The 1,153,433-nt window shown below is 45.9% G+C and overlaps 1 protein-coding gene and 1 long non-coding RNA gene across 11 annotated transcripts; one reads left to right on the top strand and one right to left on the bottom strand.

The window, feature by feature from the left end:
• Positions 1-374,860: 374,860 nt before the first annotated feature.
• On the bottom strand, positions 374,861-1,118,722 carry PRUNE2 (prune homolog 2 with BCH domain). Of its 10 annotated transcripts, XM_069625908.1 has the most exons (14): positions 1,118,569-1,118,722; positions 1,042,001-1,048,103; positions 1,040,948-1,041,713; positions 778,826-778,926; positions 738,831-739,052; positions 633,215-633,391; positions 542,834-542,936; positions 542,060-542,191; positions 520,161-520,247; positions 487,139-487,237; positions 478,340-478,375; positions 477,721-477,759; positions 435,867-435,914; positions 374,861-375,223 (listed from the first exon to the last, which is right to left on the bottom strand). In XM_069625908.1, exons 1-14 carry the CDS (start codon positions 1,118,719-1,118,721, stop codon positions 375,193-375,195), a joined length of 8,097 nt encoding a protein of 2,698 aa, XP_069482009.1. In that variant the 5' UTR covers position 1,118,722; the 3' UTR covers positions 374,861-375,192. The 10 variants fall into 10 exon arrangements, with proteins under 10 accessions (XP_069482009.1, XP_069482011.1, XP_069482010.1 ...); XM_069625910.1 differs by lacking the exon at positions 435,867-435,914; XM_069625909.1 differs by lacking the exon at positions 478,340-478,375.
• LOC138510345 (uncharacterized) lies at positions 519,394-553,961 on the top strand. The gene is made up of 2 exons (XR_011280369.1): positions 519,394-519,671; positions 553,536-553,961. It is a non-coding gene; the product is annotated as an uncharacterized lncRNA (long non-coding RNA).
• Positions 1,118,723-1,153,433: the final 34,711 nt, after the last annotated feature.

The following is a 1,153,433-nucleotide window of genomic DNA, read 5'->3' as shown; positions in this document are numbered from 1 at the left end:
CAAAATAAAAAGACAGTTAGAGCGCATCGTGAAGCTGGCAACAAGCGCTTACTTACGTGCTTCCAGGCGCTTCTATTCATCACACGGGCCCCATCTTCAACTCACTTCAGCCCGTCATCCGCCATCGCCGGAACCCTGCAAAACAAGAGACATCATTATTCAAGACTTTAAAGACATTTGAGTTACTCGAAACTTACCGTTCGTGCAGTAAACGATGGACAGCAGTCCTCTGAAGTCAAGAGGCCTGCGCTACCTATCCAGTGAAGGAACTGGTTACAGCACCCTGCCCCGAGGCAGATGGAGAGCTCGGCATTCACTTACCTAAGGTGAGAGCTTTAACCTGTGGGGGTCTACAGGAGAGGAGAAGAGGAAAGAGATAGGGACACCCCAATAACCCCAGTTCATTGACCCCGTATTTTCTATCTGCAGACATCTTACTCTGCACGTCAGGCATACAGGGCTCAGAGGTCCAGCCCAAAAAGCCAACCGGGTGCTGCACATCACCTTTGAAGATACGGTAGGCGCCCAGTCAAGACCGGCGCCTCTGCGAGAATCAGGTGAGCGTTACAGTCCCTTTGCGGGTCCTTCCCTTCACATCTGGTTTTACCAGGCGTTAAGGACGGGACCCGCAAAGGGATACTGGGGTCAATAACGGTACCGCAATTTACGGTACCGTTATTGCCGCCTTCCCCTTTCCCATTGAGCCCTATGGGGGCTCAAATGGGAATGGGGAATGGCATTTCAAATGGGGACTTACCGGTCCCGCAAAGGGCGGAATGGACGGGTAAGTCCCCATACCGCCTCGTCGGTGTTGGTACCAGTATTGGTGCTAGTCATGGCGCTAATAGCGCCATGACTAGCACCAACCTCGGAATGAGGGCCATTTAGTCAAAGGCTCTATGAAGGTCCTCTTTGTCTCCAGGTTGCTAAAGAAATTTCGCTTGCCATCCACATCAATCCTCAAGTGGGCTGGTGGAAGTTGGTTATGCTGTACTTTACACTGAGGTCGTTCTTTTTCCGCTCCTTGAAAAGTGTGCTGCAGTTTCTGAGCACCGACGCTCTAGTTGGGATGGAAAGTCAGCTTAAAAGCATCGTGAAGAACCTCCGCTCTTTATCGGACTGCAGTGAAAAGGCAATCCTTTACTTGGTAATAATAATGGGAGGGGTTGGTGCACCCAGAACATGCCACAATGCCAGAAGCTCTAGGTGCTCTGTCTGCCACCACATCTCTAATTGACACAACCTCAAGAAAAGCAATAAAAGCCCCCAAGACTTTTTCCATCCCACCTTTTTCTTTGTTTTCCGACATTCCCAGTAGGAACACATTGTTGAGACTTGAGCTGTCCTCCAAATCCACGAGTCTCTGTTTCATCTTGGTAGTGAGGGTTTTAAACTTGGCAATTTCCATAGTGTTTGTCGATAATGAATACTCAGCGCTCAAAATGTTTGTGCCCATTCCCATCTGTCCACGTGTTTTCCCCCCATCTTGCCTTCGGAGCATAATGTTTGGTGCCAGTGGTTCTATCTGGGCTGATAAATACTTGTTCTTCTTTCAATATCAAATATTGCAAAGCACTAGTTTAAGGGTGTCCCCAACAGCTGCACTGCCAATGTCCTTATCACCCCTTGCAGCAGCAGCCATGTCCACAAGAGGCAAAGATGTCTTAGGGGAAAATCTGTGCCTAGTGGTGTGCTTTGGCTTAGTTGCTGATTTCAATGACTGTGCTGATCCCTCATTTCACTGGGCCTTGCAACTTACTGCAGTCCTCCAGCTTTCTTCAGGACACAGTTTACCCGACAACCATTGTACTGATAGCACAAGTATAGGATGGCCTGCATTGGGAGTCATGTGAGCCAGTGGAATCCAATATAGCTGCCACCAGTGCCATCACAACTAGCATGGGGGCAAGGCAGTGATGTGCTGCAGCCAAGCACACTGACAACATGTTAGTGAATCAGACACAGAGTGCTCCCGAGCCCTAGCAGAGATCCATACCATGCGGTAAAGGGGCAAAAGCAGTGCTGCCAAGGTGGGTGCACTTATCAGTTGCGGGAATGATGGGTAAAGGGAGGGGGCATCCCTAGAGGGGGAACATCATTGATAGCCGCAACATGCAACTCATGTACCGTGTGCACAGGTGCAGCTTGAGGGGTTTCCATGATAAGGTAGGGGTAGAGGCACGAAAGGGGGAGCTGGGATGATAGAGGCCCTGTGGCTGGGGCAACAGGCAGCAAGGCTGGTACAGTATAATATGACCCATACAACAGCCACCCTGACAGAAAAGGCTGCACGTTCTGTTCTGTACATGAAGCACTTGCTTTTTGCCCTACTGGAGAATTCCAAATCAACGTTGACAACTCAAAGTGCCTTGGGATATGAAATAATACTGATCAATCCAGCTGTTGAGGTCATCAGATGTGTGGTGAACCCAGCAGAATTCATAGCACAGCCTGCCGAGCAAAGGGAATACATACACAACTGTGTATCTTACATGGAAAGATTAGAAGGGAACCCTCAGGTGAAGGAGGAACCAATAGAGGGGGATATATAATCTTTGTTGACGGGTCATCAATGATAGATTCAAACACGGGATGCAGGCATATGGGTGCCGCAGTGGTGGGCCACATAGGGGTAGAATTTCACATTTGTCTGCAGGTACGATTGCCGGCTCACCACTCTGCACAGGGGGCCGAATTAGCAGCCCTAATACGAGCATTAGACATGTCGAAGGGGCACGTGGTCAACATATTCTCTGACTCTGCTTACGCCACCTCGACAGTGCACTCAGGATTCGCGTGATGGGGAGATTGGACAGGAGAGGGTTCAGAAGAAGCGATGGGTCCCCTGTCCAGCATGGAGAGCTGCTGTAGCAGCTAATTAGGGTATTGACGGTCCCCGAAGAGGTAGCAATAATAAAGTGTGCCACCCACACAGGCAGCCAGTACTTTATTTCCCAGGGGAAAAATATGGCCAACAGAGCAGCAAAGGAAGTGGCCCACCTGCCTGAAGGGACTACCAAGTAATATCCAGGTTCAACAGAAAAAGTACCTATGATGGCGCAAGGGTAAAAAAAGCCAGAGACAGCGGACACTACAGAACAGTTCAATGACCTACCCATAGTTCAGATATTTGAATTGCACGGTGAATCACCCCAGGAAGAAAAGGAGTTATGGATAGAACAGGGGTATTATCTTTCCCCCACCAACCTGGTGAGGAGACAGAAGAGCACAGGGAAACCATTGATGCCCAGAAAATTACTTAACGTAGCGTTAGTGCAGTTACATTTCCTGGTCCACTTGTCAAAGGAACACCTGGACGTGGAAATAAACGAAAGGTGGTTTGTGCTGAAAATGGTTGAAATTGTGGCTGAATTTATAGGAAATTGCATGATGTGGAAACGGTATTTGGCAGCGCACATATTAAAAACTGTTAAAGCAACAATGCCACACCAGAAGGGTCCTTCCGGCACTTGAATTTCGACTATGTTGACATGCAAGACATATTTATTTATTTATTTATTTATTTATTTATTTATTTATTTATTTATTTGTAAAGCGCTGAAAGCCCACGGGCATCAGAGCGCTGACAAGAAGACAGGACAACGAATAGTGATAAACAGGACACAAGTAGATTGACCGATTTCCTCAAAAAGATTTAGCCTGTTCCGCGGAGTTAATTGAAAAGTAATGTTTTCAATTTTTTACGGAATGAAATGTAGTTGGACTCGAGCTTCAGTGAGTTGGGAAGTGCGTTCCATTTTTTTATACTTAGAGTCGGAAAAGCTTTTCCAAGTCCATGCTGCTTTTTTGTTGTGTATGTTTGTAGCTGACCTGTATTAGAGGATCTGAGCCGCCTAGTTGGGGCATACCAGTTGAAATGTTTCTTAAGGTAGGCTGGCGCATTGCCGTATAGGCAGCGGTGAACCATCGTGAGAGATATAAACGTGATTCTTTCTTTCATGGCCAACCAGTGGAGGGCCTTCCTTTCACCAGTGATGTGTTCCCTCCAAGTTCTTCCTGTGATGGTCCTGATGGCGTTATTTTGAATCACTTGACATTTCTTCACGCAGTTGCTGTTTGCTCCTAGAAGTAGGGCATTACCATAATCCAATCTGGATAGTAGTGTGGCCCTAGCGATGGTCGTGCTATTCTTTTGGTCAAATAACGGTCTGATTTTTTTTTTAGTAATATCTGGTGATATTGACAGTTTTTCTTTAGGTAGGCTGTGTGGGCTTCTGCACCTAATAAAGCTTGAAGGTATACTCCTAAGGTCTTCACTTTTTCAGAGATCGGTATTTGGGTGTTTTTAATGGAAAATGAGGAGTAGAGTGGACTCAATTTTCTTCTGGCCTGTGTGGAACCGAATATCATGAGCTCGGTTTTAGAGCCGTTTAGACACATCCAATTTGCTTTCATCCAGCATTCTATGATGTTACATAAAGATGAGAGCATGTCACTGTCCTTGTTGTAATCCCCACTAAGTTCTAAGGCCAGCTGGGTATCATCAGCAAAGTTCTTAAAGAATATACCCATTTGGGAGAGCATGGTACAGAGGCAGTGCATGTAAAGGTTAAAAAGAAGTGGGGAGAAACTGGCTCCTTGTGGGACGCCACAGTCTACCGGTTTAGTATTAGATGTTTTATTTCCCCAGACAATCCTCGATTGCCTGTTTTGAAGGAATGAAGCTATCCATTCGGTTGCCCCTGATGAGCAATTACCTGATTTTTCCAGGGCTTCTCGGGGGTTTTGTATGGTCCAGCAAATCAAAAGCTGCCGAGAGGTCCAACAATATCAGTAGGCCTGATTTGCCTTTATCTAATATTGACAGCATTTCTGTCTGAAGATCTAACAGAGCCGATTCTGTACTATGGCTGGATCTAAATCCGGACTGCTGTGGGTGTACTAAATTATTTTCATCCACATATTTTTGTAGTTGTTCTGTAGCAACCTTATCCAAAATTTTCAACAGAAAAAAACTGTTTTCCATATGTAACTGTTACAGGTATATGCTTGTTGTCTGTCCTTTTTCATGTTGGCTTGAGGCATGACCCTGTGCCCACAAAGATGCCAAATCGGCAGCTACATTTCTGTTGCAGAAGGTATTTCCAAGATGGGGCATATGTGATGAGTTAAGGTCAGACAATGGGCAACACTTTGGCAATGACATGTTCAAGGCACGGATCACCATTTGACTCTGCATGAAATTGTTAGTGGCAGGAGAATGCATAGCTTGTCACAGGTACTTGGGGAGGAATTCAAAAAGTACTTGACTGAACTCACCAAAGCAATTGCCTATGTATCCCATCTGGTACATCCACGCTCAAGCTGATCAGCAGCTAAAGCTCATCCGCAAGCAAGCAAGAAGAGGACGCTTTCCCACCAGCTGCACCCCTCTATCCAGGAGATAAGATCTTTATAAAGAACTTTGCCAGAAAATGGAAAGAGCCTAGGTTTACAGGGCCGCACGTTGTGGTGTACTCAACTCCCACAGCCGTCAAAGTGACTGATAGCGACAATGGATCCATTTGTCAGACGTTCGTCGAGACAACAGCCACAACAGCGTCAGCAGCACTGGCTCTATTGGAGGAGGAGAGGGGCACAGCAAATTGATGGGAAGTATAAACCAATTGTCATTTACTTTTTTCTCTGCTATTAGATTCTACAGGAGAGGCGTGGAGGAGGAAGTAGATTTGCGTCTAAATAGAGGTAACAATACAAGAAAGCAGAAAATGAATGTGTTGTGAATTGCTTTGGCTTTTTCCAGTGTGTCGCTCTCTTTCTGTCTCTGTCTCTGTCTGTCTCTGTCTGTCTCTCTCTCTCTCTCTCTCTCTCTCACTCTTCGCTGGTTTTTGATAAAATCAAAGGGATGCACAACACTCTGAAAATTAATGACAAAAATATGGGAGCAAAAAGGAGCGTATTCCATTTAGATGTTTTCCACAATGCAATTGGGGGTAGGCATTACACGCCATCTGGCAATGTCTGGCATGATGATATGTGGCGTGTGGGTAGAGAGAGGGTTAATGGCACTTGTTATATGTGCACTCTCATCCCACACCTCACAGGGGGCCCAAATTATTTTTGCCGCAAGAGGTACCAGTGGGGGAGGAGGGATGCTTAATGCACCTGTCGTGTTGAACGCAGGGACTCTTTCAGGGGCACTCTGTGACAGTTCACTGGGTAGATGAAGAGTAAAAGGTATATGCTGACAACTATATACAGCTAGAAAGGATGGCCACAGAAGAGGCTACTAAGCACATAATAGTAGAATATATAACAGAAGGTGCAGGAAAAGGATAGCAGCGGTTCACTAATCACAAGAAACTGCATTCTAAACATTAATCAGGGCATGACATTCTGTGGTTCCATGAAAGGCCTTTGATGAGGATAAGGGGATCAGTGTTTATTGATGGCAAATGGACAGTGGGGGCCTGGATGGAGCAGTGTCGAGTGAAAGGAATAATGGAATTTGAGGAGGATGTAGTAGCAAAAATGAACAACACTTGCAGGGCAGTCTGGAATACCTATGTGCATGCTTTGATCTGGTTAGATGAGAGACATCAACCAGTCCGCATAAAGCCTCTTACATGATTTTCCTCATGTTTCAGGTCAACAGAGACAACATATTTCGGGGTCAGCGCTGGCTGCACATGGGTGATGAGTACCACAAAGTTGCAGAGTGGGACAGTGGCAGTGATGGACCACTGGTGAGCATTTGGGGCCAAGGCATATGCCCAGCTGTTTCCTGAGTGGGGGGACAATGTTCTCTCATCACGCTCCACAACCCGACCCTGGTAGTGCCTCAAGTGGACCTGATAACGTTCAATAATCATCCGGCACTGTTGAAAAGACGGATGATGGAAGAACCACAGGCACAAGAACGGCAAGGGCACACTGTCAACAGAACGAAGCGCAGCAACAATTATTGGTCGGAGGCCTCGTCATGGAGTTTGTAAAGTATACCCAATCACTTTCAGCTTTTCTCAAGGGCATCTGTTTTCTTCACCCCACTCTTACTTTTTGGGGCCTAAGAAGCCACAAACGCAAAGTGGTTACAGGTCACCAGTTACAAGCTATTGCAGCTGGTAAATGTGATGGGGAAGGGGCTCAATGCAGTGAGGGAAGAACATTGTGCAGTAAGATTGGTGGCACTGCAAATAGATATGTTTTAGATATGTTGATATCAATGGAGGGTGGCGTATGCCACAAAATTGGCAAGAACTGCTGCACGTTCAACCCGGCCACCAATGCCACCAATGGAACACTGACTGAGGCCATCAAGCAAATTCATACTCTACATGAAAAAATGACAAAGGAAACACAGACTGTCGCATCGGACACATGGCTTGCTTCCCTATCCTCCTGGGTCCCCAGTTGGTTGGCAAATTTGTTTAAGGTGACTGTAGCCCTGTCATCCTAGTGCCTGTGCAGGCCTGCTGATATTAAAATATTGCAAATGTATAAAGGAAAGAAGGAGATATATAATGTCAATGAAGGTCGGTGGGGAGGAGATAAAAAAATGGGGGATAAAGTAAATGCCACACAGTCTGAAGCAACTGAGGGATATACACACGTGGTGCTTACAGTGCCACCTGCAAATGTGGATGAATATGATGCTTTTTGGGTGGCATGTTCTGCAAGTGGACAAGAGTGTATGGTACTGGAATCATCACTGGGGGAATATGAGGAAGAAGGGGGGACATGAGCAGGGTAACGAGGTTGTGGGTCCCAAAATGGTAAGTAAGAACCTAGTGGGCCAAAGTGTGTCAATAGATAAATCGATCCAAGGGTGAATTCAGTAAAGGTGCAAATACAGCACTGCCAAGAGGGTCAAACCTATCAGTTGCTGGAATGATGGATAAGAGAAGGGGGTACCCCCAGATGGGAGGACATCATTGATAGCTGCACCATGCAACTCATTTATCGTGTGTGTAGGCACAGCTTGAGGAGTTTGTGGGATAAAGTAGGGGTAGGGGCATCCAGAGGGGAGCTGGGGGGATAGAGACCATGGGGCAGGGGCAACAGGAAGCAGGGGTAGTACAGTATAATGTGAACAGTCACCCTGGCAAATCAGGGCACAGGTAAGTAAGAAACCTGGATTTTCACACTGGCGGACCCTGTATTTTGGGTCAGAAATGAATTTCTTGAGCACTCAACCATAGCAGCGTGCCCAAGAGATGTTGCAAACCAACCCTTTCCAGGAGACTGAAGTCGCTAGAAAAAGGGGTCCAGCCAATACATTCGAGGTCAGAAAGCCAGGCTCCAGGGCACTCGCTGGAAAGGAATGGTCTTTAATGAATAAATACTGCTAACTAGAAGGAACTTCACGGTGGGGTACTTAGTTTCAAATCGTCCCCTGGCATTGTGGCCTGGGAAGAGGGTTGTGGGGCGAGGGGGTGAGCTGAGGGAGGATCAATCAGGTGGAGGGGTTTAGTGTCCCAAGGGTGCAACTGTTTTTTGTGTCCTTGCCAGCAGGGCACCTCATTGGCCAGATGCCGTTTGAATGATTTTTCATTGTCAAACCCATGTTAGATTTTGTGTCTCATGAGAACTGGCCACTGGCAGTTGAATAAAGTTCTGGTGCTCAGCACAAATATGTCATGCAATGTTTGTCTTTATGGGGTTGTGTGGAAAGGTTCATGATGTCATGTAGGAGGTGATGGGCAGAAGGGGTCAAGATTGCTTGCACCTATCACTAACTAGCAATTTATAGGGATCCATAAGGGATTGACGTAGTCCTGCCAATAAACTTCATAAAATGATTTAACAGTGTTGCTAACTCTGCTTATTCTAATAATGTTCAACCTATAAAAAGTTTAGCAGCAGTGGGTGGCACCGACAGGTCTCTTCTTTCAGTTCTGTCCCACTGTGCTGATTGAATTGTGCTCTCCCAGCTGCGTCTGGACCTGCAATAAACCGTGTTACTTCTTGCTTGGTGTATGTTCCTTTTTGGACTACTTCGGTATTTTTGGTGTCAACTGCCGTGGGGAGACCCCTGATACAACCACATGCAAGCATCAGGAAACAGGAGCCAAAGCATCCCAAGCACATCCTGCCAAGTGAACAGAGAATGCTTCTACAGTTCTGCATGAATCGCCCACTCCAATCACCTATCATCCTATGCTCAATCCACAGCGAAACACCAGCGGTTGATCCCTAATGCACAGAAAGGCCCAGGGGCACACAGGAGCTCACTGGATTCATCCAGGCATTAAAGGGCACCCCACACCCGGCTGCCACCAAAAGTAGATGTTTAGGAGGGCACATTCAGCGAAGTAAGTGCACAAGTTCCCAGTTGTAGGATACATGTCGAATGGATGGGCTCAAGGGCTAAGGATTCGTCCTGCTACTCCACTGCCATCTTGGCCACCCGCTGAGCCACGTATCCTTTGATCCCATAGCATGGAGGTACTGCACTTTTCCTTTTTCTACGGGTAAAAGTTATACCAATGAATCATGACACGACCAATATGCATTTGCCCCTTAGTGTCCTGAGGTAATGGAGAGGTGCCAGTGTTGCACGGCCCATTCTGAAACAAATGCATTAACCCGATAATCCCTAAACAATGTTATTTTATGATTTTATTTAACAGAGAGACAGGTTCAATAAATATTAAACACACTGTTTGATGTTCTGACAAGCACTGTATGTGTTTATGTTATTTATTTTTTGCATTTATAGCAGCGCACCAAGCCCTTGGGCATCTGGGCACTAGTTACATGGGAAGTTACAGTAAGTGCAATAGCATAGTTCACGTTACTGACACGTACAGTGCTTTAACCCTCACTGGCTCTGCACATTTCATGACCTGGTGTTCTGAAGCAGACCATGAACGGTGAGTGCAGCACAAGACGAAAAGTATATATTCATTCAAGTAGCCAGCCTGCCCTGGTGGTCTGAGTTGCGGTCCTGGTGTTTTGACTGGCTGGTCGCTGTGCCGTGAGTCCCACAGAGGCACGAGATCCGAGGGACAACTGTGAGTGACTGATCTGCTGCTGACCCCAGGCCAAACCTGAGGGAAGGTGAGCTGCCTCTCACTTTCCGAAAACGCCCAAGTCAGCATTTCAGGTGGCTTCATGCTTTCATTCCACAATCTGTTTATGTTTCAAAAAACTGTTTCCACCTTTCTAACAACAAAATAACACTATGAACAGCCAACATTTAGTAACGTGCAAACACCTTATCTTCAATTTGATGGGGCATAAGTAGCACAACGTCACCCCATTTCAAGTTCAAATAAAAACTCTCTGTCCCCAAACTTTTGTTCATTAAAATGTGCTTTATTAAAGGCAGGTCTGCTTTACAGACCACAACAAGGAAGCTACTGCCTCTGGAAATACAACACAACAGGGCACAAGCAAGGGACCCACAAGGAAAGATAGCCACGCAGGTTAGCACAAGAAACACACACCAACCGAGGTCAACAAAGGCACAAAGACAAAACAAGAGCCCACAAAGGGAGAAAACCACACAGGAACCCACAAGGGAACTCAACACCACACGTCACCACAGGAAGGATAACACCTCTGTGAACCAGAACCAGATACATCAAGACCCAACCAAGGAACCTCAAAAGAAAAGACAGGCGCACAGAGCCCAACCAGAAATGAACTAACCAAAGGAGCCGCCCACAACTGCTAAATCCAATTCAAACACAATAGCCAACAAACAGAGATAGCTCACAGGATGCACAAGAGATCATTCAAGCCACTTATCACCACAGGGAGGCTTAGGCACTGTGAACACAGTACAGCTATAACATCACTAATCCATTTAAGGAAAGAGCAAACCCAGCGAACCACAGTGAGTCTTTCACAACTGTGAATACCACACAATCTACAAACCCACAGGTTCCCCCAAGGTAAGATCAAACCAGAGTATCACAGGAAGGCCTTTGAAAATGTGAACCCAACGCCAACACAACTACAGAGTGATGAAAAACCCACAGGAAGACACAATGGGCCTCATTACACGGAAGGCGGTAAGGGTTTACCGGTACCGATAAGGGCACCGGTACCGGTAAACCCTTACCGCCTTACTACGAGGTCCCTTTGCGGGTCCTCCCTTAACGCCTGGTTTTTACAGGCGTTAAGTACGGGACCCGCAAAGGGACCTTGGTGCTAATTACGGTACCACAATTTGCAGTACCGTAATTAGCACCTTCACCATTAACATGGAGCCCTATGGGGCTGACTGGCAATGGTGAAGGGGCAATGGTGGATGGCGGAATTAGCGCCCCCACACACCTTGGAATATGGCGCTAATTCCGCCATCCACCAAGGCGGACCCGGTAAGGTACTGGCGGCAGCCATGGCGCTAATAGCGCCATGGCTTACCGCCTTCCGTGTAATGAGGCCCAATGACACAGAATACGCCATGCATCAGGAAAGACAGACGTGCAAGAAACTAGCAAAACAGTACAAACTAAATGGAACAATCTCAGGCTACCACACAGAGAAACAGACGCACCTCAGGGAACAACACATCTACCTGCCCAACAGAAATAAACACATCCACAAGAACTAGACCAAAATCACTCAACTTAGCACCCAACTTGTCAACCCACCACCCACCCAGACAGCAACCAACAATCAAGTACACAAAGCACATCAGCAGGATAACAGGACACTCAGGGGAAAGTTGTGAAATACACAGAAACAAAACAAAAGAAAATGACACCACCATGCCATACATCACCAAAAACTGGCACGACCAAAGGCACCATCAGCTGCGACAAGGAGAGGATCAAGAAAACACCAATCCAATATGGATCCTAACCAAACTACTTAATGGAGAAACAGGCTCCACAGAACAAAACATGCAATCCAATGGTAATAATGAATGTCATCAACCAGACCACCAAAAGACACAGCCAAAGGCCAAACAAACCACAACAAACAAAAAGATACACTGCAGCTTAATCAATGGCAGATCGATATCCAAGCACACAACATAAATGTATGATCTACTATGCGATGGAGGGATAGACATCTTATTCCTCACTTAAACCTGGCTAACACAAACCTATTAAGTCATAGTGCACTGTTGACCGCCCTACAACTTCAAACTCACGCAGTTCAACAGAGAAGAAAAAAGAGGTGAAGGACTGGCTGTGGCATGCAAGGACCATCTACAAACATCACTCATCATACATCTAGCCGCAGTCCCCCAAACAAATCTAACGTTTCTACTCCTCTATAGGCCACCAAGTTACATTGCCACTTTAGTAGCCACTTTCGTAGCCACTTTCGTAGAAGCTGCCACCAACATGGCCATTAAACTCAACCACCTGATCATTCTTTGTGCTTTCAACATCTGGTTAGAAGAAGAGAACATGAACTCATACAAAACACTAATGAACCAATTGGCAACTATGCAACTATGACAAATGGTGAAAGGAGACAATGCACACAGCAAGCCACAAGGGTGTCTTGTGTCCCATTCTCAATGGTGCTGGCCAATGGCAGTGTATTAAAGTTCTGGCGGTCAGCACAAATGTTGCTTCATTAGTAACAAGATGTTCCAGGGTTGGTTGTGAATAAAACATGGGGAGGTGAGGCGATGGAAAACTATCAAACTCTTTGCGCCAATGACGTTTTCACTGATTAATGTAACTATCGAGGAGGAGGAGATTGCAAACCAATCAAATCCCTGGGAAGCACAGAAAAGGAAACAAATTCTCCAACTTGCAAGTGCTTCTCCTGACTTCTGACTATTGTATTTCTGTCTATAAAACGACTGTTCATAGTCCATTCAGAAGTCAGCCTCCCGATCAGAGCTAATCCACTGTTCTGTTTGATTTGTGCCCACCCAGTAATATACATTGTTGCTTCTTGTCCGGTTTGTGCTCCATTTTTGAGTACATGGTTTTTATTATGCACTAATTAGTGGACCCCTGACTACAGTAGCATAAATCAGAACTTGCTGTTTTTTTACCATTTTGGATGGGAGATCGTTGGAGACTCATTCCTGTGGCCAATAGAGTTGCTCAATAGTGGACAAGCTGTTACCACATGTACATATGTCTATATGTCCGGGTGTTGCAGCAGTAGCAAATGTTCATCCGTACCAGTAAGGGCGCGAAGCCCATTGCTAAACAGGACATCACTTCTCACCCAACCGCATAAGTTGTTTGTAAGGCATGTTTACGGTGTGCTGCATTTTGATTGCATGTGTTCTGTGTTTACGCAGAAATAGGCATCTTAGGAAAAGTGGATTTAACACACTTTGCATCACATCCCTCTCCTTTGTCCCATTTGTCCCTTTGCCCTCACTCAGCTCATTACTCATAATATGAGGGTGTTGTGTCTCCACATATTTTATGGGCAAAATGACTCCTCTGCTTAAGGGAACACTTTGCAAACCATGGGTGCATTTATTTTTCAGGCTTGAGTCACATGGTATGGTATGGTAAGGTATGGTAAGGGATGGTATGGTAAGGTAAGGTGGTCTTACATAGTGCCCTTCTGCCATACGTCTAAGTCCTGCTGCTCATGGTGCTGCATGAAAAGTGGGCATCCAGTGAAAATCTTGTCAAACAAAATGTTGCTGGGGGCAACATTTCCTCGCATTGTTTCCCTGACTAAAATAGAACACGTTCGCCAAGTATTCTAGGATTTCAGTTTAGAATAGTAAATTCCATCTCTCCTAGAATATTTGGGGAAAGTATTTTTGGGGTCAGAAAAAAAAATCACCACCCCTGAGGACATTTTGCAGGAGAGATATTCACAAGGAACTGAAAAGTGGGAGGCGGGGTAATTGTCAGTGGGAAACTAGTAGAGACACATGTGAAACCTGTTGTGTTGATGGGTGGACGTCGGAAATAGTCCTGAGGTCCATTCCGCTTCAATGGGTTCGGCAGAGACTTTGGGGGAAATGTTATGCAAAAGGGGTAGTCCAAGATCTGATCGGTTTAAGCGGTTTGGGTATTGTTAACATCTTATATTGGGGACGGAAGTAGGACTAAAAATGAGAGATTAGTTGTAACTCGACTAATGTTGGCTAGGCCGTTCGTGGGCACTGTGTGTATAGTACAAGGTGGTAGGAGGTTTTGGTGTGGAGCTGGTTAGTTAGGCGGAAGAGAGGAGCAGACCAACGAGGGGTACAGGTAGTGTGGGGAAGAATGTTGGAGGCCCTCCGGGAGTGAGGTGGTATGGACCACACAATGAGGTGATTCAAAAGTTCGATAGATGTTTGTAGTAAAAATCGTTTGATTCCATGTTGGTTGTGTGAGGTCTGACCCAAGTGTGTCCTTTTTACAATGCTGTTTTTTGGTGGGTTGCTGATATTTTTCTGTAATTTAAGGAGAGCCTTCCATTTCAAGGAGATTCTAATGCGTAGGTTTATAGTTGAATGAGGATTTGAAGTTGTTTTTTTTCCTGCATTTAATTGACTAGCCAGTTGTTTATCTCTTCCCAAATGTTTGGTGGTCTTTTGTGTGGAGGTGTTTGGGAATAGAGTTCTAAAGTTTATTTGCTAGGAGTTAGAAAGATTATCCACCATGCCATCTCTGGCGAAGGTTTGGCACCATAATTAGAGCGTCCTTGCTGGACAGGGGTGATCTTGATAGTGTGAAGCATTAGAATTTCCTTGAGATGTATTTCGGGGGAAAAGGCGGTAGTCATGGTAAGCGATGCACATGGTTTTGATAAGGCTCTTGATTGGAGGTCAGTGGATTGCTGAGCGATGTGTTCAAATCTTTTCAACCTTAGACGTCGGTTTGCCAGGTTTCTCTTGCTTTGTAGTGTGTTGATTATATATTCGATTAGTCCAAGGTAAAGGCTTTTGGTGTTGTCACATCTTGATAATACCAGTGAAATAACTGCTATGCTCCTGTCCATGAAGGATGCGTGGTTCCATGTGATAATTCCGCCGCAAAAATATTGCGATACAAAAATATCGCCATATTTCTGCAGCGAAATTCACAATGGACCCTGCGGGGGACACCCCCGCAAACCCTGCTCCCACATAATATCCCCAATAAAAATATCACCTATGGCGAACCAAACGGCCATATTTACGGCGATATTTTGTTGGGGATATTATTACCTGATACCGGATAGGTCTTCAAGGCATATGTTGAAGTTCGGTGTGTCCATTTTTGGTCATTTGTGAGTTTGTAATCAATTTCCATGCCTTCTATGTAGTTGAAGCAGGTTCAGCAATGTGTTGCTGAGGAAGTCCAAAAGGCAAGTCATGTATATGTTGATAAGAAGAGGCAAGAGGCTAGAACCTTAGGGTACTCCAGGGGTCATATTGAGAGGCCCTGATCGACACAGGCCATGAGTTTTGTTTGCGATCGCTGGTTCGGGAAAGGGCTGATCGCTTTTACTCCACTGTCCTCTAGTCTTTTTAATAGGCTCTTGTGACTGATGGCGTCAAAGACAGCGGAAATGTCCTGTGGGATTAGTGCATTGTCTAAGATGTTCTTTAGTTTGCCTCATATCGAGCGGAGTGTGGACTCTGTTCCTATCATCGGCCTGAATGCGAGTTATGACTGCTGGAGGAGGTTGTTCATTTTCACATGGTGCTGTTCCTTGCACACAGTTTTAACATTTTGCGATCCTACCATCGACTAGCAGGTGCTCCTCTGCATTTCAGAATGCATTGTGAAATGCGATCCATGGTCAACATACACTTTCCTTCGTTTCAGCATTGATTTGCATAGAGACATTCAGATGTTTACCCGGTGAAGCGAGCAGGGTTTAAATCGACGGCCTTAACAAACAAAGCACTGGGCATTTGCAGAAAAGGTAGACCAATACAGGATTGAAGTGAAGCCAAGGAAAGGCTGCCTGTGCTGGAGTTTAACATTACTTCCGTAAAACCAGGTTACGCTGTGAATGGGCCATGATCCACGCGGGATTACATGTCTGTGTAACTAAAGACCACAATCCTTTCTTGGATTCCGCACATGAAAGTGAGAGCCAACCCACCAGCGGCCTCTGGGAGTTCTCAGGCGGGAACAATGGCGGCTGCTCCAGGGGAGGGAAAATATTGAGCCCATAGTCTGAACCGCCGCACAGGCACCCATTGTGGCAGCCCATTGATTTGGTGGCCATTGTTCTGCGCTAATGGTTATGGGCTACCTCCAAGTTCCACAGACTGTTTGGAAAAAAAAATCTGCCACCGAGCTGGCGTTTCTGTTAAAAAAAAAAGGCTCCCAGGAAACCCGAAATGCTGTGGTATTCATTTCGTCAATGCTGGGCAGTGGAGGGCATCTTACTCCTGCTCTCTTTTCTCGTCACTTGCTGCCGGTAGCTGAGCCAAAAGAATGCTTTGCTTAATTACCTGTAACCTTCATTACTTCTAGTCTTCCTCGACATAGTCCTTACTGTATGAGCATTATCTTTAAAAACAGGCATTTCACTTGTCTCCTAAAAGCAGAATGTCTCTTCCCCACTAACCAAGATCCTGTTTTTGATTTCCAGCCCTATTACTCTGACTATAGAACCCCAAAGAGGCGTTGGGAAGGAGGAAGGGAACTCAAGAACTGTAACGAAGAAGTCATGGACTTGGGAATAATAAAGGCGGCTGTTAAGTGCTCAGATCAATACCCCTCTCTTCTGTCTTTCTGCTCCTAGGCCTTGCATTATGAGAAGGGTCTAATTAGTGATACAGCTGAAAAGGGCCAAAGAGCTAATCCCTGATGCAGACCCAGGGACTCAACCCATGTAGTCAGGTAGGTCACATGTGACACTGACATGACTTTAGCTCCAAAGGGAGCTCAGGTGTGGATCTACCTACAAATCAATACATAACGTGTCTGCCCTGGCCTGTAACCCTCTGAATGCCCTCTCTGCATTGCCTTCCAGGTGTGTCCTTTATAGTCCATCATTCTAACTGTATCTCTATTATTGTGTCCTGTCACTGTGACCCCTCCTTGTACAGCACTCCGTTGCTTCACAACTTGTTTCACGCCCTCTGAAAACCAGTGCATGCATAGCACATAGTGAATACTGCATCCTCAGTATCTTCGGATGTGACCAAAACAGAGACCTCCATAAGCCTGGGAGAATGCACTCAGCCAAACCCCAAATCATCTGAAATGTTCACTGTGTTCTGGATATACAGCGTTCATTAACATTTGAAGAGATCTGGGGGACAGACAAGGGCAAAGCTCATGACAGCTGCATGCTGATAAAATGTTGCTGTCAGTATTGGGTGCCTTTCTTGCCAGAACATTTTCAAAGAAAACACATTATTAACTTAATTGAAAAGGTCACAATGTTTCCTGCCAGGGTTGTGCAATGAAAACAAGGTGTCAATTTCACTAATACCTTGTAGCATGGCTCTTTCTTTAATATATAAACGAACATTATCTTTTTGTTTTCATATGTCAAAAATAATCGTTTAAAACTACACTTATTGATATGTGCTTTTCCTCAGGTACATGACAATACTACCTGACTTGATGGTATTCATTTAAGAAATGTCAGAGCGCTGAAAGACTGCATTATGAAAAATTGGCACGTGACTGACTCTCCCTGAGCCCTATAGACATTTCCAAGGGCATTGATTTGTAGCCATGGATCCACTCTTTTAATAAATAAATAACCTCAGTGGCGCGGGGTTCCCAGGAGTAACAATGAGTTGTGACCGCCACGATGGATCACCCTTCAACAATGTTCGAGCACAATTATGGGCGCATTGCGGCGCACATTTCCAGATATTCCAGATTTACATTTGGTAATGCAATGTACAATGGAGGAGAACGAGGATCCTACGCAATTCATACTGCGGGTGCAAGACTTGTGCAGAAGCGAAACTGGTACGGCGTGGAACCAATCCACCGCCTTGTTCTATTTTATAATCAAGAAAGGGCTCCCGAAGGAGGTACAGAAGGCCTTGGACAAGATAGCTGGGATAGAAGCCACGGGTTGGCCTGAAATTCAGAGCATAATTGCGCACCACTGTAGGAGGATCAAAGAGAGAGAAAAGGAGATAGCACAAAAAAGGCTGGCAGACGAAGCGAAACTGGTACAGAATAAATTAGTGAAGGTTGCCACCATAAACGCCAGCGTAACAACAGATAGAGAGAACGAGGGGGATGAAAGTGCGGGAATCAGGCCAGTCGGAATAGCAGCGCTGTGGGCAGCAGGAGAACAAGGGCCGTGGAACGGAGAAGAGCAACACAGAGGACCACAGTGGCAAGAAAGGCCGGCAAGAGGACAAGGTGGGTACCGTGGCCAGAGAGGGGGGTTCGGAGGCATGGGGAATAGAGGATTCGGTGGCCAAGGGATGAGAGGAGGACAGCAAGGGTCATGTTGGAACTGTGGGAGATGGGGACACTATTCAAGAGATTGCAGAATGCGGCCCTCAGGGTATTTCCAAGGGCAACCATCCATGGACAATGAACAGGTATGGGGATGCCCACATCCAGGTAGCCCCTATGGATTACCAATGGGAGGGGGAAGACCACAGGACCAGTGTTATAACGAACCCCAAAAGCAGCAAAGCCAACCACCCTCACAACCACATCACAGTGCATCACAGCCCATAACAAGACAAAACACTGTAGGAAACGCCAGCAGCAACAGTTTCGCGACAGCTGCACATGATGCACCTGCGCCGTTCCGTGGCGCAACAGTAGTTGGAAATAATGTTTTCTCAGTGCCCGGACAAGAAAGGTACGCAGATTAGGACAGCCCACAGGGAGCACTTGCATGTCCAGTCCTATCCACCACCCTACGTGCAGAAGAGGAACCACTAGTGGGGGCAGAGATAGGAAATAAGCAGTTTATCTTTATGGTAGACTCAGGAGCGGAAAAATCATGTCTTATGGAAGGGCGGTTTCCGCTCTCAGGCAGGAATTTGGAAACGCAGGGGTTCTCTGGGGCTATTTTAAAAGTTCCTTACACCAAAGATCTTGATATAACGGTGGGGGGAAAAACAGTGCACGCACCCTTACCGTACCACGAAGACGCGCCAATCAACTTGCTAGGTAGAGATTTGCTAAGTAAATTCAACATAACCATTTCGTTTACTGAGCGGGGAATAGTGTGTTCCACCCCAGGAGTATGCCCAGTGCGAGCAATGTTGATGATTAGCACGATGATGAATGAAGTTGTGGTGCGAGGGATACCCATTGACATAGACATGTTTATCTATGGCATCAAAGTGTTAGCCCGAGTAGTACCTGAGATAATGAGAAAAGAATGGAGGACACCATCAGACTTTATATTCCGCCCAATTGCGAATACGGACGTCGTGCCAGGCACTATAATGTCCATAGACATCGAGGCAGTTCAGGTATCGAGTAAACGTATTGTGGTCGTAGGCTTGGACACGCATGGATGCGAGTGGAGAACTGTGTTATGCATAGATCCAAACATAATGCTAAGAGATATAACTGACGAAGAACTATTCACTGACAACAAAGATGATGAAGAGATAATAATGGAAATAAGCATACCGTGTGATATTATGATCCAGTACAGAGAGGTACACAACCCACTTATGGCTAGTGTTAATGCCCCACCAACAATATTTGACGAAGACATGGCAAAAGTGGCACCAGAAATTTGGACTACAGGCCCCCATGATGTAGGGTTATTACATGAAGTAACACCAATAAAGATAAAACTCAAACTAGGTGCCATACCGCCAAGAGTGAAACAATACCCAATATCAAGAGAAGCAGAGGAAGGGATTAGGGAAACAATAAATGCACTCCTGAACCAAGGTATATTAGTGCCATCAAAGTCCCCGTGTAAGTCAGCCATCTTTCCTATTAAAAAAGCAAAAGGAGGAGCGTGGAGGATGATCCAAGATCTCCGCCCACTTAATGACATCATTCAAAAAGAGTTCCCACTAGTGCCTAACCCGGCATCAATATTGTGCAGTATACCCAAAGAATCTACACGTTTTACTGTAGTTGACTTGAAGAATGCCTTCTTCTCCATACCACTTGACCCAGGATCGCAGTACCTCACAGCATTCACACTGGGAAATAACAGATATGAGCATCGCAGACTCCCACAGGGACATTGCAAAAGCCCAAGTATCTTTAACAGAGTATTACGAAAGGACATTGGAAATATAGATGTAGAGAGTACCATTATATAGTATGTAGACGATTTACTCGTCTGTAGCAAAACAGAAGAAAAGTGTAGAGAAGACTCTATAACACTGTTAAACATGTTAGCCACCAAAGGATACAAGGTTGATAAAGGGAAACTACAATATTGCCTTGCCGAAGTTGTATACCTCGGACAGTTAATATCGAAAGATGGAAAACGAATACTCCCTGACAGGGCAGCTGCTATACATAACATAATAATACCAAAGACAGTGAAGGACATGCAAATATTTCTTGGCATATGTAACTATTGCCGAGCATGGATCCTTGATTATGCAGCATACACACGCCCATTATTCCAAGCATTAAAAGAAGCGCAAAAAAGTAGAGCCCCAATAAAATGGACACATGACATGATGGCTCAGTACTTCAGACTGAAAGACCTTATCGCTGAGGCTCCAGTCCTCGCGAACCCAGATTATGAGAGGAATTTCTTCTTGTTCTCACACTGCAATGGAACACTGATGACAGCAGTGTTGACACAGAAAAGATCATTAGGCCACAAGCCACTGGCTTACTACAGCGGAACACTGGATGCAGTGATGCAGGGCCACTTCGCGTGCGAACAGGCCCTCGCAGCCGCGGCCTTCACCATTGAAAAAAGTGCCACAATTGTAATGGGTTGGTCAGTAACATTGTATGCAGAGCATTCATTATTTGCGATTCTTGAGCGGTCAAAATCAACACTGACAACACAGAGGGCAACCGCATATGAGATAATAATTTCAAGCCCCAACGTGCATGTGGTCAGGTGTAAAACAGTAAACCCAGCAACATTCATTACAGAGCCATGTACTATGGAGGATATGCAGGAACACGACTGTGCAACTTATGAGGGGGAGGGTGATGATATTCCCAAGGTGAGTGAAAACGCCCTGGCAGAATGAGAAATATACTTCATAGATGGTTCAGCGTCAATAAACCCAGAAACAGGAGAGAAGCATGTAGGGATGGCAGTAGTACGAATGGAGGAAGATAGCTATGAAACAATCGTCCAAAAGCGTCTGCCGTCCCATTACTCTGCACAAGCGGCTGAACTAACTGCATTAATTGAAGCATTACGTACAGCCAAAGGATGCACAGTGACTATATACTCAGATTCAGCATATGCAACTACCACTGTCCATTCAGGACTATCACGCTGGCGCAGAAGAGGGTTCAGACGAGCAGATGGCTCACCAGTGCAGCACGCCACACTATTGAATGAATTAATAGAGGCGTTAGCAGAGCCATCGGTAGTGGCAGTGGTGAAATGCCAAGCCCATACCAACAACACAGATGCAATCTCATTGGGAAACGCGGCAGCCGACGCAGCAGCGAAGGAGGCCTTGTATTTCAATATAACACCAGCGGCTGAGTGCATTGTTAAAGCCACAACCATAGAACCACTAGAAGAAGCCTATAGTAACACGCCCATAACACAGCTAATAGAGTTACAGAGGAGAGCACCATTGGAGGAACAAGAATTATGGAGCAAGCGGGGATGTAAACAATCGGCCACAGACCTCATTTGTAGGTAGGAGACAATGGGGAAGGTAGTGATGCCAATAGAATTACTAGAGCTATCATTCCAACAGCTGCACTTTCCAGCCCATGTAGCGAAACAACAAATCGCCGCAGACATTCAGGAACATTGGTTTGTCCCCAACTTACAGGAACATTTGTCAAAGTTTATAATAGACTGTACAACATGTCAAACATACAATTCAGGGATGACATTGAGGACATTGCGAGGTACTTTGCCATGACCGGCAGGGCCCTTCAGAGAGCTCCACATAGATTATGCAGATATGGGAGAGAGATGTAACGGGGCAAGATATCTAATTGTGGTATTATGTCCTTTCTCAAGGTGGGTGGAGGCGGGCCCATGCCCCCACCAGGACGCCAAGTGCGCGGCAAAGTTTCTGGTGAGAGAAGTGTTTTCCCGGTGGGAATATGTGATGTGATACGGTCGGACAATGGCACGCACTTTTTGAATGACCTCTTCAAAGAAGTAACGTCACTCTTAGGGGTGAAGCACAAACTGTGTTCCATTTATCATCCGATGGCTAATGGAGTGGTGGAAAAGATCAACGGCCTGCTCATCCAAATTGTGTAATACACTGAAGAAAAACTGGGTGTATTGCTTGCCCCTAGCACTGTTCCAACTCAGAACTCAACCATGCAAGGACCACCATTTGAGCCCCCATGAAATTGTGACTGGGAGGCGAATAAACACACCACTCTCCCCAATTAGGCGAGCATCAGATGCACACAGGGCTGCCGCAGTGCTGGGGGAAGAATTTAAGGAATACTTGACTCAGCTGACGCGCGCAGTACGCAGCATCGCACGACAAATAGCACCACCTTTTACTGAAAATGTGACAACTGATACTACCACGCCAGCTACAGATAGCCCAACTGGGCCGCTGATGCCAGAAGCACAGGTATATGTGAGGAGTTTTGTCAGGAGATGGAATTCACCAAGGTTTCATGGCCCATATGAAGTGATTTACAGTACGCCCAGTGCAGTGAAGGTAAAGGGACTGAAATATTGGGTGCACCTCTCAGGTGTGAGGAGGGCACGCGATAGTACACTCCCTCAGAGCGAACAGGAATGTGCAAGTGGTACTACAAGTGAGGTTGGGAAGCAATGACAACCTGATCAAATGAAACAAGGAACTTGTAAGGAGCAAAAACAATGATGTGCCTTCTGATTTGCATTGCCCTACTTCTCTATCTTTCTCACTTTCACTCTCTTTTCATCACTATATCTTCCACCTGCTATAAAATGCACAGTAAAAAAGAGGATATAAGTGAAGCGAATAACAGAAAAATGTATAATAATAGGTACAGCAACCATAAACGAAACAATGAGTAAACATGATGTGTAAATATATATTTAATGTACATATTCTGGTGACTTAACAAATTTGTATCGTCCCTCCAGGTGACAAAATGGCCCAACGAAGTGCACTCGCAGAGAACACGTTAATGTTATATAGCAATAGGGATGCCATTAGGGCTAATAGGTTTAGCAATGTTGAATGTGTTTTGAAATGTGCTGCTGTTTTGCTTTCCGTGATGTTGTTCTTCATGGCCTGGTATTACACTCTCTTATCTCTGGTTAATGACATGCATAAAGAGGGGAGCGGGGCTAAGCTGATACGAGAAGGGTCAAGCCTAATATGGACTGGAGTAAAGACAATATGGGGAGAAACATATATCATTGGTATTAACGATACAAATGTAACACAAACTTCAGAGCACGCTCCTGCTGATCCAACAATTGTCTCCTTGTCACATCCAGGCATATATATGAGTAATGATTATGAATCAAATGAATATGATGGCAACTATTATTGGCCGAGTAACTTAGCCAACACAAGTATGCATGCACAGACAACCATAGAACCTACCTCATATTGCACTGCTGCTACTAACGAGTATACACATGCCATATTCAACTGCAATGATACTGCCTGGGCTGGAATGTTCCCAATACATTATCAAAAAGTGAGAAGCTATAAGAAGGAAGGGAAAAGCAGAAAAAAGGGGGGCAGGAAGGAAAAGATACAACATTTATCATGACCTGGGATTAGACGAAATAGAAGACCCCCGCCACCCTGATCAATCTAACAAATGGTATTCAGACATGAGTGCTACGGCAAAGCAAGCAACAAATGAAAGATGCTATGTCTGTTCACTCATACCGCATGCATCAGGGACACCCAAAATGTTGGTACCACAGGAAGTGCCCTTGTCGGAGGCTCAATGTTTGATTCACTTAGTTCTATGTAGGATAAAAAGCACCTTCCAGGCACACACCGTCAGCCTAGAAAGTCTGGAAAATGAGAGAACATGCACGAGCCGGCATCAAGGAGTAATTTGCATCAGAGAGCCATTTCTTGTCATAAAACGAACGAGCTATGCAGAGAACAAATGGCACGATGAAACCATCAAGTGCAAAGCAGAAGCACTCCGGGGACTATCTGAGGACACCTTCCAATGGACAAAGGAAGTGTGTGCCCCTATTTGGTCGCAACACGTCACTAAGCTAACATGGATCACAGCACTGGAAAAGCCTATAAAAATACAGAAAGAAGTACCGCACAAACTATGCTTCCATGGAGAAGGGAAAGTGAACATGGGGGAGGCAAGGAAATGCAACAAGACAATAATAGTACCTGATATGAAGAAAGGCACCGCGGCACTCATGGACATGTATTGGATTTGCTGCAAACAAACCTACCTGCACCTACCTGCATCCTGGAAAGGTACTTGCGCCTTAGCCACCCTCCATACGGCCCTGATGGTAATACCTGAAGCCATATCCAAGGAGCAGCAGGGGAATCGGCTGGCAGATCGGCAGCAGGAGAATCGGATGGCAAATCGGCAGCAGGGCAATCGGCTGACCCATCGACAGCGCCCCAACAAGTAAAAACAGAACCTCCAGATTTTGAACTGTTGTTGAAAACAAAGTTATCACGAAGTAAAAGATCATCCAACTATATTTCGTCTGAATCATCAAAACTCTTTGCTGAGATCCCACAAAAGTACAAGCTCTTCTCATCTGCAGAGCCATTTTTTGCATCGCTCCTAGCACCAGGGCTCCAAGCATGAGCAAATGCCAAATGGTTACAAATAGTGTGCTGGGAGCTAATCCAACTGGCCAACGACACTGAAGAAGGATTCAACGTTTTAAAAAATATAGCTCTATGCCTTGTGCCTAATGACAATGCAAAACCGATATGTTCTAGATCTCCTCACAGCGATGGACGGTGGTGTTTGCCAAAAAATAGGGGGGGCATGTTGCACATTCATGCCATCTGAAGATGGAGATAACGGGACACTCTCACATGTGATAACAGCAGTTCACAACTTAGGAGAGAGGATGAGAACAGAGGGTGGAGCAGAAGAAAGCACATGGTTTGACAACATGTTCAGCTGGATACCATCATGGGTAAATGTGATGATGAAAATACTCGTTCCTGTCATCGTCTTTGTGTTGCTATTCTTCTGCGTGTGCCAATTAGGACTCCGGTGTTGTGCAAAAAGTATGCCTACCTCAACTATGATGATGGTAACAATGGGCCGACCGACAAAGATAGCAACTATGATAGATGCACAAATACAAACAGGGGAACATAACACTCCAAAATACAGGATGACTGCCATCTATAGGCAATATGGGGACAGGATTGATCATTTATACCACACCACCATCAAGGAACCAGGAGAATTGCAATGGTATAAAGAGGTATGGGTAGACCTGGATGAGGAACGTGGGATATACCAAACATGCACTCCAGACGAATATGCAAGAAGAGGTAATAGCTTGAGAAGTGTATGCAGAGCATGGATGCCAATAAAAGGTACCCCAGCCTGGGAAGAAGCAATTGCTGAAGCTGAGTACTACCGAAGGAAGAATGAAAGAAAACAAGTGTCATAATTTGTTACTTTAGATACAACGAAAGGGGGGAATGTGTGGGAGCAAGGGGCCAGCAGGCCCCTCTCATCCTTTACTTCTCAGTATAAAACTCGGACCAAGTGCCTCCACTAGTGGGTTCGCCCCTTTCCCTTCTGCGATGTCAACTTTGGGTAACATTTGCGTAGATGGGACCACTGAGCAGGACACAGGGCATCCATTTTTGTACCCCCTTTGAACTCCATCTTGGTGACAAGGCCTCACTGCGATAGTACAAAACGCTTCTCTTCCCTTTCTCGCAACGGCCAGACGCGCAGGGCACATGGCCACCACCATCTTTCCCACTCTCACTGGAAAACTCTGCGGCTCCATTCTCACGCTGAAGCCGGAGGTACTTGCATCAAATAATAAATGTAACACATCACTCTTCCTCTGAGGTCACTGTCCTGCATGTGAACCAGCATGAGCTAAGCACATAGCTCGTCCATCTCCACAAACGTGTCCTTGCCCACGTACCCTTGTCAGTGGAAACTTACTGCCATTGTGACCCTGTGCCCCGTAAGTTATTCCTTTCATAAGCCAGACCACTGACCACCCCAGGACACCACCAAACAGATCCCCAACTAACATTAGACCCCTGCTGCAGTATATCGTTGTCTACCACTAACAAAATGTCACATACCAGAGATTCTTATGAACACAGACCCTCACTTCAACCGGTGTATTATGGTGGTCAAGACCCTTAACCTAGGGCCTTTATAATCCGGTGTTATTGATAGTATAGATACATGTGTGAAGTTATAGAGACATGATGAGTTGTTCAAAGACTTTGAACGGTTATTATTTAGTGCATGCATTTTTGAGAATATATTATGTTAGCTTAGCAAGTGACAACCCTGCTTCACAGCCACCTGACCTTCACCCATTCGGAGCACAGATGCCTGACATCCATCCTCCCGCCAACCAAGCAGCCAACCCGGAGGAAGAGATGCCAGCCACACCATGGGCACCAGATGGAGTGCTCTCAGAGGCAACAGAGATCTTTGAAAGCCATTTACTTATATACACCTTGCCTTGAACTCCCACAGCCTGCTCTCTTTGCCTCATTCCCCGTCTTGGGTGTGTCAGTTTTATTCTTTTGCATGAGAAAGACGGGGAGGGCACAAACAGAAGCAAACTCAATCAAATTAAATGTTATGCGCTCTATATTGATGACTGACTCTTCCCCAAACCTACAGGCTTTTCAGAGGCGATTGAGCCTCATTATGAGTTGAGTAGTGGAGGGGGAAAATGGCAGTAAATTGGACCACCAATTCACAATCAGTTACCCACACCACCGGATTACAACCTCGGAGGTGAAGCGCATGATTTACCTCTGACACATAGCTGGAGGTCAGTCCTCTACTTTACCACCAAAATGTATGGATTTGCCAATGGCCGAAGACTGCTAGACTCATAATGAAGCCCCCGGTCGCTTGTGAATTTTCTGTATTGTAATGTCCAATCAGGTGCTGGAAACGCGGGTGAGAACTGCCAGTCCCTCCCCAACATCCCCCCTCTCTCACTCTGCCCCAAGCCACCCAAAGAAAAAACTACTGCCCCCTCCATCTTACCTGCAAGGCTCCATCCGGTGTCCCCTCATTTCCATTTGTGAAGGGCTGACATAAAAATGGAAAAGGAACATGGTCCCTTTTCCATTTACTATTGCAGTGGCCATCTTTTTTTTTTTACAGGCGATTGGGCATGCTCTAGATGTGCACAGCCAGTTTCCAATAAATAAAAACAAGAAACATTTGCACTATTTGCACCCCAGACAAAACCATTGTGTGTGAATTGCTACCATCCCATTGTCAGGGGGCATACAGCCCGGTAATGGCGCTCACCCTTTGCTAAGGCATTTTCTTTACTCAGGCCTACTTAGGCTTGGGTTGGTGGGCCCTGCTTCCCACCCCACACCCCGATGCTGGGGTAGTTGCTATATTAGGAACCTCAAAAATACTCTATATTATATACCTGACTTGTGACTGACCCTGCTTAAAATCGCCCACTTAAACTTTAATAATGTTTTCAACTTCAGAAGAATGAAAGAATGAGTTTGTCTTAATCAGACCTGCAGGTTACCCATGGATATCTGCAGATGGTGTGTTGTCAGTAGTAGACTGGGATACCTTTCATCAAGCGTTTCAAGTGACACGTGACCCACCCCTTTAGCATGCCTCAGAACCCTAAAAAATGGATTGAACTCCTATAAATGTAGTGTACATTTTATATAACCATGATAATAACCCCACTGTAGTGTATATCCCTCACTAAAACCCTGCCTAAAGTCTCCTCCCAGGTGGCCAGGGAAAGGCAGATGCTTTCTTTTTATTTTATTTATTTTATTTTATTTGTAACAATTAGTTTGCATTTCAAACTTCAATTACAATCAAGAAAACCAAGATAGTTCACATGAATCATAAATTCACAGTATTGTCGTTTCCAGTATAATTATTTCCAACGTAACACAGCATCCAATGTATTGATTTCAAGAAGTTGGTTATCATACAACACTGGTATTTGCTGAAATGAGGAAATCATTGTTCAGGTTGTGCTCTAGAAAGTCACATACTGCACATGTAAGTGGTACATTATTACTCAATAGTATCCTGTACCACCAGCCTTCAGTGTCACCATCAACAGGCGCGTAGCTCCCGAGATAACTAGTTCGCGAATGCATGAGATGTGGGCATTTCGTGATCAGATGTTTCAATGATTCTGTCGAAAGTTCACCAAACCTACACAAATTATTGGAGACGTGTGTGTCGCGTCTAAACCATAAGATCTCCTTGGTTCTACGTGCATTTAATCGAACTCTCAAGAATTGATTTCAATGTTTCCTTGATGGAAATTTTCGCAGATATTTTGGTAATCCATCTAAGCTGTTGACTGCTAGTCCTAGATCAATTGAGGTTTTCAGAACATTTCTTCGTTCCAAATTTTGGATCCAGTTCCATTCTCTCCGTTTTTTTTTGGCAATTTGCAGTGTTGCTAGTAATGTTTCCCATTTTATGTCTGCGTATTCAAGTATCCGTTTTAATCTGGTTATCCATTCTAACACAATGCCATGGTATGAATTTAGAGGGGTCTAAGGATAAGATTTGATACGCGGGAACCGGATCTTCTAGTGACATCTTCCGTAGCATGGCCATAGATTTCCATTCAACAATATTGTGCATGGAATCAATTCCCAGCTCGTGTCTTATGGAGATCATCGATACACTCGTTGGCAGTTTGAAAATACGTCTCCAAGACGTTCCCTCCAGGGAAGACCACATTTTGTAACTTAAATTCCAGGCAGCTTCAGCTCCAAATGTGATCCATGGAATCACTTTTTGGGAGTAAAATGTTAATACAGGGTTCAATGTAAATTTTCTGTATTCGGCGTGTAACTTTGCCCCTTGCAGTGAAAAAGTTATCATGCGTTGTTTTAGGTCTTCCATCCATTCGACTTCTCTAATTGAGGTGTTAAATTGGATGCCTAGATAGCGGACCACTGGGACGTGTTTTATCTGCACGTCTGCGAGTTTCCATCTAAATTTTCTGATTAGTCTTTTGGATGAGTCACCGATCGCTACAATCTTAGACTTCTCTACATTAATTTCTAGGTCGTTGTCTATTAGGTAGCTATTAGGAGCTACTAACAGTCTTTGAAGGCCAATGAACAATGTAATCAGCGTAGATGGTCCAACTGATATTCTGATCGTTTATTTTTGGTGGAAAACATTGCACCGATGGAAAAGCTTCAGAGACATCAGATATAAATTGTTTAAAGAGGAGGGCCGCCAAGGGGCATCCCTGCTTGACTCCCTTGTTAGTTATTATCTCCTCAGACAGGTCCCCTACCTCATTTATTCGTACTTTGATAGAAGTGTCTTTGTGAAGAGCCATTATTGGTTGCAATAATTCTGGTGGACAGGACCATTTCTTTAATTTTGTCCATAATTTATGTCGATTTAATGAGTCGAATGCTTGTTTCATATCTATAAATGCAATAAACAGGTTTTTACCATTTTTCAGGGCTTCTAGTTTGAGCACGTTTAGTATCGTCAGATTTAATTCTGTGCCAACACCCTTGGTGAAGCCAGTTTGACGTATATCAAAGTGACCAGTGGATGAGGCCCATTTCGAAAGCTTCTGCTGTAGAAAGGTTGCAAAAATCGTGCCCACAATGTCCAAGAGGGCAATGGGACGATAGTTTGCCGGGTCGTCCCGATTTCCCTTTTTGAATATGGGAACTATGATGGCAGAGTTCCACGAGTGAGGCAAGGTCTTTGTCGTGGCTATTACTCGAAACAAGTGTACGATAAATGTTGCCCAAAGCTCGTTGTTTGCTTTTAGCATCACATTTGTGAGGCCATCTGGCCCAGCAGCTCTTGAATTTTTTAGGTGTTTAATAGCTGTTATGATGTCTTCTTTGGATTCGTTTGTGTCCCAAAATTGAGCAGCTGTTGGAATATCATTGACCTTGGTATTTTCCTTGATTGTAAAAACCTTTTCAAAGTGTTGTTGCCAGATTACTTTTGATATACTATGATGCATTTTATTTCTGAAATACATCTTTGTTGTTTATAATGCTCCATAATTCCTTAGTTTTGTGACAGATAATCATCCTTAGAATTTTCTCACCTCGCTCTTGGTCTCTCATAATTGCGAAGCATTTCAACCAATTACGGTATTTCATTTTGCGTTGTTTCATTAGCGCAAGCTTGTTGAAATCTGGTCCTTTTTTCAATTTTCGAAGATCTTGATGTAATTGTCTCTTTTTTTGAGCTACTAAGGCACTAAATTCATATTTCTTTATATAGTTACAATTGGTTCCATGATTGTACTTGGTTTGGAACTGTGCCAGCAGTGCCGTATAATTTAATTTGTCCTTCGCAGCAACAGTTGTTGAATACATGTTTTTAGTTAGACTCTCAATTTGTCGACTATTTATTTTGAGTCTGTTGCCTCTTTGATTTACTTCCATCGACTGAGTAAATTTACTCATCGCTGTTTTTGGTAGCGCTTTCCAAGTTAATTGTAGCGGATTATGGTCGCTGAGTGACGAATCCAAAATCTTCAGATGATTGATATCATGACACATCGTTTTAGAGGCCCAGATGTAATCAATTATTTTTTTGCACCCGTCCCGGTGCCACGTGTGATTTGGAGGGATGTCTCCTCTTGTTTGACCATTCAACATCATACAGTTTCTGGTGATCAGTGCTTGTTGGAATTGGTAGCCTCTACCAGTTACATTGGTTTGGTGTTTATGCTTTTTGAGGATTTTACCATCTTCGAACCAGGAGAAATTTAAGTCTCCACATAGGATCACATTCAAGTTGATGTAGCTTTCCATGCTGTCATCAATGATTTTTGTTATTGACTGTATGAATTGACGAGAAGAGATCATCGTTGTATTCCAATATGTATTAAGTAGGAGCAGGTGATTTGATTTTACACCCACACCCAGTTTGTTTTGCAGTATTGTTCCTTGAACAAATAGATTTGGGGAGAAAGACTGCAAAATCTCCCAACCATTTGCATTGTTTATCATGGTCAGCAGACCTGAGAAAGGGCGACCGAGTTGATTTTTCCCTGCGGGATTGAGCAACATAGAGTATCCATCTCTTAATGGTACCTCCCGCAGCCACGTCTCCTGTAAACAGACAGCAAAATTGTTTTCCAGGGAGATCTGAAAGTTCTGAAACAAGTGTCGGAAGCCTCTTGTTTTCCATGATATTAATACATTTGTGTCATCACTGATGGTTTCCAATAGCTAGGTTCTTTGGGTTTTGTTTTGTGAAATGTAATTTGAGGAAGCTTTTTGTGTACAGGGTTGTGAGTGTCTTTTATTTTCTGATCTTTCTTTTACGTTGAATCGTTTTCTGAGAGCTTCCCGTCTTTGTTCATGTGTAGACTCACGATCTTCAGTAGGTCTTTTTTCAGGACATTTTTTTAGTTTTTTGCAGGTGATTTGATTTTACACCCACACCCAGTTTGTTTTGCAGTATTGTTCCTTCAACAAATAGATTTGGGGAGAAAGACTGCAAAATCTCCCAACCATTTGCATTGTTTATCATGGTCAGCAGACCTGAGAAAGGGCGACCGAGTTGATTTTTCCCTGCGGGATTGAGCAACATAGAGTATCCATCTCTTAATGGTACCTCCCGCAGCCACGTCTCCTGTAAACAGACAGCAAAATTGTTTTCCAGGGAGATCTGAAAGTTCTGAAACAAGTATCGGAAGCCTCTTGTTTTCCATGATATTAATACATTTGTGTCATCACTGATGGTTTCCAATAGCTAGGTTCTTTGGGTTTTGTTTTGTGAAATGTAATTTGAGGAAGCTTTTTGTGTACAGGGTTGTGAGTGTCTTTTATTTTCTGATCTTTCTTTTACGTTGAATCGTTTTCTGAGAGCTTCCCGTCTTTGTTCATGTGTAGACTCACGATCTTCAGTAGGTCTTTTTTCAGGACATTTTTTTAGTTTTTTGGTCTCTAAAGTTAGATCAAAGCCATACAACATCAATTCATCTTTGGCGGAGATTAGTGTATTTTCTACAGCTTGAGAGTTGACGTGTAAATAGACTTTGTCTAATGAGTCTTCATTGATGTATTCGACGATTGCAATGTCATTTGAATTTATCGTTCTTAGTGTGGGAAAATTATGTAGAAGACACATCACATTTTTGCGATTTAAATTTACCTCGTTGTCATCAGAAAAGATGTTCTCAAGCCTGACCTTCCAAAGATTATGATGTTTGGTCTGCAGTGCATTCAATGGTTCTTTTAATTTAGTTAGATTTTGTTTTCGCCACTGTGCAGCCGTCATCTTTGGATTTAGCGTTGTCGTGCTTGCCTTTGTGTATCGGTCAGATACCCTTTTATTCTTCTCGTTTTGACTTGAGTCGGGACCAGAAGAGCGACTTTGAGTAGAGCGCGTCGCTTTTACATTTGGAAATTGATCTTTTTTTGTTTTTTCTTGCTTTGATTTCTTCACAGCTGGACAAGGACTCATCACGCTAGGGTGTGAGTTGTCTAGATCTTGTGTGGACGACGTTGTTTCATCGGATTCAACTGAATATGTTGAGAGGTCACATAGGTCGGTAACACTTAAGTCATTTCTATCTGCCTCTGATCTGGATTCCAAATGTCTTCTTTTGTTTGGGTTCGGTTTTTCCATCACCGTTGGATTAGCGATTGCGCTTGACATTGATTTAGCTGATGTCACTGACGCAATGCTGTCCAATTTAGTGTTGTGTGGACAGCGAGAAAAAAGACTAAGCTTTTGAGGGGTGGAAAGATTTCTTACGAATTGTTTAGTTTTAGATCGGTTTTTGCTCACATTAAGTTTTCTCTTTCTTAGATTCTGTTTGGAAAGCGATACTTTTGTTACCTTTTCACCAGGTTTTGATTGTTGTGAAAATTCAAGCGTCTTTGCAGGCCCCATGAAAATTCCGAAGGTGTTGAGCTTCCCTGTTATGGGAACTACACCATCTGTGTTTTGCTGTTCGACTAGTGGGACTGCACTGGGTAAATTATTAGTTGGTGCTGAGTTGCAATTAGGTACTTGATTTGCGGATGCAGTTGCGCCTTCGTCATGGTCTTGAACAGAGACAGCGGCCATTGGGTCGAGTATTGTGGAGGGCACTCTATCTATCTCACTAGTTTGGGAGGGGCCAGCGTTGTTATTTTGGACGATACTTTTCCTAGTTTTAGTCTTTCCACGGGGTGCCAAAATGTTTTGTGTTACATTTGTTATTGGGTTTTCACTTCCACATCTTGCTTTCTGTGAGTGTCTTCTGTCTTGATCATTTCCGACAGCCACAGATCTCACTACATCGGCATGTCGGACCCATTTCAGTGTTTCTAAGATCGCTTCCATTAGATCAGTTTTGTCAGTATGGTCTCTCATGGCAAGGTCGCCTAGCCGGTTTTGCCATTGGAAGGAAATCTCGGCTTTGTGATCAACTCTTGCCATAAGGTAAGCATTGTTTTCTTGGAGAGTCACGATTTTAGTTACCAGATTTTGCAGCAATACGTTTTGATCTTTTGATGTTTCACTTAGGGTTTCATATAGCTTAGTAAATGGTATCAAAGCTAATGATGTAGCTGCTAGTGCGTTGTTGTCGATCTGTATACCGGCTGCCACTGATAAATTCTCTTTATTAACTGTGTCTGAATTTATGTCTTGACTGGACGGCTCTTCTAGTTTGCTTGCTCTACTTTCGTTTGTAGCATGTTGGTAAGTTGCTGTTTTATTTCGTTGATGATGAAGAGAACTGGAATAATCCCTTACTGATTTTGAGTTGATATTTGCTAACATGTTTGACTGCAGATGGACTTCTTTTTGGGAGGGTGTACTGGTGCGAGCTTTAAAGGTGTCGTTCCTTGACTGCTGCAGTCTATTTGCAAGGTTAGAAGGTATTTTTTCTTTTGCAGTCGTATTAGATGAGGCATTTGTAAAGCTATTGATCAGTTTCTCTTTCACCATTTGATAGTCTGCTGTGAGACGTTCTGTGAGCCGTGCTTCTCGCCCTGCCAGGTCAACTCGAAGGCTATTCTTCTGAGCTTGAGTCGACAAAAAGTGATGGGATACTGGGTTATGTGAGAGGCGACTCGACTCTGCCGTGGTGGCGTTGGAAACAGCCTTAGAAACAGCCACCGCACTTCTAGTTGCGGTTACCGCTGTAATTGCTTCATCATTTGCAGGTAAAGCCATTTCATTGCAATTGGCATTTCGGGCGGCTTCATTTTGTGGCATGCGAGAGATTTCCGGTCGCCCTCTGCCCATTTCTATTACTGGCATCTGTATTTCCATAGATGGATTTAAGTTTGGGCACTCAATGGACAGCCTGGAAATTATATTGTCAGTAGTTAGTGGCGGAACAAATGTAAAATTTGTGTGGTCGCCTATTCCATTTGGTAGTTTTAATGCCAGAAGTTCGATGTCAGTGACATCAAAGGGGGATTGGAAAGAGGCAGTGTCAATTTCCACCATTTCACTTACTTCCAGCGTCTGAGCTGATTTATTTTCATTGACCGTATGCACGTCAATTTGTACAGGCAACAGATTTTGTTCTGCCTCTTTTCGAAGATCTTTCACAGCATTTATAGAGTCCTCTTCTCTCCCATTTAGTGCTAACAAGCGTTCATTATCCAGCGCAGTTGCAGCTTTGGAGTCGAGTACATCATGTTTGATTAGAGCCGTACATATTGATTCTTTGCACGCTGCCTTTATCAAGGCTGGATTTGCTGTGTTAGGCAAGCACTTTTCGGTCAGATGGTTAGCTGTCTCAACAGCTGGTAAGGCATTGGGAGTTGTGTTGTCTTCGCATTCTGTATCGGCTGTCCTCGTTTTTGACGAGCTGTCGGCTTTTCGAGCCGGAGCAGGGGCGAGGGCAGGAAAAGGAGAAGGAGAGGGCGGGAGGGAAAGGGAACAGTGGGTAAGAGTTATGGAAGAAGGGGGGGAAGGGGTGGAAGAGGAAGCCGAGAGGGCGGACGGCGGAGAGGAGGGAAGGGAAGGCAGCAGCTCGATTTGTGCCTTTATAACAGGCGCCGCCGTGGGCTCAATGTTTACCGACATTTCCCCACGGCTACGAGCGCTCAACGTTCTTAAACGAGTTTGTGGTCTCGTGTCAATTATCATTACCATGTTGGTTCTTACCAGAGGACGGCAACTAGACACGTTTTTCTACCGCTTCTTCGACTTCTTCGACTTCTGCAGCGGTGCGCGGCAGTGTACGGCGGGCTCCGCGCTCTGGAAAGGTTTTTGAAGTGCAAGTCAGTCAAAATAGAAACAGGACTGACCACGAAGTGCAGCTCCTCACACCACAGGTAACAACAGAGGACTGGAGGCAGACTGGACTCTCCACCGGACTCCGCGCAGATGCTTTCTGATCCTGAACTGACCTGACCTTGGGGGTGGTGTACAGTGGGAAGATCCCCTGGGAGGAGACAAGGCTCAGTGTGGTGAGGAGATCCCGTGGGATGAGACACAGTATTTGTCCTCTGAAAGGAAAAACCTTTTTGGGTTACCAAAACAGGTAATGGCTTATTGTCATTATAATGTCCCTGACCCACATATAAGATCTGTGACTCTGGGTACAAGTACTGTAAAAGCTGAGCAAGCCTTACCGACAGGAAGACCCTTCAAGGTATTTCAAGATAAACAACCTCCTTACTCCCAAAGATATAATGTAAAAGGATCTAGCAAAATTGCTTTAAGTCAAATGTCTTCCTCGCTAATAACACATTCTAAAGGCCCATCTTTAATGATTATAGGGGAAATAAATCTGCCCTTAAAATCAAGCCAATGCTTAAAAGAACTGACATTGTTGATGGCGACTACAAGTCCCATAATCCCATGAGTACTGGGACAAGGAAGAGGACTAAAGAGGTATGCTGTACCAGTAGTCCGGCAATCAAGCCTAAGAGGCCACACCTGAAAGAACCTGGGAGGCATAAAAACCTGCAGGTGCAGGAAATGAGAAGGATCTGGAACTGTGAATAGAGTGTGTGCAATAGTAGCAGAGGCAGAAAGAAGAAGGCACAGTGCTGGCAAACCAAGCAGAAGTGGGAGAACCAGAAGGATGCTGGAATGTGGATGCAGCAGATTTCACCTGCTTGTTTTGAGAGGGTCCTGTTCACCAAACTCTGAAGAGCAAAGGCTGTGCTGCGGAAGACGTGCAGAGAGGCTGTCTTTCCCCATGTGAGCCTGATTGCTGTTGTTGCTGTGCAGGAAACGTGCTGGAGTCCAAGGTGAGGAGCTGTGGCTGAGTCGCAGGTCTCAGTAGTGAAAGAGGCTCTATAATCGAGTGGGCGTACCAAAGACATCTTCAGAGAGGAAGGATGTGGGTCCCAAGTGAACCAGAAGCAGTAGAAGTTGTGCAACATGCGGAAAAAGGGCCACAGAAGCCAGTGAGTCAAACTGGACGTTCTGATTCTGTGCACTGTCAGCAACAGTATCCAGCAAATGTTAACTCGCATAGAAGTAGCAGCAAGTGGAAGTTGTTTGTTTATATTTCTAACAATGGCACAATGGAACGTAGTACTCGAGTTTGAACAGAAGTATTTCTTTTACTTGCGTAGAAGCAAACGCTGCTGAAGGCCATTGTTAAACCCTTAAGCTATGAAGAAGTGATCACTTGCCTCTCATTAAACATAACAAACATTGCGGGAAGCATTATTGAACACTTTAAACTTGTAAAACCTATGAAGAATTAGTTGGGTGTGCCAAATTTTGTTTTCCAAGTGAAGAGTGAACTTTACTTCTTTATTCTTACGAACAGCCATTGTTCTTAAAGAAGTTTACAGTTGGAGAGAGCGCTAGCACTGCCCAAGCCAAGAGTATTTCCTCATTGAGATTGAAAGCAGCCTTTCTCAAAGCCAGAAAACAGTCTAACAATTACTGTGAGCCAATAGAAGTTTAACCTTGCCTAGGTTACAAGTATGCAAGCATTATCCAATGACAAGAAAATTGCACCAAGACTTCTGGGTAATTAATTGGCTAACAGTTGGGAAAGAGGTTAAGGCCAAGTTGGGGAAGGGAAACCCTGCTGCTTATTTACGAATATTGAACATTGACACAATCTATATTGGCCAAGACTGTTGAAGAAGGTAAGAAGTGGGTCCAAAAGGCAATTTTGTGTTGTTGCAGCGGTGGCAGACAGACAGGAGAGGCAAAGAGGCTGCCCTTTGTGAAGAGAGATATTCAGAGGAAGAGTGCCTTGCCTGTTTGAAGGTGTTGCCGTACCTTAAAGTGAATCTTGTCAAAATCTGCCTTGAAATACAAAGTACTGAAACTATGGTGATATATCTAGTTGTCAGTAAATGCAAGACTTCAGTAGTACAAATGAAGTGGAATGCTATGAGGTAAAGGAGAATGGCCTCATGGTAAACTCTAGTAGAAATGAAGTTGTTGAAGTAGAAGTAGTAGGACTGTGAAGTCATCCTGACAAATATACCTATTGTGAATCCTAATCTGAATAGATGAATAATGTGTCAATGAGACCCGAGGCGATGGGCCAGTACCGCCCCAGGTAATGCCCGGGGCCGTAGTTACTCAACGAAGCATTACCTGCAGCGGTATTGGCCCGCCGCTGAGAGTCTTATTGCCATTAGCACCCCAGCCCATTGGATCGGGGTGCTAATGGCATTTTTTTTTCTGTTTCACCACGTTTCAAAACAAAACAAAAAAATTATTTTTAAAAATGGACGCTGAGAAAGGGAAAACAGAGTCTGTTTTCCCTTTCCATGGCAGCCATCGGGAGCAGACGCGCTGGGAACACAAGTTACACAAAAAAGAAGCAGAAGGTATGTGGGGTTGGGAGGGTGGAAGGGAGGGAGGGGAAGAAAAAAAAAACATACCTTCGTTCCCGCTGGGGGACGATGGAAGCCTCCAGCCGTGTGGAGGCACGGAGCGGGGATGGCCCGCTCCGAGTCTCCACACTGCTGGAGCCTGCTATCGTTGCCCAGCGGGGACGCAGGAGCAAAAAGGTAAGTGGGGTAGGGAGGAGGGAGGGAGGGAAGGAAAAAGAAAAAGCTTACCCGAGTCGCCGGCGGGGGGCGAAGGCAGCTTCTCAGTCGTGGGGAGGCTCGCTCCCTTCACTCCCGTTCCCGCCACTTGGGGGCATGTTTTGGGGTTTATTCCCTACTGGACATTTCCTCCGAACCTTATGCTACAGTGTTGTGATGAATTGGGAGCGCTAAAACCTTATTTTCCAAGTTACTTCCCTTCCGGATCCATTCCAGGTTTTTGGCAGCCAGCATGCTACTTTAATCAAATGACTATGCTTCCCAGAATGCCTGGCTCACTGCTTCACCTCCTCCCTTGCAGGACAAGGTTGGGTGGAGGATAGGCAACACCTGTGGCTGCAGGTGCAGCAGGCGGCACAACTGAGGGGTGTGCTCGTTAAGCAGCTTTAAAAGCCTCAGTTTGCTTCAGTCCAGCGCTGGTCATTGTTGCAGTGTTCGAGTTGTGACTGGTCCCTTGTTCCTTGTTCCTAGCTTTTGTGCCTAGTTCCTAGTTCCTGTTTCTTGTTCCTCTGCCCTGGATTTCGGATTCATGTGCTTAATTGATTTCTGCTTTCTGGATTTCCCTTTCTGTCTTCCTCTGTCTGCAGGCAGCCTTTCTCTGTGCTTTACCCTTTGATGCAGTCCAGTTTGCCTGTGTTCTGTTTCTTTGATGCTGTCCTTTGCTACTGAAAAACTTGATGCATTAGTCTTTACCTTTTTAGATTCAGCTTCCTGCCTTTTCTCCTTGGATGGGTGGGAAAGGTTTCCTTTTGTGATATCATTTTTCCTGTTCCTGATCCTTACTTTCTATTGGGATCCATTCCATGTTTTCCATTGCACTTCTGCATTTATTTTCCATTTGATTATTAGGTGTGGGGTGCTGTTGTAACTAGTCCCTGTGTGAATGCCTATTGTTTTCCTCACTATTCTATAATCACAATTCCTACTTGCTCCTTGACTTGGGTCTTATGTATTTAGTTATCCTCCACCCATTGCTGTTATAGCCTTCTGGGTCCCTGTTCGATCAACGGGGTTTGTGGGTTTACTGACATTCAAGTGGTCTTTCTGGTTCTCGTGAGTACTGTTTCTAAGTTCCTTATTCAGTATCTTCCAGAGTGTCAGCACACAGATCCTGTCCTTGCTTGCCCTCTACGTGGGCTTAGCGCTGTCAGTATCTGTAATAGCATAGTGGGTAAGGAGTTTGCCGACTTTCCTTTCAGTCATAAGGAGGTTCTAAATGCTTACCCCACATCCCATTTCATATATTGGTATTATTGTTTCACTCTATTTGCACTCCTGGGTTTTAGTATATACGAGTCTTGGGTATTGTATGCACGTAGTTAGATTCAAAGTTGTTCACTGTGCGATTCCGTGCACATTTCCCTTGCCATATTCATTGCGTTCTTCCTTTCTTAACACTCATTGGCTGAGGGGCTGCCACGCCCCCGCCGAGGACAAGGTAGCTGGAATCCCGGCCGAGAATCAAATGATTCTCGGCCGGGTAATGACCCGGCGAGAGCCAATCAGAATGCTTGTTGCATTCTGATTGTCTCTCGCCGGGTACTAATTACTGTTAACCAAGGCTTGTGTTTCAATAACATTGTAGAAGTTGCATTTCTTTTTTAACTGTGTCAAGTCTTCTGGAATAACTGAATGTGGTAAAAGAGCATCGTGCCTGGGAATAACATTGATGCTATTCTGAGGAAGTGGAAAGTCTTTATTTCACCAAGAAGAAGAACTTTTTTTGTTGTCGGAACTGTGGTTGACAGATCTCTACCTTAATATTGAGAATTCAAGAACTGAAGTAAGACTTTGCTATCTATTTGGATTTCCTTATATTCTTTTGATGAACATTCTCCAGGAACCCAAAAGTGAAGAAGCAACTATGGGCAATAAGGAATGTTGATGTTTGTACTGGAATCTTACCCCTTGAGTTTGAATTAAGAACTCTACTGATTTTTGTCATTTCAACCTGGAACTTGGTTTTGTGTCTTGGAAAGGGATTGGGACCTGGGGAAGAGAGTCATTCCTTCAGGTAAACATCACACCTAACAATTGGAACTGTGATCTGCTGTCAAGAAGAAGGGAGCTATTCTTCTCGACCAAAATGATCCACTACCTCTTTAGTTTAGTTATAAGTGTGAGGGACGTAAGTAGGTTTTAGACACGCAGTTAGTTGAGGCTCACCAATAACCACCATACATTACAAGAACACCACTCAGTTATGGTTTGGCTAATATGCCACTCAACTGACTGGTGTAGTCTTCCTTCAAATGCAGCAATTTCTGCTCTTTTTTAAATGTGCCTTTTGAACAAAAAGTTTAATCCAGTCCAAAGGAAACCCTGTGATACTGATATTAAAGTTATATGTTGCCATTAGTATATTAATAGGGGTGGGGAGTAGTGATCCACTTTTTATTGGAAAAAATACTGTGAGAGAAGAGGAAGAGAATGAGTAAACAGGAGTGAAGAAGCCTATAGTCTGAAATAAACAAAGAATATCACTTTGTTTCCTGTATTCTATCCACTCATATACAGGCGGCCCAGAAGCATTTTCTAGGACTAGGCATCTGGATAGGAAGGGCAAGTTAGAAATCCTTCTCTGTCCCCTTCTTTTTCTGTCGTCTTCTACATAAAATAATTTAGATGGGAGAACCATAGAACCAGTTTGTCCAACTACAATGCAATAGAGGCTTATGCTTCGGCAATTGTGCGTTGTACTTCCCTCCCTCTCACTGCATATAGTTAGTCTGTCTCTTCCAGTATCTGTATTGAGTGTACACACTTTTGCAGGCTGTGTAAATTACAGCCAGCCAAACATTAGGTGTGTCTGCCCTGCCTGGGTTCAGAGAAAACATTTGACCAGGTGGAATGGCAGTTTTTGTGGAAGGTTCTTCAGAGAGCAAGCTTGGGCCCAAATTCCTGCTGGTGGGTAGCTGCTCTGTATGGCTCACCAACAGCTAGTGTCCTAGTAAATGGAGCTTTGACTGACCCATTCTGGTTGTCACAGGATGCGAGACACGGGTGCTTGTTGTCCCCTTTGCTCTATGTGCTGGCCATTGAGCCCCTTGCGTTGCCCATTTGATGCAACCCATACATCAAAAAGGAGTTGAATTTCAAGTATTTGTATTTGCAGATGATATATTGTTGTATGTATGATTCGGGAGAATCGCTCTGGGAATTGATGGAAACTATTCATATGTACGGGGGAACTCCTGGGACTAAAGATTAAGGTAACTAAATCAAGCATCCTTCCAATTCAAACAGAGGAGTCTAGTATAGCAAATAAAACGGTGATTCAAGGGATGAAGGTGAAGAAAGAAGCAATCACATATCTGGGGGGGCTCCACATCCCCAATGATTTAGTGAGTCTCTGCAGTTTGAATTATGATTCTCTCATTGATACCCTGAGGTCGGACCTTAAGAAGTAGTCAGTGCTCATATTTTCGGGGTCAGGAAGGATGACCTCAGTAAAAATGAATGTTCTTCCCTGTTTGCTCTTTCTCTTTACTATGATCCCATCACCATTACCGGACAGCTTTTTTTAAAAAAAGAACTTGACTTCATGATTTATAGATTTTTTTGCCAGGGAAAAAAGCCAAGAATTAAAAGGGCTCCACTGACACTCTGGAAAGACCACGGGGGATTTGGAGTTCCCAACCTGTATAGTTACTACAGAGCACCCCAATTCAGAATCCTTCCAGAACACATGAGGGATGATCTAGGTACTTATTGGACATACATAGAAGACTGGGTAGCACGTCCCAAAAAGGTGCGAGATTGGTTGTGGGCCCCTTCAGCAAAGGTTCTCATTAGGGTACGATCCCATCCAACATTGGCGGCCCTGTGATCAGTTTGGAGGAAAATGGGCTGCACAGAGAAATTGTACTGGTGACCCTCCACTTTGAGTTCCCTACGGGGAGTGCCCATAGACTTAGGTAAGCAAAGCTTTCGAAAATCCCAAGAATGATCAGATAGGGTTTTGGAAAGAGTGGCTCAATTGTTTCAGAATGGTACATTTCAGGGATACGAGGAAGTAAGTAATATGTTGGGAAGTGACGTTAAAGGGGTCTTTGAATATTTATGCTTGAAAGGTTTCTTTACAGATCCAGAATGGGTATCGTATTTTGATGGGGAGCTCACTGCAATGCAAAAGACTTTGGATGAAGTGAGTTCAAGGAAAGGGATAGTCTCGAAGTTATATAGGGTTGTCATCACCAGTGACCTTGAGGGTAGGCAACAATATAAAGGTATTCAGATACCCTGGCCAAGGAAGACCTCCAGAACCCCCTGGGAAAAGATATACAAGGTCACGTTCCACGGCAACCTGTCCACCCATACAAAGGAACATAACTTCAAGGTACTACACGGATGGCATAGAGACCCGTTAAAATTATCAAAAATGTTTATGGGAGGGTTCATTCACAAAGACATGGGGAACTCAGGGCTGTCAAAGGGGTGGGAGTCCTTCTCCTCTTTAGAGACAGTGAATCAAAGGGTAAAGAGACTAAGTGAGGAAACGAGTAGAGGTTAGGGTGGGTAGGAGGGTTTAGGTGGAGCAGGAAGGAGGAAGAGACAGTAGAGGGAGGGTCGGCATCGGGTACTGGAGTGTTTTACTGGCCCACAGTGGCCTTTGCCTGCTATCCTATGTCAAAAATGTTGTAATCGTGGGCTTCACAGCTAGGACACCTTCCAAAGGTGTAATGGGTCCAATTACAGGATAATGGCATCCAATGCAAAATGTTCTCCCTGCAGTTTTGATTTATTTGGAAATGTTTTACGTCTGTATTTGTTGAGGGGTGCTGTGGACTGTGTTGGTTGATTTATTTGTAAAACCAATAAAAACATGTTAAAACAATAACTACAGACTAATCACATCACACATGGCCCTCTGTTGACCGTGCAACCCTGTGGATGGAATCTATTGTCACTTTAAAGAGAGTAGAAGAGAATTTGGATTGAAAACACACACTCAACGTGTCTATAAAACTGTTGTCTTTAGAAGTTTAAAAAAACAACAGACTAACAACATAAGGCATGGACTCTGGCTATTTTAAGGCACATTTTCTTACCTGTGCTTATAATAGGGTTGTCCAGTAGAGATGAAGTGCTCGTATCTTGCAAGTATGTCCAGTAACATGGCCAGCTCGCAAGCATTGTCTGTACACGTGTGCCAACGCTGCGTCGTGCACAGTGGTCAAAGCTCCGAAGGCTTGTTATCTTCACAGATCTAACCCGGCTGCTATCTCCATGTGGCAATAGCAATGCGTAAAGAGAAAGAAAATAAGGTTTGGATTTGAAAAATACGATCTCAACATGCCTATAGATCAACTCGCTTCTGCAGTTTCAAATAACTATAGATTAATAACACAGGGAGAAGTCTCTGGCAGATCGTGTTTTAGCTCTACATGTATTCCAACACAGGGATGCGTCCTGAACACTGATAAGCCATTGCTGTTCAAAGGGGCCAGCTCATCCTTATCACCATGGAGCAGCTCAACTGCCGAGTGAGTGTGCCACCCCATGAACCCAATTTGTCTTTTAAAGGCTATGCTGATGCCCTATTAATGATTATCAGATTGTGCCCACATGCCATACAAGGGTTAACAATTGTGCTGTCTCAAGCAACTCTGTGATGACCCCCCACCATAGCTTGAGCTGTTTTTTTAAGTGGAGCCCTCTCTGTAAAACATGAAGACTGCATGTTCTGTTGTTTGCAGTAAGACTTATTAAACAAGCCCACAACCAATGAAGTTATAGTCTAAATACAGTTGGACACGCCTTTTTAACAGCTATCTTACATATTTATATAAAATCTATATAATAACAGTTATAAAATGTATGTATCGCTATAAAGGGTATTGATCTGTTGTGAAATACATCATTATAGCTGTGCGCTGTTCTATCAAGTCTGCGTAAATATGTATAACATTCAAAACGTGGTGGGCGGTGACCAAATAGCTAAATATTACTGTGAAATGTGTCAGATGATAAAAATAGTATCTATTAAATGTGTGTTTTTTAAAAAATTTTAGTTCAATATCAAACTGATAGGGTCACTCTCAAAGTTGTATTTTTATATCAAATTCACTGGGGTACTTATCAAATTTATATTGAATTTATATTAAATGTATTGGGGTCCTCACATATATTGGGGTCCTTATAAAATTTATATCAAACATTTTTAAGGGTCATCACAATTTTCGGGGTCCTTATCAAATTTATATCGAATTTATATAAAATGTTTTGGGGTCATCAAATGTATTAGGGTTCTTCAAATGTATATTGAATGTATATAAAATGTACTGGGGGTCATCAAATTTAGTGGGGTTATTATTCAGTTTATATTCAATTTATATAAACTTTTTGAGGCTCATCAAATTTATTGGTTTTCTTATCAAATTTATATTGAAGTCATATACAATTTATGGGGTGATCAAATTGAATGGGTTCCTATCAAATTTATATCGAACATATGTACTTTTTTGGGGTCATCAATGTTATTGGGGTTCATGTCAAATTGATATCAAATTCATATAACATTTATTGGGGGTCATCATATTTATTGGGGTTTGATTAACTTTATTGGGGTTTGGGTTAATACATATCAAATTTTAGATCACATTCATTGAAATGCATATAAAATTCATATATCAAATGTATATACATTTTTTGGGGACATCATATGTATTGGGGTACAATTAAATGTATGGGAGTTCAGGTACATCTATATCAAATGTTATATAAACTTCAGGAGGGCTTGTATCGATTTTAGATAAAATGTATATAATATCTTTTGGGGGCATTACATTTATTGGGGTTCAATCAAATGTATAGGTGTTCAGGGATATGCTAAAGGCGCATGGCCACCTGTCACATGTTATTCTTCTGCGATATTGTACTGCAAAGTTGAATATACTGCGCTATCTGGATAACATTCACAGATGCTCAGGATTCCAGTTCCTCTTCCTAGCCATTGTCACCCATCCTCTTCCCTTCCCCTAACTTTCTATCCCTTCCTGCAGCCTTTGGAGTTACTTTGGATATGTTTAACCCAAGACCCAACCCATACACACCGGAATTTCTGTCTGCAGAAACATTCCCGAAGATGTATAGTTCTTAAATACAATTTGGGGATTTGTGGGAGCTTGTGGATCCCTTTTGAGTATGTTTGCTCAGGCCTTCAATTGCATATACTACTTCTTCTATATTAGTGCTTTGAGTTACCATTTAACATTTTTTAAGATAGCACCAATCCAGAGACACTATGTAATGAATAGCAACACTTCCAAGGGATAAGTGATGGCGAGAAACTTCAGATGTGAATACACTAATTAGGGGTATTGTTCTGGAATAACCAGAGGAAGTCAACAACTGTGTGAAACTGTATCTAACCTGCCACTGCCAGCAATCAAAGAGCAATTATGTGCCCTTTCTCACAGCCCTCAAAAAGCCTTAGCTCTATAGGAAATAATGAAAGAGGGAGGAGCTTCCTGCAGGTACACCCCAGAAAACCATTTTGGTGGAAAAATGCTTTAAAAGGTTAGACATTTGCCAGGCACAGGCATAATGATACTCAGGATGGCATCAGCTGCTAAATGGTGGGAGTACTTGTGCATATGATGGAAGTGCCTGCCAAAGGCTGGTCTGTTATCTATACAATCCCAAACTATTAGCATCCCTATTTCTTGTTTTTAACAGTGCAAGGAACATGTGCGAGAAAACACATATTGCTAATACATCTAGTGGCTGAAGGCACATTTGTTTAAGATAGTTTTATTGCACGAATAGCTTGTTTGCAGTGGTAATCAAGCCACTAAATCACAGAAGACTGCTTGGAAATAACACTGGCAGGACTTATATAGCACATCATTTGTTATTTCTGCCCGTTAGAGCTAGCTCCAAGAGATCCCAGGAGGGTGTGTTTTGGGTGGGGGTCGGCAGCTAATGTGCGGGAATGTCCATAGGGATTAGCAGGACCGTGACTGGTCAATGGGTGGGTTAATGCCCAAGCAACATCCTAGGCTGTGTGTCCCTTCTCACATCCCACAACCCCCCGCTAGCTGTACTCCAAGGCAAAAGTTAAGGCTAATAGTGTGTGCTAAAGCGCCACCTAAAGATGAAGACGAGGCGGTAGAAAGAAGAAATGGGTGAGGAAAAAAGAGGACTTAGAGAGACAATGGAAAAGACAAACTTAGCCAGACAATAAACTAATGGAGAACAGAAACTGCTTTGTTCTTAGTATTGTCCCTTTCATAGTGCTCTTATCCTTTGTATATATCTAGACATTTACCAATGATGGGATGGACGTTTGTTATGTTATGTTATGTTTTGTTATTGGGTTCTTGTATAGTGCGCTATCACCCGGGGGTATCTGGTGTTAAAAAGCGAAGCCAAATGAGTGGTCTGATGGAAAGAAGCAATGAATAAAAGTTATTTTGGATAGAGAAAGGTCTTCAACGTTTTACAGAAATTTAGTGTGGTTTTCTATCAGCTTCAGAGCTAGTGGGAGAGTATCCCAAAGAGAGGGGGCTGCAACTGAAAAAGCTCCAACACCCACCAACTTTTCTTAATTTTTTTTTATTACGAGATTTAATCACTTTAGCGATTTTTACAAGATGCTGATACAGAAAATGTGAAGTTAAAAGAAGAAATTGTTGTTATTGTGATCACAGTCATCTGCCAGGTAGGGTATGTGATCCTACCAAGGAGATGGTGGGCTACAGTGTTAAGTTAGTCGTTTGTAAGGAGAGAAAAATCTGATCTAAGATGTTAACCATTGCTATTGCCCATGCAGTCTTCTCACCACCAATCAGACGAGCCCACCAAAAGTCCTCTTCATATATTTGTGTTGCTGCCAAATGATGTGTCAGATAAGAAGTTCTAAAACGACTTGTGCCATGGCACGTCAATAGGAGGTGTCGTATTGTTTCAATATCAGAAGGATTGTCGCAGAATCTACAATGGTTTGTTTTTGAAAGACCTCTGATCTTCAAAATTTAATTTGAGGGGAGTAGGTTTAGTCAAGCCCTCAGTAGAATAGTTCACAGTCTTCTGTTTGGATGCTTCTTCAGAAATGGTTGGAGGTTGTTTAATTTTCTTGCCACCGGTGGAATTGAAGCAGTTTGTCGGATGAGCTTCCAATTGCCGCAAGTCTTTCTTTGCAATCCTTATCCCATTGATTAAGCATTTTGCAGCATCCATTTCTGATCTCCATGTTTATAAGCGCAAATATCAGTGGGCTTGTTGGGTCGACAATGTTCCTGTAAAACATGATGGTATTTCGTTCGATAATTGCCTCTAAAGAAGACAGGTTCAATTCCCGTCTAATCAGGGCAATGGGAGTCGATTTCGGAAGGTTCAATACAGATCTCCAGAAGAAGCTTTCCAGGGTGGGCCAGATGGACTTTGGTATATTAGGCGGCATTGCTTCCACACCATATGTGATGGTTGCCACCACTTTGGCCCTGTAGAAGTTGATTTTTGTTTGGAGTTGAAATCGTCCGTACCTTCTGTCCACCACTTTAGCTTGTGAAGTCAAGTTACTTATTTTTTTGTGAAGAGCGTGCTGCATTGATCTCTCCATTTTGGAACTGTCCAACATTACTCGTAGGTATTTAAACTCTGATACCTTTTCGATACCACTCCCATCCAAGTGCCATTTTAGGTTTTCCCCTTTCTTGGTGCTTTTCTCTAGGATCATGATCTTTGTTTTTGATTTGTTCATCTCCAGATCGTTGGTTAGTATGTACTTAGAGAGATTGTCCAGCTGTCGTTGTAATCTGAAAGCTGTTTGGTCGAGCTGGATAAGGTTGCCAGAGTGCAGCAGTCTGGGCACCTTTTCTAGGCTGACTGTTGGTGGGAAAGATCTTATACCGAAATCGATGTACTTGTAGTCCCCCAGATAAGCCAAAAAGAGGGCTGGAGATAGGGGGCATCCTTGTTTTACTCCCCTTGTAGTTGGAATTTCAGCTGAAAGTAGTCCCTGTTTGTCTAGCCGTAACTTCTAAACTGTTGCTGGTGTAGAGGGCCTTCAGCGGCCCTAAGATTCCAAGTGGGCAATTCCAGTCTGCTAACTTCTGCCACAGTTTGGCTCTGTTTACTTTGTCAAACGCTTAGGTAAGGTCTATAAAGGCCAAAAAAAACTCGGGTGCCTCCTTCGGAGTTCTTAGATTTAAGGATACTCACAAGCATGATGTTTGCGCTTGTACCCATAATTTTCTTGTAGCCTGACTGTAGTGGGTAGTCACAAGGTGCGTGACTGGCCCAAGATTGAAATTTGTTTAGGAGCATGGTGCCGTAACCCTTCCCAATGATGTCCAATAAGGCAATCGGTCGATAATTGCGTGGGGTCATCCTTACATCTCTTTTTAAAAATCGGGACTATTACCGAAGAGGTTCAAGAGGCTGTAATTTTCTTTAGTTCAGCGCATCTTTTAAATATAAGGCTTGTGAAGCTTCCTCATGTGTCTGGAAATGCTTTTAAGTCGATGTTGCTGACCCTGTCCGGGCCGGGTGCTATCAAGTTTTTTAGTTTGCATATTGTTGACCTAATGGACTCTTTGTCATGAAGCTCAACCCAAGGTGTGTTGAGCTCTGCATGTTGACCCTCGGTTGAAGGTGAAGGAGATTCAAAAAGGTTAGAGTAAAAGTTCACCTAGGTGTTCCCAGAGATGCCATTTGTTAAATCGTCGTTTATCGATCCTCCCGTTGATCTAATTAATGTCCAAAAATCGCAGGAGTCGCGATTATTAACGTATTTCAGCATTTCTTCAGAGTCACGTTGATATAATGCCAAGCAGTTGGACTTAAGCCAGGACTTGGAATTCTATAGTATGACCAAAGCTGCTTCTCTGTTTGTTGTAGTGTTGTGATGAGCAACTAGTCTTCTGGCTTTTCGTATTTTGCTTCGTTTGGCTGCCAAGAGGGGGTCAAATATGTGGGTGTGCTGCCTCCTGTCTTGCCCTTTTTGTTGTTTTTTTGTGTGACCCCTGTAGGTTTCTAGGAGCGGTCTGTAATCAACTTGTTCAAGATTCCAGGTTACGCTGCCTGTTGCTTTGGTCCGTTTGTAAGGTTTTGTTAACTCTGCGATGTTCTTTGCGGTTAGTCTCAAATGGTATACTTTACTGTTTGGCTCCAAGTTTACCATGAAATGAGGCTTTGTTGAATGTATTGAGGACCATTTAATTGTCAACAAGTTATGGTCACTTTCAGTTGTTTTTACAACCTTGGCAGATGTCAAGTTTGGAGCTAGTGACTGTGAGGCAAAGATATAATCAATTGTTGCATTCAGCATTTCTCTCTCCCACGTAGGGATGTCGTTAAGTCTGCTTGTTATAGTTGCTGTATCTTGGAGTTTCCTTGAACTCATCAATTTAAGCCAAGATTTGCCTTGTTCTTTGGCTTGTGGAGTGTTGGTCGTCACTTTGTTTCATGAGGCTGAAGGGTGACAGATTGCGTTTAGATTGCCGCAGATAATCAACTGGACCTCTTTATGTTCCAGGTGTGCAGTGTCAATTTCGTTTGCTACCATCTTCAGTAGGGCTTTGGTTTGTACCCTCTGAGGGTTCCAATAGATGTTGATCATTAGAATTGGCATTGAGAAAGGCAAATTTGTAGCCTTTTCAGCGTGTAGCCGAGAATGTAAGACTGTCAGAAGTGAAGAGTTGGCCCGCACTAGTCTTTCAATCTTTAAGCCGCTGCCCAAACGTACATCCGTCACTAGGCCAGAAGAAGGACGACCTTTTTCCTTCTTTAATAGTCGGAGAAAAGGCAGCAACAAAACCATCCAGGGAAGGTTTGTCAAGGAGCCATGTTTCCTGTAGACACAGGATATCAAAGGAACCTGAATCAATCTCACTGGGGGCCGTCAAATGCAGAAAGCCCTAAGTGTTCCAGGAGCCTAGGGACAGTGTCATGGGTGTTGGGCTAGAATGGTGGTTAGTTGGATTAACGGATTGCTAATTTTGAAGCCGCTCCGATAGGGTTTTAGGAAACCATGACCAGGAATACGATTTTAAAGATGGTTTAGTCGTGTCGTCAGCAGGTATTGATCTTGCGCCCACGGCCTGAGTAATGGTTCTTTTTACTACTGGCGGCGGTCCACTTGTGCGTCTATCAGGAGCAAGCTGGTTCAAAGATGGTAAAGGGCTATAAGATCCAGCCAGAGCGAGTAGAGTGTCTTATTTGGGAGCACAAAGAATGGTTTTACAATTCAGATTTCAATGGACCATCCAATGTTGTGTCCACCTTTTTGTTCAAAAGGACATTAGAGTCCGAAAGGCAACCTAACTCCCGCTGGTCAAGAGGTTCCTTCCTTCCCCAACATCTTCTGTACTCTATTGTCCTTTGCGATATCCTCTGCTCTGTCCCACTCCTTAATCTCATTTTACTGCAACCCTTGTACTTTCCTTTGCTCCTGGATGCTTAAATCCTCCGATCCCTACTGCAACCTGAAGTGCAGTTGCACTTCTATCCTTCTCGGGCTTGCTCAGCCCAATCCACACCTCCTCTAACACCTTCTCTACCACACCTCCAGCTCCTCCTCCTCGCTCGGCTCTCTCCCTACCCCCACTCCTTCAGCTCTTTCTGCACGTCCTTTGGCACACCTTCAGCTCTCTGCACCTCTTGCACCTCCTACACCTTCAGCTCTCTCTGCACCTGTGCCTCTTGCCCACTGTGTCACACCACTACTGCAAATGCCCACATTCACTATCACTTTCCCTATCACTCTCACTATCACCTCTCTGTCCTACTGCACCTTCTCACGGTGCTCCTCAACCAAGCCATAACTCAGGGTCAGGCAACATTTCTATTCACGCCCCCCCCCTTTCCTCTCTCCCATTCCTCCCACTTTCATTTCCGCTCATCCCTAAAGCTTTTGGAAACGACAAGGAGGACCGTAGAGCGGTAAGAGGCACAGGACATGTGGAGACACCTGATTAAAGCATACAGGTTTGTGTTGAAAAGTGAAACGTTGTGCGTAAATGATATGATCTGATATGGCATTTATAATGCGCTTGTACACAAGTGTAATATTTTGTACTCAATGTCTAGTGTCAAGTATTATTGAACTGCGCTGGAACCTTCCCCGGCTGGAAGGAAGGTCATTTGATATGTGTTGCTGGCAGGGGTGTTGCTAGGCCTGGAAAAGATCCAGGGCTATGCTAGTGTCAGGACTGTCAGGACTCAGGGCTAGCTAGCCTTTTGGTTGTGGCCCCAGGGTTTCTCTCCGGGGCTAGAACCAAAAGACCTGGGCCTATAGACCCCTCAGCTCCTCCCCAGCAACGCCTCTGGTTGATGGGTAGTGAAAGAGGCCCTTCTTGGTATCTTGTAAGATGGTGCTGGGCTTCTTCAGGCGCCAAACTCCCCCCCCCACCCACACCAGAGAGAACATAACTCAGACTGGGGATGAAAGGCGAGGAATGTGAACTTGAATTCACTGCTGCAGGCGAATTCCATCTCATCAGAACAGGTTTCTCGGAGCAACTGACGATGGTACACGATAGCGTTCCTCTCTGTTTCCGGCCCAACGGCACATAGAATGAAGTGCTACATTTGTACATACTCAGTTAATAACCATTATTTTTCACAAATCGGGACTCCAGTCCTCTTACCTGTAATGGACAGGTATAACAATAGACATGAGCATGGGGGGGTTGTATTATTCTGCAATCACCGTATAATTAATAAACATATTAAGAAACACATGACACGAGTTAAATATACACCCTGCAGATCATTTATGAAATGGTGTTCAAGAAGTAAAGTGCTTGATGTGCCAAAAGTGCTACAGTTTGTAAACCTATGACACTTCTTAAAATACAAAAGTGCAGCTGCACATAATACTGCAGGCATGATGGCTACAGAGAGGGCACCATCAAGAGAAATGGCGCAGCCTCCTCCAGCCCTCATGTTAGTTGTGAACAATAATGGTTATTTTACTGACTAGGTACACATGCGTTCTCTAAGAAGACCAGGGTCAGCCGGGCCGAAATCGTCCCTGGGCAGTGGGGGCCGATTTCTGGCAATGCCTGGGCCGGTTTGGAAGAAGAAAATAAAATTGGAATAAAAACATTTTTTCTTTTCAAAAAGCCTTTCATCCTTCTTAGGTCGATAAATGAGTACCAAGTGCTATGCAATAACAGATTATCATTTGGCCTTGGACGTCTGCTTGGATTCACAGTAATTTAGTGTACTTAGAAACAATGCTATTTCATGCCACTTCCTGTTTTGTCAAGGGGTGAAAAGTCATGTTTCATCACTTCCTGCGATGTCACTTTGGGGTGGGGTCAAATGACATAATTTCCGGTAATGTCATCAGAGGTCAAGGGTCGTGAGGCGAGGGTTGGGCACCTTTTTTGAGGCGAGGGGTGGGACACTTTTTTTGGGTGACCGGGACTATTTCTTGTCCCAGTCCGACCCTGAAGAAGACGTGTGTGTTTTACATTGTAGTTAATCCTGGTCTTCATGGCGTTACAGCATCCCTGGTGTTACTCTATAGAAATAGAATTAAGTATTGGCACCACAATAAACATATAGAAACGATATATCAGTTTCATAATTGAACTATACGATATAATAATTATTTTGGTAACGTTACAGTTTTTCATGGAAATTCATGGCTAATTCCTTTTTAATCCGTTTTTAGTGGCAGCCGCCAAAAAGTATGAATTCCAACCCGAAATAAGTGTCAGCAAGCCCCCCTCCTCTTCCCTCCTCAGCCCAGGGCACATTATTCCTAAAGGTGGCCTGTGCATTTCAGGAGGGGCTGGACAGGAGCACAAAGATGCGCTGTCCCACCCCCTTGCCTACAAGAGTGTGGGGAGCGCTGCCGAGGATACCAACTCATTCTCCAGAATAGGGGGTGCCAGGAGGATATTAACCCTTTGTCGTCTGAACCAAATCAAGGCATTTTGTGTTATTTATAAGTGTGCGTTGCTAACAGAATAGAAGCCGGCAGCGCATTATCTGCAACAGGGGTAATTTTCCAACACCCAATATAGTTAAAATGGCTGTGTGTGATTTCTTTGAATTTATTTCATCAAGGAAGAATTGGTCGCTTTTTATTTCTTTAAGGACACTTTACCGCAAATGTTTGTTTGTTTGTTTATTTATTTGTATGGCGCACTCGACCGAAGGGTATCTGGGCACCTTTGCAGAGTGAGTTACAGGGATACTTTCAGCTTAGTTACAACAATTGAGAGGAATAATGACAATATAACAATGGATACATTTGGAAATGCAAACAAACAGTGTACATACAGGAATACATTTATACAGTGAGAGGCAAGAGACTTCATAAACAACCTAAGGATCTAGGTTAGAATCATGGCTGACGGATGGGATAGTCTAGGTTCTAGTATGTGCATAATTAAGGCTGACCATGGGTGTCGTTCGTGATGAGTCAATTTATAATGGTGATTCTCTCAGAGAGCTACGTAGGAGCTACATATTTGATACATTTATAAGTGAGGGATAGTGTTTTGAACAAGATTTTGTCTTTAGTGTTGAGCTATTTGAACTGTCTCCTCAAGTGTGAGATGTGTTCTCTCCTGGGTATACCAAGAGCAGCTCTTAAAGCGTTGTTTTGCAATGTTTGGATTTTCTTGATGAGCTATTTATTGCCCCCAAGATAAAGAACATTGCAGTAATCCAATTTGGAAAGTATAAGTGCTCTCGCTAAGGTAATCCAACTTTCCTTCGACGGGAATGGTCTGCATGCTCTAATCATTTTACAAGTGTAGGCAGTGGCAGGCGCCAGGGTGGTAACTTTTTTGTTAAGAGTGAAGGCAGAGACGAGGTAAAAACAAAGAGTTTTTACTATTTTTGCCACATTAATGGCATTGCTATCAATGTTGAAGGTAGTATATTTCTGGCCTAGTTTTTTGAGATTGGATGTGGAACCAAGTATAAGCAACTCGGTCTTGTCATCATTCAGGCATAGGCATTGTGGGGCCATCCATGCCTGGAGGATGAGGTATATTTTATTCACCAAAGGCAGGTCCTTATCATACTTGCCCGATAGGGGTATGAGGATCTGGGTGTCATCTGCATAGTTAGTGTAGGTGACACCCAGATGGTCTAGGTGAATGAACAGTGGCTTTGTGAATATGTTATACAATGTGGGGGAATCACAAGAACCTTGTGGTACCCGACAGGTTATGGGAATTGGGTCGGCTGCTGCAAGTGGTGAGAAGACACGCATGGTCCTATTATTGAGAAATGATTTAATCCAGGTGATGGCACCTGGTAAAAAATTAGTTGCTGAGGCCAGATGATTGCATAGGACTTGGTGGTCCACCAGGTCGAAGGCAGCCGAGAGGTCGAGGAGTAACAGCAAAGCAGTTTTTCCCTTGTCCTTCAGCTCATCAATCTGTGTTTTTAAGTCTTATAGAGCTGTCTCTATACCATGGCGGGGTCTGAATCCCGATTGTCGGACACCAAGGAGATGATTTGTCTCTATAGATTCTGGATTTGAATATAACCCATGTTATCAAGGATCTTAAGCAAAAAAGGTACAATGGTGATAGGCCTGTAGTTGGTCGGGATAGTGGGGTCCAAGGTCTGTTTTTTCAAAAGTGGTAGGACCCAGGATTCTTTTAAATTGCAGGGGACGGTACCTGAGGTAAATGAAGAGTTGATCAATTTTGTTATGAAGGGGTCGAGGTCTCTGGCAGCATCTTTGATAATCTGTGTGGACAATTATCTCCTTGGCAGTTAGATGATTTGAGTGATAGAATGATTGTTTCCACCTCATAAAATGAGACTTGGGAAAATGTGAACTTGTTGATAGGTTTGTTGGTGTCTGGGGTTGTGTTGTTGTTTTTATCTAGACTGGGTAGTGTGGCTTTTTTGTTAGCAATTTTACTTTGGAGTAAGGTGATTTTGGGGCTGATTCATGGAATTATTTGCACTGAAAATCAGGGATTTTGTGCGCCATTCTGCACACAAATCCCTGGTTAACAAATAGGGATTTATGGGCAGAATGGCGCACAAATCCCCGTTTTTCGGCGCAAATAATTCCATGAATCAGCCCCTTTATTCTGTAAGGCATTCTGTATACTTTTGCGCCAAGGTTTATCCTTAAGGCAGTCGTCAGTTTGTGGGATAGGAGCTTCCAATTCCCTTAGGATAGTGAACAGTTCCCTAGAACTTGAGCTGGCTTTCATGATCCTTTCATTGTATGATTCATGTTTAACACGTATAATTTATTTTTTGTAGTGGGCTGCTAGATTAAACAAGTTTGTTTTATTTTCATCAGTGGGGTTGATTTTCCATAGGGATTCAAGCTTTCTTTTTTCCTTTCTTATGGCTTTAGATGGGGCGTAAACCATGAGTTCAGTTGGGCTTTAGGTTTACTTCTCCGTATCTTAAGTGGTGCGATTTTGTCAAGGGCTTTCGTCATGGCATCATTGTAGGCAGGTATAAGGATATCTGGACTAGTTGAGTTGGGAAGTAGGTCAAGAGTCGGCAAGATGAGCCTAATGATCTTTTCTGCAGTGATGTTTTTTTGTTCCTCGTGGGGAGGGATGGTGCAATGGGATAGACTTTAGGTTTTGAATGAATGGCTGGCAAAGTAAATGATATTAAATGGTGGTCCTTCCAGGCTAAGGGGGAAATCGTTGTGATGGATGTAACGCAGTTGTAGTCTGCTATCCAATCAAGGGTTCTCCCTTTGTCGTGAGTAGCTTGAGTCACTCTTTGGGTGAGTCCCTGTACTGTTAGTACATTAGCAATGGCCACGGCTTGGTGGTTGTTGGGATCATTGAATCCTAGATTGAAGTCTCCAAGCACAAGTATTTGAGAGGTCAGTTTGGTGTTCTCAGAGAGTTTGGCAGAAAGGTCATCTTCAAATGAACCAAGTGATCCTGGAGGTCTATATATAAAATGGATTGTTAGGGTGTTCACATGAGCTAGTAATGGGTGAGGCAACTGTTCTCAGGGCAAGGTCAGATTTGGCGATGAGGGCTATGCCGCCCCCTTTGGATTTGGTTCTGTCTGCTCTTATTATTTCATAGTTGTCTGTTATAGCTAGAGTAGGGCAGGGCCAGCGGCAGCGTGTAGCCAGGATTCGGTTATAGCAAGGAAGTCATAGTTCTTGGCAGTGATCAAATCTGCTATTTCTGTCGGATGTGCTACTAGGGATCTGGCGTTGATTAAAGCGCCTTTGATGTCTGGGCACTTGGTAGCTGTCTGTGGGTTCATCAATGCTATTTTCTTACTGGGGTTGATAGCAGTCTTAAAGGTGGCGGGTAAAGTACCGTGGCATGTATTGGGTAAAGTGACTGGGATGGACGGGCCGTAGGTTCTTTTGTTGTTGATGGGCTTTTTCATTGTGATGTAGTTATGGGTGTGGTTAGTTTGGATGATAGACTTAGATGGTGGTTCGTGGAGCTTGGATAATCTGGACCGGAGTCTAGAGTTTCTAACTGGGGGTGCGCACGGGAGATTGGTTAGGGTGGTGTGGTGATGGTTTATTAGGATGGTAGGAGGGATATGGCTGAGGGCCATACTGATGATGTTTCTTGTCTGTATGGTAGTGGTTGGCAAAGATGGAACATAGGGGTGTTGGAGGGTGGTGGATGAGCCACAGCCTGTAATCTAAGGGTGCAGATTAATGGGTGTTGTTACTGAAAGGACAATGCTGTATTTGTGTGTACTACTAGTCCTTAGTATGTAAATGTATGCAGCGGTCTCCGCCTGCAAATGTATGCAGGGGGAGGCCCCACACCCCCAGAGCCCCTCCCCAATCACCCCCTATCTTTATTACTCCCGTAACCCACCCCCCCACATACATTTGTAGTAAAATGCGAAAATAAAATTCAACCAATTTCTCCCTTGATAAAATCTAAACCTCCCGTTACCATTAAAATATCTGGTCAAAATAAATGTGCTATGCCTCGCTTACTACCTCTTTTTTTTGCACTTTAGGGGATTTTCAATGGTTTTGGTTGGCAGCGTGAGGGCACATAATGGTTTGCCATTTCTCCCTCGTCTTCCCGCTCCACCTACCTAAACCAAAGGGTTTTCTACCAGCCTGCAATTTTCATGTTGGCAGAACTCCATTGGATTCACATGGGATCCACCAGCTTTCATCACCTGCTAGAAGCTGGCAGATTCCATAGGGTCCTATGTTAACCTCTCCCACAGCCAGTCCTATATGGGAGGAACTTAAACCTCTTTGCACAATGAAGTGCAGAAAAGTGTGGTACCCTGTGGTTGTCAGTATTAAAATGAATAGTACAAACCATGATAATAGCAGTGAGTGGACTGCGGCACAAATAAATGTACGTAATGACTGGTAACATAGCTCAGTGGGTTACATGCTCACTGCTGTGATCTGTGTGTGATCTGTAGGTGTCTGGTTCCAATCCCGGCAAGGTCAACTTTCATCCTTCCGAGGTTGATAAAACAAGTACCAATTTCGACTGGGTAATAATAATTGTATATAAAAATGTTCTATGTAAAGTGCTTTGGATAAAAGCACGATATAAATGACACATTATTACTATGACGATCCTCTCCGAGCAATTTAGATTCTATGAAAAAACTATAAGCATGGTACCATTGACTGGGGACATTACAAATAACCAATTTTGTATACATTTTTGACAGATTTTGATACTTATTGGAAATAATATTGTTACATGCATTTTGAGTACAATGGGGACATTACAAATAACCAATTTTGTATACATTTTTTACAGATTTTGATACTTATTGGAAATAATATTGTTACATGCATTTTGAGTACAATGCAGGAATTGCATGCAGGGGAGACGTGGGAATCAAGTGGAGCAATGGCTCCGCTGCAGCGTCCAGCGCTGATTCTCTGGCCAGAAGGAGATTTTTAGGGCAGTTTTGAAGGAGGAAGAGACTCCCCTTGGAAGGGGGTGGACCATGGTGGAGAGCAAGGGGGTGCAAAATTGCGAGACAGTGCCAAAGAGGTGGTGATCTATCAGATTGTGTTGAGCTTCTGAATGCAGGGTGTGAGGAGCAGAGAAGAGGAAGGCATAGTGTGCCAGGTGAAATGCTCGATGGCAGAGTCTAACGAGGGGCCTGTGCTGCATAAGGAGCCCTCCTGCCCGGATGAGGTGGGTAGATGAAGGAGCGGGCAGTGGTAGATTGTATAGAAAGTGAGTCGCAAAATTGACAATTGTATTGAGGGGGAGAAAGAGGTTGAAACCAAGACCTAGTAGAAGGCTAGAGCAGTAGTCAAGAGGCCCAAGGACTAGAGTGGAGACTATGGTTTTAATGAGTTGAGGAGAAATCTTGCAAGCATGCAGAAGGTGTTGCCTGATTGTGGAGGCATCACAGGTGGCAAATCTTGGGAGCGGGATTGAGGACAGTTGGCTGTCCACTGGATTGGTGCTGACCTGGTAGGGGTGGTTAGAGAGAATGACAGAAGAGAGGAGGGAGCAGAGGCAAGTAGAGGTAGTTAGACAGAGTGGCTTGGGATTTGGGTATGGTCAAGGAGAAGAAGGATGCAAATTCGTGAGCTTAGAGGGGACGAGGGCATGGGACGGGGCAAGGACAGGATGCCTCGCAGTGGAGAGTTTACAGAGTTGAGGTATCAAAGGGAGGAGATCATGTTAGTATATTAGTGAGATTTAGCTGAGTTAAGCAAACAAAAACTTGTAGTTTATATAATGACCTGGGGGTAGGGGGCATTGCTGACTCCGATTTTACATCTTTATAGGGTGCAGGTTCTCCCAGCTTCTTTGTATGGAGCAGAGATGTGGGGGTTCACAAAAACAACTGCACTCTGTGTAGCTGTAAACACATTTTTTAAATCATTGCTTGTGCAGCCAACCAGTGCCCCCAATGCCATATTACATCTAAAGTGCGATCTCTGTCCCATTGAGCAATTGATCTCTCAAAAAACACTTTTGTTCTGGGTTCATCTCTGGATGGCACTGAGCCTATTCAGGCTTAATGAACTACTGATAAACCTCTTGGCACTGGAAGGTAGCCGACAACCTCCATGGAGGAAACATGGGAAATTTTGGTACAATAGACTGAGTCTTAGTGACCTGTGGGACCAACCATCTGCCCGGGAGGTTGGCTCCAAGGAACTTGTTAAGTTGGCTGGTATCCTAGAATGTAGAAAGTCAAGGGAGGCTGCTTGTTCTCAGCAAACCCTGCAGCCAACAAACAGTACTTGAGGACTAAGCAAGACTTCGGTTACAAACTATATTCGGATGTTATATCACCAAACTATGCTCGGTCCATTTTTTATGACTTGAGAGCAAGTACCTTGCGAGTATTGGCTTTCAAAAAGAATTGGAGCAAGCCAAATGGTGTTGAATGGCAGGTATGTAGGGCCCCCTTGGAATCTGTCCTTCATTTCATGTTGTTTTCTCATGGCTCCAACAATCTTAAGAGCCAAGTATTTAAAACCTATCTTCAGACTGAAGGGCATTCAAAGGGCCGTAGATGCAGTGGCCTCTGTGGAAATAATGGAGAGTTAATGGGGGGATGAATCTGTTTAATTGCATTTTAATGTTCTTGTTGTGTATTATTTTAATCACTATTTTAGATTGTACATGAACTTAAGTGTTTATTGGATGAGTGTTGCCCCATTGTTAAACTTGCAAATGTACATTTTATAAATGCTTTCATATGGTAGAATTGTGTATGTTTTATGGAAGTTGCTTTGATGGCACAAAGGCCAAAGAAAGCTTAAATCAATCATAATAACCTACTTGTGCTCACTGGTACTTACAAATCCCTTATTATTTATGTGTAGGATTTGTAGAAACTTTTTGAGAGGTAGAGCCGTATGTCATGTATGAATATTTTTCCCTGAAAAAGGTTAGGGTAAAGAATTGAGGCCCTCATTTCCCAAAGCTATAGTCAACTATAGTCAACTGGATGTTAATGTCAATGTTACCCATTCCCAACATACCTTACAGGCCAATAATTTCTTTTTGTGTAATGTATTGTTTTTTGTGTTTTGTTATTTTGACACATTTTAAAATGCAGATTATTTTTAAAATGTGTATGGTTGTAATTATTATACATTTATGTGGATTTTGTCTAATTGGTGACATATTATTACATGGATGCATTTGCACATTTATGCATTTGCATCAGTACATTTGCATTTGTGCATTTACAGTGATTTTTCTGATTTTTCAGGCAAGAATCAAACCAAATGTAAAAAGGTGTATGGGATATGAAAAATAAAATAAAAAATAGGCAGATCTGAGTCTTGCCCCCATTTAAAAAATGCAGACGCACAGAAACAAATTAGGATTGTAATTTAAGGGCGTATTCACAGAGAGTTTTCAATGGGATTCCGCCATTATAAAGCGCTTCTGCTTAGTGTTCTACATGATTACATGGCTACATGAATGTATGCGTTTTTTAACATAAAATGTTTTTGTATTGAAAATAATGTGAATTTGCACAAGCTGATATCATTATGGTCACTTTTGAAGGTTGATGATTTAATCTGAGCATATTAAGCCAATCAGGTTACTCAAAACTCATGCTGAATCTAAAGATCTTCTGATCAGCTCAAGCAGTGGAGCCACACGCCGGCCATCTTCCTGCCCGCTCCTTGCTCTCCCCAGGCCCTGCCAGCCACTATCCAATATCCCACTAGCCCCCACTCACTTGCTGTGGTGCCGCCGCTCTGCACCTCACCCGTCTCCACTCATGGTTGCCGTGGACATTGAAGAGGGGATCCGCACAGAGTCCTGCCCTCAATTTCCTTTGTGGCCATGTTAGGCGAGGATGCCCTTGTGTTAAGCAATGGGCTGCACAATTATCGCGACCCAGCGATTCATATAAATGTATGGCTGGGCACACAGTGAGGATTAGCCTGTGGGTGTCAATAGCAATACGCTCCCGTTCTGGGGGCTTCACCAGGGGGTAACAGCGCTGGGGCCGAGTGTTATAACTTGGGACCCCGGGCCGTTACCATCCGGTGAAGGCTCCAGAATGAGTGCTTATTGCAATATAATTGTTTGTCTTAATCTTGGAAACATTCTGGCTATTTGTGTTGAGGGTAGCTGAAAGAGTGGGATGGGATTCCTTGCCGCTAGTGATGAGGGCATAAGCGAGCAACTTACGCAAGCATCTCAACTGCATAGTCATCTTCAAATGGCAGGTGTTAGGGGTGATGCAGGGCAAGGGGCCAGGCCGAGAAAGGGTGAAAGAGCAAGCAGGATAGTGCTTAATGAAGGGAGGTGTTAAGTGCTGAGATGATGCCAACAAAGGCTTGCTCAATAGAACTAGCACCGCTGCAGATATGGGTGAAATAGGTCCGGGTAGAATAGGAGTCATGGACTCTGTCTGGTTTGAATTTGCCTTTAGTGATCAGGTATGGTAGAAGGGGGACTGAAGGGAGAACAGAAACATGAAAGTGGAGGAGAGAATGGTTGGAAGAAGAAAGTATATTGAAGGGGGGTGTAGAGCAGAGCTTATGGGGGAGGATGACAAGGTCAGGACAGTGGCAGAGTTAGAAATGTGTGTTTGGGAGGCCTGGGCAGCGCTATGCCTAGCCATAACCTTGGTGTTCTAGACTATAGACAATACAGGTTTGCAAGGCCTATGCAAGGGTGGGATTAAGGCTTTTACACAAAGATGTGTTCATCAAAGAGGACCGAATGGTGCTTCCGTTTTAAAGCACATCACTGATGGCACCTTTCCTGTCAAAGTAGTGTAAACAAAACACTTTAAGGGGGTTCGCCTCAAAATATATAGTTGCACAATCAGCAATGAAACACCAGCAGTGATCCTTTTGAAGCTCCTGAGTCACACTTTCCAGAAAGTGCGCATTGGTTTTGCTCACACACAAAATTCAGAAAAGTACTGGGCAGCCCGTAGCTTACTCCCTCCTTATACACATTATGCACTGGGCATATAGGGTGACTGAGGCTAAAACTGATAAGGAGTTGCTGCCATGAAAATGGAAAGAGGACTGGGACCCGTTGACCATGGGGAGGAGCGCACAGGCCGTGCCGCCACGCATGGCAGTGGGGCCTCCTTCCAGCCGAGTCAGTAGGAATGTGTTGTGATCCTCTTGCACCTCTGCAATACGAATCGTGCAACAAATGTTCATATCAGCCCCCAACAGTGCACTGAGTAAGTAAAGGCAACCCGTGAGCCAGACCTCTGGCAACGGCCTTGATGGGGTTGTCTTTCAAGAAAATAGTAGTAAAAAAGGGGGTCAAGCAGTCCATTTTACAACATAACATCAGTGGTCGGAATCATCGCAAGCGCTTGGTAGCTCTGCTCTGCTACTTTTTTAATTACCTTTTCCTGTTCCTATACTTTTATTTGAATAAGAAGGCGCATTTGTTTGGCGGTTTGTATTGCGTGTTGAAGGAGGCATGGCGATGGAGTTTGCGCGGGGTGGATGCAGGCCAGGGGGGAACATAGTTCCACTACTTCTTTTTCGTACACTCAGCCAGGGGCGTTGCTAGGGGGGGGGGCTAAGGGGGCTATAGCCCCTGATCTTTTGGTTGTAGCCCCGGATAGAATCTCAGGAGCTACAGCAAAAAGACTAGCTAGCCCCCAGTCCCAAGAGTTCCAACATCAGCGTAGCCCCGGGTCTTTTCCAGACCTAGCAACTCCCCTGCACTCAGTCACTGCCTAATGTTCCAAATATGATGGCTAAAAAAGCAAAACAACCTCTAGGACGTTGGGAAGGAGGGGCACCAATTCCTAATGCTCCAGGGTTTAGATCACTAGCAAGGAACAACATTTCCTAGAGGAAGAGGCATGTTTATGCCTATAAGACATTTCTGTAGCTATTCCCGAACACTGGAAACCGAGGTATCAAGCAGGTGTGGCTACTTGATAAAGCGACACTGCATGCCCTATAGAGGGGGCCTTTTAAATAAAGCACACATTACATTCAGATGACCGCCAATGTTAACATGTATGTGCTGTTGGGTCCTGGGTATGCTATTCTCAACAGTTACAAAGTGGATTGTAATTGTGCAGAATAAAACAAGGCAACATCGCCTTTGCTCTTCACTTTTAAGTACCGTTTTGTAATCCAAATAAATGTGCTGCAAATGACGTTTTGTAATGGGCTCCTGTGGCATCCACCTGCTCATCAGGAGATGCAAAGCAGATTTCATAGGACTCCATTGATTTCACTCCTGCATAAAGATATCATGCAGGCGGAAAACTGGCTGTTATTCCAAGACAGAGGAGGAAAGCAAAGCAGAGATGCAAACTCTAATTTTCCCCCCACCCTACACTTTGGAAGGGCAATATAAAATCCACTGGGGTGTAAAGGTAAGGTGTAAATTTCGAACGCCTTGCATTTACACCTTGCATTTGCACCCTAGAGAATTTAAATGACCCCCAGTGTGGGCCCCATTGCAAACAATGCCCACTATAAGTTCTATTTTAGCAGAAATAACACATGACTAAAATACAGTACCAAAATATAGAATAGCCATCACTGCTTCTCTGACCGATAATATCCATATCAAATGGATATGGCTTTCATCAATGCCTCATTCAAGACAGGCATAGTCCCAGACAGCCTCAAAGAGGCTTGGCTACGCCCCCTCCTAAAAAAGCCTACGCTAGACCCCGCTAAACCCAACAACTACCGACCCATAACCACAGTTCCATTCCTCCTAAAATTACTTGACAAAGCCGCCCACATTCAGATCCAACTCTACCTTGAATCAAACTCAATCTTAGGTCAAAGACAATCGGGGTTTCGTAAGGGACACGGAACTGAAACCGCCCTTCTAGACTTAAAAAACGAAATCACAAACATTCTGGACAAAGGTAAGCCCACACTCCTCCTTCTCCTCGACCTATCAGCAGCATTTGACTTGGTAGATCACACCACTCTCACCAGTCACCTGACGCATGCAGCACACTTCTCTAAGGACGCTGCTTCTTGGGTAACCTCCTTCCTACAAGGCAGAGTTATGAAAGTGTTCTCCAACACAGCTCGCGCAACACCCGCCATCATACACTGTGGGGTCCCACAAGGTTCTTGTACAACCCCCACTCTATATAACCTTTTCACTAAGCCCCTATTTGACAAACTAGACGCTATGGAGATCACCTACACCAACTACGCCGACGACACGCAGATTCTCCTTCCTCTGACAGGGAACTATCACCAAGACTCCACCACCCTACAACCAATATACTCCACCATACAAGCTTGGATGGCTACCAACGGCCTTTGCTTGAATGGGGACAAGACCGAAATCCTCATCCTAGGTCAGAAACCCACCGTGTCCAGCCTAAACCCACTATACATCAACTTCAACATAGACAACTGCATCATCCCAGTCTTATCCTCAGTCAAAACGCTAGGAGTGCACTTAGATGCCACCCTATCCATGGACAAACAAGTTAGCTCCATAGTATCGGCGTCTGCACTGAGTACCAAACTCATTAACGCAATAAAACCCTTCCTAACTAAAGATAACTGCCTATCCATCGCCAGAGCCACTATAGGAGCCAAACTGGACTACTGTAATGCTCTCCTAGCCGGCACCTCTAAGAACAACCTATCCAGGCTCCAAACCACTCAAAACAACGCACTCAGAGCAGCCCTCAGCATACCTAAAAGAGATCACATCACCAAGGCGAGAAAGGCAGTCCACTGGCTCCCAGTCAAGGAACGGATCGCCTTCAAAATTCTCACAACCACACATAAATGCATCAACCATACAGCACCTTCCTACCTATCCGACACACTGCACAGATCTCAATCCACCAGGCCTATCAGATCTACCTACACCAACCTACTTACCATTCCACGCATCAATAGAACCAAGGCTGGAGGTATAGGCTTCCCATGCCTCGCACCTAAGCTCTGGAACGCGCTGCCCACCCACCTCAGAGCCGAAACATCTCTCCTCTCCTTCCGCAAACAACTCAAAACTGCCCTCTTCAACTAATTTACCATTCTGATCTAGAGGATCAAAACATGTATGTCATTAAAGTACAATGTATGGCCAATGTAACCACGGGCACAAATCTGTATGTAACTAAGTCTAAGAATCACTGTAACAAGCGCCACAATGCCTCCGGTCTGCTGCGCGCTCAACAAATGCGAATAAATAAATAAATAAATGTATGTGCCAGAAAGTATAGCATCATAATGAATGTTATTATCAAACATGTGGTAAGACTTATGGATATAACATGCATACTGGCTAAAAGGACTATCGCAATGTCTTGGAAAAAGCCTTCAGGGCCACAATACAAAGCACGGTACAATGAGCTGGAGCGGTGGGTGAGCGCCGAAATAAAGGCATGGGAGGACAGTGCTGCCAGATCCACTGACGACTCAAGTATGGCACTAGAGGCATGGAAGGAAATCACAAGAAACATGTTCCACCCCTCAGATGATAAGCCCCCATGAACAAAACGACCCATGCAGCGTTGATCTACAACCAGTGCAGAGACAACCAAGGAGAGATCCGTGCGAAGGGTCCCTGGAGGTCCAGCCCCCCGCTCTCTAGCTACCCCCCTGCTGGAAAATATGGAACTGATATATATGGACAAAACATGGAGACAGTTAATGTTGTTTTGTTTAGAATGTTACTGTTTTATTACAAAGACACTGATAATTTTACAATTAATGGCACACCTGAATGTTATGCAAAAGCTGTACAATAATAAATGCCAATGAAGAAATTTAAAAATAAATAATGAATGTTATTATATGCCAGGATGCATCTAGCATATTCCAGGGTGCTGCTATTATCATGATGCTCAATGTGCCAACCAGCCAGTGGTGCTGCCCAAGTAGGCAAGAGTTGTGCTCATTATGCCAGCCTGCCATGAGTGAGCACTAATATTCAAATCCGAAGATCTTCTCTCTGTGGGGGGAGGGGCTGCTCAGGATGCTGGGCAAGCTCGCGGTTACATTTACAGGCTCAGAATAAAGGGAGTAGTTGTCCCTAATGTTACAAGTACTGCAATTGCTACCGTTGTCACAAGCAAACACCACAGCTTTCCAAGCACTATCGGCATTCCAGTAGCCTCAATTGCTCATTGAGTGTACAGCATCATAGCCACACCCACTATTGCAACTGACACATGAAGCAGTATAGCCTTTAAACATCCACTATTGCTCCCAGCATGTACAGCACCATAGCCACACCCACTATAGCACCGTAGCCACACCCACTATTGCAACCACACATGAAGCACCATAGACTTTCAATATCCACAATTTCTCCCAGCATGTACAGCACCATAGCCACACCCTCTATTGCAACCGACACATGAAGCACCATAGCCTTTCCATATCCACAAATGCTCCCAGCATGTACAGCACCATAGCCACACCCTCTATTGCAACCGACACATGAAGCACCATAGCCTTTCCATATCCACAATTGCTCCCAGCATGTACAGCACCATAGCCACCCCCTCTATTGCAACCGACACATGAAGCACCATAGCCTTTCCATATCCACAATTGCTCCCAGCATGTACAGCACCATAGCCACACCCTCTATTGCAACGTACATATGAATCAGTCCATTTTACAACATAACATCAGTGGTTGGAATCATCGCAAGCGGTAGGTAGCTCTGTTCTGCTACTTTTTTAATTACGTTTGACTGTTCCTATACTTTTATTTGAATAAGAAGGCGCATTTGTTTGGGGGTTTGTATTGCGTGTTGAAGGAGGCATGGCGATGGAGTTTGCGCGGGGTGGATGCAGGCCAGGGGGGAACATAGTTCCACTACTTCTTTTTCGTACACTCAGCCAGGGGCGTTGCTAGGGGAGGGGCTAAGGGGGCTATAGCCCCTGATCTTTTGGTTGTAGCCCCGGATAGAATCTCAGGAGCTACAGCAAAAAGACTAGCTAGCCCCCAGTCCCAAGAGTTCCAACATCAGCATAGCCCCGGGTCTTTTCCAGACCTAGCAACTCCCCTGCACTCAGTCACTGCCTAATGTTCCAAATATGATGGCTAAAAAAGCAAAACAACCTCTAGGACGTTGGGAAGGAGGGGCACCAATTCCTAATGCTCCAGGGTTTAGATCACTAGCAAGGAACAACATTTCCTAGAGGAAGAGGCATGTTTATGCCTATAAGACATTTCTGTAGCTATTCCCGAACACTGGAAACCGAGGTATCAAGAAGGTGTGGCTACTTGATAAAGCGACACTACATGCCCTATAGAGGGGGCCTTTCAACATCCACAATTGCTTCCAGCATGTGCAGTACCATAGTGACACCCACTATTGCAACCGACACATAAAGCATCTTAGGCTTTCAATATGCACAATTGCTCCGGGCATGTACAGCAGCATAGCTACACCCAATATTGCAACCGACACATGAAGCATCATGAAGCACCATAGCCTTTCAATATCCACAATTGCTCCCAAGCCACACCCACTATTGCAACCGACAAATGAAGCACCATAGCCTTTCAATATCCACAATTGCTCCCAGCATGTATAACACAATAGCCACACCCACTATTGCAACCGACACATGAAGCACCATATCCTTTCAATATCCACAATTGCTCCCAGCATGTAAAACACTGTAGCAATTAACCAAACTACAATTGCTCCTAGCGTCGGTGGCGTAACACAAAATGTGGGGCCCCCCTACGAGCCATGCTGAGGGCCCTCCCCCAACTCGGCAACAAATCATGGGTCATGCTACACTCTGGGCAGTGCTAGATTATCACGCTTGCACAATACGCATGAACGTGCTGCTGAAGGGGTATGCCACACACTGTACTAGGAGAAAGATATAAATATGTGTTTTAATGCAATATACAGCACACTTTCTGAGAATAATTGGCTAAAAAGCCAGAGTATTTGCAATTGTTTTGTAGGGTAACACCAATCCAATACATGCAAGTCATCAACAGTGCACAGGAACATTAATGCTTTGCTATTAAAAATGCCATGCCACAATGAAAACATGTCCAACTGGCTGCACAATGTATACCAGTGTAAACACATAATAACATTACAGTAAAGCATGCCAGGCCACATTTAGACATACCTATACTGGTTGCACAAAAATGCCAGTCAAAGCAATAACACACATCAAGAAGAGAGCACACATTGAAGCACAGATCTCTGCTGCCTCTAACAACACAGCCAAACTCTTTAAAATCTGCACAGAACTGGTCAATCATGTTGCGATTTCCACCTCTCCTGTTCCCTCCCAGGCCCTCTGCATGGCTCTGGCCTCTCACTTCTGTGCTAAAACTCAGGACATCATGTCCACTATCTCCTCTTCCTCTCCCTCTCCCTCTCTCGGCCCCCCTTTGGCCATCTCTACCTCTCCTCCTCCTTCTTTCTCCTCTTTCTCTCTGACAACACCTGACAAGGTTTCTAGACAAGTCTGATCCATGAAAGTGTCATCCAAACAGGTGTTCCCCTGCTCCTCCCGAACCATCAAGGACCATATTGACACCCTTGCTGCGAATTGGCCGATTTCTGTAATCACTCTTTCCCCTTTGTCTTTAAGCACTCCCTTGTGCATCCACTCCTCAAAAAGTGGTCTGCCAATCCTACCTGTCCGGCAAATTATCGCCGAATCTCCATCACCCCTTTCCTGGGCAAACTCTTGGAAAACAGCTGGCCATCTCCCAGCTTACTCTCTACATTGGATCTGTTGGTTGTCTCCCTGACCATCAGTCTGGCTTCAGAGCTGCCAGAGGCACGGAAACCTCTCTCCAGAACACCCTTGAAGATTTGCTCTCTGACCTTGATTCCAGCATTCCTTCTATCCTAATCCTCTTTGATCTTTCCTCTACTTTCGACACAGTCAACCATACCATCCTGATCAATCGACTACGTAAGAACCTGGGCATCACGGATCAGGCCTTTGGGTGGCTGACCTCCTTCCTCTTGGACTGCCCCTCCCAGGTCCAAATTGGTGCCTTTCTCTCTGCTACCTCTCTCTCTACCTGTGGCATTCCTCAGGGCTCTACCCTCTCACCCTGGTTTTTCAACCTCTACTTGGCCCCTTTGGCCCACCTGATCTCTATCTTCTCCTCTAACTTTCAGTGTTATGCGGATGGCACCCAGCTTTCCTTTAGGCTCCTCTCATCTCTTGCTCATTCCTGACTGTCTATCCATGATTCAGGATTGGTGCACCTCCAACAATATCTACCTTAGTGCCATTAAGATGGAGATCCTTCTCATCGGGACCCCTGCTTTCCCTCTCTCACTCTGGCTGCCCACCTTGGGCCCTCTCCCGTGCCTTCCTGCGAGGCAAAAAACCTTTTGTGTTATCTTCGACTCCACTCTCTCTTTCTCTCCTTGCATCTTGGATGTCGCCAAGAAGTCCCACTAACTACCAGCTGCTCCTCCTCAAAGGGACTCTTCCCTTTCTCACTTTCCCCCCGAAGCTCACTGTCTCCAGAGCCCTGTTTCTCTCTAGGCTGGACTACTGCAACAGCCTCTTTCTCAAGCTGCCTTCCTCTACTCTCCGGCCTCTGCAACTAATCCAAAACAGGACAGCGAGATTTATCCTTGGCCACAAGCCTAGGGATCATATCCCTACAGCCCTGAAATCTCTCCACTGGCTCCCGGTGGTTGCAAGCATTAAGTTCAAGACCCTTTGTATTGTCCACAAGACTTTCTGGGGTCGGGCCCACACTACATCCAGCGCTCTCTTTCAAAATAACTTTTTTCTCAAGCCCTTCCCCCGGCCACCTCCACTCTCTAAGCGCCAGACGCTTCTTCAGGCAGAGAGTTGGGGCTAGATCTCTCTCCTCTGCAGATGCCTCCCTCTGGAATGGCCTCCCTGCCCCTCTCAAACTTTAGCAGACCACCTGATGTTCCGGAAGCAGCTCAAAACTTTCCTCTTCTCCTCTGCTTTCGCTCTCTTCCTCCCCTGCAGACCTACCTGTCTGCTGTACCGACTGGTTGCTTGGCTACCCTCAGAATATCACTGAGTCCAGGCTCTTTCTTGATCAGTCAACCTTGCACTGCCACTGGCCTACCACACACTTAGGGACTGTAACAGTAACCCTACAGTCCCTTGTTCTCCTTGCACTACCCAGAGCCGCACGGTCCTGGCTGCACTTACTCAGAACATTACAGCCGTGTTTTCCCCTCCCTTCTTCTTTGCACTTCCCCCCTCCCTTTCCCCTTGCATTTCTCATTCTCCCACTTTCACGATTTGAATGACACAAGGCCTAGTAAGATCATTTGTCTTGTCCACCCTCTAGCTTAACTCCATTGCTTGTCGTGCCAGGAAACACTTGTGTACAGGCGTGTTATAATAGACTTATATCATATCATTTTATCACAGATGCTCAAATAAATATACAATGCTGCAATAAGAAATGGCTAGACTGTCAGCACCCAAATGCCAATCTAGCCGGGTAATTACACTTAGCAGGACTGCTTTATCAGAAATGCGCAGTTAAAAAAAAGTTATACCAAACTGAGGAATAACTAGACTGGCTGCACCAAAATGCCTCTGTAGCCACTAATACCACATATCATGCCTGCTTAGCCTGGACATGGAAAACCATTATGATTTATCGCACAATCCCACCGCCCACACATTTCCTCTCCCTCCCAAGCCCTACCCCAACCTCCAAAATCAGCAACTTGGCCCAGAATTACCTTCAAGTCCCTCTTCCTTGTCCCAGAGCTTACGTTTGAGGCTCCTTGCCTCATAGGTAAGTACTGGGATGAGGAAGAGTGGGATTAGGAGTAATGAAGATACAGGTAGCTAAGTCAGGCATTACCTCCATGTACCTCTACCTCATCCCAGTGCTTGTGTATGAGGCTTAGTGCCTCATACACATGTACTGTCTCATACACAAGTACAGGGACAAGGAAGAATAGGGCTAGGAGTAATGATGATTACCAATAAGTAATTAAGGCATTAAACACAAGTAGTGACTTAACAATATTCAGTTGACTGGGCTGCAGCACTCACCCCCAGAAATTTTGGGCTATGTTGACTCAAACTGGCTGACCTTCAGAGTAGTTGCCTGGACAGAACAGGACACAGATTTGAAACGGCACCTGGGTTTTGCTGTTAACAAGGGCCCAGCAGCTACTAACGTAAAGCATTTCACTGTGACTGCCCTCCTTCTCCTGCTTTTTGCAGGGAGATCTAAACCCACTTGTGGCCTTGCAGGGTGCATTCCTCCTGGGATACAAAATACTGACAACATGAGACAGTGAAATGCTGGATCTGCATGATTTTTCCATCGCGGAAAAGTCAGCGACGGAAAGCTTTGAATGAGAAATGTACGAACCACAAAAGGTTCATACATCCCCCACCCACACCCACAACACACCCACAACACCCCCCCACTGACACCCCCAACATACCCCCACCTTACTTACCTTTGAAGTTGCGCTGTGTCCCTGCAGCGCCAGTTCCCTTTCACTTCCGTGATCGGGAACCGGCACGGCAGGGTCCTTTTCTTTTTTCTTTTTGTTTTTTCAAGCAGCTGCAGGGGTTTCCCCCGCAACCCCCGCTCACTATACTATAAAGTATAGTGAGTGGGGTTTTGGGGGGACGCCCCTGTTTTATTTGTTTTTCTTGGGTGTGCTGCGTGGGTGTCCCCCGCAACACCCCGCTCACTATACTGTATAGCAAAGTGAGCGGGGTATTGCGGGGGACACCCCCGCAGCCCCGGGCTTTTGTTTTTTTTTCATTTGGCATGGGCTGGGGGGTGTCCCCGGCAACCCCCGTTCACCAAAGTGAGCGTGAGCAGGGGTTGCGGGGGACACCCTCCAGCCCCATTTCCGACCCCACCGAAACACCCAAACACATACCACGAAAAGTTCGAACTTTTGGTAGTTAGAACTTTTCATGGTGGGTGTTTTAGGTCTTTTGGTGGGGTCACACTTTTATATTCTGTAATTTCGTACTATACCGAAATACCTATGAATCTCTACAGCTCCAGCCTTTTTCATCAGTGTCCATGATACAACCTATTTTCGCATGCATGCACTTATTTCTATGTTTGTGGCCTAGGCCTGTAGTCATGGCTGCAGCGCCGAGTTAGACCTCGATTTCAATATTGCTGCTATTTTCTAATATGGCGTTTGATTCCCAATGTGTTGTGAAGCCAAAGCATGCATTTTCCTCCCATCACTAAGGCCCCTGTCGACATCACCCTCTCCCTGTGCCCTCCCAGAGCTCCTACCGTTTACTGTCAGGCCGCAGCCTCATCCAAAAGTGCTTGGGGATCTGGGACAATCGTCTCCCCTTCCCAACATTCCCCCTTTTCTTTAATACCACATTAACAATCTCGCAGGTGAGGTTCTCTTCCTCCTTGTTCATTCTCTGGGCCTCATCACGAGTTGGACAGTATCTGAATGTGATACCGCCCAACTTAATTTCTGTTACTGCCCACCCGTCCATTGGTATTACCACTGGATCACGGGTTGGGCGGCAAACATTATTCCCCATTGGGTCAATTTTCAGTGCAATTACCACCGGTGGTATTACAGCACAGTAATTGCACCACAAATCAGCATTTTTCCAGCGTGTTTAACCCGAGCTCTGAGCTGGGGGTGCACACGGCATACTCATGATTGGGCGGACCCTTAAATGTAGCAGTAACCCCATTACCGCTGCATTTAAGGGCTACCACCCAACTCGTAATGAGGCATTTTCCCTTTCCAATCTTTCATCTTCCAAATATGGCAGTGACCCTTCCTTTGGTACCCATGCCATGCTCTGCACATGTACCGGAAACTTTCCCCTGCTTGTGCATATTGCTCGGGGGTACAGGCCTATATATATGTATATATATATATATATATATATATATATATATATATATATATATATATATATATATATATGGTAGACCCTGTACAGGAGTGCAGGGAAAGCGGAAGGCACTCCAGTAAGCGGTCTTGCATACAGGAATCACGGCAAAACACTGAGGCAGCAAACCATTCTAGTCAGCCAAAAAATGTTCTTTAATTCATTAAATGTCCAGGACAGAAAGGGAAAACAGCACGAAAACGACGCGTTTCGATGTAACAAACCGCTTGCTCACGTTAAGCAAGATATATATCCTTTTTACTGTTAGTTCAACCGTCATTGGAGGAGCACTCCTCGATCCAAACAGAAATTCAGGAAACCAGGTTCACAAAATCTTCCACTTTATTACAATTCCATAAATTCCTCGCACATTTTCATGGCAAAGTAGTATCAAAAACCACACACATTGTGGTTCTCCCAAAGTAACTGGCGCATCCTAGATGGGGTTAACGCGTTTCGTGAGCTTCCGTCCGCTTGTTCACAACATAAATACACAAATTCAGTGAAAAACGTTGTTAAAGGGATGCTCTGTTTAAGTTGTGCTGCTAAAAAACCTATCAAATTCAGTGAAAAAAAGTTGTTAAAGTGACGTTATTTTGTTAAAATGCATTTTATTATTTTTATAGCTCATTACAAACTTTTAAAATATAACACAACTCATCATTATATTATAATAGCAGTCTAATTTAACATCCTCAAATTAATCCATCTTTCTTCCATGTAACAATTCAAGAGAAATAAGGCTTACACCATCGCCGTGGAGACAAAGTTCACATAATCATATATCACTCAGCAGTATTTGGCTTTTCTATCAAAGACATTTCTAATTATTCTAAGTAAATATTTGTGCAAAAGTTAGCTTTTTATCAGTCCCTTCGGCCATCATCTTCCACCAATCTTCACCACTTAGATGAGGCCTTTTACTAATTTCTCTTCCCATGTAAGCTGTTCTAAGATCACTCAGCTTCTTGCAATATAATACAAGGTTCTTGAGTGATTCAGCACTTGACTCACAAAACCTGCAACAAACTGTCTGCATTGCTTTCGTTGCTTCTTAAGTTTTAACAATTTTTGTTTGAAATAAATTTAATCGAAACTTCAAAAAGATCTTCCTCTTTTTCGCACATGGAAATGTTTCTAGGTATCCAGGAAGAGTATTCGTAGCTTTTGCTTCCAAAGCAAATTCTGCCATGCATTTATGCTGTGCTCTCTGATCAGAATTTTTGCACCAATCTTGGTACCACAGTTTTTTTAACTGCATTCGGGTTTTGCTTGAGAATCGATTTATTAGTCTGCAATTGATCAAGTATAGATTCACAGGTCTGTTTCCATATGCTTAAAATTGAGTCATTGTTGTTTTTTTGTGACGTTGAATACAGGATTTGGTATTGCTGAGGATTATCCGTTCCACATGCCTTCCTATATGTTGAAAGCATGTTCCACATAACCCTGCCATTTATCGAGTTTAGTCCAAGCTCAAATCTAATGCACGCAGTTGGAGTACTTTTTGGAATCTGTAAGATTCTTGTCCAATATGTTTATTTTCACCACGCCCATGAAGAATAAGGGCATCGTAACATTGCTTCTCTGCCAAGAATCAGTGAAGGCACCACCTTTGTTTTATAGAACTTCAACGCCGGTTTTATGGAAAAATTCCAATACTTTTTGTTTATCGCTGTACCCTGGGCAGTCAAAGATTTACATTTGCATTGGATTTTCCGTACCATGGGATCATCATTTATCTGTGAGTTTATTAACACTCCCAGGTACTGAGCCTCTGTTGTAAGTTTTATTATATCTTTACCAATTGACCAGCTGAATCTTTTTGCCATGGTTTTCTTTACTCCCATTAGATTGTGAAGCACTAATACCTCGGTTTTTCCTGGGTTGATCGTCAGGCCATTTTTTTCTGTATATTGCTTTAGGGCTTGCAGCTTCCTCTGTAGGCCTATTGGCGTGGTATCCAACAAAATGATATCATCTGCATAAAGCATATAATCTAATCTGTTCCCATTAATCTTTGGCGCAAAGCTCCATACGTCATCCATTGCCATTCCAACATCCGCAATAAACAGATTGAAGAGGGTAGCTTCCAAGGGGCAATCCTGTTTGACACCTCTTGAAGTTCTTATTGCCATCGACAGGGTCCTCTTCTGCTCTAATCTCACTTTAATTTCTGTGTTCGAATACAATTCTTTGATAGCAGATAAAAGGCTCCGAGGGCAATTCATCTGCTCCATTTTGGACCATAATAACTCACGATCAATGCTATCAAAGGCGTGAGCCAAATCCACAAAGGCAAAATATATTTTAGTTTTTTTACTAATGGTCTCCATTTTTAACATGTTGATTAAAAATAGATTTAGCCCACAGCCAATACCTTAAACAAATCCTGTTTGGCGCGTGTCAAAGGCATCGGTTTCTTTTATCCACTTTGTTAACTTTTTTAACAACTGTGTTGCAAATAAATTTCCAACAACATCCAAGAGGGCTATTGGCCTGTAATTCTTCGGATCTGATCGAACACCTTTTTTAACTACCGGCACAATTATAGCTCTCCTCCGAGAGGTCGGGATCCTTCTTTCCTCTACAATATTGTTGAACAGGTTAGTACAGCACTCCGCCCACTCTTCTGGATGGAGCTTGAGAATGACGTTAGTCAACCCATCAGGGCCTGGGACTCTAGAAGAGCTGAGCTTCAGATGTTTTTTAAGATTTCAGCTTTATCGAAGCACAATTCCCAGGGGCCATGTGGTTGAAGGTTTTTATATTCAGTCACCATTCTCTTTTTGAAGAGCATTGTAAAATGTTCTATCCATTGTAATTCGGTCACCATATTGGTTTGAATCGCTTGTTGTGTAGATTCTGTATTGTTAATCATTTTCCAGAATTTCTTAGGGTTCTTCCATTTCAAGCTCTTAAGCATTTCTTCAGAATCTCTGTGTAGCATAATGATTTCATAAGAACGTAACCAATTTTCATATGACCTTTTAGCGTGCAGCTGTTCACTTCGGCTATCACACACAGGGCCATTCTTCAATCTTCTAGTGTTTTTCATAGTTCATGTTTTTTGGCCACAATAGCTGAATCGTAGACATGTTTATTCTTAGAGTAGGTTGACCTACTACCAGTATTTGCTTGATGATATAACTGGAGTAGGACTGTGTATTCAATTTGATCTCTTGGTATCTTTTGTGTGGATCCAGATAACAGCTTAGCTAGTGCTGTAATTTGGTCTCCATCCATTCTCAATTGGTTTCTCCCTGGCATTACTACGTTATGGTTCAGTGGCCCTAAGAAAAACCAATCAAATTCAGTACAACAACTTTTTTGAAGGGACATTATAGTTACTTTGCACTAATAACAACTTATCCATATTATGGGTACAAGCAAAACATAAAAAACCCAGAAATTTGCCAGCTATGGTAAGCTAAGCACCACCACCATGCACTGCTAAGACTAACACCCATGACACCAAAGATGACATCACAAATGTCATTGATGACATCACTGATGACATCATATGTGCATTTATTTTGTATGAAAAATCTGTGCAAGGGATTCTTATTGTAACATTGGCAAAGAAGTGTCAGGGGTCATTGGGATAAATATCATGAGCTACATAGTTCAATAAGGAATGCATTGCTATCAATAGCATTGTATTATGAAGGTCTTTCCAGTATAGGAACCTACTCATGTAGAAACATTGCAATTGTGTGCAGCATACACGATAGAGGTGCAATGTTCATAATCTTGCCATGTTGGATAGTGACATGACAAATGCTTTTGTATTACAATGTTGTGTATTGTGAAACATATAATAAGTAGGTAATAAAGCCCTACTTACTACATAATTGTATTACTACAGACAAAATATAAAGAAACCACAATGCATACAAATATGAACAGATACAGTGGAAGTAACGTAAGCAAAAAAGCAGAAGTACTACCAGAAAGTGTTAATAACCTAACTGATTATCTTCATGCACAGAAATGATTGCTGTGTTTTCAAGGCTCTTACTTCCCCTATGTATATGTATCATATGCTGTGACTGGATTGTAAGAAAAGTAGTGTGAGAACAATGCATACAAATATGAGTATATACAGGGACAGTAAAGTAACAAAAAAACAGCAGTACTAACAGAAAGTGTTCATAACCTTACTAATCATCTTCATGAACAGAAATGATGGCTGTGTTTCAAGCCTGTTTATTCCCCTATGTATATGTATCATATGCTGTGACTGAACCCTAAGGAAAGTAGTGTAAGAAAATATTTGAAGGGTAAGTCTACAAATATACTACCTTTTGAATTTTTATTTCCTGAGTGTTACTGAAAAAAACCATGTGGCGTAGATATGTCAGTAAAGAAAAAAAGGGGGCGCAGACATGTAATGCCATCAGTGAGGTGATCAATGACATTTGTGATGTCATCTTTGATGTCATGGGTGTTAGTCTTAGCAGTGCCCGGTGGTGGCGCAAGTTATGGTTGCTTAGCTTACCATAACTGGTGAATTTCTGGGGGGGTTTCGGTTTTACTTGTAACCATAATATGGATAGGTTGTTATTAGTGCAAAGTAACTATAATGTTCCTTTTAAAAAGTTGTTGTACTGAATTTAATTGGTTTTTCTTATGGCAAATGAACCATAACGTCCCTTTAACAACATGTATTCACTGAATTTGATAGGATTTAGTAGCGCAACATAACCATAACCTTCCTTTAACAAAGTTTTTTCACTGAATTTGAAAGGTTTTTAGTAGCGCAACTTAACCATAATGTCCCTTTAACAAACTTTTTTCACTGAATTTCATAGCTTTCTACCAAGATACCCTTAATTTGTATAGATGCACCATACAACATATGGAACCCCCTGGTCCCAGGCTGATAACCACAAAGTCTGCAACTATGCGACTGTCCGCGGACCTTGGGTCGCATCCACACTGCCCGAAATTTCACAGGTTCTCTTACATTGTTGTAGCATGCAACAAAGACACTCAACATGTTCAAAGAGCTGCATATAAGTGAATTACTGTGTTGTGTGATCAAGGATACACAACCACGTGGACCCAGGGAAGTAACAAAGCAAGTAAACAGGGAGAAAGGGGTCACACGGCACAAATCGATGAAGAAATCAAGCGAAATAAGTAACCATCAAAATTGAGAGTCCATAGGCCAGGTCAAGGATAATATAAAATCAGATAATCTTTATTGTACACATATTGAATTACATAACACATAGTGCTGAATCCATAATAAAACAGCATAAAAACAGACAATAAATATTGAGTATGTACAGGTAAAGTGCATGATAACACCCCCCCACACCTTTGTCTCTCTCTTCTTTCCATTTGTTCGGGTCCCCCCCTACAATTGTTTTTTTTCTTTTGGGGGACGACAGCATTTGATGCTCACCCCGCACCTCAGGGTGCACAATTGGTTATCATGCACTTTATCTGTACATACTCAATATTTATTGTCTGTTTTTATGCTGTTTTATTATGGATTGAGCACTTTGTGTTATGTAATTCAGTATGTGTACAATAAAGATTATCTGATTTTATATTATCCTTGACCTGGCCTATCCCCTCATTGGTCTCTCAATCATAAGTGAATTACTGTCAAAAAGTTTGCATGCATGGCTGTATTATGCTGCAGTGGTTGTTGCCAGGGCCTCTGGCCTCCAGCCATGCACCCAAGACTCTAGGCCCTGGCCACAATCACCGCAGCATAATACAGCCATGCATGCAAACATCTGCCCACTTACCACAACCCACAAACATATCACAGCCACCTGAGGCCCTGTCCACTTATATACACATAGTATTCCAGTACATGCAACCAGTCAGCACACTCTTGAATCCAATAAGCTAGCCCACTAAGGCCTTGTCCACGTTTATACACATACCATTGCAGTACTTTAACCAGTGGGCACACTCTTGCACTCTTGAGTGCATACCCTCCCGCCAATCACCCAAAACAATAGTAGCTGCTCACAATTACCCCCACTATATGCTGTATCATACAACCAAAAATCTCGACACAGTCCAACAAACCACCTGTCACACACCCTGTCCACTTTTCTACACATACTATTACACTACTTACAGCCTGTGGACAAACTTTTGTTTGGGTACATGGCCTCCAGCCATACACTCAAGGCTCTAGTATCTGCCAGAAACACCACAGCATAATACACTCTATACAAACCTCCTCATATCATCTACATTCCACTCCCCCACCCTAATAATTCCTGTCTGTAGTCACCACAGAAGCTGCTCGCCCGAGGATCTACCCGCAAACTGCTGCTGTGTCCGTGGACACCGCGAACACAGCATGGTCTTCTTCCACATAAACAAATACATCATATAACCCATCTTTCACTCCCCCACCCTTTCCAGCCCCTCTTCCCACCAGCAGATGCCCCAAAATCTGTTTTCAGCCCTGTTCGGTGCCACGCTATCCGCAGATATCCGCGGATCCAACATGGCGGGAGCTTCAGAAAAATATAATGCACATCACGCTTCCCTCCAAACAATCAGCATGCACGTTGTGTGTCTGCGGACAACACGGTACCCCGGGGCCAATCAGAGTCCTGTTCGCGGAGTGACCAGGGTAGCGGGTCTGCGGAGCAGACCTAGATATCACTAATTTTCCTACATTTTGCCTGTTTTAAAAAGAACTACTGAATGGATTTTCACCAGATTTACAAAAGCACACTTTTGTAACCAATCCGCCGCTCTGGCTGTAAATTTGGTGACAATCCGTCCAGCCATTTGGGCTGTAGACATGAACAAAGTTTTTTCCCATTCAATCTACGGAAAACAAGCAATTTTGGGACCCCTTCTATAACTTTGCCCTCCCTTGACGAAACATCACCAGACTTACCAACAACATTCAGAGTGGGCCATATACTTTGTCTTCAAAGTTTGGTCAACATTCTTCCGGGGTGAGCGAAGTTATAAGCCCCCCAAAAAGTGCTCTTCCTATGAGATGAGCAACTTAACCATAACTACAGGGCCGCTACCTTAATCTACCCAGTGTTCTATGTCATTCTCTGGGTCTGGTGGGTGAATTGCATTGATGCCTGGAGCGTGAAGGCGTTGTTCTATTACAACCATGTGTGGCATGTCAGGGTCGACTGTTTGGATCGCACTATGCTTTATACGGTAAGGTGCACCCTGTATCCCAATTGATACCATCATTATTGGGCTGATAGGCATTGCTTTAGCACAGCACCAAAGCCCCAGCTGGCAGGTACAGACAGAAGATCACCAATGCAAACACGATCACAGGAACCTGTAGTTTCACGATCAACCCATTCCAAGATGGTGTCCAGCAAAAAAAGGTTGTCGGACCGTCACTGTTCTGTATGCCAGCTTCTGTTTGTGTGTGAGTGCCAAGGGTGTGCATGGCCTCTATTATGTTGGCGAGGGACCTGTTCTCTGTATCATTAGGAGGTGCGCAGGTGCAAGTGGAATTGCCAACTTTCTTGCAGACCCCTCCTTCCATGGCCATGAGGAGGTCAAGCACATATTGGTTCTGCAATGTCATCAGCCGAATCGGGTGCATCTCAAACTTCATTGCAATGAGGTCTTGTTCAATCTCATTGGCCAGCTGGATGACTTCCCAGTGCATGATCTGAAGCCATTTGGCTTTTGCAGCAGTTTGTACTCCAGGTAACAGTAACAATTGAAAAAACATGTCTTTCTTGCTGTATACTCGATATTGCTCTGGTATTTCTTTCAGTAACTGTGAGGAATCTTGGGATAGATAGTTGGATCTTTCTCCACAATGTTTTGGTGTTTCTTCTTTTCAGGCAGGATACAGAATATAGGCCGCTGCAGCAGCACTGTGGTGTGGACATCGGTGCTGTTGTTGGGGCTGACATGCCACCGGGTCCCACTATCAAGTGTTCTTCAGCGACCACCAGGAGTGCCGAGTGGAACGAGGCCAGCAAGCAGGTGCCCCTCCATAATGGCAGGAGGTGCAGTTATGCCTGCTGGCTGCACACCCAGTAGGTATCCATCGTTGCCGCTGTCCCTTTCTTGAGGTCTGAGATGTATAATGTCTTATTGCACCTGCTGTTAGTCCCCACAAAGATGCTCCCTTTGTTGAAAAAACATAGTTCATACTCTTCCTGCTTTTGCACCTTCACAGGTTCCTACATTGCCTCGATCCACGTGAGTTTTACCACATGCTCATTCCAGTACCCACTGCATACAGCATTCATGTTTTGTACCATTTCTCCGAACACTTCAAGTTCTCCTGCCATGCAGCTCATTGTAGTTTCCTGCCATCTGCTTGCCACAAACTTCACCTCTTCCAGCTTTATGTACATTCTTTGTAAGCACTGCACACTTTTGCGGTTTTGGGCCCATTGCAGTTGATCAGGGTCCATTATTTCGAGTCGCATGCTTCGTGCCTGGAAAGTGCTTTACAATCTGCACAAAGTCAGAGGAACTAAACATTGAGCCTCCAAAATTCGGAGTTACCTGCAGCATTAATACCTTGGGGGCTCCCAATGCGTGTGAAATCAAGGAACAGACATAACAGCTCCCATTAACCTTCCTTTTACCAACAGAGCTCATGTATGCGTACTATTATTTACCTCCGGATGGTGCACATCTTCTTTTGTATCTAACCGCAGGGTTCGGGACTAATCGTACTTGGACTTTCTAACTTGTCTTTTAAAACATTTTGAAACAGGTACCATGCGGGACACTAAAAAAGAAACAAACATTTGCAATTATGTCTGAAAACACATTAGGAAATAATGACAACATAAGTCATTTTGCAAGCTTCCCCATGTGTTGCTGGGTGATAGATGCAGCATTAGCAGTTGTATTAGGCTTCGTATCAAGGACCACGGCCGCTGTATTATTAATTTCAGTTACTTCGTTTGACAGTGATACATTTGCAGCATTATCAAATGTTAAGGAACCATTAGTTAAAGAACCATTATTTAAAGACCACTAGTAATGTTTGCAAGTGTAATCCCCCCTTTTATATGACCACCCGTTATAAACGTACATCCTAACAGGGTAATTCATAGAATTTCGCAGAAAAGTGTCGCAAGCGGCTGGTGCAGAGTGTCCGCGTGCGATTGTCTGCGCCAGGCACGTGCGCTAAAACCGATTTCCGCGCACAGCGTATTCATGGATTTTAGGCTCCCAAACCAGCCGTGGCGCAGAGTATCGCAGCGACCCTGCAGCAGCGCCAGTAACGCCCCCAAGAACGCCCTCGCGCAAGGAAAAGCCATCAAAATCGCTAAATCATTGCAAAGGGCTGCGCTAACCCTGGACCAGTTTACAGGGCTGCCAAACTAGGAACGCAAAGCGGGTAACGTGCATATCAGGGGTACGCGTGAAGTTATACACGCGATTAGCCAGGCTGCCAGGGTACGTGTATTTCAGCGGTGCGCGGGAAGTTCAACACGCGATAGTCCAGGGAACGTGTATTACAGGGGTACGCGGGAAGTTCAACACGCGATTGTCCAGGGAACGTGTACTACAGGGGTACGCGGGAAGTCTTACATGCGATTAGCCAGGGCACGTGTAATACAGGGGTACGTGGGAATTATCACACGCGATTTGGCTGGGTACGTGTATTACAGGGGTACACGGGAAGTTCTACACGCGAATCGGCTGGGTACGTGTATTACAGGGGTGCGCGGGAATGATCACACGCGATTTGGCTTGGTACGTGTATTACAGGGGTGCGTGGTAATGATCAGACGCGATTTGGCTTGGTACGTGTATTACAGGGGTGCGTGGGAAGTTCTACACGCGATTGGCCAGGGTACGTGTATTACAGGGGTACGTGGGAATTATCACACGCGATTTGGCTGGGTACTTGTATTACAGGGGTACACGGGAAGTTCTACACGCGATTCGGCTGGGTACGTGTATTACAGGGGTGCGCGGGAATTCTCACATGCGATTTGGCCAGGTACGTGTATTACAGGGGTGTGCGGGAATTATCACACGCAATTATGCTGGGTGGGTCCTCACAGGTGTTCCCTGTGCACCCTCCACGGCCCCAGCAGGCAGCCCACAAAACAGGGGACTACCCTGCACACCTGCTCATGTCCCCCTGCATCCCCAGCAGTGCAGGGTCACCCTCCACCAGGCCCCCACTCATGTCTCCCACCACCCCCACCCCCCAGCAGTGCAGGGTCACCCTCCACCAGGCCCCCACTCATGTCCCCCTGCACCCCCACCCCCCAGCAGTGCAGGGTCACCCTCCACCAGGCCCCCACTCATGTCTCCCACCACCCCCACCCCCCAGCAGTGTAGGGTCACCCTCCACCAGGCCCCCACTCATGTCTCCCACCACCCCCACCCCCCAGCAGTGCAGGGTCACCCTCCACCAGGCCCCCACTCATGTCTCCCACCACCCCCACCCCCCAGCAGTGCAGGGTCACCCTCCACCAGGCCCCCACTCATGTCTCCCACCACCCCCACCCCCCAGCAGTGCAGGGTCACCCTCCACCAGGCCCCCACTCATGTCCCCCTGCACCCCCACCCCCCAGCAGTGCAGGGTCACCCTCCACCAGGCCCCCACTCATGTCTCCCAACCCCCCACCCCCCAGCAGTGCAGGGTCACCATCCACCAGGCCCCCACTCATGTCTCCCACCACCCCCACCCCCCAGCAGTGCAGGGTCACCCTCCACCAGGCCCCCACTCATGTCTCCCACCACCCCCACCCCCCTGCCACCATGGGCAGCCCCCACCAGGCCCCCACTCATGTCTCCCACCACCCCCACCCCCCAGCAGTGCAGGGTCACCCTCCACCAGGCCCCCACTCATGTCTCCCACCACCCCCACCCCCCAGCAGTGCAGGGGCACCCTCCACCAGGCCCCCACTCATGTCTCCCACCACCCCCACCCCCCAGCAGTGCAGGGTCACCCTCCACCAGGCCCCCATTCATGTCCCCCTGCACCCCCACCCCCCAGCAGTGCAGGGTCACCCTCCACCAGGCCCCCACTCATGTCTCCCACCACCCCCACCCCCCAGCAGTGCAGGGTCACCCTCCACCAGGCCCCCACTCATGTCTCCCACCACCCCCACCCCCCAGCAGTGCAGGGTCACCCTCCACCAGGCCCCCACTCATGTCTCCCACCACCCCCACCCCCCTGCCACCATGGGCAGCCCCCACCAGGCCCCCACTCATGTCTCCCACCACCCCCACCCCCCAGCAGTGCAGGGTCACCCTCCACCAGGCCCCCACTCATGTCTCCCACCACCCCCACCCCCCAGCAGTGCAGGGGCACCCTCCACCAGGCCCCCACTCATGTCTCCCACCACCCCCACCCCCCAGCAGTGCAGGGTCACCCTCCACCAGGCCCCCACTCATGTCCCCCTGCACCCCCACCCCCCAGCAGTGCAGGGTCACCCTCCACCAGGCCCCCACTCATGTCTCCCACCACCCCCACCCCCCCAGCAGTGCTGGGTCACCCTCCACCAGGCCCCCACTCATGTCTCCCACCACCCCCACCCCCCAGCAGTGCAGGGTCACCCTCCACCAGGCCCCCACTCATGTCTCCCACCACCCCCACCCCCCAGCAGTGCAGGGTCACCCTCCACCAGGCCCCCACTCATGTCTCCCACCACCCCCACCCCCCAGCAGTGCAGGGTCACCCTCCACCAGGCCCCCACTCATGTCCCCCTGCACCCCCACCCCCCAGCAGTGCAGGGTCACCCTCCACCAGGCCCCCACTCATGTCTCCCACCACCCCCACCCCCCTGCCACCATGGGCAGCCCCCACCAGGCCCCCACTCATGTCTCCCACCACCCCCACCCCCCAGCAGTGCAGGGGCACCCTCCACCAGGCCCCCACTCATGTCTCCCACCACCCCCACCCCCCAGCAGTGCAGGGTCACTCTCCACCAGGCCCCCACTCATGTCCCCCTGCACCCCCACCCCCCAGCAGTGCAGGGTCACCCTCCACCAGGCCCCCACTCATGTCTCCCACCACCCCCACCCCCCAGCAGTGCAGGGTCACCCTCCACCAGGCCCCCACTCATGTCTCCCACCACCCCCACCCCCCAGCAGTGCAGGGTCAACCTCCACCAGGCCCCCACTCATGTCCCCCTGCACCCCCACCCCCCAGCAGTGCAGGGTCACCCTCCACCAGGCCCCCACTCATGTCTCCCACCACCCCCACCCCCCTGCCACCATGGGCAGCCCCCACCAGGCCCCCATCACCCCCACCCCCCAGCAGTGCAGGGTCAACCTCCACCAGGCCCCCACTCATGTCCCCCTGCACCCCCACCCCCCAGCAGTGCAGGGTCACCCTCCACCAGGCCCCCACTCATGTCTCCCACCACCCCCACCCCCCTGCCACCATGTGAAGCCCCCACCAGGTCCTCACAATCCCCAATCATGTGCGTAATGGTCAGCCTCCACAGCCAAAAAGCCCTACCAAGTAACCCATTCACCCACATGGAAATGAAAACACATGTTACACCCCCAATGTTCATGAAGCAAATGAACCCATGTCCGTCACACACAGATTTTGAAATTGAATGGGAAAACACACAACATGACATGCATGAAACCAATGAGATGAAACCACACAGTGAACAATGGAAAAAAAAATGTATTGGACAAAAATACGAATGGTAAAGAAAGAAAAATAACTACAATGTAAATGTGAAAAAATAAGCTGCATGTCCGCATAAAAACACAAAAGTAGAAAATCAAATCCATAAAATTTTGTCCAAAGTGAAATGTAAAAACTCTCCATGCAACAACGAACTATGTACAAAAATAACAAGGGTCCATCATCACAACTGAACTAAGGAAACCTCCTAAAAAACCTACCTAAATATCAACTATATACAAAAAGTGGAGCAGTGTCCGTCGACTCCAAATCATAAGAAAAAACAAAGGAAACCTAAAACTAAAGAACTATATACAAAGGCGGCGGGCAAGTCCAGCGGCTCACTCCGTGGTGTTCCGGGCCAGGGCATCATCGAACTCCTGTTCGATGTCCCGGAGGCGGTCCAGTTCCATGGCCCCGAGGGTCCGCAGGGACGACGCCGTGTCCTCCTCCAACCCCCTGCGGATTGCCTCGAGGCACTCGGCCCGCCTCAGGGCCCTCCGCATGGAGTTCTCCGCCCTGACCATTGTGAGCCGCGCCTCTTCCGCCCGCCGCCGCTCCGCACCTATGGCGTGGCCCAACCGCTGCCACACGGAAGACACTCTCTGTCCTGGGTCCTCCTGCCCTCCGGCCGATGCCTGCCCCTCCGATGTCGAAGGCCCCGAGCCTTCATGGCTCCCACCATGTTGCTGCTGCTGCTCTGCCTCTGCCCGTGCACTGCCTCCTGCTGCCTGCACATCCTCCGCCGGCTGGGGTGCAGTTGTTGATGTGGCCACCCCTGCTGGACGTCCGACTCCCGACTGTGGCAGGGATGCCTCCTCCACCAGCCTGGCTGCACTGTCAGAGGCAGCTCCACAGGGCACCCAGGTGACTGATGGGTGGGAAGATGGCACAGAGGACGACTGGCGCGTAGGGGGTCCAGTTGAGGAGGGGGTCGGAACAAGCCCCATCAGACGGAGGAATCCGGTCTGGGTGACCTGTCCCAGCAGGCTGACGTGGTCAACGAGCCATTCGAGATGACGTGCAGTCTCTCCATGAAAAGACTGCAGGTCACCTCGCATGGCCCGTTGACGCAACGCCACACCAGCCAGGACAGGCTCAACCCGGACCTGGATAGCCACGTCCGCAGGCAGAGGAAGGCCAGTTGACGTCAGCTCATCCCCTGCCTGGAAACGGGTCTGGACGTAGGCATCCCTGCTGGTGCAAGATGATGCAGGGACAGGATCGGGGACAGGATTGCACACAGGCACCTCCGCGGCGGCCTGTGCTGCCTCCTGTCCCTGGTCCTGGACTGCACCACTAGCACCAGTGGGATCCCCACCTCCAGACCCCGTCTCTGGTGCTTGCACGGCCTCCTCCTCCACCAGACCCCCCACCAACCTGGATGACTCCGTGCCATCTTCCCCTGTTGGGCCCTGTGGGGTCCCAGCTGCCCCTTCTGCTGCCGAGGAGTCCAACTCCAACCTCCGCCTCTTGGACCTCCCCCCGGCAGCTGCGGCCTGGGACGCGGCACCGGACTCCTCACTCCCCGACGAGATGACAACACGGGAGGGGAGCCGGGCCTTGCGTCTCCGGCTGGCGGTCGGATCCCCGCCGCTGTGCTCCACAGCACCTTCTCCGCCCTCTTCATCAGTTGACGCTGCAGACAGGGAGAAACAAAACACAGGCATCAGGGAACTGTACAATGGACACATACACACATGACAGTTGCACATGAGTGGCATTGGCAAACCTCAGACATGTCATCACAATCCCCAACACACATGTCATTGCAACTCGCACACATGAGCCATACCACAGCCATATCGCAACTGCCACCACCATCCATACACATACAACAGCATGAGCAGCCAAAGGTGACCCAGACATCACATGCAACACAGGAAGTGCACCACACATGTACACACACCACCACACTTGCATGCATGTGTACACCTCTGCCAAGTGTCGCACTGTTCAGACGGGCATCCATGTCACATCTGCCAATCAGGCTTACACATACCGCAGTCACATGCATCCATGTTGCATCACTGTTGCACCCTTGTCAAATACACACACATGCACATGTACACAGTGCTCATACATGCAGCCCAATACAACATACATGCGTGACATCACGGACATGTCTACTTACATACACATACATACAAACATGTGTGCACGCACAACTGCATTTGCCATGCAAGCCTACACACACAAGCACCATCCATGTCTCACACATTACAGCCCTCGCATGTGTCAGCCCCACGGCCATGTACACCCCCACCCATACTCGACCCCATACAAACAGATGTGCAACCTGCACAATACCGAATAATCACCACACGCACTGCTCACAATCAGGATGCATGTACACTCACCGCTCGACTCCAGACGGGTCTGCTTCTCCAGGACCTGGACGTGGAGCGCTGGGGATATGCGTTCCAGGACCCCCATCTGTTCTTCCGACAAGTGGCCCCGGCGCCCCTTGGCATCCGCTGCCTTCAAGAGGCGCCGGGCCTTGTTCAGGGTCCTGGACCTGAAGTCCTCCCAGCGCTTCCTGACATGTTGTAAGTCCCGGACTGCCACCCCCTCCGCGTTGATGGCAGTCACGATGTCAGTCCAGATCCGAGTCCGTCCTTCCTTGTCGGCGCGGGAACTTCCGAAGAGGGCATCATACTGCCCCAGGACTTGCTCCACCAGGACACCAACTTCGGTGGCACTGAAGCTGGTGCCCCTCTGCCTCTCTGGCCGGGGGTTGTCAGTGGTCACAGATGGTGTTTGCCCCGACATGACAACCCCAGAGGCAGGAGTGGGTGGGCAACTGGGTCCTGGGGCTGGGCTGTGGAGCGATGGAATTCCAGTCGGGAGTCTTCGGTACCAGCAGGGGTGGTCACAGCAACAGCACCCCTGGCTGATGTGCAGGCAGCAAATGGCAGTGCACGTGGGCAGCAGGCAGTCAGGCAGCAGCAGATGGTAGGTGGGAGCGTGCTCGGGGCTCTGGGGGGCAGTAGTTCGGCCTTCTGGGCAGGAGCGTGGTCTTCCGTGTGCTTACGCGTGGCCAGCTTGGTACGGAGTGATTTTGCACGTGAAAATCCTGCACGTCAGCGTGAAAATCGAGGAAAGGCCCTTAGCGCGTAAGCGCGTCAGCACGCATACGCGATTCTATTGGACCAAAGGCCCTCAGCGCGTAAGCGCGTCTGTGACGTGACCCGCACGGGTGTTTCCCACACAGCACGTGATGACAGAGCACACGTGGAAAGACTGCACGTCAGAGTCTCATCGCGTGTGATTGGTGGAAATGGCCCTACACGCAGAAGTGACAAAGCGTGTAATTGGTGGAAATGGCCCTACACGCAGAAGTGACAAAGCGTGTAATTGGTGGAAATGGCCCTAGCGCGTACACGCCGCGTAAGTGACGCTGGACGTGTGGGCCTGTATAAAAGGTACGCGTAGAACACCACTTCCTTGTACGTGCTTTTCGTGGAGAGCGAGTGGGTGAATTCTGTACTTCTTGTCGTTTCACACACGATTTACTTCACGGCGTTTCAAGTTCGTATTCCCTGTTACCTCTGACAGCTTTTTCTCTTCTTTCGCTTTTACTGGTTTACCTGGGCCTGTTCCCTCAAACAGTGTTCCCTTCTACTGTTGTCCTGTCTCCTCAGACAGCGTACAAATCTTCTTTTGGCGGGGGTGTTGCCAACCAAACGTGCTCCTTTTACACGCTCGTTTACCAGGCAGACGGTGAGTCACGCACGTATCTAACATCTGTGCTTGCCCCGTGTGTAGCCTACCCCTTCAGAGGTCATTCTAGGCTGCGTGTGACACGCATACGTTCATTCTTGTGTTTCTGGGTGCCACAGCGTAGTGCAGGTTTTTCTTTCTGCACACGTGGTCTAGGAGGGGTTGCGTGCACGTCATCTCCCTTTTTTGGGCCTCCTGTGCGTTGCGTGACCCGTCATCTTTCCCCAGGGGTTACATTCAGCCTTGCTAGAGCACTAGGGTACAATTACCATCTGGTACCCAACCCCTTTGACCCCCAATTGCCCAGGACAATAGTCTACATCCACTCCCATACGCACATTAACATCAGTGCCATGGCTGGGAGGCGAGGATTCCGTAAGGGTGGCAAAGGTGGAAGAGCCACAAGTGGTGGCCGTGGTGGATCCGGTAGGGGACGTGGTCGTAACTTGCAGGGTGAGCCTGTCCCCCCATGTGTGGAGGACCAGTCACGGGCACCCATAATCCCCCCCCCCTACCCCCCTCCCATTGAGGCTGATGTGGCTGACACCATCCATGCTCAGCCCTTGTTGGACCAGCCCATTGTGGCACCAGACCTGGCTGACTCCATGGCTGACTTCCAGGTCAGCAGGGCTACGACACGTGCGCTGGTGCACGTTGATGCCATCATGCCACGTGGATCTGGGGCAGCAAGGTCATCTGCTGCACCAAGGAGGCAGGGCGGAGAGGCTGCAGGGGCAGCTGCGGCTCCATCCACCCCAGCCCTCACACACCCAGCCAGGACAGTGTCGGTCCTAGTCCATGCTGCTGACATTCCCCCTGACACCATCACACTAGAGCCAATGCCTGCACCAACTCCCATGCTGAGTGTGCAATCCCACACTCCTGATACAGAGTCCACCAGGGCTCCTGCCCCTAGTGTCCAGAGCGGCGCAGGACACTCAGGATCACCACCACCTTCCAAGCGGAAGAGGAAGAGTGCTCGTCCGGCACAGGCTGATGCCCCAGACACGGCTACACAGTCCGGCCCGTCCAGGAAGCCCAGCTTCACGGATGACGAACTGAATGCACTTGTCGAGTATGTGTCCGGACATGACAACGAGATGGTCATTGTTGCAGGATCCAAGACCACACCTGCACAACGCCAGGCACACTGACAGACCGTTGCGGACATCGTAAGTGCCCTTGGAATCGTGAGGCGCACAGCCAATGATTGCTATAAGCGCTGGAATGACCTAAAGCGCAGGGCAAAGAGTAAGCTGGCCTCAAGTCATGCCGCAACTCTAGTGACTGGAGGTGGGTCTCCAGTAGTAGACATGGAACTCACTCCACATGAGTCAGTCGCTGGGACCTACGTCACGGAGGAACAGATCCAAGGCGTGGGAGATCTGGCTGATTATGAGGCATTGTCCGGTGAGTGCACATGCATGTGTGTGTCATACATGTGCATGGTGTGTGTGTGAGGGCTTCTGTTTGTGTGCCAGGTGAGAGTGTGTGCGCCTGAGTCATATGGGTCAGCCATGTGCTTCATGCAATACTTCCTGCGCAGCTGCATTTTGCCATAGCAGTATCCCTTCTGCCAACAGTAGACATCTAGCCCAACTGCACGCCAGTTGCCCTTGAAGTGTCACCTTGCCACAACATATTTGCTTATTTTTCACTGTTCATTCAGTCAGTTTGTTTGCATTCCACCACTTTCACTAGGCATGTCGCTGTCCACTAGTCACATGTCTGACATGGGTATGGTAAAGTGGAGTGACTTTGTTACCTGGATATCATTTGTACACACATGTCCCTGTGCAATTGGACCATTTCAGACTGGCAGCTCCAGGTGAAAAATCTGACCTGTTAGAATTAGAAAAGCAATTACATGCGGGAACTGGACTGAATGAATAGGTGCTGCCCTCCTCTCCATCTTCACTCATTAGCAATGGTACATGCCATCTGTGTGATGGCATGTGTGTTTCACCTGGCAATCACAGGCCAATGTGTGATGCCACTGCCAGGCAGCATGCAGAAAATGTGTTCATCTTCCATCTTGGTGTCATCAGTGTGTGCCATTTGCCTGCACTTCATACGCAGTGAGGGTGCATGCATGGGAGGGTTTTAGTCATGTGGGACATGTGACAATCAAGTACTGGTTCTCTTGCTTCTCAGCCCTCATTGTGTGCCATGGTGCTAATGCCTGTTTCCATTTCTTTGTTTTCATGTCTTTGCAGGGGAAGACGCTCCTGATACTGCTGGGGTTGTGGAGATGGTGCAGACCCAGGAGGGGTCCGAGGGCCGACCAACCACCAGTGAGGGACGTGGTGTGGTGGTGGGGGAGAACCCACAAGTGCTGCAGGTCGTGCTCTCAAGGGGTGTCTCTGGCTGCACCTCCCCCGAGCTGTACTCAGGTGTTGATTCGGATGAGACCTACGTGCCGTCGCAGGTGAGTGTTCCAGGGAGGGATTCTGTTCTGTCTCACCCACCTGCACCAGGGTCAGAACCCTCCATGGGGATGTCAGTGTTGGCAGCTACGCCTTCGGTGGTTACGGATGCAGGGTCACACTCCGCGACATCTGATCCTGTTCCTGGGCCAGCAGATCAGAGGGGGAATGCAGTCCTGCAGCCTCAGGCAGTGCTGGCACAGCAAGGCGCAGTTCGCCTTGCCCCAGACAGGTGTGGTGCCCGCCGACGTGGTGGCCGTACGCCACCCGGCAATACCGCATGGGAGCAATCCATTTTACGGTATGGCAACCCAACAGGCTGCATCATCCGAGATGATGGCTCAGGCCATCGATAGGGTGGCCACTTCCATTGTCCCCCCAGAAAGGCTGATGGAGCGACTAGAGCAGGCAACCGACTCCATCTGCCAGTCACACAGGGAGGACATGTTGGGGTCCAACAGGGACAGGCGGGCGGCACTGGCGACTCTGCAGGAGGCCATCTCCATTGAGTCCCAGATCCACAGGGAAGCCCTGAGGCAGGAGCTCCTTCACCTCAGGACGACTCTTGTTGAGCTTGAGGCTTCAACACACCAAAGGACAGAACAGCAGCTGGAGCGTCTCACCCGTACGCTCTCAGCTGAGATGCAGGCAACGAGGGCGGAGGTCCGGGCATCCCGTGAGTTGTTGCATGGGGACCTCCGCACACTCATCCTCCAGAACCAGACCTACCACACCCGCATGCTTGCAGCCATGGAGGAGCAGACTAGGGCCTTGCGTGGGCTGCCTCCCATAGTGCAACCACCTCCGGATGCAGCTGCACAGGGTGATAATAGCGACAGCAGTGATACTCCCACAATAGGGTAGCCGTGTGGGCCATGAGCCCATGGAGGTGTTTTATCTTCCCAGGATCCACGCAGGTGGGTTCTGGTGTGCATCCTGTCCTCGGACCTCCTGGGTGGCCTCCCCAACCCCCCCGGGCCCATCAATGGCCATTTTTGATTGTTTCTTATTTTTATTTTTATTTTGATTTCTTTTATGCCTTGTGAAGGCCCGGCGCCTCGTGGAGGGGGGCCGGGGCCGCATGAGTTCCATCCAGATGAGGGTCCTGGAACGTGTACGCCCAGCGCTCCACGCCCAGATCCTTGAGAGGGAGGCCGTCTGGAGTTGAGCGGTAAGTGTCCAAGCATTACTGTGTGAGACAGGGCATGTTGCGGTGTGCTGGTTCTATGATACTTGCCTGTATGTGTGCCATAGGCCATGTATGCATGTATGTGTGCAGGGACATCATGGTAATGCATGTGCGACCAGTGATGTGTGATCCACATGGTTGTTGCATGTGTTGAAATGCCGCATGGGGAGCCCTATGCAGATTTTGAACATGAGAGCATGCCAGTCTCTGTACCTGGACATGGGTGGGGGTGAGGGATGGGTGCTGATGCCAGGTACATATATGGTAGCCATGTCTGTGTGCCTGTCCTGCGTGTCTGTGACTTGTGCATGCCATGGATGCATGACACATGTGTGTGACAATGCACAGATTCAGTGAAGCAGCCAAATTACCCTTGTATCCGCTGTGTTTGGTGTGTTTGGGGCCAGATGGATGTGACTGAGGTGAAGTGTGTGCATGTGTTAGGCATGAGCCATGATGCATGTGAGTTACATATCATTGAATGTTTCAAGAGTCCATTGGACATGCATGGAAATGTCCATGGCATGCACCATGCCTGTTACTGTGTGTGTTTTGCCTGGACTGACCCATGTGTTGTGGAGGGACAAGATGGAAGTGTACTTTGACAGTGGTGCTCATCTGCTATTGCTTCCTGTCTAGGGGACCATTGTACAGTGCCCTGATGCTTGTGTTCTTTGTCTCCCTCTACGCAGCGGCTAGTGAAGAAGAGGGCGGAGACGGCGCTGTGGAGCAAGGCGGCGGGGATGCCCCCACGGCTGCAGCGGAAGGGGTGGGTGAGCCCCCACAGGGGCCTGCTATGGTGGGAGACGGTGAGGAGCCATCCAGGTTGGTGGTTTGCACAGAGGAGGAGGAGGCCGCCACTGGGGCACACATGGGGCCTGGTGGGGGCATCCCTGCTGGTGCAAGTGGTGCAGTCCAGGGCCAGGGGCAGGAGGCAGCACAGGTCACCATGGAGGGGCCTGTGCATGTTGCTGTCCCTGACCCTGTGAGTGCACCACCATGCACCAGCAGGGATGCCCCGTCCCAGGCCTGTCCGCAGGTAGAGGGGATGTTAATGTCACCTGACTCCCCTCCACCTGCGGACGTGGGAACCCCTGGCCGTGCAGAGAAGGTCCTGATTGGGGTCGCGATGCGCACGGCTGTGATTCGTGATGCCGTGCGTGCTTCCCGGGAGGAGCACGCACGTCATCACGAAGTGCACCGTGCCGACGTGGCCCAATTGGGATCGGCCATGTTCGGGGGTTTCCTGCATGTGTTGGCCAATGTGGCGGCCCTCTCCTCCTCTGTGCACGCTATCCACCAGTCGTTCCCCTTGCCGTCTTCCAGCCCAGATGCCACCAGGGCCCCCTGTGGACCTGCCCCGACCAATGCAGCCAGCTTGGTGGGGATCCCATCCCTGCCACAGTTGGGAGTCGGAGGTCCAGCAGGGGTGGACAACACAGCAACTGGACCCCAGCAGATGGAAGATGTGACAGCATCATCAGGCAGGGCACGTGCACGACGGCGTCGGTGGTTTCCATCAGCCTGGATGCCGTCGTGCTGGCAGAGGCAGTGGCGTCGGAGGCAGCAGCGGGCTCGACGTGGGAGGCATCATGGCTCGGGGCCATCAAGATCAGAGGGGCAGGCATCGGCCGGAGGGCAGGGCAACCCTGGGATGGTGGTGTCTTCCGTGTGGGAGCAGTTGGTCCAGCGGATAGGTGCGGAGCGGCAGCGGGCGGAAGAGGAGCGGCTCGCCATGGTCAGGGCGGAGTTCTCCATGCGTCGGGCGTTGAGGCGGGCTGAGTGCCTCGAGGAAGCTCGCAGGGAGTTTGAGCTGAATATAGGGTTATCCCTGCGAGACCTCGGGGCCAGGACAGAGTCCCGCCTCCAGGACATCGACATGGAGTTCGATGATGCCCTGGCCAGCAACATCAACAAGTGAGCCGCAGGACTTGCCCGCTGCCTTTGTATATAGTTATATAGTTAGTTAGTGTTAGGTTTCCTTTATTTGTTTTTATTATTTTGGACCGCTCGGACAATGGCCACTTTTTTGTATATATTTTTTTCATTAGGTAGTAGTAGGTTTCCTTTATGGTGTTGGGCTCATGGACCCTGGTACATTCCTGTATTTAGTTTGTTTTTTGATGGAACATTTTCTTTTTTTCATTATTGTGTTCACCATGTGGAAATGGTTTTTCATTCTTTTGCTTCTACTTGATATTGCTTTGGTCAACATTTGTTTTTGTATTCCTTTTTCGTTTTTTGATTTTTACTTTTGTTCTCCAACATGGACCATTTATTTTATTATCCACATAGTTGTATGTTTGATTTGTTTACTTATTTTTAATCTTTAATACATTTTTTATTTTTACTTCCACTTGTCTTATTTTGTCTTTGGTTTCATACATGTCATGATATGGGTTTTGACATTCACTTGCAGCCATTGTGTATGTGTGTGTGACGGACATGTGTTCATTTACATACTTCCAACCCTGGGTGAGCTCACTCTCACTCCCCTCAACGGGTTTCAATTCATTCTCATTAGTAATTTGTATTTCTTCATTAAGTAATCCACCATTTCTGTTGTAATATTTCCAATATTTCAATTGTTTATTTATTCCTAACCAATCAGTGTTTCAAAATTATTGCCAATGCATTTCGGACATCCGTCCATCATCAGGGCTATCAACACTATTTGTTATCAATCAATAATATTTACAACACCATGACCCATTCCCAATGATTCACCCAAACGTGAAATCGTAAAGTAAATGCATGCACATACCCGGTTAAAGTTGTGTTCCATCATGGCGTTCACATCAATACAACAAGTCGAAAAAATATACAAAAAACATCCATTATAGATCATTGTTAAACCTCATTTCACAGTATAATATCATGATATACTTAACGCTTTTCTACCTGTTTGGCTTTTCGTCCCCAGAGTATATATTCACCTCTGTTGCCGGTATCCTTATCTAGCGCGTATCCTCTGAAACAGATATTTATATATATGTATAACTACTTCCTTATCTGTGGTCCCCCTCCTTCAGTATTCCCACTTAACCTCCTCTTCCGTTGTGCTTACCTTTACTCTCCTGCTCTTCGTACGCGACAGCTATTCCAAAAGCAGCTCTCGCCACTCGTACTAACATTTATCAACACTACTCATTCCCGCGCATGCGCGCCGCTGCGTGCAATGCCGTAATGTGTTTCACTAATCTCCTCCGCGCATGCGCGAATGTGTCTTTTCAACTCTTCAGAAATATTATACATATATCAGCTCGTATATTTATCTGTTATTTCACTGAGTTCACTGTTAGGCAGCGATTAGCTGCCTTACGTCCCACAGGGAAATTAACCCCTGCGGGATATACTGTGAACTCCAACATTAGACACATTATTACAATTGGCTCCATTATTAAGTAGTGTTAAACTGCCTTAAATTCCACAGGACATAAATTTCAGCATTTTTATCAGTCATGATTTTTCTTTGCATTTAACAAATCTTTCTTATGTAACACACATATTTTTCATCATAGAAAACACATAAAATTCAACTCCTCATTAATGCCCCCTGGTCTCAGGGAGTCAAGCCGGTCGATCCAAAACGATTCTCGTTGATTCAATTTTCTTCCCAAATCCTCATGTGCGTTGTTCTGTCTAATGTCCTCCAAGACTTGAATCCTCATCTGGCTGATGTTGTGCTTCATTGTGTTCCAATGTCTGGCTACTGCCGAATTCGGATTGTTATTCCGAATACACGATCTATGTTCGTTCCATCGCAACTTGCCAGGTCTCTTAGATTGTCCAACATAGTAGATGCCACACGGGCATTTAATACTGTATATTATGTTCGAGGTATCACATGTCGCATATCCCTTAAGTTTTATTTTTTCACCTGTACGAGGGTGATCAACTGTATCCCCTTTTGTTATAAAATTACAATTACTGCAATGCAAGCAGGGATAAGTTCCTTTTCTCAATGTGTCCAATGCTCTCTTTTCAGGTCTCGTTTTAACCAATCTGTCTCTCAAGTTTGCACTCCTCTTGTACGCAAAAGTTGGTAATTCCCTGAACAAATGTTCAACTCGCATGTCATTGGTCAGTGTACTCCAGTTCTTCTTGATTACACTCTTTACCTTGTTGCTTTGTACTGAGTAACATGACACATATACAATATTTGGTTCCTTCTTCTCTCTCCTTGTGCCACTTACTGTAGGTTCCATCACTCGTTTTTTAGCAAATTCTATCTCCGCTGGTTTATACCCTCTTGCTTCAAACCTCCTCCCCATGTTCTCAATTTCTACCGCGCATGTTCTTGGATCATTGACAATCCTTTTTACTCTCATCATTTGACTGAAGGGCAAATTTCTAATTAGACTCGGTTGGTGAAAACTTAGTCGATGAAGTAAGTTATTTCGATCTGTTTCTTTTCTGTAGATGCTGGTCAAAAAATTATTGTTGTGAATACGTATTTCTACATCTAGGAAGTGAATTTGCGTTCTTGAGGTTTCTTTTGTGAATTGTATACGTTGATCAATGTTGTTGAGATAGGTGAAAAAATCATTAAAAGATTCCTCTGGGCCATTCCATATTCCAAAGATATCATCTATAAATCTGACCCACATTTTTATATAATTTCTCCATACTGCATGATCAAGTACATATTCCTTTTCGAATTTGTGCATGAAAGTATTTGCATATGTGGGAGCCATTGAGGCCCCCATTGCTGTCCCAGATTTCTGAATGAAAAATTTATTTCTATATTGAAAATATGAATTTTCAGATATGAACTGTAATAATACCAAAATAAATTCCTTCATTGCTTTCAAATCACCTTCTTGGAGAAGTAACCATTCTATTGCTTCTAGACCCAGGTTATGTGGAATAGAAGTGTAAAGGCTCTTCACGTCAATTGTAAACATAATTGAGGTTTCTGTAAATACATTTTTCTCCAATATTTCCAAAAAATGATTAGTGTCTTTAATGTAGGTATCTGTCTTTTGTATCAATGGTTGCAAAAACTGGTCAATGTATTGGCCCAATGGCTGTAGTACACTGTCTACTCCAGAAACTATCGGTCTGCCTGGTGGTTTTGTGAAACTTTTATGTATTTTAGGTAGCGTGTAGAAGTTCGGTATTCTTGGATATTTATTTGTGAGAAAAGATCGTGTTTTGGCACTTATCCATTCTAATTCCTCTGCTTTCCCCAGAAGTTCTTCTAAGTTCTTCATTATCTCAGTGGCACACTAATTGGGTGGAGGCACGCGAGAATATGTCCTTTGAAGATATTGAACAACTTACGAATGTAAGAGCTGAAACCTTAGGTTTCACATCGGCAGAAGCCGAGGCAATCCTGACACAAATCAGTGATTCAACATGGAAGACAAAAACAAATGATCTTGATCCTACGAGAAGAATAAAACAACTGGAATATTTGATCCGTAAGGAAATTAACAGAAAGCTTCATGCAATTACTTTAGGACGTTACTATAAAAACCAGAGAATCCCTAGGGGACTAAGAATTAATTTGAGACCTACGTTAGACCTACGTTATGTAAGGAAGACAAAGAATTTGTGCGCAAATGGGAGGCAATTCTGAATAAGTGCTCGCTAGATTTAATTCTTTTAACGATTCAAGAGCTCACCAAAAATGTTAAAACCTTAAACGAAGAAATAGAAGAAATAGAAAAAGAATTGTGTACAGTGATTGGCAAAGAAGAATTAGGAGCAATATTGGTTGACATTAACCATAAACTTGAATCATACAAAAGTGAAATTGAATCCAAAAAAGTGAGGAAATTTCGACGGGATACTTATGATTATTTGAATGGAGAAGTTTACACCTGGATGGATAAATATCAAACCCCATTCCAAAAGAAACAACACCAGGGGAGTACAGACAATACCTCCAGTACGGATTCTGAAGATTCTAGAGTGAGACAAAGTACAGTGGAAGGAAGGAGGACAATAGAACAACAAGCAGAACCTACCACATCTGCAAGAGAGTCTAGAGCAGCCCGGCCTTTTTTAGGACGAGAGACAGAAGGAAGAGAACGAGACGAGGGAAAAGAAAAAGGAAGCCAAAGAATAGAGACCCGGGGAGCGAGACAGAAGAAAAGTTAGTTGTGAACATATCATCCAGAATACTAACCAAAAGTGAAGAAATGTTACTTCAGAAAGGGCTCAGTTATGTACCTACGCATAGCACAACTTTATTTGAGACTAAGATTGATTTATTCAAATTGGTGAGAAAATTAAAATTAAAAGTGTTTTTTGATGAACTCGATACATCACAACTTAAAGAACAAGACCCAGAGGAACTACAAGAGTTTAGAAAGAAAAGTAATTTTATGCCACCCATAAATGTACCATCCATCGATATTTTTCATCGACAAGTACTCAAAGATCTTAAGAAAGTGTCATTCAAACGGAAGGGATATGGAAATTTGAAACCAAATGAGTTTAAGTTATTGAAAGATTTATATGGAGATAACAAGATAACTATACGCCCAGCGGATAAAGGAGGAGCACTTGTAATAATGAACAGTCAAGATTATCATGACGAATGCATGAATCAGCTCAGAAACACGGATGTATATTCTGAGCTAGATAATGACCCAACTATTGAGATAATGAAGAACTTAGAAGAACTTCTGGGGAAAGCAGAGGAATTAGAATGGATAAGTGCCAAAACACGATCTTTTCTCACAAATAAATATCCAAGAATACCGAACTTCTACACGCTACCTAAAATACATAAAAGTTTCACAAAACCACCAGGCAGACCGATAGTTTCTGGAGTAGACAGTGTACTACAGCCATTGGGCCAATACATTGACCAGTTTTTGCAACCATTGATACAAAAGACAGATACCTACATTAAAGACACTAATCATTTTTTGGAAATATTGGAGAAAAATGTATTTACAGAAACCTCAATTATGTTTACAATTGACGTGAAGAGCCTTTACACTTCTATTCCACATAACCTGGGTCTAGAAGCAATAGAATGGTTACTTCTCCAAGAAGGTGATTTGAAAGCAATGAAGGAATTTATTTTGGTATTATTACAGTTCATATCTGAAAATTCATATTTTCAATATAGAAATAAATTTTTCATTCAGAAATCTGGGACAGCAATGGGGGCCTCAATGGCTCCCACATATGCAAATACTTTCATGCACAAATTCGAAAAGGAATATGTACTTGATCATGCAGTATGGAGAAATTATATAAAAATGTGGGTCAGATTTATAGATGATATCTTTGGAATATGGAATGGCCCAGAGGAATCTTTTAATGATTTTTTCACCTATCTCAACAACATTGATCAACGTATACAATTCACAAAAGAAACCTCAAGAACGCAAATTCACTTCCTAGATGTAGAAATACGTATTCACAACAATAATTTTTTGACCAGCATCTACAGAAAAGAAACAGATCGAAATAACTTACTTCATCGACTAAGTTTTCACCAACCGAGTCTAATTAGAAATTTGCCCTTCAGTCAAATGATGAGAGTAAAAAGGATTGTCAATGATCCAAGAACATGCGCGGTAGAAATTGAGAACATGGGGAGGAGGTTTGAAGCAAGAGGGTATAAACCAGCGGAGATAGAATTTGCTAAAAAACGAGTGATGGAACCTACAGTAAGTGGCACAAGGAGAGAGAAGAAGGAACCAAATATTGTATATGTGTCATGTTACTCAGTACAAAGCAACAAGGTAAAGAGTGTAATCAAGAAGAACTGGAGTACACTGACCAATGACATGCGAGTTGAACATTTGTTCAGGGAATTACCAACTTTTGCGTACAAGAGGAGTGCAAACTTGAGAGACAGATTGGTTAAAACGAGACCTGAAAAGAGAGCATTGGACACATTGAGAAAAGGAACTTATCCCTGCTTGCATTGCAGTAATTGTAATTTTATAACAAAAGGGGATACAGTTGATCACCCTCGTACAGGTGAAAAAATAAAACTTAAGGGATATGCGACATGTGATACCTCGAACATAATATACAGTATTAAATGCCCGTGTGGCATCTACTATGTTGGACAATCTAAGAGACCTGGCAAGTTGCGATGGAACGAACATAGATCGTGTATTCGGAATAACAATCCGAATTCGGCAGTAGCCAGACATTGGAACACAATGAAGCACAACATCAGCCAGATGAGGATTCAAGTCTTGGAGGACATTAGACAGAACAACGCACATGAGGATTTGGGAAGAAAATTGAATCAACGAGAATCGTTTTGGATCGACCGGCTTGACTCCCTGAGACCAGGGGGCATTAATGAGGAGTTGAATTTTATGTGTTTTCTATGATGAAAAATATGTGTGTTACATAAGAAAGATTTGTTAAATGCAAAGAAAAATCATGACTGATAAAAATGCTGAAATTTATGTCCTGTGGAATTTAAGGCAGTTTAACACTACTTAATAATGGAGCCAATTGTAATAATGTGTCTAATGTTGGAGTTCACAGTATATCCCGCAGGGGTTAATTTCCCTGTGGGACGTAAGGCAGCTAATCGCTGCCTAACAGTGAACTCAGTGAAATAACAGATAAATATACGAGCTGATATATGTATAATATTTCTGAAGAGTTGAAAAGACACATTCGCGCATGCGCGGAGGAGATTAGTGAAACACATTACGGCATTGCACGCAGCGGCGCGCATGCGCGGGAATGAGTAGTGTTGATAAATGTTAGTACGAGTGGCGAGAGCTGCTTTTGGAATAGCTGTCGCGTACGAAGAGCAGGAGAGTAAAGGTAAGCACAACGGAAGAGGAGGTTAAGTGGGAATACTGAAGGAGGGGGACCACAGATAAGGAAGTAGTTATACATATATATAAATATCTGTTTCAGAGGATACGCGCTAGATAAGGATACCGGCAACAGAGGTGAATATATACTCTGGGGACGAAAAGCCAAACAGGTAGAAAAGCGTTAAGTATATCATGATATTATACTGTGAAATGAGGTTTAACAATGATCTATAATGGATGTTTTTTGTATATTTTTTCGACTTGTTGTATTGATGTGAACGCCATGATGGAACACAACTTTAACCGGGTATGTGCATGCATTTACTTTACGATTTCACGTTTGGGTGAATCATTGGGAATGGGTCATGGTGTTGTAAATATTATTGATTGATAACAAATAGTGTTGATAGCCCTGATGATGGACGGATGTCCGAAATGCATTGGCAATAATTTTGAAACACTGATTGGTTAGGAATAAATAAACAATTGAAATATTGGAAATATTACAACAGAAATGGTGGATTACTTAATGAAGAAATACAAATTACTAATGAGAATGAATTGAAACCCGTTGAGGGGAGTGAGAGTGAGCTCACCCAGGGTTGGAAGTTGTTCAGCCCTATTGTATGGATATTGTTTCAGAGCCTAGTGCCTAGGCTCAAGGGTGAGCCCCCGCAATTGACTTCAGAAAAGTGAATAAGTAGAAACAAAGCAGTGCCCACCCCATTTCTTAATTGTATATTCATTTACATACTTGCCATTGGGGTTGTGTCATGTAATTGCATTCACTATGTGGGTGGATGCAATCCTTGCCTGGGTGTTTGTGCTGGGTATGCTGCCCATTACTGCCATGATTGTGTATCGTCAGGACCTGGGGGCAGGGGGACATGAGTGGGGGCCTGGTGGAGGCTGCCCCTGCACTGCTGGGGTGTGGGGGTGGTGGGAGACATGAGTTGGACATGGGTGGGGGCCTGCTGGCAGGTGCCCCACAGTGCTGGGGGGTGGGGGTGGTGGGTGACATGAGTGGGGGCCTGGTGGAGGCTGCCCCTGCACTGCTGGGGTGTGGGGGTGGTGGGAGACATGAGTGGGGGCCTGGTGGAGGCTGCCCCTGCACTGCTGGGGTGTGGGGGTGGTGGGAGACATGAGTGGGGGCCTGGTGGAGGGTGACCCTGCACTGCTGGGGTGTGGGGGTGGTGGGAGACATGGTTGGGGGATTGGTGGAGGGTGCCCCTGGTGGCTGGGGGGTGGGGGTGGTGGGTGACATGAGTGGGGGCCTGGTGGAGGCTGCCCCTGCACTGCTGGCGTGTGGGGGTGGTGGGAGACATGAGTGGGGGCCTGGTGGAGGGTGACCCTGCACTGCTGGGGTGTGGGGGTGGTGGGAGACATGAGTGGGGGCCTGGTGGAGGGTGACCCTGCACTGCTGGGGTGTGTGGGTGGTGGGAGACATGAGTGGGGGCCTGGTGGAGGGTGCCCCTGGTGGCTGGGGGGTGGGGGTGGTGGGTGACATGAGTGGGGGCCTGGTGGGCGGTGCCCCTGCACTGCTGGGGTGTGGGGGTGGTGGGAGACATGAGTGGGGGCCTGGTGGAGGGTGACCCTGCACTGCTGGGGTGTGGGGGTGGTGGGAGTCATGAGTGGGGGCCTGGTGGAGGGTGCCACTGGTGGCTGGGGGGTGGGGGTGGTGGGTGACATGAGTGGGGGCCTGGTGGACGGTGCCCCTGTACTGCTGGGGTGTGGGGGTGGTGGGAGACATGAGTGGGGGCCTGGTGGAGGCTGCCCCTGCACTGCTGGGGTGTGGGGGTGGTGGGAGACATGAGTGGGGGCCTGGTGGAGGGTGACCCTGCACTGCTGGGGTGTGGGGGTGGTGGGAGACATGAGTGGGGGCCTGGTGGAGGGTGACCCTGCACTGCTGGGGTGTGGGGGTGGTGGGAGACATGAGTGGGGGCCTGGTGGAGGCTGCCCCTGCACTGCTGGGGTGTGGGGGTGGTGGGAGACATGAGTGGGGGCCTGGTGGAGGGTGACCCTGCACTGCTGGGGTGTGGGGGTGGTGGGAGACATGAGTGGGGGCCTGGTGGAGGGTGCCCCTGGTGGCTGGGGGGTGGGGGTGGTGGGTGACATGAGTGGGGGCCTGGTGGAGGGTGACCCTGCACTGCTGGGGTGTGGGGGTGGTGGGAGACATGAGTGGGGGCCTGGTGGAGGGTGCCCCTGGTGGCTGGGGTGTGGGGGTGGTGGGAGACATGAGTGGGGGCCTGGTGGAGGGTGACCCTGCACTGCTGGGGTGTGGGGGTGGTGGGAGACATGAGTGGGGGCCTGGTGGAGGGTGCCCCTGGTGGCTGGGGTGTGGGGGTGGTGGGAGACATGAGTTGGACATGGGTGGGGGCCTGCTGGCAGGTGCCCCACAGTGTTGGGGGGTGGGGGTGGTGGGTGACATGAGTGGGGGCCTGGTGGAGGCTGCCCCTGCACTGCTGGGGTGTGGGGGTGGTGGGAGACATGAGTGGGGGCCTGGTGGAGGGTGACCCTGCACTGCTGGGGTGTGGGGGTGGTGGGAGACATGAGTGGGGGCCTGGTGGAGGGTGCCCCTGGTGGCTGGGGGGTGGGGGTGGTGGGTGACATGAGTGGGGGCCTGGTGGAGGCTGCCCCTGCACTGCTGGGGTGTGGGGGTGGTGGGAGACATGAGTGGGGGCCTGGTGGAGGGTGACCCTGCACTGCTGGGGTGTGGGGGGGTGGGAGACATGAGTGGGGGCCTGGTGGAGGGTGCCCCTGGTGGCTGGGGGGTGGGGGTGGTGGGTGACATGAGTGGGGGCCTGGTGGACGGTGCCCCTGCACTGCTGGGGTGTGGGGGTGGTGGGAGACATGAGTGGGGGCCTGGTGGAGGGTGCCCCTGGTGGCTGGGGTGTGGGGGTGGTGGGAGACATGAGTGGGGGCCTGGTGGAGGGTGCCCCTGGTGGCTGGGGGGTGGGGGTGGTGGGTGACATGAGTGGGGGCCTGGTGGAGGCTGCCCCTGCACTGCTGGGGTGTGGGGGTGGTGGGAGACATGAGTGGGGGCCTGGTGGAGGGTGACCCTGCACTGCTGGGGTGTGGGGGTGGTGGGAGACATGAGTGGGGGCCTGTTGGAGGGTGCCCCTGGTGGCTGGGGGGTAGGGGTGGTGGGTGACATGAGTGGGGGCCTGGTGGAGGGTGCCCCTGCACTGCTGGGGTGTGGGGGTGGTGGGAGACATGAGTGGGGGCCTGGTGGAGGGTGCCCCTGGTGGCTGGGGTGTGGGGGTGGTGGGAGACATGAGTGGGGGCCTGGTGGAGGGTGCCCCTGGTGGCTGGGGGGTGGGGGTGGTGGGTGACATGAGTGGGGGCCTGGTGGAGGGTGCCCCTGCACTGCTGGGGTGTGGGGGTGGTGGGAGACATGAGTGGGGGCCTGGTGGAGGGTGCCCCTGGTGGCTGGGGTGTGGGGGTGGTGGGAGACATGAGTTGGACATGGGTGGGGGCCTGCTGGCAGGTGCCCCACAGTGCTGGGGGGTGGGGGTGCAAGGGGACATGAGTTGGTGTTCATTAGTTCAAGGAGACATGTGCCTTTGCTGGGGGGCATGCCCATGTTGGGTGGGCTGCCTGCAGGACATGACCAGGGATGCAGGGTAGTCCCCTGTGGTGTGGGCTGCCTGCAGGGGCCGTGGAGGGTGTACAGGGTACACCTGGGAGGACCCACACTGTCAAATCACATGTGGAACTTCCCGCGCACCCCTGAAATACACGCGCCCAGGCTATTCGCGTGTGGAACTTCCCGCGCACCCCTGAAATACACGCACCCAGGCTATTCGCGTGTGGAACTCCCCGCGCACCCCTGAAATACACGCGCACCCAGGCTATTCGCGTGTGGAACTCCCCGCGCACCCCTGAAATACACGCGCCCCCAGGCTATTCGCGTGTGGAACTTCCCGCGCACCCCTGAAATACACGCGCCCAGGCTATTCGCGTGTGGAACTTCCCGCGCACCCCTGAAATACACGCGCCCAGGCTATTCGCGTGTGGAACTTCCTGCGCACCCCTCAAATACACGCGCCCAGGCTATTCGCGTGTGGAACTTCCCGCGCACCCCTGGAATACACGTAGCCCGCTCCCCCAGGCCCGATCGTGTGAGGAACTTCACACGAACCCCTGTAATACACGTAGCCCGCTACCCCAGGCCCGATCGCGTGAGGAACTTCACGCGAACCCCTGTAATACACGTAGCCCGCTCCCCCAGGCCCGATCGCGTGTGAAACTTCACGCGAACCCCTGAAATACACGTAGCACGCTCCCCCAGGCCCGATCGCGTGAGGGACTTCACACGAACCCCTGTAATACACGTAGCCTGCTCCCCCAGACCCGATCGCGTGTGAAACTTCACGCGAACCCCTGAAATACACGTAGCACGCTCCCCCAGGCCCGATCGCGTGAGAAACTTCGCGCGAACCCCTGAAATACACGTAGCCCGCTCCCCCAGGCCCGATCGCGTGAATAACTTCACGCGAACCCCTGTGATGCACTTACCCTGCTGAAATCGCGTGTTAGACTTCCCGCGCACCCCGGTATACACGCACACGTATTTTTTGTCAGCGGGTGTCCGTGTTTGTGGGTACCCCTTTGCACGTCATTTTTCCTGGAGGGCCACAGTATGGGACATTCATCATGGCAGTATATAGGTGCTATTTGTTGGCGCACCTTTTGGCGCACATTTCTTACAGCCGCAGAGACGCTACCGCCTGCTTTCTTGTGGCGGTCGTGTTTGTGCCTGTGCGCTGGTTTGAGCGTGCGCTTTTTTCCCCTATTCTATTCCATGAATACGTGTTGTAGGCGAGCGTGTGGGCGTTCCGCGCACTTGTGCCCTGTACTTCCCCCGTGACGCCCACGTTTTGGCAAGTTGTTCCCCATTCCGAGTGTTACGCCCGTGTTACGCCTACTTTTGTTGCGTGCTCCGCGCTATGTGCGAATTTCGCTGTGGCCTGTGCGATTTTCGCTGTGACCTGGCGCACGCTGTTAGATGGCCTGTGCGCCAACGTGCGCCGCGCACTTTTTTATCGCATATCCGCTGGTTTTCTCGCGCACGGCCTTCCATGAATCGACGTGCGCTGCTTTTCGTGCGATTTTCGCAATTGCACTGCGATTTTCGCTATTCCACTGCGATTCGCACGTTTTTGCCCACTTGCGCCGCGCTAATTATTCCATGAATCGGCCTGTAAATATATACCTAGTCCAAACATAGAAATAGCAAATAGACCAGCTATACAGCGCAGAACATAGGTGTATGTGAAGGAAAACACTGTTGTAAGAGAGTATCCCGGAACCAATACTTTTTTATAAATGGAGTAGTTGGAACTATGCACATCCATTTGCAAACCCAGAGAGAGAGTAAGATAATACTTTTGTGCAAATAATGCATAGTAGAGTTTTTATTTATCATCAAGGTAGATCAGTTGCAGAACACCTGAAGGATAAGAGGGGACTGGTACTCAAGTTTGTTTGTTTGTTTGTTTGTTTGTTTGTTTGTTTGTTTTATTCACTTATAATGCGCACCTGACCCGAAGGTAGCCGGGCGCAACAGTACTGAAAATGCGAAGCTTAAGTTACAGGGTAGGGTCATGGGTTACATACAGTATACAAATACAACATGCAATAAATCACAGGTAGGCGGCAATTTCAAATTACACACAAAATACATGAAAAATTAGTACAGAATACAGTAAAGGCAGTATATATACAGGCGCTAGGCTCATCGGCCAGGTGGGCAGAGTGAGGAGGTCCATAAGATCAAAGGAGAACAGGATAGTGATGCGTATAAGCTAGTGTTGTGTAAGGATAAGTAGGCGCCAATGGGCCAATCATTGGCAGACCTCAGCAGATTAATGTAGTTGCTTCTAATTTCAGAAAAGGCTGCTCCTCACGTAGAGGGTTAGGCAGTGAGTTCCATAATTGGGCCGCTTGAACTTGGAAGCTGCTGCCCCCTGCCTTAGATAACCTGAATTTAGGAATAATGAGGCTATTGGCATTTGAAGTTCTGGCAGGGCGCTTGTGGTTTCTTTTAGTGAGTTTATTACAGAGATAGCTTGGTGCGGCATTGTTCAGGGCTTTATGAACCAGGGACGCTACTTTTAGATGGATTTTGTTTTGGGTGGACAGCCAGTTGTTTTGACGCCTGATCTTTAAAATATACGATCTTTTAGATACACCGAGGGCGGCTCGTAGGGCGTTATTTTGAAGAATTTGGATTCGGTGGGTAATAGATTTGTTTGCTCCAATGTAGAGGGCATTACAATAGTCAAGCCTCGAGAGGATGAGTGCTCTCGCTAGGATAAGGCAATTGTTGTCAGAGAGAAAGTGCTTACCTGCTCTGATGAGCTTGCATGTATAGGCGGTGGCCGAAGCCAATGACTTCACCTGCTTGTCGAAGGAAAGTGTGGCATCCAGATAGAAGCCAAGTGTCTTCACGTCTTTAGATACCTTGATGATATTTCCATCAATTTCAGATGAGGTATAGTCCTGGCTAAGTTTTTTGATGTTAGAATGTGTCCCTAGGATGATCAACTCTGTTTTATCATCGTTCAGGCATAGACCGTGGGTTGCCATCCATGCCTGGACGATGATATACACCCTATTCACCAAGGCCAAATCCTTGTTGTAATACCCAGAAAGTGGGAGGAGAATCTCGGTATCATCTGCATAGTTAGTGTAGGTGATACCGAGATGGTCCAGATCATCAAAAAGGGGCTTCGTGAATATGTTGTAAAGAGTCGGGGAGACACAGGAAACTTGGGTCCACCGCTGCCGATGGGGAGAGCACCCTCATGGTCCTGTCACTAAGAAAGGATTCAATCCAAGTTATGGCCTCTCTGGAGAAATGTGCGGCAGAGTCTAAGTGGCTGCAAAGTACCCCATGGTCCACGAGGTCGAAAGCCGCTGAGAGGTCCAGCAGCAAGAGTAGAGACATTTTTCCTTTGTCTCTTAGTTCATCTATTTGAGCCTTTAGGTCAATGAGGGCAGTCTCTGTGCCGTGTTGGGGACGGAATCCTGATTGGCGCTCTCCTAAAAGTTTATGTTGTTCCAGAAAACTTTGCATTTGATTATAGGCAATCTTGTCCAGGATTTTAAGCAGGAAGGGGACTGTCGTAATGGGACGGTAGTTCGTGGGTATTAGAGGGTCTAGCGTTTGCTTTTTGAGCAGTGGTAGTACCCAGGATTGTTTTAAATTGGTGGGCACTGTGCCGGACGTAAATGAGGAGTTGACAAGTTTGGCAAGAAACAGGGAGAGATCCCTAGCAGCATCTTTTATAAGCTGTGCAGGGCAGGAATCGCCCTGGCAGTTTGACGGCTTAAGAGAGAGGATTACTTTCTCCACCTCAAGGATAGAGGTTTTAGTGAACATGAACCGTATAGCTGGGTCCTGAGCCTTTGGGGCATGGTCTATGGTGGAATTGTTGGTCTTAGATGGTTGTGTAAGGAAGGCTTTCTTTTTGACTATTTTCGTTTGGAGTAAGGACATTTTATTTGATAAGGCTTGCTGAATGTCGGAGCACCACGTTTTGTCTTTGGTGCATATATCCGGAATGGGGATGGGTGACTCTAGTTCCTTGAGGATGGTGAATAGTTCCCTCATACTTCAATTGGCGTTGGAAATACGCTTATTGAAAGAGTTCTGTTTGGCCAAATGGATTTCTTTTTTATATTGGGAGGGGATTTCTGTTAGTTTCGTTTTATGACCTACAGAAGGGGTAAGCCTCCATGCTGTTTCGCAACTCCTCTTAAGTAGTCGCAAATCCTTTAGTTCAGGGGTAAACCATTTGTTTAGGTGAGATTTGGGTTTACTTTGTCTGAGTTTCAGAGGTGCGATGTTGTCAAGGGTGGTTAACATAATTTTGTTATACTCATTGACTAATGTTTCTGGGTCTAAATGATCCTCTAATCCGTTGAGGGTAGGTAGAATAGCCGGGATCACTTTATCTCTGGTGATGCTCTTTTTATTTCTTGTTAGGCAAGGCGGGGCCATGATAGAAGCTGATGGAGGTGGTCTGGAGGTAGATAATTCAAATAACAAAAAGAAATGGTCTGTCCAAGGTTGAGGGATAATGGCTTTGATATTGGCAGTGCAGTTGTAATCTACTAGCCAATCGAGGATTCTTCCTGTATTGTGAGTGGGTTCTAGAATTTTTTGCGTCATGCCCAGATTGGAGAGGGAATTGGCAATGATGGTGGCATTTTTGTCTGAAGGGTCATTGAAGCCCATATTGAAGTCACCAAGGACAAGTAGTTGGGAGGAGGTTTTAAGTTTGTTGGAGAGTAAGTTGTGGAGATCCTCTTCAAATGTCCGTAGGGGACCAGGTGGTCTGTAGATGAGGTGGATAGTCAATGTTTGGGAGCCAGCTAGTGGAAGTTTAATGGTAAGCGATTCACAATCGGATGCCTTTGTGGGTGAGGTTCTCATACCTAAACTAGTTTTTGCGATTATAGCAATACCGCCAGCGCGCATATTAGTTCTATCTTGCCTGAATATAGTAAAGTCTTCTGGGATGGCTAAGGAGAGTAGGGGTCCTGTTGCGTCGTGCAGCCAAGACTCTGTGATAGCGATGAAGTCCAAGTTATCGAGCACTATCAAATCGTGGATGTCTGTGGCATGTGCTGTCAGGGATCTGGCATTTATTAATCCTCCTTTAAGGGGGGGGCTATCGGAGGAGACGGTTCAATTTTAGTATGGGTGGTAGGAGGAAGTCTCCTGTTATTGAGATGGGCGATATTGGCCTTCTGGGTGTTAGATCTTTTGTTAGTAGGAGGTAGGGTTCTAGTCAGAGGCTCATGGAGTTTCGAGAGTCTAGCTCTAAGCCTGGAATTTCTGCAGAGTAGATTGCATGGGTTGCTAGGAAACTCAGTTGAGGGACTCAGATCCAGGTGTTCCATACTGGTATCGGTAGAGTGGATGGTCATGGTAGAGTTATTTAGGGGTCTCATGAACACTATGGGGAAGGTACTGTCCTGTCTATGGTGGAGGATAATTAGAAGTGAGTACAATAGCAGGCTGCAAGGTGTGCTAACCATGATGTGGAACTACAATTCCTGTAAACACAGTGGGCTGGGTAGGCAGCTTCAGATGGGCAGAGGTAGCATAGGCTCAGTGAGCTGCAATGACTAAGTTCAAATAGCCTGAGCACAGTAAGCTATGTGAACTAAGTTACACAGAGGCACAGTGGGCATAGGTCAGCATAGGCAATGACTAAGTTGCACAAGGCACAGTGGGCATAGATCAGCATAGGCAATGACTAAGTTGCACAAGGCACAGTGGGCATAGATCAGAATAAGCAATGACTAAGTTGCACAAGGCACAGTGGGCATAGATCAGCATACGCAATGACTAAGTTGCACAGAGGCACAGTGGGCATAGATCAGCATACGCAATGACTAAGTTGCACAGAGGCACAGTGGGCTGCAGTAACTAAGTTGCCCAGAGGCACAGTGGGCATAGATCAGCATAGGCAATGACTAAGTTGCACAGGTGCAGTGGCCATAGATCAGCATAGGCAATGACTAAGTTGCACAGAGGCACAGTGGGCATGGATCAGCATATGCAATGACTAAGTTGCACAGAGGCACAGTGGGCTGCAGTAACTAAGTTGCCCAGAGGCACAGTGGGCATAGATCAGCATAGGCAATGACTAAGTTGCACAGAGGCACAGTGGATATGTCCATATAAGCAATGCAAACGTAGTGCGGTATGAAAGCCCACAGGAGGTCAGATAACTGTGAGGCTGGGCAACAGTGCGCAAATGTCAATGGCCCTCATTACGACCCTGGCGGAAAGTGACTGACCGGACCGCCACAGCGTAAATAGCGTTTCCGCCATTGCACGATGGAGCAAAGTGCGGCCCATTCCGACCCATCGGGCACGAGCACCACGGCATGGCGGAAGTGCAAAGTCCGCGATGGCGGAAATGACCCCAAAACGGCCCACACCGCCGCCGTACGGCGCCCTAGGTGCAATACCGCCACCCATCTTAGCGGACACCGCAGTGAGCGCCAACCGGAAAGTACGGTGACCGTAAATATACGGAAACGGAAGTAAAAACATGGGGCCGGAACGGGAAACAACACGCCGTACACCTATAAAACCACAAAATCCACACAACCACTAAAAACACTACCCTGAGACACATCCCAACCCGTCATCCACCCTAGTGAAACCAAGAAAAATGGGAAAAGTAGCGAAGAAAGCGTGCGACCGCAAGCGGCAGGTCCACTTCTCCCGTGAGGAACTCACCGTGCTTACAGAGACCCTCCAGGAGAATGCCGCCGCCGTCTTCTCCACGCAAATGACCAGGACGGCACTTGCGAACAAGAAGGCCATATGGGCCCTGGTGGCACAGCGGGTAAGTGCGGTGGGGACCGCACCCCGCAACCCACAGCAATGCAGAAAGCGATGGGACGACCTGCGGATACGCGTCCGTAGCATACTTTCTGCCAACCGCAACATTGCCACAGCCACCGGGGGAGGATCGGAATCACCCATCAAGTTGACCCCCTGGGAAGAAATCTGTGCCTCCACCATAGGAATGGAGAGCATAGAGGGAGTCGGAGGGATGGAGAAAGGAGTGCAGACATCCGGAGAATCCGGTAGGTGGGCCAAATAAAACCATGCCAAATCCACAATGTCCAATCATGTGAATCACATGTGTCCACATAGCGCAACAGTAACACATGGCCAGGAGAACGTCCACACACATTGGCCTGATAGCGCACTTTAAAACTCACAATAAATACATAAATAATTAAAAAACCCAAAAACACCCACTACACGTGCAGCAGGCACACCCTAACTGCAGGCTGCCAAACAACTGCACCCTCACTCCACACACAAATGAAAGCACCTCCAAGGCCCCGACCCAAATCACCCTCAGGTACCACCCCAATGCATGTGATACATTGCCATTCCAATTCCCACAGACCCATTAATAACGCTCGCCCTCCTTTACTCCACCACAGGGTCCGATCCAAACGACGAGCTTCAGGACACCCCTACCAGCACACCTGCAAAGAGGGCCAAGACTAACGGCCAAAGACCCTCCACCTCAGCTGCACGCATCAAGATACGGCAGCAGCACAAATCAAGTGGCAGCACAGAGGAGGGAACATCAACAGGCACCCCAGCAGCCAGCATGCCCACAACAGCAGCACCACAGGTCCCCCCAATGGATGCCACAGAAGGCACTGCCTCTGGTGGCAGCAGCACCATAGGTGACACCCCATTAATGGCAGCATGCTCCGACACAGAAGACGGGGATGTCGAAGTCAGATCCATCCATGACCTGTCCCAATCCCCCTGTCTGTTCCATCCCGTACACCATGAGGATACCACGCAGGGGCACCCACAAGACGACGACTGGCCATCCCCCACAAGCCCTGTGGCAGGGCAACATGAGGCGAACAGCCACTCTGTGACACCACCGCAAATGGCCATGGCCCAGCAGAGGCAACAGTCCCTCGACCAGTTAATCGTGCAACAGCAGCAACTGGCCACGCTCCTCAAGGACCATGCCGATGAATGTGGGGGCACTAAGGCAGACATAGAAACATCAACTGAGACACTTAGGGCAGAAATGGAGAGAAGTACAGAGACACTAAGGGCACAAATGGAGAGTAGCACCGAGTGCCTGAGAGTCCAAATGGAGAGTAGCACCGAGAGCCTGAGAGTCCAAATGGAGAGAAGCACCGAGAGCCTGAGGGGGGAACTGCATGCGACGTCCAAAGACGTATGTGCCGAACTTGCCGCAGTGCGCCGTGTGCTCACTGAGCTCTCACAAACCCTTAGGGACATGCATGGACGTGAGCAGGCAGAGACATCATCCGTTGCAAGTTCCGTCCAGGGCAGCCCCCAACGTATATCTGGGAGGAACCTGCGCTCCACAGGCAGGGGTGCCCCTGATACCCGCAGAGGGGGCTTGCAATAGCGACTGCCCACTGACAATGAGCATCTTTGGACACTGGTGTTCGGGGGGGAGGTAGGAGGGTGGAGGGGGTGTGTTGGGCTCACTTGGGTGGCGGGTCGATAGGGTGTTCAACATGATATCACATATGCCATAAACAATGCACGATCAACCAATGAGATGTGTGGACAATGATCTTTGTGTACTAGGCCATCATAGGCGTACAGTCCATATTGTGCATGTACCAGACACACACAGTGCCACGAGTCCCGTGTCCATGTATCAGCCACCAGGCGTGAGTGCTAGAAGCATGCATCAATGAGATGCTGACGAATGTCACGGCCCTCCTGTGCCTCGCAGACTCCTTGAGGTGCTGCCACATCCCCGCCCTCATCATGACCATCTTCAGGTGCTTGCAGTTCTGCGTCAGGGGGCATGGGCACATTTCTACGTACGCACATGTTGTGGAGCATGACACATGCCATCACCATCTTTGCAACCTTCTCATGGCGGTACAGGAGTGCCCCGCCAGACCTGCTGAGGCACCGGAAACGAGTCTTCAGTAGGCCGAATGCCTGTTCAATGACTACACGGGTACGTGAGTGGGCATGGTTGTAGTCCTCCTCATGCTGGTCCCGTGGGTTCCGGACTGGTGTGAGGAGCCATCTCTTCAGTGGATATCCGGCATCACCTGTATGTGGACGATAAACGAATTATGTGGAATGCCATTGCTACGTACGCACCCCCCCCCCTTCCTGCCAGGTCATTGCCGCATCACATACCCCACATCATCATGCATGAAATGAGACTCACCGAGTAGCCAGGATCTGTACCCTGCGTGTCGCTCCATGTAGCGTGGTATTGTTGAGTTCCTCAAGACCATAGAATCATGGGTTGATCCAGGGAATCGGGCACAACAATGTGTAATGATCCTGTTGGAGTCACACACCATTTGTACATTCAGAGAATGAAATTGTTTTCGGTTGCGGTACTGGGCCTCCATGGCATGTGGGACGACCAATTCCACATGGGTGCAGTCGATGGCACCAAGGCAACCCGGTATGCCGCCAAGTGCATGCAATCCCACTTTTGTGTTGGTAATTTCCTGCTCCGAGCGTGGTAGAGAGATGTAGTCGTCTGCGTGCTGCAGGAGGGCATCGAGCACTTGCAATAGTGTCCGTGAGAACAGTGGCTGAGAAATGCCATGCAACTGTCCGACTGTGTGCTGGTAGGTGCCTGTGGCCAGGAAGTGGAGTACAGACACCACCTTCAGTAGGGGTGGGATGGCGGTTGGGCTATCTATCATGCTGACAAGGTCAGCCTGTGTCATGTCCACAATGGCGGCTATGGTGTCCCGGTCCAAACGGTAGAGGGTGTGGATCTGCTCATCAGTGAGGTTGAACGGATGTGCTCGGAGGCGTGGGATTGCGGGCTGCCTGCGTGGTGGTAGTGGCTGTGCTGGCGGCCCTTGCTGGCCCTGCCTTGCCCTCCTCCTCCTCCTGCGTCTCCTCCGTGCGGCCGGTTGTAGTTGGTGTTCGTCTTCTTCTTGAAGTTGGAGTACTTGCAGTGCTATCAGGTCCCCCAGGGCCAACATAGCTAGTCCTGCCGGTAGCATTTCGGAGTGGGTGTGGTTGTGGGAGGAGACTGGGTGTGCTATTTATGTGTTTTCAGGCTGTATGGCCTCCACCTGTGGTGATTCATTCCACCTGTGCAAGCTGCTCTCCCCTTTGGCCGAGCACGTCCCGCACACAACGCTGCAATTCGAGGAATGGCATCTTGCTATTACAATCATGTATTTGTACCCGATGGCCGTGTAACATTGGTTGATATGTTAATTCGGCTATGGTCCCATTGTTTCACATACTATCTTAGCAGTCGCGAACAGACTTGTGAAGGGTCAGTGGAACGTAGTACTCGAGTAACGGTGGACCCTCATGCATCACTGTACCGAGTTGCAACGACGGGCGGGGCGTCCCATTTGTGAGTGAAGGCAGTTGCCATTTTCACACACAGCCGCACTAGATGGATTAATTTGTGATTTCAAGCGGCCACAGATGCCTTTTCGACGTGATGTTGCAAATGAGGAATTCGAAGGGCGGCGCTTTCGGTTATCAGCTAGCGGCGAGGAGATGCCCACAGGTCTGACTGCAAATATAACGTTCTATTGTTCAATGTCCTTGGGACAGGGGCCATGGCGAGGATGCAATTATTGATATGAATAGTTTGGGATGCGCAATAGCGAAGTGGACGATGAGGCCGGACGTTCCCAAATACATGTTACTTCACAACACTGGAATTACGGGCTGGGGCACAGTGGATTTTGCAGGCTGTATAACGCACAGACTCAATGGAATTCTCACATGTTATGTGAGTATGGAAACAGGCGTTATCATTACGGGATGAGGGAATGATGAATGGATGCATGGACAGATGATTTGATACAGTGTTTGCCATGTACAGGGCTTCTTGGAATCTGTCCGCCTCCCCTGCGCTATGTGATGCAGGGCTGCCATAGTGGGACCATCATCTATCTGGCCTTGTTGAGCCCTCCCTGTCTCGACGCGCCTTCAGACACTTGTGTCCATGCACGTTACCAATACCATCTGATGGATTCTGTTTTCACAGACGCATGCACAGGTACACTCGTTTGTGATGGTGTTTTCACCTCGATATAGATAGTTATGAGTCGCAAGTGGTTTTTGGGTGGTGATGATCCTTTGGAGTGGGCTAGCATGCATATGGCTGTGGATTTAGTGTGATCATTGAAGTGAGTTGTTCGAATGTAGTTCTGATGGCCATTCTATTCTTTTTCTTTTCTTTTGGTTGACAGGTATCTCCTCCCCTTTTGCCACTGCCATCTGTATGCCACTCCTGCAGATGGCTTTTACTCCCGACACCTGCTGCTTCGTGTTAATCAGTGGAGCAGCATTACGATTTTATGGGACGATCGCCAATGGGCCACATGCCCTTACGCAGTACTAATGGCTCGGAGCAACATTTCGGCCTTTCAGCTGGACTAGTGCCTCCCCATTGGGACGGCCCTGCGGTTCTGTGCGCTTCCATGTTGCCTTTTCGTACGAGAATGTGGCCCTGTGTACCATGAAGGAACAGGGCGTCACACAAGAAGTAGCTGGTCATTTCTTGCGGATGCAGCCCACAATGGTGAAATGTGTTTTGGAGTTCATGGCCTAATGGCTGTATGGGCTTGGTGAATTTGTTGTGCATTAAATTTCTATTCTGATATGGGCCGTGTAGCGTTCTTCTCTGCAAGTGATGTGGCATATTCCTATTTGGGGAGCGATGTATTGTGAGGAGATCTGCATTGGGTTCCAGCTTCGGAGTATAGTTGCGTGGTACTGTGCTGGGCGCGTTTGCCTACGAAGCCCAGTGAGGTCAGGGATGAGGGCTGCCAATATGACTGTTTGAATGATGTCATGCTCAGGGGCGGGGGATTAGGTTTTGTGTAACAGATGCCGGTCAGCCAGGTGGACTGGTGGAATGATGTGATTTTCGGAATATTGCTGGTCACAGGTGCCTGTGTTTGCGTGCGTTTCTTGGTGGGAGACTGAGGTCATGTCCATTGGAATGGCTTCTGTATTCGTGCCATCTGTGCCCTGCAGATCCCATTGGCCCCTCTTGAGATTCTTTTGTTCGTTGGCATGCATGGGTGACTTGTACATTTCACTGGTTGCATTGTGACTTCATTGCACCTACGGGGAGTTGTACAATGTGGCCAGGGAGCGGTGTACAGGCACTCAGTGGGGCCGTTTACGGTTGATTGGCGATGCCGTACTTCTCACCATGGCGGAATGGTACTTTCCGCCATGCTTGATGGCGTTAGGTACATGTCCGCTAGGGTCGGAATTCGCGTACCGTTGCGCCATGGTGGTATTTACGGTTTGGCATGGCGCGCGCGCGTGTACTTGGTGCAGTTAGCGTTGGCGTTCACTACGGTGTCGCTAATGGCATCGTACTTTGCGGTGACGGGTCATAGTCGCACCGAGCGCTATTCGATGGCGGTATTGCATTTCCGCCATCGTTTTTCGATTTCCGCCAGGGTCGTAATGAGGGCCAATGTCCAGGGCACAGGCAGCAGGAAGGAGTGGCTTTAAACAAATCTTTACAATAGTGTAAACCACAGACTAGTGGCGTAGGCAGTGCAATAAGGTTGCAATAGCAGTTTGGGCATAAGCACTTGCAAGCTGCTTACCCTGATACAGGTGCATGCATAGTCAGGATGTTGTAGATGGGTCCCAGGAGGAGCAGGGGTTCTGGCACTCGGCACTTTCCGGCTCCTGACAGGCTCACGACAGGGGGAATCCTTTGGCTGTGTACCTTCGGTGGTGGGCCGGCTTAGAAGCCTGCTGGCATGCTATTGGCTAGAAATGGTGGCTACAGGCCAATCAGGATTCGGCACTGGGCATGCAGAGTTTCCTCATGTGGTGACTACAAGCAAGAATGCTCGGCGGCCATTTTCGAGTGGCTGGAGTCCTCGTGGTCGTCTATGGCGGCAATTAAGCTCTGAGATGCTGGTGCCAGACACAATGGGCAACGAGCGTCATAGAACACACGGACGTTATGATGGCGAATTGTGGAGGGGCTCAGATGATTTTAAAAAAAACATTTTTTTTTTTTCTTCAAAGAGTGAAGCGGGCTTGGAGGGGCCTCGACGTGAGGCAGATTGCCTACCTTCAGGCTGCAGTTGCAGTTGCAGTTGCATGTGTTTGTTCAAGAATGTGAATATGGTAAGGGGGTCAGTGTGCAGGACTGGTTTTGCACCTTGGTTGATTACTGGACTTGGACATGGAGTGTGGCCTGGGATGCTTTGTGAACATCAGACCAATGCACCCAATATCACATTTCTCAAATTTTCAGCGCAAGGGGAGTGGCACATACGGCCTCAAAGGGGCCGTTATATTCAGGCTCACTGCACCAGAGGACAAAGTTCCTGATGTACACAAGGTCACCTGAGAATAGCTGGAGAGGGGATGAAGTTGCTGGTATGTCAAATGCAGCGCTGGTCGAATCTTCAGTCCTTGGTGGTACTATCTGTTGAGATATGCATGTTATAGATTTTGTTAGAGCAAACAGATAACTTTTGAATTAATCACCCAACACAGATACAGCCCTGTGAGCATCAGATGCTCTCCTGATGTGAGACAGGGGCACACGCATCTGCCATCCCCTTACCACCTTGTGGAGTGATAAATGGTGATCCCTTGCAGGGCTGCATGCACATGGTAAATAGCACAAAGGACAAGCAGTGCACCCAATTTTTCTTTAACGTGGTGCAGAGCTTGGACAATTTACTTTTCAATAGCCTGTTTATCCTCTCCACAACCCCTTTGGACTGGGGTTGGTAAATTGCGTACATGTGATGCTTAATACCCAGCAATGCTGTTATCTCTTTAAAAAAAAGTGCATGCCGTTATCAGATCTTAATACATCGCACATGCCCCAATGAGGGAACACCTCCTGGACCAAAAACCTGGCTGCACATTTAGCATCTGGGTGTGCACAAGGACCAGCCTCCACCCACCATGAAAAGGGACACACAACCACTATTAATATGATATGATAGTTTATTTATAAAGCGCCTATACACAATGTGTTTCAAAGCGCTTCAAGGAAAAGGGGGGGGGACAAGGGAAATTACAATGACATTCTTACAGGTCATGAACAGTAAGGATGTGAAATTAACTATCATACTCGGCCTGACGACATTTCAGATAGTGCAAGAGCTAAGACATAAATAAGGAAGGGAGGGGGAGAGTGCGGAGGAAATGGAAACAGACAGGCGGCTACCGTACTAGGCCTGACGACATTTCAGATAGTGCTGGAGGGGATGGGAGGGAGAGAAAAAAACAAGTAAGGGAGGGGTGAGGCGACAGACGAGGTTGCTATGATACTAGGTCCAGGGACAATTCTGACAGAGTAAGTGCATAGAAGAAAGTAAGGGGGGAGGGGAGGAGATAGGAAAAGGGAGAAAGGGAGAGGAGGAGAGAACAGAGAGTAAGCAGTCAAAAGAGTAGAGAAGCAAGAGGGGAGAGCGAATACAATAGCAGAAGTCAGTAGTAACACAATGTTGCAATCCAGGATACAAGATGAAGATGGGAACAGCATGATTCAGGGCCACCATGAGTACAAATGCAGAGGAAGACCAGCGAGAGATTGAGAAAGGGTGACGCACCATGAATCAATGAAGTCCATAAAAGTCAAGTCCAGCATTGGCCAAAAGACAGTGATGGTGAAACCAGAATGTATCAGGACAGACAGACTCCTGCAGAAGTAGGCTGGAGGGGGTAGGGAGAGCAGGGCAGAAGAATCAAGCAAAACAGGCAACACCTGTGTGTGAGAAAGGTGGGGGGCACAAGGGAACATCACAGGCGGGACCTGAGGTGGTGGGGACGGTCTGTGAGGATAGAGGGAGTAAACACATGTAGGCGCATGCTTACCTGATGTATTAGCTAATGGGGTCCATTACACCTTTCCCCCATATCCTTGTAGTCGATGTGTAATTTGCAGAATGGCCCAGTAGGGCAGGATAGGGTACCTCTTATTGTCCTTAGGGTAAGACAAGTGCTGAAAGTCTGACATGTAGTACAATTGATAACCATGTTAGTTACTGGCTCCTGCAGAGTGGGAATAAACCAGTCCTCCGGTATATCTGCAGCGATATGCTGTTTTGACACGTGAGATGGATGATACAGCTGATCGAAGGTGACCAGCAGCAATTCGTGCGGCATGACCACTTTGCCCGATGATGTCTCCTGTCACCACAATAAATCTGTAGATGACTGCTTGCATCCCCTTTTCATCCATAGATCCTCTTCTTCCTGTGGGGTCCGCCCCAGCAACTCAATCAGTTGTGCAATTCGTAAGTCTGGCAGTTGTTCTCTACTCTGCGCTACACTGGATACTTGGACACATTTGGAGATACGCTGCTTGCTTGGCCGCCACGTCCACGGTAGTGCTACCAAGTGAAACCTTGTCTGTGTTGTTGGTATGGGCAGCACATTTCACCAACGCCGTCAAGGATGGCTGGGACAGTGCATCAATCAATCTATCTAACAATGCTGCAAGCTATACCGGGGACCTGTCAGCCCTTCTAAATCCCCTTGTCTTTCATCGTGCAAGTCCTGCATGCACCGTGGTGGTGATGTAGGACGGGTCTGAATAGATGGTCATGCTGCATCCTTGAGACACTAGAAGCGCCACGACAAGCGCCTCGATAACCGATATAAGTTCCGCTGCTTGGGCCAAATAGTGCATGGGTAATGTTTTTTGCACAAATACCTCATAGACCCCATCTGCTAGGTGGACCACTGCCACCCCAGTATACCTCAAACCAGTTCCTTGGTCGATAGTTGCTGACCCATCAACAAAAAGCAATCCCCACCCAGGAGTGGGATATGGCTTGCTTTTGGGATGTCATCTCCCTCCCCCTTAAATGTCACACAGTCATGCCTTTGTTCGTGCGCAGCACTGTCAAAAAGGTGGTGGGATTCACTTTTTTAGACCTCACTATGTGAATGTTTGGACTGAACAGTATTATCTCATACGAAGATGCATGCTGTGTAGTCAAGGTTGGTTTGGATCACTCCAGGACGGAAAACACTGCATGCTCCACATACAGCATTCAGAAACACCCCATGACAATTGTGGAGCTTTTCTCTATTACAAATGCAGCAGCATCAATCGCCTGTTCGCTTGGAAACTGGCCTTGCATCACCAAATCTAACACTCTGCTGTAGTAGGCCAATGGCTTGTGGCCCATAGTGCACTTCTGCAAAATTACTGCAGTTATCAGTTGGCCATTTGAATGGGAAAACAGATAAACACTCTTGGGAGTAATCAGGGGTAGCTAGCACTGGGTCAGTGGAAATTACTTCTTTCATGTTATTGAAGCTGAGGAGCAAGTCCTCCGTCCATACTATTTTGTGGTCATTCTTCTGGGCCTCTTTGAGGCTCTGCAACAGGGGCCTAGTATAAGCTGTGTTGTCTAGAATCCATGCTCTGCAGTAGTTACACAACCCTAGAACCATAAAAATGTTTGCATTTCTTTGACACTAAAGCAGATCAATCAGGTATCATTTTATTTCCATGGACAGAGATCAATTGGCCTAGATAGATCGCTTATTGGAAACAATATTGCAGCTTCGTCTTGTCTACCTTGTACCCCTTGTATGCTAGCAACTGCAAAAGGTGACAGAATCCTTTCTGCACTGTCGCTCACTGTCACTACACACCAGTAGGTTGTCAACATACTGAATGATGGTACTGGGAAACTGAATGCTCCCTAAATCCGCATGTAGTATTCTGTTGAAAATACTGGTGGATTCACAGTACCCCTGAAGCAATCTCGTGTGCTCGAAGCACATCCCTCCATGCGTAAACGCAATGAGGTACTGCCAGTCGGGGTGCAGAGGTATGGAAATAAAGTGTTCTTGAGATCTAACGACAGTGAAGTGAGTCATTACTTTAGGGATGCTGCACAGAATTATCGTGGGGTTCGGAATGACAGGAAAATCTGCCTGTACAATGGAGCTCATTCCAAGTCTGGCGGTCCGGACTACGAGATTGCCTGAAGGGGCCGGATCTCCCAGCAGGTTTGACCTGCCCTTACAGGCATGGTTTTCACAGAAGCACCGGGCCATTAGCAATGGTGGCGGTGCTTCTGTGTCCCCATTCCCATAGAGTCCTATGGGACTCCACCGGAATGGGGACCTACAGTTTCCAACGCGCTGCGTGCCGGCCTGTTGCCACCTGTAATATCCCAGTGGCACTGGGATATCAGATGATGGAAATGGTATTGCAAGGTTGGTGGTAACCCGCCGGTAGCACTGGCGAGTTACTGCCAACCTTGTAGTGAGACAAAATGTCATTTAGGGGCAGAGATCCTGTATCATTCTCCAACTCCCCCCTTTTGCCTTTTTGATCAGATAGATAGCCGTATTGCATGGGGAGGTGCAAGGTACAATTATTCCCTGATTTAGCAGTGCAGCAAGGGTGTTTCATATTCCTTCCTCTGCTGCTTTGGACAACAGATATTGTTTTGCTCGAGGCAATACTGTGGCTTGCTTCAGTGTGACCCGAACTGGGGCGACTCCCTGTAAAAGAGCTACATCATGGGCATTGGTTTTCCACAGCCTTTCTGGGACCTTTTCTAAATCTGTTTCAGTGAAGGGAGCACGGGGCGACAAGGGCAATCAAGGAATATTGTACTTTGCGATATTGCACCATAATGTCGCTGGAGATACAAATTGCTAACACAATGGGCCTCATTACGACCCAGGCGGTAAGTTACCGCCTGGGCCGTGACTTTACCACCATGGCGTAAACTACGTTTACGCCATGGTGGTTGGCGGACTTACCGCCCCATTCTGACCTTGGCGGGGCGGTAAGTCCCCAATCCCCATTTACCCTTCCCCATTCCCATTTTTGCCCCATAGGGCATAATGGGAGTGGGGAAGGCGTTAATTACGCCACCGTAAATTACGGTGGCGTAATTAACTCCATGGTCCCTTAGCGCCATGGATTTTAACACCTGCTAAAAGCAGGTGTTAAATCCGCCATGGCGCTAAGGGACCTCGTACTCAGGCGGTAAGGGTCGGCGCTGTTTACGGCGCCGTAAACCCCTTACCGCCTGGGTCGTAATGAGGCCCAATATCTCCATCGTCAAACCGATCCTCAAACAATTCTGCATCTGTCCCTTTTTTGAGGGGCACCATTGGGCTACTGCACAGCACAGTACGCCACTCACACCCATCCGAGTCCTTCCCCACCAGAACAATCCTTTTGGCTGATACCACTAGGCCCTGAAAATCTACAGAAAATATCGTCTCTGCCACGAGCACTGGGGTCACAAAGGGTCGAAAAATGAAATTAAATGGTACCCTCCAACCCATTTTACTAATCTGGGGTACCGCATCAAGCAAAACTGTGATCCCGTACACAAACATGTCTGGGTCCATGGGGATGCCGCAAACCACCAGCTCTCCACCCCTGGCCTGTATTATGACCATTGTCCCTCAAGGCACACATGCCTGGGGTGCCACAAACCAACCCATGATCCATGGAGGAGATGGTCATGTTCAATTTAATCAGCAAATCCCACCCTAACAAATTTATTGGGGAAGACTCTGAGTACAATAAGGGTGCACACACTACTTTTCCTCCTATTTTGTTTACTCCTTCTTCTGTGTAGGGAACCATGGTGACAGCCCCGGAGAAGCCTTGCGTGTCTAGAATTTTACCTGATAGTGGGAGGTTTCCCTCACTGACGCATGATTTAGTGGCACCCATGTCGACCATAAAAATAAATGGCCTATTACCTATCTCAGCGCCCACCAAGGGTTCCTCACCAGGGTGGCTAGTCATGGACAGGTCTGGGCATGCAAGCGCTTTCTGTGGGCTGTCCTAATCAGGGTATTTATTAGTGCCTGGGAATGTGAAAGGGTTGCCCCCCATGACACTGACCCCCCGATAAGGTGCTACTGTTCCATTTGCCACTGTATTAGTTGTGGGCATTTGACATCCGTACAAGGGGTTCTGCTGGGCTGCTTGCGGTTGGACATTAGGCGGGGTCTGTGCCTGCACGTGTGCGGGTCTCGGTGGCCATTGTGTGCATGCCTGGTGTATCTCATAGGGTATGGAGGTTACCATCAGGGGGTGGGAAGGAATATGGCTGTGGCAGTGCAGGGGCAGGGTTATTATATGGCTTGTATCCTTCCCCCTGCCTACTTCGACATTCTCTTGCAAAATGCCCCCACTTCCCACAGCTCCAGCACTGAGAAGGTCCCATACCACCTCTGGGGCCCAATCCCTATCTGCCCCCTCTGCCCCCTTGATATGCCCCTCTTCCCAGCTGCTGACCTCCTTCTTGCCATTCAGAATACTGAGACTGGGGTCCTCCACCCCACTACCCCTGTCCTCTGTCTGGCCAAAACGCAGCTATTCTCACATCTGTGCGTGCTGCAGCCTGCTCCACCGAATATGTCTGTGTGTGTGTCATTACTGCTCCTTCAGCTGCTATTTTAGCAAATGTTTTCTGCACCAATTTCGCTTCCTCAGCTTGCAATCTCTGAGCCGTTTCCTTTTCTTGCTCTTTAATCCTCTTACAATGGTGCAAAATTATAGTCTGAATCTCATCCCTCCCCTTCGCCTATATGTCCACTATCATCTCAAGCGCTTTCTGAACTTCTTTGTGCAATCCCCTCTTAAAAACAAAATAGAAAAGAGGAACTGATTGGTCCCACTGGTCACCTGTCTCCCCTCGCCACATCTCTTGCACTTTTAAAATCATCTCATTGTCTCCCATGGTATACTGCATTCTGGACTGCAAGTCCGGTGTGTCAGGATACGCCCATCGCAGCACGTCCCACACTTGCGCTCTGTTATTGTTGAAGGGTGCCCCATTGTGCGCGTCATTATCTAACTTCACGCCTGGATACCCTGCCTTAACCCACACATCCCAGCTGGTCTCCCACAATTGCAACCAACAAACTTTTCATATCTTCCAATGCCAAAGGAATCCCCACTGTCTGCTTTTCAAATGCATATATTCACTTCCCAGCCCCCGCAGTGAGGGGCAAGAGTTTTTTGATCAAATTATTCTTATTATTCTTATCCATCTGAGCCCAAGGCACACAATGCACCCTCCCAGGGCCTTTATGAAATAATGGCAGCTGCGTGCCCACTCCCTGCCTCGCTTTCCATCCATCACTTCCCTTTTTCATTGCCACTGATACCCACCCGAACCTGCTAGTCAATCATCCCCACAAGCTCTCTCTTCTTGGTGAAACTTCTGCTGCCTCCAGTGCGTTCCCCTCCTCATCCTGCAATTCGTCCACAGTGTCCAATTCTCCTTCCTGCAGGTCTCTATTTGCGTCCCTGTCCAAACTTTCTGTCCCATAACCTATACTTTCTGCCCCTCGGTCAACACCATTCCCCTTTTTAATATGCACATCCTTTATTGTGTGCTATCCGGTCTAAACAAAATATCTCCAGCCCTCCATTCATCCAAACCACACCCCGGTTTGCTCTCCCCCTCCTTTACTGCCCTCAAACGGGCCAACTCTGCTTGCATTGCCTCCAATGCTTCCTCTAACTTCTTCTGTGACTTGTTACCCAGCGGTATAGTCGTGTTAGATGCTAGGTGATATGGGGGTGGTGCTGTGGCGGGGCAAGCCACATATGTTGGATTGGTGTATCCTGTAGTGGGTCTGGCTTTGGGCGGGTATAGCCTTACTTGGGTCGGGGGTGACTGTGTTTCCTCTGGGGGAGTTGGCTGCACCACTCTTGAAGCTGGGATGCAACCATCTTAGGGTCTGTGCTCCTTGCTGTTCTCAACATTCTCTACCATTTTCCACAGCTCTAAAATCTCCTTTTGCTTCTGAGGTTTTTTACCCTTATATCGGGCTGTTAGGAACGTGCTCATGTGTTCCAGTATGTCTCTGTTGTTAGTCCTCTACTCTTATCCTTGTACAATGGCAATGTCCTATACATATACTCCAACTGAGTCATTACCCCGATGTTGACAATCGTTATACTCAAAAGAAATGTTCAATTATGTGTTTCACACACTACGTTATTATAACACTCCCTACTAGTCCTTCGTTCCCACCTCCAAGTCGCACCCTGTCTGCACACCTACCCACGCACACACTATCTCACTTCTCATGAACAACACCCACACTACCTCCGCAGGTCCCCTCTTGGCCTCCACCTACTATACAATAATATGTCAACACAGTAAAACAATAAACTAAAACAAAAAGCTAACAAAACAACCACTATGTTATCTCCTTCCCCCACCCGAAATATATTGGGCTCAAGAATCCAAGCTCTCTAATTATATGAAGCTCCTACTTTTGATATCGCCTTATCACAATAAAAATATGGTGTCACATTCGACCCTTACTCAGAAAGGATCCCACACTCCTGTTTCTCCTTGTTATCCTCGCAATAATAATAATAATAATAAAAATTACAAAAACCGCCACGTGTCCTTTCACGCTCTCCTTTCACACACACATACTACGCCTCCACAGTCACTCTTGCCCCCGTTGTTGTCGCTCCCAAGAGGTGTACTTAAATGGGCATGTTCACCTGAGCTCCTCCATAACGGGGTCCCAATAATGGCCTGCTCCCTCCTAGGAGCCGTGTCCCGCTCCAAAGAGCAGACAGGAATTCTGTTAAAATGGTTTCTGTACACCATTGTGGGTTGTGGGCTTGGCACTGGTCACTGCAGACGGGCACGGCCCCTCCAGTGGGACCCTCCAGAGAAGCCTGCATCTTCATGGGGGTAGCTAGGATCCTTTAAGGGCTACCAAAAATGTAGAGAAGCCCCTCAATGCTCACACTAGGAAAAAAGCCCAGCACACTTCTTGCAAGGAGAACAAGGTTTGTTTCCACAAAAATAAAGGTGTGCCAACAAAGAGCTATGCTACCGTGGAACGTTCTGGCAAAATCAACATGAACAACACATTAAAAAGGCAGACAGCATCACCAGTGACTTAAATTAAATACGTTACAAACCAGAATGGCTGGTTTTGGCGCGAGCCTATACATAGACTACCTGCTCCATTGGGGATGCCAAATCCAGATACATGTCGGTCAAGCCTGATTCAAAATAATCTATGGGGGCTAATGGTGATAGCGCAGCCAGAGGCGAGACCTCGATAAACAAACTGTTATCGATGCTGGTCTGTGTGGGGGGCAATGTAAAAAGATCAAGTCCTGATTTTACACATTCCCACGAGGGTCTGTGTAAAAAGGCCATTGTTCTTTAAAAAATATTGTTGCCCTTGTGTCTTTTAGAAATAACACATTTCTTCTTCCTATTCGCCAGTGTGCTTCAGGCTTTTGATCTGCTTTTTCTGGTGGGTTTCGGGGGGCCATGCAGGAGAGACAACTACCTCTTCTTCTTAATGCTCCTATGTGATTTATAAATGAGGCCGGATCCGTTCTGCCCCTGCTTTTTCTTTTGGGCAAGCCTTTCAGAAACCGCAGATGTCACGCTTCCCACAACGTCTTTTGCAATATTCCCGGTGGCCGTTTTCACATGCGGTTTAACTAATTCAAAACCACAATGTACAAAGGTCATTGTGCGTCTAATAAGACTTTTAAAGATTCTGCCGAGCCCCACCCTATACATGACGGGAGCTCCGCTAAAATATGGCTGATCGCCGTAACTGGCTTTGTTCATGTAATATTCAATATAGGGATCAGGGTCTCCATAGTTCTTTACCACAGCCATTATAACACTGTTTTATTAATCTTTCAGCCGGAGTGATCTGAAGTGCAACTACAGCCAGATATTTCCGTATTTAAATGAAACAAACTGCCCTTGGTTGTCTCTTCTTTGTATGTTGATGGTGTCAAAATGGTTTTTACACACAGAAACATAGTCAGGTTTGTTGTATTGAATGTTCACAATATAGTTGCTGTTCCCTTTGATCTCCATGGTTTTAATTAGCGTGGCATAGCTATCCCCCACCCGTTGATACTCCACAACATCGCTATAGCGCACTAAGCTATAAAAACCCCTGTCAATGTCAGCGCAGGTATTATCCCACGGTTCTTTACTTCCAATGTGTTGCACAGTCCCAAGTGTGTCGCGCAGTCTCCCCGCTGTTAAAAATCTAACAGACGGGTCTGGACACAGTAGAAAACCTTTACACTTCTGGGGTCTAGTTGTAGCATTATGTCCTCATATTCGGGTATGTTTGATATGGCCTTGTTGATGACTCTCACAAGTTCCGGTATATTTGAATAATGCCCCTCGGGAAATCCACCTGGACAGAGCCTCGGAGGGTTTTTACATTTTATAATAAAGGTTGCTTCCCCAGGGGCTAAAGTGTCCCACAATCGGATGTACTGAACTTCGGTGAGTGCCACCATCCACTGCCCCTCCAGATGTATGGGTTTGACCAGCTTCACAGTGAAGTTGGATATTTTGTTCCCTGGAAATGGCTTGGCTGAAGTGTTGCTGGGAAGAATTATATAAAAAGATGGAGACTCTATTTTGACCACCGTTACACACCCTCTAGGGACATCCAACTGTTGAATTTGTCAGGCCACCCCAGAGCCATTTAACTAACAAGATATTGTTTTCTGGCTCAACGGCCTTTATTTTTTATGACTATTTTGATTCTATAATGTCGCTTTTGGTCTTTACTGACTTTCTGGATCTCCTCTCTATAAAAGACGCATTGAACACCCTCGTCCGAATACTCAATTGGCATGTACATGTAGACACTCTCCCTCTGAGTCACTCCTTCTACGATAAAGATCTCATCGTTGTAGTTCTGCTCAGATCCTTTTGTAAAGACGGCCTTGTGTTTTGAAATCCACACATGATCCCCCTTTTTAAGGAGTATACTTTTTGTCTTTTTAAAAAGTCTTTCACCGTAGTTTTTTCCAGACCTCCAGGGCATTCTGTGACGCTACATCAGCAGGGTTGGTTTTAATAAATCTATGATGAGTATTGTTATATAGATTTATAAATGCGGGTAGCACCTCCATATATCTATGGGTGTTTTTAGCTGTCATAAAATTGCCAGAGTTGTGTTTTAAAAAAAATGTTCGTAAAAAAACTTTATACAATGGAGACTTTAACTTCAGAGTGTGTTACAAAGTGGTGCACATCATGTTGCTTTAGAAGATTCTGCAACAGCTTATTTAAAAACTCTGTCTGTAGTTTAGCAGGAACCCTGCCCTTGTGCTTAACTAAATGCCATTGACACGCTGTGGCCTGCCATGTTCTTCAAAGTCTCAACAAAAGTATATTTTGATAGAACGTCGATGACAGCTACAATATATTGAAAACCTTCACAAAAGTGACTCAAATCCATAATATCTGCCTGCCACTGCTGATTGACAATGCATACCACTGTCATTCGCCATTTAAAATGTTTTCGGGCTGGTTTTTGTAGCGTGAAGGCATCCTCCCCTGAAAGCCACATCTTAACCGCTCCCCGTGACACCTTCTCACCATCAGTTTGCAGTTTATGACACAGGCAGTCAACCCCTCCATAACTACCGACACCTCCTTCATCATAATATATTTTTTACAGATTCAGGGTGAAAATGTTACCCCGTAATAGCTCACATAAAGACAAAGTCCATTTTTATAAACAACATATTTTCATTTGCATTTAAAACAGAAATTTGTATCAAAAATATATTCATATTAAAATACTAAAATAATCGTCTTGGTTGTAGATTCCATAATACATTAGAATACTGCACAAACACACTGCATGCAGCCACTTCGTTAAGCGTTCATGTTTCACTCCAATAGTGGCTCATTTATATATACTTTATCCCCGGCCAAGTAGGAACTGTTTTCTCGATGATGTTTCTAACCCCCATCGAACACATGCATCTAAACTGCTTCCTTTTCAAGAGACGGTTATTTGCAAATTCTATACCCCATAATATTTTAGATACGCATTGTTCAGTCCCAGCACCAATCCTTATATATGTAAATGGATGGGTCAAGCACAGCAAGTCTACAATGCGTTTAGGGCTCAACACAAAACATATTTTACATAGCGAATTATCCGTGTAAGATAGTTCCAGACATTCGTGAGAATCCTGCTGGGGATCATTCATTTTATGTCCGTAGCACCATCTGTAGAAGTGTTGTTTTAAACACGCCTCATCCACTATGGCCGTGACCCCCTGAACGGCTCGAATATCGACACAAAGCAGGGCCGGTGTGTCCATGTCAGTCTCCATTAGAGAAAAACAGTCCTTACACAGACTGCTACCCCCAGGCTTTCAATTTGTTTTGAGCAGCAACCGCACTGAATAATAGCACTGTCTTTAAGGCTATAGGTCTCCATCAGCAGCAGACAGATCTTATACAGGCTATTTTCACAATAACCTGTGTTTTCATGTTGGTTTGAACAACCGACACACCAAGTGTTAATAGTCCTGGCCACCGCCTGGATCATTCAATCCCAGCACACACGCCCTTATTTTTCATCATGGTTCCAGGGGGCAGCATCAAACTCCAGCGTCATTGCTGTATCCGCCTGCAGCGCAATAGGTTCACAGTCCTTGTCTTCAGAGTTTGCATTGGCCGTAAATGGTTGCTCCATAACTACATCATCATTGTCCTAAAACTCTTCGGGTTCATAACCGGCCATTAAATCCTGAGGATCTTCCATCCTCTCATACACCATAAAATCCACAGGGGCTCTTGGGGTTGTTCTCCCCACATCATAGGTATAGCATGGTTGCCATTTTCTGAATAGCCCTTTGTTAGCTCAGGAAGTGTTGTGTTTTCCACCGTGTTGCAAAAAGCCATATATCCAGGGTTTTAAAGTCCAACCCCATGTCACCTTAGACTTAGCCAGACCTTTCAATCAAATTTTATATTAAAATCATATAAAGTTTATATAAAATGTATTCAGGCCTTATCAAATGTATTGCAGCTTTATATAAAAATAATATAAAGGTAATATAATTTTGATATCTTTTTAAAATTTTGATATAAAAAAATCTGATATAATTTGTATATCAAAATTATGCTTATATAGTGTCATACCGCCGAGTTCCTGGCGTCTATGGAGCCGCTGGCGACGCGGAACCTAGCTTCGTTCGCTTCGGCCACGCCCCCTGTTTCCTGGTTCCCTTTTTCTGATTCTGATTGGCTAGACGCTCCGCGGCCCGGTGTTTTAACCAGCCACTTCCGGGTCACGGACGCGTTGCAACGCTTCCGGTTTCGTCCGTATGCTGAGTTGCTTGCTACCTGTGGCTTTCGTGCTGCTCTCTCGCTTGCTGCTGGTCGGGTCCTCGTACCCTGTCTGAACCTTTCTGTTATTCTTTCCGCTGGACCTGTCTGCCTTTCCCTTTCTCTTTTGGTTCGCAGTAATTCTCCATTGCCCTCCTTCCATCTTGCTTCCCCTCCCACCTTCCCATCTTCACTTACCGCTTTTTCCTTTTCCTGTCTGTTACTCTCTCCGCTCTTCCTTCGCCTACCTTCAGTATTGCTTCTGTGACCTCCCGTGTACCAGACTCCGGCCTGTTCCCCTGGACTGCCTTTGCTTGCTGCATTAGTACTTCCTCACTTAGCCTGTGTACCAGTTCCTCGGACCTCTTAATGGACTGCCTGTGTTTCTGAGTCTTCACTCCACGTGTTGTCTCCAGCCACTTCTACCAGATCTTACCTTATAAGTACTCCTGGTTCCACGTCTACAAGACACCCAATGATACTACAGGGGTTTTTTGTGCCTAAGGCTTTTTCCCCTCTTGGTCGATCCCGGGGGTGGGCCCCCTGGCCTCCCTTCTTGGGGAGCACGGTGGCTTCCTTCCGGGGTCGTCCCTATCTTCATAAAAAAAAGGTGTCTACTCGAAGAAAAGAAAAGAAGGGTTCTTGGAAGGAAGAAGAAGGTGAGGAGTCGGGGGAGGGGGAGATTTCAGAAGCTACACTTTCGGACGAAGATATCACCGACCCCGGTGACAGTTTGCAACGCCAAAAAAGAGATGGCCACCCCACAGCAGGTACAAGAACTCGTAGCCGCTGTACAAAGTCTAAGTCTAGAGATGCAGAACCTTAAGACTGCTAACGCCACCCTTCAACAGCGTATGACGGACAGAGAAAGACCTTTAGCCGATTTACCTCCACTTCCCCTAGTATCAGGGAAGTTCGATGGATCCCCAAAGAAGGTTAAAGAATTTCTGGACGCATGCAATCTTCATTTTACCTTTCGCCCTCAGACCTTCGCCTCAGATCACGCCAAGGTGGGGTTTATGATCACCCACATGATCGGAAATGCCCTGGCTTGGGCTACCCCTCTAGTAAACCAGTCAGACCCGGTTTTACAGGACTACGATGCCTTTAAGGCCCTGATTCAACAAACCTTTTTGCGAACAGAGAGTACATACTTGGCCTCGGAGGACCTCCTTGACATCCGTCAAGGGAATTCTGATATACTGACATACATCACCACTTTCAAACAGGTGGCTGCAGAGGCAGGTTGGCAGGAACAGGCTCAGTATGCCATATTTCGGCGAGGTTTAAGGGAGGAATTGAAGGACGAACTTGCCCGAATAGAAAGACCGGTGTCTTTCGCCGAACTTCTGACAGCTACCCTCCGAATTGACTTCAGGATGACGGAAAGACGTCAAGAAAAGAGGAAGATCAGGCTAAGCGTACCCCCTCCCGTGGAGACTCCTTCACCAGCATCTATACCCTTCCAACGGACAACTAAAGAAGAACCCATGCAGATTGGAACCACCAGAGCCCCACTGACACCGGAAGAAAGGAAACGGCGCAGGGAGGGTTCCTTGTGCATGTACTGTGGATCTTCATTACATTTATTAAGAGATTGTCCGGAAGTACCACCCAGAAGATCGGGAAACGCTCGCCCTCGGTAAACATTGGGACGCATTACCGAGGGGCTGCTTTTAGTCCCTACGCACCACTTTCTGTATCCTCTACAGAAACATCTGAGGACTCCCGGTTGATGGTGCTCACAGTTTCTCTCAGAGTAGGCCCCAAAGAAGTAACCGCTTTAGCACTACTCGACTGTGGAGCAGCAGGAAACTTTATGGATACCCATTGGGCAGAACGACATGGAGTCAAGAGGATAGCCAAAAACGAAGATCAAAAGGTGGAAGGAGTTGATGGCGAACCTTTGAGCTCGGGTTTGATCACTCATACCACTAAAGCACTTACTTTATCCATCCAACAACACACCGAAAGTATCGCATTCGATATCATCAGAGCTGCTCACTTCCCTCTTATCCTGGGTATCTGTTGGTTACGCAGACACAACCCCTGTATTGACTGGTCTAGAAACCTACTTAGCTTTCAGTCCTCACTATGCAAATCGGAATGTTTGCCAGAACCAAGATTCGAGACCGTCAAGACCACTAATAGCTGCGAAGTCAAAACGGTGCACTGTCTTCCCCACTACCTGAAGGAGTTCAATGAAGTGGCAACTGAAAAGATACCCGTAGAGCTCCCTCCTCACCGGCCTGAAGACTGTTGCATCGATCTCACCCCAGGTGCATTGGTACCCTTCGGTAGGATGTTTCCACTATCATTAGAAGAAAAACAATACCTCCGAAAGTACCTGGACAGCAACATGGAGAACGGGCTAATTAGGCCTTCCAAGTCCCCTGCAGGGGCATCACTGTTCTTCATCTCAAAAAAGGATTCTAAGGAGTTGAGGCCGTGTATAGACTATCGCGGCCTAAACAAGGTTACCATAAAGGACCGGTATCCTATGCCATTGATAACCGATATCCTACAAGCTGTACAGGGTGCTACCATCTTTACCAAACTCGACCTGAGGAATGCGTATCACTTACTCCGGGTGCAGAAAGGAGATGAATGGAAGACAGCATTCCGGACTCCTTTCGGACTTTTTGAATACCAGGTAATGCCGTTCGGATTGGTAAATGCCCCGTCGGTATTCCAACGATTTATGGACAGACTATTCTCAGATCTCCTGTGCCAAACCACATTGGTTTATTTAGATGACATACTGATATACTCTCGTACACCTGAAGACCATGTGGAACATGTTAGGGAAGTATTCAGAAGACTACAGAGAAACCAGTTGTCGGTTAAACTCACCAAATGTGTGTTTTCAGCCTCCTCCATTCCTTATTTAGGATACATTCTGTCAGACCACGGAATCTCCATGGATCCAAATAAGGTGTCTTCCATCCTTGAATGGCCCTCACCCACCTCAGTCAAAGAGATGCACAAATTCCTGGGGTTAGCAAACTTCTACCGGAGATTCATCCCAAATTTCTCTCAAAAGATATTACCCATCACCTCGCTCTTAAAGAAATCTGCAACTCCATTTAAATGGACAACGGAGGCAGAAGACAGCTTTGGTACTCTTAAAGAAGCCTTCTGTTCAGCACCCATTTTACAACAACCAAACCAACATCTACCCTTCATTCTAGAGACGGACGCTTCTTCAGCCGCAATAGGGGCTGTGCTTCTTCAAGAAATCCAGGGTACAGAACATCCGGTGGCTTATTTCTCGAAGACCCTAAACTCCAGCCAAAGGAACTACTCGGTTATTGAGCGAGAACTTCTAGCCATGAAAGCGGCCTGTGTAGAATGGCGTCATCTACTTCAAGGAGGAAGGTTCCCGTTCACCATAAGGACTGATCATAAGAACTTACAGGTTCTCAAACAGTTCGAGTGTTACAATACTCGACAGGCCCGATGGGCTCACTTCTTCGCCCAATTCGAATTCAGCATAACTTACATCCCGGGAAAAAATAATGTTGTAGCCGACTCTCTTTCCCGCCGGTGTGATTACCTGTCAGAGTCAGAGACGAATCTTGAACGGATGTTTCCCCAGTCCAGGACTATCGGAATAATTTCTAAATTCCTTCAACAGGTACAGGAGGATTCTGGAGGTCGTTTTGAAATTGAAAAACACTCTAAAGATCTGGCCTATGAAATCAGGAACGGTCTTTACCTAGTAGGAGGAAAACTTTATCTACCCACTCCGGCTTTTCGTAAAACCGCACTTGTCTGGTGTCATGACTCTAAACTAGGAGGAAACAGGGGTGTGGCTGATACTCATGACTATCTTCAAAGACATTTCTATTGGCCTACAATGAGAAAGGATGTAGAGCAGTACGTTCAGTCATGCATCATCTGTCTGAGGAGTAAATCATCCCGAAAAAGACCAATTGGTCTACTGGAACCTAATGCTGTACCCAAGGGTCCCTGGAGCACAATTTCAACTGATTTCATAGTGGATTTACCTCCGTCTGAAGGATGCACCTGTGTCATGGTAGTAGTGGATTCATTTACCAAATTGGCTCACTTCTCCCCATTACCTGGCGTCCCTACGGCAGCCAAGATGGCGGAAGTGTTTCTCCAAGACATATTCCGGTTACACGGTCTACCTAACAAGATTATTTCAGACCGGGGTAGTCAGTACACCTCCCAGTTCTGGAAGGCCCTGTGTAGCAGACTAGGTATTGAAAGAGCTCTCACCTCTGGATTCCATCCACAATCCAATGGGCAAACTGAACGCTTGAACGGAACCCTGGAGCAGTACTTAAGATGCTTTATCAACAACCAACAAGACAACTGGTGCACACTACTCCCTCTAGCTGAATTCTCTTATAATAACTCCACACATGCAGCTCTGGGGTTCAGCCCTTTTTTTGGTACTTATGGTTTTCACCCTCGCTCCATTCTTCCTGTCTCGGGCCTTTCTACTAACGTACCTTCAGTAGATTCTTCACTCTCCCTCCTTAGAGAGACACACAAGAAGGTAGAAGAAGGCCTTAAGTCAGCCCAAGCCCGATATCGCATTCAAGCCAATAAACATCGTAGACCTGTACCAGGATGGGATGTGGGTACCCAAGTTATGCTCTCCACTAGATATTTACCTCGTTGGGTACATCCCTCCAAGTTATCTCCAAAATATCTAGGGCCATATGAGATCATACAGAAAATCAATCCTGTGGCTTTTCGCCTAAGACTACCCAATAACCTAAAAAGGGTACACCCTGTTTTCCATGCTTCCCAACTTAAGTCATTTCATGCTGATACATGGGCACGACAGGTTAGACAGACTCCTATTCCCCAGGGTTCCACTCGAGCTGAATATGAGGTCGCCCAACTCTGTGACTCCAGGTATCATAAGGGCAGGCTGGAATATTTGGTTAAATGGAAGGGCTACCCTTCTTCGGAAAACTCTTGGGAACCCATCACACACATTAATGCTCCTGTCCTACTTCGCAAATACCACTTTTTCCATCCAGGGAAACCCGGAGGAGGAGCGTATAGGAGGGGGCATACTGTCATACCGCCGAGTTCCTGGCGTCTATGGAGCCGCTGGCGACGCGGAACCTAGCTTCGTTCGCTTCGGCCACGCCCCCTGTTTCCTGGTTCCCTTTTTCTGATTCTGATTGGCTAGACGCTCCGCGGCCCGGTGTTTTAACCAGCCACTTCCGGGTCACGGACGCGTTGCAACGCTTCCGGTTTCGTCCGTAGGCTGAGTTGCTTGCTACCTGTGGCTTTCGTGCTGCTCTCTCGCTTGCTGCTGGTCGGGTCCTCGTACCCTGTCTGAACCTTTCTGTTATTCTTTCCGCTGGACCTGTCTGCCTTTCCCTTTCTCTTTTGGTTCGCAGTAATTCTCCCTTGCCCTCCTTCCATCTTGCTTCCCCTCCCACCTTCCCATCTTCACTTACCGCTTTTTCCTTTTCCTGTCTGTTACTCTCTCCGCTCTTCCTTCGCCTACCTTCAGTATTGCTTCTGTGACCTCCCGTGTACCAGACTCCGGCCTGTTCCCCTGGACTGCCTTTGCTTGCTGCATTAGTACTTCCTCACTTAGCCTGTGTACCAGTTCCTCGGACCTCTTAATGGACTGCCTGTGTTTCTGAGTCTTCACTCCACGTGTTGTCTCCAGCCACTTCTACCAGATCTTACCTTATAAGTACTCCTGGTTCCACGTCTACAAGACACCCAACGATACTACAGGGGTTTTTTGTGCCTAAGGCTTTTTCCCCTCTTGGTCGATCCCGGGGGGTGGGCCCCCTGGTCTCCCTTCTTGGGGAGCACGGTGGCTTCCTTCCGGGGTCGTCCCTATCTTCATAAAAAAAAGGTGTCTACTCGAGAAAAGAAAAGAAGGGTTCTTGGAAGGAAGAAGAAGGTGAGGAGTCGGGGGAGGGGGAGATTTCAGAAGCTACACTTTCGGACGAAGATATCACCGACCCCGGTGACATATAGTTTTTTTAAAAATTTTGATATACAACATATTCTGATATAATTTTGATATCACATTTTTGTAATTTTGATATAAAAAAAATCCGATATAATTTTCATATAAAAAAATCATTAAAAAACATTTGATATAAAAAATGTTGATATCAAAACATTTTGATATCACATTTTGTAACAAAAAAAATGTATTTATCCTTTTTGATATGAAACACATTTTTGATAGCACTTTTTTTGTTTAGTTTTTTTGTTTTTATAAATAGGAAAAAATAAAGTTTATAGTAAATTATTCAAAGGCTTATCAAAGGCCAGCTATATGTAACATCATGATATCATACCATCATGGCCACAACCCACTCCCGCGTCATCAAAGCGTTACCAACACCTCACACTCGCCGGCAAACTCCTCACAACTCACTATGCCCTCAACCAAGCAACAGCGCATAGGCGCTCTCCCATATTAAAATTATTTTAATATAAACTTTACATCACACTGATATAAAAGATATCCCTTTGATATCAAACCATATCACAACACACTTCCTATAAAAATATACACTTGATATCAATTTGATATCTTTTTTGATATCAAACATTTTTTATATTAAAATTCATATCAAAAGCCTATGAAAAGGGTCAGGACTAAAGACACAAAGGCAGCGTTCCCACCTGTCAAAATGTACTTGAAGAGGAAAGGGGGCCCATCTACTACTGATATCATCAGTGATGTCATCAATGACATTTGTGATGTCATCTTTTATGTGCTGAGTGTTTGTCTTAGCAGTGCATGGTGGTGGTGCGAGTTATGGTTGCTTAGCTTACCATAACTGATGAATTTCTGGGGGTTTTCGATTTTACTTGTAACCATAATGTCTCTGTAACAAAGTTTTTCATTTAATTTCATAGGTTTTTATTAGTGCAATTTAACCGTAATGTCCCTTTAACAACATTTGTTCAGTGAATATTTATATATATATATATGTTACACTTCCTGTTGTATCAACCTATAGGAAGGGCACTTTTTGGGCGGCTTATAACGTTGCCCCCCCCCACCGGACAAATCCTCAACAAACTCTGCAAACAAAGTATATGCCCCTCCACGGATTGATTGATTCTGCACCATTTGGTGAGGGTTCGTCCAGTTGGGTCAAAGTTGGAGAGGGGTCCCAAAATGTGTGGTTTTCATAGATGCAATGGAAAAAAGAATGTGCTCACACCTACAGCCCAAACCGCTGCATGGAATTTCACCAAATTTTCACCAGGGGTGGTGGTTTGGTCCCGAAAACGTGCTTTTGTAAATTTGGTGTAAATCTGTGGAGTAGATTTGTAAAAAAAAAATGGCTGAGAAGTCAGTCAAATAAATTACTGATATCTGGATCTGGTCCGCTGACTCCCTTCCCTATTTGGTCCGTGGACACCCCCATGGACCAATTAGAGAGCAGTGTGATGTCCGCGGACACTGTACACACCCACTGATTGGTCAATTACAAATGTGAGCTGCGTCAGATATTTTGAAATGGTCGCCATATTGGATCCGCGGACAGACACCGTTGTCCGCGGACATCGCATTAAAAAAATATTAAAAAACACAAAATTGCACTTGTCAAACTAATGAAACAATCTCTGGGGAGGTGAGTGGTGATGACGATGGGATGGGAATGGTTGTAAAAAGCCAAAAAACCTGTGTTTTTTCATCTCCGAAGTCCGCAAACAGTCTGGATGTTCGGAGGCAGCCCTGTGATGTTCGCAAACATCTCAGATGTTCAGGGACATCCATACATACGTCTGTATTACATGGTTGGTGAAAAGCAGTTTTTAGATGGCTTATAGTTTTGCACCACTCAATGGAACTGCATGAAACTTTGTAATATTATGTTGGACCTGTCCCTGAATGGTTCTGTAAAGTCTGGTGCTGTTTCGGCAAGAGATAGCAAAATAAGAGGGGGGTCCCAAGTATTTGAAAGGCTTATTCATTTGGTGCCATTTGACAAATCTTCAGAAAAATCTATGGACATAGCCTGTGGTAGAAAAATCACACAATAGTTGGTAGGATATGTCCACTGCCACCAGCCATAACTAGGAGTTTGTCTGTGTGACATAAGTCACAGGAGCAGAGGGAAGGGGGCATACAGAGTATCCCTTTGGTACGCCACTTAATGTGGTTTGTGCCAATATCTCAGACTTTAAAGTTTTGGGAGAGATTCAAAGTATCTCTCTATCCTTAAGAACTGTAGTTACCCCGGGATATAAAAAGAAATCTCAAAGAAGGACCCTAAGGGTCTACAGCAACACTGCCCATAAGGAGCTGGCTGCTGCAATAGTAGAAGAGTTGAGTTATGGAGGAAAAATTGACTCCATATGACGTAAAATACAAAGTAAAGAGTTCCAAAAGACAGAGCCCATGAGAATGAATGAGTGGAAAAAGGCTCCACTCATTCAGGATTAAGGAAAAAGGTCCAAGTCCAGCAAAATGTGCTGGGGGTCTCGCTAGGAGACGGTATGAAGCATAAAAATGATAAATCTCCCTAACACCTACAAGTTAGGTTTTATGATTCCTTGGTTCTCCCCACACCTGGTATTTTATGGTGGATGCTCATGTCTGGTAGAAGGCCCACGTGTAGAGATTGGAGGCTGGGAGAGTCCTTGTTTAGACACTACTGTTTTTATAATGTGCCTCGCCCCTCCTGTCTCGACCCACCACCTCAACCTTTCAATCTCCACTGTCACCACCCTCCCCCCTTGCTCACCCTGCTTCGAACCCCTCTCCCTTGAATTTTCACCAACAAATCCTAGAATCCCTTACCCCTTAAGCTTCACCTCGAATCCCCAGTCCCAAATCAGTATTCCCAACCAACCACCCTCACACACCTGTCCAACCCCATCCTCCCTCACCCACCCCCTCCTCCGCCCGCCTACTCTTCCCAACCACCATTGAGCAACCCGCCTCTCTCACCTCCCAGATTCCCCTCATCCCACAACACCTCCCACCCCCGACCCTTCCCAGCCACTCACCCACTCCTCCCAACCACCATCCCTACAACCTCCACAACACCCCTCTGTGCCGAAGTAAGATGCATTATTTTTAATGCCTGTTCTGTAGCACAAAGCAGACACAGCATCTTTGACCTCCACTCCTCAGACAAACCAGACCTAGTCTTTATCACGGAAACCTGGCTCTCTGATGACTCTGCCCCTATCGCACATGAAGCCTTCCCCCTGGACTACTCCCTCATCCCACTCAACCAACCCTCTAGAGGAGGAGGAGTAGCAATCGTTTTCAAGTCACACGTCTCCGCCTCAATCATCCACTGCCAGACAATCATCCCTTACTGCAAATCGCTTCTCGTCAAACTATCCCCCCCCCCCAATGTTTTCCTACAGCTTCCTAATCATCTACAGAACCCCTGGCAAAGACAGACAATTCTCAAGCAACCTCTGTGATTTGATAGCCACCATCCAAATAAACCATCCCACCCTCACTCTTCTAGGGGACTTCAATATCTGGCTGGACATTCCCACCAACCCCATGACCCACTCACTGGTCGACTGCCTAGATGCGCTTAACCTCCGCCTTCACATGAACAGCCCAACGCACTCTAAAGGACACACCCTTGATGCCATCTTTAGCTCCCACAACCAGACACATCTAAGCCCCCCTACACCTATCATCTGGTCTGATCACTTAATTGTGCCTTTCACCATTCGTACGCCCGCCCCTTTCCCCATACGTGAACCAGAACCCCCAAATCAACGCAAATGCTGGAAGAAACTAAAAATGCTCCCTGACCTACCCAATGCGCTATTTCAAACTCCTCCCCTAACCACCCCACATAATGAACCCTTAACCACCGACTCCTTTGACTCATGGCTCAATATCTTAGTAATCCCGCTCACCTCCACTTGCCAATCCTCTGCTCACCGTGGCCCTTACCCCAGATGGTTTACACCAGAACTCAAGACTGCAAAACAACTGTATAAATCCCTCAAACGCAAATGGCGGAAAGATAAAACCATTCTAAGTAGATGCACCCTGGCCCGGCACCATCGCCACTACAAAGCCAAGATCTGAAAAGCAAAAAAAGTCCACTACAACTCTCGAATTCTCATCTGTGAAAACCTCAGCAAAAAACTCCACAAAATCATCTCTGAATTCACCAAACCAACATGTACCACCACCCAATCGACCCCATATCAGTCACTCTGCGACACTCTCTCTCTCAACTTCTACACCACTGCTCTCGACAGAACAAACTCACTCAACAACAAACTGGCCCTCATGTCCCTGCCATGTAATCCACCCGCCCACCAGTCACCGCCCCATCTGCCACGGCAGCTACTACCCAACCCAACTTCGACTCGTTCACACCAATATCAAGAGACCAATTTCTCAAACTTCTCTCTGCCCGTAAACCATCTGGCTCCCCCCTAGACTCCTGCCCCGCCTCAATCCTCAAAGAAATATTCTCATCCACCTGCGCAGGAGAGCACGCAAGAACAATCATAAATGACTCCCTCTGCTCGGGAATCTTCCCAGACATCTTCAAAACTGCTCATGTCAAACCTCTTTTAAAAAAAACTTCCCTTGACCCCAAAAACTACTGCCCCATCTCAAACACCAGGTTCCTTGCTAAACTCATTGATCGAACCGCATACTCCCAACTAAAATCCTTTGTCGAATCCAACAATCTCCTAGACCCTGCACAATCAGGCTTCAGACCTCGACACAGAACTGAAATCACTCTGACCTCTATCTGGGACGACCTTAAGAACACTGCAAACTCTGCGGGATGCACTGCACTTATCCTTCTAGACCCATCCGCCGCCTTTGACACAATCAACCACTCAATCCTCCTCGACCGCCTCCACTTTCTAGGAATCTGGGGAAACGCTCTCAAGTGGATAGCATCCTTCCTCAACAATAGGAAACAAATAACCCTCCTCTCCACCTTCGCTTCCGCTGCCCGACCAGTCAATACCAGAGTTCCACAAGGAGCATGCCTCTCAGCCCTCCGGTTCAATCACTACATGTCCACCCTCCCACGAATAATCCGCCCGCACATTATTCTGTGCTATGACTACGCCGATGACACCCAATTAATCCTAAAACTCCTCAACTCAAAACCCAACTGTCAGCCTGACCTCGCAGCCTGCCTCCTTGACATTGATCGCTGGATGACCTCAAACCATCTTCTCCTAAACCCCACTAAAACCAAAATCATGGTGTGCGGCAACACCAAGCTTCACCTCAACCATCTACTATGGCCATCATCCATGGGCAATCCACCCGCCACCTCGACCACTGTAAAAAACCTTGGATGCACTCTCGACTCTGACCTAATCCTCTTTCGCCAAATCAACAACGTCTCTAAGTCCTGCCATTACCACCTCAAAATTCTTAGACGGATTTTTCCATACCTCTCTTTCCCCAACAGACTCACTGCTGTCCAATCTATTGTAATGTCAAGACTGGACTATGCCAACTCCCTATACCTCGGAGTCCAAGCATATCACATCATTAAACTACAAAGAGCACAAAACGCTGCAGCCAAATTGCTTCTAGCACTTGGCCCAAGAGACCACACCTCTCCAGCTCTCCGAACTCTCCAATGGCTCCTGGTCGGGCGAAGGGTGACCTTCAAAACCTTATGCATCTCCCACCGAGCAATGCATAAAACTGGCTCTCAATACCTACAGAACAAGCTAAAACCCTACCACCCATCGTGCACTCTAAGATCTAGCTCTGCCCTCCTTCTAGTGATACCAAACACCAACTCAGTCAGGTTAGGAGGACCATCATTCTCAGCATTGGCCCACACTCTATGCATCTCACTTCCACCACACATTCGACACACCAAAGACTACCTGTCTTTCCGCAAATTACTGAAAACGTGGCTCTTCCCCTAAAGAATCGATGCCTAGAGCAAATTGAATGAATAACCACAATAAACAGAAATCCAAAGTTGTTTGAAAAAAGCAAAATAAAAAAGCAAAGGGAGTCGATAGAACAGATAGAAAGACTAATACGGATAGTGCAACTAAAACGGATAGACTGAGTGAAACGGATAGAGTAAATGAAATAGATGGAATAGATGGAACAAACAGAGTAGATGAAACCGACCGAGTAGATGAAACGGATAGAGTGGATGGAACGAATAGAGTGGATGGAATGAATAGAGTGGATGGAACGGATAGACTGGATGGAACGGATAGAGTAGATGGAACGGATAAAGTGGATGGAACGGATAGAGTGGATGAAACGAATAGAATGGATGGAACGGATGGAGCAGATGGAAGGGATAGAGCGGATGCAACAGATTGAGTTAATAGAACAGATAGAATGGATGGAACAGATAGAATGGATGGAACAGATAGAGTGGATGGAACGGATAAGGGATTGAATGGATGAGGAGATAGAACCATTGAAGTGAATAAAACGGATGGAGTAAATGGAATAGATGAAGAGAATGGAATGGATGAAGTGGATGGAATGGATGAAGTGGATGGAAAGGATGGAATGGATGAAGTGGAAGGAATGTATGAAGTGGATGGAACGGACGAAATGGATGGAATGGACGAAATGGATGGAACAGATGTAGTGGATCAACAGATGGAGTAGATGGAATGGATAAGGAATGGAACAAATAAAGGGATAGAACGAATGAAATGAATGGAATAGATTGAGTCGATGAAATAGATGAAGAGAATTGAACAGATGAAGTGGGCGGAATGGATGAAGTGAACTGAACGGATGGAGTAGTTAGAAAGGATGGAGTAGATGGAACAAATAGAATGGACGGACGGGATGAAGTGGATGGAACGGATGAAGTGGATGGAACAGACGAAATTGATACAGTGAATGGAACGAACAGAGTGGATGTAACAGAGAGCGCAGATTTGAACAGATAGAGTGGATGGAACAGTTAGAGTGAATGGAATGGATGGAGTGGATAGAACGGATGAATAAATTGGAACAGATGTAGAGAATGGAACGGATGAAGAGAATAGAACAGATGAAGAGCATGGAACGGATGAAGTGGATGGAACGGATGAAGTGGACGGAACAGATGAAGTGGATGGAACGAATGAAGTGGATGTAACGGAGGAAGTGGATGGAATGTATGAGAGGATAGAACATATGGAAAGGATGTAGTGGATGGATGGAGTGGATGGAATGGATGGAATGGATGGAGTGGATGGAGTGGACCGAACGGACGAAGTAGATGGAACCAATGATGTGGATGGAACCAATGAAGTGGATGGAATGGACAGAGTGGATAGAATGGACGGAATAGATAGAATGGACGGAGTGGACAGAACGGATGGAATAGATAGAACGGACAGAGTGGATTAGAGTGGACGAAGTGGATGGAACGAATGAAGTGGATGGAATGGATGCAGTGGATGGAACTGATGAAGTGGATGAATGGAACGGATTGGCATGGATGGAGTGGATGGAAAAGATAGAGTCGATGAAGGATAGAGTGGATGGAATGGATGCAGTGGATGGAGTAGATGGAAAAGATCGAAAAAGAAAGGAAAGGATGGAATTGGTGTAACGGATGGACCGGATGGAATGAATACAGAACGGATGGCATGTATGGAAAAGATAGAGTGGATAGAAAGGAGGGGATGGAAAGGACGGAGTGGATGGAAAGGATGGAGCGGTTAAAGCGGATGGAGCAGTTAGAGCGAATGGAACGGATGGACCGGACGGATCGGATTTAGTGGAGGGAACAGATGGAGTGAATGGAAAGGATGGAGTGGATGGAGCTTTTATAGCGGATGCAACGGATGAAGTAGATGGAAAGGATGGAATGGATGAAAGGATGGAAAAGAGGGAACAGATGGAAAAGTGGATGGAGCAGATGGAAAGGATAGAGTGAATGGAGTGGATGGAAAGAACAGAGAAGATGGATTGGATGGAGTGGATATATCTCTGTATAACTCTGTATCTCCTATTTATTCTATATATATATGCTATGTACCTGTACCCCCATGTTATCTGTATCACATGTTTACCCTATCCATCCTGTCGCTTTATATACGTGTGCCGCTATGTATGGCCCTGCCCTGCTCTCGTACTTAGTTGCAGGCGCTTTGCTCATAAACACTATATCACACTACTACGCTTACTCTCTCCTATACACCATCAGTCAACTAGAACACAGCTATGCTATAACACATTCGGCCTAGCTTTTCTCATACTCACATGACCCCACAAACACCTCATCATCCTAATAAAACACAGCTAGCTGAGCACATTCTGGCTAGCTTAGGCGTTTCCTCAGGCCTAACGCAGCCAGAACTCAGTCTGGGTGTTCACCCTCCAGACTGAACACATCCACACCTACCGCTAAGAAGCAGCTATCATGCAATAACCACACCAGCTGCACAAATATCCGGTGCGTCCACGCACCATACGACTCCCTCTCTCTCTATATCGACTTGAACTGCGGTTCCCGAGGGCGTTCAACCTACCAGCGCTTTGAGGTCATACCAATGATACATAAGGCACTATGTCACTATATAAATGCCATGTAACATAACATAACAGAATGATTTTAGACCCAGATCTGAAGGTTTTTTCAAAGTTTGGTGGGATTTTGTCAAGAGGGGGCAAAATTAGAGGATTGTCTCAACATTTTTAGATAGCTTATAACTTTGTTGCAATTTGACGAATGTGCACAAAAGATTTCAGAAAGATTATAGACCCAACCTTGAATGCTTGTGCAAAGTCTGAATGGATTTTGTCAAATTATGTGACTATTTTATGTACGTACATTTTAACACTTTTCAAAAAATAAAACATGGACGGATTTGCAGCAAACTTGTGCAAAGCATTGGCAAGGACCTGAAAGCATGGTTTTGCAAATGTGTCCATTTTTATTTATTTTTTTTAAGTGTCATAATGTAGGTACAAAAAATAGTGATACACCTTTGGTGTCTGAGGTATCGCCTGTGGCCATGGGCAGTGGCCAGATTGTCCGGTCATGTACAAAGGAGACGCATGCTCGTGCTGAGGGGTGTGAAAGAATTTCAAAGATATGGGGACCCCAAAGGTACCACACCGAGTACTCCACTGATAATAGGGGTGTATTGATTCTGATTCACAGGAGTATTAAGTTTCAACACATTGTGACTTACATAGATCCCTTGGGGCGATATGTCCTACTCTATGGCACGCTGCACAATAAAGAGGTTGTGCTACTCAACATCTATGGGCCCAACACAGATGACCCTGAGTTCTATACCCATCTGGCCTCCCTGCTTGCTGGATTCCCCCTTGTACCAATCCTCTGGGGTGGGGATTTCAATACAATCCTTGATGTGAACTGGGATAGGTTGGGCTCCAAACCCTGTCAACTTTCCAGAGCAGGGGGGCGTGGCTTGGCAGCCATGGAATAGGCTGGGAACCCTGTCAGCTCTGTGATCCGACTACTTGATCCGACCAAGAAACGCATTTTTTTTGATCAGCAGCAGCCCAAAAAGTATCTAGAGGCGTGGGAAGGCACAGAGCATAGCATGAGCAGGCTGGCTGCACGTTTATAGCGGAGGAACAGTCGGATTGATACTTTGTACTGAGAGGCCGGCCGCGAAAGGGACGTCAAAATGGCCGCGGCCGAGAACAAAGAGATTCCGAGGGGCGCACCCTTGTGATGGAGGAGCTGTCTCCGTTCGACAACAGCAGAGGCGGATCCGGGCGGCTGCAGTGAAAGAGGGTCCCCGACCTGCACAGCCGAGGACCTTGACGAACGGAGGAGGCATACTGATCGAGAGGGCCCGCGTGCACTATTAAGGCGATGAGCAGCTCCCCAACGGCTGGGTACAGCAGTGACAATACTCACAGTGAGGCAAAAGGGAGAGACGCTGGTGGAGTGCCCTGGGAGCGGAGCGCGGATGATCAAGGGATCCAGCAGAAACCATCGGCCCTTTGGGGATAGCAAGAACCCACCCTTGCTGGGACTGAAGACCACGGGTGAAGGGGCTGACCCACGACTCACAGACACAGCGCTATGTCTAATAAACCCCCAAGACTGAAGGGTAAGCAACCCACATTAGACGAATACACTAAGACGCCGCCCGGCCCAGAGGGAGCCAGGAGCAAAGACAGAGCCCAAGTTGGGAGCAGTGCCACCATGGTCACAAACCAGGAGGTCCTTGATGCGATCGCCGATCTGAAGGTGGCTTGGGAGACCAAGCTTGAACTGGCGGTGACAGAACTAAAAACAGCGATGGAGCTCCAGGTTGGGGCAGTGCAAGAGGACGTGAATCTACTACGGCAAGACGTTAGGTCTCTGGCGGAGCGCACGGAGAACCTCGAGAAGGAGATGGGTCCGAATATGGCGGACTGTGCTTCCCACCGGTCGGAGCTTCACGCCCTGGTACAGCGAGTGGGTCATTTGGAGAGTAGAGCGGAGGAGGCGGAAGGACGAGCCCGGAGGAATAATATCCGTATTGTAGGACAGCCGGAAGGAACAGAAGGCCATAACCCCACGGAGTTCATTGAAACAATGTTGTTACAGGGAATCACTGGAGGAGTGCTGTCTCAGGGGTTTGCGGTGGAAAGGGCGCATAGGGCCCTAACGAGAAAACCACCGCCAGGGAGGCCACCTAGGCCGGTGATCGCCAAGATACTTAACTACAGGGATCGAGAAAGGATCCTGGAACACTTTCGCAAAGGTGGGACAATACAAAGAGGGTCGGCAAACATAATGGCTTACCCGGATTATACCCTGATGGCGCAGCAGAGCAGAATGAACTTTGGGGCAGTCAAGAGAAGATTGCGAGAAGCGGGACATAAGTACATGTTGCTGTACCCGGCAAAGCTAAAAGTTTTTCACAAGCACAGAACTTTGTTTTTTGAAACTCCGGTAGAAATTATGGGATGGCTCGACACGCAGGGTTGCCCCCAGGAGTCAGACGTTCGGACGGGAGAAGGAGGAGATGCGGATAAGTAATGAGCAGGAGGGGCACCGGGGGTGTCAGAACTTAAGACTATGGGACTTGATTATAGTCACCGAAGCAGCTTGCTAAATGGTGTGATCAGGCTGGGGGAAACACATGATCTGCGAATATTGCGATCATGACTGTGTCAAGGAGCTTTGCAGTACCAACCTTAACATCCCCCATTTAGAGTTTAGTTAGGTCGCCGATAGTGCGGTGACACCCTGCTGGGGTCTTGCCCGGGGTACCAGGGTAGGCCCAAACGCGGGGGAGCCTGAGATCCAGGGATGGAGCTGGGCAACTGTTGGGGTTGGGGTAGGGTGAGGAGGGGGGAGGGAAGGGGTTGTGTGCTGTGGCTTGTTATAGTTGGGGAAGAGTTATGGGGTGAGCCTACACCTCAGGGAACACGAGACGAACCATGGGAGACCTTAAGATAGTCACTTGGAACATCAGGGGGCTCAATAGTTATCTGAAGCGGAACAAGGTAATGATGTACCTGCGCAGACAGAAAGTGGATATAGCCCTGTTACAAGAAACTAATTTAATGCAAGATAAACTGGAAGTGATATGGAAAAAGTGGAGAGGGACAATGGTGGGGGCAAAATACTCTGCCTATGCAAGAGGAGTAATCACATGGGTGGCCCCACATGTTCCGTTCCAGTTGCTGAGTTCGCTGGTAGAGGCGGATGGTAGGATGGTGATCATGAAAGGGATGGTGGGAAATAGAGAGATCTGCATCGTAAATACTTATGCCCCAAACCAAGATACAGCTGCGTATTTTAGGACCCTGTATAGTAAACTCAGTGGCAGCGTGGGGGAGCTATATTGTGGGGGGGAGATCTCAATTGTGTGTTGAACCCCAACATAGATAGATCAGACACTAAAATGGTTAGACCCACCCCGGCTGCAAAGGCACTGCATGCACTACTAGCGGATTTTGGGCTGACAGATGTGTGGAGAACACGTCATCCGCAGGATAGACAATATTCACACTATGCAGCCCCACAGGGCCTATATACAAGACTGGACTATGTATTTGTCACGCAGGAGTTACTGACCGAAGTACCGCAAGCGGTATATAAAGCTAGAGTCCTCTCAGACCACTCGCCACTGCTGCTAGTGTGGCAATACCGATCCCCAAGGGGAAGGATACCCACATGGCGATTGCGTGCAGAAGCGCTTAAAGATAGCGTATTCAGGGAGGATATGCGAGAAGAAATAATAAGTTATTTCGAGATAAATACTGGCAGTGTTAAGACAACAGGCACACTCTGGGAAGCCTTTAAAGTAGTAGTGAGGGGAATTGCCATAGCAAAGTCTAAAGGACTGCAGAATGGGATTCTGACCGAATTGCAGGACTCTGAAATGGAACTGGAGAGGGTATTGGAACGGGGCAGCAACACTAAGGCAGATACAAAAATGGCACTGGGACTGCAGCAGAAATGTGCAGGATATTGGGAGCGATTATGTAATCTTAACTATAAAAAATACATAGAAAGACAACATGCTGGAGGCGACAAACCAGCAAGACTCCTTGCGTGGCTCTACAAAAACGAGACTCCTAGGCCCCCAATCAGAACAATAGTGAAAGACAATGGCGACATAGTGGATAGGCAAGAGGGGGTTAATCAAGAATTTGCAGAATATTATAGACGCTTGTACGGGGATGAGACGGGGAGCAACAGGGGGGAAATAGGAGACATACTGGAAGATATTGGACTACCCCAAATTAGTGTAGAGGAGAGGGAGGAGCTAGATGCCCCAATCACCCTAGAGGAGCTAGAAGAAGTGGTGAGGCAGCTGCCCACGTGTAAAACCCCGGGAACCGACGGACTCCCAAGCAAATTTTATAAGACATATAAAGCAGAGATTCTCCCCCCACTGCTGGAAATGCTTAATGAAGCATATGAAGTTGGGAGACTACCGGAATCACTGCACGAAGCGGTTATCATACCACTCCTCAAGCCAAATAGGCCTGGTAGTGACTGCGGATCCTTTAGGCCCCTATCGATGTTGAACCAAGATAGTAAGATTTTAACAGCGGTACTAGCAAACAGACTAAAGAAGGTCATCAATAAATTAATAACCCTGATCAAACAGGATATGTCCCAAATAGGAATATCTCGAATAATTTGAGGCGACTCCATCGAGTGGTCGAACATACCGGAGGAGATACTAGCGAAATGGCGATAGTTTCACTGGATGCGATCAAGGCATTTGACTCGGTCAAGTGGCCCTGGCTGAAGGCGGCCCTAGCTAATTACGGTATGGGGCCAGGATATCTTCTCTGGGTAGAGCTTCTATATAGTGCGCCATTAGCGAGAGTGAAGACAGGAACTGTGATCTCTGAAAGGTGGCAACTTGGTAGAGGAACCAGACAGGGATGCCCTTGGTCCCCCATGTTGTATATTCTGGCTTTGGAGCCACTGGCGATTTATTTAAGGCAGAAATATGACGCAATAGGCATTGTCGTCGGGAAACATCACATTTATTTCACTATACGCAGACGATATGTGATTGTATTTGCGCTACCCAGAGGAGAATCTGCAGTATGTGTTAGAAGTGGTGGAGAGGTTTGCAGAACTTTCAGGTATAGCTGTGAACCCCAGTAAATCCTGTGTGTTCCTGCTGGGCAGCTCTTGGTGGAGAATTTGCTGGTACTACAGATACCGTGGGAGGCCACAACCTTTAGTTATCTTGGGATAGACATATACCATACAGTAGAAGCCGAACATAGGCATAATACAGAAAGAACGGTTCAGAAACTGGAAAACAGCATGAAGTTCTGGGCGAAACTCCCCTAGGCAATGAAGGGGCGAGGGGCGATGCTCAAGATGGTGGCATTGCCCAGACTGTTGCATTGCTTTGCGAACATCCCATACTCCATACCCTGGCAATTCTTTATTAGGTTGGACAGCATATGCAGGGAATTCCTATGGCACGGGATGAGGAACAGGGTAGCCCTGTGGAAACTCCAAAATCTGCATGAGAAAGGGGGCATTAAATTACCAAACTGGGAAGTATATTATGTAGCGCGGCAGTTGCAACATGTAGCCAAATGGCTCTCTGTGGAGCCTACCTTAGAGCATAGGCTGCATCAAGGAGATTGCACCCCATATTTTCTGAGAGAAATGATATGGTTACCCAAGCGGGAGCTGAGAGGTTGTCCGGGGATGTTGGGCCTTGGGTGGGGGATGTGGCAGAGGGCGTGCCGGTTGATGGACAAGCCCTGTGCTCTTCGCAAATCCCATTGGTTACAATGATGGGAACAGAGAAGCAACTAAGGTTAATGATTAGGAAGTATTGGGATCCGGTAGGAATAGCAATGTTGGGGGATGTGTGGCAAGAAGGGAAAATATTGGAATTTGAGGAGCTGATGGAACAAACAGGGTTGAGTGCTGGGCAATATATTACGTACCATGGGATGGTGCAACGAATCAAAGATACCGGGTCCGAGGTGGAACTAGCAGAGGAACCGGACACCACACTAGATACGATATATGATATAGCGGAAGGGGGCATGAAACGTCTAGAGTATATGAGATGATGATGACTCAAGTGGTCAAGGAAGTGGTGCAACTTAGACTGGGAGGAAGAAGTAGGGGACCTGATGAGTGACGGGATGTGGGAAAGGGCTCAGGGGTATCATAAAAAAGTATCAAGAAATGCTAGGCTGCAACAGATACAGTTGTATATAACTCACAGAGCATACCTGACGCCACTAAAGATAGCCAAATTGAAGAACGCCGGAAGCCAAGTGTGTCCGAAATGTAAGGAGGAAAACGCAGGAATGGTACATATGTTCTGGGCATTCCCACAGATAGCGAAATATTGGAGAGACATAGCACAGAAAATGGAAGACAAGGGAATCTGCATGAAGGTGGATACTGTGTGGGCTTGTTTGTTAGGAGGGTTCCCCAGATCGCGTAAGCTTAAACATGTGAGTAAATTGAAAGATCTGGCGTATGTTCTGGCGAAGAGAAGGATTGCGATGGGATGGAAAGCGTGTCACAAGCCCAAAGTGGAGACGTGGTGGAGGGACTTGCAGAAGTGGGCGGAGGCAGAAACAGTGGCATGGCAGGAAGCGTGTAGAGGGGACATAGAGGGCGAAGCTGGAGCCCTAGCAGGTTGGAGACAACTAATAGCAGAACTATTTGGGCCTTCGTATGATGGACCAAGCAATGATGACTCAATGAGCGTGGCGGAAGAGGACTCCCCACCACAAGAGGTGGAGACTAACAATGGGAGAAAGTAGTCTCGGGAGGGGGGAGGGACGGGAAATACAGTGGGTGAAAATGTAACAATGTATGTGTATTGATGAGCAAGTTATGGACCCACTGTAAGTTGAGTTTGGTTTGTTATTTGTTGTTTGAATAAAATTAATAAATGTTTTTTTTTTGTTTTTTTTAAACTTTCCAGAGCAGCTAAGGTTATCATTGATGTTCAGTCTCAATTGACAGTCTCGGATGCATGGAGACTAGTGCAACCCGATTCCCGAACTTATTATTTTTATTCTTCGGTAAACGATTCGCATTCTAGAATTGATAGGTGGCTCACTTCAGACATACTTCTTAGGAATATCGCACATATGTCGATCCTTACCCGAACGCGCTCAGACCACTCCCCGGTGACCATCTCCCTTAGTTGGGGTACGGTTCACAATGGAACTCAATCATGGAGAATGAAGCCCCAGTCCCTTTTGGACACGGCCTTTAGCGCGGACCTAGAATCCAACATAGATGATTATTTTACACTAAATACCGGTTCAGTCTGCACACAAGCCACCCTTTGGGAATCGTTCAAAGCCTACATTAGGGGCATAGCCATTTCCAAAGAATCTGGGATTCTCAAAGTGATTCGAAGGGAAATCTCGAAGAGCGAAGCTGCGCTCTACTCCCTTGAGGCCCAATACGCCCTGCTGCAGTGCCCCAATACCCTTTCCAATATTGGCATGGAACTGGATCTATTTCGCACACATGCGTAATGGGACAGGAAATTTATGGATAACCCATGTCTTGCTCAGAGATACAGAGAGGGGGAATGGCCTGGCCGTGTTCTGGCTAGGCTCCTCCACCAGGAAACGGGATCTCCTCATATCCTGGCTGTAGAGAAATCAGATGGCACCTTCGCCCGTCTTCTGCAAGATATTAATGCAGAGTTCCTCTCTTTTTTGGAATCCTTATTTTCGAATACAGGTACCGTCCCTACGACTGAGGTAGACGCGTACTTAGATAGCCTACCTATCTCCATTCTCTCTGACAAGACTAGCAAATGTCTCGATACACCAATCACGGCCGAAGAAATATCAAAAGCCATTGACTCCCTAGCTTCAGGCAAAGCCCCTGGTTCCGACGGCCTACCGGTCAAATTTCCTCAACAATATAAATCCCGACTGGTTCCCCGACTGCAGACACTGTGGAACGAATCCTGCGAGGTGAGTACACTTGCCCCTCCCTCCGTGAGGCCATAATATCTGTTCTACTTAAACCGGGCAAACCTCCCACTCAGTGCGGGTCATACCGGCCTCTCTCCCTCATTAACTGCGATGTTAAGATTTATGCTAAAATTTTAGCCCTATGATTGTCCCCATACATGTCCTACGTCGGCCATCCAGACCAGTCGGGATTTGTCCTTGGGAGGTGCACCTCATTTAAAGTACGTTGTCTATTAAATATCATCAGCCGAATTGACCTAAATGCTCAGGCAGTGGCGGCCACCCTCGATATGCAGAAGGCCTTTGACTCTGTCTCATGGAACTACCACTGGCGAGTTCTTGGGAAATGCAATTTTGGGCCCTATTTTCGTTCCTGGGTCAAATTGTTATACTCTGATCCAATAGCCAGGGTCCGTTCTGAGGACAGGTGTTCACCTCCCTTTCAAATAGCCAGAGGTACGAGACAGGATTGTCTCTTTTCTCTTTTGATTTTTGCCACAGCCATAGAACCTCTAGCAGACAGAATGGGACAGATCCATTCACACCGGTGTCTGAGATTGTCAGGGACACCAGACATTATTTCCCTCTATGCGGATGATGCCCTACTTTTCATTCTTTCACCAGCGCATAACCTTGCCCTGGTCCTGGAAGACGTCATCCACTTTGATTGAATATCGGGACTCAAGGTAAACTGCTCTAAATCAACTTTATTTCCACTTACTGACCCAACTCTTCCCCTCCCAGACCGTATGGGGTCCACCTGGTCAAAAACCGAAATCACCTATCTCGGCGTAGTTGTCGCCCGCCAATCTAACTTAGTGTTTGAGGCTAACTATCAGAAATATTTAACTACACTCACCAGGAAATGCCTGGGTTGGGCAAAACTCCCGATCTCCCTGGCTGTCAAGATCAGTATCTTAAAAATTATTGTGCTCCCTCAACTTCTTTATCGTTTCCTTAACCTACCACTGTGGCCCGGTAAAGAATTCTTTCAATTGCTAAACCAAACAAGCAACACATTTCTGTGGCACTCCGGTGCAGTCTCAATAACACGAAAAGAGGTAGAAGGGAAGGAAAGCCTGTAATAGACCACCCTCAAAATAAGGTCAATAACCTTTAGTACTTTACATTAGGGTCAAACAGGCATCTTGTTTGTTTTCCACAACGGTAACCTTTGGATCAACAATGTAATTGAAAAAAGATCTGCCCTTATTTCATTAAATTAGCAGACAGTTTCTAGAAAAATAAATACATTTTTATTGATAAGCGAAAGTCAATCATAAAAATATGCAAAGACAATACATGATACGAAGAGCAAAGCAGTACATGTGTAGAAATTGTACTGACATTGAGTGATTCAAAAGAGAGGAAAATTGGGATTTCCTTTTATTCAAATAGACCTCCCTTGCTCTTCAGTTTCAACAACAATAAAAGTAAAACAAGACATCAGTGCAACAACATAGAGAAAGCAGTCAGTCAGTCTAGGGTGTGTGTAGGGCAGAACAAGATGATTGTCCTCCTACGTTTGAGGTATTACATGCACATAAAGTGTCTATGTGCAAGTGAAATTACGCAATAGGTTTAACCCAGTTGAGTTTTCTCAAACAATATCTCACTCAACATATTTCATACACACCCTTCTCAACATACAATCTTCCAACATGTTTCTTTCCATCACCCATACAACCAAAGAGGGGTATAAAACACAAATGAAGGCAAATTCGTCAGGGAACTGTCACATCTATGTCTACAGTAAGTGCACTGTGGAGCGCTGTGGTAGCTAAAAAAACCAAGAACCAATACGTCAATTCCAGTGCAGTTTGCCTTAAACTCGACACATTGACTGCTCCCATGGATGGCGGTGGCTTTGGAGCTCCCAACTTTGGGAGATATTGGTTGGTCGCACGGGCGCAATTCACGTCACACTGGTTCACAACTACGAACCCTCCCCCACATATTAAGCTTGAGCGTCTTGCGGTTGAGGGGCGGGATATTCGTTCCTTGATTTTCTCTCCCCCGCATCTTAAATATGACCCACTGGATCCTGTAGGTACCACGTTCCTAGCTCTGTCTAAAATATGGAAGTTGCCCAGCGTATCTCGTCCCTTCCACAACAGTTTACCTCTCTGGAACGTCCTCCGGGGAGCCCCTCGCATTCCCTTAACTATAGTGCACCGCTGGACAGCTGCCGGTTTTGAAACCATTCCAGATATCTTCGACCAAAGTAACTTCCTAGAATGTCCGGACCTACCAGAAAACCTGTGGCGGAAACCTTCCGTCTTGCTTCAATACTCGGGCCTCTGCCGATTTCTTAAGGCGAGATTTCTGAATTTTCCCACCATACCCCCTGATGACCCTATACTTGCTGAAATCCTGAATGCTAATGCGTCCAGACGAAAGGTATCCAGATTGTACGCTTTACTACAACCAAGAGCCACTCCTCTGTTTGATGAACTCAAACGCTCCTGGGTGGATGAACTGGAGATCGACATGATGGTTCAATGCTCGAATCATATGTGCGCTCGCACCCACAATGTATCATTTAATTCCCGCTTTAAACTAATTCAATTTAAAATGTCACATAGATTCCACTACACCCCAATTAGATTGCACCACATGTCACAGGACCACTCCCCCAAATGCCCCAGATGTGGATCCGAAGATGCAACATACATACATATGATTTTTTCCTGCCCTAGCCTGGCTCAATTCTGGGAGGAGATCTGCTCCACCATGTCTGATATCCTTGACCACAATATTACTCCATCCCCGCTAAAGTGTCTCTTTCATGAATTCCCTGGTCTGGGACGTGATTCCAAAATATTGGCGGGGCTCTGCATGCTCCTTGCGACACGCGCTATCCTTCTAAACTAGCTCTGGCTTCGGGCGCCTACGCATTCACAGTGGCTAAATGCTGTGACCTCGGCCTCGGACACTGAGGAGGTCTGGGCGGTCCAGCAACCTCTGATGTCCAAAGCCAGGAATGTATAGTCCCTGCTCCGCTCTTACATTTCCTCTATCTCTGTCAATGATGATTATGGATCTACCGCACCTCCTTCTCCTATCAATGTTTCCACATGAACTAGAGACACTAATTGTTCTATTACTTGTGGGCTTTGGATGTTATCTGATGAGACGGTCCCTTCACCTGTCTGTTGATACCACATACCAATTGTTTGTGACAGAATTATAATCGTTAATTATTATCTGTTGCTTGCTCTTCTATTTTCATGTCAAGCTCCAAAAATAAAGTTTACATTTTTTAAAAAAATTCTGTGAAAAATACATTTTTAAAGTGATGTTATGTTTAAGGTGCACTAATACGAACCTATGAAAGTAAGTGAAAAAACGTTCTTAAAGGGACGTTATGGTAACATGTAAAACCAAAAAAAAACAGAAATGTGCCAGTTATGGGACGCTAAGAAACCCTATTTCGTGCCACTACCGTGCACTGCCAAGACTAACACACAGAACATCAAAGATGACATCACAAATGTCATTGATGACATCACTGAAAACATCACACATGAAAGGCTTGTGGTAATAACATTGGTAATAAGATGTCAGGGGTGATCAGGAGATTAATCATGAACTACTTAATGCATTAAAGAATGTACTCATCGAAAAAAAACCATAATATTGGAGTGTTGTTGTTAATACAGGAACTTAATCATCATACATGGCTGTAGCACGCACCATAGAAGTACAATATTTTCTAATCTGGTAATTTTAGATAGTAAAATAATGAATGCTACTTTATCAGAGTTTTGAGTAACGTTAAACATGGCACCAATAGCTAATCATTCAAGACTTACTACACACTTGTGTTAGTACAAACAATACATATGAAGACCCACAATGCATACACATCAGAGGCACATACACGGAAACTAACGTAAGGAAGAAACAAACAGCATCACCAGAAAATGTCAATAACATTAAAGTTCATCATCTTGTATACAAATGAATTGTGTGTTTGAGGCCTGCTTGTTGCCTCATGTATGTGCACAATGAGCTGAGACCAAACCCTAAAGAAAGTACTTTAAGAACATACAAGATGGTTAATGTCTACATGTATAACACATTTTAAATGTTCATATTCTGACTGTCAGTGAACAAAACCGCCTGGCCTAGATATCAGTGAACAAAAACAAATGGCCCAGATATGTGATGTCATCAGCGATGTCATCAATGAAATTTGTGATGTCATCTTTGATGTCCCAGGTGTTAGTCTTAGCAGTGCACGGTGGTGGCACAAGTTATGATTGTTTAACTTACCATAACTGCCGAATTTCTGGGGGGTTTCGGATTTACTCGTAACCATAACATCCTTTTAACAACATTTTTCACTGAATTTCATAGGTTTTTATTAGTGCTTTCCCAAAGTGTTTTCATGGAATATATATACACACACATTAGGGTGACTAGACGTCCCGGTTTTGCCAGGACTGTACTGGTATTTGGTGTTCCGTTCCTCTTTCTCAAGATTACGTTCCCATTGGAAACTGTAGTAGGTCTTCATAGCTGGCATGCAGGAATACACAATCTCGCACAGAAGAAATGCTGCATTTTACACCTTAAAATAGTGTTAGTTTGCGCAGACTAATGTTCAAAGTTCTAAGTGTGGCACATGCTAACATTCACAGTACCATTTAAGTGTGGCACTTGTGAGCCTTCACAATCCTGTCTAGATGCGACTGAGGCTAATGTTCACAATTCTATCTAAGTGTGACACATGTTAACATTCCCAATTCAAGGGTTGCACTTGGTAATCTTTATAATTCCATATAAGTGTGACACATGTTAACATTCCCAATTCAAGTGTTGCACTTGGTAATCTTTATAATTCCATATAAGTGTGACACATGTTAACATTCCCAATTCAAGGGTTGCACTTGGTAATCTTTATAATTCCATATAAGTGTGACACATGTTAACATTCCCAATTCAAGGGTTGCACTTGGTAATCTTTATAATTCCATATAAGTGTGACACATGTTAACATTCCCAATTCAAGTGTTGCACTTGGTAATCTTTATAATTCCATATAAGTGTGACACATGTTAACATTCCCAATTCAAGGGTTGCACTTGGTAATCTTTATAATTCCATATAAGTGTGACACATGTTAACATTCCCAATTCAAGGGTTGCACTTGGTAATCTTTATAATTCCATATAAGTGTGACACATGTTAACATTCCCAATTCAAGGGTTGCACTTGGTAATCTTTATAATTCCATATAAGTGTGACACATCTTAACATTCCCAATTCAAGGGTTGCACTTGGTAATCTTTATAATTCCATATAAGTGTGACACATCTTAACATTCCCAATTCAAGGGTTGCACTTGGTAATCTTTATAATTCCATATAAGTGTGACACATGTTAACATTCCCAATTCAAGGGTTGCACTTGGTAATCTTTATAATTCCATATAAGTGTGACACATGTAAACATTCCCAATTCAAGGATTGCACTTGGTAATCTTTATAATTCCATATAAGTGTGACACATGTTAACATTCCCAATTCAAGGGTTGTACTTGGTAATCTTTATAATTCCATATAAGTGTGACACATGTTAACATTCCCAATTCAAGTGTTGCACTTGGTAATCTTTATAATTCCATATAAGTGTGACACATGTTAACATTCCCAATTCAAGTGTTGCACTTGGTAATCTTTATAATTCCATATAAGTGTGACATATGTTAACATTCCCAATTCAAGGGTTGCACTTGGTAATCTTTATAATTCCATATAAGTGTGACACATGTTAACATTCATAGTTACATCTAAGTGTGGCATTTGGTAGTCTTTATAATTCCATATAAGTGTGACACATGTTAACATTCATAGTTACATCTAAGTGTGGCATTTCGTAGTCTTTATAATTCCATCTATGTGTTGCACATGCTACATTCACAATGTCCATTCTGGTGCACCTATATGTGCCATTTCATTGAATATATAAACACCCACATTAGGGTGACCAGGCGTCCCGGTTTTGTCGGGACTGTCCCAGTATTTGGTGCTCTGTCCCCCTTTCTCAAGATTATGTTCACATTGGAAACTGCAGTGGTCCAGTGTTTTTTTGTAGTAGGTCTTCATAGCTGGCAGGCAGGAATGCACAATCTCGCACAGAAGAAATGCTGCATTTTACACCTTAAGATAGTGTTAGTTTGTGATGGATTCATTATAATATGTGTTTCTTTGAACAGTAGCACTTAATCCCCCTTCTCCTCCAAACGCTACTGGAGGGTAGTGCCTTGACAGCCACTTTCAAGATCTAGTCCCACTTTTATGTTATTTGCCCTGTCCCCTTTTTTTTTCTTTTTACACCCAGCATCAATGCCCACCCACCCCTCCCCGTCCCCCCCCCCCCGCACCCCTTCCTAAATCCAACCCCAGACACTCTTTGCAGTCCCTGGGCCAGTTGGTAATTTACTTCCTGTTTGCTTTCCTCTAAAAGCATCATTGTTGGGTGAACGAGGCATTTAGTAGGGGGGTGGGAGCCAACGGACACATCTCTATGCATCCTCTCGCAACTTGCCTTCCTGCCCGCGACCCTTTCAGCCAATCATGTGTGACTGGGCGTGTGACTGTGACTTTAAAGACGCGGTGACTGGCTCAACTTTGTTGGTATTTGGCACGAAGCACTGAAAAATTCCCATGCGCTCATTTTGTGTAAGCTCTGTGCAGCATTTCTGTTTAAAAAAACAAATGAAACGAAACCAACTATATATTTGCAAAATTCTAAATGCAGTATTTTTTTTACATCGACCTTTTCCCCTGTAAAACATTCAATTAGATACGGGCTGCTGGTCTCCCTCACTCCTTGTACCAGTTCGTGCGAGTCTTTTCCAGACACAGACCAGATGCCCGTGACAAGCTGCATTCCTAGGCGTGTCATGCCTGCCCACAAAGTCTCCATACAAACTCTGCCAACTGCGGCCTTTGTGGGTGACCGCGTTGACACCAGCAAAACCTCAAATTGAATGGCGCAACGGCATTGAGCTAATCGGAGCCCCCCTCACGAAATGTGATTTGAGGAGGGGGGCTACCACACTTTCTTGTTGTTATGCAGAGAGGCGAGGTAAGCTTTTCCTGCCTGCCTGCCTGCCATGTTGTAGCGGGGGATGGTTCTACTCGCACTTTGCGGGAGACACCTGTTGGAAGGCACGGCAAAACTCTTTTCTGGCTTCTCAGCGCTTCACTATGCCCCTTACTTATCTCCCGCGTAGCAACTTAACTGCATTCTGGAATCCCCATGTGTGTGCCGCACTGGAATAAGGATTAATAGCTGCAGGAATACCCCAAGCGCCTATGAAGAAAGACTGTGTTCATTTAAATACAACACAACACAAGAAAAGGCGGACAAATGTATATTGGTACACAGTCTGTTAGTGATGAGATGTAATAGAGATGTCTTAAATCAGTCCCAATACACCGGCAGTTTCATATTTTGGAGAAAAAGGGGCAAACCCACACGACACACTATGGGCCGATTCATAGATTTTTTTACACGTTTCAAATTGACTTTGCACTGCTGAAAAGTGACTTTGCACTGCTGATATAAACCCTGATACATGGAACTGTGCAAAGTGGATTTTTGTGGTGCAAAGTTGGAACAAGTGGTCATTTCTGCAGTACAAAAGGACTTTGCACTGACTTTTGGGGGGGGGGCTGGATGGCAGTTATGAAGGCTGTTAGTGAGACAGGACATTAAACCTACTGTGCTGCTGGTTCCCCCCTTCACCCAGCCCTCTGTCCTACCGCCCCCTCCCCCAGCCCAGGAGGCTGAGTAGATATTACGCTTTCCTTTGACCCATTAGATCCGTCTTTCACTCCAGCTCACCAGACGCATAGCCATGATTCTGTAACAAGTGGGCCACACTAAGAAGAGCCCACATAAGGAAGGGCGCTTGCTCTGCCCCCAGCCAGATGCACAGGAGTGACAGAGAGCAGTGAAGGAGGGTGAACCAATAGGGAGGGGTCCCTTGAGAAAGGTTTTTAAATAATGGGTTAAAATAGTGCCTTTTTCAGTACACGTTCTGTGATAATTTAGGTAAAAAGCCACACAGTTTACAATCGGTTTTGCAGGGTAAGACATAAAAAGTCCATTAGGTGCCAAGCCACCAACAATGCACAGGAGCATTGTCAAACACATTTCCCTAATGCCATTGCCCACAATATGCCAGTACTCTGCAAGTGTAAAAAAGCACGTGCATATCGATTGTGCTCACACATGCCCATTCTGGTGCACCTGTATAGGCCATTATTCCCACATAGGAAAATACTCATGTTTGCTTTGTCCATAATGCCAGTAAGGATACTATAACAAAGCATGTTTATGCTGGCTCTGCCAATACTTGCCAGTATCCCCATGTAAGAACATACTCCTGTTGGCTTTGCTTCTATGCCAGTGAAAAAAAAGCCATGCCACAATAAGAAACCATATCCTTGCTGGCTACACAAATCCCCCCCTCCCCATATGAGAACTCTCCTCAGGTTGTATTTTCTCCCTAACAGCAGTACAACATGTCATGCCACAGTAAAGAAACATTGCCTTGCAGGCTGCACGAATGCCCCCACCCCAATGTAAGAATACTCATTTTGCCTTTGGCCTTAACACCAGTATTAAACTGCAATGCCACAGTAAGAAAACATGCTCTTGCTGGATAGCCGGTAAGATAGCTCAGCGGGCTGAGCACCTGCTGTAGTAATCTGAGTGTGATTCGCAAATTCAAATCCTGGCAAGGTCAACTTAGCTTTTCATACTTCAAAGTGACCTCCCTGATCTGTACCCTCCTCTACGGACCTTTTATTATTATGTTGCTTTTGCACCTTCTTACCTCCCTTTTACTCTGTACTGTACTGTTTTCCCTGCTCACTAAGTTGTACCAGTGCCATGATACGTAGGGGTTTTGGCGCTGTCAATAAATGCACTAAATAAATAAATAAGTACAGGTCATTCAGTGAGTGCAAACTTCGGCTATGTAAATATGTTTTCTGTAGAGCGCTTTGGCGAATGTGCTATATAAATAGCATATTTTCATTACACAAACCCCCCATATAAGAACACTTATGTTGCACTCAACATGTTATATTCCCCCATTTAAGAACATTTATGTTGCCTTTGACCTGAACACCAATAAAATAAAAAGCCAAGTCAAAATAAGAAAAAATGCCCTCCCCATGTAAGAACACTCATGTTGGCTTGCCCTTAATGTGAGTACAACATTCCATGCCACAGTAAGACTCAGCCAGGCCAGCCCCACTGTAGTATTTCCCCCAAACCCACTCCAACCCCTCATCACGTAAAAACACTCAAGTTGGCTTTCCTTTGCCCATAAATGGCAGCAAAACATGCCATGCTCTTGTCAAAAATGTCCAATGACCCTTCCCAGATCCCAGCCTGCATACACACAGATACACACCTAATCACGAGTTGGTCGGTCAGCGTTAAATGCACCAGTAACAGTGTTACCGCGGCATTTAAGGGTCTGCCCAATCTCGAGTCTGGCGTGTTTGCCCCCAGCTCTTCGGCGCAATTACCGCTGGGGGTATTACCGCATGATAATTGCGCCAGTGGACCCAATGGGGAATGGGGACTAATAGTAAGTGCCCAACCCGTGATCCAGCGGTAAAACCGCCGGATGGGTGAGCACTAACGCTCATAAAGTTGGGCGGTACCCCAGCCGGGATACCACCCAACTTGTGATCAGGGACTGTGCCCTCATGAATACATGCAGTGTACACCATTCACGCAACATGTATTCATAGGTGTGCCCTTGCAGACACCACCAACCATACAAACATACTCCCACTTACTTTTTGAAAAACATTTTTTATTGTATTTGGTTTAAATGAAACCTTTACAAAACCATCAATCACAGATAAATATTTTAAAAAAAACAAGCATGACAGCATCTACAACAGAAGAGATGAAAATGCTTCCCAACGTTTCATCTTCATATACTGAAGTTACAGATAAAAGAAAGGCAAAGTACCAGGCACGGGGAAATTTAAGCATAATGCCAAGGTAGACCAAAACTAATGTCCATCAAATACAGTAGCACAAGAGTTACATCAAACTAAGGCTATTGCTGAATCCTGAAACAGCTAAGCCCTCATGTACATTCTGGACATTTAAACATCTTTTCCAAAGGTTTTCATCAGTACATCCTAATCGATACTTCAAGCGAGGCCCCATATGTGTGCTCCTCCTGTGTGCTATTAGTGCCTCACAGTCAATTACCAAGTGCTTTATTGATTCAAATACAGTGGTGCAAAATCTACACCCACTGTTAGCCTCAGTCATTAGGCTTCTCCTAAGGAGAATCTCCTTCATAGGAAGCAAGTGCCCACGTAGCGGGAGACGCATAGCCCTGTGTTGTCGATTAGGGAATTGGGGGAGCAATATAGGCGGGTTCCCTCTGCATTTATGCTCGTGGGATACACGGCTCATAGAAGAGTAAGAGTGAAATAGGTCAGACGTAGTGGTCCAATCAAGATCAAGAAGGGCCCTTCTCACCTGGGTCGGATTTGTAGGTAACATATCCAGATCCAAGCAGATTCTTGAGAGAATAGCTTCACATGTCTTACCAAACTGAGCTAGATAGTAAGAATTCACGTGGCAGTCTTGATGGCAAATAAGGGCACCAGCCAGGGTTTCGTACAAAGGATCTGCAAGTGGTGAGGTCCATTTTAAATATTGCAACAGCAGGCGCCACTCAACACAGCCACTTGCACACTCCCTTGCATGCATGCACGCATACATTCATACATACAATCCCTGCATGCACACAAATACACTTTTATTTAGCTATTGGTAATTATTGAAATCATGGGCCATGCAAAAGCTGAGCCGGCAGTTAAGCCATTAGCGGCAACGTGAGGGGGGCGAGGGGGTCTACTGATATCCCCATGGCAGGCTTTTGTCCTCTGCCTCTACCTTCACTTCAATACCTGTTTTCTCACCTCGGAGAGCAGTGTATTTGCTTTAGTAAATACACTGCTCTCCGAGGTGAGAAATCTGACAGGTTCTAGGGTGTGAGTCCGGGGCTGGGTGTAACAGCGGAGTGATGCCTGCTGCATCTAAGTTGGGGGGAGGGGCTTTAGCCCTCCCAAGCCCATGCCTGGCGCTGCCCCTGCCAGAGGCCAGTCCTGGCTGGGTCCTGTATGAGACGAACGGCCTGTCACTAATTGCAGAAGTATGGTGGGCCCTCAAAGTCATTGAAACCCAGGCCACTTATGCCAGCTATAGCCCGGGCATTCCGTGCGGGCCCGCGTGGCAGGAGTGGGGCACAGCAGCAGCCATGCAGCGCTCCCCTTCCTCTCTGGGGAGTGCTGCATATCAGAGGAGGAACCTAGGTGGTAGCGGTCAAGATGCAGCACTTCCTCTGATGCGTGGAGCACACATGAAAGAAGCAGCGGTGGTGCGGAGGCCGCGTTCCCTTTCCTCACTGAGAGCACCATTCAATAGAGCCTGGACCGCGGCACTGATCAGAAGTCTGGAGCCTCTCCTGGCAACGGAGTGCTGTGCAGCTAACCAGGCCGCGGTGGTCACTTGAGGTGTGCAGTGTCCCTCCAGACCATGGGGCACCGCGGGGCAGGATGAAGCAGGTATTTTCAGTATTGCTCGAGCAGAGTGCCAGCTCAGCCTCCTAAGTGGGGATCGGGCTCCCTCAACCTATAATGGTGCTCCGCTCACTCCTTTCATAACAATGTAGATATCATTTTTGAAGGGCCACCTGCATGGCACAAGCGCACGGCGTACAGGACCATTCAAGTGAAGGTGCAGTGGGGGTGGAGGGGGGAGGTGGGTTTGGGGCAGGGGAGGGAACCCCAGACTGTAAATTATTCATTTGAAAAAAAGTGTGAGATCAGAGGCTTGAACTACTGTTGTCAAACTTGTCTTTCTGTCCCTGAAACAGGGATAGACATGTATATTTGTTGGTTTACATTTCACTTTGACAGGCCCTTTAAGGGCTGAAACTGTGAAATGTGCTCCCACCAACGCCTTGTGTGCTCGGAGCATGTCAGACAATGAACGCATACGGGCGGGTCAGCCAGCACCACAGAAATGCCCAAGTCCCCACATTTCTCAAACACAAATAAAAAGACCACTCTACGGCGCTTTTTTGTATTCGTCCTTATTTTTCAGAATCTCACTCGCATCTGTGTGTAAGGCCTTGTAGGAAGATGTCTTGTTTGACCATAATCTATGCAGTGCATGGTTCCATATAGTGCCATTAACTACAACCCCATCTACTTTTTTGGCATCTCCTGTTGGTGATTTAATGTATTTTATTTTCTTCTAATGGGGGGGTGCGGGTCATCCCATAGCACATTCTTCCTCCCTCACCCCCTCACACTCTGTACCCCCATAAACATACACATACATATATATCTATGTTGGCCGTGTGACCAACAGGAAACAAACTAAAAGTCGATGAGGCAAGTGTGGTTGAGGAAAGCACAGATGACTGCAATGGACCCATCAATGCGGCTCCGTGGTTACAGTCCACGGATTTGATTATTTGCGCCATACTCATATCGTTTCTTTTCCTCTCGTGGTTCTGAACGGGGCTTGGTGGTCACGGAGGAGGGAGTAGATTTCACTGTACCTTTGGAGTTGCTGATTGAGTGGAGTTGTTTAATTCGTTGATTGCAGCCTTTTCCCTTTTCAGGACTTTAGGTGCTATGCTACCAAGTGTTTTCGATGTCTTACTGAAACGGTCCATGTAAGGACTCTTGGTCCGTCTGGGCGTGCTTCGAGATGTTTGGTGGAACCAAAAGGTTGTCGAAGTCTGGTGCGGATACCTAAATAGTGGGTCTATATGGAAACTTCATACGTATGAACCCTTGACATGTGGGTATAATTGTAAAATCATTGCAGGTGGCTGGCTCTTTGAGTAGCGTCACCTGCATTGTAATGTAAGCCCTCGGGCGCACGCAAGCCCTCGGGTCATTGGTGCGCGGTATAAATGCACATACAATACAATACAATTGTGAACCCTGCATCCCAGTGATTGGAAGCCTGTGCTCAGCCCTCCATCTATATGCAGGCAGGGGACATATTGGGATTTCAGGGATCTATACACGATGGGAGGCAGTGGTACTAGGAATTGACAAAGCCATCGGTTTGGCTGCTATACAGTGCCTCTGTAAATCGCCCTGAGGATGTCCCACCCACACTATATGGCAGCATTCCCACCAACAGTCTCTTTCATGACGTGACACTCAAAATATATGGCAGCACAGTCACTGAAAATCACTTTCATGATGCAGCGCTCACAATCCAAATTGAACAAATTGGAAGCTCTCTGTAAACATGTAGAATAATTCAGAGCTGGTACAATAACGAAAATAATGAATACATTATACAAAGATTTAGCCAGTTTCAAGGTGGAACAGTGGATACAACTATATGAACCAGAGTTTTCGAAACCTTTGTTTGCATTTAAGAAAGGGAAAATCATAAGACACTCACTGGTACTTGCAGTAAGACAAGGAGAGACCAACACCATGGACCTGAGTAGTTACCTGAAATTGCCACCACTCACAGGACACTATCCATGTGGGCACTGCATGACCTGTCAATACACCATGAAAATGCAAGAATTCAAGTATAAGGATAAAACATGGATCCTGAAAAACCATACAAATTGCAACAGCAGTAATGTCATATATGTAATTCAATGTCCATGCAAATTAATTTACGTAGGGAAGACTGAACGCCCAGTTCACTTCAGGATCAATGAACATAGGTCCAGGATCCATAACAAAAACAAACAAGCACCACTAGTCTCCCACTTTTTAGAAAAACAACATGAAGTGGAAGACTTATGCTGGTTTATCATCGAACAAATCCAATCCAACAAACCAATGCACATCCTAATGTTCAATTCTGGATATCAACTTTGAGATCCTACATGAATGGGCTCAATGAAAGTGAGGATTGGACAGCAACATTCTAACGGAGGACATTTAAGGACCTAAGATGCTCACATGAAACTCAAGTCCACAAATCCAACAAACCAATGCACATCCTAATGTTAAATTCTGGATATCAACTTTGAGATGGGCTCAATGAAAGTGAGGATTGGACAGCAACATTCTAACGGAGGACATTTAAGGACTTTAGGTGCTCACATGAAACTCGAGTCCTGAGACATTCGCATTGTGCAATGATTTTAGTATTATTCCAGCACTTAACTTCATTTAAAGCAGCATGAGATTACCATGAATTACCATATGACTTTAAAGTAATTATGAAAAGTGCCTGCTGACACAAGATCAACCGATAGGGGGCAAGCGTCTCCTGATCAGCACGTATCAGCTTAAAGACGGAGTACATCAGCATGAGCATTGCCTCACTCATTTAGTCAGATATGGGCATAGAGGGATGGGCCTTAATGGCGATCCACAACAAATGAACATGCCAGCATCAACAGGCACCGGATAGCACACACAATGTATATACATTTGAAGTCAGAATTTTCTGTTTTAAACAAATAAGTACTTTGTACAACTTAATTGTACAACCCGAAGTATAATGCTAGCAACTCAGGACGAGCAACACTCGGCATTCCATGTCAAGATGGCCACCATGGTTACAAGCAGCAGTTTACTTACCATAGAGACATTCTAGGTACATACACAAGTCTTTCAGACCGAGGAAACTTTGATTCTAGCGCACTCCGATTCGAACGACAACATAAGGCTGGGTGCCATGTGAACATTGACCGTATTATGAGGTAAGACCTATATACTTTAACCAACAAGCAACACACTGGTAGTTCTCATGTGTTAAAGACAGTACACAGTATTTCAGATATGAACGACAACCCTGCTGGGTGCTACCCATGTCGTTTTGATTGCAGCACCCAGCATACGCATCGGGTCAAGCCCCATTAAAAAGAGCATAATAGGATGCAGTGAATATGATTCGCCTGTAATTCCAGGTGTTACATGGCAGGTAACTGAACCACTAGTGCCATACCGGCGGCACAACCATATGCAATTGTGCTTAACTCATTGTTAGAGCTCCGTGAATAATACTTCGTCGTCCCATCCAAGGGAAGAGGGCAGGAGCCCTTCCCCATCGCTGGAACCCTGAAACAGCTGGTAAGCTGCAACGAAGGCCTGCCTGGCCTTGTCCTACTTCCTGCCTGTCCCCCGCATGCCGGGCACATCGCGGCGCCACAACGAGGCTAAGCCTCGCATATCCAGCATCTTACATCCGCCAGCAGGCGGATGTGCCGGCGGCTCCTACAAAGGCCATACAAAGGCCTGTTGAGTGCCTGTTTGGCCCCCACTTCGTCGTCCCATCCAAGGGAAGAGGGCAGGAGCCCTTCCCCAATGCTGGAACCCTGAAACAGCTGGTAAGCTGCAACGAAGGCCTGCCTGGCCTTGTCCTACTTCCTGCCTGTCCCCCGCATGCCGGGCGCATCGTGGCGCCACGACGAGGCTAAGCCTCGCATATCCAGCATCTTACATCCGCCGGCAGGCGGATGTGCCGGCGGCTCCTACGAAGGCCATACAAAGGCCTGTTGAGCGCCTGTTTGGCCCCCACTTCGTTGTCCCATCCAAGGGAAGAGGGCAGGAGCCCTTCCCCATCGCTGGAACCCTGAAACAGCTGGTAAGCTGCAACGAAGGACTGCCTGGCCTTGTCCTACTTCCTGCCTGTCCCCGGCATGCCGGGCGCATCGTGGCGCCACAACGAGGCTAAGCCTCGCATATCCAGCATCTTACATCCGCCAGCAGGCGGATGTGCCGGCGGCTCCTACGAAGGCCATACAAAGGCCTGTTGAGCGCCTGTTTGGCCCCCACTTCGTCGTCCCATCCAAGGGAAGAGGGCAGGAGCCCTTCCCCATCGCTGGAACCCTGAAACAGCTGGTAAGCTGCAACGAAGGACTGCCTGGCCTTGTCCTACTTCCTGCCTGTCCCCCGCATGCCGGGCGCATCGCGGCGCCACAACGAGGCTAAGCCTCGCATATCCAGCATCTTACATCCGCCGGCAGGCGGATGTGCCGGCGGCTCCTACGAAGGCCATACAAAGGCCTGTTGAGCGCCTGTTTGGCCCCCACTTCGTCGTCCCATCCAAGGGAAGAGGGCAGGAGCCCTTCCCCATCGCTGGAACCCTGAAACAGCTGGTAAGCTGCAACGAAGGCCTGCCTGGCCTTGTCCTACTTCCTGCCTGTCCCCCGCATGCCGGGCGCATCGCGGCGCCCCAACGAGGCTAAGCCTCGCATATCCAGCATCTTACATCCGCCGGCAGGCGGATGTGCCGGCGGCTCCTACGAAGGCCATACAAAGGCCTGTTGAGCGCCTGTTTGGCCCCCACTTCGTCGTCCCATCCAAGGGAAGAGGGCAGGAGCCCTTCCCCATCGCTGGAACCCTGAAACAGCTGGTAAGCTGCAACGAAGGCCTGCCTGGCCTTGTCCTACTTCCTGCCTGTCCCCCGCATGCCGGGCGCATCGCGGCGCCACAACGAGGCTAAGCCTCGCATATCCAGCATCTTACATCCGCCGGCAGGCGGATGTGCTGGCGGCTCCTACGAAGGCCATACAAAGGCCTGTTGAGCGCCTGTTTGGCGCACGTGAGGCGCTATATGGCCCTTTCAATTATCCATCTGCTTCAAGGTGGCAGTATCGTTAGTGCGGCACCATTGACCTCCTATTAACACGGTAAGACCGGGGCTTCTGCGTGCACACTTATCTGGCCATCTAGTTGGCTGCACTGCCGAGATTTATCAACTAAATCCGTATCATCGCGCGACACTGCTAATGCTATCCTCTGCACCTACGCTTCCTAAACCATTGTCAGGGCTGCACACTCTGCCTCTTTGAACATTGCCCGTGGTACTAGGGCATAATTTATTCTCTGTAGCTTTCGTGCCATTGCAAACTTTGCACGTTGTGCCTTTGTACTTCAACTTTTGCATGGTCTCTTTATGTAGAGGCACACTAATGATTATACTGTGCCTTATGGTCGCCTACCAACCACACAGACTATTGTGTTGTGCCTTATGGTCGCCTATTGACCACACTGACTATTGTGTTGTGCCTTATGGTCGCCTATTGACCACACTGACTATTGTGTTGTGCCTTATGGTCGCCTACCAATCACACTGACTATTGTGTTGTGCCTTATGGTCGCCTATTGACCACATTGACTACTGTGTTGTGCCTTATGGTCGCCTATTGACCACATTGACTACTGTGTTGTGCCTTATGGTGGCCACCAACCACAGTATGTGGACAGTAGGCAAAGTGTACGAAGCATGTGAACTAATAATGTATGCATCTGATAGATAATGCTGCCACAGTTTATGACCTTGTTAAACGTAACGTATATGAAGACTCAGTCACCAGTCTCTATAGCTCGGCAATCAACTCTATCTAATTACTGTGTCTTACTAGACTGAAGCTATTATGTATGTGCTCTACAGCTTGTTGCCACTGATTACTGCCCTTATCACCTCTGCCTTGTAATCGCCTAGCTTCCAGCCCTACTGCACCTCACTAAGCCACCCGATAGACTGAAGCTTTGCTCCTCTCACCTAGCTTACTTTGTGCTCGCCACCCCAGTCCTGAATACTGAAACTGTGCTTCCAGGTCCATTGCACATACTCGTAATCGTACAACATGTACCTACCACCACTCTACACAACACTCCTAAGAGCCCTCCTTTACATAATCACCCTACAAGACCTCACCATGCCTCAACATACCCTACCATTGGCTCCTGTACATTACTCGGCCAAGCAGCTCACCAGACCATGCACTCTAATACAAAGGAATCTTAAACTCTGTGCAAGACTCCCAAGATTGCATGACTACGTACCTAAAACAGTATCTAACACCACTACTGGCCCTAGTAAATCCAATCGACATCACCTGCAACTCAACAGCAGACTCTTCAGAGAGACTGTTACACCACCCAAGGCCATTCCCAAGGCACTGACCCCACCAGCTCAACCAACGATAAAAGGGGCGTACATAAATGCACGCTCTATGGTCGCCCACGCAACGGAGATTGCAGACATACTACATAATGGAAACTTGGATTTTCTAGCCATCACAGAATCCTGGCTCCACCCCGCAGCCGGCCCAGCAATTATGTTAGCCATCCCAGATGACTACACCCTCCTCAGACTAGACCGTACCACATCGCGAGGTGGAGGTCTTGCCATCATACATAAAACGAATCTCACACTGAAACTCGATCCACCTCTTAGTACAAACTCTTGTGAAGTCCTCTCAGCCAAGCTATCCATAACTAACTCACATTTTGTAACTATCCACCTTATCTACCGCCCACCAGGCCCTATAGGACTCTTCGAAGAAGATCTCAATAATATCCTATCTAATAATCTGAAAAGTACCTCCCAGAAACTCGTACTAGGTGATTTCAACCTAGGACTCCATGACCCCCGAGACTCGAATGCCACACTAATCAATAACTCCCTAGAGGAACTAGGTTTCACCCAAAAGATCACATGCCCTACTCATACTAAAGGCAGAACCCTTGATTGGATTGCTGTGCACAATTGCCCTATCTCGGTACTATCCACACTACCTCAGCTTTGGTCAGACCACTATCTGATCACATTCGCCTTAGAGGCCCCACCTGCGCTACTCATTGATAATGTAGCCCCAGCAGTCCCCACTAGAAATAAAAGAAACATCACGCCAGAAAACCTCATCCCGCTGATCATACCCACCCTCAATTCTATACCAGACAACACTGACCCATTTACCATGGTAGACGTGTACAATAAAGTGATGCTATCATCCCTTGATGCCATAGCTCCCTTAAAGATTAGAAAAAGCAAACAACGTAAACATGTGAACTCCTGGTTCTCCCCACAACCAAAAAAACTCAGACGTGAGAAACGTCGTTGTGAGAAAATATGGAGACTTGATCCTTCAGAGACCAATAAGCGCAACCTAAGTAAGCAATCAGCCCTCTACAAAAAAGAAATAATTTCCGCCAAACAAACTTCCTACAACCTCCGAATCACCCAAGCTAAGTCCAATACTAAAGAGCTCTTTACAATTCTGAAGGAGTTAGAATCTCCTACCCAAACCCCAGACTCCTGCACTAAGGATAAAAACTGGTGTACAAACATTCAAAATGCCCTGTCTAATAAAATCACCACCTTGCAAATGAAAATCCACCATAAAAAGGCTACCCTTCTCGCCATTACGAAATCCAATATTAACGATGTGACACCTTCCATCCTGACCCCCTCACTTGATACCACCCCCCACTTCAACTTCCGCAAAGTATCCATCAAAGAGGTTGAGAATGTCATCCTCACTCTTAAACCATCGAACTGCCACGGGGATTTATGCCCAGCACAACTTATAAAAGATGCAGCTCGTGAATTATCACCTTTCATCACTAAACTAATAAATGCATCCTTCAACTCAGGAATAATACCCAATAACCTGAAACAATCATGGGTCCTCCCACTCCTCAAAAAACAAAACTTAGACCCCGCCATACCCACGAACTATCGTCCTATCACCACAGTACCATTCTTGCTTAAAATCATCGAGAAATTGGCATATTTACAAATCCAACAATACCTAGAATATAACCACCTTCTAGGAATCCGACAATCTGGTTTCAGACCCCAACACGGAACCGAAACCGCTTTGGTTGACATTAAGATACAAATTGACGAGCTGAGAGACCAGGGCAAAACCGCACTGCTGCTGCTCCTTGACCTCTCAGCAGCTTTCGATTTAGCCGACCACAAGATTCTGTGCAAACATCTCGAGTCGGCCGCACACTTCTCCCATGAGGCTATAGGCTGGATTCAGTCCTTCCTCAGTGATAGAACAATGCGCGTCTTCTCACCATTAGCGGCTGCTGACCCCACGCCCATCGCCTGTGGCGTGCCTCAGGGCTCCTGCGTCTCACCTACATTGTACAACATCTTTACAAAGCCCCTTTTCGATGATCTCGACGGTCTGGGTATCACCTACACAAACTATGCAGATGATACTCAGATCCTCATCCCGTTGTCGGGGGATTATGACAAGGATTTGGCCTTTGTAAACAGAGTGTACCTCATCATTCAGGCATGGATGGCCTCACACGGACTATGCCTGAATGATGACAAAACAGAACTCCTCATTCTTGGTACCTCAGCCAATATCAACAAACTCGGCCAAATTTACTCATCATTCGTAATTGATAACAACGCCATCACTGTGGCCAAGGAGGTAAAAACTTTGGGTTTTTACCTAGACTCCTCACTATCATTTAACAAACAGGTAAACGCAATGGCCTCCGCCACTGCTTATACTTGTAAACTCATCCGAGCTGCCAAACCACTCCTAACACCTAATAACTGCACTACCTTGGCCAGAGCATTGATCCTATCTAAGCTGGATTACTGTAATGCCCTTTACGTAGGCAGTAACAAACATATCATAAACAAGATCCAAATCCTTCAAAATAATGCTCTAAGAGCAGCTCTAAGTATCCCCAAGAAAGCCCACATCTCAGATACCAGAAGATCTGTTAACTGGCTTTCCACGAAAGACAACATTTTCCTTAAGTCTGTCTCACTGACACACAAATGCCTTCATGACATGGCCCCGAAATATCTGATAACAAGATTCTCTAGACAGGTTTCATACCGCCCCTCCAGAAGTGCCAACGCCAATCTACTACTAGTCCCAAGATTCAAACGGTCCCTGACTGGAGGGAACAGCTTCCCTGTTAAAGCAGCTACTCACTGGAACTCACTACCGCCACCTCAAAGGAAAGACATCCCTTACTTTCAGTTCAGGACATACATTATACAATGGATGAAGGACCATGACAAATAATACTCCCTGGTGGCTCCTCATGCCATTATCAGTGCCATCACCAATTGTATTATTGTTCAGTGTACCCCCGCTACCTCCTGCTACTATATAAACTGCACTAGATAAAATGTCTTTGATATCTGTTTACCCATGTTACCATTGTATCCCTATTGTAACTCCACGGGACGTTATTTAATTTGCTGTATGTAACTAAGCTATACAACCCTCTTACTATGTTCGCGCCTTGTTATCCTTGTGGTTATGTGCGCATTATAAATAATAAAACAAACAAACAAACAAACAAACAATACTAAAGATATGGCCCCAATAGCATGTAAATGCAGTACAGTTATATTTTGTATTCAGTAGGGCGAACAACAACAATTGGGAGGTAGCAATATACAAAACGGACCCCCCCTAGCACATATACAGCTGAAGTTGACATATGCAAGCAACCACGACCACAGGTTAGGTACATCCAGCATGTCACTTGTGATTGATTTGGTTCTTTAGCCTTATGAATCGCAGCAGGAATCTAAAGCATGCCTTGCATGCCTTGCATGCCTTGCAAATACAGCAGGATAACCCAGAGAGGGCGCCAGGAGAAGACTTGTGGGCCCGCGCTGATTCATAACATTAGTACAGGCAAGGTACATTTTGTGCATGCGTGTGCCAATAGAGGGGACACACATCATGAGCACAGTAGCAGACATCCTACATTGGAAATAACAAAATGATGACAAATCATGAGCGTTATCGCACGGTATTAGGCGAGGATTAACAGTGATGTTGATATTTCGGAACACAGTGCAGTCACATTAATACATCACAGTGTATTAGGCAAGCATTAGAGGATTAACAGAGATGTTAATATTATTGAGCACAGTGTAGCCACATTTGTTGTGCAACACCATGTAAATATGTGAGCAACACCTCACAAGATGTATGTTCTCAACAGATCACCCTAAAGCAAGGCTGTCTCAGCAGAGCATTGAAGCCATTGGTTCCACTACCACCCCAGAAGAGTACCAAAGTAAGCAGGTACTCTAACTTGGGACCTTATTGTAACTGATGAGTCCACCATTATGGAGCCAATAAGCAACTACACGTTACATACATTAATTGGAGTTTGTTTGCTTTTATTGCAGTATAAAGAAAGTTATGTCCAGATGAAGACGAAGTCCTTGTCGAAACTGGCGCAGGACCCGATCTAGAGACTAGTTCCAACTGAACCTAGCCAACATTGTAGTAGATTCAGCTAGCAGGCACCTTATACTTTATAGAGGCACACAGCACTTTCCCATCATTAGAATGGTTGGCAATATGTCCATTCAACAGCTGCAACACTACCAGACTATATTGCAGTACTCATGACAAGCAGTCATTGTTTACACAAGAACTAGGATCGAGTGCACCTATAAGTGAGGGGATTATTTATTTGTAACATGCAATTAAAAAAATAATGAATGATTATTACTGTAAGAAACCAATGTCAAACAATCCCATACAATTCTACCGCATTTGAGCACTTTTAACTTTTGCACTACATTTTCTATCAGTTTTACATACGGTACATGTTGTGAAATGAGTTATGTGTAATATGAATGATATGGTAAAAGCTCTATGTATGTATATGTATTGTTTTTAGGTATCTGAACTTTGAAATAAACCAACAATTGAAGTATGACGAATACTGCATCTTATTAAGAGCAAGTATATCTCACATAGTAGTGGACTGGCCACGAGGGTCTCCAATGTAGGCATGTATAACCTTGGCTGACATATCAAGAATAGTGAAATCATGTTTTATTAATACAGAATGGTATCCATACACTGCACTGAAATAGTGTGGTGTTATGATAGATACCCCTGCCAGTGTATGGTAACACAGGGATTCCCCAAGTAGGACGCGACACGCACAACACATGGCAGCATTCCAACTGAATATAACTTCATGATGCTACTTCCACAATGCAGCCAGGCATTTGGACTGAAAAGTACTTTAATGATTTTGTGCCATCAATTATGCCAAGGTTGACTCTCTAAATCACTTTCAAGATGCTGCCTGACAATATATGATGGCATTCGTTCTATAATAATTGCCAGTGTAAATCACTTTCATGATTCTCTGCCTAAAATATGTTAGCATTCATACTGTAAATCACTTTCATGATGCTGTGAGCACAATATATGCAGGCATCGTCATTGTAAATCACTTTATCAATGTTGTACCCAAAATAAAGGCTAGCATGCGAAGTGTAAATTGCTTTCATGATGTTGCATCAACAATGTATGAGAGCATTGTCCCTCTAAGACACTTGTATGATGAGGCACACAAACATGCCCTGCATCATATTCGAAACATGATTGCCACACACATAAATACATTCTCTCTGGTCTTATGGGGTACAAAGCATCACAATATCAGGATCCATATAGGGGTTGAGGGGCTGCACAGGAATAACATGATGGAAGAAGATGTAGGATGCATGAGGCCCACCTATGCACTGACCTACCATCGCCGACCTGATCAACTACAGTCCACTTCAGTACAATCATTCAGTATTGGGGACATTTTCTAAGGAACATCACCAGAAAATGTCAATAACATTAAAGTTCATCATCTTGTATACAAATGAATTGTGTGTTTGAGGCCTGCTTGTTGCCTCATGTATGTGCACAATGAGCTGAGACCAAACCCTAAAGAAAGTACTTTAAGAACATACGAGATGGTTAATGTCTACATGTATAACACATTTTAAATGTTCATATTCTGACTGTCAGTGAACAAAACCGCCTGGCCTAGATATCAGTGAACAAAAACAAGTGGCCCAGATATGTGATGTCATCAGCGATGTCATCAATGAAATTTGTGATGTCATCTTTGATGTCCCAGGTGTTAGTCTTAGCAGTGCACGGTGGTGGCACAAGTTATGATTGTTTAACTTACCATAACTGCCGAATTTCTGGGGGGGTTCGGATTTACTCGTAACCATAACATCCTTTTAACAACATTTTTCACTGAATTTCATAGGTTTTTATTAGTGCTTTCCCAAAGTGTTTTCATGGAATATATATACACACACATTAGGGTGACTAGACGTCCCGGTTTTGCCAGGACTGTACTGGTATTTGGTGTTCCGTTCCTCTTTCTCAAGATTACGTTCCCATTGGAAACTGTAGTAGGTCTTCATAGCTGGCATGCAGGAATACACAATCTCGCACAGAAGAAATGCTGCATTTTACACCTTAAAATAGTGTTAGTTTGCGCAGACTAATGTTCACAGTTCTAAGTGTGGCACATGCTAACATTCACAGTACCATTTAAGTGTGGCACTTGTGAGCCTTCACAATCCTGTCTAGATGCGACTCAGGCTAATGTTCACAATTCTATCTAAGTGTGACACATGTTAACATTCCCAATTCAAGGGTTGCACTTGGTAATCTTTATAATTCCATATAAGTGTGACACATGTTAACATTCCCAATTCAAGGGTTGCACTTGGTAATCTTTATAATTCCATATAAGTGTGACACATGTTAACATTCCCAATTCAAGTGTTGCACTTGGTAATCTTTATAATTCCATATAAGTGTGACACATGTTAACATTCCCAATTCAAGGGTTGCACTTGGTAATCTTTATAATTCCATATAAGTGTGACACATGTTAACATTCCCAATTCAAGGGTTGCACTTGGTAATCTTTATAATTCCATATAAGTGTGACACATGTTAACATTCCCAATTCAAGTGTTGCACTTGGTAATCTTTATAATTCCATATAAGTGTGACACATGTTAACATTCCCAATTCAAGGGTTGCACTTGGTAATCTTTATAATTCCATATAAGTGTGACACATGTTAACATTCCCAATTCAAGGGTTGCACTTGGTAATCTTTATAATTCCATATAAGTGTGACACATGTTAACATTCCCAATTCAAGGGTTGCACTTGGTAATCTTTATAATTCCATATAAGTGTGACACATGTTAACATTCCCAATTCAAGGGTTGCACTTGGTAATCTTTATAATTCCATATAAGTGTGACACATGTTAACATTCCCAATTCAAGGGTTGCACTTGGTAATCTTTATAATTCCATATAAGTGTGACACATGTTAACATTCCCAATTCAAGGGTTGCACTTGGTAATCTTTATAATTCCATATAAGTGTGACACATGTTAACATTCCCAATTCAAGGGTTGCACTTGGTAATCTTTATAATTCCATATAAGTGTGACACATGTTAACATTCCCAATTCAAGGGTTGCACTTGGTAATCTTTATAATTCCATATAAGTGTGACACATGTTAACATTCCCAATTCAAGGGTTGCACTTGGTAATCTTTATAATTCCATATAAGTGTGACACATGTTAACATTCCCAATTCAAGGGTTGCACTTGGTAATCTTTATAATTCCATATAAGTGTGACACATGTTAACATTCCCAATTCAAGGGTTGCACTTGGTAGTCTTTATAATTCCATATAAGTGTGACACATGTTAACATTCCCAATTCAAGGGTTGCACTTGGTAATCTTTATAATTCCATATAAGTGTGACACATGTTAACATTCCCAATTCAAGGGTTGCACTTGGTAGTCTTTATAATTCCATATAAGTGTGACACATGTTAACATTCCCAATTCAAGGGTTGCACTTGGTAATCTTTATAATTCCATATAAGTGTGACACATGTTAACATTCCCAATTCAAGGGTTGCACTTGGTAATCTTTATAATTCCATATAAGTGTGACACATGTTAACATTCCCAATTCAAGGGTTGCACTTGGTAATCTTTATAATTCCATATAAGTGTGACACATGTTAACATTCCCAATTCAAGTGTTGCATTTGGTAGTCTTTATAATTCCATATAAGTGTGACACATGTTAACATTCATAGTTACATCTAAGTGTGGCATTTCGTAGTCTTTATAATTCCATCTATGTGTTGCACATGCTACATTCACAATGTCCATTCTGGTGCACCTATATGTGCCATTTCATTGAATATATAAACACCCACATTAGGTTGACCAGGCGTCCCGGTTTTGTCGGGACTGTCCCAGTATTTGGTGCTCTGTCCCCCTTTCTCAAGATTATGTTCACATTGGAAACTGCAGTGGTCCAGTTTTTTTTGTAGTAGGTCTTCATAGCTGGCAGGCAGGAATGCACAATCTCGCACAGAAGAAATGCTGCATTTTACACCTTAAGATAGTGTTAGTTTGTGATGGATTCATTATAATATGTGTTTCTTTGAACAGTAGCACTTAATCCCCCTTCTCCTCCAAACGCTAATGGAGGGTAGTGCCTTGACAGCCACTTTCAAGATCTAGTCCTACTTTTATGTTATTTGCCCTGTCCCCTTTTTTTTCTTTTTACACCCAGCATCAACCCCCGTCCAACCCCTCCACACCGCCCCCCCCCCCCCGCGCCCCTTCCTAAATCCAACCCCAGACACTCTTTGCAGTCCCTGGGCCAGTTGGTAATTTACTTCCTGTTTGCTTTCCTCTAAAAGCATCATTGTTGGGTGAACGAGGCATTTAGTAGGGGGGTGGGAGCCAACGGACACATCTCTATGCATCCTCTCGCAACTTGCCTTCCTGCCCGCGACCCTTTCAGCCAATCATGTGTGACTGGGCGTGTGACTGTGACTTTAAAGACGCGGTGACTGGCTCAACTGTGTTGGTATTTGGCACGAAGCACTGAAAAATTCCCATGCGCTCATTTTGTGTAAGCTCTGTGCAGCATTTCTGTTTAAAAAAAAACAAATAAAACGAAAACAACTATATATTTGCAAAATTCTAAATGCAGTATTTTTTTTACATCGACCTTTTCCCCTATAAAACATTCAATTAGATACAGGCTGCTGGTCTCCCTCACTCCTTGTACCAGTTCGTGCGAGTCTTTTCCAGACACAGACCAGATGCCCGTGACAAGCTGCATTCCTAGGTGTGTCATGCCTGCCCACAAAGTCTCCATACAAACTCTGCCAACTGCGGCCTTTGTGGGTGACCGCGTTGACACCAGCAAAACCTCAAATTGAATGGCGCAACGGCATTGAGCTAATCGGAGCCCCCCTCACGAAATGTGATTTGAGGAGGGGGGCTACCACACTTTCTTGTTGTTATGCAGAGAGGCGAGGTAAGCTTTTCCTGCCTGCCTGCCTGCCTGCCATGTTGTAGCGGGGGATGGTTCTACTCGCACTTTGCGGGAGACACCTGTTGGAAGGCACGGCAAAACTCTTTTCTGGCTTCTCAGCGCTTCACTATGCCCCTTACTTATCTCCCGCGTAGCAACTTAACTGCATTCTGGAATCCCCATGTGTGTGCCGCACTGGAATAAGGATTAATAGCTGCAGGAATACCCCAAGCGCCTATGAAGAAAGACTGTGTTCATTTAAATACAACACAACACAAGAAAAGGCGGACAAATGTATATTGGTACACAGTCTGTTAGTGATGAGATGTAATAGAGATGTCTTAAATCAGTCCCAATACACCGGCAGTTTCATATTTTGGAGAAAAAGGGGCAAACCCACACGACACACTATGGGCCGATTCATAGATTTTTTTACACGTTTCAAATTGACTTTGCACTGCTGAAAAGTGACTTTGCACTGCTGATATAAACCCTGATACATGGAACTGTGCAAAGTGGATTTTTGTGGTGCAAAGTTGGAACAAGTGGTCATTTCTGCAGTACAAAAGGACTTTGCACTGACTTTTGGGGGGGGGGGGCTGGATGGCAGTTATGAAGGCTGTTAGTGAGACAGGACATTAAACCTACTGTGCTGCTGGTTCCCCCCTTCACCCAGCCCTCTGTCCTACCGCCCCCTCCCCCAGCCCAGGAGGCTGAGTAGATATTACGCTTTCCTTTGACCCATTAGATCCGTCTTTCACTCCAGCTCACCAGACGCATAGCCATGATTCTGTAACAAGTGGGCCACACTAAGAAGAGCCCACATAAGGAAGGGCGCTTGCTCTGCCCCCAGCCAGATGCACAGGAGTGACAGAGAGCAGTGAAGGAGGGTGAACCAATAGGGAGGGGTCCCTTGAGAAAGGTTTTTAAATAATGGGTTAAAATAGTGCCTTTTTCAGTACACGTTCTGTGATAATTTAGGTAAAAAGCCACACAGTTTACAATCGGTTTTGCAGGGTAAGACATAAAAAGTCCATTAGGTGCCAAGCCACCAACAATGCACAGGAGCATTGTCAAACACATTTCCCTAATGCCATTGCCCACAATATGCCAGTACTCTGCAAGTGTAAAAAAGCACGTGCATATCGATTGTGCTCACACATGCCCATTCTGGTGCACCTGTATAGGCCATTATTCCCACATAGGAAAATACTCATGTTTGCTTTGTCCATAATGCCAGTAAGGATACTATAACAAAGCATGTTTATGCTGGCTCTGCCAATACTTGCCAGTATCCCCATGTAAGAACATACTCCTGTTGGCTTTGCTTCTATGCCAGTGAAAAAAAAGCCATGCCACAATAAGAAACCATATCCTTGCTGGCTACACAAATCCCCCCCTCCCCATATGAGAACTCTCCTCAGGTTGTATTTTCTCCCTAACAGCAGTACAACATGTCATGCCACAGTAAAGAAACATTGCCTTGCAGGCTGCACGAATGCCCCCACCCCAATGTAAGAATACTCATTTTGCCTTTGGCCTTAACACCAGTATTAAACTGCAATGCCACAGTAAGAAAACATGCTCTTGCTGGATAGCCGGTAAGATAGCTCAGCGGGCTGAGCACCTGCTGTAGTAATCTGAGTGTGATTCGCAAATTCAAATCCTGGCAAGGTCAACTTAGCTTTTCATACTTCAAAGTGACCTCCCTGATCTGTACCCTCCTCTACGGACCTTTTATTATTATGTTGCTTTTGCACCTTCTTACCTCCCTTTTACTCTGTACTGTACTGTTTTCCCTGCTCACTAAGTTGTACCAGTGCCATGATACGTAGGGGTTTTGGCGCTGTCAATAAATGCACTAAATAAATAAATAAGTACAGGTCATTCAGTGAGTGCAAACTTCGGCTATGTAAATATGTTTTCTGTAGAGCGCTTTGGCGAATGTGCTATATAAATAGCATATTTTCATTACACAAACCCCCCATATAAGAACACTTATGTTGCACTCAACATGTTATATTCCCCCATTTAAGAACATTTATGTTGCCTTTGACCTGAACACCAATAAAATAAAAAGCCAAGTCAAAATAAGAAAAAATGCCCTCCCCATGTAAGAACACTCATGTTGGCTTGCCCTTAATGTGAGTACAACATTCCATGCCACAGTAAGACTCAGCCAGGCCAGCCCCACTGTAGTATTTCCCCCAAACCCACTCCAACCCCTCATCACGTAAAAACACTTAAGTTGGCTTTCCTTTGCCCATAAATGGCAGCAAAACATGCCATGCTCTTGTCAAAAATGTCCAATGACCCTTCCCAGATCCCAGCCTGCATACACACAGATACACACCTAATCACGAGTTGGTCGGTCAGCGTTAAATGCACCAGTAACAGTGTTACCGCGGCATTTAAGGGTCTGCCCAATCTCGAGTCTGGCGTGTTTGCCCCCAGCTCTTCGGCGCAATTACCGCTGGGGGTATTACCGCATGATAATTGCGCCAGTGGACCCAATGGGGAATGGGGACTAATAGTAAGTGCCCAACCCGTGATCCAGCGGTAAAACCGCCGGATGGGTGAGCACTAACGCTCATAAAGTTGGGCGGTACCCCAGCCGGGATACCACCCAACTTGTGATCAGGGACTGTGCCCTCATGAATACATGCAGTGTACACCATTCACGCAACATGTATTCATAGGTGTGCCCTTGCAGACACCACCAACCATACAAACATACTCCCACTTACTTTTTGAAAAACATTTTTTATTGTATTTGGTTTAAATGAAACCTTTACAAAACCATCAATCACAGATAAATATTTTAAAAAAAACAAGCATGACAGCATCTACAACAGAAGAGATGAAAATGCTTCCCAACGTTTCATCTTCATATACTGAAGTTACAGATAAAAGAAAGGCAAAGTACCAGGCACGGGGAAATTTAAGCATAATGCCAAGGTAGACCAAAACTAATGTCCATCAAATACAGTAGCACAAGAGTTACATCAAACTAAGGCTATTGCTGAATCCTGAAACAGCTAAGCCCTCATGTACATTCTGGACATTTAAACATCTTTTCCAAAGGTTTTCATCAGTACATCCTAATCGATACTTCAAGCGAGGCCCCATATGTGTGCTCCTCCTGTGTGCTATTAGTGCCTCACAGTCAATTACCAAGTGCTTTATTGATTCAAATACAGTGGTGCAAAATCTACACCCACTGTTAGCCTCAGTCATTAGGCTTCTCCTAAGGAGAATCTCCTTCATAGGAAGCAAGTGCCCACGTAGCGGGAGACGCATAGCCCTGTGTTGTCGATTAGGGAATTGGGGGAGCAATATAGGCGGGTTCCCTCTGCATTTATGCTCGTGGGATACACGGCTCATAGAAGAGTAAGAGTGAAATAGGTCAGACGTAGTGGTCCAATCAAGATCAAGAAGGGCCCTTCTCACCTGGGTCGGATTTGTAGGTAACATATCCAGATCCAAGCAGATTCTTGAGAGAATAGCTTCACATGTCTTACCAAACTGAGCTAGATAGTAAGAATTCACGTGGCAGTCTTGATGGCAAATAAGGGCACCAGCCAGGGTTTCGTACAAAGGATCTGCAAGTGGTGAGGTCCATTTTAAATATTGCAACAGCAGGCGCCACTCAACACAGCCACTTGCACACTCCCTTGCATGCATGCACGCATACATTCATACATACAATCCCTGCATGCACACAAATACACTTTTATTTAGCTATTGGTAATTATTGAAATCATGGGCCATGCAAAAGCTGAGCCGGCAGTTAAGCCATTAGCGGCAACGTGAGGGGGGCGAGGGGGTCTACTGATATCCCCATGGCAGGCTTTTGTCCTCTGCCTCTACCTTCACTTCAATACCTGTTTTCTCACCTCGGAGAGCAGTGTATTTGCTTTAGTAAATACACTGCTCTCCGAGGTGAGAAATCTGACAGGTTCTAGGGTGTGAGTCCGGGGCTGGGTGTAACAGCGGAGTGATGCCTGCTGCATCTAAGTTGGGGGGAGGGGCTTTAGCCCTCCCAAGCCCATGCCTGGCGCTGCCCCTGCCAGAGGCCAGTCCTGGCTGGGTCCTGTATGAGACGAACGGCCTGTCACTAATTGCAGAAGTATGGTGGGCCCTCAAAGTCATTGAAACCCAGGCCACTTATGCCAGCTATAGCCCGGGCATTCCGTGCGGGCCCGCGTGGCAGGAGTGGGGCACAGCAGCAGCCATGCAGCGCTCCCCTTCCTCTCTGGGGAGTGCTGCATATCAGAGGAGGAACCTAGGTGGTAGCGGTCAAGATGCAGCACTTCCTCTGATGCGTGGAGCACACATGAAAGAAGCAGCGGTGGTGCGGAGGCCGCGTTCCCTTTCCTCACTGAGAGCACCATTCAATAGAGCCTGGACCGCGGCACTGATCAGAAGTCTGGAGCCTCTCCTGGCAACGGAGTGCTGTGCAGCTAACCAGGCCGCGGTGGTCACTTGAGGTGTGCAGTGTCCCTCCAGACCATGGGGCACCGCGGGGCAGGATGAAGCAGGTATTTTCAGTATTGCTCGAGCAGAGTGCCAGCTCAGCCTCCTAAGTGGGGATCGGGCTCCCTCAACCTATAATGGTGCTCCGCTCACTCCTTTCATAACAATGTAGATATCATTTTTGAAGGGCCACCTGCATGGCACAAGCGCACGGCGTACAGGACCATTCAAGTGAAGGTGCAGTGGGGGTGGAGGGGGGAGGTGGGTTTGGGGCAGGGGAGGGAACCCCAGACTGTAAATTATTCATTTGAAAAAAAGTGTGAGATCAGAGGCTTGAACTACTGTTGTCAAACTTGTCTTTCTGTCCCTGAAACAGGGATAGACATGTATATTTGTTGGTTTACATTTCACTTTGACAGGCCCTTTAAGGGCTGAAACTGTGAAATGTGCTCCCACCAACGCCTTGTGTGCTCGGAGCATGTCAGACAATGAACGCATACGGGCGGGTCAGCCAGCACCACAGAAATGCCCAAGTCCCCACATTTCTCAAACACAAATAAAAAGACCACTCTACGGCGCTTTTTTGTATTCGTCCTTATTTTTCAGAATCTCACTCGCATCTGTGTGTAAGGCCTTGTAGGAAGATGTCTTGTTTGACCATAATCTATGCAGTGCATGGTTCCATATAGTGCCATTAACTACAACCCCATCTACTTTTTTGGCATCTCCTGTTGGTGATTTAATGTATTTTATTTTCTTCTAATGGGGGGGTGCGGGTCATCCCATAGCACATTCTTCCTCCCTCACCCCCTCACACTCTGTACCCCCATAAACATACACATACATATATATCTATGTTGGCCGTGTGACCAACAGGAAACAAACTAAAAGTCGATGAGGCAAGTGTGGTTGAGGAAAGCACAGATGACTGCAATGGACCCATCAATGCGGCTCCGTGGTTACAGTCCACGGATTTGATTATTTGCGCCATACTCATATCGTTTCTTTTCCTCTCGTGGTTCTGAACGGGGCTTGGTGGTCACGGAGGAGGGAGTAGATTTCACTGTACCTTTGGAGTTGCTGATTGAGTGGAGTTGTTTAATTCGTTGATTGCAGCCTTTTCCCTTTTCAGGACTTTAGGTGCTATGCTACCAAGTGTTTTCGATGTCTTACTGAAACGGTCCATGTAAGGACTCTTGGTCCGTCTGGGCGTGCTTCGAGATGTTTGGTGGAACCAAAAGGTTGTCGAAGTCTGGTGCGGATACCTAAATAGTGGGTCTATATGGAAACTTCATACGTATGAACCCTTGACATGTGGGTATAATTGTAAAATCATTGCAGGTGGCTGGCTCTTTGAGTAGCGTCACCTGCATTGTAATGTAAGCCCTCGGGCGCACGCAAGCCCTCGGGTCATTGGTGCGCGGTATAAATGCACATACAATACAATACAATTGTGAACCCTGCATCCCAGTGATTGGAAGCCTGTGCTCAGCCCTCCATCTATATGCAGGCAGGGGACATATTGGGATTTCAGGGATCTATACACGATGGGAGGCAGTGGTACTAGGAATTGACAAAGCCATCGGTTTGGCTGCTATACAGTGCCTCTGTAAATCGCCCTGAGGATGTCCCACCCACACTATATGGCAGCATTCCCACCAACAGTCTCTTTCATGACGTGACACTCAAAATATATGGCAGCACAGTCACTGAAAATCACTTTCATGATGCAGCGCTCACAATCCAAATTGAACAAATTGGAAGCTCTCTGTAAACATGTAGAATAATTCAGAGCTGGTACAATAACGAAAATAATGAATACATTATACAAAGATTTAGCCAGTTTCAAGGTGGAACAGTGGATACAACTATATGAACCAGAGTTTTCGAAACCTTTGTTTGCATTTAAGAAAGGGAAAATCATAAGACACTCACTGGTACTTGCAGTAAGACAAGGAGAGACCAACACCATGGACCTGAGTAGTTACCTGAAATTGCCACCACTCACAGGACACTATCCATGTGGGCACTGCATGACCTGTCAATACACCATGAAAATGCAAGAATTCAAGTATAAGGATAAAACATGGATCCTGAAAAACCATACAAATTGCAACAGCAGTAATGTCATATATGTAATTCAATGTCCATGCAAATTAATTTACGTAGGGAAGACTGAACGCCCAGTTCACTTCAGGATCAATGAACATAGGTCCAGGATCCATAACAAAAACAAACAAGCACCACTAGTCTCCCACTTTTTAGAAAAACAACATGAAGTGGAAGACTTATGCTGGTTTATCATCGAACAAATCCAATCCAACAAACCAATGCACATCCTAATGTTCAATTCTGGATATCAACTTTGAGATCCTACATGAATGGGCTCAATGAAAGTGAGGATTGGACAGCAACATTCTAACGGAGGACATTTAAGGACCTAAGATGCTCACATGAAACTCAAGTCCACAAATCCAACAAACCAATGCACATCCTAATGTTAAATTCTGGATATCAACTTTGAGATGGGCTCAATGAAAGTGAGGATTGGACAGCAACATTCTAACGGAGGACATTTAAGGACTTTAGGTGCTCACATGAAACTCGAGTCCTGAGACATTCGCATTGTGCAATGATTTTAGTATTATTCCAGCACTTAACTTCATTTAAAGCAGCATGAGATTACCATGAATTACCATATGACTTTAAAGTAATTATGAAAAGTGCCTGCTGACACAAGATCAACCGATAGGGGGCAAGCGTCTCCTGATCAGCACGTATCAGCTTAAAGACGGAGTACATCAGCATGAGCATTGCCTCACTCATTTAGTCAGATATGGGCATAGAGGGATGGGCCTTAATGGCGATCCACAACAAATGAACATGCCAGCATCAACAGGCACCGGATAGCACACACAATGTATATACATTTGAAGTCAGAATTTTCTGTTTTAAACAAATAAGTACTTTGTACAACTTAATTGTACAACCCGAAGTATAATGCTAGCAACTCAGGACGAGCAACACTCGGCATTCCATGTCAAGATGGCCACCATGGTTACAAGCAGCAGTTTACTTACCATAGAGACATTCTAGGTACATACACAAGTCTTTCAGACCGAGGAAACTTTGATTCTAGCGCACTCCGATTCGAACGACAACATAAGGCTGGGTGCCATGTGAACATTGACCGTATTATGAGGTAAGACCTATATACTTTAACCAACAAGCAACACACTGGTAGTTCTCATGTGTTAAAGACAGTACACAGTATTTCAGATATGAACGACAACCCTGCTGGGTGCTACCCATGTCGTTTTGATTGCAGCACCCAGCATACGCATCGGGTCAAGCCCCATTAAAAAGAGCATAATAGGATGCAGTGAATATGATTCGCCTGTAATTCCAGGTGTTACACGGCAGGTAACTGAACCACTAGTGCCATACCGGCGGCACAACCATATGCAATTGTGCTTAACTCATTGTTAGAGCTCCGTGAATAATACTTCGTCGTCCCATCCAAGGGAAGAGGGCAGGAGCCCTTCCCCATCGCTGGAACCCTGAAACAGCTGGTAAGCTGCAACAAAGGCCTGCCTGGCCTTGTCCTACTTCCTGCCTGTCCCCCGCATGCCGGGCACATCGCGGCGCCACAACGAGGCTAAGCCTCGCATATCCAGCATCTTACATCCGCCAGCAGGCGGATGTGCCGGCGGCTCCTACAAAGGCCATACAAAGGCCTGTTGAGTGCCTGTTTGGCCCCCACTTCGTCGTCCCATCCAAGGGAAGAGGGCAGGAGCCCTTCCCCAATGCTGGAACCCTGAAACAGCTGGTAAGCTGCAACGAAGGCCTGCCTGGCCTTGTCCTACTTCCTGCCTGTCCCCCGCATGCCGGGCGCATCGTGGCGCCACAACGAGGCTAAGCCTCGCATATCCAGCATCTTACATCCGCCGGCAGGCGGATGTGCCGGCGGCTCCTACGAAGGCCATACAAAGGCCTGTTGAGCGCCTGTTTGGCCCCCACTTCGTTGTCCCATCCAAGGGAAGAGGGCAGGAGCCCTTCCCCATCGCTGGAACCCTGAAACAGCTGGTAAGCTGCAACGAAGGACTGCCTGGCCTTGTCCTACTTCCTGCCTGTCCCCCGCATGCCGGGCGCATCGTGGCGCCACAACGAGGCTAAGCCTCGCATATCCAGCATCTTACATCCGCCAGCAGGCGGATGTGCCGGCGGCTCCTACGAAGGCCATACAAAGGCCTGTTGAGCGCCTGTTTGGCCCCCACTTCGTCGTCCCATCCAAGGGAAGAGGGCAGGAGCCCTTCCCCATCGCTGGAACCCTGAAACAGCTGGTAAGCTGCAACGAAGGACTGCCTGGCCTTGTCCTACTTCCTGCCTGTCCCCCGCATGCCGGGCGCATCGCGGCGCCACAACGAGGCTAAGCCTCGCATATCCAGCATCTTACATCCGCCGGCAGGCGGATGTGCCGGCGGCTCCTACGAAGGCCATACAAAGGCCTGTTGAGCGCCTGTTTGGCCCCCACTTTGTCGTCCCATCCAAGGGAAGAGGGCAGGAGCCCTTCCCCATCGCTGGAACCCTGAAACAGCTGGTAAGCTGCAACGAAGGCCTGCCTGGCCTTGTCCTACTTCCTGCCTGTCCCCCGCATGCCGGGCGCATCGCGGCGCCCCAACGAGGCTAAGCCTCGCATATCCAGCATCTTACATCCGCCGGCAGGCGGATGTGCCGGCGGCTCCTACGAAGGCCATACAAAGGCCTGTTGAGCGCCTGTTTGGCCCCCACTTCATCGTCCCATCCAAGGGAAGAGGGCAGGAGCCCTTCCCCATCGCTGGAACCCTGAAACAGCTGGTAAGCTGCAACGAAGGCCTGCCTGGCCTTGTCCTACTTCCTGCCTGTCCCCCGCATGCCGGGCGCATCGCGGCGCCACAACGAGGCTAAGCCTCGCATATCCAGCATCTTACATCCGCCGGCAGGCGGATGTGCTGGCGGCTCCTACGAAGGCCATACAAAGGCCTGTTGAGCGCCTGTTTGGCGCACGTGAGGCGCTATATGGCCCTTTCAATTATCCATCTGCTTCAAGGTGGCAGTATCGTTAGTGCGGCACCATTGACCTCCTATTAACACGGTAAGACCGGGGCTTCTGCGTGCACACTTATCTGGCCATCTAGTTGGCTGCACTGCCGAGATTTATCAACTAAATCCGTATCATCGCGCGACACTGCTAATGCTATCCTCTGCACCTACGCTTCCTAAACCATTGTCAGGGCTGCACACTCTGCCTCTTTGAACATTGCCCGTGGTACTAGGGCATAATTTATTCTCTGTAGCTTTCGTGCCATTGCAAACTTTGCACGTTGTGCCTTTGTACTTCAACTTTTGCATGGTCTCTTTATGTAGAGGCACACTAATGATTATACTGTGCCTTATGGTCGCCTACCAACCACACAGACTATTGTGTTGTGCCTTATGGTCGCCTATTGACCACACTGACTATTGTGTTGTGCCTTATGGTCGCCTATTGACCACACTGACTATTGTGTTGTGCCTTATGGTCGCCTACCAATCACACTGACTATTGTGTTGTGCCTTATGGTCGCCTATTGACCACATTGACTACTGTGTTGTGCCTTATGGTCGCCTATTGACCACATTGACTACTGTGTTGTGCCTTATGGTGGCCACCAACCACAGTATGTGGACAGTAGGCAAAGTGTACGAAGCATGTGAACTAATAATGTATGCATCTGATAGATAATGCTGCCACAGTTTATGACCTTGTTAAACGTAACGTATATGAAGACTCAGTCACCAGTCTCTATAGCTCGGCAATCAACTCTATCTAATTACTGTGTCTTACTAGACTGAAGCTATTATGTATGTGCTCTACAGCTTGTTGCCACTGATTACTGCCCTTATCACCTCTGCCTTGTAATCGCCTAGCTTCCAGCCCTACTGCACCTCACTAAGCCACCCGATAGACTGAAGCTTTGCTCCTCTCACCTAGCTTACTTTGTGCTCGCCACCCCAGTCCTGAATACTGAAACTGTGCTTCCAGGTCCATTGCACATACTCGTAATCGTACAACATGTACCTACCACCACTCTACACAACACTCCTAAGAGCCCTCCTTTACATAATCACCCTACAAGACCTCACCATGCCTCAACATACCCTACCATTGGCTCCTGTACATTACTCGGCCAAGCAGCTCACCAGACCATGCACTCTAATACAAAGGAATCTTAAACTCTGTGCAAGACTCCCAAGATTGCATGACTACGTACCTAAAACAGTATCTAACACCACTACTGGCCCTAGTAAATCCAATCGACATCACCTGCAACTCAACAGCAGACTCTTCAGAGAGACTGTTACACCACCCAAGGCCATTCCCAAGGCACTGACCCCACCAGCTCAACCAACGATAAAAGGGGCGTACATAAATGCACGCTCTATGGTCGCCCACGCAACGGAGATTGCAGACATACTACATAATGGAAACTTGGATTTTCTAGCCATCACAGAATCCTGGCTCCACCCCGCAGCCGGCCCAGCAATTATGTTAGCCATCCCAGATGACTACACCCTCCTCAGACTAGACCGTACCACATCGCGAGGTGGAGGTCTTGCCATCATACATAAAACGAATCTCACACTGAAACTCGATCCACCTCTTAGTACAAACTCTTGTGAAGTCCTCTCAGCCAAGCTATCCATAACTAACTCACATTTTGTAACTATCCACCTTATCTACCGCCCACCAGGCCCTATAGGACTCTTCGAAGAAGATCTCAATAATATCCTATCTAATAATCTGAAAAGTACCTCCCAGAAACTCGTACTAGGTGATTTCAACCTAGGACTCCATGACCCCCGAGACTCGAATGCCACACTAATCAATAACTCCCTAGAGGAACTAGGTTTCACCCAAAAGATCACATGCCCTACTCATACTAAAGGCAGAACCCTTGATTGGATTGCTGTGCACAATTGCCCTATCTCGGTACTATCCACACTACCTCAGCTTTGGTCAGACCACTATCTGATCACATTCGCCTTAGAGGCCCCACCTGCGCTACTCATTGATAATGTAGCCCCAGCAGTCCCCACTAGAAATAAAAGAAACATCACGCCAGAAAACCTCATCCCGCTGATCATACCCACCCTCAATTCTATACCAGACAACACTGACCCATTTACCATGGTAGACGTGTACAATAAAGTGATGCTATCATCCCTTGATGCCATAGCTCCCTTAAAGATTAGAAAAAGCAAACAACGTAAACATGTGAACTCCTGGTTCTCCCCACAACCAAAAAAACTCAGACGTGAGAAACGTCGTTGTGAGAAAATATGGAGACTTGATCCTTCAGAGACCAATAAGCGCAACCTAAGTAAGCAATCAGCCCTCTACAAAAAAGAAATAATTTCCGCCAAACAAACTTCCTACAACCTCCGAATCACCCAAGCTAAGTCCAATACTAAAGAGCTCTTTACAATTCTGAAGGAGTTAGAATCTCCTACCCAAACCCCAGACTCCTGCACTAAGGATAAAAACTGGTGTACAAACATTCAAAATGCCCTGTCTAATAAAATCACCACCTTGCAAATGAAAATCCACCATAAAAAGGCTACCCTTCTCGCCATTACGAAATCCAATATTAACGATGTGACACCTTCCATCCTGACCCCCTCACTTGATACCACCCCCCACTTCAACTTCCGCAAAGTATCCATCAAAGAGGTTGAGAATGTCATCCTCACTCTTAAACCATCGAACTGCCACGGGGATTTATGCCCAGCACAACTTATAAAAGATGCAGCTCGTGAATTATCACCTTTCATCACTAAACTAATAAATGCATCCTTCAACTCAGGAATAATACCCAATAACCTGAAACAATCATGGGTCCTCCCACTCCTCAAAAAACAAAACTTAGACCCCGCCATACCCACGAACTATCGTCCTATCACCACAGTACCATTCTTGCTTAAAATCATCGAGAAATTGGCATATTTACAAATCCAACAATACCTAGAATATAACCACCTTCTAGGAATCCGACAATCTGGTTTCAGACCCCAACACGGAACCGAAACCGCTTTGGTTGACATTAAGATACAAATTGACGAGCTGAGAGACCAGGGCAAAACCCCACTGCTGCTGCTCCTTGACCTCTCAGCAGCTTTCGATTTAGCCGACCACAAGATTCTGTGCAAACATCTCGAGTCGGCCGCACACTTCTCCCATGAGGCTATAGGCTGGATTCAGTCCTTCCTCAGTGATAGAACAATGCGCGTCTTCTCACCATTAGCGGCTGCTGACCCCACGCCCATCGCCTGTGGCGTGCCTCAGGGCTCCTGCGTCTCACCTACATTGTACAACATCTTTACAAAGCCCCTTTTCGATGATCTCGACGGTCTGGGTATCACCTACACAAACTATGCAGATGATACTCAGATCCTCATCCCGTTGTCGGGGGATTATGACAAGGATTTGGCCTTTGTAAACAGAGTGTACCTCATCATTCAGGCATGGATGGCCTCACACGGACTATGCCTGAATGATGACAAAACAGAACTCCTCATTCTTGGTACCTCAGCCAATATCAACAAACTCGGCCAAATTTACTCATCATTCGTAATTGATAACAACGCCATCACTGTGGCCAAGGAGGTAAAAACTTTGGGTTTTTACCTAGACTCCTCACTATCATTTAACAAACAGGTAAACGCAATGGCCTCCGCCACTGCTTATACTTGTAAACTCATCCGAGCTGCCAAACCACTCCTAACACCTAATAACTGCACTACCTTGGCCAGAGCATTGATCCTATCTAAGCTGGATTACTGTAATGCCCTTTACGTAGGCAGTAACAAACATATCATAAACAAGATCCAAATCCTTCAAAATAATGCTCTAAGAGCAGCTCTAAGTATCCCCAAGAAAGCCCACATCTCAGATACCAGAAGATCTGTTAACTGGCTTTCCACGAAAGACAACATTTTCCTTAAGTCTGTCTCACTGACACACAAATGCCTTCATGACATGGCCCCGAAATATCTGATAACAAGATTCTCTAGACAGGTTTCATACCGCCCCTCCAGAAGTGCCAACGCCAATCTACTACTAGTCCCAAGATTCAAACGGTCCCTGACTGGAGGGAACAGCTTCCCTGTTAAAGCAGCTACTCACTGGAACTCACTACCGCCACCTCAAAGGAAAGACATCCCTTACTTTCAGTTCAGGACATACATTATACAATGGATGAAGGACCATGACAAATAATACTCCCTGGTGGCTCCTCATGCCATTATCAGTGCCATCACCAATTGTATTATTGTTCAGTGTACCCCCGCTACCTCCTGCTACTATATAAACTGCACTAGATAAAATGTCTTTGATATCTGTTTACCCATGTTACCATTGTATCCCTATTGTAACTCCACGGGACGTTATTTAATTTGCTGTATGTAACTAAGCTATACAACCCTCTTACTATGTTCGCGCCTTGTTATCCTTGTGGTTATGTGCGCATTATAAATAATAAAACAAACAAACAAACAAACAAACAATACTAAAGATATGGCCCCAATAGCATGTAAATGCAGTACAGTTATATTTTGTATTCAGTAGGGCGAACAACAACAATTGGGAGGTAGCAATATACAAAACGGACCCCCCCTAGCACATATACAGCTGAAGTTGACATATGCAAGCAACCACGACCACAGGTTAGGTACATCCAGCATGTCACTTGTGATTGATTTGGTTCTTTAGCCTTATGAATCGCAGCAGGAATCTAAAGCATGCCTTGCATGCCTTGCATGCCTTGCAAATACAGCAGCATAACCCAGAGAGGGCGCCAGGAGAAGACTTGTGGGCCCGCGCTGATTCATAACATTAGTACAGGCAAGGTACATTTTGTGCATGCGTGTGCCAATAGAGGGGACACACATCATGAGCACAGTAGCAGACATCCTACATTGGAAATAACAAAATGATGACAAATCATGAGCGTTATCGCACGGTATTAGGCGAGGATTAACAGTGATGTTGATATTTCGGAACACAGTGCAGTCACATTAATACATCACAGTGTATTAGGCAAGCATTAGAGGATTAACAGAGATGTTAATATTATTGAGCACAGTGTAGCCACATTTGTTGTGCAACACCATGTAAATATGTGAGCAACACCTCACAAGATGTATGTTCTCAACAGATCACCCTAAAGCAAGGCTGTCTCAGCAGAGCATTGAAGCCATTGGTTCCACTACCACCCCAGAAGAGTACCAAAGTAAGCAGGTACTCTAACTTGGGACCTTATTGTAACTGATGAGTCCACCATTATGGAGCCAATAAGCAACTACACGTTACATACATTAATTGGAGTTTGTTTGCTTTTATTGCAGTATAAAGAAAGTTATGTCCAGATGAAGACGAAGTCCTTGTCGAAACTGGCGCAGGACCCGATCTAGAGACTAGTTCCAACTGAACCTAGCCAACATTGTAGTAGATTCAGCTAGCAGGCACCTTATACTTTATAGAGGCACACAGCACTTTCCCATCATTAGAATGGTTGGCAATATGTCCATTCAACAGCTGCAACACTACCAGACTATATTGCAGTACTCATGACAAGCAGTCATTGTTTACACAAGAACTAGGATCGAGTGCACCTATAAGTGAGGGGATTATTTATTTGTAACATGCAATTAAAAAAATAATGAATGATTATTACTGTAAGAAACCAATGTCAAACAATCCCATACAATTCTACCGCATTTGAGCACTTTTAACTTTTGCACTACATTTTCTATCAGTTTTACATACGGTACATGTTGTGAAATGAGTTATGTGTAATATGAATGATATGGTAAAAGCTCTATGTATGTATATGTATTGTTTTTAGGTATCTGAACTTTGAAATAAACCAACAATTGAAGTATGACGAATACTGCATCTTATTAAGAGCAAGTATATCTCACATAGTAGTGGACTGGCCACGAGGGTCTCCAATGTAGGCATGTATAACCTTGGCTGACATATCAAGAATAGTGAAATCATGTTTTATTAATACAGAATGGTATCCATACACTGCACTGAAATAGTGTGGTGTTATGATAGATACCCCTGCCAGTGTATGGTAACACAGGGATTCCCCAAGTAGGACGCGACACGCACAACACATGGCAGCATTCCAACTGAATATAACTTCATGATGCTACTTCCACAATGCAGCCAGGCATTTGGACTGAAAAGTACTTTAATGATTTTGTGCCATCAATTATGCCAAGGTTGACTCTCTAAATCACTTTCAAGATGCTGCCTGACAATATATGATGGCATTCGTTCTATAATAATTGCCAGTGTAAATCACTTTCATGATTCTCTGCCTAAAATATGTTAGCATTCATACTGTAAATCACTTTCATGATGCTGTGAGCACAATATATGCAGGCATCGTCATTGTAAATCACTTTATCAATGTTGTACCCAAAATAAAGGCTAGCATGCGAAGTGTAAATTGCTTTCATGATGTTGCATCAACAATGTATGAGAGCATTGTCCCTCTAAGACACTTGTATGATGAGGCACACAAACATGCCCTGCATCATATTCGAAACATGATTGCCACACACATAAATACATTCTCTCTGGTCTTATGGGGTACAAAGCATCACAATATCAGGATCCATATAGGGGTTGAGGGGCTGCACAGGAATAACATGATGGAAGAAGATGTAGGATGCATGAGGCCCACCTATGCACTGACCTACCATCGCCGACCTGATCAACTACAGTCCACTTCAGTACAATCATTCAGTATTGGGGACATTTTCTAAGGAACATCACCAGAAAATGTCAATAACATTAAAGTTCATCATCTTGTATACAAATGAATTGTGTGTTTGAGGCCTGCTTGTTGCCTCATGTATGTGCACAATGAGCTGAGACCAAACCCTAAAGAAAGTACTTTAAGAACATACGAGATGGTTAATGTCTACATGTATAACACATTTTAAATGTTCATATTCTGACTGTCAGTGAACAAAACCGCCTGGCCTAGATATCAGTGAACAAAAACAAGTGGCCCAGATATGTGATGTCATCAGCGATGTCATCAATGAAATTTGTGATGTCATCTTTGATGTCCCAGGTGTTAGTCTTAGCAGTGCACGGTGGTGGCACAAGTTATGATTGTTTAACTTACCATAACTGCCGAATTTCTGGGGGGGTTCGGATTTACTCGTAACCATAACATCCTTTTAACAACATTTTTCACTGAATTTCATAGGTTTTTATTAGTGCTTTCCCAAAGTGTTTTCATGGAATATATATACACACACATTAGGGTGACTAGACGTCCCGGTTTTGCCAGGACTGTACTGGTATTTGGTGTTCCGTTCCTCTTTCTCAAGATTACGTTCCCATTGGAAACTGTAGTAGGTCTTCATAGCTGGCATGCAGGAATACACAATCTCGCACAGAAGAAATGCTGCATTTTACACCTTAAAATAGTGTTAGTTTGCGCAGACTAATGTTCACAGTTCTAAGTGTGGCACATGCTAACATTCACAGTACCATTTAAGTGTGGCACTTGTGAGCCTTCACAATCCTGTCTAGATGCGACTCAGGCTAATGTTCACAATTCTATCTAAGTGTGACACATGTTAACATTCCCAATTCAAGGGTTGCACTTGGTAATCTTTATAATTCCATATAAGTGTGACACATGTTAACATTCCCAATTCAAGGGTTGCACTTGGTAATCTTTATAATTCCATATAAGTGTGACACATGTTAACATTCCCAATTCAAGTGTTGCACTTGGTAATCTTTATAATTCCATATAAGTGTGACACATGTTAACATTCCCAATTCAAGGGTTGCACTTGGTAATCTTTATAATTCCATATAAGTGTGACACATGTTAACATTCCCAATTCAAGGGTTGCACTTGGTAATCTTTATAATTCCATATAAGTGTGACACATGTTAACATTCCCAATTCAAGTGTTGCACTTGGTAATCTTTATAATTCCATATAAGTGTGACACATGTTAACATTCCCAATTCAAGGGTTGCACTTGGTAATCTTTATAATTCCATATAAGTGTGACACATGTTAACATTCCCAATTCAAGGGTTGCACTTGGTAATCTTTATAATTCCATATAAGTGTGACACATGTTAACATTCCCAATTCAAGGGTTGCACTTGGTAATCTTTATAATTCCATATAAGTGTGACACATGTTAACATTCCCAATTCAAGGGTTGCACTTGGTAATCTTTATAATTCCATATAAGTGTGACACATGTTAACATTCCCAATTCAAGGGTTGCACTTGGTAATCTTTATAATTCCATATAAGTGTGACACATGTTAACATTCCCAATTCAAGGGTTGCACTTGGTAATCTTTATACTTCCATATAAGTGTGACACATGTTAACATTCCCAATTCAAGTGTTGCACTTGGTAATCTTTATAATTCCATATAAGTGTGACACATGTTAACATTCCCAATTCAAGGGTTGCACTTGGTAATCTTTATAATTCCATATAAGTGTGACACATGTTAACATTCCCAATTCAAGGGTTGCACTTGGTAATCTTTATAATTCCATATAAGTGTGACACATGTTAACATTCCCAATTCAAGGGTTGCACTTGGTAATCTTTATAATTCCATATAAGTGTGACACATGTTAACATTCCCAATTCAAGGGTTGCACTTGGTAGTCTTTATAATTCCATATAAGTGTGACACATGTTAACATTCCCAATTCAAGGGTTGCACTTGGTAATCTTTATAATTCCATATAAGTGTGACACATGTTAACATTCCCAATTCAAGGGTTGCACTTGGTAGTCTTTATAATTCCATATAAGTGTGACACATGTTAACATTCCCAATTCAAGGGTTGCACTTGGTAATCTTTATAATTCCATATAAGTGTGACACATGTTAACATTCCCAATTCAAGGGTTGCACTTGGTAATCTTTATAATTCCATATAAGTGTGACACATGTTAACATTCCCAATTCAAGGGTTGCACTTGGTAATCTTTATAATTCCATATAAGTGTGACACATGTTAACATTCCCAATTCAAGGGTTGCACTTGGTAATCTTTATAATTCCATATAAGTGTGACACATGTTAACATTCCCAATTCAAGTGTTGCATTTGGTAGTCTTTATAATTCCATATAAGTGTGACACATGTTAACATTCATAGTTACATCTAAGTGTGGCATTTCGTAGTCTTTATAATTCCATCTATGTGTTGCACATGCTACATTCACAATGTCCATTCTGGTGCACCTATATGTGCCATTTCATTGAATATATAAACACCCACATTAGGGTGACCAGGCGTCCCGGTTTTGTCGGGACTGTCCCAGTATTTGGTGCTCTGTCCCCCTTTCTCAAGATTATGTTCACATTGGAAACTGCAGTGGTCCAGTTTTTTTTGTAGTAGGTCTTCATAGCTGGCAGGCAGGAATGCACAATCTCGCACAGAAGAAATGCTGCATTTTACACCTTAAGATAGTGTTAGTTTGTGATGGATTCATTATAATATGTGTTTCTTTGAACAGTAGCACTTAATCCCCCTTCTCCTCCAAACGCTAATGGAGGGTAGTGCCTTGACAGCCACTTTCAAGATCTAGTCCTACTTTTATGTTATTTGCCCTGTCCCCTTTTTTTTCTTTTTACACCCAGCATCAACCCCCGTCCAACCCCTCCACACCGCCCCCCCCCCCGCGCCCCTTCCTAAATCCAACCCCAGACACTCTTTGCAGTCCCTGGGCCAGTTGGTAATTTACTTCCTGTTTGCTTTCCTCTAAAAGCATCATTGTTGGGTGAACGAGGCATTTAGTAGGGGGGTGGGAGCCAACGGACACATCTCTATGCATCCTCTCGCAACTTGCCTTCCTGCCCGCGACCCTTTCAGCCAATCATGTGTGACTGGGCGTGTGACTGTGACTTTAAAGACGCGGTGACTGGCTCAACTGTGTTGGTATTTGGCACGAAGCACTGAAAAATTCCCATGCGCTCATTTTGTGTAAGCTCTGTGCAGCATTTCTGTTTAAAAAAAAACAAATAAAACGAAAACAACTATATATTTGCAAAATTCTAAATGCAGTATTTTTTTTACATCGACCTTTTCCCCTATAAAACATTCAATTAGATACAGGCTGCTGGTCTCCCTCACTCCTTGTACCAGTTCGTGCGAGTCTTTTCCAGACACAGACCAGATGCCCGTGACAAGCTGCATTCCTAGGTGTGTCATGCCTGCCCACAAAGTCTCCATACAAACTCTGCCAACTGCGGCCTTTGTGGGTGACCGCGTTGACACCAGCAAAACCTCAAATTGAATGGCGCAACGGCATTGAGCTAATCGGAGCCCCCCTCACGAAATGTGATTTGAGGAGGGGGGCTACCACACTTTCTTGTTGTTATGCAGAGAGGCGAGGTAAGCTTTTCCTGCCTGCCTGCCTGCCTGCCATGTTGTAGCGGGGGATGGTTCTACTCGCACTTTGCGGGAGACACCTGTTGGAAGGCACGGCAAAACTCTTTTCTGGCTTCTCAGCGCTTCACTATGCCCCTTACTTATCTCCCGCGTAGCAACTTAACTGCATTCTGGAATCCCCATGTGTGTGCCGCACTGGAATAAGGATTAATAGCTGCAGGAATACCCCAAGCGCCTATGAAGAAAGACTGTGTTCATTTAAATACAACACAACACAAGAAAAGGCGGACAAATGTATATTGGTACACAGTCTGTTAGTGATGAGATGTAATAGAGATGTCTTAAATCAGTCCCAATACACCGGCAGTTTCATATTTTGGAGAAAAAGGGGCAAACCCACACGACACACTATGGGCCGATTCATAGATTTTTTTACACGTTTCAAATTGACTTTGCACTGCTGAAAAGTGACTTTGCACTGCTGATATAAACCCTGATACATGGAACTGTGCAAAGTGGATTTTTGTGGTGCAAAGTTGGAACAAGTGGTCATTTCTGCAGTACAAAAGGACTTTGCACTGACTTTTGGGGGGGGGGGGCTGGATGGCAGTTATGAAGGCTGTTAGTGAGACAGGACATTAAACCTACTGTGCTGCTGGTTCCCCCCTTCACCCAGCCCTCTGTCCTACCGCCCCCTCCCCCAGCCCAGGAGGCTGAGTAGATATTACGCTTTCCTTTGACCCATTAGATCCGTCTTTCACTCCAGCTCACCAGACGCATAGCCATGATTCTGTAACAAGTGGGCCACACTAAGAAGAGCCCACATAAGGAAGGGCGCTTGCTCTGCCCCCAGCCAGATGCACAGGAGTGACAGAGAGCAGTGAAGGAGGGTGAACCAATAGGGAGGGGTCCCTTGAGAAAGGTTTTTAAATAATGGGTTAAAATAGTGCCTTTTTCAGTACACGTTCTGTGATAATTTAGGTAAAAAGCCACACAGTTTACAATCGGTTTTGCAGGGTAAGACATAAAAAGTCCATTAGGTGCCAAGCCACCAACAATGCACAGGAGCATTGTCAAACACATTTCCCTAATGCCATTGCCCACAATATGCCAGTACTCTGCAAGTGTAAAAAAGCACGTGCATATCGATTGTGCTCACACATGCCCATTCTGGTGCACCTGTATAGGCCATTATTCCCACATAGGAAAATACTCATGTTTGCTTTGTCCATAATGCCAGTAAGGATACTATAACAAAGCATGTTTATGCTGGCTCTGCCAATACTTGCCAGTATCCCCATGTAAGAACATACTCCTGTTGGCTTTGCTTCTATGCCAGTGAAAAAAAAGCCATGCCACAATAAGAAACCATATCCTTGCTGGCTACACAAATCCCCCCCTCCCCATATGAGAACTCTCCTCAGGTTGTATTTTCTCCCTAACAGCAGTACAACATGTCATGCCACAGTAAAGAAACATTGCCTTGCAGGCTGCACGAATGCCCCCACCCCAATGTAAGAATACTCATTTTGCCTTTGGCCTTAACACCAGTATTAAACTGCAATGCCACAGTAAGAAAACATGCTCTTGCTGGATAGCCGGTAAGATAGCTCAGCGGGCTGAGCACCTGCTGTAGTAATCTGAGTGTGATTCGCAAATTCAAATCCTGGCAAGGTCAACTTAGCTTTTCATACTTCAAAGTGACCTCCCTGATCTGTACCCTCCTCTACGGACCTTTTATTATTATGTTGCTTTTGCACCTTCTTACCTCCCTTTTACTCTGTACTGTACTGTTTTCCCTGCTCACTAAGTTGTACCAGTGCCATGATACGTAGGGGTTTTGGCGCTGTCAATAAATGCACTAAATAAATAAATAAGTACAGGTCATTCAGTGAGTGCAAACTTCGGCTATGTAAATATGTTTTCTGTAGAGCGCTTTGGCGAATGTGCTATATAAATAGCATATTTTCATTACACAAACCCCCCATATAAGAACACTTATGTTGCACTCAACATGTTATATTCCCCCATTTAAGAACATTTATGTTGCCTTTGACCTGAACACCAATAAAATAAAAAGCCAAGTCAAAATAAGAAAACATGCCCTCCCCATGTAAGAACACTCATGTTGGCTTGCCCTTAATGTGAGTACAACATTCCATGCCACAGTAAGACTCAGCCAGGCCAGCCCCACTGTAGTATTTCCCCCAAACCCACTCCAACCCCTCATCACGTAAAAACACTCAAGTTGGCTTTCCTTTGCCCATAAATGGCAGCAAAACATGCCATGCTCTTGTCAAAAATGTCCAATGACCCTTCCCAGATCCCAGCCTGCATACACACAGATACACACCTAATCACGAGTTGGTCGGTCAGCGTTAAATGCACCAGTAACAGTGTTACCGCGGATTTAAGGGTCTGCCCAATCTCGAGTCTGGCGTGTTTGCCCCCAGCTCTTCGGCGCAATTACCACTGGGGGTATTACCGCATGATAATTGCGCCAGTGGACCCAATGGGGAATGGGGACTAATAGTAAGTGCCCAACCCGTGATCCAGCGGTAAAACCGCCGGATGGGTGAGCACTAACGCTCATAAAGTTGGGCGGTACCCCAGCCGGGATACCACCCAACTTGTGATCAGGGACTGTGCCCTCATGAATACATGCAGTGTACACCATTCACGCAACATGTATTCATAGGTGTGCCCTTGCAGACACCACCAACCATACAAACATACTCCCACTTACTTTTTGAAAAACATTTTTTATTGTATTTGGTTTAAATGAAACCTTTACAAAACCATCAATCACAGATACATATTTAAAAAAAACAAGCATGACAGCATCTACAACAGAAGAGATGAAAATGCTTCCCAACGTTTCATCTTCATATACTGAGGTTACAGATAAAAGAAAGGCAAAGTGCCAGGCACGGGGAAATTTAAGTATAATGTCAAGGTAGACCAAAACTAATGTCCATCAAATACAGTAGCACAAGAGTTACATCAAACTAAGGCTATTGCTGAATCCTGAAACAGCTAAGCCCTCATGTACATTCTGGACATTTAAACATCTTTTCCAAAGGTTTTCATCAGTACATCCTGATCGATACTTCAAGCGAGGCCCCATATGTGTGCTCCTCCTGTGTGCTATTAGTGCCTCACAGTCAATTACCAAGTGCTTTATTGATTCAAATCCAGTGGTGCAAAATCTACACCCACTGTTAGCCTCAGTCATTAGCAGGGGTGTACTAGCCCATAGGGAACTCTGGAGATTTCCCGGTGGGCCTCTGTACCCTGGGCCACTTTTGTGTGGTATTTCCAAATGTTCTCATAGGAAAAGCATTGAAAATGTGTCATATGGGGCCACTTTGAACATTATTTCCAGGGCCTCTTTTGGTCCCCAGTAATTATTTCCAGGGCCACTTTTAGTTCCCAGTCCACCCCTGGTCATTAGGCTTCTCCTAAGGAGAATCTCCTTCATAGGAAGCAAGTGCCCACGTAGCGGGAGACGCATAGCCCTGTGTTGTCGATTAGGGAATTGGGGGAGCAATATAGACGGGTTCCCTCTGCATTTATGCTCGTGGGATACACGGCTCATAGAAGAGTAAGAGTGAAATAGGTCAGACGTAGTGGTCCAATCAAGATCAAGAAGGGCCCTTCTCACCTGGGTCGGATTTGTAGGTAACATATCCAGATCCAAGCAGATTCTTGAGAGAATAGCTTCACATGTCTTACCAAACTGAGCCAGATAGTAAGAATTCACGTGGCAGTCTTGATGGCAAATAAGGGCACCAGCCAGGGTTTCGTACAAAGGATCTGCAAGTGCTGAGGTCCATTTTAAATATTGCAACAGCAGGCGCCACTCAACACAGCCACTTGCACACTCCCTTGCATGCATGCACGCATACATTCATACATACAATCCCTGCATGCACACAAATACACTTTTATTTAGCTATTGGTAATTATTGAAATCATGGGCCATGCAAAAGCTGAGCCGGCAGTTAAGCCATTAGCTGCAACGTGAGGGGGGAGGTCTACTGATATGTTATGTTATGTTATGTTATTTTGCACTTATATAGCGCCTTATATACCATTGGTATGGTCTGAAGGCGCTGGTAGGTTGAACGCCCTTGGGAACCGAAGTTCTTGTCAGTAGAGGGAGGAGAGAGGGTCCAATAGGTGCGAGTGCGCATCTGGTATGTGTGCAGCTGGTGCGAGAATTCCTGTGGAAGCTGCTTCATAGCGGTAGGTGTGGTGGCTGAGAGGTCTGGAGTATGTGTTCGAATCTGGCAGGAAATTATCCAGACCGAGAGTGGCAGCGTAAGGCCTGAGGAGAACGCCTGGCTGGGGGTGCGAGACCAGCAGTGCTTACATAGAGTGATGTGGAGTGAGCAGCGTCAGATGTTGATATGAGAACAGTTATACCGAATGGTGTCATAGTATCTCTGTGTTCTAGTTGGGTGGTGGTGTAAGGAGAGAGTAAGCGTGGGGTGTGATATGAGGTATGATCTTTTTAAAGGATCCATGCACATTCGTCGGCCCTCCACCCGTCCTCTCGCCATACACGTCCTCTCGCTACACATGTCGTTTCGCCACACACGTCCTCACGCCACACACGTCCTCTCGCCACATACGTCCTCTCACCACATACGTCCTCTCGCCACAACACGTCCTCTCGCCACAACACGTCCTTTTGCCACCACATGTCTTCTCGCCACCCACGTCCTCTCGCCACCCACGTCCTCTCGCCACCCACGTCCTCTCGCCACCCATGTCCTCTCGCCACACATGTCCTCTCGCCACACATGTCCTCTCGCCACACACGTCCTCTTGCCACACACGTCCTGTCGCCACACACGTCCTCTCGCCACACATGTCCTCTCGCCACACACGTCCTCTCGCCACACACGTCTTCTCGCCACACACGTCCTCTCGTCACAACGCGTCCTCTCGCCACAACACGTCCTCTCGCCATACACGTCTTCATTCCACACACGTCTTCATTCCACACACGTCTTCTCTCCACACACGTCTCCTCTCTCCACTCATGTCTTCACTCACTACACCCGGCCGCCCTCCACACCAGGCCGCTCTCTACACCCGGCCGCCCTGCACATCCGGCCGCCCTCCACACCCGGCCGCCCTCTACACCCGGCCGCCCTCCACACCCGGCTGCCCTCCACACCCGGCCGCCCTCCACACCCGGCCGCCCTCCACACCCGGCCGTCCTCCACATTCATCCGTCCTCAATACTCATGCGCCCTCAATACTCATGCGCCCTCAACACTCATGCGCCCTCAACAGGCATTCGCCCTCAACACTCGTCCGCCCTCAACACTCGTCCGCCCTCCACACTCGTCCGCCCTCCACACTCGTCCGCCCTCAGCACTCATCCGCTCTCAACACTCGTCCGCTCCCAACACTCATCCGCTCTCAACACTCATCCGCTCTCAACGCTCATTCGTTCTCAACATTCATCCACCCTCAACACTCATCCGCCCTCGACATTCATCCGTCCTCAACACTCATCCGTCCTCAACACTCATCCGTCCTCAACACTCATCCGTCCTCAACACTCATCCTCCCTCAACACACATCCGCCCTCAACACACATCCGCCCTCAAACACACATCCGCCCTCAACACACATCCGCCCTCAACACTCTTCCCCTCGATAGGTCGGTGTGATGGTGCTAGTTTGGAAGCCGGTTGGTTTTAGGGGAAGAGCCAGGTTTTCAGTAGTTTGCGGAAGGACGTTAAGTCCTCAGTTAGGCGGATGTGGGGTGGGAGCGAGTTCCACAGGGTTGGAGCTTGGGCTGAGAATGATGTTCCGCCTATCCTGATTGAGTTTGTCTTAGGAATAGTTAGGAGGCCGGCTGAGCTTGATCTTAGGGTGCGAGAGGGATGATATGGTATTAGTTTTTCTTGAAGATATTGAGGTCCAGTTTTATGCAGTGCTCGATGGGTGAGGCATAAGGTTTTGAAAGCCACCCTACGGGCTACTGGAAGCCAGTGCAGTGTCTTGAGGGCTGGGGATACGTGGTCTCTTGGACCTAGCGCAAGTAGCATTTTGGCTGCCGCGTTTTGTGCTCTTTGGAGTTTATTCAGCTGGTAGGCATGGATTCCGAGGTATAGGGGGTTTCCGTAGTCCAGTCTGGATATAACGATTGATTGGACGGCAGAGACTCTGTTCGGAAATGAGAGGTATGGAAAGATGCGCCTGAGGGTTTTAAGGTGGTAGTGGCAGGATTTTGAGACATTATTGACTTGGCGCGAGAGTGTTAGGCCGGAGTCTAGGGTGCATCCAAGATTTTTCACTGTGTTGGAGGGTGTCGGTGAGTTGCCCATGGCGGGTGGCCAGGGAAGAGGGTGCGGAAGAAGATCGGAGTTGCCCCACACCATGATTTCTGTTTTGGCGGGGTTTAGGAGGAGGTGGCTTTGGGTCATCCAGCGGTCAATGTTAAGGAGGCAGGCTGCCAGGTCGGGTCGGGAGTTGGGTTTCGAGTTCAGGAATTTTATGATTAGTTGGGTGTCGTCGGCGTAGTTGTAACATATGATGTTGTGTGAGCGAATTATTGGCGGGAGGGTGGTCAGGTAGAGATTGAACAGCAGGGCAGATAGACATGCTCCTTGAGGGACTCCCGTGTCGACTGGTCGAGCTTGGGAGGTAAAGCCGGAGAGTGTAGTTATTTGGTGCCTGTCTTTGAGGAAAGAGGCTATCCATTTAAGAGCGGTTCCACGGATTCCTAGGGAGTGGAGGCGGTCTAGGAGGATTGAGTGATTGATCGTGTCAAAGGCAGCGGATAGGTCAAGGAGGATTAGTGCTGCGCATCCTGCGGCGTCTGCTGTCATTTTGAGGTCATCCCAGATCGACGTTAGGGTGGTTTCGGTTCCGTGACGTGATCTGAAACCTGATTGAGCAGGGTCTAGGAGGTTATTGGCTTCGACAAAGGCATTTAGTTGGGAGTAGACGGTTCGGTCAATGAGTTTGGCAAGGAACCTGGTGTTTGAGATTGGGCGGTAGTTTTTGACCTCGAGAGGGTCGAGCGAAGATTTTTTTATTAGAGGTTTGACGTATACCATTTTGAATGCCTCGGGAAATATACCGGAGGAAAGGGAGTCGTTTATGATAGATCTTGCGTGCTCCCCTGCGCAGGTGGAGGCAAAAATTCCTTTAAGAGTTTTGGCTGGGCAAGGGTCTAGTGGTGATCCAGATGGTTTGCGGGCAGATAGAAGTTTGAGAAATTGCTCTGGTGATAATGGACTAAAGGATTCGAACGTTGGTTGCGTTGAGGTCGCAGGTGAGGGGCTGGCCGGTGCGGGCGGTGGAGTGTCAGTTGGTTGTAGGAGAGCCAATTTGGTGTTTAGAGTTTTAGTCCTTTCAATAGCCGTGGTGTAAAAGTGGAGGGAGAGCCCATGGCAGGCTTTTGTCCCCTGCCTCTACCTTCACTTCAATACCTGTTTTCTCACCTCAGAGAGTAGTGTATTTGCTTTAGTAAATACACTGCTCTCCGAGGTGAGAAATGTGACAGGTTCTAGGGTGTGAGTCTGGGGCTGGGTGTAACAGCGGAGTGATGCCTGCTGCATCTAAGTGGGGGGGAGGGGCTTTAGCCCTCCCAAGCCCAGGCCTGGCGCTGCCCCTGCCAGAGGCCAGTCCTCGCTGGGTCCTGTATGAGACGAGCGGCCTGTCACTAATTGCAGAAGTATGGTGGGCCCTCAAAGTCATTGAAACCCAGGCCACTTATGCCAGCTATAGCCCGGGCATTCCGTGCGGGCCCGCGTGGCAGGAGTCGGGCACAGCAGCAGCCATGCAGCGCTCCCCTTCCTCTCTGGGGAGTGCTGCATATCAGAGGAGGAACCTAGGTGGTAGCGGTCAAGATGCAGCACTTCCTCTGATGCGTGGAGCACACATGAAAGAAGCAGCGGTGGTGAGGAGGCCGCGTTCCCTTTCCTCACTGAGAGCACCATTCAATAGAGCCTGGACCGCGGCACTGATCAGAAGTCTGGAGCCTCTCCTGGCAACGGAGTGCTGTGCAGCTAACCAGGCCGCGGTGGTCACTTGAGGTGTGCAGTGTCCCTCCAGACCATGGGGCACCGCGGGGCAGGATGAAGCAGGTATTTTCAGTATTGCTCGAGCAGAGTGCCAGCTCAGCCTCCTAAGTGGGGATCGGGCTCCCTCAACCTATAATGGTGCTCCGCTCACTCCTTTCATAAAAATGTAGATATCATTTTTGAAGGGCCACCTGCATGGCACAAGCGCACGGCGTACAGGACCATTCAAGTGAAGGTGCAGTGGGGGTGGAGAGGGGAGGTGGGTTTGGGGCAGGGGAGGGAACCCCAGACTGTAAATTATTCATTTGAAAAAAAAGTGTGAGATCAGAGGCTTGAATTACTGTTGTCAAACCTGTCTTTCTGTCCCTCAAACAGGGATAGACATGTATATTTGTTTGTTTACATTTCACTTTGACAGGCCCTTTAAGGGCTGAAACTGTGAAATGTGCTCCCACCAACGCCTTGTGTGCTCGGAGCATGTCAGACACTGAACGCATACGGGCGGGTCAGCCAGCACCACAGAAATGCCCAAGTCCCCACATTTCTCAAACACAAATAAAAAGACCACTCTACGGCGCTTTTTTGTATTCGTCCTTATTTTTCAGAATCTCACTCGCATCTGTGTGTAAGGCATTGTAGGAAGATGTCTTGTTTGACCATAATCTATGCAGTGCATGGTTCCATATAGTGCCATTAACTACAACCCCATCTACTTTTTTGGCATCTCCTGTTGGTGATTTAATTTATTTTATTTTCTTCTAATGGGGGGGCGCGGGTCATCCCATAGCACATTCTTCCTCCCTCACCCCCTCACACTCTGTACCCCCATAAACATACACATACATATATATCTATGTTGGCCGTGTGACCAACAGGAAACAAACTAAAAGTCGATGAGGCAAGTGTGGTTGAGAAAAGCACAGATGACTGCAATGGACCTATCAATGCGGCTCCGTGGTTACAGTCCACGGATTTGATTATTTACGCCATACTCATATCGTTTCTTTTCCTCTCGTGGTTCTGAACGGGGCTTGGTGGTTGTTAGCGGGCGATCCCGCCGCCCCCGTGAGCCCCCACACCCCCGTGCACACAGAGACACACGGAGACCGATGTTGTTCGTGTGGGCTCCCCGGTGGCTCTGCTGCCGCCGGGCGACGCCCCTTTATTTATATGGCACGCGACGGAGTGAACGTCACTCCGTCGCGTGCTTGCCCTTAAAGGGGCCACGCCACACTCCTCCTTTTCCATAACAACAAACACAAAGGAGGATACAATTGTTCTACGTTCTACAGCACACAAAACTGACTAATCACTACTTTACAGCACACACATTAGGAATCCCCCATTTATTGGCAACCACCCTGGATCCCCAGCGGTGCCTTCATACAGTCCGGCGACCCATCGCCAACATGACCCCAGATCAGTCCGTCACATAGTCACTCAGGTGGGCAGGTTTCCCACGCCCTGTTCTCAGGGGGTATCTCCTGCCACTGTCCCTTACCGGAGTACTTGAGACGGTTCTTCCACGAACAGGCGAGTCCATGGTGGGGACATCTCCTCCACTATCGTCGGGTAGTTCTTCGCCAGCCTCTACTCGATTCGCTCCCGGGTCACCCAGTCTCCTAAAGAAACTGGCATTTCTGGTCACCGACGATGTCCCATCTGATGCAGTCACCATAGACCCCTTCACCGCTACAACATCCAGGGGGGCGAGCTCGTATGTGAGGGAGAGCTTGCCCTGCGGATGACGGTTCCTCACTAATACCTCATCCCCTGGGGCAATGTTGGGTGGCTTCAGACCTCTTCTCATGTTCTCCGCCCGAGTTCTTGCCAGCCGATCTTCCTCCACCTGCTCATTGTCAATGATGGCGGGCTCTCGGGCCCCTACCTCAGGTACGACATCCCGAGGGCACCTCTGGAAGAGGGCCTCCGCCGGTGCTACTCCTGTCGATGAATGGGGAGTGGTTCTGTATCCCCGTAGGAATACATACAGGGCCCTCTGCAGACATTCACCCTTGCCTTGGGCGATCCGGAACACCTTGTTAAGGGTGCGCATCATGCGCTCGGCCTTCCCGTTTGCCCTGGGCCAGAGGGGTGTGACCTTCCTGTGCTGAATGCCATAGTTCTTTAAGAGTTCAGCAAAGCTCTCACCCTGATACGGTGCGCCATTGTCAGTGCACAAAACCGATGGAAGGCCATGGGTGGCGAAGATCTTTTCCACGGCGATCACCACGTCACCAAACGCCAGCGACTCCACAAATTCCACCTCCGGGTATCGCGACCACTCGTCGACCATCACTAGGAAGTGCGTCCCTCTAGATGTAGAGCCGAAGTCAGCATGCACTACTTCCCATGGCTTGGTTCCCCTAGGCATTGTCTCAATGGATGGGTCCCGCTGGGCTGGGGATGCGGCCTGACACCACCGACACGAGGCCACAAACTCTTCTACCCTCCGCTCTAGCTCCGGGAACCACACCTTCTGGCGAAGCCGAGCCTTTGTTTTGGGCGCCCCTTGATGGCCCTGGTGGGCGAGAGCGATTATCTGTGGGATCTTCGTCTGTGGCACCACTATTCTGTCGCCTCTCAGCAGGAGTCCCGATTCCGAGAATGCAAGTTCTTCCCGCACCTTCCAGAGCTGTTCCAGTGCCACCCTGGCTTCGCATGTTCGACGGTCAAGCGCTTCAAGCACCGTCTTCCACGCACCTTGTTGCATGGCCAGTCTTAGAATGGCGAAGCACTCGTCATCATTCGACGCCAGCTCCAGCTCCTCCACCTGCATGGAGTTGGGGGTGGCAGACTCAACGACGAGACGAACGTGTTCATCAGCCTCCTCCGCGGACACAGACGCCCAGGCATCCCCACATGGGTGACGTGACAGATAGTCTGCAGCGTTGCTTACACCAGGCCGATACACCAGCGACACGCCGTATTCAAGCAGGGCAAGCATCCAGCGCTCTATCCTTACTGGTGGTCTGGAGGAGGAGCCTGCCATGATGGGTAGCAGTGGTTTGTGGTCAGTGATGACAGTCACAGGACGCCCTAGAATGTATAGGCGAAAATGCCTGCAACCCCACAACACCGCCAGGGCCTCCCTCTCGATTTGCGAGTAGCGTTGTTCAGTGTCCGAGAGTGCCTTGCTCGCATAAGCTATTGGCCGAACTTCCTGCTCGCGCCCCACTTGAGTGAGGACCGCCCCCAGACCATAGGGACTGGCGTCCACGACTATTTCCGTCTGCAGGCTAGGGTCAAAGAACGCCATGGTGTCTTCTGCCGCTAGGGCACCCCGGATGTCATCAAATGCCGCCTGCTCAAGGGGCCCCCACTGCCACACGGAGTCTTTCTTGGTTAAAGATCTTAGAGGCTCAGAGCGGGACGCTAGATTCCTGATGAAGCGGCCACAATAAGTGACCATGCCCAGAAAACTCCTCACCTCAGCGACGTTTTCAGGTGGGCGGGCCTCTCTAATGTCCTTCACCTTACGGGGGTCGGGTGACACCCCATCCGCTTTAAACACGAACCCAAAGAACTCGATTGTTGTCCTGAGGAATTCGCATTTCTCTTTGTGTAAGGTGAGTCCCAAGAGACGGAGGCGCTCAAATGTCTTCGCAAGCCGGGCCATGTGTTCTGCCTCTGACTTGGAGTGTACTAAGATATCGTCACTGATGTTGATGACCCCATCCAGATCTGCTAACGCCCCTCTTATGATATTTTGAAAAACTTCCGCTGCAGAGGACACTGCAAAACTCAGCCTCTTATACCGATACAGGCCCCGATCGGTGGTGAAGGTGGTGATGTATCGGGACTCAGGGTGCAGAACCACCTGATGATATCCTGCCCTCAAGTCCAGCTTGGAGAAGAATCTCGCCCCCTGTAATTCTGCAATGATGTCGTCCATGGTGGGGGTTAGGTGTCTCTCTCTTTTGATCGCCTTGTTGGGCAGGCGCATGTCGACACAAATCCTTACTGCATCTGGTTGTTTGGGCTTCCGTGCGACGACAATGGGTGAGACCCAAGGAGTGGGGCCTTCCACCTTCTCAATTATGTCCAGCTGAACAAGGTTGTCTAATTCCTGGTCTACCAGATCCCTGAGGTGAAACGGTATGCGCCGGTGCTTCAGAGCCACCGGTTGTATGGACTCATCAATGTGCAAGCGGACTGGTTCCCCCACCAACTGTCCAATGCCTTCAAAGAGGGATGTGTGCTTCTCCAGGAGCTCCTGGATGTCGTCAAGATATACGTTGTATGCGAATGTCACAATCCCCAAAGCTTCAGCAGCTGCGCAGCAGAGGAGCGTGTTGGTGCTCACCGGCGTGACGTAAAACCTTGCCCGAATGCCTGAGTTGCCATATTGAGTGTCAGCCACAAACACACCATCCAGTGGGATTGGATGGTTGCCTCCAAATGTGAAAATGCGCGCTCTCGGTGCCGCCAGCGGTGGCGGTGCCTGCATTGCATCATAGTGTTGCCTGGCCATCACGTGTCCACCAACATGGGTACTGAATCCCCATTGACCAGTACATCGCATCTCGGCTGTCTCTTGGAGTGCGATTTCAGCATTCTTACGCATGACACGAAGAAAACATTCTCTTCATCATCTTCTTCCTCCTCACCTTCTTGAGGGGGGCCATCGTCGGCCTGGTCCACCTGGGCAACATTGGATGTTCTCTGGGGGCGGAAAGAGCCAGCCCGGACAGGTCCCCTGGGGACCATTTTCGGGACCGTCGATCTGCACACTCTTGCAAAATGGTCTGTGCCCCCACATCGTCCACACTTCACTCCCGCTGCTGGACAGTCTGCTGGGTGAGGGAGGTCATATCCACATTTTAGGCACGAGGACTGCGCCCCTTGGGGCCGTGGACTTTGAGTATTCATGGGGCGTCTTGATCCGCGACCTCTTCCGACTGCGCATACCTCTTCCACCCTACCAGGGCGCACGCCCGCTTCCATCCTTGATGCCCGCAGCTCCGACACCTCGTGGCACCTCCCCAGTTCTAGGATGCGGGGTAGTGTTATACCAGGCTCGCGCAGGATTTGACGTCTCAGCTTACCAGAGGAACAGCCCTGAATGAGGTGGTTGCGAATCATCTCATCAGGGTCATTCCAAGCACAAGGTGCCGCCAGCCTGCGCAGCCGCCCATAAAACACATCCAAAGTCTCGTCATCTTTCTGTCTGGTGTTGCCCATTAGGAACCGTTCGTAATCCACATTGGCCATGGGCAGGAAGTGATTGTGGAGCGCAGTTTTGGCGGCATCAAAAGACCCATCCGCTGGTTGCAAGGACAAGAAGATCTCGTGCACAGCAGGGCCTGCAGAATACAGGAGAGTGGCCAACTTACTGTCGTCACTCGTCTCCATCGTGGCCCTGAAGTACATTTCCAGCCTGTCCATCCACATCTTCCACCTCTGTCCCAGGCTTGATGGCGTGCCCGAGACATCAAACTCTGGCATTGGCTGTAGGGTACCGGGAGGTCTCTGCAATGGTCTTGGTGGAAGGGCAGGCGGGGGTTGGGCTGGAGCAGCAGCCTGCTGTTGGGCCACGGCGGCCGCTGCACCTTGATCCATGGTGTAAAGCGCACAGGCACCCCGTGATGGGGCCGCAACTTGGACACCAAACACAACCAGTACCTTGATGAGGATCCCAGCCCCTCAGATGATTCAGATGATGTCCAGGTTCGAGGATTTTCCAGGCAAATGTAGGACCACCAGGTTCCAGACTTCAGCCGGTGTAGGATTGAAGAGTCCAAAAATTGAGCAGGGTAGGCCCCAGTGTGCATCCAGTAGGCCTCCAGGTAGCTCCACCCTTAAACTCGATGAAAAACAGTGAAAATGCAAATGACTTGCATTTCCACCAGCACGTGTTGCAAGCAGTGACTGTCCGCCACTGGATTCTCCAAAAATTGGGTCCGGATCTCTCACAGATGCTTCGTTATGAAGCCGTGAGTTTCCGAGGCCTTGTCGTCAAAATGGCCGCCGGCCACGCGTGTCTCTCCCCTCTCCGCGGCCAACATTCACGGATGCGCTCACACGCGATCATCTGCGCATCTCGGAAACGTTGCCACCTGTCCCAGGGATCGATCCGACTTCGTCGCCATTGTTAGCGGGCGATCCCGCCGCCCCCGTGAGCCCCCACAACCCCGTGCACACAGAGACACACGGAGACCGATGTTGTTCGTGTGGGCTCCCCGGTGGCTCTGCTGCCGCCGGGCGACGCCCCTTTATTTATATGGCACGCGACGGAGTGAACGTCACTCCGTCGCGTGCTTGCCCTTAAAGGGGCCACGCCACAGTGGTCACGGAGGAGGGAGTAGATTTCACTGTACCTTTGGAGTTGCTGATTGAGTGGAGTTGTTTAATTCGTTGATTGCAGCCTTTTCCCTTTTCAGGACTTTAGGTGCTATGCTACTAAGTGTTTTCGATGTCTTAATGAAACGGTCCATGTAAGGACTCTTGGTCCGTCTGGGCGTGCTTCGAGATGTTTGGTGGAACCAAAAGGTTGTCGAAGTCTGGCGTGGATACTTAAATAGTGGGTCTATATGGAAACTTCATACGTATGAACCCTTGACATGTGGGTATAATTGTTAAATCATTGCAGGTGGCTGGCTCTTTGAGTAGCGTCACCTGCATTGTAATGTAAGCCCTCGGGCGCACGCAAGCCCTCGGGTCATTGGTGCGCGGTATAAATGCACATACAATACAATACAATTGTGAACCCTGCATCCCAGTGATTGGAAGCCTGTGCTCAGCCCTCCAACTATATGCAGGCAGGGGACATATTGGGATTTCAGGGATCTATACACGATGGGAGGCATAGGTACTAGGAATGGACAAAGCCATCAGTTTTGCTGCTATACAGTGCCTCTGTAAATCGCCCTGAGGATGTCCCACCCACACTATATGGCAGCATTCCCACCAACAGTCTCTTTCATGACATGACACTCAAAATATATGGCAGCACAGTCACTGAAAATCACTTTCATGATGCAGCGCTCACAATCCAAATTGAACAAATTGGAAGCTCTCTGTAAACATGTAGAATAATTCAGAGCTGGTACAATAACGAAAATAATGAATACATTATACAAAGATTTAGCCAGTTTCAAGGTGGAACAGTGGATACAACTGTATGAACCAGAGTTTTCGAAACCTTTGTTTGCATTTAAGAAAGGGAAAATCATAAGACACTCACTGGTACCTGCAGTAAGACAAGGAGAGACCAACACCATGGACCTGAGTAGTTACCTGAAATTGCCACCACTCACAGGACACTATCCATGTGGGCACTGCATGACCTGTCAATACACCATGAAAATGCAAGAATTCAAGTATAAGGATAAAACATGGATCCTGAAAAACCATACAAATTGCAACAGAGTAATGTCATATATGTAATTCAATGTCCATGCAAATTACTTTACGTAGGGAAGACTGAACGCCCAGATCACTTCAGGATCAATGAACATAGGTCCAGGATCCATAACAAAAACAAACAAGCACCACTAGTCTCCCACTTTTTAGAAAAACAACATGAAGTGGAAGACTTATGCTGGTTTATCATCGAACAAATCCAATCCAACAAACCAATGCACATCCTAATGTTCAATTCTGGATATCAACTTTGAGATCCTACATGGATGGGCTCAATGAAAGTGAGGATTGGACAGCAACATTCTAAAGGAGGACATTTAAGGACCTAAGATGCTCACATGAAACTCAAGTCCACAAATCCAACAAACCAATGCACATCCTAATGTTAAATTCTGGATATCAACTTTGAGATGGGCTCAATGAAAGTAAGGATTGGACAGCAACATTCTAACGGAGGACATTTAAGGACTTTAGGTGCTCACATGAAACTCGAGTCCTCAGACATTCGCATTGTGCAATGATTTTAGTATTATTCCAGCACTTAACTTCATTTAAAGCAGCATGAGATTACCATGAATTACCATATGACTTTAAAGTAATTATGAAAAGTGCCTGCTGACACAAGATCAACCGATAGGGGGCAAGCGTCTCCTGATCAGCACGTATCAGCTTAAAGACGGAGTTCATCAGCATGAGCATTGCCTCACTCATTTAGTCAGATACGGGCATAGAGGGATGGGCCTTAATGGCGATCCACAACAAATGAACATGCCAGCATCAACAGGCACCGGATAGCACACACAATGTATATACATTTGAAGACAGAATTTTCTGTTTTAAACAAATAAGTACTTTGTACAATTTAATTGTACAACCCGAAGTATAATGCTAGCAACTCAGGATGAGCAACGCTCGGCATTCCATGTCAAGATGGCCGCCACGGTTACACGCAGCAGTTTACTTACCATAGAGACATTCTAGGTACATACACAAGTCTTTCAGACTGAGGAAACTTTGATTCTAGCGCACTCCGATTCGAACGACAACATAAGGCTGGGTGCCATGTGAACACTGACCGTATTATGAGGTAAGACCTATATACTTTAACCAACAAGCAACACACTGGTAGTTCTGTTAAAGACAGTACACAGTATTTCAGATATGAACGACAACCCTGCTGGGTGCTACCCATGTCGTTTTTGATTGCAGCACCCAGCAAACGCATCGGGTCAAGCCCCGTTAAAAAGAACATAATAGGATGCAGTGAATATGAGTCGCCTGTAATTCCAGGTGTTACACGGCAGGTAACTGAACCACTAGTGCCATGCCGGCGGCACAACCATATGCAATTGTGCTTAACTCATTGTTAGAGCTCCGGGAATAATACTAAAGGTATGGCCCCAATAGCATGTAAATGCAGTACAGTTATATTTTGTATTCAGTAGGGCGAACAACAACAATTGGGAGGTAGCAATATACAAAACGGACCCCCCCTAGCACATATACAGCTGAAGTTGACATATGCAAGCAACCACGACCACAGGTTAGGTACATCCAGCATGTCACTTGTGATTGATTTGGTTCTTTAGCCTTATGAATCGCAGCAGGAATCTAAAGCATGCCTTGCATGCCTTGCATGCCTTGCAAATACAGCAGCATAGCCCAGAGAGGGCGCCAGCAGAAGACTTGTGGGCCCGCGCTGATTCATAACATTACTACAGGCCAGGTACATGTTGTGCATGCGTGCGCCATTAGAGGGGACACACATCATGAGCACAGTAGCAGACATCCTACATTGGAAATAACAAAATGATGACAAATCATGAGCGTTATCGCACGGTATTAGGCGAGGATTAACAGTGATGTTGATATTTCGGAACACAGTGCAGTCACATTAATACATCACAGTGTATTAGGCAAGCATTAGAGGATTAACAGAGATGTTAATATTATTGAGCACAGTGTAGCCACATTTGTTGTGCAACACCATGTAAATATGTGAGCAACACCTCACAAGATGTATGTTCTCAACAGATCACCCTAAAGTAAGGATGTCTCAGCAGAGCATTGAAGCCATTGGTTCCACTACCACCCCAGAAGAGTACCAAAGTAAGCAGGTACTCTAACTTGGGACCTTATTGTAACTGATGAGTCCACCATTATGGAGCCAATAAGCAACTACACGTTACATATATTAATTGGAGTTTGTTTGCTTTTATTGCAGTATAAAGAAAGTTATGTCCAGATGAAGACGAAGTCCTTGTCGAAACTGGCGCAGGACCCGATCTAGAGACTAGTTCCAACTGAACCTAGCCAACATTGTAGTAGATTCAGCTAGCAGGCACCTTATACTTTATAGAGGCACACAGCACTTTCCCATCATTAGAATGGTTGGCAATATGTCCATTCAACAGCTGCAACACTACCAGACTATATTGCAATACTCATGACAAGCAGTCATTGTTTACACAAGAACTAGGATCGAGTGCACCTATAAGTGAGGGGATTATTTATTTGTAACATGCAATTAAAAAAATAATGAATGATTATTACTGTAAGAAACCAATGTCAAACAATCCCATACAATTCTACCGCATTTGAGCACTTTTAACTTTTGCACTACATTTTCTATCAGTTTTACATACGGTACATGTTGTGAAATGAGTTATGTGTAATATGAATGATATGGTAAAAGCTATATGTATGTATATGTATTGTTTTTAGTTATCTGAACTTTGAAATAAACCAACAATTGAAGTATGACGAATACTGCATCTTATTAAGAGCAAGTATATCTCACATAGTAGTGGACTGGCCACGAGGGTCTCCAATGTAGGCATATATAACCTTGGCTGACATATCAAGAATAGTGAAATCATGTTTTATTAATACAGAATGGTATCCATACACTGCACTGAAATAGTGTGGTGTTATGATAGATACCCCTGCCAGTGTATGGTAACACAGGGATTCCCCAAGTAGGATGCGACACTCGCAACACATGGCAGCATTCCAACTGAATATAACTTCATGATGCTACTTCCACAATGCAGCCAGGCATTTTGACTGAAAAGTACTTTAATGATTTTGTGCCATCAATTATGCAAAGGTTGACTCTCTAAATCACTTTCAAGATGCTGCCTGACAATATATGATGGCATTCGTTCTATAATAATTGCCAGTGTAAATCACTTTCATGATTCTGTGCCTAAAATATGTTAGCATTCATACTGTAAATCACTTTCATGATGCTGTGAGCACAATATATGCAGGCATCGTCATTGTAAATCACTTTATCAATGTTGTACCCAAAATAAAGGCTAGCATGCGAAGTGTAAATTGCTTTCATGATGTTGCATCAACAATGTATGAGAGCATTGTCCCTCTAAGACACTTGTATGATGAGGCACACAAACATGCCCTGCATCATATTCGAAACATGATTGCCACACACATAAATACATTCTCTCTGGTCTTATGGGGTACAAAGCATCACAATATCAGGATCCATATAGGGGTTGAGGGGCTGCACAGGAATAACATGATGGAAGAAGATGTAGGATGCATGAGGCCCACCTATGCACTGACCTACCATCGCCGACCTGATCAACTACAGTCCACTTCAGCACAATCATTCAGTATTGGGGACATTTTCTAAGGAAGTTTGCACACTTCCGTGTACCTCTCGGGTCATCAGACGAAGCCCGGGAGTCTGGCGTTTGTACCCCTGTTGGTGCCTACCACAATGCTCAGGGTCGCCTCAATTACCTACGGACCTGCTTTCCTGCTGCCTCTGACCTCACAGCAGTGGTCCTCTCTGGCACCTTGTCATTGCAACAGGATGCCCAAATCAAGTGGAGTGCTGTTGCTGGGCACCACCATGTTCTTACCTGGGCACCACCATGTTCTTACCTGGACACCGACATTGGCACATCCTTGCTGGTACTGGCGCACAAGTGCATACACTCACGCAGTGTAGCCTGCCAATGGACAAACAACCTTGTTTCCACAGGCATAATAGCAGGAAGGGACAGCAACCTGGTGCATCTCAACTCCTTGTTGTCTCGCTTTGTTCTTGTGCCTCTCTTTTCTCTGTGCATCCTGTCTGGGTGTTTCTGTTCCTGGCTCCCTGCTTCCTTTTCCTTGCTGCCTTGCTTTCTGGCCCTTATCTTCTGCTCCTTGATTATGCTTGCTTTGCCTGAGGTTCCATATCGTATTGTTAGTGACTCTAATCTAGCAATCCAACTAAGTCAATGCCTGGTCGGGGATGCCCAATAGAAGCCCTTATTTATATATTTTATGACAAGTTCATAAATTCTGGATGATGAACCCTTATATAACGCCCCTCTCTTTGAATCCCCCTGACCTCACTGAGCCAAGAAGTAGGTTTGTTTTGCAAATTAAAAGGTTTATTGAAAAATTAAACAATATAGATATATCACACTTTTATGAATAAATTAATATTTGATAGCGCACTTATGAATATAATGTTGATCAACAATGGATAATATTACACTAGCACACTTCTTTAATTACTTAGGAGTTGGTATAGAAAGGATAAGGTAGCTGAGAACACTTTTATGGTTTCAAGGAAATGCAATGATGGAAAAGAATGCAGCACAGAAATAAACTGATATGGTTTCACCAAGAGATAATATGATCACTTTTTCTTTTGACAATTCGCTCCCCCCCCTATGCAAGATAAGGAGATGGAAGGAGAGCACACAGTTTTCAGGAATACAATCAAATGGAATACAAATTCCAGTTCCCCCCTAGCAAGCTTAGAGCAACCAGTATGCTTTTAAACAGTAAAAAATACTTTTAAATGTGATTTGCAATGAAGTGAAAAATATGTAAAAATTATTTTAATTCCCTATAGGAGATTCAGTTGACAGCTACCTTGAATTAGTTCAGGTCAACACTAGCAATTATTCAGGAATGATTATCAGATTGAAAACGAATTTCAGCAGTAGCAAACAAAAGACAGCTATTTTTGACAGGTGGAGAAATTGAGTCAAATTGCAATTCACGTTCTGGGTTTGTTGGAAAGCTTAGGATCTTAGCTTTAAAATGAAAGTTAAATCTCGCTTCTAGGACGTGCGATTCAAAAGATACGGACGATTTAGTGGAGGTGAATTCTCAGAAATAAAGTAAGATTCAAATGACAAATGACACTTTCACAGGTTTGAAATCACAGAATGGACACATGATTTCTATGCAGTTCTAAATAGGTTGAAATGGATGGGATGAGATTATTATAGACTAAGAGATTGGATCTGCACAGTTCTGGCTGGATACTCACACTATAAATTTGAAATATGCCATCAAGATCTGGTCAACAGGTTTAGACTGGACTTCTGGCGGGTGGTTCTGAAGTCACAGCTATCTGGATCAGCTCTGCTGGTCTGGATCTCTGGTTCTGGCAAAAGTTCTTGGCACTGCACAGCGGTCTGGTCTGGTCTGCGGTTCTGGATACAGCACTGCTCTCTGGGTCTGGTTCTTGCGAAAGTTCTTGGCAAAGAAGCAGAAACAGCACAGACCGGCTGTTTTATTCTGATCTGCCCCTTGGAAGTCTGGGGTAAAATCAGTTTGCAAGATTGTAAGGCCAGCTGAGAATACTTTTAGCTTGCAGTAGGCCTTCTGCTTCAAAGTTCTGGAGTCTAAGTCAAAGTGCTTCGCAAGAAATCAGTTTGAAGTGGGAAGTGAATGTCCCTACCTGGGTCTCAGTGGCTCTTTTTATGTCTTTTGAAAGTGGGTGGGAAGGCTAACTTTCTATGCCCAACCCTCTAAGGATCCTGATAGGTGCGTGGTTTTCCTGGATTCTGGTGCAAATGTGGGCTTTTCGGCCATCTTGGATTTTCTAAGCCCGCAGCACCAAATGTTGCAGCATAATAACTCGAACATGGGTCAATACACCTGACAGTATCATCTAGGTACCCCAGTCCAGTGCCTTGCACTGCCTCTGCATCATGTTAATCTGGGGTACCCTTCCGTGGTGCAGGGGGAGATGGTATTGTACGATCGGACCAAAAAAGAAAAGTCTGACCGTACAATACGACCGAAAAATGCTACCACCAAAGGTTCGAACACCAAAAGTTTGAACCTTTAGTGATAGCATTGCAGGTAAGTAAAAACCCCACAACACTGTGTGGTATAGTGAGCGGGATGTTGCGGGGGACAACCCCGCAGCACACCCATGAAAAAAAAAATGAAAAAAACGGGGGCTGCAGGGGTGCCCCCTGTAGTATGTAAGTGTGTTCGCATGAGAAAGGTGCAAACGTTTGGTAGTTCGCACCTTTCTCATGCAAACTTTCCGGCCGCGGCAAAATCAGCTGCGGTTGGATCACTTAGAATCGGGGGAGATCCCCTAGATTTTTTAAGGGTTGAGTAAAGAAGAAAAAAGCATTGATGATAGAGATATATTTCTTTTTAAAAGGAAACTCATTCAGTTTTTAAAACAGGTGGATGAAAGAGGAGGTGCATACATTGGGAGATTGATGGCACCCGACGCTATGAGCAAAAAAGACTGGTTTAGGAACCCAACCAAAAACTGCCCAGTTAGAATGTATCTATGTGGGAAAGTACTGTTCTGCAAAGGCTCCCCCATCCTTGTTTCCCCTAGAAAAAACTAACAATTGCTGTTCCGATCGACTGTTCGTTGGTGACATAAATCAAACGTATTACTGCCATATAAAGACAATGGACTTCTGACCCAGGCATTGCAAGGGTCAGGGAGACTTGCTGCAAAGCAACCTAAAGCACTAAAATGATCAGATCAGGAAAAAGATCTGTGGACATGGAAGATGCCAAACTAAGATGAATCGGGTTTGTTTGTTTGTTTGTTTGTTTGTCTATTGATTTGTAAGGCTCACTGGACCCATAGGTAACTGGGCGCAACAGAGTACAGAGAACAAAGATACTTGAAGCTTAGTTGCATAGTAAAGGAAGGATACATGAGAGCATTACATAAACATATTAGACAAAAATGGTGAGGAACAAATATACATACATAGTTGGCACAAATCAGGAGGGGATACAGGGGCTATCTAGTGCGAAGTGCAGAGGTTAGTCGTGGAGGTCATGGAGGTCGTTGGAGTGTAGCCAATTATGGATATTGCATCTAAAGCTGTAATAGGATTGATCTATTCTAAGGTCGAAAGGGAGTGCGTTCCAGTATTGGGCTGCCTTAACCAGGAAGCTGCTTCCACCTGTTTTTTTTAGCCTGAATCTGGGTATTTGTAGGCAGTGGGAGTTGGCAGCTCTGGTGAGTCGGGTAGATGTTCTTCTGATTATTCTCTCTGCAAGGTAGAGGGAGCTGCATTATTCAGGCATTTGAAGGTTAGCGAGGCTGTTTTGAGTGAAATCCTGTTGCTAATTATTAGCCAGTGCTGTTCTATTCTCATATTAGATATATGAACTCTGGTGGGTAAGTTGAGGGTAGTTCTGAGGGCATTGTTTTGCAATATCTGTATTTTGTCAATGATGTATTTGTTGGCTCCCAGGTACAAGGCATTACAGTAGTCGAGTTTAGAGAGTATTAGGGCATTGGCAAGGATAATGCAGCTGGTTTGTGTTAGGAAAGCTTGGCATGCCCTAATAAGTCTGCAAGTATAGACAGTGGAAGATGCTAGAGAATGTACCTGTTCCTGCAGTGTCAGGGAGGAGTCAAGGTGAAGGCCTAACATTTTCACTTCTTTGGCTACTGAGATGATATTACCATCGATGTTAAATGCAGAATAATTGGGGCTATGTTTTTTTAGGTTGGCAGCAGAGCCGAGAAGCAGGATTTCTGTTTTTTCATCTTTCAGGCAGAGGCCGTGGGTTGCCATCCATGCCTGAATGAGGAGGTATATTTCATTTACCAAGGCCGTATCTGAGGCAATGTTCGCCGAAAGGGGAATGAGGATCTGGGTGTCATCTGCATAATTTGTGTAGGTGACAGCCAGTCTGTCCAATTTGTCAAATAGGGGCTTGGTAAATATGTTGTACATAGTTGGCTAGACGCAAGAACCTTGGGGAACACTGCATGCTATTTTGATAGGGTCCGCTGATGCCGCTGTAGAGAAGACTCTCATTGTTCTATTGTCCAGAAATGACTGGACCCAGGCTATGGCTTCGATTGAGAAGTGGGCAGCCGATGTAAGGTGTTCGCATAAAACTGCGTGGCCTACCAGTTCAAAGGCTGCCGACAGGTGAAGGAGGAGTAGCATGGCAGTGTTGCCCTTGTCGTTGAGCTTGTCAATTTGTGTCTTAAGATCGATTAAGGCTGTCTCAGTGCCGTGTTTTGGTCTAAACCCGGATTGGCGGACACCTAGGAGCTGGTTAGTTTTTAAGATACTGCTGGATTTATAGATAGGCTACTCTATCTGTTATCTTGAGAAGGAAGGGTACCGTGATGATGGGCCTATAGATGGTAGGGATAGAGGGGTCTAAGGTTTGCTTTTTAAGGAGCGGTAAAACCCATGACTCGTTTAAGTTGTTTGGTATGGTATTGGTGGAAAAGGAGGCATTAATCAGTTTAGTAATAAACGGGCTAGGTCCCTTGCAGGGTCCTTAATTAGTTGGGCTGGACAATTGTCACCCTTACAGTTAAAAGGCTTGAGGGATGCGATGATTTTTTCAGTTTCCTGGATAGATACTTTAGAGAATTTGAATGGGGCTGGGCCATGTGTGCTTATGGTGGGGCTCATAGGTAATCTCTCATTGGGGGTCACAGAGGCTTTCTTTTTTGCAATTTTAGTTTGGAGTGTAGTTATTTTATTAGCGAGGGCATTCTGGATGCTGGTGCACCATTGCTGATCTTTGGGTGTGTTGTCATGGGGGGTACAGAGGATTCCAGTTCCCTAAGGATGGTAAATAGTTCCTTAGAATTGGAACTTGTGTTGGAGATTCTTTCGTTGAAGAGATTTTTTTGGTAAGAAGGACTTCTTTTTTGTAGTTATTTGCAAAGTGTTTTAGTTGCAGTTTGTTTTCGTCAGAAGGGGTGTTTCGCCATAGAGACTCTAGTTTCCTTTTTTGTAATCTTAGTTCTTTTAGGTGGGGGGTGAACCAGGCATTAAGATGTGCTTGTTGTTTACTTTTTTGTAGCTTCAAGGGTGCAATAGTGTCTAAGGCTTTAGACATAGTATTGTTGTAGGTCTCCACAAGGAAATCAGGGTCTGAGTTGTTTGGGAGAGCTTGATAGTGGGAAGGAGTGGAAGACGTGGCAGTGGAAACTGTACTGATGAGAAAAAATAAGAATGTGTATGGGGTGGACAATGAAGAAACAAGGCACCGAATGTCGTTATGGGGGTGGGGGGAGTGATACAGAAGTGTGCAGTAAAATCACACGTGATCAAACTTATGAAAATGGGCTGGTGGGTTTCCTCAAGTGTGATACCAACTTTTGATTCTCATAGTGGTCGTAAATGAGTAAATAACCTAATGTATAATTAGTATACATATAAATTGGGTAATGGAGGTGGGACTCAGATAAGAGTAAATAAAGGTATTCTTTAGGGACACATACATGTTTAGACTAGGAGAGTATATTGTGTTAGTACTGATGTTGTAGAAATGTTTTTAGGATACCTCTTAGATCGAAATACATTGTTTTACAGAAAAGGGTGAGTCGGACAGAGATGTGTAGGTACACTGAAATTTTAGGAGGGTGGACATGGGTGTAGTAGTATGTATTGAGTAGATGACTAAATACAATCCAGAGGGGGAAGTGTACAGGAACAAGCTCCCCCCGCCCCCTCAAACGAATGTATAGAAAATACACCCTGCCCACCTCAAACTCAACATAGATAGCTTATCAGGATGATAAACAGTCCTTAGTGTGCAAAAATCAGATTTGTAGGGCTTAAAAGGGCAAGAAACACATTTTTAGGGTGACATATATTGTTTGGGGTCATAATGTCTTGTGTGATAGAAAGTATGTCAAGTAGTGCATGCTTACCATAAGTTACTAAAAATCTAGATTTAAATTGGAGCAGGTAATACGTCCTGATCAAGAATAGGTTGATCCACCATTTTGTGATAAACCAGGCATGGTCAGGCAATTTCTAAGATGGTGGATTTCTGCTAGTCATGATGAGGTCAGTGGATAACCTTTTTTATAGAAGTTCATGAAGAGTTCACTGGAAACCTGTTCAGACTGGGTCTGAGTGGCAGCTAGGCCAACTAATCACAGCAGGAAAAGGGGTTGTACATTGATCATAGCATTACCTCACTTTCTAAGATTGTATATAAGGGGCTGAGAGCACAGGGAAGTTGGGAGTTGCAAATTTGTCTTCAGTATGTTGTATGCTGTGTCCCGCTCTGCTGAAAGGAATAAACTGATGTCTCTTGAAAACCAAACTCAGTGTCCTGATGTGCTTCAGTCTCCTTTTCCTGATCCCGGAGTGCCAAGACCCACAGAAGGTGTTGGGACCTTCTGTTCAGACTCGCCTGAACATACCAGAAACCATCCACCAGGAGAAACATCCCAGGCGATAAATGCAAACACAATAATTAATTTACTTATTCGCTTACGTCTTGGTGCATGTATAAAGAAATTCCTGTTGAATCTATATCTTCAAAAAAAGAAAAACAAACAAACATCTCCCTTTCTGTTTGTGAGCACGAGCACCCGGTCATACCTTCAGGAAATCAAAAAGGTCATGCCATTTGACATTGCTAAACATGACTAAATATCAGAGGTACAACAGTGGCACACAAGGCAACCTGTGGATACAATTATCACCAGGGGGCTGTGGCCTGTGAGGGCTGTGGGATTGAACACCCATCTGCCACCAACGGAAATTATGGCAGGGGTCTGCAACCTTCAGCTCTCCAAATGTTTTGGCACACAACTCCCATGCTACTGCCCACTGATTATGTTGGCTAAGGAGGATGGAGTTATATCTCAAAATTATTTGGCAAGCCAAAGGTTATACAAACGTCTTCTACAATTCCCATTATTTCCAGCCACTATCAACAATGGTGAGGGAAGATTGGAGTTGCAGTTTAAAAGTAAAGCAAAACCACTGTTCACAGTGGCTACATGGAATGACGAAGTATGGTGCCACCAGCACCTTGCCCCCACCGATCATGCCACCCCTTCACACCAAAACCGCTAAACAGTACATGAGGTCTTTTTTTATTGCACTGCAGACCTGACTCTCTCCTAGTTTCAGAGTGTTTGGTAAGTTACAATTACCAGTATTATTACCCAATTTTGTGTTACCTTATTTGTGGCCTGCTAAAAAGGAAGGCATGAGTCTGCTCAGTGGGGATTTGAGCTCTTGTCCATTGCGAGGGGTCAGAAATGTGAGGCGTACAACTTTTAGATGATTTCTCAAAATTTGCCATTTTATCAAATCATAAGTTTCAATAAACACCTCACTATCCTTACCTCGGCGAGGGATTCCCTACCTATCGTAAACTAAAAGATACACTCTAGCAAAGGATATCTGGCCCTCAAAATTATACATAACATACACAAGAAAATATATGGCAATTCACAACAACATCAACAATGAGATCTATAATGTTTCTTTTCATAATCTTGGTGAATTCCCCCTTCACCAGGTTTCAAGTTAGATTCAGTTCCAATGTTCAACAGAAAAGAAACAAGGAAATCTGGGATTAGAAAACAAGTTCCAACACAGTTCTTTTGGCTCCTTCAATTTGTCAAAAGAAAGTTCTGGTAAACTAATGTTCAACGAAAAGGATGTTTTCTCTTCTCCTTGAATAATTTCCACTTCGTCAAATAGCATTAATGATATTCCTGGTCACGATGCTTTACCTTGAATGTCAAAGAAAACACAGCTTCAAAGAAACACAGCTTCTTCTAGATTCAGAGAACCACAGCTTCTTGTAATTTCAGAGAAACACAGCTTTTGGTAATTTCAGAGAAACACAGTTTATATATTTGTCAGGATGACTTCACAGCACATCTGATTCTACCTTGTTGACTCTCACACCAGGTTCACCACAACAAGGATTCACCATACAGGTCTACCCGCCTGCCCGATAGTGTTCCACACTTGATAGTGCTTCTGAAGTGTTAAATCTACTGACAACAAAACGTTTCACCACAGCTTCAGCAACTTTCAGCTTTGTAACTTTTCTCCAACTTTTCAGAAAAGACAAGATTCACTTTAGTGCTTCTCAACACCTTCATGTAAGCAAGGCACTATTCACCTTCCAGAAGAGCAGCCTCTTTGCCTATCTTGTCTCATAACTTCAGTAGTTTTTAACTTTGTGACTTTCAACAACTTTTCAGAAAATACAAAATTCACTTTAGTGCCTCTCAATACATCAAGTAGGCAAAGCACTCTTCCTCTGAACATTCACCTTTCAGAAGGGCAGCCTCTTTGCCATTCATGTCTCTTTGCCACATCAACAATCAAAATGCCCTTAAGGATGTCATTCTACTTTTCTTCCTTTTGGCTTTGGCAATGTGAGATTTTGATACTAGTTTTTATGGAACAATCACCATCAATCTGCTTCACCCTTTTACAACCTTACATTTGCCCCTTCTTTTCCTGCCAAACAGAACAGCTTAATTGTATGCCTTGTTGTTAGTCTCTTTTGGATTTAGACAATGCTCGTACAACTCTTTAGCCTTTGGGTAATACTTGCACCCCTCTTGGCTTTGGCCAATGCTTGTTCCCTTCTTTGCTTTGGGCAATGCTTGTTCCCTGGAACTCACAATTCTTAAAAGTTCACTCACTTTAAATTGAAAGTTACAATGTTTAAAACTGCCTCACATATGACTCTTCAGTTAACATCCCCTTCAGGTTAAGCACACACAACCACGCTTTATTCTGTTTTCTTTAGATTAGGATTCAATGAATGTGCTTTGAAGAGTTTTACTTGTAGACAAGTGTTTTAGAAAGGTTTCACTAATACGCCAGTGCAAGTTTGTGGCATTCCATTATCCGAAAATGAAGAGTCGGTTAACAATGCTTTCACTCCCACGCGTTTGATTCTTTTTAGCTAAAGTTGCCTCCCTTTGTTCGCGCAAGGGATCAGAATGCTCTGTAAAACTCACCAGCTTCTGTCTTCGCTCCATTTCAAATGCTGCAGGACTTTAACTGCTTCTGGCTTCCTTTGAACTGGCACTCTTCCTCATTTATAATGCACCTATGCACAACTGTTTCAAGGCGCAACGAGGCAAGGGAGGGGGAACAGAGGGAAGACAGACATAATTATCTTACTAGGCCAGGTGTCATTCAGACCATGCAAGTGCAGGGGAAGGGGAAAGTGCGGGGCAAGGGGTAGGGAACAGTGCAGTACATGGGATAAAATAGAATAAATAAAGCAATAAGTAAAGGTGCGGCCAGCTTGTGGCAAGTGCAAGGGTGAGTGCAGACATCAGGTGTCAAGTGCTGGTAGGGGACTGTAGGGATACAGAAAACAGTTCCCAAGTGCAGGAGTTGCCAGGGAGGCAGTGCAGGTGTGCAACTGGTGGGGGAGAGGACCTGGGCCTGAAATCAGGGGGTGGCCAGGTGACCAGTGCAGTTTCAGTTTCAGCCAGGAGTTCAGCTCCTTCATGTGGCGGAGAGTATGGAGGTTTACTACCTTGATGGTTGTGTGTAAATATGATCAGTCTGGAAAGAGTACCTTGCTTGGACCGTGGGGTCATGTGTTTCACCAATGGGCTTGCAGATCCTATTGTACTGCCAGCTGAGGGGGCCCTGCGCGCTAAGGCAGTGTGATGGAGACATTTAGTGGGACACAATCGACATGAAGGCCTTGCAGCTACTGGTCTGTTGCACTAGTTGCTAGCTTGAGACACATGTCTAGTGGTGTTGTATGATTGACATGCGTTGCGTGTGTGGCAGCAGTTTGGCTAATGTGTCTGTGCATGGGTGCTCAGCATGCAGGCATGGGGTGGTGGCGCTGTGAAATGCGAATGGGTGACTCTTCTTGTTACTTGCTGTTGCATGGTCGTTGTAAGTGTCTTATATTGTGGCCTCGTCATCGCACTTAGCATTGTGCTTTTCAGGGGGTTTACACCTTCCCTGCATCATGATGTACTGACCTGCAATGTCATATTGATGGCTTGTGCATTGTCAGTGCTACTCTCAGCTGGATGCCTGTAAGTGTGTGTATGTCAACATGCTATTATGGTAGTTGTGTAATTGGCCTATCATTCACTTATTTACTCACCGGGGCCTCTGGCTCTGACCTCTGCCGAACCCACACCCTCCGGGCCTGCCATGTGGAGGATGCTGCTCCCATGGGTCGGCTGCCACAGGGCAACTGTTCCTCCATCTGTCTCTGCTGCCTCCCGATGGTGGTTGGCGATGAGGCTGTGGACTCGGGGCTTTGAGGACATTCCACCCCTTTCACATGTCCTCACTGTCACATGGGACATATCCAGCAGCCACGACCTTATCCCTGGCGTCTGCCCATATGGCGTTGTTGCACTGCTGGCTTGTCTTGCGGTTTTGTGACTCATACAGCTCCTCTGCATGGGCCACAACCTGCTCCACAAGCACAGTGAGCTCTTGCTCCATAAACCCATGTTTGCGTTGCCACATTGCAGGCCCCTTCCCCTTGCCTCCCAACATGGTATTGGTGTCTTCTGGGGGTGGATGGCACTTCTTTCCGGCTGATTTTCAATGGATTGTGTTTTTAAAGATGGCTGCTTTTGTGCTTTCTGTTCGAGCGATTACGCTATTTACGGCTGGTGGTAATTCAGGTGGTGGTAATTCCACCTGGGCAGCCTTCACAATCCTTCCCCCTGTAGTAACACATCTTTTTCTCCTTTGTGATGACACCATTCATTTTAATGTCCTGTTCCATGGTTCGCTCCTTAGCTCTCTCTGACTGAAATAAGTACTCAGTAAGAGGCCAGAGATACTGCAAATTCAAGACAGCAGAGTTGTTGGTTTACCATCCTGCTCACAACCCTCCAGGGTTTAAATTGAAATCAGAAACAAGAAATGGTTAAAGCATAACTATAATACAAATACGTATAGGTTACATATGGAATCACCATTGTACTTCAGAAATCACAAATGTCCCTTTGAATGCTGGCGCAAATTCAGTCTCTACAGCCCTTCCAGGACTACAGCTCCCTCAGTTCCTTCCAGAGTCTTTCAACAAGTGAGGTGTTTACATGACAGTGTTCTTAATGCAGGGGAAACAGTCCTGCTCAACCCAGCAAGTGAGGAAAAACAGAACACGGGTGGTGTGGGCTCGCAGATGCAGCCAGTGTACTTAATGATTGCCTGGCAATCTAAATAAAAACACATGGTGCACACTTTAAAGCAGCTCTGTTTATTTTATGAATCATTCTAACTTGGCATTGCTGGATTACAGCTGGCCCAGGAACCTGTGCTCCCAGGCCATCTCAAACCAGGTGCCATGAAGTGACACATCCTAACAGGGAACCTCAGACAGGCACCCCGGGAGCTTTGCTCACCTCAAAGCAAATGGGGCTTGACTGAGCATCACCAGGCTGTCGAGCTTCTCGGATCTTCAGGTCATGCACAGGGACACAGCAGCACTGCTCCGTCATTGCAGTGCCAGTGCAGAGGATATTTCCAATCCGGCTGCCAGTTCCTTTTTGAGCTTTGGGAAGCCGACTGTTAGTTCAACTGGTAAATCACTAGCAAACCAGCCAGTGCAGTAAAGGAAAGGTGAATGGGAAGAGGTCTCAATATTGGGACCAACAAAGGGCAGCCTGCGGGACTACCTAGAAGGGGAGCAAGCTAATAGACTGCTAGGAGCTCGGTTTGTGGTTCCAAGAGAGTGAGCTAGGCCTGAGAGAGCTTCACAGAGCCACACTACTCCCTTTCAGTAAGCCACTGCCTCGCCAACTTTCAATTGTCCCTTGTCCTCGGGACTCCTCCTGGCAAGCCGCCCAGAATGTACCATTTGAAACAATGTTGGAAGTTGGAGCCCTTGTTTGGGCCGATTTCCATACAACATCGATGAATGTACCATTTTTAAACTCTCCAACAGTTTACATTTTCAGCATTTCAAATGCAGAAATCTGCTACTCTCATTTTTCCAAGAGGATTAATATGGTAATCACACCCGCGTCAGGGGATGCACATGGCTGGTAACAGCCCCCCAGCCCGAGCCTAGGCAGGCCCAAGTGAAGCTGGGCTCCCTGTTGCCTCACCACAATCAAGATGGTGACACCCAGGGAAGAGCCTCGGGTGGCTGGAAAGAGCGTGCAGTACAGAGTGTATTTTCACCTGCTTTTTTAGCCACCTGATTGGCTGATGTGTGAATATATGAACTAAGCTGATAAACTTCTCTTTGCCTATATGGTTTTTGCCAGCCACTGTGACAGACTCTCTGAGAGGCTCAGGGCTGTCACGGGTCATTTTTTCATTGCCTCATACATTTAACATGTTCATTCATTATATATTTGAATTACATTATTGCGTAGGGGCTTCCCTCCTGCTACAAATGTTGCATACTGGCTCAATGGGAATTTGCTCTGACTACATGTATACATGGGGGTTACACTAGCATTCTCGGTCCATTCATGTTAAAGGATACCTGAGCAGTATTCGATACAATCAGCCATGAGATATTCATAAAAACACTTTCTGATTTCAGGCCTGATATCACAGCACTATGGTGGATGTTGTTATGTTGTTTCGACATGACAGAGAACACTCACATGCCACCACTCAAATCAACTGCCTGCAATTTCACATGGAGATTTCCGTGAGGATACAGTCTCTCTCCCCAGCACTTCAACATTTAAATCACCCCCCCTAATGTAAATTAATAATATCAAAGGACGTCCAACATACCCAGATAGCAACCAAATTGTCAACCAAATAATCCAGACTCAATTGAAAGCCAACCGGCCGTTGCCAATTGAAGACCTTCATCCCGGCAATGACAAGTTGTTCATTCCTACCCTGAGTTTCAGAATAGTAGTTCAAGCCCCGGTCATCTTCCACATGGACTGTGGCACCCTCGTACTCTCTGGAGTTCCGAATGACACCGTAGGCTCAAGAAAATTCAACAACATCAACTCCATCCTCAAGGTGCTGCACTGGCTACCTCTTCAAACATGCTTCATGGGGTCACAATATTGTGTTTGTCCGACAAGGCAGTCGCAACCAAAATGTCACTCTACCTGTTTGAGAAGCTCACAATCGCCCCATGACCACTGCACCAACAGAATTGCCAGGATTGAAACAAAAGACTGCAAGAGGGAGCAGTACTCAGGAATGTGCCTTTTCCTGCTATGCACACTATCTCTGGACCATCCTACACTTCACAGAAGATTTCACCAATAACTATCACTCCATTCGCTAGTCCTCCCCCTCTGGGTCTTCCCCTGTCCAGCTCCCTCCTATGTGTCCTAGCTAGCACCCCCGGCAGCGTGCTCCATTACTTCCCAGCTATGTTTACTCTTTAAAAAAAGGGATGTGGGGAATTAGGAGAGGTGGGAGGAAAAGGGGGTGCAATGACTGGGAGAGAGGGTAAGAGGAACAGAAAACCAGGGCACCCTGCAAAGGAGGCCCTTTCTGAATACAGTTTCCTGTAGGTCACTCTGTCACTGCTCCCAGGCTACTTTGTGAACCATTTCCTTAGAGTTCAAGGAAAGACTCCTGCTGAGACTGGAAACATGTACTGTGCTCTCTACTTACTCCATGTCAAATGTAGGGTCCAATCCCAAACAATCTGCATCACCCTCCGAGCATTGCAAGGCAAGGGACCAGACGCCAACACAAAGAAACGAATTGCTTAAATGCCACTCAGAGCGCTTCGATCCAGAGAGAAGATTTTAGTAATGGAAGGTCATACTGTATAAAAAGAAACTCCAAGAGCAGGTCTCCATTACAGCCCTATAGATAAAGAAAAAGAATACTGTATTGTTTGAAATAGCGCCTTTATTCATACATTGGGAGTTGATCACATTAAATGGATTGTTGTCCTTTTCGTTGTAATCTTCCAAATTTTCTTGCCGTTTTGAATATGAATATATGAATCACAGAAATCCTTTTTAGACGTTCATTTGCAACGTTTTTAAAGTGAAGAACAATTGTCGAAGGACTGTTAAAATCACAGAAATCCTTTTTAGACGTCCATTTGCAGCATTTCTAAAGTGAAGAGCTTTACGTTATCAATTGGCCCAATTTTTATTGTCCTGTGGCTCAAATCGGAATAACAAGACGACTACGGATCGGCGAACAGTGTGAGGACAAGGACACATGGAAGAACAACCAAGCTGAAGGTAACTGCCAAAGTTGGGGAAGAAACGCTTTATTCTGAACATTGCGTCCTACATCGAATCATTTGAAACACAAGAAAATAGAGGCGCAAAAACTCTCTCCACTTTGAACCACAGGACAATAAAAATTGAGCCAATTGATAACATAACGCTCTTCACTTTAAAAACGCTGCAAATGAACGTCTAAAAAGGATTTCTGTGATTTTCAACAGACCTTCGACATTTGTTCTTCACTTTAAAAACGTTGCAAATGAACATCTAAAAAGGATTTCTGCAATTTTCAACAGACCTTCTACAACTGTTTAGCAATTAAATGTCTAAAAAGGAATTCTGTGATTTTCAACAGACCTTCTACAGTTTCAACTGAAATTAAGTTTTGATTTATTTTCTCAACAACTGATGCACGAGACAACTTTGCTAAAGAATGCTTAGAAAGGAACTCTGTGAATCTTAACAGACCTTTCAAAAACGCAAGGAAACGGATATAAACAAAAATCCTATAACAAAGGAAATACTCAATGTAGCAACCTCCTGAGGAACCGCCAAATACTCAGACGGGAAAACATGTGTCGAGGAGCTTAGAATGCAAAACAATAAGAGGAGCCTAGAATGCAAAGCAATAAACAAATGTGACAAATCACAAAGGGAGCAAAATAACTAACAACAAATCTAAGAACATCATTTCAAAAACAAACTGAACTAAGAAGGATTCAGTGATTGTTTTGAGAATGAAGGACATATTACCAAACTAAGAGACAAATATCTATCATCATATTCAAAACGGCAAGAAAATTTGGAAGACTACAATGAAAAGGACAACAATCCATTTAATGTGATCAACTCCCAATGTATGAATAAAGGCGCTATTTCAAACAATACAGTATTCTTTTTCTTTATCTATATTCCTAACTCTGGTCACCCTGGGGGTAAACTGTAGTTTGAATCTAAACTGCCATCTTAGAAATCTAAATACTGATAATTTTCTTAAATTGTTCAAATCTAACCAAATCACTACAACACAAGGGCACCAGTAGCCACAGCTAGGCTGAAAAATTCTTATCTATAACCTCCATTACAGCCCTGCCCACTAAACTTCGGAACTCGATCCCGAGGCGATTTGGAACACTGGAGGAACAACTGTTATTCTGGAAATTCGAATAAAACATGGCTATTCCCTAGGCTGCAAGAACAGAATGTAGTTAATTTTGTTTCCCCGTCCAGAGTTTATTACAAATATCAGAGTATACTGAAGAATTGTCCAGAGGACATTTTTATTTTTCAAAGTATCAATATTTATTTACTGTGATACATTATTTATGCACAAAGAATTTATCATAAACTATTCCACACATTACATTTCATGAGTGTTATAGGAGAGCATAAAACAACATACCAGGCCCTAGGTGGCCAAACACTTACAACATTCACAAAATCTCATTCGTTCATTTAGAACTCACAAATGACAACCATTCATCCAAAAATCAATAAAAGTGAATTCTAAAATTGATTCAATATTTATGCAGTGAAACCCACTAATTATCCTACATAATCTTACTATTTCCTCCACATAGAATGTGTCTAAACACAATAATTGTACAAAATGTGATCTATTTGACAGGGTGGATCTAGTCAACAAAATCTAGCTGATCACATCCCCGAATATTCTTCTCAACTTCTTTTGACGTTTAATAACAATTGGAACAACGTCTTCATCAGGAAAAACAATTGATGCAATACATAAACTGGAAAAAATGGAAAAGTACACAAGATTATTGCACTGTCCCTTGACCCCATTCACCAATACTGTCTAGCCCATCCTTGCAGCATTCAATTATTTACAACAAAGTTAACATAATGTTATATTTAAATTGGAAAGAAACACAAAATAGAAGTGAATCACAGAGTGTTCCTAATGTTCCAGGGTGAGGGTTTGTGAGGCCCAGAAAACGGAAAAAGACTGAGTCCCAAGGTGAAGCCAAACCTCCACCATTGCCGAAGCAGAGAACAACGCCATTTTAGAATACACCCTCAAAGTAAACTGGTGTCGAGAAGGAAGAAAGAAATCAAGAAGAAAAGAAATCACCCTGCACTAACCTGACCAGTTTGGTCATGTGCTCTCAACACGCATAATCGTAGGCGCCACCTGGGTTCAGTACAAGGAATGTCTGAGTCTGAAAAAACATTTGTATTGCTTACTATTACCAGAACTGTAAGTCTGAATATTTCCTAGTAAAAGTGATTAAGTAAAGGTTGAACATATTGATGTGCTACCATAAATAATCACCCCAAACCAAAGACAATTTTATTTGAATGATGGAACAAGATTAGGCACTGCAGGCGTGACAGAAGGAAACTTGATTATTTTGTATATCCAACCGTCAATTCAAGAAGTCTGTATGAGAGCAAAGCAATGTGTTAGTGACTAAGTAGTGATTCCAAGAAATAGTATTAGCTGTTATTAATTCGGGATGTAAATGCAGAATAACTGTATCCGTATAATTATCTTATTGATAAATATTTATTTAGTCTATGATTGGCATGTAGGCACAGAATTTATCAGTAGTGACCCCTAACAATTAGTAGAGAATTCTCAGTGATTTTCCCAAGCTACAACCGTAGCTACGGCTTGCTAATCTTGTTTAAAATTGTCAAGGCCAGTACTCATATTGGTCAATAACGGACACAATAATCGGTCAACGAGAAAGATATATGCAAGAAATCTATCGTTGTTGCCGCACATGAGCGAGCCCAATTTCCCGCCAAAGCATCCACTTACTATTGAAACGCTGCTCTCTATCGCTGCAGTCCATGGCACCATCCACTGCCGTCTACCGCCGTGCACGAATAAACATCCTTCCGGGTATTACTTTTACTGCACATACGCGTAGGTTATACGTGCAGGCGTGGGAGCGTAACCTCCCTCAGTGCCGCCTCTCGAGCCTCCGTCTGGGGGCGTATCCACTTTTATGCAGATTGATGGCACAATTACCATCATAATAAGGCTTTGAGGACACATCTGTGTGCAAGTTGAACCAACTTATCATTTGTGTTCCTATAGCCCACGTTACGGCCCTCATCTAGGGGATGTCTCAAGGCAATTACAAATATATGCTGGGAACTCATTACGAATTGTTCAAAAATAATAATGGCCCTATTACACAATGTGTATGAGGAACCACATACATTATACAACCGGACAATTTATTATGCACATAAATTTGTGCTGTAAGAAAGAAGGTAAGCAATGAATGCATGATGCATGGTAGGGGGGGTAACTAAACCCGCTGTAACAAAAGTACAGCCGATGTTAATAATCATTTTGTCAAAAAAGCGCCGATGGCTGACATGATCTGTGAAAATATAATGCATATTGCATCAAAGTATATAATTCATCAGATACAAATGCGATCTCCTATAATGTTGGAAAGATATGTCAGTCAATCAGAGATATACCGTTTAACATGAATTAAACTCCCAAGATTCCAATGTGTTAAGCCCCCTGTCTAATGTTTTAAGATTAAAGATCCACAATTGTTCCTTATATGTCATCTTATTACTGGTTTGAGCAAGTCCACTGGTGACAATTTTCTCCACACAGAACCATGATAGTTCTTCCACAATATGGCCCTTCTCCACAAAATGGAGAACCATGGGTGCATTCAAATTGCGAGTTCTGATTTTGGAGTGATGCTCATTAATGCGAACATGAACCTCTCTTGAGGTTTTACCTATATAGAACATTGTACAAGGACATTGGACAGCATACACCACATTTTTGCTTTTACAGGTTGTAAAGGTTCATAAGTCCCAAGTTTTTCCTTCACACAAGAAGGTGGTCATTTTCTTCGAGTATTTTCAGGCTACACATGATGTGCACAGATAATGGCCTACTACTGGGTTCAAATTCGTGTCTCTGATGGATTTACACTTGGGCGGGAGTCAACTTGCGCACCTAAGGTTCTGTCTCAAATGTTTACCTTTCTTAAAAGCAAACAATGGCTTTTGGAACTTTATTCCTGTTGAATTCAAAATTCTCCAGTTTTTTAAAGTAATTCCTTTAATAGCATTGCTGTGCTGGCAAAAGGTCGAGACAAAAACCAGTTGGTCTTGATCAGAAGTCCTGGTCTGAGGACTAAGGAGCGCTTCACGGTTCATGTATCGTACTCGCTTTCTGGAATGTTTAACTAGTTTTTCAGGGTAACCTCGTTCAATAAGTCTGGTCTCCATGACATCTGCATGTTTGTTGAAGTTCATGATGTTAGAACAATTGCGCCGTAGCCGTAAGAACATCCCATATGGGAGGTTCAGTAACAAGCTTTTGGGGTGTTGGCTGGCAAATTGCAGTGTGGTATTTCTTTGAGTTGGTTTCCTGAATAGCTCTAACTGCAGGACACCCGATTCATTGTAAATGGATAAATCCAAAAATGAAATTCTCGTAATGGAAAATTCAAAAGTGAAATGTATATTGTGGTCCACCTGATTTAGCCAATCCACAAACAAAAGCAGTGTGTCAGCATTGCCTTCCCAAAACAATAGGATGTCATCTATATATCTTTGATATAGCTTGACCTGTTTAACAAATGGATTGCTGTCGTGCAAGACCTTATTCTCTTTAAACAGGGCCATAAAAATAATGGCCAGGTTGGGGCAAAAGTACAGCCCATCGCAGTTCCCTTGCTTTGTAAGAAAAAAGTTTCTTTAAACTTAAAGCAACTATTGGCAAGGACTAATTCCGCTGCCTGGCTCAGAAACTCAGTTGGAACATTATGTGGTAAGGGGCGTATATCCAACATAACTTGTAGGCTGTGAACCGCTTTGTCCTGTGGAATGTTAGTATAAAGTGCTTCAATGTCAAGTGTGACAAGAATTTGCTTAGTTGCATCAAACTCAAGACCCTCCAACAAATTGATTACATCTCTGGAATCCAATAGGAATATTGGTGTGGCCATAGCCAAAGGTTTAATGAAAAAATCAATATATTTTGACAATGGCTCTAAAATAGAGCCGTACCCTGATACATTCGGGCATCCTGGTGGCTGGCAGATGTTTTTATGAATTTTGGGAATTATATAAAACAAGAGAGTACGTTCTTCTGAGTAATTGATGTATTCAAACTCTTTGTTGGAAAGATAACCTTCCTGAAGGGCTCTTTCACTTAACTCCAATATTATTTTCTTTATCATCCATGTAGGATCACTAGTTATTTTCAAATACTGACCTGGAATGTCCAACAGTCTTTGTACTTCTTGGTCATTTGAATTGGCGCCCCAAACCACAATGCCCCCGTCTTTATCGGCAGCTTTGATAACTATTGACAGGTCCTGAGGCAAGGTATCTATGGCATGAAATTCGACAGACTAAGATTGGGTCTACCACTATTCCTTGAGAATTGAATCGATTTTTCCAAATCTTTGAGTACAATTTTTTCAAATGTCACTAGTTGAAATAGAATATCTGATGTACTGGGAATGAAAGAGGATGGCTTAGCCAAGCCATATATATTACTTTCTGTAGGGCTACCTTTATCTGAAAAGTAAGCCTTCAATCTGACTTTTCTCAAAAAGTTTTTTACCTCACTAGTAAAAGTCATCGCACTAGGGGTTTGTGTGGGAACAAAAGAGAGGCCCCGTTTTAAAATGGACAACTCAGGTTCTGTGAGCACCTGTGATGATAAATTAAAGACGGGTAATGATTCGTTTACCAAAGGTACGCCCAATTCCGTGTTTGAAAGTGTTGGTGGCTTAACCCTTGTTACAAATATCAGACATGCCCAAACACCAGATACACCAGGACCAGAACCTGCAAGAGTCACCTTTGCTCCAATATAACATTCTACCAGTGCTCAGCCTGAGCCTCCCAGCTTGGCAAATAGCCACACACATGGACTCCCCTCACCCACCTTCGCCACATCCTTCTACTTTCCACCTGACCAGCCACATATACACCCTGGAGTTGAACATCCAAGAACACACGCCTGTCCCGTTGGCTCACGGAAGGCATTAATCATTAGCAGTGTAACATACATGGTAACTATATTTTGGTCTTCTCTGAGGCAAAACACAAGTCATGCGTCCCAACACAACTCACTCAGAAAAGGGGTATTTACGATCTGCACGTACCAATGCGTCAGGTTTCACATGATGACTCTCCCTCTCCCCCCTCTAACCAAAGCCATTCCTCTATCTTACAACAATGACACAGTGACAAGATGCCTCCAAAATGACAAAGGGGGTCATTCTGAGTTGGGCGGTAGCCATGGTGCTATTAGCACCATGGCTGCCTCCCATACCGGGTCCGGTCTAGTTCAATGGGGACTTACCGGGTCATTCCTACCCTGGAGGACCCGGTAAGTCCCCATTCAACCAACCATTCCCATTTGAGCCCCCATAGGGCTCAATGGGAAATGGGAAGGTGCTAAGAACGGGCCCGCGAATAGCAGGCCCGTCATTAGCGCCCTGGTCCCTTAGCGGGACCCGTAAAGGACGTGTGGTCAGACCACACGTCCTTTACGGTTCCCGCTAAGGGACCTTGGAATTGGGCGGTAAGGGATTACCCGCACCGGTCTCCTTACCGGTGCCCGGTATCCCTTACCGCCCAACTCAGAATGACCCCCAAAGTGTCCATATACAAGACCTATTTTCGCTGCGTTACATTACATGGTACTGTCACACTTCGGAATGTAGGGCTCCAAGGTGCATGTAAGGACCATAATGGGTATGTTATAAGATGTCAGTAAGAGGCCATATATACTACTGTACTGGCCAGTGGCCTAAGTTGATTCTGCACAGCGTACCCATTGTCTCATCATAATCCAACCCATTGCATAGCAATAGGGTACCCTAGTTCAAATATGGTTGGAGACGGCTTTAGTAATTATTTCTCAATTTTTAATAGAAATCTTTTTGTTACATCTGTGATGTCACATCCTTTGATGTCATTCAGGATAAAGGTCACCTGCCACTACTTCCTGTAATGTCATTGAGTACGTGATGGAACTTCCCCAGTCCTCGGATTTTTGGTGAATTGACATCTCTGCTAACTCTTGCTGGCTTTTTCCCATGTGTCGCTGCTCACAGACCCTTCCTGTATCCAAAGAATGAACAACAAACAGGAAGTATATCATTCAGGTACTTTAAAATAATAATGATAATAATAATAATTATTATTATTGTTATTATTGTTATTATTAATATTACTAGCTTGCATCAATATCTTCCATTGTTTGAATTTGATGGTGCTGATGCAAAGAAATACATGCCTATTGTCTGGACAGGTTTGACCTAATTCGTTCCATGGAAGCCTAGTGGCTCAAACTGAATCAAGCCCCATATTGGTTGAAAAGAGCATTTTGCTGTTCAGCTCGAATTCTCTGGTCTGAAATCTGTACATTGGCCCAACTGCATTGAACCAATGTTGTAATGATACAAAACATGATTCGATTTCAGCACTTTATGTCAGATCATCCCAAGATTTTACCAGGCTTATCTGAGTTAGGACTTCCATGGAAGTTGTGTTCCACTGTTTTGCTTTTATCAGGGAGAATCAGTGTTAGCAGGGGGCAGTAGCACCTGGAGCGTATCAAGAGCTGGACAGGATTACCATAACAACTGATTTCGGGCCCAAATATCTAGACAGACTTAAAGAATATGGAAAAGTAGGGAAATCTAGCAAGCATAATAAATTGCAGCCCACTCACTCTCCAATACATTTCCAATTACACAAAAGCTTTATACCGCAATATGTCCTACTTGGCAAATAGTAAAAACCTATCGGCCGAGGGATTGGTTAAGGGAACATATATACCTATATCTTATTTGGGTGTAGTAACATCATTGGCTGCCCCTTATCTGGTAGGCATGCCTTGAACTACCCTAACTACATATAATACAGATAATAGTAGAATAACAGCAGCAGATTGGCTTCTGCAAAAATGTATAGCCCATAACCACATAGGCCATCCTGATTGGTTGGCCCCCTCTTGCAACCTTGGACATTTGGCTCATTAGAAGTACGTAAGCAAAACCAAACCCAGGTGTAGACAACAACATCAGACAATTGTCCACTTGGCCAATTAGCCTTACCATCTTTCATCGGTTATGCCATAAGCCGAGGCCTTTTCTTTGTAGTCAACCTTGTTGACTGTTCTCTTCTCCAGAACTTTAAAGGGAGTGAAGGTACATTGCTATCTTCGTCTGGAGCATTATGAATAGACCTTGTTTTATGGTCTTGCACCACGTGTTAGGAGACCATGATTTGTCCATTTTGTCCTATTATTTAGTGCTCTTTAGTTCAATTATACTGGGTGCTATTACTCTCTTCGGCCTCTGTAGACTTGGTTGCTCCGTCTTACATATGCATTCTTCATTTTTAATTATCCAATACTTAGCACTCGCAAATGTTTACTCCTTTACCTAATCTAAGAGAAATATGCCTTACGCACATGGCTTATCATCTTTTGACTCCTTTTGTACTTTGCAGTTACTTCTCACTGTGGCATCCTGGATCCTAAGACAAACAAATATTCTTCATTCTTACACAAATTTGTATTTCAGTGCATGTCAGCTCTGCAGCCTTGGTCTCTGTCCTTGGGTTTTTTAGCTTACTATTATACGAAAGCCGACATCCATCTTCTCAACATGGCTGCTTTACCTGTGTAATATTTTCTACTGTAGCAAGCTTCTATAGTTCTTATCTACCTGAAGTTACTGCATCTATACATCTACTGTATCTCTTCTTACTTATCTTCTGAGTATATATGATTTCTTTGGATCCACACATTAATTTAGTTTGTTACTTCAGTCATATCTTCATTCTTTGAGTAGTCATATATCATTTCATTGCATCCTCATCTCTTCTCTTCATGACGTCACTTTACACCTATCAGACTTTAATTATAATTCTTCTATGTCTGGTGGTGTCTGCAGACTTCCTTCTACCACTTCAGTTCTAGGATACAGTCGGTACGGTTGTCGGAGCGCATACCGTCTTTCATATCTTCGATGCGGTATTGGGACAATAGCAGGTGTCATGCAAAGTCTTTACTTGCTGCTCTTCCAATGTTACAGAGGTGATGGGGTGGGCTCCATTGAGTGACGTGTGCTTCTGCTTCTGTACATTCCTCCATCTGATCGAATCCTCGACCACCTCCTCAATCCTCTTTACCCTTTCTTCACACTGGGGTGTCTTTGGAATCCATATCATTGTCATCCCCCTCAGGTTACCTGCATTATTTGTGTTCATCCACACTCCAGGTGATATGGCAACACTCCCCAGCTGGTTGGCAGAATACACAATTTCCCACATAGTTCTTATGGTCCTTGGGGTAATAAAACATTGTTCCTGGAGATGCCAGGAGACTTCCTTTCAGGTGCTCATGGGTGGTGCTTTGAGTCTATGTATGCTCATCAGTTACAGCATTCACATCAATCATTATCTTCATCCCAGTAGCTTTTTTGCCGTCATCTTGCACTGTTCTGTGATTATTCTTACAAGTCTGAATCCTAGCAACACCAAAACTAGTATTGCTCCCAGCAGTTTGAAGGCATTCACCATTTAGGTTGGAACTCATGTAAACAGGGAGGAAAAACAATCTTCATCTTCGGTCTCATCTACTTCTTCCACCATTTTCGTACGGAGGGACAACAGCATAGTTATTGCTTTGTCAGGGTTCCATTTTCTCCATCGTGAGCAGGTGGGTAAGTACAGCAAGAAGGCCCGATCTTGGCACAAACATCTCCTTCCATTGCTGTAATCAAGTCCAGGACATACCTATTCTGGAGGGTCATGAGCCCGATGGCCCTCAATTCTTCTCTAATCGCATTAAATCCATTTATTGTTGTGTTGATTGTCTGTAGCAGTTCCCATCTGCTGATTTGTAACCATTTGGCGTTTACTGCAGTTTTAATTACTTGCATGAATATGGATGTAAATATCACTGCCTTTCTACTGAACAAAGTGTGCTTATCTGGAATGTCATGGTAAGCTTATACTGATTTTGCTGAAAATAGTTCTCTTTCTTCTGTCGGATGAGGTTGAGTGACTTCTTCTTCCTCTGGTGTGCATCCATTTTCAGAAAGTTGGTGATGAGGCGATCACTTTGGGGAATCACCAATGCAGGAACATGTAGGATCACTGTAGAACATATTCCTCCCCAATTTATAGGTAGCTGCATATAAGCTTTAGATCCAAAGGACAAATAGTGGTCCATTAGCATGGAAATTCCTCCATTCATTTCTGGTATGTCAAATATTTACTAGCATCCTCTATTTTCTCCAACGGTGGTCAGTCCCCTGTTTCTGAAACAGTGTCACATTCTTCATTGATAGTATGGACATAGGTCCTGCTTCATTTTCAACCCATGTTAATAATTTTGCATACTAGGCCAATTCCTTTAGGCATTCATCATTCACCATTTGTACTACTTGCACCGGTGTTGTCATCAATAGGTGTGCACTGCATGCTAACATTCTGTCTTCGCATCCTGTACTGGTCGCAGCTTGTCCATATACCAATAGCTGAGGGCTCTGCCAGCACCAGGGCATTCCTAGTGCTTCCCATACATCCACACATCCCAATCTCTTTCATTCAACAGTCTTTATTTGTTCACCTGTCATAACACTGAATGAATATTGGAGCATTCTACTTTTCCTATCTAGGTATCTTTCCATTGTCGTCGTTTTTAAATAACCATCTTCATATGGAAACATTCTTTTCAACATTCACCATAGTGTTGCCCATTTTCCTTCAAATTGTCCTCTTGTGCATGCTGCTCAATGGCCGAGGCACTTTGCATCATGGATAGGTATTTCTCTTGCAATTATTGTTCTGTCGGTGCTCATGGCATCAGGGATGAGAGAACACATGTTGCAGTTCTCGACTGACGTCCTCCTCCCCACTTCCTTCATGTGCTGGTACCACATGTTATTCTTTAAATGGGCTGAATTATCAAGATATGAGTAAATATCCTCATTATCATCCCCAGCATCTCTCTTAAGTCAGATAATTTGTTTGGAAATATGAGGGAAAATATCACTTGTGCTTTTGTTAAGAATGGAAATAGGTGTCTCATTGCTTAATACTCCATCTGTATTATAAAACATAATTTGTCGAAATGTAACAAGCATGAGAAAGTAAAGAGAACACATTGTGCAAAATGTAACTACAAGAAGTATTGCAAGAATATCCATATGTGGAATTATGTCCTGTACAGTAGGTGGTCTTCTTGCTAGCAATGTGTATCTAATATAATGGAAGAGACCCATTCTCTTTAATTCAATCGTTCAGTTTCCGTCACTTTTATCAACCACAATTTTATAATAAAAATTGTAATATGATTGCAATGATGATTCTACAAATAATAGGGCTGTTTTTAGGATTTCTGAAAAATTTGACAAGATTGACGTGTCATCTTATTAAAGCTGGATAAGATCGAAGTAAGTATACGAAGACAGCATGCAGAAATGCATATAACATATCAGGCAACATAAAGTGTCATGTGCAATCTTCGTGTTCTTTGTTGTTTAACACATTGGGCCTCATTACGACCCTGGCGGAACGGGTTAAACGGCGCCGTAAAAGGCTGCGGTGCCGTTCAACCCGTTCTGCCACATTACAAGGTCCCCTCGCGGGACACGTTAAGCACGCCTGGGAAAACCAGGCGTGCATACCGGGTCCCGGGAGGGGAAGAGGGAGCAAACAACGGGCCATCTCGTAATGGCCCGTTGTTTACTCCCTCTCCCATTCCCATTCAGCCCTATGGGGGCTGAAATGAGAATGGGGATGAACCGTGTCCGTGTCCTCGAGTGAGGAATTACAGGGCCCTCCGAACTCGGAATGGTCCGGTAAGTCCTCATTCTGAGGACACGGACACGGATGCGGTTTAGCCGGCAGCCATGCCGCTAATAGCGGCATGGCTACCGGCATACCTCGTAATGAGGCCCATTGTCTCTTTAACCTGACTTGAATAGTTCTTTAAGTACTGCAAAGTCCATTTGCTTAGTTCCCTTCAAACATGGGAATAGTCCATAGTTGAAATTGTTTTTATTTCCTGTACTTTGATTTGGCTATTGGTAGCTGATCCCGTCTGCATGCAAGGAACGTCTTCTCTTGCTTCACGGTTTTGGGTGAAGGAAGGGTGAGGGTCTCACCTTTGTAGAGCTTTACGTCATTTAGGTGCAGCCAAGCACTCTTTCCTTTGAGTTTCACAGTAGTAGGAGTGACCCCCTCTACTAGGTACGGTCCCTCAAATCGGAGCTTATCCCAAGTGTGGATAAAGATTTTTACAAGTTCTTGGGCCCGTGGATTCAAACTAGGTGCTTTTAGAAAGTCAATAGGATCAACTGTTTGGCATTCTGCATCAATTTTCTTCGACCCTTCCCTCCGATTTTTGACCTGTTGAGGAATAAAAAATGCTAGCGGTCATATTTGTTAAATAATCATGCATCTCATCCCCTAATGTTTTCGCTACACAATGTCACGCTCTGAAACACTTGTGTATGAGCACGATATAAATAAAATATCATATCATATCATATCATGGGCATCAGTTCTTATTCGAGTGGGAGGAGCAAGGGGTACTCTCATGCAGCATTTAGTCACCAACTCATGAGGAGTTAGGTGGTGATCTGAGCCAGGCTAATTTCTTTGGGCAAACAAAACAAGGGGTAGGCAATGTAGCCATCCCTTCTTTAAATGTATTTGGAATTTAGCTATCCTTTCTTTAAGGAGTACATTTAGCATATCTCAAATACCATTCACCTGTGGCTGATAAGCAGTCGAAAACTTGTGCTTTATGCCTAAGAGAAGAGCTATCTGTTAGAACAATTCATTTACAAAATATGCCGCATTTAACAAGGTTTGAAATTCAGATTGGAGAAGCAGGTGTTAAAATGGGCTCCTCATTATCCTTTATTAACCAGTGACCTTGAGCTCCTACTGGAGAAAGAGGAGCCAGTACATAGCATTCCCCAAACCTTACTTCCACTTAAAATGCAAATATATAATTGTGTCCATTATTTATTACCCTTAAAGCTTTACAAGTTGTATAGAGGTGTCCAAATGTTTATTTAGAGAGTTTCCCAAACCCACACAGTTAAATGCATATAGTTGTGTTTGTTCAGCATCAGTTGTTCTGCGAAGGCAAAAGCAGCTCCTGGTAGTTGTTGGTGTCAAGTCAACCAGGTTCTACTAGGCTGCAAGCAGGAGCTAAATAGCTCCAAACTCCCCTCAATTTCAAACCCTGCATTATCAGATCACAGGACTTCGCACACACCCCATCTATGAAACAGCTCATGTATGAGAAACTTGGCAGTACATGTGGCATGGGGGTGCGTACATGGACCTGCCTCAATCATACGGAAAAGGGACATTCTACCAAACATGTATCTGTAGCCATACATTTTTGCAACAGATCCACATAATCTATATGTAGATGATGAAAAGGACTATTAGGTCTGGGTATTGCTCCTCTCACTGTTCGCAAGGTATGCCCTACTGTGAACCTCTGGCAAACAATGCAGTTCACAATAAACTGTGCAACATGTTCTAACACATTTGGTGAAAACAAGTCTTCTGCAATCATGGCAGCAAGATTCTCTCTGGTTGTATGCGCAGGATAGTGAAGCTGACCCAGCACAACTTTCAATAATGCAAGAGGCACAACTGGCTTTCCAGTGCTATCCTCTCTCCATAATGTCTCGGTGGTGGGGGACAAAGAACACCCCGGTCTGTTCCATAAATCCTGTTCTTCCTGTGATGCTTGGCCTTGCAGCTCAATTAACTATACAATGGATAACATATGAAAACCTTCCTTCAAAAAGCATACAACGTTCTAACATTTCCTTAACATCTTCTACTTGAAATTAGAAATATTTGGAAAATATATTGCTCTTTTGGCTTGAATGTGGCTTTGTTACCTCAAGAAATCATTTCTGCCCTTTTGGTTTGGGCTGCGCATTTCACCACGGTGATAGCCAATGGGTGGTTTAGTACCTTAATAAGCTTGTCCAATAGAGACACATGTTACACTGGTGTGCGTCTGCGTGGAGGAAGCCCCACCTTTTCCAACGTGACAACCCTGCATGAACGGTTGATGTCACATTGGCAGAGTTAGAGTACACTGTCACTTCCTCATCCTCATATTTCTGGAGTGCAGCGATAAGTGCCACTCATTTTTCAGCCTGTGCTAAGCAATGTGAAGGCAACCTTGCACTTATCACTACTTCAGATTCACCATCACAGTTTAACTTCATTACTGCTGATCCCGTATATCTTTTTCCTGTTGCTTGATACATTTTTGAAGAGCCGTCAATGAATAGAATCGCCCCCCCCTCTGAGAGCATTTCCTCTAACATGGGGAATACTGTCAACTGGCCCTCATTACGACCCTGGCGGAAATCGCGGTGCAAAATGCACCATGGAGCACGGCGGAAAGCTGCCGATAGCGCCATGGGGGTTGGCGGATTTACCGCCCCATTCCGACCTTGGCGGGGCGGTAAATCCCCATTCCCCATTTTACCCTTCCCCATTCCCATTTTTGCCCCATAGGGTATAATGGGAGTGGGGAAGGCGTTAATTACGCCACCGTAAAATACGGTGGCGTAATTAACAACAAGGTCCCGTAGCGCCATGGATTTCTCCGCCCGGAAAAACCAGGCGGAAAACGCTCCATGGCGCTACGGGAACTCGTAGTAGGGCGGACGGGTCCGCCGCGAATAACGCTGGCGTAAACCCACTCCGCCAGGGTCGTAATGAGGCCCAGTATACGTTGTGCAGTCAGGTACATAGTCTTCGATACTGGTTCTGCTATAAATGTCACTGGATTCTCTTCTTTAAATCTAACAATTTTGATCTCTGGTTTCGAAATAATCACTTCTTACCCTGACGCTCTTTGTGTAGTCAATGTGCATTTGGGTTTCTCCAAAATGGTAAATAAGGAATGCTCGACAAATAATGTCATTGAACACTCAATTTCAATACTTGCAGCTATTCGAATCACAAAAGCAGCAGCAGCTAACGCTTGTTTGCAAGGGTAATGCCCTTTCATTCCTGGGTCTAAAATCCCAATATAATAGGCTACTGTTTTATGTCCATGCCCTAATGTTGTTTTCAATGTGAGTGCTGCTGTCATAACTTCTCCATTTGAATGTGAGAATGATTAAATTTCTTCATTGTAGTCTGGGATTCTTAACACATGGGCTGTACAGATCGTCCTTTTTAATTCTTCGAATCCTTCAGTCATCTCATCTGTCCGTTTCTTTTTACTTTTATCAATCTCAGCTTCCTTGAGTCTTTTTAAAAGTGGTCAAATATATATAAAGCAATCAAAAACACAGGCCCTGCAATAATTACATATGCCTTATAATTGTTGCATTTCCCTCACTGTCTCAGGTGTTGGAGTTTTCATGGTCACTTTTGCTCTCTCAGGTGTCCCCTTTCTCCCTTCTTGAAAGATTAACTGTTCTATGAACAGGACCTCTTCCTGGCAATATTGCAGTTTCTATTTGTCTACCTTCTATCCGTTCTCTGCTAGTACTGTCATTAGTTGAACTGAATCTTCTCCGCATCTTTCCTCTGTCTCACTGCACACTAATATGTCATCTACGTACTGAATCATTGTGTTCTCAAGTTGTATGTTACCTAGGTCCATCTGAGGAACCCTATCAAAGATTGATGGGGACTCACAGTACCTCTGAGGCAATCTTGTATGTTTCCAGCGCTTGTTTCTATATGAAAACAAAGTCAAATCTTGTGAGTCTTCATGAAGGGGAATTGAAAAAAAAGTGTTTTTTAAATCTATGACTGTAAAATATTTGGTCTTATCTGAGATGTTGCATAATATCGTAGCTGGATTAGGAACCAGTGAAACTCTGCTGCAACAATATTGTTAAGAGGGCATGGATCCTGAATACATCTCTATGACCCCCCTGTTGCTTTCTTCACTGGATACACAGCTGTATTACATGGGGATTCTGATGCTACCAATATTCCCTGCTGTATTAAAGCGGAAATGGTTTCAAATATGCCTTTATCTGCTTTTCTGGACATGGGATACTGTTTTGTTTGTGGCAAAATTGCTCCTGGTTTGAGTTTTATTTTAACTGCTCCATTTAACAGACCCACATCATATGGACTACTGGTCCATAAGACGCTAGGCACCTTTTCTAAATCTTCCTGGAAAAAATTAGGGTTTCTTTTTCACCAAAGTCATTCTCTGGGGTACTCCCTATTCTCAACTTTAATCCAATAAGTGAGACTTGTTAAAAATACAAATTCATCGTCTGAATAATCTAAACACAATTCTTCTTCGGTCAGGTCTGTTAGTCTGTATCCTTCACCAAGAGCTATTACTGCTCTCCATCCTTGCCCCTCATCATCTGTCCCATGAAAAACCACCCCTTCCTGGGGGCTCTCCTATTGTGGGTATACATTCATCCCTGTAGCTGTAAAAGGATTTCCTCCAATTATGGTCAGCCTCCATATCCAGGTTGTGGGTACTTGTGGGCCTTATGTATTCCCCCTCCATTGTGGCACTGTTGCTTGTTACATGGGAGTGTATTGTGATTGTTGTGTCTGTAGTTGTTGTGTTTGCATAGGCGCTTGCTGTGGTTGCCCTTGTGGTGATTGTGTTTGCAGCGGGATTTGCTCAGTTTCCTGTGTTTATGGCATGCATGTCTGATACTGTGTGTGATCTTGGGCATAATACTCCTGCGGTTCTGTATTATACTATGGAGAATAGCCCATCCCCACTCTTGGAGCTTGCCAGTTCTGTTGCATACCCCCTCTACTTCTACAGGTGCGGGGTATATGTCCTGTCCTTCCACAGTTCCAACATTGCTCGGTTGTCCTGTATTAAATCCTCCTTCCCTTGAGGGTTTTGAAATCCGCCTCATTCTCTAGGTCTAGTCCCTCTACCTCGTGGCCCAAAAATTTACCCACCTTGGTCTGTAGGGTGCCCTGCATTGCTTGGCTGCACTGGCTGTAAATCTTATGTGGCCACGCCTTCACCTCTTGTCAATACAGCTCCTTATAAGGAAAACATGTACAACTTTTTCTGAACCAACTTTGCTTTCTCCTGCTTTCCATTCTCAGATTTTTTCTTATTCTTCTCTTGTAATAATCGACAATGATGTACGATTGCCAACTCTATTTCTGGCCATGGGCTCGCTTTCATCCGCACCTGTTTCTTCATCTGCCATTGCAGTGGCTTGGGCAGTCACTGGTATAGAATATGATAAAATAATGCAACTGTTTTATCCCACGGTTCTCTCGCATCTAGTATTAATAGTATTATTATTATTAATTATTATTATTATTATTATTATGTGTTGTGTTTTGTGCTGTCACACTCGCATACCCCGCTTATATCCAAATGTCATCAGCTCTCTCTCCTAAAATAGCTCCTAGTAGGCCTTTTACATCACCCACTGCTAACGTCATTCCCACTGTCATTCTTTCTAACTTATAAATCCATTTTCCTGCACTTGCAGTCAAACTAGGTAATTTACATTTCAAATGTTCTTTATCCATTTGTGGTCACGGTATATATTGTGTTTGTCCTACCCCTTTCTCTAAGAACCAGTGCTTGCATAAATCCTGGTCCACAATCAAATCCACCTACCATCCTTGTCTTCCAGATGGGGCTAGTTTCGCCCATAGTGACCTTAATCTACTTACATAATGTGGGGATATATCCCCTGCACTACGTGACTGTGCTTGTGGCTGTTCAGAATATAGTGTAGGTTCTGGCGTTTTTCTCTTTTGGGTCCTCTAAGTCTGACCACTTTACCCCTCTTTCTATGCTTGAATCTACTGAAAAGCCACATGTGCCCTCTCTTCGAGCTCTCTCATTTTCTTTCCTTTCTTCATCTGACATCATTATACCCAAACTGGTATGACTGTTGTCCCTTTCTTAATCATCAGGATCCATATCTCATGTTTCTTTTGGTGGAGATCCTGTGATACTCCCTCTGGTCTCGTAACCATCTTTCTCCCTCATTTACCTATATAGATCCCCAATAAATTTTCCTATGCCTTTTGCTTCATGTGATCAGCCCATGTCAGTATTGTCGGCATCCCCTGCAGCTCCCTATGGGGCTGTTGTTACCCTCTCTCTTCTTCCCATCATTCTTGTGCTTCAATCGGTATTGTACATCTATTAATGATGTAATGTACTTCATCATCGCTTTGACCCCTACTCCTTCTCATTTCTTCGACCCTTCTTCTCATCTCCCTTTTCTCTTCATCCTCTTGCCTTCTTTGCAACCTACATTCCTTCAATCTCTGTGCTTCTATTTCATCATGTTTCTTCTCCTCTATTCTCTTTCTCTTTTCTCTGTTCCTCATACCTTCTTTGTTCTTCCTTTTGCTTCCTCTCATTTTCTTTTTCCTCTTTATATATCATTTCTTGTTCCTTTTCCTTCTTTTCCCATTCCTCTGTTTCTCAATACCATTTGCATCTAATATGAGTAGTATCTGTCCTCCCACCCACTAGTTCTGTACTATTGTCCCTCCACTAGCTCTGTCTTTCTCTCCTTTTTGTTGCTTAGCTTCTTCTATCTCTGTTTGCCTGCCCCTTCTTTCATTATGCTCTTTATGTTCATCACATGTAGACATATATTTTTGCTCCTTAATTCTACTCCCTTCAATGTTATCCTCACTACTATAAATGGGAAACGCGTATGTTGGATTAGCGTACCCTGCTGCTGCATTTAACTCCTTTAGCGGATACATTCCCTGTTTGTCTTACGTTGTACTATCGTTTTTAGGAGGAGAAAGAGGAGCTGAGGGTGTTACATTCCTCTTTATGCTGATTCAGCATCCACTCCTTCTCAGGCAGGTCCTCTCTCTCACTTTGATACATTTTCCATAGCTCTAAAACAGCTAACTTTTTCTGTAACCTCTTCCATGAGTATGCAGCCTGTAAGCATGTTGCCATGTGTTGCACTATTGTTCTTGATACCAAACCTTCTTGAGGCAAAGGCATGAACATTTTGTCAGCCATTCCTTTTACCTACTCTGCGTGGTTATTTCCTAATCTTAGGTGTGTATCTCGGTAATGTATTGCCCAAGTATAAAAGGGGAGTGTGCCCTATAGTGATGAGTCATTTTTGACTGTCAATACTCAGTGGTTCATGCACTCTCTTATTACTTTGATTAATTACACCACAACAATGGATCTTGTTTTTAGAAAATTCCTGAAGACTAGATTGTTTGCCGAGGAAGGTCTGCAGACTATCCTACTCTCACACCTGGTTATCATTTGTCATGTTTGTGTTTTTTGTCTCTGTTTTATGTAGCACCTGGATGCCTATGGGTTTTGGCGCTCTAGAAATAGATAGATAGATAGATAGATAGATAGATAGATAGATAGATAGATAGATAGATAGATAGATAGATAGATATAATCAATTTGGGCAAGCACCATCATTTGCCACCCATTTCCCAAAACTATTCTCCAAACAATTTTCAAGCCTACACAATATTATTATTTTTACTTCTTTGTTTATAGTTCTTTTGATTCTTACTATCCTGCTTTTATTATTGACAATCTAAGAATCTATTTTATTCTATTTTTTCAACTACCGCCCTCCCATGATTGATTTATTGGCACCAATCACTTGTTTTAAAAGATCTAATATTCAGTCAAATGTATTACTATCGTTCTATTGTTTCAGCCTATAACCTATATTATCACAACTAATACGTAATGCATCAACTTTTTACATTTATATTTTCACAACCCCAAACAAAAATGTGCACGCAATAATTTCTATGATCGTCTACCTTACTGTCTCTAGTAAAAGTATCTCATCTATATTTTACTCCATTTTGGAGTGTGTTGCCCATCCTTCATTGGTTTAGCTGCAGGAATCCCTTAAATAATACACTTTTCCGTAGTTTGATGCAGTCCCTTCTATTCTCCTTGAGATTAGGAATCAAGGTGTCTCTCCTTTAATCAAATCCTGTTCAGTTCCCCACTATATACACATGCGAATGATCCCTCCCCTTTTATTTGCCACTTTCAATGCTTCTACTTACATCTGTTTGTTCACTTCGAGCCCTTTGGTATTGACTCTTCTCCAATCGACCACTTCGCCTTCAGTCCATGGGGTGCCAGCGGGGACCAGACAGGAATTTCTTCAAAGGGGCACCTGCCGACCTCTGGTTACACATTTTTTTTCTCCTGCTCTCCACAGGAATCTATGCAGTGTTCCGGCTGATGGTGGAAGACGTCAAGAATCTGAGGGTCTGGATCTTGAACCATCAGCACTGCTACCAAAATGTGCAGTTGCACCTGAAGTGTATCAAGTGCTGGACGGGATTACCATAACAACTGATTTCGGGCCCAAATAACCAGCCAATCTCAAAGAATATGGCAAAGTACTCCTTTATTATAAGTTCAATAAATTTGTTTCAATAAACAAACAAACAATAACAAATCGCTGATCACTCACTCTCCAATATATTTCAAATACACAAAGGCTTTATAACTCAATATGCGTCAGCAATGACGTCATCCTATGTGGCAAATTGTAAAAACCTTTTGGGCGTAGGGATTGGTTAAGGGAACATATATATCTATATCTTATTTAGGTGTTAGTAACATCATTGTCTGCCTCTTATCTGGTTGGCATGCCTTGAACAACCTCTAACTACGTATTATACAGATAATAGTAGAATAACAACAGCGGATTGCCTTCTGCAACAATGTATAGTCCATCATCACATAGGCCATCATGATTGGTTGGCACCATCTTCCAACCTTGGACATTCGGGTTGTTAGCAGCATTTAAGCAAAATGAAGCGCAGGCGCGGGGAACAACGTCAGCCAACTGTCTACTTGGCCAATTAGCCTTACCATCTCTCATCAGTTAGGCCCTACGCCAATGCCTCTTCTTTGTAGTTGACTTTGTTTACTGTACTCTTATCTGAAAATTTTAAGGGAGTGAAAGTACATTGCTATCTTCGTCTGAAGCATTACGAATAGGCCTTGTTTCCTGGTCTTGCACCACGTGCGAGGAGACCATGATTTGCCCATTCTGTCCTTTTATTTAGTGCTATTTGTTGGTTCAATTATACTGGGTGTTATTACTCTGTTCGGCCTCTGGACACTTGGTTGCTCCGTTTTACATATGCTTTCTTCATGTTTAATTGTCCAATACTTGGCACTTGCAAATGTCTACTCCTTTACCTAATCTACGAGAAATGTGTCTTACGCACATAGTTTAGCCTTTTCGACTCCTTTTGTACTTTGCAGTTGCTTCGCACTGTGGCATCATGGATCCTAAGCCAAACAAATATTCTTTGCTCTTGCACAAATTTGAATTTCAGTGCCTGTCAGCTCTGCAGCCTTGATCTCTCTCCTTGGGGTTTTTAGCTTACTATTCTACGAATCAGACATCCATCTTTTCATCATGGCTGCTTTACCTGTGTTATATTTTCAACTGTAGCAAGCTTCTATATTTCTTATTTACCTTACGTTTCTGCGTATATACACCTACTGCATCTCATATCTTCTCACAATATATGATTTCTATGTATCCACACATTCATTTACTTTGTTACTTTCTTCATAGCTTCATTCTTTGAGTATTCATATATCGTTTCTGTGCGTCCTCATCTCTTCTTCTCATGACGTCACTTTACACGTATCAGACTTTACTTATAATTCTTCTATGTATGGTGGGGTCTGCAGACTTCCTTCTACCACTTCAGTTTGAGGATACATTTGGTACAGTTGTCTGAGTGCAAAACGTCTTTCATATCTTCGATGCTGTATTGGGACAATGCCAGGTGTCATGCACAGTGCTTTCTTGCTGCTCTTCCAAAATGATGGAAGTGAGGGGGTGGGCTCCATGAGTGACGTGTACATCTGCTTATTTACAGGTGCATTGTGGGAGGAAGGGAATTCATAACTGTGAGAGCACTGCCAGTGGAGGATTGCTATTAAGTGTGCTACTTTCCAAATGTTTGCGTTAACCCACGCAGGGTGCTTTTTCTGTGCATAGATTCAGAAAAGGACAGAAAACAGTCCTGGACAGCAAAATAAGGGACCCACATTAAAAAAAGCACAATTTGTAAATTTTGAAATATAATTACGTAGTTCCGGGCAGCACATTTTTGGAAACTTGTGGCAAACGGTGCAGTTTGAAACATATTTGTCTAGGGAGAGTAGACCAAAATGCCACATGCACATTTTGGAGAAACCAGGCACACATGTCATTTTCGGGTGATGACAGAGACAGCTTCATTGATGTTTTGAAAGACAAGAAAATCAGCATCTCAGTCTACCAGGAACTGACCGCTCCTACCTGGCCTGCCCTCTAGACACCTCTTCTTTGTAGGTCACTAGTAACCTGACAGATTCAAAACCTAAGAGCGTTATGGAAATCCTTACTAGGCCTTCCGGCAGACGTATTCCTCCTCCCACTAATACAAAACATCTTTTCACTCGTATTTATTCCTACCTCAATATCAACTTGCAGTTACCTTGTCACATGACAAGCCCTCCTCAGAAGCATCCCCCTGAGGGGTGTTCACACCCCACCCCTCAATATCAACTTGCAGTTACCTTGTCACATGACAAGCCCTCCTCAAAAGCATCTCCCTGAGGGGTGTTCACACCCCACCCATAGTGTCAGCACTCAAGCTCTTTGAGCAATCCTTTGTCCGTACCAGACCTAGCCAGTTTATGCAGTCAAATGGGACTTAAAGTCATTGGGTGGAGTTTCTGCAAGACAGCCCTTTTCCAGACCTATTTTATATGCATGCTCGGGAGCCCGCTAGAAAAACAAGCAATGGCTAAGTCAACTTTAATGTAAAACTGAAGCATCACAATGTCCGCTAGTAGGAAAGAAAAATCATAAGGGCTTCGCTAATTCGGTGTCACTTAGGGTTTGGGTAGGGTCATGTATTCATTCGTTTCTTTATTGATTCATTTATCTTTCTATCTCCCACACGCAGCACATCAAACCATTAAAATGGCCCACATTGCTTTGTTGGGCCAGCTCTGCGGCATTGCTGTGTTGCCCAATAGGACAGGCAGAGACTGATTGTGTGACATGCGCTTGACTCAGATATGCTGAGGTGTTTATTGCAAGCGTTTCAGAGAGTGCTGAAAGAAGGCGTTGCAGGTCATGTTTAGACACCCCCTAATGAAGCATTGTGTCACAATGTTCGCCCACAGCTATGCCTGCACACCTGAAAGTGGAGGAAAGGTTTTGTTTTGTGGACGACGTAATGTATTAGGTTTAGAAGTATTGCATTACCTTTCATGTTCATTATGTTTGTATTACTGTTCATGTTTTCTGATCTATTAGTGAAGAATCTCTAGCTTTACATTAAGATGTCAGAGGTTCTATGTCTGTGAATGTTTACCTCTGATTGGGGTTCTAGAATAGTTTTAAGTTGTGTTGCAGTTGGAGAGAGTGGCCAGGAAAGCAGTGCCCGCTGTTTCTTGGATATTTACTTAATAAACATATTTCTCCTGTTTCCTACTGTCTCCGCCTTGATTTAACATTGGCGACGAGGACTTCAGCCTGGCGTGTGGCACCCTGCAGCGGCCACGCGATCGATCCCGCTTCATTGTCTGTGACCCAGCTGTGTATGTCACTATGCGAGGGAGTCGGAGGTACCAAGAGGAACGAAAAGGAAGGAGCCCAAACAGCAGGCACCGCACCGCGACCCCGCCCCCATGTTCCAGGTCAGGAGGTGTGCTTGGGGGACAGCGGGCGGTGTGCGTGAGAGATCTAAGCCATTTGGCAGGAGGGGCTCGCTCCTGCTCGTGTACGGCCGGCGAGTGGGAGGAGGGGCTCGCCCTCACTCAAGGCTCGCTCTCGCTCGTGCCATCGGCATCTATCGCTGCCCCAATCTGCTACATACCACGCTCCTGGAAGGGGCGTGTCCTGTCTCCATTAGTCACCAGCCTGCTCTGCTGGGTATTGTGACCTCAGTTGCCTAGCAGAAATTGTTTTTAAAGGAAAGCCTCCTTTACACAGCTACACTGGCTGGAGTGACCTCATAAAGGCAAAGGCAGCCTTACCCTGCACAGGCTACAGGACTTTCCTTGACTATTGTGACATCACAAAGCAATCTTCCCTTCCGGCATAAGGAATTACAAGTGCAATTCAAGAATGATTTTAATTAAATCATTACTGTCATACTATATCAACAAAAGACACACACGCACCCAGTCAGCCAGTGAGTCAGAGGTGATGGCTGCAGCCATCCCGCCACCTGCACCTTTCCTGGCCAAACTAGGCCGCCCTCCCATCAGATGGGATAGATGGAAGGGCATATTTGAAAATTATGTGGTAGCCATTGGAGGGGACAGATTTAGTGCAGCAAGGAAAAAAGCCCTGTTACTGCACAATTTAGGACCTGAAGGACGTAGTGTATTCAATGGACTTACAAGAAATCAAAGTGAGGATGCAGGAGAGACAGATGAGTACTCAATAGCTCTCAAGCAGATAGAAGAACACTTTAAGCCAAAGAAAAATGTAACATTTGAACGTCATAAGTTTTTTCAACGGACTCGAGTCATATATTTCATCACTCAGAACATTGAGCCACATCTGTGATTTTGAGACATTAACTGATTCTTTGATAAGGGACCAGTTGGCGAGGTGTACTAACAGCATGAGAGTACAAGAAAAGTTAATGGCCAAAGATGTTACCCTGGAACAGGCGATTGAACTCGCTAGGAGCATTCAGCAAACCACACAGTATATCAAAGAGATGAAAGTAGATAAACAAGTGTCACATGCCGTGTGTGCAGTCGGACTGTGGAAGAAGTCGACTCCTGTGACAAATAGAAAAGAAGGGTGGAACCAAAGATGTACCAAGTGTGTTAGTCCCAAACATGGGTCCAATTTTCCCACATGTCCGGCCAGATTTGCGGATTGTTTTAAATGCAAACGCAAAGGTCACTTTGCCAATATGTGTAGTAACTCTTCAATTAATATGTTGGAGCAGAGGGAACAATGTGGTGAGATGACCCGGGCAAGTACGAGTGCGCCAATTGCAGCACCTACTAAGGAAGTAACACTGAGAACAGAATGGACTTGCTGATGTATTCACAGTTGATGGGTATCATATAAAAATGAAGGTTGACTCAACATCACCATGGACCATCATATCAGAAGATACCCTGAAGAACAAGTTAAGAAAGGAACCAAACATTCTTAAACCAGCTAATGTTCAGCCGTGTGGGTATGGTGAATCTGCTATTGAAATAGTGGGACAATTCCAAGGACAAGTATCACACAAGGGCAGGAAGTGCACAGCGGACATTCTGGTTGCAAGAAAGGGTGCCTCACTACTTGGTTGGGATGAGCAGAGGAAGCTGGGAGTGAGGATACAAGCAAGTGTGTTAAAACCTGTAACCATAATGGAAATGGACGACAGATGGTCAGGAGAGTTTGCTGAAGTCTTCACAGATGAACTAGGAAAGCTTAAGAACTTTGAACACAACATCAAACTTAAAGTGAATGCCCAACCGATGATACATAAAGTGAGACCGGTTCCCCCTGAACATGAGGGAACAGCTTTGTGAAGAATTGAGTGAGCTGGCTCAGAAGGGGGTAATTGAACGCATTTGTGGTACAGAATGGCTTTCCCCAGTTGTTCTTGTAATGAAGAGCAACAGTAAATTGAGACTCTGTGGGGACCTTAGGGGGTTAAACAAGAGCATCCTGGTTGAGAGACATCCACTCCCCATCATAGCAGAGACTTTGGCCACACTGGGAGATCCCAAATGGTTTTCCGTAATTGACTTGTCTGCTGCATACCATCAAGTGCCTCTCTCTGAGCAATGTCAGCATTTAACAACATTTGTTACGCCTGAAGGCAATTTAAGTTTCTCCGAATGCCTTTTGGTTTGGCTTCGGCCGCTTCAGTTTTTCAAAAACTGATGAAAGAGGTTCTGAGAGGCATAGAAAAAGTGACAGTGTTTCAGGATGACATTTAGGGGCTGATTCATGGAATTTGTGCGCCAAAAAACGGGGATTTGTGCGCCATTCTGCCCGCAAATCCCTGTTAAACAAATGGGGATTTGCGGGCAGAATGGCACACAAATCCCCGTTTTTCGGCGCACAAATTCCATGAATCAGCCCCTTAGTGTATGCTGAGAATGAGAATCAGCATGACAGGGTGATAAGATGTGTGTTGGTAAGATTGAGAGAGGAAGGACTCACAGTACAAACGAATAAATGCAAGATTGATGTCAGAGATGTAGAGTATTTGGGACACAAAATTTCCAGTCATGGTATATTGCCAAAGAGCACATTGGTGGAGAGTATTTGTAAAGCCCCAGCACCAGTTGACAAAGATCAATTAAGATCATTTATGGGACTAGCAGAATTTTACCACAAATTTGTGAACAGGTTTGCTTCTATTTCGTCGTCATTAACAAATTTGCTTAAGAAAGGTGTCAACTTTAAATGGTCGGAGGATTGTCAATTAGCTTTTACAACCATAAAAGAGGGCATCGCCAAGGCTCCATCATTGGGTGGTTTTTTATCAGGAAGAAAGACTACACTGTCGATAGATGCTAGCCTCTTAGGTTTGTGTGCCACATTGGGAGTCATTCCGAGGTTAGAGGTAAGTAACTGTCTTTAGCGGGATGGAGCAAATAACGTGTCCGTGTAGGTAAGAGCCCGCTAATAGAGGGCCATTACGACCTTGCGGGCACAAGCTTTGCGCCATGCCGGTAACGACATTACTGGCATGTCGCTAAAGCCCCGAAAAAGGGCCTTAGCGCCATCAACTAAAGCGTAGATTGCACTACCGGCATGAATCCAGACGGCATTAGCGGTGACCGCTAATAGCGGTCACCGTAAATAAGCAGTCCCGGAAGTAGAGTCATCGCACAGAACCGGAAAGAGCACGGCGACCATCTTTAAAAACACTATCCATTGCTATCCTCAGCAGCCAGGACCTGTTGGATACTGCTGTGTGTGAGATCCGAAACACTACAACACCACAATGCCCAAGGCTGTGAAGAAGGGCGCCTCCCGGATGCGCAAGGAGCGCTTTAATGAAGATGAGCTGACCATGTTCGCGGAGACCCTAGAACAAAATGCAGATGTCGTGTTTGCCCAGAGCATGAAGAGGGAGGCCATAATACGCAAGAAGGAGATCTGGGCACTTGTGGCACAAAACGTAAGCACGGTCGGTAACACCCCCCACACTATCAAGGACTGCAGGAAGCGGTGGGACGACTTGCGGCTGCGAGTCCGCAACATACTCTCCGCCAACAGGAGCCAGGCAATGTCAACTGGCGGAGGAGCAAGCTCCCACATAAAGCTGTCCCGGTGGGAGGACATATATGCTAGCCTGATTGGCATGGAGTCAATAGAAGGTGTTGGAGACATGGAGTGTGGCGCCACGTCATCGGCGGACGGAGGTGAGTGTCCTAAGAAAGCACTGTAATGCAGAGTCTGATGATAGTCCACCAATATGTCTGTCTAAAGAGGCAAGCCACGGCCCAAGACACACACATTCTCAACAAAGTTGTGGTACGCAGCACAGACACATGCAGATGCCTGCAACAAGGCAATGCCATACCGTACACAAACCACACTAAGATGTCAATGGCATGAGTCACACTGCATGCAGGCCCCAAGAAATATGCATGTCACATACCATACGTCTGCCCCAACATGAGTGACCACTGATGGATGCCTGAATTACCCACCCATGTAGCAAGCAACGTGATCGTCCAAACTCAACTGCCTATTACCCTCTAATGTGTAGATGAGCAATTATACAAATGTATGCATGATGCTTATCAAACCATCACTCATGCCGTCCCTCGCTTCGACCCCCAAATGCTCAGACCATGACAGCAAGGCGCAGGACTCACCCCCACAGCCAACCACACTCCGGAAGAGGGCCCGGGATGAGGCCAGCAGGCCTTCCACCTCAAAGGCCCAACCCAAGGGCCACCATGCACCACTAAGGAAACCACCTCCAGATGCCATGGCACTGGTGCCGCCAAGGGCAGTCGAGACGGAAGCCGCAACCCTGTCCCACTGCAACAGGACACAGCTGATGCTCCACACACAGCAGAGTCCAGCCCAGTCGGGGAGGTGGCAGCCACAGCACCCCTGGCTCAGGAGGAGGCGCAGGAAGAGGTGTGGGTGCCTGTGGAGGATGACTCCTCAGAACAGCCCTGCACACCAAGTCCAGCACCATCCCCCCAGATCGCATGTTTGGAGCCTGACCACGCCACCACCCGGGAGCAGTCTGGGGGGGGAGTATAACAAAGGGGCCATGAGTCCCATAGTGGAGCCCATCAAAGTCCAACATGACACCCAAGCACCCTCCACCTCCACAGGTGTAACGGCGGGGCCACAGCGTCATGAGGAGCTGACTGCCCTTGTGCGTCAATTTGTGAATGACAATGCCCAGGCAAGGCAGGAGTGGCGTGAAAACACCGCCTCTCTGGGCAAGATAATTGCTGATAACATTGCCTCCCTGGGCAAGATCTTTGCAGACAATACAAGCCGACTGTGTGAGGAGGTATCCGCCCTGCGGCAGGTCCTCAGCCGCATCGCTGATGCTATGGAGGCAGAACGTCTGGCACCCCAGATGGAGAAGGCAGCCACACCATCGTCCTCCAGCTCAACACAGACCAGCCCACTCTGCAGGTCGTCGCACACCCTGCTCTGGCCGGACATGCCGCCACCAGGTCCAGGGAGTGCCAAAAAGTAGACTGGCGAGCCTAATGAAGGCATTAGACACTTGTTGGGACATGTGTGGCTGAGTTGTGGGGGGAGTGGGAGGGAGGTGAGGGTGTGTGGGGGAGTTGTGGGGGAGGGGGAGGGGGTCAGGGTGTGTGGGGGAGTTGTGGGGGGAGGCAGAGGGGGTGAGGGTGTGTGGGGGAGTTGTGGGGGGATGGGATGGGGGTGAGGGTGGTGGAGGGTTAGTGCACTTTCGATTTCATTGCAAATTTCAATACACCCGTTGTGTTAAAAGAAAGACTAGAGTGGACATTCATCATTGCACATGTGTCATTTATTCATATACAGTGCATAGTGTACATGTACCCCCACATCCAGTGCCCTCTGTCCAACTATCATGTCACCCTCTGCAGCCATGTGTGTCAGAAATATTGTGCAATCACTAACTGACGCACAGCATGTCCCTCCTGTGCATCGGCACCGCAATGATGTGCAGCCACTTCTTCTTCATCCCCTTCATCATCACCAGGTGGTTGCAGTTCAATGTCAGGGGGCAGGGGCACGTTGCGTTGGATACACATGTTGTGCAGCATGACACATGCCATGATGATCTTGGCCACCTTCTCATGCCTGTAGAGAAGTACCCCACCCGACGGGCTAAGGCAGCGAAAACGTGCCTTCAACAGGCCAAAGGTCTGCTCAATGACCACACGGGTATTGGTGTGGGACCGATTGTAGTCCTCCTTGTGCCTGTTCGGGGGGTTACAGACAGGGGTGAGGAGCCACGACATCAAGGGATAGCCACTGTCACCTGCATAGGAGGCAAAAAAAGGTATACGTCAGTCGATTGATGATGGACAGCTGTACTAGTCACACATGCCGGCAGATTATCGTTGGTCACATGCACATGTCCCTGGTTGTATGCACACCATTTTTAGGCCCTCAATGTGTCCTGTGCCATAGAATAATGGTGTAGGTTGCATCTTCAAGATGATACACAGTGTGCTCTGCTGTCTTGTAGCTCATGCATTGTGTACGCATACAGCCCTGTTTGTGTCAATTTGGTGATGTGTTGTGTTCTGTAGGATTTTCTGACTGGGAACGTTGGCAGTAGGCTCTGCAATATTAGTCATTCAGCGCTGATTTTTCCCATGGTGACATGCAGCATTCCTGTGTGGCGGCCCTGTGACAGACAGTGGATTCCCTTGGTGGTTCAGTCCAATGCTCTCCCATGGTTGCTTGTCCTGTGTGGTGATTCGCTGGAGACAGCAACATACTGCATATACACTGCATGCTGCTGGATGGTGTTACGGAGGGTGAGGTCCGCTGATGAGTGGTGCACATGTTGTGGGATGTGGGGTGGTTTACTGTTAGTCATGTTGTGATAGGTGTCAACCTTACTTCATTCCTATGGGATTTGGGTATCATGTTCTGTTTGGGATGCTTTGGGGCACAGTGTTTAGTGATGTGCACGTCGTGCTGTCACATAAACATTGACACCATGGTGGTGTGTGCATCTCCCCCCCATTTCACTGCCATGTCCCTGTCATGCACCTTACCAAGCAGCCAGGCACGTCGTCCAGCATGTTGCTCCGAGACGCGTGGTAGCGTGGAGTTCAGCAGGACCATTGAGTCATGAGTTGATCCGGGATATCGGGCACAACAATGTGTGATGATCTTGCTGCATACCATCTGCACATTGATGGAGTGGTATTGCTTGCGGTTGCGGTACACCACCTCCATGGCATGCAGGACCACCAACTCCACGTGGGTGCAGTCGAGGGCACCTATACAATTTGGCATGCCTGCCAGTGTATGGAAGCCAACTTTTGTTTAAAGCATCTCCTGGGGAGTCCCTGGTAGGGATATGTAGTCCCTTGTGTGCTTGCGGAGGGCATCCAGCACTTGCTTCAGAATGCGAGAAAATAAGGGTTGTGATATGCCATGCATGTGCCCCACTGTGTGCTGGTAGGTGCCTGTGGCAAGGAAGTGGAGAACAGACACTACCTTCAGTAGAGGGGGGATGGCGGTGTGTATTTCAATGAGGCTGACTATGTCGTTGTGTATCATGTCCACGATGGTGGTTATGGTGTCCCGGTCCAGACGGTACAGGGTGTAGATCTGCTCAGGGGTTAGGTTGAAAGGACTGGCTCTCATGCGAGGGATTGGGGGCTGAATGCATGGTTACACTGGCTGCACTGGTGGGGCATGCTGGGCCTGTCTCACCCTCCTTCTCCTGCTGCGTCTCCTCTGTGGTGCCTGCTATTGCTGCTGTTGTTCTTGCTGGTGTTGCAATGCAAGCATGTCCTCCAGCTCCAGTATTGCTACTACTATTGGAATCATCTTGGTGTGGGAAGGGGTGTGGTGTGTGGGTGTGCTCCTTTTGTACTGGCCCAGACTCCATTGCCTCCACCTGTTCTGATAGTGTGCACCTGTGGCAGTTGGGAACACTGCACATAGCATTTTATGGTTGGTTCTCGAAGCTGGTATTTACGGCATGCCGGTATCCACTATTTGCGCCTTCATGATGCCGCTATTTGCTTGTCCGCCTGACTTGTGATTTACTCCCTTTAGTGGCATGCCGCTATTGCCGGTATGATGGGCCGCATGCCTGCGCCCATGCCGCTATTAGAGGCACCGCTATTTATGGTAACGCTAATAGCGGTGACTTAGGTCGGAATTGCCCGGAGCGGTATGCAATGCTGGTAATCCTTTACCGGCATCGTTTTTCCATTACCTCCAACCTCGGAATGACCCCCATTGTCTCAATTTGACTCAGGAAAAACGGAGCATGTTATAGCGTTTGCTTCGAGACCATTGAGAGGGGCAGAAAGAAACTATTCAGTAATAGAAACAGAAGCGCTAGCGGTATCTTGGGCAATACTTCATTGTAAGTTATTTTTATGGGGCCAAGAATTTCAAGTTTTGTTTTATTCGTATTTATATAGCGCACAACAGCCCGAGGATATTGTGGCATTTGCAACAGTACAAAGCGTAGTTACTTAGTTACATGGTCATTAGCAATATATATACAGGTTGCAGTATAGTTGCATAGTCATTAGCAGTATATATACAGGTTACAATATAGTTATTTTACATTTGGCTTATATTACAATATACATGGCAGAAGTGGAGGAGGCAGTCCTCCACTTGCTAGTTGAGGAGAGTGCTTTGAGGTTGTTGCTGAAGACAGAGATGGAAGTTTCAGCTCTAAGGGTGGCAGGGAGTGAGTTCCAGAGTTTCGGTGCAATATAAGAGAAGCCTAGACCTCCCGCTGTGGCTCTCTTTATGCGTGGTATGTGTAGCTGGTTGGTATACTGAGCTCTGGTGGGGCGAGTGGATGTGGTCCTTGATATTGCTTCAGATAGGTATGCTGGAGTGGTTTTGTTGATGCACCTGTGAGTGATGGTGAGGATTTTCAGAGTAATACGGTCTTTGACCTGGAGCAACCGTGCTTCACGTCTGGTGTGGGATATATGGTCTCTTCTAGGGATGCTCATGGCGGCCCTGAGGGCATCGTTTTGTGTGGTTTGCAGTCTGTGAATGTTTTTGGCGGAGGTGCCAGCTAGAAGGGCGTTGCAATAATCGAGTTTGGCTCTTATAGTTGCTCTAGCTATGGCCAAGCGATTGGGGGTGGATAAGTAGGGTTTAATGGCATTGATGAGTTTGGTGCAGAACGCTGATGCAGAGGCTATGGCGCTGACTTGTTTGTTCATCGATAGATTTGCATCAATGTGACCACCTAGAGTCTTGACAGAGGATGATACGGAGATGGTTGAGTTGTCTATGTTGAAGTTGTTCTATTGGGGGCTTAGTTTCGATAATGTGTTTGTCTGGCCCAGGATGAGAATTTCAGTCTTCTCCCCGTTAAGACATAGGCCATTGATTGCCATCCAAGCTTGGATAGTGGCATAGATGTTGTGAAGGGCCAAGGCGTCTTGGTGATAGAGTCCAGATAGGGGTAAAAGTACTTGAGTGTCGTCTGCATCGTTTGTATATGCAACACCCATGGAGTCAAGTAGGTCGAAGAGGGGTTTTGTGAAGAGGTTATAGAGGGTGGGGGCTGTACAAGATCCTTGGGGAACACCGCAGTTTATAGTGGTAGGATCTGCGTTAGCTGTGTCGGAGTAGACCTTCATGGCTCTTCCTTAAAGGAAGGAAGTGATCCAGGATGCTGCTTGATTAGAGAAAAGGGCTGCATGGGTGAGGTGGGTGGTGAGTGTTTGGTGATCTACCAGGTCAAAAGCAGCTGATAGATCGAGGAGGAGGAGTAAGGCAGGTTTGCCTTTGTACATGATCTGTGAGATTAGATTTTTTAGGTCTAATAAGGCGGATTCTGTTCCATGCCCGCCACGGAAGCCAGATTGTCTTTTGCCTAGTATGGAGTTAGCTTCTATGTATGATTGGATCTGGATGTGAGCTGCTTTGTCCAGGATTTTTAGGAGGAACGGGACGGTCGTTATCGGTCTGTAGTTGTTGGGTTGCGCTGGGTCAAGTGTGGCCTTTTTTAGAAGTGGCCGCACCCATGCTTCCTTGAGATTGTTTGGGACAGTTCCTGTTTGGAAAGATGTGTTAATGAAGGCAGTAATCAGGGGTGCTAGGTCATTGGCGCATTCCTCGATGATTTTGGGAGGGCAAATGTCTGCTTTGCAGAGGGATGGTTTGAGGTTTTTGATGAGATTAAGGACCTCAGGTTCAGTGACGTTTCTGAAGGAGAATTGAGCGTGATTGAGATTACTACACTTGTGTAGGGCGGTTGGTTTTTTGGTTTGGGAGGGCTTTGCAGTGGTTTTGGATTTTGTTCTGGAGGAGTTTTATTTTGTTGAGCATGGCGGACTGAATGCTGGCACACCAGGCTTTGTCTTTAGTTATCTTGTCAGCGGTAGCCGGAGGAGTGACTAATTCATTAAAGATTGCCAATAGTTCTTTAGCTTGGGAGTTGGCCTTTGAGATCCTATCATTGAAGGAGTTGGATTTTGCTGCTAAAATGGCTTTTTTATATTGGAGGGCTATTTGTTTGAAGAGGCTCTTATTTAGATCACTAAGATCCGTTTGCCAGTTTTTAAGCGACTGGCGCTTTTGAGCTCGGAGGGTTTGGAGTTCTTCCGAGAACCAAGAGTTGCAATGAAATTATTTTTTTTCCTTCTTGCTTTCAAATGGGGCTATAGAGTTTATGGCATTGGTGAGAGTATCATTGAAGATAGCTGATTGTATATTTGGGTCCTGAGAGAAAGGTGGTGCTAGGCAGGGGCTTTTAAGGTGGGGACGCAAGTTGTCTGCATTGAGTATTTTAGAACTTCTTATTGTGGCAGGTGGTGCGTGGGTGAGAGTCTTAGGTTTAGGGTTGGTATGGATGAGGAATTCGATGCATGTGTTGTCCGTTCAAGGAAGGGCGGTGCTTGAGGTAATGTTGGATGCACGGTTGTGATCCATGACCCAGTCAAGGGTGCGGCCTTTGGAGTGAGTAGGGGTGAGGACTCTTTGGGAGAAACCTAAGTCTGCGAGTTCTTTAGCGAGGGTTGCAGCGATTTATCCTTAGGATCATTGCATCCTAAATTTAAGTCTCCTAATAGAAGGATTTTGGAGGACCTTTTAATGTTGTTGCTGAGTCGATGGGGGAGGTGCTATTGGAAGTCAGCTGGGAGTTGGGGAGGTCTGTATAGGATGTGGATGTTGATTAGATTATTGGGGGAGAGCGTAAGCTTGGCTGATAGGATATCAGCATTACCACCCCATGTACTATGGTCTGCTAATCTGATCTGGATAGTGACTCTTTGTGGATAAGGGCGACTCCCCCTCCAATCTTATCACATCTATCTTGCTTAAGGATGGTGTAGCCTGTGGGTAGGGCTAGTGCGATGGCTGGGCAGGAGGCATCATTGAGCCAGGATTCGGTGATGCAAAGTAAGTCCAGATTAAGTGTGGATAGTAGATCATTTATCTCAAGGGCATGTGCAGGTAGGGAGCGTACGTTCAGTAGTGCACATTTAAGAGGTGGGTGTTGTGTGCCTTTGATGTTTTAGTTTGTACTAATATGGGGCGAAGTGTGCTTGTTGTGGTGTGTGGTAGTGAGGAGCTTAATGTGAAGTAGTGTAGAGGCATGTTGGGGTGGTGGGGGGAGAGGGGCAGTGCTTATGCTCATCTTAGCATGGGGTAGTGGTGCAGTGCGGGTGCCTAATCTGGTGTTTCTAGTTGTGATGAGTGTGGGTGAGCAGAGTAAATACCTAGGAAGTGATCGATTTCTGAGATTGCGGAGTCTGGCGGCTAGGTTAGGTGGCCGAGACTGTGTGATGTTGTAGTCTGGTGCTGCGGCATGTGAATTTAGTGCCGGGCGCTGGGTGAGGTGTGCGGGGAATATGTGGGGAGGCGTAGAGGCCATTATAGTGAGGGCTATAAGGATGGCTGTTAGGCTGGCTGAGCGGAGTGTGGCAGGGAGAGTGCAGGAGAGTGAAACTATGCTATGATTGGGAGGTGCATTCTTGGGCATCATGGTAGTGGAGAGTGGCTGTGTGTGTGTGTGTGCAGCTGGAGTGTGCTGCTGGTATGTGACAGAAATGACAGGGGGATCGTGTGACTAGTGCTAGGTAGTTCAGAGGCAGGGCATAATAGGTGGCAGTTCAACAAAATACAATGCCTAAATTCGATTTTCTAGGTGGGGCAGGCATAGGCTAAATGGTGGCAGGGCATAATAGGTAGCAGTTCAACAAAATACAATGCCTAAATTCGATTTTCTAAGTGGGGCAGGCAGAGGCTAAATGGTGGCGGGGCATAATAGGAAGCAGTTCAACAAAATACAATGCCTAAATTCGATTTTCTAAGTGGGGCAGGCAGAGGCTAAATGGTGGCAGGTCATAATAGGTAGCAGTTGGCTGCACAAGAGGATACAGTACAAGCAGATAAGCAATACTGGTAAATGCGCTAAATAGTATAGTGAGATATTATATAACAATAATAGACCAGGTGATAGCAAGCAATTGTCCAAAGTCAGTGAAAAGCAGAGGCACCCATGAAGTGTACTGCATGAAGGGATTAGGTGGAAAGGTTAGGTTCTGGGGAGGTGTGGGCAAGCTGCAGGGTCAGGGCAGGCTTACCAGAAAATGGGCAGAGTCCTTAGCCCATGCCTCAGGTGCCTCCGGACAGGCTCCAGGCAGGAAATCCTTTGGATGAGGGGGCCGGCGTTTGCCGGCCGGCGCCTGATTGGCCTTCTGTAGTTGCAGTTGGCCAATGGGGGATCTCCTGGATGTCATGTAGTCGCCTTCTTGGCAAGGAGGAGGTTGGCAGCCATGTTGAAGCAGGAACACCTCATGTGTTCCAATGGAGGCACAGAGAAAATGCTAAAAAATGCACTTTTTAGGTAGTGAAAACGAATCATAAACCTTTGGTCCAACTCATGAGCAGCTCGGATTGGGCCAAGGGCTCGCCCTACATTGCCAGGTGGATGGTAGGTTTGCTGGGTTACAATTTTAGAATTAGTTATATACCGGGTAGAGAGAACGTAGTTGCTGACTGCCTATCTAGACTTCCTGTGGAGAATGAGGACATAATTGAGATATACAGAGAACAAGATTAGATTATAGCTGAGGTTGCGTGTGATGCGGTAAGCAAGGGTGAGTGGCTGGAAGCAGACAAAGAGGATGCTGTTTTGGGTAAAGTGAAGGAGTGAACCACTGAAGGGTGGCCCAATAAGGAAAATCTGGAGAGGTGCTATGACAGATATTTTGAAGTACAATTGGAATTAAGTCTATCTGAGGATGGTTGTAGGCTTAGGAGGGGAAGGAAGGTGGTACCTCCTTGTGGCATTAGACCCGTTTTGTTAATCTAGCTCACCAAGGACATTTGGGCATGGGGGGCACCAAGAGATTGTTAAGACAGTCATTCTGGTGGCCAGGCATGGATAGCGATGTTAAAAAAAAGTCTGGTCTTGTAAGGAGTGCGAAAAAAGTGACAAAGGGAAATGTGTAAGAGAAGTACCTCTTTCTCCTGTGCAAATACCCAGTGAACCATGGGAAAAAGTGGTTGTTGATTTGGTGGGTCCTCTACAAGGACTTGGTGATGGATACAAATATTTGGTGGTTATGGTAGATTATCATACCAAATGGCTGGAGTGGAGAGCACTTAGAGAGGCCACTACCACGGAAATTATTTCATTTTTTGAGGGCATATTTCACAGGGAGGGATTTCGCACTGAAATAATAACTGACAATGGAGTACAATTTTGCTCTGACAGGATGATGGAATTTCTAGGGAAGTTTGGTATCAAACATCTTCGCGCTGCACTACATCATCCTTGGGCCAATGGTTTAGTCAAGAGCCAACAGGTTTATAAAAGGGGGTATACAACTAGCGTTCAGTGCAGGGTTGGAGTGGATGATGGTTCTCAAGGATGGTGTGGAGTTACTGCACAACTCCTCACTCTACCGCAAAAATATCTTCTTTTGTGTCGTTAAAAGGTAGACAACCTGGGACCAAGCTATGTCTGGGTTGGCTGGAGATGGCAGGATGTGTGGCTGTGGATCGTCAAGAAGTTAGGAGACTGATATTGGAGGCACAAAATGTGTACAAACAGAGATTTGATGATGTTCCAAGAGTTAAGGAAGTAGAGTTTGAGGTAGGTGATTTAGTTTGGAAATGTGGCGATTTTAGAAGGTGGCAAATGTTGTTCTAAGTCAAGGTTGGTCAAAAGTTCATCCAATGTCGGTGAGGATGATGTTATGGATAGGGGTGAAGCCGACATGAATGACGAGACCATGGGAGGAGAGGCAAATGGGATTGGAAATGAAACTAATGCAAATGATTGCGGTAAGGATGGTTCAACCGCAGGATTAGAAACGTGTAAATGTAGAGCTAGGAAAAGGCCAATACATTTAAAAGATTATTGTTGTGAGCAAAATGCTTAATCTGTTGTCAATGTAAAGGGGGAGATGTGTTAGGTTTAGAAGTATTGCATTACCTTTCATGTTCATTATGTTTGTATTACTGTTCATGTTTTCTGATCTATTAGTGAAGAATCTCTAGCTTTACATTATGATGTCAGAGGTTCTAGGTCTGTGAATGTTTACCTCTGATTGGGGTTCTAGAATGGTTTTAAGTTGTTTGCAGTTGGAGAGAGTGGCCAGGAAAGCAGTGCCTGCTGTTTCTTGGATATTTACTTAATAAACATCTTTCTCCTGTTTCCTACTGTCTCCGCCTTGATTTAACATAATGCTTATGCTGCTATGCTCTTTGCTCATTACAAATCAGAACCTGCCCTCTGCATTCCCTGCACTGAGAATTCAGAATGCAAATACTGTTTGCCATAGGTTTTTGTGATTTTAATTGTGTTTCCTGTGTGTTCGCATAGTGCCATTGTGTTCTAGAGGGCGTGGGATGTGCTTACAACTGGATAGCAATCACCATATTATTTAATGGCCCACTGACCCTGTTATTACTGCAAAACAAGGTTTCAGAAACGTGTTTACACTGCTTTGGCCTTTCACTCTGCCAAGTTAAGGTGAATACAATTATGTGTATCCAGGTACAATGAGTTCTCATTTGACTTACTTAGTAGGGAATGGTAACTTGAGGTGGTAATTAAGGCTAGTTAGAGGCCATAACCTGGCAAATGGCCCTGAGTTGTATGCTTGAGTTATTGGTTGGCTCTATTGCTAGTAATTCTGTTAGCATTTAAATTCATCAGTGAGGCAACATCACCACTTTCTTGATTTGGTCCCCAGGAAGTGATTTGCTGCGAGGGAGCTTTAGTCTGTGGGCTGCATCAGTATGTATGGGCTGTATTCCAAGCGACCTTATTGATTGCCCCACTAACAACCATCCAATAAATATATTAATATATCATTTTAGCATGGTACTGTTGTCTATTCAGGCCAGTATGTGCTCTTGCCCCAAATGAAAGGCCACCTGTGGTCACCAATATCAAGGAGGAGAGCATATAAGTGATAGCATAACCCTTATTAGCATCTGGGGCAGGGCAGCCAAACAGGTTGCTCGTATCATGGGTTGAATTCCACAGTCCAAGGCTGCATTCGGAGCAACCTAAAGTCTGCTCTCAACTGCTCCGCCATCTTCCCCCATTACTATGGCTTTAATCTCTTCCCTCCCTACCCAGCACCTGACCCCACTTAACTGATTGCTTTGCTGTACGAGCTCCAGCCTCCCGGGCTGCCGCGGAAATGGAACAGGGGCTCTGCATCGTGGCGGCCATCTTTAGTAGGATTTTGTTTCAATGAACGGGATGCCGCAAGCGCATCCCGTTCATTGGAACAAAATACATTGCTGTCAGCACTTTGGGTTTACAGATTGAAAACCTGGGATGCTAATAGCAATAAAACCCGATCCGGTGGCTAATGAGAGGGAGGGACAGAGCGAGTGAGAGAGAAAGTACCCATGGAGTGAATGGGAAGGGCCAGCAGCTAGAGCCTGCATTGGGTGTTTGGGAATCAATTTAGGCCCTGCTTTGAAATGCTCCTAAAACAGCTGTTTCTTCAGGCACTGAGTGCCCAACACTCTAAACTTCCACCTGGTCAAATTCTTTTAGAACTATCAGTAGTTTTTGACACTGTCAATCAATTTACCCAAATTGATATCCTTTCATTCTCACTTTTTCTGAAAAGACGCTCTCCCAGTGTTCTTCCTATCCTACAGGTCACATGTTCAGCATTTTTTTTCCATTTAGTCCATTGTCTTGCAATGTTTTGTCAATGCCTTCAGGGTAGCCTCTATTAGTACCCGGCGAGAGTCAAGCAGAATGCAACACGCATTCTGATTGGCTCTCCCCGGGTCGTTACCTGGCCGAGAATCCCTCGATTCTCGGCCGGGATTCCAGCCTCCTTGTCCACGGCGGGGGGCGTGGCAGCCCCTCAGCCAATGAGAAAGCTCAGAGCGGGGACATTCACCCGCCGGGGACTCAGGTAAGTTTTTTGTTTTCCCTCCCTTTTCCTCCCTCCTCCCTGCCCTTCGCACCCCACTTACCTTCTTGCTCCTTTGTCCCGAGTGGGGGACGATGGCAGCATCCAGCCGTGTGGAGACTCGGAGCGGGACCATCCCCGCTCCGTGCCTCCACACGGCTGGAGGCTTCCATCGTCCCCCGCCGGGGATGCAGGTATGTATTTTTTGGGGGGTTTTTCCCTTTCACCCTCCCAAACCCACTTGCCTTCTTCTCCTTTTTTTCCGGGAGCGGACGCGCTGGAAACACTTCTGTTCCCAGCGCGTCGGCTCCTGATGGCTGCCATGGAAAGGGAAAATGGACTCTGTTTTCCCTTTCCCGGCGTCCATTTTGTTGGTCTTTTTTTTTCCGTTCTGTCCCGAAACATGTTTTGGGACAGAAAGAAATGCTTTTAGGGCCCCGGTCACACAGATATTGCAGGCTGGGGTACTAATAGCTATATGATCCTTGCAGCAGGGTCCTTATCAACTCAGTTAATGCCCTGGGGCCCATAGTTATAGGCCTGAGCGAAGCAAGGGCCTTAACGAAGGCCCCGGGGCATTACCTGAGTCGGTAAGGACCCCACCGCTCGGGTCATATTGCTTTATTATTTCCTTCTTCTGTGCGTCCTTCCAGGTTTGTGCCTGATGCTCTTAAACCTACCTTGTGACTTGTTTTCTGACCGGCTTCTCAGCGTGTGGATACCTCATGCATTAAACGCGTGCCTCTGACACGGGGCGAGGCTACATTTTCACAAATTTGGTTCCTGAAGAGCTGACTCAGCATTTCTACCTTTGGAGGTCCATAAATCCAGTCAAATCAAAGCTATTATTTACTGCACTTTGAAGTGGGATGAAACCGTTAGAATTCAAAACCATGTTTTTATGATTATGATTATGATTATGATCATCATATGTTTTTTGTAACTTTATTTACTGCACATAGTAGTACATTTTGTCAGTATTATAAACATATAGGGCCTCATTATGAGTGTGCCGGTCAGGAAACAACGGTGCCGGTAAGCCTACCAGCACCGGTGTTTTCGAACCGGCACACTACAACGCTGCGGGTCAGACATGGCTGGTGGAACGGCACCCGCCCACAGAGTTTCACAGAAGTACCGGCACCGTAGCTTCCGTGGTCCCAATCCCATGGAGTCCTATTGGACTGGGGACTTACAAAGTTACCAGCGCCTGACTTTCTGGCTGGCTGGGTCGGAATACCCCGGTGTTACCGGGAAGTCAGGCACCAGTAATTTTTTGAGTCTGACGGCAAGCCGCCAGTATCACCGGCAGGCATACCGCCAGACTCGAAATGAGGCCCGGTTTGGTTACATGGTTAGACACTTCAAATATAGATTTGACAAAGCATTGACCACCTGCTTCCATCCTCTATACTTTCACGAGTCAGATATGATTGAAAGTCAGCCGGGCTGTTGGCACCTGTAGATTTATGTAAATGTCTTCCATGTCGTTAGCCATACCATATCTTGGAGCCAGTCCTTCAGTGAGGGTGCTTATTTCCATGTCCATTGGTGACAGTAGATCAAGACTGGATGAGCTTCCGCCCATTCATATGAACTATAGTGCATAATCTGAAATAATGTTCTTCCTTGTTTCCACCATCTTTCCCCTCTTCGAGTTTCTTTGCTTCACCTTTGTAGCCTGTCAGGGCTGTGGCTACTGGGTGCCACCAAAAACAGTGATACGCCAGTGCTTATTCTGTGGCAGGGCCTGAGCTATAGACCTGTTCACTCCCTGGATAGGCCCGGGCTAGGTGGGCCCAGAGAGATGATGGAGAAGAGAAAAGCTAAAGGCTAATAGTTAAGAGAGGGGCACATTGTGTCTCATTCCAAGTTTGGCAGAGCGGTAAGAAAGTGGTTTTAATTCTGTTACTCCCACTTTTTTTGGGCATTAATGGAATACCTCAATTTTTACCACGCTTCCAAATCCTGAGTTTGGCATTTAAGCAAAGGGTTTACCTCCGGAGGGAAATCGTCCACTTTAACGCCAAATATCAGTGGAAATACTGTGGCGGACCGCTTGTGGTAATTCCTCCAAAATCCCCAGAGAGTCGTATGGACTAAAAGAAATGGGGACTAACACCACCTTACCACTATTAATAATCCTGTGGTAAACCCACAGGAGCAAGTGGCAGTAACAGTAAGCAATTCAATGATGCTCACAGAGTGACTAATATATTGTGGGAGAAGAGAGGGAGAGAAAAGTGGAGACAGTGGAGTAAGAAAACAGAATCATGGTTGGAAGAAAGAGCAAGAGAAAGAGGGTGTGACTTTGAGAGAGGGAAAGAGTGGAGAGTACGGAAAACACTGAAGCAGAATAGAGACCCTTTAAAATTAGAAGATTTATGTCTTCAAACACAGGGAACTGTCTTCCATTATATAATACATTTGTAGGTCAACAAAATATTATAATCTTGTTTAAATAATGTCAGCATTGGCCCAGCCCAGATGAATTGTAAAGGTACAGTACGCAATTTGTTTCTGAATAAGTCTGCTATTGTTTAATAGGACAGTCAGGATCACTACTTCACCATAAGAAAATTCTATACTCTTGATGGACATTTATTATTATAAACACCAATTTGGGGCACGTTTCATTGAAAAAACGCATAGACCCCACAAAGTACTCTGCACGTAAAACAACTTTGCGCACAACTGTGCCCGACAGTCACTTTGCGCGTTCCTCATATTCATGGATTTCAAAGCACAAAGTATCCCAATGTGCAAGGAAAACTGAGCTGTGCCAGGAACTCCCACAACACGCACCCACACAAACCACAATCATTGCCAAAGAGCAACCTTTGCGCAAACCTTCATGTCCACCTCTGACCCACCTTCCAGAACCCTGACGAAACTGCACACAGTACCCCGTAAATCACGGTTGCACCTCAGTGAAACTGTGTGCGGGTGCCCGTAAGCAACGACTGCACCCCAGCGAAACTGTGCGCTGGCCACTGTAAGCAACGGCTGCACCCCTACGAAATTACGTGTGCCACCCCGTAACGGCTGCACCCCTTTAAAAATGCACACGCCCCCCTATAAGTAATGGCAACACCCCTGCAAAACACCATTCTCGGTAAGCAACGGCTTCCCCTCATAGAAACTGTGCGTGTTACCCTATAAGTAACAGCTGCACTCCTGCAAAACTCTGGCACAAGGGGTGGGCTTGGTCTTGGTGTAGACACCCACAAAGACAATCACTGCCGCAGCAGATGGCCCAGGACTGGAGGTTGTGCAGCTACCTCCACAGTCCACTGCACATCTTCGTGTCCCTGGGCCAGGGGTCCAGCCTGAACACCATCCTGGATGCCCCCACCAGACCCTGTGCTCTGGCTTTTAGTTTCCTCCTCCACCACCTCCATCTCCCTGGATGACTCCAGAGAGTCTTCCACCCTCAATGTCCTTGCACCTTGGCCCACAGCCATTAAGGAGTCTCCCACCACAACCCCTTTCCTGGGACTTATCCCCAGCATCTCTGCCTGATGGAACTGGCACTCCCCAAGCCAACTCTCCCTCAGAAGAGGTGATGTCAGTGGTGGATGGCTGGGGTGTGCGCCTGGGTCTGGTTGTCTGGTCCCTGCCCTTCTGCTCCACAGCAAGCCTTCCACCCTCGTCACGAGCTGCAGCAACTGTGGAAAATGGGACAAAGGGCACTGACATCAGTTATTAGTGTCAATGCATGTGTGGCATACACAACATTAACAGTACCAATCATGCAGTATGTGTCAACCAGCAACTGACACACACACAACGCATTCACACATGGGCACACCTAAGCAGTCTGCATGACTACTGCCACATTAGTGTAGTGTCAATGATGTATCACAGTCATGACACACGCACTTGTCAGCACAGCACATTATCGTGTGCTCAAACTGACACAAGCATGCCATGCAGCCACGGGCATGGGAACTGCACCTGTGCACCTGTCACCCAATTACAGTCAGAAACATGCATCAGTGACAGCCTGACCTGCAAGCAAGCAACATCTTCTAGCACACATATCTGATGATCAATTGCCTATGTCGTATGGCCCAGCACATACATATTGCATGAACACACATTAAGTTGTGCTTCAAATGCAGTGGGATGACACATCACATCCCCATCCCTGCGACATCAATGCACCAGCTTGACATGTCACTCTCAGCGGATGTGTGTGGATGGACTCACTTTTAGTTGTGCCACACATGGAGGTGTCCTACATGCATGTCCCTCACATGACCACAACATAGCATGCAGGCATCCATACTGTCCCTGCTCTTGGCACATGTGCCCAAGTTCAGCAAGCCACCAAGGACAAATATTGCAAATATCCACGCATATGCCAGAAATCAATGCCTGCCATCACATACATTCAGCATTGGCATGAGACAGCATGCTGCTGCGCCTCACACCTACACACATGCTGTTTACAGAACGGGGCACCTGCAATCATGCATGTCACACGGTTTATAGTCATTGCATCGAATGCAATATCATCGAATGCCATACCAGAGAAAAAAAAGCATCGACAAAAAAGCATCTAATGCATTTTTTCATGTTTTTTTTTTTAATGGGGGTTCTCCCAACCCCCTTTTTTAACCTTTAAAACCCATTTTAATAAAGAAAACCCTTTACCTTAAAAAAAGCATTCAATGCTTTTTTTCTGATGCTTTTTTTCTGTGGTATGGCATTCAATGCTATTTCATTCAATGCAATGACCAGATACCGCTGGGTGGTATTACACTGCATGGCACATCATTTGCCCATGGAGAAGATCCTTTGAATTAAATTGAATTTAAATGTTAGTTCGTGTTTTTCTTTTTTGTTGGTTGCGACGCCCACTGGTGAACGCATCTATTAATGCAGGATAAGTGACCCTCCTTCCTTCCTCGCTTCCCTTCATCCTTTTCTTCTTTCCTTTATCCCTCTTTCCTTTCACCTTCCCTTCTTTCCTCCATCTCTTCCCTTTCTCCTTCCTTCCTTTCCTGCTTCCTTCCATGTTCCCTCCTTTCTAATCTTCCACCTCCCCTCCTTTCTATTCTCTTTCCATATTGTCCTTCCTATCCTCTCTGCCTTCTTTCCTCTGAACTTTCCTGCCATCCTTCTTCACCCCCTCTTTTTCGCCTATCTCCCTCACAATCCACGATGAAAGGCTGAAGCAGCCAGCATTAGCAAATCCATCTCAGTCAGGACCAGGGTGCAGCGTGTGTGCGCTTCTGCAGGGCAGTAAGTCATTGTTTCTTCTGCTGCAGGCCTGCAGCCCCAGGCAGGACCAAGGTGCAGCGTGTGTGCGCTTCTGCAAGGCAGTCAGTCATTGTTTCTTCTGCTGCAGGCCTGCGGCCCCAGGCAGGACCAGGGTGCAGCATATGTGCGCTTCTCCAGTGCAGTGCAGTCAGTCATTGTTTCTTCTGCTGCAGGCCTGCAGCCCCAGTCAGGACAAGGGTGCAGCGTGTGTGCGCTTCTGCAGGGCAGTCAGTCATTGTTTCTTCTGCTGCAGGCCTGCAGCCCCAGTCAGGACCAGGGTGCAGCGTGTGTGCACTTCTGCAGGGCAGTCAGTCATCGTTTCTTCTGCTGCAAGCCTGCAGCCCCAGGCAGGACCAAGGTGCAGCGTGTGTGCGCTTCTGCAGGGAAGTAAGTCATCGTTTCTTCTGCTACAGGCCTGCGGCCCCAGGCAGGACCAGGGTGCAGCATGTGTGCGCTTCTGCAGTGCAGTCATTGTTTCTTCTTCTGCAGGCCTGCAGGCCCAGTCAGGACCAGGGTGCAGCATGTGTGCGCTTCTGCAGGGCAGTCAGTCATCGTTTCTTCTGCTACAGGCCTGCAGCCCCAGGCAGGGCCAGGGTGCAGCGTGTGTGCGCTTCTGCAGTGCAGTCATTGTTTCTTCTGCTGCAGGCCTGCAGCCCCAGTCAGGACCAGGGTGCAGCGTGTGTGCGCTTCTGCAGGTCAGTCAGTCATTGTGTCTTCTGCTGCAGGCCTGCAGCGCCAGCCAGGACCAGTGTGCAGCGTGTGTGCGCTTCTGCAGGGCAGTCAGTCATCGTTTCTTCTGCTGCAGGCCTGCAGCCCCACTCAGGGCCACGGTGCAGCGTGTGTGCGCTTCTGCAGAGCAGTCAGTCATCGTCTCTTCTGCTGCAGGTCTGCAGCCCCAGTCAGGGCCAGGGTGCAGCGTGGGTGCGCTTCTGCAGAGCAGTCAGTCATCGTCTCTTCTGCTGCAGGTCTGCAGCCCCAGTCAGGGCCAGGGTGAAGCATGTGTGCGCTTCTGCAGAGCAGTCAGTCATCGTCTCTTCTGCTGCAGGTCTGCAGCCCCAGTCAGGGCCATGGTGCAGCGTGGGTGTGCTTCTGCAGGGAAGTCAGTCATCGTCTCTTCTGCTGCAGGTCTGCAGCCCTAGTCAGGGCCAGGGTGCAGTGTGGGTGCGCTTCTGCAGGGCAGTCAGTCATCGTCTTTTCTGCTGCAGGTCTGCAGCCCCAGTCAGGGCCAGGGTGCAGTGTGGGTGCGCTTCTGCAGGGCAGTCAGTCATTGGGCCTCGTTACACGGTAGGCGGTAAGGGTTTACCGGTACCGGTATTTTACCGGTACCGGTAAATCCTTACCGCCTTACTACGAGGTCCCTTTGCGGGTTGGGGGATTTAACGGCTGCTTTTTGCAGGCGTTAAAAACCAACCCGCAAAGGGACCCAGGGAGCTAATTACGGTACCGCAATTTGCGGTACCGTAATTAGCGCCTTCCCCATTCCCATTGAGCCCTATGGGGCAAACATGGGAATGGGGAAGGGCAATGGTGGAAGGGGGAATTACCGACCCGCCAACCTTGGAATGGGGCGGTAATTCCCCTTTCCTCCAAGGCGGTACCGGTAAATTAGCGCCATGGTTTACCGCCTACCGTGTAATGAGGCCCATTGTCTCTTCTGCTGCAGGTCTGCAGCCCCAGTCAGGGCCAGGGTGCAGCGTGGGTGCTCTTCTGCAGGGCAGTCAGTCATCGTCTCTTCTGCTGCAGGTCTGCAGCCCCAGTCAGGGCCAGGGTGCAGCGTGGGTGCGCTTCTGCAGGGCAGTCAGTCATCGTCTCTTCTGCTGCAGGTCTGCAGCCCCAGTCAGGGCCAGGGTGCAGCGTGGGTGCGCTTCTGCAGGGCAGTCAGTCATCGTCTCTTCTGCTGCAGGTCTGCAGCCCCAGTCAGGGCCAGGGTGCAACGTGTGTGCGCTTCTGCAGGGCAGTCAGTCATCGTTTCTTCTGCTGTAGCCCCAGGCAGCACCAGGGTGCAGCGTGTGTGCGCTTCGGCAGGGCAGTCAGTCATTGTCTCTTCTGCTGCAGGTCTGCAGCCCCAGTCAGGGCCAGGGTGCAGCGTGGGTGCTCTTCTGCAGGGCAGTCAGTCATCGTTTCTTCTGCTGCAGGCCTGCAGCCCCAGTCAGGGCCAGGGTGCAGCGTGTGTGCGCTTCTGCAGAGCAGTCAGTCATCGTCTCTTCTGCTGCAGGTCTGCAGCCCCAGTCAGGGCCAGGGTGCAGCGTGTGTGCGCTTCTGCAGGGCAGTCAGTCATCGTTTCTTCTGCTGCAGGCCTGCAGCCCCAGGCAGGGTCAGGGTGCAGCGTGTGTGTGCTTCTGCAGGGCAGTCAGTCATCGTCTCTTCTGCTGCAGGTCTGCAGCCCCAGTCAGGGCCAGGGTGCAGCGTGGGTGCGCTTCTGCAGAGCAGTCAGTCATTGTTTCTTCTGCTGCAGGTCTGCAGCCCCAGTCAGGGCCAGGGTGCAGCGTGTGTGCGCTTCTGCAGAGCAGTCAGTCATCGTCTCTTCTGCTGCAGGTCGGCAGCCCCAGTCAGGGCCAGGGTGCAGCGTGTGTGCGCTTCTGCAGAGCAGGCCTCGTCTCTTCTGCTGCAGGTCTGCAGCCCCAGTCAGGGCCAGGGTGCAGCATGTGTGCGCTTCAGCAGAGCAGTCAGTCATCGTCTCTTCTGCTGCAGGTCTGCAGCCCGAGTCAGGGCCAGGGTGCAGCGTGTGTGCGCTTCTGCAGAGCAGTCAGTCATCGTCTCTTCTGCTGCAGGTCTGCAGCCTCAGTCGGGGGCCAGGGTGAGCCGTGTGTGCGCTTCTGCAGAGCAGTCAGTCATTGTCTCTTCTGCTGCAGGTCTGCAGCCCCAGTCAGGGCCAGGGTGCAGTGTGTGTGCGCTTCTGCAGAGCAGTCAGTCATCGTCTCTTCTGCTGCAGGTCTGCAGCCCCAGTCAGGGCCAGGGTGCAGCGTGTGTGCGCTTCTGCAGAGCAGTCAGTCATCGTCTCTTCTGCTGCAGGTCTGCAGCCCCAGTAAGGGCCAGGGTGCAGCGTGTGTGCGCTTCTGCAGGGTAGTCAGTCATTGTCTCTTCTGCTGCAGGTCTGCAGCCCCAGTCAGGGCCAGGGTGCAGCGTGTGTGCGCTTCTGCAGAGCAGTCAGTCATCGTCTCTTCTGCTGCAGGTCTGCAGCCCCAGGCAGGACCAACGTGCAGCGTGTGTGCGCTTCTGCAGAGCAGTCAGTCATCAAATGGACAGACAGGATAGCACACTCCCTCGCAGCATCTCAGTCGGTAGGGGTACACTTTATTACAGTCCTACCACAAACAAACTCTGGTCCTAGTGTTAATCATGTGCAGAAAGACAGGACTGAGGACCCTACTGACACCTTCTAATGAGACAGCACGAGAGCTCAGTGCGTAGGAGTGCTATGCAGCACTACTGAATGGCCTCCGTAAAACAGCACCGGCCCCTAAATAAAACATTAATTTTCTCAGCATCTGAAGTATTAGTCACCAATGCAACATGGGCAGCTGAGCTAGCCAGGAGCTCTGGAAATCCCATTCCAGGAATGAGGAAGAGAGCTGAAGAATGTTTTCCAGTGGGTAGCACACGACTGCCATATGTTCCCTGGGCCAAACGTGGACAGCAAACTACAGCAAGCGCACACATTCTAAAGCAGGTTAAAGGGCCTTTTTCTGAACAGCGCAAACACCGGGCTCGTGCTAGCGACATCTCAGCACAGCCTGCAGCCTCGTTGCTGCTGCACTGAGCACATACATGGCGGCAGAACAGCACATCATGGCAAGCATTCCAGCAGCATTCCAAACTTGGATGACCACACCCAGGGCCGGTCTTACAACAGATTGCACCCCAGGCAGGAAGCATCGTTGGTGCCCCCCTCACCCAACCTGTGATCTCATGCATGTGTCATGGGCTGAGCAGCGGGAGTGGGAATTATGAGTTAACAAAATTGTCAATGCTGGCATCTGCTAAATTTCATGAACCTCAGAAAACAGCAATAAGAGGGTCAAACCCGAACAGGCCTGGTTATGTTAGTCTGCTTTTGCTCTTCATTTTTAGTAACAATGACCAGTTTGCTGCTGTGACTCAGGTCAGGGAATTGACAATGGCAGATCTACACTAATGTCATTCGTATGATCTCAAACATTTAGCCACTCTTAAAAGGTGATGAACTGGTCTTGAACAGTGTTACTCAAACCTCCAAGAACAAGCACAATCAACATACCCACCGATAGCTGTACAAGCCCGTCTATCTCCGCATTAAAATACATGCATTTATGCGATATGTGTTGCATCAAATATTTCACGGGAAGTTAAATATATTTAGGAGGGACACAGGTAAACAATATCACTACTCCATGTTAGTGGTAAAGTCTACTTTAAACATATGCAGATAGTTGACATCCATGTACAATTCAACATAGCTCCCAATGTTAATGTTGGAGAGGTGGCGTTCTAAAATTATGACATTACAATGTGGACTTTACATTAAAACACACTGCAGTGCATTATCGTGGCAGAGAAATGGCAGTTCCAGTATTGGGGTTTGTTTCGCTCATGCTCGTGGACTCTCATAATTCTTAAATGTTTCCTTCGTGATCACTCATTTTAGCTCCCGACAGCACCATGAAAATGTAAGATCGCAAAGAAAAACAATGTCTACCATTCCAACATAAACACAAAAACAATCAAATTCTTAAAGGGTGGAAGGCAACCTTTTCTTGGGACTCGTTAAGTCTACTTTTTGCAAATTACTAGTTCCATGCTGCTTGAATAACAGCGGCCCTTGCACATTGTGCAGTGTATAGACGAATTTCATTTCAAGGGACTTGGAGTACTGCAGGTATCAGGGGAAGCATCTCCAGTGTACCCCAAGCATAGTGCGCTTTGCCCTCCACCCTCACCCCCCAGCCTTGCAGCCCTGCGCTTTTTCACATTCTCCATTATGGTAAAAAATATTGTCCTGAGCTTGGGAGAGAAATGGACTATGCAGAAGGAGCTGCCTCCCCAAGGTGTGTTTAGCTGCTGGTGTATCAAATACAGAAACGGGTGGCATCAAGAGCCCCACGCTCTGAAACACCTTTTGCACACTGGTTGGTCACACGACAGAAAGCGTGAGCAGGTGATTCCCCAACACTTGAACCATTATTTAGAGACCTGGCTTTGATTAATGTGGCGTTAGCTAGTCATGGCCATGTCCAGGCGTTTGTGTTAAAGGAGATAGGAAACTGCACCGTGATTGGTATTTTAAAGGCCATGAATTGATGCTACAGCATGTCGCCCCATATGGAACAAAGAAAGTGAAGCATGCATCCTGCAAGTCTGGGTATTTGCATTATACAGAAGACGGGCCAACCGTCCACGGAGACGGTTTCTACTATAGTTGCTGAGTCGCTTTCCCAAGCCAGCTGCTGTGCAGACTTCGCTCAGTTTTTGGTCCAGTGCCTGCATCCATCCTTCACACCATCATTCAAAAGGCGCGTTCGTGTAGATGTTTGTTTATCTCGTTAGACTAGCGTGATTGCTATTCCAAACAAAAGAAGCACAACGACAAAGAGTATAAGACAAGTCTGAGCGAACAGTGAAATGTATGAAACTCTTGCACTAAAATAAAGTCAGCAGTGCATGCCCAGGAAAGAGGGAACGACAAACAATATGCTCTGGAGAGGGAACTAGGGGGGCGTAGTAACCTCCAAACCGGCTCACGCGTGGTACTCGGCCCCAGGGCCTCGCCCTCGAAGTGATTTTGGCCTGGCCACGGGCCGAAGGGCCGACGGACGGACCAATCCAACCCCGCTGGAACTTGCAACTGTCTAAGATCTGCTGACGGTGACACTCTATCCAGGTCTTCCGAGAACCAACCTTTTGATCTCCTGAGGAGAGTCCACCACCAGTGCACACTTCCTTTTTCATGAGTGCTTGAGCCTTGACAAAAGTGTCTAGCTTTGTGGCCTCCAGAGGCCGTTCTTGGTTGGCCCAGTCATCTCCGCAATACCATTTTAAAATAAATAAAACACCTATGCAGCAATAGGCCTCACCTGCGAGGACGGGAGCAGGAGGAAAGAAGTGTGCTTGCCTCGGCAGGCTGTAGTTACTGCCGGATTTCCTTAAACAAGGCCCAATCAGTGAGGGCAGGATGTGGCAACTGTTTGTATTTGCTGATTCTGCTGCTGCTTGGCAGTGTGTGCTTGTGATTGGAACAACTTCAGGATTTAGTGACCCAATCGCTCCTCTTTTCTGTAATGGCCGGGGCCAACAACACAAGCCAGCCCCAATCGATCCACACTTCAGTGTCAGTGTGCGCCCATAGCCTGGAGGAGGGCACACTGTATCTGCGCCCATGGGCCTGGCTGGCGCCAGAGGCGCGGGGGAAGGTAATACATTTATTTGCCAATTGCCCTGCACTGCCTAAGGGGCAAGTCCAGGCCCGTTTCTTGGCCCGGGCGAGGTGGGCAACTGCCTGGGGTGCAATAGCCCCAGGGTGTGCAATTGCCACAGTCCCTGGAGCCTCTGGAGGGGATGGAATTCCCCAGTTTGTGGGGCGGCGCATTGATGTGGGGAAAGTTCCGCAGGTCAGGTGCTGGCGCTGCCCCTTCCGACTGTAATGTCACGTAGTACAAAAGTACAAAAGTACTACGTGACATTACAGAAGTCAGAGGCTCCCTCTGACCACTTTTGCGCCACTTGGGGGGGCTAAGCACACCAATAAAAATACTTTAGGTCCCTCTGCAGCTAAGACCAGCCCCTTCCATCACAATGCCATCACAATGCCAGCAGGAAACTGCTAATGGTGGCCCATTAGTCACTAAATGGTTCCATGCTGGCATTGAGAAGGGAGGGGAGGTACAGTGGGCTGTGGGGAGTGGGCGTGCCTTGCAGGGATGCACCGTGGGCCCCAACACGGTACAAACGGAGACACGTTTGGGCACATGGTGTGTCCCTGCAAGCTCAGAAAATGGTCAAAATAATGGTTTAAAGCAGCGCTATTTCTTTCATGCCGCTTCTTTTCCAAACTATATATCAATTACACTTTAAACCACTTCCATGGTAATGGTGATGAGTTACTTCACTGTGCAGATAATAGTTTTGACCAGTGTTGCTGAGTAAATATTCTTTAAGCCACAAACTGGTTTATTTATTTATTTATGCAATGTTTGTCGGGTACATGGAGACAGTTTATTTATTTATGCAATGTTTGTCGGATACCTGTATCCGACACACATTGCATAAATAAATAAATATACAGGTACCTGACAAACATTGCATGAATAAATAAATAATCCTGGTCCATGTATCCTTACAACAGTCAAGACTTTACTGTATCAAAGCATACACTTGATTCCCATTCAAAGAATGTTAAAGTGATTGTTTATTGTGTTCAGGTGTCTCGTTGTCATTGCCCTTTTGGCTTAGGTTGCCTCCAAAACCCCTTCAGCATCTTGTGTTCTTTGTTGGTTGTATATACTGCATCCGATACCATATTCATGGTCTCTTGGTGTGCCCAGTCCTCATTATCTGCAGCCTAAGTGGGACTGGGGCATAAAATTGTCTTGGGCACCAGTGAAAAAGTGGCCCACCGTTGCAAATGGCAATTCATTCTTTGTGTGACGGACTGTTTGACTTTGAGTAGGAGTTCCTTAAAGGTGTAGTTTGGGAATGGCGCGCAGGGTGCAGTGGGAGTGGTGCGCGGGGTGCGGTGGGAGTGGTGCGCGGGGTGCGGCGGGAGTGGAGCGTGGGGTGCATTGGGAGTGGCGCATGGGATGGGGTGCAGGTGGTGTGGGGGGCGCATTCCTAGTGTTTCGTCCTGGGCACCAAATGGATTAGAAACTGCCCTGGCCAAGGCCATAGCCTGCAGCAGTGCCAGTTTTAGAATATACGTGTAACACGTTTGTTTCCTAACATTATAAAAATGAACAGGTACATTTGTTTTTATAATATTAGGAAACGAACGTGTTGCACATGTATTCTAGCACTGGCACTGTGGACTGTTGGTGCAGCGCCCCCTAGAGGCTGGCTGACGTCAGGCAGCCGCCTGGAGTGCCTGATGCAAAGACCGGTCCTGACCACACCTTCTCTGTCTCCAATATGGGGGCAATACCTGCTCATTTTCAAAACGTAGGCGCATCCAAATAACATTGTTTTTTGTAAACATAGCTCCTACTGCAGAACTGCCTCTGGTATAAGTGCTGCTAGTACCGACGGTGGATAAGTGATTGGCCGATTGGCCCAGGAGCGCACACAGTTTGGACATTTAGGGAATCCTGGAATACAATTTTAAAGGTAATCCGTTGAGTATATCCTGAAAATGTGCTATAATGTAAGAACACAAAACAGTGTGTAAACATGTAGATTGCGGCTGGCTGCTTGCCTTTACCATTAGCGTCTCGAAGTATAGTTGCTAATGGTTATGAAGCATTGACTGAAGCTTTTTAAATCTGTCACTTGTTGGCTTCCTCTATTATACCACACAAACTCTTTCTCTTCCATCTTCTGTATCTCTGGCAGCGGATCTCACTTGTGGTGTCCCTCATGGGTCTCCCATCTCCCCGGATGTTTTTAACACCTTTGACCAAGCTCATCCTCTCCCACAGCTTCCGCTGCCGACACGCAAATTCTGGTTCTCCTTGACCTTTCCATCCCTGATTCGGCTGACAGGTTTCATGCCTGTCTAGAGGCTGTGGGCGAATGGATGCGGAACAACTGGCTCAAATTGAATGCCGAAAGACCAAGGTGTTGGGTCGTCATGAGGTGTCTTCCTATTGGACTGCTGACTTTTGGCCTGTTTCTTCAGGCCCTTTTCCTATGCCTGTCTTGGTTGGCAAAGATCTTGGGGTGAAACTGTCGACTTGGATGTCTATGGAACCTCAGGTGGGCTTGGTCTGTCAGCGTGGGTATTTTCAGTTGAAACTCCTTTGTCGGGTATTTCCTTACATTCCTTTACACCTGCGGGCACCAGTAGTCTCTGCTCTTGTGATCTCTGCGATCTGTAAAAACTTTTTCTTGCCCAGCCTGCTTATGTTTTGCAGTGCTTGCAAGTTTTACAGAATTCTGCCACCCGTCTGGTTACTTCCACCCTGCAGTGTTCTCACATCTCTCCTGTTCTTCGAAGGCTCCAATGGCTCCCGGTGGCCGAGCACATTCATTTTAAAGCCCTTTGTCTGGTCCAGCGGGCATTTTACGGCTTAGGAGCAGAATATCTTGTGGCCAAATTTCAGCCAAACAACCCCAGCCGTGCTCTGCCGAAGCCTTTCTGCTCCCTACCCCTTTGGCCCGGATTTGGCCGAATTGGTGGTCTGGTCGTACTTTTTCTTTTGTTGCTTCTGGCCTTTGGAATTCTCCCCCTTTTGCTCTTAGAGCCTCAGTGGCTCATTTGACTTTCTGCAAACCTTGGAAAACCTATTTCTTTGAAGGAATTTTCTTCGTCCTCTCATCTGTTCTGCAAGGACCGCCAAGGTGCCTTCGGGCATATGTTGCGCTTAATAAATAAGTATTACATTACATGTACAAAATTCAACAACATTCATCAGCTGTCCCATTAGAAAGTCTACAGAATAAATTAGAGAAACGCATCTCAGAGGCAGAATGTGTGCCCCCGCACACAGACCAGTGTACGCGGCCGCCCAATTGTCTTAAACCAGACCTCACTTAACAATGCAGCACACACGGGCATTACAGTGCTAGGGGTGGAACCATTGTTTCAGATAGTGGAGCTTCCGATCCTAGGGCAACTCTCTGATCATGGCTATTTAGAGTCCCACTCTACACTACACTCATATCCTACTGATGAACGCATATATGTGATTATGCAGCACTGTGCAGTGGGGAGATGTCCCAGCAAAAAGTGCAAAATCAAGACACTTTTGAAACATGGATATACTGCAGTTTCCTTTACAGGGGTCCGTGATGCACACCTGTAAAGCTCCCCTTTTTGCTGAGATAGATTAAAATGTGGCACACAGAAATCGCAATACATTTTGATTCTATATCCTAAAAACTCCCTGATGCTCACTGGATTTCAGGGGAAGAATAAACCTGCCCCCATTTTCCTGACTCCAAACTCCCCTCTTTTTAAAATGTGTGCATAAGTCAGAGTTTACAACCCACCATTTTTGATATAGATAGTCCAGATTTTGGATCCCCGAATGAAACATTTTGTAGGAGTATCTATGAAGTATTCCCTTCCGTGGGGACTTAAATGTTATCCCTGTTTCTTTCGGGAAAACACTATCTAATAAATGAAATGCAGTTGGCTGATCTGGAAGTCGCTACTGCGGTTATGGCGCTGTTAAGCTTCGTTGCGCGTGCGGCGGAACTGCCACTGGCATAAGCGCCGCCAATATCGCCGGATGAGGAAACCCAAGGAGGAGAAGTGATTGGCCCAGGAGCGCACACAGGATGGACATTTAGAGAATCCGGGAGTACAATGTTAAAGGTAATCCGTTGCGTGTATCCAGAAAATGAAATGTTCTGCAAAGCAGTGTGTACACATGTAGATTGCGGCTGTATACATGGAAGTGTATACATATTGTCAGGAGCCATGGCTCGCAGGATGACTGTGTGCCAGCTGATGTTTCTTCATGGTGCCTGTGTCTTATGTTTTCCTTAATTGGGCTCGCAGTTTTGGAGCCCAAACCAAGATGAGTGCACTCACCAGTTATTCATGGGCTCTCTAGTTACCCTCCAGGGAAGCTCATGTCGGATGCATGATGCAGTCTAAGGGCGCCCGCACACCTGCATCCGGCGCCTTCAGGATTAACGGTCCTTCCGTGTGTGGATCACGGTCCCTGACCCTCGAATGCTACTGAACACACAGCCATCCCATTCCCATCTTAGTTACTTGTATAGAGGCCTACCGTCCTCCTGCCTGCTTTCATGGCTCGAACTCGACGTACTAACCGGGCTGTGCCTGTGTCCAGACTGACCTGATCTCGAGGAGCCATTGAGTCAGCCCCTCTTCCTCCTTCTATGTTTGCTGCTCGTCGGCGGTCACGCGCTGCCGCCTGCCTCCCTGGCCTGCAGACTGGTAGACTAGCTAGATCCGGATCCACTGTTGCGACTGGTGCCTGCCTGCAGTGCCACCACAGACCATGCCCTTGCGCCCAGACCCAGGCGCAGGCTCAGCAGCATAACAGGAGCAGAAACGTTGCTCACTTCTCGAGTTTGAGGGTGAATTGAATCAACACGAATGATCCAAGTCGAGCCCGAACTCGTATGCTAATGATGCAGAATGATGATTGCAACAAGAGCTGGCATCCAGGTGGTGGGGGCAGGGCACGGGGCAGAGCAGATTTCAGGGCTGGGTGGGATGGCCTGTTGTTGTTTTGTTACATGGCCATTGCAAGTCGTCAAGTGCTAAAAAAAAAAGTTAAAAGAAAAACACTAGAGAGAGCAGCTGCCCAGACTGCAGGCGAAATAAAGTAGTTTAAACACACACCGCTGGATACAATGATATGCATTTTCAGCCCCACCTGCTTATTTTCATCTCAATCTGCCCAAGGCCGAGTTGCCTGTCCACCGCTGACGGGTTTCAACCTTCGGACAAGGGGCAAAATGTTTTCCTCTTGTGTATGTTTGCAGCACTGAAAAGGGCAGGATGTGCGTAAGGAGCTGTGGGGAGTATATATGGGCCACCCCAAAGCATGGCAGAGTTACAAGGGCAGTCCCAGAGAAGTATTATGCTGCAGTTGCTGCCGTGTGCTATACCCGCTGTCTGAATGAGCCAGGACGTGGTTTGACGGGCACTGACACCACTGGGGACAGTTGGGACTCCTCAACAACTGATTGCAATGTTCCAGGACTCGCTCCATACAAGGTTATGGCAGTGACTGGCCTGGCAGTTGGTTAACAAGAGGCAGCCCGTTCTTGCTAGAATGGAAACAGGAAGTGACTGTGTCACCCCGAAATATGCCAAACTGAAGTGTGGAGGGCTCACCCGTTTGTGAAACCCCCTGGAATGTCAAGGGGCCCCCAGGGAGGTGTTTTGTATGCCAGGCACACTTGTGGCCTGAGTAGGGCTAGGACCACCCGTTAGGATGACTCCAATAAAGTGACTATATTTATTCCAATCTGAAAAATGGTCATCTGTGTAATTATTTGGGTGGTAAACATCTGATGAATGTCGATGGTTGGGGCTTAAGCAGGAGTTAGCCCCACTAAGAGCACGCCAAAGCATCTTTACTAAGAGCAAAGGAGTAATTGCGCTCCTGGCAGTCTTTTAGCAACCTGCAATAATGGCAGGTCAGGACTGCCAGCACCCCTTTCCAGGGCGCTCTACGGATGGAGACAATTGGATGTGGGCAAAACTGCACCCGCACTGGAGATTCTCGGGGGATAACCCTCTTTCCTCGTGGGAGGAGGAGGGCCAGCTTGGGAGTGGGGCCCCGTGAGTGCGGGGCCGAGTGCAGCTGCACTTGCCTAGCGCCGCCCCGGTGTAGCAATGTTATTTGTGTCATTACTGTTACTATTATTATTCTTTGCCAGGGTTATGGGCATGCACAGGAGATGAATACATTTTGGGAAAGTAAATTGCAGGGATTATTAGATTAATTTCGTGTTCTTTTAGGCACTTGTCTGCAATTGGTCTCTGAGATGAAATGCAAATAATATAGGCCATAAACGACCAAAGGGTGCCCTTTTTGCCAGATGGTGGCCTTGTCGCCACCAGTCGAGAGGACGAGCATGGCATGCGCTAGCGTCTCGTGAGTCCAAAATGCAGCCTTGCTCCGCCGAACCATGGCTTCAGAAGATCCTGGGGGCTCTCTGACGTGAAGTCTGACGCCCTTAATCCTCCACATCCGGGATCCCCAAAAGCAAAAACGCAAGTGGCGTTACCTTGGATACCGCCGGGATATGATTCAGCTTCACATAGAGAGCAGCCTGCGCACCGTGTGATTTTACCTTTTTATACTTTGGACGAGTTGACTTATCATTTTACCTCTTGGAATAGTGAGGTCACGACTAATGCCCTTAATCCCCCATTAACACCTGTGGACTGTTTGCTCTGAGGACCAGGCACCTTCTAGACCATATAGCACCCCGGGCGAGGAATTAACAAGTAGATGCAGGAAAGTAAATAATTCACTTCCATGATCTCATATGTATCCACATTGACTAAACCGCACGCTCCCAGACTTTCCTGCTGGTGCTGCACCTGCGATCTGTGATTTCAATCATTTCACTCCCAATTGAAATTCGTCTAACAATCAGCAACTGTAACCAAGATCCCCAGGACAACCCACACATTAACAAACAGCACATATATCTTTGTGTAATGACTACAATGCAACAAAGGGAACATTGTTGACTAGACACAAGCGGTAATTACTGGATTTGACAATGCCACACTATGGTCTAGTAATCCATGTGTGAGGCTTCTTCTATTGGTTTTACAGCGGTATTATCTAGACTTAAAAAGCAAATGGTAAGAAAAGGCATGGTCAGGCCAACTGCCTGTAGTTATTGTTTCACAAAGCCTGGAGCTTTTAATGCACTCTTCCTAGTTATAATAACACAACATTGTCACTTCTAAAAGGACAGCCCGCTAACAACAGCCACTCCCAAATACCCATTCAGTGTTGTGTACGAAACCACCCAATGCTAATCACCATTTCAAGTGCTCTGCTGATAACATAGAGATGCCAGGCTGCTTTGTACTGCACTTGAAATGCCATGCGAAAAAAACAGACAAAAAGGAGCAGAACTATTACCGTGTGAGTTTGGAAGTTAGTCTCTGAGTGCTGGTAAAGGCTGATAACTCGCCCTCAAAGCACCTGCATCAACAGTGTAGGAACGGGACATTAAATAAGCCCAGTCGCCAATGAAAAAGTGGTTTACTGGTGGGGCAAACTGTTTAAGGATTGAATAAAGGGGTGTTTGCTTGAAATATTTTGCCATTTCTGCTGTATAACTTAAAGCGCATTTGGCAAGTAACTTAGGTCCAAACTACCAGCTGAACAGTAGCTCAGCACAATGGTCTACTTTGACCCAAAAAGCATGTTGGCCCATCTAGTATTGCCCTATTGCAATATCAGCGAGTCCGCGCCTGTGCCGGAGGGGATGCTGCCCACTTCACGCGCCCGAAGAAATGGCTCTGTCTATGGGCATTCGGAACACTGGAGAGTGCCTGAACCAGTCCGAACATGCAGCACACAGGCTTTATCTTATGGTGAAAGCCTGCATTATGCAACAGAATGCCCCCTCTCACATTGTCGCTGTGCCCTGACTTCCCCTCTCGTCCCCCCCGGTAGATGTTCCCCCTTTTCCGAGCCCCAACTATGACACCACTCACCTTTTGGCCCAACTTCTTCCTCACCTCGGCCACCATGGAAATAGAAAGAGGCTTTTTTCGAGCTCCTTTCCTATTTCTCCTGGCAACCTTTTCGCCTTGTGAATGAGTGCTTGCTCACAATCGTTTCTTCAGAAAACAAACTGTTTGTCATTAGCGATCCACCACACGAGGACCGTATCAGGATAGTGATGGCCCACAGCACTCCTTAATGGAGCAAGCAAATATCAGGTGGCAGGCTGATACCAACCAGTATCGCCCACCAGGGAAGGCAATTCAAACAGCACCATCCACATAAGTCAATAACAGCATTCTCCTCTGTATGAGGCAGGGGTGTTGCTAGGTATGGAAAAGACCTCGGCTACGCTAATGTCAGGACTGTCGGGACTGGGGGCTAGCTAGCCTTTTGGTTGTAGCTCCTGAGATTCTATCCGGGGCTACAACCAAAAGACCAGGGGCTATAACCCCTTAGCCCCCCCCCCAACCCCCAGCAACGCCTCTGGAGGTAAAGCATATCAAGTGATGTAACTTGGCTATATGGCTCAATACTATACAGACTGGAAGGATCCATGGGCCTGAAACCTATGGCTCTCCAGATGTTTTGGACTATGACCCCTATGATCTCAACCAATTGACTATGCTGGCTGGGGCTGATGGGATTTGTAGTTTAATGCATCTGGAGAGCCAAGGGTTGCAGACCCCTGATTCTAGCCCAATGATGCATCCGTCGTAACAGGGCCTTGAGGAAGGCATTTGCGACCCAGATGACTTAAATGTCACCTAAATCCCTGACATATCATCAAGCCTCTTAGGGGAGCTCAGACTGTCCTAGCGTAGGGAGAGGCACGGGATGCACAGGAGAGGAAAGTAAAGGCGCCCACTACCCCAGAGCAGGACATAGATTGCCTCAGAGTCCAAGGTGCTTCCTGTTTCAACGATGGCGTTCCCAGCAGCTCTAAGCTTATGTCTGCGGTTGCTTGACACAAGGTGTCCCCAGTAACCTTAAGGTTACAGAGGTAAATGGCAGGACATCTAAGGGGACTCCTAAACACGGGAGAACTGATGGTTTAGAGAAGCTCCTTGAATCAGTGGCGCAGGCCCCGCCTGTTGACGTGTCTGTGGGAGACACCGCTGAGCCCCAGAGTGCAGCAGTCCATGGGGCTCGCGTTGTGAGGTCTACTGGGGCGTGGCCTGGAAGTCTAGTAGCCCCTTTCTATAGTTCACTGCTGCAGGTAACAGACACAAATTCTCACGCTGACGTGAGTGTGATGCTTGCTTTGCGTAGGCCTTTCTTATTTATCGTCGGTTTGTTTGTTTTCCTTCTCCTTCTCCGAAGAATACAGGCACTTGTGGGGGGCTGAGATTACTATGCACCTAATTACGAGTTTGGGGGTAACAGTAAAGCAGGCGTTATTCCTGAAGACTGGATGTTTTACCAAACTCTATGATCCAGAGTCCCACAGTGTGCAGTAATTCTGGATGCGGCCTAGTGCTGGTGTATCCACGCATTCACTTTCCCATGGCGCGTCCAATACCTTCCGGGTGGGCTAAACCAGAAATAACTGGAAATCGCTGCACCTTCAGATATTTGACATAGTCAAAAATAGCACCAAGCATAGCTCCAAAATGTACCTCCAAAGGAGTTTCAATTTGGGGCCAGGAGATATTAAGCCATTCTGTAAAATAGTGCCCGATAGGGCCCTAGCAGACGGCCACATCCGGACGTGTTATCCCCTGGATAGGAACAGCTTCATTTAAGTGCTGCAGCTCATAGGGGGGAGTCCTAGAAAGCCACATCAAGATATGCACAACCGTACCCCCTCTACTGAAGTTGGTGGCCTTTTTACATTCCTGAGCCACTGGCACAATGCAGCACTTGGTTGGCATTTTCCATGGCATTTTTTTCACAAGTGCTTACCCAGGAATGACATGCACACCTTCATCATGCCTCCCCTCACATTGCACCGCATTTCACCCCAGAGGCTGTCAATGCCATGAAAGGGCGCTTCTATCAAATGTCCCAATTCCCAAACCTCAATGGTTCCCTGGACTGCACACATGTTTCTTTGGTGGCACCCCATGTCAAGGAGCAGGTCTACAGGCATCACAAGCAGCACACACTTTAGACCTAACAAGTACCCATTGCTGTACTTGACACCATGATACTCTGCAGCAGCACCCTGCCAGCCTTCATGTCCACCCACAGGTGACAATGGACATAGCTAATAGGTATGTGATGGACCAGCACATGGAAGTGTCAGGAGAAAGTTGATGTCCAGAGGGAAGTCAGGGATCTGAAAGGTGGAATTGTCCAGAGGGAAATCAGGGGATATTACATAGACTAGATGAGTTGTCTAGAGGGAAATCCGGGGATATTACATAGTTTAGTTGAGTTGTCTAGAGGGAGATCCGGGGATATTACATAGATTAGATGAGTTGTCTAGAAGGAGGTTGGGGGATATTACATAGATTAGATGAGTTGTCTAGAGGTAAATCGGGGATATTACATAGATTAGATGAGTTATCGAGAGGGAGCTCAGGTGATATTCCATAGATTAGATGAGTTGTCTAGAGGGAGGTCGGGGGATATTACATAGATTAGATGAGTTGTCTGGAGGGAAATCGGGGGATAGTACATAGATTAGATGAGTTGTCCAGAGGGAAGTCCGGGGATATTACACAGATTAGATGAGTTGTCTAGGGGGAGCTCAGGGGATATTACATAGATTAGATGAGTTGTCTAGAGGGAGGTCGGGGGATATTACATAGATTAGATGAGTTGTCTAGAGGGAAGTCGGGGATATTACATAGATTAGATGAGTTGTCTGGAGGGAAATCGGGGGATATTACATAGATTAGATGAGTTATCTAGAGGGAGCTCAGGGGATATTACATAGATTAGATGAGTTGTCTAGAAGGAGGTCGGGGATATTACATAGATTCGATGAGTTGTCTAGAGGTAAATCGGGGATATTACATAGATTAGATGAGTTATCTAGAGGGAGCTCAGGTGATATTCCATAGATTAGATGAGTTGTTTAGAGGGAGGTCGGGGGATAGTACATAGATTAGATGAGTTGTCCAGAGGGAAGTCCAGGGATATTACATAGATTAGATGAGTTGTCTAGGGGGAGCTCAGGGGATTTACATAGATTAGATGAGTTGTCTAGAGGGAGGTCGGGGGATATTACATAGATTAGATGAGTTGTCTTGAGGTAAATCGCGGATATTACATAGATTCGATGAGTTATCTAGAGGGAGCTCAGGTGATATTCCATAGATTAGATGAGTTGTCTAGAGGGAGGTCGGGGGATATTACATAGATTAGATGAGTTGTCTCGAGGGAAATCGGGGGATAGTACATAGATTAGATGAGTTGTCCAGAGGGAAGTCCGGGGATATTACATAGATTAGATGAGTTGTCTAGGGGGAGCTCAGGGGATATTACATAGATTAGATGAGTTGTCTAGAGGGAGGTCGGGGGATATTACATAGATTAGATGAGTTGTCTAGAGGGAAGTCGGGGATATTACATAGATGAGATGAGTTGTCTAGAGGGAAGTCAGGGGATATTACATAGATTAGATGAGTTGTCTAGAGGGAGCTCAGGGGATATCACATAGATTAGATGAGTTGTCTAGAAGGAGGTCGGGGGATATTACATAGATTAGATGAGTTGTCTAGAGGTAAATCGGGGATATTACATAGATTAGATGAGTTGTCTAGAGGGAGGTCGGGGGATATTACATAGATTAGATGAGTTGTCTGGAGGAAAATCAGGGCATAGTACATAGATTAGATGAGTTGTCCAGAGGGAAGTCCGGGGATATTGCATAGATTAGATGAGCTGTCTAGAGGGAGGTCAGGGGATATTACATAGATCAGATGAGTTGTCTAGCGGGAAGTCAGGGGATATTCCATAGATTAGATGAGTTGTCTAGGGGGAGGTTGAGGGATATTACATAGATCAGATGAGTTGTCTAGAGGGAAGTCTGGGGATATTATATAGATTAGATGAGTTGTCTAGAGGGAGGTCAGGGGATATTACATAGATGAGACGAGTTGTCTGGAGGGAATTCAGGGGATATTACATAGATTAGATGAGTTGTCTAGAGGGAATTCAGGGGATATTACATAGATTAGATGAGTTGTCTAGAGAGAGGTCAGGGGATATTACATAGATTAGATTGGTTGTCAAGAGGGAAGTCAAGGGATTTCAAATGAGGGTTGTCCAGCAGGATGTCAGGGGATATGAAAGGGGCTGGGTGTCCAGAGGGAAGTCAGGGGATATGAGCATTGACCAGAGGGATGTTAGGAGAGTTGTAAGTGGGTAGGGTGATGTCTAGAGGAGAGTAAAGGCCCACAAAAGGGGATTGGATCCAGAGGGAGTCGGTGGACATAAAGGGGAGCTGCCAAGAAATAATTGGTATGCTCACATCCCCCTTTACTCCATCAGCAGCTCCCATCTGGGCCAATAATCCACCCCGAAATGATATGTCAGAGGAACTAAAATGAATGCAACCACTGACATGAACCCTTTCTCCCAACCCAACAGGCGATGCAGGATATGCCCTCCTTGAAAGGCTACTGACTCCATATTGCAACCCCCAGAGGCCAGAGAAGATTTTTGGGGAGTTCAGAATCTTCAAGGTAATATAATGGTGCCTGCATCCTACTGGCGGAACAATGACACATTTAACACAAACATTGGGCACATCATAACAGCATGCTACATGCTACACAACAAATGTGTCAGGAGAGATATGTCTACACTTGCGAGCATCTCCCCCGGCAGCGGTGAGGAAGAGGACGAACTTTCACATGAAGGGCATGTCCAATGGGGTAAGCAGTATCTCCAGGCAGCAGTTGGTGGACTGTTTCGTCTGACTTTAGGTAGGAAAGGTCATGTTGTTGATGTCATGAGGTGCTACTCTGGTCAACTGGATAATAAGGTTGCGTTACTGTCACTGTGTCATGTCCACCATCAATCTGGCATTGAGTTTCACCAACACGGCATGTGTGCTGGCCAGGGCACCTATGATATTTGTGAACTGGGCAATTTGATTGAAGCGCCATGTGCTGGCATTGATGGCTTCTAGGATAATGGTTAGTGCCATGACAGCAGAGGCACCATGAATAATAACAGATTACCTGGCCAACCACAAGGGAAAATGTGGGCTTGGACATGCGGTGCAACATGCCACCAGATGGCTAGCATGTGTCAGTAGCACAGAAATGTAAGACACTAACCAACGTATTAAGCACAAATCATAGACTATCATCCCTCCTGTTCCTTGTGGTTTAAGGCCAAAATTAGCTCATATGTGCTGATGTCTTGTTCATACACAACTTAAACTGATTTGTTCAGATAGACACCTCCTGTGTGGAGAGTCTTTTTATCTTAAAAAACATATATCGCATCAAAACCAATGATTGGTCAAATGTATATATATAAGAAACAATCTTACAAAAATTAACACACTTGCATTACATAGCTCGCTCTGATAATGGATTGTGGTGCGAATTATTTGCAACAACTAAAATCTCAATAAGAATAGCCACGATGCAGTTCTTGGAATCGGTAATGCAATCAGCTGACCGTTCTTGTATGATGATTCACTATAATAATGAGAACTAACAGCTACCTATTGTGGATTGCTTTATTTATGGCTTTTCGAGATTTTGCAAACTAATCAATTGAATTTTACTGCAGGTAATATTGACTTACATCTATGCAAGTATATCTCTTCCTGTGGAGAATTTCGTAAATTTGTCTCACTCTTTGCTGTCTTTGATTAATCAAATCAATGTATAATGAGAAAGAAATTATATAGTTGTACATTTATTGATCTGTTTATGTAAATGTTTGTTTTGAAAGGTTATCTAATTTTAACCAACCAAAATAAAGAAAAAAAAAAGAAATGTATATTCTTACTATATCAGTATAGCAAACAATCTTAACAACAAATACTGCAGATGTTCATATAGTTTACGAGCATCTATAAACAGAGAGACCAATAGCAAAAAAAGAGGAACAAAAAACCTTATGCTGCTATTTCCTTCACAATCCAGGACAGTTTATTTTTAAATAGACATTCTGCTATTCTAGGTTCCCCATGTTTTATAGAACCTACCGCTCCCCTTTGTTTTACTCTTTTTTGCCACTCTTAATCTCTGTGGGATTGTCAGTGTTCATTATCCCTATTTGTGGCTTGGCCTTTGAGGGCGGAGACTATAGTGTGGGTGGTGTGTGGAGCACGGCCTTACTGGTGTCGGTGAGCCAGAGAGGCTGGTTGCAGAAAGCAAAGGTTATTGTGTTGTTGGAGAAGTTGATTAATTGTTGACAATAATTGTGACATTGAATTTGACATTGTTGAAGTGTGCAAAATAATCCCAGAGTGGGAGACATTGTGGGACGAAGAGGAAGATACTGAAAGGGGAAAGCTAGAACATGAGCAACACCTTGAGCATTCCAAAGGCAGATCACATAGTGCAGATGAAATTACTCAATACGCACAGAGGCTGAGAGCATACTGGGGTGAAAGAGAACTAGCATGAGGAGATTATTTACAACTACGAAAGGCATAGGAAAATATGATATAGGTTTGTGGCTGAGAACATTTCTGCTGCTAGAAAAGGGCGGTGGACGACCACAATATATACCATGGCAACAGATGAACAAAGATAATTTGAGGTTTAAGTTGTCATCAATGACTGCAGGACCGGGGAAATGGATTTATGAGCTAGAAAGACTAACAGCAGGGATGACACTGGCACTGGGTGACATGAGGAGCTATACTCTCCGCCATTCTTGGGGAGGTAGCTGACAATGTTAGGAAACGGGCAAGATATCCAGGAGTGACAGCACAGAACACAGCACACAATGGGGCGCCGTTCAATAACTGCAGAGCAGCTGTATGGCAGGCTCTGAGGGTACAGTACCCAAACACATCTGATATAAGCACGATTATGGCACTCAAAATCCGTGTGCGTGAAGACTTACTCCAGTATATTCAGGAGATACAGGAACTTTGGCGTCTTGAGACGAGGGAACCGTGGGACAAAACGGTTGGTTTAATTTACCACATACTAAGCCTGGGGCTACCAGAGCAGGTGCAGAAGCAAGTGAAGAAATTAATGGGTATGGAGGCAAAGTCGGTGTCAGAAATTCAGGTGCCTATAGTACATTATTGTTGGCTAATGCAAGAGAATGTGAGAAATAAACACGAGGAAAGAAAACAGGAAGAAGCGAAGTTGGTTCAGAAAAAACGGTCAAAGTATACAATGGAATGGGCTATGTTGACGAGCAGAGCGGGAGTGGTTACCCAGAGTGCGCAGAATCAGTAGCAGATAGCAGGGGTACATTTTGCCGGAAGAGGAGACACTAATTATTGGCTGGGGGAAGAGGATGTGTACCCAGAAGGAGAGGAGCCGGGTACCCAGTTCAGCAAAGTGGAGATGGGTTTAACGGGGGACAGTCTAGACGCATGGGAGGTACAAAACAAGGCTGTATGTGCAGAAAGATAGGCCACATATTGTAAGTATGTAAGAGCAGAGGAAGAATACAGCAGAATCGGGGGGCGACATATCACCCGACATCATGCCGAGCATCCTGCCTATTATGCCCAATATCACACGCAGATGCAGACACATGCGCCGCAATTGGCGCCAGCACAATATGCATCAGCGCAGACACAACAGCCCATGACGTACACATCGCAGACAAAGGTGTGCATAAAGACACTGCAAACCGTATTGAAAGCACCGGGGCAGTCAAATCCTGTAGCCACGAGACACCACAATTCAGACTCCTGTACAGAGACTAGGGGGAGTGACTGAAGTAAGAGGGAACCCTTTCACCGGGACGTGGATGACTTTATTTCCACAATAAGACAGCCCTCAGACTGACTTGATGTGTTCAATCCTATCTGTTACACCCGACCTGAAGGAGAAACCACATGTAGGGGTAATCATAGGTAACAATGCTTTCTCTTTTCTTGAAGATAAGGGGGCAGCCAGATCCTGTGTTAGGAAGGGACGATACCCTATGCCAAGCATTGCCATGAATGCTCAAAGTTTCTTTTGGGCTATGTATTTGGTTCCTTTTACTGACAAACACCAATTTCCATAGGGGAGCATGACTTTGCCATGCCACTGTTATATTCCCAACAGACTCCAGTTAGCATAATGGGAAGGGACATGATGAGCAAGCCTAATATGAATATCTGCTGGCTCCACCTTAGACCACCCCTAAATTGATACAAGTAAGAAAGACATCATCTTAGCAACAGGTAATTGGGTAATGCAACAGTTACATGGTGACATAATTTTGAGGGATGTGATTGGTTGGCATTGCTCTTACCAACCTTGAACACTTGGCAGGTCATCAGCACCTGAGCAAACATAGTGGTAGGAGGAGTGACATCAAGGAACTGCTTCTTTTAATTGAATAAGACACCATCCCTTATTTCGTAGGCCACAGGCCCGGGCATCTGGCCTCGACCATGAATTATATAATAATAATAATAATAATAATAATAATATAAGGGAAAAGGTTGGGCTATTCCCTCATCGAGCTATGCACCCGTATTACTGTTCAGAGATTATTATAAGAGTTAACATAGAAATCTGCCGATGGGTGATCAGCAAGCATCGGTCAACTTGAATGACACTAACCTTGGGTCACAAAACTAAACAGAAAACAATTTGTAAACCTAGTGCTCTCCACCTTAAATAGTTCACAAATACACTAAATTAGATGTTTTGTACATGTTGATTCATAAAAACAAGGTTATACAAAAAAAACAAAGTTCATCACATTTTTGGGACAGATTCTATTTACTGATATGCTACCAACACGTGTTTCGACCTGTACAGAAAGGTCTTCGTCAGGGAATTTGCAAATTTGTATCTGTATCTGGTGCTAATGAATGGACACTTTTCTCCAATTGTAAGTCACATGTGAGGAGATCACATTCTGATTTATTTTGCCCTGCTATTGTCATGATTTTAACTCCTATTAATACGGGTGCCACACTGAAAGACTGTTAATTTCTTTACCTAATCTATGAGAAATATGCCTATGCCTAATATTATCTTCTGTTCTCTTCGGAGTCATCCAAATATCCCTTTTCCACAATAACCTTGGAAGGGGGCCTCACAGCCACAGACTGGCCTGCACAGATCTGTATTTCAGCTAATTCACCAAGTCGAATCTCCCTGCAGCTACAAGGCGTCTTTGATGCTTTCTGTTCATTCTAACATGGCTTCACCGTCCATTTGATTCAAGAAAGCCACTCATTACTGTTGCATTTCTACGTTTAGCAAGCTATATGTGTATATCGTTTGTCTTTGATTTCAGCGTATACATTGATTATGTAATGTTACTCATGTCTATATGGCACAGGTAACATTCTTTATGCCTAAATGCATGTTTGACCAAGTGTCTGTGTTTCTTCATGGCAAGTGTATATTTGCTTCATGTCTATTGTATCTTCGTGTGTCAGTTTGGCAGTGATGTCAGTTGCTTTCATCATCTTCGGTTACAGCATGTTAATTTATTCTTGAGTTTGCAGATTTATTGCTTCTTTTCTTGTTCTAGGATAAGGTTGGTAGGGTTGTCTTAGTGCAGAGCGTTTCTCACACTTGCAGTATTGCGACAGAGAATGGGCTGACGCCATGTATGATGTATTCTTCTCGCTCTTATGATATAGATCCAGGGGATGGGCGGACACCATGGATGACGTATTCAGCTGTCTCTCGACATCATTAATAATAATTTGTTTTTACGGCCCAATTGCTTTGAGACATAACGAGAACTTATTGCATGTGCCTCAATTACCCAAAGATTCTCACAGGAAGAGGCGCCGAACAAGGTGAACTGGAGGCTCCATCCAGCCCTTTAAGATGATTAGCGGTACCCTGGAGATAGATGGGGATGCAGATTTTACTCATACATCAATAATCAAGACGACACAAATAGTTTGGCAAAAGTTTGTCTGTTTTAATGTGAAGTATCTCAAACAGGGAGTACAACGAACATCAGCAATCGCTCGATACCCTGACTCTAAATACTTCATAAAAAAACTGGGTTCTTATACCCATAATTGGCCATAATTGACGTGTTGACCTGCATCATTATCAGCGTCATCCTACGTGGCAAACTACAAAAACCTACTGGGAGGTGGGATTGGTTCTAAGTGAATAACAAAGCATAGGTTCTATATCTGTCTGGAGTAACGGAGAGAGGTAAATGGATTGTTAACATCAGGTGGGGAAACTAAGCCCTCCCTTCAAAATGGGCACTACGAACGTCACTAAATGTACGATGTCACATTGGCTATACACACACTATAGGACCCCCAACTACGTGGTCCCCTACAATTGGTTGGCTTCTAAACCCCGTCAGTACTTTTCCACCTACGTTTAGCAGCACGCACACTGAACAACCAGGTGCGGGTGAGCTCGTCTTTGCCACCAATTAAAATATCATCCATCATCACCTCAATGGTCCAGCGCCAATTAGTGCTTTGAAGTTGGCCTTGAGTTTGTACTGTTCTCTGAGAATTTTTAAGGAGTATGGGCACTAGCCGGCCTCCGTGCATAGGTGTGATCAACTTGCTTGTCCAACTCCCTTCTGTCACATGACTGGACACCATGAAGGGAGCCTTTTCGTGTATTTGATTTTATTTTCAATAGTTCTCTGACGTCTTTGGTTTTTGCTTGACCTCTGTAAACAGGAGCTTCTGTTCTTTCACGTTAATTGTATCCAATGTCAGCCAATTCCAGTTTGATAAGACCTTGGCTTTATTGGCTCAGTGAACTCCTTAGCTGAACTTTTATTCTGTTTAATTCAATTGCTTTCCTCAACTGCAACACTAAAATGAGGCCTTCTTGCTTCATTCAGTATTGCTTATAAACGTAGTGGAAACATTCATCCTTTACTTGGCCATATGTATCTATAGAGGTATATATGTATATGTTGGTGCTTGCCACGGTCTTCATGATTGCTTTGCTGCTTGGGTTTCATTGCATCTGTACACATTTAAACTAACTTAGGATCTTCATCAGGTCTGTGGCATAAGTCTCTTCATCTTGATCCCAAGATGTCGTTTATCCTTGGCACCTTCTTTTACTTCTCTGGTCTGGTTATCTTTTTATATGGGTGTTGATTCAACTTTGTATGACATCACCATTCATCTTTGCCATTTAGTTTGTCAGCTTCTTCAGGAATCTCATTTAAATGGCCATCATATTGTCTTGTATGCAGGTATGGTTTCCTCAGTGGGTACTTTACCTCCCATAGTCTCTTAGGTATAGGTATTCTTATGGGTACTGCACGAGCCCACGCTCTTCTCCTTGCTGGTTTAACTGTTCAGTATACGTCACATATTTTGGTTGACATGTTTCAGATAATGTAGGCAGGGCAGTTAGAGTGGGGGTACTTGGCTCCTCCTCTACACTCCCCCTCTGGTGATTTATCAACCACTCTCACATCATCTTCTACATCTAGACATCCTGGTCCGAAGAAATGCTTCTTAGAGATCCATATTTGTATGACTCCCTTCAAGCATCCAGCTGATTTCACATAGTCATCCTTGTTCCATGTCATGAGCATGCACTGTCCACTTGGACTGCAATAGATCCATCTTCCCACATACTTCTTATGGTCCATTGGATGCAGGAATTGTGTTCCCTCGGGTGCATGGATACTGGCCTTTACAAAGTCTCTGATTTCTTCATCAGTCAGGTCTTTAGGCTTCCATCCTGGTTCAACATCAATCATAATCTTCATCCCTGTGGCTTTCTTTGCTGTCTTCTTGCATTGTGAGATTATTATCCTGATCACACAGAATACAAGCATCACTAATAATAACAAAGCTCCAAGAAATGTGAACATATCTGCCCTCCATTGTGGAACCCATGAGAAGAATAATCCAAACCAGCTGTCATCAGCAATGTCTTCAACCTCTTCTATCATCTGGCCATGGAGCTTCGTTATCATGTCTATGGCCTCTGACAAGGTTCCATTCTCGTCATCATGAGAAGGTATAAATGTGCAACATGATTCTCCAATTTTGGCACAAACACCTCCATCCATAGCTGTGATCATGTCCAGGACGTATCTTTTCTGGAGGGTCATCAATCTTACAGCTCTCAGTTCTTCTCTGATTGTATTGAATCTCTTTATGGTAGCATTAATCGTCTATAGTAATTCCCATCTGGCGATCTGAAGCCACTTGGTATTTGCTCCAACCTGTATCCTTGGCATGAAGAGCAACATGAACACTGAAGAAGTCTGGCTGAACAGTCTATGTTCATATGGAATAGCATCAACGGCTTCTATTGATTTGGCAGAGAAGTAGTTCTCTCTCGCTATTTGATTTATCAGCTCTGCAGATCTTTTCTTCCTCAGATGTGTATCTGCTTTTGGGAAACTATTAATGTTCAGGTCACCTTTAGAAATCAACAACGCAGGAACATAAACATTCACCAATGTGCAGATTCCTCCCCAATCTTTAGGCAGTCTGATGTAGGCCTTGGATCCACAAGCCTAATAATGATCCATAATGACTGCTGTTCCGATATTCATTCCTGGTGCAATGAAGATTCATCCAAAGTTCTGATTCTCCCCCATTTTTCTTGTACTATTTTTCCTGAAGCATAATTTAGAACTGTCCAATGGTACTATCTGCGGGTGTCCTCCTCTATCTTTGACCAATGTAAGCAGTTTAGCAGGTTTTGGCCGTAATGGTTTACACAACATTTGTGCATTCTCGATTGTTGGTTTGTAGTGACCCATTATTACCCAATATCTGCAGATTACTACTCCTTCTCCCCAACCATCTGGTGATAAGACAGTTCCCAAAATCTGCATCTGGCCTCCGTTTTTCCATCTACAGATGTCTTCTGTAGATTGTCCTGGAACTTTCAGTTTTTTATTTAGTTCTCTTCTTATTCCAGTTCCTTTTACTCCAGGTTTCTCGTATCTGATCACAATATTCTTTGTCTTGGCATTGTTTCTTGTCTTTATGTCTTGAACATAGTCATCTTCATTTGGATCTGTCCCTTCAGTTGCCCATTTGAGAGAGCCTGTTAGACCCATGACTACAGAAAGCTAGGTGCACTATACAGTGTGCAGTTAGGACATCTATTTCAATAGCTATGAAGATCTTCGACTTTCCCATGCTGTATGGCAGGAGTGCACATACAAAGCATTCTTCATCTGACGTCCTTCTTCCAACTTCTTTCATGTGTTGGTACCATATGTTATTTCCCAAGTGTGCTGTGCTGTTCAGATAATCATTCAGTTAATAATTATCTTCTTAGGTGCTTTTTTGGTTCCAAACTCTTCATGTAGTTTTCTATCACTACATTTCTAAACGTATCCACATAACTTCTGCTGGCCGGTTTGTTTGCAGGAACATCCATCGGGTTCCCTGCGTACAGTAAAGTTCACCAAGTCGTTCTCTAGCCATCTGCCTTTTTCTAGCAACAGCTAAAAACGGCCATAAAGATTCTGCTGTAATCTCTGTGCGTAACCTTTCCTTGGGACTCATGCTTGGGCCTTTTGTCACTGGACCAGGCGTGTCTGCATGCATTTTCTGTGTAGGCCCAACCTTTCTTAACCCCTTACTTTGCCTGATCTGCCGACCCTGTCTCTGGCATTTAAAAGCAGTTTCTGAAACAAGTGCTGTGTGTGATTGATTACTAACAACATCCATTTCAAGCTCAGATATATTCCCATCTTTTCTTGGGACAGGAATAACTATGTAGGGTCTAGGCTGCCTTTTATTTGCCATGCTCACCTTTTCCTTTTGCTCAGAAACATATACAGGAGTCTTTGCCTCATGTGCTCCTATATAAAATGCCGTTCTTACTGTCCATGAAAGCAATATGAGTATGAATATAATGCATGTGTAGATAATACAGTGGTACATGAGCTTGCACCATCTACTTCTTGAACAATGTGTGCGTCTGTTCTCTTGGGGCAATACAACGTTGCTGTTAAAGTTCCTGATCTCGATCATTTGATGCCAAGGAAGGAAAAACAAACGTTAATGGCTCTGCATTTGTAGATTGCTTTCTGGAAGCTGCTGTTTTCTTTCAGCATTCGTCCTCGAACAACTATCTGCTTCCTGAATGCTGAGAAATGACTTTACCTTTCTTTCTGGAACCAATTTTTTCACCAGTCGGGATGCAAATGTTCCTTTATCATGAAGAAACATTTCCTCTGCAAGCCTCTGCAAGCTCTGCTTCATTTGTCAGCTCCCAATCGATGCCTTGTATCTGCTTCAGTCCAGGTGACCTGTTGCTTCCCTGTCAGCACGAACAAAACGTTTTTGTCTTTTATTGACTTCCTCGATCTGTCCCTCAGAGGAAAGTTTCTACACTGCTCTGTGATTTCTTTCAGAATAGATGCTCACCTGTATTATTATTCCTTCCAGGATTACATTCAAGTTTGCAGTGTTTCTTGGATCTCTCAGAAAAGTTACCACATCCATGTGTCTTCCAACAAGATGCAGGTATTCTTCAATTAGACAAAAGAACACTACACTGACCAGTCTATGTGCTGCATCAGCTGATAAGGGCATTTGTGTTTTCTTCACTATACTCAGGCAACTTCAAGAATTGTTCTGTTATGACTCTGAGCAATCTTCTTATTATGTTTTCATTGTCAGGATTTTGGAGGAAATCTGGAATGCAGGAAGTTCTCCCTACCAATGACGGGTAAGGACGTAACACCAATTCAAAATACGTAAGTATGTGCCTAGAAAGTTCCTCACTGGGTAACACCATGAGTAGAACCAAACAAGAACTCTGTGTAGAAGGAATCAGAGTATTTTAACCTCTTCCAATTGCTTTTTACACAATCAGAATCTGGCATATCCTTATTCTTATCAAGGCTTAAGTAGGCCTCAGTCCAAAGTCAATAAACCTTTCTCACTTTTCTTGTTATCAAGGATTAAAGATGCCTCAGTCCAAAGTCAATAGGTTACTGTAGCTTTTAAGCATGCAGATCTTCCTTTACTTTGCAACTAAGATGCACAGAGTGTTCAAATGTGTCCTTTTACCACAGTCCACTAAAGGGTTCTTCACGCTTTCCACTTGTCAGGTTATGCATCCTTCTTCTTCATCATCAATCTCGTCTGCACATGCTGTGGTTCTACCCCGATGCTTGTAGCTTCTTCGCGGAGGGGTGTAGGCAGAGGGGTTTCTCCAGAGTAGATTTTTGTATCTTCCAAGAAGATCCAAGCGTGCCTACCCTGCAATTTGACAGCAGATGGCATTACATTCACAAAGAGAAAAGGACCATTGAACCTGGGCTCATCCCACCTTTTCCTTGTGTGGTTACGAACTAGGACCGGATGCCTGGGTTATAATTTGGAAGTTGAAATTCTGGAGGTTGGGTTGTTGAAGCATCTCCTTCTGTGTTCTGTACTGCCTACACTCTTGTCTCTGCAACTGTCCTGAAATTACCGAAAAACTGGAAGTCATACAGTTCAAATAGTTTTGCAATTCCAATCCTAAAACTTCTGACTTTGGCTGAGCATCACTTCTAACTCGGGATGCAGGCATTAAGGGTGTTCTCATTCGCCTTCCAGTCACGATTTTGTGCGGCGTAAGATGGTGGTCAGAACCTGGTTGGTTCCTCAATGCATATGCCAGTGGTAGGCAATGCAACCACCCTTTCTTCAGAGTAAGCTTCAACTTGGCTAATCTTTCTTTTAACAGGCCATTGAGATTTTCACAGATTCCATTTCCTTGCGGATGATAAGCCAAAGAAAATGTTTGCTTTATACCAAGCAACGAGGGGATCTGCTCGAAAACTGTATTAACAAAGTGAGCTCCATTATCTGATCTCATTACCTTGCACACTCCCCATCTAGGAAACACTTCTCACACTAAAAACTTGGCTGCACAGGTGGAGTCTGGGTGTGTGCATGGACTTGCCTCTATCCATCTAGAAAAAGGACACACTGCAACAAGCAGGTATCTATATCCATTGCATACTTGTATCATGTCGCCATAGATGATATGCAAGTGCTGAAAGGGCCATTGGGTCTAGGGATGACTCCCCTCACTATGCGCAGTGTATGCCCAGCCGTGAATTGTTGGCAAACAATACAATTTACCATAAAAAATGCAACAAGCTCCATCAGGTTTGGTACGAACCAATCCTCAGCAATAGTTACAGCAAGATTCTCCCTAGTTGTATGCGCTGGGTAGTGTAACTGTTCTAGCGCCACCCTTAATAAGGCTGTAGGCCTCACTGGTTTACCAGTGCTGTCTTGTCACCACAATGCTTCAGATGGGTTTAAAGAACACTCTCTTCGCTTCCACAAGTTCTTTTCCTCTTGCAGTGCCTCCCCTTGGAGCTCCACTATCTGTGTTTTAGGAATATGATTATATCCCTCACCCACAATCATCATCACATTCATTCTTTCATTCACATCAATGGTTTCAATATTCATCATCCCTGTATCTGTATTTGCTATGCTGCTTGATTTCCACGCAAGATAAAATCGGTCCCTTTCGTGTGAGCTGCGAATTTAATGACTGCTGTGCCCACTGGGAGTTGTAGTGCCTTAATAAGCCTGTCCAATAAGGCTGCATGCTGCACCGGCATGCCATCAGCTCGGAGGTAGCCCCTCCTTTTCCAGCGCGCTAATCGTGCCTGCACCGTCGATGACACATAGGCGGAGTAGCTGTATACTGTTACTTCCTGGTCTGCGTGATTCTCAATGGCAAGTATCAACGCCCATAATTCTGCAGCTTGCGCTGAATAATGAGATGGCAATCGAGTACTCACGAGCACTCAAAATTCTCCATTTGCCAGATGCTTCACTACCGCAGCACCTGTATATCTTTGCCCATCATTTTGATCGATTCTCAAAGACCCGTCAATAAAAACAATCTCTCCGCCTGCGAGTGCATTCTCCTTTGCTCTAGGGAGCTCATCACAGAACTATTCATAGTTTGTACAATTGTGTATGGGCTCTCCTTCTGTGATTGGCTCAGCTGTAAACATAGCTGGGTTCACTATTTTACATTGAACTATTTTAATCGCTGGATTTGATGTGACTTCCTCAGAGCCAGAAGCCCTTTCAGAAGCCTTTCGTTTTTTTCAAAATAGCAAATAGTGCGTGGGCAACAAATAACGTCATAGGTCATCCCATCACTATGCTTGTAGCCTTTTCTATGACGAATGCAGCGGCTGCCAAACTTTGTTTGCATGGCAAGTGACCTCTCATTAGTGGGTCCAAAATTCCACTGTAATATGTAAGGGGCTTGTACCCCAATGTGGTTCTCTGTGTGAGTAGTGCTATCATAAAAGTAGCATCTGTATGCGAGAATAAAAATAATTCCTCTGCATAATTGGGAATCACTAGAACTGGGGCTGTGCATATTGCTTTTTTCAATTCATCAAACCCTTGTTCCATTGCCTCAGTCCACATGAGTTTTTCTTGCATTGCCTGTGCTTTCTTCAAGGCCTGTAAGAGAGGCTGTGTATATGAGCTTTAGTCAAAGACCCAGGCTCTGACATAATTACATAGTCCTAGAAAACTCTGCATCTGTTTTATCGTGTGTGGCTTGGCTGTTTTTAAAATTGCCTCAGCTCTTTCAGGAGTGACCTTCTTTCCCTCATGTGAAATTAATTGGCCTATGTACAACACTTCTTGTTGAGAATATTGTAACTTTTCTTTGTCAACCTTATGTCTTTTGTCAGCAAGTATAATCATCAGCTGAACAGAATCGCGTCTGCACTCTTCCTCTGTGGTGCTGCAAACTAAAATGTCATCTACATATTGCAGCACAACGCTTTCTAAAGCAATATTGCTCAAGTCCATCCGGAGGACTCTGTTGAAAATTGATGGGGACTCACAGTACCCCTGGGGCTGCCTTGTGCTGTTTAATCGCACTTGTCTAAAAGTAAACAATGTCAAATCTTGTGAGTCTTTGTGCAATGGGATTAAGAAAAACACATTTTTCAAGTCAATCACTGTGAAATATCGTACATCAACAGGTATATTACATAGAATTATAGACAGGTTCGGGACTAGAGGGAACTCAGCCTCTACAATTTGGTTTATTGGGCGAAGGTCTTGTATTAGTCTCCAAGACCCCCCTTTACTTTTTTTGCAAGGTACACCGACGTATTACATGGTGACTGTGATGTCACTAAAATACCTTGCTCCATCATGGTGGAAATTGTCTTGAAAATGCCTTAATCTGCCTCTTGAGACATGGGATATTGCCGTGCTCGAGGTAAAATTGCTGCTGGTTTCAATTTAATCTTCACTTCCCCAACCCCTTTCGTAAGCCTACATCATAGGGGCCAATGGTCCATAATGAAACTGGCACTTTTCGCCATATCTTCATCAAAATACTCAGGACACTTCTTTGCAAGCATTATTCTCTGCGGAACTTCTCACTTGATCGCCTTTACCCGATAAGTAATGCACATTTCAAATATCATAAAATCATCAGATAGGTCATCTCCAAACAATTCCTCATTAGTGACATCAGCCCTCCTCAAGGGCAATTATTGCGCTCCATCTTCTACCCATATCATCAGTTGCATCAAGCAAAGCCATATTTCCTCGGACTATAGCTGCTTCTATGGCTAAGGGAAACATTTGCCCCTCCTCTTCATCCATGGGTATCTGAGCCCCAAATAGAAACTCATCTGGTATCCTCACGGTTCTACCTACTAAACGTGGTAGCCATGTTAACAGAATACGTATCCCATAAAGGAACACCTCTGGTTCAATCTGTATTTGCCCTGCGAATGCCATCATCATTTCACACACGTTTAAATAATGCATTCCCGGTGTTGAGCATATTATGCCTTCGTACGTAAACAAAATGGTCATATTCATTTTTGTCATTAAATTTCGTCCTAATATGTTGGCAGGTGTTTGCCTTGAATAAAGAAATGGCACTTTCAAATCGCATTTTCCTATGGAGAGTGGTAATTCTTCTGTGAAAGGAACTCGACTTGTTGATCCTCTAAAGCCCTGAGTATTCATCGCATTGCCAGACATTAAAAATGTGCCCTCACGTATACACGAGCACGTTGCACCTGTGTCCACTAAGAACGAAAAAGCTTTGCCGCCTATTTTTACATCTATCCTTGGTTCCTCATGAGGATCTGGCATTATAGATAGGACTGAACACACCAGGTCTCCCAGTGAGCTGTCCTATTGTGGGTACAGTCTTACTCCATCACTCATGAATGGATTTCCTCCATCAACAGTGACACCTCCTATTCCAGTCATTCGCGGTTCTGTATTCGTGTTCTGCTTAAGTTGCATAGTAGATTACTGCGATTGTCCTTGCGGTTGGTTACCTGCCATTTGCTGTGATTGCAAGCATTGCTGCACTCTGAGCGCTTGCTGCCGCACTGTGTGATTCTGCGCAAATCCATTTCCGCTCTGCTGCGAATATGCAGGTGCATTTGGCATTCCCTGTCTAGAAAACTGATCATTCTGCACCATCCATTGGCTTCTACACATTCGAGCCATATGCCCTGTCATTCCACATGTCCAACATATAGGCGGTGGTCTCTCCATCTGCCCATATTGCATACTTTGATTACCGTTTTGCATATTCTGAAAACCTCCACGATTATTCTGCCAATTACCTTGCCAACCTCTTCCTGGTTATCCCCTTCCTCGTGGAGCATATGCATTATTTGTCTGATCAAACTGTCTCTGGTTATTTATCTGTGGCATGTTCACTGCCTGCTGGGAATTTGATCCACCTACGCTAGTTAACATTGCCCCTTTAATGGCGTATTTGGGCAGTTTTTTCAGAACTAATCTTGCTTCCTCACCTTTTCGCGTATCGTCCTTTTTGCGAATCTTTTCCTGCAGAAGTCTGCAGTAATGTGCAATGGTTAACTGGATTTCCGACCACGGTTTAGCTTCTATAGCCACTAACTTCTTGAGCTGCTTCTGTACTTGCTCTGGCAGCCCTTGGCATAATATATGATAAAACACAGGTGTAGATTTCCCCCCAAGTCTTGCGAGTTTCAAGCGTCCAAGAAAACTCTGAATGTAAAGCAACAGATCCTCTCCTTCTTTCATCTTTCTTGTCATTATAGCTCCCATATCGGATGTGTCCGGATATAGTACTCAAAGTGCTTTCCAAATCGCTGCACTACAATTATTAAATGACGCTCCATCATGCCCGGTGTTGACTGTAGTCACAGCAGGGTAACCTGCCCGTGTCCGTACGTCATCAGCTCTCTCACCAAGTATGGCGATTAGAAGACCTTTAATATCCCATATAGCTAATGTATTCCCTCCCATAATTTTTTTCTAACTCATGTGTCCATTTTCCAGCGCAGGAAGTTAAACTCTGGAGTTTGCACTTTAGATTATCTCTGTCTATTTGGGGCCATGGTACATACTGCGGCCTGGCTCCTCCCTTTTCTAGTAAAGGATATTGTCAAGCCCCAAACTCATTCTCATCTCTCATCATTTGTCTATCTACCGCCGGGGTAATATTCCCACATCGCCGTCTAGCTGGCAATGATCTTAACCTGCTTACATAAGGCAGGGACTACCCCCTCTGATCGTGGGGTTGCCCCTTATGTCGGTCTGACTGTGTCAGTGGCTCTGGTGCCTTAGACATAGGTATTTTAAAATCTGACCATCTTACTCTTTTATCCAAAGGCGAATATCCCTCTGGATCACATATATCACTTCTTTCTTCCGTCGGGAAGGTTTCCCTTTCTTCGATTAATACTTCTTGTACCCAACTCGTGCAACTTTTCTCATCATCATCTCTATTTAATGTTAGTCTGTGTAGAGACAGTTCCTTGTGTCTCGTACTACAGGAGGTTTGCTCCGTGTCATATAACTGAGTGCTTTCGAGGGGATAATTTTTTCGCTTCCCTTGTGATTCTTTCTGGACTTGCATTTCATGGTATACTTTGTCGATCATTTCCCCAATACTCCGCAAGTCAAACTCGTCTTCTAGATTTACTCTAGACGTGCCCGGTCAAGATTCAGACTCAGGAAGAAATTCCTCTATGTCTTCCCATGCTACCTATGGATTGGGATTTCTTACTTCCCTTTTCAAATACTCAAGATCTCGTGCACTCTGTCTTCTTTTGCATTCCATGTCATCATCGACTTCTCTTCGCTTTCTCGCTTCCTCTCTTACTCTGTCTTCCTCTTTCTTTTTCATATCCCTTTGTTCGTATGCCTTTTGTATCTCCTCATCCCTTCGTCTCTGTATTCTTTTCTCTCTTATCCTTTCCTGTTCATCATCTTCTATACTTTTTCTTCCTAATCTTTCCTGTTCATCGGTTGTTCTTTGTCAATTGTCATGTTTTCTTTGCTCTTCTGCTCTCTGCTGTTTTTTAGCTTGCTCATCTTGATGCAACTGTTCTCGTCTTTGTCTATCTTTCTTTTCGCTCCTTCATCTTTCAATCGTTCCTCCCTTTCTTTGTCTTTTCTGTCTTGTTCGTCTTGATCTCCCCTTCGATACTTTTGCCATCAAGTTTAAGTAAAATCTGACCTCCCATCCATTTGTTCTCTAAGAGCGCCATCTCATCAGTTTTATCCTTGTCTCCTTTCCATCTCTTTATCTCTCTCCCTATATCTAGAGATGTACTTGGTTGACCACTTCTCTTATTGTCGCGTCTCTCCTTGTCCCTCGGGACTTTGGTGGTTATATCTTTCTCTGGGAACTTGTCACTACTTTGCGTAGGTGACTCATATGACGGATTGCTATATCCCGTCGCTGCTTTAAGTTCCCTTAATGGGTATAACCCTTTGTCATTCTTAGTTTCGGCTTTTATTTCAGATGGGGAGGGTGGAGCAGAAGGCTCTTCAACCCCTCTTGGCATACATTGAGTATATAATCTAAAGGAGGCTCCTCCTCGCCGTGTTCATACATTTTCCATAGTTCTATACTCGCTAGGCACTTTTCTAACTTTTTTCCTGTGTACGCTATGTCGTCATGTACTGCAGAACTGCTCTCGATAATGATCCACCTTGTGGCCATGGCATAAACATTTTGTCTGCATTCCCCTTAACCCACTCTGCACTGTATTGTTTAAACTTAAGCGCATGTTTCGGTAGCTGTTTGCAGAGATGCACTAATGGAGTAAACTCTTCCATTTCTAACCTTCACTTTCCTCTTTGCTACCACTAGCTTATGTTCAGTTACAGTTTCCAATTTAAGTTTCAATCAAAATACACTTATGAGCGAGCACATATCGTCGCAAGCTCCAATCCCGTCCCAACACAATATTTTACTTTAATCTTGCTAAAAAAACATCAAAGTTCAATTATAAAATAATACATTTTCGCGTCTCAACTTCACACTTCTCTATTTCATAAAATGTTTTCCTTTTTTTTTCAACTCTGACGTCATCACCCCTTTCAATCACATAAAACAAACACATGTACTACTCATGATCTTCTCTAAAGACTCGTCTTACCCTCTGAATCTGCTCCGATTGGAACTTAAGCAAATTCCTTTAAGAACGTCTTTAACCACTCTTGTCTACTATATGTCCCCCCAAAGGGGCTCTGAATTAAAGCTTATGCTAGCACTCTTTAAAGTTTAGGAACAGGGCATTCTCTTGTCGCGGCCTCACTCACGACTATTCCTCTTTTTATATTGCATGGCCACACTCAGGTCAATATCTTGTTTCCCTTATACATATATATATTATACTCTTACTATAGAGTCATATTCTATCCCACTTCCCTCCGTTACTCTCTGTTATTTACTATGAATGCATCCCTTTGCCACACTCTTTGGTCTATTCACTCACCGTTCTCATATCTTTTCTCATCCGCCCCTCGGAATCACCGCCTTCGTTACAGCCTGTTCGAGCCGCTTTTGGATACGCTTTGCATAGATGTGGGAGAGGTTTCTATCTGAAAATAGAGGTCCCGCCAAACTGTCCCTTGCAAGGAGTTGCCTATTCTAAGCACTTCTACGGGGAGCTTCACGTCCTGTCAGCCGAATGGCAAAGGTCGTGCGATATTGCCAAGACTCTAAAGTTACTTCTGTCGACGGCCGATGGTTTATCTTATCTAGCCATCTTATCTCTGCTACCAAGTGAACTGGAGGCTCCATCCAGCCCTTTAAGATGAGTATCGGTACCCTGGAGATAGATGGGGATGCAGATTTTATTCATAAATCAATAATCAAGACGACACAAATAGTTTAGCAAACATTAGTCTATTTTAATGTCAAGTATCTAAAACAGGGAGTACAATGAACATCAGCAATCGCTCGATACTCTGACTCTACTTCATAATAAAACTGGGTTCTTATACCCATAATTGGTCATAATTGACGTGTTGACCTGCGTCATTACCAACGTCATCCTACGTGGCAAACTACAAAAACCTAATGGTAGGTGGGATTGGCTCTAAGTGAATAACTAAGCATAGGTTCGATATCTTTATGGAGTAACAGAGAGAGGTAATTGGATAGTTAACATCAGGTGGGGCAACTAAACCCTCCATTCAAAATGGCCACCAAGAATGTCACTAAAAGTACGTCATCCCATTGGCTACAAACACTATAGGACCCCCAACTACGTGATCCCCTACAATTGGTTAGCTTCTAACCCCATCAGTACTTTTCCTCCTAAATTTAGCAGCACGCAGACTGAACAAGCAGGTGCGAGTGAGCTTGTCTTTGCACCAGCTTCCCACCAATTAAAATATCATTCATCATCACCTCAATGGTCCAGTGTCAATTAGTGCTTTGAAGTTGGCCTTGAGTTTGTACTGTTCTCTGAGAATTTTTAAGGGGTACAGGCATTAGCTGGCCTCCGTGCGCAGGTGTGATCATCTCGCTCGTCCAACTTCCTTCTATCACATGACTGGACACCATGAAGTGAGCCTTTTCGTGTATTTGATTTTATTTTCAATAGTCCTCTAACGTCTTTGTTTTTTGCTTGACCTCTCTGAACAGGAGCTTCTGTTCTTTTACGTTAATTGTATACAATGTCAGCCAATTCCAGTTTGATAAGACCTTCGCTTTCTTGGCTCAGTGAACTCCTTAGCTGAACTTTCATTCTGTTTAATTCAATTGCTTCTCTCAACTGCGACACTAAAATGAGGCCTTCTTGCTTTGTTCAGTACTGCTTATATATGTAGTGTAAACATTCATCCTTTACTTGTCCATATGTATCTATAGTGGTATATATGTATATGTTGGTGCTTGCCGCGGTCTAATCTATTTAAAAGCAGGTGGCTAGCTTCATGATTGCTTTGCTGCTGCGTTTCATTGCATCTGTACACGTATAAACTAACTAAGTATCTTCATCAGGTCTGTGGCATAAGTCTCTTCATCTTGATCCCAAGATGTCGCTTATCCTTGGCACCTTCTTGTACTTTATAAATCGTCTGCCTCTCTGGTCTGGTTATCTTTTTATATGGGTGTCGATTCAACTTTGTATGACGTCACCATTCATCTTTGCCATTTAGTTTCTCTGCTTCTTCAGGAATCTCTTTTAAATGGCCATCATATTGTCTTTTATGTAGGTATGGTTTCCTCAATGGGTACTTTACCTCCCATATTCTCTTAGGTATACATATTCTTATGGGTACTGCACAGAGCCCAAGCTCTTCTCTTTGCTGGTTTAACTGTTCAGTATATGTCACATACTTTGGTTCATACGTTTCAGGTAATGTAGGCGGGGCAGTTGGAGTGGGGGTACTTGGCTCCTCCTCTACAAAGGCCAAGTTCAAAGCGAAATGCTGCCTGGGGCCTAGGAAATCAGGGATGGTGTCTTATTCAATTAAAAGAAGCAATTCTTTGATGTCACTACCCCTACCACTATATTTGCTCATATGCTGATGACCTGCCAAAGTGTCCAAGGTTGGTAAGAGCAATACCAACCAATGACATCCCTCAAAATGATGCTGCCATGTAACTGTTGCATTACACAATTACCTGTTGCTAAGATGATGTCTTTCTTACTTTGTATCAATAAATATGTACCTGTATGCAAACGTCTGATTTCGACAAACCTACCATTCAAGAAATTTAGCAAGGCGTATAGCAAGAATAAAACTACGTTTTCCAATAATTCAATTTATTTCAAAGGTCAGGTTTATTGCTTAATGCTGTGAAAGCCCCTTTATTGTTTTCTTTTTTTATATACTCTCCTATAGAAATATCGGGAGGAAGACAGAAGTTTAAAGGGTTCCTCAACTCTTGTGATTTGGCATCTTAAAAACCTGAAGCATAGTCTCCTTAGATTGAGAGGCATGAGGACAGAGAGGCACAGGGGGCCTCCTGGATTGAGGGCGCTGTAGGGTCAGGTGGCTTAGCACGGACGTATGCAAACTTTTGTCCGCTTCCTCCTTCGCATCATTTCTAGCGGTTGCTTGTCAATGTTGATTGACAGGCGAGCTTCTTACTTCTTGTAAAAAGCAGATTTTGTCCTTTCAGGAAATGTCTAATTGCAAAACACTGGGTTGACTCTCCCCCTTCCTTCCTTTGGGAGGTGGGTTAGACAGGGCTTCAGAAAACTGATCTTGGAACTAGTTACTAAACAAAAGGGTAAAATTGGAAAGCCTATGTTTGATGACTGTTTAATTTTTCAGCCTGTGACTGATTTATGAATATTCTGGGCCTTAAGATTATATGGTCCCCGAGTGGCAGTCTTGATTGCTTATGTGGGTGGATACGGGCTGATTGCCTCTCCTAGTAGAACATACTCCTGAAGCAGGAGGGCTAAGGGCAAAGGAGACTCAAAATGATGGCTGTGCGGAACTCTGATCATGTGCAGTGCAGCTGTGCAGCACTTCACCTCCTAAATACCTTGGTGCTGCATAGAGGAGCAGCACATTGCTGAAAATGATGAGGAGCACGAGAGCTCTTAAAATAATGTTCGAAATGCGCAAGTGGCCCATAACCTCGCTCTCAAATATATCAGCCCTTTTTAGAGAGAGTTGTCTTGCTATCATAGTGATGCAACCTCATGGTAAGCATGTAAACTCTTCATTGATCGATAAAAACCTGTTTCCTTAAAGAGAAATGTAAAAGCTCCCGTACTAGATGTAGACTCACCTTTCTGCTTGTTATTCCATATAAACATTTTAGGGACATACATCGGGTTATAGTGATTGCATTGCCTGTGTGGAACTCAATAGAGGTATGGCAATTGCTTTTCCTTAAATCTTGATGTCAGCCGCCATCTTGTGTGCTGTGTCGTGTGTATGGATGAAAATTCGCAAAAAAAGAGGGAATCTCTTTGAGGGTTATCGCTAATAGTTTTTATAACAAAACAGAGGCTTGCACAGCTTTTGATTAGATAACCGTGCTGAACCTCACCTATCGTGGCCCAGGGTGCTCATGAACACTTGAAAACAGTGTCCAATGTTGTTAGGATTGGGGGAGAACCCAGATCTATAACTGGAGAAAACCTGTCCGTTTAAAAATCAGACCAAATTGGTATTCTCATCATAAGCTTGTCATTTTATAAATGTTTGAACTCTATCAAGTCAGGGACTGGTGCTGGGGTACTCAGTGTTCTACTATGTAAGCCTAATTTACAGAACGTTTTCCAATTGGTTTTTCCATTATAAAACGCTTCTGTGTATCGTTTGATTTTGCAACTGGAATAGCTGGACAGGTACACATAACGGTCTCACCAATAATCCACACTGATTGGTAAAGAGGTATATGCCAGCCCACCTAAGTGCCACTGAATATCATAATGCTTCATGCCAGTACATTTTTTATATGACGAGTGGCCATTAAGGATAATTAGGGAATAGTGACTATGCCTGTGTTATTTCCCGTTTACCCATCAGCAAGTCCTCTATCTATTGTAAGGAATACTTGTTCCGTTGTAATCTTTCTATTGTGTTTATTGTGGCCCTTCAAATGCCAGAGTCTTCCTTCTTTCCCATTATCTACTCCTTAACTTCGAGATCGCCCCTCCCTTTTTTCCTAGTGTTTTTATAACATGGTGCAAACGCTATTGTGCTGGGCGGCTGTTCCATTATGGCCGCCAGAGAATTCACTCTCTGGATAAGAGCAGATCATTTTGGAGACGGTGATTTGGTCACTTGTCTTTATGAAAGAACCCCTACTGGCAATGCGAATGAACCTTTCTTGCCATGCAAATGTACTTACCAAAGCTGCATGAGCCTTCTTGATGCACATAACATTATAGCAGTCTATTAGACATAAGGGAGGTCTCTTGTCTATCATTACGCGTGGGCCATCCTAGACAGAGCGTGGCAGTTGCACAGTCAATCCATGCAAACATACAGATTATTTTATGTACAGCACGCCTGCACTGGATGTAGTATTCACTCAGCAACGCACAGCAAATTCCATATTCGTAGCTAAGCAAGTATCATGTATGTATACGGTACATGTCAGATGCCTCCGGGTTGTTGGGTGTGCTATACACATTTCTAAATAAAATAAAGGATGATGTATGTATCTCAGTATACACATCTCAGTACACAGTATATTTTTGTCAGTGTACAATGTATATATTTCAGTGTTTCCCAAATTTACTTGGCTGTGGTTGTGTCATTCGAGTTACCTGCTGTGTTTTTGAAAACTACGCATCCCAGGATTCTCGAGTGGCAGGCAGTGAGCGGTAACTGCGGGAGTCAATCCTTTGAGGTGCTCCAACCGTTCCATTTACTAAAGTAGCATTTGAGTGCTGAAGCGATGCGCCAGCACCGCATTAGCGACAAACGCGAAGTGCGCTGCCGTCGCGCCATCACACATCAGGCATCATGGTGGACGTGGTGGATCGGTCTGCAGTAGGAAGTTCCGAAGTCACGACTTTGCCTACTCAAGTAAATTGAGAGGTGGAAGATGATGATGAATTAATTAAAGTTGCAGAAAATGTGGAAGGACTAGGATGTGTCTACCCTCTGAGACACCCTAGTACGTGTCCTCTTGTAACATTCAATGATGCATCCTGGGACTTGAGGTAAGTGAATCATGCAGAGAAGGAACACTCAGGAAGCAGGAAGGTAGAAAAGGAAACCTCTTCATTAAGTTACATTGAGAAGATACATCTCCACAGTTCAAGCTCTTATCCTGAAGTCCAGTTCAACGGACTCCTCTGAATCTGGGGCTACCCAGATTCTACATTCCAATGCACTCACTGATGTCACATATGCATACAGTTGGGATGCTACACATCTTCCTTCTTTCCAAAAAAAAAAAATACAACAAGCTCACCATACCAATATCTCATAGACTAAGGATGTTGCACACCTCCCTTTCGCAATATAACAACAAAATCTGATGTTTCATGCTCAACTATGGAGCCTCCCAAGAAGAACACTTAAAAGATGTGAAAATAATAGGAAAGCGAACGCGAAACAAAGAAGGCACACACCAACAAAATGTGACTGTAAGGAAACAGCCCGTTCATTGTATGTCACACAACAAGGAGTGATCATTGTGAATCCCCCCTCATTTTATAAAGATACACACAAAGAAGAAGCAATTGGCGAAATCACCCTTATTAGTGTGCAAGTTAAAACACAAACTCTTATTGTTATGCACACAAGACAATAAGTCACTAACCTGCACAAATGTTAAAATCGTGCATGGTTGTGCTTACACTCAATACTCCAAACCCACACCCTTAGTTCTAGGACTGGACTAACACAATGCTCCATTTTAAACTGGTGCATATTATACCTTCAACTTTCACATCTAAACACAAATATACATACACAACGCACGGCTAGCTGCTCAAAAGGCATGCTTTAGCAAAGATGAGTAGGCTTATTGCGCTAAGACATGCTTAAAATAAATAGCAATGCTCAATTGGCACGCCTCCTCACTTAAGCTAAGCATTAATGCTCAGTGGCCATTCCTCTACATTTCTTCAATTTAATGTTTGACCTTTTTACATAACCAACGTGTACCTTATCTTAGAACACACGTGTAACCCTTGTTACTTTAATGGTTTTACATAACCAATGTGTAACTTATTTTATAAGTCATAATTTCCAACTTTCACACACGAATAACCCCTGTTATTTTAATGATTTTTCTCAACCAATGTGTAACTTTCACACACACGTAGCCCTTTTTACCATAATGGTTATACTCAACCAATGTGTAACTTATTTTATCATTCACACACAAGTAACCCTTGTTACTTTAATGATTTTACTCAACCAACGTGTAGTTTATTTTATCATCTCACCTTTCACACGCGTAACGCTTGTCACTTTGATGTTTTTGCTCGACCAGCGTGTAACTTCTTTTATCATTCTTGACTTTATAATTGTTTGGCCATATAGCATGCAATAAGAAGTTCATCAATCACACCCTGCACTGCACATGCACTACATTCCCACATTGTAAAAACAGGTTACTAATGTCCTCTGCCTCCTCCTCTCTCATACCTGACTGTCTGTCTTCTATTCAGGCATGGTGTACTGCAAACATTCTCTGCCTTAATGCCAGTAAGACTGAGATAAGATCCTTCTCATTGAGAGTCTTGCTCCCTCCTTTCCCCCTACACGATGGCTGCCCTCCATGGCTCTCTCCCGTCCCCCTCCTGTGAGGCAAAAAACCTAGGTGTCATCTTTGATTCCTCTTTCTTCTTCTCTCCTCACATCACGTTCCTTTGCCCAAAAGGCTCACTTTCAGCTTCACCTCCTCAGAGGCATTCTTCCTTTCCTCACCTTCCCCCAGAAACTCAATGTCTCCAGAGCTCTCGTCCTCTCCAGGCTGGACTACTGTAACAGCCTCTTCCTCAACCTACCCAACTCCTCCCTTTGCCCCCTTCAACCAATCCAGAATAGGACTACAAGACTTATCTTTGGCCTCAAGCCCAGGTACCGCATCTCTCCAGCCCTAAATTCTCTCCACTGGCTCCTGGTTGCTGTGAGGATCAAGTTCAAAACCCTCTGCATCATCCACAAGGCTTGCTGGGGCCTGGGACCCTGCTACATCCAGATCTCTCCCTACATGCCTCCTTGCTAGAGTCCTTTGGTCTTCTACCACCAACTCTCTGCAGATAAGTCACTTCTCCAAGCAGAGAGTGGGGGTAGATCTCTCTCCTCTGCAGGTGCATCCCTATGGAATGGCCTCCCTGCCCCTCTCAGACTTGTGCCGGATCTCAGGTTCTGAAAGCTTCTCAAGACCTTCTTTTCTCTTCCTCTTTCCCTCTCCCCCTCCCCTACAATTTCCTCCCCTTTGCCTCTTGACTAGCTGCCTCGTTTCTTCAGATTCTTACAGTGCACCAGGCCCTTCCCTACCTGTCTACCCCTGCACTTGGTCTCCTCTGACCCCCTGGCCCCCAACCTGCACTTCTCCTTCTGGGCTCCCTCCCCCTTAGCCCTTCCAGCCCGTTCATAGCACTTAGCACGTGGACCTATCTGCCCCTGCACTCTCTTCTTCCTGGGCTCTGTCCACCTGGCCTCCCCAGGCACTCGCTTAACCCTCCGGCACTTTTCCTCCTCCCTTTCCCCTGCACTTCTATTGCTGTACTTGCACAATCCGAATGTCACAAGGAGTAGTAGGATCGTGTCTGTTTTTTCATCCCTGTTCCCCCCTTGTCTTGTTGTGCATTGAAACACATTGTGTAAAGGCGCATTATAAATATCCAATAAATGAAATAATTCCAAACACTTACTTAAGCACTAAGCGTGATGATGATCAGTCACCACCTTAGTGTTTAACATTTTTCCCAGAAGCAGTGATGATCAGATACCGCCACTGAGATAGTTTACAAAATATTATCCTACAATACCGCAAAGGTATTTCAACCATATATCATATTACATTACATGGCGAAAACACCAAATCCCTTATTTAGTGTAGTTGTAATTGTAAACATTGTGGGATGTACTGACCCACTCCGCTATGCTATGCGGCATCACCCTGCCAGTTATGGTGAAAGAAATGGCAACAATGGCGGCAAAACCCTTGTGCGCGCCAGAAACATACAAAAACCGTGTGCTTCAGCACACAAAAAGAGGGTTGTATAACCTGCCACCCATGGTGCATGTGCAGTGGAATAGAGCACACCCTGCTGAAATGTTCCAGTGGGCCCCATGACCAGCAAACAGAGTGCAGAGAGAGAAACAGCACTTTGCAAGTGAAACCCCAAAATGCGCCAACAAATGACATCTGCTTTGTTGCTAAAAACTCCAAAATGCCTATAACATAACACTTCTCAACATTCAAAATCTTGCCTGGTGCTAAAATTCAAGTATCTAATGAAATATTGTGCACATACAAAGTCCTAATGTAAAGAGCAAAACATTCTTCAGAAAAACTGGATTGTCTGAAAACTGACAGCCCATTAGCAAAATCTGGGGCAGTACCCTGAATGACAGCTGTCAGATGAGTTACTGATGAAACTTTAAAGTGAGCTAAAACTAAAAGTCTGCTGGATTAGCAAACATAAAAAGGATTGTTGCCAAAAAGGAATACCGATTTTAGTTGTGTTTTGATCCCACAGATTTTAAGGCTAAGAAAGTAATATATTTATGTTTGATGCAACAAATTTGGTTTTGGCTGATTTAAGAAGTTAATTAGCCAGGCTGAAGCTGCAAGAACTGGAAAAGCAAGTTTCTCTCCCAGGAGCAGGGCCTTCCTCTCAGCAGAAACTCCCCGGGAGGTTCTAATTGCGGGTTAGAACAGACTCTTGTCTACAGAAAGAGAAGAAACAATGACAAGCCTTTCAGCCCAGGAAGCGGAGGTGTGAAGGTGGTCATAAACTCTCCTGGAAGGAGCTTCCCCCAAGGAGGGGGATGCACTGGACTCCCAGGAGAGGCAAAGGGCGGAGCCAAGCGACCATCTGCTGTTAAGAATGAACAATGAACCATTTTTAAAAGACTCATAACTTGTTATTCAAAGTGGTGAAAAATATAAAAAGGACAGAGTTGTTAATTTAATTTTTGGCTGCACGTGTGAAGAGGCGGTAGAACTGTGTGACATGTTCTGGACAGGAATGGCAATATATGTGGTTTTATGCGAAAGGTATTAATGGTAGAATTGTGAAAATGTACACGCACATCCCTATGTTAAACACACACATTTGTGGAAAGTATCATAACATTTGGAAATTGTGTTCATAGCAAAAGGAACAAAATTCTGTAGAAAGTTGAGACAAGATCTCACCGCTGTGGGGTTTTGAGGAATAGCTGCTACATAAAATATGGCATCTTTGTGTGTGATTTGTATAAAGGTGACCAATGTAGAAATGTATATTTAGTATCAAATCCGATTTTGAGACCAGTGGCTCAAGGGAGGTCTGAGGACTGTAAAGCAAACCATAAAATGTGACATCATCCGGCCTTGATCCAATCACTCAAATTGCAAGGCGGAGATGAATTTTTGATCCTATCCCAGCTCACAGGGGCAAGCTGAGCTAAGCCGTTCCATACTCCCACTTTATGATGTCATTTTAAAGAGTAAATAGAGACAGCTGACAAAACATAGGGACTCACAGATCTACTTACTTTCCTGATTCCGGCAAAGCACTCTGATCCAGCATTCTACATCCAGCTTTCACATCTTTACAGATCCAGATGCCAAAACTCTTGCCAGCAATGGAGAACTATTGATTTCAGCAAGGCCCAAATTCTCCAATTTATTCTCTCCACCCAGTGAAGCGCTGTGTGGTGTGAGAAGGCCTTCTGGACCAGTATCTTGAAATTCTCTGTCTTGCCACCACTAAGCTTGCCTGAGGAACTCGCTATCCCGCTGATTTAAATATCCACAAACAAGAAGGACAGATCCTGTGCAAAACCAGTGACCGGCCTAGCTGATCCAATCCTGTGCCTGATGTGCTGTTCTTCCTAGACCAGATCCAATCCTTGACCAGACTTGACGGTCCAATTTAATAACTTATTTTGTAAGTATTAATAGGAAGAAAAAGTGACCCTAATATCTCTGCATAGTCTTATCCGAATCTAAACCCACCCTTTCTTTTAATTCAGAATCATAGTCTTGTCAGAACCTTTCTTGCACTGATTTTTCTCATTTGTTTTATAAAATCATAAGTTATTAGTGATTTTGAGTAAGAAAAGTAAATCCCAGAACGAAAACTGGAGTATCACGCGTGAAGGGTTACGCTGGCCACGTAACTGTGGAAATTCCTGTGTGACATTCTCTTTTTCATAGTCATAATCTAGTGTAAGCAAACTCTTCTTTCATTTTCAAAGCGCATTTCTGTTTTCCATCCTCGCGCCTATTTAAAAAAACCGTCTCTCGCTAAAACCTCTATAACTCCCTCAGTTTTTGTGATAAAAATGAAGTACTGTACCTAACATCTGTAGCTATCCATAGAACCCAAAACAGCATTGCAAAACAGTGCGATTCTCCCTTTATCGCGAATATCTCGCAAGGAAAAGTTTGCTGCGAATTACAATTCTACACGTTTGAAGCAGCTTTAATTTGTTCCTCTTATCTTTGTTAAGATTTCAATGATTTCTTTCTGACTAAATCATTGCTTGTGTTTGTGTGCAACTGCTCAAAGCAGCTCCCATAAGAGTTTATAACAATTTAAGTATTTTTGACCACAGTTGGTGTTTTTGCCCAGTCAATCCTAAAGATAATTTCAAAGCCATCTGTTTTTCTCTTGTGTTTGAAGGGGGAAGAGGGAATGATATTCTGTTTGATTTGGGCTATTCCTGAATACCTGCTCTCTCCTCCCATCTCTTTACATTGCCTATTGGGGGTTGAGGGGTGTTGCAGGGGGGACATCTAACCATAGTGCTATCTATAACAAACCAACACAAAAGTGTTATTTGTTGCATTTATTTTTGCTCATTACTTATTCCTGGTGTATTAAAGATACTATTCAGTGTTCTATCACCCCATTGGTGATTGATGTTTAACTATTAAAATATATTGTGAGTACATTTTAAATACATAAATAAATATTTACCTTTGCAAACTAGCCTGATTTCTGGTTCAGTGTGACCGGGGGTGTTCCAGGAGAAGGGTGTGATAGGAGTGGTATATCGATCAGAATATTGAACTTATAGACAAAAATAAATAAGGGTTCCAATTGTGCACTACATACCAGGCTTGACTTGGGTGTGTGCCGGATTCAAATCACTTACAACATCATCATTAGCCTTTGTAAATCGTCGCATTTAACCTGCTCTGGAAATTGCAGAAAAAATATGTACTTTTATTTTAATTGCCAAACTCCTGTTATCTAATCAAAACGACCAAGCTTACTGTTGTGAGGGAAGCACCTATCCTTTTAAGGGTTAAGAGGCACTGCTCTAATGAGAGGAAGGCGAGGAGCCTCAGGGAGTAAGAGGCAGTTAGTTTAATAAAGTATGTAACAAAGTGAGGCAGTGTCCCTTGTTCTCTGTCCTTCGGCCAGGCCTAACAACTGGCGACAAGGATAAATTACCCGTCATCCTGCCGGTGTGCCCGAGCAGCCATCCTGCTGTGAGCCACAAGGAGGCGCACCCGCCAAGATCCCGGCATCGTTTCAGGCAATCCACCTGTCCTTGTCGCCGGAGTAGCCAGTGTTCTGTGAGGGCAGTCCACCCGTCCCTGCTACTGCCAGAGAGGCGGGCGTCCTTTGCACCACGTATACCGCGCTGTAGTGAGCCTGCCGCCGGAGTCCGCACACAAGCTATTCGCTCATCCTTGTCGGCATAGGAGTTACAACCCCACCAGCCCGCACCCAACCTGAGAGGGGGTTTTGCCCCTGCTCAAACGCGTCATCCCACCCACCGGTTCCACAGAGTGAAAAAAAAGAAAAAGACTGTGAAGGCAAGCTGCGTACCCCCTTTTCTACCCTTCTTTGTTCTCTGTCCTAGACTTCTTCCCCCACTCCCTTTACGATCGCTCGCACTCAATACTCACGTGCCCGTCTTGAACCGATAGTCTCCGAAACTGGGTCCGTCCAGGCAGTGTTGCCGTCCGCTCAACAGTCAGCCCCGGCTCCGGCGAGCGGTACTCAAAGGGGATTTTTCAACTGGGATCCCGTACCCTCTCTCTTTTGAGTGCGCACTTCTTAGTGTACCGGTCGCCGTTGGCGGGCAGCCTCCCAGAGCCGGCTCACCGTGCGTATCCCTTTTCGACCGGAGATTCTCGTGCCAAAAGGGGACGGTAATGTTAGGTTGGGAAAAAATAATAATAGTAATGATCACGCTTTCGGGGTCACCACTGAAGGCAAGCGTCCTCAACCAGCACGATCCTCCCCGCAATGAGAGACAATGACGGACTCTCCCAAGTCGGGAATAAAGCCAAGACAGAGTGCGGGTGAGCTTAAGTGGGAGTTTATCAGTCAGAATAGGGCATGCAAAGAACTCTGCAAACTCCGAGAGCGCTCTGTCTGACAATAGCAAAGACAGGCGTATATATTTACAAAAAACGTCATAAGAACCTACATACTATAGGGGGCACAAGTTCGATAGGATTGGGTGGCGATGACTAACTATAGGTGCTGCTGCGATGCGGTTGGCTTCGGTTGGAGGACGTCACTGGTCAGCCTCGTGGGTTGGGCTGGGCCTGGCAGGTTGGCTGAGTTCATCCGGGCGGTGTTGTTGTGCCATCGCGGCCAGTGTCAGAGATGAATGTCTTTTCCTGACTTATTTGCCCTAGGCCATGCACACCGCTGTCATTCAGTCATTGCAAAATTATCTTCTTTAGTAAATCTTCCAATAGGTTATTCTACAGGTTAATGCAACACAGGAGGAATGCGCCTTGTGAGAGGTCTGATGGTCATTTGTCAGGGCATGGTTACCAGTGTCCTGTTGACCGGAGCCATAGGTTGAGGGCCTAAGCTTCAGGGCATGGGACGGGCGGTACATGCCTTCCTGTCTTGTTAGATGTGGTTATAAATGTGCCGCTGTGTGTTGCCACAGTATTGGGTGTCCTGATTGCACAGGGCCATAAGTCTAAGATGATCCGGTGGGTTGTGGGGTTTACGAGGGGCCGCCTTTGGAAGTGTATGCTCAGGCAGAGGTTTACTGCTGTGCTGTAAATTATGCAGGTGGCGGGTCGTGGCCTTGGGTGCTGCAGAGGGGGCTACACATCTTTGAAGCGGCTCCAGTCTGGTTGGGGGAGGTGGAGCAGCGCAGCGCGGGCCTCTGCTCTCATGTTTTGGCAGTCTTCGCAGGGTGGGAGGGGGAATGGCCTTGCACATATTCACAAAGGTATCTTCCTCGTGTGTTGCCGGTTTTTAGAGGTGAAAACATCTCAATCATTTAAACACTTTATAATATTTGTTTGAATACATTTCAACTTTGCTGGATGTGTCTCGATTATATCTAGTCTGAGCACCTTATTCGTACACTATGTTTTAACAATCACAGTATTTAGTTATATGCATATACATTTGCAGTAAGTGAGGTAGTAGTGAGGTTGGTGGAGTACATAGAAAATGACCTGCCACCGTACGTGACGGTGGTGGCACACAAGGGGCTTAGACATACACGCATGACAAGTGTATTCTCGCACATCCTTCACATGAGCCCTCTGTATGGTTACATTCGTCTTCTTGTGTACTCTAGCAGCATTAGTTCAATAATGGCGCGGGAATGCGGGGTGTACGGTTTTCAATGATACATATAGAGAATAATCCCCCGGAATGCTTTTTTCATTTGCACACCTCTGCAGGGGTGTGGGTCCTTCATTGCTGGTGTCATGTAAACATGCGTTTCTTACAATAATTACACAATTTTACGGGTCTCTTTAGTAGAAGTAGTTTTGTGGAAAAGATACACGTATTACACGTAGTTTTTAACATTCGTATTTGAGTATTTTTCTGCTTTCATCGGATGACCATTCTACAGTTCTCCCCATCACCCTGGCCTCGCTGACCGGGTCATGCTGGGAGCAGTGATACACTGTGGACGGTGAAATGTTACAGTGTTAGTATCTTATACCAGCTCATGTCCGTTTTGTTCGTGGGAACGGGCTCACAGCGGATCTGCCAGGGTACTGCGGTTACAGGGATAATTGAAGCTCTCCGAGGGTGGGGGCCGCGCTACAGTGTGCGCTGAGCTCACACCATCTTTGATAGACAAAATGGTTTCTGGGCCTAGCTAAATTCAATACGTGTGGGCAATGTCTTCAGCAGGTGAACCCTCCACCACCTGGGCCCGGGTGGTCTGAGGGGACGCCCAATGAGCCATGGCCCTCACCTGGGGAGGGGACACAGGCAAGGAGGGTCTTTTGGACCACTCCTCCCCTACAACTGTCACAGGCGAGTGCCTGGGAAATCTATGAAGAAAATGACATGTAACTACTTTCCACTGCGATAAAACGTACAAGGACAAGCCATCAGACACACAAAAAGGGGATGTACTACTCAGACCAGGATGCCAACTGAAGACACCACCACAGTAAGGACAGCACAGCCCTCATCACCTGACGGCCCACCCATAGCCCGGGGAACAATCAAAGGGGTGAATAGCACCCTCAAACAGCATGGTGGGCGCAAGAAAAAAATAAAATAAAATAAACAATTACTCCCCTGCCATGATCACATAGACGCAGTCCATCCAGGACAATAGAGGAAGGGGAAGGTACGACTTTGTAGAGCGAACAACACTACTAGACACAAGTGCCCAATACACTGACCACCATGGTGGACCAAGCAGGGGAACAGGGTGTAGCTGTCATGCCTGCGCCATGGGCGCATCCATTTACGCTCAATTTTGACTATATGTTTATCATTTATTTACAACAGACTCTTGGATCTATCTATATTTACTTTGGAAACTTTATTTCCCATTTGCGAGACTTTGCTGCTTAATTATTATTTCCAACAAACTACGCATACCATAATGCACCTGGCTACAAGCATTGATTCCTGGCTGTTCCTATTGGTTATCAATGGAACTACACCCCCCAGAAGCCCTAGAGACTTGCCCTGCTTCCACCAGCCCAGGAACAGAAAGGGAGGTGGCCGATTGCCTGCAGGTGTGTTTAGCCAGGTGCAACCAATTAGCCTGCCTCTGTGCTGGGCTAGGCAGTATAAAGGCTGCTGCCTGCAGTGGCTCAGCCTCTGGCATCTGAGAGTTGTTCCTCCACCTTTTGCATCTTTCTACGGATCTTGTATGCTGCTTACCTTCACTCCTGCTTGGACCCTGCCTTGTTGCTTGCTCCACCCTGCTGCCTCCAGCCATAGCCTTCCAGGCTCCCTGCCTCACAGCCCTGCTCCTCTGGGCTCTCCACACTGCAGCTGATCACGCTCTGCTGCCTTCCAGTCTCCGCCCTTGCCCTGCCGGGCTCTCCACATGCAGCGGATCCGGGCTCTCCACATTGCAGCGGATCACGCTCTGCTGCCTTCCAGCCTTCGCCCTTGCCCTGCCGGGCTCTCCACATTGCAGCGGATCACGCTCTGCTGCCTTCCAGCCTTCGCCCTTGCCCTGCCGGGCTCTCCACATTGCAGCCGATCACGCTCTGCTGCCTTCCAGCCTTCGCCCTTGTCCTACCGGGCTCTCCACATTGCAGCCGATCACGCTCTGCTGCCTTCCAGCCTCCGCCCTTGTCCTACCGGGCTCTCCACATTGCAGCCGATCACGCTCTGCTGCCTTCCAGCCTCCGCCCTTGTCCTACCGGGCTCTCCACATTGCAGCCGATCACGCTCTGCTGCCTTCCAGCCTCCGCCCTTGTCCTACCGGGCTCTCCACATTGCAGCCGATCACACTCTGCTGCCTTCCAACCTCCGCCCTAGCCCTGCGGACCCTCTACATTGCAGCTGATCACGCTCTGCTGCTTTCCTTCCTCAGCCCTTGTCCTCTGGGCTCCCTGCCCTGCAGCCTGCCTCACTCTGGCTGCCTTAGCCCTTGTCCTCTGGGGCTCCCTGCTCTGCAGCCTACCTCTCTCTGGCTACCTACAGCCCTTCTCCTCTGGGCCTTCCTACTTTGCAGCTTATCACGCTCTGCTGCCTACTATCTACCTTTTCCGCTGGGTTCTCGGCCTAGCAGCGCTCTACAGTCCTCTGCTACCTTCTACGTTCAGCGGCCCTGTCCCTCAGGGTTCACTCCTTACTGCCCGGCCCTTACGGGATCCTTGCCGTGCAGTCTGCCTTACTCTGCTGCCCTAAGTCCTTTTTCCTCTGGGCGTTCTACCTTACAGTCCTACTCCTGTGGGCTTACTCATTGCTTTCCTGCTCCTCTGAGCTCTCAACCTTGTTCCTTACTGTCTTCTGCTATCCTATCCTGTTACACGACTTTCCTTTCATTTCCTTCTGCTAGTTTGCTATCACCTCCTTTACTGGATTTGTCTGTAGTATCTTCTCTTGTACTGTTTGTAGACCCTTTTGTACAGAGCTTGTCTGTTGGTTCCCATCAGTCAACCTCTGCCCCTTCCCTTGTCCTGTTTCTACATTACAGACGCCCAGAGCTGCTGTTCCAAGTCATGAGCAATCAGCGTGGGCCTCTGTTATAGTAAACTGTGCAGAAGGCTAGAGTATTTCCAAGGTTCGTGGAATACTCTTTTCCTCTATCTGCATACACCCCAAGAGGGTATTCATTCTGTATCTTTTCCCTTGCTACTCTTGCTTACTCTTCGTTCTCTTTCCTTTCCGCTGTGTGTGTTCTTATCTGTCCACTTTATTTGGCACAACCACCCAAACCCTTTCTGGGTGTCCTGTGCCACTCTTTATAGAGTGCCATTCCTGACAGTAGCAGAGCAGACCGCCAGCACCGTGGTGTACTTGAGGAAGCGATTGCCATTCAGCCTCCAACTCCAGCTGGACAGAGGACCCAGATGGACCACATGGGTCAAAGATTTCACTGGATTCATCAAGGTTGCTGGTGAAGAAAAGTCACCAGTACTCAAGGACATCTTCATGAATCTGGCAGGGACGGATGTCAATGGCATCATCAAAACCATCGCAGCGGAAGACAGAACCACCTATGACGCCCTTGTGGCTGCCCTGGATAAGAAACTGGTCATACAATTGAACAGGGACAACAAACGTTATATGTGTTCAACCAGTGCCAACAGGCGTCCCATTAGACAGTAGAGGAATTCATCACACGCCTGCGTCAAAAGCTGGTCCAATGCCAATTCTCAGCTTTTTCAGATGACAAAGCAATTTGACTCTGTGTTATCGAAAGATGCACGTCGTCCATACTGCGTAAACAGCTCCTGAAGAAGCCCCTTGCGCTCAACAAAGTCAGTGAGACAGCAAGAGTCCATGAGAGGGTGGAGATCCAGGCATCCACCACGGAGACGGTAGCAGCCCTCACCAGCAGTAGGGACGCAGGGAGAGGGGCACTTGACAAGCAGACTCCACCGAGGGGCGGCCAGGGGAAGTTTACACACAGGCGAGACCAGGGTCACGCTCGGATAGACTATGATACAGATGCAGCAAGATCTTCCCTCATGTGGGACCATGCCCGGCGATGAGCCAATGATGCTCCAGGTGCAGAAGAGAAAGTCACTTGCAGGCTGTCTGCCAAGAAGGGAGACTGTTCCCACCAGCCCGACAGAATATGGCGACGCAAAGCAACTGGAGACAGCCATACAGGCTTAGTCCGACAACTACACAGTGGAGGCAAACACAGTTCTACCCACAGAAGCCAATAAGAATGGTGAGAGCGATGGACCATGGCCTAGACTACAGAGAGGCCCCGGGTGGCAATCAGCTGCCACAACAAACCTACTACACGGACCACTACGGTTAACCTGGCGGTCCGCACACAAACTGGGACGAATTTGCATATGGGCAGGACCCACAATTTCCCGAGTTTGTGAACCATGTACTTGGGGAGCGAGACGGAAGCAAATCACCGAAGGTAATGGTGGACATGGACACAGTCACCCCTCTGTTTCTAATGGACACAGGAGCCACCATAAACATCATGTGGGAAAAGGATTGCCTACTATCTGGGAGTAGACTGGATCTGATACAATCAAGAGCAAGAATCTTCCAATGAGGAGTCAGCACGCCACTACCGTTGCTGGGGCAATTCAAATAGACGTTTACATACATAGGGAAGATGACCAACACCGTTATTCATGTGCTTAGAAGCCCAGTCAATGGGAAATGCCTGCTGAGCTATCACACCATGAAGGAACATGCCTCATAGACATTCACTTTCAAGACAATGACGTAGTGGTATGCAGAGGAGACCGGAGCGGAAATGGAAATTCAGCTATATGCCACATGAAAGGAGCCCAAGTGAACAAAATGATGATCAGGACCACTTCCCCCGAGCTCTTCAAGGGCCTGGGAAAGCTGAAAGGCAAGGTCATCAGCCTGCACACCAACAAAAACATAAAGCCTGTCATACAATACCCTAGAAGGGTGGGATTCCACCTGCAGAAAGCCGTCTCACGAGAGCAACAACAGCTCCTGGAGAACAATATCATAGAGGCCGCAACGGGGCCCACACTGTGGGTCTAAACACTCATTATAGAAAAGCTGCACACATTATTGTATTGTTTTAAATAGTTTGCATTGCAGACAGAAAGATAAAACACAGCCTCTGTAATTCACCTCACTTATAAGTGTAAAGTACTTCATCTGAATCTGCTTGGATCATAGCCTTTCATTATATGCCTCTTGTCCTTTATCTACTCCATTGCATCCAACGTAGCTAGCATGTCTATGAAAATATTCTTATAACATTTGCCAATGTAATATATAAAGTACCTTCAAGTGCCACCACAAAGGAACAATAAGTGCAAATAAGTGCAACAGAAATAGGCAAAGACACTGGCATGATAGCATCCTCAGTATCCAATGCATTACCCAAACGCAAGCCATCTCCAAACTTGAAGAGTGCACAGTATTAACTGCACATAGCACGCCTAAGGTTGAACGCAAATATCACACGCCGTCTAGGACACTTGACATGTTCAGAGGTCCTTTTCTTCATCCTCCTGCTTGTCGGCACCACAATGAGCAGTAGAGAACACATGCAGAGAATTCCAAAAAGGAACACTGGCAGAATTCCAGCCATCACCAGCACCCCCAGCATGCATGTCCACGTCATCACTTTAAGATGCACTCAGCCGCAGAGCAGAGCTCTGCGCTCCTCAACGGTTGAACCAGGATCTCCATTCCAACAAGCTCCACTGGGCCCCTCTTGATGCTCCTCAGACCATTCATTTTGCTCCTTAATAGCTGACATGAAAGCAGAAGCTCACGGAAAACTCTCCATGGGTTTTGATGCTTTCTGCCCGCAGCGCTGCCATAAAAGCAACTGCAGTTGGTTGGCAGTTTCTCCCTTTCATCATTTCAACACAGGAATTCTCATCACTGGTTCCCAGACACTCCAACCTTTTCCACCAGAACCTGGCAACTTCATGGACTGCCTCCTCTCCATCATTACTGCACAGGGATCGTTTCTTCAGCTCGTCACCACTCTGTAACATACAAGGATGCATCCTGGGACTTCAGGTACGTGAAACACATGGAGCAGGAACACATAGGATGCAGGTAGGTAGAAAAGGAAACTGCTTTATTAAGTTACAGTGATTAGATCAGTAGTTAGGCAGGAGAGTATAGATGGTACATCTTCACAGTTTAAGCTCCTATCCTGAAGTCCAGTCCAATTGACTTCTCATATAATATATATACAGTAAGGGTGCTACACCTCCCAAAACCATGTGTGCACCGAACATGGTAAACAAGGAAAAGGTACCAGGTCGAATTAAAAACTTTAAAAAACAAAAAAGGTGAGGATGTGGTTGCCCTGAAGGGTCAGGAATGTGAGCTGGTAGTAGACTTAACCACCTCACTGGCATGCTTAGGATCCAAAACTATTGAGTCCGTTATAAGTGCCATTCAACCTGATTTAGGCACTACAGTGTTTCGGGAAGTTGATAGGGGGGGGGGGTCATTGAGGCAAGAACCCCAGACAAGATGGACACAAGAATACCTTCTATACCACAATGGTGTGAAACTGTGTCCAGTAAGAGACTCATGGTGGCTCAGCTAGAGGTGGGAGAGAGCCTCAAGTTATTGTGGAAGACACTATTGACATTCATATGGCTCACCAAAGGAAAAATGAACTTTTGCGTGATTTTAACGCAGATGACAATAATGATGTTGGTTCTTTAAATGAGTCAAATTTGAGTGTAGCTAGTTTGTTTGTAAAATTGTTGGTAGTCCGTGCTGAGATTTTTAAGTCTGTGGCTAGAACCTATAAGCATTAGTTCATTTTTTTTCACGATTAAGTGCAAACCATTCATAGACATCCATTAATGGATAAGATTGTAATTCTTGTTAACCACTTTTACATCTTCCAGGTAGTAAGGTGATAAGACACTGGGTATCATCTGCGTAATTAGAGAAGCAGATCTGATTCTTCTCCAGTAGTGTAAATAGTGGTGTCGGGAAGATGTTGCATAGAATTGGTGATAAACAGGCACCCTGCGGGACACCATAGCCCAAAGGGACTGGTGTAGCTTCTGCTGTACTGCTAGAGACTCTTATGGTTCTTTTACCCAAAAAAGATTCCATCCATGCTAGAGCTTGATCACTGAAATTAAAACTTCTCGTAGTTCATTGGTTGGTGCCATCAACTCTTGGATGTTATCAGTTTTTAGTCTTCTTAGATTTCTAGATATATTCCAACTTTGATTAATGTTCTTGACTCTGCTTGGGAGATATAAAGCAACAGTGGATTCAATAAAAAAGGGGTCCGACCAGAGACACAGAGAAATATTAGGTTTAGTCATAGTGACATTGTAAGAGGCTTACAAATCAAGAATGTTACCTTTATTATGGGTAGCTTCATCAATGTGTTGCTTAAATCCCTCCTAAGACAGGTATCTTTCTAGTTCTAGTGCGGCAGAATCAGATTTATCCCCTTTCCAAAGATTACAATCACCATAAGATTATCCATTTGGAGCTATCTTTGAGCTGGGACAGAATAAGACTATGAAAACCATGCACAAAATCTGGCAAAACTATAGGTGGACGATAAAGAAGTAACATGCTTACAGTCGTTGAAGGATCTGTCCTAACTTTGAGCCAAAGAGTTTCACACCCTTTAAGTCCTTTTATGTCCGATTCCCAAATATCTAGACAATTCTTAAAGATAAATGCAACCCCTCCACCTCCTTGATTACTCCTGTCCACATAACGAATGGCATACTTTTTTGAAGTTGAAAGTAGAATCAAGGGCCCGGCTGCATCATGTAAACATGTTTCAGTCAGAGAACAGATATCTATGTCATGGTCGATAATATAGTCAGCCACCTCGAGTGCATGCTTAACTAGAAATCTAGCGTTCAGCAGTAGTATGTTAAGTGTGTGGCGGGTCCGTTTTGTTGTTGATGGTTCCTGTAATGAGGGCATGATACTAAAGCTACTAAAGGTACTGCTCACGCCCTGGAAACAAATTGTACTACATTCCCACCAGTAGCCATAATGGCTCCATTCCGGAGTGGAATGTTGCACTTACCTAACCGAAATAAGAGCCAAAATCCGACTAATCCAACGGGTCCGACAAGGACTGGCAAAGAACGGCTGGTCCCTCTCGCACGCTCTGGTGTCTGGTATGTAAATAAGTAGGGAGAAAAGAACTACATGGCTGATGGGAGTTGAAGTTCGCTCCCAGAACGGTGTTGTCGATCTAAGGACAGAGCGAGCACAGCTCACGTAGCAAACGAAGTAAAAATTCAACTGAATGCAAAATCATTTATATTCAAGTATAATTTCAGGTATTAGAGGTCAAAAGCAAATGGAGCTGACAATTAATAACTGACGTGAATAAAATCTAGCAGTAGCTAAAAACATGCAATTCAACTAAAATACAAAGTCCTAACAATCGTGCTAAACAACAAACTATCTTGTAAATGAATGTATGTATGTATTGTTAGAGGACATTTTAATATAAGTCTTATTAGCCCGTTTAATAGTTGAGGATTTTATATGATTCCATGTAATTTTATGTGAATTGAATGTAATGAATTTTATATGAATTGAATGTAATGAATTTTGAAAATGTGAACAGTTTTAATTAACTGAAACACGTGAAATTGAACTGTTGCTAGAATATATTGATGTTATTTCAGTGCTGGTTGCAGGAGATTTTTATAATACGAAAATTCCTGCTGAGTTAGGCAGTTGCAAAGATAATGCGGTCTCATCCTGTTCTGTAAAAAAGTTACTTGAACTTGAGTCTTGCTGCCACTGGGAACCAGTGAAGGGATTTCAGAGATACGATCCCTGGGTTTGAGGCCAACGACAAGTCTGGCAGTCCTGTTCTGGGTGAGCTGTAGAGGATGGAGAGTAGAGGCAGGAACATTTAGAAAGAGACTGTTGCAGTAGTCCAGCCTAGCTAGAACCAGAGTTCTGGAGACAGTAAGCTTCTGGGGGAAAGTGAGGAAAGGAAGAATACCTCTGAGGAGGTGCAGCAGAGTTTCTAAGAAGTTTGACTTCTTAGAGACGTCAGAAATGTGAGGAGAGAAGGAGAGTGTGGAGTCGAAGATGACCCAGAGTTTCTTAGCCTCACAAGTAGGAGAAGGAAGAGGACCTAGGGTGGGCAGCCAGAGAGTGAGGGCAAAGGAGGGAGCTGGTGTTCCGATGAGGAGGATCTCAGTCTTACTATTGGGTGCCATTAAACATGTAAAAGGGAATATAGGTGCTGGTTGAGGAGATATAGGAAGGAGATAGCTAATGACTTATGGAAGCAACTGGCGATGTCTGCCAAAGAGAAAAATAGCAGGAGGCTCTGGTGTATTATTAATGGGTCTAACAAGAGGGCCCTGCCTATAAATATTGCGCCAGAGAAGGAATGGTGTGTGAACTTTCAATACTCATTAGGAGTTGAATCAGCAGATGAGACGTTTACATGTAAACTTTCCAGCAGGTGGAATTGTAAAAGGAATAATGTGGAATTAACTAATTTGATTTTTGGCCTGAATTCTTCTAGTGCGACGGGCCCAGGTGAGACCTGCAATGCCCTCGTGAAGAATGATCTGGGGCTATGGGCGGTGGCATTGAGAGATTTGTTTGACCACATAGGTAAAGTTGGTGTTATCAGAGCGTCATGGAAGGATAGTGATATTCTTCCAATATATAAGAAGGGATGCTGGAAGAACTCAGGGAATTACTGCATGTTGGCTATGTTGCACATTTCTGCTAAACGTTTTGCAGGCGTTCCATTACAAGAATTAAATCTAATGATTGACCAACGTGATATCTTACCTTCCTGTAAAACAGGATTTAGAAAGAAGACTAGCTCCATTCATAATCTAATTACCTCGATAACCTTGGTGGAAAGTATATGGACTAAGCAGAAACTACCAGTCTATTGTGCTTTCATTGATTTTTCCGCTGCATTTGATACCATAATTAGACATTGCTTGTGGAAAAAGCTTGTATCGTGGAATAACCCAGCAGGAATATTATCTATGATGCGGTCACTATATACAGATCCCAGAGTAAGAGTAAGATTGGACGGGAGGGGGAAGTGTGACAGGCTGGATTCTCACCATAAGACGGGTCAAACAGGGATGTATACTGGTCCCAACCCTCTTCAACCTGTATTTGGCTCATTAAGAAGGTATGATTTCCTCCCCGGCTGCATGCCCAAAATAAAATGGAGGTTTGAAGGTGCAGTGGCTGGGTTATGTCGATGACTTGCTGCTTCTAGACTATACACCTAAAGGATTACAAGCTCAGCTTCTAGTCCTGGGTCAGTATGCGCAGGTGAATGGACTAACAATCAATACAGATAAGACCAAAAGCATGACATTTGTAGATAGCCAGAAATTTCCTTGAAAATCTTGGTTTAAACTTAACGTTTTTGCAATTGAAATTTTGTTAAAAAAAGCTCTACTTAATAACATCTAGGTAGTTTACCTTTCTCATGTTTACATTGAAACTTTCTTCAAAGTTTGTGTTTGCTGTGTGATTTGATCCCTCCAATGAGGAAGGAAGCATAGTTCTGGCAAACTACATTTCCCTGGTGGCCTAGCGGTTACTTCACTTCCTAAAGGCGCGTCAGCGCTGGCGAGTATGTAGAGGCTGGTTAGTGCCAGTTTGTGTCAGGAGAAAGGAGCTTGCTGTCTTGTTAGTACCTGCACCCCCTGCCCTACCCCTGCTTACCTTCCCTGCGGCTACCCACGGTAGGTGTGTTTTCTTTGCACTAGCCATATCAAAAGCTTGGCCCGTACTCTGCCTGCAAACCCCCCACTACAGCTGCCTAAATGCACCCTACCGACCAGGATTATGGCATTATAATGCCTACTGAGCCATGCCACATGAATCCATGTGTTACTACTGCAGTTAACACACGTATAGCTAAGGCGTATGAAACCAGCCTTGTAGACAGCACATCCAAGGCATCCTTTTCACAGCTCCAACAGCCCTCCTCTCTCATAATGGCCCCTGCCCTGCACCTTGGAGATAGTGACTGCACTTTGGAGATAGTGAGGCACAAGATGCTCAGCCGTCATACATGCCACTAACATGCCTGCTACTTAACACCCGATGCTTAGCAAAACACAATATCACTGAGTCTAATATTGATATTTGTGCAATTATGGAGACATGGCTACACCCAGCCTCTGGTCCTGCTATTAGCCTGGCTATAACCCCTGGCTATAAGATCATGCAGGCCGATCGCCAAAAGGGTGTGGGAGGTGGGGTTGCCTTGAGCTATAGATAATTATTTCAGCTCCGACAAGTCATTAATGTGACTATACCGGACTGTGAGTTTCTGCTTTCCAAACTCACAATGGACGACAATGCTACCATCAATATTGCTCTTACTTATCGCCCACCTAATAAGATGCCTAACTTCTTGACACATCTTAGTGATGCCATCCTTCCTTTTCTCAAACCAGCAGCTAAACTGATCCAACTGGCTGATTTGAATTTGGGTTTTGGGGACCCAGTGATGAAATGGCTCAACACAGCAGTTTCACCCATGTAATGCTTGTATGGAAATCTGAGCAAAAATAACATGGCGCCGGTACACAGCCATCTTGGACATTCACCTTCCATCATTGTAATAAAGCCTATGTTTTTTCGTAAACTCAGCGAGCTCAGCAGCTTTGTAGCGAAGGCAAAGCAAGGCCACATAAATATTGTTGCTGAATGGACTTACTGTGGAGAATGGCTATGGTATTGTCCACTGAAGGATGAACTGAAAAGGGAGTTGGAGCGTAATGCAGGTGCAGTGATAAGGGGCACTAGGACTGAATGCGAGGAGAGGGAAGCTGGGTGTTTCCACTTCTGGCTGGTTGTTTCCACTCTTTGCTCCTTTTTCACTTGTGATCTGCTCTTCAGCCAAGGCAGCCATAACTGAATGAAGCGGGGAGATGCCCCCATGAAAGAGAAGAGGTTTGTGAGCCAAAGTGTCAGTCAGAACTTGGATCCCCGGGTGATGTAGTCTCGCTGGTTAGGAGGACGCTCCGCTCCAGATCTCGTTATTTTGCTTGATCTCTTTGCCTATCTGCTTTGGGACAAAGCAGTGTCGTAGTAGCCCAGATGAAGGTGGCTTCTGCAGCAGCATTGACAGTGATGATGTTTCTTTTCTATGTTCTTGTATAACAAACTATACGTTTATTTGTTGTTTTATATTCATAGCTATATATATATATGTATACACAAATAGATATATATATCTGTGTTTGGTAAATAAACGTCCTATAACAAGCCTTTTTATAATCACAGTTATTGTCTGTTATGTGTCTTATTTTTTGCCTGTCTGAGTCCAACAGTTCATTGTGCGGGAAGGGCCTGGGACAGGTGAGTCAGAGGTGTTCCCCTACATGGCCAGGAAAAAGCACAACAACCTACTCAATGCAATCAGCTACTCATGACAAAGGAAGGACACTTGACTGGGTGGCTACACACAATGTAGAACTACAGTGTATCAACATAGCCCCTGTCCCTGGTCCGATCACTCCTTTGTGCATTTTTCCTTCTCCTGCATTTCAAGTATAGAAGCAACAAGGACCCTAGGAACTGGGTTAAATGTAGGAATATTCGTGAGCTCACGCCAACTGCCCTAGCACCATTAATCTCTCCTATACTTAAGGAGCCACCTGATCTCACTAGGGCCAATGAACTGGCTGAAGCCTATTGCAATATGCTGACAAAGGCACCTGAAAAAACGCGCCTCTATAAAACCAACACCCCCAAATCCTGGTTCTCTAATGAGATTCAGAAGCTGAGGTGCCTCAAGAAGAAAGCCTTCCAAAACTGGAAAAATGAGCCATCCGTGGTCAATAAATTGGAATACTCTAATGCGGCCAAACAGTATAAGACTTCCAACTACAATGCAAAAAGACAGTTATATGACAACAGAGTTACTGAAGCTCCCTCTAATACGAGGGGACTGTTTAGGATCCTTAAGGAACTTGAGACCCCATGTCCATTCACAACAGAAATTGTGAAAGATACTAACTGGTGCACTAGTATTCAGGAGGCAATGAGGGGAACAATTGAAACGATCAGAGCAAACACCTCTATTAACTATTCTATCTTAGACTCTTTGTAAGACTCTATACCATATGATGTCCCCACAAATATTGCTGCACCTTTCTGTTTTAAGGAGGTAACAGAAACGGAAATGGCGGCCATTATGGCTAGTCTCAAGCCTAATGCATGCAAGGGAGATATCTGCCCAGCAGTAATGGTTAAAGCATGTGCAGCTCTGGTATTGCCTATAACAACCAAGTTTGTCAACTGCTCCTTTGAAGAAGACAATGTACCAGGGTCTAATAAACAGGCATGTATCTACCCCCTTCTGAAGAAGTCATCCCTTGACCCAGCTATGCCGGAGAACTTTCGCCCCATTACAAACATCCCTTTTCTACTCACAATTCTGGATAGGGAGGTACATATTCAAAATCAGGGCTTTCTGGAACCGCACAATCTTCTTGGTCATAAACAGTCAGGTTTCCGCAAATCACCTGGCACCGAGTCGACCCTATTGGATCTTAAATCTAACATCTTGCAGCACTTTGAGGACGGCAGTACAGTTATGCTCATGCTACTAGATTTGTCATCTGCTTTTGATTTGTGGACCATGACATACTGATTCAGAGACTCTGTGACACCACGTTTTATTCCCCTAATGCGGCTAAATGGGTCAAATCATTCCTCTCGGGCTGTATGGCTAAGGTTTTCTGCAACAAGGCAATGGTCCAGAGTTATTTGGTGACATGCGGGTGCCACACGGGGCGTGTATCTCCCCCACTTTGTTTAACATCTTTACCAACATCTTTACCAATTCCATCTTTAACATGCTCGATAGGGAGAGCACCCTGTATGCCAACTATGTTGACGATACTCAGTGTCTGATCCGCCTACTGGGGACTACACCAAAGATACCATCTACATTGACCATGTGTTTGGTCTTATCGAATCCTGGATGAAGGATAATGGGTTAGCGTTAAATGCCAGAAAGACTGAGCTGATGATTGCTGGCACTGCTGGCCAGACAAGGAAACTTGGAATGAATACCAAGCCTTTGACATCACAAGTTGCCAAATTAAGACAGTCAATAAAGTGAAGACCATGGGGGGTGGTATTGGATCAGGAGCTTTCCATGAAAGCGCTTTATCAGTGGCGTGGTATCCAGTAGAGGCTACTGCCTGAAATTGTTGGCCCAGATTAGGCCTTTCCTTAGCAGATCGAACTGTGCGGCAATTATCGGGGCCCACATTGACTACTGCTCCAGCCTTCTTCAGGGAATTGGAAAGGGGGAACTGGCAATAATCCAGGTCATTCAAAATAACCTGGTGGGAGTGGTGGAGGGTCTCAGATGATCACACCACGTCTCTGCTGCCACACAAGATCTCCACTGCCTTCCAGAGGAAAAGAATGTGATCTTTCGGACACATTGTATTACACACCAATGCCTCCACAGAAATGTCCCTAGATATCTCGCTCAGAAGGTTGTCCGGTTGCCAGAGAAAGGAGTCCTGAGATCAAACAATTCTAATCTTCTGCTCATTCCCAAGGCAAGACTGGCCATGGTTGCACTGAACTCCTTTTACCACACAGCCCCCAAGCTATGGAATGATCTTCCGCCTGACCTGAGGGCTTGTAGCAACTTTCTGAAATTCAAGCAGGCACTTAAGACACTCCTTTTCTGCTAGATTTTTTGCCCACACTTGCCCTTTTGTCCGGATTTGTTTTGTCTTATCTGTCTGTCCCGGCGCTCTTATGCCTACGGCCTTTGTCGATGCGCATTACAAATAAAATAAATAAATAAACAAACAATTCAACAGGTATCCTCATACAAATATTTGGGGGTGCACGTTGATGAGAAATTGAATTGGAATGGTCATTATACATTAAAGCTAAGACCCTGCTGCATGTTTGAGCCATCAGTAAATGTATTGGAGCCTGGGGGCAGAGGGGTTCTCAATTAGTACTGTTCTTTTACTATAGAGAACCAAATTAGTGGCAGGTCTGCTATATAGTTCAGAAGTAGGGGCAAGTAAATACTTTAGGGCCTTGAATATGCAGGAAGGGAAGATTTTGAAAACCCTGATGAGACTACCAAGGTCAGTGTCATTGGGGTTAAGTAGGTTGGAATTTGATCTGATGGGGCTGATGATATAGTTACATTTAAAAGGATAATAGCCCTCATTACAACACCGGCGATAATCAATGGCGCTATTAGCACCATGGTTGCTCCGGTATTGTAACGAGTCCGCCAATAGTAAATGGTCCCCATTTACCATTGGCCCTTCCCCATTACCATTTTTGCCCCATAGTGCTCAATGGGACTGGGGAAGGCGGTAATTACGGTACTGCAAATTGCGGTACCGTAATTACCTCAGAAGTTCCTTTGCAGGTCCCTACTTTAACGGCTGGTCCAGACCAGCCGTTAAGGTCGGGAGCCGCAAAGGGACCTCGTAATCAGGCGTTAAGGATTTAACGGTGCCGACACCTTTTACGACGCCATTAAACCCTTAACGCCAGGGTCATAATGACCCCCAATTTGTTTTGAGAAACTGGTAGAGATGGACATCAACATTATCATTGGCAAGATTTGTTCATCCTTTTTAGAAAGAAGAGAACGTGAAAGAATTGGTTATTTTACCAGGTTACGTTTGATATAATTAGATTCAAGCCAACGTGTACAGATAAATTCTTGGTTATCTAGGGCTGATCTCCTTAAAAAAACAATGAAAAGTGAAAAATGTGGGGCTTACATTTTATAAAGAAAGCACATTGGTTAATTTGGTTACCAATGTAAATAGTGGCAGTTTTATCCAGTATATGACATGATATGGCATTTATAACGGTCCTGTACACACGTCTTTCTAGGCACCACAAGACAAGGGAGGGAAAACATAGTGAGGACAAGACAAACGACCCTACTAAGCCTTGTGTCATTCGGACCGTGCAAGTGCAACAACGAGAAGTGCAGGGGGGAGCAGAGAGGGAAGTTCAAAGGAGATGAGAGGGGAAGTGCAATCGGGGCAAGGCTCTGAGTAATTGCAGCCAGCCCCTAATTGCACGGTAGGCCAGGAGGCAGTGCAAAGGAGACTGGTCGTTATGTTAATGGTATGTTAATTGTTTTTATAGACCGCACGCTCGCCAAAGCATCTTGGCGCTAAAAAGAAAACCGGAGGAATTGAGAGCTAGACTGACAGTACAGTCGTGGAGGAGCCTGGAACCCAGTGAGACTCTGAGGGAACCAGGCAACCAGCCAGCACAGCAGACAGGTAAGTTAGCAAGGAAGCGAGAGAGAGAAGGCAGTGGAGAAAAGGAGGGTCTTGAGCTGCTTCTGGAAATCCAGGTGGTCCGGCTCAAGTCTGAAAGGGGTATGAAGGCTGTTGCAGAGGGAGGCACCTGCACAGGAGAGAGCTCTACCCCCCACTCTCTGCCTGCAGAAGCGTCTAACCCTCAGAGGGTTGGAGGTAACTGAACAAAGGGCTCTAGAAGGAAGGTATTCCAGAACAAAGAGTTGGATGTAGTGCGGGCCTCGGCCCCAGAAAGCCTGGTGGCCGATGCAGAGAGTCTTGAACTTGATCCTTGAAGCCAATGGGAGACAGTGGAGGGATGTCAGGGCTGGAGAGATGCAGTCCCTGGGCTTGAAGCTAAGGATAAGTCTTGCAGTCCTGTTCTGGATTAATTGCAGGGGGTAAAGAGTAGAGGTAGGCAGATTGAGAAAGAGGCTGTTGCAGTAGTCCAGCTGAGAGAGAACCAAGACTTTGGAGACAGTGAGCTCCTTGGCGAATGTCGGAAAAGGTAGAATACCTCTGAGGAGTGCAGCTGGTAGTGAGCCTTTTTGGCAAGGCCCGCGATGTGAGCAGAGAAGGAGAGAGTGGAGTCGAAGATGACACCAAGGTTTTGTGCCTCACAAGAAGGCGAGGGTGGAAGGCCCAAGAAGGGTGACCAGAGTGAGAGAGGGAAAGCGAGAGCAGGGGTCCCAATGAGAAGGATCTCCGTCTTACTGGCATTAAGGCAAAGATCGATGGAGGCGCACCAATCCTGAATCGTTGATTGACAAGCCAGGAATGAACTAGGGAGGAGAGGCAGTTGAGGGAAGCCTGAAAGAGAGCTGAGTGTCATCCACATAACTCTGAAAGTTAGAAGAGAAGGTGGAGATCAGGTGGGCCAAATGGGCCTGATAGACATTGAAGAGCCAGGGTGAGAGGATAGAGCCCAGGGTGACACATGTGGAGAGAAAGCACCCAAGTTGGACCTAGAAGAGATCGTCCAGGCGGAAGGAGGTCAGCCAGGCCCTGGTCCGTAATGCCCAGGTTCACACGGAGTCGGTTGACTAGGGTGGCGTGATTGACCATGTCAAAAGCAGAGGAAAGGTCAAGGAAGATGAGGACAGAGAGAGTTCTGGAATCGAGATTAGAGAGCAGATTTTCACAGGTGTTCCGGAGAGCAGTTTCCATGCCTCCGGCTGTTCTGAAGCTAGACTAATGCTCATGGAGGCGGCCAACAGATTCAGTGTGGAGAGTACGCTGGGAGATGGCGAGCGTTTCAAGGAGTTTGCCTAAAAAAGGAGTGATAGAAATCAGGCGAGAGTTTGCCGGACATGTTGGATCGGCAGAAGGCTTTTTTAGGAGTGGGTGCCCAAGGGAGTGCTTGAGGGGAGAGGGGTGAGGAGTGATTAAGACGGGTTAAATTACCACAATATATACATACTTATCTGTCGAGCTATGTGGTGTCACAATATTTTAAGATTAAATTCAATATTGTTAACTCTCTGGAAATTGTGGGGGGTAGATATGCAATATCTCACAGTGAACGGTCTTGTAGGTTGTGTCAGAGGAGGTCTTGGAGACAACCTGTTGCTCTATAGTGAAAGTTTGAATAACTTAAGAATTGAATGTAATATTTTTAATGCGCCAGTAGTTTTATGGAATACTTTTATGAAGGATAACGATGTAAATTGTATTTATTACATGGTAATATTGTGTACTGTGATTTTACAAATTGTACAAGAATCGACTTGTGGCATCTTTTAAAAAGGTAATGAAGGCGTATTTTTCTTTTACCATTATATGATGTGTTGATGTATACAAAGTCTGTGATGGCTATATTTATATGTAAATATGTTTCAGTATACAAAATGCACATCTCAATAAGAGCTCAGGGAAGGGTTTTGGGTACCGAGGCATGGAAATAGGGGGGAATAATTGACGAGGGGGCACAGTGCTCCATGCGTTTCCATCGCTTCTGTGATGAACTGACATCAGTGAAAGATAGAAGGGCAAGCCACGCTGGGATTCTACTCTTGGTAAGTGATACAAGGATAACCCTGGAACTGGAGACCTGCAATCTAATCCCAGATTGGGCACTTGACTAAAGCTTGGGTGATTGCGTGGAAATGTTTAATCACTCTGTGCCTTAAATTGAATACACGTCTAATGTGCTCGATACACTGTGTAGAGAAAACAACAGTACAGTGTGCGTCTAGTGCTGCTATGATAAATGTTCTGCTCACAAAGCTTAACTGGTCCTTGGTGCTAAGTGTGTGCTATAGCAAATAACTAAACACACAATGAAAGGGGCACCCTTTCACTCACTCTGACCAATGATTTCCAGTCATGGCACAGGTGCCCGTAGAAAGTACAGGTTTCGTGTTTGAGCTGGTTTTTGTTGGCAGGCATCCTCAAGCTGCACTGCCATCTGTTTCCCAGGTAGTTGTGATGCAGCTGCACAAATATAGGGAAACATGGGATTGTGTCTTTCCACGGAAATTAATATAACACATTCCATTTCTAACACGTTGGACTCAATTAACACAGAAATGACACGGAATACGTATGAACCTTGAATTCCAATGAAATAAAAGAAAACAAGTGCATCAGAGTAATATTAAGATCCATTAACTCTTTTAGTGCTGGAAATCCCATAAGGAATCATTGTGGGCTCTGCTCACTCCCCCAGTCTGATGAAACCTCGGCGGGGGAGAGCGAGGGGTTTATTAAAGTATATATATTTTTATAGCACCTTGATTGGACAATCCTTTATTTTGTATTGTTGTACGATTGCTGTTTGGGTTACTACTGTTTTAAGAGTATAGCTCTTCCCACATTACCACAAAAGCCAAAGGAGGTATAGATCTCACCTGTGCCCGTTTCAACTTTATGATTGGGATCACTCTTGTAGAAGTGTGAGGGTTGAGTAGGCGGTTTAGCCACTACCCATCCTTGTCCTCCTGCTGGGTAAAAGTAATTTCATCACAGAGGCAGATTTTGAAATGTAATCCAAACAAAAGAGTTCCCCTGATGCTGTCTATTCTCTTTGCAAAGTTTTGATCCTGGCTTGCATACACAAGCGGATGCCTGGTGACATCATCCTGACGCTTTCTGCCTCTGCTAAAGAGTTTGGCTTCACTCATCTCTCGCTACACATTCAAAATATGGTTTCTTCAGTTTCATTTTGTCTTTTCTTCAGATCGATAAAATCTTTCATTCTAGAATCTACGCTCCGCTTCTTGCACCAGTTTCCCACTCTTTCCAGGTTTCATGTGCGGTACTCATTTTTGGTTGGACTACCCAAGTTCACCCTTGCACTCTCTGAAGAAAGTGTTCTTATTCTGCTGCTCAATTTGACACAGTAAACATTGGTTACCTTAAATATAAAGTGGCCGGTATTAACAATAAGGGGGTTCACCTGGGTACAATGCAGCAAAAGGGAAATTGATTTGCAATTGAGGGTGTTTTGTGAGGACCCACGACTCTGGAAGATTTGAAGCTTGAAATCACTCACTTGCGCAAATCAATTGAGACTGGATCACAATATCATGGATGTATTTTCACAGTAACGTTTTTAGTGGTCCTGGTGAGTAAAAAGACAAAAAGGGAAAAAAAAGCAGTGGCAACAAGTAAGCAGGACAAGGGGGGAGGGGATGGAAGTTTAATTCAATGCCTTGGAACGATGACCTGCGGACAAGTGACCCCGATCCAATCAATTTACATTGCAGCAGTCCCTTTCTGGAAGTGGTTTAACTATTCTTGTTATTCTTATGGTAGAGGTAGACACCAGGCCACCCTTCAGATGTTTTGGCCTTCAACTCCCATGATCCTTTACCACTAACTATGTTAGTTACGTCTGATGGGATTTGTAGGCTAAAACATCTGAAGGGTAACAGGTGGGATACTCTGGGCCTAGGGCCATCTAAGATAACAAACATTCGAGGTGTGTGCTCTCCTTTGTACAATTATGCACTTTATTTCTTTTGGTTTTCTGAATCATGTTTGAAATTCTGTTTCGTTGTGCTTTTGCACATTGTGTAGTGTTATCATTTTTTATATTTGTATTTCTTTGAAAAACAGGGTTGCCAACTTCAGAAATGACTTACAATAACACATTTACAGAGGTTGGGGGCCTTCACTAGAAAGGTGCTTGTATAATAGAACAAAGATGAAAACAAGTGGTGAGTCTGTTCATGACGGTGTAAAAATGTGAGACATACACCAGGGACAAAGTGTAACAAACAGAAACAAATATATATATATATATATATATATATATATATATATGAAACAGGTGACTGCCTGGCAGAAAACTATGGGGAAGGTCCTAGGACCCATAAGGACTTGCTTGGGTTTAAGCCTCAGAGATTTGAATTGCAGGTTCTCATGAACATAGGTAAACTTTCTGATGGTCGCTCATTGATATGCAATATTCTCAACCGAAAGTAAAACATCTGTTTTTGGATATGTGCAGATATAAAAAATGATCTAGAGTGTTTCAGGAGCTTTGAGACAGAAATAGGGAGAAATCTATTATACCAGGGCTTGCATATGCAAGGAATTTGTAGAATGCTGGTTTGCATACACTGCATACGTACAGCATATGCTGCCTTTCAAGCCTGCAGGGCAGTTCTTTGCAAATACTTTCTGAGCACAGTAGATGCTGCATTTTATATGCAGCCTTTAGGAATATGGTTTAAAAACAATGGGCCTCCTTAGGAGTTTGGAGGTAGCCATGCTGTTTTTACCAGCATGGCTACCCCCAAACTCGCGTCCGGGTCCCAAAAAATGGGAATTACCGGGCCATTCCGACCTTGCGGGCCCGGTAATTCCCATTCGTGGGACCCGGACCCAGTACGTCCCCATTCTCATTTGAGACCCCATAGGGCTCAATGGGAATGGGGAGGATGGTAACAACTGTCCCGTTAATAATGGAAGCGTTGCTACCATCCTGTTCTGATAGCGGGTGCCGCTCTGCACGTCTGGTCTGACCAGGCATACCGAGCGGCCCCGCGAGCAGAACTTGGAATGTTGCAGCGAGGTAACAACGGCGCCCGTAGCACTACCGGCGCTGTTGTTGCCTTACCGCAACACTCATAATGAGGCCCAATGTATGTTGTCAGTATGTGACGTATTTCATTTACTCCCTGCAGTACTGTGTGGTTTGTACAGGTTTGGACATGCAGCCTTGTGAGGATTTGTTGTAGATAACAAAAGTTGCAACATCCAACTAGCTGCTTCTAGTGTTAAATGCATAAAATCATTTCTTACTTGGTAATATTTTGTTTTTAATTTAAAATGTTGCATGAGCTTTCTTTTGTAATAAATATATGTATGAAAAAAAAATCTTTGCATCCAAAATACATAATTTATGGCAAATATCCGCATTGTCTTCTTGTATTTATGGTCAGCCTGGATCATTTTCTTTTGGATTTAAAAAAATGTCTAATGAAGGGACTGTAAAATTATGGTATCTAGAGTTAAACATGTGTACGGTTAGACCTATTGCCTCCTGAGAAACAACAGTACAAATGACCTACAAACAAGCACTCTGGGTCCCTAGGATGACAGACTTCAAACCATCCCGTGCATACTCCTAATTTTGGCAAGTAAGGAAAATAAGACATAGTGGGGTAAACCAATTTGCGCATGGGCACACAATGTGTGAAAAGAGGGGGATTTGATATCTGTGTTCTGGTTCCACATTTACAACTTAGACGTCAAAGGAGACTTCGTCTTCCATCTTTAGTTTTAGAACCAAGAAACAAGTGCTGCAAACTCAGTTATTCAAGGGCTATACTAGTACATAACTTAGTAAATCTGACTTCCACAATAATCAGTACATGTGGCTTTCAAAACACTATGTCATATGATAAACAGAGCAGACAACATTTATGAAATGTTCAAAAAGCAAATATGGATGACTTCATCATCAAAAAGAAACGGTTTAAGCCAGTCCCACTGTTGGGTGCAGTGACATGCAGGAAATCACAGATCTCTCAGCAACAACCACTCAATCTGCTGAGCTAATTTCCTAGATTTGTACCTCTGTTTCACTTGCCTTATTTTCCTTGAGGATCACCCTCCATTGTTCTTCCCTTGCACCTCATGTTCAATGCCCCTTCACCCACTTACAATTACCTTTCACACCTCTATTTCATGTTTGCTCCCTCCATTAACCAAATCCTTTCCCCCTGCCATGCACTCACCCCCTTCATTTGCCCACAATACTTTGTCCCTCATAACCTTCCGTTGCACAAGCTCACATGTAGGTGCCAGTCAGCCTCTACTAGACAAAACAAGGAGCTGTGATCTCCTGTTTATAAAGGCCCAGCTTCTCTCCTGGCCAACTGGTGGAAAGAGAAAATAGCAATAAAAGAACATGCACGCCCCTGCAGTGGGTAGTACTGCAAACCATGTGACATTTTCAATAGTGTGTGTGTAAGAAACAGTGTTCACCTGTAAGCTGTTTCACCATCTATATGCAAGCTTCTCTCTACGATGTATGAGGATTCTCAATATCATGTGTATATTTCAACATGTATTATATGTACTTCAGTGATTAACATATACATTTTAATGAACAATATATGTTTTCACATGGCATCTATAAAAAATTTCAGTTTAGAGTAAGTCTTTTTGTTATGTGGTAGATTAATTATAATATAGCATGTATGACTCTCTGCATACAGCATGAGCAATTTCTGTTTATATAATGTATACATTACAGCATGCTGTGTATGTAAGTTATTAGAATGTACCATGCACATCTCACTATATGATATACACAGCCTGTTATACAATGTATTAATATGAATCTGCATTATGTGCCTTTCAAAATACAATGGATGCATCTCAATATACTGTATATACAGATCTCAGTATAGATTGCACATATCTCAATATAGAGTGCATACATTTCAATATATGTGTATCTCAATGTGCAATGAATATACCTCAGTGTACATTGTATGTTTCAATATACAATGCATGCTACCCAGTATACTGTATACATCTCAGTATACAATGCTTATATCTCAGTATACAGCATATACATTTGAATATTTAATAAATGCATCTCAATGTACAGTATAGACATCTCAGTGTACGATTACATCTTAGTGTAAAGTGTATATATTTTGATATGTAATGTATGCATTTTAGTAGACTGTATAAACATTTCAGTATACAATGTATGTATCTCAGTATAAAGTGTATGTAAGTCAACACATCATTTATGCATGTCAAAATACGGTATATACATCTCAGTATACATTGTATGCACCTTAGAGGTACAGTCTATATGTATATATTCTTTAATATATAATGTATGCATTTCACTAAAGAGTATATACCTTGCAGTATACACTGAATGCATCTCAGCGTGAAGTGTATCGATTTCAATATATGATTTATGTATCTCAATATACAATGTATACATCTCAGTACATAGTGCATGTATGTAAGTGTACGATGTATATATTTCAGTAAATATACACATCTCAATATATGATATATTCACCTTAGTATATAATGTATACATTTCAGTATTCAGTATAAATATTTATGAATCTCGAATTATGTCCCAAACGGCCCCCCATACAACTTCCCGGGAACACTGACTCGGGTCATAACTGTGCTGTATGAGTTTACCTTCAATCAAAGCAATTTTTACTATTCACCATTAATCTCTTGGACACAACTCAACATATTGTTGATTGGGTTCATCATACCAAGATCGACTTCAGTAGGCAACACAAACTACACATAAACAAATATGTTGTGAGTGGGTTTGCAGCGTGATACAGAATAATTGTGTGTGTGAGTACAGTACGCAATTAATAATACATTATGAATGACAGAAAGGTCTGTAGAAAATGATCTTTTAATGTAGATAGCAATTTTTTTTATTATCATACATACAACAATTTTACATATATTATGCATTTGTCAATCGAAAGAACAGAACCAGATTAGTTATTAGTTACCAAAACAGGTCCTACGAACTCATTTGTAGTTTACTTTGTGTATTTGATACATTGTAAAAAACACAATTAAATATAAAATATATTAGCTATGTATAACTCTAATCTACTTACAGAAGTTTCAGTTAGTCACTAACACTATAGGATGCATATGCCAATGTAATAACATTCTGACTTGTATAACTGTAATTGAACATCATACATACAAACATTTTTAATATAGAAGAGGCACCTAAAGCTATATTGAGACGAGTGTCTTACATGATGAATTTATTCAGTTCGGCAGAACAACATAATTTCTATGTTATACAACCTTCAGTCCAACAACTTATTCAATAGAAATATATTTGTGTAATTCTGTGGTGGCATTCGTCACACAAAAGCTTTAACAGTTTTTTTTCTTTAATACCAAATCCGTGTTTACTCAGTTTCATTACATTATATTTATTACATATGAGTTAATGGAATCCCTTGCTCCGTGTGTCCCATTGCAGTTTGTACAGATGGCTTCTAAAGATTGGTCGGACTGCCTGGCTTCCATCCTGATCTCTGGAAAACAGCCATGTTGCATCAATATGAAATGTGGTGGAAAGATGAGGCTGGCACGCAACCCAGTATCTACTACATATTATGCTGCTTATATCAGCAAAGTAATATTGCTTTAGGTTCATAGGGTTAAGCAGATACACAATTAACATAATCTACTATTCGTGTAACGACCCTATGAGGCATGACAGTCATTGATTCCCAGTGACAGATTCAAAAGAACAAGAGAAATAGGGCAATGCTGTGAAGTCTCCTGAACCTTAAGGCAAATACCATGTTAGCTTTAGCTCTGGGAAAGAAGTTGAATTTCTAAAAACATAAAAAGAATAATGTTTCTTTAATGTAGCCTAAACATGTTATACACATGTGCCGATGTCAATGCACTAGGGTTAGAGCAGCATGCTCTATCTGTGTGACAAGCTCAGGAGATGCAGACTGTACTGTTACTTTACAGAAAATAATGTACTCAGAGAGGCAGAGATGGCTTACTAGAAGCAGTAATACCATCAGGATGGTCATCTGCTTAGACAGAGAGCGTGCATATGTGCAGTTGTCTAATGAATAACAAAATTCTGTTGGTTTGCAAGGTAAGTTCTACAGTTTTAAACTTTACAGACTGTTCTGTGATGTATATATTACAATTCATATTTTAGGATTTTGTTTCAATGAAAGTGTGCAGGCTTTCTGAAAGTTGACCTTCTGCACTACCAATACTTATCCATTACTTGATTAATGAAAGCTACTAAAGATAGCCCAGCTGGAAGCGTGCACTCTCCAGAAAACTGTGCACCACCTGCAGGTCAAAGGTGCGACTCCTGGAGCATCGACTGACACTTGTACACTTCTCGGATCAATGCATTAAGTACTATTGAGTTGAGTTACAGTGAAACCTGTTATTTACAGTGCTGCAAGAGGAAAGCTCCTGCACTACTTAAACCCACAGGTGACTGCATAGCATAGGTAGACATGACACAGAGATTGCCACATTGCCTCAGTGGGGTTCAGACACCATTGACATCGCCCTAAAGCCCAGCAGGGAGTTGCACCACGTATGTAGCAACTGGGTGAACAATATCCTAATATGTCACTCTAAGACCCAGCAGGGAATGTCACCACATATATAGCAACTGGGTGAACAATATGTAAGTGTATAAGAGGCAACAGATATTGAGCCCTGTCTTGAAGAGGACCATATGTGGTCGAAACACGTGTTGACATAGGGGCATCTAACTAAATAAAACACATTTTTGTGACACAAATATTAGTTATTGAACATAATACTTTAAATATGAGCGTGGATACCTTCAAGTGAGGGTGGGATTAAATGTGCTTCCTCTTTTCTTGGCTGCTCACGTGGTAGGTCTCCTCGCCCACATGGGTTTCCTCTTCAGGTTCAACTGGTGTTGTGAAGACATTATCCCTGTGCACCGTGACTCGATTCTTCTTGGAATCCCCTCGATATGCCATGCCTCCCACCATTTACTGTTGTTACCTACCTACTTTAAACGGTGGCTCCATGTGTACAAGAGGGACTAAATCAGAGTTGATGGCAGCTGTTCTGTTTATACACTAATCTCATCATCTACTTGTGTAATTGAGCTAGCTCACAAGTGTCTAGTGGCAATGCGTGAGAAGACCATCCAGTCCTTTTTCCCCCTTTGGATTCTGGGACTGGCAGCTTTTTCTTTCCCATTTAATATTTTGAAAAATTACAAGTCCCAGTATTCCTAGCAAAAACAGGAGTGGGTGTCTTTCTCGCGCGTGGCTACGGGAAACTTGAGAGCTTTGGTAATTCTGTTGTTATGCTTACGTGTGTCTTTTCTTTAATGGAACTATTTGTCAGTTATAGCTTCCCAAGGGAATGCTGTCTCTTCTCCTTGAGGTCGGTTTGTGTCTTTGCTCTTGTTCAATGTAGGTTGGGCTACTGCCACAGGCCCCACTTGAATCTGCCCCCCTACTTGTTGAAATGATGGCACTATGCTCTTCTCTCTTCAGTTGGCCACTAGACCATAACCTTTCTGCATCAATTAAACCCTTTTTGGTTTCCATCTATTTAGTCCACTGTGATACGTGGGCTGCTTTTTCTGTCTTCTTAAGTTACTTTTGGAGTTTTTTTGTGAGTGGCAGATTATTTTCTGTATTATATTTTTAAGATGTGTATAGTGCTCTGTTACCACTTCAGTGAGGTAAAGCATTTTTTAATAAAATAGGCTCAGACAGCAGCCAAACATTTGGCAGTGGGGGCGAAACAACATGACTCGATTACTCCCAATCTGCCCAGTCTTTATTGGCTGACTGGCTAGTTGCCTCCAATTCAGGTTTTTTATGTTGGGTACACAGGCTAGTCTTCAAGAACATTTCTTTTTCCTAGGCACTTGTTTCAACCCATTTGTTTCCACCAAGGGTCTGCCCTTGTCCTCATTCAATCTCCTGGAGGTACATAGTGCCAGAGGATCTAGACTAGCGGATGATTAGGCCTTCTAAAGGCTTGCTGCTCAGGTGCAAAATGCTCTGCCTTCAGACACGCATGTTACCCAAGATCAACTGGACGTTCACAAATGGATCAAGGCATGTTTGTCTTCCACATGTCCACCCCACCGATCCCCGGCCCTCTGGATCCCATTTTTCTTTTGGCTCATCGACAATCCTTAGTGTCAAGAGATCACTTGTAGGGTATGATTGCTTTATAGATATTTGAGAGGCGTCAACAAATATTTATTCTTCAACGAAAAATAAAACATAGGTGAGAAATGTGAATGGATTCAATCCCTAATAAACCCCAGGTGAGTTGTCTTAACCAAATGCATGTCTTCTCCCTATCCAGTGGCGCCCCAGACATGCAACAGCAGATAGACAATCAATTTCACTCCCAGTGTTCCAAGCATGCCAATGTAAAGCTCCTTCAGCCTTACTCCATTCGGACATAGGCCCTCATTCCGAGCTTGGAGGTAACGTCCCTTACCGGCATGGCGTAAATAGCGTGTCCGGGCTGTCACCAGTCTGCTACTAGAGGACTATACCGACTTCGTGGTCACAAGATTTACGCCATGCCGGTAAGGTCATTTGCGCCATGCCGTAAAAGGCACCCAAAATGCCCTTAGCGGCATCAATCATAGCGCAGATAACACTACCGACATTGTTCAATGCGGCATTACCGGTCACCGTTAATAAGTGGAACTGGAAGTAGCGTCATCGCACAGGAACAGGAAGGAGCACGGGGGCCATCTTTAAAAACACAATCCATTGCTATACTCACCACACAGGACCCCTGGGACTCTGCTGATTTCTGGAAAAGATACACCTCCAACACCACTATGCCCAAGGCCCTGAAGAAGGGAGCTGCCCACCAGCGGAAAGAAAGGTTTAATGAGGACCAGCTGCAGATGCTGGTAGACCCACTGCAAGAGCTTGCTGACACAGTGTTCTCAAGCAACATGAAGAGAGAGGCAGTACTAAAGAAGAAAGAGACATGGGCACTTGTTGCCCAGAAGGTCAGTGACGTGGGGAACACCCCATGCACAAATAAAAACTGTCGTAAGCGCTGGGACGACCTGCGACTAAGGTTGAGAAACATCCTCTCAGTGAACCGCAGCCAGTCCATGGGAACAGGAGGAGGTCCCACTTCCCCGATCAAGCTCACCCCGTGGGAGGACATCTGCGCTAGCATGATAGGGATGGAAGGCATTAAAGGTGTTGGCGAGATGGAGTGTGGTGCCACAGCATCAGGCGGTGGAGGTGAGTGTTCAAAGTAAACATTGCAATGGCAAATCTGAAGAGTCAACCAATAGGTCAGTTCAAAGAGTCAAGCCATGGTCCCACACACATACACACTCCCAGCAAAGTAGGCTGACGCATTACAGACACATGCAGATGCCTGCTGCAAGGCAATATTGTACATGACACATACCGCACAAAGATGTAAATGTCATGAGTCACACAGTGTGCATGGCCAAAATACTATGCATGTCAGATAGCACTGCTCTTGGGTAACATGAGTGACGCCGACGTATGCCTACATAAACCACCCATGTATCAAACAACGTGCTCATCCAAAAACAAATGCATATTACCCCCAATTGTGTGGGTGACCAATTGTCCTAATGTATGTATGATGCCTATCAATACATCACTCATGCCGTCCCTCTCTTCGACCCCTACAGGCACTGAGCATGACAGCGATGGCCAGGACGCAACCCCTGCACAGGCCACACCCCGGAAGAGGTCCCAGCATGACAGCACCCGCCCTTCAATCTCGAGGGGACAACCCAGGGGGTGCAGTGTACCAACAGACAAGCCACCCCAGGTACCCATTGCACTGGTGCCACCAAGGCCCTTAGAGGGCGAAGCACCACCACCTCCACCCATTGGCCATCCTGATGATACATGCGAGGCACCACAATCCGAGGAGTCGAGTTTGGCAGGGGAGGTGGCAGCCACGGCACCCCTGGCTGTGGAGGACACAGGACGACATCTGGGTGCCCATGGAGGACAATGTTTCGGAGGTGGTCGATACCCCAACTCCATCGGCATCCCCGCAAGTATTGTTGCTCGATACAGAGCACACCACCACCCAGGAGCAGTCTGGCCATGAGCAGACGGAGGGACACTTCAGTCCAATTTTCACAACAAGGGGGGATGAGCAGGCCGGGCAGGACAGCCAGGGGCTGACTACCTCCACAGGTGCAACCGCAGGGCCGCAGCAGTCTGACCTGCTTACTGCCTGTGTGCGGGAGTTTGTCCAGGACAACAGACTGGCCAGAGAGGAGTGGCGTCAGGACTTAGCCACTCTAGGCAGGTCCATCACGGACAGCAGTGCCTCCATGGCCAACTCATTCTCTGACAACACCAGCCGCCTCTGCGAGGAGGCCTCGGCCCTCCGGCAGGTGTTAGGCCGCATTGCGGATGCCATGGAGGCAGGGCATACCGCTACACAATCGCTGCAGGCGGCCACACCGTCTTCCTCCAGTTCCACACAAACAAGCCCGCTCAGTAGGTCGGCACGTACCCTGCGCTGGCAAGACATGCCGCCCCATGGACCAGGGAGTGCCAATTAATCATCAGGGCAGCCTCATGTAGGCTTTGGAGACTCAATGGGACTTGTGTGGGGGAGTTATGGGGGAGGGGGTGAGGGTGTGTGAGGGAGTGGTGGGGGAGGGGGTGAGGGTGTGTGGGGGAGCTGTGGGGGAGGGTGTGTGGGGGAGGGGGAGGTGGGTGAGGGCGGTTGAGGGATTTTGCACTTACGTTTACATTGTTACTTTTAATACACCAGTTGTGTGAAAAACAAGACCTGAGTGGACATTCATCATTGCGCATGTGTCATTTATTCTTTTACAGTGCATAGTGTAAATGTACCCCCACAACCAGTGCCCTCTGTCCAACCATCATGTCACCCTCTGCTGCCATGTGTGTCATTAATATTGTGCAATCACTGACTGGCGCACATCAAGTCCCTCCTGTGCATCTGCACCGCGATGATGTCCAGCCACATCTTCTTCCCCTTCATCATCACCAGGTGGTAGCAGTTCAATGTCAGGGGCACGTCCCGCCAGATGCAGGTATTGAACAGCATGACATATGCCATGATGATCTTGGCCACCTTCTCATGCCTGTAGAGGAGTGCCCCACCCGACCGGCGGAGGCAGCGAAATCGTGCCTTCAACAGGTCAAAGGTCTGCTCGATGACCACATGGGTATGGGAACGATTGTAGTCCTCCTCGTGCCTGTTCTGTGGGTTTCTGACAGGGCTAAGGAGCTATGGCATCAAGGGATAGCCACTATCAACTGGATGAGAGGCAATTAAAGGTAAATGTCAGGCGAATCATGATGGACAGCTGTACTAGTCACACATTCCTACAGGTTTATGTTGGCCACATGCACATGTACCTGGATGTATTGACGCCTTTTTCAGTCCCTCAATGTGTACTGTGCCATGGACTGATGGTGTGGGTCGCATCTTCAAGATGATACATGTGTGCACTGACGTCTTGTTGCACATGCATTGTTTATGCATATAGCTGTGTTAGTGTCAAATTAGTGAGTTGTTGGGTTCTGTGAGATTTACTTAGAGGGAGCGTTGGCAGTAGTATGTGCAATATTGGGCAATCAGCGCTGATCATTCCCATGGTGACATGCAGCACTCCTGTGGGTGTGCCGGCCCTGTGCCAGACAGTGGATTCCCTAGTAGGTTCAGTTTGATGCCCTCACAGGGATGCTGGTCCTGTGTGGTGATATGCTGGAGACAGCCACATAGTGCATATGAACTGCATGGTGCAGGATGGCGTCACGGAGGGTGAGGGCCGCTGATGAGTGGTGCACGTGTTGTGGGATGTGGGGTGGTTTCCTGTTAGTTATGTAGTGATAGGTGTCAACCTTACTTCATTCCTATGGGATTTGGGTGTCATGTACCGTTTGTGATGCTTTGGGGCACAGTGTTTGGTGATGTGCACATCTTGCAGTCACCACACCAATGACACCAGGGCGGTGTGTGCATCTCTCCCCCCATTTCAATGCCATGTGCTGGTCATGCAACTTAACAAGCAGCCAGGCACGTCGTCCAGCATGTCGCTCCATGAATCGTGGTAGCGTGGAGTTCCACAGGACAATAGAGTCATGAGTTATCCGGGATATCGGGCACAACAATGTGTTATGATCTTGCTGGCGTTGCATACCATCTGCACATTGATGGAGTGGTATTGCTTCCAGTTGCGGTACACCGCCTCCATGGCATGCAGGACCACCAACTCCACGTGGGTGCAGTCGAGGGGACCTACATAATTTGGCATGCCTGCCAGTGAATGGAAGCCAACTTTTGTATCTATTATCTCCTGTGGAGTCCATGGTAGGGAAATGTAGTCCCTTGTGTGCTTGAGGAGGGCATCCAGCACTTGGTTCAGCATCCGGGAAAATGAGGGTTGTGATATGCCATGTATGTGCCCCACTTTATGCTGGTAGGTGCCTGTGGCAAGGAAGTGGAGCACAGACACCACCTTCAGTAGAGGGGGGATGGCGGTGCATATTTCAATGAGGCTCACTATGTCGTCGTGTATCAGGTCCACTATGGTGGTGATGGTGTCCTGGTCCAGACGGTACAGGGTCTGGATCTGCTCAGGGGCTAGGTTGAAAGGACTGGCTCTGATGCAAGGGATTGGGGGCTGCCGGCATGGTAATGGTGGCTGCACTGGTTGGGCATGCTGGCCCTGTCTCACCGTCATTCTCCTCTGTGGTGGCGGATGTTGTTGTTGATGTTGTGGCAATGCAAGCATGCCCTCCAGCTCCAGTAATGCTACTACTATTGGAATCATCTTGGTGTGGGAGGGGGTGTTGTGTGTGGGTGTGCTCCTTTTGTACTAGGCCAGACTCCATTGCCTCCACCTGTGCTGATTGTGTGCACCTGTGGCAGTTGAGAACACTGCTCAGGGCATTTTACTGTAGGTCGGCCATGCCGGTATTTACGGCATGCAGGTAACCACTTTTTCCGCCTTCCTCGAGCCGTTATTTGCATGTCCGCTTCACTTGTGATCTACTCCAATTTACGGCATGCCGCTATTGCTGGCATGGTGGGACGCGTGTCTGCGCCCAGACCGCTATTTGCGACATCGTACTTTACGGTGCCGCAAATAGTGGTCGGGCTGGTCAGAATAGCCCGTAGCGGTAATCGATGCCGGTATTCCTTTACCGGCATCGTTGTTCCCTTAGCACCAAGCTCGGAATGACCCCCACACTCTCAAAATTAATGGATACGAACCATAAGCACTTTTGTTTTGGACATGTATACAAACAAATCATTAACTAAACAAGCTGATGATTTTGCGAAAACCCTGCAGATAAGGCCACATGCCATGCATCTCTATCAGCTTTTCACAATGTACACAAACCTATCATACGGATTTGACAGTTACAAATAATAAATTGCCGTTGGCTACATCCTATTGCTGCTATTACACTGCCGAAATCCCATCCTAGGTCAGGAGCTGGCATTTCTTTAAGAAAATCCTTTACCATACTTTAAAAGCAGTGTGTGCCTCCCATTCCTAGACAGAAATCGCATTTAAGGAATAGTTGGATAAAGCGCACACAAAACAAATAATTTCATCACCCCTGTTCGGCCACAAAAATTTAAAAGTCCCAGCTTGTTTCCTTGAAGGATTAGTCTCTCGCTCCTGATACTTTTACATCATCTACTGAAGGTCTCGAAGAATCTGAATATTCGTTGGTGGCTGTTTGACTTCATCTTTTATCATTCTTGCATCAATAATGCACGTATATTGCGCTTCGATGGACCCAAAACTGTGTATAGTAATCTCAGTAGACAACTTCTTTGCCAATTTTCCCATACAAAATATACCCTTAAGGACACATAAGCCTGCAGCAAAGGTCCAGGAACGATCCTTAATGCTTGGATTTCTTCAAAGGTAGAGAAATCATGATCAGGGGAGTTGCTAGGTCTGGAAAAGACCCGGGGCTAAGCTGATGTCAGAACTGTTGGGACTGGGGGCTAGCTAGTCTTTTGGCTGTAGCTCCTGAGATTCTATCCGGGGCTACAACCAAAAGATCAGGGGCTATAGCCCCCTTAGCCCCCCCCTAGCAACGCCCCTGATCATGATTCACTTTTTACTTATCACTAGGGCAGCCATTAACGGCTGTAGGAATCTGTGTCTTTTTCTCACCAGGTTGAATAATGGAATCCAGCACAATGAACTAGGATCTCCTAATTCTTGATCAAATTGCAGCTTGATAATAAAAGGGTAGAATTGGTCACTTTACCCATTTTTCCTATGGTTTTCACCCCAGACGTAGGGGGCGGACATGGCTAGTAATGACCCACCAGCGCGAGCCATGGTAGGCCCGAGCTGTGGGCCGTTGTTACCGGTCATGTCCGCACCCCCACTGTGGGCGTGAAAGCCATTCCAGGATTTAACCTGGGTGCACATGTTTTTTTGTTTTCTTTTCATCGGGAGATAAGCGAAGCGCTGAGTGCATGAGCCCATCCCCTGAGGAAAAGAAAAAAAAATGGCTGCCACCATTAAACTGGAAAAGGGACAAAGTCCCTTTTCGGACAACGGTGGCCATAAAGAAATGGCAGCTGCTATTTGAAAACGGATCTAGTCTCTTTTCCATTTTATGACACTGACATAGGAGGTGGTTAGAGAATCGCGCCCAGGGAAAGACAGATTCTGATTGGATAATCTGTCTTTCCCGGGTACAAAAGTATATCGCAAAAATCGAACATTCAGATAAAAATACTAGTATCGCTATTCAAGACTGAGATCCAAAATTAATTAGGGAGAAGACAGTGAAAGCATATGGTTTGTAATTAACAAAGCACAGGAGACGATTGCAGATCACTTTTTGATAAGGCATCTTATTAGATGGACTGCAAATAAAGTTGTCTTTATTTATCTGTGGTCACTCTGAGGAACACACTGGGGGTCATTAGGGGTGTGCCGGTCTGGAAATAAGGTGTCGGTAACAACGTATACTCTGAATCTGCTGGTAGGGGCAGTGAACTACCTGTAGGCCTGACCTGCCGGTAGTACAGACCCCTACCGGCAGGCAACTCTCTGTGCTTCAGTGGTTCCCATCCCCATGGAGTCCTCTCGGACTCCATGGGAATGGGAACTTACTGTTCCTCCGCCTCCCGAAATATCCCTGTAATACCAGGATATCGGGAGAGGGAAACGGTAAGCCGAGGGTTCCGGTAAGGTGCTGGGACAACCTCATAATGACCCCCCATTGTCTTCATTTACAAACATATGCGCATTTAGAACCTACCCTCCATGAAGCAAACGGTTAGTGGCAATGTAGCAGTATTCACAGATTTGCATGCAGAGGGTATTGTGCTATAACCCCAATCCTATTGCAAAGGCAGGTAGTGACACCAATTATAGGCCTCCTCAAAAGCAACCTGGTGGTCACAGGGTCTCAGTTGAGGGGCTGCAACAGCAAAACACCTGCCCCACCTTTCCATGTGTTCTGAGCAGGAAACCCCCAGTAGAAGGCATGCCAGAGACTGCTAGGCTCAATACATGACACATTACAATTTGCGTTTTTGTAGTAGTTGGCAAATTCAGCATCCTGTCGTTGCCACAGCATTAACCGCTGACATCAGAAATGTGTGCTAGGCACCAATAAGCTTTGCCTAAATGTTGTGTTACCGCCAAAGACTCACTCGAAGTGTCACCTTGAGATGCTTTGCTGTGCCACCCCACATAATATGTGCATTTAAACTGCACTGACAAGATGACACCTCGCTCATTCCACCAACCAGGCGAGTGTGAGTATCTCATATGCCTTGTGGGCTACATTGACGTGTTCAGCGGGTGCAGATCATGCAGAACTCGTCAGAGTCCTTATTTACCTACTTCCCTCAGGCTGTTGCTGTGGTCCCCAATATTCTCGCCATTCAAAATGGAGACAGGGGGGGAGGGGCAACTGGTTATTACAGATTCTAGGAGCAACTCCAGGGATGTTTTGGGGTTTCATACTTGGTCACTTGTGAGCTCCAACACACCTTGTACTCAGCACCATTTGAACTGTACAGCGAGCATTGTGTGACAAGACTGAAAATCTATGCACTGTCCCCATGCCCAGCCAAGCTATGAACCAAAGGCGGCTTGAGCAACAACAAAGAAATAAGAAAAACATCAAAAATACGATTTCTGCCCTTGGCAGGACAAGTGCCTGTACTCATTAGAAGAGATCTCTCAAGAAACTGTCGACCACAAAACATACCCGTTCAGTTGAAAAATGTAACTTCAACAAATGGAGCTAGTTTTCATTTTCTAGAACTGGCTTATGGGCTGTTTGCCATCAGGAATAAAGTATGTTCACAGTAAAGCAAAGAATAGGGAGGATTTTGGTAACTGGGTAACACAGTGTTGTTGAGTGACAGTGTATATACATCTTAATATGCTGCACCCGAGATAACCCCATCCTGCTATGCTGGCAAGGTCCATGCTTCCAGCTCCACTTGTCTTTTTAGGAAGAAAACGGTTTCATGAGACAAGCAATGTTTGTGGATGAAGCAATGTGGACCGTGTGTTTTGCGGACAATCAGCCTCATTATGAGTTGGGCGGTGCAGTAAAATGCGGCAATAATACTGTATACTGCTGCATTATCCCACCACCCAACTACGAATTTGAGGGTAGGTGAAGAAAAAACCTCCATCAAGAAGCTGGAGGTACCTTCTGCCTTCCTGCCCAAATTTGGCAAAATCGGCAGTATTACTGCCGCCAGTAGTACCACAGAAATCCCCCATGGAGTCCAACAGACTCCAATTAATGGGGACTAACACCACCTACCACCACTTGTAATCCAGCGGTAATAAAGCCGGACCAAGTGACAGTAACGGTAATACCGTTGGGTGGTATCTCAGTGGATTTGCTGCTGAGACACCACCAAACTTGCAATGAGGCCAAGTGACTGCATGCTCACACACCACAGGCACAAGTCCTTGTGTGTTTATCAAATGGGATCATGCGAGGTTTATGCGGCTGTGATCCCTTTTTCCCGCCACCAAAGATCCTTACAAGGCAATCAGTAATGCCCAAACCCGGATGTGAATTATATGTCTATATTTTACTACCCCCGCATAGCCACAACACCCCACTCGGTTGCTTGGAGCGCAACAAAGTGTGACACATGTGAACGGACAGGTGCCTAATAATGACGTGCTGATGTTTACGCTCCGCATGCCATCATATTACTCAGTTTAAAGGTACTTAATGTGTTGACCTCAGCAAAAGGAAAGGTTGAGCTGGCCCTGCTGCAATTTAAACCTGTGATCTGCAGGATGAACAGAGATCTCCGCAGCAAGCACACCACCCACTGAGCTATTTCACAGCTTTATTGCTCCAGCAGAAGAGATCCTGGATGTAATCTCCAAAGCCGGAAAAAAGGAAACCCCGAGTTACACTGGCCACTCCCAGGGGCCCTTTTTGACTTTGATCTGCCAAAGCTGGCAACATTTTCAGCTGGTCTTCTTTGCAAGGAATTTCTCATGTGGCAGAATATCCGACAAAGCAAAGTTTATTCGAAAACCACGCTCATGTTTTAACAGGTTGAAAGGAACCTGCAGTTTTTTTGCGTAGCAGTTTTGGAAAAGCCAAACTCATGTCTTCATTATTGAGCCGGTTCCCGGTTTCCATTCATAAAATGCCTCACATAACAAACAGGCTACTGCCATGTGTTGTACTAGCTAGACAGGAGTTGTGCTCAAGCATGCAAAGTTGTTGAAGTGGTATTATAGTCAGGTGGAAAATGTACATATACATTTAAACAAATAATCAACCTCTGATCTGCCAAGGCGTCTACTACCCGAGGCTAGCTCTCTCGGAGGCTGAGCCATATGTCGGGTTACTACTCCCCAAAGATCATTAGGTGCCCCTGACGCATGGTGTTCTCTTGCTCTGATATGCACTTTGGCTCTCATTGCCCGCCCTGTCCAAGCTGCCCCATTGCTGATCAGAATGAGTGTGCACAGATTGGTACATAGCGCCACCACGCTCGCCTTCGAGTGCATCTGCAGTGGCCATTGTGTGTGTGTGTGTGTGTGGGGGGGGGGGGCTGTCTTATGCACGAATGGCCGAGGTCTTGGAATGCACCCCTCAATCCCCAGAGGTAGAGCTTTGCAAGATCCCTTGCCACTCTCACGTTTTTGGTACATGCAAAATTTTAATAGGAACAAGGTGACAAACGAAACGCAATTGCCATTTTGCATACTTGCTTTGCATTTTTACCAGGGATGCAATGCCCTGTGTGCACAATCTGTACCTAGGCTGCCAGAAGGCCGCGCGTGCCTATTACTCACCGTTTGCTGACCGACCTACAACTACGCAACTCTCAGACAGTATTCTTTGTTAAATGTCGAAAAGAACAGTTTGACAAATGTCTGCAAACAAAGTTGGATACCAAAACTGAGAACATTTTCAAAAGAAGTTCGAAAAAATGAAGCTATTGTAAAAACGAATCTAGAGGAAGGTGTTAGATGGTTGCAGAGGGTGAAGGGGAGCAGACTGGTGCCAACTCATTTTAATGTTAAAAAAGAATTCTACAAAACAGATGGACACATCATTTTGGGGAAAGGAAAAGGAAGAGCGAGCAGGTAAAACTAATTCCCGCGTTACAGTCTGAAATTAAAAAAATGAAGGAACACAGGGTTGGGAGCACAAATTAGGGGGCAGCAGAAAGAAAGACACATTAGAGGAATCAGCAATATACATGCTGTCAAACATTTTCCAACTTAAATTCATAGCAACGTATACAAAAAGGAATATTTTTGAACTTTCATTTCCCAGTTATAATTATTAGACTTTGGTGTTTCAAGGTTTACATTTTCAAACTAATCACCTATCACCTCTCAGACACACGCTTCATTTAGAATTCGGAAAAAAGCTAAAAAAGCTTGTCTGTGTCCAATATTATCATGTTCTGCTCTGCATGCAACTCTTCCTGAATGTGCATTCATTGTGTGGAGCATCACCCACACCAGCCTCCCCCTCCCTGCTTACCTTACAGCAGTGACGTCTCATGCAACTCTTCCTGAATGTGCATTCATTGTGTGGAGCATCACCCACACCAGCCTCCCCCTCCCTGCTTACCTTACAGCAGTGACGTCTCATGCAGCTCTTCCTGAATGTGCATTCATTGTGTGGAGCATCACCCACACCAGCCTCCCCCTCCCTGCTTACCTTACAGCAGTGACGTCTCATGCAACTCTTCCTGAATGTGCATTCATTGTGTGGAGCATCACCCACACCAGCCTCCCCCTCCCTGCTTACCTTACAGCAGTGACGTCTCATGCAGCTCTTCCTGAATGTGCATTCATTGTGTGGAGCATCACCCACACCAGCCTCCCCCTCCCTGCTTACCTTACAGCAGTGACGTCTCATGCAACTCTTCCTGAATGTGCATTCATTGTGTGGAGCATCACCCACACCAGCCTCCCCCTCCCTGCTTACCTTACAGCAGTGACGTCTCATGCAGCTCTTCCTGAATGTGCATTCATTGTGTGGAGCATCACCCACACCAGCCTCCCCCTCCCTGCTTACCTTACAGCAGTGACGTCTCATGCAACTCTTCCTGAATGTGCATTCATTGTGTGGAGCATCACCCACACCAGCCTCCCCCTCCCTGCTTACCTTACAGCAGTGACGTCTCATGCAGCTCTTCCTGAATGTGCATTCATTGTGTGGAGCATCACCCACACCAGCCTCCCCCTCCCTGCTTACCTTACAGCAGTGACGTCTCATGCAACTCTTCCTGAATGTGCATTCATTGTGTGGAGCATCACCCACACCAGCCTCCCCCTCCCTGCTTACCTTACAGCAGTGACGTCTCATGCAGCTCTTCCTGAATGTGCATTCATTGTGTGGAGCATCACCCACACCAGCCTCCCCCTCCCTGCTTACCTTACAGCAGTGACGTCTCATGCAACTCTTCCTGAATGTGCATTCATTGTGTGGAGCATCACCCACACCAGCCTCCCCCTCCCTGCTTACCTTACAGCAGTGACGTCTCATGCAGCTCTTCCTGAATGTGCATTCATTGTGTGGAGCATCACCCACACCAGCCTCCCCCTCCCTGCTTACCTTACAGCAGTGACGTCTCATGCAGCTCTTCCTGAATGTGCATTCATTGTGTGGAGCATCACCCACACCAGCCTCCCCCTCCCTGCTTACCTTACAGCAGTGACGTCTCATGCAGCTCTTCCTGAATGTGCATTCATTGTGTGGAGCATCACCCACACCAGTCTCCCCCTCCCTGCTTACCTTACAGCAGTGACGTCTCATGCAGCTCTTCCTGAATGTGCATTCATTGTGTGGAGCATCACCCACACCAGCCTCCCCCATCCTGCTTACCTTACAGCAGTGACGTCTCATGCAGCTCTTCCTGAATGTGCATTCATTGTGTGGAGCATCACCCACACCAGCCCCCCCCCCTGCTTACCTTACAGCAGTGACGTCTCATGCAGCTCTTCCTGAATGTGCATTCATTGTGTGGAGCATCACCCACACCAGCCTCCCCCATCCTGCTTACCGTACAGCAGTGACGTCTCATGCAGCTCTTCCTGAATGTGCATTCATTGTGTGGAGCATCACCCACTCCAGCCTCCCTCTCCCTGCTTACCTTACAGCAGTGACGTCTCATGCAGCTCTTCCTGAATGTGCATTAATTGTGTGGAGCATCACCCACACCAGCCTCCCCCTCCCTGCTTACCTTACAGCAGTGCCGTCTCATGCAGCTCTTCCTGAATGTGCATTCATTGTGTGGAGCATCACCCACACCAGCCTCCCCCTCCCTGCTTACCTTACAGCAGTGACGTCTCATGCAACTGTTCCTGAATGTGCATTCATTGTGTGGAGCATCACCCACACCAGCCTCCCCCATCCTGCTTACCTTACAGCAGTGACGTCTCATGCAGCTCTTCCTGAATGTGCATTCATTGTGTGGAGCATCACCCACACCAAACCCCCCTCCCTGCTTACCTTACAGCAGTGACGTCTCATGCAGCTCTTCCTGAATGTGCATTCATTGTGTGGAGCATCACCCACACCAGCCTCCCCCTCCCTGCTTACCTTACAGCAGTGACGTCTCATGCAGCTCTTCCTGAATGTGCATTCATTGTGTGGAGCATCACCCACACCAGCCTCCCCCTCCCTGCTTAACTTACAGCAGTGACGTCTCATGCAGCTCTTCCTGAATGTGCATTCATTGTGTGGAGCATCACCCACACCAGCCTCCCCCTCCCTGCTTACCTTACAGCAGTGACGTCTCATGCAGCTCTTCCTGAATGTGCAACTCTTCCTGAATGTGCATTCATTGTGTGGAGCATCACCCACACCAGCCTCCCCCTCCCTGCTTACCTTACAGCAGTGACGTCTCATGCAGCTCTTCCTGAATGTGCATTCATTGTGTGGAGCATCAGCCACACCAGCCTCCCCCTCCCTGCTTACCTTACAGGAGTGACGTCTCATGCAGCTCTTCCTGAATGTGCATTCATTGTGTGGAGCATCACCCACACCAGCCTCCCCCTCCCTGCTTACCTTACAGCAGTGACGTCTCATGCAGCTCTTCCTGAATGTGCATTCATTGTGTGGAGCATCACCCACACCAGCCTCCCCCTCCCTGCTTACCTTACAGCAGTGACGTCTCATGCAGCTCTTCCTGAATGTGCATTCATTGTGTGGAGCATCACCCACACCAGCCTCCCTCTCCCTGCTTACCTTACAGCAGTGACGTCTCATGCAGCTCTTCCTGAATGTGCATTCATTGTGTGGAGCATCACCCACACCAGCCTCCCCCTCCCTGCTTACCTTACAGCAGTGACGTCTCATGCAGCTCTTCCTGAATGTGCATTCATTGTGTGGAGCATCACCCACACCAGCCTCCCCCTCCCTGCTTACCTTACAGCAGTGACGTCTCATGCAGCTCTTCCTGAATGTGCATTCATTGTGTGGAGCATCACCCACACCAGCCTTACCCTCCCTGCTTACCTTACAGCAGTGACGTCTCATGCAGCTCTTCCTGAATGTGCATTCATTGTGTGGAGCATCACCCACACCAGCCCCCCTTCCCTGCTTACCTTACAGCAGTGACGTCTCATGCAGCTCTTCCTGAATGTGCATTCATTGTGTGGAGCATCACCCACACCAGCCTCCCCCTCCCTGCTTACCTTACAGCAGTGACGTCTCATGCAGCTCTTCCTGAATGTGCATTCATTGTGTGGAGCATCACCCACACCAGCCTCCCCCATCCTGCTTACCTTACAGCAGTGACGTCTCATGCAGCTCTTCCTGAATGTGCATTCATTGTGTAGAGCATCACCCACACCAGCCTCCCCCTCCCTGCTTAACTTACAGCAGTGACGTCTCATGCAGCTCTTCCTGAATGTGCATTCATTGTGTGGAGCATCACCCACACCAAACCCCCCTCCCTGCTTACCTTACAGCAGTGACGTCTCATGCAGCTCTTCCTGAATGTGCATTCATTGTGTGGAGCATCACCCACACCAGCCCCCCCTCCCTGCTTACCTTACAGCAGTGACGTCTCATGCAGCTCTTCCTGAATGTGCATTCATTGTGTGGAGCATCACCCACACCAGCCTCCCCCTCCCTGCTTACCTTACAGCAGTGACGTCTCATGCAGCTCTTCCTGAATGTGCATTCATTGTGTGGAGCATCACCCACACCAGCCTCCCCCTCCCTGCTTACCTTACAGCAGTGCCGTCTCATGCAGCTCTTCCTGAATGTGCATTCATTGTGTGGAGCATCACCCACACCAGCCTCCCCCTCCCTGCTTACCTTACAGCAGTGACGTCTCATGCAACTGTTCCTGAATGTGCATTCATTGTGTGGAGCATCACCCACACCAGCCTCCCCCTCCCTGCTTACCGTACAGCAGTGCCGTCTCATGCAACTGTTCCTGAATGTGCATTCATTATGTGGAGCATCACCCACACCAGCCTCCCTCTCCCTGCTTACCTTACAGCAGTGACGTCTCATGCTCAGTGCAGAGGCGCTGCTGGAGGGGTGGGGGGAGTTGGGGGACTATAGCCCCGGGTCTTTTGGCTGTAGCCCCAGATAGAAGCTCAATAGGCTAGCTAGCCCCGGGTCCCAACAGCCCCGACATTAGCATAGCTCCTGATCTTTTTCAGGCCTAGCAACACCCCTGGCTCAGTGTGTTGCTAGAGAGAGGGCACACTGCTAGTTCTGTACACCTGGAAAGCGCTTTTAAAGGAGTTGGTTTCTCTTCACACATGCAGTGGTAAAAAAGGATTACTTTGTTACCGATCCTGCAGTTTTTTGTGCATTACACCGGACATTCACCTCAGCGGGATGAAATAAGGGTCTTCATTTCAAACCTTACAGTGCATCAGTTTGAAATCTCCCCAGGTGTTAGGCAATTGTTGTTGATAGTTGTCAGACTTTGACATCATTGTTTGTTTTAAAACACTTTGCCAATATCTTTACAGGGCCTAATTCAATATATCGTGCAACGTTTTTGGTAACACAGAGACAGCAATTCACAAATGCATTGGAGCAAAGTGTACAAACGTTGATGTCTAGTCTGACTTGACAAAGCCAGGATGAGACTCTCGTGTGGGCTGGTCCAGGGACGTTAGAAGAGATGGGGCCAGAGCCGGCCCTAGGGGGGGCGCCGGGCAGCCGCCCGGGGCGCCATGCCCCCAGGGTGCCATTAGCCCCAAACACGCCAGCTCGGGCGAGTTTTTCAAGGGCTCTCCCGAGCTGGCGTTGTGGGAGAAGGAGCAGCAGGCGGTCTTTTACTGTGAAATGTACCCGCGGTGGTGGGTGCATTTAAATGCGCCCCTCTGCCACGGGCACTTTTCATAAGAAAAGGCGCCATTAGCCCCCCACCACGCCAGATCGGGGGGTTTGGGGAGAGTCTTTCAAGGGCTCCCTCGAGCTGGCGTGGTGGCAGGCACCTCATTGTCATTGAATGAACCCGCGGCGGTGGGCTCATCCAATGCCAATGGGGAGCTAACGTGCCCTATTTAACCTCCTTGCTAAAAAAAAATAAATAAAAAAAAATAAAATTGGTCATCCTGGCCCCGCCCCCTTTCGCCCGCCCCCTGTTAACCAAGGGCGCGCGGTGGGCGAGGTGGGGGCGCCATTTCGCCCAGGGCGCTGCTGCCCTTAAGACCAGCCCTGATGGGGCATTGGGGTCATGTTAGTCCAACCATCCAACATTGGGTTTCACTGCAATGCGACAGCTAATTAGGACCCTGAATGCTGCACAAGCTTATCCCGGAAACTCTAGGCTTAAAAGGGTGTTAAGCACATTGGCATGACATGCGCCTTCCACTTGACAACATACGCGTTCAACCTAGAGGGGTTCCAACGGCTTCCACGTGAAAACATATCCAACTAGACAGGGAAGAAGGATAGACCAGGGCCAGCGCGTTTGACAATGCAGCACAATACAGGTTTGAATCCCGATCCTGCGCTCAAGAACCACTCGTTGCGTGATAAAAGAACAATTATTATTATATTGAGCTCTGCATAATTTCATTCTAACTTAGCATATTTAGAGAGTGAAGGGCTTTGTACTAAATCTGTCCTGCTGCATTACTAATGGTTTTAGGACACAGGGGAATGTGGTGGCGGAGAATACGTTGAAGACGGGATTGATGAAATCTGGACACATGACTTGTTCCCGGTGCAAGCAGGTCAGTCCCGGATTGTGCCTCACTTGAACTCCTCTTCTCTTAGGAAGGGAAGGAAATTTGAAATCTGTATTGGGATCAGGCGGCAGCCTCAATCACACACAGATTTGTGTCCTTTTCAAGACTAAAGTATTTTCGCAGGATGTGTCCCAACCTATTTCTAAGGCAGGCATTGCTTGTTTAGGCTGGGCAGGAGTGGTGGAGTAGTGGGACCCAGTGAGCAGATTGTTCCTACTCCGGCACCAAGTATGGGCCTGTTTACGTTGAAAACATAGATTGTCACACATGCCTTCCCTTCTGAAAAATTGATCAAGCCCCAAAATGATCTGGGCTGGGCAATCACAGATTCTTAAATTAACATTGAGTAATAATCTTTAAAAAAGTCACCCTGCCAACATTTCTCATCATATCTTCGCTATTTCATAACACCATAACATTTAACAGTTTGAACACTTACAAAATACGTAAAGGAACATTTCTGTGACTCGCAGGTGCACACTGCACAGAAAAAACAGATGAATCTTCCTTCACACCCCATATTTTTGTTGACAGGTCAGCGAAAGAACAGCACGCCTGGTGTCTGTGTGGGGCCAGAGAGCCAACAGACATCATTCACGTTTATTTAAAGTCTTGTCTTCAATTGAAGCTATGTAAGCCTGCAAGCATATATATTGGTGCCCATTATAACTGTGGACTTGATTTGTGGGTAAAAAAAAGAAAGAATTTTTGAGCTACAACAATAAAGAGGAACGCATTTCAGAAAAATATGCTTTGCGATATTGAAAAGGCAAGGTTTTTGGGTCCTCAGGAGCCAAATCTCGAGGACAGAGTGACCGAAAATCATATGATTTTAGGATACCCACACATAATACAATTGGATGCAGTGCATCACATAAGAAGTTCTTTACACAGTCAAAAGGTTATCCTGAAAACCTGGTGTGGTTGGGTTCCCTAGGAGTGAACACTTCAAAGAGTGAAGGCGCATTGCAAAGTGAAATGTTTAAGCCAGGCAAGTCTGGCTCTTTTTTGCTGATGCTCTCACCTGCCAGGTCACCACTTGGTTAAAGCTCTGCTTGTGAGTTGTTGCAGACAGCCACCTTTTGACTGTGAGCTTTTCTGAGACCCTTACCCCTTGCGTTTCCTCCTCAAGATCATGATGAGAGTAAGATGTAATATGGCTACCTGCAGGTAAAAGACATTCACACCTAGTCGGAAACACTGGCTTGTGCAAAAAAATAGGTGTCTGTGTCAAACATATCAGTGTACGCACATGTGTGTCTTTAAATGCTTGCAATGTGGGCCAAAATAAGGACGTGAACGCTGTGACGCTTCTAAAGATAGATGAAATGCATTTTCAACTTATTGTGTGAACTACATTCAGAACATAAAGAAAATGACTAGATCCTGACCAAAGGGTATGCCCGAGGCACATGGTTGGCAACGCAAATCTACAACAAAGCATACAAACAATAATACAGCTTTTGCCCATAGAAGGGATTTCCTCTTTGGAGGCTTCACTGATGCATGTCTGTAGGCCGGGTGACCATCCTGCTTCCTCAAAGTTCTCAATGGTACTGAGTAAGAGCGGCAGAGCTGACCCTCCTGCATAACTTCATCCAGATTTCAAAGCTTTCTCCTGCTGGACTGACACGTAGTTATGACTTTCCCTCTGGTTTCTTGTCAAAGCTTAAAAACAAACACAAACAAATAGAAGATCATGATTTGGTACACTACACAACTCATATCATAAGTGTGATTGGTGGACTGGGTGTTCCCACTTTAGTTTAGCTTCTGGGTGAAACCCAGCATGATGATTTCTCTCCTGTGTGTTCCCTACTGTGGTTTAGGCTCTCGGTTCAATTCTAGGTACTTCCCATCCTTTCCGGAACTAACCTACTCACCTTTCAATCTACTAGAACCTTTCCATCCCACACTGAGCACCGACAGCCGGCAGCTTTATGCCTACCAGCAGTTCCCCATACACATTAGCTTGTGTGGAGCTGCTCAGAGCTCAGTGCACGCCCTCCTCCTTCCACAATAACATCTATTCTGGTGTTCACATCACTACAAACCACCTACAAACGGTACCAGCACTCAGGGCACGGTACTTCTTGCCCGCATTCATTAACACCAGACATCTCGCATTGGCATCTTCTCCCAGCCTTACTCGCTCACACCCACTCTTCTTGTAAAACCAAGCCCAATGAATACTTTACATTATGCTACAGAATATTTTATTTGATGTGCCACATCACCTGTGCCTGCCTGCTCAGTTTGTATTGTTTTTGCAAACCACAGAAAACACAGAGCTCTGTAATGGGTTCTTTTTTGTTGCCGCCGCTTGGTTTGATGGAGACTGACAGCTCTCCTTTAACTTGTTTTTTGACAGTCCACCAATAAACAAATATTGGTTTCGCAACAAACGTATATGACACCTACACAAATCTTAGAATGAGGAGGAGACAGACCAAACTTTGGGACATTTGCACACTTTTGCTTTAGCTGCTCGATTGGCTCTCATTGAGTTCTAAATTCCCCACATCCGGTATCTTTTCTGTGTCCATTTTTTCTGTCCTTAGCTTTTTTTCTGGCCCTCCGATGTAAAATCGGACTTTTGTGTGTATTTGATTAAAGATAACACATGAAACTTTGCACTTGCAACGAAAGGTGTGGTTGACCAGACCTGGCACAGGATTCTTTTATATCAAGTTTAAGAAAGGCCTATTGTGCTGTTTTAGAACATGCATTGAAATGCCCACCCACTGTGGGTCACTCCCGTCCGCCACACACCTGTAGTTACTGGATACCAGTCAATATTTAAATGTCGTGTAGATTATTTAAATATAGACCCCCTGCAAAAAGAGAATCCAAGTATTACCATACCATTACAATTCAAGCATTAAGACTTTCCTGAGTGTAAAACACACACACATGTTCACTCTAATCTATTTAAGTGTATTTCATAACCTCATAATAAAACATTTCAGCATATAATTACACTAAAATTTCACCTAAAAACAAATAATAATTTGATTTTGGTTAGCTCTACGCGCTTCGGGGAAACTCGCGTTCCTCAGGAGCAATCATTCTTCTCTAGACCTTTAATATTCTTCATTTCATGGCGGGATCTATGGTCTAAACACATGTATATCACATTAGTATTGCATATTACAATAATTCTCTCCACGTGGCTATAAACTTCAAGCACCTCTTTTTTCTGTCATGGTTTGAGAAGCACTTCACCTGGTAAGGATTAAGGTGTTGAGATTACACAATTTTTGCAAATGTAATGCCTCAAAAATAATTTTGTATGGGTAGAGGAACCGGTACCCTGTCAAAGAAAAATGGCTAAGGTTAAAGAAATGCCACGATTACCATATAGATTACTTAGTGACAAAGTCAATTGTCTAAAGATTTGCCACAGACTTTGTGAAAGTAAGGCAACCCTATGTTTTTTCGAATTGGGCTTCTCCTTAAGTCCCCAATATCCCTCTGGAGTGTTTCAAAGTACTAACCAGGACTATGTGCAATCCTCTGTCCTGCCTCTGTAACCGAGGCACAGCGTACATATTAGCCATTGACATACTAGCGGGGGAAGGCGGGTGGGACCTAAGGAGGAAAGGGAACTATGGACAATGAGTACTCTCGTCACTATGGTGAGTAACTTTAATTACTCATACGTCCCGTCCCCTTTCCGAACAAGAACATAGGGTGGAGCTGTGATAACCTGCCTTATATCTAGCATGAAGCAAAAAGGTTATTCAGAACCGCCTGACCAAACTGCATCGCCCCTGGAGCTGCTGTTCAGTGAGCAGTGCTTACAGAAGGCTGACGGAGTGGCCCAAGGGGCTGGTTTGCTGATGACATCCCAAGAAGCATGTCGCTGAAACGCGACATCCGTGGCCTTGGCTCTGACCGCATGGGCATGAATCCCTTGAGAAAAAGGTCTGCCCATGGCCGTGTATGCCTCTGAAATGGCCTGAACCATCCAACGGGCGATGGAAGCCTTGGAAGCCAGAGAGTCGGGGGAGGAGCCCCCAAAAGTCACGAACAATGCCTCAGACTTCCTGAAGGATTTAATCCGAGAGAGATAAAACTTGAAGACACTCTTGAGGTCCAAGGAATGCAGGGCCCTCTCGGTCTCTGGCTGCGGGTTGAGGAAGAACACCAGACTGGCATCATCAACTAGCAGGGCTGCTCTAGAAACTTGCTGCATTATCCTGAAACCCCTCCCTAAAAACTGCCATTTCCCAATCTGAACTTAGAAACACCCAGAACCAGATGGTGCCGGCTGCAATTACGGTGACCCTGACCTCTCAGCACCTGGCGGCGCCAGCCGCTTCCCTGGCAGCCATGTAAGCCATGTTTTCGCGGTCTGAAGCACTTGTGTACGAGCACGATAGAAATAAAATATCAATATCAATATCCCGGACCACACACACTATCATACACAATCATGACCCTGGTTTACCACAAGCACAATAGCTGAATCACAGCCATTCATATATCAAATTACACAGGATTGATGAGTCACTGCACCTGGCATGTACGGGAAAACAGGCAAATTGCACTCACAGTAGTTGAGATGGAATCACCACCATCGCAATTGGACAGATTAGGATGAACTGCAGGGAATTGTCATGGGAGGACGTGTGTCATGGCCGAGTAGGCCAGGTAGGGGTCCCAAGTGCAATAATCTAGGAGGACAATCAAGAACCAGCCCCGGAATCGCTTTGGAAGGAAGGGGGGAGGTAGGCAGGTATTGCACAGGTATGAACTATAGGATGTGCTGCCCATAGTAAAGGTAACAACTGAAAAGATTCAGTAAGCGCTCGATATCTGGGTAAACTCACCACATTATCCGCCTAGAAGAACCTGGAAGTGCAACCTGTGCTACTCTTTTTTCAAATAATTGGAGCATAGACTGTTCCTGTCGCTAACCATTTGTATTGCAGACGCAAGAATCGACAGAAGAAGCCAATTACCTAAGCAGGCTCAGAATTCTGCAGGCAGGCAGAATTTTCAAAGCACTTATGACGGGGGCCCAATCGTTTTAACATCTTGAATCATCGGTTACCATGACCCTGAGCCCTAGCAGCCTTGCAGATCCACTAGATGCCTGTTTGGCCTACTGGCTGTCGAAGCTGCGCAAGAAAATCCAATGTCCAGCCGGACAGTCCAAACGGCCAAGCCTGGGCTAAAAATCCACCCAATGGGCAACCCCAGGGGCCACCTGAGCTGTCCTCACCTGCTTGGCTTATTGGACACGAGTGGACCCTTGAACCCACAACTCAGGAAGCAAATGCATGCTTCTTGTTAATGCAACATTTTTGGTCATGGTCTGAACATTTTATATAATTCATTGTGTAGGTCCCCATCCACAGTGCCATCCATAAAATGGAACTTAAAAAAGAAGCATATCATTATTGTAACAACAACCGCAAGCACAGAAAAAGAGGGTTGGGTGGGAGGGATAAGTTTGCGAATCGATCCAGGCAGGGTCGGATTGGCCCCTCGGCCTTTCGGCCCGTGGCTGGGCCGAAATCGTCCCTGGGGAGTGGGGGCCGGTTTCTGGCCATGCCTGGGCCAGTTTGGAAGAAGAAAAAAAAATGATTATTCTTTTTCCCAAAAAGCCTTTCATCCTTCTTAGGTTGATAAATGAGTACCAATACAGGTTGTGTGATATTGTATGCATATTTGTTTTATAAAAAAGAGTGTAATCTTAAGTGCTATACAATAACATATCATTTGGCCTTGGACATCTGCTTGGATTCACAGTAATTTAGTGTACTTACGAACAATGTCATCAGAGGTCAAGGGTCGTGAGGTGAGGGGTGGGCCACTTTTTTGAGGCGTGGGATGGGCCACTTTTTTTTGTGTGACCGGGCCTATTTCTTGTCCCAGTCCGACCCTGGATCCAGGACAGGAAGGCGTGGGACAATGGCAGTAAAGCAAGAGGAGGATTCCTGGACCGGACCGACTTATATACATGGTAAGAGCTAGACCCCGTTGCCGAGCCCCGTGCCCCACTGCCCCCTGGAAGTCCCACTGAATGAGTGAGCCCCGTAATGGCCGACGAGGCAGCCCCTAATGGCACCGCTCTTGCAGGTCCATGCACGCGTAGTATGCCCCTGGCTTGAGAACATCATATGTACAGTAATTCACAAAAGGATAACACACCATTTTTGGAATAAAATCACCAGCAAATTCTGATAGGTACGTATAATGCACCACTTTGGTGGACACGCCTGCAGGGGACTATGCACTAGGAGTGAGGTAGTCACTACAGTGAGTAACTTTGTTATACTCCTACGTCCCGTCCCCTTTCCTCCATACTTTTGGGGGATTAACAAGCACTCCTCACAGGAAATACGGGTGGATGGAACCTCCTTACTGAAAAAAGTTTTAAGAACACCCTAGCCCAATTGAGCATCGGCTCTGGAGCCCAGGTCTAAGCAGTAATGCTTACCAAAAGCTGGTGGGAAAGCCCACGTAGCTGATTTGGCAACGGTTCGATATGCTTGCAGAGCGACCAATAGATAGGAGGCAATGAGGGGAAAGCATAAGCTTTCATGTTGACCCACAAGTTGCAAAGAGGACCACCTCTAGCGTGCCCCATTGCTGGAATAGTTGGAGATGACATTGCTGTTCATCTCACTCGTAACCGATGCCGAATGGCCACTGAATTAATCTTCGGTCACAGTGAGGTGACCCGGGATGTGTGGAGCCTACAGCCAAAACATATACTGGATGGCCCAGCCCAAATTTGTATGGCAAAATCCATAAGGAGAGGGGTGTCTGTGACGCCCGCTTGTTGATGTAAAACCTCACTCTAAGGGAGGTATTCAAAATGGCCACCATGGCCCACTGAGGTTGGGCCGGAATTATCACACACCAGGGGCGAACTGCGTCACAGGAGCAAGTGAAGCAATAGTCTCCCCAGGGAAGTATTAGCCTCTAGTGGAGGATCCTCTGCAGAGCCGGTATTGGAAGGTCGCCCCCTCAACAGAACTTGTATCACCACGGCCGCGCACACAGAAAGGCTTAGGGATATACCTTACAGCCAGGACCCTCGATGAAGGACTCTCAATTCTGTTGGTGACCGATTTAGCCCCAAGCACGGGAACCTCAGGTTTAACCCTGGTCCTATAGCCAGCTCCATAAGGGCCTGGAGCCAAGACTCGGTACAGCTAACTCCAGATGGAGAAGCCTCAGGGCGAACCCTGGTATCAAAAGCCACAGCAGAACTGGGGTCAGCCTTAGCCCCAAATGGGGAACCTTGGAAGAATATCCGGTATTGGGGGACCGTTGCGGGGCCCCTCAGAGGAGTTTCCCGTGCCTCTTGCTGAGCCGAGACAAAAAGGAGTACCCGAAACTGAAGTTTTCTGCTCCCACAGAGAACCGCAGATATTTCATATGCGGGCTCCAGATAACCGCAGATATTTCATATGCAGGCTCCAGTCAGAATGTCATTTACGCATCCTGGAAGACCACCACACTGCGCCAATCGCTTTTCTGAAGAAGGACTTTATTTGGCAGGGCGTGATTAACTTGAATTTCTCTCGGAAAGATCGAAGATAGTGCGCAGGCCAGCCTGGTTGAGCACTGTGAAAGGACAGCAGTACTAGCCCCTCCCTTGCTCCATGAAGGGGACAGGTTCCCCTGCTCTGAGTTATAGAAGTTTCTGTACCTCTGCTCTGAAGGAAAGAGCAATCCGATCTGTCGGAAGAGAGGTTTGAAGGTTGGGGTAGAAGGAAAGGGCAAGCGAAAACCCACCTAAACGATGGACAAACCCCACCAGACTTGGGTGATGGTTTGCCACACCTCCAGATGAGCCACGATTAGTCCCCCCACCTAAGTGCAGTGTGACTGACAAAAAATATAATTTGGTGCTTTGCCGGCAGGGAGAGCATCTGTCCCTGTAGAGGAGGCTGATGGGCGAGAGAAATACCAACCACCTTGCCGCTGAGGCTTAAGGCAGGGCTACTAACCGGAGATTTAGATCGGCACGCACAGTGACCCTGAAAACCCCGTGATCCCAGAGTAGGACCGAGTCTGGAACCCTGACCTCTGTGTACAAGGGGCCTTAGCTGAAGCTTTCTCCAGGACCGACAAACGGGTCTTTGTTTGTTTGTTTATTGTTTATACAGCATGCTACACCCTAAGGTATCTGGCCGCTTTACAAGACATTTTAGGATACATAAGTACATACAAGTAGAAATTGATACAGAGTAGAACGTCAGAAGGTAGTAAGAACATAGAAGCATAACAGTTAAGTACAAAACAACTCAATGTGCACGGATACATTAGTCCGTGAGAAGGGCGATACATAAAAGAGGTTGTTCGCAGATGTTTTCGTAGGTACCAGCAGGGGGCCAGTGGAATCTAGTTTATAGATTCAGGCAATGGAGGCAGTGGTGTCATTGGTGAGGAGCCATTTTATGATGTTGGACCTGAAGCTGTGGAGGTTAGGGTCAGTACGTAGGTTAAGTGGGAGGGCATTCCATGCCAGAGCTGCTTGTACCGGCAAGCTGGTACCTCTGACTCTTTTTAAGTTGAAGCGTGGCAAGATGATGCAGAAGGAGTTAGCTAATCTGGTGGGTATGGAAGAAGTTTTTAGGGCGATTTTGTCTATCAAGTATTTAGGGGCAGCATTATAAAGACATTTGTGGGAGATAGAGATACGTTTAAAGTAGATTCTATCCTGGATAGAGAGCCATTTGTGGCCTTTTCTTGTTTCAAAGATGTGGTCCTTTCTAGGAATGCCCAGGGCGGTTCTTAATGCATTATTTTGCAAGGTTTGAAGTTTGTTTAGCACTTGTTGATTTGCTCCTGCATAGTGAGTATTGCAGTAATCAAGTTTAGACAAGATTAGTGCCCGTGCCAGGATCATGCGGCTATTAGTAGAAAGATAGTTTTTACATGCATGAATAAGTTTGCAGGTATAGGCGGTAACTGTCGCAGTTAACTTGTTTCCTAAGGTTCAAGGCTGCATTGAGATGGAAGCCTAGGGTTTTAGTTTCCTTGGCCGTAATAATCAGGTTGCTGTCTATATTGAATGAGGTGTATTTAGGGTTAAGTTTTTGAGATAGATAGGGGCGCCTAGTATGAGAATTTCAGTCTTCTCGTCATTCAGGCATAGGCTGTGGGTGGCCATCCAGGCCTGAATGACGAGGTAGATTTTGTTTAGTAGGTCGTTGTAAGAGTCGTAGTTGCCAGATAGTGGGATCAGTATCTGGGTGTCATCTGCGTAGTTGTTGTAGATGACACCCAAACGGTCCAGTATGTCGAATAAAGGTTTGATAAACACATTATATAATGTGGGGAAAACGCACGAGCCTTGTGGCACTCCACAAGTGATAGGGATGGGGTCGGCTGCATCTGTCGGAGAGAATACTCTCAGCATTATGTTATTTAAGAAGGATTTAATCCACGTTGCAGCATCAGGAGAGAAGTTTGCTGTTGATGACAGATGCTCACAAAGTATATTGTGGTCAACCAGATCGAAGGCAGCAGAGAGGTCTAAAAGCAGAAGAAGTGCGCATTGTCTGTTGTCTTTTATTAGGTCTATTTGCGTTTTCAGATCTAGTAACGCTGTTTCGGTTCCATGAAGGGGTCTAAAACCAGATTGTCTGAGCCCTAGAAGATTGTTAATCTCTAGGTAAGTCTGGATTTGGAGGTAGGCTGCATTATTGATGATTTTGAGTAGGAAAGGGACTGTATTTATTGGCCTGTAAATTAGTTGGGATGGTAGGGTCGAGAGAAGCTTTTTTAAGAAGGGGTAGTATCATGTGTCTTTCAGGTTAGTGGGAACCTGGCAAGATTTAAAAGAGGCATTTATTAACATGGTGCTGAAGGGAGTGAGTTCCCTCACTGCATCTTTTATGATTTGGGCACGGCAAATGTAACCTTGGCAACGTGAGGGTTTCAGAGAGTTTATCATTTTTGCGACCTCTGTTGTAGTGACTTGGGCGAATTTGAATTCTGGTAGAGTATTGGTAGGGATGGTGGTGTCCGGATTCTAAACTGTGTCGATGCCATTAATGTTAAGTCTCTTAGAGGCAATTTTCTTTTGGAGGGCGGTAATTTTGTTGGCCAAGGCGTTTTGGATGCTGGTGCACCAAGCTTTGTTTTTAGGTTGGGAGTCATCCGGGGCTATGGGTGATTCTAATGCCCTTAGGATTCCAAATAGTTCCTTGATGCTGGAACTGGCATTTGATCCTGTCATTGTATGTTTCATGTTTAGTTTTGATGATATCTGCTTTGTAACGAGCTGAGATTTCTGTGACTCTGTCTTTGTTCTCCTTAGAGGGTAAATTTTTCCCTGTGGCCTCACATTTCCTTTTTTCAGACCTCGGGGCTTTCAGATGTGGTGTATACCAGGTATTGAGGTGGTCTTTGGGTTTACTCTTACGAAGTTTCAAAGGGGTGATGGAGTCTAAGGCTATTGTCAAGGTATTATTGAAGAGATCTATTAGTTCTCCAGGATCTTCAGAGTTGTTGGCGTTTAGTATTGGGATTACTATAGGGGTTAATTTTTCAGCTGTAATGTTCCGCTTGTTTCTATTGAGTAGAGGAGGCGCAATGGTCTTGGTTATAGGGGCCGGATGATTATGATGGTGAAAGCGATGAAGGAATGGTCGGTTCACGTTTGTGGTTCAATGGCGGTAATTACAGTGGCACAGTTATGGTCTGCTAACCAATCCAGTGTTCGTCCTTTCGTGTGGGTAGGTTGGTTGATTGTCTACGTAAAGCGGAGTTCACTTAGGGATTTTTCTAAAGATTTAGCAGCCTGGTCGTTAGGGTCAGATAGGCCTATGTTAAAGTCACCTAGTATTAAAATGTGTGACGTTAGTTTGGTATTGTCTGAAAGCAGTGTGATAATGTCCTCCTCGAAGTCTCCTAGGGGGCCGGGAGACCTATATATGAGGTGGACAGTAAGGGTGTTCGAGTGGGAGGTTGTTATTTTAGCTGTGAGCAGTTTGCATGATTTGAGTGAAAGGGTGGTCGAAGGTCTGAGTGCCAAATTAGTTCGAGCTATGAAGGCAACCCCTCCGCCTTTAGCATTTTCTCTGTCTGCTCGGGTGATGGTGTAAGAGTCTGGAATAGCTAGCATGAGAGATGGCCCTGCGGCGGCATGAAGCCACGCCTCCGATACTGCTAAGAAGTCAAGATCGTTGTCATTAATTAGGTCAGATATGTCAGTTGGGTGTGCAACTACAGATCTTGCGTTTATCAATGCACCTTTGATGAGGAAAGGCTTAGTCTGAGCTGGTGGATGAGGTAAATTGGATTGTGATGTAGGGGTCAGTGGTTTGTCTCGCTTTATTTTAGGTTTTTTTAAAAGTGAGCAGGTGGTGGTGGGGCATGGTAGGCTCTGCGTGGAGCTGGGAGGCATGTTAAGGGTAGGTATTTTCTCCTGGTAAATATTGACTAGAGGCGCTGCAATGGTGAACCTAGATGCAAGTCTTTTATTTCTATAGATGCCACGGCAAGGTTGATTCGGAGTAGGTTTAGTGGTAAAGCGCTCAATCCATTGCATGGGGGTGAGTGTGGAAAGGCTGTTGAGGCTGTTTTGCTTCGTTTGGCAGCTTTCCAGTTTTGGAATCAATTTAGGTAGGAATGGGGTAGGTTTGATGGAATCCGAAGGCAAGATTACTTGTAGAGGAGGGAGAAAGGGTATCGGTTTGGCATTGCAAAGGAAGGACATTTTCTTGGTGAATTGGGAGGCGAGCGGCACTGCTAGCAGATGTTGGCACAGTAGAAGGAGGCGTAGTAGTGCATCAATGACTGGCTTAAGGAGAACCATAATGAGATCACTGATTAGTTGGGCTGGTGAGGGTGCGATGCAAGTTACCTATTACCAAGGTAGCACAAGTAGGTACGAGGCGAGGCTAACAGAAGTGGGTTGCTGATGTTTAGTAGAAGATGACATTGAAATGTTGATTACAAATTGCCAGCATAAGCCACACAAATGGAGTGAACATCAGTTTGCCTCTAAGAGGTAGTCTATGTTTAGTGAAGAATAAGGTAATGTCAAAGTGCTTGACTAAACGCAAAGGGTACAACAACAAGAGAGGCTAGGTGCAGATTGCTAGGGTAGGGTACAATGCGAGGCTAAGAAACAGTTATCGAAGTGAGGTACAATATGCGCTCAGTACACACTGCAGACAGTGTTACAGTGCAGACCAAGGTACAGATGCTAAGTCAAATGCAAAATACCAACATTAGGCACAATAATAGGCTGTAAGGTAGTTTGCCCACGTGAAGTGTAATGTATGCTAAGTACAGATAGCAGCAATGTCGCAGTGCTTGGTTAAATGCAAGTTGCTGACCTAGGTTTGGCGAGCAGTCCGGCACGGAATGCCGGTGTGGGGTACAGTGAGGGACTACGAGACTGTTTGCCAAAGTAAGGCACAATATGTACTCAATACACAAAGCAGGCAAAGTTACAATATGGGAGGCGATGTGTACTCAGTGCACAAAAATAGGCAGAGCAAGCAAAGTTACAATATGAGCAACGATGTAGGCCAGGCGCAGCTTACCATTGTGAGGCAAGGTGTAAGGGCCTGTAACGCTCACCTGATTCCCGTAGAGGCGCCAGTCTTGACTGGGCGTATACCGTATCTTCAAAGGTGATGTGTAACACACGGCTGGCTCTTTGGGCTGGACCTCTGTGCACTGTATGTCTGGCTCGAAGGGTAAGATGTCTGCAGATAGAAAATGTGGGATTAATGAATTGGGTTATTGAATGTCTCTCTCTTCTTCCCTTTCTCTTCTCCTGTAGAACCCCAAAGGTTAACGCTCTCACCTTAGGTAAGTGAACGCCGTGCTCTCCATCTGCCTCGAGGCAGGGTGCTGTAACCAGTTTCTTCACTGGATAAGGGGAGCAGGCCTCTTGACTTCCGTCGTTTACTGCACGAACGGTAAGTTTCGAGTAATTCTAATGTCTTTAAAAGTAAGCGCTTGTTGCCTCCTTCACGATGCGCTCTAACTGTCTTTTTATTTTGCAGGTACAAGTTTGGGGCGGCTGCAGGGTGCCGGAATACCCACTGGGTTAGATGTGGAAAGGAGTAATGGCACGTGAGTATTAAAAGTCCCCAATGTCTTTAAACGTACCTTGTTTTGTCTTTCAGATGCGGGATGCAGCGCCGAAGGCCTCCGGAGCATGCGAAGAGTTGGTAAGCTTTTGTCTTTCAGATGCCGGAATGCAGTGTGAAGACCTCCGGAGCGCACGAAGAGTAGGTAAGCCTTTCAGATGCCGGAATGGAGCGCGAGGCGTTGGTGACAGCCGATGGACCATGTAAGTGAAGAGCTGTCACTGAAGACCGTAATGCTAACCTGTTCTTTCTTGTCTTTATAGGTGTTGCTGAAGACTGGATTCAGAATGGTAAGCCTTTTTCCTTAGGCCCAGGAACAGATGCAGAAGACACGATGAGCGTTCTGCTGCTGAGAATGCAGAATAACGCAAAGCAAGATTTATCCATCGGGTGTGGTTTAAATAGCCTCCTGTAGTGCTTAGGTGTCTCCTTCCACAGCCACGCCTAGGTAAGAAAAGAGTTCCTGCTTTCCAGAAGAGTTCCAGTGTTCTGAATCTAGGGAGTGGCTCCTGCCCCACCCAACAGGAAAAGTAGTTCCAAACAGAAGAGGATCAGAGACTCAACTGGCAGGCAAGTAAGCAGCATCGTCTGCTGCAGGTAAGTCAACCCAAGCATTATGAGCCCGGCGCTTCCAGCGCTGGGGCTGGGCATATTTATGAGCCTGGTGCCACTGGCGCCAGGACTGGGTCCAAAAGGTCCCAATTGGGACTGGTTGGCACTCGGAACCTGGGTTATGGATCTGCTTCCAAGGGAGTTGGGAAAACCCTGACCTTTTGGAAGCAGAGATCATGACAGTACCCCCCCTCAAGGACCCTCCCAAACCGGGCTTCTCCGGGGGTTTTGGCTTGTCAGGAAATGTTCGGTGAAATCTTTTGATTAGGCGAGGAGCGTGGACATATTCAGCAGGTTCCCAGGATCTCTCTTGGGGGCCGTAGCCTTTCCAGTCAATTAGGTAGAATAGTTTAGATTTGGAGATCTTGGAGTCCAGAATGCTTTTGACTTCAAACTCGAGTTCTCCATCAACTAGGATAGGTTTTGGAGATTTGGTTAGTCGGGTTTGAGGTTGCACAGGTTTTAATAGAGAGACGTGGAAGACCGGATGTATCTTCATGTGCGGGGGCAAGTCCAATTTGACCGCTACTGGGTTTACTATGGTAGTGATGGAATAGGGACCAAGGTATATTGGGTTGAATGTGCGTGGCCCTTTTAGAGGTAGATATTTGGTGGATAACCAGACTTGATCCCCTACTTGATATTGAGGGGCTTCCTTCCGATGTTGATCTGCTCCTTTCTTGTATTGTTCTTTAGCCCTTTGAAGGTGAGAAACAGCTTCCTTAAAGGCTTGGGTGATTGTAGAATGCAGGTAGTCTACTGCTGGTGTTTCAAGATCTTGGAGGGGATCCAACTCCGAGGTTCGAGGGTGACTGCCGTACAAAAGAAAAAACGGGGTTTTCCCAGTTCCCGAATGGACAGAGTTATTGTAGGCATATTCGGCTATCCAAAGGATGTCTTTCCAAGTTTTTTCAGTTTGTTGCAGCATGCAGCGTAAATACTGTTCCAGAGATTGATTGGTCCTCTCGGTTTGTCCGTCGGTCTGAGGGTGGTGACTGGTCGATAGTCTCACATCAATTTGAGCCGACCGACAGCAACTTCGCCAAAAATGAGAAATAAATTGACTACCTCGATCCGAAATTAGAACCGAAGGAAAACCGTGCAGTCGGACGATGTTTTCGAGAAATTCTCGGGCCAGAGTTGCTGCTGTTGGCAAGCCTTTGAGCGGAATGAAATGCGCCATCTTGGAGAATAAGTCCACGATTACTAGAATCGTATTGTATCCGGAGCATGGAGGTAGATCGGTGATGAAGTCCATAGAAAGCGTATGCCAAGGGCGAGGTGGGATGTCAATAGGGCGTAAGAGGCCTGCTGGTCTTTCCTTTTGACTCTTGTTTTGGGCGCATACTCCACAGGACATTATAAAGTCTCTGATATCTTTTTTCCAAGACGGCCACCAGAAGTAGCGCTTGATCTTTTCTGAGGTTTTGGCCATACCGGGATGTCCTTCCATTAAAGAATCGTGATAACAAGAGATTACTTTTTTCTGTAAATCTGTGCTGGGTAGGTATAATCGTTCTTGGAAATACAATAAGTTGTCCTTTACTGCAAAGTCCTTTCCCTGCAGATGCCAATTCTGTATGTCTGCTGGAGTTACAAGTTGCCTGGCTTTATCCTTAACTTCTTCTATGGATTCTGTGGCGATTACACCCAGAATTCTTTGTTCGGGAATGATTGGTACAGGTTTAGGGTTGATCAAGTGTTCTTCCACTCCCATCCGAGAAAGGGCATCAGCTTTACCGTTTTTTGTACCAGGTCGATAGGTAATTATGAAGTCAAACTCGGCAAAGAATAATGCCCAACGGAGTTGTCTAGAGGATTGGGCTTTTACGGTGTGTCGGGCCCCCAGCAGATAATGCCGCCAAGCCTTAAAGGCAGACTTGATAGCCAGAAGTTCCTTGTCAGTAATCGTGTAATTGATTTCAGGAGGCGAGAATTTGCGGGACCAAAATGCCACGGGATGCAACTGATTGGTTACCGGGTCCTTTTGTGATAGAACTGCCCCCATGGCAAGGCTTGAAGCATCAGTTTCCACGATGTAGGGGAGTTCGGGGCGAGGGTGTTTTAAGATTGGTGCAGAGATAAATTTAGTCTTCAAATCCTGGAAAGCTTGTTCCGCCTCGGTAGACCATTCAAAACGTTTGTTTTTCTTTAACAAGGCAGTGATGGGCTGGACTATTCTAGAGAATTCGGGGATAAACCTGCGGTAAAAGTTAGCGAAGCCTAACATGCTTTGCACACCTTTTACGGAGGATGGTGATGGCCATTTGAGAACTGCATCGACCTTCTTTGAATCCATACGCACTCCGCCAGGTGATAATATGAATCCCAAGAATTCAACTTCAGTCACGTTGAAAACACATTTTTCCAACTTAGCGAAAAGTTTGTGTTGACGCAATCTTTCGAGGACCATTTTCACGTGTTTCCGATGTTCAGATTCCGATGAAGAATAAACGAGGATGTCGTCAATGTAAACAACAACACACACATCTATGAGCTCTCTGAGGACATCGTTCATAAAATATTGAAAGGCGGCCGGGGCATTACAAAGTCCGAAGGGCATGACCTGATATTCAAATAGCCCATACTTGGTGCGGAAGGCCGTCTTCCATTCATCGCCCTCTTTTACTCGTACCAAGTGGTAAGCTCCTCTAAGATCCAGCTTTGTATATATGCATGCTTTTCTGACTTGGTCCAGGAGTTCAGGGATCAAAGGTAACGGATATCTATTCTTAACGGTGATCAGGTTCAGGGAGCGATAATCTATACAAGTTCTAAGGTCTCCTTCCTTTTTTGGAACGAAGAACAAAGCTGAAGAAGCAGGGGACTTGGAAGGACGAATAAACCCATTTGCCAGGTATTGATCCAGGTATTGTCGAAGGTGAAGGTTCTCAGGCTCGGTGAGGGCATAAATTCTACTACAAGGAGGAGTAGATCCAGGTATCAGGTCGATCTGGCAGTCATAAGACCTATGAGGAGGTAGAGAGTTAGCCTGATCCTTCCGGAAAACATCTTGGTATTCTAGGTATTCGGGAGGTAACTGGGGAGTCTCTGAAGAAATTGCTGCCAGTGCAACACCAGGTGGAGGGTGACAAGTAGAGACACATTCTGGAAACTGGACCGTTCTTGCTCGCCAATCGATCAGAGGATTGTGTTTCTCTAACCAAGGTATTCCTAGAATAATCTGAAACTGAGGGGCCTTGATCACATCGAACAGGATCTTCTCATGGTGTCCATCTTGACTTACTAGCGTCACTTCTTGAGTGGTATGCGTTACTGGCCCGGAGGCTATCTCCGTACCATCCACTGTAGTAATGACGTCCTTTACAACCTTGGGACAAAGAGTTAGATTCATCCTCAAAACCATTTCATGATCCGCATAATTGCCGATGGCACCGCTGTCGACGTAAGCTTCAATTGCATGTAATCGATCCGGATTATCAGGGCTGATGAGGACCATAGGTATCACGAAATGCGAGGTCACGGAACTGGTTTTCACGCTCGGCAAGAGGACCTCTATTCTTGTCGGGCGAGGTCGTTTCCCTGCTCAGAGTTTGTAACTTTGGTAACTGCAGCTCCTACTGCCTTCTTGGCAGGTTTCACCGGACAGTCTCGAAGAAAGTGCCCTGAGTTTCCGCAATAGAGGCATAATTGCAACTGTTTTCTCCTTTCCCACTCCTTTTGTGTTAGAGGACCTTTCAGACCCCCTATTTGCATGGGTTCCCCGGAGTCTACTCCTTTGGAAGGAGTTCGCGGTTTGGAAAATACTCGAGCATCAAACTTGGAACGATCGGCCTTCCTGTTCTGCAGTCTGTGATCTATTTGAACAACTAAGTCTATATAGTCCGAACAATCTTGTGGGGGATTCACTACTTGGGCTAACACATCTTTGAGCTCTCCGCGTAGACCTCTATAAAACAGCGTAATCCTTTTGTCCTCAGGCCAGTGAGTTTCCACTATCAGTCTGTTGAAAGACGCAATATAAGCCAAAAGGTATTGATTACCTTGTCGCAACGAAAGAAGCTCATTGTCCAAGGCCTGCCCCTGTGAATGTCTTGCGAACAGTTTTTCCATACTGAGCTGAAAAGCTTGAAAATCATGCAGGACCGGATCATCTTGATTTACTAGAGGGATCGACCAGTCTGCCGCATTGCCACTAAGGTACGAAAGCACGAAAGCTACTTTAGCTTGATCAGTTGGAAAGGCTGCTGGCCGGCATAAAAAATGCAACCGGCACTGATTGATAAATACTGCAAACCTCTTTGGGTCACCAGAAAATCGTTCGGGCGGAGCCAGAGGTACATTCCCAGGTAGGTTGATCTGCACTGGATTCATAGAGGATGTAGAAGGAAGATTTCCCCCAGATGCGGGTAACGGGGTCTGTCCGGCTTGTGACTGTAGCAATTGTCTAGCGAGATCATCTGTTCGCTCCTTGGAAATAATCAGTTCCCTTCTTAGAGCGTTAGTTTCCTGACCGGCTGCATGCACTTCTGCCCTTAGTTCCCCAAGTAACTGGGCTAGCTGGTCGGTATCCGAGGTTTCCATAGCGCCTGGACGGGAGTTTTGTGGTAGGCTTTGCGTTCTGTAACGCTCACCTGATTCCCGTAGAGGCGCCAGTCTTGACTGGGCGTATACCGTATCTTCAAAGGTGATGTGTAACACAAGGCTGGCTCTTTGGGCTGGACCTCTGTGCACTGTATGTCTGGCTCGAAGGGTAAGATGTCTGCAGATAGAAAATGTGGGATTAATGAACTGGGTTATTGAATGTCTCTCTCTTCTTCCCTTTCTCTTCTCCTGTAGAACCCCAAAGGTTAACGCTCTCACCTTAGGTAAGTGAACGCCGTGCTCTCCATCTGCTTCGAGGCAGGGTGCTGTAACCAGTTTCTTCACTGGATAAGGGGAGCAGGCCTCTTGACTTCAGAGGACTGCTGTCCGTCGTTTACTGCACGAACTGTAAGTTTCGAGTAATTCTAATGTCTTTAAAGTCTTTAGTAATGATGTCTCTTGTTTTGCAGGGTTCCGGCGATGGCGGATGGTGGGCTGAAGTGAGTTGAAGATGGAGCCCGTGTGATGAATAGAAGCGCCTGGAAGCACGTAAGTAAGCGCTTGTTGCCTCCTTCACGATGCGCTCTAACTGTCTTTTTATTTTGCAGGTACAAGTTCGGGGCGGCTGCAGGGTGCCGGAATACCCACCTGGTTAGATGTGGAAAGGAGTAATGGCACGTGAGTATTAAAGTTCCCCAATGTCTTTAAACGCACCTTGTTTTGTCTTTCAGATGCGGGATGCAGCGCCGAAGGCCTCCGGAGCGTGCGAAGAGTTGGTAAGCTTTTGTCTTTCAGATGCCGGAATGCAGTGTGAAGACCTCCGGAGCGCACGAAGAGTAGGTAAGCCTTTGTCTTTCAGATGCCGGAATGCAGCGCGAGGCGTTGGTGACAGCCGATGGACCAGGTAAGTGAAGAGCTGTCACTGAAGACCGTAATGCTAACCTGTTCTTTCTTGTCTTTATAGGTGTTGCTGAAGACAGGATTCAGAATGGTAAGCCTTTTTCCTTAGGCCCAGGATCAGATGCAGAAGACACGATGAGCGTTCTGCTGCTGAGAATGCAGAATAACGCAAAGCAAGATTCATCCATCGGGTGTGGTTTAAATAGCCTCCTGTAGTGCTTAGGTGTCTCCTTCCACAGCCACGCCTAGGTAAGAAAAGAGTTCCTGCTTTCCAGAAGAGTTCCAGTGTTCTGAATCTAGGGAGTGGCTCCTGCCCCACCCAACAGGAAAAGTAGTTCCAAACAGAAGAGGATCAGAGACTCAACTGGCAGGCAAGTAAGCAGCATGGTCTGCTGCAGGTAAGTCCACCCAAGCATTATGAGCCCGGCGCTTCCAGCGCTGGGACTGGGCATATTTATGAGCCTGGTGCCACTGGCGCCAGGACTGGGTCCAAAAGGTCCCAATTGGGACTGGTTGGCACTCGGAACCTGGGTTATGGATCTGCTTCCAAGGGAGTTGGGAAAACCCTGACCTTTTGGAAGCAGAGATCATGACAGGGCCGGAAGGCTATGGGCAGTTTTGTTGATCCGCCATTACTTGTAAAGTGTAGGCAGCATTCATTACATATGGCAATGTTGGCGGTTAAGTTGATTTTCAAAGTTACATTGGTGAACTAGGCAATATAGTTTGCAGTTATATGTGCCAGCAGCAAAACTTGTTGTCCACAGAACTTGGAAAACTGCCCCAAAAGGAATGCTCCCAGCACCAGTCGTCATGAAAGTTGGTGTAAGGGAGGTATCCAAAATGGCTGCCGTGGACTAAGGAGGTTGGGCCGCCATTTAGTCAACACCTGAATAGAACTGCATCATAGGAGAAAATGAGGCAACTGTCCCATCAGGGGAGTCAGGACACTTAAGAAACACTTAGCCTTGAAACAGGGATCCTCTGCCGGGCCGGTGCTGGCAGAACTAGGATGTTTAGTGGACATCCTAGGAACTGACCTGGAAGTATCCTCCAATGGAGGAACCTCGGCACAGCCGGTATTGGAAGGCCTGTTGCTGATCACCTTCTTTGCTCCCTCGACAGAATCGGTACAACCACAACCCCGAGTGTGGGACGGTTAAGGAATATACCCTACCGACAGGACCCTAAGAGGATCCCTCGACTCTGTCTGTACTGTATTTAGAGGAACCCTGGGTTTTAACCAGGGACATATAGCTCCCTCAAGAGGGGCCTCGAACCGTGGCTCGGTGTGACAAGCACCAGAAACGGAGACCCGTATCAGTGTGGAAAGCTCCAGAAATGAAGACTTCAGGGAGAACCCCGGTATCTAGAGCCACAGACAAACTGAGCTGAACCGTAGCACCCAAATGGTGAACCTCGGAAACCACATCCGGTTTTGGCAGGTCCTCTGCGTAACCCTCAGAGAACACTCTGGTATGCCTATTAGGCCCTTGAGGCACCTCAGGGGAATCCCTGGTAACAGAGCTACAAAAGCCCCTCCCGGTCATGGAATGCTCCCACTGAGCGGGGCTGCTCATCGCCGTCCTCATCCGCTTAAGGCTCTACCCAACGAGGCGGGAACAGAAGACTGGTCTTTCACGCCTACCGTCTCAGGTTTTAAAAGAAAAACCAAATCGGAGCAGCGGGGCCGGGGTGGAACAGGAGTGAACAACGCTTAAAATACGTCCTCATAGGGTCAGAGTGCATGAGCATCTGAAACTTCCCAAAAACATATCCTCAGCCGAGGGCTTAGGTGTCGAAGAGGAAGAAACCACTCGTAAGGGACCTACCCCCCGAACACAAAGAGGAAGGTTGCCAGGACGGTCCACCACCGGCCGAGTCCACATAAATCAGTGGAGCAAAGCAGGAGGGAACGAGACAGTATGAAGCAGCGGAGCCCACGCACGCAGGTCAAAGAAGGGCGGAACGGGTTACTATTGATGAAAGGAATGCTCCCAGCACCAGACAATGCAAACATAGTTGAAAGGGAGGTTTCCAAAATGGCCACCATAGGCCACGCAGGTTGGGCCGTCATTTTGTCGCCACCTGGAGAGAACTGCGTCACATGCGTAGCTGAGGCAATTGCCTCCTCGGGAGAGTCAGGGGGACTTAATTAACACTTTAGCCTTACAAGGATCCTCTCGGTAGAGCCGGTAGTGGGTGGTCTCGGATGTTTAGTCGACATCTTCGAACCAGTTTCAAAATTAGCCTTCAACGGAGGAACCTCGGACAAGCCGGTACCAGCGGGAATGCGGTCTGTGACTCCCCTCTTTGCCCCCTCAACAGAACTGGTACCACCACAACCATAGCGTGGGACGGTTGAGGACAATACATCACCGACAAGACCCTCAGAGAAGGCCTCTCAGATATGTTGATATAGACTTTAGCCTCCACAAGAGGAACCTCAGGTTTCAACCTGGTTACAGTGGGGAAAGCTCCAGAAACGGAGGCCTCAGGATGAACCCTGGTATCCCAGCACCCAGCCGAACTGGGCTTAACTTTAGCACTGTGATGGTGAACCTCGGAACAATGTCCGGTACTGGCAGGTCTGTCAGAACCCTCAGAGGAATCGCTGGTACTCCCGTTAGGCCCTTGGGACACCTCAGGAGAAACCCTGGTGACAGAGCTACCCCTTAAGGGGTCTGAGTGCATAAGTCTCTGAAAATTACCGAAAAAGGCATCCTCTGACGAAGAGGCTTCCAGGAAGTGAGACCAAATGTGGTAGTGCCATCCGAGCATGCCAGTCATAGGAAGGGCAGAACGGATTCACACTGTCGTGTGCAAAAGGTTGTCCACCGAAAAGAAGATTCCAAGCACCCGCTGACAATAGCGTGGGTGTGAGGGATGAATCAAAAATGGCCACCGTAGACCACGCAGGAACGCCCGCCATTTTGTGAACATCTGAGGAGAACTGCATCACATGTGTAGATGAGGCAGTTGTCTCCACAGATTGGTCAGGGGACTTAACTGAAATGTTATCCTTGACACAAGGATCCTCGGCAGAGCCGGTACTATGGGGCATCGGATGTTTACGGGACATCCTGTCCCTGAAATTAGCTTCCAAAGGAGGAACCTCGGCAATGCCGGTAACAGAGGAGTTACGGTCGATGACCTCTCCCTGTGCCCCCTCAACAGAACCGGTAACACCGCGAGTGTGGGAAGTTGAGGAATCCACCTCACAGACAAGACCTTGACAGGCCTCTCAGTTCTGTTGGTACACACCTTATTCTTGTTAAGAGGAACCTCAGAACAGAGTCCGGTCTTAATAGCTCCCCCAAGAGGGGCCTCAAACCGTGGTTCGGTACAGAAAGCCTCAACAGAGGCCTAAGGGCGCACCCCGGTGTCTGTGTGGGAAGCTCCTGAAAAGGAGACCTCGGAGCGAACTCCGGTGCCCAATGCTGGCTACTAGCACCTGATCGGTGAACCTCGGATCGTGATCCGCTATAGGCAGGCCCCTCACGGAAACCCTCGGAGAAAACCCTGGTACGCCCATTAGGCCGGCGAGGCACCTCAGGGAAACCCCCGGTAGCAGAGCTTTTGAAGCCCCTCCCGGAAGGAGTCCCCCGGCCGGGGTGCCCTGAAAAGTAAGGAATTTACTGGGCGTCTCTTCTTTCTGTCGATGAAGAGTTGGAAATGCGGCGGAGGAACCTTCTGGAAGATCTCCTCCCACCGACGAAGACAACGTTGAAGTGCCTGGACCGAAAGGGAGTTGCAGAAGAAACATGAGTTCCAACGGTGATCCTGTCCTGGACACTCCAAGCAGAGAGAATGGGAATCTGCCCTAGCGAAGCGACGCTTGCAAGAGATACAAGTGGCAAATCCAGATGCTCTGGCATAGACGGAGGACTACATGACCGCAGAACCGGAGCAGGAGAGAAGGACAATGAGATGGAAAAAGGCTTCCCGGTGATGCTAGTGCGTCCAGCCCTGACCACACAGAGAAAAGGACTGAAGGGCGATGGGCGATGCACGGGGTAGAGTTAAGGAGGGCAGGGTTATGGCCGCGTGCAGCACCCCTTATAAAAAGAGAAGAAGGACACATTTTCAATTTGATGCTTTTTTTTTTTACAAAAGTGCTCCGGTCCCGTCACACAGGACGGAATGTACCAAAAGTATGAGGGAAAGGGGACGGGACGTAGGAGTAGAAAGAAGAAAACACAACAGTATTTGTACATCATGAATTTGGATTTTGTAGTGAAATGGCCCTTTTCATCTGCTGATGTGGCAGTGCCTAATCCCCTTGCCTGTTACGATAGATGCTTGGACTCAGCATCCCCTTGCCTAGTGACCGGAAGGTTAGGACACTTGCTGGGAAAGAAGCATGACCTATCCTAGATGGGTGGAGATGCTATTGTGGGGGCAGCACGGCATCCCTCTGTGATGGCGTGGCATGTTCGTGGAATTTCCAGAGTTCAGAAGTCAAGGCATTAGCCCTTTTCCTCCCAAAAAAACCATAGTCCTTTCAGGTTACGTATGTCACACCCTTCGCCCTCAAAACCAGCTCATGGCACGTACCACAGTCTGACTATGCTTTACAGCAGTTTGGAGCATCGACTAGCAAGCAGGGGACAGTCATCTCTGGGTAATTTTAACATTTTGGGACTAAACACTGGGTTGCTTCGATGTCATCTGTTGTAGCTGAATAGAATGTGGAATGTTCGGTCGGTAGAACTTGGGAAGGAATGGAATGGAGAGGAGTCAGTTATGATATGGGAATAAAGGAGTTCAGACATGCAGGCTGACTCCTGTCATTATATGATGAAGATATAATAATTAAAGTGGTGTCCATGAGGCACACAACAATTGGCGACGAGGTAGTGATAGACCCACTGAAACACTGATGAGCTATAGAGATGGTCAAGAGAAAGCAGCCTGTGAAACTATTTGAAAAAATACAGTGGAAGTGGCCAATGAGAAGACAGAAATAAAGATAAAGGAAACAGAAGCCAAAGGAAGGAAAAAGTAAGAATAGAGGAGCAACGCTGCATGGAATTGACTGGTATGACTTGCTAATATGGCATACATGAATACATGAAGGAGAAGACTGCCAACGGGCTGTTGTGCAGGAAAGGCATTTTTCAACAAAAAAAAGAGAAAAAGGAGAAACTGGAACTGTGATATTCACGGGTGTGCAAGGTCTAAGACTGTTGGAGGTGTCAGAGTCACTGGCTGGGACTCTATAAAGCAAAACTAAAGGAAGGCATTGAAAGGAAAGTGATGTGGTGCGAGTGCAACCAAATGAAGGACATTGAGCAAAGAATAAAATTCTGCCATCTCATGAGTGATTGCACGAAGAGTGTCAAATACGGAACATAAGATCGAGACACTAACTAAATAAAACAAACAGTGAAATGAACTAAAATGTGTCATGAGTGCAAAGTGGAAACTATGAAAGTTCAATTAAATCAAAGTGTGGAATAAAGAGCACAGTGGTGAGGCATAGACTGCAACAACAACACAAGAAGTGCCCACATTGGGAAATTGTTTTCCATACTGGCTGCAGAACGGAAAATATAACACAAAATTAAGGTGTCAAAGAAAGATACCACGGCAGGTGAATCTGGCAATCTGGATGAAAGTGAACAAGTGGAATGCTACACGTATGAGCTCGTGGCACAAGGTCTGCTATCTCCCTGTATATAATCACAATTGTGCTGCTGTAGGACCTTGAACAGTACGCTTCATAGGTGAACCAGCAAGGGATTGGCATAAAATAAAATAGAGTGTTTAAAGTGGTGCTAAATTGTAAGGTGCGTCCCATTTGCACTTGCACACGGGTGCATAGAGCAACTTTATACTGTAACACTGTTCAGAAAGAGATCATCATTTCATTTATAATTATCCTGGTGCGAGAGCAACGAAACAAGATAGAACTGGACAAATGAAAGTTGCACAGATGAAATAATATTGACCAATAAAGGAAATAACATTATGCAATCAAGCAACAAAGGCAACTACCGCTGATGAAAGAAAGAGCGAAGCACTGGGCCAGGAGTGATTAACCACGTTCCTGAATATCACAAGTGGGAATACAAGATCAGTCCTGAATGAGGGGATTCTGGTGAACTATCTACATTGCCCGGACCCATTTATACTTGGGACACAGGAAAGTCATGGGCAACGATGGCAGGAATGGATGGAGGAGTTTGAGGGCTTCTTGAGAGCAGCAGGGAATCAGGATGCCTCAAACAAATTGGACATATTTGTTAATTTGGTAGGAAAGGAGGTGAGAAATGTGGTAATGAGCATTCCGGCTCAGGAAAGAACAACATATCAACAATTGGTTGCTGCAATTGGTGAACGTTTGGTTGTCCCTCCCAATCGGTACTATGAACGATATGCATTTAATCAGTGTACACAGAATCCACATGAAACAATTGACCAATTTGTATTACGATTAAAGAGAAGGGCAGAATATTGTGAATTTGCAAGCTTTAGTGATGGTGAGGCGATTAGGCTGAGAATCATTGAAGGGTGTACGTCATCACGACTTCGAAGACATCTTCTAAGAATGCCTCTCTCATCAAAGGAAGTCCTGGAGTTGGCACGAGTGTATGAAAGGGGTAGCCAAGATGGAAAACGGAGGTGAGTTAAATACCATTAACGGTACCAGAGATAACAGAGGCAATCTTGATGTTCAAACCTGTTCACCCGGCAAAGTGCATGGTATGGCACAGGCAGGAGTCAGCTGGAGAAGAAGTGCTATGGATGTGGATTGGATTTTTCCACACAGAGGTAGATGTCCAGCTTTTGGTTGGATTTGCATGAGATGTGGGCAAATGAATCATTTCTGGATCATGTGCAAAGAGCCCCCAGTATTGGCAACATGGAGATCTAGCACACAATTGCTACCAAGGAGGAGGTGTGGCATGGTGAGATTTCTTGATAATGAGAGCATACAACCTAGTGCGAATGGATATGTAAAAATGTGTCAGTCCCAGCTGAGATGTGCCAAAGCAGTAACATCAAACCAAAGGAAAGATCTGGACACAAAGCATTTTGGGGGGACATGGACATGGCCATGGAGGAAAGAAGACGCAGGCCAATGTGGATTGGATGAATCGCAAGAGGAGAATGGAAGAAGATCAGATGTCAGTGAATGAAGGTGAATTTATACTGAATAGGCAAAAACAACAAAGGAAGGTGGGATCCAGTCGTGACCCAGATTCAGTAACAGTCATGGCTGTCAAAAGGCCCATAGCAACTGTTGTGAGAGAGAATGGTGTAGTAACAAGGAAGAAAGAAGATGCTTCGCTCTTTCATGCAATGTTCCAGGAGGAGTTGGAAGAAGAAACAGGGAGAAATGGGGAACCTGTTAGGCTTATGTCATAGGATGTCTCAAATGGAGAAATGTATGGGGAAAGGAGGAGTGAAGAACCTGTTAGTCTCCTGTCCCTTATAGACTCTGGACATTCGCCACCTTATTTGACCGGCAGTGGGTGTCCTCAAAAGACTATACTTAAGCCTGTACGTCTCATTGAACAAATGTAGAGGTGACCCTGTCAGACTAACGGTGAGAGTGAACTTCTATGATAAGCAAGGAGGAGGTGTTGTAGCTGAATCTTGGATGGCTGAATCTTCTATGATAAGCAAGGAGGAGGTGCTGTAGCTGAATCTTGGATGGCTGAATCTTCTATGATAAGCAAGGAGGAGGTGTTGTAGCTGAATCCTGGATGGCTGAATCTTCTCTGATAAGCAAGGGGGAGGTGTTGTAGCTGAATAGAATGTGGAATGTTTGGTGGGTAGAACTTGGGAAGGAATGCAATGCAGAGGAGTCCGTTATGATATGGGAATAAAGGAGTTCAGACATGCAGGCTGACTCCTGTCATTATTTGGTGAAGATATAATAATTAAAGTGGTGTCCATGAGGCACACAACATCATCTCAGAAGTGCCTTTAAGAGTGCAACCCGTTTTCCGTGTTTCTGAGTATTACCTATGAGGGCTTTACACGTAAAACCTGTCAAGTATAGCTTGACTGCTTTAAATGCTTTGCTTGATCTTTGTTAAAGCATCATAAGGCATCCAGCTGCTGTGGGCAGGGAACCACTGATCTAGTATCATGTTGCCTTTCACATACATAGTGCACAGTGTTTAGACTTCAATAATATTCACAATGGCAACTAAAATCTACACAGTTACCATACATGCTTTATTGCTTAAGTCTCACATATTGTTGTCTCCTCTTTTATTAAACAGTACTTTGATCTTAGTGAGAGATGTGTATTTCTTTAGAGTTTCACATACCTGGGTAACACAAACACCACCTTCATGTGGATATTGGTGGAAGACCTGTTTATTGTGACTATTAAGGATTCAACATTGCTTCCACATTTTCCTGGGGGGATCTGAGGGCTTTCTTTGTTACCCATGAAGTACGCCCTGGAACAGGGGTTTTCCTCTGTGTTCTAAGTCTCTATCTAAGGTATCTCTAATAGCGTGGAAGGAAACATACTAGTCGATGAACAGACCTCCAGGAAAAGAACAGTGCTAAACTGGCACATCCATCTGGGGCCGCTCAGCTGCACTCAGTGCTATACTGGCACATCCATCTGGGCCATTCAGCCACACGATATCCCCATTTATGTAATCAATACAATGCCTTGAGGAAGGAATCAAAAGATAATACTGCATTCATATCTCAGATAAAGATCTATAGCGAAAGGGCCCTATGGGTTAAAGGCAGTGAGCAACACAGCCGCCTCTGGACCCCTTAGAAGGACTGGCAGCAGAATTGCAAGGGGATTGACACAGTGGTGGATGTATACTCAGTGACAGCCTTAAGTCCTCCAGAGGCTTGGCAGAGCAAGTCTCCCACCAGCACTCTCTCAGTAGCCATCCCAGTGCCTAGAGCCACACTTCATGAAGGTGAAATCATGTGTGGGGATACCTCTATGCTCTGGTAGAGAGATGGCCGGCAGTCTACAATTGGTAGATCCAAGTCCTATGTTAACCTTGGGCTCCTATCTACTGAGGAGTTCCAGGAACCCTTACTTATTTGTCACGAGAGACAACTCCTCATCAAGTCAGCCCTCCAGCCGCTGCTCAAACTCTCAATCTTTTCAATCCAGGAGCCTTGTCCAGGGGCAGCGCTACACTTCCAGTTTCTCAAGCACACTTCGGCCCCCGGTACCGTCTAAGCTGCCTGGAATTTGCTGGGCAAAATGGATCAACCCCAAAACTGGAAGCAGGAAATCACGTGGAATATTCTGCATTTTTGCATGGCTCCTCAGTTCCAGGGCATGCAGACAAACGGAATTCTATAGATCATAACTAATGGCCCCTCAGGCTATTTAGTAACTCCCAAAGGGCAGTTACACAATTACTTTCATTGGTTTAGTAATAATTAAGTTGTATGTGTTTGTTTAATAATAGAATGTTACGGTCCCAGATAGGAATCCCTCTCACCCACAGAAATTGACCCAACTGAACACAAAGTAAAAGGGTAAAGGTTTGAGCTTATAGAATCATTAAAGATTGCCTGGATGCAAATGAAATGAAATCTTAAATCCAAGATTTTTCATCAATACACAGTTCACTTGCACGATCTGAACTCTTGCGGATATACAATGGTAGAGCATTTTGATTAGTCTGTGATCTTATCTGCCATGACACTTATTAATCCTTTGTTTTGCAGATATTTGTATTTTGCATTAATTCATTTCTGTCTTTCAATTGTAAAACTATTGTATGTGTTATGGTGATTTGAAAGGGCATTCGCCACAAGTGATTTAATAAATAAAAACTCACCCTGACAGAGTATAGGATCTAGTGATAGCAGGGGCAATGGAGTCCTTAAACTTCCAATATTGGAGCATTAGTGGATTGAACAACTGCATAAAGAGGAACAGTCTCAACTACTTAAACTTTATGTGATGGGCAGAGCCCTCCTATAGGGGACCCATCCAGTTGACACTAAGGCTCTCAAACTAATGGGCCTCATTACGATCTTGCCGGTATCCTGGTGGTAAACCTGCCAGGATACCAGCAAATGGTAATACCATTACCGGTACTCGGTTAGGCAGTATTACCGCTGGATTCTGATTGCCGGGGGGACAGTGTTAATCCCCAACCATGAAGTCCCATAGGACTCCATGGGGGATAACCCAGTATTACCAGTGCCTGTAATACCAATGAGTTTTGCTGGGAGGCTGTCCGAATTACCTCCAGCTGTTAGTGTGTATATAAACGTGCGGGTATATGTAATTACCGGTATGTAATTCCACACTGGCCAACTTATAACAAGGCCCAATATGTAGGGAAATAACCCCATAGGGGGTATAAAACAAATTCAAGAAGATAAAGCATCCTAGGGCAGAAAAAATAAATACAAATTAAATTAAAAAGAATTCAGGTTTCCATAATCCAAAGGCGGTTCCTGGAACTAGGAGCAGCAATGACAGAATGGCCTCTTCTCCTCCTACATGTGATCCTGCCAAAATCTACTGCTACCTAGTATGCCAATTCAATCACTATCATTGTCATTGAAACACTTGTGTACAGACGCGTTATAAATGCCACATCATATAATATCATATTATATTATTGAAGGACCAAATTGTTCAGGTCGGCAGGGATTTCAACCTTACCCGGATCCTCTCCTAGATAAAAACTGAAGAACAAGGATCAGCCACCATTGTGATTGCACAATTCTACTAAAATCCAGGAAGGACTTCAGCCGAATTGGCTCTGGCATTTAGTGAAACCAACAGGGGACTGCACATTCTATTCAAATGCTCACAACAATTTCTCCAGAAAAGATGACTACTTCCAAACAGTTTTCCACGGCAACATTGTAGTTGTTGCGATCTGAAACAGTCATCTTTCAGATCACACCCCAGTAAGTCTTGAGGTGAAGGCTTACTCTATGAAACCAAATGAACGAGAGTGGCAAGGTAAATACTCTGAGATGACCCGCAAAACGACATGGAAGACTAGATTGAGCATAACTTGCCCTCTGCCTCTGACTGGACATTTAATTTCAATCTCTTCCTGCAAGAAAGAAGAGAATACTGCTGATGTTTTAAAAATTGAGTTGGGGGGGCATTTTGTAATCATTATAAATTGCACAGGAGGGGGCTGTGTCCATGTGTACTTACATACAAAAGGTTCACTTCTGTGCAATTGTGAGCATTTCTAAAAATGAATGGAAAGTAATACATGGCTCAAATCACCTCTAATCTTCACTTTTACAATCCACTTTGGAAAAATGTAAATGCCACCTGCAAATTACACCATATCAGTGGCCTTTTCAATGGATTCCTATGCAGTCCACCTGCTCTGACCAGGTGGACACCTCAGGCGGATTCCACAGCAATCATATGGCTTTCCAGCAGCATAAAAATACATGCGGGTGGACAGCCATTTGGCTTTTTAAAGGCATAGCAGGTGAGAAACATGAAAATACATATTCTATTCTGCGGGCCCCCTCCACCTTCAAATGTCACTAAAATCCCCTGAATCGTTATACTGCAAAGGACGAGGCAGCTCTACTCCGGACAAAACAGAACTACTGCCTCAAAAGTGCGACATGTGGAGCCCTACTAGATTACAGAAGAGAGCAGGAGTCAAAGACTAACCATGCTATAAAAGACGAACACGGGGTTCTCAAAATCAGGGTTGTTGACTGAGGAAGCATTTACCGTCTTTTAGGAGAACCCGTATGAACCTCACGGAAGCCCCAAAGGGGTGATAGTCCTGAGTAAGATTTCTTCACCAAAACTGAAACAGAAGCCACACAACGGAAAAAGAAAATTGAGATTGTGGAAATATCAGACGCCTGCAAAGATTTGCATCACTACAAATCGCCTTCAGATCTGGCCCATACTTTTGGATGGGAAGGACACCAGAAGCCACCGCTGAAGCCAGCAATGCACTCACATTCTCCCTGGACACTTTATTTTGTCAGGAATTTGATAAATTAAGCCCCCAATTAATTGGAAGATGGAAGAGCCGGAAACAGTGCACCCCACAGGGTGCTCAAACAAGGGAGTGATGAGTCAGAACAAAATGGCACACACGTGTACATGTTTAGGAAGCAAGTTATGATCATATCTGGCCCATTTCCGAGCACAATTCAATTGCTGACCTCCAGATGCGGTCCCACCCCACGTGTATCTGACGGCCCTGGTAGAGGTGCAAATAAAAAGCGTACTGCTAATTGAGCAAGTGTACCAAGCAATTGAGGTATGATGACTACTAGTAAATACATAGAGGATTTATTGATCAACCTATTGGCAACACGATTTTGGGCATCATATGCAGCACCTCCCCCATAGTCCTCCAAAATTCCCCTCCCCAATCGCACAACTCCCTTGAACTATCCACACACTCTGAAACAAGTGAGGTTTTGGTGTCCCCTCCACTTTAAAATGTTTGAATATTTGACATGTTTGTTCTTTTATACAGTGTTTTTCATGAGTGCAAAATAAATGCACTTGGAACTTTTTGACAGACATGTCCATTTGTTTTACAACTAGAAGTGTGTCATACTTGCAGCAAGCATCCAACCAAAAATGCTATGCAATCAAATTGAACGGGGCCACTTCTTGCTACAGTTTTTGTGTCATGGAAACGCAAACAATGCTATCTCTATGGCGTACGAATGCGAACACCCACACAGCTACCATTTCGCATGAGCTGATAAAGTATACGCGGCATAAACAATGCAGCGTTTGCACAGAAGGCAGTCATGTCCCGGACCATTTCTCGAAGCACTGTGCTAACAGAGTTGGTAATAGAGTGCTTCCGGAAAGGAAGCGGCTGGACCTCAAAGCGGGGTAGGGAGCAGGCGCACGCTGGACTTTGACCTACTTGAGCTGCTGCTGAATCGCAGACACGCGCACATACTGAGGCAGAGTTAGTAGAGCTTCAATGTGAAAGGCTAACTAAATGCTATCCGTCTAAACCAACTCTGTAGCCAATACAAGTCTGCATGGGTAAACTGCATTGGTTTCTGGGAGAAAACATGGAAAGACCCAAGACTGACTTGATTAGGTGCACCCCACACACAGATCCACTCACCCACCCCCGGATATCGACTGCATCGCAAAGCATAAACTTTACTTAAAGCGTTAACAATGGCCGGGATTTGCACTTGCTATTACATGAGGCAGAAAGGGGACAAACTTCGAGGATGCGGCCAAGATCACACGCAAAAAGGATGCAGGGCCATACTGTAGCATTCTGCCTATCAGAATGTTGGTGTGCAGGTGATGCAGTTTTTGTAATGTAATAGTGTTAGCCTGGGTAAATGTTGTACTGCGTGGCCGTTTAAGCTGAGCTGGCTGTGCTGCTGGATGCCAGTGGTCGTAACTGTGTACTTTGCTATCCGAGCAGTCTGTTTTCCCTGTTGATTTTTGGAGATGTGACACCTGCTAAAAGCCCTTCTCCAGACGCGGAGCATCGTGGAGTGTGTGGAGTGTTTGCAGTGTGGGGCATACCGAGAAGTGTGCAGTCTGTTTTACCTGTTGTTTTTTGGAGATATGACCATCTGTTAAAAAACCCTTCTCTGGATGCGGAGCAGTTGCGGAGTGCGTGGAGTGTTTCCAGTGTGGGGCATACCGAGCAGTGTGCAGTCTGTTTCCCCGGTTGCTTTCTAGGAGCATCACCATCTGCTAAAAACCCTTCTCCGAATGCAGATCATCACGGAGTGCGTGGAATGTTTCCAGTGTTCCCAGGAATGGGGGCAAGGTACCAAAGTCTCTGTGGACCCCCGTCTATAATGTTGGGATCTATTACTGCTTCCGTAGCCGAGTCAGCTCAGCCGCAAACTCGCCAGCAACTAAAGTCTCAGGTGAGCGGAACGGCAGGAAAGGCATTGAAACAATCTAAAGTGACTACAATGCCCCCTTTGTTCACAACGTCTGCTTCACAAATTACATGTCTTTAACTTCCTTAAAAGACGCCAAAACTTGGATTAAAGACTCAAGAGTAGGTGTGCAATGTACAGTCTTAGCAAAGTCTTTGAATGGGAAAAAAGCTCTTTCAGTGCTTGAAATAACTTGCGTGAAACTCGCTGAAACACCCAAAAATGTACCTGTGATCATTTCAAATAATGTGCCACTGAGCTCTAGGGTGACAGATTCAACAACACTTTCTAGGCCAAATGAACTTGACTTAACAGATGCCGAAACTTTAGAAACAGTGTCTCGACTGGATTAGTCTTCTCAAGAGGTAAATTCTAATCTGGGTGTCGATCTGACTCCCCATGCCCGCCGATATGCCGGTACTGACTCATTGCCTGCTGACTGTCAGAGGAACGTGAAGCCAACAATTATGAAGCATCCGGTTGATATGCTGCTTGGTCCTGAAACTGTACCGGTATTAGATAGGCCTGCAAATCGATTTGCCTTTGCAAGTGTAAATAATCCAAACAGATCATGTCGCATCTCCACTTGTGGCTAAACTGACGACAGACACTGCTAAGATTAAAGACAAATTGGACTTAAAGTCTAACTCCAACAAATATGAATTTAAGACAGAGCAACTGAAAGATAAACAAACTCCTCCTGAGTCCGACTTGAATGCAATCACAACTCCTTTATCCTCTCAGGTTATGGCTTTGACATTAGGTTTGTTGGATCCTTGTAATGTAAAAGGGGCATTACGTTTACCTCAGCAAAGACTAATTTCCTTCTCAAGAGATCTATGCCTAGCCCATGCAGAGACTCAAATAATCCAATCAGTGCCTTCAACTTTCTCACTGGACGACGCAATGTAGTCTGATGTCAGAATTAACTGTCTCCCTTCCTACAGCTCTATGAATCAAAGAAAAAGATAACTTCAAAGATCAATCCACTCTTTTAGCAATGATGCATTCCAAAATAATTTACATGTAATCATTTGTTACCTCCCTGCAATCCAGAGTTGACCACGAAGCGGAATGTACTAAATAGCTTCAACAGAAACTGCAAGAGTCACTTGATTTGAAACAGGCAGACAAAAAACAAGTATTGGGATCATTGCTGGAGCTATTACAAGTGAAGTCATCAATACAAAGCCAGAAAGCTACGATTTCATCTGTGTTACCAGAGGAGAACACACCCAAGCTGGCTGGATCGTAAAGCACGATAAACCGGGAGAATGTTACATTGGATGCTGAATTGGAACCACTGGGACCTTTGTCTGTTATTGACAGGACGGTAAATCTTCAGTCTCTATACTATCATTCACTGCAAAGAATAATACTCCGGAAGCCGATACAGGAAAGATTATTGTCCCAAATTCAGGAGTTTGAAGGGCAGTGCCATTGAAGAATACCGTGGACATTCCTCCATCTGTATCAATGACACAAAAAGTGAACTGTACTTCAATTGTTTCCTTTACGATATTCTAAAAAAAAGCAAAAACTCGTCAATGAACCTTTAAAACAGGACTCACAAAGGCGAAAGTCAAAGAACTTGCCATCACAGAAAAATAGGAAATTGAACAGCTCCAGGCTATTCCTGAGAAACCTAACAATTCCTATGACTTCATGAATTAAAACACCTAACGAACAAGCGTTCTTGTCGTCAGGCCTTAGTTAGGTCGTGAAAGCCCTGGGTGACTGTGATAGTTGGAGCTTTCCTAGTGTACCATCTGATAGTTGTCGCTCCTTCTAGGAGGACGATAGCGTGAATCTTTCCGTTTATACGACTCATGATCAAGAGTCGGATAAAGAGGTCCCGGTAGATTGTCCATAAATCCCTGTGGATCCCAGGACTTTGAGTTCGGGTCTTCCTATAGGGGTGAATGATTTAAAGAATGGATTTCAACTGTCCTGTCATTTATCAAACCTCTCGAGCATTGACAGCCTTAAACCAGTGAATGCCCCAAAGGGGAACCTGCCGTTTCTGATTCTGGAAGAGAAATGGCTAACTGCAAACTGGAAATGGATGACTTCCTTGAACCTCCAACCGTCGAAAGCTGCTGGCGTTAGATGAAAATCATCAAGTTTTGAAGCGTGTTCCTCCCAGAATAGGCCGGTTTCACCTCCAAAGCTCGCAAAATGGGATAAGAAAGCAACCCAACTAAAGAATGCTGGAAGGAAGCAGGAGGCTTATATTCTTGGTTTGGAGCGTTTATTTCCAGTGAATGATGGCTTGATTTTAAACCGTTGTAATGAGATTGTTTCAGCATATCCCCTTGCTGCGTTTTGTACACTCGGATGACATCAACATTTTAGAGTTTATAGAGGAATGTAAAATGGACAAGGTGAACTTACATTTGTCATCTAATGGGGTTAGATCCGCCCTACTTGAAATGGCTCATTTATTCCTTCCTTTGGGATTTGAGCTGATTGAAAGGGCTGTGAAAGGGAGCCTGATAAAGGCAGAATATTTCAGCTGGGACCAGACAATGCGATCACATCATGGATCAAAAGCGCGTCTTGACCGGTCTGTTCAACCCGGCTGCTTTATGGCTCCTAGAAAGGGGCCAGTGGAGCGTCGTAACCAAGTGGGAAATCAAGTTGAAGTTCCTACAATGAGAATCCCAAAAGGCCTCCTAAAAGTGACATTTAACTGTGCTGACATGGGTCCCGGGTTATTGAAGGAACATGTGGGACATTGAGTAGAACAGGATATTCAGCCCAGGACCAGAGGGTGGCTCAAATCCTAACCCTAGAAGATCACTAACAATGAGAGCGACCTTGGATGTTTTGCTTTTGGAATACCAGAGGCGTTCCCCCCTCCCTAGCGATGGGGACATACCATCAGGAAACCTGAATGTTATTTGTTTACAGGAAACTTGGCTTCAAGAGGATCCTATTTTTAATGGGTTTAGCTCCTTCATCAATCTGGCATACTGTGGTACTAGAGGGCGCCCCTTGCATGCCTATACACCTCCCCCCACCCCCCACTGCCCCATATATGATATGATATGGCATTTATAACGCGCCTATACACAAGTGTTTCAAGGCGCGACAAGGCAAGGGGGGGCAAAGGGAGGACAGACAACGATCCTACTAGGCCAAGTCTCATTCAGATCACGCAAGTGCATGGGAAGGGGGCAGGGACAGGGCAGTACATGGGAATAGATAATAACAAAAGTTATGTTCAGGAGAGCAGTTTCTGTGCTTCTGGCAGCTCTGAAGCCAGACTGATGGTCATGAAGACAACCAATAGATTCAGTGTAGAGATTAAGCTGAGAAATGGCCAGTTTCTCCAAGAGCTTGCCCAGGAAGGGAGTGATGGAGATTGGGCGAAAGTTAACCAGGCAGGAGGAATCGGCATAGGGTTTCTTAAGAAGAGGGTGAACAAGGGAGTGCTTCAGGGGGGATGGGAAGACTCCAGTGGCGAAGGAATGATTGCAGAAATCAGCCAGGGCAGGAGCAAGGGAGTCGATGTGGTCCTTGATAGTTTTGGAGGAACAGGGGTGAACCTGTTTTGACGAGACTTTCATATATCGAACCTGTCTAGAAACCTCGCCTGCGGAGAACCGGAGAAAGGCAGAGAAAGAGGGAGGAGAGGTGCCTGCAGAAGGGCCAGAGGAAGAGCAGGGAGTTGAGGGAGGGAGGGGATAGGAAGAGAGTGAGGACAGGATGTCCTGAGTTTTAGAGATGAAGTGAGAGGCCAGTGCCGTGCAGAGGGCCTGGGAAGGGACAGGAGAGGTAGAGACTGCGGCAGGATTGGCCAATTCCTTGCAGATTTTAAAGAGTTCAGCCGAGTTGTTAGAAGCCGCAGATACGCGGGCTTGGATATGAGCTCTCTTCTTTGTTAGGACAGAGAGCCGGTATTGCCTTTGGAGCAGGCGGCAGGCCAGTTTGTCAGAGGATGTATATGAAGCAAGCCATTTCCTCTCAGCCACCCTGCACTTGCGTTTTAGAGTGACCAGATCTGAGTCATGCCAGGAGTCACACTTGGCTTTTGGCTTCAGGTGGATTCTCATGACAGGGGCAAGGATATCAAGAGTATCAGATATAGCAGAGTGGAGCGTGGAGAGGGCTGTGTCAGGGTGTGAGTCAGCCAGAGGGGGAATAGGGCGTGAAAAGGTGTCGGCAAAAGCCTAAACTGATATGCACTTCTTGGGACGCATGACCGAGAAGGTGGGTGGCAGTGATGGAAGTGGCTTGGCCTGAGAGGTAGGGAGGGTGAGGTGAGAGGAGAGGAGAAAGTGATCACTCCAGGAGAGAGGAGTGGAGAGAAGAACAGAAAGGGGAAGGCCTGAGGAGATCAGAACATCTAGAGTGTGCCCTGCAGTGTGACTTGGGCCAGAGGGGAGAATAGTGAGTGAGAGAGAGAGTCGCACAGGGAGGACAGGAGGCATCCAAGTGGATGTTGAAGTCTCCAAGAAGGAGGAGTTGAGCGGTTGAGGCCAGGAGTGAGGAGGAGAGGTCCGCCCACTCAGAGAGGAAGGAGGAGATCTGGCCAGGTGGCCGATAGATAGTAGCCACAGTAAGGGAATGGCTAGGGGAGAGAGAGAATCTGCAGACAAGGCATTCAAAAGAGGAGTAGGCCTGCGTAGGAGTAACAGAGGCAGGAATCCACTCAGGGAAGATCAGGGCTTCACCCCCTCCGGAGCGGTTGGACCTGGGCGTGGAGAGGATCTTGTAGCCGTCAGGTAGAAGCGTGTCAAAGCAAGTGACAGAGCTGGCCGTGAACCATGTCTCGGTGAGACTGAGGACATTGAGTTCAAGCTCTTCCAGAAGGCGGCAGATATCAGAGGAGTGTTTGACAGCAGAGCCTGTACACCACGCCCCACGACACCCCTGCTGCCCCCTGTATGACTGTACACCTCCCACCACCCCCCGCTGCCCCTGGTATGCCTGTAAACCTCCCCTTACCCACTGCTTCTCCCTGTATGCCTGTACACATCCCGCCACCCCCCGCTGACCCTTGCATGCCTATACACCTCCCCACCCCCCCCGCATGCCTGTACACCTCACCCGAATCCCTGATGCCTCCTGTATGCCTGTACACCTCCCGCCACCCCCCGGTATGCCTGTACACCTCCCCTTACCCCCCGCTTTCCCCTGCATGCCTGTACACCTCCCGCCACCCCCCACTGCCCCTTCATGCATTTACACCTTCCCAACCCCTCCTTTGCCCCCTGTATGTCTGTTCACCACCCCCCACTCACGCCCGCTTAGCCGCCTGTGCCATTCCCGCTCCCTCTACCCCAGTAAGTGTCTTTAGTTGCCCACCATACCTTGAGTTTTGCTCCACATTATTGCCCGTTGATTGGAAACCTATGTACTAGTATGCACTTGCCATTGTCCAATACAGGACTGGCCCCATGCTATTCTATGTTGACACTAACCATGCACTCATGTGTAGCTTGCCTCCTCTGTATTCTGTGCCGAGAACCACACACTTACCCTTTGACTTTGTCCATGCATATATGTGTTGTTTGCCGCCTTGCAACTTGTGGTTGGTACCTGTATATGCACACTAATCTTTGACCACGCAAATGCTTGTAGCTGCCGCCATGCAACATGTGGCTAGCACCATACTCTTGCCTACCGATGTTGACCTCGCAACTGTATGTAGCTGCCGCCGTGTAAGATGTGGCTGGCTCCATATACTTGCCCACCAATCTATGTAACCACTGTTAAACACTTATTGGAATCATATGTAGCAACATGCATGTATGTATGTATGCCTTGTAATGCACTTATGTAACTAAGTAAGCCTTCTTAACAGCGCCACAATGCCAGAGGGCCGCTTGACGCTTTACAAATTCAAATAAATAAATAAATAAATAAATAAATAAATAAGTAGTGGAGATGGTCTGCCCAAATCCTTTTAGACAGACCATCTGACTACATATAAAAGACGAGGCCTCTCAGCAATGGAAGTGGGGCTTAATCTTAAGCGTTTATTGGAACCCAACAGTCATAAATATTGACTCGTTTCTAAATGCAATAACAGATGCTATTGATACATTTCATGGTCTACATAAATTGCATTTCTTGCTTGGGGAGGGGATTTGAATTGTCCTTGTACTACTAATAATGGTAAAAGTCACAGATGGGTTATTTAGTATGAGACAGGCTTGAGGTGTAGCTCAGCTGGAGATGATGAGAGCTAGACATCTTCACATGTTGAATGGACAATGAAGGGGCGATAGAAACGCAGTACAACTTGGTCTAACGGGGTGCACTGTTAGGGTTGATATGGAGGGGATCTGGAAAGAAGGCTGAGAAAAAATGGCCCGTAAGTGTTGAGCCCATGAATGTTGCAAACCGTCTCGGGTTAAAACCTCCTGACATCAGAGTATTGTTTGATAATTTTATCATGCAAGTGGAGACTCGGGATGATACAGATTATGTTCCCCTTTACCTCAAATTTAATTTAAAATATAAAAAGGGACAGATGTTGGCACCGGCTCACACCCATAATTTTTGATGAAAAAATGAACGGGGGTGAGAATTAGAGAGGAATAGGAAGCAAAAGTATAAAAACTGTCTGGTCTCCCATGAAGTGTCAATGCTTCAGAAAGATGCTGAAGCAATGATGCTTTCCATGACGGGAAAAGGTGCCAGAAGAACTTGGCAATTGATTAACAAATGCACTTTTGTGACTGTTGCATCTCTTTCGAATATGCTCACAGAAGATGATTGGATTGAGCCCTATGAGAAACTCTTTGAGGAGGTGGGAGAGGCTGCTAGTCAGCCATCGATAAAATCTAAAGTGGACTGGTACTTTTCTTTCGATATGCAGGACTTGAAACTTTTAATTAAAAAAGTGAATCCTTCCAGGGCACCTGGGATAGATAGCCTAACTAATTCCTTTTTTTTGTACTTTTTTTTTTTGTTGGCATTTTGTAGTACAACAAACAAACTCCTCCCTCCATCCCCCCTCCCAACGCTCCGCCCCCGTCCCCGTGTCCAGATCACAGTGTTCATCTAGGGAAACTCCTAATGTACCCTCCGAGACCTGTGCCTCGGAGATGATGCGATTCGTGACCATGTCACCTCTTGACCAGGCGCCGCCTTCCCCCGGGGCGTGGGTCCCCCGGTCAATTGCCAAGTGTCGTGGAGCTAGTCCTGCCCCTTCTGGGCCAAGATCTGTACTTCGGAGTCAATGAACATCCCAACCCCAGGCTTGTTGCACACCCACCCAGTTTGTGAGGAAGGAACTAGAGTCATTGTTCACCATAGCAGTTAATTTGTCCATCAGAAACATGTGTTTCACTTTTTTCAGCCAATCTTCTTTGGAGGGGGTTTCCGGGCTCTTCCATCTCTGAGCGAGAGCCACTCAGCCCGCCCTCAACATGGTTTCCCACATCCTTGGGTATCGGTGTGGTTCCGTTTTCTCCGGGGGGAGACCTAGCAACATCGTTAGGGGGTTTAGTGGTAGGAGTTCCTCTGTTATTTCCACTATCCAGCCCCTCACCGACCCCCAGTAGGCCTGGACTTTCGGACAATGCCACCACATGTGGCCCCTGGAGCCTGCCTGACCACATCCTCTCGGGCATCTTGGCGAGACCCCCGTGAACATCTTCGACAGTTTTACTGGGTCTCTGTGCCACCCCTGCAGTATCTTGAAGTTATGTTCCATATCTGAGGTGAATAAGTTCCTGTGAAATGCAATTTTGAATATTCTAGCCCAAGCGTCCTCAGAGATCTCTTCACCTGCCAGGTCGTTCCAAAACATGCGGAAGCTCCGCCTACTCTCAAGGTTGTAAGTATTTAAGATTTTGTACATACTAGATACCTCACCCTTTCTCGATGTCGCTGAGTCGAGGAGCTTCTCGAAAGGGGTCAACTGTCTCCTCAGGTTAGGACCCCATGTCTGATCACAGAGGATGCCCTTAAGGCGGAGGTACTCGAATATGGACAGGGATCCTCGTCCCAGGGCGTTTCTCAGGTCCTTATAGGATAGGAATTCGGCCTCCCTGAACATCTGCCTGGCCCATTCCATTCCCAAGTCGGACCAGGTCTGGGAGTGCCGGAACCCCTTCCCGCCCAACTTAAAGGGATGGCCCCAGAGAGAGGTCATCGGGGACGGCCATGTGGTTAGATGCGCCGTCTGGGGGCCTTCTCTCCAAATGACCCAGAGAACTCCCAGGGTCGGGTGTGATTTCAGGTGTTTTGGGATCGTCTTGCGTGGGGCCCATAAGAGATCGCGGACCTTTAAAGGGTGAGCATCCATGTGTTCCAAGTATGACCAATATGTTCCCAGACCTTCTTTCATGTGCTCCAGGAGGACGCGCAGTTGGGCAGCACGGAAGTACAAATGAAAGTCCGGGAACCCATATCCCCCCTCCTCCCTTGGTAGGGTCAGGGTAGCCCTCCCAGTCCTGGGGGTTTTCCCCTGCCACACAAAGTCTCGGACTGCAATTTGTAGATCTCTAAGGGTCTGTGCTGGGACACTGGTTGGGAGTGCTGTGAAAAGATACAGGAGCCGTGGTAGTATGTTCATCTTCACTGCGGCCATCCAGCCATACCATGAGAGGATCATTTTGTCCCACCTCCTCAGGTCAGATGAGATCTCAGACATTATGGGGCCATAATTAGTGGAGTGGTGCTCAGATTAGAGAGGTCCCTGGTGAGAAGTACGCCCAGGTATCGTATAGCGTCTTTCCCTACTACAATCCCGTGGAACCTGTCCAGGGGGTCCAGCACTGGGTCTTTTGTTCTCATTGGGAGCAGGACAGATTAGAGAGGTCCCTGGTGAGAAGTACGCCCAGGTATCGTATAGCGTCTTTCCCTACTACAATCCCGTGGAACCTGTCCAGGGGGTCCAGCACTGGGTCTTTTGTTCTCATTGGGAGCAGGACAGATTAGAGAGGTCCCTGGTGAGAAGTACGCCCAGGTATCGTATAGCGTCTTTCCCTACTACAATCCCGTGGAACCTGTCCAGGGGGTCCAGCACTGGGTCTTTTGTTCTCATTGGGAGCAGGACAGATTAGAGAGGTCCCTGGTGAGAAGTACGCCCAGGTATCGTATAGCGTCTTTCCCTACTACAATCCCGTGGAACCTGTCCAGGGGGTCCAGCACTGGGTCTTTTGTTCTCATTGGGAGCAGGACAGATTAGAGAGGTCCCTGGTGAGAAGTACGCCCAGGTATCGTATAGCGTCTTTCCCTACTACAATCCCGTGGAACCTGTCCAGGGGGTCCAGCACTGGGTCTTTTGTTCTCATTGGGAGCAGGACAGATTTTGCGGTATTAATTTTCAAACCCGAGAAGCGTCCAAACTCAGTCACTAGGGCTAGGAAGGGGGGGAGTGAGGAGCCTGGGTCTACCAGAGATGCCAAGATGTCATCCGCAAACAGGGAGAGTTTGAATTCCACCTCCCCCCTTCTAATCCCCCTGATGTCCGGATGGGATCTGATCGCTATGGCCAATGCTTCCATCGTGAGGACGTATATCAGGGGGGAGAGTGGGCAACCCTGTCTCGTCCCTCGGGAGAGAGGGAATGAATCGGACAGCTTCCCGTTCACCTGTACCCTTGCTGTGGGGGCTCTGTAGAGGGCCGATACCCAACTCATAATGTGGGTCCCGAAGCCCATTCGTTGGAGGAGTTCCATGTACCTCCATTCGACCCTGTCGAAGGCTTTCTCCGAGTCTAGGGAGAGGACACATGCGTCAAGCTCTGAATTCTGGGCATAATGGAAGAGGTCTATTGTTTTGCGAATGTTATCGGAGCCTTGCCTACCCCTAATGAAGCCCACCTGGTCTCCGTGGATTAGCCTCGGCATTATCTCCTCCATCCGCTTCCCCACCACCTTGGCTAGAATCTTAACATTGATATTCAACAGAGATATAGGGCGGTAAGAGGAACACTCTGCGGGATCCTTCCCTTCTTTCGAAGGCAAGACTGCTATTATGGCCCCCGTATGTCTGTTCGGGGAGGGTGCCACCGTCCAGTACAGCATTGAAGACTCTCACTAGGTATGGGGCCAGGGCGGAGCGAAATCTCTTGTAGAAGTAAACGGTAAACCCGTCTTCCCCAGGGGAGGTTCCCACCTTCATCCCACCAATCACCTTTTCCACTTCATCCTTGATCACCGGGCCCTCCAACCCCACCGCCATCTCCCTAGACAGAGACGGGATCTGTACGGAATCCAGAAAGGACTCTATCTGGGTCTCATCCCCGTCGTATTCCGATGTGTATAATGCCTTGTAGTAATGGCGGAAGGCCTCTCCGATATGGGGAGAGTCGCAACCAAGGTTCCCCTGGGCGTCCCTTACCTCTTTCACCCTTCTACTAGCCTGGACCTCTCTCAGCTTCCACCCTAAGATGCTGTCCGCTTTGTCCCCTTTGTCATAGTATTTTTGTTTTACCATCAGGAGGCTCCTCTCTGTTTTATGCAGGAGTAGGTCTTTTAGCTGAAGTCTATACTCCTCCAGCGCGTCCACCCGATCGCCCTCCAGGGCTTGCTCTGACGAGCCCCCTGGCTGGAGGCGAGCTATTTTTTCTGGCAGTGCTTTCTCCTGGGACTCTCTCTCCCTCTTCTTTCGGGCTCCCATTTTTATGAGGACACCTCATAGGGTTGCCTTGAAGGCGTCTCAGAGTGTGTGCGTGCCCACCTCCCCATTGTCATTAAGCTCAAAAAACTCTGCTATGGCGTCCAAGACGGCCTGGGCATGGACCTCATCCTTCAATATGGCATCGTTGCATGTCCAGCGTCCCCTGCGCTCTCTACACCAGTCAACCGCCAAGGTGATACGGACCATATCGTGGTCTGACTAGGGGACAGGGTCTATCCTGTAGCTCGCCACATATGGGCGGAGGGTTTCATCAACAAAGATGTAAACTATCCTAGAAAAAGAGTTGTGGATGGTTGAGTAGTAAGTGAAGGAAGGGACATCTGTACGGTGGATCGGAATTGTATCCGCCAGGCCCAGGCACTCATTCACCCTGCGGAAGTTTTGCGCCATGGCTTCATCTGCGGATCGGAGGGATTGGGAGCCCACCCGCTTTCTATCTACAGTTAGGTTAAGGACCATATTGAAATCCCCCCCCCACCATCAGCAGGCCCTGCACAAACAGTTTTAGCTTGTCTCTTACTTCCTCCCAGAATAGGGTTTGTCCTTCATTCGGGCCGTACACTACCGACAGGGTTAGGGGGGAGCCTTGTAAGGAGCCCCGTACCAGCAAGTATCGGCCCTCGGGGTCCTTCAAGATGGCCTCTCTCTCAAAGCCTACGTTCCTTGCACCAGTATGGCCACCCCACTCTTCTTTCCCTTATGGAATGCATGGCAGACCTCTTCAATTCCACCCCCTCGCATTTTGGGCTCCTTCCCTCGGGCCCAATGTGTCTCTTGGACGAAAAGCAGGTCCAATTTCGCCCTCCTAAATTCCCTGCAAACCAAAGATCTTTTCGTGGGGGTATTCAGTCCCCGCACATTCAGGGTTCCCACTCCCAGGGCCGGCCGGCCGTCAGCCATAGTCCATGTTTCCCCCTCTCTTGGTCAACAACTTCTCATCGGTACTCATTTCCGTCTCCCTTTGCCACCTTGATCGGACACTTGTAAGAAAAATTCCCAATTACCCCCCAATCCATTTTCCCAACAAACAAACCCCAACTAGTCCGTAGCCCCTCAGCCCCCTCCCCGGCATCCAGCCGTTAAGCTCCGCCATTTCTGGCATTCCGGCCGGACCTCCAGCCTGCCCTCCTTGGCCATGCGATCCTTGCATAGCTTCTTACTATGACCCCCCCCCCCCCAACTAAGACCCCTCGTTAAGTTCCGCTTTACCTCGCTTTCTTGGGAATCTCTCGTTCCGGTGTGGCCTCCAATTTTTCCCCCCTGATACCGATCTAGGAATGGGCCGGGCACTCCGGACGCTTCTTGCCCCCCCCGGGCGATTATCCCTCGGAGTCATTTCTCCCTCCTTCCTTTGCCAGAGAGGGTGTGTTCATCTTCCTAAATTTCCTTGCACCTGTTCTTTCTTCTTCCGCCCTATGGGCCCGGGCCATCTGCGCCGCCTAGAGCTGGGCCAATGGGACCCCTTCGAGGGGTTGGTTCCGACACATAGTCCCGGATAGCCTCCTTGATGTCCTCCTCTGTGAATCAACATCGATCGCTGGCCCAGGTATTCAAAGGCTAGAGAGAAGGGGTAGACCCATCTGTAGCGCACTCCTTTTTCCTTCAGCAGCTGGGTGAGGGGGCGGCACACCCTGCGCTTGGCCAACGTATATGCAGGGAGGTCCTGAAATATGGAGACCTGGGAATTGTTATATGTGATCTCCTGAGCTTCCCTGGCGGCCTCCAGCACCCTTGTCTTTTCCGAGTAGTAGTGGAAGTGGACCAGAATAGAGCGGGGCCCTCCTGCCCGTCCTCCTGCTCTGTGGACACGGTCAAAGGTGAGTTCTGTGGTCATTTCCTCTTCAAAGAGGAGGGCAATAATGTCTCGCACCACTTGGATTGTGGAAACAGAGAAATTGATATGAGGCCTGGAAGCCCAAAGGAAACACACCGACACAGGTTACAAAGAACATACAAAGTGCTTTATTCAAAAGCTACAACAATTACCAAAAAGTCAATTGACAAACGGATAGCTATTCGGCCCTCAGAGTAACAGAATGAACTATCAACGGTAGTTCGCCGTGTTAGTGTGAGAGACAGTACATTGGGATACTCAGGTTTTTAGACTTTTTATCCAGCTCTGGCCAACCCCCTCGCGGGTTAACCATTCTTAGGACCAGGCCTAGAGTTCGTTGCCAGGTCAATCCCATAATGTATGCATTTCGATCAGTTTCGCTGATACAGTTGTTCATTTACACATAGGTCAGGGATAGGACAAGGTCTCAGTTCGCGACCCCAACAAGTGGCCTGCAGGCATATTACTTATTCATGTGTGCGGCGGTCACAACGGCCAGAATCCCACTCGAAATGTCATTCGGCCTCCATTTTGTTGTTCAGGGTGACTTCCACACTACAGGAGAACCTAAAATGGCGGCTAAATCCAAGATGGCGATTTACACAATACATTAAGGTCACGACCTTGCCGCGGAATCTATTTACACAATGTTTTTAGACAACTTGGCGTAGGCCAACATACATTCAAACAATGCGATAGGAGGTATAATATTATTTCGATTTCGACAGGATGATCTCCCTTTCCGTTTCCCCCTCAGCCTCGAGGACCCCGAAAAATCTAAGGTTGTTCCTCCGTTCTCTATTTTCGAAATCATCCATTTGCCTCGCCCTCTCCTCTTCCTTCTTCTCTAGGGCAGATAGCCTCATATTCGTCTCTACCTCTTGAATTGCTGAGATGGACTGGTTGGTCTCCACTTGAAGGAGTCGGTCTTCAACTTTGCCCACCCTTTGGTCCATTTTTTCAAACATTTGCGCAATGTCGGAGCGCATGTCCCTGATCTCTTGTATGATTGAGGCGAAGCCCCTTTCCATGGCCCGCATCGAAGGCGCTGGGCTTCCGATTGGGCCATTTCTCTGTTGTGGGATGGGCCGGTGTCACGGGGACCTGTCTTCTGGAAGCGGAACTGTTGTAAATTCCTCTTCCAATTCATCTGGTGCCCCCCCGGGCCTCTCCGGTGGGTGTACCTCGGTGCTGTGGGGGCCCCAGGATCACCCAGCGGGCCAGCAGGTGCCATACAGATGGGGACCCCCCTCGGGGGAGGGAGGACAGGCAGGAACCACTCTCCCTTCGCATCAGTGGTTTTTCGCTGTACTTGGGGGGGGCCACTGCCGGGCGGGCACGCGCCCCGGCTCCCTCTGGCGAGGGCCTCACACCGGCGTGGGAGTGCCCAGGTTCTGCGGTGTCTTTCGTGCTTTCTGCGAGGGGGGGGGGCTCTCCCCCCGCTTCTGTGATCTTTCGTTGTTCCTGGGGGGCTGTTGCCGGGCGGGCACATGCCCCGCCTTCCTCTGGCGGGAGCCTCGCACCCGGCGCGGGAGTCCCCGGGTCCTTCGTGTGTTCCACGGGGGGGGACCACTCTCCACCCACCTCCGTGGTCTTTCGTTGTTCTTTGGGGGGCCGCTACTGGGCAGGCACACGCCCCGCCTCCCTCTGGCGGGAGCCTCGCACCCGGCGCGGGAGTCCCCGGGTCCTTCGTGTGTTCCACGGGGGGGGGACCACTCTCCACCCACCTCCGTGGTCTTTCGTTGTTCTTTGGGGGGGCCGCTACTGGGCAGGCACACGCCCCGCCTCCCTCTGGTGGGGGCCTTGCACCCGGCGCGGGAGTCCCCGGGGACCCTCAGTGTCTTTCGTGCTCTCTGCTGGGAGGGAGGGCGTGGGCCGCGGTCTCGTCCTGATCGTTGTCCATGCGCGGCCCCCCGCCCGCCCCGCACTCCTTCTCCAGTTTGGCGGGAGCGGAGGCCAAGGGAGGATTCGCGGCCCCCGCGCCGCCTTCCCTTCTTGTCTGGTGACTGGTGCTGACGATTGTGTTCTGTTCCTCCCCAGGCGCGGGCCACCGGCGCCGCTGTCCGTCTGCCCGGGCGAGGTACAGGAAGGCCGCCGCCTTGCTCGGAGGACGTAGGCCCACCCCGCGTGGGCCTGGTGGCTCCGCTCCACGGTCCGCTCACCTGGCGGCAAGGCGATCCTCTCCGAGGGGGGGGCTGACCGCCTCCGTGAAGGTCTCCAGGATCGGCGGGCCTCCGCCTCTCCCCCAGCCTTGCGGGCGTTCGGACGCCCGTGATGCTCTCTCCGCCGAGGCCGCGCCGCTGGATCTCCGCTTTTCTGGGGTCCCTGGACTCCACTGTTTCTTACGGGGGGAGCCCCGGGGGTTCACTGCCCATTCGGGCTTCTTTATTCTCCCTGGGAGAGTTTCAGGGGGGGCTCAATCCCCGTTATGACCTGGCGCCAGCGGGAGCTCGGGAATTAGGTAGCCATTGCCTATGTGCCCCCTGGTGGCCTCAGCCTAACTAATTTGATGATCAAAGAAACTCCAAACGCTTGGTTGCCATTTATTTACATGCTTTTCTACCCAGTAATTAAGTCTAGTGTTAGTACCGGACTCCTGAGATTATTGTGCCCATAGTCAAGCGGGGCGACAGAGCGGGCCCATCCAACTACCGCCCAATCGCTCTCCTGGATGCGTTCGGCAAATTAGTTGCAGGACTTCTTTTGAGACAACTGCAAAAATGGAGTGCAGAGGCAAAGAGACAGGATCCCTGACAAACAGGCTTTATAAAGGAGCTAGGAACGGATCTGAAACTTTTCTTGCTCAACATCTTGAAGGGCGGCGCCCTTAACCATGACTTTAATATGTATAGAGCCTTCGATGATCTAAAAAAGGCCTTTGAAAGTGTTGAAAGGCAACTGTTATGGTAAAAAATGGAAACCTGGGATTGCCCAATGGACTTGATTACAGCGATCAAATCTTTGTATACATCAACTAAAGTCGAAATCAGTGCTCAGGGGTTACCAACTAGACTGATTTGTACGTATCGAGGTTTAAAATAGTGTTACACACTTGCTCCTACCTTGTTTAATTTATGTTTGACTGGTTTGTGTGAAACTCTTGACCTGGTTAAATCCTTCCCTCCTAAAATGGGTGAACAAAAGCTTACCTGCATCCTTTACGCGGAGTATCATGTGTTGATTGACCAGACTCAGATAAGTCTGCAAAGGAGTCTGGACGGCCTATTGGAATACAGGAGTAAGAATCGGTTGGATATCAATGCTTTGAAAACTAACATTTTAGTGTTTGGCCCCAAGAGGAGCATGTGGAAGTCCATTTATAAATAGTACTTTGAACGAGAACCCTTAGTACAGGTTCCTGTAATGAATGACTTGGGTACCCAAATAAATACCAGTATGGATGAGGGCCCTCGATTATTGGATCTAAAAATGAAAGTTAAAATGTTAACATTTCAAGGAATGCTAATCAATAACATGTTTGGTAAATATTCAGTTCGACCGGTTTTGACTTTTTCCAAGTCAAAAGTCAAGTTCCCATATTGACTAAAGAAATCTTGAAGATGAATAAAAAGTCAACACATCTGGGCTGTAGATTTTGTGCAGAAGATGGGAAAGAAGAGACATTAAAACACATCACTTTGTTTTGCTCTGGATTGATGGCAATAAGAACTAGGCATATGGGCAAATTAATTATTGACAGAAAGTGTCAAGACACAAAAAGATTCTTGAAACTCCTGGTAACGGGTGAGAATTATCTGGCAATTCTTTGCCTGATAAGGTTTTGAAAAGATATTTTTGAGCCTAAAGCTATTTTGAGCATGGTCGAGAGAGCTTCAGCATAGAGGTTAATTAACTGTAGTCACTTGATTTGGAAGCTTGTTGCTTTGCTGTATAAAGGGATTGTGTTCATAGTTATTGATGTATGGATTTTGGTTAAATGTGATGATCATGGTTAAGGTTTGTAATAAACCATAAATCTTAATTAAAAAAAAGGAAACAAAAAAAACATTGCTATCTTGTACATGACAATAAAGGCCCTTCCTTACCTCACTTCTCGGTCCTGCCCTGGTGCTTGGCAGGGGGTGGGGGGGGGAGGACCCTACCACATATACCGTCACAATACTTTATACCAAACCTGTTTTCCCTTTACCTCCTTTATAAATACGAGACGTATGTTAATTTACAGGATACATCACATGTAGCAGTGTTGACAATTGGTTATGGGGATGCCTATATGGCATATTCACTGTACTTAATGACATCACGACTGGGAATGATTCCCAACCATCAACGTAGTTTGTCTAAACAAACAATAATCTTCAGTAGAGACAAACATAATTTCAAGTAACATTACCATCTTCCGTTATGATTGCCATATCTCCAACTTCCAATGCATATATTCATTCACAAGAAACCACATAAAGTAAAGCTACTGCTGCGGATGGGATTCACTACTCTGGATGTTGTCTGGCGTATTCCAATGTCTGCAGGGACAGTGAGGCATCAAGCAATACATTTGCAAACCAAGGTGCAATTTATATGCAAATGAACCCAGTCAAATTATTTTTCATTAACAAATTCCACAACAGCGATATCTGCCGAATCAATAGCATGCAGCTTTGGTATATGATGGAAAAGGCACAAAACATTGTTACGGTTCAATATTAGGCCATCATCCGTAGTCAATAGTCTATCCAATAGTAAAACATTGCCACCACATCTATGAATCCCTGGGCCTCATTACGACCCGCTGCTAAACCATGGTGCTATTAGCACCATGGTCCATGCCGGGGTCCGCCATGGTGAATGGCGGAATTACCGCCCCATTCCAAGGTTTGCGGGCGGTAATTCACCATGAGCCCTTCCCCATTCCCATTTTTGCCCCATAGGGCTCAATGGGAATGGGGAAGGCGCTAAGTACGGTGCCGCAAATTGCGGCACCGTACTTAGCACCAATGTCCCTTTGCGGCACCCTACTTTAACGCCTGCTAAAAGCAGGCGTTCAGGTCCGGTCCCGCAAAGGGAACTCGTAATGAGGCGTTAAGGGTTTAACGGCGCCGACACCTTTTACGGCGCCGTTAAACCCTTAACGCCAGGGTCGTAATGAGGCCCCCTGTAATCATAGGATGTGTGTCCTTAGATCTGCCTTTTTTAAGAGGGGCTGACATCATCATAGTTGTCACTCAGGTGGCATTTCGCTTCAGGGTGTTTGTCCACGAGTATCCTGATCGATTTGTTTAATTCAGCTGTTAATCGTTCGTCTTTTCTAAAAATACTAACAGTTTGAAGATGTTTTTTCTGTGACTGTCAGGAAAGGACCACTTTTTGCTCCAGTCACGTTCTTTGTCTCTATTTGATTGTTCCGTATACAGAGATTTGAATTAACTGCAGGTGATGAGTGACCTACGACAGACTTTTCTATTTCTTCGTCTTCGTATATCGAAATGGTCATCAGATTGTTTTCATGTAAGGTCATCTGTACAGATCCCCTTCTGTCTTGGGCAGGGCAGTTTGAATCAGGCTTGAGATTGGTTCTACTTATTGTGGTGGTTCTCTTTTGTTGCTTTGGTTCTGTCGTAGGTCAGGGCAGTAACATCTCAAGTTACAAAGAAATTCCCTGGATCCATTAGATATGAAATATTTATCTTGAGGCATGTTTTTTGACTTTCTTGTCTTCAGGTTTTTCTCTGGCAAGCTGCTGTGTATACGAAATTGAATAGTTATTGTCAGCTTGAGGATCTCCAGATGTATTTATGATTAAGTCATTGATTGTTTTAGTTAGGTCCACAGCTGACGACTATACAATTACTTCAACTTGGTGTAACCTCGTTTCACTACTAGAGGGGTTTCCCAAGATCTCTAATAAACCTGACTTGTTTTCCACAGCAGATTCAGGAGCCGGTCATCATGGTCGGTAAACCCCAAAAGGTCAGCACTATAATGACAGTTCGTACTCATTTGGTCCTCATCCGGTCTCTTTAAGTTAATCGTAGCCTTGATTCATTCGTATTCATATTCATATTGTTATCAGTTTGCGTAGATAACGTTTTTAAATCCTTGCTCGCTCTGCTTCAATGTCTCTCTTGTCTCCTCAAATAGCAGTTTTTTTCATCTGCACCCTCCATGAGATATTCTAGAAAGCAGTTTTGGGTTAACTTCTCCATCTCATTTTCACGATCAAATCTGTTTTGCATAGTTACAAAAGATTTGATGTCGATTGATTTAGAATGGATCATAGCAATCAATGTTGCTTGATGTTTGTAATTATTGTTGATCGTCTCAAAGTATTAAAAAAGGAGCAAGAGATATTGTTAGTCTCGACATCAGACTACATTGAGTCTGAACGTTTACAGGGTTCTCATAGGTGTTCATGCTGATAGTTCTTGGGTTTTACCGGCTCTTCTTACTTACTTTTGGAGTTTCCCTTTGAATAAATAAATAGCTCTGTAACCAGCCAGTCTCTTTGTAACAGCGCCATGATGCCTAAGGGCTGCTGCGTGCTTTAAAAATGCTAATAAATAAATGAAGAATCTGAAGACGAAGAGGCCGTATCTGACATAGAAGTAGCTCTTGTGTTTAAACCATTACGGACCAAAACTTGAGGATGACGAGCCTCTCAGAGGGATAGCTGGGAAGGACGAGCTCCTGGCTAAGTAGGCAATTCTGATCTCCTATTATTCATTCAATAACACTGAGCAATCATTTTGGATGTTTCTCTTTCTTGTGGAAGCCTTGCTGTTCTCGAGCTGCATCGAGTTGTTCGCTATGCCGCGGGTCAGTCTGACGGCCAAAGTCAAAAGCCCATTCATCCCTACTCCTGCTCCTGACTTAGCAGGATACTGGGCTAAGAATTAAGGGCATATCTGGGGCAACAACAAACATGACAAACATGAGATGAGGGTTCATGACTTATCTATTAAGTGCGAGAAAAGAAGCTTCGGCCTCAAGGGGGTTAAATGTATGAGCATCAGGTATGTCTGGTGTATCTGGTACACCTTCAACCAATTCGCTGATGGGCTCTTTTACCCCCCTTTCTTGCTCCGCCAAGATAGGGGATGTAGTAACGCTAGCCAACAGGTCCTCGTCTGACAGCTCATGCAGGTCAAATATCCCCAGGACACTGGTCAAGTCTCTCTGTTTTCTATTCAATCTATCCTCTGCACATCGTTCGAAACTCGCTTTCGGTGACACGGCCACGGCCGACCCAACCCTTTCAGATAGATCGAGCGCTGTGTTTCTTCCGCTACTTCTGCTGCTTTCCCTTCAGACGAAGCCTTTGACTGCATGGTCTTAGAACAATTATTATTTGTAATGGACCGGTGTGACATTCCCACTCTTTGGGTGGGGAACAATGTTTTTACTCTCAGAAAGTACTCCAAAAGAACATAGAGAATGATTCAAAATCATCTTATCCAAATCTTAATTACATAGTTTCATAAATCAATGTTATTGGTTCTTTCCATTTCAGGAAAAAGCCGGTGCTGGGAGCACAACTTTATAATTTAGCTGCCAGGTAAGACCCGAGTCTAGTGTGATGTGTGGTCAGATGATGTAAGGAAATGAGAAAAGTAATGTATTTCAGGGACCAAGGCCTGAGCCCAACCATACAATTTTAAATCACTGCGCAATGTTGGGATGACAATCTCTATCCACAATCTCTACCCACAGCTATATCAAAGTGCAGAGAACCCAAATTAAAACACTAACGCGCGTGTACCACCATCTGTTTACTCAAGTTTCTAGCACACAGTGTACCTTGGTGAAGGGGAAGGAGAGCTCTTATTTGTGACACTAAGCAATTCCCTCTTCCGAGGTAAAAGAAAAGATTTTCGGCCGGAACTATCTTTGAGGAAGGAAGGCAGGAAGCTCAATTTCAAATAGATAACCTCCACAAAATTAAGCATTAAACTTCATAATTATAAAAAAAGATTTCCGCCAACAGTCCAATAATTGCTCTCCTCGCTGAAACCAAACATTCAGAAAGGAAGAAAACTGGAAAGGAAATAAAGCAATGACAGCAATGAAGAGGTTATGAAAAGTCCACCAAAGTTCCAGATTCAAAGATAGAGGCATGCAGTTAGTTGTTGCTGTTCGGGGCTTGGAAGACAAAGGGGCTCATTATAGGTTCCCCGGTATCCCGCTGGTAAATCCGGTAAGATACTGGGGAGCTACCGTACTGTCCCCACCGCCTGATATCCCTGTGTTACTGGGATATTACGGACGGCGGAGATGCCGGTAGCTACCCATTCCCATGGAGTCCCATAGGATTCCATGGGATGGAGAAGGCTGCACTCACAGTCACCGGTAACACCAGTGCCTGTGATTGCAGAAAATGTCTGCTGGTAGGGGTCTGAACTACCAGCAGGTCAGGCCTGCTGGTAGATCACAGACACTACTGGCAGACTTGGAGTTTGAAGTTTGGAAAGGTGCTGGTACACGTTGTTACCGGAACCTTATTTACGGACTGCCAAACTCCTAATAAGCTTCAGGGTCTGGAAGATGCGCGCTGGCAGCTGTGGACAAAGAGCAGGAGAGACAAGCACTTGCCACAGGAGATGCTGAGATGAGAGGTGCACTCATCACATATGATGCTCTGTAGTCAAGATGATGACTTGCTTCAGATTATGTTGTGAAACAAAAAGGACCACCTGCTACAAGAGGTGCTGAGCAGGCCAATTGAACTCTTGACACATGAGGCGATGAGAAACTAGAAGAAGAACCTGCTATATGCCATTCCCTAGAGGTAAAACAAACACTTATCAAAGAATGTGCTGAAAATCCAGGAGAAGCACTTACCATAAGAAGTGCCAAGGAGGTGAAATAATCACTCGCTATATGATTTGCTTAGAAGCTGAGATGAGCACTTGCCACAGCAGATGCTGCAAAGGCTAGACAAGTGCTTGCCACATGAGTAGCTGAACATACTAGATGATTGGTTGCCACATTAGGTGCTGAGAAGCAGTGCAGGGCACTTGACACATGAGGGGCTGACAAGGCAAAACACGCATTTTGTCAGATAAGGTACTAAGGAGCAAAGAGGAGCGCTTTCTGGATGTGGAGCTGATAAGGCGAGATACACTCCTACCATGTGATGTGCAAAGATGCTGTGAGGTGCTGAACATGAAAGATGATCATTTGCTGCACGAGTGCTGATTAGGTGGGTAAAGAACTTCCACATGCAGTGTTCGGCAGACATGAGAAGCCCATGCCACATGATGTGCCGGGGAGGTGCGACAAGCACTTGCCACAGGCATTGCTTTGCTGAGAAGCAGAGCAGAGCACTTGCCCAAAAGATGTTGAGAAGCCAAGATATGATATGATATTTAATTTGTATCGCGCTCGTACACAAGTGTTTCAGAGCGCGACAGCAAGGAGGGGAACAGGGGAGAACACAACGATCTTACTAGGCTCAGTGACATTGAGAACGCGCAAGTGCATGGGAAAGGGAAAGGGGAAAAGTACATGGAAGGGGGAGAGTGGAAGGTGCGAAGCAGAGCAGAACAGATAAATAATAATACAAATAAATAGACAATAGAGGCAATAAACAGTGGAAGTGCAGCCAGCCAGTGGCAAGTGCTGTGTTTACGGCAGCAGACTGACTAAGTCTATTTAAGTGCCGAAAAAAGAAGAAAATGGGGCAGGGTTGGGGACTGTATGGGTACAGATAAGTACCTGGTGCAAGGTGTGGCCAGGAGGGTGGCATGGTGAGCAGGTACCTGGGCCCAGGGGTCAGAGGGTGGCCAGGTGCACAGTGCCAAGAGAGAGCAGTCCAGCAGGGGAGAGGGTGAGCGAAGGCAGAAGCAAAGAGGAAGGTCTTGAGGTGCTTCTGGAACTGGAGATGGTTTTCCTCAAGCTTTAGAGTAGCAGGGAGGCTGTTCCAGAGGGAGGCACCAGCCGAAGACAGAGATCTACCCCCAGCTCGTATCTTTGAAAAACGACTGACCCAGAGGGAGTTAGAGGTGGAGAAGCGAAGAGCTTGAGACGGGAGGTATTTGCAGAGGGATAACTGAAGGTATTTTTGACCCAGGCCCCAGAAAGCCTTGTGGACAACGCAGAGGGTTTTGAATTTAATCCTTGCATCCACTGGGAGCTAATGGAGAGATTTCACAGCTGGAGAGATACGATCCCAGGGCTTGAGGCCAAGGACAAGTCGTGCAGTCCTGTTCTGGATTAGTTGCAGAGGGCGGAGAGTAGAGGCAGGTAGATTTAGAAAGAGGCTGTTACAATAGTCCAACCTAGAGAGAACCAGAGCTTGGGAGATAGTGAGCTTCTGGGGGAAGGAGAGGAAAGGCAGAGTACCTCTGAGGAGGTGCAGTATGAAGTTTGACTTTTTAGAGACCTCAGAGATGTGGGTGGAGAAGGAAAGTGTGGAGTCAAAGATGACCCTAAGGTTCTTAGCCTCACAGATGGGGGTAGGTGGAGGGCCAAGAGAGGCCGGCCAGAGAGTGAGGGGAAAGGATGGTGAAGGTGTGCCGATGAGGAGGATCGCAGTCTTGCTGGCATTCAGACAAAGATCATTGGCAGAACACCAATCTTGAATGGCAGTAAGGCAATCAGAGATGAGAGAGGGAGAGGAGGTGGCCGTGGGCAGCCTGAAAATGAGTTGAGTGTCGTCAGCGTAGCACTGGAAATGAGCACTTTCCAAAGGTGGCATCAGAGAGTCTTAAAGAGAACTTGCCACATGAAGTTCTAAGATGCCAAGACATGTCTCTGAGGTTATGGAAGTCTTCAGGAGCACTTGACTTGCAATGTGATTAGAATAAAATACGTAATGCATAAAGAATCATTGCCCCATGCAGGAAGAAGTGGTCTGATTTGGGATTAAAGATTTCCAATACTCATGCATCTGAGGGATTTATATTGTGAGCTCACTCGACAAAATTTCCGAAAACAACTGAAGGTTCAGAAATTGGAGATTGTTGTTTCTCCAGAAGAAAATAAGGAGTAAAACAAAGATCTATTGTGTTAGGTACTCTGGGACAAAGATAAAGTGAATGGAATAATTCTCGGGTGTAAAACCAGCATAGCAGCCCTGAAGAAGCAAGAATTACAGAATATACCTAATCCAGGTGGGGAGAGCAGCAGCGATGGAACAAAAAAAAGTAAGAAATCCTCCTGCACTCATGCACTTGATACAAAGACGTTGGATATAGGTTATGTAATTTAATGTAATGTAATTTGGCATTTGTATAGCGCCTATTCCCATTGGTGGGCTCCAAGCGCTGTAGGTGAACGCCCCCAGGGGACCGAAGTCCGTGGAAGGGGAGATTTGTCAGAGGAGTATGGAATGCGTGTATGCATTTTAGACAATAGAAAGGTAGGGGTGGCCAAGTACCTACTTGTGCCCCATATGAAGCAGACTTGTGGATGGGTGCTGTTAGGTTATAGGGAGAGTATGCGAGTCCAGGAGATTATGTGTCCAGCTAGAATGAATTGCTGTTTTGGGACTAAGTTACATTCCAATAGCAAAGGTGTTATGCAATGTGTCTTCAAGTAGAGTGTGATTGCAGATGAGTGCGGGTGGGTGGTTGTGCCTACGGCTGTCTTCCATTGACATGGAGTGTGATACCTACCCGAGTGTCATGAAAGGGTTCTTGTTTCGTTTGTTCCTGTCCTGAGTTCTGCTGCAGTCCTTTCCCTGCGTCTCACTGCTGCCCCAGCCTAGTTGACAGGGGGTAATTAGCATGGGAGGTGGAGAGGGTTTGTCAGGACGCTGGGGGGGGGGGGAGCAGAGCCAAGTTTTGAGGGCCTTCCGGAAGGCAAGGTGATCCTCATAGCAGCAGTTGCTGAGGGGAATCGTGTTCCATATTGTGGGAACCTGGACAGAAAAGGAGGATCCCACTATTCTGGTCAATTTGAATGGGGGGATAAGGAGGAGTGCAGTGCTTGATTTCAGGACTCTGTTTAGTATGGTAGGTGGGGAGGAACTTGAAATTGGTTGTCAATTGATTAATTAATACCTAATTAAAATCGTGGTCTATGCTGTATCTTTACAAAACATTCTGCAATGCACTTTAAGCAACTTCAGGACATCGTTCGGAGAGGAAGGTACAGGTACAGGCACAGGCCAGTCGGTCTCCCAGGGGGGAGCTCACATAATCATCTCAGACGAATTCTGCATCATCTTATGGTCGGTCTTTCTGTTTCAGATAATAACCTTCCTCCCTTATTTGATTCACTTGTGCAGAAGGTTCTGCAAGACTGTACTTGTACAGGGACCCAGCTTGATAAGAAAGAATATGTGCCTTCATCAGTTTATTCAGAGTTTGTAAAGCATCTTGAGAAAGCAGTGCATCTTCCATTTACCTGGTATTTTCATTTCATAATGAACCACCGTAAATGGCAGGGATTCATAGTCCTTGTGACTAGAGAATGTGTACAGTTGTTCTTCTGAGTCCTGGTCTTCAAATAGGAAGTCCCCTGTTCTGGCTCCCTTTTGATGCCCGGTGATTTTTCAGTGACATGCATCTTTTTGGCAACACATGTTATTTCAGGGTCATGCTTTTCAGTGCCTAATGTTTTTATTTTGCAATGCACCCTATCATTGTCATATTTCATCTGGTTCAATAGTAGCTGTTATTGACTGCATTCTGAGGCTTTTGATTTGCTCACAGGAGGTCAATAATGACACATGAGATACTTTAATTCTTAAATAGGGTATTGATAATTATCCAAATGCAGCATGTGCCTATAGTATTCAAGGGCATATACTCTGGCTGGTATAAACAGATACTAATGCAATGTGACAACATACAGGGGATCATTTTAAAACAGGATTAGCTGTATGCGAGGGTGTAAAACTAAGGCATAAAGCCGTGTAGAGCAGCAAGTAGACGCTAGGATGTCATATGGAAGAATGTTACATGGAAGGATGTCGTCTGCCAAGATGGCAGAGTGCATCAATGAAAATCATGGATGGACGTTAAAGTGAAATCTGACGAGGGCAAAGTGATGTCATGAAGAAGACATATGAACCTATGCTGAAACAATATGAAAATACTAAGTCACGATGCAACTGAAGCACTAAGAGTCACATGTACCTAAAACTAAAGTAATCATGGATCTAAAGAAAATGAAATAACTTACTGACCAATACCTGTAAATACACAGTAATGCAAGGTCGAAAGGCAATTTATGGAAGCTTGCTATAGAGGAATGTATAACGTGGCAAGGAAGACCATAGTAGGAAAATGGACGCTAGCTCATGTTGAACATAACCAAGTTACCTCAGAGACAGGCTGAGGGTGTAAGAATCAGCAGGTGGAGGAAAACAGCTCTCTGTGCGGTGCCGATGAGTCAAGGTTGGCCCAGAGTGAAAATGCTATTTTTAAAGGATAAGCACAGAGCACAAAGGTTCTGAATGTGGGACATTCTTCATAGATGGAAGAAGATGAAAACATCTGTGAGAGCCAAACTGTTGGTCAATTACAAGTGTACAAAATCAATATGAGATAGTGAGCTAGTCCCTAGAGGCCAAGAGGTGCAACAGTAACCTGCATAATTAAATCAAATAACAGCAAATGAAGGCTGAAATCGACAAATTCGTAGTCTCGTCACATGTGATTTCATAAGTTGAAAACAAAGGCTATTCATTAGAGCTTTAAGCTAAGATAGTGGTTTGCTCATACCCCCTTGAATGTTCCAAGACAGTCAGCCAGCACAAGATCAACTATAAACGGAAGACTTTGGCTTGTGGCCTACCAATGTGAGATGATGGACTAATTGGGAAAACGGGGAGTAGTCTGACGGGATTTAAACACCTAGGTTTTGTTTTGCGTACGTGCTGCTAAGGAGTCGGAAGTCCAAGGATGGGATAGTATGGCAACCAATCAGTGGGATAGGGGGACAACCTAACATACAATGTTGCAGAAGCCACTGTTGTTATGCCCACTATAATCAGTACTATACGTATTTAGAGGTAGTTCAAGTCATGCCCTACAGATAAGGTGTAGCCAATGATGCACTAATCCTTATATGTTATATAAGTAGACCTGTTCCCTTTACCAATCCCTTCCCTTGAAGGGTTTGTATCTTGTTTCGTAGAATGACATCCTAGATGATGCATATTGGTTTATAAGACCTCCATGCAATCAAGTTTGTTTGTGAGTGTGCAAGCATCAGTCCGATGTCTGCCAGTTGACCCTTCTTTAGTTAATTGATAATAAAGTAGTACTTTGCCATATTCTTTGTGCCTGTCTGATTATTTGTTCTGAGATCTACTATTGTAATTCCATCTAGCACAAAAGATGCTTTGCGTCAAGGTGCTAGAGAACAGCTGTTTATTCCTTGCTATACTGCTCCAGGAGATTTTACAAAGGTTTTGCAAGTGTAGTCGGAGACAAGGGTGGGGAAATGTCTTTCCTCCTTGCACTTCCCACTCCACCTGCAAAACCTCTCCATTTTATGCAGCATAACTATCATGCTGGCACAAAACTATAAAACAAATGGATTCCTATGTCATCCGCTTGCATTTAGCACTGGCTAGAAGCAGGGAGATTTCACTGTAAATGCCACCTACAAAGCATAATTTGCAGGCAGCATTTAAATCAAATATAAAATGGATCGTGAAAGTTAAGAATAATGGGAATATTGCTTGTTTTTACTCTTTAATTTTGCACTGTTTTGCATAAGTTGAAAATTGCATGCAGGAGACCAAACAGCAGGTAAGTGCTAAGTGTGCCGGTCTCCTGCGTGCAATTTTCATTTTTTGTAAAGTCTCACAGAGTAGATAGTTAATATGTTTTGTACTTTCAGAAATGTAAAACATGACTTCCATTTATTCACTGTGACTTCACACAAGTGTTTATCAGTGAACAATGAGTTGTGATTTCTTGTGAGAGGAATATTTTTGTAAAACGAGAGCTGTTCATCAAGGCTGCCTGTACTTTACAACAGATATACAAATTAATTAGCATATTCAACACGTTTGTATGTATGTAATGTGTAACCTGGCTTTAGAGGCAAGTTGTTTGCATACATTCTTTTAATTTCCATGACAACAGATGAACTGCACATTAAGTGAACGCATGTCACATCCATTAAGGTACACATGTGGGCTGATGCATGGTACGCATATGTATAGGTGTGTGCAATACATGGTTGCTATTGTGCATGCCATGCTTGGCACAGACATATTCACGTGTGTGTTTCTTCTTCCCACGTATAAACCTTCCATGGCAGCTGTGAGATGGCAGCACATTGCGATGCAGTATTTTGTAAGGCGCCACTGTCGAGGATGTGTGCAGTGGTGGTCACCTTTGTGGTGGGTGGTGTCAATTATCCACTCCTTAACTTTGGTGGGATGTTCCAAGCACCATGTTCTCCTCAACCTCCTGAGTAATTTCAGGATCCTCCGTGGACAGAAGCAGCATATGGTGTACACTTGTTTTGACGGTGAGCATCTTTGTTCTCGCCCTAGTGAGCCAGAAGGGCCCTTGTGATTGCAAGCCACTGACCTGCTCCTAGCATGGGCCGGGCACAGGTGCAGTCACTGTCACTTTTGATAAAACTGAGTTTGTCGCTGGTGCGCTTTGGTGATGAGTGTTTCATCAGCGTTCAATCTGCCTCGCTGGTGCTGGTCTTGTCTGCACATGTTTTCATTTCCATCTTGATTTTAGACGAGCCATTGGCCGGTCTTATTCACTGTCTTACTCGCATCTTATTTATGACGGTGCTCTTTGCTTAGTGGCATTTTTGATGCTGTCTTATTTTGGCTAATATCACATACCAACAATGGAATGTACCATTATGGTTTGCTTTTCATACAGTGGCTCAGTGCACGCTGCACATGCATTCAACTACATACACAAAGACCTTTTTGGCTAATATAACACCTCAGATAACACCCAGCATGACTGCAGGGTTTCATGACTACCCATTAGAGTATTGACACACACTTTGCTGTTTTTTTAGAGCAAATTAGTGGTGCACCTCCTTGCTCATGAATGATAGCATCAGAAAATGCATACCTAGTGTGTACACGTTGAGTTGTTACTTTAGTTACAGCTGTTTCAGTGTCTATCAGATTTATTCATGATAAGTGCTGTTTATCATAGTGCTGATTTTTGGCTAACCTGAAAGGCATAATGAATAAATACATTGATACGTTTTACTACGTTTGCTAGATACATTCTAAGATAAGTTTCAGTCACCCGCAGTGGACCATCCAGTAAGAGATGCATGCTTGATTTATGCAAGACGATGACGATGACCTCTACAAGATAAGCAATATCACAAGCATTCACTTCATTTGTCAGTACCCAGCATATCACCAAGAGTGATGGGAACATGTCTATCACTAGCTGCAGATAACAGCACTGAATATCCCTCTCCAGCAGTGGTTTGCAATTGACAGTGAACATCAGAGTGAGACGTGCTTTAACTTAGCCATTGACATTACTCTACTTTGATCAAAGGCAGGCCAGTGTTTACTAATCCATGAGTGTTTCAATTTTCTGATGGCTAACTACTGGTGTCCAAATGCTCACTGCAACCCTTGGTATCCATCAACTATGACTAAGAAGAATCACGGTCCCCCTGGCAAAAGCTCTAGGGTGCACTGGAGATCAGCGACCCGCCACAAGTTGCAACAGGGCACTGGACGTTCTAAAAATGTCTTTCAGTTCTGCAAAGCGGTCAATTTATGCTTCTCCATTAGCTTAATGTCTCATGGAATATGTCAAGAGGCCACTAAAATGTGCCTTCTTAAGAGCACTTTACATCACATGTACTTCACACATATCCCCCCAAGGCCTTGTGCATTGAACTATTCAAATGTTTTTCTGCAGAAATCATACAAGATTGCACCTAAGTGAAACATTACACACAAAAAAATACAACTATAACACTACGCAAGACAATATTATCCAGCGGCTCTTACTCCAGTTGAATAGAAGTCATTTCCGGCTCATTGGCAAGGCAGCCACCTCTGAGTGCATGAGGAAAAAGAGGCAAAGATAAGTGTTGTCACGTGTTTGCAGTTTGTCGTCCATCTCAACTGTTACATACGTGTTTTTTAAAAGTAGGCAAGCAAAAGTAGTCATGAATGAAATAATATTGAATAGAGACTTCCATGCAATAGGTGTGGTACCAGTCAGAGCATCAAGGGTCGACTATAGACTGCGCTAGGCTGGACAGTTCATGTTCCCTCTTTTGCCTTCTCTAGACCACGCTTCACATGAGCGCCTTTCCTGCAAAGCCTGCCATCCCACATTGCACGGCTGTGCTTCTTTTTAGTTATGTATGCTTTAAGCACACAATGCACCCTAGGATCATTCAGACTCCTCTCGGGCAATCCTTAGAATGGGGTCTGCAACCTGGGGCTCTCCAGATGTCTGGGAGTGCACATCCCATTATCCATTTCCATGGTGTATGCTAGTTAGGACAGATGGGAATTAGACCGACCAAAGGTTGCAGATGTCTGTAGTAAACAGCCACTCGCTAAACTACTGTGCTCAAACTGAGGGACATCGCTAACGACTGTGCTCAAACTGAGGGACATCGCTAAACTACTGTGCTCAAACTGAGGGACATCGCTAACGACTGTGCTCTGCACATTGTGGTTTGTGTTATTAAAGTAATGCATGCTGATGTTTCATCATCATTGCTTCCTGTTCCAGAAGCCATTGCATGTGATGATCTGACACTCCCTACAGGGCAAATCATCTATTTGTAACAGGCATTTCTTGTTCTACGGTTAAGTGACTAGAAGCTGCACTCCACAGACTCGAAACAGGAGCTAGTGACTGCATGTACCAGGTAAGATCTGTATCTTCACCAAGGCAGTTCTTGTAAAGAGATAGAGAAATGCAGGGAATAGTCGGCCATTGCACTGCGAAGTTGAAAACCAAGTGTTTGTGCTATGTGTGGGGTCTTAATCATCCGGCCTCCCATTCGGTTTTGAGTGTGGGTGTGGGACGAGGCATACCCAACATTCACATCCCTATCTATAATGAAAAAGGCTTCCACGGGTGGCCTGGAGACGGATCCGTGAGTTCCCATTCAGCGCATGCGCCGTCACAAACAGAACAGTTCAGCAGCCATAAACCGTGAGAACCTCGCAGCAATATTTTCAGTTCATTCCAAATAGACATTTGATTCTTGAGTCTTGTGGCTCTATTTGTGGCAAGTGATGGAAGAAATGGGCCTATCCTGCAAAGTAGAAGACATCTGTGAAAAATGTACCATTCTGGATTGTCAATAACAACAGTAGGTTGACCTGTTCAGAGAAACTCAGCAACGTTGGTCCCTTAGCACTCCGCTATTTCAGTCATATACTGAGCCGTTTCCACAATCTCGAAAAAGACACGTAAAGATTCCTTCCCTTATAAAAACTGAAAATGAAAAGTAGTAAGTAACAATCTGTCATGGCCAGGGCTTAATATGGCCCCGCCCACTGCATACAATGGCTCTGTGCCTTTAGGTCATTCTGAATGGATCGACGTTCAACTCGTCCGATCTTCAGTTTAAATGAACTGACTACATTGGAAAACAATATCAAAAAAGTGACATTTCTCACCACCTAGTGGTCATTAAAGCGATCTGATCGACCGGAAAACTCCAAAAGAATCAAGTTATTTTTCCTTAAAGGGATCGTGTGGAACAACCCACCTCATCCTGTTCACTTGTCGAGGGTGAGGTGTCCTCCCTAAAGATCTTGATTCCCTTTCATGTCCCTATCCCCTCAACCCAAACACACCCTTGTCTTTACCTGATACCCCAGCTACCTGACCCCAACTCACGCTCTTCTTGCTTGTTAAGTGGATTACCGCTTGAGTCTGAGTCCCCCGCTTCTTCTGAGTCCCTATTCCCTCATCCCGAACTCCACAGCACTCTATTCCCCATAATTCCACATCCTCTCCCCGCCCTCTCCATGCCACAGCGTCATCCGCATGGTTGCCTTCCACCCTCACTCTCTGCCACCACATGACCCCCAAGTTAACCCTCCTCCATTTCCACTACCATAAAAAACTGGGCAACCAACTTTACCAGTTGAGCAATCTACCCTTATGACCAGTTTATGATGTCTAGAATGACTAAACTATCAGTTGGGCAGCAGTGAAGTGACCCAGAGACCCTACAGGGAGTGGTGCAGCACTGAGTAACCTGCTTTGACCAGGACAGGGCCTTCAGCACTGAACCTGCAATTCACAGACCACCCAATGGGACTACTCAGCCAGCAGGTAGCCATGGCTAATGCCTGTTTTCAGATCACACATGGGGTGCCCATGTAGAGCATAAGAATCTATGAACAACCCAATGGGCACAATGCCGATGGTCTGGACAGTGACTCCTTTAACAAGGTTAGGTACTTTGGCCCTTTCTTGGGAACCCCACTTTGAGCATGATATGTATAAGGCCCTGAACCAGGAAATCCCACTTCCTGGATCATCCAAATGGCCCAGTAGGCCGAGCCCTGGACATGTAAAGGCCGTCGGATTGGCCCACTGGGCATGACAAGCTGCTATGGCCAGTGACTACTTTTACAGATGCAGCACCTTCAGCTTTGCCCCGGGCACCTTATTTTGACTTGCGCAGGGTCTTTGGCCGACCCATGCAGTGTGTCTCCTATGCATAGCTTGCAGCCATTCCCAGTGGATGATAGAACTGAGGTCATGCCTTTGGCCATGTGCCAAGCCCCCTAGTCACTCATGTTGGGCACTTGTCATGGTTGGACGACATACACATAGTTACTTTGGATGTTCACTGGCTTCGCATGCCAATATATATGCATGGATTGCGGGGTGGGGGGTTCTTGCAGACCATTGTAGCCCAAAAAGCCTTTATCCCCCAAAAATAGGGCATATTTTACCCTTCTGGGGACCCTTTTGTTCTCCTTAGAGTGGGGGTTACTCAAAATGGGCTAAACTATGCAAAAGAGTCTGCCTTCAGCGGAATGTTGACTGCAGACCCCTCAGCTTTACAGCATTTGAAAAATAAATGTGGGGAATATTCTTCCACACTGGCCCCCTCCCCCTAGCCGCCTAGCGTCGGGTGACATCAACAGAGCTACAATGCCCCTATTTTAAAATTAGGAAGTGCAGGATCCTGCCACACACCATTAAAAGTCGGCAGTCTCCAAACGTGTCCCCCTCAAATATGCCACCCCAATGGGCACAAACCAGATCGGCCCTCTTTCAGATCTAGATGCCCATTGTTGGATTAACTGGCCAGGTCAGGAGTTCCCTGTAAGAGGGCCAGCTAATCTGGAACTAACTATTCAATGGGTATGGCCTAGTATCTGGGTCTACTAGGTACACTAGGGTGTACCTAGTAGACCCAGATAGCACTAATGGATTCTTGGGCATAGTTTTCAGGACTAGATACGCACTTCTCGCAGAGGTTTGACATATACTAATCCTGCGGTTCTGGCTGCTGGTAATAGCTCACCTTTGTCCATGGATAATACGTTGGAAAATATACTTTTTTGGGAACCTCTTACAACTCTGTCCCTCTTGACGAAGCTGTGTGAAATGTTATACAAAAAACTGTTTTGGAAATGTTCCTTTGTAATCATCAAACAGATATATTTTATAGGGTGACAACAGTGGTTTTCTCATGGGGGAAATATTTAATATTTGCCAAAGTGCAAAGCACCAACCACTGGATGGGTTTTTAAAGAAAAGGCACAATTTGGGCACAAAGCGTTCAAAGGAAAGGAAATTCTTGGTTGTTTCAGTGGTTTTTTACATTTTTGGTGGAAAGCGGGATTTCTCTGGTACCCAAACATTTGTGTATGTTTGTGTATATATATATATATATATATATATATATATATATAGGGAAAACACACAGGCCCCTGAACGGTTGTAGCACTTCAAAAAACCGCTCTGGTAGGCATATGTAAAAAATAATATTCCAGCACACAAGACTTTAGCTATTCTAAAATATCAATTTATTTAGACATAATACAGCACAAATACAAAAACAGGGAGTAAGTAATACATCCCTGTGACAGACACAAAGTGCTACAAAGCACTCACCCCACGGGTGGATGTAAAGTCACGCGTTCCGCCTGAATGCTCAGGCTTCCTCAGACCTTTTAAAATCCAAATGCGGCTAACACATCATGAAATAGAAAACCACCAGGCCATTCCAGAGCACCTCCGTGCGTCAAGCATCACGTGCCATGGGAGTCATATGACTACTAATCGAATAGAAGAGGTAGTCTCTTTAACACAATGACCTCCATATTGGAATGGTCAAGCGTCTATGTTGTCAATATATGAAGGCATAATTACCGAAGCATATCTGAATGTAATCAGATATACACTGAGGTATTGACATAGGAAAGGTTTATTGTTCACTTGCACTTTGTTAGATATGAGTATATGTCTTATTAAGTTGTAGCTGGTCTTTATTTAGACTACAGGCACTTGCCTGGCACACAACGATAACTATAATTTTATGTATATACATAACGCAATAGGGTATTTACTCTAATATTTAGGATATTTCTGATGCTCAGTTCGCAGTCTCTAGGCTGAGGAACACTCACCCTATTGGGGGGGCGGATGTCTGGGAGTGGCCATTTTGAGCCACTGTTAGTCATCTGAATGATACATGAGCACACTTGTGCGTAGATGTTACACATCTGATTACATTGACAATGTTTTAATTAGTAGCGGTTCCGGGCACCTCCTCCGTGCGATTTGCACTGCAGTAGCCTATCATTGGTCCTAGTATGTCTATTCAGATATGCTTCGGTAATTATGCCTTCATATATTGACAACATAGACGCTTGACCATTCCAATATGGAGGTCATTGTGTTAAAGAGACTACCTCTTCTATTCGATTAGTAGTCATATGACTCCCATGGCACGTGATGCTTGACGCACGGAGGTGCTCTGGAATGGCCTGGTGGTTTTCTATTTCATGATGTGTTAGCCGCATTTGGATTTTAAAAGGTCTGAGGAAGCCTGAGCATTCAGGCGGAACGCGTGACTTTACATCCACCCGTGGGGTGAGTGCTTTGTAGCACTTTGTGTCTGTCACAGGGATGTATTACTTACTCCCTGTTTTTGTATTTGTGCTGTATTATGTCTAAATAAATTGATATTTTAGAATAGCTAAAGTCTTGTGTGCTGGAATATTATTTTTTACATATGCCAACCAGAGCGGGTTTTTGAAGTGCTACAACCGTTCAGGGGCCTGTGTGTTTTCCCTACATATACGGATTTGGCTAAATTCGTTTTTCTAGCACCAGCCACCGAATGAGGGAGAGCGCCATCTTTTAGCCAAATTGGTTTCTCAATATATATATATATATATATATATATATATATATATATATATATAGATACACATGATGATGTCACACACGTTGTTTTTTAGTTGACTCTAAATCAGAGGACTATTTGCTATTAAAGGTTCAAAGCACGATGCCCTTTATGGGACATGCAAGGCTAAGAGATACTGAATTGCAGATTTGGCAGTTTGGTCGACTCTCCTGCATCATGCTTCTTTTGATCAAATGCACAGCTATTTGCACATTTGTCTTAGTGATCTTTGCTGCTAAGCACTTCTTCCACGTTCAGTTAGTTGCATGGAAAATTGTGTTGCCGTTCCGGCACATGCATTAGACACTTTTTGAACACTGGACACGAGTAGTTGTATATCACAAAGCGAGGTTCCTTGAATTCAATATGCTCACATTATTATAGGCATTTGTTGCACATACGGTCATTGCACAACCTTTTGGACCCGTATTATTTGGGAGTCCAAAATTGTATGTGGCAGAATGGGACATATTTGGTTTACAGCGCCATGCACTTTACATGATTCCAAGGTAAACTAGAACTTTTATGTGGAAGATGTAGTACGTTTTTATTATGTATAAATATGTTTTGTGCACTATACTTGCTATGCAATATCTAAATGCTGCTTTAATAGTGTTGATATCACATTACTGTGAGTATATGAATGCATTTTGCACTTAATTGGGTTTCTGTGTGTTCCTTTGCTGTACCATACATGGTCAAAATACTTGTTTGTGCCCATGTGTCTATCCTAAATGAGAGGCATGTTCTCTACTGCATTGTGCAGTGCAATGTGCTAGAAGGAAGACCTGGTTTAAATGGTACATTTTCTGCTTGTTATTTATGCAATGCCAGGTTTTCCTTTGACCAATGATTGTATTCAAACTGTGTAAAGACGACCGACTGCAACTCCATAGGCATAAGCATTGCTAACATAGTCATCAAAGATGGACTCTCAAGATATCTGATGTGACCATAGAGATTGTATTCAAATGCCGACAAGCCACACACATTTTATATGTGAGCAAGCTACAAGTGTGTAGCGAAACCAGTTATATTTCTTTGCTGATTTTATCTCCCTGGACATGGGGATTCATTATTACAGGACTTTGTTTTGGAATTCGCATTGGCTATTTTTTTTTTGCACTCAAACTGGAATAAGCTGAGTAAGCAGGGTGCTCATGCACCAGTTTTATGGTAACTGTTATATGTATATATACGTACATATATCATAGGGCGGCGGTCACCGTCCTATAGTTAAAGTGAGTCAGCCTCCGATAGGAACTGTTGTTAATAACATTTGAGATGAGTGACGGATTTGGCCGAAATCTTGAAGTTGTTTGGGGATTTTCGGGACCCCTGAGACTGCAAAGTTTGGTAAAGATTTGTTAAAAAATGAAAAGGAGTTAAGAAGGCAAAAAAAATAAATTCCAAAGTTGCAGCCTACTTCCCATTAATTTTCCCATAGACAACTCAGGTCAATTTTTGCCGGACCGTACAGCCCAAACCGCTGGATGGATTTGAACCAGGCCTGAAACAACTTGGGCACGAATCGTATAAAAAGTCTTTTTGTGGTTTGGGGTTATTGCATGCAGTCATTTTTAAACTGTTTCACGGTGAAGGGGGTGCCACCGTTTCAAAAATAGATAGCTAAATCAGGGTTTTTTAGAAATAAAACTGCCGCCATCTTAGTTTTTGCTCAAAACGAGAGATAGCCCAGGTTATAGCTAAGGTCATTGGAAAGTCACACACAGGAAAAAAGCCTTTTGCAGGTCAAAAAACATGCAAATGCCAGTAGTCTAGAGGTGGGGGAGGGTTACAGGGCACCAAGTGACATTTGGGAGTTGGAGTGGGTCTAGGGACTGAGTTTGCAACATAAAGGTTTCTGTAACCTAGGATATATCCGCGAATAGCTGACATCACAAACCAAACTGCATTATAGAAACAGCGTGTGTTGTGGGAGGAAAGGGAGAGGGCAGGGGAAGTGAGAAGGCCATCTGGGGAGTGGGGGGAGCTGGCACAGATGATGGGGCACTTGGTGAGGGGCAAGAAACTATTTATTTTATCCGCCCATTTTTTCAACATTCATGGCTATAGAAAACTACAGATAACCGCCGTTATCAGTAGTTCATAGATACAATTACTACAGATAGCTGAGGTTATCTGTAGTTCTGTACCTGCGGCTATAGAAAAAAAGTAAAACAAATAAAGAATCAATATTTTGTCAGGTATAGTGATGTCGGATGTGAAAAATCACAAACACAACAGGCATCTGGGACTCCCATCCAGACAGTAACCAGGACTGACTCTGCTTAGCTTCAAAGCAAGGTAACAGATGGCACCCTCAGGCCATGTTGCCTAACAAATGAGCACAAGTTAAAAGACCGCTTAGAGCAACATGGCTCAAGGGGCAGGCACCTTCCATGCTTTGAAGCTAAGCAGGGTCAGTCCTGGTTACTGCATGGATGTGTGACAGTCCACAGTTCCGGATACCGTGTGTTTTCTTCATTTTAAATATCTCATAACACACTAAGAAAACACACGGCATCCACATTTTTTTTTAAACCGTGCTACTGTCAGTACTTGAAAGTACTGCACTCAGAGAGCATTTTTTTGCCCTTTGCTGAATTGCATTCTGGTATTTGTAGTCTCACAGTCAAGATTGGGGGAATATTGCCACAATTGTATAATTTTTGCCTAACGTGGCATCTTGAAACACTATTTTGTTGTATAGGCACCTATCAAATAAGCAATAAATAAATAAAATAGTTCAATAAGGATTTATACATCTGAGTGACACTATGGAATGTGTAATTTTCAAGTTATCTTTATAAAGAAGAGTATTGTTGAAAGACAGATATGGGGATGAGAAGGAGAAATGATGAGAGGGCACGTTAGTCATGAGCATTTGCCCACGATGTTGCTAGAGAGTTTGTAATCCTGTACACAGGTGCAGTTATTCTCACCTGATTGTTGCTGCTTTTCAGGGGACAAATGTGTGTGAAGAGCTTAACTTTTTTTCAAAGGGCGGACGCAACCCCTTGGTTTTTTTTAGGTTGACAAGCTTCCTCAAGTATTGGGCTACCAGTATTTTACCATTGCAAGTTCTCAAAGCCTGCACTCTTTTATACATAACAATACCACTGTCAAAACAGGTAAAAATCAGCTTGTGACTGATGAATGTCTTTCAGCGATGGGTTGCAAGTGTTTTATTCTGGTGGTTTGGTAGTGTTTGGCCGTTCATACTGACCATGCACTTAGGCCATGGCGTGTGGTCTGGTAGTCTTCTAAGGATCTATGCAATAACAAAACCCTTGACATTCAAGAAAAAAACTTTAGTTGCAGGGATGTTAAGGTCAGAACTTAACACAACAAAACCCCTGACATTCACATAAAGCCACCTTAACGTAGTGCCTCCAGTTGCACAGCCTATGACCACAATGATGACATAATTTTATATTTATTAAAAGAGGAATTATTAATAACTTATATACAGTGATGTAACATCATGAAGCAGTTTCACTCATAAAAACCTAGGAAATTCACAGGAAAATACGTCAGTGAACAAAAACAAGTGGCCTTGATACCACTGAGCTCACTGTGTATCTGCAGAGTACCCCAGGGTTTATCCTATCATTGTGGCTATTACATATCTATTTCTTCCATCTGGCTCTCCTGATGTCTTTCTTCTTTTCTTATTTCCAGTGTTATGTTAATGATACATAGCTGTGTTTAAACTTCCCTGAACTCATCTGCTCTCCTTATTTTGTATCCCTAATTGTCTCACCGCAATTGAGGCATTGTGTGCGGCTAACAATCTCTGTCTCAATGCTAGTAAAACAGATATCTTTCTTGTTATGACACCTGTGTCCTATTTTTCGCATACCCTCTGTCCGCTGCCTTTGGGCCCTCTACTCTCACCATTCTGTGAGGCCAAAAACCTTGGGGTTATCTTTAAGTCCGCTCTCTCCTTTACTCGTTACATTTTGGAGCATGTAAAAAAAGCCCATGGTTGGAGCTTGACCTCCTTACAGACATTGTACTGTTCCTTACCTTCCCCAAGACCCTGAACGTCTGTAGAGCCCTGGTACTGTGTAGGCTGAACTACAGTGCCAGCCTCTTCCTTAACCTCGCCCTTTGTTGTCTATACCCCCTTTGGCTAATCTAGAATAGGGCTGCAAGACTTATCCTTGGCCTAAAAGCCCAGGGATGGTACTACTACAGACATAAAATGTGTACATTGGCTCTTGCTAATTGCAAGGACTACAATATGTGCAACTTTGTTTCCTAAATACTGACCTGATACAGCCCTCTGCTGCTGTAACTCCAATACTCTGCTTGTCAAATGCTTTTTGAAGCAGTGAGCAGGAAGCATGTCTCGGTCTTCGGCCAGTGCCTCTCTTTGCAACAGCCGAGCTGGACTTGTTTAAATTCTGAAAACTCTTCTTTTCTATTCCTGTTTTACTTAATGCCTTCCCTTCTAACCGATACCACTGCCACCGAGATTGGTGGCCTGGTCCCTCATAGACCTCACAGGTTCCATCCCCTATATTTAGTCGGCACGAGTACACCCCTACACCCTTCACCACCACTGCCTGTCTGGGTGTACTTTGTTGGCTGTGTACCACACCCTTGGGACTCCTTTGCCCCAGCAGATAGTTTGTGGCCTCCCACTTTGGCATGTCTTGGCACTTTCCTTCTGGGCTTCTATGAGCACTTGGTAATCCCTACTCCTCTTTCCATTCATGCACTTCTTTTATTGCACAATGCATATGTGTATTTATAGCAGCAGCATATACAATATTTTTGGATAAGCAAGTAAAATGCATATGGAAAAGATGTGTACAACATAAGTGGCAGTTGTGTGGAAGTTTAACATGTCAATAGGGTTATCTGTAGAATTTTCTGAACTGATTGGTCGATATATGTGTGACTGTTTCAAAGCAGGCAACGAGGAAGTGCTACAAACATAACAGTAAAAAGGGGAGAAGGGCTGTCTTGTGCTATGGTGTGTACATGCAATTTGGGTTTTTTAATAAAGCATGACCTAGAGAGGGTACTTCGGAGACCGCGGATAGTTATGAAGGGCCATGCATTATGGTCCTTATTGTATGCTAGAGAAAAGTATTTTGGAACAGAACGTTGTTTCTGTCCTTTTTCTTCTCTAGAACACAATTGTCCATTATTTCCATTAGCATAGTAGAAAATGCTAATGGGAATGTTGGAGAACCTTATTGAGTCTAACTACTTTACAGAAAAATGCTTAATTCTTTTACTTCTATATTTTAACTGTGAAAGGTGGTTCCTAAAGGAACCTTTTTTTGGTGTTTTTTGATTTAACTTTATTTTTTTTGCAAAAGAGGCCAGGAAGTAAGTTGGGGAGGGAAATATGGGAAGGGGCAGCAAGCACAGATATGGAGGGGCAGGTGAGCTGGGTAAGATGTTGGGCATGCGTTAAATCTAAGTTAGGGGGCAGTGTTTCTCATGCTCCTTGATTACAGCTTCAAAAGCACTTCGAAACTGCTCCACCTGCAGAGTGGTGTGTTGCAGTATATACAGAGTACTGTTGTCTTCGGAAAAATATAGATCAACAGCCTCTTTCATCGCTTGCAAGGTAGCTGGTGGGATTTTGTGTCCAACAGAAGTAGGGTGTGTGGTTACAGTATTGGTTGAGGACAATGAGGTAGAGGAAGACAGCCTACTACTGCCTAAGAAAGGAACACCCTTTCTTAGAGCATTGCACTGGTTGGATTTGGTATGGCAGTGAATTGAGGTGGTCCCGTAGGAGTACTGCCCACGTAGTCCGCGACTGAGTGCACTCAGTGCATTTCACTTTGGTAGCTTTAGCCTTAGGTACATTACCAACAGTGGTAAAGAACTGCTACCCCTATGATCCCATGATTCTCCTTGGGTGCTAGAGGTAGGCACTTCCTCTACCTCATCTTCCAGGTTCTCTTTATTGTCTTTTGAAGTATTCGCTTCATTCGTTGTGTAGGTCCTTCAGATGGTGGTGGCTCTTGGGGAGGAGGGGTGGCAATAGCTGATGCAATTTCTAAGATAAATAGCAATTTTGCTAATATTCGTTCAAGTATGTGCTGTGTGCTAGATTGTTAATGGATAATGAGTAAGAATAGGTGCAGGAACTGTGCAAGGATACATTTTGAGCTTTAAAGTTAGTAGATGAACTGGAAAATGCAGGTCCGAACTGTTCGCGAAGCACGGACCCGTTCACTAAGTGTGGATGTGTTCGCAAACGCATCAACATGCCACGCGCGCGTGGTCATGTGTCACTGTCCGGAAAGTCTGCGATTACGTCAGACGTTCGCGAATATCGACAAAAACAGTGGAAAGAGTTGCAAAAGTGTTAAAAATTATGCTATCAGGTGGGGAATGGCAGAGAGTTAAGGTTAAACTTTCTAAATTGGACACAAATATTTCTATATTGGGGTAAGTATGATATAAGTAAGTTGTAGGAAAATAGGGTGCACTGGTAAAATCTCATGAAATTCACTCAAAAAACTTTGTCAAAAGGACTTTATGGTTAAATTGCACTAATAGAAACCTATGAAATCCAATGAAAAAACTTTGTTAAAGGGAGGTTATGGTTACAAGTAAAACCGTAAAAACCCACAGACATTTGCCAGTTATGGTAAGCTAAGCAACCATAACTCGTGCCACCACCGTACACAGCTAAGACTTACACCCAGGACATGAAAGATGCCATCACAAATGTATTATTATTATTATTATTATTTATAATTATCACAAATGTCAGTGATGACATCACATATTAAATTAATTTGAATAAACATTCCTTACAAGGGGTTGTGTTTATAATGTTGGAAACAAGATGTTAGCAGTGATTGGGAGACCTATCATGCATAATGTATTAAAGAATATACTCATGTAAACAAAACATTATATTCAAGTGTTGTTGCTAATAGAGGAACCTAATGAGGCAATAAGCTCAGAGAAGGCTGGCCATTACCGCCCAAGGTAATGCCCACGGGGCCCATAGTTACAGGCCTGAGCGTAGACGTCAAGGGGCTTATTGCCAATAGTACCTCGGCCCGTTATACCGGGGTACTAATGTTTTTTTTTCCGAGACGTGTTGCGTTTTGCAGCCGGGAAAAAATAGCTTAAAAAAGTTACAAAAAATGGCCGCTGCGGACAGAAAATATAGTCTGTTTTCTGTTTCCGGGGCAGCCATAGTAAACGAAGAAATTGGCCGCCATGGAAGGGGAGAAGGGAGTACGCATAGTCCCATCTCCCTTTCCATGGCAGACAATCACTTAAATTGAACAAAAAAAAACATTAAAATGGCCACCTTGGAAAAGGGAGAAGGGACTATGCGTGGTCCCTTATCCCTTTCCATGGTTGCCTGAAAAAAAAAAAAAGAGTGTACCCGGCGCGCGATGCATGCAAGTGCGTCCAGGGGATTACACTGTAGTATGGCTCGGAAATGAGCCAATCCACATGTAGTTTATCCCTTGGATTTGCCGCGCCGGGTACTAATCACACATTCATATAGGCAATGGTTGCAGCATGCACCATAGAAGTACAATATTTTTTATATGGCAATTTCCGATGGTAAAATAATAAATGCTAAATTATGAAAGTTTTGAGTAATGTTAAACTTACCACACACTTGTGTTAGTAGAAAAAATACATATAAAAACCCACAATGCATACAAATTAGAGACACAAACCGGGAAACTAAAGTAAGGAAGAAAGACACTACAACACCAAAAAATGTTAATAACATTAGTGTTCATCATCATGTACACAAATTAATTGAGTTTGAGGCCTGCTTACTGCCCCATGTATGTGCACTATGAGCTCAGATTAAACTCTAAGGAAAGTACTTTAAGAACATATAAAGAGGTTAATGTGTAGGTATATACATCACCTTTTAAATTTTGAAAATTCTCATTGTTAGTAAAAACAAAAAACTAGCCCAATCACGTCGGTAAACAAAAACAAGTGGCCCAGATTTATGATGTACTCAATGACATTTGTGATGCCATCATTCATGTCCTGGGTGTTAGTGCAGAGTGGTGGTGCAAGTTATGGTTGCTTACTTAACCATAACTTTCCTCTAACAACATTTTTTCACCGAATATATATATATATTAGACGGCCTGCGGTAGCGGGCGTGTAGTTATGGTTAAGTTTCGCAACCCAGAGGAAGATAGGAAGAGCACTTTTTGGGCGGGTTATAAGTTTCCACCCCTCTGCCCTCTGGACGAATCCTCACCAACCTTTGCAAAAAGAGGATATGGCCCCTTCGGATTGATTCTGCAAAGTCTGGTGAGGTTTCATCCAGGGGGTGGGGGGGCAAAGTTAGAGGGGGTCATAAAATATGTGGAAATCCTCATTGACGCAATGGAAAACAAATTTTCCTCACAACTACAGCCCAAACCGATGGACGGATTTTCACCACATTTGCGCCAGGAGCGGCAGCTTGGTCCTGAAAGCGTGCTTTTGTAAATTTGGTGTAAATCCATGCAGAAGTTTCTTTTTAAATGGCCAAAAAGTAGGTAAAAGAAATTGTGATATGTGGGTCCGGTCCGCGGACTCACTTCCTTATTCGCTCCACGGACAGGCCTCCGGGCCAATCAGGGGGCGACGTGATGTCCGCGGACATCGGACGCGCCCGCTGATTGGATGGTGAAAAACGTGAGGTGCGTCAAAACTTTTGAAACGACCACCATGTTGGACTTCGGACAGTGGCCGTTGTCCACGTATAGCACAGTGGGGAAAAGGTTTGGAAAAAACATTTTGGGTTATTTGGTGGCTGAAATGGTGGGGGAGTGGAATCAAGATAATATGGGGCTGTTTTTATAGGTGGGAAAAGGTAGTGCAGGTGCTGCGCTGTCTGCAATCAATATTGGTGTCCGCGAACATCATTTAAATGATAGGGGATTAAGGGGGGGTTTTGTTATGTACTGAAAAGGACTCTTGGATTATTAAACTGAATGTGAAGAACATTCAATACTGTTGTAGGAATGCATGTGTATTGCTGAGGAAGACTACATTTACAAAATCATTTGGGTAGAAACCATCTTTACGATATAGATCTTAATGGTTTTGTTTGAGATCCACTTCAATCTATATTCAGACATCAATGCAGAAACAACTTCTATGGCATTATTTCTGGTGTTTTCAATGTTTGCATTTAATTTGCCCATTTTCATTTCATCATTGGGCAATAGGTGAAAAAATGAATTAACTGTGCCGGAACATTTCTTAACATTTACCTTAACAAAATCATGTTTTAAACACAAAGAGAAGTCCCTCTGAAAAGACCTATCTAATTGCCTCGACAAAGAATCAGTAAAATATCAGGGTGTTTCTTGGCACTCAGTTTGTATAATTATCGCAATATTTGATACTACTTCATGACACATTTTCATCATGCTGCTCACCTTAACTATAGTGTGGTGACTGCCGCACTATAATATATGTATATATATATTCAAGGGACAAAACATTAGTTGCAGGGATGTCAAGGTGAGAACTTAATGCAACAAAATCCCTGAAATTCAGCTAAAGCCACCTTAACTTCGTGCCCCCTGTTGCGCAGCCAATGACCACAATGATGACATCACAGATTACATCACTAATTACATGTATGAGAACACTGATGACATTATGAATCACATCACTGATGACAACACTAATTACATTGAATATAACTGATTACATCAAAAATAGAATAAGACATAACATAATTTATAAGTTAGCTCATGAAAAGTTTGATTACCTTAGTAAAAAAAAATCTTTATGCCAAGAGGTACAAAATGCAAAGTGCCTGCAGGTTCATGCTGCGCCAATTACGACCTCTCACGCCAAAACATCCTTGCGCCGAGAGGTCTCTACCCCAACTGGCTACGTCTAACTGGGCATGCCTAAACAGAAACTGCAGCAAAAAGGTCACGCCATAAGGGCGTGCACATAACTGGCCATGCCGAAATGTCCTGTCCTGTGCTCCAAGACCCTTGTTTTATGGCCGGTCTCTTGGTGACTGTTGTGCTACATCATACGACCCCAACTAACCACATTTAAGCAGCACAGAAACAGGGAAAAAATGACCGGATGCAACAATAACATATGCCCAGGTACTTTCTGCACCCATAGCGAAAATCAAAAGCTGGCACCCATGAATATACGCAGAGTACTGCTAAGCGTCAAAGTGAGGAAGGGGCCAGCCCCCTCAGGCCATGTTGCTCTATGTGGTCTTTTAACTTTGTATCGTTTATCAGGCACCATGGCATGAGGGGGCTGGCCTTTTCCTCATTTTCAAGCTAAGCAGGGTCAGTTCTGGTTACTGCATGGATGGGGGACCTGGGTCACTAGTGATTTTTCAACCTCAATGTGACTGTAGCTGCACAAATATCTATTTTCTTTATTATGTATAAAACATTGCAGGCTTTGAGAACGCCCAATGTTTTTAGTTAATGCCCTGTGTGATTAAATTATTTGCCGAGGATCACACACTTTGGTTAAGCAGCATGCTACAAGCCCCTTGTTTTAAGGCGGTCTCTTAGTGATTGTTGTGATACATCGCATGACCCCAACTTTCCGCATTTAAGCAGCACAGAAAAGGGTAAAAAATGGTTGGCTTCAAGAACAAGATACGGCCAGGTACTTTTGTCCCCACAGCGAAAATCAAAAGCTGGCACCCATGAATATACGCACAGTAAGTGGCCACATATTTTAAAGTGGAATATACAAATGTAGTTCAATTGAACTTCTCCTTAGAAGACAGTGTGCAAGACAAAATAGCATTGAACGTTTAAAAAAAGGAATGAACACCAGAAAAATAACCTAAGAGAGGAAATCTTTCTCAAAATATGCTGGTAAATTATAAAAGGTGCTCAGCATTGAAACCCAGCAATTTGTAGTGAAATATTCAATGGAAAACAAAATCCCAATATGAAACAAGGGCTTGTGGTCTTGTGGGTTAAGCGCCTGCACTAGTAAAATCCTGGTATCCAAATACTTGAGCAACCTTACCAATCTGAAAAAAAAACAAGAAGTTGCATCCGCCCTCTGAAAAAATGTTACACTGTCCACCCACATGTGTCCTTTAGTGGTGCCCTGAAAAACAACCACAATCAGAGGGAAATAACAGCACCAGGGTCCGGGATTGCAAACTCACTTGCCACATTGTGGGCAAATACTCATGAATTACATGCCCTTTCATCATTTCCCCTCCTCACCCTCATGCCTGTCTTTCAACAATACTCTGCTTTATAAAGCTTACTTCAAAAGTACACATACCATAGTGTCACTCAAATAGATAAATCCTTATGGAACTATGTTAGGCAAAAGTGTACAATTGTGTCATTATTCCCCCCATTTTGACTGTGAGACTACAAATACCAGAACGCAATTCAACAAAAGGCAAACAATCGTCTCTGAGTGCAAAACCTTCAAGCACTGAAAGCTATTTGCGGCTATAGCCAAGGCTACATAAAGCGTGTTTCAAACTAGGTCCCTGGACTCCCTCCAACTCCCAAACTTCACTCAGTGCTTACTAGCCATCCCCCCACCTCTACCCTGATGGCATTTGTATGTTTTTTGACCTGCAAATAGCTTTTTACTGCGTTTCATTTTCCCATAACCTCGGCTATAGCCTTGAAAATCTCTCGCATCGAGAAAAAAACAAGATGGCAGTCGTTTCATTTCTGAAAACCATGATCCTGCAACACACCAAGGGAGATATAACCATTAATTTTCCCATAGACAAACAAGGTCAATTTTTGCCAAAGCGCACAGCCTAAATTGCTGGTCGGATTTGGACCAGGTCCGAAACAACTTGGGCACGAAGCAATCCATGCATGGTTTGGGGTCATTCCTGCAGTAGCTATTTAAATATTTGACGGAGAATTGGGTGCACCCTTCTCAAAAATAGATAAACGACGCCATCTTGTTTTTATCTCGATGCGAGGCATATCCGCGGCTATAGCTGAGGGTATGGGTAAAGTAAAAGCAGGATAAAAGCTATTTGCAGGTCAAAAACATGCAAATGCCATCAGGCTTGAGGTGGGGCATGGGGGCGGGCTGGCCAGAGGGCACCAAGTGAAATGTGTGAGTTGGAGGGCGTGCAGGGACTGGCTTTGCAACACAAAGCTTTCTGTAGCCTCGACTATAGCCTCTAACAGCCGACATCTCAAAGCAAACTGCGTCACAGAAATAGCATGTGTTGTGGGGGGAAAGGGAGAGGGCAGGGGAGGTGAGGAGGCCATCTGGGGAGTGGGGGAGCTGGCACAGATGAGGGGGATACTTGGGGGGGCTTGAAAGCATTTTTTTTGGCTGGTTTGCCGATATCCATGGCTATATCCAAAGCTTTGAAGGACTATGGGTACCCGCGGTTAAGAGTAGTTCCATGCCAGTGGTTATATATTTTGTGGTGTCAGTGTTTTATTTCTTTCGAAAGATATTTTTATAGGTATAGTGATGTTGGGGGTGACAAATCACTGGTGTGACACAGTAGGTATTTGTGAGTCTTATCTATTTTGGGTCTGTATTTTCAGACTTTCGGACATGTTAGAGTGTGGAGAAAAACAGAAGAAAATAGTTGAAAAATAAATAATACAAAAAGGAGCCTCCCTACTTTAGTTATAGATGCCCAATACACTATATTTTAGCCTGTGTATTGTGACTCATGCTATTATAGCTTGTGCCTATGAAATGTTTCTGTATCTAGTTTGCTGTCATGTATTATTCTCTGCTTTCTTTATCTTCAGCTACCTTACATAACTACATGAGCAGTGTTGTACTGTATTGATCTTTTAAGTTCTATTGTATTACAAAACCAGAAGTGAGCCCCCCTCCCTTCAACTAAGAATTAGTAACCGCAGGCATAATAAAAATCAATGAACTGTAGCCACGTGTATAATAAAAAAATGTTTTGTTATTATTTTATTGTATTTGTGTATTTATATGTGATAAGTAGTCCTTAAATTGACTGTTCTGGGGTACCATATTTCCTTTATCGGTTAGGTGTACTCCATCATGTCTATAGAAATTGGCCATATAGGACTGTATGTTGTTTGAAATTCAAATTTGGTTGTGGTTTCTCATGAATGCTGAACATACTTCATTAACATTTCTCAGTGATTTGACAATGTTACCATTAAATCTGGTAGTCCATCTCTATTTTTGCCTGAGTCAAATTGGAAAAAATAAAGATGGTGTGAGAAAATATTTCCATTAGTTTTCCATGTCTTGTTTCATCAAAGGGACATAACTTGTACATTCCCCAAATCATTGCCTCCACAATGAATTAGTATGACGTCTGGCTGCCATGTACTTCTCAGACTTAACAATTGTGAAAAAACATGGAACCAACGCATTCTCCGCAATCCAAACCATTTCATTGTAAAATCTCTCAAACCTAGGTCTATGTTAATATTTCGTTTTTCAGAAAAAGCCAGTAACCAAAACAGCCAACTGTCTCTGATCAGCCACAACGTTTTCAAATCAGCCATGATCTCTGCAGTCTTTCTATGTTTCCAGGAAAAATGATTCCTAGTTTGAATTTCTAGTAGTTTGTATGAGCAGGGTATGTATGATATGTGTGTTTTCCAGTCTAATTGGTTGATGGTACTGTTGTAAGTATCCGCGACTATCCAGCAGCCACACAGTGCGTGGTGCTGCTACCCGCGGCCATACTGTGGGGAATGGCACGTCATGTGTTTGTACACATGTGCTAGCCGCAACTATCCGACATTTTGGGTGGAGTAGCATCATAGATGCATTGAGAGATTTGGGGGATTGGGAGGGGCCAGGTGAGTGGAGGAGGTCCATGGGGAGCGGAGGGGGGTTGAGAGGCATGTTAGGGACACTTGTTTGGAGTTTTGGGGAGTGGAAATAAATATTTTTATACATATTTTTTTTAGTGTAGCCACAGCTACCAGCACACATCCATGAAGGGCTTTTCCATAACTGCATCTATTGAAAAGCATGTGCGTAGGCACGTCAATGCTTTTCATCACTTTATTGGTTGTATGCGTAGGCACGGTTATATTTAAAGCTGCGTTTATCAACTATAAATTGTCTGTGCAATAATCATATTTGTATGTGGATGATACAGTACAGAATTTTATTTGTGTGTGCTATTTTATCTGCTTAGGTGTTCTCTTATATCAATTGAAGGTTTGAAGGTCAATTTAGTTTAGTTTTGGGCTTGTAGAAAAATGTGCATGCATCCACAGATACAAAGCAAGGTCTGCATAGCATCAAATAGTCAAGGCTATGAAAGAGGCTGGGTGGGGAAAAATAGATTTCTGTGAGTTTCATCGTTTGTTATTGGTTGTTGTTACTGTTCTATTTGTTTTAGCTCTTTGTGATTGGTTGTAGTGAAAATGTGTCACATTTTAGTAGTTGTATTGGTATAGAGTACTCTTTTTTTTGTTATTAATTTTGAAAAGTGTAAAAGCCACAATTTTCTGCAGTTTTATTATTTTGATTCCAGAACTCTCACTGTGCACAAGGCAGGAGTGTAGCTGGATGATGTGAAAGTAAGTGTTAATACATATTTTTATATTTGAAGGTTTATTTGCATTGTTGTGTCTATTAATTATATTAAGCACTGCTATCAGGTGCTGATTTTTGATTTTTTTCCATCTGCTATGATTGTGTGGCAAGTATATATTTATGTAATTTTTGAAGTTTCACTAACATGGACCTACAAAATTAGATTTGTCAATCAGTTGCATCTTTATGCAGGCATTTCGTTTTTGTATTAATTATAGTGATGCTGAAGGTATATTTGATTGTATTAGTTGTAATTTTAATGCACTTTCAGCTATGAAGTACTCTTAGCTGCTTTGCGTTTTCTGTGAGGTAGTAGAATATATGGTGTTTTGCAAGTTCTGTTTAGTTATATTTTTTGTTTGTTGTAGGTGCATCATTGTCATCGTCCCAGTGTACTTGAACCAGATTTTGTATAGTTAACTCCCGTGAAAGGTCAACCTATATTCAAAACATAGTGGTACTGCTGGAGATGGGAGCAGTACTTCTGTAGTCAGTTGATGAAAAGCCTTCTTTCTGAACCTTTTCAACATTTCTGAGGATTTTTAAGACTCTGGCTGTTGGTGGGACCTTTAATGTGTGTAGGTTGATTGTGCACAACCACCACTCACAGCTCCAGTGATGAGGGAAGACCACATGTAGGTCAAAAAAGGCTGAAACCTAATATGGGGCAGACCAGCAAGAAACATATGAAGGTCCATGTCTTGTTTCTTTTTGCACAAGGTACTTTGGACTTTCTCCATTTCTATTTTGCCACAAAATATGAACAAAATTGTTTTTTTACATACATGTGTTTCTGCCTGTTTGTTTTCTATCCCATGTTCTGCAAGTTTACTTATCTCACCCTGTTCGCTTGTGTTCTCCAAGTTTACTTAACTTTCCCCATCCTTTGTCCTGCAACCACCCAGTATAACGTCCTTTGTTTATTCTTACTCAGTTTATATATCCCTGTTTGTTTATTGTAGTGGTATTTTCTCATTTATTTATTTATTTTAATTCTTAATAATGCGCCAACTCCCCTGAAGGCCTCAGGGCGCACTTTGTTATATTATTGGATGTTTTTTTTTAATCAAAGTGGATGTTTTTCCCCAGTGACCCAATTATTAGTGTGTGCAAAGAGAACAACAGTGTTGTACGCACAAATGTATCTTTTATAGTGTATGTGATGCACTGCATACAAGATATTAGGTTCATCAAAACTTGTGCATTAAATTTTGTTTCTCAAAGTGAGTGTGTTCTTTAACGGATTATTCTTTCTGTTTTTTCAGATACAAGGATATTATTATTTTTTTTAAATAGAGCAATAACCACGGCTATGGTGTAGCCCAATGGGTTGTTGAGTATTGGAGGAGCAGTTAACCGCAGCAGCAGCCAGGGAGGGATTGTAGCCACGGGTTCATTGGACCATACCCGCAGCTATATAAAAATGTATGCTGTTTGTACCCAAAATAGTCCTTTCTAAGAATTATCTTTTATGTATATATTTATGATAAAATCTATGTGACTTACCCACAAATGTTTCATATTAACCACGGCTATACAAAAAGTCAATGAACTCTAGCCACAGCTATGAGTGATGAGTTATTCTATACTTTACATAACTCTTTTTATGTACTCTTTTTACTGTGTCTTTTTTATTTATATTCTTTACTCTGCTTCTAAAAAGAAACGCACACAATCCTATAGCCGCGGCTATTATGGTTGGTGCGCCATTGGTATATTCATGATCACGTGTAGGAGTATCAACGACTGCAGGGTGTTTGTCGGCAGCTATCCCAAGCCCACCACATGTGCAGGGTTGGTAGCTGCGGCTATGTATCTTTTTTAAAAAATAAAGGACATGTAGGCGGTATGGAGTGTAGTGTTTGTAAACAGTGATTGTAACATTTGAAATACTTGATAGTCATTAATAATACATATGAGTGTACATACTCAAAAAAGGTAAACAAATATACAAACAAAGTTTGTTGAAAACAGGTTTATTTGGGGGTATGTGGTTGTGGGTTTTTTTTTTCTTTTAGTTGGAACACATTATACATCTTCTTTAGTCCAATTATCTGGATTTTTACTCTCCATGATTTGTCTTACATTTTAAATGTCCTTTTTTGTTGATTGTACTTCTTTTTGAATATTAATTAGTAGTTGTTTTAATTCTGTTAATGAATCCATGGTTAGTTTTGTGAATATTTGTTGTGGTGCTTCTTGTTTGATTCTTCTTGATACTTGAATGACTTCTTCATCTGTTTGAAAATATGTCAACAATTTTAAATAAATTGAAGATATAATACATTTAAAAAATATTTGTGTTGGTTGTATAGACATTTGATAGTAGGTAGATAATGTATATCTGTTTGGTGACTGATATTTGTTCCATAAAATATTATTGTTAGTCTCATTTTATATAAATATAAAGAATGGACTTACAAAACCCTGAATGTGGTGTATGTTCTTTTGGTTCATTTTCTTAAGCCACTTCTTTTTTAATGTCTTCCTATGTAGGATACTTGTCCTCCAGCCATTGCATGTAGTTTTCCATTTTAGTGTGGTAGAAGAAAATCCTGTTTGTTACTTCAGATATTAGAATTAGCAATGGATGAATAGTACATGAAGAGGTAGAATGTGTGTATTTAGTTTCTGATTGGTTGTTCATTGTCTGTGTGGTGGGTGGCTGCCAATAATATGTCAAGTACCTCAGATGCTGTTGAATTGTTGAACCTATTAGAGAATGTATTTTTTGACTGATGTTTATGCCAATACAACTGTAGATTATATTGTATCATTGTATTAAGAGATTTGTATTGCTTGAGACTGGGGTGTAGTTTGAGGAGATTGTGCAATTGGTGGGGTATATTTATTGTTTAATTGGATATTTCAAACATGCAGTCAATTTTAGAAGTAGAGGATATTCATTGTTCAGAAGACTGTGGAGAATTTGAGAATTTTGAGAATGGGGTTCATAGTGATGTTGAGGACATAGGTGATGGGTTGTCAAAGCATTGGCTTATAACTTTTTTTGGTTCTACAATATTATTTTAGACGGATTGTTTGAAATTAGAGGTTTATGCTGCGATTGTGGAGAAATATTTTTGACAGGAAGCATCTGTTTTTTTTTCTCTTTGGGAAAAGAAAATTAATTAATGATCTAAAGAAAGAGCACAGAGAAATGTTCGAAGATTTTTTGAATTGTAATAGAGGTGAAGTGTATTTCTCTGATTGAAAATATATATGGGTAAAAGAACCCAAAGCCTCTCTTAAGAGCCACCCAGAGAACTTTAAGTATATTGGAAAAGGAAAATACCTTTGATGCCTTTTAAAAAAAAATAGCAGCCAATGAAATGTTGTGGATTATAGCCGTGGGTACCACTAAGCCAATTGTGACGTCGGTTGGTGGGTGTTGTATTTTTGGCTGGTGTAGATGTGTCTATGACTGTCGTCATAGCCACGGGTATGCCGATCCAATTTCTGTGCATTGATCATGTAGTTTCATTGATTTTACACTTTTTGCGGCTATGAACGCTCAAATCATAAGTCGTACTTTGTGGCGGGCTTTGGTAGTCATGTGCATGTACCTGCTCATTGTACCCGCGTTATGGGTGTTTGTATTTTGGTGCAGTGATCATATTATATCATGAATGTTTTAGCACAGATTTCTACATGCGTTTCCACTTGGATGTTCTCACCTCATGGCATGTGTGATTTAAATGTTAAACCTTTGCAATGTGTGTTTTACAGCGCATTTGAAAAATGTATGTGTACCCACGTCTATAGGGGGGTCCTCACTGTGTAACCGTGGTTATAGCAGCGATTATGTAATTTGTCAAATTAAGGGACTTTTTTTAAAATTCTGTTTGTACATGTTTCTACAAAGTATTCTTTGGAAGGATTGTGTTGGGGTTAATTGACTGTTATAGGTTGTAATAAAAATGTGTTGGGCATTGTACTTTGTGCGCTTTCTACAGTCCTCTTTTTGTGCTATTGATTTCTGAAAGATATGAAAGTGACCTTTTTATGAACTTTTGACATTCTGATAGTTCTGTGTTTGGCTATTGTGAAGATATATTCATTACTTGGAGTAGCTGAAGGTGAGTGATTGTGAGTTTTTCTATATTTTATGTATATTATGAATTGTTGTATTTGTAAGATAAATTAAGTATGTTTAGGTGTCTGATTTAGTCATGTTTTTAAGTATTGTTTGGAAAGTCGGGTTTTCCATATTTTATTTGAGTGTTTTAATCGAGTGATGAAGCAGTATTACATGTTATGCTACGGCTATGTGTGACAAAAAATATATTTGCAATTAAAGGTTGTTTCTCGATGACATTGGAAGAAGTGATGGGGGTGCAAAAAAACAGTGTCAACCAAGCAGCATAACTCTTGACAAATATTACTGCTGTGTATGTGCTTTGCAATTGGATATTAAGGTGTTTTTTGTGACCCTATTTTGGTGATTTTCTACTGTGTTAAAATTGTGTAAGTGTTTGAACGTGCCTTTAAACATGTGAGATTTTAAGAGGCAGTGCACCTGATGAATGCTAACTTGATTATGATGTTCGACAATGTTGTTTTGCTTATTTGTGGAGAACTTGGTTATGATGTTGCCAAATGTTATTTTTTGCTATGTCAGGTATTACTGAAGAAATGTTCACTGAAATAGGTGCAAGGGCATTAATGATGAGGTTCGCTAGGGTACCATTCTGGGGCTGAACAGGGCACTTGGCCATTCAAACCCTAGTGAGAGTGGAGATGGGCAGTGGACTGAGGACGCACATTGTGTTGTTTTTTGTTGAGTCGCAGTTGTAGCGATTAGTTTGTAGGTGAAATGAAGGACAGTGGGTAAGACCATTGGCATTATCAGGCTTGAACAGGTACAAACAGGTGAGGCCCTTGTCTTTGCATGTCCTTTGATGAGGATGCTTAAGGAGGACTGATTAAATAGGTGGTGGGAAGAGTAAGTTAGTGGCAGGCTCCGGTCATTTCCTATGCAGCAGCCTACTTACTCCATGCTGTGTGCCTGGAGTTGAGCTACAGTCTTTAAGTAGAGGTGTGTAAGATGTCGAAAATGGAGCTGGGTGGAGCAACTGAGTTGCAGTGCATTACCTTCCAGGCTCCTACCTCATCACCTTCCTCATGAATTGAGGACACACCATAGATTAATGAATGGCAGGTTGCTACATCAAACCAAAGATATTTAGCAGATTATCTTCCAACACCTTTATGTATATATATCAACACGTTATGCTATATATCATTTTTATTGTGCTGAGGACTAAGATGCGCAGTTTGAATGTTCAGTTTTATGTGATGAATGAATGTAAAGGCAGAAGACCATGCACCCTTCCTTCAATTTTCTGGTTAAGGAATAACTTTTGCTCTATAGGCAGATATAGTTCTTATAGATTAGCCTTACATGATTGGAGAAAGTGTGTGAAAACCCCTTACCAACTCATGAAACTTTACACATCATCCCCTGAAGATGGGTTCATCGGAATCCGAAACGCGTTGGCACCTTTAGGAGTGTTTAGGACAAAGTATAGAGCATAAGGAATTGCACTGCTCATACTGATATACACATTGTGTTGTCAAATTGTAAATTGATTAATTTGTTAAATGCTTAATCTTAACTGAATATGTTCTTGGAGTATGTTAAAGTACAGCTCTGATTTCTGTTTTTGGTTTGTTGAATCTGTTTTTTTAATCTGTTTTTTTAATCTGGTTTTGATCTTTGAATTTATATCCAATTGTATTCATGTATATTGATTTATTTTGTACACACTGGGGCTTTACAGTATTACTCAAAAATATATACTGTCTACCCACACTGTGTATGGTCCAGGTAGCTCTTGATTGTACTGGATCAGGTGGACATTACTGTTAGTTCTATGCACAAATGTGCATCCAATGAACAAGAAAGAACGATATATGCTTACTTTTTTTAAATAACCAAGAAGACGAGATACACCGAAGTGGGCTGTGTTTTCTATTTATGGAGACCCCTCTTCACTTTTGGGTATAAATATACTTGGGACTGTGTCCCAATAGGAGTGCAGCATAGGGCTATTGAGTGGCAACACCCGGTGTATGTTCTGTGTTGGCAGCTGGAGAGTTAGAATCCGGAGATGCGAGCAGTTCTTCACAGGTGTTCAGAAGAGCAGTTTCTGCATCTCTGGATGCTCGGAATCCAGATTGAGTTTGTAATTACTCTATAGTCACACACCAAGATAGATTGCCAAAGGGTTTAAAGAATGCTTAGTTAATGTTGTTAGAAACAAAGTTTTAAAATGTATGTTTTGTATTCTTTGTGAATATAAACATGTTAAATAAAAGTTTGAAAGGGAAGAATAGGGTAATAAGTGTTTTATGTAAAGTAGAAGATGGATCGTTACTAGGATGTATTTTAAAAACAGTACGAAATAAATGTAGAGGTAAGATTCTGATGATTACATAAATTAGAAGAGAAAACAGCATTCAGCAATCTTCTGTATAGAGTCATTACACCGTGGACATTTTTTTCTTTTTTTATAGTAGGTTTTAGAGAATTGTCATTAGCTTTATAGATGTGTAGATGGCCAAAACAAGGATGCACACAAAATGATATAAAAAAGTATTGTAATGGCAATGTCGATATCATTTTAATATTTTAGAATGAATTTTGATATCATAAAAAAAGTATTCCACACTTCACACAACTATCCGTGCCAATAGAAGTTTAAATAACAATTCTTAGTGTGTAGGTGACCAAACAAAGGACACACACAGGTTTTACAAGAATTATGGAAATTACATGTTTGGTTATTAGTGTAGTTTTTCTAATTGTTAATATGTTTGCACATACAAATGTTTGTATTGCCTACCTATTTACACTCAAAATAATGGTACACTGTTGGCATGTTCATTTTTATTTGTAAAACTGAAGACATTGTTAGGTTATATGTCTTGGTTTCCCGATTGAGGTTGTATAAATTAATCTGTGAATGAGTCATCATTTAATATGAAATCATGTTTGCACAATAGTTTAACATATTTTCATTGTAGTGAAATGCCTTTGTAGGTGCACAACCTATTGGGATTGTGGGCAATTCTTTTTAGAATTTGCTGATGCAAAACCAAGTTCATAGGTACCTAAATGGTTAGTATAGTTGAGGTAATCATACTGCATTTTCTTCCCTATACTACACTGTAGCAACCCTTTCTTTTTGAAAGTGTTATTTTTTGGATACCAATTGTTTACAATTTTATTTCACATATTATATAGATATACTTGTAGAAAGTGAGATAGTGTATAATTGGAATAGGTATATATATTTATTGAAGGATTATTCTTCCACGGCTAAACCGAGCAACGACTGGAGTGGTTCTATCTGCCGCTAAATGTTTCCCCTGATAACATTGTACCCACAGTTACAAAGAAACATTTCGGGGGATTTTAGGCACTCAAACTGCATAAAATAAATCACAACATATATTATGTATTTTTGCAGTCTGTGTTCAATTTTATCTATTTTTGTAACTTAGAGGGTGGCCCTTAAAGGGGCTGTTTTGAGGGAAGGGAAGGAAAGAGAGGGCGTGGCATATGGGAGGAAAACACATAAGGATGAAACATGTGACAAGGGAAATTAAAAAAAAAAGAAACATATTTTTTGTGGTATTTTCTTTCTTCAAAAAAGGGTGGGGGGAAATTGCTACTAAAAAAAAAGTACAGACGCCAGTTGATCTGGTGTTCAGATCTTAACTTCTCCCAACCCTTAAATGTGGCACCTCCTGTGGCTACCCATGCGAGGCATAGTTCACAGAAGACTCTCATCACTGAGAGATTGGGAGTCGGTAAAATGTCAGAAAGTCCTGTTGACACTGGTGCAGAAGTTGAGGCTTCATTCAGTGTCGGTGATGTCCCACTGGTGGATGCAGGTGCTCCACGTGATCTGTGCATGTAATGCATGAGGCTCATGCAATTTTATTTTGTGGTGCATTTATGATTTCCGAGAGGCATCATCCAAATCATCCCAGTGGACTCGCACCAGAGGGTTTATCATTATTGAAGTTCCTAGGCTTTGTGATGGAACATTGGAAGGGCCCTGTCATAGAGTTTCTTTGCACAATAGTATATCCTCTGCCTCTTTATTCAAACAGTGTTCTTTCACCTGGCAGTATCTCCAACTGTCTGGGATGGTTTTCATTCCAGTTGCTTTCTTTATGGGTGGTGACAGATTGGGGACACAAGTGACATCGTTATCACTGCTGCTACCATCCTGGTTGGACATGGTGGAGTGTCCAACGGGGGAGGAATATGTAAAACAACAATAATTACAACACTAAAAAGACAATACCTGAAAAAACAAAAAGTAAAACAAAAAAAAAGACAAGCTGAACAAATCACAAGATAAGGAATAGAGAATTAGGTGAAAAGTGGGTAAAAAGGAAGGATTAAAGGGTTAAAGTGCCAAATGTTCCTGTAGTTACTTGGATAATCTTTCTCTAACAAGCACTGAAAGCACTGATCAATATAAACTTTTTTGCGGCTACACACATGCTTATTGGACACCTCCACAAATGCAGATCTCATACGGCATGGGCATAGCCGCATCAATACATCACAACGTGTGATTGGACATTTTGTTGATGCAGATAGGAGGCACGTGTAGGCATAGAGCTGCACTGCGTGATATGATTGGCTGGCACATCAGGCACGAAGATGCATTAGATGCGTAGCCGCATTGAAGGAGGTCAACATCCTATTGGCTCATTTTGCATGTGCGGGTTGGTCAAACGGCATGGGCGTAGCCGCGTCAATACATCGCAACGTGTGATTCAATCATTTGTTGACGTGAATATGATTCATGTGTATGTGCGGAGCCGCATCGTGTGATATGATTTGCTGGCGCATAAGGCATGAAGAGGCATAGCCGTGTTGAAGGAGGTCCACGTCCTATTGGCTCATTTCACACGTACTGGTTTTGTCAAATGGCATGGGTGTAGCCGCGTCAATACATCGCAGCTTATCATTGGCTTGTTTGTTGATGCAGTTTCCCCAGCTATAATCCGATTGGCTGCTAAAAACAGGCGCAAAGCCGCATCAATGTAGCTTTCGAAGTGATTGGGCCTTCCATTGATGTGGATACTGCCATGTGCAGGTGCGACCCCTGATTGGGCAAAGTGATTGGTCAATCATTTAGCGCGAACACATCATTGCGCTAGGGTGTACCTGCGCGTACTGAAAACACATTTTGGTAGGCTGTATCGCATAACCGTACATACCTCTTCCAAACGCTTTTTTCATGTTTTCTGTCATTTCTTTCGGTCTCTTCGTGGGTGAACTTAATTGGAGCCTTCAGGAACCTTCAAAAGCAGTACCTTGATTTAGCCATTCCTTTTTTTACCTTTCTTGTTCCTATACCTTTGTCTTGTGCTTTGTAGTTTGTCAGTTTTAGTTATTTTAGCTTGTTACATATATATATTTTTTTATATTAAGTGGCAGAGTCCTTTTTGTGTTTCTGTTTTTTGTACAGTTTTAAATTTTCCTCCACGGTCCTGCATTAAGACCAGCAGTGATGGTGAGGTGGTGTGGGTGACTTCAGCTTTACCGCCACAGAAGAAGCAATCTGCACAAAAAAACATAGCTGACAGTTGGCAATATTTCTGCGTAAAGGACCAAAACAGCAAAAAGGAGATCGAGGAGGTCATGTGTAATTTCTGCAGTAAGGTTTTGCAGAGGGGACCTTCACACAAGCTGTCGCAAAGCTTGGGGACATCCACGTTAATTCAACATCTTGTTTGTGTTCATTGGGATGAAGTGGATGAATACTATAGGAAGGCTCATGTGAAACATTAGGTCAAAGCAGATGGAGCAAATCAACACAGCAGTATGCGTCATCTGTGCCACAGACTTCCAATTCGATTACCAACTATTTTCCACCAAGTAACACCCAACCTCAGTCCATCCTGCCTGCACCCGAACTTTCTAATTTTATCTTGATGTGCAAAACTTGTTACAGTACGATCATGGTGGAATGTGGCACCCAAGATGCTTTGGGCGAGGCTCTTTTAGAACATATGGCCAATTGCCAATGTTAGGTATATTTTTAAGTGTCCATTTTTTTACCCCAATCTTTAGAAAAAAACTCAAAAAATTTAAAATATATAAAATGAAGAAAAAATAAATGTTACTTTATTTAACTTTTAGTTATATGTATGAATCCTAGTTTTTTTTTCCTTCCCATTTCCCCATCTCTTTTTTCCTTATCCCCAAAACGGTCCTTTTGAGGACCAACTTTTCAGTTATAAAAATAGACAATAAAAACACATACTGTAAATCTGGATCAAAGACCTTTAATTGATGCTTTCAATACAGCGTGTGTTAAAAAAAATATCGTTATGTATTTAATTATAGCCGCAGTTATCCCATGTGGGAGCCGCAAGTAGACCACAACAGTTGTTGCTGCATTTAGCTGCGCATGTATTTTGACAGCTGTGGCTACAAAACTAATAAAAAAAACATATCTACATATATATATATATATATATGGGCAGAAGTCTTATAAATATTTATTTTAAGATATGTTGAGTGTAGTCTTTGTACACAGTTACTGTAACACCGTCATAACTTTCGATTTATCAACAGTACACAAACATGCAAATACTTTAAAAGGTTAAGTCTATATTCAAACAATGTTTTTTAACAAGTTTATTTGGGTGGAATGTGGTTGTACAATTTCTTTTTATTTTACTTTCTACACATTATATATTGTTTTCATTAGCCCAATTGTGTGTTTTATTAATGTCAATTATGTATGCCATAACAAAACCTTTGAAATTCAAGGAGAACATTTTAGTTGCAGGAACATTAAGGTGAGAAAAACATTGTAAAAAAACTTAAAATTCAAGGAAAACCCTTAGCTGCAGGGACGTTAAGGTGAGAACTTAAGCCACCTTAACTTCTTGCCCCCTGTTGCACAGCCTATGACCACAATGATGACATCACAGATCACATCACTAATTACATTATAACAGTAACCGGCATTAAGGATGGCCTTCAGCCATGGTCAGTGTGCATGGCCAAATATATTTTAACTCATTAATGGTTACTAATCATGGCCTTCAGTCATGGACACTGGCCACAGTCTTCGCCCATGTGCACTGCATATTTTAAACAAGGTTGGATACACCCCAGTGGGCCCGAGGCTCAGTTTACCCAACGAGCCTGGGGACTCTGCGAGACCTATGGAATTGAACTTATTATATAGTAAGTTGGAACATAAGGGGATTCAGACACATCATAAAAAATAACTGATCTATACACCTGCTATAAAAGTATGACTTTTCCTCTTACAAGAAACCTGGTTTAATACCACATTAAAAGTAGAAGGCTAGCACCTATTTCAGATGATGGCAAAACAGGGCATTAAGGGTGACTTATCATAGGTGTCCAACAAGATATTGTTTCAAGACCCATAGTGCTCCCTGTTGGTAGTAGCTCTGTCCTGGCCATCGAACTGGGACTGGATGTCCAGTATAAGAGGGGAAACCTGCTGCTCGTAAGTTTATACATCCCCCCCAGACACCCAAAGCCTGGATGAGATTCAGGAACTCTTACTGTATCTTTTTGCGGCTTGGGGGAGGTGCCCAAAAACCATTGAATACTCTTAGGCGTAGATCTTAATGCGTGCTTCATTGACGAACAAGTATGTGCCGATTACCGTCATGTGGCAAAGAGAAGCGAGATGGTACAGAAAACAAGCAATAGCAAGGGTGCCCAATGGGTAAACTTTTTTAGAGCCTGGGACATTACATTATTGAATGGTCAAACCGGGGGAAGGGCGGATAGTCCGGGGCAATACACCTGGGGACATAAAAACTGTCGTGTTACACTGGACTATTTCTTTGGTAACAATACATGCCTCAAAGAGATAGAAGATCGGAAAGTGTCCCTGAATAAATTTGGCGATCATGCTACACTGGTGTTGACCATATACAGGTCTAGGCCAGTAGACTCATAGTGTTGCAGGTCTGCAGTTCAATCACTCTGGGAATCTATTTGCTGGACGAGCTGACATGTAGTGGGGGCAAATCAGGCTATTGCCGTACTTAGTACCTGTGACTATAGATTACTGTGCAGCTTGAACACAAACCAAATAGAATGTTGGCTGAGACGATTAGCGCACAAAATGGATACTCTTCATTCGGGCCATTGAACAGTTGTGGACAAACATGCAAATGACTTTGACCCCTCCATTTGAGATGCAAAAAGGGAAATGAGAAGGAGGCTGAGAGATCTACGGTCAGCAGCAGTAGCACAAAGTGAGGTGAACCGAATAACAAAGGTCATTAAGGGAGAATATAAAAAATGGTTAAAACATTGGAGATTATCGATTAATAACAAGAAATGGCAAAATATGATATGTGTCCTTAAAAGTAAGAACATCAGAAACATATGGACAGCTATAGCGCTGACCAAAGGTGACAGTAAAAAATACACTTTAAACCCCAGAAGGGAACAATTGTGGCTGGATTACCTTTAGACCAAAGTTGACGGCCCCCTTCAGGAGCCGTGTTGACAAAATTGCCCAGGGAGAGGCGGGGGGAAGAGGGGTGACCACTGCCATACGCACCGAGTGACATTGAGGACACAATTGTTAAACTTAAGAACTACAGAGCCCCAGGCCCAAATGGACTAGCAAGTATAGTACTGAAACATGACCCGAGGGGGTGGGCCAAGATCTTGGAGATCTTATTTGACAAGGTATGCCAATCACAGATGATCCCGGATTCATGGCAGCAATCAATCCTCCTCCTCCCGGTCTAAAAAAAAGGAGATCGAATGAAACCAGAAAATTATAGGTTACTGGCACTACTAGATGTGACGGGCAAAATGTTCTTTACACTCATCCTGAGGTCCTTAAAGACAGGTTTTCATGCGGATGCTCGACCACCCATAATCTTAGGATCTTAGACTCCTTGTTTACCAGGGCAGCAACATCGGACGGAGCCCCACTTTATGTAATCTTTGTAGATTTCCAGGCTGCTTTCAATGTTGTAAATCAAGCAAAGATATGGAAAAAAATGGAGGAATGGGAATGCCCAAAGTGGTTGTTATCGATATTAAAGGGTTTACACCACAACACAGGGGGAAAAGTGAGATTGGACGATGCAGGCAATTTGTCGGGTAGAATTGTGATTGGCAGGGCGCCAAGCAAGGATGCGTCTTGAGCCAACTGCTATTCAATTTATATGTGGCCGATCTCCCCAGAAAGCTCCTAGCCACTATGGGATGTTGTCCCACAATTAGAGGTGTCCTATCCCATGTATGCTCTACGCTGTTGATTTGGTTAGCCTCAACCACACATACTGTGTAGCAAGGGGTATGTTTGAGGAACTGGCTAAGTATGCAGAAGAAAATGATCTGACCATAAACATGGAAAAAAGAAGGTCATGCTGATAGTGGCTAAAAAAGTTATTCAACCCATATTTTCCACAAGCCTGGGCAACCTGGATTATGTCAATAATTACCCTTATCTGGGCATTACAATGAGTGCAAAAAACGACTATATACATATAATTGAAGAAAAGAAGAACAAGGGCCATCGAATGACACACATGATAGTCAAATTTGCAAATCAGACCGCAGGCTACACAATCAAGGGAATAATTGCATTATACAAACAAAGCTACTGTCCGAAGGTTTTATATGGTTTAGAAGCCTTGGCCATGAGAGATGTAGGTTGGCTAGATACATTGGAGGGTTATTTCTGGAGAAAAGTATTGAAACTCCCCTCCTCCTACTCCTGTTGAAAACTTTAGGTTTGATTGGGCTGGTATCCCCTAAGGGCCTGTTACGGGAACAACAGGGTTTTTTGCATCTAAAAGCTCATTTAAACCCTAAATGCCAACTGTTGGCAGTAGGAAGTGGTGACTGGGGTCTGGCTTTGGAAAATAGCCGCAGGGACTTTAAACTGTTAATTGAAAAATGATATTGTAATATAAATTGGTATCCTAACTTTGACTGGGGCACAACGTTTATTGTCCTGAAAGCTCTATTTATTAGAAAAATTAAGCTTTGGGATTGGACTAATAATTATACCCGATTATCATTGCTGAGGACCCATCTACACGTTTCAAAGGTCACGCATTAATACATTCTTAAAGATACAAATTTAACACAGAGCTCTAGTCCGGCAGTCTGGAATTTACGACTAAGATTGCAAACTTACCAGCTCCCGTTGTTTGTTTTCATGGGTGAACATTCTAATATCCCTTTAGCACAAAGGATATGTTGTTTCTGTAAATTACCATGACAAATAGAGACCCCCAGGCATATAATTAGGGAATGTAAAGCATTGGGTGTCGCACACATGACCAAATTGGGAAAATATGTACACCACTATGAATCAATTAAGAGCAACACATTTTGGGATTACTGTATGAAAAGTGACTCCGGACAGGTGCATATAGCTCTCGATTGGGAACGGCGTCAATTTGTTAAACATTTGGCAAAATCTTAAAGAATAAACCCAGACGACAGTAGAAGGTAACTGCTTAAGATAGGTGGTTGGTAATACCCTACTATTAGTATAATCGCTGCCCGCAGCCTTATTGATTTTACTGGTAAATGGTTGGTCGATACTGCTTTACTTTATTTTAAATCACTGTTTTAACGATGAGGAAATGACGGAAATTTTAATGATGACATTTTATGTAACACAAGGCGACCACCGCCAGTACTAAAAGAATGTCTGATTGACTGACTGTTCTAACTATTATATATTTTATTTAATTTGATAAAGTAATGAAAGCTCTCATAAAAACTGACCTTGACGAGGAAATTCTGGTTTCTAACCCACTCAAAGTTTAAAAAAAAACTCGAACTTTTTGATTGGATTGAAACAGTAGAGAAGGTCAGATCAGATTGAGTTCCAAATCCTTTCTTGAGGGGGGAAAGGGAACTTGGGTGCCTCTCGTGCTATCTAATGAAATTCCCCAACAGAAAATTGCGCTCAAACTTCCTCAGAATGAGGCTAAACTTGGTCCATTGTGGGGAGGTCTTGGAAAAGCGAAAACAAGGGGATAAGGCAAAAAAAACTGTGTTCAATTTGTATAAACCCAGCTAAACAAATGTTAAGGCATTTGCTAATGGACTGTGAAAAATCATGGAAACATCGGTCAAGACTTTAAGAACTTTGTGCGGCGAGAGGAGGATATTATTTCAGACTTTTTGTGGGAAAGACTCATCTCTGGCACCAGTGCCGCATTATCATCGGCTGCTATTTAGGTGCTAATTAACTGTGAAATCAAGTTTAATTTATACATTCTTGGAAAAACAGTTCACCATAATGTTGATCTTTTAGAAACATGTTGAAAATATAAAGACCAATAGAATAAATGCCAAAAAAAGTAGCTGGGATAGTCAAAATTTAGAACAAAACGAGATATTTAATTTGAATTGGTATACACACAAAAATGTTTGTTAACTGTTTGTATTTTTTCACCTTTTGTAAAGGCTCATTGAGTCATAAACAAATAAAATATATATATATATTTTATACTGCTTAAAATTATGTCTATTGTGTACTTTTGATGCTAAATTTGTAAAGTTTCTTTTAGCCTCAAAACAAATAAATAAATAAGTATATTTTTGAAACACTAACAAGCCACCAAACATAGACCTTGGCCTTCACCAGTGGCTATAGCTTTCAGTTGTGTTGACTGTATATTATTTACACTCATTAGCCACTAGCCATGGGTTTTAGCACAATACTGGCCAGTGGCCATAATCTTTGGCTCTGCCCACTATATATTCTAATATATAAATGGGTCTGACTAGCCATGGCCTTTGATAATGAGCAGTCTGTACATCTTTTGCCCATATTGACTGTATATTTTGAAATACTAGCACGCCATAAGCGATGGATTTCAGACGTCCTCATTGTGTATTATACAACACCAACCATCCCCCATCTATGGCCTTCGGCCGTGCCCACTGTATATTATACACAGTAACCAGTCACAAGCCATAGTCTTCAACACAATACTAGCCAGTGGCTATGGCTTTGGCTGTGCCGACTGTATACTCTAACATATTAATGGGTACTAGCTATGGTCTTTAGCTATGGCCATTGACTACACCTTTCGACGTTGCACACTGTATGTCTTAAAACAGTGACGGGCACTAGGCATGGCTTTTAACCATGCACATTAGAATTTTGCAACACTGACCACTAGCTGTGTTGTTTGGTGATGGCCAGTGACCACAGTTTTCGTCATGGTCAAGTCCATGGCCTAAATTGGTATTAAGAAAATTAAAGTTTTTATGGGCTAACATATTAATCATGTTATGTCTAATGCCATTATTGATGTAATCTCTTATATACAATGTAATCAGTGATGTCATCAGTGATGCAATTTGTGATGTTCTCAGTGCTCCTTAGTGATGTCATCAGTGATGTGATCTGTGATGTCATCATTGTGGTCATAGGCTGCGCAACAGGGAGCGTGAAGTTAAGGTGGCTTTAGCTGAATTTCCGGGGTTTTGTTGCGTTAAGTTTTCACCTTAACGTCCCTGCAACTAAAGCGTTTGCCTTGAATATTACAGGGCCTGTGGTAGCGGCTCTGTAGTTATGGTTAAGTTGCTCAACCCATAGGAAGAGGCTTGAGGCTTATAACTTTGCCCTCCCCCTGAATGAATCCTCAAAACTTTGCAAAGAAAGTATATGGCCTTGCCAGATAAATCCTGCAAAGTTTGGTGAGGTTTTGGCAAGGGGGGGGGGGTGCAAAGTTATAGGGGGGTCCCAAAATATGTGGTTTTTCCCATAGATGCAATGGAACACATTTTTTGCTCATGCCTACAGCCCAAACTGCTGGACGGATTTTCACCAAATTTGCAGCAGAAGCAGTGGGCTTGGTACCAAAAGTGTGATTTTGCAAATCCATCCAGTAGTTGTTTTGAAAACGACAAAAAAGGAGGTTAAAAAAAATTGTGATATCTGGGTTCAGTCCATGCACTCACTTCCCTGTTTGGTCCACGGACGGGCCTCCGATTGGCCTAGAGGCCAACGTGAGGTCCGCGGACATAGGACGTGCCCGCTGATTGGATGATGAAAAGAGTGAATTGCTGTTGTCCACAGACACTGCGGTAAAAACATATTGGAAAATACAACATTGCACTTGTCAAACTTATCAAACAATTTTTGGGGAGTTGAGGGGTGATGAGGATGGGATATGGCCTTAAAAAGGCAAAAAACTGGTGTTTTTCTTCTCCAATGTCCGCAAACATTCCGGGCATTCCTGTAATATCAGTGAACATCGTAGATGTTCGGGGGCATGTATGCTTATTTGTGCATTGCAGGGTTGGTGAAAAGCAGTTTTTGGATGGCTTATAATTGGCGCCACTGAATGAAACTGCATGAAATTCTGAATTCTAGACCCGATTCTGAATGGTTTTGGAAAGTGTGGTGCTGTTTTGTGAAGAGGGAACAAAATTAGACGGGGGGTCCCAAAATATTTTAAAGACTTATAAATGTGGTGCTATTTGACAAATCTGCACAAACGTTTGCAAAAAGATTGTACATCTAGGTATAAATGTTTTTGCAAGGTTTGGTGGGATTTTGTCAAGAGGGGGCAGAATTAGAGGGGTTGTCTCAAAATATTGTAAAGGCTTAGAAATGTGGTGCCATTTGATGAATCTGAACAAATGTTTGCAAAAAGATTTTAGGTCTAGATATAAATGTTTTAGTAAATTTTGGGGGTATTTTGTCAGGAGGGGGCTAAATTAGAGGAGGGTCTCAAAATTTTTAGAAGGCTTATACCTTTGTTGACATTTGATGAATGTGGACAAAGGTTTTAAGAAATATTAGAGACCCAAGCTTGAATGTTTGTGCAAAGTTTGAATGGATTTTGTCAAGTGGGTGTTAAGTTATATGACTATTGCATGTACGTACATTTTGACACTTTTAAAAAATAAAACATGGGCAGATTTCCAGCAAACTCGTGTAAGGAGCATTGGCAAGGACCTGAAAGCATGGTTTTGCAAATGTGTCCCTGTTTTATTTTTTGACAAGTGTCACAATGTAGGTACAAAATATAGTGATATACCTTTGGTGACTGAGGTATAGCCTGCGGCCATGGGCAGTGGCCAGATTGTCCGGGTAATGGCATAAGGTCATGACCCGGACAATCTGGATACTGGCCATGACCATGAGGGCCGACCAATGGGGATAAAGTGGCCCTGTTCACCAGGGACCAGCAATGTGGTTACGTTTTTCGAAATTGGGATAGGTTTGAAAGGGAAAAAAAATGTGCTTGTGGTAATATGGTCATGGGATTCTCTCTTTGCCTTCTGCAGGCCGCCATTGAAAGGGAAGAGGGGCTCTGTACGGAGCCCCGCCTTCCCTTTCCATGGTGGCCATCTTGGAAAAGGATTTTCCTTCCTACAGCGGGACACCGCGTGCATCCCGTTGTAGGAAGAAAAATCCTTTTTTTAGCAGCCAGGGTTACCGTTTTGGCAACCCGGGGTGCTTATGGCATTCATCCCCCATTGGAGGGACTGGAACTGGGGATAACGGTCGAGAGCCCTTGTTATCCACCCGCACTTCGCTTGGGCGGATAACCTCGGATGGCGGGCCATTCTCCCCCGTTCCAGTGGCTGGAACGTGGGGTGAATGCCAAATTATTCCCATTAGCATAACACAAAATGCTAATGGAAATGTTGGAAAATCTTATTGAGTCTATGGACTTTACTGAGAAATGTAAAGTAGATGGAGCCCATAAGATTTTTTTTAGTTCTATTTTTTAACTGTCAAAGGTTTTTTGCTGTTTTTTTATTTTTCTTTTTTTGCAGGAGAGGTTAGAACGTAAGGTGGGGAGGGAAATAAGGGAAGAGGCACCAAGCAGTAATATGGAGGGGCAGGTGGACAGGGGAATATGTTGTGTGTGTGTGGTACATCTAAGGTAGGGGGCAGTGTTTCTCATGCTCCTTGATGACAGCTTCAAAAGCACTTCGAAATTGCTCCCTAATGCAGAGTAGTGTGTTGCAGTATATACAGAGGACTGTTGTCTTGAAAAGATATGGATTAACAGCCTTTTATTGCTTGCAAGGTAGCTGGTGGGATTTTGTGCACCACAGACGTAGGCTGTGTGGTTACAGTATTGGTTGAGGAGGATGAGGTGGAGGAAGACAGCCTACTACTTGCTAAGAAAGGAACAGCCTTTCTGAGAGCATTGCACTGGTTGGATTGGGTGTGGCGGCGCATGGAGGTGGTCCCGTTGCAGTACTTTCCATGTAGTCCACGACGGAGTACAATGTTGCAATCAGTGCTTTCCACTTTGGTAGCTTTATCCTTTGGTACATTCCCAACAGTGGTAACGATCTGCCACACCGATGATTCTCTCTTGGTGCTAGAGGTAGGCACTTCCTCTACCTCATCTTCTTGGTCGTGTAGGCCTTCCAGCTGGTGTTGGTGGTGACTCTTGGGGAGGAGGGATGGCAATTGCTGATGCCATATTTAAGATAAATAGCAGTTTTGCTAATATTCTTCCAAGTATCTGGTCTGTACTAGATTGTTAATGGATAATGAGTAAGATTAGGTGTACGAGCTGTGCAAGGGGGAAATGTTGAGCTTGAAAGTTCATAGAACAGTAGAAAGTGCAGTTCCGAACTGCCCCCGAAGCACAGACCCAATCGCAACGTGCGGATGCCTTCGCAATGTCAGATGTTCGTGAATGTCGATGGACACAAAAACAGTGCAAAAAGTTGCAAAAAGTGTATACAAGTGTTAACAATGATGCTAGAAGGTGGTGAATGGCAGAGTCTTAAGGTGAAACTTTGTAAATTGGCCCAAAATGTTGCTATAATGCGCTAAGTATGATATTAGTAAGTTGTAGGAAATTAGCATGCACTGGTAAAAACCCATGAAATTCACTGAAAAAACTTTGTTAAAGGGACGTTATGGTTACAAGTAAAACCGAAAAAACTAAGCAACCATAACTCAGGCCACCATCGTGCACTGCTAAGACTAACACCGAGGACATCAAAGATGACATCACAAATGTCATTGATGACATCACAAATGACATCATGTATGAAATTAATTTTGATGAAAAGTCCCTACAAGGGTTGTGTTTAAAATGTTGGTAACAAGATGCCAGGGGTGATTGGGAGACCTATCATGAACTACTTAATCTATTAAAGCATCTACTCATCTAAACAAAATATTATATTGGAGTGTTGTTAATACAGGAACCTAATTATAGATAAACATAGGCAATGTCTGCAGCATGCACCATAGAAGTACAATATTTATAATCTTGTAATTTTGGATAGTAAAATAATAAACACTACCTTATCAGAGTTTTGAGTAATGTTAAACGTATAATAACTAGCTAACAATTCAAGACTTACTACTCACTTGTGCTAGTACAAACAATACATATATACATATGAAGACCCACAATGCATACAAATCAGTAGCACATACAGGGAAACTAACGTAAGAAAGAAACACCATCACCAGAAAATGTTAATATTAAAGTTTATCTTCATGTATACAAATAAATTGTGTTTGAGGTCTACTTATTGCCACATGTATGTGCACTATGAGCTGAGACCAAATGTCTAGATATTTAGCACTTTTTGAATTTTAATATTCTGACTGACAGTGAACAAAACCACCTGGCCTAGATATTTCAGTGAACAAAAACAAGTGGCCCAGATATGTGATGTCATTAGTGAAGTCATCAATGACATTGGTGATGTCATCTTTGATGTCCTGGGTGTTAGTCTTAGCAGTGCACAGTGGTAGCGCTAGTTATGGTTGCTTAGTTTACCATAACTGGCAAATTTCTGAGTTTTTTTCGGTTTTACTTGTAACCATAACGTCCCTGTAACAAAGTTGTTTCATTGACTCTCATGGGTTTTTATTAGTGCAATTTAACCATAACGTCCCTTTAATAACGTTTTTTCAGTGACTATATATATATATGCACAAATGTATTTGGTAAATGCCAATCTTCTTTTATTTCCAGATTGATGTATTAAGTTATGTTTGTAGCAGATACTATCTGCCCAATGATATTATTTCAGAAACACATTCAGTCTTCTTTCACAAGCAGGCTTAATTTAATGAAGTACATGAGGAAAATCTATTCTTGTTTTTGAATAAATATGGAGGAATTTTGAAAGTTTTCAGAAGAATCACCATTGGAATATTTACTTTGGATTAGTGCAATTTGATTAAAGCTTAGGGCTCAGAAGTGCACTGTTTATATTATACACATGCACACATGCAGGCCAGCACATGTATATGTGTAATGTGTAATACATACATGTCATATATCATATATATTTCATAGATATTCCATATCTGTGATATGTTGTACATATTGGGTGACATATATGAACAACAGAATACATATGCCAACCTAACGCAGAAAATGTGCTTTCGTTAGCAAGTATGCACCTGTTAATGTGGGGGACTTTAGCCATATATTTGTATATCGGTTTTTGTGGCACACATCTGCTGGCAAATACAGAACAGGCATAATGTACCCATCGACCTGTGCATTCTGAGCTGTTCAAGTGCACCAGGCCTTTTGCTGCATACCAGAGCTGCCGAAAAACATCTGTATACCCAGCACATGCACCACTTCCAAGCCTCACAAATATATGAGTGCACCATTTAAGTGCCACAGACTTGTGCTATGCCACCTCTGAAACACAGGGGCAAGACAGTATCGGGCATGCATGCTCCTGAATGCACACATGAAACTGGAGAAGAGTTCACGGGACAGACCCTGGTATGTTCTGCTCATATTGCTGCAGTCGGACACATTCTGATGCCCTACGACAGAGATGCAGACTCACTAGCCCCAGCACACACGCAGCCAGGTCCCTTCACATTGCAACTGGAAAGGAGTGCAGCGCCAAAAGCGTGCAGAAAACAAGGACTTACTTGGATGTTTCGGAGGCTTCCTTCAGTTCATCATCCAGTCTGCAGGGGGCAGCAGCGCAAGGCGTGGAGGCGGAGGAGGGAGGAAGGAAGAAGCAGGCAGAGCGTGAGAGAGCAGCCGAGCAAAGCCAGGCAGACACACGGTCGGTACATGCGCCTCACATGAGGGTTCCGGTAAGGACATACATAAGTAAGCGGGTAGGTCGGCCTTTCAAGTTCCAGGTTCAGCGTGGCATTAAATGCGAGGTGTTGCTGCTTTAGGATTTCTCAGTGAGCCTGCGTGCCCTAACCCAGGAGTTGAGCTGAAAGCAGACATTAAACATAGACACTGTGGCGCAGTTACTGGGCCTTGCATGCTGGAGGGAAGGCGGGAAACAGTCGGGCGCTTTGTGAGGCCCCAGGGGGAATTAGTTGCAGCCTGGGCCAGCAAGGTTTCATTTGCAGGGGAGGAGGTTGATCTCAACAGCATTGAAAGAGGAAAAAGACAACTAATTACAGACAATCAGGAGGAAGGAATTCTTTCAGCGCTGCTGTTGAGGTCACCTCCACAAGTGAAGGCCTTCTGAGCACAGACTCAATTGGTTATTGATAGCAACCAGGCCTGCCGGCCGCAAGCATTTACCTCACAGTTCTTGAAAAGCACCTTTCTTCCTCATACCTTATGACACAAAATAGGTTTTAAGCGTGGAGAGTAGGTCAAAGTACGGTACATTTAAACAATGATCCCTGTTGTGCTTCTCTTTTAATTAAAAAACAACATGAAACTGTCACATGCAAAAAGGTTTTGGATCAAATTCAGAGCCTTCATTAACTAAGCTGTCCTTGCGAGTAGGCAAACATGTGACATGCAATACACATTCGTTTTTACTGTGCTTCAGCAAATAAGCACGTTTTTGGAAAAATCTAACATTCTTGAAAATCTATCAAAACATTTCAGCATGTGCATTGTTTTATGAATTTTGAAATACATTGAGCAGAAGATGGCTCTATCTGCAAAAACATACATATACTTTCTACCTGTTATTTTGTACATTGTATGTTGTGTTTATTATTTCTTTTGTAACTCATCGCTTTATGAATTTGGTTTTGTGTCATCTGATTGATTGCATTGTATACACGGTGTCCTTTTATCTTCAAGCAGTTATTACATTTTGAGCAAACGTAATTTAAACATGTTTGGCATTATTGTTAGTTCAGTTAAATACTGATTTATTCTTTTGTAATGAGTGGTGCTGCTTTGCAGAATTGGTAAATGTATCTCATGGAGCGTATTGCATTACGAACATGAGGAATGCGGCCTATGAATGAGACTCAAAAGTACATTGCTCCCCAGGGGACTGCAAGGATTGCAAGTTAAGGAGTGAACTGATCTTTGATTGCCTTTGTCCTAGTTGTGTTGTGCGACTGCATGGACCGTCTTCTATGTTTGCCCCACTTTTTTCTTCATTGGCGACAAGGATGTTATCTTGGCGACCAATCCAGGATTGGACACGGGGGTTTGCTCATTTGTGATGTAGCATGCCAAACTGGGTAAAGCACAAAATGCAACCAGGACAGATACCTCAGCTCGTGTTGCTTTATAAACAGTAGCTGTTTGGAGGCAAGAAGGAAAGTATTACTTCATCATCTAAGAAGCAATACAGAGAAATCATGAAACCTCTGCCTTCTAAAATGCTTTTTGGCACTTGCTGCAAATGGCTCTGAGCTATAACATTAGTGATGTGAGGAACTACACTAATGTCCACGAAGAGGGTGCAAAGAACCATCTGTGGCAAATGAGAATGGCTGGGGTACTGTAAACTGTACTCTTGTCTGGGTGTATGTGTGTATCTGTGCTCGCATATGCCTTGGTGTGTGTCATTGGATGCTGGTCTACCAGGAGAGCGCCAGCAATCACAGGTCACAGGCAGATTGCATGGGCGCATGTGTGAAACTGTGTGGGACCTACAGAAATTATAGGAACACGGAGTGTGGCCATACATGTCACTGCCCTAGCAAATGAAGACATATCTAGAGCCTGGAGTAGAACTATGTGAATATGCACGGTTCCTTGCCAACACAGTGCTGTGATGTGCATCTGGTGCAGTATCGCCTGCTGTGGGCTTGTGCACTTGTTATGAAGCATGCTTTATAAGGGAGGAGAGACTGTTGTGGCAGGCCTTTGGAGAAGATTGAAAGTCGAGGAGAACAGGGGATGAAAAGTTGCCAGACCTGGTAAACTTGCAGGGGAGAGCGGCCAGTGCTCTGCAAGAGGAAGTTGTTCTATGAGGATCGTGCCTCACTTGCGGCACCAATGGACGCCTAAATGGGGGCAGTTATAAACAGTTGTCATTTTCTTGATCTTGGTTTGCCTCTTTTTTCTAAAGATGGTTTATATATAAATGGGCTGCAAGGTCACCACAAATGGCAGAAGGGTACCATACAAATCAGTTTCCATTACGTTATGAAAGAATACGCTATTTTAACTTCAGCTCATTGGTGGCATGATTATGCCAAGAATGGCAGCCTCGCCAAGATTTTTTTCACCCATGCTGGACCTTGCGATATGGAAGGGATGAAAATAAATGTTAAGGTGTATTTTCTTTCAGCAGCAGCGGGGAAGCAGTATCTCCGATCAGATGAAAATCCTGTATTAGTGCATTGTGTGCGGTGGGAAGACTGAGAATGCACAGGCATTTGGCCTGCTATGAAGAGGATCTGCCGGTGATGAAAATGACCATGAATGGCCCATTTGATGGGTATTTTGTTGATGAACCCAATGCAGTGCTTGAATTTTAGGAACTTTTTCTGATGGTGCAAGCGGTACATGAGAGCAAACATAATGATTTCCCGGGAGAATAGCTAAGCCGCAAAGTGCTCGCCTTGGAAGCAAGACGACATGCAGTGACACAGGTTCGATCCCCGGAGCCACGCTTAGAAACCTCTGGGTATTAAGCGCGTTATAAATAACTTATCATTATCATATCATTATCATTGCAGCCCTAGATGCTCATGGCTTTGAGGCAAGTCAAGAGATCTTCAGAGTGGGCACATTTGGAATCAGTGAATTATGCATAGTTGGAATGTTTAGGTCCAAGAGAAGCTAGTGAGGGTGTCCTACACCCATTGAGAAGATGATAAACCATCGGCTAGTAGTGCAGAGTACACTAGACATTGTGTGCAAGAGGAGAGTGGGGTTTGGAGAGGAAGTGAAGTGGATGGGCAACAAAAAAAGAGTAAACCGTGATGGACTGGAAACTAGGCCTGGAGAATTTAGCAAGAAAGCTGGCATGGTAAATGAAAACTATGGGGCTTAATATGCTTTGTTGTGGTATTTCGGCTACCTCCAAAGGATGTCCAGCATTGGAAGGTAAGTGCAGGAAATGTGGATGGAGGGGCACTATGCTTGCATATGCAGAGCGCATGTGAAGGAGAATGTGAGATGTGCGGGTGGTGGGAACGTGGAGGGTGAACCGACTGACTTGATGTGGCCCATGGGGGAGAAAGCAAACTCCTTGCAGTTATATGCCTGTGCTTTCTCTGCACTGCAGAGTAGGCACAGACAGACATACTTCGAGCATGGTGCAGACCTTCTTAGTAATACTGGCCGCAAGGCATTTAGGGAAAAAGGGGCAACAACTAAAACTTTTTCCAGGACTGTGATAATCATGAACACAGAAGGTATGTCCTTGGCACGAATAGTATCCATTAATAAAGTTGTGCATATCTCACCAAATGAGTCTCAAAGAGCCATCAACTGAGTCAACATGGGCTATTGATCTCGTATGGATGTTGATATGTAGCTCAAGATTATCAACTAACGTATAGGCCAGACACCCTTATTTGGCTGGTCTCCAACTAGTTTAGTTCCTCAATACAAAATTGGCGATAATGAGAATATTTTACTTAGAGGGTGAAAGACTCGCTTTAGGGGTCTCGGGTAGAGCAAGTAGCATCACAAGAGTCCAAACTGCTCATCACGGAGTTCAGTTCCATCATTCACATAAAATGTAATTATTATGTGTAAGTGTCCAAGGCATGAAAACCAAGGATTAAAGAGACAACACTGCGGCAAGGTACTACAAGATCATTAGGGGCTGCACGTTCTTTAATAGTCCCTGCCTAGGGTTAGAGGGTCATCCAAAATGACCAGCTACATTACAGGGGGAAACCACTGCAATTAATATAAAATGAAAGAAGCCTGGAGTTTATTTCTTTCTTTCTTTTATAATGCACTAACTTGCTGGGGTGCCTATTGAAAGCACCAGGTGGAAACCAAACAGGACATTGAGTGCACTACAAATGTGTCACATAAGTAATAGGACGCATGGGATGACATTACACACACAAGTAGTCTGCTCACCTACAGTCGCTGTCAGAGGTCTCAGCTGACAGTTTGGTTACATATTGTGGTTGTTGCTTTTGCTAAGTCACCAATGGTTACAGAAATTCTGCTGCTTGCAAGTTATGTATATTACAACAACCATAAAACAAGTGGACGTGGGAACAGGTCAGGTAACCATTTGCAGGGCCAAATCAGGCAAATTCAACGTAATCAGGTAATGGCTAAATGTGACCGTGGGGAAATGTGCATAAATGAACACCAGTTCTCATTCTATAATATGTCACAAAGCAGTTTTCTACTCGTGGTCCACAAGCAGCAAAACTCCCAAACGACCTCTGTGTGTTAAGTTGCAGGCATTTCTCTAAATAATTTATGCTTAAAATAGCGCACACAAATGCCAGCAGTAGTTGATGTTTCCCCCTGGGCCAAGGCTCAGGATAGAGAAAAACATATGTCAAGACTCCCCCGGCATGTCTATTTGTATTTCTCTATAATTACTCACTGCAACGTTCAGTTCACCCGGGCCTTTGTTATTTTTGTGCTGTGCTAGCGCAGCTTAAATAGTAGTATTTAAGCATAGACCATTCTAAGTAAAAGCAGAGAGAGCCCTAGCAACACATGTCGCCTCTCTCTACACCCGAGTGTTTGGTTTTGATGGCAATACATGTATCTACATGACTGTCATTCTGTGAAGGCATCTCAATTTTTGTTTATTTTCCAGGAAGAGAGAACCTATGGGAGGGGTTCACAAACTTATTCATAAGTGAACCTTTTTACAGATGACACCCTACAGATGGAACCTTGTTGCCTAAATCCATTCGGACTGTGCACCATGGTTGAGAAAAGGCGACAGATGACAAACAACCATGGAGCGCACTGCACGATTGTGCTGTTTTCCTGCAGCCACGCTCTGAGCTACCCGCACCAAATTTCCTGACACAATGATTTACCTGACTGAGGTTTTCACCTGGAAATAACAATTTTGCCTTAGAGAGAACGGCACAGACTAGACTGAATGAATGGAATGGAGAAACTACAAAAATAACTTGTGAGATTGGTGATGATTGCAAAACATATTGTATACATTCTATATTTTCTTTTCTTTTTTTAGTATTGCAATATTTGGGGACCACTGTTTTAAGTGAATCTAGGCATATAGCAAAATTGGGCTCACTGGGTAATTGGTGCTTTTGAAATATGTGGAATGCGAGCACCAAATGTTGTGGGTATAGAAAAAGTGAACCACATGTTACAACTCCACCAGAACGTTCACCGTGATGGGAATTAATGGTAAAAAGAGGGATTGGGGTGTTATTATTTTTGAAAGAATGGCACTGTTATACTGCTTACAATCCCAATAAAAAAAATTCCAGAGCATGGAATTTTTGACTTAGAAACATGAGGGTACCTTAGGCAAAGGTTGTCAGCAAAGGGAACAAAGGAAATTAGATCATTTCAGTGGGAACATACAGTAAATGGGAAGATTACGCTAGTCAGAAAGCAATGAGGGAAGCATAGAAAAGGAAGCCACAGTCAGAAAAAGAGAAGTCTAGTGTATATGATCAACAGACGTTAAAAGAGGATTGGGAACAGGGTGAAATGCAAGAGAAAACAGCTTATGTTGTTCATAGACCTCAGACAAAGGCATCTGCACCCTTTGAGTATTCAGAGGCAGACCCCTTGTGGGACATTTATTGCCTAAATGCCTTCATATAATATGGATGATAAGATAGACAAAATTGGCAAGGATGACCAGGGACCCTCTACTCTGGGTTTCATACTCCCAGAAACTCGAGCATGCATTAAATCATGGTTGGAAGAATGGATTAAGGCAGGAATGAAGGGACCAGCCCTCGCCTCTAAAGTTATGAAAACTCAGTCCCCACAGGCAAATAATATAATTTTGCATCAGGTATATGGACTAGGATTTGAAAAATATAAAGAACATAATGGCAGTCAGAAGGGGTCTCTTGAGGAGTGGCCTTTGCCTGACCAGTATGAGGATATAGACTGCAAGTGCAAGAGCTTTAACTTAAATGAATTGGGGTGTGAACATGGAATTTGAATCTTACTTGAGTGGCTCACAAAAGCCTCTGTCTCCACTCATCAAGCCCCTATGAGGGAAGTTACAGGGCTTAGCCCAGACCATCCAACGCACCATGTATATGTACCATGGAATAGGATGGAGCTGTTGTCTTTTACAAAAGATTTTTCTGACATCAGACAGAACACTGAACAGTGGTATAATCAGACTAACAAAATTATACGCCCAGGTCCATTAACATTAGGGGATATCGACCAATGTTTTACATGCATATTGCCTCCCGACATATGGAGACAGTGTAGGAAACAGAATAGTGAAGAACCGTCAATTAAGTGGTAGGCTTTGGAGAAGAAGGAAGTAGTGAAATTAATCACCTGTAGACAGAACGAAGGCGAGTCGGTAGAAAAGTACTTTGCAAGGAAAAAATAGGTTTTCTCCTTTTGTAGTGGTATGGATCTGGGTACCAAAGAAGGGCAAATAGCCTTTTGTTCACACTTTGTGGAACGACTGCTCCCATACGTGAAAAATCACATACAAACATATGAATCAAAGTGGACCATGCAGAATGCAGCTCAAATTCTGACTGTGGCCAGATATTATGCAAATAGACATACAAAAGAAAAGAATGAAAAAGAAAATTAAAAAGATATAAAGACAAAAGTATTAATGCAGTAACAATTTCCAGAACGAATTAGAGGGAGAGGTATGCCATGAGGAGAGTAATGTCAAGAGGAATGTATACGGGAAGAGGGGTAAGTGCTCCTCCATCATATAGAGGAGGAATAGTGGACAATGGATGCCATTATAGCAAAAGCTCAGATCATTGGATTCGAGAATGTCCCACATGCCCAAGGCAAAGAGGACAGTCTATGGGACGAGGAATAGTAAGAGCAGGCGAGAGTCAGTTTGATGGTAGTAATGCTGGAAACCAGTGTCAAGGACAGCCAAATTGTTTTGATTTAAGGCAGGGATAGCAATATTCTTCCTGGGACTATTATGAAGAACAGCCATATCCAGATTACTATGCAACATTGGATAGCCCAGGAGAGGGGAAAGGCAGAGTACAAATACCTGTTGACCCCACAGGTGCAGAAGTTCCTTTTAAATACAGGAGCAAACCATACTTATATTTCCCACAAACTAGTGCCTTGAATACTCCACTCTGGGAAAATTAACACCTCAGTGGGATTTTCTAATAATTCAGTCTGCAGTTCAGTATCAGAGCCCATTCACTTTTAGATAGGGCCCTTTTCCTGCATGGCTCAGTTTATTGTAACAGAGGGATGGCAAGGAAGGCTCACTTATTGAATGGAGAATGGTGACATATCTGTGCGCTATCTATAAAATTGTGGTGCCCCATTTCCTAGTTATTCCAGATATGACATCACGTTTGACTATGGTTCCTCCCTCCGCACAATACTTTACGGTTGTGGACTTAAAGAATGCATTTCCGGCATTACAAGACTTGAGGACAGGCAATACCTTTTTGCCTTTAGCATGGACGGTTGTTCACATTTTATAGAACACCCAAAGGATACACAGAGAGCCCGAGCATTTACAGCCAGGCATTAAAAAGACAATCAGACTCTTTTACCCCATCTCCAGGCACTGTCTTATTGCAGTACGTTGATGACCTACTTATAGCAGCAGATACCAAGGGAGGGTGTGTGGACTGCACCACGCACCTGCTAGAGCTTTTAGCTCCCTTAGGATACGAGGGTTCCCAAAATAAGCTACAATTTTGTGAGCAGCAAGTCACTTATCTAGGTCTCTTACTTACTAAGGGAGAGAAAAGATTGCATCCGCAACAAATGCAAATGATACTTAACATGCCAGTACCCTGTACACAATAAGAGGTTAGAGGATTTGTGGGGATGACTTAATTCTGTAGAAAATGGATTCCAAACTTTTCTTCGTTAGCTAAGCCCTTACTTGAACTTACTACTAGCACTACTCCTGTACCTCTCCCCTGGACTCAGTTTCATCAGGAAAGCTTTCAGGCACTGAGGTCTGCCCTATGTAAATCTCCTGCATTGGGAACACCAGACTATACTAAACCCTTTTCTCTGTGCATGAACTAAAAGGGTGTGCTTTGTCAGTTCTCAGTCAACCACAAGAGGAGAATAATAGACCATGCGCCTATTTTTTGACCACACTAGACCCAGTGGTTAAAGGGATGTCAAATTGCCTAAAGGTGGTAGCAGCTGCTGCCCTTTCTGTGAAACAAGCATAAACTTTAGTATTGTGCCATTTTTTTACTATTATTGTTCCCCATGCAATAGATATTCTCCTGACCAAAACACAAATGCAACTTTTAACTAATGCATGACTAACTACATATGAGTTGGCCCTGTTCGCACACAACGGTACTTTGTGAAGATGTAATACCTTGAACACTGCCACCTTGCTGCCCCTCCCTTCTGATGACTTTGATGACTTGCATAACTGTATACTAATAACAGACGAGGAGACAAAGGGACGGGTTGATTTGACTGATGCTTTGAAGGATTTGGAATGTAATACAGCTGATTTTGTATGGTATTCTTTTTTGTAACAGAGAGCCAGTTGCAGATGTTCAGGGCTTGTGAGATATGGCATGAGGGCTTCACCCCCCAAACTGAGTTTAGCTCCTTTATTTTGGATAAGTTGAAGTTGGTTCAGCTGGTTTTTGTTTCGTCTTGGATAGATAATATTACAATAGTTTGGACAGGATAGGAAAAGGGCTCTGGCCACCTCTAATTTCGGTGTCATTTCCAAGTAGTGAACAATTCTCTGAAGGATGTCGATCTGGAACTGCAATTTTAGGTTAAGTGTGAGTTAATATTTTGTTATAATTATGTGTTTATATAATAACTGTTTTACAGGTGCCAATGCACTGCAAATACTTTAAATTAATCAGCAAATTGATATTAGAAAAATTAAGTATTTGTGAACTTCCCTATACTGTGGAACTATTTTCTAGTATGGTGTGAGATTTACAATTGATTTAGTTGGACGGAACCTTAGGCACCCTCATACTGTACTGAAAGAAAGAAATAAAGCATTGCACTTACTTGATAATGCTCTCGGGAATATGCACATATTCCATTGGTATCAGGTCGCTGAGCTCTGCTAAGCTGCTGACATATCTAATCTTACTGCTGAATTTTGAGCTGCAACAAAGGAAAAGAAATTATATTGCAATCAAAAACACAAGACTGAGCAACCCAAGGAGCACTAATGTTTAACCACTTGGGTGGGTTAATATACTGATAAAATGCTGTACTTAAATATGTGCAGGGGATAGCGTGTGTGAGTTAGTAAGTCAGAAACTATACTTTTGGTGATATCCATTTGATTTTACATTTTTCCCTGGCTGAGTTACTGACCTTTTCTCTGTTAACCCAAACTGAGACCTCAGCTGAGGCAAAACACTGATGTGCCACCTGGGAAACCCTAAGCGACTGCCAAAAATGTGGAATGGTTTGCTTTTCTGACTGGGAGCTGAGTGTTCACTGACACTGTAAGCTGAGCTTGGCACACATTCTTCCGAGAAGAAGACAGCAAGCCTAATCTGACTCTGCAGATGCTCTGCTTTTACAGAAATATACCAAAATGTCACCTCCAGAATTCCAACTGTCGAAAATTCCAACTTTTCTTTCCAACCCCTCTTATACCACATATATGGGGGGCTGCATGGGGTCTCCCCTGCATATGTATGTGGTGTAAAGGGGGTTGAAATAAAAAGATGTCATTTTTTTTCGGCCGTCGGAATTCTGGGGGTCACAGTAATCACATAGATCCTTGCTTCACTGTATGTTGTCAAGACCAAACTAATGGAGAGACTCTTATAGCAATGGGGGAATTGCTGCCCTTGATTTTGTGAGCACAGTTGGGTCAATCGAGTCAAGGACTCTCAGCCTCTCCTTGCACAGACCAGGCATGATGGGCAACAGTACTGACAGAGCTAGAGCAACAAAGACCTCTGAGCAAGCTACTGGCCCAGTGAACTGCAACCACTGGATGCCGAAAGTGGAACTGCGACTTCTGCCTCTGGATAAGCCCTGAAGCTTCTGCTTACCTTAGCTCTGACATATTGGGCCTCATTACAAGTATGGCGGTAAGGCAAAAATGGCGCTGGTATCGCTACCGGCACTGTTGCTATCGTACTGCCATACTAGGAGTTCTGCTCGCAGGTGCCCTTGCAGCCACCAGGTCTGACCTGGCGGTCGTACCAGGACCCACAAGCATAACATGATGGTAGCACTGGTACCGTTATTAATGGTACCAGTGCTATTCACCCTCCCCTATCAGGCTCAATGGGAATGGGGATGTACTGGGCCCGGCACCTGTGAAAGGGCAATTACCGGGTCCGGCTGGGCCGGAATAGCCCGGTAATTGTCTGTTCACGGGTGCCGGACCCGGATGCAAGTTTGGAGGTAGCCTTGCCGGTAAAACCATCAAGGCTACCTCCAACTTCATAATGAGGCCCAGTGTCTTCTTCAGTGGCTCTTCTGCAGACCAGCTTGTCTGCAGGTCTTCTTCATTGAAATGCAACTATTGCTGCTCTATCTGGGATCAGGAACCTCCACCATTAACCTCCCATTTTGCAGGGAACCACAAGTTTGATGGATAGCATCTGGAAGCATCCAGTGGTTCCTGCTTGTTTGGTGCTTTAGCATTCAGATCCCTCCAGAGAGGTATTTGCATACCAACAAACTGCTGGCCTATGTTTAGCATTGGGCCAACACTGACAATTGTGGGTAGCACAACACAAAGACCACTAAATTGTTGAGCCAATCAGATACCGGTCAATTTCTCCTATTGATTCCTATAAGAAAAACAATCCTGGTTGTGTGGCTATAGGTCCCCAACTACCATGCACCAGGTTATTATAACCTCACCTGGAACGTGAAAAACCTGTTTGAATTTAGGCATTGCCTGTGACCTCAACAGGTGGGTGCACAAAGTTGAGCGGGATGAACACCAGATATAATCAGAGATAGATGGTAAAAATAAAGGTTTAATGATGGAATTTACTGTGGCTAACTAAATGACATACTTTACAACGCCTTTTCCCTTTCCCTGCAATCTTCCTTCTGTAATTAGTACTGGATACACTGAGTACAGGAAGGCTTCTCAATGAGTAGTAGTTCTGCCGGTTTCCTCAAGCCCTCCTCTTGTACCTGTAGTAATTTAATTAAGGAAAATAGATCTCAACAATGTGTAACCTTTGCTGGGTGAGGAGGAGGATTACAATAAAAAAGTCTCAGAAGACAAAGTATCTGGCTGCAATACAGTCTCTAGATTCAACAAGGTCTCTGGTTTTCATAATCCCTGTACTGGCTGTTTCTTCACTCTTTTGTCACTCACAGTCTTGGGGGTTCAGGAGTACCCATAGACAAGGCTGGGACAAAAGCTGAAGTTATGTCTGAATGCCACTAGGATGTGGAGCAAAACATCCACCAGTGAGTTGGCTAAGTGAACTCCTAGGTTAGTTGTATCAGGTCTGGGTGGTATGATGGCAGGCTCCAACACTTCAACCTGGAGGCTGGTCAGCTAGGCTTCTCTGTAAGCATGATTAGGCTAGCCTCTTTGGTTACCTGTCTATGGATGCTAGCTCTAACCACCAACCCCTGTTCTTGTCTACCTCCTCCATAGGTTGGAACAGTCTCACACCAATGGGGTTCACACCTGCACATCCTGTCCTCTCCTGTCTCTCTTGTTCACCTCCTTCAATGCCTGTTTGATACTTTACCATGTGCTTGTACCTCATTCCCACGTTGGCTCCACTCTTTTTGGCTTGTAGTGTGCCTATTGCTTTTCCTCAAATCCTCCAACATCAGTTCTGCTCTTTTTCCTCTCTTCCCTTACTCCTCACTCTCTTCTCCTACAGTGTTGTCCTCAGCCCTCCCCCCAAGGATGTCTTCCTCCTCAATAACTTACATTTACTTCTCCTGATGTTTTCTCTAATCACATTCTTTCTCCAAGCATTCCATCTATTCACCCCTCCAATATAGTATAGTCCTTCTCTTCTCCCTTGGCTCTTCCTCTTGCCATCTTTCTCCTTCTGCTATTCCTGTTGAACAACACCGCCTTGTGTTCCACCTCATTCCTCTTCTTATTCTCTTCTTATTCCTTCTGGCCACCTCTCTACAGGGTTCTTCTTCCTGCTCCGTCTCAACGTCATTCTCTGTCCACCACCAACTCTCACCAATGCTTGGCTTCTTCTAAAAAAATACACTCCCGACTATGCTGGCTGATGTGTTTTATAAGGTGTCCCCACCCCTGGGGTCACCCATGTGCCGCTCTTGGTTTAATATCATCATTATATTCCATATCTGATGGGTTGAACTGCTTTGGCTCATAGGCTTCCCGTCGTTCCAATTGCCCTGCTCTTAGACCCGCAGAGATGCAGAATAATCAACCAGAATCTGCACTGATCACTTGTAAAGAGTGGGAATACTTGTTTGGAGCTCCGTGGTTCAGGTATATATACGGCTGAGCTCCACTTTAACTGATGGAAAATTAAAATGTTTATTGCTGCTTGGCATAAGGCATATCCTGTAACATTGCAGGGAACAGAATGTCTGCCACAAATGATATCTATTTGTTTCTTGTGTTCTAATGCTAGTATTCCCTTATTGATCTAAATGTAAGCAACACCCTTTCTCCGGTGGCCCTAATATTGCACCCTCTGGGATGGGAGGTATAGTACAGAGGTTTCCAGCTAGCGCTTCAGCGGGTGATCTTTGCATGCTGTTACAAGACTGTAATTGGGTTGCTCATTTTACCTATGTTTGGGGGATTAAAGGGGTTAGATTAATGTGGTGGACCAATTTAACACCCCCTGGCAGGGCCTGGTCGGTTCTTCCAGGGGATACACAGCCACAGCTACAACATCACATAGCAGGCGGTGGCACCTGACCGCATGCTCGCCCCACCCTCTACCGTGAGGCCTAGGCCGAGGACATAGTCACATAGGGTCCATATCCAGAACTTTGAAAGGACTCTTTTATTAACACAGCCTACTTATCTGTAACCTGCACATCTTTTAATTCAACAGAAGACAAAGTATTATTGACATCCCTGTGTGGACATTCTGTACTGTATCTCAAACCACCCTTCTCCACTGCTAAGAATTGACCCTGTAGGTGTAGTTCTGGGTTAATAACTCTCACAATCTGAAAAGAGGTTTGTATATTCATGGGAATAATTTCTTTTTAAATGTGTAACGTAATCATGGATAAATATAGTCAATGCATGCACACCACATGCTGTACATAGTTACAGATTATATTGCACAAATCAACACTCCAGGACTGTATCTTTGAGCCACTCATTTGAATATGATTGTGATAAATTAAATGATGTCTGGTAAAGACACACCAGCTTTGTATTGTTTTTTGTTTTATCCCCAATGCACGTATTTGATTGTTACAAATCCCTTCAATGGTCCTCAAATGTGTCACAACAATACTCCGGTTTTAGCACCCCCAAAGGCCAGAAGGCATCTCAGGTGTGATGTGCCTCTGCAGTTGCTAGCCTAGGATGGGAACAGTAAATAGTTCTCCCTTTGTACTATTGGTCTGGACTTGGTGGTAAGATGCGTTTTAAGAGACTCTATTGCATTCATTTGATTACACTGTGATGTGAGATGTCATTAAATTTAGCTGAATGGCTCCAGGCATGGCCAGTGTGATCTCTTGATGTTCAAGAGGCAGGACCAAAGTCTAGCCAGGACTTGGGGTAATGACAAATACCTAAATATTTCCAGGCAAGTTGATCAGTACTTCCGCAAACGCTAACTACCTAAGTCAGCCAGGCAATAGTGGCTTGATCGGGTGAAAGGTAGTCGAAGGGGACTTGTTTTCAGCCTAGAAGTCTTACACTGGCTTACATTGGAACTGCACAGTTGTTGTATCGGTGATCATAAGTCGGTTTACACTCTGAGAAAGCATGGACTTCACATTGCAAGGGCACCAGGAACCACTGTACCAGCTGCAGCATCAGAAGAATCCACAGTTGCTTTGAACACATGGAAAACTATGGCCATGTACTTCGTAAGCACTTCAAAAGGCATGAGTCAAACTTAATGCAAAGCTTGAACTATTACTTCTAAACCAAAATTAAATAGATCAGCTTCACACAAGATGGGCACTGTGCATGCGCACCATGCAGATTAAACTCCTACTTTAAATTCCTTGTCCAGGATCTGCAGGAAAGGGTTGATGAACCCGGGTTCTTTGTACCTAAATCATTTGAAAGGGGCATGGAAACATGGACTTCACCCTCTATGCCACGCTTCTTCATTTACCTTGTGTTATTGCTCTTATTGCTTTCATTGCTATTGACAACTATGCTTTGCTGTCTTTAGGAGGTGCATTTCTAAACCATTATCAAATATTTTTATACGCCACTTAATATGCTCAGCCCTGGTTCTTCTGGCCCACAGGCATATTTATTGTTAAAGCACTTCATTTCCCCGCTGCCCCTGCATGTGACGCCCCTGGTGGCGTGCACAGGCGCACCTATGGGCTCATCAGACTTGCATCAGCGCGACTGCAACTGCCATTGGATTCACCCTCCATGCTACACTTTTCCGTTTACTTACTCAGATTGTTTTTATACACTACTTAATATGCATTTTTACCTGTGAAACAATGCATTTTCCCATCGCTCCAAAATGTCGCTGCTGGTGATGCGCCGTGGCGCCATTAAGGCTTATCAGACTGTTTAGGGCTGTTTCGGCCAGTTCTGGCACGTCCTGCAGCCTGGCTCAGGTAAGGCAATTTGCTTTGTTTCTGCTACTCTTTCTTGCCCTCTAGCCCTCTGGTTTGGCCACATAGTACTTACTATGGCAGAGAAGAACTTAATGGGTTTGAATGACCAGAAGTCTTTCATCATATTGAGAACTTTAAACAAAATCCAGGCACATACTATTGCATTGAAAAAAACACAAACTCCCCAAGCAAGACTCAGGACTAGGGTTATGCTATCATGTACCTACCAAAACAACAGTGCATAACAAGACTAACAGAATTCACATTCTCTTTTTCGATTTATTTATCACAGAAACTTGGATAACTGAGGACATGCACGCCGTTTTCCACTTGATGATCCCCAGACCTTCCCACATGGGGAGAAGGGCATTGCTGCCTTTTTCAAATCTCACGGGAAATCAACCAACTTTAACACTAACTTCTATGATGATCACCCACAACTCTGTTCCTTTACGATATTGCCATAACCTACTGACTTCTTTCAAATTAGATGATGTCGGACAATGGTCCCGGCAACCCAATTCTTTATTGGGTTTCAGGATTTTTTCTCTTCTACTTATTTAGATGTTACTAAACTCCTAGTTTTAGAGCATTGTCATGTAGGGTACAAGAGTGTCTCCTCGCCCAACGCTAGTACTTTGTCGGACTTCTTGTTTGCACAAATGCTGATTTCTGCTACTAAAGCTCCTTCTCATACAGGTGGGAGAGTGTCTGGACTTCATTCTAAGTAGGCAATTAGATTTAACAGAAGTTAATACAACTACAATTTCATGGAGTGATCACTTTATGAGACAACTTGCTGTCTCGCTCCCAGCCTCACCATAATTTAACACTCCTGCTCTTTACCAAACTTGCAGATCCAAACAAACCTTGGTCAATATGCCACCTACGAGATTGGTATCCGGCTATCCATTCTTGAGGGCGAGCCAGACTGTGACACTTACTAAAGCAGTTTCTCACAAGTCTGCAGGCAATCACTAATGAATGTTCCCCCCATTGAAATGGCTAAATATAGGAAAACTTTGAAACCTTTGTTCTCTCCATCTCTGTTGGCTTTAAAGAAACAGACAAGAAAAATGGAGGTAAAAAACGGTCACTGTTTCAGAAATTTCTCAACATTACCTCATACCCAGGAAGCTCACAAAGCTTATAAAAAAGCTATTGTTGCAGCAAAAGCCCAATATGTTAGTAAACAAATTCAAGGCACGGCTAATATATCAAAAGAGATATTTTTCTTCATCAAAACCTTTTCACAACCCCACCTCATCACCCCAAGCCTTAAAACCTTCTCTGAAACTGGCTCACAATTTTAAGGATTTCTTTGTTTCCAAAATTGCTAAAATCTAGAATAATCTAACTAATTAGTATAATCTCCTGAATCCTTCTGTGTTTCCGTCCGGACTTCCTAAATCTTTCACCTTTCCTTTTCAAAAGATTTGCGATGAGACAACGCTACCGTCACCCTTCACATTTGATTATGCTTGACTTATCAGCAACATTTGGAAGCCAGCATGAAACCCTTGCAGCGATGGATGATAAGACACTTGGTTTAGGAGCGTTTTAAATAACCAGGCCCAAATGCTGAACGTTGGCCCATTTATCTCAGACCCTATTAAATAAGGTTGCATTGTTTCTAAGGACTCCCAGCTACCACCCCTTCTATTCAAGATTAATCTTCTGCCATTAATGAATATCTTTCACAATTGTCAGAGACAGTATCACTCAAATCTATAATACAGTCGGAGAACCTTCTGATACCTTCTCTTTACTACTGCCGGGATTGACCATGGATCATAAATGGATGATAAGAAATGGCTAGCAGTTCAATCCTTCAAGAGCAAAATACTCTTGCTGGGACCTAGACACTTGCTTAGGAACCCTAAGGGAATGCCAAATCCCCCATGCCTCTTTGTTCTTCATACAATATATGCCCCAAAGGTAAGGAGCATGGGGATGATCTTGGAGTTTCATCAGTCATTTTAAGCCCTGAATAATGAAGTTACCAGAGCCGCCTTTTTTGTCTTCCGTTTCCGAGCGGAATCCTTCCACTCAATACTAAGGTAGAGCATGCCACCGTGCTTGCCCCGATTATTATCTTATATCTGGATTATGGCAATGACTTGTATGTGGTTATGTCTAACAAAAGATGAAAACTGCAGCTCTGTGTCTTATCTTCCACCTTCCTGAACTTTATTCTATTTCCCTTTACTGTGGAGAACTCCACTTTCTCCCTGCGCCCAAATGGATCTCTTTTAAAATACTATGCTTTTTTTTTAAGTGTAAGCATGAGTTTGCTCGCTCTTATCTCTATTATCTGTCAACATGCTATCAGTCCACTAAAAGCGTTCGTTCAGAAAACTGCCGTCTCCTGGCCATTCCATGTGCCGCGGTTCCATGGCATTTGAACAAATCCAACCACCCCCATGTGAACCTTCCCCTTCATTACCACTCCTACCCCAAACCCTCCCTCCCCCCTCTGACCCTATATCCTACAAACATATACAAATTCAAAGTATTTCAAAGTTATAATCATGAAGTAAATTACAACAAAGTAATTTACTTTGTGGAAACAACGGCGCACACGCTGTCATTTGAGAGGGGACAGATGTTTTTCAGTGGCAGGGCCAAGATTTTGGAATCAGCTGCCAATCAAAATTTGCTTAGCTGAATCATTGAAGATTTTGGGAGGAAAAAAGCTAAAACCAAGTGCTTTCTTTTTTCTGGCAAGTCCTTGCTTTGGCATTTCTTTTGACATTATATCTGCATCTAGATACAGGCTGGCCTGCTTGGTGCTTATAATAAATGCCACATTTCAAGTCAATTAAATTCAAAACAGAGAACACTCCAGTGACTGAACTAATACCATCAGAGGTCAATAATTCTCAGGAAAGACATAGCTTTATCCCATGTGATGTTCTGGGGTAACTTAGGGCCTCATCAGGGGTTGGGCGGAGCTTAAAAATATGCAGCGGTATCGCTATTACCGCTGCATTACTGCTCCGCCCAATCCCGAGTTTGGGCAGAAAGCTGGAGATTTACCTCCAGCTCTGATCTGGAGGTAAATCTCCAGGTTCTGCCCATTTTTGGCACTATTACCACCAGCACTATTACCGCTGGTGGTAATTACTCAAAATTCCCATAGAGTCCTATGGAGTCTCAAAAAGAAATAGGTAATTACTGCCTTACCACTACTCGGGATCTGGCGATAATAGCACCGGACTGAGTAGCGGTAACGCTAATAGCTTTGGCAGTATCCCAGCCCAATTACTGCCAGGATACCGCCATGGGTATGATGAGGCCCTTAGTCTCTGACTAACTTTGATATTAGATCCAAGAAGGGTACATTACCTTTGAAAGATAAACACACTGATGTCTGGCCATTCATTTACTGGTCCCATATGCTCTGGAGGCACTTATGTTCTTTTTTTTTTTTTTTTTTAAACTTCTTTTTATTATAAAGCGTGGCAGCAAAACACAGGCGAACAGCATCAGGCAGTTATAGTATGAAAACAGTGTACATAAAGTAGGTGCGCAGAGGTTACTACACATGGTGAAACAATAAAAAAAAACACAGTCACAGCGTGGAGAGGGCAACAGGAAACTATGATAGGGGTGAGGACCCAAACTGGTGGGGGGAAGCTGGAGGGGGGGGAGGCATCCGGTGTCTCGACAAGGTCAGACATGTAGGAGCGGAACATGAGCCAAATGTTTCTAGGTCTGGAGTGGGTGGGTTGCATGTGGGACCAGGCTTCCTCAGAATCAGAGGCCCACGTGACCGCTCTCAGCCATTGGGCGTGTGTGGGAGGTGAGGGGCGAAGCCAGCAGAGCAGGATGGAGCGCACCGCGAGAAGCAGGCAGAGACCAGCTAGTTTCTTGGAATCACGGGGGAGGCCTGGGAGGTCGTGAAAAAGGCATACCACCGGGGAGAGAGCAATGGGGTGGTCAATCACAGCGGATACTGTCGAACACACAGCCTCCCAAAATTGTAAGAGGCGGGGGCAGGACCAGATCATGTGAATATAGTCGGCATCATCCCGGCCGCATCTGGGGCAGCTGGCAGTGTGATCACCGGACATACGATGTAGTCTGATCGGGGTGTCGTGAAACCTGTGAAGCACTTTGAATTGAATGAGTTTAAACCGGGAGTTGAAGGAAACACGATGTGTGCGTTCGCATAGGTGTGCCCAGCGTTCATCCGACAACTCAACACCGAGGTCTGCCTCCCAAGCGCGTTTCAGTTTAGCGAAGTCTGGGACAGATCTGGATTGTAGCATAGTATATAACCTAGAGATCTTACCCCTCGTGGGGCCGGGGGAGAAGAGCTCCTCAATGGCAGGGTCGTCTGGTGGCAATGCAGGGAACGTTTGGTAATTACGCTTAAGGGTCCTACGAAGGGATGTATATTGGAGCCATACACACTGGTCGCTTCTCAAGGGCAAGGGGAGATCGGGCCACTCAACGAATACACCCTGGTCAAACACGTCACGTAGCAGCTTGTAGCCCGCGTCCGCCCAGCGGCGAACCGTGCCCGGTGGAACCCGCGGGACCCCAGGGAGAAAATTCTAAAGAGGGAGATTACTGTGGAAGGCAAAGGTAGTTCCCGTCAGCTTCCACATTTTAGCCAGTGCGATGGCTGTGCAGGCGACCGGGCTCTGTGAGTCCTGTACCAAGGGAGCGGGTTGTAACACCAAGGAGCGGATGTCCCGGTCATATACCGCAAGCCTCTCAAGTCGGACATGTGGGGGGGATCTGTAGTATTAAACCAGTAGAGGCACTTATGTTCTAATTCACAAAGAGATGTGAGGACAGAATGCAAGTGGAAAAGTGCCCCTCACATTTTGCCTTGCACGTAAATCCCCTATTCACAAAAGGGATTTGCACGTAGGGGAATAGAATGGCTGCTGGAGCAAGCGATCAGCAGGCAGTTCCTCCATGAGGGCCGTGTGCACTCTCAGCGCCTAGAAAAGCATTGCCAAACTGGCCAGATGTGTGTAAGGGGCCTTGGCAAGTCGTCCTACCTGCATGGGGTCAGTAAGCAAATGCTCACTGACACTTGTGAAAGGGCCATAACTTCTATTGCATTGCCCACTTTTCCAACTGTTTGCTTTGCAACAAAACTGGCAAAATACTTGTTTCAGCATTGGGTTTTCGCCTATGACTGGTCAGCAGCATGGCAGACCAGGTGCATGGGAAAGAGCCACTGGATTACATGAATATGCTAGTCCGCCGCTGTGAAGGTCAAGGGTGCGTGTTCATGTACAGCAGTCACTACCCAGGCACGTCCATGATAGCAGGTTGTGAGGTTAGCACACATTTGCCCTAGTTAATACACTACTGTGATCGTCCCACTCAAAGCATGCTAGAATTCTACTATCTAGAAAGCTAGCGGGATCATCGCCAGCTGGGAGATTTAATAGCTGCACCCAGCGAATCATACACTGCTCTAGTGCTCGCTTCCTTGCTAACTCTCCCCCTGCTCTCTCTCTCTCCTTCTCTCTCTCCCTGTATCACTCGACATTTTCTATATTGGTGAAAGACACATTGGCCCTCATTCCGAGGTTGGTGTTAGTCATGTTGCTATTAGCGCCATGACTAGCACCAATACCGGTACCGCCACCGACTTGGTGGTATGGGGACTTACCGGTCTATTCCGACCTTTGCCGGGCCGGTAACTCCCCATTTGAAAAGCCATTCCCCATTCCCATTTGAGCCCCCATAGGGCTCAATGGGAAGGGGGAAGGCGTCAATAACGGTACCGCAAATTGCGGTACCGTTATTGACCCCGGTATCCCTTTGTGGGTCCCGTCCATAATGCCTGGTTTTACCAGGCGTTAAGGGAGGAACCCGCTAAGGGACCTCGGAATAGGGCGCAAAGGGATTACCGGCACCAGTGTCATTACCGGTGCCCGGTATCCCTTTGCGCCCAGATAGTAATGACCCCCATTGTCAGGTGCGCGTTCCTAGAGACACCCCAGCCATTGCTGAAAAGCTGCACAACCAAAGAAAAATAACACATATCTTGGGGAGAGTTTTTGTTGTTGTTGCAAAAACAGCTTTAAAAAGATAACTTTAATTGTGCTGAGATTGTAAACTGCAACTTTTCAAATGTTTAAAAGTTTTACATGTCTAATATTCACGGTCAGTATATATTTTAGTCATAATAACAACATGTACTTGTCTCATTGAGCAAAGCACATTATCAAAACCTAGAATAACCCTACAAGTTATTTTCTGATAGTTATATTTTCAACATATAGGGACGGTCTGCTACACTCTTACTGTACTTTTCTTAAATACCCCCAGATAAAACAGGAAGGGGACAAATAACACCAGTAAGGGTCCTAGCCTGCTTTGCATAAAATGAAAAGGTGCATTTTCGGAACATAAAATCACAGATCTGTGTTTGACTAATATGAGCGGGATAAAGGGTTGCATGCTTGAATCCCTAAGTACATACTGCACATTGGGCTTGATGCACATTTCATTTTTCTGAATCCAGGTGTTCCTCCCCACCATACTCTTATCAAGTTGGTGGTAAATGCTCCACTTTTCCTCTGAAAAGAAAGTGGCAGTAGCGGAATGAACACCACTTTTTTCCCACTCTGCCAAACTCGGAATGAGGCCCAATCAGTGTTTGAAGACCGCATTTGTCCGATCTGCGACAAAGGCCACCAGACAGAGGTTCATGACTTTGCTACTGCAGCGTCCGATGGCAGACGAGGACTGTTTAAGGCTTTTATCACTGCTTTCCACCACTCCCCATCCCTCCACAATCACACAACGAACTTCCTGACACGTCTCCCCCAATTGGACAGCTGGCTATTTGACGCACGCATAATATAATAAGTAGTTGCCAAACCATAACTGAATAAACTAAAGCACCAAGATATTAAAATGACCAACGTCCTTCATCTTCTAATTGAACGTAATAATGCCACCCTTGCTCATTTACAGTGCTTGATTGAAATGATGGTTATATCTTTTTTATTTTTACTTTGCCCTACCATATTTTGAAATAAAGAAAACCTTTTCCCTTTAGCTCACCTTTTCTATTAAATTGCATTTCATTGTTTTTGCATTGCAGGAAAGCCCTGACTTGGTCAAAAAAGCATAAAGAATACCATTCAAAATTCAAATTCACCTGCAGCTTCAAAGCTGCCTGAATGACTCATCGTAGACATTCACCAAAACAGCTTTTGCTCTGGTGGTGGCAGCAAAACCATCCATTATCTGGTTTTTCGATGACTCGATGAGACACAAAGACTCAGCAGACTTCATAGCATGGATTTTGTTGTACTTTTTATTATTATTTTTATTATTATTATTATGTTATTTATTGAGCATGGACCTAGCTCCGAGACGCAACAGAGCACTTTACAGAGCTATACGACAATACAAATACATAATGGAGGGCTTTACAGAGGTGCACAACATGACAGATGCATACAGAGCGCTTCACAGAGGTAACAACAGAGCAGATTTACAGCAGGGGCACGATATAGAGGTAGACAGAGGAGGGGAACAGCTGTACCAGGTGGAGGGAAGCAGAGGGGTGGGCAGCGTCTAGTGAATCGGGTGGCGCGGGGCAAAGTGATGGCTCAGTGTTGCAGAGAAGAGATTCCTTGAAGAGGTGGATCTTGAGTTCTTATCTGAATTGCAGGAGCATGGAGGCAAGTCGGATGCAGACGGGGAGGAGGTTCCATAGTCTTGGGGCATAGGCAGAGAAGGATTGTTTTCTGGTCCTTTCCTTTATGCAGCGGTATTCTGCACGTGTCCTGGCTTCTGGTGGTGTGCTGTCTGCTGGAGATGCTGAGTTTCTCCACGAGGTAGCTGGCACTTAACTGCTCCCTTCAACACGATAGATGACCTTACCTTCTTCAAAAAACGAACCACCATTGCTGTGGTGAACAAGCATGCCATGAAGTGCTTCACTGTCAGTTCTTACTTTATGTGACTTGGCATTTGTAAAGCACTAAGCAAGGCAAATAATCCCTATTAGTTCACCATTACTGTTTTACTGAGGGTGCTCCCTTTCCCCCTGGCTTTTCAATGGCTTGTCAATGGTTAGCCTAAACGTTTAGATTACACTGTAAAATGTTTTAACCTACATTTATAATCCTATGAGGGCAATACCAAATTTACCTTTAGCTTGATCGAGCCTTTTGTTTGTGAATTTCATTAGATGGCCCGCCTTAATTCTATCTACGCAGATGAAATGCAATTGGTTGTCTCTTGCTGAATCCACAACTCTAATCCACCTTTACAAAAAGTGTCCCCCTTGTCAACCATATCCTGGGATTATAACTGTGGGGATCCGAACACTACAAATCAAAACGTTGCAACCTTGTGGGTCATCTTCAACACCCACCTTACAATATGATCCAAAATCTATTATGCTGCAGCCTCGTCCATCTTTAAATGGGAAGCCTAATAAAGTTACTCCTTGTATCATTTCCTTGATCTAAAATGTTGCCATTGTTATCACTACTGTCCTACCAGGCCTACCACGCCATGCATGCTGGTCACTCTGCGTCTCCTCTATGCTCTTTCTACGTCATCTAGAGCTACACAATTTCTGTGACACTCTGTTGGCTCCCTATCAAGGAAAGGTCGTGTTTCAAGCTGATCTGTCTCATCTTCGAATCCATTGATGGAAATCGCTTATATTTCATCAAAGGCAAGTGGCCTTGGTACATCCCCACTCGGCTTCACTGAACTGTATCATCAGCTCATCTTCCTTCTGTTCATCTTGAGTTGGTGTTTGTGCATCCTGTGCACCTTGACTCTCTCTCGGGAACAGCCATCTGCAAAGACTAGATCTTCCTTCCGCCACATGGCTTCCTGAAGCGTGTTCAACGCAGAGGATCACTGTCCACCCCTGCCCCTCTTCAGGTGCCCTGAAGCAGCTCAGGGGGAATGCTGGTTCTATATAAACAAATCAATGCTTTGGGACTAAGCCAGTGTTGATCACGTCAGCCTTCTTTTTTATTTGAAAAATCAAGTTTGGTTAAGGTTTCAGAAGCAGGCAGAGCAATCCGCAATCGCTTACATTTCGTCACTGTATTTTTTATTAAAAGATTCTCCCGACCACTTTGCTGGCACCTTGGGTCTTTTGGATACACATTGGATGAGGTGCAAGGGTTAGGAGAATGGGCTGCTGCCCTTTAAGGGATGAGCATCCTTGCAGCTATACTCTGCATCAAGGTCACTTAGTCAGATGCACATACATTGTCCAGGGTCTAGTAAGGTGTCCCACGTGGTTGTGGGTTTATTCTGAAACAGTACTAGTTGTGTAGAAGTGGAAAAGTGTACATGCTACAAAACTCAAATATAGTTATGCACAAAACAGGGAAAAGCACACAACTTTAGAAGTTACTGTGGATTCTCCTTTTCATAGCTTGGTTGAGTTTAAGACTTAACCCTGCAAGTGATACAGCGGTGTGCGTGTGAAAACACTAGGTATCCAGACAGTCACTAGTGCAAAACAGTACATACGTGTCAGCTACATACCACAATAATAGGTAAGGTAGAAATAGGAGGTATTAGGATATTAATACAGATACCATTGGGACCCCTGGAATTGGGAAAATATTGAATTTATGGGCCAATTGCACCCTATGAAAGTCAAACAATAACCAAGACCAATTTGAAGGGTCAGGATCTGAGGTCAGGACGGGCTGACGGGGACCTGACCAGCGGTGCCTGATAAAGTCCCACCCAGTTCAATGGATGCTCATCTTGAAGACATCTGAGCACAAGATGTTGTATTCTGATGAAAGAGAAAGTGTCTTCAGATTGATACTCCTGCGTTTCCGGGTCATTAATGGGGGGTTTCTCTGATCAAGGTTCTCCAAAGTAGGAGTGGGTTGAAGATGGAATATGAGATCATTGCAACATCATGAGATGGTCTATACCGATGGTTTAAGGGTAAAAGTGAAAGAAAGGTGTGGGTGGAGGCGAGCACTGCCAGAGGGCAGATTTGGATTAGATGTCTTTGGACAGACACAGAGTTCTTTCTCAAACACTTTGTTTTAGGTGTACAAAAGATTTTGGTGTGATTGCTGTTACCTGGAGTGTCGGGCAAAGTCAAACTTACTCCAATTGGGCTGCACAAAGTACTCTTCACCGGCATCACAGTTTGAAGAAACTTCAGTCTTACGTTTCCTTTGGGCAGTGGCAATACATTAAGTCTACTTAACCCAGTGCCACCAATGGTTGGTACCAACTTGGTGTCTGCTATATTTCTGAACAGCATCTTGAAGTAAACAGTCCAGGTATACTTGAAGTGCTGCAGTAGGCCTAATGAGACACCTCACGAACTGGGCTGGACAGTCTACAAACATATCTTAACCAGAGGGGCTGGGCAGTGCATCTCATGTATGGTACAGGGCTTGCAGCAGAAAGGTCAGACCTGTGACGCCAACGTCACTGAAGATGTGATTTCACTTTTGCTGGTGACAGGGTCAAGGACTAGGCAAGTCCTTATCTTTCTTCAACGTATCATCAGTCCTGACAAGAACACTGGGCAAATACACTGTATTGCCATTTGATAGTTGACATTCTGTGGGGAACATCTGGCCAGCTGATTCACATTTCAGGCTACCAAGGGAACCAATGGTGGGTTGCCTTCACATGGGTCCCACTATGAATGAGCAGAGGGGAAGCTTAAATAAATAAATATGGGCATCTTACAAGTTAGTGGACCAGTCCTACTGGTTACCGATTGAAATATTTGAGCTGCTACTCTGCCTTCATAGAAATATCGTGCATTGTCTCCATGTTCCTCCCCACTAATAAAGACAAAGCGAATTTACCTGAAAGGCAAATAGCATCTAAGCTCTCCTTTGGGGGTTGTTCCAAGTGGCTGAGAGAGCTGCTGTGGATAGTAGCCCTTTTTCATATTTAGGACATCGGAATGCTAGCAGACAGATTACAGACAACGAAGTAGCCAGGAGCTTTAATGGCTGACATAGGCCACCTGTCTCAACTTTCCAATATTTCTCCTTCGTCTTTCTTTGCGTTAAAGAGAACATTTAACCTTCACTGGGGTTGGATGTTTTAATAGCAGTAATGACCCCTTCCTCGGGCCATTAACATGAGGTAAAGTCTTTTGACACTCATTAAAGACACCTGCTTTGCTCCAGCCTATTAAACTGCTCCCAGTGCCGTTACCAACTGGTATTGTCCTCGGAATCAGGAACATATTGTTTAATTCATGTTTTGTGCAATCTATAATAAATAAGAATAACTCTTGAATAAAGTGATATTTTTTTGAATCAGTAAAGAGATCCCTGGGTACATAAAATCTATAATAACATTTTTGACAATCATGGTGCTCTTTATTTCTTCTTTTGGCGATATGTAGACCTACAGCTTGATTTGAATGAATATCAAGTAATTTCTAATTTTAAAACAGAGTTTATTTGTTGCTTGTTTGTGCATTTATATAGCGCTGCAAACCCTCAGGTATCTGAGCGCTGCTTATTATTATCCACGGTGTGTGGTGCTCATTTATCGACCTCGGAAGGATGAAAGGCTGAGTTTGGCCCTGCCGGGTTCGAATCTGCATCAGCAGGCTCTGCACAGATGGATGTCAAAGCGAACGCTCTGCTCGAAGTGCTATCTGACCAGCTACGACTAAAATTTGGTCCCAATCAATAACCTGGGGGGCATGAATACCCGACAAAAGTACATGGGCTTCTTTAATCGTCACATGGAACATTTTATTGTAAAGCAATAGCACACAAAGGATCATGCTGTTGCCATGCATGGATGGCATGTCCCTTCTGACACAACTTATAAGAACCTCCATGACAGACACTGGTCGGTGTTACAGACACTTTGCTCTACTGCGAGTGCAATTTGCATCTAGGGAAAAAATGGGTACAGAGCAAAAAACACATTCTTTCAGTGGCATTGTTGCATTAGGGCAAAAGACTAGGACTAGGGCAAACACTGCCCTTGTGCATAAGTGCATTGAGAGAGTATGTTTTTTGCACTGCGGTCATGTCTCTGCTGATTTCCCTCTGTACGGTGATAGCGGAGGTGACGCCATGGTTTAGCATCTGCTTTCCTTTTCTAACAAATTCTTGACAGGTCACGATGAGTCACAAGGTGGGGGTTTTGGAGGTGATGCCTGAATAGAGAACTTGCTCGGCGTGGAAAGGATCATGGACCGCAGCGGGAAGACTGTTAGGGGGGGGGATACCCTGGTATCACGCCAATACCCTAATACAGGGGTGCACAACTGATTTTGACAGAGAGCCGAAAGTACCTTACATGAGGGCTATAGTGGGCCGAAAAGTAAATGTGGGTGGGGCGGTAGGCGGAACGTGGCAGGAGGCTTTTTAAACCCCCAATTTGTCCAAAACACATGGAAAAAGAATGTTTTTGAGGGGTAACGATTTTTATTTGCATTTCAAACTTACATTTTGTACTACACATTTTCCATTGTTATAATTTATTTCTATTTAGTTTTTGTATCTCGCCTGTTTAATTAACTTATAAATATTTTATTGACCCTATATTGGACATGCCGTTATGTGAAAACATAAAAATAATATGAGGCCGGGAAGCCCAAAAAGAAACACACCAACACAGGTTACAAAGAACATACAAGTGCTTTATTTAAAAGCTACAACAGTTACCAAAGTCAATTGACAAACGGATAGCTATTCGGCTCTCAGAGTAACGTAACGAACTTCAACGAAGGTCCGATGCATTAGTGAGAGAGACCTTACATTGGAATACTTGGGCTTTTTATATTCTTTATCCAGCCCTTGGCCAACCCCCTCGCGGGTTACCCATTCTAGGGATCGGGCTTATGGGTTCCTTGCCAGGTCAATCCTATAATATATGCATTTTGATTAGTTTCGCTGATATAGTTGTACATTTACACATAGGTCAGCAATAGGACAAGGTCTCAGTTCGCAACCCCGACAAGTGGCCTGCAGGCATATTATTTGTGCGTACGGAGGTCACAACGGCCAGAATGTTACTCAGAATGTCATTCGGCCTCCATTTTGATGTTCAGGGTGACTTCCACGTTACAAGAGAACCTAAAATGGCGGCTTAATCCAAGATGGCGACTTACATTACTTTCTCTAAGGTCAAAACCTTGCCGCAGAGTTTGTTCGCATATGATGTTTTAGACAACTTGGCGTAGGCCAAAACACATACAATTGCTGCGATAGGAGGCATAATATTGTTTCAATTCCGACAGTTATTTTGGACTGCTACAGTTTGCTATTTGGGTTGCCCAAGAGGAGTATGGCCTTCGTTGAGTCAGGTTTCCTCAAAAAGCCAAAGATGAACATCTCCTAACTGTGCCTGTTTTAGCTTTATTATTGGGTTCACTCTTGGAGTGCAACACTATGCCCCATGGCCCCCTCACCCCCAACCAAACACTATGCCCCATGGCCACCTCAGCCCCAACCAAACATTATGCCCCATGGCACCCTCACCCCCAACCAAACACTATGCCCCATGGCCCCCTCACCCCCAACCAAACAGTATGCCCCATGTTCCTCACCCCCAACCAAACACTATGCCCCATGGCACCCTCACCCCCAACCAAACATTATGCCCCATGGCCCCCTCACCCCCAAACAAACATGCCCCCATACAGACCCGAACCCCCACACCCCAAATCAGCACACACACAAACATGCACCCATACAGACCCGAACCCCCACCCCCAAATCAGCACACACACACAAGCACCCATACAGACCCGAACCCCCAGCCCCAACTCAGCACACACAAACATGCACCCATACAGACCCGAACCCCCACCCCCCAACTCTGCACACACACAAACATGCACCCATACAGACCCAACCCCCCACCCCCAACTCAGCACACACACAAACATGCACCCATACAGACCCTAACCCCCCAAACCCCCAACTCCAAACCCCCCACACCCCAACTCAGCACACACACTCTCACGCATGCACCCATACAGACCCGAACCCCCCACCCCCCCAACTCAGCACACACACAAACATGCACCCATACAGACCCGAACCCCCACCCCCAACTCAGCATACACACACAAGCACCCATACAGACCCGAACCCCCACCCCCAACTCAGCACACACACAAACATACACCCATACAGACCCGAACCCCCACCCCCCAACTCTGCACACACACAAACATGCACCCATACAGACCCAACCCCCCAACTCAGCACACACACAAACATGCACCCATACAGACCCTAACCCCCCACACCCCCAACTCCAAACCCCCCACACCCCAACTCAGCACACACACTCTCACGCATGCACCCATACAGACCCGAACCCCCCACCCCCCCAACTCAGCACACACACAAACATGCACCCATACAGACCCGAACCCCCACCCCCCAACTCAGCAGACTCTCAAACATGCAAACATACAGACCCAAACCCCCACCCCCCAACTCAGCACACACACTCTCAAGCATGCACCCATACAGACCCGAACCCCCACCCCCCAAATCAGCACACACACAGACCCGAACCCCCACCCCCCAACTCAGCACACACACAAACATGCAACCATACAGACCCGAACCCCCCGCTGGAATCGTACTACGGCTGGCGTGGTCCAAGGCTGAAATGCCTTCCGGCATCAAGCCTTATGGACCACGCCAGCCGTAGTGCTGGCCCTCCATTGGTGCAGCACACACGCATTACGTGGCTCGTAAGAGCGACGTGGTGCGTGTGTGTGTGCTGAGCCAATGAGGGCCAGTGTTTTGTCCGGCCCGGAAGACAACAAAGACTTTCCTAATGGGAAAGTCTTTGTGCTTCGCGGGCCGGACAAAAGAGCATGGCGGGCAGCAACTGGCCCGCGGGCCGTATGTTGTGCACCCATGCCCTAATAGATGCTTAGATCCAGCCTTCCTAAGTAGGCAGGGCAATAAAGAGGACAACGTAATGCCCGCCCTTCCTTCACTTGGCAACTGTTGAATTCGGCAAACTAAAATGGGTTTTCAAATTTTCCACACTTTTAACACTAACGCCTGGTTTGATCTGCTCTGGCCTATGCTACTCAGTCCCCGTAGTCTCGAGTGCCCATATCTGTATCTAGGACTGGTACAAGAGCCTGCTGGAACAGGCCATTTGCTTTCACTCAAAGTCCTAGGAGGACTCATTAACAAAAAAGTTGGGGTACTGTGTCCACCCGAGCCCTGCTTTCACTGTGATCAGTGCAATCAGTGTCTTTCTTCAGCTGCTGCCTTCCCCCACAGTCCTCAGGGGATACCATTCTGAACGGAGGCCTTTTTAATGCGCAATCCACAGTCCTCTCTCTGTTTCTGATGTCTACCTGAGTACTTCCTTAAGTTTCAGACTCTCCGGTCAGAGGCCTTTCTTCATGAGCACCTGATGTGCATCTGCTGTCTCATGGTGGTGAGGCCTACCTGTGGTCTGTGGATGCTGCTTTGGCTACGGCAGAGCCGACGATGGCGGTTGGCCTGGAACATAGTGTTACACTGCTCTCCCCGATACTAGTGCAAATCCAGCTCCCTCGCACCGTCTCAGGCATTCCACGCACTTGGCACTCGGACACAAATAACCCACAAAGCCAGAAGTGGGGTTGTAAAAGTGCTGTAATGTTAACACACACACCAGGCTCTGGAGGGCTGCATCGACTCTGCCCCCTCCCAGGCCTGGCTCATACTTATGTACAATGCAAAGCTACATATTAATCTCCTCCCATTAGCCGTACGTATTCATAACAATAGTTCATTTCGCCGAAGAAAAGGCAATCAAGTACATTTCGTAACTTCAGATTGTCTTTGCAAGTCAGGCTCTTATCAACCTTGGGACTTGAGCCAGCAGCATCCGAACTGTGTACATTCTCGAAGGGAGGGCTGTTCATGCCCGTCTCTGCGAGGCCTGCGGCATTCCACAGCTAGCTGGGCTGGTTGTGCTCTGGTGGTTCTCTGCGACATCTGCTTTCATGGCTGTTAGATGTTTAGGCCAGTCCTTATGTCAAATCATTAGGCCAGTGTTCCTGCTTCAGATGTGATGTATCTCGAACCAAAAGAAAGTGCAGAATCAGAAATGTACCACGTAACATGTGCCCACTTTTTTTTCATCTCTTCTTATTTTATCTATCAATCACTAACGAAAACCCTTGCACTACTTCAACATAAGCACATTGTAATAAAACTATTCTTACTCAATAAAGAAGCAGAAAAATAACAAAAAACATTACCAAACTAAGACAACTTATTTATGTCTTTACTCATCTAAAGCCCTTCACTGTACTGTATTGCATAAACACTGCCACCTATTAACCTCAGCCATAATCTAGAGTGCATCTAAAACAAACATAACTACATGTCCCGCCCTTTCCAGCTCTGAGCATCCCTGTCACTCTCACATTCAGCAACACCACATACATGTGCCTGTCATGTTTGTTTGCACTGTCCAAGTCAAACTCTCCCTTACTTTCCAATAGATAGTAACCCTCTAGTACCTCCCATTCCCTAGGTGCACCCGCAGTCAGTGTCAGCAGCCACTTGTCAGTGCTTGTCATATTTTTCCCAAGTAGCATCTTCCATGGTGAATACCTGGTCGCTGAAAACTCTCTCAGCAGTCCATGGAGAACAAATGACAGCCAGTCTTGCCACTGTGTGTCTTTCTCATCCATCTGTTTGAACTGCTCCTTCTTGGGCACCTCTTTCTGTTTGTTCTTCCATTGAGCCACACAAATGTCCATGTGCTCCTGCCACTCATCTTTTGCTGTGGGCCCCCAGGCCCTCTCTGTCGGGCACTGAAATGCATTGTCTTGCCCTTTCTCTGCATTGAGAAGCTGAATCATTAGTTCATCCTCTGCTTTCCAAATACCCAGGAGGCGCTCACATTTCCTTTGATCCTGCTTCTTGCTCTTCTGTAAGATAATCTCCACCACTTCAAGCTGTGGCCCCTCCATCAAATGACACTCCTTATCTTCTATGGATGCCATTAGCTCTGGCTGTGGATCATTGTCAGGTGCCACAGGCCACTCTCGCTCAGATGCAGTTACCATCTTTCTTCCCAGATGCAGCACCACTGATTGTGCTTCACCATGCTTTGCTCTTTCCCCCCCAAACACTATTAAGTGACGCTGACACTGACCACCAACTTCATATGTGGGCCTGTCAATGTGCTTCTCTGGTGGACATGCCCTGAAAGCGTCTTGTTGTGATTTGACATTCTCTGGCATGTATTCGCTTGACACTACACCTTTCACTATCATCTTGTTCAATTCCTTGTCTAAGGTGCACACTGCACAGTCACCTGTCCTTCTGAAATTGCCCCTTTGTCTGGACATGCCTTCCCCCATTTTGTCAGGACCCCGTTTGCCAAATCAGTCATTGCATCTCTCTCTTCCAAAATGTCCTCCCTCCGGTATCTTCCCCCACTTCCTTCCCTTTCTCGGAAATACATAGAGCCATCCCCACAGTGTTGTGCGTCATCCACCCCAACCCCCAAAGGCACTGGTGCTGGCACCTCACATTCCTGCCCCTCTGTGTGTCCTCTCTCCTCCCCCTCCTTTACTAACACTGTTTTTTTCATTTTCAGCCATGCGTCATCAGCTGCATTTAGAATGTCTGCCCACCCCTTGGCGGATCTTAACCTTTCCTCCACATTCCCTTCAACCACCCTCCTTATCTCTACTAGCAGCTGCCATCTTGTGCCGATCATGAACTTTTGTGTAAGCATTACTTCAAAATCTGAGCGTCTCTGATCACTCTGTACCTTTTCTTGTGATTCAGCACTTCCTCCCTTGTCCATTCCCTTCACCACCCTTTGTAACTGATGTTCGTGGGCAGCCCCAAACTCCTTCTTCCTTTGTACCGACTGGGGGATCACATCCCAATTGTGCAACATGCTCTTCAGCCTTTCCAGCACAGCCCTTGCCCCCGACTTATATGACAGATCTTCACCCGCCTCTTGCCTTGTCAGTGGACCGGCATCTGCCATGTTGCCACTGAAACTGTATTCTGTAATCTGTATTCTTTAATCTCTTTTATTCCTCTTTTATTCCTCTTTTTATTCCTCTTTTACTCAACCTTCAGACAGACCTCCCACTCTGTGCCCTCTACAGCATTAACCCTACACCCACTCTCCACGCCCCGGTGCTCTGACTGTATTACAGGTGCCTAAGAATGCTCTGCCCTATCTTTGTATTATTCCTAGAGTCCCTGAAGACTCCAAATTCCCCAAATTCCACTACCGCAACATGCAACAGGGTCCGCGAAAATGTTTTCACTTACCCGTTGTATTGCTGTTATCTCTGTGCACTTGATGAACAGAAGAGCTCCCGGGTTTCGGCACCATATGTTACAATCGTTCGTCCTGCTCTCCCCGATACTAGTGCAAATCCAGCTCCCTCGCACCGTCTCAGGCATTCCACGCACTTGGCACTCGGACACAAATAACCCACAAAGCCAGAAGTGGGGTTGTAAAAGTGCTGTAATGTTAACACACACACCAGGCTCTGGAGGGCTGCATCGACTCTGCCCCCTCCCAGGCCTGGCTCATACTTATGTACAATGCAAAGCTACATATTAATCTCCTCCCATTAGCCGTACGTATTCATAACAATAGTTCATTTCGCCGAAGAAAAGGCAATCAAGTACATTTCGTAACTTCAGATTGTCTTTGCAAGTCAGGCTCTTATCAACCTTGGGACTTGAGCCAGCAGCATCCGAACTGTGTACATTCTCGAAGGGAGGGCTGTTCATGCCCTTCTCTGCGAGGCCTGCGGCATTCCACAGCTAGCTGGGCTGGTTGTGCTCTGGTGGTTCTCTGCGACATCTGCTTTCATGGCTGTTAGATGTTTAGGCCAGTCCTTATGTCAAATCATTAGGCCAGTGTTCCTGCTTCAGATGTGATGTATCTCGAACCAAAAGAAAGTGCAGAATCAGAAATGTACCACGTAACACATAGGAAACTCCAAGGAGTAAAAGTATCAGGGCCGGCCTTAAGGGTAGCAGCGCCCCCCTCGCCCTCTCCCCCCGGCGAATTGGCGCCCCCCCCCTCGCCCACCGCGCCCCCCTGGTTAACAGGGGGCGGGGCCAGGGTGGGCAATTATTTATTTATTTTTTTAACCTCGCTCGGGCGAGGAGGTTAAATAGGTGCCGTTAGCACCCCATTGCCATTGAATGAGCCCGCTGCCGCGGGTTCATTCAATGGCAATGAGGTGCCTGCCAAGCCTTCTGCCACCGTGTCAGCTCGGGGCAGCCCTTGAAAGACTCCCCGGAGCTGGCGTGGTGGGGGGCTAATGGCGCCTTTTCTTGTGAAAAGTGCCCACGGCGCCGCCGGCGCTGTGGGTACATTTTACAGTAAAAGGCCGCCTGCTGCGCCCTTTTTCCACAACGCCAGCTCGGGGGAGCCCTTGCAAGACTCCCCCGAGTTGGAGTGGTGGGGGCAAAAGGCACCCTGAGGGGCGTGGCGCCCCGGGCGGTCGCCCGGCTCGCCCCCCCCCTAGGGCCGGCTCTACATGTGCTGCACGCAGAGAGCTTTTCCTAACCCTAAAGTCGGGTCGCACATGCACAACTGGTGACCACGGGATTTTAAGAAGAGAACTTGCGCAGGACAGTGCAACCGTAGCTTAGGCCCGGCCACACGTTATCAGGTGAACACTGAATGACTGCCCAGACAAAGGACACGTTTGCTCTTCATTCAGCACCCAGACACTTGTGCTTCCCAGGCTGCACTGTGGCTGCCCTAAAGATCTCAGAAACAGGGCCCTATTCATAGAAATCCAATGATTATCAGTTGAGATCTTTTGCACATTTGATTGAAAACCAGACAGAATTGTCCTGGTCAGTGGGTCAACAAGCCCAACTATGCTCGCCTCATCCACCAATTAGTGAGTGCAGGAAGAGGCTCATTCCCCATCCCTGGAAGTTCTCTTCCAGTTCAGAGCCACTGCGCAGTGCATTATGGGTATGCACATCAGCTCAACTGCATGCTCTTTGCTCAAGAAAATTCAGAAGCAGGCCACATTTCGATTTCAGGGTGCCTGAATAAATATTGCATACTCGCAGTTTACGGCTCCTTTCCAGGTGGTGCCTGCCAATTCTCCCCTGGAAGAAAAACGCTAATGAAGGGAGAACTGCTCATATGCTAGAAAGACATTCATCTCGGCTTAAAGATTGACTAAGTAGAGCGGTGCACCTGCGTGCTACTGTAAAACACATTTTCATTCTGAAGCAAAATAGCTCTCCATATTATTATGTCAAGTCAAAATGGCAGAGCACAAGACGCTGCAGGCTCGAGAAAAGACTACGTCCACGATTTTGTGCGAAAATCAATCTTCCAAAACCTTTGGATGAAATCAAATCGAATCTCAAATGCTATCTTTTTGCATACTAATTAAACTGAGAGCAAACAAATGAAATGGAATGGTCAAAAATAAACAGGCCTAATCGCATGGACATCATTTAGGAGTTGCCAGGGGTCGCACTTGCGAGCCCGGTGGTCTCACTTGCTACCCCTAAAAAAAGAACATTTTTTTTAAATTGAGGCTCCTGGGCTGTGGCCAGCAGCATGTGGCTCTTTGTTTATGGAATGGCTGGTTTTCTGATAGCTATTAAGCAGTAAGATAGCTCAGTGGGTTGAGCACTCGCTGCTGCAATGTGTGTGTGATCTGTAGGTTGCAGGTTCGACTTCTGGCAAGGTCAACTCAGTCTTTCATCCTGCTGAGGTTGATACATGAGTACCAACACAGGCTAGGTGATATTGTATGAATATTTGTACTATATGAAGCGCTTAAATGTAAGTGCTATATACCAACACATCATTATCACTTGGCCTTGGATGTCTGCTTGCATTCAAAGTCATTTGGTAATATGTGCCTTTACGCACTGATATTAACAATACATATGGTGATTCATTCTTGTATGAAATGTATATCACTTTACAGTGATGTTCTAACCATATTTTTGTAGTGTACTTAGAAACATTGCTATGTAATGCCACTTCCTGTTTTGTCAAGGGCTGAAAGGTCGTGTTCCATCGCTTCCTGTGATGTCACTTCAGGGTGGGGTCAAATTACATCACTTCTTGGGATGTCATCAGAGGTCAAGGGTCGTGTGATGTCACTTCCGGTACCCCTGCCATTTTGGTGAAATGACGTCCCTGCCTAATCATTACCCTACCCTCTACTCATTTTACCACTGCTCTTCTGATCTTTTTTAAAGCATAATCTTCTTAAAATGGGGAATCACCCCCTTCATCCCTTACTCCCAATTTAAACTAATTCAACAATAATGTTCCTGGCTGACTCGTCAATCTCTACCACCCCCTTCAGGGAGCGTTCATTTGAAAAATACACTCTTTCGGTTGTTGTTAATTTAGATTTTTCATTCGACTATTTACTCATTCTGGGCCTTATTTACAAAAAGGTTTTCAGTGAGACCTCCCCATGTTAAAGCATTTTTGTAAATCAGGCCCTGTCTTTTTCCTTCTCTATTTTGTGCAGTTGCCACAGCAACTTGTACACGTAATGTTCAGCTTTATCTTAGGATGTGGTTCCCTAAATGAAGGATGCACACAAAGTGTTTGACAAAAAAATCTTGGGAATAGAATTGGACAAAAAAGGGATAGACTAGGGTAAAACATGCCTGTCACAGTAACTGACAGAGTCTAAAGCAGTCAGAAGGGCAACTCATCGGGGTATGTTTACACGCGGGACCCATACGAAAAGTCAAGCCAGACCTCCGCTGGTGAGTTATCTCAGTGTGTTGAGCACCAACTGCAGACATCTGCGTTTAACCTGTAGGTCAAAGTATTGAGACCTGGCGGGGACATCCCCGCTCTGCTATTCATCCTTCATAGGTTTATAAAATGATCACCAGTGAGCTGGGTAATAATGCTGTAATGATAGTTTATTCAGGGGCCTGGTGAGGAATGGACAGGATGGTTGCAGAATATTCATTACTTCTGAAACAGGGGAACGGGCTCTAGCGGACAGTGGGGGCTCTTATATGTGCACAGCCATGAGGTTCTGAAACTGGATTGGCTCATCAGGAGGACTGCCGAGGGTTGGATAGAACAACATCTCAGAAAATAAATGGGAACCGCTGGGAATGGATCAATGACTGTGTTATGTAGCTTGATATATTTATATAGCGCCTTGCTGCCACTGGGTTTTGTAGTGCTGTGCGGGTGACTAAGCCTTTGGCAGACCGTAGTCTGACAGACATGAAATAAAAAGAGCATTGCTTTGCATGCAAATAGTATTAATAATTTTGAGTGACCATTCAATTATTAGCAGAGGTGATTTATGCATTGATATTATATTAGCTGTTCTTTGAAGTGTTCATTCGCAGCCTGGACTTCTTTGACAGTTACTGCATATTTTCATGAGACTCAGACATATTCTATGGGGTGCAGGGCTAACAGTGAAAGGGGGCTAGTATAAATCAGTCTATCAACCCAAAGGGGAGCTCTCTACAGTTTAGGCCTCTGCTATAATAATAATATAGCATGTATATAGCGCTAGGAACCCTCAGGTATCTGAGCGCTGCTTATTATTACCCATTGTGTGTGTACCTCGGAAGGATCAAAGGCTGAGTTTGCGTTAGCCAGCTCTGCACGGATATCAAAGCGAGTGCTCTACTCGCTGTGCTATCCTTTACATGCAGAACACACGCTCAATGAAAAGCATGCAAGCACATGCACATTGCATGCACATTTCTGAGATTATGTGAAAGATGCATTCCATGCATGCCCACTTGTAAGGTAGCATTTAGGAATGACCCGACCTGCAGGGCATCTTATGACAAGAAGAGTTAAGAAAGGCGCCTACCATGAGGCACATCTCCCTGCATCTATGGCACAAACTTTCAATCTCACTTTAAATGAGGTGGCCTGTTAAGTGGTGGCATAAAGGTGAGGCGTACTGCATTTACGCATCCATGTAACATGCCATCTCACATTGGAGCACTGAAAACACAGAGTACCAGCACCCAGCTGAGATAAGATCTCCTCTATGCAGTCCTCCCTCGTTAGAGTGCCTTGTGGTACACCTGCGTGAGATTTTCATGCAAGTGTACAATGAATGGATGGATTTCTATGGAATCCGCCTCCGTTTTGCTCCTGGTCAAGACCAGGAATCCATTTGGAAACGCCACCTGCAAGGCGTATTTGCAGGCAGTGTTTCATTTTTTAGGAGATGGAGTGAAAAATTGAAGCATTGTAGATTCTTAAAATTGCATGTAGGAGTCCCCGCAGGGTGTAGGTGCTAATGCTGGAGGTCCTGTAAAACGAGGCTGATTGTTTTCATTCAGCTGTTTTGAGTGAAACGCATGTCGACATAAAAATCACCAAAGTGGTTAAAGGCCACAGGCAGGTGCTGGACTGGCACTGCAACAGATACATAAGGGAATTGCCACAAAACAGCTGCCCGCCTACACACTTGCCTAGGTGTGTCTAGTTTCAGCAAGTGCTACCTACCAATCATGCCGGTCATTTAGATCCAGACAAGAAGAAATAGAGATATATATTTGAATCAATAGATATAAAAATATGTATAAAAACATTCAGACATGATTTTATGTGAAACAAAAACCAGAAATACATTTTGTTAAAACAAATTATCACGTAAAACAACAATTTATCAGGGTCATAGTTGTTATCTCTATTTCTTCTTGTCTGGATCTAAATGACCGGCATGATTGGTAGGTAGCACTTGCTGCAACTAGACACACCTAGGCGTGTGTAGGCGGGTAGCTGCTTTATGGCAATTCCCTTATGTATCTGTTTAGATTTGGTCCTCAGCCACACAGCCCCCTAAAAAAGAGGACCCCCCAGCTCTAATTGCTTGTATTTCTATACCTGGCACTGCAACTGGCATATATGACTGTGTGTCTCCATATTTCTGACCCCTAAGAAGATGGGGAGAGGCATGAACCCCTAAGAAGATGGGGAGAGGCGTGGACCCCTAGGAAGATGGGGAGAGGTATGGACTCCTAAGAAGATGGTGAGAGGCATGGACCCCTAAACAGACAGGGAGAGGCATGGACCCCTAAGAAGATGGGGAGAGGTATGGACTCCTAAGAAGATGGTGAGAGGCATGGACCCCTAAACAGACAGGGAGAGGCATGGACCCCTAAGAAGATGGGGAGAGGTATGGACTCCTAAGAAGATGGTGAGAGGCATGGACCCCTAAACAGACAGGGAGAGGCATGGACCCCTAAGAAGATGGGGAGAGGCATGGACCCCTAAGAAGATGGGGAGAGGCATGGACCCCTAAGAAGATGGGGAGAGGCATGGACCCCTAAACAGACAGGGAGAGGCATGGACCCCTAAGAAGATGGGGAGAGGCGTGGACCCCTAGGAAGATGGGGAGAGGTATGGACTCCTAAGAAGATGGGGCGAGGCATGGACCCCTAGGAAGATGGGGAGAGGTATGGACTCCTAAGAAGATGGTGAGAGGCATGGACCCCTAAACAGACAGGGAGAGGCATGGACCCCTAAACAGACAGGGAGAGGCATGGACCCCTAAGAAGACGGGGAGAGGCATGGACCCCTAAACAGACAGGGAGAGGCATGGACCCCTAAGAAGATGGGGAGAGGCATGGACCCCTAAACAGACAGGGAGAGGCATGGACCCCTAAAAAGATGGGGAGAGGCAGGGACCCCTAAGAAGATGGGGAGAGGCATGGACCCCTAAACAGACAGGGAGCGGCATGGACCCCTAAGAAGACGGGGAGAGGCATGGACCCCTAGGAAGATGGGGAGAGGTATGGACTCCTAAGAAGATGGGGCGAGGCATGGGCCCCTAAGAAGATGGGGAGAGGCATGGACCCCTAAACAGACGGGGAGAGGCGTGGACCCCTAGGAAGATGGGGAGAGGCGTGGACCCCTAGGAAGATAGGGAGAGGCGTGGACCCCTAGGAAGATAGGGAGAGGCGTGGACCCCTAAGAAGATGGGGAGAGGCGTGGACCCCTAAGAAGATGGGGAGAGGCATGGGCCCCTAAGAAGATGGGGAGAGGCATGGGCCCCTAAGAAGATGGGGAGAGGCATGGGCCCCTAGGAAGATAGGGAGAGGCATCGGCCCCTAGGAAGATGGGGAGAGGCATGGGCCCCTAAGAAGATGGGGAGAGGTATGGGGAGATGTTGTGATAGCGATGCTATTCCCAAATCCCATTGGCCTAACAGTAGAGAGGAGGGGAGTGCAATCATGTTTGTACTTATTGATGCATTGGTGCTTTGACCAGGAACACTTGCAGAGAAATGCACAGTAAACTGGGGAATCCCGCTGGCACGTGCCTTACGTGAGATTTTCGCACGATGAAAATGTGTTTCTACGTTAAAAGAACAGAGCCGAAAAGAACAAGGCTTGATACAGCGGAGCTGAAAGATTCGAATGGCGAAAATACAGAGCACATTTAAATGACAATTGTCCCCACAACCTCCAAACCCATAATGCCCGACTGGGGGAGCGGGAACACCCCCGCAACCCTTGCTCTCCTTGTTTGGCATTATGGGATTTTTGTCCTTGACGAATTCACACTAAACGCGCATTCGGCATTTTGTTTCTGTCATTTTCGGGCAATACTGGAAACCGATACTTGAGTAGGTGGCGAAGAAGGAAGGAAGGAAGGAGAGGAGGAAAGCGCGCTCGAGCAGGAGGGATACAGGCAAGTGCACGGCGTTAAGTGCCGTGGCGCTAGGGGGAGCGGGTTCAACTGGCGGCTAAGTGCTGAGATTGTTGGTGCCTTTTCGTGGTGGAGGCGGTTGGATCTGGGGCAAACTCTAATGTATGAATGAAAAAGAGTGGTTTCTATTATGGGGGAAGGGCCTTCCAGTGCAAGGGCGTGAGGAGGAAGGTGTGGGTGCTCCTCAGCGCATCCATGTAGAATAATGAAGCATTTCAGTTAGAGGGGCCTCTGCCATGCTGAGAGGGGCTTTTTCAAGGGCCCCCATCTGTGCCCAGGTTCCCAGGGGCCTCTTCTGGGAGAATGGCAGCGTGGGAAGATGCCGAGAGGCAGCGCAGCAGATACACAGTTAAAACAGTTCATCAGCGAATGGAAAGAGATGGCAGAAGCCCCTGGAAGTGGCATTGGAGCAGTCATGCTGCAAGCTCACCCCTAGAGTTGGGGAGAGGTGGGGGAGATCGCAGTCCAGCACCCCGTTCCTCACTGCTTTGCTTATGGCTCAATAGCCAGGGTAGGGGGTGGCAGAAGGCCATCACCTCCTGTCTTTCACTGCTCTGCTCTGGAAACGTCTACACGCATCAGCAGGAAGTTTTAGCAGTGATTGTCTGTAAGGCTTACTGTCACAGGAAAGCATCTAGAAAGAGCCATAGGAGTTATTATAGCCAGAATTCCACTTAAACTCCTTTTTAGCAACCAGAGTAAAATAGAAAGTTGGAATGGGTGTGAAACTGACTCTTGCATGCTGCATACAGGCGTTTAACCCACTTAAGATATCCTGTCAAGGACTGCTGGCTTCTGGAATAGATGGGCACTGGATCAACTGTTCAGTGCTTCCCAAGTCCTTTTAGGAGGATTTTGGAGTCAAACTGCCCATGTTCTCTCTTTTCTTTTTTTTATAGCTTCAGTTTGTGGAATTTGGCAGCGAGGGTAGACTGAGTCCAGGCCGGCTGTAGGGCAGGAGGGAGGAGTGTGGTATGCGCTTTGGGCACGGCTGTGGAATTTCCCTTCCCATCACTGAAGCCCCGAGACCTGTGCTCAGTGGGGATCAGTGATCCGGCTCTGCGGAAGCCTTCATCAGGCTGCAGTCCTCGGAGGGGCGACGGGCACCTGTGAAAAGGTCAGAAGATCCCCACCCCTGAGGTCAGGGATAGTCATACACCGACAGGTGAGCATTTAAGATGGCTTCGTGACGTGGCAGCTATTGCATCACACCATCCCGTGTGGTTTGAAGCGACGAGGCACAGCGCTACAACCACACTGACACTTTTGACACATTCTAATATTTGATGCTTTATTAATTATTCCCTTACAGCCCTTCAAAAATACCACTGCTCACATTGCACACCTGCGATTGCATAATTGCACAAAACATTGCATATGCAGGGGCAAGTGCGTGTATCTAAATTGTTGGGGTGCATTGGTCTCATGCCACTGTGCACCATTGTGCCCAACATTGGGAATGGGAGTCACTGAGCATAAAAGCACATACAACTGAGCACCCTAAGGAAATAGGTGCAAAACAAACTAAGCGGGCTAGAGCCCTCCTGAAGGTGCCTTTTAATAAACACAAATATATCATGACATCATCGAAGAGTGCAGAAACACGTTTGTATAGAAACCATTCTGTAGCAAAAAGAATTGGGAGCCAATGTACCTGATAAAAGGCCGTGTCACGGTGAGGATAGTTCTGATGAACCAGGAGGGGTGGACAATTATAAATGACTTCAAGTTCTTTCTGAGCCTGTGTAAAAGGAAATAGAGCACAACAATTTCTTTAACGACACTTTAAACATCATAGTATCTCATGGAAAAACACAAATGACACGTTTCCTAAAAGAATTGATATTACTTGGAACTTGCGCGCAATGCCATGGTCACTGAAAAGGGTACACTTTGTTTCTACCCTTTTCCTGGCACTGAAGCAGGTGCAGAATTCATAGAAATACTACACCCTCTTGGGTCTCCTCACTGTACTGTAGTTGGCAGGCTTTGGAGCGTGGATTCAACTGCAGAGCAGACTGTACAACCCTGTGTTAACTCATCACACACGAGTTGTAGCACCAGTAGCACAAGACAAAATGTGGGGGTCCCTGTGAGCCATGCTGAGGGGCCCCCTGCTCCCACCATGCTCAGCAACAAAGCATGGGCGGCGCCACACTGCGGCATGTCTGGATCACCAGGCATGTGCAATGTGCATGATGATCTTGATGCGGCAGGGAAACGCTGCGCACTGCACTAGGCGAAAGATGTAAGTATGTGTCTCAATGAAACCTAAAACATTTCATCTAGTGTAGAAACAAGGGGGCTGGGCCTGGCTCCTGAGTCAAATGTACCAGACAGCTTTGTGTGTGGCTAGGAATATTATGCACAGTAACGATACCATAAGAAAACATGCTCATGCTGGCTCTGCCAGTAAATATCTGTCTCCCCATCTATGAACATTCTCTTGTTGGATTTGCCCTTGATGCCAGTAAAACTCTCCTGCCACATCATGTTGAGTAAAATATGTCATGCCAAAGAAAGAAAATCTCCAGTCTGCCTGTCCTATTGTGCTATAAACCCCCACCCTCCTACATGTAATAACAGTCATCAAATTGGCTTTGCCCAAAAACATCAGTAAAAAATGTAAAAACGTCCCTGGGCCCCAGCCTTGCATGCACACAGCCCTACCCAGTCGCCCACCAGCCACTCGGCCATTGGCCGCTGGTGATTAATTTAATTGGAGGGGTTTAAACATTTCCCACAAATATGCCAGAGCGTGAAAGCGTAGCGAGGGAATCCGAACCAACCCACCCTCCTTCCCATCTTCCCTCCTCTGCTAATCTCACAGTTGCTGTGATTGGTGTCCTGGGCCCTTATGCATCCTCTGGGCCCCTGACCTCCCACACCCAATCGCCCCAGCATCTGCCTACTCTCAGCACTTGCTTTGGCACTCCGTCCACCTTGGAGGCTCACACTTACACCCAATATGGCTCCTGGTGTGTAGCACTTACCTCACCATGCACTTCATCTGTTGCTCACTCACGAGCACGGACAATCCAGCACCTACCCCCTCTGCCCTTTTCCTTGCTGCACTTATACTCTCTGAATTACTCAGAGGGCATAGTAGGTTTGGTCTTTTCCTTTCCCTTCCTCTGTTGTGTATTCAATATGCATCACTCACTTGTTCCCTCCCTTGCCATGTGGGTGCTTTGAAACAGTATGTACTTGCTATATAAGCGCCTAACAAGCGAACAATAAATAAAAATAGCCAAAAGTGGTTTGGGGTGGGAGGGATCCCTCCTTCCCCAAAAATATTTTTGAATAATGTGCTAAAATGGTGCATTATATAGCAAACTTTCTAAGAAAAAATGGTTAAAAAGCCAGCCAATTCGCAACTGGTTTTAATCCCAAAATCCAAAAGAGACAATAGTTTGGAGGCACGGTTGACAAGTACAAGCCTCTGTGCATGTGGGGACATGATTGAAAAGTAAAAGATGATGCTGGGAGATCACCATGTGTAGACAGGTGCTGGATTATCAGCAAGACAACATTTCTGGTGGAAACATGTGCAACTCTACATTGCCTCGAGCTGCTGTAGTGAATCTGCAGACTTCACGCAATGCCTCATCTGATGCCACTTCCTATTGCAGATGCAGAAAGCAGTGCACAAAATGCAGGTCGTTCCAAGTGAGAAGAACAAGTTACTTACCAACTGTAACATTCTTTCGACTGCATGTTCCTCCCACATATTCCTTATCTTTGATAAATCCATTTCGAGCTTGCTGGCCTCGGAGAAATAAAATTCAGTAGGGGCGCTGCACGTCCACGTCGCTCGAGTCGGTGTCCCTCAAAGGCCTCCATATCGTCACCATAGGTATAAATAGTCTTGCGCAGCATCCGTTGCTCAGTTCCGTATTGAGGTGCTGTGTTTGTCCAGGATGAGGTGGCTAGTCCCCTTGAAGGAGCATAGGCTGCAACTACAGGGGAAGTTTTACTGCGGGGAAGGATGGGAGGGGCGATTAGGTAATACGTGGGAGGAGCATCCAGTCGAAAGAACGTTACAGTTGGTAAGTAACTTGTTCTTCGAATAGATTTTGTCCTCCCACGCATTCCTTACCTTTGATATACTCTCAAAGCAGTAATGAAAATTGGAGGTGGGAGTAAAATTAATATGGTCTAAGTGGGTGTCCAGTTAAAGTTTTGAATCCTTTTGGTCGAATGGCAAAAGGATCGAATCAGTAGGGCGGAAAACAAAAGGGTCGAAAAAAATGTTTACATGTATATTTTTTTTTGGCTTTTGTATACATAAAAAAGGTGTTTTTAATAAGAAAAACAGGGGTTTCGGGGGGGAACCCCGCCCCCCAAAAAAAATAATTTCGACTCTTTTTTTCGGTCCTATTGACTCGATCCTTTTGGCATTCGACCAAAAGGATTCGAAACTTTGACCTATAACCGTCTAAGTGTGCACAGAGTGCAATACAGCTTTCCCAAATGTAGTCTCTTGGCTAGTGGAGGAATCTAGACTGTAGAATTTGGTAAAGGTATGTGCAGACGACCATGTGGCAGCCGCACAGATGTCTTTTATTGGAACTCCTTTCTGGAGAGCTGATGAGGCTGCGATACCCCTGGTTGAATGAGCCCTGAGGTGTTGAGGAGGGTCTTTCCTGCTACTTTATAGCACTCTAGGATAGTTAGAATAACAATCTTGAGATGGTCTGTTTGGGGATGGCTAGGCTTAGTTTATATGTCCTGCATACCCCACAAACAACTGGTCTGCTTGAATAATTCTTGCAAGTCTGCTGATGTAAAAACTCAAAGCGCGCTTTGGATCCAGCATGTGCAATCTTTCTTCCTCTTTCCCTTTGATGAGAAGGAGGGTAAAATGAAGGCAAGGTTATTTTTTGCGCGATATGGAATTTTGAGACAACCTTTGGGTGGAAATTAGGCTTCACTTGAAGAACTACTTTATCCTTGTGGAAAATAGTATGTGGAGGTTTGCAAGATAAAGCCTGTAGCTTGCTCACTCTTCTGGCAGAAGTTATAGCCACTAGGAAAACTGTTTGAGAGTGAGAAACCTTAATAGACAGGAATGGAGAGGCTCAAAGGAAGTGCCCATTAGAAATTTGAAAAATAGATGTAAATACCACAGGGGAACTTGAAAAGGAGTCGGGGGTAGACATTAGTCAACCCTTTCAGAAACTGAATGACTAGAGGCATTTTAAAATATGAAGGTTCCTCAGTCGTGCGTTTGAAGATTGATAGCGCGGCAAGGTAACCCTTGATTGTGCCAACTTGAAGTCCGAAATGTGCTAAGTATAGCAGGAAAGATAACACCATGGGTGTATTGCATGAAAAAGGGTCAATATTCTTATCGTTACACCAGCTGCAGAATTCGTTCCAAAGGCAGCTGTATAATGATTTGGTTGCTGGCCTTCTGGCCGAAAGCAACACCTCCATTACGTCATCCGGGAGGTCCCAATCTTTGTATCTTAACCTTTCAGAAACCATACGTGAAGGTTAAGAGTCCTGATATCCGGATGGAGAACGTGACCCTCCTCTTGCGAGAGAAGATCCTCTCTTTGTGGAAGACGAATCGGAGGACAGATGGACATGTCTAGAAGATCTGGGTACCATGTCCTCCTGGCCCAATCCAGGGCAATTAGAATCATGGATTTCTGTAATCTTCTCAGCCTCCTTATTGCGTGAGGAATAACAGGGACTCAAGATAAAGCGTATAGAAGTGGAAACTCCCAGTCCACCACAAACGCATCTCCTGGAGCTTCTCTCGAGGGAAATTCCCTTGAGCAGAATTGTTCGCATTTCTTGTTGACACTCGTGGCGAACAGATCCACCTGAGGGTTCCCCAAAGGGTGAAGATCTCTTGAAGGACTTCCTGAGCTAGTTCCCACTCGTGGGAAACTGAGGTCTGCCTGCTCAGAGCGTCAACCGCTGTGTTCTTCTCTCTGGCTAGGTGAACTGCCGATAGAGAGATTCCTTCCTGTATTGCCCAGAACCAGATCTGCATTGCCTCTCTGCACAGTGGTAGTTATCCTACACCTCCTCTATTGTTGAGGTAGTGCATGGCCATTGTGTTGTCCGTCATTATCAGAAAATGTTTTCCCTGTACTGATGGCAGAAAAGCTTTCAGTGCTAGCCTGATTGCTGTCAGCTCTAATAGGTTGATGTGTAGTCTGGACTCCGATGGAGACCAATGTCCGCTGATTGTTAAGATCTTGGTATGGGCTCCCCATCCCCGTGAGAGAGGCGTCCGTCACCACTGTTATCTCCGGCCATGGTTGCCAAAACAGTTCTTCTTTCAAGATGTTCTCCCAACAGGCCCACCACTGGAGGTCTCGCACTACTCTGTTCAGGATTTGTACGAGATCTGACAGCTTCCCTGAGAATTGCGACCATTGGGTCCTTGGAGCCCAATGGAGAGATCTCATTCTCAGGCGAGCCTCTGGCACTAGAAAAATGTAGGATGCCATGAGGCCGAGCACCCTCAAAAAGTCGAAGGCTGGTAGACGCTGGGCATTTTGAAATCTGGTCACCATCTGAAGAATATCTTGAGCCCTCACCTCTGGTGGCGAGGCTTTTCCCAGGGATGTGTCCAGGACAGCGCCAATGAACTGGAGTTTCTGTGATGATATCATATTTTACTTCTTTAAGTTGAGGGAGAAGACCAGCTTGTGGAGGAAGATGTATCTGAGCTTGTTCCGGGGACACTGCTCTGATCAAACAGTCGTCCAGGTAGGAGTAGACAAGAATCCCTCCCCTCCTTAGACTTGCTGCCACAACCGCCATTAGCTTGGTGAAGACCCTCGGGCGGAGGTCAGCCAAAATGGCAGAACTCGAAATTGATAGTGAGAACTGCCAATGGCAATGGCGAACCTCAGGTACTTTCTGTGCTTGAGATGGATAGGCACATGAAAGTAAGCATCCTGAAGGTCCAGAGATACCAACCAATCCTGAAACTGGAGGGACTGAAGGTTCTGAGAAAGGGGTACCATCTTGAACTTGTCCTTCCTGAGGAATTTGTTAAATTCCCCTAAGTCCAAGATGGGTCTCATTCCTCCGTCCTTTTTTTTTCGGTATTGGAAAGTATGGGGAGTACCAACCCTTGTTCCTCTACGCTACAGGTACTGGTTCTATAGCACCTTTCTCTAGAAGTTCTAAAGTCTCCTGCATAAGAAGCGGATCTGGAAATGTCAAAGAGTTGTTCTCCGGTGGCTGACTCTGAGGAGTGTGTAGGAAAGGCAGGCAGTAACCTTGGGCAAGTAATAGCCTGCCATTCTGTCAGATGTTGAGTTAGCCTGCCTCCTACTGATGTTTTGTGTGGTGAGACCTCAGAGGGGTTTTGGAGCGGCTGACGCAGATGCTGAAGGCAAGACAGCACCTGCCGATGCGGACTTGGTACCTTTTCCTCGTCCACTATGGGTGAATCGTCTCTGGCCCCTTTGAGTTGGCTGCCCTCTGCCTTTTCCGAATGTGGAGTAAAAACGAAGGGCTTTCCCCTCCAGGATGTACCTTTGGGCGGTTTGGAGTTTGACGAATTGCAGCTCAAAGGGATTTGGCTGCCGCTTTGCAGGTTTGCAATTTCTCCAAACTGTCATCAGCTTTTTTGCAAAATAGAGAGGTGCCGTCAAAGGGCCTATTTAGAAGTCTGCCTAACACTTCAGGAGCAAAACCAGATTTTCGCAACCACGCAAACCTGCAGATTGTGGTACTGTCCGCCATGGCTCTGCTGATGGTATCAGCAGAGTCGAGACTCGTTTGGAGGGACGCACACATCGCATCCTTCCCGTCCTTGATGATATTCAAGAATGTGTCTAATTCCTCCCCTTTCTGGAAGATGGTCAGCCGCCGTTGAAGTGCACTTCCAAAGGATGTGGCTGAATCTCACCATCGTGCAAGTGGCGTTAGCTGACTTAAGAGCGGGATGCATGCTGAGAAGACCTTTTTGGCCATGGCGTCAAATTTCTTGTTGTCTCGATCCTGCGGTATTGTGGGGTATGCCGATTGTCTGCCTGATGAAGTCGCAGCCTGGACTACTACACTCTCTAGGGTCGGATGCTTTGATAAATACGGAGGGTCTGAAACCGACATTCTGTATTTTGCAGAGTGTTTTTTATTAACTGCAGGAATTACTTCCGGAGTCTCCCAGTTTGCAGTCACTTTTTTCCTGTAATGCTGCATGGAAAGGAACTATAGGGTCTTCCTGAAGTCCCTTATTTAAGATGTCTGTTAAGTCATCCTGGTGAAAAGTGGGTCTAGGTGTTGACCACCCCATGAACTCCATTATTCTACTCATAAGTGATCTATAAGATACCTCTCCATGGTCACCAGGCTCTGGTTTGCTGGAATCTACCTCTGGAGAGTCATCTATGGCACTGGCCTCCTGTAAATACTCTTGCAGCTCTCTCAGTCTGACCTCTTCTGTTATCAGCTCTTCTGGTAGAGCAGGTCTTGTGGGTTGTAAACCAAAAGGTCTTTCTGAATCAGAGTCGTCCCCTTCCTCACAAATAGAAGATAAAGCTCTGAAATAATCAGAGCATGGGAGAGGTGTGAAACCCATTTCAAGTGATGAAGGGGCCATACTGGTCATCACTGCTTGAGAAAGAGTCAGAGTTGTTGATGTAGACGTCATGGGTCTCGACATAATCACAAAAGGCGTCAATATACTCGAGGATGGTCTCGATGTTGTCAAGGGAATTGGTATTTTACTCAATGTCGTTGATGGAGTTGTTGCCATCTTCGACGTCTTTGAAGGACCCTTCGATGCCTCGGGTGCGGGTGGCGCAGACGGGGCATGAGGTTTTGATAACTTTTCTTGTATCGAAGTCGACGTCGATGATGCAGTCTTGGGTTTCGAAGGTGTATTCAACGTTTTATGTGTCGAAGAGGCCTTGTCTCTACTCGAGGGTTTGTGACGCTCTCCAGGATTTTGCCTTGCCGAGGTCGACGACTCACAGCGCTTATTTTTATCAGGGTTTTCACCTGGGGTATCACCTCTAGGATTCTCCGAGGGGGACAAGGCTGCATTCTCGAAGACCCTTAACATTTTCAAGCAAAATTCTTCCCACTTAGCCAGAGAGCTGTGTTTCCTGGGGCTGGTGACTCTTTCTGGCGAATTGGAGGAGGAAAAGGAGGGCCATCTATGGCACCTCTTCCTGCTGTGTCTCCATTTACCACTACGAGATCTCGAGCGGGAATGATTTCTCCTTCGACAAGGAGACGAATGCCTCAAATTGCCTGAGGAAAATTTCAAAGGGGTAGAAGATTTAACGGTCTTACCTTTTTCCGACTTCCCCCTACGCTCCCTCAAGGCTTTTGCTGTCATAGACATACATTCCTCACATTCCGAGCATGGGTGCTCTGGGGCCAGGCACCATAGGCAGACCCTGTAAGTATCAGTCAGAAATCTTTTTACCACAATCCCGGCATTCTTTAAAACCGGATTGCAGCGTCGATGAAGCTGACGAAGATGCCACAGTAGATTGAAGATTTTCTTCACAGAAATTCAAAGTTTTTTAGATTCTCTGAGGAACTGAGCGTTATGTCTCCAAGGCTTACGAAGCACAGAAAAACAGAACTGAGCAATGGACGCTGCGCGAAACTATTTATACCTTTGGTGACGTTGGCGCCGATACGGAGGCCTTCGAGGGACACCGACTCGAGGCGAGCAAGCTAGAAAAGGATTTATCAAAGAAAAGGAATATGTGGGAGGACACAATCCATTCAAAAAATGCTTACAAAAAAAAAAAATAATCAGATCAATGTAAAGATCGGTGCAACATGTTTTTGGCTCGGAAAATAGAAGTGAAAACGTTAGTGTTAAAGACCAATTTAAATTTTTGTAAAGATCTTCTGTTCCATTTCAATACCACCCCCCATTTTATTACAGCCAATATTTTTTAGACAGCACTAGAATGGTGAACATGTTACTTTTTGTCTTGCTCTAATTGCTCTGTAGGAACTGAAGGTGCGTGAAAACCTTTGTGGAGATTTGGGAAGTGGAAATAATGTTATGGGTAACATTTCTGAGCACATAGTTAGAATGTTGGAGCAATACTTTCATGTAATACTTTAATATAAATCAAGTATTTTATTGTCCATGTGGGAGATGTTTCTTTTCCAGAGAATTCGAACACAAAGAGCAGTTAAGACAGAGACCAACCAACAACTCGGGTATAAGTAATTGTATTAAACAGAGTGTAATGTTTTGGGAATGATTGACATTGAACACAATATAAGAAAACCATAACAACTTGTATTGCTTCTCCGGTTCACAGCTTTCTGTACATTGTGCCGACTCCCACCTTACTTTTCAACATTTGCCAGGATCCGCGTTTCATGACGCACTTAAAATGCTTGGTGTTTGCCATTATAGTCTCCTGGTTTCAGTGCTATGTAAACTGTTGCCACTGCAGCAATGTCTCTGCTTCCCTGTCATGTTCAGCTGGAATGTGACAGCCACGGATAAATCAAAGCATCCCAAGAAGGGGAAAGGCAGCACCTTCCTCCGGCCATGGCCAGCCTAATTAAAATATCAAAGGCTCCATGGATCCGGCCTGTTCTACTGCAGTTCTGTGTGGTGGAAGCATACACTGATGAGAGTTAATTAAAGCAGGCCTGCGAAGGGGCTTGTTTATAGAACACAAGGGACAGGAAATCCAACGCCTCTTTGATATGCAAATTGTCAACTTGAAGCTAGTTCCCACCCCTCTGTATGAAGGGCAGTGAATGGTATGTCTGGGAGGGACAACTGTTTACAGTAGGCAACCCCTGCACAGAGACTCCCTTTTAGAGGGAAGAAGTATGTGATTTGCTGGAGACAGAAAGTCTGTTCTCGCCGCAAACTTCAAGGGAGACCTGCGCTTTAATCAAGAGCAACAGAGAGCTCAATTAACCAGAGAGACACTTTGATCCACAACAGAAAGGAAGATGGGTGGGACTTAGAAGTACATGATTGTTGGTGGGGACCCAGGATTGGTTCATTAAGGTAGGCATAACCGGCTCCAATCACTGGGCCCCATTTGGCTTTGGACCCTGGCTGAAGGTACAGTCTCCCTTACATCTTCCGCCTGTGAAGGAAGGTCAGGATTTCCAAGAGGGAAGCAAGATCCCTCCCCTAAACATCTCGTAGGAAACAGAGGGAGATACTGGACTCAGAGAACCTGTCCAGCAGCTCCAGAACTGTTACCCACCCAGCACACAGCATGCCCTGCTAGGTTCTGCCAGCAAGCTTCCTAGGTGGGAAAAAAGAACTGTGTGATTAATAGTTCTGAAGAAAAGGGTTCATCGGGGGGTACATAGAAAACTATGAGGATTTATTTTGACATCTTCTTTGTGCCGTAGCACAATACAAACAACATAGAAACGTGCATGTTTATTCTGCACAGTAGTGGCTTAGTATCTTTTTGACAGTCTAAACAAAGTCTTATTACTGCACAGTTAGCATTCTCGTAGTGGTAACATTCTATTAATATATATTGTTCATAATCACAATACATAAAAAACGTTGACAACGTTTTCTATGTACCCCACGGTGACCCCTTTTCTTCAGAACTATTAATAACAGTTCTTTTTGCAAGGTTTCTTGACCCCCCATTACGCATTAGGCTAGGGAAGCTTTTGACTCTACCCCCTATAATTTTGCTACCAGCCACCCTCAAGAGTCAGGCCCCCAAAAAAAGAGGGTTTTGCCCATTTAAATTTTATCCCTACAGGTGGTATAATCAAAATCATGTTGTGTTTTGCATTTGTATCCCTCCAACCGGGAGGAAAAGTATTTTTTTTTAACATATCATGTTCATGTTCCTATAAAGGCACCGCTTGGCAAAATATGCTTTCAGCGCCCAGGAGTGTGCTGGGAACGTATTATCCATTAGTACCAGAAACGCACACGTAATGCATGCAAGGGGGGGGGGTGTGTAATCCCTCATTTGCACGGCAGCATGGCTTGCAGGAATTAACATGTTGCGTTTCTAATTACAGGGACCACATGTCAGTCTGAATAGTGCAAGCAAAAAAAATATATATAATTTTCGCTTTTTTTTCCACTTGCGTGATTCTTTGTGAACCAGACATATTGCGTCACCACCAGCCAGTAATTTCGGAATAATGTGATTAAAATAACAAAGCCATGATGTTCCTGATATATGACCATGCAGTGGCATTCTACAAGGCGTCCCAGCAAGCAAAGTAGCTACCTCGGCTGCCCTCCCCTTTGCTTCTATACCCACCCATTTGGAGGTCAGAGCAGACCTTCCCAGGGGAGCCAGCGTTTCTGAGCAGGACTGTGCCCTGCAATTAGAGGACAGAGTCCTGCATCAATGCTTCACTTTAACGTCAGATTGCTATTTTGATGGGCCATTGAAGTGGTCAAAATGAAAAGATCTTTAGTTTTGCCGAACGCCACAACCTGTCATAGCGGCATGATGTGGCAACACTAGTAATCTGTGCGGGGCAACATACAAAGCATGACTGCACAATATTGTCATGTCACCCTCAGTTTGAAACTTTCTTGAATTTCTTATGCAAACGTACAGGGGCCCCATGAGTCCTAGCCTTGTTTGCATCAGAAATGCAAAGTGTATGTTCACATATAAGCGATGGTAGCAAATGTATGAGATCCTAAATGACCTCGATATGAAATAGTTCACATCATTGTGATATATTTTGTATAAAATATGTGCATATTTCACAGGCGGCATGTGCTACAAGAGGCTAATGGTGTGCTATACCTGAAAAGAGAGGCGGCAGACTGGTCAGCCCCATTTCACCCACTGTGCCTAGAGAGATGGACCTTTCCTATATTTCGGAAGCCTTTGAGATTATGGAACGCAAATCCCTTTTGTGGAGATAATGCCCGCTGCGCAAGGTGCCACCTGTTGCCTTTCATTGGGTTGAGTTTTCCTTTTGCGTAGATCACATTCTATTCAATTGGCACATTTTTCCATGTCCTCTACCAGTACACATTTAAACTGGGGTTGCTGTGTGATCTCTTCTTTTACTGATCGCCTTTAACTTCTTTCTTAGACACATTCTTTATCTTAACTCTTTTCGGATTGTTTGTCAATTATATGCTGATGATAAGTAACTGCTACTTATCTTTCGAAACCTTTTAATGTAGTGTGCAAGCAAAGTGTTTGGTGTTGCCGGTGCCAGCGGTTTGGACATGTTTTTAGAAACTGATTCTCTTGGAATTCAGTACACCGCTATCCCTTTAAGAGCCGTAGCCCGTATAAATACATTTTGTGCGCGGAGCGTACCTGAAAGTGTTTGGTGTTTGGGTGGACGGGTGCGATGCTGACCATCTGTGGACACAGCAGCGAGAAAATTGAGGTAGACCTGCACTCTTTTGCTTAGTAGAGTGTGGTTTGCTGGAGTCGCAAGGGGCAGGGTTATATGTATATATCCCACAATTAGTGCAGAAAAAGACTGGGGCCTGTTTGTTGTGAGGTGGCAAACCTTCAAAAAATCCTGTCACTCTGCAACTCACATTGTACCTGAAGCTCCAAGAACGGTTAGCAGAGGGCGCCTTGTACCAAAACGGGCACCTTAAATTTACTCGCCAATTCATTTGTTGAAACTGCTTGTGGTAGAGTTCCTTGTCAATGCCTGGGAAAGCCCAGACTAAAGGGAAAAGCGCAATGCTGCGACAAGTTGAACCCTATGGGAAAATGCCCACGACAAGGTCATGGACTCTAGCCAATGAGCGTCAAAAGGCAACTGATGACGGAAATGGTAAAGAGACTGAGCGAATGAACATCAGTAGTGCGCGAGGACAAATCTCGGCTTTCTTTCACTGTGATGGAGAAATACGCCAAGAGGGCAGGCAGGATACACAAATTGATCAGGAGGAGAGGACGCACCCGGAAAAACTCAATCGTTCCTGTATGGAATTCGGTAATATTGATAACAATTCATTGCTCGAATTATCTACACATTGCTAGATACCTTAAAATCAGGTGTACCTAAAATTACAATAGCTACAGCGCCTGCCTTGCCAAAAACAGTTGTTCAGAAAGTCAGAAAGCCCCACCTCGTCCTCACTTACCTTCCATAGTGGCAACACACTCTCAGAGAATGTCGGCAATTCCTGTGCTGTACCTGGATTCGGATGAAAGCAGGAGCAGGGAGATTCGGGACACTTAACACCCTGCACAATATCTGTGAGTGATGGCTGCACATTGTCATTGCCAAGGTCTGCCTACACCATTCTGCCTTCCTTAATCTCACTCATTCCTCTTTCCATCACATTTTGTGTCCCTTTTTGGAAATTTGAAAACTGGTGTGTGTGTTACATCTCTGCACTCCCATTTTGTGTCCCTTTTTGGGAAATTCGAAGCCTAGTGTGTGTTTGTAACATCTCTGCACCCTATTTTGCATTGCATTTTGTGTCCCTTTTTAGAAATTCGAAGCCTGGTGTGGGTTTGTAACATCTCTGCACCCCATTTTGCATTTTGAGTCCCTTTTGCAACCACAAGGCCACCTGGTGAGTTTGTGCTCATACTGTGCTTTGTAGCCCCTCCTCTTTCTCCCAACTATCCTCTGCCGCCCCTATGGCACTCACCATCTCCCCTATCTTCTCTAACTGCTAAATTATCACCCATCCTCCCTCTCTCATAAAGTCTCAAAGAAAAAAGCTTGAAAAACACATCCTGACCACTAAACCTTGCCTACCTATCGCAGACACCTATGTTAGCGCAACTTCCAGACAAATCTTCACCGATATCCTCTTTTCTGTCCCCTCTCCAGATCTATGGACTCCTCATCTCATCTATACTCTCTCTCCTTTCACATCCTCACCCAATAATGGTGGAACTAAATGGGAAGTCCTCTTGGCGGGCTTTGCATCATCCAGGTGCATCATTAATGTCTATCATACGGGCACTAACTTGGTTCAGGGTCCTCATCCCAACCTCCTCCTCTTTGACCAGCACCTGCCATCCCTCATTAACTTCCTTCCCACACCTGCTACTCCTTCTTCTACTCTTTCTACCCATGGTGTACCACGCCCATGTACCCCTCCTCGGAACACCTTCCAAGGTGGAGGCCTCTTGCATGTAGCCATGATTGATGCTCGCTCTGCCATCACACACTCTGCCGCCATCTGCCTCCTCCTTGAATACATTGACCTTGATACCCTTGCCCTCACCGAAACGTGGGTCAATGCCAGCTCAGTTACTGCTTTTGACTTCCTTCTCCATGATGGCTATAAGATCATCTGCAAGCTTCACCTTAACCATGCCGGTGGTGGGGTTGCTCTGATCTTCCCTGAGTGGGTTACTTCTTCTCTCATACCCACACAGCCTCACTCTTCCTTTGAGAGTCTGGCCTGCAAGCTGGTCATCTCTCCCACCTTGTCTTTGACATTGCCACTATATACAGGCCACCTGGCTCTACCATCTTGTTCCTCTCTGAATTTGCCGATTTCTCCTCCGCTCTCCTCTCAACTACCTCTAAGCGCTTTCCCATGGACAATTTCAACGTCCACCTTGATTTCTCAATCATGACATCCACTCTCTTCTGTGATGTTTGCACCTCGCTCTCCCTCTCCATGCTCTCTTCTGCTCCTACCCACTCGGCAGGACACACTCTTGATGCCTTCATCCACACTGAACTTTCACTCTCCTCCCCACTGATCACCACTCTCTCCTGGTCAAACCACTCTCTCCTGATGGCCCTCTGAACGCACCTCCCCCAGCCCTGCCAACCTCGTTCTCGAACATCTGTACGATGAAACGAGTGTCAGCTGCTGCATGCGCATTTACCTTCACCCCCCTCTCTCTCCACTACAGACTATACCTCAGTCTCTGCTCTCAGCAACGCCCATCTTGTAATTATTAATACCCTTGACATTCTTGCCCCAGTCATGAGGATCCGCCTGAAACATGCGTCCAAGTGTAACACCTGGTACGGCTCCGAAAGTGCAGTCTTGAAACGCAAGTGCAGAGCTGCGGAACGGGAGTGGCAGACCTCACGCTCACCCTCTGACAAAGTGGCCTGTCGCCTGCTCCAAAGGCAATATAGACTTTCCATCTGCACCAAGAAAAAAGGGCCCAAATCCAGGTTTGCCTCTCTGGTGCATCCAACAACATGGCTGAACTCTTTAAAATCTGCAGGGAACTAGCCAACCCTTCCGCAGTCTCCTCCTCACCTCTTCCCTCCGAGACTATCTGCAATGCATTGGGCACACACTTCACTACAAAAACTGAGGACATCCTGAGCACCCTTGCTTCCCTCCACCCCACCAATTCCCCTGCCCCTGCGGCCTCCCATCCGCCCTCTGCCTTTCTCTCCTCCTTCTATCCTATCATACCTGATGAGGTCGCCAGAGTTGTCCGTTCCATGAAGGTCTCCTCCAAACAGGTTTCCCCCTGCTCCTCCAGAACCATTAAGGACAATATTGGCATGCTTTCCCCTGCACTTCCTGATTTCTGCAACCACTCTTTTGCCACTGGATCTCCCCCCACCTCAAGCATTCCCTAGTGTGCGTCTCCTGAAAAAAACCTTCTTCAGACCAGTCCTGTCCGGCCAACTGCCGCCCCATATCTACCACCCCCTTCCTTGGGAAACTCTTGGAGAAGATAGTCTTCCCCCAACTGAACCAGCAGAGTGAACATGTTGGTTGCCTCCACGACCATTGAAGCACGGAAACTGCTCTCCTGAACACCTGTGAGGAACTGCTTGCCTCTCTTGATTCCAACTTTCCTGCTGTTTTCATTCTACTTAATTTGTCCTCTGCATTTGATACGGTCAACCACTCTCTCCTCATAAAACGGCTCCACGATACCCTAGTTATCTTGGAGTGGGCACTGGGCTGGCTAACCTCCTCCCTCAATGACCGTCCGTCCCAGTTTATTCTGGGCTCTTTCTCCTTCCCCACTTCTATCTACACCTGTGGAGTTCAAACCTTTTTCCCTGGCTCATTAACACCTATGTTGCTCCTTTTGCGCACCTTATTTCCAACTTTTCCACTAATTTCCAGTGTTATGCAGATGACACAAATCTTCTTCAAACTTCCCTCTGACCCTCTCCTTACTTTCTCCATCATTCCTGACTGCCTATCTGCCATCCAGTCCTGGTGTACTTCCAATGATCTTTGCCTCAACGGCAGTAAGATTGAGATCCTTCCTAGTGGGACTCCTGCTCCCTCTTTCTTCCCCTCACTCTGGCCATCGTCTATGGGGTCTCCCACTTCTCCTTCATCTGAAGCCAGAAACCTTGGACTTATCTTAGACTACTCTCTTTCCTTCCTCCCTCCCTCACATTCAGGAGCTTGTCAACAAGTCCCACTTTCAACTCCACCTTCTCAAAGGAATTCTTTCCTCACTTTCCCCCAGAAGCTCAATGTCTCTAGAGCTCTGATTCTCTCTAGGTTAGACTACTGCTATACCCTTTTTCTTTATCTACCCTCCTTTTGTTTACGACCACTCAAGCTTATCCAGAGTAGGGCTGCAAGACTTATCGTTGGCCTCAAACCCAAGGACCGCATCTCTCCAGCCTTAAAAGCTCTCCACTGGCTCCCGGCTGCTGCAAGGATCAAATTGAAATCCCTATGCATCATCCATAAGTCTGTCTTGGGCCAGGGACCACGCTATCTACAACTTGCCCTCCCTAAATACTCCACTAGCACTTCCCTCTTGGTACACTTAGCACTTACCCCCCACTCCCTCATCCCTTCTCTCTCTCTCTGCACTTGCACAATCGGAATGCTCACAAGGCATAGTAGGTCTGCCACTATCTAACATAGATATTTAATATTCATTCCCATGTCCCCTCCCTGTTTCCCTGTGGACGCTTTGAAACACAATTTATTTGATACATAACTGCCTTACAAATGCACAATAAATAAATAAACAGGGGATGGTCACAGAGGTGTACCAAGACCTCAGTAGAAATACCCATAGGCTGAGCTCAAAGATTACCCCAGAGTAGATGATGGGCTGCGCCAGGGAACAATCACTAAAAAGTAATACAGTTAAAATAATAGGTATGTAAGCTCCAAAACAAGAACATGAAAAGTAATGAAAATGTATTTAATTTTGACTAAGCTTACCTAAAGATTCAAAAGAAAAATGTAGACAGTGCACGAAAAGGCAAAAGGGAGTAGAAGAGAAGATCCACAATACCTGTTTTTTTCTAAATCAGCCCAAAACAAAAGTCTAGAAACATGTAGATGCAAGCTAGAAAGCTTGGGATCACTCCTGAGTAACCAAAAGATGGCCTCATTGAGACTTGTTTCTCCAGAGTTCATATGGGCTTGGGAGAGATCAAAGTCAGCTGATGACATTCTCTTGCAGTCTTTTGGCGGTGCCATTACAAATGCAAGATTCTTGATGATGGACACCGCCTGCACTCTTGTTTTCCAAACATGATCAGGGAAGTGGACTCTTGTTTCTCTAACTGAAACAGCAAGAACAGTGTGAAGGCTATATATCCATCGGCAAGGAGGGATCTCTGTTGGTTTACAGAGCACTTGGCTTATTCCACAGTCCTCCTCCTCCTAGGATAAAAGGGCAGAACTAGCTCCCCAATAAATAGACACGAAGATGGTGGCGTCTGGTAAGCGAGCCTTATGCACAGAAAAGTGAGAGCATTCTTCCCTAGTCACTTGAAGTGAGACACAGATGCCTTCAAGATATTACCAACTTTGTGGCTACCATGTCAACCTTCATACACAAATCAATCTCTAGGATTGGTCAAAGCCACCCTTGAATTACCAATCATAAACCTTCCCTGGAATGACCTACATCCAATTATACTATAGCATGACGTCACCAAATCACAAGGGATTTTGTTTCAGGGTGTCCAATCAAACACCATTCAATGGGAGGTTTTGTGCCAAAAGTCTGGAGATTACTCTTTTCAGAATGGTTGAAAGTGTGTCCTAATTAACACAAAAGACATTTGTGGGTTTTTACCAAATGTGAAATTCCAGGGAGCATCTGACCGGGCAAGAAATCACCACTGAGGTAACATCATGATGTTCCACTGCCGGGAGTGAGGTATCCAGGAGAGAGGTGTAAACCAAGCCGAGACAGATAGATGCCCAGTGCCTGAAAAATCCTTAGTGGATGTCTAGGTTCGAAAACGCAAGGACCCCATTGCCAAAAGTGGCAACCAAGTCATAAGACTAAGAGAAACAAAGTTTCTCAGTACTGACTGTCAGAAGGACATGTCAGTTTCACCATAGCAATGAGCAAAAACCCAGTGGAGTGTAGCTGAAGGTTGTCCCCGACTGGCAAAAGTAGGACAGGAGGTTGAAACAAAAGCAAAAGGTTTGGGGGGGGTCCACAAATGTAGAGGTAAAATAGCAGTAAATGACATTTTACCTAACACCGTTCCAAACAAACCTTTGTTTAACAGGCTGGCTGAAAGCAATTTCAAAACAACACCTCAACAAAAGCATAATTTAGGGATCAGATTTTGCCAAGCTAATTTCAAACGTGAGTGTTTCTTGGAAAGTATCCCTTCTAATTTTGTTATATAATGAAGTTGGGAATATTAAGATATGAATTTTCACTAATGCCCCTCTCTAAACCCCACCAGGGTTAGAACTTTGTAAAATTATGTTTTTGCTCCAGTTTTCATTGTTTTGTCTGATTAAAAGAGAAGAGTATCGCCACGGGCTAGGGTGGGACCTAGTGCTTTAAAGGATTTGCGGAGGGATAGCTGAAGGTATTTTGAAAGCAGACCCCAGAAAGCCTTGTGGACAATGCAGTGGGTTTTGAATTTAATCCTTGCATCCACTGGGAGCAAATGGAGAGATTTCAGAGCTGGAGAGATACGATCCCAGGGCTTGAGGCCAAGGACAAGTCTCGCAGTCCTGTTCCGGATTAGTTACAGAGGGCGGAGAGTAGAGGCAGGTAGATTTAGAACGAGGCTGTTACAATAGTCCAAGCTAGAGAGAACCAGAGCTTGGGATACCATGAGCTTCTGGGGGAAGGAGAGGAAAGGCAGAGTACTTCTGAGGAGGTGCAGTAGGAAAGTTGACTTTTTAGAGAGCCAGATGTGGGCGGAGAATGAAAGGGTGGAGTCAAAGATGACCCCGAGGTTCTTAGCCTCGCAGGTGGGGGTAAAAGGAGGGCCCAGGGAGGTCGGCCATAGAGTGAGGGGAATGGATGGTGAAGGTGTGCCGATGAGGAGGATCTCTGTCTTGCTGGCATTCAGACAAAGATCATTGGCGGCACACCAATCTTGAATGGCAGTTAGGCAATCAGAGATGAGAGATGGAGAGGAGGTGGCAGAGGGCAGCCTGAAAATGAGTTGAGTGTCATCAGTGTAGCACTAGAAATTTGAGCAGAAAGTGGCAATGCAGTGGGCGAGAGTTGCCAGCTATTGGTTGAAAAGCCAGGGTGAGAGGTTAGGCCCCTGGGGAACACCACAGGTAGAGATGATGAAAGGAAGGACCCAAGTTGGACCTGGGAGGGTCGATCTGAGAGGAAAGAGGTCAGCCAGTCCAGAGCCTGATCAGTGATACCCAGGTTTTCACAGACACGGTTGAGCAGGATGGTATGGTTGACTGTGTCGAAGGCAGAAGAGAGATCGAGGAGGATGAGGACAGAGGGAATGTTAGAGTCAAGGTTGGAGAGCAGATCTTCACGGATGTTCAGGAGAGCAGTTTCTGTACTTCTGGCAGCTCTGAAGCCAGGCTGGTGGTCATGGAGACAGCCAACAGAATTTGAATGAAGGTTAAGCTGAGAGATGGCCAACTTTTCCAGGAGTTTGCCCAGAAAGGGAGTAATGGAAATTGGGCGATAGTTAGCTGGACGAGAAGGATCAGCTGTGGGTTTCTTGAGAAGAGGATGTACAAAGGAGTGCTTCAGAGTGGAGGGGAAGGATCCTGAGGCAAAGGAGTGGTGCAAAAGTCAGCAAGGGCCGGAGCGAGGATGTCAACGTGGTCCTTGATGGTTTTAGAGGAACAGGGATGAGCCTGTTTTGACGAGGCTTTCATAGATCGGATTTGTCTAGCGACCTTGTCAGGGGAGAAAAGCGGAAAGGACGAGAAGGATGGTGAGGGGCTGGCTAAAGGAGAGTCAGCAAGCACAGATGTAGAGGGGAGAGGAGGGGCGTGGGTGGAGAGGGTGGACAGGATGTCCAGGGTTTTTTAAATAAAGTGAGAGGCAAGGGCATTGCAAAGAACCTGGGAGGCAACAGGAGGGATAGAGACTGCAGCAGGGTTGGCAAGCTCCTTGCAGATTTTGAGAGTTCGGCCAAGTTGTTAGATGCCGCAGAGACACAAGCTTGAATGTGGACTCTCTTCTTGGTGAGGACAGAGAGTCGGTATTGACTGGGATAGACCGTGACCAGAGAAGGAGAGGCAAATACAAGATCCAAAGTATTCCCAGACACGTGCGTGGCGCCCACAATTTGTTGCGGCAGATTAAGGTCCCCAATCACAAGATCAGGTTTGCCGCCACTATGTCTTTATCGATATTGGGGTGGAGAGTAAAATCCCCCAATACGATAAAGGACTGATGTTGTAGTCTCAAATCAGTAAGCACAGACACAAAGTCAGCCACAAAGCCGACATCATAGCCAGGAGGTCTATAAACTAGCAGGGTGTGCAATGTGCAAGATGGTGAAATTCCATACATAAAAGGCATGCCCCCATATTCAGAGCATGTGTGAAGGTTAACATAGAGCAGGGGAGGGCTTGCAATGAATAAGTGCAATACCACCACCTGCCCAAGGGGGAGTTCTATCAAGTCTAACAATATTGTACTCCACCGGGAGAGCACAGGGACGTCATTTCACCAAAATGCCAGGGGTAGCAGAAGTGACATCACACGACCATTGACCCCCTGATTTAATCACAGGAAGTGATGTCATTTGACCCCACCCCAAAGTGATATCGCAGGAAGCGATGGAACACGACCTTTCACCCGTTGACAAAACAGGAAGTGGCATCGCATAGCATTGTACACTACGAAAAATATGGTTACGATATCACTATAATGTGATGTACATTTCATACCTGAATGGATCACCATATGTATCGTTATGATCAGTGTTTATAGGCCCACATTACCAAATTACTGTGATTATAAGCAGACGTCCATGACCAAATGATAATGATGTGTGCTTAAGCGCTTAACATAGAAGAAATATACACCCAATATCACCCAACCTGTGTTGGTACCCATTTATCGACCTCAGAAGGATGAAAGGCTTAGTTGAGGCGTTTGAGAACAGACTAAATCAGTGACTCACCCCCTGAAGTGTGCCTGAAATAAACCTTTAATGAGTCTAGCAATTATTGTATAGAATTCCAGAAAGACAGATTATTTGGTATTCCTATTCTTTCTTATTTAGGTTCAGTGCTGAAAGTGTTAGACTTGTGGCCCTCATGTTCTTATTTTTCTTCTTTTTTTAAGGGGCCTGAACAAGAAAGCCAGCCACTCCAGAATTAAAGAGCCACATGATGCTGGCCACAGCCCAGGAGCTTGCATTGCAAAAATATATATTTATTTTAGTAAAAAAAATTTTAGAGGTCGCAAGGGAGACCACAGAGGTCGCAAGGAAGACAGAGGTCGCAATTGCGACCTCTGGCGACCCCCAAATGACGTCCCTGGGAGAGCATGGATTAGCAGAGACTCAAGCATGTCTTTCAACCAGGTTTCGGTGATGAAGGCCAAGTATGATGACATGTCCTGCAAGGGGTCATAACAATCGCCAGCATGGGTCAATGCGTGTCTGAAAAAAAGAAAACAGGCGCGTAAGCAGGACGACAAGACCTGCACCCGCCAGGAGGCCAGGCAACCTTGCCCGCACTGAGGGGGAATACAAGGAAAGCAAACACCAGTTCCAATAAAATCAAATAAAGGGAGGTAACAAAGTATATACAGCAAGTATGCTGAATACAGAAGTGAGATATTAAGGGCCTAATTCACAGAAGCGTTTTATAATGGCAAACCCCTATTGGAAAACGCTCTGTGAATCAGCCCAAAATATCCAGGCATCCAGTCACCAGCCCGAGGCTCGAGTAAAACTCTAAGCCTCTTAAAGGAAATACTTATAAACAGAAGCAAAGGATATAAAGTGTTTACAAATGCGAGCGCCAGATAATGCTGCTTAGCATAGTAAAAGCCAACTCGCCACTGTGGTTGAAGACTAGTTAAAGCACACAGCCCCAGAATAGGCCAATCCGTGTTGAGCGAATCAGGGGCAGCGAGAACAGACTCCCAGGGTGAATGCATTTGATGTGAGATGGTGGGCTGATCATCGGGTCTCAAACAGAGCCTACAACATGGAAGAGGTTCTGACAGTAACAGAGAGAAGTAAGCAGGATTTACAAATAAGATTGCCACAGTGGTTTTAAACCTCCATTGGGTCTTTAGAAAGAAAGCCAGTGGAAAGGTCGCTGGGCCTGGTACTAAAATACTGGACGGTTCCTTTAAAACGTGCCTGTCATGCTCCCATTTGCTTGCCATACAAGTTTGATCTTTTAGCCACTGCCCCTATTCCTTTCTTCTCAACATTCCCTGCCGTTTTCCCTACCGTTCGTGTCTCACCAATGCGGACCCCGAGATGACAGGGTACTAAAGAAGGGGTGCTCACCGCCGATCAATCATCTGGTAACATCTTTTCATCCATCCTAAGCCCGGCATCTTCCTCCTGGGCGTTGCCCCATTTAGGTAGACTATCATATAGTCTTCTGCCACCATGAGCTCCAATGTACTAATTACATATCTGCAAGGCAGAGAAAAGGGAGAAAGGTAAGAGAGAAAAAGAACAGAGCCGAAAATAATCCCTTTCCCCCATCTTCCCTGCCGCCATTGAAGTAAAGAAACCAAATACATCCATATAACAGTGGGAATGAGCTGTGCAGCCGCAGGTAGGAACTGGCAAGCATGCATAAGTAAAAGACCTGACAAGGGATTAGCTGCAGGTTGTTTGTTGACTTGTCTGTGTGTATTCGGTAAGTGAGTGATACCCGTGCACCGCTATCACATTATCCAATTCCGGGGACACGCCGTTAACAGGAGACACCGGATATGAGGACTGGTGGAACACTAGACGTTTTTTAAAAAAGTGAACACGCTGCTGTAGATTCATGTAAATGCTCTCTTATACAACACAGACGAAAAGCCCGCAAACCCATCCTTCTTTCCATGCCGTTTAAGTTAATGTAAATTTAACAAGCTCAACAGGGACGCACAGTCTGAGTCACTTGGAAGGGACTGTAAAGAGTTGAGGCGTGAGACCTACGCAACTCGGAAGGAAATAAGGAAATCAGATCCACGTTGTATATGTACTGTGTACCACACAGTCTTCCAAGGGCGGCTAATACATCAGGGGCGCCATGACACTTTATCAGCTTGCGTTACTCACAGAAAGAGGTTCTCCATGACGTAGTTGTAATCGGCTCGGCTGCTGTCTGGCAGGAAGCACGCGGCGAACACAATGATTGCATTGAGGCCATCCCCATAGTACCCTGTGAAACAAACGGAAAGAAAGGCATTGCATTGGGCCTGGTATCCAAGATTTCACCACACAGAAAGACATTGGCATGCTTTCATTTTCTCTCAGAGGAGTACGTTTGGCAATAAAGTGTGCGCTTATTTTGAAGCGAGGCACTGAAAAAGAAATGGGGACCAGTCTGACAACAATGGCATGCCCACGAGGAAAAGCTGAGCCAATAAATGTCTTCAGCCAATAGTACAGTGTCTGTTCGAACAATGACGTATTTGGATTTAAGTCCCAACAGCCCCAAGACACCGCTATTGCCACAGCATAATACTGCATGCACATAACTGTGAAATACAATTCTAGTGACATGATTGCCCCAAGTCAAATGTACCGTGAATTGCTCACTGTTAGACTCTGCATGTACAACACATCTCCTATAACTGAGAGAAAATGACTGCTACTCTGCTGGAGTACAGCGGTGGGTAGTGATTTCCAAACTCCTGTTCAGCCTCCCACTACTACTCAACCAGCAGTGATCTCAATCATAAAGGGGAAACATGACTGTTACTCCTTCTTCGCATGTTTAAGGTAGCATGAGGCAAGGGGAGTGAGCCAGCAAGGAAGCTTCCAACACAACAATAGACTGTGATACCATCATAAAGGAAATGTCCAATCAACGTTCTATAAAATGCAAGACTTTAATCAAATTAAAAAGGACAAACTAATAATAACACGAACAACTCACCCGTAATGAAATGCACTGACTATGGAGACTTCTGCTTGAAAGGGGCACTCTGGGCATGAAGACAGGAGTATGCAGACAATACTCTTTGCAGTAATGTTCAATGTATGGTTTATGTCTTTCAAAAAGGTAAGGAGCAGGGTCTTAATTGTCATTAGGGTCCATAGAACAAGTGCAGAGGGACAGGACCACTGTAGATACCTTGATATTTTCTTTTTGAGCCCTGACAGTGTCAAGCTGGGATTTGGGGAACTTTCCCATGCGGCAAACCAGTTTCGAGGTGGTCCAGCTGATGCAATAGGGTTCAGCAACATCGTACAATTCAGCAACAATTCAGCAAGCAGCACTGGCACTTGGCACAAAAGTCTGGGACAGGCTATCAATGTTTGTGTCAGAGTGGTTTTAAATTGCAGAGAGAGAGAAAAAGGCTGCGTTCTTTGTTCCTGGTGTGCTGTAAGGCCCCGCCCACTGAGGAAAGGTGCATTCTTCTTCTGCCCTTCCAGGATAGGAAGGTTGGCATAGACACTTACAGGGTATGCCACTTCAGCAGGCAGAGTCCTGGGTACCAGTGTCCGAGCAGAAGGCAGGGTTTCTAACATCAGGCCCTGTTAGACCCTGCACTGGGTCTCTGATGAAAGTGAGTCACTTTTCTTCCATTCTGGGCAATGCTGCATGGGCATCCCACAAGCGAGGCAGGGTAACTGCTGTTAACATCGGCAGCTGGGAGAGGGGCAGCCCCAACCCCCCGCGCCTGCTCCTCTCCTCTCCCCCCAGCTACGGAGACACGCAGTCTCAGTAGCACAAAAGCCACGGAAGGGTAAGGTGCGAACAGTCATCGCACCCTTCCTCCAAACAGCAAGGTGCTAAAGCGCCACAAGGAAACAACCATCAGGCAGGGCCCAGGTTCAAAGATCTGCCCCCACCAGGGGGTCAGACAGTCGGCTATCCGGCCGGGGACTGCAACAACAGCGGCCCCCACCACATACACAACAAAGACCCAGGGCCTCCCTGGGTCCTATAAATGAGAGCAGCATGCTCAGAGTAAACACAATCTGTTTGTGGACCCTGAACGGGGACCGAAGCAAACAGGAGGTTCACTGTTTACTCAGTGTCTTCCAAATCTTCTTGCTTCTTTACCACAGAACCCACCCACCCTACAAAAGCGGAGAAGAACAAAAAGAAGTACAAGGCACTGTACGGTGCCCACAACAAGTCGTGGGACACAAGAAGGCAGCACGAGTCCGAGGGGGTAACCTCAGGACCTGGTGCCCAAAAGTATGATACCATCATGATATGGGATAATGTTATTGTCATAACCCATATCTGTACAATAAAATCCTACGGCCTTTTTATTGCCAGCACTTGAAACAAGTTGTGAGCCTATCATTTTGGGAGAGGGTTCGGCCATTACTAATGCATGCATATGGGTTCAGCAGTTACCAGCCAGGAAGGTTGCCAGGGACATTTGCAGATCCGCCACTTCAACAGGCAGAGTCCTGGGAACCCAAATATTCCCTTGAAGTGGTTAGGTGGGATGCCTTTCCCCCACCTTGGCAAACCTTTATCTTCGCTTCAATGGCTAGGAACTTTGGGCAGACTTTATCCCAACAAAGTTTCAGTCAGACCCTCCACAAGTTAGTTTAAGATGATTCAATAAAGGTGTGTGTGTGTCTCAGCCTCTTATATAGTGATTTTGTCACAGTGGCTTGGTCCATTTCAAACCTTCAGTAATAGGCTAATCTCAGATGCTGCAAAAAAAAAAAAAGAACTTTGCCTTTTGTTGGCAGCTCCCACAGTGTCTAGTCTGCAGGAAGTTGGAAGGAGGCACATGGCGATTTCCAAGATGGGGTGGCCCGTCCATTGAGGACAAACCCGCTCCTCATCCCCTCTATGATTACCCCTTCTGTCTGCTTGCAGTCACATAGAATCGTTGGAAGGGGTGCATTTATAAGAAGAATGGTGAAAAGGAGAAAGTTAACTTCTGGCAAGAATGCTCTCATTTTAACAAATGTTTAAGAATAGAAGATAAGCGATACATTTCATGCGTAGGAAATTGATCTTTAATTGCGGGATAGGCCAGTTACCGTTGGCACCCTAACCCGTGGTAGAGGGATGATGCGTTTGCAATGGGCACACAGTGAAAGACATGCTAAGAAATACAAGCCAACAGTTCCCCGTCTGCTCCCTCATGCAAGTTCGAAAATATAGAGTGGGTGCACCCTCGGGCCTCACAACCTTTGTGTGCATACATGTCTCTGTGTGTGCATGTAACCACGCTGGTGTGTCCGAGACACACATAGCCTCCCAGATGCACAGATGGAAAAGATTCACAATCCCCAATAATGTCCAAAGCACGTTTAAACAAGCATTGCCAATGGCAATAGTTTTGACTTTTGTGTAGGCGTGGTAAAGGCACTTTCCAGGCACTGTTACCTGCCATTAATGTTAGCAGGTGGGAAATGGTGCAAGTACCGGGGCATATAACAGCAGTGCCTGGACAATACCAATCTAATACCGATACACAACTCAAAACTGTTGGCTTAGCCAGTGCTTGTTTTTAACAGAACTTTATAGAAGGACATGCATCCTGCTTATAAATGAAGTGGCTGAAGGCACACATGCTTAACAGATTCACTGCTGCAGTTAAGCCATTAACTCCCAGATCATTGCTTTGCAATACAATTGGCAGGAAATTTGAGCAGACAATGTGATGTTACGGCTTGATATAGCTAGCTCAAACAGATCCCAGGATGATATGGATTTGGAAAGGAGGGGGGCAGGAAGTGGGTGGGAATAGCCACAGGTATTAATTAGCATTGTCATGGTAGTCGATGGCTGGGTAAATAACCAAACAACACCAACAAGCTGTCTCTCCTGATATGCCATTTCCCTGGTTTTCTAATCCCTGCCTACGTGACTGGTGACTGCATAGCGGCTGTTCCAATCTAACTCCAAATCGAAGGTCAAGTCTGACTTTTTAGAGCTAGACTGCATACTTCCCTATACAGTTCTTTTGGCAAATGATAAAAAAATATTCTGCACAATGTATTTGCCTTTTGATTTTTTACCTGCTCATTGTCTTTGTTGTGTATGTCATGATTCATGTTTGCTTTACTCTTGATGGCCATTTTGTAATTACGCTGCAAGAATGCTGTATGTTGGTGGCCAAGTCTATATATATTTTTTATTCTGGCACAGTAAAAAAATATATCCGGACTGGCCCACCAATGTATGCCAGCTGAGCCCTACCTAATTACGAAATGGGCATCAAGAGCAAAGCAAACATGCTTGATTTACTGTTCATGTCCATTAAAACATGCCATACCACAGTATCAAAATGTATACAGACTGACCCACTGTGTCATGGCATGTTTTAATGGGCATCAAGAGGAACGCAAACATGATGGGTTTTATTACATGGCAGGACTGCACTAGGTAAGTGGCCAGTCTACTACGGCATGACATGATTTAATGTGTATCCAGAGTAAAGCAGACATGATAAGTGCTATTACGTGGCTAGACTGGCCTACTTTGATGCAACCAGTCTGAATAGATTTTCTGACTTGGCACAGTGGGATCATTCGAGCAGAACATGAACCCCATTGGTTTTTTTCTGGTCTTTTGACTTTCAGGTTTCGTTTCGGCGATCAGACTCTGAGGCCGCTTAGCAAACAGCATACGTTACTTCAACTAAGTAAGTATGCCTCCCATGTCGTATCCTTTCATTTATACATCGGCCTAGACGATATTTCCATGTGAATTCATTACACAATTCTCCAACAGCCTCTATGCATTTACTCTTGACAGATAAGAGGCAGCTTGTCCTTGTGAAAACTATCCCCATTTACGATTTGGAACCAGTTGAAACTAGCATGAAAGGGAACTAATAATACCCCTCTCTTTAGAGCTCAAGACATCCAACCTCTGAAGACAACCAGCTTTACCATAGATTGTCTCACCTAGTAGACACTCTCTTTCTGCTACTGTCGACAGAATCTAGCATTATGATGAATAATATTTCAAGATTACTTTGCATTAAGAACTGATGTGCCATTGACTTTCTGCTGGACTATGAATCCATTTGGACATTTTTCATCTATCCTTATTCAGCAGGACACTACAGCGTTTTATGTCCCTTACCTACTACTTCTTTCTTTACTCGTTCCCCCAATTGGGGGTTGCACTGTTTGCACTTGCACTTTCTCTGCACTTTGCACTTTATATAACGAGCGTACATTTCGGATTTATGTATGTTGTTCACTTGTGTTTCATTCTCTTGTGCCGAAGCCAGCAGAATCCGGCCATAAAAGTAACCCAAATTGAAACTATCCATTTTCTTTGAGCCTCACTCTACCCTCATTCCCATTTTTTGTTGTCTTACACTGTGATTTCTTCACTGGTATCAAGAATAACTGCAGTAGTGTTCTTATGCGACAAGACTGACCAATATTGGTGAAGTCAGTCTTGACATGTTTTCTTATTATGCCATGACCTGTTCACTGGCAAAGCCAGCAGGACTATGTTTTTATACTTGTATATTTATATTGTGGGAAAAGGCATCATGAAAATGCGCCTGTGTACTCTTTGTGACTTGCACCTATTGGATCATTTGTTCATGAGTTCCCCAACAAAAGCAACAGCAGTGCGGCTTTTTGCCCAATTTTTAAAAGCAGTGTGCTCTAAAATGCTCCCTTTTAACCCATTATTGAAAAGAATTCTCAGAGAGAGACTCCCCGGAACTCCTGTTTTGGGCTCCCTCGCTACACTCCACCGCATGAACATATTTGGGGGGAAACATTTACGCACCTCCAATAAAATAATTCACCAACCGCCACTATTCCAAAGTGAATGAACGATAATATGGGAAGTTCCTCCATGGATATGCATTTTCCATTGAAACAAATATTAAAACGCAAATCTTGAGCTAAACACAGTTAGTTTTGAATGAAACGTAGCTCATAATACACCCCCATTTTTCACCCTATCAGCACACACCCGGTCGCTCCCCCACTCATAAGAAATATCATGGAGAGCCAGGCTCGAGAGAGGATGCGAAGGGGCTATACCAGGGTGACAAATGCCCAGCATTGGAATGCCACACTATTGGCTGGCCCTGCCCACTGAGGACAGCTGATGCCTTGCTACCTGTAAAGACTACGGGGGTCATTACGAGCTGGGTGGTAAGGGGTTAATGGTGCCGGTGCCGTTAACCCCTTACCGCCCTATTACGAGTCTGCTCGCGGGACCCACAAAGGGCGCCTGGTAAAACCAGGTGCCCTTAGCGGGTACTGCTAGCAGACCAGGGAGCTAACAACGGGCCCGTTGTTAGCTCCCTCCCCATTCCCATTGAGCCATATGGGGGCTCGAATGGGAATGGGGAATGGTTCCCTGAATGGGGAACTACCGGGTCCTCCCAGGTTGGAATGGCCGGTATTTCCCCATTCAGGGAACCCGGACCCGGTATGCAGTAAGGCGGTGCCATGGCGCTAGCGCCATGGCTACCCCCAACCTCGTAATGACCCCCTACAACTACCAGAAGTCTTGACCACAGACCCCTGGACTGCCTTGAAGCCAAAATCGCTTCCCTGATGATTGGAAAAGCCAAGAAAACATTTGGAATTTGGAGGAGAAGACCAGTGGCTGTATAGGAATTGATTAGGGAATAACAGGGCACCCCTCCCCATCTCACTGCCAAAATATAATGTGACACACATTACTACTCAACCAAATTGTTTACTATTAAAATGATGTAGGAGAAACCACTGCAGACCTCTACAAACATACTACACCAACATAGCAATATCACAGCTCACTTCTCCAGTCCTAGCACCTCCTCCTCACACTTGTGGCTAACCTGACTTTGCATGCCGACTTGGTCTTGGGCTTCCACCGCTGGATGAAACACACACCTTAGTGTCTCCACCACTAACCACATTGATGCATAACAACACTACGGTACTTTTGGCCTGCAAGCATCACCATATCGGGATTCGCCTTCCCCTCTACCCCACTAAAAAACAACCCCACCCCCTTTTCTTGCAGGGTCATTCACAATGAGGCAAAGAGATTGGAAGAGGTTCACTGTGTAAGATCACTTTACATTACATCACCATAGCCATGGACACATACACATTCAAGTGCTGAATGCCAGGGAGTGTCACAGGAGGCCATGAAGATGAAAGAAACTAGTGGGCCTCATTACAAGGTTGGAGGTAGCCTTGCCGGCCTCCATACCGGCATGAAAGTCTGGCACCTGCGAATGGGCAATTACTGGGGTACTCCGACCCCCGCCAGACCCGGTAATTGCCCTTTCGCGGGTGCCGGTATATCCCCATTCCCATTGGGCTCAATGGGAATGGGGATGCCTGTAGCAATGCGACAGGTTTGCTGTGCTCGCGGGTGCCTTTCATTCCGCCAGGCCAGACCTGGCGGAATGAAAGGCACCCGCGGCACATCTCGGAGTTTGCCGGTCCTGATACATTGGTACCGGTAAGCTTACCGGTACCATTTTATCCGGACCGGCAACCTTGTAATGAGTCCCACTGTGTTTGGCCAAATCTGTTGTAATTCGTCTGTAGATGAGATTAGATTTTTTCTCTAGAGGATTATGATGCAAATTCTCACGGTGGTAGAATTGTATTCTTGTGCTACTTACCCCTCTGGCACCTCTCTCTCTCTCTCTGTCCCCCTTCTCCTATGTTCTCCCCACCTCTATCCTTCTCATTTCACGGAACTCTCTCATGGTTTTCTTTTTCTTTTAACTTCTCTCACCCTTTCTCTAGCTACTTCCAGACAGGTATCACAAAGGATGATTAATCATTTCCTAGCAAATGTATTGTATAATTATGTGTATTTAAGCTATGCATTCAATTTAAAATTGCCTTTTATTTTCTACACCAAAACAAGTGTCACAAAGCACCACTTTATGTCATAAGTTCAACATTCATCATTAAGTAAGGAGGCGTTAATACAGGAAACAGATGTCACTATCAGTGATGCTGAGCCAGAACTTCAGTAGGAGAAACTTGCAACCCCATTATACATGACCCGGGACGTCATTTAGGGGTCGCCAGGGGTTGCAACTGTGACCTCTGAAGTCTCCCTTGCTACCCCTGTGATCTCCCTTACCAACCCTAACAAAATTAATATACTTTCTTTTTTTGTTATTGAGGCTCCTCAGCTGTGGCCAGCAGCATGTGGCTCTTTGGTTCTGGAGTGGCTGGTTTTCTGGTAGCGATAGCCGGTAAGCTAGCTCAGTGGGTAGAGCACTTGCTGCTGCAATGTGTGTGAGATCTGCAGGTTGCAGGTTTGACTCCCGGCAAGGCCAGCTCAGCCTTTCTTCCTGCTGAGGTTGATAAATGAGTACCAACACAGGTTGGGCGATATTGTATGCATATTTGTTCTATATGAAGCGCTTAGGAATAAGTGCTATATAATAACACATCATTATCGTTTGGCCTTGGGCGTCTGCTTGGATTCGCAGTAATTTGGTAATATGGCCCTATACAAACTGATATGAACAATACACATGATGATCCATTCTTGTATGCAACGTATACCACTTTATAGTGATACCGTAACCATATTTCTCAGTGTACTTCGAAACAATGCTATGTGATGCCACTTCCTGTTTTGTAAAGGGGTGAAAGGTCATGTTCCATCGCTTCCTGTGATGTCACCTCAGGGTGGGGTCAGATGACATCACTTCATGTGATGTCATCAGAGGTCAAGGGTCATGTGATGTCACTTCCGCTAACCCTGGCATTTTGGTGAAATGACGTACCTGTACTTGACGTTGTGAAAAAAGATGAGAAGGATATTGACTAATAAAAAGATAGAAAGGGTCTGGAAGAAATGTTGGTTAATACTTTGAGGGTGATTTCCCAGTGGCGGTTTATAATCAGGACAACAAAGGCAATGATGATGAGGGAATGTAAGAATGATCCAATCAGTAATATGTACTTTTACTAATACCCCCTTTTAAATTATAAGTTAGAAGTGTTACCTTTCCTTTTTCTCCAGCAAGATCTTGAAAAAGCTTGGCAAACAGAACCCGATGACGTGTCTCTGACTGCTGTGATGGACTAATGTCGATGCTGCTCAAAATAGAGAGCACACCTATGTACAATGTTAGGTTGTGTATAGTATGGCCATTTTGTGGAGGATGTGTTGAAAGGAGGATGGAAAAATGCAACTAGCAGAGGAGGGTCTTTTGTTCGAAGGTCTAACAGCGAATGTGGTAAAGGAATGCTTGACATATGATTGTTACCACGATTCTATACTACAGCTACCAGGTGCAATAACAACAAACATATGGTACAAGTTAGACCATGGTACAGTCTTTAGGAAGTGCACTCCCCATAGTTAGAAATATAAGTGGGTCCCAAGACCTCTCCCAATAAAAATAACAGCAGAGCATGGCTCATGACCACTCTGTCTGGGGCATATCCTTTTCTGGCAAAATGGCCTCTGGCCATGGATTTCGGCAAGGACCAATCCCCCCTTCAACCGAAGATGAGGTAATGGGACACAGTGACCACTGGGCCAGGCTGTAGGCCATGCCCAGTGGGCACCTTTGTTGGCTAGGTGGAGTTTGGGCATGGGTAAACATTAGTAAAATTGAACTGTAATGCCATTTGGTACCATAATCTATAATTATAACTTATGACACCCAGCCAATCAATTCCCCTTCAGAATGTTGTTCTGGCACCAAATTGATGAGTCACAAATGAATCCAACAAACATGGAAATTCTACTTGTCTGTTCTCCAGCCAATGGCTGACATAAGAACATTGGACCACAACTAGAAGACCGGTGACCAATGCAGTAAGGTATTTTAGTGCAGATGGGGGGTGGGGGAGCTAGGCCCTTGAGCACTGCGTCCCTGTAGGCTACAGAGGAGAATCTTTCTTTTCTTTCCTGCACACGGTGCCGGCAGTGAGTGCCCTGGTGCTGTCATACCCTGAATGTGTGAGCAGGGTGCTCTTGGGCCTTCCTGGCTACTAGTCGCATTGGCTTCAGGGCATCCAGTATGGTTCTGCTCAGATGCTACTTTGCCTGGATCGCTTTAAGCCCATTCCCTAAGCTTTTCAGCAGCTCCTCTGGCTTCCTTACAGCCACATTCCCTTGCTACACTCCACACCACAGGCACTTTGCTTGCCGCCTCTTTTTTCTTTTAGCAAGCCAAAAAAAATCAAGACTCGCAAGCAGTGCACTTTCCTTAATAGTGCCACGCTGTGGAATGTTCTCGCTCTTACACTCAGGTCTATCGAGAACTACTCATTTTTAATAAACTTTATTAAGGAAACAGCTGAAAAATGCCCCCATTCCTCAATAAGATACATCATGATAATGTGTGGTCAAAAACGGTCACTCCACTGGCGAAAATGTGCAAAATAACTTCCCTTAACATAACACAAGAAACATATAGCGTAAGCAATGGGCGCTCGCTAACAGCTTCGATGGCCCCGGGGAGGGGACTAACAGGGGCAATTGCCAAAACCCCCCACGAAAGGCCATTGCTTCATTCCTGACTACTCCTTGTTTTCCTGACAATTAACCCCTTTTAGTTCCCTCTCCCAAGACACGAATGCAAAAGTGAGAAAAAAGGAAGCCATTTTGGACAAATAGATATTAAAAGAAATTAGGCACGAATTGTCCCTTCCAATGAGTGCTTCAAATGGAAATTATCCCAGAGTACTTGTTTACTGTTGGGATGTGCCGGTACTCCTCCATTACAAGTACTGACTTTCTGCTGAGAAGTGCCTGCACTATGTCTTCTATATAAAAGAAGTGCAGGTCCTCAGAACCGGCAAGTATCTGCCTATTTAAAGCATTGCTTCTGATTAAAAGCCCTGACAATATTTATTTTCATCTTTGCAGAAAACAGCAAAACAGTTGTAGGAACCATCAACAATAACAGACTAAAGGCTGGCACCTGCCTCAAACCTCCCACAGAATGCCGCGGGCCATCGCCAAAGACTGCAGAACATGGCTGCTGCTAGACTGGGTTTCAAAAGGTGTCACACTTTTTCGATTCGATTCTGAGAGACTTTCACTGCTCCCTATTTCAAGTCCGGTTAAATCATTGACAAATACATTTGCTGTAAATGTTCTGCTTGGCTGAAAAAACATTCAATCTCCCAACTCCTATATATTGAAACCGAAAGTCAATTTTTCTTCTAAAAGTTGTATGATATTCTAAAGCGCATCACCTGCTTTCTAGAAAATGCTTCAACTTGGCTTCTGGTCACAGCCACGTTTGCTTACATTCATGAATTAATAAACATTTGTTTTCCAATTAATAAACCCTAGACATAGATTATTGTGGTCTCGGGAGCGGTTAGAATTTCTGTCTGGATGTTCCTAGTTATCTGCGTTACTCCATCTATTTTAATGAGGTTAAGGTTTGATGTGTAGCTGGATGGATTGTATTGATAAATAGTGCATTAAGTCTTTCTAACTTTAACATTTCCAAAATGTAATGACTTTAGTTTTGAAAGGTTTAAAAATTAAGTCCCTGTAAAAAAGACTGTTTTTCAGCTAATTCCCACCTTTTCATCCCGTCTTCCCCATCCAATACATAGTGATGGAGGGCTGTCCCCTGACAGCCCTCAGCTTTAAACTTCAAGAAACACCCTTTTTGATTTCTCCCCCTCCTACTACACCCCTCCTAACCTGGTGCCTATATGAAAGTAAGAGCCTCGTACCTTCTCCTTTGCATATTTTGTGACAGGACCTCTGGTAAGTATGGCTGCTTGCTGTGGAGCTTGAGGAAGGCTTCAGCAGGAGGCAGAGGTAATATTGCCCAGCGCAGCTGCCCCACCACGCAGTCAGGTGCTAGACGTTCTACGCAGTAGGTGTAGCCGTGCAAAGAGGCTGTGGCCAGAGGGGGTGGAGCAGCTCGAGAGGCCAGGTAGGAGATCAAGATCTCACCTTCAGTGAGTAGACTGATCCACCTGCGTCGTGGCTTGGCCCATAACAGTTATGGTGGGTTGGGCAAGGTCTTTGCCAGTGGGCTCTACTGGGGGGCCATGTTCAGGGCCCGGATATCTTACTGTGGTGTGACTCTGGCAACATGCAATTGAAGCATGCCAGCTGCATGCTCCCCAAAAGCCTGTTGATAGGCAAAGCTTCGCGCTTGATTCACCATGCGCTGACTTGGCACCACGAAGTTCAGCCTTGGCAAATTTTCTTCATTATAAAGAGGAAATAAATTGGGGGTACTGTTGCAGTGTGAACTCATCTTGATATTAGAAAATCCTTTGCCATTCTGCACTCTCTTATTTGCAGCTGTTCCTCGGATAAGGAGATCCCTCTTGCTAGAGACCAATGCTCCTCCAGGGAGATATCACGCTCCCTTAGGAAGCCCAAACACGAAAAGAAGCATTGAGAGAAATCTCCCAGAACAGTTTCTATTTCTGCCCCTTCTCCAGTATGGGTGCCCTGGGATCATGTGCAGTGCATGAGTGATCAGGCTGTGGAGGCCATGTTGGCAAAAAAGGGTACCTGCTCCTGTGAGTAAAGAGCCAGCCCCAACGCTTAAACTCATAGAACCCTCCGTAGTGACTGGTCCCTCCTTTTCTGATTAAACAGAGAATGATACTTCTGACAATGGGGGTGGGGGTAAATGCATTTCAAGGGAGATGTAAACTAAAGCATTGGGCTATGTCTGCAGTACTCCAGAAATCCCAGATCCTGTGGAACCCTCTTCTTTATGTGTAAAGATTAAACCCCACAAATCTTCTGCAAAGATGGGCATTCCAGTGCTGCCTGAAATGTAGGAGGTTTTATTTAAAGAGTGGGTGACCCGAACAAGACTGGCATTGACCAGTTTTTTTATTTCCCCACCATAACGTTGGGGTGCACTGCCTTGTTACATTGAAGGCTGATTTTCCCTTCTTCCTACTCTTTCTGGCAAGGCAGGTGTGGCTTCTGAGGATGCACTCCCTTTATAACTATTGGACAGGAATGTAGAAGCTTCTTTGTAGTGGACCTATGCGACAGGTAACTTCTTGTTTACTGGCTCTACCTATGTCTCCTATTTTACAGAGTCCCTGGTACAGGATTTCTCTTCCATCTGGGGGGCCGGAGAAGAAGAGACCAATTGCACTGACAGGTTCGACATGAAGGAAAGACCCTTGCAGATATCGGCCGATGTTTAATGTCCATCACTGAAATGAGCTGCCTTTGCAGATGGTTCCACAGTTGGGACAAGAAGACAAATGTGGCTAAGGTTACCAGTAGCTCTTTGGAAGTAGGCTTGGTGATCTTATGAAGCAAGCCCAGAAGGGTTCAAGTTAATTCCTACGTGCCCTCAAACTAACGGCTCTTAGAAAATATCCTGGCAACCTGGGCAAAAGTCTTTGGGGCAGGGAGGAAGAGGCGGGGATCTTGGATGAGGTGCTGTGCTATTTCAGGGGGCCCACTGTCTGCCGTCAGTTAAACAACCTCCTTCCCGACTATGCCTGGACTCCTCCGGAGCCCCCTCTACTTCCCTAAGGAGGAGGACACATTCAACTGCTCTGCTGAACATGGGAGAAAACCACCATGGCCCTATAGGTTTTGAACATGGTGAAGAAGTTATATGCCATCAAGTTCATCAGTGCTCCTCCACGTGAGTCACGGGATTGAACTACCAATCTGAGCAATCCAGAAAAGGCTTCGCCTCTCAATGAGTGGGTTCAGGCTCTGATAGGTCTGTGTGGTGGAATAGAGTGCCAGGCAGCGTCACATCATCACAGTTCTCAGTTGTGCGAGCTGCGAGTGAACCACAGTCTAACATCTCATCGATTGAGATGTAGGCATTTCACATGCTGAAGGGATTCCTTTCGTCCTGCCCCCCCTGTCAAGAAAAGAGAGCCTCTCTGGGATTTCCGCCTGGTCTTTTCAGCAGGTTCACCCCTTTGTTCCTTTAGCAGAGTTAGACTTAAAGTTCTGCCCTGACAATCACTTCTGCAAGGCACATGGGGGCGATTGGGAACCTTCTATCTTCCTCCTGTTATCTTGAGTTCTCACCTAGGGGTTATGGTTAAGACTGACTCCTTTGTTTAAGGCCGAAGTGTCTTCATCCTTCTATAGGGAGAAGGACATTATGCTACCGACATTTCTATGGGAGGATGAGATGTAGGGAGTGTGGTTGGCATTTACCCAGCATGCACTGCTTCTGTATGAAAATACAATCCTCTCCCTGTGGCTGTTGCTCTAGGTAATATGGGATTGTATCCCACCACTGCCACTCCTATTTGCTGGCGGAAGAGACAATCTCTTTGGCCTACAGGCCTAGTAGGGTTCCCTTGCCGCAGGTATTCCAGTGATGCTCTATTAGGGAGTTTTCTGCCTCCTGGGCTAATGCAGGGGAATCTCTTGGAGAGATTTGTTGCGCAACCACCTGGTCCTCCGCATCCACTTTCAAGCAACATTACAGATTGCACGTACATGGGCCAGAATCTTTCTGCACTGGGGTGTTCCAAGCCACACCCAGAATGTAAGCGCCATTTTTAAAGTGTATTGACAGCATTCCGTGTTGTGGTTTTTATTGGGCTCAAAGCCTAGTACTTGGTACATTCTCACTAAGTATAGGACTGGGACATGGAGGTTACTCTCTGGATTACTTCCCACTAATCTTCATTTTTCTGAGCCTTTACTCTTCTTCATTGCAGTCCCACCTGGAGTGGTGAGGTCTTTAAACTATTGTCAAAAGAACTTGCTAGTAATCGGAGCAGGGACAAGGCTGCTCCCTTCCTATAGCCACCTCAGCAGTAGGCATGAGGCTGTGAGAGGGAGAAACAAGACAAGGGGGGTTTCTTTACCCTTTAAAACGGAGGTCTATGAGGGAACTGGAGTCCCTCACTATGTATGTGGCTATGGTGAGCAAGAGTACTGAAGATTACTGATAAGCAATCCGGCATTTACGTGTGTCTGCATTTTTAGGGCAAAACAAAGAGGTGATGGCTGAAAGGTTTAGAATGAATCTTAACCTCTGGCATTGCTCTGCGCAACCCTCAACACCATCGTTCTTCGCCTGCCAAGCCATTACAGAAGGGGAAAGACCATATGCAAATCGGGCTTGGCCCCACTTCAAAAGGGCAGTCCATCCCGAACTGCTAGTTCACATCCCGTCTGCAAGAGACCACAAGCATCTTCAGACATGTTTCAGCCTTGTTGAGCTTCATCAGTGAGGAGAAGCTTTGGTCCCTAGGCCCAGCTGGCACGGGACCCACGTCTGGCCATACCGTTCCACTCAGGGTGACAAAGCAAAACAAAGAGGTGATGGCTGGAAGGTTTAGAATGAATCTTAATCTCTGGAATTGCTCTGGACAACCCTCCACACCATCGTTCTTCGCCTGCCAAGCCACTACAGAAGGGGAAAGACCATGGTATTTATATTTCCTGAATGGTTCAAATTATCAGTTTGCACATGTGTGTGTGTGTGGGGGGGGGGGGGGGGAGGGGAGAGAGAGAGAGAGAGAGAGAGAGAGAGAGAGAGAGAGAGAGAGAGAGAGAGAGAGAGAGAGAGAGAGAGAGAGAGAGAGAGAGAGAGAGAGAGAGAGAGAGAGAGAGAGAGAGAGATTTCCATATTATTGTGCATTTGCCCGAATTATGCATTTTGTCTATCTGGCTGGACTAGATGGTGTCTGTCTGTGCATGCACCTGCATATGATGCTGGTGCCAATGTCCATAAACTGCATGTGTCAGTGTTGTTTTGGGTTTTATGTTTCATGAACGGTTCCAACTGTCTCCTACTGCACGTGTGTCTCATTGCATACATGTTCGTGTGCTTTCTATGTGTTTTGCAGAAAGCCGAATTCGACTGGTTTCTGGCAATACACAGTTGTTTCACTTAGCATGCATTTTCTGATTTCGTATGTCTGTGTGTTTTCGGTGTCTTCTGTGCACACCTGGAAGTTCAGGTTCTGTTTTCATACAGGCTGTGTGTTTTCTGCGTGACGAGTGTATGCCCAATATGTGAGATGATTGTAATGGAATCGTGCCTGTTTGTGTTTTTCGAGTTTGTGTGTGTTTTCTGTAGGTGTTATGCAAGTCCAATATGTAGAATGATTGTAACAGCATGGTGTGTGTGTATTTTTCACTTCGGGGGCCATATATAATTTGAGTGTTTCTCATATGTTTTTGTGCACGCCTTCGTAAACCTTGTTGCTGGCCATCCGTGTTTCCGGTTCTGTATGTGTGTATTTCTGGCATTACTGCACCCACCCAAAATATAGATACTGTTTGAAAAGTTCCCTGATAAGATTTTTGGAGTGCACGCCCAAAAACGCAAAAAGCAAAACGAAAATATTGAGAAATGTATCCCAAAACCACATGTTTTCCTTGTGCGTGGAAAACCCCATGCCAACATCTTCTCTGTATGCTATTTACACAGCCCAGGACCGAGCGAAAGAGCAGAGGCGGCAGCTCAAAGGTGAATTCAAGGCTCTGGGAGGGGCCTATGATGACCCAGAGGAATGTGCAGCGTCAGGCCACAAGGTGCTCCAAGAGGAAATCCCTAAATGGCAGGGTCTTCAGTTAACTGCTGAAGTTGTCTGGATGTCTGGTGGGATGTTGCCCCACAGTACTGGTGAGTAACAGGAAAAGGCATGTTTCCTGGTCTTCTCTTTCCGGCATGTGTTCTTTTTCAGGCTAGCTTTATCAGTGGCCTGGGGTGGCACACGCTTCTGCTGGAATCAGATTGGCCACCCCAGGTGCCACACCATTATCCTAAACTATGTGTGTGTCTGTGTGTGCGCTCGTACTTCATGCCACCCCTGCATAGGTCAGTGCCCCACTTGGGCCCCCCTAGTCAAAAGAGCCTGGACACGCCACTGCGGTTAGGTAAAGCAATGCTTTCGTCGTTAAGACAATTAATATGATGCAGGCTATTTTATAGATGATCCAGGCTAGGATCAAATGAGATCAGTACGGCTGCTTTTTCTGATGCTAGTCATTACTCTGGCAACGAGGGTTGCACTTATTTGAGGGGCGCAATAGCTGAGGCAGTGACACCTCAGAGCAGTACACTGCCTTCATCAAGGTGTAACAGCAGTAATGCTTGGGCATAAGGCCGGATGTCAAAGGGTGGGGGAAAAGTGCTTATTTTGTGCAGGAGTACTCCCTAGGAACAGGCCATTTGACCTTTCTTGGAATCAAGAAGTTTGAAGTATGAGTAACTGTGGGAGATAATGCCTAGAAATTTGGAGGTAGAGTCTAATTGCAGAGGGAACTCTTTGAGATTCATGCTGGATAGCCAGGATTGGATGAACGTTGCTTGAATGAGTTGCCAATTAGCAGCAACACAGTTTTTAAAGGATGTGATCACAGATGTCACGACCGGTTGTAGGTCAAATGGTCGACAGGTCAAATGATCGACACCAAAAGGTCGACAGGTCAAATGATCGAATTTTTTTGTTTTTTCACATTTTGTTTTGTGGGGGGGGGGTCCCCTCCCAACCCCCTTTTTTTGTTAAAAACAACTTTTTCCCTAAACGAAAACCTAAAAAAATATATATACCTAAAAAAAATTAGATCATTTGACCCGTCGACCAAATTGTGTCGACCTTTTGACTGTCGCCCCTTTGTCTGTCGACCATTTGACTAGACAGCGTCACGACCCACACTGTCATGCTGGACCAGGAAGAGGTAGGTGAAGGATCCCCTGTTCTGCCCCAGCCCTCCTCATGACTAAAGCAGGGGATTGTCGCCAAAGGTACCCACGCATACGTCCTATCCCTTTAAGAAGTTTCACTGCCAAATTGCAGAACCAAAGACTTGTTCTTGGCCAAATAAACCATATTCCCAGGTGGGCACCTGGGCCAGGGTAATTAGATGCAAATCTAATTGTACTTCCATTTGAGCAGGATTCAAGATGGTGGCTGAGCCTAAAGAAGGCCTGTACCACAACGTGGCGTCTCTATGGAATACACAAGTAAAACGAAGAACCGTCACTGGCGCACCATTCCATAGGCTATATGTATTGACTGAAGAAGAGCCACATGGTGTTGAAGAAAACGATTGTATATGGAGTACACAAAATAAAGAGAAAGATAAAGGGCCTCAAGCAATAAACTGGAGCTCTTCACTCCCCAATCCCTGTCTCTCGCTCATCTTCCAACTGTCGTGTATAGATTCGCCATCAGGATCACACGCACCCACGAAATGAAGAGGGCATGGAGTGTTTCCCTTCCATTTTTATGCTAGGTACACCATGACAACGTCCTAAAGTCTGGTTGCCAGCTGGCACAAGCGATATGGTGTTCTTGAAGAGGCCTATGGGAACACCATGGTTGTTTCTGTAGCTGCGTTGGTACCTGCTTTGCTGGCTATGCAAAGTATGGTGGTGGGCAGGGTGGCTTCATGGGGTGGACCAGCCTAAAAAAGTGGGAACTCCACACTGTACCCATATATCAAATTTGGTGTTTGCGTAATGCCTGGAGGCCTGCGGGGCCAGTGATGGCAGTCAGCACTGCTGATATTAAAAGGAGTTTCATCAGGGAGAGCCTTGCTTTACTCCTCCTCGTCGTATGTGAAGAGTTGGCACTGGCTCCATTTGCTGCCTTCCTTTATAATCACCAGTGGGCCCAGTACCCTATGCGCCCTCTTGCTTGGTGAGAGATAGGGAGCTCCATTTTGCAATACAACGCTGCGGTTTCATGGTGCGCTCAGATTTTCTGTAATAAATCTGAGACAATGTTTTGAGATGGACTAGACCTCATTGCCAGTTAAGAGAACAGAGGAGAACCCTTGCACTTGGAATACATTATCTAATAACCGGACTACTGACCGGGCAGCTGCGTCTTCCAATCATGCCACACACGGTCACATGGAATGGTAGTCCATTAATACAAACATAAATGTTCATTCTGTGGTCATGTCTGTTAAGGGACCGATGACGTCTAATGCCATTTTCTCCCCTGGCAAAGGGCAAGGGGGGAATGGGGATGGGGCGTCATGACAGGTCTTTGATCATGTGGGATTTATCACTCTCTGTGCATGGCTGACGGTGCTTGGCTGCAGCAACCACTTCAGAGTCCATTCCAGGCAGCCAGAAGCACCCACATACCCTGCGCTTAGTCTCCTTTGTGGGCCATCTATAAGGAGGGGCGTGCCCATCGGTGGGACTATTATTCCCCTCCGAACAGCATGTCGAGTGCAGCCCATTATTCATTCTGTATATGGTGGAACGAGTGGCTGACATCTGAGGGCTGAGCCAATCACCCATCGATAGATATTTGATGAAGCATCTGTAGAGCGTGGTCCTAGGTGCATGTTTGCTGCTGCATGGTCCCATCAATGGCTGGCCCAATAGCTCCCAGTGCAGCGGCAGCTCAGGTGTCACCCTCTGCATCAGCGTTGCCCGACTTGAGGGAAAGGCGCGATAAGCAGTCTGCCATCATGCCCTTTGAGCCCTTGCTATAGACTATTCTGAAGTTATATTCTTGAAGGGTCAGTGCCTCTTTGTTGATCCTGGGTGAAATAAAGAGATTCGCTCCCTGGTGAGGGCATGGACAAGGGGCTCATGGTCTCTTTTGATAACGAAGGGGATGCCCCAGAGAAAAAAAAACTTGAAGTGTTCAAGAGGCAAAAGCCACTGTCATGTCTTGCTCGTGATGTTGAGCATGGGGCCTGTGCAGTGTTCTTTTTAATTAGGTAAAAAAGTTCATTTGTGAATTTGCAATCAATTGAACTTCACAGGATTTTTAGTAGGTCTCGCAGGGCCGCACATTTGAATGCGAAAATATTCAGCAACTTTCAAATAGTGCACAGCAAGGGCTGGGAAGATCACAGGGCATCTTTATCTGGTGGTCAGTGAGCTTCCGCTACAGCACTATCTATCCTCAGTTTTGGGTGGATGCCTTGGGCGTATATGGCATGGCCTAAATAAAAGACATTTGCCAGTCTAAACCGGCATTTTTCATGCTTGATCACAAGCCATGTATTCTTCGGAGTGTTTACGACCCGTGTAAGAGAAATATTGTGCAGCAAGGCATCTCTGATGAACACTTAGATGACATCTTGGAAACACCTTAATTCTGAAAAGTCCTTCATGACTCGCTGGAATATTGCGGCAGCCGAGGTAAGATGCCAGGGCATCTGCCTAAATCTATATGTGCTGAATAAGGTCATCAAGGATGTTAGGTATTTTGAGTCATCCTGTAGTTCAGTTTGATGGTAGGCACTAGACAGGTCGGAAACGTATTTTGCTCCTTCCAGGAAGGCTAGCCTCTGTGAGCACAGGACACTACACATTGGTACATCCCCATTGGGTTTACAGGCAATAATAACTATGGCAAAATCCATTCCGCTCCCTCATTTTTTTCAATGACATTATTGGCGCACAAGGCCTCTATCTAGTTCTTCCTTCAGATGCACATGTAGCGTGAGTGGGATGGGCCTAATGAGGTGTGCGACTGGCATGGCTCCTTTTTTAGAATTGTCCTATTCCTAACTGTAGAGGAGCAGCCAACTCCCCGTGCAGGAAGTCCCTCCCCCCTACTACCTGTATGCTGGCAGCCTGAAATTATGCCATGCGTGACACCAGCAATTATGACTACTCCGCGTCGAGTCTTCGAGAAAAGGTATCCACTAAGAAAACCCTATCAGATGTATCCCCAAAGAGATGACAATCTCTTGGAGGAGATCCCTGAAGGAATATGAAAAAGAGCGAAAGAGAAGTTGGTGACATCACAAGAAAAGAGCATGATGCACACAGAAGACTGGCTAAAGAAGAGAATGTATGGACCTTATAGAAACTGATGACGAAGTAAAGAATCGAGTGAACTTTCATGGGCAAAAGGAAGATTACACGTATAAAGAGCACTGTAGAAAATGCAAGCTGTTCAATAACTGTACAGATGCAGCAATGCAAGTAGATCAAGTAACCTTAGAAGCTGGCTATACGGAGTGCGGAACCGCCATTATATAGGATCTGGACATCGGCCTCACAATTTTAGTAAGTTCAAACCATGAAGAGAAGGGCTGAAAGTTGTGCCGCAGCAGAGAATTAGCTGGGAGCATGGAAGAAACAAGAAGGGCTGTCTGGCCTGGTGTCAAGACTGAAGACAGCCAAGAATGGTTATCTATTCTTGAACGCAGAGAACATGAGAAGCTGAATTATGCCTTATTAAAGAAGGAACACCATGAGTGGCAAGTTTTATTAATTCAAGACAATTAAATGCTGCAAAATGGGTCGAATTGCAGTCTCCTGTCACGTGAGCACAGAATGAAAATAGAGTTGGGCATGCAGTTCTAGAACTATGATAAACATTTGCTCACACTCCCTTATATTCCCAGAGATGAGAATACATTGCAAGGCACAGTTCAAAGACAATCTTCATGGCAGAAGGCATGGGTGATGAGAGATGCTGGGCTAATTGGGTGGGGAGGTACAGTCCAGTGCACCCCCTGAAACCTGGTGTATGAGCTTACATGCTGCTAAGTGAACCGATGTTCCAGAAGTGCATGAGCGTGCCAACCAATTGAAGAGGGCCATATAACGAAGGGCCTTATAGTTTGAGAGCCAATGATGTACTGTGTTTCTGATTACATTTGAAGATTACTTGCACTACGGGTGTGCATGAGTTGTCCACCTGACTACAGAGACCCAATCACAACCTGAACCCTTATAGAAAGTATACTTAGATGTTCCCCTTGAGCCAAGCACATCCCCCGTAGGTTTTTCTTATTTGCCACGTAGTATGATGTCACGTATGATGGGTTTTTACTATAAAAGTGTTGTTTTTTATGAAATGCTTCGAGCGAACATTGTGCGATGTAAGTCCCTGTTTTAGATAATTAATAATAAAACAGTAAAAGGACTTTGCCATCTTCCTGAGTTGGTTTGATTATTTGGTGTACAAAGTTACTCTGCTTCCCATCCACCTGCATGACACGCTACGCGCCAAGGGTCCTAGGCTCATAACCCTCTTGAGGCACCCTTGTGTGATATTGAACACCTCAGGTAATGAGTCATATATATCAATTGTTCAGGTGCATTTCGGTTGTGCATAGTCCTTAGTTATGTTTGGCGGCACCAGCTCAAAAGCGGGGCATCTTTCCTGAACACATGCAGTCTGCCATGTTCCCTTCTACTTTTAAACTCAATGTCAACCATGCAGAATCCTAGGATTTCTATGGCACTGCTGTATACTTTCAGATTTCTATCTGTGCTTAATAGGGCCTTAACGTCTCAACCGAGTCTGAGATCGGTGTTAGCGCCAGTTACGGTGTATCAAGATCTAGAGTCGATCCTTGTTAAGATGGATTTTTGAACTCTGACCTGGTGGGCAGAGGTTCAGAGGGTCAGCCTAGTTTCTTGAAACAGGGTAACCTTCTGGACAAGCCAGACCAATCAAGGTAGCATTGGCAGCGGTGAAGACTAGGTCTCAGGAGGGGTGAGGGTGACTGAAAGCCCACAATGAGCACACCCAGTAAAGAACACTACAAATCACTCCCAGTCAGGTGCATATATTAAAACTACATATACATTTGTTCAAGGCATTTGAAATCAAACACAAAGCAATTATCAATAGTAATACTTCAAACCAATAGAACACTAGTATACATACATATATATATATATATATACACAGTACCAAGTGGCCTAAAGGGTGAGTGCATAGAATGGGTCCACAACCTAGGAGGAAAGGGAGCAAGCAGTGCAAATAGACTTTAGGCAGTTCTTCATCAATCAATCCCTAGCTAAGAGGCAGTCCAGTCCCTACGAAGAGTGGAGCCTAATGCTCAAAAGTACTTTCAGGTGCTGGTGCACGCGATGGTGCAGATGAGTGAAAAAGGTTTCTTGCAGGGGCTGTAGCAGCTCAGGAAGGTGGGTGAGGCGCTGAAGAATAGGTTCTCACTATTCCAGGTGGGTCTCCCCAAAAGGGCAGAACAGATTCCAGGAGTTGGGAATAGGGTGGTAGCTCAGGCTACCTGAGGAAAGGTGAGTGGCCCTAAGGGGACAATTGTGCATGAAAATGGATGGATGCGCTAGGGGCCACCGGTAAGGGTTGCAAGTACTCACTGACTCCAGCGCACTCCAGACCAAACTCTAGCAGTCACGTCCACTTCGGTTGCAGGTTCAAATGCGGCAATTGTGCCGCTCTGGGGCTTTCAGCGGCTGAGATACAGCAATGATTCCGTGGCAGGACGGTTGTGATTCCTCCACTCCTGGGGAAGGGATCAGGCCAGTTTCACTGCATCAGGATTCAGGGCACAGAGGTGCACCGCAGCAAGGCACCTGCGAAGTTTGTCACCACGGCTGGGTGACACAGTGACCATGTTCACTCTGGTTCAGGCACTTTCTCTTTATTCCCGACCTGGGAATGCCAAGTGTACATAATTCGGTGTGAGAGTGCCGTGAACACATAGCTTACAATCTATCAAGTTTCAAGTGTCCACTCAAAACGGCAGCGGCTTCAGAGCAAAGGTCCTGCGCAAGCTAGTCAGTTCACTGGTTGGCCCAGGAACACTTCCTAAGAGGCTTGCTTCGGGTTCAGATGAAGGTGCTGTGACTAGTTGGCCGCACTATTCAAATGGGTTGAAGCGCCTTTGCAGTCCTTCTTGTTCGATCAGATGCAGAGGGGTCCAGCGGGACAACAGCGGGCTTAGGGTGCCAAACCTTCCAGCGGGTCACCAGCAGTTCCTTGACTCAGCTTCTTAGTTTCAGGATACTTGGATCCATTCTCCCCTCCCACCCAATCTGGGTTCCGCGCACTACACTCCACTGAAACTGCTCTCACTTCTGTTCTCAACTCTCTACTCTCTTCCCGTTATTCCAAGCACTCCTCTATTCTCATTCTCCTCGACCTCTCTGCTGCCTTTGACACTGTCGACCAACATCTTCTCCTTAGCTCTCTCTCCTCCCTCAGCCTTAAAGACGCTGTTCTCAACTGGTTCTCCTACCATCTTTCCAGCCGCTCCTTTTCAGTCTCCTGGGGTGGTTGTACATCCCCTACCTTTCCTCTCAACCACGGTGTTCCCCAGGGCTCCGTCCTTGGACCCCTTCTCTTCTCACTCTATACTTCACTCTTAGCTCCCATTATCTCCTCCTCTGGTATCGCACACCACTTCTATGCTGATGATACCCAGCACTTCCTCTCTTTCTCTCCCGACATCCACCACAAGCTTTCCTCTTGCCTTTCAGCCATTAAATTTTGGATGTCCTCTCACTTCCTTACTCTTAACACTAACAAAACTGAAGTCCTATTCTTCCCCGCTAACACTCTTCCTCCTTCCTCCCCTCCGCCTTTCATTCTCTTTCCCCCCTCCCATCTCCCCTTGTCTCCCCATGCCCACAACCTAGGTCTCCACATTGACACCCATCTCTCTCTCTCTCTCATCACATTTCTCTCACTGCCAGATCTCGCCATTTCCACCTCTACAATATCCGTGAAATTCGTCCCTTCCTAACCTTTCACGCTACAAAACTTTTAATCTCCTCCCTCATCTTCTCCAGACTCTTCTACTGCTCCACTCTTCTCTTTGGGCTCCCTTCCTCTCAGCTCTCACCTCTCACCTTTCTCCCCTCAAATCCATCTATCACTCCGCCATCCACTCCCTCTGCCTGCTCTCTCCTCGCGACTCCATCTCCTCTTCACTTAACTCACTAGGTTGGCTCCCTTTTCCCTCTCAGCTCAAATTGTCTCTGTCTTGTCTTCAAACCCCTTTATAATCGTGCTCCTTCCTACCTATCCTCCCTTCTTACTTTCCATACTCCTTCTAGTTCCCTCCGCTCTGCTAATCTCTTCCTTCTCTCTCCTCCTCCTCCTCCACCCTGTGCCCCCGCCCGCTTTCGCTCCTTCCACCTTCTTGCTCCTTTCCATTGGAATCGCCTACCCCTCCATGTCCGCTCTATCACCTCGTACCCTTCATTTCACACTTCTCTTAAATCCTATCTCTTCCACTCACACACCCTAATTTCTCTTTCATCTTCTTCCTTGACGGAATCTACCTCTACTTACCACTCCTACCCCTTCTCTTACTATTGTTCCTTCCACTAGCGTTTAACCACCTCAACTTTGTAAATTGTTCTTTGTACTGTTTTCTGGTTTGATTCAATTGTCATGTATTGCTTGTTGTAATTGATTGTTCCTTTTGTAAAGTACTTTGGATTAAAGCGCTATATAAATCCAAATAAATCCAAATATATACAAATACAAAATCCTATCCTAGGTTCAGTGAGAACGCAAGAGATCGACCTGGTATGGGTGATTGGAGCATTCTCTTATTCAGAATCTCCTTCGCGCCAAAACGAAGAGGACCCAATGGGAGATCTGCTCACATACAGGCACACTAGACGTGGACCAATCACAGACCACAGTGGACCCAGCCATTCCCAGCATACCAGACTCTCTGGCACCCAGGATGTGTATTGGAACTAGACAGTCCAGCTGATATCCTGGACGCACACACACAAGGCATGCAGAAGCCCACGAATGCTTGGCGTTTTGTGGGGAAATATATGACCAAATAAGGACTGACTTATTTCTTATCTGCTGAACCTGGGGAAGGTAAAGGGACAAGATGGCCAAAGGACAGGACAAAGAACCTCATGGCATGGCCATTTTGGAGCCAGGCCACCTTCCTGTGCCAACCGTGGTAAATGCGGTTTGCAAGGCAAGAGAGGGTTAAAACTATGCGAAAGTAAGAGCTGCCACGAGCCCTGTCCAAGGCACATCTGCACTTCTAAAAAATCCTTTGAGGAGGAAGTCTAGGGCCTTTGGAAATAAAAGGAAGACCCGAGCACACTTTACTGTAATGTACCTTATGCACTTGTAACATGTTGCAGAAAAGTTGCAACATAGGAAAGGACTAAGGGAAACAAAGTCTCATAGTACTGACTGTCTTTAAGGCATGTCAGTTTCCCCATAACAAAGTAAGCGAAAAGCTGAAGACTGTGACCACTGGCAAAAGTCAGGCTAGCCTCGCCAGACAGCAGCAAAATGTTGGAGGGCACACAATTGGAGGGAACATTACACATACATGGGAAATTTCCCTCACACTTCTCATTTGCAATTCCTGGCCATTAACACTCACATTGCACCATGTGGCATCAATGTTGTCCTCCCCTACAGTGGTTGTAAACAGACCGCTTATTGCTTCCCTCAGGAGGTGCATTTCATCATCTAGGCATGTGATGGACACCGTGCTGCTGAGGCATGCCCTGGTCAACTAGCACATTCTGTTTCACTTGGGACATGCAACCTCCACTCCAGGGACAGCAGGACATGTTGGCCACGTTGTCTGGAGCCTCACACGCAGCAACCTCTGCATGCACCCTAGTGTCATTCATTCTGAGGATCTTGGGTGCTGGGTTTTTTGTTCCTCCTTAGCTAACATCTCCTTTACCACTGGCAGATAACGCCTGGTTGCATTCTTTGGATTGTTCTGCCATGTGGGACATGCTAATGGCTTGTTCTTGGGTGAGTATTTAATGAAGAGAAGCCTTTCTTGGAATATTTTGATGTTACAACAGTGTGCCATCTCCTCTCCCTTTAAACTGTCAGTTTATGGGCCAAACACAGAGGGCCTTATTCAGAGAAGCATTTTATAATGGTGCAATCCCATAGGAAAACGCTCTGTGAATCAGGCCCTTAGTCTTTGGCAAGGCCGTGCAGAGTAGCTACATAGCAAATTATCTTCTTGGTCATGCCTTGACTGTGTGAACAAAAATTAAATGTCTTTCAAGCGCTATGTTCCTTTTGGGTCCATATTACTCCTTCAGGGTGCGTTCAGTCACTTGATAAATCACTTGGGAGTGACCAGCTCCTTCTCCTACTGGTAGCAGTGGGAGGTTCTGTCATGGCGTTTCCTCTTATTGCTAAACCACAGTCAAATAGCCTTTGCTGGTGTGTCCATGAAATGGCCGGCTCACTAGTGCTGGGTTGGAATACTGGGGGTGGTTGGAGAGTAGACTCCATAGCTTGACAACAAAATGAGCTAAAACAATGCTTATATAAAATATTAATGTAGTAAGCTAATGCAATCACCACCTTAGGACAGTCATTTTGGCTTGGCATCATAACACGCTTCAACCATATACCCCGTAATAAACTGCTTCAATAATGTTTCATCATAAACTAAACAATTATTCACAGCCATTGCAAAGTTGTGTGGGAGGTGGGCATGGCTGCAGGACTCCTGTGTTGCTGCTCTTATTGCTCTCTTTGTTGTGCCTGTCTGGCTCTTTCTCTTTGGTGGGTGAGGGTTTGAGGGGGGCACATTATGTGCGTGGGCCTGGTTGTTCATCTAGTGTACAGCTACTCCTGCGCATCAAGCTCGATCACGCAAATCTTTTGTTAGGCAGCGTGTTGCACGGCGGGGCATGTATGACCGGCACCGCTGTGTCGTTGCGGTGCCGGGCATCAACGCTGTAAGGCGCAATGTACAGTGGGGTACTTCTGCTAAGCTTCACTAAGCAACAGTGCCTCTCACTTGTTGATCCCCTTTCTGTTTTTTATTTTTGGTTGTGTCCTCCTTTTTTTCCCGGGCGCTACTCGCTTTTGCTTTTTTTTTTTCCCTATCATATTCCGCTTCCCGGTCCTGCCTCCAAGATGCTGCCTAGTTAACAGCATCAGGGACTATTTGGGATTTTCAGGCTCGTACAAGCAAGAGGTGGGACGCTTTTTTCTACATGAAAAAGATACAAAACTGGCAAGTCTGTACTGATATGGCCAGATAGCCACATTTGGTGAAATTAATTAAATAATTGCAAAGAAAACAGTTTTCAAGTTAACTATGTCGACCCTCCCGCAACACCCCTTAAACCTGTTCAACAGTTCTGTGTGTATTGTATAGGTGAGGGGTAGCCAACCTGTTCCCATCCAAATGTTTTGGCCTACAACTCTCATCAGCCCCAGGCTAGCCTGCTCAACGACGAGGGAGCGTGAAACATCTGGATGATGAGAGGTTGGCTATCCTTCACACAGAGGTACATTTCTTGAATGATTCAATGCACAGTAGCCCAAAGCACTTTGGTGTGGTGTATGCACTTAACATTTTTAAACAAAATAATGAAATGTAACTACAATGGGCCTCATTATAACAGTGGCGGTACAGTGATAACGGCGCTGGTAGTGCTGCCAGTGACGCTATCACTGTACTGTCACATTACGAGTCCGGCTCGCGGGTGCCGCTCTGCGTGCCTGGTCAGACCAGAGTGCCACCCGCGAACAGAACTGAATGGTAGTAACGGTACCATTATGAACGGTACCGCTGCTACCATCCTCCACATTCCCATTGAGCCCTATGTGGGCTCAAATGGGAATGGGGACGTACCGGCTCTGGGTCCCGCGAAAGGGGAATTACCGGGCCCGCCGAGGTTGGAATGGCCTGGTAATTCCCCTTTCGCAGGACCCGGAGCCGAGTTTGGGGGTAGCCATGCCGGTAAAAACGGCATGGCTACCTCCAACCTCGTAATGCGGCCCAATGTCTTGAATTGTGACTTGCCTAGACATGGCTGTTGTGGGAATTCAAGAAGAGCCTTGAAAGAGTCAATTTGCTGTGTGCACTATAAAAAAAAATCACAATAAAAAACACTATGTTCTCTCACAGGTGTCTCTAAGGGCTCTATGTTTAGTAACATATCTTGTGAGAAAACCAAGATAATCCACTTTATCACTTGCATCTCAATAACATTATGCCAAAATACAAGAGTTGGGAAATACGGGTTTTTAATGTTCTACTAAGCAAAAAATAAAACACTTTTTTATTTCTAGTATGCTTAACAATTGCATTTTAAAAGGCCCCATGTTCCTATTCGGTTAACCAGCTCAAGCAGAGACAGCCGACTCCAAACTCTAGTCTATGTATGTCCATGTTAATTGGCAAAATGTACTTCAAAATGCACAATTAGATCCTTTAAAAAAAGAAGACTAATGATAGGGGGAGAACCCATGAAAGCTCGCCTCTGTGTGGCTCAACTTTCACAGGAAGTGAGATATTTTCGTCGCAAGCGATAGAGAAGGCTACACATCTTCTGGAGTCTGTTATTACCACCAGTTTCACACAGTGTTGAAAGTTACTTCTAGGCGCAATGTGCTAGAAACAAATGACTGTAAAACGATTGCTATTGTTTCTAGTGACTCTACCGGTGGTAAAGCTGAAAAAAACAATATTTGTGTGATATTTTCAAAAGGTGTTTGCAAAATGTACCTTCCATTCGCAAGAAGTGGAGTTCTTAGATGGGAACACATCTGCTCACATCTGCTCTCTATCATCAACTCGATGTCCCCAGCTTGTATTCAAATGCACGGCCTGCTCTGCTCCAACGTATCTTATTTCTTAGCTTTCACACTACGCGCCAACTACCAGGTACTACTCGCCTATCCCTCTATCAAACCAGAGGTGGGGGGGCGGGAGGTCGTGTGGCGGACGGATACCTGCGGGAGGGGCAATCGGGTCTAAAAGATTCATGTGCGAGTCACCATGTGCGCGGAATGATTTCAGTGTAGGGGGCGGGGCCTAAATACTTCCTCACAATGGAGTGTGCAAACCAACACAGCGAGGGAGCCTGAAATAACGCTCCTTTAGCTGCAGCTCCGACCGGACTCTGTAGCGTCTGTGTTGCACCAATAACCCTGAAATGAAATCAGTGCTTCTCTTAATGCCCCTCTAATGGGGCCGAGTCATTGTTCTCTTGAATTTCAATCTGTGGCCTCCGAATTGTTATAGGTATTTAGGAACTGGAGCCATTCTGTCTCTACTGTGGTACTTGAACCTCGTAATGCTGCTGTGGTTTTTTCCATCAGATAAATGTCCCTGGCCACTCCCACCCATTCTCTCCTTGTGGGGAGTAGAGCCCTTTTCCATGTTCTGGCTCGACAGGCTCTTGCTGCCAGAAGTAGGAACTGTGCCAGGTGCGGGAGTTTGACCCACTGCTCATCCCTTCGTTCCAGTCCAAATAGCACGAGGATTGGGTCCAGTGGGTAGGATTCCGCTCCCGCTTCCTTAACCCAACTAAGCACCTCCAACCAGGATGCCTGGACCTTGTAACATGACCACCACATGTGCCAATAGGTGGCCTTTCCCCACATCCATGCCTACAGTGGGGGTCAATCGCCGGAAACTTCCTGGAAAGCGTCACTGGGTGATACTGCCACCTATGGAGCAGTTTTAGGGCATGCATCTTATATTGGCATGAGATTGAGGTCTTAAATGTCCTCCTGCACAGTCGCTCCCATAGGCTTTCTCCAATTCCAATACCCAATGCCCAAGTCCCTCTCCCATTTCGCTCTGAGACCCCTGGTTCCTACTTCCCTGGGTGTCAGGAGTGCCTTATACAGGAGGGAGATGAGTCCCTTCATGTCTACATGTGTGTCCAAGACCTTTTCTACTGGGGTGAGTGACCTCTGTATGAACGGCTTTGACTTTTCGGCCATCATTATCCCCTTCAGCCGCAGGGAGAGGAATGGGGACAACCTACCAATACCTAATGCTTCTTCGAGCTTTTGGATGCTTATGAACGCGTAACTGACCCACCCTGCAGAGCCCCGCTTTGAACCATGCTTGATAGTGTTCATGCCCGGGGATCGCTTCTCTCACTATGGGGGACCAGATGTTACTCAATGGCGATGGCCAGGTAGTTACTCTGTCTCTCTTACCCGCCCCTGCTAACGCTTTCCACATAGTCCCGAGGAACAGGTGTTCTCTGATCCGTCTCGGGAGCTTATCCATTGGGACCCATAGCCATTCCCCCACGGTAACGGGACTCAGGTGAAAGTTCTCTAAATACACCCATTGCTTATTCGTATCTTCTCTGAGATGAGGGGCCAAGGCCCTTAGTTGGGCTGCTCTTTAGTAGGCCTGCAAGTCGGGGAGGGCCACTCCTCCTTTCTCCTTTGGGAGGATGAGGGTCTCGTATCCTATTCAGGGTTTTTGACCTTGCCACAAAAATCTCATTATGCGCTTCTTGGCTTCCTTCAGATAGTCGTCCGGAACCTCTAAGGGGAGCATTTGGAACAGATATAGCACTTTAGGTAGGAGATTCATTTTTATTGCGTTTACCCTCCCCATCCACAATATCTGTCCTTTACTCGACCCTTCCATTTCCCTAAAGAGCTTCTCAAAGAGGGGGAGGGGTAGTTTGCCTGGCTCAGGTCACCCTCTGGTCTGACTATATTTATCCCCAGATATTTCACCCCCTCGGTCTGAATTTGTAGGCCTAAGGGAGCTAGTTCCGCATATCCCTATCTGGGTCAGGGGCTGAGGGAAAGATTACAGATTTACCCACATTTACCTTAAAACCTGACTAACGTCCATACTCCTCTATCACTTTCAAGGCCGCCGGGACTGATTGGGCGGGGTGCCATAAGTGGATCATGACATCATCCGCATAAAGACCGAGTTTGAACGTTCGGTCTCCCACCTCTATACCAATCACCGCGGGAGATCCTCTGAGGTGTCCTGCTAATATCTACATGGTCATTGCAAACACCAGTGGGGAGAGGGGGCAGCCCTGTCTGGTTCTTCTTTGAAGATTATACATGCGTGATAATCGCCTGTTAACTGTGACTCTAGCTGACGGGGCTGCGTATAGGGCTTTAACGGCTCGTCGGAATCCCTCCCCGAAACCCAATTTCTCAAGCACTTTGTGTAGGAACCCCCAGTCCACCCTGTCGAACGCCTTTTCGGCATCTATGGCCACCAGGACCGGGTTTCTGCCCTTGAGAGTGGCTTCCCTCATAAGGTGCAGGGTTTTCCTCAGGGTGTCTGCCTCTTGCCTTCCTTCTATAAATCCATCTGGTCGGAGTGGATAAGCCTTGGTAGGAGCCCCTCCAGCCTTGTAGCGACAATCCTAGTGAACAGCTTCCCGTCCGCATTCAGGAGGGAGATGGGTCTGTAAGACCGACAATCGACCGGGTCCTTCCTCTCCTTAGGAATCACAGTGATTAGTGCCTTTATGAAGGACGGGGGGGCCTTCCCGGTTGACATGATGTGTGAGAACAGACCCTCCAGGAACCCCAAGAGTTGGCGCGCGAAGGTCTTGTAAAAGCCCCCCGTAAACCCATCCTCCCCCGGGGCCTTCCCCAGCTTTAGACCGCAATAGCCCATAGAACTTCTTTTTCTGTGATTGGTGCCTCTAGGATGGAAAATTCCCCCTGTTGGAGGGTCGGGAGGGTAACCCTCTGTAGGTAGGATTCCAGATTCCCCCCTCTCCTTCCTTCCCATACAGGGTCTCATAGAAGCTTGCAAACTCTCCTGCTATTGCCTCGGGGTCCGCTCTCTCCCCCTCCTTTACATTTATGATTTTCTCCACCCATCTCTCCGCCCGTTGGCCCCGGAGCTTAGATGCCAGCATGGCGTCAGTCTTATCTCCTTTTTCAAAATAGTGTTGTCTCAGATGTTGTAGGCCTGCTATGATTTTACACATCTCCAGTTCTTTCATTTCCTGCCGCTTTCCTCTAGCAATCCCCAGGTCCCTCCCCAGTTCCTCATCTTCCTTCCCCACCCCCGTTCCAGGAGGTGCACTTTTGATCTCAGTTTGTGTGACAGAAGGGTTCTAGTCCTCTTTTTTGGCTGCCCCTTCACTTATAAGCCTGCCCCGCCATGTGGCTTTAGCTGCCTCCCACACAATCTCAGGCTGCATTTACCCCGTGTCATTTAAATCAAAGAATTTTCTGATGGCCTCTTCCATCTCGTCCCTAAAGACTGCATCCTTCAATAGTATGTCGTTACACCTCCATAATGATTCTCTAGATTTCAACCCTGACATTGTAATATCCACCCATACCAGATCATGGTCTGACCAACTCACCGGGTGGTGATCGCATTTGGTGATTCTTCTCGTATGTTGGTGTTCTAGGAAAATATAATCTATTCTGGTTCTGGAGCCGTGGACCGTGGAGTGGAATGTGTAACCCTTCGTGACCGGGTGTGTCTCCCTCCAGACGTCCAACAACCCCTGATTCCACATAAGGTCTATAAATCCCCAGTGTGGCCGTCACCCCCTACTGCCCACGGGTATGAGCCTCCAACTATGATCCAGAGCGCAGTCTGCCCACATGTGGAAGTCTCCTCCCAAGAGGAGGAGCCCTTCAGCTCTATCTAGAACCTCCCCTAGTGCCTCCTTGAGAAATTGCATCTGGTTCACATTCGGGCAGTAAACATTTGTTATGGTGATTCTGGAATTATCTAGGTTTCCCGACACCACTAGTGTCCTCCCATCCGCTCTACTCCATATTGTCGGTTCCGAGAGCCTATGTTTTCTGTGCAGCAAGATCCCCACTCCTTCCTTTTTGGTAGGGCCAGAGGCCCAGTATGTCTGACCCACGTGGGAACCAGGGATTCGTTCTCTTCTCCCTTCACCGTCCTGGTTTCCTGTACTAGAAGGACACCCAACCCTGCGTTCCTCATCTCCCTCCCCAATAATGAGCGCTTTGTTGGGGAATTGAGACCCTTTACATTTAACTACCCCAGCTGCAGAGTTTCGACTCGGCCCCTTCTCACAGGGTCGGCCATCAAGTGTTTCATTGTGCTCAATTCTATTCCGGCATTATAGGGACTACATCGCTCCCTTCTAGAATCCCCACTGTACTGTGCCTGAGTACTTACAACGCCGATTCTTCCCTTAACCCCCTCCCACCCATGTTTGAGATGTCTGCCCTTTGGCAAGCCACCAGGGGAAGTGGTTCGACCGTCCCCGCTGTCCCCCTTATTCTCTCGTCACCTCCGGCAGTGGTCCATCGACTTCCTGCATTTCAGCCCTTATAGTGCCTTCCGATCCCCTAACCCTCTTCCTCATTCCGAGTCGGGGTATTGGGTTTCTTACATTTTCTTTTGCCCTTCATCTTTTTCTTTATGGCCCAGGGGCCCTCCGGTTCCCTTCTGAATTCTGATTGTGTCCGTGTGTCCTCCTCCAATTCCCCCGGGGTGGGGGGCTCTCCTTTGAGTACTTGCAGCACCTGTAGTGCCATTGTGTAAGCGGACGACACTCCCTTCTACGGGTGAGCGTAAAGGCCGATAAGTCTTGGAATATCCTGATGGTATCCCCGTCAAAGATGAAGCTCCCTAGTCTCTTTGCTTTTTCCAACACCTCCATCTTCTCTCTGTAACAGAGGAAGCGCACCACAATGGATCTCGGCCACTGCCCCCTCCTCCTCTCCCTCTATGGGCTCTCTCCAGCTGGACTTCCTTGCCACCTTCCAAGGCGAAGAGCTGGTTTACTAGCCCTTGGACTTTCCTTCCGACATCTGCCGCCTTCTCTCTGTTGCATCCCAAGGTGCGCAGATTGTTTCGGCGTTACCTATTTTCAAGGTCATCCATCTTGAGGAAGATGTCCTCCTCTCTTGTTTCCAGATCAGTTAACCTCGCTTTGTATTTCATATCTAATAGATCTGCCTGCAGGTGGTTGTTTTCCATGCCCTCCATTTTCTCCTCCAGGGTGTCCATTCTTCCTCTGAGATCCACTATCGAGGCCTGGATATCTGGCCTGATCGCTTTGATTTCCAGGAGGATATCCTTAAGGTCCTACTTGCTGAGTGCTGAGGAGGAGGGGCGGTTCTCTGTTGCTATTATGTCCGGTGTGTCGCCAGGGCCTCCCTCTGGGATGTTTTGCGGCCTACAAGAGCGTTGCAGGGTCTGAATCACTCGAGTAGATATTTGGTCCTGCGGAGAGGCCACTGGTGGTGGTTCTGGGTTTCCAGTGATTGGTTGCTCCAGGATTCCGGTTTGCAGTCCCCCACCACTCCTGTGGACACCTCCGTCGCTTCACCCCCAACTTCTCCGTTATGTCCAGTGGCTCTAGGGATTGGATGTCAGACATTTGCTTTTGGGGGCTTTGGTGGGAGCCCCAGGCTCCTTGATGGCTGTTCTGGGGGAACTCTGGGCGGGTTCCCTCTACCGGTGCCTTCCTTCCTTGTGTTCTCCCCCTTTCCACTCCGTAATGGCAGCCCTGGTGTGGGCTGTTGTTAGAGGCCTTCTCCGCTCACTCTGTCACTCTAGCTGTAGACTGGTGGGGCGCGCTGTCTTGGGTCCACCAAGGGCAGGGGTGTGACTGCTATTGCAGAGTAGTTGTGTCCATTGCATGCCGGGGCCACATCTGAAGGCCCTCCGGTTCACACTTGGTGTCCTCCCCAGGTTCGGCCCTTTCTTCTCTGCCTCTGAGTGAGGGTCGTGGGGGGGGTCACACACTTACGAAGGATTAGGGTCAGGTCACTCTCTGGGCCCCTACCCTTCCAACATCCCCCGGTGTGTTGTCCGTACCTGGTATTGGGCTTGGCCTAACTTCGGCGCCTTCCTGGGCCCTCCGCTCTTCCCCGTGTCCTCCTCACCTCGTCTCACGTGTTTTCACTTTTCGGATCCCTCGTGTGCCGTCACTCCTCGCTGGCCATCCACCTGCAGAACCAGCGCCTTCTGTCAGGGTGCACTGCTCATGAGGGGCTTCTTCGCTGGCTTTCCCTCTGGTGTCTCGAGGAGCCGGCTCTCAGGGTGTGGTGGGCGCACTCGTCACGTTGGGGTGTCCCATTCTTCCAGAGTTTGCTGTTGTCCACCCAGTGCTCCGGGGGAACCCCTGCCGTCCTCTGGGCGTCACCTTCCTCTCGGCGTGATCCACAGGTCCTTCTGTCACGCTTCTGGGGCTTCCATCTTCCCGTGCCGGGCCCTGCGGTCTCCGTGACTTGACTCTTTCTGCTTGGGTCCTGCTCCGCCGAGCCACCGGGTCCAAACTCCTCTCTCCTGGGTCCAATCTTCTGCTCGGGGGTCCGGGAGGCGTCCTGTTATCTCCGTCTTCCACGAGGGGGGCGGGGCAGTCCTCCTTGCGGCCTGGGTTTCGCGGGCTCCCTAGTCTTTCCTCTGGGATGCCGTCTTGGGTAGCTCGTTAGGCCCAGCGGTATGGACGGAGTGCAAGCGTTACGTGTCCTCGATGCCACGCGCCCCTTAGCGGTCCCGTACATAAGGTTTATAAATTGGAAGATGAAGGCAATGCACATCACTTAGTGCTTGATAGCACTTACAAAACCTGAAACATGTTTCGATACACTGTGGTTGCAATACTTTACATTGCAATGAACCGGACGAAAATGACAACGGAACTGAGGATGAAGGGCACAGTATCATCTGAAGATAAAAAAAAAACTTTAAAAAAACGTGACTGAAAATGAGAAGAGTCTGTGACTTTAGGACGTGTTGCAGCTAATTCTAATGTCTTAGATAATTAATTGTTTTGACAAGGTTAGCATATCCAATAGTTACCTTTTACACCAAGCAGGAGAACACTTGAAACACTTGTGAACAGGCGCGTTATAAATGCCATATCATATCATATGAAGTGTAAATGTTTGTTCAGAATACTGCAGTACTCCATCTGTAATAGCGTTCCCCATTTTGCCTACATAAGAATGAGAATCTTTGTTTCCTAAGCTTATTGCCATGCTCACAGTAATCAGTGCCCCACATTTTGATATGGGATACATTACTCACCGTAATCGTATTTCTGATGCTTGTATCTGCTTAGATCACATGCTGTGCATAGGCCGACATCTAGTGGAAGCTGCGGAGTATTACAGTTTGTTTTTCGAAACTTGAAAATTGGGCGTCGACACAGGGCGTGCCAGTAATACTATCCCTAGTGTGACGTCCACTGTACCCATGATCCCTCACGCGTCTAGGACCCTCAGATTGTATTTTTTCTGACATGAGGTAGCATGAGGAGTAGCGTGAGTACAGATGATCCAAGCAGATAGAAGATAGATAAGACTACAAGCATCCATGCGCCTTCTCTCAGAGTGGAGGAAGGGTGGGTCGCATGTGAATCTAAGCAGATACAAGCATCAGAAATACGATTACGGTGAGTAATGTATCCCTTCTGAGGCTTCTGGAATCTGCTTAGATCACATGCTGTGCATAGATTAGCGAGCAGTGTTAGAAGGAGGTGGGATTTGAGAAAGGTCATGAGCAAATAAATGTCTTAGAACCGCTTGTCCCACTTGAGTATCTGTCTTAGAATGGGTGTCAATGCAGTAGTGCTGAGTAAAAGTGTGAATAGAGCTCCAAGTAGCTGCTTTGCAAATGGTGTCAAGGGGAACATTTGCAATGAAATCCAGAGTGGCCCCAATGCCTCTTGTCGAGTGGGCTCTGGGCGTAAAAGGCAAAGTTTTGTCAGAAAGAGAGTAACAGACCTGGATACAGTTGACAATCCACTTGGAGATGGCACCCTTAGAGACGCAATCTCTCTTTTTGCCTGTGGCTACGGAGACAAACAGTTGATCTGTTTTCCTAAGCGGTCTGGTCTTGTTTACGTAGTAAAGGACCGCCCTACGCACATCTAGGGTGTGTAGTTTAACCTCAGCCGAGCTTTGTGGGTTTTGGAAGAAAGCCGGAAGCTCGATGGACTGGTTTACATGGAATTTGGAAATAAACTTAGGGCCGAACCTAGGGTGTGTCCGTAAAACCAGCTTATCCTTATGAAGAGTAAAGAAAGGATCCTGCACTGACAGAGCCTGAATTTCACTGACCCTTCTTATGGATTTAATGGCTACTGAGTTTAGATAGCACCACGTTCAGGTCCCATCCTGGTGGTGGGTTAGATATAGGAGGATGAAGTCTCTTTACTCCCTCCATGAAGGCTTTAACCACGGGTACCTTCCACCACGACACCTTGCTATGTGAGGTGGTGTACGCTGACAGTGCTGCCAGGTGTACCTTTAGTGAAGTAAAAACCAACCCTGCGCCTAGCAGGTGGAGCAGGTATGTCACGATTGTGGAAGGAGTGCAATCAACTGGGTTGATCTGTTTATACTGGCACCAGATAACGAATCTCTTCCATTTGTCGAAGTAGCAATGCCTCGTGTTCGGTTTCCTGGACTCTTTTAGGATGTCCATACACCTCTGTGGTAATTTGAGATGTCCAAAAACTATGACCTCAGGAGCTATGCTGCTAGGTTCATGGAGTTGGGTTGAGGATGCACCTTCTGACCTTGGTGCTGGGACAAAAGGTTGTACCAGCCCGGGAGTTTGATGGGATCACACACCGAGAGTCTCCGTAGGTGTGGAAACCATGGTTGTCTCGCCCACATGGGAGCAACTAGGACGAGCGTCATTGACTCTCTGTTCATCTTGTGGAATCTGATCCTGATGAGAGGAGTTGGTGGAAAAGCATACGCAAACATCCCTGACCAGTTCATCCACAGGGCGTTCCCCAGGGAGTCTGGTTGGGGAAACCTAGATGCGAATCCTGGGCACTGTCTGTTTTCGCTTGTGGCGAATAGGTCTATAGTGGGGAAACCCCACTGAGAGAAGAGATCTTCTACGATATCTCTGTGTAGACACCATTCGTGTTCCTCCGGAAGGGGATCTCTGCTTAAAGCGTCCGCTGGAGAATTGAGATCCTCTGGAACATGTTGAGATGACAGAAAGATGTTCCGTCTGAGTGCCCATATCCAAATTTTCTGGGCAAGTCTGGACAGATTTGGCGAACAAGTCCCTCCTTGCTTGTTCAGGTAGAACATGGCCATCGTGCTGTCCATCCGGATCTGCACCGACAGGTTCAATAGGTGGGGCTCGAACGCTTGAAGTGCTCTGAAAACTGCCAAAAGCTCTAGCAGGTTGGTGTGATTCTTGGCCACTGTGTGAGACCAGAGACCCTGAGCTGTGTGGTGGAGATGGTGAGCTCCCCATCCTGTCAGGCATGCGTCCGTCGTGAGTACCGCCTGTATCTCGGGATCGTAAAAGGGTTTCCCCTTGGATAGATTGTCCCTTGTCCACCAGTGGAGGCTTTGTACAAGTGTTGGCGAAACGACCACTAGATTGTCCCACTGACCACTTGCCTGAGACCACAGTTTCGCCAACCATTCTTGCATGGGACGCATGCGCAGGCGCGCGTTGGGGACCAGGTAAATACATGACGCCATCATGCCCAGCAAACGCATTGCTTTGCGTACTGTTGTCTGGCGACCGGTTTGATATTGTGGAATTTGCAGTAGTATATTCAGAATTCTTTCCTCTGGAGGAAAAGCCAACCCATCTTGAGTATTTAGAACAGCTCCTAGGAACTGCTTGGAGGTGCTGGGCACCAGACTTGATTTTTTCTCGTTTATGGAGAAGCCCAATTCGAAGAGGAGGTCGATAGTTCTTTGAATGTTTGTCCTGCAAATTACTGGGGTCTCCCCCGTGAAGAGCCAGTCGTCCAGATAAGGGTACACTGGGATTGCCTCCCTGCGTAGGTGTGCCGCCGCCACCGCCAGTACCTTGATGAATACCCTTGGAGCCGAGGCTATCCCGAAGGGCAGTACCTTGAACTGGTAGTGCTGACTGTCCACCTTGAAGCGCAGATATTTTCTGTGCGCTGGGAACAGGGAAATATGAAAATAGGCATCTTTCATATCCAATGTTGCCATGAAATCCCCCTTTTTTAGGAGGAGAATTACCTCTTGGAGAGTAGTCATGCGAGATTTTTGGGGCTTGACATACTTTTTTGCAGGCCGTAAATCCAATACTGGGCGCATTGTCAAATCTTTTTTTGGCACAAGGAAGTACGTTGAATAAATACACTTGTTTACCTGGTGTCCCGGGACGAGTTCTATCGCGTCCTTTGCGAGAAGAATTTTGATCTCTTCGAGTAGGATCTTCTGGTGGTCTAAGGAGTGTATTCTTTGTCGTGGAGGGTGGTTTCGGGGATGCTCTAGGAGTTCTATGCAGTATCCTGCAGACACTGTGGACAGCACCCATCTGTCTGATGTGATCCCTTCCCAAGCTTGGGTGAAGATGGAAATGCGTCCCTCTACTGGGGATGCGTGAGAAGGGACCCTGAACGGAGCGTCACTGTTTTGGTGGAGGCGTGCCCCCTCCTTTATTGGGACTGCCTCTACCCCTACCACGACCTCTTTCGTTACCCCTGCCATAATTCTGGATAGACTGCTGGTTAGTGTTCCATGTAGTACCCTGGCTTTGAGAGCCTCTTTGGGAGTTTTGTCCGTGAGGCCGACGAAAATTGCCATTCCCTCTCTGGTTAGGGTGTTTGTTGGTTAGTTTCCCTAGGGACTTGAGTGTCTCGTACTCGTCCTTGGCATTCTTTAGTGCGTCCTTGACCGCCTTTCCAAACAATAGATCCGGCTCCATGGCTTATCTATCAGTGATGCTTGGGTCTCGGCCTTGAAACCAGACTGCCGTAGCCAAGCATGCCTCTTGATGACCGTGCTTCCAGCAATTAATTTGCCGGCGTTATCCACGCCATCAAAGGTTGATTTTAAAATGCAACCTGATACGGCTCTCCCCTCGGCCGAAACTCGTGCCAATTGGCTTTTTAAGGGTTCTGGGGCGGAGTCTATGAGAGCCGCGACTTCTTCCCATTGATGGCAGTTGTAACTAGCCAGCAGGGTGCTGGAGTTTGCAATCCTTGCCTGGTAGGCGGAAGTGGAGCCTACTTTCCTGCCCAAGCCATAAATCTTCTTGCTCTCCTTGTCGGGGGAGCTTCGGACGATGACAAGGGTGTTCCCGCCCTCTTACGGGTGTTTGTAACAAGCAGGGAGTCCGGTTTGAGATGTCCCCTTATGTATAGTGGGTCAGATTGGGCTGCCCTGAAAAGCTTTTCAATTCTGGGGTTTACTGCCCTAGTGAGATTGGGGTTAACAAGGGAAGGGTCTATCCTCCTTTGTATTGACTTAAGGATAGGGATGGCCTGAGCAACAGGTCTCCTCTCTCCCACCAGTTCCTCTGCAAAGTCCCTCTCTTCCTGAGCACCTTGGGTGGCAATGTGGAAGTGCTGTGGCGCTCTGGACAGGACCTCATTCAGGAGAGGTTGGTTGTCGACCGGGGAGTCGGTAACTGCGGGCTCTTTCTCTACTGGGGAATCTACCCTGTATGTATCTGGGTCGTCCTCTTCCTCCTCCTCCTCTTGGTCCTCATCATCCCCGTAATAGCCTGTCCCCGTTTGTTCTTCGAACATGCCCACGTCTGGATCCTCAACAAAGGATGGATCTTCCTGGTATTGAGAATAGGGCTGTATATAGAAGGGGTTTGAAGCTAGAGTTGGTGCTTCACCCCGGGACTTCCTACTTGGGGGTATTGGATCCTTTGAGCCTGAGGGAGTTGACCCTTCTGGTGTATAAGAGAGAAAGTGTTCCGGGTTCTTGGCATAGAAATCTGCCAATGATGACATCTTGACATTACTCTATGTCCTCACTGGACCATTCCTTTGAACTGGGAATAACTCTTTCCTGGAGTGCTTTCTCCGTTTTATCCTGACTAGACCTACTGGTTTGAACAGGGGTCTTAGGGACAACAGATTGAGATTTGTCCTGGCTAGACCTACTGGCCTGAACAGGGGCCTTAAGGACAGGGGTCTGAGACTTGTTCGTCTGTTTAGGTGGAGTAGAATGTAGTTTTGGAGAGGAAGTAGGCTGGGACTGCTTACTTCGTTGTTTTCCCCCCTCCCCGTGGGTGGAAGAGTGCTTCCCCGACTTTTGGGCCCCATTAGAGCTTTTCGATGCCTGGCGTCGAAATTCGGGGGTAGAGTCCCTGTCTCTGGAGAGTGTAAGGGACTCGGTAGCAGCCTTGCCGCTGCCTCCAGACGCCGACTCCTGGAGTGCGGCTTGGCGGTAGAGGTCAGCGTCGTCCTCCGACGACCGAACCTCAGTCACTTAGGGGAGCGAGGCACTTTTAGCAACAGTGGAGGGTTGCTTGGTGTCTTGAGGCGATCTTGAATGCGAACGCCCAGAGGACACTGACTCGGTGGACTGTTCTCTACGTGCCTCTTGCCGAGAACTCGACTTGCGCGTCGAGTCTCGGTTGGACTTCTGTTTGCTGGAAGTGGTGTGGGTAGCGCTCGTGTCGCCGGGGGTCTTCCCCATAGCTGCCCTGCCAGACAATCGGCTGTCCATCGACGCCACATTGCCCTCGCCGTCCGAAAGCACGGCGGCTCTGCCAACGCTGAAGGCACCCTCCGCGGACATGGCCTCTTGTCGCCTGGCGTGGTGGGCCCAACGCTTTGTCGAACGGTTCTTAAGGGTCTTCGGTTTAAACCGACTGCACGCTCTGCAATTCGCCTCAGGGTGGTCCCTCGGCAAGCAGAGGTGACACGTGGCGTGTCTGTCAACCCAAGGATACTTGAGCAAAATTGAAAGGGGGTACCCTCCATACGCACCCTATTGCAGCGGGCTGGGAGTGTAGGAATATAAGTAATGTACCTATATTAAACAGAGTGTAGGATATGTGTGCCACCCCCCACTCTTCCTACTTGCAGGGCCGAGTCCAGAGGACTTCCGAGGCCCAAATCCGTCGCTGTAGTCCGACGGTTGAATTTTCTCTGATCCGGCGTCGAGTGTCAATGTTCGGAGACTCGACGTAGAGGTGGAATAAACGGGGAAATATATAACAATATTAGCAAAATCTGACTAAGTCAGGGAACTCTGCTCAGTGCTTCCGACCAGCATGGCGGAAAAAAACAATCTGAGGGTCCTAGACGCGTGAGGGATCATGGGTACAGTGGACGTCACACTAGGGATAGTATTACTGGCATGCCCTGTGTCGACGCCCAATTTTCGAGTTTCGAAAAACAAACTAATACTCCGCAGCTTCCACTAGATGTCAGCCTATGCACAGCATGTGATCTAAGCAGATTCCACAAGCCTCAGAAATGTATTTATTTTTAGTGCTGCACACCACACTAAAAATCATTGATCCAATCACTTATGTGAATTAGTAATTACAAGGAATGCTGCTTATGGACATGTAAGCCCTGTAACAACTGCACATAACCAACAGCAGACAGCAAAACAGAAGCATGAGAAGAGTGCATAAAATGGCGCCTGTATGTACATGAAGACAGGGACACGGTGTGGGGATAAACAATGCTTCCCGACCAGGGAGTAGTTCAGAACGACTCCCTGAATTGGGACCCTGCAGACCACCATTTCCAGTCACGTTGCGCTTACCAAGGATGTGGTGACCACACTGCATGGCCTGCCCCATTCTGACAACAGGCCTGCAAAGTGGGGAAGCAAAGAAGGAGAGTGTAGGGCAAGAGCGGTGCCCCTGCATAGACAGGCAGACATCTTAACTCTGCCAAACAATTAGAAAGTTGATTTATGTGGCCCGAGACCAGTAGCACTATCTGGGCAGCAGAGTAGAATGAGAGAGGTGGGATACGATTGGTAACCACTGGATCCTGGATTCTACACCCAACCTGCTCTTTATTTTCAGGGCTTAGATATCTTATTCAGCTAGACCGACCACCGTGTTAGCAACTCCCAGTGGTTGCAAGGTGATGCCTAGCACCTGGATTTGGGTCACTAAAGGGGCCATTTCCCTTGTACTTAGAGGACCCTTTATAACCATAATGCTTCTTTGCTAGTCAACTTTGATGCTTTAAATGCTACAGGAAGTCTTTATTTTGCAGTACCATTGCCTAGAATTATCCAGGCTCCAAGCCAATTTACCCCGTTTCCACGGCTGATCCTATTGCTCGGATTTCACTCAATTCCTTTTTTTTATTTCCACAAACAAAGCATGCATATAAATACAATACAGATATGCATATAAGCAGCAGCTGAACAGAAAACGGAGAGGCGACCACCATCTCTTGATACCCCGTGTAAGGCAAATAGTCAATCCAAACCCGACGTAAGAGCAGCCTGGTCATTTAACTGCAATAAATAGAAACGAGGGATGTGTCCCTGTTATATGTGAATCACAGTCTGTTATATGATGGTGCAATATGCCCATCAACAACTGTTGACTTCCAGTCTAGAATTTCGCAAGTTCTGCCAGATACGAAATATTGAAGTAAGGATTTCATTTAGTAAATTGCGTAATATACAGGACGATGAAGCGGTTAACCCACAATTGAAATATCACTGATTAGTAAAATAGATACCAAACAATGTGCTGTGTGCTTGCATTCTATGTTAGCCGGCATTAGATATTTAAACTGATGTTTCAAAATTGTATTGATGTCATCAGTCATTTTACTGATGTCTAACATATTACCGCCATCACGTCTGTATCCATTATAAAACATTTGTACTACAATAACACAATGTCACAGACAAGATATGCGTTGAATGCATCTTTAACATGCCTGTAAAATTTGCATGTAATTTGCATATGAACGCATGTTATTCAGTGTGCATGTGTTCTGCAAGTAAAGAATAACAGAGCCCCCCAACTGCATACGGTTGCCCTTGGGGTTGATAGACTATTTATAATATCTATTACCCCCTCTTGTAGCGCAATTCAAAGAACATAACCCACTCCCATGAAAAATGGATCAGCTATCACTTCTGACATAGCACTCATCTCTGCGCCTGAACACAATGTGCTTCATGATTTACATTTTCATAATGTTTTTAACTATTTATCTCTGCTAGTAATTGAATAGTCACCAAATTCTAATTACTATTTGGATGCAATGTAATGCTCTTTGTATTTTCATGTTCCCACAGACTATGGTTGACCAAAGGGCCTTCATCCAACACAGTGCTATGAAGCTATAACAATGTCAGTAGGTGCTATATAAATATCAAATAACAGTTCTATGTCTAAATACCGCGTGTTGAAGGCCGCATACCAAAAAGGCTGCATTAGGCCGATTTGGTGCAGCCTTCAATGGGTCGGAAAGTGGTAATTTCAAGGGGGGGGGGGAGTTAACCCCCCCAAGCACCCCAGGACCCCCACCGCCTCTCCCCTCCCGCATTTTTGTGATTTACTTTTAATCAGGTGTTTCACCCCGAGCCTCCTTTACCGTCCCACCCCTCACATATACATACACACATACATACATGTATACATATATAAATTTACTACAATCAATTGCGAGGAACAGCGATGGGAACAAGTTTTGCACCGCTTAATGTATATTTAACAATGGGATGGTGGGAAAAATGTATTGTCTGGACAGATGCTAACACTAAGTATACCAACCAGGTGGTCCTCTGGCTATGGTTTATCAACGACGTATTCATCCTATGGAAAGGGAAAGAGAAGGATTGGCTTGACTTTGTAACTATGTTGAATATAAACAATTTGAATCTCAAATTTACTGAGACTCATAGTCACAAATCCTTAATTTTCTTAGATGTACTGGTGAAACCTGATAAAAAAGAAATCAGTACTGAACTTCATCGAAAACCAACAAGTTCAGACATGCCATTATTTGCGAGCAGCAACCACCCGACGCCATTAAAATGGAGTATACCATACAGAGAGTTTGTCAGGATTCGACGCAATTGTAGCAAATTAGAATGTTTTGATAGAGAATGCAAGATCACAGCTCAGAATTTTGCCAAACAAAGATACCCAAAGGCAATCATAGAAAGAGCTTACACTAAAGCACGAAATTTAGACCCAACAGCACTAGTATCAACCAATCGAACATCTGAAAAAACATCAGAACCAGAAGATGTAAGACTGATACTCACGTATGGTTCACAGGCAAATACGATAAGAAAAATACTACATAAACATTGGCATGTCTTGCAAACTGATGAAGCTTTATTTCCATTCACGGGGGAACGAGTCAACATAACCTATAGAAAATCAGTCTACATCAAAGATACATTAGTTAACAGCTTCATGTCCCCTAAGACAGAAACCTATGCTACGCCCACGTGGTTGAACATGAAGAACACTGGCTTCACTAAATGTACTAAGTGTAAAGCATGTCAATTTGCTCTGAACAAAACAAATTTCGTACATCCAATATTAGATCATAATGTTGAGGTGAAAACTAAAATAACATGCAATACAGAATTCGTTGTGTATGTACTACTCTGCTCATGCAATCTTTGGTATGTGCGAAGCACCATTGGCAAGCTGAAATTGAGAATTTTGCAGCATATGCGTGCCATTAAGAATGTGGATGCGGTGCACATCATCCTATAGGATGGGGAAGCGCCTGCGTGGGTCCGCCCACGTCTCCGATAATTAAGAAGAAGAAGAAGAATGTGGATGCTTCCTACCCCATGGCAGTACATTTTCGAGACCAACATCAGGGCAAATTAGACAGTTTTAGATTCTTCGGAGTATATCACACCAAACTTAATCCACGTGGTGGGAACCGAGAACTAGAATTACGCCAGATGGAGACACGATTTATTCTAGACTTCCAAACCAAAAAGCCAGGAGGACATAACCTAGATGAAGAATTATATACATTTCTTGGTACATGGATCTCCTTATCTCTGTTAGTCTTTTTAAATCCTCGAAGATATCATTGTAGAAAATCCTTTGCTGACTTAGATAGTTGAGCTTGTTTTAACCATTTGCAGAATATATGTGTGTTGACTTTTTATGGAATAGTGAGAATTGCACAGCTTTTAGCCCTTGATCTAATCCCCTTCCTCTTTTCATATACTCTCTTTTATACACCCAAAATCCTGGTTTTATACTGCATATCGGATACTGGCTGTGAGGAAAAAATGTATGTTTACAGCACTAAGCACTTTAATAATTTTTTATTTCGCTACCACAGAGGATAATCAAATTACCAAGAAATAATTTATTAAAATAAACAGATAATATGGGAGGAACAATGTTTAAGATATTAATACAGCACTTTGCACTATGCACTTTAGGAGTTTTTTAAGGTAAATTGATTGAGAGTTATGTTTACAGCACTATGAACTTTAGAATCTTAAACCCGAAAATGACCAAAGGATCAGAACATCATGTTCCCCCATATACACATATCTGACAAATAGGATGCTAACTGGTGGCAGCGAAATATGATTTTATGTGGCCAGTATCCAACCATAAATCCAGTTTTTAAATGTTAAAACGTGCAAGTGCACAGCAATGCAGGCATCATCTTGTGCATTGATCATTAAAGCGGTAACAAACTTTAAAATTTAAAAAACCTGCTATTCAGGCTTTCTTGATTTTAAAACTGCGGTGTACGCAAATTGGAAATTATTCCGGGATACACTCTCTATTTAAAGATATTTTGTATTCTTTTAGGAACTTCTTAAAAATCAAGCATTCATTCATGTATTTGTTGTGCACTGAATAAATTAGAAAAATGCACACAATACTTTTACACATTTAAAATGCGAGTCTGAATGCATTGAGAGTGAGGTCAAGCATATTCCAAAATGTCTGCCTGCATTGACAAATTGTGTTGGAAAGGGCCTGGAAGGGGAGAAAGTGAAAAGGGACAAAACTCGTTGGGCAGAACCATAGGGATGGAGCCATTCTTTATTTAAAAGCACTGTGTAACAAACGTTTTATATGTGAACAAGCAAACGGAGCGTTGCGAAACGCGTCGTATGTTGTGATGCCTTAAATAAAGCTGGACATGGAACAAGAATATTGGCTGATGATGGACTGATTTACTTTAAGGAGATACACGCTGACGTCCTGACCGTCTCACGAGTGCCGTCCTTGTGTGCAAAAGTGCTTTTGACTTTTCCTTTTTCTTTAAAATATATATAAATACATGCATACACAAACAACACTAATCTTCTCTGCGCTGCCTTCTTCTGTCTTGCAGAAAGCTCCCAGGTCTGGCCTGTCATCCCCTGTGCGCACTTGTGTGCGGCATGTGGCTCGACCTCGGAGCTCCCCTTCTGTTCACAGTCTTCTGTGCCCACAAATAACATAACACAATTCCTTAGTCAATTTATCTCTGATTATTTATAAATCACTTGGCACTCAGCATAAAAGTGATTGATAATATGGTGTTTTAGTGTTGTGTGCAGAAATAGCTCAACAACTCAAATTGCGAATAACACGTCTGTTTTTAGATTTAATGTATTAAGAAAGGGTGTATGTCGTCAATATTTAAAAACATCTTGACGGGGGAAGTTTTTTCTACTCTGAATATTAAAAATCACCTGCATTAAGATAGGTATCCCAAAGAAAATGTTACACTGAAATGGTCCCACCTCCTAGTGATAATCTCCATTCATGTGTGAGATGAGTCGGTACTGTCGCATACTGGAGTATATCCGGATCTCTGAGGTAACTTAACCTCTGCACTTAATAGTTCTTTTAAGAAGTTTGCAATAAGCAATGTTCACACCTCGGTTGCCCCTATTTAATTAGAACACGTCCACTGTGCAAATCCCCCCCAATTTGGATACTTAAAAGAGTGTTACTGTCATGTACCTCTCGGAAATATGTATGCAAGAATGTTTGCCAAATGTGTTCAGGTACGTTTGGATGGTTGGAAGAACAATCATGTGCATCTCACAGGCAAGGTTCCATTGAGGATTCTTAATAACTGACCATGGCTTCTTTCTGGAGACAGTGGTCTCATGTTATGTGCGGGGAAGAGAAAAGGCCACATATATGTTGCCTTCCTTTGCCTCTAGCTGATTAACATGGTTTGCAGGTGAAGTTTGAGAAATAAACGGAGCCAAATGGGTATTAATTACAAAGCATCATTCAAATTTGATAGTGCTAATTCATTCTGACTCAGCAGCTCCAACTACTTGAGGTTATGCCAGAGAAAACCCCCCACCAATTTTAACCAAGACAGGAAGAAGGCAAGGCTGCCCACTGGCCCCAGTTACAATTTCTGTATTTCTAGGTGACTGCGACTTAGCCCTGGCTTCGGGGAGGACATTTACTAACCATAAGTGGGCTAGGAATCCCATCCTTTATATATGTTTATGGTGCAGCAATTTTATACCTGATCCTGGGGGGTTTTAGCTGCAATTTGAGGCCAGGATGCCAGTTTATATTTCTATATTCAAACCTAGGTTTGAATAATAAATAAAGTAGTTCTTTTTGCTAAAAGGAGACCCACACCTTGAATGGCATTTGCATAGATTTATTGTGAGGAAAGTTTTCTTTCTACCTGGGGTTGCCTGTTGAATGTCTGGATCTCCCACAGCAAGAGAGTGACTGCACGGCCTGAATCATGTAGGGATTTTACAACAAATATCTCCTCCTCAAAATACATTCACTGACGTCCCTAAGGAGGTGCTGTTTAGTGCCCTGCTTGCAGACTGTGGGGTTCACTCTTTAGTTCTCACACTCCATATTGGCACTCTTTGCTACATCCTGAAATAGATAAAAGTGGGTGTATTTACAACATCCTATAATATCCTAATAATGTGGTGAAAGCTATAATGAGTGATATGTGTTAGTCTACCGTTAACAATAACGATCCATGGTGGAGGGGAAACCAGGAACATATCAGGATTAATGGGGTTAGGAGCAAATTAATTTTCTCCCAAAAAGATAGCATGCCTCAATTAAAATAAATCAAGGATCATAATTGCCTACTGTGGAGTGGGTGGCAGCTACAGGCAGGAGTACCGTGAACCTCTTTATTCAGATGAGCGACTCACACACCAATGAAATAATAGGGCATATGAAATCCAGAGTGTGGTAGTACAGGCTGGATTGAACCTACTTCCACTCAATGATCGACAGAAGAGTTGGAGAGGTAGGACTGGTACCAATTAAATGTAGTTGCCATGTCGGTGGAAGGTAGGATGTAGAACATTTTCTCCTTCGATGTAGCCATTAAAGACAAACCTAACAAGATTGCATTTGATGAGGAATTTTCAACTCCAGCAGAGGTGAAGGTCTGATCTTTCCATTATCATTACAGGATCCAGAGGTACTTCGCACAACGGGAAGATTTATCATGACTGCTCCAGAGATTTGAGTTTGATGGCTTGATTCACAGATGTCAGTTAATATTAGGGGTTCCTAACCCAGTCCAACCATCTATTGAAGCTTTTACCAATCATAGTGTTGAAGTTGCACTTTACAAGCAGGAACATTTTCTGGTGTTAACATTTTCGTTATTTATGATAGACATGAATTGTTGGCACATTGTTCTGTTTTACAATGTGCTTGGTTTTAATAGATTCTGTTATTTTACATAGATGCTGGATTTGTATTTAACTATTTTGTACATTTTTGTCTTGTAAATATGTTGACAGAATAGATTTTAATGGAGGAATCTAAACACAAGTTTGAAAATGAAATACTTTAAAGACAATAGAAGGTGCAAAAGCTATTAATGCCCAAAATAGTTAATGTAACTTTGTCAAAGTGATCATTTTAGATTTTTTTTAATGTTTTATATTTGATTTCTTATAGGGCTGAGAGCTCATGCTGAACTTGACCCCCCCCCCCAAAAAAATTAATCTTTTGATTTGACCTGATTATAGACAAACTTAGTCAAATTGACCTCTGGGTCATGTCAAAATTAAGTTTATAACCAGAATACAAACCAAAATACTTTGATATGTTTGATTGTTGTTTTATGGTCAGATGAGAATAAGGCATATCATCTGCAAAGACTGCAACTTTAACATCAGGACTTTCAGTGGAAGAGGAATAAGATTGATATCTCACCTGAACAGCTTTAGTAGGGGATCTAAATCTAGGACAAAGGGGGCATCCCTTCCTTATTCCCTTTTCGATTTAAAGAGGCTTAGTAAGAAAAGAAATGTAAACAGTTATCTATGGTAGGATTCTGATGTAGGTTCTGAATCACCAATATGCAATTTAGATATAGAAATTCCCCACATCATGCTATCAGATATTTTATTCACCATGTTACAGCATCATTGTCAGTGGGAGGTGATAGTCAATATCCATAATAGCGTTATTCAACTACTAGTCTTTCAACAAACCAAATCATCATACAATGTTTATGATATAGAATATAAATATAAAATATAAGAAGCAATGATCAACAATACAATATCAATACCTAAAACAATAGTAACTTCATCATGATTTAAAATCAATACAGTATAGTCCACATATACACACATTACAGAATTATATGTCCACATCTTAAACACAAGTCCCGTTTTAAGCCTAAGAACTACATTGCCTACACTTTCCTCCAAAGCCACATTCTATATATGTATTTTGTAACAGCATGAGTCACGCAAATAATATCCTTTGATCTATATAACATATTTGCATCAATGACTGAGCCTGTTCCGTATTCTCTAAATATGGGTTTTAAATACGTGAAATAAAGCGGACAGAATAATAAAAGAAATGCTCAAGCTGTTATCTCATTTCAACACATCAAGGACATCAATCGCTCAATTTCCCACTCCAGGAGTTCATGAAATATGCCAGTGGAAGAGCACCTATAAAGTGCATGTGCAGAGGGTGGATTTATTACATCCAATTATTAGTCATACCTTGGCTGAGGTTTATTTACCCAATAAACATGAGCCAAAGAAGAGTGTTCATAACTAGCTGCAATGCGTGCATGCAACAAATGTTTATATAACCTTTTGACCATAGATTACGTATTCATGTCAATATCAGAAACATGTAGCCATTGGTGGAATAGCCCAAAGGAACTCAACAAAGTCTTTACGTGTTTGCATCCCCGAAGGCATGATTCACCTTAATGTGCCAGAACATCCAAGAGCGTGCCATTAAATGTACAGGGATCCGGAGAAGCCCACAAAAGAATACAGTACAATAATGGGTTTAATCCAATCTCATCCGATAGCCCATTCAAATTAATTTCAATATGGAGAGGTAGGTGTGGAGTGTTTTTGAGTAATATCAGGACTCTCTTTGAAAATGAATTTTCTTTAATTGCTATTTTTATTGTGTTGCTATAGCCCCAAAGGTCTGATGCAAACACTGCTGCTGCCATTCGCCTTTTTTGTATACAACATGAACGTCCCATTCCCATGCAATTGGCAAAATCTAGTGATTGCATTACTTCTTCTTTCTAATGCTAAGTTAGTTTTTTACAGTTTGTTAGTCCATTTACAATTATTTGTAAATCTCACGCCCAGGTAGTCATACATATTAAGCTGTTCTATCTCAATTCCATCAATGGCCAATTTCATACTAGGTTCCTTTTTCCAGGGTGGGTCAAAAGTAATTGTTTTCATCTTAGAAATGTTAATATCCAACACATTTCTTTTCAGCTTCTGCTGAAAAGAGGAAGTTGCTTTTTTACACCCAATGGGGTCAGGCAAAAAATGTACAGTATCATCAGCGAATAGTAATATTGGAATTTTTATTATTGCTTAACGATGTTGCATCTATCTGTAGTTGGAGCATGCCGTCAATTATGCCGTTGATGAATATTGTGAGGGGTCAGTAATGTGAGACTCACAACTGTGTTTAGTTTTCTCAAGGCTCAATATTTTATTTTAAACCAAATTATAAAATAAACCCTAACTAAACCTACTCTACCAGGGGTTCCCGACCTAGTCTAGGATCAAAGGGAAAGCCTCCTAGCATACACAAATCTAACCCTCACGCTAAACAACATAAACATTCAAAGCAACATGAAAACAACATAAAAGGTTACCAAACAACCAGTGCCTTGGATGACTTCTACTAGACCTGGGCAGGTCTTGCTCTCCCAGGAATGTCCCAAAGTCAGTTCTTCCAAGGAAAAAGAAAGCCATTAATTTCTTTTTTTAAATGTATTTTGTGTGTGTTTATGGTCAATCAAACCTTTACACTATGTTCTTACACATTTCACATATTACACATTTTTAACATATACAATTTCACTTAAAACTTGTTAATTTATATCATTTAGACTGAGGGCCTCATTACACGGAAGGTGGTAAGGGTTAACGGTCACCGGTACTGCTACCGGTGACCGTTAACCCTTACCGCCTTATTACGAGGTCCCTTTGCGGGTTGGTACTATAACGCCTGCTTTTAGCAGGCGTTAAAAAAACGAACCCGCAAAGGCACCTTGGTGCTAATTACGGTAACGCAATTTGCGGTACCGTAATTAGCGCCTTCCCCATTCCCATTATGCCCTGTGGGGCAAAAATGGGAATGGGAAAGGGCCTTGGTGAATGGGGAATTACCGCCCCGCTCACCTTGGAGTAGGGCGGTAATTCTGCCATCCACCAAGGCGGACACGGTAAAATACCGGCGGCAACCATGGCGCTAATAGCGCCATGGTTACCGCTTACCGTGTAATGAGGCCCTTAGACTTCAAATTAAAACTGGTTAACAGTTATGGAGAAGGATAAAAGATAAAAGTAAAAAAGAAAAAAAAGTAAAACATCAATGGAGGACAGCCTTTACAAATGCTAACTCCAGTAGAAAGTAGTGGTCAGTCATGGGTGGCCAGCAATCCAATTTCCCTTCATGTGTATATACTTTGATAGAGAAACTTCACAATAAGGCCAAATATTTCACCACCTTCTGACATATGTGTAGGGCAGCCGCAGTTGCTACCAAGGATTTTGCTCCTTATATGGAGCTCCAAAATTGGTCTAATGTATGATCCACATACTTATAATAACCCTCTCATAAAGGGGCATTAATACACTACATTCAGTAAGCAAGTGTCTGGCCGATTCCACTGTAAACTTACACATACGACAGAGTCGTTTGCCTCTTTCCAAACCAAACCAAACCAAGCCCCTATGTTTTTGAAAACCAGTAAGGTTTCAAGGTGCAGAGAGGTAATAAAGTGTACCAATTCTGGCGAGTGTCTTTCTACTAGGTAATCACAAGGTTTATTTATGTTTATGCCCTGTGTAGAGTACATGTTATACCTTCGTTTGTTAGCTAAATAGTCAATGGACACCCTACAATCCTAATCCTTTGATTTTCTTTCAAAGTCAAAAGCATATACCTCACCTAGCGAGTTTGGTAAGCCCTTCATGCCAATCACTACGCAGTGATTTAATACAATTCTTTCAGTATTAGCAAACCAAACACTCCACCCGCAATGTAAATCATGGCACTTGATTATATTTGAGGGTCTGTACTTTTCGCAGAAGTATATACTGCCCCACCACTTGCTAACAGCCAAATGCCAAAGGACATGTAGTGATGGCAGTCCTAATTCGAGGTGCATGGCTTCCACAGGTACTGAATATGGTAAGCCCAGCAACAATCTAAATATTTTTCCCTCCAGTTTGGACAACCAGGGGACTGATCCCAGGGGCAACGTTTCCAGTGTGTATAATATCCACGGTACTAGAGATGACTTGTATACAGTGAGCTTAGCCTCCATAGAACGGCCCCCCAGCCTATCAATTACGTTTTGTAGAGAGAGCCATTTATTCCAAGCTAAAGAGATGACCACCCTTGCTTGATGAGTACTAATCAAGTTGTGTGTTATATGCATACCTATATAAATGTAGGTATCGACTTGATCTAGAATTTGTCCACCAAGTGGCCACGTACATCTCTTACCCAGTATGCTCCCTTGCCTATTGACATGACCTTTGCTTTCCCTGTATTAACTTGAAGGCCATTTGATTTTGCATAATTTGACAATGCATCGAGCAAGGGCTGTGGGCCCAAGGGGGTCCGGTCAAATATGATAGTGTATTTCATATTTTTTTTGTATTTTATTTATTTATGTAGCGTGCCTGGCCCAAAGGCATCTGGCAGCATTTCTTTAAGTTACAGTTACATAGTATGCATCAAAACGGGAACAACAAAATACATTTCAAGAATACTTACAAGATATTTACAAGATAATTACAGGTAATTACAAGGTAATTAGTCAATGCAGCAGAGTCTAACAGCGTAAAATAGCAGTGAGCAGTACAGGTTATTCAGGTCATTGAGGCAGGTGGAGTGTTCTAGCAAGGCTGGTCCGGTTGGAAAAAATGGACGACATGCTGTGATGAGTTTGCATGTGCAAGCTGATGCTGGCTGAGATAATAGCAGGATTGGTTTGTCTCGTAAGAGAAAGGGTCGAGTCGAGATAAATGCCTAGGGTTTTCATGTCGTTAGATACCTTGATGATATTGCCATCAATGATGAAAGATTTAAATGCTGGATCTAGTCTGTTGAGTCGGTGGTGGGAGCCCAGGATGAGTAGCTCTGTCTTATCGTCGTTAAGACAGAGCCCGTGTTGAGCCAGTCAAGCCTGGATGACCTGATAGACATCGTTTAAGGCTTTGATGTCAACTGTGTGGTCCCCAGTGATGGGGATGAGTATTTGGGTGTCATCTGCGTAATTAGTGCAGGTGACACCCAAATAGTCAAGAATATCGAGGAGCGGTTTCGTGAACACGTTATAGAGTGCAGGAGAAACACAATATCCTTGAAGGACCCCGCACAGGACAGGCGAAGTTTTAGCGGAAGCCAAGGGGAGAAGACCCTCATAGATCTGTTTGCCAAGAAGGAACTAATCCATGTAGTGGCTTTGTCAGAAAAATGGGCTGCAGGCTTGAGATGATGGCAGAGGATTTGATGGTCAACCAGATCAAATGCTGCCGATAAGTCTAGCAGTAATAAGAGGGCCAGCTTGAAGTTATCTTTGATGTCCTCAATTTGAGTTTTTAAGTCAATAAGGGCAGTTTCTGTTCTGTGCCTTGGTCGGAAACCAGATTGTTTGAGGCCGAGGAGTTTATTGGATTCAAGGTACTCCAGAATCAGCAGATAGGCAGCTCGGTTCAGAATTTTAAGTAAGAAGGGGACGGTGGTGATGGGCCTGTAATTAGTAGGGGTGCTCGGGTCTAATGAGGGTTTTTTGAGGAGGGGGATGACCCAGGCGCCATTCAGGTCATTCGGGACAGTGTCTGTGTTGAATGAAGCGTTTATGAGGGCAGTGATAAAGGGTGCTAATTCGTGGGCAGCCTCCTTGATGATGGGAGCTGGGTATGTATCACCCTGGCAGTTGGATAGTTTGAGTTTACTGATGATATTTTCTACCTCTTTAATGGAAAGTGGTGAGAAGCTGAAAGGTTTATAGATGTGAGAATGGGGGACAATTTTTCCAATGGGAATGCTGTACTGCGAGTCAGTCAATAAACTGCTTTTTTGGTGTTAATTCTGGTTTGTAGAGTGGAGATTTTGTCGAGGAGCGTTTTTTGCATCTTGGAGCACCATGTACTCTCTTTAATACAGGTATCAGGAGGGGCTGATGGTGATTCTAGTTCTTTAAGTATCTTTAAGTATTTTAAAGAGCTCTTTGGTATTAGATTCCGCTTGCAGAATACGCTTGTTATACGTGTCTTTTTTAGCTTGGAGAATTGCCTCTTTGTAGTTGAGGGAAGCTATGATAACATAGTCCTTTTTTGCATCAGAAGGATGGCTTTTCCAACAGGCCTCACCGTTTCTCTTTTCCTTGCGAAGTGCTCTCAGGTGTGGCGTGAACCACGAGTTGAGATGTGCACAGGGTTTGGGTTTCCGCAATTTAATTGGGGAAATGGTATTCATGGCGGTAAGTATGGTTTAATTGAAAGTATCAACTAGGACTGTGGCGTCTGTGCACAACACTGAGGCATTTTTTAGTATGGGTAGGATAATAGCGAGCAGTTTCTCCCTTGTTTTTTTTTTTTTTAAATATTTTTTATTTTCAAAATAAAACAATACAAACCAAACTTGCAGCATTATACAATACAACCGTAAACATCAGTTAATCCCATGTTACTGCACTTCAAACCCCCCCCCCCCCAAGAGCTTATCAACCTTACAGTTCTGTGTACACTTGGTGTGGCCGGGCGTCGCCTCCCTCAGAAGCAGCAGGGTCCATTTCTGTGCCAAACAGTCCCGTAATTAACATCCTCCAAGCCGCTAGGTTGCCCACATCTTCTTCCCCACAATTGCTACACGCTTCCTGCCATACCACTGTTTCAGCCTCCGCCCACTTCTGCAGGTCCCGCCACCATATCTCTATTCTTGGCCCATGGTCGTTGCTTCCAACTCATGGCTATCCTTCTCTTAGCAAGTACATACGCCAGGTCTCTCAGTTTCCCGAGATGTTTGGTGTTCCGTGGTCTGGGGAACCCTCCCAGGAGGCAGGCCCAGGCCGGGTCAATGCGTAGCAGGACCCCCTTATCTGCTAATTTCTGTGCCACTTCCCCCCAAAAGCCTTCAATCGCTGGGCAGGACCAGAACATATGTGTCATCCGTCTTCTTCATCGCATTTCGGGCATGCTTGTCTACCTGCATTCGCAAACTTGGCTATTTTCTTCGGGGTCATATATGCTCTATGCGTAATGTATAGCTGTATTTGCTGCAATCTAGCATTCCTGGACACTTTCTTATGGTACCCCATGGCCCGTTCCCACATCCCATCAGTCATCTGTGCCCCCACTTCCGCTTCCCAGTCCAGCCTCAAATCCATCAAGTCCTTCCCCACCCGGGTCATCACGACCTCATATAATCTAGAGATCTCATGCCCGCCCTCTGATATATCATATATCGTTCCGATCAGTGCGTCCGGATCTTCCGCCAGCACCGTCTCCGGCCAAGTCTTATGGATGATCTGTACCAACCTTAGGTACGTAACATATTGGCCCCCGTGCAGCCCTGTTTCTTCTCCCAGGTCTTCGAATTCCCTAATGGCCCCATCCTGCCATATGTCTCCCAATGTGGCCAGCCCAACCGATTCCCAGTATGTCCTGATTATTTTCCTAAGCTGGCTGTCCCCCATAGTTAAGGTGACCAGTGGCACCTGTGGGGAACACGGGCACGGGCTCTCAATCAACTGGCACGCTCTGCGCCAAATTCTCCACCCAAGCAGCAACATACTTGGGCGTCCATGCAAGTCCGATCTAGGGACCCAGACGATCTCTTTTAGGTAAAACGGGGCGCAGTCCTGCCCAACCAGCCTAGACTCAGGAGTTTCCTCATCAGAGAGCCATTTAGTCACGTATTGCAACTGGCTGGCCACATAATAGGCCTCAAAGTTCGGCAGCTTGATGCCTCCCCTATCGTGGAAATTTTGCAGTTTCCACAGGGCCACCCTGTTGCGGATGCCGTGCCACAGGAAGTCCCTGCACACACTATCAAGTTTGACAAAGAACTTCCTGGGTATCAGGTATGGATTGTTACTGAAAAAGTGCAAAAGCCTAGGCAGTACCACCATTTTAAGCATCGCCCCCCGGCCCATCATTGCCAACGGCAGCTTCTCCCAAAACTGCATACTCTTGCGGATTTTCTTCACAGCCGCCTCGGTATTGTGCAAGTGTTCTTCCTTCACAGTATGATATACATCAATTCCGAGGTAGCGGAAAGACTCAGTTGCCCAAGGCACGGGCAACACCGGCAATCGTTCCAGAGGGACTCCAGCGAAGCTCCCCAGCGGAAACATGCTCGATTTACCGGGATTAACCGCTATGCCGGACAGCTCCGCATACTTTTCCATGACCTCTAAAATGTACTGGAGGTTTTCCTCCGGATACGTCAGGTACAATAACAGATCATCAGCATATAGGGATATCAAATGGTTCTCTCCTCCCACCTCGATGCCAACCAAGTCATATTGTTGTCTGAGGTACACCGCTAGGGGCTCTAGGGCCAATATGTACAACATCGGAGACCAGGGGCATCCCTGTCTGGTGCCTCTACTAAGTCGCCACCTTTTGGATATCACTGATCCCGTGCGCACCCTGGCCAGTGGCTCGCTGTACAGCAGTTTCGCCCACCCCACGTAGCCAGGCCCAAACCCGTACCCCTCCAAGGCCGCCAGCAACCACGGCCACCTCACTGAATCAAATGCCTTAACTGCATCTAGGGACACTACACCATCTCTTCATCACTTCTGTTCCCCTCTTCAATCACCCGGTGGAGTCGCCTGTGATTATGAGTTATGTTTCTATTGGGGACATAGCCTGTCTGATCCGGGTGTATCAGTTTACTGATGACCCTTCGTAGCCTATTGGCCAGGACCGCCGTCAGGATCTTGCTGTCCTGGTTCAGCATCGACAGCGGCCTATACGATCCACAGCTTTGTTTCGGTTTATTAGGCATGGGGAGCGGCACTATCAGCGCTTCTCTGAGCGTTTCTGGTAACCGACCCTTCTCGAAAGATTCGTTGAACATCTCTAGCATCGGAGGGAGTATCTCTGCCCTATACACTTTATAAAACTCACTCGGGAGTCCGTCTGTGCCCGGGGTCTTGCAGGTGGGCAATCGTTTCACTACCTCCTCCAGTTCCTCCAGTGTAATAGGTGTGTCCAGCTCCTCCCTTTCTTCATCACTAATCCTGGGCAGTTCTCTGTCTTCCTATGTGTTTCTGATCTCTTCCTGATTTCCTCCCCCTTTGTCCTCATAGTGCGCTATAATAATCAAGGAAGGCTGCATTAACTCCTTCTTGGGTGTCTACCTCCTCCCCGTCCTCTCTAACTATCATCCTGATCGGGGGCCTAGGCGTTTCTCTCTTATATAGCCATGCCAGTAGGCGGCCAGTTTTGTCTCCACCCGCATGCTGCCTCTCAACATATTTTCTGTAGTTAAGGTTACAGAGCCTCTCCCAAAGCTCCGAACACCGCTGCTGCAGCTCAAGTACTAAATCTGCGTCCCCTCCTGCCTTGCTGCATTCGCGCTCCAGTTGTCTCTCCGCCTTCTCTAGCTCTATCAGAACCCCACCCTGCAGGCCCCTTGACTTGGAAATGGCGTCCCCTCGCAACACAACCTTGAATGCCTCCCAAAGTGTACCAGCCGGATCTACACTGCCCGTGTTAACCTCAAAGTACCGCTGAATCGCTTCCCTGATGTCCTCCCTGAAGACCGAGTCCCTAAGCGCCTCCGCACGGAGGCGCCATGTAGGTATCCGCGCACGAGGGCGGCCATACTGCCAGGTCAACACCAAGGGCGAGTGGTCCGACAGGACCCTCGCTCTTTATTCAATTTGAGTGGTCGCCATCACCACCTCTGACGTGGCAAAGAAGTAATCCAATCTCGTGTGTAGGTTCTGTGGGGCAGAGTAGTGAGAATACTGCGAGGTATCAGGGTATTTCAGTCTCCAAACATCCGCCATCCCAAAAGTCGCCCAGCAATGTCTGTAATACTCTGGCCGCCGGGGTGGGCCGATCAATCCTATCGTCGGACCTGTCCGCCCTTGGGTCGAGAACACAGTTAAAGTCCCCTCCCCAAATGATCGCTCCCCCCACACATGTGCCCAGACGGGTGCATAGGGTTCTGAAGTATGCAGCAGCATTCTGGTTGGGAGCGTATGTGTTAATAATGCAAACCTCTCTGTTCTCTACCAGGGCTCTGAGCATGACCAGCCTGCCCTCCATGTCCACCTCCTCCCGAGTAACTCTGAGTGGAACGTGCGGTGCTACCCAGATTAGCACTCCCCTGGCATAGGCAGAGTACGGGGAGCCCACCACCGTGCCACTCCACTTTTTCCCCACCAGTTCCAGCTTGTGCCGGGTCAGGTGTGTTTCTTGCAGTAGTGCAATGTCAATCCTCTGTCTTTTGAGGTACAACATGACTTTGTTCCTTTTTAAATAACTATTAAGTCCCCTGACATTCCAGGTGACAATCTTAAGGTCTCCCATGGCAAGTGCGTTTCTTCCTGCCTCCCATGTAGCGATTCCCAACTGCCCACGTGACACAGATGGCGTCTCGGTCCAGTAGCTCTTCATATAAGCTCAAACTCCCTTTAACTATACACACAACAAAACCCCTGCTTCCCTCCCCTCCCCCCCGTACCTTCCCCAACATCACACACCCCAACTGCTGCCCAGCTCCAGCCTCAGAGCTCAGGCACCCCCACATCTAGCTCCGCAAGCACCGGTCGGTGCACGGAGCCCAGTAGGGTGAGGTCATCCTAATGGCCACCCAACTAAAACTATTGTGGGGTAAAGAGTATCGCCCTGCAAGGCTCCCGGTCAAATAAACATTAATCACAGTGTCTTTGACAAATAGTGCAATCATCTGACCTTCTTTACCGAAGGTGTCACACCGACTATATTCAAGTCCCACGAACCACGCCATCTTGCGACGCCATTTTACGCTTCCCGTATCTCTTCCGAGCCCTTTCTGGGCTGAACTTCTGATTCCTGGGGGCATCCTTGCGCATCGAGCCATCCCATGGCATCCTCCGGGGTCTCAAAAAACAAAGTTTTATGTGCATGAATGACCTTCAATTTTACAGGATAAAGTAACATGTATTTGTGGCCCGCTTCTCTCAGCCTCCGCTTTACAGACCCAAAATTCATGCGACTACGCTGTACAGTCAAGGTATAATCTGGATAAGCCGTGATGTTTGCCGCTCCTCTCGTGATCGTCCCTCCTTTACGGAAGTATTCCAGTATCCTCTCCCGGTCGCGGTAGTTGAGGATTTTGGCGATCATAGGCCTAGGCGGGTTCCCCGGAGGCGGCCTCCTCGTTAGGGCTCACTGTGCTCTTTCTACTGCAAATCCTTGAGATAGGGCCCCTCCAGGTATCTCTTGTAAGAACATGGATTCGATAAAATCCGTAGGGTCACGGCCCTCCATCCCCTCCGGTAGGCCCACGATGCGGATGTTGTTGCGACGGGCTCGTCCCTCTGCCTCCTCCGCTCTGCTCTCCAGGTTGCCCACCCTTTGTGTCAGGGCGTGCAAATCGGCCTTATGGGTGGCGCAATCTGCTGTATTTGGGCCAACTTCTTTTTCGAGGGACTCCGTGCGCTCCGCCAGGGCCCTGACATCCTGTCGTAGCAGATTAACGTCCTCTTGGACCTCTCCAACCTTGCGGTCCAGCGCAGTTTTTAGTTCAGTGATGGCCAGTTCCAGCTTTGATTCCCAGGCCGCCCTCAGATCCGCAATCGCCGCCAGGATTTCTTGGTTGGTGCACGAAGACGTCGCGCTACTCGCAGCCAGCGCATCCTTACTTTTGGTAGTGTCCTGGCTCGGGGACGTCCTAGTAAAGTCGTCTAAGGTAGGCTGTTTCACCTTCGGTCGCACTGGCCTGCTCGACATGACTCAGGGAATCAACCGGCTGCTCAAGTAGCAAGTGTGTGTACAGTGCACCTTCACAGCTGGGCCACCGTGCAGCTCGCTTCTATTCCTGTCCCGGGCCCTGGTCGGCCATTTTGAGTCGCCCTTTGTTCCCGGCGTCTTTTAACTCGTAGTCACCGATCTCCGTCGCCGTTAATCCTGTGCCCTCCAGAGGTTCACAGTGCGTGGCCAACACCTTCACACACCAGCATGTGTATCGTCGGTGGTCAGTGGTCTGTCGTACCGCACATATTTGCCCGGATCGTTGTAGGATCTCGGGAGCTCCTCCAGAACGCGTCCTCCTACATGGCTCTCGTAGCCACGCCCCCCCCAGTTTCTCCCTTGTTATGTCCCTTTTGTTTATCGTGCTGATGGATGGTGCAATGTTCTGTTTAGAGCATTGGTTATTGGCTTTGATGTTAAAGGTTATAGTATGATGATCTGACCAGGCGCAAGGTGTGTTAGACACTATGTTGTTGCTACAATTCAGATCGGCCAGCCAATCGAGGGTTATCCCCTTGTTCTGAGTAGGTTCCTGAATGCAATGGGAAAAGACCAGATCAGTTAATGTGCTAGCGATGTCCAAGGCTTTAAGGTCATTGGGATCTTGGAAACCAAGATTAAGATCCCCTAGTAGGATAATTTGTGAATTAGGCTTGGTATTAGCCGCTAGGAGGGAGGTAATGTCATCTGCAAAGGATGAGACAGGTCCTGGAGGCCTGTAGACAAGGTGCAAGGTGGCGGTTTTGTTAGGTGAGATAGGTAGTTTGACAGAAAGTAACTCTGCTGAAGGAATACGCTGATTGGGGATGAGTCTAAGACCAAGGGAACTTCTGTGAATGAAGGCAACACCTCCCCCTTTGGATTGGTTAGAACTTTCGGTTGCATCTAATGATGGAATATCCATTGGGGATAGCGAGGGAGAGTAATGGGCCATCTGCTGCGTGTAACCATCTGCATATGTGACGCTACATATCTTTTTACCCCCAAAGGTCGGTGGATGATTGTGTGCTGTTTCAAGAAATTGAGCTAAATCTGCCACATAAAGATTATATAACAGTGGGGCAAGTACACAACCTTGCTTGAGGCCAATATTGGTGAGTAGCGGTCTCGTAAGAGAGCCGTCCTGTGCTAACCTAACTCTCACTGCAGGATCCTCATGCATCTTTCTAATGAAGTAAAGTAGTGAGTCGTTCAGACCACAGCTTGACAATTTATCCCAAAGTCTGCCCCTATCTACCGTGTCGAAAGCTGAGGAATAATCCACAAAGCATATGTGAAGACTTGTATCGTGGTTTTGTAGTGTATCGAATATCAATGTAAGGAGTGTCCAAATGGCATGCTTGGTGCTGTGCTCCTTCCTGAAGCCCATCTGCAAGGGGTTCAGTATTTGATTTGTGCTTCCCCATGTAGAAAGTAATTCCAACAATAATCGGGAAAAAAAATCTAGGAGCAAGAGTCCTGCATGGACAATAGTCGATAATGATCCGGGTCCTTACGTGTACCCTTCTTACATACTGGAATAAAAATTGCCTCCAGCCATGTAGAAGGGTAGTACCCGGTATCCCAGACACAAAGGAATAGTGACCGTAGTAACTCTGCCCAATACTCAGGGTCATTCTTGAAGACCATATTGCATTGTGCATCAGGACCTACAGCTCTAGATGATTTGGACCTCACAATTATTGAGACAATGTCTGCCTCCTTCACGTGATTCCAAACCAATGAGCCTGTCTTGGGACCTTTTGATGTGGTTATTTTAGAGTCATTCTCCGTCCAATAATGTGTATTAATATGCATGACCCAGATGATTTTGGAGATGCAACAAACCATTCGTTCAGTTTTTGCAGGACTAAAGTTTCGCAGCAGGAACCATAATTTTTTGGTGTCATTGGTTTTAAGAATTTTAACCAGTTTGGGGCATTGATGTCATATTTATAAGCACCTAACCAGCCCCTATAGTTTGTCCTTGCTGACACTTTAAGTCGGCATTTTCACTGTACGATATCTGTTTATTTTTTCTAATTTCTCGAATGGTAACATTCTTTGTCCTCTTCTTTTTTGCTATTTCTGAGTCATACAAATGCCCTGAGCTAGTTCTGTTATTTGGTTGCATGACTCGCTGCCTCATATGTAAGTTATATCTATCTAGCAAATGTTTAAATTCCCAATCAAGTCCACTGAGTAATAACTCATGATTCTGTGCCGTAGTTTTCAAGTTTCAGTTGAACTGGCTGATGTTAAAAGCTGTCCAGCACAGCCTGTTCCCCTGTGAGTTTAGGGACTGGTTCATTTCCATTAGCCTTCCATGCTATTTACTTGTTGTTTGAAATGGTATACTCAGTACAGCATGGTCACTGATATCTATGGGACTAGCTTGCAGTTGAGGCGAATGATTGAGAATAGCAGTGTTCACAAACATGAAATCAATACAACTTTTGTACGTTCGTTCCGTTTGACAAAGTCACCATAGGGTCCCCTGCATTGTCCGTGAGCATCTCCAAATCCTATTATAGCAGAGCTGCACGCCAAGTCAGAGTCCTTGTCTGGGCTAAGCAACCTCGCTTGCACCCTTTGGTTCCAATCATAGGGTCTGTACAGTCCACATTAAAGTCTCCTCTTATAATGATACCCGCATTAGGGTGTCTACCATACCAATTACGTAATGTAATTCTATGCCAACATCGTTCACGAACATCTGTCCGATGAAACAAGTGTCAGCTGATGCCTTCTCTTCCACCTTCATTCCCCCCAACACAGACTCTTCCATTGATTCTGCCCTCAGCAACCTCTATCTGTCCATTACCAACACCCTTGACATCCTTGCCCCAGTCATGAGGATCCGGCTGAAACCTGCGTCCAAGCGTAACACCTGGTACGACTCTGAACTTGCAGACCAAAAATGTAAGTGCAGGGCTGCTGAACGGGTTTGGCACACTTCAGGCTCACCCTCTGACAAACTGGCCTGCCACCTTAAAAACCCCTCTGCAGACCCTTCCTGCCCAGCCAACTACCACCCCATTTCCATTACCCCCTTCCTGGGGAAACTGCTCGAGAAGTTGGCCCTTCGAGCATTCAGCGGCACGGAAACTGCTCTTATGAACACCCGTGAAGAACTGCTTGCATCGCTTGATTCTAACTCCCCTGCTGTCCTCATCCTTCTTGATCTCTCTTCTGCATTTGAAACAGTGAACCATTATATCCTCATAAAAAGGCTCCATGATACCCTTGGTATCTCGGAGCGTGCACTGGACTGGCTTACCTCCTTCCTAACTGACCGTTCCTCCAAAACCATTCTGGGCCCTTTCTCCTTCCATACTCCCTCTTCCACCTGTGGTGTCCCCCAGGGCTCCATTCTTTCGCCCTGGCTCTTTAACATATACCTTTCTCTGCTGGAACGCCTCATTTCCTCCTTCTCCCCCCAACTTCCAGTGTTACGCTGACGACACACAATTCTTCTTCAAACTTTCTACTGACGCCCTTGCACCCTCCTTCATCCCTGACTGCCTCTCTGCCATCCAGGCCCGGTGCACTGCTAATGACCTCTGCCTCAATGCCAGCAAAACAGAGATTCACCCTATTGGGTCCCCTGCAAACTACTTCTTTCCTTCACTCTGGCCTTCCTCCATGGGCTCCTCCCCTTCCCCCACCTCTCTAGCTAGCTCACCTTCCTCCAGAGACTCAATGTTACCTGTGCTCTGGTTCTCTCCAGGCTAGGCTATTGCAATAGCCGCCTCCGTAATCTTCCTTCGTCCACTCTGCGACCCCTCCAGCTAACCCAGAATAGGGCAGCAAGACTTATCCTTGGCCTCAAGCCCAGGGACCACATCTGTCTTGCCCAACAAAGCCTTCAGTGGCTCCCGGTCTCAGCATGGATTAAATTCAAATCCCTCTGTATTAGCCACCAGGCTATCTGGGGCCGAGGACCACTCTATCTTCAACGTTTCCTGACCAAATACTCCCCTTCTAGACTTCTGCGTTCCTCTGGCAGCAACTCCCTGCACGTGAAGCGGTTTGCTAAACAGAGAGCTGGTGGTCGAACACTTTCCTCGGCGTGCTCCCTCCTGTGAAATAGCCTCTCTCCCCCTCTGCGTCTTGCGCAGGACCTCCTTAAGTTCCGAAAAAGCCTCAAGACCTTTCTCTTTACCTCTTCCTTCTCCTCCTCTATTCCCTGCTAATCATAGAGTAGCGTGATTGATGTGCAGGGCCCTTATGTATCCCTGGGGCCCTGACCCCCCGCATCTCTCATCCCAGCCGCTGTCTATTTACTGCACTTACTTGGACTCACCCTCCCCAAGGGAGGTTGCACTTACGTTCTTCTCTTCTTAGCACTTCACCGCGAGCACTTCTCCATGAGCACCAGAGCACCTATCCCTTATCCCCCTCGCCTCTGCACTTGCACATTCTGAACGCTCGCAAGGCCTAATAGGTTTGTCTCATCTCCCAGTTATTCTCATGATTAGTCTGTACTATTAATTCAATTATTTATTGCTGTTGTAATTCACTGTCTACCTTCCCCTCTCCCCACCATGTTGCCCTGTGGGCGTTTGAAACAGTTTTGCTAATTGTATAAGCTTCTAACAAATGACCAATAAATAAATAAAATGGCTTGCAAGGAAAAGTTTAAATGGATGTGTTTAAGAGAAACCCGTCGGGTAGGACGAAACAAATTAATATTCTTGCTCATTTTCATTGGTCTTCTTAGGCACTAACATTTATGACATGTTTAAATGGTTTCTCTGACGCAAAATTACTAATATGTACATTGATACCAGTTTTCATCTGACCCCATGAACGTCTTCAAATAGGACTATGCCAGACATATCTAATCCACCACCTTGACAACCCCACCACCCCTGTGTGCACTCCTGGCCCAGCAATTCTTTATTTTTGCAACACCTGGTGTCATATGTTTCGGGAGGATAGCTCAGGGGTAACATGCTCACCTTGGAAGCAAGACGACAGGAGCAACACAGGTTCAATCCCCGGGTCCGCGCTTAGAAACCTCTTGGTATTAAGCGCGTTATAAATAACATATCATATCATATCTATTTAGTGCTAAGAGGCCTCCAAACGAAAGAAGCAAGACCCTTTCACATTACCTTGCATTACATTACACAAGCACACCCACTTTCCCCACCAGGAGACATCTTGCCAGCACCCTACCATCCCACTGACAGATGTTTGTTTTCACAATCTATGTGTCGCTCTTTCCTTGTAAATGTAATAGACTTTCCAGTGTCTCATTTCCTGAGAAAAGACCTTTCCAACAAGCGACAAGTAGGTCTGCCTGGTTGCCAGCTTGTTAAACGCTGCCTGAGGCAATGATACACAAGAGGCGAGCATGCTTAAGTCAGCTGCACATTTAAATGCGAGCAGCTGGGAAAGGGAATGGGCGAATAGTGCGGTCCCTGTGAAAGTGGTGGGAGGAGAACGCGGTTGGTGCTTTACACAATGTATTGCCACAGACGATTCATGGCTCAGTCCTGAGTGACGACGTCTGAATTATGTTGTAGCTTTGTCAGAGCAACTCAAGGCTAGGTCACGGTGCTCTGCTCAGTGACCTCATTGTCTGCATACACTCTGGCACAGCAAATACAGTATCTTGCCATGGCTGTTCTGCCTTGCTCCCCTGACTTCTGTCTCAGAAGTGTTCGTTTGGACATATATTCTCTACTTGGTTGGAGTAAGGTAACACTATGTTAGCCTGAAATGAGGTAGTGCAGGTGGTTTAACAAGTGATGCAAGACAACTATTAGACTAAGCGCTGTAACCATTAGTCACAAGAAAAGCATGTGCCATTGAGGGCAACAGCATCTGGCTGTTATTATGGAGAATGATTCATAACAGTGTCATTTCAATTACTTTCTTGATACCTGAGAATGATGCCATCATTGCATACACATAATAGCGGAAGTGTATTTATTAATTCATCTTGAAGTGAATACAAAAACTATTGGGTGCATTAGTGCACATCATATAAGATATGCCTCAGCAATTCACCAGTGCTCTGTGCTTTAATGCTTCTGCTTATTTTGGAAATTGTGGTGTAATGTAGCCACTAGGCTGTTGCTTCAATAATTGTTACTCACCGGAGTGAGTAACATACTCCTAGTTCCCTTTCCTCCATACTGTATGGTGCCCCTCGCTAGGGACGGGAAGGGATCCTTTTTTCGCCGGGCTGTTCAAGGCCATGTCGCCCTCCTGGCAGGGCATGAAAGCCACATTCTCTGCCCACTGTGCCAGCCACCTGAGCCCCTTCCCCGGGTATTACCATTTTTTTTATGTGTATGGTCAACAGGGAGTCCCCCCCCTCCCTCCACACTTACCTGTGGGATCAGAGCTTTGAGCTCCGGTCGGCCGCATCTCCCGCTCCGGCAGCCATAGAAATGAAAAAGGCACTTAGTCCCTTTTCTCTAGGGCGGCAGACATCTTTCTTTCTCCCCCCACCTCCCTTTGGGAGATTGACTGTGGAAGCAGCACAAATCTCTCGAGAGGAAAAGAGGAATGGCTTTCACACCCCGGCGGGGGGCCTACAATTGGCTCAGGTTGGCGGGTCATTACCTGCTATGTCCGCCCTCCCCCCCTTGCTGAGGCGTGAACGCCATATTTCTCTCTCTTTACTCTTCTTCTTCCCTGTGGGCCCATTCTTTATACCCTTTCTTGCAGTGCTTTGCATTCTTTCTCTCTTCCCTGCACCTCTGACATGCAGTATCTCTCTTGCCCCATATGCACTCTATCTCGCCCCCCTTTATGCTTTCTCAGCCTACCTCCGTGTCCCCCTCTGCTACTGTGCACTTTCTTTCTTGCCACCTCTGAGTTCTCTAACCTATGTGCTGTGTTCTCCCCTCTCCCGTGCTGTGATGACATTTCCCCCACCTGAGCCCTTTCTTCCTCTTCCTCTGTGTTCTGTCCTTCATACTCACCAATCTCGAACGCATTAGTTTATCCATCTATTCAATCTCATGCTAACCCATGCACTCATTATCACACCATTATTCCTTCATCGGCCTATCTTGGCCTCCACCCAGCCATGATTTTGCAATCATTCATTCATCGATATGCACTTATCCCTCCATCATTGTATGCCCTTATGCTTCTGTTCATTCAGCCACCTTCAATTTCCTGCATTCATCCTTGAGGCAGCATATTCGGCTCATTTCTACTCATTCGTCAATCCTCCCTTTCATTCTCACATTCTCCATCACCCGCGGCTCAATCTTCAATCTCATTATTAACAATTTCATGCACCCGTCCTGCACCCTTACTCTCCTCTCTCTTGTCTGCCTTTCCCTCGACGAATCCCCCATCCAAATGTGCCTGTCAGCTAGGGTGACCAGACGTCCCGGTTTTTGCTGCTCTGTCCCCCTTTCTCAAGATTACGTTCCCATTGGAAACTGCAGTGGTCCCGGTTTTTGGTAGTGTGTCTTCATAGCTGGCAGGCATAGCTCGCAAAGAAGAAATGCTGCATTTTACAAATTAAGATAGTGTTCGTTTGTTAGAAATTGATTATAAAATGTGTTTATTTTAACAGTAACACTGAAACCGCCTCTCCTCCAAACGCTACTTAAGTGTAGTGCCTTGACAGTGCCACTTTCAAGAGTTAGTCCTACTTTTATGTTAGTTGCCCTGTCCCGGTTTTTTACTTTTTAAATCTGGTCACCCTACTGTCAGCGTGAACACAAACAGCGTTGTACCCGTACAATTTGTCAATGTTTTGTTTTAAAATATAGCAGTTCATTATCTCGATTGTTGTCTGCCAGTAGAGCTTAATTCATCAAGTTTGTTAATTTATCAAATGTAAATTCACAACGCCTTACTTTTCTTGCATCTGACATGTGGAGACGAACGCGCCTGCATTTTCATTATTTTAATGCATCCATTTTGCTGCCTTGCCTTTTGTGTAGTGTCTGTGTTGCGCACATTTCGCCTTTCCTCTGTGAATTATGGGTGTTTTGCCTAACGCGTTTCTGTGCAAATGTGATTTATTTTCCCAGGTAAAATGCCAGGATAGTTAAGCAAAAAATGTGTGTAAAAATTAAAGACGGGATTTTTAGGAAATGGAGCATACGAATGAAAAGCAAACTGTGGACTTGGGAAAGTGGACTCAAATCTTGGCTTCCCTACTTGACCAGTTGATGTGATCTTGGGTAAATTGCTTTACTTAACTGTGCCTGATTCTCATTAGTTGCTAACATTGCCGGAATACACGATACACATAGCCTAACTAATGCATGGCTTTCTTTAGTGTTAGATCCACAGTAATACATGAGGATGGAAGTCTCTTGTTAGTTCCCTCGCCCACGGTCTCCAAAGCTATCAACACCCAGATACCGAGCTGGTGTCCAAATTGGAGACGATCGTGACATGAAAAGGAATGTCGAATCCGGAAAAACTAGAACATATCCACAGAAGGAAGTAGGAGTGCGGCTGTCAGCGGACAGTGAACAAGCCCATTTCACTTGTGATTAATCTCAGAAGCAGGAGAGGCGGACATTCTTGCGAGCCCAGAAGGCTCCACAGGCAAAGGTGAGCGATGTGTGGAGCACTAAACAAAAAAGGAAGCGAAGGGTGAGCCAAAGGGAAAGGAAGAGAGCTGAGGGGCGTGCACGCACACCTACAGACTCAAAGAAATCCAGAAAAGGAACAGCAGCATATTGGAGGACATACACCCTTGGGGGCTCACTCATAGGGAGAGCATGGGTGGCGTCCCTTCCCCTTAATGTTCAGCACCCTTCAGAGCCCCTGAAAAAGCCCTGCGAAGCAGACTGCATGTAGCTGGTCCGATAGCACAGCAGGTAGAGCGCTCACTTTGACATCTGTGCAGAGCCTGCTGACGCAGATTCGAATCCCGGCAGGGCCAAACTCAGCCTTTCATCCTTCCGAGGTCGATAAATGAGCACTAAACACTGTGGGCAATCATAAGCAGCGCTCGGATACCGGAGGGTTCGTAGCGCTATATAAAAAATGCTAAAAATAAAATTATTGTAACTCGCTCCATAATAATGCAGTACTCTAAAAACATTTCAACTATTTGCAAAGGCTGGTGGTGTGGTGTCCCATAAGGGGTGAAGGCTGGCAAATCAATCGGTCATGCCTTCACTCATGTCAAGCTTTGTGAAAGCAACTAGGGAGTCCACGGGTGATGCCTCGGGGTGGAGGGGGCGGCAAATCCAGCCTTGGAGGCATCCTGAATGGCTCTTCACTCCTCCCCCTGGCTGCCTGTCTCAGGCCGCAGAATGCTGACCATGCCCGCTGCCTGATAGAGAAGGAGGGCTGAAGGGGCATCTACGGACCCTCTTTCACCAGCATGACAAGGTTGGCGGAAGAGGGGGGGAAAGCCCAAAGATAGAAGACCAAGGCCTGCTCAGGTAAGTTTTCAAAATTGAAAAAGGTGTGTACATGTGAGAGAGAGATATTTCATTTTCAAAGTGTGCATGCATGAGTGACAGTGTATTTGCGTGAATATAGTGTTCTGGTGAGTGGTGTGTGTATGATTGAGAGAGAGGCTGTATGGGTGCGGGACTGCCTGTGTGGTTGCTGTGAATGTGCTTTGAGGGCCTGGAACAATAGTTCATGAAGTCGCTATTGGGAAATGATATTTTCTTTAGGGGCTTATTGATTTGCTGAGGACCTGTGTGAGAAATCTGAAAGTTACAGGTTCCAATCCCACCAATTACCAATCCAAATAATATAATTAAGTGGATTAATATAGCTGTTTAGAGATCCCAGTAATTCCAAATCCCGAGATAAACTAGATAAGGAGGTAGTGTGGCTGCAGCAAAGAACTGTATTCAGCTTGCAAAGCAAGGTTGAAGCAAGTAAGATGGCTCAGTGGCAAGTGTGCCTGCGGCAGAGATGTGCTTCTAATATCGAAACATAGCTTACTATTCCTGCCCACCAACTTTCTCATGTTGCTACAATGAGTCCCTGTAAATTGAGAAAAAGTGTCAGATATTACTAAAGTACGTGGCTATATTTTTAAACCAAAATGCCCCCATCTATGGCAGCAGAAATATTCCTCCCAACATTAGAGAGCTAAAAAAAATAGGTATATCTGAGTATTAATGACGAGGAGATACAAGTTTACAATTTAGAAACATTGAACCAAATGGATGTACAAGTGGAACAAATAAGTAAAATAACATTCAGATGCCAATTAAAGATCTGAAAATCAGCATTGTTACTTCCATATAGGGTCAGCTGAGAACCATGGAGGAATAAGCATTCCCTATGTTTCTTTGTCTGGTTTCTTGTGCCATGCCCCAAAACACGACAAATATACCCCAGCTGAAAAAGAAAGTAAAATACTATTAACTAAAAGATATTTTTCAAATGCCTCATCCCCACTCAGTGCCACTGGTAGAAAGCATGGCTTTAGCATCCCAAACCTTTCTATTCAGTAGCACTTCTGCAGTCAGCAGTGTGCTAATTGATGTAATTGCTCCTTTCTTGTTTCAGTGCCTTGCTGGAGCCCAAAGGATAAAGATGGGAAGGCACAAAAGGAACATTTGAAAGTACGAGTAGACACATCACAGTCTCCCCTCACAGTGACCATGTATGTACGATTTTAAACCTAAGCGACTACATATTTTCATTAGCACACAGTTTTAACCAAGGCCTATATTAACTTACTGCAAACCCTACCCAACAGTGCCATCTGTTGGTCAAGTAGCATTCATGCAGGCAAAGCGCATAACACCTGCCAATTAACATCCAGAAAAAGTGGTCACTGTGAACACAGAAGGAGCACTTTGGTTTTAAGAAAGGTCTATTGTTTTCTTTATACAGTATTGAATGAGGCTCCAAAGAAATACAGCATATCAAGGTAGTTTGGTAATGCAATATAAGATGATATAACACAATAACAAATATGATAAGATATAATAAAGATCCCTGCAAGTCGCATGCTGTTACCCATGCACCAAAAAGAGAAAGCGCAACTGTTCTATAAAGCCTTGTGCGTCCATTTTGGGTCGACAGATATTATGTACTATTTTAGCCTGGGTGTTGTGCGAAAAGCTCATTAAAAAAAGCTCTAGTTCTGGGATATTTTACCCACTCCCTGTGCCATTATTTCCATAACAATGCAAAATTTGAGGGCCACGGATCAGTGCACTTCAGCAAGGCATACATCAGTTTTCAAACACTTATTAGCAGAGTTTGCTCATTAAAATCTTCTACATTGGCAAACAAACCCATTTGATTGGCAATGAAATACTAATATGTTTACTCTCACCAGAAGTTCTTTCTACCCAAGACATAAAACGTGCAACAATACAGCATTTATGTGTACCACTGAAGTAAGACATTAGTGACAAAGAAACAGGCCTTGCAAATTCTTTACAATTCCACTAGACCTGCAGGTCTAGTAACTAAGTTTAACTACTCGACCTAAAAGAAATGCACTAGACCCTTGGCAACAGATGACAAAAAATGTAAATGTGCTTTCTGTAAAATGGTGCATGTCACCAAAAACCAATTTTATTTTTGGCATGCTGCTACCACCCAGAGGCTAGCCATGCACACTGAAACTTTTATTTGACATGTACTGCAAAGTCAATATTAAATAAAAGTATCAAATGACCACTGCAAATGGCACTCTCCCTTCACAAAATCTACTCGACTGCGTGAGTGGGCAAGTAGACTGCATGCTCTGGATGAGTGTAAAAGGTTAGCTGCATGAATGGGCACAAATAAATATGATAAAAAGGCTCTGAAAACAGTTTGGCCACCTCTCTCATGTTTGTGCTATTATACAAGGCAATTATAACCAGCAATCATAAGCATAGAGCAAAGTGAGCTCTGGAAGCTAACTACAGTGGATGGTTTGCAGAACATCTGCAGATGTACAGGCTGGATGGAACTATTGATCGCTACTTTGCGTACATAGCTAGTTAGTTTTGGGTATTCTTTATGTAAGAGGAAGCAAAGTAAGAGACTAAGCAGAGTGGATGGCGCAGCAGGCAGAAAAATGGACAAAATGGGTGGAAAATTGTAGTTTGTGACCATCACACTTTCAGGGTAGCTGGTATAAAGCAGGGCGATAAAATAGAAGGTCTGGGAGTATGGGTACAGATCATGGGTTCAGCACCAGTTGCAGATGTATGCAACCAGTAGGTCACAGAACTAAGTTTGCCATGAAATGTATTGGGCTGTGTAATCATGTACATTTTTTTGAAAAGAGTTCACTCGTTAGTATGATGCATCTTCCCCAATAAAATGAAATCTAGTTAACACTGAGATTTAGGTATACTAATCTAAACTTTACTGTAAAGCATGGAAACCCTGCAGTGCTTTACAGTAGCAATTATGCATTATGTAAGGAATGGAATTCCATGACTGTATTTCGAAAAATATAAAGTTAACACACACTGGTTTTTGCCAGATAGGATAGAGTTGTCCTAATAAAAGTGTTATCCTGATTACTTACGGCTTGCACTTATATGAGGAAATACAATTCTTGACTAGCACTCCCACACAGGTCTTTGGCACTTAAGAGTGGGAGAGATGATTACTGAAGTGACCAGAGGAAAAAAGGGCAGAGAGAGGGCTGAGGGAGAGAGAGGAATGCAGGGTGAGCAGTGCTTTCATTGAACAGGGTAACTTAAATAGCTATATTTGCTAGACAAGTGTCAATTTAATCAGCAAACCTACAGAATTGCATAGCCAATTGCTATACAACCCTGCTTATTTTAAGCCTTGTTCAGAGAGGAATGTGCCGGGGCCTGCTAATGTTAGAGACACACGGTTCTGAAAGTACGTGTTGAAAGCTGTCTGTCATCAGTGGTTGCAGCCTTCAGGAATGCTTTGACAGATTTGCATGCCCTGTGACCTCTCTTAACTGCAGGAGAAACCTGCTTTTTAAAAAGGTGTATTTGATTTACTTGGCTTGCGGCCAACACAGCGTGTCCTGCCACGTGCTCTTCTAGCTGTGAATAGCTCTGAATGAAGAATTTTGTTATACATATTTCGCCTTTTGCAGTTTATTAGAGGGACTTCTCTGGGGCCATGGGTTCTAGACTTTTAAATGACCAGTTGGGGGGCCTAATTGAAGGTCAGGGTGCACCTCTTCACCAGGATTGGTTAATAGAGTCTGGGAAAGGGAAACATATTAGCAGGTGGGACATAAAAGACCATAACTGTATATACGGTAGAGTGAGCGGGGAAGCAATGCCAATCAGCTGACTACTTAGAGGGGGAGGATGGTGGGCCCCCCTCTCTGCCTCGGAAAAAACAAATGGTGGAAATAATGTATTTTACAGCGCACATCTAAACAACAAAAATATGGGATGGAAAGCCATAGAATTTAAAGGCAAATCTGTGGAGTGACACATGCGATATTAAAATATACTTGAAAGTAATCTGCATAAGGGCGACACATTCTGCATTATGAAAGTAATTCTTAACTCTATATTATTTCCTAGCAATCCCAACTACACCTGTTCAGCTAACACACGATCAATAGTCTCCTGGCATAGCATTTTAAGCAGGCACACTTAAACCCACAGCAACAATATTTAAAATTGGTGTATTGTATCATCAAATAAATGACCTTTAATGTATACCCAACTCTTGATATATTTAATACCTCTTGCATTCCCCTTCAGATTTGCCCATACATTTTTGCTTTTCATCCAATTTCTTCTTGAAATTATTGGGTACAAATTAATAGCTACTTACCGTAGTAACTATTTTGCTTCTAGTTCACTGCCTTTCTTCCTCCATACTCTTGGGACTTCCCCTCCATGAGGGGGTGGAACTGGAGGCATTTTCCAGCACAAAATTCCTTGCACTATTTTCTATATTCAGTCACGCAACATGCACACACGTGCACGTAACTGCACCCCTCCAGGTGCCACCCCCGGCGTTCCCCGCAGACCCTTTTCACCCGCCCAGGTCAGACATGACTGATATCTAGCTTTAGCAGGAAAGGGCTAACGACATAAGGAGGAAGTGGGGCTATGGTGTAGGAGGACAGCAGTGACTAGAGTGAGTAACATTTACCCACTCCTCTGTTCCATCCCCATTCCCTCTGGCTCTTGAAAGACTACTAAGAAGGTTTGCTTAGAGGGGAGGAGGACTTGGCCTGATCTTAGCCAAATAGGTTCTGAAGCAGAGCTTGGCCGAATTGTGTATCTGCCCCTGAACTGAAATCCACGCAGTTTGATATGCTTGCATAATGCGACGACAGGGGGGGGGCACAAGGCCCAAGCTGCTGCCCTAGCAATGACCTCTCAGGGGCTTGCCATGGAAGGACACTGTAGTCACATTTATTGGGGTGAGAGATATTCTGACATGTGTAACTTTCCACAATGACAGACATTATCCAGCATGCAATAGTTGCCTTGAGAGCCAGTTGCCCTTGTGAGGACCCACTGCAGAGTGCAGAGGAACACACAGAAGAGCAAATGTCCTTAGTTCTACCTAGATAGTCATCCAGGTAGGGATAGGTGTGCATCCCTTGGGGCATGATGTGAGCTGACACCACCACCATCAATTTGGTGGTGGCCTTGGTGGCTGCATTTGCCTGTTCCCAAAGGAGACGCACAGGTGGCGAGGCTCCCAAATCGGGACATGGAGGCAGACATCCTGAAGATCCATTGCACAGAGCCATTCGCTCTGCCTGAGTGGAGATTGGATCTGTGCTGATATGACCCTCTAAAAACCTCTCTAAAGGAAGAGAGATGCTCAAGTGGGAAGGGGCCAAGAGGGTGCGCCACCTGCAATGTTGGGTTTCAGAACTGTGAATAATCGGAACACAAACCTGCTCCATGTTGGAGAAGAACATCTTCCATCAACTTGAGATCCAACAATTTCCGGATGTCCCGTGCTAAGGGTAGTGACCTGAACTGGTGGTGGGGTGGATGGAACAGAGGAAAGAGAGAACGTGGTAAAGGGAGACCTCTTCTTATTGTAGAGGAGCAACCAAATGCCTCTGCAGGAAGTCCCACCCACCTGCTAACTGTATGTTGGAAGCCTGAACCTGCACCATGTTTGACACCAGTAATTGTAACCATACCGCAACAAATGTTCGAGAAAAAGGTATCTATTAAGAAAGCCATACCAGATGTATGCTTGAAGAGATGACAATCTCTTGGAAAAGGTCCCCGAAGGAATATGAAAACAAGAGAAAGGGACGCTGGATGAGAGTGTTAATCAATTATAGAGGGCCATATAACAAAGAGCCTTATAGTTTAAGAACCAATAGTATTCCATGTTATTAATAAGTTATGAGGATGACTTGCACTAGAGGCAGGCTTAAGTTGTCCACTTATGGTAGATATCCTATCACAACTCATTTTCATATAGAGAGTATACTTAGAAGTTTTCCTTGAGCCAACCACAAACCTTTATAGGTTTTTCTTATTTGCCACATAGTATGATGCCACGGATGACAAATATTTTGTATAAAAGAATGTGTTTATGCAAAAAGCATTTGAGAGCTCGATCGAACGTCTGTTGCTGTCCGTTGTAGACAATTGATAATATTGTCCTTGGAGGATAGCTCAGCAGCAACGCGCTCACCTTGGAAACAAGACAACATGAAGCACCACAGGTTCGATCCCCAGGTCATCGCTTAGAAAGCTCTGGGTATTAAGCGTGTTATAAATATGCAACTAATTAATAATAATAATTTTGCATTTATATAGTGCTATGAACCCTCAGGTATCTGAGCGCTGCTTATTATTACCCAAGGTGTGTGGTGCTCATTTATTGACCTTGGAAGGATGAAAGGCTGAGTTTGGCCCTGGATTCAAACCTGTGTCAGCAGGCCCTACACGGATGTTAAAGCGAGCACTCTACTCGCTGTGCCACTTGACCGGCTTGATAAATATAACTAAGACATATTCCTGTAACAGCGCCTCAATGGCCCCAGGCTGTGTGAGCGCTTTAAAAATTCAAATAAATAAATAAATAATAAAACAGTCGGATTAGATTTTTTGCCAACTTGATGAGTCGATTTTATTATTTGGTGTAAGAGTTACTCTGCATCCCATCCCTTTCATGACGTGTTACTGTAAGGACCATACATTCATTACCACAGAAAGAACCCAAGGATCCAAGGACACTGCCCTCCAAGAGTCTAGATGGAGCAATATTCTTCCCCGCTGGAGTTTCATATGGCGAATCAGCTATCATTCCTCTCTTATAAGCTCGGCAGACGAAGAGGAGGAAGGGCCCTGAAAGAATCGAAAAGGGGTGGAGCACTGCTGCTTTTTTTGGTGAGAGGAGAGGGTCCTATAGGATTGCCTTGAACGATGTTCTTGTACCCCTTCAGGCACCCCATAAGATTTTTATTTGGCCTTTTCCTCGGAGGGGAGAAGTCACATAATGTTCAGGCTTGGCCAAGACCACAAGAGACTTCAGTACATGCATGTTGCCTTTCTTCTCACAAAGCTCCTCACCAGTGGCTTCAGTAAATGGACTGAAACCATCCAAAGGTAAATCAAGAATCCTGTCTTTCACATCTATGTTTACATTTTTCATTCACATGTTGGCTTGCTATCCAACATCCACCCTGATTACCGATTAGCTTCCCTCTGGCTGCCATGTTGATGTGATCGACAAATGACTAAATATAATCACCTGGTGTGCCTCCGAGAGGTCTGCACTGAAGCAGTTTCTTTTAACCTGTGAAAGATACTGTTCAGATGTTGCTATTTCTTTCCACAGTCTTTGGTTTGCTGCAACTAAGAGGAAGTCCACATTGGCCTTACACAAATACAGGGCATTATTATGGTGGACCTTTGTTACTAGAAGCATGAAGACGTTGGTTCTCTTACCCTAGCAATGAAGAGGATGACGCTGCCACTGATGCTTTGGAGTAGAGAGTGGCTGCAGCTTTGACAGAAGACAATAGTTGTGGATGCAACACTACGCAGGTCTTTTCTGTTGCTAAAGGCCTATAACATATGTTAACTCTCCTAATTAGCGTCTGCCCAGAATGGGGTTTTTGCCAGAACTTTTTAGCCTCTGCCAGAACATCATTCTGGATGGTGCACTCTAACTGAGCGAAGCAAGCAGCGCAGATAGTGCCCCAGGTTGATACTCTGGGGCTTCTGCTATAGGGATACCCAGGATTACCAGGAGTCTACCGATTCACTCATGGAACACCCGGGCTGAAGGGAGTCCTCCTCCACGCCATCATCAACATCCCTGTCACTATCACCTACAGGCCTCTGATCCAGGGCTGCCAGAGCCAGGGAGAGCGGGAAGAGCCTTTGGGGCTAGAGACTGCGGTGTTTCAAGCAGCAGATGTTGATTTGGGGCAACCACACAGAGGTCGTGGGATGGTAGCTGGGACCACAGCAGGTGTGGAGAGGAAACGTGAAGTCGCCCGAGTGACCAGAGGAAAATAATTGTGCTGATTCACTGATAATATCCCTTAACTACACGTTTACAGAGGGTGACTGTATGGTGACCTGAAACTTCAGAACGAGGTGGTCTTTTGAATAATGGTGGGGAATCTGGGGAGGAGCTAAGCAAAATGGTGTCCAAGGAGGACCTCTGGGGTCTGAATATACCAGTGATGAGAAGATTGTGCCTTTTTTGCATTTCTTTTCACTCACCTTTGACTCTCTCTTCTTTTTCCTCTGGTGCCTGGCGTCACAATGGGCTCATTGATTCACGTGTGCCAGTTAAAGCCAGATGTACTTCCTCCTGCATCAGTTATGTATGTCAGGTTCCTACGGCGGATCCACATCTACTGTGTTTGGAGTGCATCAGGCCCGATCACTGGTGATGCTGCTGATGGTCCGGCAAAGACCTTTGCATGAGGCCCCCTCCACTAAACTGAGCGGCATGTCAGTGCTGGTGGCAGCTATACAACTTCCTCCCATCATCCTCTGCTTCCAGGCATCAAAGACAGCTAAGAAATACCCTTTGGTCGTCCGTGAATTCCGAGAAGAGCGGAGGAGGAGCAGGTGAGTGGGACTTCCCCCACCAGCACTCAGTAGGTGATAAACTACTCAATTCACCATCCGGCGGTGCAGGGAAGGTATTCCGCCAAGCTCATTACGCCAATGAGTCAGCGTTAGTGATGGAGGTGAAAACAGGGTGGTGGTTCTGTCTCCTAATCTGGCCGCCAGGGGGTAGAACTCAGATGTAGAGGACGCTCTGCTTCCATTCGGTTTCCTGAATGAGGGCTTTAGTGCCCTGTGCAGCTGGAAGTTTTAACTAATTGAAATGGTCCCACCTTCTTTAAAATGTGCACTCCCAACAAACATTGCCCAAATACGGCCATCATGGTATCACCCAGTTTCTTTCGTAAACTCAGGCATTGTATTGTATGAATGTGGTCCATACTGTTGCTTCCTTAACTCACTAAACAGCCACAGTACTGGCAAAAAGAGTGCACATTTTATTCACAAGTTGAAAACACAGCATATTCAGCAAAGTTAAAAGGTTCCTGACATACGGGAAAAGTACAATACAGGTAGCATCAGAGCAAGTGGCGCCCCATACAAAGAAGAAGCATGGTACAGGAAGCTGCACTGAACACACTGGACAGGTGCATTGTGGGCAGCAGCCTTGTAAGCTACTGCCAATACTGAACAGGTATAGCATGGGTAGCAGCAGTTCCAACTTTCCTCACAGGCACCCACAACCACAAAGGAAGCAGCGCTGTAAATGTCGCAACAGTATGGGCTTTCCTCACAAATACAGGACATTCAGTGATTACAAGGGCATGTCCAGCACAAGCACAGCATTGACAGGGCCAGTGAAGCTTTCCTCTAAAACAAGTGCAGCATGCGCAGGGCCAATGCAACCTGCCTTAATGACCAAGTACACGTGCAGCATGGAACGTGCTAATGTAAGCTTCCCGCTAAAACAGGTACATCAACAGCAGCGCAAGAGCAAGCTTTTCCTGCAAACGGATCAGCATGGGCAAGTGGACTTTTTCTTATGAATAAGGTTCACTGTGGGCATGGTCAATGTAAGCTTCCATCACACACAGGTACAGATATGGAGTACACAATGCATTTTTCCCAAACAAGCGGATACAACAACAGCATGGACAGGGCTAATCCATGTTTGCGAGAAAATACATTGGTACATGGACATCCTGGGTAGGGCCAGGTCAAGCTTCACTTACAAAGGAGTACATATAGCAAGTGCAGGACCTGTACCATTCCATCACTTGGAAACAATCAATTTGGGTAATCACTAGCAAACATGGGGAGAGGGGGTTGCGTGATGTCCTTTGGGGATAGCAGGGGTGTCCCCTGCTTCTGGAGGTTTGGAGGCAGGGGACGGGAAGAAAAAAGAAAAAGAAAATCAGACCCTGTGGCATCGGATACGACTTGCGTAGGAGGGACGGATCAGACGCTGCAGGGTTAGAAGATGAGCGGACGCCAAAAAGGTAAGCAGGGGGTCAGTGGAGGAATCCATGAATGGGTGTTTTTTTTTTGTTTGGGGCGAATTTGGCTACGGTCAATTTGGCCGCAAACAATTGTGCCATGGCCAAACCATATACATCCGACATAGATGCGGAACAGGAGGGGGAAAGGGAAATTAGTGGAGGTAGTGAGGCAGCCTGAAAGGGGTCCGAAAGAATGCGGAATGAAGGCAGTTGTCTAGGAGCTTAAGAGGAGCTGTATCGGAGGCTAGAGTGAGTTGTCAAAGCACTAGGGCCACAGCTGTTCCATTATGGGTGGTGGCACAAAGACGGTTGACTGCTGCCAGCAGAATTGACTCAGTGCCCCAACAAGGGTGAAAGCCTGCGTGAAGTGGGTGTGGATGGTACTCTCTGAGAAAGGCTCCATGATGGATAGGCATAAGGGCTTCAAGGATCTTGAAATGGACAGATAGAAGACACATAGATTGAAGGTTAGATGGTCCAGCTGCGTCGAGTGAAGGGTTCCGAGTAGGGGAGAGACAACAGCACATTTAAAGGCAAGAGGGACAGAGCAGGAGTGTAGCGATCCATTGAGAAGTTGAGAGGTAAGAAAACAGGGCAGAGTTTCTAAAGTCTGAAAGGGCAAGTAGCATAAGGTGAGCTGGGTTTGGTCTGAGAGAACTGAGTAATAAGGGATGGAAGGGGCGGTCAGGAGGCGGGATTGAGGAAGGAAAGGAAAATGTGGAGGAGCCGAGTGTCTGGGTGGAATGCATTTTTCTTAAGAAGTATGCAACCTGTTGTACGCAGAGGTGTATTAGAGTGCTAGGGTACAAAAGTGAAAGAGGCGAAGAAAGATCTTTGGTGGTGTGGGCTGTGCAAACTGCTAGTATGTAATGGCTGAGCTGGGTTTTTGGGTGAGTTTAACAATCTCATAGTAAGAGAGGTGCCAGTGATGTTCTGTAAGTTTGTTTGTTTTTTCAATAACAAGGGCTGAGATAAACCACAAAGATTTTTGGCTTTAGATAAATGACTTGTGGATTTCCTGGTTACGTGTGCATCAAACGTGGATGAGACACAGTTGTCAAAAGCAGTGGCTGCAAAAGATGGGTTAAGATCTGAGAGATCATGTTCCGAGAGACATTAAAAAAACAGAGTGTGCCAATACATTGTTTTCTCCAGAGACGGGTAAGGGTTTTGATGAAGGGAGATGGAGAATCAGAGGGAGAGGTGCAAAAATTGACAAGTGGATGGCAAAGTGCTGAGACCATCCTGTAGGTAAGAGTTGATGGTGGCAAGTTGAGGTGTGCTATAAAATAGGTCCAAGTGCAGCTTCAGAATGCACTGGAACTGAAACAAGCTGTATGAGACCCATGATATCAAGGTTGCCAATGAGGGAAGAAGCTGTCTGGTGGAAAGGGCAGCAAGCCCAGACATTGAAGCTGCCAGCCAGCACAGCATTTCTCTGGGTGAGAACGAATTGACCCAGTGGAGCTTGGAGGGTGGCCCACTAAAATCATGAGCAGTGATTCTGAGTCAAGAAATTAAGACAAGATGCAAAGGAGCTCAAAGGAATTATGGGAGGAAAGGCTCAGGTTGAAAACGTGAGGCAACCTCTGGAGGTCACAGTGATACCACGTCCAGCGGAATGGAGGAACTGATGTGTTGGGGGATAGCTGGCACTTTGGCAGGGACAGCTGCCTCATGCAGCCAAGGATCAATGAGGCATAACATGTTCAGGTTGTTGTGAACAAGGGGATTCAGCAGTTCTGTGTGATGTTTGGGTAAGGAGCAAACATTAGGGAGCAGAGCATTAAGATCTGCCTCAGGTGGGCTGGGAGGTGAGAGAATGGGCCAGGGAGAGAGCATGAAGCTTATCTGCATCTATGATGTTTGCTGGGAGACAGGAGCAGCAGGCAAGAGTGTATTTGATGGATGCTTGAGCGTTGCAAGAATCCAAGGGAGCACAGGGGGCCAGAAATGGATAGACCATGAGGGTTTCGGCAGAATAAAAGATTCTAGCCTTGGCAGAAGATGGGCACAGCCCCTCCTTCACCCAGGTCTGTACACGGATGAGCACAAGTGGCTGGCGCAGCTTCAACGTATCTGCTTCTCTTGTCTGCTGAGCTTCCCGAGGAGGTGGCACTTTTTAGGCAGAAAAGGTCCATTGTGAGCTCTGGCAAATATGGAAATCTGTAAAGAAACTAAAGAGAAGTGAGGCCGAGCAGCCTCGTTCTTTCAGGAGTGCTACAAGGAACGCAGGGAAACAAACACAATATAAAAAGTATTAGAAACTGTGAAACTAGAAGTGGTAAAATATTGAGAAAAGCAAGCAGTATGCATTCACAGGGGGGCCTCTGTCAGGGGCACCCATCAAGGCGGAAGGATTGGTCTGCTTAAGAGCAATTCGGAGTGATGTGCATACATCCCCTTCTTCAATCAGAATAGACTGAATAGGGTAGGTGGGGGCTCTTTACCATATGCACCCCACCCAGTAACCATCACACACAATACCAACTGCTAACTAGGAGAAGGTGGTCTTCTAAAATACGAGGCCTTTAAACAAACATAGGCTTTTATCATAACTTCCATAGTCCACATGAGGCTGCAAAGTCTGTGTTTGAGTAGAAACAGGCACATTATTCCACACTGGACTAGGTATCGACATGAACAATCCTTACACGGTTGTTGCTTTATCAAATTTTGATATTTCCAATTAAAGAACAGATTTAATTCTGATGAGGTTTCTAGACAAATCTGATCTATGAAGGTCTCGTCAAAACAGGTTCAGCCGTGTTCCCCCCAAAACCATCAAGGACCACATTGACACCCTAGCTCCTGCTCTGGCTGATTTCTGCAACCACTCCTTTGCCACTGGAGCATCCCCCTTCCCCCTGAAGCACTCCCTTGTGCACCTTCTTCTTAAGAAACCCTCTGCCGACCCTTCCTGCCCGGCAAACCATCACCCGATCTCCATCACTCCTTTCCTGGACAAACCCCTGGAAAAGCTGGTCATCTCCCAGCTTAATCTTCACACTGAATCTGTTGGTTGTCTCCATGACCATGAGTCTGGCTTCATGGCTGCCGGAAGCACGGAAAGTGCTCTCCTGAACATCCGTGAAGACCTGCTCTCCAACCTTGATTCCAACACCCCCTGTGTCCTCATCTTACTTGATCTCTCTTCTGCCTTTGACACGGTCAAACATGTCATCCTGATCAACCGTCTCCGTGATAACCTGTGTATAACTGATCAGGCCCTGGCTTGGCTGACTTCCTTCCTCTCTGATCGCCCCTCCCAGGTCCAACTTGGGTCCTTCCTCTCCTCTATCTCTATCTGTTTTGTTCCCCATGGCTCTAAACTCTCCCTGGCTGTTCAACCAATACCTGCCACTTCTTGCCCACCGCATTACCGCTCTCTGCCTCAACTTTCAGTGCTATGTGGATGACACTGAACTCATTTCCAGGCTATGTTCTGCCACCTCTTCTCCTTCTCTTATCTCTGACTGTCTGTCTGCTATCCAGGAATTGTGTGCCGCCAATGATCTCTGCCTTAATGCCAGTAAGACTGAGATTCTCCTCATCGGCTCATCTGCTCCCTCCTTTCCTGTCACTCTCTGGCTGGCTTATCTTGGCCCTCCTCCTGCTCCCACCTGTGAGGCTAAAAACCTCAGGGTCATCTTCGACTCCACACTCTCCTTCTCTCCTCACATCTCTGACGTCTCTAAGAAGTCACACTACCGGCTGCACCTCCTCAGACATATTCTTCCTTTCCTCTCCTTCCCCCAGAAGTTCACTGTCTTCAGAGCTCTGGTTCTCTCTAGGCTGGACTACTGTAACAGACTCTTCCTAAATCTGCCTGCCTCTACTCTCCGCCCTCTGCAACTGATTCAAAACCGGACTGCGAGACTTGTCCTTGACCTGAAGTCAAGGGATTGTATCTCTCCAGGACTGAAATCTCTGCACTGGCACCCAGTGGCGGTGAGGATTAAGTTCAAAACCCTCTGCATTGTGCACAAGGCCTTCTGGGGCCTGGGGCCTCAATACCTTCAACTCTCTCTTCCTAAATATCTTCCTTTTCAAGCTCTTTACTCATCCGCCTCCAACTCCCTCAGGGTCAGTCGCTTCTCCGAGCAACAAGTTAGTGGTAGATCTCTTTCTTCGGCTGGGGCCTCCCACTGGAACAGCCTCCCTGCCTTCCTGAAATGTGAGGAGAACCATCTCTGGTTCTGGAAGCACCTCCAGACCTTCCTCTTTGATTCTGCTTTCTCTCCTCCTCTCCTCTGCTGAACTCCTGACTGAAACTGGACTGGTCACCTGGCTACCCTGTGATCTCTGGCCCAGGACCCCTCCCCCGGCAGCTCCACACCTGCACTGCCTCCCGGGCAAACCCTGCACTTGGGGGCTTTTTCTGTGGCCTTCATCAGGCGGTTGGAGGTAACCATGCCGCTTTTAGCGGCATGGTTGCTTCTTTACCGCATTCTGGGCCCGGGTCCCTCAAATGAGGACTTACCGGGCCATCGCAACCTTGGCGGACGCGGTTATTCCCCGTCCGAGGAACCCAGACCCATCCCCATTCGAGCCCCCATAGGGCTCAATGGAAATGGGGATGGAGCCAACAACGGGCCCGTTAATAACGTGCCTGTTGTTAGCTCCCTGGTGTCCTCGCGGGACCCGGAATGGACGCCTGGTTTTTCCAGGCGCCCATTGCGGGTCCCGCGAGGAGACCTTGTGGTGGGGCGGAATGGGTTTACTGGCACCGGCACCTTTACCGGTGCCGGTAAACCCATTCCGCCAACCTTATGATGCGGGCCTGTATCCCTAAAGTCCCCACCAGCTCTTAACACTTGATGTCTGCACTTACCACTGCACTTGCCACTAACTGGCCACACTTTTACCTACTGTTTTTATTTATTCTATACATTTCTTACTGTTCATCCTATGTACTGCACTACCCCCTCCCCCTACCTGCACTTTCCTTTCACACACTCTCCTGCACTTGCGCAATCTCAATATCACCTGGCCTAGTAAGATCGTTGTCTCGGTCTTTCCTCTGTTCCCAGTCCCTTGCTTCGTCGCGCTTTGAAATACTTGTGTATAGGCGCGTTATAAATGCCATATCATATCATACCATTATATCACTCCCATGACCACACACACGAAACACACACAAACAACATCTGTGCACCACTTTTAAGCAACATCTCAAATCATTATTTCCCTGGGTTGGCCTCTCTTTGCGGCATGTTAGGGAAGACCCAACTTAATTTAAAGACCACAATCAACATTTACTAAAACAAACAAAATTGTAGAGATGGAAAATGAGATGTGTCATTTGAACAGAGCTCAACACTGCACGCTGAACTGCTCTGCATTTTTCAATGTTCATATAGACCACCTTGTGGTGGTTATTTTTTTTAGCCCATACCCTTTGTGACACATAGATGAACTGAGGTGGAGAAAGATAAGATGATTTGCCCAGGATCACAGATGTTTGATACTATCTCGGAGTCATTTTGAAACCTGTTCTGTTTGCTCCAAATTCTACAAGTCAACTGAGTACAAAGTCTCCCACCCAGGTATATTCATGGGGCACTGCCAAGAGATGATTAGCATCACTTTCCTCATTTAACCTGAGGGCAGGATTATCCCACCAAAATGTCCATTTCATCACTTGTTTTAATTGTCTGTGAAAGAATCGTCTCAGGCAGCCTCTACACAGGCTGCCTGAGATGTCGGCTGGCTGGGGCTAGTTGGGGGTGGGCCCTGGCTCGGGAGCCCTTTCTGGAGACTGCTGGGTCCCAGCCTGGCTGGCCCCGGCCCACTTAAAGCCCTGAGCCCTTCCCTCCTCTCCTCTCCCTAACTGAGCTCTAGTAAACTGCCCTCTCTTACTGCCGGGCCCTTCTGTGCTGGAATCACCGCCGCTCCTCTCGGCTGCATGTTCTTTTCCCGCACATCCATGTGCTTGGGCTCCTTTGGGACTTGGTTTTTGCTGGGTGATTGGAAACTTTTATTTCTCTTTCAAACCACAATCACTTCGCAATCGGGCATGAAAGTGAAAAGGAGGGCCCATTTTTGACACCCAACACAGTACCTGTGTGCTAACAGCTCTACAGCTTATGGTGGTGTACATTAATGAGGCAATATGCCCCGCGGTGACAGGCCCATCCTTTGAGTAACGGCCCCCACCCAAGTTAAGGGCCTGAGCAAAGCAAGAGTCCCTTAACAAGGGTGTTGGGTCTTTATCCACAGGGTGGACCCAGCCACCAGGGGCATACCGCCATTAGCACCCGTGTAGCACGCTACACGGGTGCTAATGTTGCTTCTTTTTTTTTTTTAGAGGAAACTATTTTCTTTGCGTGCACTGAACGCCTTGCAACGTCCCATTCAAGGAGAGAAGAAACTCTACCAACATGGCCACCACGGATTAGAAACTCGGAACTCGTCCATTTCCAAGGCGGCCAGAGCAGGGACGGGAGGAGCAGCGAAAACGTAAGTGGGATTGGGGGAAGGGATTTAAAAAAATAGTGGTAGTGTCAGCCCATGGTGCTAATGGGATTTAATTGCCCTCAACCCCCGTTAAAAGCCCCATTAACTTAGGTTGCTGGGAATTAAACGTGGTTGGTGTTGCACTTGCAGGCTCTAATACTAAGTAAAAGCATGCATGTGTGAGGCTGTATAGTGTTCACTTCCAGGTGATCATAATTGTAGTAGATGAAGAAAAAAAGGTACCATGAAGTGGGGAGTTGCCCAAAGTCACATCATTTGCACACGTGGGGAAGCCATGATTTGAAACCCAGTTTCCTGGTTCCAAGCTTTGCACTTTGGTACCTTCGAAAGTAGTCTGCACCTCCTCCAGTCCCATCTTTAATTTTACATCAACGTACAATGCTTTCTGCATTGTCTTCTTTGAATAACTAAACCAAATATTGGTTCAATCAAGTATGCTTTTAAAGGTCTGAATCACGTGGTAAATGAACCTGTCAAAATGCAAAACATTTCCATAGAAACATGTAAGGCAAAACAAGCAAGATTCACTTTGATTGGAAAAACTAGCACAACCGAGAATGCACATCTTCAAAAGGCAGTGTAGCAATTTGGGTGGCTTGAAATATTAAAAATGCAGCTGTTTTGTTCTCCACTTTACAATGTTAAATGCCAAGATGGAAGCACAGTGTGAATTCATATTTCGGAAGTTGACAAACGTGATGAAATAAACTATGCTCTCATATCAATAAAGGCGATCAACTGACACATTTGAAAACAAGTATTGACAAAGCTAATATGATAAGTCATTTATAACGCGCCTGTACACAAGTGTTTCTAGGTGCGACAAGACAAGGAGAGGGAAACAGAAGTAGGACAAACAACGATCTTACTAGACTTTGTGTTATTCAGATCGCTCAAGTGCGGTGAAGAGGGGACGGGAGAAGTGTCAAGGGACGTGGAGAGTGAGAAGTGCAGGTGACTCAATAAGTGCTGCCAGAGGTTGGCTCTTAAGTGCAAAGCGAAGGGACTGTAGGGTTACAGATACAGACCCTCAAGTGCTAGGGGAGCCCGGAGGCTGTGCAAGGGCAACTGGACATGCAGGATCCTGGGCCTGAGTTCAGGAGTGGCCAGGTGACCAGTGTGCAGAGCCATCAGAGACATTCGCAGGTGAGAGAAAGAGAGGAAGAGAGAAAGCGGAAGCGAAGCGGAAGGTCTTGAGTTTCTTCCGGAACTGGACGTGGTTCTGCTCAAGTTTGAGAGAGGCAGGGAGGCTGTTCCAGAAGGAGGCCCCAGCCAATAGTGTTGCCTTTTATATGGCGAAACCCATTCCTGTGTTAATCCAGATAGATAAACGTATGCACATGGGGGATTTGCCGAGGGGAAAGCAAACAGGAGGGAAGAATGAAGAAATTGAAGATGGATTAATGAACTAAAGTGTAAGGACACATGATACGTGAGGATAGGTTTTTATATGCATAGGAAGGAATGAATGGATGAACGAACGAACGAACGAACGAACGAACGAACGAACGAACGAACGAACGAACGAACGAACGAACGAACGAACGATTGGTTGAGTGAATAAGTGTCTGCGTGGGTGGTAGAACGAACATGAATTTGAGAATGGGTAAATAATAACTGTGAGGATGAATGGATGGGCAATGAATACATTTGAGTGTCAGGGTGAACACACGGGACGAGGACGAGAGAAAGCAGGAGGGAGGAAAATTGATGACCTGGGCTAGGAGAAGAGCACACATGAAGGAGAGAGCACATGAGCCAGAGAACTCATAGGCCAGGAGAGAGAATAAGAGGGAGAACACACATGGGAAGACACAGAACATGCTGGAGTCTAGGAAGGTCACATCAGGGCAAGAGAGAGCACAGAGAGATGGAATGCACGCGAAAGAGAGAGTGCACACATTGAGAGGCACAGAGAGCGCATAGGAGAGGGAGAACACATGAAAAGAGAGTGTGCATAGTGGGGGGAGAGAGTGATAGGACAGTGCGATGAAGGACGGATAAGGTTTCACGTGTGCATAGGAATGCATGAATCAATGATTGAATATACATGCAGGGGTTGCTGACTGGAACAGATGGATAAATAAGCACAAGCATGGGCAAATGAATGAATGGGAATGTGAGTGTGGGTGAATGGGTGGGTGTCAGGAGAGAGAACACACAGCGGGGGTGGAGGGGGGGTGTAAAGGGAGGGATCGCATGAACAGGGAGAGGTAAGGGGGAGGGAATACAGGAGATGGCAGTTGCATGTCCCTGGTGGCAGCTCCCAGTGGTCTAATGAATGTTGGGGCACAAGCACTACATGGCAGTAAGCTGGTCATGGGCGAGAGATGCCACATTGTGTAGGGAGAGAGCGTGCATCGAGACTGAGAGGCAGCGAGAGAGAGAGAGACTGATGCAGGCTCATGCTTCAGTTTGAACGCCCCCATGAAAACTAGGTGTATCCTCATATTTCTTCGACAGGATTATTTTTTCTAAATAAATCCCCAGCAGCACAGTGCCTGCATTGAATGAAATCAAACCAAACAGAATATGCACAATGGAAAAGCAATTTCAATAACTCCATTGCTGATTCAGGGCATGGGGCTTAATCTAGAGCTTGAAAGGATAACGCCATGGGACTCATCCTTCCTGCAAGCCGTGAAATCGAAAAGGATTGGTTTTAAACATCTTGCATAAAGAGAGAAAGGAAGGATGGCTTTTGAGAAAGGAACCCACATGATTGCACCAAAACACTAGGCGTGTCGACCAACATTACAGAAATGCAAAAAAAATGTGTGAAATGCATTGACATGTTGGGTTTAAATTTCTCGATTGATTGTGATGGGGCCCAGAGAAGATCATTCTTCGCAATACTGTGACAAGGGGTGGGCGAAACTACAGCCTGCAAATCGAAATTGGAAAAAATTCCCCTTCAATGTTGCTGTGCTGCTGTTGTGGATGTTTTGCATGATTCGCCACTTTTGGACGAATTTAATTTTTGGGTAGTTTTGTAGGAAATTCCAGCCAATTAGAAAACCAACCAAAAGCCAAAATTTCGTTAAAAAAAGCCCAAAATGCACAACTTTTGTTCTATTGTTGAAATTTGCAAAGCGGGCGAATTCTGCCTAGAATTCATCATTTACTCTCTGTGTGAATTTGAACCTTAGCCCCCACCCCTGTCACACCAAATCTGTGAGTGTGCCTACCTCCATGAGAGATAACTTTCTTATACGGTTCGATGACTTTCATGTCGATCCTTTGCTCCTGCTCTCCAATCACTACTGTTCTCCACAGCCGGTTGTCCTCTCTCTCTTCCTTAGCAGTGTATTCTGGGATAGATTCAGAGTCGTCCTGCAAAGCACCCTTGGCCGCCGGATGGTCCTCTGAAATCAAATAGAGGTAAAGAACAGGAGTGACATTCTAGAATGCAAGACGCGATCACATTCCATCCTTCCTAAAAATACCGGTGCTGTATAGGCCTGGGAGAATAGTGTTTAGAGGGAAGGACCCGATATTGCAATGACAGAAAAATAGTGGTGTAATGACCCTCCAGCAGCCAATGTGGTGCAAAGAAGCCCAGACTGTTCAGAAGATTCCAGAGTGGCCTAAAGGCTGACAAGGCCTCATTACGGGTTTGCGGGTCCGAAAAAAATACCAGAAAAAATGCTGGTTATTTGGCCACTGGCATTTTGTCCAGATCCAGCAAAACACAAGTTTGCCGGTGGGGGTCACGTATCACCCGACAGGCCTGACCTGCCAGTAGATCAGGCCCCTACCAGCAAAGAAATGCCTGAATCACCGGCACCGGAAATTCAGGCAATCCCATCCCATGGAGTCTATAGGACTCCATGGAATGGGAACTTACCAACGTCTCTGCTGCCTGTAATATCCCCGTAATACAGGGATATCGGGCGGCGAGGACGGTAAGGCAGTTTCAATGGTATCCCGCCGGTAATATCGGTGGGATATCGGTAGAACTGTAACATCTCTTCATTTTGCAAGGGATTAGCTCTGTCATTTTGCGTTACGAGTATAGACACAAGTTGCACAAAGTGATTGCCAAGAGTCATGCCTGAAACAGAGGATCGCTGTAAACCTGAAACTCATTAGGCACGGCTCACAGCACTTCACTTCGCAAACCTATTGCAATTTTGTAAACACCACCATTGTTTTGAGCCCTCTTTTCCAGGTGCTCAGCTTCCCCGGATCACCCATTTCTCAGTCATGCGTTCTATTGGTTTCTGTTGACTTGGAAAGGCAAAGCGGCTCCAGAGATTCAGGGAGAAAATGGTGCCAGGTCCTAAAAATCTAAACTGTGCATTACAAGATACTGAGGAAGTGCCCATTCGGATTTAGTTTTATTGATGAACTGCTTATGCTCGATCAAATACTCAACAAAGGTGAGAATGTATTGTACTATGAGGCTATCTAAAGGAAAGATGTAACACTATCAAATTGTTTCAATATAAAATACAATTATATTTCTCAAAAGAATTAGGGAAAGAAAGTATTACTCTTTATACCCTATGAAGGACCCCCTTGATGGGCGGAGCTAGCGGTATCGTGTGAAGTTTCAAAGTGCAACTTTTGCAATGCTGACACCGACTTTGTTACTTACCTGTAACCTTATTTGTCAAGCATTGGTATCTTTAATAGATGCACATGCTTGACTATTCCCTGTCGTCAGACTGGGAATCCTCAGTAATGTAAGAAAGAAATATATATATATATATATATATATATATATATACATACACACAGATTGCCGATTATACCTGAAAAGACACTCAGTTGTGTAGTCGCTCCACCTCACTTTGGTACTTTATGACCCCAACTAATGAGGTGGCAGGGCTTAAACTCCACTCCAGGCAGCCATCTTCAGATCTTGAGCCATAGTGATTGCATATACGATGACTGACTGACTTCTGAGCAGTCTCCCAGGGGAGGTGGGTGGGCCCATGCGATTGTATGAAAGATACCAATGCTAGAGAAATACAGTTACAGGTAAGTAACATGACTTTTCTAGCACTGGATCTTTCATAGATTCACATGCTTGAATACAATACCAAGCAGTGGAAGCATGCCACTTCACTTAAAGAAACACACAAAGGTTCAACACAATACTATAAAGAATACTTATACCCCTATGAATGCTTGAAACTGATGGGAAGGAGGGATGTACAATGGCTGCTCCTATCCTATGTAAATAGGTGACGCAGGACGGCTTGTCCAACTGCTAACTCCTTTCTCCACCAGGCAGTAGTGCTCAGTGAACGTGTGCAGTGGGCTCCAGACAGCCGCCCTACAAATGTCCTTTATCGTCCCTCCTGCTTGAAAAGCCACTGTAGGCGCCCTTTCTCTAGTGGAGTGTGCTGTAGCTGGAAGGAGTGGATCGTCCCTCTGGATTGGTGGCAGTAAGTGATGCAGTTTGCCACCTGGCGTACAAGGCACTGTTTGGATTTGCTTTGCCCCTTGGTGTGTCCAGCGAACGCAACAAAGAGTCTCGAGGAGGAACGAAAAACACTGGTGCATTGCAGGTAGAATTTCAAGACCTGTGAAAGGTCAAAGGAGTGAAGAGCACGTCCAAAGCTGGAGGAGTGCTTGCCGAAAAAAGACAGACAAACTATGCGTTCTGATAGTGTTATTTCTAATAACACTTTAGGAAGGAACTTAGGGTGTGATCTAAGTATGTAAGATTGTGAAAGGTGCCTATGCAGAACGGGATTCAAGTTCGCTGGTTCGTCTTGCCGACGTTATTGCTACCAAAAATGCAACCTTCGCCACCAGCAATGCAATCTTCCATGAGAGGAATCGCAAAACACATCTGTGAATTGGCTCGTAGGGTGGCGCCATCAGTGCTGACAAAACCCTGTTCAGGCTCCAACTGGGGTGGGTAGCGGTGGGAAGGTGCGCAATAGTCCCCTTAGAAAGGTCTTAACTGCCGGTACGGTGACAAATGACACCTGTTGTGGACCTCTAGAAAAGGGCGAGATAGCCAAGAGATTAACTTTGATAGAAGGCAGCGCTTAACCCTCTTTGGACAAATGCAACAGGTAAGGCGATAACTGGCTACGGAGATAGTCAGTAGATCAAGCTGTGAAGCCGCACACCATGTGCCGAAACACTTCCATTTTCTAGCAGCGGTTATGCGAGTGGACTGTGCTCTGGATGCACAAATAATGTCCCAGCATTCAGGGGATAGTTTTACATTGGCATGTTTTCGCTGTTCAGGATCCAGGCCCTGAGTGAGAGAGTCGCTGGGTCATGATGAAGGATCTTCCACTCCTGCGGGGTTAATAAGAACTGGTGAGTCTGGAGGTGAACTGGCTTCCCCTTCATCAGTTGGTGCAGCATCATGTACCAAACTTGCCAGGCCTATCCTGGAGCTATGAGAATCATCCGGCATGGCTGCATTTTCACCGACCTCAGCACTCGGGCGAGAAGTGGTATTGATGGCAAGGCGTAAAGGAACTATTCCATCCACGCTAGGGAGAAAGCATCCCACAGTGAGTTCTTCTCAGGGTACTTGGGGGGTGAAGCGAGGGCATTTCGCAATGCCACTGGTCGCAAACAGGCCGATGTAAGGATGACTCCATCTGTGAAAGATTTGGTTGATCTCGCCGTCGTCGAGATCCCACTCACGTGAGGAAGAGAAATCCCTGCTTAACTTGTATGTTAGGACATTGTCCTTCCCTGGGATGTGCTCTGCCCTGACAGGAACCTTGTGTTTGAGAGCCCACTCCCGTTAGGACTGGTTGAAAGGATTTCAGTGCCCCCTGGATTGCTCTGAGATCTAGCACATTTATGTGGAGGAGCCTTTCTTGATCTGACCACGTGCCCTTTGTCTGTAGCTCTCCCAGATGCGCTTACCACACTGACAGGGAAGCATCTATCCTGCAATGCAATGTGGAGGTTAACACTTGAAAAGTCATGCCTTGATTGAGAGTGCGCTCCTTGTTTCATAACTTTAGATGATGTTGGTGGACAGTCCACAAATTCTATGGTGTGGCCGTTCCGCATGACCTGAAGCACCCATTTGCCTGAAGTGACGTTCAGCCAGTGGTGATGTTGGCTGATCCTTCCTCCCACAGGGTTGCAGTGTGGGGGGAGGAGTTCCCTTGTCAATTCTGATTCGATTGGGCCCTTGATTGGCCCGATCCATGCCTGCCTCCCTGCATTTTATACCTGGTGGACGATTGCTGGTACCCGTTTCCAGACTGATATGATGGCGAGGAGGACCTCAGAGAGATGTATGCTTTGTTATAGCCCTTGGTACTTGAGGATGAGCCCTGAAAAAAGCAAAAAGGACGCTGTTCCTTATCTTTTAGGGATCTAATGGCCCTTGCTGTGTCTCTGTTGGTCTTTATCCCTTTGAGAGGGTCATCTACCTTCTTGCTGAACACTTCTTGCCCCTCGAACGGCATATCCAGAGTTTGGGCTTGGAGCTCTGGCCTGAAATTGGTTGCTTTCATCCAAGCCTGTATTCTCAGAACAGTCCGGTGGGTCATCTGTCTGAAACCAGATTCAGCTACATCTACAGCCATATCGATCATGTGTTCTGAAGTGGCTTCACCATCTGATACGATTGACTTTGCCTCTTCTTGAAACTCCGGAGGGAGATGCTTAGAGACCTTGTGCCAAAATTCCCTGTCGTACCTTGCCGACATTGCTAGAGCGTTTGCTACTCTTATTATCTATTAATAGAGACACTGCTGCCAACACCTTTCTGCTGATTGCCTATAGCTTCCTACCCTCCATATCCGGAGTAGTCGTTAGTGGCGATGCAGGGTTTGACATATTCTTTTTTACTGCTACTGTAAGGAAGGAGTCGGGATTGGGGGTACCCCCGAAAACAAAGGCATGCTGTCAGGGGCCTTATATTTCTTTTCTGGCGGTGCAGCTAAGGCGGGGTGGATAGCGGGTTCACAAGTATCTTCTCCCCAGCCTCCCATATAGTATCCAGGATTCGAATGGTTGTAACCGCCCTCTGCTTGTCCCTGTGTTCTGTTCGTATAACACAGACTTTTTTCCTTCATCGGACTCCAGCAGGTTGAACAACTCAGCCGCTTTAGCCATAATGGTGTGAAAAGAGGTTATGCCCGGTGGTGACAATCCGCTGGGGGGAATTCCGCCTTTGCTGTTTCTCAATAATGTATTCATCCCATTCAGCTACCTGTTCTGTAGGTGTATCTTGAGGGAGTTCCCCCTCAGGTAAATCATCTTGGATATCCAGATTAGTGAAATCCCTCTATTGATCGTCCACAGGATCTTGTCCGTAAGGATCATCTTGTCAATCTGGCAAGGACAAGGTGGAAGGGGCTCAGCGGCCCCGAGACAAAGTACGTGGTGGAGGAGATTGCCTTAGCAACGACGACATGCTTCTGGGCGAGGTGCTGCATTTTCGCTGATTGGTTCTGGTGTGGGAGAGATACTCCTTCGCCTTTTGGAAGATACTTCCTGTTGTGTTGTAGATGGTCCATGGGCCTATCGCACCACTAAGCATTCCCCTTTGTCTTCGCTGCAACTTGTCCATAATATTCCTCATTGACTGCATCAGTGCAGGATGGAAGGGGCCTTGGGTGTTCTCTGCAGAGGGATGCCAAGCTGTGTTCTTTGGGTGACGACCATGGTACCTCCAGTATGTCCTCAACATCTGAGAATTCGTCCAGGAGGATGATATCCGATAGTTCTACCATTTCTTTGATGGAGGCGAGGCTGATGCTGGGCCCAGATGTATTAGGAATCGGCAGCGTGTGAAATCGACCCTTGACAGTGGACGGGGGTGTTGGTCCAGTGTTCACCATCGTCGGGATTGCCTCTGTGGGTGAACGGTCGTCCGACGAGGATTTCTTCATTGTCCGTCGACCGGGTAGTCGTGTGCGAGCAGTGTTTTGACCTGGCCTTCGACGAAGACATTTTCTCTGTGGACAAGGTCTTTGTCGTCTTCAAAACTGAAGTTGTAGTGGACAGGGATCTCCCAGTGGAATAAGGTATCTGGGACAATAAAGAGTGATTCAAGGTCAGTAGTAACTCGCTTTGTGGACAAGTGTCCCTTTGTGGGCGAGTGACCATTAGACAGGATCTTCTTATTCACCAGTTGTGCAGGGGTGGAACAGGTTGTCGCCCACTCTGTGGACAACAGTCCCATGGACTGAGCTCTGGCAGATAGCACCTTACCTTTGGATTTGGTCCCTTCTGCATCCAGAGGATGACTTTTGTGCTCCTTGGGTGCCTGGGAGCCTAGCTCCGCCTCATTGACACTCTTTTTGTTGGACTTTGTAGGAGGTGAAGATCCTCTTTCAACTGAAGAAGCTCTCCTCTTAGGAGCATGCTTCTCAGAGGCCCTGTGAGAGGAGACAGGGGATGTCTTAACAGATTCTTCATCTGAAGAATTGCACTTAGGCTGCACACGGAGGAGGAGCCTTCTGTGTCTTTCTTGAAGGGTCTTTAGAGTGAAGGCTTGGCAAATATGTCATTTAAGAATGTCATGTGGATAGAGGCAGTAGGTACACTGAGTGTGTGGAACCCTGATGAAGATAATCTTTTTCCTGCATCTAAGGCAGTCCTTAAAGAGAGAAGTCTTCGCCTTGGAAGTACCTTCAGTGCCTGCGTCTGCCATGGACATGAGGGACCTTGTGCAGATATTTCCCTTGAGAATTGATGGCAAAGTAAAAGAGACCCTGAGCTCTAAAGCGCACATTGTGTTTAGCATGGGAGACTTTCAGAAAAACGTTTCCTTAGTTTTTTAAAAAAATGTTTTTGTTGGCAGAGGTTTACAACAGAGACACACACGCTAGAACAATGAAGTATACATCAAGTGCATGAAAACAGTATACAAACCCACACACGCAATAGTATGATACGTGGAGGAGGGGTTAGGAGAGAGCGGTACAGAGTGGTCAAGCATTCATGGGTGGGTCGGGAGGTGTGCTTCCCTCGATTGGCCCCTCCTCTCGGCTGTTAAGATAGGTGCTGAATGCCGTCCATATGTCCTTGGGATGGGAATGGGTAGGGAGCATTGCAATATACTCTTCTTCACAGTTTCGAGACCATGTTAGCAAGTTCAGCCATTTCTGGAACGTAGGGGGTGGGGGAGGAGTTCTTCCATTTCTGAAGTATGCATTTCTTGGCTACGATGCAGCAGATATTAAGTAATTTAAACATGCATTTGGTATCGTCGGCCTCCCAAACCCCAAACAGAACCCCCAGCGGGGAGGGATCTATTGTAATGCGAATTATCTCGGTGAGTGTCTCTAGAATTTTGCTCCAGAATTCCTGAAGTGTGGCAGGTCCAGAACATGTGCAGGTGATCCATGCTCTCCTCTCTACAACAGGGACAGGATTGTGGATTCGTATGAGAAAACCTGGAGATCCTGCAGGGGGTGTAGTACAACCTGTTCAACAGCTTGTATTGTATGGCCCGGTATCGGAAGTTAAGGGAAACCTTTGAGTGTGTAAGCACATCTTCTCCCACAGTTGGTCGGGAATCTCCCGGCCCAGCTCATCAGCCCACGCCTCGCGTGCCACAACGGCCTTTGTTGGGGCATTAGTTTGTGACAGCTTGTATAAGGAGGAGACAACGCTACGAGCCCCACCCGAGTTGGCAATATATGCAAGTATCGGGGCGTCAGGGGGTTCAACAGGGAAGGATGGCCAAGTGGCGCGGAATGCGGCTCGGAGCCTGTAATATTGTAGCATCTCTAGGGCAGACCCCGAGTGACCCGGTCTCCACGTCTGGGGGTCGATAAACCTACCCTCGGGGTAAAAGTCTGATAGAGCTTGGTAACCTAGGGCCTCCCAGTGCCGATCAAGGGCAGTGTCATGTGTTGGCTCTAATCCAGGAAATGCCCACACGGGGAGCCATTTATAGTAAGGAGGGGACTCCCCTATTGGGCGTAGCAATCACTTCCAGGCGCGCAGGGTGGCGCTGATCGGGTCGATGGGAGAGTCGGGCAGGTAACGTTGATGTAGTATGAGGGTCATTATGTTGACGCCGGATGCTGCTAGGATTTCTAGTTTGGCGTGTGGGCGGACTGGGGAGCCGGGGTACCAGTGGGTGGCATGTTGGGCTTGAGCTGTTGTCCAGTAGAGTCAAATCTGGGGCGGTGAACCCCCCCCTTGTTTATATGGGAGGGCCATGTCGGACCATTTCTTGCGCACTGCACGGGAGTGCCACAAGAACTGTGCACATGACTTGTGCAATCTGACAAAGTATTCCTCCCAGACCATATGGGTACGTTGCTAAAGATATAGAGCCGCTTGGGGAGTAGGACCATCTTGATGAGAGAGAGCCTTCCGGCCAGTGACAGATCAAGGGGGCGCCAGCGTGTCATTTTCGTCTCGGCTAGGGGTGCTGCGGCCAGATAATTGTCAGCAAGAAGGGTGGGCTTGGTTAGAGACACCTGGACTCCGAGGTATTTAATTCCCCCGGGGGACCAACGGAGTGGGTATTCTGTGACAGGTTGTTGAGTAGAGGTAGTGAGCGGGAGGACTTCGGACTTAGAGTAATTAATCGTAAAACCTGAGTGGGTGCCTATGCACGTGATGTCCCGCAGTATGGGGTTAAGGTGGGTGTCTGGGTCTCAGATGTACAGTAATACGTCGTCTGCATAGAGGGATATCATTTCGGGAGTATCTTTCAGCCTTATCCCCCTGTGAGAGTGGGGTGCCCGGGTGTAGTCTGCCATTGGCTCTATCACTAGTGCAAATAGGATTGGGGAGAATGGGCAGCCCTGACGGGTGCCCCTGCAGAGTGTGAACAAAGCGGATGTGAGGGAGTTAACTCGGACCCTTGCCACTGGAGACGTATATAGTAATTTAATGTATCCTATCATGTTGGGGCCAAAACCCATTGTCTCTAGCACCAGCCACATGTACCTCCAGGAGACCATTTCAAACGCTTTCTGAGCGTCCAGCGTGACCGCGACCGCGTGTGCGGCCTGGTCAATGCGGGACATCACGTTAAATAGCCGCCTGATGTTATGTGTTGTGGATCATCCCGGTACGAAGCCGGCCTGGTCTTCATGGACCAGATGCGTCATGAGTGGGAGGAAACGGTTTGCTATCACCTTGGCGAAGATCTTACTATAAAGGTTCATGAGGGAGAGGGGCCTATATGAACCACAGTCGTCGTGAGGCTTGACAAGCTTCAACAAAACCGGTATGACGGCTTCACGTAGAGACGGGGAGAGAATGGATGTACGGAGCGACTTATCCCAGACCTCCAAGAGTTTAGGGGCTAGTAAAGCTATACATTCCAGATAAAATTCCGCCGTGAGTCCGTCAGGGCCCGGCGCCTTGCCCTTGGGTAGATCCGAGATGGCCTCTACCAGCTCGTCCAGTGTAATTGGGGATTCAAGCTGGTCCCTGGTAAGAGCGGAGATGCACGTTTTAGGTATCCGATCAAGTAGCTCTCGCATGTGTTGTTCGGTATGCTCGGTAGGTTGGGAATACAGGGTCATGTAGAATTTAGTGAATACGTCTAGTATCTGGGGGTCCGACCATTGTGGAATGCCCTGGTCATCTTTAATAGAGGCTATATGGGCCTATCCCCATTATCTTTTTATAAGGGTTGGGAGTGTTTTCCCTGGCCTACCACCCTCACCGTATTTACGAGCAGCTTGGGGCCGGCTAAAGTATTGGATTTCGCTGGTTGCAAGTGTGTTGTATGTTTGGAGTTCGTCTGCAATTAAGGAAAGTTTGGCGGGATCAGCTGCGGTTGAGGACTCTTGTTCCAGCCTACGTAGTTTGGCTTCGGATCGCTCGAGAGCAGCCCTAATTGTTTTTAGCACACCTGCTTCTCTGGATATAAAATATCCCCCTGATATATGCCTTGAAGGCTTCCCACCTGACACAGAGAGGGGTGGCCTGGGGGGTATTGTGTTCGAAGAAGGACTCGATATCAGCAAGTGTAACCGCCTTGAACACGATGTCCCTGAGGGCTGAGGAATTAAAACGCCATGTACTGAGTGACGGGACAGTTGTTCCCAGTTCCACTGATATAGTGATCGGGGCATGGTCCGATAGTGTGCGACTCAGGATCTGTGCCCGCTACACCCTGCCCATTACCTCACTGGATACTAGAAACAGATCAATCCTGGAGGAGCTGCCGTGTACTATGGAGTAGTAGGTGTATTTGCACCGCTGAGGGTGCAGTGTCCTCCAGGCATCACGGATGTCGAGTGTTACTCCATAGTTGAGTAGCCTACGTGCAGCCCCGGTCAGGGGTCGGGTGGCAACTCCAGTCCTGTCCAGATCTGTGTCTAGCACAAGGTTCATATCCCCCCCATATAATCTGAGCACCCACGTAGCATAATAGAATGGTGGCCACAGTGTCTACAAACTCCGGGGCGTCCACGTTTGGGCCATAGGAGTTCACCAGAAGATACTCTCTATTCACTATGGTGCAGTGTAGTATGACATATCTGCCCTCAGGGTCAGTGTAATTCTTGTGTAGCTTGAATTTGATGGATTTATGGATCAGTGTCAATATGCCTCTGGCTTGAGTGGAGTAAGAGGTGAAGTATCTGTTGGGACTCCATGTTGGTGTCATACTTTCAGAGTGTGATTCTTGCAACAACAATATTTTACAGCCACGTCTATTGGCGTAAGCCATGATCTTACGGGCCTTGGTGTGATTGCTTAGCCCCCAGACATTCTATCACATTATGGTAGTGGGCATTTCACTTGCCTAGGGTGTATCCCATGTTAGTCGTTGTGGCTTGCATCTGCACCTTGTATAGTCACTCTTAAATCGCTCCAGCACGGTGCGCCTCGTCAGTTCGCCTCTGACTTTTCCAATGTAACTTCCCCACACCTCCCTTCCCCCACACTCGCCACCCAATAACAACCAGCAGCGCCCACTCCCCCCCTTTCCCGCTTAAGTCCGGCATCCCTCAAAGGACAGGTCCCAGCTGGCCGATCCCAACCTGGACCAGCCACCCCTTTGGCCCAACAGGGGCCATCCACAGTTGAACATTCCAACATGAGTTTGCAACTGCAGTGGGGTGCGCCGTTGCTGTGTTGCCAACGAGTAGAATTAAGTTGAATAAAGAGTGTCAGCAGGGTACGATGGTTCGGCGTTATGAGTATGTTGATCGTGTTGTTTCCCTTGAAGAGTGTATGGGCCAATGGGCAAGGGTGTTACACAGTTCCACGCCACCCCATAGTCGAGCCCGACAGGGGAAATGGCCCCATCAGCAGATAACACAGCATAGCGGGACGGGTGAGAAAGATATATGTCGATGATACATCAGCGACCCGGAGAAGCGACAAGAAGTGGGTCAGTAGTTGTCCATGTCCATGTGGTTCTAAGGAGGTTCGTTGAGTGGTATCTGTGCCTCAATGAACTTTGCTGCTTCGTCAGGGACCGTAAAGAAGTACAGTTTCCCTCTGAATGTGAGCTTCAAGCACGCAGGGAACAACATTTCATATGGGATGTTGCGTTCACGTAGCATTTTCTTGATCCCCAAGAATTGGCGCCTCTCCTGCTGCACTCCCACAGAGAAGTCAGGGAAGATTCTGATTGTTTGGGGCCCCATGCGCAGTTCTCCTTTTTCACAAGATAAACGTAGGAGGAGGTCTCTATCTCTGTAATTGAGAATTTTCACAATAATGGGCCTGGGGAAGTCGCCAGGTGCGGGTCGCGCTGATAGGGCTCTATGGGCACGCTCCACCGTGAAGTAAGGGGAGAGAGCGGGCTTGTCAAGTAGCTCCTTCAGTAGGTCCTCCACCGCCAATTCCATGCGGTCCTTGAGGGCATTTTCAGGCACTCCGATTATACGAACATTGTTCCTGCGGGATCTCGATTCCCAGGTCGTCGCACTTGGCCTTCAGTGCCTTCATGTCCCGGCTAGGAGAGGTAACAGTGCCCTGAAGGGAAAATATGTTATCTTCGTTGGTGCTTATTCGCATTTCCGCCTCCGTGATTCTGGTGCCAGCATGGTCTAGCTGTGATTTGAGCGATGCCACATTGGCATTGATATCATCTAGCTTTTCGTGAAAAGCAGAGAAGTTATTCGTCATAGATTCCAGGATCGTCGCAAGGTTGGGTGTCACTGTGGGAGAGGGGGAGGCAGAGTCCTCATGACTAGAAGGTGCTTGTCCTTTAGGGGTTGCTTTGGCAAACTTATCCATTGCCCCTGTCTTGCTGGCTCCACGAGATCTGCTGGACATGGCAATGCGGGTGGATGCGAGGTGTTGCCGCTGGCAGATGTACGGGTGTTAAAGCAGTGTTGGGACGCAGGTGGGGCCCAACAGGTATATTGGGGCCACGTTAATTGTGGACCTTGCAGCGCCACAGAAGTATCCCCAAGTCCTGGTGTATGAACGGAGTAGATGTGCTGACTGTGTGCCCCCCAAGAACAGGGTTAGTAGTACCAGCGTTATGTTGTGGGTGACAGAGAGACAGACCAGTGGCTGCGTACGCTGGCAGGGGGAATGGTGGCGCAGGTATGGTCCAGTCGGGCAGAAGGTGGGCTGAACCGGCACCGCCGCTAGCTCAGGCAGCCGTTCTGCAATGGCCCGAGGCTGATGGGGGCCGCGTTGGCTACAATAATAACAGGCGCTGCGAGCTGTCGGGTTGTGGCCTGTTTCTCTAGGTCAAATTCCGCTCAAGGAAGGTGTGACAGTCTTGGCCCGTGGGTAAGTATCTTGTAGGGGCGGCAGTCAGTGGGCCTGGTAATAAAGGCCACACAGGACGTTGCTGGGCTGTCGGGGCGTGGAGGCGCAATTAGGGAGAACGCCAGCTGAGATTTATGGGGAGACCCCCAGCACCCAGCTTGTAGCCGTTAGGGCGGCAATACCTGTGTGTCCCGTGGCGTCCGATGGCGCTTCTAGAGGGTCCACGCCCACTCCACTGAGCCCGGTCCCCGGCCCTCAGGTCGATAATTCGCGGAGGCGATGACAGGCCACGAGGCAGCAGTGTGGGCCCTGCAGCAGGGCAAAGCGCTGATGGTAGCCACTGGCTCCGGCGGTGGCACAGCACAGGGGGAGTTAGATGCCGGATCCTTATGATGGGCCACAGGGACAGTGCATGTGGAGAGCTGCGGGGGGCTCTAGCTAGCCCCGCGGGCATCGCAGGCCATTGGTCCAGGTAGAGAAGGCTTCGGATGGGCAGTGGAGAGATGCGCAGCTCGCGCGAGGCCCAGCGAGCTGCCAAGGACACCAGGCAGGAAGTTCACGAAGCGCCGCTCCATCGGCGGCACGGTTTGAGGAGAGCGGCCAACGAGTCCCTGTGGGGCCCCCAGGGACGGCGTATGCAGAGGGCCGCAGGGGGCACCAGCCCACCCCGCGGATGTGGCAGTACGCCGGCCCAGCAGTCCGGGTGGTGCAGCCGGCGGCCAAGCAGCACAGGGCCGCTCCGCCCATTTAGTGCCAGGGGAGCCGATGGATGGCCGAGGAGTGTCGCTCTGACAGGCGCTGGAAGACGGGCCGACTTTCCCAGCCAGGAGGCGCCTCGGGCGTGTGGCACTGGTCCCACCGGGGCAGGGACCAGGGCAGTGAGTTCAGGCGTGCGACCACGGGCAGGGCAACGGCCAGTCTCACCCACGAGACCCTGCAGAGGAGGCCGCACAGCAAGCAGAGTATCGGGTGGCCGTATCTTGGGCCCCAGGCACAGATTCTCCTAAAGATTGCAGGTACACGAAGAGGAGGGTGCCGGCAATCAGTCCGTAGCAGGATGGAAGGGAACACTGCGGATGAGGGCCGATATTTGGCAGATAAAGGCAGGCAGAGACAGAGCTCACAAGCTAAGCAGCCATTTTCTGGGCTGCTCAACAGCACCCCCAACGTTTCCTTAGTTAAAAGAGATGTAAAATAACTGGTATGTTTAGAGGCATTTAGATAGGGTACCTGGCATTGCCCGTGTCCTGATCGAGTGGTATCCCATGTGCCCTGGAGGATGTTGCTCTTGTCCTCATATCAGCAAGTCTTGCTTCAGTTTGCTCTGGCATCTCATTTACCCTGGAGACAGTTGCTCTTGTCCTCTGGTCGGCAAGTTGTGCTGCTGTTGGTTGTGTTTCAGAAGCACTTGATATTGATTTTCGCTTTGCATCAGATGGATCTTTTCCAAGTGATGTTCGTTTTTTGTGCGGCATGTTTCAGTCACTTAATGGCTTTAGCACATTTGAGAAAATGTCTAAGAAAGATTGATAGATTGTGCTCTCTTCTTGTGAATGAATTTAAGTAAACTGTGACCTTGCCATTTTGCATATTTGGAGTGGCGTGATAAAAAGAAACGTTCATTCTTTTTTTTTTATTCCCTTTAAAACTGCTTTAATAAACAGTTTCGAACTCTATTCAGTAGTAAAACATTTTAAAGGAATAACAAACATATCAAACATTTTTCTTCTGACACTTTTGCAAATGTTGCCTCCTTCTACCTACTGTAGTGAATCGGGGGGAGCATCAGTAAATTAGGATGTCTACAGAGTAAATCTTTTGCATCTGAACATAGACTACGATCTTGTCACAGACAATAGAGGCATCCATGCAAAATTTGGTAGACGTGGGTTCAACAGTGTAGATTCGTGCAGCCGGACAAACATACACACATACATCAATTCATCTTTATATATTCAGTAAAAAAAACTTTGTTAAAGGGACGTTATGGTTCAAAGTAAAACCGAAAAAACCCCTGAAATTCGGCAGTTATGGTAACATAAGCAACCATAACTCGCGCCACCGTGCACTGCAAACACTAACACCCAGGACATCAAAGATGACATCACAAATGTCATTGATGACATCACTGATGACATCACATGTGCATTTACTTTTCATGAAAACTCTGTAGGAGGGATTCTTATAATGTTGACCAAAAACTGTCAAGGATCATTGGGATAAATATCATGAGCTAATTAGTGCATTAAGCAATGCATTGATATAAATAGCATTCTATTATGAAGTTCTATCCAGTATACTAAGCTACTCATGCAGAAACATAGGCAGTGTGCGCAGCATACATGATGAAGGTGCCATATTCATAATCTTGCCATGTTGAATACTGAAATGATAACTGCTTTCATATTAGAGTTTTGCGTACTGTGAAACATGTAATAAGTAGATAATAAAACCCACTTAATACATAATTATTACAGACAAAACACAAAGAGACAACAACACATACACATATGAGTATATACAGGGACAGTGAAGTAAACAAAAAAGCAGAAATAGTAGCAGAAAGAGTTCATAACCTAACTGATTGTCTTCATGCAGAGAAACTATTGCTCTGTTTCAAAGCTGCTACTTACCATATGTATGTGTATCACATGATGTGACTGCACCCAAAGGAAAGGAGAGTGAGTATAATGTATACTAATATGAGCATATACAGGGAAGGTAGAGTAATAAAACTAAAACTATGAGAAAGTGCTGATAACCCTAATGATTATCTTCATGCACAGAAAGGATTGCTCTCTTTCAAGCCTGTGTCTTCCGCTATGTATACGTTTCATACGATGTGATTTGACCCTAAGTCTTCAGATATAGTACCTTTTCAATTTTTACTTCCTGACTGTTACTGAAGAAAACTATGTGGCTTCGATATGTCAGTAAAGGATAAAAAGGCAGAGCCAGCCATGTGATGTCATCAGTGAAGTCATCAATGACATTTGTGATGCCATCTTTGATGTCCTGGGTGTTAGTGTTAGCAGTGCACAGTGGCGCGAGTTATGGTTGCTTATGTTACCATAACTGCCGAATTTCAGGGGGTTTTCGGTTTTACTTTGAACCATAACGTCCCTTTAACTTTTTTTCACTGAATTTCATAGGTTTTTAGTAGCGCAACCTAACCATAACGTCCCTTTAACAAAGTTTGTTTTACTGAATTTCATAGGTTTTTAGTAGCGCAACTTAACCATAACGTCCCTTTAACAAAGTTTTTTCACTGAAGTTCATAGGATTTTAGTAGCACAACTTAACCATAATATCCCTGACTTCATATACATGAACATAGAACATACTAACCCCCTCGTATTGATTATCATGTCCGCGGACTACCTCCATGTCCGCGGACATATCGAAAATCTGAGCGTGGTGAATGTAAATTTAAATATTGTGCCCCATCTCCCCTTTGAAGTTGGCTCTGAAAAGAACCGTTTTTTTTTTTACAGATGCTTGACAGACACCTGTTATTTTGTATTTCTTTCTTGTTTTTTTTCTTACTTTACTCCTAAAATCTTTACATAACCTTCTCCAAAGTAACCCTTACATTCCAAAATAGAAAGGCATTTCCCATAAAAGATAAAGAAATGTCATCTTCTTTAAAATTAACAGCATTACTGGCATCAATATTGTCATTGTTACAGAAGAACATACCAGCTCTAAGCATGAAGGCACACATGCCTCAGTTGATGACACACCTAGCAATGTTTTGCTGAGGACAAAAAACTGAACTATTGTCCCATATTGCCCTAGTTAGTAATCCAGAAAAAATTACTTTCGCATTTGGAAGGATCTTCATTACGGCTTGAACCAAGCGTTCCAAATCAGCCAACAAAGTAGGGGCACTGACGTTGCCCAAATGGAAAGCACCATAGTGCAAAACTACCACATGCGGACTGTTCATCGTGGCCATATCCTCACAAACTTGTACAATTCCCTGTACATTCCAATCAGGTACAGTGCTCCACACCACCTCCACTTCTTTCACATCAAAGTTCTTTGCAACATGCCTGCATTCAGCGTACTGCTGTAAACCATTACAAACATATCTCCGAGCACCAACACCCTGACTTTCTCCACTTCTGCCATCTTCACCACACACAGTCTCTTTCAACACAAATCCACAACCTCGACATCTGATTGGCTGATCCGTACAGTCTTCTTTCCATGTTGGATTTCCTGGAAAAACCCAGATGTAGCACGCGCTGTCTTGTACTCTGCACACAATGCTATCTTTCTCCATTAGTAGCTCAGTATACTAGATAGAATCCCATAATACAATGCTATTTATATCAATGCATCGTTCAAAGCACTAATAACGGTATATTTATTGCAATATCCTTGACACTTTTTTCGCAACATTATAATAAAAATCCCTAGTACAAATTCCATGAAAAGTACATACACATGTGATGTCATCAGTGATTTCATCAATACCATTTGCGATGTCATCTTTGATGTCCTGGGTGTTAGTCTTAGCAGTGCACGGTGGTGGCGGGAGTTATTTTTCATAGCTTACCATAACTTGCGATTTTCAGGGGTCTTTCGGCTGTACTTAGAACCATAACTTCCTTTAAACAAACTTTTTTTAATATCACGCAAACAATATACAAACATGGCGTGCAAAAACCAACTTCTACAGATGGCTTTACACAGAATGTTGCAAAGTAAGAATTAATGCTCGTTCACAGTGAAGGTCAGCTGCTTCCATTTTTTTCTCGGGCCCTGGAGAGGCTCACGAAGCGGACTATAAGGTTGTATTGTGTTTTGACCTTAACAGACAAAGATTGTGATGAAAGACTTCTCTTGAAGTAGTGTTGCTAAAACGTAAGAGAAGATAAGTATGAAATTCCTGAAACCAAACCACTTTTATATATTATATCACTATGCGAAAGATCGTTGGCACACGCGGAGTCGTACTTTGGGACTGCACCACTCGTAGAAAACGGAAATTGCAATTGTACTGTAAGTAACCCTTTAGATTATTTTATACCAAATATAATTACAATAGCGTAGCATTAAAGACCGGTCTATAGGCGGTCAAGTGCTCTACTCGCTTGTCATGATGCCTACCTCCAAGGAGCCAGGTCCGACCCAGCAACCCCAGAGGCAGGCATTATTCCCCCCAGGGAAGTGCCAGCGGGCCCAAGCTGGGGCCCTTTGGACACAGTCCTGGCGCCTTAGGCGCCAGGCTCATGTTGGACCCCTGTCCTGGCGCCTTGGGCGCCAGGCTCATAAAGCTAGACATGTGTTCAAGTGTTTTAATGTGCACTTACCTGATGCAGACCATGCTGCTACATCCAGGCCCTCTTGAGGCCTGAATGGAACTACTTTACCTGTGGGACTACTTTCCACCTGGGTGTGGTCGGGGAAGGATACATACCTGATCGGTGGAAGGATACATACCTGGAACTTCTTCCAAAGCTATTTAAACCACGCCCGATCAGCAACTCACGCTTCGCGTTGTTCTGCTCCTCGCAGCTGGACGCTCACCGTGTCAGCTCCTGCATCTGGACTTCAGCCACGCCTGTCAGCATCCTGGGTCACCTGCAAAGGGAGATAAGAGAGAATTGGAGAGAAAGAAGACTTTACCTGCTAAAGCTGCATCACGGAGACATCACACCGATGATCCTGAAAGGGAAGACATCATTTTTAAAAGCATTTCGCTTCGATCGCTGCAGCGCTGCATATCACTCACCTTTCCTGGGCACCTCCATCTTCAGCAGCGATCATCCGGTTTCGCAGCCACTTCCCAGAGCCTAGAGAGAAAAAGACAAGAACACAAGGTGAGAGAAGGAAGGGAATAGGAAAAGCTCAGTTTCCTTCTAAGACTTACCTGTTGGGTCATTCCCATTTAATTTCGGGTCCTGCCGCTTACTGGCATTCCGGACCCCGGCCCCTATGGGGAAAAAAGACAAAGACATTGAATGAGCGAATGCAAAGACATTACCCGAACGCTCATCCAGAACTTACCTGTCATTTACTGGAACTGCACGTTTCACTTCGGGTCGGCGCCATATCTCCGGCATTCCGAACCCCGGCCCCTAAGGGGAAAAAGACATAAGCGTTAGCGCTTACTGCAATAAGACAATGAACATTATTATTAAGCTTGAACTTTTGAACTTGCAAAAGAACTCTTACAGCGCCTCACTTGAATAGTCAAGCTTATTTTGAACTCCCATCAAACCTCAATCCAGTGAAGTAACTGGGTTTCAACGCGCCCCTGCATCAGAAGCAGGATGGAGAACTCATCCTTCCAGACCCTAAGGTGAGACTTCACGGGGATTCGTGGAAGGGTATCGTGGAGGGTTGGAAGGGAGTGGGAGGCTTGAGCATTATTCCGTCAGTAGGTAATACTCCCTTTTCACGCACAGGGGAATATTCCTGCGAGCCAGAAAAGCCAGAGTAGAGGGGCCCTTCCTGTCCTTCTTCAGAGTCCTGCGCTTCACCATTGAAGAAGCATCAGCACTCGAAGCCAGACCTGCGCCTCCGTGGGAATCAGGTGAGCGTGACATCGCTGTGCCACTTCATTGTAGCCTGTCAAGTGGCACAGCGAGTACAACGCTCGCTTTGACATCCGTGCACAGCTTGCTAACGCAAGTTCGAATCCCGGCAAGGCCAAACTCAGCCTTTCATCCTTCCGTGGTCGATAAATGAGCACCACTCACTGTGGTTAATAATAAGCACCGCTTAGATACCTCACGGTTCTTAGCGCTATATGAATGGGAAAATATTATTATTTTATTACTAACATACTCCGTTGCACTATCTTCGATAGCAAATAGTTTCACGCCATAATAAATAAAATGATGATTTTTAATGAAGATCGGCTGGTGAGACTAATTTATGTTTTTTAAAACAGGTATGTGGCCCCATTTTGCCTATGTCACGATTTACAGACTTCAGCGGATGGGGTCTTCAACTGCCAGGTGCAGGTCCAAACATGCAACTTCATGACCCTCACCATTTAATGGGACAATCGCCAAGGACCAATATGCCCTTACGCAGTACTAGCGGCTACAAACAACATACCAACCAATAGGGTGGTCTAATGGCTCGTTGTTGGAGCAACCTTCCGATTATCAGAGCGACCATTTACTGCTTTTATCATAAACCAACAGCCTATCTACCGCAAAGGAACAACGCGTGGCTCAAAATAAACTTTTGCTGATCGACAGCAGAGACAATAGCAAATCGCTAAATATTCACTAAACATTTCATGTGAAATAAATGTACTTTACCAAATGTACAATCCTGCTGTTTACTTTTAAACCACAGTTTCATATTCCGAATTGTGGCGCACTGATTTGTAAGCTGATCTAACACCCTCTGTTCCGCAAAGGAACATCGCGTGCCACAACATGAACTTTTGCAGATCGACAACAAAGACAAATGCAAATTGCTGAATATTCTCTAAACATTTGATGTCAAATAAATGTACTTTACAAAATTTACAATCTTGCTGTTTGCTTTTAAATCACTGTTTCATATTCCGAATTGTGGCGCGCTGTGTTGTGACATAATATGTGTTGTCTTCCGGTTTCTGTGTAAAGTCACTTAGAACTGTAGAGGACTGGGCGCGTTTGATGACGCACCCTGTAACATCACGGAGAGAGGCGGGGAATATGAATGGTTTGATAATATCAGGCTTAGGGGCGGGAGATATGATTTAGTGTCGCAAAAGCAAGTCAGCCAGGTCAATAGCGCCAGTCGTAGGATTATCACACCATGTCAGCGCACACCAGCCGGATTTATCGTTTCTTTAGTGGACAAAAAGTCGGTTGACGCCCATAGGAAATTGTGCTATTAGCGGACAAAAGGAGTGGTGTTAAAACACTTTCACTCTGACAACGAACAATACAAACAACGTTCTCAGAACACCCCCATTTTGTGTAATTGCAACCATTTCGGGACACCGCGAGTGTTCTTAGAACACATTCAACTAGACAGATTACAATACGGACAGCGTCCTGAGGACACCCCCAGTTTGTGTATTTACGAACAATTAAGTACACCGCGAGTGTTCATAGCTCATTTTTACCTTCCTTGCAAACAAAAATGACACATACTCCGTCCTCTAAACACCCCACCATTTAGTTTATTTACAAAATGTCAGAACAGCCGTGTTCTCCGCTGACAAATCGAACGCAACAAAAACGTCTAGCACATAAAAAAACAAAACATTGAACCTATCTCATACTCCCCCACCCTCCCCAAACACTCTTACACACCAACACAGGGCACTAAATCCAATTTTTTATCCACGTTTCACCGCGCTGTACGCGGTCGATGGCGAATACAAGATGGCGGGCGCCACAGAAAATCTGACGCACTCCACGCCCCTCGCCGTCCAATCAGTGAACACGTCACATGTCCGCGGACATGACGCAAGGCCATGGGCCAATCGGGGTGCTGTCCGCGGAGCGAACAGGGAAGTCCGTCCGCGAAGCGAACACAGATATCACAAATTATTTTGCCTTACATTTTGGTCATTTTTTAAAAAACTACTGGACGGATTCACACCAAATTTGCAAAAGCACACTTTCGGGCCGCCGCTACTGCCGCAAATTTGGTGTAAATCCGTCCAGCGGTTCGGGCTGTAGCCATACGCAAAGTTTTTTCCCATTCAGTCTATGGGGAAAAAAAGTTTTGGGACCCCCCTATAACTTTTCCCCCCATGGACGAATCCTCACCAAACTTTGCAAGAAAATTCAGAGTGGGCCATATACTTTTTTTGCAAGTTTTAGTGAGGATTCGTCCGGGGGAGCGAAGTTATAAAGCTGCCCAAAAAGTGCTCTTCCTATGGAAACACCAACTTAACCATAACTACATGGCCGCTACCGCGGTCATGTAATAAAGATGATGAGGATTCCCCTAATCTGTAGACTGCAGTGAAAGATCTGAAGATGGCTGCCTGGGGTGGAGCTTAAGCCCTCCACCTCATTAGTTGGGGGCATAAAGGACCAAAGTGAGGTGGAGGGACTACATAACTGAGTGCCTTTTCAGGCATAATGGGCAATTTGTATTGACTTTGCCTATAGGAAAAATGCATATACATATTTATTTTTTAAATTACTGAGGATTCCCGGTCTGACAATAGGGAATATTCAAGCATGTGCATCTATGAAAGATCCAATCCTGGAGAAACACATTTTAAGAACCACCATGAAACACAAATTAGCATTGATTTAGGTGATAGTTACAGGTTATTGGAAACTGATGGACTATCCATCTAATCCTCAGTTATGATCATGGGCATACATACACGGGCAAACCACAACAAACAGTTACACTGGGTGGGGCTCTACGAGCACAATGAGCTGAACTAATCCCATACCGTAGATTGTTAAACCTTTTTATAGACACAATATTGCAACTATTCCACTTTGTTATGATAAACATATTTACATGAAATAATAGGAGGTGGGAATATTTTGGGGCGGATGCAGAAAGTTGAAATCTGCTGTGATGTGTTTTGCGACCAAAACACCATTAACTTCATTTTACAAAAATCGTAGCACTTACATGTTGTGGGAGTCCCCTCAATGCAATTTAAAATGTCCAGTAGGTGGAGTGGACATGGGAAGACATGTTCCTCTCTGTCTCGTGGAAAAGTAAACGCTGCCTACAAACAAGCTTGAAAGCTCTTGTGCCTGTCAGATGCGACGTCTATTGCCCATTGCAGCCCGCCCCGGAGCCGGCTCACCCAACGGTCCCCAGAGTCTACCTGTGAGCACCTTCCAGAGCCCAGCAATCCAGCGGTCTCCCTCTGTCCTTCCAATATCTTTCCAGCCATGGCCTCCAACTGTGCTCGCTACATGGAATCTAATGGAGACCCGTCCAGAGCCTTCTACACTTGCTACACTCCTAAAAGGTAAGCGTTAGATTTTTGGTGCAGTTCTGCCGTCTTTTCCCAATCATATGCTTTGCTTAAGTGCAGTGATGTGCCCCCTAGCCCTATCCAAGTAAATTGTGTTGTTGTGCCTATGAGTTTTAAGCATATGACACACTTTAATGGGACTAATGTGCCTAAACCAGTGATCCGCCCTAACTAATGCGTCCCCAATTTCCAAACATGTGCTCTGCCTTAGTTGCGCCTCCTCCATCACACTGTCTGCCACTCACTTCCTACCTCCCCATCCCTCCTCCAGATATTGATCCCATGGCCCATACGCATATTCTGTCACCAACAGCCATCTCAGCCCTGGCTAAGCCCATCCCCCATTCCCCAACTCCACTCACCCCGTCACTCAAACCATCTTCTAAGAATTATTACAACGCCAACAATGACGCATCTACGCACCCCCAGGCAAGATACAAACGCCTTCCTAGCTCTTAGCGTGCACCTCCCTCCTCTACTCACCACCACCCCTCCATCCACTCTTGCAATTAACGCCTGAGCATTCAGACCACCATCCTATGCAGCTACGCTGACGACACTTAACACCATTTTCAGGCTGTCCTCGACCACGTCCTCTCTCTCTCTCATATCTCTGATTGCCTAACTGCCATTCAAGATTGGTGTGACGCCAATGATCTTTGTCTGATAGCCAGCAAGACGGAGATCCTTCTCATCGGCACTCCTTCACCATCCTTTCCCCTCACTCTCTGGCCGGCCTCCCTTGGCCCTCCTCCTACACCCACCGGCAAGGCTAAGAACCTTGGGGTAATCTTTGACTCCACACTTTCCTTTCTCCGCCCACATCTCTGATGTCTCTAAAAAGTCAAACTTCCTACTGCACCTCCTCAGAGGTACGCTGCCTTTCCTCTCCTTCCCCCAGAAGCTCATGGTTTCCCAAGCTCTGGTTCTCTCTAGGATGGACTATTGTAACAGCCTCTTTCTAAATCTACCTGCCTCTACTCTCCGCCCTCTGCAACTAATCCAGAACAGGACTGCAAGACTTGTCCTTGGCCTCAAGCCCTGGGATTGTATCTCTCCAGCACTGACATCTCTCCTTTGGCTCCCAGTGGATGCAAGGATTAAATTCAAAACCCTCTGCATTGTCCACAAGGCTTTCTGGGGCCTGGATCCAAAATACCTTCAGCTATCCCTCCACAAATACCTCCCCTCTCGAGCTCTTCCCTCCTTTACCTCTAACTCTCTCAGGGTCAGTCGTTTTTCATAGAAATGAGCTGAGGTAAGATCTCTGTCTTTGCCTGGGGGCCTCCCTGTGGAACAGCCTCCTTGCCACCCCTTGCACTGGGGTCTGTATCTGTACCCATACAGCCCTCCCCCCTCCGTTTTCTTCCTGCACTTATCAGACCTACCCTGTCTGCTGCCTTAAACCCAGCACTTGCCAATTGCTGGCTGCACTACCACTGTGTGTTGCCTTTGTTATTTATTTATTATTATTTATCTGTTTCTCCTTTGCTCCGCACTTTCCACTTCTCCCCCTTCCATGCACTCCCCCCTCTCCCATGCATTTGCGCGTTCTCAATGTCACTGGGTCTAGTAAGATCGGTGTTTTGTTCTCCCCTGTTCCCCTCCCTTGCCTCGTCGCGTTCTGAAACACTTGTGTACGAGCGCGATAGAAATAAAATAGTATCAAAAACATATCCGTCACTCCCACCTTCACTACTAACCCCTTTTTCCCCCAAGCCAAGCCTCATATGTCATCACAAACCCTGCAATGTGCCTCAATTAACGTGCACTCACTCACAGCTCATTCACTAGACATCCACAACCTCATCGAGCTCAATGATCTAGACATTCTAGCCATCACTGAAACCTGGCTAGACGATGCTGCGGACCGTGCACTCTCCATCACCACTCCTCCCAACTATGACAACCTCTGCAATGACAGACCCATGCAGAAAGGTGGTGGAGTCACCATCATCTTCAAGAACTCCCTTCCCATCCACATTGTACCCACCACCACACTTCCAAACTGCAAATCTCTCACTGCCAAAATTGCACTTATTCCCACAACCACCATCTCTCTACACGTCATCTATCGTCCACATGGCCCTGCCACCACTTTCAAAGATGACCTAGGTCAGCTCCTACTGGGGAATCTCAAAACTAACTCCAAAACTACAGCAATGGGGGACCTCAATGTCAGCTACGCTGATCCTCTTGATAAAGACGCTGCATCCCTCACCAGTTCCACTGCTGCCCTTGACTAATCGCAAAACAAAATTCCTCAATCCCACACATTCTCTCGGCGCACCCATTACTGGCTACTCAACCAGAATTGTAAAACCACGATCCTGTTCAACACCCCATATTTGTGGTCCGACAACCAGATAATCTAATCTGCCATCCCTCCAACACCAACCAACCTCCCCTTTACCTACCTCCCCTTTGCTCTCAAGATGCACCCATAACCTCACCAGCGATCGCCTTCAGCCTCTTCTCGCTGACCCCCTACCACTCCCCGGAATTCCTTTGGCATTGACCAGCTCGTTAACCACTACAACTCAGTGCTTGCCTCAGCCATTAGCACTATGGCCGGCCTTAAAGAGCACCTACCCAAAAGCTCGAAATGGGCACATGGCTGGTTCACCTCTGATGTACATTCTTTGCGTTCTGAGAAATGCACCACTGAAGCTATCTGGAATATACACCTCAAAGCTGAAAATAAAGACTGTTTCTTAGCGATATCAAAAACCTACAAAAAAGCGATCCAAGCGGCCAAGGGTTCTGCCTACAACACACTCAGGGACTCAAACTCTTCACCATACTCCACAAGCTCAAATCAGTGGCACCCACCTTCACAGTCATCAAGAGTGACAGCTGGTGTAACGACATCCAGAAGGCACTTCTAGAAAAAAAATCGCTTCACTGCAGCAGAAAATCCAGCTCAAACTATCATCCATTCAAGCCCCAGACCCCACCACCCGACCTCCAATCCTCCACGCTCTTCCACTTCCACTCAGTCTTGGATGCTGACGTTGTCAACATAACCAGGGGCCTCAAACCATCATGTTGTAGAGGAGACACCTGCCACGCTCCCCTTATCAAAGAATGTGCTAACCTTCTGTTACTGTACATAACCCTGATCGTCAATGCCGCCTACACCTCCTGTTTGGTCCCTGTGTCGCTCAAAGAATCTTGGATCTCACCCCTCTCCAAGAAGCTTGGCCTTGACCTAGCGATCCTGACCAACTACTGACCGATCACCACTGTCCCTTTTCTGCTAAATATCATTGACTGTGACTCCTACCTCCAAATCCATCAGCACCACGATTTTAACCAAATTCTCAGCCTTCGGCAATCCGCTTCTGCCCCAGACATGGCACTGAAACTGCCCTGCTGGACCTCAAGAACCTGCTTGATGACTCCAGAGAAGAGGGAAGTCTCTCTCTACTTATGCTCCTGGATTTATCCACTGCATTCGACCTTGTCAATCACTCCAAACCTTTCCTCCACATTGTGACCTCTGCCGCTTCTCCTCAGATGCCACCAAATGGGTTGCATCCTTCCTTGCAAACTGTACCTCCAGAGTCTTCTCCACCAACCACTCCTCTACCCCCACAGCCTACACATGCGGAGTCCCTCAGTGCTCCTGTGTCCCCCCTATCCTTTACAATGACTGCACTAAACCCCTCTTTGACCACCTCGACTCACTTGGCATCAAGTATACCAACTATGCCGAAGAAACACAAATTCTCATTCCTTTCACTGGCAACCACCTCCTCGACTCGCAACGTCGATGCCATCTATGAAATCATCCAAACCTGGAGGACCACCCACCGCCTGTGCCTAAATGATGACAAAACAGCACTCCTACTTGTAGGCAACCCTGCCCACCTTGCCAAACAGAGCCTGTCCTATCGTTCACTCACCATTGACAATGACAATCACACCACTCTCACCTCGCCTGCTGTCAAAACACTCTGCATCTATCTTGATGCCAACCTGAACATGACATGCCACATCAACGCAATTGCCTCCTCAGCAGCATATGCCACAAAACTCAATGCCAGCAGACCCTTCCTCTCTACCAACAACTGCCTCTCTGTCGCTCGTGCACTTATCGGTTCCAAGCCGGATTATTGTAATGTGCACCTTGGGAGCACCTCAAGAAAAACCTAAATACGTTGCAAATCATTCAAAACAATGCCCTCTCAGCTGCCCTCAGCCTCAACAAACTCGACCACCTATCAGTAGCAAGACAAAATGCACACTGGCTACCTGTCAGAGAAAGAATAATGTTCAAAATACTCACCATCTCACACCAATGCCTCTCTGATACTTCCCAAGCTACGTTTCCCAGAGGATTGCCCGTCCAACCACGACCAGACTGATGTGTACCGCCTACTACAACTGCCTCGCTATGACCGGGTTCAAGCCTACCAAAGCTGGAGGGTCCAGCTTTCCTGTCATTTCAGCCACACTTTGGCACTCACTCCCCCAGTCTTGTAAGCTGAACACTCTTACAGACTGTTCCAGAAGCAGCTAAAAACCCACCTGTTCAATTAATGACACTTTCCACATGGCTAGGTCTTTCACCACCTTGTATGTATATATATATATATATATGTGTGTCCTATCCTGTAACTTGCACCCTGCATTAATATTCTTCTTCTGTATCTAGCGCCTAGACACCCATGGGTTATGTGTGCTTCATACATGAATAAATAAATAAATAAGGCATTGTTTACTATGGAATCTATCTGGTCAAAAGAGAGCCAGATTCCATAGGAGTCAATTCCTCCTATACCTGCCTGAAAGTTTCATAATGGTGTACAATGAGGCAACTCACAGGACGGAGGACGACTACATGGCGGAGGTCTTACCTCTGCTCCATGAACCTCCATCTCGGCAGTGCATCAAAATTAGGTGGCCCATTAAGTGGAGTCGTGAACGCATTACGCTTCATGTTTGCACCTCCATTTAATGCACTGCCTCATATTGTGCTACATGTGTTCTGCAGTTCTGAAGGGTGTAGTGGAAGAGACCCAACCAGATTAAAGTAATGGCCCACTACCTCATTGTCGCTGATTTACTCTCCCTTTTTTATTGCATTCCTCCCCTGTTGACCCTCAACAATCTGTACCTCTTCCCCAGTCTGCTCCCCACATTAGCATTTTGTTGAAAATGATGTTCCCTACATTGCAGGGGCTGAGCCAAAAATGCCATGTCCAAATAGCATAACTAACGCCCACTGTGCACTACTGCCTTTGTAAAACAAACTTCTTCCACCGAGCTTTTACCTAAATGGTTCCTTCTTTTATTGTAATTGATAGTGTATTTATGTACTGAAGACCCATGTAAAATGCCAGAGCAATGTGATAGGTCTTCACAATATGTTCCTAATTTAGATCCTTACAGAAGCAAGATGTCCAGTCATTTTCAAATTAAAATACGCATAATGAAAGTAGTTCTGGCTAAGATCCTTTGTGTCTAAATCCTGCCTGTTAGTGTCCTTCACATTATCAAACATTGGAAAATGTCCCATGGGAGCAATTGGACCGGAAACCGTGGCTCTTATTGAGAATATGGCACCACACATTGAGCTCCTCCCTTGCAACCTTGGTACTTGACCACACTTACATCCACTGCACCTTACAACCTGGAGCTGAGATGGGAACGAGTGTGGGTACTAACAGTATGGATGCTTCAATGTCATTTTTATTTTGTTTATTTGTTCAGCGCCACAACCCCAAAGGAATCAGAGCGCTCACATAAAAACACACACAACAAATTGGATAAATACAAAAACAAAACAAACATAAAACGCAATACAACCAAAAATAACTAATCAATTGAATAAATACACTCATCAAAATAAAAACAAATAAAATACACACAAATATGAAGAAAATTGACCTATAACAATTGTTATAAAACGTAAAGAAAATCCACCACTAGCTTTAAGCTCGACGGTTTATCTGAAACGTGTGCACAAATGCTCAGGAAATAGGGAAGGTTGCTTTTTCCACAACCAACAACTATGCAGTCTTTGTTGTCTTGAGACCACACATTAATCCCCTGCAGGACCTTCAAAGCCTGACGATCTAATAACACCAGGCCCCATCCACTGATGCAGCCACAATGGTACCTTATTCTTATGGGCCTCTCTGAGTTCATTCCTTATCTGACTCATGACATCAAATACATTCTCTTATGCTCTCATCAGAAATCTTAGGCATTTGTGCGTTATCCACCCAGATGTTCCTAGTGGCACTGATTTTTTGCTTGAGTCCAACGAGACAAGAAAGGGGTATATTCTCATCAGAAGTCTTAGGCATTTGGGCTTTCTCCAGACAGATGTTCCCAGTGGCACTGTTATTTGAGACCAGCTAGACTAGTAAGGGGTTATTGCATTAATCCAACCATACAATCCAAGGACAGTGCCACAGGAAATATCAATCGCTGATATTGAGAACAGGATGTAACATCCAATCTTTCACATCAGCCATAACATTGCCACCATCAACACTTGCACCCGTTCGAAAAGCCATATCCCTTGTGCCTTGACGAACATTGTACTCGTTACCTTTCACCAGCTTAAGCCAGCACAGGAAATCCTTGATGATATTGGCCCGAGTCAAATTAGTAATAATACAATCTTTCATCAGCTGCTAGTTACCCAAACGATTCAGCTCTTCCGCTGAAAAAGATTGTAAAAGATGACTTCCAGTAGTCTTGAGGTTGACTGCCAAATCCCCAAGTGTTCCCAAGAAAGGCTCCTTTTCCAACCGATATGGCTCCTCCTGCATTTCAGGTTCTCCACTTGGACACAAGTCAATGGGCCAGTAGAGATTTTAGCCACAAGGACTAAAGGGACTAGAGGGTTTACAGGGAACTAAACAGGACTAATGTCCACACCAATTGATTGATCCCCTCTCTGTTCAGTCGGTTTTGGTTTTTGTAGTCCGACCGCCTGGGTGATTTCAGCCCCTCCAGCTTTCTGTTCCCTAAAGCGCTTTTTGCAACTGGTACATAAAACAAGCACCTCCGAAATGCGATTTCCTCTAGATGTAGAGGGAGTTGGGGGGACTCCCCAACTCTAATAAAACTGCGTTGGATTCCCTAATACTTGGGGCATTCTGCGAGAACCCGTCATCTGGAAACCCTAAATGAGAAGCTGGTTTAACTTAATTCTTATTGCCTGATATCTCAATGCATACCACTGATGACTTGAAGAGCTAAGACCTCGTCAAAGGCATTGCAAGTATAACCGTTATTTACTGGAAAAACACCAAAGGCAGAACAGCTTCCCGGTACTACCCAATATTTCAGTCAATAGGTCGCCCCCGTTAACGCACAGCAATGACTACAATGTGCCACCTGACTAAACTAACATGGGCACAGGCACGAACCGAACATCACATGGTCAGTGATGCTTCAGAAAGCTGGCCATCTGCTCTTTAATACTCCCAACTGGTAGGACAAGTCACTGAGCATAGCAGGCCGGGAGCTGGTGACATATTAACCCATTGTCGGGCTTAAAGTGAACAAGCTGTGAAGAGCCGCTGGAATCCCAACTGGCACAGCGATCCAGTGGATAATGGTTGTGTACAAGAGCATGCCAGCAGAAATAATCAGAAGTTGCTGTAACAATGATGCATGAGACACACAAAATATGATGTAGGATCAAACTATGTCACAGTGTCAACCCACATGTCTGTGCAAACTATGGCCTTGGACTAGACTGAATCTTTTCTAAGGAATAAACAGCAATTAGTTGTGATAGCTCCTTTCTTGTCCTGCGGAGTCCATCAGGGCTTGTCCCTGCCACCCATACTGATTATTGTTTATTTAGTGCCCATGAACACATTACTTCGGAATATGGGTGACTAGACATATATGTACGTGCATGACACCCAATTAACTTTTAAAGTCACAGAGAAACCTTTGGCTAACCTCTGGAATTTCTCTCAATGTCTCTCCTTGTTGACTCCTGGATGAGTTGTAATAAGTTATCGATGAATCCATGGCCCAGGCCAGTCTGGTCGCCGTCTATGAGATATTGTTCAGTGCCCTCTATAAAAGGGAAGAATTTAGGGTCATGAAGGACGTTGTTGTCTCTTGATGAAAACTCTAAGCATTTAGGCAAATATACCCGATTTTGCCTTTCCACAAAGGATTCAGGAGATAACAACCTTAGTGTTGTCGCAGGTGGATTAGGCCACCAGCACGTCACTAGTCATATAAACATTCTTATTTCAAAGATTAAGGATTCATAATACGGATGCCCAAAGGTTGCTTTGAGGAAATATGGTTATGAAAAACTTGAATTAACTTTACAGTTGGTGCAAATGACTACTGGTGGCTGCATGCATTAAGTGTAAGGCTGTGCGATAGTGCATCAAGCATTTAACAAAACAGGTCCAATATACATCCTGAAAAATGTGAAACACTATCAACCAGCATGACCGGTTCATTATACCAAGTTGGGGGTTTACCCTAAACTCCACAGGCGTCAATGTGGAGGAAAACCCTTCATTGAAACGAAAACAAAGGCATTAACCACTCATTCCTCTGCAGACAGTAACTGGCCACCTTGCATTTACAAAGAAACTGAAGACACAAGAAAAGGAGTAACAGCAACAAGACACTGTAGTCTTGAAGTTCTAAAGCCCAGCCATAAGCGCCAGCAGGCCTCCTTGGCATCGACAGTGCATTCAATAAATAAGAATTACATAACAGGAGAGGCAGATTTGGAAAGGTGGAATGGCAACGGAATTTGAAAAGATAAATTAAGAACACATCCACATGATGAGAAATGTTATGTAATGCAGAAATCTGCTCACAGCTTGGGGTTTTTGTATTCACCTGAGCAACAAAAGAGTCCGAGTGCAAAGGCAGTGCTGACTGGGGATCTCTTAGCCTTGCCACAATTGGCTAAGTCCAGTCGTGCTTATAAAACATATAACCAAATAACAGTTCCATGTCACAGGTATGGAATTTGCTGCATCAGAGACAGTTCAAGTGTAGTGGCTGTTGGAAACATGATACAGGAGTGGTGGAATTAGGTCTTCTCATGACTAAACGGAATTCCTCACATGGGTCAAAATGCAACATTCTGAACTAATTTGCATAACCATAGTGCATTGCTGTTTGGCTCTGAACAGGAGTGGTGGTAGAATGGTTATTCTTTCTTTCTTAGGAACACCATAATATTATTGTGGAATGGTAAATATGAGCTAATACTTCAATCTCAATGATCTCATTTTTGGGCGTCGCTGGTCTCCGGGGCACGTTGAGTGGTGGGGGGTGTGTGTTTGCGGTGGGGTGGCTGGTGGTGTTGGATTGGGGGGGTGTGGTTGTTTGTGGTTGGGTAGCTGGTGGTTTGTGTGGAAGTGTGGCCTGTGTGTTGATTGGTGGGGTTGGTGCACATCATCCTTTGGGATGGGGAAGCGCATGCGTGGGTCCGCCCACGCATTCGGTAATTAAGAAGAAGAAGAAGAATGATCTAATTTTAAATGGCATTGATGATACCCAACAATGGTGAGGTGTGTATGTGGTTGGCCACTGTATCTTAAAGAGCAGTCAGTCTTGCCATATGGGATACATTACTCACCGTAATCGTATTTCTGATGCTTGTATCTGCTTAGATTCACATGCTGTGCATAGGCTGACATCTACTGGAAGCTGCGGAGTATTACAGTTTGTTTTTCGAAACTCGAAAATGGGCGTCAACACAGGGCGTGCCAGTAATACTATCCCTAGTGTGACGTCCACTGTACCCAAGATCCCTCACGCGTCTAGGATCCTCAGATTGTATTTTTTCTGACATGAGCTAGCATGAGGAGTAGCGTGCGTACAGAAAATCCAAGCAAATAGATAGAAAGGTAAGACTACAAGCAACCATGCGCCTTCTCTCAGAGGGGATGAAGGGTGGGTCGCATGTGAATCTAAGCAGATACAAGCATCAGAAATACAATTACGGTGAGTAATGTATCCCTTCTGAGGCTTGTGGAATCTGCTTAGATCACATGCTGTGCATAGATTAGCGAGCAGTACCTGAAGGAGGTGGGATGTGAGAAGGGTCATGAGCAAATAAGTGTCTTAGAACCGCTTGTCCCACTTGTGTATCTGCCTTGGAATGGGTGTCAATGCAGTAATACTGAGTAAAAGTGTGAATAGAGCTCCAAGTAGCTGCTTTGCAAATGGTGTCAAGGGGTACATTTGCAATGAAAGCCAGAGTGGCCCCAATGCCTCTTGTATAGTGAGCTCTTGGCGTGAAAGGCAGAGTCTTTTCAGAGAGTGAGTAACACAGCTGCATAGAGTTAATAATTCACTTTGAGATGGCACCTTTAGAGACGCGATCCCCTTCTCTGCCTGTAGCTATGGAGACAAACAGCTGATCTGTTTTCCTTAGCGGTCTGGTTTTACTTACATAGTAGAGGACCGCCCTACATACATCTAGGGTGTGTAGTTTCACCTCAGCCGAGCTTTGAGGGTCCTGGAAGAAAGCCGGAAGCTCGATGGACTGGTTTATGTGGAATTTAGATATAAACTTAGGTGAGAACCTAGGGTGTGTGCGTAAAACCAGTTTGTCTTTATGGACAGTAAAGAAGGGATCCTGCACTGACAGAGCCTGAATTTCACTGACCCTTCTTATGGAAGTAATAGCTACTAAGAAGGCCGTTTTATAAGTTAGGTGTTTTAGACTGCTTTTATGCATGGGCTCGAAAGGGGGGCCCATGAGCTTAGATAGCACCACATTAAGGTCCCAAGTCTCTTCACTCCTTCCATGAAGGCTTTAACTACTGGTATTTTCCACCATGAGACCTTGTTATGGGAAGTGGTGTATGCCGTCAGGGCTGCCAGGTGTACTTTCAGTGAGTTAAAAACCAGTCCTGCATCCAGCAGGTGGAGCATGTATGCAACAATAGTGGAAGGAGTGTAATCAACTGGGTTGATTTGTTTACTCTGGCACCAGATAATGAATCTCTTCCACTTGTCAAAGTAGCAGTGCCTTGTGTTTGGTTTCCTAGATTCCTTTAGGATGTCCATACACCTCTGTGGTAAATTGAGATGTCCAAACTCTATGACCTCAGGAGCCATGCTGCCAGGTTCATTGAGTTGGGTTGCTGATGCACTGTTTGACCTTGGTGCTGGGACAGTAGGTTGTACCAGGCCGAAAGTTTGATGGGCTCGCACACCACCATCCTGCATAAGTGTGGGAACCACGGTTGTCTTGCCCACATGGGAGCAACTAGGACAAGCGTCATCGACTCTCTGTTCATCTTGTTGACCACCTTCCTGATGAGGAGTTGGTGGAAAAGCGTACGCAAACATCCCTGACCAGTTCATCCACAAAGCGTTCCCCTGGGAGTCTGGTTGGGGGAACCTGGATGCAAATCCTGGGCATTGTCTGTTTTCGCTTGTGGCGAATAAGTCTATAGTGGGGAAACCCCACTGAGAGAAGATATCTTCTACGACCTCTCTGTGTAGAACCCATTCATGTTCCTCTGGGTGGGAGTCTCTGCTCAGAGCATCCGCTAGGGAATTGAGCTCCCCTGGAACATGTTGTGATGACCAGAAGATGTTCTGTCTGAGTGCCCATATCCAGATTTTCTGGGCAAGCTTGGACAGATTTGGCGAATGAGTCCCTCCTTGCTTGTTCAGGTAGAACATGGCTGTCGTGCTGTCCGTCCGGATTTGCACTGACAGGTTTAGTAGGTAGGGCTTGAACGCTTGAAGCGCTCTGAATACTGCCAGAAGCTCTAGCAGGTTGATGTGGTTCTTGGCCACTGAGGGAGACCAGAGACCCTGAGCTGTGTGGTGGAGATGGTGAGCTACCGACCCCGTCAGGCATGCATCGGTAGTGACTACTGCCTGTACTTCGGGATCGTAAAAGGGTTTCCCATGTGCAAGATTCTCTCTTGTCCACCAGTGAAGGCTTTGTACCAGTGTTGGCGAAACGCCCACTAGATCGTCCCACTGACCACTTGCCTGAGACCACTGTTTCGTCAACCATTCCTGCATGGGACGCATGCGCAGGCGCGCGTGGGGGACCAGGTGAATACATGACGCCATCATGCCCAGCAAACGCATTGCTTTGCGTACCGTTATTTGGTGACCGACTGATATTGCGGAATTTGCAGTAGTATATTCCGAATTCTTTCCTCTGCTCCTAGGAACTGTTTGGAGGTGCTTGGCACCAGGCTTGACTTTTTCTCGTTGATTGAGAAGCCTAATTCGTGGAGGAGGTCGATAGTCCTTTGAATGTTTGTGATGCAAATTACTGGGGTTTCCCCCGTTATGAGCCAGTCGTCCAGATAAGGGTACACCGGGATTGCCTCCCTGCGTAGGTGTGCAGCTGCCACCGCCAGTACCTTGGTGAATACCCTTGGTGCCGAAGCTATCCCGAAGGGCAGTACCTTGAACTGGTAGTGCCGACTGTCCACCTTGAAGCGCAAGTACCTTCAGTGCGCTGGGAACATGGAAATATGAAAATAGGCATCTTTCATATCCAAGGTTGCCATGTAATCCCCCTTTTTTAGGAGGGGGGTTACCTCTTGTAGCGTAGTCATTCGAAACTTTTGGGGCTTGACATACTTGTTGGCAGGCCGTAAGTCCAATACTGGGCGGCGCATTGTTAAATCTTTTTTTTTTGGCACAAGGAAGTAAGTTGAATAAATACCCTTGTTTACCTGGTGTCCCGGGACGAGTTCTATCGCGTCCTTTGCTAGCGGATTGGCGATCTCTTCGAGGAGAATCTTCTGATGTTCTAAAGAGTGTACTCTTTGTCGTGGAGGATGGTTCCGGGGACGCTGCAGTAGTTCTATACAGTACCCTGCGGATACTGTTGACAGCACCCATCTGTCTGATGTGATCCCTTCCCAAGCCTGGGTGAAGTTGGAAATGCGTCCCCCTACTGGGGTTGCGTGAGAAGGGACCCTGAACTGAGCGTCACTGCTTTGGTGGGGGCGTGCCGCCTCCTCTAGTGGGGCTGCCTCTGCCTTTACCACGTCCTCTCCTATTACCCCTGCCGTAACCCTGGGTAGACTGTTGGCTGTTGTTGTTCCACTGTGTACCCTGCCCCTGGGAATAGTTTGATCCTCTCTGGGAATTTTGGCTGCGTGGGTGACGAAAATGTCCATTCCCTCTCTGGTTAGGGGGTTTATTGGTTAGTGGGCCAAGGGACTTGAGTGTTTCATATTCGTCCTTGGCATTCTTCAGCGCGTCCTCGACCGCCTTACCAAACAACAGATCGGCTTCCACAAGTTTGTCCAACAATGATGCCTGGGTTTCTGCCTTAAAACCAGACTGCCGTAACCACGCATGTCTCTTGATAACAGTACCTTCTGCTATCAATCTGCCTGCGTTGTCCGCGGGGTCAAAAGTTGCTTTTAAAATGCAACCAGACATGGCTCTACCTTCTGCTGAAATTCATGCTAACTGGCCTTTTAAGGGTTCTGGTGCAGAGGCTATGAGTGCCGCGACTTCTTCCCACTGATGGCAGTTGTAGCTGGTCAACAGGGTGGTGGAGTTTGCAATCCTTGCCTGATAGGCGGACGTTGAGGCTACTTTCCTGCCGAAACCATATAGTTTTTTGCTCTCCTTGTCTGGAGGAGCTTCGGACGATGACAAGGGTGTTCCAGCCCTCTTACGAGTGTTATTGACAACCAGGGAGTCTGGCTTCAGATGTCCTCTTATATAGAGAGGGTCAGACTGGGCTGCCCTGAAAAGTTTTTCAACTCTGGGATTGACTGCTCTGGTGAGGTTCGGGTTCACCAGGGACGGGTCTATTCTTCGCTGAATAGACTTAAGGATAGGGATGGTCTGGGCAACAGGCCTCCTTTCTCCCACTAACTCCTCGGCGAAGTCCCTCTCCTCCTGGACACCGTGGGTGTCGATATGGAAATGTTCGGCTGCTCGTGCGAGAACCTCGTTCAGGAGGGGTTGGTTATCGACAGGGGAGTCGGTTACCGGGGCTTCCTTCTCTACCGGGGAATCTACTCTGTAGGTTTCAGGGTCTTCCTCTTCCTCTTCTTGGTCCTCATCATCCCCATAGTAGCCCGTCCCGGTTTGCTCTTCTACCATGCCAAATTCTTGGTCCTCACCAAAGGAAGTCTCTCCTTGATACTGTGAGTATGGCCGTGAGTATGGTTGTACATCGAAGGGGTCCGAAGACCTCATAGATGTCTCAAACCGGGGCTTCTTACTCGGGGGGGGTAGGATCATTAGAGCCTGAGGGTGTAGACCCTTGTGGATTATATGAAAGGAAATGGTCTGGATTTTTATCATAAAAGTCTGCCAAAGAAGACATCCTTGACATGACCCTATCTATGTCATCACTCGACCATTCTTTGGAACTGGGAATGACTCTCTCAGAAAGTCTAGGAGACTTATCCTGAGTAGACTTGCTGGTTTTAGAAATAGCAGCAGACTTGGGCTTGTCTGTCTGATTAAGAGGGGTGGAGTGTTTTACAGGTGTGGAAGAGTGCAGTGGCTTCTTCTTCTGCTGTTTTCCCCCCTCCCCGTGAGTGGAAGAGTGTTTTCCCTGTCCCTTTGTGGTTCTGGAGGTTTTCGACGCCTGGCGTCGAGGATCGGGGGTAGAGTCCCTGTCCTTCGAACGTGGGGCCGCGCTGATCTCGTCTGCGGGCTCTGACTCCTGGAGAGCGGATTAGGGGTGGAAGTCGTCTTCATCCTCCGACGATCGAACTTCCGTTAGCTTAGGGAGCGAGGCACTCTTGGCAAGAGTGGATGATTGCCTGGAGTCATGCGGCGATCTCGATCGAGAACGCCCAGAGGACACCGATTCGGACCGTTCTCTATGTGCCCCTTTCCGAGAACTCGACGTCGTCGAGTCTCGGTTGGACTTAGTGTGTTTTGTGTGAGTGGTGTGTGAAGCGCTTGTGTCGCTGGGGGTCTTCCCCATAGCCGCCCTGTCGGACGACCTTCCGAGGTCGGGGACTTGCGCTCGGCTGTCTTTAGACGCCGTAATGCTCTCGCCGTCCGAAAGCACGGCATCGCTGTCATCGCTGAAGGCGCCCTCCGCCGCCATGGCCGCCTGCCCGGCGTGGTGGGCCCAACGCTTCGTTGAACGGTCCTTAAGTGTCTTAGGTTTAAACCTACTACGCACTCTGCAGTTCGCCTCGGGGTGGTCCCTCAGCAAGCAGAGATTGCACGTGGCATGCCTGTCGACCCAAGGGTATTTGCGATTGCACTTGGGGCAGAATTGAAAATGGGTACCCTCCTTATGCACCTTGCAGCAGCGGGCTGGGTAGTGTAGGAAATGTATAAAATGTACCTATATGCAAAGAGTGTAGAGTATGTCCAACCCCCCACTCTCCCTACTTGCAGGGCCGAGGCCAGAGGCCTTTCAAGGCCCGGGCCGAGGCCAGAGGCCTTCCGAGGCCCAAATCCGTTGTGCAGCAGCCGACGGTCGATTTCTTCTCCAAGCCGGCGTCGAGTGTCGAAGTTCGACGTTGGGGTGGGGAAAGGATGTAAATTTATCGATATTTTAGCAAAAGTATGGCTAAGGCCAGGGGACTCCACAAAATGCTTCCGACCAGTATGGCATAAAAAAACAATCTGAGGATCCTAGACGCGTGAGGGATCTTGGGTACAGTGGACGTCACACCAGGGATAGTATTACTGGCACGCCCTGTGTCGACGCCCATTTTCGAGTTTCGAAAAACAAACTGTAATACTCTGCAGCTTCCACTAGATTTCGGCCCATGCACAGCATGTGATCTAAGCAGATTCCACAAGCCTCAGAAATATAAATACATTGCAATATAATGTCACCATTGCTGTGCATGGTCTTGAATTAAAACATAGAGTGCAGGAGCTAGGGGCTTTGCTTCTTGACCCATCTGCGACATACGATGAAATTGGGTGAGCAGTAGCAACGTGATATTTCTTTAATTTTGTACTTTGCTTTCAGACTTATCCCTATGGTAAAACTATCGAGAACTATGAAAAGTTGCTTGTCATCACAAATTGCATGATTACCTTTGTGAACTTGTAGTTTGCATACCGAATACCTCCATACAAATACACTGGTTATACACCATAGGGTACACACATCAACAGCACAGTTAGGGAAAATTGTGGTCGTATTTCACTGCCCCATACTGTTGTTTTAGGTGCTGTATTTAAGGCACATATAGCAATTGCACTGAAAGGCACATATAGCAATTGCACTGAAAGATTGTGGGGTATTTGTATTGTCACATGCTTCTGGGTGCTATACCAATTTACAGAGGAAACAGAGTTCAGGGTGAGGGTGGGTTATCAGTACTACTTCATGCCCGTGGGTGCAACACTATGATACACATGCCGCAGATGCTGGTTTAGGCGTGACTGGGGGTATGAGCAGGGCTCACAAGAAACAGTGTGCCATCCACTTTTTTATTCCTGCAAGCGAGCCAACAATACCAAACTGGAGGCAAAATACCCCCTCGCCCCCATACAAAGACATAAAGTGGGGATCTATGCTTATTTGTTGTTGGGCGTGAAAAAAGTTGAACAAGAAAGCATGTCTCCATTACAAACGTACACTTGATAACTGACTGCGGGCTACCATTTCTTTTTCCTTGCATGGGCTGTTGCGCTCTTGGACATCATGGGATAGTTTGAGTGGTCTATACACACCAGAGCACATTGGTTATCATTGCCAGACATACTGCAGGCCCACCCCTAACAACGACTGACCATTCTCCCCTTCCCTATGACTGTGCATCCAGAAGCAGTCTTCCCTGGATGGATGGTGGGGATGCAGGGGCCATCCCTTGTGTGACTGCTGTGTCGCTCAAGCCAAGTTCCTGCCTGTGCCCTGCAGATTCTCAAATGGCTCTTCCTCCAGGTAAGGGGTATTAGCCCAATTCTCTTTCACAGTTAATCCCCATTTTAACTATTTGCATAGTGTTTCCCATTGATATGTTTCCTCGCTTTTTCACAGTGTGGTTAAACCACACACTGTGCCATTCAGTTCTGTAGCTATGTTTTGCACTGCTGATCCCTTCAGCCATACATCCCCATTTATATGCCACAGAGAGTGAATTCTCAATCATTGAACTGTTTCATCCTGCCTCAAGTGTCACCAAAACTCCTTCGAGCCACTGCAAAGACCAACAGAGCTGCCTTTGGCACTCCAACCTTTAATCCGCTTCAAGAACACTCGAGCAATAATGAACCAAACATCGGCTGTCTGTCTCACGCTTCTTCGAGACAACAGCTTTAGCTGCTTGTCAAATTGCACCATGTTCTAGGATCCACTCAAGCCAGCTCACCGCTGAAGTTGAATCTCTGCTTCTGTGCACCATGACTCTGTCAACCCTACAAACTACAGTTAGAAATAAGTTACTCACTGTAGTGACTAACGTACTCCTAGTCCATAGTCCCTTTCCTCCATACTGTATGGGCTTCCCTCACTAGGGACGGGAAACAGAACTCTCTTCACCCTAAAAAATTGCCTTCCCCTTTAAATGTAGATGCGCATGGGTGCACAGCCCTGGGAGCATACACTCCACTGACTCTGCCCACCGATGTCACTCCTCAGTCCCCTTTGTTGCGTCAACAATATTATGATTGCCTAATGACACTGAGATGTTAAGGGGGAGGATTGTGGGCCGTGTGGATGAAAGGGGACTATGGACTAGGAGTATATTAGTCGCTACAGTGAGTAACTTTTAATTACTCCTACATCCCATCCTCTTTCCTCCATACTGTATGGGCGATTACAACTGAATGCAGCCCTGGGGAGGAGAGTAGCCCCTCTAAGAAAACAAGTTCTTCAAAACCGCCTAGCCAAATGCTGCATCTGACTTGGCATTGGCATCCAAGCAATAGTGTTTGCAAAAGGCCGATGGGGAAGCCCAAGTAGCCACTTTGCTGATCGTCTGCCATGGGATGTGTCTTTGGAAAGCAACAGCTGTGGCCTTGGCTCTGATGGCGTGTGCGTGCATGTTAGTTGGCAAAGACCCGTGCTGCCCCTCACACGCTTCCTTGATGGCCATCTCCATCCAACTTGCTATGGAAGCCTTGGAGGTTTGACAGCCTGGTTTTGACCCACCAAAAGTGATGAACAAGGCATCCGAATTACGGAAGCTCTTTGTCCTATCCAGATAGAATCTTAGAGAACGCCTGACATCCAGACAGTGCAATACCTTCTGAGCCTCATCTATGGGGTCAGCAAAGAACATAGGGAGTACTATCTCCTAGTTAATGTAGAAGGAAAAAACAACCTTAGGGAGAAAGGCAGGATGGGTCCTGAGCACCACCTTGTCCCGGTGAAACATGGTATAAGGCTCTGAAGCCACCAGAGCCTGAATCTCGCTGATCTGACGTGCTGAAGTAAGGCCAACCAACAGGGCAGTCTTAATTGTCACTAGCCTGATGTCTGCTGATGCCATGGGCTCAAAGGGTTTGTAAGCCAGGGCGCCCAACACCACGTTAAGGTCCCAGACCGGATGTGGACGCTTGACCGGAGTATATAATGTGGTCAGTTCTGCCAGATGCCTTTTTACCACCGCATTGGAAGAGGAGAAGATGTTATCCCCAGAATTCTTGTTGGCTCCTATGGCCGCCACATATGTATGGTAGGTGTCTACCTGCACACCTGAGTGAGTCAGATGAACCGAGAAGGATAGCACCTCATCCAGTGAGCTTGTCAGTGGATCAACCTTGTTCGTCTTGGCCCAGTAGCAAAACTTGGTCCAGTTGCTTCTGTATTGACTCCAGTTGGAGTCGCTTCTTGACGGAGATCCTGTCACACCAGCAAGTGCTGTGTGTGTCTAATGGAGCTCCATTAGGCACACGGCCCTTGCTCACCCGATCACGCCGGCAGTATGACAGGATCTCCTTGGAACAAGTAATTCCTTTAGTGACAAGATCAAGCATCGAAGACCGTTTTGCTCTTGAATCTTGATCAGAACCCACCATCACTTGTGGAGTGGATTCCTACACACACAAGTTTGGCAGTAGCATTGCCGGTAAAACAAGCAGGCTGCCGCCAAACTTCCGATCCCGGTAGTTGCCATTCGCGGGCACCGGAATTAAATGCTCCCCATTCCCATTTCAGCCCCATAGGGCTCAATGGGAATGGGGAGGTCGGATGCACCGGCACCACTGAAAATGGTGCCGGTGCATCTGACATGCTCTGCTTGCAGGTGCCGGTACGGCCGCCAGGACAGACCTGGTGGCCGTAATGGCACCCACGAGCAGAACTCGTAGTTTGCTGGTCCGGGAACTACGGTACCAGCAAGCTTACCGGTACTGTAGTCCCTGGACCAGCAAACTTGTAATGACCCCCACTGTTTGTATAAGGAACACACAAGCAAGCCAGGATTCAACATTCAATGTTTCACCACCAAACTCTTTCGTTCGTACTGATGAAGACCACCTAATTCTAAGCACACTAGATCAGCTACCAGTGGCCGAAACACACCTGTGTCCACATTCTTCTCTTCAGTGTTTTAATGCTAACACTGTTACTGTTTTTAGTTGTTTAAATCAACCTGTTTTTCGAATTAGATTGTATGATCCAATAAGACTGTGTGGGACCCTTTTGTTTTTTATTTGTCATGCATAATATGTATTGAAGTAATATTTTTCGAGTGAATGTACCACTTGTACAGTTGCTACTAGTTTTGTCCTGTGTAATTCTGATTTGTCACTATTTCATGTATCAAACCACTTTTGTTTTTTGAGAACTAAAATTCATTTGTGAAACTTCATGAGAGTGGTATCTATTATAAAATTCCTTGAATGAATGGGTCTTGTGATTTTGTTTGGTCACCCTGATCAATTGTGTTTTCACTACCAGGATAGATCAGGGAACCGCCAGGAACCCTATTGACTATACCCATCCCTTCTTGGCCAGGGCTTCTACGTCCTTTTGCAGCGGGATGCCAGTACTTGTGGCAGGATGAATGGTGAGCATTTCGGCCAGGAGCCCTGCTTCAGGTTGCTGAACTTGGGGCTGCGTAATACCAAGGTATTCTGCTATACCTGCGAGCCTCTCGTGGAAGGCCCTAGCTGACAAGGGAGTAGCCTTGTCCTCGTCCGTGTCGCCCGCTATGTCCTGCAGGTCAGGAGCTGTCAGAGGTGTGCTGGATGTGGGCAGCTGTTGCGTGCTGACTGGCAGTGCCGGGGACTGCTGCAGAGGCTGCAAGGGAGGCAGAGCCACCGTGACTGGGGTGAGCGCGGGGACCAAGGGCTGAACTGGGGCCAGGCTCTAGACCATGGTCGGAGACTGGGGTGGTGCCAGAGGGAGCATGTCTTTGATGACTCCCTGAAGATGGTACCGATCTGCAGTGATTTCATGAGGGTAAGGAACTTTTCAAAGAACCTATCCTCACACGCAGGGTAAGGGACTGGGGGCGTAGGAGCCGGGCCCAGTGGTAGCTGAGGTCTTGGCGGTCCTTGCCAAGCCACGCTGGGAGCTGCATGCCGCCCCTGTCAAGGTGTGGGCGGGTATGATGTGGACCAGGTCACTGCAGTGGGACACCATCTTGTGTGACATGGCTGCCATTTTATCTTTCCACTTGCCACGTACCTGCTCCATGATGCCTGACGAGCCAGTCCCAGTCTCTGCCGGCACACTTAAAAGCGAAGGCTCTGCCCTTCCCTGCACCTCAGGTAGCGACCTGAGGGTGTAGTGCCATTGGCCATGACGCTGGTAGTGCTGCGTAGAGGCGCCCCCTCAGGCACGGGCCTGATACTAGAGCAAAGCCTCTTGGAGATGTCCCCGTAGCAGAGCCTTGCGGCGCTTCAGCGTTGGAACCAGGCGGATATTGCAACCCCTCGGCCTGCAGGACGGTAGCTCTGAGAGCCTTGGACTCTTTGTTGGTTTTAGGACTTGGAAGATCCCTCCAACTTGGGCGCTTCCATTGGAAGGAGTCGCCGTTGTGGGGTGCAGAGGAGACCAGGGCACCTACCTTGGGCCTGGTCTTTCTCTTCACATAATTCTTGATGTCCTCTGGAGGTGATCTCTTGAACAGCTCCCTCCACCTGGCCAAACTATTCTTGAGAGCTCACAGGGTCAACGCGTTGCACAAAGAACAGCCGTCCCAGCCGTTGTCGGGGCAAAGGCACTGGAGGCAGAGCACGTGGGGATCCGAGGTGGGGAAGGAACCGTTGCAGGCCAGACATCTGCTGAAGCCCAACGTCGTTGACATGCACCAGAGGACAAAGTTTTCTCTGATAATTGCTAGGAGAGAAGACAAATAGAGAAAAAACAGAAAGTCTTTTTGGGGGACGAGGGTGTGGAATTACAAGGCTGGATGCCTAACTCAGGTGTGCTGGTGAATCGGTCCGTTCACGTCGATGTGGGAAAGAGGACTTAGGAGTGACGCTGGTGGGTGGAGTCAGGGGAGCGCATGCTCCCAAGGCCACGCCCCCACGCACATCTAAATTTAAAGGGGAAGACAATTTCTTCTGGTGAAAAAGGTTCAGTTTCCTGTCCCTAGAGAGGGAGGAGAGGGGACAGGACACAGGAGTACATCGCCTGCCTGTCGCATGCTTCTTTGGGACAAGTGCCGTTCTGACTTGTTGAATAGCAGTGCGTTGCTGAATCCCATCGATCCAGCTCCACATCTTAAATCCGATTCAATGCATCAGAAATTGCCCAGAAACCCGGCTTGATGCTTTTCAAGACAATTAGGTATAAATCCGCGGTTTTGTCCCCCTGGCTTGATATTTGGGTCCTAATGACATTTAAGGGTAATGTGTCTGTCCTTTAAGTTTAATTAAAATCTTATTTTCATAGAACCTTAAGGAGACATTTGTTTTATTTTGGCACTTACTATACTGTATTGTTGTTTTGGATACTTCCGTGCTGCCCCCCCACCCCCGAAGAGCATAGCCTGCCCTCGAGCTCATGGTACATTAAGAGGCGAAGATGGTATACCATTCATGCTGTGCCTCTTTCACCTTTTCGATTGAGATCACTGCTAGTTTAGCAGTAGTGTGGAGCTGACTAGCGGTTTAGAAGTGCTCCTGCAGGGCAATACTGATTTAATCACACGCTCCCCCATACCAAGACCAACCTCAGGGTCCATTTCCAATGACAATACTGAAATGTCATTTAAGCCAGCGTGCCTGATCCCTCTCTACAGCTCAATGGCAGGCAGGTCTGTTTTTAATTGTCCATCCCCTGGCCAGGCCAGACCTCTGCCCAGTAGATAAAAACATTTGGGAGACAAATAGTAGTTTATCTCCTATGCTTAGACAGGCAAATGCGATCATTGCCCCCAACACCTTGGCTCCTATGCCGACGCTCATCACCACAAAGTTTAATTTCCTGAAAGCGAAGTCTGTTTGGCGCAAGGAGAGGCGGGCATGGAGTGCGGGACGTGGCAGCGTAGAGGCTGTTGATGCATGTGGGAGTGTTTTTTGGGCTCATATTGGGATGGACCAAGAATGGGATTCACAGCGGCGGTCAGGGGAGGTGTCCTCCGTGAGTGAGAGCTGGGAGTGGTGCTAGGGTCATTGGGGGTGGCGTCCATGAATGGGTGTACAGTGAGTGGTGTATGGATCGCAGGGGTTGTCCCCATTAAGATCATGTGAGACTTCTTCAGGGTATAAAGCATTTGGGTAGTGTTGGTGATTCAATATTCTTGGAAAGTCCTCAGAAGGACGCTAGTAGATACCCCTCATCTCCACAGCTATTGCTCATTGGTGAGCAATAGCTGTGTTCGGCTGAGTAACACAATCACTTATAACCCTTCAATCATGACTTAGTTGGCCAGAGACAGACATCTGTCCAAGATGTCCAAAACCTTGCGATACAGAGCTTGAAGCCTGAAGGGGACAAATTGCATGCAAACCTAATGAAATGCCAACCTTAAAAAAGTTACACATTCATCAAAAAGGTTTTTTTATTAAAATGTTTTGTTTGATTTTACAAACTTTTTTCATTTATAATTCTCTCTCAATTTCATACAGAGCAATTATGATAATAATACAGTTCATTTCAATTCTTTCAGCCAATTAAGTCTCTTTTGTAATCTCCATCCAAAATTTAATTACTGTAATAATGAGCCATTGGTCCTTTCCTTGTAGCAAGTGTGCCCATCTTTCTGCTGTCGTCATTGGTTTTTTGAAATTTTAAAGAAGTCTCTGTACAGTTGTCTTTTTTCTTTCAGTGCTGGGCAAATCGTAATCAGATGAAATAAGGTTTCTATTACTTCCAGTTCTTCACAAAATCGACAGACAGTGGATACGTTGGCTGTTTTGTCGATCATCGATAAATAGTCTCGAGTTGGTAGTATATTGAATTGAAACCGCAGAAATAGATCTCGAATCCTGTTATCTGGAAATTGCTTTAGATATTGAGGTAGTTTGTTGAGTGCTCTTGCTTCATTTCCACATTTAAGGTAGCGTTTATAGCTTGTTTGGAGATCTATCGTTTTTTTATCCATTCATTAGTTTTAAATTTTTGCTTTCGTCTGTGATTTCTTCTATCTGCATTTTCCTTTTAATCTCTGAAGTCCATTTTGAAAGAGCTGAGACTTGCAAGGCTTGTTCTTTTTCTTTTAGTATTTCCAATGATGGTATCTTATCATCCGAGATTATTTTTCTATACAAGTCCATCTGCTTCCATAATACTATGGATTGAATGGACTGTAGACCCAATTCTAGCTATTGCAAATGATTTTGGAAGGGCTAGCGTCTTCCGCCAATATTTTCCTTCGAGGTAAGACCAATTGATTGTCTCCTGGTTGACTAAGGTTTCACTAGCCTAGGTTAATATCGGAATTACCTTTTGTTTATATAACAAGGTTGTTGCTTTTGTCGAGTATGTTCCATATTTCATGTGAAAGAAGCGCCCTTGTCTTGCCAAGGATCTGGCCTTCCCTTCGATGTATTCATTCCATTCTTTTTCGTTCTTTGAGGGGTTGATCAAAGCACCCAAATATTTTATTGTCTTTGTTGTATTCATTTCTTGACTTTCTAGCATAATTTTTGTGGTTTGTTGAATTTTGCTCCTCTGTGTTGAAAGTTTCATAACTTTTGTTTTGCAAGTATTGATTTTTAAGTCATTTTCCAACAGATATTCTTGTGCTTTGTCCAGGGTTTGTTGTAATCCTTTCACAGTTTTATCAAGAATGATGTCATCAGCATAAATTAGCGTTTGTATTGGTTCACTGTTAATCTTAGGTGGATTCGCTTTAGTATTTTGTATTTTTTCTCCAAAATCATTGGTATACAAGTTGTATAAGCATCCTGCTAGAGGGCATCCTTGCTTCAGCCCATTCCAGGTGGGAATGGATTCAGTGACCATACCATCGGTTGTTAAGCACACTCACACAGATGTATTTGAATACAGTTCTTTTTTTGGGTTTAGAATACAGGAAGGACAACCCCATGAAGATAATTTGATCCAAAGTGTATGCCTATTTACGGAGTCAAACGTCATCTTTAAATCTATGAACAGAGCATGGATTTGTTGGTTTCTGGCAATTGCTTCTGATTTTAGAATATTCAATAACGAAAGGTTTACATTAGTTCCAATCTTTGTGACAAAGCCTGTTTGTCTTTTTGCTTGTTTTCCATTGTTTGCTGCCCAGTTCTTAAGTGTTTTTTGGAGATAACCTGCAAAAAGCTTTCCCAGGGGATCTAGGAGGGCTATTGGTCTATAATTACCCGGATTCTTTCGATCACCTGCTTTGAAGATCTGTATCAAAATGGCAATTATCCTGGGGTGTGGAATCTCCTTTGTCTTTTCCATGAGTTGGAGCAGATAAAGCAGAAACTTTGCCCATATTTCTGGAGCTGCCTTGAGCATTGTGTTTGACAGGCCATCTGGGCCTGGTGCTCTGGATGGATTTAGGGCTTTGATGGTGTTTATGACATCTTCTTCATCCCAATTAAGGTTCCACGGGGACACATCCTTTTCGGTATCTTTGATCAACTTCTGCGATTTGTTCTTATACAATCCTGTAAAATGCTTGACCCATATGTTGGCCTCTACTTCTTGGATCATTGTTTGTTGTTTTGGCACGTCGATCATCATTGACCATAGATATCTCGTGTTTTTCATTTGTAGTGCCGCAAGAATTGATTCAGCGTCCTTTTGTTTCATCATTGCCTTATTTGTTTTTAAAAAATTGGAGTATTTTTGTTTTTCTTTTCTGATTTGATTTTTATAATCAGTTTCTTTCTTTTTTTTCCAATTGTCGCAATCTTTTTTGATGTTGCTGTTTCGTTTGTTTATTTTATTGATAGTTATGAGTATGGTTTGATGTATATTTGGGCTATGGGTTGGCATGTTTATATTTTTCTAGTATCCATCCATAATTCAATTTTGAATGATCTTTAAGAGGCGCCTTTTCCATAGAAGCAAGTATTTCAGATACTTGATGTTGTTGGATTCGAAGTTTATTCAGCCCATTGGTCACTTCAAGTGCTGGTAAATCTAAACGATCAGCTGTTGTTCTCTTAGCAGTCCATGTGATTGATATTTGATGATGATCGCTTGCAGTGTGGTATATTGTTAGTCGAGATTATTAATTTCTGTAAACTCGCTGAGGTGAATATGTAATCAATGATTGAAGTGGAGTTTTCATATGTCCAAGTCGGGTGAGGTAAGCCTTTGTCATTCGTAGGTTGTTCACATAAAGTGATATTACAAATTCTCATTTCTTTCATCCATTTTCTTGCTCGACTTGACATTTCTTGGATATTACATTTGGCTCCTTCTTTGGTAAATAGATGTATATTAAGATCTCCTACACTGATAAATTCACTACCGCTGTTGGAGAGGGCAATAAGGTCAATTTCATCACATATCGAATCTATTCGTTTTTTGTCGCTAATAGCTGTCGGGTTCCAATAGATGTTAAAGACTGATATACACCCGGAATCCATACACTGGGTCAACTTGTTGTCGTTATCACTAGGCATGTTAATGGTGATATATTGAGCCCATGGATGGATGTTCTTTCCAGCTACTATTGACCATGAAGGAATGTTTTTCATTAAAATCATCATTCCTCATGCAGGCCTACCTAGAGTAGAAGTTATTGCAGGATTCATCCAAGTTATATATCCCTCACATAGGCCCTCTTCTGTCAACCAAGTTTCTTGAAGGCATATTATTTCTGATTCTGCAGGAGTTAGTGAAGTATCTTCAAGAAGATGTTTATGTCCTCTCGTGTTCCATGAGGTTAAGGATATTTTATTTGGCTGACCTTCTTTCTCTTTTGGTTGTTATAGGTATGCTTTCCTCCTCTCTTGGCTTTGGTTTACTCTTCTAAATTCAGATCTTAATATTGGAGTACGTGTAGACTCTTGCCAATTTTTACCTCTGTTTCATCCTTTTTTTCTTGTTTTGATTTTGGTCCGAAAGCGCTATATTCTTGGATTTTTTTCAGCCATGCTTCTCGTTACAAAGATTTCTTCTGTTTTAAATCCTAGTTTTCCTAGTTGATGATTTGTCGCTAGGACACGTTGCATAGTCTCTTCAGAATAGAAATCAATGTGAGCTTCTTCCATGTGATTTTTATCTGGAAAGATGATTACTTCAATATCGTCAGATCCAATCGACTTCAGTTGGGGTATAGCTTTGAATAGCCGCAGAGTATTGGATCAGTTGAGCATCACTGGCGCTTCTGTACTTGTCGTCATTTGAAACAATGCTATTCTTTAGGCGTGCGTAGAGCTCAGTGGATTGTGAAATTTTGGTCTTTTAATGGGTGGGCTTCCACAGGAGACAGCTCTTTCATTTTCTCTTCCTCTATCTTGCACTGCTGAGGATGACCAAATTTCCTCATTCGATACCGAAGAGTATGTGAGAGAGATGTTGTTTATTTGGTCATCAGAGCATTGCGTATTTATTGAACTGTCCGTAGTTGTATAATAGCATTCATCTACGATTATTAATGCCTCATCTTGTGAGTTTATAGAGATTGGATTACTTTCTGTAGATTCGTCAGTTATCAATATCTCAGGTGTTGGTGACTGATTTTTTTGCATATTTGTTGTATCCTGATTAATTTCTATTAACACATCCAATGGTTAATGCAGGATTTGAATAGCTTTTTGAGGTATCGTTCTCGGTATATTATTTAGTGGCAAGTTCGAATACCGTCCCTGTTGCGCCATGTTCTTAGTACCATCTCATTGCTTAGTTGGCTGAGTCTTATCACCTAACGATTTTTGTACTGTTTGCATTTTCTGAGGAATGCACGGGAACCCGTTTGCGTTTTCTTAATAGCTTTTTTCTGCATTGGATTGTTCAAAGAGTCTTGATCAACAGTTCCTCGTTTGGCTAAGTCGAAAATGTCAAAAGGTGTGCACATCGGTGGTTCGTTAGTGCCTGGGATTGTCGGGACTGGAAGATTACATACTTCAATAGGACATTTTTGCATTTCATATTGTGTTGTTTGGTCAGTGTTCATGACTTTGACATCCATTTTTTCCTCAGTTTGTGTTTCTTTAGTAAGAAATTGTAGTTGGGACGGCGTGTTTAGATGTTTTTTCATTTTGTCATCTATCAATTTTTTGTTATTGTTGAAACAGTTTCCATTAAATTCTGTTTGTCTATGCGATCTACTCTTGCCATGTCAGCTAATCGTGTTTGCCACATCCTGGATGTTTCAGCTTCAAATTGCAATCTCTCTTGTATGGTATTTGTAAAGGTTTCCAGCTGGGTTTGTTTAGTCATGATCATAGCAAGAAGAGTCGCTTGATCTTTTGTTGCATCAGCCATATATTCCTGGATTTTTAGAAATGGAATCATTGCATTTGACAAAACTGCTACCAATGCTTTCTGCAGATCTAGCATCGTAGTAGGCAGTCTATATGGAGATTTAGACAATTCCTTAAAGATTCATCTTTCAAACTTATGGATTGAGATTCAGGATCCTCTGTTCTTTGATTCTTTGGAAGGTTGTGGGATATCTCCAGAGGTGTTTTTAATGGGATCTGATTTCCTTTAGGTATAATCGGCGTTGAAGTATTAATCTGCTTGATTTGGGTGGTGTGATGGCTCCATTAAACACTTCAGATCTTTTTTCTTGGGAGTCCATTATTGCATCTATCTCTGTAATATCGAGGGACAACGGTGCTATCCGGATTGGCAAAGACTTTGTGTAGTCATCATTAATGGACTCAGTAGGATAGTATGTTGAGTGCCACTGTTTGGCTATCTTGGCTCTCTCTTGCAATGATGGTGTAAGAGCGATATCTTCAGATTTAGCTTTTTGTAGTTTTTTGCTTGTGGTTTTGCTTTGAGCTGGCATCAGTGAAACTGGAGTACCAGCATTGAGTGGTAAATTGACCTGATGTTCTTTCCCTGTAGTTGGTAATTGAGTTATCAAGCTACTGGTTTTAAAAGATTTGGTGGATGCCTGTATCGGGATTGGGGTCATGCTGCTCTCCCTATTAGTAATTTGAGGTAGAATTTCAGTTGATAACTCATTTGTCAGTTCTGGTGGACTTCTAGGTGTATTGGGGTTTTGGTCTGCCGTGTTACAGTCCGTTGACAAGATTGCCTTGGTTCGGTGTTCTCCCAATTTGTTTTTTATCTCTTATTTTTGGATGAGACGCTCGTTAGTTTTATGTGATCCGATCCTAACATTTTTGAATTTTGTGGTTGCATAGGTTTCCCATTCAAATCTGGCCGATTTGTGATTTTATTAACCAGGGCTACAGATTCTTCTAGTTTCTCTTGTAATCTTGTACAAGGTTTGGGCAATTCCATTTTGGACTGTATTTTATAATATATGAACAAGTACTTCAAGATTAACTATGTGTCTTTATACTTTTGATTTTTCTTATGAGCACTTACCAGTTGTTTCCGCCGAGTCCAGCCGTAAACAGCACGCCCTTTTCTCCATGCGGGCTTCATGCTGCAAGAGTCGCGCTGTTGTGATTATGAAGGACTGTTCAGAGGGCGTGGCCTACGAATGACACGTGACACCAGTCACGTGAGGATGCAAAACGGTCTGATTCCAAGTCCTGCTCGCCTCAACTGCTGTCAGCTGATTCAGACCGACAGGCTTACGTGAATCGGAGCGGGTGAAGATACTCAGTCAGGCGAGAAGCCTCAAGGTAAGAAAAGCAGTTTTCCAGTTCCCAAGCCAGTTATTATTCAACATGTACCGATACATTTGGAAGAAAAGGTCTATGGTTTTGCCTCTGGACAGCCAGATAATTTAACGCAAGACATTAATTGTTGATCATACGACTATTTTTCCCAGCATAGTTTAACATAACACACATCAGTACAATGTTGCTTTGCCGAGGGCAGCTTGTAAAAATGTCTACCTTTGACATTTTATTTTCAAGAAAATATTCCCAATGTAATGCTACTGGGACTTGGGCACAAAAGAAATAGGCAGGTAGCCCCTCTGGGCTACCCGATCTCCACTTTCACACCTCATTTCCAGTGTTATGCAGACGACAGAGAGCTATCCTGCTATAAGCTGCCATCCTCTACCTCCTCCTCCTCCTCCCTCATACTTGACTGCTTGACCGCTATTCTGGCATGGTGCTCTGCCAATGATCTCTGCCTTAATGCCAGTAAGACTAAGATCCTACTCATTGGGACGCCTGCTCCTTGTCCCCCCGCCCCCTCTCTAGGGCCACACTCCCTGGGTCCCATCTCCTCACCCACTTGTGAGGCATAAAACCTTGGGATCATCTTTGACACCTCTCTCTCTCCACACATTATGGACCTTGCCAAGAAGTCCAACTTTCAGCTCCACCTTCTCAGGGTCATTCCACCTTTCCTCACCTTCCGCCAGAAGCTGAAGGTCTCCAGATCCCTGGTTCTCTCTAGGCTTGCCTACTGCAACAGCCTCTTCCTCAATCTGCCTCTTTCCTCCCTTCGCTCCCTCCAACTAATCCAGAATAGGACTGCAAGACTTACCCTTGGCCTCAAGCCCAGGAACCGCATCTCTCCTGCCCAAAAATTCTCCACTGGCTCCCGGTGACCGCAAGGATCAAACTGAAGACCCTCTGCATCATCCACAAGGCCGCCTGGGGCCTGAGACCTCTTTACATCCAGTTTTCCCTCTCTAAATGCTTCCCGACCAGAGTCCTTGGGTACTCTGGCTCCAACTCTCTGCAGGTCAATTGTTTCTCCAAGCAGAGAGTGGGAGGTAGGTCCCTTTCTGCGGTTGGCTTCTCCCTCTGGATGCCCCATCCTCCCCGCTGACTTGAGCCGGATTGTCTAAAGTTCCGGAAACTTCTCAAGACTTTCCTTTTCTCCTCTTCCTTCCCTATCCCCTCCCAAGCTAACTCTCCCTCTGCTGCTAACGACTGGGGATTGGTGCCTTCAGAGGCCACACCAACCCCCACCAGTCCCCTTTGCATCCTTTTCCAGGACTTGCCCTCGGGCTCCCTTTCCCGGATTAACCCATCATGGTTCACCCTGCCCACTGCACTCATCTTTCCCCCTGGCACTTCCCTCCTTGTCCCCCACAGCACTTCCCTACCTCCTTCCCTGGGGGAACCCCAATCCTGCACTTCTCCCCCTATCCCCTCACCCCCTGCACTGACCACCTTCTCAAGCACTTACACAGTATGATTGTCACATGGCCAATATAACTGTTCTTTTTTTGTTGTTGTTATTCCCTTGGCTCCCCTGAACCCCCATCTTGTCTTGTGGCAACTGGAAACACTTGTGTATAGGCACCATACAAATGTTCAATAAATAAATAAATAGCATCGGGGAAAAAACACTTCAGACAGAGTAAGGGAAAGCTACTTTGCTCTTCCTGGGCCATGTGCTACATCTTGGTGTGCTGGTCTGCCTACAGCACGCATTGCTATCCATGGGATGCATAAAAGGTACATGTCACCATCCTCCTACACACCACGGCCCAGCGAGGACTACATTCAAGAGTGTTTGCAACGGCACCTTCCCTTTACGAGAACTGCTGGTTGTCTAGGACTGCTTTGGCCTTTGCCAAACTGAACATATGAGGAACCTAATGATTTCTGCAAGTGAAAGCTGGAGGGTGCGTGCATATGTTGCCAGCTCAGAAATGAATGTAACACACATACAAAAAGAACAGAGGCCTTTTCTATTCAAAGAAGGAACCAGTCTCACGGCGGAAGGGCACAAGAGGCAACTGTACTGAAATAAGGACCCATTGAAAATAAAAAAAAATTAAAGCCATGCACGCCATCGTGGTTTGTCTGTGCGGCCCTGCATACATAAGGTTTTAGCTCGAACACTTCTAGTTACATTCCAAAATGTGTAACTAAGGATACGCCACAATATACACTGCTTCATATTTTATTAGCAGCTCCGTCTCCTTCAGTTCCTTCCGTGTGGTAACTCGGTGGCTTGCTTGCAATACCCCGCAAAAGCTCCCATGCTGTAATTCTGAATAAAATATCACATTCGCTTTGAAGTGAACTCTGTCTCATGCTCGATAATGACTCTCCTACAACCACGCCCTCTTTTCAGTGGCAACAAATGGCAATAGTGCCACTACATGGCTAGCATAGTCACTACCTGCTACTAGCACATGGAGAGCGTTATTGACCTCCTCTCAGGCTGTCTAACTAGCATTGCTTCATTATTACTGTAAAGCAACATGCATTGATGCTGCATTTGATGTAATTCTGTCTGTAGCAAAAACGTTGTTTCCGCTTGAAACACAGATACATATATTTCACAAAATGAATCTTGCCTCATTGGCCACCAGAAAAAGAAATTCTGGGGGACATTAACTGCCTGCTGCCTCACAGACCATGAGTAATACGTGGAATGTGATTCATCCTTCAGATGGCCCTGATCACAGTGGTGGCGGTGACATTTTTAAGTAGAGGGGTGTAAATATTTCCCATGTACTTATGAGAGTGCGAGTGACCAATGCAAGGATCCTCAAATCAATCTAGGTGGATCAGGGGCCTTATCTCCCATAATAATTGGTCGAAATGGTGCAATTTTGCAGCACATGTTTGGCAAGAAATTGGGTAAAATGCCACATAATCTGCAATCAGCTCCATATGGTAAAGTGAAAAAATCCAATACATGCCAATGCGCCAGCAGTACACAGGAGCATTGTACAACATACATAATATATGTCAGCACTGCCACTGTGAAGCACATATTCCTAATGCCTGTGCCCTCAACATGTGTCATCATTGCCAATGCAAAGCACTTTTAAGGTGCTGGTACCCATGGTATTTGCCAATATTGTCTTTGTTAAAAACTTTCATGACACTGGTCCACACTGTATGCAATCATTTCCACTGTAAAACACTTGCATCTTTTACTTCAAAAATGATTCGATGACACTGTTTTCCACATGTCTTCATTGCCACTGTAAAACACTTTCATGACCCTGGTGCTCATGGTATATGTCAACATTGCCTCTGTAAAATGCTTTCTTCATGCTTTTGCCCATTTTATATGTTTTTATTACCACCATAAATCACATTCTTGATTCTGCTCATTGGAATATATGTCAACATTGCTAAAGTAATTTATGTTCATGTTGCTGAGGCCTGCAATACACATCAGTGTTACTGGAGTAATTCACACCCATGATGCTGGTTCCCACAGTATATGTTAGTATTACCACTTCAAATGACGTTCATGATGCTGGTGCCCACCTAAATGTTAGCACTGATACTTTACATTTAAATAACTTTTATGATGCTGGTGGCCATAATATAATATGGCCAAAATATATGCCTGCCTTGCCACAGTAATAAAATGATAAATTGACATTGCCCCGTGGCATGTGCACACGCACATGCACAGACACCAACACACACACACGTGAGCTTGCAGACATACACATGTGCAATAGCACCTGGAGCGGTCCAAGTGCCAAATGGGTTTACCACAATAAATGATTTTAGCCCAAATAACCGGACAGACTCAAAGAATATGGCAAAATACTACTTTATTATCAGTTCAATAAGGGAGGGAAACCAGGTGAACAAACAGATTGTAGCTCATACACTCCTACCTCCTATATGTTGGAAGCCTGAGATCGTGCCATGTTTGACACCAGCAGTTGTGCCAATACCGCAGTGAATATTCAAAAGAAGGTACCCACTGAGAAAACCCTATTGAATGTATTGCCGAAGAGACGACAATCTGAGGGAGGAACTCCCTGAAGGAATATGAAAAGGAGAAAAAAGAGAAAGTAGGGATGTCACAAGAGACATGTGTGATGCCCCGAACTATACAGTTTGAAGAGAATGTATGGATCCTACAGAAACTGATGACGAAGTTAAGAATCGAGTGAACTTTCATATGCGAAGAAGATTGCACATATGCAAAGTGCTGCAGAAAATCAACCGTTCAATAATTGTACAGATGCTGAAACACAAGTAGACTAAGTCATCATAGAAGCTGGCTATATGTAGTGAATAGACTGCAGGCGAAGCCACCATTGTATAGAAGCTGGATATCGGTGTTATGAATTTAGTAAGCCAGGACCCATGGCGAGGAAAGACAGAGAATTATGTTGCAGCAAGAATAGGTTGAAAATCGTGGAGCTGCATGGCGAGGCTGTCTGGCCTGGTATCAAAACTGAAGCAGCCAAGGTCGGTTATCTATTTTTGAAAGCAGTGAACGTGCAAAGATGAATCACCCCTTGTTAAGGTGCAAAGAAAGAACACCAATGGTGCCAAGTTTGATTCATTTAAGACATTTAAATGCTGCAAAATGGACCTGTGGTCTCCTGTCACGTGAGTTCAAGAATGGAAATAGAGTTGAGCTTGGAGTCCTAGAACAAAGATAGTGAGTGCCTGCACTCCCATATATTCCCAGAAACAAGCATACTTTGCAAAGCCAAGTTCAAAGACAATCTTCATGACAGAAGGCATGGGTGATGAGAGATGTTGGACTAATTGGGTGGGGAGGTAAGTCCACCTCCTGGCACCAGGGTCTGGGCTTACATGCTGCTAAGTGAACTGAATGTTCCAGGCATGGCACGAGCGTGCCAACCAATTGTAGAGGGCCATGTAATGAAAGACCTTATAGTTTGAAGACCAATGATAAACTGTGTACTTAACAGTGTTGAAGATGACATGTTTTAGAGGTAGGCATAAGTTGTCCACCTGACAATGGCCAGCCAATCACATTCCTAGTCCCTATAGAAAGTATATGTAGATGTCTCCCTTAACCAATCCTAACCCTTGATAGGTTTTCTATTATTTGCCACATAGTATGACATCACTTCTGGCGTATTTTATGCATATAAGGATGTTTTCATGAGAAAATCATTGAGAGCCTGCGCGAACATCCGTTGATCTCCGTTGTAACTCCCTGTTTTAGATAATTGTTAATAAAACACTATCTTTGCCATCTTCCTGAGTTGGTTCGATTATTAGGACTCAGAGTTATTCTGCAACCCCATCCATTGCATGCACGTTACTTAAAAGCTTAGTTTTTTACCTCGACATACGTCAGCTATGACACCATCCTACGTGGCTAACACTAAAAACCTATTAGGTGGAGGGATTTGTTAAGGGAAACGTATACATATAGGTTGTATAAGTGTTAGTATCATCATTGGATGGCTCTAATCTGGTATGCACGCCATGAACTACCTTCAATAAGTAAAATACAGATAATAGCATAACAACAACAGCGTGTATGGTCCACCATTACATAGGCCCTCTGATTGGTTGGCAATCTCTTGCCAATCTTGAACATTCAGCTAGTTAGCAGCACGTAGGCAACGAAACCCAGGTGCAAGGGAACAATGTCAGACAACTGCCTTTCTTAACTAATTAGTCTACAATCTCTCATCAGTTAGGCCCTAAGCCAAGGTTTCTTCTTTGTAGTTGACCTTGCTTACTGGTCTCTTCCTCAGAACTTTAAAAGGTAACACTACATATTATCCCCACCAAAAATATCTCTGTATATATGGTCATCTGGAACGGCCATAGGTGATATTTATGGGGGTCAACAATACTTGACACTCGCAATTGTTCACTCCTTTACTTAATCTAAGAGAAATATTTCCTACGTACATACCTTATCCTCCTTGACTCCTTTTCGAGCCATGTAGTTGCTCTTGCTCCTGCATCCTTGATTCTGAGCCAAGCAAATACCCTTTGTTCTTGCACAAATTTGTATTCCAGTGCCTGTCAGCATTACAGGTTTGGTTTCCCACCTTGAGGCTTCTTGCTTACTATTATACGATGCCGACGTCCATTTTCTTAGAATGGCTGCTTTATTTGCGTTCTACTTCCTACTTTAGCAAGCGTCTAATCTACCCTGTGTTTCTACATATATACATTTATTATATCTCTTGTCACCTATCGTCTTACTGTATATGGTTTTTCTTCATATTTGCATATATATTTACTTTGTTATTTTAATCACACCTTCATTCTTTAGATATCCATACATCGTGTTCAGTGCGTCCACGTATCTTCTCTCTTTTGGGCTATCACTTTACATCTGCCAGACCTTACTTAAAATTCTTCTATGTCCAGTGGTGTCTACAGGCTCATGTCTATCGCATCAGTTCTGGGTTACATTTGATACGGCTGCCATGTGTACTTTGAAGGAAAGGTCATACTAGAGCGTGAAGCCGAGGGACTTTGCACTAGTGGTGAGTAGGGGGTAAGCCATCAAGGTCCATGTATATCAGCAAGATTTGAATTTGAGTGCATTTGGTAGCACGCGCAAGGAGGATGAACTCTGTTTTGGTAGGACTGAATTTCAGTTAGGTGCTTGACATTCAGGCTTGAATGGTGGAGAGGCAGTGCTTCAATTGGTGAATGTTATCAAGGCAGTGGACCTTCATGTCTAGCTGTGTGTCATCAGCTTACTGGTTTATTTTGATGTGAAACAGGTGCCCATCCGGAGAAACGTGTGTCTGTTGATGATGTAGGAGACAAATCATTGAAGGACTCTGCTTGTCTCTTGGCCAACAGATCATCCATAATGGGAAGATGATAGGTGGTAAGTCACTGCCCAGCCACCCAATGTAAACAAGTGCCCCTGTCTGCTTCCACTGTTTCCCGTAAGCAATAAACTATGACACAATACTCACTCCATCCCAGAAACTGGGGTCACCTAAGCAGGCCCTCTATATGGGCACCCATCACAATAATAATGCAAGCTGACTAAGGAAGGGGGGGGGGAACCATTCTGAATCCTCTCAGAACAATGCGAGGAGCGAAAGCCAATCAGTCTGTAGCGCACACCCTCTTTCTTCTATCATGAAATCCTTGTCACTAATCTTGCTCCCCTCGGATACCCTGCACAAATCCAAGACAATCACAATATAACTACCAGATACTTTGCACTCCTGGTCATGTTCAAGGATGTCGAATTCTGCAAAATGGCAATTTATGGTCTACTGTTCATGTATGAAGAATGGCTTTTTCTAAATCAGTCATCAAAGTGTATTATTCTTAGGTATTATGGCCCAGGATGGCCCACTTCGGGAAGAAGCCCAAGACACATTGCAGTAGACGGTGATACAGTGAGCACCACTGCAAGGAATACATGGTAATAAAGATGTTTAGTAGGCAGAGCAGTAACGTTCTGTGACAGGGTCAGGCACATGACTGTCAATTGGGAAAGGGTATTCCTGTGAACCTGGGGCTGGAGGCTTACAAGGGTGTTTGTCAGAACCAGTCTTGCCCTAGAAGTTGGGTGAATAAGTTAGAAGAGACCCAGCCTCTGTCTCCTCTACATGTGTCTGGCTACAATTACCAAGTACCATTTATCATCAACTCAAACGTGCCGTGGCCTTTTCCGGACAGTGTTTTCTTTCATCTCTACCAGAGCTACAGCACCTAGCATTCCTTGAAGCATTTAAGGGAACGAGTAACCCACCAGTGAGATAACCAGTGATGAACAGCCGAGCAGTGGAGTGGTACACGCTACAGACCACCGAACAGACCTTTCAAGACCACATGAATAAGAACTTTGAAATTGACGATTTGTGTTGTGGCACAACGTTACAAAAGTCTGGCGAATCCGTGTTTGAGAAGGGGGTAGTTAAGAGGCGCTTTAAAGCTTTGTATTTATGACACACCTCCAAGGAAGATGCAAAATAGTGATTGGCTGGGGAACCAGGTAGGTCCCACGACCAATGGGAGGAGTAGTATAATGGGGGATGCAGGGATCAGGGCAGTGTGCGTTGTTTGAGGGAGGCCAACAGAGGATAAGGCAAATGGAAGGAGCAGGTGGAAGAAGGATGGGTCAGTGGAGTGTGAAGGAAGATTACAGAGAGTGTGTTCAGGGTGTCAAGGGATGAGAAAAGGCTCAGGACGAGGAGCACAAGATCACGAGAGGTAAAGAAACATAGCCTCATGCATCCCTGCACTCGCACTCCTATGAGAAAGAATGCCCATAATGAGACAGTATCTGCCCTTATTAAGCAAGCATAGGCAAAACAAATAGGTCTGACTTTGTAAATGTAAAGTGCACGATTGTTCTGTAAAACCCACACAGAACAAAAACAGATTGCTCTCTATGTCTGCAAAGCCAAACAATTGCTTCTGCCAATGCTGTTGATTGTAAATGTACTCTTAAAGTGTATTCTGAATGCTTGGACTTTATGTCTGCCATGCTGCTGCGCTCCCTGTTTGGCTGCTGTCTTAGTTCTGTCTTAAGGCATGCTCCATAAATCAGCCAAGTCATATTCGAATCCTTGCCTTGTGGATTCGAAACCGCGCCATTGTCCCTCTAACACATGTTACATTTTCATATAAAATGGATTACAAAGAGTTGAGTCGAGAGAATTGAGTAAATGGACACTGCTGTGCAAATCGACATGGTCACCTGACATTTTTCAAAAATAGTGTTACATTTACAATTTAAATCATTTTAGCTTGAATTCATTTGAGTACAATAAGCGGGGGTTGTGGGGAATGTCACACACTTATTTAAAAAACGTGATGTACAGATCACTTCCCATACCTACAGCAGCTTTGGAAAACATCTTGGAAAAGATTGGCTGAACCTGGGGTGATTTTCTGGAGGGCCTTCTGTGGTGGGCTGAATTCTCCAAGGAGTAGGCCTTTTGCCCTGGAAATTTGTTTTAACTGTAAAGAATAGCCATTTTGTTGACTTGTCATTAACTATCTTGCTCTATTTTGATAGATTCCCTTGATTGGAACACGAGCTCTGGATCCAACACTTGCCCAAGATTATGAGGTTCAAATGTATTGAATTCTTTGAACCCCAATACTGACTGCAGTGCGGATTGCTTCCTTCTCCTTCGTCTTCTTCTCCTTGACTGGAGGATGAGACCTCAGAATATAATGTTTGTCATAGATTACAAGACTACTACTATGCATTGAATACATTACCGCCTTGTGCTTACTCCTTTACTTTTCTCCCCATGGAATCTAGATCTAAAAAGTGTACTGCTTGTTTTTGTTAACGCAGGAGTACTGTATAATGAATTCTCCTATCTAATGGTAATTGTTGCTTTTCTTTCCTCCACATATAACACAAGTGTTGACAATATATATACTCCTTGTCAAAGATCACACGGATCAATGCAAAGGGATTGTCAGTGTCGCAGTACAGATGCTTTCCTTTGCTACTCATGAAGCACAAGAGGTAAGTGTTTGTGGTATTTGCACAGGATCACAATGCTGCACTGCAAAGAATTCGAACATCTCCAAGTTCTGATTACTTCCCTTTCCTCTTCATGAATGCAAAAGCTCTGAATATACAATGTGCCCCAAATCACAATATGCTACTTTCTACATTTAAGAACAACCCACCCTCTCAAACACCATCAGGGTAATTCATAGAATTTAGCGCACAAGTGGCGCACACGGCTGGTGCACAGTGTGCACGTGCGAATCTCTGCACCAGCCGCGTGCGCTAAAATCCATTTCCGCGCACAGAGTATTCATGGATTTTAGGTACCAAAACCAGCCGTGGCGCGCAGCGACCCTGCAGCAGCGCCAGTTACGCCCCCAAGAACGCCCCTCGCGCAGGAAAAAGCCATCAAAATCCCCAATCCAGCGCAAAGGGCTAAGTAACAGCACGGCAAGCGGGAACGTGTATTACTGGGGTTCGAGGGAAGTTTCACACGCGATTGGCCCTGTGCGAGTGGGGTAAGTATTACTGGGGTTCGCGGGAAGTTTCACACGCGAAAGGGCATGGGCGAGTGGGGTACGTATATTACTGGGGTTCGCAGGAAGTTTCACACGCGATTGGCCCTGTGCGAGTAGGGTACGTGTATTGGCTCTGTGAGAGTGGGGTACGTGTATTACTGGGGTGCGCAGGAAGTTACACACGCGAAAGGGCCTGTGCAAGTGGGGTACGTGTATTACTGGGGTGCGCGGGAAGTTTCACACGCAATTGGCCCTGTGAGAGTGGGGTACGTGTATTACTGGGGTGCGTGGGAAGTTTCACACACGATTGGCCGTGTGCGAGTGGGGTACGTGTATTACCGGGGTTCACAGGAAGTTTCACATGCGAAAGGGCCTGTGCGAGTGGGGTACGTGTATTACTGGGGTTCGCGGGAAGTTTCACACGTGATTGGCCCTGTGCGAGTGGGGTACGTGTATTACTGGGGTTCGCGGGAAGCTTCACATGCGAAAGGGCCTGTGCGAGTGGGGTACGTGTATTTCTTGGGTTCGCGGGAAGTTTCACATGCGATTGGCCCTGTGCGAGTGGGGTACGTGTGTTACTGGGGTGCGCGGGAAGTTTCACACGCGAAAGGGCCTGTGCGAGTGGGGTACGTGTATTACTGGGGTTCGCAGGAAGTTTCACACGCGATTGGCCCTGTGCGAGTGGGGTAGGTGTATTACTGGGGTGCACGGGAAGTTTCACACGTGATTGGCCCTGTGTGAGTGGGGTACGTGTATTACTGGGGTTCGCAGGAAGTTTCACATGCATAAGGGCCTGTGCGAGTGGGGTACGTGTATTACTGGGGTTCCTGGGAAGTTTCACACGCGAAAGGGCCTGTGTGAGTGGGGTACGTGTATTACTGGGGTTCGCGGGAAGTTTGACACGCGATTGGTCCTGTGCGAGTGGGGTACGTGTATTACTGGGGTTCGCGGGAAGTTTCACACGCGATTGGCCCTGTGCGAGTGGGGTACGTGTATTACTGGGGTTCGCGGGAAGTTTGACACGTGATTGGTCCTGTGCGAGTGGGGTACGTGTATTACTGGGGTTCACAAGAAGTTTCACACGCGACTGTCCCTGTGCGAGTGGGGTACGTGTATTACTGGGGTGCACGGGAAGTTTCACACGCGATTGGCCCTGTGCGAGTGGGGTACGTGTATTACTGGGGTGCGCTGGAAGTTTCACACGCGATTGGCCCTGTGCGAGTGGGGTACGTGTATTACTGGGGTTCACGGGAAGTTTCACACGCGATTGGCCCTGTGCGAGTGGGGTACGTGTATTACTGGGGTATGCGGGAAGTTTCACAGGCGAAAGGGCCTGTGAGAGTGGGCTACGTGTATTACTGGGGTTCGCGGGAAGTTTCACACGCGATTGGCACTGTGCGAGTGGGGTACGTGTATAACTAGGGTTCGCGTGAAGTATCACACGCGACTTGAGCAGGGTACGTGTATTTCGGGGGTGCGCGGGAAGTCCTACAGGTGAATTGGCAGTGTGGGTCCTCCCAGGTGTTCCCTCTATGCCCTCCACGGCCCCTGCAGGCAGCCCACACCACAGGGGACTACCCTGCACCCCTGGTCATGTCCCGCAGGCAGCCCATCCACCATGGGCATGTCCCCCAGCCAAGCCACATGTCAGCTTGCACTACTGATCACCAACTCATGTCCGCCTGCACCCCCAACCCCAGCAGTGCAGGGCACCTGCCAGCAGGCCCCCACTCATGTCCGCCTGCACCCCCACCCCCCAGCAGTGCAGGACACCTGCCAGCAGGCCCCCACTCATGTATGCCTGCACCCCCACCCCCCAGCAGTGAGGGGCACCTGCCAGCAGGCCACCACTCATGTCCGCCTGCACTCCCACCCCCCAGCAGTGCAGGGCACCTGCCAGCAGGCCCGCACTCATGTTCGCATGCACCCCCACCCCCCAGCAGTGCGGGGCACCTTCCAACAGGCCCCCCCTCCTCACGTCCCACTCATGTCCCTCTGCACCCTGACCCCCCAGCAGTGCAGGGCACCTGCCAGCAGGCCCCCACTCATGTCCACCTGCACCCCCACCCCCCAGCAGTGCAGGGCACCTGCCAGCAGGCCCCCACTCATGTATGCCTGCACCCCCACCCCCCAGCAGTGAGGGGCACCTGCCAGCAGGCCACCACTCATGTCCGCCTGCACCCCCACCCCCCAGCAGTGCAGGGCACCTGCCAGCAGGCCCCCACTCATGTCCGCCTGCACCCCCACCCCCAGCAGTGCGGGGCACCTGCCAGCAGGCCCCCACTCATGTCCGCCTGCACCCCCACCCCCCAGCTGTGCGGGGCACCTGCCAGCAGGCCCCCACTCATGTCCCACTCATGTCCCCCTGCACCCCCACGCCCCAGCAGTGCGGGGCACCTGCCAGCAGGCCCCCACTCATGTCCACCTGCACCCCCACCCCCCAGCAGTGCGGGGCACCTGCCAGCAGGCCCCCATTCATGTCGCCCTGCACCCCCACCCCCCAGCAGTGCATCCACCCACATAGAAAAGGCAATTACATGATAGAACCCCAAAGGCAAGTATGTAAATGAACACATGTCCGTCACACACACACAATGGGTACAAGTGAATGTGAAAACCCATATCATGACATGCATGAAACCAATGAGATAATACCACACATCGAAGTATGAAGAAAAAAATGCATTAAACACAACATGAATGTAAGTAAAAGAAAACACACAACAATGGGAATAATTAAAGAAATGCTGCATGTCCGTAAAAGAATAAAAAACAAGAAATCATAATCCAAAGAAATCCAAAAGAAATGGTGTCCAAAGTCACAGTCCAACAAAGCAAATCCAAGGGAAAAAAGAAATTGAAATCCATTGCTTCATGGTGAAAATAATCTAATGGTGAACTATGTACCAATGAACAATCCAGGGTCCATGAGCCCAACTGTTGAAATGAAACCTACCAAAAATACTACCTAATAAAAAACTATATACAAAAACGTGGTGCATTGTCCAAGCGCAACCAAAATAAAAAAGAAAAGGAAAGGAAACCTAACACTATCCAACTATGTACAATGGCGGCGGGCAGGTCCTGTGGCTCACTCTGTGGTGTCCCGGGCCAGGGCATCATCGAACTCCATGTCGATGTCCCGGAGGCGCGCCTCTGCCCTGGCCCAGAGGTCTCGCAGGGAGGCACTAATGGCCTGTTCCAACTCGTTGTGAGTCGCTTCGAGGCACTCTGCCCGCCTCAACGCCCGATGCATGGAGAACTCCGCCCTGACCATGGTGAGGGGCGTCTCTTCCGCCCGCCGCCGCTCCGCATCTATAGCATGGCCTAACCTCAGCCACACGGAAGACACTTCCAGTCCTGGGTCCTCCTGCCCTCTGGCTGATGCCTGCCCCTCCGATGTTGAAGGCCCCGAGCCATCATGGCTCCCACCTTGTTGCTGCTGTGCCTGTGCTCTGGCTCCTGCTGCCTGCACATCCTCCTCGCCTGGGGTGCAGTTGTTGAGGTGGCCACCCCTGCTGGATGTCCGACTCCCGACTGTGGCAGGGATGTGTCCTCCACCAGCCTGGCCGCAGGGTCGGAGGCAGCTCCACAGGGTACCCAGTTTAACATGGGTGGGAAGATGGCACGGAGGACGACTGGCGCATAGGGGGTTCAGGTGAGCAGGGGGTCGGAACAAGGTCCAGCAAACGGAGGAATCCGGCCCTGGTGACCGGTCCCAGTAGGTCAACGCGGTCAACGAGGCATTCGAGATGACGTGCAGTGTCCTCACGAAAACACTGCAGGTCACCTCGCATGGCCCATTGACGCAACGCCATCCCATCCCGGATAGCCACGTCCACAGGGAGAGGAAGGCCAGTTGTTGTAAGCGGATCCCCTCCCTGAAAACGGGTCTGGACGTAGGCATCCCTGCTGGTGCAGGATGATGCAGTCACAGGATCGGGGACAGGATTACACACAGGCACCTCCGCGGCGGCCTGTGCTGCCTCATGTCCCTGCCCCTGCACTGCACCACTAGCACCAGTGGAATCCCCACCTGCAGACCCCGTCTCTGTCCCTTGCACGGCCTCCTCCTCCACCAAACCCCCCACCAACCTGGATGACTACGTACCATCTTCCTCCGTCGGACCCTGTGGGGTCTCAGCTGCCCCTTCTGCTGCCGAGGAGTTCAACTCCGACCTCCGCCTCTTGGACCTACCCTCGGCAGCTGCGGCCTGGGACGCGGAACCGGACTCCTCACTCCCTGACGAGATCACAACCTGGGAGGGGAGCCGGGCCTTGCGTCTCCGGCTGGCGGTGCGATCACTGCCGCTGTGCTCCACAGCACCCTCTCCGCCCTCTTCATCAGTTGACGCTACAGACAGGGAGAGATAGGAGACAGGCATCAGGGCACTGTACAATGGACTGATACACACATGACAGTTGCACATGAGTAGCAGTGTCAAACTTCAGACAAGGCAACGCAATCCCCAACACACATGTCATGTCAACTCACACACATGAGCAATTCCATAGCCATATTGCAACAGCCAGCACCATCCATACACATGCAACAGCATGAGCAGCCAAAGGTGAGCCAGACATCACATGAAACACAGGGAGTGCACTAGACATGCACACACGCCACCACACTTACATGCATGTGTACACCTCCACCGACTGTCGCAGTGATGAGATCGGCATCCATGTCACATCTGGCAATCAGTCTTCTACATATCAGTGTCACATGCATCCATGTTGCATCACTGTTGCACCCTTGTCAAATACACACACATGCACATGTACACGGTGCAGATACATGCAGCTGGAACCAACATCCATGTGTGACACCACAACCATGCCAACTTACATACACAGTCATTCAAACATGTGTGCTCACACATCTGCATTTGGCCTGCATGCTTACGCACACATACACCATCCATGTGTCTCACACATGAGAGGACTCGCATGTGTTAGCATCACGGCCCTGTACATACACATCCATACATGGCCCTACAAAACCACATGTGCAACCTGCACACTACTGGCACACCACCACATGCACAGCTTACAATCAGTATGCATGTACACTTACCGCTCGACTCCAGACGGGTCTGCCTCTCAAGGACCTGGACATGGAGCGCTGGGCATATGCGTTCCAGGACCCTCATTTGGTGTTCCGACAGGTGGCCCCGGCGCTCCTTAGCATCCGCTGCCTTCAAGAGGCGCCGGGCCTTGTTGAGGGTCCTGGACCTGAAGTCCTCCCAGCGCTTCTTGACATGTTGGAAGTCGCGGACTGCCACCCCCTCCGCGTTGATGGCAGTCACGATGTCCGTCCAGATCCTGGTCCGTCCTTCCTTCCTTCCTTGTCGGCGCGTGAACTTCCGAAGAGGGCATCATACTGCCCCAGGACTTGCTCCACCAGGACACCAACTTCGGTGGCAGTGAAGCTGGTGGCCCTCTGCCTCTCTGGCTGGGGGTTGCCAGTGCTGCCAGATGGTGGTGTGCCCGACATGGCAACCCCAGAGGCAGGTGTGGGTGGGCAACTGGGTCCTGGGGCTGGGCTGTGGGGCGATGGTATCCCAGTCGGGAGTCTTTGGCTCCAGCAGGGGTGGTCACAGCAACTGCACCCCTGGCTGATGTGCAGGTAGCAAATAGCAGGGCACGTGGGCAGCAGGCAGTCAGGCAGCAGCAGATGGCAGGTGGGAGCATGCTCGGGGCTCTGGGGGGCAGTAATTCGGCCTTCTGGGCAGGAGCGTGGTCTTCCGTGTGCTGTTGCGTGGCCAGCTTGATACGGAGTGATTTGGCATGTGAAAATCTTGCACGTCTGCGTGTAATTCGAGGAAAGGCCCTTAGCGCGTAAGCGCGTCAGCACACGTACGCGGTTTCATTGGACCAAAGGCCCTTAGCGCATAAGCGCGTCTGTGACGTGACGCTCGCGGGCGTTTCCCTCATAGCACGTGATGACAGAGCACACATGGAAAAACTGCATGTCCGAGTGTCAGCGCGTGTAACTGGAGGAAAGGGCCCGCGTACACGCGTAAGTGACGTGTACGTGTGGGCCGGTTTAAAAGGTACGTGTAGGACGCCATTTCCTTGTACGTGCTTTTTGTGGAGAGTGAATGGGTGGATTCTGTACTTCTTGTCGGTTCACACGCGATTACTTCACAGCGTTTCAAGTTTTTTGGGCCTGTTTCCTCAAACAGCGTTCACTTCTCCTTTTGTCCTGTCTCCTCAGACAGCGTACAATTATTCTTTTGGCGGGAGTGTTGCCAAAGCGCACACGTGCTTCTTTTTCACGTTCTTTTTCCAGGCAGACGGTGAGTCGCGCACGTATTTACCAACTGTGCTTGCCCCATGTGTCGCGTACCCCTTCAGAGGTCATTGTAGGCTGCGTGTATTGTGCGTATGCTGTGTTTCTGGGTGCCACAGCGTAGTGCGGGTTCATTTTTCCATGCACGTGGTCTACGAGGGGTTGCGTGCACGTTAGTTTTTGTTTTTGGGCTGCCTGTGCGTTGCGTGACCCGTCATCTTCCCCCAGGGGTCACAGACAGCCTTGTTAGAGCACTAGGGTACGAATTCCATCTAGTACCCTACCTCTTTGACCCCCAATTGCCCAGGACAATAGTTTACTGCTCCTCCCATACGCACAACAACATCAGTGCCAAGGTTGAGAGGCGACCAAGCGGTAAGGGAGGCAAAGGTGGCCGACCTTCAAAAGGTGGATGTGGTGGGCGCGGTAGGGGACGTGGCCGGGATTTGCAGGGTGCCCCTATACCCCCATGTGTGGAGGACCTATCAGGGACACCCATGACCGCCCCCCCCATGGTTGAGGGAAACGTGGCTGAGACCATCCCAGCTCAGCCCTTGTTGGACCAGCCCATTGTGGCACCTGACCTGGCACAGGATGTCTCCCAGGCTGACTTCCAGGTCAGCAAGTCCAGGCCACGTGTGGCGGTGCAAGTTGTTGTCACCAAGCCACGTGGATCTGGGGCAGCTGTGTCATCTGCTGCCCAAAGTAGGCAGGGTGGGGAGGCTGCAGGGTCAGCTGCAGCTCCATCCGCCCCAGCTCTGACTCTCCCAGCCAGGACAGTGTCGGTCCAGGTCCATCCAACTGACGTTCCCCCTGCCAACAAGACCTTGCAACCAATGCCTGCACCAAGACCTACGGTCATTGTGCATTCCCACACTCCTACTACCCAGTCCACCGGTGCTTCTGCCCCTACTGACCAGAGCAGTTTAAGCCACCCTGGCTCCGCTCCACCTTCAAAAAAGAGGAAGAAGGGTGCTCTGGCACAACAGGCTGAGACCCCAGACACGGCTATACACTCCAGCACGTCAAGGAAGCCTAGCTTTAATGACCCGGAACTTGATGCACTTGTGACCTATGTGTCAGCACATAGCCACGAAATGTTGGTGACTCCAGGGTGCAAGACCACACCTGGTCAACGTAGGGCACACTGGCAGACCATCGCGGACCGCATAAGTGCCCTTGGATTTGTGAGGCGCACAGCTGATGATTGCTACAAGCGGTGGAGTGACCTGAAACGCAGAGCAAAGAACAAGCTGGCCTCAAATCATGCCGCTACTCTGGTGACTGGCGGTGGGTCTCCACCAGAGGACAACAAACTCACTGAACATGAGTCTGTTGCTGGGGCCTTTGTCACAGATCCATGGTGTGGGAGAACTACCCGATTATGACGCATTGTCCGGTGATTGCCCATGCATGTGTGTGTAATCCATGTGTATGTTGTTTGGGTGACGGGTTCTGATTGAGTGCCAGTTGAGGGTGTGTGTGCCTGAGTGGTATGGGTCACCCATGTGCTTCATCCAAAACATTCAGCGGCCTTGGATTTGGGTGTGACAGTATCCCTTCTGCCCACAGTAGTAATTTAGCGCAACATTACGGCAGTTGCCCTTGAAGTGGCATCTTGCAACAACATTGTTTGTATTTTTCAGTGTTTGTTCAGGCTGATTGTTTCAATTCTCCCACTTTTGCTACGCATTCCTCAGCCCTATTGTCACATATGTGACATGCTTCTGTCAGTGAATGATTTGACCATTCAGGCTGATTGAGTATTGGCCTGATCACATACATTTTTGGGGCCTGTTTGAATGTGGAACATGATAGTTGTTTCCTGTCATGTTGAAGTGCACAGCCATTGATGTGCACATCGGCCTGCAATCACTGTATTTTTGTACACTGGATGTGTTGCAGTGTGTGGCACATGCGTATTTTGTCACACTATGTAGCATTTTTCATCTCATCATGTCCATCTCACATGGATGGCTGACAGTACTCATTCAATGACATATGGATGTATTTGTGGAATGTACCATGGCTATGGTACATGCCATCTGTGTGATGGCATGTGTCATGTATGTGTATTGGACATGCCACTCACAGGCCAATGTGTGATGGCAGTGCTACCCAGCATGCAGCAAATGTTAAATGTGTTGCTCTTCCATCTTGGTGTCATCGGTGTCTGCCTTTTGCCTCCCCTTCAAACTCAGTGACAGTGCATGCATGGGAGGGTTATAGTCATGTGGGACATGTGTAAATCATGTACTGGTTCTGTAGCTTGTCAGGCCTATTTGTGTGCTATGGTGCTAATGCCTGTTTCCATTTTTTGTCTTTCATGTTTTTGCAGGGATGACTCACTTGATGCTGTTGAGGTTGAGGAGATGGGGCAGACCCAGGAGGATTCTCAGGCCAGACCGTGCACCGGTGGGGGACGTGGTGTGGTGGTGGGTGAGAACCCATCTTGCTGCAGACCATTCTGTCCAGGGGTGTCTTTGGGTGCACCTTCCCAGACCTCAATTCAGGTGCTGATTCGGATGATGAGACCTATGTGCCGTCACAGGTAAGTGTTTCTGGCAGGGATTCTGTTCTGTCCAACCCACCTGCACCACATGTAGAACCCTCTATGGGGATGTCAGTGTTGGTAAGTCCGCCTTTGGCGGTTACAGATGCAGGGTCACACTCCACAACATCTGATCCTGTTCCTGGGCCAGCAGATCAGAGGGGGAATGCAGTCCTGCAGCCTCAGGCAGTGCCGGCACAGCAGGGCGCCTTGCCCCAAACAGGTGTGGTGCCCGCCGACGCGGTGGCCGTACGCCACCAGGCAATACCGTATGGGAACAATCCATGTACGGTATGGCAACCCAACAGGCAGCATTCAGTTGAGATGATGGCTCAAGCAATGGAGAGGGTGGCCACTTCCATTGTCCCCCCTGAAAGGCAGATGGAGCAACTACAGCAGGCAACAGACTCCATTTGCCAATCACACAGGGAAGACATGTTGGCGTCCAACAAGGACCGACGGGCGGCACTGGAGACTCTGCGCCAATCCATCTCAATAGAGTACCAGGCCAACAGGGAAATTTTAGGACAGAACAGCAGCTGGAGCGGCTCACACGTTCCCTCTCAGCTGAGATGCAGGCAACACGTGAGGAGATCCGGACATCACGGGAGACTATGCGTGCAGAAATGCATGCAACCCGTGAGGTGGTGCATGGCAATCTCTGCACTTTAATCCTCCAGAATCAGACCTTCAACACCTGCATGCTTGCCGCCATGGAGGACCATACCAGGGCTTTGCGTGGGCTGCCTCCCATAGCACCACCACCTCCTGATGCAGCAGCAGAGGGTGATGAGAGCAACAGCAGCAATTCTCCCACAATAGCGTAGCCGTGCAGGCCATTAACCATGGAGGTGTTTTTTTTTGCCCAACATCCACACAGGTGGCTGTTGGTGCGCACCCTGTCCTCTGACCTCCTGGGTGGCCTCCCCCCTTGCCTCCACATGGCCATTTTTGATTTTTAATTTTTTTACAGTGTGTTGCCTTGTGTGGCTCCCATGGGCATCCACTGTATTCTGGCTGGGCACATGCAGGCTTGTCCTGAGTTTGGGTTAGATGCTTGGGTTCGTGAGACACACACCCCTCCTGCTTCCCGTTTCCATGGGCTTGCAAAGGGTGTGCCCAAGTGACAGTGAATTACACAGTGACGTTGGACTCCCATGAGCTGTTTGGGCAGTCTGTAGTCAATACTGTGTATACATTCCTAGTGGATATTGTTGTTGTATTGTACACTGCATGGTGTATTGATATGTGCTTGTGCTTCCATGTCTCCCTCTAAATTTGCAGGCTCATTCCTCATGTCTTCACAAGGCCATCTACTTTGGAGATGGAGTTCATGTTCTATGCAGTACACTGACAAATTTGGAAGGCTTCAACACTACAGTTGGAAGGGGTCGATGTGGTGGCATATTCAGGTTGTAAGACTACGACTTCTTTAATTTAGTACTGTCATGTTTTTCCTATGTTTGAGGTTGTGTTGCTGCATTGTATTGTTGTTAAGTATTTGGTCATGTGTGTTGTTAGTTCTACATTACTGGGAGGATATTGTGTGTGGCCAGTTTCCATTAGGGACAGTGTACTTTGTGACACTTGTGTCAGGTTTTGGGGATTGCTTTGTTTGCTTCCACATAGCATGACATGCCATGGTGTGTTGGGTGGCGGAGCTGGGGAGGGGTTGGGTGACATGGCGCTGTTGTCATGTTGTATTTTGCAAGGGGGTCATGAATTTAGCAGCATAGAAGTGTCTTTTGATGACACAGCATTGGTGGCGTTTGTGTAGGTAGGGATGCACACAATGTAACACTTCCAGGTGACCAATCTCAGGCTAGTATGGTTGTGACAGTTGACTGTCCCTTATGTCATCATCATTGAGTGTCAGCTGGTATGTGCCAGGGCTGTGTGCACTCCACAGGGGTGTGATTTTAGGTGAAGTAATTAGCCACCAGCTGCGTACGGGCTGCCTCACCCCGTGCCCTTTCCGCTCCCATGCGCAGCGGGCGTGCATGTGGTTGGGGATGTGGGGGCACCACCATGTCCACCGGCAAGCCCCAGCGTGTTGCAACGTTGTGCAGGACACATGCTGCCACTCTGATCCTGCACACTACTGGGGGAGCGTATAACAGCTGCCCGCCAGAACGGTCAAGGGAGCGAAAGCGTGAATTGAGCACTCCGAATGTGCGCTCCACTATGCCCCGGGTTGCAATGTGGGCTGTGTTGTATCTTACCTCGGGTGGCGTGGTTGGGTTCTGAATTGGCGTCATCATGTGGGTGCTCAGAGGGTAGGCACTGTCCCCTGGGGAGGTGGTGATGGGTATCATTGGTGGGGTTGTGACATTACTCATTATGTGACATGCATGCATGTGCTATGGCATTTATATTCACCAAGCTGCCATGTATCGCCATGCCGCCCAGCTTCAAGTCCCGGTTTAGGGTTGGCATTCTGTAAATGAAACTGTCGTGGGTGGACCCTGGATAGTTGGCATATACTGAGTTGATGATTCCCTTGGCATCACATACTACCTGGACGTTGATGGAATGCCAGTGCTTGCGGTTTCTGTAGATGTGCTCAGATGCCCTGGGAGGACGTAGAGCCACATGGGTGCAGTCAATGGCACCTAGCACTTTGGGGAAGTGTGCCACCCCGTAAAAAACCTGGACGACAGCCTGCCTTTCTGCAGTGGCCTGTGACACCCCCCTCCCCACTATGGCACTTGTCCACTGAAATGATCCAGTGGCCAAGAAGTGCAGTACATTGAGGACCTTCTCCAGGGGGCTGAGTGCTTGGGAGCACAGGGTGGGTGATGTGAGGTCATCCTCCCACTCACTCACCAGGTCGAGTATTATGTGAGGTGGAAACCTGTACCTCCCATACACCTGGTCATCAGGCATCCCGAAAAAGGCTGGTTCTGGGTGTGAAAATTCTGGGCCTGACTATCCTCCTCCTCCTCCTGCGGTATCCCACGACCACTGCTGCTAGGAACAGTATATTCATCTTGGCGTCTGAGCTTGTTTGTTGTTTGCGTGCACTTTTATCCTGCGCGGGTCCACGTACGCCTGCTTCCTGCTGGCGTGCATGTTTCCGGATTAGCGCGTCTTTTTTGGCGCATTCGTTAGCCCCGTTTGATTCCATGAATACATGTTTTAGGCGAGCGTGTGGGCGTTCCGCGCACTTGCCTCCTGTACTTCCCCCATGACGCCCACATTTTCACGTGTTGTTCCCCATTCCGCGTGTCACGCCCCGTGTTACGCCTACTTTTGTTGTGTGTGCCGCGCTATGTGCGCTTTCGCTGTGCGCTTAGCGCACGCTGTTTAAAGACGTGTGCGCCAGCATGCACCAAGCAGGATTTTGGTGCACATCCATGGATTTCCACACGCACGGACTTCCATGAATCGCTGTGCGAGGGTTTCGCTGCGATTTTCGCACTGGCACTGCGATTCGCACGCTTGCACTGAAATTTTCGGCGCACATTAATTACATGAATCGGCCTGCATATCTCTGTAACCCATGTCATGCAATACTTTAAATTCCTTAACAAAAGATACTTTTTTGTCATAAAATCCTTTATGAAATCCGAGGTGTAGTGTTCTCTTATTTAATTCCACTTCTATACTAATCAATTGTTTATATTTTTTAAAGGTTTCATAATTGCAATATCAAAAGAAATTAATTGAATGATTGCTATGCATAGAAAAGTGGCTTATGTCTCGTAAAGCAACATTCATATGTTGATATTGTTGTGTTGTTATCTTACAAATAAAGCACTGTCTACTTCAAAGGAAATGTTTTGTATCTTTTTGGTAAGTGATTTTCTGCCTCTACCATGTATAAATATAACCATGCAAAGAATGATTTTGTGCCAAACTGTTTTAACTCCCATCTTGCTTTTTTTCCTCAAACAACTACAATTAACTGTGAAACTTCAATGAATTAGAGTGCTATACCTCTTGCCCTTAAGTGCTACATCTGGCCAATGGACCAGATGATGTGCACTAGTGAATCCCGCAGAAAAAATCTGCAAGCAAAAATGTTCTCCAATGTTATAATAGTTTAATTCTCTAAATTGTGTTTATGTATTACACGCCGAAGCTCAAAATTAAAATGCACACAGCAATAATGTTCTCCTATATTAGAAAGCAGTGCTTCAGTCTCTACTGTATTACTACATCCGGCACATGAATGTGCTCACACGCAGGGATTATGCTACGTTATGCATGCCAACCACCAAAGCAACATGGAAAAGCAGAATGGGTCAGCACAATGGAAATCTCACCACTCCATAAACCTTTCAATCATGTTGTATTAATCCTTTGATGCAGTGAAGGGGAGATATTTTGAATCCACACGAAAGCCTTATAATTGGTTAAGATGTTGGGGGGGCTTTAAATGCAGTACTTTCAGTGCTATTTGTTTGAAGCAAGTGGTCTGATAGCCAAACTATGGAACTTGATCCCGAAGGAAATAAGAACAAACGAAGATCACCTAACTCTCAGGAAATTACTAAAAACCTGGCTATTCAACTCACAGAGATGAACATAGACCAACAATACAACAAACAGCCTCACGGGCGGACCGCCCAATCAATACAATGGGCCTCATTACAACCCAGGCGGTAAGTTCCCTACTTTACCACCATGGTGTAAACTCTGTTTACACCATGGTGGATGGTGGATTTACCGCCCCATTCCAAGGTGAGTGGGGCGGTAAATCCCCATTCCTCATTTACCCTTCCCCATTCCCATTTTTGGCCCATAGGGCATAATGGGAGTGGGGAAGGCGCTAATTACGGCACCGTAAATTACGGTGCCGTAATTAGCACCAAGGCGGGTTAGCGCCTTGCATTTTAACGCCTGCTGAAAGCAGGCGTTAAAATGATAATCAGGCGTTAAGGGTTAACGGCGCCGACGGCGCCGTTAAACCCTTAACGCCTGGGTTGTAATGAGGCCCAATGACTGCTGCTACAAACCATATGCGGGAAACAAGGAAACCAGGGATAACTACAGAATGAAAATCCATAACATAGCTACACATACCCAGAGATCACCCAAAACCCACTAACCACTTCTCTCTGCCACACAACCCACACCTCCCACCTACAATTCACACCAAGAAGGCTAGTGAATCAACCCATCAAAACACGCAACCTGCACATCACTCCCTAACCAAGCTGCAAACCCAATAACCTCTGACAACAAACAACTCAAACACTGGACAACGCCCTTCCGGACACAACAAGCTCAGTACACGAAACAAAACACACCCAGAAACCACAGAGGCCAGTTCCTCTTGATTCTCCATGCATAAACAGATGAGCAAAACATCTATCCTCTCCCTCTCTCCCTCACTAACCAACCCAACTCACTTTTCCTTCCAGGGTAACGTGAGCACCTGGAGGCTATGAAAATTGCAGCGGTGCACGGTATAAATCAACTTAACATAACAAACCTTCAATGGCGGCATATTTAAATATGATGTTATAGAAGATGTTGTGGAATGCTTACTCAGTAGTCATACTTCCAACATTTAAAAGTAAAGCTTGTTATGGCAATCATTGCATTGCTACAAGGTTGCTGTAGCCTTCTGGGACTTACTTTTTAGCTGCATCACAAAAAGATATGTAATATCCTTCTGTACAGGATACAGACTATTTCCATCATCAGTGCATCTGTTATTTGGTTGTCCTATATAGAGCAATTTCAGCCTTCCCCACATTAATTCTTGACATCCGAGACACCTTTATGAACCCGCTTTCTTCAAACAAAATGGCCGCCATTCTGCTAGATATCTGTATTTCGGGCACTTACACTTTTTTCTATCACTCTGCTATACGTTTATGTGACACTCACGAGTTTCACCCCAACTTTGTAAGTTGCCATGTCTTTTTGATTGTATTGAATGTAACTGTCAGTCACCTTCTTTAAGAGACAACTCAATGCGTAAAACATTCTTAGTCAATCATGGCTTTTTGGCCACTGATTGGAATGTTAAGATTTTGGGGTAGCGGACCTTGATTTTGGCAGCCCTAAATCGTATTTTGTTCTGATTGATTTTTGTTTTGCTTTCTCTTGAAATCAGTTTCATGCGACTGTTTACAATAATGAAGCCACAAATGGTTAAATCCTGTTTCAGAAGAGCGATGCACTTGCTTGCTTTGGAGTGTCTCATTTCAGAATTTGGCGAAAACTCAATAAACACGTCTGAAAAGGTGTATGTTTAAGCGGCACAATTCACACTTCTGATTTGTGAGAATCCTTCCGCTCCCAGCGTGATAGCCCCTGCTTCATGCTGAGACCATCCCCAGCTGTGATGTAATTGTTGTTGCAGGTTCGGTTTGATCAGATCACCAATGGCAAAGCATTTCGCATAAAACTTGTTAAAAAGGATGCTAAGTGGCCAAAAGAAAGCTTTCGACCATCGCTTGGGCCTGGATCTGCAGATATGGGAACAGGAAACATCATTGCTCCGTATCAACAGTGACTAAAAATTGGTATTGAATATTTGTAATCATTTATTTATCTATTGTGCATTTGTAAGACACTTGTACATCAAGTAAATTGTGTGTAAACATGCACACAGGGCAGCAGGGAGGGAACATGGGAGCGAAAGGCAAATATTCTAACAATGGAGGGAAAGAAAGAGGCGTACCTATTAGGCCTTGTGAGCATTCAGACCGTGCAAGTGCAGAGAGGGAGCAGGGACGATGGAAGAGGGTAAGTGCTAGGAGTTACACTGAGGAAGTGCCAGGAGGTAAATTGCAAGCAGTTAAGTGCCTGGCAAAGATCACTTGGTGAAGTGGTCAACTGCCAATAGTAAGTGCAGGCTTGTGAGAGAGCACAGGCCAGTGGGCGCACAAAGCCAAGAGCTGGGAGTGGGCAAAGGCTGGAGGTGATTGGGGGAGGTGGAGAGGACCCAGAAGGATATATGAGGGTCCTGGTCATCCATCTCAGTGACTGTGGTGTTTAGCAGGGGAGGGAGAGGGGGAAGGAGGAGGTGAAAATGAAAGTCTTGAGGAACTTCTGGAATTTGAGGAGGTCCTGCTCAAGAAGGAGAGGATGGGGGAGGCTGTTCCAGAGGAGGGAACCAGCCGAGGAAAGAGATCGGACACTAGCTCGCTGGTTCAAGAAGCACTTGACCTGCAGAGTTGGATGGCTTAGGTCAGGGCCTAAGGGATGGGTGATATAAAATGATACTAAGTAGCCATGGCAGGCGGAGGGCTTATCAACAGACAGTTGACAAAAAGAGGTTCATGGGCAGGCATGTTATTTAATATAATACTATTGCTGTGATAAATGAAGTCACTTTAACTGGCCAAAGACAGTAAAAAACTAAAAGGCCCGGCTAATGCAGGAACACAACTTAGTTTTCTACTAAGAATGAGTGTAGACAAGCATAAGACATATATTGGATGAATGAATGAATGTAAGCACTAGTGTAGCACACCTGTGCAAAAGAATTCACCACTTAACACATCTGGCTTGCAAAAGTAGGTGCACAGAAAGTTCCTTAGGGGTGAGCTTTGGTATAGCCCTATTTTATGGGGAATGTATAGAGCACAACAATAGAGACCACTGCTTTTTGCTACGTGGCAATACATAGCATCTGCTGCACAACGTCACATAGTGATGCTATTACAAGCAGCAGCAAAAGAGATACATTCTCAGTCTTTTCTTGAAGCTCAGGCGGTCCGCAGTGCTTTTTGTTTCCAATGGCACAACATACCCGGCACCGGCTGCTCACACCATCCCAGTCTTTCCCTTCTGTTTGCAGGAATTTTCCGCAGTCCGAGGGCCTGGGATGCCTGTTGGGCAAATCTCGTTTACACTTTTCTTCTAAGAATCCTGGGGCCAAGATATCCTAACCTCTGCCCTCTGCAGAGTCCCTTAAGCAGATGCTCTACGGGGAGGCGTGTGTGAAGTGTCCAGGGCTGGCGTGATATGGGCATGGCTGGATTAGGGAATTAGAGCGCGAGCTGCTGGGTTCTGAACTCGCTGCATACACCGTTTTCTATACCTTGGAAGACCCAGGGAGATGCTATTTGCATAGTTCAGTTGCAACATTACCAGAATAAACACTGCCTAGTCACGCAAACGGAATGTCATAAGAGGAACATTTGTATATAGTATTTTGAAGTTGAAAAATGTTTATTCACTGCAGCCACCTTGGCTGGGATTAGGTATGTCCCCAGGTGCTGTGGAGAGATCCCAGATGCTCAGAGAAGGTATGCGAACCCCACCACTAAATGCCAGTCTTGGTGGGTTAGCTAGCAGCCTGGGGTTATAGCTAGCTCCTGAATGCTATTTGACTTCTAGCTGTGTGTCATCCCCATGACTGTAAATGCATATTCCAAAGGGATGAATCAGAGAGGTCACGGAGGTTATGTAGAGGTGAAAGAGAACTAGGGGACATGGCAAAATCCTGAGGCACTCCATGCCTCAAAACAACTTTAAAACAGGGTAGTGAGACTCGGGCTGAAAGATGGCACGGCCTAATGAAAAAGTGGCCACAGTCGCAAACGGCAATTCATACCTTTTGTGATAGACTGTTTGAGTAGTACCCAAGGGAGAGTTTTCTGGTAACATGTGTTGCAAATTGTGGATTTTAAAGAATATATGTTCATTAACACCAGTCAAAAATACAAGCTGCACAGTGCAGTAGCTCATCAAAAACACTGCAAAACACCAGGCCACTTGGACCAATAAACCTGACCTACACTAGCATGGTGGTCCGCACTTCGGCATTGTCTTATTGCGCTATACGCTAGTTCGAGCCTGTCAACGACTGGATTAAAGGAGGGCTGCTGTCTAGTTCCCGGTCTTAAATTGCACTCTTTGACAGTCGTGTATCTCCTTTTTGCCCCACCGGCCATATATGCGAGTTCCCGAATGAATCTTATTAAGGGGATTATTGTTCTCGAGGCAACACTGAGCTTGCCAGCTGTGCGCTTAACTGTTTTTCTATGTTTTGCCTCAACTAGTACAGTGGCATACCATACCATAAATGACTTTCCATATTGTGTTTCCTAATATCCACTGGAATTTCACTATCCAACCATGAAGTGATCCAGTCATTGACTTGACGTCAATAGTCACCAATGTTAAGTTGAGAGTTAATGCTGCAAATGTCACCAGTCCAGGGCTCTTCTAAAGCCTGCCCAGATAGATTCTTCCAGCATCTACCAGATCTCTGAAGCTTTCTTGCATGATGGGTTGGCGTAGCGCATGGCCCGGCTCCTGTAAATGGGATGATTAGCCGGCCAATCCATCTCAATGCTTGTCATAAGTGAATGCTAGTCAGAACCAAAGGCTGCACAATAAACCATCACTTATAAGGAGCTTCCCTCTGCCGACAACAGTGTCTGAAATGTTTGTGAGGCCCTCGTGGCAAGCCCTGTTGATTTTGCCAGGGTAACATGTCATATAACATGTCTAACAAAGGCCTTGTATCATCATAGCTCTAATGACGAGGTGTCTAGACCATTTGCTGCTGTACAGCGGTCACAAGTCTTGCATCGTCATAGCTGACATTTGCTAATTGTACATATTGGATTGCTAATCAAAATATTTTTATTTAGCAATCTTGACTAGTAAATTTTGCAAAATTCATTTAGCCCTTTTTATTGGTGGTGATTGACTGGCGATCTACCAATATAGCAAACACCTTTGAAAAAAGAGACATTAATAGCTCCCGCCTTATGGAGGTGAGCATGATTTTATTTTCATTTCGAATAATTTTTATATGCTCAGAGCAAATGCACATCATATTCAACATCACTACCCGCTTTCAGCTGCCACAATCTGGTTTACTTGAACACGCACGTTGCGCAACTCACATGCAGCTTAAAAGGCGGAAGGTGGGATGCTGTGGTACGTGAATTGTGGGAGCGGAGGATGAACAAAGGGATGTTGCCGAGATTTCTCCCGCATGAAAGTCGAAGGGGAAATGAGCAAGGGGGCTAGCGGGGCAGAATGGTGGGGGGAGAAGAGGAACTATCGGGGTCTTTCCTGCTTGGCTTGAAAACAGAAGGGGCAGTGGACGGGTACCTTGCCACAGCATGGTGGGCAGGATATGGGTGGAATGGGAGAGGCACAGCGCAGAAGCGGGTATGGTGAGAAAGGGAACAAGGGGTTGCATAAGGTACCGTCTGGAAAAGGGTTTAGCAGTGCCACTTGAAAAACACGGCAGGAAATGCCATTTGGGAAAAGCTATCAGTGGAAAAATCTCCTAGCACCCAATTTAACTGTTATTCTCGTTGGGCCTCATTACAGCTATGCCGGGATCGGAAACAACGGTGCAGGTAAGCTTACCTGCAATGTTGTTTCAGGACCGACATATTACAGGTCTGCATGCCGGAGCGCTGTGCTCGACAGGTCAGACCCTGCTGGACACAGCGGCCGCGGTAAGCAGACGGTCACGGAAGCACCGGCACCTGACAGCCCTCATGATATTTACTGTGGATATGGCAGGCTGTGCAAATGGAAGGGCTGGGTCGTGGCATCTGTGGAAGAGACTGCATCCATTGCATATCTGCAAGGCGACAATGAGACAAACTGACAAGACCAGTTGGTTGGGTGATTTGTGGAGGTTGGCCGTTTATGGAAGAAAAACTTCAGATAATCAAACGCATCTAAGGTAAATGCAATCACATGAATACGATTTGTTTTCCTGGTTATAGCTCAAGCACAGTGTGGTCACCTTGGGAACAGAACAGCATGTGACATGGGTCCGATGCCACGGGCAGGCCGACACAGCCGTTCATGCTCCCGAGGTTGATAAACTGAGAATCAAGAGCTGGAAATAATGATGATACCAACCATTACAGTGCATCAAAAATGAAATAACTTGTTGCGAATTTCCATAAATAACGCCAAATTATTATTATTTAAATAGATAAAGTTATCTGTTGCCACTGTTTTATTGCATGCTGCAATGTTGACCGGACCCTCTACTTTTGCCTTCAAAATAACGTGCAATATGATAGGTGGCGGTGTTTGTGTTTGTGTGAAAGGTTTGGCAACTGATCGACAGCAATGGCCCTCAAAACTCCAGTGTTTCCAAAAAATAAAGATTGACAGCAATGACAAGTGGAACCAGGCATCAGAGAGAACCCACGAATCTGAAGCACGTCTAGCACACGAAACCCTGACAGAAAGCACATTTGGCGACATGTACTCCGGTTCACTGCTATTCACCTTTAGGAATGTCTCGAGCATCTACGAGTTACATCAGACGCCTTAACATGAATTATTTAATAAGATATGCTCAATATCTTATTGCAAGCTGCTTACAAGACCACAGAGATGCTGAAGCCCGGGCGAGATTCATACACGACTAATTGGGCCAAGCAGGGGGTATCTATGAGATCAATTACCAATCAATAAGTACCTAGATCTTGTTTCAATCTGAGATTTAAAAATGTTGCAGCAGTGCTGGAGAGCACTTATTTGTAGATCTAGTGATAATGTGGGTATTTTCCCATCCTCACTGGAACATTTGATCAAAATGATCACTTCTCTATAGTTACCAATTTCTTTTGACCAAGGAATGTTCACTTCAAAAGCGTTAATGCTGTGAACATGAACCGTGGAGTCCTTCCTCTTAAATTGCATGATGTTAGAAAACTATTCAGTTCTGATTAATGGGGGGACAGTCATGTAAAAACATTGACACATTCACAATCGGCACCTTGCAGGGCACCAAAAGACGTGTACAATATGTTAAATAGCCCCCAAATGATCCCTGCAGTTAGCTACTGGAGGCAGCCATCTCTTTCACCCCCTAAAATGAGGACATGGCTCCTTTTACAAAGTATCAATAACAGACTGATCTGAAGGAATAACCACTAGAGGGAAAAGGGCTGATATTACAAAACTAAGAATGACTTGACTGGAGGCAACATTGTTCAGCTCTTAAGAACGGGGGATTGGCCTACAGGGAGACTACCCAATGCACCACGAGAAAAAGGCAACCTGTCCAGAAGAAAGGATACATGAAACACGTTTACTAAGTCAAGCACATGTTAACCTATCATCCTCCCCATTGTACTCTGGCGATGCAGACTCATTTTTTGCATGCAGACAGTGTTGATTCCTTGGGCAAGGGAGGCTGTCGGTTCCTGCTGGCACGAGCAAAAAAGTGCAGCTTGGTATTAGCTCACTCTGCTGCTCGCGACACATCCGGTAAGAACAGCAATGATGAATACCTGTACTGTGGGATTTTAAGGTAGTTGCTGGCACTGCTGAGTCTCTTTCCAAGGGGCCCTTGTGGGGAGGTAGCATAGACAGATGCAAACATCCAACGGCGCATTAAAGACCAATGGCATGTCTCTAGGCCATTCCCTCTATTAATGAGAGACCAGGATATACGTTCTTGAGCTTAGATTCGCAGAAATAGGAAATGTGTGCTAATACAAGGTGCTCTAGTCCTCCACGTCCCCGATGTTGTTTGTTTGTTTGTTTATTTATTTCCAATGCGCACCAGACCTGGAGGTATCAGGACGCAGCAACAAGATAATGCAAGGCTTAGGGAGTTACAGGATATAGGCAGAGTAAAACATATATGCATGTTATAAACAGGAAGGATACATAAGTACAACAGGTATCAAGCAATACTTTGAAAGAAAAGCCATACTTCCTAAGTGTGAGAAGAACAGCGATCAATCCTAGAAATCCGTGGATTTAAGCAAGTTAATGTAATTACGTCTAAAGTTCAGGTAGGTTTGGTCTTCTCTAAGAGGGTGTGGCAAAGAGTCCCATAGTTTGGCTGATTTCACAGGAAAGCTGTTACCGCCCACCTTTCTGAGCCTGAATCTGGGTACAGTGAGGCAATTGGCGTTGCTAGATTTTATAGGTCTGGGGGATGTTCTATGTAGTTTATCCATGAGATAACTGGGGGCCGCATTGTTAAGTGCTTTGTGGGTGAGGGAAGTGATTTTTAGAAGGATTTTATTGTGGGTCGAAAGCCAGTTTTGGCGCCTAGTTGCAGAGATGTGTGCTCTTCTGTTCACACCGAGTGCAGCTCTTATGGCATTGTTTTGGAGGATCTCTATCCTCTGAATGATAGCTTTATTGGCGCTCATGTAAAGTGCATTACAATAATCTAGCCTAGAGAGTATTAGAGCTGTGGCCAGGATCATGCAGCTGTCATTCTATAGGAAAGGTTTACCGTTCCTAATGAGCTTGCACGTGTAAGCAGTGGCAGAAGCCATTGATTTCACTTGTTTGTCGAAGGAGAGGGTGGAGTCAAGGTAAAAGCTGAGGGTCTTTACCTCCTTAGCTACCTTAATGTGGTTCCCATCAATGGAAAATGATGAATGCTCCTGGCCTAGTTTCTTGAGTTTGTGGTGGGCGCCCAAGATGATGAGCTCAGTCTTGTCATCGTTCAGGCATAGACCATGATTAGCCATCCATGCCTGGACGATGATATACACTCTATTCACCAGTGCCAAATCGTTGTCATAATCCCTGGAAAGTGGGAGGAGAATCGGAGTATCATCTGCATAGTTAGTGTAGGTGAAAGCCAGAAGGTCCAGATCACTGAACAGGGGCTTGGTTAATATATTGTATAATGACGGGGAGATACAAGAGCCCTGGGGAAAACCACACGTGATGGGGGTAGGGTCAGCCGCTGCCGAGGGGGAGAAAACCCTTATGGTTCTGTCACTAAGAAATTATTCTATCCATCTGATAGCCTCTGTGGAGAAGTGGGGTGCTGGGTCCAAGTGTCCGCATAAAACCTTATGATCCACAAGGTCGAATGCAGCTGAGAGGTCTAACAGTAGGAGGAGGTGTTACGCTCACCTGGCTCCCACAGAGGCGTCGATCTGAACTGGACAGCTGCGGTCTCCACCAATGTGACGTGTAGGGCCGAGATGACGGACTGGAATGGCCCACCTAGCTTCGTTTGCTTGGCCTGTAGGAATATTCTTCTGCAAATGGAGAAAGGGAATTAACCACCCGTGGAGTTGAGTGTAAATCCCCCCACCCGCCGCTGTTCTCCCCACGGATCACCTTTGATGTCCCCTCTTATAGTCTCACCTGATGGTTTGAAAAGATGAGCTCTCCATCCTGCATTGAGCGCAGGGGCGCGTTGATAACCAGTTGCTTCACTGGCTCCAAGGAATTGGTGAGTTCCAGAACAATATTGACTCCGAAAAGTATGTAGTTTGTAAGAGTTCACATGTCTGACTTTCACTCTTGTCCGTTTCCTTGCAGATTGCAGCTTGACCCTAGTGAAGAGTTCCTCGTGGCAACCGGTAATATTCTGGTAAGGATTTGTATTTCCAACACAGTTCGATAAATAATGTGAATATGTAACCTGTTGCTTTCTCCCTTATTCAGGCACTGAGAGAAAGTATGAAGTCTCGGGGAATAATACCTCTGGCGGTAAAATCAGGTAAGTCTAATGTGGTGAGGAGGGTTCCCCTTGATAGTCCCTTTGTTTCAACTTGCTGTCCTTTTGTTTCTCCTTAGGGGCCGGGGTTCGGCGAAGATGCAGTGGAAGCTGGGCCGACCCGTGAAGAGGAATAGTACCCCCGTTGGTAAAATCAGGTAAGTCTATGGGGGGGTTACTTAAATTCCTCTGTGTATTCCCTTGGCTCACCTTGCTGTTCTTGTCTACTCCTTAGGTGCCGGAATGCGGCGGGAAGATGTAGGAGGATGCGGTGGAATGTGAAGATGCTGCAAAGGCCGGTGAGTTCAGCGCAGCGCTGCAGCAGGTGAGGCGACGCGCATAAAAAAACTTCTTTCTTCCAGCTCGAAGGCGCGATGGATTGGGAATTCAGGTAAGTATCAAAGGTATTGCTCTTGTTCTAACCTTTTCTCCTTCTTTCTCCCTTTTTCTAGGAGCTCCAAACTCGAGGCGGGCGTGGCAGAAGGCTGGATGCAGACTTGCAGGCACAGTGAGCGTTACGCTGCTGGATGCAGAATAACACGAAGCATGTGCTGCTCTTTCGGCGTGGTTTAAATAGCCTCCAATGTAGTCCCAGGTAAGTATTCCTCCCCAGCCCCGCCCGAGTAAAAGATAGTCCCTAGGTAAAATAGTCCCTTCCAAGCCTCATTTGGCTTGGAGCTCTTGCAGCATGGTCTGCATCAGGTAAGTTCTACTCTATGACCCTGGCGCCTATGGCGCCAGGACTGACTCTCCATATGAGCCTGGCGCCATAGGCGCCAGGACCGCACCCAAACAGCCCCTAGCAGGGGTTTTTGGGCTTGCCCAAAATAACTTGATGCCTGCTTCTAGGGTTGCTGGACCTGGTCTGGATCCCCGGGGGTAGGCATCATGACAGCACCCCGCCCCCCAAGGCCCCTCCTAAAGTCGTTCTTCCCCGTGGTTTTGGTTTGTCTGGGAAATTTCGGTGGAAACTTTTCACCAATCGAGGTGCATGCACGTGGTCACTAGGTTCCCAAGACCTTTCCTGTGGTCCGTATCCTTTCCAGTCGATTAAATAAAAAAGTTTTGACTTCACCATCTTGGAGTCCAGGATGTCTTTAACCTCAAATTCGGGTTCCCCGTCTATAAGGATTGGGTCTGGTGGCTTGGTTAGTCTTGTCCCTGGTTGCACTGGCTTCAAAAGTGACACATGAAAGACGGGGTGAATTTGCATATTAGCAGGTAAGTCCAACTTGACGGCCACCCGGTTGATAATGGCCTTAATAGAGTAAGGTCCAAAATATCTAAGGTTAAAGGTCGCGTTCCCTTGAGAGGTATGTGTTTTGTGGCCAACCATACTTGATCCCCTATCTGGTACTGTGGAGTATCACTTCTATGCCGATCAGCATCTTTCTTATATTTCTCCTTCGCTTGTTTTAAATGTAGAGTTGCCTCCTTAAAGGCTTGTGTAATCGTAGCATGTAGATGGTCCACTGCAGGCATTTCTAAGTGTTGGGGTGAGTCAAGGTCTGAGGTTCGAGGATGGTGCCCATATAGGGTATAAAAGGGGCTTTGTCCAGTTCCAGAATGTACTGAATTATTGTATGCATATTCTGCGATCCAAAGAATGTCCTTCCAATTACTCTCAGTTTGATGTAACATACAACGCAGGTATTGTTCAAGAGTCTGGTTGGTCCTCTCCGTTTGACCATCGGTCTGGGGGTGGTGACTGGTCGATAATCTCACGTCGATTTGCGCCAATTGACAACATTTCTTCCAAAAATGTGAAATGAATTGACTGCCCCGGTCAGAGACCAACACGGACGGAAATCCATGTATGCAAACAATGTTTGAGGAATTCTTTGGCCAGGATTGAGGCTGAAGGTAATCCTTTTAAAAGAATAAAGTGGGCCATCTTGGAAAAAAGACCCACAATAACTAGAATGGTGTTAAATCCATTACAAGGAGGTAGATCAGTAATAAAAGTCTAACGATAAGGTGTGCCATGGTGTAAGAGGAATGTTTAAAGGTTGTAAGAGTCCAGCTGGTTTTTTCTTTTGACTTTTGTTTTGGGCGCAAATGCCACAAGACATCACAAATGATTTAATATCCTTTCGCCTGGTGGTCCACCAGAATTGTCTTTTAATTTTAGCTTCAGTTTTTGCAATACCTGGGTGCCCCTCCATTAGGGTATCATGATAACGGGAAATGACTAGCTCTTGTAGTTCCTTGTGTGGCAGAAATAGCCGCCCTTGGTAATAAGGCAGATCATTGGTGACAGAGTAGTCCGGGCCTTTCTTTACCCAGTCCTGCAGGGCTGTAGGATCAAAGAGTTGCTGGATCTTTACCTGAATGTCCTCTAGTGTCTGTAGAGTAGTCATGCCAAGAATCCTTAGTTCGGAAATTATAGGTACTGGTTCTGGGTTCACTTCTGCCTCTCCCATCCTTATTCAGGGTAAGGCGTCTGCTTTGCCATTCTTACAACCTGGTCGATAGGTTATCACGAAATCGAACTCGGCAAAGAACAATGCCCATCGGAGTTGACGTGACGATTGGTCCTTGGCTGTTTTTAAATACTGTAAGTTCTGGTGATCGGTGATCACAGTAATGGTATGCCTGGCAACGAAAAGATAGTGCCGCCAAGCCTTGAAGGCGGATTTAATGGCTAATAACTCCTTTTCGGTAACCTCATAGTTTAACTCGGGTGCCGAGAACTTTCTGGACCAAAATGCAACTGGGTGAAGCTGACCAGTTTCATGGTCCTTTTGAGACAGGACAGCTCCCATGGCTAGACTGGATGCATCAGTTTCCACTATGTATGGAAGGTCAGGGTGCGGGTGCTTCAATACAGGTGCAGACGTGAATTTCGCTTTCAGCTCTTGGAAGGCATTTTCAGCTTCTTCAGTCCACATAAAGCGTTTGTGTGATGGGTTGTACGACATGTGAAAAATTTGGGATGAATCTGCGGTAGAAATTGGCAAAGCCGAGCATGCTTTGTACTCCTTTAACTGAACTTGGTGATGACCACTTAAGGATTGCGTCCACCTTTCGTAAGTCCATTCGGACCGTTTTGGGGTCAGGATAAACCCAAGGAATTCAACTTCTGTGGCATGAAAAACGCATTTTTCTAGTTTTGCATATAGTTTGTGCTGGCGCAATTTCTCAAGGACTGCTCGGGCGTGCTTTGCATGGTCAGATTCTGAAGAGGAGTATACTAGAATATCATCGATATGTACGACAACACAAACGTCAATGAGTTCACGAAGGACATTGTTCATGAAGTATTGGAAGGCCGCTGGTGCATTGCACAACCCGAAAGGCATCACCTGGTATTCGAATAACCCATACTTAGTGCGAAAAGCAGTCTTCCATTCGTCGCCCTCTTTTACACGTACCAGATGGTATTCCCCCGGAGATCTAATTTAGTGTATATACAAGCGTCCTTCACTTGGTCTAGTAGTTCAGGGATGAGAGGCAATGGGTATTGGTTCTTAACAGTTATCTGGTTCAATACGCGGTAGTCTATGCACGTTCTGAGGTCCCCTTCCGTTTTGGGCACGAAGAACAAAGCTGAAGATGCAGGGGACTTGGATGGGCAAATAAAGCCATTGGCAAGGTACTGGTCTACGTATTGTCGTAGGTGAAGGTTCTTAGGTTCCGTAAGGGCATAAATCCTGCTACAAGGGGGTTGCGCACCGGGTATGAGATCGATTTGACAATCGTATGATCTGTGAAGAGGTAAGGTGTTTGCCTGTTCTTTTTGGAAGACATCCTGGAATTCTTGGTATTGTGGAGGGAGTTGCATGACTGCTGTGGTTACTGTGGCCAGGCCTGCGTTCTGATTTTTCTTTGGGTAACAGGTTTGTGCACAATCCGGGAAGGTTATTCTCTTCTCTCGCCAATCAATACAAGGATTATGTGTTTCCAACCGAGGTATCCCCAGTATTATTTAGAACTGTGGGGCTTTGATAAGATCAAACACAATAGTCTCTCGATGCCCATCCTGACCCAATAGTGTCATCTATGTGGTGGAATGAGTTACAGGCCCAGAGGCAATTTCAGTTCCATCGACTATGGTGATGACATCTGAGGTGGTTTTTCGGCAGAGAGGTAGATTCATCCTGGAAGCCAATTCACAGTCCACATAGTTTCCTATGGCCCCGCTATCAATGTATGCCCTTAATGCGTGCATACGCGATGGCTGCCCTGGATCTACGAGGACCATTGGTATGATGAAATGCGAGGTCTGAGTATCCTTCTTCAAGCTCGGCAAGCGGACCTCTACGCTTGTCGGGCATGGTCGTTTCCCGAGTCTGACTCCATATAGCTTTTATCAGCAGCTCCTACCACCTTCTTGAGTGGTTTTACAGAGCAATCCCATAGAAAATGCCCAGAAGTTCCACAATATAGACACAATTGCATATGACGTCTCCTTTCTCTTTCCTTCTGGGTTAAGGGTCCTTTAACCCTCCGATTTTCATGGGTTCTGAAGCATCTGCTCCTTTGGGGTTAGCATGCGTTTTGACCAACACCCGATTCTCAAACTTGGCTCGATCAGCCTTTCTGTTCTGAAGTCTGTGATCTAACTGGACCACTAATTCAATATATTCAGCGCAGTCTTGAGGTGGGTTCACGACTTGAGCCAAGACATCCTTGAGTTCTCCTCGAAGCCCTCGATGAAATAAAGTGATTTGTTTTACCTCCGGCCATCCAGTTTCCACTATCAACCTATTAAAGGTCGCGATGTAGGATAGAAGGTCCTGGTTACCCTGTCGTAGGGACAATAGTTCGTTACCCAGGGCCTGTCCTTGGGAGTGCCGGGCAAATAGTCTTTCCATGCTCATTTGAAAGCCCTGAAAATCCCGAAGAATTGGGTCATCCTGAGTAACTAGTGGAATTGACCAATCAGCTGCACTGCAGCGGAGATATGACAATACAAAGGCATACCTTGTCTTGATCGTTTGGGAAGGCTCCAGGTCTGCATAAAAAGTGCAAGCGGCATTGGTTCATAAACAGGGCGAACCTTTTGGGATCTCCGGCAAAGCGTTCGGGTGGAGCTAATGGAATATTTCCTGGTAGGTTTATTTGCACAGGGTTACCCGATAACACAGGAGCTGGATTTCCCCCGGAACCAGGTAGGGGTGCTTGTCCAGCCTGGCTTTGCAATAGTTGCCTTGCAAGGTCATCAGTTTGCTCCTTTGTCAAAATCGGTTCTCTCCTAAGAGCTTTGGTTTCTTGATGGCCCTAGTAATTGGGCCAATTGGTCAGTCTCTGAGGTATCCATAACGCCAGGGTGGGAATTTGTGGGTAGGCTTCGTGTTCTGTTATGCTCACCTGGCTCCCACAGAGGCGTCGATCTGAACTGGACAGCTGCGGTCTCCACCAATGTGACGCGTAGGGCCGACATGACGGACTGGACTGGCCCACCTAGCTTCGTTTGCTTGGCCTGTAGGAATATTCTTCTGCAAATGGAGAAAGGGAATTAACCACCCGTGGAGTTGAGTGTAAATCCACCCACCCCCCGCTGTTCTCCCCACGGATCACCTTTGATGTCCCCTCTTATAGTCTCACCTGATGGTTTGAAAAGATGAGCTCTCCATCCTGCATTGAGCGCAGGGCGCGTTGATAACCAGTTGCTTCACTGGCTCCAAGGAATTGGTGAGTTCCAGAACAATATTGACTCCGACAAGTATGTAGTTAGTAAGAGTTCAAATGCCTGACTTTCACTCTTGTCCGATTCCTTGCAGATTACAGCTTGACCATAGTGAAGAGTTCCTCGTGGCAACCGGTAATATTCTGGTAAGGATTTGTATTTCCAACACAGTTCGATTAATAAAACGTCAATATGTAACCTGTTGCTTTCTCCCTTTTCAGGCACTGAGAGAAAGTATGAAGTCTCGGGGAATAATACCTCCGGCGGTAAAATCAGTTAAGTCTAATGTGGTGAGGAGGGTTCCCCTTGATAGTCCCTTTGTTTCACTTTGCTGTCCTTTTGTTTCCCCTTAGGGGCCGGGGTTCGGTGAAGATGCAGTGGAAGCTGTGCCGACCCGTGAAGAGGAATAGTACCCCCGGTGGTAAAATCAGGTAAGTCTATGGAGGGGTTACTAATATTCCTCTGTGTATTCCCTTGGCTCACCTTGCTGTTCTTGTCTACTCCTTAAGTGCCGGAATGCGGCGGGAACATGCAGGAGGATGCGGTGGAATGTGAAGATGCTGCGAAGGCCGGTGAGTTCAGCGCGGCGCTGCAGCAGTCGAGGCGATGCGCATAAAATAACTTCTTTCTTCCAGCTCGAAGGCGCGATGGATCAGGAATTCAGGTAAGGATCAAAGGTATTGCTCTTGTTCTAACCTTTTCTCCTTATTTCTCCCTTTTTCTAGGAGCTCCAAACTCGAGGCGGGCGTGACAGAAGGCTGGATGCTGACTTGCAGGCACAGTGAGCGTTACGCTGCTGGATGCAGAATAACACGAAGCATGTGCTGCTCTTTGGGCGTGGTTTAAATAGCCTCCAAAGTAGTCCCAGGTAAGTATTCCTCCCCAGCCCTGCCCGAGTAAAAAATAGTCCCTAGGTAAAATAGTCCCTTCCAAGCCTCATTTGGCTTGGAGCTCTTGCAGCATGGTCTGCATCAGGTAAGCTTGCAGCATGGTCTGCATCAGGTAAGTTCTACTCTATGAGCCTGGCGCCTATGGCACCAGGACTGACTCTCCATATGAGCCTGGCGCCATAGGCGCCAGGACCGCACCCAAACAGCCCCTAGCAGGGGTTTTTGGGCTTGCCCAAAATAACTTGATGCCTGCTTCCGGGGTTGCTAGACCTGGTCTGGATCCTCGGGGGTAGGCATCATGACAGGTGGGCTGTTTTGCCTTTGTCGCTTAGCTCATCGATCTGAGTTTTTAGATCGATGAGGGCGGTTTCCGTACCATGTAAGGGGCGGAATCCTGATTGTATTGTTCCTAGGTGCTTATGCAGTTCCAAATATTTTTGGAATTGAGTGTAAGCAACCTTATCAAGTATTTTGAGCAGGAAGGGTACCGTCGTAATAGGACGGTAGTTAGTAGGAATAAGTGGATCTAGGGTTTGCTTCTTTAACAGTGGAAGTACCCAAGATTGCTTCAGGCTAGTGGGAATGGTGCCACAGGAGAAGGAGGCGTTGATCAGTTTAGAAATAAAAGGGGCAAGAACCCTTGCAGCATCTTCATAATCTGAGCTGGGCAAAGATCGCCTTGGCAATTGGAAGGCTTGAGTGTAAGAATAACTTTTTCTACCTCAAGTATGGATGTTTTAGTGAAATGGAATCTGGCGGGATGGTCAGGTGGTATTTTCCTAGAAGGGACGTTTAGGTTGTTTGGTTGTGATGGCGAGTTAAAGGAGGCTTTTTTTTAACCTATTTTATTCTGGAGGGTGGCTACTTTGTTAGAAACTGCCTGTTGAATATCTGAGCACCAAGATTTGTTTTTGGTACATATCTCAGTGTAGGGATAAGAGATTCTAATGCTTTTAGTATGATGAATAACTCCTTCATACTGGAGTTTGCATTAGAGATACATTCATTGTAGGAGTTATGTTTAGCCAGGCAGATTTCATTTTTATATTGGGAAGAGATTTTGGTTAGCTTAGATTTGTTGTCATCTGATGGGAGTAGTGGTTTTGCATTTCCTCTTTAGGAGTCATAGGTCCTTTAGCTGAGGGACTAAATGTATCATATACTAGCTGTATATGATATTTCCAGTCATAGGAAGAACAGTTAGTAGGGCATTTAGGTCTAGATTAGATGTGGTAAAAACCAAGGTTAGACCTAAATTGGCAGAGCCACGGTTATGGGCACCCAAACCCCAACACAGGGGTCTTAGTTTGCAACCCCATGAATATTTTTTTTTTTTTTATTATTGTGTTAACCATTAGGTTTTTACAAAAACAGTCTTTCTCCTTAGGACACCACTTGATTTCGTCGTGTCAGGATTTGATCAAGCTCGCCTGGACTATTGCTCCGCGCTGACTAGTTGCTCGCATTCGGCCGGGGTGTTCGCCCTTCTAAGGGCGACGTCCAGGAATTTAGCGGTCATCCTAGACCATCTGGGCGAGTCTCCAGCGATTAGCCTGTTCCAGCGGGTTTCTTCATCAAGACTGATTTCATTTGATGCAAGTGGTGTCAGATATGTTAATCTTTCTGTTGTTAAGGCTGTACATGACATTAGGAGGTGGTTGATCGTTTCCTTTTGGGTGGGATCTCCACATAGGCGACATCGATTGTCTAAGGCGCCCTCTCGAGCTGCTAGAATTTCCCTTGTGTTTAATAGATTCAGTCGTGCTCTCATGAATGTCTTCCTTAGCTTCTTCTCCGGAAATGTTTCGCAGTATTTTAGCGGCTCCCTCAGCCGATTGTGTGTGGGAGGTAGATGCTTTAGTGATTTGTATTGGAGGACTCTTTCGGCAGTGTTAATCCAGTCTTGATCGTCCAGTTTCCTCTTTACCTTCCCAGGGTTATTGAGAAGTGTTTCGGCTGAGCAGGCCACCTCTTCCAGTTTTTCATGTATTTTGTTTACCCAGGTCAGAAGCGGTTTGCTGGAGCCCTTTGTGATTTCGATTTTCATAAGCTGGAAAATTGGTAACGAGTCTGGAGACAGAATTTTTCTGTACAATTGGACCGCACTCTGGATTAACACTGCGGATGATGATGACAGGCCAAGATCACGACGAATGGCTGGCATGGGTGCAGATTTTGGGAGTGATAGGACAGACTTCCAAAGGTATCCTTCCAGTTTAGGCCAAATTTCCGCTGGTAGGGACAGATTTGCCGCCATTCCATAAGTTAAAGCTGGTATGACCTTAGACTTATAAAACTGAATAGCTGGGGTCCATGAAAATTTGCCAAATTTATTGTCCACAGCTCGGGTTTGTGATGTAAGGCTGCAGGTTTTTTCCCATAACGAATTCAGAAGTGAGTTGTCTTTCAATGAGTTATCGATCATTACGCCTAGATATTTAAATTCGTTCACGGACTCAATTTTAGTTTTGTTCAGGTGCCATGTGTGTGTTTTCTTGTGATCTTTCGAGGTTTTATGAAAGGAGATGATTTTTGTTTTCTGCGAATTGATCTTTAAGTTGTTGGCCTCCATATACGTCGATAAATTGTCAATCTGCCTTTGGAGTCCGATGGCCGTTTGATTCAGCAAGATCAAGTCGTCCGCGTACCACAGTCTAGACATTTTCACATCACCCAGCTTCGGAGGAAACGCTCCAACCGATTCTTCAGTCTCTTGAAAATCACCAATAAAGGTGATGAAGAGCGCTGAGACTAGGGGGCAGCCTTGTTGGACCCCTCTTTCTGTAAGGATTGGATCCGATAAGCTTCCCTGCTGACACAGCCTCACTCTCAGCAATGTTTTTGCGTGGAGGGCCTTGATAGGGTCCAAGATTGGTTTAGGGCACTTCCAGTTTTCTAGCTTTGCCCATAATTTGGCTCGATCCACTGTATCAAACGCCTGGGATAGGTCAATCATGGCCATGTGTACTCCAGGGGCACCTCCTTTAACTCTCGCTTTGATGGTATTCAAGATTAGGATATTTATCGCTGTTCCCGCTCCTTTTTGGAATCCGGTCTGGAAAGTATCAAGCAGTGGCGCTTGTTTGGCCCAGTCTTTAAAGTAATTGAGTGTCAGTGAGGCAAAAATCTTCCCAATAATGTCTAGTAGGACAATCGGTCTGTGGTTGTTTGGGTCCGATCTGACCCCCTTTTTATAGATCGGGACAAGGACCGCCTCTGTCCAGGTCTTCGGGATTTGTTTTTGTTTACGACATTGCTCGAACAGCTCACAGATCAGGCCCGCCCAAGCTTGGGGATGCTGCTTCAAATCTAGGTTGGTAAGGCCGTCCGGGCCGGGGGCCCTTGAGTTCTTCAAACGTGAGATTGTGCTCGCGATGTCTTCCAAGACAGCCATGTTCACTCAGGGCTCACTCTGGTCTCCTTGTTGAAATGGAGCTGGACTCTTCAGAGTGCCGGCTGAAGGCAGGGCGTACAGCTCAGTGAAATATAAGCTCCACTGCTGTTCAGTGACGTTGCTTACAATCTGAGGTGGGTTCTGGCCATTGACCGTTTTTAGTATGGACCAGAAGTCACGGCTACTTTTAGAGATCCCAATTTTCAGCATTGCCTCTGCGTCTTTCTGATATAAATTTTGACGTTCTTGTGTGAGCCATGCTTTGTATATTGTTTTCCCCCTTTGGTAGGCTTTCCAACATTCTTCATTGTGATTTTTTGACGCTACTCTTTTTAATTTTCTGATTTCTTTGTGTTTCATTACAACCGCAGTATTATAGATGTGGGCGTGTGGAGGTTGATGTCGGACTTTCCCACCAAAGTCCACTTTATGTGGTATCAGTAATGATACATATTCCGGACGTTGGACTTCTGCACCCTTGTTGGTGATTGGTTGTTTTTTGCGCAATCTATCCTTTACTTCAATTATGTTATCCGAGGTCAGGCGGATTCGGTTTTGCTGCTTGTTCGTATCGATTTCAAAGGGATAGATTAGACGGTCTTTCACTTCACCACTCCAAGATAGGTGCAGCAAGTTGTGGTCACTTTCAGTTGTTCTTTTGACTCTGAATTCTTGGAAGTATGGAATTAAGCCCTCTGAGATAAAGATGTAATCTAGAACAGCAATAGACGATTCTCTTTCCCAGGTAGGGAATGACGTACCTCCTTCTTGGAGTGTGGCCACATTGCACAACTGTCTAGACCTCATCAGGGCTAGCCATGCAATGCCTCTCTCATCAGATTTTCTCAGGGCTGGGCACACCATCTCGTCAGTTGAGCATGATCCACATTTGGCATTCAGATCCCCACAGATGATGAAGTTGGGGATATCGTGACTGATTCTGATGTCGTCGATGGTGTCAGCCACTTGATTGCAGAAGTCTTTTATAGCAGTTTTCTCGGGGTTCCAGTAAAGATTGAGTATGGCAAGGTCAGAGCAGAGCCTCCCCTTCCCGCCCTGACCTTGATGGTGCCAACTGGCCATTGTGGCTAGCATGCCGTACTCCTCTCTGATTTTCTTCTTCATAGCGATTCCTGAGCCCAGACGTACAGCGGTTAGCAGTCCGCCTGATGGCCTGCCCACCGTGGGTTTCTGGGCTGGAGATATCTCAATTATGAATCCTTCCAGCGATGGTTTGTCTGTTAGCCAAGTTTCTTGGAAGCAGATTAGATCAAATTTATTCCAATTTGTACCACTTGGTTGGGTTAAGTGGTGGTACCCTCTCGTATTCCATGATGCCATCTGAAGCACTGTTTTGTCCCAGCGTTGGGTCTTGTCGGTGGACGGCTTCCTTGCAAAGACGGCATCACGGATTAACTGCTAATCCTTTTTCGTCCTACCGAAGGTGTCAGCGATCCATTTCCAAGGCTTTGGTGCCGTTGTTGCTGGTGTGATAGGCTTGGACCGCGCTATCTGGTCACTGCCTAGCTGGTCAGACCTAGGACTGCCCTCTCGTCGACAGTGGCCATTTTGCGCTCTGTTGCTGGATCCGAACCTTTTGTGAGGATAAACGTCTTGGTTTCTCCACTCTTCTTTTTGGCGGTCTGCCGGGCGGACTCTTCTTCTGTTTTCTTCTGAGGCTGAAGGAACTTTTGGCTCAATTTTCCCTCTTGGCGCAAGACTTTCTTCTATCCTTGCGCCCTTCCCCATCTCCTTTCTCCTTGTCTGTAATTTTTCCAATTTTAGGCCCATACGCTGAAGGTCTTTTGATATTTCTAGGGGCCCTTCGTTTAGAGCATTAGCTCTTACATGCAGGTAGGCTTTGGCTTTGTGGTCTCTATGATATGGCTCTATCAGAACCAAGTCACTTGTTGACAGGTGCCGAAGTTTGTCTACTTTTGATATTTTTAGGACCGCTCTTCTGTTTAGAACCATGTAGCTGTCTCTTGCCGAGATTTGCTCTAGTTTAAATAGGGAGGTATCAGAGAGTTCTAACTCTTTTTTTACAATAGTTTCTGTCCGTCTGCTGCGGTCTTTGGGCGAGGGTCTTCGATGGTATCTTTGTTCTTGTGTTCGAGACTTCCAAGCAGGTTTTCCGATTTCTCTGTTCTCGGGGTGCTTCGATTCTTTAATTTTTAGACCTTCTATCGCTTCTAATCCCAGACTGGGTGAGCTCGAGCACTGCCTTTCCCGACGGCTTGACCTCCTAGAACCCATAGTCCCTTCTTTCGGCGAACTAAGTCGCCTTGTTGTTTTTCGCTCTTCTCTGGGTGGGCTCTTTGAGTCCTCAGATCGGGATGATTCTGATGGAGGTGAAGTAGCGTTGGCATACTCCACCAGCTGGCAGTCATTTGGAGAATCAGGGTCGGGGCTTGCATCACAGGGCCCATTTAACAGTGCTGTCTGGTCATGGTTCTTCTGGGTGCTCTCAATGTCTGGGTTGTTGTTGCCCTTTTTTACTCGTTATAATGGGGCTCGGGTGTTGTGGATTAACACTCCTAGTTTGAGGACTGGTCGATAGGCTGGCTGCGTATACTGGAGACCTCTTTCTAGGGATGCGCAGGAGCGGCCCTTCTGTCTGGTTTTTCGCATTGATTGGTTTTGTTGTTACTTGTCTTGTCACTGGGAGCGCTTCTCGCAGTTTCGCTGGGCCTTTTGCGAAGATTGGAGCTATGTCTTTCTTTTTTGTTAATGCTTCTTCAGTTTGGGTACTGCTAGTAATTAATGCAGCAGTGTGTTGAACTCTGGGGGTGATGTTAGACAATTCCTTCCCCAGACTTTTTATTTTTTCTTCAAGGCTCAGTTGCATGTTTTTTGAGTTATGATCTGTGGCCGTTACATAGCCTTCTATAAATGTCAATTTCTCCTTTAGAGAAGTAATCATTGTTGTATTATCCTTTAGAGCTTCGTGGATGGATTCGTAGAGTTTGCTGAAAGGATTGAGGGCTATTGTAAGTGCCGACATAATAGTCAGGAGGTCCGTCTTTTTTTTGGATGATGGTATTTCTTTGTCAGACAATCCCGACATGTCGCTTTGTCCTCTTAGTCTAATCGGCGTGTGTAAGCCTCTTTCAGCTTGTAGCTGCTGTCTCCTTTCTATATAGTTTTTTCCCAATACTGATGCAGACTCTCGGTTGTCGGCGGATTTGTCCGCCCCAGTTCTGTTGTTATTGAACTGTGTGTGAGGGCGGGTCCAAGCGTTGGGGTCTTCTGCCTGAGTGTGTCTTGTTCTGATTGATGGTCTGTCACTCAACTCCGTGCACGCACTCTGTGGTGGGATTTGGTTCTGTTGTGCTACTGGTGGTTCTTTCACGGGATCTGTTGGTCGGGGATCATTTAAATAGTTCATCTGCACGGGGTTAGGCTCTTCGAGTCTTGTTATTTGAGCTGGTTCCCCCACCAGGTTAGACAGTGTGTTCAATTCGTCCGTGATCGCTTCTTCTTCTGAGTGCCTTGAGAGCTCCAGCCGTGGGTTTACCAATAGTGGCGAGGATTTAGGCAGGTTATTCGGCGTGCGGGCCTCCGCCCTTATTCCAACTAGGGCCCCGTCTTCATTGCAAGGTTTGCGTGCGTGCCATTTGATCTTAAGTGCTAGATTACTCTCAGTTAGGTCTGTTTTACGGATTTTATTCACTGGCGGGGGTTCTTGTGCCGCCTCCAGTAATTCCGCGTCAGACAACTCTTGATCAGAGTGCAGTTTCCTCTTGCTATGTTTTAAGAAATAGTCCTTCAGCGAGGGGAGTGTTGGTGGTCTTATCGGCTCCTTGCCTCCTACTGTAGCTTTATGGCCAGCCTTCCGCCCTTTTTTTACACAGACCTTCCCATCCGGGACTTTCTCTTTTGGTCTGTCTTTCATTGTTTTTTTGTAGAGTCTTGGTCTCGTAGAGACTTCTTGGTTTTTCTTTTGACTTTTGTCCTCTTCCCTCTCTGATTCAGAGTCGAAGTCAAGTGATGATATAGCTTCGTAATTCTTTGCTGACACGTCAGTAGTTTTTGTGCTTACATTTCCATTATTTTCCTGGCTCTTAGATCTTCTAGGTCTTATACTCGGTTTGCTGGCTGTTCTGGTTCCAGTCGAAGAGGCCTGGCCTGAAGAGTTTAGACATTCTTGTGTTTCAAACACTGAGTCATCGTTATTTTCTTCGTCGCACGGGGCTGCCTCATCTTTTGATGTCACCATGCTGGCCCCCCTGCTATGGGACTCTGCTGCTGTTGGTGTTGGTGTCGTATCCTGGCAAATACTCAGAGTAGATTGCGGCACGTTAGCGCTGTGAATTGCGACTGTCGTCGACCTACCATTTTCCGACCTCTCGGTTCGCAGCGTGCCATTTACTTCAGATTTTTCCCCCTCAACCCCCAACCCTCCTGGGAGCACCAACTGAGGTGGGCTCTGCCTGTACCTCCGCTCGCAGGCCTCTTCGACTATGAGCACCCCCTGCCCAGCAGACCACCGCCTAGATCGTCCACCGACGGTCTCAGGCTCATAGTCACTCGTCGGAGCGGTAAGCCTGCTGGGGGGTGCCTGCGTTATGGGGGTCGGCGGGACTCGCTCAGGCGTGGTACTAGGGTCAATTGCAGGTTCACGCTGCAGTTTGTTACTGTGCATCCATCGACACGGTTCTATTTCGTTGGTGGAGGCCGGTGAAGCCATGGTGGAGATGGCGCTCTGGTAAACCCCGCTGGACGGACAAGTGGACACTTGCTGTCCGTCGTTGCAGTTCCGGGTGGCTGAAAACGACTAAGGACGGTCGGCGGCAGACAGCAGGAAGAGGGTTCACGAGGTTCACAGGTAAGAGTGGGAAGAGGAACGTGGGACGGGGAAGGGGAAGGGGGAGGAAAAAGGGAGAGGAAGGTGAAAAGCGAAAAGGGGGAAAGGTAGATGGGGAGGAGGGGGGAGAAGGGGAAAAGGGAAGGAGAAGGGGCTGAAGTACCTCAGGCGCTCTTTCCCACCAAACGCCTTCTCCTTCAGGTCACTTCGCCGATCGTCTTCTGGGTTCCGTCTTCCTACTCCGACTCCCGGCACCCGACACCTGACACACTGTGCCACACACCGCGCCGCGCTCCGCGCGGGGCTTATGTAGGAAAAGGTCAAAGTTCGCACAATCCTCGGAGAAGAAACACAGCGGTCCGCCTCCAGACTCCACCTGACACACTGTGCCACACAACCCCATGAATATAGGGAGAATGTTTCCACTCGCCCTGAAAGGCTAAAATGTAGGTTCACAGTCTCCACTTGTGAGATAGAATCCCCTGAGATACTAAAGTTAAAATGTGGGCTCTCAACTTAGCATACTGCTAAATGCAGGACCTGAAACCTGTCAGCCAGCTCCTGCAGTGGCTGAGGTTTGCAGCAGGAAGACCGGTCACTTCCCTCTCAAGGAGAAATATATCTTTGAAGACACCCTGCTGCTTGGCATTCAGATGTCTACTACGTCCGAGAGACACTGCTTAACTGGTAGTGATCATTCCCTTTCTGTCAGGGATTGACTAGTTCAGATTGATGTCACGGTTACTCATATCCAAAATAGGAGACCCAAATGGCTCGAGCAATACTTTGTAAGTGTAAAGCCTGGTAAGAAGTACTAAAATAAATGGTATGGGTACACCACTCCCATTCTGCTACTAACGTCACCTTTTCTATCACTCAATGGTAGAAAACCTGATACTCTGCTTTGCCCCGGTTGGTTGGAATGCCTTGCTTTGTGGTAATGGATCGCAGCATATCACAAGTGTGGTAGTGAGAACTCAAGCGGCATATAAGGATCAATTTCATTGCGATCACAAGATGAAAGTTCGACACTAGTTGGTAGGAGACATGGTCCTAGCACGCAATCGCAGATACAACCCCAAGTGCCAAGGAGACAATTTCCTGGCTCACAAAATTACTTTTGAAATGAGGGGGAAACATAGTGGTCCTAGAAGGTGTGGAAGTGTGGTCTATGTAATGCAAAATGTCATATAATGGCAACTCACGGTAAGGTGACACCAGGGGAGAGGAGCGCCCATATGAGCAAATCCAAGCCATGGCACTCATCAACCTGGGGTACATTGACACCAGTGAGCTACTGGGGCTACCTCATGCTGACCTAAATGATGCAATGACAACTCACTGGGGACTGGGCTCTGTTCTGTCCTGAGTTCAAGTGCAAACCCCTTGGGCTCAGTAAGACTCATCAAGAAGCCATCTTGTCTGAAGGATTTTGTGTGTAGATAATGTGAGTACTTTTTACATGGAGAGCGTGATGTGCTGGGAGTTCCACTTATGAGGCCACATAGCATCGGACAAAGTCTCTGGAACCACTGTGGCTTGGAGAGAAGACAGTTGGGGGTAAAGACTGCTGCGTGAAAGACAAAGCTACTTGGAAGCACTCCCTGCTTCACTGCACTCGCTCCATTTTACTGGCATGTCCACTTAACACCAGCTATGCAGCGAAGAACTTGTTGTGTTTCAAAAAGCCAAGAGCAAACTAATCCAAGGTCTTCATGATCTTGCAAAGTGCTGGATGCATTGAATGGTTACCCATCTGGCACTTGTACATACCATGCATGGCCGACATGTGTATTGCACATCGCTGCACAAATGTTCTCTCAAAACACATGCTAACACATTCCCACAAAGGCGGACCTGTTTAAAAAGTACTGGAGTGCTAATCGCTCACCTGCGCATTCTTGTGCTAAAGGTATCTCTGTGGCGGGCTGAGTGCACGAGCATGGGACTGAGTTTCTGTAGTACCACCCCAAGCGTTATTTGCGTTATCCACCAGAGCAAGATTATCATTGCAAAACGAATCAATGTTTAGGCTTAAGGGGGCAGTACATGCACCCCAATATGCAAACCAAGTGCGTAGCACTCCATGAAGCAAAAGGAAACATCTCTTTAGTTTAGGAAACTAGTGCCATGGTGGTGGCTGTACGCTACACAAAAGGCAACGTTTGCGTGGCCTTTCTGTGAGGGCCACGTGCACAGAAGCGGAATGTACTATAGCGGGACATATGAGCATCGATCCCTTGCAGTGGAACCTTTATGCCACAGCAGCGTAAACGCAATATGATTGTACAGTGACACCATTTTACAGCAAAAGAAGCTTCCACTGATGCTAAACACATTAAGTGAATTAGGGTGCCATTTCCTAAAGCCCACGGCTCAGAAAAAGTGGTGGCAAAAAAGCCGTGAGCTTTTACAACGACATTTTCCAATCCATAGGATTTTAATATATTTGTCAGGTGAGGTGGGGTTGGGGTGCAGAACAGACTTAACCCGTGTGCCTCCTTTTCCCACTCCACCTGACAAACCTGCATACATTGGCACAGTGTGTAATGTTCATGCTGTCACTGGGAGGGGGGGGGGCAATACACATCTAGGGAACCTACCTCACTTTGGCACCTGATAAAAGCAGGCACGTTCCATAGGAATCCATTGTAAATGCTTCAGGAAATCGTTAATTGTGGGAGGCATTTGCACTGTTTCTACCACGTCGAGGAACAGTGCGTTGTTAACATGTCTATGCTCGTCACCTAACTTGGCCACTGCGGGATTGAAAGGGTGCACAGATATGTACATGTCGGTGGTGAACTGTGCGCTATTTAGGTTTCACATGAAAAAGGCCCTCTAAGACCTTGGTACAGCTGGTCCCACACAGACAGAGCTCTGTCATGCAGTCACACCAACTCCCCCTCAGGACCTCAGAAGCTTAGCAGCAGCAGTGTACGTCCTAAACAGAGGATGTTGCCAGCGGCAGAGTGGAGGGACCCAGCACCTCGGAGTAAAATGCTGCTTTTACTATCCGCAGAAGCAACAAGCGCCACCATACACAGCATTAACTTGTTCTTGGGTAGTGTTATTCCGCAGGATACATTCATGTCAAGATTCGGAATGACACCCTAGATAACGTGAGCTTCGTTTTTGCTCCCATCATTTATTGTTTTTATTTCGGGAAACATAAAAGGCTCCATAAAAGTAAACCAATGCCAAGACAGGTTATAAATACAATAAGTATATAAGTCGTTTAAACCATTTGCAGACATAACATCAAGACTGTAATCGAGTTTTTAAAGCACCAATAAAACACCTTTCATCTACTTAGCACACAGAAAGATCATTCAGCAGCAATAGAAATCTAATTAGCCGGGCGACAGCGCTACCTCAAGACAAGGGCTAAAGTGTTATGATGACTTACACTGCACTGAAGGCCAAAACATGGAATGCAAAAACTCTTCTGTAATCGTCGGTTTGCACGTACAAAACGTATCCTCTATAGGTTTAACATGCCAAGACGTGACATTTAACGGTAGTACATTAAGGGCCAGATTCATTGAATTTTCTGTGTGATAAATAGGGACTTGCGCACCAAACCGCACGCAAAATCCCCTTGGACGATTCATGGAATTGACTGCGCGGGACTTTTTCGTACTTTGCAGGGACTTCGGGCAGGCTCGGCACGTCTCTGCGTGCAGTCGATCGCCCTGCGCAAGACACCTCGCAGAGCGTGGGCATGGCCTGCGCAGAGGCCAGAGTAGGGGGAGGACAATGGAACATGGGGAAGAACATGGAACCATGTGGGTGTTACGAGGGATGGGCCACAGGCAGTCCAACGCATGCCCACAAATGCACGGTACGAAGTGTATTCATGGTTGTTACTGTACAAACACTCATCGGGAAAAGGCCCATGCAAAGCACTCTATCCACCACCCGAAGGCAGGCGTACAGACTCTTGTGCATTGGAATCACCTCTGTGTGGTGAGATTGCATGTTGGATTTACTAGTGCGTGCACGCAGACGGGGCTCGGAACTAACTTAGAGGTGCGGGTACGCAGTGTAGCAGGGTGTATGAATGGTTTACGGGGGCTTGCATGCAGATTTTCCAGAGTTTTACCAGAGTTACGGAAATGTGTAATGTGCCGGTAATAGTTACGGGGGACTCTGTGTAGTGTCCCCGAGGTGCAGGCCTGGTTTTTGGGCACCCCATGCACTGTTTGAAGGGTGCATGTGTTTGCACCGGAGGAGCACACAAAGATAGCTGTATCTGGCTCTTTTTGCTTTGATGGGGGCGTGTCAGGGGCGTTCTGGCCGCGACTTGCGTATAGTCACTTTGCGCAAACAATTCCATGAATACGCGGAGCGTGCAGAAAAACATCTGCAAGCAGGCTCAGCACGAGGTGTTCTCGGCGCACAGTCTTTGCAGCATCTGTGCACTTTTTCGTGATTCAGCACCTAAATCTGAATTTATTTAGAAGTGTGCAGACAAAGGTATTTTTTAACCAAAAGAGATGAGGCTCCAGACCAGAAGTTGTTTTTAAGGGGATAATTTTTGCTGTCTATGAAGGCGATCCGAAGTAGAACATATTCCCATTATTCAAATCTACCCATCTCCAATTCTATGTTTATTTGTATCTATGTGAAAATGTTGAGTGTAAAATGATATCTTAAAAAAAAAACGCCAGCAGTTGCATTCATTTTTACATTTTTATAGGGGCGACCTACAGTGGTGCCTCTCAGAATGGGGGTCGAAGCAGGGGTGCCGGCTCTGGTGCTATTACTGCCGCTATTCTAATGCTGGCATTGCCATTAGGAACAGCTAATCTGGTGACACTACCGCAGGTCACTGCTACCACCTCCGGCGCCAGCAGCAGGGGCACCACATTAGTTCTACAAAGAGGAAATCTACCATCCCTACAAGGGATGGTGGGACAAATTGACACTTCGCCTCAGGTGGAAGACATGCTTAGTTTAGTTTTTTTTTTAAAGTGTGCAGACTGTGCAGCAGCTTCTAACAACCACTGAAAACATAAAACATGAAATTACAGAGCCCAGATAATTATATGGCAAATCCAATAGTCATAGGAGAGAGTAGGGATATACATTGAAAATTGCATCTTGCTAGAGCATTGGCGCCCAAAGAGTTCATGCCCCACCAAAGGATGGCACCACCAAACACAAGGCACCTGCGAGCAGCACACTCAACTGCTAAAAGTAGTGTCTATGGAAGACTGAAAGAAATATCAACCACAGACCAGAGTTATCCAAATTCCCTCTTCCTGAGGAACATATTCTTTTAAACAATTCCATCCAATTTCTCCTCATTTTGTGACTGATTTATTTGTTCTCCTGGTTTCGTAGCTTTTCATATAAGTAGTCGGAGCCAGAGTTGTTTTTCTTATTCAGTGTATAAGAAAAGGAAATTGGTACAACAAACACCAATGTGACATAAAAAGAAACGTTGTGGACCCTTAAAGGAGTTCCTCTTTGACCAGTAATAGATATCTTACCTGCTGTCATCTTTTGTTTATTTAATTGTCTATGTTGTAACCTTTTTATAGACCAAAAATCCTGCAGAAACCTCAAATTCTTGGCACATTCTGTAGGTATTTGTGTCTCTGGCTTCTCTCTGCTTCTTGTTTTTTTGTATATAACACAACGCTCACTAGGACAAAGTGGAACTGAATATTTCCTGGCAGAGATGAAGATTCTCATGTTAGGATTATATAGCCTAGAACTGTCTTTTACTTCTCGTTACTCCCCTACATTTGTTCAGAAATATAATTTTACATGACTGCTTTCAGCTATGAATCAAATACTGGGGGTGCCACCTTCTTTTGACTGACTCTAGGTGCATTTATGGTCAAGTAGTTAGGTTGCACATAGCACAGAGTAAAAACATGGGGCTGGATGAATGTGACTGACTGCAATGAGCTCAACGAGGCCTGGGGGGGAGCTGCAAAGAACTTAAATAGGAGATCACTCTCCCCCCTCTCAAAAAACGTTAAAAACAAAAAGGAAAAAACGTGTAAGAACACCAAAAATGTGACTTTCTTTCTTTTAAGTGTGATCTGCATCTAACGTACTGAAGTTCCTTGTAAAAGTGTTTTCAATTGAAAGTAAATAAAAAAATACAAATAAAAAAATGTGAGTGCAATGAAAATCCAGAACCTTGATGCAGCACAGATTAGTTTAGTATACTGCTGATTTACATTCGTGGCTTTTTTTGGGAGGGGATGGGGGTTTCCACCATTTCCACACTTATTTGCATAAATAAAAGTCCTTCACTCATTTGAAGGCCCAGCATGCAGTTCGAGAGTAAGGCTTGCCTTTTACCTTCCCAGTCCAGCTCGTTGCCCTGTCCGGTGTACTCGAAGGAGTCCGCTTCGTCGGGAGTATCCAGGTCATCCACATTGATATCCAGCTCGTCCGGTGTGTCCAGGTTATCATCAGACAATATGGACCCTTCACTATGATCCAAGGACAAGTTGATGTTGGGAGCTGTGAGCTTTATCCTTCTAGGATGGGTGCCGTTAAGATCCAATGAGTTGGGAGGTTCTGTAATTGAGCATTAAGAAACCATAAGTATAATAAATCATATTTCACCTTTCACCTTTAACAGCAATGAAGACATGTTGCCTTAAAAGAAAATCTGAATTCGAACAGTATGGGGGTCCTTACGACACAGGCGTTAACCATGGTGCTATTAGCGCCATGGTTGACGCCGGTATTTTAACGATTGCGCCATAGTGGATGGCGGAATTACCGCCCCATTCCAAGGTTGGCGGGGCGGTAATACCCCATTCACCATTGGCCCTTCCCCATTCCCATTTTTGCCCACATAGGGCTCAATGGGAATGTGGAAGGAGGTAATTACGGTACCGCAAATTGCGGTCCTGTAATTACCTCCAAGGTCCCTTTGCGGGTACAATCCTTTACGGCTGGTAAAACCAGCCGTTAAGGTAGGGAGCCGCAAAGGGACCTCGTAATTAGGCGGTAAGGTGTTAACGGCGCTGCAACCTTTTCGGCCCCGTTAACCCCTTACCGCCTGGGTCGTAATGAGGCCCTATATCAGATATTACATGTTACGGTGTGTTCATAATTCAATTTATTTGGACATCTTTGGAGCATTTATTTTAGGTACATATAGATATGGTTTGTTAACTGATTATTAAATAAACAGAAATATTACTTGTGTATACCTTAAACAAACATGCTCTCAAATGCAAATCCTAAATGTGGGGGGTGGGGGGTACAAAAAAGCACAGATGCCCTTGGATAAATTGACAAATAACAGCGTTATTCTTTCTAGTAAGAGACCCTTCGCTTCTGGGCCTGACAGGATCTTGCCTTCCTCTTGGCCTCTTGAAGTTACTCTGTCCTACCTATTTTAAATTCACACTTTTCAAATCTGAGGCTTACACGTACCCTGCAGGTCCTACTTTCTATCCATGTTACTAATCCAAACTAACGAATCCCCAACAAACAAATGAGAAAAACAATCCCCCTTTAGTGGCAATTTTTCGGCACCACAAGGAACGGTCACCAGAAGGGGTTCCTCTGACTGTGTCAGTTTTCCACAATCCTCATACCACCTTAATGAGTCACAGAAAATACACCTCAGTCTAATTAAGGGTTCATACACCCCATCACTTCACTACTGACATCATTAAAGATATCAGACCATGCACTGTAATCAACTTCCTAACCTCATGATACCTATGGGTAATATCCTTTGACCTTGGCCTGAAGGCCATACCCAGAAGCAGTACCCCTAAAAACAGTGTCCACAGGGACTGGTCTACTTCCATGCCATGTGTCCATGGCATTTGGTGCATGGTCTTTGGCCATGCCCTAGACCCAGTACCCATCGCCACAGTACCCTGAGGCGATGGCCTACTGCAATTTCCAGTGGGTACTTCAATGAAACAGTGACAATATACATGGTATCCGTTTACTAGGGAGGCATCTGGAGCATGGCCAGCAGCATTATCCACTCCAAGAGTAACCAGAGTGCATGGGCTGTGAGTACCTTGTCAGGAACTGGCCTCCGTCCATGCAACAGAACCAGTACTGATATCCTCTTTACCCACAAGGCATAGCTTGAGATCCTCTCTCTTAGGTCTTGCATATGTTAAATATAATCCAGCTGTCCTCTTTGCATTCAGTGTGTGGATGCATTGGTCTTGTGATATGCAATATCATCAGGAATATCAGTGATGAGATCATGTGTGATGCCATGTTTGATGTCATGAGTAGAGCAAGGTGAATGAGTTATGGTTGCACTGAAATCATAACAATTGTTGTTAATGTTTTGAACTGTAACTATATTGTTCCTTCAATTGAAGTTCGTTTTGGGGAAACTGGCACGTTTTTTTTATGCAGTTTATTATATCACCATACGTGAGTACTATAACTTCTCCTGTCAAAGGGTTTCTTTCAGTATATATCTAAAAGTGAATAGATTGAAAGATAGATGGATAGTGATAGATAGTATCACAAAAGTAAATGTAAGTAACTGCTATTTTTATTTGGGATAACCTTACACAGGATGAAGCAAATAATAAAATAAACATGGAATATGTAGCTCAAAATCTCAGGTCTCTCAACAATTAAGGAAAATGTCTTCCTGGGTTAGGGCTTCCTACCCAGTCTTTCATTCCTCTACCCTAAGAAACTCTGTTTGAAAGCTCTCTAGGGTTACCCATTAGGGACCTTCTCAGTACTGGACTTTTAGAGTTTCCCACTCACTGTGTCTCTGTCTTTCTAGGTTTTAGGGTTGCCCTAGGTCGGCTTAAATGCCACTTCCCTCAAGCACCCTGGGCTTAAAGCAGTTCCTGAATCATTCTTTATTTTTATTTGTTTGTATTGCTTTTAGAACGAACGATAGCTCAAGAGCTGCAGAGCGCTTTGCAACAGGATTATGCCAGAACTGGGGTTGGCATTTTATACAGTAATGCAGTACTGTTGGTGGAGGGAGAGAGGGATTTTTATTCCTCTGGCAGGTATTGTTGAAAGAGACACGTTTTTAGTGTTTTGCGTAACCAGGGGGATCATAGGGGCATTCTGAGCCTCTACTGTGATTGAGTTCCAGATGGTCGGATGTGGCAGGAGGACCGATTGCGAATCTTCTCTTTACAGGCTTGATTTGACTCCAACGTTTTTGCTACGTGAGGTGCGAGAGCCTCCAGAGGTGTGGAGTTTAGCCAAGTATGTTGGTGTTCCGCTTGACACTGCTTTGTAGGTGATACATGCAGTTTTTAATATGGTCCTGGCAGGGATGGGGAGCCAATGGAGTGTGTGCAGTGTTGGAGAGATGTTGGCATGCACCTGTGATGAAGTGGGCGGTAGCGTGGTATGCTGCTTTGAAAGTGGCCAGGTGTGTGGCTGCAAGTCCACTAAGAAGTGTTTTTTCCCCATCAATGTGTGAGATAATTAGGGGCTGCACCGCTGTACAAAATTTGTTTGGGGGAATTAAGGGTTTGATTTTGCAGAGTGTGGTTCTGTGGCCATGCAGTCCGTGCCTTTTTGGCTATCTGCTTTTGGATGGAAAGGCTACTGTCAACAATGAAGTCCAGGGATTTGGCTGAGATTGACAGCTGAGGGGTGAATCCATCCAGGCAAATGTCATCCAGCCATATTTGCACAAATTGTTGTTTGGGGAGGAGGGGTGATAAGGACAAATTCGATCTGGGTTCAGTTTAAGGTAAGTGTTTGACATCCATGTATGGAAAATAGCCAGGCACTCACGGAGGTGAGCAATGTCCTGGGGGCCACTGACCTTATGGTACAGCTGAGTGTCATCAGTGTACTGCTGTATGGCAATGTTGGGGTCAGTTAGGAGAGTTCCCATGGGTTCCATGCATGTATTGAAGATGATTGGGGAGAGAATGGAACCTTGGGGTACCCCACACATGACAGGGAGTCGGTTGGATCTAAATGTGCCCAGCTGTACGACCTGGTGCCTAATGGATGCAAACCATTTTAGGACAGTTCTAGAGAAGCCCAGCCTGTCGGCGAGGAGGGAGAGGAGTGTTTGGTGATCAACTGTTTCGAAGGCAGCTGAGAGGTCTATGAAGACTAGGAGACATGAGTCACCAGTTTCAGTGACTCTGAGCACATCATCCACCACATGGATGATTGTAGTCTCAGTGCTGCATTTGGGGTGGAAACCAGACTTGTGATTGGGGAAAAGATGAAGCTGGCTAATTTTGGCAAGTATTTGGGTCGCAACTTCTCAGTAAGCTTCCCGCGGAACATGAGGCTTGTGACAGGTCTGTAGTTGGCTAGGTCCTCGGGATCAAGCAAGGGTTTTTTGTCTCCAACACGTCGGGAGGCGTTCAGAATACCTTGGAGTGCATTAAGTGCTGGCCAGTGAGTTGTTAAATTGGGGAGGATGGGAGAAAGTCATCCATGTATGCAGTGGGTTTGAGTGAAGGAACAAGTTACTACCTGTAACTTAGCTTCAGATTTGGTAGCACGTACAATGGCAGTATGACCAAGAAGAGCCCCAGAGGGGCAGGAGAGGGGGTTCGCATGTGAATCCATGCCAGACCCATGCTGGAGAACAATAGTTACAGACAAGTAACTTGTTCCTTCTCCAGCATGGGGTCTGGCATGGATTCACATGCTCATGAATAAAGAATATATAGCAGTACAACATTACACAACCACGGGAGGTGGCAAGGCTCAACAGAAGCAATTACTCTTACCTCCGGAACAGGCTCACCATCAAGCAAACAGGTTGCGTAGCACTGCTTGGCCGACCCTGACCTCATCTCTGGAATCCCCGTCGACACAGCCAAATCGTGTGAAGGTGTGCGTGGACCTCTATGTAGCAGCCCTGCAGATCTCCAGCAGGGGCACACCAGACAGGAATGCCGTTGTTGCAGCAATCGCTCTGATAGGTCTCGGACGGCCCGGCTGTGGTCGGTTTACCAACTGGTGACAGTGTGTGATACAGCTGAAGAGCCACCGCTAGATGGAAGCCTTGGACAAGGCATTCCCATGGTTCACAGGACCAAAGTTCACGAATATTTGAGATGTCTTCCGGAAACTCTCTGTGCGTGCCATATAGAACTTCAGAGCACGAGCCACATCCAGCGAGTGCAAAGTCCTTTCTGCCGACGACAAATATTCCGGAAAAAACTCAGGCAACACCAAAGGCAGGTTGAGGTGGAATTCTGATGGAACCTTTGGCATGAAGGAGGCATGAACACCCTTGTGTTGTGAAAAGTCACATACGGCTGTTTGCACGATAGGGCCTGGATTTCACCCACCCTCCTGGCGGAGGTGATGGCCATGAGGAAAGCCGTCTTCCATGAGAGGAACTTGAGAGGGGCCTGATGCATAGGCTAGAAGGGGGCTCCCATGAGCCTCGTCAGTACCACGTCAGCACCACGCCAGCACCCTTCACCGGAGGGAACAATCGAAACAGTCCTTTGAAGAACTCCTTGACGAGACGGTGGGACCAAAGAGAAGATCGTCCTGGAAACCTGGTGCAGCAGGAGATAGCCGCCAGATCAACTTGATAGAGGCGTGCGTCAGCCCCGCCTTGGCCAAGGACAAGAAGTACGGAAGAATCTGCGGGCCGTGACCCTCAGAGGATTGATCTTCTGTGCCCGGCATCACATAGTGAAACGCTTCCACTTGTGCCCATAGCACTTAAGAGTCGATGACACTCTTGCCCTGGAAAGGATCACCCTGCAGTCTGCCAGCAACTCATACCCTCTGAACTCTAAGGCTGCAGGAGCCAAGCCCTCAGGTTCAGCGACCCTGGGTCGTGATGCAGGATTGCGCCTCCTTCTCTGATGAACAGATCCGCAACCACTGCCAGCTTGACCTGAGGTGACATTGACAGGCTGAGAAGGTCCGGTTACCAAATATGCCTTGGCCACGCCGGGGCGATGAGGATCATCCTGCATCAGCGCCGTTTGAGTTGATTGATGACTCGCAGCAGGAGAGGCAATGGAGGGAATGCGTACAGGAACAGGCATTCGCACGGGATGGAAAACGCATCCCCATACTCCTCGGCTGGTGAAACCTGCTGGCGAATTTCTGGCATTTGGAATTCGTCGCCGTCGCAAACAGATCGTTCTCGGGTCTGCAGCACTTGAGGAAGAGGCGGTCCACCTGATCCTGTCGAAGTTTCCACTTGTGGAGGGAACGCAGCTCCCTGCTGAGGGAATCAGTGATGATGTTCTTGACACCCGCCAGGTGAAAGGGGATGAGGAACATTTCTTGGGTGACGGCCCAGAGCCACAAGTCCTGCACCTCTGTGGAGAGCACCGGGGATCTGGCGTCCCCGGTTTCCTGATGTAGAACATCGTGGTAGTGTTGCCCATGAAGACCCTCACTACTTTGCCCTTGAGGGACGGAAGGAACAATCTGAGGGCCCAGAACACTGCCTGCAGCTCCAGGATATTGATGTGGAGATACTTCTCCTCTGGCAGCCAGAGGCCTCTGGTGTGGAGACGTCCGGTGTGGGCTCCCCAGACCTCCAGGGAAGTGTCAGTGGTGACCGTCTCCTGGTACGGGGGCTCTGAAATCCTGTGCCCCCGGTGATGTTGGAGCATACGCCTCACCACCTTATCGCTCGATGGAATTCCTCGTCGAAGCAAGCTTGTCTGCGGAGCTTCCGGACACCTGGATCCAGCGAGCGTCCAGGAACTCCTGAAGGGGTCGTATCCGCAACCTGCAGAGCTGGATCAGGTAGATGCACGATGACATCATGCAGAGCAGTGACTTGATGGTCCGCAGCGCTCTTCAGTGCCAACAGCCATATTCTCTCCTCTGAGGGAGCCACCAGGCAGCAGACCGAGTTGAGCCTGACCCCCAGGAACAACGCATTCTGCAATGGTATCAAGGAAGACTTGGAATAGTTGAACGAGACACCCAGATCCATCTGCAACCAGACGGTCTTCTCCGTGTGTTCCACGGCTACACTTGTATCCCTTGTAGACACAGATGGGCCGCCACTGGTGACAGGCCTTTCGTAAACACCCTGGGAGCCAACTTCGGTCCGAAGGGGAGGGCCTTGAATTAGTAGTGCCTTCCCTGTACTACAAAGCGCAGGAACTTCCGATGCTTCCCGTGAATGAGTAAGTGGAAGTATGCGTCCTCCAGATCCAGTGACTTCAAGTAGTCTCCTTCCTCCAGTTGGTCGAGCACGTGCTGTAATGTGACCATCCTGAATTTTTGGAACTTAAGGTATCTGTTGACACGCCGCAGGTCTAGAATGGGCCTCCAGCCCCTGAACAACTTCTTTACCAAGAGGTATCTGACTCTGGAGCCCTGGAGTCGCTTTGGAACTAGCTCTATTTCCCCTTTTCTGAGGGATGTGCTGCTCCTGCTGGGTCACCGTAGGAATCAGGAGATACCTCTGCTGGAACTCTAGAGTGTGTCCATGGGAGAGAGCGTCCAGCACCCATCGGTCGGTGGAGATGATCTTCCACTCGCTGAGGAAGCCCGCCAGCTGGCCTCCCACCGGGGTGCATGTGCAGGGGCCCGACGACCAGGCTGGTTCAATCTTGCTTCGGGGCCTGCGTGCCACCTTGGGAGCAGCGACGACGTAGGCCACCTCCACCGAAAGTCTTGGAACAGCCTCTGCAGGCCTCCTGGGTCGTGGACCGGGAGGGTTGACGGTACGAAGAGGACCCTCTGCCAAAACCTTTTGACGATCTGCCGGACTTCCCGCCAGAGGTACAAAAGGAAGGACAGTGTTGTTGAAGAGTGCCCAGGGCCGTCTCCCTGTCAGTCTTAATGGCCTGCAATGACTCATCAACGGCCTTCCCAAAGAGGTTGTCCCTGTCGAAGGGCATGTCCAGCACCCTCGTCTGGACCTCCTGATGGAAGTTGGTGGCTTTCAGCCAGCCACGATGACGGAGGCAGACACCGTTCCCCATCTACTGGAACCCTGAGTCTGCAAAGCCCAGGGCCACTGTGATGGCATGGTCCGATGCCACCTCCTCCTCCTGGAGGAAGGAAAGTGCCTCGACCAGCTTGTCTTGTGTAGGAACTCCAGAAGCGGGGCCATCTTATACCACAGCTCTCTGTCATACCTGGCCAGGATTGCGAGTGTGTTGGCCACCTTGACTGTTGATGCCGTTGAGTAGATCACCTTTCTTTCCATGTCATCTAACTTCTTCACCTCGCTATTCGAAGTAACGGAGGGTGAAGATGAGGCGTTAGACGACTTCTTTCTCGCTGCAACCGAAACCACGGAGTCTGGGGAAGGCTGCAAACATAGGCACTTGGGTGCGGACTCTGGCACCCAGTACTTTTTCTCCAGCCTATCTCTCTTGGCAGCGGCGGTGGCTGGATTGCTCATCAAAGCTATGTCCTCCTCCCAAATATCATCAAGGAGAGGCACCGCCAAGATGGTCTTCTTCTTGACCTTGCCCCGTGGTATAGGAAACCTTCCTTCTTGGTTTCAGTTGGAAGAGTTCAGGCGCTATGGCGACCATGGCATGGAAAGGCTCCACCTCGTCTGGGGCAGAAGCTGTGGGCTGGGTGAACCACCCGCGATGGCCATGTCGTCGTCCATGTCGGTAGTCACTGTGTCGGTCCCCGTGTCCCTAGGGGGTGCACGTGTGGAGGTTGATGCAGTGGCATAGGGTGCTGCTTCCTCTTTTTCACCGGAGACTGGTCTGGGGCCACCGGGCCAGTGGTGTCGTCAGCATCCTTTTCCGAATCCCCGACACCAGGGTTTGTAGGGTCGAAAGGATGTACAGCGATACATCATCGGAGGGGTCAGGGTAGTAGGTCAACTGGACCGTCAGCGTCGTCATCCCCCACGTCCTCCTGGATCGTGTATACGGACATCTGGTCCTCCTCGTCTGAGGAAGAAATATCTGTGGCCTGGAGTATGGTTGAGACCTCCTCTCCCCCACACTTTTTTGCATCTTGAGGGGTTGGTTTTGGGCTTAGGGATGGAATCCTCTTCTACGGTGTCCTTTCCAATGGCTTGGCCGAGGCCTCCTGCCTCGGGGGTAAGGATACTCTGGGCACTGCCAGGGCTACCTTGACTGGGTCAGTCCCCTTGGCCTTCAACAGGGCGGCCGCCACCAGCTCCATCGTCAACGACGACATCACCTGGGCTGCCTAGGTCTTCTGGGGCAGGTCGGTCTCCTTTTCCTGCGCCTTTGTCTTCTCTGGCTTTTCTCACAGCTTCGCCGGATTAGCCGATGTCCTCTTCGAGGAGGAGCTGGAGCGATGACTGGAGATGAAGGCAGATGGTGAAGATTAGTGCACCCTGCCCATTGCAGGACCAGCTTGCATGGCGACCCCGGCGGAAATGGACTTACGGTGCTTGGCCTTGTATTGGGCCCCCACGGATGGAGCGCCCTCAAAGGACTTAGAAGATTGCTCCTTGGACTGCCCGTTCCTGGGTGATGCATGCCCCTGCTTGCTGCACAGGGCAGAGGCCTTAGCACTGAGCCACGCCGCCAGCCCAATGTGACGATCCTTCACGGTTTGCTTGGAGAACCCGAAGGAGAGTTCACAATTTGCTTCCCTGTGATTGGCATGGAGCCAGAAGAAGCACTGGAGGTGTTTCTCCTATGCAAACACATTCCGCAGTCCGCAGCTGGAGCAGAGCTTGAAAAGAGAGCTTCCCTCTTTCTTCTCTTGCGACATGGTCCAGAGTGCGGTGTAGACCAATGGCCTTCTGGAATCATTGATGAAACTTCGATGATTCTTGCCCTTGAGGTGCGTTGAAATTCACCGACAAACAGATCCCTGCTTGTCGGCCGAAGGAGCAAAAGAGCACACGGCCCTATTTGACAAAAGTAGAACTTTTTATTGAAAAAAGTGTGGAAACTTAGAATAGCTCCCGGAGCAAAACACGAGGACTCCCAACACTTGAACGTGCAGTAAAAATCTGAAGATGGCTGCAAGAGGAGGGCCTTAAGGAGAGGGCAGTCATTGGCTGGGCACAGTTTGACCCAAATTTCAGTGATTGGTTTAGAGGAGAAATACAGTTTGTAAGTGAAAGTGAAACTTTTTTTCTTTTAGCGAGGATTCCCGGCCTGACGACGGGGAATATTCATGAACATGTGAATCCATGCCAGACCTCATGCTGGAGAAACAAGTGTGCCTGATAGATCATTAGTAGAGAGTAGGGTGATGTTATCCATTTTGTTGATGAAGAAGCCGTTTATTACACTGCATCTATGTTGTGAAGCCGGCAATTCTGGGTCAGGTGTGGGCTTGCAGTAGTGCTTGACTACTTCGAATAAGGCTTTGCTCCTGTTAGAGTCTGCCTCAATGGAGGAAGTGTAATAACCTGAATAAGCCTCAGAGATTATGTGTCTTCTTTGGGTACGCAGGGATTTTAGGGATGAGAGATCCTCTAGGCTGAGTTCCTAGCATCACTGCTTTTCATGGGATCTGATAGAGCATTTGTGTTCGGCTAGCTTGGGTGTGTACCATTGTGCAGTTGCTTTGACATTGGTATGAATAGACTTTAGAGGTGCGTGGGCATCCACTAGCTCTTTGGCAAGGTGGATCAATGTATCCAGAAGGGATGAGGCATTCCTTGTGGTGGGGAATGTTGTGAACATTGCCACTAGTGTGTCCAGAGGGAAATTATTGCAGGATCGGCGTTCAATAACAGGGTGTTTGTCCTGACCTTTATGGGGCATCCTTGTGTGTTATATGAGAAGGAGAATTGCGGTATGGTCAGTCTGGTCGAGGGGAAGGGGCTTTGAGCATGAGAGGATTGGGCAGGAGGTGAAGACTAGGTTGAGTGTGTGACCATTGTAATGTGTGGAGGAGGGTATGATCTGTTTGAGGTCCATGGAGTCGGTCAAAGAGAATAGGGAGTCACATAGATGTTTTGTTTGTTGGGACTCAGGGACGTTGACATCTCTGAAGAGGATATTATTATAGTAGGAAACTGTTGCAGTGGAGAGAAAGTTAGAAAGGTCATAGATGAAGTTACCACTCCTTTGAGGTGGCCTGTAAATAAGTTAGATTGTCTGAGATGGAGAATCGGCATGACAAGGATTCAAAGGAGCTCTGTGTGGGGGTTGAGATTACCATACAGGGCCAGTCGATCTTGTGGATGACTGCTTCCCCACCTACAGTTTTTCCTGTGCAGTCATTATGTTGGATACTGTAGTCGTTGGGTCAGAGAATATCAAAGATGTAAGGGTAGGAAGGACATAAACCATGTTTCAGTAAGGTTGAAAACGGGCATTGAAATTGTTGTTGGTTAGGAGGTCAGCGATATCGGCAGCATGTGCAACTGCTGAGCATGCGTTAACCACCATAACCAGACAGACATGACTAGAAGGTGCATGTTGTAGAGGTGCACAGGGGATATTGATGAGGTTTTTCGGATTAGCTGTCAGGGGCTGCTTTGGACGTACAGCTGTCCAATCCCTGCAGAAAATGGGAATGGAAAACGTCTCCTGGCTTGACAACTACATCTCAACCATCGATCTGGTTACTTGTGGAGTTAGGCAGGGTTCCTCTCTCTCCCCACTTTTATTTAATATTTATATGTTTCCTTTGATCCATGTGGTGGGGGGCTTCAGTCTGCGGTGCTAACTGTGCATGGATGATACCCACATTTATCCATGGTGATTCTGGGGAATCGGCAGAAGTAGCGTTATGCCAGGGTGCGTTGCAGCGCTGGATGTAGGACAACTAACTTTGCTTAAATGGTGATGTAGAGGAGCAGCTGAATGCCTCTGCAGGAAGTTCTGCCCCCCTGCTGTCTGTATGTTGGAAACATGAAATTGCACCGTGTTTGACACCAGTGGTTATGACCATACCGCAACAAGTGCTCAAGAAAAGGTATCCATTAAGAAAGACATATCAGATGTATGCCCAAAGAGATGACAATCTCTTGGAAGAGGTCCCCGAAGGAATATAAAAACAAGAGAAAGAGAAGCTGGTGACGTCACAAGAAGTGGGAGTGACGCACTAAGAAGATAAGAAGAAGATGTATGGACCATATAGAAACGAATGATGAAATAAGGAATCGAAAGACGTTCCTATACATTCAAGAAGATTGCATGTGTGAAGAGCACGTTTAATAATTGTGGAGATGCAGCAACACAAGTAGATCAAGTAATCTTAGAAGCTAGCTATAGGTAGTGAATAGACTGCAGGCGAAGCCACCATTGTATAGTGTCTGGACATCGGAGTCACACATTTGAGTAAGTTGAAACCCACAGAGAAAGAAGGATCAAGAGCAGTGTGTCACAGCAAAGAATTAGCTGTAGATTGCAGACTTGAAGGGTGAAGCTGTTTGGCTTGGTATCAAAGCTGGAGCAAGCCAATGCCAGTTATCTATCCTTGAAGAACAGAAACTGTGAGACCCTATATCATCCCTTGTTAAGGTGCAGAGAAAGAACACAATGAGTGGCAAGTTTATTACATCAAGACGATTAATTACTGAAAAATGGACCAAATTCCAGTCTTCTGTCATGTGGACGAAGGATGAAAATAGGAGTTGGGCATGCAGACCAGAATTGTGATAAGCGTGTGCCCATACTCCCTTATATTTCCAGAGATGAGAATACATTGCAAGGCCAATTTCAAAGGCAAATCCTCATGGCAGAAGGCATGGGCGATGAGAGATGTTGGGCTATTTGGGTGGGAAAGCAAAGTCAAGTCCACCTTCCGGCACCTGGGCGTGAGCTTACGTGCTGCTAAGGAGCCGGATGTTCCAGACATGGCACGAGCATGCCAACCAGTTATAGAGGGTCGTATAACAAAGGGCCTTATAGTTTAAGAGCCAATAGTAATCTGTGTACTTAATAAGTGTTGAGGATGACTTGCACTAGAGGCAGGCTTAAGTTGTCCTCCTGACAGCAGATGTCCTATCACAACCCGACCCCGTATAGAAAGTATACTTAGATGTTCCCTTTGAGCCAACCACAATCCCTCATAGGTTTTTCTTATTTGCCATGTAGTATGACGTCACTTATGACACATTCTTTGTACATAAGTGTGGTTTTATGTAAACATGCATTGAGAGCTCGAGCGAACGTCCATAGATGTCCATTGTAACTCCCTGTTGTAGACAATTGATGTTAAAACAGTTGAATGGGACTTTGCCAACTTCCTAAGTCTGTCTGATTATTTGGTGTAAGAGTTACTCTGCATCCCATCCTTTGCATGACATGTTACTGATTAAGGACAATATGTTCAGTGAGAAGACAGTGGTCTTGCTCCTGGGCTGGCAAAACTAACGTATCCTTCCGTTTTATTGACTGGAGCATTTGGACCAACCTTGGGTTCCAATTCATTCTGTTAGGAAACCAGTTGTTTTATTCCATAGTGAACTATCATGTGCACCTCAGGTAGACTCAATAACAAAGTAAGTACACTATAACCTATACAACATGAAGATAATATGTCCTTTGCTGAGCCTATATGAATGGGTGCTTTTGGTGCAGGTAGTGGAAATGTCTAGATTAAAAGATTCTATTTATATCTACCTAGGCAGTAGAAAATAAATACTGGGCAATGCATCATTTCTTTTGCAGCACAAATAAAACAATATCTCTTCAGCAAGACAATGCCAGGGTTGGCTGATCTTAGGTAGACTAATTCATTTTGGCATCTCTTATTTTGAACATACAGTTTTGCCCAGATGGGAGGCCCTGCTTATCCCTGAGCGGGCAGGAATGGTGGGGCTGAGTGGAGGGAAATCATACTTGGGGCAATACAGGGGTCATAGTTTGACCAAGATATCCTCCCCATATCATCCTCTGGCTTGGAAAAACACCCGGCCTCCTTAGACATCCCCCTGGAAGTCCCCAGTATCAGACATGGGACTTTGTCACAATACATAGTCACAAACAGGTAAAAACAGAACAACTAGACCCTGTAGTTTTGAGTTTTCAACCCAGTTCTATGCACACCAAAGGACGTTGCATAACCATAGGAAAACATACAAATAGCACACCCTCAGGATAATGTCTGTTAACAGACTGCAAGGCTGAGCAATCAGATGGTAAGGATGCTAAGGATGGATTTGGGAGATCTCTGAAGAGACCTAGAGCTTTAACCAATTAACAAAGGAAGACTTTCCTGAATCAAGCACAGTATTAAGCTGGTGAAAATCAACACAGTGCTTCCCCTGTTCTAGAAGGGCCAGTGGTAATGAGACATAATGTACAGACCCTGTTCTAGAAGGCAATGTTCCAAAGTCCATCAAGGTTAATCATAGTCATTGGGAGTTACAGGGCCCAGACACAAGTCTTTCGTCACAGTAAGGGGTTGGATCCACCAAGACATTGTCGTCTTAGTTTGGTGTGTATCTTGGTTGCGTTGCCTCATGGCATGGTAGATAATGTCTGGTTTGGTGGTAATTGGACCCCTTGTGTCCTTAGGGATCTGTAATTGGTAGGTGCTTCCCCACCGACCCTGGCAGACTCCTGATTTGGGTATTGTGGTAACTGGGTCTGTTTGGGGTTGGGAATGTTTACGTGGGTCTGATCTGGGTTTAGAATAGGAATACAGAATGGTGGCCTAGTGGGTTGGTGAAGTAGATGGAGGGAGCAGTTGTTGTTCTATCCCACAGTTGTGGGGTCTCTATCTACAATAAAAGCCTTACCAGCTTCACATAACTTGTATCAGGCGCTTTACTTTGGCAACAAGTGAAAGTGGATCAGAGGACCCAACCAGAAGACCTGATCCAGATGTGGCAGATCCCGCTGTCTCGGGTGAAAGAGAAGCAGGTGGGTGGGCGTCCGTGGGCAAAGCTTGTTGCAGGAGAGAGTTTCACTGAGACCCCACAGCTCGAGGTCTGGTCCAAGCCTTTCTGGTTTTGGATAATTTGAGGAGCATTCGTGGGACCCCTCGGATCGCTGGCAAGCGACTTGCGCAGCCCTGGCAACGGACATTAAGCTTGCGGGTTTGAGGAAAGAACCTGCGAGCGTGGAGGAGCATGGCAGAATTTTGGTTGTCATAACAACCAAAATAACAATAACGTTATGGCATGCAACGTTACTACGAGCAGTCAAGCAGTGGATCTTCATTTTGGGGTTCATCTTCTTGTTCGCAGTATCGGAGCAATGTATACCATAGGTGGACATTATCCTCATTGCAGTACTTTTGGCTCAAACAGTAGGAAGCAATCAAGACTTTCAGATGTTCATCAGCACAGTGCTTCGGGCTTCACTGTGATGCTGTTCCTCAGAACAGGAGAAGAGACTGTTTTGTGAGTCAGTGCAAGGTTATAGATCGTGGACTATAGCAGAGATAAGATGATGTCTGTGACAGAGCAACCTCCCCAGGCCTTCTAGCCAAATCCTGGGGTACCAACTATACCCTAGAGGGATTGGAGGCAATAATGGAAGAACTATTTGGGTGCAGTGGAGTATTAAGGAATGACACCAATGAAGAAGATGATGTTGCTTTTACATGCTCTTGGGCCAGAAATATAGAGAAATGCTGACAATAACCGATGCCCAGGGAGGTGGTTGTTTAGAAGAGTATCAGAAATCATTTCTCTGACTAGATAACTACTATGCACCCAAGACAAACATAGCAATGAACAGATATAACTTTTATACTCTGAAGCAGGAGGAAAACCAGTCAGTGGGGGAATATGTCAGCACCCTCAGGACATTAGCAATTTCGTGTGAATTGACTGTCAGCATGGGGACAGATGAACTTATAAAGTATAACATTATTATACACACCAACAATCTGGTTGTTCAAGAAAGGCTGTGGATGTGTGGGAATCCGAACCTGGAGGAGGCAATAATCATTGCCAAGAAAATAGAACACACAGTTGTGTTCCCAAGCCATAAAGGAGAAGAAGAAAAATGATATGGCAGAAGCAAGCAAAGCAGACACAAGTAAAAAGCAGGGTCAAGTAAATTTGTTTACCAAAAGGAACAAGAAAGGTGGTGCAAAGAAGGAGGATCCTGAATAGGAAACTGAGTTCAGGGATCAAAAAAAGAAGAAAGCCTTGGTGTCCTCAATTGGCAAGAAAGGGAAATGCTACAGGTGTGGTTATATGGGACACTTTTGCAACTCCAAGCTGTTCCCCACAATCAATCAGAAGTGTTCAAATGGTGGCCTTAAGGGACATTTTGAGGTCACGTGCCATAGAAAGAAGAAAGTATCGGGCGTTCAGAAAAGTGAGGAAGATGAGAGCTTAGATGGCGAAGACCACGTACTAGTGTTACCACAGGTGGAAAAAGATTATTCCAAAATGAAATGTCCGAGCTGCAAGATTAGAATTGATGGTTTTCAGGTGAAGTTGATAGTAGATAGTTGCTCACCTTATTTGATCTTGACCGAGGACAGATGGAAGAGGCTGCAGGAGGCTGGTCTGAGGAGTTCACTCAAATGTTCGAATATGAAGGACCCTGGAGGATATGAGGGTTCTAGGATTGACATGAAGGTAATGTTTCAGGCTGTGGTGAAATACAAAGGAAGATTGGCCGTGATTAACATCTATGTAGTGAAGAAAGGAGTAGACATACTTGGGGCATTAGACTTGATCCCTGAAGCAATGCGCCAGTGTTGTCTGTGCATAACAATGCCACTGAAGAACAGTTCCCAGAGATATTCAACGATAAGGTGGGGTTTTGTGAGGATTTGCTCACAGGTTTGTGTTGAAGTCTGAATCAAAGCCTGTGTGCCACAAGGTGAGATCCATTTCGGTGTCGATAAGAGGAGAAGTGGAAACTGAACTGGAGAGGATCCTTGAAGGGGACATAATGAAGCGAGTTGAGTCAGCTGTGTGGGTCAGCACCATTGTGGTGGCACGCAAGAAGAAAGGCTAAATCAGGATGTTTGTAGACCTTCTGGATGGTAATAGGAATATTGTGGTGGACAAATTCCCATTGCCCATGAATGCAGAAATGCTAAACAGTGTCAGAGATACTGTGAAGTTCATGAGTCTTGACCTGTCTGCAGCCTATCATCAAATACAGCTTATGCAGGATTACCAAACCGTGTCGACATTCATCACACCATTCAGTCTTCTCTGCTATCGAAGCATGCTGTTTGGCTTAGCATCGGCAGCAGCAGTTTTCCAGAGAGGGATGAACAAGATACTCAACAGGGTTGCTGGTACACTGGTGTACCAAGATGACATGTTGGTGTTTTGGAGTGATGAACTAGAGCATGATAAGAGGCTGCATGAGTTCTTGAGCAGACTGAGAGACAAAGGGTTGATGATTGAACCAAGTAAATGTCATTTCAGATTGAAAGAAGTGGAATACCTTGGACATGTAGTGAGTGGTCTCATCTAAAGGTGGAAAGCATGAAGGCACCGGTACCTTAGAACAAAGATGAAGTTAGAACATTCTTATGTCTTGCAGAATTTTATAACCAATTTGTAAAGAATTTTGCTGTGTTGTCTGAACCAATTTGGAGGTTATCGAGCAGGTGAATGGAGCATGGATGGGAAGGAGAATGTCAAGAGGCACTGGCGTTGATAAAGGAAGGGATTTGCAATGCCAAGAATGTTGGAGGGTTCAAGGTGGAAGAGGAATGTCTCATCACTGTAGATGCAAGTGTGAATAGTTTGGGTGCTGTATGATATAGGATATGACATTTATAACGCGCCTATACACAAGTGTTTCACATTTGTCACAAGTGACTGGAAAGGAGGAGAGGACTATTTGTCATGCGTCCATAGCACTGACAGAATGTGAAAGCATATATTCCATTATTGAGAGGGAGTTGCTGGCATGTTTATGGGAAATTGAATATTTGAGATGGTATGTATTGTGTTGGCGGTTTCTTGTCAGGACAGACCACAAGCCTTTGATTGAGGTACTCACGATGAAAGGGATGATGAGAGCTACCACCAGGATTGCCAGGATGTGTTTGAGGGTGCAGGAGTACGAGTTCAGGAGGGGTGGGAGAAGTATGTACCTGGAGAACTGAATGATGTTGCAGATTTCTGGTAGAGAGTGCCTTTTGAGGGGGGGAGATTGATGGGGTAGAGGAGGTGGAGGAGGAAATGGTAGCTTTCCTAGAGGAAGCATTTATAGGCAAATATGCTGTTGTAGGGGAGGAGGACTGGAAGAGTGGAATGGAGGTGGATGGAGTTCTCAGTAAGGTGGCTGAGTGGACGAAGTTGGGATGGCCGAGTAAGAAGGAGGTCCCTGATGAGTTTAAAGGTTTCTGGGAGAGCCGGGATGAGCTGATGGCAGAGGATGAATTTCTTTGAGAGGAGGGGTTTTGGAGTTGCCAAAGTGTTTCAGAGAGGAATTGATCAATAACGCTCATGAGGGGCACTCAAGAATTACTATTACCAGGAAATTGTTGAGACAAAGGTATTGATGGCCTGCAATTGGCATTACGGTGGAGATAGTGGTAAGGGAGTGTTGGGCCTGTTAAAAATTAGGTAAGGCGTTGAATACCCATAGATAGGAGTTGTCGCCTTTTCTCCTGTCGCTGGGTGCGTGGTCACAAGTTGCAATTGACATTATAGGACCGTATGACATTTTGGGCAAAGATTGTAAATTCATGGTTGTGTTGGTTGATCACTTTTCTAAATGGCCAGAATTGAAGTGTATAAAGCAAGTTTCTAGTGGTGAAATTCTAAAATCCTGGAGGAGGATTTTAGGAGGGAGAGCTACCCAGGTGTTGAGTGACAATGGCATGTAGTTCAGAAGTGTGGAAATGAATTGTGCAGTGAAGAGGGGAATACAGTGGAAATTCATGTGGTTGTATAGACCACAGTCAAATAGTTTGGTTGTGCATTTTAGCAGAGTGGTGATAGGTGTGGTCGAACAAGCGGTGAGGAATGGTATAAGAGTCAAGGATGCTGTGAGGAAAATGTTGTTCGTTTATTCATTTGTAATGCGCGCCAGACGCGGGGGGTATCAGGGTGCAGAATACAGGAGGGTACATGAATACTTTCAGCTTAATGTTACATAAGTTACAGGAAAAGAAGAGGTGTACAACAGTTCCGCAGTAAGGTACAATTAGGGATCTAACAGTCAGATATATGCATGAGAAAGCAAGCGATTAGTCATTACAAAATATACAGTGTTAATATACAACATGTTCGAGAGTTTAAGTACATAAAAGAGCGATTGGTCAGTAATTACATAATTTACAGTAAGAATATACAACATATTTGAGAATTTGCAGTCACTATATACAGTCAAATCTATAGGGTAATGCTGTGATGCATGCAGGGGAAGGACAAACACTAAGTTGGTTAGTGGTCGTTTCTCTGAGCCATTTGTTGTTATTATATCTGAGTTTAAAAAAGGTTTGATCCGCCATCAGGGAGGGTGGGATGGAGTTCCATAACTGCTCTGCTCTGACCAGGAACCTGCTCCCTCCAGCTTTTGCCAATTTAAATCTAGGTATGACTAGACAGTTTGAGTTAGCAGTCCTAGTGGGTGGACTTGTCTTCTTTCTGTTGATTCTCTCCACAAGGTAGCGAGGGGCTGCATTGTTGAGGCATTTATGAGTTAGCAACACAGTTTTAAGCCAGATTTTATCTCTGATGGTCAGCCATGTATTATGACTCCTTGCCTCTGAAATATGTTCTCTTCTGGTGATGCCCAGTGCTGTTCTCAGAGCGTTATTCTGGAGAATTTGGATCTTGTTAATAATGTGCTTGCTCGCGCCAAAGTAGAGGGAGTTGCAATAGTCCAACTTGGACAAAATTAGGGCTCGGGCCAGTGTAGTACAGCTATCCTTGGATAGAAAAGGTTTACCAGCTCTGACCAGCTTGGAGGTGTATGCAGAGGCTGAGGCCATAGCATTGACCTGTTTAGCAAAAGTGAGGGTGGAGTCAAGGTAGAAACCTAGGGTTTTTACCTCTTTTCCAACTTTACTAAGGTTACCATCAATGTTAAAAGAGGTATATTTGAGGATGAGTTTGTTGAGGTTAAATGAGGTTCCTAGGATGAGGAGCTCAGTTTTGTCATCATTCAGGCATAGACCATGGGCGGCCATCCATGCCTGGGTGTTGAGATAGATTTTATTTACTGAGGCCATATCCTTGGTTTAATCTGTGGTAAGCGGTATGGGGATCTGGGTGTCATCAGTGTAATTAGTGTAGGTGACACCCAGATGGTCCAGATCATCGACTAGGGGCTTAGTAAATATGTTGTACAATGTGAGTGAGACACAGGAACCCTGTGGCACATCACATGTAATAGGAATGGGGTCTGCCGCCACAGATGGCGAGAAGACTCTCATGGTCCTGTTGCTCAGAAAGGATTGGATCCAGACTATGGCATCATGTGCGAAATGAGCAGCTGAGTCGAGGTGATTACATAGTACTTTATGGTCCACCAAATCGAAGGCGGCCGAAAGATCCAGGAGGAGTAACAAGGCTGTCTTCCCCTTGCCCCTAAGTACGTCAATCTGTGCTTAGAGCTCGATCAGTGCCGTTTCATTACCGTGTTGGGGCCTGAAACCAGATTGGCAGATTCCCAGGAGTTGATTGGACTCTAAGTACTCCTGAATCTGGAGATAGGCCACCCGGTCTAATATTTTAAGTAAGAATGGCACTGTTGTAATGGACTTGTAGTTGGTGGGGATGGATGGATCTAGGGATTTTCTTTTTAGGAGGGGGGAGTACCCAGGACTCCTTTAAGTTGCTGGAGATGGTGCCCGATACAAAAGAGGCATTAATGTGTTTGGTTATGAAGGGTGAGAGGTTTCTCGCAGCATCTTTGATAATTTGGGCTGGGCACTTGTCTCCTTGACAACTTGAAGGTTTTAGTGATAGGATGATTTTTTCAACCTCAAAGGAAAGAAACTCTTGAGAAACTGAAGCGTTGTATTGGCAGAGGTATCTGGATTCGGTATATTTGCTTTTTACTCGCCAATCTTATTCTGAAGAAAGGTCATTTTATTTGTTAAGGATTTCTGTATATTAGAGCAGCAAAGTTTGTCTTTCAAGCAATTGTCTGTAGTTGGAATAGGAGCTTCCAACTCCTTTAAGATTACAAAGAGGTCCTTTCTGGACCGTGAGGGTGTCTCCCAACAGTGTCACAGGAGTGTCGCCTTTCATAATCCTGAAAGGAAGGGAGGCCCACACTCGTCTCAATCCTGCCTGGGTGAAAAAAGTAGCGGGAGGCAGATTTATCAAGGAAGATGCGTATGAGAGTGTGAGAAGGAAGATAATTGAGGGGCATCGGAAAAACGAATTGAATTATGATGCCAGGTTGGGGAAGAAGTCCAGGTCTGGTATCAAAGTGGTGAAAGGATCTTGGGTAAGGATCAGGAAGGGCCCATATGTGGCTAAAGGTAGGTCAATGTTTTCGGAACCCAAGAGAGTTCTTGAGTTATTGAACAATGCTGGGAGAGTGGAAGATGGTTCCATTTGGAATTTGGACAGAGTAGTTGCTGAGGAAGAAGTAAGGGATGATGGGTCAATGGTAGACTGTTCCAGGTTGGCAGACATTTATGGTGTTGGTGACTGGGGGGGGAGGGGAGTTGCAGTCCTGCAAAGGATGCAGCGATGAAAGAGGCGGTCACGCAGGGTGTGGTGGCCCCAGGGCCCCTGATATTGGTGATAGTGGTAGCATTGATTTGATAGTGGTGCTGGGTGCATGGGCAGAATGGTGAGAGTGAGGAAGGAGCTGGTGTGGTTCAAGGATTATGTCAGATAACTTATTTGTTTGGAGTGCTCTCAGGTTTTGCTTTCAAGTTCTGTATTTTCCATGCACTTTCAGGTTGCGCTTTCAGGTTCTGTATTTTCCATGCTCATTCTTTCTCTATGTGAATAGCGGCCATGTCCTTTTATGGGTTGTGTTCTAACATGCTTTTTTGTATGCTTTTAATTTGCTTTATTTCTTTATTTTGCATTCCCTGGGTTTGAGGGGGGTGGGAGGTGTGTGGTAACTGGGTCTGTTTGGGGTTGGGAATGTTTACATGGGTCTGTTCAGGGTTTACAATATGAATGCGGAATATTCGGGTAGGCAGTTGGTGAAGTAGACTTGGGAAGCCGTTGTTGTTCTGTCCCACAGCTGTGTGGTCTATACCAGCAACAAACGCCTTACCTGCTTCACGTCTCCTGTGTCGGTCGCTTCAGGTATATCACCTGGGAAATGTCCCCTGGGCTTGACTGTCTTGTCTGGGACAACTCGGGTATGGATAGGATTTCTCCACTCCAAGCCTGGGTATGCGCTAATGAAGAATTCCTGACTGATACTAACTCCCTCACAATCTAACTATACACTCATTTTGTCTCCTGACAGCTTCAGGCCCTAACGTCTCAATGAGGCCTCTAATTTGGCATGGATTCCCCCTGGGTACTTAATTACTGTATCCCTCTGGAGCAGACCCCTCCTAGTCTCTGACTTTACACCAAGGTGACTCTCTGGGTCCTTAGGCTATGGGCCCAACCGAGCTTTTGTTCCGCATCTTTGACCTGACTGCTCTCAAGCCCTGCTCCCAGTCTTGCCACCTGCCCCTTAACACCTTTTCACAGCACTTTGGCCACGTTGATTCTCTACTTTGGATGCTTCACTTGCTCTTTCCTCCTCATCCCGCACTTGCTATCCCTCCTCCAACCTTTCTATCTCTCTCCTATTCCTTCAAATAATGTTTTCCCTTCACAAACTCCAACATGTCACTTTCTCTGCTTCTCAATATTTACTCCTCCTTTCTCCTGCTTTTCTCTCTGCCTGCAACCAGCGCTCTTAGAAATCCGCCCCCGGCCCTCCTGCAAAGCTAGTGGAAAGTGACAACCTTTTATATTGTAGGTGATAGAGTTATGTGGCCAATAGGAACTATGACTGGTTGGCTGGATCCCTCCTGATTTTTCCTGTTGTTGATTGGCACAGGACTCTTACACCCACCTCCTCCCCTTGTGTGTAAACGCCCCCTTTGTTTAACTAAAGGCGAGATACGTTTTCTACAGTTTTAGGTTTTTTACCCACCATGTAAGAGTCAGGCATACATGTCATGGTTACAGTCTGACCCAGTGACATGCCTGGGAGAATTGTGGGGACCTTGCTGTGTCCATTTGCCCGTGTAAATGCACGTGAGCTTTCTACATTCTGTATGCATTTTCCACTGTCTCCAGAGGTGACGTCACTGGTGCTGGTGCGCCCCCTGGCCTCCAGAGTATCACAGTCTCCCTGGCCAGGTCTGGCAACAGTGCATTTTTGCAATATAGATAGATTCACTTTTCCATGAATAATCATGAATGTAATTCACTTGAAATGTTACACTAAGAGAAACATTTTAATCCGTCTTTGGCCCAACCATGCTGTACGACATTATACAGAAGCCAGACTCAACACTTCTGGCTCTGTCTTGTTTTAAAAAAATGATATGTCCCATGGAAGCGAATCTATCCATAAAAGTTGCCACTGCATAAACGTTTTTCAGCAGCCGGAACAAAGCCTGGATGAACATATTCGGCAAAAACCCTGAATCCATTGCTTTTTTCAGAGACTGGGGTAGGAGATTTGAGTTAAGCTCATGACAATTCATGCTGATGAATTGTTGCTGTAAATAGCGGGTTGAAGAGATCAGACCCTTTCCAGACAGCACATGTTCAAAACAAACAAAATATAACCAAATGCAAAAGGTCAGACCACTCATGACAGTTTTTTTCAATTGTTTTTTTTCCAACAGTTTTTTGCTGAAAAACTCATCTCATTGGGAAAAAAAACAAACGCCCTGTCTCCTATTATTAACTACATATTCACCACCCCCACCCTTTTATATCCATTTACCGCCCACGACCCCATATATTTTTCAATTCGTTTTCTCAGCGATGTAACGTCGTCGTACCGACAGGGTTGTTCAAAGAAAAATATGTTTCGAATTGAATTAATGGCTTGCACCTGGATGTTTCTTTAATGTAAAAACCAATAACAACCTTTTTTTTTACAACTGACAAAATAACATTTAAAAAACCCTTCCTCTAGAGATTACGTGTGTTTCCCCCAGGTACATAGATTATATCATTGCAATACTGTCAGACTAAATGTTACTCATCTCAGCAATGTCTGAGAGACGAAAGACTGCAGCATGGATGCTTCACCTCCAGAGATGATTTACCTGCAGCCACAGGACTAGATTATACAATAAGTATCCTCTGTGGTCTGAATGCATGGAAGCAAACCCATCAAAATAACACTTCATGCACACCTAATGCATGACTAACTCTTCCCCGGCCCTATGGACTTTACAGATGTCCATGTCTGCTATGAAGTCCCTATAAATATATATTTTTAAGTTTTATTAAGGTGTGTTGTTGTTTAAATTAAACCATACACACCACCCATAAATAAAATATTGACACATACAATTAACACATGCAATAAACGAGACTATTTTCCCTCTTATAATCTTATTTCATAATAAATGTGAGGATATATATATATATATACACACACAATTGTTTATATTTTATTTATTACAATTGCTTTTCCTCAACTCCCATTACTTTAATATTATACTTCACAATTGTACTTAATGTTTCAACCTCCGAACGATGGAAAGCAGACCCAGGCATGCCTGCCATCCGAGCGAATGACTGCTGGTCTGACCATTGCCCACGCCAGCTTTACTAATGTTATCAACTTCAGAACGGTGAAAGGCTGCGCTGTTCTTACCCAGATTCAATCCTGGACCTGTAGGCTACACATAGATCCCTGCAGCAAGTGCATGAACCTACAGCAAAACATTACTGTAGAGGTAAATATACTGTTCTATTTAGATACAATTCACAGATGCACAGAATTTCATCTTGCTACCCCCTTTCTCCAGTAGCACCAGGCTCGGACTGGCCTATAGCGCAATGCCTGACCCAAAAATGCAGAATGCTAGTGTGGGCCAGTTTTTTGGTCAAAGTGGGCCACTTTCTTGGGTAGTGTGGGCCAGTTTGGTGAGTTGCATGCGGATAGTAGATTTGACCAGTGTTGCTGAATACATATTCTTTAAAATGCACAATTTGCATCCCATCTCATAAAAAACTCCCCCTTTGGTACTATTCAAACAGTCTATCCCAAAAGGAATGAATTGTCATTTGCAACTGCGGGCCACTTTTTCATTGGTGCCCAAAAAAATCTTATGCCCCAGTCTGTCCCTGAGCGTCACCCACATCGCTCCCTTTGTTCTTTGCTTTCTCTTCCTCTCTGCAGCCCCCAGCCTTTCAGGTTATTTTGTGCATGATTTTACCCAAAGAATCATCTCGAACCTGCCCAAACATCTTCCTAACTTCCCTTAAGATGTATGGGTTTGCTAGGAGATTCAGGCAGATTCAACCTGCAAACCTAGCCGACTCTTGGGCATTCACAGGAGCCAAGGGATCACTTTCAAGAAAGGTCGTCCAGGCCTAGCCGCAACCTCCCAGTAACCATGTTTTCTCCCAGATCCTCCTCCATCCATTGGGAGTGTGTGTGTACGTTTGAGGAGGAGGGTGGGAATTAGCTTTTTCTTTGCTGTACTTTGTGGGAGTTTACATATACCGGAAACATATGGAACTGCCTCTTGATATAATGAACACACAAACACAGAACGAAATTAAAGTTATTCAACAGAGTGACTACAGCACTCATAGTCATTAGTCCCCTTTCCTCCATCCCTTCAGGGCGTCCCTCATCATGGGGACGGTACCGGAACCTTTGGCAGTTAAAAAATTGCGCTTCCCCATTAAATTTAATCCAGTGCGTGGACCTGGACGTGGCAATGCCCCCCTGATGCCCTGCCCTCTAGCGCCTCACCTCAGCCCCCTTTCAACACATCAGACACTAATACCTGGCTATACTTAATACTTTAGCCTCTGGCATACAAGCGGGGGATGCTGGGTGGGACATATGGAGGAACGGGGACTAAGGACTATGAGTATTCTAGTCACTACGGTGAGTAAAGTCCCCTTTACTCCATACTGCATGCGTGTCCCTCACTAGGGATGGGAGACAGAACCTTTTTTACCAGAAAAACCTTCTTCCCCTTTAAATTTAGAGGCACGCAGGGGCACGGCCCTGGGAACATGTGCTTGCCTGACTCCGCCCACCGGCACCACTCAGTCTCCTTTGACGCGTCGACAATATTTAACATTGCCTAATGACACTAGTATTTTTAGAGGGTAGGATGCTGGGACGTATTGAGGAAAGGGGACTAACGAGTACGGTAGTCACTACAGTGAGTAACTGGTCATTACTCTTACGTCCTGTCCCCTTTCCTCCATACTGTATAGGCGATTACAACTGAATGTAGCCCCAGGTTAGAGAGGAGACCATCCTTAAGCAAATAGGTTCCTTAGAACCGCCTGTCCGAAGGCCGCGTCTGACTTAAAGCCGGCGTCCAAACAGTAATGCTTACAGAAAGCCAAACGGGTGGCCCAGGTGGCTGCCCTGCTGATGACCTGCCACGGAACCTGCTGCCACGGAACCTGCTGTTGCTGTGGCTTTGGCTCTGATAGCATGAGCGTGCATATTAGCTGACAGCGGCTTGTGCTGCCCCTCGTAGGCCTCCTTTATGGCCGCAACGATCCACAGTGCAATAGAGGCCTTGGATGCTTGATACTCAGGCCTGGATCCCCCGAAGGTGACAAACAGTGCGTCCGACTTGCGGAAGCCCTTGGTCTTGTCCAGATAGAATTTCAGAGCATGCCTGACATCCTGAGAGTGCAAGACTCTCTGAGCCTCGTCCCTGGGGTCAGCAAAAAACGTAGGTAATACTATTTCCTCGCTTAGATGGAAAGCTGAGGGTACCTTTGGCAGGAACGCAGGGTGAGTCCACAAAGAGCGTGGGGGTCAGAGGTAGGAAACAGCCCCTCTCAGGACACCTGCTGAAGCCCACTGAAGTCGACATGCGCCGGGGAGGAGCGTGACGCTGGAGGACCAAGTACCTAAATGACAAAAAGAAGACAGAGAAAGACGAAGTATCCAGGGAAGAGCCTGTGGTATTACATGGCCGAAGCCAAACCCAGGAGCACTGGTGAAATCGGCCCGTTCCCGTCGACGCGGAGAAGGGGACTGAGGAGTGGCACCGGTGGGCGGAGTCAGGTGAGCGCATGCTCCCAGGGCCGTGCCCCAGCGTGCCTCTAAATTTAAAGGGGAAGAAGGTTTTTCAGGTGAAAAAGGTTGCGTCTGCAGTCCCTAGCGAGGGACGCCCATGCAGTATAGAGGAAAGGGGACAGGAAGTAAGAGTACTATCATTACTCATACGTTCCATCCCCTTTCCTCCATCCTTGTGGGTGATTCCACCAAACAATACCATAGGGTGGAGCTGTGACAACCGGCCTCATATCTAACATGAAGCAAAAAGGTTCTTCAGAACCAACTAGCCGAACTCTGAATCTCGCCTGGAACTGGTATCCAGGGAATAGTGCTTACAGAACGCCGATGGAGTGGCCTTGCTGATGACATCCCAGGAAGCAGGTCTCTGAAACGCAACAGCCATGGCCTTAGCTCTGACCGCATGGGCATGAATGCCCTCAGGAACTGGTTTAGGCATGGCTTTGTACGCCTCTGAGATGGCCTGTGGGACATGCCCCAAAATGTGATGAACAATGCCTCAGACTTCCTGAAATATTTTGTCAAAGAGTGGGAGAACTTGATGACCCTCTTGAGGTCCAAGGAATGCAAAGCCCTATCGGCATCTGACTGCGGGATCGGGAAGAACACTGGCACACAGATTTCTTGATTCAAATGGAATAGAGTGACCACCTTGTGCAAGAAAGTAATAGTTACTCACCATAGTGACTAACGTACTCTTAATCCATAGTCCCCTTTCCTCCATACTGCATTGGCGTCCCTCGCTAGGGACGGGAGACAGAACCTTTTTCACCAGAAAAAATCTTCTTCCCTTTTAAATTTAGAGGCACATGGGGGTGCGGCCCTGGGAGCATGCACTCCCCCGACTCCGCCCACTGGTGCCACTCCTCAGTCCCCATTGACGCATCGACAATATTTAACATTGCCTAAAGACACCAGTATTAGGGGGGAGGATGGTGGGATGTATGGAGGAAAGGGGACTATGGACTAAGAGTACGTTAGTCACATTTTCTTCTCTGTGAAAGGGACAGTGAGCTAAAGACTTGGTTGAGACTCTCCCAGGGGCCATCCACCCAAGAACAGATCAATGGGCTGTGTTAATGCTGGTAGAGACTCCCAAAACCCCCTTTGTTTTGCATATTAAGTAACTTTGGGTCTCACCCTAAGTTACCAGGGGAATCCAGACGTGGACCCCTTGCTCACTGTTCTCAGAGAGGCACAGCTCCACCTCACTGATGATGCACAACAAGGCTGAAACACATGTATGGGGTCGCTGTTGGTACTCTTGTTCAGAGGAGAATTGCCTAGCATTTCGGTGCTGGACTGCCCTTCGGCAGAACAAAGACTGATATGCAGGGATATTTCTTCTCTGTGAAAGGAACAGTGAGCTAAAGACTTGGTTGAGACTCTCCCAGTGGCCATCCACCCAAGAACATGTCAATGGGCTGTGTTCGTGCTGGTAGAGAGACTCCCAGAACCCCCTTTGTTTTGTACGTTAGTCACTACGGTGAGTAAAAATTAATTACTCTTACGCCCCGTCCCCTTTCATCCATACTGCATGGGTGATTACAACTGAATGTATCCCCAGGGTGGAGAGGAAACAGATTCCTTAGAACCGCCTGTCCGAAAGCCTTGTCTGACTTCGAGCCGGCATCCAAACAGTAGTGCTTACAGAAAGCCGAAGGGAGGGCCCAGATGGCCGGCCTGCTGATGACCTGCCACGCCACCTGCCGCTGGAATGCGATGGCCGTGACCATGGCTCTGACAGTATGGGCGTGCATGTTAGCTGGAAGTGGTTTGTGCTGCCCATCATAGGCCTCATTGATGGCCGAAACCATCCACCTTGCTATAGAGGCCTTGGATGCCTGATAACCGGGCCTTGACCCCCCCCCCCGAAGGTGACAAACAGAGCGTCCGACTTGAGGAAGACCTTGGTCCTGTCCAGATAGAATTTCAGAGCGCGTCTGACATCCAGACAGTGCAAGATGCTCTGAGCATCGTCTTTAGGGTCGGCAAGAAACTAAGGTAAGACTATCTCCTCGTTTATATGGAAAGCAGAGGCTACCTTAGGTAGGAACGCGGGGTGTGTTCTCAGGACCACCTTATCCTTGTGAAAAGTAGGATAGGGTTCTGAAGCCACCAGTGCCTGGATCTCGCTGACTCTGCGAGCAGAGGTGAGGCCCACCAACAGAGCTGTTTTTTAAAAAATATGTTTATTTTAAACCAAGGTAGGAAAACAAGTACAATTATACATCAACCCAGCATTTCAATCAAGTTCTTCCCCCCCTCTCCTCCCCCATGTGAATGCCGATCCAGAGCGGAGTCTCGGAATATTGGGGTTTCCCCTCCAATTTTTATCTTTTAATGGTGACCAGCCTGATGTCTGTGGAGGCCATTGGCTCAAACAGTTTGGGCGCCAAGGCGTCCAACACTACATTGAGGTCCCACACGCGTTGTGGTTTTTTGATGGGCGGGAAGAGCCTGCCGAGGCCCGCCAAATGTCGCTTGACCACCGGTTTGGAAGAGGAGAAGACCTACTCCTCTGAATTTCTGAAGGCCCCTATGGCTGCCAAATAGGTGCAGCATTAGCCACCTGCACGCCTGAGTGAGCAAGGTGTGCTGAGAAGGAGAGCATATCATTCAACATGCATGTCAAGGGGTCGATCTCTTTACATTCTGCCCAGTGACAAAACCTAGTCCATTTACTCTTATACTGGCTCCTAGTATGCTTGCTCCTAGCGCCCTGAATGATTTCTAGGTTAGCCTGTGATAGACCCAGGTGTTTCAGCATGACCTGCTCAGGAACCACGCTGCAAGGGCTAATTTCTGTGGAGCGGGGTAGATGACCCTGCCCCCCTGCTGCGCAAGAAGATGAGCTGGGCCCATTGGCAGTGAATGCGAGGCCTGTCCGGGTGGCTGAGAAGCTCAGACAACCACGGTCTCGCCGGTCACCACAGAGCTATCAGGATGATGCTCTAGGTGACAAGATTTCTTTATCTTGCAGATCACCCTGTGGACCAGGGGTGTGGGAGGGAGGCATATGCTGTCATGCCGTTCCACTGTATCTGGAATGCATCACTGAGGTTGCTAGGGCCCTGCCAGGAAACGAACTGCTGGAATTTCTTGTTCTCCCAGGAGGCAAAGAGATCACGTGAGGATTCCCCCATCTTCTGAAGATCTGATTGTTCAGTTGCCACTCGTAATTGTCCGCTCCAAGTCTGCTGAGCCTGTCAGCCTCCAGGATGGACTTGCCCGGAAGGTGGATGGCCGTCAGGTACATGTTGTTCTCGAGAGCCCATTCCCACATGCTGATCGCTTGGCTGCACAGTGGAGGGGACCTGGTACCCCCCCTGCTTGGTGACATAGTACATGCTGGTGCAGTTGTTTGTCTGGTTGAGGAGGTCCAATAAGGCCAAAACATGTCTGGGGTTGCTTGGTTTTCTGTGCAGAGGGGACCTGGCCTAGCAGTTCGGGCTGGGCTGCTACCTTCGGAGGCAGCAGCTGCTGACTGATTTGCACATGGCTGGTCCCCTTTTGCAATGGCGCAGACGGGCTAAAAAAACGGTGGTGTGGAAGGTTGCCCAGAGCAATTGCCAGTGGTTCAGATTCATTCGAAACCTTCCACCCATCACTTTTGTGGTCAGTTTGTTTCTCCTTGTGAGAGAGGGTATGCCCAGATGTGGGTCCCTTGCTCGCTGCGCCACAGGGAACCAGGCTGCACCTCACTGAGGAGGTCCAATAAGGCCGATACATGTCTGGGGTTGCTTGGTTTTCTGTGCAGAGGGGACCTGGCCTAGCAGTTCGGGCTGGGCTGCTACCGTCGGTGGCGGCAGCTGCTGACTGATTTGCACATGGCTGGTCCCCTTTTGCAATGGCGCAGACGGGCTAAAAAACGCTGGTGTAGAAGGTTGCCCAGAGCAATTGCCAGTGGTTTAGATTAATTCGAAACCTTCCACCCATCACTTTTGTGGTCAGTTTGTTTCTCCTTGTGAGAGAGGGTATGCCCAGACGTGGGTCCCTTGCTCGCTGCGCCACAGGGAACCAGGCTGCACCTCACTGAGGAGGTCCAATAAGGCCGAAACATGTCTGGGTTTGCTTGGTTTTCTGTGCAGAGGGGACCTGGCCTAGCAGTTCGGGCTGGGCTGCTTCCTTCGGTGGCGGCAGCTGCTGACTGATTTGCACATGGCTGGTCCCCTTTTGCAATGGCGCAGACGGGCTAAAAAACGGTGGTGTGGAAGGTTGCCCAGAGCAAATGCCAGTGGTTTAGATTAATTCGAAACCTTCCACCCATCACTTTTGTGGTCGGTCTGGATGAGGACGACATTGCCCCCAATGAGCGTAAGGAAAGCTTTGAGAGCTAGCCAGATGGCTTTCAGCTCCAGCCAGTTGATATGAGACTCCTGCAGGGACGAGACTCCATGGACACTGTGGTTATCTAGAGTGGCCCGCCAGCCTTCCAGGGAGGAATCCGTGGTGATGGTGACCTGCGGGGCCGGCTGCCGGAAGGGCTTGCCCGTCCGCAGGTTACAGTCCCTGTACCACCATGTGAGGTCCGGGTGGAGAGAAGGAGGAATGCTGACAAGCTCCACTTGGGAGCCCCGCTCCAGATTCCATGAGGGTACGAAGTGCAGCTGAAATCTCCTCATCTTGAGTCTTGTTTGGGGTATGGCAAGTAGGACCAGTGCCATGATACCTAATAGATGTTGGTACCACCAGGCCGAGGTCACTTCTCGGGTGAGGAAGTGAATAGTGTCCTTCCTGATGGCTGTGACCTTGTCCTCCGAGGGGAAAACTCTCTAGGAGCTTGTGTCCCATATGAGGCCCCAAAAGGTCAGTCTCTGTGTAGGCTGCAGCTGAGACTTCCTGAGGTTGATCGAAAATCCCAGCTCGTGGAATGTGATCATAGGGGCAGAGGAAGTGTGATGAACCGCCTCCGGAGATCTTGCCCCGACGAGCCAGACATTCAGTTACAGGTAGAAGTGGTGGCCCTGAACCCTGAGGAGGGCTGCCACTGCATTCATGAGTCTGGTAAATACCCTGAGGCCAAAGGGTAGCACCTTGTATTGGAAATGGCAGCCCATGATCCTGAATCGCAGAAAGGAGTGATGCGGCTGTCAAATCGGGACGTGTAGATAAGCGTCCTTCAGATCCAGGAAGCACATCCAGTCTCCCCTGCACAATGTCTCCGTAATGAGTGCTGGCGTAACCATCTTAAATATTTGAAGAGGGAGGGAGAGGTTGAGGTTGGAGAGGTCCAACACAACTCTCAGGCCAGCCTGGTTCTTCTTTTGTATGGGGAAAGTCCTGGAGTGGAAGCCCAATCCTAGCTGGGAGCCTGGGACTTCTTCCACTGCCTGGCTATCGACGAGCGACTGAATTTCTGCCAACAAAGTTGCTATCCCAATCTGTGAGACTGGAGGGGAGGAGGGAAGAGAGGAAGGGATCAGTAAGCAGTACTCTGTGGATAACACAGAGAGGATCCAGGGGTCCGTGAATTTCTGACGCCAAAACTGTGTGTGAAGGGCAAGCCTGCCCCCCACTGGATACACATGTACCTGAAGGGACGCGTCATGCCTTCTTTGCCTCTGGGGCTGCTGCGCAGGAGGGGGACTGAAAAAATCCTTTGATTCCCCCCTTTTGTTGTTTGCACCGGTGCTGACACGGAGAATGGTCATGCTGCTTTGACCTCCGTTCTTGTAAGCCACGGAACCCCCTGAACACCCGCCCCTTGTCGGAGCGTTGATGTGACTGGGTGTACGCTTTGGATGTGGCCTTCGTAAGGATAGAAAAAGACTTTGCAGTTTGCAAACTGTTTTACTTTTTATCTAGCTCCTCACCGGTGGTGGAGGGAAAGAGGTCACCACCTCGAATGGAAGGTCCAATATGCGTTCCTGGACGTATGGTAGCCCAAAGCCAGGCAGTCCTTCTCATGTTCGTGGCGATGCACATGGCCCGGCCAGAGGTGTCAATGTGGGCAACAGTGGACTCCATGATGTCTTGCGCCACCATTTTAGCCTCTGCCAGTCCTGCCTTGAAATGTGACTGGCTCTGCGCCGGAGTTTCTTGAAGGAAGTCGGCAATTTCCTGACAAAGCTTCTGGTTAACGGCTGCCAGCATGGCATCCGCGTTGGATTGACGAAGATGCAGCGAAGCATTGAAATAAAGCTTCTTCCCGTACTCCTTCAAGATTTTCTCCTCCTTGCCTAGCAGTGCCGAGGATGGGGAGGACGACTGAGGCTTTGAGTACAGTGACGCTGCAGCAATCACTGAAGAGTGCGGTTGAGGGTGGGCCGACAGCAAGAGTGGTTGACAGGCTGGGCTGAGTGGAAGTTGAGTCACCCCTTTTTGGCCAAGGCGACAACGTCCTTCTGCATCAGGATCCCCGTTCTAGCCACGGGGCGTAGAGTGAGGACCTTGACAAGTACCCCCGCCTCCAGTTGTTCCACTTGGGGTTGAAGAAGGCCCAAGTACTCTGCCAGACCTGCAAGTCGTTCGTGGAAGGCCTTGGCTGACGATGGTGTGAGGGTCTTCTTCCTCGTCTGTGTCCACAGGGCGTCCGGCTGGTCCGGAGCGGCTGGAGGAGTGCTGGGTGCGGAGGGCTGAGGTTTGGAGACCGGAGTCAGAGGCTGCAGCGGACTCTGGTACGCAACCGCCTGAACAGAGGGAGGCAGGGGAGCCGGAATCTAAGGAGCAGGCGTGGGCAGCAGGGGCTGCACCAGGGTCTGTGGCGCTGGAGCCTTAGGAGGAATGACTATATGCACCGGCGGAGGGGCCGGAGGGAGCATTTCCCTGATCACATCCTTAAGGATGGCCCCCCATCTGAGGAGATCTCATGAGAGTGAGGAACTTTTCAAAGAACCTGTCCTCGCAGGCCGATGGGGTGGCAGGTGATGTTGACGGGGTAGTGGGTGACTGCTGGGGCCTGTGCGTACTCTGTCTAGCTGGTTGCGGGGTAAATCTGCACTGCAATGCTGATGGATAAGCTTTAGACCACGTACCTGGTTGACACCAGTCACACCTTGTAACTCGTTCTCCTACCTGCTCCATTCCTTGCGGCGGTATCGGACACGTGGCCATCTTGTCTGCCGAGGCGGCCATCTTGTCGAGCTGCATGCCACGTGCCATAGTCGTGGTGGTTGGCTCACTGGGCCCGGCTTCCTCCAGGACTCTTGGCGGTGGAGCATGAGACTTACCCTGCACCTCAGGCCAAGGCCTGGTAGGAGTGTCGCCCTTGGCAGTATTGCCGGCAGTGCTGCGTGCTGGCGTCCCCTCTGACATAATGCTGGCACAAGGGCGTAGCCCCTCGGGTGTACACCCAGTAAAAGAACCTTGCAGTCCCTCAGCACTGTCTCTGGAAGAATCTACAGACCCCTCTGCCTGGTGACCGGTAGCAGAACTAGCCTCGGTACCCATGCTGAGACTTGACTTATGTCTGACGAAGTCCTTCAACTCCTCTGGAGGTGACTTCTCGAAGAGCTCCCTCCACCTAGCTAGTCTGTTCTTCAGAGCATGCGATGAAAGTGCGTTGCACGCGATACAGCCCTACAAGCCGTAGTCAGGGCCAAGACAGTGGAGGCAAAGAGCGTGGGGATCGGATGTAGGGAAGAGCCCCTCGCAGGCTGGACACCTGCTGAAGCCCACTGAAGTCGACATGCGCCAGGGAGGAGCGTGGTGTCAGAGTACCGAGTACCTGATTGATAAAAGAAAACAAAAAGACAGAAGAAAGTATCCGGGGAAGAGTGTGTGGTATTACATGGCCGAAGCCAAACCCCGGAGCGCTGGTGAAATCGGCCCATTCCCGTCAACGTGGAAAACGGGATTGAGTGGCGCCGGTGGGCGGAGTCAGTGGAGCGCATGCCCCCAGGCCCGCGCACCCACGTGCCTCTAAATTTAAAGGGGAAGAAGGTTTTTTCTGGTGAAAAAGGTTCTGCCTCCCATCCCTAGCAAGGGACACCCATGCATTGTGGAGGAAAGGGGACGGGACATAAGAGTAATTAGGATGATTGCGCAAGATAACCTTGTCACTGTGAAACGTAGTGAAGGGCTCGCATGAGGACAGAGCCTGCAGCTCTCTGACATGGCGCATCGAAGAGAGCGCCACAGGCAGCACTGCCTTCAGTGTCACCAGCCTGATGTCCACCAAGGCCATCGGCTCAAAGGGTTTGCGCTGCAAGGCTGCAAGAACCACGTTGAGGTCTTAGAATGGGTGAGGCCTGTGTACTGGAGTAAAGAGCCTGCACTACCCCTTGAGGTGGGCCATAACCAATAGGTTGGCCGCTGAAAAACGTGCTCTGGGGAATTCTTGTAGGCCCCAATGGCTGCCAGATAAGTGCGGCAGGTGTCGACCTGAATGCCGGAATGAGCCATAGGTGCAGAAAAGGCCTGCACGCCGGTAAGGGGGTTGACCATGCTGGGAGTACCTTGTCCACTTACTCTTGTAGTGGGCCCAAGTAGATGGGCCTCCTGGCATCCTGAATGATGTCCCAGTTGTCCTCTAAGAGCTGAGCATGGTAAACCAGGCCGCTAGAGCCAGTCAGGCGGGGTACGGGTGCTCCACCGTCCCGCCCTGCTGCGCCAGCAAGACTCTGCTGTGGACCGGAAGGTGAACTGGACCCTGAGAACACAACTGAAGTAGATCTGAAAATAGGGCCCTTGCGGCCAGAGTGGGGTGATCAGAATGAGGCTGCAGCCCATCGAGGTCCGTAACATGCGAAGGGTCCGCTGGAGCGATGGTGGAGGAGGAAATGCATAGCACCTGCGGCCGTGCGAGCAGAGCTGGAACGTGTCCCCTAGAGACCCCTGACACTGGCCCGCCTCAAGAGGCAAACCGGGGACACTTGGAATTCAGAGGAGAAGTGGACAAGTCCAGATCCGGAAACCCCCATCTCTAGAACAGGTGCAACAAGGAGTCGATGTGTAATTCCCACTCGTAGGTGTTGAACCCCATGCGGCTGAGCTGGTCCGCTTCAGCATTGCTGTCTCCCGGGAGGTGGACTTCTGAAATCCAAATCCCCTCCGTAAAGGCCCATTCCCAGATCGCCACCGCCTCCTTACACAGGAGGGGAGAACGGGTGCGACCCTGCTTGTGGTATTGTGGGTCCTGACCAGAACTGCTGTGTCCCTGATGAGCGGCAGAAAAGCCTTGAGTGTAGACCCACCACTCTGAGTTTGAGCAGATTGATATGCAGAAGGGACTCTGTCCTGTACCATGAATGGAGTAGCCCCCAAGCCGAAAAAGCGAGAAATCTGTCATCACCACCAGAGTTGGCTCCAGCCGAGTAAAAGGGTCTCCCACTGCCACATTGTCATCCAACAGCCACCAGCAAAGATCCAGAAGAGGAGCTGGTGTATTAGGATCCTGTCCAACTGGGATCCCGTCTTCTGGCCCCAACTGGCCACCAGGTGGTGCTGGAGGTGTCTCATCTTGAGGAGGGAATGCTGCACTGTGAGCACAGAAAATGCCATCAGCCCCAGGAACCACCATGCTGAGGTGGTCGAGTTGGCCACAAAGTGTCCAACCGCCTTGTAGAGGCAAAGGAGCCTCTCATGCGTGGGTAACACCTGCTGCACTGCTGTGTTCCAGCGCACTCCAAGGAGTACAGGTAAGGGTATAGGTGGTGGCCATCCAGGCGGAGGAGACCAGCCACTGCATTCATCAGTTTCGTGAACACACGTGGAGCCAAATTGAGTCCGAAAGGCAGCACCTTCTCCTGGAAGTGGTACAACATTTTCATGAACTGCAGACATTTTCCGATGCAGCTGGTAGATGGGGACATGCAGGTACGCATCCTTGAGGTCTAGGGAACACATCTAGTCCCCTGTGCAAAGAGACTCTGCTATGTGTGTGGGAGTAATCATCGAGAAGCATTCGAACGGTAAAGACGGGTTGAGAAATGACTGGTCCAGGACTACCCTCAGGCCAGCCTGGTTTTTCCTAGAGTAGAAACCGGAGTCCCTGTATGACTGAGGAACCAGTTCTACCACCTGCATCTCCAGAAGAGAAAGGATCGCCTGTAAAACGACCGGGGACCCTATCTGACGTAGAGGAGGAGGAAAGTAGAGGAAAGTGAAGAAGAAGACTGAAGCCTGTGGAGACTATGAAAAGGAACAAAGGACTCTTGAAATAACACTTCCAGCTGTCCTGGATGATAGCCAGCAGGCCCCTACAGGCGACTTGTGTTCCCCAACCGTAACTGCTTCTTGGTGTCTGAGATGGGAGCGTAGGAGGGGGAAGAGGAAAAAAACATGGTCACTGGGGGGCATGTCAGGCCTCTGTGTACTGTGGTCCTGAAACCCCTTGACATCCGTGAAAGCACAAACTTTGAAATCGGTCCTGCTCTGAGACTGAGGGAGTGACTCCTGTCCTGGCTTATTCAGGATGGCCAAGGACTTTGTAGAGGTCTTCTTCTTTGTGAACTCGTAATCGATGGACAAATGAAAAAGGTCTGAGCCTGCAAAGGGAATATCCAGGAGCTGCTCTTGCACATCTAACGAAAACTATGTGGCATGCATCCATGCCGTTTGTCTCTTCTCGACCCCCAGGCACAGCCCTCTACTAGCTGTGTCTATGTGGGTGACTGAAGACTCCATGAGGTACTGCGCAATTGCCCTGACGTCCACCAGGTGGGCCTTGAAGGAGGCTTGCCTCTCCAGACGGAGATCAGGCAAAAACTCGCTGGGCTCTCACCACGGCTTCTGGTTTTCTGCGGCTAGTAAGGTGTCCGTGCTTGCCGCATATGGAGCTCTGAGATGATGTAGCATCATTTGCCAAAAGACTTAACAACCTTGTCTTCCTTGGACAGACAACTGGAGGAGGCTCCGGCGGAGGAAGACTACAAAGACGATGGTTTAGAATACAGCGAGGATGCAGCCACCACTGAAGAGCAAGGCTGGGGGTTGGAAGCCAGGAGGACTGGCTCCTCATCCACCATCTTGAACCTGCTGTCTAATTTCTTGTACATCTGGGCATTGGCCCTGGGCTTCTCCCAGACTTTCCTTGCCACCTGCAGAACATCTTTCTGGAGTGGCTGGAGTGGAATGCCTGATCGGCTTGTGCTGCGCTTGCCCAAAATCTCTGCTAACACTCCCAACTCCTGGGGGGCCTCCTCTGCCTGGGGGAATCGCAAGAACTCTGCAATGTACGGAAGGCAGTCATGAAAGGCCTTTACAGATGCCAAGGGATTGTCATCCTGGGTTCCGCCGTCATTTTTCCAAATATAGGGGAGTACGGGTCCTGGAACAATAGAGCCGGCAGAGTCCCCCCTTGGTCCAGACTCAAAGATAAATTCAATGGCTGCTGAAGGGGAGGTGTTGGTGGTACAGGAGGGAACGCAGGCATCTGGATAACCGGCAGGGCCTGGACTGGAAGAGGGACACGCAACAGCACCTGTAGCGCTAAAGGAACTGGCAGAGGGCCCACAGGTGGAGGCCTAGGAGGCACGACCTGCGGGATCACCTCCTTGACTATACCATTGAGGAGCCCGGTCATCTGCGGGGAACACATGAAGGAGGAGGAAGTGCTTGAAGAAGTGGTCCTCACAAGCTGCCGGATCTAGAGGGGGTCGGCCCTCATCGGTGCCGGGCATCCGTTTCTGATCAAAGCGCTTAGATGTGTAGCTGTAAGGCTGCAATGGGTAGATGTATCCCTGCAGAGAACAAACGCCTGTACCATAAAGTCTGCCGCCGCTTTCCGATGGAAGGGGACTGGAACCTACTTGCATGGCCCACTCAATGGGTGAGGGACTAGGTAGGCCCTGATCTGAATCCAAGATGGCTGCCAGCCTAGCAGCCTCTGCCGTGTAAATATCCGCCATCTTGGGGCCTTGCGCCACGCCCTGGGTAGAAGGGTGCAAAGGCCCCCTCAACCTAAGAGATAGCTCTGGTAGGCCTTGAGCCCTCAGCCTGCTGGATGGTAGGTGAATTGCCCCGACTCATAACCTTCGAGGTGGTAGGCTGTGTGCCCTCAGCAACAAAGCTGGTAGTCGTGCTGGATCATGTTAAGAACTGACTCTTGGAGGCAGAAGACGATGATCCCTTGCCCTCTGGGGCCGATGAGGACGAACTTTATCGCTCCTCCGTGGACCGCCCGATAGAGCTCCTGAGCGCCTCGGCTTGGGAGCCGGTAGCCTTGACCACCTCGGGACTGCCTACGGAACGCCTGGAAGAGCCCCCGGTCCCCTCGGCTTGGGAGCCAGCTGCCTTAGCTGCCTCAGGCCTATTAGAACCAGAATCCAAGGTACCCTTGCTCATGGAAACCCCTGGGAAGGAGTCTCTGCACTGAGGAGCCGTACTAAACAAAGGGCCTACCCTGTCTTGACATGGGGTCCTGGAGACAAACTCTTTAAGATGACCTGGAGGATAAGCGTGGAAGATCTCCCTCCAGCGTGACACACGATTCTTCAATGCCCATTGACCGAGAGCGCTACAAGACGCGCACGCGTCCCAGTAGTGGTCGGACCCCAGGCACTCAAGACAGAGCGCATGGGGGTCTGAGGCCGGAAATGAGCATTTGCAGGGCGCACATCTCGTGAATCCTCCTGCTATCGACATGAGCCGGGGGAGGCGAGGCACCAAAGGGAGATGTAGAAGATTGAAAAATAGAACAACGGGGAGCAAGCGGAAAGTTAAAAAGTCTCTGCGCTTAGCTGCCAGGTCCGACACCGTCTGTGCGGAAAAATTGACTGAGATGAGGCGTCGAAGGGCGGGGCCTCGCTGGACTAAATTTAAAGGGGTAGCTCAATTTTTTGCTGCCAAAAGTTCCGGCACTGTCCCCATGTTGGGGGAAGCCTACAAGGATGGAGGGAAGGAGACGGAACGCATGAGTACATAAGAAACAAGATCACGACACACAAGATCATAAGATGCGCACCGTGTGGCCCGACAAAGCAGTGCAAACCTTTTATAGCCAAGCAGGGTAAGTGTGGGGCACATATGTGACAAAGTCGCAAAAAGGAAACGGGGTCTTTTTCAGACCAAACAGGAGATGATGAAAGGGGAAAAACAAAGGCAATTTTATATTAAAAAGATTTTAATTCCAGCCATTCGTTCAACTGCGGTTGCTGAATCAACACTCATTTACAAACAACACAATGCACTCTCCAGCTTGGTTCTGAATACTGAATAATATGGCGGGAAAGAACATCCGCCAGCCAGGATCATTACCCCGAGGCCTATCTGCACCAGCAGCCGCGACATAATGAGATGCCACCGAGCAACACTGCAGCGTGGCACGCTATTATCAGCTGCCAAGCGTACTATAGCAGTACCTAAATAAAGCACATTTAACACCCTTTTATTTCTAACACCGAAACGATGACTTACTCTCGCGGGAAGCAGACTTCCCACTGCATAAATTACAGCCTACAGGAAAAGCGAGCGCATAATTAAGAGGAGATGAGCACAGCCTCCTACCTCGCCGGAGATCCGAGTCTGGGCTCAGAGCACTGTCGTCCAAAGGGATGTCCATTCCCACATCCATAGGGCCGTCCATGCCCACATCCTCCAGGGCCGACCTGGCGAAACAAAAGCAGAGGGCGTGAGCTGGCAGTCTCAAAGTGCAGTCCAGTGTGAAACTACCACGTGAATGTACCTGCAGAGACAGTCACAGAGCTCTTCTCGAAGAAGGCGGGCTTTCCGCATCCACGACAGAAAATATATATAATTGTTTTTGCACCTGCCATCACACATGTTCGGGCAGAGCTTTGAGACATTCTGCACATTCTACCCGATTCCCCAAAATCTTAGCAAGTTCAATCTGCATTTTACATATGAGTTTTTCAAAAATCAGAAGTTTAGTGTTTCATCCAGAACTCCCACTTTTGGCAGAACACGAAACTAAGGCCCATGGAGAGATTAAACGATTTGCCCAGGATCACACAATTTGTTCTAGTGTGTAAGCCAGGATGTTTTACCCCGGCCTCCTCATTCCACAGCCAACAATCTAGTCCTCTGTGTTATGAAATAAATGCCACTCTAGTGGAAACAAAATACAACTGCTGCATAAAGCTTTTAAAGCACACGCAACATCAATTGTATCAAGGCACCTATGTCCTGAAATCGATGAGACTGGGGGCAGTGGTTGGGAGGAAGGTCACAGAGGAAGCGCATAGAGTGACTCTGAAGAAAGGGCCAGTGAAAAAGAACATTGCAGTGTGGCTTGATTGGCATCCTGTGGGTGTTTACCCACTAACTTCCTATCGCCTCTCTGGTGGGGGGCTTCATTTAGCATTGCACTGAGCTCTCCTCGCATCCGCTTCACGCGGCTGGCTAAGTGGCCCATCCATCAGCTCAGGATAGAATCCATCAAGGTCATCTTTCCCTCCCCCGCCCCTTACAACGGAAGTGGAACAACCTACCTTTGATATCATTACGGGATGGAGTCACTGCCACTTTACAACAATGCAGAGAAGTTGCTCTACATAGTGGACCTCCTTCCACAACCAAAAGCAATGATGCAACGTCTTCAGTTTTATTTGCCAGTCAAAAAGAGGCATTCGTGTCTACCAATGATCAGTTACTGATGATCAGTTGTGAAAGGGGGGGGGGGCTGGGAAGGGCAAAGGACGAGGGGGGTGGACTGGCAACCAAAAGAAGCCCTGGAAATAATTTTCAAAGTGGGCCCGTATTACACATTTTCAGCAATCTCAACTCTTTTCCTATGGGAAAATTTGGAAATGCTAGACAAAAGAGGCCCAAGGCTCATAGGCGCTACCGGGAAATCTCCAGAGTTCACAATAGGCCAGTCCACCCCTGCAAAGGACAGCAATGACTGGCCCCACTACAAGCACATCCTTGCCTGCGTGCTTACAAGTGAAGACAACACTGGTCCATGGAACCCGGTGTCGAATCACCTCCCAGTTGGCAGAGTGATCAGATTTTCAAGGCAGAAAACAGCGACTGCCAAAAACATAAAAGAACTACCTCACCACCCTCACTCAACCGTCATAGCCCCTCCGCATTTCTCCACAATACGCCCCACTCCACACTATTTCCAGCAGTGCTCCTCTATAGAAATAAAATATACCATGTAAATTGTGCAGTTTTGGCTGTGAATGTTAGCATGGTAATTAGCTTTTGCTCTGATTGATTTTACAGTCCTTGCTGTTCATTTGTTTCCGAGCTGGTCTCTGTGGCACAATCAGTCAATGCTCGTGCCCGGTACCTAAAAGGTTGGGGGTTCGAGCCATCATGATGACAACATTCTGACAGTGTTAAGTTCATTTAGTTTATAATTGTTGCTGGTGAAGTTGTCACCTTCCCCTCATTCCGACCCTGGCGGTAGAGCAGCCACAATACTGGCAAATGTGGATACTGTTTCTGGCGACATTGCCGCCGGATTACGGGTGCCGGCGGAGCAGTGTTGATCCCCATTCATTTGGGGATTTGCCGTTGTTCATGCCACTGGCGGCAACAAGGGCTTTTTTGGCAGGTAGGACGCCTGGCTTACCTCCAGCATTTAGCTAGAGGTAACTCAGGTGCCCCACCGGCACGCCTGTAGTCGGGCAGTCCAGTAAAGCGCCAGTATCCTCGATACCAGCGCTTTTTTTACCGGACAGTCCGACTCGGAATGAGCTCCACCAGACGGGGGACACTGTAACCACTTCCTGGACAGTCCGGGCAAAACCGGGACATCTGGTCACCCTACGTCTAGGTAAAGACCACTGTTTGATTTAAAGAAGATACATACGCAATTGTACGCTTCTTACACCCAATATTATTTCTGAGTGGAAATCTGAAATCACCGCCATGTCTGACTGACAACCACAGATCCTTAGCACTAGCCAGTTTCCCGCACACCGGGGGTGGGAGGCCAATGCCTGAAACACCTGTTGCACAGCACCTGAGTTTGCTGATGGGCCGGTCCCTTAGTGTTTGTAAGCAGGGGTGTGCCTTCAGGGGTGCTTATGGGGTGTTCCACGCCTCCAGTGTTCAGCCAATTGTCAGATTATGAGCGTATGTTTGATAATTGTGATGGATCGTGTCCTTTTTAACGCCAAGTCGCCCCTCCCTTCCTCCCACATTTCACAGTAGCTGATTGGTTAATTTGTGAATGAAAAGATAAACTCATTTTTTTTTTACAAATGTAAAAAACTGCCCGCTTGCTTTACCACCAAAACGGTGCACTGTATTCACATAATGCTGCCCGTCTGTTTCAGATAATGACAAAAGCAATCTAATGAATTGGAAGAGTTAATGATGGCTTTTAAAGAGGAACCTACCTTTGTGAGCCCAGGGAGCTTAAGTGAGGAGATCAGGTGGAAAGGGGAGTGAAGAGGGAAGGAGGTGTGGTGAGCTGGGCACTGAGAGACTGGAGGTTTTAGTCTTGGAATAGTTCAGCTTGTGGCATCCAAGTGCTCTGTGCCGTACAGTGATGGCGGGCAGAGAGACAGTTGCATAAGTGCAAGGATGGGTTAGAGGGGAAGCAGGGAAAGAGAAAAATATGTGGGTGCTGTCTGCAAATAGGTGGTAAGAGAAGCCAGAGGCCAGAGAGATTAGCTTCCTGAGAATGAGTAGAGGGGGAGGTCAGGCAGGAGCTAGCACAGTAGTCAAGGACTCGGGGCACCAGAGTAAGCATTTAAGTGTTGCAGCAATAAAGTAGTAAAGAATGAAATCCCTGTCAAAAAGGACCCCAAGGTTGAGAGACTTAATAGGAAAATAAAGTTGCGGGGAGGCATTGGAGGCCGGGAGGTAAATGACTTTGGTCTTTGAGGAGTGAAGCATAAGACATCCATTTGGTGCCGGATTACTGAGAGTCCATCAAAGAAAGAACGATCAGGAGTGAGAGTGGGAATGGCAAAGAAGATTTGAGGGTCATCTGCAAAGAAATGATAGGATGACCCAAAAGAGCAGATGAATTTGCCATGGGATGACATTTAAAAGATTTGAAGTAGAGGTACAGGAGGGAGCCTTGGGGGACATCAACGGGGAGAAAGGTCGGATCAGAGGTGGCCGTATCCCAAAAGATGGAGTAGGTGTGTTCGGAGAGAGAGGAGATGGTCCAGTAATGGCAGGTATCCTGAATTCCATGAGCAGCGAATATCGGAAGGAGAAAGGGGTGGACCACTATATGAAAGTTGGTAGAAAGATCTAAAGGGATAAGGATGGAGGAGAGTTTATGAAGGCGAGAGGATGTCAGAAAATTGCAGAAATGTGTGCTGGCTGTTTCAGTGAAGAGATGGCAATGGAAGCTAAACTGGAAGAGGGTCACAAACGTGAATGCTATCAAGGTATTTGGATAACCTGTTAAAAACAAAACGTTTTAGAATTTTAGAAAAAGACATTTGGACAAATATTTAGCAGGGCTGTTGGGGTCAGCCAAAGGCTTTCTCGGTACTGCCAGGACAGTAGCTACCTTGAAGCAGGAAGGAAAAGTCCTCAGAGATAAGGAGGAGTTAATAAAGTAAGGGAGGAAGAAGCAGGTGTGCGGTCGACGTTCCTTGACTGACTGTGGAGCAAATGGGTCAACTGGGGTGCATGTGGTGGTAGCTGTCTTAATAATTGGCAAGGTTGGGTAGAAGGGGCTTCGGTAGGACGGTGTGGGGATAGACAGGATGAGATAATCGCATTGCAAGGGAGGGAGAGGAATGTGGTGAGTATCCCGGATAACAGGAGATCTTGGAAAAGGAGTACTGGCCAAAGACATTAGCATAAAGTGCTGAGGCGATAGCAAGAGGGTGTGGAGAACCAAGCATTGCTTGAAGTGTGGAGACGTGTTTTTTGGGGTGTGAGTGAAGGTAAGTACTATGACTGGTAAAGTAGAAGGACGTGGCAGTACATATGGCCTTATTGCAGGAGGAAAGGGCTTCCTTTTGGGCAAGAAGTAGATAGGGGTATGGCCCTTGTGCCTCCTGCGGAGGTGGCATTGCATGTCTATCTTGAGGGGGTGATCTGGGGTGATTTAGGGTTACAGGTGAAAGGCAGAGGGACTGATGGTGTAAGAGGGAAAGTGGTGCTTGACAAAGGAGCCGACAGCCAGGTTGAAATTGGAGATGGCTTGTTCAATGGAGGAAACATGTGAGAAGAAGGGCATGTAGGGGGGGGCCAGGGAGTCAGGTTTTTATCTTTGAGATGGAGGGTATGGGAGGGTGAGAGAACAGAGAAGGAAGAGTAATACTGAAGTGGAGGAGAGAGTGGTCATAACGGGAGGAATCAATGGTGAGATTAGAAGGGGAAAGTAAAGAGGAGAGGAAGACAACGGCAAGAGAATTATTTTGGGACTGAGTGGCTAAATATTGAAGGGAGGCCATGGAACGATAAAAGACATTGGAGTCGAGTTGAAGTTAATGGGTGGGAGGTTTTGGGGAGGTTAAAGTCATGCGGGAGCACTGCAGGGACATCAGTGTGAATGGACTCGAGGAGACGGTCAATCCCAGAGAAGATGGAGATGAGGGAGATAGCGGAGTTGTGAGTGGTGGTCCATGTCTTGGTAACACTCATTACTACGGGTGAGTGCAGAAGTGATCTGTGAGAAAAGATGATTTGTGCAGATACATTGAGCATTCCAGAGCTGAGTGTAAGGGTAGTGGGAGAGGGTGGCATGAAGGAGGTAGTCCTGGAGAGTAGGCCAAGAATAGACGGGTATGATGATAGTCCCAGTGGCCTTTTCGGGGAGGCGAAAGGCCGGGATGAGATGGAAAATGGGGGAGATCGGGGTGAAAGAGATGAGAGGGTTGTACTCTGGCCAAAAAATCCAAAGGGAGAGAGAAAATGGTAAGGAGAGCATGGGTTAAAAACAGCAGAAGGATCGAGTGATGCATTGTAAAAGTATGTGGTGAGGAGCAGAGCAGTAACTCAGAGACTCTGACTATCAAATGCAGTTGACCCAGCAGCACAGGGCCACCAACAACCGAAAGAAGTAGACTAGAGAGAACAATAGAGTAGATTTGGCAGTACAGAGCAAATAACGACAAAGCAGTAGATAAGGTAGTAAAGGGCACTAGTGACTAAAGGCAGTAGATTGGGCAGTACGGAGCCAATAGAATCCAAAATTGGTAAATTGGGTAGTAAAATGCAGTACAATAGTCAGGACAAGGACACTGGTGACCAAACACAAGATACTTGGTTTTACAGAGCAGCAGATTAGGCATTACAGGGCCAGTAATAACCAAATGCAGTGGATTAGGCGATTGAGGGGTTTTAGCGAGCAAATTCAGTAGATTGGGAAGTACAGGGGAACCAGTGACCAAATGCAGTAGATTAGGCTACTCAAGACCAAAGGTGACTTAATTCTATAGATTGGGAAGCACCTAGCCACTACAACAAAACAATGTAAATTATAAAGTAAAACCACTAGTGACCACACACAGTAGAGTAGGCAGTACAGTGCTTTAGATACGGCCATACAGAGTCACTAGCAACCACACGTCAGCGCATAAGGTCACCAAATGTAGTATATTAGGCAGTACACAAAAAACACAGTACATTGGCCAGTACAATGTAGTAGGTTTGGCAGAACTGATTGAGCCACAAGTGGCCAAATACAGTAAATCCGTTTGAAATTCTGAGTACGGGAACTAGTGGTGTGATATATGCAATGAAGCAAAGAAAAGCCAGGCAGGCACAAAGAAACAGGCCAGGCATGATCACAAAAGTGTACGAAATGTTAGCACTGAGGCAACTGCTTGTGGGGTTCCATGAGCTGGAGCACGGTGGTGACGGGAGGAGTGGGGGGGAGTATAGGGCATTATATGTAGAGGTATATGTATTGAAACACTTGTGTATAGGCACGTTATAAATGCTATACCATATCATATCATATTGACAGGCTTGCTAGGACAGTACAGGCAGGTGAGGCACCCAGTCTTGACAGGCAGGGGAAGCACCCAGTCTTGACAGACTAGAACATGACCAAACAGACCTTGCCCTTAAGATTGCTGCCTTTTAAAGGGATGCCAGGGTAAAAATAAAACCTATTATTACAGTGCTTAGAAGCTGGAGGAATCTCTCACGAAGCACTCATTACACATGTCAGATTATGATGAATATTTATGGGCGTGTGCCTGAGAACTGCAAAACGTGGCACGTGGTCCGACTCCATAGTCTGATGGGCACGAATATAACACGGAAACAATGTACACCAGCTGAAGCGTTTTGTGCTGGTGCACAGGGGTGGGTCTGGACTGGTCCCCGGGCGGGTATTGCTTTCAAAGCGGTGAATGCTTCGCCTCATAGCTGTGTGTAAAGGCTCATGAGCATCATGATGACGCTTTATGCATTGGTATTAAGAATATTGAGGTTGCTCACAGACAGGACAATGCAAGAAGAGGCTAAGGGGGTCCCCACTGAGTTGGTAACAGATGTGTCAGCGGGCCTTGGACAAATCGCCACAGGTGTGCGTGATCTGCTAGAGGGGTGGAGGAAATTCAATCTGATTTGCACATTTGAGGAGCATTTCCAAGGTAGCAAGAAAACGTACCTGATAGAGGTTTTCCCTGACACTTTGGGGATTTGGGCGGGGATCTCTAATAAGGCACTACCAACCATAAACATATTGTCAGATTCAATGTACTGTGGTGGGTCCGTTGTGAGAGTCAATTTTGCTAACCCCCTTCTCAGTGACCTCATCTGGAGCAGAAGAAATATTATAAATGCCATATCATATCTTATCCTATTGGAGGCAAGAAGTCGTATATGTTGCAACATAGTATTAAGCCTATAAGTGCTGCAGCCATAGTTCCTTTAGTAACTAGGGTCAACCACACTGGCAACCATCGTTTGGACCTAAATCAAGGCCGTTTGCAAAACATCAAGAGAAACAGTCCATCTAAAGGGGCCAAGGAAAGTGTATATGGTTCAGCACACTACACTCCTCCTTTGAAGGTTTAAAAACAGAGGCTGCTCGTGGTAGCTCCTCGAGACTAAAGTCATGGCTGGGCTCAAAAAGAGATTGAAGCATCAGTCTTTTCGGCGTTTCACCAGTCAGTATGATGTGGTTATCTTTCTAGAAGTGGGCCGTGACACATCATCAGTACCAAACTTTAATGGTCGCTTCAAAAGTAACTATACATAAGAGGGAGGTATAGCTGCCATTTGCAACTTTTATACAGACAAAGATGATATGTAAAGAAACGCTCGCCTCGGTTTATTCTCCAACCTTTCTGTCAGTGGATAGAATTACAATTAAGGGGGGACTGCTGGCGAATACTTAATTTGTATCACTCTTATCATGGCTCAGGCTTGGGTGATCGCAGTACATATTCCCAATTTGGCTCTGACAAAAGGGTACACCTTCTTGGGGAAGATTTTAATTTTAAACTGGGGAATTGTTCAATTGAACTGCAGGCAATTAGGGAGTCACATTTCGTTTTCAGCATTCCACTTCCAGTCATGATAGGCGTGCAGTCTAACTCCCTGGGTGGAATATTCTCTGCCAGCTTAGAGGAACTACCCGCCTGCTCAGTAAACTGAAGAATTCCATGGGACGGCCAGAGAACTTCACTCTTTGTAATGCAAGTTCAAGATCAATTATTGACTATTTTTTGGTGGAAGTGGGTAAATGATCTCGGATTAAAGACTTTGACTTGAAACACTGTCTTACAGCACTGTCTAAGAAGTGGTTTATTCGTTGCTAATAAATAGTTGGGGTGGGAGTTCCCACAAACAATGCCGAGAGTCGCACAGCCAACACGTGTTTCGACCCTCTGGTTTTTTTTCTAGGCAAGGATAACAAAGGTGCAATTTCTGAAGGGATGGCCACACAAAGGACAAAGGCCTCCTAAATGTGAGGTGCTTGTAGAGGAGCAAGTTCCATATATTGAATTTATTAGGGTCAAAAGGTCTGAGTTAAGAAGTAACAACGCTATAATGTGCCTGTTGAGCCATAAAGTTATTAGAAGCCGTCAGTGCGGAGCGGGGTCCGGTGCTGTTTCCAGCTGGATAGAAAAGGAGTAGGTTCAAGCACCGGAAGACTTCTCTATCCAACTTTTCTATTCCCTTCAGAAATTGCACCTTTTGGTTATCCTTGCCTAGAAAAAGACCCAGAGGGTAGACACACGTGTCGGCTGTGTGACTCAATATTGTTTATGGGAACTCCCACCCAAATTATTTATTAGTGAGGGGGGATAGCTCAGGGTCAACACATTTGTCTTGGAAGCAAGACAACACAGGGCAACACAGGTTTGAATCCTGATTCTGTGCTTAGAAACCACTCACTGGTATTAAGTGCTTTATAAAAGAACAATTATAATTAATAAACCACTTCTCAGACAGCGCTGTGAGACAGTGCTTTTCTTAAATGTGTTTTTTATTTGATATAACTCACTCTCTGAATAATTAAGGAAAGTGGCAACTGAGACACTGAACATGGGGACCAACCCATGTGTGCTTCAGGATATGTGAATGATGTCGTCCTAATTGAAAGGACGCAGAGACCCTCACAAATCCTCGTTATGGGTTATGAAGAGTATATGAACGGAAGGTGAATAAAACGAAATGTAGCAAAATCGCAGGTAATGTGTGTGGCTAGGTCTAGAGGCTCACTGTATCTGGTGGTGGTAATGGTACAAAAATAGGAATGGATGAGTACTTTCTGTTACTTAGCGGTAACCAGAAGCCGAGATCCAAGTTATCGTACCCATATTAGAAATCTGGAAGCTAAAGTGGCACAGGTGAATGGGGGAATTATAAGAGTTAGAAAGAATATAAGTGGTATGGCGCGAGATTGTGAGATCCGCATTTATAAGGCTATGGTTCTCTCCTTGGCGGCTGCTGCAGGCCGGATATCATTGCAGATTAAAGAAAACCAGTTTCTGAGTATGATAATGGAACTTTGGCTGAGCTTTCGGCTTTTTCATTACATTAAGAAATTGGTTGAAATTGTATAGAAGATCAGGTTGCAATGAATACTATAGTTTACTGGGTTCGTTTGTGGCATAATAGAAAACTTGCAACAAACCCATTTGTTGGTACGAGATGCATTGCTCTTCCCCCCCAGTTGAAGCTGCGCCCGTCTTGTGTACAAATAAAAACGAGATGGTGGACTTGTGACATTTGCACCTACTTAGGAATACAGTAGGTGCTGTGGGAATAAGTGGAAGGGACCGGGAAAAAGAAATGGAAGAATCAATGAAATCGACATCAGGTTCTATCTTTCATATGACAGGCAATCAAGCCTGGAAAGTCACCTGGAAGGATTGATTAAACCAGGGCATAGGGCACTTTCAAGGAGATTAAGCATGTTCCACACGCTGGGATAAAATTGACACACAAAAAACCCTGCAAGTGCATTTGTGAGGGGCTTTCAGAAGAAGACCTGATGCATTTCCTCTTGTCCTGCCAGAACTATGGCTTTAAAGAAAGGAAACTGTATTTCATGTATTTAGGAATTGCGGGATTAGACAAGTTTAAACAGCTCTGCGCGTTATCTTGCCTGTCAGTTATTGGAGATGCTCTGTTGATCAGACACAGACTTTTAGAGCCTAATTCATGGAACGCTTAGCACGGTACAAAGTGACTTTGCACTGCCAACAAACACGCCTAATTCAGATTTTCGCTCTGCAAAAATACACTTTACGCTGCTCTGCGTATTAGGCCCGGTTCTACGTGTTTGTTTGCAGTGCAAAGTCACTTTGCACCGCATTAAACGTTCCATGAATTAGGACCTTAGTCTGATATTTAATTTTGAAACGCGGCTCTGAACTGTTTATGGGATCTTCTATGAAATTGGCAATATGTATATTTTTATCAAAAATATTTTTTCTTTTAATTGTTTTCTCGGTGCAGTATTTTTTATCGCTCATGGAAACGGCATACTTTCCGAAATAAAGAAGTGTGTTGATAACGGCATTCGATGTATTTGTCTAAAATCAAAGAATTTGCAAATGTATTTCCAGCAGCAAGGTCTTTGCAAAATAAATCAAACCCTTATTGTATGTGCCTAGCCGCAGAAACTTGGGAAAGCAATGCCCTCCACTTCCTCCGATTAACAATGTGTCAATGCAAAGCAAACAGAACATTCCCGTCACAGGTTCCGGTTTGCAAGGAATCAACAAAGGCAGGGCCCTCCTCACATCTTACAATAAAGTTTGATAGCCAAAATCAGGACCCTGGTGATCCTCAGCGTGTCTCCCAAGCAGTCACGTAGAATTTCCTCATCGTATTACTGGCTTAGGGCATAAGGTCCAGAAAAGTCATGGTCTAAAAGTTCAGGGCATTTTTTTCTTTTTGTGGTAGCATTAAATGGTCCATTCAGCAGGGTTCAAATCCTGCTATCCCATCAGTGTGCCTGAAAGCCACTGCGCCGAGACCAGGCAATCAAGGAATGTCAAGGAAGAGCATGCACTCGAACTTCCTCCTCGCACTTCCTCCAGACTTATCCTTCAGCATTATTTCTTGATGGGTTACAGGTACAAACATTTTAGTCACATAGAAAAGAATCAGTGGGATTGGATAACATGTTAGCAGCAGAAGCAGCAGGCACAGGGCTTTAAGTGAGCTCGAGCTAGCCCCATCAGTCTCCAAGAACTGCCCCTGCCGAGGGGATCCCTGAGGCCCCCCAACACCATTTTTCCTGACAGGACAGATGTGCTCGTTCATAAGAGAACAAGCTGTGAAGAGAAACCCAGAAGCCCTTTCTTGGTGAGGTAGGACAGACAACACTTCATGCAAGACACTGGACACTGCTCAAGTATATAAACATTTGCGTTCGGTTTTATCTTTTCAAAATGCTTTTATTTCATGCAGAGCAGCCGGTAGCTTATATTTGTGCTATTTGACCTAGCAGCCTTTCCCATAAGTGCTTTCAGGGCCAGCTGAAGGTGTTTACACAGGTCCATTTCAGAATGATATTTGGTGCCCCATCCCTTAGCCCCTCTAAAGGCAGCCATGTTGTGCATAGATTATAATGGAAATAGATGTTTCCTAATGCAAACTTCAATGGGTGATATGTTTGATCTTATCATTGAGGTTGCATAACATGAGTCCCCCACATCGAACCTCTTTATTCCGCAAGTATATTCTCTTCTCCCACACCAAAGAGTTCGAAGCAGGATAAAGCACGTCAATGATAAGTTAATACCTTCAAAAGAGGTCTGTCTTTGGCCAGGAAATGCACGCTTAACGTGAGACACCTTTCAGTGTGTGAGGCCTACTTACAGAATATGCACATACCACCATGGGGATTGCTTTTGTGGGTAAACCCTATATAAAGCAATGTAGGGAAGGGGCCAGAGGCTGCAGATTATCAGGGACAGGTGTATTGGCCTCTGCGCATCAGAAAAAAAAGAAGCAGCAAGCAAGCGACTGCAACCGTAGATGGACAGGTAAGAAGGGCTGTTAAGCTGCTATGGATACCGGGCCTGGGTAATTTATTTACAGGAGGGTGATTTACTCACGGATTGAACTATTTATATACTGAGTGAGAAATGTATTTATTTACCGAAATATATTTACAAAGTGAACACAGCAATAGATGTATTTACAGTTTGCAGACTGGATACAAACAAGATCTCCCACCCCCCTCGAACCCCCACCCCCATCCCCACCCCCACCGTAGACAATGCTGAGTAACCCCAAATACATGTTTGCAGGGTCTCATGATGTATTGTTTTGGGCAGTTACCTCTTGCCTAAGCCACCTGCTCCTCATTTCGGCCATGGCTAGTGCTCTTTTATTAGGCAGAAGCATGCACTTGGTTTATTCCCCCGTTTAAGAGCCCCCACTCTTCCATTTCAGACTATGAACATCGCGTATATAGCCACAGCCTACATTGAGAATGTTTCCTTAATGTAGGCCTTGTGTACTTCCATGGAACAACAACAAACAACAAAAAAACACAAAATAGCATTTTAGTTTAAAAAAAAGTGATGGCTCTATTGCAATCCGACCGCAAAAGAACATTCAAGGAATAAACAGTGGAGGAAGCAGAGCGTGTCACTCAGCGTTTATACAATCCCTAAGATTTTTGACATTGGGGCGGGGAAGAAAGCAGCACAGACACAAAACTATGGCAGAGAAGGCAAATGCAGCCAGCGCCCAAACCCACTGAACTGTGACAGTGTTTTGAAAAAGGCAACAGTTTGGCGATTTGCCCGATGAGCAGAAAGCAAACTGAAAGGAGTTTAGAGAACACAAGCACCACAAAAAAGGCTTTGCGATATGAAATGCAGAGCACGAAGTGTTCCTTAAGGCAACTAAAATGATTCATTAGGATGTAAAACACAATGCAACCGGGTCACCGGTAGAATAAACACATCTTGTAAACAGTGGAGACAAAGGCGGCCGGGGGAGCAACATAAGCAGCAACGTTTAAGGAGAAGACTCAATCAGGCCACTGGGACAATGACACATTTTTGGACGACTTGAAAAAAGAAAGCTGCCCCTGATCCTCCCTGTTGGTTAAAGATGGCAGCTGTCATGTATGCGGCCACAGCACAGTGAATAGACCCAGCAGGATAGCCTGCAACCGCCAAAGCGACTGCTGGCATTTCCGCAAAGAGGCCAGGTCGGAAAGACCAGGCTGAAAGTGTTATTCCAAAGAAAAAACGCAAATAAGGTGGAAAGGAAGCACAGACTCTGTCCTCATCCCAAAGTGTAGAAAATACACCCATCACTCCACAGATTCTCACTTGCTTGGCCACCCTTGTGGTAAGAGACACCCCTGATGCGCCCTGATACACCCCCCCCCCCCCCCGGTCTGGTGCGCATTACAAATAATAAACAAAAAAACAAACAACAAACAATCACCACCTCACGGAGAGGAGGAGGCCAACCAGGGCAGAGCCTCTAGTGATAAGGAATTGAGCGATACTCTAATTTTCCTTCTACTGTGCTATTCACTTAGGGCCCGATTCATGGAATATTTGCCCAGTTCAAAGTGAATTTGCACTGCTGAACTGCAAAAATGACTATGCACTGACTTTGCCCGGCAAAAGTACACTTTCCACGGTTCCATAAATCAGGGTTTGTGTCGACAGTGCAAAGTCACTTTTCAGCAGTGCAAATTCACTTCGAACCGGGCAAATATTCCATGAGTCGGGCCCTTAGAATGCTTTGAAACAGCCCGAGAGCAGTATGAAGCACTATACAAGGACCCAATGTAACACCTATAGTAGTCCATAGGTACAAAAGAAAATACGTCCAAATTATAGGGCCTTATTCATGGATTATTTGCGCCGGAAAAAAACGGGATTTGTGCGCCATTCTGCCCGCAAATCCCTGTTTAACAAATGGGGATTTGTGGGCAGAATGGCACACAAATCCTGTTTTTTTCGGCGCAAATAATCCATGAATCAGGGTGATAGTAGATCCCCTCCACGCATGCCACACACAAGAAAGCATGTGGGACACTCCTGTAAACTGTATCACACAATTCTGGCCAACACCCTTCTCCACCCTGTTTCTTTTCAGGTTCACCAAATACTTAGATGCACTTTACTGTAGTCGGGTGAGAGTAAGTGTAAGGAGCAAGAACCTGAAAGTGAAGTTGATAGCAACACTCCATTAAAGCAGAAGTGGAGACAGCTTTTGGTACTATGGGGGCAGGTAGCTCCTCAGGGGGCACCAGCATGCAATATAATGTAAAGTCTTTGCCGAGGAAGAGTATTTTCAGTGATAGGGCACAAACATCTTGCATAATTAACATGAGCGACCAAGTTATTAAGGGAGCCCAAAATAATGGGGGGATTCGGAAGGGTCCCCCCCATCCCCCAAGAACATTTCTGAAAACATGGCTGAAAGCCATTACATTTACAATCAGTTGATTCTCTATGGTAACCTATGACAAAATGGAGTAGGTGACAGGTCACAAGAGTACAATGGACCAGTTTATATTTATTTTCATGATACTGTGCCCACAGTATATATCAGCACTGCCATATGCAAACTATTTTCATAAAGCTGGGCACAAAATATATGGCATCAATGCCACTGTAAAATTACCTTCATGAAGCTGTCCTCATAATACATGGTTACATTTCAACCTTAATTCACTTTCATAAAGCTGCACCCACAATATATGCCAGCATTGTCAGGGTAAATAACTTTCATGAAGCTGTGTCTGCAATATGTTCGAGTAGTCCTTCTTTAAATCACAGCCATGATGCTGCACTCCCAATATATAGCTGCAGGTTTGAATCGGGGTAAGAGCATGTCATACTTGTATCTTTCCGAAGTTGATCAAATTAGAAAAGTTGAACCGGGGAATTGTAAGATTGCATATCATACCAATAGTCAGTTATATCTTGGGCATGCCTCAGTCTGCTATTCTTCATTCAGAGGTAGGAATATTGAGGTTTATAATATTACAATATAAGGAATCCCTAACTGATTTGGACCTTTGAAAAGTCTATTTGTTGCAGAAACTAGGGCTGCATGACATTTCATCCTGCAGACTTTGCTTCCACGAGTACATAGTTGCAGGTCAATGCCCTCAGAAAGGCAGGTAGGGCTGGGGCAGAATCAATCAAATGTTAAGCATTCATGAAGTTAACTTTGACATTCCTTACTATTTAGTCAAGCAGGATTGTAATGTTATGAAATCTGTACTTATGAAAAACACGTTACACATCTACAATAAAAGGCCTATTTGTCAAAACATGTGCGGGTGCAAGTGATGAGATGCATTAGTGTATCTCATCATTTGCACTCTAAAAATGTGTTCCCAATTGACAAAGGCCACTTTAATGTATGCATCACGCATGTGTAAGCGGCATTGCATGTGTGGGAGGTAGTGAGTAAAAGGACAGCTAAAGCAGAGGGGGCTAGTTACAAGCGACCTTAAGATTGTTTTAAATGGAAAATATGTATATGAATTGTATGTTTTTAATAATATGATTGTATTTTTATTTTTATAAATGTATGTTTTACAGTGTAACTGTAAGAAGGATGCAAGACATCTAATAACGCACTATAATAAAATAAAAATACAAAAAAGTATGCATCATAAATGCATACATTCAGATTCTCTTTCCCCCCTTTGCACATTTGCATAAATAAGGGGATGTTCCAGAACATTGTAATGCACATCCTGAATTTAAAGATGGTATTCATATTAAAATGTGCAATAAACAAACCCATTTCCCTGTTCTGCTACGGAACAGGCGCAGAAGTGGTGCAATAAATGACGGGGTAATTTTGGACTCATGCATGCATTTTTTTAAGAGTGGAAAAGCAGCAGCATGAATAGTGGTTTTCCCACTAATATCACTATTCCCCAAACAGAAGTGTTATTTTCATTTTTTACACATTTCTTAATGAAAGGTCCTTAAAAGTCCCATCGTGATGAAATGCACTCCCAGCATACACACTCATCTAGAATCTAGAAAGCTCCATGCATGCTCCAGACTTTAATGTGTGCAACGGGGCTCGGCAGTGCATCACTAGTGCTGCAGCACAGCCCGCTGTAAATGTTCAGGCCTCCTTTGTAAATAAGGTGACAAAGTAATGCCAATAAAAAAGCATCTTTGCACATTTTTTTATTCGCATTACTTATATTTTTAAAAACAAAAACAATTTTTTGTCAGGTGCAAACAATGAGTTCGTTTTGTTTTTCTAAATTAAGGAAACAGCCAGGCGCAAACCATTGCACCTTTAAACACTTTGATTTCTTTAAACAACCCTCTCAGGAAAGGTTCTGAACTTCTGACCCATTCAATGAACTTTATATTTAGTTTGCTTTGAACATGAACTGGCAGGTAAAGGTTTAACCTAACCAATCCATTGTTTATGGCAACATTTCATCAGCATGAATTGTCATGAGCTTAACCTGAATCTGTCACCCGAATAACCCCAATCCAGTAAAATTCGGGTAATGCAGGGTTTGGATGAATGCATACACCCAGAAATAGTAATCACTTTGAGCAGCTCGAATGCCAGTGGTCAGGGCCCAAAAAAGTGCTCATGGGTGAACCATTTTTCATCAAGGAGCATTTTGAAAGTGAGGTCTATTCAGCAGGAGCCTTTTTTAGAGAGAAAATCACTGTAATTCGATTAGCAAAAATCAAAAAAGCTTAGGTTTGTCACACCCTGACAAATGGCATTCTGTCACAGGGTAATATTCATATTTCATATTTGAAAAGAGAGTGGGAGCTTGTCAGACATGTGTAGTTGAGTTCTGAATGGATAGAGGAACACACACCTCTAGTTCTAGAAAAGAAAAATTCACATGAAAGAAAAACCAATGAAATAAAGCCTGACATTATTCTACAAAGTTTCAAGATTATTATACAAAATATAACATGTGTCAATATATGTACATTTGCCCTCTTGTTACATGGGTTTGTAGAAGTAGCCCAGGGCTGCCATTGTAAATAACTGTCAGAGCAACGTGCGCATGTGAAAGTAAGAAAAGTGCAGTGTCGCTTGTTGAGAGAATAATTGTGGGGCTTGATATATTGTGTCTATTTTCATTGAATGTTGCAACTAAGTAATACTGATAGACACATTACGATTTGATTTGTACACCCATAATAAATATAACTTTTTTTGCAGCAAATCAGAGTGAGTGAAAAGTGTATTGACAATCGTTTTGTCCATCATGACAGGTACATGAAAATCATCTGCCTGACCAAGGTGTATGTAATAAGGAATTAAAGATCATCTTGATTGGGCCCCAAAGTTGTGGAATTTCAGCACCTGACTAAATTGATGAGCAAGTTGATTGGTCTCTTTTCTTGCAAATGACTGAACCTCTTATATCAATTTTTCTTTGCATGCACAATTGAGCTTGGTAGAATAGAAAGGCTCTGCATGCCACCATTTTTGTGCCCACCCCTTCTGCATAGCCTATCATTTGCGATTAGGGATTCAAATATTTGTGTACAGTTTTGCGGTTTACCAACACTGCCTACGTAATACGGCTGCAGAAAGCCTTCGAATATACAGGACACAGAGAAAGAAAACTCCTTGCTGGCTATGCGCTTAGCAAAGACCTGCAGAGTTAAAACATACCAACACCAAATAGCCTTCTTGACTGGTTGTCGCAGGCTCAGAAGATGACTTGTTTTGCTGTTCTATATCATGCCGTTTTTATAACATCTTAATTATCATACTGTTATTAAATGGTTGGTCAGTGTAGTATAAAAGATAACCTTATAACAAAATGACAGCTCCATTTCCAGAGGGAGCGAGTTCCGTGCCCCTCTTTTCATTGGGATCACCACAGAAGCAAATCATGCTTAAGTAGATGCTGGCGGCACCTGCCTTCATAGAGCCTTGAGAAAAGGTCGGCTTTCTTATTCAAAATCCAGGCAAATTGAAGGATTACCCTGCTCCTCTCGCAACTGCCACATGTGCAAGCGAATTTTCTTTTTTCTTTTCAAGTTTTTTGTGACTTATAAATTCAGATTTGATTATTTCGTTAATCTTTTGAGAAGTGCCCTGTAGAAGTACCTGAACATCGAAATAAACATACGGATGGACAGTGGAGGTGATACACTGGGCGCGTGGGGCAATGTCCCACTGTCTACAATGGAGCAGTTAGCCACTCCCAGCCATCAGGTTCCTGAGGGACTAGCAGCCGAATTAGACTTGCCTCAGGCATAGCACGCATGATGTCCATGCACACTTCGGTCCCACTGAGAAGAGTGCTTTCCTCCACACATTATGTGTGGAGTGGAGCTCGCTTATGCCCCGGCCTCAGTATGCATGTAAATATGAATGTTGGGGCTCTGAAGCTGACAGAGACGTTGTCCGCGTCACAGAACATGTTGCTACTCCAAGGCATTCAGGGCCTTTGACATCCCCCATCCCTGTCTCCCACAGGTGGGTTTAGTGACCTGGACAGCACAATTGTGGGATCAAGGATGTTTTAGGTGGGTGACATCAAGGAGTGGGGGCGGGGGAGGAGTAGACAGTTGCCAGCGATGACCCTCAGAGGAATATGTAAGAATCTTGCATTGCACCACTCCACTTTCACACTAATCAGCTATAGCCTCACAGCTAGCTCTTTCCAGTTAGACCAGAGGCGCATAGCCGCTGCTCGGAGAACATGTGATCACATCGTCACTGCCCTGAAGTCGGAGCAGCTCAGGAAATGGTGCGTTCAGCGCCAGACGCCACGTTGTGAACATTGCTGCAGGCTCAGCCGCATTAGGACTACATCCCCCAGAGTGTGTTGCTGTCTGGTGCACACCCAGACATGCTGCTGGCATTGATGCGAAAGGGGTCAGCCCAACAGTGAGTCCATGTAATGAATAGGAGGACTTGTGAATCCTATCACTTCAGATCTTCCCCCTTCCCCTTCCTTCAGGTCTTCCCCTTTCCCCTTCCTTAAGTTCTTCCCCTTTCCCCTTCCTCACTGCTGTAATCTATGAACTCTTAACCAGCATTGGATGGTCGTAAACTGCCTCATGCTCAACTCCTCAAAAATGGAAGTTACCGTTCAACCAGCCACCAATGCTATCCCCACTCTGCCATCCCTTCTACTGCTGACCTACTCACCCTTGGCTGGCGATCTAGGTGCTCTCTTTGACAGCGACCTGAAACTCTTCCAGGTCATCATGTCCGACTGTCCATGTGGGCGGGACAAAGACTGATATGCAAATGGATATTTCCCATCTGTGAAAGGTACAGTGAGCAAAAAGCGTGTGCTGCAAACTCTCATCTCAGAACAGGTCATCATGCCATGTTCTTCCTGGAGAGGAGCGCCTGCTACCTTTTTTTGAAACATTTTCAAGGAACTTGGGGTTTCTGCGTGGACTAAAAACATACTCTCCAGTGTATCTAATAAATCCACAGCAATATTGCACAATCCAATATGCATCCTCCCCTCCTGGATGGTCACTAATACTATCTTGGGTTGCTTACTGAGCTCTCGAACCCCCAGTAAACATTACACATGGTATAGAAACATATGCTCTTCTGCTGCAAGGGCACCATGATGTTCGTTGGTTAATGGGCACATATCTCACCTCCACTCAAAACCCTGTGATCACTGATTTAGCCTCATCAGGTTTATTCATCAAGTTGGCGAATAGGCTGCGTGGCATTCATTTAGAAAGATTGGTGTTTTTCCAGAGACCCCTCCCTTTTGTAATGGGAGGGTGGGACTGTATACTGGTTCCTGCACCTAGTATTAGTTCGAGATGGCTTCTGGGTTACTGACCATCTGGCTGAAAAGCACAACACATTCAGGATTTTCAGAATTAAATAGCTAAGATCCATTCCATATGCTTCTTTTCTCATTGTTGGAGCATGCAACCTAGGTCCAGACTCCCAATCAGAATCCTTTCACGAGCCACTGATTTCTCTGGGATTTTATTCACATATGACAGGACCTACACACATGAAAGGATTCACCTTGGTTGCACTGTACCCCCTGGGTACCATTTTTAATATTGATTAACCAGTTCCAGTGATCTGGTCATACCATTTTTCTTTTGACATCTCACATTTTGCCTCATTTGTAAATTAGTTGGGTAAACTCCCTCTTGAAGGTGTCCCAACTGTGGTCCTACATTCTGAGGCATGGCCATGCTTGGGTGAAGCACGGTACTGATTATCAGAAACGCGTGCTCAATATGAATTCCACTGAATGCTCTTCCAATGAAGATCCCTGGGTAGAATCTGCTCACTGCTGTGGATTCCAATAGACACAGACTATGGCTCTTGGGAATGTAGGATTTCTTCCTTTTATGGATGCCCACATTCATAATGTTGACAACGCACTCAATTGTGTTTCATAGTATCCATTGTGTAATCACCAATGTCAACTATAACTTTAATTACTTCTGCAAGGAGGATTTTAATCTTTTGCGTTTTATACAATGATTACGTGCAACCCACGATAGATAGTCAGTTGCTGGCCCTTGATTACCAAAGATTAAAGACATACATTTCGTCCTCTTTCCAGCATTCTATCACATTCAGTATCAGGGAAGCGGGGGTGGCGGGGGACGGGTGGATTGAGGGGGTTTTCTGTTGTAAGGGATAGAGGGGTAGAGTGCCGGTGACTGGTAGAGGAAGAGGGGGAAATTGAATGTGAGGAAGTAGCAGTGGTGCAAGTTTCATGCAGGTTTGGAGTGTGTGGAGAGAAGTGCTAGATTAGGACCATCTGGGGCATTTGCGCCACTACATTTTACATGCCCTTCCCGACAGTATGTACCATTCAAACATACAGTAGCCCATTTTTGGTGTCAGAGAAACAGGGTTTGGCAGGGCACAAGTGATAATGACCCTCTAAGGGGACAAATACATTAGCCTGGGGAAAAAGGTATGGCCTGGGACCCAAGACTGGTAAGCAATTAAGGCAGTTGCTGATGAGTGGACATAGTTCTCGTCCCATTTCTAATATTTCTATGCCACTTTCGGGTTCTAGGACCTTCTCAGCAACCCTCGTGTTCTAGGCACTTTGTTCTCAGCAACTCCCAAGTTCTAAGGTCCCTTCAGGGTTCTCGCTGATGCTTTAGTTCTGGGTGTTTTACAGATTCTTAGCACCCCTGAAGTTCTAGATACAATTCTGGATTCCTAGCAGCTCTCAAATTCTAGATACTTTTCTTGTGTTATCAGGAGGTTCTACCAGGTTCTCCTTCCCCACCTGCCAGCCAGATTCTCACTGCCTTTCCGCAATGCTGATCTGCTTATGCCACTCCTCTTGAGCATTGATTGTTAGGGAGATTCCCTCCCTTTTCTTTTGAATTCTGTAAGCCCTGTTAGTTTTAGCTTCACCTCTTTACCATCATGCCTTCCTCTTACTGTCCCCGGCGAGGGGAAGATCACAGTTAATATAAACCAAGTCAGCCATCTTAGCATTTATCACTTCCTAATTTTGGGAAACCTCCACGTGGAGCACTTTCACTGAGCAATGATAACATCAATTAAATGCCAATTTATTTTTAGGTAACTATTTTATTTTCTGAGGTTATGAGTGATTTGTCACAATAGGTAATCGAAAGCGTATGTGTTTTATTTCTATGAAAGATAGTAAGATAGTTTCAGAAGGAATTGAGAAATGAGACATCGTTGTTAATGAATATTTTCCGAAGGGCAGTCATCTTGTTTAAATGAAGAGCAGAAACCAAACGTTAGGCATATTGTATATGAAATAGGCAAATTGGTAGAGCCCATTTTATAGATGTATGTGTGTTCGTCTGTACACATACATATATTGCAGCTCTGGGGGTAGTACCAAAGGCTAGGACCAATATGTCAGGAGAAAAGAAAAAAGTGCATAATGTACATTGCAGTTGTCCTGGTGTGACACCACCCACAGTGGCAATAAGACAGTGAGTGGCATACGTGACCTGTTGTGAGAAACAGACCAGCCTATTTTGGCCGGGGTTTGCATGCAGTTATCGAACAGGCTGTACCAGGCACTCATCCCCTCCATCCACACCCAAGGTCTTGCATTCCTTTCACTGCTCGCGCCAGAGCCAACCCATGTCCCATTTTCCTACCCTCGCCCTTGTTCTTCTTTCTAAAGTCGGATCCCATCCTCTCTCTTCTGTTGTGGGTTGCACTTTGGCCCCTAAATGTTCAAGAATGACACTCCACACATGAACCAGTGGGCTCTTGTCAAATGTGGTACTGACACACAGGTGCACGCGTGCACACATACGCACACACACCTCCCCTTAGCAACATCAATACCTGCAGTGATGTGGGAAGAGGCATGTGGAGGATTGAGGAGGAGGGTGGGTGTGGGAAAATTGGTTTTGCTCAAAGTCTAGAGCACCTTAAGACTGAGGGCAAGCACCCATTTGCTAGTGTGGAAGAGAATGCGTCAGACACTACTGGACCTGTGAGAGATCAAGTTGATACTCTTGTGAACGACCAGAATTCACCCACCACCAATACATACATTTTTGCTCTAATGGGGCTAACTCCCCACTGCTTCCTTAACTAAAGAAGTTCCCTTTGAAGGGTCACTCAGAAGGAGATGTGTAATACACAACAAGCAATGACATAGCAAATAGGCTGAGGCTTTTTAACTCTATCAGGCATCTGTGGATATGTGATTGTATCTGCTTGATGCCGTTCCTCTGGTGTGCACGGGCATTGGATATCTGGTTGTTGACTTGGTCTCTCACATCCTCCCCTTCTTGTGTACTTCATGCTGCCATCTTCATAGAGACACCCCATCTTGGTCCGCTTCCACTGTGTCCCATTTTCTACCTCTGTTAACTGTCCCATATTTTCCATGACCATCACCATCCACTTCTTGGAAAATGAAAGGAAGATAGGTGTAGCTCCTGGTAGCTTTGTCAGTCATCAGTGACATTGTCCCATTATATGGCCAGGTACTCCACTCATATTACAGATACTGAAATGCTAAGCTCAAGTACCACACAATATGCCATGTATTGTCATCACATGACGGGGTACTCCACTCAAAGGCTTTTGTGCCATCAAAGGACAAGCAGTACATGCCAGGTGCACAAGTACCCACCAGATGTCAAGCCCTGTGAACAGGAGCCGGCATCCTAACAATATTTGTCTGGTTAACAATCTTTTGGAGTTTAGAAAGATTTTAAAACATGCATGTTCCCTCAGTAGGCGGGGTGAATGCCAAGTATAAAGGTTCTACAGGTCTTTGTCACATGATGCCATCTTAGTTTCTTATGCACCAGTATATCTTTCATGTAGACATTGGGGGTCATTACGAGCTGGGCGGTAAGGGGTTAACGGCGCCGGTAATGGTGCCGGTGCAGTTAACCCCTTACCGCCCTATTACGAGTCTGCTTGCGGGATCCGCAAAGGGCGCCTGGTAAAGCCAGGAACCCTTAGCGGGTCCCGGTAGCAAACCAGGGAGCTAACAACGGGCACCGTTATTAACGGGCCCGTTGTTAGCTCCGTCCCCATTCCCATTTAACCCTATGGGGGCTCGAATGGGGATGCACAGGGTCTGGGTTCCTCGAATGATGAATTACCGGGTCCTCCAAGGTTGGAATGGCCCGGTAAGTCCTCATTTGAGGAACCCATGCCGCAAATTGTGGCATGGTTACCTCGAACCTCGTAATGACCCCCATTGTGTGTTAGGGAGATTTTTCCCATTAAATAATGTTCGGGTATTTGCCCAAAATGACATGCAGTCCCATCGTAAAGACAGGCACTCCATTCATATTGTGGATATTGCCAACGAAATGCCCATGTACTCGCACATAGGCATGTAATCTCTTTTATACAAAAGCATTCACAGACTTCTCATTTACTCATACACACATACAGACATAATTCAAGCATTTGAATGCTTTCTTTTATAAATGTACATTTATGGCTGTTTTTGCTTCATGGTTCAAATGAATCATGTTAGTTATTTTACAAAATAAAAGTTTTATGATTTTAGTGAAATTAATTTTCTGGGTGTTATAAATTTGGAGCACAAATCATTTCAGTGCAGTTGAAGGCCTCACTCGTTTATTTTAAGAATTAATGCACACATTCTAATTGCCTGTTGCAAGATGGTGATTGTTTTCTGAGGGCAGGAGCGAGCAGACCGACGAAAACTGACGAAAAGTGGGCATGTGATTAACTTCGCTCACACGCAAATAAAAACAAAAGTGGCAGTAAACAAAGATGTTAGGATTTAGATTTTAGGTTCCAGTTTTCGGTTTGAGATTTTAGATTTTCGGGCACTGTCTAAATAAGCCACAATGTGCCCAATGAGCGTTGGGTGCCTCGGGTGCCAGTCACAGCCCCACGATGCCTTAAACTGAAACTCTGGCACTAGCACTGGCTCCTGCAAACCTCTCTGCTAGGCTCACCTTGCCGGCGTAGTGAAGCTTCTCACCGGCTCCTCAGCACTGGCTCCTGCTGCAAATCACTGGTCCAATTTGCTCCGGCTCCAGAAGACTCCGGAAGGCAGAGGAGCTGTAGCAGGTAAGAAGTTCTCCGGCTAAACACAGCGGCTAACCACAGCGATGCAATGCGTTGCAGTCTCCCCCCTCTCTAAGCGGCAAACGGCCCCAACGCTGCAACACCACGGGCTCCGTTCTCCACTTTACTTCTGCGCACACAGCTCAGTACAGCCATGCAAGGGGGAGAAAGCCAAGGCGGCTTCCGACACGCAAATAAAAGTGCCCTTTCCACAAGAGCTAAGCCATATGCTGAGAAGCTATCGAAACACTCCTAACGAAGCCACCGGGAAAACCCTGTTCGAATTTATGATCCACTACAAACCCAGAACACGCCTCATCCAACTAGAGGACTACACCAATGAGCAAGATGAAGAGATCAGAAACAGGGACGCTGAGAAGAAAAGGAAGACGAAACAGTGGGCAGATCGCCAGAGAGGAGCAAAAGAGATACAACTGCCAATAGGAAAGGATGTCCTAGGACAGCAAAGAAAAACTGACACCCACTATGACTCCCATCCATTTCAGATAGTAGAAGTTACAGGATCCATGGTCACCACCAAATGGGAAGGGCAAGCCATAACATGGAATGTGTCCTTCTTTTGCTAACTCAACGTGGCACCAGAGGCAATGGAAGACAGAGGACCTTCTGAAGAGGACCAGGTTGGAGAAAGTGGGTGGCCCTACAATGATGGCCTGGTGAAACCGACAGAGACCGAAACACTGGCCCCATCTGGGCCTGGTGCAGAAGATCCAGCAGATAAACATGGCAGACCCAAAAGAGACACCAAGAAGCCGAGAGACTCATTGAACAAATGTGAGTTGTCCTATTATAAGTGGGCGGGGGGGGGGGGTGTCATGGAGTGACATCGGGACAATGCCTCCGTAAGAGGAAGACGACCATAAGGGAAGGCGATGCACGTGAGTGGAGGGAGCGAGAGGCGGGGAAAAGAGAGAACAACGGTTAGTTTGTGAAAGAAAGGGATTAAAGAAGACTTATGTATTTCAGGCTTCATGGAATTAATTGCGATACAGAGAAAGTTTAGACCAACCCCCTATCTAGGTAACCTGAGGCTGTCTCCCCACAGCACCAGAACAACTGGTGACTAGGATGGGAGGTGCATGTCTACCTGAGCAATCCATTGTCCTTTGGCACTATCACCAACGGGGGGCACCCAGAGTCAAGGGCCCTTCACTCGTTCTATGATGTCGTCATCTAGGAGTAGTTTTTATTTTTATTTATTTGTTTGTTTGTAATGCGTCGGTAGCCCGCAGGCATCAGGGCGCAGAGAGACAAATTAGAGTTAGGCAGAACGCTAGGTGGGAACTAGGGGTGGCACATTATTTGAAGAGATGAGTCTTCAGGTTTTTCCTAAAGATTAACAGGTTAGGCTCTGCTCTCAAAGTACCTGGAAGATTGTTCCACTGCTGGGCTGCACGGACCGGAAAAGATTTCCCGGCACCCGTAGTTCGGGATGCCTGGGGTATCTGTAGCTTGCCAGATGTTTAAGAACTTAGAGCCCTATTAGGGATGTATCGTGTGAATTTGGTTCTAAGGTAGGATGGAGCCACTCCGTACAAACATCTGTGTACTAGAGTCATGGGCTTAAAGAGGATTCTCTCCTCAACTCTAAGCCAGTGGAGGGATTTTCTAGCCTCTGTCACATGACTTCTTCTATCGATCCCTTTTACTACCCGGACTGCATTGTTCTCCATTATCTGGCATTTACTGATGCATTTTTTGGGGGCTCAGCAGCAATGAATTACCATAGTCCAAACGTGCCAGTATAATGACCCTGGCTATTGTGGCCGCATTATTTTCTGTCAGAAAAGGGCGTATAGCTCTCAATAGCCTAATATAGTATGCATTGTTTTTATGAAGGTAGTTTGCCTGAGATTCCAATCCGAAGGACGCCTCCAGCATCATCCCAAGTGTTTTGACATGGGAGACCACCTGAGTCTTTAATGGTAAACTCTTCAAATTCTTTTCCGAGTTTAGCCCTTGCTTGACCAAAGCCGAAAATCATAAGCTCAGTTTTTTTACTGTTCAAGCACATCCAATTATCTTCTGTCTAGTTGTAGTTGTAGTTCCTTGGACACCTGTGCCTGCAGGTGAAATCCCACAATGCGTGGGTGTTGTAGCACAGGGTTGACAGTTGGGTCCATGTGAAGGATTATCACCGAGTCCTTCAGCATGTCAACTCCCTTTAACAGGTCTGGGAACCTCTCTTTCATGCTCTGAAGGGTTTGGTGTTGATCAGTCATCATGATTACCTGCCCCTGGTTAACCGAGTGACCCTGCATCACTTCTGACTGGTCGTATTGAATATCAATGAGGGCAAGGGCCCTGGCCGTCTGGTAGCTTAGTAGGCATCTCCTGGCTATGGGGCTTTGGATGGCATGAACGGTAGATGATACAATGTGACCCTGGTGGTGTATGTTGCAACTGAATTTTCCTGTCGAGTGGAGTAGGTGGTTACCCCCCCCCCCCCATTGAAATATCCTTGCATTGGACGGTGTTAGAGGGTAGTGCTCCTATATCAATTGGTGATCTTCTGCGTTCATCACATTGACGGTGGCTCCTGTATCGACAATTAACTGGTGATTTTGTCCTCCTATCTATAGGGTTACTCTTGGAGCAATGTTTTGTCGTCAGCTTCTGCAATGATCAAGCGCACATATTCTCTGCTGTATCTATTCCCTGAGATGTGGTATATGGGTGGGTTTTCATATCGGTCTTTCAGGTATTGTGGCTCATACATGTCCTGCCAGGGTTTTTACGTGTCTCTATGAACATGAGAGTACTCTTCATCCTCCAGGTATCCTGGCGTCATCTGCAAACTGAGTTCTTCCATTGCCCAGATCATCTTGCGTTGGGGCTGGAACGGTGCGTTGTTTCATGCTGGTTGTGGTCTCGGGACATGTTGTACCTGGTGTTGCAGGCTGCTAGCCGCCATAGAGCGGTTCTTGGCATCCTTCCGTCACCCGCAACGATGTGGATTTGTATCCAGGGTAAAACGGTGGTTTTTCCTTACATATTGATTGGAAGTGGTTTTCTCTCCCACACCTCCTACATATCTACCCCACCGGTGGGCACCACCCTATATGTGGAAACGCAAATCCTCATCTGTAGCACTGTCTCTACCCTTCGTTCCTCGGGTAGCGGCTACCAAATGCTTGCCTCTTTGTACCAGTCTGGTCCCGGGTGTCTGCGTTCCCTGTACCGCCACTTCACTTTTGGCCTTTTTCGGGTTTTCAATTGTGGCTGCTTGGAAATCTACCCTCTTGTTTACATGAGCTAGGTCTATTATCTCTGGTAGTGTGATCGGCTTCTTCAGTAGGTGATTTCGGAATACTGACAATGCGCATCCCTCAATAATTCTTAGCCTGATGGCTTTGTCGTCCAAGAAGTTTGCGATGACAAATGTGTCCATCTGCCATTTGGACACACTGGTTAAATGAGTACCTCTCATAATCCCGGTTGGGGAAGACTTAGCTTCTTGTTCAACGCAGCGATGGTAATCTCGTATGTGGCTCTCTCTTGTTGCTATATCGCTTTGAGAATGAGGTTTACCTCCTTCCCTGTGAGGTTGGTAAATATGTCAACAATGTTGGGTGAGTCGCTGTCACCTACCGCTTTAATAAAGTCAATACATTCTTCTGGTTATTCTTCCCATCTGTCAGGATTAGTCCTGCGAATACTAAGGCAGCGAATATGGCAAGGGAAATGTGCACATAGGAACAACGACTCATGTATGCTAGAAGCCAGGAGTGCAAAACAGAGTGTGATATTAAACCCAATATGTGAAAAGGGATGTGGGGTAAGCACCTGACCGCGAGGAAAGTCGGCAAGCGCCTTACCCCCAATTGCTGTTACAGGTACTGACAGCGCTAAACCCACGTAGAGGGCAAGCAATGACAGGATCTGTGAACTAACACTCTGATGGTATCAAATAAGGGAACTAAAGAACTGTACTCACAAGGACGAGAATAAACCTCTTGAACGTCAGCTAGCCCATGAATCCTGTTGATGATGGGACCCCGAGAGGCTAGAACAGCAATGGGAGAAGTAGGAAGGTCCAGAGGGCACGGGCTGTAGGTTGCCAGGGAGAGGTAGACTGTAGAACAGGGGGCCCAAGAGGACAAGGGCTGAAGGCAGCCGGAGCGAGGCAGGCTGCAGGGCAGGGAGCCCAGAGGACAAGGGCGGAGGCTGGAATGCAGCAGAGCGTGATCCGCTGTTAAGTGGGGAGCCCGACAGGGCAAGGGTGAAGGCTGGAAGGCAGCCGAGAGAGATCCGCTGCAGAAAACTAAATACCTAAGTTGAAATAGTGATAACAAATAGTGAGGAAAACATAAGCATTCACACAGGAGCTAGCTAACAACCGCACACCACACCTAAAATCAAATGGGAATATAAATGCAGAAGTGCTAAGGAAAACCTGGAATGGATCCCAAAAGAAGTAAGGATCAGGAGCAGGGAAAAAGCTAAATAACCAATGCAAACTTCTCCCTATCCTTCCAAGGAAAAGACAGGAAGCTAAAGAGGAAGGCTAAGGCATACGGGTTAACAGCAGCAAAGGACAGAGTCAAAGAAATACCAACTGGGCTGCATTTGAAAAGGGAAAGCACTGAGAAATGCTGCCTGTAAACAGAGGAAGGAAAAAAGGGAAACAAGGGAGCAGAAATCAATTAGAGCATGAATCAGAGATTCAGGGCGGAGGGAACAAGAAAACAGGAACCAGGACCTAGGTAAAAGGGCAAGGAACAGTGAACAAGGGACTAGTCAAAAACAGGAACACTGCAAACGATGACCAGCGCTGGACTGAAGTGAGACTGTGGCTTTTAAAGCTGCTAAACGAGCACACGCCTCAGGTGTGCTGACTGCTGCACCTGCAGCCACAGGTGTTGCTTATCCTCCACCCAACCTAGTCCTGCAAGGGTGGAGGTGGAGCAGGGGGCCAGGCATTCTGGGAAACACAGTCATTTGGTTAAAGAAGCATGCTGGCTGCCAAAGACCTGGAATGGATCCGGAAGGGAAGTAGTTTGGAAAATAGGGATTTTGCGCTCCCAATTCATTACAGCACTGTGGCATTAGGTTCGGAGGAAATGTCCAGCAAGGAATAAGCCCCAAAACATGCCCCCAAGTGGCGGGAACGGGAGCGAAGGGAGCGAGTCGTGACAGTATACCCCCTCCTACGGCCCTCTTCGGGTGCCCGCCACCCGCACGAGACTTCTTCTTTCCATGATGGGAGTGCTTTTTCTTTGGAGGTGGCACTGATGGAAATGGTGGCTTGTGGGCAAAGGCAGATGGGCTTCCATGATAGGAGTGCTTTGTCTTTGGAAGTGATACTGCTGGAATCGATGGCTTCTGGTGAGGAAGAGACTCATGGTTTGAAGAAAGGCATGAAGGACTTGCAAGACCTGAAGCAAAGTTGAAAGGTCCAGGAAGCTCAGTCACTGGGAGTGGACCCTTGTAAGTCTTTGAGGAGGGAGGCAGGCTGGTGCAACTTGCCTTAGACAAAGGTAGAAGTTCTGTTAGCCTTTCTGCCAAGAGCGCACATGCGGGAGGTAAGGAAGTTGCTGGCTTCAGGAAATGTTCATGTTCAGCCATTAGAGAAGGTGGCGGCTGAGGTAGAGGTTCAGATCTTTTTCTGTCATCCATCTGGGAAAAGGCTTGTGGTTGAAAATGATTAAGGTTTGATTGCACGTTGGATACAACAGCAGGGACGTTTGGCATACTGATAGGAGTGATAGACACAGTACTTGGTATTTCAGGCACACTTGCAGAAGGAGCAATAACAGACACATCTTGAACTGCAGCAGTCATTCCCTTCCTTTGGCTACTAGCACCCAACTGGTGCTTCTTGGCGGAATTCTGTTGCACAAGTTCTGTAGGTAATACGCCGGTCTGCACCACCCCCTGTGCACACCCAGGTGAGTGGTTCTGACTCACCACTTGGTCTAGCTTGATGACTCTGAAGCGGGAGCTGGCAAAAGTCTCAAAATCTGATGCTGCATCTTTTGGAGGCTCTGATGCTAAAGTGAAGCAGTTGGGAGAATCGTCTTGTGGAAAAGGCTGGCATTCTGATGCTCCTCCTGAAGCAAAAGAAAGGCATTCTAAACGTTCATCGACAGTAAATGTTTGGGATTCAGGAGGACTGTCTGGAGCAGTAGAAAATACAGCAGGATCTGATGGTGTAGACAGGTATACCTCTGATGTTGGAAGCGAAGCTAAGCAGGATACCGGTGTGTCATGAACTGAAGGTAAACAAGCAATAGACTCTGGAACTGAAGACATGCACATATGATGGACTACCGGAGGCTCTCTGGCTGAAGGATGATCTTCTGGATGAGTCACTGTAGACAGGCAGGCCAGAGGAAACTTTGAAGCGGAAGGCATGCAAGTTGGAGCCATCTCGGTAGCTGAATCCAAACATGTCAGGGTCTTTGGGACTAACCCCGTGCATGGTGGAGGCTCTTGATGAAATGGCAGACATGGCAGTGGTTCATTGGTTGAAGACACGTGTACCAAAGATGACTGCAGGGCTGTGGATTGGATCATAGAAGAGTCAATGGTTGTAGGAGGACACACAGAAGTCTCAGAAGTTGATAGACACATTGGTGTCTCAGGAATGGAGGGCACCTTTAGGGCATTAGACTCCTTGGCTCCAGTAACCAAGGACTGAACTGTACCCTTGCGGTCCTTTTCTTTAGTGGGTGACACAGAGTCTCTTTCTTTGTGGAAGTCAAAATCAACCAGTGGAATCACCATAGTAAAGTCTCTGTTAATCAGGATTTCGTCAATTGTCCATTCCTCTGTCTTAGCTTCTGAAAGAGGCAGATTAACAATCAACAGTTCAGGATTCGCCTGCTGGTCTTTTGGTTCTGTATACTGTGGAATGAGTTCATCAGAACATGCAATCTGTACAGTCTCTGACTGTTTGTATTGATCAGAATTGGCAGAAGGAAGAGTGAACCCAGAGGTAAGATCGTCTTCCACATCAGCTTTAAACTCTACTTCAGTCTCAGCAGCTGTATCAAGAGCAGGACCTAAGCCTAGTGTAGTGACTGAATCTGTGTATGCCACCTTTGTGTATTGTGTTTGGAGATCAGAAGCTTGTATGTGTGCTAGCTCAGAATTATGACAGACTGCTACACAGGAAACTTTAGGTAAAGGAGTGGCTTGTAAATCTTCAGCTAACTGCAATCCCTGATAATCAGCAGAACAATTGTTAGAAACTGTGCCCAGGTTGAGCGCTGTGCTAGAAGAAAGATTTTCACTTCCAATAGATCTAACATATTGGCAATTATCATGATTTACCAAAGTCTCTGCACTCAGGGGCTGAACTGTGTTCACTTCATCAACATCAATGGATAAAGTCTGAGGTGTATTCAGGAATGCGTGCAAGATCTTATTCTCCTCTTGTAAAGAAATGAATTCTTGTGTTAACTCCTCAAGCTTGGCTCTTAGTATGCCCTGCATTAACTGTACATCACTATCAGTAGGCACAGGGGGAGGCATAGTAGCATCAGGGCTGGATCCTGCACTAGCAATCTGGATGTGCACCGATTGTGCACTGTCCTCTACTGCTTTCAGGTTCTGAGATTTATACTTTCTCATACTAACTTGGTCTGTGTTACCCTTAAGCAAACTATTGACCTTAGACCTCTTGACATTAGGGACTACCGTATGTACTTGTGCAAAGAAGTATTTGGACTGAGGGTAGAAAACAGAAGTTATGCAAGGAACCCCTTCATTCTTTATGTTTGTACCATGAAACTGTTCTATCTGAGGTGAAGCACAACTGGAATCATGGGTTTCAACAACCGAGGTACTCTTGTCTAATAAGTCTGACAGTGTGTTGTTTTCTACGGTTAAGGCTTGCGCTGACATAGAATCGGGATCAGAACAAAAGATCGAACTAGGATCAGGCAATGTAGGATGAGCCATCCTATGGGAAAAATACTCTGCTCGTAAATGCCCATTCGTGACAAGGAGTTCATTTAAACCAAGACTAGTGATTTGATTGTCACAGGTAAATGTAGGGGAAGCTTTCTGTACAAACTTGTTAGAGGCCTTGCTGCCTTTCTTTCTTAAACTTGCCATATTCAATGGGAATTTTGGGCTGGTCATTCTGTCAGGATTAGTCCTGCGAATACTAAGGCAGCGAATATGGCAAGGGAAATGTGCACATAGGAACAACGACTCATGTATGCTAGAAGCCAGGAGTGCAAAACAGAGTGTGATATTAAACCCAATATGTGAAAAGGGATGTGGGGTAAGCACCTGACCGCGAGGAAAGTCGGCAAGCGCCTTACCCCCAATTGCTGTTACAGGTACTGACAGCGCTAAACCCACGTAGAGGGCAAGCAATGACAGGATCTGTGAACTAACACTCTGATGGTATCAAATAAGGGAACTAAAGAACTGTACTCACAAGGACGAGAATAAACCTCTTGAACGTCAGCTAGCCCATGAATCCTGTTGATGATGGGACCCCGAGAGGCTAGAACAGCAATGGGAGAAGTAGGAAGGTCCAGAGGGCACGGGCTGTAGGTTGCCAGGGAGAGGTAGACTGTAGAACAGGGGGCCCAAGAGGACAAGGGCTGAAGGCAGCCGGAGCGAGGCAGGCTGCAGGGCAGGGAGCCCAGAGGACAAGGGCGGAGGCTGGAATGCAGCAGAGCGTGATCCGCTGTTAAGTGGGGAGCCCGACAGGGCAAGGGTGAAGGCTGGAAGGCAGCCGAGAGAGATCCGCTGCAGAAAACTAAATACCTAAGTTGAAATAGTGATAACAAATAGTGAGGAAAACATAAGCATTCACACAGGAGCTAGCTAACAACCGCACACCACACCTAAAATCAAATGGGAATATAAATGCAGAAGTGCTAAGGAAAACCTGGAATGGATCCCAAAAGAAGTAAGGATCAGGAGCAGGGAAAAAGCTAAATAACCAATGCAAACTTCTCCCTATCCTTCCAAGGAAAAGACAGGAAGCTAAAGAGGAAGGCTAAGGCATACGGGTTAACAGCAGCAAAGGACAGAGTCAAAGAAATACCAACTGGGCTGCATTTGAAAAGGGAAAGCACTGAGAAATGCTGCCTGTAAACAGAGGAAGGAAAAAAGGGAAACAAGGGAGCAGAAATCAATTAGAGCATGAATCAGAGATTCAGGGCGGAGGGAACAAGAAAACAGGAACCAGGACCTAGGTAAAAGGGCAAGGAACAGTGAACAAGGGACTAGTCAAAAACAGGAACACTGCAAACGATGACCAGCGCTGGACTGAAGTGAGACTGTGGCTTTTAAAGCTGCTAAACGAGCACACGCCTCAGGTGTGCTGACTGCTGCACCTGCAGCCACAGGTGTTGCTTATCCTCCACCCAACCTAGTCCTGCAAGGGTGGAGGTGGAGCAGGGGGCCAGGCATTCTGGGAAACACAGTCATTTGGTTAAAGAAGCATGCTGGCTGCCAAAGACCTGGAATGGATCCGGAAGGGAAGTAGTTTGGAAAATAGGGATTTTGCGCTCCCAATTCATTACAGCACTGTGGCATTAGGTTCGGAGGAAATGTCCAGCAAGGAATAAGCCCCAAAACATGCCCCCAAGTGGCGGGAACGGGAGCGAAGGGAGCGAGTCGTGACACCATCTTGACCCTCTGTCGTGCTGTGGATGTAGTGAGAATGGCATTGGTCTCCTCAGGAACACAGCTCTGGAGGAAGGGCTGGCCATGGCTACAGCCTGGGGTGCTGGGTTGACACCCTCCTGGGCATTGTCTACCATTTTACTAGTCGGGACACAGGTTGTGCTCTTCTTCGTTCAACTCCCCTTGCTGCCTCTCTGTTCTCTAAGCATCCAAGTTTGCTCTGTGGCCCACTTTCTCAGGCTTTCCTTCTGCTCTTCGTCAGGCTTCTATTTACTATTCTTTCCCAGCGCATCCTTGGCATCTAGATCCTTTCAGTGGCTCTTCCTGTGAGCCTTGTGAGTTTCTTGGCATCTGGTTCCCTTTAGAGCTCTATTGGCATCTGGTCCCTTCTTGTGGCCCTCTTCTCAGGCTTCCCACTGAACGCCCTGGTGTGCTTTCCTCCTCCTTATATTTTCCTGTTGTATTTACTGCTGCCTCCTCTTCCTGGGCTATTGTCTGAGCCCTTCACTCCCCTCGGGCGCTCCCCCTGGGTTCTCATTCTTATTACTATTTTCTTTAAAAAATATTTTTAAATTCAGCGTGCTTGGGTGCGCGCGCGTCTCGCACACTTCCATGCTCTGTGTTCCTCGCTGTGAGCCTTTGTCCTCCTGGTGCGGCTAGGAGTGCTGCTGGGCCACTGCTTCCCTGGCTTCCCATGCGAGGCTGCAGGTGTCTCTGGCCACGCTTCTCACCGGCGTCGGCTGTTTACCATGTTGTTTCCTTCTACTAACGTGCTCATCACAGGTCGTCACTCCACTTCCCACATCTGTCTGCGTGTTTGCAGTGCCGTGCTCCGGTTTGCTTTCTGGTCAAGACCTCTGCTGCAGGCACACCACTCGTGTGCACACACAGGTTGGACCCTTCATCGCCAGTTCTTCTGGTGCTACAGGTGGAGGGTTGGGGGGGGCTCAGGGTATCTGGATAGGGAGATGGTCTACACTGTTCTGCATTGCAATAAATTACACAGAGCCTGAAATACCTAAGTCTTCTTTAATCCCTTTCTTTCACAGACTAACCCTTGTACCCTCTTTGCCCGCCTCGTCGTCCCTCCACCCACGTGCCTCCCTCTAGTGTCCCCTCTCTATGCCCATGGCACTAGAGGACACAGAGGACAGGCCCATCCTTGTTCCCTTTTCATTGTTGTGGGTTGCAGCCCACCCCTGCAAGTAAGAGTTTGTTAGTCGTGATTAAAAAGAAGGTAGAACTATGCTCCCGGCTCCTGGTTTTATTTACTGCGTCACTGTGTTTAATTGCGTGCATGTATCCGCAAGTGCGGAATTGACACTTCCCTTCCCATAAGGTCGTCTTTATCTTAAGGAGGCACTGTCCTGATGTCACTCCACAACACCTGTCACCATTCAGACAAAAACTATGTAGGCTCATTGGGAGTTAATAAAGTGCCACGTATTATCCAAAACTAAAATGGGAAATGACTTCATGACAGTGCGTCAAAGTATAAGAACATATGGTGACATCTGTCCGTGGATGTGACTCTTGAAATATATTCTGCAATATTCCCCGAGTGGTGAGGAGACTGCTGACATAAAGCACAGAACTGCATACAAAGGTTTTGTAATGCACTCGAACAAAACAAATATTATAGCAGCATGTGTGCTACATTGTCTGTTAAATATTGCCTAAAAATAAATCCAAAATTAATTGCCGAACATGGCAAGTAATTAAGCGTGACAATAAACGTGTGCGGATATATGAAAACAAAAGCAGCGTACGAGCAACACATGTATTAATGTCTCACAAAAATAGATTTGGACACTGGCCAATACAAATTCAAAGCAACGGAGGATTGCCATTTCCTGGCCGCTTTTTTCCTAGTGTTAATCAGCTTCGATTGTGCGCGGATTAAAACGGCCAAACACGTCGGGTGGGTGTCCTGGAAGAAGAAAGTGAAAGGTCTCGTCATGAATGCATGCATGTTAGGAAGCCGCATCATGTACATGAAGCTGCCGTGGAAATGTCCCTGCATGAGCCGGTACATGCCACTGGCTTCAGCAGCGCGTTCATACTGCGCATGATTCCCCGCAGTGATGGAAACTGCGCTTTTCCTGTAAACCGAGCTCAGGGCAAAATAGTCTCGTTGTGTGGCAAATGACTCCTTTTGTGTGGCGCACAGACTGGTCATTCAGGAAACAGCCTCGTATTACAGATCATTTTTCCTCAGAATAAGCAGGACTAGGGACCTTTTCAAAATGAAAAGGAAAACACGTGCATTCCTGGATGAAATCTCTGATGGTGTTCGGAAACTGGAAAGGCATCTGCAGAAAAAGGTTGGGTAAAAAAAAAAGAAGAAGAATACGTTCTGAAAGCTGCACACTGCTTCCCTGGTTGGCAATTTCTAAAAATGTCTGTTTCGTTTGTTCATGAACGTGCAGTAAATATCCAGTAACGCTATTATCCGTCTGCGGCCACTTAGCCTAGTGAAATGCGCTCCATTGACGGCTTTTCACAATGTGAAAAAAAGGCAGCGCACACAGAGCAGTCTGTAGATTCCTGAGGTTCAAGTGTCCTCCACAGCCTCGGTGGTGGATGACACGCACTGCCCAAACACCTAGCTGCTACCTGGACTAGCTTGATCAGGTTACTGAGACGTTCAGACTTAGAGTGACGATATTAGGCTACCTACACTTCTCGTACTAACCCTCACTAGTCACTTGTTTCTCCTCTTAAATAATCACTAGTTCTCACTACCCACAAATCGTGCTCACTCATTAGTTCTCACTCTTTACTCCTCCATCTCCTCACTGATCCTTCTGATTCGTCACACATTGTAGAAATTACTGTACCATTCATTTTCCTCAACCCTAAAAAAACATCCTTATTAAACACTCCTCCATCTCACACGTGTCTCTTCATTTCTCATTTCTCCCTTGTTCTCCTTGCTTATCAGTTCACCTTCTCACTATTCACTTTTCCTCAACCCTCCTTCACCTCAGACATAATGTGTCTTCCTTACAATGTATAACTCACTCTTACTTGTGTGTTTCTATACATCAATGGTCATGCTTCCTTCTAATTTCTCACTTCTCCTATTCACTCATGATTGCTGCACCTCTGTATTTATTCCGCTTCCTTAGTCATCAACTCTCCTCCACACTGCTCCATTTTCATTCCTTACACCTTCTCCTCTCTGCTCCTTCCTCTTTCTCAGACATCAGTCCCCTACTTACTGCCCCTCCTCACTCATTCAACCTGCTCCCCAAACCTACTGCTCTTTACTCTTCCCCACCTATCAGTCATTCCCCTTAATCCCTTTGCTTCAGTCAACTCCTTCACTCCTTTGCTCCTCACGCCCCATTCCTTCTCCCCGGTCTTCAGGAAGGAACTCATTTTCCCTGCACTTCACTTCTCTTCCTCAATCTTCCTCCTCACTTTTTACGCCTCCCAATTCTCAGTCATCAGACATCCTCTACAATCCTTAAACCCCAAACTTTCTCTTCACAACCCTTTGACCTCAATTCACCTCTTTTCTGTCTCGCTCATTAGTCATCCTCCTCACTTCACCTTCTCATTATTCAATCCTGCACAAGTGGATAGTCATCCTCCTCACTCATAACACAGTCCTCACTATTCTTTACTTCTCACCCCTTCACTCAGCCATCTCCTCGCTCCTCAGACCTAACACCATCTCCTCTCTTCTTTGACCATTCTTCCTCCTCACTCTCCCTAACTTGTCTACAGCCATAGGCTAGCTCCCTCATTTGTCAAACCTCACTCCTCACTCCTTTGCTTTACTCCTTTTCTTCGTCATTTCTCCTCCCACCATCAGTTATCTTTTTCACCCTTCATTTCTTGCACCATCTCTTCATTCCTCCTTCCTTCTTATCCCTCCTCCTCAGTCATCCTGCACATACCTCGCTCCCATTCCATCTCACCATATCTGATTCTTCAGTACTACTCTTCTCATTCCTGCTCATAGCTCTCATCACTCCACCTCCTTACTCTTCGATTCTTCTTGCTCATCATCCTTCGGTCCTATTGGTTAAATCTAGCAAATAAATAATCTTGCATTCTAACTTGCACCCTGTTAGAAACAATCATGATGGGCAGGAAATCCTGCAGCACATGACTTAGAGCAGCATGGGGATAATCTCACTGTGACTCCTGTTCTAGAGGAGTACAGGGATGAGTATTGGATACAACGCGTACTCAGTGCCACACTACTTTTAAACCAGCAGTGATCTCAATCATAAAAGTGAAACAGACACAGCCCAGCAAATATACCTACTTTGCCTGTTAGAGTAGTGCAGGCCGAGGGCAGGGTGTACTATTCAGGAGGCATGTGAGTTGGACACAGATGCAAACCAAACAACAATGGCACTGTGTAACCAAAATCAAAGATCGTCCAACCAAAGTTCGACAGGAATAGGATCATTTAATTAAACTAAAAATACACAAAAACACTAATGACTCACCACTGCAGTTGAAAACATAGAGAATAAAGGGGCACTCTGGGTTTGAAGACAGAGGTAGCCTGGAATAGCATTTGTGGGAAAAGGGCTTGCTCTAGTGACCTAGTACAGTATGGCTTAGATGGACTTAGATGGATTAGCTAGGATTTGACCACTACCCGGCCTAATTGGACATCATCCCATAGACTGACTATGGCCTCTTCCATGAGACCAGCATTGGCAATGGTCTGTTTGCATTTTCCCCCAGTTAGGGTTACCATTACTCTGTTTTTCTAAGGAATCTGACATGCCATGTACGGGGCCTTTCTTAGGAGAGTAGTAAGAACCTTTGTCTTAGCCCTCCATATAATTAGATGTGGCTTAAGCTTTCCCTTCTGATTTGGGCATGCTTGCATGAATCTTTTTAAGGATGCAAGTGCAAACATCCCTATTGTTGACCATTGTAACCTTCCTAGGCACTGTAATTTGTTTGTCTCATAGATGCTGACGTACCACTGCCTCACGATTCTTGAACATATCATTTACATGTGACCAAATTATGCATTCCCTCAAATGTTAAAACTTTGCTTCCAGTGAATCCCGTGTCTTGCAGAACTTCCCGAGCATGGCAGCCTTCTTTTTGGATTAAATTGGCCTTTCTTCAGCAGCTAAATGAATGAATGCAACAGTACGCTCTGTAGGTAAGCAATTCATTAGGGTGACAAACCACAAACATTCTTTAACTTCCTGGGGCTGGAAATCTAACTCCAGGGCTTCAAAATAATCAATGATGTCTTTCTCTACCTCATATGATTGCACTAAGCCCTTGGGGATGTGGTGCCTAGGCATTCCTTGGATGCCAACACTTTCCTCCACCTCAGAGCCCATAGGGCTCCTCTTTCTGCTCAATCTCTACCTTATGCAGTTCTAACATGATCAGTTCAATCTGTTGCTGTTCTGCTATCGCTGGCACATTTCTCTGCTTCTGCTCCACTAGGGCCACCCTCCTTGCCTCTAGAAGGTGCTTTCTAGTGGCTACCTCTGGCCCAGTGACATTACCCTTGGACCCGGCTGAGACTTGGGGGCTGACTGAAGCTCGGGACTTAACTGAGAATCTGGATATTTGGGATACCATACTACCCAAATTTAGGGAAGAATAGTGGGAATAACTATCACTATTGTTGTTCCCAATCAATAGGTCTTCCACACTAGAATTTGTAATTGGCTTGGGTGCTCAAGATCAATACTTGCCCATGGATCTCCTCCACCATTCCAGCTTCCTCAAAAGCTAAGAGGCTTTTCAGCATGTCATGTTTACTAACCTTACTGCCACCGGGGAGTCGTTTGTTCATGTCATAGATCATGAAGGTTGCTGGATTTCAGGCCCCTCACTGAATACATGTTCAGTTCCATTGTGCAAACATCAAAATATCACATTTCAGTGTTTCTAACATTGCCTGCACAATCTTTTATTTTGATTGAATAAGCTGTTGGTGCAGCCTGTAACAGATCCCACCGCTGCCACCGGTGTTACCAAATTACTACCACTCTGATGGAGTAGAGGGATGAGTATTTAATAAAACACCTTTTTTCCTCCACATAGTACAGAGTCTTTAGTTCAACATCCATTAGATGGGCTAACAAAAAAAATGGTTGTCATGCAAGGTTGATCCTAATTAATTCAGGATAGACAAAAAAGAAGAGATGTAAACCAATACATGGCGAGGGGGTGAAGGGGCAATGAAAAGGGAGACATTAATTGAAACCCCCATTAAAAAAGGGCTTTCAATTAAATATAGATATTTTTTTCATAATGTATGTCGATCAACAAAATCTATCTTTTGTCTGTAGATTTCGACCTAGAGATCTACAACCCCTCACACTCCCATTAAACCACCAGTGAGCCCATAAATAATGGTGAAACAGGCACAGCCTAACAGTTATACCTGCCTTACAACCTCTTAGGGTAGCAGAGACCAAGGGCAGGCTATTGTATTCAGGGGGATCTACTGTGCCGTATAGAGTGAGAATATATGATATATAAGGATATGGTAATCGCAATGCAAAGTTGTCACAGTCGTCAACAGACATATGGGCTCCTTTCTGTGTACTCCTGTGTATTCCTGACAGAACATCTCATTAGTAAAGGAGCGGGTGGAGGGGCGGCTGCATTAGAAAATTGGATCATGTGGCGTCCCTGGCTGTTGCTGCCACATGCCACAGCCCCACCCCAATGTTGAGCCTTAATAAAAGATATGTACATTTCTGTTAATCACGTGAATATGTGGATGACTTTGGCTCATTAGTATTCATGAATGGTTATGCTCTTCCATTAAAATAAATGTCATCATAATCATATAACTTTATTTTGGTTTAAGTTAATCATAAAAGTTACCCATAATACATAATCCATCTAAAAAGTAATAGTTCCATGATGATGATAATAAATGTATACTCATCGTGGAGTAAGCTGCAGTTTTTGCCTCTTCTGCATACAATCTACCACCACTCCTGTGCAATGTGACACATATCATTTGGGAGGGGCCAGGCAGAGGGTTGGGGGGAGGGTTGAATTGTGGGGTACAAAGGATACATTCTTAAAATCAACGCTTGCAATATTACTGGTTATTATTCATTTGCTGCCTCGGTTTGCAGCTTACTATATTCTTTCAGGCAACATCATGCACAGTGTTGTGCTCATTTTAGCTAATAAGTCCTGACTCACACTAACTCAATCCTGGAATTTGGACAATGGCCCATTGTGTGTCCGAGCATTTTTCCTAAACCTAACTCAATACCTAATACTTATCATTCTAACTCTAGTTCGATCTAAGTAGCTATTACAAACTCTAACCCACATTTATTATAGCCCTCGTATTAGCCAGGCCTAATCATACTTCACATGTGGGATCTTGCACTCTATGTGGTCTATAGGAAAACTGGTTCTACAGGTCAAGGTGAAGGACAATATTGAAAAGGCACATTGTCAGTGTGGAAATTTTTCTTCATGCGTCACAATATTTTTCCGATACAAAAAGTATTATGCCGTTGAATTAATGGGTCAAGGGCATTTCTCTTAAGTTGAAAAATGACTCATCCTAGACATTCGACTGGTCTTGTTACATCAAGCAGGATGCCTAAAGACTAGTGAGGTTACCCATAAATGAGAAGGAGAAATGTAAAGTGAACAGGAGGGTTAAGGAGTGACAAAGAGAGGTGAAGAGTTAGCATGAAGAATAGACAAGATGACTGGTCACTTAGGAGATGGTTTGCGGAGCAAGGGGCAGAAAGGAAGAAGTGAAAAAGGGAGAGTGATGTATGAAGTGTGAGAATGAAGACTGATGACTGAGGAGTCCGAGAACTGTGGAATAAGGCAATGAAGCGAGGACCGAGACAATGAACTGGAGGATTCAAATCTGATGCATTAGGAGGAGGGCAACGAATAAACGGCGTGATGGATTGATGAGGGATGATGAAGATTGAGAAGTGCAGAGGAAGGAGGAGGAGTGAAATATGAGAAATGAAAGAGACAACCAATAAGGAAGGAGAAAAAGTGTGGAGTAAGGATGAGAATTGTCGACAAGCATGAGTGAGGAGGCGGGAATGAGGAAAAGGAACAATGTGTGAGGATGATCAACGATAGTGTCCTAAACTGTATACAACAAAAGGATAAAGATGAGCAACATACAAAACATGTTTAACAATTGCAATCTTAAAAAAGGCAAACTCCAATCAACACCCGGCCATCAAATCAAACCTGATGTTTATTAGAAGGGATTACATTTGAAAAAAACACTTGTTAAGCATCATTCAATGATTGATAACAAGAATAATATTGCTGAAAGAACAGGTAGACCATTGTGTAGGTACACCTAACAAGAATACACCTACTTGATTCCTCACATAGGATTAATTTACAAAATATAGCATGCAAATAGACACACATTAAAAAGAGTTATTAAACATTTGCTACAAGTACCCGTGAAAAACAGAAATGGAGTATTGTCCCGAACTGCTGAATGTCACAAACATATGCACTCTGCAAAAACCCACCAAATTGCAACAATAGGTACAAACACCTGCTAAACCAGAATAGAGTAATTTTCTCAAATATCGGAACTTTGCACAAAAATGTTAATCTTATTCAGTTCTGTTCTGAACCCATGTCCTAAATTGTACAACATGTGATGTGTTACGGGAAGTGTTGATGGAAGATGATGAATGAGGTGGACGGCTGTGATGTGGGAGGGGAAAGAAGTGGGCAAGCAGATGGCATGCGGAATAGAAATGATGATACACTAACAGGGACACTGTAGACGCTGGATTTGTGCGGAATTACCAATAAACGCTCCTTTACATTTAGACTTAACTGTTCACTGTCAAATCCATAACAAAATAAAAGATGGAGACAGGACTCAATGACTACACCTTCGTGTACTGTATGAGATGTATGTTCATCAGATGAATGACAATGATGTGTGGCGTGACCAGGGCCAACTTAACTGACTACCTGACTTGTGATTATTCAGTTTAAGGTTTTTATTGGGTACATTTATGAAGAAAGACTTAACAGACAAATCATCAGTCCAAAAAACCTAAACTATTACAAATTAACGCAAACTATAAAACTCTGGAGCAACTGTCATGAATCAATGAATTGTATTTATAGAGTGCCATTATTTATTCTAAATGAATGTGCTTCACACCAGTAAACAGAGACATCAAATCCTAACATATGTATGATTATTTCGATGAAGAAAAATTACAAAAAAGCAAACAAAATAGTAAATCAAAAACCAAACAAAGGAAGGCAATCTTTGAAAATTATGTTATGTTACATTGCTTTTAAACTGCTCCTTATCAGCACTGTAATAGTCTCAGTCTGCCTGGCTTGTCTTGAGGTTGAAGTATTGTGCCCCCTCCTGGCATGAACTTCTTTGGCAGAGGAAAAGAGGTAGGGAGAAGATAGTAGAATGGGCAAGTGGGTGAAATGCAACAGATGTAGAGATGTGGTAATGTAGGATGGGAAAAGGAATGTTTTGTAATGGGTTGGAATGTGTGTGGATCCATTAAGGTACATGGTAGATCGGTACTGCAGAAAGGAAGGTATGATCTAAGTGTGTCCATCATCCAAAGTAGTGATTTGCTCCAGCCACCTAGCTACTTAGCTACTTCTTGGTTGATTTTTGACCCAGGACTACATTTATTATTTTTCCATAGGGAAAACTACCAAATAGTAATTTGGGACTGCCAAGCAGGGAGGGCAGACCTGGCCTGCTCTAGAATAGACTGTGAAAGGTGAATGTAGTTGGAAAACAAAATGAAAAAAAAAGGATTGGCGGATTGGCTGGCTCTTATTAATCTGTGCACACATTCTAGGATATGTTGCAAGCCTGCCACTCAGCAAGAACAAAGAGGTAGGGACCATTTGTATTTTGATAATATAGTCAGTAAGAGTGTAGTCGCTGCACAGCTCAGGGCTCCTGTGCACGGGGCTGCATATGTTACATGACTGTCACCATATGTCTATAACATGCTTGTACCTTTTACAATTATTTTTGCTGCACTGCGGCCACCTCACAAGACTGAGGAGTGGGTACCGTATCCTATAGCTGTCAGTGTAAACTATGCTGACAAAGGTATTGGATGTACTCGGTGAGCACCGCCTCATACTTACATCGTGCTTTCTTAGTCAGCTGTGACTCAGGAATAAAGTCTACTTCTATATCTGAACTACTCCTAGCTAATGAGGATATGATACTGCTACATCATTACAGAGACCCCAAACTCCAAACTCAACTGACACACAAGAGGAAAGAATCCACAAGACTGGGCATCTTGGAGAAAGCCAGATAATAACAGGGAGTCTAAGATGGGAACATAAACAGGTGTTTGAGTGGGAGGCAGCGGAAAACGGGCACTCACACCCTAATACTTACAAACTGCAATCCCGCCTCATGGTGAATAGTGCTTCTGCTAAGACTACAATATTGAGTAAAGGAAAACATGGCTGACAGTGAGCCAGTGATGTGCAGGTACCTTCCCTTTGAGAAAGGTCTGTCTCTAAAGACCCATCTGGGGACTGCTATTTATGGTGCTGCCATTTCAAGGCACTGCAATGATGTTCCCTGATGGCGGAGTAAACTGAAATAAATTGGGGGAAGGTTTCAGTAGTCTGCTTGTTTGGTTGCATCCCAGCTGGTCAATTACCAATCAGCTGTATTGCTGGGCGCAAGCTGCCAGGATGTGGGGACAACAGCACTTTCCACTGTGGTTGAGGTGACACATAATGGTGTAGTGGGGGCCCGCACAGCCCCTGCGGTGTGGTGGGCCCCAATGCACCATGACCATCATGCATACATTTCTTCTGTTCGAAGCATTTGTTAGAAGGGATTTCTAAACTCTGCTCTGCTGAAGAGAAGTTTAGGAGGCCACCCTTGATAGTGAAATGGGAAACGTCAGTGAAGTTAGCCAGGACAATTCAAGGTAGCTTGGAGAGCACCCAATGCTAAGTCTCAGGAGTAGTGGGGGTGATCGGAGGTCTTGGATAAGCACATACAAGAGGATGACAATAATTACCCTTAGACAGTAGTATAGCAAAAATAAACAATTTATTAGGCCCAGAACAAACACAAGTGAATAATGGAAAACGCAGTAATATCACTACTTAAACACACACTATGTAATATATACGTACAATCACTTTTCGGTCTACGCGGTAAAGTGTGGTTTCCTGCCAAAGCCTGTTGGGAGGGAAAGCAGACACACTTTAATACATTGGCCAACTCCAGAGATGAGTTTCCCCAACTTAAGATGTCCAGCCCTACGAAGATTGGAGCCTTGTGCTCAGTGTCAACTTTGTGCGTAAACTCACTCAGTGATGCGTAAAGGACAATATTCAATGGGAAGAAAACGTTAGCAAGAGAATCTGGAGTGTGGAATTTTGGTACCAAGAGTCAGAGGAGGATCTGCTGCTGAGAACAAAGCTGTCCCCAACTTTCAGATGACTTTAGGAAGCAAGAGCCATCAAGCCAAGGCAAGGACCACAAGGGATATTTTGCGCGTAAAAATGGGTTGGAAGAACTAGGGGCGACCCGTAAGTGGTATGATTATTCACCACCCTTAGCTCACCCCGGGTCCAAACTTAGCAGGCTTGGAGATGGTCGCCTGGAGTACGAAATCCCCTCCTTGGTTAAGCTTCAAAGTGCACGGGCGCTGCGGGTGCGGAAGCAGGGCTGATTTACTACTGGAGCTGGATGTCTCACTGGATCTCTCGCCCACGAATGCAGGACAAAGAAAGCACTGATGCAGCTGGTCTCAGGACACTTGAAGAAAGGCAGGAAAGTTGATAGCAGCGACCGCCACTGTTGTATAGTAATGCTGGGATACCAAAGGCTCACGGTCTGACACATGCACCTCTCTCATGGCCCAAAGTAGCTGGGTCAATGACATTTGGCAAAAAGGTGATTTGCAGTGCGAGCTAGGATTTCCCCAAAGCTTGAAGCAAAACCCGATGCAGCAAAGTTCCAACACAGGTGCCAAGGTACAAGCTAGTCAGTCCACTGGAGGGTCCAGGGACACTTCCGAGAAGGCTCGTTTGTAGGGCAACCAGGAGGCTTCGAGAGTGATTGGTCCCACCACTCCAAGGTGTTGAAGCACCTTTGCAGGTCTTTGAAGATCGAGCGCACAGCAGGGCTCTACTGGGATAACAGCGGGCTCAGGGTGCCAAACCTTCTCTGCGCAGTTCTGGATAGTCCTTGGGTCTACTTCTCTTCTCTGGATTCTTGGCTCTGTATATAGGTCAATTCGTGCCTATGGGTGATCTGCTGGTCTGAACTCTTGCACCCGGCTGGCCAATGAGGATATCTGCCCCACTCATGCACGCCAATCAGGGACCATTGTGGCTCTCATGCTCCCGTGCACACCAGACATCCTGGCACCAGTAGTGTGGATTGGGACCAGACGGTCCCAGCATACTTCCTGGGTACCCACACACGAGACATGCAATAGCCTGTGAAAAGCGTTGACTTTCACGGGTGAATGGATGCCCAAATACGTACTCCTCGGGCACAAAGACGAGGAGGAAGGCCAACTGACAAAATGGCCAAAGGAGAAGACAAAAGACCTTGTGGCACAGCCATGACAGACACTAGCCACAGTCATGAGTCACACGCGCTAATCGCGGTATGGCTTGGTAAAAGTTAATAAAAATACACGCAAAAGCTTCTGCTGCCACCAGTCTATTCCTAGGCACATTGCCCAGTTACCAAAAAATCCTTAAGGGATTTCTAGGATGCTAAAACGCAAGGACCCCGGTGCGCGGTACAGTAATGTAATTTGCACACTGAAATACAGTTGCCAAAAGTGGCAACAAAGTCATAAGAATAAGGGAAACAAAGTTTCTCGGTACTCACTCTCTGAAGGACAAGTCAGTTTCCCCATAACAATGAGCGAAAGCCCCGTGGAATGCAGCTGAAGGCTGTGCTTCACTGGCAGAAAGTCAGGAGAGGAGGCTGAAACAAAAGCAAAAAGTTGGGGAGTCCACAAATATAGTGGTAAAATAGCAGTAAGCGAAATATTACCTAAAATCATTTCTTTCTAAAGTCGGAGTGCTTGCACTCTTCCTTCAGAAAGAAATCATTTCTTTCTTAAGTCAGCTGGCATGCCCTCCGACTCCAGAATGAAATATTCTGGTAGCGGTGCAGGATCATGGCGTTCTATATCCATCTCCACTGCGTAAGTTGGAAGCCATGAAGCTCTCCCTGCTTCCTGTCTGCACGATGGAGCATGGGAGGCAGAGGACTGGAGGAGTCCCTACGAGACAATAAGTGTGCGTGCGTGGTGTTGGATGTTCATGATGTATGTTTGTATGTATGCACAAGTGGATCCAAGTGTGTGCTATGTAATATATAATGTTTGTGTGAATGAGTGAGTGTAGGGTGTTATATGGCTGGGTAGGTGCATGAATGAGCAATTGTACGGTGTACGAGTGCACGTGTGAATGAGCAAGTTAATGGTATGAGTAAGTGAGTGACTGAATTTAGTTTGAATGACATTAAGGGCAAAGCCAACAAGAGAATGTTGGTACATGGGGATTCTAGCATATACCGGCAGAACCAGCATGAACATGTTTTCTTTTGGTACTGTGCGTAATATTACTGGTCACCCACAAAGACGGCTGGTACATTCAGTGTCAGGACACAGCCCTCTTGTTTCTACGCTAGGTTAAAGATTTAAGAGTTGACTAAAACACATATTTCTTTCACCTAGTGCAATGTGATGCACGCCCCTGCAGCAGCATGATCATCATGCGTGTTGTGCATGAGTGGTGGTTCAGGCCGGCACGGCGTGTGGCGCTGCCTGACCTTTATTGTCCAATTTCGGGGGCAGGGAGATCTCAGCATAGCTCAAAGGGGAGTCCCCACATTTTGTGTTAGTCCACTGGGGACAGGTTTATACAGCAACGGCTGGTGATGCATACTGAGGGGTACAGTCCATTGCCCAGATTGGGGCTGAGCTTGTGGTGGCAATTCGGCCTTTGCCGTCTTGCTCAAATGCAGGAAGAAAGGTTCAAGGAAGGCACACTTGTGGCGATAAACATAGCATGTGGCCTTCTGTTACCTGTTGCATCAGAATTCCTATTCGAGAAATGCAGAGCTCTGGCTTGGAACATAAAACAAAAGACTAGCAGGGAGTATTGGAATTCACATTTGCAAGGAATTTTCATTAAGCTGTCCTGGATGATGATACTTACTTCTGAACAACTAAACAGTGATTGTTTCTCGATTCGTTGGTGTCTCAGGCTATAGCGACATGCTTTGAAGCCTTTGACAAGTACAGATTGTTCCGTTACGATAGCAGCAAAAGTGAAGGAGTATCAGTAATGCAGGAATTTTTGATCATACCAGTCGTTGTTGGTGTGGTTATGTAGAAAAAGTAATATCACAGGGAGTCTTGTAATAGCGAAAACGTTTCTTGAATTAGACTGTGAAGGACAGCCACAATTAGGCTAGAGAAATCCAGGTTTAGAGAATTAGGTTTTCACTTTCCTGCAACAAGCGTTGTGGCTGGACTTTCCTGGAAGATTTATTATTTTGGTTCAATGTTTCAGAAAGCTATTACACTTGATTAATGTATTGTGCATTCTTTCCTGCCCGTATTTGGCTGTTCAGTTTTGATTTACTAAGAATTGTGTATTTTTGGCATTGTGCTCTGACTATGTAGGATGAATGTGCACGTTTTTTCCATCTGTGCATTGGAGAAGTGTGTCAGTTGTTTGATACATGGGACTGTGCACAGATCTCCAAAAGCTGTGTTAAATTGTGTGTGTATCATCCACCTAGAAGTGCATGCTCTTTACAGCCGCTGTGCTGATTGTGTTTTATGGTTGTTTGGTGCATATGAAGGCAAACAAATCTCCCGTTTTGCGCTGGGTGGGTTTCTTGGTTGTGTGGTGGTGCATGAAGACAGACAGCTGTTCAGCATTTGTGAGGGATGAGTTTCATTGTTGTTGGGGGCATACAAAGTTGTGCAGTCAGCTCTCCTGCTGTTGTTTTGTGTGAGTTTGTTAGTTGTGTGACGCATGCTGGGAAGGTGCAAGTAGCTTTCCAGATACTGTGCTGGGTGCATTGGCTACTCTTAGGGTGCACAGGAGGTTGCCTATATCAATGCAGCAGCTTCTTCTCATGCAGGTGCATGGTCACTACAGAATTCTTGCTGGGTGTTGTGGTGGGTCGGAAGGAGTTGGACACGTTGAGGACATTTTGTACTCTGTAAAAGAAATTAAAAGAATAATGGTTATCTCTCACGATAGCTAAAGGAAATACTTTATCTATCTAAAGAAACTAAAGGTGCTCGTCAGATGTCTGGAAGTCCAAAGTAAATAAGTCTTCTGTCCAAACTAACTACCTGGCCCTACCACTGCATGCCCCAATAATCAAATCACAGTACACAATTATCAAGTAATTGCAGGGCGTTAGAATGGGTCGATCACTGCATTTCATCTAGTACTTTAAACAGATTACCCTGCTGCTGGTGATGGGGTTCTCTAGTGAAGGTGCCCTTACTTCTTCAAGGGTTAGGTTTTGAATAGGAGTGTGAGCCCTGTTCACCTCAGCACTACGTTATTCAATAAGTAACTGTTGTCGTAATGAAGCAGTCTTCAGACCATTCTTCAAAATGAATTCGACTCTCTAGAGTCTTTCTTAAGGCATATGAATTGTGGGCCAGTCATTGCTGCGAGGTTGTGAAAATGAGTCCAGCATCCAATACCAATATCTTGTTCCACAATGGTCGCTAATAAGGGTGGGTAATGATGTGAAGGGGTGGCCTGTGACCATGTGGGCACCTGGCTCGGTATGCTTGGTAATTTTCTGCTGATTAGCATTGTCTTAAGAGTCTATGTAGCGATAGTCACAGCGATCTGTTCATGAAATCCTGTGCAGCACTTCGGGCTGTAGCCACAGACATAATTTTAGCCACGGATAGAATTTATTTTCCCATTTTAACCAATGCCAATTTTCAAAATCTTTACCACATAGCCAGTCCAGTTCCTGGTGGCCATGCCCACTTTAACCACATTGCCAGTCTCTCGTGGTCATGGACAGGAGCCAGATTATCAGATTCATGGCATTTGGTCATGACTTGGACAATTTGACCACTGTCTATGGCCACAGGCCATGACTCAGACAATCTTGCCACTGCCTATGGCCACCGCTATACCTCAGTCACCAATGGTATATCACAATTTTTTGTACCTATATTATGACACTTTAAAGAAAATAAGGCACAGACACATTTGCAACACCATGCTTTCAAGTCCTTGCCAATGCTCCTTGCACAACATTCCTGCAAATCCATCCATGTTTTATTTTTTCAAAAGTGTCAAAATGTATGTACATAAAATAGTCATATAACTTAGCTCAGAGCTGACAAAATCCATTCTGACTTTGCAGAAAGGGTCTATAATGTTTCTAAAATCCTTTGTGCACATTTGTCAAACAAAAACAAAGTTATAACCCATCAGAAATGTTAAACCCCCCTCAGATGTTGCCGCCTCTTCACAAAGTGCCACCAAACTTTGCAAAAACATTCAAATCTGGGTCTTAAATCTTTATACAAACTTTTGTGTAGATTTGCGAAACAGCACAAAATGTATAAGCCTTTAACATATTTTGGACCCCCCTCTAATTTTGTTCCCTGTAGGCAAAACAGCACCGATCTTTGTAGAACCATTCAAGGTCACGTCTAAAATAATATCACAACATTTCATACAGTTTCATTCAGTGGAACCAAAGTTATATGCCATACAAAAACTGCTTTTAACTAACCCAGTAATGCAAAAATATGTATGGATGCCCCCGAACACCTTAGATGTTTGCGCACATTGTAGGGCTGCCCCCAAACTGTTTGCGCACATCAGAGATGAAAAACAGGCCGTTTTTTGGCTTTTAACGGCCATATGCCATCCCATCCTCATCACCTCTCAACTCCCCAGAGATTGTTTCATTAGTTTGACAAGTGCAATGTTGTGTTTTTTAATATGTTTTTACTGCAATGTTCATGGACAACAGGCGCTGTCTGCGAATCCAACATGGCTGGCGTTTCCAACAAATATGATGCACCTCACGCTTTTCACCATTCAATCAGCAGGCGTGTCCGATGTCCGCTGACTTCACGTCGCCGTCTGGGTCAATCACGGGCCTGTCCATGGACCAAACAGGGAAGTGAGTCTACGGAGCGGACCCAGATATCGCTGATATTTTTGGACCTACTTTTTGGTCATTTAAAAAAAAAAAAAAAAGACTGGATGATTTATACCAAATTTACAAAAGCACGCTTTTGGGGCCAAATCGCTGCTCCTGCCCACAAATTTTGTGAAAATCCGTCAAGCAGTTTGGGCTGAAGGCGTGAAGTATTTTTTCCATTGCGCCTAAGGGAATAACCACACATTTTGGGACCTCCCCTAAAACTTTGCCCCCCTTGGACGAAACCTCACCAAACTTCGCACAATCAATCTGACAGGGCCATATACTTCTTTTGCAAAGTTTTGCGAGGATTCATCTGGGAGGAGCGGGGGGCGGCGAAGTTATAAGTCACCCAGACTTAACCATAACCACAGGGCAGCTACCGCAGTTTGTGTAATATATATGTGTTAGTATGAGCTTTACAACCACAGTATTTGTAGTAAGGACTCAAAGCTGCAAAAAAGGAAGTGGTCTTACAAGCTGGGTTCGAACTGCTCAACCAGTGCTCTTTTTTTAATACACACAAAACAAGCTTACAATTAAAACATACTAGTAATAATAATAATAATAATACAAATTATAATAATAATAAAATAATATCAACAGTTGTAAGAAATAGCCTTCTAAATCTTAACAAGGAACCAAGACAAGGACTTTCAAAACAAAGTTAGCAGTCATGGGAGCTGGATTCAGACCTCTTTGCCAGTGCCCTACATTTTCTCTTAGCATCTTAAATGCCAAGCAGTCACCTTTTAAGCAGCGACAAGTGGCTGAGAATCAGCAAGGCGATCAGGGAGAATTATTTCAGAAACGTTCTTCACTCTTTTAGCTGACTCTTAAGGGCACTGAGACGTCGCCTATCAGATTACATGGTACATCAAATCAGAGTCTGCAATAGATAGTGTTTCTTATTAATCACATATTTTTTATAGAAACAATATTACAGGAACACATAGCCACTGATTCACAGAGCGTTTTTCAATGGGGTTTTGCAATTATAAAACACTTCTGTGAATTAGGCCCATAGTCTTAAGTATGAATTGAAAAACAGGTGCTTATTGTAAAACACATGCGTTCTCCAACTTTTACATATTTTTGTGAGCATGCAAAAGAAAGTCAATTGCTAGGATCTCTCCAATCCTTTTCTATTCTTAGATACAGAATGGTTGCTTTCCCTGATTTCAGCCCATCGCCTGGTTGATCTAACAAACATATTCAAATATATATAAAAAAGCCTTTAGACAGTGTTTTGGACCTCTGCAGTCAGTTATTAGCATATTTTTTCCGGGCCTTGTTCAGGACTACTCTTTGTGAACAAACCTCATCAATGGGTGTAGATTCAATGGGGTCATCAGATCAGGAGTAGAACCTGTATGTGGTTCCATAGTGATGGAAAGGCTTTAGAGTTCATATTAATGAGAATGGGCGTGTCATTCATTTGACAGATTAATGTATACCCTTACTTGTTTTAACTTCCCCTTTTCACCTCCTAGGTCATCAATGAAATAATGGGGGGGAGGGGCGGCGGCACATACATGAATAGCCCCCGGTATCTTCTCTAGTATTTACATTAATTTCTCAGTCATTGTAGCATGTGATATAGAAACACAGACATTGTATTCACATTATGTTCTGTCTGTCTCTGGCTCAAAAGATGGCATTGCAGCCTATTATTAGCAATTTGTTTCAAACATTACTGCAAGAGCACCTTAATCATGACTTCAGTACAGACAGAAGCACCTAGCAATTGTTCTTTTGCCAATCCTTCCAACAGGTATAACCTGTGACAAGACAATGTGTAGTCAATATGCTTAGATGTTCCAGCTAAATTATTTACAGCTTCTTTCTTTTGCTATAATTATTCTCATTGTGTTATACCTGCTGTTAGATGATATGGCTGCAGATTCACAAGTGGTCCTTTATGTTGAATCCACTGTAATCCAGTGCGTGCAGTCCATTGTAAGCACCAAATGTCTATGAAGATAATACAATTTGTGCCATCACCGGCTGGGAGGATAACTCAGGGGCAACGCGCTTGCCTTAGAAGCACAACAACGCAGAGCAACACAAGTTGGAATCCTGGTCCTGCGCGTAGAGACTGGTCTCTGGTATTCAGCGTGTTATAAAATATTAATTTACTACCCATAAAATGTATGGGTTACAAGGTCCACTAATGCTTCGAGCCAGTACATCTTTGATAGGATTTTACACTTACTCTGGTTGGAGGTGTACTTGTCTCTGCCAGAATACAGTATATATGTCATTGAGTTCTTAAAGTCTTGTATTTATCAGATGAAAAAGCTGCATTATGCACCTCTTTCAGCAATGACTTGTCCCCATTATATCCATGATGGAGGCCGTGCATAACCTTCTGCGATGTTCTTTCTCATTTCACCACTCGGTGGCACCTTGCCATTGAATATATAACTGCAAGAAATGTCAAGTCTGATTAGCCCCAGGATACAGATCAAGAAAGGTAAGCATCAACAGGCGCCTTTGCTGAACTGGTCTTCCGCTTTGAGGAGACCAGGTAAGATAAAGAAGCAGCATTAGTATGGAAGATAGCTGATCTCACACACCTCTATCAGTCGAGGATGGTACAACTGGGAATCAAATCTGGCACCAGGATCCACTCTACCTAAGATGCACTATGCTTAGTTTCCAGACATGGGGCCACAGAGTCAGGACAGAGATGGCCTACTAGCATTTAAGGAGGACATAGATGCAGCTCTCAGCAAAGCGTGTGAGCTGGACCAGTTCATCTTGCACATGCTTCACTAATTGCGCATCAGATAATGTTGGGAGAAGCTGTGAAGGCATCAGAAGTCAGACACAGGCAACAGGTTCAAGTTCTTTCAACAAAGTTTTTATTAACTCAAAATGGCACGGTGGAGTAATGCCTAACTTGCCCTATTCTAAGGTTGGATTTATCTACATAAAGAAAACTAAGAATAGTCTGCACCAGGAAGTTCAAATTAAAACATGTGTCCATGTCCAAACCTATACTTGCCCTCACAACTAACTGTATACAATGAGTAGGGACCGCAGCATCAAAATGAATAGTGTTCAAAATTAAGTTCAGAGCTTCTTCTAGCTCTAGGCTTGTACTCAGTCCCCCTTCCCCAAGTTCAAAGTAGTTCATAAAGCAAGGGGTTCCCTTCCCCAAGATTTCAAAACTTCCAGCTTTTCAACAAAACACCAAAGGGGCTTTCCTTCCCGAAGAGTTCAGACCTTTCAGCTTTCAAAATAACACTTATCACCAAAAGGTTTGTTGCACAACACAAGCTTCTTCATAGGTGTTTTCAGTGGCTTTTCCATTCAGAGCATTGGGTCTAGGCACAGTTGTCGGACCTCACGGTCCACCCATTACAGGTCACGCAACTGGTGTCCCTCCTTGACTGCTTATCCATTAACACCAGTCCACTGCTTCGCCTTAGCAGTGAGGCTTGCTACAGTCGCATGTGTCACTATCTCCTGACACTGTATGGTGGCTGGTTGGCCACCATGCACTTGTTATACTTCCTTGTATTCCCTTGACTCTGGCCAATGTTTGTTCCTTTAGAACATACAGTTCCTTGACCTGTATTGGCTTTGGCCATTGCTGGATTTCTCGATTTCTCATATCACATACACTGTTTTCTGCTCTCTTGGCTTTACTAGCACTTGTTTTCAGTTAATGCAGTTCAATATTTCAATACAGTTCACAAACTTGCTTTCATTTCGTTCGGTATCCAAAATGCTGTATATCTGCCTTAAACTTGATAGTTCACATAACATCAGGGGTCAAGTCCTAAAAATAAAAGTGAGGGGACTCATCAACAAACCCAATGGGATGTGGCGTCGCTAGAAATTAGCATATCAAGGTGAAATATGCACATTTCATAAAATTGGCTTTGCACAGGACAAACAGCATTTCCCTTTCATAAATTCAACATACACACACAAAACCAAGAGAGGATATTTTCTTCTAATAGTGTTTTTGAAAACGTTAAAAGGTGTGCATGTGTTAAACTACAAGAACCAATGCAAATGTTTTCCCTGGAACATGCAGTACCGAAATGGGACATTTCACCTTTAGTTGTTCGTTGTTTTTCGTCAGGTTATATAGTGCAGTGGTGAAGTGTCCGGACTGCAAACCTGATCCCTGAGGTCGGCTTTAATTCATAAATTTAAAGACGACTTTCAATGTTTATCATTTTAGCTGGGGGGGACTGAGTCCACCCTCTGAAAAAAGTGGGTGGACTCTGTCCACCCGCGTGTACACTCGACTTGAGCCCTGATAACAATGCGTGTTTTCCATTGATATCAATGTCCATTATCTTTTTTATATGACCGCCTGCCAGCCCAGTGTTCCCTCTTCTGTTTCACTCACCGGTCGGATTCACGGCTCCTTGCGAGGTCATCCGCTGCTTTGGGTTTCCTTCTTACCGTGTGGTTCCTTGTAAATTTCTCCCAGCTGTCTTCCCTGGCTCGCACACACCCGGCAGTGCTTCCTCTACGACGCAGACTCATACAACTGTTTCCTTCGGTATTGCCGGCTGCCTTCTTACAGCTTGCCACCGGCCTCCAACGTCCTGTAACTTCACTTCCCGCTGCATAAGCTCTGCACTTTCCCACTGATCTCGAGCGCCCCTGCTGCCACACCGCTAAACCGGAGAGGTCTGCCAGCACCCAGCATTTCATGGGCGTTCTCCCACAGCTTAATGCATTTGCTTCGGGACTCCAGCTTTTAAAGTTCCTGTCTCCATACTTATTCCAAAAATGACTAGACCACTCACCATTAAAGCAGTAGTCCTGCTTCACTCGTGTTGTCCTCCTCCTCATCCCAGTACTTGGCTGGGGTTGATATGTGTTTGCTTTAATAAAATGTGGATGTGTCATTCTATTTGTCCACTTCTTAGTCCCATTGGCATACTGGTGGATTTTTGGGGATGTTGTAGAAGAAGCACAAGGAAAGTGCTGACAAAAGCCTATAATGGCTTGAGGGATGGAAGGTTCCTTTTTGAAAGGGAAATGGGGGGTGCCATGTCTCACCTAAGGACATCCTCTCCACACTCCCCAAGTCTCCTCCACCCAGGTGATCCTCCCTTGCACATCCACCCCCAGGGTTGGGATCCAAAAGTGATGGCCTTTCACTGCCCACCTCAGAAGAGGATACAGCGGAAAGAAGTGAGGATGCCCTCAGGTTCCTCACAAAGCAGAGCCATTAATTAGCTTCCCTAAATGATACCAAGAAGAATCTGTGCCTTCAATGTTGCTTGTCTTCGTACACATGATCCTAGAAGGTAAAAAAAGCCAGTTAATAGTGTTCTTGCAGCTGATGTATCTGCGACTTGATCCAAAATCAAATTGCAGATTCACCACCAGCAGCACTTACTATTGCCCAAATGCTAGAGTGGGACTACAACGTCAACACTTGTTCGGCACAGCATTACATTGGAGACTCCAATATCCCAATACATTTGGCTGATGTTATATGCCCACACAAGCAAGAGGGAATTAGTAGGCAGACTGTCACAGCTGGGCTTGATCATCTTTATGACGGTGTTCTTTGACTTTAGGCTCAGATGGGAAATAGTGTCTGTCAACAGTTTCACGTGTGGCAATGTCTTCACAATAGCTGCTGTCGACAATAAATACTGCAATCTCAGTGCAAAAACAACCAAGGAGTACATCCCCAGCAATGCTATCTCCATCATTCAGCCTCCCCCTTTCTGTGGTAAAGGAGTGGATCGAAGCACTACCATCGTTGGAAGATCTAGTGATGCAAGTTCCAAAGCCTTCAGCTGATTACCGCACAAATACACTGATGTACCTCATGTTACAAGCAAGATAAAGAAGTTGTGTGTCACAGCTTCTAGAGTGGTGACACTGACCAGAGATTACTTCAAAGAGCAGACCGAAGAACAATACATGTGGTTAGAGAATGCAAAACAATCCTTGAAAAGCAAAATTGGGACACAACACAACATAGCTCGGGCAGCCTTTCATCCTAGCCTCCAACAACCAAAAGCTCAAGCCATCTGCCGTACAGCCCTGCTTCTACCGTTCTTGGAAAGAACCCATACATTGGCCATGATTGGAGACTCATTTGAGGTCTTAAATGATGCTAGCCAGCAACTAAATCTAGAACAGACACTAGTGATCACTTTTGGCCAGCCCTTGTCTACCTTGGTCAAGCAAACTCAATCGAAGTGGACAGACAGTTATGTTGAGAGCAAAGGGTACTCAGTCAATTTAACGAAAATAAAATAGTGGTATATTTCACCGAAACCATAACACCGGAAAATACCAAAAATATTAAATAAATATATAAAGTGTAGTGCGGTAAGGGGTTAAAATGAGTCGGGATGGGGTGGCTTTATAAGGATAGAAAATAAGGGGGCTTAGGAGGGACCCCCCAAAATAAAAAAATAAAACAATCAGCATTTTCCAGTATTTTGGTCGCGATTAAATGTACCACTTGGAATTTTCTATCTGTAAGATCACATATAACCAAGGAAAGTAGCAGTGATAGTCGGTAGACAACATATTGAGATGGAAGCAAGGAAAATACTTATAAACTGGCTCTAAATGGGCGGCTGGGGTCAAGCACTGGTTCAGGCTGAGATTGCAACAGTAGGAACAGCTGACTCCTTCCTCAGAGTTGCACATGTGGTGCGCACAAGGAGAGCTCAACAGATCACTACAGCAGCTCTGTACATCTTGCAGCATAGGGCTAACATCACGAAATGTCTGAGAATTGCTGATGGTGGAGAAGTACCTGACTATGATGAGTAGTGCCAGCGGAGAACGGAAGCTATTCCCCAGTTCTATTACTGGGCTGGAACTATAGCCAGTGGTACTGCTATAAGTGTGTTCTCTGTGACTGTCATAATTCTAAAGGTTCCTGGATGCCCTAAAAGACTGGTTCCAGGGTTCATTGCTCGGGGCCATAACAATTATCTGAGATGGCTCCCTGCTCACTTGAAGAACATGATTTAGCTAAGGACAATCCACCTAGCTATAGTGGAGGAATTCAGCGCAGGCAACTTTACTTTACAGGAAATTACTCAAGGGTCTCATTACGAGTTTCACAGTAAAACAGTGGTAAATCAGTCAAATTACCACCAAACTCATTTACTGTTACTACCACTACAAGATTATGGGTGGTGGCATGGCAACGAAAATCCCAATTTATGGAGGCCATAGGACCTCATAGGGATTTTTGTTGGATTTACACTTAGCAGTAATTCCTCATGATAAATCCGCCAAGTTTTGGTCTTAAAAAAGGCCAAACTCGGAATTCAGTGCCGGGGTAGGAGCGTCAGTAATTCGGTTTCGGCCAAAAGTTGTCAGTAATGGAATTACCATCACTTTTGACCATACTGTCATGCACGTAAAATGACACCAAGTGTTTTCTGCCATACCTAAGGGCCAAGCACATGAGAAGAAGACGCGCCATTAAAGAAGGTGGAGGGTCGGTGGGTCTCACTGATAGCCCTAGTGCTTTGAGGTATTGTATTTGTATTTTTTATTTGTTTTATTTATAACGCGCATCAGGGGCATCAGGGTGATTGCTGAGCCAGAGGTTGCCAGAGTCATAGCAGAGTTTCATCACTCCATCACTCTGAAAGGCAAATTGACACACGCCATCAAGAGCTGACACCAAAGTCCCGATTCATGGAATAGTTTCACGGTTCAAAGTGACTTTGCACTGCTGAAAACTGACTTTGCACTGCTGACACAAACCCTGATTCATGGAACTGTGCAAAGTGTATTTTTGAAGTGCAAAGTCGGTGCAAATTCATTTTGTACTGCAGACTATGCACTGACTTTGCACGGACTTTGCACTGCAAAACTACACTTTGCACAGTTCCATGAATCCTGAAGGTGCCCGCCTCTCCAGGTGACACACCAAAAGATATCTTGCACACCATTGAGGGGTTTATGACCGCTGTGTGACTGAACTTGCACAAGCGCAGTGGTTAATACGGCACTACTGAAACTCTACACAATGAAAAACAATAGGTAGCTGATTCCACCAACCCGCGCACCTCTGGAGGGGCATGTTAAGAGGGCAATCTGCCCAGTAGGCAGCATTTGGGTTAAGAGACAACAGCCAGCACCCAAACTGCCTCGACCAGATAAATGGAGCCGGGGCCAAAGCTGATGATGCGTTGTATGAGACTTACAGAAGCAGCGAAAACTTGCCCTGAGCTTATCTCATGCAAGTGCCCGAAGAGCTGCCTGACAAGACGTAAGTTCAAAAAGACTGCATGTGACTGCACAGCTCCAAGTGTTTGTAAAGGAGGGTGCTCAGAACATGTACTTCCTGGTCACTGAGTGGGAGAATGATGCTTACTCAGAACAGCTGTTGCAAAAAGGTCTTATTGCAGGAAATTGACAATTTTGTTAACTACTATTATCGTGTTCTACTGATATTTATAAGTAACCTCTTTTTATCTGCGTACCAGTGTTGCAGTGTGATAATGCACTGTGATAATATGCAGTGTGATAATATGCATTTACTTATGGTAATTCTGGGTCATGTAAATATGTGCATATCCCTGCAAAGGAAGATTGGCTGATTGTGGAGCAATTTAGGCTTTAAAAATTAGATTATGTTTGTTCTCTACAGTGAAAAACCTACACTGGTTAACTCTCTTAATGTGTATTGTTCATTAACACATTATGAATCGCATGTCCAAAAACCACAGTTTATCTGCATACAATTGCAGTTTATGCTGCATTTGACCATTAAAAGAGTGAAATCTGTGCAATATCACCATACAAATGACTTTTCACAACCTCCTGATGGCCTTTTATTTCAGATTTTCCAAACTGAAGTAAGACCGGTGTTCTGCAGTTGGCAGTAGTAACGGCGGGTGCACCTTCCTGGTGGCCATTTTGGAAAATGCCCACCAGAGATGTCCTTGACCAAATATGCAGTGGCCCAGAATCCGAATCTGTTCAATATATATCAAGGTATAAGTGTGTCAAATGTGGTGATTTTATCACAAAATGCACAATAGGGATGCTATGATGCCCCACTATAAGGAATTAAAGTGAAGGTGTATTAATGTGATGCTCTTTGGGTAGAACAGAGATTGTAGGAGCATGCAGACGAATCTCAGGCTTTTAGTGACTGCTGAAGGGAAATCAAGAATTTTGAGAAATATCTAATGTTTGCTGGTATTTAATATGATTTCTTGTGATTCACATATGTTTTGGTGGCAGTGTTCCCATGTTATTTGTCCCCTCCCTAAATTCCAAGCCCATCAACAGAACAATCCCTATGATAGGAGGGATCTAGAAAATCAACTAAACATATGCAATGCCATAACTCTCTACTCAAGATGGTGAATGTCTTCCATGGTTGTGCCACAGGCACATTTCAGCACTTCATTGGCATGATGCATGGCATATCACAGCACACATTTTCACATGGTCTAACACAGGTATTACGTGCCCCCCATCAACATGAATAAGCTCACATTGCCCTACCAACAGTTCCTGGAGGCATGAATGTCACCAAAAGGCATTTTTACAACATAGCACAATTCCCTACGATCATAGGGGCCCTTGAACTCAAACATGAGTATGCCAGTGGGAGGGCATGCAGTGAACGAGCAGGACCATTGAAGAAGCTTATGTTGAGTGACATGTGTAGGTTGGCATGATTCTATGAAGGAATACAATAAGATTGCATTCTTTCAAACAAACAACTACACTGTCTCTCTTCATGTGTGGGAAATTAAATTCTGCCCTCTTTCTCTCAGACCAATTGGCTTCTTGGCCCCAATCCGCCTGAAGCTCTGCAAACTTGCAAGGCATGACCGCACCGCTAGCGTGCACATGCATCATATTTATTTTGAACAGCAAAATGCCCCCCACCCCGAACAAAAAATACAAAACGTCCTCACAGTCAAAAGCTGCATGTGCATGAGCCAACCCCCGGCCTTTGTAAAAAAAGGAGGTTGGTGGTTGGATACATTACAGCCAATCACAAATAAGCGAATCGGAGCACAGGTGCGTTACTCAGTGAGTGGGCTCTTCGAGTCACCAAGAGGTTAGTAGTGACTAGCTCATCGAAAGTCAGACTTCTGACAACAGCCTCCGATTACTCGTAGCCAGGGTCGGACTGGGGCATAGCATTTGCTTAGCCACCAACGAAAAAGTGATTCACAGTCACAAATAGCATTCATTCCTTTTTTGACAGTCTTTTTGAGTAGTACCCAGGCTGGAGTTTTTGGGTAAACGTTATACCTTTTATCTAATATTTGTTCAGTAACTTTGGTCATAACTTATAGCAGCACAGTTAAGTAACTCATCAAACTGGCCCAATGTGTAAAGAAAATGGCCCACTTTGACAAACAAACTGGCCACTAAAGCATGTTGGGCCTGCACCTCGGCCATAGCCCTATTGCATTGGTCTCCAACCCTCTGTGGGGAATAAGTAAGGTTTGCCTATCAAATAAAATGGCGAGAAGCATCCACACTTCAACTGGGCATCTCAACATTCAGTTGCTGGAAAAATGATTGCAACACAAATGATAACTATAATACATGTAATATCCCTAATATAACCTGTTAAAATGCAATAATTAACCCTGATCTAGACAGGGTGAAATTCTTGTGCAGGCAATTTACACTGATCTTTAACTTCTAGAAAAGTGTGTGGCAAATGGCTCACTTTTAGGTACCTATTTGCTGTAAAACTATTAGAAAAAAATGACTATTTCAGAAGCATAGCTGAGGCGCCGGGTTTCTACCAAAGGAACTTTTCTCAGCATTTAGGTCCCGATTCATGGAATATTTGCCCAGTTCAATGTGAATTTGCACTTCTGAAAAGTGACTTTGCACGGCCGACACAAACCCTGATTCATGGAACCGTGCAAAGTGTATTTTTGCCGGGCAAAGTCATTCAGTACTGCAAAAATTACTATGCGCTAACTTTGCACGGCAAAAATACACTTTGCACGGTTCCATGAATCCGGGTTTATGTCGGCCGTGCAAAGTCACTTTGAACCAGGAAAATATTCCATGAATCGGGCCTTTAGTGTTAAATGGTGTATTTAAAACACTTTTGGTCAGTAAAATTGGTCAGAAGTTGGAACATTTCAAACCAACTTTGCAGGTCTATTTTGAGGCTCTCTCACAAGGAATTGCCAGGACCCTTAGTTGAAAATGGTGCATATTTAAGCAGGCAATACCAGTAACAATGGTAAAGATCACTCTAATAGGTTTATGGGTTTATCCACCATAGAATAGTTGGGCCATGTGTAGTGGCAAATGGCGCATTTTAATGTCATGTAATTTAACCATATTTGTACAGCGCAGAGTAAGCCCCGAGGGCATCTCGGCACTAGATAAAGAGAGAGAGGATGAATAACTAATCTACTGTGAGGCCAAAAAAAATTTAAAGAAAGGCTCAGAACAGAAAAGTCTTCAGAGCCTTTTGGAATCCAAGATGATCCGCAAGTTCACTGAGTTGACATGGGAGGGGGTTCCATATCGAGGGCGCAAGACAAGAAAAAGCTCTGCCCCCTGCCCGAGCTCTCTGAAATCTGGGGACTACCAACAACATCTGTGAAGCGGAGCGAAGTATTCTGACTGGGGCATAAGGGATCCATTTTTCGTGAAGATATTCTGCCACCACAGAATGAACTGCCCGGTGAGCAATGCAGAGCACCTTAAATTTGATGTGACTGCAAATCAGGAGCCAGGGTAAATGTGAGAGAAGATCGTGAGAGAAGATCGTGAGAATGGGCCCAACGAGTGGTACCAAGGGCTAACCGTGCGGCAGCATTTTGGACCAGATCGAGTTGATGAATTAGAAACGCTGGATGTCCCAAGTAAATCCTGTTAAAATAATCCAGGCACCCCAAAACAGATCCAGCCACCACTTCGGCACAGACTTCTGGGGGAAGGAAAGGGAACTTTTGTTTTAGAGTTTTCAATTTTAAAAAACCTGCATTGCACAGAGAGGAACTCTGCAATTCTCTGGAGCCAGAGGGAAGGAGTATTTACTAGGTGCAGGACATCGCCCTAGTGATTCAGGCCAGAACTCTGTAGTCCATGAAGTCTCCGTTCAGGTGGGCCTTAATACCATAATCTCGGTTCTGTTACCATTAGGTTTAAGCCAGGTATTGGCCATCCAGTTTCCTATTGCTGACAAGCTATTTCTAAGCTTATAGGGGGCAGAGGTTGGGCAATCCAGTCAAAAGAGCAGCTGGTTGTCATCAGCATAGGTATAAAAACGCACCTTGTGCTCATGAATCAGATCTGCTAGCGGACGGGGATAAAAAGAAGTGGAGCCAGAGAAGGCCCCTTGGCAACCCCACAGGAAAGAGCGACAGGAGAGGAGAAAAAAGGAGCAAGAGACAACCTCTCAGCAGGGTCCGAAAGAAAAGACGTGAACCAAGCCAGGTGTAGACCAGCGATTCCTGCATCTTCCAGACGATGGAGTAGGATCTGATGATCAATGTTATCGAATGCCACAGATAGGTCAAGGAGAATCAGCACTCCGATCTCACTGCATTCCAGCAGCAAGAAGAAGGTCACCTACAACCAAGATCATAACTGATTCCGTACCCCTCTAAGGCTGAAACCCATACTGAAAAGGATGAAGCAGAAGATGCGATTCCAAAAAAGAAAAGACCTGGGGGGTTGACTATTATTTCCAGCAACTTCATAATGGCCGGAAGAAGTGAAATAGGGCTATAGTTTTCAAGCGGGCAAGTGCCATTAAAGGGGTAACTAGAGAATGCTTCAAAGAGGACGGGATAGAACCTGTAGGGAAAGAGAAATGAAGAGCAGCCGTGAGCAATTAAATGCATGTAGGTGGTAGCGACTGGCAGACCCAAAGAAGAATGGAATCAGCAGGGGATGCTGATTTGAGTTTATGCAAAGCCCCCATACCCACTTCATCCATAACCGTCTCGAACTGGAACCTAAGTAGGGACTTGATTCTTGTCAGAGACTGCTCTATGTGCATGACTTCGAAACCAGATGTTTCACTTCCCGAGATGGATTGGTGGGTGGTCTGAATTTTCTCATTAAAAAAGACGCTAATTAAGTCACATTGTGCCTGTGTGTGTAGTGGGTCAGTGAGTGGAACTACTGTTGAGAGTTATTTTGCTACTCTATAAAGTTCTCGAGACGAGCAGGGGCTGTAGGAATACGGTTAGCATAGTAGATAAAGTAGATATGCTCTGTTATGGAGGTAAAAAAAAATCCCACCTGGGATATTCGAAGAAAAGTAGTTGTGTATTTTTAAGCACATTAGGCAGGTAACATTGGTCACACATTGGGGCATTTGAAGACCGCTTTACAGAAGTGGTTGAGGGCTTTACCTTGATAGGTGGTGGAATGTATGGTCATATTAATTTCAAATCATTAAAAGTAATTTATTTTGATTTTAATCAGGAAGTATGCAAACTGGCATGCTTTGCTGTATTTGTCCACTATCTGCATGCCAGTCGCGTAAGCATCGGATGATATCAGATGATATCAGATGGACTAGGAGACTGCAATAGTTAGGCAATAGTCAGGTAAATAGTTCTGGTACATATTATGCACAAACCTTAATAGCACACAAATGACATATAAAAAAATCATTTAATAAAAAGAAAGTTATGCACTTGCCAGCGGTGCAGAGGAAGAGGAGTTGACAATTTTCACCAAGGCACAAAAGGGCACGTGGTTACATTATTTTGCCCATTAAGGCACTCCGCAGCTGGGCAAAGCGCCAAGAGATGACAGTTTATTTATATGGACACTACAGTGAGGCATGGAACATTTGAAACAATAAATGTGCTAGGTTGTAGCAAGCTTGAATCTTGCATGTGCAAAAAAGACATTGGAACTTAAATAATCAATGACAGATAGGTATTAATGTCACAGATTTTCTGATTATGCAGTTGGATCACCTCTGCGTCTAGCCCCATTCCACGGTACTCGAGTGCAGCAAGGGAAGGCTTAGTTGCTAGCAGCAGTTGCTGCACAGATCGTGTACCTGCTCCAGACAGAGGTGTATATCCTTGTGTTCAGCACCTTTAAGTGCTGCAGCTACTAAATAGTGTTGAGGATTAGGGCTGGCAATTGCTAACTCACTAGTGCTGTCTGCATTGCACACCTACAAGTGCAAGACAGTGAGGTGTACCAGTAGATGTTTTTTTGCTTTTCATTTCAACAGCAGTGGTGTGTTTGTCATTCGGCCTGTCTAACCATCATCCATAAGATTCATTTCAGCAGCCTTCCCCAGTGCAAACCCATTCAACCATGGAACAGTAGCGTGCTGACTATGGCCAATGAGCCCCTCTGCAGTCGGCACTCTTCTGCCTTTGACACGGTCAACCATGCCATCCTGCTCAAGCACTTCCATGATAACCTGGGTATCACTGATCAGGCACTGGCCTGGCTGACCTCCTTTCTCACTGACTGACCATCTCAGGTCCAACTAGGATCCTTCCTCTCTTCTATCTACTTCTACCTCTCGGCCGCCTCTGCTCCTTCTCTCATTTCAGACTGTCTGTCCGCAATTCAGGAGTGGTGTGCTGTCAATGATCTCTGCCTTAATGCCAGTAAGATGGAGATCCTCCTCATCGGAACACCAGCTCCCTCCTTTCCTCTCTCTCTCTGCCCGCCAACTCTCTGCCCCCTTCCTGCTCATAGCTATGAAGCTTAGAACCATGGGTTCATCTTCTACTCCAGCCTCTCCTTCTCTTCTCACATCTGTGACATCTCTAAGAAGTCAAACTATCAGCTGCACCTCCTCTGAGGTATTCTTTCTTTCCTCACTTTCCCCCAGAAGCTCACTGTCCCCAGAACTCTGGTCTTAGCTAGGCTGGACTACTGCAAAAGCCTCCTTCTAAATTGTCCTACCTCTACTCTAAGTCCTCTACAACGTATCCAGAACAGGACTGCAAGACTTGTCCTTGGCCTCAAGCCCAGGGATCGTATCTCTCCAGCTCTGAAATCTCTTCATTGGCTCCCAGTTGCAGCAAGCATCAAGTTCTAGACCCTCTGCATTGCCCACAAGGCTTTCTGGGGCCTGGGACCGCACTACCTCCAACTCTCTCTTCCTAAGTATCTCCCATTTCGAGCTCTCTGCTCATCCACCTCCAACTCTCTGAGGGTCAGTTGCTTCTCCAAGCAGAGAGTTAGGGGCAGATCTCTTTCTTTAGCTGGGGCCTCCCTCTGGAACAGCCTCCCTGCATCACTCAAACTTAAGCAGAACCAGCTCCGGAAGCAACTCAAGACCTTCCTCTTCACTTTTGCTTTCTCTCTTCCTCTCCCCTGTTGATGACCCGTCGGCTCCACGCACTGGTCACCAGACCACCCTCTGAATTTGGGTCCAGGTCCCTGACTGTCCAGTTGCACCTCGCAGTGCCTCTTTGCTCCCCCAGCACTTGTGGTCTGTATCTGTAACCCTACAGTCCCCTCTCTCTGCACTTGTGAGCTACCCGTTGGCTGCACTTTTTGATAACCTGCACTGAGCCACCCACTGGCTGCACATTTGATTACCTGCACTTCTCCACCCCTTTTCCCCCTTTGCACTGCTCATCTTCCCCTTCTCTGCGCTTGCGGGATCTGAATAACACATGGCATAGTAATATTGATGGTTCGTCCTCCCTCTGTTTCCCCCTCCTTGTCTTGTCGCGCCTATAAATATTTGTGTACAGGTGTGTTATGAATGCCATATCATATCACCCCTCAGCCTGCTTCCCTTGTCCTCCACCCTATGGGTTTGTATGTTTTTACCGAATCTAAAGATTTGCATGTACAAAAAACCCCAAAAATACTACCACCAGAGGTTCGAACACCAAAAGTTAGAACCTTTGGTGGTAGCATTGTAGGTAAGTATATTAAAAAAAAGACTGCAGGGGTGTCCCCCGCAGCCCCCGCTCAATATACTTTAAAGTATAGTGAGCAGGGATTGCGGGGGAAACTCCTGCGGCTCCCGAGAAAAAAAAAAGAAAAAAAAAAGGAAAGGACCCTGCAGTGCCGGTTCCTGATCACGGAAGTGAAAGGGAACTGGAGCCGCAGGGACTCAGCGTGAAGAAAAAGGTAAGTAGGGTTTGTTTATATTTGGGGTGTGGATGGGGGTGTGTTGGGGGTGTCATGGGTGTGGTGTGGGTATGTAGAGGTTTTTAACGTGTGTTCGCATGGGAAATGTGCAAACCTTTTGTGGTTTGCAGATTTCTCATGCAAACTTTCCGGCCGCAGGAAAATCAGCCACAGTCGGATCATGTAGATCCCAATCCATGGCCAGGGTGTGAGGTGAGCAACAGTTTAGAATGCCATGAGCAAGAAGTTGCTCTGTGAGCTACACGTTGGGGATCGCTGTCGGTCCGAGCCTGCTTGTAGCAACTTCGTTATAAACCAAAGAGCCCGCTCCATCAGTAAGACATGAGTACAGCCCAAAGGGAATATGCCCTTTGCTTAATGAGGTAGCACAGCCAAGGGCCCTGATGTCAAGGGGGTGAAAGGTGATAGCATACAGACCTAGTATAAGAGTCCAAAATAGAAGAATGTCCAATCAAGTCACAGTGACTCATAGCACTAACTTTTACGTAAGGAGGAAGGAGTGTGCACAGCATTTTGCTTTTCAAACCAATACCTGTGTATTTCCTAAAGGTGTCAATGAGGCCACTGAAAATGTTTTGCTTAAAAAAAAAAAAAAAGGACTCTCTAGCAAACCAGGTTTGCATGTTGCTGGCTCATCACTATGCTCTAAGCCTCCTCTTCCAAAGGGACCGCAACGGGAAAGCTGCCAACTTGTGACGTGACTTTTTTCTCAGTGCCTTTGTTGGAACTGCTGACATGAGAAAGCTATAAATATTTATTTGCCAGCTATTGCAGGTTTTCATATCCGGGTCCACATTATAGGTGACGCATAAATATTGGGAGCGCAGGGCCTAACTTCGTTCACTTTTATTCTGCAACACTTACCACAACAAAACATACGTATATCTTATTTCATGAGTTGGTTAAAAAACGGAATGCTGCATGCATGTGCTTCCCTTTCATTTGAACATATGACATGCTATGCTACCCGATAACACATATTCGCCTGCCCCCATTTATGCACTGCTGTATGGCGACGCCATGCTAGGGTGACCAGATTTTAAAAGTAAAAAACCGGGACAGGTCAACTAACATAAAAGTAGGACTAAATCTTGAAAGTGGCTGTCAGTAGCGTTTGGAGGAAAAGGGGGCTTTAGTGTTACTGTTCAAAGAAACACATATTATAATGAATCCATCACAAACTAACACTATCTTAAGGTATAAAATGCAGCATTTCTTCTGTGCGAGATTGTGCATTCCTGCCTGCCAGCTATAAAGTTTGACTACAAAAATACGGGACAACTGCAGTTTCCAATTGGAACATAATCTAGACAGCGCTGCGGAGGGGGCATCGAGCAGCTATGAAAGCGGGGGCCAGTAACCTGTGGGGCAAATAGGACAAATGGGAGGGGGCAGATCACAGGTTGTCAGGCAGCAACCTGTGACTCAGGGGAAGTGCAACACCTCCCCCCAGCCCGACACACAGTGCCAGGGAGGATGTAGGAAACAATGGGCCAACACAGAAAAAGAGAAGGTGACAAGAACCAAAAGTAGGAGGCAGGACTCCCGCAGGTAGGGAACAAAAGAGCACCCCAAGGTGCGAAGAGCTGTTGGTGCCAGCTCGCCGGGGCTTGTCACAGAGCCCCCACACAAGAAGACATAGCCTAAGGCTAGTCATCCACAATATAAGGAGCTACACAAGCAGCAGAAAAGCAAGGGTCATCGTTTTCCAAAGGCCGGCAAACCACTGAGGGATCCAGCAAACTACCGCCCCATCAGCCTGCTTTCTGGATTATCGAAGCTCCTGGAGAAGGTCCTCCTCGCTCGACTCAGCGACTTCACCTCCGAAAGAAATCTACTAGCAAAGGAACAGTTTGGATTTCGATAGGAGCATGCAACGACTCATCAGCTACTGAGAGTGGTGGACACCATCAGCCACGGATTCAACATCAAGAAGTCCACAGGAATCGTCTTCCTGGATGTCGCCAAAGCATTCGACCGAGTCTGGCACAAAGGACTGCTGCACAAGATGATTGGCCTGGGATTTCCTAACTACCTGGTGAAGACAATTGCAAGCTACCTGGGAGGCCGCACCTTCCATGTCGCCATGCAGTCTGAGATGTCCTCTTCACATCCCATCCGAGCAGGCGTGCCACAGGGATCGAACCTCGGACCCTTCCTGTTCAACCTCTTCACCAACGACATCCCGACAGATCTCCACAAGACGAACCTGGCGCTGTATGCAGACGATGTTGCAGTAATCTCCCAGTCTTTCAGCGAAAAGGAAGTGGCGAAGAACCTACAAGCTTCATTGGATACCATTGCAAAGTGGTACAGCAACTGGCGGATAGAACTCAACACCAGCAAGACAACTGCAACTCTGTTCACCAGAAAGAAGATCAAGGAGCACCCACACATCAGCCTCAACGGGGAGACCATCAAATGGGAGAGCAGCAGCCGCTACCTCGGTGTGACCCTGGACAGCAAACTCAACTGGGAAAGCCACATTGAGAATACTCAGCAGAAGGCACAGGAAAGATGGCAGCACTGTACCCACTCCTGAAGAGCAAGTCCATGCCACTCCGGACAAAGATCAACGTCTACAAGGCGATCATCAGACCAACCCTGACTTATGCCTCCCCAGCATGGATGACCTGCCATGAGCGACACCGGAAGAGTCTTCAGATAGTCCAGAACAAGGCCCTGCGGATATCATCCGGAGCACCAATCTTCACAAGGATAGCAGACCTTCACAGAGACCTGGACATCGAGATGTTGGATGAACATCTAGCAAAGCTGAGTAAGAACTTCTGCCAAGAACTGGATCAGAACCCGAACCCTCTGATCAGAAGACTCACTGCCACCACTGCAAACCCCTTCGCCCGCTACCCGCTGCCCATCACTGAGAAGACCCTGTGAAACCAGCCCTACTGTGACAAGACCACACAGACCAAGAAGAATACAAACCCACGACTACACACTCAACCCGAGCAGATGGAGTAATGAGGCTCAAGCCTCGGTATCCAAAAAATCACCGCTGATGGATAAAAATCTATCAGCAAGAAGAAGAACAAGCGCCGAGAAAAGTACAATCCTGTTTGGGACTCCGTACGGAGCACCAAACAAGTAGTCTGCGTACGCAGAATACTTGTTTCTTTTGAAACATTGGCCTGTTTCACCACAGGGAGCTTTTTCTTTGCTCTGGTGCAATTTCAACTGCTGGAAGAATCGTTTTCAGCTAAGCAGACTGCCTGGTTAGAACACTGTGAGCTTCACCTTACTCCGGTGCAACCTACGGGCAATTTGAGAGGAGGCGAGCAGCAGAAAGAGACAGCGTAGCTATGTGATGAAAAAACGACTCACCAGAGAATTGAAGTGAAGGGAAGGCGAGAGCCGTATGCAGCAGCCTTCAAGACGAGCGACAACACGTTGAAAGGCTCGCCGAACAATCCAGCGCAGCTGAAGACAGCCAGGTTCATCCTACAGCAACGGAAGCGCGCAGGACTTACAAGTAACTGACGCCACCTAGAAGGAAGGTGTGGCGAAGAAAGAAGGACCCGGCGAGGATTGCTGAGCACCCGCAAGGTGAAACAGACAGACTTTCCGAAAAGAGGGTTTGTAATTTGCTTTTTACGTCGTAAACAAAGAGTGGAAGCAGAATAATTTTGACACCGCGCAAACAGAGCGCGGGGGCCTGTTTTTGTTGCAAATTCCGTGGAAGAAGAAAACGCTTATAGTACGAAGCTCATTTAAGTTGGGAAGACCTAATAATAAAGATATTCTCGCATAAACAATGTGCAACACGCAGGTTTTGGAAGCAAGGCCACACAGAGCAACAGATTTATATAAGACAAGCCTAGTACATTCTCGCATAAATAAAGTGCAACACGCTGATATTGGAAGCAAGACCACGCAGAGCAACATAATTCTGAAGCAATAAGAGCCTAGTACAAAATGAAACGGAAATGGCAGTCCAAAAGAAGTCAAAACTGATGCAATGGGCTGTTGAGGCAGAGCGCATACACGGCTGGGCATGGGTAAAGAAGTGCCTGGACAGCAGTTCTAATGAAGAAGACGATGATGCCTTCATAGTACATGAGGAAGCAGAAGTGCCACAGAGGGAAAAAAACAAATGGAGCAAAGCCCAGGACACAGCAAAGAAGCAGACAGCATCAGTGTCTGGGGAAAAGAGTAACAAGCCAGGTAAAAAGAAAGCGCTTATGACTAGGATTTTGCGAATAAGTATTTGGTGCAACAAGAATCAGTAGTAAATACCACATTTGATCAATTGGAAAAAATGATGACAGAGTTGGGGGAGAAACAGCTCCTAAACACAGGAGCAGATGTGCAAGTGGAGCAAAGGACCAGTGGGGAGGGCCCAATAAGGGCATGGGTAGGCCCCCACCCCACCCAGACCTAGAATGAGAAAACAGGGCCCATTTCCACAGGGACTGGAACTGTGGTTCCAGGGATAGAAGGAGGTGCTCCAGCACCTAGTAACAATAGTGCTGGGAGTGCCGCAGCAACCCCACAAGACCAGAGCGAAAGACACAAACACACACCTAGTGGAGAAACTAAAGACACTACAAAGTGATATTTTGAATCGGTTCAAGAGGTCCATTAGCATGGAACACTGAACAAGTGGTCAAAGACGCTATTTGGAAAAAGGGATATATGGAAATATTTTCATCGCATTAAGCACAGTAAAAAGGATATAATGCCTTTAGGGATCCCAAAACGACTGAGAAAATCCTAGCAAGAAAAGTGCAGGTGGAGCACTACTGGGACAACTGGCTAAAAGCATTTGCCATATTGGCTACAGTTATCTTAGAAAAAAAGACAAAGGAAGGGAAAATTCATTGCATATATAGATAAAATGAGAGAAGTTAAGGGGGAGTCCAGCACAGGGTAAAACAGCACAGATAAGCAGCAATAAAAGCAGCGAGCAGGTGAACCATAACAAGGACGAACAGCCCTTTTGGAAGAAACAGCCATGGGGGGCAAGGTCCAATACCCACAGTCAAAACAACAGCAAGCCACAGAACAACAACAGGTATAATGTTACCTGCTGGAAATTTGAAAAGGGGTACTGTGCATGGGGCAAGGAGTGCAGGTACAAGTACGCATGTACAAAATGCAGGGGAGACCACGTCACTAGTGGGTGCACCCGACTACCTAACAAGGGGCCCAAGAAAGAGGAACAATGAATGTCTTAAAGACAAAGGTATATTAACACCAGGGAAACCCCAATTAAACTCAGAGAATTTGCAGCAATACTGGCAACTCACCCAGACAGAAACATCAGGCAGAGCTTAGAGAAAGGGTTTCAGGAAGGTTTTAGCATCCCATTCGAAGGGAAGGGCTCATAAAAGATACCATAAAATATGAAATCAGCAAAGGAAAACGCAGAGATAATTAGGCAGAAAATCTGCAAAGAACTAAAACTAGACAGAATTGGGGGACCCCGGGAAAAATGCCTTTTCAAGAATACATCTGTTCCCCTCTAGGCCTGGTATCGAAGAAAGAACCAGGGTAAATGAGGATGATACATCATTTATCTTACCCACAGGGGCAGTCATTGAATAACGGGATCCCAGAAATTGAAACTGCAGTGACCTACACCCATTTCCAGGAGGCACTTAGAATTGTCAGGAAATGTGGGGAGGGGGCTCTAATGGCAAAACTGGATATTGAGTCAACTTTTAGACTCCTACCAGTAAACCACAAATCCCAACCTTGGCTAGGTTTCACATTTGAGGGAAATGTTTATGTGGACAGATGCCTGCCAATGGGGTGTTCAATATCTTGCAGCCTCGTTTACCATTTGAGCTCCTTTTTTAATGGGCATCCTTAAAACAAATACCTGAGGCACAGGTAGTACACTACCTGGACGATTTCATGATATTAGGTCACCCAGCAACAGAGGAATGCGAAAAGGCATTGAAAACAATGATAGAGATGGCAGCACAGTGGGGTATACCACTGGCAAAGGAAAACACGACCAACCCAGCAACTAACATAACGTTGCTAGCCATAGAGATAGATTCAAACGCAGAGGAATGCTGGATTCCTGACAAAAAGGTAGAAGAATTTGACAAAATCATAAACTTGAGGGCAAGGAACAAAGGATTTGTCAAGGAAATACAGTCTCTAGCAGGGATCCTACATGTTTGCAGTCAAGGTAATACTGCAGGGCAAAACATTTGCAAGAAGTCTTGAACTGAGGACAAAAGGGTTTCAAAAATCACATTTGCATTTAAGACTGGGTGAAGAGATTAGAAAAGATTTACTGGTATGGGAAGAATTCCCTACAAATTTCTACGGAAAAAAAATATGGCGCATGCCATTGAACACCGTCAATAAAAGGGTACTTTTCATTGATGCGGCAGGGAGCAAAGGCTTTGGGGCAATTATTGGCACAGCATGTTTCGTTGGTGAATGGCCAGACACTTGGCATGCAGCAGGGTGGACCAAGAATATTACTATCCGTGAGATCATACCAATCTGGTTGGCACTACACATCTGGGGTGACTAGCTAGCAAACACAGAGTTAATCGCCTGGTCAGATAACATGGCAGTGGTAGGGTTTATTAACAGAAGGACAATAAATAGCCAACTGGTGTTGAACATTTTAAGAGCAATGACCAAGAAACAGACCTCTGAACAGAAACATGGTGTTAAGAGCGAAACAAATTGCCGGGACAGATAATAAACACTGCAGATGCATGATCTCGATTTCAGTGGCGCAAATTTTGTCAAATGGCCGCAAATGGCCAGAGAGATATGACAGAAGTACCGAAGGACTGCTGGGATATCCTGGCAGACAGGCTGCATCAACGCCAAGGCCGAACAGCCGGGGCCATGATGTGCAGCCACCAACAAAACACACCTCAGACACGGGTGTCAGCAGGATTTCTCTGCCAACGAAAACCACAGACCCTGCAACAGGGCTGCTTCTAGACCTGGCCAAGGCAGCTTTGGCAACCAACACCACCGCCCAATGTAGTAAGTGTCTGGAAACAGTACTAAATTTTACAGGTATAACGCATGTTGAGTTAATAACGACAACAGATATCAACAAATTCCTAGAGGGGGCTTACAGGAAAGGGGTAAAAAAGGAATGGGCAAAAAGACACCTAACAGCAGTAGCATATTTTGCAAAGATCCAGGGTGGATCAGACCCAACCCGCAGTGCATTAATATCCTACGAATTAAAGGGCTGGGGGAAAATTGAAGGGCCACAGAAAGATAAGAGGTGCCCGCTGGATTTCCAAAAGCTAACAACCATAACACGGCTACTTGATACAATATGCTCCCACACATACGAGGCACTATTGTTTAAAGCTACTTTTTCTTAAGCATACTTCGGGGCTTTCAGGATGAGCGAGCTCATAGCGTCAAGCACAAACACCAGTGATGATCTAGGGATACCGGATCTAAGGGTAAGGGCAGACAGCATCACAATAGAGTTTCAGGCATCCAAGACAGGGTGCAGAAGGGAGATAAATATTGAATGCATAGAAGACGTTACCAACTGCCCGGTGTGCATCATCAACCAATATAACGACCAACGCCCATTAATGGGGGATTGTTTCCTGATTCATAGGGACACATCCGCCCTAAGCCTGTTCCAATTTAAAGCAGTACTCATGAAGTTCATAGGTAAGGCTGGGTGGGACACTAAGGGGCGCAACACGTAAACGCAATAGGGTCAAAACACCATCACGTCATGGTGGGGGTACAGACGTCTAAAATGGCTGGATACTCACAAAAGGCTAGCCAATCTGGTGGCTTTAAGGGACCCACCGGAATTTCTAATTATACATCTTGGGGGCAATTATTTAGTGGCCTTGGGGAGAAACCAACTATTGGATGATGTATGCGCCACATCAGCAGGCATAACCCACACCTGGAAGGAGACAGAACTTATTTACACTGCAATATTGCCCAGGAAAACATGGTTGAGGGCAAACTCGTATAAGGCTATTGGTATAGCGAGGAAGAAGTTGAACAGAGGGATAGAGAAATTCTGCGCCACCAGAGGGATATGTTTTATTAGGCACAGTGCAATATCTTTAGCAAAACCCGGAACGTTTCCACAAAGATGGAACCCATCTGTCCGAAAAAGGGATGGAACATTTTTACAGAGAAATAATAGACAACTTGGCAGAAAGAGGATGTAGGTAGCAACTTTTGGTGGGGATCTGGTAGGCCGAAAACCCTCCCAGGTGTGGCGGCACGGGCCAGGGGGCACAACCCTGGACCTTGTGCCCAAAAGTGTACATTATGTGTTATTATAATGATTATGATGACTGTGTATTATTATCACGTACTGTGCAATAAAAACCACTGCCTTTTATTGCCAACACTTACACAATGTTGTTTGGTGGTTTCTGAGGAAAGCATGGGGGACAGTCACTAACCTTTTGGCGCCACAGTTATAGACAGCGCTGCGAAGGGGGCACCCCAGCTAAGAAAGTGGGGGCCAGTAACGTGTGGGGCAAAATAGGACATATGGGAGAGGGGCAGATCACAGGTTGTCAGGCAGCAACCTGTGAATCAAGGGAAGTGCAACACCTCTCCCCAGCCCTTCCAACAGACACACAGTCCCGGGGAGGATGTGGGAAGCAATGGGCCAACACAGAACAAGAGAAGGTGACAAGCACCAAAAGCAGGAGGCAGGAAACCCCCAGGTAGGGAACAAAAGAGCACCCCAAAGTGCGAAATGCTGTCGGCGTCAGCCAGCCGGGGGCTTGTCACGGAGCCCCAACACAAGCAGACATAGCCTACGGCTAGTGATCCACAATATAAGGAGCTGCACAAGCAGCAGAAAAGTACAATCCTGTTTGGGACTCTGCACGGAGCAACGAACGGGGCCCACACCCTCGTTGGAAGAGGAAGGTGGCACGGGCCAGGGTGCACAACCCTGGACCCCGCGCCCAAAAGTGTACATGATGTATTATTATGAGGATTATGATGACTGTGTATTATTATCATGTAATGTGCAATAAAAACCACTGCCTTTTATTGCCAACACGTACACAATGTTGTTTGGTGGTTTCTAAGGAATGCATGGGGGACAGTCACTAACCTTTTGGCTCCACAGGTTATTGAGAAATGGGGACAGAGCACCAAATACTGGGACAGTCCCGGCAAAACCGGGACATCTGGTCACCCTTCGCCAGCGGCATTCAAATTGTGGGGTGGGCCCCACTGGTGAGTCGCAGCCTCATGCCCAGGGGGGCGAGCACCCTCAGCCTGAAAGGAAAAAAAAACAACAGGATGCATTACAAATGGATCGGGCTGTTGCTTCATCAACAAGCAGCAGCCCGATCCACGGCCCCTGCCACACATGCTTAGTGCGACGGGGGCCGAGCCTTTGTGGGGCCTCAGGCACCATTAAGAACCTATATATGAAGACAAAAGAAGGTGTGTGCTTTTTCATTTGTCTTCATGAATAGGAACCTAATGAAACCTGAGGCCCCACAAAGGCCCGGCCCCTGTCGCACTAAGTACAGATGCCGGGCCTTTTTGGGGCCTAAGGCTCCATTAGGAGGCTATTCATGTAGAATAGACCCGAATGACACACATCACTCCCAAACTACACCTCTGTCGTGTAACAAAACCCTGCCTCAATATGAATAAATAATTGCTATATAAATTAAGTTGGTTTCATTACATTGTAATTCAAGTACTTTACAGAAGAATTCTAATGTGAAAACACAGCTGTTGCTGCCCAAGTAAATGGTTTTTCTGTCACCTGCTCTTAGGGAAGGCCTTGTCTGAATGCAGTTTCAAACTGTCCACACTGGCACACGGCAGTGTGAATAGCCTACCGGGGTCTGAGGACCGACTGGCCTGGCCCTGCGTTGCAGGTGTTCTGTTCACACCACCTCACTTGTATATCCCAAGGAGCAATACTAGACTAACCATATGAATTATTTTCTGATAGAAGGTTATCACTCCAAGATGGACATTCTGGTACACTCTTATTGTACTCTTTCAAAACACCTCCCTGGGAGTGGGAAGGGGACAAATAGCACCAATAAGGATTCATGTATGCTTTGCATTAAATAATAGAGCATTTCAGGACTATACCAGTGATCAGAGATAACTACATTTGATAAACAAGTCTGTGATCAAAGGATTGTATGTGTGAATCTCAAAATTCATAACTGATGCATGGCTTGGTGCTCACATCATGGTTCACAATACTCACCCTAACATCAAAATGTTAGGAAACCATGAACCATACATGCTCATTTAGACAGCTTACGAAGCAATTATAAAAGGGCTGCAACATCAGCCACTCAAATGGGGTACAAGGGCTCTTTTGCGTCTTGTTTCTGAAGAATTTTAGAGGAGGACGAGCTGGGTCTCAGTGTGGGCATGCCCAACCCCAATACCAAAACATCTTTAGGGAATTATATCTACAGACAGGGCAGGATACTGCACAAGAGAGACCAAATAATCATGCACAGAAAGGCTACACAGAAAGGATTGTACCACTTTCAAACTTTAGCCTGACCAGTGATAAGCTGATGAAGCGTTTTAAAGAAAACCGTCTTCTAATGCATGGTAGAGGGTCCACAGATCCTCAGCCACTACCTCCTCTATATTCCACAGGCCTCAGGGGTTATTTTGGCAAAAAAGGGCAGGCCCATGCTTTATCTAACAGAGCTGGCATTAGCATCTCGTATTAGTGCTGTCCTGCAGCATGGTGGGGCAGTGTAGAAAGGGTGTTTGGCCTAGTGGATTTACAATGTGAGGCAACTTCTTTAATTGCTTTATGTCTTTGAGTGTGGGCACAGTATGGCATGCTGCCAGAGTCACATATAGAAAAAATTCCAGTGTGCTCTTGTATGGACACCACGCATTCCGCTGCCATCTCTATTAAAAAAAACGGACACCAACACAGAGGGGCGCTGCAGGGGGGGTCCGAACAATTCATTTTTTGCTCAGGTGGGCCATGACATAAAAAAGTTTGAAGACCAATGCCCCATGCCATGCTCAGTCAGGTCCATGCGTCATGACTCTGCCTTTGCGTGCACGCGCGGCAATTGGTGATCACAAGCATCCGTGGTTCGTGCGCTTGTGACCAAATGACCCTGGAGCCAACTCGCCTCATGTCGGCCGACTGAGAAACATCACCGGCTCCCTTGCCTCTATTTCCAAGAGGGCGCTGCTGCCATTTCGATCTGTTGCCACCAGGTAGAGTAGGGGAACTGGCTGAATATTGCAATGCCCCTCAGAGCAGCTCACAGTAGCTCCCAGTTCTTCCACATGGACAGGTTCTCCTGCTTCAGCACACAATCCCGCCGCTTAAGGGGGACAGCGCAATACATCTGAAAGCCACGCCATTCCCAACACAAACAGCTCGAAATAGACCAACATGGCTATGTAGCTCGACTTTTACAATACTCTATTTTATGGGCTTTTGCTTGTATGACGGACTTCTGAAATGTACTTCTTGCAAATGTCAAATGCAATTCTTTGTTGAGCAGGACGCAGGGACGTTTACTTGATTGTGCATTTATTTACACGTGAAACCATAATACAATGGGAGGTGCAAAATACACCATATGTCAGCATGCACGCCCAGAAACAACACACACATCTGTCAGCAAAGAAGAAATATTGCTACGCCGCAGGGCCCTTTCCCCTCTAGGCAGAAGATACATGAAATGCAAATGTGGGAACGGAAGTGAGGCTATGATGCCGGTATCCTTCAGCAGAATCCTGTTCATATGAGGCGGCCGAGGGGCAAACTTTTAAAAGTCCATTGACGGCCCCCAACGGTTCGGAGGAGGAGGATGCTCCCGCGCCCCTGTTAGAACACACCACAGCAGCGCTTGACATTTTCTGGTCCATGTCAAAGGACTTCTGCGCCCCAGAGCAAAAGACAAGCTGCTCCCACACGCCCCGCCAGCCGCAGCTCTGCTCTAAGTAGCCTCCCACCGCGGGAGCTTCCGTGGGCAGAAGAAAGGGTGCCCTTCGAGATGCGTTTTCAAATGTTGCGTGGGCTCCGGGAAAGAAAGCGGGTCCGTGCAGCGGGCGTGTGCTAGCTTCCAAGAGGAGCGGACTAGCACGCAGCCGCCTGCCTCCAGCCAGGAGACCGCTGGCCACTGCTTTGCATGTCCCTGGCAGGCGCCGCGCTCTCATCTCTCCCTCCCCCTCCTCATCCTCAAGTAACTACAGGAGCAGCGCGTCCTACGCGTGATGCATCGCACACCCGGGCTTACCTGATGCAAAGTCCTGCGTAGGTTCCCGACGGACGTGAACCCCCCAATGAGGGAAGGGGCGAAGCTGCTTTATGGCACTTTCAGCATCCCTTGTTCTGTCGCTGTTGCCAGGATAACGCACCATCCACCATTTTCTGGTCACGTGACTCGTGGTACATCTAAATGAGCAGGATCACCTGCCCCCCCTGGTAGTCTGCTGTGTAAGCAACATCCACGCCCACACTGGTGCTGGAGATGAGGGGAGGGAAGGGGGAGCATGTGCGAACAGCAATCCCCTATGCCCTCCAACTAGCAGAGGGGTGTGTGAAACAAAGCCCCCTGTGCGGTTCAGGGCGTGCATTCAAGCTGCTTCCTCGCACTGGAAGGAGTTATTTTTAACGCACCACAATAATGAAGCCATGTATTGGTCTGGGTGAGTATGCAAATACAACAGGATGGCTAATGCTCCACATGCAAATGATGGAGAGGGGAGGTCTAGGCGCTGGTGTGAAACTGAAACATTTCTCAAGCCTGGTCAGTGCTGTGCCGGGAGGTCATTTTAGGAGGGCGAGAATGATGCTGGCCTCTGGCTGCCCATGTATTTGCAAACATTTCAGCCAGGCACCCGTTGAGAGCCCCCGAAAGCAAACTCATTGGGCTGACCTTGTGCTGCCATGTGCGCCACTGTTTTCCAATCGATAAAAGAACCAAAATACTCAGAAATGCAATACCGGGAAATACATGTGTAACGATTGCAGTAAACAAGGGCAATTATGGTGCAGGCATTTACGTCCATTAATCAGGAAAAGGCTAGCATTTCCTTGAGTGGACAAATACTGCATTCTGCTACTTTGCAATTGTGTACATGACTGCCTGTGCACTGTACAGTATAAAACATACCGAAGAAGTATATGTCGAACAAAAGGTCAACATAGAACTGGAAAACCCAACACATTACAACACCTAATGTACAGTGAAATTACACAAAACTAACATTAACACCCAAAACACCATTTCTTCACTCAAATGCCCACACCCTGTGTATGCAAGGACATCGGAAAAGGGTGTGCTTTTAACTACTCTCTGCACCCAAGGTAAGTTGGAAGAATTAATGCTATTGGACATGTTAAGGAGCTTAGCAATACACAGGCTATGCCACGGAAGAATTGTGGCAACTTTACTGCATTATAAAACGTGGGTGTTTATCCTCAAAATGGAAGGACTGTGGGCTCTTCCTGACAAATTAATTTCCTCACATGCGTATTATAAAGCTCCTCATTGCCTGGCTTCAAGGTGCTTCGTGGCACACCAAACCTAGATTGTATTTATATTTCATTGGTGATTTTGACATTTATCTTGCTGCGTGTATACACATTTATAAATGTATCAACTTAAACACACATCCTTTTCTCATTAACTACACTGGATACATATATAATGGCTATACAAAAAGAAGAGACAGGGACATCAAATTTCAACAATCCCGGTGACTACCTCATACTCATTCCCAATGGTCAGTCCTGAAAAAATTGACCCAATAGCATAGACATAAAATCGCACTGCCGAATTTATTACAATTTCATATTAAATTTCAGCATAGTATACATCTAAAACATTTATATAAAAAACAATCATCTAAGACCATCCAGAAACAATTTATTACATACAAAAATCACCAAACATACAACACATATACATATTAATAACACTGGAATCCTAAAATCATTACATCAACCACAATAGGACAACTGAATTTAAATTGATCATCCAGTTTGTGTCTCATCAATCATATGCCCAACATGTTTCTGTCCCTAACACCAAATATGTCGGACATTCATCAGGGGCGGGCCACTGGAGGTCTTTAGTCGAGCATTAGATTCTTGTATCGTGGATGTTGTCAATCACATTGAGAAGACTTTCTAACATTCTACCCTGTAAGAGGATTCAATTCAACACTACAGCTAAGTCAACGCCTAGTCTAGAATACTGAATGAAAACCCTTATTGATATACCTTTATGTCCAGTTCATGTGTTCTGGATGACTACCCCTATATAACACCCCTCTCTTGGAATCCTCCTGACCCCACTGAGCCAAGAAGTAGTTCTGTTTTGCAAGTTAAAAGGTTTAATTGATAATTTAAACAATATATATATATATCACGCTTTATAATAAATTAATAATTGAATATCACACTTAATCTGATATGATAAAGATTAACAACGGAGAATCTGGCACTAGCACACTTCTTTATAATCACTAAGGAGTTGACATGAAATGGATAAGATAGCACACTGGTAAATAGGGACAGAAGAATAATGTGGAAGAGAATGTTTTATAGGGTTCAAGGAAATGCAAGGTTGAATGAATGAAATGCTGTATAGAAAATACTCAATATGATTTCAACCAAACAATGTAATCACTTTTCTCTGGCGATTCACTCCCCCCCCCTTTATGGGATGCAAGGAAATGGGAGGAAAGCACACAGTTCTCAGAAATGCAATCAATGTAATTCAGTTCAATCCCCCCCAAGCACGCTTAAAGAAAACAGATAGGAGTTTTGAAAACACAGGCAAAATGCTTTGATATGTGCTGGCAATTCAGTGAAAAGTATGCTAAAATGCTTTTGATTCCCTCTAGAGGTTCAGGGTGAGTGGTATCTAGTTAATATTAGCTCAGGCTCACTCTTGCAATGATTCAGGGATGATTAGCAGGTTAAACAATTTCTGGCAAATGGAAGGCAAGCAGCTATCTTTTTGCAAGTGGAGAAATTTTCAAATCGCGGCAAAATTCGCGGATGCGTCTGGCGCGATTACAGCGGAACTACAAGGACTATCACTATCGTTTTGGGGTCCTAGCAAAGCCTAGGATCTCAGCTTCCAGATGAAAGTTACTGCAAGTCTCTAGCACAAACGGTCACGGAGATATGAGCGATTAAATAAAGGTCGTTTTTCAGATTTGAAATTTTAAAGTTCAAAAAGACAAGTGCAGCTTGCAACTAGAAAATGACAGGTGACAGCTTTGCAAATGACAGGTGACAGTTAGGAGACAGTTCTACTTAGATTAAACTAGATTGAATTATATTATTTTAACTAGGAGATTGGTCCTGCGCAGTTTTCTAGGTACTCACACTATATTCTTGAGTGAAATGGGCCTCGCCACGGATCTGGTCAGGTTTTAGACGGGACTCTGGTCTCTGCACTTCACAGTGATCTGGGTCTGCTCTCTCTCTGGATTCTGAAGATTGAGGGATTTAAAGTCTGGATCTTTCTGCACAGCTTTCTCTGGAGATTGATGGAGGTAAAGTATGGATTTTCCCGGCAGAGCTTCCAGCTGCAAATGGATTTGAAAGTCCCTATCTGTCCTGTCTCTCTGCTTTTATGTGTTTTTAAAATGGGTGTGTGTGAGCATCACTAGACCCTACCCCTCTCTCAGCTTCTAATTGGTCAAACTTCCATTTCTCACTTGATTGGGGGAGCTAAGTTGTGTCAGAGTGATGTCATGTTATGGCTTGCAGAGAGTCCACTCCTCCTGTCAACTTACACACAAATCTAGATTTGAAACAAATACATATTTGCAGAGGTACATATTGTTTTAAAATCATATGCACCCCTCACATATCACAGGAGGTATCTCCTGTTCAAACTCTGCTCTTCCTGGGAGCTTGCATTCAGAAATGGCAATATTTTGCACTTTTTAACTGGTTTGCAATTCCGGACATTACCCCAAATTTACACACATGTGCGCAAGGAATATGGACATTAATTGATGAAGTGTCAGATTTTTCACATGCACACATTTTGAGTAATATCCTCTTTTCCGCTAAAACCCCCCTGAACATGCCACCGGTTCTAAAAACCTCTTAAAATGTGGGCAGAAAAATCACAAGAATTATGGTGTCATTTATACAATTTTCACATGTCCGCTCTATGAGTTATTCATCTTTTTCTAAACAATATTCTGGCTACAAAGGGGTGTGGTTTCCCAGGTCACATGGTGGAAATACTGGTTTATCCAGTTCTGCCAAGCCAGCTTGCTCTCACAGGCAGTGCCCCTCCCAGCTTCTGCCAAGAGGAAGCTACATTTTACGACCGCTGTAATAAAACCTTTGCCTGAGCCATGACAGGCTTTGTTCAGAGCTCCTGTATCCTGTGGGGCCCCCCTTAATTCAATTATCAGATAGATGGTATATCCTTAGTGTGGCCAGCAAAAGGCAGATAGGCCTGGGAACACAGCTGTGACTCAAGTTTCACTCCTGATGGGGGTAGCTGTCAAGCAAAATCAAGTTCCTTAAGCCAGACTTTCAGCTAACTGTCATGTTTTTTTGTTGCTTTTTAAATTAACTTGCAATTTTACACATGCAGCTAGAATGTTGATTCTAAGTGCAAAACTATGACATTTCAACAGTTACAAAGGCATGTGACACCAAACATAGGTCACTCATTTAATCTAAACATTTTCGATTTTAGTGTCTTTAAATCCAGTGCAACTTAAACTGCTGACTCCATAGCAGTTTTGTTATAAGCATTGTTTTGGGCTCTTCATTTCCCAGATTTTGTAGGCACACAACACTCCATTCTACCAAATGTCTGCTGGTGTCCAGTGAGTTTTTAGATGTGTTGCAATGTTTAAAATAGACATTTTGAGCCTGCCTTCAGAGAAACACAGGGTGGTTTTAAAACGCCGGCTTTTGGATAGTGGTGAGTACTGGTACTGCACCCATTTTTGGGATTTAAGAAATGAATTCCCCACAATTCTAGGTTTGCTTTTGGCAATCAGCATTGCCATTCCCAATGGTTTCAGACTACTGTGTGGGTAGTCCAATGGTGGTTTTAGGCAGTGTCCTTCTGTGCCCATAACATCGGCAAAAATGGGTGGCAGCCTATTCTTCATGCATTTCCCTGTGCATTTTCTGGGAAGCTCTGGCCATCATGAGGTTTTCCATGTCAGTACTGCACAGTTTTGAGGTAGGGCTCGGATGCATGGGTAAATACATCCCACAAGCCCCCCTTCTTGCGGTGGCCATCTGATCCTTCACTGGTGGGAACCGCAAGATCTGGGATGTAGTTCTCATCTTCTTCCGGTGGATGGCCAGTTCAGCATCTCTTCCTCCATCCGGTACTGGTCGATCGGTTCTCCTCGCCGGTCCTGATGGGAAGATATGGCGGTACCCCGGGCCCGTTGCGTCTCTGCTCCCGGTCTCCGTATCGTCCTCCTTGGCCCGTCTCCAGGTTTTCTCTCTCCTAGGGCGACAAAGGAAGAGCGGCAATACCTACTCATAGACGTCTTTCCACCACTGTTGAGATAGTGGGGCAGCATATGCATTTCATCATACGAAACATTACATTCTTATTTTGAGAAAAAAAACAGTATAACTAAGACAGTTTCATGCAAATCACAATATTTTAGAGAATAGATGTGGTATGTTTTATGGTTGGAACTGAATTAGTCTGAGACAGTACCCGCTAGGATTCCAGAGGATTCCTCCAGTTGTTGCAGAGTGTGCCTGGGATGGCAACATTTCAACTGGTTTATGTGGACCCACTTGTCTTCCCCCGCTGCCAAAGGACCTTTGGGGATGTGGATTTTGTAGGCCACAGGAGAGATCTTGTCGATGATCTCAAAGGGTCCCTTCCATGTAGGCAAAAATTTGCGCTGCTTGGCCTGGTTCCTTTGGAAGTTGTATAGATAGACCCGGTCTCCCACCTGATATTCCTTCCTGGAAGTTTTCAGGTCAAAATGGGTCTTCATGCTATCAGCTGATCTTTCTAGATTCCGCTGAGCATAAGCAAAAGCATGTTGGAGGTGTTTCCTTAAATTCTCCACATACTCATGAGTAGTGGAGGCATTTATCAGTGTCTGCTCTTGGATCCTGTAGAGCAAATGCTGAGGAAGCACCATCTTGCGCCCAGTCATCAACTCAAATGGTGACATTTTGGTTGCAGATGAAGGGGTAGATCTGATGGCCATTAGGACCAGAGGTAATCGGATATCCCAACTTGGCCCAGAATCTGCCACAAACTTCTTTAATATGCGCCCAATTGTCCGGTTATATCTCTCTACTGCCCCAGAAGAAGCTGGTCTATAAGCAATATGCAGCTTTCTCTTGACCCCCAATATCTCCCACATCTTTGTCATTACTTCACTGGTGAAGTGGCTACCTCTGTCTGACTCAATCCTTTGAGGTAGACCAAAACGGGAAAAGATGTGGTTAATCATCCAGGCAGCTGCAGTTTCTGCCTTGCAATTTGGGGCTGGGAGACATTCCACCCACTTGGTAAACAAGCATGTCACAGTCAACATGTACTTATTCCCCCTAGCCGAGCGAATCACAGGGCCTACAAAGTCGATTTGTAAATCTGACCATGGCAGTGTCATTCCCCTCTTTTGGAGAGGCGCGCGGTGCGTGAGGGATGAGGGCTGAAATTGTGCACACACAAGACACCCCTTCAAGTCTTGGTCGAGGTCCTGCCCCATGTGTGGCCAGTATGCAACCTCTCTTAAGATTTCCAATGTTGTGTGAAACCCCCTATGACCGGCAGTGGCCGCATCATGGGCGTGACTTAACATCAGGCTTCGGAATGAGGTAGGAACCACCCACTAATCGTGGCCAGCTTTGGATTTCCTTACCAACAAACCGTCTTGGATCCGGAACATTTTTGGACATTTCATCAACACTCTTAGGTCCTCTTTCCCAATGTAATCGGTATCCGTCAGGGGAAAGTTCTCAGGGTCCTCAAGGTGCTGGTAAAATTTACCAATTATTGGATCCCCCTTCTGAGCTGTAATCAAATCAGCATCAGGGGTCTCCTTGCTCCATTGTGCAATTGAAAGGTCGTTGTGAGCATTTGTCTGGGACCTAGTGATAGCAGTGACCTGGATTTCCCCCAACAGGGACTCAATCTCAATTAGATCCCCTTGGATGGCCCCGGTTTTGGCCAGCTGATCAGCTAAGTCATTTCCAGTTTTGTCTGGTCCCTCTACTTTGGAATGACCCTTGATCTTTTTCCAATAGATGGTCATCTCATTCGAGGTGACCAGATCATCAATGTTTTGGATCAACTTCCCATGTTTCAAGGGTTTGTTGTTAGCACATAACATGCCTCTGGTTTTCCAATTAACCAGGTGCTCCACAAACCCGTTCCGTACATAATCCGAATCTGTGATTATGACCAGTTCGTGGAGTTGATGCTGGACAGCAGTGAGGATGGCCTGATGCACAGCCATCAATTCTGCCACCTGACTACTTCGGGGACCAATTTTGTATCCAGCGGAGGGTTCTGGGGACTCATTCACCCATGCATTCCCTACGCCGGCCACCAGTTCTTTCTCCCCGTTGGTGTCAACATGGTAAGAGCATCCATCCACATACACAGTGGGCATTCCCTCACACTTGTCTTCTTCAAAGACTTTGTGGGGAATTAAGGTATGCCTCCGTGTTGTCCTTGATTTTTAGACTTTCGTCCTCGAGACAGTTTTCTCTGGCACAATCATGCAAGTCAGCCAGACCTTGCGCGAGTGGACTCTTCTTGTTTTGGCCATATCTGACCTCCACAGGAAAGCCTTGCATTGACAGAATCCAGGAAGTAATTCGGGAATTACTCACATTTCCGGCCCGGATTCTGTCACTTTGGAGATATTGCAGAGGCTGGTGTGGAGTCTCCACTATGATGTGTTCCCCCTGGATAAACGGGCGGTAATTCTTCAATGCCCACACCGTTGCCAGGAGTGCCTTCTCACAATCGTTGAATTTTTCCTCCACAGAGGATAAAGTTTTGCTCGCATAGGAGATTACTTTATTGACCTTGTCATGCTTTTGGTATAATACTGCCGTCAAGCACGTATTAGAGAACCCTGTCTCCAGGAAGAACTCCTTGTTTCTGACAGGGTAAGCTAGGCAAGGCGCTTGTGAGAGGCTTCTCTTGAGTTGTCTTACTGCCTCGGCTTGTTCTGGACCCCATTCCCACTTGACCCCCCCCTTCAGGAGATGAATCAGGGGTCTGGTGATCTCTGCGTAGCCCTCAATGAACTTTCTGCTGTAATTAGTCAGTCCAAGGAGGCTCCTTAGTTCTCGCAGAGTTGTGGGGTCTTTCAGTTTCTGAAGTGCTTCCACTTTCTTTTCCTGGGGACAGAGACCCTGAGGAGTAATCTCATGCCCCAAGAAATTAACACGGGTTCTACACCACTGTGCTTTCTGAAAGGAAAGTTTTGCTCCGGCGGCTCTCAACTGGGTCAGAACATAACGGATCTCCGCTATGTGTTCCTCCACAGATGAACTTTTGATGAGGACATCATCTACATAAGCCAGGTTACCCCTCGCACCCAGGTCGGGCATGGCCTTATGTAGGAAAATATTGAACTCATTACCGGAGTTGAGGTATCCGAAGGGAGTCCGGGTCCATGTGTACTGCTGGCCCCCAAAGGTAAAAGCCAGTTTGTATTGGTCCTCCCTACTGACAGGCACGGTCCAGTACCCATTGGTCAGGTCTATTGCAGTGAATACCTGTGACCCCTGGATCTGGGCCAGCCCTTGGTCAATGTAGGGCAGAGGCCATCGAGAAGTATGGACCCGTTTGTTGAGCTCCCTGAGGTCAGCACAGAGTCTCCACTGGCCGTTTGGCTTCAATATTCCCAGCACCGGATTATTGAAGGTGCTGTGGACTGGACGGATTATTCCCCGGGACTCAAGGTTCTTAATTATTTCAGTAAGGGACTCCATTGATGCGAGAGGCAAGCGATATTGCTTCACAAACACAGGAGTCATGCCAGGGTCTGTGGGGATTGTTGTTGTGTGGATGTCAGTGCGACCACAGTCATATGAGTCTACCGCAAAGAGATCTTGGAAATCCAAGAAAACTTGTTTCAACTTTTGCTTTTGTTCCAGAGTCACACAGGGATCAGCTAGGTTGACTCTCTCTTCCACCATCTGCCTGAAGCCTGGAAAGACTTCTGGTTTGGCTATCTCAGCGGCCTCCTCCAGCCGGGTGGAGAAGTCCCTGGTCAGAGTGCTGATTTGGACTGGAGGCTTCAGGTGGGAAAGGCAGCCCTCATGGACCTGGAAAATCACCTCATCCCTCCTGAAGTCACAAGTCACATCTTCCTTACCATAAGGGCAAGAAGTGTACACCAGGAAGTTCCCCCCATGCCGGGTAAAAATCCTGTCTGGTGTTGTATGGTCCTCACTGTCACTGTCAAAACAGTCCTTGGGGATTGGTCCTAACAGTTCATTTACTAAGTCGATGGAAAAATGTCGGTCATCAACCGCCATTCCAATAATGGTGCCTGCGGCTAGAGTAATACTCTTTAAGTCGCTGTTATCCACCTCTATTGGAATGGTGTCATGTTCTATGTTGACTAATGGAGTTGGGTTTACCCCCAACCCTTGCTGTTGGAGAGAAGCATTTAGATGTATGTAAGCATCAGGGTTTTTCAACTCTTGTCCCCTTTTAACTTTCACTTCCAGGGAGAATTGTCAGGTCCTTTCTGGGATGGTGACTTCCTCTTTAATCTGAATTTCAACTGCATAAGGTAGCAATTGAGCTGACCTAAATGCTTTTTCTGGATCATCAAAGCTCATGGGATTATCCGCTAATCGGGACCAAGCTTTGAAGTTTATTAGGTCCAAACTAATGGCAAAGCGATTGAGAATGTCACTGCCTAAGTAAAAGGCGGCAGGGACGTCTCGCACGACCCAACAATTGTGGACTATGCTCTTGTTGCCAATGGAGATTTTGAGCATACATCTGCTTGGCAGGAGATGTTTGGAATCAGGTGCTTCCAGGTCCATTTCCCATTTGCCTATCAGTTTGAAGGTGGGAATGGCTGGATCTTTTGGGAGTTGGCGAAACATGGCTTCGCTGATGAAGCTCTTACCGTTGTTCACACACACTCGAGCGAGAACGGAGTCCTTCCCATCATTTAACTGAACAGGGATGAACAACTGCTCTCCAATTTGCTGAATATCAGCCAGGCTCTGAGCTGATTTCACATCTTTCTGGACTATAGGAGTGGGAGTTTCTGATTGTGGATTAGTATAGAATTTCAGAGTGTTTCCTTCCAGCGTGGAATACCACCTTAAACTGGAAGGAAGGTTGATTTTCAGAAATAGAGAGGACCCCCCATCACCAGTCTGTTGTCCTACTGCTATTACTGTCACGTCTGGAATCTGGTTGTTCTGGAAGTGAAATTCTACTTGGTCAGATTTTTGTTCAACCATGTGGCAGGTGCCGTTTAAACTAACATGGTTAACACTCTGTTTTAATTTTATTGGTCGGCTAGTCTGGGTCCAGAGGACCTTGTTTACGCAATCTATTAGGGGTGACAACCTTCTCAGGAGGTCATTCCCTAGTAAACAAGGGGTGCCCTCTGGGGTCACAACTATGACCGGGTGTTTCAACTTGTGTCGCCCAATTTTAATGTCCAAATCTGCCGTCCCCTCGACGGGAATTTCCTTCCCGTCAAAGTTCTGGAGTTGCCCAGGAAGAGAGGTGAGAGGAATTTGGTAATTCTCTCCCCTTCCTGCATTCAGTTCGTCAAAGGCCCTTCTGGACAGAAGGGTAGCTTGAGATCCAGTGTCCACCAGTGCCAAAATTGTACCCTGCCCCTGTACTTGTACCGGGGCATAATATCTTCCCTCCTTCTCCTCAAGGGGGCACAGATAATGCACATTTTTGGACAACTGGTTGGCTAACTTTCTGGTTTTGGACATGGCGAGCGAAGAGATTTGGGCAGAATTCTGTGGAGAGCCTTGAGAATCTGAAAGAAAAAGTTGGCAACTGGAGATCAGAGCCATTGTGGGTTCCCCTGGTTCCGGTTCTGGGCCGCCCCCCCCTTTTTGGAGGCAGTCACCAGGATGGGTTTGAACCAGGGGATTTTCTTGCTGTTGGTTCTGGGATGAGATGGTGGGCGGCGGTAGCTCAGTCTCCACATCTCCCCAGTCTGGACTTGCATCCCTAGGGACCCATTTTTCTTTGGGAGGAGTTCCCCCCTCTCTGAAGGAGAAGATCCTTTTCCCAGGATCCTCTGAGGATCCCTCTCCCTCAAATTGGAAGATCTGTACCTCCTCCTCAAACTGAGTCTGTTTGGGTCTTTTGTTTCTCCTACCCCCCCTCTGCTCCTTAGGCGGCAGACTTTCAGGGGCAAGAGATTTTGTTTCCGGTTCCTGGGTTTCCAGGGGCTGTTTACAAGTGAGGAAGGAAGCTTCCTCCAAGGCTTTACACCCCTCTTCCCCTTGTGCCTCCTCCCTGGGAACCGGTGAGTTATCGGGGTGCTGCCCCCGTCATTGTTCTGGAGCACCAGGTCCAGAGTTGGGTGCGTTCTGCGCCGGCATGCTGATCTGAGGGTTCTGCTGAGCCCTCAGTATGTGACCCAGATCCCGCGCCATGTTTTGAACCTGGCGCTCTAACTGGGAAACCCGCTCAGGCTGATACGGGGCCCTGTTTTCTCCCCTGGGCTGATCCCGGGAAGGGTAGCTATCCCTTCTTTGGTAGTACCCCTGGTTGGGAAGATTTGGGTACCCCTCCACCCTTGGCCTCCCCTCTCCCGGATTAGGTTGTCTGGGCTCAGGGAATTGGGGAAAGAAGGATGGATGATTTTGGGGTTGGAAATTGGGTGGATACCTGGGGAAAAAGTTCTGCCCAGGATTTGGAGAATTTCTGCCCTCCTGTGGGAAATTGGGAGGGAAGTTCCCTGGGTTAGGTGCTTGGCTGGATCCCCCCCCTTGGGCTGGAGGAGTCCACACATAACCCAGGATGGGTCGATTTCCCTTGTAACGGGGACTTACATAATCAGGAGAGCGAGGGACCCCATTTGTGGGGCTGCCTCCTTGGCTCCCTGTCTGTGACTGACCCGAGGACCTCCTGGGCCTAGCATTATTAGGTGCAGGTAGGTTTTTAGGCCCCCCCATCTCCAAATCCAAAACGGGGGTGACCTTTACCTCTGCCACCTTGGCAGCAGCAGGGGTGCTGTTGGCTTTGGGGTTTTTCTGGGCATTACTTTTGCTATCTATCGGTTTCTGCACCTCATAGATCCGGGTAGCCTGTTCAATGACCCAGTCTAAAGATCTTTTCTCGTGAAAATCCCTCACGAGCTGGGTCATGATATATTTGGGCAAGGCATGGAAAAACGTATTAATAAATTCCCTGCTATCCGTGCGCACCCTTCTTGTGGTCTGTGCAAAAGCACGCTTTAACTCCTGCACAAATTCTTGTGGGGCCTGATCCTCCCCACATTGCAAATTGTAGGCTGCCTTGCGAGCCTCTTGAGGATTTCTGTGAACAGAAAAATGTTTCAAGATGGCCGCCTTATAGGTGGACCATCTTTAATGATTTTGGTCCTCCAGCCCCGCAAAGAAACTGGAGTATTCCGGGGAGAAGGTCCACTTTACATATTGAATACAGCTTTGGCTGTCCTTCAAATGGAAAGTCTCCATCATTTGTTCAAACAACTCTAAGTGCTCCCAAACAGAATACTTAGCGTTCTTATGGTAAGGCGTGATGACGCTCCTGATCGCCTTAATCTGCTTTAAGGGGTCCTTAAGCAAGGCCCTTTTTGCCTTATTGGCCTTTTTGGTTCGGGTAACCCTTGCGCATTCGTCCTCGGACTCAGAGGCACTGCTCCCAGAGGTTCCCGTCTGTTCTTCCAGGTTTTCCCGGCTTCTGCGAGCCTGGGAATGGCTGGCAGAATGTGGGGACCTGGTCTCCTGTGTCCTGCGCAGTTCAGAGGAGTCTTCAGATTCCTCCTTGCTGCCAGGATTTGATGGGTATCCCCTCCACTGACCTAACTGGGCAGAGGTTTTCAGGATGCCCTTAATGGGCCTACTCTCCTGGGGTTCCCCATTGAACTGTACCCCATTGAACTGTACCCCATACCCGGATGCCCACCCCTCCATTCCTGAGTGGTACTGGCCTATGAGCCCCATACTCTTAGCTGGATAGTAATCTGCCATCCCTGTGGCCCTGTGCTCATGTGCGCCAGGGGACATGGGGGTGGTAGAGTCCAGGGACTGGGGGAGATGAAGGCCCCTGATGTTAGGGCTCCTGCGGTTATGGTCAGGAGTCTCTCTTTCCCAGCGGACCTCATCTCTATCTGCCCCTGCTCCCTGTTGCAATGCAAGAGCCTGCATTTGTGTTTTCAGTTCCTCAGTCAAGGCCTTACTAGACTATCAGTCTCTCCTGCATCGCTACCTGTTGTTGGAGCCTATCATTGTGTTGACAGAGGGCCTCATTTTCCCTCTGTGCTTCCTGGTTGGTCCTGGAGAACTGGGCCAGTCTTTGCTGCAGGAGGTTTACCTCCTGAGTCCCATCCCTACCGGCCTGCTCCTTTCTTGCCAGAGCATCTTCCACCCTTCTGGTGTGCTCTACCAAGTTCTGGTTTTCTTTTTGGAGGTCACCCAGCCCCTGGAGGGCCAGGTGATTTTCTTCAATTTCCTTTTTTAAGTGGCAGACTTTCTGGCCTAAAGTGTCTCTTTCCTGACTGAGAGCCTGCATCTGTGCTGCCAGGTCGTCCCTCTGCCTTTGAAGGGCACCAGCTTTCCGGCGCTCTTCATCAAACTCTGCCTGGGTATCCAGGTCTTTCAGAATCAGTTTATTGCTTTCTGCCTTTTCCCTATCTAGGTGGCCTTGCAGGGTGACTACCTGCTCAGCACATACCCTGTTGAAGTCCAGTTGTTGCTCCAGCTTTTTCTGGCTTTGCAGTAGGGAGCCAAACCTTCTTCGTGTTCCTTCTGCAAGGTCCGAAATCTGGTATCCTGTTCTGACTTTTCCTTTTGCAGCACATCCATATCCTCCTTTATTTTAGTGATGTACTGCCTGGCCTCATTTTCTGACTCCTGGCTCCTGTGCAGCCTTTGCTCAGAAGAGTCCAGATCAGATTGGGCCTTCTCTAACGCCATCTGTTGTCTTTTTGCCAGATCATGGCCTTCAGCACATTTATTCTGTATGGCTCCCATATATAAATATAAATATGCCGCTATCCTAACAATCTTGTCGTGTTCATCTTTGGCCTTAGGAGCCATATATAGTTCACTCAGGGCCACATGTAATGGACCCTGATCTCTCCATAAGTCTGACCCTGTTTCAGTGACTTGTCGCGTGATGGCCTGCAACCAGGCATCCTGGCCCTGCTCAGCCCATTCACCTCTCACAAATAGTTTATGTAAGAAGTGCTCTCTGGCTATTTTCATATCTACCAAGGTCGTCATTCTAGAGATTGGTCTCTGTCCTGACTTACAGAAGTTTGTATTTTATTTTTGCAGAACAGAACTTTTCTTGGAGTGTCCCTTTTGAGGAATGCTTCACAGGGTAATGCAGCGTGGTGATCCGACTGGATATGTGTATCTGGTCAGCTGGCACGCTGTATTAAGCTGCACAAGTGGTATTCTAACCCAAACGTCCGGCCCGAGCCCCCAATTTGTAAGAGGATTCAATTCAACACTACAGCTAAGTCAACGCCTAGTCTAGAATACTGAATGAAAACCCTTATTGATATACCTTTATGTCCAGTTCATGCGTTCTGGATGACTACCCCTATATAACACCCCTCTCTTGGAATCCTCCTGACCCCACTGAGCCAAGAAGTAGTTCTGTTTTGCAAGTTAAAAGGTTTAATTGATAATTTAAACAATATATATATCACGCTTTATAATAAATTAATAATTGAATATCACACTTAATCTGATATGATAAAGATTAACAACGGAGAATCTGGCACTAGCACACTTCTTTATAATCACTAAGGAGTTGACATGAAATGGATAAGATAGCACACTGGTAAATAGGGACAGAAGAATAATGTGGAAGAGAATGTTTTATAGGGTTCAAGGAAATGCAAGGTTGAATGAATGAAATGCTGTATAGAAAATACTCAATATGATTTCAACCAAACAATGTAATCATTTTTCTCTGGCTATTCACTCCCCCCCCCCTTTATGGGATGCAAGGAAATGGGAGGAAAGCACACAGTTCTCAGAAATGCAATCAATGTAATTCAGTTCAATCCCCCCCAAGCACGCTTAAAGAAAACAGATAGGAGTTTTGAAAACACAGGCAAAATGCTTTGATATGTGCTGGCAATTCAGTGAAAAGTATGCTAAAATGCTTTTGATTCCCTCTAGAGGTTCAGGGTGAGTGGTATCTAGTTAATATTAGCTCAGGCTCACTCTTGCAATGATTCAGGGATGATTAGCAGGTTAAACAATTTCTGGCAAATGGAAGGCAAGCAGCTATCTTTTTGCAAGTGGAGAAATTTTCAAATCGCGGCAAAATTCGCGGATGCGTCTGGCGCGATTACAGAGGAACTACAAGGACTATCACTATCGTTTTGGGGTCCTAGCAAAGCCTAGGATCTCAGCTTCCAGATGAAAGTTACTGCAAGTCTCTAGCACAAACGGTCACGGAGATATGAGCGATTAAATAAAGGTCGTTTTTCAGATTTGAAATTTTAAAGTTCAAAAAGACAAGTGCAGCTTGCAACTAGAAAATGACAGGTGACAGTTAGGAGACAGTTCTACTTAGATTAAACTAGATTGAATTATATTATTTTAACTAGGAGATTGGTCCTGCGCAGTTTTCTAGGTACCCACACTATATTCTTGAGTGAAATGGGCCTCGCCACGGATCTGGTCAGGTTTTAGACGGGACTCTGGTCTCTGCACTTCACAGTGATCTGGGTCTGCTCTCTCTCTGGATTCTGAAGATTGAGGGATTTAAAGTCTGGATCTTTCTGCACAGCTTTCTCTGGAGATTGATGGAGGTAAAGTATGGATTTTCCCGGCAGAGCTTCCAGCTGCAAATGGATTTGAAAGTCCCTATCTGTCCTGTCTCTCTGCTTTTATGTGTTTTTAAAATGGGTGTGTGTGAGCATCACTAGACCCTACCCCTCTCTCAGCTTCTAATTGGTCAAACTTCCATTTCTCACTTGATTGGGGGAGCTAAATTGTGTCAGAGTGATGTCATTTTATGGCTTGCAGAGAGTCCACTCCTCCTGTCAACTTACACACAAATCTAGATTTGAAACAAATACATATTTGCAGAGGTACATATTGTTTTAAAATCATATGCACCCCTCACATATCACAGGAGGTATCTCCTGTTCAAACTCTGCTCTTCCTGGGAGCTTGCATTCAGAAATGGCAATATTTTGCACTTTTTAACTGGTTTGCAATTCCGGACATTACCCCAAATTTACACACATGTGCGCAAGGAGTATGGACATTAATTGATGAAGTGTCAGATTTTTCACATGCACACATTTTGAGTAATATCCTCTTTTCCGCTAAAACCCCCCTGAACATGCCACCGGTTCTAAAAACCTCTTAAAATGTGGGCAGAAAAATCACAAGAATTATGGTGTCATTTATACAATTTTCACATGTCCGCTCTATGAGTTATTCATCTTTTTCTAAACAATATTCTGGCTACAAAGGGGTGTGGTTTCCCAGGTCACATGGTGGAAATACTGGTTTATCCAGTTCTGCCAAGCCAGCTTGCTCTCACAGGCAGTGCCCCTCCCAGCTTCTGCCAAGAGGAAGCTACATTTTACGACCGCTGTAATAAAACCTTTGCCTGAGTCATGACAGGCTTTGACAGAGCTCCTGTATCCTGTGGGGCCCCCCTTAATTCAATTATCAGATAGATGGTATATCCTTAGTGTGGCCAGCAAAAGGCAGATAGGCCTGGGAACACAGCTGTGACTCAAGTTTCACTCCTGATGGGGGTAGCTGTCAAGCAAAATCAAGTTCCTTAAGCCAGACTTTCAGCTAACTGTCATGTTTTTTTGTTGCTTTTTAAATTAACTTGCAATTTTACACATGCAGCTAGAATGCTGATTCTAAGTGCAAAACTGACATTTCAACAGTTACAAAGGCATGTGACACCAAACATAGGTCACTCATTTAATCTAAACATTTTCGATTTTAGTGTCTTTAAATCCAGTGCAACTTAAACTGCTGACTCCATAGCAGTTTTGTTATAAGCATTGTTTTGGGCTCTTCATTTCCCAGATTTTGTAGGCACACAACACTCCATTCTACCAAATGTCTGCTGGTGTCCAGTGAGTTTTTAGATGTGTTGCAATGTTTAAAATAGACATTTTGAGCCTGCCTTCAGAGAAACACAGGGTGGTTTTAAAACGCCGGCTTTTGGATAGTGGTGAGTACTGGTACTGCACCCATTTTTGGGATTTAAGAAATGAATTCCCCACAATTCTAGGTTTGCTTTTGGCAATCAGCATTGCCATTCCCAATGGTTTCAGACTACTGTGTGGGTAGTCCAATGGTGGCTTTAGGCAGTGTCCTTCTGTGCCCATAACATCGGCAAAAATGGGTGGCAGCCTATTCTTCATGCATTTCCCTGTGCATTTTCTGGGAAGCCATCATGAGGTTTTCCATGTCAGTACTGCACAGTTTTGAGGTAGGGCTCGGATGCATGGGTAAATACATCCCACAACCCCAAACATACAGGAGAACAAAAATCAAGGAAAGATAAGAAAAAAATTATCCCAGAAATGAACAATTAATGTTTCATCTGGTGAAAGTTTGTAAAACCACAAACTAAACGAGAAACGGTACCTTCTCATTATGCATGCTAACGCCCTTACACTGGAGAATGAATTCCTCAATCTACATCATAGGACTCAGTCTTCATATCACAGCCTTCACTGGCCTCTGCAACCCACTGCAAAATTCACAACACACATACAAGCTGGTCATCACATAGGGGAAATGTTCAACATACACCTCTACCGCGGCTCTGTCTGCCATAGTGATCATGTCCAACTGCAATTTCATAGCCGACATACCTTGTGCAGGACCACTAGTACTCTGCACCACTCTGGTTGGTCACTGCTTACCAAGGAAATATCATGTTTGATTGCCCAAACAAGACGTAGAAGGGTCCAAAATTCACCCTCTGCAAATGAAAAACATCCAAAGAAAAAATGGTATCTCTCTTGGTCCTCAGTAGACAACACCATGTTCAGAGGAAACACACCATCACCTCTGTGCCATACATATTTCACATGCGTTTATCAAAAGTGTACCAGTGCACCTATCCAACAAACCTGCATTTAGTCATTCCTGAACCAATGACAAAGTGTCTCAAAATAGCTTGTGGAAACCAGCACTTTGTCCAGTACCCAAAACACCTATGTGGTACCCAAGACAAAGTCACCACGAACACACAAGCCACAGTGCTCAAAGTACACCAATGTGGTGGGTCAAGGCACTTATTAGCTTCAACATGGAGAATCTCAAACTGCGTGCATATCTCAGATCTCGTGTCCCGAAGTGAAACCCAGAGCGGCGATCTGGCGATCCTCTGCCTTCATGAAGGCAGAGGAAAAACACCAACACATACGTCGAAAGAAATAAAGGACCGAAATAAAGACCCCAAAATGTTCGAGCCCCTACAAGTATGAAATGTTTATATGGCAGTCATCGTACAATGGTGTAGTCACAGAGACACCCATAGCAAATGCCTCAGCCTCATCAGTCAACCATATCATGCTCATTCCAAATGCTGATGCTCTCTATCACATACTGCACATCACTCCCATTACAAGTTCAAATATTATCAAAAATACACCAAACAGGCCCTAAACAGTAACCAAAACAATAACCCACATGTAAAATGCATGGATTTCAAAATGGTGGGTAAAGAGCCATAGATGTAATGTACAAAAGGTATCTATACTGTTAAAGTCACAAGGGTACCATAACCTAAAAATTGTTAAAAAAAGCATCATGATAATCGAATTGAACCACAACAGCAGAAAAAAAGGAGAAGAGAGAAAAGAGAAAAAGAAAAAAGGATGAAGCCGCATAGGTCAAACCCTCCCACCCCCCCTGATAGTATCAAGTCTCATAGACACGAGCCATTAATGGACAGACACCCCATAATCATGTGAAACAAACACACATGCAACAGGGAAATCTCTTTAGATGAACTCTGCATAACACATGTCTCTACCCCTTGTAGCCGCTTAATGCCAAATTTGTATACCCTAATAAATGCTAACAGATGCTACATAATGCTTTGGCATGATATGTATACATAAACATATTAGGTATTAATGCAAAAAGTGCAATACCCGTTAGATAAAGGCATAACAAACATGCACGTGCAGAAAACATGTCGGCCTGCTGTATAATCACGCCATAGTTCAAGCCAATTTAAGCATAAGGTCCCTTTGGCATTTGCTGAAGTCGAAATGGGTATCTCTCTCAACACCCTCTAGTCGAGTGACCTCCTCTAGAACCTTTCCCTCAAACACAAGGGATTCCGTTGAGTCGCTATGTAACAGGGGCGGGGGGGTTACAAGTGGAAGAATTCCATAATCCACTACAGTTCTGTACACCAAAAACCAGTTGATTTTCAAATAATTCACTAAGATGTATTTTTCCCATGAACTCTTGAAGCTCAGTTCTAAACTCAAAGGGGTCATGATTTTTGTGATGACAAAATGGAGCCCTTTTTTAAGAGTGTTCTCCTCTGTTACACTCAAAACATAGGAAGAAAGGTTGACTACACTGTTTTTGGCTCAGAGTCCTCAATTGGTCGTTGTTCCAGTTCCATCTGTGGGAACCTCGATCTAAAAAAGAAGAGGAAGTCAGACTCTGTCTAGACCGGTTTCTACCTCTATAACCTCTGCCTCTTGTCCTGTTAGTGTCTTGTTGACACGAGACTCTATTGGTGCTAGGTCCAGTAGTTTTCTTGTTATCCCTACTGCCTCCATCATCACTTGAACTATATGAAGTGTCTCGAAAATGCACATGTCTTCTACTGTTTGGTTCACCAAAATTGTTCCCTAATGTATGGTTTTCTGAGATATAGGGCAAGGCTCTTTCATGACTGAACATCTGAATATCTTTCTTAATTCTTTTTCTCTCAAATGACATAACAGAAAAACTTCAGGGGTTGGTAAAACAGACAACCTTATGGGGGTTTGCCTCTGTTATTGGTCCTTTTGCATGTGAACAATTTGCAATGTGTAAATATACCACGAAAACCAGTGAAGTTGAAATTGGTCTACAGGATTAGTGGTATATTAAAGAGTTTATCAACAGCAATAGTGAGAATGTAGTGTATATGATCACTTGCCCGTGTTGGCTACACTACATAGGTAAGACCAATAGAAAGTGTAAAACCATACTCATTGAGCACCAACGCTGTATCAAAGGCAAAGTTATTCAGGCCCCTATGGTATGACCTTTTAATGAAAAGGGACAGAGCCATAAAAACATTAAGTTGGTTACACTTTTTAAAAAATCCACAGGTGCAGTAAGGAGGAAATCAATCAGAGACTTTTAACCTTCAAACAGAAAATTATTTTCAAAACTCAAAGCCATATTATTGGTCTCAAAGAAGAGGTGGAGTGGCAAAATGTCAATTTATCTTAGACATACCTTGTTCAGCAAAGGTGCGAGATGGGCCTGCTCACTATTTCCTGATTAACTGTTTGATAAAAAAAAATTCTGCACATACATGTTTGTTATATCTTTATCCAATGGGCATTGCCCTTTTTACATTAATACCGAATATGGTTATGTATACATATCAAGCCAAAGCATTATGTAGCATTTGTTAGCATTTATTAGGGTATACAAATTTGTCACTAAGCGGCTACAAGGGGTAGAGAAATATGTTATGCAGATTTTATCTAAGGACATTTCCCCGTTCCAAGGGTATCACTACATATTATCCCCAACAAAAATATCGGCCTAGATATGGCCGTTTGGTTCACCATAGGCAATATTTTTGTTGGCGATATTATGTGGGAGCGGGGGTTGCGGGGGTGTCGCCAGCAGGGTCCATGTGTGAATTTCGGCACAAGAATATGGCAATACTTTTGCATCACAATATTTTTGCGGTGGAATTATCACATGGAACAGTTCCAAGTGTGTTTGTTTCACATGATCATGGTGTGTCTGTCCTTTAACGGCTTGTGTCTATGAGACTTGATACTATCGGGGGGGGGGGGGGTTGGCCTATGTGGGTTCACTCTTTTCTTTTTCTCTCTCTCTCTCTCTCTCTTCTCTTTTTTTCTGGTGTTGTGGCCGAATTCGATTATCATGATGTTTTTTGACAATTTTTAGTTTATGGTACCCTTGTGACATTAGCAATATGGATACGTTTTGTACATTACAGTATGGCTCATAACCCACTGTTTTGACATCCATGCATTTTACATGTGGGTCTTTGTTTTGGTTACCGTTTAGGGCCTGTTTGGTGGATCTCTGATAATATGAGAACTTGTAATGGGAGTGATGTGCAGCACGTGATAGATTACATCAGCATATGGAATGAGCATGGCATGTTTCACTGTTGAGGCTGAAGCATTAGCTATGCGTGTCTCTGTGACTACACCATTGCAAGGTGGCAGCCATATAAACATTTCCTACTTGTAGTGGCCCGAACAATACATTTTCCATCCTTTTTTTCTTTTGACGTATGTGTTGGTGTTTTTCCTAGGCGTTCACGAAGGAGTTGAATCGCCGCTGTGGGTTTCACTTCGGGACATGAGATCCGCGATATGAATGCAGTTTGCAATTCTCTGCTTTGAAGGTAATAAGGGCCTTGGCCCACCACATTGATGTACTTTGAGCACTGTGGCTTGTGTGTTCGTGGTGAGTTTGTCTTGTGTACCACGTGGGTGTTTTGGGTACCGGGCACAGTGTTGGTTTCCACAAGCTGTTTGAGACACTTTTTGTCGTTGGTACAGGAATGATTAAATGCAAGTTTGTTGAGTAGGTGCACTGGTACACTTTTGATAAACGCATGTGAACTATGTATGGCACAGAGGTGATAAAAACATGTGAAGTATGGTGGAAAGGCTTGTTTGTGGCACAGATGCGATGGCGTGTTTCCTCAGAACGTGGTGTTGTCTAGTGAGGGTGAAGAGAGACACAATTTTTTCTTTGGATTTTATCAGTTCGGAGAGGGATGAATTTCGGATACTGCTGCATCTTGTTTGGGCAAACAGAGACGATATGTCCTTGGTAACCGGTGGCCAAGCCGAGTGGTGCAGAGTACTAGTGGCCCAGCACAATGTATTTGGGCTATGAAATTGCAGTTGGACATGATCACGATGGCAGATAGAGCTGCGGTGGAGGTGTATGCTGAACATTTCCCCATGTAACGACCGGCTTGTATGTGTGTTGTGTATTTTGCAGTGAGTTGCAGAGGCCAGTGGAGGCTGTGATATGAAGACTGAGTCCTATGATGTAGGATAGAGGAATTCATTCTCCAGTGTAAGGGCCTTACCATGCATAATGAGCAGGTACCCTTTCTCGTTTAGTTGTGGTTTTACAAACTTTCACCAGTTGAAACATGAATTGTTCATTTCTGGGATAGATGGATGAATTAATATCTTCTAAGAATATTTGGTGACTTTTTTATTCTCTTTCCGTTTTTTATTCACCTGTTTGTTTGTGGTACTATGTTAGAAAGTCTACTCGATGTGACTGACAACATCCACGATACAAGAATCAAAAGCCCTACTAAAGATCTCCAGTGGACCGCCCCTGATGAATGTCCGACCAATTTGGTGTTAGGGACAGAAATATGGTGGGCCTATGATTGTTGAGACACAAACTGGACTAATTTAAATGTAGTTTTGTCCTATTGTGGTTAATGTAATGGTTTTAGTATTCAATTTGTATTAGTATGTGTAAGTGTTGTATGTTTGGTGATTTTTGCATTCAATAATTTGTTTGTGGATGTTCTTAGATGATTTTTTTTATATAAATGTTTTAGATTTATACTATGTTGACATTTAACATGACATTGTAATAACATTGGCATTGTGATTTTATGTCTATGCTATTGGGTCCTTTTTTCAGGACTGAACATTGGGAATGAGTATGAGGTAGTCACTGGGATTGTTGACATTTGCTGTCCCTGTCTCTTCTTTTTGTATATATATTCTGTCCACTCCAGACAGTAGAGCTATGTCACCTTTATTGGGGGTTTTATGGCCTGTAGTCTATCGCTCTATATAAAATTGCAATATTGCGCCAACTTCGCTGCTCCCCCAGACACAAATATGACCACCCCAACAACTGACACCTAGAGAATAGTTTGCCCAGTGAAATCTTTTTTCTTGATGCTAAGTGGACATTCTGACCAAGATGAAGTGCTCAGTAGAACACCCAACCAATCTATGGCAACAGTCTCACTTCTGCGGGGAAACAGTACAATGACTGCAGCATGGCAGAAAAAAGGGTGAAGCTAGCAGCCATCAGGCCTCACCATCCACTGCAGCTTTCAGAGCTGCCTTATAAGACCACAGAAAAACTACCACAACAGCACAATTACCAACCAGACGAAAAATGATGAAGGAAGAACTGAAGCTTGATGGCTCTTGGATTAATCATAATCACTACCATTGCTCTGGGCAACCCTCAGCAACAATGGTTTCCAGCCTGCCAAGTCATTACAGAAGGGGAAAGTCCAAATGCATATTCGGCATGGGACCCAAAAGGGGCTGTCCAGCCCAAACTGCTAAGTGACATCCATTCTGCATCATCCCACAATCTACCTCAGACACGTTTCAGCCATCACCTTTCAGTTTTTCTAATGTCACCGCGAGTGGGGCAGGTGTGCCCTGGCTTTAGTCCCAAGCCTCCTGTGCCCAGAGCCCAGCTCACTGACAATGTCCAACGAGGCTGAAACATGTCTGGTGGTCGCAGGGGTGTGACCTAGCAGTTTGTGCTTGACTGTCCCTATCAGAGTGGGATCAGGCCTTATATACATAAGGTTGTTCCCCTTCTCTAATGGCACACATGATGGTCTGGAATGTCTACAAAGCACTGCCAGAGGCTATGATTGGTTTAAAAACTCTCCAAACCCCCCCTTAGAAGATTCCAAAGGGGGGTTTAGAGACAGATATGATTCTTCCTCTTAAGGTGGACCACTGAATGTAAGCTTATATACTTGATGGTGTTGACCAGTTTCGGAGATAGCTGATTCACAGCCAAATCTGATAGCCATAGTTGAAGTAAAAAATGACTGACAGCAGGTGACAGCATCCCATACTCCATCTTGTGCAGGCACCATTCAGTATCGTGGGATATCTGCTCTTTCATGGATCTCAAGCAACGGGCCGAATGCTTCATTCATTTTAAAAGTAAAGATCTGTGTCAGAGAAGGCAGGGGATTGGGCAGACAAGACAAATCTCCCAGGTCTTACCTGATGTCAAAGATTGTCCATAGCCATTTCCATAAAAAGAGTATTAGACCAATGCACATACCGTCATGTCCCTAAGCCTGCTCCCTAAAAGGCCCTCCCAGCAGGTACTACAAGCATCAACAGGACAAATGGGCTTAGCCTTTATATAATGCAACTTCCTAAACTCACATCGAGCCCTCACATGCACAGGGCAGCCTCTCATGTCCAGGTACTGCGATCACATGGCAGGTGAATCCTTGCATGCACAGTTACGGCCATATATGCCCATTTACAGCACGCATGCACTATTGTCCGTTCTCATTCACCCTGGCACTGCTGAACATGAAAGGTATAGACATGTTGCATTATGAAGCCGCGGGCATAAGCCAGGCACATTATACATTCTCACATGCCGAGGTGCCCACGCAAATGCCAACGTGCCCGATCATTTGCTCAGTACAGAAGCCCCACAGAACTACATTGCCCCAAGTACACACAAGCTCACACAAAGCAGACGCTCATACAGAACTGCGCCGCAACGAAGGCACACTGCATCACTCTGACCGGAAATAAAACCAGCCATGCATATGAGAAATGGGAAGGGAAGATGCTCTGAGCCTGCTACACAACTCTGAAGACAAGCAACCTGAATATGAATGACTTCCATTCCCACCTACTTTACATTCTCCTGTTCATACTTGGTGCAGTGTTAATTACTCATCATCCCGCTCCCATAGTCGCACTCACCTTCACCGGTGGCCTATTTCCTTTCGACCTTCATTTCGGATGCTATGCATTCATTTTTAATCCATTCACGCCCTGGCACCTGCACATGTGCAGCTCCGTTCTTCTTCAGCATTTTTATTGACAAGGATCAACGTTGAAATACCGCGAAAAAAAAACGCTGAGGCCAAAAACACCGTTTTTTCTACTCACATTCCCAAAATGTTGTTACTTTTTTGCATTGTTTTTCTTGGTTTAATGCGGTGGGGCGGGGGAGAGACGCCTGCACCCCTCGCCCAACATCCCCCCCCTTAATTTATTGCCTGACCCAACCCCACATCTATTTATTTAAAAAAGTTGCAAAAATCCCGCATTTTTTCGAAGAAAATCGGTGTTTTTGCCTCGGCATTTTTGGATTCGGTTTTCTCAGGCGATTCGGGCAATGCCTCGTCCATCTTGTGCTCCATCTCGCTTTCCTTCATTTCAGTGAATTGCACCGAAGTATGGAGTACTCCTTCGTTAGAGTTAAGTAGCTGTTATTTATTTATTTATTTTTTTTTTTTTGTTTTAATCAAACAAATGATTTTTACAAATACTTCTCCGTTTGTCGATGTGTCGAAGTTTTATGGGTTCACTGGGAATTTCAGCCAACTCGTGGCCCTTTGAGTTTGACGTCTTATGTTGAGTTAGTTTCTATTTTGTTCAGAGCGAACTGCAGTATTTTAGTAGTCGCGATTTGCCAGGTTGATCTGTCCCCACTAATCATCCTTGACCACCAACATGGTTCGGACTCCAGCGTTAGGTCAGATGTGAAATGTTGCATGTAACTGGACCTGACTTTGCCAGTTTCTGTGCAGTTAAGGAGAAGATGCCTTACTGTTTCTTTTTCGTTTGGTATTTTGCAAAGTCTGCAGTCATTAGTAGCTGTTAAGCCTCTAATAAAATTGATCTCGTTCGTTGGAAGCAGGTTTAGCCTGGCTCGCAAAAGATAGTTTCTTGCTTGCTTGTTCGGAAATTTTTTTACGTAGCCCTGGAGGTCGTTCAATTTTTTTATGTTTGGAGGCAGATGGAGCGTTAGTTTGTTTTCTGAGGCTTTATCCAATGTCCGAATCCAATCAAGATCTTTCAATTTTCTTAGGATCCTTGATGGGTTAGACCGCAGTTCCTCTTCATTACTCTCGATTGATTCCAGTAGTGTCAGCATCCTTTTTTTCCAGCGCTGGAGCGGTTTGTTGGTGCCCTGGTCCAGCTCCCTCTTTATTAACTTAAACAAGAAGGGGCTCGTTGGCATCAGACATTTTCTGTATAGTCTTAGAGAGCTACATTCCACTGACCCTAACAGGGACAGTAAGCTCAGTTCCCTACGAATCGAGGCAACAGGCGTAGAGGAGGGCAGTCCCAGGACGGTTCTCCAGTAGTAGGCTTCGAGTTTGTGCCAGATAGTAATCGGAAGCTGTAACATAGCCTCCACTCCGTATGTAATAGAGGGCACAACTTTGGATTTATAGAAGTTCAAAGCTGGAATCATCGAGAATCGTCCAAATTTTCTATCGATTGCTTTGCCTTTTGTTGCTAGTTTTCTCATTTTTGAAAGGAGCGCTTCCTGCATAGCTAGGTCGTTTTTTGTACTATCCAGAATCACACCTAGATATTTAAAGCTCTGAACTTTTTCAATCGGGCACGAGTTGTAGTACCATTTATTGTTGTCAAATTTCTTCACTGTTCTTTCAAAAACAAGGATTTTTGTCTTTTCCTTGTTTACCTCTAAGTTATTTGTTGTCACGTAGGAGTCAAGATTATCCAGCTGACGTTGCAAGCCCACTGGAGTCTGATCTATCAAGATTAAATCATCCGCATAAAGGAGTCTGCTTATTTTTTGCGCCCCCAGTTTTGGTGGGAAGGATCTTACCATAGGTTCGGTTAGCTGAAAATCTCCAATGTAAGCCAGAAAGATTGCAGGTGCCAGGGGGCATCCTTGTTTAACTCCTCTGTTTGTCGCGATAGCTGTAGTGAGAGATCCTTTACAGTTTAAGCGAATTCTAACCTGTGTGTTCGTATGGAGGGCTTTGATGGGATCCAAGATTTCTTTTGGGCATGCCCAAGCTTCAAGTTTTTCCCATAAGAGTAGTCTATCGACCCTGTCGAAAGCTTGAGTAAAGTCAATGAACGCCAAGTATAGCCTGGAACCTCCTTCCATCATTCTACTTTTGAGAAGGCTCAGTGACAAGATGTTAACGGTTGCTCCCGTGTTCTTCTTGAATCCAGATTGGAAATGGTCGTTGCATGGGGCTTCGTTGGCCCAGGTTTGGAAACGTTTCAGAAGCAGGGAGCCATAGACCTTTCCAATAGGGTCTAATAGGGCTATTGGCCGATAGTTTGCAGGATTGTTTGGATCTCCTTTTTTGTAGATGGGGACTATGATGGCCGACGTCCATGAAGCGGGAATCGTTCTAGAATCCGAGCATCTTGCAAAGACTTCGCTGAGGAATGTTGTCCAGGCCACCGGGTGAGCTTTCAGGTCAATGTTGGTGATGCCCTCTGGTCCCGGAGCTCTTGAGTTTTTTAGCGACATTATTAATTTACAAATTTCATCTTTGTCGTCCAGTCTGGCCCACCTATACACATTTTCTGTGGAAGTGGTAGATTGTCTGTCCGATAGTGATTTAAAGGTTTTTTCTATATGGATTCTCCACGCACTTTCTCCTATTGTGTTTTGGATCTTTCTAGAAGGCATCGATGTTGTAGCGTTTAACAGGGACCAGAATTCTTTGGAGTTCTTTGAACATATAGATTTGATGATTGCCTCAGCGTCTTGTTGATGCATGTTCAGTCTATGGGTTCGAAGCCATGAGCGGTAAGTGATTTTTGCGGCACGTTTTAGACTTTCGGCTTCCACGGAGTTTTGTTTTGATGCGTTTCTCACAATTTTCCGATAGATCCTTCGCTTTTCGACTACTTGGGTGTCGTAATTGTGATTTTTTAACTTTGGTGTCAACTGGGTCTTGGTACTGGGCTTCTCGTATAGTGTAAGTAGGGGACCGTAATCGGTCTTATTGGGGCGTTTCCTAAATTTGAAAGTTTTGTAGTTATCCGTCAGCTCCTTGATGTTTTCTGCTGAAAGACGGAGTCTGTTTCCTTGTCTGTTCGTTTCCAGTTGATAGCCCAAGATCTCCACGGGTTCGGTAGAGGTTTCCCAGGTAACTGATAGCAAATTATGGTCACTGTGTTTCGTTTTAATTACCTCAAAGGTTGAGATCAAATCCAGAAAGGCTCTCGAGGTGAATATGTGATCAATTGTTGAGCTCGTTGCTCCATTTGTCCATGTTGCAGTGCGGTCCAAGTTAGGGAAGACCAGCTCAAGGTTATGCAATTTTCTAGAGTTCATTAAGTTCTGCCATAGCATTCCTCTCTGATCCGCAGGGGTGCAATTTCTTTTAAGTTTTTGCGAGGGAGTAGTTGAATTTAAGTCTCCACAGATTAGTAGATAAGAGATTTGGTAAGTAGCCAGGATATCGTCAATGGCCATTTCCATTTCCTTCATGTATGTTCCAGCTTCTATTTTATCCGGGTTCCAATAGGTGTTTACGATTGCCACCGGCGATGAGTGCGTTTCGTTACCGGTGACTGACTTGTGTGTCCATGTTAGGAGTACCGTCAGTAGAGACTGGTTTGCTGTTAGTGTTTTGTCCATCTTTAATCCATGGCCAATGCGGATTGCTGTCAATAGACCAGATGATGGGCGGCCCTTAATACTCTTTTTCGCCGGGGCTAGTGTTATTTCATAGCCGTCAAGTCTCGGTGGTTTGGTGAGCCAGGTTTCTTGTAGGCACAGGATATCAAAATCGCCCAAGTTTACATCTCCTGGAACAGTTAGATGGCTAAAGCCTCTAGTATTCCATGATCCAAGTCTTATATTTGTTACTGTTGGTTGCAGCCGTTCCTCGTCGCCCTCAGAAGGGGGTCTTTGTTGCTATGAGGATTTCTTTTCTGTGAGGGCTTTTGGCAGCCATGCCCAGAACCTCGAGATAGGCGTAGATTTAGGTTTCAACTTTTCATCCCTGGCGCCAGGTTGCCTTTCTTCTCTAATGATTTTCCCCAAACCAGAGGAGAGTGGCTTCGTTTCCACCAGTCGTTGTGTGTTTGTGTTGTTTGTTCTTAAACCAGATTTTTCCCCTTTTATCGTGCGGCTCTTTAAAGATGTTGGCTGATCATAGTAACTATGCCGGGGTCGTAGGATCTCAGAGGTCTGTCGTTCCACGCTCTCTGATTTGGACAGTTTTCTGCCTTCTTTCGGGATGGTGAGATCGTATCCAAGCCGGAGCAGCTCTTCAGCTTCGTTAATCAGGAGATTTTTTATGGTTTCTGAGGTGATGTAAAGATAAGTTTGTGCTCTGCCCTTTATATGGCTAGGTTCCACAATCTTCAGGTCGTCAGTTGTTATTGTTCTCAGATTGCGCACATGGTGGAGCAGAGTTAGCACTGATCTCCTGTTCAGAGTTATGTCGTCAAAGTTTTCTTTAATTTGCTTCAGCTTTATTTGCCATCGCCATTTTATTTTTAGTTTTTGATCTTTATGATATTTGTCTGTCTGCGAATGGTATCGCTGGTCTGAAGAATAGGGTTTTTTTGAGTGGGAATTGGGTGACGAGTTTCTTCTTTTTTTTTGTTGTTTTGATGAATGACTGGGTGAGTCTGTGCTATTATTTGACTATCGGACTTTCTTTGCTGGGCTTTCTAGCATAGGCGATCGTTGTCTTTTCCCTACGGACTGTTGGACTTTTCGAGGCTTATACTCCGTTCTAGCTCCTACGCTTTCTATCGTCTTTGTTCTTAGAATTTTTTTGCGACGTTCTTCGATTGTCAAGAAAGCTTCGGGACTTTGGGTTCTGTTCTTGGTGGAGGACGTCGCTTTTGGGCTGTCAGGATAAACTTCAAAAGTCACTTTTCGAACTGGTGATAGATCAGGGTCGCCTAAGGACGGTTGTCCGGAGTCTTCTAGGTGCTGAGATAGGTTCATTAGGCTTTCGTTTTCCATGAAATCAACCACCGTCTTCGGTGAGTGTGTGACTTGGTCTTGGACTTTGTTTAGGAGCAGCTTGGAACAATGGCTTTCTTGCAATCCCGGTCTTAATGGTTGAGGGTCAGATAGTTTCTTCTTAGTTCCATTAGTGGGTTCTTGCATCTTTTTTTCTCCTGAGCAATTTCTCTCTATTGCTAGTACTTTTGCTGGGTCAGGAGCCTTTTTTGTAAAGATTTTAAATGGCTCGGTCGTAATGGCAGGTTGCGAAGTGTTGTTTTCGTCTATAATAAGAAGAACTTCCGTGCTTCTGCAGTTTTCTGCTGCCGTTACACATTTTTTTGCTGCTAGTGTAGTCCTTGACTTGCAATCTGAAGTTAGATGGCTTGGAGTTGTCAGATCAATTTGCGTTGATTTTTCGTGAGGTTTATCCTTTACTAGTTTGTTTGCCGGACAGCCATCGTTTAACAGAGGTGGTAGGGCTGCTGAAGAACGAGTGGATAAGTTGCTGTTCAGGATTTCTTCCAGCTGTTTTTCCCGGTCTGTTTGGGCCGTTACGTATCCTTCTAGATACGTCAGTTTTGTGAGTATCGTGGCCTGAAGAGACGTATGGTCTTTTAAGGTATCGTTCATGGACTCGTAGAGTTTTATGAAGGGAGCTAGCGCAATTGTGATGGCTGACATGATGGTTGTCATGTCGGGTTTTTTTGTCGGGGTCTCCTTTACTGCGAGTGATCCCTGGGTGGGGGTCTTCCTTGGTGTAAGAACGAAAGAGTTTGTCGTATTCGGCGGTTTTTGTTGCAAATTGTTCCAAGAGGTATCGAGTGAAAGGCCTCTATGCAGATGTCGCTGGTGCCTGACGTCCGGTCCTTCTTCTCGGCCTTCACATCTTATGTGCCCAGAGTGGTTAGAGGCTGGCATCGTTATGGATAGGGAGCCAGAAGTGGAAAGGGGCTCAGTAGTCTCTCCTGCAGTTGCGCCTGCCGTCCCCCTATCCAGCAGATTTGATGGGTCCCGTCTCCTGCTGGGTGGTCTGGTCGGTAGGGAACTATTGGATGCTTGTCCAGCTGTAAAACTGGGGTCAGGTATTTTGAGGGCAGGTTCTGGAGGTGGTTTCGTTGTCGATGCCAAGGGGACATCCTCCCCAGTTTGTCTCCCGTCTCTCTCGTGTTTTGAGCTAGTCGTTAGCGTTTTGGTTTTTTTTTGGGGTTCACAAATATGTTCCCTGTTTTGAGCTTTTTCTACCACTACGGGCGAGGTTTCACTTTCCTGTTCTTGTGTGGGCGGGACTGTTTTCCCTCTATCCTGCAGTTCCTTCGGGTTTAGGCACACCACCGAAGGGATCTGCTGCTCTTTTGACCCCACGTTAATTGGCTCTTTTTGCAGAGCTTCCGGTGCTAGCGAGCTTTGGGAAGTTGATGGGGGATCAAATGCCGCTTGTCGTTCCATCCTCCTATATTTTGACAGGGGTGGGTAATCTTTAATGGCTTCTAATATTTCCAGATCAGTTATTTCAGTGTTGGAAGGAATGCGGCCAATACTAATGCCTTTAAAGAAGCTCATTAAAGTCGGCTGGGAGGGTGGGTTTTCGTTCTCTTTCCCCTTTTTCATGTTCATATCTTCGGTCTCTCTGCCGGTGCTTTCTTTGGGGGTATAGTTTGTCGCTGGGCGTCCCGGCCTTAGGCGGTACTTTTTTCCTCGAAAGATGTTAACTCCGTTCTGTATAGAGAGGCCAGATGCTCTTGGTCTTTTTTTTGCGTTACGTGCAACCGCCAGGCCAGTTTCGATTGTAGTCGGTGTTTTCGGGAGTCCAGCGTCCACGCCGACTCCTTGGCCTATCTCTCTCGACTGGCCCGACTCCTTTCCTTTCATAGCTGGGGCCAGGCGTACCTCCAGCGGCTCCATCTGCTCGACTCCCGTGTGGCCATGGATCTGTGCCTGTACGGCGATCGGGGGGGACGGGTCCTCCCGCCCCTCCCCTACTTCCACTATATCTCCCTCCAACGGCCGAGCCCCTTCGTCTCCTGCGTCAGTGTCCGATGTTGCAAGCATGGCACTTCCTGAGGTTTCCCGCGGACCAGCTAAACCGGGAACCACACCACCAGGCCACGCCGACTTGGACCCCCCTCCGGGAGTGTCTGGTAAGCGGGGCAATGTGTGGGGGTTTCCCAAGTTCGTGATGATTGATGTTGGCGTCTCCGTTGTTGGGATGCACGAGTTTGTTGTTGTTCTCGAAGGAGATTCGGAGCTCTTCCTTAGCTCGTTTTCGGTCTCGGCCAAGGGCATGGCCGTTGTTGATGGAGGATTTAGGTGAGGTTCAATTGGGAAAAAACCATTTGAGGGTTTAAGCATGTCATGCTTAAGGGGTCTTCCTCGTTTCCCTTTTGGGCTTTTTGCGCCTACAGTTCTTTTAGTGACTGACGAGTCTTTAGGCAGCGGTTCGTCAGAGTCCCAGTTGGGACGTGTACTGCGCAGCCTGCGCTTCTCCTCAGTTGGGGGGGAGTTGACGGCGAACGCAGCTCCCGCAGCCTCGGCTGCCATGACTGCAGGACTGCCACTCGCCGCCACTCCGCGTCCGCTCCGCGTCCCGCGGGGGTTCTTGTAGGTAGGTTTAGGTGAGGCTCCTCCTCCAACAATGAGAGGCAGGGAGGACAGACTCTGCTTGCACAATAACCTGCAGGACTGCCACTCGCCGCCACTCCGCGTCCGCTCCGCGTCCCGCGGGGGTTCTTGTAGGTAGGTTTAGGTGAGGCTCCTCCTCCAACAATGAGAGGCAGGGAGGACAGACTCTGCTTGCACAATAACCTGCAGGACTGCCACTCGCCGCCACTCCGCGTCCGCTCCGCGTCCCGCGGGGGTTCTTGTAGGTAGGTTTAGGTGAGGCTCCTCCTCCAACAATGAGAGGCAGGGAGGACAGACTCTGCTTGCACAATAACCTGCAGGACTGCCACTCGCCGCCACTCCGCGTCCGCTCCGCGTCCCGCGGGGGTTCTTGTAGGTAGGTTTAGGTGAGGCTCCTCCTCCAACAATGAGAGGCAGGGAGGACAGACTCTGCTTGCACAATAACCTGCAGGACTGCCACTCGCCGCCACTCCGTTATTTTTTTTAACTCATTTAAAAATACGCTTAAGTTAATATTTGTTTCATGCTGTATTTACATCGGTATTGTGATGTTATCATGGTTTATAGACAATTTATTGTCATGTCGGTTGAAACAATGTTTTTATCATTATAAATATATGTTTAACAATGTTTAAAAATCCACTGTACACTGCTTTGTATAAAGGCGCTGTTCAAGTAACACCAATGCCCACAGCACAATACAACACACAGCAGACACTCAGCAGCCTCCATAAAGCAAACCTCCCTATCAACAAAAATGCCACGACTCTCCCCAAAAACTCATGAAAAGCACCAAAAGGGAACGTGTGCACTACACCTTACGCCCCGTCCATCAACAGACACTGCGAGACACCAACAAGAAATGGCGAGGGGAAAGATGCTGAGCGTGCATTTTTCTGCTGCCTCATCAATGTCAGGAAAGCCATTTAACATGCAAATGACATCCTTGACCTCATCTCTGCCAGAAGATGGGACATATTTGTCATCACAGAAATATGGTTCAGAGACTCCCTCACCAAGACTTTGATAATATAAGACTAGTGCCTCTGCCACGTTGACCCATGGTGCGAGAAGGAGGGGTATCCATCAAGCACAGGAAATCATTAGGTCTGCCCGAAAATGCTACCCACCGCCAGCTGCAAGTAGAGGTGTCACCCCAAACCTGCTACAAAACCATCATTTGCTGTTACCACTAAACTAAACTTGGAAATATCATTCAACTGCCCCTCCCACAACTCAGGACAGTGCTTGGAAATTGTTCTCCAACAGAGACTGGAAGTAGGTCATCAGCGAATAGAAGTGCTGGGAATCCTTCCCCTGCTAGATTTGGGGCGTCTGTTGGTGATGCTAGGGTTTTAGCTATTAGACCTATGTATAATAGAAACAAGGTGGGTACTAGCACAAAAAACTTGCTGCACGCCTTTTTGAACCTTGAAGGATGTAGTCATTCCCCTCCCTACTTTCCTTGAAAGCTTTATCTATCAACTAACTAGGTGTTTGAACGTAGGTCCCTTGGTCTGACTGGAAAACACAATGCAGTACATTGTGTTGAGAGTGTCTCTTTGATAAGATCATAGACACATCCACTGATGGTGTATTGAAACTTTTACGACCAAAACGATGTAAACGTTTTTTGAATCATGAGAGGGGGTTTACTCATTTCTGTACAGGGGTCTTCTCTATCTGTTTTTATTTTGTTTCCTACAGTGCTGTGGAATAAATATGTCTTATTGAGCTAATCTAACAGAAGCCTATCTCTTTGTCCGATTTATGTGCACATTTTGGTGCCTGTGTGCCTGAGATCCATTGGCTGGGCCCGGTGGTCTCAAGATCTTGGACACGGCCACCAGCAGCTTCCAAATGCACCCTCTAAATCAGGTAAGACAACATACGTCTATTTAGAGAACTTGCCGGAGGGAACGTCCACGGGTTGAGGTTTTTTAGTGTAGAGAATCAGTGTCATTATTTTCGAGTGTCTTTTCCCCCGAGTGAATGTGCTTTTGATCCTTTGAATCATTATTTTTTAAATAATATGGTTAAGTCACAATCCAAAACTGTTGGGCAACCTGCGCCTCCACCCTGCTGGCTACGCAAGTCATGATAACCGGGAGTGGATTATCGTACAGGACTAACAGCACAGAATATTGCCTGAGTGCCAGAAAGTGGCCTGCATGAATGCATGCAGCTCTCTCCTTTGTCATGTCTCTTCCTTAATCTAATATAGCTGTACAGCCATAGCTCTGATGTTTAAAGCATATGTGACTAAATGTAACTTTGGTAAATTCTTTGACTTTTTCACTTCTAGTAGTCTTAGTTCCTGTGATCTTCGAAGGACACGCTAGTGACTTCACACCCATCTGCTTTCTACCTTTCTCTACCTATCAATGTTTTTCTTTTCCATACTTCGCCTTTCTATCTCTTCCAGGAATGGTAATAGGATTACTATTATGCTCACCCGTCTTCCCTCCCATGTATGTTTAACACAATCGCTTTTCCTTACCCTGTCGCTGAATCACTCTCTGGGTATAATCTCTGTCTCAGCACTATAGTGCAGAGCATGGTGGCAAAGCGTTAGACATGAACTGTTATCCGGTCTGAAATTTTCTCTCAGCGTAACAGTGTGGGGAATTGTGGAGGAGAAGAACAGACTCCTGTGAAAGTAATGTTTTGCTTTATACCCTTCCTTATTGGGGTGGTCAGCAAAGGACCTAAAGATGAAGAAAGGTTCATGTTGCGCGCGCCATGGGGGTGTCCCGCCAAATGGATGTGAGGTTGCAATTTCATATGCATTCAGTGTAGTTAAATGTGAATTGGATAGATTGTTTTAAGTGTTATTTGTATTCAAATTGATACAAATGAGATTTGCACATGCATAGAAAGACAAATGCCAAAACCGCCAAATGAAATCTAAAACACGATTCGAGAAGGTGTGAGATGAAGTGCCTAAAGGCTGGGCGGTGAGGAGTTTCATAATGTGCATGTGAGGAAGGGGACTGATCATAGAGGACACAATGTAAAGAAGATACAATATTTTTTAAACATGCATGCACACTGGTTATACATTCACAGGGAGTTTATAAATCTATATGTAGTGGGCTTTTATGAATTCATGAAAACTCTGCAGTCAGCAGTTTGCGTAGTGAATTTTAAGTGAATGGGAAAATCTAGTTCTGCAAGGTTGGAGGAGTAATGATTAACTGAGCAGATGGGCAACTAGCAACTGACCAAGGGGGTATGGCCTGGCAGTTTTGCAAAATGCAGATGTAATCTCTTTTAAGTGCATGAGAGCTTGCAGAGGGGTCCAGCCATTTGGTTTGACCAACAATAAACATGGGGTGAAGTGACAGTCGAGGCCAAAGGGACCGATACTCAGGAGTTGTGCCGTGTGTGCTGAAATGGTAGTCATTTAGATTTTAATTTTCCGGGACACCAGTAAAACCGGGGAGGATGAGATGACTACGACAGTTCCAGGGGAACCTGTTTATTCTCTCTCTCTCTCTCATGTCGTTTGAAGCAACCATGCAAACCATGTGCAAAATACATTTAGGATTAAGAGGTCTCAGACCAGCTTTGACTTGTAATGAATTATATTTGTATGCAAATGTTTAACTGTGTGATGATGTCACAACCTACCATGGACGAATCCCAAGACGGAGTGTCCTATGAATGTGATCTGAAGACAGTAGTTAAGATATCAGTGACCAATGAGACTGGAAGAATTAGAGAAAGATAAGATTTCTTTGAATAGTTCTTGGCCAATCATGAATGGGGGTGGATCGCAATAAAATATATGGGAGTGTTTAACTGTTGCAAAAATGTACATAATGTGCCGACTTATGTGATTCAGTGAGACTCAGGTTAGTTTGAGTCAACAGGGTCATCTAGCTCATCCCCGGATGATTGCACAATAAACTTGCTTCACACAAAAACATGCACTAGTTCCTTAAGTGGTGGGCCCACTTGGGATAAGGTGATTAGAGTCCCATCCATACACCCCCGAAGTCCAACTTATTTTACGTACGGAAATTATTTAGCCAAGACGTACATTCCAGGACCAATGACAACATTTTTTGAGAGAACATGTCCCTAAGCAATTCCTTGAAGTAGGCACGTTTGGTCTAGATAATATTGTCCATTTACGGGGAGCTTTGGAATCCTGTGGAGAAAAAATCCATCAGAAACAGTGGAACGTACCAAATCTTAGATCAGCTGAAAGAGTTAAAGACTTTAGAGCGAAATGGATGGACCCGAAAAACAGGAAAGTCCATAACTGGCTTTATTTAGCACGTCAATGGATGCAGCACCTAAAGAATCGCTCAGACATTCTTTATTGCTATAATCTAGCCATACTGAGCCACTACTGGGGTAGGCAAAATTACTGCCGGCGATAAGTGTCGAAATTCACCAACATTTAATTTACACCAGCAGGGCAGATATCTAGCTTGTCTGCCACATTCTTAGGCAGTTTTATTTCTGCATAGAAATTTAGTTTCCTACCGGAAACATAGTTTTTGTGCACAAAATATCGAGGAACGACGAAACTCAAGGGTGCCAAACATCCAAAATTTTGTTTAAAAAACAAAAAAAAGTTTCTAAAACAAAACTTTGGGTGGGAAAAGGCCAGTAACTGCAAATTCTAATCTATGGTTGAAATTGATTGGTCGGGCACATTTTGCCTTGAATCTGCCAATTTTTCCACAGAACCAGATTGAGCCCTTTCGCCCCACCTGTACCACTACCCTATCAGCCACAATCACCGACATGTACTCCCCAACATCGACACAATAACCGTGTTGTATTGCACAGTGCAGACTCTACCCTCAATTAACTGTTAGCATAAAGGCAATCTACCCCATACAATAGGCACGATCACGCTCAGCCTTTGATTCACATCGAGAAAATGTTTATTTCCTCTCATGCTACGCAAGAACTATCAACGTTTGAAGGACGCATGAACCCCATACATCCAAATAACTCTGCAGCATTCACATTACAACAACTGCCTAGTACTGGGAATGCATTAGTGGATGTCCATGCTCCGTGGAGCTCTCCAGATTTGTTTAACATTGTTCGACATTTGCCTGGAACATGAGATAATCCCATTACGTTCCAAGAGGAACTCCAGATGACAATATGCTGTTACAGTCAGACCAGTTACTTCCAAAGGCTATTCTCCCAAACACATATACCTTCTATACCTTCCTTAGAAAAAATGCACCTGGCACATATAGGAAAGCCCAAGAGGAAACCTTAACGAATTCACTGGCAGTCTTCTCCACACAGTTTTAGAAATCTGCTCTAACAAAACTGACTGGACTAAGATTGATGCCAGAAAGAAGTCTAAAGGCGTAAATCCAGTGTATTCCCTGGAAAGTTTAAAACGTTGCTTTGACCGGTACTAAGGGATATCCAATGCATCTGATAAACTCAAATCGTTGTGCCGCATTTGGAATGGGACTTCACTTCAGCCCAAGGACGCGGATAGACTGAAAGGCGTACTTACAGGTTGGGAAGGTAATCATTTGATTGAGGGTCTGCTGGCTGCCCAGCACTTTCATGAAAAAGCAGGACAAAAGAAACAACTGAGGCTAAATCAATGGCACTACAGATCCAACAATTGCGAGCCTCTCAAGGGAGAGTGGGACAAAGAGCAGGTCCATAAAGTGGGGAAGGGAGAGAAGCAAAGGGTACTTTTGTTAACTCCGTACCTGGGGGAGCAAAGAAACAACAACTACATTCTTTACTTTAATTCGTACAATGATCAGTGTCATTATTTTAAGGTGTGGGCAAGTGTCAAACTGGGCTGCTTCACAAAGAGTCTGATCCTTTCCCCAATCGTTTCCAGACTCCCCTCCTCCACCTCGACCCCATGGTTCTTTCGATTCCCAACAGGACAGCAGAAGAGCCAGCAACATCATTGCGCTGCTAATTTCACTTCACCTCTCTTCTGCTTATGTAGAATGTTCTGCTAGTGGGAAAAATATTTCTTGTTCATTAGACACTGGAGCTTCTGGTTCAGGCAAATGCAAAACCAAAAGGTGAAGACTGGACAATTTGAACCAATCTTATTAATTGGCATAGGTCTGGGAAACCATCCATACTAACATTTTCCAGCCTGCCAAGCCATTACATTAGGAGAAAGACCATATAATCAGGCTTGTTTGGAAGCTGAGGTTGGAAGCAGTCTGCTGCAGTCACTGTGTGTTTGCAGTCTGTTCACTATCTCCACTGGTGCCTGTGGGAGGTGCCATACCTACATAATCCACCTCATACCGCGGAGTGGACGCAGAGTTTGGAAGCTGAGGTTGGAAGCAGTCAGCTGCAGTCCGCGGTAGCACGGGGCAGTGTGTGCCCATCCAAGAATCGAGGACGCGGGCAGCGCCACAGAAGTCAGCTGTCAAGTCGAGAGGACGCAGGTTTGGATCTGAGGAGCCCCTTGAAAAATTCATCTCAACAACGACGCACTGCTTCTACAACATCGCCTAGCAAACCGCTTATTACAGGTATGGATCAAATTGATCAAACTGGTTCTAGACTTTCAATAATGACCCCAAATAGTCTCGCCATTTCCCGGCTACATACCCTCCCATCCCATCATCCACACACATAAAAACACTCATGTGTTGGAAGTCGAAGGTCAAGAGAACCCCCAAACCCCTCTAGCTCCCCAAAAGACTTCAGTGTTTCATTTACCTGATGAGGGAGAGGAGGTCGAGGAGGGGCCTGATGGCCGGAGCACTGAGGAAGACTCGTTAAGACCTTTTGTATTCCAGCGACTCCCAGAGGGTGGAGCATCGGGGGACGTTGCGAGGGAAGTGGCGGTGGGGGGAGGGTGGCCCGAGAGTGATCCGTGCGGAAGGTGATCTCGAGCGGGGGATGGAGGGAGAGGTGCCGCGGGCTGGGTTTGGCGTGGCGCACATACAGAGGGAGAGCCTCATGGGAAATGAGGTGGAGGAGGAGGCGGGGGAGGTCCCCGCTACAACTTGGGTCGATACGCCCCTTGCCAGTCAGGAAGGCATTGAAAGCGAAGCGCACGCAGAACCCCTCCAGGATGTGCTAACCGTGCCTATAGTAAACTCAAAAAAATCAATATGCATTATTATAGAAATCCATTCCCCGATGACAGGGCCAGACTTAGAGCCCAGACAACAAGATCCCTCTTGATGAATCCACAATCCAATAGAATGCAAACTATCCAGAGGAACAAAACGAGGAAGCTGTGAATTTAGAAACGGGGAACAAAACTGGTAAACGCAATCCTTCTAAAACCCGTGCCCTACTCGTGGGTAATGAACAACACTCTGTTTGTGGCGAAGCACCAACCACAAAAACCCCAGTAAAAAACACCAAAAAAAATAGACGCAAAAACAAAGGGGCAAAACAAAGGCAATAACACTAACTGGGAAAGCGACTTTAAAAAAGAACACAAGCTCACAAAATAAAAGAGTGTTACGAAAGATCATCCCCAGACTAGAAACGAAGACTTGTTCTCCAAACTCCATGGCTAGATTCTTCCAAAAACTGTTAACTAAGGAACAAACTCAAACAGGAGAACTGTCTGATGCAGATTCATTGGAAGGAGTTGTCTCGCCTATAAATCACAGTTCACAAGGATCACGTTTTGTTTGGTCAGGAATGAGAATGGACACCCCAAGAGCAGTTTTAAAACCAGGGATTCAATATTTTAAAGATCCAGACTCACAGGTAGCGTCGGACAGTCAGGCTGTGTCCTTGCAAAATAAGCAACTACCAGAGAAAACATTGGAGAAAACAAGAGAGACCTCTTCGGGCAGCCAAAACCACTCAGGAAAAGGGCATTTACTCCATCTACAAGTAGACATTGATAACAAGAACGATAAGGAGGCCGATTGCCTTCCATACCAGGAAAACAGCGAGTTAATTATACGTGAAAAGGATCTGCCTGGGCGCGAAAGAAACACTAAGGATACATCATACGAGATTCTCCCAGTGGGTAAGGACCCAAATAAAAAAACAATAGAAGTGATACTGCAAAGGGAACATCACGTAGAAAAACCAGCGAAAAGCAATGATTTTGGAACGCGCCCTATACTGCGATCACCAATACGAAACAGAAAATCCTCAACCTTGATCTCAAATAACGAGAAAGAAACACCACCACGAAATAGAAGATCCTCAACCTTGATCTCTGATAGTGAGAAAGAAACGCCAACAAAAAAACGAGACATTTTTGCTGTAATGTCAGCAATAACAATTGCCCTGGCTCCATTCTGTAAATTATATGAATCCATCCATGATACTCTAAAAGACCATACAACTCTGGCAGCCATGCTCCATAGGAAAGTGATCTACATAGAAGGGTATATTACAGCGTTGGAAGCTAGGGGAGGAGGGCCTTGTATAGTCAATAGCACCTTAAGCAATACAAACGGAGAACCAAAGCAACAAGATGACCGAGAAGCAGAGAAGAACATTCAGCAAAAAACCTCAGTCGCATCACAGACCGAGGAGACAGTAAAAACAACTCTGAACACGTTGGTTATTGACGAAGGACAAAAGTCAAGTGAAATACAAACGGCGAGAGATGAACAGAGCTCTCCAGTGAAAGATCGGGAAGCATCCAAGAAAGTCCCCCTAGTAGAACCACTAAAACAACAGGGGGCTCATCAGCAGATTTCAACAACAAAACAGTTAATGGATACGTGATCCTGACCTTGGAAAAAGACTTTCTGAATACGACTCTGGTTGTAGGCAGGCGGGAAACTGAGCCTCAAATAAAGCCTTCAAGGGTGAAACCTCTGGAGACCCCTGAGCAAAGAAACATCGACTTACAAAGCAAGGAACAAACAACATATACGCTCTTTGCGAAAGAAAAGAGACATGCAAAAAAAGTAGTAAACAGAGTGGTAATAATTGAAGCCCAATGAACAATCCCAGAGGCAATAAAGAATCCTAAAAACAACCAGAGCAAAGAAGCGAGGACGAAAGAACAGACGAGAAATAGACTCGTGGCTCTGCGGGATCCAGAGCCACCTAATGTAGAAAAAAAGCCAAGATGGTTCTCTAAACAAACAACAAATGGAGATTGAAGACTCCGAAGAAAGTATAGATCTCATGGACCTCTTGCTGTACTCAGTTGAAAAAGTGGACACAGAAACCCCACAAATTGTACAACAACTGGGGACACCGGGAAAAGACCCTGGAGTGAAATCCAGTAATAATACTGACGCAGAGGAAACAAGCCCATACCTTACTTTGAAAGAAAGGCGGGAGAAATTATCAAAAAATCCACCTCAAAGAAAAATGGGAAAAACACCCTCCCCAGGAAGAGAGAGGGTGGGGGAAGACCCTAGAGAAAAAACATTGGGCCTTCGGAACATGAAACATAGGAGTAGATCGCCCCGTACAAGAAGAAACACGGTCAGCCAGGTTTGGGAGGAGGTTCAATCAGTCAATAATCTAAAGAAAAAACAAAATAAGAAAGCCTTACTGGAATTAAACCAAGAACGAAACTCAAGAAAGAAAAGAAGTCATGATCCAGACAAAGGCAAAGACACCCACATCCCATATAGTAAAAAGCTGGGTGGTGAAAGGACCTTTAAATTGGAAGGAGTGGGTGATACCTGTGACAACTTGATTTTGAATAGGAAAAACATCATGACCCTAATTAAGTGCATTCCTAATCTGAGGCTAATTAATTCTGAAGACATCAGAATTGTAGAATTCAGCTCTACGGGCAAAAGAGACTGTCTATCTTCATATCCCTTCTGCAATAATCAGGTCAATGATAATTATGGAACAGGAAAGTTCCCAAATGATGGTCTATGATTTATGGGATTACTGTACAAGAGGCGATAAGGTACAACAAGAAAAACGACAACAGGAATACGAAGAGAACACATACTCAAGACAAGGGAACACACTAGCCTCTAATAACAAGCTGCCAGCCAGATCAATTAAAATGTGGACACAAAAAGAGGAAGAGACCGTGACGGTGAACCATACGGGAACCTCCAAGAGGTCTGGTCAAAGAGTCTAATTGATTACAGACGGACTGGAGGAATTTCCATACTTGGATCCCTTGAACAATGGAAGATATCCAAAAGGACCTCTCCCGAGGTTAACGATTACATTGGTACAAGAAGCCCCAGACATGGTCAATGAACAACCAACCACGAAAAAACTTAAGGACAGGGAAAAAGGCGAATATTCCCAATGGTCGTGGATTTCGAAAGCACGAGTAAAAAAAAGCTAGCCATGCATAGAAGGGATGGATAGAAGGGAGGAGGTCGGGGGAGATGCAGTTAAGGAACCAAGGAAAGATACTATCGTAATGGGAAGCTGGAACAACAGAGGCTTCGGTCACCTCCTGGCTACAAGTGATGTCAATTTAGGGGACTTTGACATCCTATGTCTCCAAGAGACATGGCTAACTAAAAAGCCATTTCTGGAGGGCTACGAAACCTACCTTTCCCCAGCGATACGTTCTGAAAGAGGCCGACCATCGTCAGGCTTACTGACCGCTATTAGATCTGGATTGGAACTACAGTACATAATAACAGTGACATCAAACATCCACTTACAAGTGTCCCTTCTGAAATGGACTAAGCAAACCTTGGAAAATAACAAAACTAGGCTAAAGGATGAAAGTGATTCTGATAAACACATATTGGAATCCTGCAGTGATTAAGAATTAGGATTACCTGGAACTGGCTGATAACATCCTGGAAAAAATACACTTGCAATGGGCCCCGAAATTCATCATTCTATGTGGAGACCTTAACGCGGTTTGCCCTAAAACTAAAATTTCTGAAGGAACAAGGAACAAAGTCCCATTAAATAAGGTTCGAGGACACTTATGGTTGGCGATGATGACCTCTTGGGACCTACAAAGCTTAGAAACATCAATGCCCAGATCCAGTCCAACAATCCCGACATGGGAAAGAAATAGTCAAGGGCGCGAGTATCCTGCTGTGACTGTTTCACTGTGGCTGCGCCTGAAGTGAAGTGAAGTGCAGTGCGCATTGTACCTGAATCCCTTTGAAGAAGGACTCCGTGTGACCAGTACTGAACATTGCTGCATATTGCGAGCCGATTCCTGAGCGAGCGAGCAGAGAAAGACACTGTAGCCTTAAGAGACCGGAGTCTCGTAGCTACGCCCAACCAGGAAGCGAAGCTCAAAAGGCTGAGAGGGACGCCTTTGCGGCATTAAGCCCGCGCTAGTCAAGGGCGCAAGTATCCTGCTCTGACTGTTTCACTGTTTTCTGCTTTGCTGTACGCTGGCAGCTGGACAAACATTACTCTCTGACGCCGGCTATCAAAATTTCATAGAAAGCCGTCAATCCACAAGTCACAAAAGCGAAACCATATGGGGCGGTAAGTGGACCGTGTACCAATTTCACCTTAAGACACAAAACAACAGTAAAGCAATCCATCATGTCCATTCAGACTGAGCACACACTCCCGGCCGAGGGATCCAGAGACAAAAGACCAACACGTACAACACGCCCGCTGCAAAGGTTCGGAGCGTCCTCCATTGACACTCACCTGCACAAAACACGTGCAGACATCGACACCGCTGAAGGCATGTGTGATGCCAAATCAATATCATGCACACTACAAAACAACGCCCTTTCAAACAGGGTAAAGATCTGACCTCGCCTGGTGCAGCGAGACAGAATATGGGACAAACGGAATTAACAGATAGCGTTCCAGGGGGAACAGTGATTTCCCCGCCCGACTCAGAGCTCGTGGGTCACCCTTCGCCCGCCGGTGGGCGGACGGGCCTCGACGAGAGGAAGGTGGGTGACCTCACAGGGGCTCCGAGAAATGCACCCAAAGTATGGACGACAGAGGACTGCGCCAGAGAGCCCCGGCTCTCCGGAGAGAAGGGAGCTTGGGGTCCCTCTCCCTCCGCCAGGAGTGGGAAGGGTCCTGTGACGCCATGTGGAGCTGGAGCCGTAGTGCGGGTCCATTGGATAAATCCATACGAAATCCTACCGGAGAGCCAGGAGATACAGGAACAGGCAGATACCGTGGAGGAGGCGGCCCAAGCGGAACAGAGCAGTATTATAGCCCAGGTTCACTGGGCTCAGCCTGAGGCTGCCACACGATCCACAAAGGACTTGGTCCCAGGGAACCCACAGTCGGTGGGAGCAGAGGTACAACGCGAAAAGGACGCAGCTATGGGGATACAGTCCTTTAATAAAAAGGCAAAAGATGTGCCTCAAATAATTAATACAGACAAAATTACTGTGGAAAGTGAGACTATATCTGCTTCCTCTCAAGCTCAAAAGAATCAAATTAACAAAAAAAAGAACATAACAGAAAAAAAAAAGGAAATCCTTACAATTGACACAGAGGGAGAAAAATCCTCTAATCAATAACTCACCTCCAAATGAGATGTGGATAGAGATCGACGACGAAACAACTAGATCTCACTCGAATGAAGCACAAAAAACAAAAGACCATCAAACGAAAGGATCCAAAGCAAATAACAAAAATAAAGGGCTAAACAAGGCCAATAAGAAAAAGACTCAGCCATGCAAGACGCCCCTGAAAAAAGGACAATTAAACTCACTGTTGGATTTCTTTAAAAATCAAGGAAAAAGGAAATATGACATATTGGAACTATCTGACGCGGAAATCCTGGCAGCAATCACGGAAACCTCACCACCACCTAAAACACGCAAAATGACGCCACCTGATGTGAGTCTAATTGAAAAACCTCAAAGTGAGATTATGTGCCTACCTCAGGAAGCCGCGATGGAGGTAGATCAAGACAACTCAAGCGATGACTACAATCCCAATCTAAACCTTACGGCGATTTCGGTGGAAGACAAAGGGGAAGGCGGTATGGAAAACAGAGCAGAGAATAAGGACAAAGAAGCCACCTCTCCGATATGCATGGGAACTGAGGCACGAAAAAGCGCTATGCCAGTGGCTTCGCCTCAAAAAGCACAGGAAAGGACAGAAGAACACACGGTCCCAAGTCCAACCAGCCCAGTGAAGATGGGCGATAAGGAACTGAAAAAAACCCCGCCATGGCCAAAAGAGCAGATCCTCGGTCTCTTCGAACTCCAGACCCCACCACGACCAAAACACAACTATGGAGAAGAAAGAACAACTGACTACGTGAATCCAAACCCGACCGAAGTTCCGCTCCAGTACACCAGTAAGAAAAGGGGGCCGAACAGAAGCCTCGGGTTGGCTTTCCCGCCTTCGAGGCGACAATCACTTGACCTGGCCGACGACCATCCTTCGGGGGGTCACCCCAAACAAGACAGACCCAGTCCAGGCCTAAAAGAAAGACCAGCAAAAAAATCAGACTTAGCAACTATTATGTCCGCCATTACAATCGCCCTGGCTCCGTTCTGCAAATTATATGAAACACTAAATGACTCAATGAAAGATCAAACAACAGTGTCGGCCATGACCTTGACAAAATTGATCTATTTGGAAGGATATGTGAAGGCCTCAGAAAAACGGATCGACGACCTCATAAATGTGAAATATAAGGAAAGTCAGAAAAACTACTTGTCTGAAGCGAAAGAACACCCCGAGAAGTCCAAGCAGGAGAAAAAAGCTTTATCTAAAAATGGGTCGACACAGGCTTCAGGGACATCAAACGCCATTGACCTAACTACGCAGATGGCAAACGCCGAAGTGCAAACCCAGGGCGCTTTCAGCATTTTTAATATGAATCAGGGAACTGGACCATCGTTCCCGTTGTCACAAAATAAGGTCTTCACTTTCAACCAAAAAATGACAGACTTGGACAGTCCATCAACCTCTGGTCTACAAAAAAAAAAAAAGAATCCCCAGCTAATAAGAACTCAAAGAAAGAGGGTAGCATTTCCACAAGGACAATTCAGACTACCTCTATAAAATCGCAGGAAACATCAAATAAAGGACCAGTGCAACAACAGAAAAATGGGGCGGAGGTTCAAAATCAATCTCGGAGCAAGAGCCTAAATCGACCAGTAGTAAAAGAAAGGAGTTGACAAAAAAGAAAAACAACTTACCTAGGGGTTTCTCGGCTCAGAAGTAAAACAGTTCCCCAATGACGGCGGATGATTTCTTAAGAGACAAAGAATGGATGGACTTATCCGTCTATGAAGAGCCGGAGGAGAGGTGCCATCAACAATCATTGACGCGTCAATCCGCAGGGGAGGTACTCCCCCAAAAACACATCAATGACAAGGGGCGGACAAGGAAAGACTCTATTCAAGACCCACCAGACAGTAGGGCAAGAACGGAAGGTAAAGAACAATCAGAACCAACTACTGTCAGAAATCGGGTGGAATATAAAGAGGAAAAGAAGGTAGACAGACAGACTCTACATCTTCCCTCATACTCCAAGTCTGACTATCAACGAGACCTTTGGGAACGAAAGGAAAAACACTGGTACTTCCATAACTCTGCAGAAGAGAGAAGCGATTCGAGACATTATGCTGACCGAGGCCGTCAGAAAAGAAAGCCAGAGTCCGAACCCGTCCAACCGTCCATAATTTTGAAATTGGAACAAATGAGAGAAAACAAAGAGGACATAATCCTAAACAGAAGCACAATTCTGAAAATCTTAAGACATCTATGGTCGGTACATCGCCTGTCGACAGAGGATCTAATACTAGTGGAACCGTACCACTCAGGCAGCAAAGCAAAATGCTACCTACATATAAAAGGGAAGAACTACGGAGCTCAACTGCAGGAAGCCGAGAAAGGCCTATGGTTAAGCAAGATCACCCCAAAGACAAAGGTGAACAAGCCCAAGTCTCCAAAAATAAACAAGGGCAAGAACACTCATTATATATCCAGAACGGAAGAACTGTACAGAGACAGCCGGTTGCAATACGACAAAGAAAGACCCGACTACCCAAAAGAAAAACCGAGTCAAGGACGAACCGAACCAAAAACAACCACAAACAATGAAACAGATGCGAAGAGCAAAGGTGTCACCCGATCAACGGAATCAACACGTCGAAAAAGAGCTACCTCTGTTGAAACGGGGAATTATGAAACAGCACCCCAAATGAAGATTCCGTCATTGAAAGAAGTCCCTCAGGCTATATCTGTGCCCACATCAAAACCACTATGGGCTTGGTTACCAAAATCACTTACAGCAACTTTGACCAAATAGCAACGATCGGCCCTAGGAGACGGGGCCACAGAACAAACATCTCCAACAACGCGACGTGTGAGAAAAAAAAAGATCCAGATAGCCTCATGGAACACCTGTGGATATAAACATCTTACGACGGGGGGGGCCGGATCTGGGTCAATTTGAAATAATCGCACTTCAGGAACACTGGCTAACTGAGAAACCTTCACTGGAGGGTTACGAGATCGCCCCAGCAAACAAGAACAGATTGGGGCGCCCTTCATCTTTTGGTGGCGATTAGAGTGGACTGCGGGCTAAGGATTACAGAATCTATTACAAGTGATCAGGCTGACATGGACAATTCCAGAGAAACAGCCAGAAAAGAGAACAGTTAAAGAAATTGGAATAATCAATATCTACTGGAACCCACAAGCAATCACAGACAAAAAATTCCTAACAATATTGGAAAAAGAAATCAACAGGTTATATGCGGAAAAGAACATCGCCCATGTCTTAATTTGCGGGGATCTAAATCTGAAACAAAAAAACGCATCTACATCCATCACTGAATGAAAAAAATCCACCCTAGAATCTAGAGGGGAGTTGTGGCACAATCTGATGTCTTCAAGAGGGTTCTACAATCTAGATCAGACATTCCCACTCTCCACCAGACTGCCAACCTGGGAGAGGGGTGCCCTAAACAGCACATTAGATTACAGCTATGTGTCAGAGGCCATGTTGGAAGTGATCATAGAATTTGAAGTGATGCAAACTATCCCAAGTGACCACAATCTGCTAAGAGCAGCATGGATCTCAACAGAGGTGCCCCACCAAAAAATGAACTCAGAAATTGAATGTAATACAAAGGGAACCCGCTTAAAGCTGACCACCGAGAGAATAGAAGACCTGTTCAAAGCATATAAAGCCTCAACAAAAACGGTGGAACTTGAGCAAAAAACCATCGATTATCACCCTTTTCTGAGCCCGTACAAAGTTCCCGCTTGTCAAAGAATTGGAAAGCCACCTACGGGGAACCATCTATACGATAAACAAGTCGTGGCAAAAAGGGCTAGCTTGAGACAACTAAAGCGAAAAGCAAAAAAACACAATTCACCGGATCTAGCAGCACAAGTAATTCAAGAAGAAAGAAATTATAAAGCCTGGATTAAAACTCACAGAATCAATCTAGATCAGAAAGATTCAGAAGAGATCCTGAGAAATGGAGCGGGGAAAAACTCCAGGAGCTTCTGGAACCTCTTAAAAACTGGTATAGAACAGAAAACCAATATGCCAGCAAACCACGTAAGCGAAGAAAAGTGGATATTACACTTCGAAGCGCTGTTCCGAAAACCAACGGGAAATGAGGACTAAGTTTGTTTCCAACAAGACAGCCCGTGGGTGGACGTCTCAAACCCAGAGGACATCAGGGAGATAATCAACAAACTAAAAAACTCTCGAGCACCGGGACAAGATGGTGTCACTAACATCGACTTAAAATCATTTAAAAAACAATGGATTCCCTTTATCAGCCTAGTCCTCAAATACTGTGAAACATCAAGAGCCATCCCAAAATCTTGGACCTCAGCTAACGTGGTACCCATTTACAAAAGAGGAGACAAGTCTGATCCCGGCAACTATCGGCCCATAGCATTGCTCGATACGATCTGGAAAGTTTTCGACATGCTGCTCCTAAAGAAATTCCAACTATGGGCAACAGAGGCACCATGTAACGACCCATTTCAAGCAGGCTTCAAGAAAAACTCATCCACGACGATAAACATCATGCTCCTTAGCATAATCAAGAGCAAAGTCGCTGAGGAAGGGGCCTCAGTGTTCGTGGCCTTCATAGACTTGACCCAGGCCTTTGACCGGGTGGATAGAGAACTCTTATGGAAGAAATTGAACTCCTGGAACTGCCCGCAAGCCATTCTGGCTCCAATCAAAGTACTACATACTAAAACCTCCATCAGAGTGAAATTAAACATACAAGGCGACCTGTCGGAAGAAACTCCTATACGAAGAGGGGTGAAACAAGGCTGTCCCCTGGCACCGGCCCTGTTTGTTGCATTCATGGGCGATTTCCAAGATTCCTACGCCTCGGTGAGAGCTTTTCCGCCAAAAATTGGAAATACATCAATGCCACATCTAACATACGCAGACGATATTGTACTAATGGACCTAACCCAAATAGGGCTGCAGCGTCAATTAGATAATTTGGCAAACTATATCAAGCTCTCAAACCTGGAGATAAATAAAGAAAAAACAAAAATCATAACCTTGGGGAAATCAACAAAGAAACAGAAAAATTTCAAATGGACCACGGAAAACGTCCCGATTGAGAAAACAACAAAATTCAAATTTCTGAGAGTTACTATTGACAACTCGCCTCAAGAAACGAGCATGCAGGAACACCTATGGGCAAAAGTAAGATCATTGGCAACCCAAGCCAAAATACTGGAATGGAAATATGGAAGATTCTCCCTTATACCTACCATCAAATTCTATAAGGCAAAAGCAGCTCTGGCACTTACATACGGTTCCGAAGCCATGCCTGAGATACCGGACACCCTTTGGCTGAGGCTAGAAGGTTATTTCTGGAGGATTGTATTGAACCTACCAAAATCAACTGCAATGGCTGGAATAAGGAGAGAATTGGGAAATTTCGTCATTGAAATTGTCGGTCGAAGTAAAAAATCTGGCGTTATATCAGAAAACCATCATTTCACAACGCCTCCCTCTCTACCAGTTGATAAACGAGGAAGGGTGCAGAGAAAAGTGCAAAATGCTGAAGAAATGGTCAACAAAGATAAAGCAAAATTTAGACCTTGTAGCTTGCACAGAAGCTGATTTAATTGGAAATTCAGATAAAGTTAAGAAGAAACTGGCAGACTTAGACTGGATTGCTACTGAGGAAAAAGCGTCGAACAACAAACTCTTGAAACACCTTCCATGTTATGCACTTAAGAGGAACGAAACAGCTCAATATCTAAGAAGGTTCCCGAGTAGACCACTTCGCCAACTATTCTTAAGAGCACGTCTAAACTTGCTTGCCACAAATCAAATACTTCAAATTAGAGGCCAGTCAGAATACAACACCTGCAGACTCTGCAAGATGCCGGACCAGATGGAAAACGTGAGACACTTGCTTACTAGCTGCCAGGCTTTGTCCACTATACGCCTAGCCTACTTACGCGACACACTGAGTCCGTTCACAGAGCCGGAAGAAGAGCAGTGGTGGCCGCGGTTAATTGGGGGAGGTAGGACTGCCTAGACCTTAGCTACAGCTAAGATTCTGCAAATTGCCCTGACAAAATGCAATCAGCAGTGTAAAGAAGATAGCTGAGAGACTGGCCTCTGGAGCCCTGCTACAACATTTTTTTTTAAAGAAGAAGCACATTCACACCAGATCTTGTAAAATCTAAATCTAGATAAAAACAAGTAAAAACAAAAATTAAAAGAAAAGAAAGAAATAATCAGAGTGCAAACCTAGACCATATATTCGTCTCAAATGAGATGCTGAAGACCATAATTGATTTAGAGGTTGTGAGAAATATTAATAGTGACCACAACCTCTTAAAGGTAAAATGGGCTTGTATAAGGAGTATCAGACTAAGTATTGCAGCTGAGATTGAAGCATGTAAGGGAGGAAAAAAGCTAAGACTGTATGCAAATGCAGTTGTAGAATTGACTGATACATATATTAACATTTGAAAGATAAAGCAGAAAACAGGCCTGGCAAACCAGAAAAATAACTTTGATTACCAACCTTTGAAAGGTCTGGCCAAATCACGAGATAAAAATTCATGTACACAAATTCAACAAATATATTGTGGAAGAGAGAAAAAAATTAAGGAAACTAAAATGTCAAGCAAAAAAATGAAACACTTTAGAGCTTGTGACCCAAGTAAAAGCCGCAGCGAGGTTATATAAAAGCTGGGTACGACATCAAAGAACAACTATTAACCAAGCGGACGCAGTTGCAATGCTAAAGACAGTGTGCAGTAGAAAATCAAGAGACTTTTGGACCCTGATCAGAACATCGTCAGGGACGCAAAATAACTTGATAAATAATTTTGTGGGAGAAGAAGCCTAGTTGTATCATTTCACAAGTCTATTTCAGAAAGTCGAACGCAACACTCCATCTAATCAAGCTGTGCCAAATACACCATGGACGACATCCTGGGACTTGGAAGATATAAAGAGAAAACTCGCCCATTTCAATAACTCAAGGGCCCCGGGCCCAATGGCATTACGAATGCTGATCTAAAGGAACACCAGGCAGAATGGGCTGACTTCATTTATGAGGTAATAAGAAACTGCACAGAAGCTAGATCCATACCCTCCTCATGGACAACAGCAACTATCGTACTAATTTATAAACATGGGCCCAGAGACAAAGCCAAGAACTATCATCCAATAGCACTTTTGGATGTTGTTGGGAAGGTGTTTGGATCACTATTGCTAGAGAGTTGTCAAAAACGGGCAAGGTCTACTTGACACGAAGACCCACTTCAATCGGGGTTCATAAAGGATGCGGGAACAGCACCAAATATCCTCTTACTAAGTGCCTTAAAAAGTAAGATCCATGAAGGAAGTCCAAAAATCCACCTTGCTTTCGTTGACCTGGTCCAGGCTTTCGACCTGGTCAACCGTGAAATTCTCTGGGAAAAAATAAGAGCAAGAAGGTGCCCGGAAAGCATTCTAGAACTCAGAGCTCTCCATTAAGACACCTCCATCAGGGTACCTTTAAATCAAGGAGGGATGTTATCAGAACAAATCCCTACGGCCAGAGGAGTTAAGCAAGGGTGCCCCCTTGCGCCGACACTTTTCAACTCGTACCTTTGGGACATTAAAGACTGTAAATTGGAGATCCGCTCATTTCCCCCGATAGTAGGGAAAACTAGGATTTCAAGACTGCTTTACGCGGACGATCTTATTTTACTGGACTACACCCCAATAGGCCTCCAGCGCCAATTAAACAAACTGGCGTCCTATATAAAGAACAACAATTTGGAAATCAATAAGGCTAAAACTAAAGTCATGACCATCGAGAAACATAATTCCCATATGTAGACCTTTAGATGGACCTTGGAGGGGGAGAAGATTGAGCAAGTGGAGGAATTCAAATACAAGGGGGTAATACTAAGTAATAACAAACAAGAGCAACCAATGCAAAACTATCTTTTGGAAAGAGAGAGGAAGCTGGCAAGTCAGGCCAAAGCAATAGATGGAAGATTCTGCCGATTCACAATAATCCCCCTGGTACAATTCTATAAGGGCAAGGTGGTTCCCTCCTCGATCTATGATGCAGATGCTATGTTGACGATACCACGAGAATTCTGGAAACGTATAGAAGGTCTCTTTTGGAGAAATACTTTGAACCTACCAGCGTCAACTCCAGCTGCGACTTTACGTCACGAATTGTGTTTACAATCATTGGAGTCGATGGTTGTTAGAAACACAATAATGTTGTACAGGAAGACCATAATCAGCAACTGCCCAAATGTAATGTCCATTATTCAAACAGAAATTAAAGATCAAAAAAGTAATCTGTTGATGACCTGAGTGAAAGAAAACCAAAAACTCCTGGAAGAAATTAATAGCTCTGAGGAAGAACTCCTTCAAAACCCAAATAAAGTAAAACAAAAATTGTGGTAACGAGATTGGGTACAGACGACGTCCTTAAAACACAGAAGTAAACTGATAAGTCAGCAGCCACCAACAACAAGGAGCCTAAATGATCTACTGGCCTATTTAAAAAAGTTCACAAATAAGTCTCTGAGAAACATCTTTTTACGATTTCGAATTAATCTTCTTCCAACAAACGAGATCAGAGCGATAAGAAAAATAATACTGGATAACAGCTGCCGTTTCTGTAAAAAGAAAGACCAAACAGACACTTTGGCATCTTTTATTGCCATGTACAACACTGTCGAAGCTGAGAACTACGCATTTGGGACACATATTTAAAGAATCGACAACTTGCGGAGAAGAGGACTGGTGGAACTGACTAATAGAGGGGGACAATACTTCACATGTGATAGCGGTTTCCCAATTTTTTACGAACTTGAAGTTGCAGGATTGTAACTGAGACTTGATTGAGAGATCTGGATCAAGTTTTTCTAAAAATTACCTTTTCCTATTTTAGGGAATTTTTCAGTTGGTGAGGAAGGAGGAGGGAGGGGAAAGGGAATGGTTAAAGAATTCTTTTCATTGTAAAAATTTCTTGTAAATTGAATCAAGTAAAATAAAAAAAATAAAAAGATCAGGCTTGCTCCCATCAAAAAGGGGAATACCAAACCAAATTGCTAAGTCACATCCCTTCTTCACAAGACCACAAGCAACCCAAGTCACGTTTCAGCCTCACTGAGCGTCATCAGTGAGTTGTAGTTTAGATGTCTAAATCCAGCAGACCTAGGACCGACATCTGGACATGCACGTCACAATCGGGGTGACTGAAGCAAAATCAAATAGTGATGGCTGGAAGGTTTAGTAATCCATCACAACTACAGGTATAGCTCTGGGCAATGCTACAGACCATTGTTTTTCAGCTTGCCAAGATATTACAAAACGAGAAAGACCATATGCAAAGGATGTTAATATGAAGTCATAAATGCCATGGGTATTGGCGTTCCGCTTGTACCCCTCCCTGTTTCATAATCATTGATTGGTACTTTGGGTCCTATGCCTGAACATAATGCTTTTCTCCTTTGCCCTTCAAACTCCTATGAACATTTTGGGATTATTTCAGCTATGTAAAATGGGTTGAACTATTTACTATTCTCCTGATAGTATTTATTTGGATTTCCCTGCTAGTAGGACACTGGATTTGTTCTGCTTTTTTATAGGAATTATCTGTCTTGACAGACAGACCATGGAGCAGCACTCTCTTCATTGAAACATGGATTGTTGGACCAGGTTCCTCCACAAGTATGGTCCTGTCACGCAAATGAGATCTGACACATACTGAACATAGAAATTGTATGTACTACCGTGAGCCCAGAAAAACTGCTTCCCTGTATTCCACAATATTCCATTTCGAGAGAAGAAGAGGAAGGCATAAAGCCTGTCATTGAGTCGCTGCTTTAGCAATGAATCAATGTACCAAACCAAAACCACTGCAATACCTTGATTCAGCTCGTTAAGAAACATGGTAAAGAGACTTGTACAATATCTCGGTGCTGTGAATGCAGCGGTTCTGCCCTCCATTTTTCCCTTGTTCTGAATCCCACATACATTTTGTTTTGCAAACATGCAAGCATGAACCCTTTCATAGTAGTATATCTGTGCTCTGCATTGTTTACTGTAACTGTACAATTTGACAGGACAATATATGTTTGCTTTCACTTATACACATTTGCAAAATTCCTTGAATAGGTTTCCACAGGGGTCGGTAGAGAGCCCAAACCTCTTCTCCCAGATCCCCATCACTAGACGCATTACAGAAAAATTGTCTTGATCTGTTAACTGTACTTGCTCTGAAGTGCGCTCCTAAAGAAAAGCTCCAAATAGGTTATTCCCAAAGTCATTACTTGGGGCATGACATCATAGTGGGAGATAGAGAGAGACTACCCATCTCAAGCCTGCATTGACGTTATTATTTATTTATTTTAATTTTTAATAACGTGCCAGATCGCCCGAAGGCCTCAAAGCACACATAAATGACATACAGAAGACAAAAGAACAGTAGAACAGTGTCAGAAAAAGTGTAAACTAGATCTAGGGAGCCCTAAAGAGAAAAGTTCTCAACTTCTTTTTGAAGTCTGCAAGAAATGTGGGGCCTGATTCATGGAAGTGTTTTATAATGGCGCAATTCCATAGGAAAACGTTCCATGAATCAGGCGCATGGTCATTTTCAGATCCAAAGGGATGGAGTTCCAGGCGGCAGGAGCTACAATATGAAACATTGGGGGTCATTCCGAGTGAGGCAGTAAGGGGTTCACAGCGCTGGTAATGGTGCCGGAGCTGTCAACCCCTTACCGCCCCATTACGAGTCTGCTCGCGGGACCCGCAAAGGGCGCCTGGTAAAACCAGGTGCCCTTAGATGGTCCCGCTAGCAGACCAGGGAGCTAACAACGGGCCCGTTATTAACGGGCCTGTTGGTAGCTCCCTCCCCATTCCCATTGAGCCCTATGGGGCTTGAATGGAAATGGGGATGTACCGGGTCCGGGTTACTTGAATGAGGAATTAACGGGTCCTCCAAAGTTGGAATGGCCTGGTAATTCTTCATTCAAGGAACTCGGACCCGGTACCCGCTAAGGGGATAACCATGCCACAAATTGCGGCATGGTTACCTCCAAGGTCGTAATGACCATTGTCTTCCCAAATTTAGCTTGCGAAATCTGGGTTGGCTCAGTTTAGCCTGGTCAAGTGAGCTAAGAGATTGTGATGGCACATAACGCTTGATGCGCTCATAATGATAGATGGGCGCTGCGATGGTCAGGCACTTAAAGGTGAGTGTCAAGATCTTAAAGGAGACACAGTGCTTGACAGGCAGCCAGTGCAAGTTTCTTCTGGCTACGGTGGTAGACTGCCGTCTGGGGATGCCGAGCAATGCTCCAACTGCAGTTTTGTTCGACCTGAAGGGCAGCGAGATTGGACTGAGCAGTGCCCGCCAGAAGACTATTACAATAGTCAAGCCTCGAGTTGACCATGGCGGAGGCTAGGATGTAAATGTTTTTCACAGAGAGGAACGGATGCAGATAACCCAGCTGTTTATTCATCCAGCCACAGGAGGCACAGGTCTTGGCTACATACTTCCTCATTGTGAGCTTGGAGTGGAGCGTAACGCCATCATTTTAACATAACCTTAGCCACAGGAATGGTGACATTATAATGGAAAAGTTGGCATACGCCGGGGAGAAGTTTTTCAGCATGTGATTAGAGGCAATGATAAGAATCTCAGTCTTATACGTGTTGAGAGCCATGGAATTCGCCACCATCCATGAATGAATGATGGCATAGATGGCATTGATGCCCTCGGGGTCCTGAGCACAGGTGCCTGATAGTTCAAGGGTGACCTGGGTGTCATCGGCATAGTTGGTATACCGGACACTCAGGTAATCAAGCATCATGAGGAGAGGGAGAATGTAGATATTGAAAAGAGTGGGTATAAGTGATGAGCCCTGCGGAACACCCGGCGTGAGTAAAGTAGGGGAGGAACAGACATTGTGAATGGCAACTCAAGCATTGCGAGGACCCAAAAAGGACACCAGCCACTGTGTAGAAAGACTAGAACAGCCCACCAGTGATTGCAGCCTAGATGCCAGCAACTAGTGCTCGACCAAATCGAAAGCAGCAGAGAGATCGAGTAACACGAGAAGCGCTTGATGAACTCTATCAATAAAGGCCAACAGGTTGGACTTCAAGTCGAGCATGGCAGTCTCAGTGCCAAGTCGGGCACGGTAGCCGGATTGGCGTGGCCCGAAGATAGAGTTTTACTCAATGAATCCCTGCAGATGGAGATATGCCACCCGATCCATCACCTTGAGGAGAAACGGAACGTTAGTAATAGGGCGGTAATGCTTGGGCTGAAGGGGGTTGAGATTATATCTTTTAAGAAGCAGAGTAATCCATGCTTCTTTCAGCTCAATTGGAACCCAACCCCCCAGGAAAGATGGGTTGATAAGCTTGGTGACCCAAGGGCCGGTGGTGTCAAGGCAACCGACCTAGAACCTGGAGGGACAGGCATCACCCTTGCAGGTGGTCACTTTCATATCAAGAATGATCTTAGTCACTTCTGCCACCATGCAGGAAGAGAAGGAAAACATAGGCTTCGGGGTGGTTTGCTGAATTGTGGAGATTGTATTAGATGAGGACAACACAGGTGAAGGTGTAGGAATTGGAGTGTCCAGATGAGAGGCAAACTTAACTGTAAAAGTGATGGATGGTTTGGCACCATGCAGAATCTTGAGGAATGCTGCTCTTAATATGAGTATTGCAATTAAAGTAACGAAGGATCGCAAAGAGTTCCTTGGAACTTGATTTAGCTTGCAGAATTCTATTGTTGTAAAACGTGGATTTGGCTACAGTCACGGCAGCCTTGAACTATTTCACTGCCTGTTTGTATAGAGCAAGCAGAGCTGGTGTTAGTTGCTTCCGCCATGCAAGCTCAGCTGCTCGCCTACGTGCCTAAAAGCAAGGATGTCATCATTAAACCAATGATGGGACAAGATTTCGGCCTTAACACGTCTTGTGGTAATGGGAGCCAGATCATCTATAAGAGAATCAAGGGTGGCTTTTATATGAACTGTCATAGTTCTGTATATCGCTAAGCCTACCTCTCAGTGCCTGCAAGAGTCTTTGAGGTGTGAGTTTTTTTAAAAATTCTGAACTTAATAAACTGTCTAGGAGTGGAGTCGACTCTAGGGGGCGAAGCAGGCAGATTAATGCAAAGAGTAAGCAAAGAATGATCTGACCAAGGACACAAGGCAATAGATGGAGTAGAAGCAGACACTTGGTGAAGTAATATCCAATCAAGAATATTGACGCCAATATTGACGCCTATGTAGGTGGGCTCCATAAATTGTTGGATATAAACTATGGTAGAGAGTGCAGCCAACAATGACTGGGCAGCCTTATCTGAGGTTAAAGTCCCCCAGCAAAACAACTGGCTCATTACCGCCAGCAGCCTTGCTAATTAAATGTAACAGTTGTTCTTCAAACAGTGGGAGACTTTTTGGTGGGCGATAAATAAGAATGACAGTGAGAGTGGTGTTGTCATCCATTTTTAATTTGACAACTAATGATTCACACTGATCTGAGGATTATGAGGTGAGAGGTGATATTGAAGTTATCCCTAAGGAGTAAGGCAAAACCCCCACCCTTAGCATCTTTAAGGTCAGCCCACAAAAGGGAATAATCAGGGGGGACCTCCAGAGTAGCCTCATTTGAAATGGCGTCACTGAGCCAGGACTCAGTGATAGCCAGCAGATCATAGCTGGACTGTGTAAGGAGGTCTTTATCTTCGACCATGTGGGACATGAGGGAGCGTGTATTAATAAGAGAAACCACCAGTGGAGGGTCGAGCAGGTCGTTTTTAATTGGGAGAGACCTTGTAGGATTTGAGAGAGCATCATCATACGTGTATAGCAGGAAGACATTTGGTCTAGGGCATATCGTGATATACAAAGCAAGTAAAAAAATGTCTGTACTTAAAGTAAACTGCCAAAGGCCGAGTGGCTACCTGCGGCGAGGTAGAGAGCAATAAGCGTACTGGAAGCAAGCCGGATACAAACCAGTGGTAACCGGCCTCAGCAAACGCGCCAGAGCTGACGGGTTTATGAGGACCGGGGAAGCTGGGTAATGTAGTTCTAATGAACTACTGAGGTGAAATGTGCGTTCCGTGGAAAAGTCCCACTGCGCTAGGCTGGGATACACAGAAATAGTAACTCCTGCAGCAACAAACTAGTGGCAGTCCTTACTGCCTGGCTATTGGCACAACAAGAATCAATTTTCAGCACAGCGGTCCATGGCACTCAAAGTCTAGCGAACAGTATAATGATGACTAAAATGCACCCATGCACCAAACATTCACATGCATACCTGTTATTCTTTGAGTTTCCAAACCTGGAAAATGCAAGCAGATGAGAGGTTTTCTCAGGATGGACAGTTACCTTTGAAAGTATACAATGGCTTATGCCTCTATGGTAAAGGCTGTACTAGCTCTTACCAGTGACAACACCTCCAACTTTCGTCCTGGTTGCCAAAGTGCATGTGTCTTTCACCAAGATCAATCAAGAGTTATACAAAGCCTCTGCTGTGGTTCTGCCCAATTACAAGAAAGCATTTAGCCTTTATTGTGATGAACATGAAGGTATAGCTTTAGTGGTTTTGACTCAACTGCGTTGGGACAAGCTCCAACCTTTTACTTAATACAGCTCAGCTGTACCTGTTGCAGAAGGTATGCCACTCTGTTTTTGATCTCTTGCTCCAAATGCCCTGTTGATAGAAAAGACAGATACTCTGGTTTTAGGTCACCTAGTGACTATGAAAGTACCTCATGCTGTTATTGATTGACTCCTTAAAGGGAAACCCAAGCACATTTCTAATTCCCATTTGACTTACTATGAAAAGCTGCTACTTTTTGCTGGCAATGTGATTATACCTCATTGTTGTATTGTGAATTCTGCTTTTCTGCTTCTGACACCCGTGATGGCGGCCCTCATAATTGCTTAATTGTTACCAGGCATCTCTTAACCCCCAGTTTGGATCTGATAGATGTACCTATGCAGAACCCAGCGTTTATTCTCTTAGTTGATGGGTCGTGTTTGAGGGACCCAAAGGGACAACTTTCAGCAGGTTAATCAGTTGTGCTCTGTACGAAGTTTTAGAAGCATATCACTTGTCAAATGCTGGTTCTGCTCAAGTTGCTGAGCTGACTGCTCTCACACATGTCTAAATTTGAGCAAAAGGCAAGTCAGACATTGGGCCTCATTACAAGTCAGCCAGTCCGGATACAACGGTGGCGGTAAATCCGCCGCCACTGTTGTTTCCAGACCAGCTGAGTCCAAGTCCTACAGGCGGGAGGTGTCACTCCCGCCAGGTCTGACCTGGCAGGAGTAACACCACCCGCCTGCAGGCAGACATGGAAACACTGGATCTGTCATAGATGGAACCAGTGTTTCCATGGTCCCCATCCCCATGAAGTCCTATGAGAACTAATGGGAATGGGGATTTACAGAATTCCTCCTCCAGAATTACTGGGTCACTGGGCTTGTAATGCACCAGTGATTCCTGCAATCACGGAGGCGGAATGGTATTACGGGTCCGGCGGCAGCCTGTCGGTTTTTGCGGCACGGCTACCGCCGGACTCGTAATGAGGACCATTGGCTCTACAAACTCCCACTATGCCCATGGTGTCACCTACAATTTCAACATACCATTTCTTAACATCGGCCAGTGCCCCTATTTGTAATGGACAAAGGCTTGGTCTATTAGACCCTGTGCCGTTTCCCGCTGCCCTGCTACAGTTAAGTGCAAGTCACATTAATGACCCATTTCTGTTGTTGCTTAGCGAAACTCTTTGGCTAACAAATCAGCCAGAACTGCCAATCTTTGAAGCCTTTTGGCTCCTACTGATGTCCTTATTTGTGTTTCAGCACACCAGTCCCTGATCTCCACCCTTTCTAGTCTGGCAGGGCTGCAGAATATAGCTCCAGTTCTGCACAAGACAGAGCAAACTGGTCTTGCAGAAATTGCAAGTTGGGAGTGATATCCAAATGCCACATCCCGGTGGCCACTTGGTAGTGCCTAGATAACTTACTTAACCTCGTCCGACTGAACCACTGAGTGGCTCATACCACTGAGACAAGAATGACTTCTCTTATTACCCAGGATTGGCTTGCTCTTTATTTCTTCACTATATTTCACAATTATTGCAACACCTGTCTGATTTATTTGGTGCACAACATTGGTCAGGTGGTCAAGACTCTATACTTTACACGCATGGCCTCTGAATGCTCTTTCCAAAACATCCAAATAAACTTTACCCATCTCCACTGAAGTCTATCCTGTGAATATTTTCTAGTGGATGTTTTTACGCAATGGGTAAAGAAATATCCATGTAGAAAGGCAGACACCATTTCTGTGGTGAAAAGGTTACTAACAGAATTCATTACCTGATTTGGTCTCCTAGTTACAATAAATAGTGACCGGAGGACCCACTTCCCTGGCCTGCTCATTAGAGATATCAGCAAAGCCCTAAATATCACTCAGCACCTACACTGTACTTATCATGCCCAGTCCAGTGGTCCTGCAGAACAGAGACATGGAGACAGACCCATGCATGTGGCCACAACCCAACCAAAAGTTTGTAGTGCATTTAACTTGCATCTTGATGCAGATCATTTTTTAAATATATGTAATTCCCTTATGTGAGGTTGACCTATGGAAAAAATTAGCATTATTAGCTACTCAGAAAAACTCCACTGAAATATGGCAAGTTATACAGCGATCAAAGACTAGGGACCTTCCAATCAATTGTGTAATGGAATTAGAGTGGAAGACATATATACAGGGAACCCTGGGTACTCTTGATCTATCAGACGAAAGGGTTCCCTTCCCTGAAGGTTCATGGGTATGTTTGGCTACAGTGAACAACATATATAAGATGATTCTTCGCCTAAATAATTCTCGGGTAGCAGGGCCGGACGGAGTATGTAATAATTTAATTAAAGCATCTCCGGGGCAATGGGCCCAGGCCTTGTTTCTCTTGTGTAATGAAAAAGGTTGGAGAGGGTCATTCCACCCACCTGTAGAATAGTAATAAATTGCCTGTCTACAAAAAGGGAGCGTGGAATGATCCAGCAAATTATCGTCTCTTGTCGATGTTGGACATCCCTGCAAATACTTTGCGTGTGTTCTTCTGGCAGAATTTAATGAGTGGATTCGCATAAAAAAGATTTTCCCACCTAACCTGACTGGTTTTATCCAGAAATCCAGCACATCAGATAAAGGGCCTCATTACATCATTACAAGCTTGGCGGTAGCCTGGCCGCTAAAATAAATTCTGCACCCGCGAATGGGCAATTACCGGGTCATTACGGCCCAGCCAGACCCAGTAATTGCCCATTCGCGGGCGCCGAATGCATTACTCCCCATTCCCATTTGAGCCCCATAGGGCTCCATAGGGCTCAATGGGAATGTGGAGGGCGGATGCACCGGACCCATTGAAAATGGTGCCGGTGCTTCCATCATGTTCTGCTCGCGGGTGCCAATACGGGTGCCAGGACAGACCTGGCGGCCGTAATGGCACCCGCAAGCAGAACTCGTAGTTTGCCGGTCTGGGAACTACGGTACTGGCAAGCTTAGTGGTACCATAGTTCCTGGACTGGCAAACTTGTAATGACCCCCAATATATTGATTTTAACTAACACAGTTGAAAACTCCTGGAAGTGTAGCCAGTCAAATATGTACTGCGTATATATAGACTTCAGTGCAGCTTTTGACTCAGTGAACAGAAATAAACTCTGGAAAAAACTTCATAACTGGGACATACCACCTGGGTTGTTAAAAATGTTGATGCTATTATACTCAGAAACCAATGTGCAAATCCGCTTAGATGCCCAAGGAGAACTTTCTAAATCTTTTCCTACTTCTCTCGGCATAAAACAAGACCGTATAGTAGCCGCTACATTATTTAATTTGGATCTGGTAGATCTTCCCAACTATATGTCAAGTCCCATATGTTGTCCAGCAAAAGCATTTAGTTTGAATTGGTTGGTTTACGCCGACGACTTGCTTTTGCTGGACCGCCCTCCATATGATCTGCAAGTATTATTGAATGCGCTAGGAGAATTTCCTAAAGTAAATAACCTCAGGATAAATAAAGACAAAAGTAAAATCATGGCATTTGCAAAAAAATACTCCTGACAGAAAAACATATCTGGACTTTGCATGGTAAGATCCTTGAAGAAGTAGATACATACAAATATCTAGGGCTGCTTATAGATGATAGATTGAATAGGAAATCACATTGGATTGATCTAAAATGTAAATGTTTGAAGGTAACTCGAGCGATCAGCAGTTTCATTGGAAAAAGTATGGGTTATTCTATCGAGACAATACTACTCCTATATAATGCAAGAGTTAAATCGATACTATATGGGGTAGGAATTTGGGGACATAACTTTCTTCCCCAAATTCAAAGGTTAGAAGCATTAATATTGTCAAAATTGTCTCAATAGGATATATCCTGCTTGAATTTGACATTAAGAGTATTACTGCAGATACAACTAATAGAATAACAATGACCTATGAAAAACGTTCAATACTTGATGGCCATTTCTGGCAGCGTTTAAGGATGTTGAGAGTTGTATGAAGCTGGGATGTCTGGGTAAGATGATGGGCATTCACAAAATTTGGAGGGACAAATATGCTAATATTATGCCCAGATGTACGTTAGGCACCTTTAAAAGGATGGGTAAAAAAGGAGATTAAGGAAGTCAGTTTAGAAACCAACATTGTAAATTTGGCAACTCTAAACACTAGCGGTGTCTACTTAGAGTATCTACTCCATCAGAAATCTCCACAGGCATATATTAAAGCCTTCCGAGCTCCTAAAGTAATTCGCCAGTATCTGCTAATTAAATTTAATTCTAGTATAACCTGGAAGCAGAGGGTTGCACTTGATGGAGGTCTACGACCTAATAGGTGGTGAAGACTCCGTGGCAATATGGAATTGGAAACAATGAAGCACATATTAAATTAATGTGAACGCTTGCTTGCTCTTAGAATGTTGTTCTTAAAATGTATGACAATCAGTTTAACTATGTCAATATTTCGCAATGTTGGGACTTACTTATGGAAGGACAAGATATGAATTTTATGTATTTTTTGTACTGTTTTATTGGAAATCTATGAATATTTTAACCACCTGTCTGAAAGAGTGTTGTAAACAGAAATAGAATCCCAGTCATTGCTGCTCAATTGTATAGCGACTTTGGAAGTCTAGCACTGCTCCTTATAGGCTTACATGTTTTATGTTATAAAGATTGTATTGTCTTCCTTTTTTAATCTGTTTATCTTAATTTGCACAGATTATGATAACAATTTTATAACCTATGTAGTGTTGTTTATCTTTTTATTGTGATATGTTTGATGTTTTATATACAAAACCTCTTGGTTGTAAGTATATTAAATAAAATAAAAAAGGTAATTCCCTTATGAAGTCTGTAAGGCCTGTCCATTTCCAGGTGAAGGAAACACTGCCTGAAGTTCCTCATGGACACTCCGATTCATTCAAGCCACGCTACTGGGTCTGCACTTACATGTACCAGAGAAAGTTGGTGCTTTAACCCAGACTGCGGGGGACACACAAAATTCTTCTCACTAGCAAGATAGCTGTTAAGTGTCATGGACATTCATTGTGAACAAATGCCTTCAAGTGCAAAATGGTCTGTCTCCATCTGAAGCCCTAGTGTTGCAGATACAGTGTCCAGAAGTATGTCAAATACACCTGCAAGAGTGGCAACCTCTCTGATTCACAAATTAATCAATCGCTTGACCATCACCTCCAGCAGTGATAGCCTCTATTTTGTAGACTAGTACAGATACTGTCCACCTCCCAGAATCATCTCCAACTTCCACTTTAACTAACACGTTGCCTCATATTCAATGAGTTCACATACCACTGAAGAAAGTGAATCCCTGCACAGTTCTGTTGCTTGCGGGTAGAGACAGCAGCAGCAGCATGGATCAGGTATAACTTCTGTCCTTGCCGAAGCTAGTCATTTTCTTGCATTTGGTGATTTGAACAAAGACGCCAAAATTGCAATAAACATCACACACTCTTGCTGCTAACATTATGTTTATTAAGGAAGTGCCTGAAGACATGACTAAAAGAAGAAGCTGCAAAGAACTCCTGTCCTCACCCTATTTTACACCACTATATAAAACAAATTTCTTGAATTCTTTTTTGGTTGTTGGAATTCTCATCCTGTATGTGCTGTCAATTATAATGCAGGCAGATACCAAGACCCCCACTGTGCCACTTGCGCCCTGTTCACTTTGATTACTACTGTTTGTGGGTAGCTGTGTTAGACCTCATGATTGTGGGGATGAATGCTTTCTCTGATCTCTCCTCAAAACTTTCTGAAGAACCGATGTTGTTCAATGAACTGTTCCTGCACTTTGTTCGGCACAAGAACATCGACTGAGCAGAACTGACCATACAACATCACTTTCCTTCACCTCATTGATCTGCTCCTAGCACGTACTGCAGACAATTCCAGAACTACTTACCATGAGAAGACAGGCAGTGTTCACTCATGGGGGGAGAGGAAGAGCAGCAATCTACATGTAACTCTGCAGTGCATATGTATCGAGAACATATCTGACTTTTGGATCTGTGCACATCAACGCCATGACTTTGACATTGGCTACTGAATAGCACCTCTCCCCTTTGATTGGCGGGGAGGGGGCATATGTGATGATCTGAGACAAGTGTCTGAAGTTTGTAAAAGTGTGGGTCCTAATTTGGGGTGGACTGTCCTCTTCTTCAAAAGGTCTCCTCTGTTCTGAAAACCAGGTCACCCTATCTATGGGTATTCGTAAATGTAGCTGAACCCCATTAACCAGTACAAATGTCACTATTAATTGTGTTTCTATCTTTTTTTAAAAAAAGGATTGTCCTTTATTGAGCTAGGCTATGCCACATAGCACAGTCTCGAATATATTTACAGGACTTTCACTTACAGTTTGCTTCAATGAACTGGTCAAGTTGCTTTTACGTGGATTATGTTTGGCCTATCAATAGACATTACACAAAACCTGTCTAACACTGCAAAGTCAGGTGAAAATAAATGCTAATGAAGGTGTCCAAAGAATTCTCCAAAGGGAGTAACGATTATTACTTGGACAAGCACACTGGTAACTTACCTTGCATATCGGCATCAGCTCTAAATCAAAGTTGGTTAAAACATATTTTTTAATAATGTGATGAATTGGAGTTACTACGTAAACTGCTTTGCTACTAAATTTGATCGAGCTAATGGTGCTATTAATAATAGGAACTTTGGTAGGGACATGGGAGATTTAACTTTTAATCCAACTGCCCCATTTATCAAGCTAGGTCAGCCGTAATCAGTGCTTTTGGTGCTAAAGACTGAGGGTTTTCCAAATGGAAGAGAATCCATTTTTGCACAGTCTTTGTGGAAAGGCAACATGTGCCTCATCCTATTTGTTACACCAGGAAGCTGGCCTGGACTATATAAGTGACCTAATTAGTCTTGAACCGCTACTATTTTGGATCAGGCTTTGGTCAAACACAAAGTTACCTCTTACACATGTTTTTATTAAGGAACTGCTAACCTTGGATGTTTGTACTAAAATTACCTGGTAAATTAATTAAAAAAGGAATTAATCTCCCTAGGCCTTTCTGAATTGTTTATACCTTTTCCTAATGTATCTGAAATAGACACAATATTAGTCCGCTCCAGGTTTATGGAACAGGGAAGGAACCTGTGCCATAATGTTGAGATATGAAAAAAAGCAGTCTCTTAATATTTCACATTTGAATGTCATCAGGCAAAAGCTATTTATGCGCATTGGTTCATGAGTTGGTATAAGCGCTGTCTGCTGTTTAGCTTAAGGGCCACTTGCATACTAATACCTACCCTGTTGAGCAGACGTATTGACACAAATTGTTATCAATAGAGCACGTTGTGCCCATGTGATGTTAGATCGCTTGGTCATCTTGCTAATTTCTTATTGTTTTGTCTTTTTTCACATGCTCTAAGGTAAAGGTACTTAATCACACTGCTAAAAAGATTAATTGCAGAACAATAGTTGATGCAAATAAATATTCGCATTCTGTGCTGGCTAAACGATCTGCTTATGATTTATATTCTTTTATTGAAGGAGCCGTTTGTTTCCAACTTAGCTAATTTATTTTATTTTTCATTTCATAGGTTTTATTATTGTTATTCTTACGGTATTCATTATTCTTTTATGCTGTTTTTATAACCTTTGAAATAAAGATAAGTACTACTACTTTGACATGTCAATTCAGCATGTTTAAGTGTCACTTTCACCCTGGATCTCTCTTTGCACAATGACCCAAACTAAATTCATCTGGTATTTGGTCACCATTGTTAATAAACAGACTTTCTTGGTTCAATACATGTGTTTTTGCAATTTAACTTAAAAGCCTAATATTTTACGATTTCCCCATATACTTGAACATTACTGTTCTCATCCAATGACTTCACAGCATATATCTACCTTCTGTTTTAACCAAACCAGTGGCATTTGTTACCATCACTGTGTGGTACGAAACCCTTATTTCTATTATCTGTTTAATCAATAATATTACCTTAGAATTACCACAATATGAATTTTATTGTCTCTAATTAGAATGTACCTAATGCATCAATTCATTTTATAAAAAGTGTGACTGCTCCATTTTTGGATACCTAATTACTCAAATGATCAATTTCTTAATTTTCTCCAAATCTAAGAAACATTGTTTTATTTGTATTGTAACCTAATAGTGTTGAATCTTATTATACTAGAATGGAACCCTCTACCTCTTTCTAATGATACAAGTTAGCCAATTATTTAATACCATTGGAAAATCCTCCAAAACGTATACCAGTGGCCAATCTAAAAGGAGTTTATAATGATTCCACATAACATATATAAAATCTAACTTGAATATTTTCCATGCCGATTACAATTCTAACATCCACTATGATGTCATGTTATAAATCACATAATTATCTGTCCTTATTTAGACCAAGTGTAGTTGCATTCACAGTGAAACTCATTTGTGCCTCTTGATGCCTCTGTCTCTGTTCTCTTTTACCTCTTCTTTTTAATTACCCCACCTTCTTAAAACCAAATATAATGACATATGGGATACATTATCTTCTTGGTGTTCCAGCTTTCAATGCAACCCAACGGAATATCTTTCATTTTCATTACTCTGATGTGCTCTGTTATTTTCTTCGTGAGATTCCTTATTATCCTATTGTCACACAAATCCAAATATCCAGTTAATTGGTTTACAGTATACTTACAGTTATTGCATAACCTCATTTTCTTGTTAACATTAATCCTGGATAATTGACTATGTGACAATCATTGGTGTTTTTGCTTTGCTCCACACAATCAAAGGGTCTGGTAACACACAATGGGCCTCATTACACGGACGGCAGTAACCATGGCGCTATTAGCACCATGGTTGCCACTGGTATTTTACCGATTCCGCCTTGGTGAATGGAGGAATTACCGCCCCATTCCAAGGTTGACGGGGCGGTAATTCTCCATTCACCAAGGCCCTTCCCCATTCCCATTTGAGCCCCAATAGGGCTCAATGGGAATGGGGAAGGAACAAATAATGGTACCGCTATTAGCGATACCGTTATTTGCCCTGAAGTCCCTCAGCGGGTCCCTTCCTTAACATGTGGTCTGGCCACACGTTAAGGACGAGATCCGCTGAGGGACCTCGTAGTATGGCGCTAAGGGATTACCGGCACCGGTGCCCTTAGTGGTGCCGGTAATCCCTTAGCACCATCCGTGTAATGAGGCCGAATATTTCAATTCTGTCCATGTGTACTGTGTGAGCCGTATTCCGATATAAATCTGACCTCTTGCTGATTCAGGCTGTCATGATATGCTTTTAGAATTAAAATATTCTGTTCTTTATTTTGCATGCTTCGTGAATGATTTGTTTTAACATTTTGTATTTCATACTCTGTGTAGAAAGCATTTGCTAATTGCTTCTACCCCTTTCGTTTGTCTTCATCCAGACCGCAAGTTCTTCTTAGTCTGAACTACTCTCCAAAGAGGATGCTTCCAACAAGACTATATTTGTGAAAACTTGCTCCATGAATTGTTGTATTTGCCTCTCTAATTTTCTAAAAGGTTTTGCTTGTAATTTACTTTATTGTACAAAGATGAATACATCTAACAGAGGAATTTCTGTGTTGCTACACATGTGCAGCAGAATCAGGAAAGTCTGCTATTGACAACAATGTCTACTAAGCCACGTATTAATTTAGTTAGTCCTGGTGCAAATGGAGATCGGTGGTGGAAGTAACACATATTGAAAAGCAAAATAAAGAATTACAAATTTGACTTTAACACCACAAACGTGAACGGTGAGGAAGTCTGATTTGTAACAACAATGCTTGCATAACTGGACATTTAATTCATATGGCAAATTCACACATGGCCGAAATATGACGGAACAAGGATTTCTTTCTCGATTTTCTCAGAAGTGTACCTAAAACGAATCAGTGGACAAAATGACACTGTTTTGAACAGCAATGAGGCGTAACCAGAACCAAAGAGTCGTACTTCTATTTTGATTAACGCCATTTAAGTATAAACAGCGAACAAAATGGCACCAGCATGGCCAACAGATGGCACTAGCACGAGCCAACCATATTGCATTCTTCAAAATGTAAATAATCGCTAAGATAATTTCAGGTTTTTTCAGTAAAATGTTCTAAAGTAATTAAGCAGTAGCATCAATAGGGTTAAAGCACACCTCTAAATCGAATTACTTTAGCTTTTTAGTCAAGCTCGATGATGCAAAATATTCAGAACAACTTGCAGATTTGGAATGAGACACTGGTTTTAACAAAATCGGAGTTTACTGACTATCCTATTGTCATCTGTTGGAGCAGTGAATGTAATATGAAAGCCATATACACTGTAAAATCCCCAGTGATTATTTCAGAAATTCAATCATTACAAAAGAAAGGTAAGTGCTGTGATCAAGCAAATTCAAAGAACAAATAATTAAAGAAAAATCCAGAAAATGTTTTTTCTCCCATTATTTGTTAATAATAGAGTTGATGAATAGTTCTTAGGTATGCTATGCTTTTGTTGTCCTAATTTGTCCAAAGCATTTTGTGAACTATACTTCAGCCACTAAAGTGTGGAGCACATGTTTACCTCAAACAGCATTGAGAATGTTTATCTTGTTAACCCTTTAACTGCAGGGGAAGAGATATCTCGTCCTCCGCAGTTCGTTTCCTGTACGGAGGACGAGATACCTCATCCTCCGCATTGCTTACCTGTAGGGGTTGGATCGCCCCCTCCTTCGGGGCGCACCAATCCTCCCAACTCCCAGACAATGAAGGGCAGGACGTCCCCTACCAAGCCCAGGGGTCAACCTTGATGATGTCGGCGCACGCTACGTACACCGATGTCATCAGGAAATTAAATTCCAGAGACACGCATTTCAGTGCTGGACGAGCATTTACTACCCAATTGGCTTGGGGGAGGGCTCATTGGAAAAGGGAGACTCTCCCCTTTCCAATGAGTCCTCAAACAAGCAGATTGCTGGTTGAGTATCATTTGATCCTCAACCAGAAATCACCACTGGACCACCAGTGAGTTGATTTTGGGGATGGGGCACCCATGCCAAGCAGTCCCCCACCAAAAAAAAGAATGAAAGGTGGCACAATATTTTGCATTTTTGGGGGGCAGATGTGTGCTGTTTTGCACCTATTTGCACACAAGGAAGGCAAAACAACATAGGGTAATTTTGCCAAAGGCACACTTGGGGGCATCGGTAGTTGGACCTATGGCTGTGGGATTTCCCATGACCACCACTGGGCTGGCTGGTGGTCAACCCACGTGCTACAGCTTCTCACTCCGGGAAAGATCGGGACCCTGCTGGGGCACCTTGGGACTGCTGCAGGACTTTGGGACGGTTGACTCATATGGGATACAGATGCCCATGGCCGGGGGCAGCAACCCCCGGCCGTCCTAGACATCCGACCATGCCAGGTTACAGCTTTTCCCTCAGGGGATGGACAAGGAGCCCACCAGGTCGCCCATGACTGTCGCTGTGCTGATGAGCAGTCGACCCATGTGCGAGGCAGACGACCAAGGCTGGGGGCAGCATCCCCGGTGTTCTTGGAGCTCTGGCTGAACTGTGTCGGCCCTTTGGGGAGGGACGGAGACCTCGCCGGGGATCCCTGGGACCACGCCAGGTTTGGAGACAGTCGACACACATGGGAGGCAATCGCCCAAGACCAGGGGCAGCACTCTCAACTGTCCTGGAGCTGTGGCCGTACCATGTTACAGCTTTTCCCTCTGGGGAGGGACGTGGACCCTGTTGGGACACCCCATGAATGCCACTGGGCTGGGGGAAGTCCACCCACGAGCGGGCAGACGCCCAAGGTAATATTCACTTACTGCTGTTTTACATCTGTATTTGTGGATCCCCCAACTTTTTGCTTTTGTTTCAGCCTCCTGACCTGTCTTTCTGTCAGTGAAGCATAGCCTTCAGCTGCCTCTACTGGGCTTTCGCTCATTGTTCTGGGGAAACTGACTTGTCCTTCTGACAGTCAGTACTGGGAAACTTTCTTTCCCTTAGTCTTATGACTTTGTTAACCCTTTTGGCAACTGTATTTCAGTGCGCAAAGTACATTACTGTACCGCGCACTGGGGTCCTTGCGTTTTCGGGCCCTTGACATCCCTTAAGGATTTTTTGGTAAATGGACAATGTGCCTAGGAGTAGACTGGTGTCAGCACAAGATTTTTGTATATTTTTATTAACTTTTACCGAGCCATAGCATGCTTACCGCGCTTGGCTCATGACTGTGGCTAGTGTCCATTATGGCTGTGCCACGAGGTCTTTTGTTTTTTCCATTGGCTATTTTGTCCTTAGGCCTTCCCCTTGCTTTTTGTGACCCGGGGAGTCCTTATTTGGGCATGGATTCACCCACGGAAGCCTACGTTTTATGCAGGCTAATGCATGTAACGTTTGTCGGTACCCAGGAAATGGGCTGGGACTTTCTAGTCACAATCCACACTACTGGTGCCAGGATGTCTGGTGTGCACAAGAGCATGTGAGCTGCAGTGGTCTCTGATTGGACCACTGCTAGCGTGCATGAGTGGGGCAGATCTCCTCATTAGCCAGCTGGGGTGTGAGCACTCACTGGACTTTAGGATATGAGGAGGGGCTCTGAGTGCAAACCCGCAGATCACCCTGAGGTCTGAATAGACCTCTGCACGGAGCCAAATATCATGAGAAGCGAAGCAGATCCAAGGACCGCCCAGAACCGTGCAGAGAAGGTTTGGCACCATGAGCCAGCTGTTGTCCCGGTAGTGCCCTGCTTTGCGCTCCATCTCCGAAGACCTGCAAAGGTGCTTCAACCCTCTTCATTGGTGGGACCAACCACTCTCAGCGTCTCCTCGGTGACCTGCAAGCAAGCCTTCTTGGAAGTGTCCCTGGGCCCTCCAGTGGACAGTGGACTGCCGAGCTTTTCCATTGGCACCCATGCTGCATCGTTGCTATATCGAGTTTTGACTTCAGCTTTGGGAGAACCATAGTCCGCACTGCAAGGCACCTTCTTGCCAAATCTCGTTGTCCCTAATGCTTTGGGTCGCGAGACAGAAGTGGGCGTCACTGTGCGACAGTGGAAGTCACTGCTGGCGACTTTCCCACTTGTCTTTTAGTGTCCTGAGAGAAGCTGCTTCAGAGCTTTCTTTTCCTTGCATTCCTGCATTTGTGACGAGAGATATAGCTCCTGATGTAAATCAGACATGCATCTATACCCGCAGCGCTTGTGCAATTTGAAGCGTAGGCAAGGAGGGGATTTCGTAGTCCAGGTGACCTTCTTCAAAGCTGCAAATTGAGCCCGAGTGAGCTAAGGGCCGTGAGTAATCATTCCACTTACCCGTGGTCCCTAGTTCATCCATACCATTTTTGCACACAAAAGATCACATGTGGTTCTTGTCTCGACTTGGGTGGCTTTTGGTTCCTATAGTTGTCTGAAAGTTGGGGACAGCTTTGTTCTCTGTAGCAGACCCTTGACTCTTGGAACCAAATTCTTCACACACCAGTGTACTCTTCTAACTTTTCTTTCCCATTGAAATGTGTCCCTTGTAAGCTTTACGCACTGACAAACGCTTTTACGCACACACCTAACATTGAGCACAAAGCTCCAATCTTCTTAGGGCTGGACTTCTTAAGTTAGGGCTATCCATTTTTGGAGGTGGCCATTGTGTTAAAGTTTGTGTGCTTTCCCTCCTTACAGGTTTTGGTGGGAATCCACATTTCATTGCATTGACTGCAGTGTGTGTTGAAGTTGTACTATTACCGTGTTCTTCATTATGCACCTGTGTTTGTTCTGGGCCGAATATTGTCCTGGCTAACTTAGCATTAGTGTTTCCATGTTCACTAAACTAGGGTGGCCTCCAGAACATCTGTTCACCAGAACAGAGTTCAGAAATCCATTCTAACACCAGGGGTCTCCCTGCGACTGTCGATGGACTTGGGGACAGACGACCCATGTGGGAGACAGGTGCCCAAGGCTGGAGGCAGCACCCCCGGCCGTCATGGAGCTCATGCCATGCCGCGTTACAGCGTTTCCCTCCGAGGAGGGACAGGGACCCTCCTGGGTCACCCCTTGACTGCCGCTGGGCTTTGGGACACTCGACCATCAAGGGAGATAGGTACCCAATGATGGGGGCAGTACCTCTGTGCCGTCCTGGAGCAGTTGCTGTGCCGCGTTACAGCTTTTCCCCCCGGAGAGTGATGGGGACGCCGCCGGGGCTCCCTGGGGCCGCTGCTGGGTATGCGGACGGTCGACCCACATGCAAGATATGTGCCCAAGGACAGGGCAGCGCTCCCGCCCATCCTAGAGCTTTGGCCATGCCGCGTTACAGCTTTTCCCTCCTGGGATGGACGGTCACCCCGCCGGGTTGACCGATGACCGTTGCTGGAATGGGGGGTCGACCCACGTGCGAGGCAGATGTGTCAGAGAACTCTAGCTGGGTGGTGGTACAGCTTTTCCTTCTGGGGAGGGATGGAGACCCTGTTGGGGCTCCCTGGGACCGCCGCTGGGCTTGGGGACAGTCAACCCACATGGGAGACAGGTGTCCAAGGCTGTCCCCGTAGTGTAAAGCTGTAACAGCCTAGCTAGGGCTCTAGGACTGCCAGGGCTCTGCCCCCAGCCTTGGGCGTCTGCCTCGCATGTTGGGTCGACCTCCGCCCCGCCCAGCATCGGTCAAGGGACAATCCAGCGGGGTCCCCGTCCCTCCTCAGAGTGAAAAGCTGTACCACCACCCAGCTAGAGCTCTCTGACGCATCTGCCTCGCACGTGGGTCGACCCCCACTTTATCACAATGGCCAACTCCAGAAATGGATATCACTAATTTAAGAAGTCCAGCCCAACGAAGATCGGAGACTTGTGCTCAATGTTATGTTTGTGCGTAAAAAGCACTTGTCGAGGCATACAGCTCACAAGGGACAAACGTCAATGGGAAGGAAAAGTTAGAAGATGACACTGGAGTGTGAGGGATTTGGTTCCAAGTGTCAGAGGCAGGTCTGCTACGAAGAACAAAGCTGTCCCCAACTTTCAGACAACTATAGGAAGGAAGAGCCACTCGAGTCAAGACAAGGGCCACATAGGATCCTTCCTGCGTAAAAACGGTATGGATGAACTAGGGGCCACCGGTAAGTTTACTCACCGCCCCTAGCTCACTCAGGGTTCAAACTTGGCAGGTTTGAAGAAGATCGCCTGGACTACGAAATCCCCTCCTTGGTTACACTTCAAAGTGCAGAGGCGCTGTGGGTGTGGATCTGATTTACAACAAGAGCTGGATCTCTCATCCCAAATGCAGGACAAAGAAAGCACTGATGCAGCTGGTCTAAGGACACTTGACAAAAAGGAGGGAAAGTCGCCAGCAGCGACCGCCACTGTCGCACATTTACGCAGGAGGACCCAAGTCTTGTGTACTGAACCATGCTTCTCTCTCACAGCCCAAAGTTGGAGGGATGATGAGATTTGGCAAGAAGGTGTTTTGCAGTGCAATCTAGGGTTCTCCCAAAGCTCGAACAGAAACTCGATGTAGCAATGTTCCAGCATGGGTGCCAAGGTACAAACTGGTCAATCCACTGGAGTGCCCAGGGACACTTCTGAGAAGGCTCATTTACAGGGCATCAAGGAGGCGTTGAGATTGATTGGTCCCACCACTCAAAAGGGTTGAAGCACCTTTGCAGGTCTTCTGAGATAGAGTGCAATGCAGGGCTCTACAGGGAAAGCAGCGTGCTCAGATTGCCAAACCTTCTCTGCAAGGTTCCGGACAGTTCTTGGATCTGCTTCACTTCTCTGGATACTTGGCTCCATGTATAGGTCGATTCGGACCAAAGGGTGATCTGCAGATCTGCACCCAGAGCCCCTCCTCATATCCTAATGTTCAGTGAGTGCTCTCACCCAGCTGGCCAATGAGGAGATCTGCCCCATTCATGCACGAAAGCAGTGGTACAATCAGGGACCACTGCGGCTCTCATGCTCTCAAGCACACCAGACATCCTGGCACCAGTAGTGTGGATTGAGACCAGACAGTCCCAGCCCACTCCCTGGGTACCCACACAGGTGACATGCATTAGCCCGCGAAAAGAGCAGGCTTTTGCGGGTGAATGCATGCCCAAAAGAGGACTCCTCGGGTCACAAAGAGCAAGGGGAAGGCTAATGGACAAAATGGCCAAAGGCGAAGACAAAAGACCTTGTGGCACAGCCATGATGGATACTAGTCACAGTCATGAGCCAAAAGTAGTGAGCGCAGTATGGCTCAGTAAAAGTTCATAAAAATACACAAAAAAGCTTCTGTTGCCACCAGTCTAATCCTACGCACATTGTCCAGTTACAGAAAAATCCTTACGGGATGTCTAGGGCATGAAAACGCAAGGACCCCAATGTGCAGTACTGTAATGTACTTTGCACACTGAAATAGAGTTGCCAAAAGTGGCAACAAAGTCATAAGACTAAGGGAAACAATGTTTCCCAGTACTGAATGTCAGAAGGACGAGTCAGTTTCCCCAGAACAATGAGCGAAAGCCCAGTGGATTGCAGCTGAAGGATGTGCTCTACTGAAAAAAAGTCAGGACAGGAGGTTGAAACAAAATCAAAAAGTTGGGGGGTCCACAAATATAGAGGTAAAACAGCAGTAAGTGAAATTTTACCTAACAATCTGTTACATCTTTTCCCCCCGGGAAGGAACAAGGACCTCGCTGGGTTGCACCATGACTGCTGCTGGCTGGGGGCGGTCAACCCACATGTGAGGCAGATGCCCAAAGCTGGGGCCAGCACCCCCGGCCATCCTAGCGTTCTGGCTGTGCTGCATTAAAGCTTTTCCATCCAGGGAGGGACGGGGACCCTGATGGGGCTCCCTGGGACCGTTGCTGGGCTTGGGTACGGTCGACCCACATGGGAGACAGGAGTCCAAGGCTGAGGGCAGCACCCCTGGCTGTCCTAGAGCTCTGGCTGGGCTGCATTACAGCTTTTCCCCCTGGGGATGGATGAGGCCCTGCCAAGGCTCCCTAGGACTGCCCGTCAGCTTGGGGGCAGTCGACCCACATGGGAGAAAGGCACCCACACTAGGGGGCAGCACCCTCAGCTGCCCTAGAGCTCTGGCTGGGCTGCGTTACAGCTTTTCCCTCTGTGGAGGGATGGGTACCCTGCTTGGGCTCCCTGGGACCACCGGACTGCTTCGGGACAGTTGACCCACATGGGAGACAGGCACCCAAGGCTGGGGGCCGCACCCCGGCCATCCTGGTGCAATGGCCATGCCGTGTTACTGCTTTTCTCTCTAGGGAGGGACGAGGACCCTGCCGGAGCTCCCTGGGACCAGCACTGGGCTCGGGAACGGTTGGCCCACATGGGAGACAGTCACCCAATGCCAGGGGATGCACCCCTGACCATCCTAGAGCTCTGGCCGGGCTGCATTACAGCTTGCCCCTCTGGGGAGGGGTGGGGACCCTGCCAGGTCTCCCTGAGACCGCCACTGGGCTTTGCGACGGATGGTCAGCCGACATGGGAGACAGGCACCCAAGGCCGGGGGCAGCACCCCCAGCTGCCCTAGAGTTCTGTCTGGGTCATGTTAGAGCTTTCTTCTCTGGGGAGGGTCGGGACTCCGCTGGGTCACCCCATGACTGTCGCTGTGCAGGAGGGCAGTCGACCCACGTGCAACGCAGATGCCCAAGGCTGGGTCTGCACACCTGACCATCCTAGAGCTCTGGCTGCATTGCAACTGTAGAGAAGGAGCCAAGTACCCCCACCTCAACCACCTCGGCCATATTGCCTATATGTTGGGAACCAGAGTGTGAGACACGAGCAAAACCATTGAAAATACAGATACCAAGGAGAATCCTGGAATCAAGGTTCCCATTGAGAAAACCATATCTGCATAAGAGACAGGATGATGGCCATTTGAATGAAATCCCAAAAGAAACAGGGCAGCTGAATGGAAGAGAAGACAAGGTCTTAGAGTGAGGCTGACTGACATTACCTTGATACGAGAATTCTACATGCTACATTGTTTCAGTGAATCGAGATGGTGAGCATTGAAGTCTTTCCACCAGCACCATTGCTGAGCCAGACCCCGACTCCTGCTAACGCCTGCTCTCATAATCATTCTGGTGAGTGGAGCGTAGCGGAGTGTGGAGAGTGTCTGGTGTATTGGAGTGAGGCTGACTGACATTGCCTTGATACAATAATTCTACATGCTACATTGTTTCACTGAATCGAGCTGGTGAGCAGAGAAGTCTTTCCACCAGCATCCTTGTTGAGCCAGACCCCGCCTCCTGCTAACGCCTGCTCTCATAATCATTCCGGTGAACGGAGCGGAGTGTGGAGAGTGTCTGGTGTCCGGGCAGCCGAGGGCAAGCATGGATGAAGGAAGGACATTACGTAGTAGTAAGAAGAGGAAGGAGGGAGACCCCGCTGCCGCCTCGACAAACAATGGGTCACTGACTGTACCGGCAATGAATATGGAGACCGAGACTCTTGTTTCTCATCTACCGACACCGGGTAAGCCTGTGAGAAAATCTGCATTACTAAATATTGCCCTTATATCGTTGCTGAGTTTGCAACGACTCTCGCTGTCCAGCAAACACCCTCCCACATTGACTGTGTCTGGAGAAGAATGTGTGGATGATTGAGGGTTTGTACTTACTGCTTCCCCATTGCTTAGCAAACACTTGAGGGATGCAGAAAAATTATCACCTGCTCTCCCTAAATGTACTAGCTTAAATGCAGAAACATGTTCCCCGATGCATCCAATTACATCTACCGGCGAAATTACATGTATATCAGAGGTTGCCGAAACTAACGTATTAACTGACTCAAGTCCCCTGTTCGTAAGCCCTGTCTCGGGGTTGATGGGTGTGAGGCCCACATCAGCTCCGTACAAGCTCACTCGCCCCTCATTGAGATTGAACGAGGAAGCGGTAGAAGAGCTCACTGTGCAGGTCGTGACTGATCAACATTAACCCAAATTACCAAGTCCAGCTAAGGATAACAATCCAAAACATGTAATGCGCATGTTGTGGAAGCAATAATGCACAATGAACCACCACTTACCAACGATAGGCTCACTACTGTGTCACTCAAAACTCCATATTGTTAGAATCAGCAAACATCACACAGCTGAAGCTCAATGTCCCGCCATAACACTTCTCTTGCTTCAATCAAAATCGAAGTACAAAAGAAAGAGACAAAAGATGTGGTCAACAAATCAGAACAATCTTGTAAGGCACAATGCTTCAGAAAAGAGAGCAAGGTCGGGTGTACAACCTAGGCACGTCTTCAATGAAATTCAGCCTGACAATGCTTGTCATAGCAAAGGCGAAAGTCCAGCATTTGCCATTTTTTGTGGATAAAAAACAAATTTAGCTGAAAAGGTACATGAAGGCCAATTGACGAGCCCCTCACCATTATTGCCATCATCACTGAAAACAAGTAAAGGCGTACCTAAACTGGCCCCAAGAACGAGAGCACCAACTAAAAATGACAACACCACCTTGAACATACATAACACTAACAGTGAGAGGATATTGTTGCCCGAAACATCAACAAACGCAATGAGCCCAACGCCCGAGACATTAGTAGACCTTTCAACTTACACGCTAGAGCAATCTCTAGATGACCCTCAAGTAAGCAGAGATCATGAGCAACCGGCTGTACAGGTTGACAAAGATACCCCGCCAAAGAACTTGCAGACTAGAAACTCAAACTCTCGATTTCTTACTATGTCGCAAAAGAGAAAAATATGTCATTTAAATGACACTCATAAGGACCAATGTGCGATAAGCTGTGTCCGAGTTCCTAGTCGAAACACCAAAGTGCAATCCCTTAATTTACAAGCCTGTCGCACAAAGCAAATCCTTCGTCCTGTGTTGGACGACAAAGACCTATAGTTGGCCCAGCTAAAACCAACGAGATTCCATCGTTCGGTACCATTTCGGCATCGAAAGAGCCACAAGTAAACGCTATCAAAAACTCGTCGTATGAAAGAGAGAATAGACCAAAGATCGAGACGGGCCAACATAGTAAAAACCGAGGGACACCAACACAAAGCGTGGAGCACACAACATTTATACTCAAGTAAATCTTAGACACTAATGAAACCATAATTATCAATAGGAGAGCAGTACTAGAGCTCTTTCATTACAATGTTTGTTTGTTTATTGATTTTGTATGGCGCGCCAAACCCAAGGGTAACTGGGCGCAACAGAGGGCAGAAAAACATGAGTACTTAAAAACTTAGTTACAGGGTAAGGCACAATATAAATACTATTCTTGCTGCCAGGTAGGGGGGGGCTGCATTGTTAAGACATCTGAAGGTGAGTGATGCCATTTTAAGTGACATTCTGTCGCAGATTTTGAGCCATTTGTATTCTCTTCTTTTATTGGAAATGTGTTCTTTGGAAGGTAAGTTCAGGGCTGTTCTAAGGGCATTGTTTTGCAATGTTTGAAGTTTGTCAATGATGTATTTGTTGGCTCCCAAATACAGGGCATTGCAATAGTCAAGTTTGGAAGTATCAGGGCGTTGGCGATAATGATGCAGCTGGCTTGGGTGAGGAAAGCTCTACCTGCCCTAATAAGCTTGCACGTGTAGGCAGTAGAGGATGCTAATGAGTTCACTTGTTTCTTTAATGTCAAGGCCGAATCAAGGTGAAAGCCTGGTGTTTTCACTGTTTTGGCAACTGTAATAATATTTCCATCAATATTAAATGCTCAGTCGTTGGAGTTGAGTTTTTTTAGGTTGGCGTCGGAACTGAGCAACAGGATTTCAGTTTTATCACAATTCAGGCATAGGCCATGCGTGGCCATCCATGCCTGAATGATGAGGTATATTTTGTCTACCAAGGCCGTATCAGAATCCAAATTGCCCAAAAGGGGTATGAGGATCTGAGTGTCATCAGCGTAATTAGTGTATCCGACACCCAGTCTGTCAAATTTGTCAAATAGGGGCTTGGTAAAGATGTTGAACAGAGTTGGTGAGACGCAAGACCCTTGGGGTACACCGCAAGGTATTTTAATGGGGCCTGCTGATACCAATGTGGAGAAGACTCTCATTGAGCGGTTGTCCAGGAATGATTGGATCCAGGCTATGGCCTCGTTTGAAAAGTGGGCAGCCGAGGCCAGGTGTTCGCACAGGACCGTGTGATCCACCAGGTCAAAGGCTGCCGACAGATCAAGGAGGAATGGCATAGCGGTGTTTCCCTTGTCATTAAGCTTGTCGATCTGTGCTTTGAGATCAATTAGGGCTGTCTCTGTACTGTGCTGCGGTCTGAATCCTGATTGGCGGGTACCTAAGAGTTGGTTGGTTTCAAGATATTGCTGAATTTGTAGGTATGCTACACTGTTTATTATCTTTAGAAGGAATGGTACCGTGGTGATAGGCCTGTAGTTGGTGGGAATAGCGGGGTCTAGGGTTTGCTTCTTGAGGAGAGGCAGAACCCAAGACTCTGTGAGATTGCTTGAGATGTTGTTCGAGGAGAAGGATGCGTTAATCAATTTGGTTAGGAAGGGGCTAAGTCCCTGGCAGCATCCTTAATTAGCTCGGCTGGGCAACTATCGCCGTTACAGTTGGATGATTTGAGGGATGCGATAATCCTTTCCTTTTTCCAGAGTGGAGATTTTGGCGAATTTGAATGGGACCGGGCCTGGTGGGTTACTTGTCATAGTGTGGGTGCTGATAGGTGACTCATTGGGAGTTAGGGAGTCTTTTTTTTAAGGAGACTTTGGTTGGGAGAGTTTTCATTTTATTTGTTAGAGCGTTTTGGATGTTAGTGCACCATTGTTTATCTTTGGCTATGTTGTCGGGTGGGGATACGGGGGATTCCAGCTCCCTTAGGATAGAAAATAATTCTCTGGTGTTAGAGCTGGTATTGCAGATTCTTTCATTAAAGAGATTTGTTTTGTGAGTAAGATTTCTTTTTTGTAATTATTAGCAAAGAGTTTAAGTTTCAGTCTGTTCTCTTCAGATGGGGTGTGGCGCCATTTAGATTCTAGTTTCCTTTTTTGCATTCTTAATTCTTTTAAGTGGGGGGTGAACCAGGCGTTTAGGGGTTCTTGCTGTCTGCTTTTTTGAAGTTTTAAAGGGGCAATAATGTCTAGTGCTTTCTTCATAGCGTTATTGTAGCTTTCTACCAGGTGCTCTGGATGCAGGTTATCAGGAAGAGCATTAATGGTTGGCATCAGTAGTGGCAGGAGATTGTCAGGAGTTATATATTTGTTTGCTCTAGTGGGCAGGGGTGGTGCCATAATTATCTCTTTGGTCATTTGTTTATTAAGAGATAATGTAAAGTCAATAAGGTAATGGTCTGTCCAGTGTTGAGGAGTGATTCTGGTGATGGCGGTGTCGCAGTTCAAGGTGGCTAGAGAGTCCAAGGTCCTTCCTTTGTTGTGGGTAGGGGTGAGAACTTTTTGGTTTAGGCCAAGTTCAGCTAGCATGGTGGCTATAGCTTGGGGTGATTTGTCATCAGGGTCATTAAATCCTAGATTTAAGTCGCCTAGAAGCAGGATTTGTGAGGTTTCTTTTATGTTATTTGCTAAGAGGCTAGATATATCCTCCTCGAATGTTCCAACAGGGCCAAGTGGCCTATGTATTAGGTAGATGGTTAATGTGTGGCAATTGGAGATAGGCAATTTTGCTGTGAGGAGTTTGCATGATTTGAGGGGATGTTGAACTAGTAGTCTTAGAGCGAGGTTGGCTTTTGCTATAATGGCCAAACCACCTCCTCTACTATTAGGTCTGTCCATTCTGATTAGCTGATAGTTTTCAGGAATTGCTAGAGAGAGTGCTGGACCTGCTGCTTCGTGCAGCCATGATTCGGGGACTGCTAGGAGGTCAAGGGCCACTAAAGACCTGGCATTAATCAAAGCTCCAGATAGTACACTTATATTGGGTGTGTTGTGGATTTTTATTGGGATAAGTTTATGTTGAGTGGTATTGTTGCAAGGTGTGGTTAAGTTGGGACATAGCTTAGGGTACCGTGAGGTAGGTTTATGTTGAGGGTAAGGGGCTTTGTTGTTGTAACATATAGGCTCATAAAGGCGGGGTAATCTAGCTCGAGGTCTGCTGTTTCTGTCCATGGTGGGACGGGGTGCGTGTTTAGTGGAAGACATGATTAAGGCAATAGTAGGTATGGTATGGCACAATAAAGGTATTGTAAGGCGCAGTAAAGTGGCCACCTACATCTTGTTAAGGCGCATCGTAATGAGTGGGTGGGAGATGCAGTCTAGCTCAGCATAGGCAGGGGGCGTATAGATGAGGATAGGCTGGTCCCATGTAGGTTAAGGTATAAGAGCAACTCAATGGCTGGCAGTAGGCTGCTTCAGAGGGGCATACAATATCTGGCAGTAGGCTGTTGCAGTGGGTTGTTCCAAATAGTCACACAGTAGTCGGCAATAGGCAATTTCAAGGGGTACACAATGGCTGACAATTAGCTGGTTCAGCAGGTCACACAAAAGTTTTGACAAGCATGCTATTTCGGTGGGCACACAGTGGCTGGCAGTAGGCAAAGGGTAGTTTCAGGGTGCATACAATAGTTAGCAATTGGCTGTGACAGTGTAGCACACAAAATCTGCCAATCGGCAGGTAATTTCAAGTGGGCTCACCGTGGCTAACAGTATTTATTACACACTGTGTCTGGTAGTGACAATAAGCAACATTCAAATACACAGAAGGGTCAAACAGTGATAACGTAGCTGTGTCTGGCATTCAGAGCAGTGAGCATGCAATAATGCAGTTGGGTATTGCTGTTAGAGTAGAATAGTAATAGTCATAAAAGTATAGAGTGGCCTCAATGGGAGCAAGGTACACAAGGGTTTGCACGAGCCGGTCGCAGTTGTATTGCGGGTGGGTAAGTAGGCATCACTTTGGTGTAGTTCAGAGTGCATGGAGTTATCTACAGCTGTTATTCAGGTGAAATGTATGCACAGCTATGCGTAGTTGTAGCGTGTGATTGACAGGCTCTGCTAAGGCAATATATAGAGCTAACAAGTGATGTGGGCATTTGGTAACAGGGTGCAGAACATGGAGATATGGGCACAGCAATATGGTAGGCAGAATGCCTAACTTGAATCTGAGTGCAGTTGATAGTATTTGCGTGTACAATGGGTCAGCAATTTCAGACAAGAAACGTATACATATAACTATTTTAGAAAGAATACCGCGAGGCTGACTGCATGTAAGTACTTACAAAGACTGCATAGTCAGAAGGTGGAGTCCAGTGGTGGTAAGGTCGTCAAGCGCCGTCCAGCGGTGAACAGGGGCAAACAGGGCCTTAGATGGCCTTCGATAAGGCCAGCTCTTCCGCCTGCCGGCGGATGCGCATGCAAATTGTAGGCAGTTGCTTAGCAACCACAAGATGCTGAGCCTCGTTATGGCGCTGCATCGCGCCTGACATTTTGTTTTTAAATTCGATGCTGGCACGCATGCAGGCGCGGGATCGGGGCTGCCTGGGTGAAGAGTGGCTGTAGATCTGAGCAAATCTCACAGAAGGTGAGCAAATCTGAACATGGGCATCAGCTGCAGGGCAAATCTCATGGTAGGTGAGCGAATCTGAACATGTGCATCAGCTGTAGGGCAAATCTCACATTCCGAACCTTCGTCAAATAAACTCTAATGATCTCAAAATGATTGAGTTTGTGGACGAGCAGCGTACAGATAGAATATACCTACATCTAACATCTTCAGTGATTAAGAATATGCTAATCAATGCAACTGAAAATTTCTTAATGCTGGGGTTCGATCTGAGAATTATCAAAAATATGGAGGTTGAAGAATATGGACCCTGCAAAAAAATAAACAGTGTCTACTTGCACTGACCAGAAGACATCTATTTCAGGGGCAACCCTCAGTAAAGAACAAGTCTGTAATGAGGGAGTCAAATATCTGGACCCGCTCAAGACAGGAAGGTGCCCTCACGGTCCACGGCATAAAATTAATGTCACATTTGAAACGTCATCTGCCACATGTGAAATTAACACAGCAACATTGAACTCTTGTGTCACAGCACCACTCAAAGAACAACAAGACTGGTGTTGGGTGTCAAGAGCATTAACATCTCAAGACGCCGTCTAGCAACTCAGCCCAACTGTTAAAAGTGAAATCCAGTCACTATGCAATTCAAACATAGTATACCAACAACTAAAATTGGCTTCATGGAACACCCGTGGATATAGACATCTTACCAAAGCCGGCGACATAAATTTTGGTCTCTTTGATGCTATGTGCTTACAAGAGACTTGGCTTCAGGAGAAACCAGTTCTCGACAGCTTCGAGATTTCACTGAGTGCAGCCACAAAAAACAAGAGGGCGACCCTCTTCAGGCCTATTGACAGCGATTAAATCAGGAAGCCCTTTAACACGAATAAAATGCATATCAGCATGTGCCTTGTCCCAAGCAATAGTAATTGGATGGGATCTGAACAAACATTCCCAGTCTGGAGATGCGCTGAAGAAATTGGTTGTCATACATTTTTATTGGAATCCGGCTCTGATCTCAAACGACGAGTTCATTGAACACATAGCCGATCTTATTGACGATGCATACATAAATCAGAATACTGATTTTGTAATTGTCTGTGGCGACTTGAACACCACATGCATCCCCAATCGTAGAACACCCAATGGACCGGAACACAATTCAGCCAAAAAGTCAAGAGCCACTTTGTGTAATGTTTTAATGAATAGCAAAGACATGCACATGTTACAAGCCATAAAATAAGCAGTGTCGCATAGCAATTTGCTATGCAATTCTGTAGTTTTGCTAATCAAATGAACTCTTGTGTAGCAAAGTTAGCTATTTAAGTTGCCCTCTTCAATGACAGCACAGCTCGCCCTGCATTCCTCTCTTGCCGTCGGTGCTCTCTTCACCCTCTTTTCTCTATTCACTTCTAGTGCTAATGGAGGAAAAGTGCAGCAGTAATCCACTCCTCTACTCTTAGGTGCCAAATGCATGTGTAGGAGTACACGCATTTGTTTTTCAAATAATTGCAAACCAGAAGTAATCGGGATAATACTTTTATTAAGCTTTTTATATCATGTCTGGCAAAGACAAGTATGTGTCAAAATGTTATCTTTTAAAAAGACAGTCATGCAATTCCATTCCTAAAATGTAAGTTGTTAAATCATACATAATTATAGTTTTGAGACTGTAAAACCTTGCATCGACTCGATAGAGTATCTGAACTTCACAGTTTCAACTTCATTTTGGGGTAGATGCATTGATTAGTGAACTTTTGAAAATGTAGATCATCAAATGATCAAGTGCTTTTGATGGCACACTTAGTTCTGTAACCTGAAGGTTGTATACGTCTTGCAACTGGTGATCAACCCATTATCTAACCCATACTCCTTGACATTCTATATTATCATCCTGTTTCTTTATACGAGGTACCCTGAAAGTGAGATGACCACAAACTACAATATTCCACCTAGTTCTGCTTAGTGTCTTTCTTTCCTCTTATTTAATAAATACACAAAGTGAGCTAAATGCTTACATAAAGTAGTGATCAATAGTTCCATCCAGTCTGTAGATCTATAGATCTACTGCAATACCAAACACTGTAGTTAGCCTCTAGAGCTCGCTTTACTTTATGAATGTATTATATATTATCACCTGCAGGAGACAGCTGGCCAAACTGTTTTCAGAGCCTTTTTATCATATCTATTTATTTGTGTCCATTCATGCAGCTAACCTTTTCCATTTTACACTCATCTATGGATCGCAAAGTCGTTTCGCCTACTTAGTCGAGTAGATTTTATGAAGGGCGAGTAGCATTTACAAGTGATGTTTGAAACTTTTATTTAACATATACTTTGCTTGCAGTAAATGTCAAATAAAAGTTTCACTGTGCATGGCTGGACTCTGAGTGGCAGCAGTGTGCCAAACATTAAGTGGGTTTGTAGTGACAATCACCATTTTACAGAAATCGCATTATACATTTGTTGTTCTCTGTTGCTATGGGTCAAGTGCATTTCTCTTAGGTTGAATAGGTAAACTAAGTTACCTGACCTGCAGGTCTAGCTGACGTTTAATGAATTTGCAAGGCCTGACTCCTCTCACAAATGTCTTATTTCAGCAAAACTGTTGTATTGTTGCTCATTTCATGTCTTGGGTACAAATAACATCCGGTGACATAAACCATATTAGTACAAAATTGCTATTAAATTGGGCTGTTTGCAAATCAAAAACATTTTAATTAGCAAACTCTGCTAATCAATTTTTGAAAACTAATATATGCCTTGTGTTAAATGTTAATTACAAACAAGATAACACACCCCAGATGACCTGGGAAGGTATGGGTGTGACCATAGAATGGTAGAATGATAGTAGAATGATAGAATGGACGGGAACCACGAGTAGCACTCGAAAATGAATGCCAGCTGGGACATCTGTGAGCAATGATTGACTTAGATTGAAGCTGATGAATAAAAACATCGAGAAATTGATGACAGAATTGGAAGCTGACAGATCAACTGTGGATTACATCCCACTATTTGAACCATATTGATGTAAAATCAGAAACAGACAGCAAGTACAGAAAACCCATCTACACATTTATAATGAAGAGCTGGTAAAGCGGAGAAAAGTAGTAAGAAGGCTATTTAGGGTGGCTAAAAAATCTAAACTTATCGAAGACCATTCAAGCCTGAGGAAAGAGAAGCGGAACTGTAAAAAATGGCTCTCTGCAATGCGATCAGCACTGTATCAATTTGACTCGGAAGTCATGTTAAAAACCTTGATAGTAAGAAAACCAAAGACTTCTGGGCTTTAATAAAATCTGTCGGTGGGCAATCGATCATAGAGCAATCAAATCCTATTGGGGAAACAAAATGGATTCAGCACTTTGAAAAAGTATATTCAGCCCTCACGCCTGACTTTGTGCCAACTTTTATCGTAAAAGGAACCATGCCTTGGGCCCTGGAGGCAAACCCGGAAGACATCTTAGAACGAATCTCAAAGTTAAATAACTCCCAGGCACCCGGTCCCGATGGCCTCACAAATCCGAGCCTAAAAGAACATCTTGTGGAGTGGGCATCGTTCATCCACACCCTTCTAACGCGGGTCTCTACCTCACATAACATAGCACAAACCTGGAAAAAAGTGATTTTGGTCCCTTCAAAAAAGGAGACAGGGAGAATCCAAAAAACTACCAGCCAATCGCTTTCTTAGATGTTACTGGAAAACTGTACGGCGCCATAATTTCAGATCACATTCGTTATTGGCATTAACATATTAAAGGGTTGTGTTAAAAAAACGAAAATATAAATATACATGGCTTTCTTTGACTTAGTTCAAGCGATTGATCTGACTGACCGCCAAAAATGATGGACCAAACTCGAATTGAAGAACGGCCCAGAGCGAATAATGGCACCAATAAAAGCACTGCATCAATCCACTTCGCTAAGAGTTCCATTGGATAGATCGGGTCTGTTATCTGAAGAAATACACACAGCCAGGGGATTTAAGCAAGGGTGCTCAATGGCGTCTGCCCTTTTTAACTTCCTTGTGGCCGACATACAGCACTCAGACCCTGAAATAAGAACGTTTCCACTAGTGGTGGCCGGTGTGCCGCTACCCAGACTACTCTATGCTGACAACATCGTTTTAGTCGACGATCAAACACCAGTGGGCCTACAGCAACAAATTAACTCTGTACAGAACTAAATCAGATCCAACGTTCTGGAAAATAATGGACCAACGACAAAAATTCAGGCATTTGGAAACTCTGATGAAGGGAAAAACACGTATTCTTGAATGTTGGATGACTATCGCATTGAACAAGTGACCATATTCATATACCTGGGAGTTTGGCTAAGTGACACCATATCTGAAACTCCAATGGTTCGGGGTTTAAAATCTTCAACTATGGCCCTGACCAGTCAGGCACGTGCCCTGAATCAGAGATACAGGCGATTTTCAATTGTACCAGTGCTTGATTTTTATCGGGCCAAAGTTGTAACTAAATTCACTTATGGATCAGAGGCAATGCCATGCATCCCCGAGAAAACGTGGACCTATTTGGAAGGTCTCTTCTGGAAGAAGGTCCTTGGTCTGCCCACATATGTACCAATTCCACTGCTACAATGAGAATTGGGTCTTTCCTCTTTGTTATCAGTGGTCCTGTGGAAAAGCTTGAGTCCTTTTAGGAAATGTTTTTTGGCTGATGGAGATAATACACAAATAAATAATGGCTTTGCAAAATCTCATGCTACAGAGGTGGCGAGAAAAATGTGTAATCTGCTGAAAGATATTCGGTGTTCGATCGAAAACTTGATCAACAATCCTATGAAGAGCAAGATCAAACTTAGAGAACATTTTTGGATTAACACCCTGAAGGATGCAAATGGATATAACTCAGCAGCCCACATCTCCTGGGGATTACGTAAAAGGTACACTGTTTGTGAATACATGAAACAATTCCCAGATAAAAAACAAAGAGACCAATTTCTTCGAATTCGCCTCAACATCCAGCCAACAAATGAAGTGCAAGGCAGCCGGGGCCTCTGTGAAAGTAGTATTTGTCGTTTCAACAAAAATACAGCTGAGCTAGAAACACTTAAACATTGGGCTAATGCTTGCCCAGCCCTAAATGACAGACACACAACATTCTTCAACCATCTCTTCTCTAGTTTTCAAAAACAGGAGATGGAAGTATGTTGGTCAATACTGATCTCTGGAATCAAAACAACTCATGTGATCGCTATTACCAAATTTTTAGAACCCTTGTTTGTTTCGTGAGGATTTTCTTGATCAAGCATGATGAAACAAACCATCATGGGAACATTATGACGTTGAACTGTGAGATATGGAAGATATGACATTTCTGTCAATTTTGTTTTCTTTTGCTAAAAAATTGTTTCAATTATATGCAAAGAATAAAAAGAAAATAAGAGAAGAATGGTGGCGTCATCGTCACCCGAAGCATGTCTGACGTACATAGAAGAGATGCAGAGATAACAGAATGAAGATATTCTATAAGGCATCAGGAAAGTATCAAAGATAAGTAACATCGTGGGATCAAGATGAAGAAACCTATGCTACAGAACGGATGAAGATATCAAGTCATTCTACACATGTACATATGCAAGGAAACGCAAGCAGATAAAGTATTCTTGAGGCTAGCATAATAGTGAATAGATTGCGGCATGCGTCGATGTATACATATATAGGAGTGAGTAAAGAATGTATGTTTACACTACGTATTATAGCAGAGCTGGATTAAAAAAGGAAGGCCTCTTTTCCAGTGTATCGCAGTTAAAACCTATTAGTGAAATTCAGAAAGGCAAGGCTGAATGAGCCCAAGAAGCCATGATCGTATCAGGCTGGAATGAACAGACATAGGATACAAATCGTGTGAAAGAACGAAACTCCGGTTCAGAAGACATGGACAAAAACAAGGAAGACATCAGAGGTCTATTAGAAAATAGTATGTTAAATGCACTAGAGCTCGATTTTGTGGTCTTCAGTCATGTGGAAGGATGAAGTTGGATGACCATGACAACCACACCTACGCATGAAGGCAGAGCGTGCCTTCATTCCCCTGAATTCTCCAGAGCAAAGAACACTCCAAAGGACAAGTTCAAAGGTCTAATTGACAGCAGACCACTGAGGAGATGATAGATGATATGCTAATTGGTGGGAAGCTATGGTTAAGACTAGCTCACCAGCACCTTGAAGCCCAGCCTGCATGCTGCTAACGTAGGTGGGAAAGTACTGATGGATGTAAGAGTGCCAACCACTGGTAAGGGGCCACGTGATTAAGGGTTCTATAGTTTGTGTAACCAATGGGACATCATGTATTTAGTGACGTTCATAGGGACCAGTTTTAGGGGAGGGCTTAGTTGTCCCACCTGATGTTATGAAGCCTATCATTTTCTTAGACTAGTATGGAACATACACTTAGATGTTCCCTTTGACCCAATCACAAAAGAGACTAGGTTTTTGTAGTTTGCCACGTAGGATTACATTAGTAAATATATAGGTTGACGTCATCAATGGTGATTTTTTGTTATAAAAGTACACTTTTTTTAAGATGCATTGAGAAACTATGCGCTGAGATGTCCGTTGATGTCCGTTGTACTCCCTGTTTTAGATTATTGATATTAAAACAGTTATCTTTTTGCCAACTACCTGAGTCGTTTCGATTATTGATGTTTGAATAACTTCTGCATTCCCATTCATCTCCGGGGATTGCTACCTCGTCTTAAAGGGCAGGAGTTTCCCAGTTCAAATGGTAGCAGAGATGACAGTTAAAAATCCATCGTAATAGTAGCTTTTGGGGTCCCGGAAATATCGCACAACATCTGCCATTTGGCTGAAAGGATGTGAAGCTCCCTGTAGAGAGCAGAACCATTTTTAATTATCAGACTTGCAGGCGTTAGGTGAGACGGGTCCCTTGGTTTCAGACAGAATCCCCTCCCAGCGTTTACACGAAGCTAAACGAACGGAAAGTTGAAGCGGCCGATAAACGAGGCGGACGATCCCAAGAGTCGGAAGTAAAAAAAAAAGAATGGTGAATAAAAACTGAATGAGGTGGCAAAATTGTGAATGGGCAGTGAGTGGAGAAAGTAAGAAGGGAAAAAACTACCAGTGGAGGAAGGTTGGGTTAAAGTAACTTGTGAATGATGAGCTTTGAATATTAAGTAATTGACTTGCGGAGAGGCCAAGCAATTGATTTATTAAGTATTTGACTTGAGGAGAGGCCAAGCAATCGAGTTATTGAGTAATTGACTTGAGAGGGCAAGCAATTAAGAGATATCATGAGGAAAGGAGCCACGATAAAGAGTACGCCCTGTTTCCTGCGTCATAAAGACGTAACAGAAAGAACTGTTTTTAGAGCCCTATTTACGGGTGACGTAGGCTACGAACTTGGTTAAAGACAAGTTTAAAGAGAACGGTTCACATCCCAATCAGTGTATTTTTAGGGGTAGGATAAACCTTGAGGATAAAGACAGATATATGGATATATGTGGCCCGTCGAGTATGTCCGTTTGTCTGTTTGTTTTATGTGATTGCATATGGTGAAAAAACAGTGGAATTGATAGACGTGAAAAGGAAAAAAATAACGAGATTCAAGAATTAATTATTTATTGGAATTGAATTGATGGTGTTTAGTGAAAAAATAGATTAAATTAAAACACATGATATAGAGCGTTTGGAGCCTGTGACGATCGGTGCACGCTCATATTGTTTTGCTTTTCTGAAATGTATTTTTGAAATTTGCCAAGAATAAAGGTGAGTATTGACAGTCAAGTGTGACGAGTCAAATTGGAGGATATTACTCCACTTATACATCTCTGCAAACAGTTGCCAAACACGCACCCAAACTTAAGCAGTACAGTGCAGAATGGGTTAAGGGCATGAAAGATAAAATGTTCATGTCATGGCCACAAGGGGGATCACTATCAAAGACAGCTTTGTAGCATATGACGACATATTTGCATGCAGCATATGCAGGGAAAAGTTAGATAAACGATTAGCGAGCTTAGAGCTCTGGAAAATGTACCACAAGGAAAGAGAGGAGCCGCCTCCTGAGGATTGTATATTGAATATATGCAAAGACGGGGTTGAGGAGCTTTCTGCTCCCCCCACCGTGCCTCAAGCAGACGTGTATGGTAAGAAAGATGATGGGTTGTACCCATTAAGGGAGCTTAAGGCAGCGACAGAGTACAACAATCCGGCATATGTGTTACACTCGAATTGTTCAATTTTCACAGCCTTAAGGGCAACCTTTGGCGAGTTTGACTGATTTTTAATTGAGGTGTACTGACTGGTTCTAGGGGCTGCGGTCTGTGGTGTTGACACTGAGGTGGCCCAGTGTTAATAGCTACTACATCAAAACATCAAGAACATCAGTTGGTGGTGCGCACCCTTAGTTGTGAAGAGAAAAATTCAATGTAGAGCCATTTGTTGTTTCAGTTGTTATAATTAAACAGTTTGTCCAGCAAAGTAAAAGGCTCCTTGGTTTCATTGACAGTATATTTCAACAGAAATAGGCGTCTTGTTAATTTAGCACGTTTTTTTATAAAGAAATGTTATTGGTGAATCCACAAAATTCAAAAGAATAAAGAACATAAACTTGTTGTTTTCACAAATTTGCACAGATTTTCAAGACGATAGGTTAGTCCTCTGATTGCACCACCATGTGGAGTGCAACAGTTTAAGGTGCCTTCAATGTATGTTGTTTCACATATATTGTTATTAGAATTTAATTAAAGTTCTTAATTGGTGCCTTATTTGTTAACTCCCTCGACACGCGTTTCTCCACTATCGAAGGCAGCTTTGCAGCATATGACGACATATTTGCATGCAGCATATGCAGGGAAAAGTTAGATAAACGATTAGCGAGCTTAGAGCTCTGGAAAATGTACCACGAGGAAAGAGAGGAGCCGACTCCTGGGGATTGTATTTTGAATATATGCAAAGAGGGGGTGAGGAGCCTTCTGCTCCCCCACCGCGCCTCAAGCAGACAGCGATAGTAAGAAAGATGATGGGTTGTACCGATTAAGGGAGCTTAAGGCAGCGAGAGGGTACAGCAATCCAGCATATGTGTTACATTCACCTGGTCTCTGCAGCGGCGTTGGGGCACGGTCGCAGCCCTCCCACGGATGAAACTCCTCTTGTCTGTTACTCCCGCTGCATCTGTGAGCAGTGCGGTTCTTGCGTGAATATAAGGGGGGGTCGTAGAAGTATGCAGCCTGGGCTCCCTGACCCCTACCCCACACCTCTTCTCCCTGGATGTGGCTTCCCTGGGGTTGCACTACTCTTGATGCTCACCTGCTGAATGATGATGATGAGCTCTCCATCCTGCTGCTTCTGGCAGGGTAGCTTGTTGAAGGGAACCGAGTTCCTTCACTGGTCCCTTGTCGTGGAAGTCCAGGCCAGCTGCGACTAGTCCACTTCTCTTGTGGGTAAGTGTTTCCCTTGTTTCCACTTGCCTGCTTGTCTTCTGACTGTTGTAATTGTATTTGCAAAGTTTGTTCTCTGTCCTTTGTATGTAATGTCTCTTTTCTCTGCTCTCTCCCCTTGTAGGGGGTGTAGCGGTGCCAGCGGTATCTCCGGTAGAAGAAGCGGAGCCGGCGGTACGAAGGAGTGGGGATGAGATGGTCCAACAGCTGGTAAGTAGCCTTTAATGGTGCCTTCGGGTGCGTGTTGGGTTTTAAATGTGGCACTACCCTGGGTTGGGTGTTTTTGGGAGTTCTAACCTTGTCTTGTCTTCTTTTCTCGTTTTAGGACTTCGGCTTTGTGGGACAGAGAGCGCAGGTGCTGCAGCGTCGATTCGGGAGCTGCCGAGAAGATGGAGCGTTGCCGTGAGATGTGAGCCAGGGTCCAGGTAAGGATGCTGTTGTTGCAGGATCACGAGGTAAGTAGCTGGTCCAGGCGGCGGTGAGCGTCATGTTGTACGTAGGTGCAAAGTAACGCGAAGCATTTGCTTGAGGGATTGGTGGGTTTATATAGTCTTGTTCTCTGCCACACCCAGTAGCTCTGGCCTGCCTGCTGCCATGCCCTGCCACAACCGATGAGTCAGCACCTGAAGACCAGGCCTAGGGAGCCACGCCCGATGAGCCAGCACATGGGGATCTTCTCTGGAATAAAGGCTTCCAGCACCTGGAAAGGTCTTGTAAAATAAAAGCACTCCCGCACTGAAGTAAAATAAAAGCACTCCTGCACTGAAAAAAAGTGCACTGAAGTAAAATAAAATCACTCCTGCACTGAAATAAAGTGTTCCTGCTCACATCTCTATATGAGCCTGGCACCAAAGGCGCCAGGACTGAGTCCAGCCAGGGCCCCTGTGTTTATGAGTCCCAAAGGGACATAAGTGAGTCAAGTGACCCATTGCACCGTCACTAGATGGTGTGATTTTTGGTTACTGGGGCCCCTGGCCATGACAATATGAATCGCCTACGCAAAGCAGCGACGAAGGCCCATAAAAAATTCCTGAGAGAGATGTCATCTATAAGGGACAAGGAGAGACGCGACAAGGAGGGAAGTGATAGACCAAGTACATCCTTAGAAATAGGACGGGAAATAAAGAGACGGAAAGGAGATAAAGATAAGACTGATGAGTTAGCAGTTATACAGAACAAATGGATGGGTGGTCAGATTTTGCTCATACTCTATGGTAAGAGCATTGAGGACGTGAGGCAAAGGGAAGATCGAGACAAACAGGACAAAAAGGATAGAGAAAGAGGAACGATTGAAAGAAGATGAGGTGAAAAGAAAAGATAGACAAAGAGACGGGAACAGTAGTATCAAGATGAGCAACTGAGAAAGCAGGAAAGGAAAGAGGACCAAAGAAAGTATGACAACAGAGGGCAATCGAAGAATGAGAAAAGCGAGAAAGAAAAAGAAAAAGAGAGGAAGAGGAGGAACAGAAATTAAGGGATAAAAGAATACAAAGACGAAAAGACAAAGAGATATGAAGGGCAAATTAGAGGAGAGATATGAAAAGAAAAGAGGAAGAAAGGGTAAGAGAGGAAGCAAGGAAGCAAAGAGAGTTTGATGATGAACTAGAACGAAAGAGGAGGCAGAGAGCACGCGAAAAAGAGTTAATGGATCCTAATCCAGTAGTAGCATGGGAAGACAAAGAAGAGTTCTTCCCAGCACATGATCCAATAGCAGGTCCGCCTAGAGCAAATCTAGAGCATGTGTTTGACACTAGAAGCACCAGGGACGTAACCGATAAAGTCTATCATGATATGAGGACTAAGAAAGTACTACAGGGAAAGGGTAAAAACGAGAGTACACAGTTGTATGAAAAAGAGGGAGCCTCATGTAGTTTTGAGCCTAAAGAGCTGCCTGAATGGGGATGAAGAAGAGAGAAGTCACACAAGTTGGGGACAGGATAAGTCAGACGAGGACAGAGAAACCTTCCATGGGGAGGAGGAAGGCAACGCATGTGGCCCTGAATGGTGTTATTCAATGGACAAGGAAGTAAGATGGTCGGATTTAGAACTACCTATATCTCGGGCGTCAGAAACATTGACACGGCTAGATCCACCTAGAGGGCGTTCCCATAGTGAGAGGGGGGACACGCCCCCCTATGTGAGCAGGTTATGGTCACTGCCAGGAAGAAGACAGTGCAGAGCCATTGTCCCTGTTATGAAGAGACAGACGATGGGGGATGAGTGTGAATTTGGGGTTTCACAGTTTCCCTTGTTAGAGAAAGGAGGAGCCAGGCCACAGTATATACCTTGGCCACAGATAGAAAAGGATAATTTAAGGTGTAAACTTCTGAGTTTAACTTCTGACGCTGGGAAATGGATACATGAGGAAACACGTTAGCTATAGGGGAAATTAAAGGTCTCCTGATCACAATCCTTGGGGAGAGAGCTAATGACTTTTGGTGGAGAGCAGGGTATTCTAGTGTTACTATGGTAAATACTGCTCATGATGGAGCACCGTTCAATAACAGTAGGGCGACGGTTTGGAAAGCGCTTAGAATACTGTATCCGGACACGTCAGATATGGGAGCTATTATGGTGAAAAAGATGCAGGAAGTGGATGATCCTCTTGTTTACATTCAGAATTTCTAAGATCAGTGGGCTTTGGAGACATGCGAGGCTAGGGGGAAATCAATACCTGTATTTTATCATATATGTGGATTTGATGGGTAACCCCCCCCCCACTGACCTAACTGGGCAGAGGTTTTCAGGATGCCCTTAATGGGCCTACTCTCCTGGGGTTCCCCACTAAATTGCACTGTGCTTGGGTGCCCATACCCGGATGCCCGCCCATCCATTCCTGGGAGGTACTGGCCTATGAGCCCCATGCTTCTGGCTGGATAGTAATCTGCCATCCCTGTGGCCCGGTGCTCATGTGCGCCAGGGGACATGGGGGTGGCAGAGTCCAGGGACTGAGAGAGATAAAGGCCTCTGGTACTAGGGCTCCTGAGGTTATGCTCAGGAGTTTCCCTTTCCCAGCGAACCTGGTCTCTATCCGCCCCTGCTCCCTGTTGCAATGCAAGAGCCTGCGCCTTCAGTTCCTCAGTTAAGGCCTTACTAGACTCTATCAGTCTCTCCTGCATCGCTACCTGTTGTTGGAGCCTATCATTGTGCTGGCAGAGAGCCTCATTCTCTCTCTGCGTTTCCTGATTGGTCCTGGAGCACTGGGCCAGTCTTTTCTGCAGGAGGGTTACCTCCTGAGCTGTGTCCCTATTGGCCTGCTCCTTTCTTGCCAGAGCATCCTCCACCTTCCTGGTGTGCTCTAACAAGTTAGGGTGTTCTTTTTGGAGGTCACCCAGTCCCTGGAGGGCCAGGTGATTTTCTTCCATTTTCCTTTTTAAGTGGCAGACTTCCTGGCCTAAGGTATCCCTTTCCTGACTAAGAGCCTGCATCTGTGCCGCCAGGTCGTCCCTTTGCCTTTGGAAGGCACCAGCTTTCTGGCGCTCCTGGTCAAACTCTGCCTGGGTATCCAGGTCTTTCAAAATCAGTTTATTGCTCTCTGCCTTCTCCCTATCTAGGTGGCTTTGCAGGGTGACTACCTGCTCAGCACATGCCCTATTGAAGTCTAACTGTTGCTCCAGCTTTTTCTGGCTCTGCAGTAGGGAGTCCAAACCTTCTTGGTACTCCTTCTGCAAGGCAAGAAATCTGGTATCCTGGTCAGCCTTTTCCTGTTGCAGGATGTCCATATGCCTCTTTATTTTAATGATGTGCTGTCTACTCTCATTTTCTGGCTCCTGGCTCCCCTGCAGCCTCTGCTCAGAAGAGACCAGGTCAGATTGGACCTTCTGTAATGTCAGCAGTTGCCTACTCGCCAGATCTTGGCCTTCAGCACATTTGTCCTGCATGGCTCCCATATGTAAATATAAATATGCCGCTACCCTGGCAATCTTGTTGTGCTCATCCTTGGCCTTAGAGGACATATATAGTTCCCTCAGGGCCACATGTAAGGGACCCTGGTCTCTCCATATATCTGACCCTGTTTCCGTGATCTGGGGTGCGATTGCTTGCAACCAGACCGTCTGGTCCTGATGAGTCCACTCACCTCTCACAAATAGCTTATGTAAGAAGTGCTCTCTGGCTATTTTCATATCTACCAAGGTCGTCATTCTGGAATTTGAGTTCCTTCCTGACTTACAGAAGTTTGTATTTTATTTTTGCAAAACAGACCTTTTCCTTAGAGCGTTCCTTTGAGGAGTGCTTTACAGCGTAACACAGCGTGGTGATCCGACCGGATATGTGTATCTGGTCAGCTGGCACACTGTATTAATCTGCACAAGTGATAGATCTAATCCGGAATCCCCGGCTACGAGCCCCCAATTTGTAAGAGGATTCAATTCAACACTACAGCTAAGTCAACGCCTAGTCTAGAATACTGAATGAAAACCCTTATTGATATATCTTTATGTCCAGTTCATGCGTTCTGGTTGACTACCCCTATATAACACCCCTCTCTTGGAATCCCCCTGACCCCACTGAGCCAAGAAGTAGTTCTGTTTTGCAAGTTAAAAGGTTTATTTGAGAATTTAAACAATATATATATATATATATCACACTTTATAATAAATTAATAATTGAATATCACACTTAATCTGAGCAGTAATCAATAATGGATAGTCCGGCACTAGCACACTTCTTTATAATCAATGATGAGTGGTTGTAGGATGGATAAGATAGCAACAATACTTTGATGGTTTCAAATGGATGCAATGTGGAATGAAATGCAGTACAGAAAATAACTTGATAGGATTTCAGCAAAAGACAATGTAATCACTTTCTTGGACAATTCACCCCCCCCCCTTTTATGCAATGCAAGGAAATGGAAGGAAAGCACACAGTTCTCAGAAATGCAATCAAATGTAATTCAGTTCACCCCAGCAAGCTTAGACTACAGAAGTTTGAAACACAGGCCCAAAATGCTTTTATATGTGCTGGCAATGAAGTGAAAAATATGCTAAAATGCTTTTAATTCCCTCTAGAGGTTCAGGGTGAGTGGTATCAAGTTAATATTAGTCCAGGCTCACTCTAGCAATGATTCAGGGATCGTTCTTAAGAGGCAAACGAATTTTTAGCAAGGAAAGCAAGGAAGCTGCTGTTTTCACATGTGGAGAAATTGCAAATCGCGGTAAAATTCGCGAGTGCGTTTTTCGCGATTGCGGCAAAAGTATAGGGAATAGGAATGTGGTTCTAGGTTCGTTGAAAAGCCAAGATTCCCAGCTTTCAGAGGAAAGTTACTGCAAGTCTCTAAGACAAACGATCACGGAGATATGAGCGATATGGTAAAGGTCGTTTTTCAGATTTGAAATTTTAAAAGTTCAAAGTGACAAGTTACAGCTTGCAACTAGAAAATGACAGGTGACAGCTTTGCAAATGACGGTGACAGTTAGGGGGCAGTTCTACTTAGATTAAAATAGCTTGGATTAGATTATTTTAACTAAGAGATTGGCTCTGCACAGTTCTGCTAGGTACTCACAATATATTTAGAAATAGAATGGGCCTCGCCACGGATCTGGTCAGGTTTTCTTCACTCGCCACGGACGGTCTCTGCGCACAGCGTCGGGGTCAGCTCTACTCTGCTGGTCTGGGTCTCTGGTTCTGATCAGGTCTGTGGACCTTGGACTGACTAATTACAGCAGAAAGTTCATTGAGGGCTACGCAGAGATCACCAGACCCCTGATTCATCTCCTGAAGGGGGGGTCAAGTGGGAATGGGGTCCAGAACAAGCCGAGGCAGTAAAACAACTCAAAAGAAGCCTGTCACAAGCGCCCTGCCTAGCTTACCCTGTCAGAAACAAGGAGTTCTTCCTGGAGACGGGGTTCTCCAATACGTGCTTGACGGCAGTATTATACCAAAAGCATGACAAGGTCAATAAAGTAATCTCCTATGCGAGCAAAACTTTATCCTCTGTGGAGGAAAAATTCAACGATTGTGAGAAGGCACTCCTGGCAACGGTGTGGGCATTGAAGAATTACCGCCCGTTTATCCAGGGGGAACACATCATAGTGGAGACTCCACACCAGCCTCTGCAATATCTCCAAAGTGACAGAATCCGGGCCGGAAATGTGAGTAATTCCCGAATTACTTCCTGGATTCTATCAATGCAAGGCTTTCCTGTGGAGGTCAGATATGGCCAAAACAAGAAGAGTCCCCTCGCGCAAGGTCTGGCTGACTTGCATGATTGTGCCAGAGAAAACTGTCTGAGGACGAAAGTCTAAAAATCAAGGACAACACGGAGGCATACCTTAATTCCCCACACAAAGACTTTGAAGAGGACAAGTGTGAGGGAATGCCCACTGTCTATGTGGATGGATGCTCGTACCATGTTGACAACGATGGGGAGAAAGAACTGGTGGCTGGCGTAGGGAATGCATGGGTGAATGAGTCCCCAGAACCCTCCGCTGGATACAAAATTGGTCCCCGAAGTAGTCAGGTGGCAGAATTGATGGCTGTGCATCAGGCCATCCTCACTGCTGTCCAGCATCAACTCCACAAACTGGTCATAATCACAGATTCGGATTATGTACGGAACGGGTTCGTGGAGCACCTGGTTAATTGGAAAACCAGAGGCATGTTATGTGCTAACAACAAACCCTTGAAACATGGGAAGTTGATCCAAAACATTGATGATCTGGTCACCTCGAATGAGATGACCATCTATTGGAAAAAGATCAAGGGTCATTCCAAAGTAGAGGGACCAGACAAAACTGGAAATGACTTAGCTGATCAGCTGGCCAAAACCGGGGCCATCCAAGGGGATCTAATCGAAATAGAGTCCCTGTTGGGGGAAATCCAGGTCACTGCTATCACTAGGTCCCAGACAAATGCTCACAACGACCTTTCAATGGCACAATGGAGTAAGGAGACCCCTGATGCTGATTTGATTACCGCTCAGAAGGGGGATCCAATAATTGGTAAATTTTACCAGCACCTTGAGGACCCTGAGAACTTTCCCCTGACGGATACCGATTACATTGGGAAAGAGGACCTTAGAGTGTTGATGAAATGTCCAAAAATGTTCCGGATCCAAGACGGTTTGTTGGTAAGGAAATCCAAAGCTGGCCACGATCAGTGGGTGGTTCCTACCTCATTCCGAAGCCTGATGTTAAGTCACGCCCATGATGCGGCCACCGCCGGTCATAGGGGGTTTCACACAACACTGGAAATCTTAAGAGAGGTTGCATACTGGCCACACATGGGCCAGGACCTCAACCAATACTTGAAGGGGTGTCTTGTGTGTGCACAATTTCAGCCAACATCCCTCACACACCGTGCACCCCTCCAAAAGAGGGGGATGACACTGCCATGGTCAGATTTACAAATCGACTTCGTAGGCCCCGTGATTCGCTCTGCTAGGGGGAATAAGTACATGTTGACTGTGACATGCTTGTTTACCGAGTGGGTGGAATGTCTCCCAGCTCCAAATTGCAAGGCAGAAACTGCAGCTGCCCTGATGATTAACCACATCTTTTCCCGTTTCGGTCTACCTCAAAGGATTGAGTCAGACAGGGGTAGCCACTTCACCAGTGAAGTAATGACAAAGATGTGGGAGATACTGGGGGTCAAAAGGAAGTTGCATATTGCTTACCGGCTGGCTTTTTCTGGGGCAGTAGAGAGATATAACCGAACCATTGTGAGCATATTAAAGAAGTTTGTGGCAGATTCTGGGCAAGTTGGGATATCCGATTACCTCTGGTCCTAATGGCCATCAGATCTACCCCTTCATCTGCAACCAAAATGTCACCATTTGAGTTGATGACTGGGCGCAAGATGGTGCTTCCTCAGCATTTGCTCTACAGGACCCAAGAGCAGACACTGATAAATGCCTCCACAACTCATGAGTATGTGGAGAATTTAAGGAAACACCTTCAGCATGCTTTTGCTTATGCTCAGCGGAATCTAGAAAGATCAGCTGATAGCATGAAGACCCACTATGACCTGAAAACTTCCAGGAAGGAATATCAGGTGGGGGACCGGGTCTATCTATACAACTTCCAAAGAAACCAGGCAAAACAGCGAACATTTTTGCCTACATGGAAGGGACCCTTTGAGATTATAGACAAAATCTCCCCTGTGGCCTACAAGATCCGCATCCCCAAAGGCGGTTTGGCAGAGGGGGAAGACAAGTGGGTCCACATAAACCAGTTGAAGTGTTGCCATCCCAGGCACACTCTGCAACAACTGGAGGAATCCTCTGGAATCCTAGAGGGTACTGTCTCAGATTAATTCAGTTCTAACTTAAAATATCCTACATATCGCCTATCAAATTCCTTGTTTCTCAAGTTTATGTGTTCCTGTCTCTTAATTTAAAAAAAATGTGCATGTTCATATCTGTTGAGTTCTAAAATATATATGCCACCACACTATATCAATGGTGGGGGAAAAATGTCTATGAGTAGGTATTGCCGCTCTTCCTTTGTCGTCCTAGGAGAAAGAAAACCTCGAGACTGGCCAAGGAGGACGATCCGGAGACCGGGAGCAGAGACGCAAGGGGCCCAGGGTACCGCCCAATATTCCCATCAGGACCGGCAAGGAGAACCGATCGATCAGTACCGGATGGAGGAAAAGATGCTGAACTGTGCCATTTGCAGAATTGGAAGAAGATTATGCGGACAGACCAGTGCGTGGGTCAAAACCCTTGTGCACCCGACTCCCCATCGACTCAAATTCAAAGGGCAGTCACGTGGGGGGATTTGTTGGGTGTCCTGACCCACGTTTGAGCTATCATGCTGCAACATTTGGTGCTGTGGGCTTAGAAAATCCAAGATGGCCAAAAAGCCCACAAGTGCGCCAGAATCCAGGAGAACCACGCAGTTTGTGCGCACACCAAAATGGTTACCTCACTTGCCACCCACCAGTGTAAAGAAAGATCTTTGTTAACAAAATCCACTGTTACTGATGTCAAAAAGTTGCTGAAATCGTGGCTCACCAGACCACTTTAAAGATTCAACCCTTTTGTGGGGTTCCACATAACCATCTTACTGTAAGGAGCCCCATCAAAACAATGTTAAGCAAGGATTATTTACTACCATGTAAGAACCATTCCTGTTTAGAATGCATTAATCCAAGAAAGATCCCAAAATTGCATGCAGTACCAACAAAATCCTCAAGGCGGCGCTAGCGGTCTAAACTCTGACAGGAGAACTGAGTGCAGTTGCTGACAACGGGATTTGACTCAGCTGACTTCAAAGGCTGTATTTTAATTAAAAATTAGCCACCTGCTGTTCCCAGAGGCCTGAAGCCTGGGAAACCCTCTCACCTCCAGAGATTCACACCAGGAGTTAGAATCTCACATGACCTCTTGATTGATAGAAGGCAGACTGGCTGGGAGCCTCCTGGAGACCACACAATAGGCTCTTGCAATTGAATGGGATATGTTGATTTTGACTGTTTCCTGTCAACAAAGGCCTGCCTGCCAGAAGACACATGTGACTGACCCACCCAAGTCTTGGAGGCGGACTCCAACACTCTGAGAACTGAATTGAAAGCAAAATATATATTTACAGAAACACTGATAACTCTTTGTAATCAAATGACAGAAATGTATAACTTTGAGAGCCTTAATTTAAGAAATGTACCTTCAATTCAAGCCCAAACTCCAATTTGTGTGATGTTCTGGGGCAAAACCCTGCTATTTATGTATACTACAGACTCTGTGTTTAAGCTAGAGACATGTTAATTTATTGGAGTATGTATGGACAGGCCGTGTACATGTGTACAAATCTGGAGAAAAATCCGATGTTGCAAAACCACTAAAAAGCACAAAATATTGCCATTTCTGAATGCAAGCCCCCAGGAAGAGCAGAGTTGGAACAGGGGATACAATCAGTAAATGCATGATGGATGCATGTAATTTCAAACCACTGCGTATCTATGAAGTGTGCATTTTGATCAAATATAGATTTTGTGGGCAGACTGACCAGGGGAGGATCCTTTGACCCATAAAACCTACAGCATCACTCTGACTCACAGTTCCTTCCCGAAGCATGGGAGAGGGGAGAATTGGGCCAATGGGCAGTTGAGAGAGGGGCTGGCTAGTGATGCTGCACACACACCCACTTTCAAAACACATAAAAGCAGACAGTCAGGACAGATAGGGACATTCTATTCCATCTGCTGCGGGACGCTCTGCCGGGAAAATCCATACTTTACCTCCATCAACCTCAAGAGAGCCAACATAGAGACTTCAATCTATCCACCTTCAGAGACCAAGACTTTACTTCAGATTTTGTAGCAGAGAGGTCAACTACAAGCTAAATCCCTCTTTAGCAGGCCTCAAATCATTGCCATTATCACAGCCAGGCGAGCTGTTTGAATTCTTTGCAAGAACTCTTGCCATTTGCCAGAGAGCAGTGTTGTATCCAGAGAGAGACCAGCTGAACCGGAGACCGCTGTATCGGACCCACAGACCTGATCAGAACCAGAGACCCAGACCAGACCAGCAGAGTAGAGCTGACCCCGACACTGTGCGCAGAGACCGTCCGTGGCGAGTGAAGAAAACCTGACCAGATCCGTGGCGAGGCCCATTCTATTTCTAAATATATTGTGAGTACCTTGCAGAACTGTGCAGAACCACTCTCTTAGTTAAAATAATCTAATCCAAGCTATTTTAATCTAAGTAGAACTGCCTCCTAACTGTCACCGTCATTTGCAAAGCTGTCACCTGTCATTTTCTAGTTGCAAGCTGTAACTTGTCACTTTGAACTTTTAAAATTTCAAATCTGAAAAACGACCTTTACCATATCGCTCATATCTCCGTGACCATTTGTCTTAGAGACCTGCAGTAACTTTCCTCTGAAAGCTGGGAATCTTGGCTTTTCAAAGAACCTAGAACCGCATTCCTATTCCCTATACTTTTGCCGCAATCGCGAAAAACGCACTCGCAAATTTTACCGCGATTTGCAATTTCTCCACGTGTGAAAACAGCAGCTTCCTTGCTTTCCTTGCTAAAAATTTGTTTGCCTCTTAAGAACCATCCCTGAATCATTGCTAGAGTGAGCCTGGACTAATATTAACTTGATACCACTCACCCTGAACCTCTAGAGGGAATTAAAAGCATTTTAGCATATTTTTCACTTCATTGCCAGCACATATAAAAGCATTTTGGGCCTGTGTTTCAAACTTCTGTAGTCTAAGCTTGCTGGGGTGAACTGAATTACATTTGATTGCATTTCTGAGAACTGTGTGCTTTCCTTCCATTTCCTTGCATTGCATAAAAGGGGGGGGGGGTGAATTGTCCAAGAAAGTGATTACATTGTCTTTTGCTGAAATCCTATCAAGTTATTTTCTGTACTGCATTTCATTCCACATTGCATCCATTTGTTGCTATCTTATCCATCCTATAACCACTCATCATTGATTATAAAGAAGTGTGCTAGTGCCGGACTATCCATTATTGATTACTGCTCAGATTAAGTGTGATATTCAATTATTAATTTATTATAAAGTGTGATATATATATATATTGTTTAAATTCTCAAATAAACCTTTTAACTTGCAAAACAGAACTACTTCTTGGCTCAGTGGGGTCAGGGGGATTCCAAGAGAGGGGTGTTATATAGGGGTAGTCATCCAGAACGCATGAACTGGACATAAAGATATATCAATAAGGGTTTTCATTCAGTATTCTAGACTAGGCGTTGACTTAGCTGTAGTGTTGAATTGAATCCTCTTACAAGCCAGAGACAGACCCCTAACGAGAGGTAAGATGTACCTTTACACGCCTACTGCTGACTTTGAACCCACTGCAACCAATTTTTCACTAAACCCAGGCACCAGAACCGCCACGTAGCACACTATTTAAAAGGGCATCCGGCCAACTGAACACTAATATTCTACCGCCATGCAGCACACGCTACATACTTGAGACGGTTTTTCAATCTAGCATGTCACAACCCGAACGTACCGTAACCTGATCATGGGTAGTAACGGAACACACGCTCACAACGTTAACAGCCACAGACCCTTCTCCCATCTCCCTTAGGGGCCACTGAGAGAAGGGTCCCCGGGCACCTGTGCCCTCACTACATAGAACCACCAACAGGCACCCGCCACATTTTCATAGCGTCCTCGTTCTGAGGATTATGGATCACTGCAGAATGTACATCCAGGCGCAGCTCACTACATATGTGAACTATAATAGAGGATGGTATACCTCAACATGGTAGGAATATTTGTCCACTATATTTGTTTTTAGAACTGGGATACCCATTATGTGACAGACCACTAAGCACCCACACGGTTGAAATATAATGCTCAACCTCCACACGGACCATGTTACACAATGCACCACCCATAGGCACCAAACTCTCACGGGGTAGCACCCAGAGGGAGGCACAGAGAACACTGTCAGATAATCCACTCCAACACACTGCCATGCCTCCCATCCTAGCAACCAGGCACAAGCCCTCGCCAATATTGTCCATTCTTTTACCACTAGGCACTGACCTTGGCTTACTCTAGAACAGGGCAGACTTTAGCCCTACCACCTCCAACAACCCAGGACCAACTGGGCCAAACAGACGCTCATGCACCAAGCATCGATGAAGACAAACTCTTGCCTTTCACCCACCAGGTGAGCCCTACCCAGTAACACGCCGGCAACCTATAATCTATGCAACTCTAGGACAAAACTAACAGTCTCTCACAATTTCTTTTTTTTTTCTCTCCCTTTTGTTCAAAATCTCTGTTGTTACAAAATTATAAATGTCACACTTTCATGTATATGCCAATATGCAACTGGATATATGATGATTAGAACTAAATTTTGTAAAACCTCGTCAAAACACTATGGTATATCAGACACTATGTCACCTCACTTGGAATGGCTTCACATTCACATCAAATGTTTAAATAAATTACACCTTGGTAATATGATCACAATGGCTGACCACCCCACACGGGGGGCCTACACCCACCATGCACCACCAATGCACTATGCACGACTCATATTTTGTTATCGTATCCATTGTTATGTACAAAAAATAAATAAATTGGTAGCCTAGAAAAAGACCTGTTAGGTCGAAACACGTGTCAGCACCACTTGATATACCATCATTTGATGGATTCATGAGAATAAAATCAGAAAATTGAAACCAAGGTCTTTGTGGACCTATATTCTTCATGCACCTAAGCTGAAAGCAAAGGAGAAAACCTCTGTATACTAAACAGCACGCATGCTGAATGAGTGGAAACTAAAACAAATCTCTCTGTATCCACAATATGACAGTTCACTGAGAGACTTGATGTGTTCAATACTATCGGTGACGCCAAATCCTCAAGAGGAACTGAGGGTTGACGTCAATATAGGAGGCAAATATTTTTCTTTTCTAGTAGACACGGATGCAACACGCTCATATATACGAGAGGGGACATTTTCGATGTCTGGAAATGCCATGAATACTCAAGGTTTCACAGGAGCTACAAGTAGAATTCCTTTTACTGAAGAATTGCCAGTCTCTATAGGAGAGTGTGACATGTCTGTGCCATTATTATATTGAAGGCAGACACCTGTCAATATATTAGGTCGTGATTTAATGACCAAATTAAACATGATGATTTCGTCCACCAATAAAGGCATAGTGTGTTCAACACCTTGAATGCATTACTTAAATGTGAGTGAATTTATTAGGGTGTTTTCAGGACAAGTGGCCACAAGAAGAGTACCGTTAGAACCAGAAGTTTTTCACTATGGGGTATGCATCTGTTAACATGGCTACCAGGTTTAGTGAGCAGAACTATAATAATACCTGATGAATTTTCTATTTAGGCCAAAAGTATCTATGGATGAAGAAGAAGAACAACTATTTCCTTTTAGAATTACAAGCAGCCATAGTGCGAGGAGAAATGGCTTTGCTTGATGGAAATGATTATGAAGGCAGACAATGGAGCACAGTGATTGTCATTGGGGAAGGTTACAGATTGACTGACGTCACTGATGAGTTTATGTCTAGGGACCATCCGTCAGATGACGAAGTAGTATTTGAGATGAGTATTACTTATTGGGTACGGGCAATTAAACGTGAGGGTCCTCAGAAAATGATGCTAGCACAGAAACACCCCTAGTATTTCAATGAAGACATGGCAAAAGTGGCAGTTTCATTATGGACAACAGCCCCCTATGACGTAGAACTATTGAAAGGGGCTGGAGAAGTGAAGATTAAATTGAAACCAGGAGCAATTTTACCTCGAGCACGACATTATCCCATGTCTCGAGAGGCAGATTAAGGTATTTCTAAGACGATATCCACCATGATGGAACAGGGTATCTTAGTGATGTCAGAGTCACTGTGTGATAGTATGTGGATGACTGTAGCACCTTAGCAGAAGAGTGCAGACGTGATTCAGTTTAGCTAATGATTATTCTTGCAGACAAAGGATATAAAGTAGAGAAAGAGAAATTGCTGTATATAGGCCAGTTAATTTCGCATGAATGAAAAAAAAGTAACTCCTGAGAGGGCTAAGGCTATTTTGAAAACAGTGAAGCCACTCACGGTAAAGCACATGCAAAGATTTTTGGGACTATGTAACTATGTAAGAGCATGGGTCTTTGATTACAGTTCAAACATAAGGCCCTTGTTGCAATCCGTGAAGAAAGCACAGGCAAATCAGGAAACAAATTGTCTGGACTGAAGAAATGGAAGAAGGGTTTGATGAGTTGAAAAAAGCTCCAGTTTTAGGGATTCCCAATTATGCTGAGGAATTATTTTTGTTTTCGCACACGAATGGCACTGTTGTGACAGATGTACCCACGCAGATAACCACGTTGGGGTATAAGCCCCTTGCATATTACAGTGGGATCTAGACCCAGTAATGAGGGGTCACTTTCCTTGCGAACAATCTTTGACAGTCACCGCGTTCGCCATTAAAGCTGCCAGTAAAGTAAGGGATGCTCCATGATGTTATTTGTTGAACATGCTTTGTTTGCCATTTTGGAAAAACCTAAAGATACGTTAACTTCTCAAAGGGCTTCTGCCTATCAGGTGGTCATATTGAATCCAGCGATTAAGATAGTTTGATGCAGAATAGTGACTCCTGCCTTGTTTGTAGCAGAACCACTGGCAGAGGATGAACATGCACATGATTTCTCGAACTATGAGGAATTCTATGATGAACTCCAGAGGGTAAAGGAAAATGCGTTGGCTTCTGGGGAGATTCTCTTTATTGACAGTTCTTCTATCAAAATGATGGACAAAGATATAAAGATGCCGCTGTCGTGAAACACATGGCCAATGGAGAGTTTGAAGTATTGATAAGTGCATGACTACCGTCTCACTTTTCGACACAGGCTGAGAATTAGTGGCACTGATTGTCGCGCTTGAGAATCATGCAGACCAGGAAGTAACTGTGTATAGTGACTTCGACTATGTGACGTCAACAGTGCATGTAGGGCTAGCAGGTTGGAAAAGGAGGGGCTACCTCCGAACAGACGGCACTCCAGCGCAGCATGCAGCCTTATTGGATAAACTCATTAAAGCACTACAACTCCCAGTAGCCATCACAGTCATTAAATGCGCAGCACACACTAAAAGGGCAGACTTTATCTCACATGGAAATCAAAAGGCAGATGATGAAGCAAAACAAGTTGCATGTTCAGAAAACATTATGAGTTTACCACGCCGGATGTGAATGAAAGCATGGTAGTAATGATCAGTGTGTCTGATCGTTATAATGATTTGTGTAGGACTCAGCTAGTAGAGATTCAAGGGGAAGCGCCTCAGGATGAGAAAGACCTATAGACATGGAGGGGATGTTCTTTGAACCCTTCCAAAGCATTGTGGCGACAAGACAGCACTGGTAAACCGGTGATGCATGTACCCTTATCAAGGGGGGTGTTAGAGCACCTACACTACCCTGCGCATGCCACTAGAGAGAGCCTCGCCGCAACAATTGTGGAGCAATGGTTCATTCCGAATTTGGTAGAACACGTTGCATTTTATGTAGAAACTGTATTGTATGTCAAATGTTTATCGCTGGGCACACACTGTGCACAGTTAGAGGAGTTATTCCGAGACCTAATGGTCCCTTTCAGCATTTGCACGTCGACTATGTCGACATGCTGCAAGTATGCAATGGATACAGATATATGATTGTAGTGGTATGTCCTTTTTTGAGGTGGATTGAGGCTGGTCCATGTACACACCCAGACTCCTCCTGTGCAGACATTCTTTTAGAACAAGAAGTGTTTCCTAGATGGGGAATATGTGAAGTATTAAGATCAGATAATGGCCCTCATTTTATTAATCAAGTCTTTGAATAGATTAGCGTGTTGCTTAGTAGAAAGCACAACTTTTCATCGGCTTATCACCAGCAAGCGAACGGGCTCTGTGAGAGACTCAATGGCATGAATAGACAAATTGAAGCTTACCTTGAAGAAAGGATGGTTGCATTGCCTAGCACTGGCATTGTATACGTTGAAAAATCAACCAGGTTCAGACCCCCATCTTACCGCCCATGAAATAGTGACATGGAGGCAAATGAGGACACCATTCACACCTCCATCTAGAACTAGAAGTGATGCCCAGACAACAGCAGAATTGTTAGAAAAGGAGTTACGTGATTACTTAACATGCATGACTTCAAGTATCTCTGTCATTTCAGATCAGCTCAAGCGGAAGGGGTGTGGGGCACAGAACACAGAAGGATATGTTACAGCAACCGGAATTAAAGTACTATGACTTCCCAAACTTTTTCCCAGTGATCAGATCTTGATCAGGAATTTCACAAGGAGATGGCACGAACCACATTTTAATGGGCCATTTGTCGTAGAAGACGTGACACTGGGCCTCATTACACGGTAGGCGGTAAGGGTTTACCGGTACCGGTAAGGGCACCGGTACCGGTAAACCCTTACCACCTTACTACGAAGTCCCTTTGCGGGACCCGACCTTAACGGCTGGTGTAGACCAGCCGTTAAAGTTGGGACCCGCAAAGGGACCTTGGTGCTAATTACAGTACCGCAATTTGCAGTACCGTAGTTAGCTCCTTCCCCATTCCCACTGAGACCTATGGGGCAAAAATGGGAATGGGGAAGGGCCATGGAGAAAGGGGGAATTACCGCCCGCCAACCTTGGAATGGGGTGGTAATTCCCCTTTTCCCCATGGTGGTACAGGTTTGGTACCGGCGGCAACCATGGTGCTAATAGCACCATGGTTTACCGCATAATGTGTAATGAGGCCCACCGTCTGCAGCCAAGGTGCAAGGCAGATGCGTTTGAATATTTCTCTGAGACGTGAAAATCTATGCTGGAGAACCCCCTTCACTCCCACCCCCATCAAAATCAAGCATCGGGGAAGAACCACAGGACGTGCAGACTAGGTCTATGACGAGGAAGAAGGACGCAGAAGATGTTGAATAAACAGAAAACGAGTATATTGGACTGTGGCTTATTTCGGGACACTCTTTGCAGTCACTAAAAAAGGAGTTAAGGGAAGCTATTTGTTCTTGAGAACACAGGAGCTTGTTGACACTGGACTGAGACACATTTAAGTCTTGATCGAGAAGGAGAGCATGCCAGATTTGGAGTTCCTTTTCGATGACTGGAAGAGGGAACAGTTTCCCGATTCTTTTTTCACTGAATTTCTTTTCGGAGGTGCCCATGGTCGTGCCCAATGACAACGTTTCACGGATCATTCTTACAGTTTTTCTGCTCATTCTGCACGCATACCCTGCACTTGTGGGGAGAACTACTAGGGTTCATCTGTTCCTGCAAGATCCTAAGTCTGGTCCAATCATGAGGAGATTGCTTGCACTATAATAGAGCAAGTTCTTCAGCTTCCTAAGTACAGTGGGGAAAACACAAATACCCCTATCGGATGATAATGCGCAGGCACTGGTCGGCTTGGTGTTCTACTACCTGATTTTGGAATGCCCGCATCTTGTTGGAAGACAAACTAATGTCCGCACCTTCCTGAGGGATCCGAGGAATAATGCAGCACTTAATGAAATACTGAGAGACATAATAACACAGGTGAGCTCTTACTCTGAGAGAACACTTAGGACTGAATGAGACTTTCGGAGGAAGAGATCCAGAGTCTACTAACGGAAGGTTTCTACTTCTTGCTGAAAAGGCATCCAAATGTCATCTGGTGAAAGGACGATTCATTGTCTTCATTGGGAACTTTTGTTCATTGTCATATAGTGTCATGCCACGAGGTACTTGGCGCCTGTGGAACCGCTGGCGGCGCGGACATTATCCGGACGTGCACGCTGGTAGCCTGTCACGCCCACTTTCAGCTCCGCCCGTGCGTATGCGCGCTTACGCGGCCCGGAGTATAAATACAGCTCCTTCCGGGTTGTGTACGCGTTGCAACGCTTCCGGTTTCCTCCGTTAGTGCTGTCTGCCCTTTCGCCTGCTCTCACTCACTGCTGGTTATACCCGAATCCTATTCGGGTCCTTTTCCTATTTCCCCTTGTCTTGCCTTCTGCCCTTTTTTCCCTTCTTCTATTCCCCCTTCCTGTTTTCTCCTCCTGCCTGCCTCTTTGTGTACCAGACCTAGGCCTGTTTTCTTGGATAGCTGATTCTTCTGATTCGGATACCTTCCTCTGTGATCTCCCGTGTACCAGAACCCGGCCTGTTTAAGGACTGCCTATTCATTGCGCTTCACCTTTGGACTTGGTTCTCCCTGTGAGATTCCATTCTACTTACTGCCTACCTTCCTTCGGAGCTTCATCCAAAATACCACGGAGTATCTGCTTCAGCCGACTGCATTCCAGCACATTCCAGCTCATTCCGAAGGAGAGTCACGCAGGTCGCTTCGGGGTTTTTTGTGCCCTTTGGCTTTTTCCCCTTACCGGCGTTCCCGGGAGGAGGCACCGGAAACCCTTTTTGGGTAACACGGTGGCTTCCTTCCGTGGGCGCCCCTACCTACATAAAAAAAAGGAGCGACCAAGAAGTAAAGGGAAGAAGGGTACTGGAAGAAGAGACGAAGGTGAGGAGTTAGGGGAGGGTGGTGAATCGGATTATACGTTCTCTGACGAGGATATCACCAATCCTGGTGACATATAGCCAGCCAGATGAAGCTGATCGAGGAACTTGTGGAGAAGAATCAACAGCTTCTAGAGTATTGCATAATATTGGCCAATTAAAAATCAGTAAGAATGGGCAGCATCAAAAGCAACATCATCATGGCAGATCACGAGAGACGTCCACAATGTGCAAGAAACTATTGTTGTAAATGGGCATACTTATACATCATTTACACTTACATTTTGTTTATAGTGATACTGCTTTCATTTACAGTACGTAATGCTTACTATCTAGACGCAAATGGAGCAAATATTTCTGTGGATCTTCCTATACAGAAGTAGGGTACAGATGTGGCAACTACAAGGCAGCCGAAACCTTATGTCATTTTTCCTACTCTAGAGGTACACACAATGGCACCTGGTCCTGGGATAAATAAACCTGGGTTACCTTTTGGAGGGAGGTCACGTATGGCGATTATGCGAGACATCTTTATGCCTGCATATCATGTGAATAGAATGAAGCTTTTGGAACTCTCTTCCACACAGGCAGCACATGTAAAAGCACCCAGCACACTGACGAATGTTTCTATGATTGGTCCAGTAAGAAGAAACTATGCTGACATATTTTTCGTAAGAAAAGGACGAGACCTAAGAGAAGTGCTAGGGAGGATGATTATGAATTAAATGACTACCTGGACAGTACAGCACACTTGGGGAATAACATATGGTATCAGCATATGAAAGAAATGGGAAGAAGGACCTCAAAGGAGGAGTGCTTAGTATGTACACTCCTGCCTTATAGCATGGGGAAGTCTAAGATCTTCATAGTTATTGAAATAGACGTCCAGACCGCATATTGTCTTTCACACATCGCACTCTGTCGTACAAGAGGCCAGTTCATGGGCCAAGATGCCTATCTCCAATAGGCAACTGAATGGACAAACCCAGATGAAGATGATTATGTCCCAGACACGAAGACAAGACATCGGGTGCACACTAAGAATAATATGATCAGATATGAGAAACCTGGAGTAAAAGGAGCTGGAATCAGATGGGAAGTAAACAGAAGACTTGAGAGTCCAGGAAAATCTGCAGAAGAAATTCGTAGATGGAAAAACAGAGGCCAGTTACAGATTTGGGGATCAGTGCTGTCACGAGATGGATGAGCAGAAGGAGTGGTGATCTGTAGAGCCTGGGTGGTTATTGGTTGTTATCAACCAGTCATTGACACAGTGCAGAATGGATGCAAGCCTCTATGGCCAAGACTTGCTAAGCGGCTGACCTGGGTTGAAGATAAAGGAGGACCATTGCTGTGCTTCAGAAACAATGGCACAAGAAAAGTTGGAGAGAACCAGAACTGTGGTCGAATCACTGATGTACCAGGAATGAAACTTGGAACAACAGTGCTCATGGATCACTATTGGGCATGTGGATCCAGAGCGTACATGAAGTTACCCAAAGATTGGGGAGGACGATGCCCACTAGTGAATGTCCATGTTCCAGCGTTGGTGATTCCTAAAAGTGATTTAAGTCTTAAAGTTTTCCGAAAGCAGATGCTCACCTGAGGAATAATAGATCTGTGGAGCTGATTAATCGAATGAAGAGGGATAACTATTTCTGAGCCAAGTCAATAGAAGCTTTTGACTCCATCCTCTATGAACACAGACTGTTCAGCCAGACTCTGTCGATATTCACGATGATCTTCATGCCAAGAATCCAACTTGGAGCAAATACCAAATAGCTGCAGATTACCAGATGGGAATTGCTGTAGACAATCAACACTTCCATAAAGGGATTGAATGCTATCGGAGAAGAGCTGAGAGCCATATGACTGATGATTCTTCAGAATAGATACGTCCTGGACATGATCACAGCTATGGATGGAGGTGTTTGCGCAAAAATCGGGCATCATGTTGCACATTCATACCGTCTCATGATGGAAAGAATGGCCCCTTTGCAGAGGCCATAGAAATGCTGATGAAACTATACGTCCAGATGATAGACAAAGTGGAAGACATTGCTGATGATAGTTGGTTTGGATCAATCTTTTCTTGGGTTCAACAATGGATGGCAGACATGTTCAAGTTCCTTGGAGCCCTGATCGTATTGGTGTTGCTTGGATTTTGTGTGATCAGAATAATAATCACACAATGGAAGAAAACAGCAAAGAAAGCCATAGGGATGAAAATCATGATCGATAATGAATCAGGATGGAAGGCCAGAGATTTGACAGATGAAGAGACTGCGTGAAGGCCAGCATTGATGCACCTGAGGGAACGAAGTTCCTGTATCCAAAGAACCATAAGAAGTTTGTGGGAAAGTGTATCTACTGCAGCCCAAGTTGACAGTGGATGCCCATGACTTGGAATAGGATGAGCATGTGAAATAAGCTTGATGCCTGAAGGGAGTCATAAAGATATGGATCCCAAAGAAGCATTTCTTCAGACAAGGATGTCTAGATATGAAGGATGATGGGAGAGTGGTCGATGAATTGCCCAGAGGGGGGATTGTAGAGAAGGAGCCAAGCACCCCCACCTCAACCAACTTGCCCATATTGCCTATATGTTGGGAACCAGAGTGTGAGACACAAGCAAAACCATTGAAAATACAGATATCAAGGGAGAATCCTGGAAGAAAGGTTCCCATTGAGAAAACAATACCTGCATACAAGACAGTATGATGGCCATTTGAATGAAATCCCAGAAGAAACAGGACAGCTGAATGGAAGAGAAGAATGGTGAGTCCACGTCACCCGAAACAAGCCTGACATACGTAGAAGAGATGCAGAGATAAGAGATTGAAGATATTCTATAAGGCATCAAGAAAGTATCAAAGATAAGGGACATCTTGGGATCAAGATGATGAAACTTATGCTACCGAACTGATGAAGATATCAAGTCATTTTACACATGTACATATGCAAAGAAAGGCAAGCAGACAAAGTATTCTTGAGGCTAGCTTTATCGTGAATAGATTGCGGCATGCACCAATGTATACATATATAGGAGTGAGTAAAGAATGGATGTTTCCACTACGTATTATAGCAGAGCTGGATTAAAAAAGGAAGGCCTCTTTTCCAGTGTTTCGCAGTTAAAACAATTGAATTAACAGGAGTGAAACTCAGAAAGGCGTGACTGAATGAGCCCAAGAAGCCAAGGTCGTATCAGGCTGGAATGAACAGACATTGGATACAAATCGTGTGAAAGAACGAAACTCCTGTTCAGAAGACATGGACAAAAATAAGGAAGGCGTCAGAGGTCCATTAGAAAATAGTATTTTAAATGCACTAGAGCTCGATTTTGTGGTCTTCAGTCACGTGTAAGGATGAAGTTGGATGAACATGACGACCACACCTAAGCATGAAGGCAGAGCGTGCCTTCACTCCCCTGAATTCTAAAGAGCAAAGAACACTCCCAAGGACAAGTTCAAAGTCCTAATTGACAGCAAACCCTTGAGGTGATGATAGATGATATGCTATTTGGTGGAAAGCTAGGGTTAAGACTAGCTCACCAGCACATGGAAGCACGGCCTGCGTGCTGCTAACGTAGTTGGAAAAGTACTGATGGATGTAAGAGTGCCAACCAATGCTAGCAGGCTGCGTGATTAAGGGTCCTTTAGTTTGTGTAACCAATGGGACGTCGTATATTTAGTGATGTTCATAGTGAACTGTTTTATGGGAGGGCGTAGTTGCCCCACCTGATGTTAAGAAGCCTATCATTTTCTTAGACTTGTATGGAGCATAAACTTAGATGTTCCCTTAGACCCAATCACAATAGCCACTAGATCGTTGTAGTCAATGATGATTTTTTGTTATAAAAGTAAGCTTTTTTTAAAGATGCATGGAGAAACTATGAGCTGAGACAAATCCGTTGATGTCCGTTGTACTCCCTGTTATAGATAATTGATATTAAAACAATTATCTTTTTGCCAACTACTCGCGTAGTTTCGATTCTTGATGTTTGAGTAACTTCGGCATCCCCATTCATCTCAAGGGTATTTCTACCTCGTCTGAAAGGGCTGGAGTCTCCTGGAGATGTCCTGGAGGTCTGGCTGTGCCACATTACAGCTTTCCCTCCGGGGATGGATGGGGACCCTACAATGGCTCCCTATGACCACCACCGGGCTTGAGGAGGTCGACCCACATGGAAGACAGGAGCCCAAGGCGGAGGGCCGCACCCCCAGCGACTCTGGTGTTCTGGACATGACACATTACAGCTTTCCTACTGGGGGGTGACGGGGACCCCGCCGGGTTTCCCCATGAACTTCGCTGGGCTGTCGGGCAGTCGATCCAGGCACGAGGCAGACACCCATGGTATGGCGCAGTACCCTCGGCCTTCCTAGCGCTCTGGCTGGGCTACGTTACAGCTTTCCCTCCTGGGAGGGATGAGAACCCTCCCGGAGCTCCATGGGACCGCCGTTGGGCTTGGGAATGGTTGACCCACATGGGAGACAGGAACCCAAGGTCGGGGCAGCACCCCCAGCCGTCCTGGAGTTCTGGCTGTGCCAAGTTACAGCTTTTCCTTCTGGGGAGGGATGGGACTCCGCTGGGTTGCACCATGACTGATGCTGGGCGGAGGTCCACCCAACATGCGAGGCAGACGCCCAAGGCCAGAGCAGAACCATGGCCATCCTAGTGCCCTAACTGGGCTAAGTTACACCAGGCATGGATGGAGACCCTGCCACAGCTCCCTATGACCGCCTCTGGGCTTGAGGACAGTCGACCCACATGGGAGACAGGAGCCCAAGGCAGAGGGCAGCACCCCCGGCCGTCCTGGTGCTCTGGCCATGCCATATTACAGCTTTTCCTACCGGGGAGGGACGGGGAACCCGCTGGGTTGCCCCATGACCTACGCTGTGCTGGGGGACAGTCGACCCAGGTACAAGGCAGACACCCACGCTAGGGGGAGCACCCTCAGCCGTCCTAGAGCCCTGACTGGGTTAAGTTACAGCTTTTCCCTCTGTGGAGGGATGGAGACCATGCCGGGGCTCCCTGGGATCGCTGGAGGACTTTGCAAGGGTTGACCCACATGGGAGACAGGCGGGCAACGCCGGGGGCAGCAGCCCAGTCATCCTGGAGCTCTGGCCATGCCGTGTTACAGCTTTTCCCTCTGGCGAGGAACGGGGACCCTGCCGGGGCTCCCTGGAACTGCCACTGGGTTTGGGGCAGTGGTCCCACTTGGGAGACAGGCACCTGAGGCCTGGGGAAGCACCTCCGATCATCCTAATGGTCTGGCTGGGCCACATTAGAGCTTTTCCCTCCAGGGAGGAACGTAAACCCTGCTGGGTCACCCCATGACTGCCGCTTGGCTTGGAGGGTGGTCCACCCACACGTGAGGCAGATGCCCACGGCTGGGGTCTGCACCCCTGGCCATCCTAGAGCTCTGGCTGGGTTACAGTTTTCCTTCCTGGGAGGGATGGGAACCCTGCCTGCGGCACCCTGGGACTACTGTTGGGTTTGGGGACGATCAACCCGCATGGGAGACAGGCACCCAAGCAGTCCTGGAGGTCTGGCTGTGCAACGCAACAGCTTTTCATTCCGGGGAGGGAATGGGACTAAGCCGGATGGCCCCATGACTGCTGCAGGGTGGAGGTCGATCCAATATCTGAGGCAGATGCCCCAGGCCAGGAGCAGAACCCAGGCCATCCTAGAGCCCTAACTGGGCTATGTTACAGCTTTCCCTCTGCGGATGGATGGGGACCCTGCCACGGCTTCCTGGGACCGCCGCTGGGCTTGAGGATGGTCGACCCACATGCGAGACAGGCACCCAAAGTCGGGGGCAGCACCCCCGGCCGTCCTGGAGCTCTGATCTTGCCACGTTACAGCTTTTCCCACCTGGGAGGGACAGGGACCCCGCCGGGTTGCCCCATGACCTCTGCTGGGCTGGGGGACAATCGACTCATGTGCGAGGAAGATGCCCAAAGTCTTGGGCAGCACCCACAGCTGTCCTAGAGCTCTGGCTGGGCTGCATTACAGCTTTTCCCTCTTGGGACGGATGGGGACCCTGCTGAGGCTCCCTGGGACTGCTGTTGGGCTTCGGGACGGTCGACCCACATGAGAGACAGGAGAGCAAGTCCGAGGGTAGCACCCCGGCCGTCCTGGTGCTCTGGCCATGCCACATTACAGCTTTTCCTACCGGGGAGGGATGGCGCCCAAGGTCGGGGCAGCACCCCTGGCCACCCTGGAGCTCTGGCCAATGCCGCGTCACAGCTTTTCCCTCTGCGAGAGACAGGTACCTGCCGGGTTGCTCTGTGACCGCTACTGGGCTGTGGGCAGTTGGCCCATGTGCGAGGCAGACCCCCAGTCGTCCTGGTGCTCTGGCTGGGTTGCGTTACAGCATTTCTGTCTGGGGAGGGATGGGGAACCTGCCAGGGCTCCCTGGGACCCACTGCTGGGCTTGGCAATGGTCCAACCACAAGGGAGACAGGCACCCAAAGCCAGTGGCACCACCCCATGCCAGTACTGGAGCTCTAGCCAAGACGCATTACACTTTTCTCTCCGGGGAGGTATGGAGACCTTGCCGGGTCGGCCAATGACCACAGCTGGGCTGAGTGCAGTTGACCTAGGTGCAAGGCAGACACTCAAGGCCAGGGGAAGCACCTCCGGCCGTCCTGGAGAACTGGCCATGCTGTGCTACAGCTTTTCCCTCCGGGGAAGGACGGGGACCTCGCCAGGGCTCCCTGGGATCGCCGCTAGACTTGGGGATGGTCGACCCACATGGGAGACAGGCACTCAAGGCTGAGAGCAGCACCTGCAGCCGTCTTGGAGCTCTGGCCATGCCACATTACAGATTCTCCTTCAGGGGAGGTACGGGGACCCCGCTGGGTCCGACCATGTCCATCTCTGGGATGCGGGGCAGTCGACCCAGGTGCAAGGCAGACGCCCATGGTAGGGGCAGTACCCTCAGCCTTCTTAGAGCTCTGGCTGGGCTGTGTTACAGCTTGTCCCTCTGTGGAGGGACTTGGACCCTGCCGGGGCTCCATGGGACCGCTGTAGGGCTTTGGGATGGTTGACCCAATTGGGTGATAGGCGCCTGAGACTGGAGCAGCACCCCGGCCATGCTGGAGCTCTGGCTGTGCCACATTACAGCTTTTCCCTCTGGGGAGGGACGGGGAACCTGCCAGGTCACCCAATTACTGCTGCTTTGCTGGGGGCAGTCGATCCAGGTACTTGGCAGATGCCCAAGGTAGGGGACAGCACCCTCAGCCGTCCTAGGGATTTGGCTGGCAGCATTACAGCTTTTCCCTCTGGGGAGGAATGGGGACACCACCGGGTCGCCCAATGAGCGTCGCTGGGCTGTGAGGCGGTCTACTCATTTTCTTTTCTGCCCAGATATGCACGCCCACGCAAGTGAGGTCTGGTTTTAGTCGGGACATCTGTGTGGGAAGGTGGGACATGTGGGACTTTGCGAGCATTTCAATAATTTCCCAGTGGGAAATGTGGGCAAATGTTATATTTTTTGTCACATTAACAACTTTGCAGTGCATTCTGGGTAAGAAATTCTAGCGTGATTCACGCAAATGATGCCTCTATGGATTTGCATGGGTGTCTTCTTCCAGAAATGCAGAGGGTTCCCGGTTTCTCTTGATGGCTGCGGCATCCCAGGCCCAAATCTGTCAGTTGTCCAGAAGGCCAAAAACACTATACATTTCATCATCTGAGGGGGTTCTGCGTAGCAGTGGTTTAGCCTTTTCCCTCTGTGTCCAGGTCAGTGCACCCACACATGTGAGGCACGGTTTCATTGGGACATCTGGGGGAATCTTGGAAGGTAGGACATGGATTGTTACCCGTGTGTTTCGGTGGTTTCCTGGTCGCAAATGTCTGAAAATTGTGTTTTTTTCCTTACATTTTGGACTCTGCTGGCCATTCTGGGTTTTAAATTGTAGTATGTCACATGCAAGTGAGTTCTCTTTGGATTCCCAGAGGTGTCCTAATTTCAGAAATGCATGGGGTTCCCTATTTTCCTTGGTGGCTGCAACACACCAGACCCAAATTTGTGGGTTGTTCACAAGCCAAATTAAGTCTTACGAGGGCGTTTGGTGCACTAGTGGCCTTTTTCCTTTGCGGCCAGGTCATTACACCCAAACATGTGAGGAACCGTTTTCATCGGGATACCTCTGGGAAAGTTGGAAGGGAGGACATGTGTTGTTGCACACATGTTTTGGTGGTTTACTGATCACAAGTGTCTCTTTTCCCTACAGTTTGGAATCTGCAGGGCATTCTGGGTAATAAATTGTAGTGCGACACAGGCAAGTGAAACCTCTTTGGATTCCCATGGGTGTCTTCTTTTCAGAAATGTATGAGGTTCCCCGTTTTCCTTGGTGACTGCAACACCCCAAGCCCAAATCTGTGGGTTATCCAGAAGGCCAAAAACACTATACATTTAGTCTCTCCATGGCGTTTGGTGTACCAGTGGTTTAGCCTTTCGCCTTTGTGCCCAAGTCAGTGCACCCACACATGTGAACTATTGTTTTCATCAAGATACCTGTGAGAATGTGGGAAGGTAGGACATGTGTTGTTGCCCACGTGTTTCGGTGGTTTCCTATTGGCAAATGTCTCAAAATTGTGTTTTTCCCCTAGATTTTGGAACTTGCTGAGCATTCCGTATAACACATTTTAGGCGACACACATGAGTGAGATCTCTTTGGATTCCCACAGGTGTCTTCTTTTCAGAAAAGCATGGGGTTGCCCGTTTTCCTTGGTGGCTGCAACACTCCAGGCCTAAATCTGTGGGTTGTCCAGAAGGCCAAAAACACCTTACAATTCGTCTCCCCAGGGCATTCGGTGTACTAGCGGTTTAGCCTTTTCCTTTTGTATCCAGGTCAGTGCATCCACACATGTGAAGTACCGTTTTCATCGTGGGAACGTGGGAAGGTAAGACATGTGTTGTTCCATTTTAGGTTCCCTTGTGCTCTGTGATTTGCTGTTGGTTCTGTATTGCATCTGATTTCGCAGGTCCGTTGTTCTTGTTCTTTGTTGTTCTTTTGTGCCCCCCTTGTGTCTACCCCCTCTTTCACCCCCAGCACTACCCCTGCCCTCCTTTTCTTGGGCTCACTTCTCCCCCCCCCTTTGGCTCCCTGAACCCTCAATGGTGCTCTCTGTCTCACCTATCTTCTCGAATTACTTTTCTATCGACTATCCTATCCCTCTCACTAGGTCTTGAAGGAAGAAGCTCAAAAGGGACATCCTGTTCTCCCACCCAGGCCTGCCTATCGCTATTCCTCTTCTCTCATTCTCCTCTAAGACCATCATTAATGTCTACTTGCATGGCACCATCTTTGTCCAGGGCTCTCAGGCCAATCTCTTCCTTTTTGATAGATGCTTCCTGCACATTATCAACTTCCTTTCCTCTTCAGCTATCCCTTCTTACCCCTCTCTGGCTCCTCTGTTAACTCCTTCCTCAGCCACCTCTCTGGCACCCCCTGTTGCTTCTCTGGCCACCCTGTTGCCTTCTTCCTACGCAACCCCTCTGGCACTCTCCTCTTCCGCTCTGACTACCCTCCTTCCGCCTCTGCCCACCCACGTGCACCTCCATCCCTTCTGCAGGGTGTTTTTCCTCCTTTCTCTGCAACACCTCTGGCACTCTCCTCTTCCTCTCCGACTACCCTGCCTTCTCTTCCATACTCCTCTGCCCATCCTCTGGCACCTCCAATACTTCTGCAGGGCGTACCGCTGGCCTGTACCCCTCCACGGAAGTCCTTCAAAAGTGGCAACCTGCTCCACAATGCTACTCTCAACTCTCGCTCAGCTGTCAAACATTTCTCGGACATCTGCTGTCTCCTGGAAGAGCTTGATTTGGATGTACTCAGTCTCACTGAGACTTGGTTCATGGCCAGCTCTCACACAAGTTTTGACACTTTCCTTCCTGATAGCTACAAGATCCTCTCAAACCCAGATCCAATCGTCCCGGTGGGGGTGTTGCATTGATTTTCCCAGAGTGGATCCCTGCATCTATCATTCCAATGCAGGACTCCTCCTCACTTGAATGCCTGGTCTGCAGGCTCTCTATTTCTCCTGGCCTCTCTCTCACAGTGTTTGTAAAAATGAGGAAAACACTGGGCACACCTTATTAGTTGTAAAGTTCTTTCAGGTTGGTCGAATTATTTTTGATGGTAAGTAATAATTTTAATTTAAGTTTGAGGTGCAGAGGACAAATAAACAACCTTGGCATCTAGGTTGTGGAATAAAATGAGAAAGAGAAGGTTCCCAATTTGGGAACTTCCATCCCCTGTGCATTATCTGGGGTCTGTGTAAAACAGACTAATATCTTAAAGGTAATTTACCAAATTTGAGATAAATAAAGTAACAAGTCAATTTATAATAGGTAATTACAGAAAATAATTAAAAGTAACAGTTAGCTTGTTATCACAAGTTCTTCTTTTATTCATGTTGTTAATGAAAGCCCAACACGTTTCGAGATACTACTCTTCATCAGGGGCAAAGCAATTCTATAAAAAAGGATATGCATAACATAAATTAAATTGAATACAATACATCATTCATCAAGGTCTCTATACGTTCTAGACAAAGTAATTCTATTTATTGCTAAGTCATTAGGCAAGGCCAAATAGAGTTTTTCCATGTTATTTGTTTCATCAACATCACAATTTGGACATATATTCAAAAGAAAACATTTAGTCTCTCAGTATAAATTCACCAACCATTAACTGTATAGATAGTTTGCAAAACCAATTTACTTGTGAAGTTAGAAAAAGACTTTCAGGAGGAAAGCGCAGCTGGTGTGCTAAGTTCTGTCTTAAGTGAAATACTACTATGAATGGTGACTAGCTCAATATTAAGGAGATGCTGACCTTGTGATCAGTTCCACACTTGTGTGGGCTCAGCCGGTTATAATAACCGAAATAACTTCTCGTCACCCACTGGGATGTTGTCTTCAATGTGTAAGATGCAAACATCAGGTAAATAGATGTCAGTTGGCGCTGCATATTCTCATCTTATAAACTATTCAATCTAGTAGAGAATGATTTCCCGATGTGCTACCAAATCAGAAAATTCAGGCGAGACACCTTGGACTACGCGAGAGACATAATCTACTCTTGGCAGGAATATTACGGCAACAACAGACCAAGACCAACTCCAACAGGTCCACCCAGACAACCCTCGGCCAACAACAACACAGACAGCAGTGAAGTTACAAGTGGCGAATTAGAAGAACAACCTTCCACCAACAGAAACACTGAGAAAATACCTCCACAAACGGACTCACTATTGGAACAACCAAGAGGCACAGGCAAAACAATACTACTGCCACAATCTTTTTTAGGCGAAGGTAAGCAAGACGAGGGAAAAAGAAAACCAAGGCAGAAAAACAAATAGCAGCCCCTATTGTGATCAACATCTCAAAACAACTGACAAAATCACAAACTGGCACCTTAAATCTTGGAAATTTCTTCATACCATCAAATAATACAAGTATGTTTGAAGAGGAAGTTAAGCTCTTCAAATTGGTCTGAAAAATTGAACTTACAGTGTTTTTTGCAAATCTTGAAGATGATATGATATGGCATTTGTAACATGCCTATACACAAGTGTTTCAACGCGTGACGAGGCGGGGGGCACAGAGGGAGACAGACAACGATCCTACTAGGCCAGGTGTCATTCAGATCGCGCAAGGGTAGGGGGACTGGGAAAAAAGAGCAGGGGGAGGGGAGAGGGGAAGTGCAGTACATGGTTAGTAGAATACAAGATAAATAATAGGGCCAGCTGGTGACAAGTGCAAGGAAAGTGCGGTACATGGTTAATAGAATACGAGATAAATAATAGGGCCAGCTGGTGGTAAGTGCCAGGAGAAGGGGCTGTAGGATACATAGACAGTCCCGTAGTGCATGTATGCAGTGCAAGGAAGAGTGGCTGGGCCAGGACATGAGATCAGTGAGTGGCCGAGTTGCAGATTTAGTGCAGGTTCAGTGATTTTAGCAGGGGAGAGAGGGAGAGAAAGCGGAGGCAAAGAAGAAGGTTTTGAGGTGCTTCTGGAACCGGAGATGGTTCTCCTCAAGTTTCAGTGAGGCAGGAAGGCTGTTTCAGAGGGAGCCCCCTGCTGCAGCGAGAGATCTACCACCAGCTCGTTGCTTGGAGAAGCGGCTGACCCTGAGGTAGTTGGAGGTGGATGAGCGAAGGGCTCGATAAGGAAGATATTTAGGAAGAGAGAGTTGAAGGTATTTCGGCCCAAGGCCCCAGCCTTGTGGACAATGCAGAGGGTTTTGAACTTAATCCTTGCAGCCACTGGGAGCCAGTGTAGTGATTTCAGTCCTGGAGAGATACGGTCCCTGGGCTTGAGGCCAAGGACAAGTCTTGCAGTCCTGTTCTGGATGAGATGCAAAGGGCAGAGAGTAGAGGCAGGAAGATTTAGATAGAGGCTGTTACAGTAGTCCAGCCTAGAGAGAACCGGAGCTCTGGAGACAGTGAGCTTCTGGGGGAAGGAGAGAAAAGGAAGGATACCTCTGAGGCGGTGTAGCTGGTAGTGTGACTTCTTAGAGACGTCAGAGATGTGAGGAGTGAAGGAGAGTGTGGAGTCGAAGATGGCCCTGAGGTTTTTTGCCGTGCAGGTTGGAGCAGGAAGAGGTCCAAGGGAGGCCGGCCAGAGAGCTGCAGGGAAGGAGGGAGTGGGTGTGCCGATAAGTAGAATTTCAGTCTTACTGGCATTAAGGTAGAGGTCGTTGGCGGCACACCATTCCTGGATAGCAGAAAGACAGTCAGAGATGAGGGAAGTGGAAGAGAAGGTCGAGGGTAGCCTGAAAATGAGCTGGGTATCATCCGCGTAGCACTGAAAGTTGGGACAGAGAGCGGCTATGCGGTGAGCAAGAAGTGCAAGATACTGATTGAACAGCCAGGGGGAAAGGTTAGATCCCTGGGGGACACCACAGGTAGAGAAAAAGATGTCAGAGAGGAAGGAACCCAGTTGGACCTGGGAGGGTCGATTGGAGAGGAAGGACGACAGCCACGCCAGAGCTTGACCAGTGATACCCAGGTTATCAAGGAGATGGTTGAGCAGGATGATGTGGTTAACAGTGTCAAAGGCAGAGGAGTGGTCGAGCAAGATGAGAACACAAGGGGTATTAGAGTCAAGGTTTGAGAGCAGGTCCTCACGGATGTTCAGGAGAGCAGTTTCCGTGCTTCTGGCAGCTCTGAAGCCAGACTGATGGTCATGAAGACTACCAACAGATTCAGCAAGGAGATTAAGCTGGGAGATGGCCAGTTTCTCCAGGAGCTTGCCCAGGAAGGGAGTGATAGATATTGGGCGATAGTTAGCTGGGCAGGAGGGGTCTGAGGAGGGTTTCTTAAGAAGGGGGTGCACAAGGGAGTGCTTGAGGGGGAATGGGAAGACTCCAGAGGCAAAGGAGTGATTGCAGAAGTCAGCCAAGGCAGGCGCTAGGGAGTCGATGTGGTCCTTGATAGTTTTGGAGGAATAGGGATGGACCTGTTTTGACGAGACTTTCATAGATCGGACTTGTCTCGAAACCTCGTCAGCAGAAAAAAGGGGAAAGGCAGAGAAGGAGGGAGGAGGGGTGGCTGCCGAGAGGCCAGTGGGAGAGCAGGGAATAGGGGAGGGGAGGTGATAGGAGGAGAGTGAGGACAGGATGTCTTGAGTTTTTTAAATGAAGTGAGAAGCCAGTGCTGTGCAGAGGGCCTGGGAGGGGACGGGAGAGGTGGAGACTGCAGCAGGGTTGGCCAGCTCCTTGCAGATTTTAAAGAGTTCGGCCGAATTGTTAGATGCCGCAGAGATGCGAGCTTGGATAAGGGCTCTCTTCTTAGTGAGAACGGAGAGCCGGTATTGCCTTTGGAGCAGGCGGCAGGCCAGTTTGTCAGGGGATGAACATGAAGCACGCCATTTCCTCTCTGCCACCCTGCACTTGTGTTTAAGGGTGACAAGATCTGAGTCATACCAGGAGTTACATTTGGCTTTGGGCTTCAGGCGGATTCTCATGACAGGGGCAAGGATATCAAGGGTATCAGATATAGCAGAGTGGAGAGGGCTGTGTCAAGGTGGGAGTCAGCCGAAGGGGGAAGGGGGGCGAGAAGATGGTAGCGAAAGCCTCAACTGACACGCGCTTCATGGGTCGGAAGACCACAAAAGGTGTGTGGCAGTGAAGAGGGTGGCTTTGCCTTTGGGGTAGGGAGGGTGAGGTGGGAGGAAAGGAGAGAGTGATCACTCCAGGAGAGAGGAGTGGAGAGAGGGACAGAGAGGGGAAGGTCAGAAGAGATCAGAGCATCAAGAGTGGGCCTAGAGAATGGGTCGGCCCAGATGGGAGAACAGAGAGTGAGAGAGAGTCGCAGAGGTCGCGAAAGAGTCTAGAGGGAGGACAGGAGGCTTCAAGGTGGATATTGAAGTCTCCAAGAAAGAGGAGTTGAGTGGTTAAGGACAGGAGTGAGGAGGAGAGGTCAGCCCACTCAGAGAGGAAGGAGGAAATTTGACCAGGTGGCCGATAGATAGTGGCCACGGTAAGGGAATGGCTAGGAGAGAGAGAGAGAGTCGGCAGACAAGGCATTCAAAGGAGGAGTAGGTCTGCGTAGAAGTGACAGTGGCAGGAATCCACTCAGGGAAGATAAGGGCCACACCCCCCCAGCACGGTTGGGCCTGGCCAAGGAGAGGATCTTGTAACCATCAGGCAGGAGTGTGTCAAAGCTGGCGACAGAGCTGGCCGTGAACCATGTCTCAGTGAGACCAAGGATGTCAAGGTCCAGTTCCTCAAGAAGGCGACAGATATCAGAGGAATGTTTGACGGCAGAGCGAGAGTTAAGAGTGGCAATGTGGAGTAGGTTGCCATCCTTGAAGGACTTCCAGGGAGGGGTGCAGATCAGAGGTACGCCCTGTGGAGGTGAAGAAGAAGAAGGAGCCAGAGAGAGGGCAGGGTGAGAGGGTGGAGGCAAGGTAGCCGAGGACAGAGAAGAGGGGACAGCAGGAGTGGAAAGGAAGTTGATGAGGCGCGGGAAGCGTCTATCAAAGAGGTGGAGGTTGGCCTGAGGGCCTTGGACCAAGACGGTCGACGTTAATGATGGCCTTAGAGGAGCGGAAGGGGGCCAAGAGGACGTCCCAACGGGTGGCACAATTAATGGGAGAAGAGGAAAAGGGAGAGAGCACAGAGACCACATGAAGGGTCCATTGGTCAGGGGAAGGCACGAAAAAGAGGATGTCAGTAAGTGTTTCCTTGGAGGCGGCGCTAGTTTAGGTGTCAGCGATAGGGAGGCCTGGGTTGGAGACCAGGATATCCTTTTTAAACATTTTCCTACCAGATTTAGTGAGGAGAGCAGGATCGTCAATGGAGAAGCAGTTAGAGAAGATAGGAGAGATAGAGAGCACCATGGAATAAGGAGAGAGTGGGGGGAAGACAGACGAGATCAAGCGGAAAGGAATGAAGCGGCAAGCCCTAGTTACCACAGTTTCAGAGCAACAGTAACACAGTAAACAAAATGAATTAGGTACCCAGTGTAGAGGCCACCTAAATTTGAGAGTCCTGAGAGGGGAGAAAAAAGCCCTAGTTTACCACAATTTCAGAGCAACCGTAACACAGTAAAAACGAATTAGGTACCCAGTGTAGAGGCCACCTAAATTTGAGAGTCCTGCGAGGGGAGAAAAGCAGACCTAATGCGACACAGAGCATCAAAGCACAGGACTACTTGGAAATGAGGAACAAAAGCAGCTTTGACCCACAAGTTAATCATCCCTTAATCAACTTATTTAAAGCCAGAACCACAAAAGAACTAAGGAAGTTAAAATATGAAACATCACACAGACAGAACATTCGAAGACATCAACTCAAAATGATGAAAGATCTGGCAGAAGACAACAATCTTACTATAAAGCAAGCGGATAAAGGCAGACCTCTGGTGCTGATGGACACCACCTTCTACAATGAAGGTTGCTTAAAACTGCTCAATGATTGCCAAACCTATCCACCCACCACTGGACAGTGATCCTGTTATTTCAATAATGGACATGATAAAAAGGGTTATAGACAAGGCTAGTGAAAGGAATTGGATCTCAGAAAGAACAGAAGATTTCTTCATCCAAAAATTTCCAGTAACACCCGTCTTTTATGGCTTACTGGAAATACACAAGAGCAGGAGAGATCCACCTTTCAGGCCAATTGTTGCCGGTACCGACAGTATCTTTCAACCATTAGCCCTACACCTGGACACAGCATTACAACCTCTCGTCCAGAAGATTCCAACCTACCTGAAAGACACCACACACTTCCTGCAAACCATCAGAACTCTGAAGATTGACCAACCAAACCTACTGCTATTTACAATGGACGTTAGCAGCTTGTACACGTCCATCCCCAATGATGAATCAATAACAGCACTGGAATGGCTCATATTAAGAGAAGAGGGAATTACAATTCACAAAATCTGCAATAGAACTGATAAACATCATTCTTTATAACAATTACTTTTGGTTCAATAGCCAATATTATCTACAAACATCAGGGACCTTGATGGGTTCAGCAGTAGCTCTGTCATATGCCAACATCTTCATGTACCACTTTGAGAACACTTTTGTCCTGGAAAATCTACATTGGAAAAATAAGATCAAAAGTTGGCTAAGATACATAGATGACATTTTTGGAATCTGGATTGGAACGGAAGCAGAACTATTACAGCGTTGGGAATATCTCAACCAATGTAATGAAAGAATTAAATTCACTATTGTTATTGGGAAACCACAGATCAGTTTCTTGGATGTCACAATTGAATTGACAGAAACAGGTTTTAACGCAAACATCTTCAGGAAACCAACCGATGTAAACAGCACATTACATTATAACAGCTTCCACCCAAAGCACCTTAAAAAAACTTACTGTACAGCCAACTACTGAAACTGAAAAAAATAACATCTGATGTTGGGAAACTACAAGAAGAATATGAAAATATGAAAACCAGATTCCTGAACAGAGGCTTCTCCGAAGCAATACAGGATAAAGCCATTATCGGAAATGAGGCACACAGTAGACAGGATCTTCTTGGACCCAAAGTCAACAAAGATAAATCTAATTTTATTTACACACTAAAATACTCAAGCCAAAGTTTTCAAATCAAACGGATCATCAACAAAAACTGAGACCTGATAAGAGCTGACACAAATCTCAATCAACCTTTCCCTCAGCCAGCGATGTTGGCATACAAGAGAGGTAACAACCTGTGGGACAAACTCATAAAAACAGAGAAACCAAAAAGAACGCCACAAAGATGTCTCAGCAGACAGAAATTCGGTACATTCCCATGCTTAAACTGCCAAAATTGCTCAAACATAATTATGGGGGATCACATCGGCCACCCAAACACTAGCAAGAAAATTCTACAAAAAAATAATGCCACCTCTGACACCAGAAATGTGATATATGCAATACGTTGCCCATGCAGTAAATACTATGTGGGTAAAACCGCAAGAAGATCCAAAGATCGGTGAACCGAACATAAGTCACACATCAGGACCTGCAATACGAAATCTCCTGTATTTAGACACTTCAGGGACAATCACTATAACATCTCACAAATGAGAGTTGCCATTCTAGAGGTGGTTCACCCGCTTCCTAGGGGAAGCAATTTACCCAAAATCCTGTCACAGCAGGAATTGTTCTGGATCCATAGATTGGATGTCATGACACCCTTAGGCTTAAATGAAGATTACTACTTAGGCCCGTTTATATAGTGAAACGTCAATTGGTATAACTATCAGAGTCTGTCTTTACCTTCTTCCAGAAATAAATGCTGAGCACAAAAATCAAATGTCTTGAGAAAACTTGACATCCGTAAGTCTACAGAGAAAGTATTGATTAGACTAATGGTCATCTATCCAGAAATATGTCCAAAAATGTGTTCTGTTATAAGGTGTGCTTATGTAAAAATATTCATGCGGGAAGGCCACTAGATTGTGATCCCGTCAAGGGACAGTATTGATGAAATTGTTTACTGACATTATGTCTACCTACTATGTAAAATTGTGATCCCTAGTAAGGACAACCTTAATGATGACGAGACACCGTCCATGAAAGAGGAGGAGACTGCAATTGGAACTGATAAAGCACACATCAGATAGCAGAAAACCATAGGCCATTTTAAATATGCGCACCATTTTATCCCACTTAGTCATCAGTATATAGGTAGGAGTTCTCCACTCTTTGTATAACAACCCTATCCGGAACTACTTACTTGGGAGACCATAATCAGACTGACCAAGGAAAGGGTGATTGTTTAGTTGTCACTTGAGGCTCAGTGACACATAGCATCTTCCGAATAAACAATAAACTTACATAGGAACTTGGGTTCCTAACATTCACTCTCAGCATATGGGCACCAACGGCCCATGCATTCAATGGCTTGCTACCAACAACACTAGACGGACAGGTCGTAGTCCGCCAACATTGTGGTCACACATCATGTCACTATACTATATATATATTTCTCCAGGGCCTAGCCCTCCTGTTCTAAGGTAATAAATCATGAAGTATCCTGGAGTGAATTGCAGCTGATAAATTGGGGAGAGGAGCGCATAGATTCCATTAATCATTCCACAACAGACGCTGTTTTTTGTTGATGGACCAGAAACTAATCAGTCGGTAAGACATCATGAAATCATTCTCTACTAGATTGAATAGATTATAAGATGAGAATATGCAGCACCAACTGACATCTATTTACCTGATGTTTGCAGCTTACACATTGAAGACAACATCCCATTGGATGACGAGAAGTTATTTTGGTTATTATAACCGGCTGAGGCCACACAAGTGTTGAACTGATCACAAGGTCAGCACGTTCTTACTATTGAGCTAGTCACCATTCATAGTAGTATTTCACCTTAGACATAACTTAGCACACCAGCTGCACTTTCCTCCTAGAAGTCATTTTCTAACTTCACTAGTAGATTGGATTTGCTAACTATCTATTCAGTTAATGGTTGGTGAATTTATGTTGAGAGACTACACTTTTCTTTTGAATATATGTCCAAATTGTAATGTTGATGAAACAAATAAAATGGAAAAACTCTATTTGGCCTTGCCTAATGACTAAGCAATAAATAGAATTACTTTGTCTAGAACGTATAGAGACCTTGATGAATGATGTATTTTATTCAATTTAATTTATGTTATGCATATCCTTTTTTTATAGAAATGCTTTGCCCCTGATGAAGAGTAGTATCTGGAAACGCATTGGGCTCTCATTAACAACATGAATAAAAGAAGAACTTGTGATTACAAGATAACTGTTACTTTGAATTCCATTCTGTAATTACCTATTATAAATTGACTTGTTACTTTATTTATCCCACATTTGGTAAATTACCTTAAAGATATTAGCCTGTTTTACACAGCCCCCAGATAGTGCGCAGGGGACGGGAGTTCCCAAATTGGGAACCTTCTCTTTCTCACTCTCTCTCACAGTGGCCACTATCTACAGGCTGCCTGGCCAGGTTGCCCTCTTCCTCTCTGAGTGGGATGACCTCTCCTCCTCCCTGAACATCCACCTGGATGCTACTAGCCCTTCTTTGGGACTCTTTCGCAACCTCTACGACTGTGTCTCTCTCTCTATTCTTCCCTCTGGCCTGACTCACTCTGCAGGGCACACCCTGGACGTTCGGATCTCCTCAGACCTCCCCTTCGCTAACCCTCTCACCACTCATCTCTCTTGGTGTGACCACTTTCTCCTATCCTCCCTCTCTAACCCTCAAGTTTAGCTGACTCCAGCACTGCCACCTACCTTCTCGGTCATCCGACCCATGAAGCATGTGTCAGTTGAGGCTTTTGCTGCCACGTTCTCTCCTCCTCCTACACCTTTGGCTGACTCACAACCTGACACAGCCCTCTCTAACCTTCATATTTCTATCTCTAACACTCTTGTCCCTGTCATGAAGATCCGTTTGAAGCCTAAATCCAAGTGTAACTCTTGGTACGACTCCGACTTCACCTCCCTTAAATGCAAGTGTAGGGCGGCTGCGAGAAAGTAGAGTGATCAGGCACACCCCTTGACAAACTGGCCTGCCGCCTGCTCCAAAGGCAATACAGACTCTCTGTCCTCTCTAAGAAGAGAGTCTACATCCAAGCCCGCGTCTCTGCGGCATCTACCAACTCGGCAGAACTTTTTAAAATCTGCAAGGAGCTGGCCACTCCTACTGCAGCCTCTACCTCTCCTGTGCCCTCCCAGGCCCACTGCACGCCTTTGCCTCTCATTTCTTCACTAAAACTCATGACATCCTGTCCACTCTTTCTTCCTACTACTCTACCACTCCTGGCCCGTCTGTGGCCATCTCTCCTTCTCCTTTCTCCTCCTTTCCCTCGTTCACCCCAACAATGTTTCTAGACAATTCTGATCTATGAAAGTCTTGCCAAAGCAGGTTCTCCCCTACTCATCCAGAACCATCAAGGACCACATCGACACCCTTGCTCCAGTCTTGGCCAATTTCTGCTATCCCTCCTTTGCCACTGGAACCTTTCCCTCTCCCCTCAAGCACACCCTTGTGCATCCCCTTCTTAAGAAGCCCTCTCCCGATCCTTCCTCTCCAGCTATCTACGTCCCGATCTTCATCACTCCTTTCCTGTGCAAATTCCTGGAAAAGCGGGCCATTTCCCAGCTTAATCTGCATACTGAATCAGTTGGTTGTCTCCATGATCACCAGTCTGGCTTCAGAGCTGCCAGAAGCACAGAAACTGCTCTCCTGAACACCTGTTAAGACCTGCTCTTTAATCTTGACTCTAATCTTCCTTCTGTCGTTATTCTCTTCGATCTATCCTCTACTTTTGATACAGTCCACCATGCCATCCTGCTGAATCGCCTCTATGATAACCTGTGTATCACTGATCAGGCTCTGGTTTGGTTTACCTCCTTTCTCACCGACAGACCCTCTCAGGTCCAACTGGGGTCTTTCCTTTCTTCTATCTCTCTCTTCAGCTTGGCACCTCTTACCCACCGCATCGCTACTTTCTGCTCCAATTTGTAGTGTTATGCGGATGACACCCAGCTTTCTTTCAGGCGCCCCTCAGCCGCCTCTGCTCCTTCTCTCATACCAGACTGTCTGGTAGCACCTCTTATCCAGAAAAGGACTGCAAGACTTGTCCTTGGTCTCAAGCCCAGGGATCATATCTCTCCAGCTGTGAAATCTCACCACTGGCTCCCGGTGGCTGCAAGGATCAAGCTCAAGACCCTTTGCACTGTCCACAAGGCTTTCTGGGGCCTGGGACTGCAATACCTCGAACGTTCTCTTCCTAAACATCTTCCTTCTCGAGCTCTCTGCTCATCCACCGCCAACTCTCTGAGGGTCAGACGCTTCTCCAAGCACAGAGTCGGGGGCAGATCTCTCTCCTCGGTTGGGGCCTCCTTCTGGAATAGCCTCACTGCCTCTCTCAAACTTGAGCAGAACCACCTCCAGTTCCTGAAGCAACTCAAGACCTTCCTTTTCGCTTCTGCTTTCTCTCTTCCTGTCCCCTGCTGATGTCCCTGACGGTTCCACGCACTGGTCACCTGGCTACCCTCTGAACTCAGGCCCAGGCTCCTGCATGTCCAGTTGCCCTTGCACTGCCTCCGGTCTCCCCCTGCACTTAAAGGTCTGTACCTGCAACCTTACAGTCCCTTCTCTCTGCGCTTATGAGCCACCCGCTGGCTACACTTATTGAGGTATCTGCACTTCTCCCCTCCCCTCCCTCACGGCACTTCTCCCCTCCCTTTACCCAGCACTTACGCGAACAGAATGACACAAGGCCTAGTAAGATCGTTGTTTTGTCCTCCCTTTGTTTCCTCCTTCTTGTCTTGTTGGGCCTAGAAACGCCTGTGTACAGGCACGTTATAAATGTCATACCATATCCCATACCATATACAAGGGAGAGCTCAAGCAGAGGAAAAATGTGTATGGGAAAAAAGAAGGTGCGTCCTATCACCTACCAAAACTGTTTGGAGACAAAGCAGTACAGGAATAGGAAATGGATTTGAAGAGTATGTCAAGATCAGGTCAATCTCTCCAAAGTACATTTCTTCACAGATAAACAGAATCATTGAGGAAGGGCCAGACAACTCAGAGGTGCCTCTTCAGCTACAATGCTGCGACAAGGAAAGACAAGCACAGCACCTCAACTTGGATGGAAAACCATCTCCAACATCAGAATAAGCAAAGAAAGAGGAGTATATCAATTAACATAAGGGGGAAATCCAGGATGAAAGTGAGACTCTTTGGACATAACAGAGCATTGCTACTGCCGACATGGAGAAAGCTCAAGCAAAAGTGGTATTAATATGAAAATGTGTTAATAGGGAAAGGCTCTCTATTTTTCTCTCTCTTCTTCTTTCTATCTTTTTGCAGAGATATTGAGATTAGGGAATAAAGGTACTAAGCAAAATAACACACAAGTAGGAAATGTATTTGTATCTAGGAATAATGTTATGATTAAACATTAAATGACAAGTTAACGCAGAAGCAAGTGGAGTATTGAATAAACATCACACAGATAAAGAGTTTAATAGGACATAAGTAAATGAATCATGCTATATCATGCTATATCCGTGGGTTAATCCCACATGCAGTTGGCACCCCCAGACTATTCTCATCACAGGAAGCTTTGACTTTAGAGGCACAGGGATGAGCACATTTAGTAATTTGGAAATGCCAGGGACACACACTATATATTAGAATGGAAAAAGATAAGAAGAATGTGAAAAGCTGGAAAAAGCAAAAAAGCACACAATGGCGAAGAAAACAACTGATGGTGATAGAAGAAGCAACATTTTGGAATAAGAAGTGGATAAAAGGGGCAGGCAGTATTCAGCACTGAGGGGCTACAGAAGATGAAGTGAAGCGGACAGACTATATAGGGGCATTGCATGGGAGCAGGTTGACAAGTGTGCATTAATATGAACAACCTGATAAAGTACTGAAACTCACTCGATCTTCATTATGTTTCAAAGGCAAGAGGAGTGTGCTTGTGGATGTCAGCACAATCTGCAACAAGACATACCAGATGCCCACAGTAATGGACATTACCTGGCAGTATGGGTCAAAAGCCTACTACAAGCTGCCACCACCTTGGCATGACCTCTGCACCCTTGTCACCCTACATTCACCATATGATGGTCATCTCCGCAAGGGACATGGAACTTCCCCAGAAGGAATCCTGGTCCCATGAACATCCCCCAACGAATGTAGGACATGTGTACTCACCTAGGGTGCACAGAAAGGAAAAGAGTGCATATTATGAAAAGGAAGCTGATGAGGCACTGGAGAAGATGCTGCCTCAAGTTCATTTTTATCACCAAAACCGGTGCTCTTCGACCCAATGCCCGACCCTGGAATCCAAGTAGCCACCAATTCCAAATGGCTACTATGGCTCAGCTGAGACTTGAAGAAACATGCAACTGAACCTGGACTCAACGCCATACGCAAAGAACTTAGTGCACTTAGGCTCATAGCGCATCAGAACCACATAGCTATCAAGCAGATGGCCCAATTGACAATGGCCATGGAAAAAGAAGGTGGAATTGGTAAAGACGATGACTGGCTAGTGATGTTTACTTTGTGGATGTCCCATTGGTTGACCAATATTTGTTGCATACCTTTCCCCATCCTCATCCTCATGATATTATTCTGGTGCATATACCAAGCAATTGCTACATGTTGTGTGTACTAACCAAATAAAAATATTTTTTTTGCAGTAATGACAGAAAATGCAACTCCTCTGTGGAAGGCCCAAAGCTGTCAAACAGATGAGCCATCACAGGTAGGAAGAGGAGCAAACATAAGCAGCTACCCTGGGAATGTCCTTTGGTTCCAACTTAATGACCCCACTGAGCGCCTTGAATGTTACATATATACCAATCTAGAATGGCCCCATAGCTATTGGCAATGCACCCCTTCGGATTATATCATGTATAGTGGGGATATAAGAGATGAGGGGAAAATATGGATACCCAGAATTGTCTATGAGTGGACAGAAGAAGAAAATGAAAGCTATAAAGAAGCAGTTAGTGAAACATTCCTCCCTCAAGGGATGAAAGGGGGAGTGTAGGGGAGTATGCAAATACGAACCCCTTTATTCAGCATTCTAAGCCCACACAAATATATAAGCTGAGAAAGTCACTCTGGGAAATAACCAACACAGCCAAGAAGCAAAGCAGCCTATTTAGTGAAAAACATTACATGCAGGCCCAGCAAAGCCTGGCAGATGCCTTTTAGTTAGGCTATAATGTACTTTTTGTAGGCGAGCACACATGTACATTTAACCCAAACCAGCAGCAGTTTGCATTAGCTTGAGAAATATAGAAGAGGTGTTTATAGTGATAAATAGATTGCCACCAGTTTGCATTAGCTAAACACATTAAATAAGAATTCCAGATTTAGTCAGTTAAGAAAACATATATGCAGAGAATTTATATTAATGAATAAATAATCACCATTACAGAACATTAGCTGAATCAGCAAATGTAGGCCAGAATTTAGTTGGCTTCTCTCAAAGCACAAAAACCTTCCTCTCAGAACAAAATATTAGACAGTGCATTGCAGAAAGGCACATACATTCCAAGATTGCAACAATTTGTACAGTCAGACGTTGAATGCCACTCACTGATAGTTTAATGCCAAGGGAGCGCAAGCTTTCCCAGGAGTTTAGCTCTTGGTGCTGAGTCATACAAATGCAACTTAACAAAAGATACAAAGCTCTGGAGGTCTGAAGGCAAGAAATTGGACATTGATTAGCCAAGATGATGCATGCGTTTCAAGTTCTCACAAGCCATATCCCAGCACATTATAACAAAACTACATTTTTAGGCAGAACAGCCAAAATGCAATTTATGAATTGGCAAGAGTGAATGGGACAATGCAAAACAATATTTTTACAGAGCTATGGCAGACATAGCACCACACTGCCCCCTACAGAATACATTCAAATTATAAAGTTCTCTGTGTCCCGATATCCACCAAACAGTTTAAAACAGAAATCATAACTAGTACAGCTGTTCACATTCTCACTTCGATCAAATGCAAAAGTAATAGAGACCCTTCAAGAAAAGGCATAACTCACATGAGTACCTGCGCCCCACAATAGAATTACTTGAGACCCTGCAACTAGTAAAATGGAACCACACCACCTGCAGATAATAGTGAATGCAGCCACTTTCTTGATAATGTACACACATTTCTGCATGTGCATTTCTGGTCACACAGAGGACAAATTAACTCATGCATGTGAGTAACCTTCCCACTGAGCGAAGTTACAAAACAAACTGATAAATATAGTTCATAAAAATAACAGAATGCTGGTGCGAATGCTTAAGTTCCTCGAGGAAGGAAATCGACTGTTATATTTTATTGTGTCATATGTAACCAATCTGCTTGGTCTAATTGTTCATTCTACTTCCACTCACCCTGAAACAACCAATGGAAAGGGAAGTTTCGACTGAGACATGTGTCTAATGCTACTGTCCAATGGAAGTGCGTGAGATGCAAAATGATCTCACTGCACAATGAGCTAACTAGTCCACCACATGTTTAGAATAGGCCAATGAAATTCATTAATGTATTGTGCAATGTTTACTAGCCAATCACCATGAAGAAATGAAGAAAGCTGTTACAAATGTGTTGTTTTTTGCTTTCTGAAAACATAATATAAGTATGTACTCACTCGATTAGCATTTGAATGTCTGTTGGATAATTCCCTGCCTGGCAGTCTATTGCAATACATCGTTTTGGTTCCTTTATCTTGTGCATCTCATTTTTGGCCTTTTTGGATTATTTTATTGGCATTAGAATCAACATGCCATACAGCATCCTCATCCCTACAAAACCAAGATCTCTCTTACAACCTAGTCTCTTCCTTTACAGAATATTTACAAATAGGTGTTGCAAAGCAACCCCCAAGAGACACAGTGAATCATGGATCTTTTTTCCCTTTCCATGATCAGGTGATGCTGGACGAGGCACTGAGGTTCAGATAAAGGACACACGAGACAAATAGGACGAGAGTCTTGATGGAACTACACTGCCAGAGAATGCTAGGAAATTGGGGATAAACTGAGATGGAACACTACGAAAGGGAAAAATGGCTGATGTCCGACACTAAGCCAACAGGGAGGAGTGACAATGAGAGGAGCAGAATGGGACAGAACTGTGAGGTGTTGAGAGCAACATGCAGAGAAGGGATGCCAGATTCTGAGAAGATACAGAGCTACCAGAGAGGTCACTGAGTGAGAGGACTGCATGTCTGACCAAAAGGAGACAGCCATAGACATTGAGCAGCCCCGAGAGTCGAGAGAGGTTCTTGGATGCCAGTTGCTTGTGAAAAGGAGAACCAGGAAGAAGGCTGTGGGATGGTGGAAAGATGGCCAAGGCAAACCCGATACGGCAAAAAAAAGACTGACAATAAGCTGCAGACGACGGTGTCGCCCAATAAGAAGACTGATGAGTGAATATATAAATCATACAACGTGGAGGCAAAGTTCCCAGGGGCAATTGTGTCTCACTTGAACATTTCACAAGATTACATTAAAAAGATCTACCATATTAAGAAACAAGCAAGTTTAATTACAATTTGAAATGCACATGATGTGGTCTCTGAGGGAAGAAATGAGGGAGTAAGTCTCTGATTCATTCCACTGCGTCAAAAATGAGAAGTACAAATCTCATAAGCTTTTCTTTAAGTCTGAAAGGAGGCTGGAAGGCGGGCTACCACCAGCCTTAAGCTAGCAGTTTTCTACCATTATCTGCTAGGCCTCTTCGCCATTCTCTGGTTCATTGATGGCAGATCTGAGTCTGGACGGAGGAGCTAGCACCAGTAGGGATGATCGGCGCTGCACTTCCTAATCAAGCTGCACTGATGTTTTGCTTCCAGTGTTGATGGTAGTAGGAACAAGTCTCCTTCCTTTAACCACAACATTGAAGCATTATTTTCTAACATGTGACAGGGTTAGGACAAAGCAACTCCTTTGTGCATTTGCTCACTTTCAGGACAGCTCCATGTACTGATCTTGAAGTGTTTTTCTTAAATACATTGTTTTACCTGAAGCACCGCATTTATTAGTGATTTTGGGGACACAATATTTAAGGAAAACATATATTCAGGCACGGATAGGTCTCTACGCCCTGCTGGCTGCAGCCAACTGGGCGCACCCAGTATGGACCTGAGACAAAGGTGCTGCATCACAACGGTTAGTGCTGAAATGGCAGTGCCATACGTACCGCATTCCATCATAAATACATTTCATATTTGGAGCAATGCTGCCCTCCAGAGGCCAGACGTGCACAGTGAAACGTGTCTTTGCTATTTATTGTAAATAACATTAGTTTGCAGTAAAAAGCAAATCTACATCCCCATATTCGCCATGAAGGGCAAGGACCACCTTAATGGTCCTTGTCCTTCATATAATCTCCTCGACAATGTGAGTAGGCAAGGCGATTTTGCAAGCCCTGAACTGCCATAATGGTTTTACTTGGCGAAAAGATTGCAACAGCTAGAAAATGGTTTTTGCACCTGGGCTTTTGATGTCAGTGCCTGAAAAATGCCAAATACCTATACAAAGGCCAAAACTGCTGGCTTAGCAAATGTTTGTATTTAACAGGACTTCAGTGCAAGTAACAGATGCAAGAAACCACACACTGTTTATAAATCAAGTGGTTGAAAGCACACTGCAGAAGACATTTTCATGACCTCAGGAGCTCATTTTCATCTGCAATGATGCACACAGTTTGATATTAAAGAATGATAGACATATTATAAAGAGATCTGCTAAGGGCCTGTTTTGGGTAGAGCGGGGAAGGTAGTGGGTGGGAGGCCAAGGATGGTCAATACGTGGGAAAAAAGCCAAACACTGAAAGGCTGTGGTTTCTTCCACACAGTCCTACTCACACCCCTTTTCCCTTCTATCTGTAATCAAAAGCATTTTTTCAGCTCATAACCAAAACTAAAAACTGAAGATGATGCATGATCAGTACATTCTCAATTGTTTACCTTACACCCTACCCCTCACAGCCTGTCTTATGATTCGCAGCCATGCTCACTGAAAGGCCAGAGTCAAAATCCATCAATGGGACCTGTTTGCTAGTATCTTCTGCAACCTGTAACCCTCTGTATCCCCTCTCACCTGTTCTGTCAATTGTCCCCTTAATAGTCTGTCCATCAATGTGTAACCATATTATGGCACTATTGCTGTACTCCCGTGTTGTACAGTGCTCTGTCAGTTCACAGCGACAATTGCGCATATGCAAATGCACACGTCTGCCTCATGTCCCATCAAATTCACACCCCAGACTTAAATCTGTCTATACAGCCTGTTCCCCTCTTGCAGAAAACTGGTAGACCAGCAGATGCAATTCGACATCCAGTACATCAGGTGAGCTTAGGAACCATTGAAAGGGAATAGGGGACATTTGTCACATGCTTGCATTCACCTCTCTTGGTGGGAACATTTGTGTTTGCCTAGAGTGACTTATTTGGCACATGAGGGACAGTATTTGCAAATTAAACTACGCTTGTCTGCCCAGGGTTGGACTGCCCCACCGGGACACCGGGACATCCCCCAGTAGGCCTCGGGTCAAAGGGCCTCTTTTCACAGAACTTGGAAGGATACATAAAAAGAACGAATTACATCGATCCGACTGGGTTGTTCGCATGAAACTGGCTGCTGGTGATGCACATGTCTTTTCTCAACCCCCCAGGGCTGACGAGCCGGACTGCATCTGCGCATGAGCCCTGGCACCGCCCGGATAACTTTACGTGCCCTGCCCTGCAGCTTGTTTCTGCACAGTGCACACAGTGCAGGAGCCTGGCAAGTGGCAGGAGCAGGCTGCGTGCAGCGAGTGACCTGGCTGGCTGGCTGCTCTGCTCTGACGAGCGAGCTAGGAAGGCCACGCTGGGGAAGGTTGTTGAACTGCGAGCGAGGTATGTACATGTAAACATGGTGTTTGAGACAAGTTAATTTCTGTCTGTCATGCTATTGAACTCGAAATAAAAGATGATTGCCACAAGAGGCCTAGGTTTCGAATCCATCTTGCAAAGCAGTTTGTGACTAAGGCAGCAATGTTCTGTGTCCATTGTTACACCCCCATGCTGCTAATTAGAGCTAGTAATCACATAATACAGTAATGACCTGTGTACCGAGGTAGTGAATCTCCACCAGCCCATCAGGTGGAGCCGGGCTTCTCCAGTGCTGGGGCGGGGTTGCTGTGACAGCGCAGTGCATGGGGAGCAGAGGAAAATCCACTGTATGCAGCTGGGCCCCTGTGCTGCGTTCAGCAGGCCCGAGGGCAGGACGGGCATGAGGGGTCAGGGAGGGCACACTCTACACCTAACAATGACACCACATCCTAGCATAGATTATACCACACACAAGAACACCCACACACACCCCATACTATGCCGATAACTATATCATACACTACAGCTTATTATCGCCACACCACACACTATAACAGACATGCAACAGCCCACATTACACTCAACACTATACAAAGTACCATAACCTTCAATTCACTAGATATAGCCACACTATACTAACCAACGTACCCATACTTTTATCCCGTATTAAATGATATCCTAGACCACTTAGAACCACCCACACATAGCATTCGAAATCCCAGCACACCTCATGCAAGTACCTCACATGCCTTTGCACACTCCGTAGCACACACCATACAGGAACCCTGCCCTTTTAAGAAACCCCCATAGATGTAGTGTGCCTCGTTCATCCTCATCCAACCTCGACATACCACTGCCAGGTCCTCCATATACACTGCACAGCATTAACACTCAAGGGGTGCACTGTCTCACCACCAAGGCATGCAACGGCCAGGTCCCACATTGCCTGCACAGTATCACTGCCCCTCTCCCGCACCACAGCCCGAGGTGCTGACTGGGCTCACCCCGGCACAGCCTGAATCTGTGTCCCTTCCGATGCTTCACAGCACTGTGCCAATACCCACTTAAGGGAGCGCACATGTAAACCTGCACTGACCTGCTCATGCCATTCTACAAGCATGACCAGAGTCTCCATGCCCAGCAGCAGGGCCATCCTGGGTTAATAGGACTTTCCCTTGAATTACAGCACCATATTCTTTTCTATAGCGCTTCGTGCCAACCGGGTTGCTCCTTGTCAGACCCTCTTCCGACAGTGGCACTGGGAGTGGGAGTCATCGTGATTTGACCAGGATCACATAGTATTTAATGAAGTGATGGAAGCTGGGATTAATTTGTACTGTACGGGATCGTATTAGACGTTTGAAGACCGATATTACCGACTTCTCACATGAAAAAGCCTTCCGTTACACCCAAGAAGGTTATGTGCCGGATCAACATTATGATGGGGCCTCTAGGCCACAATCACAAAAAAATGCTAGATTCACCAACACTTCGTTCAGTTCATTGAGCTCGGATGATGATACCTTTGCGCGTGGCATGGGTGGTAGACAGCAGAGACGTGGTAATAATCGGGGGCGAGGAAATGCCAACAGACGTAGGTCTCAGAACACCCGTCCCTTTCCAAGAGGCAGAGGACCATCAGTTGGTTTTTTAGATCAGGACTTACAAAATTGGGATTACGAACCACCAGTGACAAGGAGCAACAAAGTTTACTAATCAACTTGTCGTCATATATCCCTAGCCAAGTCGAGATTTCAGTATTAGAGAAAGGGTTTGGATTTGTTCCCACCGTTGCCTATGATCGATTTGTCTCGCGAGTTGAAATTGAAGAATTATTCAGAAAAATACACTTGAAACAATACTTCCGTGAGAATCCTTTTGATGAAGAGGAAAGGAATAGTGGTTTACATAATCGTTCTACTTTTAGCCCACCTACTACTAGCCACAGTCCTGAATCTGTGGTATTTGAGAGGAGGGTTTTGACTGATTTAGAATCATTGGAACGGACGCATTCCCCATTTCCCTTTCAAAATTGTTCTGCGGCACAAAGGAAGGCATTTGACTCTCTTAAGAAAAATACATCTATAGTAATACGGAGTGCCGACAAGGGTGGCGCGATTGTATTACTGAATCGGGAAGACTATGTCACTGAATGTTTAAAACAGCTCTCAGACACGTCCTTTTATAAACTGGTTGAACAAGACCCTACAGAACGCCTTATGAATCTGATTGCCCATAAGGTCGAGAAAGCTAAGGATAGACACTGGATAACCCGGAAAGAAGCCGAATATTTGGTTAAGAAGGATCCCAGTGTCCCCTTGTTCTACATCTTGCCTAAAGTTCATAAGACACTAGTAAATCCTCCAGGGAGACCTATAGTGTCGGGCGTGAACACAGTGCTGGAACCCTTAGCGAAATTTGCTGACTCCTTTTTAAAAGGGTTTGTTGGTAAAATGACCTCCTATGTTCAAGACTCCATGGCGGTGATTAAACTGATTGAGAATTTACATTTTGATCCACAAGAAGACATCTTAGTTACCATGGATATCATTTCACTGTACACGAAAATTCCCCAGATCTCCACACTGGAAGTGATTGAAGAATTGCTATTATCCAAACGGACATCAGGGATGACACCAAATTCTTTTATATTATGGTGTACAGAGCTGGCCCTCACTGAGAATTATTTTCAGTTTGACGGCCACTTTTACCAACAAATCCATGGTACTGCGATGGGTTCAGCTGTGGCGCCTTCATTGGCAAATCTATATGTGGATTTTGTGGAACACATGAGTGTTTATAGCGAAAACAACATTTTCAGAGACCACATTAAATTGTGGCGGAGGTACATTGACGATGTATTGATGATTTGGCATGGTGACCAAACTACCCTATTGGCTTTTTTTCAATGGTTGAAAGAGATTAACCCTTTTTTAAAGTTCACTATGAATTTCCACAAGGAACAGATAGATTTTTTAGACTTAACCATCTTCTCTGATCTGTCAACTAAAGTTCTGGGTTTAAAACCATTCCATAAACCCACTGATAGGAATTCGCTCCTTCGATATGATAGCTTTCATCCAAAGTCCTTGCGGGATAACTTACCGTTCGGGCAATTCTTACGACTTAAACGTAACAGTAGTATGAGGGATACTTATGAGTCCGAATCTATGACTTTGAGCCAGAATCTGATCCAACGAGGTTATCCCGACAAGATTGTTAGAAGATCATTCAAGAGAGCATCAAATAACCATCGTGATGCCCTACTGGAATACAGACCAAAAAATTGTCCTTCTGGTGATGACCCTCTGGTCTTTGTTAGTACTTTCAATCATCTGTCTAACCATGTGGTTAAGATTATTAAAAAACATTGGCACCTTTTAGCACAAGCTAAAATACCAGTAGCAAGTCCGCGTTGTGCTTTCAAAAGGGGACGCAATGTTAAAGAGTTGGTGAGTAAGAATGATATAAGTATTAAAGTGGATAAACAAATCACTATCACCCAGCAGTGGGGGCTACCTAAATTGCGAGGACATGCCCCCTGCGGCTCGTGTGTGTGTTGTCCTCTTACGAAACGCACTACTCAGGTTGACATCGGTCTGGCTAGACCTTGGGTTCAAATGGAGTTTTCCAATTGTAACTCGTGCCATGTAATTTATGCTATCTGGTGTCCTTGTGACAAAATTTACATCGGCAAAACGGAGAGAAAAATTAAAGTCCGAATAAGTGAACATAGGAGTTGTATCAGATTAAGGAATTTGACAGCCCCCTTGGTAGGACATTTTCTAATGCGGAACCATGGGTGTGACGAGTTAAGATGGACAGTACTGAAAAAAATTGTGGTAACTAACAATATCGCAGTGGACAAACAAACCTTATCAAGGGAGGAAACCAAACTCATTTTCTTGAGCAAGAGTCATTGTGTTGGTTTAAATGAGACAATAGACTGGAATTTTCAGTCTTGACTGCCTCATTGAGATAGACGAGTTTTGACGATATAGTCATTTGGTTGTCTTGTGGCCTGGGATATATATAGACCTTCAAATGTGGACTACATTCATCTAGACATGTTATGGTGTGAAGGTTTAAGATACACGAGTTGGTGTCTTTTTTCTATTTTATACATGAAGTTCCATATGTGGCTTCAAGTCCTGGGTATTCAGACTCATTAAGTTGCTTGTATTGTTGCACGATGGCGAAGTGCAGTGTGCTTACTTGTATATTTATCCAGCTGGGTTAGCGGGCTCTGTGGAGCCTAGTCTAGTGTGCGTGATGATGCGGCTGTGATGCCGTGTCGGTGCGTTGAGCCGTTCCAGTAGATTGACGGCTGATGGGCGTGTGTCCATGGACGCACTAGACGTCCGTATCACGTGATTTTCACGTGACCGGACGAACTTACGTATATATTGCGGATACGCTTCGCCCACACACTGGACGTGAGGGCTCATAGGAAGATCCCAGCCTCTTTCAAAGCACACTCGAGAGTAATTCAGGTAAGTAATGTTGTTCCGAATGGATCTGCCGACATAGCCGATGTTAGGAAACCTTGCGAGAGTGATTCATTCTACCTACGCTTATTTGATTTTATTGTTCGTTTGTTTTGCCAGAGATGTGTCATTTAAGAGATGAGCACAACCAGTGACTATGATTATTTTTACTGATGGGTGCCTATGGCTTGTCTCTTTTCTCTTATTTTGACACTTGATAGTTACATACAAGAGTCACGGGTCTCGATTGACCAGATTACGGCCATTGGCTGCCGGGGTGATCACCACTAGAATGCATGTATTTGATACATACAACGGAGAGCTCCATACCCTTCGTATTGAGGTAAGCCACGTTAAGTGGGCTTGATTTAAGGGTGCACAGTTCTTGTGAGGATGTAGTTTTACCCCGTATAGACACTGATCGCCTAGGTTAAAATATCACCTATTTAGGTGTTAGTATTACATTCTTCACTCCAACAGTGTGCGAAACACTAAGAGTTACTGAGCTCCATGTTTTGCTTACTCCATGTTGTTTGTAGGTGGTGTTTGATTAAAGCGAAATGGGGTCCAATCTGTCCAGAGATTTGGTTCTGTATCTCACCTTCCTAGATGCGGAGTTTTGATCTAAAGCAGTGACTTTGGGCACTCTAGTACTGGGCCTATGTGTTTTTCATCGGCGGCACGGATAGAGACAACTACATGAAACTTGCTGTAAGCTGTTTGTCTGCAGATAACAAAATTATTGCACGTGTTCGTGTCTAGTGAAAGTACTTGTACGTCCTCACTGGAGAGGTTTTATCTAAACGGTGCTGGTTATCCAAACTTGCCACGTGGTGTTGGTGGTGGTGGTGGTGTCATCAAGGGCACACCAACTAATATGGTGTGTTCTTCTAGGGTCCGATTTCCGGTCCTCTAGATATTTGTAGTGGTTTAGGCATATTGAGGGTATTTACCACCCCTTTTTCTACATCCCGTTAACTAAATGTCACGGAGATGATAAAGATCAATTTGATAAATTGAGCAATTGCGCCAGATTGATGTTGTTTATTCTGTGTTTGTATTTAGGTGAGTAGTTCCAGTGCAGTCTATCCGTTCCATTGTTCTCCATCTACTATCCACCTGACCATACGGGACCATAATACCCCTGAAGAATTTCTGTTTATTTAGACCTATACAGAAAGAAACATGTCGGGTTGGGGAATATACTGTTAATTATAAACAGTTTCTAGTATAACTAGTTAGAGTCGGACCAGATTGTAGTATTTAAGTCTGACTCATTAGTGAGTGTGTATGATCCATATTGAATATTGGACTTATATTGCTAAACTTGTTTTTTAGTACAATCATTTTTTATAATGAAAATTATTTGTAAAATGTGTATGAATTTATGAATGGTTTGAGAGTGAATGTGATATGGTTGATGTGTGTTGTCTTGTGGTTTTAAGATGGGAATGTTATATTGTACCAGCCCATGGATGAATTGAGGGGACTGGTTTACACTTTGAATAATATTAACATTTTTGACGATGTGTGTTTTTTTTTTTTACGATAATAATTTTTTCAAGATATGTTAATAAATTATATTTAATAGTGTTGGTGTGTCGACTGGATTGAATTCAATTTGTTTCTATCCAACATAATGTTTGTAATAAGACACGTTGCTGTATACTGTATCTTCTTTGCCATGATTTAATGGGCGCTTAGAGACGGATAGGTTGCATTGATGCTCACTATATAAACACAGAGAGTACTCTGACCTTTTTTGTTAAGTATTCTTGTGTTCTATCCAGGTCAGGTCACAGTATTGAGATATCCCTGGTATCCCCTGTTACTCTTGTTGTTTGAGATTAATTTGTACTGGCCAGTTTACTATCCGCTGCTGAAGACCGAAGTTCTACTTCCACATGACTTGTATTTTGATAGTGATGCAGGACTCCAGACAAAAGCAAGTCAACTTCTTGATAGGAAATATTGAAATACAGCTTTCAGCTGCAAAGAATCAGGGAGGCCTCTTCATGCAAATGGACATCATTCAAGTGTGACCTACCACAGGTATTAACTCTGCCAGATGGAGCCATTCTGGTTTAAGGCCATACTGTTCTCTACCGGCTGTCTGTATTCACACAAAGATGATTGTTAAAATGTGGATGTTCTTCTGATTTTTAAAATAAATAGCTGTAATAGGCGACGCTTAAACAGCAGAAGCCCTGTAAGAACCCCATTTTGCACACAATATAACAATTCAACCGGCATTCGGCTGCTCTTAAGAGCATGGAAACATGTTTGCAATGAGCTTCGCGCCATTAGGATGAGTTACATTCATTTCTCACAACTACATTTTCTTAACTGTTTACTAAAATGCTTGACCAGGATATTAGACAATGGACATGTAATCTTGGCACCTATAAACCATTTAAAAATGATCATCTATGTCTACTGGCCTTAATACCACCAGTGTAACACCAATGAGCGGTCTATACAGATCGATGATTTTGAGCAGCCTGACTCATTCTGATAAATGCAGTATCAGGAAAAATCCAGGCGAAATGACTTTTGCCAAGATATTTCTCACTCCAACACAATCCAGCCATTACAGCAATGCTTTAAATGGATCGGACCTATCAGTCTCTCAGTACCGACACTTTTCTTTTTTGACTGATTTGAGTATTGGCAGTTCTCCAAGCGAAAGAATAATACCTGTACCCAACTGTATTGTGAGGCACCACATGTAATCATTTCTTAATTGCAATGAGGGTGAAAGCTTTAGTAGCTGTCACTGCGAGAAACCTTCATCAGTGGGAGATTTGGGAAGGGGCTTGGAGTCAAATGCTACCCCCCTTGTGGTTTCATCTCACCAAGGCCACCCAGGCTCTTTTGGGGACACCTATCCCGTTCGGCACCTCAATGAGGGTGCCCAACGGGAAGGTGTCCCGCTGGCAGGACAATGTGTGCTAAGCAATTCCTGCTCAGCACGCTCATTGTCCTGGCACCAGGACACCTTACCCCTTCCTAACGGGAGAGGTGTCCCACTGCCAGGACAATGTCCAAAGGAGCTCAGGGCATCAGAGTGGTTCTCGCATAGCTCTGTGTCAACAGAGCATTTCCATGTGAGCCATTAGGCACCGATGAGAGGGAGGGGGGGCTATTAGCAAGGACTTTTGTCCCTTTAGAAATGTGAGGGAGTGATTAGAAGTGAAAGGGGTGCATAATGCGGCATGCTTTATGAAATAATGCCTATGGTTTTAAAACCTAAGGGGCATTTGTTAGGCTCACATTAATCGGCATGATACTATTGTGTCTTTTCATGCAGGATGGGAAGAATAAAACTAAAGCCATACGCTTATTGCTCAAAATATTTCTATGACAATGTATATAGTGTATAGTTAGATTACTATGAAAGGCTAGTTTATTATGTAATGTGCTTTGCTACCAAGGCATTGCTATAAATAAAGAATTATTTAAGCCCATGGAATGCAAAGCAAAACCTTAATACATATCTAGATCAACTAAACATGGGAAGATGTGCTCAGTTGCTTAAATTGTCCACATCCTGGTTTCACCATTTAACAATAGTGTGTGATCTTGGGCAAATCACTTAATCACACTGTGTGTTATCTGCAGTTATGTAAGTGGTTCACTTCACGGCTTATGTTAATGTATCATGCTATTATTTAAACAAGCCTAAAGACTATACAGTTGCTCCATATATAATAATAGTGCAATTTAGTTATTTTGCACCACAAAGTTATTTGCCACTTGGCTTACTTATGGCAACGTATTCTAAAGGCTCTTCCATGGTGCCTCCAAGTATCAAAGACTGATGATGCTCCTTGCAATGTCAGTTTCTGTGAAATCATTTCTGTTGGTGCAGTCCATATGCAAATTTGGAGGTTTGCATGTATTTTGCTCGAGAGCTCCTGGATAGAGCTCTAATAGATGAGTTTCCTGCATCTGTACTGATTCTGCAGTTTTATTATTTGTTGTGTTAAAATGCTATCTGCCACTAATGTCACCAAAAAGGTAGATTGGGGCGGGGGTGGGTGGTTTGGGGGAGTGAATGAGACCATATTGAAGTGCGTGCACTGTATTTGGAGGGCAGAAAGTAGTAGGACATTTTCCTGGCTCGCCCCCCTCACTCTTGCAGTGCTGGATACTCCCCTGTATATAATAAGTGCTGCCAGTAATTTATATTTAAAGATGCTGTAAGTTTGCTGCTCAGCTGGGCCAAGTGTGTTAGAGGTGCCATTCAGGTTCTGTGTATTCTGAAACCGAGGCCTTGGAGAGGCATGGGTAGGTTGGGGTGTTTTCAAAGTGACGGGGTGATCTATCTCTCTACTCACGAAAAGGCATGTTTAAATTTTTTGCCTCGAGTTCGAGTGGTTATTTTGCATGTTTATATCCACTTTCACTGTGCAGGTTTTCCCACGTAAAATGTTTCACATCCGTCAACTGAGAGCTTGATGTACAGTTAACACATGAGAGTTCTTAGCTGATTTACTGCATCCATATCAGTTTATGTGTAGGTTTGTTCCTTTACAGAGCAAGCTGTCAACCCCCTCTTTCAGCACTGCCGCAGGGTCTGCAAGCACAAAGCCACTCCTGTACTGAGTGATGTTAAATTGGATAATCATGGTTATTTGATATGTTTCTTACTGTGATATTGCACTCTATCGTTGAAGATCTACTTTGATAGATCATGAATTTATTTAAAACATAACTGTTTAATCCATATATATGTTTAGAACATGCTTTGAATGCACTAATATTGAATACTTTTAGTCAACATTTTCTTGGGGGATACTCCCAAACCCGTCATAGAAGGCTTGGGCTCACTCACTGTGCTTGCTTGTACGGCGAAATATGGGGCCACTTTGATTTTTTCCACTGCCTCTTTTGGTTCCCAGTCCGGTCCTGTGTCTGTCTCAGAACTACAGTCTTGTATCTTGTAGGAATCAATGAGGCATATTTAAGAGGCAGACGCGATAGACACAAAGGAAAAAAACTTTGCTCACACCTACAGCCCAAACCGCTGGACGGATTTTCACCGAATTTGCAGCAGGAGCGGCAGCTTGGTCCCAAAAGCGTGCTTTCGTAAATTTGGTGTAAATAAGTCCTGTAGTTTTCTTTAAAATAGGCTAAACATAAGTCCAAATAATTAGTGATATCTGGGTTCGGTCCGCTGACCCATTTCCCTGTTCGGTCCGCGGACAGTTATCTGATTGGCGTATCGGGCGATGTGAAATCCACGGACATTGGGCGCGCCTGCTGATTGGATGTGGAAAAGCGTAAAACGCCCACCATGATGGATTTGCAGACTTTTGCCGGTGTCCGCGGACACCGTGGTAGAAAAAACCGCAACATTGCACTTGTCATTCTCAACAATCTCTGGGGAGGTGGGCAGTGATGAGGATGGGATTAGATATGGCCATAAGAAGCCAAAAAAAGGGGTATTTTTCATCCCCCGAAAGTCTGCGAACACTCCAGATGTCCTCGGACAGTCCTCTTGTGTCCGCTGACACTTCACACCACTGTGCCTATTTCTGCATTACAGGGTTGGTGAAAAGCAGTTCTTGGATGGCTAATACCTTTGGCACCACTCAATGAAATAGGCACTGATGTCCCCAAACAGTGTCTGCAAACTTCACAGGACTGTCCCCGAACAACCAGACTGTTCGCTGACTTTTTGGGGTGAAAAACACCAATGTTTTGTCTTCTTATGGCCATATCCTATCCCCGCTTCATCACCCTTCACCTCCCCAGAGATTGTTTGATAAGTTTAACAAGTACAAGGTTGTGTTTTTTATATGCTTTTCACCATCCAATCATGGGGCGTGCCCTATGTCTGCGGACATCACGTCACTCTAGACCAATCGTATCCCGGTCCACGGGCGAACAGGGAAATGGGTCCTCGGAGCGGAGCCAGATATCACACATTTTTTTTACCTACATTTTGCGTGTTTTTAAAAACATCGACTGGACAGATTTTCACCAAATTTACAAAGGTACGCTTTTGGGACCAAGCCACTGTTCCTGCTGCAAATTTGGTGAAAATCCATCCAGAGGTTGGGGCTGTAGGCGTGAGCAAAGTTTTTTCCATTCAGTCTATGGAAAAAAATACATTTTTGGGACCCCCTATAACTTTGCCTCCCCTTGACAAAACCTCACCAAGCTTGCCAAAGGAATGCAGAGCGGGCCATATACGTTTTTTGCAAGGTTTGGGGCGCAGTCGTCCAGGGGGAGCAAAGTTATGAGCCACCCAAAAAGCGCTCTTCCTATGGGTTTAACAATTTAACCATAACTACACGGCCGCTTCCGCAGGTCGTGTAATATATACACAGTAGCAAATGCACCTGTGCTTTGCACAGTAATTCCTACAAAAAAGGTATATTTATATGTTCTACTTTTTACATTGTCTACACCATGGAACCTACCCCCATGCCAAATTTCAGGTATGTATTATGTTGGGAAGTATGCTGAACATTTCGAACAGACACACATATCCAGACGTCCCCCCCCAAAAAATTAGACAAATGTATATTTATATTTTATACTTTTTACATTGTCCCAGGGGTGCACAACTGGTTTTGGTAGAGGGTTGAATGTACCCTACATGCTGCCTATACTGGGCCAAAAAGTAAATGTGTTTGGGGAGGGTCAGTAGTCGGGCGGGCAGTGGTTAAGGAGACTTTTTTAACCCCAATTTGTATTCAACGCATGGCCCTGTTCCCCCCTGTCCCCAATCAATGGCATGGCCCTGGGTTCCCCTATTCTCCCCCCACACTGCATGGCCATGGTGCTGCTCTAATCCCCTACCATCAAATGGCATATTCCATGTCCCTTGAGCCCACCCACCGGACTGCATGTCCACCTACCCACCACTAAATAGCATGCCCTGTGTCACCCCCACCAATGGCACGCCCCTGGTCCCTCATAGCATCCCAACCCACAGTATACAGCATGGCTGTGCCCCACCCGCTATTCCCTCCCAACCCACACCAAACAGCATGGACCTAGTCACCCCCTTTCCCCTCCCACCGACCACCAATGGCATGGCCCTGGTCCCAATATCCCCCAAACCCCACCAATTGCATGGCCCTGGTCCCTCATATCCTCCCGACCTACACCAAAGAGCATGTCCCTATTTGCCCCTATATGCCCCCAAAACTCACCAATGGCATGGCCCTGGTCCCCCAGACCCCACAAATAGCATGGCCCTGGACCACCCTATGCCCCCCACCCCTCACCCAAACACTATGCCCCATGGCCCCCACCCCAAAACCAAACACTATACCCCATGACCCCCACCATCCCTAACCAAATACTATGCCCCATGACTCCACCCCCTAAACAAACACTATGCCCCATGACCGTGACCCCAACCAAACACTACGCTCCATGACCCCCAACCAAACACAATCCCCCATGATCCCCACCCCAACCAAACACTATGCCCCATGACCCACATCCCTCAACAAAAGGCCATCCTCATAACCCCCAAACAAAAGACCATCCCCATGAGTCCTGCACTCCCCCCAACAAGAGGCCCTAGCCATGACGCTCCATCAAAACACCATGACTCAGAATGCACTTACCTGGGGAGCACCGGTGAGCAGGCGGTCTAGCAAGCTGGAGTGCAGGTTGACTAGCAAGGTGGCATGGAGGCGGGCCTCTTGTGAACTTGTACTGCGGCTGGCGTGGCAAGACTGAAAGGCCCTCAGCAACAAACCTTTAGCCACGCCAACCTCAGTGCTGGCCCTCCATTGGTGCAGCACACACACTATGTGAGTAGTAGTGCATGCACTGAACCAATGGAGGGTCAGTATTTTTCTCAACCCGTCAAGGAAAACAAAGACTTTCCTGATGGATGTCAACCATTGCTGCTTGCGAGCCGCCCTCCATTAGGAAAGTCTTAAAATCTGGCAGGCCGGGAAAACCAACATGCCTGGCCGCACTTCGCATGCGGGCCTTATGTTGTGCACCCATGGTCTACACACATGCCAAATGTCAGGTTTGTAGCATGTTGGGAAGTATGCAGAACATTTCAAACAGAGACACACACGTAGCCAGGCATTGCAGGACGCTTGAAAAAAAGAAAATTAGAAAAATGTATATTTTATACTTTTTACATTGTCTACACCATAAAACCTACCCACATGCTAAATTTCAGGTTTGTAGCATTTTGGGTAGTATGCTGAACATTTCGAACATACACACACACATATCCACAAATGTCCCTTTTATATATAGACTGATTATAGGGCAGCGGTAGCCTTCCTATAGTTAAGGTAATACATATGAGCCATAGGAAATCCGAAAATTCTGTTGCTAATAACTTTTGACTTGCAGGATGGATTTGGCTGATATTTTCCAAACAAAAAGTTTATCACGGCGCCCCCTCCGCCAGACTTGAACGTTTGGGAAAGGTTTGTTAAAAAATGAAAAAGCTATTACGAAATGTAAACAAAACGCTGTGTTCAGACTATTCCCATTCATTTCCCCAGAGAAAAAGTGCAATTCTGCTCAAGGTGAAGCGCAAATTTGGCATGGGGTAGGTTCCATGGTGTAGACAATATAAAAAGTATAAAATATACATTTTTCTAATTTTGTTTTTTAAAGTGTTTTTTTTCAAGCGGTATGCAATGCTTGGGTATGTTTGTGTGTGTCTGTTCGAAATGTTCAGCATACTTCCCAACATGCTACAAACCTGAGATTTGGCATGTGGGTAGGTTCCATGGTATAGACAATGTAAAAAGTATCAAATATAAATATACCTTTGTCCAATATTTCTTTTTTTTGTAGGAATTACTGTGTGAAGCACAGTTACAACTGCTAGTACAGTTTATAGTAAAAAAGAGTTGGCAAAGCCAACTATTTTGGAAAATGTATATCTATTAGGCATTTGCCACCAACTGCTGCTCGTATATGCTCAGGTACTTGCCCCACTGTTCAGGTGCCACCAATGATGGCGAGTTAATACCACTACAGAAGTACCTGACAAAAGCATTTCTCATGCCGATTCAAAAGCCAAAACTGGTTGCAGTCCTAATGCTTGTTTACTATTGCTGGAGGTTATCATTAGCACACTTGATCTTATGAAAAAGAGTAAGTACTGTAACTAGGTCCTGAGGCCTCCATAACATTAAGCCAAGGTCACTCCAAGGGCGTTGCATAGGAATGGATTACAACAATCCGAGAAAGATTTTTAAGGTTCTGCAACCTGTTGCTCTCACATGTTTTGTTCTACAATTTCTATCAGCCTTAGCCGGTTTAGTGAATGGTGAGTGATCATGGGAGTGGTAGTCGAAAACCTATCTAGAGCTGTATGTTGTAGACCTTTTAAGTTGCAATCAAGCCATTTACTTCTCTGTAGAATGGTTAGAAAATATTATGGCAGACTAATGGATGATGGTAATGACTGATAGGGTGAGTGGAAAGACATCTCAGGAAGATGTATTTTGAATGGACAGTGGCAAGTAGTAGGTGTGTTTGTTTGTAGAAGAGCGATTTACTACAGGAGACCCGCTATTTGTGCGGAAATACTGTTGCAGTGTTTTCAAAGGAGGAAAGGTTCCTCCAAGAAGCATATTAAACTACATGGAGGTGCCAAAAATTCCTGTTGTGCTTCAAAACTTGAACCGTGTTTGAGGTGAGTGCATGGCAAACTGTTCATCATTTACAGGGTATTATTAGACTACAAAGACATCAAAACTTCATAAACGGCACCAGTGCAAGGTGTGAAAGGTAAAGTTGTGTATTTACCTCTAAACCTGCAAGAAAACGTGAACGATCTAGAGGTGAAATGTGACATTAATGATTCTTTGTTTTGTTTGTTTTGGTGAACATTGTTGCTACAAGGCATAAACAAGTATGGCAAAAGGTTATAGCTATTACAAAGGTAAAGGGAGCTTTACAGTATCTAGTCACCCAGAATGAACTGTATTAAGGCTGTCTCAATGTACCAGACATGCCTATACTTGATGTTGGATTACCAGAGAAGAACAGTGAAGGTCAATTTCAGCACATGCTGAAGGTAACAGTTTGCATGCACATTACACTATTCATCCTCTACACTCAAGAGAACTGATGGGTGACAGTCTTGAATTATATCAAATGAAGTAAACAAAAAGTGCACCAGTCAGTGTCTGGGAAAAAACTCCAGAGGTTCAATGTTTCCCTAGGCGTTTTCCCACTGAGAAAGGTGGCAGATTGGATGATCGCAACGTTCTAATTTCTTCCTCGGAATAGCATTGTAAAAGTATGTATTCTGAAGATTCCAGATTACGCCCCAGTATTGAATATATTTTTCACTTACTCGATGAAAGTGAATTTTCAACACTGTGTTATTCTGTTGCTCATGCACTTCAAACAGGGTCTAAATTTCAGAATGCTTCAGCTAATCAGAGGTCAAACAGGTAAGACAAAGGGGTCCACAATTGTATGCTATGAACCTTGTTACTGTATCAAGATTCCTTCATCACCAATCCATAGCAAAGTTGCATTTTATATGCAATAAAGAAAATGGTCCACCAGGCACTGTGGAACATTGCTTTTGGAGGAAAGAGGGCTAAGCTCTTGGCGTTCTACATATACATACACTTGTTGTGGGTTAAAGATGCTCCAGGGGTTGGTAAAGACAGTGATAGCTGTGTAATGGAATTTATTGAAAAGTATGTCACTTATCCTATCCCTGCTCAGAATGTTAACGCAGATTTACGGAACAAGGTGGAAAGGTTTGAAATGCACATGTGTGGAAAGTACTGTCAAAGAACATTTAAAAGTAAAGCAAAGTACTATACCAATTGCAGATTTGGATTTCCTATGCCTGTTTCTCAAGTTGGTTGCGCAAGCAGTGTTTTCACATCTGCTCCACACCATGCTACTGGTAAATCACTTAAGAATACATATCACCTAAAAAGAGATAAGGAATGTCAATGTGTAAATTATTACAATTCTGGCATTGCTCATCTTTGGATTGCCAATACTGATGTACAGTATATTGCTGATAACACAACAGCTGTTGCTCGTTACATTACAGCATACTTTACAAAAGCTGACAAGAGCAATGCCGAAGAGGTGTGGGCTGACTAATCATCAGCAGACAAAAGTCTTAGGGCGTCATCACGAGTTTGGCGGTAGCCCTTAAATCCAGCGGTAGCGCTGTTACCGCCGGATTTAAGGGTCCGCCAAATCACGGCTTCGGCTGATTTCCCCCCAGCTCTAAGCTGGGGGGGGGAAACCCACCAAGATTTTGCCGATTTTCGGCCCATTTACCGCCGGCGGGAAATCCGCCAGCAGTAAAAGCACAAAATTTCCCCATTGAGCCCAATGGGAAATGGGGCATTCCCGAAGGAGCTCAATGGTGAATGGGGATTTCCCGTTCCGCCAAACCCGTGATCCAGCGCTAATAGCGCTGGTGGGTTTGGCGGTAGGGCTATTAACACCAGTGCTATTAGCGCCGGAGTTACCGCCCAACTCGTGATGAGGCCCTTAGTCACAAACTACTAAGCTTTGGAATCAAAATGCTCTCACACAGAAAGCATGTATCCTATGAAGCTGCACATCAACTTACTAGATTGCCTCTATATTGTTGTATCATCAGCATCATTTGGCTCTGAGTCTTGGTCCTGCAATTAGCAGGGAATCGGTACTGAAGCCTATGACTGACATTGAACAGCTAGCTGAGAGTACCTGATAGTAAAGACATTTTGAAAAACTAATTTAAGAAAACCTATTATCTAAACGTGTCTTCACATTTGGAGAACCTTTGCTTGTATGAGGTAGCATCATGCTACTCATACTGCTATCTGGAAGGTAACAATAGAAGAGGATGGTATAATGTACGTGGATGTACTGGTTACATGTTATGTTATGTGCGTGCTTATTACGCGCTGGTAGCCCGCAGGCATCAGGGTGCGGGAAACCAAGAAGATCAGAAAAACGAAACACCTCATTAAGACAGGTAGAAAACCTAGGGAAAACGAAGCTCTAATGCTCATTGAAACAATGAGGTTTTTAGCGATTTCCTAAAACTCTGGTAGTTAGCTTCAAGCCGTAAAGCCGTCGGCTATTTGTTCCAGAGGTCTACTGCTTTCACCGGGAAAGATTTGCCTTGCCTAAGTACGGATTTAGCCCCAGGTCTGTTCAGCGTGCCCCTGTCGGCTGATCTTAGACATCTTCCAGGAGCATAGAAAGAGAAGTGTTTTTTGAAGTAGCTAGGGGACTCTCCATATAGGCATCTGTGAATTATAGTCATAGCCTTGAACCTGACTCTCTCCTCCACTCTTAGCCAGTGTAGTGCTCTTCTCCCTGTTGACACATGTTCTCTATTATTTATGTTTTTAACTATGCGAACTGCATAGGTGAGACATGAAAAGCTAAGTCTCATCAACTACATGAAACTGTCTTGCCAAACTAAAGAGAAAAGGGAATTATTTTATTTTTGCCTTTTGCAGTTGTTCTTACCATGGCGAACAGCGAGCGATCTTGGAAATTCTGAAAATGTCAGGAAGTCATTTGTTGCCAATAAAGGAAATATCACATACACAAAGTTCGAGCAGCACTTGCAGTTATTGCCAAGAAGAACTATTTGTAGCTGAATTGGCAAAGGATACACCAGAGGGGAGTCAAAATGTGTTAGGATATCCAATTATGAAAGTTGACTCACCATGGAGGAAGTCAAGAGTGCAATGCAACAAGTACAACGTTTACATACAGATGTGGAGACTTTAGTAAGTACGCTTAGCAAAGAGCAGAAAAGAATTCATGAAAAGATAGGTTTCTGCATGGTCTTAAAAATGATAAACATGAATGCTACTTTGTCCACTGCAGCCTTTATGGATGAATATTGCAAAAGCATGATTAAGTAAATTAGAAAAATCTATTTAAAAAACAGCAGGTCCAGAATCTGTCTTAAAGTTGTGCATAGATGTACTGTTTATGTTAACATGGAACCTGAATGCTGAATTTGGCCTAATTGATGGAGCAATGGGCAGAGTAGCTCCAATTGTCACTTTTCCACCAGTACAAGTATATACTATATTTTAGTTAAGTTTGATCGTGTATAGGAACCTCACCTGGTTTGTCGTACCTCTGCCCAATTTATGATTTTCAAAAATATGTTTGTAAAAAGAGCACAATTCTCATTGTGTTCTACATATACAATAACTGTGCATAATTCTCAAGGATTGACTTTGGATGCTGCAGTGTTGCACTGATATTATTCGTTCAAATAGTTTTTAAAGAAGTTATGTCACATGTAGCACTGTCACATAAAAACTAAAGGATTGTTCTTATTAAAACGTTGATAGGTCAAAAGTGACAGCTGACATTTCATGAATTCAAGAGTACAATAGGTTACATGTACTGTATGCTCCTCTTCATGATTTGTTACTAACATCTGTAAGACTTATTTAACAATATAAACAACAGGCAAAGCCACATTCAAAGAAAACTGTTCCTGCCTTCTACAAAAGAAGCCAATCTAACAGTGGAAAAAAGTAAAGTCGAGTTTAAGTATTTACGTTGGAGATGTTATAATGAAATAGGGGTTGAAGGTTACTCAAATGCAGCTTGTGTATTTTGTTTCAAATGACATCACTCATGCAAATAGTAACTTCAATATATGAAAAATTCCTATCCATTGAACTTATAAGTCTTAAAATGTCAGTAGATGAAAGACCACAACGCATACATTCTGAAATGTCAATTTGACATGTAGTGGCTGTTGAAACAGAAGAAGTACATTTTTCTAAAAATACTCAACAAGATGCCCACAGATTTCTAGTGAGTATGCTGGAGGTGTAAGAGAAGGAGAAAGTAAGTGTATACAATTTCATAGGAAGTTCTTGTGAGCGGAATCATGATTGTCCACAATGTCATAAACAAGAAATGTGTCAAGACCCTTTGGAGAGGTTTTTATATCTCCCTGTTCCAGATCAGAAAAGTGTATTGCTGATCTGTTAAAGAAAGTTCACTATGATATGATACATAGTCAGTGTGGTTATTATTTATTTGCAATCATCACTTCCAAATCTAAACTGTGATAAATATTGTTTGTTATGTTCCACAAATACAGAGTGGATGGTATATTTTATATTTAAAGCATGTGCAATCATATTACATGAGGGTTTATAGTGGACATGTCACTACATAGGTGCACACATGTATTGACTTATCTATCTATGTAAATAAAAATGTACATGTTTGTTTGTTCAAAACCTTAAATCTCAGAAATGTCTTCACTGATTGCTTCGAAATTTGGACACAACATTGCATTCGAATAGGCGCGTGTTTTTATATACCTACTATACATAGATGTCACACCTGTGAAAGGTAAAAACATGCTTTTTCTGAAAAACAGCGCCATCTGTTGGACGTAAAAGCAACACACGCTGGCTCAGCAGAGTGACGTGCGGCCAGACTTTAGAATGCACGGTTGCGAGCACGGCGATCGCGTTCTGCAGCTTCAGATCTGCTTCGAACGCGACAGGCTGAGAGTGGCTGAGCAGATCACCGTCAAACACGACACCGTGCTCAGCAATCCTGCGATTACAAATGCCTTGCATTCCGGTACAACCCAGCTGATGATTATAGTTTGAGCCGGCATGTTCTCATCAGCACCATGAATGAAGTGTGTCCTTATTGGAAGGCTCTGAAATTTGATGGAGAAACGAAAGGAATGTGTTGTGCCGCTGGGAAAATTAAACTGCCTCAATTTGGAGAACCGCCAGAGCCATTAAAAACTACCCACAAGCATTGTGTGTCAAACACGACTACGTGCTCAGCAATCACGCGATTACAATCGCCTTGCATTCCGGTACAACCCAGCTGATGATTATAGTTTGAGCCGGCATGTTCTCATCGGCACCATGACTGAAGTGTGTCCTTATTGGAAGGCTCTGAAATTTGAGAGGAACAAAAGGAATGTGTTGCGCCGCCGGGAAAATTAAACTGCCTCAACTTGGAGAACCGCCAGAGCCATTAAAAACTACCGACAAGCATTGTGAAATTAAACATATTACAAAGTGCGCTTTCGCTTTTCTTTTTTTCCATGTAACCAGACTGAGCCATAGCAATGTGTGGCCCGGGACAGCTAGTGTGCAATAACTCTACACTAGCACACAAAGCTAGATTGCCTAAGGGTTCAAAAAACGCCTACATAATATTATTAGAACCAAAGTTTTAAGATTGTTGTGCATATCCGCAATGGCAAAGTAAGTACACAATAAACAGATCAGATTATTAATCAGGAAATGTACTAAGTTACATTTTGTGTGACTAAGGTATACACATTTGCGTATTTAGAACCATTGTACTGATGTAAAACCTTGGAAAGATTTCTAGTGTTAGTTTATTTTCATGGCCTATGATTAGTGTGTATGCTGTCAAAAAAAGACACACACTATTAAAGATTTGATAATACTTCAATATAGCATATAATTAAATTAGAAAACCAAGTACGCATATATTTGATTTCTTCTGAAGGTCACAATGGTAGAAATGATAATAAGGAGCTTTCTGCAATCTTCTACTTCTGTTTTAACATTATGTATGCAACAGTATTTCCTATAAGTACTAGGTTGTGTAAGTGGGTTCCATGTACATTATTTGGAGTGCTAATGAGTGTACTTTGAGATAACTGTTTACGTATGAAATAAAATAAAACTGTTGTAAAGAGAGCGCAAATGAAAATCACAGAAATGTTAATTTTCACAGAACTCAAAGTTATAAAAAACATTCTATTTGAAAGTCTGCATTGTACAATTTTGACATTAGCGTCTTATGTGTGAAGGAGGTCAACATACGGATACACACTGATGTTAGAAGAAGTATTGTAATGACCATAAAGACATATGCACAATGTTCGGAATTAAGTATTTATGCATTTAGTGATAGTCATGGCACAATTTTTTTTGTCTTACTAGTACTTCATGTGCTAGTGTGACTTTACATTAAAAAGATTCAACTCAAAAGTATGATACACTGTATGCATGGCTTTATATATTCAGTAAAACATATGACATGTTTAGGTTATTTGTCTAAGTTTCCTTGCTAAGGTTATTTAAACCATTCTGTATTTCGTATACACTGCATTTTGAAATAAAGTTTGTACAAACATGAAATGCAAAACTATTTGCATATAGGTAGTTATTGTTATGATATTGTTAGCGTATAATTTAATTTTCTTCAACACTGAGATTACATCAGTGACTTTGTATAATGTAATTATCATCTAATGAACATAATTTATTTGCATATGGTCTTGTCCAAAGTACTATTACATATAGTAAATTGATATATTAAGGACATGTACTGTAAATAGTCATTTTGTTTTGTAAACAGTTGAATGATGTATGCATTAATATCATTGTAAATATTATAGCGTAACCTATTAAATTAATACCAAACACTTTCTTATCATGAATATTTTCATATATTTTTGTTTACTGGTAGTAGAAGTAGAGTTTACTTTTCTCTCCAACGAGTTCTTTTTTCCTCTAAAGCCACATGATTAATAGTTCCAACCTTAATTGATTGAATAATAAGAATACGTTTCATATTAATACAGTACTATTGCGGAGTTAAAAAAACTTTACTGGTCCGTATTTGTTTTCATTTTTTATTATGCTACATACTTATTGACAGATTTCCTGCTGAAAAAGATCCAAATACTAATTCAAAATGAAGAATAAAGTAAGCAATCATGCAGTATATTTGTATTTTTGTCTACGTTTTTGAAATATTATTTGGGAAATTAAGTGTTTCCATAATGTGAGGAAAATAATATTCTTCATTATAGCATAGAAAATGTATAAACCGTAGGATAATAAAACCTTTGGAATTCAATGAAAAATGTTTTACTTTGAAAACAGTTTAGGTGAACAAAAACCTTTGAATTTCAATGAACAAAACCTTAGTTGAAGAGACGTTAACGTGCCATATATGTTGTAATTAGTGATGTCACCAGTGATGTCATCAGTGATGTAATCTCTGTACAACAGGGGGTGGGTAGTTAAGTTGGCTTTGAGTGAATTTTCTGCCAAATTTCAGGGGTTTTGTTGCACTACATTTTACCTTAACCTATCTTCAACTAAGGTTTTTCACTGATTAAATAGATTGCCACAGGTGTGTTCTGTGCCTTATCTGTGACTGAATCCCTGTTCTAAGTCACTGAAGCTAGTGTTTATGGTGTTGGGGTTTGTCCATCTCTTAGTGGTCTATCTTCATGTTGTGAGGGCGGTCTGGAGTGAATAACTTCACTTTTGGGTTCACTTCCTTTCTACTGTTTTTGCTAAATGATATTCAACTGTGAGGCCACATCTTATGCTGCTGAGACCTGTCCTGATATAGGGGTCACGCCCTCATGTTGAAAGGGGCCCCTAGGGGTCCCTCATGTCTATGGAAACAAGGCAAGTCACCACATACGATAGATACGCCAGATACGAGGGTGTATTCCCAAAGCTAGGGTTTATTGCAAAGCAAATAGTCTCAGTTGGCCAACTCGGTCTCACGCACCGCAACATGCATCTCTAGACCTCGAGGGACACAAGAGAGCGAATTACGTACATCAATTACATATATACAAAATGCATATCATACAATCAGCTGTGACATGTTTAACACCCCCCCTTTATTGGGTTTCTTTGAACTCAGTTTGATGATGGACACTTTCGATGAATATGACACCTTCAAACGTCTATTCTGGCAACAATATGCAACTTTGCAAGTGCAGAGACATCTTTTCTTTGTTGAACAGAACACAGTGCTTCTGTTCTTGGAAGCAAGTTACATACGGGGGAAGAGTCACATTCCAGACCTTGCTATCTATGAGGTGCTATTCGTGTCCTTGGAGCCGACACGCTCTACATGGCTCGGAAAAGGGGGGCCGTAAGAAGAGCATAATTCAAGCCTTTAGCTGCTTTATTCTAAGATATTCTACCATATAACGAGACTGGCTGGCAGCCGTTAAATGATTAAATGCCCTGTGGCTCTGCTTCAAGGCTACATTCGGAAGAGAGCCAGGCATTCCTTCCCGGCGCTGCCTACGTTGTGTTTCAACGAACTCTTATTAGCCTTGCGGCCCTGCGGCCTTGTCCGTTCACGTTCAGACAACAATGTTAACAGTCGAGCAGTGTAAGCAGGAAATGTGCTGCAAAGCAATATGAACAGAAAGCAATGAGCAATTGTTAGAAAACAAAATGGCGATCCTTGTTACATCAAAATGGCCGTTCATTGGTAAATTCGGAAACCTGTATTTCTATTGTTTCGTGCATGAGACGGTTGGCCTTCGGCCACCAAAATACGTTTGTCGTTAATCATGAGAGGTATCCATTTTTCTAGACTGACAACCCCTCCTTTGGCCGTATGCCAAACGTCTCATTCATTTATTGTATCCTCCTCTGATGACGATAAGTCTGAATCACTTATGTCTGAATCTTGCATGCTATTATAAGCATCATCATCTTCATTAATATCTATAACCATTAATTCTTTCACTGTTTTCATTTCATTTGTGTGTCTGTCATCCCGGCCATAAGTTTTTCTTTTTGTTATCATATGCATACATCCCTTTGTACATCCCTTAGTTACCTCAGTGCAAACTAACGGTAGGCAGTGTATGCAACAACAGCACATTATGAATATTCCAAACACCACTACTAATATCGAGATCAACTTCCATCCCCAAGAACGCAGTATCCCCCAAAACCAGGACTCTATTCCCCAACCCCCTTCTCCAGTAGGGAGTTCAGAGCTTAGGACAGGCATTTTCTTTATTGCTTCAAAAATCGTAGGGGAATAGTCATCTACGAATACACAGCACGCTGATCCCACAATCTTGCAAATTCCCCCACGATCAACCGGGATTACATCGAGAGCCATTCTATTTTTCAGCGTCATTAACCTGATTCCTTTTTCTTCCAATGTCATGTTAAATAGTATGTCTGTCATTGTGTTTATGGTATCTTTTAGTATTCTGGACAGCTGCCTTATGTTGTAGGAGTTCACTATCTGGGACAAGAATGGAACAAATGATTTTGCTACGTCCGTTGCTATCAAAACACCTTCGGTACTCCTTTTGGTTCTAGATCTGGATAGCCTGGCCATGTCTACTGTTTCTAAGAGGAACACTCCTGGGAACAGAAGACCTAGGTAACATGTTCCCCCCTAGTTTCTGGGCAACCAAGGATATGCTTTCTCTCCACATATAAAATAAACTGGATCACCCACATATACTGGTTCTATCTCCCATTTTAATACCACTGTATTCATGCATCCAGTAAATGTTCCTACTAAATAGGAGCCTTTCCTTTTTAGACAAAAATGGACAGTTCTCGGGTTGTAATTTACCGTGTAAGAAGGGGGAACTGCATCTTTGTTCCCGTCCGTTCTTACACGGAATGTCATCACAGATGTTTTAACTGGTGGGGACAATCTATCTTGTCTATTTTGCTGTGTTATTTTTCACGTACTTTTTTTGTAGGTTCTGGGGTCATTACTTGTGCTTTATGGAATATGGAACAAACCACAGGCCTCATAATTATTTCCTCAAACTCATTCATGTTTGTTCTGTCTAATTGACCCGTACTACTCTTATTCCACTTTCCATAGAACATTGCACTTAAAGATGCACTGCATGCAGAACTCAATGGTAATGGTTGTACATACCACCCTATTCCTTTCCCCGCATGCTGCGGTAAATGGGCGCATACCCAACAATTACTTTTCTTTAGAATTGCATGCGTCATATTCATGATGAGTAATAGCGTATTGTTCCCATACCCTTCTCTGTGCCTCTCTTCCATTGGGGACACGGTATATGTAATCACCTGAACCGGCCTTTCAGTAGTGGATATATTAATTATTGGTAAAACCATTCCCAATGGGTGTATAGATTCCACATACCATAACACCAACGCTGTCTTTATTGGTGCTACCACACTCATGAAGCACATTATCGTCAAAGCCGGCATACAATTTTTTTACCATGCCTTTTCCCTAAGTTTACAGTCTTTATAACTAACTCATTCTCAGCCGTGGTGCAGGAGGAGGCTTAAAACGTTCCCGACATTTTTCTCACCGTCCTTCTTCCTGACAACGTTCGTCGTGGATATTTCTATTCGTCGCACTTGTCCGGATGTCAATAAGTTCAAAGGAATTGTCAACAGTTTAGTCTGCCAGCCCTTTGCAGCCTGGTTTGCTTATTCGTTCTAGGCAAGATCACTTATTCTCTTTCATACTGCTCAGAGGACTTCTGAACAGCTCTCTATTGCCTTAGTACCATGTGCGCCCAGCTTGTCCGCTCTGGTTCAGGACACATGTACTTTTTATGATCGCACCGAGGAGCCGCGAGTCTTGAATTGTCCGATTTGCACAATTCTCACGCTTCTCTCCTCTACGCCTCTAGTTCCTTCTCCGTCCATGAGCGGAACCAGAGGTTAGCATAAACACCAAAGAACTGTGGATCACTGTGTCTTTCAAGGCCGCAAATCATATCGCCTGACTCATGGTATTGTGTGATCCGTGAACAGTGCCCATGCACTTCCAAATCCAGGCTCAGCGTCAGCCTGCGGCGCTATGGCAGATGCTGGTGTGTGCCGCGACAGTGATGCGGATTCGGTCTTTGGCTCTGGCGCAATGGCAAGTGCTGGTGGGTGCCAAAGGGGTACACGTTTGGTATCTGACGTTATTTGCAATGCAGATTTTGTGTCGGCCAGCAGTGATATAGGTTCTGCTGGGCAACGTTGGGGCACTCTTTGCCCATCCCCCTTTTTGGCAATCTCTTCAGGCTTTGTTTCGATTTTCACTTTCCGCTCGGACAGATTTAGCGGCAGTGGACTGGCAGCAGTTTCTTTCGTTTCTGGGACCGCTGTCTCTTTCTGGTCGTCCGGATTGGGCAAATCTTTCAGTGAAGATGGGATCTTTTTGGCATGGGTGGCATGGATCCATGACTTCCTCCCATACACCCGTATTGCCGTCTGCGTTGCCAGAAGCACTTGATAGGGGCCACGCCACCTGGGTGCTAATGACGATTTTCTCTAAAAGTTTTTTTAGCAGTACCCAGTTGCCTGGCTCCAGCGTGTGCCCTGGACCAGTATATCTCACGGGTAGAGCCTCCTGCACCTGCTGATGAATCAAATGCAATTTCTGCATTAAAAGGCCACAATAAGTGCTAAGTGCAGGATGTTCCACTTCACTCAGTCGCTTTGGCTGAGGTGCGCACCAAGCATTCGCCAGCCTCCCCATCACAATCCCATACGGGGAGAGCCCAGTCCTAGCCTGTACAGACGTACGCATGCACAATAGCGCTATCGGTAATGCATCCACCCAACTCAAATTGCTCCCTGCAAATATCTTGCTAATTTTTTACTTGAGGATTCCGTTGTGCCTCTCAACAAGACCAGCCGAACTCGGATGCCTTGAACTATGAAATCTTTTATCAATCTGGAGACCCGCACATATCTGTAACATCACTGCGCCCACAAAATTTGGACCATTATCTGACCATATAACACGGGGCAAACCCAAACGGGAAAAGTATTCTTTAAGCATTACTTTTGCCGTACTCATTGCTGTGCAGTCTTTTAAGGGATATGCCTCCACCCATTTGCTGAATGCACAGATCACCACTAAGACATATTTCAAGTTTTGGCAACATCCAATTTTTAGTTCCCTTGTCCACCCAACAACCCTCTAAATCTAACTCAGCAGAGCCTTCTGCCCATCCTCGTATCTCATCGGCCGCGGCTTCGGCCTGCATCTCTTTCACAGTGGCAATTCCATCTTCTATCATACAGGGTACTTCCTCAGTCTGAACTGTCATCATTTTATTATTCAAATCAGTGGCAGTTTGTTTCACAATTCTGTCTGCAAATGCATTTCCCTTTCCCACTTTGCATGTTACCTTTTTATGTGCCTCGCATTTCACTATTGCTAGGCGCTTTGGAGATGTGAGTGCAGACAGCAATCAAAGGGCCATGTTGAATTCTGGCACCATGTGATGTCCAGAAATCTCTCTCAGCTCAGAGTCGACCAAAGTTAGGAACCACCCCAAAAGCATACTGACTATCAATATAGATATTCACGTTCAAATTTTCGGAAATCTCACAGGCTCTGGTGAATGCTATTATTTCTGCGGCTTGTGCCGAGTTGTAGGGAATTCTTTTGCTTTCTACTACGTTCTCTAGGGTAGTGATAGCGTAAGCGGCAGTTGTTGTGCCATCAGGTAGTTTGAAACAAGAGCTGTCACAAAATAACTCTCCATCTGGCTCCTTTTGTGGGATGTCACTTAAATCAACTCTCCCCTTCGTTTCTTCCTCAGTGACCATTAAGCAATCATGGGGTGGTGATTCTTTGTCACCAATTTCTTTTATGGGCAGTGGCATTAATTCTGCAGGATTCAAAGCGCTACACCTCATAATTTGGATATTGGGTGCGAACAAGATAATCTCATATCTTGTCAGTCTAGCGGAGGTGAGGTGTTGTGTCTGTGTCCTAATTAATAGGACATCTATGGCATGTGGCACCATCAGAATTAAAGTATGCCCCAATACCATCCCTTCCGTGTGTTTCACCGATGCAGCAGCCGCTGCAACAGATCACAAACATCGTGATAGTGCGCGCGCTACAGGGTCCAGCGCAGAAGAAAAATAGCCGCACGGCCTATTTCTTCCACCTTGTTCCTGTGTCAAAACAGCTAATGCACATCCTTCATTCTCACATACAAATAATCTAAAAACTTTTTCATAATTTGGCATGCCCAAAACTGGAGCAGAACATAATGCAGTTTTCAATTGATCAAACGCTCTCTGACATTCTTCATTCCATTGCAAAGGCATCACCGCATCCTTCTTAGTTAATAGCACCATTGGCTTCACAATTAACGCAAAATTACCGATCCACTGCCGGCAATAAGAAGCCATGCCCATTATGGCTCTGAATCCTTTCTGTGTCTTTAGAATAGGCATACAAGAAATACTTTCTGTGCGTTCTGGCGTTAGCCTTCTCCCCTCTTTCGAAAGAAGGTAGCCCAAATAAGCTAAATCCTTTCGATTATATTGAAGCTTCTTCAAACTAGCTTTATGGCCATGTGCCGCTAGGTGTGATAGTAGTAATATGGTGCTCTTTTTACAAATCTCTTCTGTATCAGCAGCGATCAATAGATCATTTATATACTGCAATAGTACACACCCCACTGGCAATTCTAGCATGTCTAGCTGCTCCTTTAACGCTCTACTGTAAATACTCGGACTTTCCGTATATCCTTGTGGAATGCGCGTGAATGTAAATGATCGTCCCCCTAATGTGAACGCGAACAAATATCTACTGTCCTTGTCCACCGGAATGCTAAAGAAAGCGTTTTTTTAGATCAATCACGCTAAAGTATTCTGCTGAGGCAGGTATAATTGTCAATATTGTAGTGACGTCTGGGACCAAAGGAAATTGTGGATCTACTACTTTGTTTAGCGCGTGCAAATCAATTATGAAACGATATGGTACTTCATTGCCTCCTTTCTTAAACACTGGAAGAATCGGGCTGTTACATGTACTGCCTGTAATTTCTTCAATTACCCCTAATTTCACCAAATCTGAAACAATACTTTTCAATCCTTTCTCTCCATTAGCCGAACTTTTATACTGGGGAATTCGTGGCAGTGTAACTCCTTCTTTCAAAATGATCCCCACTGGCTCTATCTTCAAGCATCCTACATCGTTGTCATGCATCGCTCTTATACAGATTGGCACTTCTCTTAACTCTCCTGGCAAGGTTTCTGACATGAATTCTGACACAGGGGCATCTTGTGGCCAAATTGTTAGAAACACCCCGTCTGACGTACAATGTATAATCGCACCTAGCTTTTTCAACAAGTTCAATCCCAACAAGTTCTCCCCACAATTGTCTGTTAAAAGGAAAGGACAATGTTCAGTGAATGGTCCTATACTAACTGGGACTGGTTGGGATACTGGGTTTATTACTGGTGTACCTGCGAACCCTACGGAAACATTCTTTTGCCCTGACAGGGGTATATCCGGAACCAAGTGATGGTCTATTGAACACTTTTGCGCTCCTGTATCTATAAAGAAGCAGTGCTCCTTATTCCCGACTCCCATTTCTACGTAGGGTTCTCTCTGATTCACTGGAATAGACACTGGTTCCGACCCCTGCCCTGGGCTGTCCTATTGGGAAAATAACACATTGTCCGATGTGTAGTCACTACTATTACTGTAATACGTATTTGGCTGCATATTGAAAATGTTCCCACTCTTTCCCCCATTCTGATTCCCATACTGTTGGTTCTGCTGACCCTGAATCTGGTTAGGGGCACTTTGATTTTGGCCTTGGTTTTGATTACTTTCATTATTGTGGTGCTGCTGCATACTATTCCTATTTGGTCCATTTGCTCCTTGGTGCCCTCTGTGCTGTCTTCTCTGACCAGATCCATTTCTATTCTGTAAATGTGGACATTGCGCTCGCCAGTGTCCTTCCTCATTACAGTATGCACACTGATTTGGTCCCAAAGGCCCCCCACGCATATTCAAATTACTCCTCCCATGTGCGTTCCCTCTTCCTCTATTATGTCCTGCTACTTGCTACAGTAACACCCTTGTTTTCAGATTTACTCTCTCTCTCCCCCCTCCTGGTCCTTTCCTGCATTCACTCTCGTCTCGTAATTTTGGGCCATGTGCAATACTTCACCCAGCGTTTTTGCTTGCCATGCACTTTCTGATGTCATTATGAGGTTCTGAATTGGAAGTCTCATCCCCCTCACATATTTATCAACAAATAACCTCTTCCCCGCTTCCAAGCTTACATCCTGCCCACTGAAGTCTGCGAATACTTCCTCGAACCTATTGAAATAATCTGTTGCTAACTCATCCTTGCCTTGCACACATGCAGTCAACTTGTCCCATTGAATTCTTTTCTCTGGGACAATTTCTTTTAATTTCTGTATTATGCGTGCTGGTAATGCTACCATGTTCGCTCCTGGTGTCCCTCCAACCGCTTTATTCCTGTCTTCTATTACCAAGACCGCCCATGTGGCGCCATAGGCCGTAGCGTCATCCACCTTTCTTATTTGCTTCCATATGTCTGTTGGCAGGATCACTGGGAATATTAGGTCTATGTCACCCATGGTAAGCACGGATGATTGCAGGCAGGACTCTACTTCTTTGTAAAATCCTGCAGGATTCTTTCTTATATCGGGAATCATCTGCTTTATATTGTTCACCTCCTGTCTGGAAAAGGGGACATGCACGTACTGGGCGATATAATGGGCTGGCGTTACCTGCGCCGCTATGTTGCCCGCTGCGGGAACCTCTGTTTTTGGCACAAAGGTAGGTGGGACCTCCCTCATAGGAAATGCCCCACTTACTGTCCCTCCCCCTTCTCTCATATGCAATAATATTCCCAGATCAAGCGATAGGGCTGTCTCTCCTGTCCCTCGCTCTAGTCCTCTCTTATATACTGCCACTATTTCGAGTGGGCTGGCCTTGTCGTTTTTTATATCTTTGTCTAGTAAATGTTCAGCCATCGACTGCAATGCTTTTCTTTTCATGGGCATGGATCATTCATCAAATATCTCATGTATCTCCATTGTGGGGATACTAGGATCCGACATCCATCTGAATGCTTTTCGTATACATACTTTCAATTTGTCGCCCCTCTGTACTGACGACATCGAATGTCGTCGCTGTATATATGGCTCCACCACCTCCTTTCTATTTCTCCCGATATCCTTACCCCTGTACCCAGGTGCAGTAAACATTTCAGCATATTCATTATCCAATTCAATTTTAAGTTCAAAAAGTCCATACACATGTTCTCTCACTTCATCTCTTTGTCTACAACGTGCTAATGTATTCAAGTCTAACAATCGCTGTGGTGGTAATTTCCCAATTAACTGTTTCCATCTCTCCACCAAATATTCACCCATGCATTCCAACACTACCTGTCTTTAATTGCTTCTTCGGAAGTCATATATCGAAGCCAATGCTGCCGTCCCATCATTCCCGTCTATATACATTTCTGCCTGTTGCTGCAATTCACCCTTCCTTTCTTTGCTGATCGCACTGCGAGTTACCCTCGTGCATCCACTTTGTTCAGTCCCGCCTCTCGCCCCCGCGGTTTTAACTTCAACCCCTGGAGGGACGGACGGTACCGAGTCTGTATGTAAGGTGGGAGGTGCGCATGGGACAATGGGAACGGGGAGTGTCTGCTGTGGGCCTGGTTGGCTAATAGGAATTGTTACGTGCGCGGGCTGTGGGAGGGCTTGAGCTGCGGGAGGGGTTTGGGCAATATTTACTGACGTGTTTGGCCTCGTTTCTAATCTTGGGCCTTGTTTTGTATGGATCAATATATTTTCCATTACTTCATCTGCTATGTTCAATTCTCGTTGTGGGTATATTTTTTCTATATTTAACTGGTCACGTCTATCTGACCTTATTAGACTCTCAGTCCACTCCTCCTCCTCCTTTTATCCGCTACTTCACCTTTCGATTTATGCCTGCGCGCATGCCTCGCTCTACTTTTAAATCGGAGCATTGCTTCCCTTCTCCAGTCCTTAACAATATCAAATGCTGCGGGACGCGCTTTCTTTCTTATCAACACTCTTTCCAAATTATCTATTCTCGCTATCTCAAAACTACCATTTATCGGCCACTGATGGTCTTGTTGCTTTCTGGTTTGCCTATGCCAAGACTCACAGAATATTATCGCTCCCACACCATACTTTACATACATCTCATACGCCGGCGTTCCCCCAGGTGGTGCAATTTGGCCATCTTCCAAAGATTGTCTATCACAGCGGAAAAACCCAGCTAGGGTGGACAATACCCCAGGTATGTTTCAACCTTCCCCCTGGTTAATCAACCTTACCTAGGGCGTTTGATTTTGCAAAGTCAACTCTCAACCAATATCAGGATTACTTTGAATCGGGGAATGACTCACCTGATAAATCAATTTGTCCTCCAGGACACAATTCGTCTGTATACTGACGCAACCAATGAAGTTGTGTCTGCGTTCCTTGGCTTCCGCCTCGTTTTGGGACCCTCGCCTCCTTGTTCTTTAGCCAGATACGTCGATCAGGGATCAGGTGTGTGCAGATCTGCAAAGGAATCTCTCATCACTTCTACAGGGTGCCCCGAACACCTCTTGATCCCGGCTCGATCGTCCCGTCCTCCTCGTTCTCTGCCTTTACTCAATTACAACGTACACAATGGAACAAGTGGGGGAGGGTCCCTATTCGGGCACCATCTTGAAAGGGGCCCCTAGGGGTCCCTCACATCTATGGAAACAAGCCAAGTCACCACACACGATAGATACACCAGACACGAGGGTGTATTCCCAAAGCTAGGGTTTATTGCAAAGCAAATAGTCTCAGTTGGCCAACTCGGTCTCACGCCCCGCGACGTGTATCTCTAGACCTCGAAGGAGGCAAGAGAGCGAATTACATACATCAGTTACATATATACAAAATGCATATCATACAATCAGCTGTGACATGTTTAACACCCCCCGCTTTATTGGGTTTTGTTGAACTCGGTTTGATGATGGACACTTTCGACGAATATGACACCTTCAAACGTCTATTCTAGCAACAATATGCAACTTTGCAAGTGCAGAGACATCTTTTCTTTGTTGAACAGAACACAGTGCTTCTGTTCTTGGAAGCAAGTTACACACGGGGGAAGAGTCACATTCCAGACCTTGCTATCTATGAAGTGCTATTCGTGTCCTGGGAGCCGACACGCTCTACAGTGCTCGGAAAAGGGGGGCCGTAAGAAGACATAATTCAAGCCTTTAGCTGCTTTATTCTAACATATTCTACCAGATAACGAGACTGGCTGGCAGCTGTGAAATGATTAAATGCCCTGTGGCTCTGCTTCAAGGCTACATTCGGGAGGGAGCCGGGCATTCCTTCCCGGCGCTGCCTACATTGTGTTTCAACGAACTCTTATTAGCCTCGCGGCCCTGCGGCCTTGTCCTTTCACGTTCAGACAACAATGTTAATAGTCGAGCAGTGTAAGCAGAAAATGTGCTGCGAAGTAATATGAACAGAAAGCAATGAGCAATTGTTAGAAAACAAAATGGCGATCCTTGTTACATCAAAATGGCCGTTCATTGGTAAACTCGGAAACCTGTATTTCCATTGTTTCGTGCATGAGATGGTTGGCCTTCGGCCACCAAAATACGGTTGTTGTTAATCATGAGAGGTATCCATTTTTCTAGACTGACAGTGTTGGTGGGTCTGTCTGTAATATTAATTCCAACTTTGTTTTAATTGTTTTCAGACGTATTTGTTGAATAAAACATAACTTTGAGGTCAGTGCTAATGTGGTTTGAGGCTGTCCCAGTACATGAGGGCCTGTCCCATTTACTCTCCTAGTGTGAAATGTAATAGATTTTTTAACAGACATCCCTGAATTGTCCATACTATCCCTCTTTGTTATTTCACCATTAAGGCCACCCAGTTAGACCTGTCTTAACCATTTTTACTTAACAACTGGGCATCTGGGCATTAAGCAAGTGGAGCCCCCAACACAGTAAAGATTCTTATTTGGTGGATGCAGTATCCTGATTGCCAACTAAAAAGTGCTCAAAATGTAAGTTAGTGAAGCATGGCATTCTGGCTAGAAACTAAGAAAATCTAAGAGGGTAATTACGTATTTGGTGGTAATGGTAATTCTGACAGTATTTGCAGAATTCAGGGTTCTGAGATGTTACCTTTGGCAGTATTCCAATGCAACACTATCAGGAGAAGACCTCCGACAGATCGTTGCCAAGGTCTTCCTATTTTTACACCCACCACAGAGGCTGGAGTAAAAATTTCAAGTTTGCCATAAAACTGTTATTGGTTTTACTGTACAGAAGAGAAGCATGTGTGATTCCCTTCAATGCAGTAAAAAGGGTTTTTAGACTGGGTCATAGTAAAGGGGTGAAAAGGAGGGCATCTCTCATGCCCCCACCACATTACATATGCAATGCATACAAAGGTTGGTATTGAGCCTTTTCTGTATGTGAACCACTGCTGTACATATCCATTCCCAGGTAGAATTAGAGATAACTTTTTTTGATAAAATAACTTGGTTACGTCTGCAATACTGCAGAGTTAGCCCATAACACATCTGCCAGTGGTTAACTATGTATTAGGCAGATTTGCATAAATACAACTGGTGGCAGTGGTATTTATGACTAGCTGAACTTCTCCAAAAAGGTCGTCCCAACTTGTACTGGCCCCTAAATTCAAAGTTGCTTAAAAAACAGTAAACCTTGGCATCAAAAAATTCGAGGAAAATGTGAAATAAATGCTTACTGACTTTTATCCTTTGTGCCCTTTTTGGGGGATTTAAAGATCCACCAGCAACATATTGAAGATTTGGTTTGCCCTTTCCTTAATATCCTGTATCCCCTGCATTCTACCCTCTCTATTCCCTCGCTCTGGCACCTTTCAGGCGTACACTTTATAGTCTAACGTTCGAATTGCATCCATAATATTGTACACTACCATTGCATCCACCTGTTTTATAGTGCTCTCTTGCTACACAATGACGTTTACGCTATACAAAATAAAGCACACATATATATATATATAGGGTTATATGTGATTTTATCGGCCACAATTAGAGTGGTAAATTTCATTGCAACAAAATAATTTGGGGGTCCCCCATAACCTCTTTTTCCCACTCTTTTAAAGCCACCCCAACCCACTCTGTTTTGTTTTCAATGAAATGACTGGATACCATATATAGTACCAAAAAACTCCTTCAGGGCAATGGCTCTTCTGCACACATACTCACATGAATGGGAAGTAATTCGGGCACTCCACTGGCAAGGTGCAAATTACTTTTGTTTATTGATTCAATCCATTGAGAACACGAACATATCAGAGCACATTTCAGGCAAAAGTCACAGAAAACACCACGCGTTCGACCCCCAGCGGGGCTTCGTCAGGTGGAGTTTAGACATCTTTGAAAGCCTTGCGGCAAAATGTTTAAATGAGCCCTTGTCCAAGTAGTGATGAATGAATATGCATGCTTATACAAGACCTTCCATCACCTTTATAGCGATGGTATCATCACTCTGGGGTACACAGAAGAGGTTTAAGCTCCAGCCAAAGCAGAAAATGTCCTTATGTAGTGGTTACCAAATGGGGGTGCAGAAATACTCATCCTACAATTCTATGGCACAGAGGCAGCCCACCGGTGCCATTGTGCTCCCCCTCTTATCTGGCTTGTGTGGGTGTATGGTTTTAGACAGTCTTCCTGTCTGTCTACTGTGAATATTATTTTTCTGTATCTACGCTGATCTCCAAGACAAGCACCCAATCAGCAATGAGTAAGAACACATTTTATTTGCATGTGACTTAATACAAAACACCAAATAAATAGAAAATGAACAGTGAACCTAACTATGACCTCATAACTAGGTAACCACAAATTCCACAGCCCTTGTCCAAATCGAAACCCTTGCCCTTGTTCTAACCTAAGCCTTACCCCCAACACATAACGTTTACCCAAATGCTTGCACTACCCTAACCCCTATGTTTATCCTAACCCCTATCCTACACAAACATCAGCAGCCCTCCCCATCCTCCCTAACCCTTTATTTAACACTTACCCAAACTATTACACTATGAGCCCTAGCCTTATCATATTCCCTACCCTAACACTAACCCTGTCACTTAATCATCCCTAACAACTAACCCAACCCCCACATCACCAGCCCGCCCACAACCACCATGATCCTAACTCTGACTCTAATTCTAACCAAAATCTTTACTCTAACCCTTGTCCCTATCCTTACACTACCTTCTATCCCAACGCTAAAACAGGTTATCGCAAGCCCAATAAACCCTCCTAAAATCAAACACTTACCCTAAACGCACTGCATTTTTGGCAAATTTTCAGCGGGCGTTTTGACTACTTTGTGCTTGGTGACTTTTTTACTGCAGAGGTATTTTCACTGTGATCTGTTCACAGACTGCATTTTCACTTGATTTCGGGGGACTGGATCATTGTTGGGAGGACATAAGGGGGATTTCGAAGGAGGAGGAGGCTGAATTCTTATTAGACCACACTCACTTAGGAGGGTTCTTGAGTAAACATCCTCTAATCTTGGGGGCGCTTATAGACAGTTACCACTCGCCACAGTGATATTCCCTCTGATCTCTATTCTTACAGAGTCCTTTATGACGGCAGTGCCATGGCTTGGAGTCCTGAACTGAGTGGGAAGCAAAGAAAAGTTTATCTAATGCCTTCTGCTACTTGCTCCACTGACTGATGGGAGCACACTTTAGCCAGTGCATCAGCACCATAGGGGGCCTAACCACTAGCTAGCCAAAGAAATACGGAAGAGGCATTTAGGGCTACTGTGATTTTTCAGCGATTTTTCACCTAAAGGACAGATGGCCCACAGGAAGCCATGGTCAGCAGAAGAGTCACAAGTTGGGTTGGTTTAAGTTGAGGTACCGACTTGGTTTCGGCATAGAAGTACATTCTTCAGCAAGTCAACAGTTGAGTACAGCTGCTTTTTGTAAAGAGCTTGAGTAATTATGTCATGACGGCAGCAATGCCGGGGTCGCAGGACCTATTGGAGGAACATGAGACGGCACAAGCCGCATAAGGAACGTGTGAGGCCTTAAAACTGGCATACCTAATGCCTCCTGGATCTCGCCAATCAGTAAAAAATTCATAGGGCCTGAAAACCGAGCAGAAAGGAGACTCATGGAGCTTCGAGTGGGAAGAATGCTGATACATGTATCTCTGTGACATATAAGAAGACCCTCGCCACTCAATAGCTTGGTTTGGAATTAACAGAAGACAATAAAAAATCAATTGGGTTCTATCATGCTTCATGCCAGAGTCCAGCATCTAATGTAGGGACTGTGTTTTGAACCCGTGCTGCTCTGCATTGTCTTGCTTCCAAGACAACCATCTTGTCCCTGATCTATCCACTCGGCCATTGGCTGCTTTTAACTTCCCAGCTGCCCACTGTTGTGGGTGTGGAGTGGAGACTTGAAAATTCCTTGCTCCTAGTACAAACAGCTGCTTCTGCCAAAGTGACCCGGCCACCGTCCATAGCAGAGTCCCTCTCCTTCAACGGATATCTCACCTGTGAGATATTTGTCACTCTCTCAATTGAGAAGGCCCAGCAGATAGTTGTTATTCCCACAAAGAAAATGCAGTATACACAGTACAGTGTGATGCTTGGTGGCAGGTTGTAGCAAGGTGTACCTGTCTTCATTATATCACTAGCAATCTTGTTCAAACTGTCGGGCCACATGTGTGCACCGCTGGAGACAATCCTTCATTTCGTAGCATCCAGACCCCCGTGGGCATGGGATATGTAAGGCCTGGATGTTCATACATATGGTACCAGGTTTGAGAAATGGGAGGGCTTTTATGGTGCCACTTCCAGAGGATTAGACAGGTGATACAGATTTCGGCTGCATTGAGCTTGGTTCAAGAGTGGGTATAGGTCCTGGGAACAAAATTGGATGTGATGATGAATGTAAGGCCATCATGGCACCCTGAGGGGTAGCACTAGTATAGGGGTAAGCACAATTTCTTTTAGCAAAGCAGAATCAGTGTTGTCCACTCCTAGATTCTGCACTACCAATGAAACGCCGCTCCTATTTTGACCCACTGGTCTGTAAGAGAAGGGGAGTGTACATGGGCCAGAATTAGCTCTGCATGCTGGATAATCAGAGTGGCCAATTAATTCTGCCCATCTGATTTTTGGAGTGCACTGCATTCCAGCAGATCATGGCAAGTGGAACCTTCTGAATGGCCTATCGTTTTACTTTCCTGATTGGCTGGAATTTCGACCAATCAGAGAGGATGAGGGCTATGGCCAACTTGTCTTGTGTGCCATGTAGTCTGGGCTGTTTGGACCTTGAATCCGCTCCTCCAATCCACAGTATGGTGGCTGTGTGTTATGCACGGCCTTTCTCAAGCTTCAAATACTCCTCCTGTAGTTTCAGTGTTGGTTCATATCAGCCCCGTAGAGTACCCCATTGGAGTGGGGAATTGTATGCTTACTGTTGGTCTATAACAATTGAGAATAGACATCAAGTCAGCTGTATTTCAGAAACATTGGACATTTTATTGGATTGTGATATTATCTCAAATATATTTGACCCAAATGAATCTCAGAATATGAGTGAAACATGTTTGAAATACATTAGCTTTGATTCTTTGCTCTAAGAATACAGACACTGATTCCAATTAATGTAATATGTATCCAGTAGCACTTTAATATTTGGTATGGCGCAGTACAAGAACGTCTTCACAATGTTCATGATTGCTAAGACTCTGGGTATAAATGTCATTTTGGATTCTTTGCCGCCACCATCCACTAGAACCTTGACATTCTGGTGCTTAGACAATACCTGTTACCGGACAAAAAATGTGCACTTGCCACTAACCATTGGCTAGTTGGCTAGTGATAAATGGCTCTTGGCGAGTAAAAAATGGTGTGCTGAATGTGTAGAATTGAGGGGTTGAGTGAGACTATTTATGATAGGCCTTTAGCTTGCAACTTGAAATGTGTAGCCCTGCTATTTTATTTATTGCATGCCCCGCTTTTCAATATAAACTCAATATAAAGCCTGCAGGTCCACGACAGGCTGGCTTCTCTAGACCCCACAGCAATGATTGTAAAGAAAAATCCTGTTAACATGTTCTTTTTCCGTTTTTGTTTTTGTTTGTTATGTGTGGCTCCGCCTTTGATAATTCTAATGGTAAAATCTGAGCTGCCTCTTCATTTATATTTGACGAGCGCGCCTCATTCACTTGACTTGTGCTCAATCGCCAAGTCAATCTCATTGTCATTGGGCCTCATTACTGTTGTTTCCGTACCAGCAAACTAAGAGTTCTGTGGACGGGTACCGTCCTGCCCGACAGGTCATACCTGGCGGGTGGGACAGCACCCGCCCGCTGACTTTGACGGAAGCACTGGCACTGTTGCTCACATTGTCGGTGCTTCCGTCCTCCCCATTCCCATTGAGTCCTTTGGGACGCAATGGGAATGGGGAGTTACGAATGCCGCCGCCTGACTTACTGGACCGCTGGTGCTGCAATGCCCCGGTTATTCCGGCAAGTCAGTTGGTGGTAAATCATCACGAGTCCGGTGGCTGCCTGCCGGTTTTACCCGCACGGCTACCGCCGGACTCGTAATGAGGCCCATTGTTCATGTTGATTCAATTGTTTGGGTTGTCAGTGACATCGGCGACCTCCCTGAACCTTTCTTCACTCCTGCTCATTTCCAGTTATCTTCTACATTATCAAGCCCTAACGTGAGGTCAGGGCCTCATTCACAGAAGCGTTTTACAATGGCGCAATCCCATAAGAAAACGCTCTGTGAATCAGGTACTTAATGTTTTAAGCGATGACACTGAAAGTTCATCGGGGCCAGGTGCATTGATCTGACCTCCATTGTCAATGATGCCATTTCTCTCTCTCTCAACAGACTCTCCAGTTAGAATGCAGACATATGCACTCCTCCAACTGCTGTGTGGTGGCTATGATGTTGTTCGTGCACGTGTTTCGATTGCCTTAACATCACCACGTTACCATTAGACAAGTTGCAATCACCTACATCTCCCTGTGCAAATGTTCTTAAGTGTGTTATTATTCAAACGTAGATTATCACTGATCAATTCTGTTCATTTAGAGGAAACACAGTTTATATTGGTTATCATTGTATCCAAAGGACCTGTGGCTCGAGGGCTCCTCTTTCGAGGGGAAAAAAATCAATTATTTTGCTATTACCCGTTTTTCATAGGCTATTAGTGATGTTAGCATTCCCTGAGGGTCTGATTCACAGAAGAATGTTATTATGGTGCAATCCCATTGGAAAATGCTCTGTGGATGAATAAAGTATTTGGGATGAGATTCATTGATTTATTTCTTGCAAGGTTCAAAGGGACTTGGCACTGCTGAAAAGGGACTTTCCACTGCAGACACAAACACTGATTCAATGAACTGTGCAAAGTGTATTTTTGCAGTGCAAAGTCTGTGCTAAGTCATTTTGAACTGCAAAAATGACTATGCACTGACTTAACATGGACTTTGCACTGCAAAAATACACTTTGCACAGTTCAATGAATCAGGGTGTGTGTTGGCAGTGCAAAGTCACTTTTCAGCAGTGCAAAGTCACTTTGAACCGTGCAAAAAATTCCATGAATCTGGCACTTAGTGTATGAACCCACCTTCATGTACAGCAGCAAATTAAAACATTAAAGGTCATAATTTTATCTTTCCTCTATGTAGGCAAGTATTTTCGTACTTTGTGGATTGTACAGTTGCCACTTAGTAACACTCCCAGCATCTGATGTTAATATATAATTCCACCTACCATTTGATGTCACAGAGTCACCATCCAGCAATGATTCTGTTATTACACTTAAAGGTCTCTTCCTCTGACCGATTTCTAGTAGAGTAACTGGGTCTGGGCTCGCAGGTGCCAGCAAGACAGTGACACGTGTCTCTGTCATGCCACCGCAAAACTGTTTCAGTGCAGTGAATGAAATGCATCCACGCAGGGTCAGAATGCTGAAAAAGCCAGTGTGCAGCTGCAAAGCTCTACAACGCCACCCAAAGGTCTAAAGCCCAGCAGTCAATGTTCAACTTGCAGGTAATGGAGGATAGCACAGGGGAAATGCGCTGGGCTTTGAAGCAAGACCATGCAGAGCAAGAGAGGCTGGAATCCTGGATCTGCGCCTAGAAACCAAACTCAGGTACGGTATTAGGTGTGTTATAAGAAAACCAATTAAATAAATAAACACCAATTTTCCCTCGTCTCTCGACACCATTAACTACATAAAACCTCTACGGTAAGCAGGAACTCAGAAAATGCACACTTTAGTGCTCCAAAGGAAATGTATCCAGTAACAGGACAGGCTCCTCAAACAGGTGGTCTGCAGCATAGAATCTTTCTAAGGCATTTTAAGCAGCACAATCACTGTGTATCTTGCAGGTCCTCTTGTTCCCTCTCCCATCAGCCCCAATCAGCAGCAAGCAGCATTTCTGGTAAACTGGCAATCCTGGCCTATATCTCAATTGTGGCTTGTTAGCACTGGCGTTTGGTGTGGAAATGATATAATGCACCGGATGAGCATGGTCCTAGACTTATTGAACCAAAAGTTTTGGTCCAGATTGGGTGGAGCACCACAGGAATTTGAGAATAACAGGCAAGCATATTGATATGTGCAAATAATGACAAATATGATTGAGCTACAGGTGAAAAAAAGGATCTTAATATGCCTGCATTCACAAGACAGTTTACAGTAACATTGAGAACCAGAAATAACTAAATAGAAATAAATGATAACAATGGAAAATGTGTAGTACAAAATGTAAGTTTGAAATATAAATAAAAATCGTTACACCTCAAAAACATATTCTTTTTCCATGTGTTTAATAAAAATTGGGTGTTGAAAAAGCCTCCTGCCACGCCTATTGCCCCACCCACATTTACTTTTTGGCCCACTATAGCTATCATGTGATGTCAAAATCAGTTGTGCACCCCTGGTATAAATCCACATGGAGCCCCACTTCCATGGTGGCCATCTTAGTTCAGTTTGAATGAAGGGGATTCTGCAAGAGTGCGTCCTTTTCATTCAAACAAAATGACTACTAGCAGCACCTGGGATTACAAACCTGGATCTGCAAATAGCAATAACGCCCTCGTAGGCTTGCCGGATAGGGTGGTAATGGTGCCGGGACCCATCATTAAGGCCCTCGTGCCTTGGGTCCGGGCCATTAACAACCGATCCAGCCTGCGGGCTCGACCTTAATAGCTCAATTATCATTAGTGTTAATTACCGATGACATACAGTCTGGCCACGCTGAATTCAAGTACAAACACCCTCTGCCGTTTAATGCCAGAGATGCAGTCATAAAACGCTAAACACAATGCGGGCATATTTTTGTAGGGCAATGTAATATCTGCTCAAGAAATGAAGTTCCCCTTGTAAAAGCTGTTTGAACGGGGTTAAGCTTTTTGAAGAAATTATTCAACCACACAATGATTTAAAGAAAAAGAGAGAAAGGGCGAACGAGTGGGTTTGTTAGAGAAGCAGGATACTGACTTACCTATCATACATTTGACCATTTTTCGTTTCAATGCTCGCATCTGAAAAATTCGTTTCTTCCATTTCTGGTTCGACTTCACTGCCATCTTTCGTACAACACGGGGACTGCGCGTGATTTTCTGTGTCCGTGTCAACAAAAGGAGCAGCGTCAGTGACCTTCCCTGGGAAACTGCTGATGACAATGAGTCCTCCATGTTCATAGGGGTCCCCAGGGCCCCTGGCAGCCCCCGGGCCCCTCGGTGTTTCGTCATTTAACGTCATTTCGAATTCTTTGATGGAATTTCCCGACTCCGAGCAGACAGTCTCGGCCCTGCTGGAACTTTCCTCGGGTGATGTTTCAAAAGCGTCGTTTTGGTTTCCAACCAACATCCAACTCTGTTCCTGTTCAACATTTTCCCCCGAGTCTTTTTCGTCGGACAGGTTTTGCAGTAGTACAGACAACGGGTCCTTTGCGGGTTGAATTGGGCCCCGCTGCGGCCTGTGTCCGTCGCTTGGCACGGAGATCGAGGCAAAGATACCCAAGTCGCCTCCTAAAGGGTTGTCCTCGCACCGCGTTTGGTCAGTTCTCTCATCGGTTCCTTCAGATGAAAACGTTCCCGGTGAGTCCTGGCTCCAAAACGGGGTGTCTGTGTCGCCGATAACAATCCAGCCATTCGCACAGTCGACCGAGGCAATCCTGTCCCTCATGACGTCTGTTTCTCTGCCTTCAGAGTTACTCTCTGCATTTCTAGCCATGTCCCTTGCACCGGGAACCGACCGGCTAGTCTCTGAGGAAAACACAAAAACACACAGAAGTTAACCCAAACAGCAGGTATTTTGCAAAACAGCACATAAAAACATTGCACAAATTACCCTAGATTGCATTCCTCAAAGTCGTAATTGTTTTTCTCTGTCATATCTCTGGCAGGAAGCACACCTTCCCAGAGTACAGGGTTCATCTCTAACAAGGGGCCATATAGATAACATGACACTAAATATTTTGCCATGCGCATGCTGCCCGAATGACATTCTTGCAGAAAGTAGCATCATAGATGTAATTACTGCAAACTCTTACCGGAAAGTAATCCTTTTCCGCCACCTTCTGGTGAATATAAGTTGCGTCTATGTATTTCTTCGAGGTTTTCCAAGGAATCAGCGTAGCTCTTTCGATGTATTTCAGGATCTGTAAACATTGCTTTTGGGAATCCTTCGCCGGCGTGCTCCACACGTGGCGTTTTATTGTCATCGCCTCCCGGGTGTGGACAGGTGATCTGACCTTGTTTTACTGATGAGGTGGGTAGGACTGCCACCAAAGTGTTCACCCGAGAGCTTGTTGGTAGCTGGAGGGTATCATCTACGTCACCCGGCGCAGAGAGGGGTAGACTCCCCATGTCCATCCTTTGCTCATCACATTCTCTTGACAGGTCCTTTTTGCTCTCTTGCTCGTTTCCCAAACAAGACTGCTCAGCACATTCACTGGCCTCGTCATATTGATAACTGAAAAGCGTCGGTTGCAGGCATGTGCCTTCCTCGGCCTGTCCTGCTTCTTCCTGGTCGCTGCCCGCCGCCCCAAGCTTGCTGATCTCCTCCCCACCTGGCGTGGTGTTGACTTCACGCAATTGCCCGCATCCATACACGGCAGCGGGTGCTTCCAAGTCTTGGGAAGGCGCCCCTCCCCGTTGACGGCCTACCCGGTCTTTACTGTCTGGCAAGGCCCCCTTACAGACACTCTCCCCCGAAGGGACTGCAGGGAAGGAAGGCGTGATATCTGAACGATCCGCAGAACGATCTCCAGCCGGGGGCAAGGAGCCAGAGCCAGCTGCAGGGTCGCTGCCCGACAGGCACGCGCCTATTACATCTACGGCGTGTGCTGCTATATGTTCTTCTGTTAAAGTAACACTTTCGTTTGCTGGCTCAATGGGCAGCGCGCCCCCAGGTTCACTGTCTCTCACACCTCTACTGTCTATGTCCCTGAAATCACGCGAGTCGGGTGACCCCGACACATGCTGGGGTGACTCGCTATGCTCTTGCACGACAGGATCTACGTTGCACATATGCGTGTAAGCTGCGTGCTGCTTTAAGACCCATGCATGTTCCTGATGCGTGTCACAGGGCCCTGCTGCCTCTTCAGAGTCTTCAGAGGCTGAAGGCTGCGGCCTGGAGAGGCGCGTAGCATCGTAGTCCCGGCACAGATCCGGGCTGCTTGAGGCCTGCAGGCTGCCGTCACAAGAATGCACGACATCCGGGTTATCACGCTCCACCGTCACAGCGGAGCATTCATTCCACAGATCGGGTTCCGCGGGGCGCTCTAGGTCATTGTCAGGGAGGATATCCGGGATGAAGGACGCCTGCAGAGTCTCATGTCCTCTGGATTCAAAGCTGTTTTTGGTGGGCTGGGTATGTTCTTCACTGCACAAGTTTGTGCTCTCCTTACCACTTGAAGGAGAAAGTGTGGCATTAGGGTCCTGGAAAGTCTGAAGGAGGCATGGAGCCGATGACTGACCACTTGCTGGGTTTATTGCAGGCACATTGGGTCGCATATTGGTTGGCTGCTGTTGACCCCGTTGATTTTCATGGTCCGCTCTCCACCATGCAGCGGCACCTTCTGGCTCATCTTTTGACCCGTGTTCCTGGTTGCAAACAGTTAGTGGAATTGACTTTTTGTGATGCAAAGTATCGGGTGACCTGGGGTCAGTTTGATTATTCAAGGTCTCCTCGTTGAAACAATGGCTCTCCTTTAAATCATTGATTGCTTCCCTGCCAGTTGGGTTAGTGGAACATGCATGCAGTGGCCTGCATCCTTTTTCTTGACTTATTGTGCTTGGCCATAGGGAATAATTCTGGTTTTCTTCTTGATTGATTTCAAAACCACTGCTTGAGCTGGAATATTCTGCTGTCAATGCTGGCGCCGCTTCTGAGGCAAGATTCCACCAATCTGAAGCATCTGTTGGAAAACCAGATGTTTTCGAACTAACGTCCAGGTCGATTTCTGCTGCACTGACAGCATACAGACCCTCCTCATCCGTGCCAGGGGTTGTTGCAGTAGACTGCTGACTTTCCCACATTGCTTGATGACCCAAACGGGCAACACCTACCTGGTGTGAAGAGGTCTCCACATCTCCCTCCAGTGCCCCAGAGTTCTCTGAAGTTCCATTGGTTTCTGGAGTTGTTAAAGTGGACTCTGTGTCAACATCAACCTGCGTATTCCAAATGTCCAGGTTTATAGGAACCTTGTGACTGGTGCTCCAATGACCGTCTTCATGGAGTACAGTCTCCAAGGCATGATTTACATGACTGCTGTCCTCATCAGACACTTGGGCTGGACTCCATACCCCTACATTGTCCGAGCAACACGTGGCATCCTCTGGAGCCTCTTGCTCGAAGACTGAAGAGTGGACATTTCCTAGAGCATCACCAATGTCTGGACTTGATGCGCTGGACTTAGTATAATCATTGGACGAACCACTGCAGACATTTTCTTCTTTGCAATGGTGGTCCATTGCAGTCAGTTCCCAAAGCTTGCCTTCAAGAATGTCATTACTCTCAGGACTCGTCCTGGCAGACTTGCTCTCAACACATACCAATTCATTCCAAGCATTGCAATGTGGAGGGGGCATCTGATGGGGGGACATGCATTCTCTATGGTTGAAAATATTCTGAGACGTAAAGTGTTGAGAAACATCTCCCCCACCAAGATGTTTTTCGTCAGATTCTTCAACATCTCCTACAGCCAGATTCTGGCCAGCGCACAGATTTTCAGCACAAGTGGGTTCGTCAAACGCGTTGCTCATCTCTGAACTGGACGTTGGAGATTCTGTTTGAGAGTTCCAGTCATCTGGGTCATCAAGAATTCCATGATTTAATCCCTGAAGTTCTAGAGCTTGATCAAAGTCCTCATTTATTTGGCCGTTAGTTTTCACTGGCGGATGTATCACTGCAGCTTTTGGTGATCGAGCCCAATTATGTACATTTTCATGCAGTGTCTGTGACTGCTCAACTTTCATCCTTTCATCTTCCGCCATCTTATCAGAAGCATTTTCTTCTTTGGTTGAAGTCTGGTCGCCATTAGACAACTGATCAGTGTGGGTAGGTGCCAATGGAGAAGTGTCAGAGTTATTGTCATCCTCCTTGCTCCATGTATCTGAATTTTTGTGGGTGCCCTCCTGCTCAGAGAATCCAATAGAAGATTCAGGAAATTGGTGAAAAGCAGAACCCCACAAAAAGAGACTGTCAGGATGCGGGTGATTGGAAAGTGTGCAATTGACTTCAGATGGTACACTGGACTCATGGTGGCTTAGTAAGCTTTCCTGGTTGTTCAAGTAGTCACTGGTTGAAAGTTCTTCAGGCAAGCCGCAACCTTTGGGGATCACGCATTCTTCGTGTGAAGGTGCTGGGTGAAGTGGATTTGATAATACTATTGAAGACATTTTACCATTAAGTTTATCTTCCACAGAATTGTCCCCACCCAATTGAAGAGGTTTATCATGAGCGCTGCGGTACACAGCATCATTGTTGTGGGCTGCCCTCATTGTTCCAGCCGAATACTCGGAGCCCGTAAAGAGATCGTCCTGAAAATGCCTTGGATTTGATGGCTCCATCAAATGACATCTTCCAGATTCTTCTCCTTTCTCAGCTTCTTGTTGTATTGTATTTCTTTCTGAAAACCCATCCATCAAGTTACCAGAGCCAGAAAAAAAGCAGATGTCTGGGCTTTTGTTTGCTACCACCTGATGGAGAACTGTGCTGTATGGCTTGTTGCTCTCAGGAGTTGTTAATGCTATTTTGGTTGTTTCATTCACATGTGCTGTCTTATTAATTGTCTGATTGCAGTTAACTTCTGCAGGATCTTCTGAACTTGACAGACTATGTTCATCATCTGAAGACAAAAACTTAGAAACCCTAACTTCATCAAAGTCCAAACCCTCATCGCTACATCTTCCAGTAGCCTCTACGTTTGTTATTGCCGCTTGTGTTCCGTCCTCTGTCGGTAAAACCACTTGGTCCAGATTTTCAGAGTTTGACGATGGGTTTTCTGAAGAGCTTTTTTCAGGGTTGCACCAAAAGTTTGGTTCATCTGAGCTTGAGCTACTTCTTTCTTGCTCAAACAGGTCTTTCTTAGTCAGTGGGTTTTCCCCATTTTCTTTTTCGTCTCCCACAAATGTTGGCGAGATGTATGAGTCAGACGTTGAGTAATTTGTATCTGGTGGAGAAACAACCACATCTTTGCCCATACTGGATGTGCTCAAGTCCAAACACCTATACGTCAATAGGGGATCGTCCCATGGGCACAGAGCCATTTCCTTCTTGGGATTTTCACCATATACGTCCCAAACAGCAAATGTTTCTTTGAATGGTTGTTTGCAGTCTAAACTTGGTTTAGGGGAGACATCTTTATTTTTTACTGGCCGCTCTGAATTTCTCTGAACACTATCAAAAACATTAGCATTGTCCAGTTTCCTTGGATCTTCAATTGCCCGGTCTATTTCCATACCCCACGTTTTTGGATGTGAATTGATAATACTGTTTCTGTGAGTGGAAAAATCCAAAAGGGTGGGTGAACCTCTTGTGTGTCCAGTCCACTCATCGGGGGAATTCATGGGAGTTTGAGCATCACTTTTGCCCTCACCCCAAATATTTTCTGCAGGCTTGATGCTGTTTTCTTCATCTAACGTGGCCCAAATATCATATTTTGCACTTTCAGTTTGGTAGCTTGTGCCCATGGAAGGGCCCCACTGCTCCAATGAGGTAGCCGGGGGGTTATCTTGGAACCACAAATTAGCAAAGTCTTCCATTTGTGGTACCGACGCCTGCAAGGGATCATGGTGCAGGGTCCCTTCATCTTGGTTGTGCGGATCAATGCAATTGACATGTGGTTGGCTAAACTGATTCTTCCATAGGTCTAAATGGGGATGGTCCAGCTGCCCAGCTTGCTTTTGCTGACACATAGATTTTGAGGTGCTCCGATCACAGCTTTCCTGTAGGAGTGGACTTGCATTCTGATCCTTCCCCGAATCGGGGCTTTGGAATACAGATTCCTGCTCACTTGAACTCCATGCGTCAGCGGGGAACAAAACAGCATTTTTAGGATTAAGGTCAATGCCATCCCACCAGGTGGCATACCTAAACCTCGACTGCGAGGGATCATCAGCACTCATTTCATTAATTTTATCAATAACATCCAGAGGGTAAAACATGGGGGGCCCGTTATCCAATGGAGAACTGTCCACAAGGCTGTTCACAGGTGTAGGGGGCACCTTTATTTCAGAATTCTGTATCATCTCAGCCGAGGAAGGGGAATCATCATCTAGAAACTCAGTCAGGCTTGCATTCTTTTCGGAGTAATTCTCAGGCGTTTCCTGGCGGCATCTGAATCCATTATCAAATTCTACCAGGCTGACATTTTCTGTTGAACCCAACATTAAATCTCTTGAATAGTTGGCCCTGCCATTTCCTAGTAGATTCTCGTTGTCCAGCTCCTTCTGTACATGAGGTGGCTGCCCTTCTGAAGAATCACTTTGAAAGAAAAAGTCATCTGCCATGGAATAATCTGCCGAATGTGTCGACGACTCAGATCGAATGCCAGCCACTGGCGGTAGATCGAAGCCAAACAGATCAAAGTTGTCGCTGTTGTTTCTCGATGAGATCACCAGCTGTTCCTCTGCTACTGCCCCCTCAAGAATGGGGCTGTAAGAGTCAAAACCAGAAATAAAACTATGATGCTGAGGAGGAACTTCTGCAACTGGGCTATCATCACTGAGAAAAACAGAGCTCTCTTTGGAGGAACGGCTGCTTCTTATGGTAGCTAGCCCACTGTCTGGGCTGACGAGGTCTACGTTGACATCGACCTGCACTTGGGCAGACTCATTTGCGTCATGAGAGTTATCCATAAAATTTCCAGGATTTGACTGGGGCTCTATATCAGAGCCATAGAGTTCCATGATGCCAGATGAGCCCTGCGAGAGGGGGGCACTCCCGGCCACAGCTTCGGTCGACGATGTTCTGCTGTTTGGAACCATTTCAGGGCGCCGTCTGTTAATAGCTTCTTTGATGAGCAGGACAATCTGATCACATGTAACCAAGCAGTTTTCTTGATGATAAACCAGGATCTGATCACATCCATATTCAATTGGTTGCAGCTCCAGGCAAGGGCTCTGGTACTCCTCAAGCTCGCAGCAAATCTATGAAGAAAGAATAGGTACAGTATTAATACAGGATTAGAACTTTAAACAGCTACTGCTAATCATGGTGAAATACACAAACAAATGACTTGCAAAAATTTAAGTTTTCTTCCCTAAATTGACTAAATATGTCATATGACATTCTTCAAAAAAAAGGGCACACTTGGATAGCAATCCATTTCCATTTCAATTTAAATAGGTAAAAAAGTGGTACAATTTGAGAGAACTTTGTGTTCACATTTTTATCACATTCTGATGACTTCTAAATAACACGCATTGAAAGGAAATTCTCACTTTTATAGGGAAGACAATATCTGACCACTAGCGCACCCCTGGCTTCCACACTCGAACAATCCTTACTAATGCAGGGTACTAAATGGACAGCAACAACAAACATTTTGAGGGTCATTTAGCAGTAAGTGTAAATACCATGCACTGGACCACCAATGTTTGCACTTATGTGCTGTTGGCTCTCTGGAATGCAATTTTCGGTTTTATGTAATTTCATCGACACACGTTTTAACAACTGGTGTTTTTCTGTGGAATTTTAGCAGAATAACGTTTTGACATTTTTTTAACATTATTTTTGGAGGGACGATCCCCTCAGCCCATCGTCATCAGCCTATTTTTTTATTCCCGACACCAACCCTTTATATGCACTTTCCCACCCCCCAAAAAATGCAAAAAGATTTTTCAGCAAAAATTCTGCAGAACACCTGTCGTAAAAACGGGTGTCGATGAAAGGATGTCGTACTGTCATTTTCACCATGTACAAAGCGTGGTGCAAAAGTGATGAAAAAAACGGCAAAATTGCATTTATTCTCCACTTTCACTCTGCTTTGTAAAAATAAAACACTGCCTGCAAATGGCATTTTGCAGGCAGCATTTTATTATGTATTCCTATGGAATCCACCTGGTCTTTAGCAGGTGCTAAACCAACGTGTATTCAAGTGGAAGGCTTTAGTTTTACACCTACATGAAAATCTTACGTAGGTCTAAAACTGGGTGCTTTTCCAAGACGGAGGAGGAAAGCAAAGCGGTGATACAAACTTGCCTACACCTTGGCAAGGCAAAAACAAAATAGTAAAACTAATGCACCTTGCTTTTAAGCTTCAATTTTCCAAGCCACTCGTGTTAAATAGACCTCCTTCCTGTTCTGTCACCCACTGACACAGTGCCTATTGTGTCCCTGCCTGCCGGTGCAGCCGGTGGAGGGAGAGAGAGAGTCAGGGCCTGCATGGGGGCCGGGCTGAGGAGCTGAACAAAAGGCATGGCGCGCTTCGTGTAGCTTGTGCCTGGAACTGACCTGCCTTCCGGCAGGGCGGGTGCTTTATTTAGATGCGCCTTACGTCACTGCGCTTGCGGCACGTAAGGCGTACATTACATTCCTCCTTTTTTCCAACAAAACACAACACACAACACACGTGACTATGTCAAAAAACAGATTAACTCTTCTGTGAACTCTAGTCCAGTACAGTGCCGCACTCCCCCCAATGTCACTTTACCACTCATAGGGCCTCATCACGAGTTGGGCGTAGCCCTTAAATGCGGTGGTAACGGTATTACCGCCGCATTTAAGGGCTGGCCCTATCATGAGTTGGGCGCTAAATCGGCTGTTTTACCTCTAGCTTTTTTCTGGAGGTGAAAATCCCTGTTTTTGGCTGTATTACAGCCGGCTGTATTATCCCGCAGTATTAGCAACGAAAATTCCCCATTGGATCCAATGGACCCATTCAGGAATGGGGATTTACCGTTAAGGCCCAACCCGTGATCCGGTGGTAATCAGCGGTATTACAGCCGGGAATACAGCCCAACTCGTGATGAGGCCCATAGTCTCTTAACTTCTCCGGAGCCCTCAGTGCTGTCCTTAAGGCATAACGGCCAGGCCTCGACCTTGGGGCCGTCCCCGGGCCAGTTCCCCCTTTAGGCTCACCTTCATCATCTGGAGACGCCCCATCAGGTCCTTTGGGTAGTTCGTCAGACTCATACCTCGGGGTCGCTTCTCTCTTGTTTTGATGGCTTGAACCGTCCGGTTGCGGCTCCGCTTCCGCCGGGGGCTGCCTGTCCCCATCAGTCCACATTTGACGGGGCACCCTCTTGAACCACAACGCGTTCCTGGTGATCGACTGGTGCCCTTGTGCTGCTGTCACCATTGTCCCTTCTGTTCGGGTCACTGTCCAGGGTACACAATCGTACTGTGTTTCGTCCTTGTTTTTTTGTGGGGTTTCACACCACCAAAGCATGGTCTCTGACCTGGTGTCCCAACTTCCTTGCATGCCTCCTGACACTCATATGTTCATTCGCTGCCACTCTCCTTCGTTGGGTACGATCGCTGTCATAGGTGTCTATGCCCCTGCTTGGGTGATGCGCAATTGACTAGCGAGTTTACGAATGTCCCGTACATGAGGACTGCCGGTGGTAGACCTGTGGAGCTGTGAGGCGTCACTCGATAGTTCCGTAGGAATCTGTACAGATCCACTCCCCAGGGGCTGGATTGGGGTCTGGATATTCGTAGCACCTTGTTAATGGTCCCCATTAACCTCTCCACATTGCCGTTTGCTTGTGGCCACCTCAGCGTGATGTGATGATATTTGATGTGCAGATCATCCAGGTATTTCTTGAGCTTCGTACCCTGGAATGGCAGTCCGTTGTCACTCTTGATGCATCTTGGCAGGCCATGTGTGGCAAACATCTTCTCGAGTGCAGGTATCACCATTTCTGCCACTGTCGAGGATACAATCTCCACCTCCGGGTATCTTGAGTGGTCATTGATGGCCACCAGTAGATATGTCCCTTCCTGAACTGTGCAAAAATCGATGCTGATCGCGTCCCATCTTGACGACCCATGCTCTGCCGACTGTATGGGTTCAGATTTTGGCAGTGCTCCTGTTATCTGGCAAGGGAGGCAGGATGCAGTGATTTTCTCCACCTTGGTGTCAATGTGCGGGAACTACACTCGGTGTCGGATCCTGGCTTTTGTCCTGACCATTCCTTGAGGGCCTTTGTGTGCCAGCGCCACGATTCTGTCATGCAGACTGCTGGGGATCACGATGCGGGCTCCTCTCAGGATCAACCCTTCGCTGGTAACCGAAAGATCCTGTCGTACTGGGAACATACCCATGAGGAAGTCTCTGGCCGCCGGCGTGCGGTTGTGCACACTGCGGAGGAAAGATTTCCACTCGTCCGATATGATGGTGTTCTTGATCAGGTCGCAACATGGGTCGGTGTGTGTGGCTTCCACAATCTCATCAATGCTGACTGCCTTGGGCTATATGGTGTGGATGATCTGGCAAATGTGCTCTTCTGTCTCCTCTGCCTCGCTTACTTCTCCTAGGGTGGCAGCCCTCGGGTGCCTGGATAGGAAGTGCGCTGGGTTGTCCGTGCCCGCTTGGTAGGCCAACTCAAACTCATAATGCTGCAGGTGAAGTAGCCACTTCCCAATTCTGACCGGGGGTGTGACGATGACCCTGTGCAAATCTGGATGAGAGGTTTGTGATCTGTGCAGGCCCTGAATTATCATATGTAGAGGCAAATGTGGAAGTGGTCGGCATCCCCACAACACTGCTATGGCCTTCTTCTCGATATGCGAGTACCGTTTTTCCATCGGTGTCGGGCACGGGAATGCGTAGGCGATGGGCTTCATTTCCCGTGTTCGAGATACTTGAACGAGGATGGTCTCGAGGCCGACAGGGCTGGCGTCGACTTACAGTTCCGTTGTTAGTGTTGGGTCATAGTATGCCATTGTTGTATCGGCTGAGAGGGATGCTTTGATCCGCTCAAACGCCTCCTGGCAGTCGGGGCTCAAGTCCCATTTGGTGTTCGATCTGGTGACTTCCCTGAGTGGCTCGGACATCATTTCCAGGTAGGGGATGAACCTCCTGCAGTATGTCGCCATTCCCAAAAAGCTGCGTAGCTCTGTGGGTGTTGTCAAGGGGGAGGTCTCCTTTATGTCAGCAACGTTTTGTCAGTCAGCCGCACTCCCGCGCTGTTGAACATGTACCCGAAGAATGTAATTTCCTCTTTCAGGAACTCAAACTTTTCCCTCCCGGTGGATGGTCAAGCCTGCGGTCTTTAAACTGCTGAACACCATCTTGAGGATGTCATCACTGACATTTAGTACTCCTGGGATGCCCTGTATTATCTCCTGAATGGCCTGCTGGAAAACCTCTGCCACTGAGGAGATGCCGAAACTCAGTCTATTGTATCGGCTTAGGCCCAGGTGCGTGAGAAGGTAGTGATGTATCTTGAGTCGCAATGTAGTTTTAACTGGTGGTACCCAGCGTTTAAGTCAATTTTCCCTGTAAGGTCCGTAATGATTTCATCCAGCGTGGGGGTGATGTGCTGTTCTCTTTTGATTGCCGCATTTGGTAGGCGCATGTCAATGTAGATTCTTACTTTCCCCGGCAGCTTTGGCTTCTTTGTCAGCACCATGGGTGACACTCAGGGTGTCGGCCCTATGACCTCTTTGATGATTCCGGCCTTTTCAAGTTCTCCCAGTTCTCCTTTTCGACCAGGTCCCTCATAAGGAATGGGGTCCATCTGTGGCGTACTGCCCGGGGCTGTACTATCTGGTCGATGTGGAGCTTTATGAGTTTTCCTTTTAAGCATCCAATGCCCTTGAGGGGGCCCGGGTACTTCCCCAGGAGGCTGGAGATGTCTGTTGAGTCTGTGACATCGCAGATGAAACAGATTAATCCTAAATCTTCCGCTGCATCCCCACGAAGTAGGCATTCAATTCCTGCATTAACGACGTATATCTTTGACTGGAGGACTCGATCACCCTTGCTTAGTGTTGTTCTGAAACGTCCTTCCACTGGTAGTGGGGCCTTGCATCCCTAGGCAAATAATAGTGTGTCGGTTGGCTTGAGGCCAGGACAGGGACGCAGCGTTTGGAACATTGTTGCTGGCATTACTTTTACTGATGCCCCAGTGTCGATCGTCATTTGCGTCTCCTGGCCGTGTATGGACACTAGGCATTTGCGTCTTCTCTGTCTCTTTGTCGACTCCACGCCTCTGTGTTCAAGTGCTGAGACCAAGTAGACTTTCCCTCTTCTTCTCGTCCGTCCACTTCCCGCATCCTTTGCTAGGTCACCGGATTCATCGGTTGACGAGTTAGCAGCCTCTATGCAGCAGGTGTTAGCTTGCTTCTTCTTCTTGGGGAGGCCTTTGTCTTGTTGCGGTTGGGGCTGTGGGCATTGTGGTTGCCCTGATGATCTGTAGACACACGCGTAGTTGTCCTTCGTGCCACATGCTCCGCACGTGGTTCCTTGTGTTGGAATGTTTGCTCTTCCGTGACATGCACCTCTGCACCATCCACACTCGGTGGGCCCCGGGATCCTTGGTTGCCACTGTGGTGAATTGTTTGTCTCGTTGTATTCCTCACTCAATGGTTGGCGGTTGGCGAATTGAGCTATTACCGCTGTCGTCTGCATTAGTTGAAGCTTCTACAATGTGGTGCCCATGTGTGCTGCCCTCGGGTGCGACAGCTCTCCTTGACGCCCATATTCGAGGATTCTGACTAGGGGAATGCCTTTCTCACCCAACACCATTCTGCACAGTTCAGTTTTTCAGAGTGCATACCGTTGATGATCTGGCGCCTTATCTCCTTCTCAATGTTGTCGAATTACCACAAGAGTGCACATTTCCTGAGTCTTGTATAGTAGGCGTCGAGTGTTTCCTCCTCCATCTGAATCGTGGCCCGGACGATGAAGATTTCGTAGTACGGGTTCAACTGTGGCATGAAATGTGCTGTGAGAGCGTCTTTGGCCAGTGGGTAGATGTCTGCACCATTGCCGATGACCAGCGTGTTGAAGATGCACAGGACGTCATCACCCATGTTGAGCAGAAGGTGTCTATCGCCATCTCAAACTTCTGGATCCACAGCATCCAGCGGGGGGCCCACTGACGATGGGTCGGTATAGGGATCGAAAGGCCCCAGCGCAGCTGTGGTCCCACCATGAGGTTGAGGGGACGGTGCCGTGGGTGGCAACAACGCTGCAATTCTTGATGGTGTACCAGGCCTGGGTGTGGAAAGGCCAGTCGTCATGATGTTCCGGTGCTGGAGTTACCACGGTCGATGTGTGTGAACGATGGGTCTCTCCTCACTTTTGTCACCTTTTTGTTAATAGGGCAGTGAGGAACCAAGCAGCTCTGCTTCGTTGTTGCAGGTGGTGTAGTGATACTTCTTGTGTCACCTGGCTTGAAAGTTGAGGAGCAGGTGAGCCAAAAATGTTCTCAGCTACCTCCACTGGTTTTTCTAATCTGCGCTCTGTGGATGTTGGAGCATTATAGGAGTCTCCAAAAATGTGCCCATTCCGAGGGCTTGTGGGCCGAGTTATGGCTTAGGAAGCTGGTATGTACTTCATCCGTCCCTCGTCGCCAGTGTTGTGTCCCTCCCTGCCGGTGCAGCCGGCAGAGGGAGAGAGAGTCAGGGCCTGCATGGGAGCCGGCTGAGGAGCTGAACAAAAGGCACGACACGCTTTGTGTAGCTCGTGCCCGGAACTGACCTGCCTTCCGGCAGGGCGGTCGCTTTATTTAGATGCACCTTAAGTCACTGCGCTTGCGGGACGTAAGGCGTACATAACAGTGCCCTCCTCTAAGGTGGGTACGGGCATGCAAACATAATAGCGTGGATGTGAAAAAGGGACTAAAATGAGGCTTATGACATGTCACTGAAAAACTGCTCAAATGATAAAGAAAAAAATACACAAGAAAAAAATACAGATGGATGAAAGGCGTACACAACAGGAAAGCCTACAGTGCTGTCAAAAGGACTGGGCAACATCCTTTTGAAAAACGCAAACATACAAACATGATACGCATTAGGGCAAAACCTTTTTCTCCATTTCCTGTTATCTAAGCAGCAAAATTGGTACTTAATTCTTTTGCTCCATTTTGTACGCACAGGCACACTTGATAATCTGGTCCTTGGAGTGCACTGATATATGCCTATTCAGAATATGCTTCACAAAGGCTCTGCAATAAGAAGGAATGAATCTAAACAAAACTATACGACAATGCCACTCACTTCCAATAATGTACCTGCAATGACACTCATAGGAAAAAAAGAAAACACACGTATATTCGGCCCATTATTCGTAGCTAATGAAATTACCTGCCTGCAAAGGCCCGATGTTTGATCAGTGTCCTCTGCTGAAAAGGGGGAATGTTAGGGAATATATATGTATTAATATTAGCAGAATTAGAATTGGAAGACTGGTGTGGCGAAAGGACGGGTGTCTGCAACCATTGGGTGTCCGCGACCAGTGGGTGGCCAGTAGTAGGATTGCTCTGGTCCGAGGAGTGCCCTTTAGCGAGGGAGCCTGGAGAGCCTTAGATAGTAAGGTAACAGGTAGATTAGTCTATTCTAACTGTGATTGCCAGCAACCCACTAACTGTTTCGAGTGCAGAGAAACCTTTTGGCGGATAGCCGCATAGCTTTGTTGCTGCAAGCTGCTGTGAGCAGCACATGTGATGTTACTTGATTGTCCCTACAAGTGCTGACCTTGCTAAACTTTAGAACAGATAACTTGGAACCGACATCACTACATCATTATATCAGTGATCGCCTGCTGCTAGTCTCTGAGGCCGCGGGACACACAGGGCAGGGGTCGGACTTTGGATTCCTCCTAAATCAGTCAGATGTTCCCTGCTCCTGTGAGATCTGTTTATATGAAACTTGTAGCTCGAGCTATAGCTTCTTCTCTGACCCTCTTGGAGAGCTGTGAAGTGGGGGCTTTTGTTTATTTGTTTATCCGTTTATTGTCGATTGCTTGCTTGCAAATATTTGACAATATTGAGCCGTTAAGCTGCGTGTTTAATATGTCCTGGTGGTGGGGGGGGGGGGGTCATAGGAACATTATAAAATGTTGCAGCCAATCAAAGATGTACAAAGTTGAATCACAGACATCAGGGGGCTATTGGATGACATTGATCGGCCAGAAGGCAGCAACAATAAAAGCCAGGCGGAATGTCCTAGCTCTACCACCAGAGGGTCAGCAGCCAACTGTGTTCTAGACATAGATTATGATCTCGCTTTGGCCCCAACAAAATCTTGTATCCCGGTAGCTGCAAGAAAAGGAGATTTTATGGCCCCATCTGAGCTGAACCAAACTAAGGACCCTCTTGCACCTTTTCAAATAGATAAGAAACCTGGGGGAGGACGGGGGGAATTATGTATCACCTGTCAATAAGAGTGGGGGCGTGGAACTTAACACATAACCCCATCAAAGTCCACATATGCAGTGGACAAAATAGCCTTGTTGAAAAGACTGACCATGTGGTGATAGTACCTGTAAAGGAAGTGAGTGGGGCAGATGGGCAGAATGCAGCCTGCCCAGAAGAAGAATTTTTAGTGGATCCGCTCATCCCAATTTTTAACAGATGTTCCCCTCTGCACCAAGCAGGTGTATCAAACATAGGTGCAAAAAATATGCCAAAACCTTCCGGAAAGAGGAAACGGCACTTAAAACAAATAAATGTCCCAACCCAAGGCTCAAAAAGCAGAGGAGGTGTAACGATACAGCTAAACCTGGTGTAATCAGTAGGAATAACTGTTCTGGCACGGTTTCCAATACAATTATATCTGAGAAATCATCTTGTATCATAGCATCAAAGCAGGATTCAGGTTATTCCTTGACTAAATTAAAATGTATGCAAGATCTGGTTGGCAGTATTAAAACTTTTAAAGAGAGTACTGAAGTCCTAACCTCTAAAATGGGGATTAAAGACACAGCTAAGCCGTTAGATTCAGCTCACCTTGATAACATGTGCTATCCCCAGGAGTAGAGTTTATGCACCTCCAGGAGAGAGCTACTCAAAGAAAGGAGGAATGACTAATATGGTTAGGGGCAGGAGTGGCAATGTTACGGAAACTGGTGGGGCTAGTTTATCTTGCCCACAAGTAGGTCTTAAAAATAATCGTGCACCATAATTGATCCGTGGTGGCCCTCAACTACCCCCCCCCCCCTTTCAAAATGAGAGTGATTGAAAATGTGCCGAGACTGGGCCCAGAAAGCTGGGAAGACCAGGATTCTCTAAAGAATAAATGCGTAGGCTGGATTCGTAATGTTAAAGGTTGCCGCATTATAATCAGAGAAACTATTGTGACTTGTAGATAAATTCACATGTCCAACAGCCATTACGACTGCATTCAGGTTTTTCTGTGCTCATGGGATCTGGTGAACGGTTTGCTTGCTATTGATTTGCAAACATACCCGCCCTCAGGTCCAATAATAACAATTAGACCCTTCACACCAAACAAGCTCAACATTGGGAGTGGTATGGGAAAGGGGACTGGCCTGCTTTTTCGGCCCAGAGGGCAGGGAGATAACCAGTGACCTACAAAAATGGCTGGTACCAGCAAGGACATTAGCCTGGGAATTGAGGTAACAATGCGTGATGGGGATATTGAAGAAATAGACTGAGTCAGGGGGCCTCAAGCACTATAGAGCACTCCACAAGGCTAGTTTTCTGGAACATTGATGGGATTGCAAGGCATTTGATGGATGAGGGTGGCTGAACTCAGTAAGGAGTTTTCATCTGATTTTCCTTTAAGAAACCTGGTCATGCAGGGAGGTAGAATTGCAGGGGTATCAATCCTTTCAGATTCCTTACAGCAAAGGCCTCAAAGGGATGCCAAGTGGAGGTCTGCTAATCTGGGTAGATATTGCCTTAAACTGGAAGATTGAGTTCTGGGGTTCCGGCTTGCAAGACCTTTTACATTTAGTGGTACACATTTCTGGAGGTGACTATATCCTGTTGTTTAATGTATTGTTATTAGCCTACTCAGCCCGACAGGCTGATTTTGATGGGACAGAATACAGGACCGGGTCAGTTCAAGTCACATCTAATATTGGCAGGTGATTTCAATCTCCAAATCAAACCCATCAGAGAGTTGGAGGATTTATGGGAGTACCAAGACATCACTTGGGACATTCCGCCTCTAGTGGCAGACAAACCCAAGAAGGTACATTGTCAAGCAATTGATACAGCCCGTACTGTCTACAATTTACAGCTAAGATTCTGCAATGGCAGTTTCCCTAAGGATCAGCCTGCCCGCTTTACTTATTCAGGGACAAATGGCTCTTCAATTCTCTACTTATAATAAAACGCCAGATGTATGTTTGTCCAATGCCGTCATGCGCAGTAGAGGCTGTGCGCACACATAGAATGCTCTGCTAGAGGGAGCTGTTGCCTTAGGATATACGGTAGTCCAAATCGCATAGCTTTGCCTGTTATACTGGTCCAATTCGCATAGCTTCACCAGTTGTCACCGCCACAGGGAACTGTAGGCTTAGCATATATCGAGATCCTAGTGTGTCAATGAAAAACTTCACTTTGGCCTGTGTACACACGCCTGTACACTAGTAGATTATATTTTGGTAATGGCCAAAGACTGGGAAGGGTAATTGGTTTGAAGATTTGGAAAATTCTGCGAGTGACGACTACCCATTACTCATCATTTTGAAGGGAATTAGTATTTACTACCAGAGACTATGCCCAGGGATGGGGTTATTACTGTCTCAGGGCAGGCCCATACATCCATCAAATGGTCAGAAATCATAGTGCAATAAAAGACGCTAACAGTTTATGACACCATCCTGACCAATTTGGAGACAATTTGCAGGAAAGAAATTGCAAACGATGGCATTCATATTGAGTTTGAAAAAATATTGAAAAACTTTTCCCATATTTTACCTTTGAACCCCAGAAAGAAAAGAAAGCACTAAACAAGCTCAGCTGGTATGATGTCGATTGCCAGGTCGCCAAGAAGCAGCTGCTTGTATGTCTTAAAGTGGGATCTACAGTGGAAAAGGTTCACCTTCACCACATCAGATCTAATTACAAAAGCTAATCATAGAAAAGAAAAAAAGCTTATGTTCAGTCGTTGTGGTTTTGCTTAATGCAGACGTTTGATAGTGGTGACTCCAGATACTTCTGGAAAAGGATCTTGGGGGTGGAAACAAGTGGGGATGGGATGTTTCATTGTTGCATCACTGCAGAGGCTTGGCAGGAGCACTTCTAGGGTTTATATGGCAGCCCCATAAGACAACTAACCGGTACACTTCCTGGAGTCAGTTCTACCCTAGAGGAGCTCACAAGGGAGGGCATTCTCCAACTTACAGGGCAGAAAGGTTGTAATGCCCTTAGTACCGAGAAGAGAAGAGCGGCAAGGCGCCAGGCCTGGACATTGATTTTTTATAAAGATGAATGGGGCCTTGTTCTATGTAAACAATTCAACGCAGTTATTCAGCTGAATACAGTATCCTCCTCTTGGCAATCTGCCTCGATAGTCCCAATATATAAGAAAGGGGGTAGGGACTCATTGGCGAATTACAGGACTATGTCACTCTTAGATAATGTAGGTAAAACCTTTGCTAAATCTGTTCTGCCACACTAACAAGCCTGGGTGGGGGGAAAAATATAATTAGTGACCTCCAGTCTGGTTTTCAAAAACATAAAAGCACAGTAGACCAATGCTTTCAATTATTTTTATTGGTCTAAAAGTATACGGTTCTGAATGGAGTAAAACTATGCAATCTTAAGACTGCTTTCGATGGGGTTGCCCGGGAAGTTCTGTGGCAGGTTTTAAAGAAAAGGAAAGTACCCTGTCATTTTATCTCTGTAGTCCAGCCTTTTACTGTAACAATGAAGCAGTGGTGAGATATGGCCTGGCTGGGGGAAGTCAATGAACCCTTTGAAGTTTTGAAGGGCATAAGACAAGGTTGCGTCCTTGCCCCCTTGTTATTTTGCATATATAGAGAAGAGATCATTGTCTCCCTGATACACGGGTGCCTGGACTGCCCAAGATTGGGTGCGGATAAATACTCAGCGCTCTTGTACAAAGGTAATGCAGTATTGCTTGCTACTACCCCACGGGCCTTAGACATAATCTGGACATCTTTTTAAGCAAATATGAAGAACTTAACCTTGGATTTCCCTGAGCTGGCAAAGACTTTCTGTAGGTGAAGATAATGCATTTCCTTTACGTTAAGGAACTATATGAATTCATATTTGAAATAACTGTGTGTATAAAACTGTTCAAGAGGTTCGTCCTGGGTCTTTTATTTAGATATATTTATATGTACCATTTGTCTCTTGTGCCAGTACAACCTATCCTACCCCTAATGCAGGTTATGTCGGAGCCTGCACCCAGCATTCCGAAGATAAACCTACTTGATTTCTGATGGAATTCCAAGGATGATGGACCAGAAATTCCTGGCCCTCATTCCAGATATTCGGAACTCCCAGGTTTAAGGGTTGTCCAGTATATGAAGGGATTAGCTTGGCGTAAACATTGACTTTGTAACTGATGGCAGGTATTTGTATTTCCTGAACTTTGTTCCAAACCCACTGAGTCCCCATTCCAGATTATGTCACATTTAATTTCCAGACCCCATGCAGGGGTCGGTCAGAACCTGCCTGCCCTGCAGTGGTTTGCCAGATGTCCAAAGGTGCTGACAAATTGCAAAGACCTTAAATTACTATTCCTGGACAGTACTGAACAGACATTAGCATAGAAGGCAGTGTCAAACCTTTAGAACAATACTAGGTTCTGGGAGGGATGGTAGCTGACCTCCAGACATTACTAGAAGAAAAGTAATCCTTTCTGCACTATCTCCTATTCTTAAAGTTCTGCATCCTGTCTGTTTTCAGTACATCTAGAGGGGCCGTGGGCCTATGATATAAACCTCTCAGTAGACATTCCCCGCTAGAGTGAGTGGGAGAGTAACTTCCTTCAGGACACAAGCCCACAATATAGAGGGAAGGCCAAACACTTCTAGGGATTAATGAACAAATGTGTTCTTTACTATATGAACAGAACCCAGACTCAATCGACAGGAAATGCATAGTTGGGTTTTTTTTCAATGACTTACGAGGTCCCTGCGTTTGCCTGGCCTAAGATACATTGCTAGGATCTGAAGCGAATATGATTATATGTTCCTCCAAGTGTTTTGTGATATGTTCGGAACACACTCTTGCAAATGATCAAGAAGACACCAACTCAAAAATCGCAACACGTTGTAGGAAACTATTGATGGCACTACTTTGCAAAAAAGGTCCCTTAACATCCATGTCTCACTTCCTACGCCCATAATGGAGCCCGTTGATATCTCTGCAGACATGATTGGGTTATCCACTGCAGAGTATGACTCAGAGTTGGTTTTAGTCTCAATTAACATGAGCGTAAGTGGGAGGGTGACTTTTTAGCTATGGGCCAGTTTGATTTCTCGCACTCAATTACTCCTGCGATTCCAAAAAATTGTTTGGGAGACTCTCATCTGGACAACTACTCTATCTCTCCACTTCCTGACTCAAGATGTAGCTCGATTGGTGATATGGCACCAGGAGAAATCATGAATTTGTGTCAACCCTCTATTTCTGCCCTTAACTTAGTCTTAACTTAAATTGTCAAATTACATGACAATGTTAAACTTGAGGTAAAACAACATACTCAAAGTCTTACTACAGGCAAGTCTTGATTTGCTTCTCTTTGGACAAGAATTATGGATTTTTGCAAGTGGCAGTAGTAATGATCAAATTGTGGAAGGTGCAAATATCTTAACTATTCCATCTTCACCTAATGGTCCTCGGAATGATGTATGTGTTTTACAAAGGAGTAGGGTGGATTCAGTGGTCGGAGTTGAAAATTCAGGAGAAACTGTAGAGGACCTTTGTGAACATATTCCAGCAGCATCAGTAACATTGTGTACTTCCAACCCCAAGATTAAAGCCATTCTACGAGGGGAAAAAAACAAAAAGCCAAAGAGCAAAAGGGAACCCAAATATAAAATCTTCTCAAACATTTTTAAGATCTTTGACATTAGATGAAGCTTGGGGTAGATCGACCTTTAATCCACAAGCGCAGAAAAAGATAAATAAGGTTAAGAGGAAAGGCAAAAATAATAGTCAAGAGGTATCAGCAAGGATGGTGTCAGGGTTGGGGCTGATGAGGGTCAGTAGGGCCGACCACAGGTGCCCTGTAGCATTTGGCATAAGGGGGATGATGTCAAGTCAAAGCATGGCACACTGAAGAACACAAAGAAAAGGGCACATGACACCATATCTGCACCTAGACTGTACAATCAGTGTTTGCATGCAAGGATAACATCTCTATGTCCCTACAAAAGCCTCTTCTGCCATTTCTGCAGGAAAATCGACACTAAAACTACAGTAGCCAGGAGCACCTAGGCCGAGAACTACAGAGGGGCTATATTGGGCATGGCGTCGCAACAGGCATGCTCCAAAACGCAGGTTCAGGGCTTGCACTTGAGAGATCCACTGGAGAAGACGTGTTCTCAGGGAGCTCTGCTGCTGCACAGAAATGCGAGAGGCCACGCCCCACCAGAGAAGCATACCGTCTCCTCGCTCCATAAAGATGAGTGCAGCAGCACTCCTATAGTTTTGGGGAATCAGGGGGATGCGCATGGGGCTTAGCCCCCCGGATCACCCGGCTCCTGCGTCTATGAAAGTTAAGTGATGGGCACATCACGCCCAGCAGAAACCAGGCGCTCTAACAATTCTGCACATGGTTAACCCAGACATCGACCCGCACCACATATAACGGGACTGCCTAAGGCGGCCACTAACCATGTTGTCCATGCATGAGAAACTGATGCATGTTATAACCACGTACGGCCATTCGTTAGGGAGAACAATAAAGGCAGTGACTCACCACATGTGCATAGTGCATGATTCCACGCATGTTGTGTAGCCACATGCGGCATTGAGGGGAACCATAAAATGTGAACTAATTGTTGCACCTTTTTTGCAGCATTCAAACTGCTATCGCAAAACTGCACGAACTGAGAGGGCATGAAATGCCCGCAGGTGAAACAAGGGACAATCCGAGCGAACTAAACAAGTTAAGTGCACACCTAATTTGTGTAAACCTTGTACATGCCTACATGTATGTTTTGTATGAACTCTACCATGATGAAAGCAGAGTATTAGAGTACTACAGAGTATGTGTGTATGTGTGCAAGAGAGCACCTTATGGGTCATGGGCAGGCGCATAACTGGAATGTGCGCAGCGGCTATGAGCATCCTTATCTAACTCCCCTATACCCATCCATAACCTCACCATAACCCTTTTACCAGTTACCCTTCTGCCCCTTTCCTACCCAACCAAAGTGACCCTAACCCTCTTTCCCCAATGGGTGGTAGAGAGAGCCCTGTGTTAACACTAATTAAGAGTCCCAAAAACATAGTGGGGGTAGTTGGTTTGTGCTACTCTTGGTGTTGGAGCTGTGGAGACCTGTCCGAAGGTCTATTCAGCCTCTACAGCAGAAGTAAGCACACAAATTGAATAATCTGGTATCGACACTGGTCAGCTGGAAGAGTCTGAGCAACTGATTGAGGATCAGTATGAGGCGATGCTAGATGGGAACACTTCTACATTAATTGAGAAGGTACGAAATTAAAAAGTCAGCAGTGACCTCAGGAATTACGGCAAATATGGTGCTAGGACAAACAAACAAGTGTGCCACACTGGCACAGGTGGAAACAATGCACATTATGGAGGATACAATGAAAGAAGGGGTTGTATCACTAAATGAAGTACACCTTTGCCTGTATGAGCCCTCAAATATATCAACGAGGAGAGAGGTTGGCTCTAGACATCCCCTGACTCCACCTTATTTGTCCATTGTGGTTAATAAATCTATAGCTGGGGCGTGGCTACGAGAGCCATGTAGGAGGACACGTTCCAGCGGAGCTCCCGAGATCCTGAACAGATCTGGGCAAATTAGTGCGGTGTGACTGCTTATTGAACACCGACGATATGCATGCCAGCGTGTGAAAGTGCTGCCTATGCACTGTGAACTTTTGGAGGACATAGTAGCTACGGCGGCGAAGATTGGAGAAGAAAAGTCGAGAGACGTTGAGGACAAAGGGCGACTCAAAATGGCCGACATAGGCCCGAGACGGAATAGAAAAGAGTAGCGGGAAGACCTAATGAGACCAGCGTGCAGTGCGCCCACTCATCATTCGAAAGACCTGCACATCCCCAGAACCATGTCAAGTAAGGCAGTGCGACCCAAGGCGAAACAGCCCACGCTGGACGACTTCACCAAGACATCCCCGGGCCCGGACGCCACCAAGAATAAAGATGCATCGGCCGTGGGTGGCGCGACGCCTTCGAGCTCTAATCAAGAAATCCTGGCGGCGATTGCGGGCCTGAGAGCAGCCTGGGAGTCGAAATTAGAACTGGCTGTCTCCGAATTAAAAACGGCATTGGACCTCAAAGTTGGGGAGGTCCAGGAGGACGTCAATCTGCTGAGACAGGACGTTAGGGTTCTGGCAGAGCGCACAGAGTCCCTGGAAAAAGAAGTTGGCCCGAATACGGCGGACTGCGCCACCCACAAGGCAAAACTGCACGCCCTAATTCAAAGGGTGGGCAACTTGGAAAGTAGAGCGGAGGAGGCGGAAGGACGAGCCCGTCGCAACAATATCCGCATTGTGGGCCTACCGGAGGGGACGGAGGGCCGTGACCCTACTGACTTTGTTGAGACCATGTTACTGCAGGAGATACCCGGAGGGGTCTTATCTCAAGGCTTCGCAGTGGAAAGAGCGCATAGAGCCTTAACGAGGAGGCCGCCTCCCGGAAACCCGCCTAGACCCATCATTGCCAAAATTCTTAACTACCGCGATCGGGAAAGAATATTGGAACATTTTCGAAAAGGAGGCACGATCAAGAGAGGAGCAGCAAACATCACGGCGTATCCGGATTACACTCTAGCTGTGCAGCGGAGCCGCATGAATTTTGGGACTGTGAAACGGAGGCTGAGGGAGGCAGGTTATAAATATATGTTGCTTTATCCTGCAAAACTGAAGGTTATACAGGCGCATAAAACTTCATTTTCCGAGACCCCAGAGGACGCCATGGAGTGGCTCGACACACAGGGATGCCCCCAGGAATCGGCGGACCGGCCCAAGAAGGACTCGGAGGAGCTGCGGAAGGCGTAAAATGGCATTGCAAGATGGCGCGACTCATGGACTTTGAGACTTGATTATAGTCGGTTCGGAACCTTCGGTATGGAAGGTCAGTTGGTTGTACTGTTTGTCGCAAACACTGGGATTATTACCGAACGGGAGCCACATGGAGCGAAACTCTTTCCCCACAATAGCTTAGGTTAGGTGGCCATTAGGGCGAACTCACCCTACTGGGCTCCGTGCACTGATCGGTGATTGCGGAACTAGATGTGGGGGTGCCTGAGCTCTGTTGTTGAAGCTGGGGAACAGTTGGGGTGTGTGGTGTTGGGGGGAGGGCAGGTGAGGGAGGGGAGAGGGAGTTGGGGTTTGGTTGTGTGTGTAGTTAGTTGGGGAATGAGCTTATTCGCGGAGTGGCTGCAGTGGGACGCCTTCTGTGTCATGCAAACTGCTGGAGGTTCCTGCAAATGGGGTGGGAAGACACATAATTGCCATGGGAGACCTTAAGATTGCCACCTGGAACGTCCGCGGACTCAATAATTACCTGAAAAGAAATAAAGTCATGTTGTATCTTAAACGACAGAAGATCGACATTGCCCTGCTACAAGAAACGCACCTGACCCAACATAAACTAGACCTTGTAAAGAAAAAATGGGGTGGCACGGTGGTGGGCTCCCCGTACTCGGCCTATGCCAGGGGTGTGCTGATCTGGGTGGCCCCGCATGTCCCACTCAGAATTGTACGAGAGGAGGTAGACACGGAGGGTAGGCTGGTAATACTAAGGGCACTGATTGAGAACAGAGGACTGAGTATTATTAATACATATGCCCCCAACCAGAATACTGCTATATACTTCAGGACTTTATGTACACGCCTGGGCCCGTGCGCAGAGGAACCGATTATCTGGGGGGGGGGACTTCAACTGTGTTCTTGACCCCAAGATAGATAGGTCCGACAGTAAAGTGGACAGGCCCACCCCGGCGGCTAGGGCTTTACGGGTACTATTAGACGATTTTGGACTAGAAGATGTCTGGAGATCGAAACACCCCACTGCCTTGCAGTACTCTCATTATTCGGCCCCTCAACAGTTGCATAAGAGACTAGACTATTTCTTTGCCACGCCAGAAGTGGCGATAGCAACTACTCAGATTGAATACAGAGCGAAGGTCCTGTCGGACCATTCGCCCTTGGTGATGGCCTGGCAATATGGCCGCCCCAGAGGGCGGATACCAACATGGCGCCTTCGGGCGGAGGCGCTTAGAGACCCGGTCTTCAGAGAGGATATTAGAGAGGCGATTATACGGTACTTTGAGGAGAACACGGGCAGTGTAGATTCGGCTAGTACACTTTGGGAGGCCTTCAAGGTGGTATTGAGGGGCGACGCTATTTCCAAATCAAAGGGCCTGCAAGGGGGGGGTTCTAGCTGAGCTAGAGAAAGTGGAGAAAGAATTGGAGCATGAATGTACCAGAGCGGGGGGGGACACAGACCTAGTACTTGAATTACAGCAACGATGTTCGGAGCTTTGGGAGCGGCTTTGTGACCTCAACTACAGGAAATACGTGGAGAGGCAGCATGCAGGCGGTGACAAAACTGGTCGCCTACTGGCATGGCTTTATAAGAGGGAAACCCCTAGGGCCCCGATCATGATGATAGAAAGGGAAAATGGGGAGGAGGCTCACACTCAGGAAGAGGTTAACGCTGCTTTCTTAGATTATTATAAAGCGCTGTATGAGGACAAAGGGGAAGACAATCTGGATAAGATCAGGGACACACTGGAAGATATGGAATTGCCTAGAATTAGTGCAGAGGAAAGGGAGGAGTTAGATGGTCCCATTACGCTAGATGAACTGGAAGAGGTGGTGAAACGGCTGCCTACTTGCAAGACCCCGGGCACTGATGGACTCCCGAGTGAGTTCTATAAAACATATAGCGCAGAGATACTCCCCCCTATGCTGGAGATGTATAACGAATCATTTGAGGAAGGCCGATTGCCGGACACGCTCAGAGAGGCGCTGATCGTGCCGCTTCCCAAGCCTAACAAGCCGAGACAACACTGTGGGTCGTACAGACCGCTGTCGATGTTGAACCAAGACAGTAAGATCCTGACAGCGGTCCTGGCGGACCAGCTACGCAAGGTCATCGGCAGACTGATACACTCGGATCAGACAGGTTATGTTCCTGGCAGGAATATAACCCATAATCATAGGCAGCTCCACCGGGTGATCGAAGAAGGGAACAGAAGGGATGAGGAAATGGCAGTGATTTCCTTAGACGCAGTCAGGGCATTTGATTCGGTGAGGTGGCCGTGGCTGTTCGCGGTCCTGGGGGAATACGGGTTCAGGCCAGGCTATATCAGATGGGCGAGGCTGCTGTATAGCCAGCCAACGGCCAGGGTGCGCACGGGATCGGTGATATCCGATAAGAGGCGCCTTTGTAGGGGTACTAGGCAGGGATGTCCTTGGTCCCCGATGTTATACATATTGGCCCTGGAACCCTTAGCGGTATATCTCAGACAGCAATATGACCTGGTGGGCATCGAGGTGGGAGGAGAGAGCCACTTGATATCCCTATATGCCGATGACTTGCTGCTGTACCTAAAATATCCGGAGGAGAACCTCCAGTATGTTTTGGAGGTCATGCAGAAGTATGCCGAATTGTCCGGCATAGCGGTTAATCCCGGCAAGTCGAGCATGTTCCCCCTAGGGTATTATGCGAGGGTCCCCACGGAACGCTTACCGATATTACCCGTGCCTTGGGCAACCGAGTCCTTCCAATACCTCGGAATAGACATATATCATACTGTGGTAAACGAACATCTGCACAATACTGCAGTTGCTGTGGATAAAATCCGTGCGTCCATGCGATTTTGGGAGAAGCTGCCGCTGGCAATGATGGGGCGGGGGGCGTTGCTTAAAATGGTTGTCCTGCCTAGACTGTTGCATTTCTTCAACAACATACCACACTTAATACCTAGGAGGTTCTTTACCAAACTCGACAGTATGTGTAGGGACTTCCTATGGCACGGCACTCGCAACCGAGTGGCACTGTGGAAGCTGCAAAACTTTCACGATAAAGGAGGGATCAAATTACCGCATCTTGAGGCCTATTATGTAGCGAGCCAATTGCAATATGTTACACAGTGGCTCTCTGATGAGGAATCTCCCGAGTCTAGGTTGGTTGGGACAGATTGCGCCCCGTTTTATTTGAAGGAGATCATCTGGGTCCCTAGACAGGACTTAAATGTTCGCCCTGGCATGCTGTTACTTGGGTGGAGAATGTGGCGCAGAGCATGTCGGCTACTGGAAAGCCTGGACCCGTGTTCGCCGCAAGTGCCACTGGTCGCCTTGACTGCGGGGGATAGCCAACTTAGGAAAATGATCAGAATATACTGGGAATCGGTTGGGTTGGCCACGTTAGGAGATATATGGCAAGATGGGGCCATCAAGGATTTTGCAGACCTAAAAGAGGAGACTGGGTTGCATGGGGGCCAATACGTTACATACCTCAGGTTGGTACAGATTATCCGAAAATCTTGGCCTGAGACGGTGTTAGCGGATGATCTGGATGCCCTGATTGACACTATATATGATATATCAGAGGGCGGACACGAGATTTCCAGATTGTATGAGGTGGTGATGTCCCGGGTGGGAAAGGACCTGATGGATTTGAGACTAGAATGGGAAACGGAGGTGGGGACTCAGATGACTGATGGGATGTGGGAACGGGCTATGGGATATCATAAAAAAGTGTCCAGAAATGCTAGATTACAGCAAATCCAACTATATATCACGCACAGAGCGTACATGACCCCCAAAAGGATAGCTAAGTTTGCGAACACAGGCAGACAAGCATGTCCGAAATGTAACGAGGAGGACGCGGACATGACGCATATGTTCTGGTCCTGCCCAGTAATCGAAGTCTTCTGGGGAGAAGTGTCACACAAGTTAGCAGACAAAGGGGTCCCGATAAGCATTGACACGGCCTGGGCTTGCCTCCTAGGGGGGTTCCCCAGACCGAAGAACACCAGACATCTGGGGAAACTGAGAGACCTAGCGTATATACTCGCTAAGAGGAGGATAGCCATGAACTGGAAGCAATGCTACAAACCCAGGATAGAGATGTGGTGGAGGGATCTGCAAAAATGGGCGGAAGCTGAAACCATGGTCTGGCAAGAAGCATGCAGTAAATGCGGGGAGGAGGATGTGGGCAACCTAGTAGCCTGGAGGTTGTTAGTTACTGGTCTGTTTGGGGTGCAAGGGGAACCTACTGCCTCGGAGGAGGATGACACCCGGCCACTCCAGGTCGATACAGAACTACCCTGTTGATAAGCTCTTGGGGGGAAGAGGGGGAGTGCAGTGTTGTGTTTTTTAATTGTCAATTGTCCTATTGTACATAATGCCACAAGTTTGTTTTGTACTGTTTTCATTTAAAATAAAATAAAAATAAATTTATTAAAAAAAAAAAAAAATCTATAGCTCCTAGACTGATTGTGGAATATATACTGCAGGATCATAACAAGCCCCTGCTTAATCGATTGAACATCTTGGCATTTTTGTATGATATTCCTATAGTGAGACTTATTACATTATACAATATTGCATTGGTTGAGTTTCCTGAAGAGCATGGTGTGGATTTGGTTTCTTTAGAAGTACCCTTGAGTTATAAGGGATATGATGATCTCTGAAACTGAAAGTTTAGACCCATGGGATTTGACTTTGAGCCCTGTTCGGAGAGTGAGCAACGGCAGTCTACGTCCTCCTTACATTGAGAGAAAAGGAGTACGAATTTTACAGAAGCATAGGAACTGAGAATCACATGCACTCACTCAGTGGGGACAAATAATAGGGGTTTAATAGTTAACGTATGAAATAACGATTTGGAGAGAAGTAGGGCACTCCCTGTAGTGAGCCCTAAAAAAGCCCTAAAAAGCTCCAAGAAGAAGAAATGTAATATTACTACTAGTCTTTAAGATCGTACCTGAAAGTGATCTCTTGGAATTCCAGAGGGCATAGGCATATCTGTCCAAATTTAAACCTCTGCAAAGCCCTCGGAGAGTACCATTTTGATGGTTTTCAGTTTTTTCATCATTCAGCTATACAAGGTGCCATGAGTCGTCATCAGGTGAAAATATTGGATCTTACAAAACTGAACAGTAATGTTGTTGGACATTTATAAGGGGCCGATACATGGGAACGCTTGGGCTTTTCCTCTTGAATTAATGATATATGTGTGAAAACAAATTTGTTTTTTTAAATGTCATAGTTTTAGTATTCAAGAAAAGGACTTTCGTGATCACAACAAGTTATCCGCTGAATTTGTGTTTGGTAAAAAATAGTGCTTGACTTCATGGGAGCAAATGAATTTACTATTAATCCTGCTAGTAATCACATTTCATCGACCTCAAATAATGCTCTCTTGATAATGCATTTGGAAGGCTTAATGAGGACGAGAGAAACATGATCTATTCACCTCTAATTATGAATGTGCTTTTAAAGGAAAACCGAAAAATAAACGAGGTGGGAATAACCACCCTCACGCCTTTGATGAACACCTTTTAATCAAGAAAAGAGAAATTAGGAGAGATCTTAGAATTGTTAAGCACCGTGAAGAGAGTGAATTACTTAAAATCAAATCGTCCACATTTTGTGACAAGAAATACAAGAACTGGATAATCCAGCATAGACATTACATGTTACAGAACAATTCTGAATTCATGTTGGCAATCATCAGAACAAAACAGGAACGGAATTATTGGGCTATTAATAACAATTTAGGATGAACACAGAAAGGTCTGCAAATTAGCCTGGTATCGAAAGAAGCATGGTCCAAGCATTTCAACATGCTCTTATCTCATCTAATGATTTGATCTTAAACTTTGAATATGATGATATTCTTCCTATAATTGAAAGTACAAGCACATCACAGGCTGATGGGCTGAATGGATTATCCAACTGTATGCTGAAAGGGGACCCGACTTTATGGGCTTCCATTGTATTCATTCTATTTACTAATGTTATCCATTTGGGAAAAACTCTGGAATTGTGGAAGCTCTCGTTTGCTGTTCCCATTTACAAAAGAGGGAATCTCTTGAACCGGATAAATTAAAGTCTGATTACAATACTTAAGACAGAGAGTAAAATTTTTTCTGCATTAATTCTAATAGAACTATTGGCTTGGGCTATAAGACGGCCCATCTCATCAGGTACCAATCAGGTTTTCGAAAAGGAGTTCATACGTGTCATGATCTCTGCTTCCAAAAGGTCAGGGTTTTCCCAACTCCCTTGGAAGCAGATCCATAACCCAGGTTCCGAGTGCCAACCAGTCCCAATTGGGACCTTTTGGACCCAGTCCTGGCGCCAGTGGCACCAGGCTCATAAATATGCCCAGTCCCAGCGCTGGAAGCGCCGGGCTCATAATGCTTGGGTGGACTTACCTGCAGCAGACCATGCTGCTTACTTGCCTGCCAGTTGAGCCTCTGATCCTCTTCTGTTTGGAACTACTTTTCCTGTTGGGTGGGGCAGGAGCCACTCCCTAGATTCAGAACACTGGACCTCTTCTGGAAAGCAGGAACTCTTTTCTTACCTAGGCGTGGCTGTGGAAGGAGACACCTAAGCACTACAGGAGGCTATTTAAACCACACCCGATGGATGAATCTTGCTTTGCGTTATTCTGCATCCTCTGCAGCAGAACGCTCATCGTGTCTTCTGCATCTGATCCTGGGCCTAAGGAAAAAGGCTTACCATCCTGAATCCAGTCTTCAGCAACACCTATAAAGACAAGAAAGAACAGGTTAGCATTACGGTCTTCAGTGACAGCTCTTCACTTACCTGGTCCATCGGCTGTCACCAACGCCTCGCGTTGCATTCCGGCATCTGAAAGACAAAGGCTTACCTACTCTTCGTGTGCTCCGGAGGTCTTCACACTGCATTCCGGCATCTGAAAGACAAAAGCTTACCAACTCTTTGCACGCTCCGGAGGCCTTCGGCGCTGCATCCCGCATCTGAAAGACAAAACAAGGTGCGTTTAAAGACATTGGGGAACTTTAATACTCACGTGCCATTACTCCTTTCCACATCTAACCCAGTGGGTATTCCGGCACCCTGCAGCCGCTCCGAACTTGTACCTGCAAAATAAAAAGACAGTTAGAGCGCATCGTGAAGCAGGCAACAAGCGCTTACTTACGTGCTTCCAGGCGCTTCTATTCATCACACGGGCTCCATCTTCAACTCACTTCAGCCCGTCATCCGCCATCGCCGGAACCCTGCAAAACAAGAAACATCATTACTAAAGACTTTAAAGACATTAGAATTACTCAAAACTTACCGTTCGTGCAGTAAACGACGGACAGCAGTCCTCTGAAGTCAAGAGGCCTGCTCCCCTTATCCAGTGAAGAAACTGGTTACAGCACCCTGCCCCGAGGCAGATGGAGAGCACGGCGTTCACTTACCTAAGGTGAGAGCGTTAACCTTTGGGGTTCTACAGGAGAAGAGAAAGGGAAGAAGAGAGATACATTCAATAACCCAGTTCCTTAATCCCATATTTTCTATCTGCAGACATCTTACCCTTCGAGTCACACATACAGTGCACAGAGGTCCAGCCCAAAGAGCCAGCCGTGTGTTACACATCACCTTTGAAGATACGGTATACGCCCAGTCAAGACCGGCGCCTCTACGGGAATCAGGTGAGCGTTACAGAACGCAAAGCCTACCACAAAACTCCCGTCCAGGCGCTATGGAAACCTCGGATACCGACCAGCTAGCCCAGTTACTTGGGGAACTAAGGGCAGAAGTGCATGCAGCCCGTCAGGAAACAAACGCTCTAAGAAGGGAACTGATTATTTCCAAGGAGCGAACAGATGATCTCGCTAGACAATTGCTACAGTCACAAGCCGGACAGACCCCGTTACCCGCATCTGGGGGAAATCTTCCTTCTACATCCTCTATGAATCCAGTGCAGATCAACCTACCTGGGAATGTACCTCTGGCTCCGCCCGAACAATTTTCTGGTGACCCAAAGAGGTTTGCAGTATTTATCAATCAGTGCCGGTTGCATTTCTAATGCCGGCCAGCATGCTTTCCAACTGATCAAGCTAAAGTAGCTTTCGTGCTTTCGTACCTTAGTGGCAATGCGGCAGACTGCTCGATCCCTCTAGTGAATCAAGATGATCCGGTCCTCCATGATTTTCAAGCTTTTCAGCTCAGTATGGAAAAACTGTTCGCAAGACATTCACAGGGGCAGGCCTTGGACAATGAGCTTCTTTCGTTGCGACAAGGTAATCAAGACCTTTTGGCTTATATTGCGTCTTTCAACAGACTGATAGTGGAAACTCAATGGCCTGAGGACAAAAGGATTACGCTGTTTTATAGAGGTCTACGTGGAGAGCTCAAAGATGTGTTAGCCCAAGTAGTGAATCCCCCACAAGATTGTTCAGACTATATAGACTTAGTCGCTCAAATAGATCACAGACTGCAGAACAGGAAGGGCGATCGTTCCAAGTTTGATACTCGAGTATTTTCCAAACCGCCAACTCCTTCCAAAGGAGTAGACTCCGGGGAACCCATGCAAATAAGGGGTCTGAAAGGTCCTCTAACACAAAAGGAGCGGGAAAGGAGAAAACATTTGCAATTATGCCTCTATTGCGGAAACTCAGGGCACTTTCTTCGAGACTGTCCGGTGAAACCTGCCAAGAAGGCAGTAGGAGCTGCAGTTACCAAAGTTACAAACTCTGAGTAGGGAAACGACCTCGCCCGACAAGAATAGAGGTCCTCTTGCCGAGCGTGAAAACCAGTTCCGTGACCTCGCATTTCGTGATACCTATGGTCCTCATTAGCCCTGATAATCCGGATCGATTACATGCAATTGAAGCTTACGTCGACAGCGGTGCCATCGGCAATTATGTGGATCATGAAATGGTTTTGAGGATGAATTTAACTCTTTGTCCCAAGGCTGTAAAGGACGTCATTACTACGGTGGATGGTACGGAGATAGCCTCCGGGCCAGTAACGCATACCACTCAAGAGGTGACGCTAGTAAGTCAAGATGGACACCATGAGAAGATCGTGTTCGATGTGATCAAGGCCCCTCAGTTTCAGATTATTCTAGGAATACCTTGGTTAGAGAAACACAATCCTCTGATCGATTGGCGAGCAAGAACGGTCCAGTTTCCAGAATGTGTCTCTACTTGTCACCCTCCACCTGGTGTTGCACTGGCAGCAATTTCTTCAGAGACTCCCCAGTTACCTCCCGAATACCAAGATGTTTTCCGGAAGGATCAGGCTAACTCTCTACCTCCTCATAGGTCTTATGACTGCCAGATAGACCTGATACCTGGATCTACTCCTCCTTGTAGTAGAATTTATGCCCTCACCGAGCCTGAGAACCTTCACCTTCGACAATACCTGGATCAATACCTGGCAAATGGGTTTATTCGTCCTTCCAAGTCCCCTGCTTCTTCAGCTTTGTTCTTCGTTCCAAAAAAGGAAGGAGACCTTAGAACTTGTATAGATTATCGCTCCCTGAACCAGATCACCGTTAAGAATAGATATCCGTTACCTTTGATCCCTGAACTCCTGGACCAAGTCAGAAATGCATGCATATATACAAAGCTGGATCTTAGAGGAGCTTACCACTTGGTACGAGTAAAAGAGGGCGATGAATGGAAGACGGCCTTCCGCACCAAGTATGGGCTATTTGAATATCAGGTCATGCCCTTCGGACTTTGCAATGCCCCGGCCGCCTTTCAATATTTTATGAACGATGTCCTCAGAGAGCTCATAGATGTGTGTGTTGTTGTTTACATTGACGACATCCTCGTTTATTCTTCATCGGAATCTGAACATCGGAAACACGCGAAAATGGTCCTCGAAAGATTGCGTCAACACAAACTTTTCGCTAAGTTGGAAAAATGTGTTTTCAACGTGACTGAAGTTGAATTCTTGGGATTCATATTATCACCTGGCGGAGTGCGTATGGATTCAAAGAAGGTCGATGCAGTTCTCAAATGGCCATAACCATCCTCTGTAAAAGGTGTGCAAAGCATGTTAGGCTTCGCTAACTTTTACCGCAGGTTTATCCCCGAATTCTCTCGAATAGTCCAGCCCATCACTGCCTTGTTAAAGAAAAACAAACGTTTTGAATGGTCTACCGAGGCGGAACAAGCTTTCCAGGATTTGAAGACTAAATTTATCTCTGCACCAATCTTAAAACACCCTCGCCCCGAACTCCCCTACATCGTGGAAACTGATGCTTCAAGCCTTGCCATGGGGGCAGTTCTATCACAAAAGGACCCGGTAACCAATCAGTTGCATCCCGTGGCATTTTGGTCCCGCAAATTCTCGCCTCCTGAAATCAATTACACGATTACTGACAAGGAACTTCTGGCTATCAAGTCTGCCTTTAAGGCTTGGCGGCATTATCTGCTGGGGGCCCGACACACCGTTACTGTGATTACGGATCACCGAAACCTGCAATATTTGAAAACCGCAAAAGCCCAATCCTCTAGACAGCTCCGTTGGGCATTATTCTTTGCCGAGTTTGACTTCATAATTACCTATCGACCTGGTACAAAGAACGGTAAAGCTGATGCCCTTTCTCGGATGGGAGTGGAAGAACACTTGATCAACCCTAAACCTGTACCAATCATTCCCGAACAAAGAATTCTGGGTGTAATCGCCACAGGATCCATAGAGGAAGTTAAGGATAAAGCCAGGCAACTTGTAACTCCAGCAGACATACAGAATTGGCATCAGCAGGGAAAGGACTTTGCAGTAAAGGACAATTTATTGTATTTCCAAGAATGATTATACCTACCCAGCACAGATTTACAGAAAAAAGTAATCTCTTGTTATCACGATTCTTTAATGGAAGGACATCCCGGTATGGCCAAGACCTCAGAAAAGATCAAGCGCTACTTCTGGTGGCCGTCTTGGAAAAAAGATATCAGAGACTTTATAATGTCCTGTGGAGTATGCGCCCAAAACAAGAGTCAAAAGGAAAGACCAGCAGGCCTCTTACGCCCTATTGACATCCCACCTCGCCCTTGGCATACGCTTTCTATGGACTTCATCACCGATCTACCTCCATGCTCCGGATACAATACGATTCTAGTAATCGTGGACTTATTCTCCAAGATGGCGCATTTCATTCCGCTCAAAGGCTTGCCAACAGCAGCAACTCTGGCCGGAGAATTTCTCGAAAACATCGTCCGACTGCACGGTTTTCCTTCAGTTCTAATTTCGGATCGAGGTAGTCAATTTATTTCTCATTTTTGGCGAAGTTGCTGTCGGTCGGCTCAAATTGATGTGAGACTATCGACCAGTCACCACCCTCAGACCGACGGACAAACCGAGAGGACCAATCAAACTCTGGAACAGTATTTACGCTGCATGCTGCAACAAACTGAAAAAACTTGGAAAGACATCCTTTGGATAGCCGAATATGCCTACAATAACTCTGTCCATTCGGGAACTGGGAAAACCCCGTTTTTTCTTTTGTACGGCAGTCACCCTCGAACCTCGGAGTTGGATCCCCTCCAAGATCTTGAAACACCAGCAGTAGACTACCTGCATTCTACAATCACCCAAGCCTTTAAGGAAGCTGTTTCTCACCTTCAAAGGGCTAAAGAACAATACAAGAAAGGAGCAGATCAAAATCGGAAGGAAGCCCCTCAATATCAAGTAGGGGATCAAGTCTGGTTATCCACCAAATATCTACCTCTAAAAGGGCCACGCACATTCAACCCAAGATACCTTGGTCCCTATTCCATCACTACCATAGTAAACCCAGTAGCGGTCAAGTTGGACTTGCCCCCGCACATGAAGATACATCCGGTCTTCCACGTCTCTCTATTAAAACCCGTGCAACCTCAAACCCGACTAACTAAATCTCCAAAACCTATCCTAGTTGATGGAGAACTCGAGTTTGAAGTCAAAAGCATTCTGGACTCCAAGATCTCCAAATCTAAACTATTTTACCTAATTGACTGGAAAGGCTACGGCCCCCAAGAGAGATCCTGGGAACCTGCTGAATATGTCCACGCTCCTCGCCTAATCAAAAGATTTCACCGAACATTTCCTGACAAGACAAAACCCCCGGAGAAGCCCGGTTTGGGAGGGGCCTTGAGGGGGGGTACTGTCATGATCTCTGCTTCCAAAAGGTCAGGGTTTTCCCAACTCCCTTGGAAGCAGATCCATAACCCAGGTTCCGAGTGCCAACCAGTCCCAATTGGGACCTTTTGGACCCAGTCCTGGCACCAGTGGCACCAGGCTCATAAATATGCCCAGTCCCAGCGCTGGAAGCGCCGGGCTCATAATGCTTGGGTGGACTTATCTGCAGCAGACCATGCTGCTTACTTGCCTGCCAGTTGAGCCTCTGATCCTCTTCTGTTTGGAACTACTTTTCCTGTTGGGTGGGGCAGGAGCCACTCCCTAGATTCAGAACACTGGAACTCTTCTGGAAAGCAGGAACTCTTTTCTTACCTAGGCGTGGCTGTGGAAGGAGTTACCTAAGCACTACAGGAGGCTATTTAAACCACACCCGATGGATGAATCTTGCTTTGCGTTATTCTGCATCCTCTGCAGCAGAACGCTCATTGTGTCTTCTGCATCTGATCCTGGGCCTAAGGAAAAAGGCTTACCATCCTGAATCCAGTCTTCAGCAACACCTATAAAGACAAGAAAGAACAGGTTAGCATTACGGTCTTCAGTGACAGCTCTTCACTTACCTGGTCCATCGGCTGTCACCAACGCCTCGCGCTGCATTCCGGCATCTGAAAGACAAAGGCTTACCTACTCTTCGTGCGCTCCGGAGGTCTTCACACTGCATTCCGGCATCTGAAAGACAAAAGCTTACCAACTCTTCGCACGCTCCGGAGGCCTTCGGCACTGCATCCCGCATCTGAAAGACAAAACAAGGTGCGTTTAAAGACATTGGGGAACTTTAATACTCACGTGCCATTACTCCTTTCCACATCTAACCCAGTGGGTATTCCGGCACCCTGCAGCCGCTCCGAACTTGTACCTGCAAAATAAAAAGACAGTTAGAGCGCATCGTGAAGCAGGCAACAAGCGCTTACTTACGTGCTTCCAGGCGCTTCTATTCATCACACGGGCTCCATCTTCAACTCACTTCAGCCCGTCATCCGCCATCGCCGGAACCCTGCAGAACAAGTAACATCATTACTAAAGACTTTAAAGACATTAGAATTACTCGAAACTTACCGTTCGTGCAGTAAACGACGGACAGCAGTCCTCTGAAGTCAAGAGGCCTGCTCCCCTTATCCAGTGAAGAAACTGGTTACAGCACCCTGCCCCGAGGCAGATGGAGAGCACGGCGTTCACTTACCTAAGGTGAGAGCGTTAACCTTTGGGGTTCTACAGGAGAAGAGAAAGGGAAGAAGAGAGAGACATTCAATAACCCAGTTCCTTAATCCCATATTTTCTATCTGCAGACATCTTACCCTTCGAGTCACACATACAGTGCACAGAGGTCCAGCCCAAAGAGCCAGCCGTGTGTTACACATCACCTTTGAAGATACGGTATACGCCCAGTCAAGACCGGCGCCTCTACGGGAATCAGGTGAGCGTTACAATACGTCAGTGAATGTGACAATAGTTAAAATACTTCAAGCCTTTACTAGATCTAATTCACGTTAATGATTTTTCAAATGCTTTCGATCCAGTAAATAAAGAGAGATTGTGACAGAAACGATCTCATTGGGGCCTTCCACAAGGCTTGCTTAACATTCGGGTTCATCTGGATACGGACACATGCAAACAGGTGCGGCTTGACCTAGATGGAAAATGTAACCAACAAGATCTTTATGGAAAGAGGTCTTAGACAGGGGTGAGTACTGGCCCCCTGTCTTTTTAACATCTTCTTATCAGATTTAGGCAATGCTATAGACAAGCATTCCCTTGGGTCACCTCGCTTGGGTGACACAAGTTTAAATGATTGCTTTATGCTGATGGCATGCCCATTTTTAGATCACACACAGATTGGTTTACAGAGGATGTAATCAGCGTTACATATATATGCAGTTGATAACGACCTTAAGATAAACAAAGATAAAACAAAAGTTATGCGGTTCTCCACAGTTAAGGGCAAGATACAGTTGGTCTTGGGACAATATGATTCTTGCAACCACGGATCGCTACATGTACTTAGGTATGTTGATTCTTAATAGAATGAATAAGGCTGCTGCAGTTGTAGTATTACAGTTGAAGATTGACTCCCTTATTTCAAAGATGACAAAGATCAACTGTAAGTATCAGAGGTATTCGCTGCTCCCTACCATTAAGTATTGCAAAATTAATGTGGCACCAAAAGGAATGTATGGTTTGTAAACTATGCTTTCTTTTGAATGGGGATCAAAAAACTCACTGCAAGCGAGATTGTGGCAAAACGTGTGCTTTGAGCTGGGTCTTTTGTCCCTGCATAGCGGAGTGGCTTGGAACGCACTTTGTCGATTGAGGAAGATAATATCTCCACCTCTGGATAACCAATTTTGTAATCTACAGAAGCTATTATTGTAAAACAGTGGTGAATATCGAATTAATTGGGCTTCCTCATGTAATAAGCTATTGGAAGAAATGGACTGTACCCAGACTCACCTGATTGTTTCTCTGACCCTTGTGAAACAACGTCTCTGGCAATTAGATTAAAACCTTTTCAGCCCTAACCAAAAACAAGCTATACTATGACATTGCCGGTAAACATAAGAAAAGAGGCACTTTACCCGCTTACTTGGGAACATTTCCCAATGCAACGTTAATATCTTTATTTATGAGGTTCCAAATGTAATCTCAACGGGTGAAATCTGGAAGATAGGTGATAAACTAGAATGCCCGACCCTCGACTGTCACTTTTGCAGAAAAGAATCTGCAAGGGAGACTTTCATAGCCATTTTCTGGGGGAATATTCACCTGATATGTACTGCATAGAGTCGGACGCTTTATGGTATCAGTATTTTCCTGAAACCTCTGCAGCATTGACTGTCAGGATATTAGGATTTTTTAGATACTTGGGTCTCATTGAATGGTAACGGAATGATTTTCTTGTTAGGAATGATGGATCTAAAAATAATGTTAGAATTTCTTTTTGCCCCTTTTACCTAATTTTCTATATTGAAATACTACTCACTAATGTTGTTCTTGACTATCTTTCTGTATGTAAAATGATATTGAATGTTATATGGTGATGCTACTTTCTAATGGATTATGTATTTATTATATGTATTACAGTGATGGGTATCTTTTTATATTTTTGTGAAAGGTTTATTAATTTAAACCATAGCACAATAAATAAAAATAGAGGGTTACAAGTGGAACTTAAAGATGCTATCCTTTCTATGGTTTGTCTGCTAACACCCCTGGCTGTGTTGCTGACTCTTACACTTTGTTTAGTTTAGAGCAACATGAGAGGGAATGCTGAGGAGAAAACAGGTGCTTTGAATTCCTGACGCGGATGAAATATCCTCTTTTAGAGGATGAGACAAAACCTCCACCTGATTCTAACTATTTACCCCTTAAGAGAGAAAGAGAGCAAATGCTTCAATTACACCAATGTTTCCAATGTAGACAAAAGAGAGATCCAATTATTTTATTTTTGTTTTAAACTTTATTGGTTTTCAAGAACACATACCAACAAAAACATACCATAACAATTCAGAGTGTCATCACTTGCGAAAATAAAAGAGGCGCTTATCTGCACCATCCTCCAGATCCCCCAGGATATTCAATACCACTACAACAGTTCAGTAGGGCCAACAAGCACAGTCCATTTTCTCCTCATCGAGTCCATGTGCGGCCAGCTCAGTCGATACTGTTGCTGCGTCACCCTCCTTCAACAAGAACTGCACATACGGTCCCCAAACATCTGGCGGGCGAGCATGCAGTGGCAATGTTCAAATGTATGCCCCCTCAAAGACATGACAGTAAGCTATATCCACTAGCCATTGTTCATTCTTAGGCCCCGGTCCCATCCACCATGTCATGGCCATCCTCCTTCGACCTAAGACCAGCAATAAGCCTGCCAACTGCCAATACGGCCAGCCCAGGTGCGTGGCAAGACCTAGCAGCACCATCAAGCAGTCTGCTGCCACTGCTTCTTTGAGAATTGCAGACAGCGTGTCAACACTTCCCCCCAGAACAGTGAAATCAGCAGGCAACTCCAGGCAAGATGTATAAAATTGGCCTCAGCAACTGCACACCATGAACACTCTCCTGATACCTCCCAGTAGTACTTATGTAACTTTGATGGTGTGTAATAGGTCTGATGCATGTAATTAAAATGTATTTGTTTATATTGCATGTTCAGGGACACCCTTTGAGTGTGGGTCATAATGTAGGCCCATGCCACCTCACATATCTCCATACCAAGTGCCTTCTCCCACCTCTGCTTTGCCACCTCTCCTGTCCCCGGCATGGCGACACTCATCCTTTCATAAATCCGGGAGATTAACCTCCCTTCACTTTGTGCCTCTATCATCTCATGTAGTAGGGGAAAGGTGAGTGGCTTTTGTGGAAACGATGGGAAGAAGGCCTTGAAGTCATCCCTAATCCTGAAATAAAGGAACATATCTAAAGAAGTCGCCCCCCCTTCTGTTTAAATTCCTCCAAGTTCAGGAAGATACCATTTGTGTAAAACTCCCCTAGCTTCCTAATACCCAGTTTATCCATTAGGGCTGTGTATACCCTCTCCCTGGTAATCCTCAGGCCTTGGATAAGCTTTACCAGGAGTGTAGGGGAGTACAGTATTGCCACTCCTACTTTATCCCCCAGCTTCCTCCATGCCACAGACTTGCTGGCAACTACCCCGATGCTCCCTCTCCTCTGATGAGCCCCCCAGGATTGGTGCAGAGCTGCAATCACTCACTCAATTTGGACATGGGGCCTACTGGGTCTCGTCTCATACCAGTACGATATAAAGTGGGCTTGCGCCGCCCAATAATAGTGTTCAAAGACTGGGAGCACTAGGTCCCCACCGCAATAGGACTGTGTGAGTACCTCCCAGTGTACTCGCAGGACTTTCCCCACCCACGGAAACCCCACCAGTATCCCTTGTAACTTTTTAAGGAAACATTTGGGAAGAATGACAGGGAGATTTTGGAATAAATAGAGAAATGTAGGCAGCACCACCACCATCTTGATGACCATGTCGCAGCCAACGGCTCAATGGCCATACAAAGAGTAAGGGCAAGAGGGAGCAGTTGTAGGGGGCCAATCGTTCTCCATTAATGGCTATTCGCGCTATAGAAGAATCATGTAACAAAGCCACGTATGCCAGGACATGCCGACCCAGACCAATTTGCCGAAGTGTACCAAACATGGATGGGCATTCAATCGAGTCGAATACCTTTTCATCGTCTAACAGGACCGCAATCGCCAGAACATCCTTGTCCACCCCCTCAAGGAGGCTGAAAAAGCACGGGAGCCCATAAGTTGTATTCTTCCCCGGGATGAACCCCGATTGAGCTGCTGAAACTAGATCCTCCGTGAAGGGATGGGCCTGTTCGGTAGCAATTTGGCAATGATTTTATTATCCAGGTTAATCAGGGAAATGGGCCTTCTCGACTGACTTCCCCTCCTTGTGCAGTAGCGTTATCCTAGCTTCCCTGAGCATTGGTGGAATGGTGCCCCACTGCACCTCCTCTTGATATACCTGGAGCAGATATGGAGCCACAACATGGCTATAAGCCTTCTAAAATTCTCAAGTTAGACCATCTGGGCCCAGTGATTTCCCTACCCTTTGTTCTGGTAACAGCCAGTATAGTCCCACTCCCTCCAGATACTGTCTTATGCCTTTGTCTAATCAGTCCCCTTGGGACAAGAACAAGGTACTGTAATACTCCCGGAACACCTCTCTGATGACAGCTGTCTCAAATACGGATTCCCCCTTGGAGTTCCTTATGCGGTCTACCTGAGTCGGTTGCCATTCGGCCCCAAAGGAGCTATGCCAAGAAGGCCCCCATCTTCTGCCCACCCATACTATTTAATCAGTGCAGAACAGTGTAAATAGCAGCGCTCCCTTAATGCAGTCACTTGGAACGTATCCAGCTCCTTGCAGATGTCTGCCATTAAACCCCTGTCCCTATTTTCTTGATACCGGCACTCTAAATCTTTCAATCTAGCCTCACTGGCTCCCAACTCCGTTCTAATCAATTTCAATATCCCAGCCTGCTTTCCCACACAGACGCCACCGACATAACATTTGAAGGATTTCCATAACACCACGGCAGAGTTGACCGTGCCACTGCTGGTGGAGAAAAAGACCTATATATCGGAAAGCAGCTCCCCATAAAAGACTGTGTCCCTAAGCGATTAAAACAGCCAGTTCTCTTCCTTCACACCCAACCCAAGGATGAAACACTAGTGACACCGGTGAGTTGTCCGATTGCATCCGTGGCATAATCTTGCAAGACCCCAGGTGAATTTTTGATTGTCTGGAAACCAGAATAAGGTCAATCCTGGAGGCTGTGAGGTGCAACCAGGAATGGAATGTATAGTCCCTTTGCACTGCATGTTGCACCCACCACACATCCACCAAATCATAGAAGGCACAGATATCATATCCATCAGCCTCCGACCAGCCCTAGATTGTTGCTGTACGCCCCCACAGTACATGTCATAATTTTACATGGTACTGAAGTTTCCTCCCCAAGAGTAGAAGGGAATCCGGCACTGGGGACAAGTGGTTAGTAACCGATTCAAAGAAGCAGGGGTCTTCCATGTTCGTTGCATAGGTATTAACCAATGAGAACTTTATCCCTTTGATGTACCCAGTTAACAGCAATGTCCTACCTTCCTGGTCCTTGATCACTTCTAGGAGGCAGAACCTAAATAGTCCCCCCTCTCGCATAGTAGGAGTACGAGGAGTAGTATTGATGGCACCCCCATTGAGCCGCCCACCTGCTCTCACACTGACCCATCAAATGCGTCTCCTGAAGGAATGCTATTTTGATGTCATGGCACCTCAAGTATAGAAGAACCTTCCTAAATTTATCTGGGCATCTGCCACCCCTTATGTTCCAGGTGATCATCTTGAAGCTTTCCATTCTCTTCACCCCATCAGTATCAGAGATCATCGAAAATGCCAGTCAATGGGCTCTTGACCCTCCAAAAGGGCCGTACTAGTTTGGGACCACCCTTATTCTGCCTGTGGATCACTTTGGAGATCACATAATAGAGGACACTCTGAACTAAAGCTGTGCACAAGAAGACACTCTGACACACAAAAAAACCCCTCCGTCCCCCACCCGCTTTTTCCACGCCACACTCCACCCTGCCGAACAAAAAGACTCATTCGGAATACCGCACCCCACACCCCCAGACCCAAAACAATGTATTTTCTTAAAAGTACTTGATGAAGTGTAAACCTTGCACGATCGAGTTTACAGGGCACTACACAATGAAAACACATAATAGTGAAGTCGAAATTTCATAAAAAGTGCAAAAGCTGAGAAAAGGCAATGATAGGCTAAAACAGTTAAAATGGCAGCAAAAACAATTGTACATCAGAAGCAGATCGATTTACTGAATAAAAGGTTTTAAGTTCACATGAAAAGGCTAAACATGAGAGGGCCTGTCGTAAAGTGCAAGGCACGTAGTTCCAGAATCTTGGAGATGCAAGTGAAAAGGTCTGTTTCTCAGTTTGTGCTTTTGCCAGCATAGGATCTATAATGTTTCTTGGTCCCTGCTGCGTAATGTGTATGCACCAATCTGCAGCAGAAGTTTGGAGGCCAAATAACAAGACTACACAAGATCAGAGCCTAATATACCACAGAACTCAGTTTGAAGACGATTCTAGATTCAGGTGGCAGCCAATTAAGTGATGCCTTGAATGATGCCTTCAGGGGAGACATATGATGGTGTTTGTGGACTAATATGACTAAGCAGACAGCTGAATGAAGTGCAGATTTTAATAGTCACAGGGCATCTTCAGAAACACCAATCAAATGATCATTCCTTACACTGATATGATACAATATAGGAGCTAACATTGGTGATTGAAACACGTTGCTGGAGAGGAAAATGTTCCTTTTGTGATGAATCTGAAATTGAACTAGTTAGGCTATCTTGGAAACAGGAGATCAAAGGAAATATTTTGTGTCCAACAAGAAGCAGAGAGACTGGGCAACCCCTTGCTGAGTCATAACTGACCATCAGGACTGTACTAGTCCAGAGTATTATGCAGAAGACACTATGCTTTTAGAGTATAACATTTCAAACTTGCCTGGGCCATCTAAGCTTCAATCATGGAGGCACATCTCCCATGAAGATGAACAGCTACCGATTACTCACATGGATATAGTTCTGTGTCGTACACAAATAGAGGGATGGAGATGGCACAGCCATCAGTTAGAGCTCCCAGTACCTCCATAAACACGTTGAATAATATAGGCGAAAGGATGGACCCCACCAACCCCCCGAGAAAAACAATATCCACAGGCGAGGGAGGCCTGGAGCAACATCACCTCAATTATAAATGTTTAGAAACCATTAAAGAGTGTCCCTGGGGGTGAAGGAACTGCTGGCAATAAAGAACTCCTCCATAGCAGGGTGGCGATACAACCTAAAAGTGGCCTTTTGTAATAAAACAACAATTACAGAGCATCACAATCTGGGCTACCTTAAGAACAACAAACACACTAATCAGAGAGTACATTTCTTCTCTCGTTGTTACTTCATTATTGCATACAACCTGGGATATGAAATACAAAAGCAGATGCCCTGTGTAGAAGATACATTATCGACCAAAAGTGTGAAGAAGGTTTAAGTTACTTACCTGTAACTATTGTTCTCCAGCATAGGTCTTCACATGCTCATGAATATTCCCTGTCGTCAAGCTGGGAATCCTCAGGAAATGAAAAAACTGTTTCCCTTTCACTTTAAAATTGTATTTCTCCTCTAAATCATTCACTGTCCTCTGGGTCATACTGCCCCCATCCAATGACAGTCCTCTCCCTAAGCGCTGTCTCTGGCAGCCATCTTCAGATTTGGTAAGCACATAAAGTGGCAGTATGACCAAGAAGAGCCGCAGAGGGGGACAGAGAGAGGGCTTGCATGTGAATCCATGCCAGACCCATGCTGGAGAACAATAGTTACAGGTAAGTAACATAAACCTTCTCCAGCATGGGGTCTGGCATGGATTCACATCCTCATGAATAATGAATCCACAGCTGTACCACATTACACAACCATTGGAGGTGGCAAGGCTCAACAGAAGCAATTCACACTTACCCCTGGAACAGACTCACCTCAAGTGAACAGGTTGGGTAGCACTGCCTGGCTGACTCTGCACTCCTCCCTGGAAACCCTGTCGACGCAGTAGAACTTTGTGAAGGTATGCGTGGACCTCCACGTAGCAGCCCTGCAGGTGTCAAGCAGGGGCACACCAGAAAGGAACAACCTCGTTGCAGCAATCGCTCTGGTGGAATGGGCTCTCGGACAGCCCGGCAGAGGCTGGTTCGCCAGCCGAAGACAGTGCATGATGCAGCCGGAGTGCCACCTTGAAATGGAAGCCTTGGACAAGGCCTGCCCATGGTTCACAGGAACAAAGTTCACAAACAATTAAGAAGTCTTCCGAAAACTCTTTGTGCGTGTTACGTAGAACTACAAGGCACGTGCAACTTTGAGCAATGCAAGGTCCTCTCCGCCGGCGACGAATGCTTCGGGAAGAAAACAGGCAACACTAAAGGTTTGTTGAGGTGGAATTCTGACAGAATCGTCAGCATGAAGGAGGAGTGTGTACGCAGTACCAATCTCGATTAGTGGAAAGTCAGATATGTTTGCTTGCAGCATAGGACTAATTGGTTTGAAGAGGTGCACACAATATTTCATTTCTAAAAGTCTATATAAGTGAGGGTTTAAATGTTTTTATTTTTTATTTTTTATATATGTTTGTAGGTGCTCCTTGTTGGATCTGTGCTACCAGATCAAAGACATGAACAAAGGGATGGTACCTCAAAGACCTCAGGATACAAACAATGGCACAACCTAAACAACTGGTCATTTGTAAAGTTCTTAGTTAAGAATTCAATCACAAAAAGACTCAAAGAAATACTTTAGAGATAAAGTGTTCAAAAGGGAAAGTGTAATATCGTATATTACCTCAGATTTACAGAACAATACAAATGAAACAAACATCATTATACCACTTGGTGCTTCAGTACAATACAAAAGTAAACAATTACAAAATGTTAAATTTACACAGTTTTCAAAAAGGTAAACCTATAATTGTCCTAAGAAGTGAAACATTTCCAGATATCTTGACAGGAGATGTCTGTCTATGTAAGAACTGGACTTGTCCACATATCTTCTACTACGCGTTTTGGGCGTCAAGCCCTTCTTCAGGTATGGATATCTGGAATACTCTTTCTGAAAATGTAATGAAAATAAAAACTATTTAATAAAAGGTTACTTGTGACTATAGTTTCACTATATTATTACCAAAAATTAGGTCAGGGTCACTGCACTGACCTGTGGAGGGACTCATATGGAAATAGAGTCCTTCTTTCAAACTGCTTCGAAAAGGAATACGAGTTCTAAAAGTAAAAAAGGCACCTGCCTGAATTTACTTAGTCTGTCATAGTCACCACTCTGTTATTTATGTACACGAAGGTGCTTGTCTCCAGCGGGACAAGTTGCTGTAAAAGCGCTGTGTCCCACTGAGAGACCAGACTGCAGTAAACGAGAGTACTGGCAATTTGACTGGAGGCAACGCTGACAAGCTGAGTAGGTCCGGATATCAAATCTGCTTCAGCCACGCCGGGGCGGTGAGTATCATCTTGCATCGACACGGTCTTAGTGTGTTGATGCGTAGCAGGAGGGGAAACGGGAGGAAAGCATATAGAAGCAGACCTACCGACTGGAAGAAGAATGTGTCCCCCAAGCTCCTCGGTTGGTGGAATCTACGGGCAAACTTCTGGCATTTGGAGTTTGCCGCCGTGGCAAAAGGATCGATCGGGGCTCTGCCCCATTTGACGAACAGGTGATACACCTGATCCTGATGAAGTTACTACTCGTAGCAGAATCGCAGCTCCCTGATAAGGGAGTCTGCAATGGTAATCTTGGTGCCTGCCAGGTGAAGAGGGATGAGGAACATCCCCTGTCCGATGGCCCAGTGCCACAAGTCCTGAGCTTCCTTGTAGAGCACTGGTGGATCGAGTGCCCCCTGCTTCCTGATGTAGATCACGGTGGTGTTGTCCGTGAAGATCCTCACCACCTTGCCCTTCAGAGATGGTAGGAAAGACTTGACGGCCCAGAACACTGCCCATAGCTCCAGGATGTTGATGTGCAAATCCTTCTCCTCTGGAAGCCACAGACCTCTGCCGTGTAGACATCCGGTGTGAGTCCTCCAAGTTTCCAGTGAGGCGTTCATGGTGACTGTCTCCTGCTATGGCGAGTTTGAAATCCCGTTCCCCTAGGTGATGTGGGAGCGCCCTGCCCAACGCTCTATTGCCCGCCAGAACACCTCGATCAGAGGGATCTTGTCTACAAAACTCCTGGACACTTGTATCCAACGTGCATCCAAGAGTTCCGGAGGGTTCACATCTGCAACCTGCAGAGTCGGATGAGGTAGATGCAGACAATATCATGCCCAGCAACGACTTGATGGCGTAGACCGTAGCTGTCTTTGCTAATGACAGTCGTTGCACCTTCCCTTGAATGGCTGATAGCCTCTCCTCCGAGGGCGACGCCAAACAAGCCACCGCTTTGAGTCTGTTTTGCGATGGCATCAAGCAGGACTTCGGAGAGTTTACGGAGAATCCCAGCTCTGTCAGAAGGCAGACGGTCTCCTTCATGTGCTCGTCGGCCAGATCTCAAGAGTGGGCACGTATCAGCCAATCATCCAGGTATGGGTCTACGCGTATGCACTGCAGACCCAGATGGGCCGCCACCGGGTCCAGGCATTTTGTAAACACTCTTGGGGCTGATTTCAAGCCGAATGGTAGGGTTTTGAACTGGTAGTGCTGCTCTTGCACCACGAACCGTAGGAACCTTTGATGTTTCCCCTTGGATATGGACATTGAAATACGCATCGTCTAGGTCCAACGACATCAAGAAATACCCTTCCTCCAGTTTGGCAAGCACGTGCTGCAACGTGACCATCCGTTTTTGGGACTTCAGGTACTTGTTTAGATGGTGCAGGTCCAGGATGGGTCTCCAACCCCCTGTCTTCTTTCTTACCAGAAAGTATCTGGAATAGACCCTGGAACCCCATGAGTCATTGGGGAATGAGCTCCAGTGCCCATTTCCGTAACATGGCTCGCACTTCTTCCAGGAGCTGAGGGGTGTGGAGCTCCTGACGAGGAACCAGTGGACTACGAGGGCACCTGTGTTAGAACTCCAAGCTGTGTCCCTGGGCGAGAGTGTCTGGCACCCATCTGTCAGTGGTGATCTTCCTCCACTTGCTGACAAAACCTTGTCAGCTGGCCGCCAACTGGGGTGCATGAGTGGGGGCCAGACATCTTAGCCAATTCAGGCTTGCTTGGACGCCAGCGCCCTGCCTTGCCGACGACAGCGATGCTGACCTCCATTACTGTAGGCCTGCGAACGACCTCTGCAGGCTTCCTGTAAAGAGAATCGCTGAGGTTGTCTGTATGATGTGGAGCATTGCTTGGATAATCTGCTCAATTTACCCCTGGAGGTGCGAAAAAGAAGACAAGCAATGCTGTTGAAGAGTGCCAAGGGAACGTGCTGTCTCCGTATCTGTCTTTATGGCTTGAAGGGATTCATTGACTGCCTTCCCGAAGAGATTTTCTCAGTCGAAGGGCATGTCCAGCACCTTCGCATTACCATCCTAACAAATGTCCATGGCCTTCAACCATCCCTGACAATGAAGGAAGACTCAGTTTCCGATCTGCCGGAAACCTGTGTCGGCGATGTCCACTGCCACCGTAATAGCACGGTCCGATGCCACTTCCCCTTCCTGAAAGAGGGCGAGAGCTTCCATCTTCTTGTTGTCGGGGAGGAATTCCAGGATCGGGCCCAGCTTGTACCAAAGCTCCGGTCATACTGGATCAAGATAGCCAGAGCATTGGCTGCTGTGTAAATTACTCTCTTACCCATGGCATCCATCTTCTTCCCCTCGATCTCCGGGGGAACTGATGATGATGAAGCGGATTAGCCGAATGTTTTCTTACGGCAGCCGACACTACCGAGTCCGGCGACGGTTGTGACGTCAAGAACATGGGCGCGGAGTCCGGCACCCTATATTTCTTCTCCAACCCGTCTTGTTCTGTTGGAACCCTGCATGGGTTCTTCATGAGAGCTAGGCCTTCCTCCCAAATGTTATCCAGAAAGGGCACCACCATGATCGTCTTCCTCTTGGACTCTCGTTTCTGATACAACAAGCCCTCTTTCCTGGTTTCCTCGGGCACCAGCTGGAACAGCTGGGAGGCCATGGAGATCATCGAGTGGAGAGACTCTATGAGGGGTTTTCAGGTGGAGTGATTCATCGTCTGCGGGAAGAAGTCCTCATCTTCGTCGGTTCCCGTGGCCGTACCAGTGTCCGTGTGCGTATCCGGGTCCGCTGGTGGAGTCGGGGCCTGACGTTGTGGAGGAGGCTAATGTGGAGGCCTCGGATGATGCTTTCTCTTCTTACACGGAGGCAGGTCAGAGGCCGGCGGCACCACAGGTGTCGGTGCTGGGGGCAACCTCTGCTGGTTCTCCATCACCAGGGTGTGATGAGTCAACAGGATGTCCATGGATATGTCCCTTGGTTGCAAAGGGAACAATGGATCCCTAAGCCCTGCGCTGCGGTCGTCTTCCTTGTGGACTGTATTGACGGACTCTTCATCGTCGTCGTCCGTGGATGACATGTCCATTGGTTGAATGCCTATCTTGGAGGGTTGTTTTGGGAGCTCATCGACCCCCCTCTCTCCTTTTCCTCCCTGGGGGTTTTGAACCAGGATCTGGGCCAGTGCCTCCCCCCCCCCCAGGGGCGCTTGCAGCCTTGGCACACCTTGGAGGCAGGGATACCCTTTGGGCCGTAGAAGCAACCCTTGTTGGATCGGCACCTACCACCGCCATGGTCATCACAGCAGGTGTCAATGAAGGGGTTGACGAGGACTTTGGCTGCGCCGGCTGAGCCTGCTTGGGCTGTGTGGCCTTCTTCTCTTCTTATGGCCTAGGCTTTTCTAATTTATCCCATAACTCGGCCGGGGTGGATGACTGCCTCTTTGAGGAGGAGCTCAATGGCAGGCTGGCTACAGAGGTGGACAGTGATATTGATTGCGGCTTATCCAACCTGGGAATCGCATCAGTGGCCAACCCGGTGGAATCCGATTTGCGGTTTTTGGCCTTATCTTGGAACCCCATGGTTGGGGTGACCTCAAAGGACTTTAATCTCTTTGAAGAGGGAAACCGCTCTTCATACCGGCCGGTCCTGGCCGAGGCATGAACCTGCGCAGATCACACGGCAGAAGCCTTGTTCGAATTTAGCCATGATGCCAGACTGCTATGCCTGTCTTTTATTTATTGTCTTCTTCAAGAAGCCCAGTCATATCTTGCAGCCCACCTCAGTGTGGTACGGCTGCAGGCAGTAAAGACATTGTAGACGTTTGTCCTCCACAAAGACGTTCCATAGCCCGCATTTGGTGCAGGGCCTGAAGAGGGTCTTACCCTTCTTCTTCTCCTCTGTCATGGTCGGAGGGCACGAAGTAGGCCCAACACGGCCTTCCAGAAACTTTGACGAATCTTTGCCCTTGATGGGGCAAAGCTTCACCAACAACCGCTCCGTGTTGCCGGACGATGAGGAAAAAGCACACAGGCACTGGTGGAAACAAAAATTTTACTTTTACGTGAAAGAACGTGGAAAAAACATACAAATAGCTCATAGAGGAACTCGAGGACATCCAACACGGAAGCATGCAGTACGAATATGAAGTTAGCTGCCGGAGGTGGGGCTTATGGAGAGTACTGTCATTGGATGGGGGCAGTGTGACCCAGAGGACAGTGATTGATTTAGAGGAGAAATATAGTTATAAAGTCAAGGAGACACTGTTTTTTCTTTTATTGAGGATTCCCGGCCTGACGAGGGGGAATATTCATGAGCATGTGAATCCATGCCAGACCCCATGCTGGAGAAATAGAACTTTTCTTGGGACCCGAATGAAGAAGGATTGAACCCATGTTCCAATTTCAATCCTTCTTCATTCATGTATCTTATATGGAGTTGGTACGTTTTCCTCCAACAAGATTGACCCCGGTCTGCAGCCAATCATGAGAAATCCCTCAAAGTTAAGACACATGATACTTCTATATGATCAGCGTGTGTTGGTAGACCAAGCTTCTTGTCTTAGGGAAAATTCTATTTCCCTGATTAGCTTTCCTTTCTGTTACCTGAAAAGATCATTTAATTAACCACCAAACCTACTGATAATCGTTGCATTAGATAAAAGAGACCCACACTCAAGAGTTGGAAAAGGAATTCATAGTGGATCCCTAAACACAATGAAAAAGAATGCCTGCTTTGCAGGGCAACATGCTTATGGCTACTTACAAGATCCCTCAAACAGTTCTATCTCCATGGGCCGTGTATAATATGTGAAACACGCAACAGCAACACAAAAGGCAGTCATTCTGCAGATGGAACTTTTTGTGCACGGTCCTCTCCAAGTCCATGTCGCGGGGTACCCTCAGAAGCCCCAGCTACTACGCTGCACCCTGTGACCCCTCCAAGACCTCCCCCACATTGCTAGTGGTTCCCTCAAAAATATTGCATTTCTTTCACCCTGCCCAAATTCACACAGCAGCTGAATTAGCATATCCCCTTGTAGCTACAGTTTTCAAATGAGATGTGCCTCTTACAGTCATGGTGACTGAAACAAGTACACAAGCCTTCTCCGATTCATAGACAGAAGTTCACTGTTTTTTTGGGATGAAAATCTGTGTATTAACCTCAAAGCACTGCTCTGTCTGGCAAGATGAAGCAATGCTTTGAACAACACTCCAGATGCTTGTGTGCCTCACTAAAAGGAAGATTATTGGTGTAATTATTTACCATTTTAAGGATTTAATTATGGTAACTCGGCAATGGGCCTCATTAGGACCCTGGCGGAGAGGGTATTACGCCAGCGTAGTGCATGGCGTACCTCTCCGCCATACTACGAGTTCCCGTAGCGCCATGGAGGTTTTCTCCGCCTGGTTTTACCAGCCGGAGAAAACCATGGCGCTACGGGACCTCGTTGTTAATTACGCCACCGTATTTTACGGTGGCGTAATTAACTCCTTCCCCACTCCCATTATACCCTATGGGGCAAAAATGGGAATGGGGAAGGGCAGAATGGGGATTGGGGATTTACCGCTCCGCCGAGGTCGGAATGGGGCGGTAAATCCGCCAACCCCCATGGCGCTATCGGCGGCTTTCCGCCATGCTTCGCGGTGCATTTAGCACCGCGAAATCCGCCTGGGTCGTAATGAGGCCCAATGAGATTATGACTATTCTTCTCATCTACTGAATATCATTAAAATGTGATGCCCCTTGTGATGTCACAACCGTCTCCTTTATCAACAGCTAAAGAGAGGATTCAGTGTTTCCTTGCTGGGCAAACTTTCAAACAAATACATGTGTACAGAATTAAAGACCATATACAGTAGTATGCCAATCACCATACACAAACTAAACCCCCTTGCCAGCTCAGGGGCAAAGTTTGGATATCTACTCAGTATATACAACGCAAGGGAGTGACATTTAAATTCAAAGACAAGATAATTATTCCATTACCTACACTGTATGATTAGTCCTGTAGCAGCTCTGCTGCAGTTGCCTCCCCAACTCAAGATATATCCAGTATTGCATTGGCCCCTCTTACACCCTTCTCCCTATACAGGCAAGATATCCATAAAAACAGATACACCTTCCATCAGTGCTAGTAGACTTCAAAGACAGAAATGTGATGGCTTCCATTATAGATCTGTCTTGTAAAGGGTGGAAGCTATTTTGTCTAGTTGACTGATTTAGGCCACCCGGGCATAAGGTGGTGCACCTAATACAACTTGTGATTATGCCACCACAGAGAATTGAACTCGTATGATTTCGGCACAACAATACTTTGCCAGACTTTTTGACTCCGAACCGGAAATCCCCAAACACCACTATGGAGCTTGAGACTCTGATGCCTGGATTGCTGCCCCATACATAAAGAGGTTTTCTCTGCCAAGATCTTTTCTTCCCAACTTATGTCAAGTGTTCATTTTGCATGCAACCGTTTTCCAGATCACAAAATTCACAAAAGCCATTCTGGGTCACATCAAATTTCGGACTCCAGTCCCAGCCCCTGGATACAGGTCTATAAGAGCACTGACAATGTATCAAGCCTACTACTCTCCAAGTCACCTAAACTGCTTATTCTTCTGAATGTCTACCCTCTTGTGCCTACAAGTGTGGTTGTGTCGTTTCTGTAAAGGAGGAGTCAAGTACCCCCACCAAAAAGCACCGCCCCCATGTTGCCTGTATGTTGGGAACCAGAAATTGAGACGCGTGCAGCACCAGTGAGGATGCCTGAACCGAAGAGAATCCTGGAAACAAGGTATCCATTGAGAAAACCCCATATGCATTCACAAAGAAATAATGACCTTTTGGACAGAGTTCCAGAGGAAGTGTGAAAATTAGGGAAAAGGAAGACCTGTGACGTCATGCAGAGTTGAGCTGACGCACCCAGAAAAGATGCACATGGTAAAAGAACATAGATATTCTATAAGATCTGAAGAGGAGGAGGTAGAGATAAGCAACATTTCGGGCCCGAGATGAAGATGCTCATGCTACAGAAACGATGAAGAAAATGCTAACTCAGTTTACACTTGTACAGACGTAGTAACGCAAGTAGACAAAGTGATTTTAACGCTGACTACGTAGTGAAAAGTTGCATCGATGCACCTATGTATAATACATAGGAATGTGTAGAACCTGGATATTCCACAATGCACTTTAAGCAAGGCTTGAAATCCTGTGATTGGAAGGGGCTCTTCAGTGTGGCGCAGTTGGAAAATAACTGATGGCGGAGGAGAAATACAACAAAGGCTTGGCTGGCCCAGCACTCAGAACTCAAGGCCACCGTGAGTCTGGTTGTCCATCCAGTGTAACGTGAGAAAGAAACAAACTTCTGTTTGAGGTGAAATGGAAAAACACTGAAGGCGTCAAGAGTTCATCATTTAATAATATTAAATGCTGCAAAGAGCTTGAAAACGCAGTCTCCAATCACATGGTCAGATCAAAATAGGCATTGGGTCGATCTACACCTAAACCAAGAAGATGCTCCCTTTTATTCTCAGGCACAGAGAGCTTCTGCAAGGCCAAGTTCAAAGCCTTAATTGACTGGTAGACTGCAAGAGTGATAATATATGTTGGGCTAATTGGGAGGGGAGGCACGATCACGCCGACCCTCCCTGCACCTGCTATGGTAGCCTGCGTGCTGCTTGCATGTGGAATATTCCAGAAGGGTAAAAGAGTGCCAAACCAATTGCAGAGGGCCACGTATCAAAAAGCTCTATAGTTTGTGTAACCAATGTAGTTGCCCACCTGACAGTAGAGACCCAATCACAACCCCCGTCAGTATGGAACGTATACTTAGATGTTCCTTGTAAGCCTATCACATCCCCAAGTATATTCAAAATGACTTCTCGATTGCATTCATGTGTCGCTTGGGTGATGGCTTCTCACCTCTGGATCTCCCTTCCCTGGGCTCAGACACTTTTCAAATGTTTGCCTCCCTCTGTCGGGTTCACTATGGCCTTTTCTGGTAGGTGTTGGCTTTTCATCCCTGAGTCCCCCTCTTCTGGGCTCAGACCCTTCCATGAACGTTTGTTTCCCTCCATTGGGTTCACTCTGGCTTTTGCAAAGATCACAAATCTTAATGTCTTTTAAAACAGGTTCCATGACGGGTTCACATTTGTCAACACACTGTTTCTTTGGTCTTTAGACTTCGCCCATCTTTATTGGCATCCCTCCACCGGATTCACTCTTGCCATTTCACAATTCCCTTGACTTTCTTCTGATGCAGGATTCACTTCCCTTGCATTCTCAGTTGCATTCTCAATTGTCGATCAAAGACTTTCAACTGTACTGGGATTTTGCAAGACCCCTGTATGACCACTTTGACCTAACTTCACGGCTTCCTTAGGGCTTTCTGGTATCAGTAGTTTCTTTCCAACACAGGATCAACCAGAGTCCCTCGAGTCAGCACCCACGTGGTCCCCGGACCCCTCTGCAGTTGGTCTTCCATAAACAATTTACAGTTCTTTGAACTTTCCTCAATGTGCCACGTTGCGATTTTCATTAAACACATTTTGGTTTCTTTATCGGTTCCCCTTTGACTCACTGGCTGTGATGAACTGCTTGGATTTTCACTTTATCTGGAGTCAAGGCCGGTACCACGGTAGCAGGAGTCTCCCTCTGTCCTGCTTATCAGCGTAGGCACACTCCGTGTACAACTGACATCTGCTGTAACACACTTGGGCTATTGTTCACAATCTTATGTTTCCTTCTGTGGAGGCTTTGCGGGTCTGGGTCAGAAAGGGCAAGGTCGCTTCTCTCCTTGTTGTCCCTCCGATACTCGCTGACTTTCTCCTCCTCTTGAACTGCCGTGCTTGGATAGCTCTCTCGTCGTGCGGTCAGCCTTGCTAGTACTGTGCTCTTGTGTTCCACCTTTTATCCCTGTGGGGAAAATAAAGGGTCATCAGGTGTGTGTGATTCTGGTCAATTGCCTGACTCTGCCTGACCCTTGTGTCGGGACATGTCAGGTAAACAGCTCTAGAAAAATTCCTAGAATACAACATATTCTTGGCCTTCGGCAGTCTGGTTTCCAGCCTCAAAACGGCACTGTCAGACCTAAAAAACCAAATGGACGACCTCAGAGACGCAGGCAAACCTGTGTTCCTTCTGCACCTTGACCTATCCGCAGCATTTGACCTGGTGGATCACAAGACTCTCTGCCATCATTTCTCCATTGCGGCTAATTTTTCCTAGAGGGCCTGTGCCTGGATAACCTTGTTCTTACAGGATATGGTTATGAAGGTCTTTTCTGATTCATTATGTGCCAATCCAAGTCACATTAAATGTGGAGCCCAACAGGGCTTGTGCATTGCGCCCACCCTCTATAATTTATTCACGAGGCCTCTGTTCATCTTACTGGACGCACTGGGCATCTCATACACTAACTATGCTGATGACACCCAGGTGCTTATGCCCCTTTCTGGTGATTACATGTCCAGCCTGAACACCCTCAATTCCATTTACTCAACGATCCAATCTTGGATGGCCGAAAACTGGATATGCCTCAACAGGGAGAAAAATACACTTCTGTTAATTGGATCCCCGGCCACCTTGGGTAAATTGGACAATCAATACAGCTCCTTCACTGTTGATAATATACCCATCACAGTCTCCCAGTTAGTCAAGACCCTGGGTGTCTATTTCGACCCTAACCTGACTATGAACAAACAGGTTAATGCCACTGCCTCCTCCTCAGCTTACCACTCCAAACTCCTCAATGCAGCCAGACCCTTCTTATCCCAACAAAACTGCCTCACCATTGCAAGGGCAACAATTGGGTCATGATTGGACTACTGTAATGCCCTCTTCGTAGGGACTTCTGGCAAGAAAATTGCTAAACTCTAACTCCAACTAGCACAAAACAATGCCCTTAGGGCTGCCACTGGCATCTCCAAAAGGGACCATATCTCTGAGGTGAGGAGGCAAGTCCATTGGCTGCCCGTCAAAGAGAGGATTGTTTTTAAAACCCTCGCCCGAACGCATAAATGCGTCCATGATCTGGCACCCCCTTACTTGGTACAAAGAATTGCCAAGTCAACCTCAACCAGGCCTACCAGAATGGCTGACACCAACAGAATCTCTGTACCTAAGACCTGCAGAGTTTGTGCTTTTCCCTCGATGGCTGCCTTGCACTGGAACTCCCTCCCCTCTCATATTAGAATGATTAACTCTCACACAGCCTTCCGCAAAGCAATTAAGACTAGGCTATTTGTATGACTTTGCACCTTTTACCTTCCCCTGCATCGTTGATATCTGTCGCTTAAGTGCTTGGATGTTTTCCCTATACAATGTGGAACCATCAGGAAATTGTACTATTTGCCTAATGACTAATTTACCTATATCCCCAGGCAATATGAATCGCTCATGAAATTGTACTATTTGCCAAATACTTCATTCACCTATGTCTGTACTGATTGTTAACCAGTCACTCACCTGTATTGCTACATGCGAAACACTCAAATTACCTATGGTGCATTGATCTATTCTACCACCTGTTTTGAACCAAGAAACGCTACTGTTGGGCCGCATTCGTTGTAACCCTGAATCAAGCCTTTTTACATGTAATAGCACCTCGATGCCTGTGGGCTGTAGTGCGCTCCACAAATCTAAATAAATGAATAAATAAATAAATAGAGTTTGTTTGCTGTCTTCCATAGGGTAAAAAAGTGTTTGTGTCAAAGGGGGAGGGGGCGTCATGAGAAATTATATTCTTCATCCTAGTGGGGGGGGGGTTGGTAAATTGAGTAGGGTGAGATTGATAAAGTTTGTGAAGTAAACAGGAATGACCGGGATTATTATCTTGAAATAAACAAGGGAGATTGTGGGAACAGAAGTGTTTTGTCAAGGTAGACTGGGTCTTCAGGAATTAATTATCAGAGGGATATGGAGAAGAATGATTGGGAATATTCGGGTAAGAACCAGGACAGCAGGGATTCTGGGAGAGATGGTTTCTGAATGCAACATGGTTTGAGATCCTAGAGGATTTGTTATAGATGGTGAGTCATTAGATTTGGCCAATGAGATTCTCAGGTGATAGGGAGGTTGAGTTGGTGCAGCCTATAAAAGCTTCAAGAAGCTCGTCTTCCTCATCCCTTTCTTTGGCATACTACCGTGCCTCACCTTGGATATTCCCGCAAGCATACCCCCGGGCTCCCCTACCCAGGTGATCCTCCCTCGCTCGTCTACCCCTAGGGTTGGGTTCTGAGAGAGCCTCCCTGTCTCTGGGCACCTGAATAAGGGACTCTCGAGATCTACTTGGGAAAATACCCTCAGGTTTCTCACAGATCCCATGTTTATTTAATTTATTTGATTTAATGGAAATTACAGGGAAAGAAAAGCATTTTTGGCACAAAAATGCTTACAAAACGTATAACATTGTTTTACAGAGCGGAGGAGCAGTGTCCTTAAAAATGTGTGAGGGGATGTGAATTTAAGGCCAGATGTTGCATGGGAAGGTGGAAGCATGAACCAGGGATGAGGACAGCAGAAAAAGGAACGGGATAATAGAGGAAGTGTCAAACTTAGGATGAAGGGGTGACAGAGAAGTGCCGAAGGGTTGTTGTAGAAGGGTAGGGAGAGAGGAGAACAAGGAGATGTGATAGTGTAGAATGCTATGAAAGTGGTTCTTCTGAAAGGACAAGAGCATGGAGGTTGGATGTAAAAAGTGATAGGGTAGGAGTAGTGCGTAGAGGGCGCGGAAGATCATTCCAGAGTACGGGAGCTAGGAGAGAGCAGAAACGAGAGGAATCGCAGGGGACTCCAGAGGTGGCAGGGAGGTGAGCTGAGGATGAGAATGGGGAGTGAGATGGGCCGTTAGGTAGGGTATGGCAAGTCTGTGTACCTATCATATGATTGGTTATGATAGTTTATCTATAACACACTTAATACCCAGAGGTTTCTAAGCGCGGACCCGGGGATCGAACTTGTGCTGCTCCATGTCGTCTTGCTTCCAAGGCGAGCACATTGCCCCAGAGCTGTATTCCTACTTGGTGCTTCTTTTTGTATTTGATCTTACTCTGTTCTGCTGGTTCTTACAGACTCCTACTACTCACAATGACACATAGCACCATTAAGCATGGGATTGATGACTCCCCGCCCACCTGGCACCTTCCAGGTTGCCGCTCTTTTTCCCGATTTAGCAAGCACCGCCCACCTGGTGCCTTCCTGGTTGTCGCTCTTTTTTCCTACTTAAGGAGCCCTCAAGCCACTTTTCCTTTGCAGATGGGGAGCAGGTGAAAGTGGATCTAGGTCACCTGGCCTAAGCCCCACCCACCTAGCGCCTTCCCGGTTGCAGCTCTTTTTCCCCACTTAGCAAGCCCTGCCCACCTGGTGCCTTCCTAGTTGCTGCTCTTTTTCCCTACTTACAGAGCCCACCAGCCTTTTCTCCTTTGCAGATGGGCAGCAGGTGCAAGTGGATCTAGGTCATGTGGCCTAAACCCTGCCCACCTGGCGTCTTCCAGGTTGCCGCTCTGTTTCCACACTTAGCAAGCCCCGCCCACCTGGTGCCTTACTGGTTGCCGCTCTTTTCCCTACTTAAGAAGCCCTCCAGACAATTTTCCTTTGCTGATGGGGAGCAGATGCAAGTGGATCTAGGTCACCTGGCCTAAGCACAACCCACCGGCTTAGCCCTGCCTCTTCCTTCCTGCTCTTAACTCTTAGATCAAGGGCGTCTCTCGCCCGGGCGTCCGAAGCGAAGGGCTGACGAAGAAAAGGGCAATTCCTGTTTGGACCTGTCTGGACCAGGCGGACCCTGGGCCCGACCCCTTGCTCAGACAGCAGGTAAGCATGCACCAACATGTGTTTACCCCCTCTGTCCCCACAGGCCATCCCCATCCCCTCTGGCCCCCCTGTGATGTTCCCTTGTGCCCCCCACCCTTCTCGCACACATGCGTGGCCTGTGCTGCTTCATTTTTCTACCCTGATACCCCCACCCCCCAGCCTACTTCTGCAGGAGTCTGTCCTGATACATTCTGGTTTCACCACCACCGTCTTGTGGCCAATGCTGGATTTGACTTTTATGGACTTCATCGATTCACGGTGCGTCACCCTTTCTCAACTCTCATGCTGGACTTCCTTTGCATCTTGTACTCATGGTGGCCCTAAATCGTGCTGCTCCCATCTCCTTCTTGTATCCTGGCTTGCAACATTATGTGTCACTACTGACTTCTGCATTTGTATTCGCTCTCTCCTCTTGCTTCTCTACTCTTTTTGATTGCTTACTCTGTTCTCTCCTCCTCTCCCTTTCTCACGTTTCCCATCTCTTCCCCTTACTTTCTTCTATGCACTTTATCAGAATTGTCCCTGGACCTAGTATGAGAGCAACCTCGTTTGTCTCCTCCCCCTCCCTTTGCTTGTCCCCCCCGCACCCTCTCCAGCACTGTCTGAAATGTCATAAGGCCTAGTACGATAGTCGCTTGTTTTGTTCCTCCCCTCCCTTTCTTCACCCCTCTCCCTTATCTTTTGTTTTTCTCTGGCTCTACCAAAAATGTCGTCAAGCCTAGTACAGTAGTCGACGGTCTGTTTCCATTTCCTTCCCACTCTCCCACTCCCTTCCTTATCTATATCTTAGCTCTTGCACTTTCTGAAATGTTGTCAGGCTGAGAACGATAGTTAATTTCACATCCTTACTGTTCATGGCCTGTAAGAATGTCATGTATTTTCCCTTGTTCCCTCCCTTGCCTTGAAGCGCTTTGAAACACATTGTTTATAGGTGCTATATAAATAAACTATCATATCATATCACATCCTTTGTGTTGATGGAAAGGCTATTTAGTCAGAGGGTGAGTGAGGAAAGAAGGTTAGAGGGGAGTGGAAAGTTGAAGGCCAGTGAAGTTAAGGATTTTCATTTTAGCAGGATAATTTGGTAGTATGGGATGAGATCCCAACCTGCAACGACGAAAGATAATCAGAGGTATTTTTGTTGAGAAGTAGGAAAGCGAGAGGCACCGCAAAGCATAGAGCAGATTAGTACCGGGCGAGGGACAATTAGATTGTTACAATCAATGTGATTGGCCCTCGCCGTGTCGTTCACCAGCCCGGTAGGACAAACTTGTGTGAGTAACGCGTGCTGCGTCCCTCGCTGTTCCTTTCCATTCTCTGTCTCACCGTCATGGAAAGGGAGAAGGCACTATGTGTAGTTCCTTCGTCCTAATCGATGGTGGGCATTTTTTTTTATTTACATTTCCATTTCTATTTTATTAATGACCGCCAACCCCCGATCCCTGGCAGCCATTTTTTTCTCGAGTTGAGAAACGGCTGCAACACCGTCTCTCAACTGGAGAAAAATTGCTATTAGAACCCCGTAACAATGGGGGGGAGGATTACCGGTCAGGTAATGCCTTTGGGGTAACGTTAAGCCCATGTTTTGCTCAGGCTTCTAACTATAGCCCCAGTGTTTCAGTGTTCCACCACGTTAAAAGCAGAAGATAGTTTAGGTTGTCACGCTCCAGTGCTCAAGGACCCAATCACGCAAGGTTTTCTGGATAGCAACTATGTAAACAATTCCAATTAAGATTTATTGTATGTAAATGAATCATTACTGAATATCTTGAACACATCGGGGGAAATTGGCTCCCAAAGACTGGAGTTCAACAATAGAAATTAGGTGATTAGTAACAGACATTCACTATGAGCATCATTCAGGAGCATCCCATTTGAGGCTAGGGAGGTGAGCCTGCTACGCAAGACCCTCCCTAGGGGTCTGGGCAGGTGGAACCTAACTGGGAATCACTCCTGTGAGGAACTCCCTGGATCGGCCGTACTATCGGCTTAAATAGAATGGCCTACTGGGAAGAAGATTGCAACATCTGCATATGTGGCTCCAGGCAATGCTGAAGCAAAACTAACAGAGAAAATTAAAGAAGATATCTCTTTAAGAGTTGTGCACCAAACTGAGATGAGCAGAGAGATTATTGGATGCAAGGGAAGCCTCCTGATGTGATTGCACCAGGAAGAGGTGGAGTCGCGACAACGAGACAAGCTGCGGAGCCCGTGACTTTTAAACCAGTGGGGTTTGCCAAAGTGAGACACCGGAAGGCCAGCGAGCAAGACAACGGGGAAACCACTGGCCGAGAGAGAAGAGGTGGCCAGGGCCTGGTGGTGGCGGGACCACGAGTGAATTGTGGTGGGAAGAGCACTTGCGCAACTACGCTGAGACAATCACTGCTGAGAGTGAGCAGAGATCCCTATCCTCCACGTCTGTAGCAAGCAGCAGCCAGAGGGGAAGTCGAGAACGGGACAGATGAAAGCCGAGAGAGAAGAAACCATGTACCAAGGGTGGTGTTCATATTGCACATTCACTCCCCCACCCCATGACTCTGACAATGGTTCCCTGACAGATCCAATTGGGGTCCTGCACAAAGTATGTGCTGCAATGGAAAAGGAAGGTGGGGTGGTGTAGTTTTTCTGGGTTCCTTCCTGGATGACCAGAGCCATAAAAGTGCTAGCTCCCATGATTATCCCTTACTTGCATGTAGACGCTGCCCAGAGGAACAGCTATGATGTCCCTAACCCTTAAAACAGGTGAGGCCACTACCCTCTTGAAACATTTACACATACAAACAGACAAAAGGAATAGTGAGATTGAAGACAAGATGGTAAGGTTAGAACAACCAGTTATTCCCCCAGGGACCCTTTCTTATCCCCCACCCCATCCAGAAAATTACACAGAGCATTGGGTAGATCTTGCAGGGGACGAGGGATGCTGCTTTATGACTTGTACCCCACAAGAATATGCCAAGCGTGGTGAATGCTTACGTCATATGAGTAAGATGTGGGTCCTGTGATGAATCCTGCAGAGTCATCACTGAACCCCAGCCTAAAATCTCCTCCCATGTGGCCATCGGAGGGCAGTCACTTCCTGATCCTAACTCAGGGGTTGGTAATACGAGGGAGGATCACATGAGAGGAGATGGCTGTCAAGGGGAAGTGATGACTCCTTTGGGAGAAATGCAGTATTCGTCCACTTTTGAGGATGCGGATCCTATAGTTCCCAAATACCTAATGACATGCTGCCACTGCACAAGTCCCTGCCATAAAACAACCCAAAGAATATTCTATGAAAAGTCATCCAGACAGAATAAGGTGTGTACCGTGGAAGTTCATGAATTGAATGTGATATCCTTTAATTATCATGATTCTGTCTTGGGTAGAAGTCCTAACCTCAATTTTAAATCACAAACCATTTATGTAACATCTCCTAACTATGATAACTCCCATTTTGCAAAGCAATCAGAGCTAAATGAATATAAAAAGAAGCAAAACGAGTATGGGCTTCGGGATCCATAATGACTGTGGTACTGGAATGAGGAAGAGGGACCAAGAGTTAATACAGAGCAGAAGTGCTATTGAAACCAATGTGTGGTCTAGTCGTTGTGAGTCAAGGCACCTGAGAGGGACATTTAAATGCCAGAATGAGCCACAGATGGAGGAAGGAGTAGCAGAGGCAGAAGCAGACAGGAGAGAGGCCGCAGAAGCAGAAGGAAGAACGCCAGCACAAGCCTACACAGGAAGAGAAGGCATGCTGTTTTGCAGAGTATGCACAGCACAAAGCAGAGTCATGGATGGCAACGGGGAGAGAAGCCCAGCCATGTTCGAGACAGGATCCCAACCCAACGTGAGCTGTGCAGGTGTGCGGGAGGACGCAGGGAACCAACGGAACCAGTGGAGCTCCAGAGAAGAGCCGTGCAGACAGCTGAAGCTATCAGGGATTGTCAACAGTCAGGCCAGACCGCAGAAGGTCCACAGCAGCAGCCAGAAGTGAAGCAGACATGCCGTAGGAAAACGGTGATACATTTGAATACCGAACGTGTAAAGAGGCAACTTGGGCGCAATTCTCCTTTCTTGAGATAGCAAATCAGGGAAACCTGTTACCCACATTTGCCAACAGCCAAGAGGCTATCGAGCAGCAGTAAAGAGGCAACATGAGCATACTTATACTTTCTTGAGATGTCAGCTTGGGGAAACCTGTAACCCACATTGCCAACAGTCAACAGACTATAACAAAAGACAGCCATTGTCCAACTTTCCTCACATGGGATACTGGTGTGGAGAACTTTGAAACAAACATTGCCACTAACAGAAAATAACAATTGCAGTTGTAGAAGGTTTCTTTCTGGCATGCGAGTAAACCAGGAAAGGGGTTAGTTATAGTTAGTTCTGGCAGATGAGTATAACAGGAAAGAAGCAGTTATTTTGAAGAAGTGTGGTTGTGGCAAAAAGGTGTTGTAGAAAGAAACTGTTAACCTTATCATCCTGACAAACTCTTGCATAACAAAAGACATTTGCTGCGCTATCCTGACAAAGGTATTCCATTGGAAGAATATTGTGGTATCTTTATATTGTCTTTATATTCTGGGAAAAACACTCTGTGGAGGAAACAGTTGATTAGATTTTGAACAATTGTTTTGTGTAAAAGATATGTATTTTGTCAAGTTGAGGGACATATTGAATGGAAAATACCTGCTGTGTTGAACTAAATAGGACTTTGTTGAATCTAACATTTTGCAAAGTACTTCCTGAATTGATCCATGGGAAGCGACCCATACCCTGGTCACAAGAAGTACTTTGGGGGAATTATAGTTTTGAACTTGTGCGCTGTTTTGTTGAACTGAAATCAGATATATTTACCTTGTACACTTTGATTTGAATGTGTTAGTGTGAGGGTCGGATACATGTGGACACTGGGTCATCTTTCTTTAGTTTGAGTTTGCTAGGTAGGAACATTCTCATTAGGATATGCACAGATAGGTGTTTATCTCACCCCTTTTTATAAGTGTTTATAAAATGGCAAACATTGAGAAAACTATACCTTTGTGTCCGTCTTGCATTTTTGCCCCCTTATAGTGCCCAAGGATGATTTTGACAGGGAGAGAGAAGCAAGATTAGTTAATGAATTAACTAAAGGGGGAATGTTGGGATGCAGGTACAATGGGCCAACTGTGGGAGGATGTTCAGACTTTATACATTCTATTAGCAAGGAGAATTGGTTATTTAGTGCCAGCATTGTTGTTATTTAGTTTAGCATTTCTGATGTTTGTAGCCAGTTTTAACACACTTTAGAGAGCGTTATACAATGAAACGAGGAGCAGCAACAATATTGGTCATTGTATTTAGAGTTTAGGCCCAGGATATTTTCAGAGCTTTTGCAGCCAGCCATTAGTGCATAAAGTTATGCTTTTTTGTAGTTATGGGAACACAGAAAATGTTGCTTTTTTATTAGGGAAAGCTTTTGCTGGTTGGTGAAAGTGTGACTGGATTGCCACATAATATAAGCACTTAGTTGGATAGATGTTGATGTTCAGTAACACAATGGTTGTCGGCTGTGTTAGCAAGAGTTTCAGCATTTTGGATTAAGTCCCGTTAGAGAGTGCATCTTCTGTTAGTTACAGTATTAAGCTGCATCGTGGAACTTCTGTTTTGTTCATTTAGATTGTATTATTGCTTCCCCCCAGTGAGCATTTAGAATGCCAAGGTCCCTGGTGGGCAGGTGAAGAGAATGGGTATGGTTGCGAGGACTAGCAGCTAACAGTGGCTGGTACTGAAACTCATTATAACATTCTTGTTCCAGACGATAGATTATTGTTGCAGTTGTGAAGGAAAAACCTTACTGAGAACAAGGCCTAGGTTTCAGGCATTGCCAAGGCATGAAAATAGGTTGAGGTTATATTGCCCTCATTGTGAAGAGGTACCACCACTCGAACTGCAGCAGACACACCGAATAGAGCAGATAAATCAGAGAAATTAATCCCCAAGAGCAGTGTCTTGGCTGCATTTTTTATAAGACACCTGGTTCCCAAGACAGATGGGGAAAGATGCGTGCTATGAAAGCAACATGTTTCAAGACAGGAGTCGCAAGAGGTGTTGCCAAAATGTACAGCTGTGAGGTCGAAAGAGCTGTTGGGGGTTGCCAAGTTGTCTGGTATCATGGTAAAGAAGTATTGTGCCCACTGTATTGCCACAAGGTGTTGACTTCACGGCTCAAATTGGCTCCCTGATTCGATTCTATCAGGGGTATACACATCACAAGTTGGCCAAAGTTGTGTTGACCAATAAGAGCAGTCCATTGTTGCAAAAAGTTACCAGAGTATAAACTGGCCAATTAGAACTATTTTCTGCTGACTATACAATTAGGTATGGGGTTGTATTCATGTTGTCACAGATAGGTTATTGACCATTGAGGTAGTAAAATATAGGTGATGTTTAGATTCTTTTATAGGGACTAGCCAATAGGAAATGTTGGTTTGACTTGAATTTGATAAATGTTGCATATGTAGATTTTGTGGTTTTCTGCTATAAAACAATTACCTGAAAGCGGTGTGTGAAGAGTGTTTTCAGTTTTCCAGTTCTACTTAGCTGGCTGACCTCGCAGCTCTATTTGCATGTAATAAAACATGCTTTTCTCGCAAAACATGCACTCCTCATTGACCCTGTAGATGTTTTTTTACCGTTTTAGTTTTTGGGCCTACTCTTCAGATGAAAAGGTCAAAATGTTCAGAGGCCCATAAAATGGTCTGTCTGTGGTGAGGTTGACCCTTTTTTGTGCTGTGCCAAGATAGCCCCCAATCCAGCAGGGCTATCATCCACCGTAATTTCAGTTTCACAAGATGGGTCAAAGTATGACATGCAGACAGCCGATGATATTCTATTCCTGATATCATCGAAAGCAAGTTGACACAGCGAGGACCTTATGAATGTTTGTCCTTCCTTAGTAAGGTGACGAAGGGGAGCCCTCACAGTGGCATACTCCTGTATGTAGCCAGCACAATAGCTAGCTAGGCCCCAGAATTAATGAAAGGCAGCCAAAATTCGCTGGTGTGGGTGTGTTAGTGAGAGCTTGGATCTTGTCAGGATCTTATTCAACGCCTTTGCCGGAAAAGACGAGTCCAAACAATTTGAGTGTGTGCTTTCCAAATTCACATTTCTCTGAATTCAGCATAAGATGCATCTTTTCTTATGCTTTGCACACATGATGGACTTTTCCATCATGCCCTTTCTTGGACTGCACAAATATACGTATGTCATGTGAGAAACCAGAAGGTGTCTGAACGCTCGTCCCCGGGGATCTGTCATTCAGAATGCCATTAAACGGCCATCACTTTTGGATCCAGTTCGTGGGGGTGGACATGTGTGGGAGGATCACTTGGCCGAGGGGTCTTTGGGGAGTGGGTTTGCCTGATGGTGAAACGCGGTATCCCCCTCTTCCCTCTAACATCTTTACCCCATCCTACCAGGTAGGATATATAAAAACTCTACCCCTCATCCCTTTTCCTACACAAACACTTTCACACAGACAGCAATCTCTGGAGAAAACATACTCACACCCGAGCCGTGTACCTGACACGTCCCACTACTATGGGCAGGCAAGGTCAGGCAATTACTAATAATCACTCACACCTGACTGCCATTAAAGTTCCCCCACACGGATAAAAGGAGGAGCACGAGAGCACACTCTGAGCGAGACAAAGCACACAAGGGTACAGCAGTTTTGAGTCGGCATCTGAACGAGGAGAGAAAGACGGCAAAGGAGGGTTCGTGAGAAGGGAACCCCCCTTGACTTTTTCGGCAAGACACTGTTACTTTGAAGAATCCTTCAAGGCAAAAAAGTGTAAGGGCAGGAAACCAGACTGAACAATCCTCTATTATCTGTCGAAAATACTGAGGACCCTCCTGCGTAACTGACCAAGGCCAGAAGGAGCAGCAGATGCTGTGGTATCGTCCTTGGCTCCACGAACAAGGAAACAAAGAGAAATCAACACAGCCGGTGAGTTGGGGAGACCGATGCAAGATTGGTTTGTGTTAAAGTCAAGGTTGCAAGTGGCAACATTGTATAACAAGCGCTGGAATTAACATTGTTAAACGTGTGTGATGAAAGACGCAAGTAAGCTAAACTGCTGATGAATGTTTGAACTTGAGAAGGAAAGATACAATACCGTTGATGGAGTGGTCCGGGATCGGGAATTGCTCAATCGAAAGTCTCTGTAAGGTATCACGCCAAGAGAAACTAAAGTAGAAGATTGATGAGAACAATTGTGTAAAGTGAATCGAAGAGGTCCTGCGACGGTTTAAACAAAAACCCATCGCATATTCGAAAGTCTTCACTTCTGTTATGAAGGGACCTGAGCCCGAACAAGGGGGATCCGTTGTGAACCTGTGAATGTGAAAACCATGACAAAGGAATGGAACATTTGTGTTTTGTTTGTTACATCAGGCCCTCTGCAATAAGAAACTGTCATTTGGAGAGAGACTTTGGCAGAAGGCCCTGATGCCTATATTTTGAATTGCTACCTTGTGGCAAAGAAGCCAGTGTGTGTGTGTGTGTGAAGCTCGGACGTGTCGCCTTGCCCCGTGCTGAAAACGTGGGAAGGGAAGCCAACTACTCAACCATCCGGACATATTCTTTCTTCAACACTTTTCTTTTTATCCCACACCATTTGTATTTAGAAGTAAGGATTGGCAATAGGTTTATTAGTATAAGCCCTTTATTTTGAAAGAGACTCCAATAGGACTGCGCTATTTATTATTGGATGGTTGTAGCATGCTCCCATCCTTAGATTTAGGTTTGATAGGCATTCTGTCTTCACTGTTTGATACCATACCTTCCTTAAAGTCATCGCTGTCGTTCATACATTCCTGGTTATGATGGAAAATGCAATGCATCTCCTCCTGAAACATTCAGCCACAGATGAAAAGTTATGTTATTTGGCATTTATATAGCACTCTATATATCATTGGTATGACCTCAAAGCGCTGGTAGGTTGAACACCTGGGGGACCATGATCAGGGTCAGTTGAGAGAGTAAGGAGGCATAGGGTGCATGGGTGCACCGATTATGTGTGCAGCTGAAGCGATTGCCCGATGGTAGCTGAATCCTAGAATTAGGTGGGGTGGTATTTGTTATCAGTAGAATGTGTGCAGTCTGGGCGATGGTCACCAGGACTGGATTCTGGCTGCGTTAGGCCTGTTTAGGACGCTTGTGTGTGCAGCTAGGCGGAATTCGAGGGGTATGGCTGTGTTTTATCAGAGGGTTGGGTGTTCATGAGGTAATGTTTGGATGTGAGCAGCTAGGCCGAAATTGATCAAGGAGTGTAGCGGTGTTCTGATTGTGTGTTGGTCTAGAGATGAGAGTGAGCGTAGCGATATGAGAGGTGAGTGTATGGGAGGAGGATTTGATCTAGCAAGCCCGCTGTGCCAAAATGAAGGTCTGCGTTTGGCGCATTCATAGAAGGCTTATTCGTAATTTATTAGCCACCTTCAGTGGTGTTTTTGCTCTGGAATTTCTGATTGTATGTCATCAGGCAGCAAGGTTTCCTCAGGCTTAGATCGTCATATACGACATTATGGAAAGAGCCAGGTTTTTAGAACTTTGCGGAAGGCCATGTAGTTGTGGGTGTGTCGAATATGAGCCAGGAGAGAGTTCCAAAGAGTAGGGGCTAAGGTTGAAAAAGCAGATCCTCTGATCCTGGCAGAGTTAGAGGTTGGAATCGCTAGAAAGAGGGCAGTGCTTGATCTGAGGCTGTGTGATGGGAGGTAGGGTTTTATCTTTTCTTGTAGGTATGTTGGGCCGGTCTTGTGCACTGCTCGGTGGGTAATGCATAGGGTCTTGAAGGTGGCCCTTCGTCCAACTGGGAGCCAGTGGAGGGTTCGAAGAGCAGGAGGGATGTGGTCTCTGTGTTCCAGTGCGAGGAAGAGTTTGGCTGCAGCGTTTTGGGCTCTTTGTAGTTTGTTGAGTTGGTATGCCGGTGCTCCCAGGTATAGGCAGTTGGCATAGTCCAGTCTTGACATAACAATAGACATAACAGCAGCGAGTCTGTTGGGGTAGGAGAGGTAGGGAAAAATGTGTCTAAGAAGTTTAAGGTGATAGTGACAGCATTTTGAAACATTATTGATCTGACGTGAGAGGGTTAGGCCTGAGTCCATAGGTCAGCCTAGGTTTTTGACTACATCGGAGGGAGGGGTAGGTGGGATGAGGGAGGGGAGCCATGGTGGCAGTTGTGGGTGAAGGGAGGTATTGCCGCACACCATGATTTCGGTTTTATCGGGGTTCAGAAGGAGGTGGTTGCAAGTCATCCATACGTCAATATCACAGAGACAAGGTTCAAGGTCAGGAAGTGGGTTGGCGCTAGTCTTGGGGATTCTTAGGATAATTTGGGTATCATCAGCGTAGTTGTAAGAAGCGAGGTTGCGCGCACGGATGATTCCTGGTAGAATGGTCAGATAGAGGTTGAAGAGGAGAGCAGAGAGGCATGCACCTTGGGGTACTCCAGTGTTGATGTGGCGAGCAGTTTAGACAAAAGGGGGAAGGAAGACGGTTTGTTTCCTGTTGCTGAGGAAGGAGGCAATCCATTTGAGTGCCGAGCCACAGATTCCTAGGGAGTGGAGGCGGTCAAGGAGCACTGAATGATGCAGAGATATAGAGGAGTATCAGTGCTGCGCATCCCTCAGAATCTGCTCTGACCTTGAGATCATCCCAGACTGAGATCAGAGTGGTTTCAGTTCCATGTGGAGGTCTGAAGCTTGATTGTGCGGTGTCAAGGAGGTTAACCTGATACCAGTACCCTGATGGCATGACCTGCTCGGATCCTTTGGGAGCAAAGCAGTAGGTGGTCAGACTGCAAACCACACATGCAGTTTATGAGGTTCCTCAAATATTCCTTTGCCTACAGTTCCAATATTGCCTGAAAAGAAAAGAATCTTACCTTTGGTAATGTTCAAATTGATTAATCCCTCCTCCCACATAGTACTTCTCTGCAGAACGAAAGAATCCATAACCAAGATATGCTTTACTGTGGATGCTCATACAAACAGCACGGTCATACATCTTGAAGGAATAAATACCTTCAGCAAGCCAAAAGATCACCCTGCTTCTTTCTTTGTGTAAGCTCTCACCAGACTCTCCTACATCACAAGGGAGAAAAGAAATCTATGACAGAGTGAAGAATTCCACCAACAGACTGCAGACTATAGCCCAGGTGAATGGGCTGAGGGTAAGTGGGGCACCACATTTTCTTGATGAAGTTAGAGGTCATGTGCCAAGAATAAAATATTGGTAATCCCAGTTCAACATTATAATTATTAAAAATAATGTGACTACTGAAAAAATCCAATCCTAGAAATGTTTTAAACCCTGTTGCAAGATGACCTTTCCCTGTGGATATGGGGAGACAATACAATCAATCAGAACACATCGACTCTGCAGAATTAGATAGGATTGCAAGTCACAGTTGCTTTACCTTTGTCAAACCAAAAAGACTTTACCCAAAACACAGTAAGAAACGCAAGCCATTTGCAAAATCGTAAATGTTGAGGTCTATAAATGACCTGTGATGACTGGTTTACTGATGCAGAGCTCCTTGGTATGGGGGAGTGAGAAGATCCAGAGGAAGGTCCCATGAATGAATGCAGCGAGGATCCCATGAACAAACCCAGCGAGGATCCCATTGATGAACCCAGCGAGGATCCTATTGATGAACCCAGTGAGGATCCCATGGACAAAACCATTGTGGATCCCATGGATGAACCCAGCGAGGATCCCATGGACATACCCAGCGAGGATCCCATAGACGAAAGCAGCAAGGATCCCATTGATGAACCCAGCGAGGATCCCATAGACGAACCCAGCGAGGATTCCATGGACGAACCCAGCAAGGATCCCATGGACAAGCTCATGGAACTCAACGAGGAGGGAACAGGGGATTCTTCCAGCTCTGCCATCAAAGATAGGTACTCTTTATCCATGCACGGTTTATCCTATGCAGACTGGGGATCTCCAGGTCTTGCAAACTTGCAAATGCCAAAGCTTAATTGCTTGTAGCGAAAAAGACCAATGTGGGTCACAAATGTTTTTAGATATCTTGATTCTCGGTCTAGTTTCAGCTGCTGATACCACTGCTGATACCCCTTGATGAGATCCAGCTTTGAAAATGTGGTTACCCCATTCAATTGATGAATCATGCCCGATATAAAAGATGACTGATGGTGTTCCCTTTGAATAGCCTGATTTGGCATCCTCATGTCAACACCTATCCTTACCTTGTGATCTGACCCTTTATTAGGCACTGGATCAATGAGGGACACCCAAGGAGTGGGCCCGATGCGAGTTCAATGATGTTTTGAGCCATGAAGTGGGATATTTCCACTTCTACTTGTTTCTGAATGTTGAAAGGAATGCCATGATAGCGTTGGGCCGTGGCCTTCAGTCATATTATGTAAAGATCAATTTGTCCATGTCTGAGTTTGCTGATGCCCTGAAACAGTGCAGGAAGCTTGACTCTGATATTGGATGGCACGTTAAGGTGTTTCTTGATCATGAAGTTGCATAAGACATGACCAAGGCCTATCTGTATCGCTGTGCTGAAGTTTTGTTTATTGCAAGTATGGGCTTTCATGGCAACCATGTGATGTTCCACAGTCAGAGTCAGATTGGTATGATCATGTTGCTGTACATTTCCTAGACATGAAAGAGGTGTTTGGGACTCATATGGATATATGTCAACATCTGAGGGCTGAAGACAAAAAGGCTTAGATGGGTTGCGATATTCCGTCTCTCCAATAACATTTACTGTGTCGATGAGAAAATCTCTGGACTCGTCATTAATGTTTATTAGTAGGGTGGGGCTGTGCTGCATGTTAGTTTCATTTATCAGTGCACAGACACATCCTCTTCTTCTAGCAGCAGGGGATGAGGATGAACTGGCAGATTCAGTGCCGGATGGTGAAATCATCTGGAGGTAACCAACAGTTCTCCTTGATCTGCAACTTCCCTGCTTTCCCGGAGATGGACGCTGGCAGCAAGAAGAACTGTACTACTTTTCCCAGCTTCTCTCTTGATCTATTTCCTTAGAGCCCGACGACTGGCATCTGTGCCGATGGAACTTGGCTTTGATATTTTCTAGCTTGGATGTGGAGGTTTCTGTCCTTGGCAGACATAGAGAACCAGATGTATGACACACTGATTGAAAATAGTTCTCACGTCCACAAGCCGTGCATAGCTGGCCAATGGCTGGGCATTCACCCTAGTGAGGGATCTCATATTCACACCAATAACATTTGCGATTTAACTGCGAGACGCCAGCTGATATGATGAGATCTGCATTACAGGAGCAGACTGCGTAGCTGGGGAACCCAGTTTTAGTTTCTCAATGGTCTCCATTTATTGATCAATGGCGGACACATTTCTGGCCATTTGTAGGATTTCCCCGAGTGCAAGGCTTTTGAAGTAACGTTTTCCTGAATATGGAGGATTCACACCTACATATTTGTGGGGTGCGGAGCAACAATCACTTGAGATTTAAGAGCTTCATAGTTGGAATAACGATGCAAGTCACAAATTTGGCAAGTGAGCGTAATCACATGGCAAACGCATTCATTGACTCACTTTGCATGGTGGTTTGGAACGCATGACGTTCTTAGTGTGTGTTTTTGTGTGGCGTGAAATAGTCTGGCAAGCATGCGTGTGCCCATTCAAAGAAGCTACTGCTGCTTCTGGAAGTTCATAAATGATGTTGCGGACTGCTGGTCATACAGAGAGAATAAGAATTCCCCTTTTTCGTTCCTTGTCCTGCATTCCTAACGCATCTAAGTAGACTTTGAGATGGAGCATCCAGCAAATCCACATGGGTCCTAGATTGTTGGTATCAGTGGTGTAAAAAGGGAGCATAGCTTGCATGGGGAAAGATTCATTAATGTGTGCCATTTGATGTTGAGTAGGCGCCACTGCACTGGAAGAGGAGATTCCCTCATCTAACATCTTGGAGGTCAGACACTTGATCTGTTGACAGAAGAATGTAAATTGCTGCCACTGACCTCTAGTATCAATGTCCTTTGTTTTTGGTGTTCTTGCCACTGAAAATATGGTGCGATGGTATGTGTCCCACCACCCCAAATGCTAACATAGTGTGGGCACTGTAAGGAACTAATGGTGGCAACAGTAAAGACAGACACAACTGATTAGAGTTTAAGGGTGTTCATTAAACAGTATAAATGGGTGAGAAAAACGCCTAATCTAAACCTAAATCTAAGATGGGAGCAAACTTCGACCATCAAATAATAATAAGGCAGTCCTAATGGCATCCTGTCAAATAAAAATGATCTATACCAAAAATACTATTGCCAGTCCTTACAGGTAAGTTACAAAAATAGTGTGGGATAGTGTTCACAAGAAAAGAAAGTAGTGTTCACAATAATTATAAGTCAGGATGGTATAGCGAAGTCTCCCTTGTGTTGGGACATGTCAGGTAAACGGCTCTGGTGTTAGTCCATTGTTTTTCATGGTGTAAGAAAGGGTTGGTGTCAGGCAAGGGGGTTGGGGTAGTACATCTGAATATCCTACGGGGTAGGAAGGGGAAGAGTTGTTATAAGGAAGAGGGTATCGCATCTCACCCGTCGGTGTCCCACTTCCACTACCAAAAGACCCCCCCACCAGTTGCTGCTCCCACACTGGTCCACCCCTAGGAACTGGATCCAATAGTGATGGCCGTGTCCTGGCCACCTGGATGACAGATCCCAGGGGACTAGCGGGTGAGACACCTTTAGGTTTCTCACAGCACACACTGAGGACATGCAGACAAGTTCAGTGAGACACCGGTCTTTGGGTGGCAGCTGCATCACAGGAGGGTAGTGCCTGTCACTACAAGGTCGCTGTCTGGCTTCGCTCTCTCACAGTAATCATGTGACAGGGATCTATCAGACGGTGGTGCATGACCAGTGGACGAAATGGCATATGGCAGTGTGCTATCGGCAGGCAACACACTTGTCTTGTCTTAAAAACAAATTGGGAATCCGTCAGGCGCTCTGAGTATTTAGACGCCCCCAGCTGGTGCTCTGAATTGAAGCTGCTGCAGCAAGCGAGCATCCGCTGGTGAACAAAAAGCAGGAAACTCTTTGGGATTCCGACAGGTGCCTCAATTAAAAAAGGCAACTGAAAGGGGACAGGGAAACAGGCATCAGCAACCGCAAAACACAGAGCGCATATGCAGCATACCAGTTTTACCAGGCAAGTCGAGGGGTCTGTTAGCACCTTATCGCCATTGTTATGTTCCAGGGAAGTGGGTGTCATTATGCCTACCCCCGGAGCACCAGGCCAGGCCCAGCACCCCCGGGAGCAGGCATCATGCCCCCGGGTAAAAGCCCAGCGGCCCCTTATAGGGGCTCTTTGGACTCTGTCCTGGCGCCTTTGGCGCCAGGCTCATGTTGGAGATCAGTCCTGGCGCTATAGGCGCCAGGCTCATAAAGGAAGGTGTTTTGTGCACTTACCTGATGCAGACCATGCTGCAAGATTCAGGCCTCCCTGAGACCTGAAAGGGACTATTTTTTCATTGGGACTATTTTGCCACTCGGGCGTGGCCAGGGAAGGATACTTACCTGGAACTACTTTGGGGGGCTATTTAAGCCACGCCCAGACAGTAGCTCACGCTTCGCGTTGTTCTGCATCCAAGCAGCTGAACGCTCACCGTATCTGGTCTCCAGCCACGCCCGCATCGATCCTGGAAAACCTGTAAGGAAAGAAGAGAAGAGAAAGGTGAAAACCAAGAATTTTATCAAACTTCTTACCTGCATCCGGAACCTTCACGCCAGCGTTCCTGAGAAAAGACTTTCATTTAAAAGCACTGCGTTGCTCGCTGCAGCGCCACGCTTCACTCACCTGTCCTCGGGAGTTCTTCTGGCTCCACCGCGACTGTCTGCACCGGTCGCCACATCTCTGCACCTAGGGGAGAGAAGAAGAGACAAAAGGTGAGCAGAAGGAACATATGAGGAAAGCCTAATTTTCTGGCATAACACTTACCGGTCTTCTGTTGGTCGATCATTCCTCATTTCGGGTCGGCGCCGCTACGTTGGCAGGTACCGCACCCCGGCCCCTATGGGGAAAGGACAAAAGACATTACTGGAGGAATATAAAGACATTAAGAGGGATCGCCCCCATCGCTAACTCACCTGAGTTTACCATCGGCAAGTCAATCCCTCAACGCATCGCCTTCATTCTGCACCTGAAATAAAGGACAGATCACAGGTTAGGAAGGCAACAGAAAAGGAGGCTGAACACTTGAACTTTTGTAATCTTCATACTTACGGCATTCCGCTCGGAAAAGTCAAGTGGATTTTGCCAGCGCCATTCGGAAAACCAGTGAAGTAATTGGACAAACACGCGCCCCTGCACCAGAAGCAGGATGGAGAGTTCATCCTTTCAAACCATAAGGTGAGCTTCAACCGGGGATTTCGGAGGAAGTTAGAGAAGAACGAAGGGGGGAAGGGGATAGCAAGCACACTATTCTGCAGACTGTTAATCCCCTTTCTCATCTGCAGAAGGATATTCCTACGGGCCAAACAAGCAAGATTTAAGGGTCCAGTTCAGTCGGTGTTCCGAGTTCTGCGCATCACGCTCGAAGAGGCCACAGCAACCCAGACTAGACCAGCGCCTCCGTGGGAGTCAGGTGAGCGTTACAGTGGGGGCCGCACACTCAAACAACAACCATACGGTCTTTCATAAAGAAATACGGGAGGAAAGGGATGTACGCCATAGCTCTTTATTTCTTCTTCCATTTCTGCCCCTCCCTACCCATTTCCTCTAGATCATTTCCGTTCGTTCCTCTCACCCAAACTCCACATAATGACCTGGATTCCCTGCATAATTAACATAAAGTTACATGTCCCGGAATATCTCTCCAACCTCATTACATTTAATATGACTCTGACCTCTGCCCTCTTCTACAAGGGGCTTGTTTTATCCTCCCCATCTCAGATGCCCGACCACAGGAGACATACGAGTTGGAGGGAGAAAACCCACTCTCTGAAATTCTCTGCTACAGCAACTTTATTACATCGCCAGCCTTCTCACTTTGGCAAATTGCTGAAAATCTGACTTTTAACCAATGATTGTTCCTCCAAGCCCATGCTGTCAGGAACTTCAAGCTTTTGAAAAAAATATTTGTACCTTACAAATGGGCAAAATAAACACACAAAAACATATTATGCATTAAAAATGAAAAGGATTGTGTCAAATTTGAATTTTGGGAATTCATTTTAGATACTAATACCACATAAGCCACCTAGTAAATTATGAAAAATGACATTTTACGAAAAAATGCAATTCAGAAAATGAAAGAATACATTTAGTTCAGCACGTTTTCAAATGTTTCCAGTTTTCACAATTGTAGGGTTTGATTTTTTTGTGATAGAAATAAAACAATATTTTCAAAAATATGACCTCTGAGTCGTTGTTAACTAAGATTGTTAAAAAAAAAGGCAATTGCATGCCAGGTAGTACCAACGTTATATCTTGCGTGATGTGTCCCCATGTACGCAATTTTCAATTTTTGCAAGGCGAGTAATGCCAGACAAAATCTCCTGTGCTCTTCAGTTTTACTTTCAGTCTCATAAAAAAGTAGATACCGCCTCCAAATTATGCTTTGAAAGTATTTACCAATAAATTCCTGTGAAGTCTGCCTGCTTTCAGCAAATTCAAGCAGCAAGTGGACGTCATAGGAATCCACTGGTTTTAAAACAGCATGAAAATCCCTTGCTGGTGTAAAATGCAGAGAATTTGCAGGAGGAGTGAGAATTAGGATGTGGAAATGTATTTCCCCTCCAGTCTCCCACTTTGCATGTCAAACCTTTGCAAATTCTAACCGAGCAGTAGAGCAAGGCGTAAATGGCTCTGTGCCTTATATTTATGCTTTGCTATGCAACTTTGTCAGGTTGAAAATGACCCCTCCACCCCATATGTGCATCAGTTAATAAGCAATGAAGTAACACTTTTTCGGTACTTACTTGGTTTCCAAGTTCTACGTTGTCAGAGTAGACAGCTATCTGTCGTTTCGTCAGCTGCTCCTCAGATAAGTAGTTGGCCAAAATGACAAGCGCGTCAAAACCATATTTATCCAGAAATACTTTTAAGTCCACTGTGATGTTTCTGTGGCTCATAACATCCTGTAATGTAGCAAACAATGGTTTTACACCATTTGACAGGTTTTATTATGAAACTCGTTCAAATCAATACACATTTCACAACTTTATTTTGTACATCATGGCATCATTAAATGAGTATTTCATTTGCAGAGAAAGATTTAGGCTGCAGAATGTCTTGCATACATTACAAAGTTTGTGTTTGTGATCTTCTGACACAATGGGCCTCATTATCAGTGAGCCGGTCTGGAAATAAAGGTGCCGGTTACAAGTTACTGGCACCTTTTCAGGACCGGCTCACTTAGAGTCTCCCAGTAGTGGCACTAAACAACCGGCAGGCCTGACCTGCCGGTAGTTCAGGCCCCTACCGACAGTGTTTTCACCGAAGCACCTGCACCGTTACTAACAGTCCAAATCCATGGGAATGAGAACTGACTGTACCGCTGGTTACTGGCAACCTCGTAATGAGGGCCAATGTGTTAAATGTAATAACACATTTATTTCCTCACAAAAAAGGGAATTTTGATTAATTCCCATAGATTTTTAAATCATAGACCTATTTTCAGTTGAGATATATGTACATTTTACACTTCTTATATATCATCCTTTCTAATGTCAGCTTCACAGGGGCACCATGGAGCTGCTTTATTGTGCAATGACGGCATCAACGAGTTATACTAAGTACTGTGGCATATTTAGTAATCATCCCTGTAGAGTGCTGCAGCGAACAGCTGGATAACTTATCGAGTGCCCCCTTTTGCCACCACCTGAAACACTGGACTACACACCTTGATAACTTGTCTCTATGGAGAGTGGTGGGTAGTCTGTGTACTCAAAAAACTGTTTTGAGGGGTTTTATTGTGAGGGTAGAACTCCTTATGCCTTGCGACCTATTTACTCTTCTTGTTCAAATGTGTCGCGTTGGTGTGAAAGGGTTCGGAGGAACCAAAAGCCCCTACATCCGTGGATAAGTATAGAGGTTCTTGTTTTCACACAAAATAACTGTGCCACACAATAAGCATTATAGAGAATTTGTATTAAAGAGGTTCGTGCAAAATACTTGAGTGCCCTTTATATTGACACGTGTTTTGGCTTCACAAGAGCCTTTTTAAAAAAATTAGGGCATCTGTTCAAATCACATTTCTTCACATATGTTCACAGGGTATAAAATAGACATGCATGCGCATGAACCCAGCGCCACCAGTCTTGAACTTAACTGTGGTACAATGCCGAAAACACCCAGACTCCTGGTTCAAAAAGCCTAGCTTAAGGCTGTTGAGACCCAAAGATAAAAACAAAAGGTATTTAAGTGGCAGTGTCATCCTAGTCCACCTTAAAGGAGCCACGTGACTTTTAAGCCCTCTTTCTCTATCTTTTTTTAAAAGACATCTACATGAACGTGACTTTTTTCTGCGTTACATGTGTGGAACAGAGGTGTTTTTTGTAGTTGTGCTCCTTTTGTTAGATTAGGAATTAAGGTTCCTATTTTTAAGAAACTTGGTCGGACATTCATATCTTTTGGAATCCCCAAATTGTTATTTATGATGCATCTGTACCAGTTCATACCCCTCCTGAAGAGTATAGTCAGCACTAGGCCCATGTTTTCTAAAACAGGCAAAGCAGGTATACCCGTCGGCCTGTGCCTGTTTCACCTTTATGATTGGGATCACTGCTGGACTAGTAGCAGTGTGGGGGCTGAGTAGGCACTTTAGCTACTATTCATGCCTGTACTTCTACAGATCAGTTGTCAGTTTATCACACCATACAAGGCTTTATTTGGGCCTCTGATATCTAGGAGTGGGTCTTATGTCTTTCCGACAAATGTTATGCAATATATCACCACTTAATGTCACTCCTATGGGGGCGCTGTTGAGTGCCGAGCTGCATGCAGGTCCCTACGTGAGCTCTGTGAGCGACCAGATGGGTCCGGCATGATAACGGCTTGAGATGTCCCCCGATTCCCATGAAACTGCAGGGAGAGCAACATAAACCTTCCCTCTGCTGGCAGATCGAATATTTAGAGATTCTGATCCAGAACGCTATAGTTACACGACATTGCAACTAGCTCCCAGACAGGCCCGTGCCGTTTGCCAGTCGAGGTGTGTGGGTTCTGACTGCAGAGGAAGAGCGAGGCGGCACTACGTAACTTCAATAGGGCGATAGACATCGGACCGAGAGCACCGGCTCGCTGACAGTGCTGTGCCCTGCACCCTGGTCGGCACCCACAGTAGCCCTGTGCACAGGCGAGAGGAGGTGCGGCCCCCTGCATTGGAAGCGAGACTGGATCGGCCCACTGTACTCACCAAGCCGTGGCGCAGCCCGGGGACCACCAGTCCCTGGACCTTGGAGGGGCAGCCTCGTGCCCTCGCCGCCGTGCTACAACACAACCCATACTACAGGATCTGGCAATCCCATCCCCTCTCCCCCAGCTGAAGGATTACCCAGAGTACTGGAACGCCAGCCACGGTCTGTGTTCAAGGTAGGGGGGGGGGCCCCTCTGACCGCACACCCTTCCCTCCCACTGGGGGGAGAATAGAGCGAAGTCCAATACAGTGGTTACGCTGGGAGGGGTAAAGAGACATTGACCCGCAAGCCTGCCTTTTGGGAACGAGGTCCCAAATGCTTTGCTGGTACTGACGTGGTCGCCTCACACGGTCACACCTCACAGACTGGCATGAGCCCAACAATTGCTGCACTAGGAGGGCCATGCTAGATGCTAATCCCCCTCGCGCAAGAATGCCACGTACCCATACTGAGCAGGGGGCTGCAGGGATAATGTGAACTGGTTCAACTACCCTTCTGGTGCACTGGAGGGCTGATAAGGCAGTACTGGCGGACATTGCGGTTTGCTGGCCCAAGACAAGGTAGTTATCCATAGGGCCCATGAGGGGCAGACCTACACTGCCCTATGCGACCTCACATGTAACCTGACTGGATCAATGTTCACTGGACATCGCAGGCTGGAGTGGACCTTCGGATATATCAAACAGAAAGCACTGGTCACGGCCCCCGGTGAACTGTATAGTGGCCATGGAGGGAGCACAAGAGGCAGGGCTGTGCTCTCGATCCCACTGGGGTCGTTTCACGGCTGCGCCACACTGTATCACTGTGGCAACGGTGGTGCTGTGTTATGGGGAAAACATGAGCAGAGGCAGCTAGGCTTTGTAGCACTACGGCCCCAATCAAGACTTACCTGTAGTGTCCGTGGGGTCAGACAAAGCCCCCCCTGCTTACATACAACAGATTCCCGAAGTGGGACCACAACATACGTACAGCAGCCGTATGGGCCCTTGCCCCACAATCCGGTGTATGGCTAGATCCTCATAAACAGAAAAAAAAGCAAGGTGCTCGAGGGGATCCTCTTGTCGGGGCACGGGCACAATCACACGCAGCGAGGGGGAACCCAGTGGTGGAACAAGGCAGCGCACCAACAAGGAGAGAGTGAAGCAAAGGACTGGAGGGGGAACAGTATTAGTTACATATTCAGAACAGGCCACAGCTCAGACATTGCCTTTGTGGATGGCAGGAACCCAGCCCATATTGCCCTGACAAATGCATAACCGCCAGACTGCCCCCCTGGGCCACCACGGCCTGGGACAAGCCGCGTAGTATATTAGGCGGGCCTCAGCGCCGGTGTGACTTGCTAGATAGTAGGGCATCCCAATTCACCTACTAGAATGTGCTGAGATACCCCTCTCAACATTGGTAATACCGGCCAGCCCACCTCGGCAAACAGGATAATGCCAAAGAGGGCTCTCAACAAACAGAAAAGAGACATGATCGACAAATTCATGACATCCACCCCTAAACCGCCACCTACTCCTGTTACAGTTGCTGTCGACTCGTGATGGCGAGCCCCGAAATACCCATGGATCTGCAGGGAGTTGTCACCGCCATGCAGCAAGGCTTTCGCAGCAATGACGATAAACTGGATGGCATCAACATTAATATAATGCGAACGCAAATGGAAAAAGTGACACAATGCATCACAGAGGCCGAGACATGGATTGGCACGGTAGAAGACACTGTGGACAAACTGCAGACCACTGTGATCACTATGGCAAAAGACCTGGGTACCATCAAGTTGAAGTGTGAGGACCTTGACGCACATTCAAGAAGGAACAATATACGCATAGTGAGGATACCAGAGAATGCCCTGAAAGGGCCCATGGAACAAGCAGTAGAGACTTCCTAAAACCACGTGAGGCGATCCAGGGTGGTCTCCCATGTTCGCAGTTCAGCAAGCCCACAGATCTCTTGCGGGGAGGCCTAAGGCTGGTGCCTTCCCCAGACCCATCATTGCACGTCTGATGAACTACAGGGATTGGGATCTGGTTCTTAAAGCTGCCAGGGACAAAAAAAGAGATCCGACTAGGATCCAACGTGATAAGACTATTTCCAGATTTCACCTTGGCGGTTCAACAGGAACGTCAGTCATTTACTGGAGTGAAGAAACTGCTGAGGGAACGCCAAGTCCCATATGCTATGCTAAATCCCGTAAGATTAAGATTCCAGTTCAAGAACACAAATGATTTCTTCACATTTCCGGAAGAGGCTGCTACGCTTGTGGAAGCTAATATCCCCCTGCAGGGGGCCCAGTCCAGTGGCAAAACAGGATGATGTAAAGAGGCATACTTTGGCCGGGACCCCTTCCGTTCGATTTGGAGAGGAAGGATAACCTGCACCAGTCTGCCCCTGCAAATGTTGGAATTATGTTTTTCAGAGGTAACTAGCAAGCCGTTCCGCAAGTAGGTGGAGGTTACAGTGGACTAGGGGATATGGTGAGTGACTAAGATTATATTTGAAGTGAACTGTAATCTATGACACTAAAAGGTATGCATGTACTGTATTAGTAATGTAAGTTAAGATTGATAAATTGGAATACCGGGGGAGACAATTTACAGGTTACCCAAGCCGGTACCCCTGGTCACCTCAGAAACAGTTGCCCCCGATGCAAGACCATAGTTTAGTTTTGATAGTTTTGGGGGTGGGGGAATGGTTCGGGGTGGGGGGTGCATAGTAAAAGTTTAGGGTACTATGTGGGAGGGGGAGACGGGGCGGGTCAGAGTTGGGGTGAACATTTTAAAACATTGCACAGACGAGATGAATCGGGTGATGATCACAGTACACACAGACGTGCACTGATAGAGCATACACATTGACCAATTCGAGATGATGGCTAGCATCAAAAGCGCAGGAATTACACTAATGAGCTGGAACGTCCGAGGCCTGGCTAACCCGGTGAAGTCCCGGAAGGTCGCTGCATATGCAAACCAGCAGGAGGCACAGATCTTATACCTGCAAGAGACACACCTTCTAGAACACAAAGCATGTCAATTCTCCGAAGGATGGGGGGAACATCGCATTTACACCTCCTACTCCACCAAGGCCAGGGGTGTTAAGATCCTGATATATAGGACCCTCCCCTACACACATTACAGATCCGAATCTGATGAACAGGGTAGGTATGTACTGGCACACGGGAGGCTGGGCTTGGCGGAAGTGTTACTAGTAAATATCTATGGCCCCAATATAGATGATCCCCAGTTTTACGATTTGATATTTCAGAAATGCGCAGCATACCCCACAGCACAGATAATCTGCGGGGGCGACTTTAATATCATCTTGGACAAAGACCTGGATCACACCTCATCCACGCCCAGACCCCTGTCTAATGCGACCCGTGCACTTCACACACACACATCACTCACCTGTCCTTGAAAGATGCTTGGCGTTCCTTATACCGGACCCGGAGGTCATATACGTTCTATTCCTCTGTGCATGATATGCAGTACTGAATGGTTACTGTCGGACACTACTATGGCCTGGGTGACCCTAGGACATTGTCGGAACACTCCCCCATCACACTTACCATTGTCATCCCAGAGGGTATCCCGAACAGGGTGCAATGGCGCTTCAAACCCACATCGCTCTTGAACTCAGTGTTCAAACTGAACATAGCACAACACATCTCAGACTATTACGATAACAACGATGGTTCAGTTGCCGAGCAAAGCACCCTCTGGCAGGCATTCAAAGTCTATGTGAGAGGGACTGTTATGTCCACTGAATACCGAGTACTGCGGGGCATCCACAGGAATTTAAGAGACGTGAAGAGACTATAATCAGATTGCAGGAGGACTACTCAGCTAGCCCAACACCTCAGATCTCTTCTGAAATCAAGACACAGCTAGACCTGTTACGTGAAGCTGCTGATAGGGAGCTCCGCTACTTTGAGAAACCCATAGCGGCACGTAGATACGGCAAACAGGACAAGCCGGGCAGACTCTTGGCACGATTGGTATGCACCGAAAGGGGCAGTGTAACCATCCTGTGTATCGCTAGGCAGGATGGGGTGGTGGTCACAAACGCGGACGAGGTCAGCTGGGTATTCTATGATTTCTACAGCAACCTCTACTCTCCCCAGAGTGTGGCAACCGACAGGGAGATAGAAGACTATCTAGCCACGATACCAAGGACATTACTATCGGAGGAAACGCGCCAATACTTTAGACACCCCCATAACGATAGGAAAAGTCAAGACAGCAATAAAGGACCTTCCTGGGGGGAAGGCCCCAGGCTCTGACAGATTTGGAGCAGAATTCTATAAAGAATTAGCAGAAGCGCTGGTCCCCCGCCTCCTGGCAGTGTGGACCGAAGCCCAGGACACCAGCGTCCTCCCCGAATCTATGCGTGAAGCCGTTATAACCCTGCTCCTGAAACCTCGGACGCCCCGAGAGGACTGTGGATCCTATCGCACGTTGTCTCTTATCAAGACAGATGCAAAGATCTTCACCAAGTTTCTGGCGTTGCGACTTAACCCAATGATGCCATACATGGTCCATGAGGTCAAGCAGGATTTGTAATGGCCAGTTCGACCGCGTCCAACATACGCAGGTTTTTTAATGTGGTAGCCGGGATCCCAGCGGATTATAAAGGGGTCGCATTATCCCTGGGTATGAGGAAGGCCTTCAACACAGTGTATTGGCCGTTCCTGTTTAGGGGGCTCCACAACTATGGTTTTGGCCATAGCTTTTTCAAATGGGTAAAACTCCTGTACACGCAACCGCACGGTAGGCTACTGGTGAATGGCACACTATCGGAAGGGCCGAGGCTGGTAGGAGGCACAAGGCAGGGCTGCCCGCTCTCTCTGTTACTATTCTCTCTCATAATAGAACCTCTGGCGGACTTTATGAGAATGCGCCATACCAGAGCAGGTATCCCCATGGCCGGGCATATGGAACTGATCACTCTGTACGCTGATGACATTCTGCTATTTGTTAGAAACACAGAGAAATATCTGCACAGAGTACTACAAGTAGTCCATGAATTTGGGAAGTATTCTGGCTTGCGGCTGAACGTGAATACTTCCTAGATGTTCCCCTAACAGAAGGCATGGCACCTCCGGGAGACCTGGAGGGTCTGTGTTGGGCGCCTCAACAGATCAGATACCTGGGGGTGAAAATGGCGCGGAGCTGCGGCCTAGTCTGTGCCCTCAATTATGAAGCATTGCCCACGGTGCTGTGCACTAAACTCACCCGGTGGAACCATCTCCCTGTCTCGCTCATGGGCCGAGTAGCTTTGGTCAAAATGATAATATTACCCAAAGTATTCTATCTCTTCGGCACAATACCAATGTGGCTGGGCAGGTTGTTCTTCAAGAAGATTGCTGCTGCCTGTTCCGCCTTCATGTGGAAGAGCACAGTGCAGGCCAGCTGGCGCCGCCTCACGCAGACATACGAAAGGGGGGGACCTTCAGCCCCTGACTTTGAGATGTATTACCTAGCTAACTAACCTGGAAACGCAGGGAAAACCTAGGGCCGTATTGCTACATGGAATAGCAGCTGGAACATGGGGAAACAGGGACCACATGATCCCTAGGCTAGCCACTCAACAGGTGTGGGCGCAGTTGACACAACAACCCAGGGGCACGATCCTGTAAAGCCCCCACATGCCAATCTGGGATGCCCCATACCTGCCCCCCTCAGTGGATGCGGCACTTTCTACACATTGGAAGGAGGCGGGCATCATACAACTCGGAGACCTTTATCGGGAGGTGGTACTTACACCATGGGAGGAGATTAAACTGCATGTGGCCGACACTCCACTCCGGAAGTTACAATACCTTAGACTTAGGTCGGCAGTGGGCGCGACATGGGAAGGGTTCCCTCACAAGCCGAAGTCACACCCCTGCCTCAACTACATTGTCTCCACAGGGTCAGGCAAGAAAACTGCCTCTGGACGCTACAAAATAGCGCTTGAAAGAAGGAAAATACAGCTGCTAGACATTAGAGAAGAATGGGAGAGAGATATGGGGGTTGGATTCACAGACGCACGCTGGTCACAATTATGTCGTCTTACGAAACAGGTGTCGTACAACTTCAGGTTTAGGCTAATCCAATTTAAAATACTTAACAGGGTACATCACACCCCCGCGCGACTAAATAAAATGTATCCAACACACACAGGATGATGCCCTAGATGTGGAGAACCTGTGGCAGACCTGATACTTATGTTGTGGTCATCTAGAAAGCTCGCTGGGTATTGGTCCGGGATTTGTGAGGCATTGGATAGCATGGTGGAACAATCTCTAACATGGGACCAAACACTATGTATACTGGGTTGTGTCCTTAAAATGAATATGTTGAAACGTAAACTTGAAAACATTGGACTTCTTCTGGCTAAGCGCGCCAACTTGATGAGATGGAAGAAGGGGAAGCCCCCCACAGTTGAGGACTGGTTACACAATATGGTATGGGCGAATGATCAGGAGGAAACATAATCAAGCCTACTTCCTGGTACCAGTAAGCCGAGAGACATTTGGGGGGACTTCCGCTGGTAACTGCCTGATAGGGCTGCTACTGATAGCAGTGATGACGAAGTGCTGTATGTGCTCTATATGCGATAAACATGCTCAAAATGGTATATACTGGCTGTGCTGCTGTGGTACTACTGTGATGATGTGTATTGCTGTTTACTGTGCAACTTAAATAAAAATAATTAAAGAAATGTCACACCTATGCCTATAAAGTGGCATCTGTGCCTATGATGGCTTTAGTTGAGCAGGATACCTCAAATTAATAAATGTGATATTGTTTGTGAACACAATGTGAGTGTTGTATAGTTATTTGGCTACATCTGTTCTCTCCCACTGATTGTATCCTTCTCAAAAGTCTCTTGTCCCACTCCACGTTGCAAGCTTTTTTCCAGATGCTGATCACTTGGGATGTTAGCTCAGAGAGGCAATCAAGTTTGCGAGGTGTGTGTGGTACAAAACAATAAATATAAACATCCACACCCAGGTCTGGGAAGAGAGTAACTAAGAAAAAATACTTCTTTAGTACATGATGGCAGTACAAGGAAATTTGAGGGCAGAAGTGGACCATGCCAACAATGACTGATGTGCATCAGCTTAAGTTGCCAAAATTGGACACATGATAAAAATATTCGGATGTATGAAGCTGCATTTAGGACTGATCGAGTACTCCCCTCGGCATATAATAGCAGTACATTTGTATTTAATTGTATTTATTAAATTTATATAGCGCTTTACGCCAAAGCGTAAAGTAAATTACATGACAGGAGTAGGCCACACCTCAGCCCATGATAGCTGTTTCAGGGTATGAGTCCTCATTTGGGTATATGTTAGCAGATCAAGGCCATTCAAAGATATGCCTAGGACTATTATGGTTGTAGCTAAGCATGATAGCTCCTCTGAGTACAGGATTGCAATGCATGGCTATGAGATCTCTTCTAAGTGTATGGTTGCAGTGCATCTTTGTGAGAGGTTACACATTAGCCTATTCTTATTTCAGATTAGCATGATGCGCCATATAGGTATCTGATGAGAATACGTGACTATATGAGTCTATAACCAGATCTGTAATGGCTATAGGGGGCAATCTGGTTAGTTTATACAAGCATAAGGGCATACTGAGTCCTATTTGAGCTAATGACTGTAGTGTAGTTAGTCAGAAAGCCTCACCCAGGTATATAATGGCAATTTATTCCCATAAAAGTCTGGAGCCAGACATGAGGTAACAACAAGGTAAACGCAGTACATGTCCACAAGTAACAATACTGTGATGTGTGTAGCTGGGCATGGGGCATTTCCTAGTTACAAGTAGGCATGTGTGTAGTTGCAACTACACCATTACACACTTCATTGCACAACTCTATAAACTTAACAAAGTTTCAAAGTTTTTCACGGTTGGCATTAAATACCTGCAAATTGAGTTGTGTGGGTATTTAAGTATGCATATGTTATATTACTGTGCTGTAACCGAGCAACAAACTCTTTTTACCCTATGCAGACAGATACAAGAAAGTGGATAAGTAGAGATATTCCTGCAGAACACTGTTCGCTGAAAACCTTTCGCATAAAGTCATTACTTCTAGGTCAAAAGAAGGAGAGACAGCAACCATGATAGACAATATACCACTTCCACTTCCATTTGTATCTCTCATGAGTGATGGCTGACCTCATGACTGGAAGCATATGGATCTATCCCTTGTTCTGCTTTGTTATGTTCACATTTGTTCACACAGGTAATTATTACATGTATGATAATTCATTAATTAACTATTGCTGAACTTTTAAAAACATTATTGGGGGGTATTGATGGTGGGGAGTTGAGAGGTCCAGAGACATACACATATGTATTTAATTCTATGACAAGACTGGAGGCGAGCATTATGCTTCATCTTCATTTATTTCTACTCTTCAGCAGTTCAACAAAACACATCAAAACCATGAAAAAGTGAAAACGTCCCTTTTCTCTTTTTCTTTTTTTTTTTTTTTAAGAACTACAACATCCCTAAGTCTCGGTAGTCCATGCCCTTTCCACCAGTCACAACCCACTTCCTGTGCTCGGGCTCCTCCTCTTCTTTTACTGCTCTTTAAGCAGATAAGTACAATTTCTTCCCTCTCCGCATGTCAGTGAATGTATTGACCGGGTTTGAGTGGGAGACTAATAGTAGAGATAGTTAAGACACGGTATGTGTGGGAAAGAGAGGAGGTGCCGATATAGCGCATAAAAAAAAAAAAAAATGTTTATATACGGAGTAACTGTAATAGTTCATAATGTATGCGCGTAATTTATAGAATGAGCGACGCGTTAACGTAGAAGCTTGGGGCGCTTATGACGGCGCGAGGATTACGCAGGAGTATTGCCGAAGGGTTTATCAGGCAGGAGTTTGTTCGTCAGGCGGACGGCCCCGTGTCGTAATTTCGGCACGCCGGGGGTTTAGTCAGCCTCGCGAACCTCACAGCACAGGCCAAGCCGGCATCTGAGAGCAGGCCCCCACCCTCGCATAGGCGGAGCCAGCTCCCGCGAAGCACGTAGCGCGGCCAGAATGCTCCACAGGCAGCCCCCACCCGCGGGTGGGCGGAGCTACCGCAGAGAGCGCAACGATTTTGAGCGTTAGCCCCCACCCGCGGGTGGGAGGAGTTAGACGCGTAGGACACGAGTTTCAAAACGTCGCATGGAAGCGCCGTTATCGGCAGAGCACAACCGGCATCAGTACGCTCGTGCGTGCAAGTCTTTATTAGTGACCGCAATTAGGAGACCTTTTGCATAATCAGCGGTCATAACGATCGCAAGCGCCGTGTTTCCTAAGGAGCACGTACAGAGACAGCAGGCCTCGGGATAAGGAGCGGCAGAGGTCAGGAGGCTGCTGGGCGCTTACACTGCTAATCAGCAGAAGATTGGCGCGACTGAGGAGAGGGCTTCACAGGAGCCACAAAGCGATTACGTCTAGGTGCAGCCACTGAAAAAAGAAAAAAAAAAAAAGGAGTGCAAAGAGTAAAACGACTTTACTGACTCTGAATCATCAAGAGGGACAGTGGGCGTGCTAAGACACCTGGCTCAGGTATTTTAGGCACAAGCACGAGAAAGTCAGAATTTGAGTGGAGCGAGGAGGAGCAGTCCCAAGACCTCGCGGCCAGCTTTAAGAAAGTGCTAGGAAGCTCCCTTGTTGATGCAGTGGCAGAGGGCGTCAGACCCCTACAGGAGAGGCTGGAGACGCTGGAGACTATGCTTTCACAGCCTAGTAGCAGCACCAGAGACTGGAAGCGCACGCCCGCGGAGCCCGTGAAAGAGGGACACAAGGGGAGTATACTAGCCCTCAAGAGGAAATCCTCTGACGACCCCCGGGGCTCTTTGGAAGGGGCAGAAGATAAGGCCCCAGAGGTGCCTGACGCGTTCGCGAAGCTGAAAGAAGCGTATCTGCAACGGCAGGCAGTGCCACACCTCATGACCCCCACTCCAGGGGATGAAAATATAGGAGATGACCCTGACTCGGAAGACGAGAAGGATGACTACCAGGCCTCGCAAGAAGACGAGGAGGTAGAGGATGAAGACTGGGCGAAACCCAGTGGGGGTAAGAGGGCTCGAAAGGAGAAGCACCTCCTGGAGCCGCAGGAGGACATGTTCGACCCAGATAGTATACGGAATCCGAGGTCCTCCGAGTGGCAACCGTCCCCCCGAGTGGCACAGTACATGGCAGCAAGATTACGCAAGCCTCTAGACAAGGAGGTGAGGCAACGACTGCGAGCAGAGTGCCCGCGTCCGGATCTTCCGGGAAAAGTAGCGGAAGCTCCCGAGCTCGATCCGAAGATGCTGACATTCGTGTCGAAAACAAGTAAAGACCCACGCAAGGGTATTGACAGGTCCTGGAAAAGTTGCCAGGAAAAAGTACTCGACTTAGCAGGCCCTCTCGCAAAAATCATGGACCTAGCGGAGAGAGCAAAGGATACGGGGGAGGACGTTGACCCCGAGGCGCTCGCAGGATGGGCGCAGAGAGCAGTCTGCCTTCTGGGGAATGCAAATTGCGCCATTGCTTCGGAGAGAAGGAAGGGTCTCTTACTCAAAATTGATTCTAAGCTCAGCGATCTTTCATCATATGAAGCGGGAGAAGGAGCCCAAGGCCTCCTGTTCGGGGAGACTTTCGTGAAGGAGATGGGCCGATTTGTAGGGACATATGCTTCTCTCGAGAAGGCCCAAGCATCGATCCGCAAAATATTCCCAAGTAGAGTTTTTGGAGGGACCGGCCGCTCCAGAGGCCGTGCAGCCGGTCGTACGCTTGGAAGAAGGCCTCAGAACCCCAGAGCTCAATACTGGGAAAACAGGAGCCAGGATACATTCTTCCCGTCCAGAGGGAGAGGCCCGAGAGGCCGCAGGTCCAGAGGATCAGGACGAGGTCAAGGGTTTACACCAGGTGAGAGCGGTTCAGTATCCCCCTGTAGGGGGGAGGACGCGCATCTTTTTAGAGAATTGGCGCAAGCTTTCAAGCGATTCCTGGGTATTGCAGACCGTCAGCGGTCTGAGACTAGATTTCATAGAGACCCCAGTGCAGCGGAGCAGGCCACAGAGTCAGAGGCTAGCGCAAGCGGAACAAGCACTCCTAGACAGCGAGATAGCGCAATTAGTTCGCAAGCAGGCGATAGAGAGATGCGAGACCACACCCAAGTTCGTGAGCAATATGTTCCTGGTGCACAGGAAAGAGAAGGTACGCCCAGTTATAAACCTCAAAGAGCTGAACAGTTGGATCATATATCGCCACTTCAAGATGGAGGGCATACATCAGCTCAGAGACTCGCTAAGAGAAGCAGACTGGCTGATGCGCCTAGATCTAAAGGACGCGTATCTCACAGTACCCGTACGCAAGGAGTACAGACCATATCTAGCTTTCCGCTGGCACGGACAGTTCTGGCAATTCAGGACAATGCCATTCGGACTTGCCTCAGCTCCCTGGGCTTTCACGAAGCTGATGAAACCAGTAGCGGCAGCGATCAGAGAGAAGGGCGTCAGACTGATCATTTATCTGGACGACCTTTTACTCCTAGCAGAGGATCGAGAAGTGCTGGTATTCCAAACGAGATGGGTACAAGACCTTCTAGTCGCTCTAGGATTTCTAGTGAATACAGAGAAATCGGACACCATACCGGCTCAGAGGTTAGACTTCCTGGGGTTTGTACTAGACACAAAGAAAGCAACCCTGGAGCTGCCAGCTCGAAAAATGAAAGACGTAAAGAGGGAGATCAGATTATGCCTAGAGAAACAACGGATATCTCTCAGGACATTGGCAAGGATAGTAGGGCTATTAGCAGCATCTATTCGGCCATATTCCCAGGGCCCCTACACTACCGGGCGCTACAGAGGTTGAAGATAAAACATCTACAGCAGGGTCTGAAGTACTAGAATGGTGGTTGAAGAATATGGATGCCTGGAATGGGCGAGCCATATTCGGAGACAAGCCAGATCTGATAATAGAATCAGACGCCAGCCGAAAGGGCAGGGGGGCCAGATGTGGGACCCTACAGACTGGGGGCAAATGGAGCGAAGAGGAGCTCCGGCTACACATAAACTGCCTGGAGCTACTGGCAGGATCGTTCGCGATCACGGCCTTCACAAGAGGAAGAGTGAAATCTTGTGTGCTGCTGAAGATGGACAACATTTCTGCAGTAAGGTACATAAACCACCTAGAGGGTACGAGGTCCAAGTTGCTAGCGGAGCTAGCGAAGGACTTCTGGCATTTCTGTCTACAGTCAGAGACGTCAGTGACAGCAGAGTACCTGCCAGGCTCACTGAATGTAGTAGCAGACTGGAACTCTCGTTACCTGATAGACTCCAGCGATTGGAGACTGGACCCATCAGTCTTTCAGAGGCTGGACAGGAGATGGGGACCACTACGTATGGATCTTTTCGCCTCTCGGCTCAACGCACAGACGAGCCTCTACTACAGCTGGAGGCTGGATCCGGAAGCTCAAGGAACATATGCGTTCCTGCAGGAGTGGGCAGGAGGTCCACATTACGCTTTTCCCCCCTTCGCGATGTTGAACAGAGTTCTAGCGAAGTGTCGGAGGGAGAGAGCGGAACTGGTGTTAGTTGCACCATTGTGGAAGTCTCAAGTGTGGTTTCCAACGCTGATGGAGCTAATAGCGGACGTACCCAGAGTACTCCCCGAAGGAGAGCGATTGATCACGGACCCAGCTGGGTTGTGTCATCCTCTGAGAGCGAGAGGGACACTCCCGCTAGTCGCGTGCAGGATATCAGGAGACGCTGGGCCCTGCCAGGAATTTCGGCGCAGGCAGCTCAGCTTATCGCAGAGTCCTGGGCTCCTTCCACTAGGAGGAGCTATGACGCAGCTTGGGCGAAATGGACAAGCTGGTGCAAGAACAGAGGTGTTCATCCCGTTTCAGCACCTGTAGTGGAAATCCTAAATTTCTTAGCGAACTTACTGCAGAACGGAAGAGCTTTCCGTACGATAGGAGTATACAGATCAGCCATATCGGCGGGGCATATGCCAATAGAAGGAGTGCCAGCAGGAGAGCACCCCACAGTAGTTAGACTCGTTAGAGGGGCGAAATTCAGAGTGCCACCTGTGTCCAGATATAACACAACATGGGACGTGGCGACAGTATTACGATTATTATCTGATTGGCCAGCAGATAAATACCTTACCCTTAAACAACTATCTGGTAAACTAGCTATGCTATTATGTCTAATCTCATGCAAACGAGTGTCAGACGTTAGAGCTCTAGAGGTTAACAGGCGAGCTTTCGGGCCGGAAGGAGTCACTTTCTCCATAGCCAGGAGAACTAAGACAGGCACCTCCACAGTGCATTATCCGTATTTTCCGAGAAATTCGAAATGGTGCGTGGCACGATGTATTAAAGAATACGAGAGTAGAACAGCACAGAATAGAGCAGCGAATATTACCCAGTTGTTAATAGCGCGCAGGAAACCATATCACGCAGTAGCATCAGCTACCATAGCCAGATGGGTAAAGGAGATCATGCATGCAGCTGGTGTGAATGTGGGCACGTATGGAGCGCATTCAGTGAGAGGTGCAATGGCATCATCAGCCGCGAGAGCGGGAGTACCCTTGAGTGTAATAATGCTAGCAGCAGACTGGTCAAACGATCGTACATTTAAAGAGTTTTACTTTAAGCCAGCAGAGAGTCTGGCTAGTACAGTGTTGGGGAAGCTTTGAACAAGCATAATGCTCGCCTCCAGTCTTGTCATAGAATGTAGATTACCCCTGCTATCTGCACAGGGAGTATTAATTCTATTAAAGACTAAGGAGGCGAGCATTAAATTCCCTCCCGAGTAATGTACTATACAAAATGTCGATGCATTATATGAGTGAGTACACTACAGGAGCACCACCCTAAGATTTTCTATTTATGTTTTCATAGGAGAAGATCAGAAGAATAGCTGAAGGCAGTGCCGTAGCTGAGAGTATTAGGAGACCGGGAGTGCACCGGCAGAGGAGTTTAAGAGTTCAGAAGAGCCTCCGCACCGTTGGCGAGGATTAGTTAATGGACTTGAGTGACTTTCAGAGCGAGTAAAAGCAGAGGAGGAGCCCGAGCACAGGAAGTGGGTTGTGACTGGTGGAAAGGGCATGGACTACCGAGACTTAGGGATGTTGTAGTTCTTAAAAAAAAAAAAAAAAAAAAAAAAGAGAAAAGGGACGTTTACACTTTTTCATGGTTTTGATGTGTTTTGTTGAACTGCTGAAGAGTAGAAATAAATGAAGATGAAGCATAATGCTCGCCTCCTTAGTCTTTAATAGAATTAATACTCCCTGCGCAGATAACAGGGGTAATCTACATTGTATCTTCTCTGTGCAATATATAATTTGTTTACAGGTGTACAGCGCACGAGTCAAACAGCACAAGAGAGGAGGCAGAGGGAGGGGTACAATGGCATGCTGTGTTTAAAGCATAGCTTGGGAGTCAATGGAAGTGGATTGATTGGGGTTTCTGGAACTGGAAGCCGTTTTGTTTGTTCAGCCATTTTCTGTTTTCAATGTGCTGGCAGGCTAGCCACTGCCAGGCCCTTTATTTTCCCTCTGAGGCAACTAAGGGGCTTGGAATTAAAGTACTACATTATTTCAAAATAATTAGAAGGCGTACACACACATATACACAGACACACATGCACACAGAGGGAACGCATAACTCACCACATGCTGTACTCCATAGTAAAGAAAACTCCATAAAAAATGTGAAAATCTTTATTTCCCTGTAGATTGCCAATTGGAAGAAACACATTTCTCCCTGCTTGGGCTTTTCTGACTATTTGCCCTTTTTTATTTTGTATTGGTCATTGTTTTCATATAATTTGGGTAAATATTACTTTTATTTTTTGTTAAATATATTTTCTTTTCTATTGTAACTATTTTTTTAATCTTGATTATTCATTTGATTATTCATTATATATATATTTTTTTAACATCTTTTTATTAAGGTCGTGGCAGGTACAAAGCTTGCTTCAACATCACATCAAAAATATCATACAATGGCACATTTACAGTCACATCAATGGTACATAATTACATAGCGGTTTCATCGTCTGAAGGCAGTTCGCACAAGTACAACATGAACGGGCCCCAGATGTCCTTTGGCCGGCTCATTCCCGGCTGTGTCAGTACATATTGTTCCTCGTTTTCATTGACATAAGTCAGTTCTCGTAAAAGGGTGTTCATGCTCGGGGGGGGGTAGGGCTTTTCCAAGCCTGGAGGATGCATTTTCTAGCGACTGCGCATGACACATTAAAGAGTCTTCTAATTTTTTCGGAACACTTCCCAATGTCGCCAAACAGGTATTTTTGCGGGGTCAAGAAAGGGGGTATCTGGGTGATTTCCGCCAGCAACTCAGCCACCCGCCCCCAGAACCGCAACAGCTCAGGACAGCTCCAGTACATATGGAAGGGCCCTGCTTGTGGGGTGCTGCATTTAGGACATTCACTCGGGTAGTCCGGGGCAAATTTAGCTGTTTTGGCTGGCGTGTAAGGAACAAGTTACTTACCTGTAACTGTTGTTCTCCAGCATGGGTCTGGCATGGATTCACATGAATATTCCCCGTCGTCAGGCTGGGAATCCTCGGTAAAGAAAAAACCAGTATCAGTTTCGTTTCTGATCTGTCTTTCGTAGTAATAACCAATCACTGGTCTCTGCGTCATACTGACCACAGCCAATGACTGCCCTCTACCTAAGCACCGCCTCTGGCAGCCATCTTCAGATTTGGAAGCACGTGAAGTGGCAGTATGACCAAGTGAAGAGCCGCAGAGGGGTAGGCGGGAGGGTTTGCATGTGAATCCATGCCAGACCCATGCTGGAGAAGAACTAGTTACTCTTACCTTGTAACGTTCTTTCGATGGGATGTTCCTCCGACGTATTCCTTATCTTAGATATAAATCCTTCAGCTTTGCTGGCCTCGGAAAATTTTTTCGCCAGAGGGCGCTGCGCGTCGATGATCGCCGAGTCGATGACCCTCGACGGCCTCCGTGCCGACGTCGACGTCATCCTGCCTATAAAGGCCGCGCGCAGCGTCCGTTGCTCAGTTCCGTTTTGTAGTCCCCAGTAATGTTTTTGGATTAGACTAATCACCTTGAAGGAGCATAGGCTGCAAACCCACAGGAAGTCATACTGCGGGGATGGATGGGAGGGTCGATAAGGAATACGTCGGAGGAACATCCCATCGAAAGAACGTTACAAGGTAAGAGTAACTAGTTCTTCGAAGGGATTGTGTCCTCCGACGTATTCCTTATCTTAGATAGACTCCCATAGCAGTGGTATTGTGACTGGAGGCGGGAGTAATAAAAGTTATGTTACCCTTCCAGAATGGACAGAGTGTAACACAGCCTTGCCGAACCTAGTTTCTTGACTAGAGGAGGAATCCAGGCTATAGAATTTGGTAAATGTATGTGCGGACGACCATGTGGCAGCCGCACATATATCTCGAATTGGCACCCCTCTTTGAAGGGCTGAGGATGTTGCGATACCCCTGGTAGAATGAGCCCTTAGATTTTGAGGAGGCTCCTTTCCTGCCAATTTGTAGCACTCCAGAATGGCTAAAATAATCCATCTGGAGATGGTTTGTTTTGTTATTGGAAGGCCCAACTTATGTCCTGCATAACCTACAAAGAGTTGGTCTGCTTGTCTGATCTTAGCCAATCTGCTGATATAGAAGCTCAAGGCTCGCTTAGGGTCCAGCCTGTGCAGTCTCTCTTCCTCCTTCCCCGGATGAGGAGGAGGGTAGAAAGAAGGTAATATAATCTTCTGAGTGATGTGAAACTCCGAGACTACCTTCGGGAGGAAGTTAGGCTTCACCTGAAGAACAACTTTGTCCTTGTAAAAGATTGTATGTGGAGGTTTACACGATAAGGCTTGCAACTCGCTAACCCTTCTAGCAGATGTCAATGCTATTAGCAAAACAGTTTTGAGGGTGAGAAGCTTCAATGAACAAGAGTGTAGTGGTTCAAAAGGGGCACCCTTTAGGAAGTTTAAAATTAGGTTTAAATCCCATAAGGGAACTTGAAAAGGTTTCGGGGGATAAACATTAGTTAATCCTTTTAGGTATTGTATTACCAATGGAATTTTGAAGTATGAAGGCTCCTCTGCAGTGCGCTTAAAGATTGATAGCGCTGCGAGATAGCCCTTAATTGTGCCAACCTGTAGGCCTGAATTAGCCAGGTAAAGTAAGAATGACAACACCATAGGTGTACCACAAGAAAAGGGTTCAATATTCTTTTCTCTGCACCAGCTGCAAAATTTGTTCCAACGGCAGCGGTATAGAGTTTTAGTTGCCGGCCTTCTGGCCGAAAGCAACACCTCCATAACATCATCCGGAAGGTCCCAATCCTTGTACCTCAACCTTTCAGACACCAAGCGTGAAGGTTGAGGGTCTTGATGGCTGGATGGAGAACCTGACCTTCCTTCTGCGAGAGAAGATCCTCTCTGTATGGCAGTCGAATTGGAGGGCAGATGGACATGTCTAGAAGGTCCGGGTACCACGTTCTCCTGGCCCAATCCGGGGCAATTAGGATCATGGTCTTCCGAAACCTTCTCAACCTCCTGATCATTTGAGGAATGACAGGGACCGGAGGGAACGCGTACAGAAGTGGGAACTCCCAGTCCACTACGAACGCATCTCCTAGAGCTCCTCTCGGGGGAAATTCCCTTGAGCAAAATCTGTCGCACTTCCTGTTGATACTGGTGGCGAACAGATCCACTTGAGGGGTTCCCCAAAGGGCGAAGATCTCTTGAAGGACTTCCTGAGCTATCTCCCACTCGTGAGAGACTGTGCTCTGCCTGCTCAGAGCGTCCGCTGTCAAGTTCTTCTCTCCGGCTAGGTGAATTGCCGATAGAGAGATTCCTTCCTGAATTGCCCAAAACCAGAGCTGCATCGCCTCTCTGCACAGTGGTAGTGAGCCTACGCCTCCTCTTTTGTTGAGGTAGTGCATGGCCACTGTATTGTCCGTCATTATTAGGACGTTTCTTCCCCGTACAGACGGCAGAAAAGCCTTCAGCGCTAGTCTGATGGCTCTCAGCTCCAACAGGTTGATATGTAGTCTGGACTCCGATGGAGACCAACGACCGCTGATGGTCAAGTCGTTGGCGTGAGCTCCCCACCCCGTGAGTGAGGCATCCGTGACTACTGTTATCTCCGGCCATGGTTGCCAAAACATTTCTCCTTTCAGGATGTTCTCCCGACAGGCCCACCACTGAAGGTCTCGGGCTACTTTGACCGGGATCCGAAGGAGATCTGTCATCCTTCCTGAGAACTGTGACCACTGAGTTCTCAGTGCCCACTGGAGGGATCTCATTCTCAGGCGAGCCTCCGGCACGAGGAATATGCAGGATGCCATGAGGCCTAGCAACCTCAGAAAGTCGTAGGCTGGGAGATATTGGGCATTCTGAAATCTGATGACCATCTGCAGAATATCTCGAGCCCTCACCTCTGGTGGCAAGGCTTTTCCCAGGGAAGTGTCCAGGACTGCTCCAATGAATTGGAGTCTCTGTGATGGTATCATCTGTGACTTCTTTAAATTGAGGGAGAAGCCCAGCTTGTGAAGGAAGTGGCAAACATAATCTAGTTGTCTCTGAGCCTGTTCCGAAGATACAGCTCTGATCAACCAATCGTCTAGGTAAGGGTAGACATGAATCCCTTCCCTCCTTAGACTTGCAGCCACAACCGACATTAGCTTGGTAAAGACCCTCGGGGCGGAGGTTAGCCCAAATGGCAGAACTCGAAATTGATAATGAGAGCTGCCAATTGCGAACCTCAGGTATCTCCTGTGCCTGGGATGGATCGGCACATGGAAATAAGCGTCCTGGAGGTCTAGAGATACCAACCAGTCCTGAAGCTGGAGGGCCTGAAGGATCTGAGAGAGAGTCACCATCTTGAACTTGTCCTTTCGGAGGAATTTGTTCAATTCCCGTAAGTCTAAGATGGGTCTCAGTCCTCCGTCCTTCTTCGGTATTATGAAGTAGGGGGAGTACCAACCCTTGTTCCTTTCCGCTACAGGTACCAGTTCTATGGCACCTTTCTCTAGCAGGTCTAAAACCTCCTGCAAGAGGAGCGGATCTGGAAGCTTCAAAGGGTTGTTCCCCGGTGGATGACTCTGAGGGATATGTAGGAAGGGCAGGCAGTAACCTTGGGCCACTGTCTCCAGAGCCCAAGCATCTGACGTAATAGCCTGCCATTCCGTCAGATGGTGAGTTAACCTGCCCCCTACTGGTGTTCTGTGAGGGGAGACCTCAGAGTGGTTTTGAAGCGGCTGATGCAGTTGCCGAAGGTAAAGTGGCTCCTGCTCCTGCGGGTGCGGCTTTCTTTCCCCTACCCCGTCCACCACGGGTAAATCTTCCTTGGCCTCTTTGAGCCGGTCGTCCCCTGCCCCTTCCATATGAGGAATAGTAACGAAAGGACCGTCCTCTCCACGATGATCCCGAAGGACGAAAGGTATTCTGACGGATAGCAGCTCCCAATGACTTGGCTGCTGCCTTGGACGTTTGCAGTTTCTCCAAACTGTCATCCGCCTTCTTTCCAAAGAGGGTAGAACCGTCAAAGGGCATATTCAAAAGCCTGGTCTGCACGTCAGAGGCAAAACCAGACTTCCTCAACCACGCATGCCTGCGGATTGTGGTACTTGCCGCCATGGCCCTGCTGATACTGTCAGCAGAATCTAGGCCAGTTTGTAGGGTCTCGCACATCGCATCTTTACCATCCCTGATGATGTTTAAAAATGCGTCCCTTTCCTCTCCTTCTTGGAGGCAGTCAGCCGCTGATGAAGCGCACTCCCAAAGGGTGTGGCTGAACCTAGCGAGCGTACAGGTCGCGTTAATAGACTTTAACGCCATGCTACAGGCAGAAAAAACCTTCTTAGCCATGGCATCATACTTTTTGTCATCCCTATCCTGCGGAGCAGTGGGGTATGCAGATGTGCTGCCTGATGAGGTTGCAGCCTGTACAACCAAGCTCTCAGGAGTAGGGTGTTTTGACAAATATTCAGGGTCAGAACTAGCCACCCTGTATTTTGTTGACAGTTTTTTATTTACTGCCGGGATAATTTCTGGCGTTTCCCAGTTTGTCAAAATCCTTCTCTGTAGAGCAGAGTGAAATGGAACCACAGGATCCTCCTGTGGGCCCTTGTCCAGTATGTCAGTGAGGTCATCCTGCTGAAAGGCAGGAGAAGGTGCAGACCAACCCATAAATTCTATGATTCTAGACATCAGAGCTCTATATGGAGTCTCCGCATGTTCTCCTGGGTCTGGTTTGATAAATTCTGCTTCAGGAGAAGTGTCCAAGCCACTAGCTTCCTGAAGTGCATCCTGAAGATTTTTTAATCTTCCTTCCTCAGAGGCGAAAGTCTCTGGCTCTGGTGATGTGGTCCTCTGTAAATCAATATCTTGGTCTGAATCCTCCCTTTCCTCAAAAATCGAGGTTAAAGGGGGATACATTGGTTTTTGGAATGGTATAAACCCCATTTCCAATGCAGAAGGAGCCATCATCACAGGCCTTGAAAACGTCGATGTCGTCGACACCGACGTGAAAGTACTCGAAGGCGCCGTGAAAAGCGTCGAGAAATGTGTACTAGGCCTCGAAGAACTCGAAAGGATCGGAGTCCTGCTCGAGAACGACGTCGACGTTCTCGGCGTCGAGTCGGAGGTCTTTTGTCTAACCGTTGGCTGTGGAGTAGCCGTGGTTCTTTCCTTCACCGGCGTCGATATCGGCGTCGACGTCGGCGTCGACTCGATCGACTGATGCGCCGATGAATCCTTCGACAACGGCGTCGATGGCGCCGACCTCTGTTTCGAAGGAGTTTTCGACGATGGCGTCGATGATGCTTTATCTCCCGATGGCTCGAGGCGCTTTCGGGTTGACTTTTCCGCCGGGTACTGCGACTCGCGGCGTTTAGATTTTTTGGGTTTTTTACCCGGGGTATCACCCTCAGCTGTCTTCGAGGGGGACGAGGCCGCTTTCTCGAAGACGCTTAGCATCTTTTTCCTGAATTCCTCCCACTCAGCTTGCGAGCTGCGTTTTGTGGGGCAATGAACTCTCTCAGGAGAACTCGACGAAGATGACGAAGGGGATCTCCTACGTCTCTTCTTCGAGTGTCTCGATGTCGACGAGTGGTGGGAGCCACTTCGTGATCTAGATCGAGAGTGTTTTTTATGGTGAGGAGACGAACGTCTCGACTCTACCGAAGAAGCTTTCGAGGAAGTTAAAGTTGACCTACCTCTCTCGAGCTTCCCCCTACGCTCCTTCAAGGCTTTCGCCGTCATGGAAAGGCATTCCTCACACTCCGAACTCTGGTGCGTGATTCCCAGACACCACAAACAGACCCTGTGAGGGTCCGTCAACGACATTTTCTTCCCGCAGTCTCGGCACTTTTTGAAACCGGACCGAGGGGTCGTCGGGTCGGAGGAGGATGCCATCGATATCGAGGTAAATAGTAGTTATTATATACGTTATTCTTGACGAGAACTGAGCAACGGTGTTCCGAGGCACAACGAAGCGCGGAAAAACGGAACTGAGCAACGGACGCTGCGCGCGGCCTTTATAGGCAGGATGACGTCGACGTCGGCACGGAGGCCGTCGAGGGTCATCGACTCGGCGATCATCGACGCGCAGCGCCCTCTGGCGAAAAAATTTTCCGAGGCCAGCAAAGCTGAAGGATTTATATCTAAGATAAGGAATACGTCGGAGGACACAATCCCTTCGAACAACAGTTACATGTAAGTAACTTGTTCCTTCTCCAGCATGGGGTCTGGCATGGATTCACATGCTCATGAATAAAGAATACATAGCAGTACACACATGCACAACCACGGGAGGTGGCAAAGGCTCAACATTAAGCATTACATCAACTCAACATTAAGCATCTTACCTCCTCACCAGGCTCACCTCAGGCGAACAGGTTGCGCACCACTGCTTGGCCGACCCTGGACTCCTCCCTGGAATCCCGATCGACGCAGTAGAACTTCGTGAAGGTGTGCGTCGACCTCCACGTAGCAGCCCTGCATATGTCCAGCAGGGGCACACCAGAAAGGAACGCCGTGGTAGCTGCGATCGCTCTGGTGGAATGGGCTCTCGGACGGCCGGGCAGCGGTCGGTTTGCCAACCGATGACAGTACATGATACAGCCGGAGAGCCATCTGGAAATGGAAGCCTTCGAGAGAGCCTTCCCCTGATTGACAGGTCCAAAGTTCACAAAGAGTTGTGACGTCTTCCGAAAACACTTCGTGCGGTCCACGTAGAACTTCAGCGCTCTAGCCACATCCAGCCAGTGCAAAGTCCTCTCAGCCGGCGACGAAGGCGACGGGAAGAACACAGGCAACACCAAGGGTTCGTTGAGATGGAAGTCCGACGGTACCTTGGGCATGAAGGAGGGGTGCGTCCTGAGCACTACCCTCGTGTCGTGAAAAGTCAAGTACGGGGCCTTGCAGGAAAGGGCCTGGATCTCTCCCACCCGTCGTGCGGAGGTGATGGCCACAAGAAACGCTGTTTTCCACGACAGAAACTTCAATGGGGCCAAGTGCAGAGGCTCGAACGGAGGTCCCATGAGCTTGGTCAGCACCACGTTGAGCTCCCACGCCGGGGCCAGAGCCTTCACCAGCGGGAACGATCTGAACAGTCCCTTCATGAACTCTTTCACCAGACGATGAGACCACAAGGACGTCCGTCCCGTGGTTCTGGTGTATCGGGAGATCGCAGCAAGATGAATCTTGATGGACGCGTGTGCCAGTCCAGCTTTGGCCAGCGTCAGCAGGTACGGCAGAACTTGGGGAGCCGTAATCCGTAGAGGGTTAATCTTCTGTGCGTGGCACCAGACAGAGAACCTCTTCCATTTGTGTCCGTAGCATTTAAGAGTCGAGGACGCCCTGGCCTTTGCAAGAACCTCTCTGCAGTCGGCCGGTATGTCGTATCCTCCAAACTCTAGCGCCGCAGTAGCCAGGCCTGCAAGTTCAGCGATTTCGGGTCGTGGTGGAGGATGGCGCCTCCTTCCATGGAGAGCAGATCCGCGTCCACCGGCAGCTTGATTGGCGGGGACGCTGACAAGTCCAGAAGGTCCGGGAACCATATCTGCCTCGGCCACGCAGGTGCAACGAGGATCATCCTGCACCGTGACCTCTTGAGCTGGTTGACGAGCCGGATTAGCAGTGGCAAAGGAGGGAACGCGTAGAGGAACAGGCCCTCCCAGGGGAACGAGAAAGCATCGCCATGCTCCTCGCCTGGGGAAACCTGCTGGCGAACCTCCGGCACTTGGAGTTCGTCGCCGTCGCGAACAGGTCGATCTGGGGTGTGCCCCACCGTCGGAAGAGGCGATCCACCAGATCCTGCCGTAGTTCCCACTCGTGGCACGAGCGCAGCTCCCTGCTGAGTGAGTCGGCGATGGTGTTTTTTATCCCTGCCAGATGAAACGGCACTAGAAACATCCCTTGGGCGACTGCCCAATGCCACAGGTCCTGCGCCTCCTTGGACAGTGCTGGGGACCTGGTTCCGCCCTGTTTTCTGATGTAAAACATGGTGGTGGTGTTGTCGGTGAAGATCCTCACCACCTTGCCCTTGAGGGACGGAAGGAAGGACCTGAGGGCCCAAAACACTGCACGGAGCTCCAGGACGTTGATATGTAAGGATTTCTCCGTCGGGAGCCAAAGGCCCCTTGCGTGCAGATTTTCGGTGTGCGCTCCCCACCCTTCCAGGGAGGCATCCGTGGTCACTGTCTCCTGGTGGGCGCGGGTCTGGAAGGCTATGCCCGCCGTCAGATGCGCGCGGGTGCCCCACCACCGGATCGCTCGTCGGAAACTCTCGTCGAGTGTGATCCTTTCCTCGAAGTTGCCCGTCGTTTGGATCCAGCGCGCGTCCAGGAACTCCTGCAACGGGCGCATCCGGAGCCTGCACATGGGAATGAGGTAGACGCAGGAAGACATCATTCCGAGGAGGGACTTGATGGACCTCACCTTGGCCGCGTCTGCCACCAACATCCGCTGCACCTTGCCCAGGATGGTCCTGGTCCTCTCCTCCGACGGGGAGGCCCGAAGGGACACTGTGTTGAGCCTCGCTCCCAGAAACAGAGTGTCTTGCGCGGGTACCAGGTGGGATTTGGCGTAGTTCACGGAGAATCCCAGGTCCGTGAGAAGTTGGACGGTCCATGCCGTGTGGACCACGGCGAGCTCCCTTGTCTTGGCCCGGATGAGTCAGTCGTCCAGGTAGGGGTAGACGTGGATCCCTTCGCGGCGCAGCTGAGCCGCCACCGGTGCGAGGCACTTGGTGAACACCCTGGGTGCCGACCGTAGACCGAAGGGGAGGGCTTTGAACTGGTAATGCCGCCCTTGGACCACAAACCTGAGGAATTTTCGGTGCCCCTTCAAGATGGGAATATGGAAGTAGGCATCCTCCAAATCCAACGACGACAGGAAGTCTCCTTCCTCCAGCTGACCCAGGACGTGCTGGAGGGTGACCATCCGGAACTTTTGCGCCTTGATGAACTTGTTTAGACGTCGCAGGTCCAGGATGGGGCGCCATCCCCCCGTCTTCTTCTTCACGAGGAAGTATCTCGAGTAGACTCCGGAGCCCCGCAGCCTCTTTGGGACGAGTTCGATGGCGCCCTTCTTGAGCATCGCCTTCACCTCCAGGAGAAGTTGAGGGACGTGAAGTTCTTTCCTGGCCACGGGGGGGACGCGCGGACACTTTCTTTGAAACTCGAGCGCGTGGCCCCGGGCCAAGGCGTCCAGCACCCAACGATCGGTGGAGATGGACTCCCACACGCTGACGAAGCTCGCCAGCCGGCCTCCCACCGGGGTGCTTCGGTGGGGCCCGACCCCCCGGCCGGTTCAATCCTGCTTCGACAAGGCTTTAGCGCCTTGTCCTTGGCGACGACGGCGGGGTCCGCCAGGCTTGCCTCGTCCTCTGTAGGCCTCCTGAGATGACGAGCGGGCCGCTTGACGGTAGGAGGAGAAACCGCCGCCGGAACCTTTGGAGGCGCCCTTGCCTCCGCTGCTCCGAAAGGGCGTCCGTCGTTGTTGCAGAACTCCAAGGGCCCGGGCCGTCTCGGTGTCCGCTTTAATGGCCTGAAGGGAATCGTCCACCGTTTTCCCAAACAGGTTGTTCCCATCGAAGGGCATGTCCAGGACTCTGGTCTGAACGTCTTGACGGAAGTCCGTAGCCTTGAGCCATCCACGCCGCCTAAGGCAAACGCCGTTGCCCAACTGGCGGAACCCAGTGTCGGCGATGTCCGTCGCAACGGTAATGGCGTGGTCCGAAGCCACCTCACCTTCCTGCAGGATCTCCAGGGCCTCTGCCCTCTTGTCGTCCGGCAAGAAGTCCAGCAGGGGAGCCAGTTTGTACCAGAGCTCCCTGTCGTATCGGGCCACGATAGCCAAGGCGTTGGCAGCTTTAATCGTCGTCGCTGCAGACGAGATGACTCTGCGTCCCATAGCGTCCAATTTCTTTCCCTCGCCGTCCGGTGGGGAAGTCGCACCCCCCCCCGCTTTTTTCCTGGCCGCCGCGGAGACGACGGAGTCCGGGGTAGGCTGCGCCCGGAGGCACAGGGGGGCCGTGTCCGGGACCCGGTACTTTTTCTCGTACCGGTCTCTTCTAGCTGGCGTCGTGGACGGGTGGAGGGTGAGGCCCTAATCCCAAATGTCGTCCAATAGAGGCACCGCGAGGACCGTCTTCCTCTTGGCCTCGCGCCGCTGATAAAGGAAACCTTCCTTCCTCTTCTCCTCAGGGCAGAGTTGGAAAAGCTCGGATGCCCTGGCGATCATTGAGTGGAACGATCCAATCTCGTCGGGCGGAGAAGCCCTGGTGGGAGGCGACGACGGTACATCCTCGTCGTATACCTCGTCGTCCGTACCCGTCGCTGCCGTGTCAGTCCCCGTATCATCCCCTCGGGTGGACGGGGAGGAGGGCTGGAAGGGGCGCGACGGCTGAAAAGGAGGTGGAGGGTGAATCCTTCTTTTCTTGGTAGGGGGAACACCAGAAGGTCCCGGTTCTGGGTCCCCCGACGGGAGAGGTTCCGTCGGCAACGGTAGTCTCGTCCTTATCTCAGAGCATAAGGACTGTATAGCCAACAAAATGGCCGCCGAGTTGTCTCGCGGCGCTGGCAGAGGGGAATCCGACGGGCGATCAGGGGCCCCGTCGGTACCCTCGACGATGTCGTCGTCACCAGCGTCGGGATCCATCCCGACGGGCCGGTCTTCTTCCACGCCGAGGCCGTGGCTTAAGACCTCGACCAGCTCCTCCTCCGAGGTTGAGGCCCAATCTACGACGACGCCCTGCCCCCCCTTTTTCTTCCCCACGGGGGATTTCACGGGGGTCCTATCGATGGGCACAAAAGAGGACTCCCTCCGAGGTGGCAGGGAGACTCTGAGCCCCGAGGTCGCCACCACTGGTGTAGCCTCCACAGGCTGAGCCAGGGCCGCCGCGACAGTTTCGATAGAGGGCTTGGCCGGATGGATTAAGGCCTTCACCACCTTAGGTGCGCTCACCGCCTTATCCTTGAGGGGGGGGGACACTGCCTCGCTCCCCCTCCGCCTTCGAGCTCGACCGGGGCCTCTCCAGGAGCTTCGCCGGGTGCTCGGCCTTCCTCTTACCCGACCCAGAGCGTTGGCTCGTGGTTGATGGTGCCGGGGAGGGTGCGCCCTGCCTGGCGCCCGTAGAGCCCGACCGTTCGGCGCTCCCGGTGCCAGCGGACTCGCGGTGCTTGGCCTTATGTTGGACCCCCGTCGCCGGGGCGTCCTCAAAGGTCTTAGAAGACCGCTCGGATTTCTTCCTCTTCTTCTCGCCGGACGGGCTCTTCCCTTCTAGCCAGTTGGCGAGACGTTGATGGCGGTCCTTCATGGTCCGCTCCGACATGTTGCCGCAAAACGCACTGTTCTTCTCCACGTGCGTCTTGTCCTCATGTAGGCAGTAAAGACAAAAAGAGTGTTCGTCCTCCTTGAAGACGTTCTGCAGCTGGCATCCAGGGCAGACCCTGAACAGCTTTCCGGGCGTCGAGCTTCCCTTCTCCTGGGCCATGGCCGGGCCTGAGAAACTTCTGGAGTCCTCCAAAAGCATAGCTCGACGAAATCTTCACCCTTGAGGGGCGCAGACGAATCCGAAACGGGTCCCCGTTGATCGGATGGAGAGTCGGTGGAGCTTGAGGCTCTTTTGACCGAAAAAACAAAGTTTTTGAGAAAAAACGTGAAAAAAATAGCACTAACGCTCGAGAGCAAAAGCACGAGGATCCCAACACATGAACGTGCGGTAAAAATCTGAAGATGGCTGCCAGAGGCGGTGCTTAGGTAGAGGGCAGTCATTGGCTGTGGTCAGTATGACGCAGAGACCAGTGATTGGTTATTACTACGAAAGACAGATCAGAAACGAAACTGATACTGGTTTTTTCTTTACCGAGGATTCCCAGCCTGACGACGGGGAATATTCATGAGCATGTGAATCCATGCCAGACCCCATGCTGGAGAATGTAATCTATTTAGGATTTTAAATTGTATCTGGCGCAGCCCTGCATTGAGCGATACTTTTTTGGTGAGTGCACAATATTTTACCCATTTCTCATCTGGTATAGACACCTGTAGATCTGCTTCCCACCTTTCTCTAGCATTGTTAATCGTAGGGGAATGGGCCTGCACCGATTCATATAATTTGGAGATTCCTAGGCCTCCTTGAGTTGTAATCAATTGCAAGCATGGGTGAGTTGGTGGTTCATCAGGGAAGAGCGGCCACCTCGCCTGGAACGCCGATCTCATTCGATAGTATTGGAGCATCCGCAGCAGTCCCCACCCATGGCCCTCAGACTATCTGGTAATTTTGCGAATTTCCCTTCAATGAACATGTCCCTCACCACCATTTCCCCATTAGGGTCCCATGCTTCCTGTATGTCTGTATTGAACGTGGGAGGGATGCCGGGAAAGTCCCACAAGGGAATCTGCGGGTTATAGGGTCTTTCCAGTTTAAGTCTCCGGCATATTGCCCCCCACGCCCGGACTGTGCAGCTTGCTGGGTCATATTCGCACGTGTCTTTATGTCATGAATCAAAAATAATTGATCGTATGTCCGAGGGTGCCACTGTGTGTGTTTCTACCCATGCGTGAGGTACTTTGCCTGGATCATCATACCAATATCTCGCAAATTGCGCCTGTGCAACCAAAAAATAGAGTTCAAAGTCTGGTGCAGCCATACCGCCGGAGCTGTATGGCTCCAACAACTTCTCCCACCCCACCCTGGCAGTCTTGCCGTTCCAAAGGAACGTGGTTGCCATTGACCGCAGCCTGGAGAAGAAGTCCCCACCTGGCCACACCAGGATATTCACAAACAGATAGATTAGTTTGGGAAGAATGATCATTTTAAGTACTGCTATCCTGCCATGTAATGAGATGGGAAGGTGTCTCCATAGTTGTAATTTCGTATTTATTGACTGCAACGCCTCATCGAGGTTGTCAGCAAACAGGGATTGTCTGTTTCTTGAGACCAGCACACCCAGATATCGAATACACTCCTCCGACCATTTAAGTCTGCACGTTATCTCAGGGCATTTAGTGGAAAGGTAAGTGGAAATATTTCTGATTTAGTATTATTTACTGTGTATCCGGAGTAATCAGCAAATTTGTGTATGTCTGCCATTATGGGTGCAATATTATTGTCGGGTTCACAGATATACAATAGTGTGTCGTCTGCGTAAAGTGAAATCAGCTGGGTGGAGCCTTTCATAACTATACCCTTATCTTTGTGGCGTAATCTGATAGCAGCAGCCATGGGCTCTATAGTCAAGGTGAATAGTATCAGTGAAAACGGGCACCCCTGTCTGGTGCCCCTTCCCAGTTCGAACATTTCAGACATGGTTCTGTTGGTACATACTCTTGCCCCAGGACTTGTATACAGTAAGCAGACATATCCAATGAAATTGGGTCCCACCCCGAAAGCCTCTAGCACCAGGAAGAGGTACTCCCATGAGACCGAGTCAAACGCCTTCTCGGCGTTGAGGGACACCGCAACCGCCTGTCTGCTCGGATCGATTTGTGCCATTATCCCAAACAACCTGCAGAGGTTTAATGCGGTGGACCTCCGGGGAATAAACCTATTTTGGTCTGGGTGGACCAGCGCAGGGACCACCGGTAGCATACGGTTGGCCATAACCTTCGCAAAAATGTTGCCATCCGTGTTTATGAGCGAAAGGGGTCTGTAAGAAGACATATCCTGTGGTGGGCGTCTGGGCTTGGGCAGGACTGTAATTATAGCCTCCCTCATCGTCGGGGGCAATATGCATTGCTCCAGAGCCTCCTCCCACGTCTGGATCAGGATAGGGGAGAGTTCCTCGTGGAACTCTTTGTAGAATTCAGTCCCCAGTCCGTCTGACCCCGGGGCCCTGCCCGATGTGAGATCTTTGATTGCCTCAGTGATTTCTTCTATCGTGACCGGCTGTTCCAGAGCCAGTCTGCTCTCGTCTGGGAGCGTCGGGAGACCCAGTGAGGCCAGGTATTCTTTTATCTCACCCAGGGTTTTCCGGTCCCTGTTCGCATATAGTGCTTTCTAGAATTGGACAAACTCATCATTGATACTCTTTTCACTTGTGATCATTACATTTGGTGCTGTTTGAATGGCGGCTATTGAGGTGTTATGCCTCTCATTCCTAATCAGGTTGGCCAGCATCTTGCCCGCCTTATTCCCTTCCCCATAGCGGCGCGCCCGTGTGGGGCCGCAATATATCGTATTTCATGTGTCGCTAAATTGTCAAACCACCTAAGGAGTTTGTGTATTCCAGCAAGGGTGTCCCTTTCATGAGTGCGGCTATAGATCTCTTCCAGTTCCTTCAGTTCCTGCTCCACCCCTTCAAGTTCCCGTCTCACCCCCTTCAAGAGGCCCGTTGATTTGGACATAAGGATCCCTCTGACCCAGACCTTAAATGTTTCCCACACCGTGGAGACTCGATTCACCGACCCCATATTGTCTGCGAAAAAGCTGACAATTTCTTAGTGCAGGGTTTCAGTCACGCTGCCATCCCCCAGTAAGCCCCCCGGCATTCTCCATCTTTTTGCTGGCCTGGGGATACCCCTGAGTTCGAGGCCCAGTAGGACCGGGGAGTGATCAGACAACGTGCGGGGTAGGATCTCGCAGGATTGTAGGGCATCCGAGATGTTGGACGACATAAACCAATAGTCTATGCGCGATTCGCTGTCATGAACAGATGAGTAATATGTATATCGTGTACAATCCGGATGCAGCACCCGCCAATCGTCTATCAGTGACAGCTGCGTAAGGAGTTGACTCAGGGTTACCGCTGTTTGAGGGCGCCCTCACCACATTGGTCGACCTGTCTAGCACGGGGTCGAGTGCAACATTGAAGTCCCCGCCCCATATAACGGTTGTAGTGTCATGTTTATTAAGCATTTCGAACATTTTCCAGTAAAAATCTGGGTCGTCTATGTTGGGGCCATAGGTGTTAGCCAGGATTATGTGTTTACCAGCTATCTCCCCCCACACCAACACATACCTCCCCATTGGGTCTGCTTCGTGCCCTATGGTTCGGAATCCCAGTGCGGGATGTATGAGAGTTATGACCCCCCTGGATTGTGAGGAATACTCAGTATAGTAGCGTAATTTACCCCATTTAGCCATCAGGCTTGTGTTTACAGCCCCTTGAGCATGCGTTTCCGGAAGCATAAGGATCTGTGGTCCGTGCCTAGTGACATATTACCCACTTTCCTAGCCTTTATCGGGATGTTTATCCCCCGGACATTCCAAGATAGTAAAGTTATCTTCATCCCGTCACCTGTACCACCAAACATACAATTTGTGCCCAGCCGTTATTTCTGCCATAGCTTAAGTTTACTTGATGTGGGCACAACCCGCACCCGCCAGACCCAATTTCAACCGACCCAGAACGTGTATTAAACCAATCCAACCCCCAGGTCTCTAACATTACCTGGTAGCAATAACGTTTCACAACTCCCCATTCACCCCGGCCCCCTCCCCCACCCACATCATCCGCCTCAACTTGACGATGAACCCTTAAAACTTGTAGGAACTTTCCTGTGGGTGCCACGTTGTCGTCACAAGGCCACCAGAGCGGGCTCACGACCCGCATCAAACGTTATCCAGAGCCCCCCAGCGGGAGCAGAGCCCGTTACACAGCACTAAAGCAAAAGCAAAGGATATAGGCGCGACCTGGCTCAGTCAGCAGGGTCTTGGTCGCCTTCCGCCAGAGATGGTCTCCTGTTTCGGTCCGGCCCACGGCCCTTAGGTGGTAGGGGTATGGTTGCTTCCACATATACCAAAGCAGCAGCAGGAGTTTCAAAAAAGTGTGGCCTTCCCCCATACTAAATTTGCATCTTGGCCGGGAAAATTAACGCGTATGGGACCTGTCGTGCCCTTGACCGGCTCATATGATCATCTGCTGGCCTGTACCCCTGCGGCAAAGTCCGGGTAAACATGTATGCGATTATCCTCGTATTTTAGTGTCCCGATTTCTCTTGCCTTTCTGAGTATAGTGTCTCTGTCTCTGTAATTCAACAGCCTTGCAATGTGAGTGCGCGGTGGGGCCCCGGGTTTCGGTGCGGGTGCTGATGTGCGGTGTGCTCGTTCATCCAGGAATTGGCCCGAAAAGGATTCTGATCCAAAAAGGGTTTTGAGAAGCCTTTCCACTTGCTGTTCCATTGCTCCTTTCCCAAACTTTTCCGAGACCCCAACAATCCGTATGTTGTTTATTCTAGACCTGGATTCTAAGTCCTCGCATTTACTTTGCAGCTTATTCATGCCGTCTTTGAGTTGAGCTATGTCTCGATCGTGTCTTCAGCCTCAGTGAGTCTGAGGCTCTCCTTTTCGACTCTGGTTTTCAGCGCACCAATAGTATTGACAATGTCATCTAGCTTCACGTTGATGGATAGGAAGCCATTTTGAACGATAGTGGTTAAGCGATCAACCCAGTCGCAGTTTTCCGCATCAGGGCCCGTCGTTGGCGGATCTTGTTCATGGCCGACTGCCTGGCTACTCGTGAATGAGGCCATCGGGCCCTCCCCCCCACCCTATCGCCCCTTTTGCTGCCTTCTCCTGTTTCTGCGTGTTCCCCATGGTTGCCACACCAGTAGGGGAACCACCACAACCTGACAGGGTTTATAGATCCGGTGGGTCTGAAGTGGAGGTCCGTAGGGACTGGACGCCCACGTCGTGACAGGTTGATACCTATCGGATGGAGTCGTTCAGGATGGGGTGCCACGCATGTGACGCCCCTGGGGCCGTCAATGTCCAAGACCCCCGGAAGTCCAGGCACCCGTGGCCAGAGTTGTTGTAGTGGACTGTGTCCCCCCACGTAAAGAGGGAGCCGATTATAAATCTTCTAAGCAGTGTTCAAATCTGCACAGTGTCCAACATGGGCGCTCGCATGCGGTCATTCACCCGCACGTTCAGCCTGGAGCCTGCTTAGTGTGCCAAGGTTATCTATTTG

This window comes from Ambystoma mexicanum, chromosome 6p (assembly GCF_040938575.1).
Source record: "Ambystoma mexicanum isolate Mex_15411 chromosome 6p, UKY_AmexF1_1, whole genome shotgun sequence".
Lineage (NCBI taxonomy): Eukaryota > Metazoa > Chordata > Amphibia > Caudata > Ambystomatidae > Ambystoma > Ambystoma mexicanum.
This window is presented reverse-complemented; position numbering and strand designations above follow the sequence as displayed.

Coding starts and splice junctions, on each gene's coding strand:
- PRUNE2 (XM_069625908.1), bottom strand. CDS start 1,118,721: ATGAGCCACAGAAACATCACAGTGGACTTAAAAGTATTTCTGGATAAA. Junction 1,041,714..1,042,000: donor CGGAAAAGGATTACTTTCCG/GTAAGAGTTTGC, acceptor TGTTTTCCTCAG/AGACTAGCCGGTCGGTTCCC. Junction 478,376..487,138: donor ATTCCCGAGAGCATTATCAA/GTAAGTGCAATG, acceptor TTGTGTCATAAG/GTATGAGGAAGAAAGGTGCT.